Source organism: Acinonyx jubatus, chromosome B1 (assembly GCF_027475565.1).
Source record: "Acinonyx jubatus isolate Ajub_Pintada_27869175 chromosome B1, VMU_Ajub_asm_v1.0, whole genome shotgun sequence".
Lineage (NCBI taxonomy): Eukaryota > Metazoa > Chordata > Mammalia > Carnivora > Felidae > Acinonyx > Acinonyx jubatus.
The window spans coordinates 71,137,572-72,154,535 of NC_069382.1; the positions used below are offsets into that span (position 1 = coordinate 71,137,572).

At 39.5% G+C, this 1,016,964-nt stretch overlaps 11 protein-coding genes and 1 long non-coding RNA gene across 34 annotated transcripts; 6 read left to right on the forward strand and 6 right to left on the reverse strand.

Annotated features, from left to right (window-relative positions):
* Positions 1–3,551: 3,551 nt before the first annotated feature.
* On the reverse strand, positions 3,552–73,079 carry LRAT (lecithin retinol acyltransferase). Of its 20 annotated transcripts, XM_053216841.1 has the most exons (12): positions 72,181–73,079; positions 69,579–69,619; positions 60,971–61,021; positions 58,248–59,192; positions 50,377–50,584; positions 50,150–50,260; positions 39,009–39,117; positions 21,898–21,988; positions 17,434–17,571; positions 13,035–17,141; positions 11,729–12,269; positions 3,552–7,502 (listed from the first exon to the last, which is right to left on the reverse strand). In XM_053216841.1, the coding sequence occupies exons 11-12, from the start codon at positions 12,266–12,268 to the stop codon at positions 7,350–7,352; spliced, it is 693 nt and encodes a 230-aa protein (XP_053072816.1). In that variant the 5' UTR covers position 12,269; positions 13,035–17,141; positions 17,434–17,571; positions 21,898–21,988; positions 39,009–39,117; positions 50,150–50,260; positions 50,377–50,584; positions 58,248–59,192; positions 60,971–61,021; positions 69,579–69,619; positions 72,181–73,079; the 3' UTR covers positions 3,552–7,349. The 20 variants fall into 20 exon arrangements, with proteins under 20 accessions (XP_053072816.1, XP_053072818.1, XP_053072815.1 ...); XM_053216843.1 differs by lacking the exon at positions 58,248–59,192; XM_053216840.1 differs by having other exon boundaries at positions 58,248–61,021.
* Positions 73,080–140,982: 67,903 nt separating this feature from the next.
* Positions 140,983–149,327, forward strand: FGG (fibrinogen gamma chain). The gene is made up of 10 exons (XM_015080648.3): positions 140,983–141,141; positions 141,246–141,290; positions 141,725–141,908; positions 142,016–142,109; positions 143,637–143,767; positions 144,120–144,253; positions 145,154–145,338; positions 146,814–147,091; positions 148,432–148,601; positions 149,104–149,327. The coding sequence occupies exons 1-10, from the start codon at positions 141,064–141,066 to the stop codon at positions 149,116–149,118; spliced, it is 1,314 nt and encodes a 437-aa protein (XP_014936134.1). The 5' UTR covers positions 140,983–141,063; the 3' UTR covers positions 149,119–149,327.
* Positions 149,328–160,424: 11,097 nt separating this feature from the next.
* Positions 160,425–168,486, forward strand: FGA (fibrinogen alpha chain). Its single transcript, XM_015080649.3, has 6 exons — positions 160,425–160,580; positions 162,858–162,983; positions 163,447–163,630; positions 164,727–164,872; positions 165,461–166,811; positions 167,578–168,486. Exons 1-6 carry the CDS (start codon positions 160,527–160,529, stop codon positions 168,297–168,299), a joined length of 2,583 nt encoding a protein of 860 aa, XP_014936135.3. The 5' UTR covers positions 160,425–160,526; the 3' UTR covers positions 168,300–168,486.
* A 12,256-nt stretch (positions 168,487–180,742) lies between these two features.
* Positions 180,743–188,390, reverse strand: FGB (fibrinogen beta chain). Its single transcript, XM_015080650.3, has 9 exons — positions 188,295–188,390; positions 188,059–188,079; positions 185,515–185,706; positions 184,851–185,034; positions 183,667–183,894; positions 183,022–183,135; positions 182,540–182,665; positions 181,755–182,040; positions 180,743–181,140 (listed from the first exon to the last, which is right to left on the reverse strand). Exons 1-9 carry the CDS (start codon positions 188,364–188,366, stop codon positions 180,909–180,911), a joined length of 1,455 nt encoding a protein of 484 aa, XP_014936136.1. The 5' UTR covers positions 188,367–188,390; the 3' UTR covers positions 180,743–180,908.
* An 8,470-nt stretch (positions 188,391–196,860) lies between these two features.
* On the forward strand, positions 196,861–213,814 carry PLRG1 (pleiotropic regulator 1). Of its 2 annotated transcripts, XM_015080635.3 has the most exons (16): positions 196,990–197,006; positions 198,559–198,665; positions 198,957–199,028; positions 199,701–199,843; positions 200,547–200,600; positions 201,718–201,811; positions 202,015–202,102; positions 203,717–203,818; positions 204,813–204,905; positions 207,203–207,352; positions 207,442–207,543; positions 208,079–208,181; positions 209,166–209,274; positions 210,238–210,377; positions 210,880–211,073; positions 212,018–213,814. In XM_015080635.3, exons 4-16 carry the CDS (start codon positions 199,714–199,716, stop codon positions 212,075–212,077), a joined length of 1,419 nt encoding a protein of 472 aa, XP_014936121.1. In that variant the 5' UTR covers positions 196,990–197,006; positions 198,559–198,665; positions 198,957–199,028; positions 199,701–199,713; the 3' UTR covers positions 212,078–213,814. The 2 variants fall into 2 exon arrangements, with proteins under 2 accessions (XP_014936120.1, XP_014936121.1); XM_015080634.3 differs by lacking the exon at positions 198,957–199,028 and having other exon boundaries at positions 196,861–197,006.
* A 58,430-nt stretch (positions 213,815–272,244) lies between these two features.
* DCHS2 (dachsous cadherin-related 2) lies at positions 272,245–513,624 on the forward strand. Its single transcript, XM_015080625.3, has 20 exons — positions 272,245–274,673; positions 391,777–391,968; positions 406,879–407,110; positions 423,477–423,713; positions 424,770–425,786; positions 428,457–428,644; positions 429,997–430,096; positions 434,508–434,665; positions 436,068–436,911; positions 439,916–440,155; positions 453,859–453,993; positions 454,203–454,412; positions 459,232–460,089; positions 479,368–479,481; positions 489,314–489,525; positions 493,910–494,061; positions 503,371–503,501; positions 505,512–505,798; positions 506,701–506,833; positions 508,999–513,624. Exons 1-20 carry the CDS (start codon positions 272,655–272,657, stop codon positions 511,614–511,616), a joined length of 10,077 nt encoding a protein of 3,358 aa, XP_014936111.3. The 5' UTR covers positions 272,245–272,654; the 3' UTR covers positions 511,617–513,624.
* LOC106982468 (U1 small nuclear ribonucleoprotein C-like) lies at positions 402,377–403,133 on the reverse strand. Its single transcript, XM_053216847.1, is given in 2 exon segments — positions 402,377–402,809; positions 402,811–403,133. Coding segments are annotated over 2 exon segments (480 nt in total). The 5' UTR covers positions 403,102–403,133; the 3' UTR covers positions 402,377–402,620.
* LOC113601875 (uncharacterized) lies at positions 510,023–889,025 on the reverse strand. The gene is made up of 5 exons (XR_003423196.2): positions 888,217–889,025; positions 866,210–866,337; positions 743,952–744,110; positions 588,609–588,789; positions 510,023–510,539 (listed from the first exon to the last, which is right to left on the reverse strand). It is a non-coding gene; the product is annotated as an uncharacterized LOC113601875 (long non-coding RNA).
* Positions 889,026–891,696: 2,671 nt separating this feature from the next.
* Positions 891,697–900,280, forward strand: SFRP2 (secreted frizzled related protein 2). Its single transcript, XM_027067667.2, has 3 exons — positions 891,697–892,550; positions 895,003–895,083; positions 899,123–900,280. The coding sequence occupies exons 1-3, from the start codon at positions 892,052–892,054 to the stop codon at positions 899,425–899,427; spliced, it is 885 nt and encodes a 294-aa protein (XP_026923468.1). The 5' UTR covers positions 891,697–892,051; the 3' UTR covers positions 899,428–900,280.
* A 19,101-nt stretch (positions 900,281–919,381) lies between these two features.
* Positions 919,382–970,677, forward strand: RNF175 (ring finger protein 175). 2 transcript variants are annotated; one of them, XM_027067635.2, is made up of 9 exons: positions 919,382–919,576; positions 928,928–928,965; positions 932,246–932,387; positions 947,083–947,237; positions 952,072–952,179; positions 955,057–955,177; positions 960,244–960,377; positions 963,584–963,685; positions 965,835–970,677. In XM_027067635.2, the coding sequence occupies exons 1-9, from the start codon at positions 919,397–919,399 to the stop codon at positions 965,953–965,955; spliced, it is 1,101 nt and encodes a 366-aa protein (XP_026923436.2). In that variant the 5' UTR covers positions 919,382–919,396; the 3' UTR covers positions 965,956–970,677. The 2 variants fall into 2 exon arrangements, with proteins under 2 accessions (XP_026923436.2, XP_026923442.2); XM_027067641.2 differs by lacking the exon at positions 963,584–963,685.
* TLR2 (toll like receptor 2) lies at positions 970,453–981,953 on the reverse strand. Of its 2 annotated transcripts, XM_053216848.1 has the most exons (3): positions 981,296–981,953; positions 974,989–975,622; positions 970,453–973,248 (listed from the first exon to the last, which is right to left on the reverse strand). In XM_053216848.1, exon 3 carries the CDS (start codon positions 973,225–973,227, stop codon positions 970,873–970,875), a length of 2,355 nt encoding a protein of 784 aa, XP_053072823.1. In that variant the 5' UTR covers positions 973,228–973,248; positions 974,989–975,622; positions 981,296–981,953; the 3' UTR covers positions 970,453–970,872. The 2 variants fall into 2 exon arrangements, with proteins under 2 accessions (XP_053072823.1, XP_014936139.1); XM_015080653.3 differs by lacking the exon at positions 974,989–975,622.
* A 1,839-nt stretch (positions 981,954–983,792) lies between these two features.
* LOC106982449 (toll-like receptor 2) lies at positions 983,793–984,746 on the reverse strand. The gene is given in 1 exon segment (XM_027067651.2): positions 983,793–984,746. A coding segment is annotated over 1 exon segment (924 nt). The 5' UTR covers positions 984,732–984,746; the 3' UTR covers positions 983,793–983,807.
* Positions 984,747–1,016,964: the final 32,218 nt, after the last annotated feature.

Below are 1,016,964 nucleotides of genomic sequence, written 5' to 3' on the forward strand. Positions count from 1 at the left end.
CTCTTAGCTTCTACAATTCACTCCTTCCTGGCCTCTTCACCCAGTGTCTCTTTGCTTTACTCCAACCTGTGCGCCTTATTCCTCGGTCCTTTTCAGGAGCTCTTCCTGATCTTTCTTCTTCCCTCCATTTTTTTTTTTTTCTTTTTTTTTTGTGAGCTTAGTCTTACAATCCTTCCACTTTTTTTTTTAATTTTATTTTTTATTTTTTAAAATTTACATTCAAATTAGTTAGCATATAGTGCAACAATGATTTCAGGAGTAGATTCCTTAGTGCCTCTTACCTATTTAGCCCATCCCCCCTCCCATAACCCCTCCAGTAACCCTCAGTTTGTTCTCCATATTTATGAGTCCCTTATGTTTTGTCCCCCTCCCTGTTTTTATATTATTTTTGTTTCGCTTCCCTTATGTTCATCTGTTTTGTCTCTTAAAGTCCTCATATGAGTGAAGTCATATGATTTTTGTCTTTCTCTGACTGACTAATTTCACTTAGCAAAATACCCTCCAATTCCATCCATGTAGTTGCAAATGGCAAGAGTTCATTCTTTTTGATTGCCGAGTAATACTCCATTGTATATATATACCACATCTTCTTTATCCATTCATCCATCGATGGACATTTGGGCTCTTTCCATACTTTGGCTATTGTTGATAGTGCTGCTATAAACATGGGGGTGCATGTGTCCCTTTGAAACAGCACACCTGTATCTCGTGGATAAATGCCTACTAGTGCAATTGCTGGGTTGTAGGGTAGTTCTATTTTTAGTTTTTTGAGGAACCTCCCTCCATACTGTTTTCCAGAGTGGCTGTACCAGCTTGCATTCCCAAAAATCCTTTCACTTTTTAAAATTCTTTATAGACTCCCTCAGGATGGTCTAATTCATATCCTTGGCTTCAACCACCACTGTCATGACTCCTAAATATATCCCCATCCCTGAGCTCTGTCTAGAGCATGAGATTCCAATTTCCAATTGTCTGTATTGCCATCTACGAGACCCAAGGCTACTCAAACTTATATATTCCAAACCAAGCTTGTCTTGCTTTTCCCAAGACCAATTCCTCCAAATTAGCCAGTATGCCACATACAATCAGTTACACTTATCCCCGTGCCCAGTTTTAGCCTGTTATGCTTCAGATGCATTTCTTGCCTTTCCTGGCAGGCTCTTCTGCCAGTTGGTTTCTGGCTTAGTTGGCCAACGTGAGATGCTCATGGGAGATTGGAGGGAGAGAGGAAAAGGAGATACCAGGGCATTACACACATACACATACACATACACATCCTGCCAGACAATACTCAGAATGGTTTGTTTTCTATGTTGAACCTATATGAAACCGCCTCCTTCTCAACCCTCAAATCAATCCATTCTCTCTTGTCCGTCCTCATTGCCATTGAATTAGTGCTAGCCTTCATCATTTTTCTCCTACATTTTGGTGATAGAATTTATGTCCTTTAAGTTACATCTCCTCACCTAATCCATTCTCTACATTGTTGCAGAATGAGCTGAGATGATAATGAGATGTTTCCCTCTCCTTTAAAGTAAAACAGATAGCTATCTTCAAAGGAAAATCAGTTACAAGTAGCTCCTTTAGAATAGATCACCATACCTTGGGCCACGTTGGTGTACAACTTGGCAACAAATGATTGGCCCAAGGATATCACCTGATCTGAAAGTACCAGACCTACAGGATATGAGGACCAATGGCCATGAGGTCTTCTTGCTAGAGAACTTTGTTCATGACCACCAATACTGCTTCATGACTGGTCAGTTTAATTTGATACTTTGGAAATTTTATTTTTTTTAATGTTTACTTTTGAGAGAGAGTGCCTGAGGGGAAAGGTACAGAGCGAGAGAAAGACAGAGGATCTGAAGCAGGCTCCATGCTGATAGCAGCAGGCCTGATGCAAGGCTCAAACTCATGAACTGTGAGATCATGATCTGAGCCAAAGTCAGACGTTCAACCAACTGAGCCACCCAGGTGCTCCAGATCCTTTGGAAATTGTAAATGAGAGACAGTGTCCCAGCAGAGTGGAGAAGAAGTAGAAGAAACACAAAATAAAGGTGTAAGGAAAACCATGAGGCAGCAGAGGCAATGATACACTGAAGGTTAGGAACAGTAGCCAGATAGCAATATGGGTAACAGTTTTAAGCTCAGGAGAATGAAATGTCCAGGGCGGGATCTAGACTCGAGAGGAGGATGGCACTAGGGTTGTTGTTGGGACATGGGAGAAGTTGGGAGCTGTATGGGGAGATGCGATTCATGTAGTTCCCACTTCTCCATGTGCCCTTAAATAAACCTCCACCCATAAAACTCATGTTTCTTTTCCAAACAAGCTAATGCCACCCCTATTCCTCACGTTTCACAAAATGGCATGCTCACAAGTCTCACCTGAGGTCCTTGGAAAGTTTAGGAAACACTTCCTTTCCACTTCAGACTTTTATAAAGTCCTCCATGATCTTGCCTCTTGTCTCTAACATCACCTGGGTCAAGAGCTGTCTTCCTCAAAGAAATGGTGGAGTAGTATGGCGCCTTTCTCTTAAAGCAACAACATAAACACAAGTCATTGTTCTTAGTGACTGGCAGTAATCCCAACTGTGATGTGGTTCTCACGACTTTGTTGCCTGTGTATTTACTGCTCCCGGCGCCTGTAATGGCATGGAAAAGGGAAGTCTCTTCCACTTCAAATGTTTGTACATTTTACAACTCAGTTAAGGTATTACTGAAAACTTCTTTCCCATCTCTCTTCTTTACTGGCCCCCAGCAGGCAGCTACGGGTTTTGTCTCTGCCCTTCTGACACTTTTACAAGCTTATCATTGTTTTGAAATCTATTTACTTGCCATCCTTTCTCATGAGACTGAGCGACTGCAGGACTAAAATTCTAACTAGTTCATTCTTTTGTGGCCCTGCTTGGAATACACAAAAGGTCTGCAAGAAATTAATACATTCATTGGTGGAAAGATTGTCCAATTTATGGGAGACCTTAGGAAGCCAATGTCATATGAAAGAAAGAGAGCCGGAGTCAAATTGTAGATCTGTCTCTGATTATTTGTGTAATTGCAAAGTATCTGAACCTCTGTGCCTGATTTTCCATGTCTGAAATGTGATGAGTTGTTTAAGGGTTTGGCCCAGTAACCTCTGTGGTTCTTTGCAAAGCTGTGAATACATCTCAGGATTGGCCCTGGGATTCGCTCCTACTCACACTTCATCCGCACTCAACCCATAGCCAGAGTAAAATGGCAGGCCACCTTGGTAGTATTAAACATCTGCTGACTGAGTTCATGCTTATAGCTCTGTTTTGTTGCTTCTTGGTTTTGTGGAATGGAGAATTGTTATTTAATATGATGCAGAACCTTTTCTATATAATCAAGGTAGGGTTCAAGATGCAGATAACATAGATCATATCAGTCTGAAGGCAGAGTCACACAGTTTTAATTTCAAATATGTAAAGCTAGCTTTGCTCAGTAAAGGAAGCTTTGAGAGACAAAATTTTTCAGGCTACCAAGCTTAGAAAAATATTTATGGATATCAAATTCAAAGACAAGAGAGGACAGGATGTATGTCAAATTGATTTTATTTAATACACATATGTACCAAATATAAAACTAATTGAACTAATAGATCTAGGTTAGATAAAATTCTCTAAAGAGAACATACAAAACACAATATTAGCAATCATCATTTCTTATATGCTTCTCATCTATAAAAAGATTTTGTCATCGACATACCTGTGACATTACCGGAAGACATTTTTTTTAATGATTCTTTATTAATTTTGAGAGAGAGAAAGAGAGCCAGAGAGAGCAGGAGAGAGAGAACCCCAAGCAGTCTCCATGCTTAGCACGGAGCCCAACTTAGGGCTTGACCCCACAACTCTGGGATCATGACCTGAGCCGAAACCAAGAGTTGGACGCTTAACCAACTGAGCCACCCAGGTGCCCCTTGAAAAAACTTTTTTTTTTTGACAGTAGTATGAAATAGAAAATGGAAAAATAAATATATCTCTATTCTGAAAAAAAAATTAAACTACAAATCTGTACTTATTTGCTTGTCCTTGCCAAGACATAGAACTAGCAGACCAAAGATCTGGAATATCCAATATACATACAGTCACCACATTGTTATATTTCAGGAACCGATTTTCTGGCAGGAAAGGATTTATGACTCCTCCCTGACACTGTACCAATAGTTACTCATGAGTCGAATATAAGAATTTGGCTAGTCTGTTGACACTTCCTTAACATGTTTGTTCTTCACCCTCACAATTACAGTTTGAGAGATTAAGGACCATAACTAGTCTCCTAATAGAGCCCCTTGTCCTGTCTTGCCCCATGCCCCATCCTTCCTTGATACTTTTTGGAGTTACCTCTGAACTCAGACCTCCATTGCCTGTTCATAAAGTACAACCTTCTTTGTCTACACAGGACTTGAACCACCTGATCATTGCTCTCGTTTTCCAGTACCTCCCCTCAGCACTGTTGCTCCACTCTAGCCTCTGAACCACTTGCGTCTGCCTGAATGCCCCATACAGTTTCATGCTTCAGTCAACCAACAGTCGAGTACCTCACACTTATGTGCTAGGCGTGTTGTGAACAGTGTTACTGCATTTGCCCATACTGTTCAGAATGTGTACAATATCCTGCCCAGATCTGTCCCCCTGGAACACATCCCATTTTTCCAAGTCTCAGGACACAGTCCCTATAGTTTTGGCTTCATCAGGTAAAACCATGTCTTTTTCTGTGCCTTCAATCAGCTCTAGCATAGTCTTAATGCTTCTATGTCAAGGAGGCAATAAACTTTGAGGTCCATGTCTCATTCTTCTCTTCATCCCTAATACCTGCATAGTACTCGACACTTGCATTATCTTGCATTATTTCATCTTAGCCCAAGCTAGTTCTTTGGCCTTCATCTACATATGGCAACCATATGGTGACAATATGGCAACAAAAGAAGCAACAAAAAGCTGTATCAGACACTATGTATCATTCCACAAGTTAGAAGCGAAATTTATAAGTGCAAGGACTTGCAGAATCGTAAGCGTGAGTCTTAACTAATGAAGCCCAGAGACATTCAGCAGAGACACAGGAAGGGCTCAGTTTGTTCCACAGCCAGAATCAAGGATATTATGTTTCTTTTGCCTCCAGACACAGCTCATCAAACGGAGCACAACAAAACGTAATTTCCCTTTGTCCTAAACTCAACAAATTCTAGTGTTGTGGAATATTAGATAAATAAAACCTCCTTCCAGTACCCTCTTCCAGTAAGTAGTAAAATACATCAGTGTGATAAAATCACCTCTTGCTGTTTCTCAGCCTAATGTTGGCATTGCCTACTTCGGATTTCTCTGACCTTCAGGAAGATTTTGTTTTTCCTTCTTCTGTATTACCATAGCACTGTATACACTCTAATATAGGTAGCTTAAAAATAATATTAATTCTAGACCATGAAATTATAACAGGTCAGTGCCTGGCATGTAATGAACACTCAAATGAATGAGGAATTGGATCTCACTTTAAGCATATGAAGTAAGACTAATTATGTTAATTCCAACCTTAAGTACTTCCCTTAGCATTTAATAAGGGATCATTATCTTTGAACACAGCTTTAACATCAGACAGTGGTTTTCACTACCCAAAATACTGAAATCCACAAAAAAAAAAAAAAAGGCATTTATTTAGAAGGACATCGTGTTTTTAAAAGATCAATTTATTTAAACACTTGCTCCGAGGGTAATAACAGTAAGTGAAAAACCACTAATACAATGGAGTTCTCATAGTGTATACATACTTAAAATAATTTTAAGTGGTTGGAATATGCCCAGAGAAACTTTATTCTGTAGTGTTACCATTTCATGTTTTAACTATTTAAAACATTTAAATTAAACAAAGTTTAATTATTATTAAACTCCAACTGAATGTTAAATTCCAACAGAATGTAAAATCTGCTATTAAATTTGTTCTGATTGGATCACTGAGTGACTGACCCCACTCTCCCCCTAACGCTCACCATGTGACTCATTATTTTGTGATTCTTGACAGTTTATAAAGAAATTTTAATATTTGAAATGCAAGTCTAGCTTGTGGCTTAGTTTTTACAATTTGGTAATTCTGCAAAACTACTTGAACGCTTACTTTAACAGGACTACATCTCAACTCTGATATTAACACAGCCTCAGTGTAACCAATTTTACATGCCTGGCGTTACTAAGACACTCAAAAACCACTTCTAATAGTTATTTCTTTGTGGTATCCTTCCTTTAAGGATATAAACTGTACTTTGTAATGAAATGAAGAAACCTGTTAGCAGACAAATCTGACGGCTTTTAAAAATTATACAGTACATTAGTAAGTGCTTAAAAAGGTAAACCATCCAATGACATATATGCAAACCATACCACAGACATGAGAACACAGACTAAAGTTACTTTTACACTCACTTCTGCAGATGCAGAAGTAACCACACTGGTGGATAATAAAGCAATCAAGAACAAAATTGGTCTCTCATCCGTCTATGTATATGTGGACATCTGCATGTTTGATTGACACATACACACTCCAAATACCCGAATTATTTCAATCCTATATCCATTTACTTCTCAGAGTGGTTTAAAGTAACCCCAGTGACACATAAAAGGAAAAGAAAAAATTGAATGCCAGGCTTCCTAGTGAGTAAAGTCAAATCGAATTGGTCAACTGATGCTATAGGAGCTTTTTCTGCAGGAAAACACAAATTTCTACAGTTCCAGTCGTTATTTTATCATTAAACTCTAACTTTGCCAACATGGTTTCAAGTAATGAAAATATTCTTGACTTATTGGGAATTGCATATAATACATTAAAAAAAAGACTATGAATTTTTTTTTTGCCAATCATCAAACATGTTTTCAACTGAATGAGGGAAATTCTTTTAGTTTAATATATGTTTTTCAATGAAAAAGAATACATTTATAATAAAGTTAGTGATTTCAATCAAGGAGTCTTATAGTCTTCAAATTCAGGTCTAACAAGAGAAGAGCAAGGATTACAAGAGGAAAAAAACAAACAACAAACACGCAAATAATCTCCTGTGGCCATCACCTTACGGGCTGGTTCTCTTGTAATGTTGAACTCTATTACAAGTTGCCATGTTTCCAAGATTTGCACAGTGCTTTGAAATGCAACTGCCTGAGAAGATTGAGAAAGCCTTTGTTCTTGGGCTTACACAGTAAGCACTCTGTGTGATTCTTAATCACATTTTTATCCAGAACACAGTGTTACAGGTCACATTTTTCTTGAAGATGCTTATACTGATTTGTGCTCTATAAATATAAACATATTTACACACAGAATACACACACTGACACGGGGATAGGAAGTCAGCCAGCCATCCATAAGAAGAACGGAATAAAAATTGCAGGAAGGGTAGTATATGATGCCAAGCCCAGACAGACTATAGACGCCAATCCCAAGATTGCTGAAGCAAGAACACTTCTCTGATCACGAATAATTATCTTCACATTCTCACAGAACTGAAAAATAAAATTGAACAATATTAGAAAAGGTAGTTAAATCTAAGAAGAAGCACAGTAAAGCAACATTTTCTCAAATATTTTCTGTCCAACAAAAGAACTAGAATTTCTATTATGACTTCAGAAAGAATTTAAGATGTAAATAATTCAGTTTCTTGATTTCACATCCCATAGTAGCTGAAATGATGCTTCAGGCAACTGAGTTCATAATGGCACTTGCCTTTGTAAATACAGCATTTTTATAGAAAACTACAGAGGTGTAACCACATAAAAGTTATTCGGGATTAAAGGTGAAAACTTTATACTGCTTGTCAATAACAGTAACATATTCTAAAATTATATAGGCAAAAGAATCTCTAACCTTGAATAACAGAATTTAGCCTATTATTGGTGAATTCAGTTCCTACAACTCATTTGAAAATTTGATGATACCAATGATAACTTTCTTTATATGTCTCAGAATCTAAAGATCTAGAAAGTCTAATTTTTTTGTCATGTCCCATTACCTGAATAAATTAAATCCAGTCAATTATGGGACATAAAATTGGCTGCTGGAGATAAAGATAAATATGATCCATAGCCCTGAGGAAGGCATTCTTCTCATATATAAATATAAAAACTAATTTTATTCAGAAGTGATGGCTTATGCTTCAGTCCTGGCTCACCTCTTATTAGCTCGAGTAAATCTCATGTAAATCATTGAACTTGTCCAGACTACCCTCTTCTCCTCCATGGGAATACTGAGGTTGTTGTGAGGCTCAAATGAGGTTTTTAATGCAAAAGTACTCTGTATTCTACATGCTGCATAAATGTAAGGCATTACAGTAATTATTATTACTGCTACATGTGTTGACAATTCTCTCTACCTCATCCCTGTCAGGGCAAGATTTAGCAATGAATTCTTCAATTTTTACATATGACTTTTGCTACTCATACTAATCTTAAGCTCCTTTTCTAGGCATGACATTGTATATGCTTTGAGGGTCTCCTACTATACAGTCCTGGATAGATTTAGCAATTCTAAATTTTTTTTTTTTTTTTTTTTTTGTAAGAGAGAGAGAGAAGGGGGTGGGAGGCAGAGAGAGAGAACTAATCTTAAGCAGAGTCTATGAGCACCGAGCAGCCAGATCTGGGACCTGGTCCCGTGACCCTGTGATCATGGCCTGAGCCGAAATCAAGAGTCACAGGCTCAACATGCTCAACCAACTGAGCTACCCAGGCACCCCAATGTCTTTTTATTTTAAAGCTAGGTTTCTAAATTCTCTTTTTATTTTTTTTTTAATGTTTCTTTATTTTTGAAGGAGAGAGAGACAGAGCATGAGTGGGAGAGGGGCAAACAGAGAGGGAGACACAGAATCTGAAGCAGGCTCCAGGCTCTGAGCTGTCAGCACAGAGCCCGAGGCGGGGCTCGAACCCATGAACCGTGATATCATGACCTGAGCTGAAGTTGGACATGTAACCCACTGAGCCACCCAGACACCCTTAGGTTTCTAAATTCTTAATGGACAGAGTATACAAACCCAACATATTTTAACATGCTATCTTGACCATAAGGTTGTCTCTATCCATACTTTTATACAATTGCTAGACAAATACAAAACTTCCTGTCAGTTATCCCGATGTTGTTTTCCTTACGTGTCAAATGGATGATTTGTCTCCTTTTACGGAACAAAACATCGAGTCCCAAATACACAATCATAAAGTGAGGATCAAACTAAATGAAGTTTTCGGGACAATGAGAAAAAGGGCTTGACAGATAATGGGAGAATATGCATTTGGGTAAAAGAGTAAGCTGTCTTCATACAGTTAAGCTTCTTTTTATCTTTTCCCTAATAATTTTTAATTACGAAAAACAGAGAATCATTGTGACTCCTTCACGCAAAAGCAGATTTTTTCAAGGAGCATCATATTTCTAATGTCCTGGTCGTGTTCACTTGGCCATAAGCCTAGGAGGCATCTCTGGTGGTGCTCAACAGGAGGGAATGTCCTGCATTCCTAGAAGGTGTTAAGAAACTTGTAGGGGGCACTTTGTGAGCACTGAGTCCCTGGAAATTAAAAGGAGTATTTGCATTCATTTTTTGGCAATGAAAAGCAGTACCAGCAACATAAAAAAAAGAGTTGAAAAAGCGTAAGGCATAGTAATAGTAATTAAAGGGCTTTATAGTTTACAAAACACTGAAATTGTTAACAGTAATATAAAACTCCCTTTAGTTTTAGGACTTCTAAACTTGTTAAAAAGAACTTCACTACAAAAAAGTAAATTATTTTCTTCCAATTTATTTTCAAATTAGTTTCAGGGCTTTTCATGAGGGAAAGTGCTATTCAGAGTGTTTATAAACACAAATTTAAGAGACAATTTGTAACTCTCAGTGTTAGGCTTATACTAGTGTCTGTAATTAAAGAACTCAACAAGCAGACCCCAGACCAAGTAATTCCTTACATTCTGAAAAGTAGAAATTAGTTCTCTTTCAGTATGAATGATCTTCTTCTCTCAAGCAAGACATGTCCAAAAACCGGTTCTTAGAATTGGAAAATTTGGGATGGGAATTTTATTTCCCGGGAAATCTACTCTGGCCAAATTGTTTGTTACACCATTCAAAGTGAAGACAAAAACTCAGTTTCACAAGACTTGCTATGCAGCACCGGCAATTAAAACACTTCTCTACTTCTGTAAAACCTTACAAAGTTTCCAAAGATGAAAAACTACTCCAACTAGTTATTTATGCAGATTAAATATTTTGCTACCTTAAAAAAAAAACACTTGTACTGGTTTTTTTTGTAGAAGTATGCAATACAGTGCCCTATGTGTTCCATGAAAGGGTAACTCCTAATTACTGGATAGAAATACTGTTTTCCTTTAGAGAAATAACTTGCTTGGTTCCTAAGTAAATCGGACGCGTTTCCTTTTGTACACTTTTGGAGCCAGTGTTTGTAAATGTCGTGAAGTTCATTTCCAACCAGGCCTGGACTGGAGTTGTGTTTCTTAAATCATTGCAAAGTGCTCTAACTACATTTTTATTTAACTTAGAAAACAATTCTTAGACTGAGTCTTTTGCGGTTCAATAAATAATCTACTAGGGTTTCATATTCCGGTGTATAAAAAGCATGATACTTTTATGCTCTGCCACAGAGGAGAGAAAGGTTTTTCCCATATAGGTCAAAAAATTGATCAAGATGTGGAGCAGAACAAAAGTGGTTGCATGGACGCATTCTCTTGGTCTGAAAAATATCTAGACATGAAGACTAAAATATGAAGCTCACTACATGATAGCCCAGGTTTCCATTAAGAGCGAACATTAACAATAACCTCTTTAACAACTACAGTGAAGGCTGAGAAAGCTTCTAATTGCGAATGAAGTTGCAAGTTTAAAATGTTAACTACCTTTCAGTTAAGGTTTCGAAACGAAAGAAAAAATCCATTTTCCCTCCTTTGGCTCGGTGACGGATTCAATCATCTTGAATGCTAATACTGTTTTTTTAAAAGCACCCATAAAAATTACAACATTTAATGAATCTTCTAGAAAACCAATTGTTTTGCTCTCTGGGGAACCTATAAACAATCTAACCCACCTTCGGAACTAATCCTTAAAGGATGCTTAACAATGAGGAAGTCCACAAGGGGATTAAAGCCTTCAAGGAAAGAATTCAGAATACCAAGGAAATGACTTCTGTGAAGCCAGACGTAGGAGTAAGGGATCTACCACGGACGTCTTCTTACTGGGAATTTTGATAGTTTATATTAAGCAAAGGGAAGTCACTCTCTGCATTTTACAGACGGAAAAACCTGCATAGCTTGCTTAATTTTAAAGGCACAACAATTTGCACACAGGGTTACAGCTTAATTACAAACTCTGAACGCCTTTTTTCCTATTGCAATTCTTGGGGAAATCTGTAAGCACACGGCGACAGATTTTCTGTTGACCCCCACCCCCACCTGTTCTTCTATCATTTCGACTAGCTGGGTGGACACCCTGGCGACCTCTGCAGCAGTAACTGGGTAGATCTCTTGGAATCGCTGGCAGCGGTACCGCATTGCCACACTTTTTAACCGCGCGTTTCGAGGTTATCTTGCAAGCGACAGCTCTATTTATTTACTTGGCCTCCCGTAGGGACACCAAAGAGGTCGTTACTCATTCTAGAACTCAATCCCTGATCCCCGGGTATGGAAAAAAGTCAGGGATAGGAAAGGGCGTCCCACTGAGCCCACAGGCAAGTCACACGTGTACCTTGTCAGCCTGGGGGCTGATCGGGGTGCCGAATCTGCAGTAGGTCACGAAGTGCTCACAGTTGTTCCACAGGAGGCTGTAGGAAGTCAAGCCCAGCAGCTTCTCCGCTCTCTGCGCCACCTCTTCGTTGAGCAGCGCCTTCCTCTTGAGGGACTTGTCCAGGTGATTGACCAGGATGTCGGCTCCGTAGGCGAAGTCCTCCACTGTGTCCACGCGGACGCTGGCCACCCTGCCGATGACGCCCAGGATGAGACGCTTGTTGGAGACCACCTTCTGGGTGAGCCGCTTGTCGTCGGTCAGGGCCAAGAGGATGTCGGGCATCATGTGGGCGACACGGTTGTCGCCCAGGTAGATGCCGTAGTGGGTCAGGTGGGTCCGCGGCACCTCCAGCACGTCGCCGCGCAGGAAACGGCTGATCTCATAGAAACTGTTCCTCGCCTTGTTTTCGCTCTGGGCGCCGGAACTGAAGAGCTTGAAGTTGGAGATGAGGAGCAGCTTCTCCAGCAATAGGGACAGTGCCTCCAGCATTGGGTTCTTCATCCTGCAGGGAAAAGGGAGTGCTGGGGGTGGGGTGGGCCGAGGCAGGGGCGACCGCCGCCGCTCCGGCACCGGCAGGGCTAGGCGAGCTCGCCGGACAGGGGCGCTGCTGCTCACCTGCAGGCCAGCGGCCCAGTGCCGCCGGGGACTGCAGCTGCCGCGGAGGAAGGGGGAGCAAAAAGGAAAGGGGAGAAAGCCTGGAAATTGGCTCGGCCGCCTCGCACTGGGGACTGAGGAGAATGAGGACCCGACGGCGGCTGACCGCGGGGTCAGTGGGACGGGCGCTGTGAGCAACAAGCTACCAAACGCACCTGGGGGCCACGCCGGGGCACAGGGCAGATCGCGGAGCTCTAGCCTGGAGCCTTCTCCGAGGCCTTTTATTCCAGGCAGGGGGGCGGGGATGAACGCCGTCACAGACCCGGCAAGAGCGCTGATTGGGCACCGGCTACAAGCGCCGCTCGCGGCGAGGAGCGCGCGGGACTGCGGGGTGTTTGGAACGCGTCTGGGGCCCCCCAGGTCCGGGGTTCTTTCTCGAGAGCCCCTTCCAGACGCAAGTTCCCTCTGGCGCTCGCGACCTAAGCACTTCCGTCCGCTGGGCAGCCGTTTGAAGTAGTGCACGAGGCATGGCCACACATAAAGTTCCTGCACCTGTCTGAACTGGGGTGCATTCTGGGCGTTTCGGGAACGTTTTCGGTGCAAAAGCCCTCTCCCTCGAGATTTCTGAGCCGAACCACCTCCCTCTAAAGGATTGGATACCCAGAGACCTTACCTTACTAAAATGTTTGCATTTACTCTGCGAAGAGTGCGTGCCTCCAAAGCTTGCGGATTCCTTCCTAAATTCCCTAGAGCCGTAGTCCCACTCGCCGCGGATCGTTCTCCCCTTTAAATGCTTTTTGCTCGAATCCCTTTTGCTCTCAGCTGGCGCGCGGGTCGGCGTCCAGGTCCCGCAAACTGGCGAATAGAACCCAAGAAGCCTCTGCATTCGGAGGCACCAGTGACCGTTGAGCGCACGGCTCCGAACGGTAAGCTGAAAAACGGCGAAGCCCCCAACGACCGCCTGGAGAACCGGATTAAAGTCAAGTTTATTTCTCTGGCTTCAGGCTCAGATGGACCCAGCTCGGGTTCACCCACCAGAACGTTGCCGATTTCTTTCAAAGCGCAGCCGCCCGGAGGTGGCCAAGGAAGGATGTGGTACGGCGTTCCTTGCCAGAGCGCCTACAGCGTGACCCAGGCGCAACGGCGAGGGTGGTCCCCGGGAGCAGCCGGGTGAGGGAGCTGCTAACTCGCGGTCCGCGCCAGGTTTGGCACGCGGTGTTCCGACCCTGCGCGGAGTTCCGTGCTAATGCGTCATGTAAATGCTTAAATTCCGCAGACAAAGGCCACAATAGAGAGCCTCGGTTGGCTCCACAAAGCTGCCCAATTCGGGGCTAATAGGTTTCTTAGGGTAGCAGATTCTCCGCTTGCCTGGGGGAGGAGGCTGGGCTGTGGATGATGGATGAAGGGCCATTCATCTTACCTGGAAGATGAAGGGGGGCCACGGAGACCAGGCGGGGAGCAGGCTGGCTTCTAATTATCCTTGGAGGCCCAGCCTTTGCTCTCACCTCCGGCCTGCCGTCAGCGTTCTGCCCCAGTGGTCCCGTTTGCCGGTGGTGACTTCTGTTCATTTCACGAATGATCCCGAATCACATTACAGTCCCAGCATAGAGGAGAAAACTCCATTTCCCACAAACGAAAGCAGAAGATGGAGAAGGGGAGAAAGGCAGTGAATTGGAAATTTTAAATAATTTGTTTCCCCCACTCTACCCCCAAAATTTAAAGCGCGGAGGTACTGAGTTACTGAAATTAATCAGACACTTGGGCGTTTGTTAGCTTCCAGCCGCGCACCAGCTCTGTGGCTGGTTTTAAAATCTGGGCAGTCTGGAAATTTTTAAAAATCTGATCCAGACCTCGGCGCATAAGTTAAACTGCAGGCCCGAGGTCGGACTCTAAGGCTCGCTAGTCGCATCCAGTTCTAAGAAAGCATAGATGCCTGAACCTCCAGTGTCGGGAACCAAACGGCTGGGGGAGATCAAAGGGGACTTCGTAATTAGCGATTTCCGTCTCTGGTGGTCACTAATACGGCTTATTAAGGCCTACGACCGTCTCCACCTGGGGAATCTGCAGAGACAGAAGTATGGAAAACTGTTTGACGGCTCCACAGAATATTCTTTAAGAGCAAAAATGCATTAAGGAGAAATCACCCCTAGACCTTCAATGGCTTCATCCCCTCTGGAGGTTTTGTGAAATAGAGTGCCACTCTGATTTGCGTTTCCCCTGCCCCGCCTGCGCCTGCGGGAATTCGGCCTTGGGTAACCCCGAGGAGACTGTAGAACATTTTCCTTTGTCTTACTTCTGAAGTCTTCTCAGACCTCTTAAACTGGGAATGGTTAGGGAAGATTAGGCTGCTTCTCAACCGAAAAAACACAGCGTCCTAAAATGAGCTCTTGTTGGCCCAATGGATATGACCTCCCTGTGGTGACCTCACCTTACAAAAGGCAACCCTCACACTTCTCTGAGTTGAATATATTTTTGTGGCTGAGCAGTCAGTTTTTCATTGCTTCCTAGAAGCACATAACCAATAAATATATGGTTGTATGCTGATAGGTACACTCCCACTAATATTCTTCTGCCTGCATCAATTTTAGCTGAACTATGGGGGAAAAACTGCTGTTAGAAGGAAAGGCCCGAGAGAAATCTAACATTAGAAAGTTCTCCTTCCTAAACCAGAAACTGTTCATTTAGAGCGAGGAACATCCCCATGGGTTGCTGGAAAGACCTTTTGTTTTCCAGATTTTATGAAAGTCAGCTACACTCAACAGGTCTCCATGAGATATCTTAAATGCACGCAAATGTGTTGCCAGGTCTGGCCTAGGAATTCTGAAAGAGCTGAGGCTTTCCTGGTCAACACATAGACTTCACTGGAAGGTCAACTGAGCCTCACCTCAGACACTGCTTCCCCATCCTCCTGCAGAAAGGACATTGACAGCAGCCCCACCCACAAGTGCTCAGGCCTGGGTCCATTTCTCCCAGCTGCACAGACCAAGACTCTGCTGGTTTCCTGTGCAAAGGAGGCTGAAATTGGGGCTCACAGAGCCCACTTAACTTCTGGGCCTCATCTTAGAGTCCTTGAGCTCATCGTGGGTCCCAGGAGGAAGAGGTCTCACTCTCAGAGACAAGGTACAGAGTCCAGCAGAAGCCTGGAAGGCTAACAGATTTCCGACCTGCACACTTCTTGCCCCTGGAGCCTTTTTGTTCCTCAGAGAAGTCCTTAGAGGATCTGATCACAAAATTGTGCTTCCTACGTACTAGGAACTGAACTAAGCATTTTCTCACTTAATCCTCATTACCTTGTGAAGTGCCATCTCGGTTTTATTTTACACAGGAAGAAATTAAGGCCTATACTTTTGCCTCCTTCACTGTGTTCATGTGGATCAGGACTCGACTACAGGTTTCTCTGTCCCCAGGTCCATCACCGCCAGGGAAGGACTGACCTTCCATCCGTCCATCCACCTGTCATCCATTCACTTATTAAATGCCTGCTATATGTCAGGTGCTGTGCTCAGCTCAATGAAATACCTAACCCTAAACTTAGATCTCACACCTTTTCTTTTGAATTTGAATTCATTTCCCTGCTTCTCTAGTGCCATGGGGTCTAATTTTTAGCATCAGCTATTTTACTGCAATAATGAGAAAGATCTGATTAAGGTTCTGGTTACTAGTATTCCCTCACGAGGAAGGCCCCAGCACTTGAGTGGCCACGAAGTCCCATACCCTCCTTAGACATGGGTGTTTGATGTCTTGCCCAAGGGCACAGAGTCAGAAGCAAAACCTGGGTCATCCCAGACTTCCTACTTCTTACACCTTCTTTCCCCTGGCCCCTAAGCCTGATAAATTTGGTTTTCTAAACTTCGTGTTTTATTTTTTTAAGATTTATTTTATTTTTATTTTATTGTTTAATGTTTATTTTTGAGAGAGAGACAGACAGACAGAGCATGAGCAGGGGAGGGGCAGAGAGAGAGGGAGTCACAGAATCCAAAGCAGGCTCCAGGCTCTGAGCTGTCAGCACAGAGCCCGACAAGGGGCTGGAACTCAGGGATCACAAGGTCATGACCCGAGCCAAAGTTGGAGGCTTGACTGACTAAGCCACCCAGGTGCCCCTAAACTTCATGTTTTAAAATTATTGTCCTCCTTTAGAATTAGTTTGTTGTTGTTCTTACATTTTTAAGGTTATTACATGTGGGGGCACATAGATAATAACATTTGTTTCTCTTTGCCTTCAGTTCATTTACATATGCTCAGGTCTGGCCCAGTGGACACAGAGGCCCTCACTGGCTAACTCTAAGGGACTGGGGAGAATAAAGGCTCTGTGCACATCCCCCTGGACGCAGAAGAAAACAGCAGACACCTTTTCATGGAGCCTTCAAACTCAGTGCTACCTAGGGTGTTAGGAATCAATTACCTCCTGGGAGGAAGACTTCCCCAGCTTCCTTCCTGGCTGGCTAGCACTTTATTATGAGGGCCTCAATCCTGCCTATTGTCCTTACAAAGATGAAAGGTTGCAGTTCCAGCCAGACAGGATTTAGGGGCTTTGTTTGTTTGTTTGTTTGTTGTGCTAACCATAAAATAACATTGAGCAAAACCAAAGAATGTGCATTTAATATTATGAAAAATCACGACCAAAGTAAATCCAGGCTTCACATAAATTAACAACAGGTTGAGGCAGCTGGGACATAGAGGACGGAGGCAAAAATCCCGAGTTTAAGGTCGTGTGGTGTCATTCACAGCTAAATGAACTCAGACAAGTCACTTGCCACCTCTGAGCCTCGATTTCATCTTTCTGAAACGGGAATATTTCAAAGGAATGTTTAGAGGATTAAACACAATCAAAGGTACTGAACGTACTGTATCACTGCATGGAGATTCATAACACAATGCATCATCGGTAATATCATATGTGTTATTCTTCAGAGAAACAAGGACAGAGGTGCTTTTCCCTTCTGCTTTGATACCACAGTCACCCAAGAATGCGGTATAGACAAAGGACACGCTTTTACTCGTAGACCCCTGCTAAGGACTCGGCCCTTAGCAGGCCGAGTGGAGAGCCACAGTGGGGAGCAGAAAGCAGGCACGTTTAGAGCTGGGGCATTGAGTGCACCCACAGAGGCACGGTCAGTAGTCAGCGGGCAGAGAGGGAACGAATCACACTTGGGAGATTTGGAAGCTTCCGCAGAGCTCTGCTCCTCCAGCTGCTCACCACCAGTGAAGTCCTTTATAATCCGCAAAAACAAAGGTAAAGACCAGTCTTTTGTTTTAAGATGCCTCTCAAAACATACAAACCCCCCAAACGTCCATGTTTGAAATGATAAAATGACATACCGAGGAATGACTAAGAATTTCGAGATGCCCCACGACATGTAAAGCATATTGCGTTTTAAAATACAAATAATAAATGGCAAGTCACGTTACTTCTTAATAAATTCATCTTATTTCCTTTTTATTCTAACTTATCATTGTAAGGCAATAGTAAATATGCGTATTTGGTAACCCAGGTTTGTTAACAAAAGCACATGTAACAATAGCCTTGCGCTACATATTTGAAAGGCCACATATTTGAAATGCCACCACTGTAATCGTACCCATGATAGAGGAAGAAATGAGGTATTGCTGTTCCCCAAGCAGGACAGCATTGGCAATTATAACAATAATAATAATTGATTGGGGATCAATGCCATCCTATTCACTATATTTCAAAAATCCTTTGTAAATGCTAGACATTCTAAGGATATAATGACAGGTAATTGAATGCAGAACTTTCTTAGTATCAGGCTAGCTTCAGATACTCCTCTCTGATGGTGTGTGAGATCTCGGAGACTCCTGGGGCCTAGAAGGCCTCATCTGTGAAGTGTCGTGAGCTGGATTAGAATGACATGTTCTCTAAACCCTCCAAGTGTGAATGGTCCTGGGGCCTATGAAAATCAAATTACTCAGGCCCTTCAGAGAGTCTTAACTGTGGTTCTTGGTGAATTTTCACAGTGAGCAATTACCGGAAACAGAAGATGAATTATTGTCTGGTACTTAGAAAATCTTAATAGGATTCACTATTTAACTGTTTAAACAATGCAGTGCCTCATTGAATTTAAAAAAAAAAAAAAAGAGAAAGAAATCACTCATACTCTAGTGAAGCAGTAATTACACAAGAAGAAGAGGAAAAATGGGGCAAAAGTTTAGAAGCAGTTGGTCCTGGCAATCAGTGGTTCCTTTGATTACACATGTTCAATGGTACAGAAACTTTAAATGATATAAACACACTGTTTCATCAATATTTTGTAGCAATGTATATTATTGCTATGTTTTTGAAAAGAATAACATCTCTTTCATTTCTAAACTTAATTTGAAGGGAGGTAAGTGTACCATTCTGGTATATTTGTAATTACACATACTCTTAACCCACTCCACACTAAAACAAAATTCAGTGTGATTCAGCTAAAGCTGATTCATAACTAAATACTTTAAGCAACACTAAAAAAAAAAGGGGAACGTTGATTTTACATTGTCTCAAATTTCTTAACTGGAAGAAGTCCAAGTGGACAGCTCTCTCTTTAAGCACCAGGCCGCCAGTGTTCTCTGTAGGTACAGACCTTTATGTTTGAATTAAGTTCACTGATTTTTTATCCTGGTTGCCCTCTGCTAGGACATCCCATTAAGTCGGATTACTTGCATTTTATTCACACGCATTCTTTACATGGACAGCACATGAGTGGGGCGTGCGCCTGGCTGGCTCAGTCAGAGTATGCGACCCTTGATCTTGGGGTCATGCGTTCAAGCCCCACACTGGGTGTAGAGATTACTTAGGAAAAAAAAAAGCGTGTAAGTGGAACTGAATTTGAATCACACAGAATTAATTAAAAAATAAAATAAATTCAATAACTTTTTTTTTAAAGCTTATTTATTTTGAGAGACAGAGAGAGAGCAGGGGAGGGGCAGAGAGAGAGGGAGAGAGATTTCCAAGTAGGTTCTATGCAGAGCTTGAACCTACTGAACTGCAAGATCATGACCTAAGATGAAATCAAGCATTGGACGCTTGAACCTATAGTAAATTGGTTCAATTCTTCATGTCCTGTCCGTTCATCTACAGAAGGGGTGACAGTATCCATTACCTTCCCTGCTGGTGACCCTCATTGTCTTTTCACCTCCTGAACTTTCTGGAATTCAATTGAGCAATAACTAGAGGTAATCATCCTGTACACCTCACTGCCAAGTCAAATATGACAGTCTAAACTCTTTTTTGTTTCCTTAAATTATGGATCTCCCAGCCTTTGTCTTTACTTTTGATGAAAGGGACCAGATTTTTTTTTATCCCGTACCCACCCCCTTATCCGAGCTTTGCTTCATTTGGTTTCAGTTATTCATAGTCAACCACAGTCTGGAAGCAGATGATCCTCCTTCTGACATGTCCTCAGATGGTTAATAGTAGCCTAACACTACGTCACAACGTCTGTATCTTCCAACTCACTGCATCTCATCATGTAGGCATGCAGGCATTTTATCATCTCACATCATCACAAGAAGAAGGGTGAGGGCCGTACAATAAGGTATTTTGAGAGGGAAAGATCACATTCACATAAGTTTTATTATAGTACATTGTTATTGTTCTATCATTAGTTATTATTGTTAATCTCTTACTGTGCCTAATTTATAAATGAAACATTATCATAGGTATACATGTATGGGAAAAAAACATAGTATATATAGGGTTTGGTAGTATCTGTGTTTTCACAGAACTATCTGCAAACTTGGGGACTTAGAACTATCCCCTGAAGATGAGGGGGAACTACTGAATGTCCTTTATGGCTGTACCATTTGGTTTTCAAATAACAATTTCTGCCTTTCGTCTTTTTTTAAAAAGTGAGTATAATTTAACCAAGTATTTTGCTGTATAGATTAAATGGAAAAAATCTTGAAGATTTTTCTCTCCATATTTAAACCTTCAGTGTAGAATATCAATTGTTCTTTTTTCAGAATGCCAAATTCAGGAAGAATAAATAAGAAAGAATAATTATTGATATTGTAAAAAAAAGTTTATTGCCAAGATTACTGACCACAAATGTGACTTAAAAAAACTCATTTTGGCAACATTGTCTAGAAATCCATCATCCTTGATTAAAACTTAAGTATTCATAAATGTTCTGAGTTCACAGTGGGCATTCAATAAAGCTCCCATTTAATTTTATCTAATAATTATATTTACCATTTTATTTATGAAGTTGTACTTATTAATTAATTAAGAACCTTAAATCCATTGGTTAATATTTCAAAATTAGTTCTGTGTTTAAGACTGTATTACCTTAGGCAAAGAGTCATCTTTCTGAATGAACTTCAAAGTCCCTATTTATAGCTTCAGAGCCTCCCATCAAGAGCCTCCAAATGAATAGGTTTGAGGTGGAGGCAGGAATCTTCATTCTAACAAGCACCGCAGGTGATTTTCAGGCAAGTGGCCTTCACATCTTGAGAACCGCCTTTACCTAAGCTGATCTCTCCCTCTCAAAACAAAAACAAAAACCAAAAAACAAAAAAATTGAAAAGAAAGAGGTGCCTGGGTGGCTCAGTCAGATGCATGATTTTGGCTCAGGTCATGTTCTCAGGGTTGTGGGATCAAGCCCCGAGTTGGGCTCTGCACTGTGCATGGAGCCTGCTTGAGATTCTCTCTCTCTCTCTCTCTCTCTCTCTCTCTCTCTGTCTCTCTCTCTCAATCCTCTGCCACTCTCCCCCTACTCCTGCGCTCTAATTAAAAATCAATCAATAAACAGTTGTGCCAAATCTCAGGTTATTGACAAAAGTAATGATGCTGAGTGAGGTTGATACAGTGGAGTCCTCAGTAAGGCAACTCATACATACATATATATAATATATATATTATATATTATATATTATATATAATATATATATTATATATATATTATATATATTATATATATAATATATATATATATATATACACACACATGTGAGAACCTATGAGAAACTCCCACTAAATGAGATATTGTAACAACGCTTTTACTCAAAATTACAGAGACACCACTAGTTGTCAATTATTAAGAAGATCTAAACATAGCAACATTACAAAGTAATAGGAAAATTTTAAGGCTAAGTGATACATTGGACTGAGCTTAAGTTAACTGACTTTAGCTCCTTCTTAGGATGACCCAGGCATATTTCAACACAGTTCCATGGTATGTGGGTGGCTGTAGCTTGTTCTCGACAATGATAATAAAATAATACTTTTCTTTACCTCAAATAATGGCTCTCCTTAATCTATGGAAGACCAAATACTCTTTAGCTTCAAGATTAAGTATAAATGAACTCTTTTCTTAAATCTTGAGATAGGTTTCTAAGCAACACTCATAATGAAGATAACTTTTTCACTAAGTTATCCAAAAAGACTTCACTCCTATTTTCTTCCTCATTCTGAACTGAAAGCCCTGTAGTATTAGTGTATATGCTATGTTTTATAGAATGTTGTTGATACAGGCTAATGTCAACAGCACATGGAAGAAAGACACAAAAGATACAACATGCAATGTTTACATGCTTACCCGTGGATCACTTCTCAATGAGGCGATGCTTCCACCGCCAAGAGAATTTTTCAAAATAAAGTTGAATGCATATGTTCCTAGCAATTCATATCTGTGGAATTAAGAAAAGATGAATTATAATACATTTTACCAAATATAAGGACTGCTAAAGAATTAGCTACCCCCCAAGGAAACCCCCTGTCAGTCTTATAATAGCCATAAAAAATTAAGAAAGGAGATTTAGATGTAAATATGCATATAATAGATATTTCACTCAAGAATGCGGTGACCAAAACACCAAGGCTGAATCCCCCATCAACCAAGATAACGTTTACTCAAAAAAGAAAAGCATTGGTAAATGGGAAGGGGAAGGCATTTTTTCTTTAACTTCTGATATAATTACAAATAGTTGCAAAAGTTATATAAAGAATTCCCATGTATTCTTCTCCCAGATTTTCCAAATTTTACTTTATCCTTTCTCTCTCTGCACACACACACACACACACACACACACACACACACAATTTTTTTTCTGAACTATTTGAGAATAATTTGTAGATATGATGCCCCTTTACCCCTAAATTCTTCAATGTGCTTCCTAAAAGAGTCCTAAATATCACAGTATCATTATCAAAATCAGAAAATTAATGCTGCTACAATCATCTAAACTCCAGATTTATTTAGGATTTGCCGATTATCCCAGTAATGTCTGCTATAGCAAAAGAAAATTCCAATTCATAGATTGCAGTCTGGTATGTTTGGCTCATCTCTAATCTAGAGCGATTTCTCAATCTCTTTCATGATATTGACATTTTTGGGGAATGCAGGCCTGCTCTTTTGTAGCCTATCAGTTTGTGTTTGATATTCCCCCTGATTAGGTTCAGGTATGTATTTTTGGCAGGAATGCCCCAAGAGTGATGTTGTTTTCCTTTTCATATCAGTAGGCACGTGATGTTGATTTGGTTGGTTCTGGTTAATGGGTTACTAGTGAGAAAAAGAAAAGCAGTCCCTGACTTCTGCTGTCTGAGAATGCCACCATCTAGGCCTTGGTGTTGCTAGGAGATGCACTGGCACTCAGAGCTGGGCCTCGGTGCTCTTGTGTTGAACAGAAACTGTTTCCCAGAATATCAATATTAGTCAAGGCCACTCTGGGACCTTGTGACAAGACCCCTCCATTATCATGTCTGAACACAGACAAAACAATGAACACTGTCATCATTGCACTAATGGCCAAACCTCCCTCTATCTTGGGTAATATGTATGCCTGTGGCTGCTTTGCCAGTTATAGCTCTAGCTTCAGTCTAGTCTTCCTTCCTTCTGTATATGATTTCCTGAGATACCCAATGATAGAATTACCCATACTTCCTGACAGCTTCCAATTCAGAACCATTTTCTTTACCGCTCTCCAGAGTTACCTAACCACCCCCAAATCCTGTAAGTCCTTTCTAACTTCCTTTCACTGAACCATCCCATGGTTTCTCATGATGTGCGTTGTTCCTTACTGCAACAATTAATAACCCCAGCTTGCTCGACTACAGGTGTGTTCCTGGTGGTCTTAGCCTGATGCTTAGATGCTTAGAACTGATGCAAGTGATAACATTGCTCAGTTGAGACTACCTACATGTCCTGGTAATATCTACCTTTCTACCAGTTTTAGCATCCACGGATGATTCTTGCCTGAATCAGTTATTACTAAGATGGCTGTGATTTCTAATAAGAAATACATGTGGTCTTCCTCCCATTTCTGACACAAAACTCCTAAAACCTTGGGAATTTCTTAAGCCAGGAGGGCAATACGGGTATCTTATGTTATTTTAATGAGGTGACTTTTGCAATGCCCCTAGACCACCTAAGGACAGGGGTTGTCACCAGAGAAACAAACCATGTAATTAGAGGGTTGGAATTATCAGTCCTACCCCCCCTGACCTCCGCTGAGGAGGGAGGGGCTGGAGATTAAATCAGTCACCCAAAGCCAGTGATTTAATCAACCAGGCTTATGCCGTGAAGCCCCCATAAGGACAAGGTTCGTAGAGCTTCTAAGTTAGTGAACACATAGAGATGTAGGGAGACTGCCATGTAGGGAGATGTAGCGGAGAAGCTCCGTGCCCCTTCCCACATACCTTGTCCCATGCCTCTCTTCTACCTGGCTGTTCTTGAGTTGTATCTTTTTATAACAGATAGACAATCTGGTGAATAAATGGGGTTTCCTGAGTTCTGTGAGCCGCTCTAGCAAATTCATCAAACCCAAGGAGGGAACAATGGGAACCTCTGATTTATAACCAGGCAGCCAGAAGTACAGGTAACAACAACCTATGCTTTAGACTGGCATCTGCAGTGGGGGTAGAGAAGAAAAGTCCTGTAGAACTGAGCCCATGACCAGCAAGCTGTTGCTATCTCAAGGTAGATGGTGTCAGAATAGGTTATAGGTTGAACTGTAGGACATCCATTGGGAGTTGGTGTCCAGAGAACTGTCGGTGTTAAGGGAAAACTGCATCCCTATCCTGCCCCATTGAAATGGGGTCCAGGAATCCAAAATCCTGCCAAATGGTAATTTTTTTCAATTTGCATCATTTTTTCTACAGTAAGAAGTTAGATTTCTATCATAAGGAAAAGCTTTCCATTCTCCCCTATTTACTGACATTATTCTGGACTTCACTGTATTCTTATTTTATTCCATCGATCATAATCCGTTAATATGTTATTTATTTATGACGGTTATATTATTTCAAGTTTGTCTTGTGGAAGCTCCTTCAAACTGGCCCGTGTATTCTTTGGATTTGTCTCTATCATTCTTTGACAGATGAAAGGTAAAAAGCATGTCCTCAACAATAGCAGCTTTAACTGAAGAGCATTTTACAGGATAGGTACAGTATGGTCCTTATGGACAAGCATGCCCAGCACTGTATAGGAGCAATCCCTTTTCCTAACACTCTGATTAAAGTCTAGGCATAGTTTCATCCAGCCGCCATCCTTACAGTTACTGGTCTGTCCTCCCAAGTGTCAGCAATGACAATGATACCATTCGTATCAGCAATGGGCTTCCACCAATCCTCAGCTGGTTTTCCCCACTGTTCCATTGACAATTAGTTTGAAGATGCCTTATGCCACGGTGAAACCTGTGTTTTAAAGTACAGAAACACCTTTCCAGTTTCTCTGCTACAGCACTGGCACTGGCATACTGCTATCAGCCTTAAAATTCAAAACTGTTTGCCAGGAGGCAAAATCGGTGGTAGAAAGCAGGAAGTCTACCCACAGCATATATTGTGTTAGTTATGAGAATGCCAACAAGACATATTTTCCCCCTAAAATTTTTTGCCTTCAAGCAATATTAGCCTTTGAGCACGGACCAGGCCATATACCACAAAGTATACACTGAAGTCAGAATATCTCAACAGACAGTTCATGAGTGTTTCCAGGGAAGATTTACTAATGACAAGACAGATATAAGAATTGTATCTTCTGTCCAGTGCTCACTGGGCTTAGAGCATGGGAAAAATATAGATATGTATACAAACAACACATATATTAATAGTATGTTCTAATGGATTGTTATATACATATATATAGGAAAAATATAGATATGTATACAAACAAACATGTATATTAATAATAACATGTATGTACTACTAGTATATATCTCTATTTTTCCCATGCTCTAAGCCTAATGAGCACTGGACAGAAGATATATATCTATATAGATATAGATAATAGATATAGATACAGATATAGATATGTAATATTTATGTATACATGCATGGAAGTAATTCAGAGAAGATCAACACTGTAACACTGTCCAGGACAGTGTGAAACAGAGTATTGTGACCAAAGTGTGTATCTGTGAAAGGAGAAGCAGAAATGGGGAAATTAAATGAAGAGGGAAAGGCAGCTGAATTGCTTGGATGTAGTATAGATACTATCATCTGGTAACAAAATATTTTCCTGATATTTTAAGCATTGTTGTTGTTAATTTCTTGAATAATAACATGGAAAAATGAATGTAATTGTAATTATGCAAGGATGGATAAGAAATAAAATTATTATGGAAGTAGAATATCCTGATTGCATAGGCACTGATACAAGAATTTACACATTCAATATGTGCTATAGCAATAAGACAGACAGAAGATAGATTCACCATCAATGATTTAAAACAATTTTGCATTTTCTTCATATACTGTTCATTTTGTAGCATATATTATGTTAATCAGAAGACTGGTATCAGGGAGAATTTTCATTTCCTCTTAAACTTTACCTTGAGGAATTGAAACAACTAGCCTTTGATTTGTTTTTTCACTGTGCAATTTCAGCTACCAATTCTACATAGTATTAAGTATATTCATTATTACTCAAAAGCCATTTTTAAGAGAAATTTCTAGATGTGTAATTTCAAGCAAAGATTAATTTCAAATAAGGGAACTTGCCCTAGGTTACTATTTCCCTTGTAAGTCAATGACTGTTAATATAAATTTGACCCATTTTTCCTTGTACACATAACCAGGTGGAATGTGGGCTTAATGAAAAAATGGAAAATTATATAAGAACGGTTATTAACCATACTTTTATAATTACTGTGATTACATTCAAAAAGAAAAGTCTGCTCATGAATTTCAGGAGGATCCAGAATTCTCCCCAGACTTCTTTTATCTATTTCCTGATTTACTGAACAAACATTTCTGCCCTGCAGGATGTATACCAGTCTTCCATAATAATCCTGGTCTGACAAGAGAATAATATGAAGTCCTTTAGGAGCTCAAAGAAGGATGAAATGTTGGCCAAGATTGACTCCTATTTTTAAAAGTTGAATCACTTTAAGTGTATTAGCTAGCGCTAGATCAAAGTGAAACCTCAAACCCACACATACTACACATCCCATTATACCTTGGAAGCAACAATGTCCAACTCTGCGAAAAGAAATAATGCAAGGGAGAGTGTCACCTTGTTGCAGGGATGAAGACTGTGATGGGCATGCTTTGAGAGGTAAGATAATACAGTGTAGTCATCAAAAGCACAGACTTGGGAGACTCCCTGGTTGAATCTTGGCTCAACCACTGTGACCTTAGGTAAATTATTTTTTAATTGTGTGCTGTACCTCCTGCCCAGTATCATTAGGTTGTCAGGAGGAAAAAGTAAATTAACAAGTGCTAAAAGACCCTGAGTAGGTCAGTCAGACTTTTAATAAATAATAAATACCCATTGAATGAGCTGATGTAGTGAGGTCCTTCTACACGCAGGACATTGTGCTTGGGCTTAGACGGTGCCTCCTAGAAGGATCTTTAATATGGCTGATGTGAAATTACCTAGTAAGCTTTACAAAACTGATTCAATGACCATTCTATTTGCCAACCAGCTTATGTCCTGTGTCCACTTGCCCTTATTTAATCAACAGTAAGTTGGAAACACATACTTATGCTATATTAAGTGTTGGTAATATGAAAATGCATGAGACATCGTCTCGGTCTTGGAGGGCCATCAATGGTAGTTGAAGACAGGACATACACAACCAATGATTACAAAAGGTGGCATGTATCAAGTGATGGCCTAGACAGAAAATATATTTGTATGGGTACTGATATTCAAAGGAACAATCATTATCAGGGTCACCCTTTTTTCAGTTAAGCATGACTGACTCAACCATTTTCCCTTGAATTACTGTTTCAATTTTGTTTTGCGACTCAAGGCTTGATGTTTATTTGGTCCACTCCAGTTCTAAAAGTTCTATTTCACTGGGATTTTGTTTGTCTTGTTGTCATATTGTTGTTTTGTTTTATATCCCTAAAGAGTTGCAAAGCAACTTGACTGCTAGATGCATGGGTTAAATTTTTTGTATCCTAGTTCACTTTGCACGGTACGTGTTGGTGCCATCTATTCACAGGTGCCAAATACACACCTATATACATGTGTATTAATAAATAAATAAAATACATGGAAACCAGAAGTTAATCCACATACCAAAGTCTAAATTAGACAAGTCTCTTTTCAAGTGAAACACCGTATAGATTATTAAGTTTGTTTTGCCTATCTGCAACCGGAGGATGGCGCAGACAACCGGTAGGAGAAATGGAAGAGGGTAACTAACAGTGATAACAGATTTACAGCATACGTTTTGTAAAAAGCTGAAGAGATTTGCGTTCCTTAGCCGTAAGAACGTAACGTCATGACCGAAAGTCACTCCCCGGGGATTGTCTGAAAATCATTTCCAAAGGAAGAAGAATACAGGTAATTGGCCTTGAAGTGAGCCAGAATCATTTAAGTTCGTGATCAGAAAATTGAAAAGAACTGAGCAGTAGTGCTACTCCACCAGTGACCTGCAGACAGGCAGTGTCGGCACAGTCAGCCAGAACGGCCGATGTCCAATTTCCACTGCAGAAAGGGGTGCGTTTAGCAATCTGTTTTTTTTTTTTTAATCTTTTTTTTAAACGTTTATTTACTTTTGAGACAGAGAGAGACAGAGCATGAAGGTCAGATTGAGAGAGGGAGACACAGAATCTGAAACAGGCTCCAGGCTCTGAGCTGTCAGCACAGAGCCCGACGCGGGGCTCGAACTCACAGACCGCGAGATCATGACCTGAGCCGAAGTCGGACGACTTCGCCTGAGCCACCCAGGCGCCCCAGCAATCTGTTTTAACAAGCCTTCCAGGTGACTGATGCGAGCTCACATTTCTTAAACACTGCTCTAAAAGATCTTTACTGGGAAGAATGTACGTGAAACACTCATCAGAGACGGCGGGCTTTTATTTCTCACAAGACTGCTAATCTGAATGGCAATGTAACTGACTGAGTGATTATCTCCAGACCAAACTGGCACTGCGCACTGATGATTACAATTGCTGCCTGCGAGCCCATTAGACTTCTGCCCCCAACAGGGATGGGAACAAGTCGGTGGTGCAGGCTTGGGAGTTCTAGGCACTCCCTCTGCTTACCTTGAGAGCTCAGGACCCAGCAAAGACTGCCAGCTAAGGATTTTTAGGATAGGTGAAAGTGCTAGAAAAAGGTGATAGGAGGAGAAGGGGGAAAAAATGGCAGGAGATAATGCAGTGACACAAATAGGGGACAAGGGTAGAAAAAGAAAAAGAGTGCGAAGGAAGTACGAACACAAGAATATGAGAAGAAAGAGAGGAGAGTCTATCTAAAGTCAGAGTTGAGTTCAGTAAGAAGCAAGAGAACAAAAGAAAAAGTCTGGCGGTCGCTAGCCAAGGGAGCCGCTAGAAGGGTTAGAGGCACCAGTGTGAAAAGTGCAGCAGTGCTTGGCAAACCATGAGCACCATGAAAAGGCGGGTTAGGACTAGGACTGCAATGTAAAAAAACAAAGTGTAAGAGCAAGAGATAAGAAAGCACATTAGCTGGAGCGCCTGGGTGGCTCTGTCGGTTAAGTGTCCAACTTGGGCTCAGGTCACGATCTCGCGGTTCTGAGTTCAAGCCCCACCTTGGGCTCTGTGCTGACATCTCAGGGTCTACAGCCTGCTTTGGAGTCTGTGTTTCCCTGTCTGCCCCTCCCCCGCTCATGCTCTGTCTCTCTCAAAAATAAATAAACCTAAAAAAAAAAAAAACCTTAAAAAAACAATAAAAGCACATTAACCAACCATGTTCCAGGGGTAATACAGGATCAGCCCTTTCTGAAGTAAGGTGATGAATCGGATAACCTCTATAGTCCTTCACAATTAATGGTTAGTACGTGGCCGCTATGTTATATGGAATGTGTGCACACAATTAACTAGAAAATACTTGTGGTATTTTTTTTTTGTTTTGGCAACTTGAATAGGTACTTTTATTGGCACATCTAGGCCATTTGTTTCAAAAAGTCATCTTTACACTACATGAAGAATAATTTTAAAAAATATTTACAGAGTAGTAAGGCTACTGAGAAATTCTTTTAAATTTTTGTTTTAAAATGTAACATACTTTAAATTTGACAAAAGCTCATAAAAATAGAAAAATCCTGTTTTGGCTGACCCAGCATATCTAAACACAATGGGGTGCCTTCTTAATTACTTCCTTTAATATGCTGAGCTTAGTTTCAGAATTCATTAGGGATCAGACTTCCAGGAGAATTTCCTGTTTGTTTTGGCTAAATTATTATTGGTGAATTATAGAGAAAAATAGAACATATCAATTGATTACAGATCGTCTTTGGAAAGTATGAAATGAAAATACAAGAAAGAAAATATATCTGCCCAGAATCTAGCTATAGAAACTACAGGATGATCAGAGTATATCTCAGAATACACTAGTGAAATTCAACTCTCTCATTGGCCAGTTTTAGTAACGACTGGCAGCATATGGGTTTGTTCAAAGCAACTAGAAACATGTTTACTTTTTCCTTTTTAGTGAGGTTACCAGATGGCCCCAAGAAAAGGATATGATTTTGCTCCAATTCTACATATCCAGAAAATAAAAATCTTAAATTTAATGTATTATAGCTTTCATGATTTCCTTGTGATTGTACACACTGAGGAAATGATGTTATACCAAGAAAACCCCAACCCTTTAGGAACCAATCTAAGCATGAAGGCATTCAAAGATATTCAAAGACATGCTTTGTGTGGCGTTCCCTGGTACCGATAGGAAACATGAGTTTATTAGGCAGAATGACGAAACATGCTCTTTGTTCTCAGAAAAGTTGCAACACCCTGTGTGTGTGTGTGTGTGTGTGTGTGTGTGTGTGTGTGTGTGTGTGTGTGTGTGTGTGTGTGTGTGGCTGGCTGTATTACTGACCAGAAGGTAAGCCATGTGGTAGCCATATGCTTCTGTGGTTAACAGAATCAGAAATTGCTTTCCTAGGTCTACACATTTCCTAGGATTTGGTTCTTCAAGTATAGATTCCATTATCCAAATATTGATAATGCCATATTATTTTAAAATATTGTATTCTGGAGTAATGTTTAGTATATGTGCTGCCGAAGCAGGCACAACTGAAGTAATGTTTAAATTCAATGACCCATGGTATTGGTGCTAGTTAGTCCAGTTGATTAGGGAAGATTTTTAATGAGTACTAAATTGGAATTACACAAGGTAATTAGTATTTTAGTCCCTAGTGCAAACAGCTCTAATCTCAGGACATCCCACAAATAACAAAGGGGATAGGGTGACAGGGTAAGGATAATTTCTATCAGCATCTTTAGAGATCAATGAATATATCACATCTGCTTAAATACTTAAAGTGTGGGTGGATTTAGGTGGTCCAAAATAACCATGTCCTGGGGAAAGCCATATGTGGGCATAAATCTATAACTGTGCCTGACACACAAGAATAAACTTGACTTGGGGCACCTGGGTGGCTCAGTCGGTTGAACGTCTGACTTCAGCTCAGGTCATGATCTCACAGTTTGTGGGTTCGAGGCCCGCATCAGGCTCTGTGCTGACAGCTCAGACCCTGGAGCCTGCTTCAGATTCTGTGTCTCCCTCTCTCTCTGCCCCTCCCCCGCTCACGCTTTGTCTCACTCTGTTTCTCAAAAATAAATAAATGTAAAAAAAAAATTAAAAAAATAAAAAAAGAAAGACAGAAAGACAGACAGAAAGAATAAACTTAATGCTGAATATTTAAGGAACTATTATACTCTTAAGAAATGTACTTTATTGCTTTATTCAAATACTGACTATTCACTGAAATAAACTGAAAAGCAATAGAAAATATAAGGTTTGCTTTTTTTGACTAAATACCTCTGTGATGATGCAAATTAATTTCTTTGGGGCAAAAGTTTTGTTTTTTAAAAACAAAACAAAAAAAATTCAGAAACCTGAAAAATGTAACTAGTCCTGCAATACTTTTATTTAATTACATAACTATTCATAAGTGACATTTACAATGTATGTGAAAAAACAGCTGACTGAATCTTTCCACCTACATAAAACTAACTTAAAAAGTAAACCTTTAGGGGTGCCTGGGTGGCTCAGTTGGTTAAGCATCTGACTCTTGATTTCAGCTCAGGTCATGATCTCTCACAGTTTGTGTGCTGACAGCAGGCAGCCTACGTGGGATTCTCTCCCTCTCTCTGCCCTTCTCCTGCTTGCCCTCTCTCACTCTCTCTCTTTCAAAATAAATAAACATTTAAACATAAAAAAGTAAACCTTTAGAAACGAATACATCTTAATATAATCCTTAAAATTCTCATAAATTAAATTAGAAATTTCTCTTACTTTTCCTCCAGTAGCTTTTACTTTCTATTCTCAAAAATTCATTCTAATACCAATTATAAAATGGACCCCAAATGATATAACTTAATAACTGAAAGTATTTTAAATGCCCCCCCCCCAAAAAAAAAACTCCCAAAAAAGAAGTCGTTTTAATGATCGCTTTCACTAAAGATATTTTCTTATTGAAAGGATATTCTGGAAAGAAAAAAAAAGATTTTGTTTACCATGAAATACTAGCTTACAAATTGATACTAAAACTCTTTTAAAAGAGTGATCCAAGGCTCACAAATATTTAGTGAGCATTTACTGTGTGCGTGGTGCCCAGCACAGAGGGAGAACAAAACATACTCCCTATACTTCGAGGAACTGATGGTGCCAGAAAATGGATACAACAACATTAATACAAGATTGAGAGACACACAGGGCAAAGGAAAGCAGAAGGGGTTGAAAAAATAAAGGAGATTCTTTCTGCCTGGAAGAATTAAGGACAGTTCATAGGGGAAGAATTATTTGAGCTAGGATTTATAAGGGTAGATATGAGTATCTGGTGGTGAAAGATGAATGGGAAGAAGAGCGGGATGATAGAAAGAAATCATGCGATCCAAAACATGGAGTTGGGACAGGACAGCCTACACTCTGGGGATGGTAAAGTCCAAGCTTTACCACTTGGTCCTCGGACTCGTCGATTCCTATTTCCTACTTGCAAATTCTCTCTCTCTGTTCCCTGAACTTGCCCTTCCTCTCATTCTCTCTACTATACTGTAGTCTATTAAGTGTGCAATAGCATTATGTCTAAAAAAAACAATGTACATACTTTAATTTAAAAATACTTCATTGCTAAAAAAAATGCTAACCATCATCTGAGCTTTCAATGAGTCATAATCTTTTTGCTGGTGGTCTTGCCTTGATGTTGATGGCCGCTGACTGATGAAGGTGGTGGCTGTTGAAGGTCAGGGTGGCTGCAGCCCTTTCTTAAATTAAAACAATGAAGTTTGCATTGACTCTTCCTTTCACAAACAATTTCTCTGTAGCTTGGGCTGATGTTTGATAGCATTTTACCCACAGTAGAGTTTTCAAAATTGGAGTCAGTCCTCTCAAATCATGCTGCTGCTTTATTAACTAAGTTTATATAATAGTCTAAATCCTTTGCTGTCATTTCAACAGTCTTCACAGCATCTTCACCAGGAGTAGATTCCATGTCAAAAAAATACCATTTTATTTGTTCATCTATAAGAAGGAACGCATCTGTGAAAGTTTCACTATGAGATCACAGCAATTCAGTCACATCTTCAGATTCCGCTTCTAATTGCAATTCTCTCTCTGTCCCCACCACATCTGCAGTTACTTCCTCCACTGCAGTCTTGAACTCTTTAAAGTCATATCCATGAGAACTGGAATCAACTTCTTCCAAACTCCTGTTAATATTGATATTTTGACTTCTTCCCATGAATCACAAATGTGCTTAATGGCATCTAGAATGGTGACTCTTTTCCAGAAGGTTTTAGTTTATTTTGCTTAGGTCCATCAGAGGAATCACTACCTATGACAGCTACAGCCTTATGAAATGTATTTCTTAAATAATAAGACTTGAAAGTCTAATGCTCCTTGATCCATGGGCTGCGGAGTGGATGTTGTGTTAGCAGGCATGGAAACAACATTAATCGCATTGTACATCTTCATCAGAGCTCTTAGGTGACCAGGTGCATTGTCAATGAGCAGTCATATTTTGAAAGGATTTTTTTTCCGAATGGTAGGTCTCAACAGTGGTCTTAAAATATTCAGTAAGCCACATTTTAAACAGCTGTGCTGTCACCCAGGCTTTCTTGTTCCATTATAGAGCAGATTTAGTGTAATTCTTAGGGGACCTAGCATTTCAGAATGGTAAGTGAGCACTGGCTTCAACTTAAACTCACCAGCTGCATTAGCCCCTAACAAGAGAGTCATCCTGTCCTTTGAAGCTTTGAAGCCAGGCACCAACTTCTCCTTTCTAGCTATGGAAGTCCTAGATGACATCTTCTTCCAGTATAAGGCTATTTAGTCTACATTGAAAAATCTGTTGTTAAGTGTAGCTGCCTTCGTGAATTATCTTAGCTGGATCTCCTGGATAAGTTGCTGCAGCTTCTACATCAGCACTTGCTTCACCCTGTGCTTTGATGTTATGGAGACGGCTTCTTTCTTTAAGCCTCAGGAACCCATCTCTGCTAACTTGCAACATTTCTTCTGTAGCTTCCTCATCTCATTCAGCCTTTATAGAACTGAAGAGAGTCAGGACCTTACTCTGGATTAGGCTTTGGCTTAAGGGACAGTTGTGGCTGCTTTGATCTCCTATCCAGACCACTCACACTTTCTTCATACCAGCATGAGGACTGTTTCACTTTCTTATCATCCGTGTGTTCACTGGAGTAGCACTTTTAATTTCCTTCAAGAACTCCTCCTCTGCATTCACAACTTGGCTAGCTGTTTGGCACAGGAGGCCTAACTTTCAGTCTGTCTTGGCTTTTGACACACCTTCCTCGCTAAGCTTAATCATATCTAGCTTTTGATTTAAAGTAAGAGAAGCGTCACTCTTCCTTTCACGTGAACACTTAGAGGCCATCGTTGGCTTATTAATTGGCCCAATTTCAACACTGCGGTGTCCCAGGGAAGAGAGAGGCCCAGGGAGAGGAAGAAAGATGGGTAATGGCTGGTTGATGGAGCAGTCAGAATACACACAACATTTATTGATTAAGCTTGTTGTCTTATGTGGGCACGTGGTGCCCCAAAACAATTACAATAGCAACATGAAAGGTCACTGATCACAGATATCCCTAACAAACATAATTATAGTGAAAACGTTTGAAATATTGAAAGAATTACCAAAACATGACACAGAAACACAAAGTGAGCAAATACTGTTGGAAAAATGGCACCAATAGACTTGCTCCATGCAGGGTTGCCACAAACTTTCGATTTGTAAAAACACACAGTATCTGCAACGTGCAATAAGGTGTGGCACAGTAAAACAAGGTATGCCTGTAAAAGGGAGTATTTAAAATCTTTGAGGGAGCCTTACCGGACATGGTAATTCATTGGATTTAGTGACTGTGGAAGAATCAGAGAATATTGAGGTCTGCAACTTGGTTGAGTAGGAAGATGCAGATATCATTGACATCGATAGGAAAGAAAATAGAAGGTGCTGATTTTGGAAGAAGAGAAGATAGATTCACTCAAGATATTTGCTTGGTACCTACTATGTGCCAAGCACTAGGCCAGCACTGGACTACAGATTTGAAAGACACATCTCTTTTCTAAGGAACCTCAAGTCCTCACTCACTCATCAATTTCTTTACTATCTAATAAATAGGTTTTTTGAGGGATGGGGTGGAGAGAGGGGCAGAGGAGGAGAGAGAGAGAAAATCTGAAGCAGCCTCCAAGCTTAGCATGGAGCCCAATGCTGGGATCGAGCTCATGACCAACCATGAATCATGACCGTGAGATCAAGACCTGAGCTGAAATCAAGAGTCAGATGTTTAACTGACTGAGCCACCCAGGTACCCCTCAATTAACATTTTTAAAGTACCAGATACTGGTGCAAAAATTAAGTAAGAAACCATCCTTGTCTTCAAGGAGTTCCCAGGTTGGTAGTGAAGACAGTCACCTATAAAAATGACCACCAAGCTTAAAGTGCTATCAAAGAAATATACCAGAATGTGTTAGATTTTGTTATTATTTTAAATTTAGAGAGTGTCAGGGGACCAGCCAGGTGGAATTATCTGTCAGGTAACTTTTGTCTGGCCTGAAATTGAGGAGTGGGGTTATGGCTAGGTGGGTTAGTAGATTTGCAGATTGTTCACATGGTTGAGAAGAAGGTTAAGGACAGTAAGTGGAGGGTGGCCAACACCGACATTCAGTGTATGGGAAAGCGAAGACAAAAAGGAGCTCCCCAAATGGGACAGAGTCTCGGGCATATACAAATAAGGAAAATAGGAAAATACTAAAAAGGAGTACAGGAAAATGAAGAACGTCAAATGGTGTGGTGGGCCCTAGTCTTCTTGGGAACAATCAAGAGGCAAACTGAAGAAAAGTGAGGAGGAATGATCTTTAATATGTGGTTTATCAAGGATCCCATCTTGCAAAGAAATCCAAGGAATCTGAAGAGCAAGTGGTCTGGCAACAGGCCACTGAGGTAACCTGCAGGAGAGCAGAACTGGGGGAGTGGAAATCATTTTATGAGGGTTTTAGGAGCGAGTAGATGGTGAAGAAATAGAACCAGTGAGTGAAAAATGGTTCATAGACCCTGGGCCCTACATGGAAGAAATGAAGTGGAATGTTAATGTGAAGGGGTAAGTACCAGGTTTAAGAGTTTTGTTTTTGCTTTTATTTGATATTTAGGATAGAAAAACTCAAGTAGTTTTCTAAGGGGAAGAAAGGACTGGCAAGGCATTAAAAATGAAAGAGACAAGAGTTGGGGATGGGGTGGGGCAGGGTGGGATGGGAAGGGACCAAAGCCTTAGGTGAAGCTGTCTTTATCCTTGGAAAGGAGACAAAAGACTCCTGTTGCTGAGAGGGCAGGAAGGAGAACAGGGTGGGCACAGAGAGAAAATAGTAAGGGGAAAACAGGGAATTTGCATAAGTTTTTGTTGAATGAAGAGTGAGGAAACAATATGAAATGAGGGAGGTAACTGAGTGGTTTTGAGAAAAACAAATAATTTGGTACAGTTACCAGTGGCAATGCAACTAGGAATCAACTAGAGATCACAAGTATTTGTCAATCATGAGTGTGCTATGGGAATTCTGTGCAGGGTAATTTTTGGTTGTACAGGACTATCATGTGTACTGTAGGAAGTTTAACATCACTGGCTCCTATCCATTCAATGTCAGAATTGCTCCCCTGTCATTGTGATAACCCAAAATAGCCTCATTTGTTTCTAAATGCCCTGGGTGGAGAATCTTTTAGCTGACATCAGACAGCCTGACTCTACAGCAGAATCAAATCACACTAGTATATAGCCTTCCCCAGTAACACTTAGGAACCTGAGCTCAGAGTCCAATAGTTTTAAAAGCTTTAAAAGGAGACAGTAAAAGAAACATTCCTAGATTATTTTATTCCCTTGGTTGAGAATATTTATATCATCCCCAACCTAACCTCCGTAGATTTAGTTCTAGTAACAGCAATTGCTAATCACACATAGCATTTTAAAGCTGAATACAGTTGCACAGGAGACTAATTATTGCAATTCAGAGACATTTTTATAAGCAACGTTTGTCTAAATCCTGATCCTAAGCCTGGTTTTATAAGCCTGGCCCTTGGCCCAGAATGTAGGGGTGGGAGGGACGAGAATAAAAGTCCCATGAAGGCGGCTAAAAGGAAATCAGAGGACCTGGCTTCTAAGAGAGCTCCTGCCAAGGTCTCCCAGAAGAGTACTGCTATCCCACACAAACATGGCTCAGGTCTTGGGAGTTTGAAAATACAGCTGCTGATTTGCCCCAATAGTCAGAAATACTGACATAGTAGCAAAGCTTTCTATGGAAGACTTGTACCTGTCCAGACAGAGAAAAGGCAAGTTAAATACAGCTTACCAAAATAATTTACAGGAACTGATACTTAGTACTATCTCAGAGCTAGACCTCAGCTTATCTGGCTGTTCCTTAAGAAATTCTCAGTATGCCTGATCATGACCTCAGGCTTCCCTGGGGAAGGCGAAGCCAATGGGTTTCAACGTGCTAATAGCTTTGCCCTACTGTAACAACCCCAGTCTACTGGGTCATGGCTCTCAATGAAGCCTTGCCTGAGTGATTCTTCAGGTTGCAATCCCAGCCCACTTCAAACACTCCCACTCAAAACACTGATGGTGATCTGTCTGGTTTTGGTCCCTGCCTGTCTTCCCCAAACTCTTGCATAAACCTTCCAACTGCAATGCCTGGCCTTCTCACCTTGTTTATCAAAGTGTGGTGGCACTGATAGGCTCTAATAGCTACTGATCTGATATATCCAAACACCTAAAACAGGCTAAGACTTTTGATAAAACCCACGTAGAGTGTGAAGTAATAACAAATGGCTTTACTTGGGGCTGACGGAATGCCAAAAATAATGTATAGCCTCACTGTCACTTCTAGGCATAAAACACCAATGAACCAAAATAAAGAATCCATTTAAGAAGGAACATTTTCCAAAATCAAAGACTACAGAAAAGATTATTTATACAGTAGTAGGAACATCTATTATACTACCTTTAGCTTTAATTGTTCTTACTGTTGATTTTGGATGGTAAATAAATTAATCTATTTATTGCAATCCTCTGGTCTTAGGCTGCTAAGGTATACGAATTTCTAAAAGTTAGCTATCAGAAAATGAAAAGAAGTTAAATAATAATGAAATGGTAAAGTGATTAAAATAAAAATTGTCTAGGGGTACCTGGGTGGCTCAGTTGGTTAAGCGTCTGCCTTCTGCTCAGGTCACGATCTCAGGGTTTGTGAGTTCGAGCCCTGCATCAGGCTCTGTGCTAACAGCTCAGGGCCTGGAGCCTGCTTCAGATTCTGTGTCTCCCTCTCTCCCTGCCCCTCTCCTGCTCGTGCTCTGTCTCTCTCTCTCGAAGATAAATAAATAGTAAAAAAAATTTTTTTAATTGTATAGTTTTTCATTAAAAATGTTAATCATCCTTAAAGAAAACATAACGTAGTCATATCAAACAATTCATATGTAATTTAGAGCTTTAAGATGTATATGCTATTCCATATTTTGAATATATTTCTTATACTCTTATAAAACTCCTTAATTTTAAGAAAATTGGACTATTTATAGTTCATTTAGAGTGAGCAACCAAAGAGACTTGCATTTCATTAATAAACCTTCTCTGGCATATGATTCACTTAAGATTCTGACACTGAGGCAATATTTGAAAGGCCAACATACGATTTATATCAAGTTTCTCCCTAACTCATGTCACACACCTCTCTCCTATCTCCTAAATTTAGTGTTTGGACCACCCAATTTAGCCTATATCAAAGGGTCTCATACTGACCTGTAGATGCTCCAAATCCTGTCAATTCAACAAGTGTACAAGGAGTGTCAATTTAGTAAGACTGTTCATTTTGAAGGATAACAATCATGTATTCTGCCTTTCATATCTCCTATAATGTGGGCAAAAGATAAAAGTCCTAGAATTAAAATAAAAGCCATTGATCTGCTGATTCAAAATATCCTTAACTACTTATGAGCCCCAGATATAAACATGGTGATCCAATCACTTAAGTTGAACCACACCTTATTACTAAATTCCCTTCCAGCTGGTCTTGGTGCAGAATCTTTTGGAAGTAATCCATGGCTTGAATAATTAGAAATATTTTTAAGTATGGGTAGGAGAGAGGGTACCATGCTGCGATGCCTATTTGTGTACAAGACATCATATTAATAAGCACATATGCTAAAGATTGATCAAGATGACTAGTTAATTTGAAGTATCTTAATCTGATTCTATGGGAATATTGTGTAGTGCATGGGGATGGATGTGGGGGTAGAGGATGTGGGGGATACAGTGGACAAATTGTTGCCATTGAAGTGAATCCCCTGGTGGTGAATATCATTCTCTTTGCTTTCCAAATGTCCGTTTCTCTAATTTAGGTCATACTTAGGTATGTCAAATTCAGGCCATCCCTAATATTGCATGGGACATACAATGTCTATTTATGTTTATCTGAAATTCAAGTTTAACAAGGCATTCCTTACTTTTTTATTTTATTTTATTTTATTTTATTTTATTTTATTTTATTTTATATTTGAGATACTGATGTTTATTTTATTTATTAAATATAATTTATTATCAAATTGGTTTCCATACAACACTCAGTGCTCATCCCAACAGGTGCCCTCCTCAATGCCCATCACCTACTTTGCCCTCTGCCCCACCCTCCATCAACCTTCAGTTTGTTCTCAGTATTTAAGAGTCTCTTATAGTTTGCCTCCCTCCCTCTCTGTAACGTTTTTTTTCCCCTTCCCCTCCCCCGTGGTCTTCTGTTAAGTTTCTCAGGATCCACATATGAGTGAAAACATATGGTATCTGTCTTTCTCTGCCTGACTTATTTCGCTTAGCATAATACCCTCCAGTTCCATCCACGTTGCTGCAAATGGCCAGATTTCATTCTTTCTCATTGCCAAGTAGTATTCCATTGTACATATAAACCACATCAAGGCATTCCTTATTTTATCTGGTAACTCTGCTCTGGCTATCTCAAGGGGCTTTATGAAATTCTAAGAAAATTTATTTCATTCCTTTAATTTTTGAAACTAGGCACGTAACTGCATAAAAAACGGCAACTTGCCAAGAGAGTACAGAAGATTGATGTAAAATCAAAGGAAGGATATTGGGATATTAGGTTTCTTTAAAAGGCTACATTTCAGAGATCAAGGACCTTGGCTAATGTGCTTGCTGTTCTATTCCTGCCCACAACTGATGTTCTAGGGAATGGAAGATACTAACTATTTTTTGAGTGAAAGATGGCAGATATAAATGTCTCAATTTATTTTGAGAATGCAAACACTTCTCTTTTATCATCAGGAATAAAAAGCTGGTTAATCCATTCCTTTTAGTCACCTCAGCTCAAATAGCTCAAATACATACAACAGGTAATGGTGAAAGTGAAGTATATAGACTGGCTGTGGCCATAATCCAGATAGCTGGCAAGTATAGAAAAAGCGCCAATGGAGTCATTGTTTAAAAGATTTCAGATACAGGCACCTTTAACAGGAATGTGTACATTTGCATTAGAAACTCACTTGACAATAGAGATTTAGGTCCACTCTGATTTTTACATATATTTTTATGAAGGGACAATGATTTTATAGTCTACTTAAAAGGCATTCATTAAAACATATTCTAGTTATTCTTGGGATTTCAATAAAGAGATGAGTTAAAGGCATTCCATGAGGTTAAAAGGAAGAAGAACCAGGAAAGTCATTCTAAGGAGAAGGAAAGGATCCAGCAATTTCTAGAGAGGAAAAAAGGAGAAAGGAGTTTTAGGAGATGAAGAGATATTCTTTAAAAATACATGGGGCACCTGGGTGGCTCAGTCATTAAGTCTCCAACTCTTGATTTTGGCTCAGGTCATGATCTCACCATAGTCGGATCAAGCCCTGCATGAAGCCCCACATCGGGCTCTGTGCTGGGCAGGAAATTGTCTCCTTCTACCCCTTCCTCTGGCCCTCCCCCACCCCTCTGTGTGTGTCTCTCTCTCAAAAAAAAAAAAAAAATAAATAAAAAATTAAATTAGATTAAAATAGAAATACATAAGTAAAGAAAACATATATGAATAAGGAAAAACAGAAATATGGTGATATAATGAAGTATTATACTATTTAGGTACATTAGGAAAAAGAAGATTGAAAGGCAGCTCTTGGCAAAGTCCAATTAATTCATAGAATATGTGCATCAAAATACTATAAAATAGGACTGGATTTTCTAGCCTCAAGAATGTTTAAAATATGAATACTTTTGCAAAAACTAATTATCATGTATGGAGAGCCACAGCTTATTTTAAGCACAGAATTTTCTTTGTTATGTCAAAAAGTAAAAGCTATACAGCACTGAACAACCTAATATAAGTTAACCAATACAGTGAACAAAAACCTTATTTGTTCAAATCCAAATGAAAACATACTAAATGACTGAAATCAAGTTTAGAGATATAAATGTTTTTTTTTTTAAGCAAAAACACGTATTTTGCAGGGTTGCCTTTGTCCCACTTGTAATAGGCCAGACCTTCTTTTTTTTTTTTTTTTAAGTTTTTTTTTCAACGTTTATTTATTTTTGGGACAGAGAGAGACAGAGCATGAACGGGGGAGGGGCAGAGAGAGAGGGAGACTCAGAATCGGAAACAGGCTCCAGGCTCTGAGGCATCAGTCCAGAGCCTGACGCGGGGCTCGAACTCACGGACCGCGAGATCATGACCTGGCTGAAGTCGGACGCTTAACCGACTGCGCCACCCAGGTGCCCCAAGGCCAGACCTTCTAAGTGATATGTCAGCGAGTCACTTGGTAGATCTACCAATGGAAAAAAATTGAAAAGATATATAAAAAAATTAAAAGATGGTCATATGGAATGTGGTTGTTCTGACATGGAAGTTACATAGAACAGCTTCATTGGTCAAAATTAGATAATCCCTTTTTGGAGGAATCTTAGCACTCTAGGTTGAATACACCTCATGTTTCTTTAGACCTCTAGGAACACTTAACATTTATGAGGCATAAATACATATATTTGCTTTAAAAAATTCCAATTTTATGGAGTACCTGGGTAGTTCAGTTGGTTGCATGTCTGATTCTTGATCTCGGCTCAGGTCATGATCTCATGGGTTTGTAGGATCGTGCCCCACGTTGGTCTCTGCACTGACAGTGCAGAGTCTGCTTGGGATTCTCTCTCTCTCTCTCTCTCTCTCTGTCTCTGCCCCTCCCCTGCTCATGGGCTCTCTCTTTTTTCTCTCTCAAAATTAAACAATTTTTACAAGAAATTCCACTTATGTAAAACCTATAGTAAAAATGAGATTTAGTGACAATATTAGTTGAATTGTTAACAAAATTTCAACTGACTAAATTTGAAGATCCAGTTGGCTTTATTCAGTGATTCATAAAGTAGGCAGCAACCCATCTAGTAAGAAAAAAGGAGCTTTGTGGGGCTATACAAAATGGAGGATTTTATAAGCAGAAAGAGGGCAGGATAAGGAAGTTAAAAGAATGGATTATTTCAGGTAAGTTACCTTCCTGTAGGGGAAGGCAGGGGTCTTATCAAGATTACCTCACCAGTAATGATCAGGACCTTCCAGACAGACTGGTTTAAAATTCCACTCCTGGGAAAGATTGAAACTGCAATTAGATTAGGAATTAAGTCTTGATTGAGCTTAGCAAAAGTGACTCCATTTTGGGCCAATTGTTTCCTTCCCTTTCTTTCCCTCTCCTTCTTTCTTTCTACACCAACATTTTGACAGAAAAAGAAAGAATCTTGGCCCTGGGAAGGGAGGAATGTCTGTGAGGCTCACTCTGGGTTTCTGTACTCCTTCCAGTCTCCATGCTCTGCTGGTTGACTTCTATGTGTGTCCCTACTGCTTTGGTCCCAACCCAACTGCCTTGGAATGATGTGTTTTTTCATCAGAGGACAAATTTGTGGGGACAGATGTAAAACACACACTGACTCAAAATGAGTTTGAGTCCCTTAAGTGTTAACTTCAAGGGAGGCTTTGCATCCCCCACTCTGCCAGGGACTGACACTGGGCCTGACACCCCATAGTCTCAGTGTTTCTCTTCTCTGTGGTCATGAGTATCTGTGCTACCATGTAGGATTTGTGCTTGTGGGGTTTTGTTTTTGTTTTGTCCATTTTATTTTTTGTTTCAAAGTTTTAATTTAAATTCTACTTAGTTAAATATATTGTAATATTGGTTACAGGACTAGAATTTAATGGTTCATCACTTGCATATAACACCCAGTGCTCATCGCAACAAGTGCCCTCCTTAATACCCATTGCCCATTTAGCCCATCCCCTGCCCACCTCCCCTCCAGCAACCCCAAGTTTATTCTCTATAGTTAAGAGTCTCTTATGTTTTGCCTTACCCTCTTTTTTTCCTTTTCCCCTATGTTCATCTGTTTTGTTTCTTAAATTCTGCACATGAGTAAAATCACATGGTATTTGTCTTTCTCTAACTGACTTATTTTGCTTAGCATAATACACTCTAGCTCCATCTGTGTCGTTGCAAATGGCAAGATTTCATTCTTTTGATGGCTGAGTAATATTTCATTGTATATATGTATATATACAATGAAATCTTCTTTTTCCATTCATCAATTAATGGACATTTGGGCTTCTTCCATAATTTGGCTATCATTGATAATGCTGCTATAAATATTGAAGTGCATGTGCCCCTTTGAATCAGTAATTTTGTATCCTTCATAAATACCTAGTAATGCAATTGCTGGTGTAGGGTAGTTCTACTTTTAACTTTTTGAGACACCTCCATCCTGTTTTCTAGAGTGGCTGCACCAGTTTGCATTCCCACCAACAGTGTAAGAGAGCTCTCCTTTCTCTGCATCCTCACCGATATCTGTTGTTTCCTGTGTTAAATGCAGCCACTTTGACAGGTGTGAGGTGGTAGGTCATCCTAGTTTTGATTTGTATTTCCATGATGGTGAGTGATGTTGAGCATCTTTTCATGCATCTGTTAGTCATTTGGATGTCTTCTTTGGAAAAGTGTCTGTTCAAGTTCTACCCATTTCGTAAATAGATTATTTGGTTTTTGGGTGTTGAGTTTGGTAAGTTCTTCATAGATTTTGGATATTAACCCTTTACCAGATATGTCATTTGCAAATATTACCATTCTGTAGGCTGCTTTTAGTTTTGTTGATTGTTTCCTTCACTGTGCAGAAACTTTTTATCTTGATTAAATCCCAATAGTTCATTTCTGCTTGTTTCCCCTGCCTCCAGAGACATACGTATCTAGTGAGAAGTTGCTGCAGCCAAGGTCAAAGAGGTTGCTGTGTGGTCTTCTCTAGGATTTTGATGGTTTCCTGTCTCATTGTTAGGTCTTTCATCCATTTTGAATTTATTTTTGTGTATGGCATAAGAGAGTGGTCCACTTTCATTCTTTTGCATGTTGCTCTCCAGTTTTCCCAACACCAATTGTTGAAAAGAATGTCTTTCTTTCCATTGGATATTCTTTCCTGCTTTGTTGAAGATTCCCTGACCATATAGTTGTGGGTCTATTTCTAGGTTTTGTATTCTGTTCCATTGACTTACGTGTCTGTTTTTGTACCAGTACCATACTGTCTTGATAATTACAACTTTGTAATATAACTTAAAGTCTGGAATTGTGATGCCTCCAGCTTTGTCGTTCTTTTTCAAGATTACTTTGGTTATTCAGGGTCTTTTGTGGTTCCATACAAATTTTAAGATTGTTTGTTCTAGCTCGGGTGTTATTTTGATAGGGATTGCATTAAATGTGTAGATTGCTTTGGGATGTATAGACATTTTAACAATATTTGTTCTTCCAATCCATGAGCATGGAATGTTTTCCATTTCTTTGTGTTATCTTCAGTTTCTTTTATAAGTATTCTATAGTTCTCAGAGTACAGATCTTTTTGTTCTTTGGTTAAGTTTCTTCCTTGATATCTCAGTTTTTGGTGCAATTCTAAATGGGATCAATTCCTTGATTTCTCTTTCTGTTGCTTCATTATTGGTGTATAGAAATGCAACAGATTTCTGTACATTGATTTTGTGTCCTGCAATGTTGTTGAATTTGTGTATCAGTTTTAGCAATTTTTTGGTGAAGTCTTTCAGGTTTTCTACATAGAGTATCATGTTGTCTGCAAATAGGGAAAGTTTAATTTCTTCCTTGCTGATTTGGATGCCTTCTATTTCTTTTTGTTATCTGATTGCTGAGGCTAGGATTTCCAGTACTATGTTAAATAACAATGGTGACAATGGACATCCCTGTCTTATTCGTGACTGTAGAGGAAAAGCTCTCAGTTTTTTCCCATTGAGGATGATATTAACTGTGGGTCTTTCGTATATGGCCATTATGATGTTAAGGTATGTTCCATCTATCCCTAATTTGTTGAGATTTTTAATCAAGAATGGATGCTGTATTTTGTCAAATGCTTTTTTGCATCTATGGACAGGATCATATGGTTCTTATTTTTTCTTTTATTAATGTGGTGTATCACGTTGATTGATTTGCAAATATTAAATCAGCCCTGCAGCCCAGGAATAAATCCCACCTGATAATGGTGAATGATTATTTTAATGTACTGTTGAATTAGATTTGCTAGTATCTTGTTGAGAATTTTTGCATCCAAGTTCATCAGGGATATTGGCCTGTAATTGTCCTTTTTAGTAGGGTCTTTGTCTGGTTTTGGAATCAAGGTAGTGCTGGCCTCATAGAATGTGTTTGGAAGTTTTCCTTCCATTTCAATTTTTTTGGAATAGTTCAAAAAATACACATTAACTCTCTCTTTCTCTCTCTCTCTCTTCCTTCCTTCCATCCTCCCTCCCTTCCTTCCTTGTAGGCTTCATGCCCAACACAGAGCCCAGTGTGGGGCTTGAACTCATGACCCTGAGATCAAGACCTGAGCTGAGATCCAAATGAGACACTTAACTGACTGAGCCACCCAGGTTCCCTGGTATGGGTATTAACTTTTCTTTAAATGTTTGGTAGAATTCCCCTAGGAAGCTCTCTGGCCCAGGAATTTTGTTTGTTGGGAGATTTTTGATTACTGGTTCAATTTCTTTGCTGGTTATGAGTCTGTTCATATTTTCTATTTCTTCCTGTTTCAGTTTTGGTAGTTTATATGTTTCTGGGAATGTATCCATTTCTCCTAGATTGCCCCATTTGCTGGCATATAATTTTTTATAATATTCTCTTATAATTGTTTGTATCTCTGTGGTGTTGGTTGTGATCTCTCCTCTTTCATTTGTGATTTTATTTGTGTCCTTTCTTTTTTTTTAAAATTTTTTCAATGTTTATATATTTTGGAGAGAGAAAGAGAGACAGAGCACAAGTGTGGGAGGGGCAGAGAGAGGAAGACACAGAACCCGAAGCAAGCTCCAGGCTCTGAGCTGTCAGCACACAGCCTGATGCACGGCTTAAACTCACAAACTGTAAATTTATGACCTGAACCAAAGTCAGCTGCTTAACCGACTGAGCCACCCAGGCGCCCCTCTTTTCTTTTTGATAAGGCTGCCTAGGGCTTTTCAAGTTTATTAATTATTTCAAAGAATCAGCTCCCAGTTTCACTGATGTGTTCTACCGGGTTTTTTTGTTCTATATCATTTATTTCTGCTCTAATCTTTATTATTTCCCTTCTTCTGCTGGCCTTAGGCTTTATTTGCTATTTCTTCTCTAGTGTCTTTAGGTGTAAGGTTAGGCTGTACATTTAAGACTTTTCTTGCTTCTTGAGGTAGGTCTGTATTGCTATCTACTTCCCTCTTAAGACCTCTTTTGCTGCATCCCAAAGGTTTTGGACTGGGCCTATTGTTTCTTTTTATCAAGATATTCACACCATTCTAAATGAATGTACCTGCATAATTTGTTAGAAAACTAAAGATCTACAGCCTCAGTTAGCAAGTGGAAAGCAGAATATTTCAGAATTTTTCTTTTTATGATGATGTTGTCAGACTCTAAATCCACATCTCATTTTCATGGGAAACCAAAATTTTGCAGATACTCACTAAGGTTGAACAGCATTTAATTTAATGCACGGAATCATGTAATAAATACAGTTCACCAAGATGAAGGTAAAGAATAAGCAAATCCAGTAAGACCACCTTTAAATGAATTAGTGAGAAAACCATTCCCAGCAAATGGGGGGAAAATCTTCAATTTTGAATTATCCTTAAAACAAATTTTATAAACATACAAAAATTAAAATTGGGCCAAGAAGCACATGGGTAGATATAAGGTAAACCCTTTGAATATGCAGGGAGTCCTTACTTTGCACATTTATTTTAGTTTCCTGAAACTAAATCTCTAAAAGGTGGGATGAGCTTTCCAAAACTGCCCCTCTCTTTCTAATTCAAGTGTTCCATTGGTGACTATTTTCCATGACAATGACTATCTTTTTGTGCTCTTCCTACCTTCATTAGAGTGTTAGATCTCCTCCCCTCCCTAGGATAAGATCATTTTTCTTTTTTTTTTAAATATTTTTAAATTTTTTTAATGTTTATTTATTTTTGAGAAAGAGACAGAGTGCAAGCAGAGGAGGAACAGATAGAGAGGGAGACACAGAATCTGAAGCAGGTTCCAGGCTCTGAGCTGTCAGCACAGAGCCCGACGTGGGGCTCAAACTCATGAACTGCGAGATCATGACCTGAGCTGAAGTTGGACACTCAACCAACTGAGCCACCCAGGCGCCCCAAGATCATTTTTTCTGAAAGGCTATTTCTCTAGCCTTCCACTTGTGCAAAAATATTCTTGACTTATGCAACAATAACATTTGCCTTTGCTTGGATCTCTCATCAAGAAAGAGAAGAGATGGCACAAAAACAGACACTCAGATCAATGGAACAGAATAGAGAACCCAGAAATTGACCCACAAATGTATGGCCAGCTAAACTTTGACAAAGCAGGAAAATATGTCCAATGTAATAAAGACAGTCTCTTCAGCAAGTGTGCTGGGAAAACTGGACAGGGACATGCAGAAGAATGAACCTGTATCACTTTCTTACACCATACACAAAAATGAACTCAAATTGGATGAAAGACCTAAATGTAAGACAGGAAGCTGTTAAAATCCTCAAGGAGAAAACAAGCAAAAACCGCTTTGATCTTGGCCGCAGCAACTTCTTATTCAAAACACCTCTGCAGGCAAGGGAAACAAAAGCAAAAATGAACTACTGGGACCTCATCAAAATAAAAACCTTCTGCACAGTGAAGGAAACAATCAGCAAAATTAAAAGGCAACCGACGGAATGGGAGAAGATATTTGTAAACAACATATCAGATAAATGATTAGTATCCAAAATCTATAAAGAATTTATCAAACTCAGCACCCAAAAAACAAATAATCCAGTGAAGAAATGGTCAAAAGACATGAGTAGACACTTCTCTAAAGAAGACATCCAGATGGCCAACCGACACATGAAAAAATGCTCAACATCATTCATCATCAGGGAAATACAAATCAAAACCACAATGAGATACCACCTTACACCTGTTAGAGTGGCTAACATTAACAACTTGGGCAACAACAGATGTTGGCGAGGATGTGGAGAAAGAGGATCTCTTTTGCATTGTTGGTGGGAATGCAAGCTGGTGCAGCCACTCTGGAAAACAGTATGGAGGTTCCTCAAAAAACTAAAAATAGAACTACCCTACAACCCAGCAATTGCACTAATAGACATTTATCCAAGGGATACAGGTGCTGTTTCAAAGGGACACATGCACCCCCATGTTTATAGCAGCACTATCAACAATAGCCCAAGTATTAAAGAGCCCAAATGTCCATCGATGGATGAATGGATAAAGAAGAGGTGGTATATATATACAATGGAGTATTACTCGGCAATCAAAAAGAATGAAATCTTGCCATTTGCTACTACGTGGATGGAACTGGAGGGTGTTATGCTACGTGAAATTAGTCAGTCAGAGAAAGACAAATATCATATGACTTCACTCATGAGGACTTTAAGACACAGAACAGATGAACATAGGGGAAGGGAAGCAAAAATAATACAAAAACAGGGAGAGGGACAAAACATAAGAGACTCTTAAATATGGAGAACAGAGGGTTGCTGGAGGGGGGATGGGCTAAATGGGTAACAGGCATTAAGGAATCTACTCCTGAAATCATTGTTGCACTATATGCTAACTAATTTGGATGTAAATTTGAAAAATAAAATTAAAAAGAAAAAAGAAAAAAAGAAAGAGAAGAGAGACCAAGTCGAATTGTAGGCTCATCATTTTCTCCATTAATCTCAGTGTACAGAAGTTCCCCCTTCATCTCTGGTTTCGCTTTCCATGGTTTCAGTTGCCTGTGGTCAACCCCAGCATCCAGCAGTAGGTGATCCTCTTTCCAACTTGTCTTCAGTAGGTCAGTAGTACCTCATGCTACTTCACAATGTCTGTATCATTCACCTCATTGTATCTCATCACATAGCTATTTTATCATCTCACATCATCACAAGAAGGGTGAGTACAGTACAGTAAGATTTTTGAGAGAGACCACATTCCCCTAACTTTTATTACAATATAGTGTTACAATTGTTCTATTTTATTATTGTTGTTGTTAATCTCTTACTGTGCCTAATTTATAAGTTAAACTTTATCATAGGTATGTATATGTAGGAAAAAACATAGTACATGTAAGTGTTCAGTACTAGTCGCAGTTTCAGCCATCCACAGGGGTTTGGAACATACCCATGGATCCCCACGGATCATATCCCCACGGATAAGAGGAGGAGCTATTATAGTCAGTATTTTTCATGAACTATACCCCCAGCTCTGCCCTGTATGTCATATCCAGGTATTTCCATGCACTGACCTCAAATAAACCACATTAGTATTTCCTGCCAAAATATCCTACATACCTGCCATATCATCTTTGTAGATACCAAAAAGAAAGAATAAGTAATGAAAAATAGAACAACAGCTTTGGCAGAAAATATCAGATAGAGAAAATGAACATACCTTTAGGTCATCACCTATCTTGGGTAAATTTGGTGAAGCCAATGTGTCCAGTGTAAAAATGTGATCTTCGTGAAAGGTTTCAACGTGTTCTTCATTAATGTGGACAGCAACCTGAAAAAAAACATTTTTAAACCAGGAAATGAGAAAAAAAGATTTTATGAAAAAGGAAGTTTGTGCTTATAATTTGGTTTAATTGGAATATTAACTGGTCAGTTCTTTACTCCCACCTTAGAAGCTCTGTTTCTGAAGCTTTTTTGGAACTACATGGAGCATATGGTTTGTCATCTCTTAGTTTAAAAAACAACAACAAAAACCATAGAACTTTCTTCTAACTTCTCTTCTTCTCTGCTTCTGCACAAGCATTTCTCTCTCAGCAGTTCCTGCTTCTGCTTGCTGTTGGTGAAGAATGAGTGGCAATGAACTCCATCTGGTAGTCTGGGTAGATGAAGTTGAAGAAACATAAACAAGTATGGCCTTGTAGCTGACACTAAATCAAAGACTCTTTGTTTCTTCTGGATTGATGACTGATGGCTGCCTCATCAGTACAGTCTCCCTGGAAAAGCATTTCCAGCTTCCTCACCCTGTCTCAGAACTGAATCAGGTGTGAGGCACACCTTTTCTCAACTGCCAGCAGCTTACAAAGGAGCTTTCTGTGTCAAAAGCAATGTCAGCTTCATTTTTTTTTTTAAAATCAGGGTGTGGTAAATCTGGCTCACACACCAATGTACAGTCAACTCATACTGTGACGGGAAATCTAGAATAGCATGTCTCAGACTGATTTATGACTGCATTAGTTTACATGATTATATGAGGGTGGAGCCATGTCTTTTTCTTCTTTGTGTCCTAATGCATAGCACAGTCAGTGCCTGCAACATACAAGCTCTCAGTAAATGTATTAAACTTAAGAGTTTTATTATTTGTTATTTTTCAAAGCTGCCCTTGCAATTACTCTTGTTCCTGTTCATGACCAACGTAAGTGCTGTGAGAACTGGAACCAAGTTTCACAGAGTAGGTAGGAATACATATCAACTGGCATGGTATTCTGCATATATTCTGGGATAGGACTATTTTACCTTCAAGCTGTCCCATCTTAAAAAAAAAAAATCTTGGGGCGCCTGGGTGGCGCAGTTGGTTAAGCGTCCGACTTCAGCCAGGTCACGATCTCGCAGTCCGTGAGTTCGAGCCCCTCCTCAGGCTCTGGGCTGATGGCTCAGAGCCTGGAGCCTGTTTCCGATTCTGTGTCTCCCTCTCTCTCTGCCCCTCCCCCGTTCATGCTCTGTCTCTCTCTATCCCAAAAATAAATAAACGTTGAAAAAAAAAATTAAAAAAAAAATCTTCACTCTCCTCCCATCCTGTCCAGCCTGCTTAAAAATGCTGATTAGTTTTTCTTGCTCCAGGTTACCAAGGCAAAAATTACTGATTACACTGTGCCACTGTTATTTTAGCATACAGAGGGTTCACAGCTTGTCCATGCTTCCTGCTATTGCAAGTTCTTGGTAAAACTGAGATCTTTGGCAATAACAGGTTTCACTCACTTTACCAGGTGATCTGGCAAAAATAGATGTAGCCATACTGAATGCTATTACTAGGTACTTACCTGCAGGTTCTCATTCAGGATATGTTCTTTCCAAATGTTAAGAAATAAACCAAATCAGAGGCATTTGAACATTTATTCTGATAATCTTTCAAATATTTCCAGATGGGGACCTTCACTAGCTATGAATCAGCTTATCCATTTCTCTATTTTTTATGACTTCACAGTGGCCTATGACTAGCAGATTAGTCATCTTGTCTCTTTATTAATGAGTGAAAAGGAGGATTTTTAAAATCAAATGATAAATCTGAATTGTAAATCACTTTTAAATATTAGTTTTATACTCATGCTATACACTGGCAGTTCTAGAAACTAGTTATCAATTTGTGATGGCCAAAATTTCCAGTAACTATCTGTAGATAGCATTGACTGGTGACACTACTCACCCCTTTTCCATCATGGAACATTCTAGCATTGTCCATGACCAACAAAACTGGATCATCTCAAGTTTCAGTGATATTACAGATAATTGAGAACTTGGCCATATTGCTAAATATCAAGTTGACCCGAGTACCACCAATGAATCCGTCAGTGTAAAATATTATATTGTGTTATTGTATTTTTTAAAACTCTAAGCAATTGTCTTTTCACAACAGAGGATAATTCAGGAAGGTCATGGTCCAGGTGGATTATAAGGGCAAGTCCAGAAACTCCTCTACAGAATATATTTATACTATGGCTTTTGATAAAGATGAAGTGACTCTAACAAGTGATTCTTATTTTGGGGAAGAGTAAGAGTCTCAAAGCTTCCACTTGGAGTTAAAGAAGAAAGGAAAAAGGAAAAAGAAAATTAGACAGATAGTGGCTTACAAATTTCTGGAAAGAATGAAAGAACAAATTCTCTGATATAAGAAATCCAGTGAATTCCATACAAAGTAAGAAGGAATGGATACATGGTGAACATAACATAACATGGTGAAATTATAGAATACCAAAGACAAAAGAAGCCAGAAAAGAGAAGACTCATTATCATTAAAGGACAGCCAAACTGACAGTTAATTTTTCAGACTTTATTTTTTAGGGCAGTTTTAGGTTCACAGTAAAATTGAGCAAAAAAAATACAGAGTTTCTATATATCCTTTACCCCTACACATACACAGCCTTCCCACTATCAATATCCTGTACGAGAGTGGTACATTTTTAAAAATCAACAAACCTACAGTGGTTCATTATCACCAAAATCAAAATTCATAGTTTACAGTAAGGTTCACTCTTGGTGTGCATTTTATGGGTTTGCACAAATGTATAATGACATGTATCTACCATTATAGTATTATATAGAATACTGAAAATCCTCTGTGCTTCACCTATTCATCCCTACCCACCCCCACCACTCAGCCCTGGCAACCACTGATCTTTTTACTATCTCCGTAGTTTTGCCTTTGCCAAATGTCATATACTTGGAATCATAACAGTATGTAGCCCTTTCAGATTGGCTTCTTTCAGTTAGTAATATGCATTTAAGGTTCCTTCATGTGTTTTCATGGCTTGATAGCTCATTTCTTTTTAGCACTGAATACTATTTCACTGTCTGATGGACCGTAGTGTACCTATCTATTCACCTATCGAAGGATATCTTTGTTGCTTCCAAGTTTCGGCAACTATGAATAAAACTGCCATAAATATCTGTGTGCAGGATATTATGTGAACATAAGTTTTCAACCCATTTGGGTAAATATCAAGAAACACAATTGTTGAATCATATGGTAAGAGTATGCTTAGTTTGTAAGTAACTGCCAAACTGTCTTCCAAAGTGGCTGTACCATTTTGCATTCCCACCAGCAACGACACAGAGTTCCTGTTGCAGACATCTGCACCAGCATTTAGTGTGGTCAGTGTTCTGGTATCTCATTTTAATTTGCATTTCCCTAATGACATATGATATTGAGCATCTTTTCATATGCTCATTGCCATTTGTTTATCTTCTTTGGTGTGGTGTTTTTTAAGGTCTTTTGGTCATATTTTAATTGGGTTGTTTGGTTTATTATTGTTGAGTTTTAATAGTTCATTGTATATTTTGGATAACAATCTTTTATCAGACAGGTTTTTTTGCAAATATTTCCTCTCTTAATGAAAAAAAGCATCAACAGATATAAAATAAAATTTCTGCATAATGACAAAAGGCTAAATTCACAAGTTTGGAAATGTGCATTTAAAAACACAACTTCAAAGTATGGAGAGAAAAACTGAAATAATTATAACAAGAAATTGAAAAATCTATTATGCTATGATATTGTAATATAGTCTCTTAGCAAATAATAGCTCAAACAGCCAAAAAGGAAAACAAAACAAAGCAAATCAGTTGGAACACAGAAGATCTAGACAATATATCAGCAAGTTTGAACTTGTGTGTGCGTGTGTGTGTGTGTGCGTGTGTGTGTATACACATCTGCCTATTAGAGAACACACACATATATGTATCTACACTTGCCAGTTAGAGAATACACATTTTTTTCAAGCATACAAGAAATATCTAGGAGACTAACCACATACTAAGCTATAAAGTAAATCTCAACAAATTAAAAAAAAAAAAACCCAGTATCATTTTTTATCATAATATAATTAGATTAGAAACCAATAACAAAATAAGTGGAAACCATAAAGATTTGGAAATTTTAAAATATACAAAAAATCCAAGTAACTCATGAGTAAAAAGGGAACATAAAAGAATAAAAAAACCATAAAATTAACATGCAGAATGTTGGCATTACAGCACTAAGAGAAGTATTTATAGCCCTAACTCATTATATGAGAAAAGAAAAAAGATGGAAAATTAATGAGCTAAGCACTCAGCATAAGAAGTTAGGAAGAGATCAGCAAAACAGACACACAAAAAGTAGAAGTAATAAAGGCAAGAGCAGAAATTAATGAAATAAAAAGTAAATATACAATAAATAAATTAAAAACCCAGGTATTAGTCTTTGAATGAATAATAAAAATGAAAAACCACCACCACCACCACAACAAAACTTTAGCAAGGCTAGATCATGAGAAAAACCCAGAAAGGACAAACAAAATCACAACAAGGGGGCATACTTTAGATGCAAAAGAGATTAAAATATAGAATGATTATGTAATTATTCACTCATGGTAGTAAATTTGAAAAAATACAACAACAAAGTCCTAGAAATATATGGCTAGAAAAACTAATGCGAGAAAAGAATTTAGGGGGTCGCCTGAGTGGACCAGTCAGTTAAGCATCCAACTTCAACTCATGATATCATGGTTTGTGAGTTGGAGCCCCATGTCAGGCTCTATGCTGACAGCTCAGAGCCTGGAGCCTGCTTCGGATTCTGTGTCTCCCTCTCTCTGCCCTCTCCTGCTCGGGCTCTGTCCCTCTCTCAAAAATAAATACACATTAACCAAAAAAAATTTTTAAAGAAAAAAAGGAAAAGAATTTAGGGGGGTCTGGGTGTCTCTGCTGGTTGGGCATCCAACTCTTCATTTCAGCTCAGGTCATGAGCTCACGGTTTGTGGGATTAAGCCCCACATCCAGCTCTGTGCTGATAGTGCAGAACCCGTTTGGGACTCTCTTTCTCCGTCTCTCTCTCCATCTCTCTCTATAATTACATCATAAATTTCCTTTTGTATAAATCTGTATTTTCCTCATGTCTACACTTCTTAGAGCTAGAATTGTCATGAAGAGTAGCAGCTCTGTAAAACAAGGAAGCTGCTTTGTCAGTGCTTTGTAGGATTAGCACTTTATTCAAGATTCTTTGGGCCTTAATTCTAAGAAAATAAATAGAACTTCATACAAGCCAAGCAAAATAGGCTTCTCCTTTGGATTATAATGCCTTCTAACATTCTTGGGCTCTTTGTTTTTATGTTAGTGCCTGGTAGGTAACAAAAATTAACAAAGAAAAATGGGAGAATTTCTTCCAAAAAGTAGCATGAACCTCAGATAAACTGGTTTGCTATAAAGCTTAGTAACACCAGGGAAAAAACTGGAACCACGTATCTTTCAAGATTACATGTTTTCTTGTCTTCATTGCCATTCTCAGAATGTATCCCAGTTCTCTGCAAGATGCAAAATTAATTCCTTTATGTAACTGAGCCCTTACAGTTAATATTAATGTAGCTATTTATTTTAAAAGTCTACTGCCACTTCTAAAAATGTCTGAGGGAGTTTACGTATTAGCCCATAGTTCAAAGGCATACTATTATGTTTAAATGCAAAATAAAATAGACTCTGGAAAACATAAAGAAGTTGATGCTATCAAGGACCAGTCATGTTCTGCCTTTTTTGAATGGCTTCCTACCACAAACACTACCTCTTTCCTACACCCTTAAGTAGAGGTTGTTTGTTCCTGAACTTTCCACCTAACAATAGGGGTTGGGTGGGTTTGTTCAACAGAATCAGCAGTACAATAACATTGTTAAGAGTGTGGACTATGGAGCCAAATCACCTGGATGGAAGCATGACTATGCACCTTGAGCAAGATATTAAATGTCACAGAGCCTCAGTTTCCTCACTTGTAAAATGGGGGCTAATAATAGTACTTACCTCAGAGGTGAGAATTAAATGAGCTTAGTATCTGTAAAGTACTTAGAACAGAACCTGGTGCACAGTAGGTGCTAAATAACAATTACCACTTGCCTATTCAATATTCTGCCAATCTCCTGTCAAAATTCTTCCTCTGAAACTTGTGCCTCTCAAATTTTCTATCCTCCATCACTTGCTGTTCCTCTCATCACTCTCTGATTAGTATCAGAGATTTTGGAGCATGGCCTATGATTTTTCTCTCTACCCCAAATCTGCCATAATCCTGCTGTCTTCAGAGTTCATGCGGATGGCCCTTCCAACACCCAGTGCTTTGGCTTCTTCGTCTCCAATGCCCCTCATCTCCACACAGATATCGACAACTCACCCCTTTTCCTTATTAGTACCTGCAGCTACTCCAACTGTAAGATCTTAAACCATACCATTCAACTTTCTTACCACAAACTCCCATTATCCTCATTGCTCCAATAATGCCTGCTTATCCATCAGGATTGTGACTGAAGTCTTATCCCACTCACTCCACGTGTCACGTGCTTTTTTCTGGTTTTGCTTCCATTGCCATCTTGCTTTGGTTCAGCACTGTAACCTCTTAAATAACATCTTCAGCTTCTCACTCTTCTTGCTCTTTTTTTCCTTCTGCAATACTTACCCAAAATGTGGATCAGTTCAGCGTTCTTTGCTTCTAACACCACACTAAGTAAATCACTCAACCATATGTATAGGAACCATTAACTCATGGTCTCACTTCTCAGCCCAGCTCGCCATTCCCCTCGCGAGCCCTGCATTTCTTTGCAAACCTCCTGCTCCCCTGCTCTTCTCTCCTATCAAGTCACCAAGTTCCACCTGAACCACTGCCTAAATACCTTTTGAATCTAAAAGCCCTGCTTGATTTCTTCTCTCATCATCTCTACCCATCTCTTTTACCATCTCCAAAATATTCTCCTCTCAGCTACCAAAGTAATCTTCCTAAAAATTCAAGTACCATCATGTTCCCTACATACTTAATTCCCTTCAGGAACTCCCTGCTGCTTCCTGATGGAGGACTGACCCCATAGCTTGACCCCAAGGCCCTCTGTGACTAGGCCGTGTTTACCTCTCTAAACTGCTTTCCCAATTCTTCCAGCCTGCACCTTACACACTCAGTTACTTGTCCTTCCTTGAATGTGCCATATTCTCTCAGACCTCATGCATCTCATATGCTACCTCCTTTGCAAGGATTGCCCTTTTTCTTCTTTTTCTACCTGGGTAACTCCTGTTGATCTGTTACGGCTCACTTCAATTGTTACTTCTTGTCAACTCTGGGGTAGAGACTTCCCTGACCCTTCCTCTTCCTGAGTAGGCTGCCTGGGTGTCTCTCTTTGTTCTTCTATGTGTGTTATCTCTTTTTAAGTATTTGCCATGTTCCTGGCACCAGTAAATGGTTCATGGATTAGTGAATAAGCAAAGACATCCCATTTCCATAAAATAATGGTAAAAACTACAGTAGCATTTCATTTTATACATCCATTTGGAATATAGGTTTTTAAAACTAGTGGAGTTAGTTTTGACGGGGTCAGTATTACAGAGTGACTGACACTCCAGGTAGCTGGCAACTCAAGCTCTCAAGTAACTGGCTCACCAAAACCGAGAATTTGATTGATTGCTACCACTTACTGGAAGCCCAACAATATATTAAACACCTAAGGCTGTCTTTTAGCTCTTCTAGAGGCAAGAGTGGATTTAGCAGCTCTACATATCACATCCCCATATAGCAACGCTTAATAGAGAAAGGTCTTTCTCTCTTGTATTTCTTTGTTAAAAAGGCAACAAAAATCCTTTTCCAGAACCCTTCCCCCATCCCTACCATCACAGTACAGTACAACCTTGGTTTGCAAAATAATTCATTCCAGAAACATGCTTGTAATCCAAAGCACTTGTATATCAAAGAGAATTTCCCCAAAAGAAATAATGGAAACTCAGATGATTCATTCCACAACCCCAAAATATTCACTTAAAACAATTACATGGGGTACCTGGGTGGTTCAGTTGGTTAAGCCGCTGACTTCAGCTCAGGTCATGATCTCATGGCTCGAAGAAGTCTCATTGAGTTCAGGCCCCACTTCAGGCTCTGTGCTGACAGCTCAGAGCCTGGAGCCTGCTTCATATTCTCTGTCTCCCTCTCTCTCTGCCCCTCCCCTGCTTGTGCTCTGTGTCTCTCAAAAATAAATAAACATTAAAAAAATTTTTTTAAAAACTACAATACTGTAATATAATACAAAATAGTAAACAAAATACAAAATACAAAAAAACAAACAAATTAACCAGCACTTACCTTTAAAAACCTTTACGGACGGTGTGAGGGAGACAAGAAAGAGGAAGCTTGTTGTGTAGGACTACTTTCATGATCACTAACAGAATCACTGCTATCTGTTGGCTCAGTGGAATTGTTTTCTTTTCGTGCAACTTTAACAAGGAACCTATCCAATGACACTTGCTTTTTCCTTCTTTTGAGGATTTCATGGAAATGTGACATTGCATTGTCATTAAACAGATTAATTACTCTCACTGCTACAGCCTTATTCGGGGGGTGCTGTTTTACAAAATTTTGCACTGTTCCCACATTTGACACATCTCCCTAATCTCATTTGAAGTGGGGGATTCCTTCACCTTTTTCTCCTCCTCCTCTGCAGAGGAGATACAAACATAGACTTCTGATAAAATCTTGCAATTTCGGCCACTCACATACCTCATTCGTACTTCTCAATGATTTCTTTCTTAACTTCCGCAATAATCATGTCCTTCTTCTTACTGCCTTTCTTTTCAACCTTCTTCTGCATGGGGACCATTGTATATGCTCACACAGATGTTGACTACAGTACAGCATTAATAAACTCTTGTCATGTACTGTATTTAATGTAACGGGCAATAAGGCAGCAGAGGAAAGGGTCTATATCTGCAGGCAGCCTGACCTAGAATGAAGCAAAGCATTCCTGAGCTTACTCTTGTATGGAAAAGCAAAGAACTGTCCATAGGTGCTTTGAAGTGACAAAAAATACACTAGCGCCCATTGTGAGCACCTTCCAATATTCTCAAAAATCACTCATTGCTGCCAAACACTGCAGCATGAGACAGAGCACCCAAGCATGGGAGACGATCACCCACAATCCTGCAGCGAGACAGAGAGAGAAAGAGAGAGAGAGAGAGAGAGAGAGAGAGAGAAGAACCATTGGCTCAGTTGTGATCATGTGACAGTCGGCATCACGTACTACTAGTATTACAAGGCATTTCTCGTTTATCAAGTTAAAACGTATTAGAAATGTTTGCGCATCTTGTGGAACACTCACAGAACAAGTTACTCACAATCCAAGGTTTTACTATAGTTCCTTCCAATCTCACGGGCCAAAGCCAGATCAAATTCCAAACCCCTAAACTGGTCACAGACATGGGAATGGGGGCATTATTTTGGCTTAGACCAATCCCATCAGGATATAACTGAGTCACCTGAAGGGAAAGGGCACTAAAACAAAATTAGAGTTATAATTAAGGATGAGGAGAGAAATGGCTGTTTGTGTAGGCAACTGGCAGTCTTTGCTAAAACGTGTGTCATCATTGAACAAATGTAGATTTAGCATTAGGCACATTATAGTTTGATTCCCATCTTTGCCATTTTCTGGTCGTGTGACCTTAGGCAACCTTTCTTCCCTTTTAAGACTCAATTTCCTCATCTATATAGCATTATTGTGAAGATTAAATGAGATCACATATATAATGTTGCTAACCCACACTGAACATTCATTCATTCATTTAAAAAGATTTTTTGAACATCTACAACGTGCCAGGCATTATGTCCCAGGATATAGAAGTGAATAAGATAGACAGGATCCCTCCCTTCATATAATTTATTAGCAATAAATGTTAGTTTCAAAATTTCCTAATTTTTCTAAGAAATTCAGAAGGACTTTGATTACTTTGACAATCACTTAAAATTTTTTTTTCATGTTTATTTATTTTTGAGAGAGAAAGAGACAGAGTACAAGTGGGGTGGGGGGTGCGGAAACAGAGAAAGAGGGAGACACAGAATCCAAAGCAGGCTCCAGGCTCTGAGCTGTCAGCCCAGAGCCTGATGCGGGGCTCGAACCCACAAACCACGAGATCATGACCTGAGCCAAAGCCATATGCTTAACTGACTGAGCCACCCAGGTGCCCCATCTTGACAATCACTTTTTAAAGAAACTCAGTGTTTTCAGGAGTACGTATGGCTTCTGAAGTTTTATATTTGATGTGTGAAGGTTCAGAAGCATTTATTTTTTCCTTTGGGTTTATTCTGTTTAATTAAAATTATCAGAGAGATTTATATCAGTATATTGTCACTGTGAATGCTATCCTGATTCCTAGACTACAGATGATTGGTAAAATGCAATATTTTTAGAAGCGAATAACCAAGACAATATCCAATATGATCTTACAGCCCTGAGGAAAAAAAATTCAGATGCAAGAGCATGCAGTCTGTCTATCTGAGTAGTCATATACTTGGTCTAGAGTTAACAGATCCAACTCATGGGGAGGGTTAACTGTCACTCAATAGGAACAATCAGGTAATTAGGGTGACCCATTCCCCATTCACACCCATTAACAATTATAAACAGTAGAGTTGAAAAGGCTTGTAAAGACTAACCTCTCACAAAAACACTTATGTGTGAAAGTGTAATTAAGATACTGTGGTAGCAGATTAAGGAGTCTCTCTTACCTTAACCTTGTTTTGAGATACAGTAAGAAATCTGGTTGTAAAACAGGAGATCTAGAGATATGATACAAAAGAAGGGAGAATAAACATTAAGTTTACAAATCTGGGGGCCCAGAAAAGAGGGACCTCTGCTCACTTATCATGCCTGACCTACCTCTATCTAGTTTTCTTTTTTTTTTTAACGTTTATTTATTTTTGAGATAGAGAGAGACAGAGCATGAACGGGGGAGGGTCAGAGAGAGAGGGAGACACAGAATCTGAAGCAGGGTCCAGGCTCTGAGCTGTCAGCACAGAGCCTGACGCAGGGCTCGAACGCACAGACCGTAAGATCATGACCTGAGCCGAAGTCGGACGCTCAACAGACTGAGCCACCCAGGCAACCCCATCTAGTTTTCTTATTGACCATATATACTGAGCTGTTTCTTATTTGCATTTTTCTTTGATCCTACCAAGGAACTGAGATTTTTTTTTTATCAAGAAGTGTCTTTATATACATGAAAACCAAGCATTACTGAGTCATTAAAAGTTGAACTGTTTTTCTAGTACTACCTATGGATTTTCTCCAGCGCATGTCCTCATTCAGTCTCTCTTAAGACCAAATGAGTACCTAAAAGAAGTGTAGGTGGCTAGGGCACAATTACTAGACATGGACAAAGGTGAATGGGCTTTGATGTCATCTAACATTTAACTTTAATCACAAATATGAGGGTCAGAAGGAAATCTACATATCCAGTGTGGACAATGTGTCCACAAAAGTTATCAAGAGGAACACAGACATAGGGAAGGCACTGAAAGTTTGTGGACAGAATTAACCAAGAGTTGAAACTAGAGACAAAGTCTGTTATTAAATTTTATGGCATGTGAGATTAAGTTTATGAGACCAAATATCTTGGAATCCTGAGGCATTTCTACAGTGAAATATAATATTTATAGAAAAAAGTTCAAGAAACAGACATGTATAGCTCTGATGACTTATCAACATCCATGTAATCACCACCAATGTCAAGAAATGGATTGTTGCTTGCAAATGAGAAGACTCCGTCTCCCCCTCCCAATAATTAATGTCCCCAGCAAAGGTAATCACTATCCCCACTTTGATGAAAATAATTTCCTTACTTTTCTTTCTTTTTTTTTTCTTTTAGAGAGAGCACGAGTGGGAGGGAAGGGCAGAAGGAGAGACAGAATCTCAAGCAGGCTCCACGCTCAGTGTGGAGCCTGACCGAGGGCTCAGTATCACTGCCTGGGATCGTGATCTGAGCCAAAATCAAGGGTTGGACACTCAATCTACTGAGCCTCCAAAGTGCCCTTTTCTTGCTTTTCTTTATAGTTCTTCCACCTAAGTTTGCATCCTCAAACACTAGTTTGTTTGGTTTTTTGGGGGTTTTTTTTGCCTGCTTTTTGAACTTCATATATAAATGGAATTTATACATATTCTCTTGTTCTTTACTTATTTAATTCAACATTATATTTGTGAGGTTCACACATCTTGTTGAATGTTAGTATAATGTATTCAGTTACAAAAAGTAAATACTATACAGTAAATTTTAGTTACTGTATAATATTCCATTGAAATAATGTACTACAACTTATTTCCCAGTTCTCTTCTTACATGTCTTAAAAGCCAAAGAAGTTTTAATCTCTTTTTCTAACTACATAGATTCTCATTATAGTGAAGATATGGACTATTGTTTTCACTTATTAAATTGGCTAATTTAAGGGAGAGAAACAAAAAGTTTCTTAAATTCAGTGTGCTTCAGAAAAGGGGTAATTGGAGAGAGTTGATTCTGATTGGGCTGGTGGAAGGTGGAAGGAGATCCAAGGAGGTTACTTTTCCCAATTTTTGCAAAGGAGAAACACTTGAGGCCATGCTCCAAACCAAATAGCTCTGTCCTCTGTCACTGAAAAAGGAGCAAGAAAAACATGGCTACATGGGCAGCGAGTATGTGCTTGATATGAAAGAGAGAAAGAGCATGTACATGTACACATGCACAAAAGGACTTCAATTCTAGTTGTTATTCCATTAATTCCTGATACTGGTTTTGATATATTTGCTGTGCGGTGGTCATGAAAGCAGAACTGTTCTAGTAATCACAGACTTGTTACAAAAAAGGGCTGCTACCTTGCACTGGACTGGGTTATTGTTCAGCAAATACTCAGCCTTCCTCCACCTCTCTCTTATAATGAAGTATATTTTCCTATCTTTGGGCTTGGCCATATGACATGCTTTGGCCACTGGGAAATCAACAGGTGTGATAGAAATAGCAGCTCTAAATATGCTTGACTGGTGGACTCATGCTCTTGTGCTCCAGTGATCTGCCAAAAAAGCAAGCCCTGGTTGGCCTCTCCCCTGGGCCCCAGAGGGAAAAATGTGGAGCAGACCTGAATCCACACCATAGCCAACCAATTTGCAACTTGGAGCAGAGCTGCCCACCCCTAGCTGAAGGTGACCAGTGCAAGAATACATGTTTGTTATTGTGAGCCACTGAATGTTGACTACTTTGCTATTATAATGACAAAAACTGTTTTATAGCTATAGTCAGAGTTGTAAAGATCAGGCCATTATCACTCCTTAATAGTAATGGAGCTCCATTTACCTCAATCTACATTTGCTCCATAAAACCAAGGATTCAGATTTCAACACTTTTTTTTTTAAGTTTATTTATTTATTTTGAGGGTGGGGAGGAAGAGAGAGGAGAGAGAGAGAATACCAAGCAGGCTCCTCACTGTCAGCACGAAGCCCAATGAGGGGCTTGAACCCACAAACTGTGAGATCATGACCTGAGCTGAAGTCAGAAGTCAAGAATCGGATGCTTAACTGACTGAGCCACCCAGGTGCCCCATTTGTTTTTTTTTTTTTTTTTTTTTTTTAAGCTCAAATACTTACTTCCCAGAGACCTATGACCAGATCCTTTTGGAATTTGAAGAAGGGGCTGGTAGGAGATGGAAATAGATAGCTTGGGGTCAGTGGAAAGGATCTAGCATCAGTTAGGAACTTTTTGAGCCTTGGCTATACCCCTTGGGAAAATGGCAGAAGAGACTACAACTGCATTCACGTAGCAGGTATGCTGTCCTGGGCTTATTCAGAGAGGTGGGAGAGGTCCTATTCTGGTGTGAGGTATACAAAGGGTTAGGGCATAGGTCAGTTATGGTTTTTAATAGCTAACTGTTGAGCTCAACAAAGCTATCCTCTAGGACAAGTATAGGTTTAGGGGTTTTATACTTCACGTACATGGAAGCATGGTAACTTTCATATCCTCCTGGTGAGACTGTAAGTTGATCTAACGCTTCAGAGAACTTGGCAGTAACTGGAGGTTACTTTGGAGAACAAGTACATATTAAATAATGTTGAAGATGCTCATATTTTAACATCTAGTAATTTGGTCCTGGATGAATCTGGTAATGGATGAGACCAATGGTGCCTCACCTGAAGGGGCATTTTTGTTTATAATAGTGATAGGAGGCTTACTACCACATGTAGGGGGTGGGGATCAGGTATCCTCTATGTCCTGTAACCTGAAGGATAGTTCCATTAAAAAACAAGACAAAACAAAACAAAACAACAACAACAAAAACAAGTGTCCTGGATCCTCCATGACTTTACAAGGCCTAGTAGAGGATTCATGTAGATGAAAAGTCTGTTTATAATTACCTAAGAGTATAACAACTTTGTTTCAGATAGAAATACCAAGTATTTTTTGGTAAGATTTTAATATATATCAACTTTCCAGGGATGCAGCTACTGGAAAAGTGAAGACTGTATTTTGTCTTGTTCAGAACCTCGTTGCTCACATCACCAATGGCAACACCACTTTTGAGTTTTGAGTTTCCAATATCACAAGATTCTATGAGTCTGCATTTGTAGGTAACTTCATTTTGTCTCCTAATATACTATAGGGTATCTGTAGCCACTGACATATTGAATACAATTATTTTATTAAAGTTTGTTTTCTTATATTTCTACTTTATTCCACAGTAAATGCATTACATTTGGTTGTTTTAAATGTGTAGATGAGTTAATTATGAACTTCATTTCAAGATAGTTAATGGGGTGATATATTGTTATATATATTTGTTAATAATAAAATACATTTATTATAAGAAGAGCACGTTGGGTCTGACAGTACTGAGAATTACTGCACTAGATAAATTCTCATATGCAACCAAAGAGATTAAAAAAAAATGTAGTATAGAACTGCTCTCCAACAGAGTAGTCACTAACCACATTAATGAAAATTAAATTAAATTAAAAATTAAGTCCCTCAGTCACATTGACATTTGAAGTGTTCAGTAGCCATATGTAGCTAGTGGCTACAGTATTGTAGAGTACAGATATTTCCATCAGTACCCAAATTTCTATTGGACAGAATTGGTTTAGAATATTAGGGCAACAATGTTTATAATATCAAAAACTTGAAAGCAACCTATGTTTTCATTAAAAGGGGAATGGAGAAGTAACTGGAATGCTATATATAGTGATGGAAATGAACACTTACATGTATCAACACAGATGAATCCCTCAAATAACACTGAGAAAATCAAAAGACCTAGATTTGAATGTCTTGCTTGACACATCTCTGAAGACAAGGGAAATAAAAGCAAAAAATGAACTATTGGGACCTCATCAAGATAAAAACTTCTGCACAGCAAAGGAAACAATCAACAAAACTAAAAGGCAAACAACATAATGGGAGAAGATACTTGCAAATGACATATTGGATAAAGGGTTAGTATCCAAAATCTATAAAGATTTCCAAACTCAACACCCGAAAAACAAATAATCCAGTGAAGAAATGGGCAGAAGACATGAACAGACACACACATATATATATAACATGTATGTATATATATATGTGTTTGTGTGTGTGTATATATATATATATATATATATATATATATGTATGTATATATATAAAATGGGTACTACCAAGCAATGAAAAAGAATGAAATCTTGCCATTTGCAACAACGTGGCTAGAACTGGAGGGTATTATGCTAAATGAAATAAATCAGCGAGAGAAAGACAGATATCATAAGCTTTCACTCATATGTGGAATTTGAGAAACTTAACAGAAGACCATGGGGGGAAAGGAAGGGAAAAATAGTTTCAAACAGAGAGGGAGGCAAACCATAAGAGACTCTTAAATACAAAGAACAAACTGAGGGTTGATGGGGGCAGGGAAAATGGGTGATAGGCATTGAGGAGGGCACTTGTTGGGATGAGCACTGGGTGTTGTATATAAGAGATGAATCATGGGAATCTACTCCTGAAGCCAAAAGCCCAGTGTATACACTGTATGTTAGCAAACTTGACAACAAATTATTTGTGTGTGTGTGTATATATATACATATAATTTTATATACACATATATAACATTTTATATATACACACACACACGTGTGTGTGTGTGTGTGTGTGTTGTGTGTGTATATATATATATATATATATATGACCTGACATTGAACATAATAATACTATGTGTTATTTAGGGATCCATATGTAGCAAAAATATTTTTTAAATGCATGGGAACGATAAACACCAAATTCAGGAGAGCAGTTATCTCTGGCAGCAAGGGAAGAGATGCAACTGGAGAGGAGTAAAATGGGGACTTACCTGTACTTAAAACGTTTTATTTCTTCAGATATAAGGTGGACATACAAAGATTCATTATTATTTGTATATTTTAATACAAAGAATATACATTATTTTGTGTCATTTTTGTAGATATTAAATATTGCAAAATAAAATTTAAAATGTTTTTATTTATTTATTTTTTAACATTTTTTAATTTATTTTTGGGACAAAGAGAGACAGAGCATGAACGGGGGAGGGGCAGAGAGAGAGGGAGACACAGAATCGGAAACAGGCTCCAGGCTCTGAGCCATCAGCCCAGAGCCTGACGCGGGGCTCGAACTCACGGACCGCAAGATCATGACCTGGCTGAAGTCGGACGCTTAACCAACTGCGCCACCCAGGCGCCCCAAAATTTAAAATGTTTTTAACATTTATTTATTTTTGAGAGACAGAGCACAAGTCGGGGAGGGGCAAGGAGAAAGGGGAAACACAGAATCTGAAGCAGGTTCCAGGTTCTGAGTTGTCGGCACAGAGCCCAATGCAGGGCTCAAACTCACGGACTGCGAGATCATGACCTGAGCTGAAGTCAGACACTCAATCGACCGAACCACCCAGGCACCCCATAAATATTGCAAAATAAAAGTTTAAATGGAAGGTGTTTCATGAGCGTCTAACAGCAAGGGGTAATGTTTTGCTTACCTCTCTAAGGTTAGTGTCAAAGTGCCTAGCACAGAGAAGATTCTCAATTAATGTTGGTTGAATAGTCAACCAAACATACCAAAGTTCATATGATAGTACAGTTTTAACTCTTAGACATAAACAGAATGCGCTTCAATCCCACTAGTTCAGCATATCCAGTAACACAAACCTTTTTTTAATCATGCGCTCATTTTACAAATATCTGTTAGGGGCCTACTATATGTCAGGCACTCCTCCAGTGTTAAGGGTACAACAGTGAACATGTAAAACAAAATTTCGTTCCCTCAAAGGACTTACATTTGAGTATGTGTTTTGGGGAGGGTGGCAGGGGAGAACCCGGAGGAGTATTACTAATAAAGAAAATAAATAGTAAAATAGAAAGTAAGTCAGATGGGATAAAGCCCTCAAGAAAAATGAAGCTGGGAGCAGAAGCGTTAAATGATTTTGGGCAATATTAAACAGGGTAGTTAGGTTCTCTTTGAATGAGTGACCTTTGAGCTAAGATTTGAAGCGAGGGAGCGAGCTAAGATTTGAGCAGTTGAGTCAGAAGGAGGAGAGAGCACAAGGACCTTGAGGCAGCCTGGAAAGGAGGCCAGGATAGCTGGGGGGGGGGGGGGGGGTTGCGGGGGGTGGGGAATGAGTGCCTGGGAGGGGGTGGGAGAAGAGGGAGATCAGAGATTGGGCAGAGCCTGTGACTTCGGCTTTTACCTTAGGTGAGTTTAAGGACTTGGAACAAAGGACAGAAATCAGCTGGCTTCCATATTTAAAGGATCACTCTATTTGGGGAATAGGTAATAGTGGCAAGTAGAAACAGGGAGACCAGTTAAGACATTACTGCATTAATTGAGGCCAGAGGTGATGGGGGCTGGAATCAGGGTGGCAACAGTGGTGATGATAGTGGTCAGACTTTTGACAAATTTTGAAGACACAGGCACGGAGCTATTGCTGATGGACTGTATATGAGACGCAGACTGTATATGGACTGTATATGAGAAAAGGACCAGTCAAGGATGACACAAAGGTTTTTTAGCTTGAAGTTGCCACTGACTCAGTTCCCTGAGAAGACAGGGAACTGGCTGGCTGGGGGCAGGAAGGGGTTCAGCATGGGACATGTCAAGCTTGCGATGTTTACTAGGCATCCAGATGGAGTTGTTAAGTAAACAGTTGGTATAGGAGCTTGAGGGTCAAGAGAGACATGGAAGCTGGAGAAATAAACTTGAGAGCCATTAGCATATAGGTGGTATTGAAAGGTTAAAGACAGGATGAGATCATCAGGGGAGTAAGAGTAGCTAGAAGGGGCGCCTGGGTGGCTCATTTGGTTAAGTGTCCGACTCTTGATTTTGGCTCAGGTCAGGATTTCACGGTTTGTGATAAGGCAATGCAGTGTTTAGAAGTCAGGAAGGAAGAGGGAGATCTAGCCAAGGGAGCTCTCAGCCAACAAGGTAGGAGACATCCATGGAAAAGCTAATGCCTTGGAAGCTAGGTTAAGGAAGTATTTAAAAGAGGAAAAGCATGACTAACCAGCATCAAATTATGCTCGGGGCCCACATAATATGTTGACAATAACAGAGCTTTGTATGAAACAAAGTAAGGGTTGTGGGAGACCTTGGCAAGGCCAGTTGTGGAGGATCGGTGGGGGCTGAAACCCTTCTTGCAGAGGGCTCAGGAGAGTGGAGAGAAACAAATAAACAGGAAAGCCAACTCTTTCAAGGCTCTTTTCCTGCTTTATCTGACTTTTAAACAAAAAGAGAAACCGTGCATTCCTAATTAAACTGACACAAATGCATACTGGAATCCAGTAATCTAAACATATATCTTATCTTGAAAGAATAGAGCACAAAGCTGCTAGAAAATTCCACTCATGTATGAGAATTTGCTTCATTTTCTACAAACAGAAAGAACTACCAGGAGAAACTGAACTAGGGATTCTGGTAAGGGAGGGACTATCCTAAATGAAGTGGTCACCTTCTTCTAATTTTGTTATGTGAAGCCAAATTAGTCCCCCTTAATTATCAATAAATCAAATTTCCCCCAATGTATATTAGTGGTTGGCAACTATTAGTTCAACTTTAAAAGCCTTTTATCTCATGAGAACTTTAACCTCCGAGACCAATTCACCTGTCTGATTCACCCAGGATCAGCTCAGGGGATTCTCAGATAAGGCCAGCCTACGGTTCAAGAATCACAGAGGCACCTCATGGATCTTGTTAATGAACAAGATGTGTCAGGACGATAGGCTTGTGATCCCTAGACCTGCTCTGCTCTCATCTCTACCCAGAAAACTATGCCGAGGGGAACAATATATAAAAGACTGGCTTTAGCATATCATTAGTAAACTTACACTTTTGGATGACCTTCAACCCACTGCCATCAGATCAGGTGCTAAAGAGAAAAGAAATAATTAAGACAATTTCCTTCTTAAAATATAAGGGTTTGATAAATTATAATATAACCCCAGTGTGGTCCATTATAACAAAGAATTAACTTGTAATATAGGGTGCTATTTATTAGCTTTTCAGAAAATCCAGGTGAAAACAATATCCAGAATTCATAAGTAGTAATCAGTAAATGGAGGAATAATTTGACAATCAACAATTTCTATGGAATAGAGTGAAGTTATTATTACAACTGAGAAAGCTGAAAGAGATAAGAAGGCAAATAATTTTAATCACATGTATTGAATCAAATATTATTTATTTAGCATATTCTTCTAATTTATATATTCAGTTTTTAGAATTAACAATTATAATAGCTAATAGAAACCTTAAAATTGCAGAAAATCAATTTTTGGTTGTGTTTTTTTTGTTGGGGACATCTTTCCCTTGCTCCTCAAACCGCAATATAATCAGAAATTTTTTTCCTTTCTTTTTTTTTAAATACATATTTTTTAAAGTTTATTTTTGACAGAGAGAGAGAGAGAGAGACAGAGCATGAGTCGGGGAGGGGCAGAGAGAGGGAGACACAGAATCTGAAGCAGGGTTCAGGCTCTGAGCTGTCAACACGGAGCCTGACACAGGGCTCGAACTCACAGACCACGAGATCATGACCTGAGTCGAAGTCGGTTGCTCAACCAAATGAGCCACCCAGGGGCCCCTTTTTTTCCTTTCTTAAACAGAATTGTTGAACTTGAGCTATAAAGTAGAAAAAGGAACTAACTTTTCTTTCTATTCATAAATCCATCTAGTGGATTTATTATTTAAACAAAAACAGGAATGAGAAAGAGTTATATGATCTAATAAATTATAGACACTGCATAAAAATAATGCCATATAAAAACATGGCAAGGAGAGTATTATAAGAAGACAATTAGGGTTTGGCATATAAGCATATCCTATCTGTACATTAAGTACATTTTTGAGTGTTATCTGGATCTCTAGCTTTTGACACAATTGTAAAAGTTAAAGAAGGAATCAAGAAACAATGCTGTGGGAAATAATCAAAAAGTTAAATTACTCTGAAGAAAACAGTTAACTAAACTTTCATTTTTCACATAAAGTTCTTTTATCCAAGCATGCATTATTTAGATGTATTTCACATTATATAAAGAGTGCACCAGCATTCAATGTTTATGTGCATTTCACTTTATACAATATACTCATAGCATCCTAATAAATAGTAGGGCCCTAGAAATCAACTAGTCTAGTGTTCTGACTTTACAGATGAGAGGATTCAAGCCCAGAGAAGTTAAGTGATTTGCTGAACGCCACAGTTATACAGTGGTAAGATCAAAACTCAGATCTCTTGAATCTCAACAAAATGTTTTCTTTGATTGACCCCCATCTGATAAAATTAAAAAGTGGTACACAGAGCAGACACTAACTGAAATCCACACAGATAAGTATGTGATTTCATCCTTCTATGAGAGAGACTAGTAAAGGAACCTAATATAGATTGGAGCATTTTTCTCTGTGGGTCACTGATGAGAAAAGGGAAATGGGCATTTCAGGCAGCAGGGAGATATAAACAAAGGTGCATATGCTGTCTTATTCCTGAGTTTAAAAAGGTCATGACATGACATGCTAGAGCAACTGAAAGTGGGGCTGGAGTGTGGGGAGCAAGGAAAGAAGTCCCCAGAGGCTCTCTGGGGAGACAGACAGGAGCTGGCCCCCACAGAGACATATGATCCTGGACTGGGTTTTATCCTAAATGGAAAGGAATTCGCAGCAAGATGCTAAGCAGGGGGGCCATATGCCCATATTTTGACTCATTAAAGATCACTCTGTAAAAGAAATGTTTTTCCCTCTTGAATGTGTAAACTATATATATTATCAAGTTCAGTAAAAGGGTAAGCAATTGAAAATCATCTCTTTCTCACTCCTGTCCTACAACCACCTAGTTCTCAGTTTGGTCCGAGTTCTCAGTTTGGTCCCAGTTCCCAGTTTGTCTGAGACCAAACACAATTACCTATTGTCCCCCCTCACCCCCCAACTTATTTTTTTAACAAAAATAGTTATATACACATTCTTCTGCATTTTGCTTTATTTCCTTAACCACCTTGGAGCACATATCACATCATCTCATTTAGAGCTAACCAAAAGCTATGTATGTGTATTCTATTGTATGGACCTACAATTCCTTATTTTGTATCAGCTCTCCATTGATGGACATTTAGGCTACACACACACATACACACACACATATATGTACGTCACAATGAATATGCACAGACATATATCATTTTGCCCTTTTGTAAGACACCTGAAGGATAAATTCCCAGAAGTAAACAGGCAGGTCATAAAGGTTCTATAAGATACTAATTTTGATAGGTATTGCCAAATTGCGGCCCGAAGTGAGTGAGTTAATTTATACTCCCACCAGCAATGTTCAAGTGCCTATTATGCTTTATTCCTTGCTAACACAATGTGTTATCAACATTTTTGAAATTTGCCAATCAGATAAATTTGTAGTTTGCATTGGTCTTGTGATGAGAAGAGATCATTTACCTTGCCCGTGGAGAACGACTGGAAGGGGGCGAGAATGACAGCTGCTCCAGCAAGCCCTGAGAGAGGTGGCTGGGGGTGGGGGAGGGGAGGTGACGGTAGAGGCACAGCATACAGTGCAGGTAGAGCTTATGCGATCTGGCCATGGACCAGATGTGGAGAAGGAGAGAGAGGGAAGTGTCAAGGGTGACTCTCTGGTTTTTCAATGACATGGAAGGAGGAGTTTGGGAAGCGACAGGAGACTGGGGGAAGCCCAGGAAGTCATGTTAAGAAGGAACCTTTTAAGAATGTGAGGTTGTGCCAGCAGAGTGCCTGGAGCCATTTGGATGTCACAAGGCTGAAGCTCAAAGGGCAGGTCTAGGCTGGAGAGGGCAGTCGTCCCCTGTATTAGGCTTTCCCTCCATGAAGTGGGGGAAGGGTTTAAGATCACTCACACTGAATCTCAACGTGACACTGCTTGACCGAAACATAAAATCTATAATGTGAGTTCCTTAAGACCTGATTCAAGTATTTCCATAACTGTCCCATAAATCTAAGCATGGGAAGGATACATCTTTTGGGAAAAGGAATATACATGATTTGAAAAGCTCTTATTAAAAATAAGCCATGTCTCCATTTCCACACTTTTTAATCTTTTAAAAAAGTAAATGTTTGTTTAAAATACAAGGACTTGCAGTAGCACATTTAGAAAATGCAAAAAAGTGTGAACAAAAACCCACAGTCCCATTATTCAGAGATCATTACTGTTATCTCTTTTTGGTGTTCCCTCTCTGACATACATGAGTCTGTATCATAGATTTACTTATATATATAATTCTAGGCATAGACTTTAATTTAAACATTACAATGTGAAATTTATGTGTCAGTATTCTTCAAAATATTTTATTTCAAAATTATTTTTGTAATATTTTATATATTTTTAAAATTACAAATATATATATATTTTTTTTAATTTTTTTTTTCAACGTTTATTTATTTTTTTTGGGACAGAGAGAGACAGAGCATGAATGGGGGAGGGGCAGAGAGAGAGGGAGACACAGAATCGGAAACAGGCTCCAGGCTCTGAGCCATCAGCCCAGAGCCTGACGCAGGGCTCGAACTCACGGACCGCGAGATCGTGACCTGGCTGAAGTCGGATGCCTAACTGACTGCGCCACCCAGGCGCCCCTACAAATATATTTTAAACTGTAACAAGATGGTCTCCCATGCAGAGGGATCTTTAATTATTTAACCACTATCACTGTGCATTGTAATTAAAAAATAATTTTTTCTGGATTGAACAGAAAGGATGTCCTTTTCATTTTCATTTCTTTGTTCTGAAGTGAGGTTTCAAATTTCAACATTCTTATTGTTATTTTTATATGTTTATATGTTAATGTTATTTTTTTATTTTCTTAAAAGTTAAAAAAAAATTTTTTAATGTTTATTTATTTTTGAGAGAGACAGAGAGAAAGAGAGAGAGAGAGAGAGCATGAGTGGGGGAGGGACAGAGAGAGAGGGAGACACAGAATCCAAAGCAGGCTCCAGGCTCTGAGCTGTCTCACGAAGTGTGAGATCATGACCTGAGCTGAAGTCAGACTCTTAACCAACTGAGCCACCCAGGTGCCCCAATAGTTTTTGAAATCACTGGTTGAAGCTGGGGGAAAATATCTGCTCAACAATAGCTTGTTTTTCCTTAAAAGAATAGCAGGTCTTACACGGATCATCAGTATATTTGCTCTTTAATCACTTTCACTGAGTACTTACTCCAACCTTGAACTTCGCATTTTGTGAAGAAGAGTAACACTAATGTACCAAAAAGCATTTGCTATTCGCCTCAAATCAGTTTATGGGCAATGAAGCCCTATTAATCTAAGTTAACTTTTACTCTCTTATCAGTACCACCTCGTGGTAATTTCTCTCTGTCCCAGAATAAATCAGCCTGTCCTCAATATCTCAATCTAATTAGGACAACTTTATTTCCTGATTTTTCCAGCCCCATTCTAATATCTTTCAGTGGAAATATAGAAAAGAGATGACTTCATTATGTATGAGGCAGTGACTGAAGCACTGTTTGTGGGACCAAAGGACTGGAAACAGATGTCCATCATAGGAGACTGTCACACCCATAGGACAGAATATATGGCTGTTAAAAGGAACTGAGGAAATTAGGAGGAATTAGGTTAAAAAAGCAAGGTTTAGAATAATTTGACTTGTGTGGAAAATGGAGGCGCTGTAAGTAATACTATTGTTGGCATTTTTTAAAAAAGGAATTGTATACATATATATATACGTATATATACGTATATATATATGTATACATATATATAAATGCTTGTCTGTGCATAGAGCATGGAAGAATTTACAAGAAAGTGTTGACCTTCTGGCGGGGTTTGGGAATTGAGGTAGGAAGCTGACTTAATTTTCAATCAATTCTCTGTTGCATTGTTTGAATTCTGTACCATGTGCATGTACTATCTTTTTAAAGTTTATGTATTTTTGAGAAAGAGAGAGAGAGAGAGAGAGAGAGAGCACGGGTGGGGCAGAGAGAGAGGGCGGCACAGAATCCCAAGCAGGCTCCAGGCTCTAAGCTGTCAGCACAGAGCCAGACACAGGGCTTGAACCGACGAAACCTGAGATCATGACCTGAGCTGAAGTCAGCCGCTTAACTAAGCCACCCAGACGCCCCTTAAAAATTAAAATGTAAACACGGAAATGAAATTATTCACCTCAACCTATGGCAACCATGCCTTCTGCCTCTTCTTTCCCTCACCCACCTGCTGGAGATCTGCATAGACACTTCTCTGTGCTTCAAACTTGCACCCCCACCCTGATTACATGGCTCTGGTCAGCCTCCACTGTCCTGAATTAATTTTTCACTAATTGATGCTAATGCCTTGTAGAAATGTTACAAACCTCATGGGAAAGCTTCTGCTTGAACTCTGCACTACTGATAATCTTAATCTATTCTGTCCACTAACAAACTATATCATTCTGACTTTTGTTTATCACTCTTGCTTCCTATTCTTTCCTGTCATCCCAAATGTTTCTTGCCCACGGAAAACTGCACAGAATCCAAGTCGCTATAAGGTTTAGAATAAACAGTAGCTTGCTCAAGATTTTTAAAAATAAAGTTGAGACAATTTTAAGGAGTTGCCAGTAGATGTGCCTTTTGGAATGCCGTGAGACCTGTGAGCAGGAATGGTCTGTCCGTGACATCTTTTCATCCCTGCGAGTTCTCCTTGTCCTAACATGTTCTATCGTAGAAGAGGAAGTGACAGAAATAAATCTTAGTGATGAATTTTCCACATACTACTGCTGTCGGCATCTCATCACAGAAAGTTAATCTGGAGCAGTATCTGTCCTATTACCAAACTACAGGAATATGAACCCTAGGTTTGTGTACAAACTAGTAACTTACATTCGAAGTATTAATCTCCAGCCTTGGTTCTGTTGAGTTCAACTACGCGTTTTTAATTATTCTATTTCTTTAAATCTAGAGGTTCATAAAACTTTCTTTGGTGGGCTGTGTGTGTGTGATATTTCCCTCTGACCAACAGAGGAGACTGTAGCAAACTGTTAAGCCAAGGACCTTTCTTAAAGTGTTTTCCAACACACTTATGAGATCAGTCATAATATTTATATATACTCAAGCACTTTGAAATCTCAAGCTGTTTTAACCAGCTGTCATTTTGGTGTCAAACTCCGGTCATTTTAATGTGAAACAAAGGTCAACAGAGGGTTTGTCTTATTCTTTTCCTATTAGTGAAATACTTTATTGTTATCAAACTCTGCTAAAGCCCCCAACAGCAAGTCCTTATTGCATATTCCCGTTATCTGAGTCACATGGGATTTTATGATTGTTCACAAATAAAATATATAGAAACGAAGAAATGTGAAAGTGTCAAATTAATATTTAAAGTAGTATCAACAACCAAAAATATAGGCAATCAGTATGGGCTATACAAGTTTGGCATTATTAAGAAACACTTATCTCTAAGACTGATATCTAGTACATACATAATACAAATTCAACTCTTACACCTAAAATAAGATGGCAAAGTTTGATTCTTTCATTGCTCATTCCAGAAACTAGACGGTAAAGTTCATTCCAAATTTTGCTAAATTGTTGGCCTTTAAAAAATAGATCATTTATTTCTAAAGCTTATTCTCTCAGTTTACTGTTTAACCCAAAAACTATATATACATATATATATATATGTGTGTGTGTGTGTGTGTACACACACACATATATGTGTATGTATAGTATATATATATGTGTGTGTGTGTGTATATATATACACACACACACATATATATATGTATATATATTTGGCCATTATCTATTTTCAGACTTTTTCTAGACTTTTTACTCTCACCTTATTAAATGTTTGCTAATGTGCATCAGGATAATGAATTGTATGGAACTATTTTATTACAAGAGTTAACCGACATATTGAAGAATAAGTGCTTAGAATTATACATTCAACTCATGACAAATGAGGAAAAGGATTTGAAGATATCCACTGGGTTCCCTGTAAGTGAAGTTTAGCCCTTTGGAGTGATACAGTCTTGTAATTTTTGTTTTTGCTGTCATTTTCACCTAATTCATTCATCCATTTATTGCACTTAAAGATACTGTGCCAGTTACATGAGCTAGGCTACTCTTAGTGCCGGCAAGTTGGTCTGAATGGTAACAATAACCTGACCTCAGAGCTTAATTTTACAAGAGAGAGTCAGTACAGGCATGATAAATAAACAGTATAATTGCAGGTAGTGATAAGTTTGTTTGTTTGTTTTTTATTTTTTTAATGTTTATTTATTTTTGAGAGACAGAGACAGAACACGAGCAGAAGAGGGCAGAAAGAAAGGGAGACACAGAATCCGTAACAGGTTCCAGGCTCTGAGCTGTCAGCACAGAGCCCGCCACAGGGCTCAAACTCATGAACCGTGAGATCATGACCTCAGCTGAAGTCAAACGCTTAACCAACTCAGCCACCCAGGCACCCCATAGTGGTAAGTTTTAATGATACAAAGAAATAGAGTAACAGACTGGAGAACAACTAGGGCAGGTGCTATTTCATTTGTGGTGATAAAGACAGACCTCTCTGGGAAGGTCCCATCTGAGCTGATACCTAACTTATCAGAAGATGTCAGGATAGAGCTTTCCAGGAAAGACGTCAAGATAGAGCAGCATAAACGAGAGGTCTGGGCTTGTCAAGCTCAAGAAGCAGAAAAAAAGCCGTGAATGAGGGCTGAGAGGTGGAAGGTGAGGTCAGTGGGATGGACGGGTGCCACAGGTGAGGCTCTGTGGCCATGGAAGGAGCTTCTATTCTGGTCTAATGGCAGTGGGAAACCGCCATGGGAAGATCACACTGGTTGCTACGTGGAGACAAGATGCAGAGCATTGCAAAGAACTGTGACTCTGGGAAGTTAGAAGGCTTTTGCAATGATGTAAGGCAGAGAGGACAGTGATTTAGGTTGGAGTTTAGCACCGGACATGGTAAACTGGGGTCAGACCTGGAAGTAGCACTGATAGGGCTCTTTCGGAAGCTTAAAGAGGATTAATACTTCCTACATGCACTTTCATTAAGAAGGAAACTAGTAGTAGCAAACAAAAAGCACCACTTACTTTTTCCTAAATGTGAATAATCTGATTTCTCTAAAAGCACTTTACTCATTGGCACGATTTAATCACAGACTATTAGAATTGGAAAAGATCACAGAGTAACATAATCTAATTATCTCTTTCTTTGCTCTGGCTTGAATAGGCTACAATCGGGGAAAGCACAGAATGTTGGGAATATCAACAGTGGGCATTAATGCTTCCTGCTGTATTTTCAATAAAAATACTAATATATCAAAATGACAAATCATTTTTTAGGTTCACACAAAAAAAATTCATAATGGACAGGATTCCATTATAAAACATCGTCAGCAATGTCTTTCCTTCAATTTTGAATTGAATTTGGAGTCAGTGAAATTGTCTCTAGATCAGATGTGGCTTATGAGAGAGAGGAGTCAGGGCTGACTCTAAGGGTTTTGGCCTTAGCAACTAGAAAAATAGATTTGCCCAACTGAGGGGAGGAGACTATTAAGAGGCACAGGTTTGGGGAGTGTGTGAGATTCAGGAACCTGGTTTTTAACAAGGCAGGTCTGAGGTACTAATGGGGCATCCAAGAGGAAATGTTGAGTAGGCAGGTGAACACAGGAATTTACTAGCTGGAAAAGGAGTTGTGGCTGGAAATATAAATATAACTTTCAATAGTATTTAAAACCGAGATTAAAGATCATTTTGAGTATGGGCTCCTTAATGTTTTTGTGCCCTAAGTCCCCTAAGTTGGCCTCTTTCAGATGGCAACAAAATTTCAACATTAAGCCTACTGCTAAAGGGCACTTCAAAATCTATTAAATTAATTAAAAATATATATATAGTTTTCAGACTGGGTGGAAAGGCATTTTGGGGGACAAGTGGGAAATAAAAACATACTGAAGACTAGTTGATGATATTAACAATTCTCCAAGAGGCAAAAAATTATGCTGTTGTGGTTACGTAGGAGAATGTCCCAATTACCAGGAGATACATGCTGAAGTATTTAGAGCTGAAGTGTCTTATTGTCTACAACTCAAAGTTTCAAAGGGGCTCAGGGAAAAAAAGTGTGTGTGTTTGTGTAGAGAGAGAGAAAGAGACAAAGAGAAACAGAAAAAAAGAAAAAGACCGAAAACGTGGGAAAATGTTAATTAGTGAGTGTCCGTGAATGGCATAAGGATGTTCATTTTACAACTCTTTCAATTTTTCTATAGATTCAAAAATTTTCAAAATGAAAAGCTGTGGAAAAATATTCCACAGAAATATATGAGACATACCTAAAACATGTTAAGTGATGGCTTTTACAGAATGAATAAAGAATTTTTAAAAAGAAAACTATACGAATTTCATATAAACAACTCAGAGCACCTGGGCGTCTCAGTCGGTTAAGCGTCCGGCTTCAGCTCAGGTCACGATCTCATGGTTCATGAGTTCGAGCCCCACATCGGGCTCTGTGGTGACAGGGCAGAGCCTTCTTGGATTCTCTATCTCCCTCTCTCTTTGTCCTTCCCCACTGTCTCAAAAATAAACATTTGAAAAGCCCCTCAAAGTAAAAATGATTAAACGGTACAATCATTTTATATGCATCAAAAGTGTACTAAACAGTGACACATAACATTTCCATTGTCCTGTGGTCACACACTGAATAGTCCTTGAGCAACCACACCTTCCTCTAGTCTTGTGTCCCATGAATCCATGGTCTCTAATCTGAATCGAATCTCAGTGTTGCTCTGAAATCAATCACTGACTTTCATCAGTCCCCAGTTTCTCCACTTGTCCAAAGGGGCATTTCCGATTTTCACCACCTTCACCTGTTCTAGTACTCTCCTAGCAGATGGATTTATTTCCAACTTCAAAGAAAACAGAAATTCAGATAGGAAGCCCTTCACCTGCACGCTACCCAACAACAAAATCTGCACTTGCTCTGTGGTAGACACTGCCACTTGGCTGGTCCAACTGCCACTCCCAAGTCCTGCGTCCCTTGACTTCTCCAACCAGGAGGATAAGAAAATTTTCTCAGCCTCCCCCACAGTGCTGGCCAATCAGACATAAGCAGAAGTCTCCCAGAAACTTCTGGCAACACTTCCTGACTAAAGGACCAGGTGCAGTCAATATCGCCTCTGCCCACTCTTGTCTGGCCTTGATCACAGCCCTAGAGGAAAAGGCCAAGATGACTAAGGTGATGTCAAGCCCTTAGTGCTGACACCATTGACACAGAAGCCATGCCCGTGTTGTGCACCTCAAACCAATTCTCACGTGACAAAACATAAACCTCTGCTTGAGTGAGGCACTATTAGCAGCTGAGGTTCTGTTGCCTGAATGGAAAGCATTCCTGACAATGAGCCCACCACTTTTAAAAAAAGACCCCTTATCCAGTACTGTGCATCCCATCTTCTTCTTCCACCTTCCCAGAGACCTCTCTCCATTGATTGCACCCACCCTTCAGTACCTTCAACATTTCTCTCTCCACTAATTGTTCTACATCGTCAGTGTCTAACACGCTCAAGTCTCTCCATATTAAATGAAAAAGTGTCCCCCAGCCTCCCATCTTCCTCTAGTGACTGCCTTATCTTTACCCTCCCTTTCACTAACATTCTTCTTAAAAGAGCTGTCTACACTCACTATCTCCCACTTCCTTCTTTCCTATTCATTCCTCAACTCAGGGCATCTGGCTTCATCCCCCGCTTGACTGTGTTTGTGCCAAGGTCACCAACAGCACCCTCATTGCAAAATCCAATGGGAATTTTTCAGTTTTTATCTTACTTGACCTTCGTATAGCATTTGACACCATGACCATTCAATCCTTTTGGAAATACTTTCTTTCCTTGAATTTTTAAAAGCATTCTGTCCTAGTTTTTATTGCCTCTTCTGGGAGATCTCTGTAAGCTTATCTTAAAGGATAGTCATTTGCAAATCCCCTGCACATTGATATGAAATACACACACACACACACACACACACACACACACACACACACACACACTGACGCCTCCTTGGTATCTCCTTGGCAGCCTAGATGTCTTGAAAAGTCCCACAGACTCCCCCAAACCTGCTTCTTGCCCCAGGGTCCTCCTCTGTGAGTGGTACCACCATCCACCCAGGGTCCAACCCAGAATGATCTTTCACGTCCTTCTCTCCCTTGTTTCTCAAATCCAGTTAAACAGGAAGTCCTGGGAATTCAGCCTCATAGAGGTCTGTGATCTGCCCATTCCACTTAGTCTTGCTAATCTTATCCCACATTAGGCCTCTCCTGGCATCGGTTTCCTAACCCCTCTTCCCCGAGCTGACCCCATGTCTGTGCTGCAGCTGAAGAGAACTTTAGTTTTTCCAGAACTGCCAACCTCTCTTTCACCTCCGGGCTTTCACGCGTGCTGTTTCCTCTGACTAGAATTTTTTTCACAAGGCTAAGTATCACTCCTAGGAATCTTTTGATTCTCAGTTTAAGTTGCCACTGCTCTGATATGCTTAGACTGGGTTGGGTGCTCCTGCCGTATTTTTCCACAACATCCTATACCCCTCACTATCATTGTTTTTGTTCTTTCTTAAGCTTATTTATTTATTTTGAGAAAGAGAGAGAGAGAGAGAGAGAGAGCGCGCTCACATGAGCAGGGGAGGGGCAAAGAGGGAGGGAGGGAGAGAATCCCAAGCAGACTCTGTACTGTCAGCATGGAGTCCGATTCAGGGCTCGAACTCACGAACCCTGAGATCATGACCTGAGCTGAGACCAAGAGTGAGATGCTTGACTGAATGAGCCACCCAGGCACCCCAACTCCTCACTGCCATTGTTTTTGTTTTCTTTTGCTCCATGAGGACACATTTGATCTCTAGTAACCTGTCTCTCCAGATTTCTCAATTAGATTGTAATGCCAGGATTCTGATTTTTATTTACACCAAGACAGCAATTCTTTTTAGAGCACTGGTGTTCATCAAAAATTGTGGGTTAAATCCCTGGAATGTTAAAGATTCCCATTTAGTTTTAAGGACCATTTACCCTACAATGAAAAAGGGACATAAATGCTGGAGTAAACAGTCATTAAAATGATTTTGGTAATCGCTAAAAATATTATTGGGATGGATATATCCACTCTAAAAGCAAGGAGAGATCCTCGGTCATCACTAAAGTATACAAATTGGTTATTGCCTATTACAATAAAAATTCCAAGAAAGAAATAAACAGAGTATATATAAACCACTACCTAAATCTATATAGATTGCCCATAGTGAAAAGGGTGCAAAATGCATTAAAAAAAGTTTGACATGACATCAAAGTATACAATCTAATTAAATGAAATCTAATCAATGCAATTAATGATCGGAGAAGCAGGGGCCAACCAAACTAAAAATGTAAAAGTAAGACCCTTATGCAACAGTGTTACAAGTAAACTCAGAATTAACAATGTGACATTATTGAAACATCCGGATTATTGCCAGGATTTACTGCAATTAATTTTATCTACTTAATATGCATGTGCTTCAGATTATAAAACCAAGAAGTTCATTTGTATGATGAACCAAAACACAGACTGACTGCAACTTTTCACACTTTTCCAACAATCTAATTGTCAACATAATACAATTTAATATGCAAAATTCAGTCCAGATAAATTTTAGAGAGAGCTACCTATTCCTTGAGTCTAGGGACAAAATAGGTGTTGTTTTTTTTTTCTTTTATACAAGCTATGTTCAGAAAACACAAGACCAAAGAACCATACTATCACATTTATTGCTAAAGGCAAAATATATTTCGGTACAATTCTGTGACTTTCCAAAAGAAAAGAAAAGGCTGTCTATATAACCAACATAGACAACATCCAAGAAAAAAAGATAAAGGCCAAAAGTTCAAGAAAAAATATACATTTCTTTTTCACCTATGAAGTTTTGATCATAAGATCGGTTGATCTTAAAATACAAATACCAATTGTATTTGGCTTGGGAATATGATTTGGGTCAAAATGGCTGGCAAAACTATTTTCCATATGACCTTCAAGTTCCATATTCATCTGCTTTAGGATTCATATCTTTCCCTAAAGCCATTATATTGTTTGTTTACCGTCAGGACTTCATGTGCCTCTATTTGTTTTGATCTCTACCATTAAATTTTAAGTTCCCTGAATGCAGATTCTGAATCATATGTGGTGTTCATATCTCTTATCAAGCCCCACACAACATGGAGATTCACAAAAATAATTGAATTTTATTTCATTTGGAGTATCTGAAATGAAAACAAACGAATAAATCCCACATCACATATTGTGGCACACTAGCTCTTAGACTCTGCCCTGGTCACACTGGGTGCCTGACTGCCTCAGAACAAATTATCTGATGGCCATACCTGTGTGAGGTGTCTTCTCTGGTTAAAGACTCCACTCCTCTGGCCACAAGAGTCGGCATACAAACCAAGCGTGGCTAATTAAAAAGGCCTTCGGAACTTTAAAAACTGATTCTGGGAGAGAATTCTTTTCCTTTATGATTTCAGGATAGTTTGGATACAAGCCTTGGCTGCTTCTCCAGCTTCCCAAAGAAACTGGTCTTCATAGAATAACATACAGACACAGAAAGGGGAGCAAGTGAGAGGCCAGACGAGCTGGACACTCCTAAAGCTAACTGCACCCTTACTTTTCCCACATCTAGGTTATAAGAGTCAACAAATATCATGCACTGACCTTCACTAGTTCATGTAAGGTTCTATCACTAGAAGCCAGAGTTCTAACTAGTTCAGGGACAGATTTGTATTACTGTAAGGATTCTTGGAATTCATGGCGTCCAAAATCCTCACGTTAAGTATTAGGAAGATGGATTAGTAGGGAGGTTAAATACCTTGCTTGAATTCTCACAATGAATTTGTAAGGACGCAGGAAACTGTGGCAGATTCTGCAGGTTGGCTCGTTCTCTCTCATTTTGACACCAGCATTCCCCAGTCTTCTTGCAGTTGGGTGCAGGCAGGTGGCCTGAGTTCCTGGCAGGCAGAGGCATCTGAGTTCCTGGCAGGCAGGATGAGAAATGAGCAACGAGAGGTGGCTGCTGCATGCCAGGAGCTTGTCTCTTCCGGAGAGCACAGTGGTGTGGCCAAGTGGTTCCTCTGAGACAATGAAGTAGGCTCGCTGCCACTTAGTGTCCTACCTGCCTGGTGCCCTACAGGCTCCCTACAACCACTGTTTTTCTTTTTTCTTTTTAGTTGAAGTGTAGCTGACATATCGTATTAAATTAGTTTCAAGGGTACAGCAGTTATTCAACAATCAGATACATTATGAAATGCTCACCATGATAAGTGTATTACAACCTTCCCTATGCTGTACTTTTCATTCCTGTAACTTATTTATTTTATAACTATATTTGTAACTCTTCATCGCCCTCACCCGTTATCATCCCCCACCCCTTCCCCTTTGTCAACAACCACCAGTTTGTTCTCTGTATTTATAAGTCTGTTTCTCTCTTTTGTTGTTGTTTGTTTCTTCATTTGTTTGGTTTTTAGATCCCACATATAAGTGAAATCATATGCTATTTGTCTTTGTCTGGCTTATTTCACTTAGCATAATACCCTCACGGCCCACCCAGGTTGTCATGTATGGCAAGATTTCATTCTTTTTTATGGCTATTATTCCATTATATATATATATATATATATATATATATATATATATATATACACACACACACACACATATATATACATATATATACATATATGTATAATTAATAATATATAATATATTAATTAATATAATATAATGTATTAATATATTAATTAATATAATGTATTGTATATTAATACATAATATATAAATAAATTAATTAATATAATATATTAATATATAATAATATAGAACATATTAATAATAATATATATATCACATCTTTTTTATCCATTCATGCATCGTTTGAAACCACTGTTTTTTGCCTGATTGTCTTGTTTTGTTTGTTTTTGACTGAGTGAGACCCAAAACTGGGTTCTATGGCTCTCGCAAGATTCTGGGAGCCACTAATATCCTTCAATAAATCTCTTTCCACTTAAACTAGCTAGAATTCTGTTTGAGACCAAGAAGCTTCACCTCAATAGAATTTGGTACCTTGAAATGGCGTGCTGCAATCTCAGATGTGGAACTCGGTTGCTGAACTCGGTCAGTGAAGGCACAGATACTGAAAGCGGAAAGCTGGAAACTCTTAATAGGGATGACATAAAATTTTGTCGACCTGTCCCCATGTTGTGCCTCGGAAAAATAGACTATCGTGTGCCCAACTTTCCACTAGAAGAGAAAAAAAAAAAAAAAAGGATGTAGAATGAGGACATTTAAGAGCAATCCCCAGAATTCCTAAACTCCTTCCCAAAGTTCATGCCACTTCGAAATGGTTTTTGGTTGCCTCCATTTCCATAATGTGTTTCTTGTTTTAATTTTTTCCAGCTTTATTGAAATGGAACTGACATACAACATTGTATAAATTTAAGGTGCATAATATGATGGTTTATGTCTATATTGTGAAGCGTTTACCACAATAAGGTTAGTTAGCACATCTTTCATTTCACATAATTACCATTTTGTTGCTGTTACGGTGGCGAGAATATTAAGGTTCTACCCTCATAGCCATTTTGGAGTATACAATACAGTATTGTTAACTATAGTCACCATGTTGTATGTTAGATCCCTGGAACTTACTCGTACCATAACTGAAAGTTTGTGCCCTTTGGCCAACATCTCCCCATTTTCCTCACACCTCAGCCCCTGACAGTCTTCATTTTAGTCTCTGTTTCTAGAAGTTCAGTGTTTTTAGATTTCACATATAAATGAAACCATTTAGTATTTGTCTGTCTCAATCTGAATTATTTCACTAATAATGCCCTCAAGGTCCATTCACGATGTTGCAAATGACAGGATTTCCTTCTTTTTTACGGCCAAATAATACTCCATTGTGTATATATACCAACCACATTTTCTTTATCTATTCATCTGTTGACGGACACTTAGATGGTTTCCATGCCATGGCTATTGTAAATAATGCTGCAATGAGCATGGGAGGGTGCATACATCTCTTTGAGATAGGGATTTCATTTTGGAATATATAGCTAGAAGTGGCATTGCTGGATCATATGGTAGTTCTGGTTTTAATTTGTTGAAGAACCTCCATACTGTTTTCTAGAGTGGCTGCAACAATATACATTCCCACCAACAGTGCACAAGGATTCCCTTTTTTTCTGTATCATTTGTTATCTCCTGTCTTTTTGATAATACCCATTCTAACAGGTGTGGGATAATACCTCATTGTGGTTTTGATTTGTATTTCTCTCATGTTAGTGATATTGAGCCCCTTTTCATGTATTTATTGGCCATTTATATGTCATCTTTGGAAAATGTCTATTCAAGTCCTCTGCCCATTTTTTAATTGCACCGTTTTTTTTATTGAGTTGTACAAGTTCCTTATATATTTTGAATATTACTCCCTTATCAGAAATATGACTTGCAAATAACTTCCCCCATTCCATAGATTGCCTTCTCATTTTGTGGATCATTTCCTTTCCTGTGCAGAAGCTTTTTAGTTTAATGTAGTCCCACTTACTGATTTTTGCTTTGTTTTAATTTTAAAATGTAAGCCTTGCCTAGTCAAAATTCATTTCCCCCTCCATTTTTAAACATTGGTAGAGAATGAGGAAAGAAGTGGAAATAGAACAGAACTTTTCCCCATGACACTAACATTTCTAGAAAATTTTACTTCTCTTCTTGGAAGCCAAAGGAAGGTTCTTATTTTCTCTCATTTTACCCACTTCACCTCTCTGCACCTCAATTTCTCCATATGCAAAATGTAGGAATTCAAAGCCTTTCAAATGTAATGTGCCAATGAATGAATGAGCTCATTGCATTAGCAAAACTGAAGCCTTGAGAAGCCTGGTCCTGTGGTCACAGCAGGTCTACTTCACTTGTGAGAGGAGAGCAAGAGCAAGGGAGGAAAGAAATCCTGTATGCTTGGAGGTAGCATGGCACAGGTCGCCCTGAGACCTGTTCAGAGGGTACTAAGAAAGAAGAGACCGTTTTCTGGGGAAATGGGATCCTGATGTGGGGGAAATGGGACACAGGATGGGTGTGCTGCTTCGGCAGAGCAAACCCAAAATAAACTTTACCAGGTTGCTTTGTTTGGGACTATAACCTAAATCCATCATTTGGCATACACGTAATGGGCAAATATATATGCCCATACTTAACGTCAAGATGTTTTAAAATTTTTGATAAACTTTAAGTAAGTATTATGAGAAAGGGCATATACGCAACAAATGTTTAAAGGTATTCAAAGGCAAAAGGGCTATGAATATGGCTTGACCATTGGCATACACTGCCAAGTTCAGAAGGGTCAAATAATGAATATTATAATTGATGTCAGTGATAAGAAAGTAAGAGGTTCTTACAGCTATACCTGTAAAATATATGTACATATTTTAACTGTAAAAATATGCATATTTACCCATTCCAGGCAGGCCCTGCTTGTGCAATTTCTCTTGAAAAAATTTCTAATGCCTTCTTCTGTTTATGATGTCCTGAAAGTCAAAGGACTACTTCTCCAGGACCCTATTAACAAAGAGTAGAAATTAACAGATGTCTACTGCAAAATATGAAACAAGCCTGTATTTGCATACCATGAAAGAAGATATATTTCTGGACCATATAATTATCTTTGATTTGCATGATCACTATAAAGAGTTTATTATTATAGGTTTTCCCAATTATGCCATGCTTGTCCACAAAAATAAACACCTTATTAAACGATAACACTCTTGGTCCTCCATAAATTATTAACAATAAATTTTATCTTAGGAATATAACTTGACACATGGGAATGATAGCTTGAAAAAAATGCTAAAATTCTATTTGAAAAACCCCTTTACTTTTTTCCATTTTCTATCTCTTTTATTTAATTGAGGCCTATTACTTTCTTCATACGACAGATGATTTTAAATGATATGTGTATCATTGCTATAGTTCAATTCCTCTTAAAGGACATCTACATCATACATGATCTATAGCCATTGGACAGTTTATTATAGAATGAGTCAGTTATCCTAGTTTGAAACAGAGTTATAATACATAAATATATAAATAAACAATGTCTTACTTGAGACTTTTAAGGATTTAGCAATGATCTTCTCTGAAACGTGTGGTCATCTGAAAGGTCACTAGAAAGGAGTGAAAGTCTGAGGTCTAGTTCTGCCTGTTATTCTAAAGACCTGCTTGTCCTTCATTAAGTCAGTTCATTTCCCCACAACTTAATTTGCCTTTTTAGTCAAATGAAGATCATATCAGCTTCCTAACTACTTCACAGAGCTACTATGATGAAACAATATGGCATCAGATGTGAAACATTTCTTCAAGGACAAATACGAGACATAATTATTTTAATGACCAATAATTAAACTTCTACTTTTCCCATTATGTTTACTATCAATTTCTCAGTCTAAAACCAACTTAATGAATCTGTTTGACAATTTAATTATGTGACTAAATTGAGCTTTATGGATACATCATGAAAAATAGACACATGTACTGTTTTCATGCAGCCTTTAATACAAAGCACCTTCCAAACAACAGATTAAAAGTTGGCTTTCAGATAGCAGCTACGCTGTGGTAAGCATAGCATCCCGTATAGAGAAGGTGAATCACCATTTGCACACCTGAAACTAACATAACATTGTGTGTGGCCCATGCTCAAAAAAAATTAATAAAAACGAATCAATTAAAAGTTTTAAAGTTGGCTTTCACAATAACCTTTCATTTTAAGTTCTACATTCACTAATTCTAATTCAGTGAATTATATACGTCAGTTAAACCACCTAGCCACTCATAGAGCACATATTCCTAGGTAGAGTGAAATAACTACACTCTGACACCTGCTTCCTGCTTCTGGGTTTTATCAGGCACCTAAAATTTCCCATATAATTCTCAATAGTCCCTAAATTTAAATCCCGACCTTACCACATGCTAGTCTACAAAATTAAACACAGGAGTTCCTGGCATTTGGGGAGTGGAGTGGGGCTTCATAAAATGAAATGAATAACAGACTGCAAAAATTATGCAACTAAGAATTCTCTAAAAATTTTGTCAAAATAAAATATTTGGCCAACATCTTGTTGAGCTTTCTATTTTGTACAAAAGAGAAAATTCCTAAATAGAGAAGAGTGTCAATAAAGATTGTAACACAGACAATTGAACCATACTATTTTAACATATCTGGGATTATAAGGAACAATATTATTTTCTTTTTTTTAAATTTAATAAATTATCTTTTTATGGCATTCAAGCCTTAATAATTCAGTTACAGAAGCTTTAGATCTTTTCCATTGATTCTACACTAAAATGAAACTCTTGCTCCTAGATGTTAAAAGTACAGAAGCTAGAATTGGACTGCAGGGAGTTCAAAGTCTGGCCCTGCCCCTCATTACCCGTTTGACCTGAGACAAATTATTCAACCTCTCTGCATGTTTCCTCATTTATAAAATAGAAATACTAACAGATCTACCTAAAAGTGTTGTTGTGAGGGCTAATTGAAAATACAAGTAGGGGCACCTGGGTGGCTCAACGGGTTAAGCATCATACTCTTGATCTCAGGTCGGGTCCTGATTTCACGGTCATTAGATCGAGTTCCATGCTCAGTGTGGAGCCTGCTTGGGATTCTCTTTCCCTCTCTCTCTGCTGCTCCTTCACTTGTGCTTGCTCTCTCCCTCTCAGAATAAATAAACTTTAAAAAAAGAAAAAAATACAGGTAGAGCACTTGGAACAGTGCCTGCCACACACTACCCTCTCAGTTAGTGTTACTGTGACTCTGTAATTGATGTTTCCCATATACTTTCCCATCTTTGATTAATACTTCTTAAGTGACAGAAGTCACTACACACCAAGATATCTACAAATAATCCAGAATAATAATATGGTCAAACCTTTGTGAATAAGACTGTCAGAGTTAAAAAGTCCTAAAAAAATTATTCAAAAGGGTTAGACTTGTAATTAGAAAGTTTATATAAGACACACCTATAATAATGTTGCTTGGAATAAATATACGAATAGGGAAAGAAAGTTCCTAGGCAAGGTCAAGTTAATTATCCATAATTTAATGAGACATTGACCATACTTCATTTTGTTTAATTTGGTCACTTACATTTTAAAAACTAATCTTGGTGCCTGGATGGTTCAGTCAGTTAAGCCTCTGACTTTGGCTCAGGTCATGATCTCATGGTTCGTGGGTTCAAGTCCCGCATCTGGTGAGCTTGAGCCCTGCCTCTCTCGTCTGTCTGTCTGTCTGTCTCTCTCTTTCTTCCTTCCTCTCTCTTCCTGCCACTCCTTCACACCCTCTCTCTCTCTCTCAAAAAAAAAAAAAAAAATCTCAAAATGCCTTGTATTAGATTAATGCAATTGATTTTTAATGGGTGCCCACAATAGATTTTGACATACTTTATATGTTGAATGCTTTTAGTGTAAGCAAAAAACAATTCTGAATCTCTGATTCCTTTTCTAGGGAATAGCTAGAAATTTTCCAGCAAGAATGGAAGGAACATTATTTGTTTTTACTGCTGAGGAACAACATGTACTAACTAGCTAGAAGTTAAAAATTTAAATATTCATAGCTTTCTAAAAGCTTTTTAAGAAAACCATATATGTGGCACCCAGAGAGCCTAACCATAACAGCTACACCATTAACGGTATAATGAGAAAGGAAATGAATAAAGTTTTGCCATAGGCATACAGAAATTTCAAATTGAATTAACGAGCTTGTTATAGAACAATCGATTAAAAACAATACACACTATAAAACAGAAGCAACCCAAAATTCATAGCCCATTAAAACTTAGCTAGGTTGGTCTTTATAATAAATGCTTTCATACATAAGTGATTAAGAATATGCAAAACCAATTCTTTTACACTGGAATAAGAAATCCTGTATTGTACTTACTCCATTTAAATTTGTTTCAGTTTATGTTCCATATGTTTCTTCATATCCTAAAATTTGAAGACGAACCCCACTCTAATTTTCCACACCAGCGTCTTCAAACATGAGTTCTGCAGCAAAGGATATGATAAAAATAAGCACGCGAGATTAAGAGGTGCAAACATCCAGGTATAAACTAAATAAGTCATGGAGATGAAAAGTACAGCATGGGGAACAGAGGCAAAAATACCGCAATAATGCTGTACCATGACTACACTGAGGGTGCCGAACACTGCGTAACGTGCAGAATTGTTGGATCACTACGATGCTCACCTGCAACTAATGTAACAGTGTCAACTATATTTCAGTAATTATAAATAAATAAATAAATAAATAAATAAATAAATAAATAAATAAATAAAGTGAAAACAAGCATTACCAGATTCCAGCCAAATATTGTTTCTGGTGGGACCGTCTGAGCCTGCCGATAGCGAGCTGGCTCCACGATAAAAAAGGGAGGTTGGCACATGCTCAAGGACCAAATGAGATTTTTTTTTTCCTCTTAAAATCAGAATCATTAAAAGAGAAGGAAAAGAAAAAAGTATTCATGAATTTACAGTGGATCCATTCCAACATTCCCTTAGTTTTCGTTCTTGATCAAGGTCACCCATTTTTGGATGTCAACAACAATTACAGCTAAAGCCCTAGGGCAATCTGGGGCCTTTAAGTCTATCAAGTCACTCTTGAATATAGCCTTAGCTTCAAACCACAACATTTGATATGTTAATAGCCTCAATGTCTTTTATTTTCTAAACAGTCTAATGTTGAAGATTTTCTCCTTGATACAATAATTACATGTGCAAATACTTTTTTTTTTTTTAAAGTTTATGTATTTATTTTGAAAGACAGGGAGAACACACGTGTGAGCACAAACAGGGGAGGGACAGAGAAGGAGAGACAGAATCCCAAGCGCAGAGCCTGATGCCGGGCTCAAACTCACGAACCTGAGAGATCATGACCTGAGCCAAAGCACTTAACTGACTGCACCACTCTGGCACCACAGGGTACAAGTACTTTTGACATTTCTTAGAGACTAGAGTTTTGGGGTTTGGTTGTTTTTGAAAGTTTTGTTATTAATTTGGTGTATTGAACATATGATCAAAGAATGTGGTCTATAAAATTGCTACTTTCTGAAACAGATTAAGGTAGCTTTGAGGATGCTTAAAAACAAGGTACATACTTGTCTTGTGTGGGGGAGAATGTTCTATCTGTAGCTTTTAATTCAACTTTTGTATTATCCCAATATTCTGTGTTCTTTTTAATCATTTATTTAATAATAAATAATAAATAAAAATAAATAATCATTATTATTTAACTCAATAAATATGAAGATGTTAAAATCTTCCAGGGCAATTGTATTTCTCTTTCTCTTTACGTATCTAAAGAGACGTAAATGTCTTAATGCTTTGTTATTTAGCACATGAAAGGGCATAACCACATTATCTTCATTGTGAATGATACATTTTATGCCATTTGAACCCTACCTTACTGTCAATATCATTTCCCTCTTATTTTTTCCCTTCTCATTCTCCCCTACCTTCTTGTCCTTCTTTTTCTTATTCCTTGCTTACTGATTCTTCCAACTTTCTTGCATTGTTTGGTTTCACTGTGCATCATAACACTTAGTTGAACTTTGATTTTAATCTATTCTAAGAGACTATCTTTTAATTGAGACTATCTTTTAATTACATTTATTTGCACAACTGTGATTTTGACTTAACTTTTAAAATACTGTTTTACACTTCCCGTTTTAACGTTTGCTTTATTTTCTGATTTTTGGAATAGTCATTCATTCATTCAACAATATTTACTGAATAATATGTGCCAGATATTGTGACATATAACTGTGTTTTCATGCCTTTTATCTTATGTAGGTGCCTAAGAAGGCACCCATCATTCAGGTTGCCTTGTTCAAACATCACTTAATAAAACCTTCCTTGGGGCACCTGAGTGGCTCAGTCGGTGAAGCATCCGGGTGTTGGCTCCTCACTTCAGCTCAGGTCATAATCTCACAGTTCGTGAGTTCAAGCCCTGCGTTGTGCTCTGCGCTTGCAGTGAGGAGCCTGCTTGGGATTCTCTCTCTCTGCCCTTCCCCGACTGGTGTGCTCTGTCTCTCTCTCAAAATAAATAAATAAACTTTAAAAAAATAAAAAAAATAAAAATAAAACCTTTCTTAACTGCTAAATTGAAATTATGCTTCTTTGTTATTCTTTTTCATAATACCCTTTAATATTTCTTCAAAGTACTTTTCAATTCTTTATTTGTGGGTTATTAGTTTAATGTCTATCCATATTACTAAACACCATGAGGATAGCTACCTTGTCTGTCCTGCTCACGGCTATATACCCAGGGCCCAGAAGTCACTGCTATGGAGTAAGGGACTCAAATGTTGAAAGAGAGAACTAGTTAACTAATTAATTATATAGATAACCTTAAAAATGCAGATTGTAATTATCTTAAATTTTAATTAAAAAACACTTTAATTCGAGAGAGAGAGTGAGTGGGGGAGAGGGGCAGGAGAAGAGAGACAGAGAGACACAGAGAGAGAGAGAGAGAGAGAGAGAGAGAGTGAGAGAGAGAGAGAGAGAGAGAGAGAATCTCAAGCAGGCCCCATGCTTAGCACTGAGGCCAACATGGGGCTCAATCCCATGACCCTGGGATCAGGACCTGAGCTAAAATCAAGAGTCAGATGCTTAGCTGACTAAGCCACCCATGCACCCCAAATCTTTAATTTAAAAACACTCTAACTCTCTGCTAAGGGATCACAGGTTATTTTCACTCAGTTTCCTGTTTATGTTGTTTTTTACTTTTAAATGTTTTTGATCACTACTATTGACAAAAATGAAATAATTTGGGGGTACTTACATGGTAGGAAGCATCACTAGTGTAAATAACATGTAAATGATTTGGTTCTAGCATCAAAAATTTTATAAAAATTGTTAAATAATTAAGTTTGGCTACAAAATTATAATATTTCTTTATTCGGATATGTTTAAAGAGAAATTTCTAGGACGAATGAAGTTTCCTCCAGAGACAAAAACCGGCGGATGTACCATTTGACCTGTCAAAGGGTCTGTTGCTTTGATTCTATCACCTGTTATCTTTCTAAACATCATCTCTAGGTTAAGAGAAAGAAGCTAACATCCATAAAACTTTACTAAAACTTGCTTATCTGAGCATACTAAACTACAAAACTGTTGGGGCAGGTCACTCTCCACTTAATACATAACGTGATGAGTGAATATATAGATACATTAGGGGAAAACGTTAAGTCATTATAATAACAATCCTTGTGAAATAATCTGATTGCTAACGTGCTTTAAAATAGACTGGAAAACCCATCATTTTGTTTCATGTGCCAACCTTTTCAAAAAACTTTCAGCTGTTCTCCTTCCCTTTTTAGTTGCTTTTTGGACCTTCCATTGCACAGACAGCAGTTGCTCTGAAATCATCATGGTAACAAGCACTTGCTTACCTGCTAAGACAAGGTTATAAATATAAACAATGATATTAATCTATGCCAACAATAATATGCCCTAGAATGGATCACATGACTATTATCGGAAACAACTGTATCTATTCTGAGTGCATACATAAATAAGGTTATCTTTTCTAATATGAAATAATGACCTTCATAGAAGTCAAGTGAAAGCTTTAATAAATTAGGGGGGGTATAAGATTACATTTCTGAATTTAGAGAAATATTTTGGGGGCTTTAAAGTTTATTTCTGTTAAGCTTCCAATCAAGCTTTTTCTTCTACATGGACAGAGACTTTGGAAATACTCTACTGGAAACAATCTAAATGTCAAACAAGAAAGGAATATTTAAATACACTACAATAGGGACGCCTGGGTGGCTCAGTTGGTTAAGCATCTGACTTCGGCCCAGGTCATGATCTCACAGCTCATGGGTTTGAGCCCTGTATTGGGCTCTCGGCCGACGGCCTGGAGCCTGGAGCCTGCTTTGGATTCTGTGTCTCCCTCTCTCTCTGCCCCTCCCTCCTCTCACTCTGTCTCTCAAAAATAAATAATAAACGTTAAAAAAAGTAAACATAAATAAATACAATATGATACATGCAGATAATGGAATGCTATAGGGCACTTTTGAAATAATGTAAGAAAGTAAATTAAAAAAAAACGGTAAAAAGTAAAATTAATTATGATGAAATACTCCTAATGTTATGTTTAAAAAAGAGGCAAAAACGGTATACAATATAATCTGTGTTCAAGTTTGCATGTGACTGCCACTCCTTTTTATGTCGGTTTGAATTACATTTCTGTCACTTGCAATAAAAAAATCCTAAATAGTACACATGTAGATTATTAATTAAAAAATTAATGTAAAAACTATATTAAACAGTTTGTTTTTTTAAGCTGACACTTTGTATTTTTCTTTTTTTCTTTTTTTTTAAGTAGGCCCAGCATGGAACCCAACACGGGGCTTGAACTCACTACCCTGAGATCAAGACCTGAACTGAGATCATGAGTCAGACACTTAACTGACTGGGCCATCCGGGTGCCCCCGAATTTGACACTTTTATTTTTAGAGGTTGCATCACTTTGTAGCTTTCAGAGTTTATTTTAAAGCAAGAAGATAAAAAAGCATGTATGCCTAAATTTTATGTTTTCTGTCATGGACATATCACAGTTTTGGACATACCAGATCAAAAAACGAAACATTATTTTTAATATACAGATATATATTCTCTATATTGATACTTCAATACCTACTCCACAGTCCTTCTCTATGATGTTTTATAATTGTGGTGCCACCATACACAACTAGCTTTGTACAGATAATGATTACCCTAAATCTAAGGAATTGCAATATTATAAATGTAAGTTTTAGAGTTTACATATACCAATTAGTCTTAACTAATATCAAGAAATCAAAGATAGTTGTGGGCTTATCTCTCTACCATGTTTTCTGCCTACTTTCTACAGGAAATCATAACTTTGTCTCTAACTAAATCACCCTATCATACAGAGGGAAATTTATGTGCTTTCCACCTGACCTCTAAACAAATAACAAAATAACACAAGAGAAAAGACCTTATATAGTTGACCCTTGAACAACACAGGGGTTAGGAGCACTGATTCCCTATGCAATCAAAAATCCATGTATAATTTTTGACTTCCCCCAAAATAAACTATTAATAGCCTACTGAAGCCTTACTAACAAAATAATCAATTACCACATATTTTGTATGTTATATGTGTTATATACTGTATTCTTACAATAAAGAAAGCTAAAGAAAATATCATTAAGAATATTATAAGCAATAGAAAATATACAGTACTGTACTATATTCATCGGAAATAATCCATGTGTAAGTGGACCAGTGCAGTTCAAACCCATGTTGTTGAAGGATCAGCTGTAAAAGGAAGAAGGAAGAGACCTTTTGCTCCTTGAACCTACACTGTTCCACCTTCAATACCTAAACACTGGAGAGAAAAACAGGATCACTTATTTTAATATGAAAACTGTTCATTACTTTTCATTAAAAGCTGTTTTTAATAAATGAGCTAAAAAGTTAAAGAAAGGAATGTATTACAAATTCCCTTAAAATGAGTAACAACTTACTTTAACTTGCTATCCATGTAAAAAAAATGGTTTTTAATGTTTATTTATTTTTGAGAGAGAGAGAGAGACAGAATGTGAGTGGGGTGAGGGGCAGAGACAGAGGGAGACACAGAATCCAAAGCAGGGTCCAGGCTATGAGCTGTCAGCCCAGATCTCGATGCGGGGCTCAAAATCACAAGCTGTGAGATCATAACCTGGGCTGAAGTCAGATGTTTAACAAACTGAGCCACCTAGATGCCCCTAACTTGCTATCCATTTAAACTATGTCACTGACAAGATCACAACAGGTCCTTCAAGCTTCTGACTACATCCTTGTGAAATGGAAAGATCTTTATTTTCCTCACCAATGATATTGTTGTTGCTAAGTGAAGTGTCAGGAAAGAGGGACTAATTACAGCTTTATACAGTTCACATTCTGATCTTATAAATGCAATTGTGCGCTACTTTATACATATCTATGTCCATTAAGTATAATCTCTCTCTGAATTAAACTACATCTAAAACATTATTCAGGAAGAATAAATTACGGTCTGAGAATAAAGTGGGCGTTAATAAGAACTGATTCTAAGCAAGGAGATGCATATCAGTGGATAAATAATATAAATGCCTGCATTATTTGGTAAATGTAATAGATGTATAGTTTTTTTGCAAACAATAGGAAATTTTCAAGAGAAGCAAAAGTCTCAGTTACTATCTTTATATCACTGAGAGCAGTCTGAAAGTTTTATACCTAACTTATTTAGCAATATTATGCAACAAATACAAAGAAATAAACTCTTCAAATGAAGTCTCAAAACAAAGATTATAGAAGTATTACAGCATAATCACACTTTTATCTTTAGCATTCATTTGACCAAACAAAATATTTCGTTCTTGGGAGCACAAACTTGTTGCAAGAGAAAGGACTTGAAAGTCTTGGAGACCCGGATTTAATTCCCCAGTTTAGCTGTGTCTTCTCAGGCAAGTTACGCAACCTCTCTGTCTCCCTTTCCTGTTGTGCAAAATGAATAAGATAACTACTTAGGGAAGAGAGTTGCTAAGATTAAATACCTCCAAGGAGCCTATCTCATACCATAGCAGTTGTAAACAATAGCTAGTGCTCCCTTAATTTTCCTCTCCCTTTCCCAAATAACCGTTCAAAAACCATGTGTATTTTGAACTGAATTTCCAGCTACAAACCATTCAAAGTGAAAGGCATTATAGCTGATTCATATTCTAAAATCTGAAATAGATCCTTGAAAGTCCCTCATATCTAAATGATTTGAAGTAGTATTATTTCAATAAGTTCGATAAAGTTCTCTCACAATTTGTTATATCTTATGACCCTCTTAGCCTCATCTTTAAACACATATACAAGTGCTGGTTTAAAATCAAGATCCTGGTCAGGGCACCTGGATGGTTCAGTCAGTTAAGCCTCCGACTTCAGCTCAGGTCATGATCTCACAGTTCGTGGATTTGAGCCCCACGTTGGGCTCTGTACTGACAGCTCAGAGCCTGGAGTCTGCTTCCAATTCTGTGTCTCCCTCTGTCCCTTCCCCACTCATGCTCTGTCTCTGTCTCTCAAAAATAAATAAACGTTAAAAAAAATTTTTTTTAAATCAAGATGCTGGTCAAACAGAACTATAACTGAACCTCTTAATTCATGCATATAATGTAAGTAAACAGCATGCAGTACAATAAAGTCAGCAAAGTAAACACTGGAAAGAGATAGTCAGCCTTGTTGTCTCTGTTAAACATGTCCAAGCACTGCATCTAAAAATATTTGAAAAATCTGCCTATTTTCCATCTGTTATATTTCTCAGAGGATAACTGAAAGTTCATGTGAAAGTTCACTGCAAGTTCAAATATGTCATATCAGGTCATTTGCAGGGTAAAGGTTCACTGGGAGTTTATTATTATTATTTTAAAGATTGAAGTGGAAAAAGAATATGTATACTAATTGAAGCTATTTTATATTGCATTATGACCACTGCATGTTTAAGTGTCATAAATAAAAAGTATAAATTTTAAAAGGCCATGTGCAATGCTTAATGGCAACAGCAACCATTATAAGGAAGGTGTCTAAGATAGTATTCTTGGAACTATTCTTAGAGAAGAAGCTATAGATCAGTTTTGGTTGTTCTAGGTATAATAGTTGCTATATTTATATTGTATTGAATACTTTGTTTAAACAATATATTTAAAAACAGTATATAGAAACAAAAAAGAGAAATATTGAAATAATAAATAAATATAATCTTACTATTTACCTGAACAGGGATGATTTTTAATTTGTAATTGCTTTTCAGGCTGTTTACAGCAAAAGCAGGAAGCCAAGAGAAGTATGTTTCATTTGGAACAAACTGACTAAAGCATTGACAACATCGAAATCAGATAGACATTAATCAATATTATCTGAATTGCTGAAGCAAAAATTGCTTTTTTATAAAACCTTCATATTTAAAAAAATACTTAGAAAATAATTTTCAGAAAAAGTCACAATGAACATATATATGTGTTCAAATATATACATATATACATATATATATATATATATATATATATATATATATATAAAATAATTTAGGACATAACTTTTGGGTTCACCAATTAAAAAATGTTTCTTTCTCTAAAGCACTGGTACATGTTAGAATTCAGCAAAGGATTCCAAATATATTGAGTAAAGGCACATTCCATGCTTTCTCAATTTCTCCTGTCAAATGTATGTCCTCAGCTTCACAATATAACTTTCAGGCCATAATTTGCTTCTTAAAATGAAAAGCATATTTGTTTCTCTCCAGCATGTCCATATTTTCTTCATGATGTATTGCCAATTGGTTTTAATGGACCATAGCATTCAGCCATAGCATTAAAATACAGTGTTTTTAATTTCATTAACGTATGTATATATTTATTTTTTTTAGCTGTTAAAGGGAAGATAATTCTGAGTAAGACGGAAAGATGAGGAAATGGTTGAGAAGTGACTGTAATAGTGGCTGAGGCAGGTCACTGACTTCCTTGACTACTTTCTCTTACTGTCTGGCACTCTTTAATCACAGCTTCCCACCTTACAAGTTGTTTTCTTCCTCCCACACTCTCTGGATTTGATGGGTAAGAATTTGAACTATAGTCTCTCCACGATCCTCAACTTTCCCCTTGTCCTTGCATTCCCTAGATGCTCTGATTGTCCCAGTACTGTTCTCTTCACACTCAAAGGCACCTCATCCATTCCCATGACTTCAACCATCACCTCTCTTGGACTGTCAAGAAAATCTTCGCCTTTTCCTCACAACCCCCAAGCTACTTCCAATTGCTGATATGTTCCATACACACCAAAAACTAAGTAAAATCCTGCTTCTTCCTGTTACTACCATTATTGCTATTATTACTACCATGCCATCACTGCTACTGCTGCCTCACTACTATTAATACTACCATTATCACTCTTTCTCCTGGGTACCATTTACTTACACGTTTACCATGTGTCAGACACTGGATTCAGCCCTGACCAACAGCAACCTATTTATAGTAATCTCTACAACAATCCTATGGGTAGGTATTATTACCCTTATTTTATACTCATGGAACTCAACAAGACTCAGGACTACACCACCTTAAGTGAGAGGTGCAACACACATTCAGATAAAATAGGTTCAGATAGGTGCTTCTATTCTTGTGTTAATGCAATTTATCTTTTATTAGTCTCCAAATATTTGGTGAACATCGAAGTGTAAGACAATAAGATAATGAACATTTTATTGAAAAGTTACTATTCATTTTTGGTACTGTTTTAACTGCTTTATTCACTCATCTTCCATAATAATCCATTCAGAGTAGATATTACCATTTTCCTTACTCTGCAGATGAGTGACATTGAGGAACATAAAGGTTGAGTAACTTGTCCCATCTCACAGAGCTAATAAGTGGTAGAACCAGGATTCTAGGCAATATCTCTAAAGTTCATGCTTTCTCATTGTTATTCTGGGCTGAATGGTGCATCTGATAAATCTGTAGGAATGCAAAGATCCATGCCCTCAGAGAGTTTATAATTTGGTTGAAAAGATAAAACCAAGATGATAAAATCTAAGAAGTCAGATTTCTTGTACTTCAACTATTTGTTTTACAGTTGCAAAGCTGTTACATTGGAAACAAGAGGCATGGAGACCAGCTAATGGTCTTGAGAATCTACATAGCCTTCAGAATCCACATAAGATTCTACAATAGCCTTTAGAAGCTAGATAAGAAAACTGGAAAATTTGGATGAATATAAAAGGAAGAAAATGAAGGATATTATGGAGTTAAAATTGACCTTACTGATGATTGATGAGATAAGGGAGAGCACGGAAGAGACCTGAGTTTAGTTCAGTAAGAGACTGACCACATCACCATCAGAAATGTATAAGTCTCTAATAGAAGCCAATGAATTTGAGGCAAAAATAAAATTATAAACAAACAAAAACTATCAGATAAGTCATCTGTTACCAAATAGGGGCAAACACTGCCCCTGCAAATGATCATTCTCAGAGATAAAATACAGACAAATATGAGTAAAGGGCTAAGGACACATTTCCCATTGTTGCCATAACCCTCATGTATTTATTGCTTCCTACTAATCTGGTACCATATGACAGCCAAAGAGGAGGAGAAGAGTGATAGCACCTGCTTGGCTCTGGACAAGGATCAGAGAAAGAATGAGAGACAAGACTGGAAAGACCACTGTCTAGATTGGGCTCTGGAATGTCATGTATAGATCCTTAATTGTTACTAGAGGCAAAGGCCTATGTATTGTAAGTTTCACATTGGTAAGATGGCTCTTGTTGCAGGAGCTTCTTAGAGTTGGGACCAAGAACCTTCTCACAGCAGAGCCCTGGATGGAATAGGGTATAGCCCTGGATGAATACTGGTATTTCAAGGTTCCAGTGTATATTTAGATATATATTTATACAAGGTTCCAGTAATACATATTTAGTATATTTTGTCCTTAAACAGAGAGACTCTATTTTAGGCACTATATTATTTTCCTAGGGGTATTGTCACAAAGTACCAAACTCTGGGTGTCTTAAAGCAACAGAAATGTACTATCTCAGTTCTGGAGGCTATTAGTTTGAAATCGAGGTGTAGACAAGCAGGGCCATGTTCTCTTTGACAGCTCTAGGGAAAAATCCTTCCTTTCCTTTCTAAGCTTCTGGTGGTTTGTCAACAATCTTTGGTGTTACTTTGTCTATAGATGCATCACTCCAGTCCTGTCTTTACATGTTGTTCTCTCTATGTGTCTTCACATTGTCTTCCCTCTGTGTGTGTCTTTTTCTTTGTCCAAATTTCTTTTTTTTTTTTTATCAGAACACCAATCCTATTGGATTGAGGCCTATTGTAATGATCTCATTTTGACTTGACTATCTCTGTAAAGACCCTCTCTCCAAATAAGGTAACATTCTAAGGTCCTGGGAGTTAGAATTTGAACATATCTTTGGGGGACACAATTCAACTCATTAACAGGTACAAAGGTCAGCTTAATAATAAACCAGAGACCATAATAATAGTAATATAAAATATTGTATATTATCTCAGGGAAATATGATTTTTAAGGTGCCAAAAAGAATTCTCTTGAAACTTAGCTCTGGATCCTAATAAGATAATGATGGCTAGGATATATAGTTTGTGTATCACAATATGAAAACAATATATAATGCAAATAAACAATATAAATTAAGAAAATAATGAAATACAATTTAATAAACACATAATAAAATTTCTAAAATGTAAATGCTATATAAACTTTATATATATGTGTGTTGATAACCTACCAGTCCGGCATCCAATCCCAACTTATGAATTTTCCACCAATACTCTGAGCATCACATTCAGTGAAGTGTCCTGCAAGGCTGCAAAACAAAAGAAAATGACACTAATATGGTAAGCAAAATTTTCAATACCTTCCCAAATATAAAAATCAAACCTTATTTTTCGGAAGTATTGTCATAAAATTGGGAAAAAACTTGGTTACTTTACATGGGTGCCACTTTGGTTTTGTTTGTTTTAATAAAATAATCTAATGATGCAGAAAGGCTAGCTTGGGATAATAGAAAAAATACTGGTCTAAGAATCACAGGAACCTAAGCCAAGTGATAGACTTTGAACAAAATGGGGCTAATGCATTAACCAGTGTGGTTATGATAATTAATTGAGATAAAAATACATGAAAGCCATGAAAATTGCAAAGTGCTTCAAAATTTAAGTTATTATCAGACTTTAAATGTGACATGAAGTTGTCATTATGTTATTTATAGGATAGGAGGCAAAATTTATAAGATATTACTATTTGACATGCTAATGGACTAAAACTTATCAATAAATCTATTATTAAAACTCATTCTCCTAAAGTTTGGAAGATCTTAAGCTCTTTACAAAGTGAAGAGCTTTAATCAGCATAGGATAATACAATACTTTTGAGTTTTAGTTGTTTGGCTTGTGTGAATCCAGCTTGTGTGAATAGTTACTCTGTAACCTTGGGCAAGTTATATAATCCTATTGTATGAAATTTCCTCATCTTTCAAATGGGGACAACAACATCTGTCTAATAAATTAATTGTGAGTATAAAAAATAATTTTGTGAAGTTCCTCTCACATAGTAGGCACTCAAGAAATGATTGTAACTTTGTTTCATAAAATTTCTTGAATCTTTGTATGAGACATATTTCTTTAGCTTTTTAACTCCACAGTATTAAAGAAATGCAATTATGTTCAGTTTAAAATGTGTTGAAGATGACCTACCAGATATATTTTAATTTATAAAAAGCTTAAGTTTAGTAAATTTTACTATAATGTAATTAAAGGAGTAAAATTACAACTAGCATTATTAGACTTACTTTCCAGGTGTTAACAAGTCAAAGCCATTGCTTTTCTAACCAAACTATGAGGGAAAAAACCCTACAAAAATTAATTATTTAATGTATAATGTATCCATTTACAGGTAGAATCTTTAAATAGTATGTGTTCGAGATAAAGTAATTAATTCCCTACTTAATCTAAAGTACAATTCAAGATTATTGCATAGATTTAAATAAAAAATTATACAAAGAAACTAACAAAAACCTCTCGTAAAAACTTGAAGTAGATATTTTGCTCTGGACAAGATGGAATGACCTGGGCCAAATTTATACTACTGCCTGAAACAACCAAAAAACCAGAAAAAAAAAATGAAATAATAGTGTTCAAGACAGTGGACATCAGGCAACAAAGAACAGTGATTCCCTAAGATATATAAAACAAATGAGATGAGTCTATGACTGAGTTTCCAGGCTACACACTGGGAGGGGAAAGCCAAGGGGAGCCCAGCAGGTACCCCGAGTTGAGAAGCTGAGTCTAGGGAGACAAAGCTGACTAGAGATCACAGGGCAGGTGCCCTCTTTCTTGTGTTCTCTCTCTATCTCTCAAAAATAAATAAACATTTAAAAAAAGAAAAAGAAAAACTTTAATCTCAAACAAGGCAGAAAAGAGAAAAGGGGGAACCAAGAGTTAGATGAGACAAATAGGTAAGAAATAACAAGATGGTGAATTCGGATTTTATAAAAAAGCAAGATTCAAAAGAAAAGGTACCAATGGCTTCCTTAGCATCAGACAGGGTAAAATTCACAGCAAAAAACATCACCAGGAATAAAAAGGTCATTTCATAATGATACAGAAGTCATTTTACCAGAAAGACATAATAATTAATTATGTAAATGTAATTGTCATTAACAGAAGCTCACTAGAGAACTAATGCCCCCCAGGTGCATTCAGAATGGTTGAGAGAAGAAACAGGGGTAAATGGTAGAGTATACTTTATAAAAGTTCTCTGCCCCTAAAATTTTTCTGGTGTAGGCGAGCAAAGAAACGGACTATTGAGGATCCCTCATATAAAATATAAAAGCTAAAATTTCAGTTAGACACAACAAGATCAGAAAATAAACCCAATTCTGTAAATTGTATTTCACTCTCTTATTTCACATACGATAAGACACAAACACATACACGCATTTAGAAAATTAGTTTACATTAAAAAATGCAAAACAGGATTTAAAAAAAAATTTTTTTTAACATTTATTTATTATTGAGAGACAGAGAGAGACAGACCGTGAGCAGGTGAGGGGGAGAGAGAGAGGAAGACAAACAGAATCCGAAGCAGGCTCTAGGCTCTGATTGTCAGCACAGAGCCCGATCCGGGGCTTGAACTCACAAACCAAGACATCATGACCCGAGCCCAAGTCGGACGCTTAACCGACTGAGCTACCCAGGCGCCCCAAAAAAATGTAAAACAGGATTTTTAAGAACCTAAATATTATGTGTTTATAATATTCATAAACATTTATATATGTATGTGTGTGTATGTGTATATACACTATGTTCAATAATTTGATTTTTGGTTTTTTAAAAAGGAAATCACCTGGGGGCTTCCTGGGTGGCTCAGTTGGTTAAGCATCTGACTTCAGCTCAGGTCATGATCTCGCAGTTTGTGGGTTCAAGCCCCGCATAGGGCTCTGTGCTGACAGCTCAGAACCAGGAGCTTGCTTTGGATTCTGTGTCTCCCTCTCTCTCTGCCCCTCCCCTGCTCATGCTGTCTCTCTCTCAAAAATAAACCAACATTAAAAAAACAAAAACAAAAACAACGGAAATCACCTGTCAGGCTCTGTGGTTATGAAGGTATGTATAATATTTAGGTTCTTAAATAAAAATGCTGTCGTGTGTGTGTGTGTGTGTGTGTGTGTGTTTTCAAGGTTATTTATTTTAGAGAGACAGAGCAGGAGTAGGGCAGGGTCAGAGAGAGAAGGAGACACAGAATCTGAAGCAGGCTCCAGGCTCTGAGCTGTCAGTACAGAGCCTGACACAGGGCTCAAACTCACAAACTGCGAGATCATGACCCGAGCCAAAGTCGGGACTCTTAACAGACTGAGACACCCCAGCACCCCTGTCTTGTGTTTTTTAATGTAAACTAATTTTTAAAATATCAAATTAAACCTAATTATAATTCACTAAAAAAACAGATCAACAGAGAAAAAAACTTCTAACATATCATAATTTAATAGAAATGTATTAGTGCCACCCTGTGGCAAACTTCACACCTTATAAAATTTTATACAGGCTACATTTCTTGGCTTTAGCTGTCTTCATTTAAAAAAAAATCAGTTTTTAACCTGCAAATATTCCTCTGAATGCCTTATTGTAAGAGTACTTCTCTGAAAACAATTTTGATGTCTTTTGTATTTAGGATCCCAATAACTGCTCGTGGCAGGTGCTCCATAAATGTTTACTCTAATGAGATGAACGTGCTTATGATTCATTAATACTTAAAACTAGAATTTATCTTAGTTACCAAGAAAATGAACAAATGTTTAGCTATAAGGATATCTGCTACAGCAGTAGTAAAAATATTATAACCAACACATATGTCTAATTGTATGTTGGTTAGATCATTTGCACTATACATATACTAGTATAATATACTGTTGTTAAAATGATATTGTGAAAAACATTTAATAACATCCTTGTTGAAAGTACATTATTTTAAAGATCAGATGTTCATAGTATAATCTCATTCTTTTTTTGAGATAGATATGTTAAAGTTTTTATATTTATAATCCATATCGTGTGGTTACCACAGGAGGCACAACGGACACCCCAACCCCACCATCTGAATTTGGTTCAGATGTTTCAGATGTAGAGATTGATTTTGAGGCCACACACATACCAAGAGCATATGAAAAGGTTTATTACTCACATAATGAGGCCTTCTGGAAGTGCACAGAAGGTTCTCAAGCAAGGTCCAAAAATGGCTTGAGAGTCAGGAAAGGAGACTTGGATTTTATGGCAATTTAAGGCACAGGACTGGGGTGAGGGTTTCCACAGGTGGACTGGACCTTGTGTGTTTTGAACTTCCTCCTGGAGCTAAAGAAGGAAGCAACAGGTGTTTCTTACCAGCCTGCCCAAATGCAGGGGAGAATGGTCTCTTCAGAATTTATACTGATCATGTCATTTCCTTTCTCTAACCTTTCTTTAGTGTTTTTTAATTTGTGGTCAAGGTAAAGTATAAAATCCTAACCATGACCTTCAGAGTCCTCTGCCCTCTGGCACCTGCTTACTTCTCCGAGGCTCACCTTTTGCCATCTTCCCAGCTCATTCTCTCCGTCCCACCATTTGGGACTTCTCAGCTCCTGCATTCCCCGAGCATATGCCTTCAGGCCCTGGAATGTGCCGGGTGGTTTCTTCTACTTGGAACCTTTGTTTTTTTCCAGATCACAAATTATATTCACCCTGAAGGTCTCAGCTTAAAGGTCACTTCCTCTGGAGGACATTCGTTGTTCCCTTCAGTACAAGTGAAGGCCCCCAGCTGTAAATCTCCTATGCTCCCTGAACATCCCCTTTCATAAAATTCAGCATATCTCAAGTAACAATTAATATGTTTGTTGAGGTCTTTCAGGCACTGAGCCAAGTGTTTCCCCTGTATTCTCTTATTTAATCCTCATAATAACCCATGTGAATACAAAGATGAAAAAGCAGACGCTGAGAGATCATGTAACTTCCCAAAGTCATACAATTAGTAAGAGATAATGATAAATACTGGCAGCCTCTTGAGTACCCATAGGATACACTTTGCTCAAAATACTTGCAAAACCAAGATTACAAAGGACACTACTTAATGAGTGGGAGGAAGGAAAGAGGAAAATATAGGTCAATTTCAGTAAGAGCTACGCTGCAAGAGAGAAACAGATTTGAAAAGGAAGAGAAGGTGGAGTCTGCTGAGGGAAGAACCAAGCACCAAAGGGGACGCGGATTTGAGGATCAATGTGAGAGGATCTGGCTTTGGTAGCTGCCTCTCATGGCAGAGTGCAGCCTTGAAACTACAGAACACGACTCATTAGGGCAAAGTTGTGCACTGGGTTTGGTCTGAATGGGTGAATAGGAGGGAGATCCAAGAAGCCTTCAATATGGACCTTCCTTTTTGTCTTTATCACACAATTATCATCATTCTCTCTCCATGTGCAGGGAAAGAGGCTCCACTACCCTTGAGAAGCCTGATTTGACTTGAGAACATATTACAACAGAGAACCTCAAGGTCCTAAGAAATTAGAGTTACATGAAAAGTTGGGAATTTGACCAGGAAAAGTTTAATCCACCCAATTTTAGAAAAAAATGACTATCTAGAAAAATTAATAGGACCAAACTGGTCCCCAGACATACAGAAGGGTCCTCAAACTGCAAAGACTTTTCTAATCATCTTAAAATTCTAAAGGATTCCCAAGTTTTGAATATAAACCCCAGAAGTTCCAATATAAAGGTACAGAAGTTATTACACCAACAATAATCAGTTTATAAATCAGTTTCATATTGCCATTTCTGAATAATTTAGTTAACGAGAACAAAATATTCCACGTTTTTAATGGAACATCACAGTTCTATGGAATGGGATTTAAAATTCATTGTGGAGGGCACCTGGATGGTTCAGTTGCTTACGTGTCCGAGCCTTGATTTTGTTTCAGGTCGTGATCTCATGGTTCGTGAGGTCGAGCCCCAAGTTGGGCTCTGCACTGACAGTGTGGAGCCTGCTTGGGATTCTCTCTCTACCCCCCCCCCCCGCCCTTTCCTCCCTCTCTCGCTCTGAAAATAAATAAACATTAAAGAAAATCATTGTGTGCCTTTTGACATGCTAGACCTTATTAAACCTCAAATAGGTAAGCAATTTATTTATTTCAACTTGCTTTTAATATTTTAAAGTCAACAAACTGGCATCTGAAAACACATTCTGTAATGGCCAAAGAAAATTAACTGTGTGTTAGTAAGTAAAACAAAGGTGATAAACGCAACACTCCATCAGAATATCAGCACCAAGGTCCAGGGCCCTGCTTATTAGTCTGCTTTTAGGGAAATAGGACATGGGTATTTTAATCCAGGTCAGATTAAAGCTTGTGATGAAAACAAACAAACAAACAAACAACTGCCAACGTATCATTTTGTTCAATGACTCAATTATGTCTCAAGTAATTCCAGGCATAAAGTAATGTGGGTAAAAACACTCTCCTACACACATCCCTTACTTTTTTTTAAATCATCTTTTCCTACAGGTCTGTTCACCCAGTATTGTATCAGCATTACTTTTATTCTATAATGCTAGTTTATCTGGGCACAAATTTCTAGAATGACATTCATTTATAAACCTCATGGATACTATCTCAAATCTCTGGCATTCAACTTTATTACTGAGAGGTTTGCTATCAGTTTAATTGCTGACCTTTGTGTGTTGTCCTTTCCCCTATGTGCTCTTGTGATCTTAGTTTTGGGTTTTTAGACAGTTGCACTATGATATATCTTGTATGGATTTCTTTTTGTTTAATCTGTTTGGGAGTGATTCTCCTGGATTCTGCAGATATATATGTTTCATCAACCCTGAAAAATGCTCTTTGGACATTACTTCTCCCCATTCTTCACATGCCCTTTTTCTAGAGCTTTTAACTGGAGAATGTAAAACCTTGTCATTCTTTTCACATATCTCTAACTTCTCTCCCATTTTCCATCTCTTTTCCCTGGGCTGCATTCTGGATAATTTTCCCAGATCCATTTTCTAGTTCTTTAGTCTTCCATTAATTGTATCTAGTCTGCTGTTCAATCGATCCACTGAGTTTTTATTTCAGTGATTATACATTTAATTAATAGAAGTTCATTTGGTTTTTATTCAAATCCATCTAGACCTTCTCTGAATCTTCCTTATTCCTTGCTCAGGTATTTATACTATCTTTACCTCTTTAAGCATTTTTAACATGCATATTCCATTCTGCATCGAATCATTCCAATTTGTGACTTCTGTAGACATTATTACATATGTTTTAAAATTTTGGACTCCTTTTAGGTTTGATGAGGCTTTATTTGTGGAGCAGCCTCTTTTAAGGAGACGTCCTGGATTTGGATGTTTTTTCTGCCAGATGACTTGGTGATACTAGCAACCATAAACTCCTCTAAGTAAATTACCAAATAAATTACTTGGACTACAATTTTCCCCACCTATGAAAGCAGTATACATTTGAACACCAACCTGTGTGAAGGCAGGTCTATAATCACAGATTCTCAGGGGAGATGCTGTTCCCCCACAATGAACTCTAGGCTCAGACACAAAGGTTTCCTTGTGATGTCTTCCTTCCTCCCTTCCTTAAAAAAAATAATAAACTGTTTTTGAGAACTAACATGTCCACTTATTTCAGGTCTCATTTTATTTATCAGCTCATCACTATTGTTTTGAAGGAGCTCCTCTATGTAAAATGAAGTTAACTGTTATTCTCAAAACACCTGCTAGTCTGCTCTTGGCTCAATCCTATTCCTGCCTTACTGCATTTTTACAGCCTCTCTTGATATAATATCTCCGTGATCCACCCACCATCTTTCATTAGGCTCAACATGTACTGCACAGCAATGAGGTACAGTGATGCTGTGACCAGAAGCCAGGGACACAGGTGGAGGGAATGTGTTTGGTTATGTCATCTAGCTGGGAACCAAGTGCCCCAGGAATGAAGTAAGTGCTGCATGAATGCTGCAGAGGTGGTGCAAGAGGAAGAATTTCCACTAGACCTTGTAACATCTGTGGTTAAACAGAGATAGAAATAGGTAGGGCATATGTGTTATGTTAAGTTGAATGGCATTGAAAAATGACCGGAGGCCTTCTACAAGCCAAGTGTTGGCCACTCCGAAATCTACTTTCAGTTTCTCGGCCTAAATCACTAGTTAGTTATTTTGATCAGGATCTGTTTATTGCGAGCTTTCTGTGGATAGGCCCTGTGACAGACAGGCACGAGGCATTTGGAAGCAAGAAGAAGGACCCCCACCTCACAAGCAGCTCATGGTGCAGGGAGAGGCAGACAGAAGATCACAGTACATCTCTCTTGTAGCTACATGATCCGTTCCTCAAGGGCTGGAGCAGATGTTTACTTACCTGTGTGTCCCCAGACTATGGCACACACCTGTACCTTCCAGGTTGTGCTCAATAAAGCAACCAAAGTATGAAGTACATGGAGACCCCATCCTTCGAACCTCTCACAACCAACAATCTTTAACCACCAAGGGTTAAAGTTGAATTCCTTTTTCTGTCTTGCTATTGGTTTAGATATACCAGAGGGACACCACTGTAGTAGCTGTGGTTCTCAGAGAATTTCTGCTTCCTTTACTCTAGACCCAGGAGGTTAAAACTATGGTGGTTCTTGAGAAAGTCCTTTTGACACTCCTGAGTTTCTGCTATTACTGGGCAACTTGGGAGAAAGGCTTTATCAACGCTTTGAAGCCACATGTGTCCAACTACATGCCAAAGGAAGGTAGGATGGAAGGGAGAGGGAGAGGGAGGGACAAATAAAGAACATAAAAGAAGAGACCTTACCAAAAGTACACACTCACCCTGTTAATGGTGTCTGGCAATTTCTTCCCACTCTCCATATCTGTGATAACAGATCTTTACAGAGTTTCCTTCTATAAATATTTTGCAAAAAACTATGTTAAACTTTCATTCATGGAGAGCTTACTCTTTATTATACGTGCTAAAACACAAAAACACGTAATATGTAAGGAGAATCCTATACATTTCATTATTGGAATAAAGAAATTAATAACATGCATTGAAAAAGGTGTTCTGTTTCAGGCACTTTTCATACAATGTTTCATTTGGTTTTCCAAATAACCCTGTAAAGCAGGTATTATAACCCCTATTTTATAGGCAAGGAACCTGAACCAATGAAAGGCTGAGTGAGGCCGAGTGGTGAAACACGTGGGCTTTGGACCCTGGCAATTTACGTCCAGTAAAGAGTCACGCTTCCCATTAAGTCAAAGTTAAGAATAAAAGTTGCCAATACATTTTCCTGAAATACGTGAGTTTTGTTTTGTTTTTCTCCCCCCAGAAATTATGTGCTCAGGGACTCCTGATGTGGGCATGTTTCCTCAGGCTAAGCACCAAAACACTGGAGAGAACATGGTTACAGGGTGATCTCTATGGCCTCCCAAAAAAGGAGGTCAGGCTAGAGTTGAAGAATATAAACAAAGCACCTGAAATTGTGTCAGCTACCATAGCACCAGCTGAAGTGACATAGATATGGTTACTCATGAAAAGAGCACGTAATCACCTTGCAGAGGCTTCTAAAGTATTGAGGAAACTTTCTATCACTCTGAGGTCTGCCCACAGCACACGTGGTGCCAAAGCCAAAAAACAACTTCACCACCAAAGGTTAAAGCCGGGAATGCTCCATTCTTAAGTCACCAATGGGAAATCTGATGTTACATTATGGAATATGGAATATAAAACATATATGCAACATACATGAAAAGTAAATTTTATATCGTGTTCAGTTACTATTACAACAGGGAACAGCCAGGGTTTAGGCAACAAAGGTCAAACTGATATTACCAGGCGGGGATCTGCTTCTCAAGCTATTACTGTTTTGATATTTGTTTTCTATAAACAAATTAAACAGATTAAAATCTCCTTAGGGATATTTTTCTTCCCATAAGAGAAAAACAGGTCTACAGTGGAATTCTCCTGGATAAGAGTTAACATGTTTGTCACCACACTGGGATCATGTATGCTGAAGACTGTCACATGCTAATGTTACATCATACTTAAAATATATCAACGAATTTGGGGTGACTGGGTTCGTGAGTTCGAGCCCCGCATCGAGCTCCATGCCGAAAGTACGGAGCCTGCTTGGGACTCTCTCTCTCTCCCTCTCTCTCTTTCTCTCTCTGCCCCACCCCTGCTCACACACATTCTCTTTCTCTCAAAATAAATAAATAAAGTTCAAAAAATATTTTAAAAATATATATCCATGAATAGTGCTGGCAGCAAATTCATTCGTGGCAGTTACTTTTTTAGTAGTATGTTTATAAACTACCGAAGTGGTATTTGAAGATCTATTGATTCAGTGAAGGCAGTGTTTAAAATGACTCTGGACCCTTCTTTGGACATAGAAGTTTACACCGAAATTGTGCTGCTCACAAACATGAGGTTATTTAGTATAAGTCAGTACCTACCTTTCTACTCTTACCAACATTTTGGTTCCTGCTGATGGATTTTGCGGCAGGTGATACATTCTGTATCATAACAGGAAGAGAAATGAAATAAAGAAATCCTTTTATTAACACTTCAATTTGAAAAGCCACACGTTTCAGGCGAACATCATGCTTTTTACTGGCGCCATTTCTTTCGTACTATCTGAGTTTGGCTCCCTATGGAATGTGAAAGATGCAAATCCCACTTGTGAAATACAAACATGTTTGCAGGTCTCTGGATACTTGTAATAACAGCACTAGCTGTCAGGAACACACACACAAAATCAGTTGACTATTTGAGCATGGACAGAACAGATCTGCTAATTATAATTAGATTTATCTTCCTAGAGCCATTGGCATCTCTCACAGAGGGCCTGTTAAAGGTACTGTCTATACACGTTCAGAGTTATGAGCTGTGACCACTACTGTGGACAAAGCTTTGAGGGCTGTCTTATTTCTATGAAGAAGGTGTATTTTTAAATTTTTTTTTAATTTTTATTATTTTGTGGGGGCAGTGGGAGAGGGCGAGAGAGAATCTTAAGCAGGTTCCATGCCCAGTGTGGAACCTCACGTGGGACTCAATCTGTCAACCAGGAGATCATGACCTGAGCAGAAATCAAGAGTCAGTCACTTAACTGACTGAGCCACCCACGCACCCCTAGATTGTGTATTTTTATTCATCCGTATCCTTCTTAAAGAAGGGGTTCTTATTTTTATACTACTACACAAGGGTCAAGTGACTTGTGTGGGGTCATTAAGCTTGTTAGTGACACAGGCAGAATGAAGACCCTGTCTTCCCACTCCTTGTCTGTTGTCATCTGTGGTGTCACACTCTGTATGGATTTGTATGTGTGGGTAATGACAAGGGTCACCAGACAGTATCTGGAGAGCTTTGAATGATCTGCTAAACCACTCCTATTAACCAGCCAAAGAATGATTATTAGGTGTACGTAATTCTAACTCATACCCACTAGTCCTCTTTCTAACCAAGCACAACACTTTCTTTGTGTTTTCACTCTCCTCTACCTACTCAGGTACATCGGAACTCACCCCCGCTCTCCTCCCCCAACTCCACTAGCATGTTCTTAAAAGTCTCCCCTCTGTGGGTTCCGGTGACATGGCACCATCCAGGTTCTTCCCCGGTCTCTGCAACAGCTCACCCCTTCCCCTCCCCTCACCTCTCATCTGTTGGTTCCAGCACCCCTCCTCTTTCCTCTTTCCTAACTTACCCTGCTTCTCCTTCATACCCATTCGCATCCCTCTTACAGAAATCCTTCCCAATCCTAGCTTCAACTGTTACTTCTGCTGAAGGGAACTCCTTCCCCTAAACCTTTGTATTTCTACCCTCTCATCTAAGAAGCACTAATGTCTTGGCTCTTGTTTGCCCTATGATGTTTTAGCTCCATGTCTGCAAGAGCAGTATAAACTTTTGTGGATCAGTTGACATTTCACGATTCCAAAGTGAAAGATAATATACAAGTAACATCTTTATCACCAATACTTGAGGTTCATATAAGCTTGGGTAAGTCTCCCTTGACACCTTGTTTTCTTTTTGCTTTACTCTTTCTCTGGGTAACTAACTTTTTAAAAGAGGATATAGCTCCTCCTAGTGGATAACAATCATATTTTAAAATACAGACCCTCCCAACTCTTCAAGTATTGTGAAATGCATCAACAATAAAACTAAAGTGTACGTAGTAACTACATACAGACTATTAATTATTCAAAGCTCTTCAGCTTAAATATTTTGAACAATAACAAATTCTAAGGGATTTATCCTTTTTAATTGGAGACACATTTTTAATACTTAAAGAAGAGGTATTCAGTAATGTCACTTCAAGTTACCTAGTATCCAACTGCAAAAGGCTTTCTTGGTTAGCACAATAAACCACAGCACTATGAAAATGAGGCCAGAGTCTTGGATTTGGTTCAAGTATGGTCAGCAGATTTTATGGTTCCACAGCTACAAATTCTATCCTGACTCCAGGAAGATGTCCTAATAAGATCTGCCCTGTGCCACAGAAGACTCAGGGGGAGGAGAGCAAACAGCCAGTACAATTTTAACTCTCTGACTGGAAATCAACCCAAATATGCTGGCGGGTTAACAGGGGCTATGTTTTAAAATATTCTTTCATCTACTGACAACTGCCTCCTTTCTTCAGAACCATATCCAGATGGCTCATAAGGCTCTATCAAATGTTGAGTTATGTAATTGTTTACTTTCTAGTGACTACATCAGTCAAGTAGTTATATATAGTTATAGCTGTAAATAAAGATATATAGATATAGGAATATATAGATAGATCTATATATCTTCTCATTCTTAATATTTGATATGCTGCTGAATACAGGAAATTAAGATTATTTAATATTTAAAATATTTACTATAAAAGTATATATAAACACCATTGGCTATTTAAATATTTTAAATTAAAATAATATAATTTTCAAATTACCATTTTAGCGAATGTCCTTTATATACGGAGCCATGGTATCTGCAGTCAAATGCTCTACCCTGAGCTATACCCCCAAGGGTATCTGTATAAAATCAGGAACACGGCTCAAGTCCTAAAATATAAAAACAAATGTGTTATCCACTATGAAATGCATCTAATTAACTCAAAGATAACAGTTCAGACTAATCAATCTTTTAATTACTTACAAGGTTATCGTAAATATTAATAGCAATATTTACATTATTTGAAAAGAACTAATTCCAGGTGAAGATGAAAATGTAATCAGTGGAAAGATCTAACATAGTGTTCCAAAGAAACTGAACTTTCATTATCCCCAAAGTGATAAAGATCAAACAGACTGATCACTTCTCTTTGTGATCTCTTAGTTTTAGGTTCAAAATTGTAATAAAACCTCTGATTCCCAACACTATCCATGCCCTGAGCATTCATCACCGAATTCCTACACTAATTCTCAGGAGAAGCCAATGGTGTTTCCTAAATTGAGAGATTATGGAAACAGATGCAGGAAACCAAAAGGGCAGATTAAGAGTTATCATAGGTGATGAAGTCATTCCAGAGTACCTCATTTGCAGTCAAACTATAGTTTAAAGCACAAATTAGATAATTAGTTATGTTCCTATGACTTTATTTTAGTTAATTCTACCAAATAAAAGCAGCTATTTACATAAACTATCACAAAGTTGTTGACATAGCTATAGTAAAACCTTTGCTATTCTCCAACAAGCTGAATAATTTAAATGGATTTCTCATCTAAATGGAATTTCTGCTGGGAATTCCCTGCTTTAGGCCAATTTCTAGGCCTTAAATATTAAAATAAGAAAATCAAGGGGCGCCTGGATGGTTCGGTCGGTTAAACAACCAACTTTGGCTCAGGTCATGATCTCACAATTTGTGAGTTCAAGCCCCGCATCAGGCTCTCTGTTGTCAGCACAAAGTCCACTTCGGATCCTCTGTCCCCCCTCTGCCCCTTCCCCACTGGCTCCCTCTCTCTCTCTCTCTCTCTCTCTCTCTCTCTCTCTCCCTCAAAATAAATATATAAACTTTTAAAAAAGGGGGAGGGTTATTTCATAAATAAAAAAATAAATAAATAAAATAAGGAAATCAAATCCACTGGTCCTAATCAATATTTCACAGTTAGGACTAAGATATTTATCATGTACTATATATGAGCATAATGTTAACAAAGCTTTCCTTAAGTATAATTTGCTTGTGTGTGTATATGTATATATATATATACATATACATGTATATATATATGTATATATATATATACATACATATATGTATATATATGTATATATATACATATATGTATGTATATATATATGTACATATATATACACACATATATATATGCATGTATATGTATATATATATATATACATAATTTTCATAAATATAACTTGCTACATAAGATTTTGTTGCTTGGATCTCTCATCATTTATTTAACCATTTCATTATTGTTGGGCATTTAGGCCTTTGGCTTTTTGTGTATGTTGTAAATGAGGCTATGTCATCTATCTTTGTGAACAAAGCTCTTCCACAGTCAGCTGTATTTCCTTAAGATATTTCTGACTTAAGTGACAGTAAATAAGAAAATGACTTACATTTTTTTTAAATGAGAAGACCTAACACTGTAAAGTCTTAAAATAAGTCACTTATGAAAACATTGTCTTGTGTAATTATCCCACAAAGTATGGTTACATGCTTATTAAACTGATTACAGACGATTTTACTTTTTCAGCAGTTAGCAGGTACATAGTTATTTGTGAAAGAAAATAGGAAAGCAAATAATCCAGCTTGTCTCCCTATAGCAGCTGAAAAACTAGAAGTAAAGCACAAAGTGTAATTTACTTTTTAAAATTTAACAATAATGTAAACAAAATTGAAAAGTATACGAGTAAAATCTTATTTCTTTTACATTAACCAAATACAGAACCTGGGGAAACCCTAGGGAATCCTTTATATCTTAATGAGCTTTTTTTTTTTTCAGTTTACTTACTTATTTTGAGAGAGACAGAGAGAGTGCAAGTGGGGGCAGGGACAGAGAGAGAGGGAGAATCTCAAGCAGGCTCTGTGCTGTCAGCGCAGAGCCCAATGTGGGGGTCAAACTTATAAAACTGTGAGATCTTGACCTGAGGTGAAATCAAGAGTCAGCCAGCTCCCTTAATGAATTTGTTTGTTTGTTTTTCTTTTGTTTTTTGTCTTGTACTTTACATTCAAGCCCTGCCATATTGGGATGATAATCCACATACTTAACCATGCTAACTGAAGGAAAAGTAAATTATTATAGGGTAACAGAAAAGACAAGAAAACAGAAAAGTATCTATAGCAGTGGCAGAAGATTTTCCCATTTCCCAGTACTCTCCAGAAATTATTTCCTTCGAATGGAAAGGATTTTTTGTAAAAGAAATTATCTATTGCCAACTCATCAGGCGTAAAATCCTCTTTGCTATTCTAAGCTCATGATCAATTCAGGCGAAAATCAACGCTGCCCCTCACAGCTTTCAGTGTGATGTAAATATGAGATGTCAAAGAAAAAGTTGCTGTTACCAAGCCTCTAGTTTTCCTCCTTCCTTCATTCGAAAATAATTTGTCTTCAAATTACTTCCTTGTTAAAAAATCTCATTCAAAGGCAATTCCCAAAGTACAAAACAAGCAACAAATCTACAGAAAAATGCAACCATAAAATATTTTGTCCTCCTAACCAGTGGTATGTTTTTAAAAAACTTTTTTTTAACATTTATTTATTTTTGAGACAGAGAGAGACAGAGCATGAACGGGGGAGGGGCAGAGAGAGAGGAGACACAGAATCGGAAGCAGGCTCCAGGCTCTGAGCTGTCAGCCCAGAGCCCGACGCGGGGCTCGAACTCACGGACCGTGAGATCGAAGTCGGACGCGCAACCGACTGAGCCACTCAGGCGCCCCACCAGTGGTATGTTTAAAGGTAGGGGCTTTGTGTTAGTGTGGTGTCCCTAGTCTCCAGCACTGTACTTAACGGGCACTTAACAAAACCTGGTTGAATTAATGTTTGAACGAGTAAGAAAGTACATTTCAAAACAGCTCTTCTTCTAAAGGTTTCTTCACATCACATCTCTCATTTTTCATACCCAAGGATTATGTAAGCCTCTAATTTCTTACTAACTGCCATAGAATCCTTTATTCTGTCATGTGGAAAGTCCTAAAATTGTAGGAAATTTATAAAGTCTTACAAGGTTTTCACAGATGGAAACTGTTTCACTAGATCAGAGACCTTGGCACAGCAAAGCCTTATGTAAATACATAAAATATATAATTAAGAATTAATTCTTAATTAAGAATAAGAAATAAGAATAAGAATTAAATAATTACTGAGATAATCATTTATACTTTTCCCCCATATAATGCGAGAGAGAGGGATGGTTTTTACAACTATGAAAGAGTAAACAGACATGAGGTGATGTATATACAGAAAACCCATTAAAATAAAAGGAGAAATTGATGAAAGACAAAGATGAAAGATAAATGGTCTTATAATTAATTTTATGTGATTTCTCCAGGACACTTGAGCTCAGAAAAGTCACCAGCAACTGCTTTGAGATGAAGAGCTGTACCATCCATTGAAACATTGTGCATCCCGTCTCCAACTGAGCCATTCTATAGACCACACACAGAACAGAATCTTTTCATCAGTGATTTCGGGGAAGGAAGAAAAATCTCACTCTGTGATTTCATGTCAAGATGTTTAGTAAAAGTGTGAAATTCAAACAGGGCACAAGTGGATGTATTTGTGATCGTGGGAATATTGTGGTAAGAGAGACAAGGAAGACAAGAACAAATGGATACGACAAAAATCAGACAAAGCCTGCTTTGTGGCTGATGGATAACTCAAATGACCACCGTAGGCTTCAGAGACGATGTAAAATCCAAGACGGAGACGTACGCTGCATTGCAAATTAGTGTCATGTACTTTTAAATGTTTCTTTGTTCAGATTCTTAAATCATATCTGCCAGGGTTTCAACAGTCCAGGAGAAAAGAGAGTGGCTCATCAAATCTGTTTTCTTGAGAAAAGTCATCTGACAAGTATAAAACACTGGAAATTTTCCAGAAGGAGCAGAACTGGCTGTCAGTCTGTCTGCCCTGCAGTGATGGGAACCTGCAAGCAGCCCAAAGCCCAAAGAGAAGGTAAAAGGAAGCCAAAGCAGCAGGGGACCTCGCTGGAGGACCCTCCCCCAAGGGCTGCAAGATGTCCTCACTAAAGTCACCCTCTATGACTCTGTGGGGTCAGAGTTTGCTTCAACTTTGCCCCCTCAAACTGTGAGCCCGAGGTCTACTGAACAACTAAATGAATGAACTTAATCATACACTGTTAATCAGAACTTAAAAAAGTAGAGTTGAGAAGATAGAAATAATCATCTTAAATTGTTTTTCTATGGTTTCTATTTACAAAAAAAAAAAAAAGGAAAAGAAAAGAAAAGTTCTCGTTTCTTGTTGAGAGCCCTGGGTTTTTTTTTAACTAAGGTAAACAACATGTTGGACTTGGTGTAAGTCTGGAAATAAATAAAGACTAATAGAAATTATTTTGGGTTCAGGAAATAGGTAGTATTCTGTTTTATATTCCCAAGGGCCAGCACACTGCTCAAGAAATATTTATTGATGAGTCAATGTCAAACTAAAATAGCTCAAACAATGGTGATATTCCAGAATTCCTGATGAATAAATATGAGACTAATAGATATTCCTGAGGAATAAACCTATGTACAATTGATAAATAACTGATATATTGTGCCAGGCAAATATGAAAAAAACCTGGTCCAGTCCTGTGAGTGCTTACAAGGCCTTTATACTTCATTGAAAAGTAAACACATTTCCAGGCCACGGCCAACTTCAATGAAGAAATCCCTTCTTCAAATGTAATGTCAAGCACACTGCAGGTCTAGGACAACTCTACTTTGTTGAGACCTCAAACGTTGGGATCATGTCCTCATGACCACATGGTCCACCCTGCTCATCCACTCAAGAACCCAGCCTTGTTGGAGCTGGTCTTCCGGGGAGGCGGGGCTTCCGGGGAGGCGGGGCTGTGAGATTGGTGGGGGTGTGGACCTAGGAAAAGCTTAACAGATTACCTGGATTCTTAAAGTCATTCTGAGCCTGTAAGATCACTGAGAAGGGGGTTGCAAACCAGGGAAAGGGTACATCACAACCAAAGCAGGACTGCTTAGGAACTTCCAGGGAAGCTCTGAAGTTGCCTTCATTTATCTAGCAGTCCTGTTATCTATAATTCTTAAATCTCAACGACCAGAATTCAGAACTGGGCCTGGGTCTCAGGGTCTCCCCACCTCACAACCTTCTGTGCCCTAGAGGCCTCAGAGCTAACCCAGTCTCAAGAATATGGCCTAAACCTTTGGATTTTCAAGGAAAAAATAACTCAAGATGAAAAAAATAATCAGTATCCGATCTGTCTGACTTCCTGCTGTCTTCTATTTGTGGTAGGAACTCACTTACTTCTTGTCCTCAAACAGTTTGTATTCTATACACCTGGCCTACACTATACCACAAGAGACTGAGTTATATTACACTATAACACAAGGACCTGTCATATTCCCCTTTAAATCTCTATGTTCTATTATTGTGTGCTGAACTAAAGTAAACAGTACCAGAGGCACCTGGGTGTGTCAGGTCATGATCTCACAGTTCATGAATTGGAGCCCTGCATTGGGCTCTGTACCAACAGCTCAGAGTCTAGAGCCTGCCTTGGATTCTGTGTCTCCCTCTCTCTCTGACCCTCCCCTCCTTGCGCTCTGTCTCTCTGTCTCTCTCTCTCTCTCTCTCAAAAATAAATAAACATTAAAAAAAAATTTTTTAATAAAATAAATAGTACTCATAGGGCAGGACCATGCTGAAGAAATGGCAATCTGACAGCTTCTCACCAGATCATTACTTGGATTACTTGTGAGTTAAGCGGCTGAATTTGCGTGGTTTTGTGAGACTGAGATGATAAGAATATATATTGCTTTCTTAGGCATAGCAGGGCCAAAGGATAAGGGAAAGTTATACAGGAACAATAGGATGTCAGATAATCATTTCCATTAGAACCTACAGGTATGAGGTATAGATGCTACTAATTTTTCGTTTTCTAATTTGCATTATGCTATGAACACTGAAATCATTCACTTTGAAAAGTTTATTACAGTATACTGCATACAATGTCCTCAGTAATATTAATGCTATATGGATATATGTGACTTTATAGCTTACAAAACACATTCACACATAAGTTATCAAAACTGCTTGTTTTTTAGCTTCCTCACGGCCACATGTTTCACGTACACTTATGTTTTGCCTGATACTCACAATAAACTTTCGAGGTATTATACTTTGTCCATTCCACAAATATGGAAAATGGACCTTCTGAGAAGTTCACACTATTTGTGCGTATGTAACCTGGGTCTGAAGCAAAGTTTCTCTAACTACTAAGCCAAAGGTCTTTGTATGCTACTAAGCATACAAAATGGTTTCACAATATGATCTTCAGTTTAGCCCTGTGATCTAAATATTACAAGCATCATCTTTTAGACTCATTCATTCAATAAAGATGTGTCAATAACCTTTCATGCTGATGTTTGTGTCTCCAACAAAATTCATACATTGAGTCCTAATGCCCAAGGTGATGGTGTTAGGTAGGGCCTCTGGGAAGTGCTCAGGTTATGAATGGGATTAGTGCCCTTATATAACAGTCCCCCCAGAGCTCCAAAAGGTGAAAACATAGCAGAAGTCTGTGACCTGGAAGATGGCCTTCACTCACCTATAATGGCACCCTGGTCTCAGACTTCCAGCCTCCAGAACCGTAAGAAATAAATGTCTGATGTTTATAAGGCACCCAGTCTGTGGTATTTTATTATAGCAGCCCAAAGGGACTAAGACATATGCCAAACTCTGTTCTAGCCACTAGAGACACAGCAGCAATAAAAACTGTCCAAATCTCTTCCCTCTTTGGAGTTTACATTCCGCGGAGGGGACAAGGAGAGAGAGAGAGAGAGAGAAAAGCCCGACAAATATTTGTCAGCTGGCCAATGTGGTGGAGAAAGATAATGTAAGGTGAGGGGTCAGGAGGTACCAAGAAGGATAGAGTTGAATGTGGCTATTGAATATCAAGTAATCAAGGGTAAGTCTTTGATAAGATGATATTTGAGTGAGCAGAGACCTGAAGGAAGTGAAGGAGCCAACCATGGGTTGTTGGGAGAAGGAATGTTTCAGATGGAAAGACTAGTAAGTGTCTACACTAATAAGCGTCCCCAAGACAGAGATGTGCTTGGCATATTGGAGGTCAGTGTGCTAGCAATGCTAGTGAGCAAGTAGTGAGGGGCAAGAAAGAGATGAAGCCAGAAACAAATCTGAAAATATATCACACTTTTAGGTCACCCTAAGAACTTTGGATTCTACTCTGAATGAGATAAGCCATTGGACAGTCTTCATCCAACACAGGACATGACTGACTGGCAGCATTACTCTTGCAAAACAAAACAGATGAACATAGGGGAAGTGGGGGTGAAAAAGAGAGAAGGGGGCAAACCATAAAAGACTCTTAATGATAGGGAACAAACTGAGTTTGCTGGAGGGAGGTGGGTGGGAGATGGGCTAGATGGGTGATGGGTAGGAAGGAGGGCACTTGTTGTGATGAGCACTGGGTGTTCTATGTAAGTGATGAATTATGAAATTCTACTCCTGAAACCAATATTACACTACAGGTTAACTAACTAGAATATAAATAAAAACATGAAACAAAACAAAACAGAATTATTGTTGCAGCTATGAGGAGAATACACCACAGAAGGGCAAGAGAAAAACCAGGGAGACTAGGTAGGAGGCTGTTGCTATAGTCCAACTAGAGGGACAGTGGTATAGACTGGAGTGAAGGTGGAAGGCAAGTTTGACTGCAAGGGTTTTGGCCTGAGCAGAGAAAGACAGGGTTGTCATTGAGATGGACAAGATGGGGGGTGGGGGGGAGTGGGGGGAAGGGTAGGGTGGCAAGCAGCAGATTTGGGGGTGAAGATCAAAAGTTCAGCTTTAAACATGATGTTTCTGAGATGGCTTTTACAGAAGATGCCAAGAAGGCAGCCAGGTTTCTTAATATGGATTTCAGAGGAGGACAAGTCCATGTTGGAGGCATAAACGTGGAGTCCATCAAAGTAGTGATGTTAAATATCATGGAAGAGAGTGCCTTTTATTTTATTTTATTTTTTTTAAACGTTTATTTATTTTTGAGACGGAGAGAGACAGAGCATGAACGGGGGAGGGTCAGAGAGAGGGAGACACAGAATCTGAAACAGGCTCCAGGCTCTGAGCTGTCAGCACAGAGCCCGACGCGGCGCTCGAACTCACGGACCGCAAAATCATGACCTGAGCCGAAGTCGGCCGCCCAACCGACTGAGCCACCCAGGCGCCCCAAGAGAGTGCCTTTTAAAAGGTAAGCAAGTCCAGGGGCACCTGGGTGGCTCAGTCAGCTGGGCGTCTGACTTCAGTTCAGGTCACAATCTCATGGTTTGTGGGTTCAAGCCCCAAGTCGGGCTCTGTGCTGACAGCTCAGAGCCTGAAGCCTGCTTCGGATTCTGTGTCTCCTTCTCTCTCTGCCCCTCTCCCACTTGTGCTCTGTTTCTCTTTGTCTCTCGAAAAAATAAATAAATGTAAAAAAAAAATTTTTTTTTTAAAGGTAAGCAAGTCCAACAAGAGGCCTGGGACACTGCAAACCCTAGCTTTTAGAGATAAAGAGGACCAGTCAAGGAGACTGAGAAGATGTAGGCAGGGAGGAAGGAGGGAAACTTCAAGAGACTTCAAGAAGAAAGCATTTTAAGGAGGGAATGACCAGTTTGGTCCAATACTGCTAGTAGGTCAAGGAAGATGGGGACGAAGATTGATCGCCATATTTAGCACTCATTGGCCAACAGATGAAGGTTATTAGTTCCAGCCTCCCTGAAGTGAGGTAAACAAGATTCCAAGAGATTAAATAAATTGAACAATCAAGGTCACATAGCTCATTAGCAGCAGAACAGGGCCCAGAGCCAAATACTGCACGTAGGCCTTCAGCAGTGAGCCCTGTTTCTTGAATCCCAGAGCAGGCTCTTCCTCAATAACGTATTATGATGTCATCATTCCCTTGGTAACTGATTCCTGAGGGGGAACTCTTAAAGACTTTTAAGACCGTAAACAAAAAGAAATAAACATCGATAGTAGAATTTGGGGGCACAATGACAGATAAGGGTTTGGTATTTCAGGGCAGGGACAAGGGCCTTCAAATCAAACGATATACACACTGCAACCAGGGCAGACGCAGACCCAAGTGTCAAAACACATTTCGATTCAAAAAAATGTTTACATCTCCTCAAAATGAATCTCCCCAGAATGTTCACTGTATGTCACCAGATGATTTATATGTAAATAAACAGATACATAAAAACCCCCAGGCCCAATGATCATATGTTAGTGTATATCTATAGTCAGGACTTGAATAAGGGGAACTGATTCCCCACCCTCTTCTCATCACTTGATTTCCTCCTTATAAAAGGATTCAAAAAGGGGAAGAGGAAGAACATATTTTTACTTCAGATGTTAATAAATCAGGCAAATCTTAGAGGGGGCCAAAGGCACAAGAAAGGTACAAAAATCACAGTTTTAACTGTCCCCACTCGGAACCTCAAATTCACAGCTGCCAACGTCTTCTAAACCATTTTGTAGATTTTCAAAGGGAGGAAGAGCTGGGGATGCAACTAGCAGACATCCAAGCTCCTAATGGAGAAGCTATTAGGCACTAGGATCGGGTCAGGAGGGAGGGACTGAGTAGCACAGGGCAAGGGAAAGGGAGGCAGGCGGGCACTTTCCATGAGAGGCGTTGAGCAAAGGCTGGTGCCAGGCCCACTCTTTCTCCGGGGAGGGGAAAGGTCAGTGCAAAGCTAGGACACGTGGCGGAGTAAAAGCACAGTTGGGCGTCTCTAAACTTGGCAGAGTCCAAGTGTCATCGCTCCTGTTCTGGCCCCCACACCTAGGGTCTCCCTCCAGGGCTGCAGCCAACTCCTCGCACCTCCGTTCCCGCCTTTTCTTCTGAGAACGCAGCGCAGAAAGGAGCGTGCGGTGGCCAGGGGCCCCGGGGTCAGTGGGAGTGAGCGCGGGGCGCAGGCTGCCGCTCGGTTACCTGATGCCTCAGTGTCTCCCCAGAAATCGGAGGCGGGCTCTTCAATCCCGGCGCATCACCCGCGCCGGCTTCGGCCGGGTTGCCCGGTGGCCGGGTGCCCGCGTCCCAGCGGGAGAATCGCCCGCAGCAGTCGCCGCGCCAGGGACCGCCGCAGGCTGCGCGCCAGGAAGGAGTCCCAGCGCCCGGCGGGCCCCTCGGCGGGGTGGACGGCGCCTTGCGCGCCCTCTGCTGGCCGGGCCCCACCTGTGCGCCCAACCGGGCGGTTTCGTTCCCCACTGGTTGCCACCCAGTGCTGGAGCTGTATCAACCATGACCACAAAACATGGTTTAGGATTGCTGGCTCGGCTCCTTTTTTCTGTTTTTGGAGTTTGTACCAATGATTTAAAGATCCTGGGGCACTTGGATGGCTTAGTCGATTAAGTGTCTTGGCTTTTGCTGCTCAGGTCAGGATCTCAAGGTTTCTGGGGCTGAGCCCTGCATCTGGCTCTGCTCTGACAGCGAGGAGCCTGCTAGGGATTCTCTGTCTTCCTCTCTCTCTGCGCCTCCCCTCCCCCCCCCACCCCCCCCACCCCCCACTTTCCCGCATTCCCCACCCTCTTTCAAAGTCTGTGTTTGAGAAGGAAAAATCCAACAAGATAAAGCTATGGCAGCCTCCAACTTCTCTTCCAAGGACCTAGAGAATTGTATACAGGCCAGCTTTGTTTTTCCAGCCATGTCCACGAAGAACCTGGTTTTCCTATAGCTATAAGTACCATCTGAGCAAGGCTGCTGGGAACACAGGATCACAGCAAACATTCCTACACAGGTATAAGAGGGATGCAAAGAAGTACGTGGAGGGTGTTTGCAAGCTAGTTAATTTTTGGTGGACAGAGCAGTGAGTCTCCTTTTTTACACTTAATGTTTGAGTCATTTAGTTTCCAGTAATGCACTTCTCATTCTTTCAAGTCCAATGCTGCTGGCTCTCCTCCTAGATGGAATTTAAAAAGCAAGAATTTAAGTTGGAAGTAAAATTTTATAATAAAAGGAAGAAAGCAGAAGCCAATCCTTTCTTTGTTGTAGGATAATTAATAAAGTTTATGGATCTGGGCAGTTACATGACTAATAACAAAAGAATTAACATCTGTTGAGTTCTTACTATTTACCAGAAGCTGTTCTAAGAGCCTTATTTATTTTATAACAAAAATAGGTTCTTCATGCTGTTTTATGTTTAAATGTTTTATATTTATTAACACATTAAATAAAACAACCTTATGAGATGGATAATATAATTATTCCCAATAAAAAAATTTTTTTAATGTTTGTTTATTTTTGAGAGAGAAAGAACGTGAGTGGGTGAGGGGCAGAGAGCCACCAGATTATCCCCACTGTAAGGTTGAGGAAATTGAGACATAAAGAAGGTCACACAGCTAGAAGTAAGCTGTAAAGCTGGAATTTAAACCCAGGTTGGGGCGCCTGGGAGGCTCAGTCGATTAAGCGACGGACTTTGGCCCAGGTCATGATCTCACGGTTCATGAGTTCGAGCCCTGGGCTGGGCTCTATACAGACCACTCAGAGCTTGGAGCCTGCTTCAGATTCTGTGTCTTCCTCTCTCTCTGCAACCCCCACCCTCCTTGCCCCGGCTCATGCTCTGTCTGTCTGTCTCTCTCTCTCTAAAAAAAAATAAAGGGGCGCCTGGGTGGCTTGGTCGGTTAAGCGTCCGATTTCGGCCCAGGTCATGATCTCACGGTCCGTGAGTTCAAGCCTGGAGTCGGGCTCTGTGCTGACCGCTCAGAGCCTGGAGCCTGTTTCAGATTCTGTGTCTCCCTCTCTCTCTGCCCCTCCCCTGTTCATGCTCTGTCTCTCTCTGCCTCAAAAATAAATAAATGTTTAAAAAAAATTTTTTTAAATAAAAACACGTTAAAAAAATTAGAAGCAAACAAACAAAACCCGCCAGGCAATCTGGCTCCAGTATCCGTACGCTCAGTTGTTACGTTATACTGCCTCTGTTAGAAGAAAAATTAACTCTGATCTCATTTAATCCTCACAACAAACCTACGGAGTGGGTTCTGTTATTATCTCTGTTTTACAGACAAGGCAACTTAGGCACAGAGAGGCTAAATAACTGTCCAGGGTATCGGAGCTACTGAGTGGTGCTGTGAGACAGTAACAGTCAGTCTGACCCTTGACTGACCACAGGAGGGGAGATGCTATTTTCATACACTCAACTATACAGAGGGAGAAGGAATTACCAAGAAAGTGTGTAAAGCTTTTATAACCTTCCAATACTTGAGCCCCTGGGCTTTAGGCTCAGTCCCTCCATGTCCTTTTTCGGGCCTAACTTGTCCGAAATGTCTCTCCTAGTAGCTCCACTGTTCCTGTACTCCACTAGTGAGGTCAAGAACATAGGGGTCCTCGACCAAACTCAGAGCCAGACTAAGGCCTAGCCATTTTGCCTACAGCTGGGACAACTCTTCCCTTGGGGGGTGGGGGGCAGAATATTTACAGCATATTTAAAGCACAGCGTATTTAAAGAGATGAGCTTTCATCCATTTGGGGCCAGTCCTCCAGAACACTTTGGGAAGGGACAACTAGGGACACCAATATCTCCAAGCCCTCTTTGCTTCTATCTTTTTTTTTTTTTAATGTTTATTTATTTTTGATAGAGACAGAGTGTGAGCAGGCAAGGGGCAGAGAGAGGGAGACACAGAATCTGAAGCACCTCCAGGCTCCAAGCTGTCAGCACAGAGCCTGACGCGGGGCTCAAACTCACGAACCACAAGATCATGACCTGAGCTGAAGTCAGACGCTTAACTGACTGAGCCGCCCAGGCGCCCCTTTGCTTCTATCTGAGAAACAACATTGCTTTCTAAGGGACAACAAGAACAGTCAAAGAAGAGATACAGCCATGGCCATATAAACAACTTGACTTTTCTCAGTTTTTGAAGTTCACTTCTTTCTCCCTGTGGAGACAAGGCCTATCTTGCCCAATATAGTGATTTGGAGATATCTGGGGCTGATCAAGGAAAAGATAAGACCCTGAGGAGGGAGTAGCACAGAGCAAGCTTTATTTGGGCACTACTTTTGACAGGTTTGCATGTGGGAAGTGGGGAAGGGAGTCCGACATGGTATGGGGGGGGGGGCCTTCTGGTTGCTATGGCAACACAGGGTCTTCCACCTGGGAGAGTGGGAAGCTAAGGGAACTCCTGGGGGACACGTTCATGGGAGAGGAGACTTCCAGGTCTAAGTGAGGCCTCTCAGGAGCCCCTCTGGGAGCCTCTGATCAGGGAACTCCAAAGGGCAGCAGCAGAGTAGAGGTCTTTAAGAGCTACAAAGTTTATTTTATCCATGGCTAGCAGATGCTGGATGCCATTTCTTGGCATTTGCAAAGCAGGCCAGTTCTAAATAAGTTCTAAAATATGCTTATTTTGGGTGTGTTTAAAACAACTGAGTATGTTTTAAATATGAAGATTTGGCTTTGGTGCCCATAGGCTTTTGAGTTCATGGGTCCCAGCCTGTTATAAAGAAATCAGCAATCCAGGGGTTAATATATGGGGGCCATTTTTTTGGCTTTAAAAAATTTTTTTTAATATTTATTCATTTTTGAAAGACAGGAAGACGCAGAATGTGAGTGGGGGAGGGGCAGAGAGAGAGGGAGACATGGAATCCAAAGCAGGCTCCAGGATCTGAGCTGCCAGCAGAGTCCAATGCGGGGTTCAAACTCATGAATCATGAGATGATGACCTGAGCTGAATGAAGTCAGACGCTTACCTGACTGAGCCACCCAGGCACCCCCATCTTTGGCTTTTTTATGTAACATCCCAAAAGAAGGATCTTAGGATGTACAGCCAAACACACATCTAGAATCCACAGCTCCACCGAGCCCACACTGATACCAAAAAGTCTCCCAGGCAAGTCTCACACCCACATTCTGTGTTCAGTGTTCTGTCCTAAGAGTCCAGTTTGAATGCTGGTGATCAACACTGGCTGATGACTGGTTCCTACCTTAAGATCCCTTCCTAATCAGAAAAGGAGAAAAATCTAACATCCAGACAATACATTACATACATACAAAAGGAATGGGTTAGGAGGATATTTACCTACAAGAATGTATGAGGCGGTCTGAGTGGATAGATACCCACAGAAGTGTGCCTATCGTTGCCTCATGGTGAAATAAGTTCACCAGCAGGTGGCTCTGTTACCTTACATATCAGAGAGGAGCTCCCTTCCAAATAGGGCCTCAAAAAAAAGCATATTTCTAAATTCCTCATACTCTGGTCACTAGATTTAGTAAGCCCTAAATTGGATATCTATAATGAGATATGCTGTATTAAAGCTATTCACGTTTCAATCCAACAGATTTACCCAAGTCCCTCAGGAAATTCAGCAGAATTAGAAGACTAGTTGCACAGAGAATGTCAATAAAAAAAATCAACTTACTAGACAGTCTATCTGCTTCTGGCTCCATAAACATGAAATAAATAAAATGACTATTCTACTACTCATTTCATATTATTGGACTTATTATCCAACAGCAAAGGTTCTCTTTTGTTTATATTGTTTATTACTCTTTAACTCAAAAGCATTTGAGGCCCAGATAAATAGGTGAACTTAAGTCCACAGGGGATTTCATTCTGGATATCTGAAAGTCTTTGGCATATCTGTAAGATTGGGGCAGGAGACAGAACCTTTCTTTTATTCTCTGTTCTGTTATCTTTAAACTCAGGTCCCAGTTCTGTCCCTTTTATTTTCACACCATATTTTCTTCTTGGACACTCTCGTTGTCTCTTGTTGACTCAACATCAGTCCTCACTCCCAAATCTGTCTCTAGCATTCCGATGCATCAGCTGTTAGAGGTCTCATTACTGCTCAAACGGAAAATGTTGGAAACTGGCCTCCCCCCCCCCCAAACCAGTTCCTTCTCATTTTCCTCTTTATGTTCATGGTCACCATCATTCCTACTCCCCAGAACTATTACCTTTGGCCCTCTCCTCCCCATTTCATCAATCCTTCCCTAAATCCTTTCTAGTGTATTTCTGTAAGGTGCCTGAATCTCCCCAAGTTGTTTCTTGAACATCTACGTGTAAGCACTTCTTGTGCTGCATTAAAGCATTGGACTAGGTGCCAGTCTATCTTTCATTCTCGTGGCAGCATGGAGGCAATGCTCATAATGCGATACATATCAACAAGTTGAATTACCAAAAGTCTAATTTTTTTAAAAATTTTTTTTAACGTTTTATTTATTTTTGAGACAGGGAGAGACAGAGCATGAACAGGGGAGGGTCAGAGAGAGGGAGACACAGAATCTGAAACAGGCTCCAGGCTCTGAGCTGTCAGCACAGAGCCCGACGCGGGGCTCGAACTCACGGACCGCGAGATCATGGCCTGAGCCGAAGTCGGCCGCTTAACCGACTGAGCCACCCAGGCGCCCCCCAAAAGTCTAATTTTTAACTTACATAGAAGAAACTCCTACCTTTTGGGTTTTTTTTTTTCCCCAATTCTTTTTGCGACAACAAATTGTTCCAGGAATGCCTTTGGTGTAAAACATAACAAAGAGGAATTACATGAGCTTTGAAATTGCTGAGCAGAAATCAGACCTCCTGGTATAAAGTAGGCGTGATTCCTCTCCAGTACAGTTTACAGTCCTGGTTCTCCTACAAATGAGCATAGTGATTATCTAGGGAAGCCTGTTAATAAAATGTCTATTCCCCGGGTTACTCCGATTCAGTAGATCTAGAAAAGGGCTGGGGTATCTGCATTTTAAAATAAAACAAAACAAAAATCTGAGGAGCATTTTAAAGAAATAGTCACGTAGAAGAAAGTCTAAGTATTTGATACAGAAATGAAACATGGTCCGTACGTCATTAAACAGCTTTATACGACTACCACCATGCCTGATTTGTGTTATTTGATCCCATAATTCTTTCTCAATAGCTGTTACCTAAAATTCTATCTTTAGAAGCTCGTATCTTTGATTTTCAGTTTTATCTCATGTTTAAGTTTCCATCTTGGTAAAAGTAACACCTCAGTCTAGATCATTCATACCTTACCACATCTGTGTTCATCAGATCCTGTTCTTGGGAGAACAGGTGGGGATTGCTGAAAGGAGAAAAAAGATGCCACAACACGTCCAAGGAGGGCAGGGTGCGGGAGCCAGGCTGGGAGGCACTGATGCGACTCCTTACAGCAGACAGAGATTTGCAGTCTGGGGCTCGACAGCAAATTGTGGTTGAGGAGTGGAGTTGGGTGGGGGACCCAAAACCTTGCAAGAGTTTCCGAAATGTCGGCTATGACCCCTCTTACTGGTGCTAGCTTGGGACATAGATGGGTGAGCTGGGCTAAAGCACGGGACCAGGACAGACAAGCCGAAGGAAAGGGGCAGATGAAGGTCATTTGGCTTTCGTTACCATGCATGTGAACCCCAGACTTGTGTGCTAGAGACATTTTTCTTTTTTTTTTAATTTTTTTTTAACATTTATTTATTTTTGAGACAGAGAGAGAGCACATGAACAGGGGAGAGTCAGAGAAAGAGGGAGACACAGAATCTGAAACAGGCTCCAGGTTCTGAGCTGTCAGCACAGAGCCTGACACGGGGCTCGAACCCACAGACTGCGAGATCATGACCTGAGCTGAAGTCGGACACTTAACCGACTGAGCCACCGAGGCGCCCTGAGACATTTTTCTTAAATTAGTGCAAACGCCTGACGGAGCTCCAACACACAAAGCTTCATAAATTCCCCTATTTTCTCACCTTCAAGTATTTTAATTTTGGTAAACTTGTGCTGTTGCTCAGGGCCGTCTGAGCAGGTGCTAGACAAGTGTGAGTACATCAGAGGCTTGTGTGTAGCCTTCTTCCCTTGTACTTCACAGAATGGATCCACGGTTCTTGGAAATTCTTCCTAGTGTTGTGGCACGGGGACTTGTCCAACCTGTTTTAACGGACATCATTCCAACTTGGATTTGTTTTAAAGTGTTACATAGTTTTGCTTTTGTTTTCCAAAAATAAAACACATGTCAAGTCTCCACTGGATTTTTTTAATGTTTGTTTATTTTTGAGGGTTGTGGGGAGGGGCAGAGAGAGGCAGACACAGAATCCAAAGCAGGCTCCGGGCTCTGAGCTGTCAGCGCAGAGCCCAATGGGGGCCTGAACTCATGAACGGTGGGATCATGACCTGAGCAGAAGTCAGACGCGCAACCAACTGAGCCACGCGGGTGGCCCATGCGGTCTCCTTTGGTCAAAAAGTGACAGAGAATGTCTCTCTTCTGGACTGATGCTACTCAGATGGGGTCACAGAAGAACCACCATGGTTCGTGCAGGGGCAGCCATTGTTACAGTGTTACACTGTTAACCTGATCCACCCTGTGGTATATCTGATTCCTTCGCTACAACTGTGAACAGATTTTTCTCTGGGACAAACACTTTCAAAGGCTGGAGTAATTTGTCTTTTCCTGACTAATCTTGTAAACCCTTTACTATTGATACGTTCTTCTTCAAACTGCACTTTCATGTTTTATTTTAGTGCTTTAGTAACATTTAGTATTTAGTAATATTTTAGTAAAATAAACTTTGTTCATTAAACAAGTACTCATTAAGGAGGTGCGTTGTTTTAAGTGCTGCAGGTAATAGCAGATAAAAATCCTTACCTTCATGACGCTTACATAAAATTTATTTTAATTTATTATTACATGATTATAATATTGTTTTAAAATTTTATGGGATTGTAATACCTTAATCCGATTTAGCATATCTGCCTAATAAGCTACATTTGGGCATATTTTTGTGGAGAAGCGTAAATACAGGTCTGAGAAGTTTGTATTTTCTTGGCTAGGAAGAAGAGAGTTCCAGAAGGTTTTTGATGAAGAGAGTGACCTCATCAGAATTCCTTCACGGGGTACCAGACACAACAGTCGTGTAGATGGATTTCACCATGTTTGGGGGCTAACTTTCACAGGGTTCCTCTACTCTACCCTCACTCTGTTGTTTCCTTGCTGGTCAAATCTCTCACAACCCTGCATCAAAAAATTACGTATGCTGGCTTCAAACCACCCACCCTCCAGATACCCGGGGGGCCTGCAGGTGGCAATGGTGAGCCAGCCATGAGCTTGGTGACTAGCCCCACCAAACCCCAGCAAACCTCACCTTATCACAGAGGGCTCCCCAGGCTCACCCAATCCCAACTAGCACTGGCTCAGCCTCTCTCATCCCCCTACCCTTCTTTATTTTTCTTCACAGGCTTTATTAGCAATCAATACTATATACTATTTATTGCCTCTTTCTTTACACTACAGTGGAAACTTCTTGACAGCAGGGACACTGTCTGCTTTGTTCATTGGATTGAACAAGGAGGGCCTGGTAAACAGTCGATAAACATTTAGTCTGAGCAGCCAGTGGAGGAATATCAGGGGACAGTGTGCAGTCATCCTTTAACCGAAGTTTGGGGTGCATATTTGATTAAGGGTTACTTGGAGAATTTTCCAAGGAAAATCCTAGATGGTATCTGTCGTCAGAGCCAGAAGTAGCTTACCAGAGCAGGAAGGTATGAGAAGTGTGAGGAAGAGGCCTTCCATACCCATAATGAGATGATGCAGTATTCCATATTAATGAAGTGCTAATGGGGAATTAACTTTAAAAACGTATTGGGTGAGATCCAGAAAAAGTATTGATAGGAAAATGTCAGGTAGCTTTCTGACTCAGAGGGATGCATGATTAAGCAACTGGTTTCCGGGATCTTGGTAAATGGATTTCCTCTGTGTTTATAACAGATGAAACACAGTGTTCTGAATTTTTGACTGATTTTGTTTCTTTATGGATGAGCCTGTCCTAAGTTAGCTCCGAAGGCTGTTCTTCAGTAACCTACTGGCCCAGTAATTATCAACTAAGAATGTGGTTTACACTCTGGTCTTCCTTGCAAAACAGTAAATATTTGGGCTTTTGCAAATCGTATCTCTGTTTAGCAAGTGGAGGTCACTGTTCTACCACTCAAGGTAAAGCATACACAGCTATCTATGTTTAAAGAAGGGTAATTAATGTATGTCACCTCTCACGGATGAAGCCAGGTCCTCCAAAATGTCAATAAAAAGTTACCCTTTGTATATGGTGTATTCTTTATGGATTACGTTTGAATTGAAAGGACTATAGCTGCAATCACATTAAGGTCATAAACTAACCCAAGGAGTTAGAATTTAAAACAAAGACACAAGTCTAATCAGTATTTGCTCTCATTCAAGACTGAAGTTCAGAGCAAAGGCAGGCATTAAGTAAGATAAGATGCATCATTTTGTTTATTTGATAGCATTTTCTATTCTCTCTACCTGTTCTCCTTCTTTAGGAATGTGTAACTTTTTTCTACAAAGATAATTTGTTTGACAAAATGACCAGAGTTTTCCTCAAACATTGTACTGCTCCTTTCACCATAGGCTGGTATCTCTACTCAGAGAGTTAAAAGGTCCTGTTTCTCTAGGGCATATTTTTGTGAATATTATTGGCCCCTTTGTAATTTTTTTTTTAACCATACTCACTTGCTCTTGCTATCTTCTGCCAATCACATTTAGTGGTGAGAACTGTTTCATGGGGTGAGGGATCTCATATTGTAGATTACATGAAGATAGAAAGGAACAAACCAGGAACTCAGTAATAGAGACTAATTTGGCACTTAAATCTAACATCGATTTATCTCAATTCAGAGCAGTCTCAGAACATTTCTTAATCTCCAGCTGTATTAAAAATGGCTGCTTCTTGGCCATATTTGGCTCTGAATGCAATTCTGATTGGGATAATCCTTCTTTCTCTAAGCACTAGGTTGCTTAATTTTCTAACATCCCCTCTATAGCACTTTTGAACACCCCGTGCCCTAGGCCAGATGTCCCAATTATACATCTGATGTAGCTTTATGAAGTTAAGAAGCTCAAAACCCAAGCTGTGGTTGCTGCCCAGCCCCCAATGAGAACTCATGTTGTTTTTCTGTCTTTGATTTACATAGTGAAACTAAAAGCACATTGTTCATAGACTATCAAGTAAACATTTTCATTTTCACTTTCCCTGGGCTATTTTTATGAACAAAGCAAATAGCCTAACAGACAAGGTTGTTTCCCTTAATGGGATATTTCTGCTATTAGATTGGACTGGTTTTCAGCATGTCAATAGGTCGTTTTTTTCTACCTATTTTGAGGAAATCCAATTCTGAGGAGTTAGGCCACAAATTTAGCTTATACCTATAAATAGCTTATTTATTAGGCAAATAGAAATATCATTGTTAGCATTGATTCAAGCTTTCTTGGACCACCTAATGGATGTATCTTCCTTTAAGCTACAGAGATAATTCAGCTCATCAAGTCCTATTGAACTTGAATCATGTAGTCAACATGGAAAAAAGGCTTCCCTTAAAACTGGACTGCAGATTGTCTTAAGACAATAAAAACTCAGGTTTGAGAAAGACTATAAAAGACCATCCAGCAACCTTGTCTCTAACTCAGAGAAGACAAGCAGATTAGATAGATATGACAGAGGTAAATATATGTTCATACAACCATGCACACATGTACTTAGATACATGTGCACACACATTATTTTTTTAAATAACTTCACTAACAATCCATGCCATCAGTGAACAGTTTCGATTCTCATAATAATATCTTGCATCTGTGGGGCGCCTGGGTGGCGCAGTCGGTTAAGCGTCCGACTTCAGCCAGGTCACGATCTCGCGGTCCGTGAGTTCGAGCCCCACGTCAGGTTCTGGGCTGATGGCTCGGAGCCTGGAGCCTGTTTCCGATTCTGTGTCTCCCTCTCTCTCTGCCCCTCCCCCGTTCATGCTCTGTCTCTCTCTGTCCCAAAAATAAATAAAAACGTTGAAAAAAATTAAAAAAAAAATATCTTGCATCTGTGTATCACCTTAGGTTAAGAAGAGCTTCATGACTATATTTAGAGTCATGGTTAAGAGCTCAGGTGTTGGGCTCACGGGTTTGAATTTCTGTTCTGGCATAGTGACCTTGCATATGCCACCACAAACTCTCAAAGACTCTCTTTGCTCATTTATAAGATGTAGATAATAATATCTACCTCCTAGTCTTTTATGAGGATGAAATGAGACAACATACAAAATGGCAACAGCTAAACTACAGCACGACATTCAGCACAAAGGATATGGTCAACATCTGTGGCTCTTTTACTATTCCTGTAGGTCTGTATCATTGTCACCAGATCAAAAAGTCTTAAATTAGCTCTATATAATAAAATTCAAATTCAGCAAACAATTTTGGAGCAGAGGTGAATGCAGCAGACAAGTGGTTCACAGAGTAAATTACCAACATATGAACACCATTAGCAGTAGATGTCGTATTTTCCATTCAGAACACAATTGGGTAATAGGCAATTTGGGAGATTATTATTTCAATAAACAGACCCATTGATCTCTGAACTAAATTAAATAATAATTTTGGCTTAAACACCACATAAGCTATTTTCTCAGAAAAATGAACCTAGAAGTGGTGGAAATCTGTTTTAACAAATATTCTTCTTTCCCAGAATTCATTAATCATTTATAATTTACCAGAGAAAAATTATTGGCTTAAATGTGGAAGAGAACAACTAGTTAAAATTTAACCAACCTAAGAGATACCGGACTGAATACAGGGCCAGTGTAGGTCACTAAATCAGGGCTGGCCATTTTGTCCCAAAGAGCATCTTATCTAATAAAATTCTGCTTGAGATTGTGGTACAAAGCAAGTCTTTTCTTTAAAATTGATTATTCATGTCAGATTCCAATGCAAGTCAGTAAAAGTCAGGAACACAAGTATATACTTCTAAAATTGGATAAGATAGACTGTCCAATTTCTTCAATTTAAGTGTTTATCAACCTTGTGCATATGACATTTTATATATATATATATGATTATATATTATGTGTGTGTTTACAAATATAAAAATTTAACACAAAGGTATGAATTATTACCCTAAATTCAACAAAACAACACTTTATGGTCTTTTAGCAAAAAGAACCACAGTGATGACATGCTCTGTCAGAACACATTGTGCATGAATTCTCACTAGTAGGAAGTACACCTTCTCACAAGGCACCCAGTCCAGTTCCATTAGCATTTCATCTTTGAATGGTGGAATTGATTTCAGCGGGATTTCCATCTAAATTAGACAACCAGATGCTTTCTTCTCCAGGTAGCATTAAGGAATCAGCCTGTAGTTAGTTACAATAGAGCCCTTATTACAGAAAATGTTCTATAGCCTAAGCAACAAAGCTTGTTCCCCACAAACCAAATCTACCAATAATGGTCAATCTTACAATTTTATGAAATGAAGTACTTATTTCTACAAATTCCAATTTTCACTTGAAAATATTTGGTAATACATAATCCTTATAAACATTTACTTAACTCTTGCTATAAATCAGGCAATGTGCTCAGCACATTATTTCATTGAATCCCGGTAATAGTCTTAGGAAGTAAGTATTATATTATAAATATGATTTCTATTTTACTATCACAGATACTGAAACTCACAGACAGCTTAAGTAACTTGTCCTGAGTGACATAACTAGTGAGTTGTAGAGATGGGATTCAAAGCCAAGCAGATGGACTCCAGCACTCTTAACAACTATCTATGCATATTCTTCTCAATTGGGCTACATTCTCCTTAAAAGGCAATGCTTTCGTCAGCTTTGATATTTAAATTTTAAAAATCAAGAAATAATTATTAGTGCAACAAATAAATCATGGTGCATGATTGATAGATACGTGTTTTAATTATATGTACTTTGGGTACATAAGTATGTACATATATTCAAAATTCTAAAGACAGAGTATATAGAAAAAATGAAGCGTTTTCTCCAACTTTGTCCTTCATCCTTCTACCTCATACCTCTGTAGACTCTAGTGGGTAATCTTGAAACAGTATTCGGTGTATATGCTGACATGCATGTGTATACATTCTGTTGTCTTTTGTATTTTGCTTTTTATTTTGTATACAGTGTTTGTTTTGTTTGGCTAGGAAAAAAAGCTTTTTTATGTAGTCAAAATTCAACAATGTTTTGTGTCATATTTAGCTAGACTTTTCATACTCAAGTATTATGAATGGTTTCTCTCATACTATTTTTCTAGTATTTTTGTGGTTTCCTTTTTTATTATTTTTTAATGTGTATTTTTGAAAGAGAGACAAAGTATGAGCAGGGAAGGGCAGAGAGAGAGAGAGAGAGGGAGACACAGAATCCCAAGCAGGCTCCAGGCTCCGAACTGTCAGCACAGAGGCCGATGCAGGGCTCGAACTCAGTAACCACGGGACCATGACCTGAGCCAAAGTCAGACACTTAACCAACTGAGCCACTTAGGCACCCCATGTGGTTTCCTTTTTTATATTTAAAGATGCATTTCATCTGGAACTTATTTTGGCATAAGAAGTTAGATACGCACGACACTTCTTTTCCCCAGGTAGCTTCCCACTTGTCCTAACACCAGGTTAATGACATAATTGAATAATTTTGAAGGCTTGCTTTTCAGCCCAGTTCGAGTCAATATCATCAAATCATTATTGAGTGTTCAACATAGCTATGCTATGTGCAGTATCCATGAAATTAAGTTTACAATAATGAGGTGGCCACAGAATGTATATATACAACAGAAGATTGTCGTAAGTGCTATGGAAGAGGTAGAGCTGGCCTCCAGAATTTGGGGTTTGCTTTTGGAAGGGTAGAAATCATAAAACAGGACCTTATGGTTGTGTAGGATTTTGACACCCAGAGACGCAGGAGTGCATATGAAGTCAATCCAGGCAGAAAGGGCGACATGTAATAAGAAAAACACCATGTGAGAGCTAGGGCTACATGGTACGCCATAAGGGGATGCTAACGCGAGTCAATCCAGTTGGACTAGAGGGTGTAGGAAATAGAATCAAGAGTGAAAATGAAGCAAAGGTAGGAAGGACATTTATTATGTTTAAATTCACTACGATGGGAGATAGGAAGTCCATTCAAGGTTTCTGAACAGGTGAATGTCACAATCAGAGCTATATTTATAGGAAGATTAATCTGTCAACAGTGTGACAAGTGGTTTGGAGCCAGAAGTGACTGGGGTGTTGGAAGAAAAATCAGTTCTAACATACAGTGTAGACAAGCAGTGTAGACCAGGAAGAAGAATGCCTCCTCTGGGATGATGTCTGTGAAAATACAAAGTAGGAAGAAAATACAAGTGACAGTGTGAAAATAGTTTTAAATAACTAGTTTTGACAACTAATTAGATGAATAGATAAGGAGGGTGAGGAAGATTATGAGGCTTTCATTGGCTGAGGGTATGGTGATGTGACTGGTAATAACTGGTAAGTCACAGAAGGTAACTATTAAGGAGGAAAGAAAAGGCAATACATGAGGTTTTAGTGTATTTGCTTTGCTATGATAATTATGGATTATTTATTGAGTAGGAACATTTATTTCTGTTTCACTTCAAAACAATCCTTTCTTTTGTAAGGATTTAGGATGAAACATCGAAGTGTTAGTATCTCTTTCAATCCAGATGTATTTCTCCCACTAATATATTTAGCTAAAATTTGCAGTAAGCTTGGTTTCAGAGGAGGAAATAATAAAAAAACAGGGATACTAATAATAGTGGCAATGCACAATTGTAAACAATCTATGGGAGATGGTGAGAAACATGTTTTCCCAATATACAAGGAAGCTCCGGGGCAGAGTGAAAAGGACAGCCTCTGCCGTGCATCTCATTTTGCCCCATTTTCCTCCAGCCGTGCTTCTAGTCACCTATATGGGATGTGGATTTTCCTAGCCCCTGTATCCAGGCTTTCCTCCGAGGTAACCAGATGGATCCTCGAGGAAAATCGAGTAGGCTCCTGTTTCCCCTCTGTGGCAGACGTGGTGCCACACCAGCTCCTTCTTCCAAAGGAAGGGAAGGGTGGAGCTTCAAAGCCCACTGCAAATGGGGAACCTGAGATAGTGGTCAGCATATGGGTGCAGGTGGTCAGAAGGTACAGACATCCAGTGATAAAATAAGTCCTGGGGATGTAATGCACAGCGTGGTAGCTAGGGTGAATAACACGGCCCTGCATATTTGAAAGCTGCTGAGAGACCAGATCTTGAAAATTCTCATCACAAGTTTAAAAAAAAAAGTATTTTGCAACTACATGTGAATGTTAACCAGTCTTATTAGTGGTGATCACTTCGCAATATATAAATATCGAATCAGCATGTTGTACGCCTGAAACTAATGTAATGTTATATATCAATTGTATCGCAACTGACAAAAAAAAAAAAAAAAAAAAAAAAAGGAAGAAAATGGTCAACAAAGAGGGGTAGGAATGTATTTCCAGATCATTCATTCTTGGGAACACTGTCAATTTGGGACCTGCTGCTTCCACCAGGCGGGCGGTCTCCTTCTGCCATGGCCACAGGTTAAAAATAGGTCTGGGGGCGCCTGGGTGGCACAGTCGGTTAAGCGTCTGACTTCAGCCAGGTCACGATCTCACGGTCCGTGAGTTCGAGCCCGCGTCGGGCTCTGGGCTGACGGCTCAGAGCCTGGAGCCTGCTTCCGATTCTGTGTCTCCCTCTCTCTCTGCCCCTCCCCCGTTCATGCTCTGTCTCTCTCTGTCCCAAAAAAAAAAAATAAATAAACGTTGAAACAAAAAAAAAAAATAGGTCTGTTAGCTCATCCCCTGGCTAAGAAAGGACTTGCATTACATTGGTTTGTGGCACCAGGCTTCATCTTCAGGTTGAGGTGGGTTTTCCCGTCGAGGTCAGCTCTCTGTATTTGCTCTCAGCCATGTACTGGAAGAGGTTGCATCACACAGCCTCCCAGTCCCCCTCCCCCCTCCCCGCCATGGCTAATGCTTCACCAGCCTTTGCAGATGAAGGTGCCACAGAGGAGAAAGTTTGAGCTGAGCCAAAAAGGAGGAGCTTACACCTGTGTGCCAAATCTGAGAACCTGACCGAGCATAGGGTGGGAGCCAGGATGAGGAAAAAGACGGGAAACACCTCCCCGCCTTTCTGGAAAGAAGGCCCCGTGATCAGCCCCAGCCACTGGCAGTCCGGCCATCCTTGGAGCTTACTTAAAGGGACAAGGGGAGCCCGAGAGGCCACTGTGCTGACACTTCAGGGCTCGGAGCACCGGTACCCAGACACCATGACTTGGTCCTTGAACCACCAGGGTTTAATCCTCTGCTTCTGTACTCTTTTATTGCTCCCCTCAACATGCCTGGCAGTAAGTGTGCTGTTTATAGAACATAGTTGTTTTACATGGGAAGCTGAAAAGTGAGGACACAGCTGATAAACTAGTGACATTTCTGGGTTTTTTTCCCCCTCCAGTATGTTGCTACGCGAGACAACTGCTGCATCTTAGATGAAAGATTTGTAAGTAGTTTTCATGTTTCTCACTGTGTTTGAAGTGGGGAGGGGCAGAGGAATAGAAGGAATTCTCTCACAAATCTCACTTGGCATTTTTAACTTTAAAAAACAAAAAACATAGTCTAGGTTTTACCTATTTTTATTAGCAGATATTTATGCAATTAAAAAAAAAAGTTTAACATTTATTTATTTTTGAGAGACAGAGACAGAGCATGCGTGGGGGAGGGGCAGAGACAAAGAGAAGGAGACACAGAATCTGAAGCAGGCTGCAGGTTCTGAGCAAGCTGTCAGCACAAAGCCTGATGCGGGGCTCAAACCCACAAACTGTGAGATCATGACCTGAGCAGAAGTTGGATGTTCAACCGACTGAGCCACCCCGGCGCCCCTATGCAATTTTTAAAAATCAAGATTTCTAATCACTTTAATTGTTGCATTTTCAGGGTAGTTATTGCCCAACTACCTGTGGAGTTGCAGATTTCCTGTCTACTTACCAAACCGGTGTAGACAATGATCTGCGGACTTTGGAAGACATCTTAAGTCGAATTGAAAACAAAACCTCAGAAGCCAAAGAATTGATCAAATCAATCCAAGTCAACTATAATCCCAATGAGCCACCAAAGCCAAGTGAGCAACTAAATACTACTAAGAAAATGATTTGTGACGTTCTTTTGCTGTTGTTTCAGTGGTTCCACTTGCTTATGTCTTTCTATGTCTCTGATCCTGTATTACAGACAGGATAGTGAGTGCTACTAAGGATTCCAAGAAAATGATGGAAGAAATTCTAAAATATGAGGCATTAATTGGAACACATGAATCAAATATTCGGTAAGCGTTTTTGTGTTAATTTACTCTCCCAGATTGACTTAGTTTTTATTCAACATTCCAAGCTTCAATGGAAATAATCTTTTATTTCTTCCCCACTTATAATATCCAATTGACATTATGCCTATCTTGAACACAGTGGAGGTAGAAGTTTTTAGAGCATTACCAATTGCATTGGGTTATAACTGCTTTTTAATAATCGTATGGGAGAAAGGTGTTCTAGACATCTTCATATGCTGTTGTGACCAGAATTCATCAAAATGGTCACCACCCACCCACCTTTGGCTTACTACATAAATTCATACTGATGGGAATTTGGTTGTTGAAAATGAAATTCCTTTAATAAAAATGCCAACAAAGAGGTGGTGGGGAAGTAGTAAGCAGAAGTATAGGGGAGGATCTTGGCTACAACAGTATATTATATTGAAGGCAGAGCAGAAAAAAAAAAATGTGCTTTAAGAAGCTAAGCATAACAAACATTGTAGAGCAACATGTTGATCATGGCACAATGAACGTGCAGTCATGTATTCTCCTCCCTTCACTTGAAAGTAAAATGTGTCTGTTAACAACTTCCCAGGGACTCACTGACTTTCTGAACAGAGGGTCTCGGATGCAGTTTAGTTTCTTACACAATTTCCTTTCCTAAATTTTTCTCAAAGTAGCATAGGATATTGAGATAAATGGTGACTGGAGAGCAGTGGTCCAGAAGGGATCTATCTTCTGTTTGTCATCAGAGGCCATTACTATTATTTTTGTGGTTATTACTAACATTGTAATTTGCATTATGATTGCCCATCATTGAAGTTAAAGGAGACTACTGTGCAGAAATTTTCTAAGGTGCATGAGGGAAAAAAGTGGTCAAATAGTTTGTCTATCCTTCTTTATTTCAAAGAAAGATACAATAGTCTGTGTATTATAGATGGTTTTCTATAATTTCTGAATATGTATAAGCAACCCTGTGAGAAACCACAAAAACAGCTTTTTTTTACTTCCCTCAGACTCTTTCCAAAACTATGTAAACAGAAACGTGAAGAAGAAAGAGAAAGTGTCTGTTATTTTATGTAAGATAATGCTCCAAATACTTTTCCTATGTAAGTTACAGACTGAAGTCCACAAATAGATCCTCAGTAGATCTACAGTGAAAAGGAATAGCTTCCACCTGTGTGAATTGCTAGGCAGAACCTTTCCTTCCCTAGGAATATTCTGTCCTAAAAAAAACATCAGGCAGTCGTCCTATTAACCAGGCTCAACACTCACGTAGGCTGTTTTCTGCTGCCCTTTATGCAGAAGGTAAAAATCAGGATGACCACTTACCATGATACTGCTTATTGATAAGCACTCTGTTATTTTCTTTTCCAAAAAGCTTAGAACTCTAATACACCTCAATTCGGTAACATAATTTTATATTTCTTCCAAGAATGAAGCCATTTATCAGGAAGTACTTCTGGAGACCACAAAGTATTTTGTAATGAAAATACAAAATTACTCCTCTGAGGGGAATATTCTGTTACCTTATTCTTCTGCTTATAGATTTTTGCAGGAAATATATAATTCAAATAACCAAAAGATCAATAACCTGAAACTGAAGGTAGCCCAGCTTGAAGCAAAGTGTCAGGAACCATGCAAAGACACAGTACAAATACATGATACAACTGGGAAAGGTATGTGAAAGGTTTATATTGGGATTATTTTTATCACAGCAAATACATAAAGCAAGGAGAATGTATAGGAATGTATACTTTGGAAAGTGTTTAGAATAATTTGCAAAGTGTTTATAGGACTGAATAGGAATAACACAGAAAGTGTTTAGCCATTAAATCTAAGGTGTCCAATTGCTTAGACCTTTCTTGAGTAGTTGAAAAGAGTTTGAAAGGAATGATGATGAGAGAAGAAAATGCTTCTTGGGACATGAATCGTTTGCAGCATGTTAAAAGCTCACTATGAAGGCTGGAACAGTCTAACAGGGATTTCAAACCACAGTAAAACCTTCTTCTGCTCCTTCTCCTCCTTCAGACTGTCAAGACATTGCTAATAAGGGAGCCAAAGAGAGTGGGCTTTACTTTATCAAACCTCTGAAAGCTAAGCAGCAGTTCTTAGTCTACTGTGAAATTGATGGATCTGGAAATGGATGGACTGTGTTGCAGAAGGTATTTTTTCCCTCACCCTGTATATTTAATGAACGCCCAGATAAACATCCTCCATATGCCAGAAACTTTTGCAAGCGCTTGCTGAACATTAACTCAATTAGTCCCCACAATTTCCCTATGAGGTAGGTACAATCATTATCTCTATAGGGGAGGAAACTTAGGCACAAGAGGTTAAGTAACTTGTCCAAGGTCACATAATAAGTAACACATAATAGGTCATATAATAAGTAAAAGAGTCAGGATTTGAACCCAGGCAGTCTGGCTTCAGAGTCTGTGCTTTGACTCTAGACTATGTTGGCACTGCTGTTATAGATTCACTATAGCATATAACCACTATCAGAATGACAAAGAACTAGAAGAGACCTCTTTCATGAGGCAGCACAAGATGTAAGGCTGCCCATCACAAAGAGAGAAAGTGTCCCAGAGGATACGGTTGGGTTATTCCAAGACAAGCCCATCTGGTATCTCTGGCACTCATTGCCCATTCTTTTACTTTTTGCTTATCTTTAATCCCTGTTACAACTAATCTGCAGGGGGCGCTCAGAGTGAGGGATGGAAGCGCTCGTTGGTAGATACAGATTGAGCAATTGGCTTGACCTTTCTACCATCAGTATAAAAAATCAGCAATATCAAGTTGGGGTTCTGAAGTCCTCTAGGTGCACCAGACACTCTTTTTAAAAAGTATTTCTCTTAATCCTCTGGTGTAATCCTGCAGCAACCCTACGAAACAGGCATCATTATTCCAATTTTACCAATGAGGAAACTAAGGCAGCTTGCCCAAGTTCACTTAGTAAATGGTGGAATCATACCGTCCATATTTTCAACAAGATGTTTATAGCATTTTCTTTGTGTGCACTGATAATCCACTCTCCCCTTTTGTCCATGCAATTGTGTAATTAGAGGCTTGATGGCAGTTTGGATTTCAAGAAAAATTGGATTCAATATAAAGAAGGATTTGGACATCTGTCTCCTACTGGAACCACAGAATTTTGGCTGGGAAATGAGAAGATTCATTTGATAAGCACCCAGTCTGCCATACCATATGCATTAAGAATACAGTTGGAGGACTGGAATGGCAGAACCAGGTACTGTTTAGAAAGGACTTCTATTTCTTGGTGTAGAGACTGTCTGGAATGTGCACTTTCCAACTATCAATAGACCAACATCAAAGACAGCCTGACAAATGCAAAGAGCACATCCAACCATTTTCCTCAGAAGTCACTTTGGTTCTTGGGCAGTTCAAAGACATAGGTCCTATCCAGGATGGGTAGTGTTTTGGTACAATCTACTTACCCTGGAACCGTACAGAATAATAGCTAATATTTGCTGAGCATTTAGTATGTACTAGACATCAAGTGTGAAATTATAATTTAATCTAGTCCAAATAACTATTTCATGAGGAAGGTACTATTATTAATCTCATTTTACAGATTAACTTTCCCAAGGTCACATTGCTGGTGTATGGTAAAGATTGGATTTGAACTCAGGTAGTTTGACTCTATAGCTTGTCCTCCTAATGACTATTTTGGTTGAAAACTGAATCCAGACTTTTCAAATTTCCTGGCAGTTCAATGACAATTCGGTCAAATCCATGAGCTACCTTAAAATTAAATCTTCTAGTTCCTTTGGTAACATAAAGTCCCCTCTATGCCCAGGGCTATCAGGGACCTTTGAGCATAGTATTCCTAGTTAAAATTCACAAAAATATTTCATACTTCTGTTGCGTCTACAAAATAATGAAATATATTGTCTCCAAACTTGTATTTTTAATTTTTTTTCATCAGAAACTACCACAGTCAGCAGATCTTCTCTTAGGAGAACACCTCCCATTTCCCAAGCACTGGAGATTAGGAAAGAGGCTAAATATTTTCTGAAATTTTCTATTCATGCACCAAGGCCCATTCTTTCCTGCAGTCCATAGAATTCTGGCCCTTATTCACAATTCCCTTCCCCCCCCCCCCAACCCTGGGGAAGATTCTGATCATAGAGCTTATGTTTTGTGGGCCACACAGGGACCATTTCATTCATGTGATGCTCTAGGAAGCCCTCCTTCTTGCCACTACAACACTGCCTTGGGAAAGAAAAATCCCTTTAGGACCTCATCCTTCAGATGACATTAGTGACTAATAGAGGTGTAGTTCCTTCAAGATCATTAAATTAATGATCACTCAGTGTCATTTGCTATGGTTTATAACTCCATGTGCAATGCTAAACACTTAGATAAAGGTGGAAAACATGAAATTAGATTCATCCAAACACCTGAGTTTGATATTAGGCCTCCATAGGCAAAAAGCATTAAAATGGCTGATGTTTTTAGTTTACATTGGGATGCCTTGAAGGCTTCTAGACCCATCCTGGGTGGTGTTGACGAGTTCTGAACTGATTCACACATCCATTGCCTCTTGCCAGATTTGCAGAAAATTTGACTCAATGAGCGCATTTCAGGCTTATGAAGTGAAGTTAAACATTCTAGACAATTTTCTTATGGAAAAGGGAACTTCTGAGGTCCCCTGGTCCTAATGAGGGTCAAGATATGATGTCTCTATTCCCTTCTTTATAGTACTGCAGACTATGCCATGTTCAAGGTGGGACCTGAAGCTGACAAATACCGCCTGACATATGCCTACTTTATTGGTGGAGATGCTGGAGATGCCTTTGACGGCTATGATTTTGGCGATGATCCTAGTGATAAATTTTTCACATCCCACAATGGCATGCAGTTCAGTACCTGGGACAATGACAATGATAAGTATGAAGGAAATTGTGCTGAACAGGATGGATCTGGTTGGTGGATGAACAAGTGTCATGCTGGCCACCTCAATGGAGTTTATTACCAAGGTATAGATTTCTTCCTTAGATACATGAATTAGTGTATAGTCTATATTTTTATAAAAGGTAAAAAACAGATATAAGAAAATAAGAAATAGTTAGTAAAGATGTTGGGGGGCTTATTATATAGCTCTTTATTTTAAACCAGAATTGGAGAATACTAAACTTATACCTCAAATTGGCCCCACTACAAGAAATCCACCCGGTTGATATTTCTTCTAGACTTACCATATGTATGATCTGGATGGGCTAACATTATCATATTTATGCTTGGTAACATATTAGCCTGGTGCGGCTTCCCATGAGCTGTGTGACAGATATAACTAGTGAGCAGTGAGCAGGTGTCCAAAGGAATGGAGTAAAGATCAGGGAAATAATGGTAAGGGCACAGTTCCATGAAAGCTTGAGAGGAAAGTACAGCCTGAGAAGTGCAGGCACTTATTTTAGACCGGGGGTAGCAAGCTGTAGTTTGCTCGAAGGCTGGAATACTTCTGAACAGTGGACTTACTGATAAACTATTGTTACTACTCAACAACTATGTATTGGGGAGGCCCTACTAATTCCAAAAGCTCTATTAAGATAAGCAATCTTACCTCCTCTGGGCACTGTGCTAGCCAATAGATGATTTGTAGTCCTCTTAAAAGCTATTTTATCTTTTGATTTTCACAACGTTCTCCCCCCCTCCCCACTTTTAAACGTATCTTTGCACCTACAAACCATGCAATTAGAAGACCCTCTCAGGGAAGGTGTTTGATCCACATGACTCAGAGTAGCCATGTTGATAGCTTGTGGTATACTCCAGCGTTGGACTCAGACAATCCTTTACAAAATCACATGGGATCTAGTGCCCAAGGACAAGGAGAAGGCAAATCAATGTAGTCTCCACTGTGTAATGGAGAAAAAAATAACTTTCCAAAACTGTTTTCTAAAGTACTTTCCAGTGAAATTGTGTTTTTAGATGACTCAAGGTCATCTCATCAGGAATTGTGACTGCTGCCATTCTAACCTGCTTGTGGAAAGATGATCAGTAATAACTGATTCCAGGATGGCTAAGCTCGGGAAGAGAGGCAGATTGGGGAAATTTGGGATTCTTGCTCTGTTAGAAAGGGAATACATTTATGTATGGATGTGATCAAGAAGTAGAATACAGATATAAGGGGTTGATTCATAATAGAGTGTATTTTAATTGTAAATCAGGATTTATGATTTTTTACGGATTTTTCTGATAGTAGATAACACTATAAATTTGATGTAAGTGACAATGTATTTTGTAATAAACCATTCTTTACAGACTTTCTGAGATAAGGATAATCAAGAGTAATTATATGTACATCTACAATTTATTTTAGGTGGCAGTTACTCAAAAACATCTACTCCTAATGGTTATGATAATGGCATTATTTGGGCCACCTGGCAATCTCGGTGGTATTCCATGAAGAAAACCACCATGAAGATAATCCCATTCAACAGATTATCTATTGGAGAAGGACAGCAGCACCATCTTGGGGGAGCCAAACAGGTTGGACCAGAACACCATGTTGAAATAGAATATGACTAAATTGTTTCACCCTGAGAATTAACTGTTAATTTCTATTAGTTTCAGAAACTTTTCTGAAAGTTTCATTTTTCTTACCCTATTTATTAATTTTAAGTCTTTTATTAAGAGTATTTAGCCTTAAATGGAAATTAACACTCACTTTGGATTATATTCCCAAATTACTGAGCTCAGAGTTGTTTAAAATGTGTTTAAGGAGATAACATTTTAGCTTGTTTCCTAAATCTATAATAATAAAATTATTGCCAAATTTTGAATTTTAATAACATGTCATTTTGTCTTGATTTTTTGTTTTTATTATTTCTTAAATATTTTAGTATATATGAATAAAATCAGAGTAAATTCTAGCATTTCAAAGGCCTAAGTATCTTTTCCATGTTTATTAACCCCAAATCATCCATCTTTAATTCTTCTTTTTAAATGGACAGAATTATATCTTTTTAATATATTTTTGTTTTGGTCTTAGGCTGGAGACATTTAAAAGACCATTTCAAAAGTGATTTGCTTTTTTAAAAGGACTTTATCTGAACAGAGAAATAAAATATTTTTCCTATGGGACAATGGACTTGCAAAGCCTCACTTCATTCTAAGAGTAAGGAAGAACCCATGTTGAGAACTCCACTAACAGTTTTATGCTGATGATAATTTATCTACATGTCATTTCAATAAACATTTTGTTTCCTAAGACTAGATACATGGTATCTTTTATTGATCATGAAAAACCATCACTTTCCTTCAATTCAGTAATTCCAGTTGGGCAATCATCAGTAGTTGCTGAGTTCTTAGTGTATGCTGAACCTTATCTTGACTCTTAGGTAGTTATGAAGAAAATAGAAATCATGGCTTTTGTCCTCCAGGGGATATAAGACAATTATAGGAGAATATAGTAAGCCTAAGTGACAAAATTTGGTATAAGAACATAAACACAAGTCACCATCACATAACTAAAGTTCATGGTACCCAAAGTACAACTGGACATATAAGGCTGTTTGGGAATTATCCCAGAAAAAACGTTTAGTTGCAGACCCTGCAGCTAGATGTGGGCACCCTGAGAGGACTTCATGTGACTCAGAACAGAGAGCTTTAGGGCATGCTCTGCTCTGTCCCTCCCTAGTAACTGATGAGGTGAGTGGAATGGAGCCATGACTTCATGCTGAATCCTGGGATGTTGAGGTTTTAGCAGCCAGAGATAGGAACTGGCAACTTTCTGTAAGGAATAGCAAAGTCTATATAAGTTGGCATAAAGTTGACCACGGAAAGTAACTGATTTTATGAGAGGAAGATCCAGTTGTTCTGTAGTCCTCAGCTTTGGCTTTGGATTCTCTTCCTTTCCACAATTTCTTTCCTAATTCTCTCACTTCCTTCTTTTCATGAGTTCTGATTTTTATTTATTTTTATTTTTTTAACATTTATTTATTATTGAGAGACAGAGAGACACAGAGTGTGAGCAGGGGAGGGGTAGAGAGAGGGGAAGACACAGAATCTGAAGTAGGCTCCTGGCTCTGAGCTGTCAGCACAGAGCCCGACACGGGGCTCGAAATCACGAACTGTGAGATCATGACCTGAGCAGAAGTCAGTTGCCTAACCAACTGAGGCACCCAGGTGCCCCATGAGTCCTGATTTTTAAATATCCTAATGAGGAGTTAAAAACAGTAAGTCAACTTCTAGGTATACAACCAAATACCTGTGAGGCTTTGGGATAAGAAAATTGATTCATTGTTTGCAACACTCATTCATTTATGTATGCCTGAAGCATTAATTCAATTAACATTTACTGAATGCCTTCTCTGTACTAGCCACGGTTCTGGATAGTGGGGATACTGCACATAGTGGTATTTTTCTTCCTCCCAAACCTGTTCTATTCCATCCAGTTCTCAAGTTCCAAAAAACCCAGCGACTCCTCTTCCAGTCTTCCTTGTTTTTCCTCCCCCATATCATCAAGTCTGCCAAATCCACCTGCTAAATATTTGTTATTTTCATTTCCTTCTCTATATCCCCTGCCACCATGTTAGTTGGGACATACAACATCTCCTGTCTGCATAATGGCAATCATCTCCTTCCTCTCCTCCATCTTGCCTTCAACCTTGCCTGCTCCCACCTCGTCATGCTTCAAACTACTTTTACACTCAGAATGCATACAAGACTGCATTCCCTTTGTGAATCTATAAAATTCTCTAGGTGAGCAATTTGGTCATAGATAAGAAGAGTTGATTAATACCGTAAGTTTTGTTGTAATAATATCACTTCAGTGATTTATCCCAAAAAATTATTTTTGAAGAATAGCCATGTAGAGAAATATAATACAGCCATATAGATAATAAGTGAAACATTTAGAAAATATTTCACAGTGGAAGAATGAACAAGATGATTTATTAGTACAATAGGATCGAATGCAATGATTACATAATAAGTATAATATCTCTGTATAAACATGGAAACATTTACAAAATAAGTGAAATTTTAAGATGAAAAAAATTCTAGAATAATTATGTAAAAAGTATCTATGCATACATTTTGAACAAAATGTAATCTTGACATGTATATATTCTTTGTACATATTTATTCTCCCCAACCAATCTAATGTAAAATTTAATAAACATACTAGAACACAAAATACATATAAGGAAGTCCAGAATCTTTTCTGATTTTTCAAATGATCACTTACTCAGTGCTTCTTCTAAAATATCAATTATAACATTCTTTCAAAAACATTTCAGAGCTCCCTGTTTTGGGGAGTGTCCCAAATATGTATTGGTCTGCATGTTGGATAAACCGGCAATGGTTGTTAGAGGGGGGCTGACTGATTGGTAGAGAACGGATTCTAACTTTCTCTGTATATATCTCTGTGTTGTTTGATTTGCTATAATGAGTACATATTAAATTTAAAGTTAATTTTAAAACCCAATGAGATCGAGACAAACAGATGAACTACAAAATCCTATTTGTTTAGTTACTAATATTCGATGGTAATTATCAAAGGGCTACAGTTTCAGAAATAAAGCATTAAAAATACTTCCAGACTCAGTTGGATGATGTCTCCACAAGTAAATAGAAATAGAAAGGATTATTTTGACAAACCTTAAAAAGTCTACTTTTAGGTGAAACGAAGAGTTTGAGGCTTCACAGACAAAGATTATTTTTCTTCACAGCTCAAATCATTAGGTGACTTACTCAACCCTTTCCCAGACATGCAAAAACTCAGGTCACTGCAAAATAGGCAGGCTAAGTGCAAAGCAAACATGCATGGTCCCACCGTTTGAAAACCTTGCAGAGGGAAGCTTCCAAAAAGGAAGGTCTTGTACAAGTGTGCTGATACCATGACTTCCGTTCCTGAAACTACAAGGCAGAGTTATTTCATCAACAGGCTGGAATAACCATTCATGAACAAATATCAAGATTTTCAAATCTACCTCTGAAGTGCTGTAGCTTTTTTTTTTTTCAATTCTCTTTATGCTTAGTAGTTGTAAAGATTATGTTTCAGATTTGTAGGTGGGTTGAAAATGAATGAGAAAGGAAGAATATTAAGTATAGACACCTTGACCAGATCTAAACTTTTTGACTCTGGACTCTAACCAGTATAAACTAGCCAAAGTATTTATGGTAGAGAGCTTTGGTTATTCAGCTGATAAGAGTGAAAAACAAAGTACACATGTAACCCTGTGGAAAATATAGCTCCTTGATGGTTTTTTATCAGTTTGATGTAGCTCCAAAAGAGTGTTTGGGGAAGGGGAAAGAATTAAAAATAGTAAGAGGAGATAAAGTAGATGGATAATAATAAGTTGGTGATAAACAGACCAAGAATATGGGAAAGATTGTTTCAGGTATCTTTTGGGGGGGCATGTATATCCCTCAGAGGCAGAGACTGAGTTAATCATAATCTTGGTACACTATTCTCATTCATCTGTGCTGGGTCATTCTTTTGATTGATTCTTTTATTCAAACTTCCTTTTCTTCCATTTGTCTCCTTAATAGACAATTATTTCAATACATTTGATGTGTTTATTTGCATACATTCTTATAAATCATGAATTATTCTTTTGTGTTATATATTTTTAAATTATATAAAAGGCACTGTGTTATAAATTAGTATTATCTGGCTGGTCCCCAAATTCTTTGTGACTGGTCCATGTTAAGATAGGTAGAAAAATTAAGGATTTTCTAATGTAGAAACATTTTTTCCTATATTATCTTTGCTCTGATTATAGTCACTGAAATGTAATTTTATATCTTTGGAATCTAATAATAGAAATTTGGGCCTATATTTTATACATCCTTTTTTAAATTTCATTTTTCTAGTAATTATTTTTATTTCATTTTATAATCTAATAGGTCTATGATTGTTTAGATATTTAATAAAATGGTCCTTTGGCTCAGTTGGCTAAGTGTCCAGCTCTTGATTTTGGCTCAGGTCATGATCTCACAGTTTTTGAGTTCAAGCCCCACATCAGGGTCTGTGCTGACAACACAGAGCCTACTTGGGATTCTCCCTCTCTCTCTCTCTCTCTCTCTCTGTTCCTCCCCTGCTCGTGTTCTCTCTCTCTCTCAAAATAAATAAATGAATAATTTAAAAAAAAAACTACAAAAAAAAAAGAGTGAAACACTGCTAAGGAGAAAAAGAGAAACACTGCTTCACTGTATTTATTATTTTTTTCATTCAACTCTACGTTAAGATCTACCCACAATCTGAGTATTTTGTAATTTCGCTTAATTTTGTTTTGAACCCAAGGGTTATAAAGTGAATATTACTTGGTTTTTTTTAAATTATCTATTTTTAATTAATATCTAAATTTATTGCATTATGGTCAGAGAACATAGTCTTGATATTAGTTCTCAGTTGTTTTTTTTGGTTTTTTTTTGAGATTTTATTTTTAAGTAATCTATACACCCAATGTGGGGTTTGAACTCATAACCCCAAGATCAAGTGTTGCAAGCTCTTCAGACTGAGCCAGCCAGGTGCTCCTTGATATTGGTTCTTCAGAGAGTCACTAATTATTCTGGGACAGAGGAAATTATCAGAGAATTAATTGATCCCATAAGAGTGTACATAAATCATAGTCATTCTCCAACAATGGTCTACACACCAGAAGAGTATTAATATTTTTTCTCTTAAGGAGAAAAACAAACAAACTAAAGACATACAGTCATCAGCCTCATAAACATAAGCCTTGATCCCAATGGCCCGATAGCCATGGCCAACTATGAGTACTCATAGTAGGTTTTACCATTGACTTGTAGAACACTCCTCTGTGTCAGGTTTGAAAGACTTTGGGAAGGCTATCTGGCACAATTTCAAGCTCTTGCTTACTTCAATTTAATTGGGAAATATCTGAAGGTACAAACTGAGATAAATTCTGGATCATGATATTTAATCAGGTTTACAACTAGGTCACAAATGAGTTTCCCAAATCCAAAATCCAGTACTCTTGGCCCTCACTCTCATTTCCCAGGTCCTCTCGCGGGTTTTCTTTTACTGGCAACTTTGAAAGCACAAAATGACCTGCGGTGGATGGGAAACCTCCCTAAATAAATCTAAGTGTTGACTTCCCCTCAATAAACACAGCAGGGCAGATTCCACTCTGTGATGAAAGTGGCTCTTTCAAATCCTCAGGGGCAAATAGTTAAAGTGTGACTTTAAAAAAAATTTGACCTAACGTTTAAGAGACCTTGGACTGGCAATGTTTTCCTTCCTAACTTGCTCTCCTTACATCACAAAGCTATGGTAAAGGTCAAATGAGAGAACATATGAAATTGCTTCAGAAATAAAAACAAAAACAAATTTTTTATTTTGTTTTGTTTTGTTTTCTTGCTGCTAAGATTGGTATTGCTGCATGGGATTTGAATCCAACGTCATTTAAGTCTGGAAATATAATTTTAAAATTTTAATGTTTTTTGCTGTTATTATTTAGCAATGTTTTTCTTTTTTAATAACTTTTATAAATTTTATAATTTTATTTTGTAATTTTTTTGCAGGAAAGTTACAAAGATACTACAGACAGTCAATCCCCTGTACCTGTCACCCAGTTTCCTCTAACGCTAACACCGGACATTACCATGATTCATTTGTCAAAACTAAGAAACCAACTCTAGTAGTTCTTATTCCCTACCTGTCACACGCTATTTATTCTGTTCCACCAGTTTTTTTATAATTTTTTTTATGTTTATTTTTATAAACATTGAGAGACAGAGACAGAGTGCAAGGCAGAGAGAGAGAGGGAGACACAGAATCGGAAGCAGGCTCCAGGCTCTGAGCTGTCAGCACAGAGCCTGACCAGGGGCTCAAACTCATACACCAGGAGATCATGACCTGAGCTGAAGTCAGACACTTAACTGACTGAGCCACCCAGGTGCCCCTCTGTTCCACCAGTTTTTACACTAACGTCTTTATTTCTGTTCCAGGATCCTAGCCAGGATACAACATTACATTTAGTTGCCACTTTTGAGTCAACTTTTGTAACCATTTCTTAGTTTGTCCTTGTTTTTCATGACATTGACTGTTTAGAGGAGTATATTCTGGTATACTGGTAGTATTTTGTAAACTGTTCTCCACCTCGAGTTTCTCTGCTGTTATTCTCAGTAATTTTTTGTTTAATTTTATCTAAGCAAAAATTTACCCAAATGCGTTCTTCAAATTGCCTTGGTTTTACTGTAGAAAGACCCATTTAAAATAGGTTCCAATAGGAATCACCAAGAATTAAATTGATCTTGATAATTAAATTTACTCATACTTTTCATATAATTTCTTGCTAAGGAACATCTAAGTTCCTTACAAATGCTATTTCCCCAGATCTCAGTAGATCATTATTAAATCAGTACCAACTGATACATCTTGTTTGCTAATCTCTAACAGAACCACAGTGAAATCGGCAGAGAAGTGTGCCAAATTTAATGGATTTAAGGTGTATGACATTAGGATGAAACCATGTTGGTGATATTAACACATCAATTGATTATTCATTTGTATAATGGTTTAACTTTTCAAAAATAGTATTTATATACTTTAATGCATGTTCAAGGCAAACAATTTGATACATCCAGTAAAATTTAGTAAAGCACATCATAAGTAAAATTAATTTATCTTGAAAATGAATTATTTAATTGATAAACACAGTCAAAAAATGAGAAGAAGTAAAGCAATGGGAAAAATTCAGGGGCCTCATTTTCACTCATCCTTCTCCCTTCCCCTCACTTCCTCCCTCCTTTCTTCTCATTCTCTTTCTTCCTCCCTCTCTGCTTCACTCACACATACACACGTGTCACGCATACACACACTCAGAACTACTTTAGTGGAAACTTGATTAAAAGTGCTTAAGCAGAAGACTGTGAGAATAATGCATTAGAACACAACAAAGAGAGAATTATTTATTATTGGAACATTATAAAATTTACTTTCAAAAATACCAAGAAACTATTCAATTACATGGCTATTAATCTGGAAACAGTTCAATTTTAACAAATAAAGTAGATTTCTTTCCTGGCTAAGTAGATTAAAGAGAAAGGCAGTGTGACAGAATCAAAGATCAAGGAAAGCTCTTCCCCTGCCCCCTCATCCATTTTATAAATCAAGTTCAGAATCATTTCTGTGTGTTTAAGGAAATCCCCATCTTTTCTCTAGAGCTATAATTGCTAGGGAAATTATTTGGAACCATCAGGGTACTGATAAGTTCCAAAAGTAAAAGTGCCATTAGTTACTCCTACATGTTATCATCAACTCATTCACCTTTCACAGTAAACAGCTTGGTTAAAAACAAACTTTTGCAACAGCCCTGAAATGCAGGAGACAAAGAGAGAAGATCAGATACACAAAGCTAAGCAGCCTTGCCAGTGTTTTCCAGTGACTCCTTTATAGATTAGTCACTGCTGTAAAACCTGAGGCAGAGGACCCGAAAGAGTATTGTGAAGTACCAGAATTGCCTAAAATTTTACAATCCAAGGGTTTCAAATTTTAGAAATTAATTTTAGCACTTTCTAACTGTGCATTTAATATTGTTTTGATAAACTATGTCCTGTCAAAGCAACATTGTCTTCTGGTTATTAGGACAATAATAAATGCACACAGATTCATACAGATTTATGCTAGAAGACATAGCGAATATTTTTCAGAAGCATCTTGAATTTTTAGACCTGAATTAAACCAGATATCTTAAGGAACATTTATACAAAATGTAACAGAAAATAATGCAGAGATGATTCTTTGCTCTGTATTTTAACAGTACTTTGAATACACATCACAGAATTTTTCCTTTCGTGTTGTATTAGGTTAAACCATGGGAAACTGCACATATTTATCATTTGGACCTATAAAAATGGCAATTTTATATGGCTTAACTTCTTAGCTACATATTGATTTCCTCACCGATTTTAGGTACAAAACTATACACGCGTCATTTGCCTTTCTATTTCAAGAACACAGCATGCAGGGCTGACAAGTCGTAGGCATGCAGTAAATGGTTATTACAGTTAAACAAATGAAGGAATAAGTGAACTGCTTTGAGAATTCAATACACGTGGAATAAATGCGTAAAGAAAGAGATGTTCTCTTACTTCCCTGGGATATAGCCAGGGAAGGACGAATATCTCACTCAAAAGAAAGCTGAGGATTTGTCTTCTTTTGTTTGGTTCGTACTTGTTATGTTTACACAATGGCTATATATGTTACTCTTCATGCGTAAGTTTCGATAGCTCAGAGCCTGAAGCCTTCTTCGAATTCTGTGTCTCCCTCTCTCTCTGCCCCTTCCCACTCATGCTCTCTTTCTCTCTCTCAAAAATAAATTTTACCAAAAAACGTTAAAAAATAAAAGCCCTGAAACATAATGACAGCTGTAGAATTTCTATTCTTTTTACATACATTATATACCATTCCAGGCCTGCCAGATGTTACAGGATAGCAAATATATGAATCCCTGCAATTAAATAATTGTAATTTGTGGAATATAATATTAATTTCAAGGGGATAAATAATCCCTCTCATTGGTGTTAAAAAATTAGGATATAGTCATCTCTGGGAAAAATACAATACTATAGAAGTTATGGCTTAAGAAATGAAATTTCTCAGATTTTGCCCACAATTTATATACTTGTAAAGACATCCTTATTGTCACATGCTTTTAAAAAATGGTACTTCTTGGGATGCCTGGGTGGCTCAGTCGGTTAAGTATCCGACTTTAGCTCAGGTCATGATCTCACAGTTTGTGGGTTCTAGCCCCACATCAGGCTCAGAGCCTGGAGCCTGCTTTAGATTCTGTGTCTCCCTCTCTCTGCCTCCCCCCCACCCCATTCACATTCTGTCTGTCTGTCTCTCTCTCAAAAATAAACATTAAAAAATTTTTTAATAAAAAAAAAATGGTACTCCTTGTATTATTTGTTGTCTGTTTGTCTGCATGGCTTCCTGGTGAAGCAAAACCTGCTTCTCCGTAGGTTATAATACATGGGTGGAGGGCCCAGCGTGGTTGGTGCCCAGTCCTGCAGTCCTACAAAAGGGCCTGGTTATGGAATTCTGGCACTGGAGAGACAACACGGGAACTTTCAATTCTGTGGCACTAGGACATTCTAGGAACAATAAAGGCTACCATTTCTGGGTCTCCTACTGTGTACATCCAATATGTTATATATATGCCATGTTATATAATCTTCAAAACAACTCTGCAATATAAATATTGCCATCCCCATCTTACAGATAAGTAAACTGCTTAGAGAATTTAGTTTGTCCATGTCACTTAGCTAGAATCCAGATCTCACTCTCTGCAAAGGCCATTATTCTTCCGCCATACTGTGCTGTGACAGCCTTCCATTCCTCTAACAAATACTTACTAGTACTTACTCTCCACCAGACCTTGCACTAGGCAATGTGCCTTGGCCTCATGAAGCTTAGTGCGAAGGAGACATAGACAAATAGCTTCCCAAATATACATTATCCTGTAGTGATAAAATATTATGAAGTAAAACAAAACTGGGTTAATGGTACGGCTGCTCTTTGTGTTAGCTAAAGAAGGTCTCTCTGAGAAGGTGTCATCTGAGAAGAGCCCTGGATGTGCAGATACTTGAGGGAACTGTGGAACAGCAAGGCTAAAAGCTAAAGGTGGTGCCTTGGAAATGCCCTGATGTGGCCCAGAGACGTGGCATTCAGTCAGACTGTTTTCTCTTAACTTACTTTCAATTAGGTTGTGTTCAACTAAGTCACCTGAAGCCCACCAGGGTGTTCTCTTCCATAGACTATGCGCACCTCCCAAGTGGAACACTTTCAATAAGCACACAAAATCATCTAAAGAGGTCAAGCCTCCAGCTTCTATCCATGCCTGGCATTTTGCCAGTTCAGTCATTGCCTATGAGTACAACATTCCATAGAATCACTGCCTTCCAAAACCTGGATGGGACTCTAGGGTCCCCTCTAAGTATTGCACTATGGAAGAACAAGAGATTGCTTTTTTTTTTTTTTAATGTTCTCATGAGTAGATTTCTTTTTTTTTAAGTTTATAAAAAATTAATTAATTAATTAATTTTAAAAAAACTACGAAAAAAAAAAAGAGAGAAACACTGCTAAGGTCTTCATTGTATTTATTATTTTTTTCATTCAACTCTATGTTAAGATCTACCCACAATCTGAGTAGTTTATAATTTCCCTTAATTTTCTTTTGAACTCAAGGGGCTCAATCCCATGAACTGTGAGATCATGACCTGAGCTGAAACCAAGAGCCGGACATTCAACTGACTGAGCCACCCAGGCACCCCAAGAAATTGCTTTCAATTGGAGAGATGAAATCAGGTACACTGTAAAGTGTTTTCTAGCACAGTGCCTGGCACTTAGCAAACACTCAATAAATATTAACTATTACTATTATCAGAATTGACTTCACATAGGAAGCACAATTCGAGGCAAGGTAGGCTTATCAGACAAATGACAGGATGCTCAGTTAAATATGTATTTCTGATAAACAACAAACTTTTTTTTTTTGTATAAATACATCCTAAATATTGCACAGGACACACTTACCTTAAAATTCATTTGTTGTTTATCTGAAATTCAAATTTAACTGGGAATCCTGTTTTTTTTTTTTTTGCTTGCTAAAACTGGCCATGGAAAACTTTCACATGAAGAAGAAGAGCAGGGAAAGTAAACTGGCAGGTCCAAAGGAATAGACACAGAAAGGAAATGATATTTTTAATGCACTTTATGTTCTTCAATAATTGTTAACATTTACCCAGTACTTACTGTATGGCAATCACTGCTCTGAGGGCTTTACAAGGATTAACTCACTTATTCTTCATAAAAACATGTAATTTGTCCAAAAGCACAGAGCTGGGAAATGGTGTAACTGAGATTATGGACCCAAGATGTTTGGTTCCAGGGGCTACTGTCTTAACCATTTTCGATGGAGGAAACTAATCTGTTCAAGGTAACTTACAGAAGGACTTCAGGGACAGCCTGTCACCAAAGTAATTTTTTAAAAGTCAGATCATCCAACCATATTTCCTACATAAAGCGAAATATCATTTGCCAACTCTGTTCACAACAGGCTACTGCTAGTCTGCCTCAGCCACTCTCCATACTTTTTCAAGTCTCAAGTATAGAGGTACGGCTTCCTATGTTTCCTTTTGCATTTCTGAAGTCATCCTGTTCCTGGAATGTGAGATCATCCTGGAATTGCTTCTACCTTGGCAACAACTTATCAAAAGCAAACAAGCTTGGGAGAATTGAGCAAGAACTTCTAGGACACCAACCTTAGAGAAGGAGCAAGGGATGTAGGAGTGCATATCGACTGTCTAAACAGGATGAAGATAATGATTAATCAGACCTCCTTGCAGATTTAAATACCATGGGAACTAGGAGTGGAAGCTGTCCTCCTTTCTTTCAGCGGGAGTGCTCCTCAAGACTCAGCCCCACCCTTAGAAAAGATGTTTTCCCTGAAGATCTTTTGCCTGGCCCTGAGTGTGGTGGGCACAGTCTGGGTATGGTAACCTTTATTTTCTCTTCTTGTTTTCTCTCTGGTATTTATTCCACAAAGAACTTGCAGGTCTAAGTCAGCCTTATGTATGTCCTCACACACTGTGTGTCCTAGCACGCTTATGTATGCTAACACACTGTTAGCTTTATCAGTTTTAGGCCATGGAGGCAAGTTCCTAGATGAGCCGGAGACCTCAAGAGTAAGAGGGAGGCTTAGCTGGACCAAAGTACAGAAATTCATAGGGGAAACTCTAGCATCTGTAAAACACAGTCTTACAACATTGTTTGTTTGAAGGGAAGAAATCTTTGCCATCTTTGTTCCAATAAAGACTTAGGATAGTTAATGCTAGTTAACAGAACAAAACATTCCTCTGATAAGAGTTTTTAAAACCTAATTGTTAATTTATTGCTATTTGTCCATAATAAGCAGAACAGTGGTTTAATATAGTTTTTCTGAAAGGTGGTTTTTATGTTTCTTGAGAAAAAAAGAAAAGCAAATTAGTTGTCTTTGAGAACATATGACATAGCAAAATCAGAAGAGAGTAACTGAGAAGGCAAGATGCTTTTTGGGAAGCAATCTTTTAAAATAGTTATTAAATATTGCAATAATTTCTAAAGTTTGACTCCAGAGATCTATAGAACAGAAGACTTCAATTTACAAGCTTTTGAAACACTTTGGTCTCATAAAAACGTGACAAATGTGTTTAAGACACTTTGTTACTTTCAGGCTATGAATTATTCCAATTTATTTCTTTCTCTTCACCACTCATATCCTGTTACCAGAGTAGAAAAAACTAAAGAGGGATTCTAACTTAATTCTCTTCCTTATAGTAAACTAATAAGTAAAAAATTTTATGGAAAATAGACTAACCTCATTTGTGAACATGGTTATTTTGGATAATGCATACGTTTTTGGCTATTTTTACCTATTGGCATAAATACTTAATTTTTGCCTGTTTTTATTGTTGTACCATTTTATTTTGAAGTATGTTTGAATTTATAATTTTATTTCTTAAATAAAAGAGACTATACTTGTTCCTTAAAATAAACTGTCCTTGATTGCTTGAATTATTATCATTATTATTAGAGAATTTTTTAAATGAGACAGCAAATATTAACTAATTATAAGAATAAACTATCTCTGGGCCACCTGGCTGGCTCAGTAGGCAGAGCATGTGTCTCTTGATATCAGGGTTGGGTGTAGAGATTAATTAAAAAAAAAAAGAATAAACTATCTGAGATTAAAATAGTTATAGCAAAATCCTTGTAAGTTGGTGATACAAAATAAACATAGTTAAAACTTAAAACCCATGTTAACTGATACAAAGTCCTGTTGGAAGAATATTTTTTTAAATGTTTATTTATTATTGAGAGACAGAGAGACACAGAGCATGAGCAGGAGAGGGGCAGAGACAGGGGGAGACACAGAATCCGAAACAGGCTCCAGGCTCTGAGCTGTCAGCACAGAGCCCGACGTGGGGCTCGAACTCACAAACTGCAAGATCATGACCTGAGCCGAAGTCGGTCACTTAACCAACTGAGCCACCCAGGCGCCCCTGGAAGAATATTTTTATGTCCTATTTTATCTCATAGATCACAAAAGAAAATTTTTAGAAATCTATATTTCTAATTAGAAGGTATTCAAAAAGTCAGCTATGGACCATTATTTTTGTTTTCAGTCAACTCTTTTTCTTTACAAATAAAAAGGAAATTTTATTACATGAGTGGATAACCTAAAAAACATTTCCCAGTCTGAATTGGCCGTCTTTGTATCTTTGGTATTGTACTTGCTCAAATAATAGACCCATAGGGTCAAAGTAGAAACTTGAAGGAGACACTAAGCTAAGATAGTTTGTTTTTTTCCTACTGAAACAGAAATTACAGGATAAAGAACTCTGAATTTTTCAATTACCTTTCTATCTGTAGACATTACTCATAATGAAAATGTAAATTTTAACTAATTTTGTAGATTCAAATAATTTTCCTTACATAATAAATCCTTTAAAGCTCCTACCATTTATTAAATGCTTGTTTTGTCTCAAACACAGTTAAAAAATGTCTTCACCTTATCTCCTTTAATTCCCGCAACTCCATGAAATGGGTATTAGGGTTTTCGGTCAAAATCGAAGAAAGCTTGATTTCTGAAGCTTGCAGATGCCCCATACTGGTGTTCTTAATCTCTGTAAGAACCTTCCCCCTAATTGGGATTTGAAGGCATGTTGGTGTCTTCTCCTATCTGCCTAATGTTGTTCTCTTTTGTGTGTATGAATGAATCCTTAAAGACTGGAGATGTCCAGGAAGGTGAATTTATAGCTGAAGGAGGAGGTGTGCGTGGCCCAAGAATTGTGGAAGGACATCACTCTGTGTGCAAAGAGACAGACTGGCCCTTCTGCTCTGATGAAGACTGGGTGAGCAGTTGGCATAGGGAGTGGGAGAATATTTCCCTGTGGTGCTAGAATTGTGCACAGGCTGGCCCAGTAGGTCCCAGAAAACTTTTCCAGTGGGAAATAATCTAATAGCTCATTACATGCCAAATTAAAGAAGACAAATGGAAAGCAACTTCACTCTGAAAGCACTATTTAAATTACCTCTCAAACTCTGGGTCATTAGTGGGATTAACAGATTGGATTTTAGTTGCATGTTCAGGGCTCAAGATTTTCTGGTGGCTATTTTATGGTTAAGTGAACCCTCATTCCAGTATTTCTCTACAACCTATGACTAGTCCTCTTAAACTACTTTTAAGTCAATAGATGATCTAAAGATATTGGGGTGGGGGGCGGGGGGAGCAACGGGGGCTGCATGGAAACCTTCAAAATTATACTGGATCCAAGATACAGACCCTTAATGTAATTTTTTTCTCTTCACTTCCAGAACTACAAATGCCCTTCTGGCTGCAGGATGAAAGGGTTAATCGATGAAGTCAATCAAGATTTTACAAACAGAATTAATAAGCTCAAAAATTCACTATTTGATTATCAGAAGAACAATAAGGACTCTAGTTCACTGACAGGGAATGTAATGGAACTTGTGAGAGGGGATTTTGCCACCGGTAACAGTAAGCATTACAGATTTGGTGCTTTCACTTTATAGCACACAACAAAACAACAATAGCCCTAAATAAATATTCTGTCTCCTTATAGCAACTTCAATTTTATCCCAAAGTACTTAAGATAGAAACATGTGCCTTTATGATATTCCTAAATTTTAAGGAGGGGCTTCTTTTTGTTATTTTTATAACATAAAAAAGGTTAGCTTAGAATTGTTTAAAGTCACAAAGTCAGAATTTGGTAGTGAAGAGTAGACTTTAAGTGTGCTCTTTTTTAAGAGTATATACTGAAAATAAGATGAGCACAACCTTTTGAGTAGATATTTTTGTTTGTATCTTACAGAGGAGGAAACAGAGATCATGAGACTCAACCAAAGACACAAAGCTATCATGTGATGGAGTTAGGAGTTCAATCCACAGACTCCACCAAGCTCTTTATGTTTTGTTTGATTTGGTTAATTCAAAATATAGAGCCATGTTCTTTCTCATAGGAGTATGACTAAGCCTTAGGACTAGGAAACACTCGATTTCCTCTGGGCGTGGGAAGCAAGTTTACTGAGGCTCCAGTTACTGAAGCCTTGCTGTAATTCTCTATATCGTTAGAAGACACTTAACTAATTTAATGCCAATGGTGCAACCACAATAATGGCAAGTGAATGATCATGTTGACCTAAAAAAAATAATAATAAATAAGTAAATAAAAAAGTTTAGGAACAATTTCAAATGGATAGGTTGGAAGAAAAACTTCTCAGTAAGAAAATCCATGAATATGTTTAAGTCTCTTGGCTAAGGATATGATGAAATAATTGAAATGTGATCAAACTATTTAATCTCCTAATGACATCTTTAAAATTCCAAATTTTTTCTTCTGCATCTATTTGAATTACTAACTGCTAGTAGGGCATCTTAACTGACAGCCATGGATGACTAGAGGACATAACATTGTCCAAAAATGCCTAACAGATTTGGAACTCGCAAATAAAATGTCCAGAGAACAAATTATTGTTAAAAGGGGAGGATATTTATAAGCAAGTTTCCTTCTTTACTGGCTATTATAAGCAAAGCACTTGGCAGATACTTCAACATCCATATTTTCTTTTTTCAGACAATGATAATACATTTAGCCAAGTGTCAGAAGATCTGAGAAGCAGAATTGAGATCCTGAAGCGCAAAGTCTTGGAACAAGTACAGCATATCCAACTTCTGCAGAAAAATGTCAGGGATCAACTGATAGATATGAAACGACTGGAGGTGAGTAACTTTGTGGCTCTGCCACCAGAATTTCCTTGTTTTTGAATAGCAGGAAGCAAATTCATTGAATGTCTACTGTATGTAGAGCAAGGTGTTATATCCATTATCCGACTATGAAGTAGGTATTATTTCCCCACTCTACAGATGAAAAAAAAAAAAAGCTCAGTGATATTAAGTACATTTTCCAAGGATACATAGACAGTAAATTTCAAAAGCAAATATTAAATCCCTGCTTGTCTTGTTGCAAAGCTCTGACACCACTGTGCCTCTGAATCTTCAATCTGAGTCTCACTGAGGCTCAATTCATTAGTGTTTCCTTTCAGAGGGAATGGTGCCTTACTCTTTATCTATTTTAAGACTAAGATGAATCCAAATAGCTCCTGTTGCTTATCCAGGCAAACCTTATAATACCCACATCTCTTCCACTGAGGGTATGACATAAATGAAAAACAGAATTGATTGGTAGGTCTCCAAGTAAAGAAATGAAACCAGTTTTCAAAAAATAAATTAAATGCGAAGAACTCAATAGACATAATTTTCCTTATTTATATCTGCCTCTTTTCTTTATCTTTCTTCCCCTCTCTCTAGGTGGACATTGATATTAAGATCCGATCTTGCCAAGGGTCGTGCAGTAGGGCTTTAGAACGTAGGACAGATCTAAAGTACTACGAAGATCAGCAGAAGCAACTTGAACAAGTCATTGCCAAAGACTTACTTCCCTCTAGAGATACGCAATATTTACCACAGCTGAAAATGCGCACAGCTCCAGATACGATTCCTGTGGAGTACAAGCACCAGCTTCAGAAGGCCCCTGCAGAGTGGAAGGCACTCATGGAAACGCAGCAGATGAAAATAACGTTAGAGAGGACTGGTACAGATGGGAATGCCCCAGGAGACTCTGTATCGCATGGAACGGGATCAGTGCCTGAAAGCCCTAGGAATCCTGGGAGCTCCACACCTGGAAGTTCTGGCACTTGGAACCCTGGGAGCTCCGGACCTGGAAGCTCGGGCGCTTGGAACCCTGGGAGCTCTGGACCTGGGAGCTCGGGCGCTTGGAACCCTGGGAGCTCTGGACCTGGGAGCTCAGGCGCTTGGAACCCCGGGAGCTCCGGACCTGGCAGTGGCAGCACCTGGGACGCCGGCAGCTCTGGAGTTAGCAGTGTGGGTACTTGGAACACGGAGAGTACCAGCTCTTGGAGCTCTGGGAGCACTGGAACTGGCAGTGGTGGCTCTTGGAGCTCTGGAACTCCGCAGCCTGGAAGTTTTAGGCCAGATAGCTTAGGGCATGGGGACACCAGGCCTACCAAGCAAGAGTGGGGCAAGTTTGAAGAGGTGTCAGGAAGTGTATCTCCAGGGACAAAGAAAGAGTACCACACGGGCAAACTGGTCACTTCTAAAGGAGATAAAGAGCTTCTTATTGGTAATGAGAAGGTCACCTCTGGTAGCACGACCACCACTCGTCGTTCATGCTCTAAAACTGTCACTAAGACAGTTATAGGTCCTGATGGTCGCAAAGAAGTGATCAAAGAAGTGGTAAACTCCGAAGATGGTTCTGATTGTGACTTGTCCCATGCTTTTTCTGGTAGCCTAGGGGATCTCCATTCTAGACACCCTGACTTGGCGAGTTTCTTTGAATCTGCCTCAACTGGAAGCAAATTTTCGAGTGTACTCCCACCTACCTTAAGAGAGTTTGAAAGTATGGGCTCGGAATCTGACATATTCACGCACTTAGGGGAACACGAGCTCCCTTCCAGTGGTAAAACTTCAACTCACAGCAAACAGTTGGTAACCACTAGTAAGACTTACAACAGAGGAGACTCCACATTTGAAAGCAAGAGCTTTAAAGTGGCAGGTGAGGCCGGAAGTGAAGCGGAACACGAAGTCCTCAGAGGAGCATATACCACCAAAAGAGGCCATGCTAGAGCTCGCCCTGCCAGAGGTATCCACACTTCTCCTTTGGGGAAGCCTTCCCTGACCCCCTAGACTAAATTCGCCCGCAGTGCCTCCCATAGCACCTTGAACTTCTTCCCTAGCCCTCTATTACACCTTATAGAAATGACACCTTTTGGTTTTTTGTTTTTATTTTTTATTTTTTTTTGGCACTAGACTGTAAGTTCCTGGAGGGCGGGGACTTTATCTATCTTATTCATCTCTGTATTCCCAAATGCCTAACAGTGCTGAGAGTCATCACTCAATAAATAACATGTTAAATGAATGAATGAATCCTTCTGAAACTCGATTTTAAATTTGTTTAGCCGAATTCTTTCACCATTCAAAATGTGTGCTGTTGGAATTGTCACCCAATTTATTAAGCATATTTTAAGTGTGTGTCTCAGTTGACATTAAGGTCAGGTTAAAAACAAGTTATATTAGCACTAAATGATGCTTAGATATTGTTGCTGGTTACTTGCTATTATCAGTACAGGCAAGTAAAATTTCAAATCCATTGAGGAACATCTCCCTTGCAATTTGTAGGTATAAATGTCGCTTACTTGCTTAATCTCCATCTCAGTGTAGGTGCATCCTTTCCCCCTGGAGGGAATGAAGGAGGGAGGGAGGGAAGGAAGGAAGGAAGGAAGCGAGGAAGGAAGGAAGGAAGGAAGGAAAAGGAAGCCAGTATCTGCCTTCATTTAATCTGGGCCATGCCTATCTTTGTAAAGTTAAATGAGAGTAACTTCTTCCAACCAGCTTAATTTTTTTTTTAGACTGTGATGATGTCCTCCAAACACATCCTGCAGGTGCCCAAAGTGGTATTTTCAATATCAAGCTACCCGGATCCAGTAAGATTTTTTCTGTTTATTGTGATCAAGAGACCAGTTTGGGAGGATGGCTTTTGATCCAGCAAAGAATGGATGGATCACTGAATTTTAACCGGACCTGGCAAGACTACAAGAGAGGTTTCGGCAGTCTGGATGACAAGGGGGAAGGAGAATTCTGGCTAGGCAATGAATACCTCCACTTACTGACCCTAAGGGGCTCTGTCCTTCGGGTTGAATTAGAGGACTGGGCTGGGAATCTGGCTTATGCAGAATATCACTTGAGGGTAGGCTCTGAGGCAGAAGGCTATCCCCTGCAGGTCTCCTCCTATGAGGGCACAGCAGGCGATGCTCTGATTGAGGGTTCCGTAGAGGAAGGAACAGAGTATACTTCTCATGCTGGCATGCAGTTCAGCACCTATGACAGGGATGCAGACCTGTGGGAAGAGAACTGCGCAGAAGTCTACGGAGGAGGTTGGTGGTACAACAGCTGCCAAGCAGCCAATCTCAATGGCATCTACTACCCTGGGGGCTCCTATGACCCAAGGAACAACAGTCCTTATGAGATTGAGAATGGAGTGGTCTGGGTTCCCTTCAGAGGTGCAGATTATTCCCTCAGGGCTGTTCGCATGAAAATCAGGCCCCTGGTGACCCACTCGGAGCAGAAGTGAGAGTAATCTGTTTTCTTTGTTTAGTGAAGTGGAGAAAGAGTAAGGAAGATAAAGGAGTCAAGATTCTTTACAATCTATTAAAAAATTCACAGGTGCTATTTTATTACCCTTTGTACTGTATCCAAATGTAACTGAGACATTTTACTACTTAAAAAAATAAAGTTATATGAGTTTTTTTATCCTTAAAGTAGCTCTGTGGGTTTTAACATTTCTGTCAGGATACACCAAGGAACATTCAATACATCATGAAGAAGGGGTCAGATGGATGCTCCTCTCTGCAACGCTTAAGGGTGTTGTTTTGAGAACTCCTCTCCCACACCATTCAAGGGCCATTGTAAAGTAAAAAAGTTATTTCATCCATTTGGTATGAATAGGTTGAAACCGATACTTTAAGTTACAAATCACTGAATTAAACAATGGCTGCACTTTGTAGAGGAACTTACAAATTATGAAGTATGTTCATCATCTCTGTTAGCAAGCAAATCCAGGAAGAGAGGAGAAGCATTTTCTCCTAACAGAAATAGAAATCTGTTTTTTTAGCCTTTCAATGAAGACCATAATGCATACTTAATTTTTTCCCCAGAGTCTAACAGATTTCTTTCAAAAACACATGGCATGAAAAAAATGCATTTAAAATCCTTTCAATACTTACAAAGTATTCAAAAAATACTATTACTGTATGTTGAATTCATAAACTCAATATATGTACATTGGCCAGTATTTTATTTGATGTCAGTTTTATCATTGTTCGTGGACTTGGCTCCTGTCCCCTGTTTTTTGTTTTTTTTTTTTTAATGTTTGTTTATTTATTTTGAGAAAGAGAAAGAAATCATGCAAACACGAGCAGGGGAAGGGCAGAGAGAGAGAGGGAGAGAGAATCCCAAGTAGGCAGTGCAGAGCCCGATGCAGGGTTCCATCTCCCAAACCTCACAACCTGTGAGATCATGATCTAAGCTGAGATCAAGAGTCAGTTGCTTAACCTTGCTTAACCGACTGAGCCACCCAGGTAACCCTCCAGCCCCCAATTTTTAACTCAAATTTCTTTCTAGTGAGTAGTTTCCATTTACACTTGAAAAGGTATTAAAATATTCCTAGCACCCTGGGCCCCTGGCACATCGCTTTCATTTGCACAGTTTCTACCCCAGTGTAACAGCTTCCTTTATCCTAGAAAAAAAGGAGAAGAAAGAAGAAGAAGAAGAAGAAGAAGAAGAAGAAGAAGAAGAAAAAGAAGAAGAAGAAGAAAAGAAAGAAGGAAGCAAGCAGGCAGACAGTCTAGGAACAGGGGCCAGAGCCTGGAGGGCAGACAGAAGATGAACACAGTGGCTTGCAAATGAGTCACATATGAAGCCCCAGAATTCTTGCATTTTCTTACATGCAATTAAAAATCCCTGGGGCGCCTGGGTGTCTCAGTTGGTTAAGGAGCCAACTTCAGCTCAGGTGATGATCTCGCAGTTTGTGGGTTTGAACCCCATGTCGGATTTATGCTGACAGCTCAGAGCCTGGAGCCTGCTTCAGATTCTGTCTCCCTCTCTTCCCACCTTCCTCTCTCTCTCTCTCTCTCACTCTCTGCCTCTCTCAAAAGAAACAAACATTTAAAAAATCTTTGATACAAATACACCTCCAAATATTAGAATAATCAGAGAATAATTTTTTCAGAAATAAAAGAAGTTTCAGGGCACCTGAGTGGTTCAGTCAGTTGAGCATCCAACTTTGGTTCAAGTTATGATCTCAGGGTTCCAAAGTTCGAGCCCCACATGGGCTTGCTGCTGTCAGCCTGTCAGAACAGAGCCTGCTTCAGATCCTCTGTCCCCCTCTCTGTGCTCTGCCCCCCGCTTGCTCTCTCCCAAAAGTAAATAAAAATTTTAAAAAAGAATTAAAAGAAGTTTCATTTATTTCAGATGTGGGCATTCCATGTCACCTCTATACCTGCCCCATTTACACTCACACATATGCGTGCCTAGAATTTGAGTTGAGAGTAGGAAGTATTTTATTTTCCAGAATGTCCTACTATTATGGACAGAGGTCCCCAAATGAAAGTGACTCTGAATGCAAAAGGCCATTCATTTCTCTTTTACTTTGAAGGCCTTGAGTTTATTGGCAAAGAATGGGTGACCTCTTTTAATGTAATAAACAATGGCCAATATTAACAGAATCGTGGATCATTGGAGATATAGTTTAGTTGTAAGAAAAGACACCAAGCATCTCTTTTCCATTTTGCCTTTAACTTATTGCTCTATTTCCCTTATTCCCAAAATTAAATATTAATTTAGCTCCTCTGACTCTCATTCACGATGGAAGCCCAACTAGGTTTTCACTGTTACCACTTTCTTGAAATTTCTCTCTTTTAAGTCAACAAGGGCTTTGTAGTTCTACATTTAACATCCTACATTCAAACCTCCTCCTGCTTGGCATGTTTTAAACATCTGCTGTTATTGTCCCCACCCTAACTCTTCAATCTGCATTTTTCTCTTGATTTTTATTCTTTATTTAAAAAAATTTTTTTTAATGTTTATTCATTTTTGACAGAGACAGAGACCAAGAGGGAAGGGGCAGAGAGAGAGAAGGAGACACAGAATCCAAAGCAGGCTCCAGGCTCTGAGTTGTCAGCACAGAGCTGGACGAGGGGCTCGAACCCATGAATGGTGAGGTCATGACCTGAGCTGAAGTCAAAAGCTCAACTGACTGAGCCACCCAGTAATCCCTCTCAATCTTTTTAACTGGCAATTCCTTCTTTAACCACTCCTTAAATGTAGGAATTTCTTGTTACAGTAACATTAATACTAATTTTTATCAGTTGGGATTAGGTTTGATGCATGTGGCTTATACAAGACAGAAACTTATTTCTTATTCCCAAAAAAGTATATAGTAATATGTCTCCTAAGTATCTTCAGGAAGCCATCATCCTAACAAATGGCTTTCATCTTCAAATTTACCTCATGTCCTGTCAAACCATGTCCTGTGGCAATCTGGAAGACAGAGGAAAGACAGAAGGGAAATGGAGTACCTTCTCTCTTTTAAGGAACTTCCCTGGATGTTCCATACAGCACTTTTACTTATATCTCACCATTCACAGCTCTGTCACATGGACATACCTAGGTGCAGGAGAGGCTGAGACACCTTGACTGTTAGCTTCATGTAAGGCTATCCTAATTAAAATTAGGATTCTGTTAATAAGGAGGAGCAGAAGAATAGATGTTGAGGTAAGCAATTAGAAGTCTTAACCAGCCCATCTTTTCTCACTCTCTACATGAGTATATGTTCTCCTTGGTTGACCTGACAATCACTGTAGCTTCGATTACCATCAATAGGTTGATGATATAGCTTAGTCTAAAACTTTGGCCCTTTAATACCCATATCTTCAACTCATACCAAACACCTCCAGTTAGATATTTCTCATTAGTCGAAGATTGAACTAATTACCTTCTCATCAAAACCTGTTGCATCTTCTGTATTTCTTGTCCCAGCAGAGGCATCATTAACCCCCAGCTTCCTAATCTAGAAAACTTGAGCTCCTTCTCAGCTTCACTTTTTAATTCTTGTGTCCAATCTACTTCCAAACCCTTTTCTACTCTAAAAATGACCACTCTTAGAGCACTTTTATGCTCTTATGGTATCTTGAGTTAATCTTTTTTTTTTTTTTTTTCGAGAGAGAGAGAGAGAGAGAGAAGAATCTTAAGCAGGCTGTATGTAGGGCTCAATCTCACAACCAATAGATCATAAGTCAAAATCAAAAGTCTGATGCTTAACTGACTGAGCCACCCATGTGCCCCTTGAGTTAATCTTTTCTAATTTGGGCTGTTTAACCATCTCTTAACCTCTCCCTTTACCACCATTGCTTTGCTCATTCATTCTGCACAAAGTTACCTTTTTTTTTTTTCTTTTTTAATTTTTTTTTTTAACGTTTATTTATTTTTGGGACAGAGAGAGACAGAGCATGAACGGGGGAGGGGCAGAGAGAGAGGGAGACACAGAATCGGAAACAGGCTCCAGACTCTGAGCCATCAGCCCAGAGCCTGATGCGGGGCTCGAACTCACGGACCGCGAGATTGTGACCTGAGCTGAAGTCGGTCGCCCAACCGACTGAGCCACCCAGGCGCCCCACAAAGTTACCTTTTAAAAAATAAAGCACTCCTGCTTACAGCCTACCTTGAGGTTGAGTTGAAACTTCTTTGCTTTGCATATAAGCTCTTTCACAAATTGGTCCCTTTTCAGCATCTACATTCACTGCATTTGGATTGCATTGAATTTCTCACTAGTATCAGAAATACCAGATCCTTTAATGAGTCTGCACCTTTGCATACACTGCCTAGAAGCCTCCCCTTGATCCTTAAAGATCCAGCTCACAGTGTTCCTTCTGCGAACTCTTCCCTAATGCCCACCCTAGAACATAGAGCCAGGAATTTTACTCTGGGCCCTCAGAGCTCTTGTTTCTACCTCAAAAATAACACAGTGGACCCCTAACTCTAACATATTTGTTTGCGTTATTGTGACACCAGATTGTGAACTCCTTGAGGCCAGAGCTCCTGTATGTAGTGTTTCCTGCCCTACTCCAGGATGTCTCACCTATTCCAAGATTATACAGTTAAGTTTTAAAAGTTTCAAGTATTTTTACTGTTTTTCTCTTTACGTTTAAATATTTAATTACCTAGAATTTATTTGAATATGTTATGAAGAAGGTCTACTTTTGTTTTCTTATGGATGGATAGTCAGTTATGCTGGGATCAGTTATTAAAAGCATTCTTTGCCAGTGGAATTGAAATGCCAATTTTGTTGAATAAAACAAATTGATGTGTATATATATATATATATATACACACACACACACATATAGGTATATATATATATATGTATATATATATATATATATATATACACTCTCCTGTGTTTTTATCACTTTGCTCATCTTTAAAGTATAGCTTTTTGGTGAAGTATTATCCTTCTTACCCTCCACTTATTTTTTTTTAAGCCAAAAAAGTTTTACTTTCAGATTTTTACTTCTTTTGTTTGTTCTAGAGCTTTACAACGGTCTTTCTTAATTTCTAAATAGTTACTCTTAATTTCTAAATTAATTTCTTAATTAGTCTTTCTTAATTTCTAAATAGTTACTCTTTTAGGGAGTTAGAGTGAGTCATCTTTCTTTTTTTTTCTATAACCCTGACCTCATGTGGAATTAGTGAATCATCCTTTAAATATTAATTTCCATGTATCTCATAAACTATTTAGCTTAAACAATTACTTAATTCCAAGTCTTTTAGATTTTTTAAGACATTCTTCCTGGACAAGTACATATTCATTCTTGTGAATGTTTCATAGGCAAAAAGAAGAATGTATACTTTTACATTTGTAGGTTATGAAATCTAATATTATCAAAAGCTTATTGCTGGTATTATTTAAATATTCTATAGATTTTCCTATTTTATGTAATTTCTATATCATATTTTGAAATACATACATCTACATGTACATATGCTTATATAAACATACATTTTTGTATGTGGTCGTCTGTGTGTGCATAATAAGATCTTAGTCTGTGGTTTCGTATATGTGTGTGATCTCTTTGTATTCTAGGAATTTTGCTTTGTATGATTGGTTCTTTTATTGTCTAGTACATGAAAGATTATGACTGTTAGATCTTCTGCATGGATTGTACTTTTTATCATTAAAGTATTTTTTTACTTATTTCATCCTTTTAGAAAATAATTCTACCTTGTCAAATATTAATATCGTCATCACTCCCAATCCTTTTTCTGTACATTTACCTAGGTATCTTTACACGTCACTTTCTTTAGAAAACTTTCCTAAAATAAAAGATGAATTTTAAAGCACAATTTTGTTTTAATTCATTTATTTTTGAGAAGAGGGAGCGCATACACTCACGTACATGGGGGGAGGGGCAGAGAGAGAGGGGGAGAGAGAGAAAATCTCAAGCAGGCTCCATGCTCCGTGCAAACCCGGCATAGGGCTTGATCCCATGACTGTGAGATCACAAACTGAGCCAATATCAAGAATTGGATACTTAACTGACTGAGTCACCTGGGTGCATTTTATTTTATTTTATTTTATTTTTATTTTTTATTTTATTTTATTTTTCTTTTTTCTATTAAAATTTTTTTTAAGTTTATTTATTTTGAGAGACAGAGAGAGTAGAGGAGGGGCAGAGAGTGAGGGATAGAGAAAATCTCATGATAGAGAGAATCTGATGCAGGGTTTGAACTCACAAACTGAGATCATGACCTGAGCTGAAACTGAGTCGGATGCTTAACCAACTGAGCTACCCAGGCGCCCCCGGAATACTTTTGGTCAATAATTACTAGAGTTTCTCTAATTAAGGTGAGAACATTTTATAAGTTGATTTTTCTAGTGAGAAATAGTCATTTAGGAAGATTAAATAACGTGATGATAAAGAGCACATCTGGGAATGAACTCACAAGAATATTCTTACAGGCTTAAACCACCTAAGTTCCACACAACATTTATTATCAGTTCTAGGATGATGATATTGGAGTTTAACATAATAAACATGGGAGTACAGTTGATCCTTGAACAACACAGGTTTGGACTGAGCAGGTCCACTTACATGTGGATCTTTTATGGTACGGTACTGTAAATATTTTTTTATGATTTTCTTAGTAATATTTTATTCAGTTTACTTTATTGTAATAGTATAGTATATAACACATATAACATACCAAATATGTGCTAATTGACTGTTTATGTTATCAGTAAGGTTTTTGGTTAGAAATAGGCTATTAGTGGGGTGCCTGGGTGGCTCAGTCGGTTGAGCGTCTGACTTCGGCTCAGGTCATGATCTCATGGCTCGTGAGTTCGAGCCCCGCACGGGCTCTGTGCTGACAGCCCAGCGCCTGGAGCCTGCTTCCGATTCTGTGTGTGTCTCTCTCTCTACCCCTAACCCACTGTCATTCTGTCTCTGTCTCTCTCAAAAATAATAAATAAACATTAAAAAGAATTTAAAAAAAGAAATAGGCTATTAGTAATTAAGTTTTTGGAGAGTTGAAAGTTAAACTTGGGTTTTCTGTTGTGTGGTGGTCTGAGCTCCTAGCCCCTGCATTGTTCAAGGGTCAACTGGATTATATATACCATGTAATTTTAATTATTTTCCCAGTGTTATTTTTGACATAATTATACTCTGTCATGGGCTCCCCTTACATTTCCAGTTTAGTTAGTAGACACTAGCGATGCAGCTGGTAAATCAGAACAAGATCGATCTAGGGAAGTTCACTAACCTCAAATAGAAAAGTCTAAAAGAAAAGGACAGCATATTTTTTTAATTTATTTTTTATTTAAAAAAAATTTTTTTTTCAACGTTTATTTATTTTTGGGACAGAGAGAGACAGAGCATGAACGGGGGAGGGGCAGAGAGAGAGGGAGACACAGAATCGGAAACAGGCTCCAGGCTCTGAGCCATCAGCCCAGAGCCTGACGCGGGGCTCGAACTCACGGACCATGAGATCAGTGACCTGGCTGAAGTCAGACGCTTAACCGACTGCGCCACCCAGGCGCCCCAAAGGACAGTATATTAATGTAAGTTCAAGCAGAATGCAAAAATCATACACTAAAGATTTTTTTTATACTTGAGTAACATAATACAACATCTAGTATTTTCTGAAACAGCTTAAGAAGTAGCACCATTTAGAACTTGGTAGCCATGAATATTGTACAAGTTGCTTGTAGGTAATGAACTTTGCACAGAAACCATTTTGGGGATATCATATTTTATCTATTTATTCATGCATTTATTAATTCATTTATATACTCTTTTTAATTGAATTTCAAGTACTTTGTAAATCTCATTTATGGAGAAAAATCCTTAGTGAATTGGGGGTGGGGATGGCAAGGGCCTGAAACATCATAGAGGGGAGTAGTATGGTGAGGAATTTGCACCTGGGGAAGAGATTCAAATGAATGATATACGAGAGCTGGAAAATATGTCTTCCATTTCCACATCATGAAAGCAACACTCGAAAACCACGTTGGCCAAAAATTTAAGATAACCTTCCAGGTTTAAGCTAAGAAATGTTCAGTTACTGAACACTGGTGCCCCTCTTCTTCAGCTCATTGCTGAAGGTGGTTGCAACATAGCACTCTGGAAAATATTTGCTAAATCTACCTTTGATTCTGTCTACAATAGGTCTATGACCTCAAGATCACAGGCCTACATAAGCTATTACAAAACTGCTTAGAAGTATCTCCTTTTGAGAGATAAAGCAAATGTAGCAAACAATTGGTGAATCTAGGTGAAGGACATAGAGGTATTCATTAAACTATCCTTGCAATTTTTTTGTAAGAATGAAACTTCTCAAAATAAACAGTTTTTAGAGAAATGAATATAATTCAGTCAAAAAACAAAACAGAAAACATATCGCCTGTTGCTCACAGCTTGGTTGGGAGAAGGAGAGAAAGTGGTTAATATTAGTTCCAGTAAGACTATTTGCATACGACTCTCTCAGTCTAATCACTTAGGAAATAAAATATTTGAATAAATAGAGGGTAATATCATGTTCCTGATTGCTATCCTACACACATAAAGAATCGTTAAGAATTCATATAAAGGGTGATTTATGCTACAAGAAAATTAACATTAGGGAAAAGACATGAAAAGTAACTCTCAAAAGAAGATGGACAAATGATCATTAAACATTTAAAAAATCTCTTACTTGCTCTAGGAATTAAGATATGAAAATTAAAGCAATTATCAAAGTTTTAATTACGACATTCAGCGTTAGTAAGGGAGAAGAAAAATAAAAACAAACACCTGTAATTCTGTCTGCCAAAGGTAAATTGATACCATTTTTCTGGAGAGTTACTTGGCAATATATATATATTTTAAAAACCTTTACAATGTCAACCCCTTTATTTCCTCCAGATAATCTTCTAAAAATTTATTCTATATGTATCATATAGAATACAGATTATATATATGCAAAATAAGGTTATGTAGAAGGATGTTAATTTCAGAATTATCTTTATTAGAAAAAGGTCAGAAGAATCTAAATTTTAAGTGACAGGGACTTGCTTAAAACATTAGAGTCCATTCAGATGATGGAATATTATATAGTCTATTACATAGAGTATTATAGAAAAATAACATAGAAGAATATTAAGTAACATGGAACATCTTCCATGACACAAGGTGAAAAATTCAAGGCTAGCACATTTACAGGATAACAAGAAAAACATAAACTAAGATAATAGCTGTTTTCCTATTAGTGTTGAGATTATAAGTGGTTCTACTTTTCCTATATTTCCCCAAATTTCTTCAAATAATGCGTACTATTTTAATTACATAAAACCACAGTCAATGTTGTTAAAATAAACAGAAATTATTCCATTTGCTGGTTTAGCCATAATTATGCACCAACACATTGTGCTTTTGTGCTGAGTTGAGCAACAGTGGAAGCTCAAGCAGGGAGCATCAACATGCCCCAGTAGGGGGAGGGATAGAATTCAGAAATCAATTTCAGCTCTGTGTACAAATGGTAGGTAGCATTTTTGAGCTGTTCCTGCACTGGAAAAAAACTAAAAGTCGAATGCCGAGAATCACTAGAGCTGAGAGACAACAGAGTAGAAATAATGCTTCCAGCTTTTAGAGACTGTGTTGTTTAAACCCGTCAAGTTTTAAACACAGGCGTTGGCCACCTATAAAATCACAATAATTTCAAAGATGGCTACTCGTCCTAAATATCGCCTCATGGTCATCATTTGGGTGAAAGAAAGGCTCCATGAAAATGATGGGAGTCTCAGGTAAATGCAAATGCAGACTGTATCAGTCATTCTAAAACTCCAGCCAGGGATCAGAATCTCTTGGGGACATTTATTTAAAAATACAGACTCCGAGGCTTTTCCCATGTAGAGACTCTGATGTAATAACTCTGAATTGACCCCAGGATATCTGTATTTTAAATAAGCATATCTAATGTTTGGTGAGTAAAAGTGAAACAACATCAACTAAGCTGCTGCAGCTGGTGGTGTGTCACATTAACCTTCATTTTTGGCAATAAACTTCATATTAAAAAATATAACTAACTAACTAACTAAATAAATAAATACCTTCATTTTTGGCCCATGTGGAAAAATCTGTGCTCAGTGTAATAGACAATTTGTCAGTTACATTGGTTAGCTTTTTTTCTTGGTTCCTAAAATGCAGAGGAACTGGAAGTTGACGTCCCAAGTACATATATCCTTCCTAGTTTTTTTTTTTTTACATAATTTCAGTCTTAAATGTATAAGAAAATATATTATAGTTCTCATGCCACAGCATGGGATTAATAATTTCCAACCAGTTTTTTTTTAATTATCTTCATAAAAGTCATTAGTCCTTTTTCAAACTGTTTTGTATATTCTAACTTGTGGACACTTCCTTTGTATTATATTCAAAATTGTGATGTTTGAATGGGCAAGATCAGATATGTAGCATATCTTATCAAATGATAACTTAAGAAAGCTTACTTCTTTCTAAATAGATATTACACATCACCCAGGAATGGTCTCCGTGTTTCTGCTATTTGCACATTAGCTAAGAATTGACTATCAGATTGTCTACTTTAATGGTTTTCTTTTAATCTGTGGCTTTACTCTAAGCTCTAAGGATTCATTAGATCTTCTGTGAGTTTGTAAGGGGTTGAGCAAAGTTCTGAGGGATACTGCCCTTGAATTGGGCTCTTGCCATCTTCCCATCCTTGATTCGATGGACTTTTGCCGTACTCAGCCTTGCTGCACAAGTCTTACTTCTGGGCACCTGAGTGGCTCAGTCAGTTAAACATCTGACTCAATTTCGGCTCAGGTCATGGTCTCAGGGTTTGTGAGTTCGAGTCCTGCATCGGGCTCTAAGCTGACAGCAGGGAGCCTGCTTGGTATTCAGTCTCCCTTTTTCTCAGCTCCTCCTCAGCTTGCTCTTTCTATCTCTTTCAAAATAAAAATAAACATTAAAAATTTATTTTTAAATTCTACTTTCAAATATTTCCCATGTGAAGTTTCTGCATGTGACTTTATTAGAAAATGGGTTCTATACAAAAAAGTGGGGGGAGGGTTATCCAAGATCTTGATAATCAGTGGATTTAGTCATCCACGATTTATGAATTTATGAAAATCGTGCTTTCTGACAGGCTGGTGATTCCGGAATCAAAGGTGAATAAGAGGTCATGATTAGTAAAACAGAAAGGTATATAAAACAGAAATTGCAGTTAAAGTGAGGCTTAAAAAAAGAACAGTAAATTGTCAGATAGCGTTGGGAGAAAAATGCTATTAATAATGGCAGCATCATATAAAAGGGCCTGACCTTCTCTGGAACGGTGGAAAATTCACTGTGACGAGAATGTAGATGTGTAGTGAAGGGGGCAGGAGAAGGTGCTGGGACCAAGTAGCAAACCATTTTCACCCCAAATCAAGGAATTTGGATTTTAACATTTAGATTACACAAAGCTGACATTAAGCAGGGAGGTAATTTGGTCAGAATTTCCTATTTTAGGACACTCTATGTGATGGCAGAGTAACAGATAGAGTACAGTTAGGGGTGAGACAGAACCTATGGCAGGGAAACCAGGTAAAAGTTGAAATTGGATTTGATGATGAATCAAAAGAAGGACAGCATTTCTGTGATAAAAAATTAATAACCTCTGCTTAGATGCAAAGGTTAAGAGGCTGAGCTATGGGACAGTAAGTTTCTGTGAAAATCAGTGGCAATGATGCTACGTTAGGGAAGGAGAGTCTAGGGGCATAGGGTTGCCCAGGGCAGTGAAATGATGGAGAACAGAGGATAAAGGCAGTATTGAGTTGATATACTCATTTCTTGGGAAGAAGTAGAAAGAACACAAAACCCACTTCTACTTTAGTTCCGGTGTTATCATGGAAAAAAACAAAGATCCAATTGATGTCAGTAGGCATAATTTCCAGGGACAATAGGCAACTGCTGCTTCCTACCCCACTCTTCCTCCCAAAAACCAATTGATGAATATCAGACCCTCATTGTCCTCTTGGGATCTCTGATCCCAAAGTCTAGCTAAGGGGCAGCGTAGTGGTTTTCCCATGGTGCAGAGTGAGATTTTGAATCTTCAATGTGTTCAGTGCCAGTTTGCTAGCTGCTCAAAGTTGTGATTGCTTCTCTTTTCTTCCAGGTTCAAAGCCTAACTCATTGATCATGTGGATTACAAAGTAAGAATAATTTATTTGCAACAATGACTAGTTTAACTAATAAGTCTTTTTGAAAGTTTTTTTTGTGACGGATCTTATATAAACAAATAGTATTAAAGTGGGCTTTTGAACATAACTTTTTAGTTTGCCTAATACCTTTTCTACAACAAGGATAGAATATTCCTCTTCCTAATTTGAAACTTTCCGCAACTGAAATTGAAATTATGAAGTGTTCACAATTACTGTTTTAGTTACTCCTTGGTGAGAAATACAAAGGAAGAATACAAAAATAACTTGTGTGCTATTTTTAATATCATTTAGCCTAAATACTTTTTCCCAAAAAGTCACACTCACGACCTTTTGATAGTTTTAGAGGGATATAATGAGCGAAAGCATATTCCAATGACATAATATACAAAAATGTTATTACATATAGAAGAATAAAAATCTATGTTTTGGGGGTTATTGCCGTGGGAAGAAGGGTCTGATCTTCATAGACATCTTCTTCATTGAATACCAGGACCCCTTCCAGTTCATCCATACAACTCCATCATCTGTGCCGTGTTTCGCCATGTCCCAGCTGTAATGTCCACCCCAGTAGTATCTGCCATTTGGATTGGCTGCGTGGCATCTATTATACCACCATCCGCCACCATCCTCTTTAGAACACTGCTTTTTGGGATCTGCAGTTATCCTGAAAGAAAATGTTTGTGGTTATTAGAACTGCAGGGCCGTCAAGTAAATTCTTTGCAAAGTGCCCTCAGAAGAGTGCTGCGTACAGTGATCCTTCAAGTTATATGCTGGTTCTGTAAGTAAAGTCACACTAGTACACAAAATGTCTTCCCTGCCCTACAACAAGAAAGGGAGAGAACTGGGCCTATGTGACAAGTCCATCTGTATTTGTTTCTTTAAACTGACATGACAGCTTTCAGCCGCCTCAGTGTTAGAGAACCCTGGAAAACAAAATGGAGGTTTCAATATACACTTGAGAATATATAGATATAGAAATTTATCTAAACGCTCACTATGTAAAGGGAATGTGCTCTCGTTCCAGTTCCATATTTTATAGTTGTATAAATTTCAGTCAATTACTTAATCTCTCTGCACTTCATCTGTAAAGTGAGAATAATAATAGCAACCTGATAGTGGAAATGTCTTAGAGTGATATATAAAGAGCTTCGTACAGTGGCTAACACACGGTAAGGGCCCAAGAAATGATAGCTATTAATAACATGAGCTATCATTAATGACTCTAATAACAACATCCATAGTGGCTTTTAAAGCAGGAGGGAAAAACACAATACATACCAGCCATCATTGTCCCTGTCGTACGTGCTGAAGTACATGCTGTTGTGAATGGTCATGGTCTGGTTCTCTCCCACCAGTTGAGAAGCTCCTTCTATGAGGGCATTGCCAGCTGTTCCCTTATATTTGTTCACTGAGAGCTGGTATTTGTTGGCCTCATTCTGTACAGTGAATCCTCCATAGAGTGCCTTCACCTTATCTCCTTTCCAGTCCTCCATTTCAATCAAAAGTTCTGTGGGACCCATGTTGGTAAGCTGGCTAATTTTATCATTTCCAAGCCAATACTCACCTAAAGGAAAAATAAAGTAAAGCCTCAATAGAAATAAAACGTTTGGAAATGAAAAACTGCCTTTCGGGGTGCCTGGGTGACTCAGTTGGTTAAGCGTCTGACTCTTGAATTAGGCTCAGGTCGTGAGATTGAGCCCCGGGTCAGGCAGGCTCTGGGCTCACAGTGGGGAGCCTGCTTGGAATTCTCTCTGCCTCTCTCTCTGCCCCTCCCTGACATGTGTGTGTGTGAGTGTGTGTGTGTGGGTGCTTGTGCAGTCACACACACTCTCTCTCTTTGAAAATAAATATTTAAAAAAAATAAAATAAAAAGTGTTTTTCTTCCCTTATCTTTAACTTTCACGTTCTTTTTGTAAACTCTTCTTAACCTCCTAAAACTCCTAAAAACTCCCAAAGACTCCCAAACTCCCAATACTCCTAAAGACTCCCAAAGCCATGTTTTTTTGTAATGAAAAAAAATTTTTTTACCCAAGGATGATTTTATTTTGTACTCCCAGTTTTACCTGGTACACCACAGTATTTTTTCCCATCTGCATTAGTTGCAATATTTCCAAATCCTTGTTTATATGGATCCCATTTCCTGCCAAAGTCAACACTACCATCTTGACGATTCTGAATTACTGTCCATCCTTTGGTTGAAGGAAACAAAAATAGCATCTATTAACCGACAACAATCTCACTTTGAGGAGAATGTCTAAATTCCTCATCTATTTAATTTATTTTATGCCCAGCTATGTTTAGTGCTTCAAAATGTGTACAATAAGGAAATAAATATGAATGGAAAACTTAAAGTCTTTGGAGACTGCAAGTGCTTTATCTCACTCCAAATTGTGAATCATAGATATTTTTTAACCTTTAAAATATCAGGATGAATTCCAAATCAAATGGATCATTGTTAGTTATGTCAAGCTAGGTTTTATTTCTTGGCACTCTATGACATCAAAATAATTACAGCATGATAGGTCAACCATCATCAAACACTTACCTCCATTCTCTGTGGTCATGTCACAGTATACTCTGTATGGTGTGATAGAACTGTGAGGCTGAATGAGATACATTTCAGATGTTTCACCTCCGTTCCTGATGATTTCCTCACATTCTGCAAACATAAGGTAACATACTATATTCAGGGAACTACAACATAATTTCTTGGTCTTTAGTCATCAGTTGAGTAAGATAACTGATTACATAAGTTACTGAGGAATGCTTTATTTCAGACATTTGAGAAGAAGTTGTAGAAATTGAATCATCCTTGAAACATCAGTTTTGAGTTCTAGGGAATGAGAAAAGCCCTTCTCCACCTTCTTTGTCCTAGGATATTCAGAACCTTCCAGAACACATTGGTAAGGAGAAACACCCACATCCACCTACATTCTTCCATCTATCCAAGCAAGCACGTGCATTAGTCAAGTGGAGCTACCACCATCATTGCACTACAACCTGTTCATCAAAAATTGGCGAATACATTAGGCTATGTCTGAACACAGCATGGTAAGGATGTCCTCATGATGTGCTCTAACGTCATTAGGATTTGTTGGGGAAAAGCCACTAAGCTTTTTAAAGTTACCTCATATTTTTAGAGTGTTTGTTTTTCTGGAACTTTCTAGAAATATGCTTATTAGTTAGTTACCTTTGCCAGACACCACAGGAATATTGCAACTGACTGTGCATGGGGTGCGGCAGTATTCCATCTGAGCTGAGACATCCGATTCTAATTTTTGTATTTTGCTTCTCAAGTTTTCCAGGATTGAACGGAGCACACGAAGGTTGATTGGGATATTGCTGTTCACAGTCTCATCTATATACAGTCGGTGCTTTTCCAGCTCTGAGGAGTACTCATTTATTGCATTTTCATTTTCTGGAAAAATGAAATTATGTAGGAATGATGAGCATTTTCTTCTGATAAAAAAGCTAGGTGTATTCATCCATACAGTTGTAATTTCAATTTTCTGAGAATAAACTAATAGCTGCAGAGAAATCATGATATGCAGTTGTACTTTAGGGGAAATTATTTGGCCCATGACATACAAATTAACGTAAAGTCTAGTTGCTATATTAGTAATTTACCTTAGGTATAAGCTAAAGATTCTGCCTAATAATGAATCCAATAGGTTCTTTACTTCTCTGGTGAGGAAAAAAGGAGAAAGCAGTATTTAGACCTTCCATCTCAGAAGTTCAACATCATATGGATTGGATACCCTTGATTTACTTATCCATCTCGCAAAAGTACACTAGAGCCTTGAAATTTACAAGAGGAATGTCATGATACCTTTGAAAAATGCCCAAATTTAGATAAGCTACTCATTGAAATGCCTATGCCAGTCTTACTCACTAGCTTATTCCTACCACCCAGCCAAGAGCACTCAAGATTCAGATCTCAAGCACTCAAGAGCATTCAGATCTCAAGATTCAAAGAGCTGGTAGCATTACCTGCAACACAATTGAGTATGCCATAGATTACCCTTTTGTATTCAAAACCTGAAGTATTAAATCTATAAGTGCTAAATTTTGCTCTGAATATTGCCTTCTGATTCACAGGTTTCTTCTAGAATAAAAATAAGGACTCACAGAGATTTTTTTTTTCTACACAAAATGATTCTAGCTGAGAATAAGTGCTGAATCATGCTTATATGACAAGTGGGAGGTAAAGGGGCCTAAGTGAGAACCGGAGGGTATTCAGGCTCATACTGAAAGCAATAGACTGCTACTTAAGCTCATCTAGAAAGGTTCATCTTCTCAGAATCATGCATTCCCATGCAGTCAAACAAGTTCCAATTCTAGAGCAGAATCAAACATAAAACACAGGATACCTACCTTTTATTTGTTTCTGCCTGTTTTTCCACATGTCTTTTAGCAGTGTTATATACTGAAAGGTGCTAGAAGAGGACTGAGACACAGACTCCACATTATTATTTAACTCCTCTATACTTTTTCTGATTGGTCTTTCCTGTTTTACCAAAGTATCTTGCAACTGACATCCTGTAGGACACAACACTCCCTGCAAACAAAGAAAATGGCAGGCATTAGAGGATTTGGATTACAGGTATTTGTGAAAATACCACACAGTGAAAACGCAATAATATCACGAGCCAGTATAAAAACTTGCAATTTCATTTTCTGTTATGTAAGTCCAGAAATTCTAGAGTCATCATCATAGTCCTCTGAAGATTAAAATTAGTACTTACCACAGAAAAAACAAGTAGGGCTGTGAAAATGTTACCACTTGAACAAATGAGGTGGGCAAAACACAAAGCTAAAAACAACATCCATGTACCTCATTCACAATCTCAGGCTCAAACTAAAGAAGACTAGAAAGGAGCCCTTATCCCAAGGCCCAGTAAGTTTTGTAGTTATTTCCAAAATAAAGAAACAAAATAATGATAATAATGGGGGTCAAGGCAACATTAGGAAACCATAATGAACATAGTCTTTCTCTGCATGGGAGACCCATTCCGACAAGAAACACTGATGCACTCACCAGGTCTGGGTCAGCATGAAGACAGCCCCCAGCATCAGGGGCTTTTCTTTCTACTTTCTTTTGGCTGGCCACTGTTTTGGCTGGTCGAGCCCGATAGCCACCTCCACTAACGGGTGGTGGGACAGGTCTCAGGCTGGGAGCCTCTTCCCTCTTCTTGTCGAGGGGCCGATGACCACGGGCATCCACAACACCCTTGGGGAACCAGGCAGAAATAAATGTAAAGTGTTATCAAAGATTTGAGATGTAACGATTCCAATACTCTCATTTCATAAATTAGGTTATCACATAATTAATGGTTTCTTTAAGGCCCATCAACTGGTTAGTCGTTGGTCTCTTCAGTAACAATAGAAAAACTGCGTGAAAAGTGTTATACCTGAGGGAGTTTTTAAAACGAGGTCTTAAAATAAAGCTGCATCAGATTATGAAGAGCAATGACATCAGATTCCTGAAACTTATACACTGGAATACATAAAATAGTAAGAAATCTACACTGTCAGGAGGAATTTTCTCAAGCTATTTGGATTACTAAATTCCTGTAATTATTGTTAATTATTTTCCCACTTTCAATTTTTATGAATTAGGCGATCAATTTGCCTAACTCTTATATAACAATATTTAAGAGGTAATACAGATTTTTTAAAAAAGTGAAATTTATTTTGGATTTATTTATAATCAGACAATCTTTGAGGCTAACGTGTTTGAAGAGGACTAAGGTCTTCTGGAGCCAGACTGCTGGGGCTCAAATCTTGACCCTACCACTCACTAGCTATCCAATCTTGGGCAAGTTATTTTTTCTGTGCTCTAGTTTCCTTATCTGTAACATAGGGATAATAAGAGTATCTGCTGTCTAAGATGATTGTAAAGATTAAATGACATTGCATCTCACACCCTCCAAAGAGTTCCTGACACATAGTAAGTACTCATTATTTCTACTGCAAACACACAGTAGATACTATAGTTTAAATGGCTTTTCCTATACTAATTCCAATCCTAACCTTATCTTATATCAACAAAATTATTTCTTATACCATTCTCATGAAATTCCTACATGATTTCTTTATCAAACACCATAATTTTCTCATATTTAAAATAATTCTCAAGGCATGAGACTAAAATTATTTGCTAACTTAAAGAATATTACCTTAAAACATAATGAGGTGGAAAATATGCAATGCAATATAAAAGTGTTTGCTTGGATTAACTAAATTGTCATGTGGTCTTTGTCAGCAATTATACTTTGGGGGGCTTAATTACAAATTAACAAATGACTATATTTGATGAAAAGACTAAGCTCTCCAGCTATTCAGTGAGCCTAGAAGTCATGCAATGACTCTATTTTGAATTTTGCTGTCATTTATTCATTAAGTTACAATAGCACTTAACATTTAGTGAGAGTGTGCTAGGCTTTAAACCCAGGCAAGTTGGCTCCGAATTCCACTGCATAATCATCATAGGTATCTGAGTATGTGTAATTGCAATAAAAATAATAACATGTGAGGATTTGGGGAAAATATACGTATTTCATGAGGTCCCAGAGCTGGTCTGTTCTACCAGGAATATTATGAAATGTGATTCACCTGTTTATTACAAATCAAATTACAACAGAAGAAAAATATTTTCTTTCTATTTCAGGGTGCCATTGGAGAGAGAGCATTGACCATCTAGCTTTACTAGAGAAAAGGAATTAAAAATATTTAAAGAAATTATATGGATATCGGGGTTCATGAAGATCAGTCAGTGAAATAACTGAAACTAGAAAATCCACTTTGGAGCTTAAACTAGTAAACTATCTCTGTAAGGATTAGCTGATGAGTAGAAATGTAAAAGTGCTTACCTAGGTATTACAAAAGTGTACTCTTATACATTCTTTCCATGCTTCTTAGCTAACGCAATTAACCAGACAAGTATCTCTTTATCTGTATACTTTGATAATTAAAACAACTGAGGTTCCCCTCAAATTCAACAAATGTTGCAAACAAATCCCTTCCTTGAAGTTTACTCTTATTTTTAGTGTGACATACTATGTTGTGCGCAAGAAATTTGATCATAATTCATTTGAGAATACAATTAAAATTCTTTAAATAGTTATCTCCCTAAATGCATTTCTGTATATCTGTTATCTTCAAACCAAGAGAAAGAAAACAGCAGAGATAGTAGTTAAAGAAAAACTGTTCTACGAATGAATAAATTATACTGAGCTACGTGTTTCATAACTATTAGTAATAACAATAAATACTACTTATGACTTAGATTTGCACACTTGAAAAAAACAATCATTTCATTTTCTATCACTGTATTTGGTCTATTCTGCGTTTATATTCATTTATAATTTTCATTCAGAAGTTGCCAGTAATTTCAGGAGCTATATATTACTTTCCTTCACCAAAGAGTAAGCTACCACAGCTTTTTTCTTTTAAAATACTGCTTTTTCATTTTTTTATAGTCTTCAAAATTCTTAGATTTGTCCTCATAATTGTAATAATGTGTTGCTAGAACTAATGAAAATCACAGTACTCAGGATAACAAGGAGAAAAACAATCTTACCACAGCTCTGTCTTCTTCTCCCTGGGAAAATATAGATAAACAAGAAAACAAGAAATCATTATTTTGTTTTTATGTAAGAAATACTATGTAACATTCTTTAAATAAAATGGGTCCCAATTCAATTTCATAACTAAAATCAATGTTAATTTCATTAAGATAAATATTCACATATGATTATGTTGTTATATTTTATATTAATAACATTGGTAATAATATAATAATTTTTAAATAGTCACCTCATCATAGTAATCAATAGCTTGTGACTTAATAATAAAAGCACACAGTAGTAGCAGTATTAGATTCTTCATGGTTTTAAACTTTTAGAAGCTCCAAGAAATTGTCCCTTACTTATGGACTTAACTGGGAGATCTTCAATCCTATATATAGCTGAAGCCTTTGTTAGGTAGGACTTTAGAAACGGTTACCCTCCTTAGTTAATATTTAATTTGTTGGTTCATCTGTTGGCTGAACCATTTTATCACTTAAGCAACATCTTCCCAGCAAGACTTATTTACTTGTCATAAAACTATTCTCTGTCGGCTGAATTTAGAAACACCAGGGTATTTCAATTCATTTAATTGGACAATACGAGGGAAAATTAGGGCATTCCTGAAAGAGATGTGTATCACCTTTCCTGTAAATTAATGTGCATGCTGCAGAGGGTCACAAAGAATGTGTGAAGAAATAAGTATTTTTAATCCAACCAAAAAATTTGGGCCTACTCACAAGGAATCCACTAAAACTGTGACTTCTCTAAAAGTATACAAATGTTTATGCTTTGAAGCAATCACGTAATTGAGTTTTAAAAGAGGCCAATAAATTAAGAATAATAGTATATCACCATGTGTTCATCCTTTCTTTGAGACATTAATCAGATTAGGAATATTAGAACTCATGCCTTATGCTCTGATAAACAAATATCAAAAAGAAAATACCATCTTCTCTTTTTGCTCTCCCCTCTTTCCACATTTTTTCCTTTATTAATATAAATTAAAATGTCTACACAATTCAAAACACTGTTAAAATAATTAATAAAGATTCCTAAACCAAAGGGTTATTATTGTGATTGGATACATAATTAACACTTTATTTTTTATATTACATTATATATATTTTAGAGTATATTATATTGTTTATAAAAACAATGTTATTTTACCATTAGTGAAGGCTTCATACATCTATTTCAAATAGCAGCCCAAATAATAAATGTGGTCCATTTGCTTTCATTATTTTCTGTAAGCCACCAAATCCATGTCTCTTATCTTTCTATTTATTTGTTGCAATCAGGATTAGCAATTCTTACAAGAATCAGTGGGGAACTCAAAGTCAAGAACACAAATCCCAGCAAATGTGTTACTTTATGGCATTTTCTGTGTGTGGGGGGGGGGGTATGGAAAGTGAGACATTCTCAAGATATTTGAAAAATAATTTTATTTGAAAGATAGCAGGTTATCCAGGTTTGGATCAGGAGAGTATATTTTTGGTGAAGTATAGTTGACATAAAATATTATATTAGTTTCAGGTGTACGACATAGTGATTCTACAATTCCTTACCTTAGGAAATACCACGGTAATCACCTGTCACCATAGGCATTATTACAATATTTCTGACTCTATTCCCTATGCTGTACTTTTCATCCCCATGACTTATTTAGTTTATAATGCAAGTTTAGGGAATCCTGGGTGGCTCAGTTGGTTAAGTGTCCGACTTCGGCTCAGGTCATGATCTCATGATTCATGAGTTCAAGCCCTGTGTTGGGGTCTGTGCTGACAGCTCAGAGACTGGAGCTTGCCTCAGATTCTGTGTCTCCCTCTCTGTCTGCCCCTCCCCCACTCATTCTGTCTGTCTCTCTCTGAAAAATAAATAAACATTGAAAAAATTATAATGCAAGTTTGTACCTCTTAATTCCTTACCTATAAACCATGCTTGGAAGCAGATTCTTGATAATGGCATGAGACTCACTAAATTATTCTCTTGGTTACATTCCCATAGGTTACATTCCCAAATTTCTTTTAACTCAAATTTATGAAGCTCAGTATTCAGTTTAAATTAAGTAAACTACTTCACTGGATTTTTTCAAATTTGTGTCCCATGTACTAGTACTGAGTAAGTACTGTATTTTAAGACTAGCTTAGTTTTAATTTTTCTTAGAAGAATACACATCTAACCATAAAAGCAAATATATGCATGTATTCATTAAAATAAGATGCAAGAACATTTGTCTTCAAAATGTAACTGAGAAAACTCTCATTTTAAAAATCTGGACAGGGTCTTATGTTCATGATGTCAGATCCTTACTGATTTGAAACGACTATCTGATAGGAAGACTAAAACAATTTTTTTCTTTTGACGTAACATTATCATATTATTACTTCATTTTCAAGCACCGAAACTAGTGACAGAACCATTATTTAATTTTCAGAAGCTTATTAATTTTTAAGTTTCTTCTGGCATATAATAGAATCGTGTACAACATTAAAATGAAAATTCCTTTAAATTCCCACTTGTTTCTCCTCTGGTATTCTTGCCCTCAGCAACAGGAGGTGGAGGATGAAAACTACTAGAACATATGTTCTATAATAGTAGAGACTTAACATTCATTCCACAAATAGATCTTGGGAGCTTCCAATGCGACAGGTAGTATGCTAGAGACACATTTGTGAGCAAGATAAACAAATTCAATAAAAATTTGTAGAATGAATGACTGAACTAGCATTCACTGAAACATGCCTCAGAAGCCAAGTCCTGATAATCATTTATCTCACTTAATTCTTGAAGCCACTAAGTTCTATAGATGATGAAACTGAGGTTCAGAGAGATTAAGTAAACACCCAAGGCATACAGGTAAGTTCGTCTGATGCTATAGACCATGCTCTGGCCCATTAACTACATGGCCCAACGAACTATAAACATTATAAAGAATTTACCAGTAGCTTTTTTGGTTGGTTTGTTCTTGTTTTGGCCAGCTCATTGTCTCAGGACTATAAGGTCTCAGACTAGCACACTCACACTTAGTCTTTATTTTCACCCTCAAGTATGGGTGTGGATGTGGATATTCATGTTGGTATGAGAGGTATGACCAGTGCAGTGATAATAACTATGAGACTTTTTAAAATTCTAGTTCTTGTTAGATATTTTTCCTATTGAGTTATGTACAGTTACTCTAACACTCTAAAGTGCCTGATATTACAAAGTAAATTACCATATTTTCAAAGAGAAGAAATAGTTTTGCAGACATTCTGCTTATAAAAATACTTAAAGTTTTAAGAGTGTTGATGCGATTGGTGGAAGAGGAAGGGAGTACAATTTGTTCAGTTATATTTTCAGGTCAATAGTACTGTGTTCTTCCTATTAGCTGATACCATTACATAAGTCAAGGACAGTAAATCAGTGACAGAGAATACAGATAATCTGTCCTGCCCAGCAAGCAGCTCTCTGGCATGAAGGGGTGACTTGGGGACACTGATTGTCAAAATACTTGTCGTTGATACCTTTCTAATTCATGTCAGGCCCCATCTACAGAACACAAGGCAATTTGTATTTATCAAATATTTATAGATCACCTACTGTGTGGCAAGTAGTTTTCTGGGGGGCAAGGATATTTTGGTGGATGAGATAGACAAATGCCCTCTACTCATGAAGCTTTATGTCTACAGTTGAAGACAGAAAATGAGAACTACTTGTAATAACATGTACTGAACCTAAGTCAGGGTAAGATGAGGTTTGGGGAATTGTAACTTAGGGACCTAACCTCCTTCAGAGGGAAAAGGGATTCAAAAGGAAAAGTCTTTTAGGTTTGAAACCTGTTGTTTGAATGACTGTATGGTTTATATCACACAGCTCGCACATGGTAGGTATTTTATAAATAACTGTGGAACAAATTTATGAATGTATGAATGAACAAATGATTAAATGAATGAAAGGAGATACTGATTATCTTTGTCTAAATAGGCATGGCATTTCAGAAACTATACCAAATCGCTGTTAGTCTCTGTATTTTTCTTTTCTTATCCTGAACTACAATTTGAGAACCACTATTCAAGAAGAAATTAATAAACAAGAGCTGGAGGCTAACTTAGACCAGAGCTTTGATGGGCAAGCTTGAGACCAGTATGCCAATGACAGTTGTAATTGGTCAGCCATTTGCAATGGGAAAGCACATTGCAGGGAAGAAGCGTAGGGGCTAGCTCTGTGTCTTATGGAGAGTCTTTCTATTGACTTGGAAGAAATCAGTTTGCTTTTCTGAAGGAAGCTGATAAAGACCATGGCAAGAGGGGAAAACAGGACATTTTCTTCTTTAACACAGTGCCACTAAGAAAAGCTAGAGAAAAGACAGAGATGCTCTTCTGCTCCTGTCACATTTAGACTCAAAACCACAAGGCTGTAACGGACACCTGTTAGACTGATGCTCCCTTCTCCTGGAATGACCCTTAAAACATAGGGCTCCAGTGGTCCTGATAGTATAGTGATGTTCTGATCCTCCAGCCACAGATGGTTGAGCTGGTGGTGGACTCCTTCCCTGAGCTAGCCCTATCAGCTTCTCTCCCCCAATGTAATATTTTCAGAGGAAATAAGCAAAGAATCAGGTTGACTGACCTGGTGTCACATTCATAGCAGCATTCTGGAGAGAGAAAGCCTGCCAACGTTGGCAGCAGACGTGACCAAAACCTCTAAACTTGCTCATTTGATTATTCTGTCAAATGTATGAGACACCTGATGTCCTTCTAACAGTACCCACTCCCCTGTTACCTTTTGGTAACTTAGGCTGAGATGGCTCCTGGAGTTTGCTGAGCTAATCCAAAGGGAAACTTAAGAGCAAATTTTTAGAAATCAGACTATTTTTTAAGCATAAATTTCACATTAGAAGGAAAAGCTATGTTTTCAAACAATGCAATAAATCACTAAAGGTTTTTATACTTTAAGTGTGTAGTACCAGCAATAAAATCTGTAGAAAATAAAAGTTTTTATTTTATTTCAGAGTATTTTAGGAACATTCATTTAAAAATATTTCACTATTTAATAACTATTTCTTGAATTAAAAATATTTTCAATAAAATGTGCTCAGGATTAGATTAATGGCATAACAGACATTTATGATTTTGACTTTTCCAATCCAAGAATAACTGTGCATTTTCATCGATTCAAGTCTTTTTGGAGGGATGTGTCCCTTAAATATTTTCCTAGGTCTTAAATATTTTGCATTTATTGCTGTCATAAATAAGATCATTTCCCCCATTATATTTTTTAACTGCATATATGAAAGATACTGATTTTTTCCATTAAGATTTTTTTTTTAAGTAATTTCCACACCCAACGTGGCACTCAAACTTACCCCGAGATCATGAGTCACATGCTCTACCGACTGAGCCAGCCAGGCGCCCTGGAAGCTATTGTTTTAAATATTGTTTTGTACTCAGCTCTCTTACTGAATTGTCTTATTTTTCTAATAGTTTTTCCAATTGAGGGAGAGAGAAAGAGCAGGGGAGGGGTAGTGAGAGAGAGGGAGACAGAGAATCCCAAGCAGGCTCCATACTGTCACTGCATAACCTGACACAGTGCTGGAACTCACAAACCATGAAATCATGACCTGAGTTGAAACCAAGAACTGGGTGCTTAACTGACCGAGCCACCCAGGCGGCCCTCAAAGAGCATCTTGTAATTTAATGTCAGAAATAACTTTTATATAACCTGGATAAAATGTGGCATTAACTTACCTAAATATATTGGAGAATAATTCATTTTCATAAAGTTTACAGTGAACAGAAATACAGACTGTCCTGACACAAGCAATTCTCTGCCTTACACACAAAAGAGGGCTAAGATTAAATTAATTGTTGTTGTGATAGTAGCATTTTTTCAGGAGTGAGCACATAATATACACATCCAGAGACACACAATTTCCTACTCTACAGACTCAATACCTGCAACTCACATCAAACTTAAGGTCTCAGTGCCTTCCATCCCCACATGTAAGTGTCTAAATCTTAACACCTCACTTATTCAATCTTTCAACAAATTTTGAAGGCCTACCAATTGCAAGTTATCCAGATACTGGGTGTGTGATGTGGATATCACACTATACTCACCCCATACGTCTTTTGGGGAACACAGATAATTAAACAAGTATTACCATCAAACATGGTAGTATATGAACTCAGCTAAGAAAACTGGAAATGTCACATTGCTGTTTTTTCTGTGTCAGCATAAACACTGACACATTTTTGCAAAATAGAAACACACAAAAAAGTAAATTATGAGTCATTATCATGTTTAATTTGACACTTGTTTTTGTGACATGGGCTGGGACTTCACAAAGTAGGAGAAATTGTGATAAGTAACACTTCCCTTCTCTCTCTCTCTCTCTCTGTCACATGCACACATCCCTCACTAAGATATTTCTAACTGACAGTGCAGCTTCATTATGTCCCAGGCCTTTCCAGGCATTAACTGGAAGAATAGCTCCCTCACTGTCTCCTGTGGTCCCAGAAGCTTTCCTCTTAACTCTGTTACCAGAAATCACTTGCTAACACTACCTTGGCATTTGGGCTCATTCTTAGCATTGCAATAAACAAAGATCAAACTCCTGAAGAAATGTCCAAGTATTCTTTTTAATTGGTTCTGATGTTAGAAATTCAAAAACACATGATAATTTCCACCATTCCTCCCTTTTGAATTAGTGAAGAATTACACATCTGAAATTCATGGGGCAAAGGACATTTTGAGTCAAACAAGGCTAAAGAATATTGCATGGAAAGAAAGTAGTGTCTGAAAGAGAGATTACATATTTAACCTTCTAAACTGAGAGAAGCAAGAAGAAATACTATCCATCTTTTTAGGAGTATAAAAACCAGAAAACACTTCCAGTGAAAAATCTGATGAAAATGACACTGAAATCCATATTCATGTGACCTCCTATCACTTACTCAAGGGCAAAGGACACAGTATTTGAAAGAGAATAAAGGTATCTTGTATATCGGTAAGTTTAAGAAAAAAAAAAGATCAGTTAGTAAAGAGAGGCCTTCCGTAAAATCTGTACTATTGGTTTTACAAAGACTTCATATTTACATTAATAAATCACTCACAATAATTTAGGTGGTAAACCCTTCTATCCTTATAAAGATAAGGGAAAATTCTTATTAGAGAAAAATGCTCCTATCATTATGAAGAGCAGCAGTGACCCCTACTGCTCAAATAAGGCATCTCTGGGTGTCCACCAGGACAGATTTTTAAACTTTCATGGGTTTTAAATCCTTTTATGAATCCAAAGAAATCTATAGATCTTTCACCAGAAAAAAAAAAATCAGGTTTTATATAAATATAAAATTTATATACAACATACGTAATTCATAGATCCATGAGCTACATAAGGGGGTCACTGGGCTCTATTTATCTACCTAAAACTTTTAAGTGGATAATATAATTCTATAGATTCAAGAGAGTCTTTTAAAAGGAGAATAATCTAGTGCAATTTACCTCAATTACTACAATATTTTTAAGACCTTGGGCTTATAAAAATTTTCTAGGATGATTAACATGTTAATAGACCCAACTAGACAGTTATTATATTGCCATAGTTATATTAGAATCTTGTTTGTATCTCTGTAATTTTACTGCCTTTTAAAATCATACTCTTTTGTATATCTATTGCCATCTATAGGGAAGTTATAATCTGATATAGCTTCCCAAGTACATATATATTTCTTTGCAAGGCCTACCACTAGTGGACACTGTTACAGAAAATCAGTTCATAGGCCAAACTGCTACTCAAATTCAAAGATGACTTTATTTTCAAGCAGGAACATGATCTTAATGTTTTTAATGAATAAAAAAAATCAGTTTCTTTTTTTAATCAGTGAATTTCTGGTGAGATTATCATTTCACATCGCTATACTTTTTATAAGATTATTTTTTCCCCTCTCAAAAGCATATGCGGGGTGCTTTGGGGACAAGATCAGTGGAACTGGGTAGGTTAAGGAGCAAGCAGGACCAGTGAAAGACTGGTCTATTCAAGTTTACAAATGCCTACCTCCATCAAGGTTTCTTTTTACGCAGAAAAGTAATGGGGCAGGATTAATCGAAAATTGCATTTTACCTGGGTGAAAAAACAAAATCTCAATACTTGGGCACCAGGCTGTGTATAAATAAAAGTGGCTCAAGGCTTCCATTGCATCCTTTTTTCCACCAGCTTTGAAAGCTGTACCCCGGCATTGTTGATGCCACATTAATTAGCAGACAACTAGGAAATAGCCAAGAATTATGCAGTTTTGAGAGATTAAACAACATCTATGCAGCGTAAAGTAAGTTTGGGGTTTTACCTTATGTTAAAAATCTTTTGCAAAATTTCTCAAATTGAAACAATTCCGCAATATTGACTCAACAACTGTTCACTGGACAGTGTAAGTGGGATTGCTTTTCGGAGTTAAGGCTACAAAGGCGTCTGAATGCTTCCAGACAAAATTAGCCAAGTAGCGGAAGCAGGCGACATAAATTGCGGGGGCGACCCCCAAAGAGTTTTAGCGCTGACCGGGGTTTGCTCTCTCCAGATCCTCCCCAGAGCTGATTACTTAGATTCGCTGATAAAAAGGATTAAGCTTCCGGGAAATACAACGGAAACAGCCACACCCTAAACCAAAATATTTAAGTCACAGAATAAGGCAGAGAACGTTATTTCAAGCTTTCTCCTAGAAAGTGAACGAGACCCTTAGGTACGCGGTACCAAGAACCTGCCAACTCAGGCCCGACACTACGTCCGCGAAGAAAAAGACCCGCCCTCTCGATCCCACAAGGCCGGCGGGCCACCAGCACGCGTGCGCGGACTGCGTCAGATCCGGCGCCTGGGCGCCCGATTCCGGAAGGGACTGCACAGTTGTGGCGGCGGTTTCTGTGTTGCAGGTTAGCGTTTCTTGTCTGCTGGAGCGGCGGGTCACCCAGCGGCATCATGGTCGAGGTAAAGTGGCACTTGGGCGCTGAGGGGTCGTTCGCTTCTGGAATGTTTTTCTTCGGCGGCAGGCGTGGGAGACCAAAGGTGTTCGGAGTTTGGAGAGGGTAGAGGCTGCGAAAGGAGGCTCTCTGGCTGAGGCCGGGTAGTCTCTTCTTAAGGTGTTCAGGGATAGAGGGAAGCCGGATGGGAGCATTAGTTGGAGGTTACCCTCAGACATGAAGCCGGAGAGAATTCTTACTGCCGTTTTACTCTTGAGCCTTTGAGCTTGGTAGTGTCCCCGGAGGCGGTGCTTCTGGACCGCTGATATTCCCCATCTGCAGAATAGAGTTCGTGGTTGTGTGTCCTAAAAGATTGGCAGTATTCTCTGGTGTTCACTTAGTGCTTTCCATCAGCTCTTCCCCAAGAAAACCTGCCATTTTGAAGTTTTGCATCTTTCCCTGTCTTGAACAACCATTCTGTTAGACAGCCTTGTCCGTCTTATCTCAGAAATATTTCTTGACCCTTGTCCGTGTCCACTGCGTTCACTTTAATTCAAACCAACACCATCTTTCATCCGGACAAGAGCATTAGCTCTTTGCTGGTGTCCTTGCTTCCATTTTTGTTACACCCTCCTCCCTCCGTAAATTGATCTGTTTAAAATGCAAGTTGATCATGCTTTTTCTGCTTAAAATCCTTTACTGGCCTGATGTTACTAGAGCAAAAATGCAGACTGTTGGAATGATCTTCAAAAAACCCTTATCCTGATCTGGACCTTGCCTACCCTTGGAACCTCATCTCGGTATCACAGCCCACCTTCCTACTGAACATATACAACTCTTGCGGCTCCTGGCATCATTGCAGATACTGAACTGCTGTGTACATGGCATTTTCTCTTTACTGAATTGTTCTTAACTCTAGTGCACAGAGCTAACTCTCTACTTAACTGACATCTCAGAGAGGATTTTTTTAAAATATAATTTATTGACAGATTGGTTTCCATACAACACCCACCGCTCATCCCAACAAGTGCCCTCCTCAATGCCCTCTTTGCCCTCTCCCCCACTTTCCATCAACTCTCAGTTTGTTCTCAATATCCAAGAGTCTCTTATGGTTTGCCTCCCTCCCTCTCTGTAACTTTTCAGAGAGATTTTTCATAACTATCCTAAGTTCTTTCTGTGTCTCATGCCCTTGCTTGTTTCCTTCATAGCACTTATCAAAATGTGTTGCTTATTTTCATCTGTTTTCTCTTGAGCACCTGGACCATGACTGTCTTTTCATCATTCTTTTGTTAGCATCTAGCACAGAACCTGCCAGACACATAGTAGGAGCTCAGTAGATATTTACTGAATAAATGACCAAGCTCAGGCATCACTAGTTGGTATGGGTGGGTCTCTGGCCAATGAAGAGCTTCCTCTTCTTCTCAACTTGACTCCTATAGCTTGCTACAAATAGCCATGGTGAGTGGTAGAAAGCAGTTTACATATTTAAACTTGTAAAGTGTATAACTAATTTGAATTTAATTTAGGTTATGATATGTGTAATTTGCAGATGGATATGTGATTATAATCTTTCTTTCTAGGAGGTGCAGAAACATTCTGTGCACACACTTGTGTTCAGGTCACTGAAGAGAACCCATGACATGTTTGTAGCTGATAATGGAAAACCTGTGCCTTTGGATGAAGAGAGGTAGGTATTGTTCCTTTTCAGTTGCTAGAATATTTTATCTACTTAATAACTGGGGGAAGAGAGCAGGGAGAGGGGGACCTTTAAAGATTAGTGAGTGATACTAACACTCATAGGATATCTATTCAATAATGATTGGTGTTTGGGCATGATTTAAGCTGATTTAACTTTTTTTGGCCTTGTCTTTTACAGTAAAAATCCCATTAATTAATTGCATTTATAAATACCCAGTAATTAGGAGAGTCCCTTTTAGGTGTTATATCTTATAATCAATCACTTTGTATGTGCTTTCAGCTTCCCGCTGCTCTCAGAGCCTTGCTGAGCTGAAATTGTACCTGGCCAGTACCTCTACTCCCATCTTTTCTCGTTAGTATGATGAAGATTTTTGAGTGGTGGCATATTTTTGGTTCTACATCTCCAGCTCCAGTCTGGGATTGCATTATGTGCAGTGTTCCTTCTTTGTCCTTTACCCTTCTTTTAAAATCTACTTAATTCCTAAAACAAGCATTTATATTTAATTTATAAAGTGAGCTATTCTTAAAATTTATATAAGTGCATTTCTTTAAAAAATACTGAACTAATTACGTACTTCGATTAGTTCCAATTACTCTTTTTAGATACATCCAGTAAAGGTTATGATAGAAGCTTTTGCTATATTTTTATATTTACACATTTGAAGGAAAATATATTGACTTTGAGGTTTTTAAAAGGATATATTAGTTTCTATGTATTTTTAAACCAGACCCTTGATAACTTATCATGAAAGGTTTTGTATTTATTGGTTAACAACCTAAAATGTTACTTAGACTTAATGGATGCTATGTGGTGGATTATGAACAAAAGTGTGGAAATGCACTTGGAAGTTTTGAGCTTTTCAAAATACTACTTTAAAAACTTCATAGAAATTTTTTCTACATGATTAGGCAAACCTAAGCTATTTAAGTACTTGTGTTTCTCGGCTATCTATGAATATATTTACTTTGGTTCATATTTTTAAAGTACTCAAGATACGTTATTATGTTCATAATTTTTAAATAGTCACAAACGGAAAATGGCAATCAAGCTGCGTAATGAGTATGGTCCTGTGTTGCATATGCCTACTTCAAAAGAAAATTTTAAAGAGAAATGTCCTCAGAATGCATCGGATTCCTATGGTCATAAACAATATCCTGCCAATCAAGGTAAGTGTGGCATTATCAGAAATGTGATTCTTTTTAAAAGTAGAAATGTAATTTTTAAAAATAGAAAAATGAAATGTTCTAGTGCCTGTTCTGGAAGGACTGACTAGAGCCAAACCCTATTGAACTAGTGTACCAGTATTACAATGGAAGTCTTGATTTCCTCATTGGAGTAGTGAGTGAGTTGAGATTATTGGTTGGTAGGTTTTTTCTTAATAGGAAATAAAAAAGTGGTAGAATCATAATCGCAGAAATTATTAGGATATAGAGAAGGTCACAGTGAAGACTAAAGGAAATATTTCTAACCCATGGGGAGACCATCTATGTATTTTGGCTGTAATCCAGAAAGATGATACTAAGCACTGGCATTCTAATGCATAAAAATAATCTAACATTCCACTGAGAAATCATTTGCTTGGAAGAAAAACCAGTTGATTTTTACTTGACCGAACAATCTCTCTACATACCATTAGAATTGTACAAGCTTTCTTGACATCATATTAACAAAAGGTCAGAAGAAGTAGCTGTGTCCATGGTCTTCAGAAACCAAAACAAAAATGATCAGTTTATCTTATATCTGACATTTGGGTTTAGTTGGGAAAAATTGAGAAATTCAGTTGATAATTTAACACTTATTAAAAGAGATGATACTTGTACATATGATAAATTTGCCAATGATCATAATGATTTTTCTCCTTTTTTTAAGGACAAGAAGTTGAATATTTGGTGACAGGTACACATCCATATCCACCAGGACCTGGTAAGTGAGCTATTTTATATTGAAAGTATCTTGTAGGTATTTCCTTGAATGAACCAATAATATGATTCCTATTGCCTATAAAATACAAGATAAACTTAGCAGACAGGCATCCAAGCATAGCATTTATTTATTTATTTATTTATTTATTATTTTTAGGCATAGTTTTTAGATGATAGTAAACTAATACTCAGTATCAGATACATTCATTGAGCAAACATTTCTAAGCACCTAAATTTATTTCAGGCACTGTGCTAGGAATTCAAAGACAGTAACACTGCTCCAAGCTAAAACATGCTTATATGGAGGTTTAAACAGACATGTTATTATCATTAAACTTATAAAAGTGATTGAAGTGTTAGTGTAGAATCAGGTGTGATAAAAGTGTCTACTAGATGTCTGTGTAGAAAATTGGCACACAGATGGAGTGGCTAGTATATTGGGGTGGAGGACAGAAAGCTTAGTATATCTAGTTTTAGTAATTTTATTTAAAAAAAAATTTTTTTTTTAACGTTTATTTATTTTTGAGACAGAGAGAGACAGAGCATGAACAGGGGAGGGGCAAAGAGAGAGGGAGACACAGAATCTGAAACGGGCTCCAGGCTCTGAGCTGTCAGCACAGAGCCCGACGTGGGGCTCGAACTCACGGTCCGTGAGATCATGACCCGAGCCGAAGTCGGACGCTTAACCGACTGAGCCACCCAGGCGCCCCTAGTTTTAGTAATTTTAGAAGACAGGATTTACCATAATGAAACCCCAGACAGATTAGTACTTCTTGTTTAGTAATTTACATTTACTCTTGGAAATACTCGGTTAGTATTTGGGGGCTGCTTAATTTTTTTATCTGAAGGTAATACCACAAAATAATAGAAATTGTCTTTACTGTCTTGGGTATGTTAATACCAAGCTGCCTGTGATTAAATCAAATTTGAGTTATGTGATTTCAAGTTACATTTATTATTAAAAAGTTAGAAATAAAAGACTCACAAAACATAATAGAAATTTTTATAGTATCACCACCTGGAGATATCCCATGTTTGCTTCCAGTATTTTATTTTAAACCTATGTAAATGAAATCAAAGATAGCTACTGAAAGCAATTGATGTTTTTCTTCAAACAGGGGTTGCTTTGACTGCAGATACTAAGATCCAAAGAATGCCAAGTGAATCAGCCGCTCAGTCCTTAGCTGTGGCATTACCTTCTTCTCAGACCAGGTATGAAGTATTATGCTTCTAATTATAGAGATTTTGAAAACATAATTCATTGTTTCTGTTTTTCTCATTTTAAGATTTCTTTATAATTATGTATTATGTGACATTTTCCTTTATCATTGCTTACAAAAATTTAAAGAATTGGTTCTGCAGAGCACATGACATGACAATTAATTGCTTAGAATGTGCTATTTCTTTTGCTTCAGGGTTGACGCAAATCGTAATGCACCTGCTGGAGGTGAATACCGACATCCGGCGGCTACTGACCGTTCACAGCCTGCAGGGATGACTTCAGTAAGTTTCTCTGTGTCAAATCATGCTGCAGGTTTCTAATTTTTGGAACTTGTTGCCTTATTTTCCTTTATTGCAAGAGTCTTCAGTTAAATACTAAATAAATGAAAATTTGCCTTGGAATTACTAAAGTAAATAGTGGCTGACTGAGCTAGTTGTTAGTATTTCATGGCCCTAAAATTTAAGTTGCTAGTGAATTGATAGATTTTTTAGAATTTAACATTTTGTTAATCTGTGTCTTTTACACATTGTACGTAATGCTTATTTTGGTGTATATAATGTGATGTTGCCCTTTATTATCCACTATTAAAAGTGCAAGGAATGCTATTCTAAAACTTGTGTTAATATGGTTTAAATATGAAAATCTCTTTTTGTTAAACCCTTAGTTGGCTGACACAGTTTAGTGCTGTTAGTAATGTAATATTCATAGGCTGTAGAACTTGTATGTTATAAATGAGCATTTAGAAATACATAAGTTTATGTGTAAGTAAATGGTAGCTAAATTGGTGAAAGTAGTTATAAAAAGAATAACTGAAAATACCTAGTTTGTTTTATTATGCTGTCACTTGAATAACTGCAGACTTTGATTCCTTAATTTATTATGCAGTTATTTGGCTTTATGAAATGAATTAATCTGTGGTCTTCCCACCACATTTCTTCTTTTGCCTCCATTCACAGATCTCTGCCCAGGCTTTCTGCCTCCTTAGGAGGAGGTAATGTAAGCTTCTTGAGGGCAGGAACTTTATGGCTTAAGTATGTTTTGGCTGCATGGATGGATGCTAATAGTAGATGGTACATCAGCTAGATATATTTATTTGGTTAGTTAGTTTTTAGTGTTTATTTCTGAGAGAGAGAGAGAGAGAGACAGACAGACAGACAGACAGAGCATGAGCAGGAGAGGGGCAGAAAGAGAGGGAGACACAGAATCTGAAGCAGGCTCCAGGCTCTGAGCTGTCAGCACAGCACAGAGCCCGACGTGGGGCTCGAACTCACGGACCGTGAGATCATGACCTGAGCCGAAGTCGGATGCTTAACCAGCTGAGCCACCCAGGCGTGCCTAGAGTACCTTTTAAAATGTTAATTAAGTATTTTTGGAAGGTAGTTTCTCCTTTGCAATATTAAATCAATAATGTTAAAATACAGCAATGACAGGCGGAGACATTAATCCACTTGCAATCACTCAAATAATGGTAGGAGCTTATATAGAGCATTTACAGAGTAGTGATAATGTCTTTGTAGTAACTGTATGAAATAGGCACTGTTATTTCCACTTTACAAAGCAGGCATAGAGGTTATGTAATTTTTACCCAAAGTCAGTCAGCTAGTAATTGGCAGAGCTGGGTTCATGAACCCATGCTTAGTGATATGTGCTCTTAACTCTAATGTTCTGCCTCTGAGATTTTTTTAATTGATTTTTAAAATTAACATACAGAAAATATAATTCTGATTAGAAGTCTTAGGTGTGCAGACATTTTCTAGTTATGCAAACATTTTAGCTGTCTTTTCATCAAAGGGGGTAAAAAGCCTCATAAATCCCCTTTTAAAATTTTTCATTTTTGATTTAACATGAAATGTTAGGTATGTCTTTAACAATAATGTAATCTGTTCTATATCTAGGCTGTTATGGAGGCTGGCAATGCCAAGAACTCTGCACTGATGGCTAAAAAAGCCCCTACAATGCCCAAACCCCAGTGGCACCCACCATGGAAACTGTACAGGGTGAGTGAATCTGTATATCATGCCATTACAGAAATGATGATTGCTTTCCAGTTACAAGAGCTGAAGGAGTAGAAAAAGGAGGAAAAGGAGTGAATATGAGCACTAGTAAAGTGATCTGAGACCAGACGAGGGAAGGGTTAGGCCCCAATCTTGAAAGATAGATCTTAGGAAGACTTCTTTAAGTAAAAGCCATGTATGTATTTCCTATAAAATACAGTATAAAATGTTGACAGAAAGCTATTAGGTGTAGAGAACAGATGAAATAAATTTTCTAAGTGTTTGAAGTGTTTAGTATGAAGGCTACGAGGAAGAACAGCATATGACAATGTTTCTTTGGCTCTATTGATGATCTTTTTTCAATTATAGTAAATTAAATGATTCAAAATGTACCAGATCTGAAATGAAGTATATATAGCAGAAAAACTGTAACTGCACTTAATTTACTAAATGTGCTAAATTTGGTTTTTTAATTGTACACTAACATAGCCTTTTTTTTCGTGTACAGACCTAATAAATTTTATTAGATACATAAATTTGGGTAATCACTGCCCCAGTCTGTGTATAGAAGTTCCAGCAACTCAAAAAACACTCCTATGCTATTATTTTACAGTCATATCCTTTCCTACCCATGGTAATTGTTCATCTGTTTTCTATATTATAGTTGTGCCTTTTCAATTTTGTTATATAATGGAATTATATGGTATGCACCTTTTGAGACCGACTTCCTTCACTCAGCTTAATGTCTTTGAGAGTCATCCAAGTTGTTGCATCTATTAATAGATTCCTCTTTGCTGAGTAGCATTTCATTGTATAGATATATCAGTTTGTGTATTCATTTACTGAAGATAAATTCTAAAATCTCTCAAATAATTTTACAAACTTATTTGAAGATGTGAGGACGGGCTATTCAAACTTGACTTATGTGCAGTGAGTTGAAATTGAATAAACTTTTATGTGTAACGAGTCTGCCCATTCTACTTTTTGTTTTATGCAGGTGATCAGTGGACATCTTGGCTGGGTTCGCTGTATTGCTGTAGAACCTGGAAACCAGTGGTTTGTAACTGGATCTGCTGACAGAACTATAAAGGTAATAAAGAAGGAAGAAAAAAAAATAGGACTTTGTATTTGCTATTTAAATTTTATCTTTTATTTTCCTGGGTGGAGATTTCTGTTGTACTTTCTCTGATTTCTTAGACCTGAGTTTGGGGTAAAAGTTACTATATTTATCAATTCACTGTTCTGAATAAATGTGTTTGAGAAATGATATTTAAGTAACAAGTTTTCCAAACAGTACATACTGACTACCTACCACTAATTCCTTGATTTTTACCTTTTTTCTCTTCTGGTTACAAAATTAAAGTATGCTTATTTATTAAAAAATGTGGAAAATATAGAAAAATATAAAAGAATACAGACCCATACATAATCCCAACACTGTCAAATAATTTGAACATGAATTTCTGTTTAGTATTTATTTCTATGCATATGTGTCATTATATTTACTTCTGAGCTCTTTTCCTGTGTGTGTAAGTGCGTATTTTGTTTATTTTGAGGTCGAGAGAGAGAGTGTGTGCACATGGGCATGAGAGCAGGGGAAGGGCAGAGGAGAGAGAGAAACCCAAGCAAACTCTGTGCTACCTGTGCAGAGCCCAACACGGGGCTTGATCTCAATGACCTGAGCTAAAATCGAGAGCTGGGTACTTAACTGAGCTACCCAGATGCCCTTTTATTTTATTTTTTTTATTTTTTAATTTTTTATTTTTTTTAAACGTTTATTTATTTTTGAGACAGTGAGAGACAGAGCATGAACGGGGGAGGGTCAGAGAGAGAAAGCGAGACACAGAATCGGAAACAGGCTCCAGGCTCTGAGCTGTCAGCACAGAGCCCGACGCGGGGCTCGAACTCACGAACCGTGAGATCATGACCTGAGCCCAAGTCAGACGTTTAACCGACTGAGCCACCCAGGCGCCCCCCCAGATGCTCTTTTAAATGTGTATCTTTAAAAAGTCATGCTTGATGTATAATTTATACTCTGGTTTTTTTTCCCACTTAATATTCTATCAGAGGCATGTTTCTGTGAAAAAAGGGTATATCACTTAGGTATTCTATACTGTTTTCCTGTTGTTAGACATTAAACTTTTTAGTTTCTTGATTTTCACCATCGCAAGTAATGCCGTAATGAATCGTTGAGCCTAAAGCTTTTTGCTGTATTTTAAATTACTTTGTTACTATAGATTCCCAGAAATGGAATTAATGGGTTAAACGTTTTTGAGGTTGACACTCAGAGTACAGCTTATTTTCCAAAATGGACTAATTGATACTTGCAGTGTATGAGAGAATCCTTTTCAGCACACTGGTTGTGTATTTTTAAAAATACCTACTAAATGTTAAGCAGAAATGGGTATCTAATCTTTTGAAAACTGTACATAAAAAAATTTCTGGTGGGTTTGAACTTTTTGATACCTAATAAAGCTGCTTTTAGGTTTTTTCAACATATATATTTATTTATTGAGGTATAGTTGACATACAACATTATATTAGTTTTAGGTACACAACGTAATGATTCAGTATTTATATACATTGTGAGATGAATACCACAATAAATCTAGTTAACATCTGTCACCATGCATAGTTACAGATTGTTTTTTCCTTTTAGAGAGAATTTTTGAGATCTACTCTCTTTTAACAACTTTTAAATATGCGGTGCAGTATTAATAAATAACAGTCACCATGCTGAACATTATATCCCCATGACTTATCTACTTTATAACTGGAAGTTTGTACCTTGACTCTCTATCCATTTTGCCTACTCCCCACCCCACCTCTGGCAACTACTGATCTATTCTCTTTATCTCTGAGCTTTGTTTGTTTGTTAATGTTTGTTTGTTTTTAGAGTGTATATGCCAGTAAAATCACACAGTATCTTTGTCTGACTTATTTCACATAGCATAATGCACTCAAGGTTCATCCATGTTGTCATAAATGGCAAGATTTCATTCTTTTTCATGGCTGAATGATAGTTCATTGTGTGTGTTTTTGTGTGTACATACAGATACACATTTTTTTTTTATCCACTCATCCATTGATGGACATTTAGTTTGTTTCCATAGGGTTGTTTTTTTTTAAGGTGTTGCCATCCTTGGCTAATTTAATGTCATTCATACTTTCAGTATCTATGATATCCCTTTATATATACTAAGATTTTGTCACTTATTGCAAATACTTTCCTAGTTTGAACGTGTTTTTTTTTATTCTATTTTTTCCCTGCTTAACAAGGAAGATTGGTGGGAGATTGTTTTTGAAGACTTATTTTTAATATCAAGATTCTAAAAATTTGCTTTGGAATAATCCAAAAGAAAAAAATTAAATATTCTTTGATTGCAGATCTGGGACTTGGCTAGTGGCAAATTAAAACTGTCATTAACTGGGCACATTAGTACAGTGCGTGGTGTGATAGTAAGCACACGGAGCCCTTACCTGTTCTCCTGTGGAGAAGACAAACAAGTCAAATGCTGGGATCTTGAATATAATAAGGTAAGCTTGTAGTTGAGGATTTAAAACATTATGAACCACTGTTTTTCTTTCTAATTATAGAGATTTTCACTTTCCTGCTTTATTTTCAGGTTATAAGGCACTATCATGGACATCTGAGTGCAGTGTATGGTTTGGATTTGCACCCAACAATTGATGTGCTGGTAACCTGTAGTCGAGATTCAACTGCACGGGTAAATGGAGTAGACCCTTGTGTTTATTTGTAAATATATTGCATCTTACAGTATGCATGTTTGGTAATGGAGTCACATGTTATTTGTTAAGAGAATTGAAGATAGTTGCCTTGACCTGTCGGTAGCCTAGCCCCTGAGTTTCTTGACTTCTGTGTTTTTTCACCTTCGTTTTCAGTTCTGTGGCCTCATCGTGTTTATTATTGGGAGTGCCCTGCCTCTGAAATGTGACACTTGCACCTTCCCTTCCCATCACTACAACTATTTTCCATGAGCTGTTTCCTTCAATAGTCTCATTATACCCATTCTTACACTTTGGGTACCCTAATCTTTCAGGTTTTTGTTGTTGTTGTTGTTCCCATCATCTGCCTCCTGTCTACATTCCCCAGCCAGCTTATAGATCATTATCTTTCTTTTAAACAGTTTTTCATTATATTCAGGCACGGTTGCCTAGTAAGTTCCCAGCCTTGAATTGATCCAGTTATCTGCCTGAGATGTGAATACCTGTTCTGACAGTATGTCTGTTGTGTTTTTATAGATTTGGGATGTGAGAACTAAAGCCAGTGTGCACACATTATCTGGACATACAAATGCAGTTGCTACAGTGAGGTGTCAAGCTGCAGAACCACAAATTATTACTGGTATGACTGATAGCTTTTAAATTTATAGTGTATTTAATCAGAATGCATTGTGATTATGCATATGCTTTTCCTATTCACTATGACTCTTGCTTTGTATTGTAGACACATTGGGTGTGCATTTGAAATTTACTGTGGTAATTTTTCATTTGATTGTTTTCATCTCAAACTGTACATATCAGAATATATCACATCTCAGTATCATGTAATGTTTGATCAGAAATGCTTCTGTTAGATACAATTAGACATTGTTTCATAGTATCAAAATTACTGGTCTAAGAAGTTGAAATTAGAAGGTGAAATACCCTGAGACCAATTACTTTTAGAGCTGGTTTGAGTCTTGTTTTACTTACAGGAGGATTAATAATAGATCTTTACTCGGGGTGCCTGGGTGGCTCACTTGGTTAAGCGTCGGACTCTTGATTTCGGCCCGGGTCATTCTCTCACAGTTGTGAGATTGAGCCCCATGTTTGGTTCCATGCTGAGCGTGGCGTTTGCTTAAGATTCTCTCTCTCTCTCCCTCTCCCTCTCCCTCCTCCCTCTCCCTCTCCCTACCTCCCTCCCTCCCTCCCTCCCTTTCCTCTGCCCTTCCCTTGCTTGTACACATGCACACTCTCTCAAAAAATAAAAATAAATTAAAAAAAATATTAGATCTTTAAGACTAGAAAGTAATTCATTCACTTGATGTATTTGATTAACTACAAGTTTTTTCTTCCCCTCCATGAGGAGTAACATCATGTATTTGCTTTGTTACTCGCATTTGTTCTAGCTGTTGAGTTGAGAGTGCATCAAGCATTTATTGCCTTTTTTAAGAATTAAATTTAAACCAACCTAAAAATTAGAACTGTAAAGTAATTAGCCAAGAGTTGATAGGACTTTCACTTAGTCTATATGTATCTATGCAAGACTCCTTCATATTTTGTTGTGTTTAATTTTTGCGTTATTTTTTCTGATCGAATTTTGAGGGTGTGTGTGTTTTTATTATAGGAAGCCATGATACTACAATACGATTATGGGATTTGGTGGCTGGAAAAACAAGAGTCACATTAACAAATCACAAAAAATCCGTCAGGGCTGTGGTTTTACATCCTAAACAGTAAGTGTATTTTCCTAATTCGCCTCTCTTTTTTCAATATTTAGTATAAGTATGGAAAGACCAACACTGGTACTATTTCAGTAGTTATTTAGCTGTCATTTCCAGGCCTGTGCCACTTACATGCATGCATTTCTTTTATTTTCCCTATGTCGTATTTTGCTTCATGACCTATATGTGATAAGGAAAATTTTCTACATGGTGAGCAAGGATAGTGTCAAACGAGACAATATGAATAAATCATTGCTAAAATCTGCGTGTCAAAGTAGAGGCTAATAGAAGATGGATTTAATGTTTTGGTAGAAATGTTACTGGGCATTGAGACATACACAGAGTAGTTTAATTTTTAAGTTAATATACATAGAAAAAAATAGTAGGAACCGTGACCTCATAATCAGGTTGTCCATAGAGGTGAGCATATTATCACAGCCTGTTTATTATATCACATCACCTTGACACTTTTCTGGTCACATTGATATCTTTTCTGTACCCATTATTTCCTCCTTCCCTCACTTTTTCTGTCTTCCTCACTCACTGTCTTTTTTTCCCCCCACTTCCTTTTTCTCTTTCTCTGTTTCTTTCCTTCTTTTCCTTTCTTCCTGTTTTCCCCTCTCTCCTTCTCTTGCTCTCTATCCAGAATAGTTTCATAACCCCTTGCCCTTAATGTGAATTTAAGGTTTTGTACATTTGTTGCTTTAACTCAGTATAGAGCATTGGGGAAATGAGAATAAAACATTAATCTTGGAATTAAAATACACTTAAAATATTTATTTTGAAGATCTGATTTGACTTGGAACAGATATCTTCATATTTTTACCTCTTGGTATGACAATAATATTTTGCTAAAGCTACGTGGACCCATAAATGCACATGTAGAGAATACAGCCCTAACAAGCTTCTTTGAACTCAACCATTTTTTTTTAACTTTGTTTACTTTGTCATTAATTCTTTGTAATCTTATTTCAGTTACACATTTGCATCTGGCTCTCCAGATAACATAAAACAGTGGAAATTCCCTGATGGAAGTTTTATTCAAAATCTTTCTGGTCATAATGCTATTATTAACACACTGACAGTAAATTCTGATGGAGTGCTTGTTTCTGGAGGTAAATTAAGATTTTAGAGATAAATGTGTTTTAGTCTCATTTTTTTTCTTTTGGTAAATGAGTAAACGTTTATAAAATTTCTAAGCCATCCCACCTAAGTATTATAACAGAACTTGCCCAGTTACTGTGTATTTGGATGATCATATGTGTGTTCATGCATATTTGTAATACCTGTAGCATATTTCATAGTTTAACCGTTTTTGAGTTCCCACATGATAAATCTAAGGAATTCATGCTGGGAACCACCTAAAGTTTGGTTGTGTATTCTGGAATTAGATATTGTTTTGTGGTGCTTTTTGAGCTCTATACTAAATTCTGAATTCACACATAAAAATAGACGAACCAGTATTAAGAGAAGCTTGAGTGCCTATGTCTTACATATCTTTATAACTATTTAATCTTTATTGTCACAGTACTTGACCCATGGATGGTACTTAAATGTTTGTCAAGCTGAATTGTTGATAGGACACCAAGTTTAATTCGATTTTTTTTTTCCTTTAAGCTGACAATGGCACTATGCATCTTTGGGACTGGAGAACTGGCTATAATTTCCAGAGAGTTCATGCAGCTGTGCAGCCTGGATCTTTGGATAGTGAATCAGGAATATTTGCTTGTGCTTTTGATCAGTCTGAAAGTCGGTTACTAACAGCTGAAGCTGATAAAACCATTAAAGTGTATAAAGAGGATGATACAGCGGTAAGTTCTCTATTTCACATATATTTTAAACTAAAAGAAATCATACCAATTTAGCAAGTGCTTTTTCATTTTAAAGGTATTGAAATTATCAGAAGGGAAAATAATCTTCATAGTATTAAAGAATTTGTCATCTTGAGTAGTGTCTGTTCATAGATTTCTGTATTGGTTTCATTGATGCCAGTGAATTATCCTTATTTACTATACTTGGGAAATCTTGCATCCACAATAACCACATGTTGGGGCTCCTGGGTTGCTCATTCGGTTAAGTATATGACTTTGGCTCAGGTCATGATCTCACAGTTCGTGAGTTCGAGCCTGTCGTCGGGCTCTATGCTGATAGCTCAAAGCCTGGAGCCTGCTTCCGATTGTGTCTCCCCCTCTCTCTGTCCCTTCTCTGCTCATGCTCTCTCTCTCTCTCTCTCCTTCAAAATAAATAAACATTAAAAAAAAAAAATAACCACAAATAAATAAATTCCTATGCAGATAAATTCTAAAATCATAAGCTTTGGTATTACCAGAATACCTAAATAGCAATTTTATTTGAGATGAAAAACCATGAACTGAATTTGTAGTGAACCAGTCGTCCTTTGTTAGATTCAGATAATGTCAAAAATTTGTCAACTATTTTTTTTTTTAATATAATGTATTGTCAAATTGGCTTTCATACAACACCCAGTGGTCATCCCAACAAGTGCCCTCCTCAGTGCCCATCACCCATTTTCTCCTCGCCCCCACTCCCCTGTCCACCCACAGTTTGTTCTCTGTATTTAAGAGTCTCTTGTGGTTTGCCTCCCTCCCTTGTCAACTGTTTCTGAAATTGTTAAATAACTGCTAAATATGTAATGCCAACTAATGTAATTTAGAATTGATGGCCTTGTTTTTGTTAGGGAGTTATTAATTAAAAAACTAACAATATTTGGTTTTATTTAATTTTCTGTTTTCAGACAGAAGAAACTCATCCAGTCAGCTGGAAGCCAGAAATTATCAAGAGAAAGAGATTTTAATGTAACATTGTCTTCATGGTGGCTCCCCCCCCACACACCCTTTTTAAAAAAAAAAAAAAGCTTGGTGTTGATGAGGATATCCAGTCATTTTGTGCTCTGGCTAGGAATGCAGAAACTCACATGCTTAAATCATTCCTGCTTCGTATTTTATAATAAACTGCCCCCCCCCCCCGTGTTATTTTCTAAAATAAATAATTTGAGATCCTAAGAAAATGCAGATATCAAGCATATGCAGGTTCATTGAACACAACTATTCTAAAGATAGAATATTTGTCAGTTTTTTTAAAAGACACTTTTTAAAAAAACTTCGCCAAACTGCTTACTATAATAAGGATATGTTTTGAGGGGAGCAGTTGTGTTTTTGTGTGTGTGTGTGTTTTTTTCTTTTTTTTTTTTAGTCCTTTAAGAACTAGTATCTGTGACTAATAATTTGGGATTAAAGGATTTGAAGTCTTACTATAATTTATGTATGTTTATTCCACAGTTTTTGAGTGTATGCTCTGCAAAGCTCTGCACTGGATACTGTTCAGGAAATAGACAAGCAAGTTGTATCTGGCCTCCAAGACTCTAGTTTATGTTACAGAAATGCAGTAAGGGAGAGGCAGGCAAAAAGCTGGAGTAGCACAGAGGGAAGAGCCAGTAATTTTTCCCAGAGAGCATGTGGAAGACTTCATAGAGTCAGGGGTATTTGAGCTGAGCCTTGAGACGGCACAGAGGGAAAACAGTTTTCTAAGATGAGGCATAAAGTGAATGAAACCAGACGTGGGAAACTCTGACGTGTTCTAGGAGCAAAGAGCTGTCTGCTGCAGTTGAGTAATGAGAACAGCTGGTTGGTGCTGGAGAATGTGCATGTTTGCAGTTTGATTGTATTCCAGAAGCAGTAGGATACCAAGATAGGTATCAAATCCTGGAGAAATAGCAAGATACCAGTGGAGGTATTTGAAGCTGTGGCAAGCCCTGTAGTCTTCTTTGAAGACTTTCTGCATAAGGGTTACTTAAGTTTCTGATACCTATGCCTTGTAAATGAGTTTTCTGATCCTTGCCCTTAGGATCCTGAGTCCCCATCAGTCAAGAAAATGAGTCCAACTTCACTTTCCATAGTTAGAAAACACAGTTACAAGAACAATTAAATTTTTTTCAAATTAAAAATATTGCACCATAATTTTGAACAAGTATTTCTGAATTATACGTATCCCATCTTGCATGCTATAGGTGGGAGTATAATTTTATAACCTTTGGGGGGGGTTTCAGAGTATATTGAAAATGCTCAAACCATTTCGCTAAACTCTTCATTAAAAATGAAATTACTAGGAAACTGCCTAATAGGAATAATCTGACAAGTGTACACAAGCAGGTTTATTGCACCTTTGTTCTTTAATAATTAAAACTAGCTCAGAGGTCCTACCAGTAAGGGACTGGTGTAATAGATTATGGTACCGTCATGCAATTTATTTCTATTCATTAAGAGTGAGGGATGTCTCTGGATTAACAATAAGATGTCCAAACTTTTATGTAAAAAAAAAAAAAAAAGTTGTGGAAGCTTTTTTTTTTGTAGGATAACTTGATAATGCTATAAAAAATAATGGAAAAGTAATACCACATTGTTGTCAGTGGCTTTGTGAGGGAGTGAAATTGTGGGAGAACTTTCATGATTGGCTTTATATATTTCTATAATGTTTTAATTTTCTATAAGCATGTATTTTGTAAACTTAAATAAAGAAATCCACTACACTTGCATCCCTGAGAGATTCTCATATATCTTCTAACACAAGAAAAATAGAGGTGAGGAGGGTCACATTCCTAAAGGCCAACCAGAAACCACAGCTAGCACAGGGAGGTGAGCTAGCTTCTTTTCTGCCTAGCAAAGCTTCAACTCTTATTAGACAAGTACCAAATTCTGAATAGCATTTACAAAATCCATCTCCCTTCATGCTATCTTGTATTATGATGTTCTCGGATCCTCTTGGAAAGAGTTCATTCACCATATGTGTTATGACCCCCATGAGATTTCAGGCAAAATTAATGCATTTGCTCTTTTTTTTACCCACTTGACGGAACCCCAACCCAGGGTAAGTTCAAGTCTCTTACCTTGCCTATGTCTTGTGTATACCCAAGCTGCAGAACTTTCCTACAGGAAAACAGCTTTGCTACCTGGACTCATGTTTCATTTATGACCTCTTACCTCAAGTGGGCCAATAACAATGATGACACACACCTTTCTGTAGTTAATCCCTTCTGCCTCCTGTTGCAAAGGATGAACTCTACCCACCTAAAAAACAACTCTGAATGCACAGTTGTTACTAGACCTAATGTTCCCTCCTAAGTCTCACCTATTTCTCTATTCCCTTTTAAGGCCAAACTCCTTGAGTTGTCATAACTTCATGATCTCTCACTTGCCATTCTCAACTGACTCCAGTCCAAACATAGTGAAAGTAAATGTGTTCAACTGTTCTTAGGGAAATGGAAGAAACTTAAGTAGTATGAAGGAGTTGGTAGGAAATAAAGCAATGAGAAAAAGATATAAAGTTAGCCTGAATGTCAATTTTTTTTTTTTTGGCACAAAAATAAAGTAGATGCAATTATTTAGATAAACCAATCAAGAAACACAAGAATCATAAATGTCCTAAAATAAATAAATAAATAAATAAATAAATAAAGGGGTGAGGGAGACAATTCTGTTCAATTCCATGCCATTATATGTTTTTTTTTAAGTTTATTTATTTTGAGAGGGTGGGAAAGGTAGAGAATCCCAGGTAGGCTCCATGCGGTCAGTGCAGAGCCAGATGTGGGACTTGATCTCACGAATTGTGAGATCACACCTGAGCTGAAATCAAGAGTCAGATGCTTAATCCACTGAGCCACCCAGGTGCCCCATCCGTGCCATTATTTGAATAGCCAAATAAAATGGTTAATTTTAAAGAAAAATATATTTTATGGCAGATTCCAGAAGATACAGAAAACTTAAATTCTTGTAGATGAAATAGTTTGTCAAGGAATTAATCCTTACCATTACCACTTGCACATACCACTTAAGTGCATTAAGCTTCAAAGTGGAATTCTAATTTCAATGCACTATAAATTTTATAGGATCTAGATAAGGAAAAGATTTTATGTGTTTTAAAATGTATTTCAAAGATATCCAAATCCAATGATGCACAAATAAAGGAAATGATTTCATCTTGCTTGTGAATACTGATGGAAAAATCATTATTAAAGGCTAATAAAAGAATCAAACAGTACTTACCTAAGTGAAGTTTATTCCAAGAGTGCCAGGAAATTTCATTATTAGGAAATAGTATAATTCATCATATTGGTTTATATGAGGAGAAAAATGAGCGTCTTCATAGATGGTAAAGGGGTATTTCAATATAATTTGAAATCCATACTTCATTAAATAAAAACAAGACCTACTAACATAGGAACAGATGGATATTTCAAAAACTTAATTACCCTATAATGAGTTGTTAATAGAAATATTCCTGTTAATGTCGAAAACAAGGCAGGGATATCCATCCACATCACTATTAGGTTTTTTAAGACTTGTCTGGAGTTTTCTAGCTTTTCTGGAAGTTTTTTTTAGAAGATATAGAGGTATATTGAGGCATCTGTGTGGCTCAGTCAGTTGAGCTACTGACTTAATTGTGGCTCAGGTTGTGATCCCAGGGTCATGAGGTGGAGCCCTATGTCAGGCTCCACACTGAGCGAGGAGTCTGCTTAAGATTCTCTAGGTCTCTCTCTCTCTATATATATATCTCTATCTCTCTTTCCCTCTGCCTCCCTTCCCCACTCATGCTTGCTCTCTCTCTTTAAAAAAAAAAAAAGGTAGAGGTAGAGGTATAATAATTGGAAAGTAGGGAAATAAAATCATTGCGGATAATTTGATTATGCACCTGGAAAATCTAAGAGAACTGATTGAAAACTATTAAAAGCAATAGCCTATTCAGTAAGGGCTTGGTACAGAACCTGATACTCATGGGGCGCCTGGGTGCTCAGTCGGTTAAGCATTGGACTTCAGCTCAGGTCATGATCTCACAGTTCGTGAGTTCGAGCCCTTCATTGGGCTGTGTGCTGACAGCTCAGAGGCTGGAGCCTGTTTCAGATTCTGTCTCCCTCTTTCTCTGCCCCTCCCCCACTTGCTCTATGTCTCTCTCTGCCTCTCAAAAATAATATATTATAAATAAATAATAAATAAATAAACATTAAAAAAACCCCTGATACTCAGAAATCAGTAAGCAGTAAGATCTAATGGAAAGAAAAAACTCTCATAAAATGACAAAAAGACGGAGTAAAATTAAAAAGAAATATGTAAGTCCTGTATGAAGAAATTTTCAAAATCCTCCTTAGGGATGGAAAAGAAGCCTTGATTAAATGAAAGGCATATTATGGTCTTGGGTAAGAAACTTCAGGATGTCATTTCCCTTTAAATTCTAGTAAATTAGCTCAATCCCAGTAAAACTGCATATTGTATTTTTTTATCTATTATAGAATAAAAGCTGATTCTTAGTTCTTATAGAAAAATTTAAAAGCAATGATACCTAAGATAATCCTGAAAGAACAAAAAAATGAGGGAGGGAACTAGTCTGGTATGGATACATGATCAATGAAATGGAGTACAGTCCAAAAATAGACCCAAAAACAAATGATAATTATGTGTATGGTCAAGATAGCCTAGCGTAACATGCTCAATCTTACTTAAATCCAAATTTAAAACTACAATGAAAGCTACAGTTTTCACCAATAGGACTGTCAAAGTTAAAAAAAAAAAAAAGGTAATAATATACGTATAGGCAGTGTAGGAAATAATTTTCTATTTTGCTGTCCCAGAAAATTCATTGGTGAGAGCTTTGTATTAGCGATACTTTTTAAAATTACAAATGAATATGATTTTTAACCCAGAAATTCTAGTTCTAAGAATTTGTGCCATAAATGTGCTTGTATGTGCCATAAATATGCTTGTATGTGTATGCATCATTTACAATGGAAAACTGTTGAAAGGTGTGTGATTACTGGACTAGGCTCAAGAAGAAAAGTGCATCTGGTAAAGTGAGTCTTATGTTAATGATGCCTTGCATGTTTACATTTTACACACAGCTGTCTTGTTCACGATTGCATATGATTCCCCAAGACTTTTGAGAAGTAAGTTGGACCAATACTCCCATTTTACAGTTGCAGAATCAGCTTTAATAGGCTCAAAGCATGATTAACAGGGGAGCCAGTGTGAGAATCCAGGGTGTGTGTGTGTGTTAATCTCTTGCTAGCAAATTTCTCATTAATTCCCAGAAGGGTTGCCTTTCCATTGATTTAAAGGGCACTTTAGGGGAAGAGTAAAGCAAATATTTATGTTTCTCCTGAACTGACAGCATTCCTAGCCAAAAGTAGCCTTGGTTCTAACAATGGCTTCAGTCCATATACCTTTTCCAGCTATTCAGTGTTTAACACATATATTTTTAAATCTATATATCTATGTCACTACCTGTCTACTGTTTATCAATCAATCATCTGCCTAAATTTACTTTGAGGTTAAGGAAATGCATATTTTTAGATTAATATCTGTTACGTGAATTCTTATAAATTAGTAATGTCTTCAAGGATTTGGAGATTTGGGAGATTTTAGGAAGAGAGAAAATTACTGATTTGAGGAGACCTGTATATTTGCTGAACAATTTTTTTTTTTTTAGTTCATATACACTTAGTAGGTGTTGTAGAAGATACCAGAATTATAGTGTGTGATATCTACTTTCCAAGCTGAATTATAATCATGGATGACAATAATAAATGTTTATGTAAGGATTGAATAAGAATATAAGAGATTTCTTTCAACCAGAATCATAAAGTGTTAAATGGATGTTATATCCTGGGAGTGTTTGGGGGGTTGGGGAGGATAGCGTATCTAGAAAGGCAATGTTTGTGAAGGAACTCAATCTTGGACTGTACTTTGAAGGATGGGGAATATTTAGGCAGATAGACAAGTGGGGAATGTATGAACCCGCTAACATTGTCACTAGATAAGCTGGACTGGAATTCGAACTGGGCTTCTGTTACTTCGGCTACTTCTGCCTCTGTGAGAAGAAAACAGGCTTGACCTTTTAATAGAGTTGGCCTGGCAACTGAAACTGGAGAATGTAATCTAGGAAACTGGGAAATTCTTTGAGACTACAGTTGGTTCAGACCTTGAAAATGATCATTTTTATGCGGGCACACACTATAGGCACATACTTGAACAACTTGGTTTCTGTTAGGGATGCCTGGCTGGGTCAGTTGGAAGAGCATGTGACTCCTGGTCTCAGGAGTTGTGAGTTTGAGCCCCACCTTGGGTGCAAAGATTATTTAAAAAATAAACTTTCAAAAAAAAAATGGTTTCTGTTAACCTGGACAAGCAAGATAATTAAAAAAAAATTTTTATGTTTATTTATTTTTGAGAGAGAGAGAGAGAGAGAGACAAAGCACAAGTGGGGGAGGGGCAGAGAGAAAGGGAGACACAGAATCAGAAGCAGGCTCCAGGCTCTGAGCTGTCAGCACAGAGCCTGATGCAGGGCTTGAACCCATGAACTGTGAGATCACGACCCGAGCCGAAGTCAGACACTTAACCGACTGAGCCACCCAGGCACCCCTATGGGCAAGATAATTTTAATAAGACACTCTTTATCATGAGAAGGTTTTGAATAATAGATACCCACCAAAAATAAGGACTGACTGAGTTAAAGCACCAGCCGTGCTGGGAGCCTCACCGTTCCTCACTGCAGACCGAGCCACTTACCTCAGGGAGAGCTGGGGCTTTGGTGGCTGTTCTGTGTAATCTGTGGGCTCTAAGGCCAGACTCTCACAGTGTCAGTGAAGTCTTGACCTCCGTATGAAAAGGAAGCAAGAGATGTGGAAACTTCAGGATTATTTGGCTGGAAAGAAATAGGAAAAAATAAGGACTGTGACCTATGATTCCATTTTCAGCAATGCAACAGTTGTTAAATGAGCATTTGATTTCTTCGGATGAATAGGATCATCGCGCTAATAACATGCAGAAAGATCGTTTGACAAAATTCAAGAAAAATGTCAGCCAAACTTCTGCGAGAAAGAGTGGGGGAGAGAGGTCAATAATTTCTTGAAGAGTAATTATTAGGAAGGAGCACTAAATCATTTTTCACAGTGGAGCATAGAGACAGGCACAGGAATAATTAAAGTCAGGAAAAATAAAAGAATGTTTGCACTCGATTTTAAAAATTCAGTGTGGTTCTGGGAACTAATTGAACTAATGGGATAAGAAAAAAATAAGAAATAAGGAAAGGCAAATTATAATTATTTATAGATAAAGCATACAAAGCAAGCAACAGAAAAACTGTTAAAATGAAAGTGCCCTGTAAAATGATTCCACACAAGAAAAATATTACATGTGAAAATTAATAGTTTATCTTAAAAACAGCAGTGAGCTGTTTTATATCGTCTAAAAACCAATCACCTTCCACCATGAACACAACCTATACCATAAACAGAAAATGTAGAAACTATATAAATAAACAAAAAACTATAAAACCCTATTGAGAATCTTAATACGTGGAAAGACACACTGTGCCCCTGGAAGAAAAAAACCCACAAAATTTTAAATATGCCATTTCTGTAAAAATTAATGTGTAAGTTTACTATGATCCCAATCAGACTTTTAGTGACTTTTGTGGGAAGAACTTTACAAACTGATGATCAAGTTTATGTGATAAAAGATAACAAAATGTGTTAGAAATTTTTGAAAGAGCAGAATCGTAAGAGGTGGGTGTGTCCATTCTACCAGTTATAAAATGCATATAATTACATCAGAGTTGTTTATTGCAGAAATAAAAAATTAAGTCAGAACAGAATAGACAGCTCAGAAACAGATATGGTTTCATGTGGAAATTCAGTATGGGCTCTGATACGGAAATATCTCAGTATTATATTGAAATAAAAAAGCTGTGTACTAGTCAATGTGCAACATTATTTACCACTCATCTAAATGTGTAATTTACTAATATAAATACCATTGCATCAATACATGTTGAAGGACATACAAGAAACAACACTGATACCTGTTTGAAATGGGATAGGGTCTTGGGTAGATGATAGACCCTTTTAATGTACATCTTTTGGTATAAAAGCATCTGCCCACGAATAGAGGACTGGTTAATACATGTTTTTCAGTAAAAATAAATAATATGGTTCTCTTGCAAAGAATATAGTAGACATTTAGTTGACGTAGAAAGATAGCCACAGAATATTGGGGGGAAATGTTCAGAATATATAGCATCATCTTAATAAAAAATCTTCTTAATATAGATCTCGAAGGATAACAAAGTATGAAGGAGTAGAAAGTAGAGGCTAAAGTGAGTCCTTCACCTTTCATTTCATTGGAAACAGTAACTACTTGCAGTCAAAAGGAAAATATCACCCAGCTAATCATATCTATTAGTTATTTCCTCACCGATACATCACTGTTCCATGTACAGACATATTCATGGAATAAAAGCTAGTCTTTATCTCCCAGTTCTCAAACGCTGACAATAATTTATAATTCATTTAATAAAAATTAGTTTAGTAGTGAGTTAGAGTGCATGCATACTGTGGCACAGGGAATAATATGCTGCCATTAAAAAATTTTTTTTAACATGCTAATGTAGAAAAATGGCCAAAATAGAAAGAAAAATTTGCAAGAACATATTAAATAAGTATATAGGCTTCTTTAAAGGTGGTTGATTGAACATCTACATCCAATTTGCTTCTCCTCAAAACCTCATTAAAATGATGGTAGTTTTTGTTTTAGTCATAAAACCACAAGGACAGGAATAAGCAAAGAGAAAAAGGAGAAACAAAATTTGGAAACAAGTGTACCTGAAACTAATATTATACTGTATGCTCACTAACTAGAATTTAATAAAAAACTTAGAAAAGAAAAAAGAAGGCATCTGGACAAGTGGTAATCAACACACTGGAGAAAGCTGAATCCTAAGCCATCAACAAGAGAACTAAAAAAGCCACCTAGTTTATAGAGCAGGATCCTCAAAGACTCAGAAATGGGCACTATCCAGTGGAAAGTAGCATAAGAGAAGATCATTAAAATGCTGAGACCTTGTAATTAGTGATGCCAGATAAAATACAGCACAAATGTGAATTTCAGGTAAACAACAAATGACTTTTTAGTATAAGTATGTTCCAAACGTTATTACCTATAGTATAAAAATTATTCATTGCTTACCTTAAATTCAAATTTAGTTGGGTGTCCTGTATTTATCTGCTGAGTCTGGCAACCTTACTTGGAATGGACATAGCCCCCAGGAGCACCTCTATAAGAAAGAAGGGGAGAGAGAAGGGTAGAGAACAAACACTGGCTTCTCCCATCGGCCTGCCTTGTGATTTGCCAATGGTGCGTCCTGTTAGCAGAATGTAACTAGAAGCCAGTTGACAAAAAGCCTAGGAAATGGTTTCTTGACCCACAGTCACACAGCATTACAGAGTAGAGGACAGAAGGATGGGTCTGGAGCTGACTGACAGTAAGTAAATAACCAGCAATTTCTGATATGAATGATATATAATTTTTGCTTAAGATATTTACAGATATGAAGACGCATCCTGGGTAATTTCTTTGTACACATGCTTTGGTTGCCTATTTTGGTGCTCAAACTTTTTGGGTGCTTCATTTTGGTGGGGAAAAATATCAGTGATAAGGGGAATGTGGAATGTCATAAAACAAGTACCACATGAAAGGTCCACTCAGAAACGCCATAGGAGGGGCACCTAGGTAGCCCAGTGGATTAAGTGTCCCACTCTTGACTTTGATTCAGGTCACGATCTCAAGGTTTATGGGTTTGAGCCCTGCACCAGACTCCAAGCTGACAGCGCAGAGCCTGCTTGGGATTTTTTTTTTTTTTTTTCTCTCTCTCTCTGCTGCTCCCCTGCTCACGCTCTCTCTCTCTCTCAAAATAAACAAATAAATTAAAAAAAAAAAACAAAACAAAAAGAAGAAAGACTGCTCATTCTGACTAGGGTGAGGGGTGAGGATGCAGCTTTGAAGAAGCTTTACAGAAACATTCGAATGAGATTTGCATGAACGAAGGGGAAACAGACATGCCCAGATGCACAGTGAGAGGTAAACTAAAGGTGAGAAAGTGTGTACTGTGTTCTGAGAGTAGCCACGGTTTGGTGCTGCTGAGTAGAAAAGATGATGGGGAGAGTTTGGTCACGTGGGAATAGCACCTTGTTGGAGGAGGGCCTTGATCGAGCTAAGAATTTGGCTTTTATTCTGCCAATGAATGCATGGGCACTGGGGAACCACTGAAGGATACTAGCACCAAAGAAAAAGTTAGATCTAGACCAAGCGCCTTCAGGGCCATGTTAATGGATGAGACTTCTCAGAAAGTACAGGGCGCTGGGTCTTAACCTTGTAGAACCCCTATTTATAAACACTCAGAGATATCTACCATGGGCAATCTTTATGGCACCTTCTGTAAATCATTGTTTCATTCTGCTTACTCCAGTCAAAACTAATTTTGTCAAATTTTCTTTTTCTTGTATTTTGAAAAACAGTAACACATTTTTCTTTCCTAAACATAAAATACACCCTAATCCCAAAAATATTTGGTTCGTCAAATTATATTAATACTACACTCACAAGCTATTGAGGTAAACCTGAATTGCTAAAGTTATTTCATGAAAACTCTGACAATGCACATTATATTGCACTGCAATTTGATGTGACTATTTTTCCTATTCTCGTGTGTGTGCGTGCAAGCGCACCTATATATTCAGGCTTTCTTAGTAACACATTTAGGCAGAATGTTATGCATTGAATGTGTGTGTCCTCCCCCAAACTCATATGTTGAATTCCTAATCCCATAGTGATGGTATTAAGAGGTGGGGTCTTTGGGAGGTAATTAGGTCCTGAAGGCGGAGCTCTCATGAAATGGATTAGTATCCAAAAAAAAAAAAAAAAAAAAAAAAAAAGCCCCTAGAGAACTTTCTGGTGAGCATACAGCAATAAGATGGTCACCTACAAACAAGGAAGCAGGCCCTCCCCAAACACCACTTGATTTGGGGCTTCCCAGTCTTCAGAACTGTGAGAAATAAAAGTTTGCTCTTTAAGCAACTCAGTCTCTAGTTACCCAAATGGAGGAAGACAGGCATGATATCTATAAATGGTGTCATACCATATACCTTGAGATTTGCTTTGTTTTCTTCACCAGTACACTTAAGGATCTCTCCTCCAACCCAGATCTGTACATTACTTCATTGTTTTCAATGATACTGTATTCTATAGTGTGAGTGTGCCATTACTAATTTAAATATTCCACTTGAAGAAATTTAATTTTCCTTTTTTTAACTTGCTATTACTGACCATGCTAGAATGAATACCTTTGATCTTAGAGTACATAATGAATATTTCTATAAGATAATAGCTGTCAATATGGGTCCCCTGGGTGGCTCAGTCAGTTAAACATCTGACTTCAGCTCAGGTCATGATCTCACAGTTTGTGAGTTCAAGCCCCGCTTCGGGCTCTGTGCTGACAGCTCGGAGCCTGGAGCCTGCTTGGGATTCTGTGTCTCCCTCTCTCTCTCTGCCCCTCCCCTGCTCACACTCTGTCTCTCTCTCTCAAAAAATATATAAACATTAAAAAAATTTTTTAAAGATAATAGCTGGCAATATAATTTCCAAATCAACATATATAGATCACCCCTCATCATCTTTATGTGTACAACCAAATTGCACCAAAGCCTTCAACAATTTACCTTGGTTTTGTTATCTTAATTCCTTTGAGTTCAGTTATTTCTGCTCTATAAAGTTTATAAATGATTTAAGTTACAACAGTGGAAAGATTCTCTCCCTCCCCAAAAACAGATTATGTGGAACATCTTTTGTGTCTAACAATAGGAACATTTTTTGGAAAATCCTAAGTGTCTGACAGTTACAGAAAACATTTGAAACATTTCAGGAAACAGTAGGGCTTCTTCTGGAATTCTCTTTTCTTAAAAATATCAAATTTATTTCAATTCTATTCTGTTTGTGTACTGATAATATTCTGACAGATAATATTTTTATAATGATTATGCATGATGAGGTATAGGATTGGGAAAAATTAATATGGATCTTCTCTTGGTGAATTAACTTTTTAAAAACAGCCTTATTGAGATAAAATTTGCATAGCATATAGTTCACTAACTTAAAATATACAATTCAGTGGTTTTTAATATATTCACAGAGTTGTGTAACCATCACTATAATTAATTCTAGAACATGTTTATGATCTCCTCATTTTCCCCCAACTCCTCATCCCCAGACAATCACTACTCAACTTTCTGACTCTGTAAATGTACCTAATGTGGATACTTTATATAAATAAAATCATTTAGTATGAGGTCTTTTGAGACTGGCTTCTTTCACTGAGGACAATGTTTCCAAGGTTCGTACATATTAGAGCATGTATCAACATTCCATTCCTTTTTATTGCCAAATGCTATTCTATTGTATGATGTTGGAGAAGGTCATTGAGAAGACATGAATTGCGGGTTGACCCACAAGCTGGACCTTGGCAATGAGAAGCTCCCCATCGCTCCCAGCTCCCGGAAGCTGCCCCAAGGATACAGCCTTAAGACAGTGCTGTGGTGTTGAGACTATCTGAATATGTATGTGACTCAACCCAGTTAAGGCCTCATGTAAGCTTTCAAGATTTGGAGGGCTGGTGAAGAGGTTTACGCATCTTGTGGTCACCCAAGATAAGCCTCATAAGGAAGTTCCCTCGTTTATTAAACTTGCCAGCTACCAATCTGGACTGGTCTTCCTCTTCCTTCTGTCCCTCCCTGCCCTCTGCATGGGGGCAGGGCAGTTTCAGGTTACACCTGGGAAGCTCCCAAAAAGGTAGTGAACCAATATACTTCGCCATCCATCAATTAATGAACACTCTGGTGGATAAACTTTTCTACATTCAGGAACCATAATAAATATTTGCTTGAGGGGCCTCTGGGTGGCTCAGTTGGTTGAGCGTCAGACTTCGGCTCAGGTCATGATCTCACGGTCCATGAGTTCGAGCCCCGTGTTGGGCTCTGTGCCGACAGCTCGGAGCCTGGAGCCTGTTTCACATTCTGTGTCTCCCTCTCTCTCTGACCCTCCCCGTTCATGCTCTGTCTCTCTCTGTCTCAAAAAAATAAACGTTAAAAAAAAAAATATTTGCTTGAGCATAGCTAAGGTATTTAGAAGAAAGATCGCAAGGTATTTTAGGACACTTAATTGCTAAGCAAATTAAATTTCCAGTTGTTAGCCATTTGAGCCATGTAATCCAACATTTCTGTATTACAAATGATACAGAGCAGGGATGTTTGCCTAACAGGAGTTAGAAGTTAAGAAGCGTAATGGTAAAAATAAATAGAAGATTTCTAGAAAATGGGCAAATGCTTAAAGTTACATAAAAGGGATATTATACTGTATCAAAATTACCATTCAAGAAATACAAATAACCAGGAAATATTTTTACTTAAACCCTCTTTAAACATTTTTTTCCAAATAATATCTTTTTAAGCAACATATGGATGAATTTGGTCTTCTTCAAAAGAAATCATCTCAATGTCTGTGTCTTTTAATAATGATAATGATGGTAAAAGCAAACATAATACACTTGCTATCTGCTTGGCATTATTCCAGGTGATTTTACATGTATTAAATCATAATCTTTAAAATGAGAGTCAGCTACATAATTTGCAGGACCAACATGCAAAACAAAAATGCAGAGCCTGCTGTTTAAAAATGAGAAGGTTCCATTAATAATAGGTACTAAAATATAAAGCTTTTTTCTTTCCTCTTTGTGTGTAGTGTTTTTGAAAATTTGCTACTTAATGTCATTCTAAGTAAAACATTAAAAAACTTAATGTGAATTTTAGCTCTCATCTTCAGATTTTACAATACCCATTTTCAATGAAAATATATGAGCATTTAACTCACATGAAAAATCATCAAAATTGCATTTGTAGTTCCTAAGTCAGACATGTATATATGGTCTGTTCTTACCAGATCAGCGGAAATGCAGCACAGAACTAACTCAATTGTTCTATTCCATTTCTTACTACATGCACATCTTACCAACATTCTGTCTTTGGTGTACTGATGAATGAGGAAGAACTGAAAGGGAGAGGAAGTATGGATTGCCCAACCTTTCCCTTTCCTGTCATGAGTTATCATTTTCAGCATAAGTGGTTGGCTAATATGGGAAGTAACGAGTACAAAAGGGTATGATGGGTTCCTTGGTCATCTTGTTTCTTATAACCCCATTGCCTTCATATTGTGTTTGGAGCAGGTTCTGGTTTGGATGATATTTTTGTGTTTTTATCACCCCCCAACCACACTGACCTCATTGAGCCATTCGGGGGTTGTAGTCTCTCTAGAAGTAGATAAATAGAAAAGGTTTCCAGCGCTCGCTTTTGATCACCTGCTTCACGAGTTACTGCCAGGATTATGCCAATATCCAGAGTTATGAGATAGCTTAAATCTCCCCAAACTATTGTGAAAAATGTTAAGATTAGACTTTGGGTATTATTGTTTATCAGGAACAAGCGTGCTTGTTGCCTTTTAATATTTGTGGTGTGGGGTTTTTTTGGCTTTTAAAAAAATTTATTTTCAGAGACAGCAAGTGAGCAGGGCTGAAGGGCAGAGAGAGAGGGAGAAAGAGAATCCCAAGCAGGATCTACACTGTCAGCACAGAGCCTGAAGTGGTGCTCAAACTCAAAAACCGTGAGATCATGATCTGAGCCGAAACCAAGAGTCGAATGCTTAAATGACTGAGCCACCCAGGCACTACACCTTTTAATATTTGTATGAAATTTGGCAGAGAATACCTTTTAAGAAATCCATAACATGGCACCAAAAAAATGCTTTCTCCTGAGTGTCTGCATTTTGAGGTAGAGAGAGATAAATTAGTGGTGAAAATGAACGGATGAGAAGGGTGGAGGGCAAAAGGCAAATCTGAGCTCTAGAATTCTCGACCACACTTTCCTTTCCAATGGCTTGGAATCTTAGCAAAGGAACATTCTTATTATCTTGAAAGGCATAACCTTCAATGCATATCCTTCAATGCATATCCATGTCTTATACTGAGTATACTTACACTTACTCTAAGCATAAGACATGGATATACACGCTAAGTATACTTTTATATTAACTATATAAGTATATGTATACTAAGCGTGTATATCCCTGTCTAATATAATATAATATAATATGATATAATATAATACAATATAATGTAATATGTAGTATGTATGTCTTATACACACCAAGTATATTTATATTTCACTAAGTATATCATTGCTTTGTTGAATCGACAGTATTCTAGTTATTGCCCGTCTCAGGATTCCTCACAGTGAGAGCAAAAAAAAAATTTTTTTATTACATTCATCAACAAGCATTCTTTGATGGCTTACTGTGTTATAGTCATGGCTGATGGCACTGGGACAATAATAGTTACCAAGAATTTTTAAATCTCCATTTTCTCACAAAAACCAATGGATCCTTAGTAACCCTTCCTAAATTGGATGCGTGCTTACCATTTAATGGAATGCCAAGACTTCTCTCTCAACTTTGCAGTTTCATTTATTTTTTCTGGTCTACTTGTAGAAATGTCAAACACTGCAAAATTTTTCTTCGACACATCTAGACTTCTGCTGTGTGCAGTTTGTTGCCAGATGTGAATGGATTGCTTTCATTTTAGGAAAGACAAAAACATCTCATGCTCACATTTGTGTTTGGGTCCTTGAAAAAGACCTTGGATCATCCTCACACACTTTGGTGAAGTAGGGTATGCAAAGTCTTCTACTTGTTTGTTTGTTTTCAATTCTTTTATACATAAAATACAAACTGGTTTTGAAATGCATATTGGCATTTGGTTACCTAATTATGTTACTGTATCAAATGCAAATATTGATAGTTAAGATCCATACATCATGGTTTAATTTGGTAAAAACTGAAGTTTACTGAATTCCCCTGCCTTGCAATGGGGGGAATGGGTGTGCTGCTTTCTACCTATTTTAAACTTGTGACTCTCCCATTTTTTAAAAAAATTCTTTTTAATGTTTACTTATTTTAGATATATTTATATAGAGAGACAGACCATGAGCATGAGCAGGGGAGAGACAGAGAGAGAGGGAGACACAGAATCCAAAGCAGGTTCCAGGCTCTGGGCTGTCAACACAGAGCCTGACGCAGGGCTCGAACTCATGAACTGCAAGATCATGACTGAGCCAAAGTTGGATGCTCAACCAACTAAGCAACCCAGACGTCTCTCCCATTAAAACCATCTAATGTCCCCTATCCATCCTGTATCTCTGCTTTATTCTTCTTGGTTTTCATTTTTAATATAAATTTATTCATTTCAAATTGTCTATTTCCCCCAATAGAATATAAACTTCTCACCTGGGTGGCTCAGTTGTTTGAGCATCTGACTTCAGCTCAGGTCATGATCTCATGGTTTGTGAGTTTGAGCCCCACATTGGGCTCTGTGCCATCAGCCTGTCAGCGCAGAGCCCTCTTTGGATCCTCTGTCCCCCTCTCTCTCTGCCCTTCTCCCACTTATGCTCTCTCTCTCAAAAAATAAAAAAAAAATTGTTTTAATTAAAAAAAAAAGCTTCTAATAGCAGGGATATATTATTCATCAATGTATTGCCAGCACTTGGAGCAGTGTCTGGAACATAGTAGGTACTCAATATGTTTTGTTAAATAACTGAAGTCAGATATTCCAAGTAATTGGGAAATTGGGTGAATCACCTTCCAGTGATCTGATCAGATTTTTTTTTTTTTTACTTTTGTAATGAAAGTAAACCATTGAATGAATTATTAAACAATGGGGGATTGGAAGTAATTTTAATGAGGATAATTTATACTTTTATGAATTTAAAAATGTAATTAACAGTTACCACTTGGCAAACTCACAGATTCAGGAGACACTTTGATGGCATTAAGCTGAAATTAGAAAGTGTGAGTTCTAATCTCACAGCAGTTGTACACCTCAGTTTTTCAAGAAGTGGCCATCTGGACAATTCTCTTTGAGCTAATTCCACCCTCTGCTGCCCCTTTTTGGTATAACTTGTGGTTTAAAGATCCTACAATGATTCAAAATTGCTTAAGATTTTTACGTCCAATATCATCTTCCATCGAGTGTACATTTCTGAAGAAGTTAACTCTGAAGTCTTGAAGCACTATGATAAATACATCTTGTGTTACAATTGTCTAATTTCTGTCTTGATTCCGAAATTCAGATAGGTGAGGATGGTCTTCATGAAGGCCAGTGGTTTAAGCATTTCATTTATCTGGATACAAAACTGTTCTCTGCGACTTGACACTGAGTAGAAAAGACCCCCCTGGGGATAAACATCTTTTCCCTGCGGCTTCATCATATATTAAATTTACGAAAGGCAAGGACTGACTGCTTTTCATGCAGCCTTTCTTTATAGCCACCATTTGTGGTGATAAAAAATAGCAACTGGAAATTTCTGAAACTGGAATAAAAGTGACCCACCACTGAGAAGAGCAATTACTTGGTTGGTGTCTCTGACATCATTTGTAAAACAATGCTTATAATTTCTTTAACATTTTCAGACATTTCAGTTTTTCCACTATCAGCACTCTCCCGATGATTGTCTCATATATTATCTTGTCTTCTGACCACGTGGCTGCCCCTCAGGAGGAGGAGAGGGTAATGTTTCAGAGCCCAGCCTCTAGAACTGCATACTCTGGTGTGAATGTGCTGCCACAGAACTCACCGTGCCACATGCCCATCGGCAACTTTGCTGTTTTTTGGTTTCCTCCCTCATAAAAATAGTACCAGCCCCATAGAGTTGTGCCTGTGAGGGTAAAGTGGTCATAACAGGGCTCGGCAAATAGGAAACGGTCTGTAAGTGTTAATTACAGTTTCCCTGGACACGGTGATTTTTAGCATTCTTAGCTGCTGCTGACTAAGTCTTTCATAACTGCTTAAAAATGTTGCAGGTTCTTTACTCCCACTTCCAGCTAGAGCTGCTAAATTAGTTCTAGACCCTAGGACATTGATCTCTCCTAAGGCCATCCCTGAACACCATCCACAGTCTTAAATGGGGCGTCTATGCTATTTGCAGATGTGTTTTCAATACCTTCCCGTGCCACATGTTTTTCTTCTTCCACAGCTTTTCTTTCTAGATGTGTAAAACATATTATATATATGTGTGTGTATATGCATACATATGTATATGTATATATAATATACTTGATATATTTTACTTTGTTAATTGCTGTTTAATTTCTTAATTTAAAAATATTAATGGAACTTCATGTACTTAGTTATTTATAATCAAACAAGGGTGAATTTTCCTCACTATTCAGCCTCCTACCAAGTATGTGCCTGTACATTCAATTCCACACCAGCTCCCGTTCAAAGACCCAAGATTTTTTCATTTTCATTCCTTTTTTTTTTTTTTTTGGAAAGCATATGGTAAAGACTGTAACTTAATATCCAATATCCCTCTCTTCTTCAAGAGTAAGAGAACTCTTATATTTTAGGGGGAGGGGGCAATGCATCCACTTGAAATGCTACATGTCTCAGATGTGTTTTGCAGTTGTGAGTGGCCATGTGGAAAAGTCCTAGCCGGTGAGATTTAATCAGAAATGTTGTGTGGGACTTCCAGAAAGGTTGGTTGCAAAATGTTGCCTCAGTTGGGAAGTGTGGAATTTTCACTCCTTCTCTTGTCAGTGATCAAGTGTGATAACTGGAATTCCAGCCTCTATCTTGGATAAGAGGTGACCTTGAAGATGGTAACCAAAGCTGGGATAATGCCCCAGAAATACAGAAGCCTGAGGTCTTTCTGGTCACAAGGCTGCTCTCCCAGCCCTGGACTGATATCCTCTAGACTTCTATAAGGTGATAGAAAAATAAACTTCTGTCTTCCTTAAGCTACTGTTACTTTGACTTTTCTGTTACACGTAGCCATGTATAGAATTTTAACACCGAGAGAAGTGGGTCCCCATCTGGGACAATTCAGATGGAGACTTATCAGAGTCTCAGGGCAGGGAGAGGGAGAGGGAGAGGAAATGGTCTTTTATTGAATGACCAATAGTCAGGGTGCAGGCAACAGTGAGAGGAATTTGTAGCTTCGCTGCCAGGGGCAAGGTGATGAGCTCACACGAATGGCAAGGCATGGTTCCTTCCTGATGCTGCCAGGGGCTGGAGCTGGCATTTGGCTGACTCTTTCCTCTTGAAAAGTTGAAACTCTCTGCTCTGGTTCCCTTGGTGCTTCTTTTTTAAATCTTAAAATCCTAATTTGGGAGTCAAAAATAATAATAATACTATAAATAGTTTTTTTTTTCTTTCTCTTTGAATTTCTGCTCTAACAATGTTAATTCTCCCCTGGGAAATATGACTGCTTCTGGCTGATGAGTGGAAAGATAAGGAAGTAGGAGAGAGAAAAACACAAGGATTAATATTTATGATACTATCTTGCTACCAGAATGTCTTCAAACACTGTGATTACATGAAAAAAAAAATTGTTCAAGCAAATCACAATTGGTATGATTTCTGTTTGTTTTTTTAAAATACTAACAAAAGAAAAATGTTCATCAAACGTCCTAAGAAGTATTGTCTTGTAGAGAGCATGCGTTTTTTAAGAGAAAATTCTCAAAAGAAGAACCCACGAATGCAGTAGATCTTGCCCAAAAGTAAGTATGACATTATCAACCTGTAACAGATTATTTTATGAATGAAAACCAGCTCTTTGAAGATAGAGCCTTGCCTATCTGCTATCCTCTTAGAAAGTATTTGTGATCACACTGCTTCCAATGCCTTCGGTGGCATTAAAAGTGAATGAAATTATTGTTTTCCAGAAGGAATTACTTGTAGAATGTTTCTTTTTATTCTTGTAAGGTACGAAAGTGGAGATGTATTACAGCCAATCCTTTACATTGGGAATGTTGCAAGAGCAAAATGTGGAGAGTGTCTGTGAGATGGTGGGGAGACCAGAGCAAAATACGGAAGCAGGGTGAGGTAAAAAGTGTCAAGTACCAATATGATTGAGATATTGGTGAAGAAAAAAAAAGAAAAAGATTCCAGGCATGAGTCTGTGACTGGGAGAAAGTACCAGAGTTCACTTTCACTGCAGTCAGAATGCCATCCCCGCCCGCCTGCTTTGTTCACCACCAGGGAGGGGTTGACAAATTTGACATTCATCTGTTATCAACACAGGTTAAAAATACTGGAGGAAATAGCTTGTAGGCATGTACTCCAGATGTGATGAAAGTAACTCTGTTTTATTGCTGGGTCTTAGCTGTCCCAGGTTCTCTACTACCTAATTTTTTTTTTAATTTTTTTTTCAACGTTTATTTATTTTTGGGACAGAGAGAGACAGAGCATGAACGGGGGAGGGGCAGAGAGAGAGGGAGACACAGAATCAGAAACAGGCTCCAGGCTCTGAGCCATCAGCCCAGAGCCCGACGCGGGGCTCGAACTCACGGACCGCGAGATCCTGACCTGGCCGAAGTCGGACGCTCAACCGACTGCGCCCCTCTACTACCTAATTTTAACAAGATATTACATCTTTGCATGACTCATTCATTCATTCATTCATTCATCAAACAATTATTAACATGCCGTCCTCCTTTTCAGCACAGATGCACATTTTTTTTTCTGTTTCTATTTGTTTTAGTTGTTTTAATTGGAAACCTCTGGAACTAAATGCACAATATATATATGCACATATTTATCTAAAAATGTTGCTGAATTTTTAAAAATCATTAAGCTTTGGCGGTAGCATAACAAATATGATTATTCTCATGTATAGGAATTATAGTGTGGGTGAAACAAGTTATACTTGATTTCCAAATGTGCCATAGATTTGATTTCAAATTTTATTATTTTGTAATATTATTGATTTTGCTAGTTCATTTGACCAAGCTATTTATTTATTTAGTTAGTTAGTTAGTTAGTTATTTTAGAGAGAAAGACAGATGGATGAGCAGGGGAGAGGGACAGAGGGAGACAGAGAGATAATCTTTTTTTTTTTAAGGTTTATTTATTTTTCAGAGACAGAGAGAGAGCGTGAGCAGGGGAGGGGCAGAGAGAGAGGGAGACACAGAATCTGAAGCAGACTCCAGGCTCTGAGCTGTCAGCGCAGAGCCCAACTCAGGGCCCGAACTCACAGATGGCGAGATTATGACCTGAGCCGGAGGCTGATGTCTAACCGACTGAGCCACCCAGGTGCCCGGAGAGAGAATCTTAAGCAGGCCCCATGCTCAGCACAGAGCCTGTTGGCAGTTGGATCCCATGACCAGGGGATCATGAACTGAGGTGAAATCAAGAGTTGAATGCTCAATTGACTGAGCCACCCAGGAGCGCTTGAAGAACCTTTAATTTCTTAAATGATGGAACCTTCCAGCTATCAGTCCATTCCAGCCAGTAAAAATCTATTTTGTCAAGTATAGTAACAGGAGAGTGAGGTGCATGGGTTAGAAATTCATATCAAGGGGAAAATTCTTCAAGAATTTTACCACAATTTAGTTTTATATACTGGATTCTAAACTTAAACTTGAATGGATACATTGTCATTTCATTGTGGAACCCACCAACTTGTCCGAATGCAGAAGCCTTTCACATTTAGACTGGAATTGCTCAGTACTGAGACTTAAACCAATTTTTTAAAATAATAAATCACATTAATAAATATGTATGGAGGAGAGTGAATGCTTTAGTGTTATTCCATAAATTGGCTTGAATCAGGGCTGAAAAATGGTGAGATATTCCTTTAAATACTTTCTGTTAAATACTTTGCAAGTGAGACTTGGTTTTGACTTGCAAAATTTACTCTAGTTTAATTTCACGAATTCACGGACAGCTGATTTTAGGTCTCCGACGTCTATACTCATGGACAATGATATATGAAAAAGGATGAGTGCCATTTATAGGGTTTTTGATAAATAAAGTAAAATATAAATACCACCTGCCACATTTTTTTACCCTTGTCCTATGCCCCAGCCACAGGGTAGAAGGGACTAGTGGACATAAGTGTTCTCAGGATAAAATACGATTCATGATTTATGTTGGTTCTCAAATATGCTGCATGGTTCCCCATTCTTCCAGCCCTGGGGAGAGTTGGAGTTGTAGAGCTGGGAATTCTCCTGATAGGATTGGTGTAAAGCTTTCTACAGAGGCCACGTCTATGATCAGTGTTTGCACCGGGAGGCTGCTCCCTTCCCCAGCTCCAGCCCATCCCTACAGAATCCTCATTTCATCTGACCTTTCATGAAAGACCAGGCTGGTAAATAGATAGCTATCTTCTCTTTGCTTGATTACTTTATCAATCAACCACAACAGTCTTCTGATTTGGTCATGCTAACCAATAAATATGTGATCTTTGCTATCTCTTGAAATAGACACCTACTACTTTATTAAGGACAGAAACATATATAGGTGATAATATCCAAATCAAAGGCTGACGCCAGCTTTATCCTTTAAAAATCCCAGCCCAACTTTATGCAATCATAAAGAGAAATTTCAGAAATATTCTTCTCACAAAGTGAAAAATGTTATTTTTATGTTTCAAACACTCGCAAAAGTTTGGTCCCTCTCTATATCCTCTGCTGTAACCTTTCCTTTATTCTCAGTGTCTTAGATCTTCCCAGGACCTGGCAGATAAAGTCTCCCGAAACTCCCTTTCCTCCACTCTCCAGTTCTGGTTCTCATCCTCTTCCTAAGTTGCTCTTTTTCCAAGTAACAAATTTTAAATGTGTAGTATGGTTTAATTTTTATATGTTAGGTCAGTGTAATATGTGTGATTATGTTTGAAAAGTAAGCAAGTTGGGAAAATAGTTGAGAGTCAAGGCTCACCACTTCTTGTTCTTGGATTAAAATCAATTCTTATTGGTGATATCTGATAACCATGTGCCATCTATAAAGACTTCATCATGCTAGACTTGTTTTAGTTCGTGTGGATCAGGATCATACTGTTCAAGGGGGTGTGCTCAATATTTTGCTCTCCTTGGAGTTTTTAGTACAGTGTTTTATGTTTGTTTTCAATGGTTGAGATCTCTTGTCCCTAACATCCCTACTTCCAAAAGAATTTTCAGTTATTTTAATTCCTTTTAGTTGTGGTAAAATACACATTGCATAAAATTTACCATCTTAACCATTTTTAAGTGTACCTGGTAATGGCATGAAGTACACTCACTCACACAGTGCAACCGAATTCCAGAACTCTTTTCATCTTGCAAAACTCAAACTCTTTCTTTGAATTGTTTTTAATGTTTGTTTTTGAGAGAGACACAACGTGAACAGGGGAGGAGCAGAGAGAGACAGAGGAAGACACAGAATCTGAAACAGGCTCCGAGCTGTCAGCACAGAGCCCATTGCGGGGCTCGAACTCGTGAGATCTCAAACCGTGAGATCATGACTTGACCAGAAGTCAGATGCTTAACTGACTGAACCACCCAGGTGTCCCAACAAAACTCAAACTCTTAAACAGTTAAATAATGACTCCTCATTCCCTTTTCTCTCCACTTCCTGAAAAACCACCTTTGAATTTCTGTCTCTATGAATTTAATATACTCTATTATTATTATTATATATTACTTAGAATTAATATACTTACTAATTACTTAGTATACTTATATACTTATATATATAATATATATACTTATATATATATTATATATATAATATATATACATATATATATTATATATAATATATACATATATATACTTATATATATATACTTATATACTTAGTATACTTATATACTTATATACTTAATACTTATATTATTAAGTATATACTTATATACTTAGTATACTTATATACTTATATACTTAATTACTTAGTATACTTATATACTAATATACTTATATACTAATATACTTATAATTACTTAGAATTAATATACTCTAGAGGTATACTCTAGATACCTCATATACGTGGCATATTACAGTATTTGTTTGTGTCTGGGTTATTTCACTTAGCAGAATGTTCTCAAGGTTTATTCATGTTATAGCATATGTCAGAACTTCCTCCCTTTTTAAGGCTCAATAATATTCCATTGTGTAGTCAAAAATCCTGAAACAGCAAAATTAAAACCATCCAATCAATAAAATAGTGTTTACTAAAAGCTTATTGTTTATGAAGGAACAGTTTGCAAACTAGGAGGTCTCAAATCAACAGTGGAATGAGGCTCCCAGGTACATTGTTGTAAGACTTTATACAGTGAAAATGTCATGATTCACTACAATTATTCCTTTCTTTTTAATGATTGGTTATAGCATTAGGGTTATCCTAGTGATAGAAGATTGGTTAAAACTCATTACTTCATGCCAATTTTTGTGAACAGCTTGAGTTTTCCTTATGGTTTTCAGAGGTATTTGTAAGAAGTGACCCAAGTTAAATTTTGCTAGTTTTGCAGAATAAGCTAAAATACGTTTCACTTATATGGCTCACATGTCTGCTAGGGAGTTTTCAAGTTTGACCTTCATTTTGCATTTTCCTTTAACGGTATGTATATGGCACATTTTGTTTATCCATTCATCTATCAATGGATGCTTAGACACTTGGGTTGCTTCCATTTCGGGTTGTTGTGAATACTGCTGCGATGAACATGGGTGTACAAATAGCTCTTTGAGATCTCGCTTTCAGTTCTCTTGGGTGTATACCCAGCAGGTGAATTGCTGGATCATATGGTAATTCTACCTTTAGTTTTTGGAGGAACTGCCATGCTGTTTCCAAAGAGGCCATTTAACACTCCCGCCAATGGTGCACAAACGCTGCAGTTTCTCCACATCCTTGCCAACACTTCTTTTCTGTTTTTGTTTGTTTGTTTTATTTTTAAAAATATAGTAGCTATTCTAATGGGCATGAGATGGTATATCATTGTGGTTTTAATTTGCATTTCCCTAATTATCAGTGAGGTCCAGCATCTTTTCCTGTGCTTGTCGGCTATTTGTATATCGTCTTTAGATAAAAGTCTGTTCAAGTGCTTTGCTCATTTTTAAATAGGATTGTTAATATTTTTCTTGTTGAGTTTTAAAAGTTCTCTATGTATTCTTGATATTAACCCTTTATTATATATATGATTCACAAATATTTTTTCCTATTCCACGGACAATCTTTTTATTCTGTTGATTGTGTCCTTTGACACACTAAGTTTTAAATTTTGATGTTGGGGTGCCTGGGTGGCTCAGTTGGTTAAGCGTCTGACTCCAGCACAGGTCTTGATCTCACAGTCTGTGAGTTCGAGCCCTGTGTCGGGCTCTGTGCTGATAGCTCGGAGCCTGGAGCCTGCTTCAGATTCTGTGTCTCCCTCTCTCTCTGCCCCTCTCCTGCTCATGCTCTGTCTCTCTCTGTCTCAAAAATGAATAAAAACATTAAAAAAATAAATTTTGATATAATCCAATTTATCTATTTTCACTTTTGTTGCCTGTGTTTTTGGTGTCGCATCCAAGAAATCATCGCCAAATCCAATGTCAAGAAGCTTTCCCTTCTCCTTTCTTCTGAAAGAGTTATAGTTTTAGTTCTTACATTCAAGTCTTTAATCCATTTTGAATTTAGTTTTGTAAATGGTATAAGACGAGAGTCCAATTTCATTCTTGTGCATTTGGATACCCAGTTTTCCTAACGTTTGTGAAGAGACTATCTTTCCCCTTTAATTGTTTTGACATCCTTGTTGAAAATCATTTGACCATGTATATGAGGGTTTATTTCTGGTCTGTATATACTATCTCATTGATGTATTTCTTATGACAGTACCACATTGTTTTGATTCCTGCAGCTTTGTAGTAATTTTTGAAAATTAGGAAGTGCGAGACTTACAACTCTGTTGTTCTTTTCCAAGATTGTTTGGCCATTGGGATTCGTTTAGATTCTGTATGAATCTTACGATGAATTTTTGTATTTCTGCAAAACAAAAAATAAAAAACAAAACAAAACAAAAAAGCAAAGGAACATCACTGGGATTTGAATATCTGGATCACCTTGGGTAGTATTGATATCAGAGTTTTCATTAATGGTGGCACAAAAGTAAACTCTACTTCAGAATTGCTGTCCAGTTTATAAAGGAGAAAAGGAGAACAGGCAGGTCAATGAATTTTCCAGAGATATGAATATTAAAGAGCATTCACCCTGTGCCCTTGTGACTAGGAACTCGCCATGTTCACCAACAGGTTCATCTTTTTTCTCCCAGCCTGCCTTCCTCTTAACTAGATATAAACATTCCTATAGAACTGCTTCCAATATTTTTACTGGTTAATTGGCAGAAATTCAAAAAGTGAAACGTTTGAAGCACCTGTGTGACTTTCAGTTCCAGAGAAAAAGGACTTTTATGATGATACCTGGCAAATAATAGGTCTATTATTAACATGAACTCCCTCTTTTGCTCCCTTCAGTACTAGGCCTTTAACTACCCCCAAAGAATTTTGCATTGTCCATTTGGCCTTTAATTTTTGCTTCTTCCCTTCAGGAGTGAGAACGTGAACCTTTTGTGACATGTCTACTTTTAAAATAAGTCATATGAAAATGTCTAATGACATTTTAGAAATTTGACAATAATTTTTTTTCCCTTCCTTTAAGGGCCATTCATTCACCTGTTTTATTCACATAGATAAAACCTAATAAAGCACACATTATGAGTTTCAAAGTCATTTTGAAATAATGGATATTATATATATATATATATATAATATATCCATGAAATAATGGATAACCTTGCCCAACCCTTGAAAGAAAACAGCTTACTTTAATAGATTTTGCAGAGTATCCTAGCAACCACCCCTTAGTGAAATTTGTCAATTTCTCAAAGTGAATTTTCACTAAATCCATGAAAGAGACACTTCAATTTTAGTTTCATTTTTTTCTATATCGTTCCAGGAATTGGATCTTCTTTGATATCTTCACTATTGTGACCTCATTTAATGACCATTAAAAGCATATTTGATGTTATCCTGCCCAGACTAGCTCCTTTAGTAGAAATGGATTCTATCAAACCATAAATAGATAGATAGATAGATAGATAGATAGATAGATAGATAAGGGAATATTTTTTAAATGTATAAGAAGCCTGAAACTTCATGCAAAAGTAGAATATGTGTTTGTGCTTTTCGGTTATACTTATGTATATGCAAAAATACAAGACAAAACCTTCTTGATACTAAGGAAATATTGACAAACACCGAGGCTTGGAAAGCACATTCATTCTTGCTAATCTTGATTTTCCTGGGTGATATGAAGGGGAGAAGATTGATTTGGTTGTGCTTTCAGATATTAGTTATTCCCAAATTAATGACTTTTTTTTAATCTGAATGCAAATCCAAATAAAAATTTCTCCCAGGTGTTTGGACAAGTCAAGCATGAAATAGCAAGAACTGAGCACACATTCTGCAAGTAGGATTCAGAGCTGAACAGGCTATGAAAATTAAACAGCATTAACAATGCAGCTCTGAATAACCGGGGAATAATGCCTGCATAGAAAATTTATATGTGTGAGCAAGACTTATTTTCGTCTTTCTGCTATCTTGAAAAGCAATATGAAATTGTTGTGTGCATTGGTCTTTGGGGATTTAGAATTCATGCATTGTTGACAAGATAGTCACTTAGTGTTTGCCTATGTCTCTCTGCGGATGTGTGTGTAAGGTCATGCATGTAGAAAGGCAGAAAATTATTTTAATTAGCATTATGAAAATTTAGTTACAGGGAGAGAATTTTCATGATCTAGCAGGCTTGCTAATAGTGCTTCCTTAATGTATTCTGGTGAAGTAAGCATTTAGAATTCAATATTTATAATGATAGGCTTCTTCTGGCAAAGTGCCCATTAGCAGAGTTGGAATTTAAAGAAAATACTTTTTCTTTTAAAATTTTTAGGTATTCAATAAATGTTTGTTGCTTTCACCACACCACATATTCTTTATAAAATTTTTAAGTGTAATCTGATTTATTTATTTATTTATTTATTAATAAGTAGGCTTCATGCCCAGGTTGGAGCCCAATGCAGGCTTAAACTCAAGACCCTGAGATCAAGACCTGAGCTGAGATCAAGGGTCAAATGCTTAATTAACTGACCCACCCAGGTACCTCCTATCTGAATTATTTAAAACTGTATTCTTTTAGTCATCTTTGAGCTGTTTTGACATTACTTTGGCTTTTTACATCCTTTTTGTTAATTTTTCATCCATTTTTAACTTGTTTAAAGATTATTATTTCTTTTTTTAATGTTTATTTATTTATTTTGAGAGAGTGCGTGCACATGGGGGTACATGCAGGGGAGGGGCAGAGAGAGAGAGAGAATCCCAAATAGGCTCAGCCCAATGAGCCTGATCTCAGGTCCGTGAGATCCTGACCTGAGCCGAAATCAAGAGTTCAATGCTTAACTGACTGAGCCACCCAAGTGTCACTAAAGATTATTTCTTAAACTTTAAAAATTAAAAAAAAAAATTTTTTTTTAATGCTTATTTATTTTTGACAGAGAGAGAGAGAGAGAGAGAGCATGAGTCGGGGAGGGGCAGAGAGAGAGGGAGACACAGAATCTGAAAGAGGCTCCAGGCTCTGAGCTGTCAGCGCTGAGCCCGACGTGGGGCTTGAACTCACGGACAGTGAGATCATGACCTGAGCTGAAGTTGGACTCTCAACCGACTGAGCCACCCAGGTGCCCCGATTATTTCTTAAACTTTTGATCCTTTGCACATTGAATCTTGCTTTCTTTGTTCTCTTTTACCTTTGGTTTCCTAGAGGGAATGGAGTTATTATTAGTTTCGGGTGCATCCCTGAGACAGCAACAAGGATCTGTAGGCACAGATCTACAGTGGCAGGAAATGACCACACCTTGTAGGTGGAACGTGTTGAAACCCATCCACTTGTCAGTGTGGTCCTTTTCCTTTGGCTTCTTTCATGCCCACCTCCTTCAGTGTTTATTCTGCCAGTAATCTTAGGCTGATTTAAGGATCCCATAGGCTGAGATGGCTTTTCATGACAAAGCACATAGAAACAGCACACTTGAATTCCTATTACCTTAGGCAGGCTCAGTTCATGCATCACAGAGTAGCAACTATTTATTGAGTAACCATTGTATGCTGATTACATGCCATACATTTGCTGTAGATTGGCTATTTGGAACTTGGGAAGCAGTTTCCCAAAAAAATATTGGCATTCCTGTATTTAAGTTCCCAGGTTTGTGAGCAAAAGCAGATTAAGTAATTGTTTAATTACTCCTCCCCATCTCTTTGATTAAAAACAAACAAAAAAAAAGTTCTGGTATATTGAATTCCTTTCTACATACAATTGTATTAATCTCAAGGAGTTAAGTTCTTATGTAGGTTAGTTTTAAGCCACTCCTTGTAGGGTTAGGTGAGATAACTAAAGGCAGAAATAGAGATGGCAAAAACCAGGGCAGACTGTGAACTTCAGCCTCAGAAGCCTCCTCTTGGGACAAACATGAGGATTGGTGGGGCCAGGGAGGAGGTGGAGGGGCGAGGTCGGGGAGGCGGATATCTAGCCTGAGGGACTGAGGGAAGCAGAGGCAGAGATGGGCCCAAACAACTGCTGACTGAACATTTCAGAAATACGTTGATTATTTTTGATAGGAAAACACAGAAATCAATGCCTTTCAGTATGCATTTTACCCTTCATAAAGCTAGACAAATTTATGAGCAGTTCCCTAAAATGGGCTAGGTACCAGGTCCCTAAAAGAGGTCAAGGGATGTCGAGTGGAAATTAATCGTATAATTACTAATGGACTTAAATTAAACCTTCAGTTTGCTAGCATAATTTGTTCCAGAAGCATGCTTGTAATCCAAAGCATTTGTATATCAAAGCAAATCTCAAGAACCATTGACTCAGTTGTGATCATGTGACATTGGGCATCCCGTACTACTCATACCGCCAGACATCGCTCATTTATCAAGTTAAAATGTATTAGAAATGTTTGTCCCTCTTGCAGAACCCTCGCAGAACAAGGGACTTGCAGTCCAAGGTTTTACTGTACTCTCATCTTGATGACATCACGCAGTTTTTCCTTAATGTCTACAATTTCTCAATTTCCCCATCTATCACCCCAGGGATTGTGGGCATCCAGCCAGGGAAGCCGAGAAATGAACATGGAAAGCAATGAAAAATATCATAGTGATGTTGCAATACCCTTAATTAAAAGCGAAGAGCATTTAAACTATGTCGAAAACAAAAGTGTGTTGTTTTGAATGCTGGTGCTTAAAGAGAGGGCAGTCTAATTAGGGGAGGATAAAGAGATTCTTTATCTAATTAGGGGAAGATGGCACTTGTGGCTACTTTCAAAGGTTTTTGCAATTGGTGGCATTGATTCTTTTCGAACCTGTGTCTTTTCAATATTTTCACAGTTGCCCTTTTTGTCCCCCCAAGCTTTGGTTCCACTAACAAATGGAACAAAAAAGGTATCAGGAAGTATAATAAAAGAAAGGTAGATTCCTGAGAAAAACTTGCAGACAGTGGGAAAAGGAAGAGAAAGGAGGACTGAAGAGGATATTGAGGGGGAAGATTTCTCAGAAATCACTGTGGTATAATCGACTCTTCGCATAGATCTTAGAAGCCTGGGAGACCATACTCATTTCTCCAAGTTGTGCTTTCTTCATTTATTAAGTGATGTGTTCAGACTGGCCAATTTTATAAATTTATGGAAATAGCATAATTTATAGAGCTGTTGAATCACCATGTTGTACACCTGAGGCAAATGTAACATTGTGTGCCATCTAGACTTCAGTAGAAAAAAAAGACACATAAAGATAAATTATGAAAATCATGCTAACAAGCAGTCAGATAAAACTGTGAGCCACTGAGTGCAGACTAATATATTTCTGGTGGATGGTGCTTTCGAATTTCCGTTTCCATTAGAAGCATTATTATTTTTGATTCTCACTCACAGCTCCCTTGGGAGGGACCCAAGATGTATATCACCTCTGCATCCCTGGGAAAAGGTCTGGGAATGTTATTCTTTCTTAAGAAAGTCTGCAGAAAGAGCAGCCAGTTTTTGTTTCCTTTCTTGCAGTGCAAAGCAGTGGGAAAAGTAAATGAAAGGTTGTCTGATTGCTAAAACAAATATACAAAGACATGAAAAAGCTCGACTTTGTCACTGTGCATTGCAAACATTTCACAAATTTTAATTTTACTAAAGAAGAAAATCATGTGAATTGTTTCTCTCTAAAATACTCTACTTGAAAAGGCAATTCGGTCTCCTAGCAACCAACACTTCTCCAAATGAGAAAAATGTCTGGAGGAAGAGAGAAACTACAATTACACACAATGAATAGGGTAGAATTCTCATGGGCTTGGAAGGGTATCTTAGCCCATTTCCATTCTCCCAGTGTTAGCTTCTGGGATCCTTAGAGGCTGCAAACGGGGTCACCACCAAGGTCAAATGTAGTGTCCTACCTTATGCCTATTCCCGGTGTGGGGGCCTCTTCCTTTCCCAGCCTCTCGGAGCTTTGCCCTTTCTGTGAGAGAGGCATTTTTATAAGCAAGTCTTGGAAATCTTTGAAAGTGGCCCAGTCCAGACCGGTAACCACTAGCCTCCTATGGTTACTTAATTTTAAATTGTAATTAATTTAAATGAAATGAAATGAAAAGTCAGTTTCTCATTCACACATGTTCTATTTCAAAGGCTCCACAGCCACATGTGGTAATGGCTACCATATTGGAAAGCTCGAACTTAGAACATTTTCCCCATTGCAGGGTTCAGGGCTCTTCTGCAGAGTGCCAGCATGAAGGCTGCGGATGGAGAAACTTCAGTTAGGAATGGCTGGGCTGGGTAAGGAGACCTGAGATTGCTTCCCTGCGCTTTACCTCCATTTTTAGAGTTTTCTCACCATACTCCTATATAAGATACTGGTGCTTTTCTGTAGCTGGAAAAGTAATTTTGATAACTGCTAAGTTATGTTATGAATGTAACTAAGGGTTACCGATATGGAGACCGTGAAAGGACGAGTACTTTTTTTGCAATCAAGACATTGACGTTTTCTACAGATTTCAATCTAAAAGTTTATAGCAGCAGTAGGAAGAGCAGGCCACAAGTAACACACTTCACCTCAGGATAACTCAATACAGGATAGTCTGAGAACCTCACAAGTGATTCTTTTTGGTTCCTATTTTGGGATCCTGCTATTTGGCCAGCATGTGAGGTAATGCAGATGTTCATGCTTGGGAATGAACAAGGATTTCAAGACAAATTGGTTTTTCTTTCTCTTGGATTTCCTCATCTTCTCTTTTTCTTTTTCCTCCTTATACACAACCTTAATCCGCTCTTTTGGTGCCACATCCGATGGAACAATTTAAAGCCTTAGGAGAGACGATGAAGCGGGAGCGGGGGAGCAGCAATCTTGTATTCTGATTCTATCTGCTCTGACACCTGAGGATACTGGACATCAAGACTGATCAGTGAAATACCTAGCACCAGCCACCTCAAGCACAAATCCCCCAACCTGAGCCTTAACTCCCACATGGCCGGGGTGGGGGGGGATGCCCACCACAGCCAATATGTGCATGTCCAAAATGGACGCTCCCTGTTTTGACAACACTGTTCATTTTGCATGGAGAGGCTTCTGCTCATGCTGTAATGGATAACAGCTGAATCTCTATGTCATTGGTCAAAGAGACTTTTCACACGCAAGTTTTCATTTTCATTCCAGGGCTTTCATGATTAAGCCCACACTTATAAAAATTTGTGCTACCAAAAATCAGTTCGAGGTTGATCTTTCCTTTTCTATACAATTGAAAATTCTTCCTGCAAAAAAAAAAAATACTCTTTCACATATAAATCTCTAGAAATCTTTTAATTTGAGAAAGTGTATGTCAGACTGAGAAATGAAATAGTAGAAGGAAACCAAGAAATCTCTGGAACTCTGACCTAGTATATATGAGGTGTGGATTATTAAGAAATGGCAAAACGTAAGGACTCTGAGTTTATGTGCCCAAAAGACACTGGCCATGACATGATTGAACAGCATTGCCAACAGGGAGGGTATTTATGGACCTGCTCAGCAAATGATACAGCACCCGTATTTCTGCCCACGGTGAACCAAATTTATATTAGAATTCAAGCAAGAATCGATTCATAGCACTAGTGGAGGTTTAAAACACTCCTCTCTTTCCACATGGCTGCAACACTCAGGGAGGAGACCATGGCAGAGAGTAAACAGAAGCACAGACCTGGTTGAGAGACTGAAAGTTGTAGGTTCATGATTTTGCTTCCTTAATATCCAGAGCTGGAAGCCAGAAATCCAGAGCAGAGTGAAAGGAAGGAGAAAAATCATCTCCCTGGAAATCAACTGACAAATAGTGATCAAAGAAGAAGAATGATAAACAGTCTTCAAATAAGACTCAGTTTGGTAACTATTTTTATGCGAATCAACTTAGTCCTCACACGCAGATTTCTGCCTAGTAGTAGAAAAAAGTAATCTTGAGAATCCAACAAAACTCAATCACTTCTGGTTTGAAATATAGTCAGGTCAGGATTTAAACTTATTCAAGTAGACTTTTTCTGGGCCCTCCCGCTTCACACACACACACACACACACACACACACACACACACACACGTATGCAGCTTCCTTCCCATACTGGAGCTCTGGGACACAGATCTTTTTCTCTCTTGTGGCTCAAATTGTCTCAGGGTCCCCTGCAAAGCTGTTGTCTCCTACAGCTCTAAAGAGGAACTGAGGAATGGGCCCCCCTGTGCTTTTGAGTACCTAAATATATTTGGGGTTTTAGTACTGCTTCTTTCTGGGATTGAGATGCTGATGACAAGGTATGGGGTGTGGTGGGGACACAGAGCAGCCATTTTGTTGCTTTTTCTCATTTTCGCAACCCTTGTCCCTCCAGTGCAGAGAGGGCTGCCCTCCCATTTCTGTGCAGAGGGAAACCATGCACAACATTGTACAGGCCGCCTTTCAGTGTGGTTTACAGTGACCTCAATGTCCCCAGCGCTCTACTCTCTGGGCCTTTGGAAACACAAATCCTTGTCTCTCTTAACAAAGCCAGACTCTTGCAAACGAATGCATGGCTTTCTAGTTTGTTATTCCCGTAATAGATTTACAAGAATTAATTTAGCACTTTAATGGTGTCTTGTTCTAGGTCTTACCCAGCCTCCTCCCAGAAACAGTGAATGCCATTGATTGAAATGGAAGCTTTGAGGAATCACTGGGAATGAACACTGTAAGTCAGTTGCTAGGTCACATGTAAGGCTGTAATGATGATGACGGTGGTATCCATCACACGTTGAGCTTTTGTCACTTGCCAGGCACTGTTATGATACATTTCTTTGCCTGTCTCACGTAGTCCTCAGATCTATTCTGTGAAGTAGGCACTATCCCCATCCTACTCTACTGATGAGGAAGCTGAGTCTTAGGGAAGCATGGGAAAGTTGACCAGGTGGTCCAGCTGGGAACCAGAGGAGAGGATGTGAACCCCTACCATCTGACTCTGGGGCCCTTACCCAGAACCACCACACTCTTCTTCCTCCCTGAGTGTTGTGAGTATCTCCCAGACTAGGGACAACTTAAAATGTTAATTAAACATTTTTTAAAATTATTAAAGCATTTTCTTAAAAAATTTTTTTTAATGTTTATTTATTTTTTAGAGAGAGAGAGAGTACAGGGGAGGGGCAGAGAGAGAGGGAGACACAGAATCCGAAGCAGGCTCTAGGCTCTGAGCTGTCAGCAAAGAGCCCAACGTGGGGCTCGAACCCATGAGCTGTGAGATCATGACCTAAGCTGAAGTAGGGCACTTAACCGACTGAGCCACCCAGGTGCCCCTTAAAGCATTTTCATCACGTGGTGTTAACTATGCACTCTTTCATAATTTGAAAGAAAAGATAACTTCCCAGCTAAGACTGTATTAGAGCAATTAAAAAGAGAAAGCCACTTGGGGCACCTGGGTGGCTCAGTCAGTTCATCCTCTGACTTTGGCTCAGGTCATGATCCTGGTTTGAGCCCCGTGTGGGGCTCTGTGCTGACAGCCTGGAGCCTGCTTCAGATTCTGCTTCTTCCTCTCTCTCTACCTCTCTGCTCCACCCCCCCCCCACCTCTCTCTCTCTCTCTCTTACATATATATATATATGTAAGAGAGAGAGAGAGAGAGAGAGAAAGCTACTCAATTTTTTGGAGTTACATTACCCTAATATGAAAAAAGAACCAGATGAAGAGAGTCTAAAAATGAAGCTTCTTAAAAAAAAAACTTTTTTTTAATGTTTATTTACTTTTGAAAGAGAGAGGGAGAGACAGACAAAATCCGAAGCAGGCTCTAGACTCTGAGCTGTCAGCACAGAGCCTGACGTGGGGCTTGAACCCACAAACTACCGAGATCATGACTTGAACTGAAGTTGGACGCTTAACCAACTGAACCACCCAGGAGCCCCTAGAAATGAAACTTTTAAAATATTTTTTAAGTGTTTATTTGTTTTGAGAGAGAGAGAGAGAATGCATGCATACAAGCAGGGGACAAGCAGAAAGAGAGGGAGAGAGGACCCCATGAGCAAGTTGTGTTGAATTCCAGGAATTCCAAGCGCTGGAGCCAGAACCAGAGCCAGATGCAGGGCTCAAACTCACGAACTGTGATATCATGACCCGAACTGAAATCAAGAGTCGGACACTTAACAAACTGAGCCACCAAGATGCCCCTAAAAAGAAACTTTTAATATGAGATAATATTAGAAATAATATATATATTTCTACCACTGATTCCTGATACAGAATTCCAAAAACCCTTGTTATTTCTCAAGTAACAAGAGCACTAGGAGCATCTTTTGTGTTAATGTGGTGACCCCTGGATGGCTCCTGGATGGCTTCTGGTCACCAGAAAGACCAAGCCATGATTAGAAACTTGGAACTTTCAACAACCCACCCCCCTTCTCCAGAGAGGATAGAGAGACTGGAAGTGGAGTTAATGGTCCATTATGACTATGTGATAAAGCTTTCATAAAAATCCCAAAATACAGCGTTCTGAGAGCTTTCAGGTGGGCATACACATCTATACCCCTAGAGGAAGATGCACTTCAACTCCACAGGGACAGAAGCTCCCGTGCTTGGGACTCTCCCAGACCCTACTCTCTCTTCATCTGGCTGTTCATCTGTATCCTGTATCACATGCTTTAATAAACTGGTAAACATAGATAACTGTTTCCCTGAGTTCTGTGAGCCGCTCTGGCAAATTAACTGAACCCAAAGAAAGTGTCCTGAGAACCTCCGATTTATAGCCAGTTGGTCAGAAGCACAGATGACAACCTGGACCTGTGATCAGCATCTGAAGTGAGGAGGGGACCGTCTTGTGGGGCTTAACTTGTGGGATCTGACGCCATCTCCAGGTAGCATCAGAATGAGCTAAATTGTAGGGCACTGCTGGGATGATAGAGAATGGTTTGTTGTTGGTGGAAAACCCCCACCCGTTTGGTGACCAGGAGTGAGCGTTTTGTATGAGTAATACAAAGACAACTATGGGTTTTGGGGCGCCTGGGGGGCTCCGTCGGTTAAGGATCCAACTTGGGCTCAGGTCATGATCTCACAGTTCATGGGCTCTGTGCTCACAGCTAGGAGCCTGGAGCCTGCTTTGGATTCTGTGTCTCCCTCTCTCTTTGCCCCTTCCTCACTCACACTCTGTCTCTCTCAAAAAATAATAAATAAACGTCAAAAAATTTGAGAGAACAAAAGAGAGAACTGTGGGCTTTTCCAGTACAGTTCATTCTAATGATCTAGAGGTCATATTTGACCTGCATATATGTGCTTGCCTGAGCCTGCAATATGTCTAAAGGTGTCTGTATTATTAACAGGGATGTGCACTACTGGTTTCTTCCATTCCCTACTATCTTACACTCGACTGATTCACACATTGATATTATTTGCTGGTTCTTGAAAATATTTGAGTTGCCACTAAAACCACTCATGAGTGTAGATATTTACTCATAAATACAATTCATTAGCTCTTTTTAATTTGCAGCTCTATCTCCTGCAGTGTGTGATCTGTAGCTCTCTTCAATTTTACTCACCACACATTCTGAATCCTGCTCATGAGAAGATGTCACCTAGGGCCACTAGAGAGTTCGCCTGTCAATCACTAGCACTCACATCTCCAAGTTGGTGTTCTCTAATTATGAAAGAAAACTCTTCTACATATTAGGGGTGAAATCGTGAGCTATCAGGATCACCGTCATTGCGGAGATTTGTAGATACCTTGGTACGTACAAGCAAGTACAAAATAATCACCTATCATAGTCAAGTAAGACTTCATCTAGAATCTCTTAAGAGACAGGTGTACTAGGAATCAACACATTGAAAGCGACAAGAACTGGCCCCAGGAGACAAGAAAATATGTGGAAATAAAAAGTGAGAGCTTAGAAAATTCAGTCTGGGATGTTTGTTTATTTGTTTATTGAGGTATAATTGACATATAACATTATATTGGTTTCAGGTATGCAAAACAATGATTTGCTATTTATACACTGCAAATGATCACCATGATAATTCCAGTTACCCTCTGTCCCCAAAGTTACAGGAAATGTTGTTCTTGTGATGAGGACTTTTAAGATTTACTCTCTTAGGAACTTTTCAATATACAATATTACTGACTATGTTCTCCATGCTCTACACTACGTCCCCATGGCTTATTTATTTCGTACTTGGAAGTTTGTACCTCTTGACCCCTTTCCCCCATTTTGTTCATCCCCCAACCTCCCTCTCCTCTGGTAACCACCAAGCTGTTCTTTCAATCTATGCATTTTGTTTTGTTTGTCAATTTGTTTTGTTTTTCAGATTCCACATATAAGTGAAATCATATGGTATTTGTCTTTCTCTGTCTCCCTTATTTCACTTAGCATAATACCCTCAAGGTCCATCCATGTTGTTGCAAATGGCAGTATTCCATTCTTTTTTTAATGACTAAGTAATATTCCGTGTATATAAACTACATCATCTTTATCCATTGACCCATTGATGGCTACGTCATGATCTCAGGGTTCGTGGGTTTGAGCCCCGCGTCAGGCTTTGTGCTGACAGCTCGGAGCCTGGAGCGTGCTTCGGATTCTGTGTCTCCCTCTCTCTCTCTCTGCCCCTCCCCTGCTCACACTCTGTCTCTCTCTGTCTCTCAAAAATAAATAAACGTTAAAAAAAATTATAAGTATTTAATTTATCATATAAATGCCAAAAATATATTCAAAATAGAAAAGGGTATTTCATGTGAAATCCAGCCAGCAATATTATCTGGAAGATTTACCCCATCTTTTGACATCATTTGGTTGGATAAATTATTAATCTGCATATCACAGTTTTGCAAAAGACTTTTAAAAAATAAGACAAAATGTCTTTCTACCCACATGGTCTCTGCAAACTGTCTGCTTTGTGGGAGATTTGTAAATGTGAAAATGGATGTGCAAGAGAGAATCTGATGTGTTGGAATGAAGTGCCTTTCTTGGAGTTTTAGAGAGACAACTGTACCCAACACACAGGGATAACTACTACAGAGACCACTGGCTTGTGCTTTGTGCATGACCAATAGCATTTCACAAGTGATGGTGCCAGATTTCCTACAGGTAAACTAGAAAACTTTAGCATTCTAGTGAAAAGGTGTTATATTATGGTTGTGCGTTTGTCGGGGCTGGGAAAGTCCCTATGGTGGTGCTTTATTATACTGTGCTGACGTCACACAGTTGGACTTGTCAAATCCATTTTACAGACTCCAGACCATATCTCCTCTATGCTCACATAAAGAGATACTTCCAGGAAATACTTTCCCATCAGTTGGCAGAAAATGATAACTCTGAGATCTGAATAATGTTAATTAACTGCATATTAACAGCATATGAGGGAGAGAGCTATAGTTATCATGTCTAATCTGCTGTTAGTGTCTGATCAAGGATGTAGAAGTGGCTGCTTTTCAGTACAAAACCGAAACATGGAAATAAAAGAAGGCAGAGAACGGAGAGTAGATCCTGGGAGGCTCTAGGTGTCATTGAAATTAAAAGGCTGTTTGTCACCCAAGTATCTCATGATCTATTTCAGGGCATAAGAATATCTCTTATTATACGCAAAGCAATTCAGCTAGGGTTTGATGCCTACTAAGATGACAATTTAACCTCAAAAATTACTGCTACCTCTATATTATTAATGTTTTTGTTTGTTATTTTGTAGCAAGGAGGTCGTTTGGAAGTTCTTTGGAAAAATAAATGTGGTGTATAGTTAAAAAAATGAAAGGCTGTTTGGAAGTTTTTTCAATATCTCATATTATGTGACTTTAAATATTTATGAAAATATTTGAGGGACGCCTGGGTGGCTTAGTTGGTTGAGCATCTGACTCTTGGTTTCGGCTCAGGTCATGATCCCAAGGTCATGGGATCGAGCACTGCAACTGGCTCAGCGCTGAGCATCAAGCCTGATTAAGATTCTCTCTCTCTCTCTCTCTCTCTCTCTCTCTCTCTCCTTCTGCCCCTCTCTACTACTCGCTTGTGCACATGCACTCTCTCTCTAAAATTAAAAAAAAAAAAGAAGAAGAAAATATCTGAAAGTCTACTTTGTGTGTATGTAAAAATGTGATTAGTTACATAGTTTGCCACTCAGGGGGTTAAGGTTTCACCACTTCATCTTGGGGTTGTATGGAAGCTGTGCTGGGAATTTTATCTGTATAACAATTGGCTAAATGTGAAAAATTAGCATTTTAGGTGAACATCTTGTGCTCCTAAGATCTGAAACTTTAAAAACACTAAAAAAAAAAATGTAGGGAAAAAGTGTCTTGATGTTGGTGGTTTGGGCAATGATTTTTGGAGTTGACACCAAAATCCTCAGGCAACAAAAGCAAAAATAGGCAGAGTTTCATCAAATTAAAAAGCTTTGTCACAAGAAAGGAAACAGTCAACAGAGTAAAAAAGGCAAACTTCAGAGTGGTAGAAAATATTTGCAAAGAATATGTCTGGTAAGAGGTTAATGTCCAAAATATATAAGGAGCTAATACAACTCAATAACAAGGAGATACACAAATAATCTGATTATTTTCCATTAGACAGGCAAAAGACCTTCTTCAAAAGAAGTCGTACAAATGGTCAACACGAATATGAGAAGGTAGTCAACCTCAGTAATCATCAAAAAATACAAATCAAAGCCACAATGAGGTGTCACACCTATTAGAATGGCTATTATCAAAAAGACAAAAGATAACAAGTCTTGAGGACTGGGAGAAAAGGGAATCCTCCTGCACTGTTGGTGGGAATGTAAATTGGTATATCCATTATGGAAAACAGTATGGAGGTTTCCCAAAATTTTAGAAAAAAAATACATGATGATCCAGCAATCCCACTTCTGGATATATATCTTTTTTTTTTTTAATTAAACAATGTTTTAATTAAAAAATTTTTAATGTTTATTTATTTTTGAGAGAGACAGAGCGTAAGTGGGGAAGGGCCAGAGAGAGAGGGAGACACAGAATCTGAAGCAGGTTCCAGGCTCTCAGCTGTCAGCACAGAGCCCAATGCGGGCTTGAACTCATGGACTGAGAGATCACGACCTGAGCTGAAGTTGGACACTTAACCCACTCAGCCACCCAGGCGCCCCCACTTGTGGATATATCTCTCAAGGACGTGTATTCAGCATCTTGAAACTGCTGCACTCCCATGTTCATCACAGCGTTATTCACAGTCACAAAGATTTTGAAACAACCTGAATGTCTGTCGATGGATGAATGTATAAAGACATATATATGTACTGTATTCATTATGCTAAGTGAGGCCAACACTGAATAATCTTATTTAGATGTAGAACCTAAAATAGAGTCATAAAAACAGAGGGTAAAATGGTGGTTGCCAGGGGCTTGGGGATAGGGAGAAATGGGGAGGTATTGGTCAAAGTGTACAAAGTTTCAGTTATTCAAGATAAATAACTTCTGATGATCTAATGTATAGTATTATAACTATAGTTAACAAGACTCTGTTATGTAATGAAATTAGCTAAGTGGGTAGCTTTTACGTATTCTCAACCACACTCAAACACACACACACACACACACACACACACGAAAGAAAATGGTAACCACATAAGGTGATGATTATGTTAAACGGCTTATTTATCTCACAATGTATATGCATACCAAAATATCAAGTGGTACACTTAAGTATATACATTTTTATTTGTCAAGTATACCTCAATAAGTGTGGTAAAAAAAATTGTATGATAAGAATTGAAAACCCAGTTAGGGAACACGGGCTCCAATCGCTTTCTCTTGTAGGTGCTCTTGACCCCCACGCCCTTTATCTGGGCAGAGCATCACTAAAGTCCTGGAACTAGGTCATTTTGATATTTTTGGCTTTGTGGTCTCCTATTTATTTGTGTCCCAGGATAGTTTATTTTGGTTCTCAATTCTACAGGCAACAAATACTTGCATTTTGTCTAGCTCTCAGTAGTCATGAAAATCTCAGTTTTGCTGCACCCAAGTTGGAGGTGTTTTAGTAAGAACAGACTATCCTAGGGGCGTCTGGGTGGCTCAGTAGGTTGAGCGTTTGGCTCAGGTCATGATCTCGCCATCTGTGAGTTGGAGCTCCGTGTTGGGCTCTGTGCTGACAGCTCTGACGGAGCCTGGAGCCTGCTTCGGATTCTGTGTCTCCCTCTCTCTCTGCCCCTTCCCCACTCATGCTCTGTCTTTCTCTCTCTGTCAAAAATAAATAAACATTGAAAAAAAAAAAAGAATAGATTATCCTAGAATCCCTGGACCAGCCAGAATTGCACTGTGTGTACAGGCAAGTCAAAAACAGCACAGACAACTTATCTAAATGGAACAGACACAGGTGGGGTATGGGGAGACTGGGAGGGAAGGAAGGACTGAATTTCCTCTGGCATTTGCCATTAGCCTGGTCATAGTCCTCATGTGGCCAAAGAAGGTCCCTTTGTCTTGAAAACTTAATTAAAAAAATGTTTACTTATTTATTTTGAGAGAGAGAGAGAGAGAGAGTGATCAAGGAGGGGCAGAGAGAGACAGAGACAGAGAATCCCAAGCAGGCTCTGTGCTGTCAGCACATAGCCCAATGAGGGCCTCGAACTGAGGAACCGTGAGACCACGACCTGAGCTGAAATCAAGAGTGGGACTGAGCTGTCCAGGCACCACCCCGCCTTTTTTTTTTTTTTTAATGGTAAAGATCTTTGAAGGAGAGTAAGAAAGAAAATTGAGTTTCAGAGAAAAGGTTAAATTGTCTCAAGCACTTAGACTAGTGGAGCTCCTGGCAGGATCAATGCCATGATTTTAGTCTTCAAATGTCTTTTTGGCTTATTGCTGTGAGTGTGAATTCTATTGTGTCACAGAGCCTGCTTTGTCTTCACAACTTAAAAGATACAAACAGTTTCTAGGATCAGTGATTTTTAAATTCACATCTTTGACCACCCTTGCCTCACATTTTCCATTTTCATACTTTATCATAGTAACGATGGAGGTGTGGGAGGTGGTTTAAAAAAAAAACAAAAAACCATAAAGAAAGCAACTAAGCCAAGTAGCCATCCCAGAGTTTGCTGTCCGGTCAGTCAGCCAATCGTTTCCATGATGAATCTACTTAGACTTACTTTTCAATATTGATTTATTTATAGGGCACGAACTGGTAATTAGTTATTGACTCTGTGAAAAACAAATTATTTATAAAGCATTTATTCTATGATGTTACATGATACAAATGAGCTTTAGAATGACCGATGACTTTTCAAAACAGTTGAGTTTATTCCTAAGTACAAAAGTCCCCCGTGGCTACCAGGCTTCTTATAAGAAATCCAGTTCTAAGTCATTTGAAAAAAATCATTCCGAGAACAGGCTTAAAAAAAAAAATAAGCTAGTACATGCAGTGAAATAATAGCTGAGAAATAGAGTCACACAAGGAAAGACAAGAGCTTAACAAAGCAGTTTTGTTTGAAGCTATATCAAAAAATTTGTGAATTTCTAAGGTTTCCATTTATCTACCTTATGGCCATTCACACCTACTTGCTCTTTTCAATGCCCTTGAGCAATGGCTTTAAATCTATTTTTGGTGTGCTATTGAATTGGTCACTTCACCTCTCTGCACCTCTATTAATTTTTTCAACCTCCCCTTAAAAGTAGCATGTTTCCAGGTGTCGCTGGCTCTTGGCTAAGCAAGATTATATAACATGTCATCGTCTCAACATGGACTTGAAATTTCAAAGTAAAGTAACTGCTTTAAAAAAATATTAGAGAACATGTGCCTCCACTTTTGAAGTTGTCACCATACCTGCTCTCCACTTATTCACTTATTTTTTCAGCAACTAGTTCTCTAGGACTTTTTACATGTCTTGCTTTGCATTTATATTGGCAAATAGAGTCAATATATTACTGCCCATGTAGAACTGATAGCCACAGTCTGGAGCTCATACTAGCTTCTCAAATGACTTTAAAAAGTTCTCTGAACAAGTAAGAGACCTAAACCTACAAATGGCACCTAAATAAATGTGTTCTTTGATATCCTCAAATAATCTGGTTAAGGGAAATCAATAGAACTCTCTACAAAAGAGTCGCTAAAAGTAGAGATATTGAAAACAAAGTTTTGATCACAAAACTCTAAATTATTAGGGTTGCTAGTGGTAATTGAGTGGCTGTTAATTTTAGACTTGGAAAAGGGAATATTAGGAGAATTTCTCCAATCCTTAGTTGCTTTTGTGTTTATTCATGTATTTATATATAAATTATAAAGGGAAGATCACTTTGCTTTTCACCCTCTCTTGCGATCACAAGATGGCAGTGTTTCTGAGCTTTGCTGCTGTAATAATTTGCCTTAAAATGGTATTGGGCAGAATTGCTGTAGGGAAGTCAGAATAAATGATGTGGAAGAACCTTAGCATGTAAAATAAAACCAACTAGCAAAGAAAAACAAACCGATGGTCAGGAATTTGCATTTCTGGAGGAGTGAGCTTGTGCCTAGGTCTTGTATATATTTGGATGTTTACAATTTAGTGACCTTTTCTGGAACTCTCAAAAGATTAGAGTTGGTAGAGGCCTTAAGAGGAAAGAAAGGTGATGAGGTTGGGAAGTAAGCTGGGATTTGATAATGAAGGGCACTGCATCCTGAACTAAGGAGATTTGATTCTGGTCCTCACTGAGGAGGCACTGAAGGGTTTTCAAATTTTATTTTTTAAAATTTACATCCAAATTAGTTAGCATATAGTGAAACAATGATTTCAGGAGTAGATTCCTTAATGTCCCTTACCCATTTAGCCCATCGCCCCTCCCACGACCCCTCCAGCAACCCTCAGTTTCTTCTCCATATTTATGAGTCTCTTCTGTTTTGTCTCCCTCTCTGTTTTTATATTATTTGAAGGGTTTTTAAATAAGGGGAGGGGTAGGAATAATCAGGTTGTGCTTTGGAAAGATAACTATGGTGGTATTTCATAGGTTGCCAATAGAAGGGAGAGAGAATAATTAGGTACTGCAGGCAGACTAGCTAGTCAGAAAGCAGTACGATCATTTAAATAAGGCATAATTATCTAGATGAAAATAATGTCAGAGAGGTGGAGGAGACATTTGAACAATATTTAAAAATGTAGTCAATAGGACTCAGTGATTATTTGGGGCCTTGAAAGAGAGAGAGAGAGAGATTCCTAAATTAGTTGAGTGGGTAGATAGTCACATCATTATAACTAAATGAGATATGTAAGAGAGAGAAAATGGTACCTGGGGATTGAGGTGCCTGGTGTCTGTATAATATCATCTGGAGGAGACTAGTCAGTCATCAGTTGAGAATGAGGAATTCATTTTGGGGGAAGAAACAGAGTGTGATTTTTTTAAGAGGTGAGGGAGTGAGCCAAGTAGATCTCTGAGGGAGAGCATGACAAGACAAGGAGGGTGCTTGACATGTTCAGGAAACAGTAAGAAAGCCAGCTCAATCTCCTAACATCTATTGATGCATCAAATAGTGATTGAATACCTATAATATGCCAACCACAAAACCAGGCATTGAAGAGAAAAAATTAATCCCTGAACCTCAAGGAGCCATGGAGGAGATAAGGCATTAAAAACCATATGGTTTGACTTTGCCACTGTGCCTTCTTTGTCAGGGCATTTTAAACTCCCTCTCTCTTAGTCTTCCTCTTTCCCACCTCCTTATTCCATCTCTCCTGTCTGTGGCCATCTCTTTTTCCAGCCATGACGTTACCCCATTTATTCTCCTCTTCCCTCTTATCTTTTCTCCTTCCCCATACTAGCCTATCTCCCCTTTTTCTCTCTAGCTCTCTCAGTCTCTCTTGCTTCTTTCAGGAGTTTTTTCCTAACTTTGATTTTCTGTAGTTTGAAAATGATATGCCTAGACATAGTTCTTTCATCATTTATGCTGCTGGATATTCTCTGAGCTTCCCGTAGCTGAGGTTTGGGGTCCAAAATTAATTTGAGGGAAATTCTCAGTCATATCTCTTCTGTTCCTTTCTTTTTTTCTTCTCCTTTTGGCAATCCCATTATGTATCTGTGACACCTTTAGTAGTTATCCTAAAGTCCTTGGGACAGTGTGTGATCGTAAAGTTATAGTTTGGGACATCACAGGGTCTAGGTAGAAGGCTGATACCACACGAGTGGGAAAGTGAAGGGAGTGTCAAGAATGAGGGACAGTTTATCACCCAAATCATAATCATCATGGTAATAACAATATTCTCTATATGGCAACTAATACTTTCTGAATTTTATGTAAATCATGAATACATGTATTTTCCAGTAATTGCTTTTATGTAAATTGGGTACAAGGGCCTCTAGATTACAATTTTCTATTTGTAGCATTCTGAAAACGTGTCATCTAAGTAAAAATGATGTGTTTGGCACACAAAAGCGGTTTTAAGGCAAATTGTCTAATCCCCCCAGCCCCTTCCATCCTGACAGTCACCTTTATGTCCTCCCTATCTAGGATATTGTTTTAATGTTATTTATTTTTATTTATTTATTTATTTATTTATTTATTTATTTATGTATTTATTTATTTATGTGTGTGGGAGAGAGAGAGCGAGTGCAGGGGAGGAGCAGAGAGAGAGGAAGAGAGAATCCCAAGCAGGCCCTGCGAGATCTTTGCAGAGCCAGATTGCAGGGATTGATCTCCTGAACCTCGAGATAAATGACCTGAGCCAGAGCCAAGAGTCAGACAGATGCTCAACTGACTGAGCCACCCAGGCGTGCCCTCCCTGCCTAAGTTTGAAAGCCATCCCTGGATGAGAAAATGAGAAGAGAAGAAAGCCAGGGGAGGTGGTTGTCAACCCCATCTGTGCACCAGAATTACCTATGACTTTAAAAAAAAAAAAATACACATGGAGATTTTGACTCAGTAGGTTTGAGGAAACAAAACCAGGACAGAAAGCCACAAGGAGACATTTGAAGGAGGGACTGGTCAACCTCGTCTAATGCAGCAGAGAGGTCAAATAAGATTATGTACCAGACAGTGCCCTAAATGTGTCTGCTAGAAACCCCCTGAAGCCCTCATAGGAGCATTGCCTTTGGAGTGTGGCCAGGACCAGATCATTAACTGAAGTGAAGGGAGGGAGGGGCGTGGTTCTTCTAATGAAAAGCTTTATTGAAGAGCTATGGGGACCCAGCTGAGGTTGGAACCTATGGATTTGCAATGGTGTCAATCTGCATTCCTTCGTACAGTTATTCAGTACTGTTGCAGGCACTGGGGGTGGAAAAGCAAATACAATGCAGAAGAATCTTACGTGTTAGAGGAAAAGTGAATAGTAAACAGGTAACCAAATAAAGATGTTAACTTCACAAAGTGATAAGGACACAAGCAGTGATGTGATCCCGAGTGATAGAGGATTACATGCAGTGTGATGTGGCAGGCAGTTAACAGCTCAAGGAAGACCGAAAGCAAAGCTAAACAGCACTTGTATTAATCCCCAAGGGGGTGTGGAAGGAGAAGGCTATGGAGGAGCCTGGAACCTCAGATGGATCAAGGGCCAAAGATGTTATGGTCATCGCTAAGAGATGGTTAGAGCGATAGACTCTCTTAGCCAGACTGGATCTGAACGAAAGTGAAGCTGTTCTCTGAGTTCCACAAGCTTGTTCGTACATATTCGTGTAGCATCATTTATCTTGCAATGTCATTCATTTTTTGAATGCTTGTCTGCTTCCGTGACTAGATTGTGGATTCTTCTAGGTAAAGGATTTTGTCCTACAAGATTCTTCCTTGAATTGCTACTACCTTCTACTTTTTAAAAAAAATTAAGTTTGTTTATTTATTTTGAGAGAGAGAGGCAGAGGGAGAGAGAGAATCCCAAGCAGACGCTGCATGTGGAGACTGACTCAGGGCTCAAATTCATAAACTGTGAGATCGTGACCTGAGCCGAAATCAGGAGTAGGCCACCTAACCTACTGAGCCACCCATGGGCCTTCTACTTAATAGGTCTGTCTGGTTTCTGGAATGCCAGTTGGAAAAATTTTACTGTCTCCCCACCTTGGGGTACTACAGCAGCCCCCCCAATAATTTTCTTGTGTGAGGAGTGGATGATCGGATCCCCCAAAAGAGCAGGCTTGTTTGTCTATACAAAGAGTCATGTTAGAGAAATCCTCAAAAAACAACAAAACAGAATTCAGTGATTTAAACGGTCATCTTTTTGTTGGTTTAAAGATTACTGGAAGAAACCAAAAGGCAAACAGGAATGGATTCAGCATACATGGGAGCCCTCTGCAAGAAGTGAGGAAAATAATTTTTATCCAAATCTGAAGAAAAAGAGGCTATGATAATTTACCACTCAGTAATTTATTCATTCAATAATATAGAAGATCATTATGTATTTCTCTACCCTCAGACATTATTCTTATTGTTTTACGCCAATTGTCTGCAAGCTCAGCCCACAAGAGGAAGCTTATATTCATTTAGATGCTTTGCCTTGGGAACAGCTTTGTAGTCTAATAGCCAGACTTTCTGGAATTAATAAAGAGATTTCAGACTTCCTTTTTTTTTTCAATTATGCTTTTAAATGTCTTTTGATTTCAAAACGCATTCATCATAATTAAAAAAATAAAAAGTTACCTCTAAAGAGGAAAACTATAACATTAACAAAATTTAACTACCTTTTGTATTGATCTTTAACTGCTATGTCTTCAACTGATCTATCAATCACAGAGTCCAAAGGTTGGGTATAGCACCTTCATTTTAAAATTGATTAGGTAAGGGGCGCCTGTGTGGCTCAGTCGGTTGAGCGTTCGACTTCGGCTTAGGTCATGATCTCACAGTTCGTGGGTTCGAGCCCCGCGTCGGGCTCTGTGCTGACAGCTCAGAGCCTGGAGCCTGCTTTGGATTCTGTGTCCCCCTCTCTCTCTGCCCCACCCCTGCTTGTGCTCTGTCTCTCTCTGTCTTTCAAAATTGAATAAACATTAAAAAATTTTTTTTAATTGACTAGATAAGGACTTCTAAGATCTTATGAGTCCAAATCATAGCTCTGGAAGATTCTGAAGCTTCAGTCCAAATTAGAGATGAAAGCCCCCTCTGACAATGTGTCCTTAATGTTCCAGCTGCTCATAATTTCTTTCAGCTTCATAAATCAACACCCTGTGTCCCTTCAGAGCTGCTAAGTCTAAATATAGATATTAAAATTTTCCTTTAAAATCCTTATTTGGAATTCTGAATGCATTTCTCTTTATAAGCCCCATTTTTAATGGAGCGTTTGAATCACTTAAATCTGATTCTGGACAGAGCTGGCAGGTGAGTTTTTTCCTTGGCTCACAACTGGTATTTTGCTGACTTCAAGTAAATGTGGGACATAGGCAAAAGATTTCTTGGTGTCTTCCCAGCTGCGTCTTAATGGCCAATGTTTATTTTTCAGCCCTTTTTTGTCTTTCTATCCTTCTATCACTTTCCATAAAAGAGACCATGTCTTTTCCCATAAAACAAAAACTCTCAACAGTTTGATGGGATTTAAAAACAAAGTTACAAAGTAGTTTTCTATACTGTATAGGCAAAAGGCTTCTAAAATAGTATGCATTACACATACCAGTGTAATATTGTAAAGCCTTGAATTGTCATCCTGCTTCAATTCTAAATGAAGCAATATGGACTCTGCTTCTCCTTTTTTTTTTCTCCTTTAATTTTTAAGAATCAAAATAGCTGGAGTCACTCATTTACATTAGTTTATTGACTCGCTGTATTTTGGAGCAAGTGCAAAGTCATTTTGATATATGGCAATTTAAAATAATTGCTCTTCTCAAAATAGAAGGAAAATTAGCTGGTCTGGTGGGTGCATCAGCCTATTTAGGCAATATGTCTCCATATGTCAGCTCTCTGCTCTCCGCACCACCTGCTTGAGTCCCCATCAGGGACGCAGACCGATGAGATCACTACAGCAAGCTATAGATCTTGGGCAAGTTAACTGGTCCGATTTTGCCTGGTAATAAGGAGAGTGTCTCTGGAAAATGGGAAATTGGAATCTGTCACCGCTTAGCAAACTGATGAGTGATTGCTATTGTTTTGCATCTCTGTAGGGTTAGCATGGTTTATTAGCTGTTCCTCAGCCCTGAGAGTTTAGTGTTACTCCTATTTTACAGGCAAGAATCTGAGATGTGTGTTGTGAAGCATAATTGTTGAAAACAAAGTGAAGGTGAGCGGTTTTCTGTGAGTCTTAGGATTCTAGCATTACCTGCCTTGAGCAAATTTAGCAATGGGGAGAGGTGGGGATTTTCAAGGTGATGGTGGCTAGGGTCATAAATAAAAACTCTCTCAGGGAATGACTCACAATGCTTTCTCCCTTACCAGTGATTCTGCCTCCCTAATTCCTGAAATCAAAATTCACAAACACTAAATGCCTATGTGGCCAAACTGTGACAATATTTTCAATAATTTCTGATTTTGATTGGGAATTAATCATTGAAGAACAAGAAGTATCAGAGTTATTTAAAAAAAACACATTTATTAAAAGAGAAGAAAAAAACATTTATTTATTGAACAAACTTACTGGAGGGAAGGTTCCACGTTGTCAGTCCCAGCTTCATTCTATTAAAAAAAAAATGAAACTTTGGATAAAATAATGTTCCTTTTGAGGAAAAACTATGAAATCATAAAGTTGGAAAAGACCTTCAAGGTAGTCAGTTCCAAACCAGCATTTCATTTTAAAGTTACTAGGTAATAATGAAAAAAACTGTTAGTACTAATTGGGAAGAAAATACTGATTTTAGTGCTCAATAATGTGTACTGTTGCAGGTGTGTTTTTATTTTATTTATTTTATTCATTTATTTTAATGAATGTTTATTTTTGAGAGAGAGAGAGAGAGAGAGTGAGAGCGCGCACACATGCGCACATAAGCAGGGGAGGGGCAGAGAGAGAGGGAGACACAGAATCTGAAGCAGGCTCCGGGCTCTGAGCTGTCAGCACAGAGCCCGACTTGGGGCTCAAACCCACAAACCATGAGATCATGACCTGAGCCCAAGTCAGACACTTAATGGACTGAGCCACCCAGGCGCCCCCCTGGCCAGCATTTAAAAAAATAATGAACCATAACAATAAAAATTAGGAAATATCAGAGTACATCTCACATTGTAAGGGTAAGTAGGGTGTCATGAAACTGTTGTTCCAGTTACAGTGTGTGTGTGTGTGTGTGTGTGTGTGTGTGTGTGTGTGTTGGCATATGATATAAAATGTATTTCTTATAGTAGGTCAGAAAAGTTTGAAAACCACTGCCTTTACATTTGAGTATGAGCAGATGAAAAGAAACATTCCTTGTGTGCGCATTAGCAAGTTTCCTGCCTCTTGGGTGGTGACTCCCCACTGAGTAGATTTCATGGCCCATTATATAACACTTACATTGTTTCCACAGCCAGGATTTATTTCTCTGCACAATGCAACCAGAACCCCATTTTCTGGCTTTGGGGCCATGTATTTTGCTTTAAAAGTAACCTTTGTGTTCTTTCCCAAAGACTCTTACCTTCTCCAGATAAATTGCGGCTACCTCTCAATTGTACCCCAAATGCACATCTAGTTAAGGTCTTAGCAGTCATGATTGTGTTTTATTTGCACAGTGTTCCTTTAAACCTTCAACAGGACTGTTTTTCTGCTGCAGATATACTTTTGTAAACATTTTATACAAGGATAAAACTTTGGATAGTTCATTTAAATCAAAGGAAAAATCATCTTGACATTGTAAGAAATGTTCTCTGAAATGAACCTGCCCACATTTCTAGCTGGAACTAATCCCTGGAGATGCTGTTGGCTGGAAGCAAAACCAACGCTGTGATAACTTCCGCCTTCTTTGCAACTGAGAACTCAGGTGTTTGAGAGACAACAGAGGCTCTGGGAACAAAGGTATTCACTAGAGAGAATGCTGGAAAGAAGTCATGCTGACCTTGGTACTTTCGAGGGAAATATTAGTTTCTTATCGCTGCTGCAACAAATTACTGCAAACTTAGTGGCCTAAAACAATACAACTGTATTATTTTAAAATTTTGAAGGTTGGAAGTCTGACACAGGTCTTGCTGGGCTAAAATCAAGGCATTGGCAGGGCTGTGTTCCTTCCGGGTGCTCTGAGAAGAATACATTTGCTTGCCTTTTCCAGCTAATAGAGGCTGACTGGATTCTTTCCCTCATGGCCCTTTCACACAGACCTTTCCTTCCCCATCTCCTTCTCTGACTCTGACTCTCCTTTCACTTATAAGGACCCATTAAAGATCCGTCTCAAGATTCATAATTTGATCACATCTGCAAAATCCTTTTTGTCATGTAAGGTAACACATTCTCAGGTTTGGGGGATTAGGATGTGGACATCTTTGAGGGGCAGAATTATTTTACCTCCCGTGATGATGCAGGTCTAGGAGCAAGGGAAGATGAGGTCGCAAATAATCCTTCAGATTACCTTGATTTGTGATTACGGCATTGATGCTGGTGACATGCTTGCAGAAGAAGGGCCGAGATACTGGAATCATTCACTCTGACACCTGAAGAGTTCAAGGGTTGGCCGCTGTGGCCACCGTGCAGCTTTGTAGAGGCCTGCCTTTTCCCTCTGTTTGCTGGTGAGTGCTTCTTGGCATTTAATATTCATCTGTGCCTCAGAAGGTCTTTATCCATTTGGGTCCTTAAAGCATGTCCTCTATACTGCATTTTTTATCGCTGTTCATTTAAGCTTCTCCCTTCTGCCTGGATTGGAGAGGCTGGGGCTTAAAGGGAAGAAGGAATGGTGTATAAAGCCCACAGGTGAAGTAGGTGAGCTGGGGATAAAAATACCTGAGAGATCTTGAATATAAAGCACGTGGCAGAAACTCGCAAGCTGGATTTATAAATAAAGGGTCACAGATACAAGCCTGTGAAGGCAGAGGAAAAGAATATATACATTTGCAGACACAGGAAGCTGTGTTCAAGGAGAAGCTTCTGCAAATTCAGTAATGTTCCTTACTGTAGATACCCTGGAGCTCAGTTTGATGTCTAAAACACTCAGTGTGCAGTGGTCAGAAAGGATATCGCTGACCGTGGGATTTAGGCCTGCTTTCCTGCAAGACTGTGGTTTATTAATTGAATGCATCTTGCCAGGCCAAGAGCTTCTGGAATTTCATTCCTCTGTTTCTCTCTCTCTCTCTCTCTTTTTTTTATAATGGATGCGAATAGTTATGGGAAACAAGAAATTGGCAATCATCAGAGGAAATCTGAGGGACACTTGAATTCATTAAGCAGTTTCTAGTATTGCCTCTCCAGGTATGGCAATCCTGTTTTATGGGAGAAATTATTGGGTGGAAGAGACTCTCCCAAGACCTCAGGATTTTAGGGCCCTCAAACTCCAATTCTGTGATTTTTCAAAGCACAGTTTCTCTCTTTAGGATTAGCTTGGATTACAAAATAAAAATATCTTTAAAAGGATGGAGAATTGCTATCATCCTCATAAGTTATAGTAGCTATAGGAAATGTCTGCATGACTTAAAGCAGATAAATACAATGATTATTTAATTGTTGTAAATATCTGCCCAATTTTTAGGTTAGTTTCAGAGTCAGTAGGGGCATTTTTGTCATGAATTGCTGAGAAGTTATTTGGAAAGTGTAGTGAAAATGTTGCGTTAGATACAAAAGAAGTTTATGTCAAAGAAAGATGGAAATAGGTAGATAATGTAAATTGTGATAATAGAGAGATAGGATGTTTTTCTCAATTCACATGCATTCGAAGGGCCTGGAACGGGGCGCCTGGGTGGCTCAGTCGGTTAAGTGTCCGACTTTGGCTCAGGTCATGATCTCACAGTCTGTGGGTTCGAGCCCCGCATCGGGCTCTGTGCTGACAGCTCAGAGCCTGGAGCCTGCTTCCGATTCTGTGTCTCCCTCTCTCTCTGGCCCTCCCCTGCTCATGTTCTGTCTCTCTCTGTCGCAAAAATAAATAAAAACATTAAAAAAAAAAAAAGAAACAAAAGGCCTGGAACACTCCTGTTGTGATCATGCTGCTGTTGTGATCGCACTAGGAAAAACAGAGCTGACTGATTCACTTTTGCGTTTCTCTTTACATACACACCCTGCTAGATCTAAGACATCAGGGCAAGACATTCAGATCCTGTGTGATCCAGGCAAACTTAATCAGGGAGCCGTGCTGCCAGATCCACATATGTTTCCCGAGAAAAATAAGCGAGATATTGACATGACCAAAAATCTGTGGCATAAGGTTTCTTACCAAATGTCTGTGTATTGAAGGAGTTTCTTGTAGATAGTATCTGTACCCAGTACATCCCCATCTGTGTGTGCTAATCGCGAACTGCGCTTGAATCCAGCAGGATCTATTTATTTCCAAAATAACTATGTCTTGATCAAATAGGATTCATGTGTGCCTGTCGTACTGAGGAGACACACAGGGCCGGATGTGGCTCTTTTCCCTGACTGCCTTGATTCAATGGGATCCAGGCATTTTCCAACTGAACAGCTGTGGCTTGGGGAGAATCCAGGTGTTTTTCTCACTGAATATTTGTGGGATTGGCAGGGTCCTGGGTATTTCCTTTGCTTTCTCTTGCTTGGAATTATTATAACATATATTATGTATATGTATTTCAGTGAACTTTTCTTTGTCCCAGGAAGCAGATCAGTTTCCTTTACTTCACACAAAGAGCAATTACACCTAGAAAAACATGGCCTGAATTAACTGCTATTTATCTTTTTCCTCACTAACTTTATCCTTCATGCTGTTTTATACAAATACATGAATATTCTAAAAATCCCTTTCAGTGAAAGCAAGTAGATTTCCTTTCCACACTGAATAATTATCTACTCAGAAGGTGTTGCTTTATTGAATGAGGGCGTCACACCTGTTCCAACGTCCACTTGTTAAGAACCTGTTGGACTTGGCTTTGATTTCTGATTGAAGAAGTAAGTGAGCCCCCCTAAATTTGGCAACTCGTAGACCCTGTTAGAAAATGGTGTGTGGTTTTGGTTTCCACATTATACAATATATAGGGAAATTGGAAGGAGTTCAGAGAACAGAAACAAAATGATTAAAGGGTTGGGGAAATAAGGAGCTGGGATTATTTTATCTGAAGAAAAGCTTTCAGGGAAAGCAAGATGGTGTATGTGTGAGTGTGCATGTGTGTGTGCCAAAGACAGAGTCAGAGAAGCCAAATCTTAAAGGCTATGTGTTTGAGCAGGTTTGATTGGCCTTTGTAGGCCATCTGGAGTCTGGTGGAGGGAGTGAGGAGAAGCTGGTCTGCCTTACCAATTACTGGGAAGGAGAATAAGCAATTTAAGAGAGAGAGGGGGGACTTGGCCAGAATCAGGCAGGAATTACTTTAGCTAGGGGTTCTGTCTCAGACCTACTTATATTATAATCTTCAAATGTAGCAAGAATTTTTGTCTACGTAACCCTTACATTTCAGCTTCTACTAGATTTGAAAAATACGATTGGGTATAGTATATCTAAAACTACTTAATGATAAGCCATGTCCTATTTCTCTCCAACTATATGATGAAATCTTGAGATAAAGTTTTTCTTCGTCTTCTCAAAGAGTCAGAGGAAATAACTATATGTTGATATCAAAGATAGGGACTAATACTCTATAAAGTTTAATCATAGTCTGTTGGGCTCAGAAAATATAATGGATGTGTATACAATCTGTTCTCAAAATGAAAAATAGGGAAAATATTATCATCTCTTTTGGACACTTAGATCCTAAGGAAGGGAGTAGATTTGATTACCTATCATGTAATTACCTATCTGGGCGAGATCCCCATCATGTCCAGGATTCTGATTTTAATACTGTATTATATATATATATATATATATATATATATATATATATATATATATTACAGACTATGATATTAGACATTAAATCATCTCTTCTTATAAAGCTCTGTATCAATCACGGATTGATTGATTGATTGATTGAAACAGAACCAATATATACATGGTAATTGGCTCACATGATTGTGGGGACTGGTAAGTCCAAAATTTGTAGGGTAGACCAACAGGCTGGAAAGTCAGGCAGGACTTCTATGTTACAGTCTTGAAACACAGTTCCTTCTTTTGTGGGAAGCCTCCATTTGCTCTTAGACCTTCAATTGATTATGTGAGGGCCACCACATTATCAAGTGCAATCTCCTTCACTTAAAGTCAACTCATCGTAGATGTTGATTGCATTTATAAATTACCTTTGCAACAGCATTTAGACTAGTACTTGGTAGTACCTGTCAAGCTTGGCACCATAGCCTGGCCATGTTGATACATAAAATGTAACCATCACGAGTTCTAAACACTCTTTAGCTCATCTTTTCAGAGAGATAACATATAAATGAAAAATAGCAGGGTTACTCCCTGCTGGAAAGGTGTCCTTAGGCTCGAAGGGTCTTTCTTCTGGGAGAGGAGGTGGGAAGAAACCTTCCATATTTCATAGGAGCCTCCTCCTCACTTGGCTTTAGGAAACTTTTCTAAATAATTTCTCTTCATTGCATTCTCTAGTAGTGACTTCTTGTGGCTATTGTCCTGTGCCATCCTACCATTCACACAAACATGCTGTCCAGAGTTCTTCCTTCTGCAGTTTAGAAGCAAGACAGTTTGCCTTATGCAGAAAATCTCAGAGAAGATAAATGGCCAGTGAAAAGCTCCACAGACCATGGACACCGAAGCAAGACTGTCTGGGTTCAAATTCTGATTCTACCACTTACACCGATGCGACTTTTGCCAAGTTACTTGCAATGCCCCTGAACCTCAGTTTCTTCATCTTTCACATGGGATAATAATTATAATTCCTTCCCTAAAGGGTTGATATGAGATGCGTTGAACACTGTTTTGAGCACTTAGTAACTATTTAGACCATTTAAATTAACTATTATGAAATTAAGGACTATCTACAGTCTGGGAGAAAATGTTTTTTGATGATGAACTATCTGTACTACTCAAACCATGTAACACTGGGTGAAGATTTACCTCTGGGCCTTTCTGCCCATGATAGCTGCTGTCTGTGTTACTAGGAAGTTGTCATCTCCCTCTCCACACACTCAGTGGGGCTAAGAAGCCAGAGTTTGATATGACAGAGAACCCCCAAACACTTCACCCCTAAAATATTTAATCACACAAACAACAGGGGCAAGAAATATAATGTTTGCTGATGCCTTCGGTGTGCTATCCCATACATTGGCTCACTTAATACTCATAACATCCTGTAAATGAGATAGTATAACCCTCAATTTAGAGAGAAGGAAACTAACAAGAGACCTAACAAGGTTGAAATAATTTGCCTACAATTATAGAGCAGAACCAGGGTCGCCCAGCTTCAAAACCCAACTCTTGCCAGTTATACCATGATGCTTCTCTCCAGAGAGTCAGACCTTGACCTATTTCTTGTAGGCTATTGGCTTCTGTGCTAGAATACAGTTACCTTTTTTTTGCCTATTTGAGAAATGCTTCCCCCCCCTCCCCCAACCAAATTGAATTCTCAATCTAGAATGCTGCCCAGGGCATTCAATGAAGTGTATGGTGAAGTGGGCAGGAGACCTTGAACTGCATATGCTTGAATTATAAAGCCTAAAAACTAATGGGAAAATAGATGTTTGAAGTTTCTGAATTTTCATTTGTTTCTAAACCAAACCACTGTTTACAAAGAATGTCAGTGGAAGATGTAGAATGACTAGCTGCTTTTCCTTTATTTTTAGACTCAAGTAAATATTTGGTAACGATACACTTTGCAAAATAAGTTGAAGTTCAAAAATTAGTTCAAGAAGCCCCATGGAATGATTAAAAGGAGTAAGTTGTGAGGATAGAATTCATCACAATAAAGGATTTCATGATCAGTTAATTCTGAACTATGGCTTCCAACACCTTAAATGGACTTATCCATCCATCAGCTAAACCAACTATCCATGCAGTCCTCTAACACATGTTTAGTTAATGGAGACCCATTTATGTGTCAGGTACTGATCTGGGTTCTGGGAGAAAGCAATGCTTAAAGTTCATGAAGAAGGTTGAGGTCACAGTAAACTAATAAGCAAATTTATAAAACGAACTAATGTCAGGTACCAGTAGGTGCTGTGACTGAAACACAATATGAGGATATATGGTTTATGGTGGAGAAACTATTGAGTAGAGGGGTCAAGGGAGGATTCCAAACAGTTGACATTTGAATTAAGACCTGAATGGGGGGTGCCTGGGTGGCTCAGTCAGTTGAGCGTCCGACTTCGGCTCAGGTCACGATCTTGCGGTCCGTGAGTTCGAGCCCCGCGTCAGGCTCTGGGCTGATGGCTCAGAGCCTGGAGCCTGCTTCCGATTCTGTGTGTGTCTCTCTCTCTCTGCCCCTTCCCCGTTCATGCTCTGTCTCTCTCTGTCTCAAAAATAAATAAATGTTAAAAAAAAAAAAAAGACCTGAATGGGAAAGAGACAAATCTTCACAGAGCATAAGAATAACTCCCAGGCAGAGAAAGTTTCTAACAATTCGAATGTACTGTCTTGGTCTGTTCACACTACTATAAGAAAGTACCACACACTGGGTGACTCATAAATAGCAGAAATTTATTTCTCGCTGTTCTGGAAGCTGGAAGTCTGAGATCAGAGTTATCAGCCTGGTCAGGTTCTCGGGAGGGCCCTCTTCCTGGTTGTGGACTGCTCACTTTTATGTCCTCACAAGGCGGACGACTGAGAGCAGCAAGCTCTCTCATGACTCTCATAACATTACTCCCATGACCTCATCTAATCCTAGTCTCCTCCCAAAGACCCCACCTCCTAATATCGTCACATTGGGTGGTAGGATTATAACATAAAAATTTTGAGGGAGACACATTCAGTCTGTAACAAATACCAAGATTAGAAAAAAAAAAGCAGTACAAGTGGATCCGGAGTGGAGGTATGAGATGAGGTGGGAAAGGTGAGAAGGGCCATGTTAGTTTTGTACAGTTGGAAGGAGTCTCAATTATAATCCAAGTATAATGGAAATATATTGGCAGGTTCTAAGCAGGGGGAGACACGATTTGAATTAGCTTTAAAAACAACAATCCAGGTGCCTGGGTGGCTCAGTCAGTTAAATATCCGACTCTTGATTTCTGTTCAGGTAATGACCTCACAGTTGGAAAGTTCCAGCTTCTTATTGGGCTCTGCACCGACAGCGACAGCGTGAAGCCTGTGGGGGTGAAGCCTGCGGGGATTCTCTCTCCTCTCTCTCTGTCCCTCCCTCCCTCTCTCTGTCTCTCAAAAATAAACATTAAAAAAAAAAACCTGTAAACAAACAAAACAAAACAAAAAAACCAATCCAGAGGCATGGCTGAGAGTTACTTATGGGGGGCAAGAGTGGAGGCCGAGGAACCAGTTCAAGACTGCAAAGGTTGAGGTGAAAGAAAACTAAAGACTCATAACCATTCTCCTTACTGGTAAGGGGACTTCACTGGTGAAAGGCAGCTGGATTTATTTTAATGACGTCTCCATTTACATGCAACATATCTGCTATAAAATAGTTTTATCATTATTTTGTCAGAGGTAGCGATAATGGTGTAGATTAGCAATTATATATAACTCCATCATATATTAAAAAGGCATTTTACTGTTGCTGGCAGGAACCACCACGCAGAGCTCTTGGTTCTCCTTAAAGGAGAGTAACGGTAACTAGGAAATTAATTCTTCCCTTCGGCTTAAATGCAAAATTGCAGAAACCATTTGCTAAATACGACCAGCCATTCTCAAGAAGGCAGAGAGTCCTTCCTCAGGCATTCTTTATTAGAGGCCATTTATCAATTTCTACCTATCATTACGGATAATTGCAGCGAAACCTGCGACTGGCGATTTATTGGCATTTTTCTTGCACTCAGACGGAAGCTAGTTTGAAGTGTTATCAACAGTGGCCCTGGCTGCAAACTTCCTTGCTCAGAGGCGATGGTGAAGTGCTGGAAGGTGGTCTGGTCTGAGCTACCCCATCTTTCTGCCCATAAATCAGCATCCTAAAGCATCCTGGAAGTGTTGTGATGGCGCTGAATGCATAAAAAAGTGTTCACAAGCCGAATCTATTGTCATTCTTGGTGGGAGAGGGGAGTGACAAGAAGCTCGCGCGTCGCTGAGCAGTAGCGCGGCATAATAAAGTGTGCTTTGCGCCATGTGTGCCACAGATTTCTCGGGGTTTCGCGAAGGTTTTTCCAAGTTCCGCCTTCCCCCCCCCCCCCCCCCCCCCTTTACAGTCATCCTGGCCCCAGCTGCGCGTCGGCCTTTGACTCCATCTGTCCTTCCGCTGGGGACGAGCCTCTCTCGCCAAATGGAGAACACAAGTTTGGCTCCCCAAAGTGATTCTAACCCCCACCCTCTGCTCAGCCTGAGCCAAGCGTCAGGCCTGCCGAAGGAACCGTCCAGGGGATGGAGGGAGGAGGGCGTGGAGGGGCTGCTCCTCTCGCCTCCCCCCACCCATCGCCACTTCGCACGCAGAGCCGGGGCAGCCGGCCGGCCTGCGCGACCCCCGCCCGCCTCCCGGTCCGAATTTCCACGTCCTTCCTCCTTCGCTCCTCTCTCTTCGGTCCCTGGCCCCGGCGAGAACGCGCCCTGCTGCAGAGCGGCGACTCGCAGGTTGGAGTTTGCCTTCGTGTGCGTCGCGTCACAGGCGGGGAGGAGAAGGGGGGGGGCGGCGGGGGCTGGGTGGGAGCTGGAGCCGGGCGGTCCTGGGCGCCCCCAGACGCCGCGGGGAGAGGCCACCCCCGGAGCCGCCGACACGGCCGCAGCCAGGGCCGCCTCCCCCTCCCTCCTTTCCTCCTTCGCTCGGGCTGCGCGCCCCCCTCAGCCTCCCCGCCCTTACTCCACCCCCTTCCCCGGGCCGACCCCCATCCTCTCCTTCTGTGTGTGCGCTTTAAATAATTTCATCCTTTTTGGCAAGGGAAATAATGCACCTGACTTTACCAGGGGGAAACAACAAGCCAAGCAGAACAAGGAACAGATGTAAAAGGAATAAAAGGAGAGAGAAAAAGAGATGAGACTCATTGAAAGCAATCCAGGGGCTGAGGAGGTGGCTGCAGCGGCAGAGGCAGCTAGCGCTTCCCTGTCTGCGTGAGCGGCAGGCGGAGGACGTTTTCACCAGTTGCAGCCTGAACCTCGGAAACTCCTGGGTCTGTTGGTTTGCCAAACAAAGTCTTTTTTTTTTTTTTTCTTTCGCCCAGACACTGAAGAGGCTCCTGGATTTTTCTGCCAGCCCTCCACAAGCTGGCAGTTACCCGGGAGCCTTCCCCAGGAGCTGGCGGAAAAATGAGCCCTTCTGGGAGGAGGATGGGCAAAGGGCACCGGCAGCGGGGGGCTCCGGCCACGAGGCGCCTTCTGATGCCAGGGAGGAGAGGGTCGCCCCGCGGGCTGCCGGGCGGCGGCGGCGGCGCCACGGGGGCTCAGCGCTTCCTGCTCGGGCTCTTCTTGCACGCGTGGCTCTGGGCGGCTTCGGGCTCATCTGCCCAGGTGTTCAACCTCAGCCTTTCTGTGGACGAAGGACTTCCTCCGGACACTCTAGTAGGAGACATCCGCGCCGGGCTGCCCGCTGCACAGCAGCAGGAGGCGGGCGGCTTCTTTCTATCCGAGGATTCCGATGACTCACCACTGTTGGACGACTTCCACGTGCATCCGGACACCGGCATCATCCGCACGGCGCGGTGCCTGGACCGCGAGCGGCGGGACCACTACAGCTTTGTGGCCGCCACGCTGCTGGGAGCCGTGGTGCAGGTGGAGATCCTGGTCAACGACGTGAACGATCACTCCCCCAGCTTTCCCCGCGACTCCCTGCAACTCGACGTTTCCGAGCTCAGCCCTCCAGGTACCGCCTTCCGCCTGCCAGGTGCCCACGACCCGGACGCCGGCCTGTTCAGCACTCAGGGCTACACCTTGGTGCAACCGTCCGCCCTTCCCGAGGACCCCGCGGGACCGTTCTTCCAGTTGCGCTACGGAACTCCCGGGTCACCGCCGTCGCCACCGTCGTCGTCGCCCCTGGAGCCCCTGGACCTGGTGCTGCTGCGGCGTTTGGACCGGGAGGCGGTGGCTGCGCACGAGTTGCAGATCGAGGCATGGGACGGCGGCCGCCCGCGGCGCACGGGCCACCTGCGTGTGGAGCTGCGCGTGCTGGATGAGAACGACAACCCCCCGGTCTTCGAGCAGAGCGAGTACCGCGCCGCCGTGCGGGAGGACGCTCGGCCGGGAGCCGAGGTCTGTCGCGTTCGCGCCACCGACCGTGACCTGGGGCCCAATGGTCACGTGTACTACAGCATCCGCGCCCGGCAGGCGCTCGGGCCACTGGGCGATGCGGCCTACTTCGCCGTGGAGGAGCTGAGCGGCGTGGTGCGGGTGCAGAGGCCGCTGGACCGCGAGGCACAGGCCTGGCACCAGCTAGTGGTAGAGGCCCGCGACGGAGGGGCCGAGCCCGAGGTCGCCACTGTGCGCGTGTCCATCGCGGTGCTGGACGTGAATGACAACCCGCCCGCCATTCACCTGCTCTTCCTTACCGAGGGTGGGGCGGCGCGCGTTTCCGAGGGCGCGGCCCTCGGCGACTACGTGGCTCGAGTCTCCGTGTCCGACGCGGACGGGGATCCCGAGCAGGAAGAGGAGGCCATCGGGGAACCCGGCGTGGGCCTCGGAAGCGGAAGCATCTCGTTGTCCTTGGAGGGCGGAGATGGAGCCTTCGCGCTGCGCTCTGGTGGCTCCCCGGGGGTATTTTTCCTTTGCGTCGAGGGGCCCCTGGACCGTGAGAGCCGCGACCTGTATGATTTGCGACTGGTGGCCACGGATGCGGGCTCCCCGCCGCTGAGCACCGAGGAAACGCTGCTGCTCCGGGTCGCCGACCTTAACGACCAGCCGCCTCTCTTCAGCCGGGAGCATTACCTGGCCTCGGTGTCAGAGGCCGCGGCCCCCGGCACCGCGGTGGTGTGGGTCAGCGCCTCTGATGCGGACGAGGCTGGCACCGACCACGCCCGGCTGCGCTACGCACTGGTCCACCTTCCCGTTCACTGCAACCCGGAAGGTGTGTGGCCTGCAGCGGAGTGCGGACCGTCCTTCACTATTGATCCTGAAAGCGGCGTGATCAGCACCATCCGGAGTCTGGACCGAGAGGTCCAGGAGGCAGTAGAGTTGAGAGTGGTAGCCCAGGACCTCGGAGAACCCCCACTTTCTGCCACCTGCCTGGTGAGCATCACCGTGGACGATGTGAATGACAACGAGCCCATCTTCAGGAGGCAGGTGTACAACGTCACCCTTGCGGAGCATGCCCCAGTTGGACACTGCTTTTTGCAGGTGAGTGCGTCATGCTTCTGGATCAACCTCTGGATTCCAGGAAGGCCTGGGAAGGGAGGTCAAGATTAAGTCTATCCAGGGAAGGAACATTGTGACGTAGGTGGTTGTATCCTGGCTCCAAAGCAAGGGGGTATGAACTCCAGTTCTTCCTCTACAGTGAGATGAATGGCACCTTCTAGGCACCTAACTTTGCTGTCAGGGGCTTGCACTGTATGATCTTTAAGGTCCTTTCTACTTCATATATTTGGATCCTGATTTTGCTTAAAGAATCCCAGTTTCCTTTGTGCAGGATATGTGCTCCCACATGGATTTGGGAGGAACCACTCACTCCCGAACACTCCCGAGTATGCAAATGGCAGTGTCTCATATTTTCGAGCATCACTGTGTGGCATCTTAGGGAAATAAAAGGATCCTCAAAAAATTTTTTCTTTTCAAATACAGTGCCTACCTTTAGACATTGAAACTGATTGAGTAACCATTTCCAGAGTTTTCTTACACGTTTTCCTACCTTCGTTTAGAGGCTTACAAAGGCTAGTTGAGGACAGTAAGTCATTTTTTTTTTTAAATCAGTTGTGAGTTGAGTTCCTTCAGGACTCTGAGAAGTAGTGGGGCTCAGTTATAAAATAGGAACTCTATACCTTGCTTTTTGGAGATTCTGATCTCTCCTTTACCTTCAGAATGTTGTGATTTGGCCCCTTCTAGCACCATCTTTATTGCTTCAAATTTCCTTTTTCCTTCCCTTCCCTTCCCTTCCCTTCCCTTCCCTTCCCTTCCCTTCCTTCCCTTCCCTTCCCTTCCCTTCCCTTCCCTTCCCTTCCCTTCCCTCTTCACTTCTTTCTTATTGAAGTATAGTTGACACACGTTACACTAGTTTCAGGTGAACAACAAGTGATTTGACAAACTGTATACATTATGCTATGTTCACAAGTGTAGCCACCATCTGACGCTCTACAACACTATTACAAAACCATTGACGATATTCCCTATGTGGTACATTTTATCCCCAGGACGTCTACACTCAGTAGTTAGAAGCCTGTATTCCCATTCCCTTTCACCCATTTTGCCCATCTCCCCATCCACCTCCCCTCTGGGTGGGAATTTAAATAGGTGCACCCAATGTGAACACTGTATAGAGGTTCCTCAAAAAAGTAAAAATAGAATTAACATATGATCCAGTACCGGGTAAAGAAAATGAAAACCCTAAATAGAAAAGATGTATGTACCCCTATGTTCATTGCAGCATTATTTATAATAGCCAAGATATGGAAGCAACCTAAGTATCCATCAATAGATGAATGGATAAAGAGGATGTGTTACACACATACGCGTGCGCACACACACACACACACACACACACACACACAGTGGAATATTATTCAGCCATAAAAAGAATGAGATCTTGACCTTTGTGACTACATGGGAGAACCTAGAAGGTATTATGCTAAGTGAAATAAGTCAGACAGAACAAGATACCATATGATTTCATTTATATGTGGAATCTCAAAAAACAAAACAAAGAAAGCAGAAACAGACCAATTTCCAATTTCTTATCTGATTTGAGATAAACCAGATTTCTAAGATTGATTTATTTACTCCAAGATAACTTGAATAAATACATACAGCCTAGAAGGCTAACTGGTGAGTGAACCTCTAAAGCTTTATTTAGTTCTCAGGCTGGGTTATTTTAAGATCTCTATTGTTTATTTCCTGGTTCTCAGGGGAGTAGGGCCTTAACTTTTGTAGGTTGTGTCTCAAATAATAACCTTTAGATAACCAGGATGCTACTATATTATAAAAATGAATTTCATGACTGCTTCTATTTTTTTAATCCTTTGGATCTGTGGGCGATAATAATCTCCATTTCTTTCCCTAGCATGATTGGCAGTTCTCTGAGTTGCTAGGTTATTCAAAGAAGGCTTGAGAATCAATTAATGCTTGCTGTTGAAACAGACAAATCCACAAATGTCAGTGAGTACCACAGTGAAAGTATCTACTTGTCAAGCAAATTTTGATACAATGCAAGTTGGCTGGTCTTCCTCCATCCAAGGTAGGGCCGGGCCTGGGAGTGAGTGACTTAGATCCCGTCCACCAGTGTTCCATTGGCCAGAACTCAGCTATGTGGCCTCAGGTGTACCCCAAAGGAGGCTGACGAATGTAAAGGAGTACATGGATGCCAGCGTGCACTGATCCTTTCTGCCATGGATTTCTAAAAATGAAGTCATAATAAGTGAGAGGTTGGACTTGATGATTTCTAAGATTTCTTCCATCTGGAAGACCTTGAGGATCTTGGTATGAAACAGTACAACTTGGCTGCATTTGAAGGAAAATAAGCAGGGTGGATTAATTGCGATTCCTTTGATTGAAACCTGTCTTTTCTAAAATTGTGAGATGATTCTGCCGTGAGGTGTGTTTATCCCATTATTATGATTCAGATCTATTAGGTGAGCTGAACTTGGCTCAAGTGTAGGACTGCATCTCCAATTGCAAAAAAAAAACCTTTCCTGTTTGCCAAATATTGCTGTAAATAGCATTAAATTGTGCTAATTAGAATTTCTGGAAATTCCAGTGATGTAGCCCCTCAACATTGCAGAAACCGTCTTACTCCCTGGGTTCTCTGGTGGCCTTTCTCCAGCAGCTGTGAGAGTGTCCTGTGTTCTGTAAGCCCCTGCTGTCTCTGTCCCCTGCCTTCGAGGTGGGCCCCCCAAGGTGTCTTCCATCTGTTTTATATCTTTACTCTATATCTTTTGTTGTTTTTTAAGTTTATTTGTTTATTTTGAGAGTGAGAGAGAGGGAGCACGCATGTGAGTTGTATGCGAGCGGGGAGAGGGCAGAGAGAGAGGGAGAGAGAGAATCCAGACACATTGGCAGCATGGAGCCTGATGCTGGGTTGGAACTCACGAACCATGAAATCATGACCTGAGCTGAAACCAAGAGTTGGACACTTAACCAGCTGAGCCCCCCCATGCCCTTCAATCTTTCTGTATATCACTTTATAAAAAGGAACCTTCCCAGCCACACTTTGGGTCTCATGGCCTCTTTCCCACAGGGCTTTAATTCCATTATACCAGTTCTTACAACCCTGCTTTCTTTCTGTTGCTCTCCATCAGTTTTCTCCCTTTAGACTGAATAGCTGCTCGATTCTCCTTTGTCAGAATCAAGCAAAAACAAAATGGAAGCAACAGGAAAAAAAAAGTTCTTTCCTATATTCCCTGTAAGGGAATAATACCGTGTCATCTAATGAAACAAATCCTTGAACCTTCAGGGTGTCTTTGGAGGTCACCCCATATCACGGATCCTTGCGGCTCTTCCACTCTTATTACTGCTCCTGCTGCGACCACAGTGCTGACCATCCTCCTGTCCCCCATGTAGCCTGAATCCTTTTATAGTCTCATACCCAGATCGGAACTTTACAAAGACTTTAAGCGTGGACATGACAAAGGGATTTAACACAGAGTACAAGAACCTGTAGCAGCCTGAGATAGGTGACCTCTGTTCCCAAATGGTTTTCACAACCTCGCAGGCACTTGCCTGGATTCCTCATTCCTTACTCTCCACTGTCCTCTACGTGTCCTTCTTAACAACCCGCCTCTCAAGAGCTCCTTTCAGTATCTCTTTATGGTTAAGGCAGAGAGAGATTTCTACTCTGCAGACACTCAAGGGTTTCCTCCCCAGACTCAGTGTCTGGCCCAAAAGATTCTCTTTTCCCTCAGATTACCGTCAAAAAGACTAACTGCAAATGCCAGGCAAGACCCCCCACTTTCCACTCCATGCCAAGCACAGTGAGGTGAGCTGTGCTCCCAGCCTTTATGTCCGGCATTTATACCTGACTCACCGAAGTGAAGACTGTTGTCTCAGGCTTCCTCAAATATCATTACTGTGTTCATTCACTAATTCATTTGTTTAATCAAACAGCAGCATTAATTGAATAAGCACAGCATTCCACAAACAAATATTTATTGAGCACCTCTTACATGCCAGGAACTGGTCTTAGTGCTGAGGATGTACCAGTGACCCAACCGGGCAGGGTCCCTGTGCTAACGGAGCACCCAGTGGGGTGCTGTCTCCTTCCCTCCACTGCCAGTCCTCTGGAAGGAAGGACGGATGCCCCTTCTTCATGCTGAGCATTCCGTAGCCCCCTGTTCTGACTTGCCCTCATCATTGTACTAAATCCTGTCTCTCAAAAGGCAGCTGTGTTTTTTTTTTAATTTATTTTTATTTTATTTTTTATTTTTTAAAATTTACATCCAAATTAGCATAGAGTGCAACAATGATTTCAGGAGTGGATTCCTTAGTGCCCCTTACCCATTTAGCCCATCCCCCCATCCCACAACCCCTCCTGTAACCCTCAGTTTGTTCTCCATATTTGTGAGTCTCTTCTGTTTTGTCCCCCTCCTTGTTTTTATATTATTTTTGTTTCCCTTCCCTTATGTTCATCTGTTTTGTTTCTTACAGTCCTCATATGAGTGAAGTCATATGATTTTTGTCTTTCTCTGACTAATTTCACTTAGCATAATACCCTCCAGTTCCATCCACGTAGTTGCAAATGGCAAGATTTCATTCTTTTGGATTGCCGAGTAATACTCCATTGTATATATGTACCACATCTTCTTTATCTGTTCGTCCATCGATGGACATTTGGGCTCTTTCCATACTTTGGCTATTGTTGATAGAGCTGCTATAAACATGGGGGTGCATGTGTTCCTTCGAAACAGCACACCTGTATCCTGTGGATAAACGAAAGGCGGCTGTGTTTTTAAATTTAAATCCAGTCAGCTTTTCTTAATCATAAAGCATTTCTGACTGTGGCCCGCTTCCTCTTTCATGAATGCCGCCTCTTCTTTCATCTTACTACCTTCTTTTTGTGTCTCCCTCTTGCCAGTTCCTCCTTTTTCCTCTTGTGACACCCGACTCTGTGATGGAGGTACTTCCAGGGGTCTGACTTCCTCTCACATCTACCTGCTTCCTACACTTGCTTCTATATATTCCTAGATCTTCTTCTTTTTTTTTTTTCTCTCTGTCTATAGGATGGAAACTTCTCTTATAAACTCACATTTAACATTTTCCTACCTTGTATACATCTCCACCTGGATATATAGTTTTGGCACCTCAGATCTAACATTTCCCAGATCAAAGTCATTTCCCTTCCAGTACTAGTTTCTTCCTTCCTTCCTTCCTTCCTCCTTCCTTCCTTCCTTCCTTCCTTCCTTCCTTCCTTCCTTCCTTCCTTCCTTCTTTCTTTCTTTCTTTCTTTCTTTCTTTCTTTCTTTCTTTTAATTTTTTGAAAAATGTTTATTTATTTTTGAGAGAGAGAGACAGAACGCAGGCAGGGGAGGAGCAGAGAGAGGGGGCGCAGAATCCGAAGCAGGCTTCAGGCTCTGAGCCTTCAGCACAGAGCCCAACACGGGGGCTTGAACCCACAGACCCCGAGAGCATGACCTGAAGTCGGATGCTTAAAGCCACCCGCGTGCCTCTAGCTTCTTTCTTTCTTAACTTGTGTTCATTAGCTCCTTTTTGAAACTTTCCCGTTTTTGTTAGTGTGTCCTTTCCACAGACGTGTTTGTGTGTCTGTGTGTGTGGATTTGCTGTTGTTGGAGTGGTTGTGTCTTGTATTGTGGAAAAGTAAAGCACCAGGGTAAAAAAAGCAAGATCACATCTCAAACCCATCAGTTGGGTAAAAAGCAAGGCTTGAGATCCCAGCCTGGGGCCGTGGGAGGGGGAGCATCTGGTGTGCTTGTTTGCTTGAACTCGGGGTCTGACTTTGAGGATCCTGTCTAGGAGGGTGCCTGGGCAGTGGACATTAAAGATGGTGTCTACCTCTGGGAAGACACTGAAGGATGGGAGGGCATGCTTCCTACAAAGCTCCATGAACCGGAAAGGGCTAAACTGTATCTTGTTTTGGATTCATTATATCTTTTAGGGTTATTTCCTTTAAAAAACTTTTTTTTATAATGTTTTATTTATTATTTAATTTTGAGAGAGAGAGACAGAGACAGAGACAGAGACAGAGAGACAGAGCACAAGTGGGGCTCCAGGCTCTGAGCTGTCAGCACAGAACCTAACGTGGGGCTCGAGCCCACGAACCTGAACAGGGGGGGATCATGACCTGAGCCAAAGTCTGAAGCTCAACCAACTGAGCCACTCAGGCACCCCTCTAGGCATATCTTAAATGCCACTTTCTCCCACTAAATGTTATCTAGTATGTCCCACTCTTTTCTTAATGTTCTTTGTAGTGCTACGGTTGTTTACTTGTATTAGTAAAACAGTATAAGTACCTTGTGGGGCTGCAGTTTAATGGTATTTGAATCCCCTGTAATACTCGGTGTCCTCTATCTAATGTATTAGGAGATCAGTAACTTTTTTGAATTGTATTGAAGAGCTACATCGTGAAAACAAAAGCTAAGTAAGAGTTACTACTGGTTAGAGCTTTTACTTTTTAATTGTTCACATTTTATCTGAGTGTGTATTATTTGTATTTTAAAGTTTATTTCCTCTGTGAAGTTTATCGTTGGTCCTCTGGAATTTTGTGGCCTGCATTACGTTGCTTATCCCTCACTTTACTACTATTATACCCTTATTGTTGACCTTGCATGCGTGCTTACATACTTACATAGTGTAGACAAGCTTTGATGCTCATATAATTGTATCACCCATATATGATTGTCCTCTTCTGGCTCTTTTCTTTGTTTCATTTATTTATTTTGCATTTTTCCCTTCTTGCCCTCAAAAATGGACCTATCCTGTCTGCACACATGCATTGAAAGCATGTGAGATTTTCCACAGCAATCTCAGTTGTCTCTAGGACGTGTCTAGATCACCTGCCAACTGTCATCTTCCCTGATTATCTGACTCCTGCTGGCCTTCTACCTTAGTTCCCAGCATGTGCTGTATATGCCTCTGGCTTTGCTCTGATGACCTGTTTTAAGCACTTGAGATCAACTGTAAAATTCTCTTCTGGGCTTCATTTTCATTCCTCTCCTCTTCTTTCCCCACACAAGTGCTACCCAAGACCCATCAGCTGGCTTTACTTCCTTTCCCTTTTTCTTGCTTGGAAAAGGTGATCAGATAACATGTTTGGATATGTTATAGGAATGGTATTGCCTAGAATCTGTGGATGTATCTCTAGTTAAAGTTAATGTATAACTTGCCAGTAATTTGTGTAGTTTTTGGTTGTATAACTAAAATAATGACGTGGTAGAGAGTTCATAGCTTTGAAGATTAAAATTAGGTTGCATGCAGTGATGAAAAACAGACAGACTATGGGGCCAGAGTCCCTGGATTTGAATCTCAGTCCCACTACTTACTAGCAGTGTGATCTTGGGCACTGTGCCTCAGTTTCCTCCTCTGGAAAATTTGAATAACAGCATCAGTGTCAACTTGGAAGAGTTATTGTGTGAATAATGAATTAATACATGTTTGCTTAGAACAATGCTTGATTCATAGTAAGTACTCAATACATATTATATGTTACTATATGTTAGTAAGACTTCTAGAGATGGTGAGGAAAACTGTTTTGCCTGATATAGCAATCAGTGATTAAAAATGACATTTCAGAGGTGGGTGCCTGGGTGGCTGAGTCAGTTAAGCATCTGACTCTCGATCTTGGCTCAGGTCATGATCTCATGGTTCGTGAGTTCGAGCCCCTTGTCGGTCTCTGCACTGGCAGTGTGAGGAGACCGCTTGGGATTCTCTTTCTCCCTCTCTCTCTGCCCACCCCTTCCCCACTCACGCACACTTTCTCTCTCAAAATAAATAAATAAACTTTAAAAAGTGACATTTCAAATAAAGATTCTCTTGCACTAAAGATGGAAGAAGGAGCAGAAATAGATTTAAATTGTGTATCGGATTTTAGCTAGATGTGTATGTTTCTAGCAATGAAAGCAGGAATCTGTTTTACTTAATTTGGATGCTTGTAACATCTCCTTATGGGTCTATAGATTCCTACTTGTCTTTAGGAAGGTTCAGATGACCTCTCAATAACAGTCCTTCCAACCCACACCCCCAGCAAGCACTGTGAAGGTCTTAGAGAGACTAGGCAATGTGATAGACGTCTGGTGGTGAAGGCCTCAGCACAGTGGATCATGATTCCTCATGGGTTCACCTCAGGGGTGCTAACCCCACACTGAGACTCCATGAGACTCCATGACCCCTCTCAGGTGTGCAGGGAATGATCCTTGTCTATGGAGTGTCTTTTGTTCTGTTTATCAGTTATTACTCTTTGGAGCCTTTTATTGAGAAAGCATGGAGCAAGATAGCACTGGACTTAGAATACCTTGGTTCTGACTTTGACTACACCACTATCTCTACTAACTTCTCTGGCCAGTTCCTCATCCATGAAATGTGCGTTAGTCATATATAAATGTGCTTATATACATTATGAGAAATAGACTCACACAATTATAGAGACAGAGATTTCCCACAATTCCATAATCTGCTGTCTGCAAACTGAGGACACAGGGAAACCTGTGGTGTAATTGAATCCAGGTCTGAAGGCCTGTGAACCAGGAGAACTGATGGTGTGAGTGCCAGTCAGAGGGCAGAAAAAGACTGGTATCCCAGCTAAGACAGTCAGGCTCATTCTTTCTCTTCCTTTTTGTTCTTTTCAGGCCTTCAGTGGATTGGATGATGTTCACTTGCTTTGGGGACAGCATTCGGCTTTATATGTACTATGATAATATATACTATGTGGTCGAAAGTGGTTGGTGCAGGAAGAGTTAAGGGCCTTTGCAGGTGAAAGGTTCTTTGTGCAGTGGATCAGGATGGAGGTTTCACTAGATGTGGACCTTCTAGGGAGTCCTCTGCCTTCTTTTGTGATGTTTTTATTTACAGACTTGTCTTGGATGCCTTCTATTGTAACTGTGCATTTTTGTTTTGCATAAAAAAGTGTAATGCATTCCTAGGCATGATCACTTCCAAAAGAGAATCATTCAGGATGGATTTCTTTTTAGTTTTTTTAATGTTTATTTATTATTTTTGAAAGAGAGAGAGACAGAGTACAAGCGGGGGAAGGGCAGAGAGAGAGAGGGAGGCACAGAATCCGAAGCAGGCTCCAGGCTCTGAGCTGTGAGCACAGAGCCTGACGTGGGGCTCGAACTCATGAACGGTGAGATCATGACCTGAGGTGAAGTCGGACGCTCAACCGACTGAGCTACCCAGATGCCCCAGGATGGACTTCTTAAAGTTGTGATCAGTAAGATTTCCTTTCTCTGAGGATTGAAATCTGGCAACAAATTAATTTTATTACCACCTCAACACCAGACATACTAATGAGCCCCTTGCCTTCTAAATTATAAATTAAAAGTGAGCAACTATAGAAGTAATTTATATTTTCATAGCCCATTAGGGAAATTAAGCTACATCATTTTCACAAATGCCAGGTTACTTCTTGACATATTACTGAATTAAAATTTGCATTTAAAAGGATTTTGTGCTTTATGGCACAGGTAGATCAGGTGAACATCATAGCAGATATCAATTTTAATTAAAACTCTATTTAGGATTGCATAGTCCATGTGACGGTAGTATGAATTAGAATAACCGGGGTGTGTGTGGTTCCTATAGTGAAGACATGAGAAGAGATAGTCCATAAAGGACTTACAGTGTCTGTCTAGAGTTTGGCCTTTGTTACGGAAGCAAACAAGAGAGATGGCAGGGTTTTGACGAGAGGTTGACATGTGTAAAGCAAGGTCTTAGGAAGCTTTGTCTCGGATTAATAAGAAGCAAGGAGGAAGAAGGAAGCAGGAGACGAGGTAAGAGAGTCCCCAGACTCTTGTCATAATCCCTGTTCAGCCCTGAGGGCCTGAACCACGGGAGTGGAGGTATAATGGAAGGTATGGCCTTAAAGGAAGACTAGGTACCACTTGAATAAGAAGTGAAGGGAGAGGTGATGGAGGAAGTAAAAGTTGGTGCTGTATTTTCAGTCTGGTTAGTCAGAGGAATAGGAAAAGCTGGAGGTGAGAGTTTTGGGGGGAAGATGCTCACTCGGTCAGGTGTTTGGTAATTTGAGTACGGATTCATGGCGAGTAGTCCAGGAGAAGATGTCTCGATGGCTATTTAGCTATTCAGAACTAAGTGCAGAAGAGCCGCCAGAGGTTGGAGATAGAAACTTGGAAGTCATTTATGTAGAGGTGATAACCAAAGCTGTGGAAATAGAAGCGAGGATACTGAGAGAAGAGTCCATGGCTGAAGATGCTGGCTGGGACAAGGGTCTTGCCATTCATATGTGGTGGGAGGGCAGGTCTCTGTGAGGCTGTTTTGTTTTCTTGATCTCCTCAGCCCAGTGGACCAGAGCCCAGAGAGATGGATGGCAGCTTACCCTGTTCTCTGAGCTCCTCCGCAATGCCTTGAATTACTCAGCATCCCTCTCCATGCTCCCAGGCATTAAGTAAGGCACATGTTACCTGGCTCTGCTATTCTCTTCTCCCTTGTCCTTCTTTCTTACAGACCTCCTCGTCAGTCCTCCATATGCATTTTAGCCATTTTTGTCTCTATTATAGCTTTCGCCATTCTGCCAAACCGGTCTTCCATTTTCCCATTTCGCCCAGTATTGATATCTTTTGTTACTTCTACTCCAGGAACCCTATCCTGCAGTCATACTCTATTAACCTAGAATCATCTAGAACTGCTCCACCTTTGAAATCTCAGCTGTGTATCCCAGTCTCTGATCAGAACCTCCTAGCATGTCCACTCTCTGTCTTTGATTTAATTTACTTTTTGAACCTATATATTTTTTCTAGGCCCCTTCTCTTCCATTTCTTTCTTTAGATATCAGCCCCCTCCTTGCTTTAGTTCCTCTATCCAGCCAGGATTCCTGAGTGCACCCTACTAACCCTTGCTCTTCTAGACCTGTGCACGTAATCCTGATGGTGGATAGGTCTAGCTGTATGCTCCCCCACCTCATATTTGCACCAGAGAGCACTGCTGGAGTAATTCTGAGTGATGGTCAGTTCCGTTGTAAGTGGCTGCAGTCAGCTGGGCCCTCAGTACTGCTGGGCAATCTTTTCTTCGCCTGGCATCTCCCCCACAACTTCACTCTCTTTCAGGATCACATCTTGCTCCTTTTCTCTTCACAGGTAATCATGCCTTCTACTCCGTAGAATCCAGAAGGTGGAAACTCACTTGTGTTTTGCCTCCCGCTATCAGACTTTCTTGTCTCTGTGCCATCCAGTCCCCAAGGACTAGGGGTTCTCCAGTGGCCAAATCAAGCCCAACCATGGCTTCTCCACATTTCACTTCTCCATCTTACTATTTTTTTTTAAAGTTATTTATTTTTGAGAGAGAGAGAGAGAGAGAGAGAGAGAGAGATCAGGGGAGGGACAGAGAGAGAAGGAGATACAGAATCCAAAGCAGGCTCCAGGCTCTGAGCTGTCAGCACAGAGCCCAATGCGGGGGTTGAACCCACGAACGGTGAGATAATGACCTGAGCTGAAGTCAGACGCTTAACCGACTGAGCCACCCAGGTGCCCCTAACCTCTTCCATCTTTCCTAACATTGCTTGTCATTGGTACCCTTTCTCCTCTATCTTTTACCCCTGCCTCTCTATCCTTTCCATCTCTTTAACATAGATGGTGCCTCTCCTATTGTTTGCAGTATTTACAAACCAAATCTATGGGCATCTTGCTCCTGTTTGCTCAACTTCCTTCCTCAGTACCCTGTTATAATGGCATCTGGGACCTGTTGGCCCATGTCTTTTTGGACCTGGCCATATGTTAAGAGCCCTTTCCCACTTGAAGAAAGATTCTGGAAGTTTCCACTACTGTCTTGTTTAGTGTCCAGTATCCCTTGATGATAGATTCAGTACCCGTAGAGCTAAAGTGGTCTTCTTCAGCATCGACTAGTGTAATGAAGTTGTGAAGAAAATGTAGTTGCTAGAGTGTAAGAAATGACAGGTAAGATTTATTATTGCCTGTTTATGGAATATTATATCCTGTAGTTGATTGAAGCCATTAACCAGTATCTTTCATAGGAGAAGAAAGGATTGAATCAGTTAAGAAAAGATATTCTAGGGGCGCCTGGGTGGCTCAGTTGGTTAAGTGGCCGACCTCGGCTCAGGTCATGATCTCATGGTCCGTGAGTTCGAGCCCCGCGTCGGGCTCTGTGCTGACAGCTCAGAGCCTGGAGCCTGTTTCAGATTCTGTGTCTCCCTCTCTCTGACCCTCCCCCGTTCATGCTCTGTCTCTCTCTGTCTCAAAAATAAATAAACGTTAAAAAAAATTAAAAAAAAAAAAGAAAAGATATTCTATTGAACAAACAAAAATGCCTTAGTCTTGATTACTGTCTAAATAATCTCACTACTTTTACCTTTTCACTCCATGGATTTTGGGCGTACTAACCCTGCTCTGTGTATGCTGTAGGACATTGTGTCTTTCCTTCTCAACAATTCTGTTTTAAATTTCCTTTTAAAAATTCCACAATATTAACCTCATTTCAAATTTTGCCATTTTTCCCCGTAAAAATGCAGAGCCTTAGATTGCCCACCGATGAAGTATGTGGAGCCCCTTTAGCCCTCGTTATTTCCAGGAGTCCTTGAGTTGAAGAGAGGAAGAATGATCTCGTGGATAAAAGTAGGTCCTTCGGAGCCAGGCAGAACTAGGTTTAAATTTTAACTCTGTCCCTTAGTAGATTGACTTGGAGCAGGTTGCCAAGCCTTCGGAAGCTTAAGTTTTCTCATTCACTAAGGAGGAATGATAGGAAAGGATCTACCTAAAAAGCAGTTGTGGGGACTAAATGACGTGATGGATGTCCAGAGCATAGAGCAGCGCCTGGCATGTGGTAAATTCCCAGGGAAGTTTATTAGCGCAGCTTCATTTGTGTTTGATCAGACTGAGAAGGTAAGTGAGACTAGAAGAAACAAATATCAGCCTTTTGTTTTAAAAACGTCAGTGACTAGTCCTGTTAAATGACTAGAAATATGATCCTGAGCCTCAAATGACATTCTAGGAAAGTGCCCTGACTCAACTATTATGTAGCGTTTCCGTCCCAAATTTAGTCAGGTTCTTACCACTGAGAACCACAGGAGCCATGGGAGCAGTGAGGAGACCTTGACCTTCTTGGTTTAAAGTAAAGAGTAGCCTGAGTAGCCTGTTCCTGACACTCTTCCATGGTTCACCTCTGCTCATACTTGCCAGTCTCATGGCCTTGACTCTGGCCACTTCTCTGGCTTTCCAAGGTCAAGCGCATACTTTAAGAAAAAGGCACCACCAGGTTTTGTTTTGCTGCCCCTGTCTCCTGAGATGTAAGCTGTCCGAGTGAAGGAGAGAAGTGTTGACTTCCTGGGATATGGCTGACTTTTGTCTCCATTTTCCAATTGATTGTCCTAGGAACTTCTTCTTATTCAGGAGCAGAAGTAGGGCAAAGGGAAGAAGGGGTGCTTTGTGTTTTCTTTCAATTACAGTAACAAGAACACCATCATTTGTAGTACCCTTTAATAAAAGTTTAGTGATACACACTACTTGAAGAGTTGACTGAGAGTACAATATGGTCACTGAGTGATTTTGAGTTATTTTATTTCTTGTAGGAAATTTACTAACAGAAAAAAAAAGACATCAGTTAAAACTTATTTGGATACCTTCTTTGAGAAATCATTCCTTAAAAGTTCTTTTGCACATCAAAATAGGAGACTTATTGTTAAAATATTATTATAATTGGAATATTAATGTAAAACTTTTCAGTTGTATTTTAATGTGATGTGTGTTTATTTGATATATTAAGATCAAGTAAATTATTTTTTATGCTTACTTTTAGAAATTGAAATTTATGTTTTCCATTTGAAATCATGGTAGTAATTTTTTTAATGTTTATTTATCTTGAGAGAGAGAGAGAGAGAGAGACAGAGAGGGAGAGAGAGAGAGAGAGAGAGAGAGAGAGAGAGAGAGAGACTGAGCATGCACACACATACGGGAGAGGGGCAGTGAGAAAAGGAGAGACAATCCCAAGCAGGCTCCATGCTGCCAGCACAAAGCCCAGTGGGAGGCCTGATCCCATGAACCTTGAGATCATGACCTGAGCTGAAATCAAGAGTTGGACACTTAACTGACTGAGCCACACAGGTGGCCCCATGGTAGTAATTTTTAATTGTTGCATTTTTTGATGGTATTATTGGCTTATTGGTTCATACTAAATCCTCAGACAAGAAAAGACCATCCACTTGATGCTTTTGAGAAATATATTATGGCAAAAAACAAGGAAGACCTGTAGCATAGCTTTGTGTTCACAAAGATAGCAAAGAGAAAAGAACGAAACAGAACTTGAGGCAATTTCTGATCACTTTGGTTACTGACAGTTGATCCAAAAATTCTGTTCAAGAGATTGTTCTCTACCTTTAAAAGCTCTTTTGTTCCGATTATTTGGAGTGTTCTTTTGTTCTTCATTTAAATTAGCTGTGTAGAAATAGCCATTGTTATGGTTATATTTTCAAGAGATTAAATATTATTTCTAGCCTTACCATAAATGGACTTCAACACTATTTGATTTTTAACAGTTGTCTAGTAAGAAACTTCCCGTGTTGTATACTCTGCTTGATGTCTGCATTTGGAAACACAGAGGACATTATTGTTTACATAGAGATTGTCTTGTCTTGTTCTTAAGAAAGTCTGTTATAAAAGAACCAAGTCACGAGGTGAAAAGCAATCTAAGCATATGCACTGTTTACTTTCCTTTGAAGTATAGAGTGTTTTAAGTACTGAACTGTTAAAAAAATACAAAGGCTGTTCTGTTACATTACGCATAAACAAGAACACAATATTTCAGTGCTGGCAGATACTTTGTTTCCTGGACTCATCTTACAACAATTTTTAGATGATATTTTTCTTGTGTAGAATCTAATTGGCATGCTTAGGTCTATTCCGTTTTCATTGCCTCTATCAGCGACCACTGACTGAAGAGAGGTGACAGGAAGTGATATTTATAAATTAATGTTTCACAGTGCTTTAGGTAATTTGCTCATTTGCATTAAAATATAGATTCTATGTATATTACAGTGTACTCCTCATACCATAAGATGAATTTGATAGGTTTATCTTGAGTCTTTTTAAAATAATTTTTTAGTGTTTTTATGTAGTTTTGAAGGAGAGAGAGAGAAAGAGAGTGGCGGAGGAGCAGAGAGAGAGAGAGAGAGAGAGAGAGAGAGAGAATCCAAAGCAGGCTCCAGGCTCTAAGCTGTCAGCACAGAGCCTGACGCTGGGCTCGAACTCACGAACTGTGAGATCATGGCCTGAGCCGATGTCAGATGCTTAACCGGCTGAGCCACCCAGGCACCCCATCACTTTTTTTAAGTATAAATTATCTTGAGTCTTGAATCTTAGTACATTTTAAAGGAAAGGCAGGTTTTTTTTGGAACGTGATAATATTCAGTTTTGCTGTATGCACAGAGGAGCACGATTATGCTCTTATCCAAATTCATAATATCTTAAGAATACTTTGCTATTATTTCTCTAAATACATTTTAACATGTGAAGTGCAATTATTACTTTCATCTGTAATTGGTGAAGATAACTGTTCTATTTTCTTAAAATGAAAAAATTAGGCTTATTCCATGTATAAAGATGAATCTTTCTAGAGGCTGCTTTTCCTCTATTAAATTTTTTTTTCTGCCTCATTCTTTCTATTCTTTGTTCTTGAGACTCCAAATACACATATGTTAAACCTTTTGATCTGACGCCTTGAGGTACTCTTCATTTTCCTTTTCAATGATTTTCCTTCTGTTCTCCAGATCAGATGGTTTCTGTGGCTTTATTTTCAAGTTCACTGTCTTCATATCCAATCTGTTGTTAAGCACATCCAACAATTTTTTTTATTTTAGATGTTGTTTTACTCATTTTTAGAATTTCCATTTTGGTCTATTTTATTGTTTCTGTTTCTTTGCTGATATTCACTATCTTTTCATTCATTACCAGAGTAATGAATAATCTTCCACTATAATAGCTGCCTTACAGCCATTGTCTGTGAGTTCCAACATCTGGATCATCCTGGGTTGGCTTTTTTTTTCTTTTCTATTGGGAATAAATCACATTTTCCTAGTTATTCATATGCTAAATAATTTGGCATTATATTCTAGACATTGTGTATATTATTGTGGAGATTCTGGATTCTGTTATATTCTTCTGAATAGTATTGATATTTTTGTTTTAACAGGCAGTTAACTTGGTCAGACCAAAACTGTAAACTCCTGGTGCCAATACAAATCTCAGTTCAGTTCTATTTTTTCTCACCTGGGTTATTTACAATCTGCCCCACCCATATGTAGTTCAGGGTCAGTGAGAGATTTGGCAGAGTTTATATACAGAATTTGGGGCTTGCCTAGAGAGCTTTCTCTTATCTGGGATTTTTCTTTACACTTTCTAATGGCTATGGTTGCCTGAGTTCTGAGTTAAGGTTCTTCAATTCAGAAAGAGTGTTTTTCTATTGGTGCACTAGTCACCCCGAATGATGCCTTGACTGATACCTGTCCTGAGGCAATAAGCTAAAATAATACTAATAGTAATAATAATAATAATAATAATAATAATAATAATAAATTACACTTAAAAATGGGAAATGCGGGGCGCCTGGGTGACGCAGTCGGTTAAGCGTCCGACTTCAGCCAGGTCACGATCTCGCGGTCCGTGGGTTCGAGCCCCGCGTCAGGCTCTGGGCTGATGGCTCAGAGCCTGGAGCCTGCTTCCGATTCTGTGTCTCCCTCTGTCTCTGCCCCTCCCCCGTTCATGCTCTGTCTCTCTCTGTCCCAAAAATAAATAAACGTTGGAAAAAAAAAAAAAGGAAACGCATTTTATGTCAGTCCAGTCTTCCAATTTTTTTGACCCCTTGTGAATATCTGACTACTTGTATTCAGTTCCTGGAATCTTCAGCTATTTTTTTTCTATCTTATTTAGAGTTTATGGTTGTTACATGCAAAAGATTAGGTGTTTTGGAGCATACTTGGTCATACCAGAAGCATAACTTCTATTCTTTCCTTAAACTCAAATTTCTATTAATTACCACGAGATTCAGATGAGTAAGGCTTACTGGTAAAAGCCTTTTGAAAATAAAGCCTATAGAATTGTGTTCTGTTTATATTAAATTATGACTGAGTAGCAGCTAGTGTGTTCAACTACAAGGTTTACTGATTCAGTGTTTCATACATTAATTAGTGTTAATTGTAATGAATGTTAACAGTTTGAAATCATTTAAGTGTACTTTAGTTTTACCTAGACTCAACAAATAATTTCATGTATTTATCATTCTATAATAATAATTGAACAAATTATGAAAATGTAGTAATAGAAGTCAACTTTATGAGTTATCTGATAATATTTCCACCATTGGGTTTGGCTGAGAAACCAAGGAAAAATAACTCACAGTGACCCATTTGAGGAAAATCGGTTCTTTGCAAGCCCTGTCCAAATGCAACCAACCAGCGAGGCTCATTAAGACCAAGTTTTAAATACCATTCCAGATAATTTTTTAAATCTGTTTTGCCCATATACGCATACCACTCCCCCCGCATCCCCACCCTGGCAAACACTGGTTTGTCCTCTGTATTTAAGACTCTATTTCCTTGTCTCTTTTTTTTTTCTTTGTTTTGTTTGAGAAACTTTTGTCTAAGTAGAAATTCATTTTGCTATGTTTCTCTTTTTGTAAGTCAAGGTTCTGAGCCCAAGCATGTCACAATTAACTTTTACTAAGTACATTGCCTTCTTATCATGTATCAGATAGAACCTGACATTTCCTTTGATGATTAGTTTCTTTCAAAATCATCTGTAACACAGATCTGATTATATTATTCATACTTTAAAGTCTTCAGTGATGTTGCATTTGTTGTAAGATTAAGTTCAAAATCCTTCCTTAATCCATTCTGCCTGCCTTTCTTTCCTTGTTCCAAGTAACTTTCCTCAATTCCTTCATATTTCACAAAATCACTAGGCTCCTTTTCACCTTAGCCCTTCGCTCTGTGTTTTGGACTGAATGTTTGTTTCTGCACCTCCCCACCCCCCCCAACTCCTGTGTTGAAGCTCTAACTCTCCAGTGTGATGGTACTTGGAGGTGGGGCCTTTGGGAGGTAACTAAGTTATGAGGTCATGAGGGTACCCTTACCCAATGGGATTAGTGTTCTTATAAGAAGAAGACATAACAAAGGAAATGAGCAACAAAATGAAAAGGCAGTCTACTGAATGGGGGAAAATATTTGCAAATCATATATCTGATAAGGAGCTAATATTCAAAATATACAAAGAAAACTCATAAAACTCAATCTGATTACAAAATGGGCAGACAATCTGAATAGACGTTTTCTCAAAAAAGACATATGGATGGCCAACAGGTACATGAAAAGATTCTCAGCATCATTAATCATGAGGGAAATGCATATCAGAACCACAATGAGCTATCACTTGATACATATTAGAATGGCTGATATCAAAAGGACAAGAAGTAACAAGTGTTGGTAGGGATGTGGAGAAAAGGGTAGCCTCGTGTTCTGTTAATGGAAATGGAAATTGATGCAGCCAGTATGGAAAACAGTATGGAGATTGCTCAAAAAATTAAAAATAGAACTACTTTATGATCCAGCAATTCCATTTCTGGGTATTTATCTGAAGAAAACCAAAGCACTAACTTGAAAAGATATCTGCACTCCATGTTCATTGCCATATTATTTGCAATAGCCAAGATATGCAAACAACCTAAGTGTCCATCAACAGATGAATAGATAAAGAAATTGTAGTATACACACACACACATACACAGACACACACACACACAATGGAATATTATTCAGTCATTAACAAAGAATGAAATCCTGCCATTTGCAACAACAAGGATGGGCCTTAAAGGCATTATGCTAAGTGAAATAAGCTGAGAAACAAATGCCATATGATCTCTCTTATATGTGGAATCTAAAAAACATACAAAACAACAACAACAACAACAACAACAACAAAAAGCAAACAGAAAACAAACTGAGCTCCTACAGACAACAGATTGATGGTTACCAGAGGCAGGGGGTGGGGGTGGGAGAAATGAGTGAACTTTTTTTTTTAGTTTAAATAAATTGAATGATTTATAATTAAAAAAAAAAAAGAAGAAGAAGAGGCCCGAGCTTGCTCTCCCCACCTTGGGAGGACACGGTGGGTGTCTGTAAGGCAGGAAGAGGGCTCTCACCAGGACCAGACTATGCTGGCCCTCTGATCTCAGGCTTCCAGCTCCAGAATGATGAGAAATGAATTTCTGTTTTTTTTTTTTTTTTAAGTCAGCCAGTCCATGGTACTTTATTATGGCAGCCTGAACTAAGACATTGGTTCTTCCCTTTGCTTGAAATGTCCTGTCTTTGTCCTCTCTGCTGTGGGTCTCTCTTCCCCCACTACTCTTACTTGTTCCTTGAAAATATCATGTCCTTAGGAAGCTTTCCTTGACCATCTAAGTCCCAAAGTCACCACTATTAATTAAGTCCTGTCTTATAAGCAGGATTATATGCATTATGCAATAAACCTCTTTTGTAGCATGCCTCACACAGGTGACTTGTATAGTATCTGCTCTCATTATAAGCTTCACAAGAGAGGCCTTACCTGTCTTTCTTCCTGCTAACTGCTTACTAAAATGCCCAGCACATAAGAACAGTGAGATTTGTTCAGTGATAAAGTGAAATGACCTGCCTGGTACCCACATAAATGAGTGTTGAATGCTTCAGGAATTGAGCATATTCTACAGCGTTCTGGTGACTTTCTGAAAATCAATGCTGTCATTGAAACATCTACCATAAACATTATAATACAGTAAGACAGTTAATATCCTTTTTATGTTGTAATTTAGTACCACACAATTCTCATTTCATGTAAAAAACAACATCTTTGTCAGTGCCTCTTTTTACTCTCAGAATATGAGGCTATGAATTTTGCATATTTGCAGAAATACTACTAGAGTCTTTTTGCTTCTTAAATGTCTCAAGTTAACAATCTATTGGTAAGTCCTTTAACTTGTCATTAAAGTTAACTTGTCATTAACTTATTATTATCCAAAGAAATAAGGAACTGATTTGAGGATATAGCAGTATTTTAACTTTTTAGTATATTCTGTCTACTCTCTAACTTGAAAAATAAACAAACCAGTTTGAAATGAAAAAAAAAAAAGAACAATTACAGTAGATATATTTCCTCTTTTTTTTGGAGGAATGCCAGTATTGTAAAGCATTTTTCCAAATCCTTTCAAGCAGAATATGAGCTGACTTATTAATAGTTATATGCTCAGTGGGAAATACTAAGAGGAAAGAATACAGATTGAGTTGAGTCTGTCTGGCTCTGCATATTATAAGCTGTGTTCTTCGAATCTCATTTTATTCATCTAGAAAATGGGATAATATTTACTCTGAAGGGTTATGTTGAGAATCCAACATTACGTCAAACACTTGCACATAGAGAGCACTTAAAAAGTCACAACTACTTCTCACAAGTGGAGACATAGAAACTCAGCTACCCATTATTCTTAGGAGTGTTCTTACAGGACTGGGTGAGTTCTGCACAAAGCAATGCAGGAAATATTTACTACGTACCAACAAATGGAATATAAGTCTTCTCTGTCTGCAGGATTAATTTTCCTTATTTACATTGACTTGCTTATCTTGTGCTAACGAATAATGAGATTGGACATGGCCACGGATGATACATCCTTAGAAAAACTAATTCAAGATACGACTGCATTGTATGCAGAAAAGTGTGGCTAATTTATTCCTTTCAGATTTCAGCCTAACTGGGGTGCCTCGGTGGCTCAGTGGGTTAAGCATCTGACTCTTGCTTTCTGCTCAGGTCATGATCCCACCGTTTGTGGGATCCAGTCCTATGTCGGTCTACCTGCTTGGGTAGCTCTCTCTTTCTCTCTGCTCCTCATGTGCATGTGCACTCTCACGTGCGTCTGCTCCTCACACGTGCGTGTGCACGCTCTCTCTCTAAATAAATGAATAAACATAAAAAAAAAGATTTCAGCCTATCAACTACATAAACCTACCCTTAAGTTTATCTTGCTGTCCAAGGGTTGATTTCTAGCTTTGATGCTCAGAATTCTATTGTATTGATATGTAAGATCCAGAGCTATTCTGATACAGCAAGGGTTCTGTTTATCATTTTTTAAACTTCTTTTAATTCCGGTATGTTCTATTAGTTTCAGGTGTACAATATAGTGATTCGACAATTCTGTACATTACTCAGTGCTCATCATAATAAGTGTACTCTTAATTCCCCTTCACCTATTTAACCCACCCCCCACCACCTCCCCTTTGGTAACCATCAGTTTGTTGTCTGTAGTTCAACGCTTCAGTTTAAATTGTAGGTTTTTTTTTTTCCTTTTTGATTTTGTTGGGTTTGACATATTAAATTTGGAGTAAATATTGAGTTTATGGGAGTTAAGTACATTCGTTCCTTTGTTATTTATAAAGAATTCCCATGCTGAAAAATAATTAAACCTGGAAATTATGATACTGTAATAGTGATCTTTAAAAGTGTTAACATATTAATTTTATTATAATCGAATATCAGAATGTAATGTAAACTATAACTTATTGCTTTCAGTTTCACTGTTTTACTGATTTACAACTTACAGAAAGCTGAAAAAATGTTAATACAAAAATCTATTCATTCCTTAATGAATGTTTTCCCTGCAGAAGAAAACATACTATTAATAAGAGCTTGTAATAAACATTTATTGATACTTACTATGTGCCGGGCAGTGTTCTAAGAGATTTGCGTGAATTAGCTTGTTCATTCTCACAATACCCTACACAGAAGGCACCATTATCATCTCCGTTCTGTGGGTGAGAATACTTAGGAGTGGAGAGGTTACGTATTTTGTCCAAAGTTCTGGAGCTAGTAAGTGGCAGAGTGTCTCAGATCCCGTTCCCTGGAAACAGATGCTGAGAAGGAGGCTTGCGTGGAGGGAATCTCTTGGGGAGGGCTGTTGGGAACAACACTCGGAAGGCAGGGACGAGCAGAAGGAGAAGGTGAAACATGATGTAGATATTGCACTGACCTCAGCCTATCTTCTACACAGCTCTGGCTTGAGGAGCCCTTCAGATCTGTTCTGAGTTGGGTCTTGGGAAGGGGCATTGCAGTGGGTGAGGCAGTTCTCTTGAGCTCAGGGCAATTTCCGGCTAGAGACTGCACTGCCAGGGCTCCAGCAACTGAAGGAATGAGTGTCTGGGGCCTGCAGGGGACTCTGAGAGACACATCCTACCGTCCACTCAGATCTCCTGTGAGTGCGACCTTATTTGGAAATAGGGACTTTGCACGTGTCAGTTCAGGCTCTCAAGATGAGATCATACTGGATGGGTAGGTCTTAAATCCAATACCTGGTGTCAGAAGAGAAAAGAGAGGGAGGTTTGACACACAGTGGGGAAGGTTGTGGGAAGAAGGAGGCAGAGACTGAGTTATGCTGCCACGCATCAAGAAATGCTGGAGCTCCTAGGAGGGAGAAAAGGCAAGGAAGGATGGTTCCCTGGAGCCTTCAGAGGGAGTGTGGCCCTGCTGATACCTTGACTTCAGACTTCTGGCACCCTTCCAGAACTGTGAGAGACTAAGTCCCTGTTGTTCAAAGCCATGCAGTTTGAGGGACTTTGTTAGGGCAGTACAAGGAAATATAGCAACTCTTGTGCTTTCTGGGCCCACTTCCTCCTATAATAAGTTGATCCCATGTGGGAACTGCCCCTCCAGCCCTGTGATTTGTTTCTTTCACTGGGGAAGCTTAAAATAGGAAGATAAATGGGAGAAGCCTAACCCTGCTTGCTGCGGCTGGTTTTCTTACTGTAATGATACCCAGCAGCTCCCTCTTCTACTGCCCATTCTGGAACCACCTCGTGTCTGGCTGGCACCCCTCTTGGTCAAGGTGCTGTGACCCAGCTCTCCATCCCTGAGGAGTCTTGAGTCTCTCAGGCTATATCTGCTGCTCCTGCCCATTTACTATCAAAATTGGGCGAGGCAGTACCAAAAAGCATTTCTGTGTATTTCCTGAGTGGCAAGGCTTTCCTCCCCCATCCTCATTGTATGATACCAGCTCTGCCTCCTCATCATGATCAGGGGCAGTGAGTCCTATCAAGATGGTAACTTTTTTCCTTGCCGTTGGTCACTTGGCTCCAGGAGACTGACGTGACCAAACGTCAACCGAAGCTTAGTTCAGTGGGATTATTGCTGCACCCCATGAGGAAGCACCCTCCTCGCCATCCAGGGGGAACTTGGATGTCCAGACATACAGAGCCTAGGGTCATGGTCATGGTGGCCAGTGTTTCTTTTACTTGGAGGTGGACTGGTCAGTAGAACCCCCTGCACTGAAAAAGTGCTTTGAAGTAACCATGGTCTTAGATTATCTGGAGCAGTGACTGAAGAGGTGACAGAATCAATCTAGGCAACCTCCCTCATTTTTGTAGGCTTGGGGTGGTGCCGTTGTTTTTCCAGGATAACCCAGCAAAGCAGGAGTCGAACCAGGGCCATAAATCACCTTTTCTAGTCAGGTGTAGTGCTGTTTTCCATTACGTTATGTGGATTAATTTTACTTAATTATTAAAATAAGTTAGCTGATATTGAACATATATATATATACTATTGAAAGATTTTCACATTTGGTTTTTAACTGAAATTTATTAGTATAACGAAGCAGCTTTTATTAGTAGGGAGAGATTTTATTTTGTGTGTGTGTGAGGTGTGTATGTATGAGGTATGTGTGTGTGTGTATGTGTGAGGTGTGTGTGTGAGTTGTGTGTGTGTGGTTTGTGTGTGTGAGGTGTGTGTGCGGTGAGGTGTGTGCGTATATTGTGAGGTGTGTGTGTGTGTGTGTGTGTGTGAGGCGCGTGTGTGAGGTGTGTGTGTGTGTGAAGTGTGTGTGTGTGAGGTGTGTGGGTGTAGGTGTGCTTCAGACAGAATTGGATAATCTCTGACACATGTCATTTCATATCAGTTTTGAGATCCAAGGCAGTTGTTCACAGGCTACCTGTTCCCATCAGTGTCAGCTGCCCATTTGAAAAACAACATTATAAAATGCATTAAATTTTTGGCACGTTAGTAAGAGTAAAATCTTTCTCTTACAGTAAGTCAAGAAGATGTCTTCTAAGAGTTTCACATGCCAAAACTCTAGGGGGAGAATGGGGACTTTCTAATATGTTGATAGAAAAGGTGATGTTTAAAAATACACCTATAACACTAGAGTATGTGGGTATGCTCACCAGACATTCTAGTTTACCTTTAGTGCTACCTGCTTGGGTAAGGCCACAGTGGATTGACATGCTGACCATAGTCTGATTTGTTTCTAGGAATGTGACAGAACTCACTTCTGGGATGATGTTATTATTGTGAGATTTAGAAAAAAAGTAACTGGAACCAAGATTACTTTCATACTGTCCTGTAATCACAAATGTTAGACTTGGAAGAGATCTCAGTACAGAGTGTTACTGTCAAGGGGATAAAGCATAGAAGAGGAAAGGGCCTTTTAAAACTGTGGATTATTTACATATGTGTGACACTGTTGACATCCGGCCAGAGAGCTGCTTTGTGGCTTCATGTCCTGAAGGTTTGCTGTCATGTTAATTAATAACTTTGCGCAGTCCAAACCACCTTCTTTGCCCAGAGCTGTACTTTAAATAGTAAGTTGTTTTTGCTAGAGACTCACAGAACATAAGATATACTGCATTTTCAGTGGAATCCTTAATGGCATCACTATTAAAATAAGAACATGATTACATTTTTCAGTCTGAAAGCTCCAGCACTGTTCACATCACCTACCAAAATGTGCATCAGCTTTGAAATCTGGACGATGAGCATATTTAGTCTCTGCTTCTGCTAGTATTTTTTTTTTGCCCTACATCTTTAGTGAAGGTTTAGCATAGATTTGCAATAATAAGAATTACTCTTCCAGGGAAGAGTTCAGTCACAGACTCTAAAGCATTCCCTAACGTTTAGAGAATGGAAAAGATGTAGAACTAATGCAGTGCACGTGACCGTGATGAGGCTTCGGTTCTAGTGATGGCAGAGATGTTTGCTCCCTGAGACTGCTGTCCTGTTAGGTTTGCGCAGATGTGTCTCAGAAGGGTCAGTGGATCTCAGGAGGTTTTCACTGAAAAGTGAAAAACATCCGTGATTGAGGACAGCCAGCAAGGTACTAAGATAAATCATTTCCAACTCCATTAGAAACATAGCTCTTTTTTACAGCCAACCTTGAAAATCAAGGAAAGCACAGTTTGATCAAAAGTGAGAAGGCTTTCACACCAGTTGCCCTCATGCTGTGATATGAAAAGAGCATTATCAGGAACACATTTTTCTTAAGCATAATTTAGTTCAGACCTGTGCTGGAATAAATAAACACATAAGCCTTAACAGATGCAAATAATAGGGAGTAATCTTTGTATGAGTAATTTAACACATTGTGTAGACAATGGAGTCGTTCTGATACAAAACTGGGCTGTCAGAGACACTGTGGAGTTGAGACATCTTTAATGTGTAACTTTAAGCAAGTCAGTGTGCTGTGAAGCCACATGGCAATGGTTGTAAAATCCAGCCAGCACATATATAATAAACAAACAAGCAAACAAACAACATAAATAACATGAATAAATGTATGTTAAGTTCTGGGCCAAACATAGAAACCATTTGTAGGCTTCTTCTATTCAACCACTGTGAATGGCTGGACGAAAGTTAAGTTTTGATGTTAGAATCTTCTGTGGCCCAGCTACAGAAAACCAGTAGTCCAGAAGATCCTTTTCTAGGTTACTTCTCTTGATTTCTAGGTGTGGTTGACTAAATTTAGGTGTATGTGAAACTCCATCTATACCAAAATGATCTTTAGTTAACGTTGACCAAATATTACCAAGTTTATAATGAAAGTTACAATAGAAAACTGTGGTGATAAAATCTCCCTTTAGAATCCTTAGTCCATGGGGTGCCTGGGTGACTCAGTTGATTAAGCAGCCAACTTCGGCTCAGGTCATGATCTTGTGGTTCACGAGTTCGAGCCCTGCGTTGGGCTCTGTGCTGACAGCTCAGAGCCTGGAGCCTGCTTCGGATTCTGTATTTCTGTCTCTCTGCCCCTCCCCTTCTCACACTCCGTCTCTCTCTCTCTCAAAAATAAATTAAAAAAAAAAAACCATAAAAAAATTAAAAAAAAAAAAGAATCCTTAGTCCTGCTTTATTAATTTTATGAGGGGGAGAAGACTGCTTTGAAAAACAAAGTCATTATGAATCAAACTTAAATCCAGGTGGTAGTGACACTCTTAGGACGTTCCCAGTATGAGTTTCCCCCCCCTCCCAATGTTTATTTATTTATTTTGAAAGAAAGAGATAGAGAGTGAGTGGGGGAAGGGCAGAGAGAGAGGGAAAGAGAATCTAAGCAGGCTCCATGCTGTCAGTGCAGAGCCCGACACAGGGCTCGAACCCATGAACTATGAGATCATGACCTCAGATGAAATCAAGAGTCAGATGCTCAACCGACTGAGCCACCCAGGCACTCCTACCCCCAGTATGTTTTTTTTGTTTTTGTTTTTGTTTAATATACAAGGCTTGTTAGATGAATGACTACATATACAGTGGTATCAAACTTTAGGCCCTCCTGTACAGTTGAATCTCATACAGCTGAGCCTTGAACAACACAGGGGTTAGGAGCAGTGGCCTCTGCCCATTGGAAATCTGTGTAAACTTCTGGATCCATGAAAACCTAACTGTGAACAGCCTACTGTGGAATGGAAGCCCTGCTGATAACATAAAGAGTCAAGTACCACATATTTTGTGTGTTGTATGTGTCACACACTGTATCCTTATAATAAAGTAAGTGAGAGAAAAGAAAATGTTATTAAGAAAATAATCAGGAAGAGAAAATATCTTTACAGTACTGCATGAATCAAAAAAGGTCCATGTCTAAGTGGACTTGTGCAGTTCAAGCCCATGTTGCCCAAGGGTCAACTGTATAATATTGTAGGTCAACTGTACCTCAATTAAAAAAATTGTAAAACTAGAAATACAAAAAAGAGGGACTTAGAGAAACAAACAAACAGAAAACCCCACTACCTACCACCACCAAAACACTCAGGGACCTAACTAACAATGTTTGAAAATTGTGCATAAGCCATTGATGTGTAAACACGTTATGTGAGGTAATAACAGTGTTTGCTGACAGATCTTACTTATTATTTGCCAAAGTTTGGTGATTTTTGAGTTTTACAAAATTCCTTCCTTCCTCTTTCTTCTCTCCCTCCATTCTTCCCTTTGCTTCCTTCTTTCATTCTCTCATTCTTTGTCACTTACTCATTCATTCAGCTAATACTTGTTGGCCATCCACTATGTTCCAAGACCTGGTCGAGTCACTGGAGATACAAGATAGTGTAGTGAACAGTTTTCAGGGTGTCTTCTTGGGGGAGAAGTCAGAAAATTAAAATAATGAAAAAATAAACTGTATTAAATGTTATAGAGAATACAGAGCGTAGTGATGGACCACAGAGTGGCTGGAGGCAAGATGGTGTCCTTCAGTGAGAGCAGAGAGGGAAGGTTTCTCTAAGAGGGTGGGATTCCAGCTGAGGCCTGAATGGTGAGAAGGAGGTGGCTGTGCCACACCTGGGTGAATAGCATCGAAGGCAGAAACGACCGGTAAGTACAAAGGTACTGAGACAGGTAGGAGCTGGTGTGGTCAGGGCTCAGAAGGAAGACCAGTGTGATTGGAGCTTCATGATCCAGGGGAACGTGGTAGAAGGGATAGGTAGGGGCCAGGTTATGTAGGGCATCACAGACCATAGGGAGAGGTGTGGATTTGTTCTGATACAGTGGAAGGGCATTGGAGTTTTCAGCAGGGGCATGATTGGAAACCTACTAAGTGTGTACTTAAAAGATGTTGCTGATATTATCATTCACTAAATCACACACTGTCCAATTAGTGAGTATACGGCAGAGAAACTCCTTTCAAATCTCAAATTGGAGTCTCTGATTCCTGAAACAGTTTCTCCATTTGATTTGACCTGTAGGAAATTCAGAGCTACTTTGAAGTTTTCTTCTAGCAATTATATGCTATTGCCTAGTATATGTTTTCCTTTTTAAAATAGATACTATATTTATGATGTCTAAAAGTAAAAACAATATAGAAATTTATACATTGAGGTTTCCCCCCACTCATGTCTGTGCCCAACCAACTCACGAATCACCCTCACCCCCTGTATATCTCTTACATTAGTTTCTTACGAGTCTTTCTAGCGTTTCTTTATGCAGATACAAGCAAGCATAAACGCATATTCTTCTCTTCCTTTCTTTCCTCACCAAGGGTGGGGTGTGTGTGTGTGTGTGTGTGTGTGTGTGTGTGTTCTTCTACATCTTGCTTTTTTTTACCCAAAGTCAAATCTGGAGATTTTTCATTTCAGTGCACAGTGATTTTTCTCACTCTATTTGAGCACAGGAAGGTTTTTCACTGAGTAGAAGTGCTATATGCTATTTAACCAGAGTTCATTCATGGGCTTGGGTTATTCCTTATCATTTGGTAATACAAACAATGTTGCAGTGAATAACCTTTTTCATATGTCACTATGCACTTGTGAGATTTAGCTATAAGATAAATCCTCAGAGTGGGACTACTAGATCAAAGTGCGCTTTTCATTATATATAATTTTGGTAGGTGTTTTTATTTTGCTAAATACTGAAAAATTTTCTTCGGTAGAATTGTGCTGTTTTGTACCTGTGTTAGCAATGTACAGTAAGTTATAGCACTGTTATGGTTGGCTTTACTGTTTCCTTCTCATTTACCCACATTTTTTTCTTAGTCTCAGCTCTCTAATGTATGTATTTCTATTCTTCTATGTTGTATATATTTTTGTAGGCCATTTTTTGGCCACTTTCAATTAGTACTTGAAGGAGACACTGAATAAATAAATACATTTGGGATCTTTTAATTATTGCACTTAACACCCTGTGTTATTCTTTTGCATTTCTACCATTTTAGTTTTAGGAGACCAAAGCCTGGAAGATAGTAGGCAATAAATCTTTGGTATATTAATGAATGGTTTAAAGTCTAGTAGTGTTACTACTAGGTTTACTGGAGGTAGGTGATACCTGGTATTCGGAGAAGGAATCAGTGAATAATTCCATGAATGAGTTAATGAATATAGGATTTTCCTTTTAAAGACTTCGTTGTATCCGTAGCAATGAAGCAATGTTATGGAATAGACTCATCTCATTTTATTTAACTGGATGTCATTATAACATAAATTAAAATGATATTCCATCAGTGCATGACTTTAGAGCAAATGTAATACTATACTAGAGGGCAAATGAGAATTTTAATGAAAACATTCATATGGAAAAATGTCCATTGAATAAATTGGAAGCTTAATGTAGAGAATTGGCCAGGCAAAATCATGATTCTTAGGCAGAAAATTCTGCATTAGGGAGCTTAAGTGACATAAGTGCTCTAAGAAAGTCCTGGAAAACTTTTAAAATAAAATGGCTTACACTTTTCTATGTGTAATAATATGTGATTATAGCTTATGCATTCACTCTTGCTGCATATTATAATCTTGATTGTTTTGTGAATTGTATAGAGATGAGCTGAAGAAACATGCTAAAACATTTAAAATGTGATATTACTGCTCATGAAACATGTATGTGCAATTAAAATCTCTGGTCATTGGGTAAGAATGTCCAGCTGGAGTACTGCTCACATTTAATAATCCTTTGTATATGAAACAACTAATCATGGAAGACCGTGGACATCACACAGGATAGCAGGCAGATGAGGTTTTGGTTTTAGGATAATGATGGTCAGGCATTGAAACAAACTTTACCTCGTCAAACTAATTTAAATGTGTACCTGCCAGATATTACACAACACAATGACTAAATGTGCATGTATCTTCAACATTTTTTCATGCTTATTCAATAATCTTGGCATAAGCATATGACAGAATGATTTCATCAGACTTCAGGGATTGTGATATTGAATATCACTCTGTAAGCATTTATAAAGCATATATAAAGATAGAGCCTTACTTTAAACAAGTCCAGTTTATAGAAATTCACATATTTTATAAAAAGACTATTTTCTTTATAAATGATTTCTTCAAAATTACCTTTAAGTATCATTTTCATCATGCATTTGAATTACATTTTAACCTGTAAATATCTGTTTTCATTAAACTTTTTTCCAGAAACATGTACATATTTTAAGTATTATTCTTAGAAATAATTATACTGCTTAGTTTAGAGTAACTTATAAATATTTTTTACATTTTTGACATTTCTGCAAACTCCTTAAAAGTTGGCTAATACGTCTCTTGAATATTTTTAGTATTTTAGCAATTTTAAAAGATGAGTTTCCATGTTCAGTTGGCTCTGATGGCTACAGAGTGTGTATATATATATGCCTATATATATATATACATGTGTGTATATGTGTATATATATAAATATAGGCATATACACATAAATATACATATATAGAGAATTAAAGCCATTTAAAATATAATATCAATAAGAATAAAATATTGAGATATGCCTTATTTTGTTAGTAAGTACTATCACATAATACCATTTTATGCCTGGCAATACTCCCTTACTTGTACAAGACTCAAGTTAAATATGTAACATAATAGTATGAACTCTATCAGAGTATCAGACACCTCAACAGCCAGCACATTTATGGTGTATCAAACTTATAAGTTACTTTTTATTCTGTACTAATATACTCCATAAACATGAATAGATTTTATTTTCATGAACAAATTTCAATCTTCTTTTTTTTTTCTTTTTTAAATGTACACCAGATTAGTTAGAATGATCTCTGGATGCAATTGGGACTTTCTCTTGCTGTGGATTTTCTTTAAATTTTAAAAAATCAGCAATATTGTGTAACTTTCCTAGATGTTATAGTAAATACTTGGAGGATGTATCAGACACTGACAAAGTATCTGTTTACAACATTTAATACCTGTGAATATGGGAAAAGAAGGTAGTTAAACTTTCAACAAAGCCAAGAATTTTTTTGATTAAGTATTACTTATATGCTAGAAAAGGAAGTTGTAGTAAAAAAGGAATTATGGTAATAGCTAAGTCCTAAATTCCCTTTTGTATAAAAATATGATATATACTACCTATATTTCTTGAGCTGAAGAAGTAAAAGCATTGGATCAATTGCTTAAGCTCTAGCAGTAATTCTCCTATTTGATTAAGAAGCATTGAGTATAAACAGTCTGTCTTCTTAAGCTGACAAAGAATAATTCAGTTTTTAAAGCTATAATTCTGACCCAGCTAACATGCTTCACTTTGATGAAATGTACTTAGACATAGACTAGGTCAGCTTCCCTACATGTCTTGCTGGGTAAGCCAAAAATGCAGGGTCCTGACTCTTTACTTAGGTTATTTATCAGGCTGTGTTTGCAGCAAGTAACCTGGAAAGATGAGGTAATGTCTCCGTTCAGAACAAAGAGCAGGCTGGGGCCCCTGGATGGCTCAGTTGGCTAAGTGTCTGACTTCAGGTCAGGTCATGATCTCACGGTTTGTGAGTTTGAGCCCTGTATCAGGCTCCACACTCACAGTGTGGGGCTTGTTTGGGATTCTCTCTTTCTCCCTCTCTCTCTGCCTCTCCCCAACTCACAGTTGATCTCTCAAAATAAATAAATAAACATAAAAAAAAATGAGCAGGATCTAAAAAAAACAGCAGGATAAAACAGCAGGATAAAAAAAAAAAACAACAAAGAGCAGGATCTAAAACAATGGGCTCTTGAAGCTCAATGTCCCTCTTCTGTAAAGCAGCCCCCTGCCTATGTAGGCATCCTCTGGCCTTCCACTTCACCCTAATTGGTCATGGGAAACTGACATGAATATGTTGACGTGATGACTACCGCTTTTGCCGTGAGTAAAAGAATCTGTCATTTCTTTCAGAGAGTCTTGGTTTTGTGTCTTCTGTCAGCCTCTACACTGGGTGATTGTAACGATCGCATTGCTTCTCTCTGCTTAGGGATCACAACTCAAAAAATGTTGCTTCCTGTGTTTTGTCTAGCTTTTTAGTTGCTAATGAGAAAACAGTAAGTCTAGTCCTGGTTGCATCAGGGAAGTGCATCATACCTGGAAGTAGAACTGTAGGGCTTTATTTTTTTGGTTTAGAGTTATATGTGAAAATTCATCATTTTTTTGTTGTTGTTGTTTTGTTTCATTTTTGTTCTCCATGAGCAAAATAGATATACAGTTTTTAAAGTCTTGACAACTCTACTCCAATATCTGGAACTTTGCTGTTGTCCATTGTTTCTATTGCATTTTCTTTCCGACTTTTATCTTGTATTTCTTGTTATCTATGATTGTATGTGGCTATTGTATTTTCAGAACTGTTTGTAAAAGTAATTGGAGTCTTAGGGTGATGAGGCAGTCAGGCTCAAAGATGGTCCCTGTGACTCTATCCTTGTGTAGTCTCCTTTCTTGAGTGTAGGTTGGGCTTAGTAAGTCAATTTTGACTAACAGAAAATGGCAGAAGTAATGGTATGTCACTTCTGACATTAGATTATAACTCACTTTATGCTTTCTGATTTCAGACTATACTAGTAAGCCATGGTAATCAAAACAGTATGGTACTGGCATGAAAATAGACACATGGATCAATGGAATAGAATAGAGAGCCTAGAAATCAACCCACACGCATACAGCCAATTAATCTATGACAAAGGAGGCTAGATTATACAATGGGGAATGGAGAGTCCCTTTAATAAATGCTGGAATGAAAAAATGGATAGCTACACACAAAAGAATGAAACTAGACCACTATCTTATACCATATAAAAAATAAAGTAAAGAATGAAGGATTAAAGACGTGAATGTAAGACTTGAGACCTAGAATAAAACTCCTAGAAGAAAACACAGCCAGTAAGCTCTTTGACATTGGTCTTAGCAGTATTTTTCTTTTTGGATCAATGTCCTCAGGCAAGGGCAACAAAAGCTAAAATATACAAGTGGGACTACATCAAACTAAAAAACTTGCACAGTGAAGGAAATTAGCAACAAAACGAAAAGACAATTTACATAAAATATTTGTTAATCACGCATTTGATAATGTGTTAATATCCAAAATATATAAAGACCTTACTCAACTTAATATCAAAAAACAAACAACCTGATTTAGAAATGGGCGGACGTCTTGAACAGACATTTTTCAAAAAAAGACATGCATATGGCCAATAGGCACATGAAAAAAAGCTCAATATCATTAATCATCAGGCAGATGCAGACCAAAACCTCAATGAGATACTGTCTCACACCAGTCATACCATTATCAAAAAGACAAAAAATAACAAGTATTGGTAAGGATGTGGACAAAGAGAACCCTTGTAAACTGTTGGTGGGAATGTAAATTGGTGCAGCCACTATGGAAAACACTATGGAGGTTTCTCAAAAAATTAAAAATAGAACTACTATATGATACAGCAATTCCACTTCTGGGTATTTATCTGAAGAAAATGAAAACACCCGTTGGAAGAGATGTATGCATTCCCATGTTAATTTCAGCATTATTTACAATAGCCAGGATATGGAAGCAACCTAAGATGAATAGATGCATAGATTAATGGGTAGATGGATTAAGAAATTGTGATATATATATTACTGAGCCATAAAGGAGAAGGAAATGTTGCCATTTATGACAACATGGATGGACTTTGAGGGTATTATGCTAAATGAAATAAAATCAGATGGAGAAAGACAAATACCATATGACTTTTCTTATATATAGAGTCTGAAAAATAACAAATGAAAAAAAAGACTGGAAGCAGGCTCATAGATACAGGAGACAGACTGTTGGTTACCAGAGGGGGTAAGGATTTAAGGGGTAAATGAAATAGGTGAAAGAGATTAAGAGGTACAAACTTCCAGTTATAAAATAAATAAGTCATGGGATATAAGTACAGCATGGGGAATATAGTCAGTAATATTGTAATAAGTTTGTATAGTGATAGATGGTAACTAGACTTATCATGTGGATCATTTTGTAATATATAAAAATATTGAAACACTATTATGTACACCTGAAACTGATAGGATATTGTGTGTCAATTATACTTAAAAAAAAGAAAGAAAGAAAAGAAAAAGAATGAAGGTAGAACAACAACAAAAAAGACTGTGGCTTCCATATTCCAAGAGAGGGTCTCCCTCTCTTGCTCTTGGAACCCTTGCTCTGGCAGAAGCCATGCTGTGTGCAGTCCTGTGGAGAGGTCACATGGTGAGGAACTGAAGCCTTTTGGCAACAGCCACGTGAGTGAACTTGGAAGTGACTCCTCCACACCTAGTCAAAGCTTAGATGATTTCAGCCCCATCTGACTCTTTGAATGAAGCCTGTTGGAAATCCTGAGCCAGAATCACTAAGCTAAGATGCTTCTAGATCTCTGATGCCCCATAGGAACTATGAGATGATATATACTTATTGTTTTCAGCCACTCAGTTTGGAGTAATTTTTTATGCAGCAAATGATAATACAGATGATGATCTCTTTTAACAGTTATGATTTCTATTTGTTTCTGCCAGGTACCCGGAGGTGCTAGAACTCTAGGACACCTAGGGAGACTGATAGCCCAGAATCACCTGTTTCCAGTCTCAGGAACTGAGATGATTCAAAGCTGAATTGCAGCCTATTTGAGGGCCTCCCTGTAGTTCATCCTGACTCCTAAGAGACAGCCTTTAGGGATCCCAGCCCAAAGTAGGGGAGTTTGGCAGGGCTCTCCCCAACCTTTTATAGGCCCTGGACAGCAGTCTCCATGATCTAAGCACTAAGAAGCTGTTGCAGATCTTATTCAGCCTCTCAGCTTTCCAGCTCTCCTCCCTGGAATGGGTATGGTTCCCAGGGGAGGAAGTTGCTCCAAACTTGGGATGTATTAAGTTGGACTCCCTTCCCAGCAAATCTATATCGTGAGTGCTTTGATGCCATCAGTTGGCTATTTCTTTAAATATTTTGTCGAACTTTTCTAGCTGTCCAGTGAGTAGACTGGATGGAATTACTTAGTCTGTCATTATTAGAAGAAGTCAAGCTGCACCTTTATTTCTCTGTCAGAGAAGTTACAAAGCAATGAAGGAAAAGTTTCTTCTTGCTAATGCTTCTTAAGTCACAAAACATACCCAGTGATAGGTTTCGGTATGGTGGCTTAATGAATTCTCTAGGAATTCCGTGTGTGCCCTCCATCTAACACTCTGGAGGCTAATCTGATGACCAATCTGATTTGATCTGCTTGAAAATTTTACACGGTGACTTTGCTGGTTTTCCAGTCTACATGGATGGGTTAACTCTGATGTTAATTCATTTTCTGAGTTTTACTCTGGTAGTGTTGTATTTTGACTTCACTTGGATAATGGGAAGCTAAGTGGCATATTTTAAAATATATCATGTCTCTTGGAATATTTTTCATTCTGTGCATAGTTAATCTTGATGGTTTTTATTTTTATATGCGCTTTCTAGTAAAGAAGTAAATAAGCTTGTGTGGCTTAAGTACCACCTCCAAGTCACATGGAAAATATATGTTTTTGAAAAATGCCATGATAGGGGAATTAATAGTTGAGAATCTTAAGACGTTATGTGGAGAAGAAGCCTGTGTGATTTTTGTGGATCCGTGTATGTTAATTTAGAAAAAATGTCAATATATATTCTTACTGAAAAAAAGTAGGGCGTGTGTGTGTTTGTGCATACTTGTAAATGTGTGCAGAAGTATACTTGTAAATGTATACTTGAAAAGATGCAGAAGACCCTGGGGAAGGGGATTGAAGATTTGGTAAAGGAAGAATTCTTACTTTTTCCTGTACATCTTTGAATTACTGACTTTTTATCATTTCATGTGCCATTTTAAATTAATTAGTTAACTTAAACACTAAGTGGACACACATTAGTAGTATAATCTTACATTAAAGAATGACATGCAATTATTTCCTTTTTATCCTTCTCTTATTATCTTCCTTTGTCGTGGTATCTACTAGATACTGGATTTACACATTTATGTGTTTTAAGTTGTGGATGGTATGTATACTAAGCTTCTTAGATTTTTTTTCTTTATCCAAATGTTTAATGCCTATACACACACACACACATATATGTACATATATACACATATACATACATATATGTGTATATATATATGTGTATACACACACATATATATAAAAGAGTTGCTAAATCTCCCTAAGTCACATTTCAGAACTTGAACAGTTGTCATTTGGGTATAAGAAACTCAGAGTGAGAAGTTCTGGAAGGAATTTAAATTCTATCACTTAATAGTTGTAAGACCTTGTACCAGAAACTTCAACAACTATTTCCCTCTTGTCTATCCCTCCATCCATCCAAGAACACAGAGTCAATATGAACAACTATTTCCAGGCACCTAATTTTCTGTCTGAGAACATGAATAATGATAAGATTTTTTCCCCACTTACCTTATAGATTTGTGATGAGGAGCAAAATATAGTATGTATGAGAGCTTTTGTAAGCTGTACAACAACATGCAAACATAAGGTTTGATTACATACAGTATTTTGCTCCATTGTAAAGTGTTAGGGAGAGAGCATTGAGTTGAGATGTTCAATTTTCCATATTTTGAAGTATGAAAAGATGTTAATAGAAATAGTATTTATGAAGCCAAAAATCTAAGGAAAAATGGTAGGTATATTATTTGTAACTTGGGGAGGGGAGCAACAAAAGATATCGTATGTCAAGGGGATAAACGTTCCCGGATAATAAAATATGGTTGTTATACTAAAGAGAGAGGAATGGAAGCATCTCATTTTTTGAGTGGGGGTGGTGAAGATGGGGTGGGGTGGGAGTGTTCCTGCCAGATGGCTTCTGTCCCTTTCCTTCCTCTGAATTTTAAAAGTGTGACCTACCTCTTGTGCTCTTGATTAGTTTAGCATCAAGTGCAGGACTTTGAATATCAGTTCCTGACCTCAGGGAAAACTTTCTGGGAAGCTGTGGAAATAGAACAAGGATGGCTAAGTCTTCCTTTAGAAAACTTCCCCTCCTCACCTATCCCTTGGACAATCCACTGAAAACTTCCAGGTTCTTAGTCTATGTTTCTGCAAATGATAAATACAGTTACTGAAGGATCCATCTGATGCAGCCATATGGTAATAATCTTAAGAGCACAAAGGAGGAACAGGCAATATTTTTAGCCCTTCTTACTATACACAGATTTAAAGGAGAACATTTATAGTTACTTAATTTATAATGATAATTAATATTTAATTACCTATAGAGAAGTTATTCTGAGTTAAGATATACTATTACCCCATGTCATGATCTTTTCCATCTATCTATCTATCTATCTATCTATCACCTATCTATCTATATTTTTTCCTCTCTCTCAGAAAATGTATCAAGTAGTATAGAGAAATAAGTGTTAGCATTTAAAAGATGGGTAAATATAAATTTCCTGTTAAAATATACTAAGAGCTGATATGGTTCTAGAATGACATCTTTTTTCTTAAAACTATATCTATCAGCTTTATTTAACTAGGTCCTGGGTGACTCTACATTGGATATATAACAAGCTGATACTGAAAGAGAACAGAAAATGATATTTCATGGAAGACAAGGATCAATAGGTTGTTAATGAGAAACTCTAGGTTCTTAGATAAGGCCTAAAATTTATTTGGACTTTGTCTTAGCATGGGCTGCCATAACAGTTGCTCTAGACTGGGTGGCTTAAACAACGGAAATTTAGTTCTCCCAGTTTTGCAGGTTGGGGGTTCAACATCACGGTGCTCCGTTCTGGTGAGAACTCTCTTCTTGGTCTACAAACAGCTGCCTTCTTGCTGTGTGGGCACACGGTGGAGAGAGACAAAGATGTTGTGTCTCTTTTTCTTTTTATAAAGCACTAAGCCCATCATGAGGGCCCTCGTCTCGTGACCTAATATAACCTAATTACTTCCCAAATCCCCACCTTCACATACCCTCACTCGAGGATTAGAGCTTCAAACATAGGATTTTTGGTAGGACACAATCAGACCTTAGCAAATTTTAGCGATGCCTAGCTTGGGACTGGTATTAGAAAAGCTCTCACTTGTGCCCCCTTCAGGGCTTAAAAGGGCCGGTGGAAATAGTTTCCTGAGGATCTGATGCTTCTCCGAACCTCATGGCGTCGTGTGCTCACATGCATCCTTTGCTCACTGAATTACTTCTCCTTTTTACCTTTTAACTGATTTTAGTTTTTCTTGGTCTGGAAGCTCAATTAGGTATCACTGGCATACAGTAATTCAAGGATAGCCTTGAGTCGAAATCTGAGGGTAAAAATAGGATTTGCACATGTTATCTGGATATTTTAGGCTGATGGTTTATTATTATTGTTATTTTAATCAAATAATGTATAGGTTAGTGATTTTTTTTTCTCATTGTGTCCCTTCCCTGTTACCGGCATGAAGTTGTAGCTGGCAATAAAATAATAACTAACGTTTATAGAATTCTTACGTTGTGCTAGCCAGTGCCATACAGTTTATATAAAATAATCTGGTTGAATCTTAACAACAACTCCATGAGGTAGGTCCTGTTAAGCCATTATGTGGATGTGGAAACTGAGTCTTATGGCAATAAAATAATGTGCCTAAGATCAAACAGATCGTAAATGGCAATGCCAGGATGCTTTTGTTGGGGGATATTACGGAGGTTTACAACTCTCTGGTGACAAAGGAAGTTCCATTTCACACACATGGAAAATTTTTATATCAGCGTTGAGTAAATCATTCAGTAAAGTATGTCTAAGAGAGGTAAGTTGGAGGTCATCAAAATAACAATATTTATGTAGAAGCACTTTTTTTCCCCCTACAAGCATTTGTAATTAAACCATTGGAAACTTTTATAAATTAAATCAGTATAACTAACTTCAGATAAGTTGGGGATACTGAAGATCAGATTTATAGGTAAGACTTGAATTTATCTGTGACAGTGGAATGGTCCCAAAGAATTTACTTTTACATCTGGATCGGGTTTTGCAACTTGGAGACAATGAGAGAGAAGGAGAGAGACAGGGACAGAGTGTATGTGTTAGTAGCTAAGACCACAAGGGAAGATGCAGCCATTGCTAAAGACACCACTGGAGGCAGTGAAACACCTTTGCAGAGGCGGGGGTGGGGGGGAGGGGGGGAGGGGGTGGGTGTCTAATCTTGGGCCCTCTAGTCTCCTGCCACATCCCATTATGCAAATCTAATGAAGCCAGGAGGCAGGGGAGCCTGTGAAATACAGCCTGCAGGGTCATCCTGTGAGACACAGCAGAGCTAGAGAAGGGGAAGCAATGGATGGAGGTGCAGACCCGCAGATGACATTTGTGGGGCCGTTGATGGGCGCTTTCTGCTCCTGTTCTCCCTTTTGTGACAACAGACGAGAATGAACTCCCGGTTTTTGAATTTTTCTTGATCTTCTGGAATCTCATCTGTTTCTTTTTTATGAAACATGAATTCCTCTTAGGAAGTCAGAGACCTATGGAGGCAGGAGTCTTATCACTTGGCCATCTGCTGCAATTCTAACCTTCCTTTTCCAGATTTTTAAATGGGGTTTCCCAAATGGACCCTATACTTAGAGGAATTCTGGTTTGGATGAGAAAATGCCTCAGAAGAAGCTTAACCCGCCCCCACCCTGAATTGTGAAATGGTGTATCATTGATAGGAGCTCTGACTCCTGGTCCAGCTTCTCTTTTACACATGATGGATGGGAATTCTCCATAATTCTTCACAGTTCAAGCCTCCATTAGTTAACTGCAGAGATGTTTCCTTAGAAATATGGCACATTATATGTGTAATATATATAAATCTAATATATAATCTAATATATAATATATATAAATATAATATATAATATCTATCTATATATATGAGGGTTTTTTTTTTTGCATTTTTGGAAGAGGTTTATGACTATAGTATTTTCTGTTGTTAAGTCTCCATTGACATTTTTTGGGGAAAAGATTTAGTAACTCAAGATACCACAATAATGTTTTTTTATTGTTTTGTAGGATTGGATTTGCTTTGCACACACGTGTGGACTATTTGTCTGTGCATTTGGAAACCGCATCCTTAGAGGACAGTATTTGAAAAGATAACATAATCAGTCCAATGAACTTGAGAATCAGTGAGTGTTGTAATTTAGGTTTGTTTTATTTTCTTTACACTTTCCAGCATATATACACATATACACATACTCATATATTACATGTAGATATTTTTATTGTAACACAGAAGATCATTTAATAATTCAAATTCTAGGCTTTATATGGTGTGTGCAAGAGATGCATTTTATCTCATAAGTGAGCTCACCAACTTCTAGAAGGCCATGAGCCCTGACCTGAATAGCCAATTGGCACCTTTTGAGCTTCAAACCAAAACCAAAACCAAGGTGAATTTCATAATGAAAAACACCATGAAGCGCTTATATTATGAACATAAAAATTAGCTCTTCTTTGGAAAGTTAGGGCTTAGAGGAGGGAAGACAAGAATGAAACTGCTGTGTTCTAGTTTGGCCTTTGGAAGCATGAAGTATCTACATACTAGGTTTATGAACTGAGTAACTTGATTCTTAACGAAAATTGAATTCCTCTGGAAATACTGGTCTGACTTTATACTTAAAGGAAATTTTAGGGGCGCCTGGGTGGCTTAGTCGGTTAAACGTCCGACGTCGGCTCAGGTCATGATCTCACAGTCTGTGAGTTCGAGCCCCGCGTCGGGCTCTGTGCTGACAGCTCGGAGCCCGGAGCCTGCTTCGGATTCTGTGTCTCCCTCTCTCTCTGACCCTCCCCCTTTCATGCTCTGTCTCTCTCTGTCTCAAAAATAAAGAAATGTTAAAAAAAATTAAAAATAAAATAAATAGGAAATATTACTTAAAATTTTAGCAAATTACTGCTTTCATTTGGGCAAAAGAAACGTTTCAAATTGAAATATATAATGTTTGAAAATAGTTTGCAATACCTTAATTCTCCACAGTTACCCACTCCTTTTTGTGTTGTGTGTTTTGTCTTCCTTTAACTTATTTTTATTAGCAAGAGGATGGATGGCGCTGTAGTTTTCATAAAATAATTCTTTGGAACAAACATTTATTTCTGTATTTGACTGCAGAACGATGTGGGGCAAAAATACTTACCAAAGACAGTTAAACATACAAAAACAGATCATACTGGGAGCCATGCTCGTGTTCTGTTTTTGCATCTGGTATTAATAGATTGATTTTCCAGATCAGTAGTTCTCAAGGTATATGGTCCCTGGACCCGCATCATCATCATCACTGAACTTGTTGGCAACGTAGATTCTTGGGTCCCATCCCAGGCCTACTGAAACAGAAATCTTCAGTAGGAGATAGGGGCAAGCAATATGTGCTTTAACACACCCTTCAGGTAATTCTGGGGGCCTCAAGTAGTTGCTGTAATTTGGTTATCACTTTTTCGTTCAGATCAGTCTGTTATAAGCCAGGTGCAACAGATGGCATAGATACTCTAAAAAACAAAATCATTAGCACTAATGATGTTGGTTGTTTAATTTGTAAAAGTCCTTTCTTGTGGAGAACACGTTGCATGATTGTTTTTGGCATAAGGCAGTGGTAGTACTCAAGGCAGGGGCTGACACAGGCTTTGTAAACTGCCATCACAGCAGGAGGGCCACAGCGATGGGAGCTACAGGGACCAAGCAAGCATGGGGAATACTCATCCATCAAAAGTGGGGCTTGCTTTCATTGGTCTTATGCTAGTAGGAGAAAAAAGGTACGAAAAGGACTTGCATGTTGTAAAGCACTATATAAATGCGACATGTGCATTCATTCAGTCAACACACACTTCACTGCTTTAGGTGCTGGGGAATCAGCAATGAAGACACAAGTCCATACCTTCCTAGAACTCACATTCTGGGGAGTTGCACTGTATTTAAGTATATGTTATAAATGAAGCCACAAATGGAAAGCTACAAGTAAGCTGAGAAAAAATCGCAATTCATAGTAGGCCCATGCAGCAATGACAGTTTACCTACTTAAGCTCAGTTACATGATAGTTTCAAACACATCTAACCAGGAAGTAAGAAAACAGGCCGGTCCATTTACTAACCCTCATGCTTATTGTAGCTCTGACTCAGAGTTTATTTTACAGTATTTTATCTGACTCACCATTTTTAAGTTGTCTGCATTTTCTAAGTCCATCAAATCTTCTCATTGCTTCATGCCTTTGCTCCTGCACTTTTCTTTTGTGCCGGTAATGCCCTTACTTTCTCTCTTTGGATTAACAAAATTGTACATATTCTCCGGCTCAAAACTCTCTCCTGGGACCCATTCCCAGTTTCCCAGTCTGAGCTAGCTGTCTGGTCTGCGTTGGAGTCTGGAGTCCCGTTATGAGGTCACGGGTCACATCTCATGCAGCTGTGTCATTGGCACCTGCCTGGCTGTTGGTGACAAATATAAGGGGTTCTAAAAATATCTGCTGCATTAATGAATTTAACTTAGTAGAATGATTTCTAATCCTATAGCCCTTTAGAAATAATAGTAAATTAAAAGAGAGTTTCCTGGTGGAGACCTAGGAGAGCAGTGAGGGGTGGGGGGGCCTTGACAATTTACAACAAAGGACAAAGCAGAAAATCTACCTAATAAAAAAAGATCATAGAAGTACATCGATCTGCAGAGCAAAGGTTAATCACTTGATAACACAGAGAATTAGCATGCAACCTTAAAAGAGGGCTAAAATATATTCAAGTATTTAAGATTTACAGAAATGGTTGCCAAATGATGTAAACCATCAACTCTCCGGGACACTTGGCTCTTTGGAGTTTCCAGACGCCCAGAGCGTTAGTGTTGTGGTGGTGGTGGTTGTTAGTGTTGTTGTTGTTATTTTCCATTTAGAACATTGTTTTGACTCACTATAGATTTCAAATATATTTTAAGTGATAGCGTGTATTTTACCCGTCTGTCTAGAATTATCCTTTTCATTAATTTTAGTTTGATAGCATTCTCTCTCAAAAGTAAATACTACGCTTTATGGTTTAGCTAGAGAAAATGTACTTTCTTAGATTTTTTGAGAGACACAAATATTTTTTTTCTCATGTATGTAACTTTTAACCTTTTAAATCATGTAGTGTGGTCATCTTTCATGGCTAAGAAACACTTCCCTGAACAGCCACTGACTCTCCTTTGACACACTATGATGAAGGAAAGAAAGACTGCGTGGCTAATGGAAAGCTGTGTAGTGGGGCTCTTATTTGGGCTCTAGTTCCTGGTCCGCCACCTAATAAATGTGGGTCTCATCAAATCCCAGAAATTCCACCAACAGCCATCTCCTTATCTGCAAAGTGGAGCCAGTACAAATCTACAGCACGGGACTGCTTTGACAATTAAATGGAATAGTGTGCGTGAAAAGCATTTAAAAAACAAGGATCACTTACAGGAATGGTGGGAACTTGTATCGCCAAATATCTTATATGTTAAAAGACAGGATCCTAGTAATTGCTGAAAGTATTTACATTTTCCATTCCCAATCTCTTCCTTCCTATGATACTTCCCATGACAATTTATAAAGTCAGATGATTCTTTGTTTATATAAAATGGCCCAGATCCAGTTGTTCTCATGAGCTGGCCTGGAGCTTTCTCCAGTCGGTTTGTTATTGAGCTTAAATGGTTGGTAAATTAATTATGAATCCTAAGAAGGAAATCAGATGTTATTAGATGAGAGTCAACAGCAGAGAGTAGGTCTAGACCTGGTAAGTTTAACAGTGGCTGGGATTTTTAAGGCTTGTGGGAGAGTATTTACTGCACTGGGCTTCTAACATACGCACGGACAAATTGAATGTTTATCTGTACATCTCTCTTATTTGAAATTTTTGTCTTCACACATTCTTTAGCATCCGAACATTAACATCTTTGGAGACAAAGCCCACAGGAACATATTTTGACAAAGAATAGTTAGAAAGCTGTGGTTCAGCATAAAACTGGAAGTGAGCTATGTTTCACTTACCAAAGCAATGAGGCTTTGCCTTCAATCCCTTTGGATCCAGGTCCCAGGGTTAGCTCGGCAGGACAATTCCCACCACAGCCCAGATTATTTTCTTCCTGAAAAGCAACTGTATTGTGAGCTCCTATCACTCGTTAACACCTTAGAGGACACAAGTTATCCTCACGTTTATCAAAAAGAAAAATATTCAGAAGACAGCGGGACACCTGGATTTGGAAGCTGCTTGAAGGAAAAAGCCTGAAAGCTCATTTTGGGGTGGGAAAGCTCGGTGCTCACTTTCGCAGCACATATGCTGTAATTGGGTGGGAAAGCCTGGAGGGGACGCCGATGTGCGTGACAGGGGAGAAGAGGCTGGTTACAACCCCAAAGTGGCAGTCAGATGGAGAGAGGAAGAATTGTGAAAGGCTAAAGATGAGTAGGATTGCGGCACAGGCGAATTTGCATGCCTTTCATTTTTGCCTGGTTGTAGTGTCCTGGGTGCAACGAAATAAATGAACGTTGTCTGACGATAGTTAACAGAATTCAGATTACAAACATAGTAATCAGTTCATACATAGAGGATTGTTTTTAAGGCTAGGTTTGTGTTTAGTGGGTAGATTGCTGACTTATTTCTCTCATTAAAACCATCTGCTTTGGAAGGCCTTGCGCATGTTATGTGGAGGGCATCGATACCCCGGAAAGTATGCGTGTATGTGTATACCAGTGCCATTTGGACCATGAGGATGTATAAAATTACCGCGCCGTGTAGTTTCAACTGGATATTTTGTTCTTATCAATTCTATTTGTCAAACCATTTAGTAGTTCTAGTGTCTTTAGTTTAGTATTTGTCACATGAATACTTTTAAAAATAAGCAATTGCTTAGCATTCATGAAATCTAATGTGCTATGTACCTACACCAACAGTATTCTCTTCTTCTAAAACCATATAAAAACCAACACAAAATAGCACTGTGGGTTGTTACGTCCGCTCAGGTGCTCTGAGAAGCAGGCCCCGTGACGGAATGAGGCCTGCAGAAGATTCAATGGCAGACAAACCTGTAAAGGATAAAGGACAGGGGAGCAGCAGGGACAGGTGGGAAGGGACTCAGATGGGGTTGAGGACTAATGCCTGTGAAAGGAGAGGGGAAAGGAGAAACAGCTGGGTGGAAAGGCGCTCAAACTGAATACAGCTCTGACAAAGTTTTGGCTAGACCAATGAGGTGCCCCAGAGCGAAGATTGCCTATTAGAAGGGGGCCCCTCATTGGGCAGGAGTGGCCAGTTCCGTACCGTGCTCAGTCATTGGCTGGGAGCAGGTGGGGGAAGATGTGGCCTTGGCCGAGGTCCTGGGGCAGATCCTAGCTGGAGGCTACCTTGCTTCTCCCAAGCAGCTTCTACCTTGTAAGGAGGTCTGAGCAGTCCAGGACCATGGCTACCACAATCGTACGGTACTGTAAACTGTTCAACTTTTCATCAAGCTTGAGAGTTGATATTTAAAACATTTACGCATGTAAATATTATCACTGGTAATTGGGGATTGTTACAAACACACTGGAGCGATGCAAAAACCACGGAATAACCAACATGAAATTGTATTTTCTCCGCAAACCTAGAGGCTAATCTTATTTTATTTGAACATTTACAACCATTATTACGTTTTAGTATTTATTTTCACCTATATCCAGGCTTTAGAAAGCAATTGTTTTCTTTAAAAGTATTTTTAATTGCTTTCTCTAATTCTAAATATAATACATGGTCATTCTAGACAAACTGGAACTATTAAAAAAACTTTAAAAAAGGAAATAAAAATCATTCTCAATCCTACCGCTGAAAATGAGTACACAGTTAACTTTTCATGGTGTCTCCTTTGTAATCTTTTAAAAGCTGTGCATCTAACAGGGATTGTTAGTAGCCTACAAATACCCACCGAATTAGGGGTGGGCTGGTTCCTTGCGGAAAACCCCAGCCCCACCCCAGGTTGTGTCACCATAGATCACCTCGAAGATGGCATTTGTGCTGAGCATGTCCGTGGAGCAGTTGCATGCAGTGGCTAGCGAGACATGATGGTACTTGGAGGGTATTCAGCAGGTGCCCAGAAGATCACTGGAAGTGCTTAGCTGGAGTAGGAGTATTTGGAAACACACAGGCAAGCTGATGATGCCCAGAAGTAATGCAGAGATAAGGGCTCCTTCATGAGTAGCTAGGCTGGCCATTGAAGATGGGCTATTACTAGTGTAACCCCATATGGAGCCTGAGAGGTCTACACATGAAGAAATATATATCTATCGTGTGTGTGTGTAAGAGAGAGAGAGACAGAGAGTGTAATTAATGGAGACCATATACAATTTTTCATTGTTTATTTTTTAGTTAACATGACAGAGAATTGGTTTTTGCCCAAATCATTAAATTTTCTTTGAAAGCATGCTTTTAAAAGGAATGCAGGATGCTTCATGGTATATGTGTGCTAGCGTATAATTCTCTTACTGATGCATGCTTAACTTTTTGATTTTTTAAAAATTTTAAAGTGTAATGAACATATTTTCACTTATATCTTTTACCATATCGTTGATTATTTAAAATGGATTCCCGCAGTGGGATTGCTGAGTCAAAGTATTGTAAGATCTTTAACACGTACCACCTGGTTGCTTTTAAGATACGTGTTGTTCTTCTCTCATTAGCAGTATATGAGATTGTCTGTCTCAGTAAATCCACCTCATTATTGTATCTGTTTTAAAAAAAAATCTCCAGTCTGTTACTCTACTTCTTTGTATCATTAAAACTTACCGCTATGGGGTGCCTGGGTGGCTCAGTCGGTTGAGCGTCTGACTTCGGCTCAGGTCATGATCTCGTGGTTTGTGAGTTTGAGCCCCGCGTCGGGCTCTGTGCTGACAGCTCGGAGCCTGGAGCCTGCTTGGGATTCTGTGTCTCCCTCTCTCTCTCTCTGCCCCTCCCCTGCTCATGTTCTGTCTCTCTCTCTCCCACTGTCAAAAATAAATAAACATTAAAAAAAATTTTTTTTTAAATCTTTCCATTGGACATGTTTTCTTGTGTTTTTCTACTTAGTCTTCTGATGACCTTCTGTTCTTGTCCTCCACCCATTTTTCTTATAGGAAATCAACACTGTTCATACTGATTGGAAAGAGTTCTTTTTATGAGTACCAACCTTTCGTATTTCTTCTTTTTTCCCTCTTAATATGCCTTTGCCTTTTCATTTTATTTGCAGTATATGCTTTTTTAATGTGTAGACATTTAAAGCTTTTTTGCAGTCAGATCTTTCTCTTTTCCTTTGTGACTTTTGGATCCCCCATCCCTGGATGAAAAAAATCGTTTACGTACTTGGAATAAGATCAAGTTGGAGTCTCAAATTAAACCACATGCCAAAATTAATTCCAGCTGGAATAAAGAATTAAATATAAAAGGAGCCATAAAATTCCGTTTGCCATAGCAGGGATTTGTTGGTCCCCCTCACTGTCTGGTTTGCTGCTGCTCAAGTAATCCTCACCGCTCACAGTGGGAGGATGATTTGAAGTGTGCAGGTCCTTCTTTGACTAGGTTTGAACTTCTGCCCTGAGGGGTCTGCCAGCCAGAAGAGCATCTCCAGCTCCTGTTACATGATCCTGAGCGAGTGCTGGAGGAAATTGCTTCTGGAAACGTTGAAGCAGTCTCTAGCCCTTCTCTTGCTAGAAAAGGCGAACAATCTTTGCTATTTCAAAATATAACCCTCTTGAGGTCATCTTTGACCACCCCCCCACTCCCCACCACTACTCTCGCCTTCGACAAATCTAGGATGCCGCGTGGCTCTTGTGCCTGTTGCGTTACTGGGCAGTGCCCTAAAGCCTGTAGTCTCAGTCCTCTATCAGATTCACAAAGCAGTTCGTTCCAGAGTTCCTGAATGCAGGCTTGATGCCCACTTCTCAGGTTTGGCCCCCTCCAGAGAGCAGTCTCCTGTCTCCTGGCTTTTACTGCCCTCTCGCACCAGGCCTGGACTTGAGCTTACAGCTCCCTGTGAGATCTGCAGTGCATTACCCTTGGTGTAATCAGCCCAGTTTCCCCTCGAAGTGTTAGAATATCTAGTCGTCCGTACTGCTTGAAGTGGGAAATGTTTGCCTGTGTTTCTTCAGATATTTATATCCTGGAGATGGTGCTTTTATGATCAGCAAATAAAAAGACCTCCAGCTGCCTGGATCCACCATATTATTTGTTTGTAATAAGTTACAAATATTGCTTTTTTTTCTTTCGCCTCAAAACATTTTTTTTCCTGGCACGCTCATGTACTAATTATCCAGTTTCAGTTCTTTGGATTAATTCAGATTTTTCACTTTTGAGATGGGTGAAATGAAACCCAACATTTTAAGTTTCTTTAATAGGACTTTTATTAGATAGGTAAACACCAAATATTAGTATTCCTCCTCTTCTATATAGTGACTGTGCTAAACTGTAGTATCAAGTTATATAATAAGCGGTATGTATCCATGTGAACACAGAACCTGTGATGACACTTGGCGCTGTAGATTTCGTGTTTATGTTGTGGCATATCACAGGAACTGGATTATTGCATTTGTACTATTTGTTCACGAGCTGTCTGGGCAATGACTCGAATGATAGGAATATCTCGAGAAAGGTGCTGGTTGGTGTCTACGTAGCTGGTCATTCTATCCACTTGGTTAAGATTCTCCTCTGCTGAAATAACCGTTCGGCGAACATTCACAGGGACACAAATATCTTTAAGTTTTTTGCCTATTCAGAGATGTCTGTCTCCATACCTCTTCCCCAGATCTCCCCCTTACCGGTTCCAAGTTCCTGACCATCCAGCCAAAGCACTGGCTACGGTCCATGAAGCGGCATAGCCTCCTACTTCTGGCCATTTCTTCTAAGCAGAGTGAACAACCAGAGGCACTACTCAAAACTCTGCCCACTGGGAGGATTTTCTTCACCACTGGCCTTCACGGATGTTCTAGAAAGGGACTGTGGTGTTGCAGCTGTCCACTTTCCGGTGATACCTACATACCATGCAGAATCATCTGTAAACTAGGCCTGAGTTCTCTCTTCCTTAGTCAGATGATTGAATGGAACTTCCCATAAAATCACATGTGTGGGCCGGAAGAGAAGAGGTAATGTAGCAGGAGTGCGGGCTGTAGGCACTGGGCACATTTCTTCATGTGACTTGTGCCTTCAGGCCATTTTGATCCTGTGTATAACACTTACATTTGATAACGGAGTGCTGCTGTGCGTACCCAACATTTATGGCTTGGAGGGTCCAGCAACACCCAGTTCGTGATGGGCAGTTCGGGTCACAATGATAACTTGGTGGCCCGTGGTTAACTGTCTAGTCTCTATTAAAGCCCAGTGACAAACTGAAAGCTATTTTGAGAAGGACAGTATTTCTCTGCAGAGCTTTGCTCCAGACTCCTAAGGGTGTGTGCTGTGAGTCACCTGTAGAAGTCTGCCCAAGGCTCCAAACAGCATGCCTAGCTGCCCTTGACATCACAGGCACCATTCATATGCTGGATCGTGTGGCCCAAGTGGCAGAACAGTTTGCACAACATCCTGGACCTGTTGCGGAGCCCTCTCTTGTCTAGGCCCCAATCAAAACGAATAGCTTTTTGAATTACTCAGTAAATGGAGTAGCACACCCAAATGAGGACTGCTTTGCTTCCCAAATCCAAAGAGATCTGCTAGGCATTGCACCCATCTTTTGGTTGTAGGAGGATCCAGATGCAACAACTTTTTCTTCACTTTAGAGGGGGTATCTCTTCGCTCCCCACACCACTGGAGCCCTAGAAATTTCACTGAGGAGGAAGCCTCCTGAATTTTTGTTGGATTTATTTTCTACCTCCTGACACATAAATGTGATTTACCGATAAGTCTAGAGTAGTTACTGGTACCAAGAGTTTCTTATGTTGTTTAGAATAGCGCCCAGGCATGGTGGGTGCCGAAGAATGGTTACTGTTATTATTTGTAGGGATTGGTGGAAAAGCTTGATGGGAGCATGTTTCATTCAAAGAGGCATAGTCTGAGCTGGAATTCCAATCTACTGAAAACTCTCTCCACTTTTTAAGGGAATGCCTGTGTTGGGGGCGCCTGGGTGGCTCAGTTGGTTGAGCGTCCGACTTTAGCTCAGGTCATAATCTCATGGTTTGGCTCGAGAAGTCGAGCTCCGCATCGGGCCCTCGTTGTCGGCATGGAGTCCTGCCTTGGATCCTCTTTCCCCCTCTCTCTGCATCTCTCTCTCTCTCTCTCAAATAAAAATAATTTTAAGAACAGAGAATGCATGTGCACAGCCCCAGGCAAATGTCAGTAAAGACCCTGTTACCCTCCCTATTCTCTGGCACCCCATAACTTTGGGAGATTGGAACTTTCCTACACCAAGAGAACTTTTGCTTTCATCTATGTAATTTTTCCCTTTTCACTGTCTTTTCCTTTGGATTCCCAATAGCCTCTGAACTATTCCCTCAGGATGACCTTCTTGCAGAAGTTCTGCTGGTTCTGCTGGCAGCAGCCGATGAGAAGTATGATTCTTCTCTAAGTATTTACCTTTGGAAGATCCATTCTATAATTTTTGTCCTTTCTGTACTCAAAGGAGGGACAGGGGGAGAGCCAAGCTGGTCATTGTCTCACGTTGATGGAGGTCTGGGAGGAGGGAAGGCTGTGATGTTTGCATGTCAGTGACTTTTGCACAGTTACAAATGCTATGAAGAGGCTAATAAATTGTAACAATGAAGAGCTCAAAATCCAAGGCTAACAAATTGCCATAAGGGGAACGCTCAGTGTTGCCATTTGTTGAATAACAAGTTAAAATTTGAAAATTCTAATTATTATTTTAACAACTTAAAAAGCCTTATTTATACACATTTTCACTTTTTTTACTTGTGGATAGAAGTAAGGCTTGGGAGGAAGTAAAGATTAAAGAAAATGATTTTATTAAACACTATTTTATTTATGTCTTTTTAAAACCTTTTAGGGCTCCTGGGTGGCTCAGTTGGTTGAACGTACGACTCTTGATTTCAGCTCAGGTCATGATCGCAGGGGTGTCTGCTCGAGCCCTGCATGGGGCTCTGTGCTGAGCATAGAGCCTGCTTAAGATTCTCTCCCTCTCTCTCTCTGTCTCTGTCTCTATCTAAAACACACACACACACACACACACACACACACACACACACAAAACAAAAAATCTTTTGATCACCTGTGGAATGAAGATAACAGAAAAAAATCAAGATTATTTTAGAAAAAGATAATTCAATTAAAACATGCATAATGACATTTTAATAACCATAATAATAAAAAATCTTCAAACTTTGAGCTGTTTAAATGACAAAGTATATCATGCATATATTTGTAAAACCCCATCCCTTCCCCAACCAGGGTGTGTGGGAACAGGAGGAGACAGAATGTGATTCTTTCCTCGTGAAGGTTATGGTCCAGTGAGGAGGCACACATCAGCCAGCCAATCACACAGGTAGAAGTTAAATGAAAGAGGGGGCACCTGGGTGGCTCAGTAGGTTAAGCGGCCGACTTTGGCTCAGGTCATGATCTCGCGGTCTGTGAGTTCGAGCCCCGCGTCGGGCTCTGTGCTGACAGCTCGAAGCCTGGAGCCTGTTTCCGATTCTGTGTCTCCCTCTCTCTCTGACCCTCCCCCATTCATGCTCTGTCTCTGTCTCAATAAATGTTTAAAAAAAAAAAGTTAAATGTAAGTTTCAGTGAGTGTCACAAAGAATGTTCTATGGCAATGCATGGACCTATATTGGAGGGGATGGCAAGGACAGGCAAGTCTTTCCTGAGAAAGTATCGTGTATGGAGCTGAAATCTGAAGTGTGAGTAGAAGTTCATTAGGCAGAAAGATTGGAAACACTGGCTCAGCTAGAAGGAGCAGGGACAGAAGGAAAGCCCTGTTTGGCTGGAGTAGAGAGAGCTAGGGGCCATGGTAAGGATGTTTGACCGTACTATAAAAAGCCACTGAAATGTTTTAAGCAAGGGGTCACAAGAACGTCACTTGAAGGTAGGGGGCAAAAGTGACGGCAGGGACATACATTAGCGGGAGTTTTGTGAAACTCTTTCATGTTAAGAGCAAAACATAGTTTGAAATTCAGCATGGAAAACCCAGGTCTGTTCAAAAATAGTTTTTCAAAACAGCGCCCCCCCCCCGCCCCAGATAAATGTGGTTTTAATAATTTGTATCTGAAATATTTACAGAGATAATTGTAGATGCACATGCCCTTGTGAGGAATAACAGTACACAGAGATCCCAGCTACCATTTACTCATATTCTCCCAATGGTAACATTTTGCAAAACTGTAATCATATAATCAAGATACTGATATTAATATAAGCCATTTATTTAGTTTCCCTAGTTTTACTTTTACTCCTTGAGTGTGTGTGTGTATATTTAGTTCAATATGATTTTGTCACATGTGTATGTCTGCACATCCACCACCACAATCAAGCATTTTTGATGAGGGAGCGCCTGGGTGGCTCAATTAAGTGTCTGACTTCAGCTCAGGTCATGATCTTGCTACTCAGAGTTCAAGCCCTGCATTGGGCTCTGTGCTGGCAGCTCAGAGCCTGGAGCCTGTTTCAGATTTTGTGTCTGCCTCCGTCTCTCTGCCCTGCCCTGCTCATGCTGTCTCTCTCTTTCAAAAGTAAATAAACGTTAACAAAAAAAATGAGATGAGAGAAAAATTTAACGCTCTAATTTGGAATAATTGATAACAAATTATATGTGAAGTGGTCAAAGAGGAAATAGAACCAATTTATTTGCCTTCTTTTCACTAGCCAGTGAGTTCCTTTACCTTGGAAATCTGGTCATTTCAAAATGTCTTTGAGAGGGTCCTGTTACGGAACTGTGGTGTGGCAGGGTGCTTACGTGGAGTCTGGGGCTAGGCTGCATGGGCTCAGGCTCCAGTGCTATACCTTTTCCTCTGTGTGGTCTTGGGCAGGTTACTTCCCCTCTCTGACTCATTTTTCTCATCTGTAAAATGGAGATGATAAGAGAGCCTACCTCCCAAAGTTGTCCTGAGAATAAGATATTGCGATTGTATAAGTGAGAGCTATCCTCATCATTACTTTAGAGGTAATTCCTTCAAGACTGTAACCTCTGTGGCAGTGAAAATTCCAGAAACAGACTCTGGGACTTATCTTCTTCATTCTGTGGAAACCAAGACATTCCCTTGACAGAAGATCTGTGATAACTTCAGAGTATGTTTCTCTTTGGTAGGAATCCAAATGTTGCTGTATATTTGCCTCCCAGAGATGTATTGACTATGTAAAATATGTCAATTTCAGAGCTGTGATGAAACTTTTATTTTTTTATTTTTACTTTTTTATCTTTTATTTATTTATTTTTTCAATATATGAAGTTTATTGTCAAATTGGTTTCCATACAACACCCAGTCCTCATTCCAACAGGTGCCCTCCTCAATACCCATCAACCACCCTCCCCTCCCTCCCACCCCCCATCAACCCTCAGTTTGTTCTCAGTTTTTAAGAGTCTCTTACGCTTTGGCTCTCTTCCACTCTAACCTCTTTTTTTTTTTTTTTCCTTCCCCTCCCCCATGGACTTCTGTTAAGTTTCTCAGGATCCACATAAGAGTGAAACCATATGGTATCTGTCTTTCTCTGTATGGCTTATTTCACTTAGCATCACACTCTCCAGTTCCATCCATGTTGCTACAAAGGGCCATATTTCATTCTTTCTCATTGCCACGTAGTACTCCATTGGGTATATAAACCACAATTTCTTTATCCATTCATCAGTTGATGGACATTTCGGCTCTTTCCATAATTTGGCTATTGTTGAGAGTGCTGCTATAAACATTGGGGTACAAGTGCCCCTATGCATCAGTACTCCTGGATCCCTTGGGTAAATTCCTAGCAGTGCTACTGCTGGGTCATAGGGTAGGTCTATTTTTAATTTTCTGAGGAACCTCCACACGGTTTTCCAGAGTGGCTGCACCAGTTTGCATTCCCACCAACAGTGCAAGAGAGTTCCCGTTTCTCCACATGTGATGAAACTTTTAAAGATAATCTCTTTAACTTTCATATTTTTAACGTAAGCTGTTATGGAGTAGACTTTTAAATCTTTTCTATTTCCTGAGAAATCCTATTGATTTATTAAGAGCTGATATGACATGTCTAACATGGGAGAGTTAGACTGATTATTGGAAGAGAAGATAAAATGTTCTCTGTGACAAGAAAATGGAGATGAAATTACAAGCAATTCTTTAAGGGATATTCTTATCCTCCATAAATTCAGTGTTGAATCTCTTTTCCGGATTGTACCCGGAGAGATTTTGGAGTCATTGTTTGGATAGGTAAAAAAAAAAAAAATTAATACTTTTAGGATTCTATAATATAGATTTATATATATTTATATAAATATATAATAAATATATAATATAAAATATTATAAAATATTATAATATAAAATATAATAATATATTATTAATATATGTAATAATATAAAATATATAATATATAAAATAGGTATTTATATTTATATATATTATACATATATAATATATATTATATATAATATATAACATATAATATATAATATGACATACAACATACAATATATAATACATACAATATATAATATATAATATATAACATATAATATTATATATAATATATAACATATATATAATATGACATATAACATACAATATATAATACATACAATATATAATATATATTACATATAATATATAATATTACATATAATACATATAAATAATATATAACGTTATATATAATATATAATATAGATAATATATAATATAAAATATATAATATTACATATAATATATAATATAGATAATATATAAATATATATAATGTATAATATTGCATATAATATATAATATAGCTAATATATAGTATATAACATATATAATATATAATATAGATAATATATAATGTATAATAATAATGTAGATAATATATAATATATATTATATATTTTATAGATTTATATAATGTATATATTATATGTGTCAAATATATGTGTCAAATATATAATATTATATATTCTGACATATGTATTATATGTCTCAAAAATATATATTATAGTATAATATATGTAATATATTATATATATATCAAAAAACCTGTTTTCCTTTAGTTATTTGCAAAAGAAGATGGAAAATTGCCTCCTATTCCAAATACCCTGGAGAAATGAAGTTCCTCTTCACATGAAGCAGGTTTTTTCAGTGCACAGAGACAAGAGAGTTTCACATATTTGTTCAGGAAAGAGTTATTTATTGAAGCATTATTAGGTTCTGGGCTCTATCCTAGGCCCTGGAGACATCAGTGAGCCAAAGTCCCCTCCTTTAGGGAGCCGTTCTGGTGGCAGAGAAAGGTAATAAAGTAACAAATAATGAATGATATGTAGTGGCAAATGGGGTGGATATAATTTAAGCAGGTGAGAAGCCAGGGTGACAGGTGTTGCTCTTTCCGATGAGGTGGTCAGGAAAGGCCTCTCTGAGGAGTGAACATTGATCAGAGACCTGAGTGAAGGGGGGAAGCCGGCTGCCATGCCTATCTCCGTGGGACCAGCCATCCAGGCAGAAGAGACAGTAGGTGCAAATGCCCTGAAATGGGATCCTACTTGCTGCCTGTAGGACCACAAAGAGACCAGAACCAAATGAGGAGTGAATGGTAATGTAGGAGAGATGAATTTGGAGAAGTGGTCAAAGGCCAGCCAGTGTAAAGCTTTGTGTTTTATTATGTGTATGAATGGAAATGAGTAGAGGCTTTCAAAGACCAGCAAAGTAATAGGGTCTGACTTGTCAGATATATAATTATATATATTTTGCACTTTGTGTGCTTTAAAAATGGACTTCACATGTACTAAGTAAGCTGGGAAACATACAATTTTAGTTTTAGTTAGTTAATTCATGAACTATTACAGTATCTTTGCTTCTAAGACTGCTGATCCGGTGTCTTATCTTTCTGGCTCCCAGAGTATCACTACAGTCAATGTGGAAACCTTTTGAACATACTATATTATGATATTGAAGAAATTTTGGCCAAAGTTTAAAATATGATCAAACTAATTTCCATTTAGCTTTTAAGTCAATGAGGTTTTCCATTCTATTTTAGTACATGATTCCAACAAAGAGTTAGCATCCTTTCTTTTAAAAACACCCTAATATCAAAGGACTGTCAGAGTTGCAATACCTCTTTGTTTTTGTCCTTGCCAGCAAAAGTTTGAGTCATTTTTCTAAAATACTGGCAAAGTTCAGAGACTTCATAGTAACTCTCCACTTACTGGTGATATATATGTGTGTGCCTTTTGCACATTGTAACTCCAGGCATCCCATGCTTTTTTCTTAATGACATGTGGGGTAATGAACATGTGAAAGACATTATTTGGTGCCACAGAGAAAGTCTGAATTATGTGGTAGGAATGGGGTTAAATTGTGATTTTTTTTAAGTGCCTCTCTTTATATCTTCTTTATACTGTATTCAGTTTTACAACTTGTTAACCATAGTGATAAAGAGGGTAAGATCTAATTGTTCCTGGGCAACTAATAGAATGATTTATGACTTCTATGTCTCAGAATACAATGTTCAGTAATCCATAGAATTTCATCACTCTATGAATCTTTAATGGGGGAAATAATTGGTTCTGCTCAAGAAGGCAAAAATTGGTTTTGCAGGGTGGGGTGGGGATAAAAAAAAAAACACCTAACACCAATGTTCTTTTGGCTCTCCAAAGGGTCACTGTACCTAAGTAGATATTTAGTATATCTCTGCAGGAAACAATGCCTAAAAAGACTCCTTAGAGGGACAATAATCTTTAAAGGTGTTGAGAAACACAGATTTAATCTTTGGAGATAGAAGCTCAGCACCAAAATAAAATGAGGAGCACCAACATGACAATAGAGAGAGGCTTTGAAGTTAAATTCCAATCGCAGATTCTTTAAGTACAATTTTGTTTGCTTGCTAGCCGTCCGTCTTACACCCAGCTTTCAGTACATCAGCCTATGTATAACTCATGCTGGCTCCTTACACGCCTGTCCTTCCTTCTAGGAGCTGTCTTTTGGGGGGAAGTGAGATAAGAAAAGTAAAGCGCTTGGCATAGAATGCTCTGTAAGTGGAAGTGTAGACAGCTGTGGGATCACAAAGGAAGAAATAGTTAACTTTGCTAGAAGGTGATTGGAAAGGATTCAATAGAGAGATGACTTTAGACCAAGGAGTTTGCAGACTTGGATGGGAAAACAATTACGTCTTTATTTTCAATTAAATCCACCTGAAGTTTACTGTTTCCTTCAATTATGATGTGGCGGACTACAGAATTAGCAGTATCTGGACTTTGTCACCAAATGAAATCATAAATATTTCCCCAGCACATTATAGTTGTTGCAGATATCTTGCAATATTATTTATGGCCATCAGTACTTTGAAATTGCAATAGTTACTGGACCTACCTCTAGATCTTATTATTTAATGTGTAATATGTAAATCTCACATCTAACTATATAAATATTCCAAACTTTTTGGGACAAGAGGTACCACAAAGTTGAAAGGAAAATGGCACTATGGGATGCATATATAAGACATAAAATATATATATTCATAATAAAATACGGGTCCTATGGCAAATTCATAGAATTAAGGAGAAAATTCATGGCTTATCAAAGAGGGACTATGGCAAGACAGTTTATAGAAGAAGATACTGATATGACCAATGCAAACGTAAAATTGCCTCTCAGGCCCTCAGGGAATTATGTATTTAAAAAAATTACTTGGGGCGCCTGGGTGGCTCAGTCGGTTAAGCATCCAACTTCAGCTCAGGTCATGATCTCATGGTTTGTGAGTTTGAGCCCCACGTCAGGCTCTGTGCTGATAGCTCAGAGCCTGGAGCCTGCTTTGGATTCTGTGTCTCCCCCTCTCTTTGCCCCTCCCATGCTCATGTTCTGTCTCTGTCTCTCAATAATAAATAAACATTAAAAAAATAATAAAATTACTTAACATTTTGGCAAAATGCCAAAAACTAGGAGTGAAAATGTAAATATAAAGGGCATGGGAAAATGGATCATTTTATAATGTTGGTACAAAGTGGTAAAGCTACCACTCTGACGGTAGCTTTCAGTTTTTATAAATGCTTATGACTGCTCATCCAGAATCCCATCTTCAGAAATCTCTCCTACAAAAATATGCCCATAGATGTATGTACAAGAATGTTTGGCAAAGTAGTGATTTCATTGTGAAAAATTGGAAGTGACTTAAATGTCCATTAGTGGAGAAATTTATTGAATACATTATCAAATTCTTATAAGAGGGTAATATGCAGCTATAGGTATAGCTATGTCTATGGACATGGAAACTCTTCTACGACATACTGCTCTATGAAAAGTCATAGGGAAAATATGCAGTATGATCTTGTTTATGTAAAACATAGCAAAGCCAAAAACTCAACAAAATCCAGAGAGCGTGGAAAATTGTCCTTATGGATACAAGCCCAACTTTTCGTAGATGTTCCTGCTGGTGGGAGGGGTGGGGGTTGGCAAGATGAGTGACAAGAGATTTTGTTTTTACTCTTCTGTAATGTTTGGACATTTTATTCATGTATTACTGCATGATTAAGTAAAAGGAAAAGAATTCCAGAAAATGATTGCATTTTCAATGAAAACAAAAGTATAAACTACTTGGGAATAAACCTGCCAGGAAATGTGCAGGACTTGTGGAAACAGAACTATTAAATTTTATTGAGATATATAAAAGAAAGCCCAAATAAATGGAGAAATGCACCATGTTCTTGAATTGGATGATTCAATATAAGTTTATAGATTTTAGTACAAATCTAGTCAAAGCCCATGGGAAATTAAACTTGATAAAATGATCTTAAAGTCCTCTGCAAGATAAAAAAAAAAAACATAGGCAAGAAGAGCTAAGAAAATCTTGAAAAAGAATAATGACAGTGTGCCTGTGCAGCCAGATATTAAATGGTATTTTAAAATGAAAATAATGGAAATAGTGAGCACTTGGCCCATGATTAAACAAGAAGACCCATTTAACAGAATGGAAAGCCAGAAATTATCTGGCTATCCACTGCAACCTCTTGAACATTGATTGGCATCTGTCTACTGGAGACTCAGTCAGCCTTCCTAGTTCTTCATTATCACCCAAAACAGTCCAAAATCATCCTTGACTCCTTTGTTACTTTTCACACTACCTTATACCAACTCAGTCAACTATGGAAAGCAGAGGGTGGTCATTGGATGGGATTTATCTGGCAAAGTGATTTTATTTTATTTTATTTTATTTTATTTTATTTTATTTTAATTTTAAGTTTATTTTGAGAAAGAGACACCATGAGTGGGGGAGGGGCAGAGAGAGAGAGAGAGAGAGACAGACAGACAGACAGACAGACAGACCCAAACAGGCTCTGCACTGTTAGTGCTGGGGCTCAAACCCACAAACCATGAGATCATGACCTGAGCCAAAACCAAGAGTTGGACGCTCAATTGATTGAGCCACCCAGGCTCCCCTGCTGGCAAAGTGATTTTAGGGTCAAAAGTCTTGTTTTTGTAGTTCCCTTGGGGAGGGTGATGTAGGCATCTGCCTGGGGTAGGGGGCATTTACATAGGGTTTGAGGATGGTCAATTTGAAATAATACTTGACCTTCTAAGAAAAAAGGAGTTTTGAAACAATGTGTTTCTAAGTAGGAGACTAAGGAGCAAAACCTTTTGGAGGTTTTCTCATATATGATGATAAAAAAATATTTTAGTGAATAGTTGAGAGGTACCTGCTATATAAGTCATCAAGGAAAAACAAAATAAGCCAAGTTTGGAGAATGTGCTACTCAACATCAAAGTTTAATCCCAGGAAAAGCAATAATGTTAGAGGCTGTAGCATAAATTGGTTATGTAGATTCTGAAATTTTACCCCTCAAATGAAACCTATAAATGGTAGGAGAAAAACTGATGATATTTGCCTTGCCTGATTATAAACATAAGGCTGTGTCTTAGTTCAGGCTGCTATAACAGAATACCACAGACTGGGTGGCTTATAAACAACAGAAATTTACTTCTCACAGTTCTGGAGGCTAGAAGCCACCGTGGTCAAGTTCTGGTGAGAATCCTTTGGGCTGCAGACTGTAGGCTTTTCTTTGCAGTCTTGCATGGTGGAAAGAGCAGAGAGAGCACTTTCAGGGATTTCTTTTATAAGGACATTAATCCCACTCAAAAGGGCTCCATCCTCATGATCGAAAAACCTCTCAAAGGTCTCATTTCCAAATACTGTCACATTGTGGGTTAGGTTTCAACGTAAGAATGTTGAGAGGGAGACAGTGATTTAGTCAATAATAGACTAACAGGCAAATATCTTTGTTTTTTGAAGTACTTGATTTTGTACAATTGTTCTATGGAGTTCCCAAAGATCCACTTGGGTGGAAGTTTGCCTCCATCTCTACCCAAGGAAAGCCTGGATTAGGTTTGTTTTGTTTTAGGTTTTCAATAGACTGCTGCCCCCCTTCCATGTCACTGAATGTTTTTCCTAGACTTTTTTCATCATGAGGATGATCAGTAGTAACATCTACATGGCCACATTTGGGATGTTAATTTAAAGCAGTGGTTCTCACTTTATTGTAGGCCTAATAGTCTTCTAGAGGGATATCTTAAAATGCACATCCTCATTTAGTAGTCCAGGAGTGGAGCTTAAAATTCTACACGTTTAAAAGCTCCTAGTAAGCTCCTAGCCTCTATGAGGCTGGGCTAGGGACCACACTTTAAGTAGCAAGGACCTAAACTGAAAAGGAGCCAGGGAAGGTTAATTTGACCTTAAAATCTAAATCAGCACTATCCAATAGAAATGTAGTATGAGCCACAAACGTAATTTAAGATTTTCTAGTAGTCACATCAAAAGAAGGAAAAGGAAAAGGAACAGAAGCAAAAGGAACATAAATTGTTAAAATTAATTTTAGCAATTAATTTAAATCCATATATCAAAAATCTTATGATTTCAACATTATAATCAATATAAGAAACTACTGAGATATTTTACATGCTTTGTTTTTGGATTAAATATTTGAAATCTCATGTATTTTATACACATAGCACAGCTTGATTTCTGCTGTAATACAGATATATCTCAAGTCCTCAATAGCTGCATGTGGCTATTGGCTACCATATTGGACCATAACAGGATAAAAGGAGCCTTTCTGGCTTATATAAATTTGGCCTAGGTGAAGATTTGGACATATTAGTTTCTACTTTATGCAGAAGAACTCAATGCATGCTTCAAGTGTATGTTTAAATATATGTGTATGTTACCTCACATATTCCAAAATAAATTCCTAATGGACTAAAGACTTTAAATGAGACCAAACAGTAATGTGCATAAAATAGAGATGGCAGATTTTCTGATCTTGAGAGTGCCATAGGCCTTTATTAACATGAATTTTCATGTTAACAAAGAGAAGTCATGAAAGAGAAAAACAGATTTGGCTACCTGAAAAGATAAAATTTAATTAAATAGAAACACTGCATCCTGAATTAGAAATCAAGCAACAAAGTTGGGAAAAAATATTTGTAACATATATTATAGTATAGATTATATCCTTAACCTATAAAGAGCTACTTCTTATTTGTAAGAAAAATGAGACGTGTACATGATACATAAAGGCAGACAAACGACCAATAAATTAAAAAGAAATTCAACTTCACTATTAATACAAAAATTAAAATTAGCAGTGAGGTTCAAAGTCTTCCCATCAATTAGGTGTTAGTGGGGGGAAAATAACATAGTGATAGAGGGAAGATTAGCTCAGCCTTTGGGGGAGCCTTCTGGCATAATGTCTCTATCAATCACTATAAAGATGGTTATCTCTTCACCCAATGTTTCCAGTTCTGGGAATTTAGCTGGATGAGGCAGATAGGTTCACAAAGTTTGGGTACAATGACATCTATCATAATGTTATCTATAAAATTAGGAATTACCTAAATGTCTAGTAACAGGGAGTTAACAAAATTCCCTGTTACAATATCATGGTTCATTATTAATTAGATAAGTATTCATTGATATGGAAAGATGAACTGTCAGGCTAAGTGTAAAAGCTAACTTATAAAACTGTAAGGATAATATAAGATTTTTTTTGCTTACATATAAACATAAAAAAATAGAATATTCATTAAAACGTTAATATTCTGAGTATTGATGGAATTTTTGATGACTTATTTTGTTCTCTGCTTAACTGAATTTCCTGTCTTTTCTACAGTGAATGTGTATCATGTAATACAATAAATCTTATAAAATATTGAAAGCCACAAGGAAATGACCATCATATATTAAATGGAAAATGACAGGTTATAAATGCAGTGGCATGATCCTAATTTGTATTTATAAAGGCATATAGTAATAAGAGGCTGAAAGAGGTAAATCAACAGTGAACATGCTGGTATTTTTTTTTTTTTGTATTTTCCTATTATTACCAAATGTTCTATAATGAAAACAATTATACCCATAAGCAGGCAAAAATGGTATTTTGTCCTTTTTAGGAGAAACACTCTTCAGGGAACATGTACTTGTGATTCTGACAAAATAGTTCATTTATTCAGTAAGAACGTCAGTTATTAATATTTGCTTTATACTTTCTAAAACTAATATTATCATAGACTTTTTGTATGTAGCCATTACATAGTCATGGAATTTAGGTTAACAGGATTTAGTCAGTAGTAGTTTGAAGGATAGTTTTGCTAGATATAGAATTCTTGATTGAGTTTTTTTCTTTCAGCATTTTAAGTATGTCATCCCACTGTCTTGTGGCCTTCTTGGTTTCTAAAGAGAAATCAGCTGTAATCTAATTGAAGAGCCCTTGAATGTGACAAGTTGCTACTCTCTTGTCACTTTCAAGATTCTCTTGTTGTTGTTAGCTTTTGACAATTCATTACCTTTAGTTGGCATATTTCCTTAGATTTCTCTGGTCTGTGACACTTTCTCAGGCTTTCCTTGCTCTTGTGGACTTTGATAGTTTTAATGAATATTGGTCAGGTGTTTTGTAGAATATTCTTTCAATTGGGCTTGTCATATGTTATTCCCATGATTAGACTGGGGTTGTGCACTTTCTGGGAGGAAGACCTCAGATATAAAATATAATTTTCATCATATTATATCAGGGGTACATGCTATCAACATGACTTATCACCAATAATGTTAATTAACTTTTTAATATTATAAATTTTATTGTGATATGCATCATCATATTTACCAGAGTATATAAAATATATATGTACAGTTACATGAATTCTAATAAAGAGAACACTCCTATGTACCCCTTACCTAGCTCAAGAAACAACTTGGAAATTTTCTGTTGGCTACATCTCCATAACTACAATCCTGAATTTTGTATTAATTATTTGCATAAATCTTAACACTTAAATATATATTTCCAAACAATGTATTGTATTATTCATTCCAGTTTTTTGAACTTTATATAAATGTGTAATTTTGCCTGTATCCTTCTGTGACTTGATTTCTTTCACCCAACTTTAGCTTACGGTATTTATCTGATGATGGATACTTGGATTTACTCTCTTATTCTGCCATCTTGTTATGTACTTTCTCTTTATCAACCTTTTTTTCTATTTCTTCTTCCCTTTCTTTTCTTCCTTTCTGTATTAGTCAAGGTCCTGGCATGAAACTGGTGAACTCTGAAATTGGGTAATTTGAAGAGAGTTGTTAAAGCTGCTATTTACACAGGTAAAATAGGTTTATAGGGTGTAGGAAACCCACAAAAATAGTGTGGTAGCCTGGAGCTCGTAAGAACAGCAAAGTCATTGTAGGAGTCTGGAGGAGTAAGGGGAGTGCAGTAGTTTCCTAGGGTTACTGTAACAAGTTGCTGGCTTAAAGCAACAGATACGAATTCTCTCCCAGTTTTGAGACAAGTCCAAAATCCAGGTATTGGAAAGCCATGCTCTTTTTTATTTAGAGTAGAATCCTCCCTTGCTTCTTCCTAGCTTCTAGTGGCTCTCAGTACTCCTTGGGATTCCTTGGCTCGTAGCTGGATCACTCTAAATGCTACCTTCACCATTACGTGGTCTTCTTTTCTGTGTCTCCTCTGTGTCTCTACACCCAGAACTCCGCTTTCTTTTATTAGGGCCCACCTAATTCAGTCTGACCTCATTTCAACTTGGTTACATCTGCAAAGGCCCTACTTGCAAATAAGGTCTTATTCATGGGTACCAGGGGTTGGTACTTGAACATATCTTTTTGGAGGACATAATTTATACCGCTACATGGAGAGGGAAGTTACAGGAATCAGGATGAAGGGAGAGAGGGAGAGAAGGAGGGAGAGATGGAGAAAGGGAGGGAGGGAGGGAAGAGAGACAGACAGAGAGACAGAGAGGAGAATGAATTTGTAGAGATCTCCTTTCAGAATCTGGTAGCCCCTATGAGGATGGTGTTTGGAATAGATGCTTTCACTCTTTCTCCCCAACCCTGGCCCTCAATCACCTATTCTACCTTGAAGGGCACAGAGCAAGGTAGACAAAGGTAGAGATAGGATGAGGGCACAGCTGTTGGATTGATTGAGCTGTTGGATCTTCTTTTCTCATTTCATCATTCCCTCTATTATTGAAAACTTTATTTTCCCTATCCATTTACTTGTCCCTTTGCCTGTTTTCATGCATATTTAACTCAAAGTCTAAAATCAGTACCTTTACCCTCCTACTGAGCAATGTAAGAACTTTTACTCCCGTCATTCTCTCCCAGCTTATGTACTATTATTGTTTATTTGAAACAGTTGTTATTATAATATGACTTGATGAGGAAATTGAGGCTCTGGAGGTTATGTGGTCTGCCTTAAGTCACACAGTCCACCACTGAAGAGTCTTTAGCATTATTATGTGTTTGATTCTGAGAATACGAAGGTAAAATATAATCCATATTGTAACATCTAGAACGGTGTGTGAAAAGATTATACTCACTATTAAGGTTGCTCTTTAGGTAAAGTAGCTAAAAGTATCTTGCTTTTTAAAGATTTGCCTTATGAGTTTTTGGAGTTTCACATTTACGTTTTAGTTTTACTCAAAACACTTTTATTCAAAGCACTGTGTTTTATTCAAAACATTTCCCATAGTCAAGACATTATAAAGATGATTGTATTATCTTCTGGGAAGGTGTCATGGATAGTTTCTACCTTGATGAATTTCTTGTTTTACAAATACAAATGATGGCAGAAAAACTACTAAAATAGGAAACTAAAATACATATCCAGGCTCAAAAAGAGCACCTTCCTCTCTGTGGAAAAGAAATGAAACAGAAGTGAAAAATGGTGATTGGAACCAAAGCCCTAAGCTTGTTCGGCATTGGTCCCAGGATGGTCTGGAGGCAGGAATGTGGCCACGAGTTCAGCTCCTTCAGGAAAAGAGGATTGAAGGTCCGTGCATCCTGGAGACTCAGTGACAGGTGACCAAAAACTGAACCAGGCTTGCTGTGGGCTTTGAGGCTAGGAATATGACATCCCAGTGTCCCCATGGGACAGGAGCCCTGAAATGCCATTACAAGTCCTAGAAGAGATTTAGCTGACCAATGGTATTGTCTGCATAGAAAAATCCAAGAAAATATATCAACTAATTATGAGATGACTTCTCTGAAGTATATAAGATTTAACACAAAAACTCAGAAACATTTCTATGTAGTAATACTATGCGTTGAGAAAATATAAGAGAAAGCAGCTTTTTAATAAAATACACCTAAGAAAAGATGTGCGAGACATTTTCTGAGAAAAGCACACAAACTGGTCTTAAGTGATACCAGCTGAGCAAGCACGCTTGTGATATAATCAAAATGCAACTTTAGTTTTGTCTCTCATCTTCCCTTTAAAATGTATCCAGCAAAGGAATCTTCCCAGCACCTGGGTTGCAACTTGAGCGGCCCCTGTCTTTTCTGGTTACTTGTAATAAGTCTTAGGTTCTCTTTAAGTTATACACACAGCCTTATTTCAGCAAATAGAACCCTGAGTACCCTGTCATAGCCAAAACTCAGAATTTAATTTAGTGTTAAATCTCTCCCAGCTGAGGTCTGTTTGCTCTTCTTTTTCAATATTGTAAGGATGTTAATGCTCCCCTAAATTGACCTGTAGATTCAATGCAAGCCCAATAAAAATCCCAGTGGGCTTTTTTTGATGGAATTTGATGAGCTGATTCTAAAGTGTGTATAAACAGGGAGAGGGCCAAGAATAACAGACACTTTTGAAGAAGAAAGAGGTCAGGGGACTTGAGCTACCAGGAAAGACTTATAATTAAAGCATAGTAATTAAGATAGTGCATCGCTGGCATAGGAATGGACAGATCGATCAATGGAAAAGAGGAGAACACAGAAACAGACTTGTGCATGTGGACACTTGATTTATTTTACACGTGGTTGTGTAGAGCCACAGGGCAAGATGGTCCTTTTCAGTAAATGGGGCTGGAACAACTGGAAACCTAGAAGGAAAAAATTAAATTGAATTTCCAAAAGCAGGTATACTAGATGTTGCTAAAATTGAATCCATACAAGTAGTTGCTTTAGGTGATGTGGAGATGTATACATTTTAAGACCATTAGTAGATGCTACACCACACAGCTCATGCTTAGATTAAAAAAAAAAAATGTATAATTCAGGCTTTGGCTGTGAGAACAGGTCCAAGAATTCTATAGCATCATCTGCTTCACAGAACAGACTTTATCTGGCTTATGACTGACTCTTCATTTTGGGGGATTCATTTTCACATTCCCTCATAAAGGATCTAATGAGGTCATATCTTAATTTTATTCTGCCTAGATCTCCATGTATCTGACCAGAGCCCCTAGGAGACACTGAAATAGACTTTTCTAGGGAGTGCTTTTGGATTTCTGATGCCACCCAGGCTTGAAACAAATGTCCTTTGCTCATTTTCTCTTTAATGTTAGCCTGTCATGAATTCTTAGGTGAACCCTGAGACCTTGTCATGGCCTTAAGGCATAGCTTAGTATGTCAGTGGCATAAATGTAGCTAGTTTAAAAAAGAACATCTCAGGGGCACCTGGGTGGCTCAGTTGGTTAAGTGTCTGACTTGATCTTGGCTCGGGTCACGATCTCATGGCTTGTGAGTTTGAGTCCTGTGTTGCATTCTGTGCCTGTAACACAGAACCTGCTTGGAATTTTCTTTCCCTCTCTCTCTGTCCCTATCCAACTTGTGTTCATTTTCTCTCTCTCAAAATAAATAAATAAACTTTAAAAAATTAAAAAAAAAGAACATCTCATAAATTGACATGGTAACAGGGTTTAGACTCACATTTGTGTTCTGTATATGCATGCTATACCAATCCTTCCCTACTTGCAGAATGTTTAATCCGTATGGCTCTTGCCCCTTCAACTAGATTCCAAAGTGCTAAAGACAGGGATCTTGGCTTAGAGGGCACCTACGCTATTATTGTCATCACATTATCATAATCACAGCTGACATTTATGCTTGTTGTGTGCCAAGCCCTCTCATAGGCACTTTATATTATCCAGTTTATTCCCAAGACATCACCATGGGCTGTGTCGCTGTTAGGACCCCTCTTTTGCAGATGTAAAAATTGAGGCATAGGGTGTGAAGTGATTCACTGAGGATCACACAGCTAGTAAGGGGCAGAGCTGGGGACAGCCACAGGGGGTTCTGGTGCTGAAGTCGTGGCTACTCACTACTGTATAATGCTTTTCATTATGTAGACAAGAAATTGATTATAGAAGAGAAATGTTCAAGTTTTGGAGTGCTGTGGCCATAGCAACTGTCCCTGGCTAACTTAAGTAGGAAAAAAAAATCTTAGAAGGATATTGGACACTTTTAAAAATTGCTCCAAAGTCCAGGAAGCTAGGACAGGAGTGTGGGCAGAAACCCAGGGAGGCTGGGTCATGTGGCAGGAGTGGTCTGATATGTCTGCTGCTCCGAGGTGCCCCCCTGAGCACAGAGTTCCAAACTGCCTCCTTGTCCTTGCTTCACTTACTCAAAAACGTAAGTTTTCTTGTAGAAATTTCTGTTTGGCCCAGCCTCGGACACCTGTGCGTGCTCCATCCGCCAAGGGTGAGGGGAGGGGTGTGTGGCCTCCCTCAGCTTTTCCGTAAGAAGTAGGACTGGGCTTCCCATCAAAACCCACACATTGAAGGATTCCCCCAAGGAGGAAGGGGAGTTAGATGTTGAGCAGCCAAAAAATGACAAACAGTCTTGACAGCTGTCCTCTTTGCTGCTGTGTGTCCATCCCGCCTGCCGGTTCTGCTCACCAACAGTGGCCCACTAGGCACTTGCCTCCCGTATCCGGCTCCACACCAGCAAATAGGAGAGTTGTCTGCATCAGCCAGATTTAGGATATTAAACAATAGCCCTGCGCTGCCACACAGGAAATAAATAACCCAGCTTGTATACCGCTGCCAGATTGCGCTCTAATTTTTGAAGATTTCCCGAATGTTTAGAACCATTGTAATTAAATGTTCTGCCAGAACCTCGAACGTAATTATGTTCAGCTTTTATCTTTTCAAACTTATTCCTTCTTCTGGGTTCTCGAAATCTATCAATAGCACTGTCTTTCTGCCCAATTCTCTTTTCTGTTCCCTTTGCCTCCAACATCCACATATTTACCAAATCTTAGCAGTTATAGATTTTTTAATGTCTAGAATTGACTCTTTATTCTGATTTTCGTCCCCTCTCCACCTTTTTTGCATGACTTAGTTTATATCTAATTGGATTTCGTACTTCTAGTCTTCCCTCTTCCAATCTGCCCTTCCTTATGGCCGCCAAATTTACTCTGAAGCACACCTCTGTCCACGAGACTCACTCACTTTACACTATTCTGTGACTGTAGCCTCCTGAGTTTGAGTTCAGAGCACCACATGATGTGGCCCCAGACTACACCCCCCAACCTAGTTCTTCCCTCACCACTTTCATACACTCTTCCCTCCAGCCACGCTGTGAATGCATATTTATGCATTGACTGCTTACAGTATATAGGGCAATTGATTACTTTGGCTGTATGTATTATATCACAAAAATCCTATGTGAAATGGTTTTATTCTTTCCATTTTACGGATGAAAGGAAAGAGAGTTGACATTTTGGGATTTTTGCCTAGGCTGCTCTGATAGGAAATGGTAGAACTGAGCTTCAAACTCAGTCTTTGTAGCTCAGAGGTCTTTGTTCTTTCCAGTACATTCTCCCACCTCTTTGCATTTACTTTCAGTACCCTTGTCTGGAATCCGCTTTCCATTTTTCTTTCCTATGTGACTAAAATTTCCCCATGCAAAATGGGTTTATTTATTTATTTTGAGAGAGAGAACACGAGCTGGGGAGGGGCAAAGAGAGAAGAATCCCAAGTAGGCTCCCGCTGTCAGTGCAGAGCCAGACGCAGGTCTCGAACCCACAAAACTGTAATAGCATGATCTGGACCAAAATCAAGAGTCAGATGCTTAATCAACAGCCACCCAGGTGCCCCAAAAATGGTGATTTTATTTTTTATTTTTATAATTTTTTTAATGTTTATTTATTTTTGAGAGAGAGAGAGAGAGATAGAGTACAAGCAGGGGAGGGGCAGACACATACACACACACACACACACACACACACACACACACAGAATCCAAAGCAGGCTGTAGGCTCTGAGCTGTCAACACAGAGCCTGAGGTGGGACTTGAACTCATGAACCATGAGATCATGACCAGAGCCAAAGTCAGGCACTCAGCTGACTAAGCTATGCAGGCACCCCTCAAAAACGGTGATTTTAAAGGATCTATGTGATTATCACTGTCACTACGTAAGGGTGGCTTTTCTCTATTTAACCATTCACTACTGCCTTTCACTGTCTGCTACTAAGAAATGAAGTCCAGTGAGAGATGTCAGTGATATTGAGATGAGATAAAATAAAAAAGAACTTTCTCTTTCTTGTTTGTCATATAAAGACCTGGGTGGCATCAGGATAGCCGAGTGGAGCTGGAGTTAGGGTAGGGAGAGCTGAGGCCCCCGGAAGATTCTGGCATATAATTCAGGTTGAAGCAGGCTACACATTCATCGTGAGGAGAAAGAGAGGCTAAGAGGTCAGCCAACCAGGGGAACTGAAAACAGGGCAGGGGCAGAGCATCAAGGGAAATGGCAGAGATCCTTACAGCTGGGGCCCCAAGCTGTCTCAGTCCTAGGAACAGGCTGGGGAGCAGCTGCAGAACGTTTTAGTAGTAGAATGGAGTGTCGTACCGAAGCCGTCCTTTTTTGCCCAGGGACAGAATGGCTCCCAGAGTACGGGTGGGCCCAGCAGAGAAGCAATTAGGCACACTTGACTGGGGTGAGGGTCTGTGGTGTGCGGACTGAGAAGCCGATGACAGTATTACTTCTAAAAAGCCCTGTTTAAAAATTGGTCATGGTTCATTTAAGCACTGTGGCTTTGGGAGTTACCTCATAGCTATGTGTTTCTCCTTAGTTAAGTGGAGCCTGATGAACCAGAAATGCACTTTCTGTTATATAATGCAGAGATCTGGTGGAATGGAAATTCAGTTCCTGCTAAGTGTTAAAATGTTCAATTCTCCGAAATAACTAACCACCCTGTCAGCTTCAGAGCTCCAGTTTTCGTGATAAAAGGCACCTGCTAATTGGTATTTGGCTTCTAAATCGAACGGTGCTCTTATATTCCTACTAGATGCTTTTTAGCAGCATTTGGACATAAAAGTGATGTCAGTCGATTCAGTTAGTCTATCTGGAAGAAATGCGGCTTTTACTTAACTTAGGGATTTGGGACAGGTAAGAATCCTCCAAATGCCACTTGAGGGATAATGGGGGCTGCTGTCTCCCAGCATTTGCATGACGCAGCTGGTCCCCAAAGCTACTTTTTCCTCTGATGGTGCCAGAGCTTTTGAAAACTAGTTTGTCCTTTCATTCAGCTGCGACTTTGGGGTGACTTTGATGGTAAATTTCTTCGCTAACAGGATAGACCCCCACGGGCCCTGTTGCACAGCCCTGGTGAATAATTTCTGTCACATTATTTGGCTGTGGTACCTCAGCCCAGACATCCTGTTTATCTGCTTCTGTCAAGGTGTGCTTATCAGGAATCTGCTTTGTGCAGCTCGACTTCTCACTTGCTTGGAAAAGATGTTAATTAAAAAAGAAATAGAGCTGCCAAAAGTGAATTATTAAGTTTCATGGTTATCTTTGGACCCTGTACCCATGGTGGATGTCATTATCATGGGGGGCGGAGGAGGTCTTAGAACGGAGGGCTCCAGCTACCGTTCGTTACTTGGTGGAGAAGTAGGCAGTATTTGCAGATAACGCAGTCCTGAATCTTAAATAAGACAGACTCAAACAAAGATTACCTTCCAGTTTTGTGTCGGACCTTTCATTTGTGGTAAAGGCTTAGTTAGGCACATACGCCTAACGAATTTACTGAGAGCCCCTGAGGTTTCTGATAAGTTGCAGTTTTTAAAATTCTGGTGTCAATGTTCATACGTTTCTTCACAGTGAGCTTTTGTGCTGTTTATCCTGAAGTCTGGGAGATTCTAGTTTGATTTGGTAATTCAGTTTAATGTCTGCATGATTCATTTTCTCAAAAGAAAATTCATTTTTGTTGTTTAGAACTGTAGCTTGCTTTCATCTTCATTTCCTTGTTCCTGCATGTTTTTTTCTTCCACCCACTGTAAATTTTCATTTTTGCAAGCCTGTATTTTCTCATTTTTTAAGCTGCCTATAATCATTGTATAAAGACAAGTGAAGTTTTTTATTTTCTTTTTCAGATAGTATACACATTTGCTTGATATGTTTGTAAGTTCTTTCCTGGATTCACTTTTTTAAAATTTTTATTTATTTTTTAGGGAGAGAGAGACAAAGTGTGAACGGGGGAGGGGCAGAGAGAGAGGGAGACACCGAATCCAAAGCAGGCTTCAGGCTCTGAACTGTTAGCACAGAGCCCGATGCAGAGCCCGAACTCACGAACCTTGACATCATAGCCTGAGCCGAAGTCAGATGCTTAACTGACTGAGCCACCCAGGCACCCCTGGATTCATTTTTATTATCATTCACACTTACCTCAGTGACTTACTTCTCCTTATACCCTGAATTATAGTTATTTAGGATCTGATCAACTTCTTTCTTGAATTCGTTGATTCTTAAAGTTCCTTGCTTCTATCTGCTGTTTCAGAAGCAGCCCCAACTGCTATTTCTTGTCAAAGAACCTTTTTGCATTTGAATGCTGTTTACTCATTTACTAAGTAATAATTCAACAAGTATTTGCTAAGCTCCTACTGTGTGAATCTTAAGTGTAATAACATGTCAAAACTGATTTGAACATAGTTTTTAAATACCAGCAAGCTTGAAGAAGAAAAAGCATGATGCTCTAAGACCCTTCTGCTTAAAAGGAAATGTGGTCCCTGGAGCATCAGCATTGGCATCACCTGGGTGCTTGTGAGAAATGCCAGGTCTCTGCTCCCCCCGCCCAAGATTTACTGCCCCAGAACCAAGATACTCAGGTTATCTCTATATGTTTTAAATTTGAAGAAAATTGTGCAGGCATGTATAAAATGTTAAAGATGCATTTGTAGTTTTTAATCATTTGCAAGTTATTGCTAAAATGTACAAATATAGATTGCAGAATAAGTTTCATTTCTGTGATGAAAAGAAGCTCCACTGGATTATCTGCCTTCAAAATTTGAGTGACATATTGCAGGGGCTTTGAGCCAAGCTCGCCTTTTGATTTGTTGGTAGTTCAACAAATCATTCTGAACCCCTCGTACATCTCTGTGTGCGATCTAGGAGGGAATGAGACAGTTCCTGGTTTCATGGAACCTACATTTTAGCAGAAGACCACAATTACCCAATTATTAAAATCGTTTTGAGGACATAAAAAGTAATAAAGTATTGGTGCTTGCTATAACATGAATGAAACTTGAAGACATTATGCTCAGTGAAAGAAGACTGCATGTAATGCGATTCTATTCATATGAAAAGTCCAGAATTGGGAAATCTAGAGAGACAGAAAGTAGCTTAGTGTTAGCTTAGGGCTGGGGTGGGGAGTCTGGAGGCTAGGGCAGTGACAACTAAAGGGTATAGGCTTTTTTTTGGAGGTAATTAAAATGTTCTAAAATTGATTGTGGTGCTGGTTGCACATAATCTATGAATATACCAAAACCACTGAATAGTTTAAGTGGGAGAATTTTATGGTTTGTGAATTGTATCTCAATAAAGCTGTTAAAAATTACTGTGGACAGGACTATGGAGAAGGAGCATTGTATGCTATGAGCAGATGTAATGGGGACTTGAGGCCTGGATACGAGAGGCTTCTTTGACTGAGTGTCCCTTCGGCTGAGCTTTGGAGAATGAGTGGAAATCACGTGGACAAGGGCAGGAGACGTGCAGAACATTCTAGGCAGAGGCATTCTCAGTGCCTGAGGCCTGTGCAGAAAGGCACAGAAAACAAATGAGAACCTTAAAAGCGTGATGGAGCCCAGGATCTGAGGGGAGACCAGTGTCATGAGAAAGGCTGGAAGATGGTGGGTCCCAGGTGATTGGGGGGCCTGTAGGATGTAAAGGACTTTGGCCTTTACACTAAAACAACAGTTACTGAAGAGGTTTAATAAGAAACAGGTGTGGTGTTGTTGTTGCTGTTCAGATCATTCTTGCTTTTGTGTGGAGAATGGGTTGGATGAGGAGTCTGGGAGACTGCTGGAGATTGGTAGTTCAGAGTTTGGATGGGTGTGGTCATAATGGAGAACGAGAATGAGTAGTGGATGTTTCAGGGTAAGTTTTGAATAGAGAGTCAACAGAACTTACTGGCGGAGTGGGAGACTGGACAAAGGAAGGGTGGATCAAGGATGACTGTTGGGTTTTGTACATCTTGATGAGTTCAGTGTTGGACACACTGAGTTTGAGGAACCTGTGGCCATTCAAAGGAGATGCTGAAGAGTTGGATTTAAAGGACTAGGACTTAGGGTGCCTGGGTGGTTCAGTCAGTTAAGCACCTGACTTTGGCTCAGGTCACGATCTCATAGCTCATGAGTTCGAGCCCTGCATCTGGCTCTCCGCTGTCAGTGCAGAGCCTGCTTGGGATCCTCTGTCTCCCTCTCTCTCTGCCCCTTCCCTGCTTGCTTGCTCTCTCTCTCAAAAATAAACAAACATTAAAAAAAGTTAAAAATAAAGGACTGGAGCTCAAATGAGTGTTCCAGGCAGATGATAAAATTGAAAGGCTGTCCGCATATGGGTGGTTATTGAGGTCATGGGCAGAGATGAAGTAACTGAAGCAGAGAGTATAGTGTGAGGAGAAAAGACATTCAAGACCAAACCTCTAGGACTTCCAGCATTTAAAGGCTGGATAGAAGAGGATGAGTCAACTTAGGTGACTGAGAAGGGATACTTAGAGAAATAGGAGGAAACCAAGTTCATTGACATCAGGACAAGAGAACGTATCATGAAATTGTGAACTTTGTTGATTGATGCTCAGAGGTTAAATAAAACAAGAATGGAAATATTTATTGGATTTATAAAACATAGAGGTTATTTGTGACTTTAGCAAGAGCTATTTCAATGGTGATAAGCCAGATTGGAGCAGACTAAGGAGGGAGCGAGAAGTAAGGAAACAGAAATAGAGAGTATGGAAACTCTTTTGCACTGTTTGGCTGCAATGAGGTGGAGAGAGAAAAGACTGGCTAGAAGTAAAATGGGTTCAAGGTAGCAATTTAAAGGCTTTAAGTGTGTTTAAACACAGATGAAAAGGGTCTCGTAGAAAGGGGACATTCTTCGAAGGGAAAGAAGTGATGCTTGAATATTTTAATGCTTAATTGGGTGTTACGTATTCTATAAATATTTACTGAGTTTTCATTTTGTGCCAAGCGTTATGCTAGAGCTAGGCTTCTAGCAGTGAAAAACAGTTTCTGTCCACATATTCTTCCATGATGTCATCTAGGTGGCTAAAGTTCCTTAAGACCAGGTTCTGAGTCTTCTTTACTCTGCTTCCCCAGCATCTAGGTAATGCCTGTCATATCAGTGTTGTCAATAAAAGTTTGCTGAATTATGTTAATTGAACCCATTATCAGTAGGTGTGATTGAGGGGTATTTTTCCAATAAGGGTGGTATACGTATTATACCTACTAGTAATTACCAAACTACTGGTAGGCATTGGTAAAGACTGGTTTGGTTTAGTAAGTACCTACCATCCATTAATACTGAAAGAATTATCTTGCCTCCATAGCTACTGACCCACTAGAAGGCTTCACAGAAGACTCCTTTCTGTCCCTCCCTTCTCCTCTCCATCTTGTCTTTCATCCCATTGAATCTACCTCTAAACATATGTCCAGTCCATCCTGGACACTCAGACCTCACGGCCATTGGTTTAAGCCTTCAGTATTTCTCACCTGTGTTAATCTAATTAATGATCTCCTAACTCGTCTGACTTACTCTGTTACAAGCCATCATTCTGTACTGCTGCTAAGAGAGTGTTCTTCAATGCAAAGTGGATGTCACTTCCAGTTTAAAAGACTTCAGGATACATTCAGTCTTTTGTCATGTCATGTCCTTCTTGCCTTTATGGATCCAGCCTCCCTTCCCTACACTACACTCCCTCCCTCTACGCTCATGAGTCCACATCCACTCATACAAAAATGCTTTTCCACTCGCGCTTTCTTCTGTGGCTCTGCTTGTCTGTTTTGTTTTGTTCTAGTTCTAAGACTTAGCTCAAGCATTACCCCACTTCCTCTCCCAGAAACCTTTCTTTCTAGGGTACTTTTACAGTGCCTGGATATTCTTCCTAATGGCATCCCGCACTTAAAAACATTTTTTTTAAATGTTTGTTTATTTTTGAGGGAGAGACACAGCGTGGGTGGGAGAGGGGCAGAGAGAGGGAGACACAGAATCCAAAGCAGGCTCCAGGCCCTGAGCTGTCAGCACAGAGCTTGATGCGGGGCTTGAACTCGCAGACTGTGAGATCATGACCTGAGCCAAAGTTAGATGCTTAACTGACTGAGCCACCCAGGCATCCCACATCCTGCAGTTTTTAATATAATTGTCACTTCTCAGTTTCCCATGTAATATGGAATTTGCTTGAGCTCCTCATAAATTTTGGTTGAATGATTTAGTATCTGAGTAGATGAAAAACCTAATTATGATGATTTAGGTCTAGAAACTTACTCATTCCTATGTAAACACAAAATAATTTTTGCACTGATTTAACATGCCCTGAATAACTCAGAAATACAACTACCAAATAAATTGAGGGAAGCTTATACTTTGTTGTATTTGTAACTTACCATTTTGCAGAATACATCGCTGATGGCTGCATTGCCTGATTCAATTATATCACCAATTCAGGAAGCCTGGATCAGTCTGTGCTTGTAGCTGCTGTGTGCACACTGACTTTGTGTGAGTGTGTGTATAAGTAGATGTATACTTATTTAGCCCTTATGTTTTTTTTGTCATTTTATATCTTTCATTTAATTAAAAAAATAAATAGGCAGACACAGAACTTGAAATGATTTATTCCTTGCCTATTCCTCCACTGGTCTACTATTATTTTATTTCTCAGATATTATTACAAGTGTGCCCTGCTTGAGAGAGAGAGAGAGAGAGCGAGAGAGAGAGAGAGAGTCACCTGGAAAATTGCCATTTCAAAGTTCTTAAAGAGCTGCTGGGAGAAAAATCCATAAAACAGAGCAAGTTAACAGTTATTAGTGTATTCATAAACTGAGACATAAGGTCAAACATAAGTCACCTACTTATGTCACTGATGATCGTTTTTGTTCTACAGCCAATACATTAATGCATGTGCGATTTGAATTCATTTACAGAAACATTTATGCTTTTTAACAAATTCTATATATTTTTTAATTTTTATTTATGTTTAATTTTTAAAAAAATGTTTATTCATTTTTGAGAGACAGAACATAAATGAGGGAGTGGCAGAGAGAGAGGGAGACACAGAATCAGAAGCTGGCTCCAGGCTCTGAGCTGTCAGCACAGAGCCCGACGCGGGGCTTGAACCCACAAACTGTGAGATCATGACCTGAGCTGAAGTCAGATGCTTAACCAACTGAGCCACCCACGCACCCACCCCTATATATATATTTTTATTTTTAAATGTTAAATATGAAGCATTCATGGGCAGCTTTCACGTTGATTCTCTATACATATATCTTTTGCCCTTATTTTATTTTACAAAATATGTCCAAAAGCATATTCATTGTTGTCTTGTTTCTCATAATTCTAAACTTATTTACTAAAAATATGTGCAAGTATTTTCCTCATTATGTTTCCTGGTGTAGTCAACCCTGAATCATTATGTATTGAAATATAAACTCTTTTATTATAAATCACTTACCTTTAACTTTTCCCTTTAAAATCACAGCTAGGAGATGATATTGATTTTATAAAGGATAGAAAAGGGTAGATAATACAAATATTTAACATACAAAGAAGGCATGGATTTGAAAGGGGAGAACAACTGGTATTTAGTGTCAACTCTCTATAGCAATAACATAAGCTTATATTTTGTTACATTGACTTTTCTAAAATAAACATTTTTAAAGTTTTTTTTAATTCCAGTTTATTAACATAGAGTGTAATATTAGTTTCAGATGTACATTTAGTGACTCAATACCTATATACAGTGCCCGGTGATCGTATTTTTAATAAATACTTTTTAAGCCACTTTGATAGATTTTCTTGTTTTCTCTGCAAGGGTATGATAACCTAACCTCCCTCTTGTAAATGGTGAAAGAGGAGAAGGGAAGCTCAGTGAATAGATTAAAGGCAGCCACCTCCAGCCAGGGGAGACTGGGCAGGGGGCTTCAGCCAATGGAAAAGTAGTGTCCTATCCTTAATCAGGCACTGGTCTGGGCACTGAGACACCTGGGTTTGGTCATTGATACATCAGGGCCATCTACCTAACTTTGAGCACATTCTTAAGAGTTTTCTGAGCCTCATTTTCTACAGATGTAAAATAAAAGGAATAGATTTGATTAATTTGATGGTTTTTACAACTGTTCCAATAACTGTCCCTACAAGAACACAGTGTGATACAGGTACATTTAAAACTATCCTAGGGGTGCCTGGGTGGCTCAGTCAGTTAAGCATCCAACTTCGGCTCAGATCACGATCTCGCAGTTTGTGGGTTCAAGCTCCAACTTCGGCTCAGATCACGATCTCGCAGCTTGTGGGTTCAAGCTCCAACTTTGGCTCAGATCACGATCTCGCAGTTTGTGGGTTCAAGCTCCGTGTCGGACTCTGTGCTGACAGCTCAGAGCCTGGAGCCTGCTTCGGATTCTGTGTCTCCCTCTCTCTCTGCTCCTCCCCAACTCATGCTCTGTCTCTCTGTCTCTCTCAAAAATAAACAAACGTTAAAAAAAAAACAAACAAACAAAACTATCCTATAGAGGCGCCTGGGTGGCTCTGTTGGTTAAGTGTCCGACTTTGGCTCAGGTCATGATCTCGTGGTTTGTGGGTTCGAGCCCCTTGTCGGGATCCACGCTGACAGCTTGGAACCTGGATCCTGCTTCAGATTCTGTGTCTCCCTCTCTGTCTGCCCCTCCCCTACTTGTGCTCTGTCTCTCTCTGTCTCTCAAAAATGAATAAATGTTAAGAATTGTAAAGCTATCCCATTAACTAGGAAGAATTTTACTTTCAGAAAATGTGACCGTATAAATGGAACAAAATAAGAACACTTGTTCATGAAAAAGGCCACCTTCCAAACCAAGAACGGTCAAGTGCTTTTCCCTGTTGGTGACTGTTCACTTTTTCTGCCATCCACCGGTGTTTGCTGGCAGGTAAGCAATGCTGAAATGGTTAGGGAAAATATTGCGGGAGAAAAGATTAAAACTGAGAAAATTCTTTCTATTTACTTATTTTGTTTTCTCAAAGTTGGGAAAACAGCATGTGATTCTGTTTTGGTGGGAGAATATAGAAAGATAATTGGAAGTCTAGTTGATTATTAAGGTAGTTTTTATTTTATTATTATTATTTTTTTTTAAAGTTTATTTATTTTTGAGACAGAGAGAGACAGAGCATGCACAGGGGAGGGACAGAGAGAGAGAGGGAGACACAGAATCTGAAACGGGCTCCAGGCTCTGAGCTGTCAGCACAGAGCCCGACGCGGGGCTCGAACTCACGGACTGTGAGATCATGACCTGAGCCGAAGTTGGACGCTTAACCGACTGAGCCACCCAGGCGCCCCAAGGTAGTTTTTATTATTAAGAGGCATTTTTGATCCAGGCCCCCCTCAGTCCAGGACATTTTTTTTTCCAGGCCACAGTAGGCTTGTTAGACTTAACAAATAAAAATACAGGACAACACATAGTTACGTTTGAATTTTAGGTAAACAACAAATAGTTATTTTAGTATAAGTATGTTCCAATAATTACATGAAACCATCTGATTTCTGAGATAGTTAATGTTATCAGACCACGAATGTTTGAGGATCTGGGGTCCAAAACTGTCACAAGGGTTTTGCCTTGAAGCAGCTTATGGGGATCACATTTGCTTTGGGGGAGTTCATTCAAACAACCGTTGAGTAAGAACAAAGTGCTTGGGCTTGAATATAAATAGCTGTTGAATTTGGCCCAGGAATTCTGGTAAGGGTTACCAATCCTGAACATTAAACTGTCAAAAATCTGCTCACAGTTATACCTGAAGTCCACAGTGTAGACTGGAAAGAATGACTGAGGCCTCCCCTGACTAGCATCACACTCAGAACTGCCCCGAGTGGGTAAGGGGTGGGGGGGTCTTCGTATGGTTTTGGCCGTGTGAATCCCATTTGTATAGCTTCTAACAGAGGACGACCCCAATGCGAGTGTGCTCATGTGAATATTGCAATGAAGCAGTGCTGTTCTGCATCTGTGATCCATGCAGCTGGGGTGCCTGGACGGGGGCTGGGAGAAGTGACAGGGACAGATGGAGTCGGCATTTGACAGGGAAGGAGCAGTTCGAGTTAGCTTTGGCCTTGGAGTGTAAAAACATCTGGGAAATAAAATGAGTGAAGCTTACTGGAAATGTGAGCCTTTGCCAAGACTGTGTAAGAAAGGTGCCGTGAGGAACCAGAGCAGACACTCCTTCCCTCTTCTTGGCCTCCAGCCTTGAGAGTTAAAAAACACTGGAGACATCCTATTGTTGCACATGGGAAAATTGGCCATATTTATAAACATTGATTTTGGCTTTTCCCAGTTGCCCTTCTGTGGTAATAAGCTGGGTGCTCAGGAGTGTGGGTGGAGCTACCGTGCCAGAGCCTCCTTCTCGAGGGGGTGGACGGGGGCAGAGCCTCCTTCTCGAATCTTGAGGTGTGAGAACAGTCCTCTCCAGAGGCAGGAACAAGAGGAATTTCAAGGATCGGATGGCAGAAACAGGAAACAATAGTGAGAAAATTCAGAGTGTGTGAAGACTTAAAAACAGAGGGAGACTGATTCCTCACTGGATGGGGACTAGCCCCAGAGGCCTGAAGGAAAAGGAAGGATGTTGGGTGAACACAGCGTCCCTGGCCCGGTCAGCTGCTAAAGACCAGCTGCGGGGGTGGACTGTGAGGTCAGCCATGTCCCTCTGGCTCCTTCCAGGCCTCTTCTCCCAGCAGGAAATAGAAGACTGGGCAAAGCGCAGCGTGTTCCCTGTTTCCAGTGGCCATTCCACCTGTGTCTCCGCTGTGGACCCTCCTTCTAGGCTGTTCTCTGAGTTCATGTTGCTCATGTTCTCTGGCATCTCTTATCCTCCTGTGCCCTGTGGGTGCTCCCCAAACTCTTCTGACTCTCCTCCAACTCGTTCTTCTGTCTCCGTCTCATTCCCACAGTACCAGCTTTCAAACTTCCTTGAGTTTCCTGATTGAATGTAGCTATTAATAACAATTGTTGAGGAATCATTTCCAATGTATGTTTACTTCCTTATAAACCATATATAGAAATTATGAATATATGTGTATAAATGCAAGTATATACAATGCATGAAATATTATAAGTATATAAAATATTAAAATATTTATTAAAGTACATCTATAAGATAGAAATATTAAAACATAGAAATAAAACATGGAAGAGATCAAAAATTATTAAAATAAATTTGTTTTCTTCCCACCACTCTGTCTACCTCCTTGGCCAAAATTTGGGGTGCACCTGTGCCTTTCAGAGAAACCTGCTGGGCAGGTTTGGGCCGAATTCAGTGTCATGGTCATTGCCCTCACCAGTGCCCCTCACCTCCTGACTGGCTCCACCTTACTGGAATGCCGGGCCTGGAGAGACCACAGTTCTAGCTCCCAGTATTTGGAGTCAGACTCACTGGAGAATCTTTAGCTGAAAGTACCTCCCGGCTTTTCTTCAGTATCAGGAGTCAGTGATAAATATCGGAATAATCTCATAGCGCCTCTGGTTGCTTCTCTGAGCAAGGAGATATTTTGACAAATGGCAACTCGTTCAAGAGCAGATCTGGGGGTAGGTACGCTTCTAAGTGATAATGTGGTAACACCCCCCAGAGATAGTAAATCTCTGGGAACTGGGAGAGGCCATGTTTCTGAGAAACCTGAGAATATTGAAAATAAGGTGGAAGTTTTAGGAAACTCTATTGCAAATGAGTCGTGGGCTCCAGTCAAATGTGTATGCAATTAAATTAATATATAAGTCAAAACAAACTATGAAATATTTCACCAATATTTGAGAGAGAAGATTATAAATGAATCCTACTAAGTAATGGAAAATACCACTCAAATTACTGTCATATTCCTGAAAATACTGTTTATCTGTATGCTTCGTTTCCTCATCTGTTGATTTGTAGATAACATCAGCTTCGTTAAATCCATTGTGGTTCTGACTAGGAGTTGAATCAGTGAATTCAGTGATCATGTATTTAGCCAAAGAAAATAGCCATTTGTTAGGCAGTTGAACAGCTGTTAGAGCTTGTTGGAAGACATATTATAGGGGACAAGCCTTTTGCTACACCCACATGAGCTCATTTTGGAACTGTAGACCCAACTTTCACTCTGTTAGCAGCTGTCAAGAAAAGGAAGCACTTCCACCATTGAATTGCTGCATTCCCAGTGGTGTGACAGCCATGGAAGATTCAGATCTTTCTAAACTATTCCCTTTTATCCATCTACTCTTGGTTTCCCCCATAATCCATGACATCTCATTTAAGAAAGAGGTGGGTAGGGTCTCACTTTCAGTCTTTCCTTTACTTCTCTATCTTGAATACATAAATTAACTTCTAGGTATTCATGTAAGAAAAAGGCTTACCCCCATCTTGGTAGGTATTAATGTATTTTAGAAGCATAGTTTTAGGCAGGAAATGGGGAGATTATGGTTGGAGGGCAATTCAATGCCGGTTGGTGACAAATTTTTTTTTGGGTTGGGAAACAACTGTACAGTGATGTCAGAGATGCTTCTTGAATAACAGCCTAATTTTTTGGCAAGTATCACATTTCTCTTGGCAAAACAAAAAAAAAAAAAACAAAAAAACAACAACCAAAAAGGTTGTTGGGAAGTATGTTTTTTGTCTTCATTCTATATTACACCCAGGGAGTTTTCTGCTTTGCTTCTCTTTGTTAGAAGCTCAACTTTAGGAAAATAATTTAGAGAGCTATAAGCATTTTGTGTTTTGATTGGCCTTAAAGAAATGCTGCGTTCAGACTCTGAATTAGTTCTTTGAAAATATGAATTAATAACTCACTTAGTGTTTTGGAATCGTCTAAGTCTATAGAGATATTACTCTGAATTGGAATATACATATATATTTATTGAACAAATATTCATTGACTGCCTTGCTGCTCTAGAAGCTGAGGGTAATAGTGAACGGGACAAAATACCTGCCAAATGGACCTGTTGTTCTTTTTTTTAAGGGATGGGGAGGGGAAGAGTACAAAACAGTAAATACATAAATTAATAAGATCATTTGGGATATCAAATGCAAAGGGGAAAATGGAACAAATGTATTCAGGTCCCAGCGAGAAACAGAGAGTATACTTAAATTAAGAAAAAATTAATAAAAATTTAAATTAAGAAAAATTTACAAAGAGATGGACGGGGCAAAGTAAGGTAACCTCATAAATTAATGTAGTATTTTGAGGCTGGTAACAGAAGCAAACCTTGGGGAGGAGGACCCACCCAGTTACCTGAAGGATAGAGAGGGCCAGGTGGAGAAGTCTGCCATACAGGGGCTCTGACCTTCAGTGGGACCTCAGCCAGCTCTTGGGTCTCTGCAGGGAGGGAAGTAAGTTGCCCGTCTCACAGGTTTCCAATGTGCCTAACCCACTGTAAATCAAGGGGTGGGGGAGCTGGATGATGTAATCTGTACAGGTCAGTCTTCTAGGGCCTAGAGAAGGTGGGAGAAAGGTCAACAGTGTGGACTGAGAGAGGCAGGGAGGCTATTTAGCACCAAAGAGAAATGGAACATTACATGAAACGTCCAACAGTTGGTGATGTAAAGTGTCATACAGTTTGTTTCTGCCAACGAGGCACTCACAGTTTCTGTGAGGTGATGAAAAATAACTTTAGGAAAAGAGAACTAATGATATAATAAAATTGGTTATAGGTGATAAAAATGTTATACATGAGAAATTATATTTGAGAACAGGTAGAGATTGCTTCTACTTTGGAAGATGAGGAAACATTTCATGGAGCAGGTGTAATTGGAATTAAGCTTAAGGAATGGACAGATTATTAATAGTTGGGAAAGAAGGAAACCTTCCAGGACTCTAAAATGTCATGGGTCAAAGTGCACAGATGGGACACATTTTGGGAGCAATTTGGCTAAAGTGGTTGAAAGAGTCTACAATCCCTTTGGAATCAGACACCTGTAATTAAAATAAACCTACTGTCTTCTAAACTCCCACTCAGTGTAGAAATCCCATCTGTAGGTGCTAGCGAGCTTCCTTTCTTCCTGCCTCTCTTCCTTTCTCTGTTTTTCTTCCTCCTCCCTCCTGACCTCTGTGCCTTTCAATAAGCCGTTACTGAGTATCCATAATTTGTGTAGTTGCAGTAAATTAGCAGTAAGACGCTGCTTTGAACAAGACCATGTTTCAACTCTGTCAGGGACTTTAGTTTCAATTTCATCATCCCAGAAGGTCTCTCAGTAATTCAACAAGATGACAATATAGGAACGAACACTTATTGAGCACTTTTTATATACCAGACATTGTTCTTATTCAGAAGGACTTGGTTTTCTTATGAAGGGTGCATTAGAGACTCAGGAGAAAGAATTCCTGAAATGAGTACACATTTTGGCCCTACAAAGGAGGGTTTGATTGTTCTTATTTTTTCAAGAGATAAGGTTTATTTTAACGTGTTCTTTTTTTTCATTTTATTATTTTTTCATCATATTAAGTATATTATTTAATTCCCATTTCCCATTTAACCCATCCCCCACCTCCTCCCTCTGGTAACCTTCAGCTTGTTCTCTATGGTTAAGAATCTGTTTCTTGGTTTGTTTCTCTTTTTCTTAATCTCGTGTTCATTTTTGTTTCTTAAATTCCACATATGAGTGAAATCATATGGTATTTGTCTTTCTCTGACAGATTTATTTTCCTTAGCATTATACTCTCTAGCTCTATCCATGTTGTTGCAAATGGCATGATTTCATTCTTTTTTATGCCTGAATAATATTCAAGTATATATATGTGTGTGTGTGTGTGTGTACACACACACACACACACACACACACACACACACACCTCACTTCTTCTTCATCCATTCATCAGTTGATGGACACTTGGGTTGCTTCCGTAGTTTGGCTATTGTAAATGATGCTGCAGTGAACATAGGGATGCATGTATCCCTTTGAATTAGTGTTTTTGTATTTTTTGGGTAAATACCCAGTAGTGCAATTACCAGATCGTAGGGTAGTTTCTATTTTTAATTTTTTCTATACTCTTTTCCACAGTGGCTATACCAGTTTGCCTTCCCTGAAGGTGGGTTTGATTGTTTTAAAAGAAGCACTCATTTGCTCAGATATTGCTGCATATCAAGTGTCCATAAAATTTTAATTTTCATAAACTGTAGAAGAGGAAGATTTTCTCAGTGAGAGACCCATAGAAGTTGAGCCTGGGTCCAATGTGACTTCCTTCCACTCCATGGGAGCATTTCCTTCACTTCCTTCTTTTTGGGATTCTGGGCCTCGGTTCAGCAGTGAGCCAGACAGGGTAAGACTTCTCAGCGGAATGGTAGGGAATTGCGAGAGTTAGCCAGTCCGAGGAGGGGACTGCCAGTGAGGCTCACCTCCAGAAGAGGCTGAAGTCTGTGATGATGGAACATTATTCCCCTCCAGTGGACCTGGACTGGCATTTGCCAGTCAGAAATCTGACTTGGCGTTTTGCATTCACAGAGATGTTTCTTTAGAGGCTTGCTGTGGTTTCTTTTTATTTCCAATGTTGACAAGACAGGGTTCGTTTAGAAAAAAAGAGCTTCGTGTTTCACAATTAGCTAGAGTATATGTTCAATTTTTAGGAGCTGAATTTGCCTTATAACTCTTAAATCTTTCTTTCTTTTAAAGTTTATTTATCTTGAGAGAGAGAAACAGCAGGCGAGGAGCAGAGAGAAGTGGGGACAGAAGATCCAAAGCAGGCTCTGTGCTGACAGCAGAGAGCCCCATGCGGGGCTCGAACCCATGAACCATGAGATCGTGACCTGAGCCAAAGTCAGATGCTTAACCAACTGAGCCATGCTGGCGCCCCCTAAATCTCTTCTTTTTAACTTCAGGCTAGTTAAAAAAATAAGCTATGTACAAAAATAATGACCTATTTTAAGAAAGACCAATATATTTAATTTTCCCTGCTCCACATACATGAATTATAGATTAATCTCCTATGAAAGTTCCTCCAGAACTATTAACCTTCTTGGATAGACTTTCAGTGCTAGTCTTGTTAAATTTGTTCATTAAACATAACTCAGGCGCCATCATAATATTTCAACGGGAGGAATCACTCGGTAGCAAATGAGATATTATTAATGTGACTTTAAAATGACACAGCTGAATGTGTTTCACACATGAAAGAAGTGTTTTAAATTTGCAGTTTTACCACTAACATTGTGGAGTATTTGAGAAATTACTCGTAAGATTATACCCGTGTTAACTTTCTCATTTTCTAACTTGCTTTCCGAGATGAATTCCATATCACGCACACATGGAGAGGAAAGGCACTGTTGAGAGAACGAGAGGGTCTGCCCATGAAACAGGTGGTCTGAGGGTGAGAGAGAGACTGGGCTGGGGGTAGGTCGGAGCAGCCGCAGGCAGCGTCCAGTTTCAGAAACTCTGGCCTTTGGAAGGAGATGGGGGAGGAAAGGGGTCAGGAAAGAGGGGGAAATGCAGGGAAAATGCATGGAGACAGGCTTTTGCCCTGTCCCACCCACAGAGAGTGGTTCCCCTGGGGCTAGTGTGGCTCTCACCATGAAGCAGACTTTGCAAGCATTGGTGCAGCCGGCCTTCTTCCAGACCCTAGAGACAAGAAGCACTGTACAAAAGACCCGGAAAAAAGAGACTCAAGTTTGGGTAGAGGAGGATCTCACCCGCAGAGTCAGGGATTATCAGAGTGTGTGCTCTTAGCATATGAAGGAGAGAGACTAGGACATCTTTGCCTTGGTGTGAATATGCTCTAAAGCGTGTGGAAGGACAGGGCATTCCCGGGACTCTTTAAATCCCTAACTGACTGTTAATGAGCAGGAGAGAAAGGTTTTTCTGTGTATATTCAGTTTGAAATGTCTGTCTGGCCAGGGTCTATGCTGGAGTCATTTGTAGTTCAGTTACCACGTAACCTCTGCTGTACCGCACACCTGTGAAGCCTCCGTGATTTGCGCTCGGGGAAGCAGTTGGGATTGATGTAAGAAAGAAGAGAAAAAGTAGCTTTCTTGCAGCAAACTAATAAAAACAGGTACGAGACATCTGTTGAACCAGAACTAAGGTAGATGTGAATCAACTTCCTAAAGTGAGATCTGTAATAAGTGAGAAAGTTCCCATGATGGGCAAGGAGGTAAAGAGCTCTCAATTCCAAGCAAAAGATCCTTAAGCCAAGAATTTGGGCATTTTAGTGCGTATCCTGTCCTCCCCCACATTGTCATAAAGGACATTTCTGCAACCACTTATTCTCTGGCTCATTGCAGACCCCAATTTTGTGGAGCAGTCTCAGGACCGCAGAGGGCTTTGGGAGCGTGGGCATCTCCATATTTCTGGCAGTATTTGGTATCCAGTTGTATCCACAAGGGAAAGGATTAGGGGACCTAGCATCTTTCTTCTCTGGTGAGAGATGCAGACCCCAGAGGAGGGGAAGATTGGACCTGATGCTGACTGCTCTCCTTCCAAGACAGGCATTTATAACCTAGCTTCAGAATCTGTTAGAAGAAGATTTGGTGTATGCAGTCATGTGCAATAGGCAAATTGGTATTGTTGCCCAACACAATAGCAGAAGAGAAAGGAAAGTGGGATCTATGCTGCAAACCAGAAGAAATTCACTTGCCACAAGTGTATTTAACACATGATCCTTCTGAGAGAAAACTGTATAATTGATTTGTCAGGATTCCAAAAGGTTTTCTTGGAGTAAGGGGTAATGAGATGAAGGCATCTCGTTAACATTCCTGTGTGGTGTTGGTTCTCACAAAGGAAAACAGGAGGGCTGTCATTTGCACTTCCGGCCATAACAGAGTAATTCTCCTACCACAAACGGCTATAAAAGCAGAAAGAACACTCAGTGCAACTCTTCTCAGGTGTTAAATAATAGGCAGAGTAGGGCTTCTCTAAAATAAAGAAGTAAATAGGAGCCCGAGAGAGGCAGTGGTCTTGCTGAACTGAGAGGCAGCGATTGGGGCCTGGGGCTGCTAAACTTTGTGGGTAAAGTGCTGGAGAAGAGGCAGTTGTCCAGAGGGGACCCACAAATCTGAGTGGGTGTTTATCCCAGGTCTGTGTCCAGGACTGAGCCGAGACGGTGTGAGGCATAATAGAGAGCAGTTGCCGTGGGGAGGAGAGTTGGCACAGAGAAACCCAAGTTCACCAAGTGCTAAGAGATAAGTGGGTTCCATCACAGAGTGAGGAGACCTCAGTGAAGAACTTGGGCATTCTTCTGAGATCACAGAAAGGCCACACCCTACAAGAACCATGCCCTCAAGTAATGCCATGCCCTAAGAATAAAACGCCAGCTCTTCAAAGGAAAGCAACACATTTCAGGCTTGTTACTGTGTGTCACGTACAATACCCAGTGTAAAAAAAAAAACCAAAAAAAAAAAACTTACCAAGCAAATGAAAAACTAGAAAAATGTGATCTAGAGAAATAGACTTCAAAATTACCCAGAGGTTAGATTTAGCAGACAAGGACTTTAAAATGGCTTCTATAAATAGGTTCAAGGACTTAAAAGAAAGGTCCTAATGATGAAACAAATGGGGATGTTAGAAAAAAAAAACTATAAAAAATAATCTAAATGGGAACTCTAGAAATGAAAAAGAGAATATCTGAAATAAGTCCAATGTGAGGAATAGAAAACAAAAGAGTATGGGGGTACCTGGGTACCTCAGTTGGTTTAGTGTCTGACTTTTGATTTTAGCTCAGGTCATGATCCCCAGATCATGGGATAGAGACCCGCATCAGGCTCACGCTCTGCTTAGGATTCTCTCTCTCCCTCTGCCCCTCTCTCCTGCACACACTCTCTCTCTTAATAAAAAAATAAAAAAAGAAAGAAAAAAATATATTTTAAGAAAATGAAAAGAGCTTAGTAACCTTTGGAACAATATAATCTGTTATATACATAATTGGAATCCCTGAGGGAGGATAGTATGAATGGAATAGTATAAATTATATATGTTTTAAGAAATAAGGGCTAATTCCCCAGATTTGGAGAAAAACATCAAGGTGCATATCTAAGAACATCAGCAAGTGCCAAGTAGGGTAAATAAAAAGAGAAATGCACTTAGACATATCATTACCAAACTGCTAAAGACGAAAGATAAAGAGGCAATTGTGAAAGTGGTTGGGGTCGGGGGCACATATTACACACTGGGAGACAACAGGTCAAAAGATGAGCTATTTGGAGAACAAGCGTCAGAGAGGTGATGTGGCTTTGTTTTTTTCGGATGAGATAGACAAAAACTATTCCAACAGGTAAAGGAGAACTTTTCATAATGAAAAAGGGCAATTAATCATGAAGATGTAACCATCCTAACGTGCATGTATCTAATAACAGTTTCATAAAACCTGAATCGGAATCTGACAGAACTAAGAAGAGAAGTGATAAAATACACAAGTTACAGTCCTACTCAGTAATTGATGGGTCAAGTAGACAAACCAAAGCAAAACAAACCAAAACAAAAATGCATATAAGCAACTCTTTTCTCCACTTGGCATAGTTGGCATTTATAGAATCCAATATCCAACAATTGCAGAACACACACTGTTTTCAGGACATGCTCAACATGGAACAACATGGAATGTTCAACATCATAGATCATATTCTGGACAATAAAAAAGTCTCAATACATTTAGAAGATTGAAATCACAGAGACTATGTCTTCTGACCACAGTGAAAGTTGGGAATCAATAATGATAGGATTTTTAGGAAGAAAAAACCCCAAATATTTAAAAATTAAGAAATATTCTTCTAAATAACCCATGGATCAAGGAAGAAATTGAAAAGGAAATTAGAAAATTTTGAACTGAATGATAAGTATACAGCAATAAAATTTGTGGGATGCAGTTAAAACAGTTAGTAGAGGGAAATATATTGTTTTACATGCTTTTGAAAGAAGAAAGGTATAAGATGGAGTGAAGTAGTAAATAGAAGGAGGGAATTATAAAGAGAAAGGAGAATTCTATTAACTAGAACATAAATTTTAGAGATAATTACCATATGGAAACTTCTTTGAAAAGATTAATAAAATTGATTAGTCATTAGTAAGAAGAATCGAGAAAAAAAAGAAAAAATGTACTATTACTAATAGAAATTATTACAGATCCTACATATGTTAAAAAGATTATGCAGAACTTCATGTCGATAAATTTGATAACTTATATGAAATGGACAAACAACCAACTTTACAAAACTAACACAAGAAGAAATAAAAAAATCTCAGTAGCTCTGTATCTACTTAAGAAATAGAATTTATAGGGGCACCTGGGTGGCTTAGTTGGTTAAGCATCCGAATTTGGCTCAGGTCATGATCTCACGGTCTGTGAGTTCAAGCCCCGCTTTGGGCTCTGTGCTGACAGCATGGAGCCTAGAGTCTGCTTCAGATTCTGTGTCTCTGTCTCTCTCTGCCCCTCCCCTGCTCTCTCTCTCTCCCTCTCTCTCTCTCTCTCTCTCTCTCTCTCTCTCTTTCAAATGAATAAACATTAAAAAAAAAAAGAAATAGAATTTAAAATAACTACCCACTCCCCTCCAAATAAGATATCTCCAGGCTCAGATGGTATTATGGGTGAATTCTATCAGACATTCAAAAGGATTAATACCAACCTCACATAAACTCAGAAAATAGGAAGTGAGAGAATGTTTTCCAACATGTAGGTGAGTCCAGGGTAATCCTGACATCAGAACCAAGACACTCGACCAAAATCAAGATACAAGTAAACGAAATTATAACCAGTATCTTTCAGAACATAGATACAAAACTCCTCTACAAAATATTAGAAAATCAAATCCAATCATGCATGAAAGGGGTAATAAACCAAGTGGGATTTATCCTAGGAATGAAGGGTGGTTCAACATTTGAAAATCAGTGTAAATTAGCCACATTAACAGAAAAAAAAAGTGAGAAATTTCCATAGCCATCTCAATAAATACAGAAAATATATCTGACGAAGTTCAACACTTAAGATTTTTAAAAATTGCTGTCAACAAACTGGGAATAGGACATAATAGAGAGCATCTACAAAGAAATTTATAGCTAACTTTATACTTACTGGTAAAAGACTGAATGCTTTCTTCCTAAGGTCAGCAAAATGGCAAGTATGCAAGAATAGAATACCACTCTATTCAATATTGTACTATAAAAGTGCTTACCAGAACAGAAGTCATGAAAAAGAAGTAAAAGGTAAAATATTAGAAAGAATGAAGTGAGTCTTTATTCAGAGGTGATATGATTATGTAGAAAATACTAAGAAATCTGTAATTTACTACTAAGTGAATTTAGTAACATCCCAGGATGTAAGATTAATATACAAAAATCAACAGGTTTTCTATGTATTTGCAGTAAAAAATGTAAATGAAATTTTAAAAATTTCATTTTTAAATAGTATCAAAAATAATATAAGAGATATGTAGGATCTGAACACTGAAAACTACAAAGCTTTGCTGAAAGAAAATAAGGAAAATAATAATCTTCATGATTAGTATACTTAATACTTCTAAAATGTTGCTTCTTTCCAAATTGGCACATAGCTTTGTCACAGTCCCAATCAACATTCCAAAAGGCTCATTTGAAAAAAGTTGCAAGTTGAGTCTAAACTCTGTGTGGTAATACAGAAGATCTAAAATAACCAAGCATTTTTTTAAATGCTTTTTAATTTTATTTGGAGAGCGAGAGCACAAGCAGAGGTGGGGAAGAGGGAGAGGGAGAGAGAGAATCCAAAGCGGGCTCTGCACTGTTAGCACAGAGCCCAATGTGGGTCTTGAACTCATAAACCGTGAGATCATGACCTGAGCTGAAACCGAGACTTGGACACTTAACTGAGTCACCCAGTTGCCCCTAACCAAGCATTTTTGAAAAAACATTTTTTTAAATTTATTTTCAGAGAGAGCAAGCAAGCAAGGGAAGGGCAGAGAGAGAGAGAGGGTGAGAGAGAATGCCAAGCAGACTCCACGATATCCGTGCAGAGCCCAATGAGGGGCTCAAACCCACAAACTGTGAGATTATGACCTGAGCCAAAGTTGGACGCTTAATCAGTTGAGCCACCCAGGCGCTCCCCCCGAAAACTTTTTAAAGTTGAGAGACTTGCCGTGATTCAAGACTTTGTATAAAGCTATGGGAATCAAGAGAGCGCAGTATAGGGGCACCTGGGTGGCTCAGTTGGTTCAACGGTCCACTCAGGTCATGATCTCACCGCTTGTGAGTTTGAGCCCCACGCCAGACTCTGTGCCAACAGCTCAGAGCCTGGAGCCTGCTTCAGATTCTGTGTCTCCTTCTCTCTCTGCCCCTCCCCCGCCCACGCTCTGTCTCTCAAAAATAAACATTAAAAAATTTTTTTTTAAAAAAGAGTGCAGTATTGACATAAAGACAGACAAATTGGTTAAGCAGAATTAAGGTGCAGAAAGAGATCCTCATAATTAATTTTTGACAAAGGTACCAAGGCAATTCAACAGTGAAAGGAAAAGTCTTTTCAATAAATTATTGTGGAATGATTGGATATCTCTAAGGGGGGAAAGCTTGACCACAATATCACACTGTACACAAAAAAATGAACTTGAAATTTCTCATAGACCTACATTTAGAAGCTAAAACATTTTAAAATTCTAGAAGAAAACACAGGAGAGTATCTTTGTACTCTTGGGGTAGGAAAAGATTTCTTGGGGGTGACACTATTTCAAACCATAAAAGAAAAAAGAAACTGGTAAAATTAAACTGTGTAAAAATTGAAAAGTTCTGCTCATCAGAAGGCACCATTAAGAAAACAAACAAAAATAATAAGGTACATAATGGGAGAATATATTTGCTATACTGCTATAATCAATAATAAAATATCAAACAAGTCTACAAAAGGAGTAAAATACCTGACATGACACTTCACAAAAGAAGATATATAGAAATGTCCAATAAATCCATGAACAAGTGTTCATCATCATTATTAATCAGGGAAATGGGAATTAAAATCATGACACACTACTTTATATCCATTAGAATGGATAAAAATAAAAAATATGAGAACATCAATGTTGACAAAGGTATTCAGCACCCAGAACTCTCACATGTTGCTGGTAAAATACTTGGGGAGAAGTGTTTGGTAGTTTCTTTTTTTTCTTTTATGTTTATTTAACTTGAGAGAGAAAGGGGTAGGAGGGACAGAGAGACAGGAGAGAAAGAAAATCCCAAGCAGGCTCTGTGCTGTGCTGTCAGAGCAGAGCCTGATGTGGGGCTCGAACTCGTGAACTGTGAGATCATGACCTGAGCCAAAACCAAGAGTTGGATGCTTCACTGACTGAGCCACCCAGGTGCCCCATGTTTGGTGATTTCTTATGAAGTTAAAGGCTACACCTACCTCAAGACCCTGCAATTCCTCACCTAGATTGTTACCCAAGAAAAATAACAACATATGTCTACAAAAAGACATGTATAAGAATGTTCATAGCAGCTTTATTCATAATGGCCCCAAACTGGAAACAACACAAATGTTCATGATGAATGGAAAAATAAATTGTGCTATATGGATTTAATATAATACTACCCAGCAGTATAAAAGAATGATTCATTAACACATGAAACGCTATGGATGAATCTCAAAGTCCTAATGTTGAGTGAAAGAAACCAGACAAAAAAAATCACACATATGATTTCATTTATGTGAAATTAATGAACTAGCAAAATTAATCTATGTCAATAGAAATTACATGGTTGCACATTGGGGTAGAGAGTGAATGAGTGGAGGAATAAGGAAACTTCCTGGGGTGATTGAAATGTTCTATATTTTGATTTGTATGTTGGTTACATGGATAGGTTTATGTATTATATATTATAAATATACATACATCCAAACTCATCTAACTGTATACTAACACCTATCACTGAACATAAATTTTACTGTAATAAAAAAATGAGGGGAAAAAAACTTAGGTTAGAATGGACTTCTCTATTTCATTTTCTGGATCCACATGCATGGGTGGGGTAGACAGAGAACAACATGGAGATAGGGTAAAGGAAAAGGTGACTGTGAGTGCAACATGGCATTGGAGAGAGGGAGAGGTTTCATAGCTATCGTGAATATGAAACTGGGGGTGGGAGGAAGGAAAGACGACTAATTTTTTTTTAACGTTTTATTTATTTTGAGACAGAGAGAGACAGAGCTGAATGGGGGAGGGTCAGCGAGAGTGAGACACAGAATCTGAAACAGGCTCCAGGCTCTGAGCTGTCAGCACAGAGCCCAACACGGGGCTCGAACTTATGGACCTTGAGATCATGACCTGAGCTGAAGTCGGATGCTTAACTGACTGAGCCACCCAGGTGCTCCGGAAGGAAAGATGTCTGGGAAGAATATTTAGCAAGTTCTGTTTGTTTGCAGCAGTGTGAGGACTCATCATCTCTTCAAGAAAACCTGAAGAGCTCCATTATTCTCGGCTCTCAGAATAGATTTGTGTTGGTTTGCAGTGTCACCATACTGAGACAAGGCATTCATGTGGGTTTCAGAGAGCGGGCCCAGGCGTTTTCAACTCTCTTGTTTAACCACCAGACTACACAACACTCTGAAAGGAAGTGGGTACTGAGGAGCTCAGTGTACATTTCTGGTTTCCTGCGGGAGAAGGGCCATTCAAGGAAGTTTCTTCAGGGGTCCTTACATCATCAAACAATAAGGGCCAAACCTGACAGTCTAGTCAGTTTAAAGAGAAATGCTACTTTTTACAAATGAAAAACCCTGGTGATTTCTTCGTGGGTTGCTTGTACAGAGTCAAACGTTCCGTGGATTTGTGCTCTCCTGCAACTTGTTCATGGTAGTTTGGAATTCCCTCTCTATTCCTTTGTTCCCAGGGGGACCCCTAGGTTTCCCTGACTGTTGTGAAACAGCTTGGAGCTATGAAACCTTAGCAGAACATTCTAGGCACAGCTGGAATTTACTTTGTTTACTGCTCAGCTGCTAAAGATCTGCATTAGTTACGGATGGAGTTGGGTGTATGAATCCCTTTGCCACCAACTCCCTCTGCTGGCCTGGAATTTGCATCTTACTACTCATCCCTTTTCCCCATCTAGTATGATTGCTGTCTCCTTGGAATATAAAGATAGCAATCCCAAACTAAAACAACATGTTTATGAGGAAGCTCCATAAAATTTAGTGACATTGTTCCCGGCTCCCATTTTCCTGCCCACCTTCCTTCTGTTGTCCCACTTTGTGACTCAGTGGTCCTTAAGCACCCCACCTGGCCAGTATATCATTGTAGAGCTCAGCAAGAAGGCATGTCTCAAAAACTGTGGGCTTTTTTTTTCTCCTAAATGCAGAGTACTGAAAAAAATGTATCTTTATAAAATATTTCTAACTATTAACAGATTTGTGTTCGCTGGTTTTTCATATTTCTTGGCAGATTTTAATGGTAAAATCTTGCATGCCATCTGATTTGAGGGAAGGATTAAGAGCAAAGAGGGAAGGGTGGGTAGGTAAAAGTTGAATTATTCTTAACAGTTCTGGGAATGATACCATATTTTAAAATCAATCCAGAATGGAAAATGGAAGTTGCTTTCAGGCATGGCAATCTAACATTTACAGCTAGTTTCTGTTTCCAGTTCTCCCAGAAGACAGATATAATGAAATCTTCCATGAAACTCCAAATCTCCTCTTAAGATGATGCTTTTGGAGGCATGGAAAAAGCCCGCAAACGCTGAGGGCTTATGCTGATAAAGGGGAAAGTAAGTCTGTTTCCTATTCCCCTTGGACCTAGTGGGAAGGAGGCGGGAGTGGAGAGGGGAGTCCTGACCAAGAATTTGATGATGTTAAAGAAAAAAATAAGTCCTATAGCATCTGCCAGTGTTTTGCTCCGCAAAGTAAGACCTGTAATGAATTACCTCTATTAAATTTAGATCTTCCTCGACTTTTGATGGGGTTGCATTTCAATAAACTCATTGCAGTTTGAAAATACTGTAAGCTGAAAATGCATTTAATACAGCTAAACTCCAAACATCATAGCTTAGCCTTGCCTACCTTAAACATGTTCATAGCACTTACGTTAGCCTACAGCTGGGAAAATCATCCAACACAAAGCCTATTTTAGGCACAATGTTGAATATCTCATGCAATCGATTGAGTGCCATACTGAAAGCGACAAACGGAACGAAGGTGTGGGTACAGAATAGTTGCAAGCGTATCGGCTGTATACCCTTTGTCATGGCATGGCTGGCATGGACCTGCCAATGCCCAGCATCCTGAGAGTGTCGTACCGCGTATCACTAGGCAAGGATAAATTCAAAGTATGGTTTCTGTTGAATGTGTATCACTTTTGTACCCCGTAAAGTTGAAGAGTCCTAAGTTGAAGCATCTGAAGTTGGGGCCCATCTGTAGAATACCTTAATGAGTTTGGGTGTGCACATCTAGACACATCTAGATGCACATCTAGACCCCAGCCTTCATTTTGAATAGGACTGGAGAATTAAACTTCTTATATAGTAAATTTATATGGCTTTAGTGATTGGGGCTCACAGTCCATTTGGGGGTGTCCTACTTGGTGCTCATTGGAATGAGAGTGGTTGGGAGTGGCGTCATCGTGGGGGCGTCCTTATAAGGAGTGGCATCCAAGAACACTTTTTTTTTCCCAAATTATTCAAGAACTTGGGAAGTTATTCTATATCATGAGTGCAGTATTTAGGACATGCCTCATTGTTGAGCCCTACTGTGATGTCTTAGGCGTGTGGCTGAGAATTACTGAGTCACATGGTGTGACAACAGAAGGGCTGGAGGTGGGACAGATAAAGACATTGAGGATGGTCAGGGAAGTGAGAGCTGGTAATAATAATAACTAAGTTTTACTGAGCTTATTACATGTCAGGCGTTGGGGGCACATTATTTCATTGAACCTTGACCTTTGCCCCTGGAAGTGGCTGTCACTGCCATTTGACACAATTAGTAAATGCTGGACCAGGATTCAAACTCCTATTTAGTACCTCAATTCTTTAGGGCATAGAGAAAATTTATCTTATGTAATGCTTTTTTTTTTTTGAATGAAATTAAAATCAAACCAACAGATATCCATTGATCATAGTATAAAGCCTTGTGGGACATAGATCTTGGATTATTCAGCCTTAAAACAGTAGGAGATCTTGCATTTTGCAAGAACATGGATACAGCTGGAGGACATTATGCTAACTGAAATAAGCCAGTCACAGAAAGAAGAAAACTGCATGATCTCATTTGTATGTGGGATGAAAAAAAGGCTGAATACATAGAAACAGAGAGTAGAATAGTGGGTTACCATGAGGCACAGTACCTCATAAAAGGGTTGCCACAGTTTTGTGAAAAAGCAAAATGTATTTGGTAAGAATCCTAGGAAGTGTAAGTGAACTGTTTTTATTTTATATGATACAATATTTTATTTAAATGGAGCCCATATCCTAAATTGAGCCACTTTCAGGAATATAAATGGGTTCTCTTCTTAAATGGAGAGCAGGTGTCCTAGACAACCCTAATTTCAGACTTTTGACTTAATTTATGCAAGATGTTGAAAACAGAAATAGAGAAAGTAACAAGTCATTAAGTCCTAGTCCAAATCATAGATGTGGTAGAATATGTTGCTTACTTTTTTTGCCTAGTAAATATTCATTCAGATAACCTTTTATGTCCCTTCCTTATCTCAATTTTTATGGACTTTCCAGGGTCGTTAAAGTACACATTTGACTGCATGTTCTACATTCATAGTGCAACGTCCTTGTTTACTCTTGGTTTATATGACCTGCCTCCATGCCTCCTCCACTCCACACAGACTTGGGGTAGAGAGCATGGCTCTTACTTTTTTGCTCAGGTTGTTTATTTCACCAAGAATATCTTCGTCTTCTCTTAGGCTATTCAGTTCCTACCAGTGCTTTAAGGTCTTGTTTAAAGACATGATGGGAGGAAGGTTTAAGACATACAGATAAATCAAATAGTGAATGGTTGGTATCATAAGAATGAGACAGGTAAGTGGCTATGGTAGTTCAGTGGAAGGAAAGACTACTTCAGCTGAGTGCATCAGGGAAGGCTTCTTGCAAGAGGTAGCAATTGCATTGGGCCTTTGCATTCAGATAAACGAATGAATTATGAGTATGATTTGATCATATTAAAGTGGATGGGGAAGGAATCCATGCAGAGAGTACAAAATGAGGCAAAGCCTGAGGCAAGGAGTATGTGGAACATACTGTGGATTGTGGATTGTGAATTTTGATGGAACACAGGCATTACAAGTGAAGTAAAATAAGATAGGTTATAAAGGTGGGTTAGGGACACCATGAAAGCTTTGAATGTAAAAGGTTGGCATTGGTGGATCAATAAACACTTTTATCTTTCTGAATTCAGGGAAATTAAGAGATCTCAGTCTTCAACAAATGGGCATTATAATGTCATCATTATTACTTTCAAAGCTGATTAGAGAAGGGGCTTCTAGACCAGTGGCCAAGTGGGCTTGCTAATACCTCACCCCTGAATTCAACAGCATTACCAGATAGGCATGGAAACTGAAGACCTACCTATCTTGCATAGGCAGGCCCCTTACTGTGGGTCCCAGAGAGCAGGGATTATTCCCTTTCTTCCTCTCCTCCCCATCTCTCACCTCCATTTCCTTCCATCCTTCCCTACCCACCCTTCTCCTCCATTTCCTTCCATCCTTCCCTACCCACCCCTCTCCTCCATTTCCTCCCATCCTTCCCTACCCACCCCTCCCCTCCATTCTCTTCCCTCCTCCCCTCCCCACCCCTCCCCTTCATTCCCTTCTCTCCTCCCTCCTTTCTTCCATAATTACTGAGTATCTGTTATGTGCCAGATACTCTTCTCCGTGCTGAGGATAAAGATTTAACAGACAGACAAAGAACTTAGAATTCCAGTATTCCTAAGGTAGACCAAATCTGAACAGAAAATCCCAAAGAGACCTCAGCTGATTGTGTTCAATTTTTTCTCCTAAACTCAGGATGCTATATAACCACAAAAATGACAAATGTTTACCTCACCCAATTTTCTAAACTATAAAATGGTAATAAGAATTCTTCCCTTGAATAACTCCTCAATTTTTTAAGTCAAATGAAAACACATTGAAATGTTCATGTACTCTTCATGCATAAAGAAACATTTAGTTAATAAACCTTAGTGTTTTCAGTTTATGTACTCTTTCTTCTTAGCAACTCTTATTACCATAATTCCTCTTTGTCCTCTGATTCATTCTTTAACTTTCCTTCTTAACTTGTCTGGTTTTCTCCATCAAGGATATTTGAATACTTTTCAAGACAGCCCACCCTGGCATTGCTTTCTGTGATAGTCCTGTAACTACTCTGCATTGGAAAGAAAGTTTGCTTGTGCTTTGGAAAGGCTTTAGCTCATCATTTAAATTTGATAAACATCTGGGGCACCTGGGTGGCTCAGTCAGTTAAGTATCCGACTATGGCTCAGGTCATGATCTCATGGTTCTTGGGTTCAAGCCCCACGTTGGGCTTTGCACTGGCAGTGTGGAGCCTGCTTGGATCCTCTGTCTGCCTCTCTCTCTGTCCCTCCCCTGCTTTCACTCTCTCAGAAAAAAAAAATGATAAACTTCTGGGTATACCAATAAAACTTGGTCCATGAGAAGAAAATGTTTCTAGGAGAGCAGGGGCTTTTATTGAGTGCTTCTGCTGGACCAAATGCCATGCTGGGCAGTGAACAACATAGAAATGGTCCCTCTCTTTGCAGAGGGAAGACCACAGTTGATATGGAATAATCCAGGGGGCTATGGGGATAGATTGGAAGCATCTGCAGGTGCATGTTATGTTAGCAAAAATGTTCATCAGATTTTCAAAGTGGAGTATACAAGGAAGTGTGAAGCATCTTTGTATTTAAATAAATGGATTATGAACACAGTGTAGAAAGACTGTGTGTTACTCATAGATGTCATTAATAATGCTCTTAATAATACAAAAGCTAACTGTTTTATTTTTTTAAGGATTTTCAGGAGCTTTACCCACATTATCTCATTTAAAGCTCACAACAGTCCCATGAAATAGGATGGCAGAGCTGGCTTGTTGGCTATCTAACAGTTTTTTTTTTTAGATCTTTATTTATTTTTGAGAAAGAGACAGAGCGTGAGCAGGGGAGGGGCAGAGAGAGAGGGAGACACAGAATCTGAAACAGGCTCCAGGTGTCAACCCAGAGCATGACGCAGGGCTCAAACTCACAAACTGCAAGATCATGACCTGAGCTGAAGTTCGATGCCTAACCCACTGAGGCACCCAGGTGCCCCCTATACAACAGTCTTATTAATCCCTTCATCCTTGGCACACAGTGCCTGCTTCTTTCACTCTCAAAAAGGGCATTTCCTTGTTTGCCTTTCCCCAATCCTTCCCCTAGGAGTGAATTATAATCGGTCTAAACAAATAATAATACTCTGAGTTGCCTTGCCAAATAATTGGTTAAGCCTGTACAGGCCATGCTGTCTTGAAACTTGAGGGAAGAGCTAGTAGGAACTTCCAAGAAGAGGTTCCTGGCTCTAAAACATGGATGCAAGGCAAACATGTTCTTTCTACCTCTGCATATGATCATTGGTGAGTAATGTATGGCATCCAACAGCAAACTTGGTCCAAAGTGAGGACCAAGCCCAAGCTGGACCAAGTCTGGTGGCAGGGAGGGGAGGAAATGAGGTGTAAGGACTGAAAACCTGAATGAGATTATTGAGCTGCCGAATTAACCAGTCCTGGAATCCTCTCACCCTTGGACTTCTTGACAAGGGGAATAATAAATATTCTTATTGTTTACGATGTTTTGGTTGAGTTTTGGTAGTTACTGAGTTCAAGATGTTTTGGTTAAAAGCATGCCTACAGTTATGTTATTTCCTTTTTGTAAAACTGAGGCACTGAGAAATTAAATTAGTTACTGCTCAAGATCATTGAGGTGCCAAGAGGGAAAAGCAGGTTTCAAAGCTAGTCTGCCCAGAGAGAAGCCTTGTGCTTAACCAATAGCTGTAATACCACTGCCTCACCTTGATACTTCATTTCTTTACAAGTGGAATAGTGCTGACTTAAGTACATTCCATTTCAAGAATGAAATTTGCTGCACTGTATCGTCTGGCATGGAGTAAGAGGTTGGCAGTCCTTATGCCTTCCTGGACTCTGGCCCCCTGCATTAATAACAGTTATGGAGCAGCAAGAGAGAAATGTGAGTAGGTCTTTCCACCTCTTCCACCTCCTTCTCTTTGCCACCCCGTGCCTGTGACTTGTGAGAGAATTAATGGATGAATATATCATGGATATAAAAGCTGTGTTTTTAATTATGTGATCAATCTTTCTTAGATTGACTCTTAAATTTTTGAGTATGGATATACCCGAGACCAAGGAATTATCCCCTATGCACATCAAGACTATTTCTGTATGTGTTTAATGAGTGGTACCAGCCTGGGAATACAAATGAGGCCATCTGAAGAATGTCTCCTCGCCCTTGTGGAGACACCACTAAACTGTGATATAATTAATTTGGAGTGTCCCTGGATATGCTCTGGGAGTGGTGAGCTGGGGCTTCTTAGACCTCACAGAGAGGAGCATGTTCAATTCAGGGCTGAAATGGTAGAGGAGAGGACTAGTAGGACATTTCTGGGAAACCGGAAAGTTTAGACTGGCATATGCCATAATGAAAAATGCTGTAGCACACCTTGGCAGGAAAATGCTTCTTTTTTGCTGAAAGGTTTCTTTTAGACGTAACCAGTCAGTGCTTACTTGGCACTTGTGGCCTTGGGATATGCAAAACATGGTGATTATGTCACCATGAGTTAAAAGATTATCAGTTAAATGATTGCGTGATTCATCGATTATATGAAGACTCATGGCTTGTTTTTTTAAATAAGCATTTACTGTCCTCATCCTGTCTCATTTGCATATGTGTTAAAATATGAGGCCAGTTGCTTGTCCCCAGCCCAAAGCTTTCAAGCCCAAGTGGTCATTGGAACATTGCAGGCTGCATTCAACAGCTATGTGAATGACTTAGGGAGGCTCCATTTGCAAGGAAGAGGTTGTGCACTTAATTCATTTTAGCTGCTTGGTTGGAGTGATCCTTTGGCCTTTTTTGGCCTCTGTCTCTTAAGTTTGCATTCCTTGGTCAGTTATCCATCATATGTTTTGCTTATAACATCTATTTCTGTAGGACGGTCTTTATTAAGTTAATGTATTTTCTATTCCACCTAATTAAAAAAAGACTAGGAAGCTACTAACATAACTGTATGAGATTCAGAAAGATAAAATTAAGGAAGGCAGGGCAAAAGGAATATGAAGTGGCATAGTAGGAGGAAGCCAGGACGAATTTAGTATGTGGGAGTAGAGTCCGCAAGGTCAAGATCATGCACACGCATGAAAGCTGTAGTGACAAGGATTCTTGTAGTCACTGAGTTAGAAACGTTACTGCTGCTCAGGAGAAGAAGCATTGACTTCTCTGGAACTAAAGCCTTGGGAAATTGTTTTCCTGTAGGGTCTTTATAAAGGGCACATTGATGTGTAGTAGGGGATCTCCTAAACAGTATGCTTATGATATGCTTATACAGCTCTGTAACAATGAGTGCATCAGCGCAGGGAGGCAGAGCAGTGCAGCCCAGGCTTCCCTTGGGTCTGCACGCACTGCCTTCTCTTTTCCTCCTGGAAAGCAAAGCTACTAAGTGGAATCTAAGTTTCCAGACCTTAACACTTGCCGACTGTGATTGTGATGCTTTTGCAGGTGTGAAAACAGCAGTTAATTGTGTTTGAGTAACTTAGGGGTCATACTGGAACTCATGGCCTTAAGTTTAATATAGACTGTGGACTTATTCAGTTTGCCTTCCCACTTTTTGTCTTTTCATTAGGACTCTTCAAATCCATGGGCCCACTTGGAGTTTAGAGTGCACCTGTTTGTGTTTATATCTGAGAATGCTCCCTTCTACTGGGAAGACCCTCTGTGTATAAATTTAGCGGACCTCTTTGTTTTACAAAACATGCAGGAGAGGTACATTTAAAAGACAAAAGTCATGTGGCACCTGGGTGGCTGAGTCAGTTAAGCCTCTAGACTCTTGGTTTCAGCTCAGGTCATGATCTCACAGTTCATGAGCTCAAGCCCTGAGTGGGGCTCTGTGCTGACAGTGTGGAGCCTGCTTGGGATTCTCTGTCTCCCTCCCTCCCTCTCTCTCTCTCTGCCCCTGCCCTGCTCTCTCTCCCTCTCATAATAAATAAACTTAAAACAGAGAGAAAAGTCACGTGATTCTAATTTATGATAGTCATTCCCCAAGGAGAATGAGATGCTTTCTTTTCTTTTCAAAAAAAAAAAAAAATTAAGTTTATTTATTTATTTTGAGAGAGAGCACAAATAGAGGAGGAACTGAGAGGGGGGTGGGGGAGAGAGAGAATCCCAAGCAGGTTCTGGACTGTCAGCACAGAGCCTGATGCAGGGCTCGAACCCATGAACTGTGAGATCATGACCTGAGCTGAAATCAAGAGCCGGATGCTTAACTGACCGAGCCACCCAGGTGCCCCAGAATGAGATGCTTGCTTGCTTGCTTTCCTTTTTATTTTTAAAAAGCTAAGAATTTTGAAAATAACATTTCTTAAAAGTGCATACTTATTGCATCCACTCATCTATGAGTATCATTATGAAACAAGTTTAATAAAAAAAAAAATTTCATGAAATCTTTAGAAGATTTACTCCTGGATGTAAATAAAAATAAAGTGTGGAAAAATAGTCACAACAACAAAAAAAGGATGGCTGCCAAAAATTAAGATGCAGGCATATACTCGGAATATGTTTTGAAATGGAAAGACACAGAGGCCTTTCTTCTGCATGTGCGCTCTGTACTTCTAAGCCCTCGTTTAACTAAGCCAGGGCTGGCTGAAATAACGTTTAATGTTTAACATGAATCCTTTGAAAGACTCTAACAACTGGTTCCCCTTTCTAGACTTTGCTGGCCTTTCAGGGTGTCCTTTGTGGGTGCAGTGGAGAGAGGGTGGCCCTCAAAAGTCATACAGCATAGAAGCTTTATACATAAGCCAAAGCATGCTCAATAGAAAACATTGTTTACAAAAGAGCGTCATTTAAAAAGTGAACGTTCACCATGATTGCATCCCAAGAGAGAACACCTGTTAGGAGTTTGGGGCATGCTCTTCAGATTTTTATTTTCTCTGGAAATAGTAATATTTATGTAACTCTGCACGGTGGTGTCCTATCTTGAGTTAGGAATTGGTCAAGAGGAAGTGAGCCTTACCTTTCAGCAGGTCAGGTGGTTCCACATGGCCCGTCCCTTTCACCTGTTTTTCACGCTGAACACATGGCAGAGAAGCCGTGTCTGCTTTTCTTCCTCTGCTGGTGAACACACACAGAACCCCAAAGCATGTAAAGTCCCCTTTGTACTTTAATTCCTTCAATGCTGTGAAACCCTTACCATATCAAGAGAGTGGTGAGAAGTCAGGCATGTGCTCCTACACTAGCTGCTCATTGCCCTGTCCTCTGGCCTGGTCTTTGTTCCCATTTGCATGTGGCCACTCTCCTGCGGAAGCAGCGCTTTGCCTCAGTCTGTCAGTCTTTTTAATTTTTAATCTTCTTCTTTAGCACCTAACTCTTCTTGCAAACTTGGCTTTTATCATTCTCTGATCCATCCTTTTTGCTTCTGGAGTGGAGGAGGGATGATTCTAGTTTTGAGGTGGAGGGGAGGAAGAAGGCCTTGATCTACCTTGGAAAGCTGGGAAATACCCAAGGAATGTTCAGACATCTCTCATGACGGGGAGCAGGTAATGCCCCCCAGACTACCTATTACAGTATGCTAAGAGAGCCCTTGTCTCGCTAGGGTCATTATATTTTTTTAAATATTCTTTTTTTAAAGTTTATATATTTATTTTGAGACAGAGAGCACAAGCAGGGGAGGCAGAGAGAGAGAGAGAGAGAGAGAGAGAGAGGGAGAGAGAGAATCCCAAGCAGGCTCTGTGCCATCAGTGCTGAGCCCAATGCTGGGGGCTCAATCTCACAAACCATAAGATCATGACCTGAGCTGAAGTTAAGAGTCGGATGCTTAACCGACTGAGCCACGCAGGTGCCCTTAAATGATTGGGAAAAAAAGAGAGAGATAATATTTCATAACAGTGAAAATTACATGAAATTCAAATTTGGGTGTTTATAAATAAGTTTTATTGGAAAAGGGCCATTCATTTACATAGTATTTATGGCTCTTTTGTGTTAAAATAGCAGAGTTGAATACTTGGAACAGAGGCCTTATGGCCTGCAAAACCTAAAATATTTATTATCTAGCCTTTTACAGAAAAGTTTGTAAATAACCTTCAGGGGTCAGTGATGCCCTGGGCCTGTGACTCTTATATGACTGTACTTGGTTGGCTTTTAAGAATGAGTAGGAGAGGCTTCACTTGCAAATAGCTGAATAAATGGATGGCAAATACTTATCAACTACATTTTTTTTTTTAGTTCAGTAGTTTTGATGCTCAGCTTTTTCATAATATTAGACCATAAAACTGTATTTATAAAAATGAGGACAAAAAATTGAATGAAAACAAAAATCACTTATTCCCCATGTTACATTACTTAGTATTTGGATTATTTTCTATATAACTTTAGCTTTATTGACGTATGATGAACATATAAAATTGTAAGATATTTACAATTTAAAAAAAATTTTTTTAACGTTTATTTATTATTGAAAGACAGAGACAGAGCGTGAGCAGGGGAGGGGCAGAGACAGGAAGGCACAGAATCCGAAGCCGGATCCAGGCTCTGAGCTGTCAGCACAGAGCCTGATGCGGGACTCGAACTTACAAACTGTGAGATCATGACCTGAGCTGAAGTCGGATGCCCAACCGACTGAGCCACCCAGGTGCCCCTAAAATGATAAGATATTTAAAGTGCATAGCATGGTGATTTGGTATACATACACATTGTGAAAGGATTTCCCCCATCTAATTCATTAATACATTCACCACCTCACATATTTACTCCCTACCCACCGCCCTACCCCCTGCTTTTTTTTGGTGAGAACACTTAGTTCTAGTCTCTTAGAAAGTTTCAATGATGCAATACAGTGTTATCAACTACAGTCCCAGTGTTTTACATTAGATCCTCAAACCTGATTCATTTTATAGCTGAAAGTTGTATTTTTTATAGCTGTAATTGTATTTTTTTAGCCAACCTCTTCCTATTTCTCTACGCCTGCCCCAGCTCCTGGCAAACAATTTTCTACTCTCTGTTTCTAGGAGTTTGACTCTTTTTAAAATTCTACATATAAGTGATCCCACGCAGTATTTGTTTTTGTCTGATTTATCTCACTTAGCATAATGTCCTCCAGGTCCATCCATGTTGTGGCACATGGTGGGATTTCCTTCTTTCTCATGATGAATACTCCACTGAATATATATACACCACATCTTTTTTATCCATTCATCTGTTGATAAACTTAGGTTGTTTCCATATTCTGCCTACTGTAAATAATGCTGTAATGAATGTGGGAGTGCAGGTACCTCTTCGAGATACTGATTCTCTTTGGGTACATACTCAGAAGCGGGATTTCTGGACTATATGGCAGTTCTATTTTTAATTTTTTTGAGGAATCTCCACGCTGTTTTTCATAGTGGCTGCACCAGTTTGCATTCCCACCAACAGTGTGTAAAGTTTCCCTTTTCTCCATATTCTTGCCACCCCTTGTTACTTCTTGTCTTTTGATAGCCATTCTAACAGGTGTGAACTGCCATCTAGTTGTGATCGTGATATGCATTCCCCTGATGATTAGTGATGTTGAGCACCTTCGAAAAGTGCCTGTTGGCTGTCTATAAGTCTTTTTTGGAAAAATGTCTATTCAGATCCTCTGTCTTTCCTTTTCTTTTTTGTTTTTTGGAGTAGAGTTGTATGAGTTTTTTTTTAATATTTTGGATATTTACCCCTTATCAGATATAGAATTTGCAAATATTTTCTTCCATTCTGTAGGTTTCCTTTTCATTTTGTGGATGGTTTGCATTCCTATGCAGAAGCTTATTACTTTAATATAATATTAGCTTTATTTTTACTTTTGTTGCCTTTGCTTTTGTCATCAGATCCAAAAAATCATTGCCAGACTGATGTAAAGGAGCTTACCCATTATGGTTTGTTTTTTTTTTTTTTTCTAGGAGTTTTATGGTCTCAGGTTTTATGTTCAAGTCTTTAATTCATTTTGATTTGATTTTGTGTGATATAAGATAATGGTCCAGTTTCACTCTTTTTCATATATGGCTGTCCAGTTTTTCCAACACCATTATATATTCTTGGCTCCTTTGTTATAAATTAATTGACCATATATATGTGGGTTTATTTCTGGGCTCTCTGTCCTGTCTCACTTACCTTTCTGTGTGTTTTAAAGCCCAATTCCATACTGTTTTGATTACTATAGCTTTGTATTATAGTTTGAAATCAGCAAGTGTGATGCCTCTAGCTATGTTTTTCTTTCTTAAGATGGTTTTAGCTCTTCAGCGTCTTTTGTGGTCACATACAAATTTTAGGATTGTTCTATTTCTGTGACATATGCCATTAGGATTACATTGCATATATAGCTTCTTTTGGGTAGTGTGGACATTTCAACAATATTCATTCTTCTAACCCATGAGCATGGAATATCTTTCGATTTGTTTATATTTTCTTCAATTTGTTTCATCAATGTTTTGTAGTTTTCAGTATACAGATATTTTAGCTCCTTGGGTAAATGTATTCCTAGGTATTTTATTCTTTTTGATGCCATTGTAAATGGGATTTTTTTTAAAATTTCTGTTTCTGATAGTTCATTATTACTGTATTGACGCTAAATAGATTTTTTATATTGGTTTTGTATCCTGCAACTTCCCCAAATTCATTTATTAGTTCTAACAATATTTTTTTGGTAGACTATGGATTTTCTATATATAATATCATGTGATATGCAAGAGATAGTTTTACTTCTTCCTTTTTGATTTGGTGCCTTTTATTTCTTTTACTTGCCTAATTGCTCTGGCTAGGACTTCCAGTACTATGTTAAATAAAAGTGGCAAGAGTGGGCATCCTTATATTACTTTTGATCTTATAGGAAAAGCCTTCATTGAGTATGATGTTAGCTGTAGGCTTGTCATATATGGCTTTTTTTTTTTTAATGTTTATTTATTTTTGAGACAGAGAGAGACAGAGCATGAATGGGGGAGGGGCGGAGAGAGAGGGAGACACAGAATCAGAAGCAGGCTCCAGGCTCTGAGCCATCAGCCCAGAGCCTGACGCGGGGCTCGAACTCACGAACCGTGAGATCGTGACCTGAGCTGAAGTCGGACGCTCAACCGACTGAGCCACCCAGGCGCCCCTGTCATATATGGCTTTTAATTGTGTTGAGGTACATTCCCTTTACACCCACTTTGTTGAGAGTTTTTATAATGACTGGATGTTGGATTGTGTCAAATGGTTTTTCTACATCTATTGAGAAGATGATGATTTTTATACTTCGTTTTGTTAATGTAGTATATCATATTTATTGATTTTCAGATGTTTAACCATTCTTGGATCCCTGGAATAAATCCTACTTGATCATGGTGTGTGTTCCTTTTAATGTACTAATTGAATTTGGTTTGCTGTTATTTTTTTGAGGATTTTTGCATCTATGTTCATCAGAGATAATGGCCCATAATTTTCTTTTCTTATAGTGTCCTTGACTGGTTTTGATATCCAGGTGATTCTAGCCTCTTAAAATGGGGTTTGGAAATATACCCACTCTGGCTTATTTCCTTTTAATTTTTATTCTATATGTTGGGTATTTTTTTTTTTTTTGCAGAAATGGGATATCATATATAGCTTTTAGTTGACTTTTTTTCTTTTTTACTAAACATGTGTCTTTAAATACACAATCTTCATGGCTACATTGTATTCTATCTTTGAAAGAATTATAATTTATTTAACAACTTTATTGTTGAACATTTGGGTTCTAGAATAAATAATACAACATTATAAGTCTTTAATACAAATAGCTGTCTACATACTGTTTTTAGAAATATATTGAGGGGGTGCCTGGGTGACTCAGTTGGTTGGTTAAGCATCTGACTCTTGATTTCGGCTCAGGTCATGATCTCATGGTTTATGAGTTTGAGCCTTACTTCAGGCTCTGTGCTGATGGTTCTCTCTCTCTCTCTCTCTCTCTCAAAATAAATAAATAAACTTAAAGTAAATGTACTAAGTGGGTCAAAGGAAATGAATATTTTTAGGTTTGGGAGGATGTTTACCTCATATATATGAGGAACAAAGTTACTTCTCAGATAGGCTTAAAAATGAGTACATATTTATTTCATCCTTGCCCCACTTAATATATTACTTTAATGGTTGCTAGTATTTTAAAAATATTATTTTAATTTTTATTTATTTCATGACTAGTAGAATTGCATATCTTAAATATATGTTAATCTCTGTGACTTGTTTGTTCTTGTCCTTTACCCATTTTTCTTTTATAATGGAAAGTCATTATTATCATTTTTTTAATGTTTATATATTTTTGAGAGAGAGAGTGTGTGTACAAGTGGGGAAAGGGCAGAGAGAGAGGGAGACACAGAATCCGAAGCAGGCACCAGGCTCTGAGCTGTCAGTACAGAGCCCAACGAAGGGCTCCAACTCACCAATCATGAGCTCATGACCTGAGCCAAAGTCGGATGCTTAACCGACTGAGCCACCCAGGCGCCCCAGTCAGTTATTTTTAAAGGCCTATTTCCATGTTAAGAACATTAGCCTTTATGTATGTACGTGTATATAAACACACATATATATGTATATGCTGTACATATATATTGCAGATATCATGCCTAATTCACCTTTAAATTTTTTTGTGTATGGTATTTTTGACATAATGGAATTCTAAATGGTTATGTAGTTGTTGTATTGATTTTTTTCCTTTGTGATTTTTTGTCCATGTGTTTTAGTTTTATAATCCTTTTTTGTTTTGAAATTTCTTTCCGATGTAAGAATCAGCCAAAAATTCCCCTATGTTTTGTGTGTGTGCTTTAAACAATTTCATTATTTGCGTTTAACATATCTGTGTAGAATTTATTTTCATGTGAGGTTAATATCAAACTTGATTTTCCCCTCATGTACTTTGCCAATTTTTCTAGCAACTTATGTGGATAAACCTACATTCCTCAGTGGTTTATGATGTTTCCTTTGTAATATAAAAATAATTTAGGTTTACCAGGATCTGTTTCAGGTCTTGCTTTTGTGTTCTACTGATTTGCTTGCCAATTCTTTTTTTAGATTGCACTTTTTAAATTGTTTATTTGTAATACCTCATTGGACAAGTTACCCCTCACCCCACCCATAGATCTCCTTTTACAAAATTTCCGTTGGTTGCTTTTTTGGGAGAGGGTGGGACAACAAATAGTAGGATTAGTGGTTTCTTAATTCCATTCTTCAATTAAAGCAATAAAAACATGTTATCAGAGCAGTAAGGTTGCTTTTTTTTTTTTTTACTGTAACTTGAAAATGGATATTCAGTTTATTCAACTTCTCTGTCAGCTTCTCTGAAAATACATTTTAGGAGGTGAAAATAAAATACAGTTCTGTTACCAACCTCTGAATAGTTCTACATGCCTTAAGATAATTTTTTTTTTCTTTTGCCGGTTTTAGCATTTTGGATTTTATTCTATAATGATATAGCTTGGTTAATAGATTGTGTTTTAGACATTAAAATAGTATTCCTCAGTGAGTGTTTGATGGGACTTATGGAATATCTTGCTCTTTTGTTGTTGCTGTTGTTTAGATTTTATTCCATAATCATAAAGTTAGCTCTGCAGTCCAGGAGGACTTGGAATGGGATACGGAAAATTTGGAACGCGAGGAATTGTCATGTGAATACAAAGATTATAGGAGGTTGCAAGCAGATAGGAGCGAGGGGTACTCTCCTGAGCAACAGAAGGAATGGCCTGGTGGTTAAGATAAAATGCAAGTCAGGGGCGCCTGGGTGGCTCAGTCGGTTAAGCATCTGACTTCAGCTCAGGTCATGATCTCACAGTCTGTGAGTTCCAGCCCCGCGTGGGGCTCTGTGCTGACAGCTCAGAGCCTGGAACCTGCTTCAGATTCTGTGTCTCCCTCCCTCTCCGCCCCTCCCCCACGTGTGCTCTGTCTCTCTTCTCAAAAGTAAATAAATGTTAAAAATTTTTTTAAAAAATGCAAGTCAAAGTTAAGGGTTGTCCACGGTGAGCAATGGTGACCTTCTTTCTGGTCCTGCCATTCCTAAATGCAAAGTGTTGCATGGTTTCCATAGTATTCATGTACTCTTTTTCACTTTGCCAAAGATCACAGGATTGCCATCTAACTGTACCGTCTTGGCATTCTTGGGAACCATTTATATTTGGCCTAGCATTTGCCATGGACAAGATGCTGCGACCTGTATGATTCGATGAAATTCTCATCATCAAATTTCTCCCTTTAATGGACTTGTTGCCAGTGCCATTATGGCATTTGAAGTCACCATCCTGCCACATAAACCCCACATAATTTTTTAAAAGCAGGAACTTTTATAACTAAATCCCTTCTTCCCAGTGCTCAGAGCATGAAAGTTTTCTGCTGTCTTTGAGAGTTTGTCTGGAAACAGCTCTCAGGAGATGTGGCCAAAGGGCACGTTGGTGATGGGGATGTCAAAGAACGTGGTGGAGCTGAGCATGGCTGCATGGCATGGTGTGGCCCCCAGGAGTGATGATAGTGTCTGCAAAGCTATCTCATTCTTGTTCTTTTCTTTCTTTTTAATTTCAATTCCGGTGTAGTTAACATACGGTGTTATGTTAGTTTCAAGTGTAAATATAGTGATTCAACAATCCTATACAGTCCTCAGTGTTCATCCGTGATAAGTGTATTCTTAATTCCCTTCGTGTATTTCATCCATCCCCCCACTCACCTCCCATCTGGTGAACTTCAGTTCTCTATAACTAAGAGTCTTCTTTCGGACTTGCCTCTTTTTTTTCTTTGTTTGTTTGGTTTCTTAAATCTACATGACTGAAATCCTATGGAATTTGTCTCACTGACTTATTTCACTTAGCATTATACTCTGTAGATCTATTCATGTTGTTGCAAATGGCAAGATTTCATTCTTTCTTATATCTGAGTAATATCCCATTGCAAACATATACATACATATGTAATATATATCATCTTCTTTATCCATTTATCCATTGATGGATACTTGGGCTGCTTCCATAATTTGGCTATTGTAAATAATGCTGCAATAAACATAGAGGTGCATATATCTTTTTGAATTAGTATTTTTGTATTCTTTGGGTAAATATCCAGCAGTGGAATTACTGGATCATACAGTAATTCTATTTTTAATTTTTTGAGAAACCTCCATACTGCTTTCCACAGTGGCTGTGCCAGTTTGTATTCCCACCGGTAGTGCACAAGGGTTCCTTTTCTCCACATCCTCACCAACACTTGTTTCTTGTGTTTTTGATTTGAGCCATTCTGACAGGGGTGAGGTGATCTCTCACTGTGGTTTTGATTTGTATTTCTCTGATGATGAGTGATGTTGAGCATCTTTTCATTCTTGTTGTTGTTCTCATGAGTTTTTTTCCCAAGGTCAAAATAGGGAGGATGACCATGAAAGCTATTTCTAAAACATGCTTGCATTTTATGGGCAATATTAGATTCATTCATTCATGCAACAAATACTTACACATTCTCACTATGAGCCAGGCACTAGCATTGTGGATGCTGGAGAGATAACAGGGGGCAAGATAAGTGTAATACTTGCTCTGGAGAGTAAATTCCAGTAGGAGAGAAAATTAATAAACAAATAAGTAAAAATATATAATGCAGTGCAAAATAGAGATAAGGACTCTGAAGATAAGGAAGACAGGGTAAAAGGAAAGAGTATGGCAGAAATGAGTGTGACACTCTTGGATAACATGATCAGGGAAGGCCTCTGTGATTAGGTGGTCTTTGAAGAAACTTGAAAGAAATGGAGAGGCAAGTTATACAAGCTAGTGGGCTCTGGGACCGTCAAGGAGCCCAGCATATCCAGAAGGGAGTGAGTTGGAGAGTAGTGGGAGATAAGGACAGAGAAGTAGCTAGGGTCAAGTTAAAGGGTGTGATTTTACTGAGGTGACGATGAGAAGCTGTTGGAAGGTTCTGAGCAGGAGAGTGACATGATTTGATGCCACTTGAGTTGTATCTCTCTGGCTGCCTTTACAAAAAGTGGATGATGATACCGTCACTCAGAACACTGGGAGAAGAGTGGATTCGGGTGGTAGGTATCAGGAGTTCTGTTTGGACATACCACATTCGAAGTGCCTGTTAGTCACATGAAAGGTGATATCTAATTGGTAGTAGGATGATGCATGGATCTGGAGCACAAGACAAAGATACCGATATTGGAAAAACATATGTTGGTTTAGTATATTGGGCCTGGGTCAGATCACTCAGGAGTGTATTCATTTCCTAGGACTTCTATAGCAAATAACCATCAATTTGCTAGCTTAAAACAACAGAAATTGTTATTACTCATAGATGTGGAGGCTAGAAGTCCAAAGTCCTTCAGGACCTCTCCCCCTCCCTTCTATGTCTCTTCTAGCTGCTAATGCTTGTTGGTGTTCCCTGATTTGTGGCCCATCACTCCAATCTCTGCCTCTCTCTTCTAAGGGCACTTGTCTTTCGATTAAGGGCTCATCTGGATAATCTACAACATGCTGCTCTCAAAATCCTTAACCTAACCATGTTTTGCAATATAAGGTAATATTCACTCTTCTATCATATAAGGCAATATCCACAGGTTCCAGGGATTAGGACATGGACATGTCTTTTGGGGGCCACCATTCACTCACCACAGGCAATGGGTGTGGATTGAAAAGAGAAGCTGACTCAGGACTAAGCTGTGGGACACTAGAGTGTTCAGAGGCCAGGAAGAGAATTCAGAGTCAGTGAAGGAAATTGAAAGGAGGTCAGTGAGGCGTCTGGTGAGGAAGTGTTTCAATGAAGAGATGATGTGCTGTATGGAAAGCTGCTGAATTGTGTAGAAAATTAGGATTGAGCCTTGATTATTAGACTTGATAAGACACAGTCATTGGTGAACTTCCCAAAGTTGTGTTCAGAGAGTGGCATGATTGCATCTGTTGTGGTCCCCAGTGCTGAATCCACCTTCCACTGGAATATTATAATCCTGTTTTCACTGTGGGATCAGTGGTTGGCCAAGCACTTAGAATCTAAAAAGTCATTTTGTAATTTCTTTTTCTTCTTTCTATTTGAAGTTATGTTTGTGAGCGTATTGTGTCAATAACTTGGTTTCTTCAAGCAAACTGTTATATGCTCATGGTAGAAATTTTTGGAAATGACAATAAGAAAATTAAAATGGGATATTTCATTTGAAATTTCATCTAAACAAGCCATTTTTTTGCAACCATTTTTTTTTCTAGGATTTTTTGTTTGACTGCTCATGTTTTTAATTGGGCTTTCAGGCTTTTCTATCAATGTCACTGAATTCAGTGATCTGATTTCCCAGGAGTAGGTAAAGAACAATGTTGCTGACAATGTGTTGCCATATAACTTTAGGTTCCTTTTGGGTTTTTGGATAGCACTGTGAATGGCTGGGCAGGTAACCTCCAAGAAAACTTCCAAGTTGTTGGAAAAGGGACCCTCCCAGATCGAGAGGCCTGTGCTGGTGAGTCAAGTGCAAATAGATCCTTTCCATTTATAGAACATCAAAAACATGTATCCAAGAGCCAGTGTTCTCAATTTGTCTCTACAGATATTAATATAAGGGAAGTGGAAAAAATTAATTTCAGAAAGGTAATAAGGGAATCAATGAAATCTTAATATCATATTAATATTTTGCATTTTTATAATATCTGCATTAAATTTGTGAGCAATCAGACTGAGGGAGAACAATTCTTGTAAGTAAGTTTACAGTAAAATTCACCAGACTGATCTCAATCTAAAACAGGTAAATTGAGGGTAAGATGAAGAACACAGGAAGAGCACTGAAAGCGCTGAAATGTGGCTCTTTGAGTAGATTCAGGAAAAAAAAATCCCCCTGAGATCTACCCTTGATCCCCAAATTAGCACAATAAGGTGGTGATAATAGACTGACAAGACATTTCTCTCTTTGATTTAAGCATCTGTCTCTGAAGAAAAGGCCCAATGAGCTTATTTACCAATCAGATTTCCTCTTGAAGATTTGGCAAAGCTTTTTCCATTATCTGTTATTTAAATTGCCTACATTTATGTGTAAGACAGTGGATATTGGAAAATATAGACCTCAAACAGATGCTAAATTAATTATAGGTATTCAAGACCTAATCCTAGTAGGTAGAGTATGTTGTTCTAGAATACTAGATCAGTATTTCTAGGAAGTTGAGTAAAACTAGGGAGGAATATATTCTTATTTTAGAATCTGAGAATCAGAATCTGAGCTGCTGACATAAATTGAGATCAGTACTCTTATCCCACTTTTCACTTTTCTATTTTGCCTTGCCAAAAGTCCAGATGAGAGAAAGGTCTCAAAGTGGAAATAAGGAAACTTGCTTTATATAAGCCAAATTACTTGTTAATATGTGCTACTAAAGGCTGAGAATGAGTTTTAGAATTTAAGGTTCATTGTATTTATCTTCTAATCAAGCCAAAATTATTGAGAATACCATATGTTTTTAGAAGATATATTTGGTGTCTTTGGGAACTTGAGGCTACTAAATCACTAACAGCTGCCAGAATGGAATAGACCAAATGTACTTGGAATTTAGTTCTTTGTAGTTGGGAAGTTTGTGGATTTCCTGGTTCAGCCCATCTGATGAGAAGAATAACTCACAAACGTGTTAGCTGGTTGCACAGAATAAATAATATTGCCAGAGAATATGCAATAGACAAGAGTGAAAAGAAATTTACAAGACTGTGTCATCAGTTGAAAACAAAGGCAATTAAAGAGGGGATTAATATTGCCCATTGTTGAGTTTCATCAGATGCAGTGGTTCTCAGCCTCGGCACTGTTGATATTTTGGGCCAGATCATTATTTGTTGTGGGTTATAGGATGATTAGTAGCAACTCTAGCTTCAACCCGCTAGATGCCATAGAACCCTCTCCCTAGTTATGGCATTTCCAAATGTCCTCGTGGGACTTGACCCTGATTGAGAACCACTGTGTTAGACTACTCAGAGAACCCCCAAAGTCACATCCCAGTTGTATGCTCAAGATAGAGGGGAATGAAGGGAAGCCTTACTGAGAACATTGATTGTTGAACATGTTATTAATATGAGGTTTCGTTTGGGAAGCATAATAATTAAGGTAGAACTCCTGCATGCATATTGTACTAATAAAAAGTATATCACTTTATTTTTCAACCTAGAGTTAAGTGCTGTCCAACTGCCTGGATTTGAGTCCCAGTTTTGACAGTTTTTAGCTATGTGATCTTTGACAAGTTACTTAAGCTCTCTGAGCCTGACTTTTCTGGTCTGTAAAATGGAGTTTGTTTTAGGTTATAAGTGTAAATCTATGTTAAGCAGTTAGAATAATACCTGTTCTATAGCACTATAGTTCTTTTACTTCTTCCTTCCTTCCTTCCTTCCTTCCTTCCTTCCTTCCTTCCTTCCTTCCTTCCTTCCTTCCTTCCTTTTTTTTGATTAATCTTCCCTTAAAGTGCTTCATTTAAGTGTTATGTAGATGTTTGCTGTTACTGTTAGGAGGGTTAGCAAATGAAAAGAACTATACCAAGCCTATGAGCTCAAAATGTTTTGGGTTAAATCTAGTCTGTTGTGTTTCTCACTGTATATCCCCACAGTTAGTATAAATAAAGTGCTTTCATAATTTCAGTTACTTCATCTTTTCTACTGGGCACAAGACTACTGCCAACAGAAATGGTATTTATGGTCAAAGAGAAAGGGATCCTTACCTCTGGGCATTTGCAGCTCCACGTCAGTGTTTGGCAAGCCGAACATGGGCTGGATTTCATTTCCATGCACCCACAGGGCGTAGTGCCTCTGTGTAGTAGTCAGTGTGCTTGACTGTACAGGTCCTGATGGGGGCATTGTTCCTGGAAGGAAACCTGGCTTGGAAACTCAAACCTCCTACTCCAGGGTGAATTCTGTCAACTGGATAAGGTTACTAGTAATCATGCCATTTACTGTCTTAATTTCTCTGCCCTCCCTTGCTGCTCTGAAGGGTGGGTGCTTGAAGAGCTTGAAGAGCTTGGATATGAAAGGGACTCCACAGATACATTGTCAAACTGTTAGCGTATGGATGTTTTTAAACCCTTGAAGTTGGATGGGATCACGGAGGCACAGTGAGAGGAATAAGAAGAAAAAGGACCAAGGGCTGAACCTTAAGAATCTCAAACTTTCAGAGATCACATGAAAGTATAGGAATGGGCAAAGGAAAGTGAGAAGGAGAACTCAGACAAGGAGGAGGAAGGTGAAGTGAGTTGTCACACAGAAGGTAAAAGGAGAGAGTTAAAACTGAAGCCTATACTTTGTTAATGGCTGTAGGGGTTACTTGGTTGTGCAAATGATGATAGTAATTTATGACCAACTGAAAAGTAATGTTAACTTTTCCATTTCCTTACTGATCACCCTCTTGTTTTGTAGGTTAAAGCTTCTGATGCAGATGCAGGACTCTATGGCTTTGTTGAATATTCTCTTTATGATGGATTCCAAAGCTATGACACATCTCAGGCATTCCAGATCGACCCACATGATGGGAGAATCTGTGTTTCTCAAGACATCGACAGGGAGAGGGATCCAGCTACCTATGACCTCTTGGTGAAAGCTAAGGATGGGGTAAGTGTTCACGTATGAAATTTTAAACATACTCAAAAGCAAACCACTTTGTACACATCAGAGAGTACCAATGATTATCAATTAGCCAATCTTATTTCATAAATCACTACCTCTCTCCTTTGCAAATACCAGACATTATTATATATCATTTCATCCATAAGTAGTTCAATAATATCTGAAACAGATAATTACTTTTTAAAAACATGACTACAATAAGTTAACAATAATTCTTTAATAATATCTAATATCCTGGGGCGTCTGGATGGCTCAGTTGGTTAAGCAGCCGACTCTTGATTTAGGCTCAGGTCATGGTCTCAGAGGTTTGTAGTTCGAGCCCCCCATCAGGCCCTGGACTGAGAGTGCAGAACCTGCTGGAGTTCTCACTCTCCCTCTCTCTCTGCCCCTCCCCTGCTCATGCTCTCTCTCTATCTCTCAAAATAAATAAATACACTTAAAAAATAATATCTAATACCCAGTCCATTTAAAATTTTCTGGATTATCTAAAAACATCTTTTAAAAGGTGGCTTATTTGAAGTAAGATCCAAATGAGTTCAGAAATTGATTTGATTGCAATATCCCTTGAGTTTCAATCTGTAGCAGTCCACTCTCCCCCCACCCCCACCCCACCCCCCGCCCCCGCGCAGCTTACCTTTTCTCTGATGGTATTTGTTTTTGGAAGAAATCAAAATTTTCCCGTAAATTCTCCACATTCTGAATGTGACTGATTACATCCTTGGGATTTATTTAATGTGCTCTTTTATCGTATTTTCTATGAAGTGCATTTTAAGCCAGAACCCTGATTAACTTTGGGTTCATTTAGGTGGCGCTGTGTGCTTCTTATTCTATATCAGCAGTCACATGCCATTACTCCATTAGGGTGTACAATGTGGTGATTTTTGAATTCTATTATTACTTTTGCATTTATTATTTGGAATTCCTCTACTAAGAATGTTCTCTCATCAACTATTTGATTATCCTGAAATACAATTCGTAGAGGAGAGGTAAGATAAGGCTTGATTATTTCTCTTTATCAGTTTTAGAATAATGAGTTGGTGCATTTGCTATCCCCAAAGGGTACAGATGATTTTTTTTCCTATTCTGAAATTATAAAATTATAAAATTCCTGGATTTTTATGTTTGATGCGTTTCATGCGTTGCTGACATTAGTCTTTCTGATGTTCATATTGACTCATCTTAGTTCAGTAGAAGCACCTTCAATTTGACTCTTAGGTCTTTTTTTCCTTATGGTAAACTTTTAAATTGACATATAAAATGCATGCATAAAGGTGCACAAATTGTAGTACAGTTTAGTAGATTTTTGCAAAATAAACACATCCATGGAAGCAGACGAAGAAAGGGCCCCTCTCTTGGCCTCTTCCTTATCCCTCACCCCCACCTTTAAGGTTAATCACTGTTGATTCTAACAACAATCACTGTTGACTTTAAACTTTAAGCTTTCAGCTAATAGATTTATACACTATGTGTTTTTATTGTTTCTTTTGCCAAACATTATTTCTGAGAATCATACAGGCTGTTGTGTGTAGCAATAGTTCATTTGCTCTTATTGGCTTATAGTATTCTTTTATGGGAATTTGTGATAATTTTTTATTCAATAATTGATGGCATCCGTTTTAGGCTACTACCAATAGTGCTTCTATTAATATTCTTACACATGTAACTTGATGAACAAATGCAAGCATTCTATTGAGTATATATTTAGGAGTGGGATTGCGAGATCTTAGGAAAGCCAAACAAATTTTCAAATGGTTGTGCCACTTTATATGCCCACCAATAGAGTAGGAGAATTTTATTTTCTCCACATCCTCCCAACATTTGGTATTTAATGTCTTTTCAATTATACCAATTCTGGTACCTATGTAGTGGTGAATCACTTTGGGGTTTTACTTTGCATTTCCTTGATGACCAAATGAACTGATGAGCAGTTGATGAGCAAAATACATATGTTTATTGATTCTTTGTATAACTTGTTTTGTGAAGTGTCTATTCAGTTCTTTACCTGTTTTCTATTGTATTGTTGGGTTTTTTCCTTGTTGATTTGTATGAATTCTTTATATTTTTGGTATTCAAGTCCTCTGTTGGATGTATTTATTGTGTATATCTTCTTGCATTCTGTGGCTTGTCTTTTCATTCCCTTAATAGTGACTTCTGAGGAACAGAAGTTGTTAACTCTAATAAAGCTCCGTTTATCAATTTGCTTACCTTTACAGCTGGTGCTTTCTCTGTCCTTTTAGGAGTATTTTTTACCTTAGAGACATGAAGGTTATATCTTAGGTTTTTTCAAAAACATTTTTGTGTAACCTTTCACAGTCATTTTTTTCAGTCTAGTGAGAGGAAGTCTTGTTATTTCTTTTTTTCCAGCATGGATACTGAGATGATCATTCTTCCATCATTAGAACGTCACTTTTGTTGCAAAGCACATGGTTATGTATGTGTATGTCTATTTGTCTATACTGTGCTTAATTAAACTTAATTATTTAAGCTCTATAATAGGTCATGATATTGTGTATTCTTTTAGCTTTGTCCTTCTTTTTCAAGATTGCCTTGACTATTCCTGGCTCTTCCATTTACACTTTCAAGTACATTTTAGAAACAGTTTGTTCAATTTTTATTACATTACAGCAAAGATAACCTGTATACACACTGTTCTGTATTTGATTTTTTGCACGTAGTCTATTTTGGAGGCTTTTCTTGTTTCTTTTTTATCTACTTACTACTCCTTGGTTGGGTATTGCTAACACCTCTCTGGTGTAATCGTTCTGTTTTGAATGTGGTAGGCAGATCTACGTACTTAAGACATGAGTTGTTGGGAAAAATGAGTCTAAATAAATTTGCTATAAGTAAACATGTAGAAACTACCATGAAAATGCAGTCATTTATATTTGGTGAAACTACCATGATTTGATTAGATTTTTCAGCCCTGACTGTGTGGTTTCAGGAATTCTTGCTTCTTTGTAAGAAAAGATCTAGGAAACAAAAGTAGGAGTAAACAGAGGAATTTAGATTAATTCAAATCTACGTGATTATTCAAAGCTCAATGTATGCACACAAAAATATTAACGCAAGACTTCAAAAATATATTCTTAATAGATTTTGAGACAATTGTAAAAGGCCATCCTAGAAGTGAAAAACCAGTTTAAATCCAATTCTGCAGTAGTTAAACATCTGTTTCTAATTAGTTGATTTCAGATGATCTTGTAAAAGTGTATAAAGAAATTATCTTAATAGAAGTAAGATCGTTTAATGCCGGAAATTTTTTGTCTCCCAAAAGCAGTGCAGTTAATTAGGATTATTGGCAGTGGAATAAAAAAAAATCAACCCAGATATTTAATTTAAACCTCCTTGCTTTTGTTTGTTTCCATATTGAACCTGCTCTACACGAGTTATGAAGAATGCTTCCTTTTCCTCTCAGCTTACCAGACTCTATTGCAATGTTCACGTGCATCTTTAACCGTCTCTATAAAGCATTGCCAGACTGAACAAAAGGGATGTTTTATTTCCCAGCCAAAAGGTATTTTATTTTGTTTTAATTTTTTTAAGTTTTATTTATTTATTTGGAGAGAGAGAGAAAGAGCATGAGCAGGGGAGGGGCGGGGCAGGGGAAGAGAGAGAATCTCAAGCAGGCCCAGGCTTGAACTCACGGACCATGAGATCATGACCTGAGTTGAAATCAAGTCAGATGCTTAACCAACTAAGCCGCTCAGGTGCCCCAAAAAGGCATTTTATTTTAAAGATAAATGAGAAATTGTTTACCAACAGACTGTGAGCAGCTTTTTGCTAAATTTTAGAAATCAAAGAAGAGATGATCTCTACGTTGATGATTGCTATGCTCTGAATGTTTGTGTCTCTCCTCCCCAATTCATATGTTGGAAACCTAATACCCAAGGTGATGATATTATTAGGTGGGGCCTTTGGAAGGTGGTTAGGTCGAGAGGGTAGAGCCCTCATGAATGGCATTAGCATTCATATAAAAGAGGCCCCAGAGAGCCCCTTGGCCTCTTCTACCTTCTACCTTCTAAGGACACCAGGAGAAGTTGGCAGGCTCCCTGCCTTCACCAGGAGTTGACTGTGCTGCCACCTGATCTTGGACTTGTAGCCTCCAGAACTGTGAGAAACAGACGTCTGTTGTTTGTAAGCCACGCAGTCTATGGTACTTTGTTATAGCAGCTGGAATGGACTAAGACAATGATGTATGTGAGTCATAACATCCTTCTGTTTAAAAACCCCTTATTTTATAGAAGGAAAACTCTCTGAAAAAGCACAACATACTTCAGTTTTGTTAGAGCAGAAACAACCTTCCTGTCAGGGTACTCCATATTCAAGATTTCGCCCTGCTGTTTGGTTGATTTCTTCCTAAACCAGGCCTTGGCACAGACTCGAGCTGCCCTGCACTCTGAGTAGTTTAATATTGGTTTCATTATTATTTAGGTAGGAGCAAGGGAATGGCTGCCACTGGGGGAAAAAAACAATCTGTTATGCTCACACATTCCAAGAAGGAGGGGGGCACGCCCCATGATGGGATGGGGGTGTGGTATATGCCCAATGGGAAGCCCTGGGGTGGGTGAGGAGGCTGAGGGAGAGAGAGAAAACTGTGGTCAAGTGCCTTTCTTGTGGTTTCCATGGGAAGGAATGGGAAAGGCAAAATGAGCAGGCTTAGGCTTGGTTAGTTTGAGTACTTTCAACAAGCTCTTGTGCATGGAGTCTGTCTCTAGCTGTCTGTCACTTGACTGTGGGGTGATTAGGATAAATGAATAGTGGTTTGGTGTATGAAAGCCCAGTAAAGGATGTGGTGGGGGTTTGGGCTTCAAACTGGTTGGTTTGCATTTGAAAAGCATGCTCACCTGGTCCTGGACAGTCCTCCAGGATCGGCAAGGCCCAATGTCAAAGCATCAGACACAGAAAATAGAAGACATGGCTAATACACTGCCCTGGTGCGGAGTTCCCTCTCAGAGGAAGGCAAAGGGCTCACCAGAACTCAGTATACTTAAGGCCATGAAAAAGAAAATCTTTGCAGCTACCTCATTTCACTCTAGTTTATTGGCAGTAGCACCCACGTGATAATGAGAAAATTCACTATTCAATTTCACTTTCGGCCCAGCATAGGCTCTTAAATCATCAAAGGCAGTGCTTTTGCCATGGCCTGGGCTGCTTTCAGCCCTTTGTTGTCTTTTGTGTCAGACCCCACGTGCTCCCACGCAAGCTTCACTCAATACTGCCAGGTCCTGGGCAGATAGTCCACGTACTTTTCATCCGATGCCGTTGGTGACTGCTCTTCCTCTTCACCTTCCTCCCTACTTTTCTCTCTGGTGGCATCCTCCTCCCCATCGTCCTCTCTTCCTTCTGTATCTTCTACCTTATCTCTGTCCTCTTCCAAGTTTATGTCCTTTACATGCTCCCGAGTGTGTGACTCCACGTGTACTAAAGTCCTCCACTTCTCCATCCTGTGGGCATCAGAGTAATACAGATCATTCAGGAGGAACTGGCAGTTCACTTGTTTCAAATGTGCTCCCACAACAATAGAGCAACTCATGCTTCTTGGCCAGCATGGCAGTGGTGTCAGGACGTGGCTCTGTCAGAGGGCTTCTGGCTTCATCAGAACCATCTTCCTCTGTCCTGGTGCCTGGGGCAGATCATTTGTTCAGTGCTAAGCATCACCCCATCCTCTGTGACCACCTTTTTGACCACATCCGGGGATTCCTGGGTCCTGGCTTCCCCGCATTCCTGCTTGTTATCACTTTCAGGCTCTGCTTTTTTGTTTTTGTTTTTTTTTGACTTGCCTATGTTTTTCTTCTCTGACCTAAGTCCCTTCAGCTGTCTTGCAAACCAGAGGCTCTTTGTGGTGTCACGGAAGTACAGGCCATCAAATAAGCCACCTCCAGGGTTTCTTCCTCTTCCTGACTACAGACACGCCCCAAAAAGGAGTGTCTGTCTGATGATTCACAGCCACCAAAATGCTAAATCTAGCAGTGAGCTGTATTCCCCAAGGGATAATCTGAGTCCACACCTATTTGCCTTTCTTTTTTTCTTCCTGAGAATTTAGTGGAACATATTTGAATGTAGGGTGTGTTTGGCCACCTTTATTGACTATTTCCAATAGCCTCCACAGATGATTGTCCTCCCCTGTGGAGTGGAGTCACAGACGTTTGGCAGCCCAATTTGGGTGTGGGCCCTGTACCTCATGGGACAGCTTGCTCCACATGAATGTGTCCGGGCTAAAGGTATGCATATCATAGTGATAGATACAATCCCTTGTACCCTCATGGAAAACACCAAAAAGAATTAACTGTGTCTTCCAGGCTACTATCTGATACCCACTTTGACTTAAGGAACCTCTTATTGGTTTGACTTGCTCTCAGGCCTTGGTTACCAAATGAAGGACCCAACGATCTGTGTAGTGGATAGGGTCAACTCCTCTTTCTCCGGATGATCAGAGAACAACACATTCAATGTTGGTGAAGGTGGGGAACATGTGTTTCTATAGTCTGAGTCTTTGTAGCATCTCGTGTCTGAAAGTGGGCTATCAAAGCTTCAAGGTCTCCTCTTTCCCCAGCTCTTGGACATTTTCTTCTCCATCTTAGTGGCCTTTTCTCCTTCTAATCCATCATGTGGGTCCAAAGCCACACAGGGAGACCTAAGGAAGGAGCTGCATGTGTAGCCCGCCTGGAAGCAGATCTTCACGGGCGCAGTCCTGGTGTTGCTTTTTTTTTTAAATGAACGTCTTTTTAAAAAATTTTTTTTAATGTTTATTTATGAGAGAGAGACAGAGAGCAAGTGGGGAAGGGGTGGGGGGGGGGGAGAGAAAGGGAGACACAGAATCTGAAGCAGGCTCCAGGCTCTGAGCTGTCAGCACAGAGCCCAACGTGGGGCTCGAACTCACAAATCATGAGATCATGACCTGAGCCGAAGTTAGATGCTTAACCGACTGAGCCACCCAGGCGCCCCTAGTGATGCATTTTTAAAGACAAACTAGAAAATCTCTCCCCCTGCCCCTCGCCCCAACCATAAGCATTTAACAGTTTCCTATTTTTCACTTTGTTTTGGACTTAAAATTGCCTCCAATGCTCCTCCGTTTGCCTCAGAATATACAAGAGGAAGCAACGTACGTGCTTATGTGGCTGTGTGTGTACATGTGTGTATATATGTATTATCCAATGTGCAGTATTTATTCTGTTGTCTGCATAATCTTTATAAATTTCCTCTCTGATGAACTGTGCATTTCTATAGGGTGAGCCTGCCTCTGTCATAACCATTCTGTGCAGTATCCACTAGCAGCATATGTCCCTAATCAAAAAGGCTGGTAACCATGCAGATAGCAGTCTACCTTGGATTTGAAGAATAAATGAACTCAGACAAGACATTTTAGGTTCAAGATGTTGGATTTTAGGCCAGCATGAATGAACTTAAAACCATGAACTGCACCTTGACAGAAGACCTTTAACTGTGCATAATTACCCTGATAATCCCTGGTTTTTCCTCTGATACTTTCTCTCTCTAATATACATCCTGAAAGCTCTTTGGAAGGAAATCGCTAGGAACCCATTTGCTGGTGGTCACTAAAAGACTGTTGTCAGTCAATACAAATTTTGTTTTTCTTAGAAAATACCTAGATGTTCTGGGCTTCCTTGCTGCTGCTCTATTCATCCTTGTGATGACTGTCAAATTTTTTTTTAACTCAATCACTTCTCCTACTCCACTGGTATTACTTCTGAAATAATCTATTTTGGCTGCTACTGCTGTTGCTATTTATCTCCTAGAAGCCATGAGAATGCTATAAATTGCATAATGAAAACAAATAATTGGATTACATTGGAAAGCAAGTGGCTTTTCCCAATAAAGTGCTCTAATTTAATTATTCCATGCTTATCTCCAATTCCTTGTTTCCTGTTCCCATTCACTTTCACCAAATGAATCTGTCTTTTTGGTATGTATGTATTAACATTCTGTCTCCATTTTTGTGACATCTGAATTTGGTAGCTGAAATATGTGTCTGAGATAAAGCTATTTCAACTCTACCTCATCACTCCAGGCTTAGGGGAGAGTTGTGTCCAACTAGCAATATAGAAGATAAATTGAGTTAGCCCTTCAGCATTATATATATTCATGAGAAAACTTGGCTATTAAAGTACTACACAGTTGTGTGTACAGCCAAAAGATCTCTAGAAGAAACCTTGCTGAGTAAAAAGCTCACGTTCATCTTTCCCCTGGCTTTATTGAAGTATAATCGATAAATAAAAATTGTATACAGTGTCATGTGTTTTTTGTTTTATTTTTAAGTGTTTCTTTATTTTGAGAGAGAGACAGAGAGAGAGGGAGAGAGATTGAGTGCATGCATGTGAGCAGGAGAGGGGCCGAGAGGGAGAGGGAGAGAGAGAATCCCAAGCAGGCTCTGCACTGTCAGTGTAGAGCCCAACTCGGGGCTGGATCTCAGGAACTGTGAGATCATGACCTGAGCTGAAACCAAGAGTCAGATGCTGCTTAACCAACTGAGCCACCCATGACACCACTGTCATGTTTTGACATGCGTATACATTATGAAGTGATGACCACAATCAAGCTAATTAACATATCCATCAGCTCACATAGTGAGTGATAAGAGTGTTTAAGATCTACCCTCAGCAAATTTCAAGTACCCAGTACAGTAATATTAGCTAAAATCAATAGGCTGCACACTAGACCTCCAGAGCTCACTCATCCTGCGTAACTGAAAGGTAGGGCGCACTCATTTTAATTTCAATAGATTATATTATTCACAACTTCCAATTTTCAGTTGCTTTTTTCCTATCTTATATTTCATTGATTACCACTCCCCTCACTCCAGTTTCAGGAATAAACTGCTGCCCTGTTGCTTATGTTTTCTAGCTAGATTGTCTGAACTATATCTCAAACTGATTGCCTACCATTTTTTCAAATACACTACCAGGATTAATCCCTAAATGTCTGAGATACCACTCTACCTCATTCTTATCTCTAGAAGTTTAAGCTTCCTAGCCATCCACTGTTATCCATATTCTCATCCCCATTCTGCTCTGTTCATCCTTTAATTTGTTTTTTTTTTTTAAGTTTATTTATTTATTTTGAGAGAGAGAGACAGATGAAGAGCAAGCAGGGAAGGGGCAGAGAGAAGGAGAGACAGAATCCCAAGCAGGCTCCGCACTGTCAACGCAGAGCATGATATGGGGCTCAAACTCACAAACCATGAGATCATGATCTGAGCTGAGATCAAGAGTTGGACCAACTGAGCTGCCCAGATGTGCCCATCCTTTAATTTGAATCAATTACCGCCTCACCCGCTCTGTCCTCCCAAACTCTTCTTCCATGCCCTCAGGAACTCATGGTTCATCATTTAGCAGACTCCCTTAGAAACTTGTCCTGGTCTCTGACTGCTCCTTTAAGTTCTCGCCTTGGTTAAAACAGCCTGCTCCTGGGGTTACTGATTCCTGTCAAGCTTTCCACAGAGAAGCCCATATTCCACTAATCACGAACCGAGTGGGAGGTGTTGAGGTGGGTGCGTGCCTAATTGATTGCCCCATGCAACATCTGAATCATTTCTATTCCTTTCTCTATCAAAAACCAATTCACTTTTGAAATTTATCTTGCCAGGCCATTCCTTGGACTGCTTTCTTGTTGCTATCATATTCTAAACCTCCGTGTCATTTAGGACCATTACACCTTACAGTCTTCCTCTCTACCACTGCATCTATTGAACCATCCAACACCCTGAGCATCTCACTTCCTTGACTTTCTCACTTCCAAGGATCATCCCCTATAATTGCACAGCCTCTGAAATCTTGATCTCAAGCATGCTGTATTCTGATAAGCACTCTTACCTTTCCGTGTCACTTCCTGTAGCCTCTCCATTCTAGCTGACAGTTCTTCCAGGTTAGGATCTCTAGTTTATTGACCCACCATTAAGTCATTCAGTTGCAAAATCCCTTTAGTTCCCTCACTCCATAATACTGTCCAGGTGAAAATCCAGCACTGTCTACACCAGACTCTGCCTTTTCTCCAAATAACACTTGAAGGAGAGGTCTTTCCCTTCCTGACTACTGTCGTTTACATTCTTTGCCTTTTTTCCTATTTTTTCCTATTCCTCCAATATTGTATGCTTTCAAGCTTAGCACTTTCCCAAACTACTCCCAGCTTTCACAACATGCCTTGAGGGGATTGGAATTCAGGTAGGTTGGTTAAAAGTCTCTTACTATAATTTTTTTTAGTTTTGATTTAAATTCCAGTTAGCTCACATACAGTGTAATATTAGTCTCAGGTGTATAGTATAGTGATTCAACACTTCCATACAATATCCGGTGCTCATCACGACAGGTGCACTCCTCAATCCCCATCACCTGTTTAAACTGTCCCCCAGCTCCCCTCCTTTCTGAGGTGATCCCCATTCTTATTTTTTTTTAAACTAAAACAGTTGACAATTTTATTTTCACATTTCACGATACAAATGGAAATTGCTTTTTTTTTTTTTTGTCCCACTACTCCCTTGCAAAAACTATTCTCTGTTTGATAGGAAGGGGGAGCAAGTCTTCCTTGTCATGCTGTTAGAAAACACCCAGAGGCACAGCACCATGATCTCCTGGTGAAGAACAAGTAATATAAAATGGATATAAAGAGGTTCCTGTCTCTCCTTATCTGTCTGGTCGAGTCATTCCTGGCCGAGTGGGTACCATCATGGGACGGGCGGGAGGTCTCATCATTGGGGGCCCAGGCATCATTGGCATGTGGCCTCCCATAGGCGGCCTCATTCCAGGAGCAGGTCCCACTGGCATCATCCTAGGAGGAGGAGGTCCCATCATTGGCATCATGGGAGGGCCCCCCCATATAGGGTGCTGGCATCATACCAGGGCGAGGAGGACCCGGGAGACTAGGGGGAGGTGGAATCATTGCCCCTGCAGGAGGAGGAGCAGAGAATGGAGTAGGAGGAATCTTTCCTTGCTGAAATGCAGAAGTTGTTTTGTCGATCAGGCTCTGGGCTTGCTCTTCCATCCATTTCTGATAGTAGTCTTTCACATTCTCTTTGTGTTTCCTACCACTGCAGTGTGTCTTTCTCACAGATGGAGAGTCATGGGTGAGGTATGTGTCGCAGTAGTCACAATAAAACTTAGGCATGTTGCTTTGCAGACCGTTGGCCACTCCCTCCCGCCCCCATTCTTATTTTTTAGTTTTGATCACTTAATTTTTAAAATCATAGTAACACACTGTTTTCTCTTACTGTAATTTAAAAAATCAAGTGATTAAAATTATGTCCAAAAAAACCCACGACTCGTGGATAGGGAAAGAATAAGACAAAGTTAAGAAATATTCATGGATGGAATTTATGGGTTGTATTACCTATTCCCAAACGTAGCAGCTGCAGATAACAAAAATGTACTCTCTCACACAATTTCTGAGGGCCAGGAGTCTGGGTGGTTGTGACTCAGCATATCTCAGAGGCTGCATCATCAGGATAGTCTTAACCAGGTGGACTGAAGTTTTGTTACAGAGAATTGGGAGGTAAACACTAGGAGGGAAGTGAAGGAAGATGTGTGGAGAAATCTAATCAGCTTTCCAGGCTCCTCCAGACTCTGTAACTGCACACCAGCGGGAGACCGAAAATCTTGTTTGTTTATGGGGACCCATCTCCAGGATCCCTTCAGCACAGAGCTTTCTCTCCATTTAGCATATGCCTACCTCTGAATCATGAAGATCCACAATCCTTTTTCTGTAGTTCTGAAGCCCCAAAGCTCTCAGATAGAAAGTTTGTTTTGTTTTGTTTTTATTGTCCTTCTTATTTTATACCAATATTATATCAGCAATATGTATACCAATATCACGTTAGCAGTCAAAAGTAATGGCATATGTATTTTGGTATAAACTAAAGATAACAGAGAGATTAACGATAATTTTGAAAAAAGAGAGAATTATACGATACGATTTTATAAGATTCCAAATGTAAAAGAAACAATAAGAGAGGAAACACAGTACCATCATAGTTTATTGAAACAGAAGCCCTGCATGAGCATTAGAATTGACCTAATTCAACATCCCCTCAAAATAGAAAGTTTTTAAATCTCATTTAGTGAGAAACCTGACTTGAACGGACCTGAGGCCGTTCATGTTTAAATTCATGTTTAAATCCCTCTAAATGTGTCTTTCCATACATTTTGCTGCAGAATATTAAGCGTTTGGTTATGTAGGGCCACCCCAGACCTGACTAGGTATATGTGTACCACATCACCTTCCTAAAACTTGAAACATTCCAACACTAATCTATCTGGCCCCAAGTATTTAGGAAAAGGAGGCTGTAAAATCTTATAATGATGTGATTAACCATTATAAATGCTCTCATACATATTGTATCTCTCCTGCTTTACAGAAGATGCAGCCCAGACTCAGGGACTATCTGATTTTCTCTCATCTGTGGTCCCAGTTGCAGGCAGGGCAGACATTAGACTGAGATCATTTGGCTCCAGATTGTTCCACTGTGGCATAAACCCTGTTATACAGTGTTTGTCGCATAGATTATAAACAGGGACTCTGTCTTTTTTCTGCTAAGACTAAGTCCGTGGTTGGCATTGCCCTTAGCATAGTGTTTTAAAAGGTAGAATTTATACCACAATTCTTTAAAAAGTCTAATTTAAAAGAAGTCACCAGGGGTTTGGGGGATAAATGAATCTCTAGTCCCGTTCCAGATCTGCAATTTGCAGTCTCATTTACCTTGGGCAAGTCACTTAGTTTCTCAGTGCTTTGGTTTGCTTATCTATAAAAATGAGAGAAACCATCAAAATCTTTAAAAAGGGAGATTAGAACAATTGAAGGAGAAAATATATACAGAGCGCACTGAACATACATTCACCCTGGTTATTGTAAGAGAAAAGCAACCCCACTGATGAATTCAGTAGATAAAAATTGAATTCCTAAAGCAGGAAACCTGAGATCTATAATAATTTTCCTGTAGAAAGGTTCATTGTTCTATAAGAATAAGTTTTTCAGTTGGTTTGTCTATCATTTTACTTGTTTTTGGTAGCATTGCCTGATTTAGGATCGTCATGGACAGCCTAGGAATTAACATCTTTGCAAGGATCCCAAGGTGGAGAGATTGTCATTTCGCCTATCTTCCCCACTTTCTCATCACCTTCTCTCACGCGCTTTCTTATCCTGCACTCACACTGAGGTGACTTCCAGAATCCCAGGAGAAATATAAAAGGAAGGGGAAGGGAAAGGTCAAAGTTAAACAGAATGGAGAAGGAGGCCAAGTTGGAGAAACAGCAGGGTCTCTGTCAGGTGCCATGCAGGACTGTCTGTTCACGATCAGTCACCCTCCACTGTGGACCCACAGTTCATCCGGGGCTGCTGCAGACACAGCCCTGTCTGTCCAGTAATACGGGCCAAGGGCACTTCCCTTGTTTTCACTGGGTCGTAACCTTAGCCAGCCCTCATTTCTCCTATTCTAGTTGGTAACTGGCATGGCCCGGGCACCTTATTCCACTTAGAACATGGAAAACCACTCTATCTTTGAAGGTGTACTTCCCAATTGTTTTTTAGTCGCCAATGTCTAGGGCACTTGGGACCTCAGAGCATGAGAGCCATTTCCAGGTTTGTTGTTAACCTCACCCCAAACAGTACTCTCTTTCTGCCCTCCCTCACCCTAGGCCGGTGCTTCTTCCACCGGCCTCTTTGTCTCCTGTGCCAAATCTTCTTTTTTTGTCAGAATCCTCTTTCTTCTTTGCTCAGTGTATCCCTGAACAGTGGGAGAGGGAGGGGGTGGGAGAGAGGGGAAGGGAGAGGGGGAGGGAGAGGGTGAGAGAGAGAGAAGGAAAAGTGAGTGAGAAAGTCCAGGCTTTGTGACTTACTAAGGACTTTTGTCAAAGATGAAAGTATCAAAATATACCAGACAGAAATGGAAAATGGTGCTTTAAAGTAGGAACACATGTTTTGCTTTAGAAAAGTAAAAATTGCAAAGGATTGTTTTCTTCTATTGTATTCTCTCCCCTTTTCCTGATTTTTACTTGGAGGCAACTCAAAATAAAAGGGATGGGATCTATTCCTCTACTATGCTATGCACTCTATTACCTTTCTAAAACATGAAAAATCCAGAATTCCAAAGCAAATCTGACCCCAGATATTTGGGATAAGTACCTTCACTGCCACCATCCACTCCAGACTTGATTCTAATCACCTCCTAACTGGTCTCCTTCCTTCCACCCTCGCTGCCCTTCAGTTTATTCTGAATGCTACACCTAGAGTGACAGTTAAAATCTAAGTCAATTCAAACTACTCCTCTGCTCAAAACCCTCCAATAAATCCTCCTTTCAACGGCCCACAGAGGCCTCCATGACCTGCCCCTTGCCATGCTGACATCACCCTGCTGGCTTCCTTGCTGTTCCCTGAACAGGCCTGGGATGTACATTGTACTCCTGCCTCAGGACCTTTGCCCTTGCTCTTTCCTTCAGATTACTGAAGTCAAGCTCCCTCATATAGGTCAGTCTTTACTCACATGGTACCTTCTAAGTGAGACTTCCGCTGACGATCTTTTCTAAAATTACGTCTTGCTCCAATATTTCCTTACCCCTCCTCTTTAGCAGTTAAGATTTATCCTAGGGGTAAAAGTGTTTTGTTTTGTTTTTTCCCTCTTTGGACATCAAGAAAACTTGCCTTGAATATCTTTGAACTGTAGGCTGAAATTATTGCCTCCTAAGAGTTTTACGTGGTACTCTCATTCATCTTTAAGAGTCAGTGCTAAAGTACTGATACCATGCTCTTACACGTGAACTCATATCTCAAGGTTAAAAGTAATATGAATGAACTTCTTTGTTTTAAAATTCTTTTCTAGGATCTTTGTCAATTATTCTGCATCTCAGTGTTCAGGAGAAATCCATTTGTAATCACTTCTCATTTATCCAACAGGGTGGACTAAGCGCCCAAGCTTTTGTTCGTGTGGAAATAGAGGATGTGAATGATAACGCACCTGTCTTTAACCCATCAACCTATGTGATGAGCATTAGCGGCCAGACCCAGCCAGGCACCGAGATCATCAATGTTCTTGCCACTGACAGAGATTCTGGGATATATGGAACAGTGACTTATGAATTCATTCCCGGAGACCTGTCGTCCCTTTTCACCATTGACTCCACTACGGGTATGTGATCTTGGAACGGTTTTCCTCTGAAATCAGTAGCTTCTGCGTAACAGCCAGAAAATTGGCAAAAGTGCTTTTTTATTAGCAGGGATGCTGCAGGGCTCATTTCACCTTCCAGAAGGCAGTAAGGTATATTGTAAAGATCTGAGACTTCGTGGTTAGATGAGACTTGGGTGGGAGTTCAAGCCTTGTTTCCTACTGGTCTTATGATCTTTCTTGGCCTCAGTCTCTTTACTTTAAAAGAAGTGCTCTTGGGGTACATGGGTGGCTCAGTCAGGTAAGTGCTGACTTCGGCTCAGGTCGTGATCTCACAGTTCATGAGTTCAAGCCCCATGTTGGGCTCTGTGCTGACAGCTGAGAGCCTGGAGCCTGCTTCTGATCCTGTGTCTCCTCTCTCTGCCCCTCCCCCATTCACACTCTGCTTCTCTCAAAAATAAAATAAACATTAGAAAAAAAATTTAAAAGTAGTGCTCTTAATCCCTATGTGGCAAGGTTTTCTGAGTATTAAAGGCAGCCAATTATGAGAAACAGCTGGCCAATAGTATTTATTTTGCAAATGTTCATTTACTCTGTTCATATGATCTTGCCATCTGTGGATGATTTCCATCATTTCAGTGTATTAATAGATAATATTAGTACAAAGAGCATTGCATGGACATCCAAAGTAGATCCCTTTCTTCTACTAGGTCTGGCATTCTCTAGTATCTTTGGGTCTTAGCTTCCATGTTGTTAAAATGGTACCTAAAGCGACATTTAGTTCTCTAATATGGTAACTGCACCTGCCAGACAAGTTCAGTGGGTAAACTGAATCTTCTAGAAATAATCAAAATACAGGAGGTTATCATTCCCTTCTTACTGGTTTATTGGTAAAGTAATGTTTGAAATATTTGATTACAAGAAAATAGGAAATTTCAAGTACACTGTATTACATTGTAATACTTTTCAGATAGTAGAGATACTCTGGTCCTGAAATGATGCAACAAAAAAACCCCATTTTTTCTTTTACATTTTTCCTTCTTTTATATTTTTTAAATTTAATCTTACCTTATTGTAGTAAGAACAGTTAACATGGGTTCTGCCCTCTTAACAGACTTTTAAGTATACAATGCATTATTGTTGTTGACTCTAGGCACAGCATATAGCAAATCTCTAGAACTTACTCATCTTGCTTCACTGAAACTTTATGCCCATGGAGTAGCAATTTCCCATTTCTCCTTCCTTGCTAACCTCTTGCAACCACCATTCCACTCTTTGATTTTATGACTCTGACTATTTTAGAGACCTCGTGTAAGTGGAATAATGCAGTATTTGTGCTTCTGTTACTGGCTTCATTCACTCAACATAATGTCTTCCGGGCTCATCCATGTTTTTGCATATTGCAGGATTTCCTTCTGTTTCAAGACTGAATAATATTCCATCGGATGCAAATACCACGTTTTCTTTATCCATCCATCTATGGATAGACATTTAGGTTGTTTCCACAACTTGCCTGTTGTGAACAGTACTTCAGTGCTCATGGAAGTGCAGATATCTCTTTGAGATTACATTTCTCTTCTTCTTTTTTTAATGTTCATTTATTTATTTTGAGAGAGAGCGAGCAAGCAGCAGAGGGAAGTAGAGAGAGAAGGAAAGAGAGAATCCCAAGCAGGCTCTGCACTGTCAGGGCAGAGCCTGACGCGGGGCTCAATCTCACGAATTGTGAGATCATGACCTGAGCCGAAATCAAAGAGTTGGACACTTAACTGACTGAGCCACCCAGGCGCCCCGAGTTTATATTTCTTCTTAAAGTACCTGACCGGAGCATGAGTAGAATATGTTTCTATTGTGATGATGGTAATGTCAGGTGCTACAATAGGCATTTTCTGTAGATGGTCTTTATTGGAGCTTCACAATCCCCTTTGCAACAACCAGATTCATTAGCAACAAACAGTAATTTACACAGGAAATCATCTACCAAGTGAGCTTGGCTTCTCACCCAGGCCTGGTAAGGGGAGAGTCACTAATTCTTGTTTGGAAGGTGCACTTGCATCCGATGTGTGTGACTGGCTGAGGGATTAGTTGTTTTTTACAATGGCAGTCTCTTTTTTTTTTTTAATATATTTTTTTTTAACATTTATTCATTTCTTGAGAGACAGAGAGAGACAGAGCGTGAATGAGGGAGGGGCAGAGAGAGAGGGAGACACAGAATCTGAAGCAACCACCAGGCTCTGAACTGAGAGCACAGAGCCTGACGCGGGGCTTGAACTCACAAACTGTGAGATTGTGACCTGAGCCGAAGTTGGATGCTTAACCGACTGAGCCACCCAGGCGCCCCTACAATGGCAGCCTTAATAAGGTAGAACTTTCCTTGCTCAAAATAATACACTGACATGGATCCTTTAACATTTCAAAGATCAGAAGAAAATACCTTTTTTTTTCCTTTGGGAAATTGCTTATCTTGGCTTTTTCAAAATTCATCTGAACTGCTTGTCAAGTTGTCAGGCCCTCTAGGACACTAGCATTGCCAAAAATATATAGGTCAGCCAGTAATCAGGGCACAGGATCTAAAAACATTTAGTAGATTGTTTTTAAAAGACATCAACATACTCCTCGTCTAGTTTCCCCTGGAAGGTCTTGAAGAATGAGCTGGACTGTGTTCTGTTTTTAGAAGAGATCTCTTGTTGCTGCACTGGCTTTAGTAAGCCACAGGCTTCCATTCCTGGCACAGGCTATAAGACAAATGCCATTGTTAATCAAGGAGAACGCTTTACGTGGGTCATTATCTAGGGAAGTATCATGGTATTTTTTTTTATAAAGCAAAGACCAAATTCGTAATGGAAGTAGCCTTGGGTTATTATTGTTGGCAGTTTTGATGCCGGTTCATTTAGGTTGAAGATGTTTTTCTAACAGTGCTTAGAATTGGGTTGCACTTAATCACAATTCATGAGAAATTCATGAGGCCTGGTAATGCTTTACTTTAACCTTTAGAAGAGAATTAAACAGCATCACAACTAGCTAAGGGGAAAAGTTGCTTAGTGAACAGGCAGTCTTTAATTTGAACAGCCGAATTCAAGTTCATCTGTTGGCTGACCGCAACTCTGAATACATTTTCTATACTGTACATAATAGTTAGGCTTCTAGGCCGTGCCATAAAAGCTAATTTAATTGTCAGTGTCCTTAAAAAGTGGAACAAGGATCTGTGTTGGAATATGGTTTTCCTCTTCTGCATCTGTTTTTTGGTTGTAACCTATAAAAAGTTGGACTTTCTTGCTTTTGCCATTAGGTCTGTCTTTACAGAAGCCGCCAGTTTAAATACAGGGTCAAGGGATTGCTTCTATCAATATATATTTGTAGAATGAATGAATAAATGGAAGGAATGAATAAATCCTGATTACATATTCTTAAGAAACTTCAAGGGAGCGTCATTGATAACACAGGGCAAAACTTTGCTTAAAATCCTCGTTCCCCATCACAGTGTGGTAGGTAATGCTGTGGCCTCCAATCCAAATTCTTTCCAATCTCTCTGTGCTAGCTAGCACTTTTCTAGATGTATATGCTAACTATACTAAATATATTTGTATTTATATGTAGTTATATATAGCATTACATACTTATATAGATGGCTAGCTGTATAGTTTTATATTATATGAGAAAGAGTTGGAAAATTGATGAGCTAATTTCTACATTGTCACCTCTTCCTGAATCACTCTAAAAATCTCTCTTAGACATCCATTCATTTGCTCATGGTTGATGCTTCCTCTATCAGACATGCTATTTTATAAGCTTCCACGCTTTGTGCTATAGGCTCATGTTTTTCTGAAGACAAGAGGTTTTCCATTGATCTGTTTGTACCACAACCAAGACTCATGCTTTAAAAATAGAGCTCTTTGACTTTCTGTGTTCATCTGGTAAGAAAAATGTTTTGGAGAAAACTGGAAGGGGATGTGGTGATGTCATGGCTGTTTTCTCTTGTGGGTTTATCTTCCTGTTCTGTTTCTGGTTTTCTAAGTTTGTTGTTGGTTCAAAGCACATTTTTGTAAAATGTGCTTCGGCACCAGGAGAGAGATAGTGAGCTGAGCCTTCATTTCTCTTACTCTCCGTTAGCTGGGTTCCTTTGATGTGGGCACGAGTCAGACCACACTGTTTTGAGTTTTAAAAGAAGGAACTACAAGAGCCATATTTATTAATAGCTCTTTTTATGTCTTTAATCCCATTTAATGAATTGTATGTAGATTTTTTTTCCTACATTGTTTGAAGTGTTCTCTTTAGTAGCATGAAAAGAGTAGTGGTTTAGCTTTTGTGTTTGTCCTGTTTATTTAGTAACCTTACACTGAAGCAAACGTTACTGCTAATTCAGATTATTTTAAGGTGTCAGACTGAAAATATTTGTGTTGGTCGTTTACAGCAGTCCAACGGCCTCTTTACTAGGGTTACCTTCAGTTAAATTCTTCAGGTTTACCTCTTTTTATAGAAGCAAGTCAATGATGTAAAGAAAAGTCAGTTAAAGTTCTAAAGAGTGTAGCTCATCTGTTCAAGGCAGAAAATGGAAGTAAGTTCATCCTCCCAAGACATATTTATTCACGGGGTGCCTGGGTGGCTCCCTCGGTTAAACTTCCGGCTCTTGGTTTTGGCTCAGCTCATGATCTCACGGTTCATGAGTTCAAGCCTGGTATCAGGCTCTATGGTGACAGTGTGAGGCCTGCTTGGGATTCTCTCTCTCTCTCTCTCTCTCTCTCTCTCTCTCTCTCTCTCTCTGCCCCTCCCCCACTTGCATGTGCCCGAATTTTCTCTTTCTCTCAAAATAAGTAAACATTTCCAAAAAAGAAAAAATTTAAAAAAGACATATTTATTCAATACCTATTACGTGCCAGGCACTGTTTTAAGTATTTGGGATACATTGGTGAGTGAGAGAGATAAAAATTCTTGTTCTCATAGAGCTTACAACAAAAGCTTATGTTGCCCTGCCTATTGTCTGTTCTATGTTTAGTTGTGGTGTATACAAAATCCTAGTTTAGCATTACAGAAGAACAAGTAATTAAAAGGGTAACCGAGAGACTGAAACTGCCACACAAAGGCAGCCATGTCTCTGTGTTTGGTTGCAATCTTTTGTTTGTACAGGGTGTGTGGATTTTAATATAGACTGTAAGTAATGTAACACAGACTCTGTTTTTCTTTATTTCAAGGGCAAATCTTTTTCTAATGTGAGTGTTAGGCTCACATTTCATATCATGTAATGATTCTCATAATTCTTCATGATTGCCACTTCGCTACATTTAGAACATTCTGATGTGTAGCTAATAAATGAAAACCACATCTCATTTCATAAGGGATGTGAACCTACCCATGCTAAAAAAAAATGACTTCCTTTTATTTGCAAGACAGAGACTAAAATTAATCACGAACACCAAATCAGTGTGTGTTTCTTTTGTAGGAAACAAAAGCACATTGGAGAGTTTTCCTATTAATTTTTCTAGTATAAGATCACAGACTGCTTGGGGATGGAAGAGACTTTCTGATTCAGCTCCCTTATTTATTTAGCAGAGGAAGAAATTGAGGCTGAAAGGGATTCAGTGACTTGCCTGAGGATACACAGTTGGTATATGGCAGAATTGGATTTAAACCCTCTCTTGGACCCATCGTCGGTTCCTGTTTTGGTCTGTCTCAGATGATAACACCTTTTAATATCTTTTCCGTACATTGCCTATATGAGCCTTACATCAACTTACGGCATAAACAAAACAGAGGCTTTTGTGCCCATCTGCAAATTAAGAGAATAAAGACCTTAAGAGTCTTAGTGACTTGCTGAGGGACATAGTCACAAACCTGACACTTGAATTTACTTCTCAGACTTACATTTCAAGGCCTTTCCATTATTATGCCTTTTCCCCCCTTTTAAACTAAACTCAAAGCTAAGATAAATATGTTTCATTGTCTCAACTAAATAAGATAGAAATATGATCTCTCGCTGTGACTTCTTGTATAAGTCTATTTGAAATGCCAAATTACCTCTTGATTTATTTGCTCTTGTCGACTGAATACATAGAATTCCATGACATCTTCTAAAATGGGTACGTTTTCCTTAAAAATCCTTATATTGTTGATATGAGACAAAATTTTCAGTCCGTTCCATGCCTTTCAGCCACTACAACTTAGTAACCCCAGTGTGTGTGAAATAAATAGTATAATGTCACCTATTCACTGAATAAGTTTCTATATTCTCACAAAGTGAATATAGGGAAGACATCATAAATACTAATGACCAATAAGAAATTGGTATTGACATCCCATAGTTTTTGGTTTGTCTCTGTTTTTGGGAAAACTACACTTGCAGACTCCACGATTGGTAATGGTCATGATTTTGTGCTTGTTTTTGTTTTTAGCTATCTCATACCTTACAAGTTTAGCAATGACCCCCCAGCTTATTTTCTAACTACGAATGACCACCTTGGTTGAGGATCTCATCTTTTTCAGGAGATTGGGTAATGACAGTCAGTATTGCTTCATTAGCAGAATTATATGTATATTGGATTTTAATTAAGAGAGGACCTTTGTCTTTAAGTTCTTTAATTAGTCTATCAATTAAAATATTTCATCCCAACACTGTCCTCTATTTAAATAAGAAGTGACAAGGTAAAGAACATAGACAAACATTATTGCACATTATAATTGGTAAGTACAAATCCAAGCACTGGATAATTCAAGCATAAAATAACCAGTCCTCATTAATATCCAGTAAATGAATCAATGTCTGGTTTTTTAAAATTTTTTTAAAAGTTTATTTTTGAGAGACAGAGACACAGATAGAGTGCAAGCGGGGAGGACAGAGAGAGAGGGAGACACAGAATCTGAAGCAGGCTCTAGGCTCTGAGCTGTCAGCACAGAGCTCAATGCAGGGCTCGAACCCACAAATTGTGGGATCATGACCTGACCCGAAGTCAGACGCTCGACAGACTGAGCCACCCAGATGCCCCTCAATGTCTATTTTTTTAAAGTTTGTCTCCTGCACTGCTGGTTAATAATAATTTGCAAGTGTCATGAAAAAAGAGAGCTAAGTAATTGCTGTATTTTAAAATATGAAAATACAATGCCATAAATTCTAAGCTGAAAATATAGGCAAAAAGAGACATTCATTTTATTGACCATTTTGTTATTTATTACATATATATGCATATTTATAAGTAATATATGTTATAGAGCTGTATATAATTAATTTTTGGCCCTCCCTTTTAATAGATACCTCCATTTATTTAAAATTGTTGGATTCAAGGGGTGCCAGGTGGCTCAGTCAGTTAAGCATCTGACTTTGGCTAGGTCATGATCTTGGGGTTTATGAGTTTGAGCCCCACATCGGGCTCGCTGCTGTCAGTTCAGGGGCCTGATTCAGATGTTCTTCCCCCCCCCCCCGCCCCTCCCCTGCACGCATTGCACTCTCTCTCTCAAAAATAAATAATATAAAAAAATAATAAAAAATTAAAAAATGTTGGATTCATGTAAATGGGTTTTCTTGAGCCTCTTTATATTCAAGTGCTAAAAAAAGTGAATGTTTTGAAACATCCAGCATGTAGAAGGACAAACTTGATCCTAATACTTCCCTCTTCTAAGTGGTCAGCATTAGTTCAAAGAAACTCGCTAGCTTCTTCCTGGTCTTTAATACGAATTGCTTCACTACGCAAGATTGGCTTTGAAAGTAAAAATAAATAGTAACTGCTCAAAAGAGGCCTAATAAAATTCATACGTAGAGACATAAACTAGACTTTGTTCAAATATAAAGACATATTTGGTCATTTTACTCCCCTGCCTTAAATATTCTAGTGACTTTCCATGGCTCTTTGGCTGAAGGCCAGATCTTTGTTATGGTCTACAGGGGCTTTCATGATCTGCTCTGCTTTCCGCTGTGGCCTCAGCTCCAATAACTCTTTTCATCTCTGCGCTTGTTCCTTATATCAACTACCACTTCTCCTCCTCCTCCTCCTCTTATCATCAGACTTACATGAAGCAAGCTCATTCTACTGACGCATCAAGCCGAGTGCCAATTCAACTATCAGGCTGTAGTAGAAACCATAATATCATAGGAACTGAACACTGGAGGCTTCATGTCCAGCCTGACTTTTCTGTCGGGACAGACCGTGGAAAAAACAAAATCGTATCTTAAAAAGTTTATAAATGGGCACTGATTTTTAAAGAAGAGAATGAGAGGGGCACCTGGGTGGCTCAGTTGGTTAAGCCTCCAACTTTGGCTCAGGTCGTGATCTCGCGGTTCGTGAGTTCGAGCCCCGCGTCGGGCTCTGGGCTGACAGCTCAGAGCCTGGAGCCTGCTTTGGATTCTGTGTCTCCCTCTCTCTCTGCCCCTCCCCTTCTCGTTCTCTCTCTGTCTCTCTCAAAAAAAAAAAATGAATAAACATTAAAACTGTTTTTAAATAAGTAAACACTAAAAAAATAGAGCATGAAATAATCTTAATGTTTAGGGGTACCAGGGTTTAAATAACCTGATGGATCTTTCCCATAATAAAGCTACCCTTGCCAGTAGAACAAAAATATTACAGCTTGCTGACTTAACAGCACTGTGCTTTCCTCTGCTTTTCATTGAGAGTGAAATGAAAAGTCTGAAAAAAAAAATAGGCAAGTCTATTTGCTAATAGTATCTCTTCCTTTCTGTGGCCTGGACCTGGATGTGTACCTATTATTTGCCTCTCTTTTTTCTGCTTTTCCTGGACTCATCAGCTACCCTTTGGGTTATCATATTTTTGAAAAAACACTTTCACACTTCAGGGACAATCAAGTTTACAGGCCCTATAGTCCCATCATCCCTTTATGGTAATTTAGCATTAGCCTCCATGCAATCAAAATGTTAAGGGCAAACTCCATGTATCGATCACAGTAATGACTGTAAAGAGTGTAGGCCCTCAGAAGAAAGCTCTGGAAAATCTAGAGTATTCAAGAAAGGGATTAAGGACCATAGAACTTGAGATGAATCTCACAGGATAGCTCACATTTGGTCAAGCAAGAGGGAAGAATGAATAGTGATTCAGGAGAAGCAAACAATATACATGAAGACATTAAGATGGGAATTAGTAAACATTTGCAACCAGAAATTAAAATGTAGGTTTGGGGGGCGCCTGGGTGGCTCAGTCGGTTGAGCGTCTGACTTCATTCAGCTCAGGTCATGATCTCACGGTCTGTGAGTTCGAGCCCCGTGTCGGGCTCTATGCTGACAGCTCGGAGCCTGGAGCCTGCTTCGGATTCTGTGTCTCCCTCTCTCTCCGCCCCTCCCCCGCTCATGCTCTGTCTCTCTCTCTCTGTCAAAAATAAATAAAACATTAAAAATTAAAAAAAAATAAAAATAAAATGTAGATTTGGGCTGAGATATATGTAGAGATAGAGATATAGTAAATTCCCCATTGAGTGAGGATACTAGACGTAATGTAAGATTTATAAAGGAGATCTCTGGAAACAAATTTTATTATTCTGAACTTCGCTCACATCGTCCAAGGTAATAAAGGTGGATAGAGAGTTGATAGTTTGCAGAGAGCTGCTCTTGACTTGTGAGTTCTCCGGTGAGACGCCTACACCTTACTGACCACTTAGAGAACTTAGTATGTGTTCCTTCAGTTTGGTGCTAGCAGACTGAAGTCAGACTCTCACATCAGAAATCTAAAGAGGGAGTGTCTAACAATGGAATAAAGAAGAGGTTTCCAGGGCACCTGGGTGGCTCAGTCAGTTAAGCATCCAACTTTGGCTCAGGTCATGATCTCACAGTTCATGAGTTCGAGCCCCTCATCAGGCTCTGTGCTGACTGCTCAGAGCCTGGAGCCTGCCTTGGATTCTGTGTCTCCCTCTCTCTCTGCACCTCCCCCATGCGCGCTCTCTGTCTCTCTCTCTCAAAAATAAACTTTAAAAAATTTTAAAAAAATACAAGAAGAGGTTTCCGAATGGAGACAAACTCTAGGAGTTTATAGGGGCAAAGAGTACTTAATGGTCTCTCCTGGATGTGGGTCATTTGTGAGGGAGAGAGCCGACAACCTGGGTGTAGAATCATTTCAGATGCTGCCCAGAAAGGGCCAGCAGGAGGAGTTTTGAACATTTCTAGCTTTGTAGGCATCAAAGAAGCAAGCAGTAAAGTGACCTGTCTAAAGAGAGATGTGCTCACCTCGGTTAAGGCAGCTTCAGATTGGAGGTTTGAAGCTTTCTCCAAGAAAACAATGACAGCATCCATAAGAGAAAGTGGCTTTTAAACAGCTGCCCGGCCAAAGAGTGCCACCCCAATAGTGCCTGTCAAGTCAGAATGTTCCTGCTCCTCTCTCCTTCCCTCTTTTCCCCTCCCTTCCATCCTAGATGGTCAGGAACTCACACTGTTAGCAAGATGAGGAAGAAGAGCTAGATGGGGAAATTACTTCTGACTTGCAGCCTGTGTCCCACCTGAAATTTGAATCCAGTTTTGAGTTTTGATTATTAATGGACCTTCATATTCAAATTATTAAATTGAGACGGTTTTGTGACTTAAACTAACAAAGAATAAAATATCTAGGAATAAACTTAACCAAGGAGGCAAAAAGACTTGTACTCTAAAAATGGTTGGATACTAATGAAGGAAACTGAAGATGACACAAACAAATGGAAAGGTATTCCATGCCCATGGATTGGAAGAATTAATATTGTCAAATGTCCGTAGTACTCAAAGCAACCTATAGATTTGATGCAATTCCTATCAAGACCCCAACAGCATTTTTCACAAAACTAGAACATATAATTTACTACAATTTGTATGGAACAAAAGAAAGAATTTTAACGGGTTGACAGTGACTGTGGAAATTATAGGAGCCTCCTTAATTTTCACTTAGATGCAGGGGAAGAACAGTGAGCCATATGAAATAAATTTGAATAGGAGAAAAAAAGTGGCTCTATGATTGCACCCCATGAGCTGTTTTCATCGCCATACTTGTTACATATTTATGGCAGTAGGAGATCATCATGTCTGGAGAGACGGGCTACAGAATGACAGAAAGCTACACTGAGTGAGGTCACTTATGAAGCACTTTAAAAGCATGACGGAGAAGTTCAAACTTGATTTGTGTAGGGAATAAGGAATGACACGAGGATTTTGAGCCTTAGCACGTCATGGTGGTATTTAAGGAAAATTACCCTGGGAGTGGTATGCTAAGTGGACTTGATTCCTGTTGAGAGGTCTTCTGGCTTGTAGACAGTTGCCTCCTCTCATTATTCTAACATGTTGGAGAGAGAGTGAGTTCTCTCCAGTCCTATAAGATCAGGCTCCACCCCTATGACCTGATTTAACCTTAATTACTACTCCAAATGCAGTCATATTGGAGATTCGGACTTCAACATATGAATATTTAGGGGACACAAGTCCATAGCACATATGCTCATTAAAGCATAGGAATGTAAGGGGCACCTGAGTGGCTCAGTTGGTTGAGCGACCGACTTCGGCTCAGGTCATGATCTCGCAGTTTGTGGGTTCGAGCCCCACGTCGCGCTCTGTACTGACAGCTCAGAGCCTTGAGTCAGCTTTAGATTCTGTGTCTCCCCCTCTCTCTCTCTCTCTCTGTCCCTCCTCTACTCATACTCTGTCTCTTTCTCTCAAAAGTAAATAAAAAAAAAATTAAAAAATAAAAATTATAGGAAGGTAAGAAGGAGGTAATGAGCTGTGCCATAGTCTCAACCCATAGAAGATATTCTCTCTTTATAGTTGTTCAGATCCTTCCATGTTTTCCAGCATGCATATTTTTCTCTGTGCGTGTGTGTGGGGGGGTGCGGTACATATAAAGTATGCGTTAGTGTTTATGATTATATTTTACATATTGTTCTGTAATCTAAACATTCTCAGTTAGCAGTACTTCATGGATTTTTCACAGTGGAGAATATTTTAAAAATATTGTACGAATTATTTTTAACACAGTGAATTGATACTATAGATTGATTTTTACAATTTTTTTCCATATAAAATGTAGCATGTAAAATCTTTCTACATGAAAACATGTATATATATATTTTAGATGCTACACTAATATTCTATTGTATTAATATACACATTGTATTGAACCATTCATTCTTTCCTTATGCTGTCTCTTTAAGGGTGAGGATTCTGTTTCCTCTCACCCTCCCAGCTCTCCCAGAGCCTGCTGATTTTTTTAAAATTCCAAGTTTTAAGTCTCAGTTGTAAGAATGCAAACTTGGGCTCCTCTGGTTTTCAAAGCCAAATGTTATGGGGATTGTCCTCCCCATGAGGGTTCCCCCATGTGGGGGTCTCTACTCCTTACAGGCACTGTCCTGTCCTGAAGACAGCCCCTGAGTCCAGTTACTTCTAGACCCTGTCTCAGCCCTTCCTATCCTCTTCGATGTGGCCCCCTCCCTCCATTTAGTTGTAGAGCTTGTTCTCCCAGGCTTTAGGTCATTTTCTGGGTTATTTACACCGATGTGAGCGTTATCTAGTTGTATCCATGGGACAAGGTGAGCCTAGGGTCCTCCTACTCTGCCATCCTCCCCAGAACCCCCATTCATTCTCTTCTTGATGGATAGTAAAGTCACTTGTGATATTGCAAAAGACATCCTCTCCATTTCTTTCTATGCACTTCTGTGAGCAGAGGGCAGGCTTCTAGGTTACTGAATATGAATGGTTTACAGATTGATACATAATGTCTAAGTGCTTTTGAACAGTGTACAATAAAACCACATCATTTATTATCCCTGAGTCTCATCACTTAAAAAGTTTGTAACAAACATTAGAGTAAAAACAAGAGGCAGTTGTTTTCCTTTCACATTTCTGTTTTTATTTTTATTCAGTTTGAACATTATCATATTTACTCATGTGCCTTTCTTTCTTATTTAAACTATCTGTCCTGGGGCACCTGGGTGGCTCAGCCGGTTAAGCGTCCGACTGCGGCTCTGGTCCTGATCTCGAGGTCCAGAAGTTCAAGCCCACATAGGGCTCTGAGCTGTTACGAGCCCACCATCAGGTACTGTGCTGATAGCTCAGAGCCTGGAGGCTGCTTTGGACTCTGTGTCTCCCTCTGTCTCTGTTTCCTCTGCTCATGTGCTCACTCGCTCTCTGTCTCTCTCTCTCAAAAATAAACATTAAAAATAAAATTAAACTATCTGTCCTTCTCTACTGCTGACCTCACTTTTGTTTTACTTGTATTTTTCCCCTTTGTTGCAGAACTCTTCATTTATTATTGGGATACTAAATTGTTGTTTCAAAATGTCTTTTGATTTTATTTATACATCATCAAGTAAATTAATGAACTCATGACTGAATAAGAAAGATTTAAAAATGCTAATTAAAATACGCATTAAATTTATGATAAGCATGTGTACACAGGCCACTGTAGGATCATAGAAGGTAGATCTCAAGCAAAATGGAGGGTATATGAAAGTCAGCTGCACCAGGTGAGGCTTGAGCTGTGCTTTAAAATGTGACTGGAAGTCAGAAAAGATGAAGAGATTGTTCTAGGAGGAGGATGCAGTAATCTAAATGGAAAAGAGCAAGGTCTATCCTGGAAATTATAGGTATTTCACTGTGCTTAGGGCAAAAGTACTGTACAGAGAGTGGTGAGATGGGCTACCGAGGTGAAAAGGGTTCATTTACCAGCAACTTGGTTTATTTAGATAAGGCGCTTGAACTTCACCCTGAAAACCTGGGGAGGCACCGACATGTCTAGACTTGGATTTTAGGAAGACTGTTCTAATACAAGTATGAAAAATGGTTCAGAAGGAGTCATCTGGAATCAGGAGGACCACGTATAGTTGAGGCAGATGTTAATCCTGTAATTGTCATAATCATCTAGAGTGCACAATGAGGCCTTCAAAAATTTCTCTGTAATCGGAATTGAGTCAACTGTGGAAGAATATATACCCAGGGAGCAAGGATGATTGGGGGCTTAGACTTTTCGTTTTCTTCTGTAGACAGACACTTCTGTATTATTTGAGCTTTTATTTTTTAACCAACCATATATTTTCATAATAATTTTTAAAGCTCATCAATAACAGATGGGAAGAATCTGACTTAGAAATATATGTGGTAAGTATTGAGTGCTTTGGTGGAGTCAGTATGAACCTAATTTTAATATGGCTGCTATAGCTGGTGTAAGAATACTTGGTTACATTAATATTTTATAAGTATTATAATAAGGAGTGTTTATACTCTTTTTTGTAATATATTGTATCTGCAACTATGTGTTCACCAATCAACTTGGAGCATGTTCAGGAGAAATGAACCAGCCATGAGTGAAAGGACTTAAAATCATATTAGGTAAGGAACTGTTATGGAAAATGGGGAAGTTGTCAGGAAAGATATTTGACTTTGGTTATTGATGATGTGCTCTGTTAAAGAGACACAAAACATATTAAACTTCTAGTACAAATAAAAAAAAGAAATTGGAGTTGTGAGAGGACAGATTTTGACTTAAAAAAGAAAGAAACTCGGGGCACCTGGGTGGCTCAGTCGGTTAAGCGTCTGACTTCAGCTCAGGTCATGATCTCAAGATTCGTGAGTTCAAGCCCCACATCAGGCTCTGTGCTGACAGCTGAGAGGCTGAAGCGTGCTTCAGATTCTGTGTCTTCCTCTCTCTCTGCCCCTCCCCTACTCACACTCTGTCTCTCTCTCAAAAATAAATAAACATTAAAAAGAATTTTTTTTTAAAAGAAAAAGAATGAATGGGTGTCATTTTTTTTTTTTATGCCTAGGAAGCTGACAATTCAGGTGCTTTCACCAGCCTCTCACAAACTGGCAAAAACCACACTATTCCTTCATTTAACTTACACTTGTAGCCGATTGACTGTATTGTGATAGATTCCACCAAGTCCACCTACATGTATCTGTATGTAAATTCATGTAATAAGTTTCAAGCTTTTTTCTTTCTCTAAAACAACCTGACATGTTCGGGCATCTGAGTGGCTCAGTCGGTTGCGTAGCTAGCTGACTGTTGGTTTTGGCTCCTGTCATGCTCTCACGGTTCTTGGGATTGAGCCCGATGTCAGGCTCCATGCTGATGGTGAGGAATTTGCTTGGGATTCTCTCTCTCCCTCTCTCTCTGTCCCTCCCCCACTTGCACTCATTCTCTCTCAAAATAAATAATTAAACATTTAAATTTTTTTAAAAACCTAACATGTTTATTTCTGAAGCTGGTTATATCCATTTTCTTGTTTTCAAACTAGCATGCAAAAGGGTCATGTTAATAATATTAAATAATTGGTTTTCTCAGCATTACTGGATCCTTCCCCAACTTAACCATTCACAGGTTCTCCTCTCACACACACTATTTACATAAGCCCAACTTGCCACTCTTGTCCCTATGGTTTTAGCACTTATTTAAATTTTCTTACCCATAGCTATCAACATTATATCTTCTCACCAGCAAAGATAGAATAAAGCCAATTGAGCAAGAGAGCTTCCCTACACTAGTTGAGGTCACATATCAAATACTTCAGAAGGTGAAATTTTAGTTTCATTCTGTAGAGTTAGGATCCTGAAGCCCGGGCAGATTGTGATCATTTTACAGTCCTGCATTAGCTGAGATTACATTGGATTATGGGGTCATACTCGACTATCCCATCATCCTGGGCTGGTGATATGGTTGTAAGTCCTAACAAAGGTGACACAATTTCTGTTTACTGGTGAATTGATGTACTTCCAAGATGTCTAATGTTTAAGCTCTAGGAAAATATTGCTTACCTGACAGAATTTGGACATCATTTTGCAAATAGGCTCAAGTTCTTGTATTGGAAGATAGAGCTATTAGGGTTCTCTAGAGAAACAGAACCAGTAGGAGAGATAGATAGATAGATAGATAGATAGATAGATAGATAGATAGATATAAAAGATACTTGTTACAAGGAACTAGCTCATGTAATTATGGAGGCAAATAAGTCCCCAGATCTGCAAGTGGGTTGGTAAACTGGAGACCCAGGAGAACAGATGATGTAGTTCCAGTCTGACGACTGGCTGTCTCAAGACTTAGAAAGAGCTGAGTTTCAGTATAATTCTGAAGGCAGGAAAACAAAACAAAACAAAACAAAACAAAACAAAACAAAACAAAGCAAAACAGTCTCAGCTCAAAGGGAGTCAGGCATGAGGAATCGCCCTTACTCAGGGAAGTGTCAGCCTTTCTGTTGTATTTAGGCCTTCAACTGGTTGGACAAGGCCCATCCACATCAGGGAGGGCAACCTGCTGGAATTAGCCTACCCATTTAAACATTAATCTCCTCCAAAACGCCATCACAGAAATATGCAGCATAATGTTTGACCAGATGTTTGGGCACCCCATGGCCCAGTCAAGTTGACATAAAATTAACTATCACAGTAGAGTTAGCAGATTGGCTCATCAGTATTTATTTCATGTTCCCTGTTTTTCAATTCTTCCCTTCCCCTACCCAGGAATTATTTACTTAACATCAACTCTTAGTCATTTGGAATCCACTACACTTCTGTTGATGGTCTGTGCTCGAGACGGTGGCGGGCTCACATCTGTCATTAATGCTGACATCACCATACACATTCTTCAGACAATGCTGGCACCTGCTGAATTTGAAAGGCCTAAGTATACTTTCTCAGTTTATGAAGATGTACTTGAAGACAGTCCTGTGGGAACAGTGAAAGCAAAAGAGTCCTTGAGTAAGTACTTCTTATGCCCTGTTAAAATCCATTATTGGAATCATTTCTTGTGTTTTCTTAGGCTGTGCAATCTTGAATGAATCTTTTCCTCCCTCCATGCAAGAAGAATGGAGACCACACAATCTGTGACTCGCTCTTTGTTCTTTCAACATTATTTCTATCCTACAATTTTTCCTAATCAAAAAGGTAATAAATACTTTTAGAAGTTTAAAACAATACAGAATGATTATAACAGAAAGCATGTATCTATAACCCACTCCTCCAAATAGACACATGTGCGCTCGTGCGCACACACACACACACACTTTTAAAATTTTTTATGAAAATATGTCCTACTACATTTTTTGTTTTACAGTTATCCTTTCCTCCCCACTTTATAGATGGAGGACAGTTTTCCAAGTAACTGGACATCATTCTGTTTTAATTTTTAAAAAGATTGCATAGTCCTTTCACTTAGATGTAAACATGTTTTGCTATTAATTTGAATGATTTACAATCATTTTTTGCTAGTCCTTGCAATATTCATGCAAATGTCCATGTATGACTTATAGAGGTTTCTCTGCAGGGTAGATTCCTGAAATGAATTGCCTATCTAAAGATCTTGTCCTGCTTACAGTCCATTTCTTCTCTGTCCTCTTTCCCTTCCCTTACTGTTTTTTGGGGTTATTTGCCATTCCTAGGTAGATATAGAGAAGCATCAAGCATAAACTTAACCTGTCTTCCCCAAATATGTAAAATAGGCATCCAAATTATTTTCTGAACATCTTTCTCTTTTACTTAATGCAAAACTACTGAAAGGCAGAGAGTGAAACCTGGGGCTTGCTCCTTGTCCATGGGACATTACCTTTGTCCACTAATACATCTTAACCATGTATCCACTTTCCAGGAGACGTTGGGGAGCTGAGGAAGAGGTAACACATTGCATAGTGTTTTCTGTGAATGTAGTATAGATTAATGCTTTCAGTTTTCAGTATTTCCAGTAGGTGCATTCTTTTGGCATATGGTGATTGTTTTCTCTTTCTCTGCCCCCATACTCCCCACCTTTTTTTTCCCCAGATTCCTCAGAGCCAGTTTCTTACAGAATCTCCTCTGGCGATCTGGACAGAAAGTTCTCTATTCACCCGTGGCTGGGTGTCATTCGAACCCAGAAGCCTCTGGATCACGAAACCCAGCCCGTGGTTGTGCTCACGGTGCAGGCGCAGCTCGGCGGCTCCCCTGCTTACGGCAGTACAGAGGTCAACATAACTGTAATCGATGTCAATGACAACCATCCAGTATTTCCCAAAGCCTCTGATGAGGTTAAAATATCCCAGACCACACTGCCTGGCACAGCCTTGTACCTTGCCCGTGCACAAGACAAAGACAGTGGGCAGAATGGATTCATCCGATACACCATTGCAAGCCAGAGTCCAAGCATCTTTTCCATTGACTCGGGGCTTGGTGTGGTGTACCTCAATGAGAGTCTGGGAAGTGGGACGCCCCAGAAGTGCACACTAACTCTCATGGCCCAGGACCTGGGCGTTCCTCCTCAGGCATCCCTATTAGTGCTGACAGTTGTGATCGAAGAGCAAGAACAGAGCCCATCTTTGACTTTTGCAAACTTGGTCTATCAAGTGGAAGTTAGTGAGTCTGTCTCACTGATGACCCAAATACTGCAAATACACGCCTACCCACTTGGGCCACAGGGCGCAAGCTTGCAGCTCCTGTACTCGCTGGAACCCAGCGCGGACTCTGCTGTGTTTGGCATCCGCCCTCACACAGGTTGGATTTATTTGCGGCGACAGCTTGACTATGAATCCACACAGACATATAATTTTAGAGTGTTTGCCTGGATCCCGGAGGACAGATTGTCGCAAAATGTGAGCACTTCAGTAATTGTTCATGTCCTGGATGAGAATGACAATTCCCCTACCTTCTTGCATGATGTGTTGTTTTTGAAAGTCGAGGAGAGCCCTGTTCCCCAAGGGGTAATAGGCAAAATTACAGCAATTGACAGAGACTCGGGAAAGAATGGACAGCTGTCATATTTCCTTTTGTCTGATGGAAAATTCTTCAAGATGAATCCTAACACAGGTAGCATTTTGTAGCTTCCACTTACTCCTTTAAAGTTGAAATTAACAAAACTCAAATCTTTTAGTTATAACGCTAGTACAAACATGCAGTGAAAGTTAGTTTTTAGTAGATAACTTACTCAGTTAGAATGTTGTGATTTTAAAATGAAGTCAAAATTGAATAGAATTTCACCTGTAATGATTCATTCTTCTCTTCCCTCACACCGACATATTGCCAATATATGGTTCTTATTCTGAATTAGAGGTATGGTCAGAATTGGACTGAATGAATCCTTGTGCAAAGTCTGATTTTACCCCCGACCATTCTTTTTCACTTGTAGATTTTTTAAAATGCCAAATAGTTTATAAAAGATAAGTGTCATCAATGTAAAACTAGAAAATAATCCATCAGGTAAGATTTCAAAATCACTCTATTGATGTATTTCCCCATTTGCATTCTGGTAAGGGAACCATGGTGAAAGGGCATATATTTCCACTGGGTATTTTCCCAAGTCTTCATTATGAAGTTAAATGTAAAAATGCTATTATATTTTTAAATTTGTATTTCAGAAATTTACAAGGATTTTATTTCATTCTGCAACCACCTACAAATGAAATACGTTGATATTGCAATCATATAGCTGAGGAAACTGCGACTCAGATAGGTCAAACAACATGCCCAAGGTTGTGGAGCTAGAAGGAAATAGAGAAGGCCTTCACTTCATACAACTCCAGGAGATACGGTTATGTTGTAGCCTTTGTCATTGGTACCCCCTGCCCTGTAGTGGGACAGAATTTGAATTCACTTCTGATTAACTTCAAGCCTTTATGAAGCGCCTGTTATGTGAATTAGGAACAGGTGCCCCTTCCTCCAGCAGATGGAGCTTTACACTAGGGCACATGACTTGCCAGGGAGGCTGCAAACTGGATTTCAGCTCTCATTCACTCTCAAGCTGGGACGCTCTCTGCAGGGCACAAAGTGCCTAGCTATACAGGGTGACCTGCTTGCTCTTTACTTCCCTCCGGTAGACAGTTTTGTAGGTCTTCTATTTCACCTGTGTTTTTTTTTTTTCACTTGGTATTTAAAAAATAAATTAAAATATACAGTTGGCTCCCCTATGATTTTCTCTCTCCTGCGATTATCCAGCACCCAGATTCAGAAAGACCAGGTGTCCTTTCCTCGAATTGATATATGGCTTTTAAGCAAGTAGTTTAACTTCAGAGCTCAGTTTCCTCACCATGACTAGAAGGGATAATTCCTGCTGTGCTTCGTTGTCCTGCTCTGAAGGGAAGAGAGCTAAAGTCAGTGAAGGGACTTGGAAGACTACCTTCTGTATTCCCGTTCACCAGGGATGAGTGCAGTGTGGCAACAGAGGAGTTGAGACCACCCTTCAGAGCATGGTGGCGTGCCTGCCCCCCCACCCTGATGCTCTGAGCGGTCTCTGTGGTGATCCGGACTGGCTCCCATGGAAGCCCAGCCTGCCTTGGCATTTCCTGTGTGCAGCACCACGCTGGACTCCACAGTCTTTTTCACCACTGCCCTCCAGACTGCTACTTGTCAATCGGAGTTGGTTCGTCAAATAAAAATGTGCTTGCCATTCAGGGTGTAGGGTTTTCAGAGGAGAAGTACAGTTTGGAACTCTCAAAATGCAGTTGCTGTGTATGTGATTTTTGTCAAAAATCTTGTAAACACTACATAAATGTAGTTTATGTGGTAAACACTGAGTTTCGGCTCAACAGTACGGCACCTTACCCAAACAGGAATTTTCCTTTCTGTTCCTAATTTCACTTTTTGTTTTGTTTTACACACTGTCATTTCATTTGGATGAAGAGGGCAAAAGTAACAGGAAGTCGCTTCGTATTGACTTTCTCACAAATAGATATTTCCATAAGGAGTGAGGAAGTTAATGGTGGTGGAGCCCTGAAGCAGGAGCTGGGCTTTGGGGAGAGAATATGTGGCCTCCAATGCCCCTGGCAACACGTGGAGGTAGCTGCGATTTTCTGCCTGAGTCTCCACGGCTGAAGTCTCTGAGGTGGAGAAACTGAGACCAAAAACCCAGAACTTGTAATGTCAGAGCTGCTTTTCATGATTTTATAAAGCAGTATGAAGAATGATATGCTGGGGGCGCCTGGGTGGCTCAGTCGGTTAAGTGCCGACTTCAGCTCAGGGCATGATCTCATGGCTCATGAGTTTGAGCCCCGTGTCGGGCCCTGTGCTGATGGCTCAGAGACCGGAGCCTGCTTCGGATTCTGTGTCTCCCTCTTTCTCTGCCCCACTCCTGCTCATGCTCTGTCTATTTCAAAAATGAATAAACATTAAAAATAAATTATAAATAGATAAATAATTTTAAAAGGATACGCTGTAATTTTAAATCTTCTAAATTATTACAAAATTCACACGGAGTACTTCATCATTTATTTTTATGAATGCGTTTTTCTTTTAGTTCAAATGGTCAATGGTAGATAGTTTGAAATACAAAGAGGGACAAATTTAAAGTGGTATTTTCAGGAGAAACTTCAGGAAATTGAACAGTGGAGTCAAACTACTAATATACATCATCTTGGAAACTGTGCATTTACTCTGAGTTCTCTATCTGGTTTTCCTTTCTGTGATTTAGCTTGGATGTGGTTCATAATGGCAAGATTCTAGTACGTGGTGACAGCCTCTTTTGTTCTACTCCATATTCCTTAGGCGAATTGATCAGTTGGGTGGCATTGGACCATGAGCATCAGGTACACCATCAGGTGATTGTCCTAGTGACCGACCATGGCTCCCCACCACGAAACGCCAGCATGGTGGTTTACGTCTCAGTTACTGACATCAACGACAACAGGCCATATTTCCCACAGTGTCTCCCTGGAAAGGAATTGCACGTCAAGGTTTGTAGAGTGAAGTAACCTTGCAATGAATTTGTGATGTTCTTAGTCATTTGTTTTGAGCGCCATCTTGTGGTCAAATGTGTGAATTTATCAAATCAGCCTTGGTGTGGCAATGCATACATTTCCAGAAGATCTAGAAATTATTCACATGTCAAAACAAAAAACCCCCATAAATTTAAAAAAAAATGATTGTATGTGCTATTTGAGATCACCCATCTAGTGTAATGATAATGCAGTTTCGCCCATTGCGCCCAAACATAATGGTGCCCCATTGTCAGTAATGCTCGAGTGTGGATTGTTTTTCCAGTAACTTGCATGCATCTCTTTGTGCAGAGTTCCTTTTGGGTGATTCATACCCATCTCTAAGCTGATTAGTTAAACATAGGGGAACAATTTGTAGCTCTAAAGTAGACGTGCAACCAGAGATTATAAAATTTGATCTTTGGTAGCACATGCAGAAATTTCTCATTATGTCTATATTTATTTCATCTTTTTCATCTCCACGTTTTCTATGGTTTATAGTACACATAGTAAGTTAGAATATTTGTCTATGTACATAATTAATAAATATATGTTGGAGGTACTTTACTTTTTTAAATGAATGAATAAAAAGCTTGGAAGCTATACTCCAAAACAACTGGACACTCAAACTGTGTTCAGATATGCATATTGAACAACTCAAAAAAGGTACCGAGACAGTTAATAGCTTTCAAATCATCCTCCAAAGCTGTATTTAAGGAAAATTCTACCAAAGCAAAGCGTTCTTATAGTATCATTTTGACTTTAATTATATCATTAAAATATCCCATGGCAGTGTAACAGGACTCTTCACTTGGAGTTCAACTCCACGTGTACATTTCAAAATCCTCTGAAAAGTTCCTGTTAACTAATGAGGTATGTTACCTGTATTAGGTGTGTTCCCTGAAATAAAGGTTTATATCAATCTCTAGCATATTTGGGGAATGAGAAGATGCTAGAATTCTTAAAATATGTCCAAAATCTAAGGTCATTTAGTCAATTTTATTTTTTTCCCTCAAAATTAGTGCAAATGCTGCAAATAGTCTGTCCAAATTGAGTGAAAGACTTAAATTTATAGTGCTGTTTCTTTTCATGGATTTTCATTTATGTAAAAATTATTTATATAATTTATGTGGTAGACATTTGAGTTATATGTGGATTTTAAAATGTTTAAATGTTTTTATGTTTAAATATTTAAATGTTTAAATGTTTAAATGTTTTTAAATGTTTAAAATAGTTTTCAAAATGCTTAGTAGTAATGTGTTCTTTCACTTAAAGATTCATATTTCTTTCTAAACTTTGACTAATTTTTAAGCCATTTGTTTTAATAACAGGTTCTGGAAGGTCAGCCAGTAAATATGTTGGTGACAACTGTGTTTGCAAAGGATTTTGACGAAGGAAACAATGCAGAAGTCGTATATTCAGTATCTCCAGGTAAAAGTCACCCTTCATAAAAGAATTAAGAGCTTTTAGAATTTTCTCTTTTGTCTACCAACTATCTACCTTCTTCTGGGAAAATGGTTAATGATGAAAATAACACCAGGTACAAACAAAATAAATTTGTTATTATCTAGAATCACCTTTATTTTAAAAAATAACTGTGCTTGCTTTGGCAGCACATATACTAAATTGGGGCCCCCGGGTGGTTCAGTTGGTTAAGCATCCTACTTCGGCTCAGGTCATGTGATCTCACAGTTTGTGAGTTCGAGCCCCACGTCAGGCTCTGTGCTGACAGCTCAGAGCCTGGAGCCTGCTTTGGATTCTGTGTCTCCTTCTCTCTCTGCCCCTCCCCTGCTTGCACTCTGTCTCTCTGTCTCTCTCTCTGTCTCTGTCTCTCTCCCTCAAAAATAAACATTAGAAAAATTAAAAATAACTTAAAAATTTAATGTAAAATCATAGTGGTTTTTGTGTGTCTCATATAGAAACCAACCAACCATCCACCTTAATGAATATTTTTCAGTAATCTGAAATGCAAATCAACTTTTATTGAAAATAAAGTATTTAGTGAATCAAAATTGTATTAAGTATAAAGAAATATGATTATGAGTACCAAGAATCTATGAATCTTTATGAAGACTAAATATTCTTAAGGTCAAAGTAAGCCATACCTGGAAAAGGTCACATGCATTCATATATATATGTGTGTGTGTATGTTGGAACTTCATATTTATGTTTTTGTTTTAGAATGTACAACTCTCAGATTTGTTCCAGTGATAAGCTCTAGTTGGCATTACATTTTATACTCTTTTCAAAAGATATTTGTTGCTTTGTCATGTTTGTGACAAACATAAGAAGGCAAGAGATAACATTACCTATTATGCAGATAATGTCCACGTGGAAAACCCAAAAGATCCTGCAGCCAAACCATTGGAATGAATAAGATAAAAACCTTCTGGGAACTATGTCAATATACAAAAACCACTAACATTTAAAAAAACGAAGCACATTTTCAAAGATCTCACTCACTGTAACAAAGAAAACCAGAGGATATTGGGGCAGATTTACTGTGAAGTAATGGAGTTTAAGTTTCAGGGCCTTCACCTGAAGGGCTCTTCTGGGATGGGAGTAGGGGGCAGTGAACAATTTATATTTGTAATATGGTCTTATTTTTCTTAAAGAGAGCCCCTTACATAATATGTTTCAAAACCCCCCAAATCAGGATCATCCTGATAGGAGCAGAGGGAGGAAAATTTCAGTGAAAGACATTCGAGACCTTTAAAGTAGAAAATAACAAAATATTTTTTAAATGTTTATTTATTTCTGAGACAGAGCATGAGTGGGGGAGGGGCAGAGAGAGAGGGAGACGCAGAATCCGAAGCAGGCTCCAGGCTCTGAGCTGCCAGCACAGAGCCTGACGTGGGGCTCGAACTCACAAACCATGAGATCATGACCTGAGCCAAAGTCAGTCGCTCAACCGACTGAGCCACCCAGGAGCCCCAGAAAATAACAAAATATTAATGAAAGATCTTAAAGAAGAATGAAATGAAAAGGCGTATCATGTTCATGCTTGGGAAAGTTCAAGATCCTGAAGACGATGTGATGGATTGTTGAGTGATAATGAGCCTGCTGCATGCACACACACACACACGGACATACACAGAAAAATTAACATATTAAGCTCTCATCCTGCTCTAATACCATTATTTAGAAGGAAACAAAACCATGTGATATATTACTCGTGAATATGTGGACTAGAAACATAAACCACTACTTTTAGAAAAGGGTCTAGTTACGGAGAAGGAGGGGAATGTGATCTGGAAGTATACCCAGATCCTCCGCTGTAGTGTTACTCTGTCATTTATTAAAAACTTCTGAAGAAATTTTGCGAATTGACGCATTTGGAAATGTTTACATGGATGCTCAGCATATAGTTCCGAATGTTTGAAATATAGATTATTTTTAAACCTTAGCTTCTAGAATGATACTTGGGGCATAGCAATATAAAAAATGATGGTATATATTTTGTTATTCATACCTTTGCTTGTACTTCAACCCAACTGCTAAATAGAGGAAACTATAAAATATAAGAAAAATAACAAGATAAAAATAAATATAATACAAATAAAGACATGTATAACATTCATGAAAATTTCCTACAGTATTCTTGTTAAGAATTAAATAAATGGATCAAAGCATAGAAATCACAAAGAAATAGATGTTACATAAATTCTTGCTCTACCCTCCAACTTTCTTTTTTTTTTAATGTTTATTCATTTTTGAGAGACAGATGGACAGAGTGTGAACAGGGGAGGGGCAGAGAGAGGAGACACAGAACTCCAAGCAGGCATCAGGCTCCACGCTGTCAGCATAGAGCCCAACGTGGGGTTTGAACTCACAAACCATGAGATCATGACCCAAGCCGAAGTTGGATGTTCAACCAACTGAGCCACGCAGGCACCCTCCAACTTTCTTAAGAGCAGGAATTCTTTTTTATTTGTCTTTATATCTTCTATAACTGGTAAAGTATCCTTGAAGAAACAGCTGGCTCCAGGTCTCGGACAGGAAACTATAAGATGAGTCTGTGCCATTTTGTCCTACCAGCTACAGGAAGCCTACTACAGATTACTAGGATCATATTACAAAAATTCAGGAATCAACTTTAAGAGGATCCCACTCTTCAAAGAAGGGACAGTTTGAACATCAATAAGAATAATAATGGCAATAGATTGAAACCCTGCCAATGTGTTTAGTTCATGCTTAATCATTCTTAAAACAGAAACTAAACAAACTTTTCGTTGTCATAGTTGGAGCCCTAGACGATGTTAGTGAGCCAATCCATTATTCTGAGCACTGTTAAAACAAGTTTAGCATCAAGTATTTATTCTGACTTTCCTGGGATGAACTGTCCCATTGGATGACCAATATGTAGATGAAAGTTTCTCTTTATTACTATATTCCAGCTAATAAATGAAGAATGGATGATAGACTCAGAATATTGTACTTTGCAACACTGAATGTATCTTTAGTGTATGTATCTTTAGCTGTGCATCAGTGGGGGCCAACATCAAAAAAGGAGGCCATCAGACATGTGCTTTTGAAGGAAAATGCAAAATGGCACTTTATGAAGTAAACTTGCCCCCCCCAAAACTGAACCTGAATCTGATTCACTTTCTAGAACTACCTTCCCATTTAAGGAACAGAGAACAGAGGAACATATTAAGCCACATGTTAGAGATGAGAAACAGTGAAATCCAGATCATGATAAACTTCAGGATACATGATCCATTTCTTGACCAAATGAGTTGCAAGAACAAAATGAAGAGCTGGATAACAAAAGTGCACAGATTGAAGAGCTATGCACATAGAGACTCTATGTTGAACCTGAGCTGAGCTAACCAAAAAAAGAAAAGAAAAGATAGCTATGAGACCATGGAAATTTAAAACTCGCTTTACATTTGATGAGATTAAGGGATAATTACTAATTAAAAAACTTTTTTTAATGTTTATTTTTGAGAGAGAGAGAGAAAAAGAGAGAGACAGAGCATGAGCCGGGGGAGGGCAGAGACAGAGAGGGAGACACAGAATCTGAAACAGGTTCCAGGCTCTGAGTTGTCAGCACAGAGCCTGACATGAGGCTCGAACTCAGGAACCAGGAACGGTGAGATCATGACCCGAGCTGAAGTCAGATGCTCAACTGACTGAGCCACCCAGGTGCCCTGCTAATTATTAATTTTTAATAGAATAATGAAGTCCTGTGACTATATTAAAAATGTTTCTTTTTTTTTTTTAAGTTTTTTTTTTTTTAAAGTTGTTTGAGAGAGACAGAGACAGCATGAGTAGGGGAGGAGGAGGAGAGAGAGAGAGGGAGAGAGACAGAGAATCCCAAGCAGGCTCCACACCGTCAGCACAGAGCCTGATGCCGGGCTCAAACTCATGAGACTGTGGGATCATGACCTGAGCTAAAATGAAAAGTCAGATGCTTAACCGACTGAGCCACCCAGGCAAACTTTTCCTTATTTTTTAGAGATGCATGTTGAAATATATACAGAAAAAATGATAGGATTTCTGGAATTTGCTTGAAAAGAAGATGGTAAGGGGAAATTATATGAATGGGGAATAAAGATCAGTCATGAGTTGATAATTATTGAAGCTAAAATGATAGGCACACAAAAGCTCATTGTTGCATTCCTTCCACTTTTATATATGTTTGAAAATTTCCATAATAAAACATTTAAAAATCTGTTACGTTTCTTGCCTATATTTTTAGTATTATTTTATGTTTGTATACTCACAGAGCTGAAAACAAATAAAGCTTACAAATTATGTGGTTATGTAGATTAGTTAATTCTTTATTTTCTGCACTGTCAGTTAACATCGATTTCTTAATTTCCGTGTGTGTCTATAGAAGGTAGTTCTGATCACTTCAAGATTGATGCCAACAGTGGTGAAATCAGAACAACCACAATACTTTCACATGACTACAGACCTTCCTACAGGATGACCATAATTGCCAGTGACCAGGGGGAGCCTCCTCTTCAAGGACAGGCAGTCATTAATATTCAGGTAATGTTCCATTGTCACTGTACAGTGTGAAAAGATATTCTGAGGGGTGACTGGGTGGCTCAGACAGTTAAGCCTCTGACTTTAGCTCAGGTAATGATCTCGTGGTCTGCGAGTTCAAGCCCCATGTCAGGCTCTGTGCTGACAGCTCAGAGCCTGGAGCCTGTTTCAGATTCTGTGTCTCCCTCTTTCTCTGCCCCTCCCCAGCTCATGCTCTGTCTCTCTCTCTCTCTCAAAAATAAATAAACATAAAAAAAAATAAAAAACTTTAAAGGTGTTCTGAAGGTTTTTGTTTGATATTTATACAAATGTTATGGTCAAAATTCCTTAAATAATGTGAATGCTGTATTTAGAGAGCACCGAAGATTCATGTGTGTCTTTTTATTATGACTCACGAAATGATTAGACCCAAATAACTTTTAACTTTTGACTTTGTACATTTCCTGACAAGATACTTACCTTTCTCACTGCATAGGCTCACTGCATTTACATTGCTCTGCCTATGAAGAACAAAAAAGTGTCTTGTCTTTTACTTTTTCCTAATTGCAAGGACCTGGTAAATTTGTAGGAGAAACTTGTATGTAAACACGTGGTCAATAATAAGTCACATAGTTCTTTGTCATTATTTTTAAATTTAGAAAAGTCACTTGAGAACCGTATTTTACGGCTTTGCTTTAATCATAATGAGCAAACAACTTGTGGGAAGTCTTCATTGTAGGAAAAATTCACACTAACCAGTCAAAGATGAGATGACTGTGCTTAGCTAGATTTCTTTGTTCATGCACATGATAATCAGTAATATTAGTATAGATGTGTGTAATAATCAAGAAGAGATATCCCTAAGAATTCGCTTTCCAAATTATATTATTTGATTGAGGATATGTGGGTTAGGAGAAAATTCTATATCATAATACTTCCAAGTCTCTGGTTTCAGATAAACAAAGACACATGATACATAAATGTGCACAGATGTGGCCATTATGGATATATTGGTCTCTAGGATTTAGAGTAATTTGGAGAACTATCTATCCCACAGTCTTGTTGAAGAATCACAAAGCTACAATTCAGCTTAACTGTAGCACGGTCTTACCAAACCTCATTTCACACATTAGAACAAACAGGGAAGTGGAAAATTCTGTACTTTCTTATCTCCCAGATACTATTGCACATTAAAACAAATGGGGAAGTGGAAAACTGTGTACTTTCTTATCTCCTAGCTATTACTCAATTTTCAATCTTCAGAGACACCTTGGAATTATATAATAGAAAAAGACATTTTCTCACCAATTAATATGTGTATCATACAAATGGAAGGGATTTGCTTCTGAAATACTATCATCACATCTATTGATTCATCTGTTACAAAGGATCCCAAATTAACACCTCCTTTCCGTTCTTATTTCAGGTGATACCTCTATCGAAAGGGAGAGCTATCATTTCTCAGAATATTAGACACTTAGTTTTACCAGAAAACTTGAAGCCCGCAAAAATAATGAGCTTGATAAAGTCAGCTGATCACCTTCAGCAACATCATAATGGAAAGTTACATTTTAGTATTGCTGCAGATGACAAGGATGGGCACTTCAAAATTGACGGCTCAACAGGAGACTTATTCCTTTCTAAGGAACTTGATTATGAAATGACATCCCATTATTTATTCAGGGTGGTTACTAAAGACCATAGCAAAACCCCTCCCCTGAATAGCACGGTCTTCCTTAATATTGATGTGGAAGATCAGAATGACCATTCCCCATCTTTCCAAGAAGAGCTCATCGTGATAAGCGTGGAAGAGAATGTCCCTATAGGGACGCTGGTGCATGTCTTCAATGCCAAGGATGGGGATGGCAGTTTTTTGAACAGTAGAATTCAATACTTCATCGAATCCCACCACCCTGGCATGAGTCCCTTTCTTATCCACCCCTCATTTGGCACATTAGTCACTGCATCCCCCCTTGACAGAGAGAGAGTTCCAGCTGTCATGCTGACAATAACAGCATCCGATCAGGCTGTGAATGTGACAGACCGGCGCGTGGGATCACTGATGGCAAAGGTAGTGATTTTGGATGTAAATGACCACAGCCCCACTTTTATGTCTTTCCCCATGGCCCACATCAAAGAGGATGCCACAGTGGGCTCTTTGGTGCACCACATAACTGCTCAAGATCCAGATGAAGGAAGGAATGGAAGAGTAACATACAGCATCCTTTCAGGAAATGAAAACATGGCCTTTATGCTAGATGAGTCATCAGGTACTGTATGCCATTGTCAATTAAAGTCTCTGATCACTTGCTTACATTTGTCCTTTTTGTTTTCCTATGTTAAAATAATTCTCAAGATATACTGGCTTTAAAGAAATGTGACTTGATTTACTGTTTAGCTTACGTATATGATAGGCACAGAGGTTGTATTTAGAGAACCAACTGTAATTGACCTTTTTGTTGAAATTAAAATCGACTGTGCTTTGTTGCTAGCTCACATTTCATGGGATGAATATACAGTGTCAAACTTCTTTGAGACTTTGCACTGTGGGTCCTCACAGGGCCCAAAGTAAATTGAGGCAGAGCAAGACTAAGCGTCAGCATTGATCAGACATTAGCATAGAATCCTATCTGTAAGATTGTACAAATACAGGGGCGCCTGGGTGGCGCAGTCGGTTAGGCGTCCGACTTCAGCCAGGTCACGATCTTGCGTGAGTTCGAGCCCCGCGTCAGGCTCTGGGCTGATGGCTCAGAGCCTGGAGCCTGTTTCCGATTCTGTGTCTCCCTGTCTCTCTGCCCCTCCCCCGTTCATGCTCTGTCTCTCTCTGTCCCAAAAATAAATAAACATTGAAAAAAAAATTTTTTTTAAAAAAAAGATTGTGCAAATACACATTTGTAAATAGTTGGAAATACTGTATTTGTAAATTATTGGATTGATATGGGCATTAAGACCCTTACTTTCACATCAGTTGTAACATTTTATTTTTTACAGAAGCATTTACTCACCGTCCCCTCTGTCACTTATTCAATGTCATTAACTGTCACTTCACTTTTCTTGCTGTCACCGTATTGCCAGATAACATCTCCTAGAAATTTTGATGTGTTTTGATGGAAGATTACATGTATAGAGTGTCATTCTTGTGAAATTGGAAATTAACATCCCTCAACCTGATTTGAAAAGATGGACTAGCAAAATATAATAAAGCCATTTCTGCATAAGTCTTAGATAAAACATCTCAGATGTACATACCATTTGGTCCAACTGTTTGTTAGGAACATTACTTGGAATGGGACTGAATGTATAGGATTTGGAAGTCATGATTATAGTCTGGCTATATACCATTGGAAAATTTCATCAAAATATTTATTAAATCCTGTACATATGGTTCCATTCTGAGGCACGCATGACCATCACCTAAAAGCCCAACTGACAGAGAGATAGTCCAGACTCAGCTGCTGATTTCTGTTAGAGCAGGGGTCTCCAAGGACCTGTTTCAATGACACTTAAAATGTTTTCCAGCATGGCTAAGGAAGGTCTATTCCAGATCGTTAAAGAGGATGGATAAAATTATAATCATGCTTCAGTAATACAGGTATCACAACTCTTGAGCAATGGTACTGGCTGTTTCAGTGGAGATATTTTTCAAAGACATAAATGATCCTTACTGGATGCATTCAGAGAAGACAGGCTATTTTTCTTCACAAAGCTCACATTTCTTATGAGGAAGACATAGTGAGTTTTGCATGGCTTTGGCTCTGAAATATAAAGTGATAAGTAATTGAAAAACTATCTTATGAAATCTAAAAGGGCAAGCTTCTTTAATTATATGAAGATAAGTTCTCATAGGATAAGCATGTGTTAGAGAAGCAAACAGCAATCCTAAAAGAAGAATTATGAGAACTGGAATCAGGTAGCAGCTCTATGTGTGCAAACTTTGTAACACTTTGCTTAGGTAAGTTACGTGCTTTGGAGTTTATTACCTGAGTTATAAAGTCTTAACTATCTTTTGTTATGAAAAAAAAAAGATAGTTAACAGAGAGTAGTATAAAGAGATGTTAAGTCTTTATCTTAAAGAATATAGCCATACTCACCTTTTTGTAACTTGGTCACTTTAAAACATTAAACACGACGTGTCATTTGACCTGGCGTGTATACTCTCGCAACCTAGATTTGTTTTTTTGTTTGTTTTAGTTTTGTTGTTCGGTTTTGGTTTGGCTTTGGGGTTTTTTAATTTTTTTTTATTTTAAGGAGAGAGAGAGCATGTGAGAACAGGGGAGGGGCAGAGGAAGGGAGAGAGACAGAGAGAATCCCAAGCAGGCTCTATGTTCAGTACAGAGCCCAATGCAGGACTCGACCCCATGACCCTGAGATCATGACCTGAGCTGAAATTGAGAGTCGGATGCTCAACCAACTGAGCCACCCAGGCACCCTTGTTTTATTATTTTAAGTAGGCTCCCTGCCCAGTGCAGTGCTTGAACTCACAACCCTGAGATCAAGAGCCATGTGCTCTATCGACTGAGCTAGCCAGGCACCTCTAACCTAGATTTTTTAAATGAAAGTAAAAGTTGGATAGGTAAATAATTTTGATGTAATCATCTCCATAGATAATGATATATGGTAGATTATTTCTGAATTCTCATTCATTTTATAATTTAAACTAGAATGTTTGTAGTCTTTTAGTCAAAAGAATCATTTTTATTTTTTGGCAATATATATATTTTTTATTCTTGGTAATATATAAACTCAATGTCGGTTTAATAAGATTTATTTTTTTTAAGTTTATTTATTTAGTTTGAGAGAGAGAGAAACTAAATAAATAAGCAGCCTCTTATTTATTTATTTACTTATTTATTTATTTACTTATTTACTTTTTATTTATTTATTTATTTATTAGGATTACAGAGAATCCTAATAAAGATTACAGAGAATCCTCTCAAACTAAATAAATAAGCAGCCTCTTATTTATTTATTTATTTATTTATTTATTTATTTATTTATTTATTAGGATTACAGAGAATCCTAAGCAGCCTCTGTGAGAGCCCGATGCGGGGCTCGATCCCATGAACCATGAGATCATGTCCTGAGCTGAAATCAAGACTTTCAACAGTCAGATGCTTAACTGACTGAGTCACCCAGGCACCCCAATAAGATTTATTCTTGAACAAAGAAAACATCTGAATTTTTAGCAAGTTAGGTAATTTAGACAAAGGTGGAGTAACCATGACTTCTTTAAAAAAATGTTTCTAATATTTCTCTTCTCCTCTTTCAAATCAGGCTTACTAACAACAACTTGTCCTTTGGATTATGAAATAAAAACCCAGCACATTCTGACCCTTCTGGCCCTGGATGACGGCATACCCGTGCTTTCTTCATCCCAGACTTTGACAATTACTGTTCTTGATGTAAATGATGAGGCACCAGTATTTCAGCAGAACTTGTATGAAGCTTCAGTTAAAGAAAACCAAAATCCAGGGGAGTTTGTCATAAGGGTTGAAGCTATGGACAGAGATTCAGGTAATTTAAAAGTATAGAAACTTGGCAATTAATGCCAAAAACAAAAATTCACATAATTTAAACTAGTTATGGCTCAGAAAAATGAGGACAGTTGCTACTTATCTCAAACTTCTAATACTTCTTTAATTAGCATACACGTAAAAACATATACACACGTAAAGATAATGTTTGCTTCAATATGGCTTTTGTTTGTATTGATTTATATTATTTATGGTAGAATGATACACACCTAATTAATTTGTATGCAACTTACTGATTTGATCTTGATAATAAACTGAAAAAATATAGACAAAGTATCACATTTCCAGGTGTAATGGTTAGATACATTGCATACAAGAAGGTAAATGGTTCAGAATTCCCCTATATATAGCACAATGGAAGAGAGAGGATGCTTGGGTTTGAATCCTAGAACTACCCTTTACTTTAGCTGTGTAACTTTGAACAAGTAGCTAATTCTATCTGTTGCTCTGTTTGCTTATCTGGAAAATGGGGATAATGATCGTGCCTAATTTGTAGTTCTGTTATGAGTATGAATTCATTATTACATGTAAAGAGATAAGACCAGTGACTGGCACAATAAGTGGTCAATGAATGTTAACTTATGTCATTACTGTTATTACTCTTATTAATGTCAGCCACTATGTCCAGACAAATGACTTTGAAGTGAATGAATTGACTGTAGCTAGTAATTTGTAAATATCTTAGAATTGCTTTTCAATACCACTGTGACTTTTTCTATGTAAGATTCAGTAATTTTAATAATGTTGTTTATATTTAAAAAAATAATGCTGAAAATTACAGTGAAGTGTTTGCCATTGAAAGCATATGCCAATTTTCCCCATCTGAGTTCATACAAATTGCTTAATAAGCTCGTCTTTTTACCTTTTGCATATATTTATTTTTATTATAGAAGATTCAGACGTACATTATAATTGGACATCTGTATACGCTACAAAGTGGTTACTCCCGCAAATCTAGTTACCATCTGTCACTCTACAATTGACATTTTTTTACCCCTTTCACCCACCAACCGCCTTCCCCTCTGGTGACCACCAGTCTATTCTCTGTATCTATGAGTTTCTCTTCACTTCATTTTGTTCCTTTTGTTTTGTTTTTAGATTCCACATGGGACTGAATCATAGGGTATCAGACTTTCTCCTTCTGACTTATTTCACTTAGTATAATATCCTCAATGTCCAAAGGTCCAACCATGTTGTTACAAATGGCAAGATTTAATTCTTTTTTATGACTGAGTAGTGTGTGTGTGTGTGTGTGTGTGTGTGTGTGTGTGTGTATCACATTTTTTAATCCATTCATCCATTGATGGACATTTAGGTTGCTTACATATCTTGGCTATTTTAAATAATGCTCTAGTGAACATAAGAGTACAAGTGTATTTTGAAATTAGCATTTCCATTTTCTTTGGATAAATACCCAGTTGTGGAATAGCTGGATCATGCAGTAGTTCTATTTTTAATTTTTTGAGGACTCTCCATGATGGTGTTTTCCATAGTGGCTGCACCAATTTATATTCCCACCAACAGTGTGTGAATATTTTCTTTTCTCCACATCCTATCCAATAACACTTGTTATTTTTTGATAATAGCCATTCTAACAGATATGACATGACATATCATTGTAGTTTTGATTTGCATTGCCCTAATAATTAGTTTTGTTGAACATCTTTTTATGTGGCTGTTGGCCACCTATGTGTCTTCTTTGGAAAAACGTTTATTCAAATCCTCTGCACTTTAAAAAATCATGTTGTTTGTTTTTTGTTGTTGAGTTTGAGTTCTTTATATATTTTGGATATTAACCCCTATCAAATGCATGATTTGCAAATATCTTCTCCTATTCAGGAGGGTGTTTTTTTGTTTTGATGATGGTTTCCTTTATATGCGGAAGCTTTTTAGTTTGATGTATTCTCATTTGTTAATTTTTGCTCTTCTTTCCCTTGACTTTGGAATCTGATCCACAAGAACATCACTAGGATTTATGTCACAAAGTTTACCACCTGTGTTTTCTTCTAGGCATGTTATCGTTTTAGGTTTTACATTCAAGTGTTTAATTCATTTTGAGCTAATTTTTGTATTTGGGGTAAGATAGTGGTCCAGTTTCATTTTTTTGTGTGTAACTGACTAGTTTTCTCAACACCATTTATTTAAGAAACTGCTCTTTCCCCATTGTATATTCTTAGCTTCTTCTTCATAAATTAATTGTCCATGTATTGTGTGGGTTTGTTTCAGGGCTCTTGATTCTGTTCCACTGATCTCTGTGTCTGTTTCTGTGCCAGTCCCATACTGTTTTGATTACCATTGCTTTGTCTTAGGAAATCAGGGGGCATGACACCTCCAGCTTTGTTCTTTCTCACGATTGCTTTGGTCATTTGGGATCTTTTGTGGTTCCATACAAATTTTAGAATGATTTGTTCTACTTCTATGAAATATGCCTTTGGACTTTTGATAGGAATTGCATTGAATCTGCGGATTGCTTTGGAAAGTATTGATATTTGAACAATATTAATTCTTTCAATCCATGAACGAGCCAACCTTTTTAAGTTCACCTTTGTATATAGCAAGTGGCATTACATAATCCGTATAATTAAAAAAAAATTTTTTTTAATGTTTATTTTTGAGAGAGAGAGAGAGAGAGACCGAGTGCAAGTGAGGGAGGGGCAGAGAGAGAGGGAGACACAGAATCCGAAGCAGGCTCCTAGCTGTCAGGACAGAGCCTGAGGCGGGGGCTTGAACTCGAAAACCGTGAGATCATGACCTGAGCTGAAGTTGGATGCTCAACCAACGGAGTCACCCAGGCGCCCCATCAGTATAATTTTTTTAACAAAAATTGTAATAGATATGTCCATGGTAATATTAGTGTTAACAGTAGCATTTTCTTCCCAAATTGTTCATCCAAGGGGTAAAAGATAGACTTCCTTGAGCTTTTAAACTACATTGTATACCATTTTAGATGCTTTGCCCCTTGGGAAAACATCATCTTTTAATGAAATGCATTTTGCATAAATCTGTATATGATGCTGCAAAAACTTTCTTTTCAAAGACTAACCTAATTTTCTCTCTTTTGACCAGAATGGGGCAGTATGATCACAGAATTACTCTTACTATGCTCAAGGACACAGGGCTGGAGTGTGGTACCAATTCTTCCTCCCAACTTGTACTTATAGAATTTATTTAGCACATTTTTGGCAGTATGGTCTTAAGGGTGATAGAAACAATGGAAAATACACATAAGCTTTGTGTTTCACAATAGTTCAATAAAGTTCTCTTAGAATGCTCTCTGGTGTAAATTGAGCAACACAGGGCCCTGAGCAACACAAAAACTACTTCCCAAAGTTCACAGACATATGCTGAACATGTCACCGATGTGAATCCATGCAATCATTAGGAGTCATTACTCGTCAGCAATTATTAAAATATATAAAATGCTTCCTCTTCTTGACCTTACTTTATCTTACTAATTTTAGTTTTGGTAATGGACACTGCTAAGGAATCTCTTGCTTCAATGTAAGAAGAGAGAGAAAAGCATTTCTCTCAAATTTTTACATGTATCAACTAAAACTGATTATCATAAATATGCATTCCACTTTTTACTGTCAGGTTGCCTACTGTTGGTGTTATTTTCTTTTAGAATAAACCTGTTACTTAAACTGAATTGAAGACTTCGTTATGCCAAAGGTTATGGTTTGCTGGATGGAAAATTTAGATGCAAAATTTTTGTTTTTCTGGCTTTGCATTGATGGATGTTTGAAATACACATTAGCATCTTCATGAGTCTCATGCACCTTGACGTGTTGTGGAGACCATTTTGGCTTACTGTTAATCTCAGTGTTTTTAATGAGGCCAGATTTGTTAAGCAAGTGCCTTTGAATGTATTTTCCCTCAACCTTTTGTTGTTTTTGTTTTTTGGTTTTTGTTTTTTATCTTTGCTTGTTGGTTTAAAACAATGAAAAAGAATTATGCATAAGAACTAGATGACGTAGTCAAGATTTTAACATAACTGGTGTCACATCGGAATTTATGAATGGTTTACTTTTTAGTATGTATTTTTAAAAAATAGTATAGCGTTACTTAATACTAGAAAGCTTAACATATGTTTTTAAAATTGTAAGCCTACAGTGTTGTTTGGCCTTCAAAACCCATGGGACTTCGAGCCCTGCATGTTTATGATGTATGACTCACACTAGTACTAACAGGAGTTTTTTCATGTATTAAAAGGGAAAAACAACTACCAGGTTTTAACTAAGATATTAAAACTGCTACAGCTTTGGTACCACCAACAAGAGTTCTATTGTTAAGGAGAAAAGATTTACCCCCGGGGGCGCCCCTCCCCTAGTCCCTGGAGAAAGGGTGCCCCCGCTAGGGCAGATGAATCTCTCCTGCTGATATATTTGCTCAATAGTGGTGAATACAAGATCATTTAACAGCACGTAGCCATGCAAAAAATGTCAAATTCTATAATGAGATTTTATTCTCTATTCCATAAAAAAACTGTACAGTTGACCCTTGACCAACGTGGGGATGAGGAGTGCTGACTGCCCCCCACACAGTCAAAAACCCACGTTTAACTTTTGAGGCTCCAAAAACTTAACCACTGGTAGCCTGCAGTTGACCAGAAGCCTTACTGATAATGTAAACCGTCAATGAACACATGTTTTGTAGATTATATGTATTCTATACTATATTCTTACAGCAAAATAAGCTAGAGACAAGAAAATGGTTTTAGGAAAATCAGAAGGAAGAGAAAATAAATTTACAGTACTATACTGTATTTATAAAAAAAAAATCCACGTGTACATGAATTCGTGTAGTTCAAATCGTGTTGTTCAAGGGTCAGCTGTATTCTCTGTCTGAGTTTATTTGGAATTAACTCTGGATCTGATATCCTGAAAAATGTCTTGTGCTGGATTACAACTTCACACGACAGCCTATACTTGGAGCGAGGGAGAAACACTGCCATGACGGTATTTCATCTGTTTCATTGACTCTAAAACAGCATTCACTGTAAAATGCATCTAACTTCAGAAATATTCAAACGTGGGGAAAAATAAGCCTTAAAATTAATGAAATAGTAAGCATGAAAAAAAAGAATAAGAACCACTTATAATTTTCCTCACCCAGAGACAATCACTATTAAAACTTTGATTTAGTCTTATTTAATGCAGGGAATTGTCATTGTCTAATTATTTACTCATCTCTCTGCCCTTTAGGCTGGGAACTTCTCATGGATTCAGGGCATGTTTTATTCACTTTTATCCCAGGTCCCTAACGTAGTGCAAGCTAAGACAAAGTAGCTCAGTAAAGATTTTGACTCTGTGATTTGAGAAACTGGAACATCTGTAAAATAACCTGCTTCAAGTTGCCTTCACTCTTCAGAATTCATTCATTTGTTTATTCAATTCAGTCACTCAGGCATGATCCTATTTTGCTTTAGAAATGTGTGACTTGTGTGGGCATTCTACGGTTGAGGAGTTCCATGACAAATGATCTTCCTAAAAAGTAAACCTGAAAATAACACTCCTATGGTCAGAATTCTTTATTAATTCCTCATGGTTTCGAGGATGAAGTTTTATTTTCTCTTGTTTAACAGCCATTCACTTTATGCAGTGACTCTAGCTTTCTTCTCTATCCTCAACTGCTATCCCTCTCCCACCCTTGACTCCAGGACAGGGCTCTGCAAACTTTTCTCTGTAAAGGGCAAGGTACTAAATATTTTAGGTTTTGAGGACCATGCAGTTTCTGTCACTCAACTCTGACGTCTCACCAAGACAGCAGCAACAGATAATACATAAAGAAATGAGAGCAGGTGTGTTTCAGCAAAACTTTACAAAAGTGGCCAGTAGTCTATAGTTTGCCAGTGGGTGGTCTAATAGATACATCTAATTAAGACATCTAAGTTACTTGCTACTTTCTGCACATTAGATCCAGTTGTGATGTCATCAAAGTAGTGGTTCAGTATGATGTTCTATTGGATCCCAAGATGAGCAATATCTCTGTCAAGTAGATGATGGCCAATAGTGGAAGAGATTACATAGAGATGTACTCTGTTGTTTCTTCTGGGTAAAAGCAAATCACTTCTTTGTTTTGTTTTGTTTTGTTTTTTTGTATGTAATTTATTGTCAGCTTGGTTTCCATACAACACCCAGTGCTCATCCCAACAGGTGCCCTCCTCAATGCCCATCACCCACTTTCCCCTCTCCCCCACCCCCCATCATCCTCAGTTTGTTCTCAGTATTTAAGGGTCTCTTATGGTTTGCCTCCTTCCCTCTCTGTAACTTTTTTTCCCCCTTTCCCTCCCCCCTGGTCTTCTGTTGAGTTTCTCAGGATCTACATAGGAGTGAAAACATATATATCTGTCTTTTTCTGCCTGACTTATTTCACTTAGCATAACACTCTCCAGTTCCATACACGTTGCTACAAATGGCCATATTTCATTCTTTCTCACTGCCAAGTAGTATTCCATTGTATATACAAACCACATCTTCTTTATCCATTTGTCAGTTAATGGACATTTTGGCTCTTTCCATAATTTGGCTATTGTTGAAGGTGCTGCTATAAACATTGGGGTACAAGTGCCCCTATGCATCAACAGTCCTGTATCCCTTGGGTAAATTCCTAGCAGTGCTATTGCTGGGTCATAGGATAGGTCTATTTTTAATTTTTTGAGGAATCTTCACACTGTTCTCCAGAGAGGCTGCTCAAGTTTGCATTCCCACCAACAGTGCAAGAGGGTTCCCGTTTCTCCACATCCTCACCAGCATCTATAGTCTCCTGATTTGTTCATTTTAGCCACTCTGACCGGCGTGAGGTGGTATGCCAGTGTGGTTTTGATTTGTATTTCCCTGATTAGGAGTGACGTTGAGCATCTTTTCATGTGCCTGTTGGCCATCTGGATGCCTTATTTAGAAAAGTGTATATTCATGTCTTCTGCCCATGTCTTCACTAGATTATTTGTTTTTCGGGTATGGAGTTTGGTGAGTTCTTTATAGATTTTGGATACTGGCCCTTTATCCAATTTGTCATTTGCAAATATCTTTTCCCATTCCATCAGTTGCCTTTCAGTTTTGTTGATTGTTTCCTTTGCAGTGCAGGAGCTTTTTATCTTGATGAGGTCCCAATAGTTCACTTTTGCTTTTAATTTCCTTGCCTTTGGAGACGTGTCAAGTAAGAGATTGCTACGGCTGAGGTCAGAGAGCTTTTTTCCTGCTTTCTCCTCTAGGGTTTTGATTGCTTCCTGTCTCACATTCAGGTCCTTCATCCATTTTGAGTTTATTTTTGTGAATGGTGTAAAAATGGTCTACTTTCATTCTTCTGCATGTTTTCTGTCCAGTTCTCCCAGCACCATTTGTTAAAGAGACTGTCTTTTTTCCATTGGATACTCTTCCCTGCTTTGTCAAAATTAGTTGGCCATACATTTGTGGGTCCAATTCTGGAGTCTCTATTCTATTCCATTGGTCTATGTGTCTGTTTTTATGCCAATACCATGCTGTCTTGATGATTATAGCTTTGTATTAGAGGCTAAAGTCTAGGATTGTGATGCCTCCCACTTTGGTCTTGTTCTTCAATATTACTTTGGCTATTCGGGGCCTTTTGTGGTTCCATATGAATTTCAGGATTGCTTGTTCTAGTTTCGAGAAGAATGCTGGTGCAATTTTGATTGGGATTGCATTGAATGTGTAGTTAGCTTTGGGTAGTATTGACATTTTAACAATATTTATTCTTCCAATCCATGAGCACAGAATGTTTTCCTATTTCTTTGTAGCTTCTTCAATTTCCTTCATAAGCTTTCTATAGTTTTCAGCATACAGATCTTTTACATCTTTGGTTAGGTTTATTCCTAGGTATTTTATGCTTCTTGGTGCAATTGTGAATGGGATCAGTTTCTTTATTTGTCTTTCTGTTGCTTCATTATTAGTGTATAAGAATGCAACTGATTTCTGTACATTGATTTTGTATCCTGCGACTTTGCTGAATTCATGTATCAGTTCTAGCAGATTTTTGGTGGAGTCTATCGGGTTTTCCATGTATAATATCATGTCATCTGCAAAAAAGTGAAAACTTGACTTCATCTATGCCCACTTTGATGCCTTTGATTTCCTTTTGTTGGCTGATTGCTGATGCTAGAACTTCCAACACTGTGTTAAACAACAGCAGTGAGAGTGGACAACCCTGTCGTGTTCCTGATCTCAGGGGGAAATCTCTCAGTTTTTCCCCATTGAGGAGCTGTGGGCTTTTCATAAATGGCTTTTATGATGTTTAAGTGTGTTTCTTCTATCCTGACTTTCTTGAGGGTTTTTATTAAGAAAGGATGCTGAATTTAAAAGCAAATCACTTCTGATTGTTTTTACAAGTTGGTATAGAGTGTTTGTTCTCAGAAGATGGTCTCCAGGGTCAGGGCACCATCATTCACAGCCTCCAGAGGCCAATTAGCAGAGGGGCATTTAAAGGTGCTGGCATCCTTCTAACTGATATCTTTCCCAGAGTCTTTATAAAGGAAGGTCCTCTGAACTCTTGGGAAATGTACCCAGGGTAGGGGTAGAGTGCTGGGTGGGCATGTCATACATGGCAAACCTGTCCTAACATTCCCAGTTCTTCAAGCTTTGCGAATCTTACTGTATAGTATGCAGAAGATGCGGCATCTCAACCTCAGTGAGGATAGGCCACTATTAAATCAGTCCATCAAAGAAACTGTCAAGAGACATAACTGTATGAATTAACACATGACACCAAGAATTCCAGCCTAAACCAAAATTGTGTTTTATTTTCCTGGATCTCACATCCTCAGAGATGATTTCCACACATATTCCCCAGGTTTATTCTAATATAAATTAGAAAAAATTGTGCCATTCTTTAGAAGTGGAGCCAGATTTGCACATGACTGCCTGCAATATGTTGGGATGACTGTACTTATAGGTCTTCATGTGAATAAACGTCTCCTTGCTAGAAGTTACCTGTTGTGTCTGCCACTCAGTTTGAGTCTGATCTTCAGGGAGATTAATTTTAGGGCTTGCAAGAAGCTTTCTGGTTTTTAGTTATGACTTGGCTGCAGGTTTAAAGCTTCAGCTTATAGTTTTCTTTCTGTAAATTCCTAGTACAGTTCAGAAACAGCTATCTCACATCATACTCCTTTTTACTATCATACGGCCATTTGGTTCTCTAAGGAATTTGAGTCCTTTGATAGTAACTTCCTCATAATCGAATGCAGGTGATAATTTAATTGATTGTGCTATCACTGCAAGTCATGAAGTACTAGTATCCCATTTCCCATAATCAAAGAACCCAGCACTGTATGCAAGGCCAAAGACATAACCAAACTCAGAATCCCTGATACCTGAGACCCATCCTGCTGCCAAGTTCTCTATCAGTCAGGTGCAGCCAGGAAAACCAGAGATTATAATACAGGTGTTGGAAGTCTAAGTAAGCAAAAGGGAATCCGGAGATAACCCAGGAAAAATAACCATAGAAACAGCTATCACCCCTAGAAGAGGTCAAGGTTATCAGAACCTAAAGAGAAAATTAAAGGGCCTTGCAGAGCCTGGCTCTGGGAGTGCCAGAAGATTGAAAGCCATGAGCAGTTACTACAGTAGATGAAATGACAGCGCTGACAGAGACAGCGAGCAAACAGAAGGGGGTCCCATCGCCTCTCCTTCTGACTTTCACTCTCCCTCTGGTGTCCCCTGGCGGCAGACCAGAGGATGGAGTCCATTGGCAAGACAAGACTGTGGCTTACAGATCCCCAGCCCCAGCATCATGGGCCAGAGCAGAGCAGGATGGATTTAGATCCAAGACAACAATAGTTTCATAACTAATAGCCACGGAAAGAACTGAAAGAGGAGCATTCAGAGAGATCAGCAACTACTAAGACCTGACAGAAAGAAATGAAACATGTTTGCAGAACAGAAGGGAAGCCAGCGGGACCAGGAGCATAGCAGTGGAGTATGTGAGAAGAGGTTGGAGAAATAAGCAGAACCCATATAATGTGGGGCTTTGTAGACTGTACTGAGGTGTTTGGATTTTACTTTGAATGCATTCAAACATTCTTTCTTCTTTCTTACGTGTTAAATCCTATTCATCTTTAGAGGCTCAGCTTAGACAGAAGGCAACCATACTTTCCCAGTGATGTCTTATGTGGAATTGTAGTTGCTTGCTAACTCATCCTTGTGCCGTGCTATTCTGCAAGCACTGTGAGGAGAGAGAATTTGCCTTCCTGCTGGAAGTTATATTCTTAGCCCCTGGCATGGTACCTTAGCATCTACTGTCACTCTCTATATATGTTTATTTAATGAGGTAATGAAAAACTGTCTACCTCGGGTGAGTCTTCCCTGATCCACTTCCTCAGTGATTTCATATTTTCTATGACACTGTCTATAATTCATTGATATAATTGCTTGCCCCACTAGAGGGAAAGTTCGAGAACCAAGATAATTACTTATTATTCAAGGGTATCTTTCCAGTGCCTGGCACTCAGTATATGTGCATATGTGCAATGAACACGTGAATGAGTGAACACACAAATGAATGAGTGAACACATGAATGAATGAGACAACCAAAGACCTGAAGCTTAATGCAGACACATGGATGTCAGCTGCATATGGGTAAAAACTTGAAGACAGTGGATTGGGAAAGAGGTGGGATGAATTCCTTCCTCCACCATCTTTTTTGTCTCTCCCTCTCATCTGTTTCACTTTGTTCCTTCTTTTCCATCTTTTTTTAATATGAAATTTATTGTCAACTTGCTTTTCCATCTTTTTAAACATCAGTGAGCAATATCTGAAGCCACAGAGAAGAAAAATCAGATAAAAACTAAAATAACCAGTAAATTTTATAACCAGAAGGTCTTGGTGACTGTAGAAAGAATAGCTAGGTATGACATTTTCAAGCTAGCTGCAGAGAACGGATAGCATTTTTAAAATAAGCTTAGCTATAATGAGAAGGAAAAAAAATCTTGATTCCTCTAGACAGAGAAGAATATAATTTAAGGGAAATAATTAATGAGAAAGACTAGACATGAGGAAAATTCCTAAAAGGAGCACTGGAAGGATTACTCTTGCCATTGAAACAGAAACCAGGAGTTAGAGTTGAGTTTAGACGCAGAAAGTTGAGGGAGTGCTTTCCTGATGCCTTCATTTTCTCTGGGAAATATGACAGAAAGCCATCTGTGGAAGTGAGCCCAGAGGTGTTGGGTGGGAGACCTTGAATAGGAGAGGGATGACATGGGAGAGTTGGTAGGGGACTGCTGGATGATGATGACATTTCTGCAGCCTCAGTCTGTGCTGTTGTGACATTTTCCTCCAGCCCCAGCTATCTGCTGGGTATCCAAGGAGGGCCGAGAGATGGTTGGAATGATGCTGGCTTAAGGCTTTGCTCGGCATCTTTGGCCAAAAGCTGCCAGACTGAGGAAACTGTCACAGTTGTGAAAGTGATCATTCAGGGGTCTGGGCTGGAGAGAGAAAGAACTGAATTGAGAGGGGTGTCTTGGAGAAATTAAGAGGTCACAGTGCTATAGGTCTTGAGGTCTAAGAGCAATATATGTATGTGTCCACACACACACACACACACACACACACACACACATATACCTCTCACTAGGTGTATGTCATAAGTATACCACTGAATATCTTCAGATCCCAATTCCAATATGGTTAGTAAGGTGAGGAAATTAGACAGAATAATCTCTATTTTATTTTTATTTTCTTGGTGCTCACGTTTGATGATGCTGTGTTTCTTCTGGATGATTATAGGGTATAAGGTGGAAGAAGGAAGGCACTAATTAAATTCTAAAAGAACCATATTTTAAAGTTATTTCACATAATTTCAGTTATGAAGGGTGTGAATTTGGGAGTGTGAAATGTATGTAAAAAATGTATGTATGCAAACTATAGGTATAAATAAGAATCTTGTTTATCCTTCATAATATACTAGGAGGATTAAAGGTGAATGGCTTGTTGTCTCAGGAATCAAAGCTATATAGGATAACGGAAATAATAAAATCTGAAAGTTTCTAAGAAGTCAGGAAAATATTGGGTACAATGGTAAGGCACACTACAAAATCATGGGAACAATGGGAGGAAGAGAAAATATAAAGAATTGAGTTTATGTTTAAACATTTTCTGGGTTTGACAAGTGTTGGGAATTAAAATATTAAACATTTTAAATAAAGATTAAAATAATATATAATGCAGGGTATAACGTAATGTATAATGTATGATGAAATCCTATAAGTGAGTGAATTGATTTCAAAAATAAAGGGTCCAAAATTAAATGGTGCTGTTCTCCATGTCAACTCCCTGAAGGCAGAGGCCGCAGCTGTTTGATTCACCATTGGCTCTTGGGCCATTGGGTGTCACACTATGTGACACCATATAGTGACACCAAATGGTATACACCATTTTCATAATGTACTAAGAGATAGACAGAAATAATACATTCAGCCTGGAATTTTTAGAATTTTTGTCTTGGCTACGGAAGAGAGATTATGTGATCATTACGAGACCAAAGTAGTCTCCAGGATTATTAAATAATCATTAGTGGAATAATAAGCCTAATGTCTACTGATAGAATGGTATTTTGGGGGGACCTCTGACCATACCATATCAAACCTATTGATTGTATCTTATTAGACTTTATTTTCTCTTAAGGCCATTAAAATGCCTGCAGACTATGTCAAATATCCTTTCCCTTTCGAGTGACATAGTACATTTATTCTTACATAAAACTGGCCTTATATTCCACTCCCTCCAGCGCTCAGTCCTATGTTATAGCCTCTAGACCATAGTGGAATGAAAATTTTTAAGATTGGCAGGATGGAAATTTGAAGTTTTTTGGTGTTGTTGTTAAGGCCAAAGAATAGTATTTCATCTTTTATTGAAGTATAAAATCATATACTCTAAGTACTATGTCTGCTCCTAGATTCTTGTCAGTTAAGAAAGAAGATAGGAAAATAATTAAACGGAACTTGTATAAGGGGCAAATAAGCTACAACAGCCTGGGATAAACTCATTAAGTTAATGGTATGAATGATCTTCATAATCAATGATGGAGATGATGTAATACTTTTCTTAGGGAAGAAGTGAAACCCCCCAAATTGGGAAACATTATTTTCAAAATGCATGATAACATGATACCACATCTCTCGCTCCAAATACGAGACTGAATGCTAAGTAAAAAACAAAACAAAAATATGCATATAAGCAAGTCTACGTGCTTTCCTCCTGTACTGGAGAATAAACAAAATACCATAACTGAGCACAAGTTTTTAAATAGAGGGTTGATCTAAAGAAATTGTCATTTGGCTCTCAAGCTTATAATTATGTCATTAAATCACAATCAGGGGTGTTAGAAGGAGTAATTAGGAATATATTGTAGGGTTGCGCACTCATAAGAAATCTTTTATGGGAGGGAAAAAATCTTAAGCATTCACTGTGGGGAAGTCTCCTAAGACTTTTGAAAATCAAGCATTTCAGCCCATGAGGCTTTTATTTAGCAAGAACAGCCGAAAGAAGGGTGTGTGTGTGTGTGTGTGTGTGTGTGTGTGTGTGTTTTGGATGTTGTACCTTAATTTGAAGGCTGTTTAAGTGTCTTGCCTTTTTCATCTATGGCCTGACATGTTCACAGGAAAAAGAATAAGAAAACAGATGACTGGTTTCCAAAGGGATAATTACTAAGTTTTTCTTTCTATTCTTCTTAAGGAATCAATTCCAAGTTTCAGTTTGAAATCATGCCAGGTGCTTCATCTGGGTTGTTCAGGATAAATCCTGACACTGGAGAGGTAGTGACAACCACCACACTTGACAGAGAAGTTCAGGAAGTTTTCACCCTTCGAGGTAAGGGATCCCTGGACGATGCTAAAAAAACAAAAACAAGCAGCAGGAGGGTAGTGGTAACATTTTACATTTCTGCAGAGTGTCTTGAAATAAAATGCGCTTGACCCAGTGCTACCCAGGTAGTTTGGTCTGATGCAGTCTGGTTGGGGCAGTGCATGCTAGGCATGAATTCACGGCCACAATCTGTGTTCTCTTTTATTTCACATCAGTACTTGTGCGAGATGGGGGAGTCCCTTCGTTATCTGGCACCACCACGATTCTCTGTACTGTGGAAGATGAAAACGATCATGCACCAGAGATTATTGTCCCCAGTCATAGCATTGAGGTTCTGGAAAACCAAGAGCCAGGGGTTGCCTACACTATTTTGGCTTCTGATATGGATGCTGGTGATAATGGAGCTGTCAGGTATCATATAATTGGTAAGTATTTTCTTTTTTAAAATTCTCCTCAGGACACTGCCCGAGTTGACACACTGGTGATTATTCTGTATTTGGTGTTTATCACAGTGTCTTTAGAAAACACGCCAAGAGCTGTTTGTTGCTGTATGTGTCCTTTCCACAGACACCATGAACCGACGGCCTCCGAATTCTTAAATCTCCCCTCAACGACACTTGTGAATTTTTCTTTTTTAAAAACATTTTTTAAGATTTTTTTTTTTGAGAGAGAGAGAGAGAGAGACAGAGTGCAAGTGGGGGGAGGGGCAGAGAGAGAGGGAGACACAGAATCGGAAGCAGGCGCCAGGCTCTGAGCAGTCGGCACAGAGCCCGACTTAGGGCTCAAACTCATGAACCATGAGATCATGACCTGAGCCACAGTCGGATGCTTAACTGACTGAGCCACCCAGGTGCCCCTCTTGTGAATTTTTCTATACTAGTGGATGTGCAGATGGAACATATAACTTTATTCCATTTTTGTGGCTTTCATATGATCGCTAATGTTTTTATTATCTTGAGCCATCAAGAATTTTGTCATGCCCTTCTTTTTTCAAAAAAAATTTTAAAGTTTCTGAGAGACAGAGTGTGAGCAGGGGAAGGGCAGAGAGAGGGAGACACAGAATCCAAAGCAGGCACCAGGCTCTGAGCTGTCAGCACAGAGCCTCACACAGGGCTCAAACTCACAAACTGCAGGATCATGACCCAAGCCAAAGTCAGATGGTTAACGGACTGAGCCACCCAGGCACCCCTGTCAGGTCCTTCTTAAATGGAGGCTAGAACAGACAGAGACAGTTCCCAGATCTGAATATCGGTGTAACACTTAAGATCTACACTTAAGAGTGTATCCCACTCTTGATAAAAATCTGTAAGAACTTCTACTAGAAGATAATTTTGTGATATTGCTCCCTTTGGATCGGAAAAATAAAGATCTCTGGCAGAATAATGGTAGCATTTGTATGGAGAGAGCTGCATCTTCTTATTCATTTAAGAGAAAAAGTGATTGAAGAATCTGATTTTTGGCAGGTGTCGGAGTGCACATAGAATATGAGTTGAGGAGAGAGAGGAATGCTTCAGAGACTACATCTTATGGAGGAAACCGCTTTCAGATCTTTAGATCTTGTAAAAGCAGTTTTGGAACTAGCCTCTGAAAGCTATCACTCTCTATTTGCTAAAAATTCTAGGACCAGTCGCATTTTCTATATACCACCATTTTACTCCAAAATGAGAATAGCTTTATTTCCTTTTTGCCTGATTATAAGAATGATACGTGATTGTTATAGGATATATATACAGATTTATGGAGAACAAAAGTAGGAACACACAAAATTTTTGTCTTGCTGAGATAACCCCTTTACTATTTTGAAAAGTGCTCTCCCATGAACCTTGTGAATGGAGACATCAATTTTACATATATTGGACAATTTATATATGCTATTTTGCTACCTCATTTTTAAACTCATTTTTAACATACTGTTTGAACCTTTCGGGTGAGTAAATAGACATATATGTTAGCATTTCTAATGATGTTTCCTCTTATTGCATATGTATAATATCACTTATTCCATCCATTCCCCTTTATGGTCTTCGAGGTATTGACCATAATAGCAGTCTTATTATAAAAATGCTACCATTGAACAACACTTGCTTAATTATTTCTTTATGATAAATGTAAGTAGAGTTATCATGTTCAAGGGCATATATATTTTAAATGTTTACATGCAATGTCATATTTCATCCTGAAGAACGATACCCTTTCAAACTAACTTGTGTAAGTGAGCCCCATTTTCTTCTTTCCTACCCATTGCATTGAGTCCTTTCCTTCTTCTATAAACTCCACTTGTTCTCTAGAACTTCCCAAACAATCTGTGATTAAGGACCAGAGTTGGATTTTTTAAATTTCCGATCTGTTGTACACTGAAATTTTTGTTAAATACAATAAATATGAATGACTGTGAGAAAAAAAAGGCATAGCCCCATTTTTTAAAAATCTATTTGTGCAGATGTAAAATTATTTTGTCAAGTGGCGGTAAGATTTTCTAAATGCTTGCTCTCAAATTCTGTGCTTGTCTTCTTGAGCACTGATAACAATCCCCAGATTGCCACTTGTCCCCTCTCACTGCATCAGGGACTTTTTTTTTCTCATTGGCTTTTTCCCATACTGTCAAAATTTCCCCTTCTCTTGTTTTTCCCATCAGTATTTACCAGCCTTTTTCATCTTGAAGACACACATCTTCCCTCAGGTGTGTGTCCCTTCTCACTCTCTTTTCCTTCACAACCGAGCTTCTTAAAAATCATTGGCTTCTCTCTGGTTTCTGACCTTACCTTGCTTTCACTTCTTATCCTGCTACCATGTGTTCTACTGAAACTACCCTTGCAGAGAGACGCTTGGGATCTTGTTGCTAAATCCAGCGGATCTTTTCACTTCTTAATTTGATTGTCCTGCTTTTGTGCCTTTGCATACCCCGCCCTGGACACTTGGCCCCACCTTGACTTCAGAAGGTCACTTTCTCCTGATCCTTCATGTCCTTTCTAGACAAGCCTTTCCAATGTCCTTGTGCTGCGGGTGGTCTTCTGACTTATTGAAGTTTCCATGGTGTTTGGTGCTTAGTATTTTTTTTTTTTTTTACTTTCCTCATAGACATACTCTCACTGAGTCATTGCATCCAGTCCCTGTCTTCAGCTACCACTGCCCCCCTATATCTCCCTATCTCCCTGCATTCTATGTCTTAACCCCATTAAAGGACATTTTTTAAGTAAAATAATGACTTTCATACAAATATAAAATTAACAACTGCCAAAGATTTTTTTAAGTCATGATTAATGAGCAAAACAAAAAGATGTTAAAATTGTTCCAAGAAGAATTCTTGTTTTTAGCTTATTTATTTTTGTGAGAGAGACACAGAGAGAACCCTCACTCGCAAGCAAGTGGGGGAGGGGCAGAGAGAGAGAGGAAGAGAGAGGATCCCAAGCAGGCTCTGCACTGTCAGTGTCAAAACCAAGCTTTGACATTGCTGCCCAGGCTTCTTCCTAAAACAGAAGTGTGATTCATGATCCTTTCCTGTCTAAAACCGTTCAGGGGCTCCCTACAGATGTTAAGGTAGACTCCTCCGCAGTATACACAGGGCGCTTCATGATTTAACCGTCTCCTTCTCTCCTAAATTCATGTCTTCCCAGCTGCCAGCCCTCTCTCTGCCCTCTGTTTGCAAACACCCAGGGAACCCTGTATTCTAGTTACACTAAAACATTTGCAGCTATTAACTTCTCATAGTCGTAAGACTTCCTTCAGGCTCCAAATTGTTTCACCTCAAAGACCCAGTCCTCATGCCCAACGGCATCACACTACCAATGTGGAATGCTTCCTTCAGGCTCTCTCCTCTACCTACAACGCGCTTGCCAAACCTTTAGCCTGGCCCCTTCCTCTTTAGGGATCAGTTGTGATGTCACTCTCTCCAATCGTTCCCGCTCAGCCAAACACAGGATTGTGTGCCCTTCCTCTCCGTCTCAGCGCCCCGTGCATATGATTTTCACACCACACTTTGATGTCCCGGTACTGACCCAAATTCCTCCTGCACCGTAATTCTTGGAGACTGGGATCATGGGTTACTCTCCTCATATTCCCAGTATCCAGCACATGCTTGGCATGTGGCAGGTTCTCCTTAAATGTCTGCTGAGTGAATGAATCATTTTATCAACTACAAATGCCACAGAAATGTAGGTTTGTCGGATCACCCCTATGTGTGGTACAAATTACTTGTGTGTTATGAATAAAATGCAAATGCAAGTCTCTTCTCCTCAGCCCCTAGCTGTTCTTTTGAATGCTGTTCTACTTCTTCCCCATAGACCCCTGGCAGATGCTAGTAAATCCTCACACTGTTTGGAATAGTGAGCCTCATCCAAGAATGTGCCCTTCATCCAAGATATTGCCGGAAAGTCGTGGAACTGTATTTTTCCTGACTAAAAGTTATTTATTTATTCCGAGAGACAGAGAGAGCACCAGCAAGGGAGAGGCAGAGAAAAGGAGAGACAGGGGAAGACAGAATCCTAAGCAGGCTCCATACTGTCAGTACAGAGCCCGACATGGGGCTCAAACTCACAAACCATGAGATCATGACCTGAGCTGAAACCAAGAGTCAGACGCTTAACCAACTGAGCCACCTAGGTGTCCCATTGTTGTTTTATCTCAATGAAAACATATATTAATCACAGGAAAAATATATGAATATAAAAAGTTATAGATGCAGACACAAAAATTCATACTCTTGCAAATCAAGTCAAAGCAAGTAAATTATTTTCTTAAGTTTATTTATTTTGAGAGAGAGCAAGCAGAAAGAGGGGCAGAGAGAGAGGGAGAGAGAAAGAATCTCAAGCAGGCTCCACACTGTCAATACAGAGCCTGACATGAAGCTCAAAACCATGAACTGTAAGATCATGACCTGAGCTGAAGTCAAGCATCGGACACTTAACTCACTGAGCCACCCAGGCCCCCCTCTAATTATTGATTGAATTAAGATAGATATAGAATTATATTATTTTGTTTATCCCCTGATAAAAGAAGCTTCATGAGGGCGGGGACTCTATCATGTTCACTGTTGTATCCTCCATACTTACAAAAGTGCTAGGATGAAAAATCATGAAATAAATATATGTTGAATGCATGAATCCTGCATATATCTCATCATATACATGAATGATATATGTAGCACATATACACATGAATCATATGTGTGTGTAAATATAGCCAGCAAAGGGCTGCTACTTCTTCAATTCGAATGCATTTTGAGTTTGTATTTGTTTCCTTTCGTAGATGGAAATACTGATGAGTACTTTGCTATTAATGAAACATCAGGAGACCTCTCAACCACTCGCGCTTTGGACCGGGAGCAAGTCAGCAATTTTACCTTAGTCATCCTGTGTTCCGACCTAGGGGATCCACCGAGGAGCTCTCTAGTGCAGTTGCAGGTTAGAGTTTTGGATGACAATGACCATGGCCCTTCCTTCCCCACGCTGCATTACCAGGCCTCCGTGAGAGAAGATGCTGAAGTGGGGACAGTGGTTCTGGTACTATCTGCTGTGGACAAGGACGAAGGTCTGAATGGGCAAACTGAGTATTTTCTGGAGGGTGAAGCTTCTGGTACATTCACCATTGATTCTGTGGCGGGTGCACTGAGAACCTGCCACACCTTGGACCGAGAAGCCAGATCCCAACATACATTTCGGGCTGTGGCCAGAGACTGTAGTGTCCAGGGCTCGAGAAGCACCACAGTAATTATAAAAGTGCATGTCATGGATGTTAATGACAATGATCCGGTGTGGGAGCAGAACCCCTTTGAAATTTTTCTTTCCGCCCAGTCACCTCCTAACCAGACAACTGCCATTCTGACAGCCAGCGACCCTGACTTGGGACCCAATGGAACTGTCATGTTTAGTTTTGCAGAGACCCAGTCGATATTTTCTATTGATAAGTATACAGGAGAAGTTCAACTTCGGCACAACCCATCTCCAGAATATTTTCCAATCTGGCTGCAGTTAAAAGTTACGGACCAAGGCGTCCCAGCTAGGACAGCCACTGGCCTCTTAGTCGTTCACATGGAAGGAGAAGATAGAAAGATTTCCTTCAGCCACCCTCTGTATAAAGGGACTGTGACTGAAAATTGTGATGCAGGTGAGTGTCCCCTCAAGTTTTTGTATATTGCATCTGTCTGGGCAAAATGTTTAAAATGAAGGTTTATACAACAAGAGTGCTATTGCAGATTCAGTCATAAATTTCTGAGTTCAGCCAATTTTCTTTTATTTTTTTAAAATTTTGTCAGTGTTGATTTTTGAGAGACAGAGAGACAGAGCATGAGTGGGAGAAGGGCAGAGAGAGAGGAAGACACAGCGTCTGAAGCAGGCTCCAGTCACTGAGCTGTAAGCATACAGCCCGACCCAGGGCTCGAACTCACAAACCATGAGGTCATGACCTGGGCTGATGTCAGATGCTTAACCGACTAAGCCACCCGGGCATCTCAGTATGCCAGTTTTCATCCATAGTACAGTATTAAAACAATACCTTCAATCAGGGCCCCTGGGTGGCTCTGTTGGTTAACTGTCTGACTCTTGGTTTCGACTCAGGTCATGATCTCACGGTTTGTGAGTTCGAGCCGTCTGTGAGTTCAAGCCCTGGATGGGGCTCTGTGCTGACGGTAGGAAACTTGCTTGGGATTCAGTCTCCCTCCCTCTCTCTGCCCCTTCCCTGTACACGTGTGCTCTCACTCTAAATAAATAAATAAACAAACTTAAAAAACAATACCTTCAAATATAGTAACACACACACAAACCTTTAAAAATAACAAAGAGTGAAAATACTGAAAAATAAATCATTTAGGGCTTTTGAAGTTTCAGTTAATTTAGGTTTACAATCTCAAAAATAAACCCTTTTATTTAAATGTATATGAATCCTCAACAAGTGTACATTTCCTAAAGTACTTTCTTAGAAGTACAATAAAAGAGGAGGCATGTTGTGGTTAAATGCTTGAGCTCTGCCTGAGTTTAATTCCAAATTCAACTACTGTGCCTCCTTGGGCAGCTGAATCTCTCTGAGCCTCAGTTTCCTAACCCATAAATTAGGAATAATAATCATGCCTACCTCATTAGGTTCTGGGAGCTGAATAAGCTAGTTCATGTAAAGCACTTACAGCAGTGTCTAATACATAGTAAGCATGTAATAAATAGAAACTACCACTGCTAATATTATTACTTCATTTCGATAGGGTCAGCAGTGGCTTTCAAACAATGCAGTAATATCTGATCCTCAAAGAATTTGGGGCAGATAATACAGCTCAGCACAGGCTTCTGCGAACAGTAACTATTTTTCCTAATAATGCTGTTTGTTTTCAATTATTTCCTTACATTTATGCCATACTGGGAAGCATAAATAAAAATCAGTTTTAATTATCTTTCTATCCAAAAGTGAAAAGACTTCCTTACAGACTTCCTTACAGTTATAAATTGAAAGACATTTGACTTGGGTAATTATATCTGACTAGAGAGTGCAGGGATGAATCTGCTGATTCTTTCCACCAACTGGGCAAAGCACATGGACTCAGAGGAGCTTGGCTGTTAAAGGTCTGCTGTGTGCTGTGCACCTGCTCATGGCATTTGTGGTTTGTGTTTTGTCATTGTATCGTGATTCAATTTCAATTTATCTGCACCTACCTACACTATTATTTAAAAGGCACTCTGCATTTCTCTCATTTGATGTATTCATTTCATAGTGAAAATATCTATGTTACACATTTTATACTGCCTTCTCTATGAAAAGAGAATATTCAGCTTAATATTGAATATTAAATTAGGGTTGTTTTCAGTTGCAGATTATTAACTTGACTTTGACCCTTTTTGGAATTATGGTTATTCCATAGATTGCTTCCACAGAAGGTCTCTTATTGATTCTAAACATAATTCACAGTAAATTGCAGTTTTCTGCACTAAAGGAAATAATAGTGACTTCAAACTAAATCAGAAATTTGCAACATGTATTCTTATGTGTAATGAGACTTCCAAATAAGCGTTAAATGTTAAACAATATGAGATGCTCCTTAGAGCTATACTTCTATTACTCTTAAGAGGCATGCATTTCAACACCAGAGCAGAACCTGATGGAAAGTAAAGTTAGCAGTTTCTAAATAATATAGCACAAAAACAATATATTAATCTTAAAATTGATTTGATAAAATTACAGTATCTTTGAGCCCAGCCTTTGTCTGCAGCGCAAAAAGGAACATTTGTCTAAAAGCCCTTGGCACTTGGTCTTTCTGCTGCTACTTGAATGTTTCAGTGACTGAGAGTTTAGAAGGGTGGTTCTTGAAATTGGGTGTGAACCAAATGATCTGTAACCCACCCCTGAAGGATCTGCTTCATTAAGTTTGGGGTCCAGGAATTGTTTTTCACGAGCTCTGTGGGTGATTTGACTGCATGACAAAGTTGGAAAATCTCTTCATTTGGAAAGTCATTCACAAGTTGAACCTAGCTCTCCCTCCTTTCTGTCTATCCATAAATCTAGTTCTTCCCTCTGGAGCACTCCTCTGCTGTACACAGTCACTCTTCAGATATTTTATTTGCTCTTTCCACTACTTTTTTAATTAGAGAGAGAGAATGAGAGAGAGATTGCATGAGCAGGGGACAGGAGCAGAGGGAGAGAGAGAAAATCTTATGTAGGCTCCATGCTCAGTGCAGACCCTGATGTGGGGCTTGATCCTACAACCTTGGGATCATGACCTGAGCTGAATCCAAGAGTCAGATGCCCAACCAACTGAGCCACTTAGGTGGCCCTCCTTGAATTTTTTTTTTTTTTTTTTTGTCGAGTGTTATATACCCAGTACTTATCTACTGGGCTATATTAGTGAACTAAAAGACCTAAATGCTTGTCCTCATGAGGCTAATAACATTCTAGCGGGGATACTGAGGCAGTGTCAATGAACATAATGAATAACTATAGTATATGTTAGATGGTGATAAGAGCTATCAAGTAAAGAAAAAGCAGAGCAAGGAAAGAAGGAATTAGGAGGTCTTGGGTGGGGGACAAACAGCAGTTTTAAATAGTAGGTAAGGGCAGGCATCATTGAGCTGACACATTTGGACAAAGACCTAAGGAGAGGAGACAGCCATTTGTATATTTGGGGGTACAGTATTTCAGAAAAAAGGAAGAAGCTAGTGGGAGCCTGCCTGGTTTGTTCAAAGAACAGCAAAGAGGACTGTGTGACGAAGCAGAGTAAGCAAGGGCCAGAGCGATGGGAAATGAGGTCGGAGGACGACCAGACCACGCGGGGCCTTGTAGACCACAGGGGGATGTTGGCTTTTACTCAAGTAGTTTTCCCTTCTTTAATTCCTTCAGTTATCTTTCACATAATAAGGTTTCCAACCGCTACTAGCGAACATTCACATTCAGTATAAATTCTTCAGAGTAATAGGCATTAAATATATTATTCTTCAAAAGAACTGGCATGGAAGTCATCATTGTTATTATACTTTTTCACATCAGTGGATAAAATTTCTAAATATTAAGTAATGTGCCTGGGCTTTCCCTAATTGTTAGAATATTCTTTTCTCAATTTACCCAGGATCAATTTGTTTGCAAGATTAAGCCAAAATAAAAATCAATATCCAAGGTACCCCAAAGAAAACAGTTCAGTATGAAATTAAGTTATGGATTAGTAAATACAATATTTATGGTTGAATTCAGGAGTGAATTAAAATAACACTAATGAAAACTGCCATGGGGGTGCACACTTTGCACCTGTTTTCATTTTTGCAATGTGCCATTCATTTGTATGTCACAGATTCACTCTGTGGATAAGAGGCAGCCATTATGGGAGGGAACTATCTTGATTTTAACCTGTTTTCCCATCACTCAGGCAGCAACTCATCAAATCGGTACACCTTCAGTCTACTCCCGGCCATCACAATTGGGATTAATCGATATGGTTAAGAGTAACCTGGCCTGAGATTAAAAGTTAGTACAGAAGACAGTGAAGACCAAATTACTTTCTTGCCTCTGTAGGTGGGCTTCCTGTTTGAGATTCAGTCAGAAAAGCTAATGATGGGAAGACATCATCCTGCTATATGCATCACTGTGTTTTCTTTGACCTCTGATCACAGTTGTCCTTCTTAGTCCTCTTGTATTTAGAATAACTGGAATAAATTTAACTGTTATCTTTATAATAGAACTTAAGACTTTAAAAATCAATTTATTAAATCTTATACATAAAAAAGACTAGAAATACTTCTGGTAGTACGACAAGCATATGGAACCCATTAAACATCCAGGTAGGTATACATTTCAAGACACCTGAAGCAATGGGTTGGGACCTCATTATGAAGAGTAAACTATGACATGTTTGAAGGACATAAAGTCTAAATTGAGAGAGAAGCTAAACATTGGGCATATAACAGGAAGGAGAAAGACAGAAGGGAAGGATGATGGTTAAATAGGCCATTGAGTATGATTAGATGCAACTAACCTGTACCTGGTTCAGCAGGATTTCCTAACCTCCTGTGAAGAACAGTGACCAGGTACATAACATATTGATTGACATTTCAAGCCGGCCAAAGCTTTACTTAGACATGAATTCAGTTCAGACTGCTGGATCATATCATAGACATCAGAAGGTGATTTTTTTTTTTTTTTTGCTTTGAATTCCAGTAGTTTTATTTATCTTTTTTTAAATTTGTTTTAATGTTTATTTATTTTTGAGACAGAGAGAGCCAGAGCATGAACAGGGGAGGGTCAGAGAGAGGGAGACACAGAATCCGAAGCAGGCTCCAGGCTCTGAGCTGTCAGCACAGAGCCCGACGCAGGGCTCGAACTCGCAGACCATGAGATCATGACCTGAGCCAAAGTCGGAGGCTCAACCGACTAAGCCACCCAGGCGCCCCAAGAATTCCGGTAGTTTTAAAAGACTGTAAATCCATTGATTAGTCCTAGAATGGCCTTGATATAAATTATTTAATAACATTTTATAGCCTCCAGCATTATTTCCTCCCAAATATGTCTTTAGTTTTTCATTTTGTTTTCAAATGAAAAACATGTCCCTTTTGGAAGCTTAAATTTTCCGTGGGCTACTCAAATATCCTATCAGTAGGCATCAATTAACATCTTGAGCAAATTCTTTGTTGTATTATCATAAATTTTCATCACTCCAAACTAATTTTAACATTTAAATGTTCTTTTAAGAAAATTAAAAGTTAAAACAAATAGCCCTAATGTATTTATATTTGTTTAACATTTCTTTCTGGCCAAGCCCACAGATTTGAGTTTTGATTAACATTGCATTCATCTATGAATAATGTTAAATGTAACACCAACTGTTTAAAATGATATATAGTTCAGTATATAGTTCCCATTTAAAAGCAACTCTTTGGTAGGTAAAATCTCTTTAAGAGTTGGTCATGATGTATTCACTTATTCACAGAAAGAGTCACTCTCCAGGATACCAGTTGTCCATAAGAGAGAGAGACCACCCATACAGCAACATGAGAAAAAGAGTTGAAATTCAAGTGATTCCCCACTCTTTACACTTGCCACTGTTCCTCTTCAAACTAGATGAGAGGGAATATAACTGTCCTGAATTTTTTGAAGTGAAAAATAAACCACTTGGTTGCCTGTGGTGTTTCAATCCATTCAACAATTTCAGTGGACCTTCTGGAAGCCACCATTTATTTCTTGTTTCACTCCCAATGCTTTGGGTATCCTGAGGAAGATGAATCAGTAGTCACAGTCCCTAGTGTGGATTATTCGCAGCTTCATGCATTTCTTTTAGTTACCATGAGGGGAAAATATGAAATTATGAACTGTATCGATATGGTGCTTGAAAGTAAATACTCAGACCTTAAGAATCTTGAGATAACATTAAAACATGACGATGTACAGGGGCATTCTAACTAGTGAATTATGCATATTTAATTTTGTATCATAAACGCATCTGATCTTGATAGTTTGGAGGGCAACCCCTTCTTCTTTGGTCCTTTGGCAGTAGGTCCAGTAACTTTTGGCTCTTACTCTTGGTAGACTGGGCACATGTATGTAGAGTGTGGTGTGATAGGAGTTGGTGTAGCTGAGTGGGTCACCACCATTCTCCACTCACAGTGTATGAGCTGTCCTTCTCCTCCTATAAAGTGGAAATGATAAGGATTTCCTCACAGGGCTACTGTAAGGATTAAATGAGGTCATGTAGTGTACTAGTCATTTTTTAAATTGTTATTATTACTGTTCTCCTTCTGTCTCAAATCTTTCATTGAATTCTATAAAGTTCACTGGGTATAAATTCTTACCAGAGCAACCAGTTGTTACACAGCAATAATATAACAACAGTGAAATGCTTTCAGGTTTTAAAGCCCTACCATTCCATTCCACTCCATTTTGTCTCCAAACAAGATAGCAATCATACTTTCCAAGGTGACAAAGCTCCCATAACTATGGAAGTTATGGGAAGAGTTCCCATAATCTGTGTCATCTATAACTTTGGAACAGGGCCCAACATATACATTTTTATGATAATGACAAAAGGGGAAGTAATTATGTATCACCTGTCACCCCTTTTTCATTTTATTTAAGGCCAGTCTCATATTTGGAATGAAACTCATTGGAATGAGTGCTATCTAACTAGCCCAGTATGGCATTTCATCACCTTACCTATGACTAAGATAGCTCTGGAGGAGATAGAGAAGAGTACCTTCGATGAGGTCAGTCTGTCTCAGAGCAAGATAAACATCTCAAAAGGCAGCTTTCATCTTTGGAAATTAACCCCAGTCTCACATCTGGGCCTCAGCCATTATAAGCTCAACACCTCATCTTATTAACAAGCCAGGGAGTTACTTCCCCCAGGGTTGGAACTTATTAACCAATATGAAGGAGACTGATACACAGACCAGAATGTCAGTTTTTAGGTATATGAAAAACTATATTTGCCATGTGGATTACAACAGTCCTGCCAGGATGAGCAGGTCTCTCTTTCTAGGAGAAAGGACACAGGAAGCCACACTGTAATCAGAAAGTTGTTACAAGTTATTGCTTATTAATCCTAAACAGTTGAAGAGGCTCTCTTGAGCTTTCCAGTGTGATCTTGATGACCTTTAGATTGTTGAAACAGTGACAAAACAGGTTTTATACCTAGCTGACTTTGAAGTCTTGTGAAGGCCTGGGGAGAAATCTGAGTTAGGAAGTTAGGAGGGTACTGTGGTAATCCACATGATGAATGAGCGCAAAGTTACCTGGGGAGATTTGATTTGATTTGATTTGATTTGATTTATTTTTAAGTTTATTCATTTATTTTGAGAGAGAAAGAGAGAGAGAGAACATGCACAAGCAGAGGAGGGGCAGAGAGAGAGAGAGAGAAGGGGAGGGAGACAATCCCAAGCAGGCTCTGCACAGAGCCCCACATAGGGCTCAATCATTGGGAGATCATGACCTGACCATCAAGAGTTGGTCGCTTAACTGACTGAGCCACCCAGGCACCCCTGAGGAGCTTTTAAAAATTACCTCTACCTAGACATCCACAACCCCCACGCAATTAGATGAGATTTTTGAAGGTACATCAGGCATCGTGAATGGGTAGAAACTCCCATGTAATTATGCATGCAAGCCAAAGGTGGAGGTAGAGAGAGGGCCTAGAAGAAATGCAAAGTAACAGCAGTATTTTGCAAGGGTTGAAGCAACGCATCTACCAAAGAGACTGAGGTGTAGGGGCTGGCCAGGGCATCACCAAAAGTCTGGGAAGGTAGTGTTAGAGAAGTAGGAAGGTGATGGGTTCAAAAGGCAGGGAGTGGTCAACAATTTCTAATTTGTGGCAGAGGTTAAGTAAGATAAGGACGGAAAAGTGAGAGCTAGTTTAGTTGGAGGTCTGTCCCCAGTGCAGAAGTGCATGAGGTGGTCGGCTGCTACCCAGCACTCAGAAAACCTCTCCTTCACGGGGTAGGGGGGTGTTTCCGGGGATGGTCTGAGGATGCCATCTTGATACAAGGAGGTAAGGACACAGTAGAAAGGAAGGCATGTCTGAAAAGATAAGTCCATGCATCGAGTATAAAGGATAAGACAATAAGAGAAAAAGACACAATTAGCAACATGAGGAGCATCCGGAAAGGAGGTTCTGTAGAGTAAGTCCACCTTGGTGAAAGAGTTCAGGATTTGGCAGAGAATAGAGGCCAGGAACGGAGACCACCAACATGCACTCCAGAGTCAACTGCAGCTGCTTACAAGGAATTATGTGCAGCCAGATAAAATTTAGCAACTTCAGGGAGGATCAGAAACATTAGGGTGAACTAAGTCACTAGAACTATTTTAGAAGCTAAGGTCCAGTGAGGTGCAGAGCGAGCGGGGATGAGAAGTTCAGTCTGTTTTCAAAGGCTTGGCTGTGAACGGTAACAAAGGACCATGGCAGTGGCTTGAAGAGTCTTGAAGATCAGAGGGGCATTTTGTTTTGTTTTTTAAAGCCAGAAGAGATTTGGACATTTGTGATTTATAGCACTGTTAAGTTTACTGAGAAATCTCATTTATATTTGAGTATAAAACGGGAATAAAACACTTGGAAATATCAGGATTTCTTTTCTTTCCTTTTTGTTTTCAATTAGCATCTATTATTTGTGGATGTTGAACCCTGATTTCAGATTTTTATATTTTGAGGACAGCAATGCCTCTCCCTCAAGCTGTGACAATCAAATGGAATCATTAAAATACTTGATTACAGTATTCATTATGTGGCAGCTAAAAACATCTTAGATGGCGTTTCTTTAATCTAAGTAAAACATATTTTTAAGATTTTTAAGACATTGACTTTGTTTCTTGAAGTAATTGGAAATGTGCCAGGTATCTAACCACCAATGTTGAGAAGTACTTGTATTGAAAAATTGTGCAACCTTTCTTTCTGGACATATGCAGGCTCTGGATTCTAGCTGGCTCAGGGATGCCAGGAGCTGGAAAGGAGCAAAAGGACAGCTCTTGAAAACAAAGGGAAATTGGAGTCTGGTCATCAACCTGGAGGTGCAAACTAGACAGGGAATCATTGGAAAATGAGGGGAGATTAGCAGCCTCAGGTCTGCAGACAAGATTTGAGATTCTGATCCAACAGTGAAGCAACACTGAAAATTCTCAAGCTCATGCTTTAAATATAGTCTTCTGTAAATCACAAAATGAGAGAGGTAGTAGGAACATCAGGGAGTCACTTTAACACTTGCCTTTCTCTAAGTTGTTATAAGTGAATTTGAAATGATTCAATGCATCCATTTATAGATAATCTTCCTTTTAAAAAATTTGGCCACCAAAATCTGTAACCCCATTAAAAGTACATTTCAGACTTCATCAATTTTGTTGACTTCTCGTTTCATGTATTAATTCTGTCTTGGTTTTCTGACACATCTCTCTTTTCCTAAAGCTCATAAGAGGTCAATAAGCACTTTTCATAGCTTCCTCTATTAATTTCCTTAAGGTGTTCACAAAAGCAAATGTGTTCAAGATTGCATAGCATTTACATTTCAAAACATGGTTTTCATCTGTTCACAAATTTTGGAAAATTATTTATTTTGAGATTTTCCATGCTTTGTCTCATCCCAGGGGTGAATTCTTTGGAAAGCTTTAGTAACATATGTGCAGTCATTTCTGATGATGGGAAGAGGAAAATCAACTTTTCTTCCTTTTCTAATTGTGGTAAGAGACACATAACAGAAAATCTACCATTGTAAATAATCATTTTTAAGTGCACTGTATGGTAGTGATAACAATAGGCCCGTCATTGTGCAGTGGATTTCTAGAACATTTTCGTCTTTCAAAACGGAAATTATACTCATTGAACAACTCTTTCCCTTCCCTCCAGCTTCTAGCAACCGCCATTCTACTTCTGCTGCTCAGGGTGTGGCTACTTTAGATACCTTGTATAAGTGGAGTCAATGAAGTATTTGTCTTTTTGTGACTGGCTTATTCACAAAATCAAGGTTCCTCAGTGCCTATGACAGGATTTCCTTCTTGTGAAAGGCTGAATAATGCTTTATTGTATGTATATACTACATTTCTTTATCCCCTCATCCATCCAAGGACATTTAGATTATTTCTATCTCTTGGCTGTTATAAAAAATGTTGCAGCGAACATGGATATGCAGGTATCCCTTTGATATCTTATTTTCAGCTCTTTGGATATATGCACCCAGGTGGGATTTCTGGATATATGACAGCTTTAATTTTAATTTTTGGAGAAACTTTCATACTGTGTTCCATAGGGGCTACACCATTTTATAACACCACCAGCAGGGTCCAAGGATTCCAATTTCTACATATCCTCACCAACACTCGTTATTTTCTGTTTTGTTTTTGTTTTCTAACACCCATCCTAACTGAAGTGAGGTGATACCTTGTGGTTTCGATTTGCATTTCCCTGATGATTAGTGATACTGAGCATCTTTTAAAAATCTGTTGGTCATTTTGGGACACCTGGGCCACTCAGTCGGTTAAGCTTCCAACTCTTGATTTTGGCTTGCGTCATGATCTCAAGGTTTGTGAATTAGAGCCCCGCACTGGGCTCTGTGCTGACAGAGAGGAGCCTGCTTGGGATTCTCTCTCTCCCTCTCCCTCTCCCTCCCTCCCTCCCTCTCTCTCTCTCTCTCTCTCTCTCTCTCTCTCTCTCTTCCCCTCCCCTGCTTGTGCTCTCCTCTCAAATTAAATAAATAAACATTAAAAAAAAGAAAATATGCATGGGCATTTCTTTCTGGAATCTTTGTTCTGTTCTATTCGTCTCTCTGTATCTGGCCAGTACCATACTGTTTTGATTACTCTAGCTCTGCACTATTGAAGTTAGTAAGTGTGACACCTTCTGCTGTTTGGTTGTTTTTTCCCTCATGATTATTTTGGCTATTTGGAAGCATTTGAGATTCTATGTGAATATTAAAATTCTTTTTTTCTGTTTCTGTAAAAAAAAGCCATTGAGATTTTGATATGGATTGCACTGATTCTTTAGATTGTTTGGGGTGGTGTAGACATTTTAATAACATTAAGTCTTCCACTCCTCATGGAGTGGCTACAGAATGTCTTTCCATGTATTTTGTCTTCTATAATTTATTTTAGCAATGTTTTATAGTTTTTAGTGTATAAGACTTTCACCTCGTTGGTTAAATTTATCCCAATTTTTTTCATGCTATTGTAAACGGGATTGTTTTCCGAATTTCTTTTTTCAGATTGTGCATTGTTAGTGCATAGAAACACAAGTGATTTTGTATTCTACAACTTTGCTGAATTCATATATTAGTTCTAACTAGTGTGTGAGTGTGTGTGTGTGTGTGTGTGTGTGTTTAATCTATAGAGTTTTCTACATTAGGTTCTACATAGATCATGTCATCTAAAAGCAAGGATCATTTTATTCTTGTTTTCTGATTTTGATGCTTGTAAGTTGAAAGCCTGATTTCTTTGGCTAGGACTTTCAGTACTATATGTAGCAAAGAAGTTGCGAGAGTGGGCATTCTTTCCTTGTTCTTAGTTGAAAAGCTTTTCGATTTCACTGTTGAGTAAGAATGTTAGAGCTGTGGACTTTTCTTATATGGCCTTTATTATGTATGGTAATTTCTTTCTGTTCCTAGTTTATTGAGTGTGTTTATCATGAGTGTGTTGAATTTTGCCAAATGTTTTTTCTGTGTGTATTGAGATGATCATGTGATTTTTACTCTTTATTCTGTTAAGGTGGTGTATCACACTGATTGATTTTCATACATTGAACTATCATTGCATCCCAGGAATAGATCTCACATTGTTATGACATGTGATCCTTTTAATGTGCTGTTGAATTCGGTTTGCTGGTATTTTGTTGAGGATCTTTGCATTTATATTCATCAGGGGTAGATTTCTTGTAGTGTCTCTGATTTTGGCATCAGAGTAATGCTGGCCTCATAAAATAAGTTTGGAAGTGTTGTCTTCAATATTTTGGAAGAGTTTGAGAATGATTGGTGTTAATTCTTCTTTAAATGTTTGGTAGACTTCACCAGTGAAGCCATCTGGTTCTCTTTATGGGGAGGTTTTGATTATTGATTCAGTCTTCTTACTAGTTATATATACATCTGTTCAGATTTTTTTCTTTCTGTAAATTCAATTTTGGTTGGGTGTGTGTTTCTAGAAATATGTTCTTTTCTCCTAGGTTATCTTATTTGGGTGTATCATTGTTCATAATAGTCTCTTATGATACCTTTTATTTCTGTGGCATCACTTGTAATATCTCCTCTTTCATTTCTAGTTTTTGTTACTTGAGTCTTTTTACTTTTTTTCTTTGTCTAGGCTAAGGATTTGTCAATTTTGCTGATTTTTTAAATTTTATTTATTTTGAGAGAGAGAGAGAGAGAGAGAGAGAGAGAGAGAGAGAGAGCGCCCAAGTGGGAAGGGGCAGAGAAAGAGGGAGAGAGAGAATCCCAAGCAGTCTCCACACTGTCCACGTGGAGCCCAACGCGGTGCTCGAACTCATGAACCACAAGATCATAACCAGAGCGGAAATCAGGTGCTTCACTAACTAAGCTACCCAGGTGCCCCAATTTTGCTGATTTTTTAAAAAAAACTTACTTTAAGTGATTTTTCCTCGTTTGTTTACTGTTTTTCACTTATTTCTGTTCTAATATTTATTATTTCTTTCTGCTAACTTTGCTTTTAGTTCCATTTTCTAGTCCATTGGGGTGTAAATTAGGTTGTTGATGTGCAGTCTTTCTTCTTTTTTTAATGTAGGCATTTATTGCTGTAAAATTCCCTCAGCATTGTTTTTGCTGCAGCCCATGTTTTGGTATATTGTGTTTTTGTTTCATTTATTTCAAGACATTATCTAATTATCCTTTAGATTTCTTCTTTGACCTGCTAGTTGTTTAAGAGTTGTTATTTAATTTCCATGTGTCTGTGAATATTCCAGTTTTCCTTTGCTGTTGATTTCTACTTTCATTCCATTGTAGTTAGAAAAGATACTTGGTATGATTTTAATATTCTTAAATTTGTTACAACTCCTGTTGTTCCCTAACATGTCATCTGTCCTGAAGAATGTGCACTTGAGGAACAAGTGGGAACACATAAAAACACTTGAGGGTGTGTATTATGCTGTTGTTGGGTAGAGTGTTCCATGTATGTCTCTTCGGTCCAATTTCTATATTATTCAAGTCCTTCATTTCTTCATTGATTTTCTAACTGTTTGATCTGTCCATTATTTAAAGTGAGGTATTGAAATCTTCTACTATTAATTATGTTGCTATCTGCTTCTCCCTTCAATTCCATCAGTATTTTCCTCATATATATGGGTGTTCTGCTGTTAAGTGCATATATATTTTTAATTGTTTTATCTTCCTGGTGAATAGAACTTTTTATGTAGTGTCCTTATTTGTCTCGTGACAGTTTCTGACTTGCACTCTATTTTGTCGGATGTAAGTATAACCTCCCCTATTTTCTTTTGGATATTATTTGCATGGAATATCTTTTCCCACCTTTCTACTTGTGGCCTATCCCTGTCTTTATATCTAAAGTGAGTTTTTTGGTGGTAGTATATACTTGGATCTTGTTTTTTTAACCCATTCAGCTATTCCATGTTTCTTGATTGAGGAGTTTCATCCATTTAGATTTTTAAAAATTACTGATAGGAAAGACTTAATACAGCCGTTTTTATACTGTTTTATGTAGGGGCACCTGGGTGGCTTAGTCGCTGAAGCATCCGACTTCAGCTCAGGTCATGATCTCATGGTTCGTGGGTTCAAGCCCCACGCCGGGCTCTGTGCTGTGACAGCTTTGGAGTCTGCTTTGGATTCTCTGTCTCCCTCTTTCTCTGCCCCTCCCCCACTCATGCTCTGTCTCTCTGTCTCTCTCTCTCTCTCAAAAATAAAACATTAAAAAAGTTTTTTAAAATTGTTTTGTGTATGTTTTTAATTTTGTTCTTTTCTTCTCTTGCCACCTTCCCTTATTTCATTAGTTTTTTGTAGTGACACGTTTTGGGTCCCTTCTTATTTCCTTTTGCATTTCATCTATAGATAATTTCTTTGTGGTTACCATAGGGGTTACATAACACATCTAATAGCTTTAACAATCTATTTTAAACCAGTAACAATTAATTTCAATCACATACAAAAAACTGTCCCTTTACTTCTCCCTCCCACTTCATTACTGATTTCATAAATTACCTCTTTTAGTATTTTTATCCATTAACATAGTTTTATAGTTATACTGATTTCTTATGCTTTTATCTCTAAACTTTACACCAGAATTAAAATGATCTATGTACCACCGTTACAGTGTTATGAGATTTGGTATTTGTATATTTACCTTTACCAGAGAGCTTCATATTTTCATATGCTTTTATGTTGCTATCTAATGTCCTTTCCTTGCAACTGGAAACATTCAGTCTTTCTTGTCAGGTAGGTTTAGTGGTGATGAGCTCTCTCAGCTCTTGTTTACCTGAGAAGATCTTTACTTCTTTCTCATCTCTCAAGGGCAGTTTTGCTGGATATAGTATTCCTGGTGGCAGGTTTTTTTCTTTCAGACCTTTGAATATTTCCTACCACTCCCTTCTGGCCTGGAGTTTTCATGAAGGTTTTTTGGTCTATAAACTATTGTTGTTCATTCAATGTCTCTATAAGGGATGAGGTCTAGGTCTTTCTGTTCAGCCATCTTGCTGATGTCACTCCCACTTTTTGTCTTAAATGATTGAAATATGTTCAGTATTTCAGGGGCTGGATGATTAAGAGATATTGGATAGTTTAAAATCATCGAAATGTTTAAAAAATCTCAAGTCAGTCATCAATACAATGCTTGCACTGCTTAGAAATGACAAAAGTAAAACTAGAATTATTTACTCATGGGTAGCTCTGAATAAAATGTTTTTATTGTTACTTCATCTAAAAATTTCCACGAATTTTGATTTTTATACTCACATAACATTGTTACACAATTCTGCTTTTATCTATTTTTTAAAAATATTTAATCCCTTTATTTTATTTTTTTTAATGTTTATTTATTTTTGAGAGAGACAGAGACAGAATGCAAGTGGGTTAGGGGCAGAGAGAGAGGGAGGCACAGAATCAGAAGCAGGCTCCAGGCACTGAGCTGTCAGCCCAGAGCCTGATGCGGGGCTCGAACTCATGAGCCGTGAAATCATGACCTGAGCCGAAGTCAGACGCTCAACCAACTGAGCCACCCAGGCGCCCCCTAATCCCTTTATTTTTGAGAGAGAGAGCATGTGCACGTGAACATACACACGAGTAAGAGAAGAGCAAAGAGAATTCCAAGCAGGCTCCACGCTGTAAGCACAGAGCTGATGCAGGGCTCAATCCCATGAACTGTGAGATTGTGACCTGAGCTGAAATCCAGTTGGACGCTTAACTAACTGAGCCACCCAGCCACCCCCATAATTCTGCTTTTGAATAGATAGTTCACTGCTGCTGTAGATGGTATTTGGTTTTTTTTTAATGTTTATTTTTTATTTTATTTTTGAGACAGAGAGAGAGAGAGAGACAGAGCGTGAGCAGGGGAGGGGCAGAGAGAGGGAGAGACAGAATCTGAAGCAGGTTCCAGGCTCCGGGCTGTCAGCCCAGAGCCCAATGCAGGGCTCGAACTTGCTAACCGAGAGATCATGACCTGAGCCGAAGTCGGAGGCTTAACTGATTGAGCCACCCATGTACCCCTGATATTAGTTTTTTAACTGTATTTTTGTAAAGAAAAAAACCAAGAACATGGAATGTATTACACTTTTGATGCAATGTTACATTTACAGTGAAATTCATAAAAGCTGAAAATGTAAATTTTTCTATATGTTTCAGTTGCCTGATGGGATTTAAAGGTACATTGTTGGTTTTCATTTTATCATTCCTACCTTGGTGTGAAATGAGCAGTAATTGTAAAACTTCTCTAGATGTCCAGAGAAAGACTTTTACTTAAAATGTGCACAATAAGCCAAGACTTAGAAGGATTCAAGGTCCATTAGTTATTTCCTCTTTTTGGGGGTAGTCTCAAATTTAACTTCATCCAAGGAAGAACATATATAACTATTTGTAGCTCTTTGCTGACGTTAGCATCTACTTTGAAATATTTTCATCGAATGAAATTCTTCGTGTGCTACAATTTCACTTGATATCATGAACATTTTATTTGCAATAAAAATAGGATTGTTCCTTTTCTAAGAGAAGCCATCTGTGATTCTTATTTACAGTTCTTTGCTCATCTTTGTTCTTTTACATGTAAGCTATCTCCATGTTTTCTTTTGTAATCGGGTATATAATTAAAGCATCCTAACCCATAGAGAAAAGGCTGTCAGCAAGACTTACGTCTTTTTTTGTACATAACTGTTTCTCTTATTACTGCCGTTCTTAAGAATATACGACTGGCCAGTTGAAATAAAATTTCCTGTGTTTAAAAACTAAATTGTATTGTAAGCACAGAATTGTGATTACGCAACGAAAGTAAAACATACTGCACTACTGGGAAGGCATATTCCTACCGAAAATGTAAGGCATTTTTATATTAGTCATACATCTCCTAACATGCAGTAAAATAAGTATCAGATTATGATGCAGCTTGAAAGATTCTCAACATGTGCAGCAACTTGATGCACGAGGATTAATTAAAATCCTTTACATTGTCACCAAATGACTTCATAATTGGCTTGAAACGAACCACCACTTGGAAGCCTCAAAAAATGGTTTTAAAACTTTGTCACAGTTTATGTTAAACATAATGTTTTTAAAGGGAGTAATATATCCAGTTTTGCTTTTCCCATTCTTTCTCCATAATGAATTCTATTTTATGTCTTTTTTCAATGAATTTTCAATTTCGTGAACAGTGTCATATACTTGTTTCCTTAAATATGTATAGCGATCACTGCATTTTTCTTTGAGTGTTAAGTGTTGAAAAGGCTCCTGGGGAATATATTATCTGTTCCAGGGCCTTTTCTTTCTTCTCTTCTCTTTAGTGAAACCCTTTTTAGTATCCAGAAAAAAGCAGATCTATTGATTTGGCCTGGTTTAGGGATTGTTTTTACTGTACCTTTGAGCAAGATGGCTTTCAAGCTTGGTCCCTGGGGCCTGCGCAGTAGAAGTCAATGAGGAGGCCCGGCAGAGGCCCAGAATAGGTGTTTTCTTTTTTTTTTTTTTTTTTTTAGCTACTGCAAATTCCACTATCAGATATTGTGTTATAGCAGTGAGGCATATATATATATATATATATATATATATATATATATATATATATATATATGCCTTTTTTTTTCCCATAGTTGCTGTTGGTTTAGAAGGGTCCTGTGGGCAGAGAGGTATTCTTCTAGCCTCTCAGGCTAGAACACTTCAGTGATCATCTCCATCTCTTACTTCCTCTGTCTCTTCTATTACCTCCTTTCTTCCCATACTTTTTGGGCACTTATTATGTACAAAGGGACAAACTTTTAATATAGGGAAGAATATGATTGATTCTCGAAAAGGCATGCTATGCGTAAGAAAACAGCCCCTCTGATTTTCAAGTATATGAAATTTTAGAGGCGAAACTTACCTGGAGTTGCAGAAATATATGGAACACAAATATGCAGGAAACCTCCTGTGCTCTCACAGAATGAAGTCCAATTTAGTGCAAAGATAAGATTGGTCTGCGAGTGTGTTAAGTACAAGTCCCTGGATGAAAAAGAAGTACCACAGTCTAGGTGCCAGAAGGGCTGATAACAAAAAGGAGAGATTTGTTTTCTCTATCAGGGATGGTAAATGAGCAGGCTCAGAATTGTAGTCAGGCCACAGCTGTGTTTTGTTCGACCCATGTGATGGCTTATGTTTTTCCCCTAAATTAAATTATGTTCTGACATTTATGAATTGGGAGATTTCACATGAAAACAAATATGAATTTTTGAGCTTCTCTTGACCAGAATTTAAAACTTCCTAAAGCCTGTTTTCTCTTCCCTACTGGCAGCAATGAGTTGAAGCTGAGTGCCTCAGGCACATCAGACAGTCTCTTGCTTTTTCCACCCATCTGTCTTCTTCATTTGCCCATGCTCTTACTTTTACCGAAGGCATCCGAGTTAATGATCCCTGCTGTGTGCTCCTCTCTGACACCACGTCAGCACCTGTGTTCTTCTCAGATGTTCCCTTTCAGTTTTCTTCTTGTGCCAATAAGCACGAGAAGACTCACATCATCAGACATCAGGGAAATTAAAATTAAAACCACAATGAGATACTACCACACATCCATTAGAATGACTAAAATTAAGAAGACCAGTGGATATGGAGCAACTAGAATTCTCATATGTTGCTAGCAGGAACGTAAAATGGTATAGTATCACTTTGGAAAATAGTTGGACAGTTTTTTATAAAGTTAAACATACACTCACTGTATGTGTTTACCCATGAGGAATGAAAACATATGTCCACACAAACACTGTTACATGGATGTTTATAGCAGCTGTATTCATAATAGCCTCAAACTAAAAACAATCCAAATGTCCATATATAGAAAAATGTATCAACACATTGTGGTATGTCCATTCAGTAGAATATACTCTACAGCAAAAATGGAATGAACTCTTAATATTTGATTCTACAAAAATAATGCCAATCAAAAGAAGACAGATACTGTGTAAGTTGTATGTGTATGAAATTTTAGAAGCAAAACAAAGTAATAGTAAATCAGTGATTGTCTAGCACCAGAAGTAATAGGAAACTGGCTATGGAAAGTCACAAGGGAATTTTTTGGAGTGATAGAAATACTCTACATCTTGATCATGATGGTCGTTACACAGGTGCATATAGTTGTTCAAACACACATAAGAGTATACTTCAGATATGTGTATATTGTTGCATGTAAATGTTACCTTAAAGTTGATTAAATAAAAAATAATTATAAAAAACCAAAAAGATGGGCAACTAAAAGAGGAGGACAAATGGACAACCTGGAGAGGAAGTAAAACAGAAACAGCAAAGGGCATGAGATATTACACATGAAGACAGCAAAGTGCTGACTTGGGGCCCAAATGGATTCTTGAGAACCTTCCAGTGAAATCCCAGTTCTAATCACATCGTTGCCTCCCTCAGTGCTTGCTAATTCTTCCTTCATGCTGATAATCAGTCTGTTCCTATCATTTGAAATGTCATACGTCTGCCTTCCCCGCTAAAAAAGTGTTTTCTGTCACATTACCTTGTTTATTCTTCCAGGGAACTTAGCACATCAGAAATCTACTTTGATTATGTATTTGTTTAATGGTTTATTGTCTGTCTCCTTCCGTTAGCTAATCACCATGAGATTGAGATCTTTTCTAACTTACTACTCTGTCTCTAGCACCTGGCATGGGATCTAGCTTATTGAAGACTCTCAATGACGAATCATTGAATGAAGGAACAATGAAAATGTAGTAAGCAAATAATAAGTACCCAGTGTTTGCTCTGGTTTTTCCCTGAAATTTTCTTTTCCTAAAGTTTTTTCTTTTTTTTTTTAACCTAATTTTTGCAGGTACTTCTATTGTGACTGTAAAAGCTGTTGCTCCTGACCCAATACAAGACAGCATTAAGTATTCAATTTTTAGTGGAAACGAAGATGGGGTTTTTTCCCTGTGCTCCAACTCAGGTAATCCTTCTGTTTCCTGTAATAACTTTATTTCCTGCTCCATTTAATGTTACTAGTAAGAAATACTTCTGCAAAGGAAACTCAAAATTTGAAAGGTAGAAACATGAGAGGAATATATTTGAAAAGGTAAACAAGAAACACATTTTTTATGGTAGCTGATGAGAAATTGTGAGAAATCAAGATCACTTCTTTACTTACATGTACTTGCTAAGAATCCTGTTCTTCACATTTCCAAATTAGGCAGTATCTAGCCTACCCTTTGAATTTTCGAAGACAAATTGGTTTCTACTTATAACTGTCTCATCTATTTGGGGCAGTGGGAGATATAGTAGGGAGACCATCAATATTGAGTTTGAATTGAAAATAACCACACATGTCTAGCCATAGGGCATTTTCACCATGAGATTCTTCTTAATGCGCCACTGAATGTCAACAATGCAACAAAAAAGGACAGCTGGAAAGGTTTCTGTGTGGTGGTAAAGAAATTACTTCCAAATACAGCATGTATTAAATTTAGCTTTAATAAGACCATTATTGTGTTTTAAATGAATACCAATTGATTATTTGAAACATACTTTTTGACCAACAACTAGATACATATCTACTGCTGCATTGTCAAACCTCAAGAAGAATGTTTTTAATAATTTCTATATTACCATACAACTGCTTTATTTAATCTGTACTACATGCACATGGGAAGAATTGAGAAGGGGGTAATTTCTTAAGCAAATGCCTTCTCGTCCCGGGGAGTGTTACGACTTTTTAGTCCACACCACCTTTGGTTGGCAGCCTTTCTGAGGTAGCTCTTCATCTCTTCACCCCAACGTCTGGTTCAAGGGTGGTGCAGGAAGCACCTTGTCTGTTGACAGGAGGGTCATTTGCGAACATCACAAAGCCTTAATTTTCTAGTAGTCCGGGTATCTTAAGTTCCGGGAAAGGAGCATAGAATGTTTAGGCATAAGGCCAGTAGCCGAGACTGCACATTTCCCCAGGCTACCCACATCCTTCTGCCACGTCACCCTTAACATGACCCAGGCATGGCCCTAGTTTTTCTAGAGTCTCTCGTCAAAATTCAGGTAAAATATGCCTACAGTTAGTCCAAGGAGGTCATCCACAGATAACTCTTTGCTTTTCAATTAAATATTTGTTTATGTTGAAATTTATTTCAAAATTTTACTGTGAAACAGCTACAAGATGATATGCTAAGACATATAAAACTATTTAATGAGCAGGTACTTGCCACCTATCTCCAGAGAGGAGACATTAGTAGAACCTCAGGAAGCCGTCTTGTGTCCCTTCCCTCTCACATCTCTCTTCCTTTATCTGAGGTAGTCTGTAACCAATAATCTGAATTTGGTATTGATCACTGCCTTTTTTTCATTATAATTTTCCCACTGTCTTTGAATCCCTAAACAATATATTATTTCATTTTACCTTGCTTGAAACATCACAACAGAATCATGCTAACGTACTCTCTTCTATGACTTGCTTTCTTTTGCTCAACATTTTTACTGTGACTTATAGTGCATAAACCATTATGCACACATTAATGAGGAGTAGCAAAGAATAAGTAGCAGCCGAGATCATAAAATAGAACACAACCATCATTGGTGCTCCCTCTGGGCCCTTTTCTGATTGCATCCTTTTCTCTACTGCTCCAGGCTGACTAATGTCCCAACTTCAGGGATAATCACTCCCTCGTGACTTACAGGAAATGCACTTCTATACAATAAAGCTGTTTAAGGTTGCTTATTTTTGAATTTTATATAAATGGATTCATAGTCTATGTATTTTATTGAAATTTGATTCCTTTTATTCAAAATTAGAATCCTTCTTGTTAATGTGTGCAGATGGGTTTCTTTCGTTTTCATTTCTTTGTGGCTTTCCGTTGTCAGTCTATGTCACAACTTATTTATCCATTCCACTGCTGATGGACAGGGAGGTTTTCCTGTGTGGGGATACAATAACAAGCGCTCTTAGGAGAAACCTTGTACGTGTCTTCTGGCACATATGTAAAGAGTTCTCTAGGCCCTAGAGTATAGGCTGGGCATATACATCAGAGGATGCATATGTTCGGCATTACAGATAGTGCCAAATTGTTCTACAAACTGCTTTGTCCCACTTCACGTGCCACCAGCACTGAATGGGGGCAATCGCGGTTGTTTGCGTCCTACTTTCTTATGCCAATCTGGCAGGTGCGAAGTGGTATTTCACTGGGGTTGTAATTTGCATTTCTGTATTACTAATGAATCTGAGCATTTTCTATAGTTTATTGGCCATTCCTATTTTCTCCCATATGAAAAATGCAGACTGATATACTTTGCTATTTTTCTACTGGGTTGTTTATGTTTCTCTTTCTGAAGCCTACGGATTTTTAACATATTTTATTAGCATTTGTCCTTTGCTTTTTTTAAATGTTTGTTTATTTTGAGAGAGAGTGAGCAGGGAAGGGGCAGGGAGAAAGGGAGACGGAGAATCCCAAGTAGGCTCTGCGCTGTCAGCACAGGAACCGTGAAATCATGACCTGAGCCAAAATCAAGAGTCAGACACTTAACCAACTGAGCCACCCAGGCACCCCCTTTGTCTGTTTTTTTTTCTTTTGAAAATTTTTATTTTGTGACTTGTCTTTCACTCTCTTACTGGCACATTTTATTTTAGTTAGAATTAATCAGCCTTTTACTTTATGATTTTCCCGTTTTGTAGGTGAAGAGACTCTTCCCTATCCTGAGATCATGAATATATTGTTACATTGTCTTTTAAGCTTTTTATAATTTTCCTGTGTTTCATGTTTACATGTGTAGTGCATCTAGAATTGAGTTTCATGTTTTGCATGAGTTAGGGATAACTTTCCTTTTTCTTTTTCTTCTTTTTTAAAAAGAGGATTACCAGTTATCCCAATGGCAAAACTCTCACGGTCATGTTATTTTCCCATGACCCTTTAGAGGCTCCTTGACTCCTTTGTATTCATCTCCTTTTCTGTCCACACAGCACTATCACACTCCCTTAATCACGTAGGCTTTCTAATCAGTTTTCATACCAAGGAAGCAGCCCCATCCTCCTGTTCTTCAGGAGTATATTAAATGTTATTGGCCCTTTGCTCTAATATAAATCATTGTACCCACTTGCTAAGTTTTCACACACACACACACACACACACACACACACACACACAGCCTATTGGGATTTTTTTTTCCAAGAAAAGAAGATTTATTCATAAGTCTTTGGGTGATGGAACATCTATCCACACCTTTCATGCATTTAGCCCATGTAGTCATGGCATGCATATTTAATTTCAGGTGAAAGCTCACCCTAATTAACAAAGCAAATGTCCAAAACAGTTGCATAGCCCCAATCTAGAATTAAGTAATTAAGTTATCAGGCCAAAGTATCCTCCTCACAAAGCCCTGTATAGCTATGTAGGATAGTTAATAATCATCTACCAAAGCTTCTCTTTTTTAAAACTGTGGTAAACTCTTTTTTAACTCTATTTTTCTCTCTTTTAGCAAAATTTTAAGTGTGCAATACAGTAGTGCTAACTATTGGGGTAGTGTTGTCTCTCAGATTTCTAGAACTTAGGCATCTTGCATAACTAAAACTTTATACCCCCTGAACAGCAACTCCCCATTGCCCCTCCCCCATGGCAGCTGGCTGCCACAATTCTACTCCTTGCCCCTAGGAATTTGACTATTCTAGATACCTCATATAAGTAGAATCATGCAATATTTGTCTTTCTGTGACTTAACCTAATTCCGCAGGGTTCGTCCATGTTGTCACATATGGCGGGATTTTCTTCTTTGTTAAGACTGAATAATGTGCCATTGTATGTATAGACTACATTTTTTTTATTCATTCATCCATCAACAGACATTTAGGTTGCTAGAATTTTTTTATTGGAATTGTATCAATTCTAAATATCAGTTTGGGGAAAACTAATATCTTTATGGTATTGTCTTCTAATTCAGGGATGATATATAAAATCACATCCATTTATTCCTTAATATATTTTAATACAGGTTTAAATTTTTTATACCAGGCATGAATGGTTCTTGTTAGATTTAGTCTAAATACTTTATACTTTTTCATGCTAAAGTAAATGGAAAAAATGATTTTTATGACAGTGCTGTTAGGTATACTTCAAATTGGCTTTTACATTTTAATTTAGTACCTAGCAAACCTGTAAACTCTTATTGGTTCTAATATTTTTCTGAACATTCAAAATATACAATCATTACCTGAAAATGACCATTTACCCCTGTGTTTGTTGGAGTTGTATAGCTATCTTCTAACATTAACCAATATCCTGCTCCTGAATAATACAAGAGACTTAGAATTCTTTATCTCCAAATATCCCTGTTTCAATTTATAAATTTTTGTGGGTTATAATTTTAGTTCTTTCAAATTAGACATGATGAATATTTTTAAACAGATTTATCTGCTTCTTTGCTAACTGTTTTTTCTTACATCTCAGACTTTTTTCTGCTTTCATCTTCTTTCTGCCTAAAGTACATCCTGTAGTGAGAGTCTGTCATAGTAAACTTCTTCAGATTTTGGTTGTCTAAAAATGTCTTTGTTTAATTCTTGTTTTCCAAAGATATTTTTGCTGGTCTAAGTTCACAGTTATTTTCTCTCATCACATTTAAGATATTATCCTATTGTCTTTTGGTTTCTAATTGTTGCCTTAAGAAGTCAGCTGTTGATCTAAATATAACTTATTTGTATCTTTTTGGGGGGAACTCTGGTTGGACAAGTATTGAGCCAGACACTCTCTCCTACATTTATCTTTCATATTTTTATCTCCTTGCCCCTTTGTCTTCAATCTAGGGAACTGTATTTTTTATTTCCAGAAGTTCCCTTTCGTTCTTTGTCAACAATTCCCGGTCTTGTAAAAAAAATAATATCTCTTTTTGGGGTGCCCGGGTGGCTCAGTCAGTTGGGCATCCGACTTCAGCTAAGGTCATGATCTCACGGTTTGTGGGTTCAAGCCCCACATCGGGCTCTGTGTTGACAGCTCAGAGCCTAGAGCCTGCTTCAGATTCTGTGTCTCCTTCTTTGCCCCTCCCCCACTTGTGCTCTGTCTCTGTCTCTCAAAAATAAATAAATGTGAAAAAAAAATTTTTTTAAGTAATCTCTTTTTTAAAAATCGAAGTATAGTTAACACACAGTGTTACCTCAGTTTCAAGTACAACATAGTGATTTGACAAGCCTATAGGTTATATACTTCACTCACCGCAAGTGTAACTGCCCTCTGTCACCATACACTGCTATTACAATATTATTGACTATATCCCCTATGTGGTACCTTTCATCCCTGTGATTTATCCATTCCATAGTTGGAAACCTGTAAGAAAGTAGTCTCGTATTCCTTGCTCATGTTTCAAAGCTCTTAAAAATGTATTTAAACATATGTGAAAGACACAATCTGTGTCCAATAATTCCAGCATCTTAAATCCTTGATGATTTATTTATATTTCTGTGGATTTGCTACCTTTCACTCATGGTACTTTATTTCTCTGTGATTTTTGTACTCATTAACTATGAGCTGCTCATAATCCTTGAAACTTTTTCTTGGAGGATTCTTTGCAGACCAGATTGAATTCATGCCCTTGAGAGGGGATTTGTTTTCCTTCTGCAAATTGCCCGGGTACATCATCAAGCAAAGAGTAGCCTAAATTTAATTATTGAAGGTTTTTACAAATATATAGCTGTGAAAGTATGGCTACCATAAATTGTGCTTAAGTTAATGAATTCACAGCAGAAACTTTTTCTCCCTCCCAACCAACACCAAGGTCAAGAAAAACAGGTTTCTGTGCATCAGTTCTTCACTTGTTTTTGTCTTTTAAATATTGATCATTCACCTGAGGCATAGGTAGCCTTTGAGTTTACAGCTTTATTCCAGGTTTTCCACTAGACTCTTCACCTTTTGGGTTCGGGCCTCTTCCCTTGCTTTTCTACTCTGTGGGACTATCAGAGATGAATCTCAAGGAAGAAGGTTGGAGACTTTTTGAATAAAAATGGGATTTTAGTGCTTGCTTAACTCCATGGATTACTGTTTTCAGTTATTTTTTTTGTCCTCTGAGGATTGCTTTCTGCTATGCCAACTCAATTCATTTCAATACACACACACACACACACACACACACACACACACACTCTTCATCAAGCATTTTAGTTGTTTTTATTATGAGGTCTTCCAAACTGCTGTCAAGAAACTTTTTTAAAAACCTTTTATTATATTAAATTCATCTTTCATGCCACCTTCATCGCATAATCTTCAAACTTGTGTGTAAAGGTACCTAATATAGCTTTTATAATAAATACATATTTTTAAATAAGTGGGGTTTTTTAAAATTTTTTTTAATGTTTATTTATTTTGAGAGAGAAAGAGACAGAATGCTCTGGGTTAGGGGCAGAGAGAGAGGAAGACACAGAATCTGAAGCAGACTCCAGGCTCCAAGCTGTTAGCACAGAGCTCAATGCGGGGCTCGAACTCAGGAGCTGTGAGATCATGACCTGAGCCAAAGTTGGATGCTCAACCAACTGAGCCACCCAGGCGCCCCTATGATATATATGTATTTTAAGCCATTATACCAGTTAAAATAGAAAACTGGTGTGTATGAAAAATCAATAAAGTTCTCTAAGGTTATGATTACTCTTCTTAAAGGTAAAAATGTGAGAAATCCATTTTATTAGTTACTGATTTAATAAGTTACGATAACATGGATCTCTGATGAGAACTGTTTTCTGTCTGTTTGTGCCACTCTCTTTTGTAGTCACAAACCAAAGGTTTACTTTTATATTCAAACTCCTTGTCACTTTAGCTTAAAAACATCTACTCACTGTCCAAACCAGAAAGAATTTTGAAGTTTTACCAACGTCATGTATGTAACTAACAAATGGTAGTATTCAACCATGATTTGGTAGATTAACATAAAACAAAATGATCAAATTTGCAATGTTTTGAGGATGCAGTTTTAGCAGGAGATAGTTTAAAAGCTTTTGGACAACATAAATATTTATCACATTCTGCTTTGGGTATATACATATGCACATGCACAGTTTGTAATGGATTGAAGTAACCTGATTATGCTCTTGAGCATTTAGCATTTGAAGAATCTAAATCTCGTTTTGATGTGTATTTTATAACTTGGGCAAAAGCTCCATGTGTACATATATCAGAAAGAAAATGTTACTGCAGTTTCATTCTCACGTTGTTATATCACTGGCACAGTAACACGTAAGAATGAACACAAAGTTGGTATCCACAAGGCTTTTACTGTAAGGAAAACATGGCCTACTGCCCATAATGAGAGCTCAGTGGTTCTCGCATCTCACTGGTGACAGTAAATCCTCGATATCTCTGAGAAGAATATACACATATCATCCAAGGCAAAGGCGGGTCTAGTAGGTGTGCCAGCCCTGAGTCATCTGACAGACGGGTTATTGTCTTTCCTACTTACACAACGTTCACAGCATATGCCAATTATTATGCCAAAAATAAAAACCGAGCAAGGAAAGCATTAGAACTGCAGATCCATTCCAAGTGCAAAATTCCAATTATCAAAGCCTAGACACAAGCATTTTATTAAAAAATCCACTTTGATCTGCGCTATAATTGGCACACTTTCTACTAAGTGACACTGGCAATATAGTGTTGCGTTTCTATTTTATTTTTCTTTTGCTAACAGTAACAGAACATGATAGCAAGCTAAGTGCTCTGCTTGGTGGAGACAGAGTGCTGGAAGAGTGCTTTGGGCCTACCTCAGTCTAGGGTTCCTTGGCCATTTGGGGCTGTGGGCTCAGCCCTTGTTCCAGTTTCTGAAGACCAGCTTCTTTCATTATCAGCTCATCAAAATGCATCTTTATGATTTTCCCAGCTGCCAACAGTCATATCTACCCTAAATTTTCCGTCAGGGGTGTTGGTAACATCAGATGGTGGTTTGTAAATGTAGTTTGGTTTTCTGAATTGATAATTGGTGACAATAAATAAAAGTGAGTTTGTGAAATTTCAACTTTTGTAGTGTAGTGAGTTACTCTTATAGAATATACTTAATTTTTCTTAATAACAGAATAGAAGCTATAAAACCCCCCCCCCCAAAACAACAACAACAAAAAACCTCTCAATACCAAAGTTAGGATACGAGAGCAAGGTATGATTCCCATTAACATCCAGGTAAGTACCTAAGAGCCTGACGTTTTCTTGGGCTAGGCTGGTTGTCTAGGGAAACTGGTTCCAATAGAACAGTAAGAACTGTGGCTTCCAGGCCATATTTCCAGAAACAGTACAGGTTCTTTCACCTGACGATCAAACTTCAATTAGTCCATGGCTATTAAATGTTTTCTTTCTAAATTTAGAGCTTTATAGATACTTGTCTATACCTGATGATGGTGGGGATGAGAAACATGGGTAGGACACTGCAATCTATATCATGTTCCTGCAAAGGAACATTCTAAATATGCACTCTATTCTTTCTCCCAGCAATCCTGTAAAGTCATTATTAATATCCTCATTTTCTAGAAGAGGAAACCCAGCTCCATGGAACCTGAATAACTTACTGGTGGTAGAGCCAGGTAATTTACCTAAACTAAATAGCCAGGGCTAGGATTTATGCTTGGTTTCAGGTGTCTCAAACTCCAAATCTGTGCTCATTCAATGAATCTCCATTTGATGGAATTTCTGACAGTAAGAACTAAGTAAATTATGATACTAAGATAACAATAGTAATAAATTCAGTAAGAAATTTGACAGCAAAAAGGGAGAAAAAACAGAGCAGAAAGTAGAGAAGGAAATTATATTGGGGGGGGGACGTTTTCTTAAATTGGGGGAGAAACTTGTACAAGGTATAAGCCTCAAGAGTCAGTTTCCCTAACCTGGTTAGGGTTAATGTGTATTATTGAGTGCCTTTGGTAGGCCAGACCCTGAGCTAAGTAGGTACTGGGGATATGACGGTCGGTGCAAGAGATAGGCAGCCATCCGTACCTTTGTGAGCTTCTAAACCAAGAGGAGTAACCAGACTGGAATAGGTGAGTACAGTAAATGCAGAAACTTTGTGAGAGTCTGTTGCAGGCTGACCATAGAGACGGTACATACAGAGGTGGCTGATCTGGAAAGATCCCTGAGGAAGCACAGAAGTGGGGACCATGCCAGGCAGATGGAAAAGCATGCATGGCGACTCTGAAATGAGAATTTGAGGAACAGAACATTTATGAGAGTTGTGAGCAGAGCAGAGAGAGTAAAGTGGGGACTGGCACAAAGGAGACTCCTTAGGCAGGAAAGTCCTGAGCAAGTTGACCCTGTGGTGGTTAAAAATGCTGAGCTCTATCATAATCATTGTGGAAAAGCATGGAAGGGATTTATGTGGAACAATGACAGTGTCCATTTGTATTATTCAGTTCAGAATGGGAACTGGATTAACAGAGACCAGGTGAGTGATCTCACAGGACCCCTAAAGCAAAGGACAAGATGGAAAATACCGGTGGCTTGGAGGAAGGCAGCAACAGTGAAGATGGAGGGTGGATTGAAAAGACATTTGAAAGGTCAACTTTGCAGACATGGTGATGGACTAAATATGTAGAGAGAAGGGTGATTTAAGAGACAGCTCCCACATTTCAGCTATTTCATACTTTCTTTCTCTCCTCATGTCTGAACCTTGCAAATACCAGCACATTCTCAACTTTTTTCACAATGACCCCAGTCGGGAGGGAAGGGAGGCTGGCCAATGGGAGACTTTCAGGGACAGGTGATGGTGCAAGCGTTTGAGTCAAAGGTGATTTGGAACTTCTTAAATAATTAACTACAACATCATTTTTTTTTTCTCCCTTGGAATAAAAATAGGAGAACTCACTGTGAAAGAACCCAAGTTTCTGGATTTTGAAGTCAGAAATGAAGTACAACTCATCATTTTAGCAGAAAGTAGGGGGCATAGGGCCTTCAGCAAAGTAGCAGTCTTGATACAAGATGTGAATGATAATTTACCGTGCTTTGAGCAGAGCGTGTACCAAGTATCAGTGCCTGAAGGCCAGTTCTACAATGCTCGCATCATACAGGTAACAGAAATGCGTTTTATGGATGTGTGAGTGTGTGGGGATTGTTACCAGTATACATCAAAATATCTAAAGCTTTTTCTAGGACATAAATGAAATGTTTCCAGGGCATATAAAATGTGTGATGAACTGGATGACAGCTTAGGTTGAAAGAAGTCTGAAGCTTAGAGTTTCTGAGTTCACGTTTCTTCCTCTCTTCATCCCGTGCTCAGTTAGTACCCACCTGCTGTCCCTAGGGACTCTGTCCAGCACCAGCAGGGAGTATACAGGGGCACAAAAACAGCTCATCTTGCCATGTGTACAATTTAGTGGGGAAGTCAGAAAAGTAAGTATATAATTTAAAGGCACGTTATTAATGTTAAATAGAAGTGCCTATTTAATGTCATGAGAGCAAAGAGGAGACACAAACTCTTCCTGGAGAAACAGCATAAAGCTTCACAGAAGAATGATATTTACACTTGGTCTTCAAGGGTGAGCAGGTACTCGCCAGGGGGAGCTGCAGCCAGAGGAACGTGGACCGGGGCACAGATGCATGGGAGAGCTCCCTGGGTTCAGAATTTGCGGACATTTTATGTGAAAGGCATAGATCTGCTGTTTCCAGCCTAATGCCATCTCAGAAAAAAGGGCCAGGCCGTGAAAAAGATCATCTGTTGTTAAGGTAGTCTTGTTCAGGCTCTAAAACCCACTCATCCTTGATAGTCTCTCTTCCTACTTTGGGACTAGTACCCAGTTTTACCTTTCCCATCACAGTTGAATTGCTGTTTTATACTCAAGAACTTGGACATTTGGAAATGCACAACCCCGTGGGAACCCCCACGGGAAATCAGTATAAAAACCCCTTCCTGGCAAAGTCAGCGGCATACCAGGGCCTTCCCTTTGGCCTTTGTAACCCCTCTACTGTGATCCGGCCCCTAATGATGATCACACTCCTTTCTCTCTAGGTGGATGGGGTCAGGAGGCTAGATGACAGGTTAGTACACTTGGTGGACAAGACCTCCCACAATGCTCTGCTGTGCAGCTACCCTCACCTGCATATGGAGAGATGCCTTTGTTTGACTTCCAGTTCAGTTCCAGATACACATGTGCCCCTCTGTTGGTGCAGACAAGACCAGTGCAGTCTGAGGAGTCTTGGAGTCTTAGCTCCATGCCCCAGGATTTCCTCTGCTCTTTTTGCAGATTTCTTTTGTGTGACAGCAGCCTGATGGCTGCAGTCGCCAGCCTGTCCCATAAGTGCTGTGTCTTTACTTCGGCTTCAGCCATGACTGAGATGTTGAAGAAGAAAGCAAGGGCATTCACTTTTCCAATCTGTATCACCCTGCGCAGTGATACCTGTCTAGCGGGGATGACAGACGCCTCCAGAGCCACTGTGTGGCCTGCTTTGTCACAGAGGGCCCTGCCCTGGGATGCTGATACCTTGCACTTCTTTGTCATGCATCCTGACTTGGATAGAGCTAGACTGCTCAGTGTGGAATACAAGAAGGTGAAGACACTGTTAAAGCCCAGGTACAACAAGTGAGTGAGAGCCTGACCCACCAGTGCGTCAGATTAGGTCAAACTCCAAGGAGGCTGAGTCAGGGACAGATACAATGAACTTTGTTCTTCACATTTTAGGTCATTTGACTTTTTCAGGAAGCCAGACTGCCATCTCCCTGTGTTTCTGTTCAGAGAAATAAGAACGTAGAAGGCTCTGGAGTTACAGTACTTGTGGTAGTTCTTGCTTTTGCCGGCACACTGTCCAGACTTCCCACTTTTGGTTATAGCCCCACAAACTTACCTTAGGGACTGCTCATCCCCTGTCAGATGCAGTCTTGGTGAGATTGTCAGCCAAGGTAGTGACTTGTCCCCTGTCCCTGTCCCCTGTCAAAGGTGTTGTCATCTGCCTCAGTCTCATACAGACTTTCTCTCCCTAGAATTTGAATCTTGAGTGGTAAGACACCAGCACAGAGGCACAGGAGAGCTGACTTATCTTGGTGGAAACAGTTCAAAGCTGTGCCCCCAGAGTGGCCCAGGTTCTTGGCCTTCACCCGGACACTATCTTCCTTTTTCTTTTTTAATGGACTTTTTAAATTTTTTATTTCTATTTGAAAGAGAGAGAGAGAACACATGATTGGTGGAGGGGAGCAGATAGAATCTTAAGCAGGCTCCATGCTTAGCATGGAGCCTGACATCGGGCTCAATCCCATGACCCTGGGGTCATGACTTGAGCCAAAATCAAGAGTTGGATGCTTAAGTGACTGAGCCACCCAGGTGCCCCGGATACTATCTTTTTTTTTTTTTTTAATGTTTATTTATTTTAGAGACAGAGGACAAGTGGGGGAAGGGCAGAGAGAGAGGGAGACACAGAATCTGAAGCAGGCTCCAGGCCTGAGCTGTCAGCCCAGAGTCCGACACGGGGCTTGAACCCACGAACCGTGAGATCATGTCCTGAGCCAAAGTCGGACACTTAACCGACTGAGCCACCCAGGCACCTCAGAATGCCGCCTTTCAGATCCATTTCTCCTGGCTAAGTTAGCCCTGGCAGATATGTACTGCTGGCATCCTAAAACCCTAACTGATACACCTCCTGGGAGACCTACTCTCTGTAACACTTCAAGCACTCAGGGGACACGATGGGTTTTATTCTACCCAGATGCATATGAGTTTCTTTTCCTGGTGATCTCGAAGGAACTGTGTATTGCTGCCTTTCCTTACTGAGTAGCTAACTTGGGTGCCCTCCTGATGAGGTCCTTGATGTCCCACTTGGGCCACTCAGGATCCCCTGAGATCTGGCAACAGTGTGAAGGATAGATTGAGAGGGGAAGGAGCTAGAAGCAAACGCCCATCAGGACAGCAGTCACCCAGGAGAGAGATGATGGGGATGTGAGGTGCAGTCAGGCCAAAGCTGAGGGACACAGAGGATAAAAATAAGTAGAAAAAAATTTTAATTAATCGGTAAATTTATTCTTAAACAAGATCTCGAATTCACTAATAGAATTAGTTTTGTGATTAAAATGTAATGCAGACTAAATAATATATCTCCATGGAGAATGATGCAAAACTTCTGTTTCATCCTCAATATTACTTTGATAATTTACTGAATAAATGATCAGGATCTAAATTTGCTAGCATGAAATCTAGGCTGTTTCATTAATTAAAAGTCCTTCTAAAATGAGACTTTCAATAAAATATGAAAAAATCCACATCTGGCCTATTTTACAGGCAATACTTTAAGCAGGAAAAACAGCAAATGAACGCCTACCATTCACTATGCAGAGATTTCTTCCATTTTCTGGTACTGGCATGAATCTAAATATAGTACTGGAAACCCTCTATTCAAGCAAATTAGATTTCTTTTCAAGTACAGTACCTTGTTTTATCATACTTTATTGTACTTCACAGGTACTGTAATTTTTTTTTTTTTTTTTTTACCAACTGAAGGTTTATGGCAGCCTGCATCAAGCAAGTCTATTGGCACCATTTTTCCATCATGTTATGTCACAGTTTGGTAATTCCTGCAATATTCACACTTTTTCGTTATTACTATATCTGCTATGGTGATAGCAATCAGTGGTTTCTTGAGATGGAATCCCTACCTGGTGAACGTGCTGTGAAGACTGCTGGAATGACAACAAAGGATTTAGAATATTCCAGAAACCGAGTTGAAAAAGCAGGGGCAAGGTTTGGGATGACTGGCTCCCATTTTGAAAGAAGTTCTCCCGTGGGTAAAATGCTATCAAACAGCATCACACGCTACAGAGAAATCATTCACGAAAGGAAGAGTCCATGGATGTGGCAAACTTCATTGTCGTCTTATTTTAAGAAATTGCCACAGCCACCCCAGCCTTTGCCAACCAGCACCCTGGTCAGTCGGCAGCCATCAACACAGAGGCAAGACTCACTGAAAGTTCAGATGATGGTTAGCATTTTTTAGCAACAAAGTATTTTTAAATGAAGATATGCACATTGTTTCTTTAGATACAATGCTATGGCACACTTAATAGACTACAGTAGAGTGTAAACATAACTTTTATATGCACTGGCAACAAAAAATTCATTTTCCTTGCTTCATTACAATATTTGTTTTATTTTGGTGGTCTGGAACTGAACCCGCAATAACTCTGAGGTATCCCTGTATTTTTTCCTCTTGCCTAAAATTATAGTTCAAAACATGTGCTACTCCCACTGAAAGTTATTTGGAAATCCTTTGAATGAGCATGCAGAATAGTTTTCTCACCCATTTCCTACCGTATTATAAATGTAAGCTTCAGCCATTTGTTGCTAGTCCTTTGATCATTGTTTTTAGAGCGTGTTTGACAATTCATAATTATTTCACAGTGTATTTGAAAAACAGCCTAAACCCATATTGCAGATTACACTCTTATCTAATGGAAGAGTTGCTTCCTCACAGGTTTTTGCTACCGACCTGGACAGTGGATTGAATGGCCTCATTGAGTACTCTATTCTCTCTGGGAACCAAGGGGATGCCTTCCACATGGACGTGCTGAGTGGTGTAGTGACAGCAAATGCGATTCTAGATTATGAGTTCACCAATTCCTACAGGTCTGTCCCAGACTCAGGTCCATTTTGCTCATTTATTCTTCTTGTTGCTGACAAAATTGTTGCTTTGGCCATGACTTCCTGTTATGTAAGTTTAAGTTGTAAAACATGTTCCCCTTTGATCCAACTTATGATCACCCTTGCGATACACTGAAGGAGTCTTAGAAAGTATTTGCTATTTGGAAAAGGTGATTACACTGGAAGAACTTTAGGGTCCCCTGTAGTTCTGAGCTTTTATGAATGTTGGATGTTATTAAGTACTAAATGAGAAACCTTAAAAAAGACAGTATTTGTGAAATGCCTACTGAATTATAGAGTGCTCTATAATTGTTATTGTTTTTTAAAATAGTGAAGACTGAATGACATTTCTTTTTTTAATTCTTTTTTCTTAAAGTTTATTTCTGAGAAAGAGAGAGAGAGAGAGAGAGAGAGAGAGAGAGAGAGAGAATATGAAAGGCAGGAAGAGAGGGAGACAGAGAATCTGAAACAGGCTCCAGGCTCTGAGCTGTCAGCACAGAGCCAGATGCAGGGCTCAAACCCACAAACCTCGAGATCATGACCTGAGCCAAAGGCAGACGTTTAACAGACTGAGCCACCCAGGCACCCCTCTCTTTTTAAGTCTGTACTCAGTTTTGTGTATGAAAGTACAACCCTGTCATCGGGTCCTTGTGGCAGTACTGTATCCTAATAGAAATGATCTTGTTAAGCATACATTCAACATTAAATATATTTTGTCTAGAGTTCAAGGTACACAGAATTATGCAGAATTCTATAAAAGAGAATACTAGTGTTGTGGGTCTTCTAGTTATTTTCAAAAGTCAGTGCTACAAAAGTCTAGCTATACCTGCAGATATAGTTATGGCATCACAGTCTATAAAAGAAAAAGGAAAAGACTCTAAGAAATGCAAAATGTCCAAGTATGGGGATTGCCTCAAGAATGATGGCCCAGCCTTGCACGCGATTTGACAGGCGAACATGCTTTCTCTGTAAGTGCCAATAAGGAACGAGCCATAGGATATATGAGTGAGTGGGAGAAATCAGGTGCATGCTGGGGCTTATTCTGCAGGCCTGAGCCAAGGCACACGCATCTACTCTGACTACTTTGGGAAGAAAACATAGGAAACTTAACCTTGTTTGTCTCTGGAGAAGTGGTCATGGGGGAAAGCTGGGGTCAGAGGCTTGGCTTTCTCATTGTGCATTTCAGGGTGCTTTATATTCATATATTTCGTACATTCTTTTGAAAGGCCTTACACATACAGCGTTTCCCTCAATCTTCAGAGTCCCCTCCTGAGGAAGCTAAGGACCATTTTCTCATTCACTGGGTAAGACAGCAGACACACGGTGGCTTGCTGAGGGCCACAGAACCACTTAATGATCAAACATAGGCTCACGCCCAAGTGTTCTGATTTTGACTCACGCTGTTTCCACTGTACGGCCTACAGAGCAGACCTACACAGGGGAAAAACAGGCATATGAAAGACCTGAGTGCCAATGTTCTCCTAGGCCAGACTACTTTCATGTTTTATGAAGAAAGTGCAGTAGACGCATGTGGTTGAGCTGCGAGAACGGATTACAGTGGGATCTGTTACAGGGCGGATTGGATTAATTAACCTCTGAAAACCTTCCCGGCTCTAAAAATTTGATTGTTTAGTTCTTTTTGTTTAATATATTTCAAAATATGACTTCAAAAGCATTTTAAAAGTTTAAGAACTTACCCTGTAATAGCCAGTAGGATTTTTTTGAGTAATATTTTAATGTAATCAATTGCTATGATACTTATTGTATAAATATATTGAAACCGGCTGTACAAGTATGTTAAAACCCATTTCTGCTACATTGTTTCTACAGTCATTTTAAGCCTAGAGCCGGTTTTGTCTCTCTGTAGATGACTGCAGGTAATTCTCAGCCTAGTGCCACCTGAGTGATTACAAATTCGGAGATTATTGAAGGTCTGCTGTGTTCTAGGAACTAAGCATTTCCGGATTGTAATGACTTTCTGCCCTAACGTTCTTCTTACTCAATGGAGCCTAATTAGCAATTAAATCTGACTGCTTTCAGCTTTTTCCTATTTGCGTCATCATTTCAATGTTCCCAAGGTCTAAATTGGCCCCAGTATTTAAAAGTGCCCCTCTCCAATTCCCCATGAAGACTTTCACGCAAGGCTAGAGAAGCAGGAATTGAGAGACTTTGAACTATACACACACTGCCACTGAAAGATAAAGAGACGACCATCGCGCGCACGCGCACACACCCACGCACCCCTGAGCCACCCTCCCCACCCCCGCCCCCCAGTCTCCACTATCACCAAGGCCAGGAAATATTTTAAATCTCCTGCCTGTTCATGTTCTCCCCTTTGGCTTCTCTTCCTCTTTAGGGCTTTCGCTGATATTTAAAGTGGTGGGAAATACAGGATGATTTTCCCCTAGCCTCCTACATCATTAGTGGATGCTTTGGAAATGGTGCCATTTAGCCTTTTGACTTTGCTTTTGAAGTATTGCTATTTTGTCAGATTGAAGAAAACATTCCCAATTCTAACCCCCTGTTTTACAATATAAAATGAAGGGAAAATCAGTTATGATTATACTCAATATAAATGCATTAAATAAAAATTAAATGATTTTTAGATCTCATATTAAGCCACATATAAGAAAATTCAGTGGAGACGTGATGACAAATTATAAAATAGCCCTTAGGTTCTATCTGACTGATATTTATGATTTTTTAAAAACTATTTACCAAGCATGAGGCCAGGGATGTAAAGATGTGTGAAAGAGTTCTTGTTTTTAGGGAACTCAAAAATCAAGTGCCATTATAACCCATGACAGAAGGCATATTAATAATCACAATATTTACAGGTGTGCTGGGTGGCCCAGTCAGTTAAATGTCCGGCTCAATTTTGGTTCAGGTCATGATTTCACAGTTTGTGAGCTCTGCACTGATGACATGAAGCCTGCTTGGGATTCTCTCACTCCCTCTGTCTTTGCCTCTCCCCTGCTCATTCTCTCTCTCTGTCTCTCTCTCTCTTAAAATAAGCTTAAAAAATAATACAATAGTTGGCATTTATGGAGCTGCTTTATATGTCAAATTTTCATAACAGGTTAAGATTTATAGAGAGAGGAAATTGAAGTTCAGAGAGGTAAAGGTTTTTGCCAAAAAATATGCAGCGTGTAAATGGTAGAATGGATGGGATTTTTGCCCATGTGAGTGGTCATTGTAGGGCTTCCTACTCTACCATGTGAATGAATCTGTAAAGTCCATACTTGTATATTTATGAAACCCAAAACAGAAAAGGAAAAAAAAAACTTTAGGCAAATATGAGTTAAAGGTTTAAAACTTCAATTTCTGTAGCATAAATATTCAAGGTCAAAGAGCAACACTAAACTCATACTCTCCACGGAGGGCTCATTATGACCTGCAGAGAAATAGTGCAAAGCAGTTATGTATACAAGGTAGGAAGTGGACTGCAAGATTTTTTGATTATCTTTTCCAAGATACATGACTCATAAACAGCAGCGCTGGAATGGCAACCCCATTTTGTTGATTCCCCATGAAAAAGGAATAAAAGACATTCTGGGAAAAAAAGCCAGAAATTCATGGATATGCAAAAGTGTTTGGTATGTTTGGCAGTAACAAGGGGTGCATGCACCTGAGAAGCACCTGAGTGTGGGGTAATGAAAAAGAGGCTGAGGACACAGAGGAAAGGAGAAAGGTAGTCAAAGGTACAAAGTTTCAGTTACAAGGGAAATAGTTACTCTTAATTGTGGATGTGATATGCAACATGGTTGACATAGTTTTTCTCCATTTTTTGTGTCTGTATGAAATGATGGATGGCAGCTAAGTTATTGTGATAATAATTTCACAATATATGTAAATCACATTTTTATGTTATACAAGCTCACCATGACCTGAAAAATAAAACAAACAAAAAAAGAGGCTGGTAGGTTGCAGTCAAGTTTTGAGGGACTTTATACTACATACAATGGAAATTTTACTTGATTCTATAGTCTATCTAAAAGCAATTGAGTGCATGTTCAGATCTTTTTTTTTTTAAGTTTATTTATTTATTTTGAGAGAGACAGGAACAGCATGCGTGGGGGAGGGGCAGAGAGAGGAAGAGAGAATCCCAGGCAAGCTCCACATTGGCAGTATAGAACCAGATGTAGGGCTCAGACCCACAAAGCCAGGAAATCATGACCTGAGTTGAAACCAAGAGTCAGATGCTTAACTGACTGAGCCACCCAGGCGCCCCTCAGATCTTTATTTTTAAAAGACATCTGGTAATGGATGCGTCACAAGATAGAGAACCAGCATCAGACAGATTAGTTAGGCTAGACAATGGCTGTGAAGGATCTGTTGTTACCAGGATGAAGCAGCAGGGATGGAAGGAGGGCGCATACTTGCTAAGTGATTCAGATATGGAATCCATGGAAACAGGGTCAACAGTTGAATTTATTCAACAAGATACAAGATAGAAAGTGATGCTGAAATTTCTTCATAGGAAAGGCAGGAATTGGGATTGGGACATTTTTCAGGGCATTTTGAGTTTGAAGGACTAGTACAAGATCAAAAGTAAAGACACTCCTAAGGCAATTAAAATACCGATCTGGAGCTCCGGAAAGAGGTCTTCATCCAAGATTGAGATTTCAGCTTCATCCAGGGAATGAGAATTTGGGGGATTATCACTACTTGAGGATGAGGACGACAAATAGCCAACAGAATAGATTCAGGGCATAAAAGGAACAGAACCTGGAAAAGATCGTTCCTAGAAACCACAGGGAGAGGTTGGATTATGTAAAGAAGGATTCAAAATGTGTTTGGATTAGAATCAGCTAAAAACTATTCCTTGCTTTAAGGAGTTTCAGGAGATATTATGTGTATGTATTATATTTCTTATTTCCAAAATCTATTTTTTAATACGTAAAAAAATCTTATTGTTTTGCTCTAACAGCGAATATACTCAATTGCATTTTCTCAAATGTTAAATGAGATACAAGACAACACCTTTTTGATTCCTGAAAACCTCAATATCATCTGTCTTTTGGAGGATCCAGTTTCCTGTGATGTCTGTGACACTTTTGTATGCTCATATGGAATATCCACACAAGGTGGTAGCACACTGTCATCCTGCCATCAGATGTCAAAGCAAGCTCTGCTTTGCAATTATAGTTATCTGGAAGAGGATACTATGTAGATTTATGACAAACACAATATAAAGCTCCGTTTTGAATTGGAAATAAGTGCTTCCAGATAGTTCTGTTTTGATATCACCCATTTTATGGCTGCTAATGCCATGGTGAATCAAGCTGCTTATCAGGTGGTATGAAAGAAGATGATCTGAAGAGTAACTGCTTTTAAAATCTGCTTGTCGGCACACCTGTTTTCATCCCTGACAGCCGCTCACGGCGAGCCCGCCATCTTACCCCAATCCCAAAAGCTCTTTCTTGATCTTTCTGCTTTTCCATAGCGTTTTGTTCTTGTTTCATACGTGCATTATCTTCAGGTATCTCTTCAAGGACATTAATTAGAATTGTTTTCATATTTTCTTTTGTCCTTTCAAGATCTCTGTTTCCTTTGGGTTTATTTCTTCTCCTTGTCTGTGTTGCACTCTCTTTTCATACTGAAGACTTGCTGTAAGTAACTAACCATGCATGGTTCTGAGTGAGGCAATGGCAAAGTCATTAGAATCTGTGAGTGGGCCGCCAGAGCTTACTGATCAGCACACTTCACTTTCAGATAAACTAGAGAGGAAGTTGACTACTTTGCAGAATGACATAATCTAGAAAGTTCCTTTTTCTTTGGGAGGGGCTTTCATTTCTACAAGGACAGTCCCTCAGTATTACTTACTGAGTATGAAAATCAGGCCTTCTTTTGCCTGGGAGTGAAGAACAGTGGGCAAGGGGATTTGATTCTTTATGTTCTTTATGTTGAATTTAAAATAATCTGCAAGCTATTTTTAGCTCAGTGTCTCACTGTACCCTTTATCGTGTCTTATGCCTCTCATTGGTTACTTGGGGGCGAGTCTGTTCCCCACTCCTCCTTATCTTCTTCCTAATATATTTTAATCTGTGGTTTCCTTTTACCCACCTATTGTAACCACTCCCAAATCTGCTTGCATTTTCCAGAAACTTGTTGAAACTTCTCACCACCTGTACCCACCAATATCTTCTCCCATTTTCTTTTAATCTTATGGACATATACTTTAAGTCCTTCTGCTATCATTTTCATAGAATCTCAGGAGGAAGAAGAGATAACACCTGTGTAGATATAACTAGAAGGCATAGCTCTTTTCACAGGTGTTTCTGATGTTGGCTGATAAGCTTTTGCTTTTCTTAGAGTTTCAGAAGAACATGGAATTCTTGGTAGACATTTAAGATACTGTTGAGAGGGAGTTTTGAAAAATCATCTACCACCTTCAGTATTCATTATGGGAATCAGAAAGGATACCGCCTGGTCAAGGTCCCGTCTAACATTTAACATGATAAAAGAAGCTTCCTGTGGTTGATAGAATAAGAGAAATATGCTCTGAATTAGAATAGGCTGGTTCTAAATCTGTTCTGTTTCATTTATAATCTCTGCTGATGTGCTAATCAGGACAGCAGTTCTGAAACCTGGAGCCAGTTGGACTTGCTACAACCAATAGTTTTACAAAGACTGCCAAGGAGCCATCATAGAAACCTTGAGGTCTCTCAGAAGTTATGTGTACAATCTCGGTGGATCTGCCTTCATAATTTTTCATCTGTCCTTCAAGCCACTGAGGAACTTTTTACTCATCCTTTTATTTTGAAACTGAATGGTGTACTTTCTACCATAACAAAGATTCTCATTTAAGTTGACATAGGCATTATATAGAACCCCTGAAACTGTAACATAAAAATAAGGGTGGTTACAGCTATTGTGGAATTGACAGAGCCATAACTTTGATGTCTTGGCTGAGCTTTTAGCATGACATTGGGGAGGGGCAGGCAGCAGAGGCAGAGAACATTATGATTTGTTTATTTTTAGTAAAATCGTTCCATATGTACCTGACTTACGTCCATGCTCACAAAACAAACTTTCCACATGGAATGATTCTGAAGCTCCAGAAGTGTGAAATTCAAGTAGTTGTTTTACTGATGTCCCAGCTCTGATAGTGTAGAAGGCAGGCCACATGCTTCACAAACAGTAGTTCCAGTGATTATTTGCTATTAAATGGGATTTAAACCAAGAAAGAGTTGATGTTTAGGTTACACCGTTTTTAAATGTTAGATTGGAAAGGTAGAACATTTAACAGATAAGCTAAGGGAAAAGAAAGTAGAAATGTGTCAACTTCGAAGACTCAGTTTCTTAAAGGGTAGCATCAACCACTGGCTAAGACTAATACCACTCGAAACTAAAGATTGTCTTCTGATTGACAGCTTAGCTCATGACTCAGCTACCCTCCTGGAACTCATAGTGTTTAGAGCGGAGTGAAAAGCTAACGATTATATATTAGGGCATGATATATACACAGTAAGTAAGACAGGCATGTTGAAAATATGTAGTGGAGCTCAGATGGTAAAGCACAGGCTTTCTAGTCAACCAAGATCTGGGCTTGAATCCTGGCTCTGTCATACAATACATTCACAATCTTAGACAACCTTGAGAAACCAGCACTCAACATATATTTTTAAAAATCAAATGAGATAGCTTACTTGTCTTCAAGAAACTTACGGGAGGGACAGATAATAAATCATTAAGAACAAAGGGTGACAATCGCTGTGTCAGAGGAATGTACAGGGTGCTGTGGGATAGAGAAAGGAGCATCCAAATCAGACCAGAGGTCAGTGAAAGCTTCTCAGAGAGATGTGAACTTCAGAAGATCAAGAGGGTAGGATGAGGATAGGGATTCCAGGCAGAAGGCAAGTCATAGGAGGTCATGTGTACATGCTTGAGGCCTGGATTACCTCGTAGACATGGAGAGCCAAGGAAGTGTTTTTTATAGGGAAGTCAGCTTTTCAATTCAGGTTTTTAGATGGAGCGGTTGAGTTGCAGTGGGGGAGATCAAGAGGGGCAGATGAGACTTTCAGTAGGGATTTTGGTGAACAAACAAGTAATCCAGTTGAGAAAGGATATAGTGAAGATTGAACGTTCCAGGTAAAGATTATGAGGGAATGAGGCTACAGAGATCAACTTGTTCTGGTTTGCCCAGGACTCTCCTGGCTTAAAAAAAAAAAAAACAAAACAAAAACCTGAAAGTCCCATGTCTCAGGAAACCCTTCAGTCCCGGGCAAAGCAGGATGTTTGATCAGCCTACCGGAACTTCTGAAGGCAAGAGTGCAACGGCTGGGGACACTGATCCAAGTGATATTCAGGAGGTAAAATCCATAAGATTCATAATCAGTTGGGTGTTGGAAAGGTGGTAATAGAAATGGAGAAGTTGAAGACACTAATAAGGTTTCTAATTTAGTTTCTGGAGACAGTTGTACCATCATCCAAGAGTGATGGAATCACTACATGTAAATTCTTGTCAATCATGAAATTTTTCACCTGACTCTATAATTCTGGCCAATCATCCATTTTTGTAAATGTGTTAATCATGCAGTGTCCTCTCTCAATTCTATAGTTTCTATTGATTTGGAATTTGGATCTAAAAAAATATCAATACAAAACACTCACTTAGTGGCTCTGTCTTTTGTTGGTACAGTAAAGTGGAAATATGTAGTAATATCCAGGCCATTCATGATAAGGTGGAGGCAGTCTACTTATCCAAAGAACAGGTGTCGGTGTTCTTACTTTTTAGGTTGTTCTTGGTAGGAAAGGACTGAATTCTACGGTCTGTCTCCAGAAATGGTTCCTTTGTTTTAAATGCCACATGACCCCTGGTGGCTTGCTGGATTTTATTTTCTAAATGCATCAAAAATAAATAAATTTCAGGGGTGCCTGGGTGGCTCAATCGGTTAAGCATCTGACTTCGGCTCAGGTCGTGATCTCACAGTTCATGGGTTTGAGCCCTGCATTGGGCTCTGTGCTGACAGCTCGGAGCCTGGAACCTGCTTCAGATTCTGTGTCTCCCTCTCTCTCTCTCTGCCCCTACCCCACACACACTCTGTCTCTCTTTCTCTTTCAAAAATAAACAAACATTAAAAAAAACCAAAATAAGTAAATAAATAAAATTCAGGGTACCATTCTTATGAAATAAATTTCTTAAATGATACCATTTAGAAAAAGGCAGGCAGAGAATTATAAAAGTAGCTAGTCAGCTCATTTTTACGTTGTCAGCTGGATATTTGATACTTGTTATTTTTCTAATTCTCTGGATAACGGATTACATTCCTTGATTCTTTTCCAAACCAGCTTGATTGTGCAAGCCACAGATAAGGGGATGCCCAGCCTTTCTGGTACAAGTGTGGTCAAGATACAGGTGACCGATACAAATGACAATGCCCCGGCTTTTCTCCCCTCTGGAGCAGTGGAAATTGCAGAAAGTAAGTGTGGCAGTTTGGAATCACGGTTTTAACTTGTGTAATATCATCTACCATTTTCTTAGCCAGGCATTATATCAAATAGAAGTACTAATCCTCAACAGCCATGCAACCCAGACTGCTTCTGTCTTCATTTTGCAGAACAGAAAATGGATGGTCAAAAGTTCAAATATCATATGTCAGAGAAGTTGAATGTCAAAGCTGGGATTTGCATTTAAGTCATCAGGAGGCCAATTCCCAAGGCGCAAAGTGTCATTCCACACAGCTTCTTTTTTGTGTGCCGATAGTTCTCAAAAATGAAATCTCCTCTATGGAGAAGCCTACTTAGCCGACTGTGATGATCCCCTGAGAAGGAGTGATGTCCTTAGATGATTCTGTCAGTCTTTGCAGTATATTTATGGCAAGTAGTAAGTGAAGGGGTACTCACCACACAAAGCCATTGCTTCCCTCTAGTGTAAACTAAACTCAAGCATTTACAGAAAGACTTTACCCACATTCATGGTGGAGGGAGAAACTATTAAGTTTTACATGATGTGCTAATTAATCTTAATTGTTTGGGTCTCTGGGTTATATGACTCCATAGTCTACAGTCCCAAATTTGTCCATGGTCAAGGGCTGTACTGGTAAATCCAACCCAACTCTTTTATCATTGAAATTGCAAAAAGGGCTCACCCCTCTCTTGTCACTGTCCTTTTACTCAATATCCAACTCACTCCTAAGATGTTTCAAACCTTTTAGTATGCTCACTTTCCAGACAAATTACCATGCACAGAGGGATCTGTTTGTAGATGTGTAGAGATACCTAAAAATACTCTAAAGTGTTCTACAAATAAAAAGTTTTCCAGTTCTGCCTCTCGTCCATTTGATATATTTTCATTTGCTTTTACCGAAGGTCCTATTCTTAAGCACATGCATTAGCATCAAAATGCAGCAATGTACCCATTGTAAATACATCACGAGAACAGATGGCATAAATCAAAACGTACTGAATCGGGTAAGGGATGGTTGATGCACAACCAGAATGTTCAAGCCTGAAATATGAAAATTACAATGAGCCTCATAGACAGGAGAACTGTTCTGAGTATGTGGCCCTCTTCTTTCTACCCGCACCATACTTGTAAGCTGAAAAATGAGGTCCCTTGGAGCACATGGGTGGCTCAGTCAGTTGAGCGTCTGACTTTGGTCAGGTCATGATCTCGCAGTTAGTGAGTTTACTGCTGTCAGCACAGAGCCCGCTTCAGATCCTCTGAACCCCTCTCTCTCTGTGCCTCCCCCACTTGTGCTTTCCCAAAAGTAAGTAAATATTTTAAAAAATGAGGTCCCTTTTGTGACAGTTTAGACTAAAGAACATATAGTGTGTTAGGCACTTAGCATGCCATCTCTTTTGTGATTTTTGTTTTGGTGAATAATATTAGAGATTTGCTTTTATCACTAGCACAATGTATACTTTGTCTTTCAACAGTCTGGATAATTTGGGGAGTCAGATTTTAAGAGAAGGAAGCAGTGTATGTGCCACCCCAAAAGAAATAATTTTACAAAATAAGTACAAGGAACTATATTTCTAACTTTAGTATACAAATATTTTCACTTAAATCTTGCTTACTTTTCAAAACTGTATGCTTTGTATTAATGTTTTGAGTAATAACCTTCTTCCCACCCATATCCCCTATGTTTATATGATTTTAATACAGAAACTATGTATACAAATAAGTGGCTGAGAATGTTTCTTGGTCCTGGAATTGTGTTGCACGCATACGACAAAAAATGCAATATAAGAATCGAATATGCTCTACCTCCTCAATTCCCTACTCAGTGGTAAATTTTCACTTTATTGGGCTCATAAATTCTTCAGAGTTTTTGTTCGGCTCATAATGAGCTTTGTATGAGAAATCATGCCAAGAAACAGCAACTCATGTTGGACTTAAAGTTAAAATGTTTGGATTGAACTATTAAAGAAAAGTATTTCAAAGGATGCATTTTAATGGAGGCTGACATTGGTCATGACTATTCCAGATTCTTTGCCTGGTGTGATTGTGACTCAGATATCCGTTCATGATGTGGATTTGAATCCAGCTTTCATCTTCAATTTCGCCAAAGAGAGTAATCCTGGAACCAAGTTTGCCATTGATCGGAACACTGGAGCGGTGATGCTAGTGAAAACATTGGATTTTGAAGAAGCTACTGAATATGAGCTGCTCATCCAAATTTCTGATACTGTGCATTACACAGAGGGAACACTCATGGTCCGTGTGTTGGATGTCAACGATAATCCACCAGTATTTTCTCAAGATTCTTACCAGGTAAAGAGCTCAAAGATATGCTGAAACCACAGCCAGACTGGAAAGAATGGGGAATAATGTAAGCCTACCATTGTTGATAAACGGATTTAGGCAGACAGTATTCATGGTGTTTAGAGCCTTACTTGACACTGAGGGTTTTATATTCAATATCATGGAGGCTATGGTAAGTACATATGGAATTAAGTAGCTCATTCAATTCAGTTTCTTATGTATGTATATTGCCATTGTTTTCATTTGTAGAGATTGGAGTCCAGTTGGCCATAACAATCAGAACTGACCTAATATTTGTAAAGCTACCAGACAATAAGGTGGTTTAGATTCTCAGCAGTTAACTTGGGAAAACCCTTTCTTTCCTAGAGATAGTTTTAGAATATATTGATGAACATTTTGCAGAGATAAGTCATGAACAAAACTGTAAAGTGGAAATTTGATTTGCTGTAGAGCTCAGTGTATGTTTATAGAAGTAAGGACAATAATAGCATTCAGCTAAATACTTGGAAATGGGCGTCAGGACTTCTGAATGTAGCAAATGCATGGTTGAAGCATAAACACAGAAAGGAAACTAACCTAAGTAATGATTTTCTGTGAAGGCTTGCTAAATTATACAATGTACATAATGTAATACTATAATAGTGAATTTGCTAACTATCCTCTACCATGCAGAAATAATTTAGATGGAATTTTTGTCATAATAAAACTCAAAAGTAAATGAAAACTTTTTTTCATTTTGTTTTTCTGAATTCTAGGTCTACAAAATAATGTTCTTAATATGTCAACTTTATAAATTAATGTGTGTATTTTCCATAAGCAAAATGAATACAGTGATTTTTACTTTCTGGCCTTGTTCCTGAAAATATCTCTGCCTGGAAGCACACGGCTCATTTCTGTCTTTTTTCCTTCAGGCCACTGTTCCCGAATTGGTGCCTGTAGGGTACTCGGTGCTGACTGTGGGAGCCACAGACGTAGAAAGCAATGAGAACATTTCTTACAGGATCCTTTCTTCGTCGAAGGAATTTTCAATTGATCCAATGAATGGTGAGTTATTCATAGTGGCTTTAGTGTTCGTAGGTTCGAGTTACAGAGTGGAAGGCTGCAGTAATCTTTTCCAAATGCTCCTAAAACGCTTCCACCTCACCCCCCCCCCGCCCCCAGTATTATAGATGCCACCCTTCTTATTTCTCTGCACATCAAATGCTGTGGTAGCAAACCCTGGTGTTATTTATTCTTCTCCAACATCTCAATGGCTGGAAAGCAAAAGGAATTGATTACATGCTGGCAAATGTGCAGGATTTCAGAGACCCCAGTGTAGTAAACACCCAGTTGATCAGTCCAAGTAAGGACAGTTTGGGTAATTATCCCAGGCCTCAACAAGCAACAGAATGCAGTCGAAGGGATTCATTTAGTACTGAGGACTTCGTGTTACAAGAGTGTGGAAGCTTTTTTTCCAAGCCAAGTACAAAAAGTTCAGTAATAGCATAATACATTCAATAAGGACAAAAAATTGAAAAAGGGAAATGATTTGCACATCTCTACTGAGAAAAATTGTGGTACTTTTTCTGGTTTATTTGATGCCTTCCAAGGTTCTTTGTCTTTTTATCAGAGAGCAAGTCACTTGTGGTCATGAAATGCACTGAGGCAAGTGATTTCAGATTAGAACAGTTAAGAATTGTATAGAGGAAACATAGCAATGAGTAGAAATTAAAAACTAAATTTGATATGATATTATCATTAGGAAAACAAGGTCCCTAGCAGAGCACACTCCAGAAAAGAACAGGTCCTGGGACATGTCACACTACGTGTTCCCCATCTCTACCCACCATTGCATTATTTCATAAGTGAGAGCTGATTTAAAAACTAACCTCAGGGGGTACCTGGGTGACTCAGTTGGTTAAGTGTCCAACTTCAGCTCAGGTCACGATCTCACAGTTTGTGAGTTCGAGCCCCACGTCGGGCTCTGTGCTGACAGCTCAGAGCCTGGAGCCTGCTTCAGAGTCTGTGTCTCCCTGTCTCTCTGCCCCTCCCCCCACTCATGCTCTGTGTCTCTCTGTCTCTCAAAGATGAATAAGCACTAAAAACATTTTTTTAATAATAAAAACTTAACCTGAGGATGACAGATGGTAACTAGACTTATTGTGGGGATCACTTTGCACTATATACAGGTATAGAATCCTTAGTTTTACATCTGCAAATAACATGCTGTCATATGGTAACTATATCTCAATAAACAATTAACCTCAGGATTGCCCTAAAGAAGAATTTAATCACCAAAGACCAGTGTGCGGCCCATGGATGGAGGGTTGCAACAAGTCGGTCATGTTGCCATGCAGGCTGTGGGTGAATGCTGCTGTATGGATGTAAACATGTCAGATATTTGGCTCTAAGATCTTTTCTTCTCTCTCTTTTTTGGGGGATGCACAGTGCTCAGGTGACATCAGCTGCTGTCCTGGCCACAGCCCGTCACAGTGTATAAGGTGGTCGCTCTGAGCACTCCATCCTGGCAACATTCTTCCTTGACATGTGTTATCAATACTTTGCAATTACGATATTGATTAGGAGGTTTTTAAAACATTAAATGTTATCAGATCAACTTAGTTCAGGGTGGGACCCTAACTACATATTTCTATATTAAAAACAACAAAATTTGTTAAATATATTTCATCAATAAGAGGAAAAGCCACTTACCGAATTAACAAAAAAGGTTTAGGAAAGACACCTTTATAATTAAGCAATAGTTGAAAATCTGCATTATCATATATATTACCTTCATTTGACTAGACTGAACGTCACCCAGTATTTCCAGAATAAATAGCTTATTCTAGAATATCTCTATACATGTGTCTATGGGTAGTAGAATGGAGTATATGCTTTTCAAATAAGAATACATTTTCTTAAGAAACAGTAATGGAACAGTTTATTTTACAAAAATAAAATTAAGAGACATTTGTAGCAAAGTCATCTTCAAACAGCACATATATTTAATAGAGTGACTGCCAGGAGTATTACTTCTGGATCTCAAGTGTTACAAAAGTCTAAATACAATAATTTAAAATTTCTCTTTGGAGTTACTCTTGGTTGTAACCTAAATAACAAACTTAGCAAATAAAAACAACACATTAGTAAATATTTGATAAATATTTGCTGACCAGTGGATCATGAAAATTTAATTTCACAGCATTGAAATGCTATGTCTTGTTTTTCAGGCACAATATTTACTAGCAATCCTGTATTACCTCTGGATAAAATATCAACAATTCAGTTTCTCGTTGAAGCCAGTGATGGTGGCATTCCTGACCTGAGCGCTCTTACCTTAGTAGAAATAGAAATACAAGATACGAACAATTATGCCCCTGAGTTTGCAGTAGAATATTATAATCTTAGCTTGAGTGAAGATGCTCAAATTGGAGGCACGCTTCTCACATTTTCAACCATGGACCGTGACTGGACCCGTGAAAACACATACGTTGATTATTCGATCATCAGTGGTAATTCACAGAATAATTTCCATGTAGCAACTAGTTTCATTCATTCAGAAGATCCTTATAAGCAAGCTGGTTACCTGGTGTTGCTTCGTAGCCTGGACAGAGAAGTAGCTGCCAGTCATAACCTTGTCATTGTGGCATCTGACCATGGCTGCCCTCCATTGAGCTCTACAGCCATTGTATCAATAGAAGTACTTGATGTCAATGATAATCCACCTAAATTCAGCAGTCTGAAATATCATGCCCATGTCAAGGAAAGTACCCCTCTAGGGAGTCACATCACTGTGGTCTCTGCAAACGACCGTGATGTGGGTCCACATGCAGAAATCATCTACCACATCATCTCTGGAAATGAGAGGGGGCATTTTCACTTGGAAGAAAAAACTGGAGTTCTTTATTTGATTAAACCTCTGGATTATGAAGAAATGACAAAATTCACCTTAACTATTCAAGCTTCAGATGAAGAAAGGAAGCATTTTTCTTTTGCGGTTGTGTTTATCAATGTCCTGGATGATAATGACCATGCACCTCAGTTTATGTTCTCAAACTTAAATTGTGTTGTTCCTGAAAATGTCCCGGTTTTCTCCACTGTATGTTCCGTAAACGCTTTGGATTTTGATGCAGGTCCTTATGGAGAATTGACCTATTCTATTTTATCGCCCTGTTCCACCACTCACGGGATGCCTCGTGATCATCATCCCTTCCTCATTGACCCTTTAACAGGGGATATTCACACTAAGCAAGTCCTTGACTATGAAAATGACAATAAATACTGCCTCACAGTTCAGGCAAAAGACAAAGGGGACTCAGCAGCCTCTTTAATGGTTTGGGTGGATATTGATGGGATAGATGAGTTTGAACCCATTTTTACTCAAGATCAATATTTTTTCAACCTTCCAGAAAAGAATAAAATAAGACAGTTGGTTGGCAAAGTGGAAGCATCAGATGCAGATGCTGGTATTGATGGAGTTATTCTTTACTCTTTGGAAACTCCATCTCCTTTCTTTTTAGTAAATAAAACTAATGGAAATATTTATTTGACTAGAGCACTTCCCCTGATAAGAAGTCAAGTCCGTGAACAAGACACCATTGAAATGAAAATAATCGCTCATAGCCCCAAACCGGACTCCAAGTTTACATTTTGTGCTGTTTTTGTAAATGTGTCTTCTTTCTCAGAAGGACAACACTCAGCAATATCAGGTAGCAGCTTTTCCATCAGCGTCACAGTCTCCTTTTTGGTGTTTCTGATACTCATCTTCATACTAATTGTATTGATTTTAAGACATAAACAAAAAGACACAACAAACAATTATGAAGAAAAGAAAACATCATCATCCTCAGATATCAATTTGAGACTGACCACAGATGGCAGCATGCTCAAGCCCTCCCAAAAAGCTAATGAGTGCCGTAATGAGGCGGTGCCTGTGGACTCCATGCCTGAGTGGTTGAGTTTAATAAGTATCATGGAGAAAGACATTGTGAATCTGTACAGGCATTCAAACTCCAGCGGCCACTGTTCTGTGGAAGGAGAAAGTGCAGAAGATAAGGAAATCCAGAGGATAAATGAGCATCCTTACAGAAAGGACTCTGGCTCAGCTCTGAGTGATCGGGAATCCAGGGTCCCAGACTCCGGAATCCCGAGGGACTCAGATCAGCTCTCCTGCTTGTCTGGAGAAACTGATGTGGTGGTCACTGCTGAAACAGCAGAAACCAGCCATACATTTGAGGAAGATAAAGAAGGCTGTGGTACAACCTATGCTCAAAATAATGTGTTACCCCAGACACTAAAGAAGAGAGAGATAAAAGAGAACATCCTGGCTGATGTCAGGAGAGAGTTCGTCTTTATTTCAGATGATCAGGAAGCAAGGTGTGCAGCGCTTTCCACCCAGAGAACCTCTGATCATGATGTGAGAGGCAGCTACCACTGGGATAATCTCCTCAGTTGGGAACCCAAGTTCCAACCTCTTGCCTCAGTATTTAACGATATTGCAAAACTAAAGGATGAACATTTACATACACCGGGCATTCCAAAAGAGAAATCTTTAGTGATTCCACCACCTTTGATAACAGCAGTAGCCCAGCCTGGGATTAAAGCAGTTCCACCAAGAATGCCAGCCAGAACCCCAGGTCAAGTGCTCCAGAAATACCCACACTCCCCCCTTCCCTACCATCTCAGTTCTCTGCCGGAAGCCTCGACCCCTAGCTTTTCACCATCTCTTTTCCTGCTGACCACACAGACCCCTGCCAGGACCCCACTGTTTTCAGATGGGGAATCATTAGGAACACATCTAAGTGGTACGTGCCGTGAACTTAAAGCAGAAGATGAAGTTCAAATATAACATGATTGTGATGCCCAACACCCGCTCACCAATGGTCATGAATGGTTGAACAAGACATTCTTAGGCTAGCTTCTTAAGATTGGCTACAACGTAGTGAGGGATTTCAGAACCCCCTCATTTAAATTTCTTGAATTTCATTCAGCCTTAATGAGAAGTTACCCCCTCTTTTAACCTTTATGTTTTGCTCTCAGGACTCAAGTTTGTATATATAACTCGTGTATATTCTGTCATTAGTTTTCTCTATGATCAGATCTGCAAAGGACACAATGAATTTGACTGACTGCCAAAATGCTTGTATGAAAATATATGGAAATAAGTATAGTGTAGTCTGGTCACATTACTGCTGGTTATACTGCTATATCTAAAACAAATTAGTAAAGACTGAATAAGGAATGAGTATAGAACATAAAAATAATGGAAAGGAGAAACTGGGGAGGATAAACTTCGATTTTAAAATGAAGTGATTTTCTGTAGATCCGATATGTTTAGAGATATATTTCTCTACTTTCCCCATATGCTACACGTACAGAGTTTTGCCATAATTTGAATTTTAATGTGGTGTCTTTTGGAAATCTAATGAGAAGTTAAGAATGAAATTTGTCATAACTGTACCAAATAAGAAAACTATTCCTGATTAAATGAACCAGAATGCATGTTCTTGATAGAGGGCCAGGATTGATAAAAGCAATAAGTATATGGTTGACTGCCACCTAAGATATATTTCCTTAGCCTTCTTTATAAATACAATGAGTTTTTTTTTCAATGCTCTGTCTTATAACATGGTACAGGTATACGCATTAAATTCTGAAGATTAATATTTGTAGAAATTCCTTCATTTTATTTTCTTTGAGATACAGTAACTTTTGGTGTGAAATAATTTATCCATTCAGAGTCACTTTTAGAAGTTTGCATAGATAAAATTATGTTATTAGCTAATAACAAATTTCATAGAGTAATTTAGCAATATATTTTTAAATGAAGATTTTTTATATAAATATTTCTACTATAAAAGTTAAGAATGGATGTCAGAAGTCTCTCTTCCATTTGTTCATATTCATGTTTAGCTTTAACTGTCATTAGAGCAGTTTGGAAACATGGTGAAAATAATTCTGTTTTGTACAGCTACTGTTTCAGATATATAGTGGTGTTATGTGGTGCTTACATGTAATGTTCTATCCTTCTCTCTGGTGAGCCCGAGAATCCTTCAAAGATTCTTATCCCTTCCAGGAAAGCAGAGTGCATGCTGCTGCTGATGGTCCAGAAGTCATCCATGGTAGGCAACACAACCAGGCGTTGGGATAAGAGTTTAGGATCCCAATGTCAAGCCTAGAAGGCATCTGATATGGTTTTCTGTTTGTTTGTTTTTTAATTTTTTAATGTTTATTTATTTTCAAGAGAGAAAGAGAGCGAGTAGGGAGGGGCAGAGATAGAGGGAGACAGAATCCAAAGCAGGCTCCAGGCTCTGAGCTGTCAGCACAGAGCCTGATGTGGGGCTTGAACTCATGAACTACAAGATCATGACCTGACCCTAAGTTGGATGCTTAACCAGCTGAGCCAACCAGGCGCCCCTGCTATGGTTTTCTTAATAGTTAATATGAGCTTCTGCTGTAGAAATATTTCCTTTATTTTTTTCAATAGGCCTCATCTGTAAAATTCCATGAGCTACTTCTCTTAGCTGGAAAACATTGCAGGATGCCATGTTTGATACCTGGTTTTGTAGGTAAATAATTCTAAGACTTCCTATGCTGATTTTATTAGTTACGTATCTTCTGACTCTTAGATCAGGAACAAGTGTATAAAATCATATCATAAATTATATAAAACATGAAGGTTTTTGGACGAGCCTAGAATCCTAGGGAAAGTCATTTAGTCATGGAACAATTAAAGGATGGATGCATGTTTCTTTTTTTCATGGCATACAGGGAAGAAGATTTCATGGTTTTCCTAAAAAACATTAATCATTTCAGTGTTCCAATATTTATTCTCTCCTTGGCTTCCTTCAAAAGATTACTTTGAGCCTACAAAAGAAAACCTACACTGATTTTTTTTCCTAATTATATATGGAAGTGTTGTTTTGTAACAGATTTATTTCTAGGAACCAAAAACATTTTGTTGTTTTTAATTAAACAGGTTCTTTATTTACTTCTGTTTAAAAAGAGTCATCCATCGAATTCTTCCCTGAGTTACTGGCCTATGATTTATTTCCCATTCCGGACATAATTCTGCATTTTTCTAGACATTTAATAAAAACAGAAGACATGAAGTATTTAGAGCTATTCCTTAGCAATATCTAGTGGATTTTTAATTGATGACTTCATTATACCGTATCCAATGCCACACGGCCACCAAACCACTGCTGCTAGTAGAGTTAAACTGAAAAGGTGAACACACTGGCTGTTTGCAATAAATCATACATCGGCCCTTTCAACTAGAGTGCTTTTTTCCTAAGTAAACAATATAATTTGTATAGTTTTCCTTCAAGTTTAATATTAACTTGCCTCATATGTTCTGTGTTACTTTGCTGATCTACACACCGGCTTTAGCACTCTGGAGGGGGTACAGAACTTGTTAGTGGAAAATCATATTAAGCCCCAAATTCATAAGCTATAAAATAAAAGACAGTTGTCTCTTGTGGAATTTTGGCTGCCTGAAATTCTGGACTTTCTTGTTGGCAGCCTTAAAAATACTGGTGTAAATCAGTACCAAATGGATATCAAAATTCCATGTCCTAGTAGTAATCATTGAATTGGCCTCCAAAACAGATTCCTGGGCAAAGAAAGGGGAAAAAAAAATGCCTGTATCTTTAGGGATTTGGTCATTTGACTGTTCTCGAAGAATATTAAAACATCCTATAAACTACTGACTGCGTTCGTGCACGCATACCTGGTCTGTGTGTCGCTGTCCAGTTGAGACAGGGGTGTGCTTCTCACCCTCAGTTTCAGAACGCTACTTGCTGTGTTTTCCAGAATGATAGGGATGAAAATTAATTATTAATTTTAAAGGTTTTTCCAATGTTTATTTTTGAGAGAGAGAGAACACGGGCAAGCAGGAGAGGGGCAGAGGAGAGAGGGAGACACAGAGTCCAAAGCAGGCTCCAGGTTCCGAGCTGTCAGCAGAGAGCCTGACGTGGGGCTTGAACCACGAACTGTGGTCCCACGTGGGGCTTGAACCACGAACTGTGGGATCATGACCTGAGCCGAAGTTGGATGCTCAACCAATTAAGCTACCCAGGCGCCCTAAAAATTAATTATTAATTTTAAAACTATTTCCATCCAAATATATGTTTTGTTATTTTTGTTTTGCCATTTTACACATACCTTAACATTAAGTAAAAAATAAAAAACACAATCAAAAGGATCTAAGATGATGATGTACTTCAAAGCAGTCAGGTGTATGGAGTGAATATGGTTAGTGGATTTTCACATGATATTATGGATAAACTCATTGGGTTTATCTTCACAGCATGTTTTGGTTGAGCTCCAAAGTACATAGCGCCATCTGTTTGGTCACAGCTGAAGAGAGGATGGAAGATCTTTCTGTCCAAGAGGAATACCAACGTCAGTGAAGCTATAGCTTTGCTTGTGACCAAAACTAGGCATCCAACATAAGTCACTAGAGGTAGGTTACACCCATTATAGGGATGGAAGGAGAGTAGGAAGGAAGGCCAAAAGAGGAAATAGAAGACTAAATCTGGGGTGTGTCCAGGTGGCTCAGTGAGATGACTGTCTGATTCTTGACTTCAGCTCAGGTCATGATCTCATGGTTCCTGGGAGAGAGCCCTGTTGTCAGGCTCTGTGCTGAGAGTGTGGAGCCTGCTTGGGATCCTCAGTCTTCCTCTCTGCCCCTCCCCCAAGCATGGGTGCATGAGTGCGTGCGCACTCTCTCTAAATAAGTTTTAGGGGCGCCTGGGTGGCTCAGTGGGTTAAGCGTCCGACTTCGGCTCAGGTCATGATCTCACTGAGGTCTGTGAGTTCGAGCCCCGTGTCGGGCTCTGTGCTGACCGCTCAGAGCCTGGAGCCTGTTTCAGAGTCTGTGTCTCCCTCTCTCTCTCTGCCCCTCCCCTGTTCACGCTCTGTCTCTCTCTGTCTCAAAAATAAATAAACGTTAAAAAAATTTAAAAATAAATAAATACATTTTAAAAGTATAAAAAGGAATAGTTTTAGGGCACAGGTAGAGAAATGAAAGAAGGCAAAAGGGAAGGACTTGTAAAAACTATTTTTAAGTGTAAAGATTTTGCTGAGTCACTTGTCCATTGTAGGTTCATCTTGTTGAGGAATCTTTTCTTTCTTTCTTCCTTTCTTTCTTTTAAGGAATCTCTTTTGTCCTTCTTTCTTTCTGTTTCTTTCAAGTATCTCCCTTCATTGTCTGAAAATTTAGGTTTATCAGGCTGTGAACCTAAAGCTAGGTAACAATGACCTAGAATACATTGTACCATGAAAGGCAAATTTGTTGTGGTGTTGTTTTTGTTGTTGTTGTTGTTGTTTGGAGGTATATTTCTTGTGTGTGAATTATAGAATAAAAAAATTGGGAATTATTACCTTACTTCTCACTCCACGTAACTGGCATTTAGAGTGAGACAATTTTAAGTGGGTGACTTTACATATTTATCAAGCAGTGGATAGTTTAAAAAACAGTTGGGGCAGAATATAGGATTTTAGTACCTGGTTCTTTTTTCAGGCAGCTCATCTGTTTTAAAAATGAGTGCTTGCCTGATAGTTGTGATTTATATTAAAATATCACATTTTATAGAAATTTTTAAACCACAGTATAACATACAGGCATGGTTGATAGTTCTCAAACACTGTGGATTTTATTTGAATTCTGGCAGTATAAATTATTTTGATTTCACATAGATCAAATGTGGAATTTGATTATGGCAGTCTTAAAATGATCCAGCCCAAAGTGGCTAGAGTATCAAACTATACCTTTCTCTTATAAACTCAGCACTTGGCTATTTGATGACAATTTAGCACTTCCTACTGTTTTGGTCTACATAATTTTCCTCATTTCACCCAATATATTTGCTAAACCAAAACTGTGAAGTGAGTAATAGAAAGGGATAAAGCATACCAAATAAGTAACAGATGCAAAAGTGCATCTCTTGAATGAGAAAACATTATTTTGGTTAGAAAGCTAAATACATGGATTTCGTTGTTAGATAGTAAGCCCTCAGGGCAAAGGCCTGGTCTCCACTTGTATTATGAAATACAGATGTTTCTTAGAATGAATGAATACATATGTGAATGAGCACAGGGGGTGCTATAATGTGAGGGTGTGATACATGGGCCTCCTTGAACCCATTAGGTGTGAATTCTAACACAGTTCTGTGATTTAGCCAATCACAAGGCAGAAAGAAAGTTCAAGATCTTGTCAAAATATTATAGAATATTTAGATAAAATCAAATAAGAATTTTTTTCTGTAATCTGGTTTATTTTCTCTTTCTTTCTCCCTTCCTCATATTCATATATTTCTTCTGAGTTTTAGACATAATAGAAACAAGTTATTGATGATGTTCAAAAGCATATTGTTTGAGGCAACAATTTTATGTGATCAAGCACATTGGTTTAATTTAATTTCAGATCCTGCAATAAACATGGCTGCCCTATGGCTAACAGAATAAAGTTCTATCAATATGAAAAGAGAATACAGTTCTGTAGATATGCCTAGAATGTTTAAAATCAAAATTTATTAACATTTAAAGTAAAAACAATATGAAGAATTTATGAAGGCTGTTCTATATGTGCATATACCTAGTATGTGCAAAAAGTGATATTTTAAACAAGTATAGATTATTAATAAGTGTATAGTAGGGAGGAGGTAAATATGGAGTTATTTATCCTCATACCATAAACAAAAATTAATCATAGTTATATTAATGAGTAAAAGTTAAAATTAAATCATAAGAACTGGAAGAAAAGCAGAATAAAGGTGACAAAAACCTTTTTTAAATATAAAGGCAAAGGTAAGCGTGTTAAATTTGAACTTATGACACTAGAAAGCACTGTAATAAGAAATGATAATTGAGAAATACTTCATAAATTTAATCAAATATTTACTACTTAGTGCCTCTTGTGGGCAAGGCATGGATCTGGGCTCTGGGAACTTAGGAGTCAACAGACTAGAAAAAGCCAGTACGTTTACGGTGCTTATGTTTTCCTGAGGGAGAAAACAACAAAAATATGCTTTCAAGTAATGTTAAGTGTTATGATATAAAGAAAACTAAAGACAGATATAAGGAAAAGCAAAGATTGACAAGGTGGTAGGGGAATACAGCAATACTGTTTTAATTATATGATATTTGAGTTGAGTGAAGTGAATGAGCCATGTAAAGGGGAAAGCAGTGAAGGTACATGCATCAGCAAATACAGAAGCCCTAGTCAGAGCCACGTGGAGTGTTTGGGAAAGTATAAAGCCAGCGTGGCCTAGAACTAGTGGGAGGAAAAACAGTAGGAAGTGAGATCCTGGAGGAAACTAGAGTTTACACCCTATAGGACCTTGTAGACTGTGATGAAAAGCTTCAGAGTTCGCTCCAAGGGTTACGAGAAGTCACTGGTGACATTATCTGATTTATATTTTAAAAAGAGTGGCTACTTTGTGGAGGATAAACCAAGGGGTGGGGAGGAAGTTAGTGCAATAACAGTATCCCAGTTACCTGGTTATTTCAGTAATCTCAGCTGGTGATGATTATAGCTCAGTGAGGTTGTTATATGAAGGTGAACAGAGTCAAGATATATATTGAAAGTAGTGTTGCTAGTTCTTGATAATGAATTGAACACAAGGTTTGGAGAAAGCTAGACATGAGTGTAGAGTTTAAGAAAATTTAGGGCTATAGAGAAAATTTTTGGAATCATTGGATTATAGATAGTAAAGTCATGGGATTGGGAGAGATAACTGAGGAGTAAGTGGAAATACAGAAAAGATCCCAGGACTGATTCCTGAAGCACTGACCAAGAAGTCAAAAAAAGATAGAAGATCCAGCAAATAATAAAGAAAGATAGAAAATAAGGATATGCAGTATCCCAAAAGCAAAGTAGAGAAAGTGGTTTAGATTGTAGTTGGGGCAACATCAGTGTAGATTTTTAAATCTTCCCAAATCACTGTACCGAACAGAGAATGTAGAACAGTAAAAGTAAAAACTCATGTACAGCATCTTCAACAAAAAGTGAAATCTTTCTGGGGCGCCTGGGTGGCTCAGTCGGTTAAGCATTCAACTTCAGCTCATGGTCATAATCTCACAGCTTGAGTTCGAACCCCACGTTGGGCTCCGTGCTGACAGCTCAGAGCCTGGAGCCTGCATGGGCTTGTGTGTCCTCCTCCCTCTCTGCCCCTCCCCTGTTTGTGCTCTGTCTCTCGCTCTCAAAAATCAGTAAACATTAAAAAAATGTTTTACAGTGAAATCTTTCTTACAAATTCTAGAATATGGGCAGGTAAGTAAAAGCACCAACTATTGGCAGTAACAGAGGGGAGAATGGAGGAATCTCTCATTTTCTTTAAGCCTGAGAACAAAGAATCAGCAAAAGTACTTACCTACTCAAGGGAAGTTCTATTCTTGGAGAAGAAATGTAGCAGGCAGGTCTGAGATTAATTATGAAAGAAGGGCTGCAGAGTACCCATTTTACTGCAGATAAGTGTAAAAAGACTAAAGTGTATATTATGTTGGTGTGTTTAAGTTCCCAGAGCTTCTGGAAATATCCAACCAAAACTGCCTTCTAGAGGAATAGAATCTCACACTAAATAAAGTCTACCAAAAGTAGAACTTAAATTTATATGATTAGTAATGGGAGAGAAGTCCTAGATACAAAGCAGGAAAGGGGACTAGAGAAAGTAGAAGGTACAGTGAGGTCCTACTTATAAATGCTTGGCAGAAATAAGAGAAGAGGGGGCCCTAGAGCCATGAATCTAGGAAAACAATTCTGTTCTGCCACCACTCATATGTGGTAACTTCCTAAAATAGAAAGCCCCATCTCAGTAAAGCATGAGCAACAGAAAATAATTGCAATATATTATGAGCAAAAAGTCAAATTCTCTGAATGATGTGCCGATATACAATGAAGACACATTAGAAAATACAGCACAAAAGGCCAAAGAAAATTATGACTTAATATTTCAAAACTGGCTAAAGGAAATTAAGAAAACAATAAAACTATAAAGTTTGTATAATTAATCAGAAAAGTTCAGAGACATAAAGGCTAGCTAAGAAGAGGACATTAAAAGAAAAATAGTTCAATGAACAATTAAAAACAAAAGAAAAAAGTCAGAAGACTAAACTGGAAAGAACAAAAAGTTAATAGACATTAATGAAACAATAGTGAAATAAAAAATGGAAATAAAAAATGAAAAAAAAATCAAATGGATTTGAAAAAATGATAAAGTTTTAGACATGATAGATTTAGCAGAACAGAAAAAATGATTTAACACACGTCTAAACATAATTCCTAAAGGAGAAAACTAAAGAAATGAAACAGAACAAATATAAAAAATGTAATTCAATAAAGCTTTCCAGACAAAAAACAAAATTTGAATCTACATATTAAAAAAGAATACCATATAAAAATCAATGGAGAGCAGTTAACACCAAGATATATTTAAAAAGTCTATTGAGCTTTAAAGAAAAAGAGTATATCCTTTGGACTTCCAGATAAAAATTCAAGTTACTTACCGGGAAAGAATGTTAAGATTGGCTTACTTTTCAACAGCAGTATTTTAAGCCAGAAAACTGTAGGGTACTATTTTTAAGATACTTGAAGATAATGTAAGCCAAATATTTGTATATACCTAAACTTATCTTTAAGTATATATGTCATAAATGAGGTTATGGCTATGAAAGACCTCAAGTTGACTCCTAAAGAATCAACTAGGGGATGAATTCAGACAACTGAGAAATACTGGGGAAGGTTTCCCATAAGGACATTAAGTATATTGAACTGTAGAATTGATGGTGGATGTAGTGTTAGAATAGCATTTAGTTAATATATGCCCTCACAATATAAATAAATTATAACTACAAAAAAAATAGAGATAGAAAAAAAGAGTATCTGGAAATAGAATACTTCCTAATTGCCTTATAGACACAAAATAGGAGTAAACAGCATCAAAAGTAGGAAGAAGATGCAATTAAAAAGAAGAAATGAAAAGAACAGAAATTAATGAGTTAGAGAAACAAAAAAATCCACAGAGCTTATTAATAAACAAATTGGTTCTTTAAAAGTTAAATCAGTTACATAAATCTGAGAAAATACAAAACAATAAAATAGTATATAAAATAATATGCAAAATAAGAAATAGTAAAGGGGGCATAATGATAGATGTCTAAATCAAAAGACATTGCACAGCTCAATACAAATTCAATTGAAACTCTAAAAGAAAAAGATAATTTTCTAGGAAAATATAGCTTACCAAAATTAACCCTAGTAAACAGAGAGATTCTAAACAGAATATATTCAAAGGATGAAATAAAGATGCAAAGAATCTTTCCACACATAGTTCTATAATGAAATTTTACCAAACCTTTAGAGTATACAAATGCTATTTAAACTATTCCAAGCATGGAAAAGCAAGAAAAATAATGAATATAAAGTTGATAACAAAACCTGAGAAATACTGCACAAAGCAGAAAACTACAGCCTATTCCCACTAATAAACAAGTATGTAAATTATAAAACATTAGCCAAAAGTTAACAACGCATTAAAAAATAATACATCATAGGGGTGCCTGGGTGTCTCAGGTGAGTGTCTGACTTCAGCTCAGGTCATGATCTTACGGTTCCTGTGTTCAAGCCCCATGGCAGGCTTGCTGCTGTCAACATGGGGCCCGCTCTGGATCCTCTGTTCCCCTTTGTCTCTGCTCCTCCCACTCTCTTTCTCTCAAAAATAAACATGTTTTAAAAAAATAATACATCGTAATGTGGAAAATTTATTTCTGAAAGACAAAGATAATTAAATTTTAAGAAATTTTTATGTTTCTAATTGCTTTCTTGTTTAACTGTACAGATTAATTTCTACAATATTAGATTATGGTGGTGATATGAGGCCTCTTGGCTTTTTCCTGGCTTCTACAGCAAAGAATAAATACCATTCATCAAATTAATAGAGCTATAAAGAAAAAATAATATGAAAATTTTCTTTAATGGCAAAACACACAAAATATAACACCCATTTATGTAAACAGCACTCAGTAGGCATTAATGGATACATCCTTATAATGGATACTTCCTTGAAATTGTAAAATGGTATGTAACCCAAAAGCCAGTATCTTCCCCAATGGAGATACTTTAGACCTTTTGCTGCAAAATCCAGGAACAAGACAATATGCCTGATATCTCCACCAAAATTTAATATTGCAGAAATTAGTCTGGACAACTAAACAAAACAGAAACATAAGAATTTGAAAGAACAAGGTTAAAAGTATTTGTATATGCTATATTGTTATTTCTGAAAAGCTCAGAATAATTGATGTAAAACTAATGAAGTAATTCGGTAAATTTGGAAGCTATAACTGTAATATGCAAAAAGCAAATCAATATTCTTCACATATATGAACAATAATCAATTAGGAGATGAATGGAAAAGAAAATTTCATTTACACCAGAAAAAAATCTAAAACCTTTACAATACCTAATACCCATACGAGGCAAGTTATAATATCTTCTGAAGGACACAGAGGAGACTTAACTAGATGTTTTTAGATAGACTCAATGCTAGAAAGATGTCAATTATTCCTAAGTAAATTTATAAATTTAACCTGATCCTAATACAAATACCAAATTTTTCTGGAATTAAGTAACTTCATTGTACAGTATCTTGAAGAATAAACAAGAACGCAAAGAAGAATAGAAAACACTGAAAAAAATATGAGCTGTGTATGTGTGTCTGTGTGCACACGTGTGTGTGCAAGAATGCACACATCAACCCTAGCAGATATAAAATTATATCACAAAGTTGTCTATAATTAAAATGGGGATAGCATTGGTGCAAAACTAGACAGACTACTAGAACAGAATAGAAAATCCAAAATGAATCCAAGTGCATGCAAAGTCTTCCTGTAATGATGGCTTAGCTGGTTATATAGCCACTGTCCTGCTGAGAATAAATCAAAAGCTGAATAATAATAATAAGGAATAAAAAACAGTTTTGTGTTTCATGTGTGTAAGAAGCATCAAAGAACTGCTAAGGTAGTGAAGAGAAACCATGAGTTAGGAGAGAATAGAAACACAGAGAGGTATACCTGATATACTGTGTCTCAGACCCCCATAGGGCTGAGTGGAAAATGTCAACTACAGGGTTTGAGGACTAAAAAGAGCTCCTGACAATTTTATGGGGACAAAAATTGTAGTTAAAGGTGTATCATGGAAGACAGGCTCTGGTAAATACACCAGCCTATTATAAAATGGAACTCCCAGAAGCTACCCCAGCAGTAAGGGTAAACCAGAAAACACAAGCCTTCATGAAGCCTGTAGCCAAGATTTGAATAAAATCAATTCCACATTTGGATATGGTGATCTGTCCCTACTCTAACTGCTTGTCAAAAGTAATATTTAGTTCTCTATAGAGAATAAAATTATTCTGAACATTTGTGATTATTCATAATAATATCTATGTTGAATCCAAAATGGCTAGGTGTACTGAGGAAAAGGCCACATGACCAAAGCTAAAAGAAAAAATATAATAGAAACAGACACACAGGAGATTCATATTATTCACATTTTCCTTTTTGGGCTTTAACTGTTCAGGAAATTAGACGCTGAATGGATAACTTCAGGGAAGAACTGAACTATAAAAAGATTATAAAGTAGAAAACATAAAAATCACTTTTTAAACTATAAAAAAAGGAAAAGTAAATTGCAAAGTATGAAATACCACTGCCTCTTCACACCTTCTAAGGTGGCTATAATAGAAAATACAGATAATAATAAGTGTTGCTGAGGATGTGGAAAATTAGAATTCTTATATACTACTGATGGGGATATAAAAAAGGGCAGTCTACGAAAAACAGTCCAAGAGTTCCTCAAAAAGTTAAATATTATATGAAGTTATTACCACAATGACCTAGCAATCCCATTCCTAGGTATATACCTAAGAGAAATGAAAGTTATGTTCATACAAAAACTTGTCTATGAATGTTCATAGCAACATTATTCATAATAGCCCAAATGTAGATATAACCCGTGTCAATTAACTGATAAAAATATAAACATAAGGTATAGCCACACAATGGGATATTATTTAGCAATTAAAAGGAACTAAGTACTGGCACATGCTATAGCACAGATGAATTTGAAAACATTATGCTAAGTGAAAGGATTAAGTCACAGAAGACATATTGTATGATTCTGTTCATATGAAATATCCAGAATAGGCAAATATATACAGACAGAAAGCAAATTAACAGGGCCTAGAACTAAGAGTATTTGGAAAAGATGGGGAGTGCTTTCTAATGGGTATGGTATTTCTTTTTGGAGTCATAAAAATGTCCTAAACTCAGTTGTGGTTAATAGTTATACAAATCTGTGAATGTACTAAAACCATTGAATTGTACATTTTAAATAGGTAGAGTGTAATCAATAAGGATATATAAAATAATTAAATACAATAATTGTCAATTGTTAAAAATTACTAAAAATGTAATAATCAAAATAAAGAATTCAGCAAATATGTTTAAGAGATTAGACACAGATGAAGAGAGGATTAGTAAATTAGAAGATAAATAAAAGAAAATACACAAACTAAAACCTAGAGAAATTTTTGGAAAATATTGAAGAGAGAATAAGACATGTATGGAACATGGTTTAAAGGTCTAATATGTGTGTAATTGGAATCCCAAAAGGAGAATGGAGAGAATAGGCCAGCAGCAATATTTAAAAAGATAGTGGCTGAGAATCTTCCCAAACTGGCATTAAATCACCAGAGTGTGCTACAAACCCCAAACATGATAAAAAAAATTTAAGAAAAACTATAGCCAGACACATCACAGTAAATTTTCTATCAAGCAAAAGGAAAAATATTAAAAATATTCAAAGAGAAATGACACATTATCTTGAAAGAACTAAGAGAATATGAAAATATAACATGATAATGGCAGCACATCAGATTAGTGAAGAAAGGGAAGAATTTTTCCATAAGTGAAGTTTGGATAACTGGAGAGCCATATAAGAAAAAAAAAAAAAAGATCAAGTTAATCTATTCTTCATATTACACACCTGGATAAGCTACACAAATAAATACAAGAAAGAAATCTGAGTATATACTTTTATAAACTGAAAATGGAAAAATCACCAAGAGTCAAAATATGGAAGCAATAAGGGAAATAAGTGATAAATTTGACTAAACATTTTTCATGGCAAAAAAAAAAAAAAATCTCTAAGCCAATCACATGCTCAGGAGGCTGGATTCTCTGGCCCCCATATTCAACCTTGTGGTAAGAGAGGTAGGGTCAGGCCAGTTCCTGAAATGACCCAGTGTCTATCACCATAACACCATGAATTAGATGGTGTTTCACATTACATGTTCACTTATAAAACTACTTGTAAATATACTTTTTTTGGTTAAACCATGAATTGACCAGTTTTAAGTGGTATTTCACAGGGTAGGGTTTGCCTGTGTGCTAAGCAGAAGGTGAAAAAGTTATAATGCTAATAACTGAATCTTTATTTGGTCTTTAAAACTGGATTTTTATTCTTCATTTTTAATTACCTATTTCCTTTTCTGTCATTGCTAATCTGTAATGTTTTTCTTCAGATAATGTAGCAGAAATAATTTGCCTATTGTTAGAATATTAAAGTAGTTCTCAACAATGAGACAAAACTCATTTATAAAGAAAAAACTCATTTATTTTATAAAGTTTTACTTTTTCTAATTTAATTTATTTAAGAATATATTTTCTATTTCCTATCTAAATACTCTGGGAGATCCCTATATTACATGCTAATTACCAAAAGCATAGGTGCTTAATTTTATGAAATGGACAAATTGAAAGTAATGAAAATAAAAGGCTTCAGATTATTGTCAGATTACATGTCACATAAAAGGGAAATATATTAACCTTTGTGAACTTAAATAAATAATGGCTAAATTTTATTGAGTGTTCCTTATGTGCTAAACATTTTGCTAAATGTTTTATGTGTACTCTATTTTGTTCAATCTTCAAAATAACCCTTTAGGGTAGATGCTAATGTGGTCCCTTTTTACCAGTAAGGAAGCAATAGCTTAAAGAGTTAGTAATTGGTAGAGCTTGGACTCTAACTCACTGGTGTTACTAGATGCTCTTCTCTTAACTCCTTTGCTACATTGCCTCATACTTTAAAGTTTCTTAAGAACGTCTAAGTTATTTTTTTAATCATGAACTTCAACTTGGCCCCGTCCTTTATTATCTGCAGATCATGTTCTACAAATGACAAATAAGCCATATGGCAACTGGACAGGTAGTTTTTCCTGTATTGGGATCTGTAGGTAATTCATAATTTAGGAACTATTTTACAGACACATTATAAGTATAATTTTTCTGATTCTCACCTTTTCTTACATACAAAGAAAATTATCTAAAAAATAAAACTAGTTAAATTTCTGGACAAAATGGCTGTAAACATTTGCACATTGTTTCAGTTCCACTGCAAATAGCAAAAGAGATTAAATGTTTTAAGCAAAAATAAAAGTAAAAATGACATAGGTTCAAAAACAATATAATCATCTCCATGACCATGGACCAACTAGTAAAGTTGAACATACTTCATCCTACAGGTTCGTTAATTCCATTTCCAAGTATGTATGCTAGAGAAAAATCTCCCAAGATACTGAACCAGAGTAGAACATAAATTCAACAGAATGTGCATGGCTGAATTTTGGGCTTGCTCTGCTCCAGGAAGTAGGCATTGCTAGACATGGACATTCAGGAAAGTGCCAAAAAGGGTCTATGTGAATTGAGAATCATTATTAGGCTAAGTGCCTAATGCCAGGGGCTGAGTAGGGCTGCTGAGCTCCCTCACCGCATAAAAGGGTGGACAAAGATAGGTTGCTAATCACCTGGGATTTGGGCTGCTAGTAAGCTGAGGAACTTGAGAACCTAAAGGTAAGTACCCAATCTCATGAATAAGAACTAAACCAATCTGCCCACGACTCAGTGATTATTTCCTTTTACAACATCCCACTATTAATGACAGTAGTACTACTTTGAAAGCCATTAGATCTGATTCTGGAATTAGCATTCCCATTAATGTCAAGAATAATAGAGAGATTTCCTACATTACTATTTTAAAGTGTACTTGCAGTTGTATATAATGCAATAGGATTAGAGAAAGGAAATAAGAGGTATACATTTGGAAAGAAAGAGACAAAACAGTCTTTATCTATAGACAATACCACTCTCCCAACAGGGGTTCTATGCATAAATTATTAAAACCAATAGGAATTCAGCAGGTTTATAAATAAATAATCAGCATCAAATATCATTAACATCTTTATATGCCATCAGTAATTGACTATGCAATAGAAGAAAAGCTCATTCATAATAATGAGGACTATATGATACCCAAGAATAAATCTCACAACATCTTGAAGACATTTTTAAAAATTTTAACAATATTATTGCAGGAAATAAAAGACCTAATTAAGCGAAGGCATGAATGGAAGGGGAGACTCAATCATTTGAAAACTGTAATTCTCTATGAATTTATCTACAAACTGAATGCAATTCAGTCAAAAGGCCAACATGTATTTTTATACATTGGACAGTGTTATTTAAAAATTCATACAGAAGATAAAGATCCAAGAATAATGGATAATATTGAACAAAAAGAAAGGATGGGGAGGAAGGAGTCACTTTTCTTACCAGATGTAAAGAGATAGAATAGAATAGAGAGGCCTAGAAATAAAAATATGTATGAAAATCTCATATGAAGATGGCTTACTAAATTAGGAAAGGTTGGATGATTTAATAAGTGGTGCTTAATAAGTTATTTGTGTAAAAATGAAATTGAATCTCTCCATCTTACAAAATTAAAGTGAAAAAACTTTTAAACTTTGAAAAGAAAATATAGGAGAATATGACTTTAGGGAAGATTTCATTAAACAAGATACAAAACACACAAACACAAAAGAAAAAACTTATGAATATAATTACTTCAAAATTAGGAATGAGTATTGAAAAAAAGACACCATATGATGAAAGTGATGAAAGAATCCATAATCCAGAAGAAGGCATCTACACATATATATTATGGAAAAAGGCTTAATACCCATAACTTATAACATCAATAAGAAAGTGATAGCTCAATAGAAAAAGAACAAGGAAAGGAAGCTCATATGGTCAATGAGATGCACTATTACATACCTATCAGATTGGCAAAAGTATAAAAATCTGACACTACGAAATGTTGGCAAGACTATAGAGAATCAGGAACTTTCACATGATGTTTGTGGGAATTTTACAGTTTTATGTATCAATATATACATATATATACACACACAAACATATATGTATATATTTATAGTTGTTATAGCCATTGTGGAGAGTAGTTTGGCAATATATAGTAAAGCAGGAGATAGTCTCTCTGACAACCTAGTTAATTCCATTTCTATGTATACTCTAGACACAATCTCTCTTATGCATATGAGACACATAATAATGCTTATTGCAGGACTATTTCTAAAAGCAAAAATTGGAAACAATATAATTGCCCTTCAATAGGAGTATTGACAAATATCTGTGGTATATTCATAATGCTATTCACCAGTTAAACTGAGTGAGCTAAAGGTATTTGTTTCCATACGAATAAGTCTCTAAAATATTATACTGCAGAGTAACAAATACCATATGACATGCTTACATGAAATTTAAAACATGAAAAACAAGACTATATAAATTCTCTGTCAATGTATACATATGTAGTATATGTGTAGTATACTTAGTATAAATACATGCTTAGGGAAATAAACAAATTCGCAATGATGTTTACCATTAGAAGACAGGGGCATTGGGTATTCCAATGTGTTTGTAATATTTTACTACTTTGAAAAGTCTGAAGCAGATCTGGCTAAATATTAAACTTTCAGTAGACAGCTGGGTTGTTAGTGAGATATTTTAGTTAAAAATGCATAGTACCGATTATAAATATCAACATCACATAAAAGGACTTTACGTGAAAAGCATGACTTTATCTAAGTTCACACTTCTAACTTAGAAAAACAGATTTTTCTTCTAAAGGACAGTGCTTTCTCCATGCAAACTGCAGCAGTGAATCCAAGCATTCAAGTGCTGTGGAAAATTTTTTGGGCAGTATGCTTTAATCAGCGTCTTCTGCCGATGATTTTTCTTTTCTTTCACATTACAAAGAATGCCAGTAGAGTGAGTGCAGTCATGTCGCTGTACTACATTAGTAGGGGTGAACCACAGAACCTGAGAACTGCCGGGGCAGGGTGGGGGGGGTTAAATACACATTTTAATTTCGAGCAAAGAGTCCCTTGTTTCTGTGATGAATGTGATGTGGCATTTTCTGATTGGCAAGTGACCCATAGAAAGCACCCAGGGAATAATCATGTCACAGTCCAACTTCATAATGAAGTGTAGTTTTGTTTGTGGCCTTAATTGCATTTGTTGGAAGCTCAGTCCTTGATTTCCTAATCATGTCTGTGTTTCACTTGCCCTATGCAAAAAAAAAAAAAAAAAAAAAAAAAAAAAAAAAGAATAAGCGGAGGTATGTCTCCAAAGCAGTACAAATCTAGGAGATTTGTTTGGTACAGTAACAGTAGAATGTCTATCTTGTTATTTAACTGCTATAGCCCTCCCAGGAAATAGCTGAGCCTTCTTACCATGTGGGCATTTTATTTTTTATTTTTTAGATGTTTATTTATTTTGAAAGAGAGAAAGAGCGAGAGCTCTGAAGGGGCAGAGAGAGAGGGAGAGAAATTCCCAAGCAGGCTCCGCACCATCAGCACAGAGCCCCACGCGGGGCTCCAACTCACAAACTGTGAGATCATGACCTGAGTTGAAATCAAGAGTTTGTCACTTAACTGACTGAGCCACTCAGGTGCCCCTGTCACGTGGGCATTTTAACCATAACTGAGAATGTGCCCTGTAAGCTAACTGCTGCTCACCTGATACTTCTCCCTAAACTGTGTCACTTCAACTGATAAATGGGTTGGTTTAAGGGTCTAGCTCCTTGGTCCAGCTTTATGTACACAGATGCTTCACCCAACCACTCACTCTCCCTCCAGAATAACAGAAGGAAGTTTATTTTGCACCTCAATCAATGTGACAATAAATTTCATATTAAAAAAAAGAAGTAAAAAACAAATACATAAGAATAAAAAAAATTAAAAAAGAATAACAGAAGGAAGTTTAAAAATACGAGAATGTATATGAAATGCTTTGTATGCTGTAAACTGTTTTACAACGGTAGTAAAACCATCCTGGATGTAGGGAAGAGTCACATTCACGGAACTCCATGTCCCTTCCTTTAAAGGAAAAGGGATGCTTGGTGGCTACTGGCTCTTTGGAACATGAGGTTTCCTTCAAGGAGAGGTGGGTGGAAAGAAAGGGTATGGTGTTCACTCTCACCAAGCAAGTCCCAATTTTCTCACGAGGATGAACTATCACAAGCCCACAATCAGTGTCTGGCAAGCAGCAGGTTCCCAGTGTACCCGTGCTGATTCCAAAAGCATTATGCCGCGCTAACGAATATAGTGGGATGGGTAGAGGAAGAGCCCATCCTCAGTTAAGCATGGCAGACTGCGTGCAGAGACAATGTGGCTCCACCTGCAAACTGATCTGCGTCCACTTTCACAAGCACTTCTGCTAAGGGAACGTCCTCCCCACCCCTACACCTCACCACCTCCACATCATTCTTTTAAAAGCTCTTGTCTAAGAATTAAGCAGATTGTTTTGAGAAGAAAAAAATGAAAACAAATGATAAACAGCAGAACATTCCGCAATCCTAGGAAGATAGTGCATCTAGAGGAAAATAGGTAATGCTGGTTAAGCGTTAAGTTGCCTGGGGCGGAGGAGGGACAGAGTCTAAGAAAAGACGTCTGTGCACCTCTGTACCTTGTGAAGTGTGTTGTGATGCCATCTGACAAGCCAATTCAGTCATCTGAATTAATTAACTCCTCAAGAGTACCCATTCTCTAAAATGATGTCATTTTTCTTAATTGAGACATAAATTAATGCATCAGGATTCAGAGAAGTTTGCCCTTATGAAATGCTAGTAGCTAACGGAATATAGGAAAGACCCCCTTTAAGTCAAGGTTAACACCATAGAATGTCCCCTGAGGGAAGGCAGGTTATTGTCCGGGCACTCACTCTAAATTTCTTATAGGACAATACCTTTGGACAGTAGTAGGTGATAGTAGGAGGAATTGTCGCTTATACCCAGTACGATAACCTAGTTTCCCACTGGGGTTATAGAAACATTCATTTAAGTATTTTCATTTCTTCAAGGTTTATGTGGACAAGCAAAGCCATAAAATACATCTTATCTTCCCGCCCCTCCTTTGCCAATCCTCTTTCTAGAACAGCACTCACGTTGCTTCCACCTGAAACCACCCTTCCTTGGCAACTAGTTTTCAATAATTTAATTGAGGCAGAGGCCAGAGGGGCAATACACAAACATTCAGACCACAGCAACAATGTGACAATTTATTTTCACCGGAAATAAAAGATCATCTTAAAAGTTCATAATGCTCATAATGGCTATCATTGCTATCATTGTTCATCGCAAGAGGATGATTAGAGATAACAAGTTGATTTAAGATAATTTAAGGATTCACATTTTCTTCATTTCATAGAATATTAGTTAATAGTGTAAAATTGTTATCTATTAGAAACAATGATAACAATGTATGGAAATTTTCTACTAAAAGGCAGTATTGTAAGAGCAAAATCTGGACCCAGACTTCTTCATGAGCTCTGTCACCCTAGCAAGTTCTTAACCTGTTGTGTCTTAATTCCCTCAGTAGTATTATCAGGGCAATAATAATGCCTTCCTCATAAGGTTGTTAATCAACATAAAACAGGACAGCGTCTTGCACAGAAGTGCTTCATCAACATTAGTTCTATCTTCTTTAAAGAAGCATTAACTTTCAGTTTAGAAGCAAAAACAGCTCAAAATCTATACGAACACTGGCACCATCTATGCCCAATATCTTGCTCTCAAGGGAGTCAAGTCACTTTAGAAGCTGATGATTTCTGTGGGGTCTAAAGTTTGACATTTAATAATGTCAAGTGGATTCTTATCAAAAGACTCTCCACGGTAATTGTCAATTTGTTATTCACAGCCCTGTCACTAGAATTTGTCCACATCTGGTAACACATGAACACTCCACTAGCAAATGTATTTACAGAGGAAGCATGACACATTGAGTCCTTTCTTTCATGTAGGAAGACCACTTCCCTAGATTTAATTAGTTTTAACTGGAAACTACAGACATTCATGTAGAAATGTAAGGAAAGTTTTATGGGGTTGCAAATTCCTCAAGAGAAACGGTCACAGTTTGAAATATGCTCTAAAGCTAATTTTGCCACAATCTGAACCCCATCAATATATTATAATACTGCTTAAAAGAGGTTTAACTGGGGCACCTGGGTGGCTCAGTCAGTTAAGCATCCGACTTCAGCTCAGGTCACGATCTCGTGGTCTGTGGGTTCGAGCCCCGCGTAGGGCTCTGGGCTGATGGCTCAGAGCCTGGAGCCTGCTTCCGATTCTGTGTCTCCCTCTCTCTCTGCCCCTCCCCCGTTCATGCTCTGTCTCTGTCTCAAAAATAAATAAACGTTAAAAAATTTTTTTTAAAAAAAGATCTTTAGGGGCGCCTGGGTGGCGCAGTCGGTTAAGCGTTCGACTTCAGCCAGGTCACGATCTCGCGGTCCGTGAGTTCGAGCCCCGCGTCGGGCTCTGGGCTGATGGCTCGGAGCCTGGAGCCTGTTTCCGATTCTGTGTCTCCCTCTCTCTCTCTGCCCCTCCCCCGTTCATGCTCTGTCTCTCTCTGTCCCAAAAATAAATAAAAAACGTTGAAAAAAATTTTTTAATAAAAAAAGATCTTTATTCATCCCTAGCTTGACCCTACAGAAGTGACAAAATTTAGAAAGAAACACAATTTTTAAAATGATTTTATTCACATTTTCCTGTTTTTTATGTCTCAGCTATTTCCATCCTGAAAATAACTTTCCTTTCCCTTAGGAAAAAAAGCAAAGACTGCTATGGGAATAAATAAATGAAGTTGTCATTAGAAACTGCTAGATATCTTTTCCCATTCCATCTCTTGCCTTTTAGTTTTGTTGATTGTTTCCTTTGCAGTGCAGAAGCTTTTTATTTTGATGAGGTATCAATAGTTCATTTTTGCTTTTAATTCCCTTGTCTTTGGAGACTTGTCAAGTAAGAAATTGCTGTGGCTGAGGTCAGAGAGGTTTTTTCCTGCTTTCTCCTCTAGGGTTTTGATGGTTTCCTGTCTCATGTTGGGATGAGCACCGGGTGTTGTATGTAAGCAATAAACCATGGGAATCTACCCCCAAAACCAAGAGCACACTTTACACACTGTATGTTGGTCAATTTGACAATAAACTATATTTTAAAAAAGAGAAAGAAACTGCTAGAAATTCTAGAGAAGAAACCTGACTTATGATGCCAATTTTTATTAGGGAATTTTAAAATATAATTTTTCCTATAAATTTCCCTCATATTACAAGATCACTTCTTCTATTTGGTGGGCCGCCTGAAAAAAACAATCTGTGACTCTCTCTTCCTGTCCCCCCACCCAATTCCTTCCCTTTGGCCAGCGAGATCCCTGGAGGGAGCATGTTTTGGGAATGACAGCTAGGAACTTCGGTACTGGTCCCATCCACTACCTTCATAGCCTTAAGCAATCACTCAACCTGTAAACTTAGTTCCTCAACTTAAAATTAGGGAATGGAGAGGGATGATCTTCAGGAGCCCTTCCAAATGCTGACATTCTATAAATGCAGTTTTTAGAAGATGTCTTAATTAGCTGCCCTATATCAGCTAATACAGGAATCATTATATGTGTCCTTGAAATGTGTTTTGTTTATTTTGTCTTGTAACTGAATCTATATGCCTACACAATGATGAGGCAACTCTTCTGGGTCTTTCTTTCCAAATACTCCCCAGCCTCTTAGAATAATGGAGCATACTGCCCCCAGGAGAGCGCAGTGTTTTGAAAGGAGATAGCCACATGGAAGGACAAAGAAGGATAAACAACATTTTGATATCAACAATTTATTGTTTGCACAATTATTTTTATTTACGGAGTTCAATTTTTTTCAGCACAAAATGCCCTGCATGAAACGGAAGCACTGGAAACTAAAAAGCCGCCTAACATTTATGAACCTCTAAAAGTGTGCCTAAGAATACTTTGGAAACTTGCAAGCTCCCGGAGACAGCCTCAGAGAACCTAAGTGAGCTGCTCAAATGCCAGGCACAGTGAAGGAGAGAGTCTTGTGCAATGACTCCCCTGTTTCCAGCTTCTGCCTTCCCCTATCCTGGGGGTCTGGGAACACTGATGTTCTGTGGTTTGCACTCATTTTCTGTAACTGAGCTTTCATTGGCTTCCCCTTGGTCATACCTCATCTTGTACTCAGCTCCAATGACCAGATACAGATCTTCAGGTTCTCTCCTGAATTCACCCATTAGGCGTGTCTTTGTCCACCTCATTTTCATAACTTCCTGAAAAAAGTGATGTCGTTTCCCGGAAACTTGGGTAGCCATGTTTTGCCTTGCCCGCCAAACCATTCAGCTATCGTAATCCTCCCTCTGAGGCTTTGGTCCAAAGCTGTCTGGTTCTTGATGTCTATGCTACTCTGATAAAAGAGCATAAATCGCAATCAGTCTAGCCCCACAAATTGTAGTGGCGTCTATGAGATGCCTGGCACTACATTAGGACCAGGGGTACAGTTAACAAGTAAGGAATTGTTCTTGTCTGAAGTTGCTAACAGTCGAGGGCCAGGGTTCTCCGTCTGTGGCCTCAAGGTCATCAGAGCTCCTGAAAAGCCACATGTACTTCAGGCCTTTTCAACCATCAGTTGTGGGATTTGAGGGTTTTTGTTTGTTTGTTTGTTTTTGCCTGTGTCTGTTTAACATCTTTCTTGAGAACACTGTGCACACAGTCTGTTTACCAAACATAATTCAATGATAAATTGAGATTGCAGTTTCGTCTGACTGCTTTGGAGAAGATTCCACTGTTAAATGGGAGCATGGTCATTTTCATTTCTTTTTAATCTGTCCCCCTTTAAGGAAAATACTCTTAACAGTAGACTTGTGTTACATGATTGAAGTGTTGTAAGTCATTTGCTACATTGTCCCCAGATGGGAGATGCAAAATAGGGTGTTTGCCTACAACTCCTCTTCTAAAACTTAGCCAACAAGTGGGTAGGAAATAGAGTCTTCCAATTCTCTGATTGTATTTATTTAGTTCATCTGCTTGCAAAATATTTCTGTATCTCATTTTTAAAAATATTATCCCAGGGAGAGATTGACAAAGAGAGTTACAAAATTACCACTTTATATACATCAAGAAACTAAGCATATGTGAGTCAGAGGGTCTCCTGGGAGGACAGGTTTGTCAGCAGTGGCGTTGGCATGGGTAATAGAGATGTGACAGGTGTCTTGCCAGTCCTGCTTCCTGATCCTGCCCATTTTTTTCCTCATCCAATTCCATGGGCTTGGTGGTCTGAGTGGCCTTTTGCTTCCCAGGCCCATCATCTAGATGTCCAAATGGTAAGGCTCTTGTTAATTTTTTTCATCACATTCTGCCAGCTTCTATGTGCAGCCCCAAAGATACCTTGATGGTTAGGCCTTCCCCATTCCCTGAGAAAGTGGTCAGACCCAAGGGAGAGCTCCCAGAGATGCTCTGAACTCTGTTCCTAACATTATTCTCAGGGACCTGAGGGGTGGAGGAGTCCACAGAACTTGGAGTCTGCAAATGAACTCGGTAAATCTTATCTATATCAAAGCCAGACAAAATTATCACCTTCAGGAGAGAACCCAACAAGGCTCAGGGGTGGGGCAGTCCTAAATGTGCACAGTTATGTCCTTCACCCTTAAGCCTACCATTAACACCAGCCTATTGAGCTTACTGGCTACTGCCCTCCTGAATGCTCAGCCTATATCTATTGCCTCTTTGTCCCTGGTTGCCACAGGGGAGGAGTGGATGGAGAGAATAAGCATAGAAACAGGACTGGTACTGACCATGGGACACAGCTTCCAGAAACAAAAAATAATTGGGATTGTGTGTGGGAGGTAACAAACCAAAAGGATTAATTGATCTAATTATGGTCCAAAAATACCAGAGGATTTCACAAAAGATTTCTTTTTTCATTGCTCACTTGGGTTTAGGGACCCATATATCGCAGTCTGACAGGGTCCAAACACACCATCTAATGAAAGTTGAATGTCTTTGCTCACAATGCTTGTACTGTGTAACATGGAAATGAAACATTTTGCTGCTAATGTAAATCATTTCCTTCAACTTACTTTGCCTTTTGTCATTGTGTGGGTGGAAAGTAGAAGTAGGGCAAAGGATTCAGGACAATTAAAGGGTACAGGAAGGCAGAGAAACCATCCAGAGTCTAGGCTGGCATCCTTCAGCTCCTACATCTATTCCTAACAGAGGTCACCCTATATTTCCTTTGCCTGCTACCCAGGGCTGGGACAGGGACAGAATCCCTTGTGGAAGCCAGCTAGGGGGTCCCTGCCAGCCTCTGTAGGAAAATAAACCACAAATCAAGAGGAGGGCATTTGCATTCAAGGAAGGAGATTCTTAGAATAGTTCCCAGTCCCATTACAGAACCAAGTACGTCAAAACCAGATGATTTCATTTGTGCTGATCTCTGGAGAAGAGGGAGGAGAAAACATGTGATTTGCCACATTTTGAGGGATTTGCCAAAGCTTCTTCATCAACCATGCACATATCCGTGACTCTTTTTAAAAAGTCTGCAAACCCCTTAAACAGTATGACAAGGGCAACATCAACACTGACTAGTAACTTCATCCTTTTAGCCCACTGGACACTATACAATGCAACTTCCAAACATTTATACCAAAGGAATTGCTTAAGTAATGGGCAAAGCTCCCAAAGAGCCAGACTTGCTAGTCTCATTAAGGCACAAGTGTCCAGGATCTGGCTGGCGGTGTGTGAGCTTGGGTCTATTTTTTCTTCTCTCCACTCCAAGTATCTATCACTCCTGGGCACACAGCCCACTGCATCTGGAAAGCACTTCAAGGGATCATGTTCTGTGATCATCTTCAGCCTCACACCAGTCTCTCCAAGTAATGGTAGCCAAGGAAATTTTAAAAGCACGTCAGTGGAGAGGCCACATAAACTCAACTCTCAAGGCAGACAGCCACTACAGTGAGAATTAGCTTCACAATGGCAGAAAATGCAAGACAATGAAAAAGCACTGCAGTACTGTAGACTGGCTCCCGCAAAGCATTCAGGCCATGTCGGAATTGCAAAGTAGAAGGGCTGGGTTCCTCTGCAGCTTTCGCTAGGAGTGCACTTTCAAAAGGGACAACGGTCTTCTTGGGTTGAAACAAGACTGGAAGACTCCTAAGAACACTTAGCAGAAGTGGAAAGGAAGCCACCACTTGGTGATGGTGATGCCAAGGTCGAGGTATCTAGAAAGTGTGGTGGTGTGGCAGGATTACGTTTCTTAACGGATTGCTGCCTGATGAGCTGTGAGTAGGCCTCACACTTATTTTCCTATAATAGTAGCTTGATAAGAGTGGAGAGGAAATGAATGGCAAAGGAACCTACAGTACTAGTGGGTCCTAGAGGGCTCTCTGCTCCAAACCATTCTCTAAAGAGACAAAACCTAGTGGTGATGGTTGTACAACTGTGAATGTGCTGTCACTGAATTGTACACTTAAAAATGGTTACAATGGAGGGTGCCTGGGTGGCTCAGTCGGTTGAGGGTCCATAATCTCGTGATTCACGAGTTTGAGCTCTGTGTCAGGCTCTGTGCTGACAGTGTGGAGCCTGGAGCCTGCTTCAGATCTGTGTCTCCCTCTCACTTCGCCCCTCTCCCGTTCTCTCTCTCTTCTCGCTCTCAAAACTAAACATTAAAAAAAATTTTAATGGTTAAAATGTAAATACTATGTACATCTTACCACAATTACAAACAAAATCCAAGTATGTAGAAATGAGGCCATGCCAGGCAAAGCATGAGATGTTTTAGAGACCAAATGAGAGAACCAGAGGGCTCCATTCAGTTTGACTTTGGAGGCTGAACCAGAAGCACAAAAGAGCTCATTCTGGAATCACAGTAATTGTAGATGAATACATTCTTTTTACTAATGTAAATCATATCTTTTGGCTTTTGTCATGATAGAGATGGAAGGCAGAAGTAGGGCCTAGGATGCAGAGCCATCATTGAGGGCAGATAGGGCTTCCAAGAAGATGTCTTCAAAAGAGTTTCCCTGCTCTTTACTACATTACAAAACAAAGGTAAAACCAAAGCCATTCCCTCTGCTCAGCAGAAGTTCTCTGGGTAGGCTTTAGAACTGATTTTCTATTATTTCTTTAATTCTGTTATTCAAGGATGCCTGCTATCTGGTAGACTCGGCTGGATGAGGGACCAAGAAGCTTGATTCTGGCAGCAGGAATACCAGGAGACTGGACCCAGGCACAGCAAGTGAGCCTAGATAGACATATCATGTGGGAGTAGTGAGTCCAGAAATCAGGGCCATGAATATCAGGAAAAGGGCCATAGCCGAAGCAGGAAAGCCACAGTGGAACAGGGTTCCAAAACCAAGGCCTTTTGCCCAGGAAAGGGTCAAGAGCATCAGTCCACCTTACTAAGAAAGTAGTTCTCAAGTCCTGGAAAAACTCTGAAGGAGATGGGAGAGTTAAGAGAAACTTGGAAGAAGGAAGTATATGTGCCAGTTAATAGTAGCAGAGATTATATCCATATATGGAGAAAAGACTACATGCCATGCAAAGTACTAAGCAAGACACATATATTCTATTTAATCCTCAAAGCACTTCAGGGAAGGTATGACTGCTCCTATTTTGCCCATAAGAAAACAAGTTCAGGTTAAGAGATGATACACTTTGCTTGGTTGGACCTCTCATAGTTTTATTTGAGGGAGAAGCAAACATACCCTATGTTTCTCAGTGATTTTTCAATAGGCAGCAAGAGTAAGACCACTTCAGCATTTTGACCTGGACAACCCTTTGCTATATAGGATTGTTTCACTATTACAGGATATTTAGCATCCGTAGTTCCCATACATTAGAAGCCTATGCACTCTTATCTCTATGACAACCCGGAATGCCTTCACTCACAGCAAGCCATCAGAGGACCACAGTGCCGTCTCTTTTATATAGAGAAAAACCTATGTAGGCAATATTTATCGAGTAGGCATTCTGTATCAGGTACTATTCTAAATGCTTTACACACAATAACTTTTACTTAACAATCATAAGAAGTAGGAATTGTTACTGTTTCCATGCTAGAGATGATGGAACTGAGGCAAAATGGTTAAGTAACATTACCCAAGGTCATGCAGCTAGTAAGTGGCTAAGTCAGAAATGAACCGATACAAGCCCAACTCTAGAGCCTAAATGCTCCCTTACTCCTTTTCTGATGCTAGATCCAGCCTCTGACCCCCTCCAGCTCTGAGTTTTATTATTGTTGGTTGGGGGGTGGGTGGGTGGTGGTGGTTTCTTTTGTTTTGTTTAATGAACACTGCCCCCTCCCAAAGTGTTGATACCCTCTCTGATATCAACCTTGAAGATAGGTTCCATTTTCCCTTAATAGATATTTTTTCTCTATTGTTGAAAAATAGCTGCCAAATCATGTCAATAATCTGTTAACTTTTAAATTTACTTATACTTATTTCTTTAAACTGCTTTAAAACTGACCTCCTCTGAGTTTCAAAGATTCCTATCCTCCTTTGATTTCTAGATTTAGTGAATAGTTTTATGGATTTTTTTTCCATATTCCTTTGCTAAATTCACTTTTTTGGGGGATATATTCCATAAGATTTTCTATATTATCAATTATGTTATCAGTGAATAAAAACAGTTTTCCTTCTTTTCAAATGTACACGAATTTTCTTTGTTGTCTTGTTTTTGTTGTTTTCTTTTCTTTTGTTTTTGCTTTGTTGTACTAACCAGAGCCTCCAATATAAAATTGTTTAGAAATGATGAGAGGAAACATTCCTGCTTTGTTACTGATCTTAAAGGGAAAGCATTCAATCTTTCACTATAAAGTATGTTGTCTGCAAATATTTTTTAGATGCCTGTTCATCAGGTTGAGAATATTTTCTTCTATAACTAGTTTGCTGAGAGAGATTTTTAGTCATAAATGGGTGTTAAATTTTATCAAAGCTTTTCCTGCATTTATTAAGATAATTGTATGGTTTTCTATTTTAGTCTGATTATGTGGTGCATTACACTGATTGATTTGTAAAGTTAGACCAAAGTTGTGTTCTTGGATAAACCCCACTGATCATATTATCATTTTTTATATATAGCTAGATTTAGTATACTAAATATTTGTAAGAAGTTTTGAGTCTAACTTCATAAAGGATATTAGTTTTCTTGTAGTATATACCTCTGGTTTTAGTATCATAGTACTGACACTCCTATGAAATGTTTCTTCCTCAGGATGCCTGGGTGGCTCAGTTAGTTGAGAGTCCTACTCTTGATTTCATCTCAGGTCACGATCTCACAGTTCCTGAGATCCAGCCCCACATCAGGCTCCATGCTATGAGCAAGGAGCCTGCTTGGCATTGCCCCTCCCCTGCACACACTCTCTCTTCCTCCCCACCCTCAAAATTAATAAGTAAGTAAACATTTTAAAAAAATGTTTCTTCCTCCTTTTACTTCTCAAGGTATTTAAATGTAAATCTGGAATTATGTCTTACTTTAATATTTGATAGGATTGACCTGTTTAGCAATGTGGGCATGAAGTTTTCTTTATGGAAAGTTTGTAAGCTATGAATTCCTTTAGTTATGTAGAACTAGTGAAGCATATCTATTTCTTTTAAATAGAGCCTTAGTAGTTTACTCCTTCTTTCTAGAAAATTTTCCATTTCATCTAAGTTGTCAAATTCATTTGGTTTAAAGTTGTTAATAACATTTTTGAATATATTTTAATGCCTATAGAATTTGTAGTGATGTCTACTCTCTCATTCTTAGTATTGATAATTATTTTCCCTCCCCCTCTTTCTCCTTTTTTTTTTTCCTTGAACAATATGAATAAAGCAGAGTTTCTCAACCTTGGTTCTATTAACATTTTGGGTCAAATAATTCTTTGCTGGGGGGAGCTGTCCTGTGCTAGCAGTTTTAAGAGCATCCCTGGTGTTTACCCACCAGATGTCAGTAGCAACTACATCACTCCCAATTGTGTTGATCAAAAATGTCTCCAGACATTGCCAAATGTCCCCTGGTGTGGATGGAATCACCCTTTGTTGGGGATCACTGTGCTACAGCTTTATAGATTTTTGTCATATTGATTTTTAAAAATGTATCTTCTGGTTTTTCATTTCACTGCTTTCTGCTCTTTATAATTACCTTCCTCTTATTTAGCCTGGGTTTAATTTTTCTAGCTTCATTAGTTTAAGATCTTTCTTTTTAATGGAAACCAATTTGACAATAAATTTCATATCTTGAAAAAAAACTAATATGAGTATTTTATATATATATAATATATATACTTATATATGTAAAAATATACTCTCTTGGTACGGCTTTAGTTGCATCTATAAATTTTTACATGTTATGTTTTTTGTTTTCATAAAGTTTACATTATCTCATAATTTCCTCTTGGATTTCTTTAACCCAGGGGTCTTAGTCTGTTTTGGCTGCTATAACAAAATACCATAGACTTGGTGTCTTGTAAACAACAGAATTGTTTTTCACAGTTCTGGGGGCTAGAAGTCCACAATCAGGGAGCAAGCCTGGTTGGGTTCTAATGAAGGCCTTCTACTACCAACTCTTTGTGTCCTCACAGGGCTGAAGGAGGTAGGGATCTCTCTGGAATTTTTTTCTAATGACACTAATCCCATTCATGAGGACCCTGCCCTCATGACCCAATCACCTCCCAAAGGCTCTACCTCCTAATACTATCACACCAGGCATTAGCTTTTCAACAGATGAATTTTAAGGCAACCCAAACATTCAGACCATGGCTTAGGGGTTAGAGTGTGCTCTCTAATTTTCAAATATTTGGAAACATTGTCCAGTATCTTCCTGTTACTGATTTTTAACTTAAATCCATAGTGATAGCCATATTTTTTATCATTTCAATTTTCAAAGAGTTTTCAAGAGTTGCTTTTATCTCAGCATAGTCTATTTTAGTGAGTGTCCCATGTGCACTTGAAAAAATTGTGTATTCTGCTGCTGTTTGGTGGAACATTCTGCAAATATCAGGTCTATTTGGTGGTCTTTTTATAAAGTCGTCAATTTCAGTACAGATTTTCTGTTTATTTGTTCTGTTAATCAGCAAGTGAGAATAGCTATAATCTCTGTATAATTGTAGACTTGTCCACAATATCCCTTTCTAGTTCTACCAATTTTTGTTTCCTGTATTTTACGTTTTTGGTATTATGGACATACACATTTGGATTTTATCATCCTGATGAATTTACCTCACTAGTCATTATGATCTCTATCTTGATAATAATTTTTGTTCTGAAGAAGTCTATTTTGTCAGATATTACCAGAGCCACTATAGTTTTTTTTATAATTAGGTTTGCACTTTAAAGCTTTTTTCCATCTCTTTACTTTTAAACTATGTGTGCCTTTATGTTTCTTAACAGACAACATATAGTTGGGTCATGCTTTTTAAAAATCAAAAACTGACGATCTGTATCTTTTAATTGGAGTGTTTGGGACATTGACATTTAATGTGACTATTAATACAACTGGTTTTAAATCTACAACCTTGCTCTTCCTTTCTGTTTATGCCATCATCTCTCCCGTTTCTGGTTTGTTTGTTAGTTGATTTTTCTCCTGTTTACAGGTCATATTTTCTTTCTGTCAACTTTGCTAATTTTTGCTTGGCTTCTAGACACTGAATCTGAAGGATTTTACATAGTAGGAAGCTAGACTATCATACTCTTTTAAGTAGTATTACACTTTGTCCTGGTGTGCACATAAGCTACTTGAGAGAAGTTTGATCATTTTGAGACTTATTTTTAGATTGTCTGGGAGTAGATAGAGAGCAGCCTTTACTCTGGGCCTAATTTATCTCCACTATTTTGTTAATGCCTTTCTGAGAACCCTACACAATACCTTGTGCATTATGATATCTTTCCACTCTAGCTGCTGAGAACACAGACTATTCTTAGCCCTCTTTGAGCTACAGAAATTGTTTAGCTTACTGCTTTCAAATGGTTCTTTCCTGCACCTTGAGTAATTTTTTCTCACTCATGTACAGATTAGGGTTCAGGCAAGAACTCAGAAAGATCCCTCTGCAGAGTTTATTCTGTGTGGGGTGGGGGAGGGGGGATGCTAGGTCAGTAATATGTGTCTAGCAACTTCCTCTATGATACTCCTCCCCAAAAATTTCTAGCTGATTTATTCTTCCTTGAAATCCAATCTCCAATATCTCTCTGATGAACTCGGTGAAACTAAGAAGTTCTTTTTGGTTCCCCTGCCTGCCGTGCATCCTGGACCTCAAAACTCCCTTTGGCCATGAACTGGGGCAGTTGTAGGCCCAGCTTATTGTGTTTCCTTTCAGAGATCGGAATTCTGTACTGCCTGTTTTATAAATGTTTTTAAACTGTTATTTCATACACTTATGCCAGTTTTCTAGCTGTGTAGAGCAAGAGGTAAATCCAGGGCCTGTCACTGAATTAATTGAATGTGGAAATCTATCACCTTCATTTTAACAGGTTATTTTCATTAAATATACAGTTCTGGTGGTGATTACTTTGTTTCTGATTTTAAAGGTGTCTTTTTACTGTCTTCTAGATTCTATTGTTTCAGATGAGAAAAGAGTGCACATTTGTGTCATTGTTCCCTTGTGCATAACTTGAAAATTTTCTTGGGTTGCTTTCAAAATGCTTTTATCTTTGATTTCAGGCAGTTTGATCATGATATTTTAGGCAAACTTTTCTTCGCATTGATCTTGTTTACAGTTTGCTGAACATCTTGAGTTGTAAATTTATGCTGTTCCCTAAATTGGCAGAGGTTTTGGTCATTATTTCTTCTAATATTTTGTACTGCCCTAATCTCTCTGCTTTCCTTCTGGGATTCTACTTTCATGTATGTTAGACCTTTCGATATTGTCCAATAGGTTACTGAGGCTTTGCACATTTTTTTGCATTTTTTTTTCTTCTCTGTTCCTCAGATTGTCTACTTTATAAGAAACTTTCTTCTGGGGCACCTGGGTGGCTCAGTCAGTTAAGCATCCAACCCTTGGTTTCAGCTCAGGTCATGATCTCATGGTTCATGAGCTGGAGCCCTGCATTGGGCTCTGTGCTGACAGTGTGGAGCCTGCTTGGGATTCTTTCTCCCTCTCTTTGCCCCTACCCTGCTGATGCTGTCTCTGCCTCTCTCAAAATAAATAAATAAACTTGAAAAAAAAAAAAGAAACTTTCTTAACATTCACTAGCACTTTCTTCTGTCATCTCCAATATCCTGTTAAGCTTATCCAGTGGATATTTTATTTCAGATATTAATGTTTCAGTTTTATTATTTTAAGTGTTATTTTAAAATTTTTTTATTTCTCCTCTGACATTCTCTATTTATTCACTTACTTGAACATACTTTCCCTAACAGCAGTAAGCCCGGTTAGAAATCTCCATTAAAGTCTTTGCTAATTTCAACATCTAGGTCATCTTTGGGTTTGCTCCACCGGTTGCCTTTATTTGAGCCCTCGTCACATGTTCTTACTCTTACACATGTCCACTAATTTTGTATTATATCCCAATATATCAAATGATATGTTGTAGAGGTTTCAGATTCTCATAGCCCTTCTTTAGAATATTGAATTTTGCTTTATCAGGCAATTTTCTTGACTGCACTCAAATATAAATTCTATATTTCCTGTTGTGTGAAGCAGCAGAAATCTATTTTATTTCTTTCAGCCTCAGTTAGGCTGCTTGGAGCCTGCCCTAGTGTTCAGGGATCAGTCAAGGATTTAATAGAAACTTTAATACACAAAATCCAGGGATCTGCCTCTAGGTTTCTCCTTTCTGAGATTTTCTCTCCAGTTTCTAGCTGCTATAGTACCCCTGAAATTAGTTCACTGCTTCTTCAAGCCAGTAGGACTAGGGACTTTCTGCCACCTCATCTGAATAGACTTGGGTCTGCTTTCAGGAAAAAAGTTAAGACAAAATGACATTTTGAATCCTATGACATTTCTTCCCTCCAAGTATAGTCTGCTATCAAGTTTCTGCCTGTCTTTTTTGCTCTCCAGTGCCTTTGGGTAGTTGTTATATTGTCCCCACAGTTCATAGTCATTTGAAGGATACTTGGTCCAATAGGAGCTTTCTTCCATTACCAGAAACTAGCATCCCATTGCTCTGGCTTTGGATTCTTTAATATACAAATTCAATGCCTTATACTTGTCCATCATAAAATAATTTTTCTGTTCATTCTCACAGATAAATCCAATCTTTCATAAATTCATCTATTCTCACCTCAACTACCCAAAATGATATCATCATCCTCAAATACGAATATTTTGCTGTGTTGTCTCTTCTCCAAATCACTTATTAATTCATGAAGTCCCTATAGAACTCTCTTATTTACTGATTTATATTCAGAGAAACACTCATTTATTTACACCCTTTGCTCCTGTCTCTAAACTTCATACAAAGTAAAATAGCCTCTTCACTACACCATGACCAGATTTTAAAAGTAGCTTGTATGGAATCTTGTCAACAGTCTTTTGAAATTCTCATTAGACTATATCAACTCATGCCTTTTCAGCTCTTTAAGGACACCAGTAAATTATTAATAACATTATTCAAAATGTTCCTTTGAAGAACACATGTTGCCTTGTAGGTTATTTTAAGAGTTTGATAGCTCAATCCTTTATTAATTATAACCTAATATCAGTTTGTCTGGATTGGAAATAAATGTAATAATTTAAAGCCTCTGGACTCTTCCTGGAATTTTTTTTAACTAAGATTACATTTATATAATCTGCTAGTCTTCTGACATGGGAGTCATAATATGTCAAACTTTATATTTTGGCCCACATCCTTGCTGTCATACCTCAGTTGCTTTAAAAGTGTGATCTGAGTTTGGTGATTTAAACTAAATTTATTTTGCTAATAATGACAACTAATATTTATTGTACGTGTATTACATGCCAGACAATGTTCTAAGTGTATGATCTCATTTTTCTCCTCCAATATCCCTATAAATTAACTATATTCCCATTTAGAGATATAAATCTATTGGATCACATCTTAGGTATTGGCCACCATTTGGCCTAATGCTTCCTTTTATTTTTTTTTAATTGGAGGAAATTTTGGAACTGCACGCCTTCTTTTTTGGTATATCTTTTTTTAATTTCTTAATTTTTTTTTTTTTTTGAGAGACAGAGCATAAATAGGGAGGGGCAGAGAGAGAGGGAGACACAGAATCCGAAGCAGGCTCCAGATTCTGAGCTGTCAGCACAGAGCCTGATGCAGGGCTCCAACCCATGAACTGAGAGATCAGGACCTGAGCCAAAGTTGGAAGCTTAACCTACTGAGCCACCCAGGTGCCCCTCATAGCACACACTTTTGATGTCATATCTAAAAACTCATCACCACAGTCACACATACACAAAAAACATTATTCTTTTTCCCCCAGCCTGATGTGGGGCTCGAATACGTGAACCACAAGATCATGACCTGAGCTGAAGTCAGACGCTCAACCAACTGAGCCACCTGGGCACCCCAAAACACAAGGTTCCTTGATGCATTATTTAAACTAGTTCTATAAGAATAATACAAGCTTCCCCCCAGGCAGAGAGGACTTTAAATAGTAGGAGAAGCGGCAAACACAAGAGGTTGTCACTTAAAAAAGTGGAAGTGCTGAAGCTGGCAGAGGAGATAGACTAGCATGTTGTAGGATAATAAATCACATTTTATTACTCTTAGAGCTTCATTCATTAATGTTTGAGTAAAACAGTCATGTTTTACAATTTTTTTGTGTGTGTTTCTTACTCAATTTACCTGCCCCATATGTCTGTCTTTTTCTTTTCCCATTTTGGTCTATAGTGGTATTTTTTCTGTCATTCTGTTTAAGGTCTCCCCTTGGGCTCCTTCTCACTCTTGAGATATCTTCTCATTTTTTCAAACTTTGCTTTTAGTTGAAGAGTTTTGTCCTTTAAAAAATATATATTTTCTTTTTCCCTCCTTCACGTTTCATCTGCTTAGCCAACTGTGACTCATTTTCATTTTTTGTGTTTTTAACTGCAAGCTTCCTCCCATGGTGCTCTTTCTGTGCCCCTCATAATTTTCCTTTATCTCTTCACAATTTATTTTCAACTTCCACAATTAACAGGCTTGTTATGATTTCTCCATAGTGGGATCCTTTTCCTTTCTTCTCTCCTTAAACTTCCATCTTTCAATCTGGTAATGCACTGAGTTGAAACAGGATTTCATTGCTTTCCACTACTTCAGTCATTGCCCTGCTTTTCAAAAGCAGGTCTTTGAAATTACCTGCTTCTATTTGCAGGCTATAATCCTCCCTTCAGCATAGATAAAAATGTGACAGGAATAGCTAGAAGATATTAGAAGTTGCCTACGTTAATCACAAAGGCTATCTGTAACAAAAGCACATCTGAATGTAAGGATGGGAGTGTAAGACCTCCTGCTGATTAAAGCAATATATCTATGTGGTAGAAGGGAGCAGAAAATCCTCTCTATCAAGGATATGAAAAATGAGGTGGAGTTGTTTTTATTTTTGGTGTCCTGGAGCTATAAACCATTGAAAACAAAAGCAATGTTGAAATCAACATTATTTCAAAAATGTTTTTACAGTCTTACTGCCTTCCTTTGGAGGTGGCACTTTATACAACCTTGCATTTGTTTGGTTCTTATTTCCAAAGTGTTTTTAGTATCATCTCAGTTAATTCTGTTAATTACTCTGAGAAAAAAGGACGTCAGGGAAAGGTATGGGGTTTCACTTGTCTGGCATAATGTAACTATTTAATAGCAAACAAGGATTGGAATCTATGTCTGTTGAGTTGTGTACTTTCTCAGCTTTCATTTCCCTGCCACTCTCCCCACGCTACCTCCACCTCTCCCGGTTCTAAATTCCTGTTTTTCTCTCCTTTTATAATTCCTAAGATCTTTCACATTCCTTGCTAGGATGACATGTAATGGAGGGAGAAGAAAGTAGTCATCAGTTTCCTGTATGCGAATGAAATTGGCCATAGATAGTCTATGTAGTTAAGTTTCATTTGCTAATTATTCAAGTTCAAAGTTAGTTCCTGTTCCTGAGGGTTTCCTTAAAAAAATTTAGCAGACAATAAATTTCATATTAAAAAAAACAAAAAAGCCCAAAAAACAAAAAAAAAAATTTAGAGAGAAAGGACAGAAGAATCAAGGGTGGAAATGATAGGGAAGACAGTTTGGCAGGAAGAAAGACTAGGAGCCCCACGTGGATAGGAGGCTGAGGGACAGAAAACATTTAGCCATCTTTCTTGTTTTTACCTCCATGGCCCCTCATGGTATCAGTGACACCTGTGACCCTCTGCAGTTTCTGGACAATTCAGGAGTCCAACTTGTGCTTCCCTTTGCTTCCTTGCGGAGGGAACAACTGAGCATTCCCAAAAGGCTTCTTTTCTTTATCACAAGCATTCAAAAAGTGTTTCAAAGTGCTTTCAAGATGTTCTGGTTTATGTCAGCTGCCTGGTATACTTGCTACAAAGCCTCATAGACTGAGACCCTGTGTTTTTATGAAAATACTCACAATCCATTTTTCCCTACCATTATCAAGTTTGTGCTCAAGGTCACCCATTTCACTGCTCACCTTTAGCTTCCATTGTACCTGACATAGTGCTGAAGAGGTATGAGGGAGCTCTGGGCTTGCCCCTAGGTAAAGCAGACACAGTTCTGTTGCAGAGCATGACTTTGCTTAGTGTCTTATAATTGTTTTGTCATCTGGTAGGCTTCCTCACTAATGGCTTCAATTGTAGGCATTTTTGTTATCAGCCTCTGGTGGGGGTGAGGCAGTGTGGGAAGTGGATAGGCGTGGAGGCATAACTGAGCATATATACTCTTTGTCTACTTAATCCTGTAAAAATTTGATAGCCCCATTGCACTAATTGATAGGAGAAGCCAGCTGGATAGCACAGTGTCTGTGGTCTGTGGTCATAATTCTTGGTCCAATCTAAGTTGATGAAAACTTCTCCTAAAAATATTTAGTTCTAAAGCTAACTTGAATAACAAATCTGGTGTGAAATAGATCTTATCCTGTTTCCCCGCCATCAGTCACTTTTCAGATTTCATCCTGGAATACAAACATGCTGGTTAAATTTAGTCTGTCTAAGGAGAAGCACTACATGTGCTTAATCGCCAATAGCACTTTATGTGGGGAAATTCTGTTTTCTGCCACCCTCTGTAGCCCTGTAAATGGCTAAGTGAGCTGCCTTTTCCATAGGCAACAACTCTTGCTAATGCCCTTCCAAAGAGCCACAGAGAGCAAGAAAAGTATATCGTGAACATTATTGAAAATAAACTGGTTTTTGAGACAATGAAAACATTTTATTTATTTATTTAAATTAAAGCAGATGGGTAGTGGCCTGTTAATTCACATTGTCCACGAAATTGCTTCAATTTGATATTCATTCATTGATGTTTCATCTTGATAATTCATGTCCATTGTCCCTGTTTTAAAATGGTCAGCTTCAACTGCCTATTATGGTCCAAAAATTAACCAAGTACATTGTATTGCTGTCATTTACACATAGCCAGCAGCCTCAGTTAGCTAAGCCACTTGATCCCACAGAGTAGTCAGAGCTCAGAAGATGGTATTCTCTTTGATAATGAAACCATGTTGTGCTCTGAGATTTGCTAATGGGAATAGAGTATTTGCTAGGACCAAAAAAGCTAAAATTGAAAAACTTCTCATGACAAGTTAGAAGTCAGCCTGTGCAGTCCCTTAAAGTACAGCATGTACATACATTTCATCATCCCTGGCATCAGCTTGACAATGAACAAGGAAGAAATGACTGATTCACACAGGTTCCAAGTGGTTTTGTAACCTGATAGTGACCATTTCTAAAATCATTTTTAGCCTCCACAAGTCTGAGATGTGTGAAAAGGCATATAGAAACACCTTCATTTTCAAAATAAAATCTTGGTACTATTTTTAAAATTATTTACTTATTTATTTATTTTGAGAGAGAGAGAGAGTATGAGCGAGGGAGGAGCAGAGAGAGAGAAGGAGAGAGAGAATTCCAAGCAGGCTGCATGCTGTCAGTGCAGAGCCTGACGCAGGCTCTCATGAACCATGAGATCATCATCTGAGCTGAAATTAAGAGTCAGACACTTAACTGACTGAGCCACCCAGGTGCCCAAAAATTTAGTACTATTTTTTTACACTAAACTGGTGAAATTAAACTAATGGCTTACATTAAAGTGTCATCTTTTGCAACTGGCACAAAATTTAAAAGTGCTCCAAACATCTCTCTAGATATCTAAATATCTTAAAGTGTTCTAACTGCAGTCCAAAATAAGTGACTACATAAGAAACACTGCACCTCAGAAATGAAGATGTAAACATTTATTTGTGGTACCATAATAGGGACGTACAGATCCATTTTCTAAGTGTCCCTAGAGTTGTACTTATCAGCACTATTATTCATTTATAATTATTTCTAATTAAGTAATTATAAGCTGTATTTACATACACGCTTTTCTTTTCTTTTCTTTTAGAAAAAGATCATCCAATCACATAATTAGATGATGAAGAATTTAATTTGCACAGTATCTATTAAAGAAATCTTTTTTTTCTTTCACAAAGTACATTTAAATTATATTAAAGATTGATAAATGGAATGAAGTGGAGAAATTATGGTTTTCAACAGGCTTACACTAAAAATCCAAAAGATCCTTTACAAGAAAGGAATTGCTAGACCTGGAAACAAAAGAAAAACTAAGAGAATCCTAAACCTCGCAGCTTTTATTTTGAAAGGATAAAAACTGCTTTGAAAATCAAATATTTTATTCTTAAGAGCCTGAAACATTTTCAATAAGGAAATAATTTTCAATTTTCTATTAAATAAGAATCATAGGAGTGGTGTTTCAATTATGTAAAATTCTGGATTAGTGGAGTACAAATTAAAGAGGAACTATGGTAAAATAGAAACAGATTGTACAAGTTTAGGTTTAGAGGTACTTCAAACATTCAGCCACAGAGCAGGATTTTGGAACACGCTGTGATTATTGATGATGTGGGTAGCGGCTGTCTCCTGAGTTTGGACGGGGCTACACGTCTGGGTTGCCAGAGCTTCATGTCTCATAGTATGCCATATTGAAATGGCTTAGCAATCTTTCCCCAGAATTTAGTGTGAGAGGAAGATAAATTGGAACTTCAGAGCAAAAGTGAGCAGCTGAGTTTTCGTCATGGGAGAAAGGGAAGATTTATAACTGGACACATATGATAGTCATTTATTTTGTTATTAATGCTTTTGAACCTAAGTGCATCTAGCATTGCAGATATCACACAAGGAAGGGGCCATGCTTTGGGCTGAAATGAGCTCAGAGAAAGAATCCAAGGATTTCTCTGGTAGACCTGAATACTCTGGGCAAGCTTTTCCCATCGCTCCTTATTTATTCCCACTTTGGCCTCCTTTATCATTCTGTTATGGGCTACATATATTCACTGATTCACACAAGCACATATTATGGAATTTAGGAAGAAAACAACACCTCAGATCCCAGTCGGCGTCTGAGCTAACTGAAGAATAGGGTAGGATCCCAGTGGACAGAGATCAAGAGATCTGATTTAGTAATAATAAAGCCATTTGTTCACTAGAGTTTAGGTGTAGCCAAAAATGAGCTTGATAACATTTTTTGAATTAGACATTCACCCTCAGAACATAAGCTTTCTGCAGGAAGGAGTCTTCTCAAAAAGAAAGTAGAAGTCCAATTTCACCTCTGAGGCTCATCCATCCCATAAATGGTAAAGAAATTTCGGGAGGGTTACCTTACTGCAGTGGTTTTCAAATGTGTTCCAGGTCCTGGAAGATCCACAGACCTTTTCAGGAATCCACAAGGCTCCTTTTACTTAATAAAATACATTCATGATTTTCCATGAATTAATAGGTTTTTTTTTAATGGTTTGTTGTTTTTAATGAAGAGTTTTTCACTGTATGGATGTACCAGTTTCTTACCCACTTACCCATTGAAAGACACCTGAATTGACTCCAGGTTTGGACAATTATGAAGAAAGCTCCTATGAACATTCCCATATGAATTTTTGTGTAAGCCCAGTTTATCATTTTTTTTTCTTCTTTGCATGGTGCTTTGGTGATATATTTAAAACTCTTGGTCAAATCCAATGTCACACAAATTCTTTTCGCTTTTTGGAGGGAGGGATCTGTAATGTTGGATTTTACATTCATATCTACAGTCTTATTTAAGTTTCTTTTCACATAAGGTGTAAATTAGAAGTCAGTCTGGTCCTTTTTCATGGTAAGGATGGGAGTATGTTTCTTGCAGTTGGTTACATCTTAGTGTGAAAACAAGTCTACAAAATTGTTTGTTTGTTGTTGTTGTTGTTGTTATTTTAATCCAGGAAAATACAGTTACTTTCCTTTTTTACCACTTTCTTGGGTTTTTCTAAAAATTTTATTGAGATAACTTTCACATATGAAAATTATATATATTTAAGGGGTACAGGTTGATGTTTGGATGCAAATATGCATTGTGGAAAAATCACCACAATCTAGCTAAATAACTTACCCACTATCTTTCGTTATCATTACATGTATGCGTATGTATTTAAAAGATTTAATTTAAGATCCATAAATTTATGTTATTTATGTCAGTAGGCAACATTGTTATATTTGTTATATTTAAATAACTTCAGTAAACATTTTTAAATCGTTAATTATTGTTACATTTAAATATTGTTATATTTAATTGTTATATATTATTATATTTAAATAACTTAAGTAAACATTTTAAAAATAATTCATTTATAATTTCTAATGTGGGGTGACTTCATTTCCTTCCAGACTGAAGTAATAGGGAGATATATACCCTCCCACATTAGATAATTTTTTTAAAAAGACAAAATATATGAAAAAATGGTTTTAGACACTGGACAGCCAGTCATGTCTGGCACATGACTATGGCCTGAAGAGAGGGGAAATAAACAGAGTCAAACAATTGCCCCCGCTCACTTCCTAGAGCATTTCCAGGCTTCCAGGTAAAGAAGGTGAAACCTACATGACGTCTAGCCATCTTTTTGAGTTGAGAAAGTACAGCTGGCAGTGTAGGAAAGTCAGGCAACTAAAGTTCACAGGGAAGAGTGGTGGAGACAGAGCTGTACAGAGACTGAGCACTGGAAATATCCAGAAAGCCCCCTTAAGACTTCAGCTGGGTGCCGAGGAGTGCATACATAAAAGAAAAATACATAACGCTGGGAAAGAACTACCTGAAAGGAACACTCAGAATAATCGGCTCACACGTGGCTAGGATAGTTTGGGTTTCCCTGTGTCAGAGTGGAAAAAAAGCCATGTAACATGCAAGACCCCAGATAGACAGACTACTCAGAAGGGCATGGTCTCAGGGCGCCTGAGTGGTTCAGTCGGTTAAGCATCCAACTCTTGATTTGGGCTCAGGTGATGATCTCACAGTTCATGAGTTCAAGCCCTGCATCAGGCTATGCACCAACAGCACAGAGTCTGCTTGGGATTCTCTCCCTCTATCTCTTTGCCCCTACACTGCTGGCTCACTCTCTCTCTCTCCCAAAATAAATAAACTTAAAAAAAAAAAAAAGTGCATGGTCTCAGTAGTGAGGTGGTAAAATTAGCCCCAGACTAAAAGCTGTTTTTGTCTTGCTAAAAAAAGCTGAAAAGTGTACCTCAAAAGGATCAATCTATTTATAAGTAACTTTACCATGTCTCAAAATAAAGCTCAAAAATATGTTAAAATGTATCAGACTGTCCAGCATCCAAAAAGGTAAAATTCATAATTTCTACATCTAATAATAAATGACTGGGCATGCAATGAGTCAGACAATCCGACCCATATTGAGGATGACAGCATATTTCTCGTCAGAAATAATGCAACTTGGAATTCTTTACTGAGAGAAAATATCTTTTAAAATAAAGGCAGAATAAAGACTTTCTCAGATATACAACACCAGGACATATTCACCATCAGCACACCTGCATTGCAGGAAACAATAAAGTCCTTCAGGCACAGGGAAAGTAATACTAGAGGGAAATAGGGATCTACATGGAAGAGTGAATAGCACTGGAAGGAGTAAATATGTGGAGATATATATATGTATATATCTATATATGTATATATAGATATATGTATGTGTATATATACATATATATATTTTTCTAAACTTTATACACACATATATATGTATACATATGCTATATACATATATATCAAATATATTTTTCTAAACTTTAATATCATGGTTAAAGTAAAATTAATAACAATTTATAGTGGGATTTGTACCAAATGTAAAATCAAAATGCATGAGGTAGGGGGATAGGTGAACTAGATAAAGGGGATCAAGAGTACACTTATCCTGATGAGCACTGACTAACGTATAGAATTGTTGAATCTTTATACTGTATACCTGAAACTAATATAACACTGTATGTTAATTTTAATTCAATAAAAAAAGAAAAAAAATCTTTTTAACTTCTAGAGCTAACCTAGCATTAAGAACAGCTTGTTTCATGACGTGAACTAACAGAACCTGGAATATCAAATAAAGGCTACGTGAAAAATGTATCAAATAGTTATTCAGCACCTAGAGTATACAGCACATAGTACTAATGGAAGTGAGTTTGGGATTAGAGGAAAACTGGATTGGATGTACTATATATTTGTCACTTCAAATTATGTGTGATGGTCTGAATATTTCATTCTTATAATCAGCAAAATACTTTAGGTATGTGTCAGAGAATTTAACATTGACCTCACTAGCACTTAAAGTTATTAAAAGTTTTCCTGAGGAAAGGAAACGCACGGTGATACTAAGACACAAACCGGAAGAGGGAAAATGGAGGTGTACAGCATAAGGGTCTTATAATGTACATGAGTTTATATATTACTTGAAGATAGATGATAAAGAAACAAAGACCTCTACTATCAACCCTAAGGCAACCATTAGAAAAACAGAAAAGGTATAGCCAGTATATTAGTTTCCTATTGCAGCTACCACAAGTTACCACAAACCCAGTGGCTTATAACGACGCAAATATATTGTCTTACAGCTCTGAGGTCAGAATTCTAAAATGGGCCCACGGGGTTAGTTTTCTGGAGGCCTTAAAGGAGAATCTCTTCCCTTGCGTTTTCTGGCTTCTAAAGTCCGTCTACATTTTGTGGTCCATGTCCCCTCCTCCATTTTCAAAACAAGCAGTAGAGTTATCTCTTCTCTGACCTGCCTCCCTCTTCTAAGGACTCTTGTGATTACCTCAGGTTCACCCAGATAATCCAGGATATGCTCTCCATCTCAAGATTCTCAACTCAATCACATCTGCAAAGACGCTTTTGCCACATAAAGTAACAGATTTTGAGGATTCGAATGTGGACATCTCATTATTCATGGTCACTATTAGCCTACCACAGCTAATAAACCAACAAGGTAGATAAAACAGGAATAGTTAAAAAAATCTATTAAGCCAAAAAAGCAGGAAAAAGGGAAGAAAAATGAACAAAGGACATTTTGGGGAAATATAAAACGGTAGCAAAATTGTAGATTTAAGCCCAGCCATAACAATGGTATTAAATGTCAACACTCCAGTTGAAAGGCAGAGATTTTCAAATTAAATAAAAAAGTAATATACAATGATATGCTTGCATATAGCATATATACAATATACAATACATTGCATATAGAATCCCACTTGAAGGGTAAAGACACAAATTCGAGGTAACAGAACAGAAAGAGATCTATTGTGTTAGCGCTGATCATAAGAAAACATTATCATTTCTTAATGAGAAACAGATCACTTCCTCTAAAGGATGCAAAAATCCTAAATGCTTATGAATCTAGTAGAGTTTCAAAATGTATGAAGTAAAAAACTGATAGAAATAAAAAAGTAGACTGATCTACCATTATAGACAAAGATATCAATATCCCTCTTTCGATATTCAATAAAATAAAGGGTAAGAAAGGATAGAAAAGACTTAAAAAACACTATTGTTCAACTTGACCTAAGCAACCTTTATAGAATATCCTAATTAATAGCAGCAAAATGCACATTTTTGGTGGTGTGCAAAAAGAAAAAAAGAAATAAAAAATACTAAAAACCATTTTAAATTGAATGAAATTAAAAACACATTATATTTTGATATAATTATCATTACAATGATATAATTATCATTATATTTTGATGCAGTGATAAGAAATACAAAGTACTAATATGCTTACATTAGGAAAATCAGTGACTTAAGCTTCCAGCTTCACAGATTAGAAAAATAATAGTAAATTAAAGTTGAATTAAGTAAAGGTAGAGAAATAACAAAGGAGAGAGAGCACATATCAATGAAATTGAAAACAGAAAAAAACATACAGTAAATTAATAAAAATAAAAGTTGGTTCTCCGACAAGATATATAGAGCTGACAAATCTCTAAACAAACTGATGACGATATAAAAAAAAGAGATCCAAGTTTCTAACATCAGGGATCAGAAGAAAGCATATCACCACAGATTCAATAGACATTAAAAATATAAGAACCTATTATGAATAACGTTAAACCAATATATTCAACAACATAGACAAAATGGGCAAATTCTCTGAAGGATACTGTATTAGTTTACTAAGCTGCTGTAATAAAAAACATCAAACAAAATGGCTGAAACAACAGAAATCTATTGTCTCATTGTTCTGGAGCCTGTATGTCCACGATCACAGTCCTGGGGGGATTGGTCCCTTCTGAAAGTTACGGGAAAGAGTCTGTTTCATGTCTTACTTCTGGTGTTCTTCTGGCAATCTTTTGTAGTCCATGACATGTAAAAGAACCATCCTGACCTCTGCCTTCATCCTCACATGGTTTTCTCCCTCCCCTTCACATAGTCTTCCCTCTCTCTGTCTCCTCACGTGGCGTTCTTATGTCAATCGCATGATACATGAAATTGCAGCTAATTCAATCTGCAGAAGCACATGTGAGAATCTAGCTGTCTTCTACTAACTGAAACATTGAAGAGTTGTACAAAAATGTAAAACAATGTTATTATTCTCACTAAATTTATTTTTGTTCTGGAAAATATAGTTAATTTTCATAAACATATATACTTTAACATGAAATAAGCTTGTTACTGTTATTTTTTAAATGAATTAATAAATATTTTAAAGATTTGCTCATTTTAATTCTTAACATGGTGATTACCAATAAGCAGAAACTATGTAAACAAAAGCTCTTTGGGGTCCTCAGTTTTTAAGAGCGTGGCAGGTTCCTTAGATCAGAAAGTTTGCGCTCTGGTCTAACAGACCATTTTAAAGATGACTAAGCTGAAGCCTACACAGTAGAAACAAATTGTCCAAAGCAACTACCAGCCGGCAGAGCTTAGACTCAAAGCCAGGATTTTCCACTCCAGATGTTTCCACCACACCACTCTGATCCTCTTTGCCCTGAGTCTAGGTGAAGCTTTTCTGTTTCTCCCTCCTGTCTGCCCAACTGCAGCCACTGCTCCCAAAGGCACAAACATATCAGATTCCAGTTATAAACAGGGGTCACAACTTGTCACAAGCCACACTGACCTGCCTCTCCTCAACACAGATGACCTCTCCATGCTCACCTGGTTTGGGATTATTTTAAACACATTCTCCTCCCAGAGGTCAGTTACTGTAAACAGACTTTGCATCTCTACACCATTCTAGGGTGGACTCATGGAGCTTTTTCCCTGCAGCTCTATTTCTAAATTCTGTTTCTCTTCTTTAATTCATTGGCACAATCATGCATTTGCATGAATTTAGAATTTCTGTAAATGAACTCTGGAAAGCTTGGCCTGTGTTAAGGTTACTTAGAAGGAATGTGTCTTAACATGAGGGGTGGCACGAAGGATGCCATATCCCTGTCTGTTCACTCACCAGCAAAGAATATGTGCACTTTGGAAATGAAAGGCATCATTTCTACAGATGCTAATGGACGAGGAAATTTCTTCTGTCTTCAGTCGGCGGTGCCCAGGAAAATAAATGTAACAGGACTAAAAACCAATTCCTCGGGCATATTTTTTTCCAGGTAGTAACAAGATTACTTTCCTCTAAGATACATATAGGTTCATTTGAATATTAAGACTAATTACTTAACACTTGCAAACACCTCAAAGGAAAACTAATTGTTCAGTTCACAGTATCACTGTTGAATTAGGACAGGTAGGAAGTACAATAAAACCTCAGACTGAGAGTAACTTGTGCTGTAAGTGTTCTGCAAGATGAGCAAACATCTCTAATAAATTTTAACTTGATAAAGGAGTGAGGTCTTGCAATACGAGTAGTACGTGACACTGAACATCGCAAGATCACAACTGAGCCAACCGTTCTTGAAATTCACTTTGATATACAAGTGCTCTGGACGACAAGCATGTTTCCAGAATGAATTATGCTCACAAACCAAGGTTTTACTGTACTTCTAGTAGAGGTCCTTTTTGCATTCCATTGCCACCTTGTATGATGCCAGGTACCTTCCAGACTGAAGTCACTGCAGTCACTGCGTGCTTGAGCAATCTGGTACTTCTGGCCTCGAGTTTCATCACACAGTTCGCTGGGGTGGAACCTTACTGTTTTTCTTTTTTTAACATTTACTTATCTTTGAGAGACAGAGAGAGACAGAGTGCGAGCAGGGGTAGGGCAGAGAGAGAGGGAGACACAGAATCCGAAGCAGGCTCTAGGATCTGAGCTGTCAGCACAGAGCCCGATGTGGGGCTCGAACTCACGAACTGTGAGATCATGACCAGAGCTGAAGTCGACACTTAACCAACTGAGCCACCCAGGCACCCCAGAACCTTACTGTTTTGAGCTGTCATAGCTATTGACCAAATGGAGCTGCCCTGAAGATTCTCTTTAGTGGGTCCTACTCCCCACCCACGTCATGCATTTCTCTCACAAGTAAGTAACGTACCAAATATCAAGAGATAACTCTTTGTAACTTTCTCCCCTTCTGACTTAAAAAAAAAATTTTTTTTTATTTGGTATACTTAACGTGGACATTTGTTGGAAGGGAAATCTCTTGATGGGTTTTGTGGGAGATAATGCCAAATAGAAAAGAAATACTTTCATTGACATGTGGATAATTTGAATCTGATCCCTTGTTCATCCAGAGTCCTCAGCATGGCTCAGTAACTGATCTAGGAGGAAGTTTTCATATCTGCTTTTAATTATTTCTGTTTTCCCCAATGCTTAGGTTATTCCTGGAGAATAAAGCCTTAGCCAAGTGGTGACGAAGTGCTCATTTTTCCCCTCAGGACATTAAAGATTCAGCACACCTTTGATGAGCCTCCAAATTGCTGCAGAGGCATGCTTAGGGCAACTTTTTCCCAGAGGCCACTTTTGCAAAGCACTGACTAGTTGTGCAATAAAGGGAAAGAAAGAAGGGATTGATCTCCCACTCCCACCCTCCACTCCACTACCAGGAAGGGTCAATTTACCCTCCATATTTCTTGTTTCCCACCAGACTTTCCAATGATGTTTCACTTAACAGGAAGCATTTATTACTATGAACACTGAACCAATGAAATAAAAAAGGGAAGTCAATATTCAGACATTGTTTTAACCATTTCCATACTCAAAAATCAACAATGGAGGAAAAAAAATGCTGTAGCAGTACTGAGAAGCAGCACTCAGTTGTGAACATAAGACATTTCTGGGTAGACAGTAAATGTTTCAGCACATCGCATCCCAGTGGGTGTAAAAATGGGGGCTAGAAGAGCCATGTATGGGAACTGAATTACAAAGCACAGAGCTCTGTCTGCAGAACAGGGCAGGAGTAGGAACAGCTGGTAGTTCATTTCCAAATCCACTTTTCATTCATTGTAACAGACCCGCTGCACTGTCCTGAAACCCAGAGTAGTTCAAGACCATGTGCGGAAACAGAAGACACACATTTGACACACATAGGTAACCTGTGTGTTTTATTTTATGTTTCTTATTTTCAGCGTTTAATAATTAAATGCGCCTGAGAGTCCGCTTCCGGGGCAGTCTGTGAGGAACACATGAGCCACGCTGCAGGCAAGTCCCAAGGCAGCCAGCACAACTGCTGGAGGCTTTGGCCAAATAGCTAAATGCTGCTGGTGGAAAATGTGACCCTCAGCACATTGGCATGTGACTGCTGTGACTGCCATTGGAGAAGAGGAAGTAGACAGCACTGGATGGTTGAGTTTGGGCATCCCTGCCAGCCACAACCTGCTGGGGTCGATAATGGAGACGCCCAAATCAAATGTTAACAAGCCTACCCCCCCCCCCCCCCAATATAGGCTCATGTAAGCTGAATGAATTCACTTCAAATTCTCTTTATCTCATACTGGGGAGAAAAGGTAAAAACAAAAAGTTTGATCGTGATCCTGACAACGGAGGGAAAGTTTTAAGGGGAAGGGAGGATTCCTTCAAACAAATCTCTTTTCCTTTGCGGGTTTTCCTTCAAAAGAGTTCTATGCTTTATTCACAAAGAATGATACATAACTTGAGGTCCCACTATATTATTTGGGGTGGAAAAGTTTTGGCAGCTGAAGCATAAAGCCCCACGTTGTTGCAATTATCTTTCCTTTACATCCCCCCTCGTGTGTTCCCCAGTGAAGGAGCAGAGCTGAAATGTGGGGTACAGCATCCAAGGAAAGAACTTAGCAACTCTCATGATGAAAATGTGCTGATTTTAAAAGGTAGTAAAGAGCATCAGTGATAGAGTTCTACAGACTCATTTCTTATTCCTTTTTTGTAGATATAAACAGCTTTTTACTGTTTATATTTATGCCACTTAAGTCTATGAAAATATTTTATTTAGATGATAGTTTTGCTCTAATTAGCATTGGGGCTGAATCATGTTACGTTTGTACCCTCAGAAGGCAATTTGGAAATAAAGGTGAAAATGATGTTACCTGCTAGGAAAAACTGTGTAACCCAAGTGGGCTTGTCCTCTCTCTCTCTCTCTCTCTCTCTCTCTCTCTCTCTCTCTCTTTCTGTCTGTCTCTGTCTGTCTCTGCATTTCAATAGATGGAAAAACAGATTGGATTTTAAAAATAAAATATATCCTCGATCTTTGCTAAGCCTGAATAGAATTGATTACGAATTAAAGAATTTATCAACAAACAGAGAAAGCGTAGAACACACGTTGTTTCCTAATTAAAACCTCTTAAAAATTAATAAACACCAAATGTAGAGGTCTAGATAGATTCATGCATCAGTACACACATACAGGCATTATTACATGTGGAGGCACAGAAGTTGTTCCTTATTATTTGCTTGCTTGTTGATTCGTCATTACTGCCTCAGAAATGGGAGAAAGCTACAACAGATAATGATATGGAAATTCTGTGTGCAGACACCTTCCTTCAAAATACAAGTCAGATCCTTCAGTTGTTAAAGCAAGGAAAGGGAATACAATCGCCTTGTTTTCAAAAGGGCATTGACTTTTTCTATGGTGCTTTGGGGGCAGAGGTGGGCGGACAGGAGTGAGCTTCACAGAAGCTGCTAGTTAGGCTCTGAGTCTCAGCTTTGTAGGAGAGGTTGAATGGGGAGAGGTGTTTCCAGAAATGGCTGAGAGCAAGAGACAAATACAAGCCACAGACAAGAAGGGAGGCCAGAAGTTAGTCCCTGTGATGAGAGTGAGGAATCAAGTTCAAGAAATTGATACAAGTTATAAATAGAAAGTGAGGTGGAGGATCAGGAACCAAGGTTATGTGCTGATAAAAACTGTAATTTACTATATATTTTTAAAATGAAGTAGGATACAAAAGCGTTCAGGATACAGACCATCAGTGAGACAGGGAAGCAATGGAAAGCAAACAACAGTGGAAAAGCTGTGCTCTCGGATGAGCATCGGTTTCAGAATTCTTCATGTTAGAAGTGAAGATTTAACTGGCAAAAAAATTGCAAGACACTGTTTGCTCGGGGGTCCAGCCTGGGGAAGGCACTCCTGACACAGAGGCAAAGCCTGACCCATTTAACGAACCCTGACAATTGTGGATTTTTTTTTATTTTGGTTTTTGATGGTAGTTTATTTAGCTGCTATAATTTTTTAAACGCCAAAGAGAAAAGTAGTGATAAAATATTTACCCATGTAGGTGTAACCATCTTAAACTTTTTTCCTCTTTCTTCATGCCAGACTCAAGACACAAACACATTCTAAAAAACAAGCATGCAAACAAAGACGAACTGACTCTAAATCCATTTAAAGACATGCAGATCTTCGCTGAAGGGGTCTTGGAGAAAAGAGAAACAGATTGTATTGCACAGCTTCGGAAAGCTAAATTTCCTAACAGTCCTCCTTGAGCATTTCTTTTCCTCTGGGAATTCTACTTCTGAAGCAGTTTCTGCCTCCTTACCACCTTCTTTACCTGCTTCTCCTCTCTTCCCACCCTCCTTGCACTCTTCAATTTTGCCCCTCACATCTTGGCTTCTGCTGGTGGCAGCTCGTCTACCATAACACAATCTCTGCACCCAATCAAAAATGACTAGACATGCAGTGAAGCATGATTGGCCTTCTGAGCTTTTCCCCTTCTCCCCACTTCTCACCCCTTTCTTTCGCAAAACAAACTTCAGATATCTAACATGAGAAATGGTTCTTTCTGTTCAGAAGAAGATAAGGATTTGAAATACTTCGAGTTTATTTTTCTCTGTCACATAAGGAATGCAAATCATTGCTTTGAGTTCCTTGCTCAGCAGGATACAAATTTGAGTCAAGCATCTCAATTTAGATGCTGGCGTGGAATAGAAAGAGGACTAGATCCAGTTGGGACCATTGGGCTAGAGTCCCAGCCCAGCCACTAAACTGATTGATGTGTACCTGGCAAGGCTAGACAATTATGAGCTTTGTGCAACATGAAGATGTTGGCCTGGACGAGAGTGGCTTTAGCAATGGCCAGCACTTGTGTAATTTATCACAGATTGCAAAGCCCTTGTCACAGTTATTATCTTATTAAATTTTCACTTGGTCTCTGAGGCATAGGGGTCCCCATGTGACAGATGATGATAATCACGGGGATTAGGTAATTTGTCCAAGGTCACACAGTTAGAAAGTGGCCAGAGCTGTATCAAAACCACAGATTTTTTGGTGTAGAAGTGTGAAATTTTAGTGCTTGAGATTTGAGGATACAAATCCCCTCCAAGGATGTTTCATGTATCTATTGAGAAAGACACAAATACATGTGATGTCAATGAGATCCAAAAGCTTCAGAGACAACTAGATACTTCTATTGTATTTTAATTTCTCATAAAAATTCATTTGCACCTTCTTAATTACATTATTTAGCATAGGAATCAACATTCCTGCAAATTCACATTTCTAGTCTTTTGAATAAGCTGACACTATACAGATGGCACCCCTATTAGAGAGTCAACATGCTGGTGATTTCCAAAATGTACGAATCCCTGGAGAGCTTGTTAGAATGCAAATCACCAGAGCCCATCCCAGACACTCAGGTGGTCTGGTGCTTTTGTCCAGGTGATTTGGGCCAATGGCCCAGAGAGCACATATTAAGAAACACCGCCCTCGTTTACAGCCTCTGGATATCCATAGCTACTGGGTTTTCTTGAAATAGTCAGAACAGGCTATTTCTTTCATGAAGCACTCTGAGTTTGAGTCAAGATACAAAACCCACCCCACAGCCTCTCTGATATTGGCCTGCCGTGGCGCTGAAAGTCAGGCCTTCCATTTAAAACATTATCTTTCTCCTAGGAGGCCAATTTGACTTCGGGGTTAACGTTAAGCTTTCATGTTATTCTGAAATAGTTTATGCAGAGAAAAAAGTCATTTGGAGTTTGGTTCGTTTAGGAGGGAGGAAGAAGGAGATGTGATGAAGAACAAAGAAAGGAGGCACAGAAAGGGAAAAGAGAAAAACCACCAAGAAGAACACATGTTACATACAGCAAGGTCCTCAGCCTGGGTGCACATCCACTTGGGAAGATCTACGAAACATGAATTCCCGTGTCCCACCTCCAGAGATTCTGATACCATTGGTCTGGGTGCAACCTGAGCATCAGGATCCTCAAAAATTTTGCACATGATTTAAATGTGCAGCCCAAGTTGAGAATTGCCGCTTTATACTTTTGCCCCTGCTAGCTCTGCTTTGCAAAAACGATGTGAGGTTTGGATGCAAGTGAAAACCGCAGCTATAAAAGAAAATGTCCGGGGAGCCCAAAGGGGAGCAGAAAACTTTTATTTTCCATGTTGCTACACTCCTGGGGACGTAGGATGTAGTCACCGGATCAAAATGTAAGGTGTTGAAAGGAACAGTATGCGTCTTGCACTTTGGTCTGTAATGGCATAGATGTGCATCCAATGGATCTAGACAATAGTGATATGATTGCAAGCCCTCTGGTGTTTAGTGCACATGTAAAAGTTTATGGTTTATTGAAATGTGAACTAGCAAGGGTCTCCTGGCCCGCAAGTGGAGTCGTTAACAGCATGCGGACTGGCCGCTTCCAGTAGAGAAGGTAGTTCTCTTTTCTCTGCGTGTTGAGGGAATTGCGTTCGTGAGTTTTCATGATTTCCACAGACGTAAAATCCCAGCCCTAATGTTGCAGTTCCATTAACTTAGTGGATTACAGTTGCGTGTTCTGGCATGACTTCCAGCAATAGTCCTGATACTGGTGAAGTCTTGCTGTTTGACATTGACCTATAAAAAGTGTTATAATGATCTAAAATAAGGGAACGAAATGAAAAATAAAACCAGCCACAAAGGCATTTTGAAATGAGGTAAGATTTGGAAAGGCTTTGGCACGTGCAGTGTTCTGTAAAGTCAAGTCCAAGACTCAGCCTCTCTTTCATTTTAAAAAGACTGTTGCAAACAACAATAACAACAACAAAACAGTAATATTTATGTGATAAAAGACTGGAGATCATCAGTCCAGACCAAAGCAGTGTTACAGACGACCAAGGGTCCGCTTGCTTACAGTTTACCTTGTGCATCTTACAGCCAGCCTCAGGCAGTCACAGAAACCACTAGGCTGCTATATACAAGTGCCTAAGATGTCAATCGGGAAGCACTCCCCCAAAACATCTAATGTCCATATGCTTCACCACCACTTAATGGTCAAAAATAATATCATCCACACTCTTCTAAAGGAGAAGCCGACACACGCCAAACTCAAAAACAAAATGAAATATTCCGGCCACCACCTCCTACCAAACCAGAGCGCAGGGCCACCTGCAGAGAGGATGTCTATTTCAAGTCTGAGAGAAGGCTTCCAGGCTTGTATATCCCTTAAAAACCTCCTGTCTACTTTTAAAGTGAAAAGCTGTGTAGAGCAGTGGCGAAAGCTCTGTTTTGAAGATAGGAAAAGCCGTAGTTCTATCATTCACTAGCTGCCTAACCAGGTAGGCTGCTTATCTTCTCTGAGAATCAGTTTGCTTATTTGTGAAGTGGAAATAACAATACCCGGCTATTTCATAGGATCATTGTGAAGACCAAGTGAAACACTGAACGTGAAGTGCCTAGTAAACTGCATGGAACAAAACAGCTTCTCCATGATCTGCAGCTGCAGAGAGGATATTCACATGGAATTATCTTAGATTTGGCATCTAGTGGATGTTGGAGGTAGAGGACAAAGAAAATTCAAGATGACCTTTAAATATTTTGCTGGATAGCTGTGTCTCCTCCTCCTTTATATCATTATCTTCATTACCAGGATGCTCTTTGGGATTTATTTAATGCTTTTTATCCAAAATTTTAATAGTAAATTTTCTGACACTGGGTCACTTTCTGCATTTTATTAGTAACCAAACTTCCTTTTCTTAGGCAGGACAGAAATGTTTTTTTTCTACCTCCTACCACCTTGTACTTAACATGTGGCCAATAAATACTTCCGGAAACGAATGCGTGAATGAATGAATTCTTCTCTGTCCTTAGAAATATTTGAGTGAACTAAATGATGACCAATTCTGCCCTGAATATTTCAGTTCCTGTTGAAGTCATTAATATTTATCCTGAAAACACTGGCTTCATGGTATCTGAAATAGTCAGCACTACCTAAGTAGTTTACCCATGCATAATACTGTCGCCAGTGTGTTGGCTACAAACTTCGTTATGAATAGGGTGGACAATTAGGGGCATTTTTTGGCCTTCCAGCATGTGGGCGTCCTTCCCAAGATTTGGGAAATCTTCCATTGTATGGGTCTTAATTGGAAGTAAAGTGCCACCTCCCAGGAGCCCTGAATACCCTTATTGTTCTATACCCCTAGCAATTGGAAGGGACCTAAACTCAGCTCCACTGATGATCACCACGGGACCCTGGGGTCTGGGAGTGAGGATGACACAAGGAACAGAGATAGGTGACAATACCTTCCAGAGCAGGGAAAGCGCTTGCCTCTAGAGAGATATCAGGGTCAAGAGTCCAGTGATGCAGCCAGGTGTCCATCATTTGTGATGTGACAACACTGTTCCCCACATGTGTCCTTGCCTAAATTGTCTCCGGCTCCTATGAGCCTCCATAGGTGTCTACTCATTTTCTAAATCTGGTTCTCCAGACTTTCAGTTCAGTCTGTAATCTACAAGGTATGGCTCCAATAAATTCCTTTTCTGCTTGTTAACCAACGTTGGTTTGTATTGTTTTCAACCAAGAACTCTGACAGTCACTGTCCGGGTGAATGGAGTTTTATAAAAGATTAATAAGAGCATACAATCTTTTTTAACCAATCTTTATAAATCAATTGTTACTACACTCTTATTTAATTAACACTAGTGAGCATTTTCTTTGCATTTCTATAACGCATCCAATGCCTAGCATGGTAGGCACTCGATAAATACTTCTGTTGAAAGAATGGAGAGAAGGCAATAATTGAAATAAAAAACTCAATAGGTGAGCTTGACACCACATCGGACATGCAAAAGATAGCTGAATAGGAAGACAACTAAGTAGAAAATGTCCAGGCTGAAAGAGCTCCAAAGAAATATAAGTTTTTGGTTTACGTCCCCCCATGAAACTTACAATCTAGCTAAGAAATGGAGACTGGAGACTGACATCTAAGAAACATTTGCAAACAACAAGACATAATTGTATATAAATAAGGAGTAAATGGGGGAAAGTGATGGAAGAATGTACGTATTGTGTATGTTTGACATTCCTCCTTTGGTGTTTGTCTGTCAAATTATCCCTCATTTGCCAAGCATAAAGATGTGGGCAGGAAACAATCCAGAACAGAATATCCATGTTCTCATTGTATTAGCTTTGAATGATGTCAGCTGAAGCATTCATTCTCTGGGATCTGTGTATTGACAGAGCCATAATACCAGGTTTGTCTGTTGGGTTTGTTTCAGAAATAGCTATTGTGCCCTCTAATTAGAGAAGACAAGAAACGAGAAGCACTGTTCAGTGACATCCCTCATCCCAGGCAACCTCTGTTGAAGTTATTGAATCATACAGAGGGCTCCTCTCTCCCTGTATGCTTTAGCAAAGCACACTCAAGTTAGATAATGTAAGGAGGATTTAATAGAGGGACTATTTTCAAATACTGTAGGGAAGTACCCTGGGGTACTACCCTCAAAGGGACAAGAGGAAAGAGTAACTGCCAAAAACTGGAAGGAGAGAGTCATAAAGAGGTGACCACCTGAGAGGAACAGTGACCATGGATCAAGGGAGTCAGCCTTTCCTAGAAAACCCTGCTGGAGGGGACCCTGGAAAATATGCACTCCAGCTTCACTCTCTTCTCTAACTCATTGAATAAACGTAACCAGAAACCAGGGCAAGAAAGACTAACTATTGTCTATTTAGATCAGCCCCCAGGGGCACCTGTGTGGCTCAGTTGGTTAAGCCTCTGACTTCAGCTCAGGTCGTGATCTCACGGTTCATGAGTTCGAGCCCTGCATCAGGCTCTGTGCTGACAGCTCAGAGCCTGGAGCCTGCTTCAGATTCTGTGTCTCCCCCTCTCTTTGTGTCCCTCCCCCACTCATGCTCTGTCTCTCCATCTCTCAAAACTGATAAAAAAAAAAAAAATTAGATCAGCCCCCAGAAGCAGAAAGCAAGGTGGAGAAGAGTAGGGAATTAATTTGGAGGGAAAAAGGAACATTATCTAGCATACTACGGAACAGTGGTTTTCAAAGTGGCACATTCTCACCTAATATTAGAGATACATGAGGATTTTCCAAGGGGTACGTGTCAAGCAGAGCTTTAAGACAATCAAGTTCTAGACCCTTGAGCTGTATTGGTACTCTTTCCTAACATTGATCTCCCTGAGAATGTACATTTGGCTGAGGCCACTTCTTCCCCACCTCCTCTTTTACAAATGCCCTTTAACAAAAAGACATATGTTACTCCTCTAGAAGGAAAAACATACCTCTTATCTGTATTATCATGAAACATAAAAGACGTTTGAAGTGACAAAGGTACAATTCGAAACATTGGCATCTATAAACTCCCTTTCATCAAAATGTATAATGTATTGAATTTATTAATCAATTGTATACCAATAAATTTGCAATGGTTACACCTACAAGAAAAAAATTTTTTTATATTTAGAGCAGTAAATGCCAACAGTGGCTGCACATTATAACTAGTTGGGGGAGAGATTACAGACACCTTAATGTTAAGCTGCTCCCAAGACAAATTAAAAAAGAATCTCTAGGGGTAGAACCTACACATGAGCAATTTTTAAAGCCCCTAGGTACTTCAAAATGCAGCCAAACGTGAGAACCATTGAGTAACAGACTTAGAGAACTAGAAACCATTGGTCCTAGGAAATTAAATTTTTAAAAAATTATGTGCCCGTGTTGTTTAAGAAAAATGATACATGGTGACTGATAGACTTTAAAGCCTAAAGTACATGGCATAGAGATCTTAGGTCTTACATAGGAAAGAACTATAATTACAAAGAAAGGTGAGCTGACATTCTTTGCAAGAAATGTCCAGTTGAGGCGTTTGTGGAGTATAGCTCTGGACAAGAGGCTGAAACTCAAGTAAAGGATCATGGTGATGAGGCACAGAAGCCCACAGGCAATTCTATGGTCTTGAAACACAAAAATTATAGTTTGGGATGCTAAGGCATGTAGGATTTGGAGGCCCAGAATGTAAAGAAAGAAAATACAAAGAAATGAGCCCACCACTTAGTGCTGTTCCCGTTAAGGAATTGGCTGACTATTAATCTGCTCAGGGTAAATTGCCAGGTCACTAAGCAAAAAGCTTCAGAAATGCAGAGTAGCAGTTTTTTGTTTTGTTTTTTGTTTTTTGTATTTTGTTTTCAGCAGGGCCTGAGGGCTAAAGAGATAAAGAAATTTGCGTATGTCCTAAGAGGCCCCTCCTCAGGACTACCTTTTCTCCTTAAAGGTGGAACTTTACTGACCTAGGCCCTCCCTCAACTTCTTAGTCTTCATTGTGCCCTCTGGTCATCTAGCCCTGTAAAAAGGGGAACTCCTTGGTACTGTGGTGAGAATGCTTTTCACTGCACCCCACATTGTTGCTGCCTGTCATCTCATTGGCTGCGGGGGCCTGACATAAATTAACTTCAAATATACGGCACCAGTAAGACCTGAGGCTCAATGAGGGCCTTTGTGTAGTATCTGTTGACCCCTAAGCTATTTATTTAGGTATTCCCTCAACAGGGTAACGTGTACATGGTCTTTTATGTGTGTCCAGGTTTGGAATAAGCTAGAATGTTTTCAATTTTAAGGTACGAAAGGGCAGAGGCCATGCATATTTAATTCCCCATGCTTTCGTGATGATGATGTTGGTGATTTGGGGGCTTCATCTTTCTTGCCTCTTTGAGTCTCACAATAATGTCTCAAGTGGCCATTCTCCCTGATTTTTCCAGCTTTTCACCAATGAGTTGGCCTCCAGATATAATGGCAATACATGTGAAGCCAGTCATAAAGAAGCAATGCTTCTCAAGCAGTGTGTGAATCAGCAGCCGCAAGTTTGCATTTTGGAAATGGTTTTGGCAGTTGGGGAAATTATCCTGAGCTAGTCGGGACTGTTATCGCTGAGTGGAAAGAAGGAGTCATCTGAGGGTGAGGTGGGGCAGAGTGAAATGAGTGGAGAAGAGGTAGCAATTAGGATAGCGCAACAGCAGCATGGGAAAGGTTAGAAACAAATATTCTGCTGAAACTGAATGTGATTTAGAGCCAGAGAATTCCTGGCAAACCACATAAGCCAAACCTCTCATTTCACAGATAAGCGGCCCAGAGAGGTCGTTATTTAGTGAGTTACACGAGGAAGTCAAGTCACGGCAGAAGCCCACCCGAACTCCACAGTTCCATTTCCATGCCTACGCTACCTCAGGATGCTTCCAACACACGCTCTCCTCACTAAGAACATGATGGGCTTTTCTATTTGGGCTTTTTGACTCCTAGGAGTCCTTAAAAGCATGATCAACCAACAACTTGGCAACACTTTCACAGAGAGTCAAAGAGGGCAACAACTTTTCAAAAACTAAGTTGCCTGCGCCGTATGTAGATTTTTTTTCTTCAATCAGAGCCTTAACACCATCCGGGATGTGATGATGTGTATGTTGACTCAGCCCTCTTCCCAGCCTGTGGTTCCCTGACTTTACCCTCTGTTCCTACACATGAGTCTACTCTGAGACCCACAGCTCAGATACTGCCACTACCAGGAACTGCAGTCTTAGAACTTCACTCTCTAATTTCTGTCTCCAATTCTTCCATTTCTCATTCTAGTTATATCTGTTCTGTGAAATTTCCAGTCCCACCATGCCTCTCTACCCTCCCAAACATCTCTTGGCTTCAGTTTTCTCACCCAGCTTGGACCCCATAGTCAGTAATTCTAGCAATGTCAGCACCAGCATCTTTGAGTTCTTCACCCCCCGTGATCTCCATATGTTGGGTCCAATAATTCATTACCCTCACTCAACCCCACCACAACCATTTTCTGTTCTTGACCCGCTGAGTTCAGCAGAACATAACAAAGTTACAAGAGTTAGTCACCTGTATATACTTATCATTGCCACCCTCACTTGGGCCCTCATTACATCCCATCAATCTTTTTATTCTCAGCCTTTCTTATTTCCCACAGAGCAGTGATATCCGAGTTCTCAAACCAGCTCCTTCGCGGCACTTGCAGGAACCTTAGAGGGGACCTCACCTCCTACGACACCAAAAAAGGACCACTGATGTAAACTTCTTCAACTTCTAGTTTCCCACCCCCAAATGAACATGTCTCACCTACCCTTTACCTACTTTTACCTTCTCTCAAAATATCTGGAGCTGGTTAGGTACCAATACTGGTGCCTTGTCCATTCCATCCACATCCTCTTTCCTAACATTGCACAGAGACCTTAAAAATAACTGTTTCACTAAACGTTCCTCTTTCTCTCTTTTCACTTGCTAATTGAATGTCTCAGTGTATTTTTAAGTTTTATACACACACACACTCACACACAGAAACACACATACATACACACACGCGAATTTAAGAAGTCTGTGTAAGCCAGTAAAATTAATGTCCTTATTATGGATCATCGTTACAGAGCTCCGGAAAAAATAAATGTTGGTGCATGTTAGGTTTATGCACTGAGTTGCTACCCAGTCTCTTAGTGGGTAATTCATGCTAGTTCCACTGGTAATAAAATACTGATTCTCAGCAGTTTACAGCACATAGTTAACCTACTGACATCATATGAAGGGGAGTTTTCCAAAATCCCAATCTTTTTATTTCCAAAACTCCTAAATCAACAAACCAGCTCAGGGGTCACTTTATAAGGCATTTCTGATCCCTATGAGCTCCAGGTATGTTTCCCAGAATTCTTTTTTAACTAATTATCAACTGCACACATGAAATTTCCCCTGTGAACACCATTTCCACTGGGAGAAATTACTTAGCCATCTGTACATCAAAAAAATAGACACTTTGATAGTCCAGGATCCTGGCAAAAAACCCATTCTGTATTTCACATAGGAAGGTTGAGAGAAAATACAAAGGTATGACATCATCTAAAATCAAAATATTTGTCCCTTATTATCAAATAAACAAAAAAATATTCATTTTAACATGTCTTGACTTCTATCTAACGTATATCTATAGTGCCATTAAACAAAACCCCATATTTTAGGCGAAGGAGATTCTATGTTCTTTTGCTAAATCTCAGTATTTTCAGTTTAGTTGTTTTCAAACCCCAGGCTGATGGCCATCGCAATGTTCAGTCTTTCATAAATTTAGGGAAGACACCCATTCAGACTTCCTGAGGCATCCCTAGGCAGTTGATCCTGACCCTGGAGGCCTTAATCCACAGAGAGGGATGGAATGGAGAGAATCAAGGCATTTGTTATTATGCTTTATCGTGACTTGTTCATAACCTACTTATTACACTTGGCACATGACATGGTGTCCACAGCTGTACCTCTTTCCTGAATTTATTTGGAGCTAATAGATGATGGCCCCTGAGCCAGGCTGGGCTGGCCCCCATGAATAGTGCCTTTTTGCAAAGCTATTTCACCCTGTGTCTGAAATAACTTTGCATAACTCATTATTTTCCTTTATTGAGTCTAAATAAAGATGCATGTCATCTGATATTTATGAAGTAATGCACACATGCTCTTAATATGGCAGGCAATGCACAGGGCTTGGGGGAACTGAAACATTCAAACTTTCTCTTGCCTTTTCTTCCTCCTTTTTTCCTCAAAAAAAGAAAGAAGAGGGAAATTTATCTTGCGTAGGACTTAACAGGAAACTCTAAGAGTTTGGGGTAGGGTTTAAGGCATTTTTTTGTGTGTTCATATGTGTTTCATCTTTTCAAATAGCCACAAGGTGAAACCTGGGGAAGGTTTGACGAAGTGTTAAGGATTTGCAGATATTTAGTACCTAGGACATTTTGAAGGTTCCAAGAGCGAGAACCTCTCCTCTTGCACTTAACTGTCATGGTTTCCACTGGTGTCGCTGTAGCCCTGAACACCTCTGTGTACTATACCAGATCCCCAAACAATAAATGCAGTAAATTAAATGTGGCTCCAGTGGTTTTGGACCCGAACCAATAAGTTATCTTTATTAATGCATTCAGGGGGGAAAGGTCTCGATTTTATTACATTGTTTCCTTAACGTTGCCTTAATGATAAAGGCAGGAACAGCACTGAACAAAAAACACAGGGAAGAAATCTGTGGCTTTTGGAGGCCAGGTTGATTCCCCCGTGTGCTTGGTACAGTTAGGATTTGGCACTCTACCACTCGCCCACTCCTGGGTTCCAAAAGCAGCCCCCTCCTCGTTTTCTCATGCTGCCTCTCTTTGCTTACTCTGACATTTTCTTGGCTTCGGCTGAAATTTTGACACATAAATCCCACTTGTCAAATGATATTGTAAAACAAGCATCCAAGTGTCAGCACATGGCACTACAGTCTGGGGACTAGAAAAGAGAATGAGGAACACCTCCATGGAGGCTTTCATCTGCCTCCAGCCATCTGCAAGTAATTTGAAACCAGTTTCCAATGCAGCTAGGTTATTTGGCCTGGTAACACAGGCCCAGCAAAAAGAGAGGGCCAGAGTCATCAGAACCTGTTAACTCTGTAAGGAGTAGATAAAACCGTATGTTTTTAAAACCTGTCTCAGACCAATCCATTAGCATTTAGTCAGACGGTCTGAAATCTCTTTTTAGTTACAAATCCCACCGAACGGCTCTGGCCCATTACAACCTCACGTTTGCCAGACACCCCTTTGCCTCTTGGCCTCAGACCCTGGACTTGAAAATTGCTGAGACCCTGCTAAGACTTCTGTGATCCTTCTCGAGTCTGAATCTGGGATGCTTCCCCATCACTTAGGGATAAAATAGAGACTCAAAGTCAAGATGTGGAAAGTACCTTATAAAGAAGCAGGTACTCTCTTTGGCCAAATCCATTAAATATCTGTGGTTATTCTTCATTCTCAGCCGACTTACAGGGATTTCTGTGGAGCTTTTGGTCTGGTCTGCAAGGATGGTAGAAAGCTCATGCAAAACAATAAAGTGAGAACCAAGGAAGACAGATCTAGGGAGGGGACGACTGCTAGAAAATTGTAGTCAATTCCACATTTCTGCTTAGACGTCAACCTCCCTGGATGTCAGCTTCCTCATCTATAAATGAGAACGCTAATTAATAGGTATCTTACGAAATGGTTAGATTAAATATGGCAATTTAACTTAACTGCTCAGCAAATGTTAGTATTGATTATCTTCTTCCCCACGACCTCCCACAGTAAGGATCCACTATATGAGCCAATCAGAGATGGTTTTACTGTGACGCTGAAGAAAATTAAGTTTCCTAGACTCTCTTGTGCACTTTCACCTAAGAAAGGATCCCAGCAGTGTGGCAGGATGCTCACATACTTTAACATTTGAAATCATAAAATATGGCCACAGCAACAAACCGATTTTTGAATGACAGCAATTCAAAAACAATTTAAGGTCAGCTCTTGTGCAAGAAAGCTTGAAATAATCTGAAACCTCCAGTTCTTATAAAAAAGAGATTTGATAGAGCTGCTTCCAAATTTGACAAGAATCCTCAATATTTATATAACGTCATTAACAAGTTTGTGAAGATGAAAGAATGCTATTTAGCCATGATAAAACAACAAATGTTGAGCATCCATGCCCAAAGAAAGGAGATATACTGATGGAAATATTATTTTTCACTTCTCTCAGTAAAAAACGTCACAAAAGCACCATCATAGGAAGAGGTGAATGAAGAGCATGCAGACAGAAATGTAAGGGGAAAAGTATTTTAGAGGTGTGTAATGACATCAGTTAATTAAAATATACGTAAAATTTTAAAGTTTGCTGGGGCGCCTGGGTGGCTCAGTCGGTCAAGCGTCCGACTTCAACTCAGGTCATGATCTCACAGTTTGTGAGTTCGAGCCCCGTGCCGGGTTCTGTGGTGACAGCTCAGAGCCTGGGCCTGCTTCGGATCCTGTATCTCCCTCTGTCTATCCACCCTTGCTCGTGTTCTGTCTCTGTCTCTTAAAAGTAAATTAAAATGTTAAAAAATTTTTATCTTAATTTAAAGTTTGTAATGTGGTAATTATGGTGTTTTCAAATTTTGTAATGTGTTGCGATTACCCATCTCATTATAAAATAATATCCACTTCCATATTAAATCATTTCATGACTTTTAGTATTTTTCTCAAAGACGACCCCTCAAACTATACCAGCTGCAGACCCCAGGAAACCTGGATTTGCCTGTGTGGCCAAGGAACAAACGACACACTCCTGGGACTGAAGGCAGGCTGGACTGTACTAGCTTACTTGTGCACACCTTGTCCTTCCTGCCCTGGTCTCCAGTCCTGGTTTCTACTTCCTGCCTTCAGATGAGCCCTCCTGAAGTCCTGTGTCACTCTAGGAAGGCCCAGACACCAGCACGGCTCCCTGTACCCTGCTTCCCCTCTTCTCTGGATCTACCCTTGTCAATATTCACCTGTGCCAACTCATGCTCTAGGTCAGGACTGCAAGACCATTCACAGTTTACCATGTGACAAAAAAAAAAAAACACCTAAATAAATATTAGACGACATAAATTAACCATGCTATCACATCATTAGTGAGTTCCCCAAAACTCTGAAGAAGTATATCTAAAAGGGAGGATACCAACTTTTGATGATATCGGGACAGAAGATACTTCCTAGATCTCTCAGTGATAGAAGTTGCTTTCCTAGGTTGCTGGCGGTTAGTTGGATAATATTCCAGGAGAACCTCTTATATGGCAGCCAGCATGGAAGAGTATCTAAAGACAGCAGCTGCCTGCTTTGTTTCAATTGTTCAGACCTTTTCACAAACTATTTCCAAGATGTTTGGATAACATAGTCATCCCAGAGGACAAACTTAAGGGCTTTAGTTTTATAAAACCCACCCCAAGTTGGTAGTGTCCCCATGACTCACCATCAGTAAGACAACACAGACCTGTCCCACTGGGTTTACCAGTCACCTTTTTAACCTCTTTCTTGTACACATGGAGGCCCATCTACTTCAGTGGTCCCCACACCTGGCTGATTGTCAAAGTCACATGAGAGCATGTGAATAAGTACAGCTCGTAGCCTACAGGCACACCAAGTTGGCATTTGGGGAACACGGGGCTGGGAATATTTGACATGTCCCCAGATAATGTCAATGACTGATTTGTTCTTCATTCTCAGATATATTTTTCACTCCAGTTGCTGGCTAATCTCCCTTATGCTATTTTACCAACTTCACTATTCAATTGTCCTTCTTCCATAAAGCCTCAATCTACCATGCTATGTTGAAGAGATTCCACTCCTCCGTGTTCAAGGACCAGAACATTCATTCATCAAGTCCCCATCAATTTTTGTTTTGGCAGTAACAACCCATGCATTCTGGGCCTACGTAGACCACATTCCACTCAACGACCAAGTTGATCTTTGCAAAATCCAAATCCAAATATGCCGCTTAGACTCTGACCCAGGCCTTGCACTGTGCAACCTTTTTCCCTGCACGTCAGTCTCCTTTGATACCATCTTCCATATCAGTCACACTGTGCTCTTCCAGCCTGCCTCTCCTCGGTTCTTGGCATGTTCCATGTTGTTTACCCTGCCCCATGACCTTTGCATATACTGTTCCCCTAATGCTTATTGCCCAGTCAGAGACTAAGCATATTTGAAAGCCACTAAATCCCAGGCAACCAAAAAATGAGCAAAAAAACCTTCAGAGTATATTTGGAAATTGAAAAGAAAGCGCTGAAATAGTTATCATAGGAAGCAATCACTTTATTGGTCTTCCTAGATTATTTGAAATTTCAGTTTAGTTAAGTATTTATTTTTATTTTTGTTTTTATTTTTTTATTAAAAAAATTTTTTTAATGTTTATTTCTGAGACAGAGATAGACAGAGCATGAGTGGGGGAGGGGCAGAGAGAGAGAGAGACACAGAGTCTGAAGCAGGCTCCAGGCTCTGAGCTGTCAGCACAGAGCCCGACACGGGCTCGAACTCACAAGCCGTGAGATCATGACCTGAGCTGATGTCAGATGCTTAACCGACTGAGCCACCCAGGCGCCCCATGTTAAGTATTTATTTTTAAACACATGAAGCAGGGAAGGCAGGTGGGAAGAAGCACACCATTATTTCGTTCTGGGCCCCACTCCCAGAGTCTCATTCAGTAGGTTTGGGGTGCATCTGAGAATCCATGTTAACGATGTTCCAGATGCTGTTGGTGCTGCTGGCATTGATCACCTAGTATTTACTACTCTGACTACACAACAGAGTCTACACAACTTGCTGAACTCTTAAAAATATAGATGCCTGGGTTTACCTGTGACCAATTAAATAGCAATCTCTGGGGACAGGACCCAGGAACCTTTATGTTAAGTTTCCCACATGATTTTATTATGTAGCCAGTATGAAAAACCACTCATTTAAGAATCACAGACTTAAGCCACAATCTCCCCCACCCCCATGGAACATTCCTCACCTTCACCTGGATAACTTTTACCTGTCCTTTAGATGCCAACTCTTGTCACTTCCTTTTTATATGTGTCTCTGCATCAGAGGCCATCTCAGATTGTAACGGTTGATCACTGATATGATGATTTAGGCACTGCCTGTTTCTTTGCAAGTCTCTATGTTCCATGTATCTGGGCTTATCACTGAAATCCAGAGTCTAATGAAGTGCACAGCACGGCCGAGTTGCTCAATAAATATTTGTGAAATGAGCAAACCATAAACTACGTAGTTGTCACTTATCTCTTTTGCATATTGTGAGACCAACTCCAAGAAATATTACAAAGAGCTTTGTGACTTTGTTGGCATCTCAGTATTTAGGAGACAGCTCTATCTCAAGCCACAGTGCCACAAACAAGCAGAAGCATAAGACTCAGAGCCCTGAACCAGTGCCTAGGTCCTAGAAAGAAAATTCTATCCATGCTCTCAAGAAAGAGCAAGGAAGATCCTTTTGTTCTGTAAGTTGATGGCAAAAAACAATGTCATCCATGAGAAATCAAAAGCCCGTATTTGCCCATGTGTAAGGAGCCCATGTGTGAGTAAGGATTTACATAGTCTTATAACACCAAGCTAAAAAGTTCATTGTTAGGGACAGGACAGGAGCTATAAGGGGAGACTATCTACTGATGATGCACTAACAATACAAAAATTCACAAACGTCATGAGAATACAAACCACTAGGTTGAGAGACTTAATGCAAAACAACCAGCAATAGCAAAGGCTGGGAGAACAACTAAATAAGTACATTTAAAATAAGTTTAAAATGGGGCGCCTGGGTGGCGCAGTCGGTTAAGCGTCCGACTTCCGCCAGGTCACGATCTCGTGGTCCGTGAGTTCGAGCCCCGCGTCAGGCGCTGGGCTGATGGCTCGGAGCCTGGAGCCTGTTTCCAATTCTGTGTCTCCCTCTGCTCTGTCTCTCTCTGTCCCAAAAATAAATAAAAAACGTTGAAAAAAAAATTAAAATAAGTATGCTTAAAAATGATTAAAGATATAAATGCAAAAATAAAAACCTTAAAAAGGGAAAAAGGGATATTAAAGAATCTTCAATGTTGAGTACATCACAAGCACAAGAGGTACCTGGGTAAACCAGGAAGGCCTCAAAGCTTTCCAAGTGTTCTTCCACACCCTCAAGGGGGCTGAGGACAGACCAGAGAAGGGGACAGTCCTAAAGGGAGGCTTGGGAGCAAAGAAAGAGGAAACAGAGAGTCCTTGCATGGGCAGAGGTGCCTGGAGGCCAGCGAAGGCCTGCTGTCTCCTTAGCAGATGTGCAGGGTCAGAGGCTGATGCTGAGACCAAGGAGGCCAGGTTAAACAGTCTGACCGGAAGCTGTCTCCACACTCCAAAGAAAGAAGAAAGTCATCCCAGGGGGAAAGGAAAGAAAGGAGCACAGGAAGAATGGAGAACAGCTGAGTATTTACCCAACGGGGCTGACTCTAACTCAGAAGCAACTAACTACCTTGAACGGACAAGTTTGTTATCTACCGTCAAGAGGAATGGGGACTGAGTTCACAGAAATAAAGTTACTAAGCTGTCATACCTGATTGTGCTTTTTGTAACTCTGAAATCCTTACCTTTACATGACATAAGTGGGCCTTTTGCTAGTGTGTAGGGAGAAATCTTATTCCACAAAGAATTCCACCCTTGCATTTGTCTGTTTGCAAGTAAGATACTGGTACTCATTTTAAACATTGTGTTTCGTGCTTTAAAGGACAGTCCCCTGCCAAGGATGGAGACACAAATGTCTGCAAAAAGATTTTCTCATTTCTTGTCCACATTCCCCCATCTGTTGGTTGTGGAAGATATGTATGAACCCTAATTCTGTTATAGAAACAGCAGTTCAGACCCAGCAGGAACACTTTCATGATAGATGAACACGCTGGTCTTCTGCTCATATATATAGTCAGTCTTGTAATCCAGTGGATGCCAGGCTGCCATTAAGAGAAGGGAGTTCTGCTTTCTCTCTCTGTGCTGAGCAATCAAGGCTGTCAGGAACTGCAGAGCTGAAGGTCAAATTTTAGACATAGAAAATTCACACTATAGGGGCCTCTGGGTGGCTCAGTTGGTTGAGTGTCCAACTTCGGCTCAGCTCATGATCTCACAGCTCATGGGTTCGAGCCCTGTGTCAGGCTCTGTGCTGACAACTCAGAGCCCGGAGCCTACTTCGGTTTCTCTGTCTCCATCTCTCTCTCTGCTCCTCCCCTGCTCACATTCTGTCTCTCTCTCTCAAAAATACACATTAAAAAATAAAAAAAAAAGAAAATTCATACTATACAGTCCAGGGGAATGTTAGCCATTTTCCATCCACTGGAAGCCAGCATCATGTATAGATTGTAGCACTGTCATCCCCTCTCTGCTTGCCATCATTAGTATTCTTGACCAGGCAGAAATCATCTCCCCTCACTTTAATCTTGCCTGATAGCCCATCTCCATTCACACTTGGACCCATTAAAAGAGACAATTAAGAAGAGTAAGATTAACTCAGAGTCTTCTAGTCTCTATTAGAAAGTTTCCTAAATAAGAACTTTTTAAAATGTCATCATTGCAACTTGAGAGAGAGAGATTCCGGCTCTTTTCTGACATGGATTTGCATCAGAAAAATCCCTACCACCTATAAGAGCCAAAAGACACCCAAAAAAAATACAAAGTACTTTAGAGTAAACCTAGAAGAACGTACAAAACATTTATGAGAAGTTTAAAATATGCCTGAGAGACATAAAAGTAGATTTGAACAAATAGAAAGATACACCTTGTTCTTGGATAGGCTGTGTTCACATCCTAAAAGTGTTACTTCTGTCCAAGTAAATGTAAAAACATACAGTGATAAAAACATCACAGTGGGTTTTTCCCCTGAAGACTGACAAATTGATTCTAAAGTTCTTATGGGAAATAAACATACAAGAATTGGCTAAGACAATCCTGAAGCTGATCAGCAACTACTGTGAAAAACTTAAGCTCTCTTCCCTGTTTGCATTCTTCTCTCAAAGAATGTCTAAGCCCCTAGGGAGAACAGCAAACTCTCCTGCCCCAGGGCATAGATAAAGACACTTTGTTGCTGGGGGAAAAAGGTGGGGGGGGGGGGGATCCTCTAATCCTGCCGGAGTGGCAAGAAACAGTCCTGAGCCCTGGATCTTCTATCAACAGTATAGTACTCCTCTCTCTGGGAAAGTGCTAGGATACTTACTCTCCCAGACAAGGCCTGATATAGATACATGTAGTGTTTGACTGACTGCCATGGGGAGGAAGGGCAGAAAACTCTACACCAAAGGTCCGGGCACACAGGGTTTACCAAAGACTGAGGCGGGACCAAGACAACAGAGAACTTCCCTGGGCGCTCAACTCCGACCTAGCAAGGAATGATTAATAAGAAAGAACAAGAGGCATGGGGGTGTGTGAAGCGAGACCACAGAAAGAGATCTTCTTTGTGGTACAGGTGGGCAGAGATGTCTGAAAACTGAGGGTAAAGCAAAATATTGAGAAAAAAGACTCCATCACTCCAATCTGCACCCAAAGCACAAGGCATCACTATTGGAAACTGAAGGCAAGAAAAACAACAGAATTCTGAAACCTAGCTCGGGTCCTGACTAAATTGACTCAATTTTCTTATTGAACTGCCTGAGAGGGGGTATACCTATTTTCACACATATATTCTATTTATTTTAGTCTCTTGGTAGTCAGTAAAAATTATGAGGCACAGAGAAAAGCAAGGGAGGAAAAAAAAATCCTCAGACAAAATAATCAATATAAGCAGATTCAGAGATGACCTAGATTTTGGAATTTTGGAACTAGCAAATAAACTTTAAATAACTATGATATATGTAAAAGTATCTAGTGGAAAATATGTACCACATGCACAAACAGAGGGAAAATTTTAGCAGAAAGATGAAAACCAAAAAAAAAAAAAAAAAAAAAAGGACTCAAGTAGAAATGTTATAAATAAATATATGGCAGAGGTAAATATGCATAAGAGATGAAGAATTCCATTGATGTGGCTATCAGTAGATATGACACAGCTGAGGAAACAACTAGTGAAGTTGGAGATACTTTAATAGAATTACCCAAAATGAAACACAGGCTAGGATATTACAAGGAAACAAAAGAAAACAAAACTATCCTTTTGTAAACATACACACAAAACTTCTCACTAAAGTATTAGTAAATCAAATCAGCAATATACAAAAAAGATAAGACATTATGACCAAGTGGGGATCTGTCATAGAAATTCAAGGCTGGTTTGACATTTTGAAATCAATTAATGTATTTCATGTTATCAACAAGTTTAAAAAAAGACAATAGATGCAGGGAAAGTATTTGATAAAATTCAAAATCCATTCATAATAAAAACTCCCAAAAAATTAGAAATTAAAGAGAACTTCCCCAACCTGATAAAGAGCATCTATGAAAAGTGTATAATTAATATCCTATTTCAAAGTGATATTAGATAAGGAGCAAGGCAGAAAGCCTTGGGTGGCTCATTTGGTTAAGGGTCTGACTCTAAGTTTCAGCTCAGGTCATGATCTCACAGTTTAATGAGTTCAAGCCTCATATTGGGCTCTGTGCTACTGGTGTGGAGACTGCTGGAGATTCCCCCCCCCCTTCCCCTCCCCCCCTCCCAATCTCTCTACTCTCCCTGGCTCACTCTGTCTCTCTCAAAATAAATAAATAAACTTTAAAAAAATTAAAAAAGAAAAATATAAGGAGCAAAGTAAAGATACACTCTGTCATGACTCTCTTCAACATCATACAGGAAGGCCTAGCCAGTCATATAAGACTGAGAGAAAAAGAAATAAAGTGCATACAGATTTAAAAGTAATAAATAAAAATGCTTTTTTTTTTTCATAGGTGACATAATTGTTTACACAGAAAAACCCAGACTACAAAATAAGCTACTGGAACCATAAGTGATTTAGAAATATTAATATTCAAAAATCATTTGTATTTCCCTAATAGCTTATTTTTAGAAATGGAAATTGAAATTAGGAAAACACAGTACTATTTACTATAGCACCAAACATAGGAAATTTTTAAGTATATATCTAACCAAAATATGTGGAATACTTTTGTTGAAAATTAATATACATTGATGAGAGAAATAAAAAAGATCTATTTATGGAATGAAAAACTTAATTTATGAAGATGTCAATTCTCTTTCAAATTGATGTATAGATTCAAACCATGCCAACAAAATTCAAAGTAGGCCTTTTTCCTATAGAAATTGACAAAATGAGTGTCAAAGAAATAAATAACCATAACATGTAGGGTACCAGCAGATATAGGGCACAAGTATAAAACTACGATAAGAAAATCTGGGAGGAAAGCTTTGCTACATTGTGAGGCAAAGATTATATAAGGCACACAAGCACAAATGGTTAAAAAATTGATTACTTGGACTTGATTAACATTAACATTTTTCTTCTCAAAGAAGACAGTTTAAAACACAAAACTTAACACTTGGAGAAAATACTTGCAAAACACATAACTGGTATAGGACAGAGATCCAGAACCTATAAATAATTCACAAAACTCAATAGTAAGGAACCAAAGAATCCAAATTTAAATAGTGGGAAAGATATTTGAACAGATTCTTTAGCAAAGACGATGTACAGTTGGCAAACAAAAACATTAGAAGATGCTTAATATCTTTAGTCTTTAAAGAAATGCAAGTTAAAAACCACAATGAGATCCTACTATATAACTATCATAATGGCAAAAGAAAGAAAGCACAGGAAAAAGGCAGGAAGGAACATGGAAGGAAGGAAGGAAAGAAGAAAGAAGGGAGGGAGGGACGAAGAGAAATTTTGACAGTAATAAGTGTGGATAAGGATTAAGGATGTGTAGAGCAACTAGAACTGGAACTCTAATTCATTGCTGGTAGGAATGCAAATTAATGCAGACACTTTGGGAAACAGTTTGGCAATCTCTTATAAAGGTAAAAAATACGCTTAAAATAAAAAATCAGCAATTCCACTTCTAGTTATTTACCTGAGAGAAGTGTCCATAAAAATGTTTACAGGGGTTTTATTCAAAGTCATGCCAAGTGTCCAAATGTTGAATACATTTAAAAATTTGGGGTACATAAACACAAAGGACCCCTACGCATCAATAAATCTGTTGATTGGCACAACATGGATTCAACTGCATTATACCAATACACTATATTAAGTGAAAGAAGCTTAACCTAAGATTCCATGATGTATGATTCCCTTTACAGGTAATTTTGGAAAAGGCTCAACCATAGGGACAGAAGACAGTAGTGCCTGCCAGGGGCTGAGTATTAAAGGAGGGGACTGAACAGAAAGAATGAGGAAACTTAGTAGTGTGATGGAAATGCTATCTAGCTTGACTGTAGTATGGTTACATGACTTACACACTTGTAAAAACCTCATAGAACTCTACCAGGGTGAATTTTACCGTGCATAAAATAAAAGCCACTTATGAATTGTAAACACAATTAAACATAGAAAATAATTAAATTAACTTTGAAATACAATTCCTCTAATTGTACATCCTCTATGGGATACATTCTAAGGAAAAAAGGAACTGAAATAAGATTTAAACTTAGTATGCTTAGTGTTTGTAGTAAAAAAGGTATTGTAATTATGAAACTATTTTATGTACAGTATAGGATAAAGCAAACAAATGAATATATTAATATTATTAGGAACTAATATTTGAACTATAAAAGAAGTATTAATATAAAATTAAGGTAAGTAAGAATCTTACAATTCCATTTTTTTATTTGGAATTAATACAAACTCATAATTTATATTCATTCTAGCATTGTCTACCTACAGCAGCTAGAAATAACTTCCCCCATAGGAATGAGTAGAGTTAATGTTTAGCTGTTGAGTTCTAAACGATGATTTCTAAACATTCCACACTATAAGACACCATGGCTTGCTACAGTAGTTGCAAATTCCAGGTTTGGGGCAAGGAAAAAACAGGGGCAATGCAGTGTAAGAAAACAACAAAGTGCTCACATACTAATGGCACCATATCAAAGAAACACAGGAGTCATCTTGGAGTAACCTCCACTAGCCAAATTGGGAGCATTTAAGTGTCAAAAAGAACAAGGATGGCTATGAATCAAAATACACTAAATTTTTTAAAAATGAGTCCATAATGATTATAGAGAAGGGGCAAGACTGAGAAATTTAAAAATCTCTTCTTTGTAGAATACCAGTTAATAAATGAAAAATAAATAATAGTACTGGGAAAGTTACCATTTTGCAATCCCCAAGTAATAATTGTAGCAGGCAAAAATCATTAATGGATCATGAAAATATAAGATGAGAAGTTGTTAAAAAACAGAAAGTCACACAGTCAAGTGTTTCCCCACGGATTATTTATTAATCCCAGAGGGAGAAATATACCTCACTCTAGAGAGACCCCTCTGGTCACTACTTTGACCAAGTGACCAAAATTGGGATCACCAGTGGCGGGACAATCTGACATCAACTACTCCTGGTGTAAAGCATTAAGAAATATACAAAACCAATGTAATATTCTTGCCAAAGCACCTGAATATAACAATGAAAAATCAATCAGGCAAATCCATAATGTAGAAGATTCCATAAGACTAGACTGGGTTCTTCAGAAAAGTCATTGGCATGAGAACAGAACCAAACAGAAATGTCAGAGACCTATTCTAGATTAAAAGAGAATGAAAAGACAACCAGATGCAATCCATCAACCATGACTGAATCCTACATCAATCAACCAACCAACCAATACAACAAAAGACGTCTGGGAAATAATTAGAGAAATTTGAATATGGACTTCATATTAAATGATACAGTTTAGGGGTATATAATAATAGTTCTGTGGCTACATCCCTATGCCTAGGAGGGATATGTTAAGGTCCAAGGAGGTCAAGTGTCACAGTGTCTGCAACTTACTTGCAAATAGTTCAGTACAGATAAATAAATAGATAAATAAGTAAGAGAAAAATGTGAATAACTGATAAATCTAAATGAGGCCTATGGATTTTTGTTATACTAGTCTTTATCTTTTATGTAATTTGGAAATTCTAACAATAAAAATTTTGAAGAAAAAATAAGTGCCTTGATCAGTGAAGCACAGGCCGGAGAGATGTATCTGCACCGCACTGAACGATGTATTTTGCATTGCGGTTGAGAAGGAGGGGCTAACTTCTGAGGCTACCTGGGAAGGCTCTGGTGCTGCTGGGAAAATTAGGGGCACAGATTCCCATGCCTAGGGTTCCACTGCCCAAGGCCAAGGTACAGACCACCTTTTCCTCAATGGAGAATCTGGAAGACACACACAATAAATACTAAACAACAGAAGTCTGTGCTTCCCACCAGTTTGAGAAACGGCATTAGACCAAAAGGTTATTAGTTTTAATTTTAGCTAAACCGCTGCCAAAAGAGTATGGCTGCCTTCATATTCCTTGGGAATTGATGGAAAACACAGGCTTCATTAGAAACCTGCAGCAGGATTTCAGCGAGATTGCTTTGGGAAGTCATGCTCATCCATTAATTGGCTCAACAACCATTTATCATTACTCATTTTTCCCTAATCATTAGCATCACATCTAATCAAATTTAGATATAAGCAAAGACAAAGATTTGGTATGAAATTCCATTACTTTTTAAAAATCTTGTCAAGCATTTGTAAAACAAGGTTTTGTTTTCTTTTTTCTTCTTTACTAGATGTTTTATAGAGGACTAGATGTTCCTCAAAGAATATTGTGGGGAGAGAGGGCCATGGCTGGACAGAGAGATGAAAACAGAAAGTTTTCCAGTGAAACAAAAGGAGAAAGTTCTCCAAGCCATGTGTATACTAAGGGCCCATCCCAATCAAAGGACTCAATCCACTCCACTCCAATTAGAAGAGTAGCCTTTGAAAACTCAATTTTAATAAAATTCAAGCCAGGGCTTTGGTTGCTCAATCTTTTTAGCCAGGTGCCAAAAATCTGGCCAAATGTATGGAAGCGGATTCCTCTTCTATGAACTGCCACAAGAACTTTGATGTTTATCCTAGCAGAAAGAATCTAGGTTGATTACCCTCTCTTCCAAAAGACCATCCCTTTCTTGGTAGAGAGCATTCTTCCTGATTTATCCAGCTTGGAAGGACACCATGAACTTGATGTTCCAAACCTACTTACTAAAGATCCCTTCCCTTTTTTGGATCAATCGTAAAAATCAAAGACTGTCACACAACAAAGTAATTAACTTTTTCATTTTTTTCTTGAAAAAAATCTATTTTTAAGATAGCCCAAATATACTCCATATTTGCATTTTCAGTTCATTATTACTCTTCTTAAAAAGCAACAAAATTAAACTCTATCCCTTTGATACTATCATACATTATTTGAAAAATGAGCTTGCTTTGCGTTTCCCAACCCACCTGAGATTTCTCCTGACAAACTCTTACACAATGTACTTACAGCCTGTTATTCTTAAGACTTCATTGTATAATGTAAAAATATAACTGGATATTCCAATGAAAATTCATGTAAATACCTCAGTACATAACATTTTTTTAACGAGTTACTACATATAGCACCTCATTCCTGTTAGCACTCAGTGCAAACATCTTGTCTTAATTCAACAGCTTGAATTTTCTTAAGACCTTGAGCGCTTGATTAATTTCTGAATCTCAGCTGACACTGCCCTAAAAGGGTGAAAGAATTAATCACTCTGATGTCATTCCAGATGGACAAGCACAGGTTTTAAGATGCTTGTTTTGCATGTGGGAGTGGAATTTAAGACATCCCATATATAAAATTCTTAGACAGCAATTGAGAAGTTGGTCATGGACCTAGGCACTAGAAAAACATGTTTGTTTTTTGATGCCTCTGCAAGGTAAATTTCATTATTCCTTCATTAAGAGTTATATTGGGTAGTTACACAGCACCCATCGTCATCACTTGTAAAGGGAATGCTAGATGCTTTGTTTATTTTATGCATAGGTACAGCCAACCAAACACGCTAAACCACTTAAAGGAGTTTATTGACACTGGGAAGGAACAACAATTTAGTAAAGCAAATGACGCAGATTGTATATTGTGGAGTTTTCAAGGTTTCTCTCTCTCCTTCCCCACCCTGCCCTACTTTTCTTTAGAACAGCTTTCTACATTGAAAACATGTCAAAAATTTGGAAAGCAACAAGCAATCAGCTATTTTTTTTCTCCTAAAGCTATGATTTGGTTTTGGGCCAATCTCAAGCAGTGGGCTTTTCAAATAGGACCAGTTTTACTCATCCAAAAATGGGAAGATCTATCCAACAATGAATACCTCTACTTGTTAGGTCGTCAAGCCTGAGCTAGTGAGCAAAGGTCAAGCTAAAGCTTAATGAAGAGCGACTTTATAACCACCAAATTTTAAGGCAAACAACTAAAGAACACTAATATCATTCACATATTGAGTTTTAGTTTTGATCAAACACTACAGTTAGCTTTATGTCCTGCGTGAAAAAAAATAATACTAGTCTCAGTCTATCATAACCCATATGAATAGATTTCCTTTAAAAGGCAATATGTGAATTTTAGAGCACATATTGTAGCATGGCCTAGAACTAGGTGATCTGATGATGATTTCATCACTGGTCATTACTGTATCAACAGACCTCATCAGTTAACATTTTGGTTTGGAAGTAATGTTACACGGTGGATGAGAACACAACCAAACTGGATTTTGTCCTGTCATTTACTAGTTCTATGACCTTGGACAAGTTAATGGGCCTCCGTCTGCGTCAATTTCCTTGTCTGAAAAATGGGGATGATCATACCTTCTCCTAAGTGTACTGACTACATTAAGATATAAATGAGAAAATATCTGTAAAGCCATTAGCACATCTCCTAGCATGTAACAAACAGTTATTGATAGCTATTTCTTTCAAACTTTAGAGGTTGTCTTTCTAAAACAGTAATTGGTTTAGTTCACAGAACAAATACATCATTCTAATTCACCAGAAGACATTTCTTGAGAAACACTGATTTTTTTTTTTTCCTAACCTCATCTCATACCTGTCTAGTCTGCTATGGCTTCTGTATCCCTGTGGACAATAAAGGTAGTATTTTCTTGCTAAGTGCACTACACTTGGTATCTCATTAGTTCTCACAATAATTGTATGAAGCAGCAACCATGACTGTTTTCATGTTACAGGTTAAGAAACGGAGGCTTAGAACCCTAACGTTATATAAACAGTTAAGTGATGGAGGCAGCATTCAGATCTGTGAAATCTGATGTTCGATCATAATCACCAACTTAATATCTGTCAGGTCCTATATAAGCTATTTAAATTATGCTGTAGAGAAAAAAACAACATTTAGATGGTGCAGAAAAGGAACCATGTGCTTGAGACTCACCTTATGGAGAGAGAAAAAGGTGGGCTCAGCAAAGCTTGTAGTTTGTGTTTTAGCCCCTGCAGGACAACAGAAACATCCCTCGGTTCAAGAGCATGGAGTCTCCTGGCTGATGGTCCTATCTGTACACCACACACATGTTTAAATCACATTCCAAGTAAGCTGTTGATTCAGCCTTCTGATCCTAGAGGGTGGAAACAAAATCCAGTTATACGTAGCTAAGAGATTACCCTCCAATTCAGAGAAAGATTGTAACAGGGAGAGAACAACGGGGTTAAATGTCTATTTCTACCTAGACAAGCTAAACTGCTCTGAGATTCTGGGTCAAATACAAGCTGCCCTGGTTCTCATCCTTGTGCAGAGCATGGACCCGATGGAATATGAGGCAGACCTGGCATTTTGTGTTTATTAACTCATTGAATCCACACAAGAATCTTCCATAGGTAGCACTGTGATCAGCCCTGCTTTGTTGAGGAGAAAACCAAGGCAGGAACACTTCCAATAACAACCTGCACTGTGTTCCACAGTAGACACATGGCATGGGCAGGATAGAAGCCAGGGAGATAACAGCACAGGCCTGGTCCCTGGAGCCCCACAGAACACACACATGGGAAGGAAAACACCCAGTTCCCGGAACTTTTGACTTAACGATGGTATCACACACACACATACACACATGTGCAGCTTCACTTTTACCTCAAGGTCTCAGATACATATAGGCTTAAAGAAAAAAAAAAAAGAGGTAACTGCCAGGGACTGTGGGGAGAGGGGTATTGGGGGTTGGTGTTTAACAGGAACAGAATTTCAGTTTCAAAAGATGAACAAGTTATGGAGATAAATAACTGTTATCCACCCATGATGGCTGCACAAAGTGAGTATACTCAATGCCACTAAACTAGAGAGTTAAAAATGGTTAAGATGGTAAATTTTGTGTTATGTATAAATTTGGCCCTACAAAAACAAAAACAAAAACAAAACAAACAACAACAACAAAAAAAACCACACAGTAAAAGCCACAGGAGAAAATCTGTGGTTGGGTTATCTGGCCCAAAGTGCCAACTGTGCTAAGAAGCCCTGGGTCACAGGAGATGGGACAGATTGAGTGACGTCGTGTATTGATTTGACTGGTTTTATTTTTAGAACTTGAGTACTTGCTGTCTGCCCTTTCCCAGAAAGAATATAGGACAGAGATTTATTAAGCTCCTGAGAAATTCAGCAATTGCTGAAGAAAGATGCTTCTTTCAGTGGTACTCTGAATTTCCACAGCCCGGAATAAAGGTCTCATTGAATAATGACGGTCAAGGTCCAAAACAGCTTCCAGGCTGAGATGGCTCTGTCCTCTCTCGGTGTGTTTTGGGGGAAAAGTGATCTATTTACAATATTATCTCTGCTGGTTCATTCAAAACTACAGAACCTTCAAGTGAGAACAGATTTTCAGATTTAGAAGATAATTTTTGCCCATTAATCGGCAGCTGGAAAATAAGAACAGAACCCTTGGAAGCAGCTAAAACCCAAAACTGTTGCATGCAGGCCTTCTGTCCATAAGGATCCTATCTCTCAATGAATCAAAACCTTACCCTTGAAGATCGAGGTTTTCATACCAAGATAAATAAAACTATTAATTTTTTTCAGAATGTCTGTTAGAAATATAATTCCACATACCTGCTGGTTTTCCAAAAATTCGGGCTTAAAAATGGAAAATAAAATTTAATACCATGTTATTACTTACAGTTGTCATTGGCAGAGCTTCGAGCTGCCTTCTGAATTTTCGAGCACCACCCAGAGTTGTTTTTCTTTCAAAAAGGATTTTTCCCCTCAAGATTTTATGAAGATCGCTAAGTAGAATTGCATGCAATCCTATGAAGGGTATATTTTATTCATTTCACTTCCAGTTTGATTCTTACAATGTGAACTCTGTAATTTTCCAGAAAGAAAAAGCTGTGTGTAGTGTGATATTGGCATTGCGCTATGTAGATGTATAGGATTTACACTGTACATATCTGCATGGGCTTGTGCCTGGAAATCTTGTCTAAACCCTCTGTCTCTACAGACCCCTGTGGCGACTTTATCTTTGGAACCAAAATGCTAGAAAATTGTTTGTAATATTTAAACTTTTACCATGTAAAACTTTGATGGTGATAATGATAGAGATGTGTGAGACAAAGTGAAGCAGTTTGCGTAACATTTTTTGGAAAACTTAAATTATTTCTATGTGCTGTGAATAGATAATAGAAACCTTCCCTTCATTCACCCATGTAACAAATACATATTGAGCACCCTTCATGTGCTAGACACTGTTTTAGGCGATGGAAATCCAAGGTGAACAAAAACAGATTTGGTTCCATCTTTGTAAAACTGAGTTTTTATGGGGGGAGGGGGATTGTAGGCCTTATACCACCAATTAAGCATAGCTCATTAAACTGTGAATTATTTAATTATCATTGTAAGTGCTACAAAGGAAACTAGGAGGTGCTATGAAAGTTTAACTGGAGAATCTGGCCGTGTCTGAGGGGCAGGGTCAATTTCTTCAGGAAGGGATGTTTGAGCTCAGCATCACCTATAGACCGAGTCAAGAGTCCCCAGACCTACAGTTTGAAGGAGGCTTTACCTCCCATACCACCAATGCCTGGGGTGCCCTGAACCTCTGAATCCCCATCTAAAGGACCTCATCTGTGTCTAACATCCCAAAGGGGCAAGTACGAACACCTTCAGTTTTGGGGGTGGTCAAGAAGGGCTGCTTGTAGAGTGTGAGAATGCAAGGGCTTTGATGTACACATTTGATGCTCACAGTCCTTTCACAATGTGAAAAGAAACCAAGGATGGGCGAACAAGGGAGATGAAGCTTTGGCCACTAGCATGGAACCATGAGTTGTGGTCCTTATACCACAACATCCTCATGTGGAACTTCAGGGGGGTCTGAGAAGTCTAAATCCTGTCTATGGCAGGTGAACCTTCATTTGCACTCTTGCTTTGAGCCCTAAAAATGTTAGGGGTGGTCCCATTTGATCTGGACTTTGCAAGAGGAGTTGGTATTGACTGGGCAAGGAGAGAAGGAGCCTTTCGGGCAGAGGGGCCCATATGGGTGATGGCTCTGAGGCAGAATGGAAAATGAGGTGTTTAAGAACCTAAAGGAAGCTGGTATGTCTGGGATACAGAGTCTCACTGTAGCCTGACTGAAGATCTGTCCAGAACAATACATCTTTGAAGGAAAATACTATGTGACCATAAATGAAAGGTCTCCACAACACATTTTTGAATAGCTACTTAAAAAAATTATGAAATGACTTCTATTGCTAAACTATAATTGCAACACAACATATACAAAAAAAAAATCGAAACAGATGTTTGTAAATAATTTTCTTTCAAATACTGAATTATCAGTGTTCCATTACCTTCATTATCCCATGACAATATAGACAATCATTTCCCATGTCCCTCGAGACTCAAGCCTACGACATGGGTTCTGTTCCCACTGCTTTTCCACCTCAATTTTTGTATTCAATAAATATTCATAATATTCATTCATCTTTTTACTAATTTAACTCAGCTGCAATATAGAAATAATATTACAATAGAGATGTTAGGAGGATGAAAGAAGCTAATATATAAGAAGTTCTCAGAACAACAGCAGGAAACCACCAGGCTCATAAAAGGATGATATGGTCTCTGTACCCATGAGAGCTTCCAATTAGAAGAAAAGCAAACATGCAAGCAATTCTGTTGTACGTACTTAAGAGCAGCAAGATTCTAAAACCACAGAGAAGGAACCGATTATTCTACCTGTACAACAGGGTGAGACTTCACAGATGAGGAAATATTTGGTCACAAGTCCAGAGGGAAAAGGACAGCTATCCCACTGGACAAAAGGGATGACATGAAGGTATGGGGTAGAAGAGTGTGTTGGGAAGGTGGGAAGGTGGGAAGTACTAGGAATGACCTGGTACTCAGCAAGTGCTAACCCACCCTGAAGACTGGGTCATCAGGATGACAGAAATGGTTGGGTCTAGGGTTGGGAGTTGAGCATGCTGGGACTCAAGAGTTGAGCCAGAATGCGAACGGACTTGCCGGAGTTGGACATTTACGTGGTAGGGGAATGTTTCTCAAAGGGTGGCCCTTGGACCTTAGACACCCCTGGGGCTTCGTGTTAAAATTAAGTCTCCCCAGGGGCTCCTAGGTGGCTCAGTCCAGGAGCAGCCAACTCTTGATTTTGGTTCAGGTCATGATCTTGTGGTTTGGGACTTCAAGCCCCGCATGGAGCTCTGCACAATAATGAGGAGCCTGCTTGGGATTCTCTCTCCCTACCTCCCTCTCTGCCCCTCTCAGCCTCTCTCTCTCTCAAAATACATAAAGTTAAAAAAAAAAAAAAAAAAAAAAGGCCGGCTGGGCCCACTCCAGACATAATGAATTGGAATAAGGGGCCTGGGGCAGTTTAACAAGCTCTCCAGGTGATTCTTGTTTATACTGGTGGTTGCAGTACCAGGAGTTTTTAAAGGAAGTTTTTCCATAATTCATACAATGAGCTTTGTCTTACAAAGTGGCTAGCTATATCCAGATTGCTGAGAAAACCAAGAAGCTCCCCTTTCAGAAGAAAAATACCGATTCAGAAATGGGGTTGCCTTCTGTGAAAATAAATTAGTATCAGACCTTATTGGATAGATATGGGCAGGGGAATCTCAAAGCAAATATATTTTTGCCTATATCATTCTGATCCCTAGCACCCTGACATCCAAGGGAGAAAAGATCCAAATTCTCCCAAAAATAATAAGACTTGTTAGTTTTTCCTTTATAATGGAATACCTATTAAAGACTCCTAACCTAAAATAGATTCAGGGTTTGTGAAACACTGCTGAGAAGGTAACAGAAGTCACAAAGCAATGGCTGGTGTGGAAGTCGGTAATGTTTCAAATTTCCAGGAACTAAAGTCAATGAAATGCAGTACTTTCAAACCTTCTTCCTTAAGATTCATTATCCTAAAAAGTTATATATTACTCAGTGCAGGCTCCTTATGCTTAAGGTTTTTAGTTTTACAACTCTCCACAGAGTCTGAGTGTTTAATAAAGAGAATAGAGAGTTTGCAGAAACCTCAACACATCACAAAATTCTATTTGGTTGATTACTACCCTTTATTCTATGGAACATGACATTTGCAAAGCATGTTTAAAATGGGAAAACCCTTGGGGTGCCTGGGTGATTCAGTTGGTTAAGCGTCCGACTTTAGCTCGGGTCACAGTCTCGTGGTTCATGGGCTCGAGCCCTGCATTGGGCTTTGTGCTGACAGCTCAGAGCCTGCTTTGGATTCTGTGTCTCCTTTCTGTCCCTCACCCGCTTGGGCTCTGTCTCTCCCTATCTCAAAAATAAACATCAAAATTTTGTTTTAAAATAATGGGGAAACTCTGGCCATACGGTAAAAGGGGAGGAAAACATACAAAATAATATATATATAAATATTTAATATACATATATGTATATATATTGTATATGTATATATAGTCATTAAAACTAAATCCCTACATATAAAGAGTAGGAGAACATAAAATATCGGTTAATTTTTGATTCCAGGGATGGTGACATTATCAGTAATTTCTGGTTCCTTCCTTGTGCTGTTTTATAATTTTGGAAACTTCTAAAATGAACTCACCTTAGTTTTATCATTTGAAAAAAGCCCCAAACTTGTACATGATGAGGGTGTGGGTGTGGTGGTGCAAGAAGCCGAATGAGGCACAGCAGTTGGTGGTGAGGAAACTTCCCCTTCGCCTCAAGCTGGACACACTTCTTCCTTTATGCTCCCCTCTCTGTTGGGATCTCCTTGCTAAAGAGTGAGTTTTTGGAGAAGTTCTTTGAGGTTTGCAGCTGCACTTAACTTGTACCTGCAAGTTCAGCACCTAAAGCAGAGTCTGGCCCAGAAATGTTCCAGGGTTGAGTGACTGCTCTTCAGTTCCTCAAAAGCCAATGCTGACATCTCATCCCGTGGGACCAGGCTCTGGAGTCTGCTGTTCAGAGATGCCCGCTTCACCTTGGGAGCTGATCTCCAGCCCAGGAAGAGTGAACAGGAACGATGATTTCATGTTCCACTCCGGAGAACTGTAGGCAGGGCTAGCTTTCTGGTGTTAGGATCTAAAGAGAGAGCTCCCGGCTCTAAAATACCCACGCTGGCTCCCAGCATTTTACCATCAAGGCTTCCTTCCTTTCAGGATCCGAATTCTTGTAATGGTTCCCTATTAAAATGCAAATACCTCCAGGAGGTGTTAGGCCTTTGTTAGCAAACACCTTGCTTGTTAACTAACACCTGAGCTGACACACATCTGAAATCAAGTGGCTGGTGGGAAGTCAGCTCTTGGAGAGATGGGGAAGTGGCGGAAAGCAGGCAGTTTGAGGACCCCTGAGACCTTAGGATGAGTGGGCTCAGAATGTCACAAGTCGTCTAGATCTGGTGGTCAAGGTGAAGACCCAGGTGGGACACATGGCAGGTAAGAGTACTGTGGGCCTAGTTCTCCAGCCTTTCAGGTAGTCAAGCTTTCTAGTCAAGTGCACATGAGGGTTAGAAAATTAACTGGTAAAGGGTCTGTTTGTTTGTTTGTTTGGGTTGGTTTGGGGTTTGTTTGTTTGTTTGATTTGGGGTTTGTGTTTTGGTCTGTGTTGTTTTTGTTTTTGTAAATGAGATTGGTCGTGATTTTTTTGACTCATGAACATAAGGATTCAGTGTTTGGGCACCAAACATGCACCTCAACTTTTAAGTTAATAATGTCTCTATTTACTTTTCTGTCTTACATTAGTTAATCAACACACATTTAACTCTTGTCATTTCTCTACAAAATTCAAAGCCTTCATTTCTTATTTTAAAAAATGTTCTCTCAAAGTCTTTCGGCTGGTCTGTGTCTTTCTGTCTGGAAATGCCATGACTAGAGAAATATGCTGAATTTTCCCACTTTTGTGTGTATTATTAGTCATCATGGGAGAGCTAAATGGCACTCTGGATTGAGTAAGATTGCCTGAACGGTTTTCAAATACTTGGGGTTCAAACAAACCCAAAATGTGTTTTGCCAAAACATTTGCTTTTCTCTTCATTTTTTTAAACCCATGTTTATTTCAAGGAGCATTTATTCCATGTGTTTTTAATGCATTTATACTCAGTTCATTAAAATGCTACTCTATAACAGTTCCTTGGCGTCCGAGAGGCCCATGGAACCCTTCTGCTTTGAAGGGGTAGATGTGCTGTGCCCACCCCAGTCTACAGTCTGGAATGGCCCAGCTCCTTCCTGGAGCCCATGGAGTCTAGGACGCAGAGGGTCTGGCACACCAGAGCACTTGTGCCCCAGGCCCTGGCGCCAGGGTGCCCTGTCTACCTCTGCTGTGCACATGGGCCAGTTAGTAGTCAGGAAGGTCCCTCACAGTCTCTTGGTCAGGATTTAAGTGTTTTTGAATTGCATCCCTGCCTTTGTGAATCCTGATAATGCTGAGGATTTAAGGGCCAGGCTGAAGCCCACAGGGCCTTATTAAATATCAATACTGAGAATGAGGGGGTGATTAGGGGCTGAGAAGGTCCCCCATTGTCTCCATTTCTGTAGTGGCAGGGAGTGACTCAACTCTCTAGGAAAGTAATAACAAACCTGTCAGATTGAAATTGCTAAGTAGCAAAAGACCCCCTGGATAGGCTATCTCCCCATTTTGTTCTAGATGCACTGCCCCACCTAAAAGCAACTGCAATGGAAAGCAGTGAGATGCAGATACAGCCTGATGTTTCTGCAGCAGTGGATTAGCTTAGGGTAGTCAGGTCGTTCCCCAAATAAAATGTCTCCATGTATGCTTCTGGCGGTTCTCTGTCAACATGGTCAGATCACACGTCAAGAACTGACGCAAATTCTCTATAAATGTTATCCCATTTCATCTTCACCAGAGTCCCCTGAAGTACATACGATTAGCCCCACTTTGCAGATGAGCAAAATGAGGTGCAGAGCAAAAGCAACTTGCCTCAGGTCCAGCGGTGGGCAGGATTTTCTTTGACTCAGACCTGCCACATTGGCATTTCCTGGGCCGGTCTAGGCCTGAAGCTGGGCCCCCAGTCACTTGAAAATCCCAAGTCTCACTTCTTTACTGGAGACCAGCCCTGGAGGAATAGCAATTATTTTGATAGGTCTTAGTGAGATAGGAAAACTGAGGGATTCCATAAAAATCTGCTTTTTGCTCCTTTTCCTGCTTCTATTCTTGCTATGACCTGTACTCTCACACACTTTACACAGGCTTCATTGCAAATAGTGTTCTCCTTGTGAGAGACTAGGATTTAATAATGACTTCTTTAGAATACATAATATCTCAGGAAGGACCAGGTGAGATGACCAGAGGAAGCTATCACACATATATTCCAGATCAGCAGTGCTAGATTTCTGGCTCCAGACCTGGGCCCTTGCCTTTGTTCTCATTGGTTCCTGGATGCCTGAGGGGACACTTGCACCTGACCATTGACCTCAATAAAAACCCCAGTCCCCAAGCAAAGATGAGACTCATGTGCGTTTCTTTTCCAAGCCCCCAGATGCTCCATCTGTATCCGCACTCTGTATCTTCAATAAACTCTGCTCTCACTTCCTGCTGGCTCGCATTTGATTTCCATCCCTCAAGAAGCCAAGGACCCTCTTGGCCGCTCCTGCAAGATCCCCTCTGGGTCCTCAGACCTGGCCTGCTGGCATCATCTGGAAAAAGACAACGCTGGGGAAGGGGAGGGAATTTGCACGGGCCAATCTCCGAATTAGAAGGGACTCAGATTATTTTGTCCATCTTCTCTGAACTCTTTCTCTATCAAGAAAAAAAAAATGTGCCCTAGTTACTCATTGTCCCTCTTAAAGTGCAGGTCACTTCATGGAAGACAAAACTCCAGATGTGGTCTGGCCGGCACCAAAGGGTGGGGCTGTCTGTCCCTGCTTTCAACACTAGAAATGTGTTAACAAAGCCCCAATGTTTCTACTTCCCAAATCCACCCATTATGTGGCTACGTCATGTCATGTAACTGTCGCCTCACATTCAGGTACCAGTTAACAAACACTTCAGCCTTTTTTTTTAAATTTTTTTTTCAACGTTTATTTATTTTTGGGACAGAGAGAGACAGAGCATGACGGGGGAGGGGCAGAGAGAGAGGGAGACACAGAATCGGAAACAGGCTCCAGGCCATCAGCCCAGAGCCTGACGCGGGGCTCGAACTCACGGACCGCGAGATCGTGACCTGGCTGAAGTTGGACGCTTAACCGACTGCGCCACCCAGCCGCCCCGTCTTCAGCGTTTTATTCATTTACTTAACTTCTTCCTTATCTTCTCATTTCCCATGAGCACCTGTCCCAGTTAGGTTCCACGTGGTCTAAACAACTTCTTCCTGCTCCTGAGCTGCCTGTGTCGACTTTTCTGTCATCTCAGCTCCACTGGATCTGGCTGCCCATTTCTTTTCAAGTTCTTTCTCCTTTGCAGCGAGTACGGACATGGGTAGGGGAGGAAAGGTTCGTTTTTCTAGACCTATCTGTTTACTTCTGTATTGTCCCTGTTAAAAGCCCTAAACTTTCGTGTTCTTTTCATTCAGTGAATGGTTGAAAAAATACCCCTTTTTAAGGTCTCATGTATTTTCGGAAATCTTCAGCTCATTCTGACACTGCGTCTATCTGTGATTTTTGTCACAGGCCAGGCCATGATTTTGCATCCTCCTTCATTTGAGGGGCCTCCTTCCACCTTAAGAATGAGTCCTACCCTAGCTCCAAGAACACTCTGGGAATGCATAATTTCTGGAAACTTTCCTTCTTTTTTATTCAAAGTTTTAGGGTCCGAATTTTGTCTATTTTGAGCCTCCTATATCTTTTGTGCATATTTCCTTTAGAATACTCTAGCTATAGGGGCACCTGGGTGGCTCAGTCGGTTGAGCGTCCAACTTTGACTCAGGTCATGATTTCACGGTCCATGGGTTCAAGCCCTGCGTCAGGCTCAGAGCCTGGCGCCTGCTTCAGATTCTGTGTTTCCCTCTCTTTCTGCCCCTCTCCCATTCACACTTTGTCTCTCTCTCTCTCTCAAAATAAAGAAACATTAAAAAAATATATATTGTCTATAGAATTATCTAAACTTCCTCTGAATTTCTTGAAATCTGCTTTTCCAAATTCCAAGTTATGTGCAATGCCAAACACATTCATTTCTTGACAGAATCATTCAGTGATAACATGGTCACACTTTTTTATAGTTCCTATTATTTCCAGACTCCACTTTAATCTGCATTACTGCTCAGAATTAAGACCAAGTAGCAATTCCATTTATTGCTTCCTCTGCATGCTGAGGCAAATAACAAATTAAATGAAGGCTTTACCTTTAGCAAAATAAGCCATTAAGCAGATGTCCAAATAGATGAAATTCTCCATCTCTACCCTCAGGTGCTTTAGTGATGGTTTTGTAATCTACAAAAAGAAAGAGTTACCCATTTCTCAGAGGTAACTAGCGGGGTTGCTTGACTTTACTTCCTCCGCAGTGTTTTTCTGATCCACTTTCTTGTTATTGTTTTCCAAGTTGTCTCCAAAGTTCTTCCATGTAAACTCTCACAGATCATGGATTTCTGTGTACTTATGAAAATGGCCCAGGGTATAAAGTAGAATATGTTGATGTATAATCACCCTTGCCTCTTTTATATGTTGGGGGTGGAAACACTTTCCTTAGAGGGTTATTGAGAGAGTTAAGCGAGGCAGTGTTTGGACAAGGGGTCATGCAAACTGGAAAGTATGGCACTAATGTTTACAATTATCTTTACTGAATTATTATCACTCTGCCTCTTCAGTGAAACATGTCTGTGAAATGAGGTATACCTCTCCTTTACAACTTGGGTCTTGTTCTACAACTCTTTGTAAACCCATAATTTACCTTCCTATATTAGATTGTTAAGGTCCTACTGCTGATCAGATATAATCAATGTACTAGGTGATAAATAAAGAGAAAAACTTCTTGAAGAGAGGGAATTTCTTTTATTTTGGAACACCAGGCATTAAGCATGTACTAGGATCAGACTCTAGGTGTCTGGAGAATATTCCCTTTCTCCTTCACCCTCTTGGACTGGATTTTTCCTAAACACAGTCAAGCTCTGCATAAGAAAGGGAAATAACCATATGAGGCTGGCTACTATAGGTAGAAAAAAAAAATAGCACATTTATTTTACTATCAGAGAGAAACAGGAAGAGAAAATAAATTATTACATAGTGTACAACTTAGATTTCCAAACTTAAAGCCATAGTATTTACTTTTAAATATCTTCTATTAAGATGTAATTCACATACCATAGGAATTGCTATTTAAATATACACTTTAGGGGCACCTGGGTGGCTCTGACTTTAGCTCAGGTCATGATCTCACAGTTTGTGAGTTCGAGCCCTGTGTTGGGCTCTGTGCTGACAGCTTGGAGCCTGGAGCCTGCTTCAGGTTGTGTGTGTGTGTGTGTGTGTGTGTGTGTGTGTGTGTGTCTGTCCCTCTCCCACTCACGTTCTCTCTTCTCTCTCTCTCTCAAAAAATAAATAAAACTTAAAAAAAAATTATAGTATACACTTTCATAGTTCTGATATATTCACAGATATGTGCATCATCACCACTAACTTTAGAATATTTTTATCAGCCCCAAAGAAACCCTGTACCCACCGGCATTAGCAATCACTCCCCATTTCTCCCCAACTCCACACCTGCACAGCCCTCCACAGCTGCTAATCTTTCTCTAGATATACATTTACCTATTATAGACATTTCATATGAATGCAACCAGTACATGATTGTGACTGGCTTCTTTCTATTAGTATAATGTCTTCAAGTTTCATCCACATCATTAGCATGTGTCACTTCATTCCTTTTTATTACAAAATAGCATCTCATTTTACAAAGATTTCCCATTTTATTTATAATTTTGTCAGTTTTTTATTTGAGGTTGTCTCCATTTTTTGGCTTTTATGGATATTGCTGCTATGGACACTCATGTGCAAGGTTTTGTGGAGATGGATGTCTTCAATTCCAGGAGTATGTTTAGCACTTTGAAGAATGGCCGAAGTGTTTTCCAGAATTGCTGTACCATGTTGGTTCCCACCAGCAAATTTATGAGGGTTCTTACTTCTCTATAGCCTTGCTAATGCTTGTTACTGTCTTTTTTATTACAGCCATCCTAGTGAGTATGAGGTGGTATCTCACTATGGTTTTGATTTGTACTTACCTAATGACATGATATTGAATATCTTTGTGCTTGCTGTGTTTTTCGACATTTTTCTTGGAGAAATGTCTACTCAAATCTTTTGCCCACTGGTGGAGTTGTCTTTTTATTATTGAGTTTTAGAATTCTTTTTCTATTTTGAATCCCAGTCCCTTATCAGATATATGATTTGTCACTTTTTCTCATTTAGAGGGGTGTGTTTTCACTTTCTTGATTGTACCATTCTCGGCTCAATTTTCTTTCATTCATTCATTCATTCATTTGTTTTTTAATTAACAAACACTGAACAGACTCCTATCATTATATCTCCATCTCTCTACTAGGGCGATAAATGGGAGAGGGATGGGCTGCAAGAGCATAGCATTGGCCCCAGTACTGGGAGTTTCCCCAAGTCTCTGGGCACTGGTTTGCTCTTGTTCGCATCCCAAACTCTATGGTGTTGATTCTCTTGATCAATAACATGTCATTATGCAGATAATGTAGAGAATATGCGTAGACAGTATGAGTAAATCCTATTAAAATCCTTTCACATCTGAAAGAATTCAGGTTCCAAAGAAGCCACAGTGATGCATGTCCAGGTCTGTGTCTGAGAGAGGCATAGAATCACAGAGGCCTTTCTCAGCTCAGAACACATCGTTACCTTGCTTTTGCCTCCTGTGTTCAGAGGTAGAGCCCTGGACACCTGCACAAAATCAGAGTCCTGTGACTGGAGGCTAGAGGGATGGGTGGCAACCAAAAGCATCTACTACAGATGTTTATGATGTTTATGAAGAATTCTCTTCACCTGTTGATTTTGGTCATGGTGCATGACCTGAAAGGAAAAAAGACCTTCTTTGAAGACTGGCTTTCAGGGATCACCTCAGGCATCCAACCACACAGTGGACAAATAGCTACTGAGCAAATCCGTCCTCAGAGAACCTACCCAGAGTTGATCACAGGTTGATTATAAAAGCATAAAATCAGGAACAGCCAGATGGAAGAGATGCACAGGGCAAGAAATGTGGTAAAGGATGTGGATCTTCCATGCCCTCTCCAGACTCCATTCTCCCCAAAGCTCCACATGTTCACCAACCCAGAATCTCTCAGTACAATTTTTTTTTATGATAAAGTTCAATTTCACCTATTCTTTAACTGCATATGTTTTTGGTATGATATCCAAGAAACCATTGCCTAATACTAGGTCATCAAGATTTACTTCTATGTTTTCTTCTAAGAGTTTTATGGTTTTACCTCTTAAATATTGATCTGTGATCCATTTTGAATTAATTTCTTTATGTGACTTAAGAAGTAGTTGAAGTTCATTGTTTCATGTGGGATTATACAGTTGTCCCAGCATCATTTGTTGAAAAGACTATTTTCACACCATTGACTTGTCATGGCACTCTTGTTGCAGTCAATTGACCATAAATGTAATGGTTTATTTATGGACTTTCAATTCCATTCCACTGATTGTATGTCTGTCCTTATGTCAGCATCGCACTGTCTTCGTGACTGTAGCTTTGTAGTAAGCTTTGAAATTGGGAAGTGAGTCCTCTCATTTTGTTCTTCCTTCTCAGGATTGTTTTGACTATTCTGGATCCCTTGCATTTTCATATGAATTTTATGATCAGCTTTTCCATTTCTGCAAAAAAAGACTGTTGGGATTTTGATATGGATCACATTGAATCTGTAGGTCAATTTGGAAATTATTGTTTTCTTAATAATACTAAGTCTTCTGATCCATGTATATGGGATATCTTTTCATTTATTTTTATCTTTAAATTTTTCAACAATGTCTCACAGTTTTCAATGTATAAGTCTTATCATTTTTTGTTAAATTTATTCATAAATGTTTTTCTTGATACTCTTTTAAATGGAATTGTGCTCATAATTCCTTTTACAAATTGCTCATTGCTAGTCTATAGAAAGAAGGAGATTTCTTAGGATTTACCATATACAAATCATATCATCTGTAAAGAGAAATAGTTTACTTCACCCTTTCCAATCTGAATGCCTTTTATGTCTTTTTCTTGTTCAAATGTCCTAGCTAAAACCTCCACAGCAATGTTGAATGGAAATGGAAAGAGCAGACATTCTTACCTTGTTCCTGACCTTAGAGAGAAAGCATCCCATCTTTTCCATTAAGTATGATGGTAATGGAGTGGTTTTCACAGATGGCCTTTATGAAATTGAGGGAGTTCCCTCCTGTTCCTAGTTTGAAGAGTATTTTTATAATGAAACGGATTGCCTCAAATGCTTTCTGCATCTATTGAGATGATCATGTAGGGATTTTTTTCCTTTATTCCATTAATATAGTTTAGTACATTGTTTTCTTGGGGTAAATTCCACTTGGTTGTGGTATATAATCATTTTTATATGTTGCTGGATTTGGTTTATTAATATTTCTTGAGGATTTTTGTGTCTCTGTTCATAAGGAGTATCAGTCTGTAGCTTCTTGTCTTGTGCTATCTTTGCTTGGTTTTGGTTTCAGGGTAATCATAAAATTAGTTGAGAAGTATTCCTTCCTCTTCAATTTTTTTTTTTGAAAGTGTTTGTAAATGATTGTATTAGTTCTACCCTTATTGGAATTTACCAATGAAGCCATCTGGACCTGAGCTTTTCTTTGTGTGAAGATTCCGAATTACAAATTCAATCTCTTTGCTTGTTACAGGTCTATTCAGATTTTCTATTTCTTTTTGAGTCAGTTTCAGTAATTTGTATTTTTCTAGGAATTTTTCTATTTCTTCTAAGTTATCTAATTTGTTGCCACTTAATATTTATTTAATTTATTACTATTGTCCTTGTTTTTCCTGGTATTTTGGATTTTTTCAACACAAACTTTGAATATAAATTCATATAAATTTTTTACCATATGCCACAAAATACACATGTTTTTGTATACATGTGTCATTACAACTTTACCGTTTAATCAGATCTGTTTATGCCCCTTAGAAGGCTGGGGTGACTTAGCTACGTAGCTCAATGGGGAGCACATGGTCCAAATTATTATAATTCTTGTCTCATGGTGATATTAGTACAGCCAACACTTATTTAAAAAGGACTGCTTTTTAAAGCTGTGAGCTAGTCTCTCTTTTAAAATTCATTTCCACGTTCATTCTTTGCTACCTTTTGTGGAATGTGGAAATTCACGTATGCAGTATAAATTGCAAAAAAGAAAACCAGAAATTCAAGAACTCATTTTTTCTTTCTTTTTTTTTTTTTTTTTTTTACTATTTTTGAGACACTCAGAAGTAATGAGAAAGGAAGATAATTTGGTTTCTGGGACTGTCGCTCTCCACTAGGATATTTTGAGAACTCTCCCACCTGAAGTCAGACCTCTTAATGTAACTTTTATTTAACAATAATCATAGTGCTTTAAAGGCTAAGCAAACACAAGGTTGACAAACATGGCATAGATGTAAACAACTCATATTGATTTGTGTTGTTAGCTTAAAGAAGAATCTAGGTTCCTTCTAGATTTGTCTAATTCAATAGTCAGAAATTTCTTCCAGGGTTATAAAAAATGAGGGTAAAAAAATAACATTCTTGTCTTTGCTTTTCATTGAAAGAACAAAGTAAATTCTTAACGTCTACTAGAATAGATAAAGCAGAGAAACTTCCTTGTTTTTAAACATAGCACTAGGGGCGCCTGCGTGGCTCAGTCCATTAAACATCCAACTCTTGATTTTGGCTCAGGTCATGATCCTAGGGTCATGGGAATTGAGCCACGGGTTGTGGGGCCTGTTTAAGATTCTCTTTCTCTCCCTCTGTCCCTCTCCCCTGCTCACACACTCTCTAAAACCAACAGACAAAAAAGCAAAGCACTAAACGCTAACCATATATTATATTATATGACCATAAAGCCAACTTCAGTACATAGTAATTCTGTTCCCATAGTTGTTCAGGAAGTCATATATTTTCAATACCTCTCCTTCACTCATTCACTGAGATGCAGTGAGTCTCTTAACTGTCTCCACTAGGGTTAATTCTGAGCCATCTCATCTGATTTATTTTCCTATTGAGTTACAAAGAAAATCTCCTGGCCAAAAGGAAATATGATGTGGATTTGGGTTTTGCCTAGAAGTCTTTCCAGTTTGCTTTACTCTAATAATAACTTCTATAGCATTAACAAGCAACTAATTGATCAGAAATTGAAGGTAAAAGTGTCTAACTCAGGCTACCTATTTCTACCTTAAACCGTTTCCTGTCCAATTAAATCTACTAGGTAAACATTTTTTGTGGAATTCTCAAGCTGATTTTCCCCTAACGCTTTTTTTTTTCCAGGAAAGAAACACAGCCCAGAGAACAAAAATGAAGCTCCATGGAAAGCCCCAGAAAGAATTTAAGTGAAATTACCCTGGGGTCCCTACCCGCAAGACCTGTCCTAGCAAATATTTGTCAAAGGTGATGGCTATTGGCTCTACTACCCACCAACTTGAGCTCTCCTGTAACCGTGCAGTACCTACCAGCCCTCGGGATGGCAGTGGCATGACCTGCAGGCCTGTCCTTGTCACCCCATGAGGCACCCCCAGAGGAGATTACACTTCACATTTACGCCTTCCTCTTGCCACGTAGAAAAGCATGCCACAATGTCCCTGGGACATAATCCATGGATGCTTTGTCTTGTCCTGATCATAGGCTCTCAGAATATAGGTTCTGTGGTCCAACAACATCAGCCTCCTAAGGGTTTTTAGAAATACAGATTCTCAGGGGCACCTGGGTGGCTCAGTCTGTTAGGCATCCGACTTGGGCTCAGGTCATGATCTCACGGCCGGTGGGTTCGAGCCCCGTGTCAGGCTCTGTGCTGACAGCTCGGAGCCTGGAGCCTGCTTCGGATTCTGTGTCTCCCTCTCTCTCTGCCCCATCCTACCCCCTCCCTCTCAAAAATAATAAACATTTTTTTTAATTAAAAAAAAAAGAAAGATAGATTCTCAGTTTCAACCCACACCAATAAATTCAAATTTATATTTTTATTTAATAGGATCACCCGGTCATTCCCACGCACCTTAAAATCTGAGAAGGACTTCTTTAGAGCCATGGTTTCCAAACTTTAGTGTGTACCAAAATCCTCTGGAAGGCTTGTGGAAACAGATTATGGGCCCTACTCCCAGGGTTTCTTATTCAGCAGGTCTAGAGTAGAGCTGGGAATTTGTTTTTAAAAGTCCCTAGTGATGTTGGTAAGGCCGATCTGGAGACTCTACTTTGAGAAACACTTCCCTAGAGGAATCCCATCCCACCGATGACTAGGAATGTTGAGGAGTCTTCAGAATCTAAAATGATTTGATCTGCAAGTTATTATAAATAACTCATAATGTTATTTTTTTCTGCTTTGCCACATCCCCCTGCTGCCTGTCGAAAGTCTGTTGGTCTGGTTTCCCCCTGACATATCACTCCACCCTCCCAATGTGCCCTCCCCTGCCCCCACGCTGGAACACACCAGGGTTCTGCCAAGTTCTGTCTGACCTGGCTATGCTGGGAGATGTCTCCCCTGCCCTGGCATGGGCTACCTCTTACTGCATGAGCCCCAGGACTGTCCACTCTGCCCACCCCAGCCCTGTCCCAGCCCCTCCCATTCACCACTTCCTTCTGGCCATTTGACCAGGCCAGCTCAGCCTCTGCCATCGCATACCTCTACACTTCACGCGCCTCTCTTCCCCTTTTCCTGCTTAGCAGAGTCCGCTGTAACGTTTTCAAGAGATTTCCATCTCTGCCCTTGGATGGGAGTTCTAACACAATTTTGGCAACTTACAGATTTGCCAGGAAGAACCCAGAGCCGGATTTGGACATCACTGGAAATGCTGAAGGGAGTGGCTCCAGCCTCAGGGACAGAGCAGGCTTGGGGGGGGGGGGGGGGCGGGCGTAGGGGGTAGTGCGGTCTGTTCCCTGCAGGCAACTGGGCTCAGAAAGCATGCCCATTTCTCTGAAGAAGCAGCTAACACGCCCAGGTCCTTTGGAAAAGCGGTGTTGTCCATGTACATGTTTTCAAGCCAGTTTTTCAAGCCATGGTTTAAATCCATCAAAAATGTTTAGCTAAAAAAAGTTCAAAGTGTGGTTTATAGGAGTCCTACTTGAACATGAATCAGTGATATAGACTAAGGCTGTGGGAAGACTACAGACCACTTCCAAGCCTACTCTTCTTTTTTTTTAATTTTTAATGTTTATTTGTTTTTGAGAGAGAGAGACAGAGACAGAGCATGAGAAGGGGCAGGGGAGGGGCAGAGAGAGAGGGAGACACAGAATCTGAAGCAGGCTCCAGGCTCTGAGTTGTCAGCACAGAGCCTGACGTGGGGCTCGAACTCACAAACCATGAGATCATGACCTGAGCGAAGTCAGAAGCTTAATCAACTGAGCCAGCCAGGCGCCCCGCAAGTCTACTCTTTAGAGCATTTGTTACTTCCAAGGCAGTGAAGACTATTTCCTTTAAATAAAAGCACTACCCCTTCACCCTTGCCCCTAAAAGGAGTTCCATGTAAAACCCTCCCATTTGCCTGGATGAGAAAAACATCTTTAATACAGTTGTACAAATGTGATTTCCTCACTGGTGAATATCACATTTTTGTGGGTTCGCAAAAAATAAAACTCCTTTTCCTTTTGGCTGAAGATTGCTTCTGAAAAGGAAAGGCGGTTTTGGGTTCTGGTGCTTTCTTTCCCAGGCAGGACATGTTTTTTTTTCAGTGGTGAGAAACTGCCTCTGAGATACATACATTCAATTTTCACCTGCAACTAAATTGGTTTCACACTAAATTTCCCATTTGGACTAGGAAAGCCATGCTTTACCTGGTGAACTGGTGAAGTGTTATCCTGGACCAAATTTGTCAGGGCCTATAAAACTGTCAGTCACAGAGGAACTTTCCCCACAAGCCAGGAACCACAAAGACATTAACCCTTTTGCAGTGAAATCAGGTAAAAAAAAAAAAAAAAAAAAAAAAAAAAAAAATTTAAATCCTCAAACTGAAGGCAAGCCATGTCCTTGTGGCGCCCAACTGTACCTGGTAGCCAGGTGGGATCTCAGAGATTTGTTCCTCAGCTGAGTGACCAAGATACTTTGCAGACACTTTTCTCCCTGTTAAATAGCACTCAGCCTCTTACACTCCAACCCTTAAGAAACCCTCAGGTTAGCTATAGGGCAATGAAGTAAATTCTTATTCAGGACAAGTGATGCTTTCCAGATCATGGATTCACCAGACATTTTGTTTTCCTCACACTGAATTTTTATTTTCTGGGTTTTGGTAAATTCCTTTCTCATGGGTTCCTTTACTCACTAGGGTGCTGAAGAGGACATCAGCGAGATAGTATTGTTCATGACCTTCTGGGCCCCCCTCTGGTGAGAATGAGGAGTTTTTGTACATTCTGCCATTTTTGCAAGGAAGTTGAACCGGAAGTCAGCAAGGTGGCCCTCAGTGCTTTATGCACTAGTTGTGCTGCCTCAGGTGACTAGCAGTCTCTCAGGAGTCAGTTTCCTCCTCCATGAAATGAACCTAACACAGTAGCATTGCCTCTAAAAAGGGTAGTAAGGAAGTCAGTTTCCAAAGTCTAAACAGAAGGCAAAACACATGTATAATCAAAATTGCCCTTGTAAATCTCCAGTGTAGAACGGATCTGTTTCCTAGATTTGAGCTTATATTCAGGGGCCACATTAAAGGGGGCTGTGGATCTGTCTTTCCTCTGAGTGAAGCCATCACCCTACGAGGAGCTCTGGGGAAATGAGATCCTAAAAAACAGCTGATTCACAGCTCAGGCTGAGGCAGGGACTTACCCAGGGGGACAATGCTACTTCCTCCTGTCCTTCCTCCTCCCTATGTGCCTACTCACTGGTAGAGATTGTTTATGGAATTCAACTAAGTAAACCCACACTTATGTGAAAAACTATTGTATTGTTTATGAATGTGAGAATAGTAATGATGGTGATGAGGACATATTTGCCTAAATGTTCTAGAGAAAAGACACTTTTATATGTCTACCCTCTCTCCTATTTTCATAACAACCCTATGAGGTGATTCCTGTTAATTGTATTTTACAGGTCAGTAGTGAAGTTCAGAAACGCAGGGCTGAGACAGGGACCTGGGCTCCCTCCCTAGCTCTGGATGCTTCCACAGGAGCACAGCTGGCTGCAGGTTAGGCACAGAGAGAATGACGAGATTCCAAATCAGCCAACATTGAATAGCCCATCTGCCAGGCATAGAACAAGGCTCTTGTGCATACATTCTATTTAAACATTTTGTTCTTATGATTGAAAATAATTGGATTCATCATTTGTAACCATTGTAACCACGACTGTAGTCTCTGGTGCATTTACAAAGTATAAACATAACAAAACAACATGTTCCTAACTTTTTGATGTATTAGTTAATATATCTCCTTGATGTAGGGTGCATTTCCACAACTATCCTGTAGGGAATCAAAAATCTTTACAATGGTTTGGCAGTGAGGTGCCTTACTACTTTACTATTTCACTCTTTATAGTTTGAATTGAGTATTTTTAAGTGCTTTCAATTTCAGTGTTATTTTTAATTACAAAAACAACAACAACAACAAAAACTTGTAAACAAACTAAATCCAACCATGGAAGATCGTACTAGGATCCATTTTTACTCCAACACCACTTCTGACACCAAAGGTAGGGGTTTGTTTGTTTGTTCGTTTCCCACACTGACCAATTTTCTGACACAAGCTTGGTGTCCTACAATTTAATTCAATTTAATGCTGACGCTTAGCAGAGTGGCAGTGAGTGGCAGTTCCCACAAGTTAAGGAGTCAGTCCCATTAGTCTACCCCCACCTCAAATGCCAGTCATAAGTCTAGGCCATCTACTCCTCACCTACTGGCTACAAATTGGGGCTTCTCACAGCCCCCTCCTTGGGTTTGACACTTTTCTAGAAGAGCTCACAGAAGTCAGGAAAATAATTTGCTTACTATTACCAGTTTGTTATAAAGGATACACCTCAGGAATGACCAGATAGAAAAAAAAAAAAAAGCACAGGGAAAAGTATGGGGGAAGGAAGGGGAACATGAAGTTTCCATGTGTCCATGCCCTCTCCAGGTACCCTGCCTCCTATCCCAGACCTCCATGTGTTCACCAACCAAGAAGCTCTCCAAACCCTGTAGTTTAGGGGGGTTAGAGAGGTTCTGTCTTGTAGGCAAAATGGATTAAATCATTGCCATTGGCAATTAATCCCACCAGCCTGACTGGTGATGAGTGTATAATGATACCACATAACAGGGCCCTGATTTCCTCCTGACCAGCCTGTCCAACATGCCACCACCACATTGAAGGATTCTCTTCCCCACAACTTTTTTATCTAAGGTTGGAATTCTCTTCATGCAAAAGAACATACTAAAACCAGTTAGAGCTTCCATATGGCTCATATATCTATTTTGATTTTACATCTTCATTCTCCGGTAAAATGAACTATGCATGAGAAAAATGAAGGATTAAAGCATTTTAGAATTACATGAGGACTGTAAAATTACATACTAGTTATTCTTGTGTGGGGGGGGGGAGAGAGAGAGGAGAGAGAGAGAGAAAGAGAAAGAGAGAGAGAGAGAGTGGTTCAAAAGGATTGACTTGAATTATCCACAGAATTATCTCAGTTTCTCCTCACTATGAATGGGTCAACCACCATGTGTTGGTGAGCTAAGTTTAAAATGTCATGACTTGTAATTATACGAACCAAGAAAGTACAACAAAATCCCCTAAGTATCTGTATTTCTAGACTAAATTTTTATAGCTCTTTAAAAAGTAACTTGTAATCTCTCTTGTTTGAAGCTAAAATTTAAACAATGAGTTTTAGCGAAATAAGATGGAGTCTCATGGTATATGAAACCTACATGGAAAGACTTCTACAGATTTGAAAAGACAATCTCTTTGTTAGAAATCATCACCATCCTTACCTCTAGGGAAGAAAATCTGCAGTATGGACTTGTAATTTTTTTTAATGGTATTGAGTTCCAGAATTTTCACACTAAATTTCATGTTTCACTCTGTCTAGCTAGGTCCCTGAGAAGATAGAAAGAAATGCTTTTGCTGTGGTAATTCTGTCTCTATCAAGACTCCATGTTCATTTCTCAAGTGATTAAAAAAAATACACTGTCCTTTTAAAAGAAACATGTTGATCTTTTAAATCCATCCCAAGTCTCTTTTTGCCTCTAGCAAAGGCTGGTTAGCCTCCAAGTAATCGAAATTTCATCCTTTTCATCCTGGCAGAATATTGTAAAGATCTTTCACAAAACTTGTTGCAAATATTTTCATCCATGTTTGCCATTCAAAACTCCACAGAACTCAAAGGTGGCTACAAACCCGCATTCTATAGAGTGCCATGATGGATCCCAGAAAGGGGCTGAGAACCAGCCAGCAGATCGAAAGCAGCGGGAGCCTACAGTTCCGACACCAGCACAAGGTTAAACCTTTCCAAGTAAAACACATCTGTCTTTCCCATTGTTTAGACTGATTCCATGCGGACTTCAAGAAGACCGGGTTCAGTGTAAATGTGACTTAAACTTCCATCTGTGAAAGCAATTAAACACCACATCCTGGTTCTAAATTCTTGTGCTGAAACAAAAGCAAGTCCCTATCCCACCAGTGAGCTTATCAGTTCTTTTTTTCTTGGCTAAAATGCCAAATAACGACTGCTGAGGAAGGAAAAGAGAGGGAGCAGAACTATCGGGTGTCGGCCTTCATGTGCAACTGACCAGGAGCTCTAAACCTTCCCAAACCGGAAATACCTTCTGAACTGGAGGGGTTTCATCTGGGTTAGATACAGTCAGAACCCAGGTTTCCACCAGACCCTTATTAGGGAAGGTGGGTGCAGAGAGTGAGAGAAGAGAATGATTTGGGGGAGGACTTTTTTTTCCTTTTTTATAGTTATTTTTATATTTTTTACATTATAAAAATACTAAATGCTAATTACATATTTAAACAAAAACTATTGAGAAGAAGTAAAAATTATGCAAAATCTCACCACCAAGAGAGAAGTAAAAATGAATATTTTAGTGTATTTCCTTCACATTATTCTATAATGATTGGCCCATCCATGCATCTACTGGTTGGATTCAATTTGCTTCACCAAATTCAGGTGTGAACACAATTGTGTCTATTTTGTTTCTTTAAATTATTCTTAGGGGGAAAAAATAAGCATGTCCCCCTTGAACTAACCAAGACCACTGGCATTCCCTCAGTCTAAGGACCTTAGTCTTTCCCTGCAATCTGATTCATGCATGACCAAGTGGGTTTTGGTCACTGACACATGGTATCACAACTGAACACTGTCATCTCTTCCTCTAATCCGATGGACACATGACAAGCCATGCTTTTGCTGTGCCCTTAATGGCCTAGATCTCCCCACAGCCGGCTGTGGTCATCCTCAGTTGGGCTCCAGTTTCAATTGTTTTAGGTCTTACAAGTTTGGCCTTTTTTTTTTTTTCTTTTCAGGTTTTATTTCTTTTGAGAGAGAGACTGAGAGCAGGGGAGGGGCAGAGAGAGAAGGAGCAAGAGAATCCCAAGTAGGCTCTGTGCTGACTCAACGCAGGGCTCAAACCCACAAACCTTGAGATCCTGAACTGAGTCGAAATCAAGAGTTGGAAGCTTAACTGACTGAGCCACCCAGGTGTCCCATTGGCCTTTGGCTCTTGTTACAGGATAACTAGATCTGGCATTTTCTGGGCCACATGCAGCGTTCACTCATGAACCCTTGGCCTCTGATTTGAGTCTTACATGTTTAATAATTGCTGAATATTCTTTTATACCCATGATCATTTACTTAGCCTTTCTCCTCTTTTTGGATATTTAGGGCTTTTATTTCTATTTTCTCTAATATTTTAAATAATCATAATGAGCATTTTTGTTCATATATCTTTGAACATACCTTGATTACTTTCTAAAAGCAGAATTACATGAGGCAAAGTATATGAACATGTTAAAGCTGTTTTATATATATTGTAAAATTGCATAGTACACTCTTCCAATCAAAATCATAATGAGATATCCCCTCACACCTGTTAGAATGGCTATCTTCACTAAGACAAGAGATGACAAGTGTTGGCAAGGATGTGGCCAAAAGGGAATCCTAGTGCGCTGTTGGTGGGATTGCAAATTGGTGTAGCCACTGTGGAAAACAGTATGGGGGTTCCTCAAAAAACTGAAGATAGAACTTCTACATGATCCAGAAATTCTACTTCTGGGTATTTATCCAAAGGAAACAGAATGACTATCTTTAAAAGATATCTGCCCTCCCATGTTCACTGCAGCATTATTTACAAAGCCAAGACATGGAAATAACCTTAGTGTCTTAGTGAAATTATGATTTTGTGTTTGTGTGTGTGTGTGTGTGTATATATATACATATATATGTATATATGAATATTTATATGTATCTTGTACATATAAATTATAGATATAAATTAACATATGAATTATATACATAAACAATATATACAATGGTATATTATTTAGCCATAAAAATAAGAAACTCCTGCCATTTTCAACAACATGGATTAACCTTGAGGGTATTAAGCTAAGTGAAATAAGTCAGTCAGAGAAAGACAAATACCATATGATATCACTTACATGTGGAGTCTTCAAGAGAAAAAACTGAACTCATAGACACAGAGAACAAATCAGTGGTTGCCAGAGGCATAGGGGATGGGGGATGGGTGAAATGGATGAAAGGTGGTCAAAAGATATAAACTTGCAGTTTTAAAATGAGTAAGTCCTGGGGATATAACATACAGTGTGGTGACTATAATTAACAATACGACATGGTGTATTTGAAAGTGGCTAAGGAATAGATCGTAAAAGTTCTCATCACAAGAAAAAAACAACTATAACTGTGTGTGGTGATGAATGTTAACTAAACTTATTGTGGTGATCATCTCATAGTATATACATATGTCAAATCATTATGTTCTACACCTAAAACTAACATAGTGTTATATACTGGTCATATTTCAATTAAATGTATAATATAATAATGATAATATAAACAATACTAGAAAAACGGTATCATTAGTAACATTGGAAATTGGAAAGTAAAATAAACTTTTTTAAAAAGAATGAATGAATCAATGAATGAATGAATGGGGAAAAAAGTACACTCGTGGAAGCACAAAAAAACAAACACAAAAGCAGTATTGTCTACTTCCCCATGTACAAGGCTGATGTGACCAGAACGAATTGGTGAAAGAAATGCTGTCACAGTTATATTTACATTGCTTTATATTTCATGTAGGTACACATCTAATTTCAAAAAGCAATTTAATAGGGATTTTCCTAAAGTAATCTTTAAAAAAAACTTTCCAGACAATGATGTGTAAGACTGTCCATCTCACTCAACCTCTTGTTAGTGTCCAGTGTTATCATAATAAACAAACCTTGCTAGTTGAATATTTGTAAATTGGTGTCTTGCTGTTTTCATCTGCATTCTTTAATTTCACACTAAAATATTACAATCGTCAGTATCTCTAGTATGGACTATAATATGTCTTTTTTTTTTTTTTCTGTGATTTCTATGTCCCCGTGTAAAGGTACAGTTCTGTCATGCGCTATCACATCAGGGATAGTCAGGTTATTTGAGCACAAGTCAGCGCTGTGAAAACATGAAAATACCAAATGCCTTGGGGAAGAAGTGACACCTATTTTACATTTCCCTCTATTAACTGACTGAGATATTTGCTTTGGGTTGCAAAAGGAAGGTAGTTTTGAAATTTTTAGCTGGGAATTCTGGTTTTTCAATTTTTTTAACCTATTATCTTTTTTTTTTCTTATTTTGTCATCTGGTAGATAGAAATAAGTGGCTAAGGGTTACTACCAGTACAAAATAATTGAGTTACATCAGTTCACGCAGGGAATCAGAAAATTCAGCCTTTTACATTGGTTGCAATTCATGGTGTTTCACCAAGTGCTATGACCTAAAAAAACTGATACTTTGCCTGACGCTATTAAGATAATCACAGTCAACCTATGAGTATTTTGATCCTGGCTCTTCTGTAAATGGTCATTGTAAAACTGTTCTCAGACACAAACTCTTCGGGAATCTTACTCTGGTGTAACCCATTGACAATTTTTGTGGTATTTTTTATTAGAAAAAAAATGACAGAGGCCAGTAAAGATAATTTTAAAAGTAATTAAGATCCTGTTTTGTAACAAAATGAGATTCCCAAACTCCCAAACTCTAGGGAACTCTTCTAGATATCATCAGGTCCAACTGAAAATTCAATATTCCAGGAAAAAAAAATTGTTCCACCTTTAGAAGAGGGTTTTAAATCATTACCTGGATGTATCATTTTTGGTTCAACTAGACCTTCCATTTATGAATTTCAAACTGCCAATACTTTCTTGTTGTTATTTATTGCCACTGTCTCTTCTTCTATCACATACATTGTATGTGACCCGAGTCCAAACACCCCCTCATAAAAGGCACTTAATTAAACCAACAAACAAACCAAAAGATTAAGAATTATAGGGGACCTCTCTAAGAAACATAAGGGCCCAGCATTATAAACAACATGGAAATAGATCATAGAATCCTGTCAAGTATTCTAAACCTAATTTATGTGGTCAATAATATAATTCTTTCCATCTCTGCAAGAAACTTATCCTCCACATTCTGGTGACTATACAGTTTGAATACGATTTCTCCTCTAACCATGCCCCCATTAAAATGTAACACATGTCTATAGCAAGCATTAAATCAAAAGACAAAGTACAGGAAATCATTTTCATGTGTTGCCTGTGCATGAAAAAGATGGGAAAGAGGAACCTTTGCAATTAATGCTATCTTAATATTTCATGGCTCAGTATGAAGAATCATGCCTATTCTTGACCAACTCTCTACTCTTCTTGAGAAATGATACAATCTCAATTCATTCCTACTCTCAGATAAACCGTGAGGTTTGTGCTTAGTGAATTGTATCTAAATAGACTTTATCATATGAAAGTAAAAGTAAAGAATATTTATGTGTGTGTTCGTCCCATAAATGTGATTATAACCAGATACAAAATCTAAAGTGCTACTACAGGTTTTAACTGCCTCTACCAATTTCTCAATAAAAGCAAGAATCTCCTAGAAGAGGAAATATATTCTGGAAGTGCTGAATGTGCTCTAAGAAGGAAGGAAAAGCACAATTGCTTGTAAAACCAGCATGAGTGTCGACCTCTTTCTCTCAAGCATACTGTCGGACTCACTGCAGCGGACAAGGGCTCGGTGGTTAGTGTGTGAGGGCAGTTCCCTCAGTATGGCCCTGCCATGAGGTACAACCTGTCACTGGTGACATCAGGGTCAGGTTCATGGCCTCATGGGTTTGGGGCAACCTTAGGTACTTAGCGTCATCTCTGTTTGGTAGGTCAGCATCCAATTTATCTAAATCGAAGCCCAGAGGCATTGAGTCTGGAGTATCTTCTTGAGAAGAGGTATACAGGCATTGCTAGTTGGGGGGTTCCAATGTTCATTTGTGAAAAAAGAAAAACTTCCGCTTACTGAGACAGTCCATGAACAGAAGAAAGATTGATTTTTGTTCCTTCCATGTATGTAATGCAATTAGATACACTTCTCATGATATATATATATATATATATATATATATATATATATATATGAATAATTTAAATGACACAGAAGCTCCTTTATTTACAGACTGGCTAGTTTCTGGGAAGTATTCTCAAATACAGTTGCTTATAAACCAAAGTGATTTTACAACAGCCAACTGTTAACCCATTTGTTGGCAGTGAACAGAGTCACGATTCTTATGCTCTGGCGCATATCTTTTTCTTTAAGCATGAGAATGTTCAAGTAGAAAGTTTGTGAGAGGTAAGCATCAATAATATCAATAAATGTATAACTCATGTGCTGGCTTCCTAGGACTGCTGTTCCAAATTACCATAAACCAGGTGGCTTAAAAGGGCAGAAATTTATTTTCTCACAGCTCTGGAGGCTACAAGTCTAAAATTCACGTATTAAAAGGGTCGGTCATTTCTGGAGGTTCTGAGAAACTGTTCCAAGCCTCTCTCCTAGCTTCTGGTGCTCGTTGCTGCCAACCCTCAGTGTTCCTTGGCTTGTACATATATGACTCTAGTCTCTTCTCATGGTGCCTTCCCTATATGCCTGTGTCACGTTGTATCCAAATATCCTCTGCTCATAAGGACATTAGTCATTGGATTAGGGCCCACCCTAATCTAGTATGACTTTATCTTAATCTGATTAGTTCTGCAAAGACCCCATTTTCAAATAGTCACATTCACAGATACAGGGTTAGGACTTCAATATATCTTTGATGGTGACACAATTCCACCCATAGCATCTTCCAAATTGGGTGTTTCTATTCAACTAGAAATATTAAAATCATCTTTGTGCAGATGAATGAACAAGTCTTGAAAACTTATTACTTATATCTTATACTCCACTGGGAACTTTAAAATATATATCCACTTACTTTGAGAAACATGCATATTCTACTATTGACATAACAGCAACGGTTTGTGTATATGTGTATTATTTATGGAGGTATTTATGCATCCCTTCATCACACACACACACACACACACACACACACATACATACACACACTATCTTTTTATATTAGTTTTTATATTACAATACTCCTGCTTGAAAATGTAATGAAGATTTACTGTGAAGCTTCCCTTGCTAGGAATATTTACCCATGTATAAACTGATCATATCAAAAAAGGCTCAACCATCTTTGAACACACTCCACAAATCAGTGTCTTCCACTGGAGAAGAACACCCTTCCATTAATGAGATTCAGCATGACTGTTTATTAAAAAGTGAAAGGGTGGGTCATCAAATGATACATTTCAAGTAGAACCCTGTTCCCCTCTCCTTTTCATTTCTTGAATCCAATGTTCATGGACGTTATGGTTGACTATTCATAAAACCTGTTCCTTCTTCATCCTGCACCCACACCTAGATGATGCTTTTAAGTCAGATAAATGTGGCCATGAACCTGACTTCTAGTCAGTGGAGCATAAGCGGAAAGGATGTGTGCCATTCTAAGCCTGGCTCATGAAAATCTCCTATGCATGTTTCCTCTTTCCTTTGGCTTGAGTCAGACAAGCAAAGCATTCTTAGAAGCCCCATACTGATGGAAAGAGCCACAAGATGAAAGCATCCAGGGTTTCAGAATCACTGGCTGGTGATCACCAACACCATCTTGAACTGTATCATGTTTGAGTCATTATCGTCATCATACAACTTGGCTTATGTTTGTTACAACTCCTAACACTACCTTAATTTAAACACATTTGCTCCGTGTGGGGACTTGAGCTCACATATCTCAGGATAGAGGCAGTGAGAATGACTGAAAAGGCGTGTCATTATTATTTGATTACAGTGCTTCCCCACCCTGCTAGTGCCATGAAGTTTATACAGCTGATCACTCACTTAGATGATTTACATCAAATAGCTGAATTCTGTATATATGATACTCTGCCATGCATTTTTCTCTCTTATTTCAGGTCATAGCCTTGTCTCCTTAACTAAACAGTAAATTTGTTAAAGACTTTTACTTTGTTTCCTACAGCTCTTATTTCAGAGTCCAGAACTATTGAAATGCTCAATATATGTTTATTGATCTTTGAGTAGATTGATTCTTAAAAAAGCCAAGGGCAAGTTTTACCAGCTAAGTAAGTTTCAATGTACTCAATGACTTTTAAAACTAGTTTCAAGGCCATAAATGAATAAAAAATGTAAAGCATATGTATATTAAATATACTTAATGTATAAACATCTAGAACCAAAAATACTATTAAAATAAATTTAAATGTGTGTTGCTTTCTTCATTCAAGGAGATGAAAGAGGTTTTATTAGGTTTTTCTTATAGCATTTTGAAAGAAGGCAGGACATTTTTAGAAACAAATTTACTTTGAACTGAGACTTTCAATGTGTTTGCTGCCACACCTCTTCTAATTTATCAAATCAGTTAAAATTAAATTAAAGGGGAGAAAACCCACACTATTTCTCAGGTTTAATCACAGTAAATAGGCTCACAAAAGCTAAACACAGGCCATCTGTAAATTATTTCCTATTCCTGTGTAAATTTTGTTTCACAATCGAGTACTATGCTGATGAAAATATACTTCAAGTCCTTGTCAGATGAGCCTCATTTTATTTAAATGACCTACATGAGGACCTATAAGCACCATGTAACACCAGGACATGAACGGAAAGGCAAGAAGCAACACAAAGTAAGGATTTGTCCCTGTAGTGGCTGTTGTCTCTTTCTGCCCAGATTTTCTCCATTTTTCTGGTAACATAACCTACCCACCTGGCCTGGTAAGAAGTCCGAAGATTCACGTTAGACCAGTTATGGTATCCTTCTGTCTCCAGACACTGTGGAAGCCAGGATGACAGGTGATGATCAGGTGATCCAAACTGAGCTCTCTCCAGAAATTATTCCACCTGAGGTGGTAGGACAAAACTTTTCTTTTTTTTTAATGTTTATTTATTTTGAGAGACAGAGAGAGCACATGAGTGAGGAGGGCAGAGAGAGAAAAGGAGAGACAGAATCCCAAGAAGGCTCTTTGTAGTCAGCACAGAGCCCAATTCGGGGCTTGATCTCAGGAACATTGAGATCATGACCTGAGCCAAAATCAAGAGTCAGACGTTTAACTGACTGAGTCACCCAGGCGCCCTGATGGGACAGAACTTCTTTACTTTTCTGGTGGTGGACTTGCTGCGCTAAAGTGAGGGATGCCTTTGTCCCTCACACTGATACAGAACATCTGAGAGTAAGAGGATGAGGTCAGCACAGATAAAAAGCAGAGATGCCAAACAGAAATGGGAAAGGGATAGTCTTGATAGCATTTGAGTCTTAATAGACATTGAGTCATTCCTGAGGTCAATACTGTCCTTTGTCCTGAGTTTGGTTTTGTAGGCCTATAAACTCCCATTATTGAGTTAAAACTGGTTTGTGTTAGATTCTTATTTGCTTGAAACTAAAAGTCAGTTCCTATATTAGCAGTCCCAAAGGCTGATGTTTTCCTCTCACTCTGGGGTGGGACCATACTTGGTTTCTGCTAGTTTGATTTTTCTTCTGCCCTCAGTTATTTCACTTTGCTATTGCTCTGGCTCTAGTTTTCAAATGGTTTTCCAACAAGACCTTAATGCTGTACTTATACTATGTATGCATGATAAATTGTTCTGGAAGATTAAGGATAATATATGTTTCTATTGAGGAAATCACATAAATCTTTGTGTATAATCTACCTAAAACTCTGGACTTTGTACTTCATGGCACCTCATTTCACAACCCATTCCATTTAACAAGCTAGAAAATGGCTTGCAAAGTAGGCTCAATGGAGTAGTAGACTACTCCAGGAGACAACTTCATTGTTTTGGTAAGAGTGTTTGGCACATAAAACAACTTCCAATCTTTCAAGCATCCTGTAAAGACTGGGATTCTGGGAAAGTAATATAATAGGAATAATAAAAATGGTATCTTCTAGGATTCGTGAATCATTGAGATACTATCAATGGTGAAATAGTATTCGGTGAATTTAGAATCAGAAAAACCTCAGAAACATATTTGATTGTCAGTGAAAGAAACATAACTCCAGTGATATCAAGCAAGCTTAATAACCACTAGTTTAGTTACAACTGATATTGATCATATCAGTGGTTGAGTCATACTCACAGAATGATTGACCATGCAAATCAATCATGGGAATATAACCACTTTTTGTCTATAAATAAATGTTAATTTTTTTATTCCAGCATCTTCCTAGTTTATATGCCACCTGAACTCTTATATACTGCAGAGGTAGAGATGATTGTTATTACCTAAGTATTCATTTTCTAAATGTAACTTTCTCTGTAACTCTATAAAGAGTTTGACAAGATCGAATAGTCAGCATAGCATGAAGATACTTACTAATCAACTCTCCATTAATAATATTAGTCTCCACCAAAACATCCCACCCAGCTTTGCACTGGTGTTGTCTCCTTCTTCTCCTCCTTCTCCTTTGCTTTCACCTTCACCTTCTCCTCCACCTCCTCCTCCCCTCCTCCTCCTCCTTCTTCTTCTCCTTCTCCTCTTCCTCCTCCTCCCCCTCCTCTTCCTCCTTCCCTCCTCCCCCTCCCCTCCCCTCCTCTTCCTCCTCCTCCTCCTTCTTCTCCTCCTCCTCCTTCTCTTCCTTCTTCTTCTTCTTCTTCTTCTTCTTCTTCTTCTTCTTCTTCTTCTTCTTCTTCTTCTTCTCCTCCTCCTCCTCCTCCTCCTCCCCTCCTCCTCCTCCCCTTCCCCCTTCTTCTTCTTCTTCTTCTTCTTCCTCTATTCCCAATATCTTTCTGATTGCAACATGATACTGAAAACCTTGGAAACAATGTAAGGCTTTACATAGATGAGGAAAGTTTTTTTTGTTGTTGTTTTTTGAGAACTACTGGAATCATGTGGAAAATTATTAATAATAAGAATCTAGCAGATTTAAATATATCAGCAATTGACAAAAGTCAATAAATATGGGCAAATAAATAAATTATCTAGATGTCAAAGTAAAACAACATTGGTCTTTGGAAAAACTAATGAAAGTCTTGAATATTTTTGCAAAGTAACCTCTGTATGATAGTACTCTACTCCATAATGCTATTTGTCATAAAAAATGTTTTTTATCCTGTCTTTGTATGTTCTAAGAAGTGTAATAAAGATCAAATTAAATAATAATATAAGTTTTTTGTTTAATAAATGAAACTATTTTCATATTTTTAATTTTATTTTTAAGACTAAACAAACAAATCTTAGTTTTCCAACTTACTTGGAAAAGTTGGTATCCAATTTAAATGTATTCATTTAAATTGACTTTTCTTTTTTCCAATTTTCTTTTGGTAATGAAGACCTCTGTGCTTTTCTGACAGCCCTCATGACATTGTTGGTGTTTATATGTTTCTTGTACCAAACTGTGAACTCTTCAAAGGCAAGTATCTTCTTTAATTCATGTTTGATTCCTATAATGCCTAGCTAAGTACTTTCCCATAATGTCAGTGGAATGAATGGATGGGGGATTAGATGAAAAAAATAGGTATTCAGCACCTACCTTGTCAAAGGCCCTGCAACTTCCACTTAAGAGATTGTTCTGGGTCCTGGAGGTCTAAGCAGTCTATTTCTAGAGGTAGGGCCCTGGACTAGATAATCTCTTAAAGTCTTTAAAATGTAGCAATTCCTAATCTATTTTTGCATTTTCCTTCCTTTGAAAATATAATCTTAGGTTTATTTTAAATCTAGATACTCATCAACTCATATTAAAAAAAAAAAAAAACAAAACAACATGTTCCCAAGATATCGAAAGAAACTGATCACTCACAAAACTATATTTTGTCACTAACAAGGACCATGGGAAATCAACCAGCATAACTTCCAAGAATTACAATACATGCTTGAGAATGGTCTAGTGTAGATGCTAGGAGCCAGAGGCATGATAAACTGTTGCCAAAAAGGTCTTAGGACAGTCCAGAAAGTGGCTAGAAAGCTAGCTGGACTTGATATGAGGTTGGCACCAGAAGGGTTTGCAAACTCAGCCCATAGTTGCCGACATGCCTCTTTGATTCACTTAATGGAAAGTAACCCTAAATGGGGCCCTCTCTGGCTGGCCTGGAACTGTATGGCTCAGACTAAACATATTAAATTCATTACAGCAAATTGGTCTTTGGCCCCTGGTGGCTGCAGGGCTACAGGGAGGACAAAAAGCTCTGCTGCTGTCAGGATGTTGGAAATCTGCCGCTGGAGATACAGATGGAGGTAGGGAGGATTTTCCACAGATTCAAAAATGGGAGTCATTATCCAATTAAAATAGATTGATTTAATGGCTTAGAGGATGATATAATGTGCCTGAGGAGGGACCCACAAAGAGCTTTTGTGAGCTTGAACAAGCACTCTAAAAAAGCATCCCTAGAGTTCCGTACAGGACCATAGAGCTCTGCATTTGGAACACTACATTTGTAGGCCTTTAAATGACACACTCAGGCATTATATCACCTTTTTGCCCTAAAGAGCGGACAATGACAAGTAACATAATGCAATTCGACTTATTGATCACCTACTATGTGTCAGGTGCCCCGCCAGGCACAGGACTATGGACACGTCTTGAAAGTGCTCTAAGACTTGGCTCAGTCTTCTAAAAAGAGTCAAGGGAGGAAGACTGAAGTATCTGGATATCTCTGGTTTAGGCAACTCTTACACCATCCATCCAAGCAAACATTTCTTGGGAGGAAGATAAGGAGGCAGTGAATAGAGAAGTGGAACAAGAGACACAGGCATAGGAGAAAAAGCAAAGTATAATCACAAAGTTGTGCAACCACCGATTTCAGAATATTTTCATTGCCCTCCAAAGAAATCCCATGTTGGAGATGCGATGTCATCCAGATGGCAATGTAAGCTGTTCCTAACTTCAGTGTCCCTCACAAGAAGGCCAACAAACAACTCTCCACAGATAACACACCATTGTGAAAATCTCAAAATCTGGGGGTGAGGCTGAAGCAGCCCCCTAGACCAGAGACCAAGAAGGACCACATTGCAAGGGTAAGAAGAGCAGTTTCACTTTTGTTCCTCCCCCAGATTAGCACAGCACCAGACTGAGAGGGCCTCCCTGGGCTTATGGCTTCTCCAGTGAGAAAAGAGAACCTAAGATGGACATGCAGCTCCACAGCATTGTGGGATGCTTCCCAGGAAGGTCAGTAGGGTCTTGTTTCACAAGAATCACAAGGAGAATCTACAGGGCTTGACCATTGGAGATCAAAAAGAGATGGAGAACAAAAGCCAGGCTTACAGCACCAGTGCTCAGATCTTGGCAGAACGTGTTACTGCTGGCATCTGTGCTTAAGCAGAGATCCCAGCCAGTGGCTCTGCCCATCTATAGAGCTGAATCAGTGGCCTCATCTGTCCAGAGAGTGTAGTTGGCAGTTTTGCCTGACTTGGGTTCCCAGTCAATGGGCAATATCAGCCATGGAGTTAGTTCTATGGTTTCACCCAGGCAGAGAAGCAAGTTTGAATCATGATCAAACTTCTGAGAGTAATCTCCAGTCCCTCCCCACAAGAAAGCTGGCCAGAGAACCCAGGTGGCTATGGAGCCCATCCTACAGTCCCCCTTGGGCAGTGAGCCAAGCCAGCAGCCTTGCCAACTGTTGAGTATAGCCTCTGGCTCCACATAACCAGGGAGCCTTAATAGTGACCCCGGGCAGCCTCAGAGACCAGCCTATGGTACTGCCCAACCATGGAACACAGCCTATAACCCTACTCAGCATCAGATCCCAGCATACAGCCCTGCCTAATTACTAAAAGGAGCCTATGTTCCCCCCTTCCCCGGCAAGGAGCCCAGCCAGTGATCTCATTCACTCTTGATGCGTTGCCTGCAGCCCTACCCTCCTGGAGCTCAGACAGAGACTGTGCCCAACTATGGAGCACAGTCCCCAATCCTACCCAACTATGGGATACAGCTGGAAGCATTGCCTGAACAGAAAGCCCAGCAAGTGATCTTTTCCAACAATAGAACATAGCCAGTGGCCTACCTAATCAGAAAGCCCAGGCTGCAGCCCTACTCAATTGAAGAGCACAGCCTGAGGCCCCATCCAACCAGCCTATAGCCCTGGCCACTCATGGAGTCCACCTGGTGGCCCTGTCCTACCAGGGAACAAAGACTGTGAACTCACACAACTAGAGGTGATTACAGAGCCCAGCTAGTGGTCCCTCTTAACTACAGAGCATAGCCTGCAGCCTCACCCAGCCAGCAGGTCCACCCAACCTTTGGAGACCAGACAGCAGCACTTCCCCACAACCTCAGAGCCTGGGCACTGGCTTTGCCATACTAGAGACCCCAATAAATAGCAAGTCCTGCTTTCCTGAAGACACTAGCAGCTGACCCATCCAGTACCCCAAATCAGCTGCCTAGTGAAGGTCTTTCCTTGCCAAAGCACACCTATAAAGTCCGGAAGAGGAGACCACTTACTCAAATGTGGAGATAACCGGCACAAGGATACAAAGATCATGAATAGGCAAGTGAACATGACACCACCAAAAGAAACTAATAAAGCTCCAATGACTGATCCTGAAGAAATAGATGTATGAACTGTTTTACATAGAATTTAGAATAATCTTCTTAAAGGAAAAGAAAAAATGCTGAAAAAGGTCCTCCAGTTGAAATAGACACTAAATAGTAACAAGGAAATATGTGAAAATATAAAACACACTGGTAAAGGTGAGTCAAATTCAGAGTCTTCTAATACTGTAATATGGTGATGTGTTAATCACTTAACTCTAATATAAAGGTTTAAAGGACAAAAGTATTAAGAATAATAATAGCTATGATAATTTATTAATGGGTACACAATATAAAAGGAGGTAAATTATCACATCAAAACATGAATTATCGGTTGAAGAATGAAAAGTTAGAGTTTTTGTATGAGATTAAAGTTGTCATCAATGTAAAATAGACTATTCTATCTATAAGATATTTTATGTAAGCCTTATTAAAGTAATGACAAATTTAAAACTTACAGTAAAAACACAAAAAATAACAGAAGGGAATCAAAGCATTTCACCATGGAAAATCATCAGCCCACAAAGAAAGATAACAAAAAAGGAAGAATGGAACAAAAATTGCAAAACAGCTAGAAAACAATAATGTGGCAACAGTAAGTCCTTACCTGGCAGTAATTACTTAAAATGTAAATGGATTAAATTTTCCAATCAAGGACATAGAATAGCTAAATAGATTTTTTAAAAATCCAACAATATGCTGTCTATAAGAGATTCTCTTTAGCTTTAAGGGCACACACAGATTGAAAGTGAAAGAAAGAAAAAAGATATTTAAAGCAAATGGTAACCAAAAGAAAGCAGGGATAGCTATACTTATATCAAGCAAATAGACTTTAAGCTAAAAATGGTTAAAAGAGATAAAGTTGTTATGTAATGACAAGTGGTCAAATCATCAAGAAAATATAATAATTATAAATATTTATGTACCCAACATTGAAGCACCTAAATGTATAAAGCATATATTAACAGAATTTAGTAATAGCAATAAAATAATAGTTGGGGACTTTAATACTGTACTGTCAACAATAGATAGATCATTCAGATAGTCAATAAGGAAACAGCATAGGACCTAACAGACATATACAGAACATATACAGACATATACAGATAGAATTATCAAATAGCAGCAGAATACACATTCTTCTCAAGCACAGAGAAAACATTTCCTAGGATAGATCATAGGTCTCAAGAGAATCAAGAAGTTAGAAATTATATCATGTATTTTTTCTGACCACAGGTGGTATGAAAACAGAAATCAGTAACAGAGAAAATCTGGAAAAATCACAGATATTTGGAAATTAAACAATGTACTCTTTAACAACCAAAGGATCAAAGAAGCTGTCAAAACAGAAATAAAAAAATATATCCTGAGACAAATGAAAATGTAAACAACATAACAAAACTTATGAGATGCAGGAAAAGCAGTTCTAAGAGGAAGTTTATAGCTATAAATGCACTCATTAAGAAAAAGAAAGACCTTAAATAAACAACCTAACATTATACTTCAAGAAACTAGAACAAGAATAAACTTAGCCCAAATTTAGGAGAAGGAAGGAAATAACAAATATTAAAACAGACATAAATGAAATAGGGATAATAAAACAATAGGAAAGATTAATAAAACAAAGAGTTGGTTCTTTGCAAAGGTAAACAAAACTGACAAACCAGTAGTTAAACAAACTAAGAAAAAGAAAGGGGACTCAAATAAATAAAATCAGAAACAAAAAAGGAGACATTACAACTGGTACCACAGAAATACAAAGGATCATAAAAGATTACTATGACCAATTATATAACAAAGGATTGGACAACCTAGCAGAAATGGATAAATTTCTAGAAGCACACTACCTGCTGAGAGTGAATCATAACTACTAGAAGAAAATCTAAACAAACCAGTAATAAGTAAGGAGACTGATCAGTAATCAAAACCCTCCTAACATAGAAAAGCTCAAGACCAAATGGTTTCATTGGCGAATTCTACCAAACATTCAAAGAATTAACAACAATCCTCAAACCCTTCCAAAAAAATTGAAGAGGAAGATAACACTCTCAAACTTAGTTAGCAAGGCTAACACTACCCTGAAAACAAAACTAGATAAGGCACTATAAGAAAACTACAGGCCAATATCTCTGACAAAAATAGATGTTAAAATTCTCAACAAAATACTAGGAAAACAAATTCAGGGATACATTCAAAAGATTATACGCCATAATCAAGTGACTTTCATCCCTGAGATTCCGGAATCTATATTGAAATTTTGAAAATTTGATTGAAATCTTGATTCAAAATCAACATACAAAAGCCAGTTGCATTTCAAAACACTACTAATGAACTATCTAAAAAAAATTAATCCCATTCACAATAGAATCAAAAACACTAAAATACTTACTAGTAAATTTAACCAAAGAGATGAAAGATCTGTACACTGAAAACCATCAGACATTGATGAAAGAAGTTAAAGAGGACACAAATAAATGAAAGATATCTCATGTTTATGGATAAGAAGAATCATTAAAATGTCCATACTCCCCAAGGCCATCTATAAATTCAGTGCAATGGCATTCCAATGGCACATTTGTATAAAAATAGAAAAAAAAAAGATTCATATGGAACCATAAGACCCAGAATAGCCCAAACAATCTTTTTTAAAGTTTTATTTTAATTCCAGTTAGTTAACATACAGTGTTATAGTAGTTTCAGGTGTTTAATATTGTACTCAACAGTTCCATATATCACCATCTGTTCATCATGACAAGTATACTCCTTAATCCCCATCACCTATTTAATCCATCCCTGACTCAGTAGCTAAAGCAGTCTTGAGAAAGAAGAACAAAGCTGGAGGGATCACATGTCCTGATTTCAATCTATATATTAGGCTATAGTAATCAAAGCAGTATAGTGTTGGCATAAAAACAGACACACAGAGCAATAGAACAGAATCAACAGCTCAGAAATAAACCCATGCATATATGGGCAACTAATATTTGACAAGGAAGCCAAGAATACCTACTGGGGAAAATACAGTTTCTTCAATAAAATGTTCTGGGAAAGTTGGATATTCACACACAAAAGTATGACAATGAACCCCTGTCTTACACCACTCACAAAAATTAACTCAGTGAATTAAAGAATTACATGTAAGACCTGAAACAATAAAACTACTAGAAGAAAACAGAAAAAATATCCTTGATATTGGTCTTGACAATGATTTTTTAGATATGACACCAAAAGCACAAGCAACAAAAGCAAAAATAGCCAAGGGGGACTATATCAAACTAAAAGACTTCTGCGTATCAAAAGTCATGATCAATAAAATGAAAAAGCCACCTACAGAATGGGAGAAAATATTTGAAACCATATATCTGATAATGGGTTAATATAAAAATATATAAGGAACTTATACAACGCAATAATAAAAAAATAATAATCCAATTAAAAAATGGGCAATGGTCCTGAAGAGAAACTTTTCCAAAGAAGATATGCAAATGACCAACAGATACACAAAAAGTGTTCAATATCATTAATCATCTGGAAAATGGAAACCAAAACCTCGAAGAGCTTTCACTTTATTCCTGTTAGAAAGGCTATTATCAAAAAGACAATAGATAGTAAGTGTTGGTGAGAACACGAAGAAAAAAGATGCCTTGTACACTGTTGGTGGGAATATAAAGTGATACAGCCACTACAGAAAATGGCATGGAGTTCCCTCTAAAAATTAAAAATAAAACACTCATATGATACAGCAATTCAACTTCTGGGTATATATCAGAAAGAAATTAAATCACTATCTCAAAGATGTATGTGCGCTCTCATGTTCATTGTAGGATTATTTACAATAGCCAAGGCATGGAAAATACCTAAGTGTCCGTGAAAGATGAATGGAGGAAAAAAGGCCTTCAGAACATTCTATAGAAGAAGCAGAATGATATGAAGTCACTGTACCAACAGACATCTCACTTTCCCCACTGGGAGCTTTTCAATCAGGTAAATGCAGGTGATTATAAATTACTATTTAATAAGCATGGTGAACTTGACATTCAACGGGCAGTAATTAAAGAAATGACAACTTTTTTTGAGCCCAGAATATTAAACAAACCAACTTATTAAATAAAATTATAGTAAATGTATGTCTCTTGTCATCCACTAGGAAAGTATATATGGGACAATTTTTAATGATCTTTTTTTTTAATCTCAATTCATGAAATTTATGATGTGGAGGAATGGAGGGAAAGGAGCAGAAACTTTAGTCATGGGCAGTTGTACTTGACCATAATTTATGAAAAATTTAGCCCATAAAACCTCTCTTTGGCTCAACAGATGGGCCATCTTCCTACTAATTGGTTCTCTAGTATTTCTCCTTATGTGCATGGTGCTAAGAATCCAACCTGCAGAGGGTGCAGTACTGAGCAGCCACAAATACCAATGCTTAGGACTCCTGGTGGGAACGGATGCTTGGCAGAGGGATTTCACTTGCATTCTTTCTCTCAACTCCTGCTTCCACTCAACATCAAGTCCAGTTGACTTGGCCTCTTCAACATCACTCACCTCTTTCAAATCTTTCTGTTTAATATCCTGGCTCTGGCCTCAGCCATTGTCATCTCTTCCCTGGCTACTGTAACAACCTCCCAACTAATCTCCTGGCTCCCTCTCCACTGTCTTCTTTTCATTTCATCAACCAACAGATTGGACTCACAAATATGAGCATAACATTCACCAGTTAAGCCTAAAGGAGCTAGAAAGGAACAGCAAATAAAGCCTAAAGCCAGCAAAAGGGAAATAATGAAGAGTAGAGCAGAAATGAATGATACAGAAACAAAGAACAAACAAACAACAACAAAACCAGTAGAACAGATCAATGAAACTAAGAGCTATTTCTTTGAAAGAATTAGCGAAATTGATAAACCCTTAGCCAGACTTATCAAAACTAAAAGAAAAAGCACCCAAATTGATAAAATCATGAATGAAAGAGGAGAGATCACAACCAACACCATAGAAATACAAACAATTATAAGAGAATATTATGAAAAATTATATGTCAAGGAAGTGGGCAATATGGAAGAAATGGGAAAATCACTAGAAACTCACAAACTACCAAAACTGAAACAGGGTGAAATAGGAAATTTGAACAGACCTATAACCAGCAAAGAAATTGAATAAGTAATCAAAAATCTCCCAATAAACAAGAGTCCTGGGCCAAATAGCCTCCCAGGAGAATTCCAGCAGACATTTAAAGAAGAGTTAATACAAATTCTTCTCAAACTGTTCCAAAAAAATAAAAATAGAAGGAAACTTCCAAACTCATTCTACAAAGCCAGCATTACCTTGATTCCAAAATCAGACAAAGACTCCACTAAAAAGGAGAATTACAGGCCAGCATCCCTGATGATGACATGGATGCAAAAATTCTCAACAAGATACTTGCAAATTGAATCCAACAATACATTAAAAGAATTATTCACCATGATAAAGTGGGATTTATTCCTGGGTTGCAGGGCTGGTTCAATATTCACAAATCAATCAATATGATACACCACATTAATAAAATAAAGTATAAGAACCATATGATCCTGTCAATAGATGCAGAAAAAGCATTTGACAAAATACAGCATCAATTCTTGATAAAAACCCTCAACAAAGGAGGGATAGATGGAACGTACCTCAACATCATAAAGGCCATATACGAAAGACCCATAGCTAATACCATCCTCAAGGGGGAAACACTGAGAGCCTTTCCCCTACAGTCAAGAACAAGACAAGTATGTCCTCTCTCACCATCACTATCTAACACAGTACTAGAAGTCTTAGCCTCAGCAATCAGACAACAAAAAGAAATAAAATGCAACCAAATCAGCAGGGAAGAAGTCAAACTTTCACTATTTGCAGATGACATGATATTCAATGTAAATCCTGAAAGAACTCCACCAAAGAATTGCTAGAACTGATACATTAATTCTGCAAAGTTTCAGGCTATAAAATCAACATGCAGAAATCTGTTGCATTTCTATACACTAATAATGAAGCATCAGAAAAAGAAATTAAGGAATCGATCCCACTTGTAATTGTACCAAAAACCACTAAGATACCTACGAATAAATCTACCTAAAGAGGGAAAAGATCTATACTCTGAAAACTATAGAACACTTATGAAAGAAATTGAAGAGGACACAAAGAAGTGGAAAAGCATTCCATGCTCATGAATTGGAAGAACAAACATTGTTAAAATGCCTAAACTACCCAAAGCAATCTATACGTTTAATGTAATCCCTATCAAAATTCCACCAGCATTTTTTGCACAGCTAGAACAAACAATCCTAAAATTTGTATGGAACTACAAAAGACCCTGAATAGCCAAAGAAATCCTGAAAAAGAAAAACAAACTGGAGATCACGATTCTGGATTCCAAGCTGTATTACAAAGCTGCAGTCATCAAGACAGTATAGTACTGGCACAAAAACAGACACATAGATCAGTGGAACAGAACAGAAAACTCAGTAATGGACCCACAACTATATGGTCATCTAACCTTTGACAAAGCATGAAGGAATATCCAATGGAAAAAAGACAGACTCTTCAATAAATGGTATTGGGAAAACTGGAAGCGACATGCAGAAAAATAAAAGTGGACCACTTTCCTACACTATACATTCGAGATGGATGAAAGACCTAAATGTGTGACAGGAAACCATCAAAATCCTAGAGAACACAGCCAGTAACCTCTATGACCTCAGCTAGAGCAACTTCTTACTAGACACATCGCTGCAGACAACAGAAACAAAAGGAAACATGAACTATAGGGACTTCATCAAAATAAAAAGCTTCTTCACTGCAAAGGAAACAATCAACAAAACTAAAAGGCAGCCTATGGAATAGGGAGAAGATATTTGCAAATGACATATCTGATAAAGAGTTACTATCCAAAATCTATAAAGAACTTATCAAACTCGACACCCAAAAAACAAATAATCCAGTTGAGAAACGAGCAGAAGGCATGAACAGACATTTCTCCAAAGACATCCAGATGGCTAACAGACACATGAAAAGATGCTCAATACACTCATCATCAGGGAAATAAAAAATCAAAACCATGATGAGATATCACCTCATACCTGTCAGAATGGCTAAGATTAACAACACAAGAAACAACTGGTGTTGGCAAGAATGTGGAGAAAGGGGAACCCTCTTGCACTATTGGTGGAAATGCAAACCGTTACAGTCACTCTGGAAGACAGTATGGAGGTTCCTCAAGAAACTAAAAATAGAACTTCTCTACAATCCAGCAATTGCACTATTAGATATTTACCTAAAGGATACAAAAATACAGATTTGAAGGAGTACATGCATCCCAATGTTTATAGCAGCATTATCAACAATAGACAAAGTATGGAGAGAGCCCAAATCTCCATCGACTGCTGAATGGAGAAAGAAGATGTGGTATATATACACAATGGAATATTACTCAGCCATAAAAAGAATGAAATCTTGCCATTTGCCATGATGTGAATGGAGCTAGAGTATATTATGCTAAGTGAAACAAGCCTCAGTCAGAGAAAGGCAAATACCACATGACTTCACTCATATGTGGAATTTAAGAAACAAAACAGATGAACATATAGGAAGGGGCGGGGAATAGAGAAGAGAGGGAAACAAACTACTAGAGACCCTTAATGATAGAGAACAAACTATGGGTTGACAGAGTGAGGTGAGTGGGTGATGGGCTAGATGGGTGATGGGTACTAAGGAGGGCACTTGTGATTAGCACTGGGTGCTGTTTGTAAGTGATGAATCACTAAATTCTACTCTGGAAACCAATATTGCTTTGCATGTTAACTAACTAAAAAATTAAATTTAAAAAATATGGAAAATTAAACAAATAAATGGATAATGAGTAAAAAAATCTTCAATGGCTTTCTGTTATGTTAAAGGTTAAAACACACAAACACACACACACACACACACACACAAGAGCAGGGGCTCAGGGCTTGGAGGGGTCTCATCTTGCCCCTCCCCCTCTTGCTCCCTCCTGCAGATATACTGGGCTTCTTTTCAGGTCTTCACACATCCTACTTCTTCCTGCTCCAGAGCATTCACACGTGTTTTTCTCCTACCTGCCAACTCCTTTAGCCTAAATAACTCCATCCTCTGGGTCTCAGCTGAAATGCTATTTCCTCCATGACTCTAGCCTTTGTAGACTGCACGCACAAGTTAGGCAGCGCTTTATCCTTATTCCTGTAGCGCTTCTCTATCGTACCTCAGAGCACTCTGAGCTTACTCAATGTCTATCTTTTCTGGTAACTGAAAGTCTCATGAGAGGAGAAACAAGGTCCTTTTGTTTAATTTGCAACTATAAATTGCAACATAGCAACAAATACAACTATTCCCATTTTAGAGATAAAAATATTGAGGCTTTGAGAGTTGAAATTTTTTTTCCACGGTCCTTAAAATAGTAGGCAAAGCTGAGCAGCTAATCTTTGTCCATTACACTCAAAAGTCTAAGCTATTTTCATTATTTCACTTGCCTCCTTACCTATGATTCATGGAGAAAGTAGAAATGTAAGAAATAAATACCTAATACCTATTATATTCTAGGAGATGTATGTTGTTTTGATTAATCCTCACTGCCCTCTGTAGTCTTGTAACTTATCTCTGACTAGATGTGAATCTCTTGAGGTCGGGGATGATCTTTTATGTTTTTGCGTATTTGGGATGTAGCATTTGTTCCTGAACAGAAATGAAACAGTGTGCTAAGTGATGAGTATTCACTGACTGCTTGGAGAGTAACTTTGGAAGAGACAAGTTAAGCACGAACCAAACCGCGAGATCATGACCTGAGCTGAAGTCAGATGCTGAACTGACTGAGCCACCCAGGCACCCCAAGATGAAGCTAATTTTATAGAATAGTCTGATAAAATATTAATAGAAATATGTTTAAAAACTCAGAGAGATAAAAATTAAGGAAGAATAAATCAACAACAAAAATAAATGCAGAATCTTAGAAATAAAAATGCAGTATATATGAAATAAAAAAATATATATACTAGATGAGAAGTGGATGAAGAATGGTTTAGAGAACTGAAAGATAGAACTAAGGACTTCACCCAGAACACAGAGGCACTGAAATCAAGGATATAAAGGAAAAATCCACAATCATAGCAGGATATTTTGAGATATCTCAGTAAGATAATAAACAGATTGAGCAGAGAAAAAAATTAGCAAGGACTTAAAATCTAAACAAGAAAAATAATAAGCTTGAGCTAATATATACATTTGCAGTATTGACCATATTCTAGGTCACAAAAGATACCTAAACAAATTTTAAAGATTCAGCAACATACAGGCCATCTTCTCTAACCAAAAATTAATTAAATTGTAAATCAAATAAAAAGATAATTTAAAAACTCTCATGTTAGGAAATTCAAACTCCAAACCTTAACTTACTCATGAGATAAAGAGGAATCACAATGTAAATTATTTAGAATAAGATGCTAATGAAATTATTTCACATGAAAATTTATAGAAAGCAGCTGAAATGGTACTGATATAATTTAAAATCAGAACTGTAAATGAACGCATGAAACCCTAGCACCTAAAAAATGAAAATAAAAATAAGCCTATAAGAGTAGGTGAAAGAAAAAAAATAAAGATGTGAGCAAATATTAATACATAAGAAAAAAAGAAACAGAGAATTGAGGACATAAAAAGCTAGCTTTTGGAAAAATCTAATAAAATACACAAATCTCTAGCAAGGCCAATAAGAAAAATAATGTGAAAACCTCCAAAAGCATGGAGGTTAAAGAACACCCTACTAACGAATGAGTGGGTCAACCAGGCAATTAGAGGAGAAATTAAAAAATATATGGAAACAAACGAAAATGAAAATACAACAATCCAAACACTTTGGGACGCGGCGAAGGCAGTCCTGAGAGGAAAATACATTGCAATCCAGGCCTATCTCAAGAAACAAGAAAAATCCCAAATACAAAATCTAACAGCACACCTAAAGGAAATAGAAGCAGAACAGCAAAGGCAGCCTAAACCCAGCAGAAGAAGAGAAATAATAAAGATCAGAGCAGAAATAAACAATATAGAATCTAAAAAAACTGTAGAGCAGATCAACGAAACCAAGAGTTGGTTTTTTGAAAAAATAAACAAAATTGACAAACCTCTAGCCAGGCTTCTCAAAAAGAAAAGGGAGATGACCCAAATAGATAAAATCATGAATGAAAATGGAATTATTACAACCAATCCCTCAGAGATACAAGCAATTTTCAGGGAATATTATGAAAAATTATATGCCAACAAATTGGACAACCTGGAAGAAATGGACAAATTCCTGAACACCCACACTCTTCCAAAACTCAATCAGGAGGAAATAGAAAGCTTGAACAGACCCATAAACAGTGAAGAAGTTGAATCGGTTATCAAAAATCTCCCAACAAATAAGAGTCCAGGACCAGATGGCTTCCCAGGGGAGTTCTACCAGACGTTTAAAGCAGAGATAACACCTATCCTTCTCAAGCTATTCCAAGAAATAGAAAGGGAAGGAAAACTTCCAGACTCATTCTATGAAGCCAGTATTACTTTGATTCCTAAACCAGACAGAGACCCAGTAAAAAAAGAGAACTACAGGCCAATATCCCTGATGAATATGGATGCAAAAATTCTCAATAAGATACTAGCAAATCAAATTCAACGGCATAGAAAAAGAATTATTCACCATGATCAAGTGGGATTCATTCCTGGGATGCAGGGCTGGTTCAACATTCGCAAATCAATCAACGTGATACATCACATTAACAAAAAAAAAAGAGAAGAACCATATGATCCTGTCAATCGATGCAGAAAAGGCCTTTGACAAAATCCAGCACCCTTTCTTAATAAAAACCCTTGAGAAAGTCGGGATAGAAGGAACATACTTAAAGATCATAAAAGCCATTTATGAAAAGCCCACAGCTAACATCATCCTCAACGGGGAAAAACTGAGAGCTTTTTCCCTGAGATCGGGAACACGACAGGGATGCCCACTCTCACCACTGTTGTTTAACATAGTGCTGGAAGTTCTAGCATCAGCAATCAGACAACAAAAGGAAATCAAAGGCATCAAAATTGGCAAAGATGAAGTCAAGCTTTCGCTTTTTTGCAGATGACATGATATTATACATGGAAAATCCAATAGACTCCACCAAAAGTCTGCTAGAACTGATACATGAATTCAGCAAAGTTGCAGGATACAAAATCAACGTACAGAAATCAGTTGCATTCTTATACACTAACAATGAAGCAACAGAAAGACAAATAAAGAAACTGATCCCATTCACAATTGCACCAAGAAGCATAAAATACCTAGGAATAAATCTAACCAAAGATGTAAAGGATCTGTATGCTGAAAACTATAGAAAGCTTATGAAGGTAATTGAAGAAGATTTAAAGAAATGGAAAGACATTCCTTGCTCATGGATTGGAAGAATAAATATTGTCAAAATGTCAATACTACCCAAAGCTATCTACACATTCAATGCAATCCCAATCAAAATTGCACCAGCATTCTTCTCGAAACTAGAACAAGCAATCCTAAAATTCATATGGAACCACAAAAGGCACCGAATAGCCAAAGTAATTTTGAAGAAGAAGACCAAAGCAGGAGGCATCACAATCCCAGACTTTAGCCTCTACTACAAAGCTGTCATCATCAAGACAGCATGGTATTGGCACAAAAACAGACACATAGACCAATGGAATAGAATAGAAACCCCAGAACTAGACCCACAAACTTATGGCCAACTCATCTTTGACAAAGCAGGAAAGAACATCCAATGGAAAAAAAGACAGTCTCTTTAACAAATGGTGCTGGGAGAACTGGACAGCAACATGCAGAAGGTTGAAACTAGACCACTTTCTCACACCATTCACAAAAATAAACTCAAAATGGATAAAGGACCTGAATGTGAGACAGGAAACCATCAAAACCTTAGAGGAGAAAGCAGGAAAAGACCTCTCTGACCTCAGCCGTAGCAATCTCTTACTCGACACATCCCCAAAGGCAAGGGAATTAAAAGCAAAAGTGAATTACTGGGACCTTATGAAGATAAAAAGCTTCTGCACAGCAAAGGAAACAACCAACAAAACTAAAAGGCAACCAATGGAATGGGAAAAGATATTTGCAAATGACATATCGGACAAAGGGCTAGTATCCAAAATCTATAAAGAGCTCACCAAACTCCACACCCGAAAAACAAATAACCCAGTGAAGAAATGGGCAGAAAACATGAATAGACACTTCTCTAAAGAAGACATCCGGATGGCCAACAGGCACATGAAAAGATGTTCAGCGTCGCTCCTTATCAGGGAAATACAAATCAAAACCACACTCAGGTATCACCTCACGCCAGTCAGAGTGGCCAAAATGAACAAATCAGGAGACTATAGATGCTGAAGAGGATGTGGAGAAACGGGAACCCTCTTGCATTGTTGGTGGGAATGCAAATTGGTGCAGCCGCTCTGGAAAGCAGTGTGGAGGTTCCTCAGAAAATTAAAAATAGACCTACCCTATGACCCAGCAATAGCACTGCTAGGAATTTATCCAAGGGATACAGGAGTACTGATGCATAGGGGCACTTGTACCCCAATGTTTATAGCAGCACTCTCAACAATAGCCAAATTATATACAGAATGGAATACTACGTGGCAATGAGAAAAAATGAAATATGGCCTTTTGTAGCAACGTGGATGGAACTGGAGAGTGTGATGCTAAGTGAAATAAGCCATACAGAGAAAGACAGATACCATATGGTTACACTCTTATGTGGATCCTGAGAAACTTAACAGGAACCCATGGGGGAGGGGAAGAAAAAAAAAAAAAGAGGTTAGAGTGGGAGAGAGCCAAAGCATAAGAGACTGTTAAAAACTGAGAACAAACTGAGGGTTGATGGGGGGTGGGAGGGAGGAGAGGGTGGGTGATGGGTATTGAGGAGGGCACCTTTTGGGATGAGCACTGGGTATTGTATGGAAACCAATTTGACAATAAATTTCATATATTAAAAAAAAAAAAGAAAAATAATGTGAACATGCATGAATAAACATTATCAGGAAAGAGAGGAAATGTAACTATGGAAACAATAGAAAACTTTAAAACTCATGAGAAAATATCAAATGCAATATACACTCTAATTCATTTTTTAAAACTTAGATAATATCTCATAAAAATATCTATTACCAAAATTGTCTCAAGAAAAAATAGAAAAACTAATAAAATCAGTAACCATTAAAGAAATTGACTAATCAATTTTCCTTTTAGCCGGAGTGACAGTGGGGTGGGAAAGTGGAAAGAAATTGTTCTAGAAGTAAGTTCTAACAAATCTGTAGAAGCAGATAAATCTGCATTTTGTAAAACTGTTTTAAAGAATTGAAAATGAAAGGTGTCCAATCTTTCTAAAAGGCTAGTTGATCCCCAAATTAGAAAAGGTAGTACAATTATAGTCTAAGTTTATTTATGAATACAGATGCAAAAATTAGCTGAGTTTAGTAGAATTTTATCATGACCAAGTAGAGGTTAGTTCAAAGGTGTAACAAAAGCTGAATATCAGACAATCTACTAATTTCTTACATGACATTAACAGCTGAATGGAAAAAAGTTTGATGCGAAAAAATCGATAAATTTCAACATACTCATTCATGATGGAAATTCTTGGTAAGAATTTCTAAGAATTCTTGGGAATAAAAGGAAATGTCATTAATCTGGAAAAATGATTTTTGTCAAAAACTTGCATCAGACAACATACTCAGTTATAAAACTGTCAATCCAGTTCCATTAAATAAGGAACAAGATGCTTTTAGTTGCCACTAGCTGCTATTCAGTTTTGTACTGAAGATACTATCCAATACCACTCACAAACAGAAAGAAAAGAAACATAGGAATTAAATACGAAAACTCAAAACTTCACCCTCCCATTCAGTTTCCCAGTCTTCATCCAACCTCATCCAACATGTACCCTTACTATTTCTGATGAATCAAGTCCCTCATTCCACTCTGCTTTGAGTCAAAGACACCCTCTCCTCTGTCACATAGACAGAAAAGTAGTTAATTTGCCACTCTGTGGGTAAGGGAAGAAGACATCCTGATTTGTAAGTTTGATTTTTCTATAAGAAACCAAAAATTGCAGGCACCTCTCACATGGTGAAAATTAGCTTTCTCCTGAAGTCCCTCATTAAGTTACCAATGAGATTTTCTCTAATTACATAACTTTACCTTTATTGTCATTTGTCATTTTCTGAACTCTGAATTAAAAGACAAAACCTTGTCAAAGAAGACCTCCATGATAATCCCCTTAACCCAGCTCTTAGGATTTTCTTCTGATTGACAGAGGCTCCATTCTAAAACATGATTATATCAACATTATCAGTCCTTGAAATTATAGCTGTTCTTTGACACACCAGTCATACTTTTAGAAATTTATTCTAAGGAAATTATCAGACGCTATGAAGGATATCTGTTCCAGCATTATTTATAATAGTAAAATTTAATGTTTAACAATATGGAATTACATATTATAGGTCCTTAATCTCATGAAACATTTTTCAGCCAATAGAAAAACCCTGCTGTAGGAAAACATTTATCAACATGAGAAAAATGTTCTTGATATCTAAGTAAAAAACTAAGCTACAAAACTTTGTTTGACAAACGTCACTATTATTTTGATAACAGTTACACGCCTGGGAAAAATCCTGAAAAACTTTACAATAAAAATTTTAATTTGCTTATCTCAGAACAGCATGATTACAGGTATTTCTGGTTTATTTATTTGTTGTTTTTTTCCTTTGTGGGTTTTTTTTTTCCCCCATGGGTTCCAAGTGAGAGAAAAAAGTAGCCCCTGACATTTATCGACTGGGAGCTGTACTGGCTCTAATAACCACGGTGTTCTCCTGAGGAGCATAAACAATTTCACACCTTCATCCTGGACTGTGATACTGTAAGGGAAACAGTAGACCATTCTGTAAACACATGTAAGCACAGACAAAAACAGAAACACTGTGCAAACCACAAACAGCCAAACATGGGTGACTGCAGCTTCTTTGCCAATTATAGCATTAGCCCAGTCTTCTTCCACCTCCTAGATAAAAACTACTAAGATACCCAATCAAAGAATTTCCATTGTCCCGCTTCCTGACAGCACCCAATCCAGAGCAAAAGCACATGCCATCACATCATCTAATACAAGCTTAATCCTATAACAAGCCCTCCACACACACCCTAATTGCAGCGATTCCCACCTGCCTCCCTTGCTGCAGTAAAATCAGTAAATCTAACTTTGTTTTACTCTAGGTTTGATCTTGGTCGTCTTTGGCCAAAGATGGTCATTAATGTAAAATGTATGCATGGAGCATGTATTATTTTATAATTAAGGGAAAAAAACATTTAAAACTGAAATGAAATAATCTTCATACATTAATATTTCAAGTGACTTTCAGCCTCCCGGAAAGAGGCAGATCCTTGGCTGCCACTGGGTTCTTGTATTTCCAACCAGCCAGTGCTCCAACTCAGCACGACTGAGCTGAGATCCTCAGGTATCGTTGCCTTTGGAAACTACTGAAGGTATTTCAGGCACATGTTAAGCACAGTTTCTCAACAGCAACACTATTGACATTTGGGCCAGATAATTATTCTTTTTTAAATATTTATTCATTTTTGAGAGAGAGAGACAGAGCACTAGTGGGGGAGGGACAGAGAGAGGGAGACACAGAATCCAAAGCAGGCTCCAGGCTCCCAGCTGTCAGCACAGAACCCAACACGGGACTCAAACTCATGAACCACGAGATAATGACCCAAGCCAAAGTCGGTCTCCTAACCGACTGAGCCACCCAGGCGCCCCCAGATAATTCTTTACTATAGGGGGTTGTCTGCATTGCAGGGTGTTTAGCAGCATTCCTGACCTCTATCCACTAGATGCAGGTAGTACCCTTTCTACTGTTACAACCAAAAATGTCTCCAGACAATTTCCTCTAAGATGCCAAGGGAGGGGCAAGGTTGCCCAATGATGTGGAGGGAGGACAATGGAAAGCAAGAAAGATCCCCTGAGGCGGGGGGAGCGGGGGAGGGAGGGGGAGGCTGGTATTTGAAGGCCTAGGGTTGGTTCCTCTGTCTCTGTGGGGCATCCTTGAGAATGGAGATTTGTCATTCTTGCCCTACCTACCTCATGAGGAGAGTGTGAAGAAGTGAAAGAAAAGATGTAAACAGTCTTGAAAGTAGCTAATGAGATAACTATTTAGTCAACAAAGATTTATCAAGCGCCTTCTGAATAATTGTGTATCTATGGTGTTCTAGCACAATCAAAAAGTTCCAACTGATGGGGCGCCTGGGTGGCTCAGTCGGTTAGGAGACCGACTTTGGCTCGGGTCATAATCTTGTGGTTCATGAATTTGAGTCCCTTGTTGGGTTCTGTGCTGACGGCTGGGAGCCTGGAGCCTGCTTCGGATTCTGTGTCTCCCTCTTTCTCTGCCCCTCCCCCATTCATGCTCTGTCTCTCTCTCTGTCTCAAAAATAAAAATAAACATTAAAAAAAAAATTTAAAAAAAAAGTTTCAACTGAGAAGGTACTGGACCCTGAGTCTGACTGTATGAACACAGGAAAATGACAAAATGGCATTATTAAGGCTAATCTAAAATAATACAAAACAGCAACAATGATTCCTTCACAAATAGTCATAAAATTAAGGTAAATTTATTTAATTTGGATTTGCCTAATGTTGCTTTGTAGGGAAAACCAATTTTCACCTAAGAAATTAAAAAATCAAATCATTTGTTCTAAAAGCAGTCTTTCATAGAGTTTTCTAAATCTTGGCATTACTTTTAATGTAGAACTGTGAACTACAGTCAGCTAGCTCTGACTCATTCTTGGCGGATTTACTGAGTCAGTAGAAGGAGGGAATAAACTAAGCAATGACAAACAACACATGTTAATGTGTCCTTAGATGCTAGGAACAATCACTTCTGGAGCATCTAAATGAATAAGAATTATAGAGCAAAAGGGGCACCTGTGTGACTCAGTTGGTTAAGCATCTGGCTCTTGATTTCAGCTCAGGTCATGATCTCTCAGTTTGTAGGATCCAGTGCCGTGTGGGGCTCTGTTCTGAGAGTGCGGAGCCTGCTTGAGATTTTCTCTCTCCTTCTCACTCATGCGCTCTCTCTCTCTCTCTCTCTCTCTCTCTTTCTCTCTCTCTCTCTCTCAAAGAGAAAGAAAAGAATTATAGAGCAATGATCAAAAATGAAGAAATGTGGGGTCACAAAGTAATAATTTGAATAGCTTTTAAATAAGAGCAGCATAATCCAAAATTAATAGATCTCATAGGACCCAGCGTGGGTCCCACAGGACCAGCCAAGAGGGCTGGCTTGGGACACAATAGGTATAAAACTCAAGCCAGAGGAAGCCAACGCAGAATTCATTGAATAGCATGAATGACAGAAAAAGTATTGCAGAGCGTCTGGAGCCTCAGAAAGGAAAGGAGAATGAGTCTCTTCATCCTTACAGGGTTATATTGGAAAAAGGTCCAGGATACCCGTTCTTTCAGGAATCCAGGGTAGGGTTCAATCAAAGGCCAGTGACAGGTGAATAATAAGTGTTATTTGATAAATCACTGAAGGTAGAGGGTATTTATGCCATCATCCGTAGGGGCTGTTTTGAAGTTAATGTTCTGTCAGGATCTGGCTTTATTAGCCGTTAGTGTTTGGAGCCTAGGACAAAACTCAGAGAAAGATTGACTTTCTTGTTACTCCCTTGGAGTAGGACCATAGCTTCTTTGAGTTTTACTCAAATACAAAATATAGAACATGAATAGATGGGGCCTAGCAGAAAAACAGCAGAAATGCAGCCTTTCTAAAATGGAGTCCCTTCAAATTCCCTATCTCATCAATAAGACTTTTCAGGCAAGTAGCATAGTTTACTATGTGAACTCCTTGTAACATTTAAAAAATATATTCCAAATAATGAGGTGAACCTTAGAGTCTTAATGAAATTGAGGATTTCTCATAATGTTTCTCATAATGTTTTTTTCTAAACATGATGGTTTCTATTTTTCTCTTCTGTTTCCTGAACAACAGAAATCAGCTGTTTTCATTTACAAATATTTTATTGAAAATGCATTATGAGGGACCTTTTAAACCAGCTCTTAAACAACCAAGTGGAATGCTTGCCCGTCTTTGCAAAAAATCAGATGTTTCTTATCTCACTTTTTTAAGTCTAAAAAAAAAAAATGGGAACTGGTCTGGGGGTATAAATAAAGTCTCACAGAACTGAGATGCCAAGATTAAAATCTTTCTCCTACATGGTTATTTAATGCAGTAGTTACGAAAGGAAAATAAGACCATTCAAAAATGGGTTCAAAGAGTAGAAAGATGTTCCAGTTAAACTGTGTAAGAGACTTGGAGGGTCACATGGTCCCAGCGGTTAACGGTGGAGTTTCTGCTTATTATTTACATTGTAGTTAGTTAACAAAACAAGTTTTGGTGAGAAGGCTGGCCACCTGGTGCAGCTCACTCCTGGAGACTTGCTTTTCAGAGCCAGGAGGCGGGTACTTCAGTCACCTCCCAGCCTCCCCAGCTCTCAGAAACTTCTCCCCAGCATGGGAACTTGTTATTAGTTTCCTTCTTTCACACTCCCTGGCGAAGTTTCACATTTTCATATATATATATATATATACATACATACACACACACACATATATATATATGTACATATATATATGTATGTATCTGGCAAAGATCACAAAATAAATGAAATAAAGAGAATTTCAAGATACAAACTGGTATGGGGGGCGGGGAATCTCAACGTTTGACATTTGTATCTAGATAGAAAACTTGACACAATAATTTGATCTCGTTTTACAATCTTTCTTGTGCTGTTTTGGGGTTGTTTTTGTTGTTGTTGTTTATTTTTTATTTTTATTTATGTATTTTTTTAAGAAAACACTGCTGTCTACAAGCAAGTCTTTTTGGTCAGTATCATAGGCAGTAGGCTGTGCCTATCTTCCTTCATTAAGTTTACACTTGACACTTGGGACTCCAGGAGACTTGAATTTGGAATTGTTTTCAGAGTGGATACTGTTGACCTCTATTCCAAATTAAAGATACCAAAAGGTAAGCCAATGTGCTGTGACAGTTTCATCGGGAGGGTTTTCTTGTGTCAAAACCCTCCTTATCTTCATGTTTAGATACTCATGCAGCATGGGCATTTCCTATTGCTTGGGTCATTACACTGAGGTATGAAGGATTAGAGTATCTCGAAAGGATGGACTTCTCATTGTGAGGATGATAACATAATGGAGGGAGGAAGACAATTCTTTCTCCTTTAAAAGAAATGGGAGAGATTCTTACTTATCTGGAAAGGTTTTCCTGTGTCTACCTGGCCACTGGGGATGCCACTTCCCATTCCCTTAGCACATGCTACAGGCAAAGCAAGGGAGTTCCAAGCCTCTGATATTTAAGAGGAGGGTGGTTGAAACTTTTTAGCAGCTTGTAATTTTAATCACCCGCAGTGGCATGGACTTTACTAGACTGTTGATTATCCACCTGTCTATACATTAGAATACCCTGGAGAGCTTTTTTAAAACACCTAATGCCAATTAGTCTGGAATGGGACTGTGGTATCTGCATTTTTTAGGAGCTTCCCAGGTAACCCTCATGTTTAACCTGGAGTGAGAACCATTGAATTGGACTCTTGGTCCATTTCTCATCTACTGAATCAGAAGTTCTTGAGGGAAGTCCCTGGTGATCTGTGTTTGCCAAGCATTGCCAGAGGTCTGAAGAGAGCAAAGAATTTGCAGACTCAATATTTATTAGGTTCTCACTGTAACCCTGCTTCATGGCAGAGGGCCATGAAGATGTTTTCTCCCTTTTGCAGATGATGAATCTGTGGTTTAGAAAAATTAAATGATTCACCCAAGTTCATCTAGCCAGAAGTGAGAACTTGGGACAAGCCTTTGACCTCAGAACCCCATACCCTACTGTTGCTTAACCCATAGAATGTCAACTATATAGGTGGATGGTAGGTCTGGTTCTTGGTTAGGTTCTTAATAAGTACTTCACACTTTCATTATATTTCCATGTCCTCTTTGTGGATGGATGGCAGAGATTTCCCTAAAACTGTGCACCCCTCAGTGTCCCTCATCCCCTCTGAATGCTGATCCCCCTCTGGAAAAAGCTGACTCGGTGATGCACAGCATCCCAATGCTGACAAGCTGGGCTGCCTTGGGGCAGCAGCCACAGGCCCTCTAACTGCACTCATTGTGCTCCTGTTGTATGCAGAGTTCTGTGAGATTTAGGGATAGAAATACACAGTCTCTACTCTCAAAAGTTGTAGGACACTATCCAGAGTCAATGGAACAGGTAGAAGGAGCATTTACAGAGTATCCCATCAACTCGAAAGGATGAATTAGAAAGTCCAACTGAAATAATAGCAGGGTGCAGATGGGAATAGTCATGAGGGATGACTCAGAAGGACTGGCTAGATTTTGAGCCAGATTTGTGGTGAGAACATTCAACCAGGTAGCTTGGAAAATACATTAGAAAGCAATCAATCAATGTCAAGCATTGTCCTTAGAAATGTGGGTCTCCGGGTCCTGTGAGGATGTTTTATTGCTGGCGGAATAAAAATGATTATGTAAGGGCATGTTCAAAGTTCAGTGTGGATGCTTTGTATTTTATTTTCCTTAGCTTGGCAACCTCCACAAATAATGGTGCACAGTAGAATTAAAGGGATTTGAAAGGCTCTTCCTGGAACTCAGATCATACATACTGGTTGGGTATTTGCATCAGATTCCTTTTTATTCATTTGCTCTTTCTGCTGGTAAGCCCATGGTGTGTCCAGCACGTTGGAGGAATCTTTGATCCCATCTCAAATAAAATAGACTAATGCACATTTATTTTTGCCATTTTCATTATCACTAAATGATATGCCAAAAAACATTTCAATATAACCTCTGGAGAAAATAAAGCACTTTCCTAACTAACATCAGTCTGTCTCTTCATAAAATGGAACCACACATTTGGAATGCTCCACTCTCCTCAAGCTACTTCAGAGCTGTGGTACATGAAGTGCCTGTCCTGGGTCTCCTTCTGGAAGAAGCTGGTCTCCAGAGCCCAAAAAAAATGATAGGAAAAGCGAAGCACAGCATAAATATGTATTGAGGAAGGTCTTACAGTTTTGTACTTTCTTTCTTTTGGTATAGTCTTGGTGCTCTTTCGTTTCAACAGAAGACTATTCCCTGTTGTTTCTATGTTAATCATGAAACTGGAAAGCTAACTCAATAGCAGAAGATATATGTGTTTAATGAATCACAACAAAGGCAAAATAGGGCCAGATTGGCCACTGGGTAGTTTAGGAAATATCATGGGGCTGGCACATTGAAGAACCAAGAAAACAAAATATAGCCTGCTCTCTGGAGGTAAAGAAATGTCCAGTGTTTCCACCATTTATTCATCCAAAAACTATTTGCCGAAGACCTCTGTAGATGTTGGGAATAGAGCAGTGAACCACACATAAAAGTCCCTAGTGCTAAAGGGAAGATACACAAGATAAATAAGGTAGGGACTCTCCTGTCTTCCTATCTCTAAGTCTCATAATACGCTGCATACCATAGGAGCACAATGAGTGCAGTCAGAGGGCTTGTGGCTGCTGTCCCAGGGCAGCCCAGTTGCTGGGGCTAGAGACTGTGCAGCACTGAACGGGCTCTTCTCAGTAGAACTTCCCTGGGCCTCTAACTTAAAAGGTGAAGTTCAAGCTGCACCTTTAGCATTATGTGGTCACCACATGGCAGTAAAGTCATTTTGCAGAATGTGGAAGCAGATGAGGCAGTAAATATGAAAGATTCATCTGCACAGGCTCCAACAAGATGGCAGCTTGGGCCCCAGTTCTTCCTGGGTGTTTGCCCTTTACCCTGATAGAATACAATTCTGGAGAATTGAGTCGGTCTCCATTGCTGTTTTATACCACCTTTCCACCATCCTTCCACCTTCCTGGGTATTTTCCCTTTCTCCCTTTCTCTTTTCCTGATTCTTCTTTCTACCCACACCCACTCTTCTTCTTTTCCTGCCTTCACTATCCATGTAGAGTTTTCCACAGGCTTTGCATTCAACATTATGCAAATGCAAAGGTGAGCAAGACTTGATCTCTGTCCTGTGGAAACTCAAAACTCGCTTGGGGAGATGAGGCCTGAACACAGGCAGGAGCTGGATGGCCCTGTCAGATGGATGGAGAGTTTAATGAAAAGACATTAAGCAAAGATGTTGACAGTGTTAGGAGAGCTGTAAGGGATGGCGAAGCACCTAGGAATTAGTCACAGAAGGAAGCCATTATATCCCCGAAGCCCAAAGGAGCAAAAGAAGGTTCTGAAACCCAGAGAAAACTATGGCCATGGAAGAGGGGCTTCCCAGCAAGAGCTGTAGCCTCATGCATTCCACACGGATGCTATCTTTCTCCTTACCCCTCTTTTCCTTTTCATTTGACCTCCTCCATTCTCTTCTTATGGCCCAAATTCAGTCTGTGTTCTCTATTGGCCCTACTTTTCTTCCTCAGAAAATTCCATCCTGACCTGATAAGGTAGATGTAAGACCAAGCTCATGGCCCCTTCTTGCATTGTATAAGCCAGCATATCGAGCTTTGGTCAAGTGGTGATGGAGGATTGTTTGTTTGTTTGTTTGTTTGCCTAGCTTGTCCAGCTGAGAAGGTGCTAAGAACGGGCCCTGAGATCGTGAACAGAGCAGGGGAAGGAGACTGGGGACTAAATTCCAGCTGTCTCACCACTGGAAAGGTCTGCATCCAGTTTTCTCACACCTCACCATAGTGAGTATTAACTTTCCCTCCAAAAAAATACAAACTTGCTTCATGTAGAGAAGGAATATACCTCCTGTTAAGTGACTCAAGTAATAATCATCCCAGAATTTTTGTTCTTCTTCATCCTGTTTATATTAAATACCACCATGCTACAGGTGCCTAGGTGGCTCAGTCAGTTAAGTGGCCAACTCCTGGTTTTTTGGTGAGTCAGACTCTGAGCTGACAGTGAGGAACCTGCTTAAGATTCTCTGTCACCCTCTCTCTATGCCCCCCCCCAACTCTCTCTCTCTCATTATCTCTCTCTCTCTCTCTCAAAAAATAAATAAAAATTTTTTAAGAACCACCATGCTAGTTGAAAATGAGTTGGTCTTTACCATCTGGGATATAGAACCAGCACTAGATTACTAATTCCTAATGCCTCTCTCTTGTTGGCTAGGGGTGAAGGAGAAACTCTCTCCAATCTGCCACAAACAGAAAGATGAAGAGGAGAGAAATGCAATCAGAAGATGAAAGAATTTGAAGAGAATTTGTGACATATATTGGACTCTCTTTCACTAAATACTTTGCACCTTTAATCTTTAAAGAAATATTTACTTGTGTTGTGGGTTGAATTGCGTCCCCCTACCCATATTCATATGTTGAAGTCTTAACGTTCAGAAGGTGACCTTATTTGGGAAAAAAAAAAAAAAGTCGACCTTATTTGCAGATGTAATTAGTTAAAATGAGGTCATGCTGGGTTGGGTGGGCCCCTAACCCAGTATGACTGGTGTCCATAAAAAAAGGGAAATAGGAAAAAGGGACACAGACATGTGTGCGTGGAGAACACGACGTGAAGGTGAAGGCAGAGATGAATGTGATGCATTTACAAGCCAAGGAACAAGGATTCCCAGCAAATCTCCCAAAGCCACACAAAACGCCTGGAACAGATTGTTCCTCACAGCCCTCAGAATGAACCAACCCGGCTGACACCTTGGTCTTGGACTTCTGGCCTCCAGAGCAGAGAGACAATACATTTCTGTTGAGTAAGCCACCAGGTTTGTGGCACTTTATTATGGCAGCCCTAGTAAATTAATATAATTTAAAACCTGGTACTTTAAATACAACCAGGAAGTATCTTGGCTGCAGAGCCATGAGTTTCCAAGTTCACCAGCATTTAGGCAGGGCTGATTTTCCAGGAAGCTGCACAGGAAGGAAAGTTCCAATTTCAGCAGCCCCCTTTGTGGAGATGGCAGGATCTGGAATGGCGAATCTTGTTAAGATGCTCCACAGCGATGATGATTATCAGGATTTGCTTATAATCCCCACTACCTCCTGTGCGGGTCCCAGAAATATTCAGGATGGAGCTTTCTAAGATACCTTGCTTCTCATAGCCAGGCAACCAGGAGGGTAGTTACTAAGATTAACAAGACTATGGTTATACTTAACAGATAAAACCTGAAAAACTCAGATAACTTAAAACTTGTAATATTAAGTAAAATCTCAGCCACTGGTGTTCACTTACAAACACATATTAATGCAAATCACATCTGTAAGTCAGACTATAATGAAACTCTTGGCAACCTAAATGATTGACATTTTCTGTTGCTTAAAATAATAAGAAGTGATTGAGTCCCCAAATCTAATCCTGTCTTCTCTTTGCCTGGAATCTTAAGGTCAAGTCGATTGTCCTAGACTTCCAGATTCATAGGTTCCAACTATAATGACCCTTGTCAAATAATGCTATGCATTTCTAAATACTTATACAAGTAGATTTTTTTAAAAAGCTATAGGCTCACGTTTACCCATACAAGTTAAAAGAGAGGAGTTGGTATATATCACGATAAAAAAGAAAGGGGAGGGCAGATAGAAACCAGAGAATATAAGAAATCCAAAGAACAAAGCACAGGGAAGCCCAGAGCAAAAACAGACAATAACTTACAAGCAGAAGACAAATTAATAGGAAGAAATCAAAAGAGATGAGACAAAAGAGGCTATTAGAGGTCCTACAGGATTGCTTTTTGAATTCCTGGCAAACATTACTTATATCTCCCAAGAAACTCATCTATAAAATGGTTCATGTCAACTACATTTGGGTATGACCAGCATGGGAACAATAAAAGGCACACAAATCAAAATTACACCGTTTCCTAAACATGCTTTATTGTAAATTTTATATTTAATTACATTGAGTTTTGACACATGCAGAATTCCATCAAAATGTTTTTGTATAATTTCCTGGGAGGTACATTTACCATAAACTATGTTTGGCTAACCTTGAAGGAACTGTTCTCTGAGTCTGCTTGCTTGAGCTCCTCAGATCAGAGCTGCAGCCTGGAACACAGTGTGGGGCTGGGATGAAATCAGTGATAGGGTTGGCAGGTGCTCAGCCAGACTTGGACGAATATTTCAAATAATCGCCTGTATATTACTCTATAAGCTTCTGCAATTTTGACTTCAATGAATTTTTACATTTTAAACACGTTTAAAGTTCACACACCTTTAGTTTTTACACAGAGGCTCAAACTGGATCCAAGGGTTTTGGGGTGGTTTTTGTTGCTGTTGTTTTCTATTTTGGTTGTTTTGTTTTCTTCCTTCCTTCCTTCCTTCCTTCCTTCCTTCCTCTTTCTTTCTTTCTTTCTTTCTTTCTTTCTTTCTGTCCTGTTATTGCGATGAGAAGCTGCAGGACTTATTTTCAGTTCCATCATCATCACTGAACAGCAGTGCCTGGGACCAATCTTCCTGGACCCCAGCTAAATGTGCACTGTGGCACAACTCAGATGTTAGCCACGTTTAGTCATTTGACTGTGGATAGCCGCATGTACTCCACTGGCCTTGCGAACTTCTGAGCCAACCCCAGACACCTCAGCCCCTGCTTCTCTGCAGTCATGAAGGCTGTACATCATAAAGGAGCTGGTCCAGGTCACAGAATCACTTATGGAATTCAAATTCTGAGCTATTCTCTATTAACTGACAGACTGTGCTGACACTTGAAACATATACCACTAATCAAATGCACAGATGTGTAGAATATTGTCTTGGTGCTTACTAAAAACGAGTGCATATTTTAACAAGTTTTGAAATATCTTACCTACAGGAAGTGATAGGAGGGGAAAAAGTGTGGCCAATATGATCGATATTCTACTATTATTAGCAACATACTAACCAGAAGTCATTTTCTCTGTTGTGTCACAACAGAGTTAGTGATGTTTTGGTTTACATTTCTTAATATGAGGGGTGGCTGAAGTTTGAGATTTAAGGGCTAAAGGATTTTATAGGGTTTTTTTTTAAGTTTATTTATTTTGAGAGAGAGAGAGAGAAAGAGAATGAGTTGGAGAGGAGGAGAGAGAGGGAGAGAGACAGAATCCCAGCCAGGTTCTGCACTATCAGCGCAGACCCGACTTGGGGCTCAAACTCACAAACCTGTGATATCATGACCTGAGCCAAAATTAAGAGTAGGTCACTTAACCGACTGAGCCACCCAGGCACACCAAAGATTTTGTAGGTTTTAAGAGATTTTTTTTCCTCTCTCTCACTTCCCCCAGCTCATTTTTACCTCTGTAATGTTCCCACTTCATTAATCCTTCCCCTGCAGCTTGAATATCCAGGGGAATGAGATGAGCAGGTGGGTGTGGAGGGGGGATCCAAATTTGGAAGAGTGGCTTGAAAGCCCAGTGTCCTACACCCAGATATTTAACAACAGAGCAAACTTCCTCATTCCCAATTGCTTGCTCATTCCATTTGTCACTCTGAATTGATGATCTGTAATCATCATAATAATGATAATACTTTATAATTTAAAGTGTTTCTGGACACAGTATCTTCTTTAAGACCCTCAGTCCCATGAGTTAGGCTCATAGCATTAACCATAAGCCATAGCATTTCAACAGAGGTCTACATGGAAGATGTGTAGAAAGAAAAAGCATGCTTAAGAGCTGGCACACAGCAGACCAGAGCCAAAGTACAGCTGTCACTCTGAGTGTAGAGAATTGGGTGTTGGTTCATTTACTGACCTTGCATACAGCAAGCTCTTCCTGAGAGCTGTCCTCTCAGTTTTTGGCACACTTTGGGTTCAGAATGCTCATGACATTGGTTCTTTTTTTTTTTTTAATTTTTTTTTCAACGTTTATTTATTTTTGGGACAGAGAGAGACACAGCATGAACGGGGGAGGGGCAGAGAGAGAGGGAGACACAGAATCGGAAGCAGGCTCCAGGCTCTGAGCCATCAGCCCAGAGCCTGACGCGGGGCTCGAACTCACGGACCGCGAGATCGTGACCTGGCTGAAGTCGGACGCTTAACCGACTGCACCACCCAGGCGCCCCATGACATTGGTTCTTAAGACACAGGTTTCTCCCACCTGCCACCACCTACATACCCATGAATATTCTTTCCTTGTTCCTTCAAAGGGCTACTCTGTAGATGAATGACAGGCCTTTACTACCACCACTTCCAGTGCCGCAGTTTAACACCTCTGTGCTTTGCACCCTTCTGTCTACTCTTCTTTCTTTTTCCTTGTTTTCTCTTGCTTCTCTGAGTCCTTCTGCTTCCTGCTCATGTGATCACAGGTAAGTTATTTTACGTCTCTGTGCCTTAGTTCTCCCATATGTAAAAGGGGATGATATTAACACAATCAACTTCCTAGGATAGGTAGGAGGGTTGAATAAGTTACTACTTTAAAACAGGTATTTGCTCTATATTAAACATTCAATAAGTATTAGTTATTGTTATTGTTGTTCCATGTTGTATACCATATAGAGACATTTCCTTCGGGTTGGTTGGTGAGTTAACCAAAAAACCACTTGTGGAGGATAGTCCTTCCATAGCTTCTAATGTGGAATCTGGGGCTGCTTTTTGTTTTCTTTCTCTGCTAAGTTCCTTCCTTATTTTGCTGTTATTAACTGGGGCCTTGTTTGGGTTGCCAGAAGCCTGGTTTTTGAATGTAGTTTTCCTGAAGTAATCGGAGAAGACATTTATTGCCGTGACTGCATTACTTGGACCCTAAAGAGTCCCATTCACTTTATTTTTTTTCAATATATGAAATTTATTGTCAAATTGGTTTCCATACAACACCCAGTGCTCATGCCCTCCTCAATACCCATCACCCACCCTCCCCTCCCTCCCACCCCCCATCAACCCTCAGTGTGTTCTCAGTTTTTAAGAGTCTCTTATGCTTTAAGTCCCATTCACTTTAAATGATGAACAGAGAATGTGTCATAGTTGGAGAAAATTTGATAAAGAAGCCCCAACATGATTAAAAGTTTGGGAAATAAAATTTGTGAATGCACCCAAGGTCCTATGGTCTTGAGAAGAGAAAGTTGAGGGGAGGTTTGATTACTGCCTCTAAATACTTCTGTATTTATTAAGAAAGGGATACTAATTGGCTTCTCTGTTGAGGCTCAGATAAGAAAGAAGTCAATGTTTGGGTTTTTTTTGTTTTTTGTTTTTTGTTTTTTAACGTTTACTTATTTTTGAGACAGAGAGAGACAGAGCATGAACGGGGGAGGCTCAGAGAGAGGGAGGCACAGAATCTGAAACAGGCTCCAGGCTCTGAGCGGTCAGCACAGAGCCCGACGCGGGGCTTGAACTCACGGACCGCAAGATCATGACCTGAGCCGAAGTCGGCCACTTAACCGACTGAGCCACCCTGGTGCCCCTCAATGTTTGTTTTTTAAGGCATTCTCAGTTCTGGGATCCAGACGAAGAGTCATGATTACATTTACATTCCCACCTAATCACTCCAACTGTAGTTCTAATTTTACCTCCTTCTTGAAGACTTCTTAAATCCTTATCAATGTCTAGTATATTTTGTATCATGCCTTTAACAGTTCGCCTCCCCCATTATATGGTAAGCTCTCCAATTGGGTCTAATTCATTGATGAAACCAAACAATTCACATTGTTCTTTGAACTAGTAAATGCTTAGTACAAATGTGTTCAATTAACCCACAGTTATAACCTGGATGTTCCTAGGCTTTGCCAGCCTAAGTACCTGTATTATTCTCTGTGCAGGAAAGGATTAACTCTCTGTGCAGGAAAGTCCAGTAGGCCTGGACTACCCAAACTCTGCATATTTCTAAGAAAAGCTTGTCTTAGGGACTGACCCTCGGCCAACTCTTGGGAGATAACTTCTAAGCCCTCAGAATATTTTCCCTAAGAGTGTTTTTATATGCCTGAAGACCTGGGCCATGCTGTACCAGTTTGACCAAATAGTTTAAGCTAGGACATATGATTTATGGTAAATTCTCCATGTGCCTTTTTGCTTTGCTGATTTTAATCTGTATTCTTTTGTTGTAATAAGCCATACCCATAAATATAACAGCTTTCCTTAGTCCTATGAGTCCTTTTAGTGAATCATTAAACCTGAAGGATGGTTTTTAGGGACCACCTCCAACAGTTTCCTATTACCGCTATAAGAAATTACAATTTAATGGCTTTAAGCAACACAAATTTATTCCCTTACAGTTTTGGAGGTTATGGAAATAAAATGGTCAGCAGGGCCACCTTCCTTCTGAAGGCTCAAGGGAGAATCTATTTCCTTCCCTGTTCTAATATCTAGAGGCTGACTGCGTTCTTTCACTCATAGCCTTGTCTTCTATCAAGTTCAGCATTATAGCAACTGCCGTCTCTTTCTCTCTGCTTTCATCATCACATTGCCTTTTATTCTTCCTCTGATCCTCCTGCCTCCTTCTTATAAGAACCCCTATGACTATATTGGAACAACACAGCTACCAAGACAATCTCCCCAACTCAAGATCCCTAACTTAATCACTTCTGCACAGTCCCCTTTTCCATGTAAGGTGACAGATTCACAGATTCCAGGGATTAGGATGTAGACAGCTTTGGGGTTGGTGTTATTCATCCTGCCATAACACCACACAAAGGCCAACATTACAATGGCTCTCCATTTCCCTACTTGCTGGGCAACTGTGAGACCTATCTCCCCACCTCTTCCCCTACCCAAGGAGCTAGCCCAGATATTTCTTGGAAATATTTCTTGGAATCCTTGGGGATATCTTTCATATTTTGCCTCCAGTACCTCTTCTTGGGCTGGGGAGCAAAGGGAGAGTGCAGAGAGTACCTCTCTGAGGACAGTAGAGCTTGTGTCTTCTTGGAGGATGCTGATTTCCAGCTACTCTCATGGATTGCTTTAGAAGAGAAGGCATTCAAAGCAGTTGTTTTCAAGTTGCAGTCTTAAGGAGCACCACCACCAGATTCATCTAGAAAATTTGATAAGTTGGATAATCCTGGCTGCACCTTCAACCCATGAAATGAAATTTTGTGTGTGTATATGTGTGAGCACATGTGTGTGATTTGCTTTTAAAAGTCTGTTTAAAAACAAGCTCATTCCTGAAATAGTAACTCATAAGAAAACTTACGAGTTTTCATAAAGTTTGAGATTATTTGGCTTAAAAAACAGCATTAGCATCATGGAGAAAAGCAAAACATCTCTTTTCTTTTGTCTCCCAGAAAAAAATGTTTCACTCTCACCTTCCTAAGCATGTGTTTTTTGTTTTTTGTTTTTTTTGGAGGGGGGGGTCCATTTCCCCAGAGCACCCCCTGAAGCCTGAATTAATGTAAAGCTCTAAATCTGGTCATCACTACCATCATCGATTTATGCCAGATTCTCCCAAACTATTAATATTGGCTTGAAAAATCCTCCTTTCTCACAGCACTCTAGGGCATGTACTTAATCTTTTAATAAGTCAAATAAAAATATTTCTAAAATGGTATAATTCTGAGGTAACTGGAGATATCCCAGAATACTACAAAACCAAGGCAGGCAATCACCAGTTCAAGTAATCTGCTGAGCATGAAAATAAGTTGGTATAAAGTTAAATAAGGAGTCAACAGTAGGGTTGTGAACCTGATTATCACTGCCTTGACACAGAGTTTACCAGGGTGTGGGCACATTGGAAAAGGACATATGCAGTCTTCAAACTGGTCCTGATTTATCTGCTTACTTACCTGTATCACAACAAAAGAAACTTGGGAATTGTGGTCCTGCTGCTCAAAACCCTTGAAGATAATCAGTCTTTGGGGAAAGGGCCAAAGAATATTTGGGTCCTTTTTGCTGGTATAACCCTGGCTACGTCTACTTCCACATATTATGCCCAGGGCACAATTGATTCAATGTTGTGGGTCATTTAAATTGTGCAGCTGGGTCACCAGGCATTTAATCCTGGGGAAGGGTGAAGCAAACACTTATTAATATAGCCTAAGATGTAAGTGGCCTACCACCGATATTTTGAACAACTAAAGACATGCCCATAATTTGACCTCTATGTTAAAACACACTAACAAAAAAAACTACTTAAGCTTTTTTTATTTGTTCTACTTTTCCAGAAATCAAGCTTTTATGTTCATGGTAGGCAGTTTTGAGATAGCTTCAAGTTTTACTTTTGTGAGTGACTCTCCCTTCACACAGTTCCTGTGAGGGAACCCCGCCTCCAGTTGCCAGGCTATCATGTTGGACAATTTTGCTGTGTTTTTAAAGAGCTTACAAAAGAAAATTATGCTTGTCAGTATGTAAACTCTTGCTATAAGGAGACGCTTTGTGAATTGAAAGCCTTGCCTTCAGAATTCTCAAAATGATGGCAAATTTAGCCAAATTGGGCAAAAGTGAATCAGGTTTCACAAATTTAGGAATGTTTATTTAAATCTTTAAAACATATGTTGCCACAGCTGTGTTTAGCATAAAATTATGATGAAAATAATCCTAATGAAAATGACGGCATATTTATATAATGCCTTCCATCCAACAAGCGCCAAACCTGCTACACAACTGATCTCATTAGGCCTGACTAAATCCCTTTGAGCTACAACATAAATATTAGTTCCAATTTGCAGATGAAGAAATTGGGACACGGGCAAGATTATTTACAGCTAAGTAGATTAAGTTATAACCAGCCCGACTCTCCCATCTGTGGAATAAGTTACAATTTAGTCAGAGACCCTGAAAGGGGGACGGATGAGGGAAAGGCATCCTTTCCTCTAAATTCCCTATGTGGCTTGCCTGTCCTGGCATTGGGGGAAGGAGGGAAGGAAGAGTATAATACCAGAGATTTTTTTATGCAATATTCTTTCTAGGAATTCACTGTGTGGATCTATGGGAAGATATTATCTTTTCAAAACATGCCAGTGAGGGTAAGAGTTGAGAAGGTGGCAGAAAGTCTTACATCTTGGGTTTCATGGATGGGAAACACAAGGCATAGGAAGGAAGAAGCTAATTTGGCGCCCTATACAGCAAGGGCCAGGAGTCACCATTACCATTCAACTCTCTGTCTTTTTGAAATGTTAGGATTTGGTAAGAACTTTTTACAAAATGCCCATGGTAGGCTCAAATACTTCAACTTCGTCTATGGAATGTTGTCTTTCCCTAAATCCAGATTTTCTTTACGTAACGGAGTTAACCCAAGCATTCAAGCAGATTGCAGTTTAGTTCCTACAAGAGTCCCCCTGGGTTTCTGCCAGTTAATGGCTAATTCCTGCATGTCCCCTCCTTCTGCAAGGAGCTGTGAGATCATCACCTTACAGTGTGTGATTCAAATAGCTAATTTAAGAACCTGCATAGCACCTGAACACTAGAGATTTTACCAAAGTACTAATTTTGTCTCCACTTTCAGCAACACATTTTGAATTATAGTTTACAGTAGAAAACAAACCTTTGCTTAATCTCTGCCAATCAGTATTGATGTTAGGTATGTGCTTTCCAAATTCAATTAAAAAAAAAACCCAAAAACCAAAACAAAACAAAAACAAAAACAAAAACAAAAACCTGCCTTCCTTCTATTCAGAAAAAAATTCCATGAAGCCATTTTTGCCAAAACTTGAATTTAAGTCTACCCAGGAAAAGCCATTCTCTAGAAATAGAGGGGGAAAAAAAAAACTGTTTGAATGTCTTATAGACTTTATCTAAATTTGAATTCTCAGAGTGCCACACTATATTTAATTTTAGTAAAAATGTAGTCAGCCATTCGTGGAATGAGGCTCTTATTTCCATATTCCTTTCCCAAGGAGGTGGGCTGGGGATAATCTAGGCTTTTGCCACAGAATGGTCCCTGTTCCCGCCCTGCCTTGATAATTGGTTCACTAGGTATGTGACCTAGGCAAAGCCACTCAGCCTTCCTGAATGTCAGCGTTCTCATATGTAAAATGGAGATAAAATTATAGTGAAGTTTAAACAACACAGAGCTTGTCCAAAGTAGGCTCTAAATGAATGATTTCCTTAACTATCCTCTTTCCAGCCACCAACCCTCTTCAAAATCTATAAAGATTTACAAAATCAGTGTATATTTTACCTATGGGTTGTGTGCATGTGTATGTGTGTGTCTGGACTAGGTACACCAAAACATCAATAGCAGTTATCTCTGAGAAGTAGAAGAATAAATAATTTTCACTTTCTCCTTTATACTTTTCTGACTTTCTAAACTCACCGTCATTTATAATGAAGATGTACAGTTTGAGAAATTTTAGAAAACTAATTTTTAGAAAATCACTGTGCAGACCTATCTTCTTTGAGAAAAACAAATCAAGTTATAAATATTTATAGTTTTTTTTTTAAAAAAAGCCTAGAAATGGCTAACCCAATTTTTTCCAATATTATATGAAAGGAAATTGAGGCCCCAAGAGATAATTGCATCCAAAGCTTCCAAGTTGAACTGAGGCTGGATCCCACTTCTTAGTGTAACAGGATACCCTAGAGCTCTCCAGCCCAGGAGTATAAATGAGGCGGCAATTTGACCTTAAGAGTCCTGTTTAATGCCTCTATCTGTCACTTGGAAGGCTGCAGCCCTCCCTCTCCCTTTCTTTTTATGGTTCTATTCAATGTGTACCCTGCTCATTCAATCCACTGATCTGCACAGATTTGTATAGGTAAAGTTAACTGATCTCTGTATAATAGTGGTCACTAAATTATTTGACATGTGTAAAGCTTATATTAGGGGCCTTGCCATCACACTTTCTCAGGGTCCCAAAGATGGGTGGCTGAGAAGCAGGGCTGTGTCTAGAGTGAAATGAATGAGGCACTTACCCCAGGTACCAAATTTGAGGGGATGCCACGAAGTTCAGTAAACAAGATAAATAATATTTTAGTGGAATATTTTTAAAAATCAAAATTAATAAAAAATAGTAAATTTTTTAAATAAAGACAGTGCGATACAATGTTATACATGCAACAATGTGAATGAAACTAGAGCGTATTACGCTAAGCGAAATACGTCATGCAGAGAAAGAAGAAATCACATGATTTCACCTATATGTGGAATTTAAGAAACACAACAGATGAACATAGGGGAAGGGAAGGAAAAATAAGATAAAAACAGAGAGGGAGGCAAACCATAGGAGACTCGAATACAGAGAACAAACTGGGGGTTGCTGGAGGGAGGTGGGTGGGGGGATGAGCTAAATGGGTGATGGGCATTAGGAGGGCACTTTTGGAGATGAGCACTGGGTATTATATGTAAGTGATGAGTCACTGGGTTCTACTACTGAAACCAATATTACACTGTATGTTAACTAACTTCAGTTTTAAATAAATAAACAAACAAACAAACAAACAAATAAGTTATACATGTTGGTCTTTATCTCTGATCCCTGGCAAAGAGTTCCTAAAACCTTTGGAATTTCCTGAGTGACAGGATGATTATATATTATTCATAATGAGCCTACTTCAACCATACCTGAGTTTATCCTAATGAAGTGACTCTTGGCTGGGCCCTAAAAGATTTCATAATGAAGCTTGTCACCGGAGGAACCAATATGTGATTAGAGGGTTGAAACTTTCAGCTGCACCTCCCAACTTCCAGGGAGGGGAGAGGGGTGAACATTGAGTCCAATCATCAATGGTCAATCAATCATGGCTACCTGATGAATCCTCCATAAGGACTCCTAAAAGATGTGGTTTGGGGAGCTTCCTAGTAGACAAACATGTGGAAGGGTGCTGGCATGCCCCGAGAAAGCATAGAAGCTTTGCACTCTCTGCCCCAATACCCTATGCATTTCTTTCATTTGGCTGTTTCTGAGTGTATCTTTTATAATAAACCAGTAATAGTAAATAAAGCACACTCCTGAGTTCTGCCAGTAATTCTAATGAATTATGGAATCTCAGGGGGGAGTTGTGGGAACCCTTGAATTGGTAGTTAGCAGGCAGAAGTGTGGGTAAGTTGGCTACCCCATTTGCAGCTGGCATCTCAAGTGGGGCAGTCTTGTGGGTCTGAGCCATTGACCTGTGGGGTGTGCACTATCGCCAGGAGTCAGTGTCAGAATTGAGTTGAATTGAATTGTTGGACACTCAATTGGTGTTGGAGAATTGGAGAACTGGTGTGTAAAAAATGACAAGTATTTGGTGTCAGAAGGGAAGGAAAAAGCATACATTTCATGTCAGAAGTGATGTTAAAAAAAACACAGATAAAATCAGTAACAATACTGTGCCAGGCCATATTAGAGTCAAAGGCAAGAGGAAGGACATTAATAATGATCCAACCTTAATTTAAAATTTTGATATTATGAATGATTGGCATTAATTTTTATTTTTTAAAAATATTGTACTAAAATATTTACCTTGATTACTGAGTTTCTTGGCTAATTAAATGAATAAATAAAATAAACAAATGAATAAATAAAATACGGTTACAGTAATCAAAGAGTCTGTAATGGAAGCAAACATTAGGCTCTGGATTTTGTTCTTTTTTTTTTTTAATGTTTACATATTTTGAGAGAGATGGAGAGCGTGTGTGAGCAAGGGAGGGGCAGAGAGAAAGGGAGAGAGAATCCCAAGCAGGCACTGTCAGCACAGAGCCCAGTGTGGGGCTTGAACTCACATACCATGAGATCATGATCTGAGCTGAAATTAAGAGTTAGACATTTAATTGACTGATCCACCCCCGTATCCCTAGGCTCTGGATTTCTTATCTGAGTGAGTAGCCATGGAGAATGAGCTGCTTCAAAATTAAGTAAATGCCCTCTTCCAAGATAAAATCCCAGAGCTTTTCTCATTTGTTGACTGTCCCAGTTTCTTGAAATCTAGAATCAAGACAGTAGCAATCTAACAACTATCACCACTAAAATGCAAAGGACTCGAGTCCTGGCAGGATCTTCACTGGAGATGGTCACAGCTGGGCCCAGCACACAGAACTGAACAGGCTGTGGGTCTTAGAGCTCACTCAGGGGGTGACCAGCAAGCAGCCCCATGGGGACAGCAAGGCTAGAAAAGGAGTCCAGAGTAGGATCCAGAGGAAATGGACCAGATAGTCCCAGGTTCCCGCCACAAGAGGCAGACATCAACCCATGGTGACACAGGTGATAGTGGCCCTGGTTAATTCCTTGTTAGAGCCTTAAAGGAATCAACTTTAAAAAGAGCAATTCAGATTCCATCATATACATGGTTTTAGCATCAACCTTTGGCAAAAAAATTAAAACGCTATATTTCTTCCTTGTGCTTCACATAATACATGGTTTTAGATTCCTGGACCTTTAATATAAGCTTCAAATTTCTTATCAGCAACATGGGAACACCACAGCTTTTCTAAAACTCAGGGCACCAGATGTGCTAGAAGTTCAAGTGGGCTCTGTGAAACCACTGTCTTTAGGCAGCTTGGAGCAACGGCCAACAGGACTGATAGCAATGGAATTCTATTAGCCAAAACTGAGGGTCTACAAAGAGCATCACATTTTCAACTGGAGGCCAGTTGTTTTCCCAAACAATTGGGATTTTGGATTTTGGATTTTGGACTTTGGATTTTGTCAACTGAAAGATTTTTTTGTTCATACTCCACTCAAAAGGGTCCTTTGAAATAGCTTACCTGGTCTCCACAGCCACTTTGGATACTTTTGGAGCATCAGAAGTAATAAAATTCACCAAATTTCATCACACTCGGTGACAACTTTATTTGATAGGTTCTCGTTTTTGTTTAAACTATCCTTACATGAGTTTTCTTTTCTTTCTATATTTTATGGTATCTTTAGGATGGCTCTGCAATTTGTAAACTATTATCTTTTCTTTTTTTTTAGGTTGTGATGTTGCTGCTCTTTTTAGGTTTGACTTTCATTTTGCTTTATGTTGGTGTTGGTTAGGAGAGAAAGGATACAACAGCACTCTTCCACTCAAAATTTGCAATTATTTATATCTCGGTCCCTTCATTGACAGAGATGGGGAAATGAGTCCTTTAGAAGTTAAGGACTTAACCAGTGTCACCCAGCTGGTTGGCGGCAGAGGCAGGGATGGGGACTCAGCTGCCCAGCACTGCTCTCATGAAACCACACAAATTTTGCCTGGAAGCAAAGTCCACAGGACACCTACTGAAAGAACCAGAGTTGTTGCAGGTGTTAAATACCACCCTCCTTAGCATGCTATGAGATTCCCGAAAGCTTGCCTGGAGCCTGGAATAGGGGCAAAAGGCATGGACCTTAAGTGATTGCTACTTATACAAGGAGCAGCTGGTGAGACCTAGTCTTCTTCTGTCTGTCAGACCTTACTGCTCCAGTGACTTCTGGGAAGTTCCACCCCCAAGTCTGCTCCATGAATCAATGAGGGCCTCCTCAACATCCTCTAAAGACACCCATTGTCCTTCTCTACTAGTACGCTTTGGCTCCAAAGCATTGCCCACAAGCACTGCACCCCACACCCATCCCCTTCCCGGTCCCTACGAAGACACTCCTCTCCCTGACTCCAGACCAGCTACTGCCCTCACGTCAACATGCTGGCCTCCATCTCCTACCAAAGGTGATCCCACTTCATCTCCATCACAGGGCCAAATATGTAAAAGCTTTTTGTTCCCTGGAAGTCACGTAAAGCAATGCAAGCAATGTTAGCCTAGTTGTGAAAAGACACACTGGTCTTTTATTTCTTATAAGTCACTGTTCTCAAAGGTCTTGCTTTCTCCTGACGTATTTTCAAAGAGGAGACTGCACTCCATGGGGGTCTCTCTCACAGCCCTCTCTCTCATTCATTCTGCAGAAATCTCCCTCCCTATGTGGGCATCCCCCGAAGACTTCCTAGCCAACCCTCCCCTCAACTCACTCTTTCCCCAAACCCCAAGTGCTACCTCTTCAGTAGGCGTCTATAGCCCTGGGCTTTAGTGATCTCCATTCAGTACTATGAAAATCTATCCAAGCAGAAACACATACCATCTTGATCAGTTCCAAGAAATGGGAGCACAGAGGAAAACATTGGAAGGATAAGTGATTTAAATTTCCTAGTCATATTTGGCTGGTGCTCATGGGGAGAACAGATTCTTACGCATTATAGGGAAAAATATGTGAAAGCATTACTCAAGAGCTTTAAATTTCTTTATGCTAAAAGCTTTATGCTTTAATCTTTATTTTAAAGCTATCATATCCAAGGCAATAAATTACACAAAAGAGTTTAATGATGGGCATTTTCCCCCTGGTTGCCTTAAAAATAAAGTCAATTTGTTTTTTAAAATTCTTACTTTATGAAATAGAAGACTACACTGGATCTGCTTGCTCCCTTCCCTCCTGTACTAGTTTCCTTTGGCTCCTGTAACAAATTACCAGAAACTTAGCGGCTTAAAAGAACACAAATTTATTGTTTTACAGCTTTGGAGTTCGGAAATCATAAAATCAAGGTGTCAGCAGGGCACATTCCTTCTGGAGGCTCTAAGGGAGAATCTGTTTCCTTGCCTTCTCCAGCTTCTAGAAGCCTCCTGCATTCCTTGGCTCTTGGCCTCCTCCTGACATCACTCCTCTCGCCATCTCTGCTTTCATCTTCCCATCTTCTCTGACTCTGACTCTCCTGCCTCCCTCTCTCACTTATGAGGATCCTTGTGATGATATTGGGTCCACCTGCATAATTCCAGATAATCTCCCCATCTCAAGACCCTTAGCTTAATCATAATCTACAAAGCCCCTTTGCCACGTAAGGTAACATCAAGTCCTGGGGATTGGGATGTGGACATCTTTGGAGGCAGTTATTCAGCTTCCCACACTCCTTTAATCATCTTACCTCATCTTGACTTCCCTGACCTTGCACTCACACCTCTCGTGTCATCCTGGCCTCTGGCCCTTCTGGTCCCAGGCCAGACACCAGAACCACGGTCCTGAGCAGCCCTCCACCTGGGAGCTCTCAGGCTTACTCCCTTAGCAACTCCAGGCCTTTACTTTGTCATCCCCTCCTCAATGAACCTCTTCTGATCACTTTATTTATAGGTTCATTTCCTGTCTCATCTCCAGACATTTGCTGTCCCCTTCCCTAATTTATTTTTCTTCATGGTAATTATCATCATCTAACACATTATATATTTTACTCATTTAATTTTTTTTTTTATTTCCTCTTTCACTTCTCTCAAATTTAGGCTCCATGAGGGCAAGGATGTCTTTCTTATTTTTTTTTCTGCTAAACCTTTGGACTTACAAAAGTGTCTGGCACATAATAGGCCTTCATTAAATGCTGGTTAAATGAATATGGCTGGGTCATTCATTTATTAAAGAATCTCCGAAGTCTGTATCTTTATGTTTTATGTCTCGGGCTGGTTAAACTCTGGATAAAACACTTATCCAAATTCCTGCAGAGCCAGGGTCTGGCTGCCCAGTGAGTTCAAGGAGCCCATTGGAGGAAGAGGTCTGGGTCCTTGCTAACCAGCACACATACATTCACTTAATCCTCAGTTGTGTAAGATACTCTCCATTTTCCCTCCCCAGGAACCTCCTTTGTTCAGTTGGGTGAGAGAAGGGCAGTCTCCAGGCTGAGTGTAGTGGCAGAAGGGATTTGGGGCCCAATTGCTGTTGAAATAGACTTTCCACCAATCCTTCGTATCTTCGATGCATCTCACCCTTGCTTCCAGGGGTACCAGGAGCTGTCAGTGCCTGAGGCTCTGGAGGACTCTGCACTAGGGGTTTTGTGGAATCCTTGTTACCTACTATTGTCCACTTTTTAAAAAATCTTGTACTGCTCATTCCATTGCTTTCCAACCTCGTAAGCTGTTATCCCTTCCTTAGGTGTTTATGCCTTTAACCAAATCCTTTTACTATTATTTTATTTGGGTTTTAGGAGGAGTAATAGTAGATGTAGTCCATCCCATCGCCTTTATTAGAAATATCCCATATTTTCCTACTGTTTTGGGGTCTGGGGATCAATACATTGACCCGTTGTGTACTTTGCACGTGCCCGTTTATTGGGTACTTAACTTGAATTTTAGAAGAAACGTGTTCCAAATTATACCCATGGTGGTATTAGGCACACTTTCATTTATGAATGACACCTCACCATTGAATATCTCTTTAAGTTACACGGAGCATTTTAAAAAATTATCTCACTTAATCTTGTGAGGTAGACAACGATCTAAGACTTAGAAGAATTAAGTACCAATATGCCCAAGATCAACACAGCTAGTCAGTGGTGGGCCAGCTCTCAAACATGTCTTCTGGCTTCTGACTGTAGCATGTGGTCTCTCTCTCTGTCCTTTTGCCTTTCTTTTTACAAAGAAAACAAATTAGGAAAATGTGTAATGTGTAACTTTTCATAAATGTGACATAGCACAGAAAGCTTGCTGAAAAAAAACTAGTTACATTCCTGAAATGTGAATCCTGGAAACCTTCCCACTCTGGTCCTGCTCAGGGAAGACATTTTGTTAGCCTGGCGGGATGGCCATATCAGTCGGGGCTCAACTAAAATGTGCTGTCGGGACTGCCCATTCCACACCAGGGCCTGTCGGTGATCTGGCTCACGCTGACAGCCTTCCCACTTGGTCTCTGTGGTTCTTTCCTGGCCTCAGAGATTTCTGAAGTCTCACAGAAAGCATCTCCCTCTGGTCCCCACGATGCTCTCACATCTTTGCTCCCTTAAGGAGATCTGCACATATGTTTCCCATGACTGTGAACTATGAGAAGTTGTCAGGGCCTTTCAATCACTATAACGGCCTATAAAAGCTCGCTGTATTTTCAGTTTTACTAAATATTTCTATAATTCAAAAATTATGGAAATGGATAATGTTTCTGTTCTTTGGGAATATATTTAACAGCTGTGTGCATACCAGATGCAAATGAATATATAGAAATAAATTGTGCATTTTATAGACTACACTTCTTATTACCCGCCTTCCTCTTTAGACACCTCAGGCTCTGCTCCTGCCAGAATGGCAAAGGTGCCGAAGGACTTTACAAGAGACAGTTTGGTTCTTAGTTCTCCCAAGAGAAGAGAGGACGTCCATCCAACCAATATGTGAACAAAAGCATGACTCCTCCTACCTAAGCTGGTGCTTCTCCAGTTGAGAAGCAACTTGCTAAAGGTGATCCCAGCATTAGAGATGGCGGTAAGTTACCAGCCTTCCCTATTCCAATTTCCACATTTGTAAAATGGACATACTGAACCAACAGAGTTACTCATGATTCAATGTGGCAAATTAGGTTCCCAATAAATAGATCAGTAATCATGTGGTGGACAGCTATAATGCTTTTTTGACTGCCCAACCTCTGAATCTTTAGCCAAAAAGGCCAGTCTTTGCTCTTCCTAACCTCTGGCAATTCCTGCTCTGTATGATTTAAAAATGGGCCAATTGCTTATTGCAAGCTGAGTTTGAATCTGAGGCAAGTGAGACAAAAAACAAGAGCAACTGCAGAGCTCTGGTAGAGCAGAGGCCTCCAGGTCCACTCCTGCCCACAGGGTGGGGGTCCAGCACTCACCGGCAGTGGCTGCAGTGCCCGACCAGGCCATTTCCCTGTGCACCCCTTCTTGCTTCCTCTTCCATTTCTGAGTTGGTTTTGCTGGCCTTCCTACTATTCTGTGAACTACTCAGTAGATCTCTCTAATAAACTCATTTTGGTATAAGATAACTTAAAATAGACAACTTCTCTTGTTTATAATTAAGAGCACTGACTATTAGGCAACACAACTTTGTTCTCTACCCTTCTAGAGTTTGAGGGACCCTACCTTGTGCATCACAGGGAAGTTCCAAGGACATTATGGAGATCAAAGCAGAGATTCTCCGGAAAGCTGCTTGGTGGAAACCAACCATAGGTCTTATGAAGCGGGTTTACCTCTTCCTGGTCTCCCTTCTGTCTTGTCCTTCATACTGCAATTCTCTAGCTTGTCAAGGCAACAACCAAGCTGAGAATGGAGTCCTGAACAGTCAGGAGGATTAAAAGGTGGGCTGCTTGGCACAGGCTGTGACTCGGGTTTTTGTCAGGGTCCACTGATTAATGAGGGTTAATTAAGAAAGGAGACAAAGAAAGCAATAGTCCCTGTAGCTAGATACCCCAAACAAATCTCTACAGAAGAGCTCCCCCTCGTCAACCTGCAGCATCAACAAGCTCCCTGCTTCCCCAGACACGTGAGCAAGACCTCCTTTTGTGAACTCGCTCATCCGGGGTTTACACACATACTTCAAAGAGGTGACGTTATACACTTTGGTTCTACACCAGTCTGTCTGGGTTTAATGTTTACTTGTTTTTGAGAGAGAGACAGAGAAAGAGAGACAGAGAGAGAGACAGAGAGAGAGAACAAGTGAGGAAGGGGCAGAGAGAGAGGGAGACACAGAATCTGAAGCAGGCTCCAGGCTCTGAGCTGTCAGTGCAGAGCCCAACACAGAGCTCAAACTCAAGAACCCTGAGATCATGACCTGAGCCTAAATCAACTGACTGAGCCACCCAGGCACTCCCAGCCTACCTGGGTTTAAATCCCAGCTCAGCCACTCACCAGCAGTGAGACTTTGGGAAGATTATAAAGATCTCAGTGGTCTGGTTTGCACATCTGTGAAATGGGGATAACAATAGCGCCTCCTTCACAAAGTTGTTGTGGGGATTAAAGACATCAGAACATCTCAGGTGCTTAGAACTGGATCCAGCACAGCATAGGAACTCAATACATGGTAGCCATTATTATCAAAAATTGCTTATTGCCAAATAAATGCTACTTGTAGCCTGAGGGTACTACTTAAAGTAACTGAAGTTACCTTACAAGATGACTATAAAATTATTGCTTGACAAGACTCACTAACTTAAACAATAACTGGCATCTTACAAAGAACTTTTTTCCATAGAGAGTAGTGGTTAGTTAAGGGCATCAGTCTTCACATCAGACGAACTTGCTTTCAAATCTTAATCTGTCACTTCATAGGCAGGTGAACTTGGGCCTCAGTTTACATATCTATGACATAGGGTTAATAATACCTACTTTTGTGGGTATTTTGAGGGTGAAATTATATAATATACACAAACAGTGTAGCTTAGTTTCTGACACATGGAAAACATCTAATAAATAATGATCATTTTCACAATAATAAGTAACTCCTCCAAGACCACATGACACTTAAAAAGGCAGAAGAGGGACCTCAAATTCCACATTTTCCGACTACACACATTCATCCCTCCAAAAAGGCTCCATGATCATCATGTCATTGTGATTTCCATTTTTTGTAGATGATCTGTCAGGATCTGTCCAATTTATTCAACTAGAGAAATAAGTGATCCTCTAAATTATTCTAGCTTTGTTTCTATATCTAGTGATGCTCTTTTAATACCTCAATTCAGGTGATCCCAACTTAGGTTATTGAGGGTGAGGAAAACAGAAGCTAATTCATTTTCATATCAAAGAAAGGACAGGCTTCATCCAAAATTGCATTTTGTTTAGTCCGGGTGATTTTTCTCTCTTGCTTCTGAGCCCTTTGGCTTTTGATACCTCGTATTGAGTACACCCTTGTCACTCTTTCACCCTTCTTTATGTTAAACAGGATAATTTCAAGCCTGGACGTGTGTCAGTTTCCAGAGTGAAGAGCCATAGTTTCAGAACCTTAAATTAAAAACAGGGAGAAAATGTCCTATTCCGTTCATCAGAAAGAACTCCATCTTTCTCAAACTTGCTTTTCCATATTTCATCCCTGTTCTCTCTCTGAATCGACTTGACAGAAAAATTATTTGGATGTGTTATGTGCTGTCATCTCAAGCCAACAAACTGATGGTTTAATGCAAAATGACATGGCAGCCCGGGAATTTCTTACTGAAACCTACCTCACACTAAAGTTGCGGGAACAAGTGGTCCCACCTGGGAATTTTAAGTAACAGTTTGACATTGCCCTATTCTTCTAGTTGTTGATTTCTTAGAGAAGGAATTAGCCCTGGAAAGGAGGTGGGAGGCAACAGGAAATATATTCTCATGTCCCAAAGACTAAGTTATTTCTACCAAAGGAAGGGGAATCTTCTCCCATCTTCTCCAATGGAAACAAATTTCTCTGTCTGTTCCTCAGTCTCTCTCTTCCCCCGCCCTCCTTGTTCCCTCACTCAACCCACAAAAATGCTCAAAAGAACTTGAAACATCAAACAACTCAAAAACAATGTCGGGAGTCAACTTATTATTCGGCTTTCAGGATTACTAGGTTGCCAAGTGAAATTGTCCAATATTGAGTAATTGAGTAGTTACAGCACAGCTGGTTGGCAGAAAGCCTCTTGCCTGGAACAGTGGGTCTAGTTCCTGATACTGTGAGATGTTGAGCAAGTCATTTGAGCTCTCTGGGCCTCAGTTTCTTTACCTGGGAAAATAGGCGGTAGGTGGTGGAGAAGGGTTTGGATAATTTAATATTTAATGATGTACATATTTTATGGACCTCAGCTGGGGAAATTCTCACTGTCCTCTGAGAACAAGAACTAATGAGGACTAGAAGTCTTCCCTCAGAAATAGGATAATTATTAGTTTATATGTAGAAACTGTATAACTAGGGATCTGCATACATGGCAACTAAAGAGGTGAAAGAATAAGATCCCAAGAAAACGTAGAGCTCGAAGGGCTCATAGGAATCCTCTGTCCATCCCCTCCTTCTACAAAGATGGAGCCAGAAGTCCAGAGTGGCCAAGAGTCACAAACCCACATCCCCTAGTTCCCAGCACCCTTCTCCATACATAGAAGGCCTGATGCTGTCTCTTAACCACCAGGATTAGAATTACTCAGCCTGTGAACTCTTGTTCTGCTCTCTCTTTGGCAAACTGAGTTTTAGGACCAGATGATGGATGGATTCCCATCATTGCCTTTGAGATGTTAGATAAGACTCTCTCACTTATGCATTTTTTGTGGGTACAGAGGGAGAAGCAAAGAGAGACATCAACTGGATGTTCCTTTTGGTGAAATAGCCCTGATAATGAGTCAGTGCTCTTACAGAAGAACAGGCCTACGGAAATTACTGGCTCACTTTATGTGAAGTATTCTGCCTTTACCTGGAATCTTGTCATTTATATAGACATTTTTTCCTTGAAAGTCAGAAAAAAACATTTGTGTCTCATGGATTCTTATTTAATAATTATTCTCCCACTACAAGTAAAATTAATATGCTTAGGCATAAATATGCTAGCTGATTCTGTCTTCAGCTATGCATATGTCAACTTAAAGTCTGTGACAACTATCATGTGTCAGCATTAGCTGGTCTCAATTACATTTTTATACATAATTAATCTGTTTATTTAACTGGTGGCTATATTGCTCACTAGGAGTGCTTGTATTTTAAAAAGAGTTTAAAAATCAACAAACAACTTTATGAACTAACAGCAATACAACCTGAGGTATCATTTTTCCAGGTTTGACATATTTAGCAGCCCTGAAGTTTGCCTAAAGCCATCATTTGAAAAAATCGTCTGCTCCACATTGATGGAAAACAGAGAAAGGAAAGTTCTATTGCATTTGACATAAGAGGAAAACCAAATTCACAGCTGAGAGTGTGAGGAAGGGAGAAAAGTTAGTGTGTTCCCTCTTTCAGCAGCTAACCAGTTACTTTCTATGGGGTTGGATGTGCACCAAATTATCAGCTAAATCATGGGCAATGTATTTTAATCATATAAACCTTTAGACAACACAAATATAAAAGAATATTTGGGAGGATAAAGATTTAATTCTTTCTTCATTGTTTTAGCAGAAGGATGTCAGATAGTTTTAAACTCTACCCTCTTGGTGTACTATTTTAATAAAGGACTGAATTATCCAAGTACCTAGCTTTAAAAAATGTGGTTACACGTATTTTGAAAACCAAGCCAAGAAATACAAGACCCATAAAATCCTGAAACGTATTAAATGACGGTTCTTTTTTCCTTAATCCACCACCACAAATATCAATTAAATGTAATTATATTAAATAGGTTCCCTTGAGAGCAAATAAAGATTTGCCAGAACACAAATTGCTACCCAGGTGAACAATATATAATTTTCCTGAGTACACAGACAAATACAGATGGTATATTCCAGAATGTAATGTAACAAATGTGTGTTTACTGTAACATATACATTTTTTTTTTTTTTAGCTACCAAATGGCAGAGGGCCAAAAATTACTAATAAAATATATGTGTTTTTCTTTCTCTTTCCTCGGATGAGAGGATAAATATTGCATTTTATATTAATAACTGCTAATTAAAAGGCTATTAATCTGGGACAATAATAAATAAATGGACTCAACTAGGAGCAAATGCCAGAAATGAACTTGCAAGTTCTGGTTAAAAACAAAAGTTTAACTTATTTAAACAACTATTTTTCTTATTAAAAACAAATGTTTTACTGTGCTTGCTATGAGAGGAAGGAATGAATCCATAAATAGGAAAGTAAAACAGGTAGAATAAAATGTATTTTGTTAACTCTTTTAGGAGCTAATTACTCCACTCCTATAGAAGTAAAAGAGCAGAAAGGGAGGTGGGAGGGGAGAGCAAAGGTTCAAACAACTTTCCCAATTATGAAAACGAGCTGCCCAACAGATGTTTGAACTCAAAGATCTCAAGGAATAATTCTCAGGAAAGCTTTTTTCTCCTCCTGCAAATGCCATGCTTGTGTTCTTTTTCATTATATGATTTGTAAGGTATGAATTTCTTCTGTCAGATGTTTTCAGGAATGGAAATTTAATTCATTCTCAGTGTTGTACAGAAAACCTTGAAGAATAATCAATTTAAGATTGACCATGCTGATAACGTCAAGTATTTTTAGTCTCTGCCCTTTTTTGAGGAATAAAAATAATTATCTAAAAACAGAATCTTGGAAGCATAGGCATTTTCCTTTTCCTATCGCTCATTCTTTTCAGATCAGAATCCCCACCCCACCCCCGTTCCTGACTTTCATAATAAGAATGTGACAGTTTCAGACCTAGGAAGTGCTATAGGGAAACATAAGTTGGGGCTTTTGAACCTACTTCATCCTCAGCTTTCTCAGCTAGAAAACATCAGACATGGCCACGAAGCACCCTCAATTATTAACGATTCTATGATTTCCTACATAAATGTCAAATAATATGACCTTGACATAGGATTTATCTTGATGAAGTAGATGCTGCTATAAAAGCAGCTGTCTGCTCTTTCCCTCTTCAGGGCCCAGAGTAACGCTTGGTGTCACTTTCATGAGACACTTAGCTTGAGGGAACCTCCTCCCTACCAGCAAATCCCCTCAGGCTGCCTGGAGCCACTCCTTAGGGGTTGGGGTCACTTGGCTCTGTGGAGCTAGTGCTTGGGGAGTATGAGGACCAGAAAATGTGAGATCATTCACCGTGACCAGTGGTTAGGTGGCTGACCTTCTCACGAGGCCAGGCTCTTCTCCAAGAGGGGTGGGCAGATGGATTCCACAAGGACCTCTTTCCCCTTCCTCACCTACTGACTTCTCCATCACACCCCCTACCCCCCAACATTAGTACCCTTAAATCCTTATTTCCCCCAAGTTTCTTCTTTCCTCTGTTATGCATTACTGAACCCCAAGCTTTCTGTTCATTCTTGTAAATCCTAACAGCCTCTTCAACACTGGTGGGTGAGCTCTAGCTGTCCTCTCCTGCCCAGCTCTGCAGGCTGGTGAGAATCTGGGAGAAAGCTTCCATCCTGGGACAGCAAGGGAAGGGAGGCTACAGAATGGCTCTGCATTCCTCCCTTGCTTTCTATCCTTCCTACTTTACTCTACCTCCTTTGTACTCTCTTTCATTTCTCTGTCTCCCTCCCTCCCTTCCTTCTATTCTTCTTTTCTTTCTACTTTTTCTAGAGGACCTCACAAACATTACTTAATCACACCCCAGTTCATCGCACATTATCTACACTGGTTCAAGAAGGGCTACTCACTTGTGTTATTTAATTAGTTAGTTAATTCTTCCTCTTCTCTCATTCCCTTCCCCTTTTTCCCTACCCATACCAGGAAGTCATTCTAACGTTTAACACAAATCCTCTTATTTGTATATGTGCTTATTAATTTATCTGAGTGTTATTATATTATAGATCTCATGTTTCTTATAAATTGTCACTCAGTCTCTCATGCTTCATACTTTGCCGGTTACTTCTACCAGCTACAGAGCATTTCATGACATATTTCCAACACATGTCTCCTGAATGGTGACTGTCGTCCACATACCTTCAACCACAAACAGCACCATAATGATCCCCCTTGCACATGTCTCTTTATGGATACTTGTGAAAGTTTATCTGAGACACCGACTCAGGAGTGCAATGCCTTAAATTTGACCAACTACTAACTACCAGGTTCTTCTCCAGAGGCTCCATGCCAAGTTTCACCTGTGGTGCATAAATGTTCCTCTATCCCACCTTCCTGACAACATCTGGTCCTTGGAGGCAATTTAATGGAGAACATGATTATCACAATTCATAAAGTGGCAGGAAACTTCTCTACATCCTCTGATGCATTGCTTCCAAAATTCTTCCCAAATTTCAAAAAGAATGATGTCATACATTTGGGTACATATTAGAGATTTCCTTTTTAAAAAGAATGTGACAATATTATTAGCAAATTGCAAAAAGAATGGAAAGAAAACTGCATCATCTCGATCTAAGAAGTCACCAAATGTCCTATGCTAGGAAAAAATAAATGTTGTACAAGACTCCAAAAGAAGTACATTAGGGTCTACTGGTCAGATTCAAGACCTAGCTGAAAGATGGTCTCATCTGGTAACGCTCTCATCCATTACATCTTAGTTTAGTTTCATCCCGCAAGATTTTCCTAACCCTCAAGGTTGTATAAGTACACTTCCTGAGCGTCAAGCCTATTTGCTTGCCTGTCTCCCACCTTAGGCTGTTAGGCAAGCTCCATGAGAGCAGTGCCTCCTGTCTTGCTTGTTGCTGAACACTAATGCCTAGAGTGTCTGATACATACTGGTCATTGAACAAATACTTGTTGAATAAATGAATGCATAAATAGGTGAATTGATTTTGGATTGTCAAAGCCTAACACAGTGCTTGATCTGGACCTTGGGTTAAATAATGGATACATTGCATGAACATGTGTCCATGTCTACCCCTCTTACACCATCTCCCCTTTTCCTCCTTGAGCTCCTCCATCATATTTATTCCTCTTTGAATTTTTGCCAGATTCTAGGTAGGAGGACAGGGCAGCAACCAGCAGAGCCTTAGCTCATTTTGCTGGCAGCTGCCCCTTTCTCCCTCCAGCATATAAGGTGTCAGGGAAACTAGAAACGACTCATGCTCATGGAAAAGTTGTGAGACCCAGGGAAGGAGTGAGAATAGGCAAGAGGTAATAGGCACTTGGTGTGCATGAGCACACATACACACACCGTCCTTGTTGTGCATGAGCACACAAACAGCTTCCCTGTCCTCCCTTCCCCTGTCCTCCCCTCCCCTACCCCATCTAGGTTTTATCATTCATGACAGTCTAATGAAGGGCTGGTTTGGAGGTGGAGGTCCCCTGATTACACACAGATCTATATGTGCACATACCATAGAGAAAATGCATATAATCATATTAAGACCATTTGTTTTCATATCTATACATTTTATAGTGATCTAAAGTTGACAGTTTCTAGGCATAGATTTCCCTAAATAAGCCCTCCCTATTTTTTCTGGATGTGAAAGACTATTTTCACAGCCAGAAAAAAAGCACTTGAGAAATTCTTGGGGACTGAGTGGAGCTTCAGGCCATCTTCCTTGGTTAACAAGCAGTGAATAACTCATCTTAAATTGTGTTTCTACCTAATTAAAATCAGCAAAAGAGCCTTTTGAATCAAAGCCATCCCACCCAAACTATTTGGACCAGAGAACTCGGACATTTGATAGCTTAAGCCCAAGCCAGTTGCATTCCAAATATGATAACATATTTGCTTGTGCAACAGAGTCTGCTCAGTGTTTTGACTGAATGGGCTCTCACCTCGCTGCATCAACCTTGGCTTTCACACAGAGATTTGCAATGGGACATTGACAGCACAAATTACAGGGCCCTGCCACAACCTTCACTTAGCAATTACTTTAAAAGGGAACATTTATACTAAACTTATGTTCCTTAAGGACACAGTCTATAACTTACAGCTTTTAGCATAGGGTCTCATCCATATAGTAAGGTATCAAGATTGGTTGATTTATTGATAAAAATTTTAAAACTCAAATTAGATCTAAAACTCAACTTCTTTGGTTGAGGACAGTTTTCTTGCCCTACCTCTGACACAATCCAGGTGAGAGTCCTGCCTCCTCTGGCATGAGATCATCTTCTCAAATCCTTTGGGCTCCCTAGAAGGGGCCATTTAAAGGCAGAATAAATAGCATCCATTTTTAATAAACCCAGTTACCTAAACCAGCCAAGAAAATTTCTTTTAAAAAGAAAAAAATATATATTGGACAAGCATATTTTTTAGAAGACCTCCATCCCTGGAAAAGAAATAGGGTTTTATGTTTCCATGACATGGAATTTTCTCTGAATGACCTGATCCAGAGGGCAATTCTGCCTATAATTAAATGGTATGAAAACCCTCAATAACACCACTGCATGAAAGTGTTAAGCTGCCCAGGCACTGCCTTCTAGTACTTAGACTTTTTGGAGAACAAAAGGATGAGCTGGTTTGGGCCAAGTGACTTAGGTACATTGGGATGAAGCATGGGATCTGTCTTCCAACTCTAGATGATTATAAGTGTCTTATGGAAATGTATTCTGTAAGCCAGGACATAAATGCCATCTGAAATTATTTCTGGAAGAAAGCAGGAATGCATACACACTGCATTATAGATGTCCAGACGCTAGACCCAAATAAAGGGAAGACCTGAATGCCTAGAACTTCAGTCTGACTAAAAATAGTACCTAATATTTATTTGGCAGTTATCACTGTTTTAAGGCATTGTTCGAATCACTTTGTATACATTAACCCATTTAATATTATTACTGTCCCCCTTTTACTGATGAGGAAACTGAGACACAGAGAAACTAAGCAATTTACTCAGAGTTACACAGTTCAACCAAGGCAATTTGGTTCCAGGGACTTCTTCTTTTTTTTAATGTTTATTTATTTATTTTAATAGAAAAAGGTAGAGAGTGAGTGGGGGAGGTGCAGAGAGAGAGAGAGAGAGAGAGGGAGAGAGAGAATCCCAGGCAGTCTCTGCACTGTCAGCACTGAGCCCAGTGTGGGGTTCAAACTCACAAACTGTGAGATCATGACCTGAGCCAAAATCAAGAGTCAGATGCTTAACCAACTGAGACACCCAGGTGCCCCATACAGGGCCTTTTTTTTTTTTTAAGAGGATTCTATATTACTTGCCTGATAGATGGTCTGGGCTTCAAGGGTGTCAACAGAAGAAACATGAAGCCCAGCACCTGTATACCAGGACCTCACAGTATAAAGAAGAAAAGGTTATGGTGGAGCTTCTGGACAATACAAGGGTTGGGTGCACATCTAACAGACTCAATCCCCTGGAATAAAGCAGAAAAGACTCCCATGGTGAGGAGAATGCCTCTGTGGTTGTTATTTGGCATTTCCCCACAATTTAAATGAGTAACTGCCTCACCTCATGAAGACCATTCCACCTGCCCTCTTGAAGATTCTCCAGAGTGCCAGCACAGCCCTGCTGAGAGCAAGGCCTGCCTCCCAGGGCCTGCCTCTTTCTCCTTCCCAGATCCTCTTTTAAAAGCAAATCTGAGTTTGTTTCAAGAATATCAAAGTAAATGTTTTCAATCTACCAGAGCCTGTTTACAAATACGAAGCTATTCTATACTTTCCCCTCACGTAAAGTGTGGCCCTGACAACACAACAGGACTTACACAAAAGATATATTAAAAGATGAATATGGGTGTGCTCTACAAAAATACAGTTAGTTCTTCTATAGAGCAAGCTTCCTTAGCGGGTTTAAAAATACGATTCAAACTCCAACCCCACCCCCAAGCTCTACCATATACACTCCATCTTGTTTCATTTTAAGTGATTCCCCGCCCGGCAACACATTTATCATGTGTTTACTGCAAATGCTTATCTGGGAGCTTATCAGCAGATTTTCCCCCAACACCTAAAGATATGTAGAACTAATCTGTAGTTGAATACAAGTGGTTCTATAAACATGGGGGTCTCCACCACCCCCTTATTCTTGGCACTCTGTGAATAACTAAGTCCACATCTCCCTTGGGCAATGGATGAGCACATGAGCTTGCTGCTGAAAAGAAAAAAACTGCTGTTCAAATTACAGATCAGGGCTGGAATGAGCATCCTGAGTCATAGCTCCAACCCGCAGATGAATATTGGCTCCAAGGAGGTGCATCAGAGCTGACAGTTACCTTAAGGTAAACAATTTGACTGTAAACTACAGTTTTATGGCCCCGGTAAGTGATTTCCACTCTGCCTCACAGGTGTTATGTGCATATTTTTTTTTTCTTTGTTGAGGAAATTGTAATATCCTACTCTTAGCACCACAGAATCCCCTCTCCCAGAGAGCGTATTAAATGACTTTCCAGTTTCCAAGGCTTAGTTAAGAGCTCTGTAAAAACAACTACATATTTTACACAGGCCGTTGCTAAGCATGTTGACTGATTCTGTCCCTAAAAGCCGTTTTCAGCCAGGAACCCATTCAATTCCATATGAAAGGACTGTAAAAAGACTGCTTTTTTCTTCCTTTTCTCTTTCGTTTTGTTTTGTGTTGTTCCAACATCTTGCCTAAAACAGTCAAATAATAGATCATCCTTAGCCAACATGTTGGGAGTATAGAGACATCTAATTTGGCAATAAATTTCATATTAAAAAAATAAAGAAAGAAAATAATAAAAAGAACATTAAAAAATAAAATAAAATAAAATAAAATAAAATAAAATAAAATAAAATAAAATAAAATAAAATAAACTTGCATGTCATCCCTGCCAAGTGCTCATATTCAAAGGCCAGGATCTGGTTTATTCAAATGTTGTAAGACTTTCTTGAGAAGCCATGCTTCTATCTCTGAGCATCCTCTTTAGTTTACTCTCTACAGTTTGGCTGGATGAGCCTCATGAAAGGAAAGAACTTCCTCTACTCCCTGACGGAGCAATAGAGGAAGGACAAGTACCACAGTTGCCTGTGGTTCAGTACTTTGTATGCATCTCAGTCAGTCTGGGCTGCTCTACCAGAATGCCATTGGCTGGGTGGGTTAAACAACAAACATGGATTTCTCACAGTTCTGCGGCCTGGGAAGTCTGCAGAGCACAAACACATCCCATGTCCGGTGACTTCCCATGTCTGGTCCTACTTCCCAGCTTGTAGATATCTACCTTCTTGTTGTACCCTCACATGGCAGAGAGATAGATTGATTTAGGGCCCCTTTATCTCTTTACAATGGCACTAATCCTCATAAGGGCTCTGCCCTCATTACCTGACTATCTCCCAAAGGCCCCACTTCCTAATATCATCCCACTGAGGGTTAAGGTTTCAATATATGCATTTGGGGGTCACATAAACATGTAGTCCATAACAGTATATTACCTTCCACTTAACTATCTTTAATGACATGTGCTATTTCCCAGTAAATTTATTCATTCTCAATTGTGGGGAAATAGGTTTTCCTTACATTAATGGGTTAGAAGAAAGCTTAGGGCAGAAAGCCACCACCACAGGGCGAAAGCACCCAAGGTTAGCTAGCAAGATATTGTAATGGGATCAGATGGGATTTCATCTGCAGGAAATTACTTTCCATTTGGCACCAATGTACTATTGTACTTTGATCACAAATACCACTTGCCCCCAGACCCTTTGCTTCTTATACACACAAGTAAATGATTACTGTCTGTCTTTGCCACATTCACAAGCATAAGATCTTGTTTTCTTCACATTTACCACATGGGTAATATCTTGTGAGCTCAATAAATACGAAGATGAAACCACTTTTCATCTTGTCTCCTCCTGGACATTAGCCTCTCTCATATTCAATTCTGCATCCACTCTCTTGCTGGACAGGAGAGAACTCCAGACTCATAGTCTGCAACACTTATTAACAGGGCAGGATGCAAATTGGGTCTTTCTGTGATATTATATTTTCAGCCTGGCACAGTGCTTTATAATAGGTGTTCAATATTGTTTGAATAGATGAATGTTTAGCAACTCAGATAGGGGTGGAAGAGATTTTCCCAAATGATGTTTAAGAAGGTAGTCAGCCCCTAGATAGGCCCCATCTCTACTATAACCATCTCCATTATAGGGATGTTGTGGCCACACCTTTTCCTCCTTCCTGATTTGAAGGTCCTTGTCTGATTTCTGCTTTAACTCTTGGGAGGAAGAAAAGCTGAAGAAGGGGTAGATTCAAGAGGCTCCTCCTCTCCCACACTCACAACAAATTTTCTCAGTGACAACTTTACGTGGAGACTATAATTGCTTTCTTAAAAGTATGGTGGGCAGAATGGTTCTAAAGCCTTTTCTTGTTAGGGAGAATTTATTGAGTGGAAAAAGAACAATCAGTCCAAAGTTTTCTGTCTGTTCTTCAATTAGATATGAGTCTTAAAAGTTAACTCAGATTTCCCTCCAAAACCAAAAAAGCAAACACATTTTTTATTAATTAAATATGCTTCTTGTTGCTAGTATGTTTATTTTAAATAGGTCACATTTTATTTTTTCAAATGTTTATTTATTTACTTTTGAAAGAGGGAGAGAGAGAGGCAGAGAGAGAAAGAGACTGATCATCCCAGGCAAGCTCCATGCTGTCAGCACAGAGCCTGACATGGGGCTTGAACTCACGAATGGTGAGATCATGACCTGAGCCGAAATCTAGAGTCAGATGCTTAACCGACTGAGCCACCCAGGTACCCCTAAATAGGTCACATTTTAGATATACTGAGCCGTAGCTTATTTACTTTCCATATTGATAAGCAAACTTCACAACACTCTGGTTAGAGTCAGTGTGTGCCTACATTTCCTCTCATTTGGAAAGGAAAACTCTGGAGTTGCTAGGCCCTCTGGTTTAGCTCCTTGACTTTGAGACCTGGTTTTCTCATCTTAAATTGCCATAATGGGTTAAACTTCCCTGGGTGTCAAGGAGTGAGGTGGGAGGTGTAGAAAAGACTCAGAAGACCTAACCAAAGCAGTGACATCTTAATCTGAGTTAATACTGATTCACTTTATATGATTTTCTTTGATCAAAATGAAGCTTTGACATAAAAAAAAATAAGTCTGAAAATCCCTGGTTTAAGATGCCTGAGGTCCCTTGGGTTTCCAAATTTCCATGGTAGAGATTAATTTTATAATTTTACCCCTTATATAAAATTTGCAATAAAATAGTTGAATCTTTGATTTTAAAGGCAGTAATAGCTATGCCTTCTCTGAGGATGATGAGCTTTTGGTAAGGAATGCAATACCATCATTTATACGGTTTCTCTGGAAAGCCTGTGTCCCCATTTAGAAGGCCAACTTTGTGTAAGAATCCCAGGAGGGGCAAAGCAGAGGCAAGGACTGAGGGACTGTACTTCTGCCATTGACAGAGGAGATGGTTGAGGGTAAGAAGACAAAGGAAGCAGGAGAATTTCCATGAGAGAAGTTGTGAGGAGAGAATGGTGCTGGAAAGAAGGAAATCAGTGTGGAAGGGGAAAATTGTTCTAAAGTAGCTACTTAGCTTGGAGAGGAGGAAGGATATGTGAGGATCCTTTCACTTGGAGGACCCTGCAAAGTCACAATGGGGAGAGGGAGGAGGAAATGAGAAGAGGTAGAGAAATGACAGAACAAAATGAGGAGGACATGGTGACAGCTTGACATGTTTTGAGAAGGCTTTCTGAAAAGTGCTTCCCAGTGGAAGAGAAATAAAAGGTTAAGCTCCAAAGGTTTGGTTGTGAACCAAATACAAATTTCACAATATAAGGAGGGAACAAACAGCAGGAACACACACACCCCAGAAGGGAAAATGAGAAGAAAAGTAGTACTTAGAGGATTTGGCCAAGGAAGAGTATGTTTTAAGCCACATATGAAAAAGATGCATCTTTGGTGGAAGGTAACAGCCCTGAAGATTAGTTTCTAAGACAGACTATCACTGAAGGGTCTTATAACTGCCTCATAAATGGCCATATTCATTTCACAGCACTCGAAGGGCTCAGAACACACTCTTAAAACATCTTAGAGCTAAAATCTGAGGATTAACTATGACCAGGTTTTATTCACAATGCTTTCATACATGCCATCTGCACAACATTTATTTCTCTTAACTTCCTCTTCTTGTTAGGTTTTTATCAACACTTTAAAAAGCCTTTGAAGAAAGCAATCTACACATTCAATCACATCTCAATCAAAATTGTAATGGCATTCTTCTCAGAGCTAGAACAAACAATCCTAAAAATTTGTATAGAACCACAAAAACGCCAAATAGCCAAAGTAATGTTGAAAAAGAAAACCAGCATGGCAGGCATCACAATCCCGGACTTTAGCCTCCACAGAGACCAATGGAATAGAATAGAGAACCCAGAACTGGACCCACAAATGTAATCTTTGACAAAGCAGGAAAGAGTATCCAATAGAAAAAAGACAGTCTCTTTAGCAAATGGTGCTGGGAGAACTGGACAGCAACATGCAGAAGAATAAAACTGGACCACTTTCTTACGTCATACACAAAAACAAACTCAAAATGGATGAAAGACCTAAATGTGAGACAGGAAACCATCAAAACCCTGGAGAAAACAGGCAACAACCACATTGACCTCAGCTGCAGCAACTTCTAACTTGATATGTCTCTGAAGGCAAGGGAAATAAAAGCAAAAATGAACTATTGGGATCTCATTAAGATAAAAACTTCTGCACAGCCAAGGAAATAATCAACAAAACTAAAAGGCAACCAATGAAATGGGAGAAGACATTTGCAAATGACATATCGGATAAAGGGTTAGTATCCAAAATCTATAAAGAATTTACCAAACTCAACACCCCAAAAAAACCAAATAATCCAGTGAAGACATGGGCAGAAGGCATGAACAGACATTTCTTCAAAGAAGACATCCAGGGGCGCCTGGGTGGCTCAGTCGGTTAAGCGTCCGACTTCGCTCGGGTCACGATCTCACGGACCGTGAGTTCGAGCCCCTCATCAGGCTCTGTGCTGACAGCTCAGAGCCTGGAGCCTGCTTCAGATTCTGTGTCTCCCTCTCTCTCTGGCCCTCCCCCTGTTCATGCTCTGTCTCTCTCTGTCTCAAAAATAAATAAATTAAAAACAAAAACAAAAACAAAGAAGACATCCAGATGGCTAACAGACACATGAAAAGATTCTCAGCATCACTATCATCAGGGAAATAAAAATCGAAATCACATTGAGATACCACCTCACACCAGTCAGAGTGGCTAAAATTAACAACTCAGGAAACAATAGATGTTGGTGAGGATGTGGAGAAACAGGAACCCTCTTGCACTGTTGGTGAGAATGGAAACTGGTGCAGCCACTCTGAAAAAGTGTGGAGTTTCCTCAGAAAATTAAAAATAGAATTACCCTACAACCCAGCAATAGCACTACTAGGAACTTATCCAAAGAATACAGGAGTGCTGATTCGTGGGGGAATATATACCCCAATGTTTATAGCAGTGATTTCAATAACAGCCAAATTATGGAAATAGCCTAAATTTCCATCAACTGATGAATAAAGAAGATGTAATATACATACACACACACACACACACACACACACACACACACACAATGGAATACTACTTGGCAAAGAGAAAGAATGAAATCTTGCCATCTGCAACAATGTGGATGGAACTGGAGAGTATTATGCTAAGTAAAATAAGTCAGTCAGAGGAAGACAGATATCATACGTTTTCACTCATATGTGGCATTTGAGAAATTTAACAGAAGACCATGGGGGAAGGGAAGGGAAAAAAATAGTTTCAAACAGAGAGGGAGACAAACCATAAGAGACTCTTAAATACAGAGAACAAACTGAGGGTTGGTGGGGGGAGCAGGGGGGAAATGGGTGATGGGCACTGAGGAGGGCACTTGTTGGGATGAGCACTGGGTATTGTATATAAGTGATGAATCATGGGAATCTACTCCCGCAGCCAAGAGCACAGTGTATACACTGCATGTTAGCTAACTTGATGATAAATTATATTAAAAAATATATTAATAAATAAATTAATAAATAAAAAGTTTTGAGGAAAACAAGGAAGTTGAAGATTTCTACAAAGGAAAAAAAAACTTAGTTGAAGGAAGTAACTCGATTGAGGGTCTAGGGGACCTCACTTTGCAAATATAAAAAGTGATTTAAATATCATAATTAGTTCTGTGGAAAGGAAAACCAAGTCTAGTTTCGGTCCATATTCACTATGAGCCCTCCTTGCCATCCAAAATAGGCAAGATGAGAATCTGTGATAAATGACAAGCTCAGAAGGCAATGCTTCCTTCAGATTTGAATCTTTCCACAGAAATTCTGCTGAGTCTGTCATGAAATTTTCTAGTGTCTCTCATTTTTTTTAAGTTTATTCATTTATTTTGAGACAGAGAGAGAGCGTGGGGGAGGGACAGAGAGAGAGAGAGGGAGACAGAATCCTAACCAGGGGCCCAAACCCATTACTGTGAGATCATGACCTGAACCAAAATCAAGAAAAACACTTAACTGATTAAGCCACCCAGGCACTCCAGCGTCTCTCATTTTTGTTTTAATTTTTTTTAATGTTTATTTTTGAGAGAGACAGAGAGACAGAGCGCGAGCAGGGGAGGGGCAGAGAGAAAGAGGGAAACAGAATCTGAAGAAGCCTCCAGGCTCCGAGCTGTCAGCACAGACCCCCACTCAGGGTTCAAACTCATGAACTGTGAGATCATGACCTGAACGAAATCAAGAATCAGACACTTAGCTGACTGAGCCAACCAGGCACCCAAGTGTCTCTCATTTTTAAAATAGCGACAACTAGCACCCTTTATTGATATTAGGAGTAATTTTATTTATTTAGTTAGTTATTTGCCTCAAAGAAGCAAATAAGCTCTATGACTAAGAAGGAAAGTTGATCTTAAACCATTTCCTAAAGCTAAGGGCCCACAGCCCAATAATGCCATTAAATATTTCATGCAAATGATAAATGTGAAAAGACTTAGTTTTCTGCCAAGCCATGATGGAGAACTCCTGAGGTGGTGTCCTCAGAGAAGGACACAGGATATATCATTGCTCCTTTCCGGAAGTGACTAATTGAGATGATTTGCAAATCTTACTCTACAGAAATCCCTCTCCTTGGGGGCAAGACTCTTCCTTTCTTGCATGCTATGGAAGGAACACAACAAAAGCAAAACCAAGTCTGGTAGGGAGCTTTGATAGAAGGGTGGAGAAGCATGGTGTTCCTATGATGGCCAAAGCCCACCAAGCACCACTGCACCTCCTCTCACCAAAGCCCAAATATGCAGAATCGGGACTTCCAGGCCCCATCCAAACAGCTCTCCCCTCCCCAAGCCTGGCTTCCCTGCTCCAGCAGGGCCAGGACCCACAGAGCCCCCTAAACCAGTGTAAGCCTCCTCACCTTTACTTCGCTGTCCCTGTGTCTCCTTTGTCTCAGGACACAGCTGAAACCCCACCTCCTCTGCACAGCATTCTCTAACCTGCCTGTGCACACTCCTCTCATGTTTCTCTCAATTCCATCCATGCCCAAAGTGTGATCTGTGAGCCTGGCGTTAAATCTCAAAGTACCTTTTCTGTTTCTCTATATCCAGTATATTTGTTTTGCTCTCCCATTCAAATGGCCAACGAAAAGACAAGCAGGCATCTCATATCTTTTGTTGTCCTCCTGATCTTAGCATAAGCCTCACTCAGGAATTACTTGCTGAGGTGACTCCATTCAAATTGAACAATGAGGTCAAGGGTGAGGCAAAAGCAAATACCTTCCAGACAGAGGTCAGAACTCTTTCTGTTTCCCAAGCTTGCAAAGGGGGTAACAGACTTCCTCACCAAAGTCCCTCTATGCTCACAGTTGGGGTCAAACAGTAGCATGTGAACATGTGAGAAGTACTCAGGGGGAGTAGAGTTTTGAGAGTGTATTGTTTTCCTCCTTGCTAATGAAGGTCTTTTCTCTCTCCTTGGTATTTCCCAATTTAAAAAATTGTCTGATTTTAGAGAAAACTAAAAGAATGTGTGTGGTTTATTAAAGCCAATTTATAAGCCTTAGAAATCTGATATTTTTCCTTTTTATTCATTCATCATACATTTATGAAAAATATTTAGTTACTGAGGGGCAACTCTGTTCACTACAATAAGTGCTAGTTGTACACTGATAAATAAAACATGCAAGGTTGTTACCGTCACAGAACGAGTTATCTCTCCTAAGTGAGACAGATTCTGAGCAAGTGAACAAACATAGAAACAAAGTGTTAAGGGGTGGATTGGATGATGTGTCAATTATGTCTCAATAAGACTGTTAACAAAAAGGTAAAGACTACAGAGAGGGGCTTTTAGAAGAAATTTTTTAAATGTTTATTCATTTTTGAGAGACAGAGAGAGAGAGACAGAGCGTGAGCAGGAGAGGAGCAGAGAGAGGGAGACACAGAATCCGAAGCAGGCTCCAGGCTCCAAACTGTCAACACAGAGCCTGACGCGGGGCTCAAACTCACAAACCATGAGATCATGACCTGAGCCGAAGTCGGACACTTAACCTACCGAGCCACCCAGGCACCCAAAGAGAGGGGCTTTTATAAGCTGACCATCAGGGATACCTGTTTCTACCATGTTCTGAGTGCACATGCCCGGTAATTATCATCTGTATGTCCTCATGGGATACCCGGTGCACACTAGGTGCTTCTTAAAATATCTATGGCCCAGACAAAGCATGCTGAGCCAGGATTGAATCTTTCCTCATTGAAGATTATGGAGAACAGAAGGAAACACACATCTAGCTACTACCTCCTGTCACAAACGTTCTGGTCACATTTTAACTTGGCTAATTGGATCGGCTGTTCCTGTGGCCACTCCTCTCCCCCGCTTTTGGGGGATAACTTTAATCTCCAACTGCTTCATTTTCCACTTTGGTGAGTCACCAGGCAGAGGATGGAGAATGTAAGTCATTACTTTCCTCATCTTCGCAGGTAATTTGATACTGTACATGGTCCTTTAGAATGTTTCTTCTGTATTTAAATCTTGGCAAGGGCATGCTACATTGTTTGCAATTCTTCTATTCTCATTGCCAACTTTTTCTGGAAAAATCATAGAAAATAAGATGCAGGATACATCAAGCCACAGCCACTTGGCTCCCTGGAGTTATAGGGTTTTTCTCATTCCCTTGCACCCCTCATTGGTTTCAGCACTGGCTCGCTCTCTCTCCTCCCCTGTTTTTTATCTCTCCCCCGCCCTCTCTCCCTTTCTGTCCCTCTGTCTCTCTGTCTCTCTCTCGCTCTCTGCTAATGCTTCTGAAGAGACCCTCTGGAAACTCTCCTGAGACCCCCAGTTGTACTCAGGGGCTGCTTGAGAACATGCTAATCCCCTTCCTCCTTCACACCCTGAAAATTAAACATTCCAAAAATGCCCTTCTTGCAGGTGACATTGACTGGCTTAATCTCTGACAGGTTTTCTACTTGTGTTGACATGAGAGGCAGAGAAAAATTAGGTGTTCTCCAATGGGTTCTCTAAGAATACACTGAAAGGAAGCTCCTAATATAAACCAGCCCAGAATTCCAATGCTTTGGACATGTCCTACAATCTACACATTGTTAGAGCTAGCTCCTTTAATAACAGCAGGGACTTGTTGGACTTCCAAAGGATAAATTAAATTACCATTTGCTGCCCAGTGTATCATTTAGGGAGGTTTTCCCTTCAGGGCCAAACCCATGGTTACAGACATGAGAGTGTTCCTTTGGTGAACAGATAATGAAACTTGAGAGTTATTTACCATCGTTCATTACTAACTACATTAAAATATAAGCCTTGGCCCTTGAGTCAAACTTTGTTTTCTCAACATTTGGGCTTGAATGTTTTCAATATATTAAACAAGATTCTGCAGTAAAACATTGACTCTGTACTGGTCAGCTTTATGTTAGTCACGTGTCTGAAGTATTTCTTCCGAATAGTTCAACCCAGGTTTATTTGTGGATGGTAGTGGATCTTTATCCCCAATGCATCTATTGAGGATCAGCTGCCGTGGGGACATGCCCAATTTTAAGAAGAGACTGATATGTTGTGAATAGACAATGAAATAGGGAGTTTGAACTATCCGAAATGGATTATCCAGCAGCAAACTGAATAGCATTTTTGATCCAATTATTGCAAGAGGGGTGGCATCAACAATTCAAAGATTCAGTCACGGGTTTGGCAACAAACCTGAAAATGCTCAATTCCTTATGCCATATAGGCACAGCCAAAGGATGTATCACTTCAGTATATGTTTAAGATGACAACTCAAGGGGCACCTGGGTGGCTCAGTTGGTTAAGCATCGGACTCTTTGATTTTGGCTCAGATCATGATCTCATGTTGATGCATTGAAGCCCCATCTCAGGCTCTGTGCTGACAGCATGGAGCCTGCTTGGGATTCTCTCTCTCCCTCCCTCTCTCTCTCTCTCTCTACCCCTCTCCTGCTCATGCATGCTTTCTCTCCCTCTCTTTCTCTCTCTCTCTCTATCTCAAAATAAATAAGTAAACATTTTTTAAAAAGACAGCTCAGCAATTATAACATTAATACAAACACAGTAGGGAGCTCAATCAGGGGGCTGAGCACACAGGTAAATTTTTTCTCTTAAAAATTTTGGAATTTGACAAAATAATCAATTAGATGATTAGGTCTGTTATGTGTGTCTCCTTGAGTCTTCTTTACAGACTTAACCCCAGGAACATGGAGCTGCTATGTGTTGTCACTAGACTGAAAGCTACATATTTTGTTACCTGAAAGTTTTCCTTATATTTCTGAAAAACAAATATGTAACTAACAGGGATAATTGGGCCAGTGCAGACTTGGTTGTTCCTTCCAGTCTCAGGTCAATGGAATCTTCACCCTTACCTCACCTGCAATTCAGAGCAAGCAAAGAAAGGACTAAACAGCAGGTGCCAAAATATAAATGGAGCATGCAGCAGATAGTTATCCCTCTCAGGGATTTAGATCTGATTTCCTTTTAATATAACTTAGGCCATATTTTTCTCTATGAAAATACTGAGGTGTGTTGTGGGTTAAATTATGTTTCCCAGAAAGATATATGGAAGTCCTAACCCCTGGTATCTGTGAATGTGACCTCATTTGGAAATATGGTCTTTGCAGACACAATCTCATTAAAATGAGGGCATCCTGGATGAGAGTGAGCCCTAATCCAATTACTGGTGTTCTAATAAAGAGAGGGAACTTCAGACACATGGACACAGAGAGGAGGAGGCCATATTAAAGGAAGCAGACATTGGACCATTGCATCTACAAGCCAAGCAACATCAACAATTACCGGCAACCACCAGAAGAAGCTGCAAGAGGCAAGGCAGGCTCTTAGAGCCTTCAAAGAGAGTACAGATCCTTCTGGACTTCTAGCCTCCAGAACTGTGAAGGAACATATTTCTGTTGCTATCAACTACCCAGGTTGTGGAAGGAAACTAATACAGACTGATTTTCATCTTTTTTCTTCCATTTTAGTTACTTAATCTTTAAATCTTCAATTTTAACTTCTACAGCGTTTGCCTATCAGGATTTGAAGATGACATTTTTGTTTAAAAACCTGTATCTGGACATGGCAGTTTTCCTTGATGACTTTGCTGTGGAATGTTTGCATTTCAAGGGGAAAGAAAAGGAAATGCTTATTTGTGTGTTTAAACACAGTGTTCCTGCCAGGATAAAATAAATGTCCATGATATGACAGTTAAATGGGGATTCATTCTGCCGCAGAAAATCTGCAGAGAATGAGCTTTCCGGCAGCATTGCTCCCACAGGTAAGTGGACACAATTCTATTGCAGGAGAAAACTAGGGCTCACCGATGGGTTTCTCGGTGAATTGTCTCTAGTTCATTGCCATGCATATTTACATAGTTAAGTGCTGATGGAGTGACAAACAGAGAAGATTCGAATCTTCCTCATAAAATGACCCTATCTCTTAGAGTGGTAGTGAGTATTAAACAGTAGAACATAGTTCCTACTATGCCCTGAAAGCCCGATGAAGAGAAACCACTGTCATTATTAGTAACTGTAAAGATACTTAAGGTTTTCTTATTGCAAATCACTCTGAATCTTTTGTGAAAGGAAGCAAACTCTAGAAAAACAGGTAAAGTATATTTAGGAGGTAAAATTTACTAGTTCTTTTTCCAGAACACTTGAAAATTTCTTGATACCCCAAATTCTCTCACTTCTATAGCCTGGCTGAAAATCTGCCCAAACCCCTCCCCACACCCCTCCTCCAAATGATAGCAGCTGATGTTCACCCTAGCTTACACTGATAAGCTCAATGTTAGCTATTGACCTGGACAATGATCTGGCCTACAAATGTTGTATCTGCTCAACAATAACCAATGAATTGGAAAATATTCTATTGTAGGGCTTAAGGCCAAGCCAATACTGCATTTCAGCTATGCTCATTCTCTTTGATCCAGGATAACCCTTAACTTCATTGATACCTATAGATACTAAGTTTTAAGTAAGGAAATTTATTTTTTGTTTGTTTGTTTCAAATTTTTATGTAAATTCTAGTTAGTTAACATATAGTGTAATATTGGTTTCAGAAGTAGTTTCATCACTTACATACAATACCCAGTGCTCATCACAAGTTCCCCCCCTTAATACCCATCACCCATTTAACCCATCCCCCACCCACCTCCCCTCCAGCAACCTTCAGTTTGTTCTTAATAGTTAAGAATTTTTTATGGTTTGCTTCCCTCCCTCTTTTTTTCCCGTTTCCCCTATGTTCATCTGTTTTGTTTCTTAAATTCCATGTATGGGTGAAATCATATGGTATTTGTCTATGACTGATTTATTTCACTTAGCATAATATTCTCTAGTTTCATCCACATCATTGTAAATGTCAAGATTTCATCCTTTTTGATGGCTGAGTAATATTCCAGTGTGTGTGTGTGTGTGTGTGTGTGTGTGTGTGCGCGCGCGCGTGTGTGTGTATACACACAAGCACACACACACATATATATCACATATTTTTTATCCATTCATAAGTTGATGGACATTTGGGCTCTTTCCACAATTTGGTCATTGTTGATGATGTCGCTATAAATATTGGGGTGCATGTACCCCTTTTAATCAGTATTTTGTCTCCTTTGGGCAAACACCTTAGTAGTGCAATTGCTGGGTTGTAGGGCAGTTCTATTTTTAATTTTTTGAAGAACCTCCATACTGTTTTCCAGAGTAGCTGTACCAGTTTGCATTCCCACCAACAGTGTGAGTGTTCCCCTTTCTCCGCATCCTCAATAACATCTGTTGTTTCCTGTGTTGTTAATTTTAGACATTTTGGCAGGTGAGAGGTGGTATCTCATCATGGTTTTGATTTGTATTTCCCTGATTATGAGTGATGTTGAGCATCTTTTCATGTGTCTGTTAGGCATCTGGATGTCTTCTTTGGAGAAATGTCTGATCATATCTTCTGCCAATTTCTTCACTGGATTTTGGGGGTGTTGAGTTTGGTAAGTTCTTTGTAAGTAACGTAATTTCATTTTGTGGAAAACAGTAGTTTGAATTCAGGCACAAAAGCTACATTTGAGTATGACTGCTTTTAGAGATAACATCTGTAAGGTTTGGTGGGTCATGTGTCCATATGTGATTTTTGCCTGATGAATTCCTGTTTGCCCTTGCCAAGACCCAGCTGGGACTGTAAGCAAAAACCCTTGGAGTACTCTCTCTAGAGAGCCTATGCCCTTCTGTGGTTGCTGTTGCCACCTCCTGTCATGATTGCTGAGCCTTCCTTGACTGGGCAAGTTAGACCCAGCATTCCTCGGGGGCCCACAGACCACCAGAGGGTGCTCCCACCTCTGTCATCAGTGTGTGATGTCTTGCCTTCAGTGGTGAGAACCTTTCCCTCCCATGGGCTAGGACCTTCTCCTTCCTCACTGCTGGACTGAGGAGACAAGAAGCGCCAGGGATGCTTGCTTTTGTCTTACTTACACAGATGAGTGTATGGTTTCAGTATAACAACCCATAGTTATAGTAAAAGATTTCACTCTGGCTATAAGCACCAAGCAGAGAGTTAAGGAAGTAGCCAGTATGTTCAGATAGAAAGCAAATGTGGAATAGCAGTGATTTTCCCAAGTTGTTTCTCGATATCAAATTAATCAAGTTTATTCTTATATTTTTGTAACTTTATATTTTAAAATGATTTGAAACTTAGGTTGTAAAAACAGCACAAGGTGCACCGCATATGCCCTTTTCCCTGAGTCAACAACTGTTTATTTTATTCCATTTGCTTAATAATTCTCTCTTTTGATAAGCAGATAGATAAATGTGTGTGTATCCATATGCACAAATGCATGTATATGTATATATACATATATATGTACATTATTTTTCAAACCATTTGAGAGTAACCTGAAGACATCATATACCTTTGCTCCTTAATGCTTCATTGTATATTTCTTGGGAACAAGGACCTTGTTACAAAACCACAGTGCGATTTTCAAAATAGGGATATTTAATTTTGATGTAATTCTATTATTTAACCCACAGCCCTCTTTCAAAGTGTGTCAAAGTCCCCCCAAATGTACTTGGTATCTAATTGCTTGCCATTCCAGGATCACTCCAGGAACACATAGTGCATTCAGTGGTCCTGTCTCCTTAGTCTCCTTCAATCGGGAACACTTCTCCATTCTTTGTTTTTATAGACCTGATCACTTTCAAATATTACAGGGAATTATTTTACTGAATGTTCTTCAATTTGGGTTTGAATGATGTTTGCTTATGACAAGATTCAGATCACTCATTTTTGTTGGAAATGTCACCAAGTGGTGCTGTGCCCTTCTCAGTGCACCATATTAGGAAGCACATGCTATTAGTTTGTCCCATTATTGGTGACATTGATTTTGATCATTTGGATAAGGTGATGTCCACCAGATTTCTCCACTGTAAGTAACTATTTGTCCCTATGTAATTAATAAGTAATTTGTGGAGAGATACTTTGAGATCATGAAAATATCCTGTTTCTCACTAAATTCACTCACTAGCTTTAGCATCAATTGTTGATTTTCTGCCCACCATTCTTTATGTATTTACTACATGGCATTCTGTTTTATTGTTTCTTGATCGTTTGGGTTCTATAATTATTAGTATGTATTTTCCCTTATTTATTATTTTTACTTCTCTCAGTATGAACTTGTAGAGTTTTAAAGTTCTTTTTTTTAATTTCTTTTAACATTTATTTTTTGAGAGAGAGATAGAGTGTGAGCAGGGGAGGGGAAGAGAGAGAGGGAGACACAGAATCCAAAGCAGGCTCCAGGCTCTGAGCTGTCAGCACAGAGCCCGACGCAGGGCTCAAACCCAGGAACCATGAGATCGTGACCTAAGCCGAAGTTGGACGCTTAACTGAATGAGCCACCCAGGCGCCCCTGAACTTGTAGAGTTTTTTAAAAAAAATGTTTATCTTTTTGGAGAGAGAGAGAGACTGGGGGAGGGGCAGAGAGAGAGAGAGAGAGAGAGAGAATCCCAAGCACGCTCTGTGCTGTCAGTACCAAGACTGACATGGGACTCAATCCCACAAACAGTGGGATCATGACCTGAACCAATATCAAGAGTTGGCAGCTTAACCAACTGAGCCACCTAAGAGCCCCTGACTCATAGATTTTTATTTTACCCAATGTGTTATAATCCATTACTGTCATTATTCATGATTATGATTAAATTCACCCTAGTCAATCAGTAGGAGCCCTTTCGAGCTGGCTCCTCTGTCCTCTTGGTATATCTCCATTAATCTTCAAGCACGTCCTTACTTTTTAGCAAAATAAGAGGCTTATGAGCACTTCTAACAAAATAAGTACATGTTTGCACTAGCTACAGCCACAAAAAATACCACTGAAGTCAGCTTCCCTCTTGCTTGCCCTTGCCCTGGAAGGCCTATGGTTGGAAGGGAGGGGCTATACCAGGCAGGGAGGCTGACCCTGGTACCTTGTGTCCTTCAAGGTGATATATAAGCATGTGGTGGCAGAAGATTCTGTATGGGCTTGGGGCTTGGGGGCTATTGAGTAGAAGGAAAATGTGCTTATTTCATTTATTTCTTATTCAAGCATCTTTGAGTGTCCTTTGTCATAGTCTTATGACAAATTCTCTGTTCCCTGCTATGCAGCAGGGATGCATAAGAGAAAAATAATCAGATTCAAAATGAATCAAAAATTGTAGATACACAGTGCCCGTGTCTTGGCTACCAGTATGCACAAACTATATTCAGATCAGGCATCTTGGCACCAGGAGACAAGAGCGAGAGGCAGCAACACAGAGCGTAGGTGGGTTTTAGAGGCAAGTGTTCATGTGGCCTCAGACACTTCTCAGTTGGCTCACAAGTATAATGGGATGGAGAAGACATGAATCCTGAAGGAAACATGGATGGAAGTTTGTATTTCATACTTAAACCTAAATTCCCATTCCCCTACCACAAAGGGTTAAGGTGGTTAAATTATTCTCCACTCATAAAGAAAAGAACGTTAAAAGATTTATTTTAACCACTAACCCTGCTCAGACCTTAAAAGAAAATTAATGGTATGAGTGGAGGATCTAGTTCATTGCAAATTTTGTCTTAAGATCACACTGGCCTAGCAGATTATATGATTACAGAGTATTAATCATAATACAGACAAATTACACCTTCTCTTAATGGGAGGCAACAACACAATTGGGAGTTGAGTCCTGGAAAGTTGAGTTCTCCATAATGCTTACTGAAAGGAAAAGGGAGTAGTAAGTTAGTCACAGATTCATCTAGAAAATCAAATTCTGTGAAACTGTAAACAAATTGCCTCAGGGACATTTCATAGATGGCCTTAAATCTGTATTTGCCAGATATAAACCTTACCCCTGAAAGTGGGAAAACACAGTATCCCAAATCTACACGCATGATGACAGACTTGAGAGAGAAATAAATTATACCCATAATAGCCTTGATTTCATCTTTTGGGCATGGTTAGAGCGAGCATACACGTAAGGCCAAAACATGTCCTCACATACCTCATAACAAAGTAAGCTCTTTTAAACATCTTTTGCAATAGACAATTTTATGGTTTGGTTAGGCACCCTCACCCTCACCTCTCTGCTTAGAGAGGAATTTCCCCTCAACTGAAATCCAGAGAAGAGGGGTGGGGGGGGGTGGGTTGGGGAGAGAAGTGAGGCCGCAAGAACCAAGTGGTCCTTCTGCTATTTGGACATGCGGTGACTTTAAAAATGATGTAGAAATAAATGTGTTAGCATGTGGAAAGTTAGCCTTAACAGAACATATAAGGGGTCTCTTGGCACGCAAAAGGTGTCTGATAAAGTGTGTTCCAGACCAAAGCTCCAAATTAAGTATTTGAGAATGTCATCCAAAAGAAAGTGGTGGGGGACAGGGGCCAAAGAGTTGGCAAAAACACAGCTGAATCGTGAAACTGTACCCCAGACTGCCAAGTCTCAAAGAATACTCTTAGGTGCAATTTACTAAACCAACTAAATAAGAGGCAGTCATAAATTACCGATGAACGCAGATGTTGGTGGACTCCGCAGTCACCTCTAAGCCTATTAAAACTTTAAACACTCCGGTGCCTGATAGCCTGGCAGGCTGGAAATGGTGCTTTGGTGAACTGCTTAAAGACGACTCTGTGTATGTGTATGTGTGAGAGAGACAGACAGACAGGCACTGAGACAGACAGAAAGGTCTGCTACCGGGCACACATTCTACCCTGCTGGTCCTGCCTCCTGGTCCCTCAGAAAATAAAAGAAAAATGCCTGTGGAAACAACCACATGGTGCCAGTGGAAAATGAAAACTGCTCCAAGAGCAAAGGTGCCAGCAGAGCTGTTGAAGTCACAGTCTCAGTGCTTTTGAGAAACAAAATGCGTTCCCCGGGGGCTTACGCGAAACACAATTCCACGGAGATAATGCGTGAGGAAATGCAAGCGCGAACCTTACATTAGGAAACCAGCTCCTACACTTCCATCCCACAGAGCTGAGACTCTGTCGCAGGGCCAAGGAGGAGACACTGTTTCCACAGCATGAGGTCTCCTCAGACTAAGAGGTACACCTCTGCTCTATTTGCCTCAGAATAGCGATGATGGTTTGACACCTGTTAGTGCTACATTTTACAATCTACGGAAAGCTATCATACACATTTAAACCTCTAAGGATCCAAGTCTCTTAAAATGCTGAATAGCTTTTATTCTGAACTATGTGCTTAAGGAATGCAAAAGGTAGTTCCTAAAACGCTGCCTAAAATGTTGGCTGGTAGTGAAGTTATGGGATCTTCCTTTCTTGTTTTGAGATGATGATCAAATAAAAAGGAAAATGGTCAAGAAGCAGACAAACTGAATCACTATGTGTCTGGACAGCAAGCACCATTCATGCAACTTGCCTAAACTCTTTCAAAAGTCCAGACTGGGACTCTACATGGCACATTCATCAGATGGGCAGATTCAGTCTACTCAAAACTGACAACTGAAAACATAAATAATCCAGTAAAAAATAAAAGACATATAAAGACTGATAAACAAAACAACTTTGAATGCAACATAAATGGCATGTATTTAATCTCATGGCAGAGAGTATATACCCAAGTCGGACAGAATCTCAATTGTATCACATACTAGTACTGATGATTTTTGGGTAAGTTACCTAACTTCTCTGTGTCCCAGTTGTCTGTAAAATAGGATAATCATTAAAATACAGACTGGTATCAGCCAAGGTTCACCAGAGAAACAGAACTAGTAAGATATGTATAAATCCTATTTCTATATATAGAAAGAGATTCTAAGGAACTGATTCATGCAGTTCTTTAGCCTCATGGAGGCTAGCAAGCCCAAAATTTGCAGAGTGGGCCAGCAGGGAACACACGAAAGAGCTGGTGCTGCTGATCATATCAGAAGACCGTCTGCTGGCAGAATTCTTTCTTGCTTAGAGGAGGTCAGACTTTTGTTCTGTTCCGGCCTTCAACTCATTGGATGAGGTCCCCCTCCACATTATGGAGGGCAATCTGTTTTATTCAAAGTCCACTGGTTTAAATGTTCATTTCATCAAAAATACCCTCACAAAAACATCCAGGGTGATGTTTGACCACGTATCTGGGCATCCTTGCCCAGCCAAGTTGGCACATAGAATTAACAATCAATCCACCTCAAAAGATTGTTGCCAGAATTGTATCAGTTAGCGTATGTAAAATGATTAGTTTAGGGCTGTGATGGGCACATAAGTGCTATTTAAGTGTTAGCTATTGCTGTTATCATTACCATTATCATTCTTATTAGGTAAGAAGTAATGAGTTGTAGAGAAGCCACTTTGATGACTTTCCAGGAGAGAGAGACATTCTGCTCCCAAGCAGTTAGGAAAAGCCTCATAAAGAGATGGAAGGTTTCTGGAAGTGTGGGAAGAAGGCAAGAGTGGCTGGAACACTATGAGACTAGGTGTGCTTTCAGGGAAATCAGACTCAGAGCAGAGGAGACTGTGCAGGAATAAGAGGAAAAGGGTTCAGAATAGAAGGTGAGACCCTCAGGCCTCGTTTGCAGAGCCACTGGAAGTCTCCCTAAGGCCTCTGGGTGGGGGCGGTGAACGAATTGAGTGAGGGGGGAGCATAAGATAACTTTGGCAGGAAAGTTGGAGGAATTGCTGAGCAGGAGATGGGGACTCTTTTCTCAGAAGAAAAGATCATAATCTTCCCCAAAATAATGAATGAAGAATGATCATTTACTCCACTGCCCCTAAGGACTATAGAAATGAGGAGGAAGGCATATAATAGAGTTGAAAATATGATCAGGTTTCTTGCTTAGGATATTGACAACTGCCTGCAGATAGATCCCGGGAAGGAGGAAAGCTTGGCCCAGTGGGAGAGTGGCAGAAAATGAAGAAACTTCTTTCAACAAGTGGCATTTTCATTCAGTCTTTTCCCTTATGATGCAACTTATCTCTCACTTTAAATAAACCTACTCTTCTGAACTTGTACTATTAATGAAACAAGACACTAATTTATTCTGCTCACTCAAAAGGCTCAGACATAACACTGCATGTTAGACAGGGACAAATTATGTTCCTGCAGCCTAACTCCATTAAACATTAGAGCCCAAAAGAAAACGAAAGGAAGAAAGTTAACTTATGAGATCAGGACACCAGTAAATCCTCATGTATGGAAGGTTAAGAGGGGACCACTCAGAACCAGGAACTAAGAATGAGATGCAAAATTAATTGTTCAAGACCAAGAAGACTCCCTCCATAGATGTCACTTCAAACCCTTTGTTTGTGTAATTTTTTGACTTAACCGAAGACTTGTTTCACTTGTGAAAGCCATGCACATTTTATAACAGGTTTTAGTGAAGAAATCAAATTCCTCTTATATAATTTTATGTAATTCATCTTTTCCATCTTATTCTCTCCACATCTTAGTGGTTAAAAGAAAGGAACTGTGATCTGAGTCCCACCAAAGTGCCTGAAAATGATGACGGCACTGAAAGAACCAATGACCTGACATCCCAGATGTCATCGTTTAAACAAAATAGTGGTTATCATCCTCTGACTTGTATTCATCTTGGTCTACAACTGCCTAAACTACCTTGAAAATTCTCAAGTGCCCAAACTAGAAAGCAAGGAGGCAAAGCCATAGGAATAAAGGCAGCCACAGCTTCCCTTTCCACCTTCTTTGAAAAAGAAAAAAGAACAAGGTCAAGTTTACTTCTATTTGATGTATACTTATCAAGTATCAATTATTGAAAAACTAGACATTGTGCAGGAACTAACCATTGAATACCTTCTATGGGATAGTCACTTTGTATCCATCAATTCAAGAAGAAACAAGATCCTTTTATTAAAGAAAACTGATATAAAGATATTGGAACCCCCTCCCACAAAAAATGGTTAAGTAATAAAGCATATTAGATAGTTGCCCTAACAGGTAGCAGAGATGGCATGTTCAATAGGGTTTCTGTAGATAAGGAGAGGGGTGAGTGTTGGGAGCTGAGAGCTGAGAAAATACATGGGTTTTCAGCTGACTTCCAAAGATAGGCAGGATTTGGATTGACAAAGAAGAGGGGTTATCAGTATTGGTGGAGGAGGAGAGTAATGGAGAGTTGGATAGCAACAGTGAGAATGGTGGGTTTGGGGTCCTTCTAGGATCCCCTGAGATGAGTCTTCCTGAGTAAAAAGTGTGTATCAGTGAGCAATGAAATACAAGGGCAGAGAGGTCATATGGTCACAGTGTATCAGACTGACCTCTGGGGAAACCCATACTTGCTTTCTTCTCTTGCCAAGATCACAGTCCAGCTGAATCACTTTGGTGACTTAGAAGAACTGGCCTCATGCTCAGCACATAGTAGGTGCTAATTTAATGTTTGCTGAGTGAATGGCCAATGTGCTTTGCTAATGTCCATTTCTCCCATCATGGTGACCCATTCCATAGCCATTCTGACTATGCACATGAAATGAAGAGGTAGGTCAGACCCCTGAAAGCATCTCACTTGCCCAGGTACCACACACTGATAGTTTGGGTTGAATGTGGGAGATGATCACATGCCAACTGTACTCAAGTTTTTGTAGTAGGTGATGATGACAGAGTGTGAATCTTTCAGACATTTTTCTTTCCTTGAGGATTTCAGCAAAGCAGGAATTTGGGAAAACAATATGTCGAAAATGAATGAAGAGGGAGAAACTTTAAGAAAACAAAATACTTCTTCCTCTCACAGTGCCAAAATTCCTTGTAAGAGTAAAAAGGGCCCTGGTTTAATGATTGCAAAAAAATTACCATTAGCCTATTATTTACCATACTTTCTTTAAAACCCAATTCAAGAAAAGGATGAGTGTAAAATTGTAAAAAAAAAAAAAAAAATCATTATTTAGAGAAGGAAGATTCAAGAACTTACTAAAGTAGTTCAGCTTCAGAGAACTGCCCTGGCATTACATCAGTGGAAGCTTAAGAACCAGTACATAATTTGGCCCATTCCTTCCCCCAACAGTGGTGAACATGGAAACACATCAAAATGAAGCCTCATCTTGGGTTTCTGAGAGACTGATGTGCAGCAAACCTCTGCCAATTCACATAGGACATATCATGGCTATGAAAAATAAACTTGTGTTAAGCTAAAATTCTGGATTATTAATACAGCAACAACTAGGCTCTATTGAGACAAAAATCTGGAATAAAAATAGAAGGATAAAGAAGGTGAATAACAATCTTAAAATATGTAATAAGTGTCAAATCCTAACATCTACAATAAATTATTTTGTTTGTGTAGGAAACAATAGTGTATCACTATCTGGTTTATTTCCCTTACCTCTAACACATATACCCACAATACTTTAAAACAAATAAGGCAAGATGTTAGGATTCCCACAAAGAGTCATTATATATTAAAGACATTGAGCATGCAAAACAAATATAAAAGTATATGAGCTATGAGATATATGAGATAAAGATAAAAATATTGTCTGTGTGCATTCCATTAGCCTACCCTGGAGCCTACCCAATAGCTAATATATTCAACATTTAATATGTGCCAAGCAAGTACTTTGCTAAGTGCTTTATATACATTATTTTGTTTAAATCTCATGACAACTCTAATATTCCAATTTAAATGGCGAGGAAACTGCAGCTCAGAGAGGATAAGTTACTTGCTCAAGCTCACACAGCTAATAAATAGTAGACTAGAGATGAATCCAGAGTTTGGCCTTAGAGCCCACCTGCTTAAGGTATATGCTATATTGTTTCTTCACTTTTCCCAAATTCAGAGGGATTAAAGAGTTCTCCCAAGGTCATAAAATTAGCAGCAGAGCCTCAACTAGAGTCTAATTTTCTTCTTCCTCTTCATTGCCCTGTCTCACCACAGCCTCTTCCGATTGTCTTTATCTCCTCTTCTCTGCCAGATCCCTTGCCCCTATCCAGAACTTCCTGTTGGAATCCTGGGTATTTCCTAGCGTGTAGAGGAGGGGTGTTACTTTAGAAAACTATCCTTCCCTACTAAAAAAAAAAAAAAAGAAAGAAAGAAGAAGAGAAGAGAAGAGAAGAGAAGAGAAGAGAAGAGAAGAGAAGAGAAGAGAAGAAAAAAATGGCAGTGGCACAGAAACACCAACCGACTGAATTAAGCCAGTTCATCCTCCCAGCCATCTCCAGGTCCATCACCTGCTGTTGGTATTTATGCAGTTTTAATGATTGTTTTAAGCTTCCCAAATGGACAGTCAGAATAGGGAACGCTGCCCAAAGGAAAGGTAAACACTGAGGAATTAGCATTGGTCCACGTGCTCCTCCTGTGGGGAGGCTGTCCGCACTCAGCCAGCTGTGAGGAACCCAGGGGACACTCTCTGGGGCCAGTGGTCCTCCGTGAAACCAGCTTCCACTTCGGGGCAGTGTCACCGTCCGCAGAGGGTCGGAGAAGGACTATCGTGACATGCAGTTCCAGTCAAAGACAGCAGGTAACATTTCTTGTGAACACTTTAAAAAAAAAAATTTTTTTTTTATTACATTTATTTTTGAGAGACAGAGACAGAGCACAAGTGGGGAGGGGCAGAGAGAGAGGGAGACACAGAATCCCAAGCGGGCTCCAGGCTCTGAGCTGTCAGTAGAGTTCGACCTGACCTTGAGATCATGACCTGACCCATCTGAGGCTTAACGTACTGAGCCACCCAGGCGCCTCTTGCGAACACTCATCTTAGGGAGATTTTAAGGGTCAGGGAAATCCTCTAGAACAACTTTTTCCGCAGTTGAAGACCAGGAAGCCGTGGAAAGGGAGGCTTGGCTGCTCTGTGGCAGCCGGCTTGGAACCGAGGCGAGAGGAGCCGCAGCCGCGTTGTAAACATTGCCATAGCTCATCGTGGCAAAACAGAGGATGATCCCGCAGGGCCCAGAAGGATTTGACATGTCCTGTCCCTCAGGGTTTTTGTGGGAGGGTTGGGGAGGGGGGACGGTTTTATTTTCTTTCAGACTTAGGTAACTTGGATGGTGGTTGAGGGAAGGCAGAGAAATCAAGATTTCCATTTACAAAAGAAATTTAGAGCCTGGGAAGGCGGCTTGGGAGTGGTGACTACCACACTTCACTGACCACGCTACACCCCCTCCCTGGCGGGGCGCCCTCCCTGGCTTGCGTCCCCTTGAGGGGGAACACCCTCAAGCTGAGCCCCTGCCAGGAACCCGCCCCAGCCTCTCGCTGAGGAAGAAGCAAGATGGCCGCCGCCGCCACTTCCGCGCACGCGGAGGGGAAAGCCACACATTTCCGGGCAGAGTTCCTCACGGTGCTCTGGGAACGCCGGGTGGGAGTAAGTAAGAAAAAGTGAGTAAAAGACCAACGGTTTTCTCCCTTTGCCTCCACATTTATGTATGAACCAACAGCGTGGGGATTCCCAACAGACTTCTACCACCATAGCTCTTCCCCCCGCCCCTCCTGAAAGTTAGTAGATGTGAGCCAAGTTTTCTCTCTTCTTTCCCTGGAGAAAACTGAAAAAAGGCCTGTGTCCTGCATTTTAAAACATCTGGTGGGGCCATCAGGAGAGAAAAAACGCAAAGGCTGTGTATAATTTAACTTACCTTTTGGGATAGTTTTTATTACAATTACACTCTTGGATACACAAAAAAGTTTGGCATTTCCCCCATTAGTTAATGGGTTCGGAATTTTATTAATCAATGTCTAAATGTTCATAAAATAATGCCACCTTTTAAAACCAGGGGCAAGGACCATTTCCAAATGCTTCCAGTCAGAAGGAATAATATTAAAATGCAGGTTGCATATGTGCTAAAACCAGTCTTTGGGGAGTGGGGCATAAGCTCTCAATTATCCCAGCCACCTCCAGAACCATAGATCAAGGCCAGAAACGTACCCTAGGCCTGAGGACCGGGCCTGCAGAGCCCTCAGGCAGCCACGCTGAACGCCTGCCTCACTTCCTTCCACCCAAGCCCTACTCAAAACCCACCTCTAGTCTAGCCATGACAGCAGTGGGTCACCAGTCACTGGCTTCTAGGGAGTGTGTTGATGCTCAGTGCCATGTGGTTCTCCCTAGGGATCACATGCTGTCCTCTGGGTGCTAGCAAAGTTTAAAGTTCATCTTACATCTTCCCTTTTTTCAGAGTACTTATTCCCTCTATCATTGAGCACAACTATTTATGTCAGCTTCTCCCACTGGTTGGTAAAATTAATGAGAGCAGGAACCATGTTTGTTTTGCTCACATTTAATATCAAGCACCCAGCACAAACACTGATACATAGTTGATTAATAAATAGTTAATAAATACCCAGTGATTCCACTCCTAAGTAAACACCAAAATGAGTGTATTTGTCCTTAAAATATCATGGATGCAAATGTTCACAACAGATCTGTTCTTAATAGCCCCAAACTGAAAACAACCCAGATGCCCACCAATAGTGGAAAGGATAAATGGATTGTGGAGTATTTGTGCAGTGAAATGCCTAAGAATAAAAAAAAGAACCTACCGCTCTATTCAACAACACAATATTGAAACATAATAAGCCCCCAAAATGTGTGATTGCATGTATATTAAAGTTCAAAACCAAACAGAACAAATCTACAATGGCAGAACTGAGACTAATAGTTACTTCTGCAGGGGGATGGATGGCTGTAAGTGGTTGGGCAGGGGTCAGGGGTGTTGACTGGGAAGAGTCCAGAATTGCTTGAAGAGCTAGAAGTCCTTCCTTCAGACTGAGATGCAACAGATGCTGAATTATCCCCCATTGAGAATAAGTACTGAAGGAAAGCTATGGTTTAGGGCTCTGCCTAAGTATTTGGCCTAATTAATTGCCCTATAAAAAGAGAAAGCTCCATGAAAGCAGTGACTTGTCCTTGTTCATCCTGAATCCCAGCACCTAGAATAGGGCCCATCAAAGAACGAAAGTCTTACAGAATGAAGTAAAACTTTGGACCCTTCTACCTTCCATGACCATGCTTCTCTCCCTGGTGCTCCCAACCAGTGCCCTGTTATGCTCATTCAGCCCTTGAGAACCTGCTGGGCCTGGAGGGCCAGCTGCTACCTCCAGCCAGTGTGTCTAAATGGCACATCTCAGATTCCTACCTTTAGCCAGTTCTTTCTCCTGGGCTTCATCTTTCTCTTCCACACTCTCCCACTTACCCAGACTTGATGCTTCAGCTACCTTTAACATTGCCCTCTCCTTCACATACCAAGCCAAAGCCCATCTCACGCATCTGTTCTCTCTTTTCAGTTCCTACCACTATCATCCTAGCTTAGGCCTTGATTACTTCAAGAAATACCCCTCAGGAGGCTCCAATCCATAGTTACCTCCAGATCAATCTTCCTTGAGCATAGTTTGAGTCCTGGCACTGTCCACAAACTTTCAAAGGCTTCCCACTGCTATCAGGTAGGACATCATATTCCTTGGCCTGGCACTGAATGTTTTCTAAAAACAAGCTTTGGTGCACTTGGGTGGCTCAGTCGGTTAAGTATCCAACTCTTGATTTCAGCTCAGGTCATGATCTCATGGTTCGTGAGTTTCAGCCCTGTATCAGGCTCTATGCTGGCAGTGTTGAGCCTGCTTGGGGTTCTCTCTCTCCCTCTACTCCTCCCCAATGTGTTCTCTCTCTCTCTCTCTCTCTCTCCCTCTCCCCCTCCCTCTTTCTCAAAATAAAGAAACTTAAAAAAATAAAAATAAAAAATAAAAACAGACCTCAAAATACAGTTGACCCTTGAACCACATGGGGGTCATGGGCACCATGCAGTCAGAAATCTACATGTAATTTTTGACTCCCCCAAAACTTAATTATAAATAGCCTACTATTGACTGGAAGTTTTAGCAATAACATAAATAGTTGATTAACATATACTGTGTATGTTATGTGTATTATTACTGTATTCTTACCATAAAGTAAGCTAGAGGAAAGAAAATGTTATTAAGAAAATCCTAAAGGGAGCGCCTGGGTGGCTCAGTTGGTTAAGCGCACGACTCTTGATTTTGGCTCAGGTCATGATCTCACGGTTCATGAGATTGAGCCCCAGTGTCAGGCTTCACACTGGGTGTGGAGCCTGCTTGCAATTCTCCCTCTCTCTCTCTCTCTCTCTCTCTCTCTCTCTCTCTCTCTCTTTTTCCTCTGCCTCTCCCCAGCTTGTGCTCTTGCTCCCTCTCTCTCAAAAAAAAAATCCTAAAAAAGAGAAAATACATTTACAGTACTCTACTGCATTTATCAATACCATAGTTTTTGTCATCTGTTTACAAGATGAATCATTTGTTAGTACCTACATCAGTATTGTCTTATGTGATATCTTTATGTTTATACTATATATCAAGAATGAAAAGATAATGTGACAAAGAAATTCATATTTATAGGTATCATGGTTTATGCTTTGATAATGAAGAAGCAGTATTATGATTGCTTTATGGCAGGCCAGTGTAATCAATATGATTGCTTCATGCTAGCCTATCTAATACACTAACGGATTAATCATTATAAAATTTTTATGGCATACAGTATTATAGTCATATTTATAATGGAGAATTAGAAACACTTTTATATTTAATTTTAAAAACCACTTACCTGTGATGATAGGCTGATACACAGTTTCTCCAATTACAAGAGTGAGAGAGATATACTGTGAGGCAATGTAATTCTTTGAAACACAGTACATCTCTCTCACCCTTGTAATTGTCAATTTTATATTAAATATCACTCAGCTTATGCCTATGTAAGGATAGACTATCCACTTCCATACAAGTCATGTACATAATGTTCTACAGGACAAATACTCAAGTGATGATGATAATGACATTTTTGCTATATAGTTCTTAGATTTTTACATGAAGATGCTCACACACATACACAACAGATAGGTTTATTAATTGTATGTCATTATGATTATTTACAATTTATTAAGTGGAAGTGGATCACCATAAATTTCTTCATCCTTATTGTCTTCACGTTGAATAGGGTGACAAGGAGGAAGAAGATGATTGGTCTTGCTGTTTCTAGGGTGGCAGAGATGGAGGAGGTGAAAGAGGAGGCAGGAGAGGCAAACACACTTTATGTAACTTTACAGAAATACGTCATAATTTCTACCTGACGTTTTTGCTTTTTCATTTCTCTAGAAATGTTTCTATACAGTACCAATCCTTCTCCCACCGTTTGCTTTAGTTTCACTGCCCACATCATGTCCTAAAAGAAGTCAATAGCAGTCTTGAATAATCAGAACCTTTCTGCCAGATTGTCTATGTCAATTTGTTTTCTGGCACTGCTTCTTCTATGTCTTCCTCCTCATCGTCTGGCTGTGGTTCAGAATCACTCATCTCCATCAATTCATCCTCTGGTAATTCCTCTAGCATGGTCAGAAATCTACAATCAATTAGCTCTTGAATTTCTACAAGATCCATATCTTGAAACCCTTCACACCTTCCTCCTCCTCCTCTTCTTCCTCCTCTTCCGTCTCTTCCACTCCTTTGCCCCCTCCTCCTCCTCCTTTTTTTTTTTTTTTTTTTTTTTTTTTTTTGCCATATCCACAATCTCTTTCATGATTTCCTTGATTGGCTCTGCTGTAAATGCTGTGAAGTCATGCACAACATCTGGACACAGTTTTCTCCAGCAGGAATTTATTGTTTTGGGCTTGATGGCTTTCACGGATTTTTTCTGTAACAATGATGGCATCTTCAATGGTGTAGTCCTTCCAGACTTTCATGATATTCTATAAGGGTTCTCTTCCCTAGCGCTGACAATCCTTTCCATAGAGTACCATGTGCAATGAGCCTTAAAAGTCCTTATGACCCCCTAATCTAGAGGCTGAATTAGAGACATTGTCTTTGAAGGCAAGTAGACCACTCCAACACCTTTGGTGCCAAACTCATGGTATTCTGGGTGGCCAGGGGCACTGTCCAATATCAAAAGAATTTTATTTTTTTATATGAAATTTATTGTCAAATTGGTTTCCAACACCCAGTGCTCATCCCAACAGGTGCCCTCCTCAATACCCCTCACCCACCCTCCCCTCCCTCCCACCCCCCATCAACCCTCAGTTTGTTCTCAGTTTTGTAAGAGTCTCTTATATTTTGGCTCCCTCCCTCTCTAACCTTTCAAAAGAATTTTAAAAGGCAGTCCCCTACTGGCAAGACACTTCCTGACTTCAGGGACAAAGCATCAATGGAACCAATCCAGAAAATGGGTTCTTACTCTCCAGGATTTCTTACTGTACAAACAAAAGACTGGCAGCTAATGTTTATTTTTCTCTTTCAAGGCTCAGGAGTTAGTACTTTCGTAGATAAGGGCAGGGCTGATCACAAACCTGACTGCATTTGTACAAAACAGTAGAGTTAGCCTGTCCCTTCCTGCCTTAAATCCTGGTGTTCGCTTCTCTTCCTTACTAATATATGACCTTTGAGTCATTTTTTTCCAGAATAGGGTACTTTTGTCTGCATTTAAGACCGGTTTAGGCAGATATCCTTTCTCCTCACTGATTTTTTAAGGGCTTCTGGGAATTCATCTCCTGCTTCTTGGTCAGAAGAACCTGCTTTCCCTGTTCTCTTGACATTTTTTTAAACCAAACCCCTCTCTCAAATGATTGAATCATCCTTTATTGGTATTTGATCCTCCATCTTCTTTTTGCTTTAAGTTGTCATGTAATGACTTTGCTTTCTAAAAATCATATTAGAGTCCATGGGTGTGCCTTTCTTATAGCAATCCTGCACCCACATAAAAGCTGCCTTTTCAATATGAGACAAAAAGGTCTTTCACAAAAAGTGCAAGACTTTCATTCCTGATGGCATAGTTCAAGTTGCAGCGATAGCTTCATGAAATTTCCTTTTTTTCCCCCCATAGTGGTCCTTATGCTGGATTCACTTATCTTGAAATGGTGGGCCACCACAGCTGCAGACTTCAGTCTATGGTGTGTATCAAACAATTCCACTTTTTTTGTTTTTTTTTGTTTTTTTTTTTTGCAATGTCATGATTTGTCTTTGTTTCTCTTTGTTTCTTCCAGATCACCAGTGGCGCTTCATATAGGTCCCGTGGTGTTTTTCATTGTTTACAGTATTGCACTTAAACTGATGCAAATGCATGAGAACTGTCAGAGATCACTTTTTACTGTGGTACGCAATGTCCTGGAGAGATGAACTGCTCACGTGGAGCATATGCAGTTACGACTCAATACTTCATCTTTATGTTTGTTTACACTTCTCTCCAATGCACCTGGTGCCGGGTATGCTCTGTGTTTGTGAGCATAGTTTAGGTAACTTTAAACTTGATAAAATAGACTAGTATCTACATATATTTTAGGCACTTGTGACATACCTAGCTTTTTCTTAATTTTTTTTTGATATTTCTAAGAAAGGCTACGTGGTTCATCTGTGAATTTTTTCAAATTAGTGCAGAATTCCAAAAAATTTTCTGTTATATTTATTGAAAAAAAATCAGTGTATAAGCTGATCCACTCGGTTTAAATCCATGTTGTTGAAGCATCAACTGTACCTTTTTAATCTTTATCTCCCATTACTCCTTTACACACACTCTATATTTAAGTCAAACTGAACAATCTGAATTCCTCAAATAAATGTGGTGGTTTCCTCCCCTCCCCTCCATCTTTGCTCATGGCTTTCCCTCACCTGTGAACACCTTCCACTTTTCTCTCTCCACCTTGTCCCCTCCCCCTGTAGCACCATTAGTTCGATTTGTAATCCTGATCAGCCTTCAAAACACCCATCCCACATGTTGCCTCTCTCATGCATACTGCTGAAATTCCTAGATGTTTACCCCCAGCTCCTGCTCTCAATCACATTTAAAAATCTCTTTGTGTTATTCTTATGGTACTTACTGTATGCTGTCTTATACTGACTTAAACTACAAGCTCATTTAGGACAGAGTACAGGTCTTACTCCTCTTTCAACCCACACAATATTTATATTGCCCTCACATTAATATTGATTAAAAGAACAAATGCATGAAAGAAAGAAAATCAATCCTTAATTAGCTTTTATATTGAATAAGACTGCATAAATTGTTTTATACTTAGATGTAAATGAATGCTCAAAGGATTATATACGCAAAGATTTTTTTTAATGTTTATTTATTTTTGACAAAGAGAGAGACAGAGCATGAGCAGGGGAGGGGCAGAGAGAGAGGGAGACACAGAATCCAAAGCAGGCTCCAGGCTCTGAGCTGTCAGCACAGAGCCTGATGGGGGGCTCGAACTCACAAACTATGAGATCTGAGCTGTCAGCACAGAGCCCAGCGCGGGGCTCGAACTCACGGACTGCGAGATCATGACCTCAGCCAAAGTCAGACAGTCAACTGAGCCACCCAGGCGCCCCTATACACAAAGATCTTTTAACTGTAATTGGAAAAAACCATTAAACGAAAGAGTGGCTGTAATGATGGAACTTCATCTATGCAGTGTTGAGCTTCTTCATCTATGCAGAGCTTTGTGGCATACCTCAAATCAGATGAAGAACTCTTCTGCTTTGGACAAAATCAGTCTTAAGGACTGGCTAGGCCTGGATGTTTCAGGGTTTCCAGGAGGTGTTTGTCTCCCACGTAGCCAGGTGCAACCTTACAATACCGCTCATCTCCAAACAAGATTCACTGCCATGCTCTCTGCCACTCACTAATGTGTAGCTTTGGGAAAGTGACCAACTTGTCTGAAGCTTGGTTTCCTTATCTGTCAAGCAGGACTGATAATCCTACTTTGCCAGATGCTTATGAGGAAAAGCGATCCAATGCAGGCAAGTAGGAGGTGCCAGGGTAGCCTTTAGCGGTACTGTTTCTATTTGACCCTCTACCATAGCAGGCACCCTTGTGGTTCTCTCTGGCTCCATATGGCTTTGGCAGGAAAAGGTAATCTGCCTCTCTCGCTCTCTGGACACTGAAGGGAGGTGTTCTAACCTTTTCCCCAGTCCTTGTGGGACGTTATAATAGGAGGAGGTTTGAGGCAGGCTCTTTGATCCTCATGAATTCTTTCACCTCTGAATTCACTAGGACCAAAAGAGCTTTTCCCAGGAAGGAGAAAAACATCCCAGGCTGTTGAAATAAACATGGGATCATGTCAGATGCCCATGGGATCATCCAGAGGAAATCATCATAGGGGAGGGAGACTGAAGAGATCTTGTGGCAGAGGCTTCAGGACAACACAGGGTCACAGGGTCAAGCACACAAAGTGAGAAAAGGGAAATGTATGTGCCAGTTCCTTTTGATGAATACATACTATTAGCACCAGGAGCAAACACGCACACATGCACATTAAAAATACCAAAAACAAATGCAAAATTTTCCCTTGGAAAGAATTATAGTCTCTGGCAGAAAACCATGAAGTAAATCGTGAGGGGCCAGGCCTGTCCTGGCCCGTTTTCGCTCAGACACTCCATACATGAAAGCTACTGCTCACTCATCAGGCCAGAACCCCCAGCCAGGCCTTCTGCTCTCTTTGGCTCTCCTCAGGGAGGATTCAGTCCCACTGCCAATTGGCAGTAAATCCGAACAAATTGGCAGGGTCCCACCTTCCTTTAAGTGAATGCATGTGCACCTCTCAAACTCACAGAGGATACCCATTAGCCTGGTCCCCTGCCCCTTTCAGCAAGGTTAAGATGGGCCTTCCACCAATGCTGACAGAGCCTAACTCTTACCACTGGTCATCCCCTGAGGAGCAGGAAAAAGACCTGTGCTCCCCAAGTCCCTGTACATATAAAGACTTTCTGTTCAAGGAGTCAAATGCTGGCTCTACCACACATTGGATTTTCCCTATACATTTCTGTGGCTGTGTGCTATGTCCAAAGTTGAGAGAAGTTGGTAGAGATTAAAAGCCCCCCAAAACTTAGCCAGTGAGCATGAATCGAAGCATGCTCCAGGGAACACAGCCCAGAAAAAATTGTTAATTAAATCTCGGTTGAAAACTCAGTCTGACCACAGTCATCTTGAGTCTAAAATGGATCAGCTAAGAAACAACGAAGATTCATCCTGTGGGCACCCAGCTGGAATTTTGTCACTGCCTGGTGATGGGGAAAGTGGACTGTCTGTACTGTATGCTTGGGAGTACTTGACCCATAATGGGCAAGCAAGGCCTGAAGTTTGACTGAGGAGTTGAAGAATTTACACTTGGCTTTCTTCCTTTCTGAGGGACTTCTCTCTCCTTTGGTATGTTTTCTTCTTTGTCACATTCTCTCCCCCACCCCAGTTTAGGGAAACTCTTCAAAACAGTGGATTTCCTATTTGATAATTCTATTTAGCCCTTTGAGAAATGTTGGAAAGGGGATCAATTGCCAGTCAATACACAAGCATGTGTCAGCCAGGGTGGGCTAAGGTTGATGGACGGCAAGGTGAGGGCAGCAGACTTCCTGTGTCCCTCCCTCTCCCTCCTAAATAGTTGTCCATCAAGGAGTTGGAAAAAAAAAAGGTAGTAAGTGACAAATGTTTAAGGACAGTGGAGAAAGTTTGGAAATCCTTCCACAGAGAGTGGGAAATAATAGCAACCAGAAGGCTGCTGGGGAGTGCGAAGTACCCAGCTGTGATCCGAGGCCACCTACATGAAGTGGTGTAGATTGCTGCCCATCTATGTGCAGGGCTGTGTGGCTTGATCCAGCTGCTGTTGGCAACCTGGGTATAAACATGGACAAAACAGGTGTGATCAAGGCCAGACTGGAGAGTCTAAGGGTCGGTGAGTCAGAGAAGAGAAGGTCATGAAAGGAGAGGGATCCAGTTCATGGGCAAACCAGCAAGTCTGCAGAAGAGGGAACTAAAGGCAGGAGGCAACTGCAGGATAGAAAATTCAGGCCTCAGGGGACCAAGGAACATTCTGTAGGTCCCAGCTCAGACTCTGTCTTCTCTGTGGGGCTCTGCTGAACAAAGATGCCAAAAGGATCTGCTGAGCTCAGGGAGCCTGGAATCCTTGAGTCTGATCTCACTTGGTCTTTAGCATACTCTGGAGGCCTCCCCATTGCACACCGAGTTCAATTCCTTCTCCACAAAGCACATATTCTTTTGCTTCACTTAATCCTCACACACAAGGTTGGGAGGAGAGGCAGGGAGCAGACAGGAAGAGACAGGAAAGACAGAGCTATGGAAGGCAGGGGTGGGAAGGATGGTGCTACATGGCTTTTTCTTTTTTTTTTTTCCCCAATACCTTGATGGACAACTATTTAGGAGGGAGAGGGAGGGACACAGGAGGTCTGCCACCCTCATCTTGCCGTCCATCGACCTCAGCTCAGGCCACCAAGTAAGGACAAGAGGAGGCCGGCCAGCCAGCAGGCAGTCCAGCCTCTGCCCTCCTCACTTCCCAGCCCCATCCCTCCCTCTGGGAACAAAAGAAGAGAAGGGCTGCACTGCTGCCCCTTACTCCCACCTTCTGTACCTGCCGCATCGGGCAGTGAATGCTGTGTTTCATACCCACGATACAGAGGCTCTGCAGCATCAGCAAGCCCTCCCCAGGGACTCAGGGCCAAATTCAGTTGTGGTCTGTCCACACACCACTTTACGTTCTTTCAGGGGATAAACAAAACAAGTGCTCTGGGTTTCAATTATTTTTTCTGTGTTAATTTTTGAAAACTGACACATAGCACATCTGAGGAAATGCTCAGTAAAACTAAAATGCCATTTGAATGCAATATCTGGTTCCCTGGGTATACTAAACTCGGCTTCGTCTTGCTGATATTTCTGCTTGGCCAGCCTGAGTGTCCTTGGCACTAATGTCTCACCTGAATTGGCCAGTTGATGAAGGTCTAGGGAATTGTGCACTTATTACAGAGGGTTTTGGAACAAAATTGGGGAAATCTTTTGGAAGGCAATTTGATGATCCTGTTCACATGTTCACCTTGTATAACCATCAATTCCACCTCTAGGAAGTCATTCTAGAGAAACATACAAGGATTTATGAATAAAAAAGCAGAAAAGGTTTTATCAAAGCAGAAAAATGTTAAGAAGTAGAAGTAGAAATTTAGTTGGATGAGTTATAGCACAAAGGAATATCTCTAAACCATTAACAATTATATATTACTATGTATCACAAAAAGATGTTCATGATACAGGGGGTAAATAAAGTGGTTACCAACAGTATGATCCTATTTTGGTGAAATAGATAGGAAAACAAATAGGAAGGGAGGAAAGGAAGGAAAAAGTCTAAAGGATATACACCTTAAAATGCTTCTTTGAGTGGTAATTTGACTCTTTCTTTATGCTTATTGTATTTTATAAATGTTCCTTATAAAGTGTTACTTTAATTAGAGGGAAAAATCATGCTACTTAGACACACACACCTTGTTAGCTCCGCTGACTGTCTGAGACCAGATAAGTATGGACTAGCCCCTGCTGAGGGCCCTGGGGGACAGGCTTCATGTCCTCTGTGGCTGGAGCACATTCCGGTGCTGCTTACCCACCCCACCATTCCACAAAGCCAGGCAGCACCAGGTGATGGCAGGAAAGAAGAGCATGGACAGCAGGACAGTAGGATGCCTGGCCATCCAGGTTCTCCTACTGTAAGCACAGGCATGTGACCCAGACCAAACCTCGGTTATAGAATATTTTTGTTTTCAGAGCCCAAAATACTGAATCTATAGGAAAAGGAGAAAGTCCTGATGGGCTATGCTGACTCTAAGTAGGCTATTGCAATCTATAGCTTTACATTCTTGGTCAAAATAGTTTAAACATTTGCTTCCTATTGAGGAAGGGTGTTTAATGCGCTGTCCAAATGGTGCTAGGTTGCTAAGTGTCATAGAGCATGGAGCTGGGAGAGCCAGGAGGGCTGCAGTTCGTGGCAGCACTAGCTGCGTGATATTGGCATCTCAACTGATCATCCAGGCTTCACTAATAACCTGTATATTAGTCCATACTTTTCACACGGAGGAGCTCCATGGTTCAGTGGAGGTACAGGCGGTGGGGGGAGCTCTAGTGGAGGCCAAGGAAGAAGCCACACGTGCAGCACCCTGGTCCCCTTGCCCCAGTATAACCAGGGCAGCTCTACTCTTTCTCTTTTATATATTAAGGTTCCAAGGTAAGATTTCATCAGAATTCTGCTATAATAAGCTTGAAAACCACCAGTCTAATAATGCAACTCTGATATTCTTTGTAACAAAGTATCACCCCTAAGCACAGTGACTTACCAGTATTTTTCAGTTGAGGCAGTCACTGATATCACCTGGACCTTTTTTCCAGTTGTCAGTGTGATTTATTTATCCACATTTGGCCATATTTGGGTACAGCCTCAGAAATAAGATTCAAGTATTCACCAGGCAAGGATGTGTTATTAACTCATCTTCCCACAAAGAGAGGGGAAAATCCATGAAACTGGCATATTTACAAGGCACCTGGCACCAATTTGACCTGGCCCCGGGTAAGTAGCTCCATGCAAGAGTGCTTAAAAGTGAAGTAGAGCTATTTTGGGCTCTTTGCTTGGGTTTTATTGGGTATTTTCTTTCCAAATGAGGAAATGGTTCATTGCTCTATTCTCCATGGTACCCGCTATTTCACAATGGTGATGTCTATGTCTGTGCATATATACCGTCATGCAATGCCCTTTGGTGGTGGATGTCTGCATTTTAGAAGTGCACTGAACAAGGGAGAATATATGCCAAACTTTATTTCTCAAAATGAAAGCAACCAAAGCAGAACTTTCAAAGCTATCTCATTCTTTGATTAAACAAGATTAAAAATTCTCTACATTCCTGGAAATAAGAAGGACAGAGAAGTGAGAGGAGCAGGAAGAGGGGAGGAGGGAGCAAGAAAGAAGAGTAGAAGATAAAGAAATTAAAATTCATTTATTTTGGAACAAGATTTTTAATCTCAAGTACACTAGATTTCAGTTCTGGATGGGCTGGAGAATTCTTAGCTTAAGTTTCCATCCACTTTAAAAGCAAAACCATCTATGGGAACCATGCATGGGGACCTAGATTTGACTGCATTTTGCTCTCATCTCTTGTATAGTGTTGGTGGTGACCATGAGGAGCATGAAAGTCATGTTGACAGAATCCCAAGCAACTTTTCCAAAACAAGACAAAACAAAACCCTCACCTTTATCTCCCTCCAACACACACTAGATTGGTAACTGCTCATGGTGTCATGCTGAACCCCCTCTCCCCGCCCATCATGTCCATCCTGCCCAGGCAGTGGTAAAGGTCTGGGAAGACTCTCTGAGAGCCATGCCTGGGATGGACTGGCCTCCCACTAACATGACCAACAGAAATCTAACCCCCTACATTAGAATGTGAGGAGACTGGGAGTTTCCTGTAGTTACAGAGGATTTATATTGAGTTTCAATTAGGATGACTATTGCCTATATTCAGCTTCCACAAAAAGCTGAATGTTTTATTAAGAAACATCTCCATACCTCTGTGGAAAGGCTTTGAAGGATGATAATTTTTTCCAGTTATAGCCACTTTTATAACACAGTGCAGAGAAAAAAAGGCGACTTCAGGATAGGTTTGGGTTTGCACTAGGAAGAGATGCACCAGGAAGAGACTATATCTGGATTCCATAGTACACCTACTGGCAATAATCACAAAGCTAACATGTGTTGCTTTATGGCAACATGTGTTGCTTTAACATGGCACCATTTGAGAAACATCTCTGAGGCCCCTCACCTGAACTACCTCGTTAATCCTCACAACTGCTCAAGTGTGGTAGGTCCTGTCAGTGTCCTTATTTTACACAGGAGGCTGGGTAACTTGCCCAGTCACACAGCTAGGAAGTGGTAAGCAAGACTGAACCTGGCACTCAGGTATGAGAACCTAGGATTGAACCCACTATACTCTACCACCTTCTTTCAAAAATGAATGAGATTGGTTCTGCCTTTGAAAGAAAGTACTATCAAGTGGAGGAAGGAGGAAGCAAACCTGATCACATACAGTATGGAGAGTGGGACAACGTTGACTGGCTCAGTGCAGAAGTACAACATCACAGTTCTGAATTGAAGCATTTCCACTGTAGGCAGGCATAAAAACACAGCGACCAGCAGAGCATCTATTTGGTTCTGGGAACTGAATAGAAAGTCAAATATTTTACCTAAATGCCTTATTTATTTTCTGCATTCCTTCATTGCAGTATTTATATCTCTGGTTACAATTGCATCAAAACCTGGCAAAATTTGGCTTATCTTTGAGTAAGGAAAGAATGGAAACTTCCCATCAGAGAGCAGCTATAAAACGAGAGATGCTCCCAAGCTGTGGCTTTCCCTTAACCAAGACCATTCCTATTTGTCAGGTTTTTGACCCATCTGTATGACCATGGTGATATCATTCTGACACTCTGGAAAGCAGCATATATCATGTGTGATATATTCTGTTGAAGAAATATATAAATAGTGCAGGGGATCTGATAGCCAAATATGCCATTAGCAGGGATTAATTCATTGTTTTATCTTAATGCTATTCATTGTCACCTTGCCAGAATGGGACACTAAAGGAAATGGGGGAAGATGAGGCAAGACAGATTTGGACTGAAGAACTTCTGAGCTGAAGGGAATACTAGAGCGAGCTATTTAGTGAGAAGAACTGAGGTGGATGATCAAAACTGGAGCAGGGCAGGGCTACCCTGAGAAACAAAGGCACCCTGTGGCAGTCATACACTAGGGAGCCATTGGGTTGAGGCTGGCACAGAGGCACCCAGACCAAAATGGAGTGGACAGGAGCACTCTGGAAACATTTTACTCTTTTCTATTGGGTATACTTCTTGAAATCATTAAGGAGATGGGGAGAGAAAGAATGGATTACTTACATATACAAGTCTTCCTTCAAATGAGAAATAAAGAAAAAATATGACTTCTAGGATGACACCATGATTCATTCCCAAGAAAAGAGAAGGTGAAAAGTGACCATGACAACTAAGGTGGCTTCTTTTAGCTTTTCTTGGCTGGAAGAATCTGCCTGGACCCGTATTACATGACAGAGTAAACCTGGACTTCCCAGGGTCACAGCGGGATACAACAAAATATACACAACCATGGCCTTGGTCCCGAGCCCTAGAAACAAAGAAAGGCAGAAACCTGTCAATGGTCAGAGCTTTCCTGTGAAGGAGTAGTAATAGGTGGAAGACATGTGAGGGGACAGTGGAAGTCATTTATTTAAAAATAGAAGTCTGGGTACAAACTCACTTCTGGACTCCATGGGACCTGGGCTATTCTTAGAGTAGAGGTGGGAGTGAAGAAATCATAAAAACATTCTCTCACAGGTAACCAGCCAATGTGGATTTGTGCCCAGGCCCCAGTCCCATCCTGGAAGAAGATATGATAGACAGTTGTTGAACCCCATGTCCAACTACTTTATTCAAGTGAAATCAAATTAAGGTGGATATCAAAGGCATCTTCAGGATAAAATAAGGAGGAAGGTTTAGAACATGGTAAAAATACTACCCTAGTATGAAATAGGGGAGGGAGCAGTAACCCCCCTGTTGCCTAGAAGCAAAAGGCAGACAGAACCGTGTTTAAATCCTGGCTCTCCCAGTTATTAACTGTGTGATTGTAGGCAACTTATGCAACCTCTCTGAGCCTCAGTTTCCCCATAAGTAAAATGGACATAAACCTTAGAACCTATCTCAATGGGTTCTTGTGAGGATTAATTAAGATAAGGCACAAGGTCTGGCACTTATTAAGTATTTCTGTGAATGTGGGCTTTTATATAAAGTGTATACAGGAGACCAGGGGTCCATGTGTCATCCAACTCCCCCCTGCAACAGCTTTTCTGCTGGGTTACCATCCACACCCAAGATTCACTCAGATCGTGGGTCCTGGGGCATCACTCCTACTTGCTGTAGCCAAAGGACAGCTCCTCCTGATAGTTACCTCCATCTGTGCAGATCATGCTATTCTCAGGCCTGTGCACAGGACTCCAAACTTGCCAAGAGGTTGGATAGTTTCAGTGTCAGTGAAACCATTCCTACTAAAAAAGTTTGGCCAACCTGTCAAAGACTTGCTGTCTAGGCTGGCAAATACATATGGTGTACTGGCAACCCACAGATTCCCTTTGGCCAGTCGACTTTTCCCTGGTGACAAAGCAAGATCGAATCCTCAAGATGGAAGTGTCATCCAAAAATGTGAGAAGGAATATAGAACGAGTTCAAAGTTTTCTTCTTCTCTCTCTCTTTGCTTGAACATTGAGGTACTATTTATATATAGTAAACTTTATCCTTTTTAGGGTATACAGTTCTATGAATTTTCATAATTGTCTTCAGTCATATAACCAACATCACAATCAAGATACCAAGTTTTTCCATTACCCTTAAGCCCATTTGTATTCAACACCTTCAACTCCTAACAATCACTGCTAATTTCTTTGTCTTTCCTCAGAATATCATTTACAGAATCCTACAGTCTGGAGCCTTTTGTGTCTTGCTTCTTACATTTATCATAGTGCTCTTAAGATTCACTCATGCAGTTGCATTTTTCAGTACCTCGTACGTTTTTGTGGCTGAGTATATTCCATTGTATGGACGTTGCTACAATCTGTGTAACCATTCACTACTTCATAAACACTTAAGTTGTTTCCAGATTTAGGCAACTATGAATAAAGCCAATAAAAACATTCACATACGGGTTTATATGGAGACATACCTTTTCATTTCTTTTGAGTAAATATCTAGGTATGGGATTTCTGGATCATATGGTAAGTGTGTTTAATTTTATAGGAAACTTAATAAGCTATTTTTTTGAGAGAGAGAGAGAGAGAGAGAGAGAGAGAGAGAGAGAGAGAGAGAGAATGTGAGTGGGGGAGAGGGGCAGAGGGAGGGATAGAGAAAGTCTTAAGCAGGTTCCACACTCAGAGCAGAGCCTGATGCCAGGCTCCATCTCAAGTCCCTGGGATCATGACCTGAGTCAAAATCAAGAGTCAGATACTCAACCAACTGAGCCACCCAGGGGGCCTGAGCTATTTTCAAAGTAGCTGTAACATTTTGCATTCCTGTCAGTTGCTCTGCTTCCTTGTCAGCACTTGGTGGGTTTTTGTTGTTGTTGTTGTTGTTGTTTTTGAGCCATTCTAATAGCTGTGTCATGGTACCTCTTAGTTTTCAATTTGTATTTTACTATGATTAGTGATATTTAGCATCTGTTCATGTGCATATTTGGCCTTTCATATTTCTTTCTTAATAAATCTGTTTAAATCTTTTGCCAATTTTTTTATATTGGATTGATTTCTTTTTCACGAGAGCGTTTTTTTGTTTGTTTTTTTTTCCTATAGATTCTGGATCAGTCCTCTTTTAGGTATGTTTTTTGCAAACTTTTTCTTTCCATTTTTAGTCACGTCTTTTAATAAGAAGTTTTAAATTTCTATAAAGTTCAGTTTATCAATATTTCCTTTTATGGTTTGTCCTTTTTATATACTATCTAAAAAATATTTGCCTAATCCAAAGTCACAAAGATTTTCTTTATGTTTGTCTAGTTTTATAGTTTTTGTTTTACATTAGTTCTATGATTTGTTTGATGTTAATTTTATATATAATATGAGGTGTAGACAAGGTTCATTTTTTCTTGCATATGGCTGCCAAATTTTCTTGGCATCGTTTGTTAGAGACTGTCCTTTCCCTATTGATCATATATGTGTAGATATATTTCTAGACTGTACTGCACCACATTCAACTATGTGTCTATACTTTTGCCAATACCAGTCTTGAATACCGTATCTTTATAGTAACTGAGGTATCCTGAATCCTCCAATTTGCCTTGGCTTCTCATCCTTTTTTATTTTCCACATACACTTTAGAACCAACTTGTGTATTTCTAGGAAAAACATGCTGAAATTTTGATTGAGATGATACTGCATCTATAAACTAATCTGGGTAGAAAATTGACATCTTGACAATACTGAGTCATCCAATTCATGAATCCAGATATATTTCTACATTTATTTAGGCCTTTTTGTACATAGTTTGTTAGAATTATCCCTGAAAGTATTATTTCATGATTTGGGTTGTTATGGTTAATGTTGTTTGGGGTGCTATTGTAAATTATACTGTTTTTTTAATTTCAATTTCTAATTATGCATCACTAGTATATAGAAGTACAACTGATTTTAATATAGTGGATTTGTATCCTGCAACTTAGCTAAATTCATTTATTGGATACAATATCATTTTTCTCAATCATTGAGATTTTATATGTAAACAATTATGTCCTAAGAATAAAGCATTTTATTGCTTCCTTTCCAATATGAATTCCTTTTATTTCCTTTTCTTGTTGCACGGACTAGAATCTCTAGTACAAAATTGAATACAGTGGTAAGAGCAGACATCCCTGCCTTGACAACCTTAGGTGAAAATATTCAGTCTTTTATTATTAAGTATGATGTTACCTATAGATTTTCTGTAGGTGCTCTTTACCAGGTTGGGGAAGTGCCCTTCTATTTCCAGTTTGTTGAGAATATTTATCATGAGTAAATGTTGAATTTCATTAAGTTCTTTTCCTGCATCTATCAAGATTATCACATGCTTCTTGTTTTCTAGGTTGTTGAAGTACATTAATTTTCAAACATCAAACCAACCTTGCATTTCTGAGATGAATCCCATTTGGTCATGATGTATTGTTATTTTTATATATTATTGGATTCAATTTATTATTTTTTAAAGGTTTTTTTTTTATATTTGTGAGAGAAATTGGTCTGTAGTTTTCTTACAATATCTTTCTCTGGTTTATGACACCCGAGTAATGCTGGTTTCACATAATAAACCAGGAGAGTCAGTTCCAAGTGGGTTTTCAGTACTATCAGAAATCTGAGAGGGAATTCCAAGATCTGACCCTAACCTGTGTGCCTTTCCTTTAGCGTTCTCTGATTTGCAGTTCTAAAGTTGGAAAAACTGTCACGTCTGTTTGGTAAACTTCAGCAATTGAAGAGAAATGAAGGTTGATTTTCAAATGACCATTAAGAGGCAAAGAAATAAAATGTCACAGTTATAGGATCTTTTCTTCTGAGTAACAAGGAGACTGTGCCACTTATATAATGGCTGGTATAAGTCTTTACTGACAAAGTGGTTTTTGTTCAGGGCCTTGGTTACCATAAGTAAGGATCATTAGAGAAGCAGTCCTTATTCAATGATTACAACTCTCCAAAAAAGAAAATGAAATGAAGTGCCAATATTCCCATTAAATTTTCACTTTGTCTGGGTATTTAGATGAGAAGAATGTGTTTTCCCCATGCTGAGGAAGTACATTTCAAAGATTCACATTTCTACAGATGATACCATAGATCAGTGCTATACAAAAAGATTTTCTGTGGTGATGGAAATGCTCCATATTTATGATGCCCAATAAGGTAGTCACTAGCCATATGTAGCTACTGAGCACCCGAATGTGACTTGTGTGACTAAAAAACTAAATTTTAACTGTATTTAATTTTTTAAGTGTAAATTTAAATAACCACATGTAGCTAGTGAATAACAAATTGGACAGCGTGGTTGTAGAGTGCCAATATTGACTCTTGAAAACTCTTAGAAAGAAAAGTTGACACTAAAGAAAGAGTCAGAAAGACTTGGGAACAAGTTGTACAGCTAGAAATGTAAGGTTTAGTGGACAGCCTGCAGGTGAAACTTACATCAAATTGCAGACCAATAGAGTCTCAATTCTTACATCAATTATATTCTGATTTATTTTGGTATTATTAGCATCAGGCTATCAAAAGGACGAGGTTGACAATGGATAGCAACATGATTGGTTTTCTTTGGAAATAGATGTTCTGATGGTGTTGTGTATTTTTTTATACATACACTCTATAGGAGGCAGCCAATTGAATATTCACTGTGGCTCCTCTGAGGTTTGATTCCTACACAGTGAATAAATGTTTTCACTCTTAGGGTTGGTAGCATGAATTTCTGAGCTTTAGATCACCAATAGAAGATTCAAAAAGGAATCAAACTTCATTTTTGATTTTTGGTTCTTGTAATTTAATTTTAGATTCTACCTTTCCCTTTCTTTCTTTCTCTCTCCCTGTCTCTCTCTGTCTTCCTCCCTTCCTTCCTTCCTTCCTTCCTTCCTTCCTTCCTTCCTTCTTAATTACAACTAGTTTGGTGGTTTATTTTTATTTCTTTTTTATTTGACTATAATTGACAACGTTACATTAGTTTCAGGTATACAACATAGTGATTTAACAACTGTATATGCTATGCTATGCTCACCTCATGTGTAATAACTAAGATAGATGAGGGGAACACTTAAAAATAAATGGCATGCTTTGGAGTGGCATTGAGCTTGACTCCATTTTTATGCATTTCTCAAAGGACCTTTTATGTTAAATCACTTACTTGCTATCAGAGATACTCACAGTGAACACAACTTAGAGATTCATCAAAATGACAAAACTGAGAGTCTCCAGGGCAGGAAAAGGTCACCAGACTCTGTACAGCGCTTGATCTGTTTGAGTCTTTAACAAATGCTCTCAGGATGGTGATGCCTTTGTTCTCCTCTATTCTGGTGGAAATGATTTAGTGAATGCTCTGCACCTTTTTCTCCCTTCAATGCCACCCTTGACCCCTCACCCCCACCCTTTCACATTAGATCTTTTTGCTTCACTGGCCTTTCCGGATGAGGAAGAGTCTCACCAAATCAAGAATGCACCTTTTCAGAAGAGGTCAATTAGTCCTGGGGAGTAATGAGGACTAAGCTGCCCTCTCCACTTTGACCATTGATTTAAACACTATTCACAGGCTCCAGGGTGCTAGTGAGGCAACGCTCTGGAAACTGATGAGGGACTCCATCTCCATTCCCATAACCCATGCCCAGTCACCCCAGAGAATCAGCCACCAGCCATAGCTCCCTCCCACCCAGCTACATGGTAACCAAAACAAGCCCCTTCTGTGTACACTTTCTGTAGCGTGTAATTGCCAACTGGTGAAAGAGATGAATAGAAAGGAAATGTATTGAGAGAGCTTTGACAGAATTTTCGTAACAAGGGTTAGGAGGCCCTAACTCCACATGCCAAAAAGCAAACTTTATGGCATGGCCCATGTCTGGAGGCTGAACAGTGCCAGGATGTGCTCCGTACAGAAACTGGTACCTTCACCAGTGCCACACACACTACATAGGCCAGCATGGGCTTCCTGAAACCAGTGACTCTCAGAATTAGAAGACCTCGGAGATTCTTGGAGTTTTACCCATTCACAGCATGAAGATTCCCTCTTCAAATCCTCTACAAGTGGCCACCCTAAGACACCATTATTTTCCCAAAATAGATTCAAATTGAACCAAATAATTCATGAGCTATCATACTTTCCTTGATTTTATCATTTCTGCTCCAAGTTAAATTTCCCTGACTCTGAATTGTGCTTCATAAGGCATGATTTTGAGGTTATTCCCTGTTCTGGTCACTCTTATAGTCAAGGCCAGTTAGGATACTGAAGCTCAGCTACATCTATACAGATGTCTTCATTGGCTTCTAAATGTTTTATCTGAGGTTAGCAGAGTGGGGTCAAAGGTGTGTGAAGAGTGGGGAGGTGGGAGGTCAGGGGAAAAGGAAATGGCAGTAGCTTTAATCTATCTCTGAAGCAGCATTGGGTTAGGGTAGGAGTTCATGGAGACAGGAACAAGGCTTTTCACTGTTAAAGACTTCAGTCTTAGAAATAATTGTGTAATTTTTGAGCACCTATAAGGAACCATACGAGGCATTTCACATACAGTAATCCTAACAAGAAAGTAAGCCTTACTATTCCCACTTTGTAATGAAAGTTTGAGGCTCATAGAGATTAAATGATTTGCCCAAAGTCATATAGCTAATAAGTGGCAAATACAATTATATTACTCCAAAACTTCTCACTTAGAATTATTTCTCCTGGGCCAATGCCACATCTTAGAATTATGCAACCTCTTGGGGTCCAGATGTTTTCTGTTTTGACCTTTCAGATCTGTCCAGTCACTCCTGTATGGGTCTGACTTTACTGAGTTCAGCCCACCACCTGCTATGACCTTCAATTCTTTCTTGATTCCTTCTGACTTGCCTGCTCGGAACTTGGATATCTTCCTGATCCCACAAACTAGCCTCAGTGCCTAGTTCTCCCCTCATTGTTACATGTGCACATACTCTTCAGCTCCCCCAAGAGAAAGGGAGATTCCAGTCCTCTGAATCACTGAGTCGCAAGTTCTGAGAAATGATACACTTGGTGATCAGAGAAGAAATTTATTCTTTAGACCTAGGCCTCCAAGTGCCACTAGATAAATTTTAAATTCTTCAAATATTTGTAAATCTTGCTAAAAGTTCACAAATTCCTTTTTGTGTGTGATTTTTCCCAAAGAATCTAGTGTCCCATGGATGTTTCCTGAATTGTCAGAGAAAGAAAAAATGGAACAAGCATCCAGTTGTTTAAAGGCTCATTTAGTTGGCTTTCAGCTTAGCTCATACTAAAATGACATAGCTTGAGTCAAATCTCCAGAGACCATTTTTAAGCAATTCTGCTTATAATGCAATTCAGTTGACTGAGAGCCATTAGAGAGTTCACATCAAAAATCCACTGAGGCTGAACAGTGGTACTGTTCAGTACCACTGAGGCTGGACACGGTACTCTTATGGAAGAAACTGGCTCTCATGAACTGGAGAATACTTCATACTTTTAACAATTGTTTATGAACTAGAGCCCCATGTGGTCCAGTCTCTGTAAGCTATAGCATTCAAGTAAATACAGTCCAACAAGTAGAAGTAATTAAAAGCAATTCCAATGTTTTCTTGAACATTTTAAACCATGTCAAAGAGAATCAATTTATAACCCACAGTGGTGTTGCTGAAAGTCTCTTTCTCTATTATTTCCCTCTCAGGATCAGTCATATTCCCAACTTTCCCAAAGCCTTTCCCTATATATTTCATTCTCAACCTCCATTCCCCAAATCTACCCCTAAAAACAAGTTGGCATGGACTTCCTCTTTTCTCTTGTTATCCCCCTTCTCCAGAGCTCTTTTGGGAACTCATGGGAACCTGCTCTGTGTTCATACATATGCAGTCCCACAGTCCAAGGTTGTTAACACTGTAGGGCAAAACTTGACTAATGGAGGATAGGAGGTGATTAATAAATGTTCCCTTATTTCTTCCTCCTGCTGATTTCATAAGCATTTCACACTAGCCTAAAGAGGTAGTTTGTGAGATACTTAGTATCCTTTAATAAATTCCTTTGTTTTTGCTTGAAGTAGTCAGAGTAAATTATATTATTTGCAACCAAGAATCATGTCCAATAAAGATTCCAATAATAGAGTTAGTTCCAGTTTCTCTGGGCCCTTGACAACTCTGGTTATTATCAATTAAAATAAACAAACAAAATAAAACAAAAATATTTCCTTGGGAACCATACCTATAGGATAAGAAAAGCAAATAAATTTCCACAAAGTACCCACAGTTGAGCTAGCTCTTACTCTGAGCTACAAATTGGGTTTAGGATTCATGTAAGCCAGGGATGATAGGAATTTAGCTGGAAGGCTATCTCCATCCTTTTATTACTTTGATTATGTCATATCGTGACCCTAGGTTCCATGTGATGCCTGGTGGAAAACATATTTTGCCAAGCATGACTGTTCCTGATTGGTAAATTAGAAGAGGGATGTTTATGACCTACAGACAGATATCATGGATTCCTTCTCAACCGAGGACCAGATTCCCAAAGCATTTATCCAAATTGCCTTGCCTCACAACAGTTTCTCAAACTTGTCCTCTAAATTACCCCTTATAGCAGAGTGTATACATTCTCTCCGGGATTTGGTAGCAGAGTAGGAAGTAGCATAATTTGAATTTATTTAAAATCTTGAAATTTTCCTTCCCTTCTCCTATGTTCATCTGTTGTGTTTCTCAAATTCCACGAGTGAAATCATATGATATCTGTCTTTCTCTGTGACTTATTTTGCTAAGCATCATATACTCTAGTTCCATCCACGTTGTTGCTAATGACAAGATTTCATTCTTTTTCATCACTGAGTAGTATGTATATATATGTATATGTGTGTGTGTGTGTGTGTGTATATATATATATATATATATATATATATATATATATACACACACCACATCTTTTTATCCATTCATCAGTCAATGGATATTTGAGCTCTTTCCATAGGTTGGCTATTGTCGATAGCACTGCTACAAACATTGGGGTGCATGTGCTCCTTCGAACCAGCATTTTTGTATCCTTTGGATAAATACCTAGTAGTGCAATTGCTGGGTCATAGGGTAGTTCTATTTTTAATTTTTTGAGGAACCTCCATACTGTTTTCCAGAGTGGCTGCACCAGTTTGCATTCCCATCAGCAGTGTAAAGGATTCCTCTTTCTCCACATCCTCGCCAACATCTGTTGTTTCCTAAGTTGTTAATTTTAGCCATTCTGACAGGTGTGAAGTGGTATCTCATTGTGGTTTTGATTTGTATTTCCCTGATGAGTGAAATTTTGTTCTTACCAAAAAACTAATTTACATTTTTACTTCTATTCTCTAAAATTTCAATGTCTACTTTTATATAAAAATAATAAAGGACACTTCCAATTAAATAAAATAGATGAGACAATGTATTTATCTCTGCTCCATCCCAAAATGCCCCTAAAAAGAATTTTCAGTAATAAAAACCTACAAAGACAAAGAGATCATGACAGAGAATGACACTGAAAAAGAGAGGCAACTAACTATGGAAGATGCAAAGCACACTGATTAATCTTAACTGACTTAACATAGTAAAGAAAGTGAGGGCCTAAAATGACCATGATGGGGAACACCAAGCAAAGAAACAAATATCCAGAAAATTTGGGCTGCAAAATTCTAGGGATGTCTAGGAATTTATGCACCAGAATCTCTGAAAACAGAGTTGAAGATTGGGGCTGAAAACAGAAGAAATTGGTTGAAAGTCTATTTAGGGAGCACACAGATCCTCCTTCTTGTACTTCCAGATAACTATGGCCCCAAGACTCCCATTGTAGAAGCAGATAGAAGGTTTATTTTCAGAAAAAACTAAGCCAGAGAAGCTGGGTAACAGAACTTGCATAGTGTGGGAGGGAAGTCCCCTATGGAAAACAGGATTAGGTGAAACTATCAAACATTGAGTACCCAGCCCTCTTCACCAGTTCCCAAAATGCTGGCAGCCATATACACACACACACACACACACACACACACACATCAGAGGAACTAGCTGGCCCTAGAGGAAAGGCCTAAAGAAAGTGACCTCTGTGGAGCACCAGGTAAAGCCCCAGACCCTGCATCAGTTCATGGCAAGGGCCAGGAATGGGAGCCATCAGCCCATAGTGTGAGTAATAAGGGATTGCCTGCAGAGAATTTAAAATCAATAATTAAATCACCTAAATGTTAGTTGGCTTTGTATTATTTATTTTTTATGCACAATTATGCAGCAATTTTAAACAACCTTAGTGATAAAATACTTCCCACATAAAACTCCATTCTATATCTAAGTTCCAAACAATTGCTCTGGCTACTGTGGAATATCAATAATATGTATATAAAGTACAAATTAGCACATTTTTAATTCTCTACCTGGAAGTTCATTTGAGAAACTCCCCATCACCAAGCCCATTCTTCCACTAACACAAACTCAGCTGTCTGTGTTCCTTTCATGAGTACATTCAAAGGTTCAAATTATCTGAGTTTGCTTCAGCACAATTTATGTCCAATCCCTGTGGCACTCCATATTCCTGTGCTTAAACAGTAGATTCAAAAGTAAACAACAACACCATAGAAATTGAAAAGATGGAAGAAAACTCTGAATTACTGAGTTTTGTCATTCTACATAAACACTCTGAGTTTTTATTTATATTGAAAATTTAAAGCAATGACACAGAGAAGTATGAAGAATAAGAGTTTTGTTTGGTAATTGCAAAATTTAGTATATACATGAAATACTAATTTGATTAATTTCTTAAAATTAAAATTCATCCCTTTTAGTGTTAATTGTTTGCAACTAAAAATCATGAAAATAATTACCACTGATCTCTATCACCATTGCTGAAAAGAATTTTGGTTATCCATGCATGATATCCATGCATAATCAATGCATGAATTGATCTGATCCGGTGTAGATATGCTAGGTACACCTCTACCTTGAACCCTACTTCACTCCTATATCAGCACAGTCAGCCAGTGGCCATCACATACATGAAATGCAGAGACTCAAATTAACAAACCAAATACATGAAGCAGTGACCAAGCTGAGATAAAAGGAAACTTAAACCTCAATCTACAATCCTCAGATAAAAGAAAATATTGCCTCCACAAATAGAAATAAGACTAGAAGAAAAGAAACTTTCAGAGAACAAGAAAGACTCAGTGGGAATTAAAAATATAAATGCAAAATAAAGAATTAATAGGAAAAGAGAAGGTAAAGTTGAGAAAATCTAAAGTAGAACAACAACAAAATAACAAACTGGAAAATAAGAGAAAAAAAAGATTTTTAAAAATAGATGATCAATTCAGAAGGTCTGACCTCTGACTAACAGGAGTTCCAGAAGGAACACCAAGTAAACAGATGGAAGCAAAAATCAGATAATACAGGAAACTTTCCCAGAACTAAAGGCCGTAACTTTCCAAATTGAAATGGCCCACCAAATACTCAGGACAATAAATGAAAAACAAACCACACCAAAGCAAACCACTGTGAAATTTCTGCATTTGGGAATAAAGAAAAATACCCTAAGAAATCCCAGACAAGAAACACAGGGCATGTACCAAGGGCCAGGAATCAGCATAGCGTTGGATTTTCCAAAAGCACTCTGAAATCTAGAAGATGCTGGAGCAATGCTATCTTTAAATTTTAAAAGAATAGTTTTAATCTAGAATTTCATAGGCAGCCAAACTGTAAATCAATTTAAGTGTACAATAAAAGTTTTATGATATTCAAAGTCCTCAAAAAGTTTACCTTCTACATATCCTGTATCAGAAAGCTACTAGAGGATGTGTTCCATAAAAACAAAAGAATAAACTGAGATAAAGCAATGCAAGACAGCCAGGAAATGAGGAATATAGTTCTCCAGGAGTGACTATGTTTAGATGTGAAGAGAATTCCTTGAATAACAAAAAATGGAATACCCAAGTCAGCAGCTATCCGGCAAGCCTTGGAAGTCTTCAAGTTCAGATTGGAACAGGAAAATGAAATATTCCAGAAACAATATCTCCAAGAAAAAAAAGTAGAACCAATTCCTGAAGTCATGTTTCCTGGAGAATGTGGAAACTAATTAATGTAGGAATAAGACACGAAGCAGATTTTTTTAAAGACCATTTAAACTCTAGGAAAAGCAAGAAGGGAAATGTAATCATAGAGAACTGTGAGTGACATTGACATTGTCCTAAAAATGCAAACATTGGGTAATAATTTAACAAATAATGATGATTTTACTGCATGGGAAGGATGGGGGGCTGGAGAGAAGTATGTACATGAAAGAGAGATCAATTTCCATCTTTCATAAGTGAGTAATTATAGTGAGAAGTAGCACTATTGCTATATTATTTAGAAATATACAGCTAAACGCCAAGGAATAAAGTTAGAAGAAATGAGAGTAGCTGCCTCTGGGGAGTAGGGCTTGTGATAGGAAGGCAGGGGACTGCTATTTTGTTTTCAATCTTATGCTATTATTTTATTATTTAAAATTATGGACACATACTACTTTTGGCAAACATATTTAAAAGAGAGAAGCAGGATTTCAGAATTCCAGGTTTAAAGTGTTAAAATTAATATACAATTACAACATAAAATGGTGAGGGCCACTTCATGTTCTAACAAAATACTTCCCTAATTTCTCTATGACAGATCAGGCCTCTGGGCCACAGGAAGGCTTTGAAGGGAAAAACAACACTTATTTAGCACCTACTGCACACTAGTACCATTGTAGAAAAGTTTCAGAGATCGTTGTGACCGATCCTCACCACACCCCTGAGGAAACGAGGAAGTTATTTCCTCATAAGACACTACATCCTTAGAGGACAAAGAAGTATTGCAGGTATTTGTTTATATCTCTGCGTGTGAGCCCCAGGCTGTCTGTAGCCTGATGGAACCATTGATGATCATCACAACTTGGTGAGGTATGTGAACCCATTTTAGAGATGAGAAAACAGAGTCCTGAGAGTCAAGTGGCTTAACCAAGTCATTAAAATAGTAAGTGGCAGAGCTATGATATGGCTCCAGCCTCCAGTATAACTCTCCACTCTCTGAACTTTTGGAGAACAAAGACTGTCTTCTCCCTGTTTGCACCCCCAGCACCAAGCACACTATGTCTGGCACATAGGAAATATTCAACCAAAATCTATTGTCTAAATCAGGAAAGGCGCTGGTTTATCAGCCTAGGAGAATTTCCAGCAGATCCAAGCCCCCAAATGCTTCCTCCCTTTACCTGCCACGCATGTGACCTGCACAAGGTCTGTCTGGATACAGCTCCCGAAGGGACAGGTCCTCCATCAAAACAAGAGGGAACTATTCAGCTCTCCTTCAAGTAATTCAACGAGTTGGTTTACAGGTCTAGGACGCAGGCTTTCATACTGAAATGTCACACACTTCAAATTGCAGGACAGTGACAATTTCAGTCTTTAAAAATAGCAAAATCAGGGGCGCCTGGGTGGCTCAGTGGGTTAAGCGTCCAACTTCGGCTCAGGTCATGATCTCACAGTTCGGGGGTTCCAGCCCCGCGTCGGGCTCTGTGCTGACAGCTCAGAGCCTGGAGCCTGCTTCAGTTTCTGTGTCTCCCTCTCTCTGCCCCTCCCCGGCTCACACTCTGTCTCTCTCTCTCTCTCTCAGAAATAAACATTTAAAAAAATTTTTTTTAATGTTAAAAATAGCAAAATCAAACCTTTAATGCAAAAGAAAACGAAATTGTGGAAACAATTTTGAGCCCCCAGAACTTTTGAAAATGTCATTAACAAACTGTGAAATTGAGAGATAAAAATCAGATGCCCTGAGGGGGAACAGCAGTGCCCCCAGTCCTGCCTCTCACCCTGAGTCATGGAAAGCCTAGTTTCCACTCTGCAGGTCCAGGAAGCAGGGGGTAGGGAGCTAATCCATGTCTCCTGCTCCACGCTGGCTCCCAGGGTGGTGGCATTTGGAAAACACAGAATGACTGAACTCTTCAACATGTGAAGTTGGGCCTGCCGGAGACTGAAAGGATAGTACATGGAAACCATCACCCCTGGGAGAAGGCCTGGGAGGCAGAGAGGAGCTCTTCAAAGAATTCTGGAGAAGTACATTCATTCTCCAGGCTTCTCTTTGCTGATTCCACACGTCTGTGAGAGAGCCCGAATTACAGAAACTATCTCTAGGGCTTCCATAATAATTTAAAATTATTCTCAGGGGGGAAAGTACTTGTTGTAAAGTGCTGTAGAGCATGCACAGAGAGCAGGGTAGAATACAAAATATTTTCAAAAGATCCTTCTTGTTCTCTAAGAACTTTACAGTCCTTGTAACATTAGCAGAATTTATGTTCTGCTCTGGAACAAAAAAATTCAGAACTGGCTATCTTTATTAGTCATAGAGATGCTTCACAAGACTCAAGGGACAGTGAAAGAAATATGGAGAAGTGTGTTTGATCCTCGCAGGTTGGTAGCCTATCTAAATTCTCTGCCACAGTTGCCAGACTCAAGAGAAAGGGAGCCTGAAGAGAGGGAAAGTGTCAGTGAGGCACCAGTGTGGTCTCTGAGCCCATGTACAGAATCTATGAGTGTGAGGGGGCTGCATCCTGCAGTCCAGAAAATACAGATCTAATGCCCGCCCCCTCATCCTCAGGAAAAGAAGCACACTCAAGCCCCCCAGAATAGAATTCAGGGATAAGAAACATGGGAATATTTCCATGAAAGTTCACATACGAGACCACAGGTCCCGCTTTCCTGCACCCGCCACCATGACTTTCTTGTTTGCTTGATCCCTGGCTCACAGGAATTTCTGAAGAACTTACCCCAGCCCTCTGGAATATCACACTTTCAGGCTCTTCCCTCTGAACACAAAGTTGCAGAAAACGGCAAGAGTAGAAGAGTGCTTATAATACCAACCCTGGGTGTTAAACACTGGGAGGACTCTGTCACAAGACCAGGTGCCTACTAGACCTCCTTGGAGCCAGCTTCCCAGGGCACAGTAACCCACCACCATCCTGCTTCTATTGGATGTCCATTAAAAACCAACAGATATCATACTACAGAAGTGCATGCTTTTTTAAAATCAGTCATTCTTGGCATGGGCATCTTTCATTTTAACAACAATAGAAGGGAAATTACTGGAGAGTGGGGGCCAGCTTATCACAGGGAAACATGTGTTGGCAAGACTAAATTGCCTATCCTTACCTTCAGGAATATTGTCCAACCATCTTTGCTCCAGGAATCCTTGAAACCCTGCATCAATATTTCCTGGAGAGCTCCATTTCCTCCTTACCCAAATGTACATTGGCGTAACCATCCCACGTTAGGGCAGAAACACAGGCTTTACAACATGATTTGTCTTACAATCTTTTTGCCCACTGGTTGGAAGAAGCATTATTGGTCTGCTGCTTGGCTTTGAGGTCTGTCACTACTGTGCAAGTCAGTAGCCCCAAAGTGCACTTATGCTTCAAATCAATATGGTCTCCATCACATTCATCATACTTACCACCCCACCCCCAAACATTTTAAATGTTGCTGAGTATATTTCACTTTTCTTGGGTGCTATTCAAGTTCAGTAAATGAAATCCTGCTCTCTGCCTTCAGAATCTTTCTATATATAAAACACAAGCCTTGCAATAAATGTTGCCTCGACACTGATGGTGGGATCAAAATCAGTGCAACCCCTCTGGAAGATTATCTGATATAATAAAACCCCCAAGATGAACATACTTAAAGTCATATGTAACTTCCAACAACTTATCCTGTGGTTATATTTAAGGGTGTTCCTAAAGATGTCTGTGTCAGTAGTTTTTAATAATTTGAAAAAAGTTGAAATTAGTCTGAAGGTCCATTAATAAAACATTGTTTCAATTAATTATTGTGCATCCATTCACCATGCGAAGATCTATTGTGCCACCAATAAGAATAATGTCATGAAAGTCTATTTACTGACAGAAAAAATTCACACAATGCAATATAGAATGCTTCAGTGGCGCACAAAACAATGTATAGTATGATAAAGTTTATAACATATATATGGATAGAGAGGATGTCTGTTCATTCATCCATTCACCAAACACATGTGGAGCATTTCTATGTTCTTCCTGTTCCAGGCACTATTCCAGGCACTGGGGAGACAGCAGTGAACAAAACATCCCACGCTCACACAATTTACAATCTAGAAGGGTGGAGAGAGCGCCAGTAAACAAATAAATATAAATATAATTGCAGAAAGGCATAAGTGCTGTGAATAAAAGTAAAGTAGGGTAAAGAATTAAAGTGTAGAGGAGGGAACTATTTTAAATAGTGTGCTTGGGGAAGAATTCTCTGAAGAGATGACATGTGGATAGAAATCTGTAAGAAGGGACGGACAGCAAGGCCCTCCCTGGATGAAACCCAGTTCAAATGCTCGGAGTAAAGCATGGTAGGCATAACCATGGCACAGCAAGGACCCACGGCTGGGAGCTAGTGGGAGGTGAGGTGAGCTTAGCAAGGGTTTTGGGAAACCACTGGAGGGTTTTGAGCAGGAAAGTGACAGAGGATTTTGACTGCTGGGTGGGGAATAGTCTGTAAAGGAACAAGAGTGGAAGCAGAAAGACCAGTTCAAAGGTCATTGCCATAGTTTAGGCAGGAGATGCCGATGGCTTGAACAAGGGTGGTAGTAAGGGATCTGGTGAGAAGTAGTTAAATTAAAAGTACAATCACCAGGTTTATCTGTTCTACAGGATTTGGCATGAGGTAGAGGGAGGAGCGAGAGAGATAGCAGTGAAATGTTTGGCCAAATAAGTTTTTAAAAATGAGAATGCCACTTATTGATTTGGGAAATACTGAGGGGGGAACAGTTGGGAGGGGAAATCAAAAGGATATACACCAAAGTATATGATAATTACCATAATTAACACCCTCATTTGTGCTTGCTTGCTCTGGGCCAGGCACTGCCACCGCATTTACATCCACTCATTTAATTATCAGAGGAACTCTTTGAGATAGGTTACCATTATTGCATTTGGGAATACAGTTTACTTTTATATTTATCTAAATATACTCATTTATTTGCAATGAACATGTGTACCTTACATAATAAAGTTGAGTGCGTGTGCGCATGTACATGCACAATAATCCCAGTGAGAAAGAAATTATATATTTATAAATTTTCATTCTTGGCGAGTCCCTGGTGATTGCTCAATATAGGTTGATGTGAGACTGTTTCACAGCTCAGCATATTTTCAACTTTTTTTCCTGCCAGGTCAGATAAGTTCATACACAAGACCTAGTCTCATCGACACTCTCAGGGGAACACACAGATCTCTGTATCCTAATTTTGATTCAGTGCTTTTCACCCTCGACTTCTAAAAACACTGGAGTCCAATGAGAGAAAAATAAATATTAAAGGAATAACCTTGAGTCTGCTTTCATTTTTTATATGAAATTTTGCAAATGGGTTACTTTAAACTATTACATTGGGACGCCTGGGTGGCTCAGTTGGTTAGACATCTGACTCTTGATTTTGACTCAGATCATGATCTCATGGTTCATGAGATAGAACTGTGTGTCGATCACTGACAGCACAGAGCCTGCTTGGGATTCTTTTTCCCTCTCTCTCTCTCTCTCTCTCTGCCCCTCCCTTGCTTGCTTTCTCTCTCTCTCTCAAAATAAATAAACTTAAAAAAAAAAAACGATTACACTTAATATATCCTCACATACTATTTTCAACAAATCCCAAATGGATAGAGGCTTACCAGTGGATCCCCACGCCAAGCTGAGAGCCTCTGGCTTAGATGATTACATGAATCACGTTGTTGGAGGGCATTGATTTTTTTAAATTTCAACATTTCATAAATAAGAGTTCTCATTTAGTTTTGTTTTTCCTCTTTAATCCCTAGTATTTAACCACAAATTTTGTTTTCTCCAACAATTTCCATTTATGTGAATGTATTCAATGAAGTATAGGGAGCAGGGTGATTGTAGCTCTGGAGGTAGTCCACTGGGTGAACAGGGGGACACTTGGCTCAGGGGTCCCTGTGGTTATCATAGTGACACTCTCTTGACTGGAGAATTGTGCAACACTACCTGCTATGGGAATAACGGATTTCCATGGAATTCTGACTGTACTTTGTTGTTATCTGATACTTTCTGGGTACATGAGTGCTTTGAAAATGAACAAATCATCTCCAGTTTAAAATGAAAAGCCAGATTAGATCCTCTGCTCATTCTGCTCCTCCATCAATGCTTAGTAAACCCCTTGATGCTGGAATTTTACCAAAAGCAGTCATGTTCAATTACTGTTACTCCAAAACAAATATCTATTTTTATTTTCTTTTGAGAATGTAGAAAGGAACCCCATCATAACATGAGTCTTATTAAATGGAATTGGATATGCCTTGGATCTAATTGAGTCTCCTGAATCATGAACATTGGAACTGGAAAGGAATTAGATATTGTATGGTCACTTAATAGATGAAGAAAAAGATGCTCAGAGAAATTAGGGTATCTTCTCAGGACCACACAGAAAGGAAGACCAGAACCCAGTTGACCTTGTCCTGAGCACAGTGCTCTTTCCACCCACTAGACCATGCAGTCTTTCTTGTACACAAACACTTGCCAAAGCCACTGCTGGTGGTCTCAGTTGGACCCGAAGTGGTCCCGGATTAGGACTCAGGAACTGCCTCCCACAACCACTCCACATGACTCTTGTCTTCCATGGCAGCAGAACTAGGCCATCCAGGAAAGTGGAAAACCCACTTGGGCAGCAGAACCAATGCTCTAGCACCTTCATAGTTGGAAGCCATGGAACATTTGGCCTTACCTTGAATTCCAACATTGTAAAGGTCATTTGGAAGGACTAAAGAAGAGAGAAAGGGAGAGAAGATGGAAAGAAAGCAAAGAATACTCATGGACATGTAGAAAAATAGGGGAACATAGGTCAGAAGCATTTAAGAATCAAGTCTTTACCTTTTAAAGGCCATTTCCAATAACAGCTATTGTCAGAGAGCTTCTACTTTGCGTATGAATATTTGCTCAAGTTCTGAACAAGAGAAACTTCAGATCACAATTATTTTCTTGATTTATACCTTCTCTTTCACCTCTGGCTACACTGCCTTTAGCAAACCAGCTAGTAACAAGATCTTGCACAGTGCACAGCTTGCACTGTGGTCAAGAGCCAAAAAGCTTATGACAGGAATAGTTTTAAAGATGAAAAGTTGGCAGTGCCACCAGTTCTGCAGCAATCAAGAGCAACATAGTATTAGCTGTGAGGATACATTTAGGTGTGGAAACACGATCTAGACTTGATGCCAACTGTAGAAAAATAGCATTTTCCTGCCTCTAATTATTTGTCACAAGCTAGTAAGCAACCACTGACTTTCACATACACTGCAGGGTATTAGAAACAGGCTGGGTTTGTCTACGGCCATACCACTCTGAACGCGCCCAATCTCGTCTGATCTCGGAAGCTAAGCAGAGTCGGGCCTGGTTAGTACTTGGATGGGAGAAACAGGCTGGGTCTACCTAATGAAATACCTTACCCTCTGTTCTGATGACAAGCGTGACAATTCCCAGCTAGCCACTCTTGGCAAAGATTTCCTCAGAGTGGTGATAAGTCAGACCGCCACGTCAGTTATGCAACTGGCACTGGAGTGTCAGGTCCAAAGGAGCAGGTCTGTCCTAGAGTCGCACTGTTGAACTGTCCTGGCTTGCTCAAACTCCTGCTTAGCTATCCCTTGAATTTACTGATTCAGTGGAATGTGCAAATAATGCTAATACGTCACATGCAAATGAATTCACAGAGAAAAACTACCTCTCTGCTCTTATATTAATAATGACTGGGGGGAAAAATAATGGTTGGCGATCTTTCAGGACACAGTCTGGATCACTGCTGTTGGCTACATCACCTTGGATAGGTTCTTGCCTTCTGGGCCTCTGTTCTCAAATCTATAGAATAAAGCAGGGAGAAAAGAGGATCCCTCCATCACCTCAGGCTCTAGCATTCTGTGATTTGGCTTTGGAAAAAAAGCATCTATCTAGATGGGGGGAGGGGGTCAGAAACAGAGAAACATATTTTTGTAGCTACAAACAGCCAGCCTTGAGAAGTTACAAGGGGTCTTCTTGAAGGCCAAGGCAATCCTTTTCTCATGATAAGGCAGGTGGCAGCCTGGCCTAGAGGAGAGAGTGTTCATTTGAATGTTTGGATGAGGGTCTGCAGAAGCATTAACATCTAAATAGGCATTTCTGTTCAATAGGGGAGTATACCAAGAGCTTTACACGTATGTAACCAAAAGCTGGTGTTCCTTCACAGAATGTCCCCAGATTATGCGTAATTCCAGGACATAGCACATGGTCAACATCATCCTCCGTGGGATTCAGAAAGTGTCAGTTGGTCAGATACAGATTTCGTTAATGTAACCTAATTCTTTAGACCTGCACGCTATGGTCCGGCTCTTCTACAAATTTGGAATCCTGATACTTCATGATTTCTGACGCTCTGCTGACTGTCTGCAGAGTCAGCTGCCATGATTCTAAGACAACAGTCCTGCTCTGCTTAAAGTACCTGCTATGGCACATAACACTTCTGAGCCCCAACTTTTCAAATAATCTCCAGAAAATATTACTGAGAGATGAGGTCATTGCAGTGATAGACTAGACAGTGTGCAAAAGCTATATCCCATCCTAGTACTGGATTTATGTGGAGAATTCTATAGCAAATAACTGTCAGAGAAACTGTGCCACATTTTATTCTGTATAGATTTACCTTGTTCGAAGCAATCTTAATCTACAAAAAATCTGGCAATATTAAGTTTGCAAATTATAGAGTAGTTGTTTTACAAGATGTTTATTAACCTTTTCATGAACAAAGGAGTAAAATTAAGTCAAACATCTATACCTGAAACCCCAGAGAAAAAAATCTTAGTAATTTACAAATGGATCCAGAATAGCACTACACCCAGGAAGTACCTGCTATGGGCTAAGCATTATTTTAGATGCTTTACCAATGTTAACTCTTTTACTGAACCCCAGAACACTTCTATGAGATAGGTTTTATTACTATGTCTCTGAGACACTGACAGATTAAGTTTGCAAAAACATCTACCAAATGGAGAACCCAGATTTGGGCACTCTGAATCCATACTCCATGTTTCAAATCTCTCTACAATAGTGACATTTTAAAATGTTAACTTTACTTAATACATATACCATGATTTTTTTTTCTTTTTAAGTCTTAGCTTTAAAACCAAAGTACTTTGATAGTTCAGAATCACAGCCAGGTCTATGAACACTTCTTCTCATGGATTTTGAAGGAGAGACATACATTTGTCACAAATCTCTCAGTTGCAATGACAGAAATGCAACTCAACTTTAAGTAGAGGACTTATTTTAGATATAAAACAGACATAAGGTAGAGTTGGCCTCAAGGACTCCCAAGGACTTACAATATGTCATCAAAGCTCATTTTTTTCTCTCTCATGCTCTCTTTCTTCCTATCTCTCTCATGCGCGCACGCTCTTTCTTCCTCTGTGTGTGTGTGTGTGTGTGTGTGTGTGTGTGTGTATTCTTAAGGGACGGGGCCATGCCTGTGAGCAGCCCCAGGCTTACCTGATTCCAGTGTAGCACTCCCAGTGTGAGTGAGGACCTCTGGGCCAGTCATGCCGTCAGAGGGCTTCTTGACCATCAACAGCCAGAATTAGGGCTGTAAGATGGTTCCACTGGCATTCATTTAGTTTTCCTTTTATTCATGGGTTCTGTTGAAAACACTTCCCCCTCAACAAGTTGCAAGAATGTAGTTGACATACTTTGGTTTGGTCTGCCCAGAATTCTGTCTCCCCTTCTTTTACTAGCACCACCTGTTCCTTGGAGAACCACTCCCCTTCAACTGTGTTTTGTTTGGGCGGGGAGGCAATGACTCATCAAATTCTGCCTCTCTGCCCATAATGAGAGTCGAGAAGAATAGGCTTTGCAGACAGTGATCATGTTCAGAAAACAAGCCACTCTTGGGGTGTATAGAAAACATCTATGCATGTGGACAGTAACTGAAATGACTGTTAATGCAGAGCTATGAGTGCAGAGTATCACCAGTATCCATTCCTCCCTTTCCAGAGTATTGAAACCCCACTTGTAGGCTGGACATACCCCAACTTTTCTTATAGCTAGGAGTGATCATGTGCCTAAGTTCTGGACAATGAGTAGTAAGATGAAAGTGTTTTTATGTTTTGTGAAAAGACAGTAGGGAATGTCTTTGCCTATTTTTTTTTCTTTATTCCTCCTTCATTTATGTTAGCTGGAATGGAGACATGGTAGCTGGAGCTAGAGCAGCCACCATGGATCATGAAGTAGCTTGGAATAGAAAGATGCACGATGCAGGAACAAAAAGGAAGTTTGCCTCAGTCCCAGAGGATTCATGTACAGAACAGCCATCTGCACTCTCTACCCTTAGACTTCTGCAGAGAAATAAATTCCTACCTTGTTTAAACTACTACTATTTGGGGTCTGTATTACTTATAGACACACCCAATCTTAACTGAACTTAGAAATACAGGAATATTTAAGCATGCCACGACATAGGATCCTAGAGAGAGAAGTGGGACTACTGAAGGGTGCTCACTTGGTTAGCAGGCAGAGGATAATAGTGAGCTGGTGGGCCTCACAAAGAAGACCTCCCGGGGGCCAGGGACCACAGCGAGCTTCTGGCCCGTGTTACATCATTTAATCCCCCAGCATCAACCCTCTGAATTTCTCTGTAGTTGTCCTCATTTTACAGCTGAGGAAATAGAGAGTCAGCTAGATCCAATATTTTCCCTAAGGTCACAGTGCTAGTAAATGAGGAAGGAACAATTTGTGTCCACCCGGAACTGTCTCCATAGCATCTGTTGTCTCCATTACTGGTCCCCTGTCTCTTTGCTCCCTGGTCGAGGGGCTTCACTGTGGGTAAACCCAACACATGGAAACATAACACAAAAATTAGTCAAGTGTGCCAATCTAACTTCGTTCAGTTTTACAGTGGAATATTTTTCAGCCATCAATGGAAGGAAAGCCTGGCATTGTCAACAACACGGATGACCTCGAGGGCATGATGCTAAGGTGAAGTAAGTCAGACAGAGAAAGACAAAAACCACGTGATCTCACTTGTATGTGGACTCTAACAAAAGCCAACCTCACAGAAACAGAGAATCAAATGGTGGTTGCCAGGGATTGGGGTGTTGGGAAAGTGAGGGAGATGTTGATCAAAGGGTATGAACTTCCAGTTATAAGATGAATAAGTTATGGGGATGTGATATACAGCATGTTGACAATAGTTAACAATTCTATGATACACACACACACACACACACACACACTTATACACTTGAAAGTTGCTAAGAGAACAGATCTTAAATGTTCTCACCACACACACACACACACACACACACACACACACACACACACAAAAGGCAACTGTGTGAGGTGATGGATGTGCTAACAAACCTTACTGTGGTAATCACTTCACAGTATACATATATTAAATCATCACACTGTATACCTTAAACCTACACAACATCATGTGTCAATCATATCTCAATAAAGCTTCATTCAATTCTTAAAGTTGACTTACACCCAGCTTTCAGGAATATACATGTAACATCATTCTAACCACTCCTCAACTGAGGACATTCTCCTGGTGAGACAATCCCCTTCTCCCCTGGGTGGAGGAGACAGCAGTTTTGCTTCGTAAAATATCCCAACCAAGAAATGAAGTTCGGAGATGCACCACCTCTTCCCACACTGCAGAGCACATTGGTTTAGTCAGACTCTGACCTTTTTTGCGCCGGGGTTGTTTCCTTGTGAGACTCGCCTCCTCTGTGAAAGTCCTCGGGCCCTGCAGAAATCCTGCAAGAGTTCAACGCCAGCGCTTGGTCAACCACTATTATGGAGCTGACAGATTCTTGGCTCTTCCACATTTTCTCTTCTTCTTCTTCTCTTATTTATTTTTTGAGTGAATAAGTAGATCTAGTTAGGTTTATTATAGGAACAAAGTTCTTCTGGAAAGCTAATTCTTTCGAATGGTTGAAATGAAAAATAATACCCCCTCCCCACCCTTCAGAGCCCACTCTGATTTAAGCAGATGAAAACGCTAGCATTTCTAAACCCAGGGCTTTATTTGGGATGTAGAATATAAAGTGCCTTTTCTAGCCATTGTGACAGGAAAGGAATGCACAGGTTTCTCAAGAGCAGATTGCAGGGCCCATGCTGATCTAATTTATGGATCTTCCTGCCAGGAATAAAACCTCATGGCTGTGGCACTTATTCAATGATTATTTGATATTTTATGTATTCAGTGAATATATGGAAATATTTTTAAATTGGGTTTTTAAACTACCTATTTTTTTTAAGTAGTTTTCCTCTTTAACTTCTGGACAGCCACATTGAAAAGTCTTCCTCACATGAAGAAGGAGATTAATGATTATCGGACAATGCATGAAAATGTGACAATGATTAAGCCCAGACAGATTATAACATTAGTCAATGGGAGACACGTGGTACCGAGCCTAGCATTGGTTTTTGATGCTAGCAACAACCATTTGGAATAACTTGCTTAGCAAGCTAACCACCTCTTATTTTTGCCCTTTATCTTAATGAGAGAGGAACAACGAAATTCAAACCCTGACTGGAGTGTGTGCCCACAGACAGGCAGATGTGTGTTCACCATGAAAGAGGGCAGAACCTGTGACAATAACCGAGGCACTGGTCAAAGAAAAAAAGACCTGAGTGCAAAAAAAAATCTGTTTTGTGAACGTAACATGGTCAGGGTAAGGTGGTTTTTAAAAAGTCTTTCAGTTGAGCTGCTCATTTTCTCAAGTGTTAACCCATTAAGAAGACACATTATTAGCAGGGCTTGGGGGGGGGGGGATATAAGAAAACAAAATATTTAAAATATTTTTTTAAATGTTTCACCGGTTCTAAAGATGTGTTTTATTTATCTTGCCATAGTACTATTGGGTCAGTTTCCTAGGGCTCCTGTAAAAAACTACCACACACTTGGTGGCTTAAAACAACAGATTCTCTCACAGCTCTGGAGGCCCAAAAGTCTGAAATTAAAAAGTGTCAGCAGGCTTGGTTCCTTCTGGAGGCTCTGGGCAAGAATCTGCTCTCTGCCTCTCTTCTGTCATCCAGTGGCTGCCCACAACTCGTAGCTTCGCTCAGCGTGTACATGCGTCAGTTAAATCCCTGCCTCCTGCACACCACCTTCCTGTCTGTGTGGCTGTGCACCTCTGCCTCTTCCATCTCTTATAAGGACACCCACCATTGTGCTTAGGGCCCACCCTGATCCAAAATGATCTCATCTCGAGATCCCTACCTTAATTACAATAGCAAAGACCCATATTTCAAATAAGGTCTCATTTGCAGGTTCTGGGTACACATGGTTTTTTTGGGGCAAGGGGTCATTATTCAACCCACTGCAGCAATAATGGTGTCCTTCTCCTGGTAATCCCTCAGGTTCTTAATCTTACTATCATCTCTAATCTCTTTCCTTTTCGCTCTCTTTTTTTAAGTTTATTTATTTACTTTAAGAGAGACAGAGACAGCGTGAGTTGGGGAGGGGCAGAGAGAGAGGGGGAGAGAGAGAGAATCCCAAGCAGGCTCCAGGATGCTGGCACAGAGCCCAACACGGGGCTCAAACCCATGAAACCACAAGATCATGACCTGAGCCGAAATCAAGAGTCAGACACTTTGACTGAGGCACCCAAGCACCCCTCTTTCCTCTTCTCTCTGCTTTGCTCCACTTTCTACTTCCCTTCTCCTGTGACACACAAAATACATTTTGTAACTTGATTATTCCTATTGCATCACTGTGTTGGACAAACAGGAGGAAGGTGTAGAAACCTATAAAATAAAAGACTCTCATTGTTGGATTTAACCATTTTTAATCTTATTTAAATGTGCACAGCATAGAACTAGGTTCAAAGTTCTATGGCATACCATTCTCAGCCAATCATAAAACAAAAACAAATCTACAGATTAATACAACAAAAATATAAAACCAATGAAATTTTTACAAAATATTTATTTATTTTGCGAGAGAGAGCCCTCACGTGAGTGGGGGAGGGGCAGAGGGAGAGGGGGAGTCTCAGGCAGGGTCCCAGCTGACTGGCTGTCCGTGAGGAGCCCAACAGAGAAGTCCAGGCCCAGGGCTTGAACTCATGAACTGTGAGATTATGACCTGAGCTGAAATCAAGAGTCAGATGCTTAACCAACTGAGCCACCCAGGTACCCCTAAAACCAACAAAATTTAAATGTAATCATTCCAAAAAGGTTTGTATTGAGGTTCTATTATGTATCAGGCGTAAGAGGTGTAACAGGTGGGGGAGACACAGCAATCAACCAAACTGGCAAAAATACCTGCCCTGGTGGATTACACTTCAGTATATTAGCGACCAAATGGGAAGAACCAGGTATTAGTAATATCCCAAAGCCAAACGCTATTCACAACATGACTATATGTGACTAATTGCTACAGGGTGACATCATTTGAATCCAGCATCTATGCTACTGTTTTCCATGTGATGAGTCAGCTCTGCAATCTCTTTTCTCTTTTTTAACAAATGCAAACATTTCCTCCACATGGTGAACTACATCATTTGGCAGACGGACATCATTTACATATGAAGCCTACCTTTTTCTTCTCTCATTAGCCTCAACAATTAAACACCATTATTCGGACACACCATTCCACTTTCTTGTGTACCAAATCAACATGTCAATACATTAAACAACTTAAAAAACCAGAATCTTGCCCTATGGAAGCTCCCTTCAAGTGCAAAATTCACTGCAAACAAGTAACTCTGTCTGTGGAATTGATTAAAATAATTTGACATTCACAGTCTGAATCTGGTTTTGTGGGGGGTTTTTTGTTTTTGTTTTTGTTTTTTTGTTTTTTTGTTTTTGGTATGTCCAGACACGTGGCTTGATTGAGATTCCCTCTATTTCTAGAGCCTTAAATCCAAAAGCATACTAGCATGGAAAAAACACTTGCTCCACTGCAGTATTTCATGAATGCATCTCGTTCTTTTTTTCCCCAGTATTTAGGTTAAGAAATGGGATATGTTAGACGTATTTGTCAAAGTTCTACTTAATACTTCAAATTTAACACTTTGGCGCGGTCATTACCTACCAAAACATGAACAACCCAGAACCACCACTAACCCCTCTCATTCACAAGGCAGAGAGAGAGAAGGAGGGATGGAGGAAGAACAGCAATGATTCCACAGTGACCACTTATGGCCCTTCACATATCCTTTTGCCCCATGCTACCTGGCCCTCTGAATTCTCAGACCATTCACTAGAGCAAACACTCTAGAGCTAATCATTCGTTATTGCCATAGAGATATTTTTTAAACATTATTTTAAAATCATTTAGGACAATTTTGTTCTTTGGGCACTTCTAGTGTTTAGACTCCTGGGTCAATAAACCTTCTACTGAACAGCAGTTGAGGAATGGGTGAGGAATGGTTATTGTGATTTTCACATTAGAAGTTGCCAACCTAATAGCAGCCAGACGTGCTTACCAGCATATTTGAATGTTAAATGCTATCATTTTGGTAATTACGTGGTGCCAACATTCAACCACAAATGCCAAGAAAACACAACACCTAAATCACATGGTGGGGTTCAGTTAAAATGTGGTCATCCAGATGATCAAAAAGAAAAGGCAGCATTTTCAAATTCTTAGTGAGAATTTGCTGACCCTAAGAATATAGACCCTGATTGCAAAACCCTACAACATGCTTCAGACCTTCTGTGTCCATTCCCACTGCCCCTGTCGTGCCCACTCTAGGCCCTCAGCTCTTACTCATGGCCACATCTTCTCTTTGCCTTTGTTCCCATCCATTCCAACCTACTCCTACATGAGTCACATCTTCCATTAGCTCTGCTTGGCTCCTTCTGTTCTGTTTATGTTTTATCGTCTAATAGGTAAAATGGGCCAAGTTTTACATACTGGCTGCCTGGAGTGATTCAAAAGCTTTGTAATTCCCATAATGTCCAGAAGACAACAAAGTCAAAACCATCTGAACTGCCCAACAAAGTAATGCATAAAATAGCCCATGACTCCAAGCAAGGTAATTTGCAATAAGAGAGAGCAAATGAGCTATAGAAGCACTCACTTTAGTTCATCACATCCCAGAAATCATTCTCCACGGGTCTAGCCACGGCATGGGAGCACACACAATAATAGCAGCAAACACCCTTCTAAGACGCCTCCATATAACTCACTTATCTTTGTAACATCCCTATGAGCTAGGTACTATTATTACTCACATTTTGATGAACGTGGAGATGTGTCACCAAGATCCCTCTTCAAGGAAAACCTGCCCCTCAGTCGAGGGGGAGAATGGTCTGCAGACAGCCTCCAGCCCCCTGTGACTCCATCAGCTGCAGAGTTGCCCTGTGTATGGTCATGCTCTTCTCTCAGGCAGCCTGTGTAAGGGGGTGAGTCAGGGAAGAAGGGTCAGCCACATCAGCCTGCCCTGGGATTGTTCTAATGGACACTATTCCCCGCAGAGCTCCCCACTGTGTCAGCCTCCACATTGTGGGGCTTGCATTACTGTTTGAGCTCTCCCTCTGTCCAGTACACTTCCTTCCCTCTTCCTTTTGCAGGTGCTGACTTCTAACCAATGCCCTGCTCTTCAAACTATTCCTCCTCTGCTTCTGCAGATCCCAACTCATGACAGGCCCCTGGGGATTCCCTTCCCTCCACTTCTCTAGGTTAAACCTTCAACACTCAGTCCACATCTGCCCTCCTCCATGAAGCTTTCTCCAATTCTAATGAGCTTGATCAACCTTTCCTCTGAAGCCACACAAGCCTTACATACCATGATCCTAATTTGCACCTTGTTTTATAAGTCTCCTTTTATCTGTGTGTCCTGAATCCTCACTACAATAAAGGCACCTTCAGCACAGGAATCAGTGTCTTCTATAAATATTCTTTTTTTATCATATTTTTAGAAATTTAGCATTATAGTCTTAGCACTCAGAATTAACAAATGTCCCCCTTTCAAGAAATTGTTTCCAGAATCTTACCACCCCCCCATCCCATCACCCTCCCCATGGACCAGGAGACTCCATTCACATAAGGCTGATGTGTCGCTTACACATATGCAACATCACATAAATGTTATACAGCATTTTGTGTATGAATAATTACACTTCACACAGGGAGCATCATATTCTGCTGTTGTTCTGAAGTTTGTTTTTTCTACTCAACACTATGGTTTTTCCACTAATTAACTGCATTCCTGATACACATATTGGATACCCCAAAATATTATTGATAATAACAATGATGGTGAAAGACACACTGAGTCAGGAGAGTAACTAGAAATTCATGACCTTAAATTTTTCATGACGTTAAGAACTGAGAGCTAAATGTATACTGTCTATATCCCATGTTCTCAGTTTCCTAGCTGTGTGATCTACAGCAAGTCACTTAACTGATCTATGTCTCATCTATGTTTCCATCTTCAAAATGGAAAAAAACAGCAGCTACTTCACCTACTTCGCATAGTGATAAGTAATTTAGTTAGTGCATTTCAGGTTCTTAGAAAAGTGTGTGGTGCATAGTGGGCATTCAAAACACTGTATTTAAGAATAATCATAACTGGGGTGCCTGGGTGGCTCAGTCAGTTAAGTGTCTGACTTCAGCTCAGGTCATGATCTCACGGTCCGTGAGTTCAAGCCCCATGTCAGGCTCTGTGCTGACAGCTGAAAGCCTGGAGCCTGCTTCAGATTCTGTGTCTCCCTCTCTCTCTCTCTCTCTCTCTGCCCCTCCCCTGCTCACACTCTGTCTCTCTCTCTCTCTCTTTCTCTCTCAAAAATAAATAAACACTAAAACAAATTTAAAAAAAGAATAATCATAACTATTAATATTATCATAGCACACCAAGGATGTTAGCTCAAGAGATCTGAATGATCCAGATTTTGAACCTTGAGAAAATACAGAAGAGAAAAAATCATTGAGAAGTTTCTTATATTATAAAGAATAATTAATTCTACCATTAATATTTGCCCCAACAGCCCAACTCTTAAAAGCCGAGGCATTTTGCTTCTTTTACCCAGTTAGCTTCAGGCTTACGGCCAATCGTTTGTCAATTATTTTAACCTCTTAACCTAACTCCGCAGAACAGATTATTCTCAGAGAAAGCTGAAAAGTGAATTTGGCTACATCTTTGCCTGCAGTTTCTCTGCTTGCACTTTAAAGAAATCTTAGTTGGTAAGGAGAAATCCCCTCTAAAGCCACTGTGACTAAGTTATTCTAGAGCTTCAGTAGTTTTTCTTTCTTTAAGCCAGGTTTTTTTTAAAAAAATTGTTACCCTTACACTCTCTGTATTTATTTATTTTGGCCTCGGTGGACTAGACCACAGCTAAAACTTTATGGACCTCATAAAGTTCCCAACATTCTCAGACACGGGTCGTGATGTTTGTGCACTGGGCAGAAAACAAAGGTGCATTTATGAGGAGAATGGACATGCTCAGAGATTAATGAACTGAGGTCAGGCATATAGGCTTAGGCTACAGCTACACTGCGTCACAGGCAACACATGGCTTAAGTGTGTCCCTCTCTTTCCAGTCTCCCTCTCCTGTCCTTTATTCCCTACAAATGACATGGGGCCCTGGTGCCGGGGCTGTTCCTCAATTACCAGGACCTCCCACCATGTCACTGCCCATGTCACTGTCGAGGGCTTGTCCTGACCGAAATTAACTATGTCTGGAACTTTCCATCCTACCCTCACACAGTCATCTTCAAAAATTATCTGTCCTATGTCTCCTTTCCTCACAGTTTGGCTTCCTTATAGGTGAAAGTTGGTTAATCTGATAAAGGAAATTAATTTGTTACCTCTACCACATAGGGAAGGTCTTTCAGCAGAAGCTTTCTAGAGCCAGCATCTCAGTCCGAAGCACTGGTTCCATTGTAAGGAAGTGGGCCAAGCTTGTGGCACTTTTGAAATTACACCACACCAGTGGCTGCCTAATTTACCCACTGCTATGGACTGAATGTGTGTTTCCCTTAAAACTTTACATGTTGAAACTCTGTCTCCAAGGTGATGGTATTTGGAGGTGGGAAGGTAATTAGGGGTCGATGAAGTCATGAGGGTATAGCCTTCATGATAGCATTGGTGTCCCTATGAAAAGAGGAGACACTGGATCTCTGTCTGTCTGTCTCTCTCTCTGTTCTCTCTGCTCTCAGAGAGAGAGAGAGACAGAGAGAGAGATCCAATGGAAGGCCATGTGAGGATATAACCAGGATGAGAGTCCTCACCACAAACTGACCCTACTGGCACACTGATCCTACTTCTGGCCTCCCCAACTGCGAGGTATAAATGTTTGCAATTTAAGTCACCTAGTCTGTGGTTATCTTGTTTTGGTAGCCAGAACAGACTGAGACAGTTACCCACAGCACTGGCCCCCAAAGCTTGCAGGAGTGTGCAATATGGTATTTCACTCTACTTGTGCACAATCAGACATCATACTTTCACCTTGAACTTTATGTGCTTTATAATTTTCAATATACTTTTATATCGCTTGATCCTCAGAACACCTTGCTAGGTAACACAGGTCTTGACAAATTAGTTTTCTTTTCCCCATACCAAACAGAAATTCTCTTACCAAAAGGCTTGCATGATATTGATTACTTAGGAGACTATATTATGTCAGCTCAAAAGCACAGAACTTCGTTTCGATGATTAACGTTGAAAAGAAGTAAGAAGTAGTTCTTCTTGTTATTTAGGTAAGAATTACTGCTCCTGAAAGAAAGTATAAATCCTCAGATGGTCAGTGCATATGGCCTTTCCATCTTTTAAGATCTAAAACTCAGTAGGAATATATTACAAGATTAATTATGCCCAAAGAAAATAAGCATTGCCGTCAATCTTCAGATAAGATTAGGGTTTTTGTTTTGGTTTGGGTTTTGCTCAAAAAAAATCATCTATGTGCTTTCTATCATGCATGATGTTTTTAAAAACTGCTTTTAGCATTAACATCTTGCCATACTTCCTGTCCCTATATTTTCTCCCTTGTTCCTTATGTCTGCACAAGTTTTCAATTTAGATTATATTTCCAGCAGATGTTATATCTTTTAGAGTGTTTGCTTTCTCTTCATTAAAAAGGACGTGTAATACATTTTATTATTTTGAAAGAAAATAGCCTGAGTAAAGATGTTCAGAAATCTTGAATTATTGCTTCTTAATTTTGTGTTTGTGTGTGCGCGCGTGTGCACGTGCACGCTGTTTCTGGGAACAGGAAAGCTATAGGAAAGAAGGCTTGTGTTTCACAAACACTGAAGGAGAATAAGACTATGTTCCACTAGCTCCTAAAAGTGTAATATAGACAAGCATTTAAAAACACAATAAAAACTTCTACTGAAGAGCATTTTCAATATTCAAAACCATATATGTGTAAAATAGGATGTTCATATTTTCTAAAGCATTCTTGATGCTCAGTATAAATATCAGCTCACGATGCTAATGAACAACTCTCTGGGGATTTTAAGCATGTAAAAATCTGCATCTAGCTATATTCACACAACTTTAACTACAATTCATTTTAATAGGCTGGTAGCTCTTGAATGAAACTGTGGCTGCATCAAAAAATTGTCTTTTTCCCTTTAAAGTAGAAAATTTCGCCCAAATTGTCAGTGCCCTCCAGTCCCTCTCTCCCCTCTCTTTTCAAAAAAGGCAAAGATTTCAGTTATTAACACCCTTTTTAGATTTAACTCTATATTATCACTCTGGAGTAATTTGGATTTTCAAACATCCCTAAAATATGTAAAGACCTCTGTTTCTATTAGTGAAATCCTAGACATCAGTAAGCAAGGGTGGGGCAAATTTGGAGAGGCAGGAAAAGGGCACTTTCACTCAGCTCCTGAGATCACCTGGGTTGCTTACTCATTTCCCAGCAAGGTTGACCTTGTTAACTGTAACATAAATAGCAAAAAGCACTAAACGACAACAGAATCTCTATGGCACTCGGAGACTATAAAAGTCTCTTAGTCTGTGAAATTGGCACACAGAGTTATTCTTGGTTTCTCACCTCTCTTGAGCAGGGAAGCCATTTTCCATGCATTATGGGGTATGTTATCCTGATTATCTTACTTTCAACTAGGTGATCTCTAAGTCACCAACAGTTAGGAAATTCTAGGATTTCACTCAGCTCAGTACTCTGAGAGTTTGGCACAGGGATAAAGGCTGACACCCAATAAATATGAATGAATGAAAGAAAGAAAGAAAGAAAGAAAGAAAGAAAGAAAGAAAGAAAGAAAGAAAGAAAGAAAAAGAAAGCAAGCCCAATATCTGAGATTAAGCTGGGATTGAAGTTCCAGGAGACAAGAGCAGGATTAACAAACTACTGCAAACACCTGAAAGAATATTTCCAAGACTGATACAATTTGATAGCTCATTATCAAATTAGCACTCTTTGGAATGGTGAGTCAGCCTTAATCAATAAACATTCTTTGAAAATGGCATTAAAGGAGTGAGTTTCCTCAGCAAAGTATTGATGCAGCTTCTGAGCAAGGAGTACCTAGTCTATTAGAGGAATAAGACAGAGAAACTGTTAATTAGGAAATGCTGTGATGAGAAATTCTGTTCTGCATCGGAGAATTCCAACTAATAACCAACTCATCTCATCAGCACTTCAACTAGAATTCCAGCACCTCAGAAAAACATATTTTAGGGATTTATAATTCATACTAAACTTTTTAGATTACATACACAGTCAGCCAAAATAGACAAAACAAGCCTTTTCCTCCCCTAAATTCCTCCTCCTTGGTTTGGTTAGTAACAAACAAAGATTTTCATTCCACAATGAGATCTAGTCTTAAAATAGATCTACCACCTCTCCCTAACAAAAACACATAAATGAATACCTGATATTGGGCTGTTTCCTGGGATTCCATAAATTGAGTGGGAAGGAGAGGATCTATGGACAGGAGTTGAGAAAGAAGTGCTAAAAGTTGGCTGGAACAGATGAAAAAGTCAGAGACCTAAAGCTCAAAGAAGGGGGCCTGCTTACCCAGAGTAACCAGGACATCTCCACATCTGAGCACTCTTCCTTCACTGAAGTTTTAGCAAACAGTAGCCACAAGCCACAGCCAGGGGACTGGTCCACAACCACTGACTGGAGACTCACAAGAGCTTCATCCTCCATCAAGGATATCAGCATCAAGACACCAGCCCTTGTACTGCCAACATCAACACCTCTCACTTCCCTATATCAGGTCTACAACAAGAAGCTGGAAGAGCTAAAGCTGTGAGAGGTCTCAAGGAAGACAAAACACTCTCCATAAAATCTCAGGGGACCTGGATTTCTCTCCTGTTGGCCCTCACCTCACCACAGCCAGCACTCCAAATGGGAAAGAGAGCCACTGCCCAGGGCTGAGCACCATCTCAAGAGTTCCATGACCCCACTTTCAGATTTTAATGTCAAGGAGATGCCCCTCATATGCTTTCATTTGCCCACAAGTAAAGCAACAAATGAAAGATCAATTGATTATTCTCAAAGCAGAGAGGAAAATGTATTTTTCAAAGGAATTTGATGGTTGGCTTGATTTGAGAAAAACTGTTCCTGATTAGTTTATCTAGAAATGCTTAAATTTAAATTGAGCATTCATGGATTAGGGGTTGAGGACAGATTTATTTGTTTATGTGCTATAACCAATTTACTCTACTAAATTAAAAATTAATATTTTTCCAAAAAGGTTTTCAAAAACTTATATGAGACATTTTCCCTTGAGATACATGCTTCTGTGTATGTGAGCATCTTGCTAACTCTGTGTGGGGAGAATGCTTTTATGCGAGAATTATTAGAGAGTTATTCAAATTTTGTCTTCAAATATTTTAAAGCATTGATACTTTGCCTTCAACCAAACACACATTAATAGAGCCATAATGGGGCACCTGAGTGGCTCAGTTGGCTCAGGTCATGATTTCACGGTTTGTGAGTTCAAGCCCCATGTCAGGCTCTGGGCTGACATCTCGGAGCCTGGAGCCCGCTTCAGATTCTGTATCTCTCTCTGTCTGCCCCTCTGCTGCTTGCACTCTGTCTCTCACATTGTCTCAAAAATAAATAAGCATTAAAAAAAATAGAACCATAATGATAAAATATGATTTATGAAATTAAAAAAAAGATTAAAACTATGAAGATTACTTAAAAATAATGAAAGAGACATACCAACCACCTGTCTTCTAATTATGCAATTACATTTAAATAAAATCCTGAGACAAAAAAAAATCTTTGACTTCCATAAAAAATCTTATCTTCCAATATTTTTTTCATGTTTCTGTTCTAAATAGCAAAAGTATAACCCCCTACTTTACTTCCCTTTGATTTTTCTGTAAGCTCTGTGAAACAATGCATAATCTCCAAATTTCCCCCAACTCTCAATTCTCACTGTAGTTTCTCCAAATAAACATAGACTACATGAAATCTTCCCCATGAAAAAGTACATCACAATGTAAATAAATGGGGAGTGGCAAATGAAAAGAACTCACAAATGAATGCTGTACTTAGTAGGTGTCTCCATAACATGGAAATCAGAATATTTGCCCCTAATTTCTCTGGTGGTGAAAAAAATCATTTACACTCTCACAGAACCCATAGAACTGTGGCTTACATATCATATTTTATAAATCTGATGTCATCAGTTGCATGTTATTTCATGTTTTTCAATTATAATAAATATTTTCTCAGAGAAACTGGAACATTCAACAGATACACTGAGAAGACTATCCCCTCTTCATATATCTATACACCTTGCTCCTTGTTGCTGCACTTACACATCTATTCATTCCTCCAGAATACATTTTGTTCCTCATTTTCAATTAAAAGTTTACTTTACTCATGTATTTCTTGGCTTCCTAACCCAATTCACATGCAGAAAAGAGCGGAGAAAGATTAAGGATAAAAAAAAAAAAGAGTCTTACAGACTGGTTAGATAATATCAAGTGGTAGAACATGCATGTCTTTAGAATCCAAGAAAGAGAAAGAATAGGAAAAAAATGGAGAGAAAACTATTTGAAGTGCTGACCACACTTTTGCTAATTTGGTGAAAGTTATAAATGTACAGATTCAAGCTGCTTTATGAACATCAACATGGGTAACTACACATCAGACTTAGAACTCAGAAATCAGAGTCAGAATCAGAAGCCAAATATAAAAAGTAAATCTAGAAATCAGCAAGAGAAATATGACACATTGTATACAGTGGGATAGTAATTGAATAATTGGCTGACTTTTGGCTTCTCATAAAAAACTGTGGATGTCAAAAGAGTAGAACACATTTCTAAAGTGATGAAGGGAAAACTTGTCAATCCAGAATTCTATATCCAGCAAAAATATCCATCAATAATGAAAACAGAATAAAGACATTTTCTGTTAAAAGAAAACTAAGAGCATTTGTCACTGTAAAACTCATACGACCATAATTTTGGATAAAGTTTCTATGAAAACTTGAAATCTCCAAAACATGAAATTTTATATTCAGTATGATCTCTGCTAGTACAAATATTATGCACAGAAAAAATAAAATAAAAAGAAACACAACAGAATGCTAAGAAATAATGATTCAAAGGTGGTCCAATTGCAGTTGATTTTCTTATTCTCTGTATTTTTTATCTTTCCTATCTTCTGTAACATATGTGAATGATTTCATCATCATAAAAATAAAGTGATATCAACATTAAACTATAATTTATAAATAAAAGTAAAGTTCAAAAAGTAAAAATGTATTAATAGGAAGGTATTGTGCTGAGCATTTTAGAGGAGACAAAGATATATAAGAGATAGTCCCTGTCGTGGAGGATCCTGGACTCTGGTAAAGCAAAATAAGACAAGTCGACAATCATGTTAATGTTAAGAAAGTATGGGAATGCACTAAGCCTCAAACCATGTGCTATGACATTGTAGAGCAGGGGCTTCACCTTCATTCAGGAGGAAGAGGAAGAGTTTATACTGAGAAGATACTCATCAATTTTGACTTAAAAAGATGATGGGAAGGGGAGAAACAGTTAGTCATTGCTGTAGATTAGCACAAGGCATGGAGATAGAAAGGCCCAGAATACGTTTAGTCAGTAGTTACGGTCCAGCTGTACTTGAGGGTAAGGGTAATATAGTAATATAGGGAGGTGAGGCTAGAGAGATGGATTTTGTGGCAGTCCTGAGTGCCAGGCTGAGGAATCTCAGTTATTAGTCATGGGGTGTCCTTGATGCTTTTCTGAGCAGAAAGAAACTTTCAAAGTTCTACATTTGGGGAAGATTAATCTAGCAGAGCTGAGCAGTAAGAGCCGTTAAGGGCTCTATAGCAATGATTCAGACAAGAGGCAAGAGTGGTGTCAGTGAAAATAAAAGGAGAGGATATTCACTCATTAAGTAAATATTTATTAAGCATCTATTTTGTTCCAAGTCTTGTGCTAAGTGCCAGGTCTATAGAGGTGAATGAAAGAAACACAATCTCGGCTTATTACATCGTGGAAAATAGACAAGTAAACAATCACCAAAAAAAAATGACACTCGAAATAAACACAACTAGCTGCTGTATTAGAGAATAAAGAGTTGTAGAGGGGGCAACATGATCTGGAAAGGCATCCCTGAAGGGGTGACTTTTAAGCTAGATGTAAAGATGAGAGGGAAATGGGAGAGGAAAACTCCAAGCAGAGAAGCCAGCACAGAAAAACCCTAGAGAAGGAAAAGCCTAGTTTATCCGAGGAGCTCAAAGGAGGTCTCTGGTGCTGCCACATTGATTGGCAGCGGTGTGAGATGAGGTTGGACACCTAGGGAGACACCCAGCCATATAGGGCCTTGTAGCCCAAACTCAGGAGAATGAGATGATACTCTAAGGCCAAATGGGAGTACCAGAAGCCCAAATGACCAAAGGAATGATCAGGAAATGCTGCTATAATTTTAAATTCTCGAGGAAGCAGATGCCACGATGCAATCAGAAGTACAAGAGCTTTGCTGCAGGGAACTCCCTGTGATAAGTAAAGGGGAGAAGAGGTGGGAGCAGTCGGGGATATCTTTCAGACACAGCATGGATCTGACCCCTGGGACAGGAGAGGGGAAGTGAAAAAGGATCGGGAAGGAAGAGTCCGAGATGGCTGTGCATCTCTGAGAAAGCCTCAGGACGGCGGGGAACCCAGAATGCCTGGCTCTGGTGCTCCGCCTGAGCATGGCCGGTGGCGGGGGTGCAGGGCTCCAGTGTGACTGCTGTGATTGACACCGATGGCAGAGAAAGGCTCTCAGCTGACCGCCCTCTGTGCAGGAAGTTCTCACTGAAGGGACATCTGAGCAGGGCCTCTCCATGGCTCTCACCGTGGTCACTTGAAAAAATCTATTTTAGGGAGTTATAAACCTAGGTTTTACCAAGGTATCAAAAAACAGTAACACTGAAGATGGGAAGAAGGAGTTTGGGTTAAAGCATTTTATGATTCTATCTTCTTTCAGAATAGGATAGAGACACCAATTAATGTTAGGCTGCTGGCAGTATGCATATTAACATTTCAAGGGAAACCACTGAAAAGAATTATGAAGTGTAGGTAATCACTTTTCAAATCAGTAGAGGGACCTGAGGAAGAGAAAACACTTGATCACTCTAAATACGGCAGGAAGAAAAGAGGAAAAGGATGAAAGGGAAGGCAAGATGAGTAGAAGAAAGCAATGCAGAGCTCAGAGAAGTTAGCTGGAAGGGATAAAAAGTGGAGAAAGTACAGGCATGGTCACCTTTTTGCCATCTCATCCAAAGTGACTGACATATCTGTGGGGGTTAAGGACTTTATAAAGTTAAGCACTGGACAAACTACAAATAATATAATAAGAAAATTTGGAGGGAAGTATAAATGAGTTAATTCCTCTTCCTTCATAATGAGGAATTAACAGATGTTATCTAAAGTTAACAAACCGATTCACAGAGGTATAGTCTTGAGGTAAAGCAAAAGAGTTAAAAGATGCAGGTAGTTGAAAGTAATTGGGTCTAAGGAACTGCTGAGGACACGGGAGTAAAGGTAAACTTTCACATTTATATTTTTTTATGTCTACATCTTATAGTTTTTAGCCAAGTGAATGCATTACCTTCATAATAAAATAACAGCTACCTGAGAATGGATGAAGGCACCTACAAAATGTAGAGAAGGGAGCTGAGTTCTGCCCATTAGAGGCTTGGCCAGAGGTGGAAGCATCAGTAAGGGAGACCCAGAGGCATAGCCAGCAGGGAAGGAAAGAGTCAGAAGAAGGTGGCGCCATGGTTAACTGAGGGATGAGGGTGTCTCAGAGACAGTGACCTTCAACACTAGTGTTCAGTCAGGCTGAAAGAGAGGCTAAGGTTGAAACCAAACAGTGACTTTGGGTTTTAGCAACAAGGGGGCCATCGGTCACCTTGACAGAAGCAATTTCAGAGGAGTGAAATACTGGAAGAGTGACAGGGACATTAGGAAGCAGAAATAAAATGAATAAGTAGAGAAGGAAAAAAAGATATCTTGGCAGTAGAATAAAAAAGAAATTGGAAACCATGGATGCTAAAAGCAAACAAAGGAAAATTCATAGACGACTCCATGCCAAGTGACCAAAGAATGAGAGGTACCTTTAACAAAAACATAAAAGCTGAGAGGAGTGGGTGAGGAGTGTGGAAGGAGAAAGTGCTGTCCTCCCTGTTCAACTACATTGTCCAGTTTCTGTTTACAAATCAGTCGTCAAGAGTTCTCAAATTCACAGAATGCAGAGACACAAGTTCGAAGGCAGGCTAAGAGAGATGGAAGTTACAGAGAATTGGTTTGATTTCTATTCTATTTGCCTCGACAAAAAATTTGTTAAAAGGTACTGGATTTTCAGCCCTCATACTGGCAGGATCACTCACACTCAGTTATGCCTTTAGTTCTGAGACCCAAAAAATTTCCAGAAGGAAGATTTAGAAATCTGTTTTGAATTATAGCACAGCTAGGCAATATTCTTCTTAGCCAGTGGGGTTTTTCTCTTTATTGTGCTTCAGAACACATTGGAAGAGAAGGACATTGGAACAGGGGAAAGGCAGGAGGTCTCTCAAATTCTCCCTTCCAAGTTTAATAACTTGAATATATTCTAGTTAAATCATGTTTAATAACTTGTATCCATTTGACTATGATTTTTATTTTCTGTAAAGCCAGTTTCCGAATTTTAAACTCCTCATAATAGTGTGATCCTCAGAACAGCGAATTTAGAGATTGTTATTGTCAGTGAGCCTTCATCATCTCCAGGCTCCAACATCCTTAAATTGGGAACACAGATTAAAAAGTGTATTCCATGGGGGTGCCTGGGTGGCTCAGTCAGTTGAGCATCAGACTCTTGATTTTGGTTCAGGTCATGTTCTCATGGTTGTGAGATCAAGGCTCTGTGTCAGGCTCTGCCTTGACAGGGTGGAGCTTGCTTGGGATTCTCTCTCTCCCTCTCTCTCTCTCTCTCTCTCTCTCTCTCTCTCTCTCTGCCCTTCCCTGCTCATGCTTTCTCTTGTAAAATGAATAAATAAACATTTTTTAAAAAGTGTATTCCATAGAGTGTAGAAAGCTTGGGAAGGGTAATCTGACCTTTGTCTTCAGTAATTGTGGAAGATGTTTACTCAGAAGTACTAAGCGATTTCTAGACCACTTTAAATAAATAAATGGATGGAAAGGTTAAAAAAATGAATGAACATAGGAAATCATCAACGATATATAGGAGTGATCAGTGATGTGAAAGAGGCCAGTGACCCAGTGAAAATTTTGTATGACACAGATCAGACACTGTCTGCTTAGACTTAGTCTTAGAATGTGAGTTCCATGAGAACAGACACCTCTTCTGTTTTCTTCTTACCTCTGTGTCCCCACACCAAAAACATTACCTAGAGTTAGGGCTCAATAAACTAAAAAGCAAAACGGAAATGACCATCATTTGACACTTTAGGAGGGAAATATTAAGGAACAAGCAAACAAACGAAAATCTACCCTAACTCACAAAATGCTATTTTCCCCTAAATCCAGGATGCTCAGGATTGTCTTTAACAAAAAAAAAAAAAAAAAAAGGAGATTTTTAAAATTGCTTTTTAAAACTGTAAGAGGAAGTTCTATGAACAGAAAACAACAATTTGTCTCTTTAGCACTTTGCCTGATTTGGGATTTAGACGCATATTTTATATCCAGTCTCTACCACACTTTACTGAGAAAGCCCCTTTAACTATCACATCACTGACTCCTCCAATCAGAAGGGTTATAAGACCCTGGAACAAATTACCCAGGGATTTTTGAGATCTGCTTTTGGCAATTTCTATGAAAAATCATTCTGAGAGATGGTGAATTTCAACTTCTATGCAATTCTCACAGTTCTGTTTTCGCTTTTCACTTTATAACACAACAACCAGGTGACCACACTCCTCAAAGAAGGAAAGAATAAAGTTAAAACTCCTTTGCAACAGGGATTTGCACTGATCTTAAGACTTGGGACTTTGCAAATGTTCACATCAGGAAAATCTGAAAGTGTATGTATCTCTCTGCGGGAATCCATATGTCAATAGACACATTTTCCGTACAGCTATGAAGATATCTGCCAAAGTATGCTTCAAATCTAGTGCTATTTCCATTGCCCAAGAAAGCCAGAAGATATTTACCCTCAAGTGATAATGACTTTAGGATACAGGAGGAGCTGGTTATGACCTGCAAATCAAACACACAAAAAGCTGCTCTGACACCATTCCCCACACCAGTGCTGATACTTCCCAGAGAGCCCTCTGGTTCTACCAACTGACAGCAGCTTCAGACTTTCATATGGAAAGTTCATCATTGCTGCAATTAGTTTTTATCATCCCATTGTTTCTTCCTGTGTAATAATAAAACAGAGGACTATGCAGAGACAAACAGTACCAGATGCCCCATCAAAACCTACACTTCTCAACTCTAGGAAACACAGATCAGCCCAAGTTCATTGATCTAACTTCACAAACCCAGCCACTGATTATATCTCTGAATCTCTTCACATTGCTTTTCATTGCCAAGCTTGGACATTTTTCCCATTGTTTAAGTGTTCATATTTGGATTTTTAAAAAAGATTTGATAAAATTTCTTTGTATTGAGGCGGATTCCCGCTTCATCCTTTAAATCTAAAATATCTTGCTTCATGAACTTGCTTTTTATTTTTACTTTTGAAGGTTATTTATTATTTATTTTTAAAGAGAAAGAGAGAGAGCAGGTGAGGGGTAGAGAGAGAGGGAGAGAGAATCCCAAGCAGGTTCCTTGCTGTCACCATGGCTCCATCTCATAAACTGTAAGATCATGACTTGAGCCAAATTCAAGAATCAGATGCTTAACTGACTGAGCCACCCAGGTGCCCCAAACTTGCTTTTTAAGGGGTACAAAAAGGAAAACACTTATTGAGTATATACCATTTCTAGGCACCTTATAAATAGTATATTTATACTTTTAAGTCTATGTAATAGATATTGTTATCTCTGTTATATGGATGAAGAGAATGAAAGTAATAGAAGTTAAATAACTTGCTCAAAATACTACATAACTTATAAGTGGTGATTCAGGGATACGAATAGAGATCTATCTGGAACCAAAGCCAATGGTCTTTCTACTCCACCACACTGCCTCGTCATAGATCTGGTAATGCGGAGAATTAAAAAAATATATAACAAGGCTGCAAAGTGATCTATACAGTCAATATCATCATCGCAGTATGATTCCACATAATACTTACAACAAGAAGAATCAGAGTCCTCCCTTATATTTTTCCCAAAATGTGCACAAATACCACTGTCTCAATGCCTTAAGTATTAAATGAGAGATTATTTAAATTAACCAACCATCTACACTATTAAATTATGTAGAGATATACCATTCTTTAAGTCCATTGGAATTGGGGTCAAATGACCTGAGTAAAGAGGTGCCTGGGTGGCTCAGTTGGTTGCGCGCTTGGCTCTTGATTTTAGCTCAGGTCATGATCCCAGGGTCATGAGATTGATCCCCGCATTGGGCTCCATGCTGAGTGTGGAGGTTGCTTAATATTCTCTCCCTCTCTCCTTCTTCCCCTCTCCCCTGCTTGCACTCTCTCTCTAAAATAAAAATTAGAAAAAAAAATGACCTGAATGAAGACCCAGCTTCTCCATTTAATATCTGTGTGGATTTGCACAAGTTATTAATTACTAAGATTTTGTATTTATAAAATTGTGTGTGGTGGAGAATGGTAGAGTTCTCCAGATATACCTCCCAAACTCCCTGAAGTTAGGTTGAGGCCACGTGACTAATTCAAGCCAATGAAATGTGAAAGCGTATGACCTGGGTCACCCTAGTTCAAGGCAAGTATAAACCAATGTACCATCCCGATCTCTTTCTTTCTCAGCTGAAGCAACCTCAGAGGCCGAATGTTCCAGATGTTCAATTTGGTGTAGCTGCAAGATTGAGAGGGGTGGCCCAGTTGCCATCAGACTTTTCCTAAGTGAGAAAGAAATCTTTGTTGTGTTAAACCACTGAGATTTCAGGGTTACTTGCTATGGCAACTGAAGTTAATGAACCCCAACTAGCACATGGAGATACAGGCATACCTCATTTTGTTGCACTTCACTTTATTGCACTTCAGATACTGGATTTTTTTTTTTTTTTTGTAAATGGAACATCTGTGGCAACCATGCATCAAGCAAGTCTACTGACACCATTTTTCCGACTGCATTTGTTCATTTTGTGTCTTTGTATCACATTTTGGTAATTCTTGCAATATTTCAAAACTTTTCATTATTATATATTTGAATTGCTACAATCTCATAAGAAAACTTTAACATATGACGAGTTGCTTCTTATGGATGAGCAAAGAAGGTGGTTTCTTGAGATGTAATCTACACCTGGTAAAGACGCTGTAAAGATTTGTTAAAATGACAACAAAGAAGTTTGAATATTACATAAACTTAGTTGACAAAGCAGCAGCAAGATTAAGAGGATTGACTCCTATTTTGAATGAAGTTCTACTGTGGGTAAAATGCCATCAAACAGCATCACACGCTACAGAGAAATCATTCGTGACAGGAAGAGTCAATCGATGTGGTAAACTTCATTGTTGTCTTATTTTAGGAAACTGCCACAGCCACCCCAGCCTTCAGGAACCACCACCCTGATCAATCAGCAGCCATCAATATCAAGGCAAGACCATCCACCAGAAAAAAAAAATTACAACTCACTGAAAGCTCAGATGATGGTTAGCATTTTTTAGCAATGAAGTATTTTTGATTAAGGTATAGACATTGATTTTTAGACATAATGTTATTGCACACTTAATAGATCATACTATAGTGTAAACACAACTTTATATGCACTAGGAAACCAACAAATTCATTTGACTGGCTTTATTGTGATGCTAACTTTAATGTGATGGTCTGAAACTGAACCCAAAATATGTCTGAGATATGCCTAATAACTTCTGTCATACCACTTCGGAGTATCATGAGATTCAAATAAGAATACCGAAATAAATATTTGTTAGCTTTATACTTAGGTAGATGTAAGGCTTATCATTCTTATTATTCATATTTTTAAAGAAATCTGACTTCATTACTCCAAAACTTTTGTAGTGTCACAATTATGTAAAAATTGTTGTAGTTATGACAATTATTTACTAGAGAAATGGTGCTTTTGATCTGCTTAAAATGTTGTTTTAAGTAAAATGAATGTTTCACTTTGTATAAACTAATTTTTTGTTCAACAAGCTTCCATAGATAGTACAAATACAACCTTTAACTGAATTCTAATTGAACTAATGCAAATATCTAACTATTCCTTTCTTAATGAGGCTCTATTGGCATTTACTTTCCAGGATATTTCTCTCTTTTTTCTGGTCATGTACACAGTAGAAGAGAGAACAGCTGGTCTGCACATTGACTTTCATCTACATTAACATGGTAGTGGGCCAGGCATTCAACCCCCACCCCCTAACTATTGGTCTTGCCTGAACAAACTCAACTCATTTACTAGGAACCAGAAAAATCAGCATTCCAGGCAGAGCAGATGAACATTGTCATGGCCCTTTTCTCTCTATCCCCAGATGCTTGTAAACTTGAATTTAGAAGTGAGAGTAGAACTAGAGTTAGAGACCAAAGTATTATAATCACCTAAATTCACCCCCACAAAAAGATGCTACTTGGAGCTATAAAATGGGCTGGTCAGGAGAGGGGGAGGGTGGTGGGAAGAGAGAGAGAGAGAATGTGTGTTTTGAGAGTGAAGATAAGATACACAAAAATGTGTATCAAAAATGTCTGTTGATGGATGAATGGATAAAGAAAATGTGGTAAATATATACAATGGAATATTATTCAGCCATTAAGAAGAAAGAAAATCCCTCCATTTGCCACAACATGGATGGACCTTGAGGGCATTATGCTAAGTGAAATAAATCAGACAGAGAAAGACAAATACTGTATGATTTCACTTATATGTGGAATTAAAAAAAAAAACTGAACTTATAGATACAAAGAACAGACTGGCTGTCACCAGAGGCAGGAGGTTGGGGGGTGAAATGGGCAAAGGTGGTCAAAAGGTACAAACTTCTAGGTATAGAATAAATAGGTTCTGGCGATGTAAAAAAAGATGAATATCAAATATTCCCTGCAAAACTTCTTTCAAAGGCCTCCTTGTTTCATTCTGAAGAGGAGGATTCCAATCTCAAGCAATGAGAACACCTATCAGAAATGAAATTTGTTTCCTTCCCATATTTCAGTTATTAGTTCATATAAATGGTCAAGTGAGAGAGGGAGCATACCTATGAAACTATGATGCTATTCACACACACACAAACTATAAGGTTGTTTTCAGTCAAACTGTAAGTTTGGTTAAGCTTTAATATTATCATGAACCATGCAGGTGCGCCTGGGTGGCTCAGTCGGTTAAGCATCTGACTGGGGCTCAGGTCGTGATCTTCCAGTTTGTGAGTTGGAGCTGCACCATCCCTCCCCCTACCCCCCGCCCCCATAGGGCTCTATGCTGACAGCTGGGAGCCTGGAGCCTGCTTCTGATCGTCTGTCCCCCCTCTCTCTTTCCCCCACTCATGCTCTTTCTCTGTCTCAAAAATAAATAAACATTAAAAAAAAAAAAGAACCATGCTAAGTCACAATGAAAAGTGGCAGAACTTTGAAGAACTGAATCAAAGAAAGGCAGTGGGGATGGGGGGAGGAGGGCAAAAGGAATGGAAGGAAGGGAAGCTGGGAAGGGAAGGGAAGGGAAGGGAAGGGAAGGGAAGGGAAGGGAAGGGAAGGGAAGGGAAGGGAAGGGAAGGGAAGGGAAGGTGAAAGTGTACCACCACAGAGCACAGGCTAGCCTTCCGCCAGTCCTGGGGTCTTCAGTCCTCTGCAGTCAAGCCACAGCCTCAGTGAGTTAACAGAAAGGTAAGAAGGTAAAAGTCTATCTGGGAAACTATGCTTTTTCCCTTAAAAAGAATATTTGAATTAGGAATAAAAACATTCTCCATTTCCTGGCATATTTTACAATTAAAAAAGGCTTTTATAAATCTGCCGGCAATCTAGCTGAAGAAGATCCAAAGCGTCAAGGTTTGTTTTTTTCCCCTGAATTATTATGTTCACATAGTTTTGTGTGGTTTTTTTTGGTTTTTTTTTTTTTTAGAAAAATAAGGCAATTATTAAAAGGGTTTTTTAACGTTGGCAGAAGAAACATTTCATTGTTACAAGAAACTTTTATTGAGAAGTGCTTTACGAAGTGAGAGCTAAGGCAGCTAAAAATTGATTTTTAAAGTGGTTTGGTTTTGTTCTAAATCACAAGCCAACCCTCACATCCCCAGCCCTTCCTGCTTTCAAACGTTCAAGCCTGGCCAGAGAAGCTGTCCCACGGGGTCACACTCTTGTCTGTGACAGAGAGAGAGCCATGCAAGACAGAGGTTAAAGGTCTTGTTTTCCAGGCGATTAGTGAGTAAACAGCCAGAAGAAACCAGCCAGCAGATACCCACACAGGCACTGCCAATAATGGCTTATGTCTGAATCGATCACCTTTGCTGCTGGCCCAGTGCTGATCACTCACATCTGCAAGCAGCTAGCGTCCCCCAGCAGCTTCTAAATAATACCTCGGGAAAAGGTGTAACAGAAAGTCCAGACACAGGAGAAGACAGAGCATCTTTACCTAGATTTTGAAACTCACTGCTGACTTCGGTTAGCTAACAGAGTAGGGAGCTTCCCTAATGGAGCCCTTTTTGGCTCCCTAATCCTTGAGGAATCTGTCTAGTTTTCCCTCTACCACCCCACAGATCCTTAGACTGCAGCCAAACCTTGAATGTGAGAGGAAGACCATAAGCACTAGTCCCAGACCTTCTCCTTATTACTAGGTCTGATTTCTCAGTATACATAGAACCACTAAAGCTAGCCACCTGCTCCAGTCCTGTCCTGCCCTCTGCACTGCCAAGTCTTGATGGTGGAGTATATGACATGTGATACCACTGCTTGACTGGTCTCTGACCATCTGCTATCTTATTTCAGCCACAAAGCAGTGATGGCAAACAGGTTTCCTCTTGTGTGACAATTCTTATCAGTTATCTTTATGTCTAAAAATCTGTGTGAAGAAGGAATCGATATATCTGCATTCAAGGGGAGCATGAAAAATAGGGGGAAATATACCACTTCACTTAAAAACCTGCAGCTGCAATTTTGTAAAGAAGTATCAAAAGGGAGAAGAAGTAAAACCAGCTGGAGGTAAAATAAAGGAAAGGCCAGGGTTATGTGGCTGCTGGAGATGTAACTTTGTATAGTTTTTTTCTGGAAGGCCATTTGAAAATATACAGGAAAAGCCTTAGCAATGTTCACAGTTCTCTGGCTCAATCTTTTTACTTCTAGGAACTTATACTAAGGAAATCAGCATGGATGTACACAAAGACTTGTCTATAGATATGTTCACAGAAGTACTGTATATAATAGCTGAAAATAGAATCTACATAAATGTTCAAAGAGTATTGTCTAAACTATGTAACTTAGAAACAATAAAATATCATGCAGTCTTTAAAAATTATATTGTAGAGAGCCACTTAAAGATATAGGAAAATGTTCACAATATATTCACATATCAAAATATATTTCACATATCAAAAAGCATCTAAAATAGTATGCATAGCATTACCCAAATTCATTTTAAAATATAGAATATGAAGATATATATGTATATATGCTCTAAAATGTTAACTCTACATATCCTAAATCCTCTACAATAATTAGGTGCCACTTGTGTGATAACAGTTTTTAAAACTTACTTTTAAAGAACATAACAGACTACCTAAAGAAGTCCTGAATTAGGTGACTTAGGTGAAATATGACTTAGGTGAAAATGTAACTAAGGACAGAAAGTGAGAAATATTATACAAAACAGCTACACTTGTGGTGAGCATAGCATAATGCATAGAATTGTTGAATCACTATGTTGTATACCTAAAACTAATGTAACATTGTGTGTCAACTATACTCAAAAAATAAATAATACAAATTGGGTTGCCTGGGTGGCTCAGTCTGTTAAGCATCTGACTCTTGGTTTCTTCCCAGATCATGATCTCATGGTTTGAGGGTTCGGGCCCCACATGGGGCTCCACACTGACAGCACAGAGACTGCTTGGGATTCTTACACTCTCTCTCTGCCCCACCCCCTGCTCGCTCTCTCTCTCTCTCTCTCTCTCTCTAACTAAAATAAAATAAAATATAAACTTAAAAAAGACACAACTTTGTTAGTTGTTCAAAATAAATAAATAAATAAGAAAAAAAGGGTAGTTATTTAACGTATGAAAAAAAGTATTAAAGTCTCCCAGAGGCATATTCACTATCCAAATGGCTATGTCAGGACATGTGAACAATTAAGTGGACCAAGAATAGACTCACCCTGCATCAGCAGCATCAATCTTTTTTTTTCCCCTGGTTGGTGCTTAACTATCTGATACAACCACCATAACACATTTAGAATTATGGCTTTATCAGGACCATCACTAAGTGACTTAATAAAGAATAAATCGGCCATAACATCAAGGGACTCTGAACGCACGTTGCTTAGAAGTGGTCATACGGTCACCCAAAATGTGAACCACAAGGTTTTCTTTGAGAAGAATGTATCCTGCTTTTATATAAGCAAGTAAAAGGACAACTTACATCAATAGATTTCTGGCACAGCTCACAACATTAGCTCACAAATTAGAATTTGTGTCCCATTGTGAGCACCACTGCACCCCAAGATGTTTGATTGCAGGCTGTCTCTACCTTAGCTCTAGTCTTTCTATACTGGAAGTAGGGTGAATAATCCATCAACTCATTTTTCCCCCAAAGAATGAATATTGTTGACAACATGTCTGGAAAAATGCTCTTTGGAAGTCTGTAAACATTGGCTGCCTTTTTGTGAATCAGAAAATTCTCTTTTCTCCTGTTCTCACTTGTACAGAAGTCCAATAAAGGAAATTCTTGTTCCAATTTACTCATTTCCAGAAAACTCTAACCTTAAATAATTGACGGAAGTACACTGGTTTACCCTGATTCAAAATTGCATTCAGTCTATTTATCAAGGAAGCACAAGCTAGCTTAATCTTGACTTTCTCAAGTGGAGAGAAAAAAGCAGACACCTTGATGATTTGGGATCAGATTCCCACTAGACTGTTTCCAAATGAATGACCAGTACAAGCACTTGCCCCTGTGGTTAAAGCAGTCATTTAGGAGGAGGAGGAGGAGGAAGAGGAGGAGGAAGAGGAAGGGGGGGAGGAGGAAGGGGAGGGGAGGAGGAGGAGAAGGAGGAGAAGGAGAAGAAAAGAAAATAGCCAGATAACCAAAATGAAGAAAGGTAAATTAAAGAGGAAGAAGACTTCTGTTTCCCACAGTCCCAATTAGCAGGAGAAAAATGGAATTTCCAAATGTGAAGAAAGACAAGACCTTAATCCTCAGCATAGAGAACTTGAAGATGAAATCATTGAAGTTAGCTTTGCAGGCTAGCAATTTATTCTCTGTAAAATAAAATGTCTTGAGTGACCCATCCATAAAGTGTCGTTCTCTACCCTGTAGGTCTCTCTCATTCACATCTATCCCCTCATCAACTTAAAAAAATACCCCCATAGGTGGTGCTTTGTCTGGTGCACAAACATTCTGTTATTTTTGTCTGTCACACTTGTATTTCATAGTTTTAAAGAAAGGTTAGGGGAAATCGCTTTGGAAGAAGCAAAGATGTTACCTTTTTAAAGGTAACATTTTATTTGAAAAGAATTTTCTAGAGGAGAGGAGGGAATTGTAGCCCCAAGCCCTAAAACTTGATATCGTTCATCCTGAGAGGGAAGAAACTCCAAGAACCAACGAGTGCTTACTTCTCCTTCTAGTGACCTTGAACCCACTGCTAAGTGTCTCTAGGATGAAACTCCCACAGAGCTGTCCATATATTCCCTTCCAAAGTCTTGACTGGAGGGAGGGTCTTTTGGCCACAAGTTTGTTGGATACATTGAATGAGGTTGTTTATGCTTGATACCAAACTGCTTGGAATCAACATCTTAAATGCTGTAGTCCATAATATTTGAAAACAGAAGTGCCACCTAGAATCTAAACTATATGTAAACCCTTTATTTTACTTCTGTGCCTGGCACCGGCTTATACCATTCAGACTTTTAAAAGCATCTTTTCTCTAATCATACATAGTATGAGATTTTCATGCTTGTGCCCCCATACACATATATTGTGATTTTTTATGCTTTCGCTGCATTGGTCTCCTTGAAATCACACTTTGGTTTTGTTTTAAAACAGCATAGGTAATTTTTAAATACCTGACATCTTTGCTTCTTCCAAAGCTATTTCCCCTAACCTTTCTTTAAAACTGTGAAATACAAGTGTGACAGGCAAAAATAACAGAATGTTTGTGCACCAGACAAAGCACCACCTATGGGGGTATGTTTTTTAAGTCGATGAGGGGATAGATGTGAATGAGAGAGACCTACAGGGTAGAGTACTACACTTCAGACACATGTCTAAGTGGAGGGCTTGCTCAAAGGAGCTCAACTGGGAAACTTAGACAACAGTTTGTTACATGTCTCCATATGTTGACAGAGGGCTTCTATTGCTGTTATGGAAAAACAGCTAAGTCCACATTGCTTTATCTTCATGCAAAATAATAAGCATGGCCACTACTCAGAGGAACTCCAAGGAGAACATTAAGAGACACTCAATTCTCCTTTTGAGAGACAAATCTCAGGAAAGCGATATTGTAGTTTGCAAGGGCTGCTGCTTACTCTGATCGAGAAACTGCCTTTACCTCCGAAGAGACCCAGCCATCCCTAAAAGTGAATAAATCAGAAGGCACAGGGCTTTTCTCTCTTGGCAGCCTGACCCTTGCCCCCCCTTTCCTTCTCTCAGGCAGAGGCCTTTTAAAATTTCTTTTCGTTTTTGTTCTGGATCACTGCTTCCATTTCTTCCGACTCCGGAGTGGCTGAGCTTGTCGCCAAATCCAATGGCTCCAGGAAAAAGCCTGAAGCTTCTCTAGACTCGGAGGGTTTCATCACAGCCTTCTCTTTGTGCAACATGCTCCTCAAAATTTTTTCTCATAGAGGTATTTTATAACCTAATGTTTTATTTGGACAAAATAAAAATTCTTCTAAGAATCCCACAGAAACAGCTCATAGGAAATGACAAATAAATAGTCCAACTATAGAAGAAAATATAAATTTTTCCTAAATTGGAACAAATCCTCCCCCACATACACACACATATACACAAACACACACACACATATGCATCATAACAGATTTATGTTTTCCTCAAAATGCTAGCAGAAGGTTCACAATCTGATGGAATTTCGGAGATCAATGCATTTAAATGGGGAAAAATAATCTTTATTTTCACTACTTTCTACTTGAACTTTAGTAATTCCTTTCATTATTACAGTTCCTTTGGTTGGTCACACACACACACACACACACACACACACAAAGCACAGGTATTTTCATATTTCTCAAAATTTCAGAATTTACCATTTGTTTATTACTACTTCAAAATTATGCTAATTGTGAGACTCAATGCTTATTATTATTATTATCATCTGATGCCTTTAACAAAGAAACAAAAATGTTAACATATCCCAAATTTGTTTTTCTTCTTAACTTTATGTATTTTATAATATGCATTTTTACACGCCATTCTGAGAAGGTGTCCATAAACTTCACCAGTCTGCCAAAAGGGTCCATGATTCTTTTTTAAAAAGCAGGAAAGGCTTTAAACCAGAGTTTGCTCATGGTTTGAATGGATGCTGATGTGGTTGGGACAGCTCATTACTTTCATTTAATCTCTTTTTCTTTAAGTGGTGGTCAGTATTGTCCAATTAATGTTTCATTTTCTATTCAAAGACACATTTTCCATCTTTTTCTGGTGAACTACAGAAACAAAGGTAAAATCGTATTTCCTGAGTTTGGAATGAGAAATAGTTTCCTTAAAGCAAATGCTTCTCAAGGTTCACCTGAGAAACACTGCCCCAGCCCTCACTGTCACTTTGAACAATGCCTCTTTCTCTGTGCCTCTGTTAGAGGGCAGAACTCAGTGCCCTCATGGTCGGTATGAGCTCTCCTGGTTCAGGGTCATTTAAGAGGCTTTCTTCTGCACAGTATCACACAAAGATGCCTAGATCTCCCCCCTAAGCGAGGAATGGCTCTTGTCTATTTACATGGACAGGCATCACAATGAGCAGCTCTTGCTGACCTATGCCACTACTACACTTCACGGTAACTTCTGTGCTACATTCACTGTTACCACTTCCCTTCACAGGCTTCTAAATGTGATAGGCATGGGTTTCCTTCCACCACTCTTGGATATAGAAAATCTCAGTTTCATTCATTTCTCTAAATCATTAAATCTGCTATATGACCTCTCACGCAAGGAAGCCAGTGGCAAACTCTAGTCAGTACTGAGAATCACTCCACACCCTCAAATGAATCGTCCTCAAACCCAGGGCTTCCCTAGGGCTGGAAAACTACGTGAGGTATCAGTTTTGGAATTGCCATCATTTGCATTGTCCCTTCTCCTAGTCAATTCCTCCTGATTCCCAAGAAATGCAGAGATGCCCTCTCAGTGGGCACCGGTCCTCAGAGAGGCTCACCACAGTTTTCAAGGCTGAAGAGCACACAGTCCACCCTTTACAGGTCTCCCAATCCTCCACAGAGGGGCTCCTGCACCAAACGCAGAGAGCCTCCAGGCCAACCCTATCCATGCCCAGCTCAGCGAGCCCAACCTCCCTTGGTTTTCCTGCAATGGCTTCCACTCTTGAGATACTCCTCTGTCTTCTCCTCGCGGAGGATCCAACATCCTTTCTTTCAAGGAGCCCAAGTTTTCAGAAAGCAAAGATGAGACAGGCATTCCCTTGTGGATGCCTCGCAATTTCTCCTCTTGACCTATAACCCCAAAGCCCCTGAGCTAAGGGAACATAAATGCCTGACTGCCTTATGGTGATAAAAGCAAAACCCTACAGCAACAGAAATAAGACACAAATTAATATGCAGGTCAAATATCCTGCATATAAAAGTAAATACATCTGCTAGAGACACATTTCTAAAGAAAATAGATCAGTTTAGGTATTAATGTGTATTTATAGAAACAGAGCTGTTTTATGTGGCAACTACAAATGACATTTTGGGGGGGGGGGAGTTGATTCATTGTCAGTTGACTGCCTCTCCCTCCTTCTATCATAATACACTTTAGCCTTCACCAATCTCAGAGTACAGAACAAACAAGAACCACTTATCCAGGGAAAAATTACCATCATTTTCAGGGGAGCATCCTGGAGAATCCATATAACCAGTGGCATACCAGGATATCACATCCAGTAACACCACAACCACTCTAAAGATAATAGCAACAGCATCCCTCATCATGCCACATGACCCGTTCCACAGGTCTCTGCTATTCTGGCAAGGCCTTGTCGAACTTCTAACTGAATTCCCACTCAGAGAGCAAAAATATTCCAATTCTTATGGTCATTACTCACTCTTAAAAGATTAATTTAACAAAAATGAATACCCACCACAGTAATGAATGTAATTCACTGGGAGAGTGGTTTGAGCAGGCTAGCCACACTGGAAAACATTACTTCTTAAATTAATGACAGAACTGGAGATTATTTTCAGATTTGGTCAGCATTTTTGAAAAGTAATGATTAACCAGGGTGGGAAAAATCCAGATTAGTATTAAGTGTTTGCATGTTATGAGGCAGAATAAGCTAACTCCAAGGCTGGGACTTGTTATTCGGCCTCTCACCATCCACTTTACTGGCCAAAAGGGACACAGGAGGTCAGACTGTGCTGTAAAATTTGAAGAACTAATAGAGCTGGTACATTAAGGCCTCAGTTATGTGGAGCCACCATAACAAGAGCTAATAATAATAGCTAACATTCATTAAGTGCTTACCATGCCAAGCCAGTGGGAAAAGCACTTTAGATGTACTATTGCATTTATACCGCAAAACTACACAACAGAGGAAATATTACTATTATTAATATTGTTATTACTTTCCAAATGAGTGAGAATATTTAAGAACAGAGAGGTTGAGAAATTTTCCCATAGTCACACAGCTGGTACATATGGATACAGAATTTGATTCCAGACAGGATAGCTGCAGAGCCCACACCTTCAACCACTATTCAGTGCAGCGGCCAAGGACAAAAAATGCACACACCCACACATACACACTCGAAACTCCCCCTACATTTGTGCAATGTGAAAAATCACTTTCACAGACATTAACCATACTTAATCCTCTAAAATAACGACAGCTAACCCATGGGGGAGGGTAAGGAAAAGAAAAAAAAAAAAGAGGTTAGAGTGGGAGAGAGCCAAAGCATAAGAGGCTCTTAAAAACTGAGAACAAACTGAGGGTTGATGGGAGGTGCGAAGGAGGGGAGGGTGGGTGATGGGTATTGAAGAGGGCATTTTTTGGGATGAGCGCTGGGGGTTGTATGGAAACCAATTTGACAATAAATTTCATTAAAAAAATAATAATAAAAATAACGACAGCTGACAACAGAGCCCTGGCAACATTTCAGCCTCTGTTCTAGCACTTTACATCTATTCACTTACTGAATTCTTAAAACAACCCTATAGGGTACTTACTATCATCACTGCATTTTACATATGAGGAAACTGAGGCACAGAGAGGTGGCTATTTGTCCACGATCACATAGCTAGAAGGTAGCAGAAACGGAATTTGAACCCATTCGGGTATACTGACTCTTCTGCCAACCTGATAAAAAAGGTATTATTATGCTTATTTATAGATGAGGAAACAAAGTCACTAAGACTGGATGTGGTTTGTCTCAGAAAGGTGTTGTTGATGTATTGTTAGTTTTCTTTAATTCCAGGATAGTTAACACACAATGCTATATTAGCTTCAGGTGTTCACTACCGTGACTAAACAATTCTATACATTACTCAGTGCTCATCACCATAAATGTATGCTTAATCCCCTTCACCTATTTCACTGTTGCCCGCCCCCCCCACCTCCCCTCTGGTAACCGCCAGTTTGTTCTCTGTAGTTAGAGTCTGTTTTTTGGTTTGTGTCTTTTGTCTTTGTTCATTTGTTTTGTTTCTTAAATTCCACATATGAGTGAAAACATATGGTATTTTTCTTCCTCTCACTTATTTCACTTAGCATTATATCCTCTAGAACCACCCATGTTGTTGCAAATGGCAAGATGTCATTCTTTTATATGACTCATATTCCATTCTATATCTATATTATAGCATCTATATCTATATATATCTACGTATCATCTCTTCTTTATTCATTCATCTATCAATGGGCACTTGGGCTGTTTCCATAATTTGGTTATTGTAAATAATGCTGCTATAAACATCAGGGTGCATGTATCACTTAGAATTAGTGTTTTTGTATTCTTAGGGTAAATACCCAATAGTAGAATTACTAGATCATTTGGTAGTTCTATTTTTAATTTTTTGAGGAAACTCCATACTGTTTTCCACAGTGACTATACAGTTTGCATTCCCCCCAACAGTGCATGAGGGTTCCTTTTTCTGCACATCCTCACTAACACTTGTTGTTTCTTCTGTTTTTTTATCTTATTTAATTTTTATTTTCAGTTTGTTTGTTCGTTTTGAGAGAAAGAGAGAGAGCATGTGAACAGGGGAGGGACAGAGAGAGAGGGAGAGAGAGTCCCAAGCAAGCTCCACACTGTCAGCACAGAGTCCGACCCGGGGCTTGATTCCACAAAACCTCCAGATGACCTGAGCCTAAATCAAGAGTTGGATGCTTAGCTGACTGAGCCACCCAGGTGCCTCTTGTGTTTTTTATTTTAGCCATTCTGACAGGTGTGAGGTGACATCTTTCCATTTGTTTGTGTTGTCTTCAATTTCTTTCATCAGTGTTTTATAGTGTTCAGAGTACAGGTCTTCCACCTACTTGATTAAGTTTATTCCTAGGTATTTTATTCTTTTTGGTGCAATTGTAAATGAGATTGTTTTCTTAATTTCTCTTTCCACTGCTTCATTATTAGTGCATAGAAATGCAATGGATTTCTGTATATTGATTTTGTATCCTGTGACCTTGCTGAATTCATTTATCAACTCTAGTAGTTTTTTTTTTTTTGTAGAGTCTTTAGGGTTTTCTATATATAGTATCATGTCATATGCAAACATTGAAAGTTTTACTTCCTCCTTACCAATTTGGATGCCTTTTATTTCCTTTTCTTGTCTGATTTCCTTAGCTAACACTTCCAATACTATGTTGAATAAAAGTAGTGAGAATGGACATCCTTGTCTTGTTCCTGATCTTAGGGGAAAAGCTCTCAGTTTTTCACCATTAAGTATGATGTTAGCTCTGGGCTTTTCATATATGGCCTTTATTATGTTGAGGTATGTTCCCTCTCAACTTACTTTGTTGACAGTTTTTATCATGAATGGAAGTTGCACTTTGTCAAATGCTTTTTCTGCATTGATTGAAATGATCATATGGTTTTTATCCTTTCTCTTATTGATGTGATATATCATGTTGATTGGTTTGCAAATATTGAACCACCCTTGAATCCTAGGAATAAATCCCACTTGATTGTGGTCACTGATTTTTTTAATGTATTATTGGATTCAGTTTGCTAATATTTTTGTTTTGTTTTGTTTGCATCTATGTTCATCATAGATATTGGCCTGCAGTTCTCTTCTTTTGTACTGACTTTATCTGGATTTAGTATCAGAGTAATGCTGGCCTCAAGCTTTCCCACTTCTATCTTTGGAATAGTTTGAGAAGAATAGGTATTAGCTCTTATTTAAATGTTTGGTAGAATTCACCTGTGAAGTCACCTGGTCCTGGACTTTTGTTTGTTGAGAGATATTTGATTATTGATTCAATTTCATTGCTGGTAATCAGTATGTTCAATTTTTCTATTTCTTCCTGATTTAGTTTTGGGAAATTACATGTTTCTAGGAATTTACCCATTTCTTCTAGGTTGTCCAGTTTGTTGGCATATACATTTTCATAATATTCTCTTATAATTCTTTGTATTTTTGTGGTGTCAGTTGTTCTTTCTCCTCTTTCTTTTCTGATTTTGTTTGAGTCTTCTCTCTTTTTGTGATGAATCTAGCTAAATATTTATCAATTTTGTGGATCTTTTCAAAGAACCAGATGCTGGTTTCATTGATCTGTTCTATTGTTTTTAGTACCTATTTCATTTCTTTCTGCTTTACTCTGTTATTTACTTCTTTCTATTGGTTTGGAGAGTTTTTCCTCCTCTTTCTAGCTCCTTCAGGTGTCAGGATAGATTGTTTATTTGAGATTTTCTTGCTTCTTGAGGTAGGCCTATATTGCCATAAATTTCCCTCTTAGAACAGCTTTTGCTAAATTCCAAAAATTTTGGACTGCTATGTTTTTATTCTCATTTACCTCCATGTAGCTTTGGATTTCCTCTTTGATTTCATGGTTGAACCATTCATTGTTTAGTAGCATGTTATTTAACTTCCATGTATTTGTGCTGTTTCCAGATTTTTTCTTGTGGCTGATTTCTAGTTTCATAGTGTTGTGGCTGGAAAAGATGCATCATATGACTTTGATCTTTTTGAATTTGTTGAGACTTGTTTGTGACTTAATATCTGATCTATTCTAGAGACTGTTCCATGTGAACTTGAAAAGAATGTGTATTCTGTTGTTTTAGGATGGAATGTTCTGAATATATCTGTTAGATCTACCTGGTCCAATGTAGCTTTCAAAGCCTTTGTTTTCTTGTTGGCTTTTGTATTGCTATTGGTTACTTCCTTTATGTTGGTTATTAACTGCTTTATGTTTGGGTACTCCCGTGTTGGGTGCATAAATACAGTTGTATTATTTTCTTGTTGGATTGTTCCTTTTATGATTATACAATGTCCTTCTTTGTCTCTTATAATAGTCTTTGTTTTAAAGTCTATTTTGTCAGATGTAAGTAATGCTACTCCAGCTTTCTTTCCACTTCCATTTGCATGATTAATGCTTTTCCATCCCTTCACTTTCAATCTACATGTGTCTTTAGGTCTGAAATGGTCTCCATTTAACCAGTATATAAATGGGTGTTGCTTTTTTATCCATTCCATCATCCTATGTCTTTTGATTGGAGTCTTTAGTCCATTTACATTCAAAGTAATTATGGATAGGTATGTGCTTATTGCCATTATGTATGTTGTTTTATGGTTGTTTTTGCAGTTCTCTATTCCTCTCTTGCTCTCTTCTTTCATGGTTTGTTGGCTTTTTTAGTGGTATATTTCATTCTTTATTTTTTTACATACATATCTATTATTGCTTTTCAGTTGTGATTATTATGTTTATATATAGCATCTTATGCATATAGCAGTTTATATTAAGATGATGGTTGCTTAAGTTTGAACTCATTCTTTACTTTTCTCCCTACATCTTATGTAATGGTGTCACACTTTATATCCTTTTATTTTGTGAATCCCTTGACTGATTTTTATAGATATATTTAATTTTACTGCTTTTGTCTTTTCTACTTTCTTATGCCTACTTATGGTCTTTCCTTTCCACTCAAAGAGTCCCCTCTAACATTGCTCATAGAGCTGGTTTAGTAGTCATGAATTCCTTTAACTTCTGTTTGTCTGGAAAACTCTTTATCTGTCCTTCTATTCTGAATGATAGCCTTGCTGGATGGAGTATTCTTGGTTGCAAGTTTTTTTCTTTCAGCACTTTGAATATATCATGCCTATCCCTTCTGGCCTGCAGTTTCTGCTGAAAATTAGCTGATAGCCTTACTGGGTTTCCCTTGTATGTAACTGCTTTCTTTTCTCTTGCTGCTTTTAAAATTATCTTTATCACTGTCTTTTGACATTTAATTATTATGTGTCTTGGTGTGGACCTCCTTGGGTTGATTTGGGTGGGGGGGTGGGGGGATGCTCTCTGCCCCCTGGTTATGGATTCCTGTTTCCTTTCCCAGATTTGAGAAGCTTTCTGCTATCTTCAACTAAATTTTCTGCCTTCTTTTCTCTCTCCTCTCCTTCTGGGATCCCTATAATGCAAATGTTATTATGAGGGATGGTGTTGCTGCATTCCCTCAGTCTGTTTGCAGTTTGTTTGTTTTTTCTCTCTCTCCCGCCTGTTCAGCTTGATTGCTTTTCATTATTTTGTTCTCCAGGTCACTGATACATTCTTCTGCTTCCTCTAGTCTGTTGTTAATTCCCTCTAGTATATTTCAGTTATTGAGTTATTAAATTCTTCATCTTTGGTTCTTTTTTATGATTTCTACTCTTCCTTGAGTGTCTCACTGAGGTCACCCACCACTCTTCTCAAGCCCAGTGAATATCTTTATGACCATTTTTACCTTAAATTCACTATCAGACATATTACTTATCTCAATTTTGTTTAGCTCTATTGCTGTGAACAGATTCTTTCATTTGGGACATATTCCTCTGTCTCCTCCTTTTGTCTGACTATGTATTTCTATGTGTTAGGAAACTTGGTTATGTCTTCTGCTCTTAAAAGTAATGGTCTTGCAATCAAAAAGAATGAAATCTTGCCATTTGCAACTACATGGATGGAACTGGAGGGTATTATGCTAAGTGAAATTAGTCAGTCAGAGAAAGACAAAAATCATATGACTTCACTCATATGAGGACTTTAAGAGACAAAACAGATGAACATAAGGGAAGGGAAACAAAAATAATATAAAAACAGGGAGGGGACAAAACAAAAGAGACTCATAAATATGGAGAAAAACTGAGGGTTGCTGGAGGGGTTGTGGGAGGTGGGGGATGGGCTAAATGGGTAAGGGGCATTAAGAAATCTACTCCTGAAATCATTGCTTCACTATATACTAACAAATTTGGATATAAATTTTAAAGAATAAAAAATAAAGTTAAATCATTTTTTTAAAAAAAGTAATGGTCTTATAGGGGTGCCTGGGTGGCTCAGCCAGTGAAGAATCCAACTCTTGATTTCAGTTCAGGTCATGGTCTCACAGTTCATGGGTTCAAGCCCTGCCAGCAGCATGTAGCCTGCCTGGGATTCTCTTTCACTCCCTCTCTCTCTGCTCGTCTCCTGCCCATTCGTTATCTTAAAATGAATAAATTTTTTAAAAAGTAATGGTCTTATGAAGAAGAGGTCCTGTAGTACCCTACAATATAATGTCTCCTGTTCACCAGAACCTGGTGCTTCAGAGGTGTCTCCTATGTGTGTTGTGTGCACCCTACTCTTGCGGCTGGGCTGCATTTGCCTTCAGTCCAGTCATCTGCAATGGCTCTTTTTGCCTATTGTGGGCAGGGTTTGGTCTCTGTGTTGTAGTGGGACAGTCTGGGACTATCTTGAACTTGAGTTGTCAGACCAAGGCACTTTTCCTGTGTTGTCCCCTGAGAAGTTTTTGTGGGTAGGTGGGGCCTACAGTCATACCAGATGTCTGTCCCCAGCCCACTACTGGGGCCACAGTTGGACAGTATGTGTGGTTATCTTCCCCTCTCCCTGGGATAGGAGTCACTTTGGAGTGGTCCTTGTCCCTGTCAGGGCAGTTGCACACTTCCACAAGTTCGTGGCACAACTTTGGATAAGCTCTGGCCAAGGGTATATTGGAAGGTGCAGGTCTGCAGGAAAATGTGAGGGGAAGGTACATGGTGCCAGCAAGGTCTCAGGCAGTCCACTGTGGAACAGGACCTGAAGCTGCCTGGGAAAACACCTGCCCAGGCTGAGATGTGAAGAGAAGTCCTCATGAGAATGTGGGGGCAGGGCACAAGATCCCTGCAGGTCTGTTGCAAGAGGGGAGCTGTAGCCACCTGGGAAAATTCCGGCTGAGGAGAGGGCAAATCCATAGGAGAATGTAGGGGCAGGGTGCAAGGTGCTGGCAAGCTAGGTAGAGAATATTAATACTGTGCTGGTTCCCATAGGTGTCTGTGTATCTAGGGTGGGGAGTGAGGGAGGGAAATGGCATCTGCCAGCTCTTTTCTTCTTGAAGACATCTCCCAAAGATCCCTGACCCTCCAGCATATGCTCTGAGGTTAGTAAATAAATCTCTTTCCTGTATACCTCAGGCATTTTTAAACTACTGCTTCTCTGCTGTATCTCAGCAGGGCTGTTTGTTGTACTGTCTCTTTAATGACAGGGACTCTGCCCTCTTAGCTCTCCCAGAGCAGAGGGAGCTCCAGGTGTTAAGCCTTGCTGATTATTAGGCCCGTCTAGTTTTCAAAACCAAATGTTATGGGGATTTACCTTCCTCATGCAGTTTGCCTGTACCTGTGATACCTGAGACGGGTCCAGTCCTCTCTCCACTCTGTGTCAACCAGTCCCTCCCTCCCGCTGACAGTCCTGTAGGTCCTTTTGGCTCCCAACCACATCTCTGGCAGCCTTCCTATCCTTTCAATGTGGCCTCTTCCCTACATTAGCTGTAGAGAGTCTGTTCTGCCAGTCCTCAGGTTGTTTTCCGGGTTATTTACACTGATGTATTATCTAGTTGTATCTGTGGGATGAGGTGAGCTTATGATCCTCCTACTCCACCATCTTCCCCAAAAATCTGCTGCTAGCTTTTAAAAGCTACAAAATGTTGAATAAACTAATATGTTATTTTGTGGTAAGACCAAGTAGTGGTTAAATATATACATGAATACACTCAGACATTTAAATAGGTATGCTTTTGAAATCTTGGCCTTCTTCCCATCACTGTAACTCTGCTCACATAGTGCTTCTACCAAGTCCTTCAAGACCTGGATCAAAATGCTCTTCACTGGGGCACCTAGGTGGGCTCAGTCGGTTAGGCATCCAACTCTTGATTTCACCTCAGTTCATGATCTCATATTTTGTGGGATTCAGCCCTGCATCAGGCTCCACACTGACAGCACAGAGCCTGCTTGGGATTCTCTCTCTGCCTCTCTCTCTCTGCCCCTACCCCTGCTCTCTCTCAAAAATAAATAAATAAACTTTTTTTAAAAATGCTCTTCCCTGCAGAAGCTATGCCTGATTGTCTGAGCTCTCCAGGATACATCCCTAACTCTACCCACCAAAATCTTTGTTGTGTCATGTGTATTAGAATTGTTTTACCACCCTAACAAAAAAGTTCTTCTTTTTTTAATGTTTACTCACCTTCAAGAGAGAGAAAGTGATGGGGGGAGGGCGGGGGACAGAGCATCCGAAGCAGGCTCTGCACTGACAGCAGAGAGCCTGAGGCAGGGCCCAAACCCACGAACCATGAGATATGACCTGAGCTGAAGTCCGACACTCAACTGACTGAGCTACCCAGGTGCCCCACAAAAAAGTTATTTAAGAGGAGTGACTTAAATGTTCTTTGAAACCTCCTCCCATCTCCTCCATAACCTCAGAAGCTGGCAGGCACATCCAATACTTGCTCCATAGAAAAGAGTCAGAGGCCCTTGTTGGTGGGTTACAGATTTCAGGTTAGTTTATAGGTAGCACCAAGTAATAAAATTCATCATTCAGTCAGTCAGTGATTCAAGAAGCAGTGAGTGAAGAAGTAAGTTCCTGACTGCATGAAATGTATTAAATCTCAGTGAAGAAAAACATATAATAAGAAAACAAACAAGTAAATATAGCTTATGACTGATAGTGATAAGAGCTATAGGTAGAAACATAGTTAAGAGGACAGAGAGATGTGGGAGGCAGACAGGGAGGGGGTGGCTTTTTTATATAAGGAGTCAGAGAGGGCCTTTCTAGCAAAAGGAAGATTGATCAGAGATCTGAAAGAAGGACATGCAGATGAAATGCACTCATATATGCAAAGCACTAGGATAGACTTGGCCCATTGTGAGCATAGCATAAGTGCTCTCCTTATGGAAAGAACATTCCCCACAGATGGGTTAGCAGGTACAAAGACTCCAAGGTAGGAATCTTCCCAACATCTTTAAGAAACTTGAAGGAAATCTGAATGGCTAGAGTTGAGTAAGTGAAGACAGGGGAATGAAAGTGATGTGTTCAGAGAAGTACTGGGTTCAGGGAGTTGGGGAGCAGATTCTAGAACTTAAAAGCCTATAGTAAAGGACTCTGGCTCTAAGTGAGGGACTATTTGGAGAGGTCAAAGTCAAGAGGTTTGATTTATATTTTTAAAGGATCACTCTATTTACTGCATTGAAGTTAAAATAAAGCAGGTGGGCAGTGGCAAATGCAAGGATAGAAGCAGGAGAGTTAGGTGGTAGTTGCAACAATCTGGTCAGAGAAGATGGACAATTTGGACCAGAGAGGTGATGATGGAGGTGATGATGAGAAGTGGTCAGATTCTGGATATATTTGCAAGGTGAGCTCAATAGGATTTTCCGATAGAGCAACATGAGAGAATGAGAGGATTCAAGGTTTTTAAGGCTTTTGTTACTTGTATGTCATTTTCATGGGCAACTAGAAGGATGGAGTAGCTTTCTATGAGCTGCGGAAGGCAGTGAGAGAGCAAGATTTTGGGTTTTATGAGGTGGAAGATAGAAATCAAAAGTCCAGTATGGGTCATATTAAGTTCAAAGTGGCTATTAGACTTCCAAGTAGAGGTACTGAGTGAGAAAATGGATACACAGTTATGGATGGGCAAGCAGTTTCTCCCTTTTTATGATGTCCCTGATGTATGGAGAGCTTCAGGCTAGAGAGATGAATTGAGCTGTTGCTAGCTCGTGGGTGGCATTTAAAAGCCATGAGACTAATTCATATAGAGAATAAGTATGGAAATAACAGCAGAGAAGTTAAAGGACTAAGCCCTGGGACATTCCAGTGCTTAGGGATTAGAAAATGAGGTAGAAAAGAAACTAGGAGGAACAGGAAATGGAGAGCCAAAGTGGAGAGCCACAGAAAGCTCAAAGTTTTTCTGTGAAGAAACAAAGGAAGGAAGAAACAAATGGAAAATAAGGAATCAAGAAAAGGGTCAGGTTGTTTAAGGTGAGAAAAATTACAATACGTTTGCAGGCTTGTATTTGTTTGCTAGGGCTACCACAGCAAAGTACTATAGACTAGGAAGCTTAAACAGAAATGTATGTTCTCACAGTTCTGGAGGATAGAGTTCCAAGGTGTCATCAGGGTTGGTTTCCTCTGAGGCCTCTCTACCTGGTTTGTAAATGGCCATTTTCTACTTGTGTCTTCACACAGTCTTTCCTCTGTATATGTCTATGTCCTGGTCTTCTCTTGTTATAAGGACACCAGTCATTGGATTAGGGTCCACCCTAATCACCTTGTTTTAACTTAATTACCTCTATAATGATTCTGTCTCCAAACACAGTCACATACTAGGACACTAAATGTTGACTTCACATATGAATCTGGAGGAGACATAAATCAGCCTCTAAGAAGGCTGTTGAGAAAGATGCCAGGGAGAATCACTAAAACAATGTTCTTGTATAAGCAAGGAGGGATGGGATCAGGTGCACAAAGGGAAGAGCAGAATAAAGACAGGACATGGATAGTTCATTCATAATAACAAGAGAGAAGGCAGAGTGCCTTAATACAGATATGTATGGATGGGTGCATGTGGTGAACACACAGTTCTCTTCTAATTTCTTCCATTTTCTCAGTGAGCTAGGTGGCAAGGTCATCACCAGAGCATGTGGTTGGAAAGAAGGTGTTGAAAATTGAAAAGATAACAGAAGGTCTATAGTGGTCATTTCAGATAGTAGATGATGTGGTATTGTAGCTGAGCATCACCAAGGTCCCATTTAAGGTTAGCCAACCTAGATTACAAGTGAGGTCTGTAGACATGGATGTATTTTGCTCTCACAGTGCTCTGCTGCAAAAGCCAGGCCCAGAGTAGACAAAGAATTAGATAGATTAAACCAGGATGGTAAGGAAGACGTAGGCTGCCAGACAAGTATGACAAACATAAACTAGAATAAGGGATTTGTGGGGGTAATAATAATGACAGACAATGGCATTTCTGCTGGTAGGGAGATATATTAGTTTCCTGGGGCTGTTGTTACAAAGTACCACAAACTGGGTGGTTTAAATAACAGAAATTTATTGTCTCACAGTTCTGGAAGCCAGATGTTCAAAATAAGGATGGCAGTGTTGGTTCTTTCTGAGGGATATGAAGAAAGTGTTCCAGACCTCTCCTTAGTTTTTAGATGGTCATCTTCATGTTAACATGGCATTCTCCCTGTGGTTTTTGTCACCAAAATGCCTCTTTTTATAAGGATTTCAGTCACATTGGATTAGGACCCATATTAATGACCTTACCTGAATTTGATTATTTCTGTAAAGGTCCAATTAAGGTATAAGGTACTGGGGTACTGGGATGAAGACTTCAATGTATGAATTTAGAAGGGACACAATTCAACTCATAACAGAAAGGAAACCAATAAATAAGGTCAGGTATAGGAGAAAGACATTTTAAAATTGGTAGATCATCCACCTTATGAACTAAAAAGAAAGAGTAAATTAAATACAAAGTAAGCAAAAGAAAAAAATAATAGGAATTATAGCAGAAATCAATGAAATAAAAATAGGAAATCAATAAAGAAAATCAATAAAATTAAATCTGGTTATTTGAAGAGATTGATAAAATTAATAAGCCACTAGCAAGGCTAACTAATGGAAAAAGAGAGAAGACACAAATTAACAATATCAGAAATGAAAAAAATAGACATCATCACAGATTGTGGATATTAAAAGGACAATAAAGGAATACTGTGAGCAATTCTATAGCCACAAATTTGACAACTTAGATAAAATGGACCAATTCCTTCAAAGATAAATTTGCCAATTCACACAAGAAGAAATAGACAATCTGAATAGGCTTATGTCTATTTCTTAAGAAACGTAGTTAATAATTAAAAACCTTGCAAAACAGTAATCACCAGGCCCAGGTGGGTTTACTAGTGAATTCTACCAAACATTAAAGAAAGAAATCATATCAATTCTCTAGGATCTCTTTTAGAGGATAGAATCATAGGGGATACTTTCTAATTAATTCTATGAGGCCGGTATTACCCTTTTACCAAAACCAGACAAAGACATTATAAGAAAAGAAAACTATGGAATAATATTTCTCATGAACATAGATACAAAAATACTCAGCAAAAAAGCAAATCAAATCCAACAATGTATAAAAAACATTATACACATAAATATACTCAATCTTTGACAAAGGAGCAACAGCAACACAATGGAGCAAAGTCTTTTGTTATAAAACTAAACATATGATTCAGTAATCATGCTCATTAGTACTTACTGAAAGGAGTTTAAAGCAAACTGCCCACACAAAAACTTGCATACAGATGTTTATAGTGGCTTTATTTATAATTGCCAAAACTTGGAATCAACCAAGATATCCTTCAGTAGGTGAATGAATGAATAAACTGTCGTACATCCAAACAGCGGAATACTATTCATCTCTAAAAGGAAATGAGCTATCAAGCCATGAAAAGACATAGAGGAACCTTAAATGTACATTACTAAGTAAAAGAAGGCAATCCCAAAAGGATACATTCTTCATGATTCCAACTATATGCCATTCTGGAAAAGGCAAAACTACTGAGACAGTAAAAGATTTGTGGTTGCCAGGGATTGGAGGTAGGGAGGTGAATAGGCAGAGAACAGGAATTTTAGGGCAAACTACTCTGTATTATACTATAATGATGGATACATGCCATTATACATTTGTCCAAATCCACAGAATGTACAACACCAAGATTGAACCCTAATGTATACTATGGACTCTGGGTAATTATGATGTATCAGTGTAGATCCATCACTTGAAACAAAGGTACCACTTCGATAGGAAATGTTGATAATGGGGAAGGCTATGTACGTGTGGGGGCACAGAGCATATGGGAAATGTATTTACCTTCCTCTTAACTTTGCTATGAATCTGAAACTGCTCTTTAAAAAGTCTTTTTTAAAAAGAAAAATCAATGGATTGTTGGTCCTGGTGGGGTTGAAGGACTTTTGGAGTTAAGGACCAGAAGGAGGCAGATGAGAAGATATTAAGGGAAGAGGAAGAGTGGAATGCTTATAAACTTTTGCTTAATATTAGCACTATGCTGGAAACATTTGTACATAACTCAGTCAATAGCTCACACCAGCGGGTACCTCTCATCAACCCAGAATTTCCTGTTTTCTCTGCTCTGTTTTTCTCAAGTGGACCTCTGTGGTTTTTACTTTCCAGCCAACCTGATTTTTACTAGAGGAAGCGTCAGTAAAATCTCAACAGACAACTCTAGAGGTTTCTTTGACCTCTAGGCAGAAAAAAGTTGTTGTACAGTGACATGGAGAAATTTAAGATGTTAACTATGTGCCGGATGGTGAATGATACATTGAAGAAGCCCTTCCAGAAGCAGCAGGAAATTAGAGACAACTATCTTTTTCATATACGAATTTTCTTCTCTCTGTGCCAGATATCCCACTAGCATTGCTGCGGTTCAACAAATAGTCATTGAGTTTCATGTCTCAGGCACTGTCCCATGAGTAGGTACCAAGGTAGGTAAAACATGATACCTGCCTAGAGAAGCTTTTAGTTTTACTAAAAGAAAGTGAAAATAACTAAGGTAAATAAACAAAAATTATAGAAACATAGAGTAGGAAAAGTGGCATATTATAGACATAAAACACATGAAGCTGATGGAAAACTATAGGGACCAAGAGTTGGGACTGGGAATTAAGAAAGGCTTTGTAAATGAGGTAATATCTGAGGCAGAACTTGAAGAATAAAGAGAACTTCAATGGCAGAAGTCTGCGTGTCTGTATGAGTCAAGACACAGAGGCTGAAATCTGTGGAACATGTTTGCGTAATGACAAGTAGATTAATTTGCTTGGTGTCAGAAGAGCCTAGATGCACATGCACATAACCCAGAATGTCATTAAAAACATCTGATGGTTTTGAGAAAGTAGAAGACAGAATCAGAAATGCGACAACATGAAGAACATTCTCTCAAAGAACCTAAAATGGACTAGAATGGAGAGTTCAAGGGGCAGAAAGGTGTGGTTTACAATTTAGGCAGGGGTGGGTGATAGGGATGGACAGGAGAGTGATGACTACAGAATACTGCAGAACTGGACTCTATGTGACTTGATAGTTTATTGGATGCAGGAGACAGTAAACGAGTTGAAGAAGACACCAAGGTTCTGAACCTGAGGACTTGGAGAACATAGAGCTATTCACAGATATGGAAGGCCAAAGGGAGAGGCTAGTTTGAGTTCATTGTTTTGAAGTTGCTGAATTAAAGATGCTTGAGGACACTCAAGTGAAGTCAGCTAGCAATCAGTTGGAAATATGGGATCAGAGATTAGAAAAGTGGATAGGGCTAAGGAGTCAGAAATTTGGGTCTTTTTCACAGAGGAGCTTGTTAATATGGATAAAGTACGATAACGGAACTTTAGTTAGAAAAGACCTATGGAGAGAGAGATGGAAGAATTGCTGATAAAAGCCAGAGAGAAGGCTCAAGAAGGGATGCGACTGAGGGGGGGTACTCAACTATGTCAAATGTTGGAACGTTATAGATGCAAATGAGAACAGAAAACAAACTGCTAAATTTGGCAGTTAGTGAGACAATGAGAAAACTTCAAGACTTCAAGGAAATGGGCAATCCTATACCATCAACTGAAGTCTGCCTTGCTATATTTCAATGAGAAGCTATCAACTTCTGATTAAGAGCATGGAATCTGATTAAGAACATGGATGTGTGAATTGAAATTCCTGTTTGGCCACTTAAAAGCTCTTAACCAAGCAAGTTAAGCTTTCTTCTTTATAAATGAAGCCTTATATGAGACAAGCTTTATCTTTGTCATCTGTAAGAAAAGCCGGATTTGCTCAGTGATCTTAGGTATTATTATTGATAATGTTCACTGTACTGATAATGTTCATTGTACTGAATGGGCTGAACACTTAGATATTCTATATAGTTCATTACACCATAATGACTATCATATAATCATAGAGAAGAACTATATAACACAAAGGGAACCTATACATATTTCTTATAGGTTTAGACAGAGATTCCATTCAATGTGTGTAACAGCCTCTCATTCTTCCACTTGCTCTCATTCCCAAACCAAGGGTTACCAAACACAATAAAACAAAACCAAAAAACAAACAAAAACCAAAACAAACAAACAAACAAACAAAAACACCCACAAAGTAGAAAGGCAAGAAATTCTTATTCACTGGGGGAAAAAAACAGATTACCTTTTTAAAAAGTTATAGGGCTGCATAGTTACTATGAAAACAAGCACAGCGCAGGCCTATGAAGAAAGTACTAACATAACTACAAATGAACACTTCAGAATATGACAAGAAGGCAAATATATCTGTTCATTTTCTGTTCAAATACATAGGAAGAGGCAAATACACTCCAATCATTAGCCAACCCTGAACAATGTACAATGTAATAAATCAGATAAAGATATTTGATGTTCCTCTTCTATAGTAAACTAAAGTGGTCATAAAATGCAAAATACTTTATCCCAAATGCACTGCAGTTTTATAGGCTTAAGACAAGAAGGAGAATGGAGTCTGTTTCCCTCTCATTCTTGCTTCATTGTTTTTAATGTCCAAAAGGCCAGTGACAGTCCAGGCTGACTTTAACATATTTATGGGGGGTTGAGAGAAGGGATAACGGTTCAGCCATTTTGTTTCGCTTTTTTGAGAAATTCTTATGTCACATTTTTTGCAGTTGTATAACGTGCACAATTTCAATGTTTATAAAATGCTAGTAGGGATTCTGATCTTGCAGGAAGATATTTTGGAGTCAGGAGACAGAGGGCTTGTCTACCACTACCCTATCTGATCTATGAAATTCTACTTCAGAAAATGTTGAAAAGATGGGCATAGCATGTGCTGGGCTTCAGCCATGTTGTGGCATATAAATAAGGGTTAGCCAGCCATCACAAATCACACAAACTGTTAAAATACTATGAAAGAAGAATGCACGATAACTAGTTTCTCAATTCAGAAATGTTGACATTTTGGCCGATAAACGTTATCCCATGAAAGCAAAAAGATGTTATACTGTGCATAGTAAGATGTGTAGCAACATCCCTGGCTTCCATCCACTAGATGCCAGTAGCACACTTCCCCCACCCCAAGTCATGACAACCAAAGATGCCTCTTGACATTGCCAAATGTCTCCTGAGGGGAAATGTGCTCCCAGTTAAGAACCACTGTAAGATGGAAATAAAAATCACAGACGATCCCTTGGAATTTTCCTTTGTTCTAACTACTGTGCAAAAAACAATCACTTCTTTTTTTTACAATGAGGTTTCATAAACTGAAAATCCAAATTTCTCAATATTTGCCATGTTGGAGAGAGGCTTTCTATGTTTAGTCACCAAGTAGAAGCAATAATCCTGGAAGATTTCCCATTCCTGGTATTATCAAGAGATTCACATAGATCATCCATAACAAAACCCAGACATTTTGTTAAGTTTTGAAGTACTGTCCCTTAACGTCAGATGTCTATGATCAAAAGAAGCCAAACAATACACATTTAAGATTTGAACTGTGGGACAAGAGTTATGGGGCAAGGGTTATAAAGAGGAATCTTATTAAGTTTACTTAATTCTACAGAGTAATTGCTGAAGAAATAACTTTGCACAATTCTTTCCAAAGAACAGCACAAGTTTATTAATCATTCTTCTCCACTGGCTCTTGAGATACCCTTAAATGTGTGTGGGATAATGAAGTTCCCAGATATTATGAATTACTGACACTTAATCTTTTTTGTCTTGGAATAATCATCCTTTGGATTCATTCATAAAACAAAACAAAACAAAAAACAAGACAAAACAAAAAAACCTAATCAAACATAGAAACTAAGAGGACTACTTGTTCTAGACTCTGTTTATCTGGACCTCAATTTCTCATCATTAACTGTTGGAGGTTACACTACCTTATCTCTACAGCCCTTTCCCAAATGAACAGGGCGTATATTTTATTTTTAAAACCCGAGTCACCTAATAAAAAATATTGGGGATGGTAAGAATTGGTGAGACCATATGTTCCACTTTTGATACTCTTATATTCATATTCAGATGTGTGTAGGTTAGGTAAAGGCACTACATTTTGTTTCAGACAAGGCAACAAAAAATCTCTATCTGGAAGACTTGGGTCACATAGTGTCTCTCTTCTACTGCAGTACAGAGAGAATGCCTCTTCTCCCCTTATGACAAGGCCATGAGTTTGTTACTCTGGGAAAAAAGAACTTAGTATAGAGAAAGGGAAATTCCAAACCTCTTGCCTGGTGCACTGTGGAAAGAAGATGTGAGCTAGATAGAGTTCAGTTTTTCCAAAGCCTTCTATTCCTCCAAGAAACTTCATTTGTGGGTTTTTGTTGTTGTTGTTGTTATCATTACATATATAAAAATTTAATATGCAACTCAATTTTTGAAGGAGAGAGGAAAAAGAATGCATACCTGATCATTCAACTTGGCACATGAGTTGGCACATAGAAAATTCTGACTCAGAAAAAAGCAAACCTCTCAAACTGGAAAAACTAGGTGACTTCACCCAGACTCCTTCTCAAGGTGGTAAGTCTTCCGCAGGTTGTGCCAGTACCATTAGAAATGCTCAGAATATGGCTATCTTCAAACACGGATCCACAATACCGCTTTGGCCATAATTTGGCTAAAGCCATTAGCTGCTATCTTTATTTTTACAATGAAATGATTTTATGAAATTAAAAAAGTTTATTATTCAGAAATTTTTCCCCCTTGGAAACAGACCACCTGAATTGGAGACAAATCTCTGCTGGTAAGAATGAAAATGCATCCCAAGCTAAACAAGGCAAAAACTATGCTCTTCACAACACGGTATTGTCCAGACTCAGTTTTGATTTCCCTGTACAAGAATTTCATATACGCTTTTTCCAATAAGATCTCAGTGTGAGGCAGACTCACTGATGAGCCCCAGAAGTAAAGAACCCAAACAGATGTTTTACTATGTGGAGTGGGACTCAGAGACCCTGCCTTAAGGTTTTTTCCTGAGATTTTGGAAACTCCCTATTATTATCACAGAGCCTGATTTTTTCTACCTTTTTATACCCTTCCCCCACCCCTTGCCAGATGTCCCACAGCTTTCAAAACATCCTGATAATTTTTTTTTATATAGCACTACATATTTTTATTGGGATCTTTCAGTGTATTAGGTTTTGTTTAGAGCTCTTGGGTTTTCATTGTTTGGGTTGGGATTTTACTTTTATGAGGTGTGAGGGTAGAAGAGGGGGGTGTGTTTTGTTTTTATTTTGATTGCTGCACACTCTTCTAACCCTTCCCCTGGTGTTGACCCCTGTGAAAAGATGATAATCTCATTTCCTACATCTTGAGAGAAATTCCTAACAGGTCAAGAATCTTATCAGGTTTAGACAGTTATTTTAGCCTTCCTTTTCCTTCCCACTGACATTAAACCCCAAATGAGTCAACATGTGACATGTTCCATGGTTTCTTTTCAAATATCCTTGAAATTGGCACATGGTTTCAGTTCTATTCTGGAATAGTCTGTTCCAAAGAAGTGCAGCTTTCTGATCCTCCTTACTTGTCAGCATTGTATTTCTAGAAAGAACACCCAGGAAAGTTTTTCCCTGGGCATAACCTCCAAAAACTAAATTTCACCTGAAAGCAGATGTCCTGAGTCATATACAAAAAACTTTAAAATCTTCCTCCCAAGACCCAGGGGGGAAAGAAAGGGACAAAGAAAAATATAATGGTAAGTATTGTCAAAGGCATTTGCTTCCACACCCATAATGGAAATCTACTTCTTCTCTGACTCTGAAGCTAGAAAAAAGGACGAATTTAACTGTGTAATCTTCTACCCTACCCTTATGGTTGGACCTGAACCAGTCTGACATGGAAGAAGTCTCACAGGAGAGCAGAACAGTAGTCTTCTTTATTCTTGGAACACCTGTTAACAGGTTATAGAGGGTTTTATACACAGCAAGTAGAACTCCAGTTTTCTCTCACTCTCAGTGTAAAAAAAAAAAAGGCTCATTAAAACATATCCTTTGCCAAAGTTTCATTGCTCGAAAGAGTCAATGTAACTTTCAACCCTTAGGCACTCTGCAAATTGTTTTAAACCTTTCAAAGAGCCTTCTTGTAAATTCTGAATTTAAATCAATTTCCCATCATTTTCAAGGCCATTTCTGAATTCTTATCTATTTAACTACCACAGTGATTAAATAAGTTAGTTTTTAATGAGCTAGCATATTATACACATGCTTTGGTATCACCATATATATATATATAACCATATATATATCACCATATATATATATAACCATCTCATAAGCTGAGAGGTTAGCATAACAAAATGTTCTGGAAAGTCAACAGGTAGCTAGAACCATTTAAAATAGAATAAAGATATTACATATTCAGTTTTGGGAAGCTTCTAAACAATATGATAAACTGAGTTGACACACAAGACACTCCATTCCACTACAGACACATAGAAATGCTGAATAAAAAAATATATTAATAACAAAAGAAAATTAAGCTGAGAGTGAAAACAGGAAAGACAAAGTTCCATATACCAGAAAAAAAGAGAACTCAAAACGACAGTGATGAGCTGAAGACAAATGACCCACACAGTTTCAGTTTCAGATACAGATCCAAGAGGCTGAAGTCTGGGTTTTGGTATTCAGGGAAGCAAAAATATAAGAAATCAGGCTCAAGAAAAATGGGGGGATCGAACTGTGCCTTCTGAATAAAGCTGGGCCATGAAGAGCTGACCCATACATGAGATAAAGGAATGAGAGAATAAAACACCTCTGCCCAGGGGTGCCTGGGTGGCTCAGTCTGTTAAGCGTCTATTAGTTTCGGCTCAGGTCATAATCTCACGGTTTGTGAGTTTTGATCCCCACGTCGGGCTCTGTGCTGACAGTGCAGCGCCTGCTTGGGATATTCTCTCTCTCTCTCTCTCTCTCTCTGCCTCCCCCCTGCTCGCTCTCTCTCTCTCTCTCTCTCTCTCTCTCTCTCTCAAAAATAAATAAATAAAACTTAAAGACACATACCTCTGCCCACTAGCCTCGGCTGGTTTCAGGAATCATATTTTCTTCCCGAAGCAGCAGATGAAAGGGTTATTTGTCAGTCACTGAAGCCTTGATCTCAATGCATGTTCAAGTATAAAGTCTAAATTTCACTCCCAAGTGGCACAGAAACCCAAGAGTGACACATTAACAGAAATAATGGTCTGAAACATTGGAATCTGTAAGGTCCTAACTGATACCACCCCCAAAACAGTCTACAGGGATACAAACGCCCAGGGCATGTAGGGCTCTCAAAACAACCTCTGATGTATATGAGCTAACAATAAACATGACAAACCATGAGAGGAACAAACCAGCAAATGATGGGATAATTGGCACCTCAAGAATTAGAGAAAATAGATCCATGGGGAAAAGTATTTAAAATAAGTGTTTACAATATTCAAAAATATAAAAAGAAGAAACCACAGGCAGCACTGCTGTCTTCAGACTTGGGGCATGATTTTGTCCATCAAAGGACAGAGGAGACAGAAGACAGAGTCCAGCTTTGAGGAAAGTGAATTACGTGGTTCTTGAGAAGAGCTCATTTATCTGGCCTGAATAAGCAGTTTGTTTTTAGCGATTAGAATACCTACTTCAAAAAACGCTATTAGTTCATACAAGTGACATCACGAATTATGTGGTTCAGTAGTCTTTGTCCTTGAGATAGAGAAATTGCACTGACAAGAACAAAAAGACAATGCAACCTTTTTTGACTTTTTGGCAAACTTCATGCTGGTAGTTTTATTTGCCATGTACCAGCTTTAATCCTCTTCCAAAGGTGAGTTGAGGGGCCTTGGGAGAGTTTTGATTCTCTGCTCTACCTGTCTAGTAAAATTACTCATTTGTTGTAATTTTTTCCAGTACTGATAAATTCTGTAATTTTTTGTTTTCAAATTGTGATGACCAAGTAGTTTTCTCTTTCCTTTGTTTCTGGTAATCTTCAAAGTAGAAATTCTCCAAGTAGAGCCAGGATTACTATCCTATGTAAATCATCCCATAAACCCAAATTACAGTCTTAGTCTTATTCCTAACTAGTTGCCTGATCTTGGACCAGTTATCAGTTTATTCATCTGTGATATAGGAAAAAATAGCATTTTTCCTAAAAAGGTTGTTGGAAGATTAAGTGACACAATACAGTAGGAGGTATGTTCCAAGATCCCAGTGGATGAGACCGTGGATAGTATCGAATCCCGTATATACTATGTTCTTGCTTATACATACATACTTATGATAAAGTTTAATTTACAAATTAGGCACAGTAAAAGATTAACAACAATAAGTAATAATTAAAACAATATACCAAAATAAAAGGTATGTTTATATGGTTTCTATCTCTGTCTCTCACAATATTGTATACGGTACTCACCTTCTTTTTGTGATGATGTGAGATGATAAGAAGCCTGTGTGAAGTGAGGTGAATGACACAGGCCTAGTGACTTAGCGTCATTGTCCTTCTGACAATGCACCAGAAGGAGATCATCTGCTTCCAGCCTCAGCAGACAAGAACTGAAAGCATGGAAAGCGAATCCACAAAAAGCCAAACCATAGATAAGGCGGGACGACTACCGTGATCTCTGCAAATGCTGGTTTCATGGCTGCCTGCCAGTTTCCAATTGATAAATTACATTAGCTTGGGTCATCTATGAATCATAAATGTTTTTCATCTAAAAAGCCATCAGAAATATATCATGGAGCACTTAGGTTTGCACAATCTCTTTGGACCACCTCAATCCTTAATTAATTTATTTTACTGCTTATTATTAAAATCTGGGTAATTTGTAGTTCGCCTATTGTTTAACCAGATGTACAGAGGGAAATGGGCTTCCTGAAAAATCTTAGGAGCCTCTACATTAACTACTTGTGGAACAAAAATGGAATATTTCCAGATGGTTGCTGATTTTCATTTTTTCCAGATAAAATATAGATACATAACTGAGAATTAAATTGTACTGACTACCTATGAGAGTATCCACCCAATGGAAGGTTCTGTCCTTGTCATTAAGAATCTAATAATTTTTTTGAATACAGAGGAGAATCTAACCCAGAACACAGAGCCAAAAGTAAAACTGGGGTGGGAGTGATTAATATCAAGTCAACATTTAGTGTAACAGGAAATGTTGATAAAGAATAGTAAGTTAGATAACTGTTATGGTATTATGTTATGTTAGGTATTATTTAGATTATATATAAATTAGATAACTATATAGTATTATGTTATATTATGGTATTATATAGACAAATTTCCATTTAGGAAAAAACTTTGAGACAAGACAAAGCCTAATCATCATTATGAACTTATATATAGGAATAATTAGATGTCAAGAACCACGCATATTCAGTTGAACCTCAAAAAACTTGAGAAATAACAGTGCTTTAGAATTCAATCTAAGGGGCGCCTGGGTGGCACAGTCGGTTGAGCGTCCGACTTCAGCCAGGTTACGATCTCTCGGTCCGGGAGTTCGAGCCCCGCGTCAGGCTCTGGGCTGATGGCTCAGAGACTGGAGCCTGTTTCCGATTCTGTGTCTCCCTCTCTCTCTGCCCCTCCCCCGTTCATGCTCTATCTCTCTCTGTCCCAAAAATAAATGTTGAAAAAAAAAATTTAAAAAAAAAAAAAAAGAATTCAATCTAAAAAACTCCAGAAAATCACAGAGGAATCCTGGAATTAACAACCAAAACAGAACAAGAAAATAACGCCGTAATCACTGGAAGAAATGATCCCTACTCACCTCTTTCAGGACCTAATACAAATTTCACCTCCACATAAAAAAGAAACTTTACATTTGTAAAATAAACATTTCCATACTATTCCACTGGGAGATATACTGTATCATGTCATATATTTACCCATCATATAGAATACCAAATCATTCCTAACACTAAAGGTCCAAAGTAATAATATATCTACAGAAACTGTTGGAGAATTCAGCTTAATTTCTTTTACTATACTTGTTTGAAGAGTCACACTACCTTGATAGACCCTCAAGTCTTTCTTTGAAACTTGACTGAGACAATAACATATTTCATGTTCTTCCATGACACTAAGTAAGATTAATCAGAAAATTTTTTGACTATGTAAACGTCCAAGGAAAACTAGGCCTAAAACTTCTGCTCAAAACTCTTAAGAAGGCATTGGAGAACAACAACAACAAAACCGAAAGAAGAAGATGAAGAAGCCCATAAAAACTATTCACAAAAATGTATCCACCAATAGTTCTTCAATGATTGAGCTTTACCATCTGGGACCAATTGCCCTCTGATGGAGAAACAAAAGTTCTGTCAAGTTTGCTTTGTGATCAAGTAGGCCAAGAAGAAAAGCAAGGCTAATTCCTGAAACATGCATGCATAGCTCTCTACAGAGATGAGAAAAGGTAAGGACGATAAAGAAAGTAGAGTATCTTTGACCAAAAATAAAATGAACAAGATTAGAAATTATATTTTGACCCACTAGTAAACTACCAATCCTGTGGCAGACCTAGAACTTCGTCCTTAGATGTCTGATATACGAAAGAAAGATAAGCATATTATTACTGCGTATAATCCCAGTAGAATATATGTTCCATGAAAGCAGGGGCTTTCATCTAATTTGTACTTTGCATGAAGTAGGTCCTCAGTTATTTACTGCAGGCATGCATGGATAAAGTTGCTTTCCATTAAACTTCAGCCCTGATTTGGATGCCTCTCCCATCCCCTTTCAGGTTGACGACACCAGCCACATCTAAAACCCCTCATATTTCAGAATCTTGGTTTGGACAGATGCTGTGGAAGCCCATAGATCTCAGGCTGAGGATCTACGACACATGGAAAGCATAACGCTGTGGGTGTGCACAGCACAGATATGAAATTTATTCCTGACCCAAGCTGAGGTCCAATTTACCCCTAAAACGTGAGTTATTAGGAATATTTTAAATTTCTGTTAAAAAAAATTCTGTTTGTTATGGGCAAACAACTTTAAGCAGAGTTTTTAAATTATGAAGCGTACCTTTCTTTATATTCTGTTCTCCTTCCTTTTTTAAAAAAATAAAGAAACTTAAATTCAAATGTATGTAAAGAAAAGCAAAAGACCAATCTGCAGCTATTGAAATGATCATGTGATTTTTTTTTTCTTTTTTCTTTTGGTAACACAGTGAATTACATTCATTAGTTTTGAAGAATTAAAGTAACCTTGCATTTCTGGGATAACTGCCACTTTGTTATTATGGAATATCTTCTTACATGTTACTGGATTTAATAGGCTGAAATTTTATTAAAGATTTGGTATTTATGTTCATGAGGAATACTGGTCTGCAATTTTCTCTGTTTTGCTTTTTTTGTAATCTTTTTGACAGGTTTTAGAATTGGGGTGATGTTGGCCTCATAAAACTAAAATCATTGGGAAATACTCCTATCCTCTCCATTTTCTAAAAGAGTTTGTGTAAGACTGGTATTTCTTCCTTAAATATTTTCTAGAATTCACCACTGAAAAATCTGAACCTGGAGTTTTCTTTGAGACAAAAACCAGTTTTAATTTTTTTTTAATCTTTGCTTATTTTTGAGAAAGACAGAGAGACAGAGCGTGGTGAGCAGGGGAGGGGCAGAGAGAGTCAAAGACACAGAATCCAAAGGAGGCTCCAGGCTCTGAGCTGTAAACACAGAGTCCTACGCAGGGCTCGAACTCAAGGACCACGAGATCATGACCTGAGCCAAAGTCCGAGGCTTAACCGACAGAGCCACCCAAGTGCTCCAAAGGCCAATTTTGATAACACATTTTATTCTGCTCTAATTCACCTGAGAGGATGTACAATAAATACTTTCTCCTGGTATCCCATTTAAAATGTATGAGCCACCATTGTTCAATAGACAGTGATAGTGACCATGAATAATAACTGATAGTGACCATAAATAAAACTGAATAATAATACCAAAATTAAAATTCGACATGATGTTCATAGAAAAAAATGTTCAATTTCCTTTTTGGATGAAAGATGATCTGATTGTACCAGAGAATTTGAAGTCCGGTTAGGTAATCCATATCCAAATCCAGCAAGTCAAAGCTCAGGGACCAACACTTCCAATGCTTTCCAGAGCACACTCAATATAATTTGTCTTTTTTGTTCTTGGCACTCGTGATTACTGCCCATGTTCTTAATTTCCAGCAAAAATAAAACATCGCTGAGCCTGCCAAGGCATTAAAATAGGTTCAATGAAGTAAAAACTGCCAAGAGCAGGCAGATCTGGATTATTATAAACATAGGTAATTTTTGTTTTTAATCCCCATTCCCAAACCCCAATCCTAGTTAGATTTTCAGGACTTTCTTTCACTCATGAACATGGCCAATAAATATATGCAAAGAACTCCATTAAGAAAAAATACATATATATTGATTTGTCATTTTGTATTTTTCCATTCTCTCTTATCGGTCTCAATAAGGAGTACACATTTCTACCTAAAGTCTTATGAAAATGTCTTAGACTAAATGTATCAAAAACCATTCAATCATGTTACTGTCAAAAGACAAGACATGGCCATGAAGAAAAAAGGCTGAATTATAATGAATAAACTAAAACATCCATTTCCTCTGTTGGTTGCATACTTATTCTAGTGAGTTTACATTCTCAGTTTATATAAGGGATGCTTTTCTTAGAATTGCCTTCAGAAGCTACACCCCATCCTCCTGACAGTCCTCAGTGGAGTGATCTGGATTACTGGTCACAGATGAAAGTCATTAATGGCTGTGCTGGATATTCTCCATTAGCCCCTCCGGAACCACTCTTCATGCCTCTCTGCTCTGGGAGACTCATCTGTACGGGCTCTATTAAGGTTCCCCGGGCTCTCTGGCTTTCTCTCAAGTTTGGCCAAAGTGAAGCACCATCAGAAATTTTAAAGCAAAGAGGACAATAAGCTCAGAAATGTGGCTGACTTCCTCCCCTATGGCCCCCAGGCCAACGAGAAAGCTTTCACCTACATCTCATTCTGCGTTCTAATAGCAAACCCCTCCTTTGATCCCTTTCAGGTCCAGGGACCATAAGGGCTCCCCCATTTCTTGTTGGTTTCACATTGTCCTCCTCACATCTTCTGTAAATAGATCCTTTATTAAAGACCCCTCAACTTTTCTCTCTCTCTCTCTCATTCTCTCTCTCTCTCTCTCTGTAAGTCAGCAATATGCTTCTTCCCAACCCTGACTGATAAAGGAATCCAGTCTGCCAAACAAGGTGGATGATCAAGCTGGGTAACATGTATTTTAGTACAAAAGAAACACTGTATAATCATGACAGGGATTTTTTTGGCATTTCCCATTCATTGGCTCTAAAGTACTTTCCAAAAGAAAAATTCCAAAATTATTTAGAGCAGAGACATCGCATTCCAAACATCTAGTCTCCAAAGGTGACTACTTTGCTGTTCAACTTCTGGGTACTTGTTGTTTAAAAAAAAAAAAAAAAATTAACATTTTCATTCATTTTTAAGAGATAAAGAAAGATGGCATGAGTGGAGAGGGGTGGAGAGAGAGGGAGACACAGAATCCAAAGCTGTCAGCACAGAGCCCAACATAGGGCTTGAACCCACGAACTGTGAGATCATGACCTGAGCCAAAGTCAGACTCTTAACCGACTGAGCCACCCAGGCACCCCTGGGTACTTGTTGTTTTTAAACATCTGATGACATCATCATCACATTTTATGGTATCTCTTCATCACACACACACACACAAATAGATACCTTGGAATTGCTAAGTGCATAATCAAATTCTGGGGCTATGCAGGTCCAGAGAGTAAAAACAGGAAATAGCTTATTACTAGAAAGAGAGAGGGAGAGAGAGATTGAGATTCAGAGATATTGAGGACAGATTGGACATCATGGGGTCTTGAGAAAGGAAGACGATTATTTCCAAAAAAAACCATATTTCATTAAGTAGACCTATGTAAAATTATTGTCATGTTGTGAGGGGCAAGTTGCTTATGTAAAACAAGCCGATGCTGGAAAAATCACTGATTTCCTTAGACTCTAAGAATCCATTTTCTTTTCTGGAATATTAATATTTAAGACAAAAACTTGAAACCTGACCAGGTGGCTAGTTCTCTGTTTGGAGCTAGTTAATTTCATAAAGCTGGTGTTAAGCTATTCGTTTTCTTTTCTCTGTGCATAATGTACTACACCGAGCTATTACTGTGGCTTAAAAAATACATGACAAACATATTGAATGTTCCCAATGTTTTTAATTTAGATTTGCACAATCATAGAAATTAGAGATGGAAAACTAGGATTCTTCTTTTTAATATGAACTGTAGTCCTTGGTCCAGGCTTGATTCTCTTTTTTTGATTAACAAAGCTAAGTCCAGAGGAGGTTGGGGGGACGGGGGGAAGCCCTCTGGGCAATTGCTCCCATTATTTCATCTAGCATTATCTCTCTCATGGAGCACCATTATTTTAGTGATATTCCCTGGAGCCCTAACAAATAACGTCTCTTTCTCTTGGCATTATACTTTAAACTTGTTGATTGACAGAAGTAGTGTCTCTACCCACTGCAATGTATTCCAACAAAAGATGTCATCACTGCAATTAACTATAGTATCAAGATTGGCCTAGAAAAGGTAGCAGTGTGAAACTTTCTTGTCCCCTCTCTTTGGGGCCATGGAAACAACCAAATTCAGCCTCTCTTTTAGTCATATTTAATTCACATGATGGAATACTGGCACACATAGAATCCTAGGTCGGTTATCTTTTTAACAATGATCTATATGTTTAACTCCAATATGCCCCATAACTTAATGTTTCTTTTTTTTTTTTTCACTCAAGAGGCAAAATGGTCTTTTAAATCCTCTGTTACTTTGGAGATTCTCCTCGTTTTGCTTTCCTCTCTCACGCACAGATCCATATGAGACTCATACATACAGCTAGCTAAAAGGAACTCTGTCAATCATCTAGCTGCTCACCTCCTTTCACACTTGAGGTAACTAAACCCAAAGAGTGATTCGCCACTATCCCGTTCAAGTTTTCTCCTTATATTCACCAACAAGACATAATATACTGTACCTTTAAGAATAACATTTAAAAAGAATATGACCTATTTCCAAGAGTTTAAGCCAAATATTTTTAAAATCAATTTGAAATTCCACTAAAATGTCTTATTTGTTTTAGATCAATTATTTTAAAACCAAACTCATTCAATGAGACTGTCCCATTCCAAAGTAAATAAACTGAGAGCAGATCGAGACTAATCTGGCCCTTATCAGATACTATGTTAGCTAGCCACATTTTCGTATATCTCTCTTATCCTCATCAGATTTTACGATTTTTGTTCTTTCCCTCCCTCAATATGCCTACCCCTGTCCTTTCCAAGTAATCAAGTAGACTGAGTGATAAAAGATACTGGCAACTCTAAATCCACAGCTCTTTATTCCAATTCATGTAGTGACAATGCCAACGTCAATTTTGGGGAAAATAAATTATCATTTATTTTGATTTAAAAATACACAGAGCAATGAGTTAATTATTCTTGGCAGAAAGAACAACACATATCTGATGAAAACGTAACAGAGCCTAGAAATAAACACATATTTGAACACTGGCATGGGAAGACCTCCAGTGAATCCCAACCATCCTCTTTGATTGGTTAGAATTGTCCTGTTGAGTGCCCAGCCTGAGACTAGCACTTATGATCAATCAGTACAATAAAGCAGGCATCATGCGTCTACTTCAACTTAACCTGTAAACTCACAAGGATCACCTATTTGCTCTCTTTGGGCTAGAAAAGTTGCTAAAGGCTGGTATGTGGGAACAGTCCACGAATTTTTTTGTTCATTATAAATGTGTCTTATAAATTTTTTGCTCATTCTAAATGTATCTTATATCCTATATAGTTTGTTTTTCTGCTTCTTTGTTTTAAGTAAATAGTGGTCTCCATCCTAAGAACCTTGATTTGTCTAAAATACTAAACCTGAAAATGTTTCCTTCTGTATTATTTGTCTGACATCTCTTGGAAGGAATTTTTAACCAATAGGAAAATATTAAAGTTTATACTGGAGAACGCTTTTGTAAGTCCATTTGGCCAGGTCAGTAGGTTTGGAATTTGGCAGTGCCTGTAAATTTTATTTAATTTCACTTCACTTTGAAATTTTGCTGAGTGAATAGAAGTAACTAAGAGAATCAGAGAATGATTGATTATAGGTATTTTTTTTAACATTGCTAAAATATGGAGGAAAACACATCAGAGAATAAGAGGGAATAAAAACAAGGGAACCATTCAGTGGATTAAACAGAATTTTAGAAAGACAGGTCCTAGTTTACAGGATGAAAAGAGAGACTCAACAAGAGTTGTCTAATTCTTCATGGACATAACTGATATTTTTTTTTCCTATAGAAAGTGGTCAATACTTAGATGAGTTTTACTAAAGGAATATCCTAGTAATGAAAGTATAAATTGGAATTAAAAGAGAGAAATGAGAAGTCTGATGGATTCACAGCAAGTATCCTATGATGTGACCACGAATGGATACAGCTTTTGTGTTGTCTGAGGAATGAGACCATTTCCTCTAACAAAGGGCATCTTCATTGCCAAAGTTGGCTTCTCAAGGGAGTCATGAGCCCCACAAGTTTTCATAAAACTGAAAACGTCTAAGAACAGTGTAGCACATTGGAAAAAAGAGATCAACCATATGGGAGTGTCAAGGGGCACGGTGTTCCCACATAGACTATGGTTCCCACATATAGAATATTATAGTAAGAAAAGACTGACTTCAGGAGAATGATCAATTTTAATCTGAATTTTCCTTCCAGATATCTTTGCAACAAGTGCCTGCTACAAATCAAGGCTAGTTGGAGGAGTGGGCTTATTTTCTCCAAATAAGTGTGGGAGACCTACAGTGTCAGACAACGTAGCAGCAGCAGATGAACTTGGAGTTTCTTTTAATTTCCTCTCAATCACAGGCAAATGAAGTGTAAGTCAGGCACAAAAGTGAAGGATGAGTACCCTTTCCCTGGAAATTTTCTACAGGTGTATTTATATAAGATGGGAGTCCTATAGGTGGAGGGTGCAAAGTAAAAATTTGCCATCGTGAGACAATCAGCCATAGCATAGTTTAAAATTCATCCTAATTTAGCTAAACAGACTTATTATTTTAGTCCATACTATGTGTTAAGCTGTGTAACACAATTTAAGTCTCAAGAGAGTGTGATAACTACAAAAAACAAAAACAAAAAAAAAAAGCAACAAGAAAGATAATTTGCTCCCTAAAATGGAAATGAAACTGGACTGCTTCATTCTTCCAAGGAAAGAGTATTGCTAAAAGTACAAATGCTTTTGGCTTGAATGACCAGCACAGAAATGCTTATTCTGCCCTTTGGCCAGACCCCAGGGCCCAGACTTCAGCAATGGTCTCCTAATGATCACAAAACATGGTAGTCCTCTTAATGGGGTTAATGAGACCAAGAGCAGCTTTCTCAAAGCTGTGCCTGGACACTTCATGGAGAAAAAATATGATAATTTAAATGTGTATTAGGAAAAGCAGGCATGAAATCAGCAATATTCTCTCAGAGGTTAATGTAACTCTGGACTTGGGAAAGAGTATTTGACAATCTAACTCATGACATTTATCTGTCAACTTAATGCAGTGTAGCCCAGATATGAGTGGAGCCACAAAATAACCATATGCAGGAAGAGAAGTAGAAAAGAGAGGTCTCCTACAAAGATAAAATAATAGCTCTTAGAGTTCCATAAAGTCCTAAATTTATTAGATTTTCTTTTTGTCATAGGAGTTAGATGTTCTGACTTTGTGTAACTACCTACTGAGTATTTCTTCATGTATCTACCTCAGGCACCTAAAATGCAACATCTGGTCCAAACCAGATTCATTATTTTAAAATTCCATTATAGAGGGAGATAATTAAGGTATGCTCAAAGGTCTCTAGGCACTCAAAGGGACAGCTAACTATATTGTGTATGTCAAGGAAAGCTTCACAGGAAAGACAAACCATTAGCCACCTGTTATTGAGTGAGTAGGAGTTCACAAGGTGAATGAGTGCATGAAGAATATTCCAGGCGAAGAGCAGAGCAAACATAGAGGCAAGCAAGCAGGAAGAGCATGGGATGTTTCAAGAACTTCAAAGAATGTAGTTAGTTACAATCTGTTTCTACTCAAAAAGTTACTGATATCAAATTTGGAGGGGGGAGGGGTGGTGGTGGTGATTTTCCTCACATCAACCAATTCTCTAACTCTGGACACCAACTGGGTGTTCTACCATTCAATTCCAACAATAATACCAGAGTTAGCACAGACCCCACAGATTAAGGGCTCCATCCCACAAGATTGCCTCCACTTCAGATGCCGATAGAAAGTCCTGGGCCTCCAGTACTTCAAATGGACTGGCTATAAATCAGGGTTCTCACAACTCCATCCTCAGGTTTGATCATTCGTGAGAATGGCTCACAGAACACGTGAAAACAGTTTATTTACTACTACCAGTTCATTATAAAGGACATTATAAAAATGAAGAGCCATTTGAAGAGATACAAAGGGTGAGATCTGGAAGGGTCCTGAGCTCAGGAGCTTCTGTCCCCATAAGACTGGGGCATGCTACCTTCCCTCCTAGCACACAGAGGCGTTCACCAATCTAGAAGTTCTCCGTCATTTAAGGGTTTTATGGAGTTTCCATAAGGTAGGCAAGATTGATTAAATCATTGGGCATTGGTGATTAACTCCTCAGAGGTTGAGGGGTTGGACTGAAATGTCCAATTTAGGTTCCTCTGACGAACAACCCCCATCCAAGCTGGCAAGGGACTCAGTAAGAGTCCCCTCATTAACATAAACTAGGTATGGCTGAAAGGGGCTTATTGTGAATAACAAAAAATGTTCCCTTCACCACTACCACTCTAGAAAGTCCAAGGGTTTTAGAAGCTCCTGTGTCAGGAAGCAGGGAAAAAATACAAATTTATTTCTCATTATATCATGATATCACAAAGTCAAAAAGAGGGTGATGGAGATGAAACAGGAGTGAAAGCCAGGGTCCATTTATAAAATGACCTTATTAAATTTAAATTATGCCCAGTAGTCAGTGGAAAGTTTCTGAAAGATTCAAAGAAGGAGAATGATATGGTCATATGTGTGCAGAGATCTTTCTGGGAGCGGTGTGGGGAGTGAATTGGAGACATGTACAACTGGCAGCCAAACTCAATGAGGACTGGAATAGAGCCATGGTAATGACATTAGAGAGACACAATCAGATGGGGAGACAGTAAAAAGGTAGGTGCTATGGGACTTCATAGAATATCCGACAAGGGGAGTAAAGGACATGGAGGAGTTAAGGACACCTCCAATTTCAAGCTTGAGTGACTGATTGGACAATGACCCAAGTAGCCAAGGACCCAAGTGGAAGAAAGAGGAGGCTTTGGGATGGGGCAGGAGGCAATGAGACCTCTTTTGAAGATGCAGAGTTTCCAGGGTATCATTCTGATGGAAATGTCAAGGAGGAAACTAGAGAAATAGAACTGTTCAGAAGAAAGGTGTCACAAGAAATAAGGATCTGGAAATTGGGAGCCTGGCTGTGGTTACCCACGGGAATAATAAGCACTTCTCAGTGACGAGGAGGTGAAAGAGGCCAAAGACATAACTCTGAGGGCAAAAACAGACATGAGGCCGCATCCTAGGGACAACCCTAGACAGAGACTCACCTCTTCAGTTGTTAGAAGTTGGCCTAATTAGGGGGAGAAAAGGGTGCATGCTTGGGGTGGGGGCCCACTCTTGCTGAATTTCTGTGATTTAGGGGATCAGGGGCCTGGATCTGCCTCCAGGAGTCTTCCAGCAGCACAATGTTTAGGAAGTAGGAGCACTGAAACAAATGGTTTCTATGGGAGCCTAAGGGCTACCCCTAAAATTATACCACCAATGCAGAGGTAAAAGGCCGCCAGGTGGAAGCAGAATCGAAGGCTAAAATTAATGTTCAAGATTATATAATATGCGGTGATGTGTGCAAGCTTGTGTATACAATTGACCCTCATTATTCATAAATTCGCTACCTGCAAATCCACCTCCTAAAATTTATTTGTAACCTTAAAATCAATGCAGCATTTTGAGGTCGTTTTTGGACATGCGTGGAATGGTGAAAAATTGGGCGTCCCCGACACAGACATTCCCAGCTGAGGTCAAACAAGCCGACCCTCTGCCTTCCTGTGTCAGCTCTCGTACTATAAGCAAGTTTCCTTTTCACAGACTATTCAATGCCACGTGTTTTACATTTTTTGTGATTTTTGTTAGTTTAAAATGGCCCCCAAGCACAGTGTTGAAGTGCTGTCTAGTGTTCCTATGCACAAGAAGGCTGATGTGATGTGCCTTGTGGAGAAAATATGTTTTAGGTAAGCTTAGTTCAGGCATGAGTTATAGTACTGTTGGCCCTGAGTTCAATAATGAACCAAAAATACATATTAAATAAGTTGTCTTTAAACAGAAACACATAAAACAAGTTAGGTATTGACTGACTGATGAAAGTGTGACCAGTCTCATAGGAACCCAAGCCTGTATTTCCTCAAGGAGAAATGTCTCAGTGTTCGCTAATTCAGTGGTCACAGTGATTTTATAAGACATAATTGCTGCAAATAACAAGAATTGACAATTTATGTAAAAGGCTAGAATGAGCCCAGAGTTACATCTCAGTCCTAAGTGAAACTCCTAATTTACTCAAAATGGTTCATTATACAAGCACATAAGGTTCAGGATAGGTATTCTTTTCGAGTTTCATTTAGGTTTCTTAGGCCAGAAAAAAATTTTCTTTGAACCACATGATCATTAATTGCAATCATGTGAACTAAAGAAGTTAAGTATATCATGAAGTCCAGGATCCCAGCCTGTCATGTCTACTTGTTCTGTGACCTTGGACAAGCATTTGCCCTCTCTGAATCTTCATGCCTCACCTATGAAATGAGGCAATGATACCACATGATCCCTTAAAGCCCTGTCAGTCTATGATTCTGCAGCCAGTCCCAAAGCAAGAGCCACTGCCATCAGTTGTGACTTTGGGACTACATAAAGCTTATGAAGAAAGATTTACTGGAGTGCATTTCCTGTATTTCCTTGAGCAGCATGAGGGCAGATTTATTAGATTATTGATTTAAGGATTCTGCAACTCTTGTCTTGTTTTAACTTCAGTGACAGGAATATATCCAAAGAAAAACTGGACAACTGACAGTAAAATATCTTCAATTATTTCAAACTTAATAGCATTAAAAATAGAAAGACAGAGCACAAACAGAAGAGTGTCTAATTGTAATTATTTAAAACAAATGGTTTGAGTGATCGAAGCTGGACCCAAATGATGTGCATGCCAGGCTACCCCAAGTACCCCCACTCTGTCTTTTAGGTCTCTCCAGAGAACCCCAGCATATCTTACCAAAAATTGCGTGCTCCATTAAGCACTTGGCAAAGGACTGGATGGACATGTGTAACCCAGACGTTTCCATGGAAGGTTAGGCCTCCCAGATGGAGTTCTCATTTTAAGAATGTATGCAGGATTAAGACGTAATCCATTGTTTCAAAGAATACAATGATGCACAAAATAAATGCTCTAGTTTTCCTCTACAGAATTTTTTTTAACTGTAGAGGATGCACTAATAAACGGAATCCTTCATTTAACAAAAGGTATCTCTCTTCCACCAACATTATCAGAGGGTAACTATAGGTGGTAATGGGAAAAATTTTAGTTAAACATTAAACACACACACACACACCACCTAACCTCACCTTTTTCTTTAGCCAATAAGAAAGTTGCCATATCTATATGCAGGCTCATACCTGACATCTGTGGGTGTCCAACCACTTTCTTCCTCCAGCTCCATCCTACACTTGGGGTCCTGCATGCATGGGTGAAGACACCAGCACACGGTGAGAGCACAGTCAACACTCAAAAAGAGAGAGCCACAGAAGACTCCCCTGCAGGCTCGGGTCAGAGGCTCAAGGCCCCTAAGGACCTAGGGAATTCTGAGATTCTGGGCACTCAGGTGGGCTCTAGGTGAGCATCTCTCTTTAATTCTTTAATTCTTCAGGCTCTTCCCCCCATGGGAGAGGGACATGGCTGAACTGCCATGTGTGTACTCTCTCATGATGCAATTTTACTTTTTTTCCACATTTGATAATGTACATGTCTTTTCATGTTTTTTCTAAATATCCTTCAACATTCAATGTCTCAGCACATTAAAAAATGTCCCTCTTAGAGGATACAAAGCATAACAGTACATTGCAATGTGTGTAATACACATGTATGATAAGACACTGGACTGAACTTTGGGGGAGAGAATAAAGAATCTCTTCCATGTAGAAGGAGCTCAAGACTTAAAATAAGTAAAATTAATGTTTCACTGAGAAACAACTATACACTCCTATTCACATTTATGAAACGCAGAAATGCATAATCACTGCTCTATCTCCATTTAATAAACTCCCCTAGAAGTACCATGAACGTTCTATAACTACGGGAAACTTGTCTATCTTTGGCACCTGGTCCAATGCCTGGCATCTAATGAATGACCCATCATTTGTTGAATAAATAAATTTAATTCACTGTTTTAATCTGAGAACTTCAGCACCTCTGTTCTAAACAATAGGTTTAATTTCAAAACCCACATAACAAAGCAGACTGTGTTCCCTATCCCATGTCTCTTTTTGTGGTTGGAGATGTTTTTCATCTTAAGAAATGCATGTAGCTACATGGTGTGACATTGTTTGCTCAACTAGTTTTCATTATAAGGATTCAATTTACTTATATAGTGCTCTTCAAAAGATTACATGATGGGGCACCTCGGTGGCTCAGTCGGTTAGGCATCCGACTTTGGCTCAGGTCATGATCTCATGGTTCATGAGTTTGAGCCCCATGTCAGGCTCTGTGCTAACAGCTCAGAGCCCAAAGCTTGCTTCGGATTCTGTGTCTCCTTCTCTCTCTGTCCCTCCCCTGCTCATGCTCTCACTCTCTCTCTCTCTCTCTCTCTCTCTCTCTCTCTCTCTCTCTCCCAAAAATAAATAAACATTAAGAAAAATTTTTTAAAGGTTATGTGAACTTTCAGCTTTTGGCTTTGGGCAACAGACTGGCTCCAGCAGCAGCAGCCATAAGGAGACAATAGTTATTAGACAGAAGGACAGCTGAGGGTGAGGAGACTCAGTCATCACCACTCCAGAGCACTGTCATGACGCACTAAAGTGTCCCCCAGCTGGGGCTAGAAAGCAACCAAGATCCACTGCCTTTCAGGTTCATTTACTTTGCTCTTGTCATCTTTTCCTTCCCAAATGTCATGGTTCTCTGAAGTCTACACATCAAGCTAAGCAAGTGCCGAGACAGAGGCAAGAATGCCATCGAAACTGTTAGGAGCTGAGGAAAGGTAGAGGAAAGGTAGGGTCTTTGTGGTTGCTTTTCTCAAGATAAGGAGTATTAAAAGCATTTGGGTATTTTTTAATTGATGCTTGTAGTCCCGTAACTAAAGTAAACATCCAAAATAAAACTATTTTTGAAATTACAAACTCGATGAAAAGACCTGTGATAATGTTGTCAGTGTGTTATGTTAGGTAAAAGGAAGTGAGGCACGAAACTTCAGACAGTGCATTCAGGGCCAGTGGTCAGTCAAGATGTACTGATCCTGCCAACCTGGGCCAGTACTGAAAAAGAGTCACTGCCCCAAGCACTCCCCTGCTGCACCCACCCCCACTCAGGGGCCCCTCAGCCTTCCGCACCATCCAACACAAAGGGGCTACAATGGGTCAGTGCCCCCAATATATAGATCTTTTGATTTTTTTTAATATCATTGCTAAATGCAATCGTAATTTTTTAACTTGTATATATTTGTGTGTATGTGTGTGTGAGAGAGAGAAAATACCCCAAAATGCTTAGTAGCAATGATACTGACAGTTGGAATTAGGAGTGATCTTTATTTTCTTCTTTATGTTTTTAGGGTTCTCATAGTTTTCTACATTAAGCATAAATTAGCTTTATAGCCAGAGAAAAGATGAGCAAAAGTATTATTTGCTGAAATAGACTCCTAGAGGAAAATAAAATCGTCCCACTATTAACTCATACCTAATTCATTCCTGGTAGCAATTCACTAAATCTCTTGTGTGTTCAATTCATTGAGTATTGTGTATTGGTTGTTGTGTCTTAGGTATTGATTCTAGCATATGCAATACCAAGTAATATAAAACATGGCCTCCATCAAGGAATTTACAATCCAGTTGGGAGGAAAGATATACTACGTCACTACACACACACACACCCTACACCCTTCTGACCTTTGCCCAAATATCATTCTAAGAAGGCCAACCCTGACTAACCTGTTTAATACTGCAGACCACCTCTAGGTGCCTGGGTGGCTCAGGCAGTTAACTGTCTGACCTTGGCTCAGGTCATGAGCTCCCAGTTTGTGAGTTCGAGCCCCATGTCAGGCTCTGAACTTTGGATTCTGTGTCTCCCTCTCTCTCACTGTCCCTCCCCTGCTTGCACTCTGTCTCTCAAAAATGAATGAACATTAAAAATAAAAATATTGCAGTCCACCTCTGCCCCAGCACACCAGATTCTCTTTACCCAGCTCTAGCCTTTCTTTTTCCACACAGAGAGCACCTTACAAGAGCCCTGGAACAGCAGCACAGGCAGTGTATTTGCAGGCTGTCAGAGGAGGAGCAAGGAACAGGGACCTGACAGTTTCAAGAAAGTGCTATGGTAAGGTGGGACAAAGGGCACGCCATCCTGGAAAGAGTTAATTTCCCTAACCCTCAAGCACCTCTCCTTGGGGAGAAATGAAAGACTGTAAATAACAAACTGACTTTTTTAATTGAAGGGCACTTCAGTCATCAGAGTAAGTAACTCACTTATCACAATTGCAGGTGCAAAGGAATTTAATTCATTAATTTCAATGCTTACAAGCTAAGGTTTTCTAACCAAAAATGGACTCGAATTCAGGCTCCACATGTGCTACCTCTCTGACCCTGGGCAAGCTATTCAACACCTCTAAGCCTCAGTTTCCCCATCTATAAAACGGGGGAGAATAGCAGAGCCCACTGCAAGGAACTGAATAAGAGCAGGGCACTTCACCCAGTGCCTGGAAGGGACTAAGCTCCTGGCTCAGTTAGTGGTGGCTGTACTAAGAGAAGAGGAGCACGGAGAGCATCATTCAAGTGCAGCTCTCGTCTTAAGTCATCTCCCTCCCTCTGATGTCTCAAAGCACACAGCCTGCCCACCACACACCTGTCTTTTATCAGGTCCTCTGTGTGTGTGTGCAAAGCTGTAACTGCACACTGGCCAGAGACATTCCCAACATCTGCTGCTCTGTAAGACATGCATCTTCACTAACATCCTCCACCTCCTTCCCAGGAGAGCCAGCCTTTGTTTTGCCAGGCTCTGTAATCTCGCTGTGCATGTTTGACAGATGCTAGCAGAACAAGTGATGAAATTTGAGTGGGCTCATGTGTTCAGTGAGTGAAGATGTCCTCGGTATCCTGGGGACGTGGAGAAATCCAACTGCAAACAGCTCTGCTCTCGTCCTACCCCGTATTTCCAGCATTCCCCTGGAACAGCTTAACTAGTAGGAGGAATATCCAGAGGGACAGTGTTTTCCTACAGCCATCAGGACACCTTCAGAGCAGTAGTTTTTCTCAGAATGGGGAAAATAAGGCCACTCGATCATGTCAAGGTGGGAGAGGTGTGTCCGGGATTGAGGAGTTTCAAGTACTCCTATGAAACCCCTTTACGAAGGTCATGGAAGAATGTAATAGTCTTTTCAAGAAATCAATTTGACTCTAATATCCAGGCCTCAGTGTTTTCCTGGGCAAAGCACCACTCTTCTTGGTAATCCTCAGAGAAATGAGAACATATGTTTCACAGATTTCTTGAATTCAGCTTCCCGTGTGTGGGACGAAGGTCAACTGTCTTCTTTGTCCCAAAGGAGAACATTGTGGTGTCAGACCACATGTGTTAGCATCTTCCTTGCCCTCCCTGTGCTTTAGACATGGGACTGTCAGAAACATTTCTATTTCTATTTCACAGCATCCCAGCCAATCAGTAGAAATTCAATTTTACTTTCACCATTGTCCTGCTCCTCCGGTGACATACTACTTATTCACTACAGTTAGCACATCCATCTTGTCTATTTTCTCTCCAATCCAAGCAAAAACTCTAATCATATCATGAATTTAAAACTAGAAGAAACCATTCTAATTTCCTGGTCCCAGAGCTGAACATATTTTTTAACTCTTTTTGAACCAAGACAGACATAAATATATATATATATATATATATATACACACATATATATATATGTATATATGTATATATATATATATATCCTGTATCTATCTGAAGCAAATCCAAATCTAGTTTTCTAATTATTAATCTGTAACTAAAGCAGAATAAAAAATATTCTCTGAACTGAATGTGCAAAACCCAACTCTTCATGCCCTTTGAGGACATTTGTGACATATTCAGGTGTAACATGCTTCTTTTGGAGTGGGGTGGAGCACAGATGCCTGAAACAATTTGGTACTGCCCAAGTGAAAATTGCAACAATGGTGGGAGATGGAATGTGAAACCAATGCCAAAGTTGAGCCAGTGGTCTGAAATAAATGAGACAAGAGGTCCACAGTAGTAATATGCCCCAGTGAAATAATACCAGAAATGGGTCATGAGTCAGCACCAGGTAAGCCCATCAGAGCCAGAAACAGGCAAGAGTAAGGATCAGCTAAAGTAATGAGCTAAGTAGGCAAGAAAGAACCAGGCAGATCATGCAGAAGACCAGAGGGTGCAGGGTTCAAGAGTCTGGGTTAGATTAGCAGGAAAATAGAAGAAAGCATAGAATGTAAGAAAGTGGATAGAAAAGACTAATGTCCAAAAAGATGTTGATAACAATAGAAACTTCTCTGAAACTATGAGAGCCAACCAGTCTAGCCAGGCTGGCTTAAGCTAAGATGGCCAATAAGTGGCTGCCATAGTATCCTGAAGGCTAGCCTGACCCACAGGCTATAGCATATGTGTTTGAAGCATGCTTTTGGAATGAATTAATGAATAAATGAATGAATGGGTTCCCACATATGTGAGGGATGAGTTTGCTATTATTTTTTCTTACATGTACAATGTGTAGTCCACTCATACAAGAATAAGTATTGTGAAGTTAATAGCTTTTTCCCCTGTAGGCACTGGATTCTTGAATCTAATAATGATGTAAATACCACCTATCAGGTCTCTTTAACACTATCTAGAAGGGTTCTTTGATTCCAAACTTAATACAGGTGACCAAAGGATGTTTTAAGAACAATATGCAAGCTGCTATTCAGGCTTCTATAAATCCAAACATAACACCTGTACAGAGGATTCTGATACCAATGTCCAGCTCATCTTCACTGATGAGCAATTAAAGAAGCAGTCCCAGTGTCACTGGGATCTTTTTCTGGATGTCCCACATATTCTTCTCCCCAAACCCTGGTTTGTCCCCCATGATTATTCTTCTGGAGGCACATTTCAAACCAAATCTCTCACCAGCTCAGAAATAAGTCAATGTTCCCGCACTGTCAACTAAATAAAATCCATATTCTGACATAACCTTTGAGTCTTATGTCTACTATCCCCCTCTACATGCCTTTCCTACCAGCCACTCAAGAGTTACCTGCTATTTTCACCTGTGTCACGCACTTTCTCTCCTGTGTGGTTTGCTCGGGCACTTCCTCAGCCTGTGATTTTTTTCCCCCCATTTCTGTTCCCACCTGTCCCACATTGTAGGCTCCTCCCTGGGCTGTTGCTACTTCCCAGCAGCTCAATCCCTGCAATTTGAAGCACTACTCCAGCAAACGTCCTCCGCAACCTACCTTTGGATCAGATGATCATACACAACCCAACCCCATTTAGTTTTAGGGAAATCTGTCAATTGCATGGCACTCTCAGGAAGTACTGAACATATGAGCAAACTACCAAGATGAGAGAAAAAGAGAGAATACACTTCTACAACGAGCCGGAAGTGATGACTTAGGGATGTGTGTTCGTTGACACACAACTCTGCACAAAAACTTTAAAAATATTCTACTAGATGGAGAAAGAGTGTGACTACAAAGGGAGAGCATAAGGAAGTGTTTAGGGGTGATGAAATTGTCCTGTAACCTGACTGTGCTGGTGGTAACACAGATATATAAGTGTGTTAAAATTCATAAACCTGAACACCAAAAGAAAGAAAAAGTCAACTTTACTATATGACCTTTTTTTTTTAATTCTTAAGTGCTCTTCCAAAGAAGTGAATTATGCATTAATAATTAGTCAGTATTTTTCTGAACCAGGGTCAAATTAATAACTTACCTTTTACATTTGCCCAGCTCCAAGGAGATAATATTGGTCTTGTGCTTAGGAGTGACCGAAGGGGGCCAGGAAGAGAGAATGTTTTATGCCAAACAATACTGTACAGTTTGAAAACTTTGGCCTTTAGTATATGTAGCATCAGACCTAATTTGCAATTTCCTTGCTCACATACCTTAAAAAAAGCGACATGATACAAATATAACATACAGATTTTATATACAACTTTTCTTCACCTGATTTAGATGTCTATATTCACTTTCATTCATTATTTCTTATCTAATTAGTTTAGTCACTTCAACTAAACCTGGCTTCAGGTTATGTAGGCAATTTGTTTCAGAGCCATAAAAACTATGTGTGTTTTTATTGCTACTATAGTTTTCCAAATTATGCACCAATTTCATCATTTGTGGCATACTTTATCAGGTTTCTATATTAGCAATTTGATGGCCACAATAAAATCTAGATACGTGAATTATAAATTATCTAATATGGTGTCTTTTCCATTGTTCCCCTACATTAATCTAATTTCCATCCTCATCTAATTACATAATAATCCTCATTTAAATCCACAAGGGGTAGTTAAAATTCAGGCTCAAGTGAAAAAGGATTTAAATGAGTCCTTCATGGGGGCCAGAGAGCTGCCAAATTTAAAAGCTGCCTAATTCCTAGTCAGGTTATAAAAGACTGTCAACAGTGAAAAGGTACAGCCAGATTCTCAGCAGATCTTACCAAGAGGCAGCGGTGACCAGGCCAAGTTTTAGTTTTTTGATTTGGGGTTTCTTTTTCCCCCCTCAGAGAATGTGAAGATGTAAACAAGACATAAAAGCTCTCCACTTACAAGAGTTCTAAAAAGCACTTTCACTCGGCCTGGATATACACACTATATGTCTTACCGTATGTCTTTATTTTGCTTAACAACAATTGGTGTATATAATCAACAACAAAAATGAAGTAAATGTGGGGTTTGGAAAAATCCTTAGCAAAGTGTTCATGCTGAATTAACTTCCATGCTGACTCAATGTACTCCCTGCACATGAAGTCACTGGGTTTTAGAAGGGTAAAATTCTAAGTCTCCAAAAAAAAAAAAAAAAAAAGTTTCTTTTGAGGACAAAACTGTTACCTCAGTTTTCTGACTCAGTTAAAATTGCTCTAATGGAAAGGCAAGTTGACCTAGGGAAAATAAATAGTGACTGGGCTAAAACTAAAAATCAATGTACAGGGGCGCCTAGGTAGCTCAGTCGGTTAAGCTTCCGACTTCAACTCAGGTGATGATCTTGCAGTAAACAAGTTTGAGCCCCACATCAGGTTCTGTGCTGACAGCTCAGAGCCTGGAGTCTGCTTCGGATTCTGTGTCTCCCTCTCTCTCTGCCCCTCCCCAGCGCTCTCTCTCTCTCTCTCTAAAATAAATAAAACATTTTAAAAAATCAATGTACAAACAAAAAAAAACAGTCTTTTCTAATATACCTCTAAACTTTCACGCCTTTAAAAATACCCAACCATTCACTAATTTTGGCTTGCTACTTTCCTTTTGCTAAGAAAAATTTTAATGGTAAAGTGTAAGAACCCTCTCCCTCACGATGAACAATGATACCTTTCCCATATTCTTCTACCAATTTCTCCCTGAAAAGTCCTAGATCAAAAGTCTAAGGAAATTCCTGCCCAGAAAGGAATAAAGCTCTGGAAGCTTTAAAACTCATAGTTTCACAGCATAACAAATAACCATCACCTACAAACCAAGGAAGAACTTTCTTTAGTCAAGAAATCATAGGGAGCCTGGGGGGCTCAGTCGGTTAAGCGTCCGACTTCAGCTCAGGTCATGATCTCACGGTCCATGAGTTCGAGCCCCGAGTCAGGCTCTGTGCTGACAGCTCAGAGCCTGGAGCCTGTTTCAGATTCTGTGTCTCCCTCTCTCTCTGCCCCTCCCCTGTTCATGCTCTGTCTCTCTCTGTCTCAAAAATAAATAAACGTTAAAAAAAATTTTTTAAAGAAATTGCAATGTAAACCATAACATAAATCACAGCTATAAAATAGAGGTCACATTTTGGGCCTTTTTTTCTGACACTACCACACTGAAGAGCTACCATATTGCTCTATAACAGTATATGGGACTCAGTAATCATCAGTTCAAGTAAACCAGCCATAAAACATTGTCACATGTTCAGTGCCTAGAAGAAATCAGGATGGGTCTGAAGGAAAGCAGGCAACAGAACAGAGAGAAGCTGTCTCATTCTGCTTCACTCTCCAGCCATCTGCAAGTGACTCTGTTATTGGGGGGATGCCAAAATGATTTCTCCAGGAAAACCCTCATACTTTCTTAGCCTGGCAATAATGACCTCATCATTACTGACCCAACATAAGGGGAGAGCACACTTTAAACTATTGTTTCCAACATTGGCAACAGATTTGTACAGATCCATCCATATTCTCCTGGGCTCACTTGTGACAAGCTGGTGGAAAAGGGGCATAAGCTACGGCCAAAGAATAGGCAAAACAATTGGCCTGTAAGGAAATCAAACCCACAGTCTGAATGGCATGCAACTGCAAACAACTCCTCCGTGAGCACTCAGAGAACCAAAGATAAGATAACAGTAACAAGAATAAGTTGTCAAGAGAAACAAGGAATTGGAGACATGAATGTAAATGACTAGGTGCTTAATATGAAGAACAATAAAGTGTGCCTTTGGAGAATAACATGAACATTAAATAAATAGACCATAAAATGTTAAAAAACGTATACTAGTTCTATAAGTGGTATAGTCTTTGTTTTCAAAAATAAGTCAAGAGGAGCACCTGGGTGGCTCAGTCGGTTAAGCATCTAACTTCGGCTCAGGTCATAATCTTGCAGTTTGTGAGTTCGAGCCCCACGTCAGGCTCTGTGCTGACAGCTCAGAGCCTGGAGCCTGCTTCAGATTCTGTGTCTCCCTCTCTCTCTCTGCCCCTCCCTTGCTCATGCTCTGTCTCTCTCTGTCTCAAAAATAAATAAAACATTGAAAAAAAATCTTTTAAGTCAAGAATTAAACTAATTGTATAGAAATTTCAAATAAAACATACACAAATTCCCAAAATGCCTCTGCCTCAACTAACTGAAGATAGAAAACTTTACTAATTACTTAACTAAGAAGGAATCTAAAACTTAACTTTTTAAAGTAACCTATTGGAGATTTTTGTATGTGTTCTTTAATGTTTGTATTTTAAACAAATGAGACTTTGGTCACTAATTTCCCTTTGGAATTGCTTCAGTCCTCCACTTTGTTATCTCAGCATAGTATTGGGGAAAGGGAATTTGGAGGTTGTTGACTTCAATTCTCTTCATTTTGTAGAATGGAAAGACCCAGATGGTTTTGCACCTTGATGAGAGTGAACCAAGAGCTGAATAGACCTAACTTCCAAGCTAATGCTCATTACACTATTGTGAGTCAACTATGCCAATTTACAGCTACTCTAACCAAAGAGAGAAAAGGTATCCATCCTTTTGATTTGAGTACCACGAGAACATCACTGTATTCTCTTATAAATTTTGTACCTCAGATCCCAGAGAGATCCATCTGTGTCCACACAGCTTGAAGTAAAATATGCGGCAGTTTGAGTTTAATATAAGCAACCTCAAAATAGACACTGAAAGTGTTTACTTTATAAATCATGTCTTGTTAAGTTAGAATTTGAATAATGGCTGGGGACCCACGATCCTTCAACCCAGCCACCTCCTTGTTCGATGTTTCTGAGAGCAATGAATGATCAGAGAGGAAGACCAGGCAAACTCTGTTGTTACCCAGAGGGCTTTGCCTCAAACCCCATGATAGTTTTTCTATTTACATCAAGACCAGAGGGAGGTCAGGTGGCCTCTGATCCCCAGCTCACATCAAAGTCTCACGTTCATCCTATCACTCTGATGACAAGCAAATGTTAGTTGAAGTAAATGTACCAGGAAATGTACCAGTTGAAGAGAAATGAAGGGAAAACAAGAATTTCCTTACAGGGCCTTGAGCCAATCTGACTTCTTACTACAAGACCTCTCCAAGGCAGGACAAGCTTCCTAGGAAGAAAAAGTCTGAAATGAGACCACTACAAGACTAGACTTTGAACTCATTCTCTGATTACGTGAAAGCTCCATACCCTTGTACTGTGGGCCAATAAATATCCTTGACATTGATCCATTCTTTTTTTTTTAAGTTTATGTATTTACTTTGAGAGAGAGAGAGAGAGAGAGAGCACACACATGAGTGGGCAAGGGAAAGAGAGGGAAAGGGAGAATCCCAAGCAACATGGGGATCTACAAACATCATGACCTGAGCTGAAATCAAGAGTCCAATGTTTAACCAACTGAGCCACACAGGTGTCCCACCCTGATCCATCTTATCAGAATTCCTCCTCTTTGTTGGCTGCAAAGAAAGGAAAAGCAACCACAAAACATTGCACTCCCACTGAAGTCACACCCCCCTCTTTAACTGTGTGCAGTAGAGACACAGCCCAACTGAAACCAAACTTAAACAGAAACATACACAGCAGACATCCAGCATCCTCTCTCCTCTGGTTTTGATTGATAGGAATGATCCTTCTATCACCTTCAAATAGCCATTTGCCTATGCTCAGGCACAGATGAAGAGCATCCATCAGCTCTCCAAAATAATCAAATCCTATACCTGGTCTGGGAATCTTAAAACTTTGCTCTAGATCCCAGAGCCCCAGCACAGTCATCTGGAGATAGGGAAAGAAATATAGTACAAACCACTGGGGAAAAGAAATATAGTCTAAACCACGAGGATAAAACAAACCACTCCTCCCCCCCCCCCCAACACACACACACACACAAAGACTCTTATTCCTTCTCTTGGAGCAAGTCCCTTACTTACTTTCAAGTGTCTTTTTTAGCTTTAGTGCATCGTGGCTTCCCTCTCTCCCAGTAGGGTTCAAACTATCTTGATACCATGATAAAACAAACACTGAGCAATAACTTATAAGGTCAGCATGCCACCTAGTCCAGAATGGCATTTGGCCAAATTCTGTTTCCCTCTTATATAAGCCTACTTTTACTTTCTGAATGTTTTTCCCATTCATGCTAAGATACATTTGGTGGAAATTTTCTGAGTAAAAACTGGATAGCACCTTGTTAGGTCAGGTGGCTCTTTACTTGGCAGGAAGGAAAGCCAGCATGTAAATAGTCTCATGTTGCCAATTTTCTGTATAGAAAGTGATTTCTCCCCTATAAAGTTCCAACACTTTAGAGTGAAAGCCCATACGGTCTAGGTTCTAAGTGTATGGGGGTCATGTTAGGTCTCTGACCCACCAACATTTGCTGCCATCGAGAGAAAGGACAATTCCATTGAAATATGTTGTTACCAGTTGAACAGATTTTGCCTCTTACAGACTCACAAAAGCAAGACAATTTTAACTATTTAGGTTTACCATCAATGGTAGATAGCCACTGAATTGAGTATTGGATCATACCATATCATATAATCTGGATATTATATGGAAAAGTTGAATCTAGTCTATCAACATAAGAAATATCTATTTTCCTCTTTAATGCATTGGCTATTGTTAACTCAACTATAAGGTCTCAGAGGATTTTTGGTTTAACAAACTTTTTCAGTCCTTGAGACATAGGTACATTAAAATCACCATGATGCCACCCTTCTTGAGAGCTAAGACAGCTCTCTTCACTTCATTGGTGGACTGTGTTAACTCTCTTCAATTTTGAGAAAAATGTCTCCCTGGCTGCTCTTTTCTAAAGGGTAGAGCTAAGAACAGGACCCCAATTTCCTGGCTCTTGTGGTTTTATCCATAGTTCCTCTTGGTTTTAGAATTACATATACACTTTTGGTGTGCCTCTTTGGCTCCAGCTATGTTATTAAACTATTATTACCTAACAATACTCCCATTAATCACCATGACAGATGGAAACCAGCCCTGGTCATGTTCTCTGAACTCAACGTCAAACGGTCCCAATGCTAATGGAGATGACGCCAGCCATGAATTAGCTCTAAAAGCTTCTGTTTATCCCCCCCCCGCACCCCCCTTTCTATTACTCTTCGTTGCAATGCCTTTTTCTTGTCACAAGGCTCCATGCTTCTACATGGAGCAACTCCTTATGGAATTCTGGGAAACGGTTTTCGTTGACAGACACCATATAATGATGATAAACGATGGACAAGTCTGCAGTCTTAAAACTGTTATTCCCCTAGCAGCCCACTTCCAAATACATGGAGTATTTCTACAAGCTTAAGCAGCAGAAAGCTGCAAACCTGGAAAAAATTCTCCATTCAACCTCCTTTCACAGACTGAGGAAAGAAGTGATACTAAACAGAAAATGTAAATCACCTGTGAGGTAATACACTCTGAATGATGCCTTGAAAGTGTTGAGGGTACATAAACAGTTTCTTTACAAAAGAGCTTTGTTCTGACTTAACTATGAATGGGGGTGTTGGTTCTCTTTGCTTTCCCTTAATAAATTACAGTTTGGCGTAAGAGTTCCATATAATAGTGAAGGTCTTCCTCTGAAAAGATGCATACTTTTTTTTAAAAAACTCAGTTAAGCAATCAGGCTCTTTTAATTGAAAGCTATTTGATATCCTATCTCTTAAGAAGCTATCAGATGCATAACTCCACACAACTGACTAACAGATTATTAACAAAAGGAAAACATATAATAAAAAGGTCAACCCTGAAAAGTATAGGACAGCTAATAAAACTTTCTCTGCTGCTCCCAATAATGGATGTTGAAAATTGCATCATGTTTTCACTCTTATGTGGATCCTGAGAAACTTAACAGAAGACCATGGGGGAAGCGAAGGAAAAAAAAATAGGTTAGAGAGAGAGGGAGCCAAAACATAAGAGACTCTTAAAAACTGAGAACAAACTGAGGTTTCATGGGGGGTGGGAGGGAGAGGAGGGTAGGTGATGGGTATTGAGGAGGGCACCTGTTGGGATGAGCACTGGGTGTTATATGGAAACCAATTCGACAATAAATTTCATATTTAAAAAAAAAAAATAAAATAAAGTTTTATTGGAAAAAAAAAGAATAAAATTGCATCATGGCTTTGCATTGGCTTGTAAAATGAGGGTATTCTCTCCACTGATCCCAGTAAGAGATAAAAAGAAAGTAACATAAAAAGAACACTCCAAAAGTTGCCACTGCTGTTGTTATTGACATTGCTATTGGTATCTTGCTACTGATTCAATCACTAAGTGCTAAAGACAGAGAAGAGCTGCAGTGTCCAATATGGTACCCACCAGCTACATGAGATGGCTTAAAATTTCAATCCATTAAAATTAAGCAAAACTTAAAATTCAGTTTCTTTATTATAGCAGCCACATATCAGGCATATATTAGGAACATGTGACTTAGTGGCTACCATATTGGATAGTGCAAATTATAGAACATTTTCAACATTGTGGAAAGTTCTGTTGGACAGCAATGGTATAGAGTATTCATTTATTTGTCCACTGAATAAATAGTTGTTGAATAGAGTTGTGACCAAAACAAAATTTGTGCTCTAAAGGAAATAACATTCTACAAGGGAAAGAGACAGACACAATAAACAAATACATGAACAAGATCATTTTATCTAGAATTAATTGCTGTGAAGAAAATGAAACCAAGTGATACAGTAGGCCATGACTGGACTGGGGAGGGAGTGGGGATGGGAAATAGTTTTAATTAGGTGGCCACTGAAGCCCTCTCTGAGAAGGTGACATGTAAGCAGAACTTCAAAAGACAAGAAAGAGGCAGCCACAGAAATCTGGGGACAGAGTATTCCAGTTAGAGGCAAGAGAAAGTACTCAAGCCCTAACATAGAAACCACCGGGAGCATCCAAAGGACATGAAGAAGGCGAGTGACTGGCATGAACAGACATGAGTGGTGGGAAATGATGTCAGATCTATCAGGACAGGCCAGGCCCAGTAGGGCTTTGTCAGTCATGAGGGAGAGTTCAGAATTAATTCTTTAAGGAACCAAATGTAACACTCCCTTAAAGCTCTCAATTGGAAAAAAATGTACTCTGAGAAATAACTCATTCTGTTGTTCCCTATCCAAAAGCAATTGCCATGAAGAGTATGGCCCAATTTGCAGACAGCTGCTGCTAGGGATAACCCAACTTTATATTTATTCAGCATTTGGTCTGAAAGTCATGCAGAATTTTATGAACATCTCATGACTTCCTCCAACACTTCTTAGAAACAAGTAAGCATTGTTCATAGAGGGATAAGTAACTACATACATACATACATACATACAAATAAAAATTCACCCAAAGAGTGGGTGGCTTAGAAGTAAACTCCACACCAACAGCTCAGTGCTTGAAAGGCAACAACTTTTAAGGCCACCTGGATAAGTAGCAGAATCTCCCTGCCCATTTACAAGAGAAAATATTATCATTTATTTGGCTTAGAAATAAACTAAAAGTAGACTAATATTCTAGTGATGGAAAGAAACTTGTCAAATCCTACTTTTACAGGAAACTGAGGCCCAGAGAAGGTAAGTTACTTTTTCAGTGCCGCATCACAAATGATTTCCTACTGCTATCTAGATGAATTAATCATTTTTAAAAGAACGAAAAATGGGTTTTATTCATGAGCTGAGCAAGGACACTTATGAGTTAGAGATAAACTTGATTGTGTTGTTCAAAAGCCCCATGAAAAAGCATACTGTCTACCTCACCTTTCTTCTGAGTCTGCTAGCACTGCCATGGGCTAGTGGACAGAGGTTGCCAGGCAAGATGCTCTTAGTAAGTGGGGAAATGTGAGAGTATAGAGTAGAGGCCAAGGAAACCCCTTGACTTCCCATGAAATCTCAACGGACAGAAGATTCATTACTGAAAATTTAAAGGTGTGCACAAGCAAAGGTGGCCCATGTGAAAATTTTCTTCCTAAGATTTACAGGCCCTGTGTACAACAAATCTTGTCTTCTGTCAAGATTTGGGGCGTGGGGGGGGGGGGAACAAAATATGAAAAAAATGAGTTTCTACTTTATTTCTCTTTTCTCCTTCTTCTTTGACTTAGTGTCCCTCACAATCAGTCCTCAGTGCTTTCTTCATTTTCCTTTTCAACACAGGGACTAACTAGGCACGTTACTGTTCAATATTTTACTGGCTATTCCTTTTTCAGACGTTTTACATAAAAGTCAGAAGTTTGAAATTTCAGGCCCCTAAAGTAAATATGAAATACTTTTCCTACTTTTAAGAACCTTGTTCTAGTTAGGAAGCTTATTCTTATGCCCAGATGCTATTGGAAAGTATTTTCCCCCCTGTAAGAATTAGATGTGCCAAAAAGTACAAGTTCTGATTTTTTGGAAAATTTTCAATGTCGAATTTTCTGTTTGTTACCTGGCTAATGCTTATGGAAAATGAGCTGAAAGGGATCCTGGAGGACACATAAGTAGTGACTAAAGGAACAAAACCTAAAGATCAGGAGTTCCAACCTCTCACCAGGCTAAGTGGCCAGGCCTGGCCATGAAGTAAGAAGCTTATGTTTCCAGGTATCTGGTCTCCCTCACTAAGATGAAGATAACACTGACCACTGGCTGGTTGCTAAAGTGGAGCTGATGCTCAAAACATGAAGGAAGATCTTTCGAAAGTTATCAAATAGACAAACACATCAACATGAATGAATTCTTAATTTCCACTTCTTTTTAAAATATAGTCAGTTTCTTGTAGACATATTTTGAGAACCCAAAACATGATCTAAGTGAAAAATCTTACTAGGTGATTGCCAAATTTCCCTAGGAAAGGATGTAGGGCTGTGGGGAACCTTAGTAAGGATTCCAGTCAAGGCTGAATCTTGCAACTAAAGATTACAACCTGCTAGTTAAGAACAGACCTAAAGTTGAGTTGGCATCTCAGTGCAAGCTGTGAACATGTGCATGATGTCTGAGTTGCCATGGACAGCTGGCCCCAAAATGAAATCTAAGTTGAGTAGACCATAGACTCTAGACAAAAATGGAGTATCTGAAGTGGATGGTCAAAATGTTAACACTGAGAGCAATGCTGTTGAGATTCTTAAAACGATGAAAGGAACACAAGCTGTCCTGGTGTAAGTAAACTTTATTCAGGATTCTTTGTTCTAAGAAAAAAAGGATGACCACAGAATGTACCTTACAATAATTATAGTAAAAACTGTCCCTTTTTTGCAAAGATCATCTATTTCTAATAATCCTGAATTAACACGTATCAGCCCCTCCACATGATGAACAGCCAGGAGAATAATAATACATCTTCTAGCACTAAACGTTTCACCACAACCCTTCTGGTTGCAAGCTCTAAATACCAATGCCTGGACAAAGAAATGAAATCTCTTCCACTCCCAAGTTTAATATTTTCTGTGGAGGATGTGGTTTATTCATCGTTAATCCCAACTCCCGCTGGAACACACTTTTCCAATTTGTCCAGAGAGTTGTCAACAGGTTGCCTGTGTTGCTCTTTCCTTCCTGGGCTGCTGTTGCTTTGTGGTATTTTGCAATAACTCATAAATAACTCGCCTCACCACTATCTCTGCTCTACAAAGCAAACTGCATTTTTCTTCTGTTTTGGAAAAAATTAAAGTTTTTCAAAATGACAGAGTCACCAGATCAAAGAGGCCTGATCATGTATACAAGCCCAGGAAAGCCACTCCTCACTGAGTCACTGTGTCATGAATGAACCTGTTTGCAAGTCCCCTTTTGAGTAGATGCAGCAGGAATACAATATAGGCCAATGTCCATTAGCTTAAATCTCTCATGTGTGTGATTGCATGTGTGTGTGTGTGTGTGTGTGTGTGTAGAGAGAGAGAGGGAAAGAAGGATTACATTCAACCAAATGCATAATCCTTACTGTATAGTAACACTTAAGATTCTTAAGATTCTACAGGCAGAAAAAATCAGGTATCACATGATAAGCCCTTCCAACTTTTATAATCCCTCCACAAGACAGCTCCCTTTTCATTTGTGCTCTAAAGGCTCTAGCATCAAAGAGAAATTAAGAAAGATGGAAAGTAGATCTGGCTGATGCTTAAATTAGTCAAGACTAGACTTTTTCAAAAAGTGAGAGGCATTTTCAATAGTTTCAGAATGAGAATGACCACTGGGGTCAAAAGTGTTTCAAATCTTCCATAGCTGAACTCCCTTGCCTTCCTTCTATAAACTCCCCTATATCCCTGCACTCACCTGGCCAGCACTTGTAAAGGTTTATCTCTGATATTCCCAGGCTCTAAGTATTTTGTTGGTCCCACTTGGTAGAGACCCTTCCCACTTTGCATCCTCCTCCCAAGGTAAAGTGCTTTTCTTCTTGTTCCAGCATATTTATTTAAATAAATATATATTGAGCATCTACCATCATCAGTTCCTATATTAGATGCCATTGTCAGAGACACAAAGATAAATAAAACATTTTTAAAACCTGACAGTCTGCCAGGGGCGGAAAACAAGTGAAGTATTACTATAATATGAAACAGAAAAAGCGCAGTGAAGAATCAGAGAAATTAATAATTTATTCCTTCTGAGTTAATTTGTGCACTTCTTGGGTGGTGAAGAGCCAAAACTTGGCTAATCAAGAGGATTTCAATTGGAGAAAGTGAAAAGCCATTCCAGACTGAGAAAGTAGCATCGGCCCTTGGCAAATAAAGTACCAAGAAATGGCCACAAGTTCAGGAAGGGTAAAAAATAGTGAAATACATAAATGTAGATCAAGAGATTTAGGGACAGAAGATGTAGAGCCTCAGATGTTATGCTAGAAAGGAATGGAGCCATTGAAAGCTTTTGAGGCAGATTATCCCTGCAGCAGTGGGAAAGAGGACATAAAGAGCCTTCCAAGGGAACAGAGTTGGATTGCTGACAGTACACATGGGTGAGAACTGACAAGGGCTAAACGAGGTCAGCAGCAATGAATGGGATGGATATGAAAAAGAAGCAACAAGAGTGAACAACTATCAGGCTGTAAAAGATAAAGGGTGAACAGAAGGATAATAGTGCCTACAAGTAAGGATATTTTGGTGAATGACAGCAAACTCTGTTATGGACATATTAAATTTGAGCTAAGAGCATCCATTTTAAAAAGGTCTAAGTAGTCTAAATATTTGAAGTCATCTTTATATAGATGGTGTTTGAAATCAACTGGATGGAATCAGAACAGAAACAGATTTGACTTGCTCACTGTTGAGCCAAAAGTAGGATAATTTCCCATGCATGCTAAATGTCCATTAAATATTTGTTTAATAAATAAATATAATCTGGGAGAGGAGGTAAGCAGAGAATTGAAGATATTGAGGAAGGCTTGTATTTACAGAGGAGAGACCAATGAAAAATGGCAGGGGAGGATTAGTGGAAGAAATACAGAGATGACAGTATCTCAGAGACAATGAAAGAACAAATCTTAAAAAGGAGCAGATACATTCAGTCATTTATTTAACAAACATTTATCAACACCTCCTCATGCCAAATACTATTTTATGTATTGGGGATACAGCAGAAAACAAGACAAACAAGAACCCTGCTCCTATAGAGCTCACTTTCTAGGAAATATCTAGCAGTGCCCAATCCCCATTGCTTCTGGAGATGTTAAGTGAGATGAAGTTAAGCAAATAGGAACTGGATTTGACAATCTTCAAAGGCCTTTAAAGAGTTTAGTGGAACTTTGCTAATAAAAATCAAACTTCAAGTTTACATGTCTTTTTTTTTTCATAAGCTCTTGAGGTCAGGAACCAACCTTACCTGTTGCTACATTCCCACAATGTCTAGAAAACACTAGCTGGATGCATATATGAATGAGAAGAGATTAGGAAACAAGTGTTTGGTGATAAAGAAGAAATACAGAATGAACTTTAAGGTTAAATGAATTCAGCCATTTAACACTGGCCTATCAAATTAAGTAGAAAGATGGACCATTACCTGGCAAGTTATATTGGTCATGGTCTGGTAATAAAGAAACAAACAAAAAACAGAAGCTATTTGTATAAATCAAGATTGAACAGAGAAGCAATACCACTATGAGCAAAGTGGAATAAGGGATTTATTGTAGGGATGACCTTATGCAACTGTAGAACTGGTAAAGAATCCAATGGAAGGCTATTGTCTCTCTGTTTCTGGTGCAGGCCTGAGGACTAGCAGGCAAAGAAAGGATGGGTGTGAAGTAGGAAAACCGCTGAGGGCAAACTGGAACCTTTATTCCAGCCTCAATGTCGCTTGTGATGTACAGAAGGAATCGGCGCCCTTCACCATGAAGCTATGCACACATCTGACCTATGATTCTGAGAAACTAAAGAGGAGACCTGACAGAAGCTGCTGGAATGTGGGCCCAGTGTCTGCCCTGTGTCAACAAGGCGAACCAGCAGATCAGTCTCTCCATGCAGGAGCAGCAGGTGCCTTGTATCCCCTACCGATCTCAGAGTACGAGACTTATTGCTTCATTTCCACCCTCCAAAGTTCATGCATATTTCTTTTGTAGTCAATGTTAACGTCATTATAACCAGAAATCACAGAGGAAATGAATTCTGGGAAACTCAAGTTTAGCCTAATTGACATATGGCAAAGCCACCACAGTCTTCCCCTTGTCCATATACCTCTTTTAACTATACTTAACTTCCAAAGAAGAATACATTCAAAGTCACTCCTCTACCTAACATTATGTAACTCTTGTCCAATATAAAACACTAACTCTCTCTCCCAAAAAAAGATACAAAGTCCCTTTATCCATCTTTTGGTGATGCTTCTTCTTCTAAGTCACACTTTCCCTTTGATAGCCTATAACTTTACTGAGATATAAGGTTAGATGAAAGGGAAATGGAAGAGGGACAAATAATTTTTAGATATAGGTATCATATGTTATATATGGTATAATTATATATTATATATAATTTATAATGTATATATTCCTATCAAAAGAAAAAAGAAAAACTTATACTACTGCAAACCTTTTTACTGCAACTAGTCATATGGTCTTAGCTGATATCTATAATTTCCTTCTTCCACTACCCATTCTCTTTCCCTTCCCATACCCATATTCCCTTTGCCTTCAGCATGCACTCTAGCTGGTCATACTTCTTTGCCTGATGAGGTGACCCAAAACTTCATTCCTGAAGTGTCCGGGCTATTAAAAGTCCTGCCTGAGTTGGATAGCATAGTTGTCCACTGACTTTAATCACTGAACCTAGGAGTACAAAGAGGCTCTCCTGGGATCACCTTAATTCCAGACACTTTCCTCCTCACCCTCATTGTTTAGTAACAACCCTCAATAGTGAGAACCAATTCTCCCAGACAACGCAGTAATCCTACCATTGCTTATTGATTCATTGATATGAGGACCACCCATGGCCAAGTGACACCTTCACCTTCCAGTTTGATGGTACCATTACTATATCCCCTAGTGGAAAATGTCCTCTATTGGAAACTAAGTCTCCTACATAACTCAAAGTCACAGGGATAGGAAAAAAAAAAAACTTTGCTAATAGAATTCTAGGGTTAATAGTGAAAGAAGCTACTCCCATTTCCACTCCTTGATTTCTCGGGTACATCAATCCTGCCATGAGTGAGAAAATACCATGTATTAATTACTGAATTAGAGCATATATACCACTTTAAGGGCATTCCCTCAGCCACTGAAGGTGTTCCTACCTAGCTGGCACCCTAACTGAGCCTTCTCAAAGCTATTCCACCATTCTACCTGGCCAGCTGCTTTAGAGTGTTAGGGAACTTGGTAAGACCAGTGAATTGATTGAGCAGGAATCCACTGCCACACTTTATTTGCTATAAAATGAGTCCATTGCTCAGAAGTAATGCTACATGAAATACCATGATGATGAATAAGGCATTCTTAAAGTTCCCAGATGGTGATTTTGTCAGAAACAAGAAAGCCAAATCTGTATTCAGAGTAAGGGTACATTCTAGTGAGAACATGTGCTGCTCCTTCTGCAACAGAAGTAATCCAGTGTAATCAATCTGCCAACAGTGGCATCTGATCCCCTGGGGAGTACCATATTGAAGGCTGGGTGCTGGTCTCTACCACTGCAGGTTACAGCTTAGCTGATTCCCCATTTTTTCTGTTGCATGGAAGTCCAGGTTGTTGAGACCATGCATAACCTCTAGCCCTGCTGCTTTAGCCACATTATTCATGAGCTCATCCAATAAGGATAGAGGTGGCTGGGGAAGGAAACTGAACAGAGCCACTCATCTTGTCCACCCAATGATTTTGATCATCCTTACTAAGGTCGCTTCCCAGTGAATGTTCATATAGGACATAAATATATTCATCCTCTGCCCATTTGAGGAGGTTTATCCCTATATCTCTTCCTCAGACGTCCTTGTCACCAGATTCCTCCATGTGTCGTTTTCAAGTGCTTAAGATTCTAGCCAAACCATTAGCCCTTGTCTATGAACCAGGATGTCTCTTCTACCAGGCCAAGTGCAACCATGCACTGTGGTCAATGTCCAGCCCATTGGGAGGTTCTCCTTTTACCACTCTTCTTCAAGGCCACCCGGGGCTGGGCTGTAGTGCCATGACTACTCACAGTCAGGTGATGGTAGTATATATCACACAGAACCTCTGAAAACTGCCCAAACCTTCTAGCCAGTTTAAGTAGAAAGGACACTTTTATGACAAATTATGAAATGGCTTGCCAAAAAGTGAGAAGTTTGAAAAGACAAATTTAAGGCTAATCTTCCAAGAATGACTCCCAAAGCCACGTCATAAAACCACGCAGCTTTCATGGCCAGAAGTGTGAGTCTGGCCTCATGACGTTTCATTTTATTTCCATTTTCCAAATCTCAAGAAGGTATCTCTAACAGACTGAGCCTAAATCACACCCAGAACCCTGGATCAATGTACTCTGGGAAATGTAGGTTTTATATACATTTTGTATACATTGTCCGTTTTATACATAAAACCCCTACAGAACAGGAAAGAGCTTGAAGTAGATGTTACATAAGACAGTTTGTGTTATTACCACATAAGAGAGGTTGTTTCAAAGTGAGGTTTTCTTCCTTTAGGAGCTATGTGAATATGATCATACAAAAAGAAGCTCCAGCACAACGGGAAATTTGACAAAGGCAAGAGATAGGATAACTGACAAAGCAAAATCCAAAAAAAGGAGAACAAAGAGATGAGGTCAACACACTAGTGGAAAGTTAAACCTTATAAAGGAGGAGAGGCACTTGTGTCTTCAAAATAACAGAGAAGGATGCTCAGAACCAGAAATGTTCAGGTGAAAAAGAGTTGTGTTGAATGATCTTAACATTTCAATAAAGTAGGAGGCAGAGTCAGTCTCCTGTCACTGAGTAGTGAGGTTTGAAAACATTTGAGTGGAGTGAGAAGATTTGGAAGTGTGGGAAATGAATGAAGAGTTGGTAACAGATAAATGAAAGAGTCCCAAGAACTTAGGTAATATAAGATATGTGCATTTTTGTGTGTGAATTCATGTATTTGATAAAAGCCAAAATATTGGGATTTTTGCCAGTCTTTGGTCCTAAACTGGTAAGACATAATGGGTGCCTACACCAGAGATGGATGTATCCATCCAAGCCTTGCTAGGTTCTTGGACCCCTCTCAACATCTTTCTCCTCTCCCAATGTAGCTGCATTTTAAGAGAAAGCAAAAACCTTCAATTTAAGCTCGAATGAGCCAATTATTAAACTTGGTCATCAAGGGCAACAATTTTAAAAGTACTCTGAAGCTTACAGTACTTTCTGGGGGTTAATCACACTTATAATGAGGGAACATAATATAAGTAATTCCCAAAAAATCTCAATTGAGATAGCAATTTAGAAATATAACATTTTTTTAATTAAATGAACCAACGGATATTTTGTGGATGCATACTGTTCTATATTACGGAAGGGATATAAACAGGTTAAAGACAGGGTCCTGCTTTTGGCAAAACTGGCTCACTCTACAGATAAAAATAAAAAGGAGTGCCTGGGTGGCTCAGTTGGTTAAGCATCCAACTTCGGCTCAGGTCATGATCTTCCAGTTCATGAGTTCGAGCCAAACGTGGAGCTCTGTGCTGACAGCTCAGAGCCTGGAGCCTGCTTCGGATTCTGTGTCTCCTTCTCTTTCTGCCCCTCCCCCACTCATGCTCTGTCTCTTTCTCTCTCAAAAATGAATAAACGTTAAAAATATTTTTTTATTTTAAGAAATGTCTACAAAATTGATATTAGAAAATATAGGAAAATATATTTGTGACATAAAAGGAAGAAGTATTAAATAAAAACTTAAAAGCTCAAAGCAAAATAACTGTTATAATAATTGATTATGACAAAATTTTAAAAGTATACCATTGATAAAGTTAGCAAACAGATGATAAATTGAAGGAAAAACATGTGTGTGTAAAACCAATTAAGGACTAATAGCATATATTAAGAACCTCTAAAAATAACAAACCAAGGAAGAACACCAATAGAAAAAAATGGACAAGGACAATGAACAATTTACAAAAAAGAAACCTAAAAGACTACAAACTTTTGAAGAGATGTACAAATTCATTCGTCCTTAGAGGAATGCAAGTTAAAACAATGAGCAACCACTTCACACCATTAGATTGGCAAAACTTCGAAGGCTGGATAATAGGACACTTTCTAGATAACGTGGGGCCAAATGTAGGAAACTTTTATGAAATCCCTGTGGGAATAGCCCTTCTGGGGAGCAACCTGGCAGTATTCAATGTGCTAAGCCACTGAGATTTGTTAATAAATCATAATTTTATCTATCCTGACTAAACACAAATGTTGATACCCAATGTGAGACAGTGATGTCCAAACAACAACAAACATTAAATATGTGACACTGGAGGGGCTCCTGGGTGGCTCAGTCAGGTGGGCGGCCAAATACAGCTCAGGTCATGATCTCATGGTCTGTGAGTTCGAGCCCCGCGTGAGGCTCTGTCCTGAGAGCTCAGAGCCTGGAGCCTTCTTCTGATTCTGTGTCTCCTTCTCTCTCTGCCGCTCCCCTGCTTGCTCTCTGTCTGTCTGTCTCTCTCTCTCAAAAATAATAAACAATAAAAAAATTTTAATAAAAAAAAATATATGTGACACTGGCAGTTAGGCAGCAAGCACTGAGAAAACTATTACCAGAGGCTGAACAGTTGATAATGCTTATTACATTTGGTTAACTGTTTCCTGAGTAACCTGGGAAGTACCTAAAAAAAACTTGCAACTCAAAGGGACAAGCTGGAAAACAGAATTTTAATATGCACTGGTTGTTATTGACTGCATTTGGCAGAAAAATTACATGAAAGATGTGAACTCAGGAAAACTGCTTGGTTTGAAAATAAATATGTCAGAAATTCAGGTGGTGTTGCAAAGTTGGAAAAGTCTGAAGTTTTTCTCACCCCAGATCGTAAGGATGAAGAAGACTCTTGAGTGATAAGAACCCAAAGTGACATAGAGCAAAGACCTAAGAGTCTAGTGCTTTACAAAATATTTCAAAAGAAAGTGGAGAGGGAGGAACAGAAAGAGAGAGAAAGAGGCAAAGAGGAAGGAAGGAAGGAAGGAAGGAAGGAAGGAAGGAAGGAAGGAAGGAAGGAAAAGAGGGAAGGAAGGAGGGAGGGAGGGAGGGAAGGAAGGAAGGAAGGGAAGAAGGAAGGAAGGAAATAAACAGTGGGGAGGGAGGAAGGAAGGAGGGAAGGGAAGGAAGGAAAGGGAAGGAGGGAAGGAAGGAAGGAAGGAAGGAAGGAAATAGAGAGTGGGGAGGGAGGAAGGAAGGAAAGGAGGGAGGGAAGGAAGGGAAGAAGGAAGGAAGGAGGGAAGGAAGGAGGGAAGGGGAAGAGAGGGAAAGAAGGAGGGAAGAAGGGAAGGAAGGGAAGAAGAAAGGAAGGAGGGAAGGAAGGAGGGAAAGGGAAGAGAGGGAAGGAAGGAGGGAAGGAAGGGAAGAAGGAAGGAAAGAAACGGGGGGAGGGAGGGAGGAAGGAAGGAAGGAAACAAACAAACAAACAAACAAACAAACAAACTCAGGGCAGAGTTTAGTGCATTAAGGGCATGGCTTTCCCATAGATTTTCCAGTTGGAAAAATGACTAACCCAACATTTTCATGGATCCTATGTCCAGGGCACAGTTCTGTCTATTTCACCCAATTTGGATGTCTAAGTGACTGAAGTTTCTTCACTTATGCAGAAGTCTAATAAATTGTTGGTGAGCAGTTAGCCACCCTCCCCTCCTCTATAACAGGGACTGTGCTTCCCGTTACATATTCTGAGGCTACTGTATCCCCTGCAGTCTCTAATTAGCATATCTGAAATAGAAATGTAAATACTATTATAAGTATATTATGAGTAAAATAGCCTAATCAGCTGACTGAGGACCCAAGCCGCTACTGTGACTTGTTGTGAAAGTATATAATGAACACCCCATACTGACTTGCAACTTTTGCAAATTGAATCTTTTGGAATCCATGCCTGTTCTAGCTAGAGAAGGGAGGCCTAGAGAAGAAGTGAGGGACAGGTACTACCTAATGGAGAGTAGAAGAAAGGAGGCCCTTTCAGCAAGAGGACCAATTTGAACCAAGGCATAACGCAGGATGAAAACACAGAAGTTGCTGGTTAAACTGATGCATGTCTGAAGCAACTTTGTTCTAAAGATATGGCAGAAGTACAGCAAGGTGAGCAAATCTCCCTCTCCCCCAAATCTAGGCACTATCAATGTGTCGGCCTTTTACCTGAGAGCTTAGAGCAGGACACTGTCCACTGGGAAAATCATAAAAGCTGATGTCATCAAGAGAATGTTACTCAGAATCTTTACTATTCAAGTCACTAAGCCCCTCTGAGCCCTGCTGACTCTTTAAATCAATGCTACCCATAGAAATATAATACAAGTTTCATATGTAACTTTAAAGTTCCTAGTTGCCATATTTTTAAGGAAACAGATAAAATTATCTTTAATAATATATTTTATTTAACCCAATATATCCAAAATATGATAAACATTTTAACATGTAAGCAGTATAAAAATTATTAACGGATATTTTATATTCTATTGTTTATACCTCTCAGCTCTTACTGGCTATGACACTCTAGAGTTTACAGAAAATCCCAAAAGGAATTCAGAGCTTTTGAGAATGTGTGTGCTAAAGTCTTCTCAAAAAACATGCTTTTCAACATTTGAAAAGGGCTCCTTGTCATTTTATTCAAATATTAGCCAACATGAGTCAATGTATATATCCACATCAAAACATTAAATAAAATATAAGTAAAAGAGTGTATAATGTATTATTTATATAAAGTACAAAAATATGCAAAAATAAGCTATGCTATTAGAAGCAGGATAGTGATTACCCTTGTGGGAGGGGTAAGGCTTGAAGGAGGCATGAGGGTTTTCTGCGGTGCCGGTGATATTCTATGTCTCCCTCCAGATTTTGGTTACATGGGTGAGCTCAGCTAGTAAGAGTTTATCAAGTTGTTCATTTATGATATGTGATTACTGTGTGTATGTGTGCATGTGTATCTGGACATGCAGGTATGTGTATGTATAACTTCTGTGAAGACAATATAAAATGATAAGAACTTGGGCTTCTTTCTTTGATAAAAATGAAATGATTTAACTATCAAACATGAAGATACAAACAGAATGCCCTTACTGGCATCATCTTCACAAAGGATGAATAACTCAAATATTGTGGCATAAAAAGATTTACGATGCAGAAATTCTCCTGTTTTCACTGGTGAATAAATCAAGCATTAACTTTCCTTTCACCTCGATTAATTTGAACATGGCCATGTGATTTCAAAAAATTATCTTCAAAAGTATATTTTGAAGTTGGACCCAGTAACTTAAAGTAGTGTTTGAATGTGAGTGAACTGTCTTTATTTCAGGATACGTGTATTCTTTAGATACTAATCTACTCCAGTTCTTCCGTATCTGCACATGAAATATGCAGCACATTCCTTTGAGATCTCCTGGAAAATCTGTTCCTTATGAGAAACTTGGAACCAAGCACTTACTAAATACAACATTCAAAGAAAAATGCCATATTATCAATAAGAATATTATTACCTTAATTTTATTACACATGGTAATTAAAACTTATTCTCAAATGTGCATAGCATTGCAAAAAAAAGAAAAAGCCTTGTCTCCCTTCAGCAGTTTCAGTTTCAATACCTCCTGCCTCAACTCCACACACGCACACACCAACAATGAGTCTGGCACCAATTAAAGAGAAGCCAACAGAAACTAAATTCAGGATCTGTGGTGCAGGTTGGAATGATGGGGTACCCTTACCCTGGTAGCTTGATGCTGCAGTCCTGGTAGCTTGGTTTGCTTTATACAAAGCAACACAACTCTATCAATTCAAGGAAAGTCTTGTGTCAAATCACACCCCTTAGACAGATTAAAGAAGAAATTGCCTTCGACAGCTAACCTCAGGACGGAGCCCTTCCTGTTCTGCCAGGATACCACATTCATGCTTTAGAACAATTCTGCTGTATTTTAGTAGCTAGCTTATTTTCCTCCCTAAACTGTGAACCCCTAAAGGGGAAAGTATTTAATATAATGCCTGGCACGCAGTAAATACTTCTTGAATTTAGTTTAAAATATTTTTACCAAAACAAGAGAAATGCTTTAGTGTAAAAATAGGGGAAGATAGCTGAACACCTTTAAAATGTATACTAGGTCTTATTTTTTTAATTGCTCAGGAAGATGCACCTTTAAAGTCCTTTGGAGTGAGAACTTAGTACCCTGGAAAGAGATGCATAGATTTGTCTTGCATGCTGCCATATGCCCAATGCTTGAAATAGTTCCTAGGCCCATGGTTGTCCCCTGAGAAATAGCTAATGAATACATGTACAAATGAACTAATTGTTCAAAAGCACTTGGGGACCATTTCTACGGTCTTCTCCACTCTCTCTAAAACTCTCACTGTAAAGGTTCACAGCCCAATTCATCATAATCGCCTGGAGGGCTGGTTCAAATGCAGATTCCTGAGCCCGCCTGTATTGTATTAGGATTCTCCAGAGAAATAGACCAATAGGACTGATAGATTGATTGATTGATTGATTGATTGATTCTAAGGAATTGGCTCACTTGATTATGGTGGCTAGTCCAGTAGGCTGGAAATTCAGGTAAGGGTTGAATCCACTGACTGAGTAGGCCAACAGGCTAGAAACTCAGGCAGAGTTTCTATGTCGTCATCTTGAGGCCCAATTCCTCCTCTTTCAGTAACCTCAGTCTTTGGTCTCAAAACCTTCGATTGACTGGATGAGGCCTACTTACATTAGAGAGAGTAATCTGCTTTACTTAAAGTCTGTTGATTTAAATATTAATAACATCTAAAAATGCCTTCACAGCAACATCTAGACTGGTGTTTGACCAAACAAGTGGGTACCATGGGCTAACCAAGTTGACACATAAAATTAATCATTACAACCATCATGAACACTCACCTAGAAAATGCAGAGGGTCTGGGGTTAGGGACCAAGTGGGTTTTTTTTGGGTTTTTGTTTTAGTATATTTACTCATTTAAGTAATCTCAACATCTAACATGGGGCCCAAACTCAAGACCCTGAGACCAAGAGTCACATACTGTTCTGACTGAACGAGCCAGGTGCCCTAGGAAGTGTATTTTTAACAAGCTTCCCAAATGATTCTGATTCTGATTCTGATTCAAGTGTTCCCTGGAACCACAGCTGGAGAAGCACAGCAGTTTATATACCTCCTGAGCAGCTTTTGAAGCACATGACACTACAACTTCTGGAATTTAAAAGCAGTAGCATGGTGTGCAGTCCAGCACCACAGTAAGATGGACACTACTGGTTATCAGTGTTCAGTCAGAAAAGCAAAAACCCACCAGTTACTTTTTTAAAAGAGAGAATTTAATACAGGAATTATTTAAACAAATATTGAAGGACTGAAACACAAAAGGGAACTCTGAGGTAATACTGAGATAGTTACAGCAAGAGGCAGCTACAAACTCTCAGGCTGGGGAAACTAAAGCGGGCAAATGCAATCATTAGAAACAGGAAGTCTGGGGGCACCTGGGTGGCTCAGTCCATTAAACTTCCAACATTGGCTCAGGTCATGATCTCACGGTACATGAGTTCGAGCCCCGTGTTGGGCTCTGTGCTGACAGCTCAGAGCCTGAAGCCTACTTAGGATTTTGTGTCTCCCTCTCTCTCTGCCCCTCCCTGACTTGCATTCTGTCTCTCTCTCTCAAAAATAAACAAACACTTAAAAAGAAAAAGAAAAAGAAAAAGAAAGAAAGAAAGAGAGAGAAAGAAAGAGGAAGACTTAAGTAGCGATCTTGAAGAATGAGGACTCAGACTTCCAAGGAAATGTGCTGCTTGGCGAGCATTGGTATCTCTAGAACTTGGAGGAACGACTATGGTGCTAAAACCCAGCTCTCCAAGGAAAAAGGCACTAGCTGTCTGGAGCTATATTTATGAGGGGGTGCAATGAGCCTTATTCTGAGAATGGGGGAAAAACTGGAAACTGGAACCAATGGTCACTGCCCAACTGAATAATCATTTCTGGGGCAACACTGGCAAAAACAAGTAGTAGACAGAAAGGAGCCAGTCCTTCCTCTCCCATCCTTGCAGATCCCCTGTAGGGCCTACTATTGGCAGAAACGAGCTGGGAGCCCGCTGGCCCAGCAGATGGCAGAGTTCTAACCCCTGCATCACAAAGCACAGTGCAGAGGGTGGGTTTTGGAGCTGATAGTCAATAGCTTGATAATCAAGATATCTGTGTCACCAAGCCCACCCCAGATGAAACAACAGCATCCGAAAGAGAATAGACAACCTGGGCCATATATGATAAAGACTTTCTTCCTGCTTGGACCAGCACCTCTTCTCTTCTCACACAACTAATAACAGATCTTCAGTCCAGTGGTTCAAAAGCATACATCAGCATTAGCAATTTATTGCAATTTAGCAAAGCAAGAGACTTGATGAATTTAAGTAAATGTAAACATAATATGATCCAGTTATAATATCTATAAATAATAAAGCCTAGAGATGTTTTAGAATCGAAGTTCTCAAAGGATGGTCCCTGGATCAGCAGCAGCAGCTTCTGGTGCTGTGAACTTACTAGAAATGCAGATCTTGGACCCTGCCCCCTTCCCTGCCCCTCCACCTGCCCCCCCAAAAAAACCTACTAAATCAGAAACTGTGGGACAGGGCCCAGCAGCCTATGTTTTAACAAGTCCTTCAGGTGATTCTGATGCACACTTAAGTTTGTGAACCACTGTTCTAGGGCATGCTCGTAGCTGACTTCATCAAATTTCTGAACTGAAGGATCATTCCTTACCTCCTCCCTAATGCAAGGCTTACATGCAAGGTTTATATGATACAAGGTTTTCATGTATCATCAATCATTATCCTACCACAAACATATGATTAATAGTCAAAACCATGCAGAACATAAATTATATAAGTTCTCAATTTCCCTTGGCACATGCAGACATCTTGCCTGTTTGTATCTATAATTTTTTTCAGACTTGCCCTGTAGTCTAAGGGCCCAATTTAAGAATTAAAAAAAGTACTGTTTTTCATTTTATTTTTAGTAATAAGCTAAGTAATTAAGTCTTTTCTGGTTCCTGAAGCAATCCAGCTTTTCAGAGAACTTTAAAGTGAAGAAAGAAAATTCAGTTAATAGGCATGGACATAAGGGAATCAACTTACTAAAATTAAAGTCCTGGAAAGGTCACAGCATATAACCAGATTTAGGAGGATTAAACACATTATTGTGCTTCTTTTCTCCAACTATCCATGTTATTTTCCATATTAATGTTTTTCTCCATAGTTATTCAGGGAGGATGGATTTGTCACATGAAAATGCCAGAATAAACTTAACCCCTAAAAGAGGTCTTCCAAATCAGAGGTTGCAAACTGGTACCCATGGGCAGATTAGGCCAGCAGATAGATCTTGTTTGACCCACATGCTGTGTTGTTTGTTTGTTTAATATTTGCCAACATTTTTAAATTGGGAGCTTTCACATAAAAATCCAGACTTCTGGCCTCTCTTGGTCCCCTATCCTCCCATGACAAATATGGGCTCTGCATCATCTGCTCCCCCAGGAGAGCAGAGACACTCCAGGTGACCCCAGTCCTCATATACCTCCCTCTATTCACACTAGAGTTTATGATTTCTGCCTTATATCCTACCCAAGGGGTTTCTAGTCTGGGAGGATGGTGTCCTCTGTCTCTTTAAACTAAAGGGACACCAAAAAGTAAGTTCCACTCTACAGACAAGGACTATCCTAACTGCTTTTCTGGAATGACTTCCAGAGTGCCTTCTGGAATAAGTCCCACTCATTCTCCCAAATAGGTTCATGTCACCTATCCTGCTCCATCAAGGTGCCCTCCCTCCCATCCCTCCTGGCCCTTCATCCTTGTGTTTGTTATTGGAACATTGTACAGATTGTTCAAACCCTGAAAATAAAATTAATTAAATAAACAAACAAACAAACAAACAAACAAACAAATAAAACACTTTCTTGATTCTAAGACTATCTCAGAGCAGAGGGCCTGGGTGGCTCAGTTGATTAAGCAACTGACTTTTTTTTTTTTTTAATTTTTTTTCTAACGTTTATTCATTTTTTGAGAGACAGAGACAGAGCATGAGCGGGAAAGGGGCAGAGAGAGGGAGACACAGAATCTGAAGCAGGCTCCAGGCTCTGAGCTGTCAGCACAGAGCCCGATGCAGGGCTCGAACTCACAGACTGTGAGACTATGACCTGAGCCGAAGTCGGATGCTCAACCGACTGAGCCACCCAGGTGCCCCAGCAACTGACTCTTGATTTCAGTTCAGATCATGATCTCACAGTTGGTACCCAGATGGAGCCCCACATCAGGCTCCATGCTGGGCATGAAGCCAGCTGGGGATTCTTTCTCTCCCTCTCCTTCTGCCCCTCTTCCACTGCTAGCTAGAGCTCTCTCTCTCTCTCTCTCTCTCTCTCTCTGTCAAATAAACAGACAAACAAATAAAAGACCAAGACTATCTCAAAGTCCCTGGTCAGTCTTTTCCCACCCTTTCTCTTTTATCTCCACTTCCTCACTCCCTGGGGGTCACCCCAGCCTGCTTCAATACAGCTTCTACTCCCACCATCCTACCTGAATTGGATCTGGCTGATGTCACTAACAGCCCCTACTCACCAAGTCAGATGGGTTGCTTCGGTCTCCATCCTTCTCCCCCTGACCCTTTGCATCCCTTCTTAACCTTCCTCATCCTGCAAGTGTCAGCTTGGGCCTCACTCCCTCCTCTGAGCCCTCCCAGTGCCCCCAGCTGTGCCTGATGCCCCCTCTGGGCCAGGTCTCTCATGATATCCTGTTCTTGTCACTATCATCCCACTGGGAACACATCATGACTCTCACTTAGGAATCTGTCTTCCTCACTGAACATCAGAGACTGTGCCTCAATCACCTTTCTACATACAGCGCCCAGTACAGTGACTGGTATGCAACAAGCACTTGATAAATATCTATTGATAAAGAAATAAATGGATGAAGGATTAAATGAACCAAGAATTAAAACACGTTTTAGGCTAATTAGGAGTAGGAAGTTCTGAAATTCTCCCAGGAAAAGCAATTTGTCCCCAAACAGCTTTATTCAGGAGGCCACCCTACATAAAGCAAATTTTAAAAATATATGTTCTTCTTTTCCTGGTGGACATTTAAAAGTGTTTGGATTAGTAATGTCCTTACGTATCCACTGGGGATTTTAACAAGTCAACACCCCAGAATATTTTACAGCCCCAGTTACATAATGATGGAAGGACCTAGAAAGACTCTGCCCTTGAAAGAGAAAGAAAACCACTCTAACTGATGGAATCCAGAAATTCAGAGCAATAAAAAATAATGCGAAGGAATAACAAGGATGAAATAAACGTGCCCCCAACATCCTTTAGGAAGTCATTTGTTGACATCGTCACACAGAAATAGCATTATAAAGCAGCTAGAAACAAGGCTGGGAAGCTACTCTCCTTATTTCTCTCTCTTTCCAGAGTCCTGCGATCAGCAGTTCCACTCAGGACCAGCAGAGAGGTGAATGGAAAATGAAGAGAGGTTGGAAGTCCAGGCATTGACTGTCTATGCTGTCAAGGAAGAGTGGGGAGGGGGAAATTAGTCTGTGGTCACAGATAAAGAAGGTGAGTTCCAAGGCACCTGGGTGGCTCAGTCAGTTAAGAGTCCAACTTCGGTTCAGGTCATGATCTCACATTTTGTGAGTTTGAGCCTTGCATCAGGCTCTGAGCTTATAGCTCAGAGCCTGGAGCCTGCTTCATATTCTCTCTCTCTCTCTCTCTCTCTCTCTCTCTCTCTCTCTCTCTGCCCCTCCCCTGCTCACGCTCTCTCTCTCTCTCTCTCAAAAATAAAAAAAGAAATTTAATAAAAAAAAAAAAAAAGGTGAGTTCCTGCAGCCATCTCACACTGGATAAGGGCTGCCCTACCATGTGGTCATTCACACATCACAGTAATTTTTCTAGCCCACATTTACTACATACAGATAGATAATTATAGCTACAGATATAGATACAGATATACCTATACACATAGATTCTCTCTGGACTCAAAAATAGTCTCTGGAAAGTTCTTGTGTTGCTGTCTCCCACTTCCTCATGTAGCTCCTGGCTTCTAGGCCACCATGGTAGAATGTCAACCCTTTACAATGCCTGAAGGTTCTTGGTGCTGGGACTAGCTGCCCATCCCAAAATATCAAAGCATTTTTCATTCCCATTAAGCAACTAGAATCCTCAGGCAGGTTTACCCCTACATCTTTCAGATATATCTAGAAACATCTGAATTGGCTGAATGTATTCCACTGAGGCCCGCAAGAATCTCTAGGCCCCTCACTAAGCCTCTTTCCAATATACAAAGAGCAGCTGTATGGCAGCCTTGGAGAGGCCATGTTCTAGTTCCTTCAGTGAAAAGGGACCTCATTTATGCCCTCTTCCACTCTGTTTCTTTTCCCTTTCCTCTCCCCCTTTGTTCCTTTTTCTGACAGTTGACTGAAGGTAGTAAGGGAAAAGAACAGAGATCTTTGGGATCTCCACAGAACAAGATAAAAAGAAAAAATACTAATTCCATGCATGCCTTTCTCCCAGCTCAAGTGCCTTGCCTCATCCATCCCATAGCAACTCTCCAAAAAGACCATAGTGGAAAATAAAACTATTTCATTGATCAACTGATAAATATACATCATGTAACTTCCAGGCAATTGTTATCAGATATAGTCAAAAGCATAATTTGGAATTATGTCAAATCACTGCTTCATTGGCTCTGGGAACAGTCCACCATTTCTTAAATTAAAAACAGCTTTTAAAAGGTATGACTTATATGACAAATAAATAAATAAAAATGGAAGCTATGATAGCAAAGATTGCCATTTTATGTGAAAAATGCTTGAAAGTGGTTATTTCTCTAGGAGAGATATGAGTATTTCAAGTTTCTGGATAATTTCATCAATAACAATTAGATTTTCTGAGCATTGCTATGGACAGCACAATGCCCTCTCGTTTTCTTTTGTTTTGTTTTTGATATATACCATAATAATAAAAAAAATTAAGCCCAGTCCTAATACAAGAAAATTATAATATTCAAAGACATGGTGTTTGATCTCCAACATTTCAAACTCCCAAATTTCAGTGCTTAAAACAATTACATTAACCGTTAGGAGATCTGTGTTCATATCGCTTAGATGAGGAAAGGCATGGCATTCGATGCTCCTTCTGAATTCAGTAGGCTATCTTGAAAGGGCAAGGGTATATTATCACGATCATTTTGCCAATGGTGCATGCACCAGGGCTGGCCTAACCTCAGCTCTACCAAAGTCAGCTCCCTGAGCATCCAGTCCCAAGAATGTAAATGCCTGCCTCATGTTTTCTAAAGCTATTCCCAACCACCCCCCAAGACACTTAGGGGCAGAGAGTTGAGAGAGTAAAAGATTTGAGAGTCTAGGGAGGATTCAGACATCCTGACTTCTGGCAGCTCCCCTTGCCCTGTTTTCCTACAGCCCACATGGTGTTTAATCAGTGATGAGTGCTAGAAAAGCACTTACCATTATTGAAACCTCTCTACCACATTGTTTTCTCAGAGCAACATATACATTATCTTCGTAGCATACATTTGTATTGGGAATTTTCTGGATGCAATTATCCTTTGCAACTAATAAAATAAGATGTAATTATAGATGTACTGTTAGCAGTGCCACTATAAATTTAGGCTGATATGTTTGTGGCTGTCTGGAATTCCAGATCCAAGTGCTGTTTATTACTTTCACCCACCGTTATTGGTGAGGACAGTACTGCTCGTGGTGAGAGTTCTCTGGGGCAGCACAACCACACTCCTCTGGGGGCCCCTCTGCTCTCTTGGGCTCTCTGTCTCTTAGCTCGCAGCTGCACTTTTGACCCTCTCCTCAACAGTGTACAGGGCATAATTCACTCCAAGCAGAGCCCCCAGTTGCCACCCTGAACCCACAGTGTAGTGGCCTGACTTTAAATGTCAGTCTAGTGTCTAGTGGTTTAAGTGAGGAGCAGAGATTTACATACAGAGGCATAAAAAATTTCAGCAAGAGCCCACTTAGACTTGGATACAACAACTTCTCTGCATTTTCTACAATGAGCATACATTGTTTTAAAAAAACAAAAAACAGAAGAACCGTATAATAAATGTTATATAAAGTCAGGAAGAAGACAGACCCTTCCTCTGAGACCCTCCTACAGAAACTCTGGAGGTACTCAAAGACTTACTATGGAGTAAATCAACTCACAGAAATTTTAAGGGAATTCGCTCTTGGAAATAACTTCCTACCCTGCGTCTTACTTAAAACTGTGCCTGAAGATGTGTACATTCATTGTATCCATACAAAAAGTTTTTTTAAAAAATACGTTGATGAAGAGTGTTCAGAACCTAACAAATGGAAGCCCTGTCAGTTGTTCTGTCCTCAGGACCCTTTAAGCTGAGCAGCCCCCCTACCAAAGACCTCTTCATCCCCCGGCTAAGAAGGATGGGCAGTCCTTCTACCCGGCCCTCTGTGAGACCTCTCCCTCCCCTGGCTGGGAGGGATGTCTCAACCTGAGAAACCTCAGATTTCTCTAGACTCTAACATCTTAGAAACAGCACAAAGCATCCTCAGCGCCCAGTCTATGTATGTCTGTTAAGAAGTTGAACAAGTCTTATGAACTTTCAGAGCATTCCCCATGAAGTCCTCTGGCCTATGAGGATAACATCACTGTGGAGACAAGCCAAGCAATTTGATTTTGTGGCTGCCCATCAAAGGAACAACGTGGTCCTAAATGCTCAGTGTTGACAGTTGAGAATAAAGTCAGAAAATATGCCTCAGAACAACATCCTCCTAATGCCTAGAAGTGATTGAGACATCCCTCCCAGCCCAGGGGAGGGAGAGGTCTTGCAGAGGACCAGGTAGAAGGACTGACCATCCCTCTTGGCCCAGGGAGGGAGAGGTCCTGGGTAGGGGTACTGCTCAGCTCCAAGGGTCCTGAGGACAAAGCAACTCACAGGGAAGCTAGCACAGTGTTCAGGAAAAGAGAAAACAAAACTGTATGAAAGAATCGCTCTAGCAAAGGAATCTGAGGATATAGGACTGTGAGCCGTGGCCAGTGGGGTGAGGGCCAGGGTGCCGGAGACGTGGGGTCCAGACACTGGGTCCAGCATCCAGGGAAGCTCTAGAGAAGGTTACAAATAGGACAATGAGGCTGGAGAAGCACCTAATGGCTAGGAGCATCAGCCCTGACCTCAGATAGCCTAGACAGGGATTCCAGTTCTGCTACTCACACTTGCTGTGAAACCTAAAGCGAACTACTCTCATGGTGCCCCAAAATTTCTTCCCTGTAAAATAGGGTTAATATGAGTGGTTATCGTATAGACTGTTGTAAGAATTTAAGAAATTCATTTGGGTAAAGTGCTTGCTATAACACACAGCACAGGAAAAGAGCCCAGATGTCAAAATTATAATTATTTGTTCCCAATTTTCTCAGCCAGAGGAAATGTCAAGTCAGAGCTTGAGTTTTGTCTCAAATACAATTCAGAGGCAGAGGTATAAAAATGAAGACAGCTGAGGGTGAGAGAAGATGGGCTGAGCAGGGGAAGTGACTAAACAAAATGTCAAGGGTTTTCTACCTTTTTCTTTCCCATAATGCCAAGCAGGTCAGTCAGCACCCTGGACCCTTACAGACAAGAACATGTCTAAGGAGGGGGGGTTGGAGACAAGGGGGTAATGAAGGACTCAGGACAGTCAACACCTCAGAATTAGACAAGACAGCTCATGTTGTATTCAATGTGAATACCTAACTTGGCCAAACATGAATGCATTCAGATACTGTTTTCCATGAATTTGTCCCTTCAACAAGGAACACACTAAGAGCATCTACCACATGCCAAGCACTGTGTGAGGTGCCTGGGATACAAATATTTTTAAACATTGTGCGTGCGCGCGCGCACACACACACACACACACACACACACACACACAGTCTCTGCCCTTAAGGAGAGTACAGTCTAATGGTGTATAAGCCAAGGTAGGCATTAACAAATTGACCCTGAGGCTTCAGAAGTTTAACATACCAAAGGTTTATTTACCCTTCATGTTTGCAGGGTTGAAGCAGACATGTGGACAGGAGGAAGGGCCTGCTCACATCGCGACTCAGGGACCCAGACTGACAGATGCGCCACATCCCGACACTCTCCACATTACTAATGCAGAGCTGGAGAGAGCTGGAGGGCTTCACGTGGACCCTTAAACGCTTGAGTCTGGGATGGCAGGCATCACTGCTGCAACAACCCATTGGCCAGAAGCTGTCACATTGCCCTGCTTTGCTACAAAAGGCGAGTAAATGTGAGGGAACACGTGGACATTCCGTGAGTCATAAATGCCTCTGCCATAAGTAGGGAGGCAGACACATAACAGTCCTTATACAGGATTTGGACATGGTCAGAGCAGGGGCAAGGAATAGGTATTGTTTCTGAAAGAACTGGAGGGGAAGATGATCTCTGGATCGTAGAGAAAATAAAAGCATCCTCAGGGAACAATGATCAAAATGAATCTCCTTTCTTTGAGTAAAACATCGTAAGAGATGTTCTGCCTGGTCAACTTTAGACATTCACTTGGAGTGCTGAGTAATCAACTGTTCTCTTTACTACCAGGTTGAAATCCTTAATCTAGAACATCATGGAACTCCCCTTCATTCACAGATCTTCACATTACCTATTCTGGTAAGATTCACTTTGTAAAAGCACAAGCATTCTTGAAAAACTATAGCAAAATATACTGTTTTCATGACACATGGTGCTTTTAAATTGCTATTTAAACAAGCTCTATACATTGGGAACAAATAATACCTGCCCTGCCCACCTCTCAGAAGGAATTGTGTAAAATGAGCCACTCACATGGAAAATACAAAATATTACGAAAAGATACGCAGTAACTGTTGATAAGGTATTTTGAGTTGTTCACATTAGCTGCAACTAAATTATCTCACTGCGCCATCTTAGAAAATAACGAAGTCTTACTGAGCCAGGCAATGTCAGTCCAAAGAGACACATCCACCTTCCTACTCTTTATTCAACTGATATTTATTGAGCACTCACTATGAGGTCCTGGGGATACATCTGTGGGCACAATAGAAATGACCTTTGCCTTTACAGAACTTACAGTCTGAGCTACACATACATTGGCTTTGCAGGCTCAAAACATAGACAAAAGCTTCAGTAAGGAGGCTGTTAGAGCATTTTGTAGAAATAAATACATGCCAAAAGTCACATCTTTTTAATGAATGGGGGGAAAGAGCATACGTGTTAGTGTACCTCTTCCTATCTCTAAGAGGATGTAATTGATAGAATCAATTGATCTATCATCAATTGATGAGGATGACACCTGAATGACCTGAAAACCTGAGCTCCTCCCCCTTTTCAATTCTAGGTCTCCATGCAAGTGCGTGATTCTTAGGCGGGCGATTTTTATCCCCTAAAAGGTGACAGTGGTACTTGTGCAGACACATGGGATAAATAATTTTAGGTGAACTAGTCCTGATCATGTCCCCCAAATCATGTTATCTACTAATTCTCCCACCAGCAGCCTAGCTTTGTAATAACTGACCACAGGTCACTCTGACCTTTTCTCATAAGGTTCTTCCCACTCCCTAGTCAAATGAACAAACATATATAGCAGATAAAGTGTTTCGAAAGATCGCAGTTCAAAATGGAACACACATCCCCAATCTAGCAAATCCACACTGGGGAATATATTTCTCAGAGCTTTCTCTTCACAGCCACTGAGAGCCTCTCTTGAATTGGACAGGGTTTCTCAAACCCTATTTCAACAACAGTGACAGGCACTGGGCTTCTTGGTTTTTGTTAAATGTCAAGTCATTCTTCAATGAAAGGAAACCAATCTCGATAATGTTTAGTACCCTGGGGCAATAATTTATGACTGAATAGTGTTCTTCTGAGTCTAAAATGTCCCAGATTGGTTTCTTAAATATAATCCCTAGGCAAGATGCTGAGCTGCTGGCATTTATCAGGCTTTAAAAAACAACAACAACAAAAAGCATAAATCTGACCACAAGTAAATGTTTTCTAACAAGCACAAAGCATATAAAAAAAGACTTTCCTGACTGTAAGGTTGTCCAGCACTAAACAGATGCCCTCCCACAGTGGAACTGGCAACAAATAGCCAGAGGCTTCTTGTTGAATTTGCTGCCGTTGGAAAGCTAGAATGCTTTCACTGTACTTATAGGATAAAAATAACAAGTATTTAAGACAAAAATGAAATAACGCTACTTAAATCTTAAACCATATATCATAACCTTTCTCCATACTTTTTATTGAGTTCCACACCAACATTTTTCCTAGGCCATTCCTTACAAAGTGAACAGCATCCCCCCACACACACCAAGTGGGGGTATTTTAGGGGAATATTTGCTTTTTTCTTTTACCTTTTCCCTATTAGATTTTTAAGTTTTTTTTCTACAATGAGTATTCATCACGTTTGTAAACAGAATAATTTCTCTCATGAGAGTAGGCATATTAAAAAGAAAGAATTTTATTCAAAAATTGAAAGTGATCAAGTAAGTCAACCTCTTCTTTCTTCTGTTTCTCATCTCACATAAAAGCATATGTGCTAACTGTTGAAACTTATGAAACTCTCTTTTCTGAACTACTGGAATCTCTGGGATGCTAACTGGCATGAGACAAAATCATCATAAATATTTCTAGGTCAAGTCACAGAAATAGCTGACAGATTTTAGCTTAAACTCCATTGATTATTAGTAGGTTGAAAAGGTATAGCAGTAATTTTTCTTAAAATAATGAAAATTCAAATCAAAATGTGACTTTAATAGTCCAGTACTCAAGGCCAAGTGTTTTTTATCTTTTAAAAAATTTTTGCGACTGTCAATCAAAAAGTGACAAACAATGCCACAGCATAGCTCTTTGACCCCATGGAATTGCCACCAATTTCACAGAACACCCCGAAGAAGAAAGTGAAATCCATCTGGAGGTACTCCCAGCCTTTCCCCTCCCAGTGCCTGTGCTGCTGCTGAGGCCGCTGCTGCTGCTTCATTAACCAGCTTCCCACAATGCCTTTAAAACTCTTGTCTTGGGACCACAGCTGCCCTCCATCCTCAACCACCTGAACAGCCTCTCAGCCTTCTTGCCTTGAGGGAAGCTGGTTATCCTTGAGGATGTGGTTTCCTCTGACTCCCTCTCTTAAGTAGAGGCTGACAATATTCCAGAGCCTTCATGATCAAGGTTTGAAGATGGAGTGAGTCATCTTTCCTATTCCCTGATACACCTCTCAGATCATTCCTCCTCCCATTTTTCTGGGAAAACTCCACTCCTCTTCAACGTTGTCGTCTTTATCTGCCATATTTGCCTGTCACTTCCCTCATTTACTTAACACCAGTACCTGGCTCACAGTCCTCATCCCAACCTGCAAACAGTCCTGTCCAACTGTCTCAATTCCTTGATCTGCCTACCTCTTAGGGTTTAAGAGGTAATGAGAAATTTACTGGATAAATTATCAAGTCTAATCATCCTGAGTAAGCAAGCATATTAATGTAGAGTAACAATATTTTTTATAACACCACCGCTGAAATATTAAGCTTCCTGCTCTCTCATCATAATCTCCTGTCGTAGATCACTCACTGAGCTGCTTCTCATACACTTACCTATAGGCTCCATCTGACTGTTGCTTCATACAACCAACTTTGATTCTTTTTTAGAAATTTTTTTTTAACGTTTATTCATTTTAGAGAGACAGAGAGAGACAGAACCTGAGCAGGGTAGGGGCAGAGAGAGAGGGAGACACAGAATTGGAAGCAGGTTCCAGGCACAGAGCTGTAAGCACAGAGCCCGACGTGGGGACTGAACCCACAAACTGTGAGATCATGACCTGAGCCAAAGCCAGACGCTCAACTGACTGAACCACCCAGGTGCCCCCATCCAACTTTGATTCTACTATCTGACCACTCTCTTGCCAGTATCATCAACTCATTTGCCCAGCTGGCCTTCCATCATGTCCTCCTGGAAAAGCCTAGTTCTGTGGACATCCAACTTTCCACTTCCTGCATACCACATCTATGCTGCGTAGCATGGCTAAGGACCAAATTGGCTAGTCACTATTATCATATTAACAATAACAACAATATCAATAATAGAAAATATATATTAAGTGCTTACTACCTATCAGACACTGTGCTAAATGCTTTACATGTGTTATCTCATTTAATCCTCCCAACAACCCCATGAACAACCCAGTATACTGATAATATCTCTACTGCATGAAGAAACTGAGCATCAGAGATGTTACATACCTGCCCAAAGTCATACACACAATGTCAGAGTAGGGACTCGAGGCAACTTGAAGGCAGGTGTATCTCATTTCCGAGCCTGCATGCTTCACTACCACAGTGAAGGTTCACAGGTTTCCATCTCCATTGGCCCTACACTGCCCTACAGTACTGTTTCTCTCATAACACAGCAACTCTTGCAAATCATTCTCCAGACTTCCCACCTCTAGTCCTCACCTCCCACCTGAAGCTGAGCCCCTGAGCTCCTGCTTTATAGGGGGAAAAAAAGAGCCATCACAAAAGATAGCAGCTGCTTCTGTTTCCCATCACCAACCCTATGTAATTGGTATCCCTTCTTTCATCCTTTCCTCCTCCTTTCTAAGACTAATTTCTCCACTTCAGCCTGAACCCTGTTCCACCCACTCCTTCAACTCTGTCTTTAACTTTTCACTCCTGTTATCAGGTAAGTGGACTCTTTCTCACCTCTGGTCCCTACTACACAACTTCTTCCACCTGGAACAATGTTATTCCTCTCCTTCACTGACTGGGATTCACATTCTGCCACTTCCTCCAAGAAGGCTTTCATTAATTCCCAAGTGAGAGTGCAAACCCATCCCTTAGGCTCCCTCCCACCATGCTCTAGGCATCCCTCTATCATTGTCTATTCCATGGTTTACTTTTCAGGCTCCTGCTAGACAGCATACTCCATGAGGTTAGGGACCTTATTCACTGTATTCTCATCCTTGGCATAATGCTTAGCACACAGTAGGCACCCAAAAATATATATTGAATGAACTAATCAATAGATTGGTGGAGGCAAAGAGGCAACATTGTAGAGAGCTTTAAATTTGGCAGAGCACATAGACTTAATGAAATAAGAAAAAAAAGTCATTGAAGGTTTTGAGAAACATGATGAAATGATAAAAGCAGAGGGTGTTACTCTTTTGTTCTAAAAAAATTCATCTTGTCATGTCTTTGAAATAAAAGGAAGTGCACACACTAGAGTTCTGAGGCCAATTAAAGCAATAATACAAGCATAAAGTAACAAATGCCTCATCTGGGATTTTACAGTACTTGAAATGAAATAATATTTTGAAAAATATCAGTAAGACTCGCTGATTAACCCATTATGTGGGCTGAGTACAAATGGATGAGTCAAAATGACTCCATCTATTCAGAATGGCATCATCCTTATGCATGTGATATAAAGAGAGTAGAAGTTGACATGGATGCTTTAAGGTATTTTCGGTTACCTGCCTAACAGTTATTTAACCTGTTTTAGTCATTTAAAATACCCTTTAAGTTGAACATGATGCCTTGAATATAGAAGGTACCTACTGAACAGATGAATGAGCTTATATACCTCTTTTATTGCCTCAATCACTCTTTGTCAGGTAGGAAATATATAACTATACATATAACTATATACATATAACTATATATATATATCTATATATATAACTATATATATAACTATATATAACTATATATGTAACTGTATATGTAACTATATATATACATAGTATAGTGTGCATATTAGGTATGTGTATACAAATATGCATATATGATTTTACATTCCTATTTCCTCTACTTTCTTTCTTTTCAATACATGAAAGTCCTAATAGCCACTTAGGATGAAATCTTTTCTTTGGATTTCTCCAGTCAAATGCTAACCTCCTGTTAACAATCTGCTCCAAATCTTTTTCTATTTGACTTACCAATGTATGTGTTTTTTCTTCCTAAAGATATTATTATATGAATACATCTCATCAAAGAAATGCAAATGGACAATAAGCACATGAAACAGTGTTCAACATCATTAGTAATCAGAGAAATGCAAATCAAAACCACAATGAGCTATCACCTCACATCCACCAGTATGGCTTCAATGAAAAAGACAGCTAATAAAAGGCACCTGGGTGGCTCAGTCAGCTGAGCACTTGACTTGTGATTTTGGCTCAGGTCATGATCCCGGGCTCATGGGATTGAGCCCTGAATCAGGCTCTGCACTGAGCACGGAGCCTGCTTAAGACTCTCTGTCTCTCTTTCTTTCTCTCTCTCATTCTCTGCTCCTCTCCCCTGCTCACACACTCACTCTCCCTGTCTCTCTCTAAAATAATAATTTTTAAAAGGCAGATAATAGTGTTAGCAAAAATGTGGAAAAATCAAAACCCTTATATATTACTTCTAGGGATGTAAAAGGGTGCAGCCACTTTGGTAAACAATATGGTAGTTCCTCAAAAAGTTAAGCATAGAGTTACTGTTTGACCTAGCAATTCCACTTCTAGATATACACCCAAGAAAAACAAAAGCATACATCCATCAATGCTAGTAGCAGCATCAGCATTATATATAATAGCCAAAAGTTGGGAATAGCTAAAATGTCCATCAACAGAGGAATAGAAAAACAAAATGAACGCAATGAAAAAGTATGTGGTCATAAAAAAGAATGAAGTACTGATACATGCTACAACATGGATGAAATTGAAAACATTATGCTAAGTGAAAAGAGCCAGTCACAAAAGACCTCCTATTACATTCTTCTTTTTATATGAAAAGTCCAGAATAGGAACATCTATAATGACAGAAAGTAGATTAGTGATTGGGAGAGGAAAGATCAAGCAGTGATGATGGCTGAAGGGTATAAGGTTTCTTTGGGGGGTAATGAAATGTTCTAAAATTGATTACAGCAATGTTTGCACAATTTTGTGAATTTACTAAAACACACTGAATTTTATGCCATAAATGAGTATGATTGTATGGTATATGATTTGTATCTCAGTAAAAATGTTATAAAAGTGTTATTATTGACATGGCATTCTTTGATAGGTTTGTTTATATGAAGAAAAGGAGCAAAGAAAATGGAGGCGTATTATTTTCAGCAGTGGGAGGTTGGGCGTATTCATACCAATCAATTGCTTTTCAGGAAACAACTCAGGAAAGCAACATATAAAGAACAGTTTGAATGCTACCAGTTATATCTCCTCTTTGCCTTTACTTAGGATAAATCCTTGGGCCAAGTTTTGAATTAAGTGAAAACATATTTGTCTATCATTTTATTGAATTTTGGTTCACCTGTTCTGTTCAAAGAGGAGAGTGTCAAGGATGGAAAAATGGATGATCCAATTTTAAGATTACAAGGTACAGATTCTTTCCTTGGGAGAGAAGCTAAACTAAAAGATAACTTCATCCTCCTCTGAAATCCCATGCAAACTCCATTTTCTCATCTGTAGAATGTGGAGGAGAGTAATTAACTAATACCATTAAGGTTCCCCCTAATTGCAATATTCTATGACTAAGGCACAGAATCCAACCCTAGAATATGTATGTGAACCATCATCAAACCTACCTGAATGAAACTTTGAGATTTCCCAGCTGCTCAGATGAAAATCATATCTGGGTTAGTGGTTGGAAAACCTTATCTAAGAGCTCATCCTCTACCCTGGCTCTTTTATCTGAAATAAAATATTGGGAAATTCAATCCAGCATGATTGCTAGTCCTACTTTCTGTACTATGAAGTAATAATCAAGGTGTGTGAATAAGCTTGAGTTGTTTCAGTCACTATGTATACAGAAAAAAAAATTCACAAAAAGATTCTCTCTGAAATAAACGGTTCTTTTCAGGCCTAAGAATTGGGATTGGCCAATTCCTTCCAAATATTATGATTTTTTTTTTAATGGAGTAGGGACTCAGCAAGGAATTTTTCAGGCCAAAGTGATACATTCCTTTTCCCCCTTGATAAATTTAGACAAGTAGAGGTATTCAAAATAGGAGAAGGACTTTGGGACAAGGAAGGAATGCAAATTGGCTCCTTAGCTCTGGAACTAGGAAGCAAAATTCCAAGGACTAGAAACCCAAAGATGTGGTGGTCCGTTGGGGAAGTGTAGCTCTGTAACGGAGAAAGCTAGAAAAGAAGCAATACTAATAAAACCTAATGAGTTTTCCAGGAATTGGAAATGCTGAGCAATGAGTATAAATTCAGAGGATTAAAATGTACTTTATCTCTTTCTCAAAAAATAATTTTTTTAAAGACCCAGGCTAGCTAAGCAAGGTACTAAAAAATGCTAACATAATTATACCCTAGTATTAGAATCATTCTTAATCCCAAATGAACTAGTCTCTGCCTTCACCCCATAAGTAATGAACTAAAATCAGTCTCAGAAAATGAAATGGGTTAGGTCCACTTACACTGGCTCAGATAGTTTTCTTTCTTCTTAGATTTTAGTTGGCTTTTAGGGAAGAGGCACATAAAAATTAGGCTTCCTTTTCCAATCCATAAATTTAATTTTACTTCAATATAAGTAGCCCTTGACATCAACTTTGTGTGCACTTCGGCTCTCTTCCAGCTGACCTCATAAAGTGTTTCTGTGTGGGGCAGCAAAGTGCCCAGTTTCATACCTAAACATTTAATTTCAGGTTACATAAAAGGTACGTATATAAAGAAATATAAGGAAGACTCAAAATAGCACTACACAAAGTGTACTGTGATGGATGAGGAAAGGAATGTGGAAGGGAGACAGGAAAAATCTATTTTCCAGTTGTTTTAACAAAATGTCAGAAATTTTTCAACATTTCTAAAATGGGCTTTGGTAAGATTTGACTGGTGGTGTAGGGCTTGTAACTGGAATGAGGGTGAACGCTTGTTTGTGATTTATAAGAGACTACTGTGACCACTTCAAGCAATCTATGTACAAGGCAATAAATTAAATAGAAGCCCACCAAAGACTTGTTTTGTACAAAAGTATGAAGACTCCTCAATCTGAGTTTCCAGAAGTTTCAGCAAATGAAATTCAGTTTAGAAGTCTTTTCAAGTGGAAATGTCAATTCCTTGGAAACAAAGTTAGAATACTGTCCTACATTCTCCATATAAGGGTAACTATGTAATGCCATTACATTTCTCCTACTTAAGTTATATGTAGTGAGTAGAATTTATGGCAAAGACACTACAAAGGAAATCAACATTCAATGAATTTACAGAAGAAAAAAGAAATCCTTATTGGGTTCTAAGAATGAAAAACTCTCAGATCCAAAATTAAACTGCATATTTCTGTCTGCAAAACTACCAATAAAACGCAGGCAGTGAAAAAATGAAGAGAAAGTCTACCAAGGTCATGGGGCAAAAAATAAATCCCTGATATCTACAGGACGTTAAAGAAATGGAAACCTTTGTGAGGTCCTACTGTCAGTTTCCCTAACTATATTATATGGCTCAACCCTCCCCACGACACTGAGATATAAGTGTTAACTCCCTATTTTACAGCTGAAGACATCAAAACTTGGAGAGGCCAAGCACTTTGTCCAAAGTCAACCTTGCTGGTAAATGAAGCCAGAATTTGAACACAAATCTGTGTGGCTCCAGAGTCCAGCCCATTAAATCACACTCCATGAAATATCCTGTGCCTTTATAATCTAAAAAATATAAATAAACAAAAGAATTAGCTCAGGAGTCCTGCTTCTTTCTCTTTTCTTCTCTAAGGGGCCTCCTCATCCTGAATATAGCAACAATCCAGATACAAATATTATTTAAGTTCACTCCTGTCCCCACAGACTTAAAAGAGGCTCTGCAACATCCACACATTGGTACCAGGAATATGTATAGTGTATGGAAGGAAGCGAGAGAATGCTAGTTTTCCACTGAGCTGAAAATATTCAATGGTGCTCAAGAAAGGGAGAATGCACAAATGCAAGTAATTCTTTCAAAAATGCAGCTTCATTAAAAATATTTTAACTTATGATTTTTAAGCCTTTTTTCTCTCCCAGGAGCTTTATTCATTTAACCTTGATAACAATCCATGAGGTACAATGTGTATTCATTCAAGGTATTTGAAGCATACACGGCATTTTATTAATTGCCCATATGGACAAGGTATGGTCTCACTAGACAGATATTAATAAATACTTAGTTGGCATGTTAACTGCTTGGATACAAATGGATTATACAAAACACTTGAACCAGGTTACTTTTTCTTTCATTATGATTATTTTTTTAACATAACTTATTGTCAAGTTGACTAACATATAGTGTATATAGTATGCTCTTGGTTTGGGGGGTAGATTCCTGTGATTCATCACTTACATGCAACACCTAGTGCTCACCCATCCTAACAAGTGCCCTCCTCAATGCTCATCACTCATTTTTCCCTCTCCCCTGCCCCCCCCCATCAACCCTCAGTTTATTCTCTGCATTTAAGAGTCTCAGGTTATTTTACATGTAAGAGATTCTCAATTCATCATTTTTACTGTGGGACAGCCACAAAGCCAATCTATGTTCCTCCCTAAAAACTGATCTTTTTATTTGTTTTCCATTCTTAAATTCATTTAAAACTTTTTTTTTTCTTTGAAGGCCCACTGAGTATAAGAAACCGTGGTAGAAACCAAGGAGGCTACAGAAACAAAGAATCCCTCAAGGACCAGCAGTTTGACAGAGAACAAAATACAGTACCACTAAAATAAGTCTACAAAAATGTCACATCATGGTAGACATAAATTCTTGGCTGCGTATAGGAACCATTTGGTGAGCTTTAAAAAAATACTAATAACTGGGCCATAGCCACAGAGATTATGATTTAATTGGTCTGGGATGCAGCCTGGAACTGGTGCTTTTAAAAGCTCCCAGGGGATTCCACGTGCAGCTGAGGTTGAGAAGAACAGCTCCAGGGCCCCAGGGAAGGGAGCACAGAAGCACATGAATGACTATGTCTGTTCAATAGCTATTTGGTACATTACAGGGACCCCCCCCTCCCTCCCTTCCTTCCATCTGTCCTTCCTTCCTTCCTGAACTGACCTCTTGAAGTAGATGTGTCATAAAAACTGGGCCATGAATGGGAATGCAAGCTGGTGCAGCCAGTCCGGAAAACAGTATGGAGGTTCCTCAAAAAACTAAAAATAGAACTACCCTATCACCCAGCAATTGCACTCCTAGGCATTTATCCATGAGATACAGGTGTGCTGTTTTGAAGGGACACATGCACCCCCATGTTTATAGCAGCGCTATCAACAATAGCCAAAGTATGGAAAGAGCCCAAATGTCCATCAATGGATGAATGAAGAAAATGTGGTGTGTATACACACACACACACACACACACACACACACAAAATGGAGTATTACTCGGCAATCAGAAAGAATGAAATCTTGCCATTTGCAACTACGTGGATGGAACTGGAGGGTATTATGCTAAGTGAAATTAGTCAGAGAAAGACAAAAATCATATGACTTCACTCATATGAGGACTTTAAGAGACAAAACAGATGAACATAAGGGAAGGGAAACAAAAATAATGTAAAAACAGGGAGGGGGACAAAACAGAAGAGACTCATAAATATGGAGAACAAACAGGGTTGCTGGAGGGGTTGTGGGAGGGGGGATGGGCTAAATGGGAAAGGGGCACTAAGGAATCTACTCCTGAAATCATTGTTTCACTATATGCTAACTAATCTGGATGCAAATTTTAAAAAATAAAAAATAAAATTAAAAAAAAACTGGGCCACGTAGAATGGGGCATCTTGAAGCATTGAAGACAGAGGGCAGAGAGAGGGTGTCGAAAGAGAAGGAAATGCTATAAACCAAAGAAATGATGCAAAAAGAAACAAGGAACATTTCAGGGATTTTATATTTGAATGGAGCAGAATCTTGTGGGAAATTAGGAGAGAGAGGAGGCTAGAAATGTGGGCCAGGGCCCAGAGGCAAGGGATCCCAAGGCAGTTACGTTTGGAGCTGATTTCAGAAGCAATTAAGAAATCACTGATAATTTCTGATGCAGGAAGTGATGTGATTAAAGTACCTGTAACTACAAATGGAAATTTAGGAAAATGCATCTAGAGAAAGTACTACACGGGTTGTAGAAGAAAGCACAGAGAGAGGGAGGACAGTTAGGCCACTTAGGAAGTGATGGGGATGAAGGAAGCAAAGGTCAGAGGCACTGACAAGGGACCATGGCAGTAGGAGGGCAAAGTACAGATTCCAGGCACCGTGATGGAGAAGGAGATAGGACCTAATTGGATGACACGAGACAAGGAAAAGAAAGGGATCAAGATGGCTGTGAGATATAACAGTGACATAATTAACAAAAATAGGAAGTCAGGAGGAAGGAGCAGGTTTTAGAGGGCAGATGATAAATTCTATTTTATATACATTTTGCTTCAGCTGCCTTCATATCAGCAATTTGGAAATACCCAGTGATAAGTCTGATACTAGGAATTAAAGCACAACAGATCATTTCAAGGAAGCTGTAGAGATTTGGGTGTCAAACTGTCATAATTACAGGTCATTAGAGAAGGCACCAAGTGAGTTCTCTGAGGGACATAAAATACAACAGCACCTTTGGAGATGTTTGAATGGGCTTGTGAAGGAAACAGGCAGCAGGCAACACAGAAAGGAACCAGGACAGGTTGCATCATGGGACTCAATGAGAAAAAGATTCCAAGAGCCTAGGATCATCCATAATGGCAAAGTGGCAGGAAAAAAAAAATGAATCCAGAAAACATCACTCAGTATGGCCAATAACAGATCATTGGCGACCAAAAAAAAAAATACTAGAGTGAACACCACATCCGTAGTATCTGAGATAAGACTGGGTCAGCAGGAGGTTGAAGGTGGGAGGCAGGAAGTGGACACAATAAGTAGAATCCACCCCTCAAAGAGTTTGCAAGCAAAAGAGGGACACAGACAGCTGGCAACAGTATTCAAATAGACTGCAATCGGTAAAGGAGCACTGAATGTATATCTGTGTAGGGGCTCAGGTCAATGGGGGAGACATTAAATGCCAGAAAGCAGTACTGGGAAGAGGGAGGGAATCATTAAGACAGTAGGTCAAATGCCGTCAAGGGGGAGGATTGGTGAGAAAAAAAGGCCAGATCATCTTTTTCTTGGAAATAGAAGAAGGGGATTTGTGAAAGGACAGCTCAGTGGAGGTAGCAAAAAGCCTGATGACCTGTGTTTCCTTAGTGAAGCAGAAAAAAGGGCACCTTCAAAAGGTGGGGGAAAGAAAGCAGCAGAGAGGAGAGGAGGATGAGTTTGCAAAGGGTAGAGACAGGGCTGGCCTCTGAACAGAGGCTCTCTAATGGGCTCATTATTGACTAGATAGACCACCTGAAACAATTGAGGAACCCACATAGCACCAGCCACAACAGCATCTCTACACTACCACTCAGAAATCATCTGAGTTTACTAGTTCTTCTTTGTGACACAAGTCCCCCCACCCCCAACCCAGCGAGTCTTTCATGCCTTGCATCTTGGAAGTCAGGGTTCCTCCAAAAGGCTGCAAACCTCAGCCTACCCTAGTGTAGCCCACTCTACCCAGTTCAGCCTCGCTGCCATTATCTTCATGGGCAAGTCTCCTGTGGTCCAAGCAGACAGATTCTCAGCTCAACCTGTGTCCTTGAACAAGTCACATATTGTCCGCCTTCTCGACTGGAAAATGAAGGGCGATGATAATGGGGTGCTGCCTCCAGCACAAAGGGCTTATGAGGATTAAAGGACAAATGGCTGAGCAATTTGCAGTTATGAAGCTATAGAAAAGCTTAGTGATCATCTCTGCCTGGCTGGGCACAGTGCAGTTCAACAAACACAAAGGCCACATTCAGAACTTCCCAGGTGCCAAAACCCGCAGAGCGCTGGCCAAATGAAGCAGAATCAGAAGACAAAAGAAAATCCCTCAACAAAACAAGGCAAGAGGAAAGAGGATACATAGAGAAAAGGGCTGGGAGGTTAGGGGGTCATGGAGTATTCTGCCGCTGAAATTCCCCTGGACAAAGAAATCATTTCATGTTTCTCTTGGGGTTACAATATATGTGTGCATATATCGAAGACTGCACATTGACCCTGGAGCCATCTAGGAAATTTATCTGATGGAAAGGGAGAGGTCTCCGCTATGCATGGGTGCCACTTCTTTCCAATAAAATCGGCTGTTGTGCCATTTCAAGTCCTTCTACGATGAATTTCACTCGTGGATCACTTTCTTCCAGAAAAGCAGCAACACTTCAAAGCATTTGGGGTAGATTTTGTTTCCTTTTGCTCCTCAACTAGGGACTTGCTCCATATTAACTTCTTCATGAACTGTACAGATTTTAGCTTTAGATAACAGTCTGGGCCAGATATTTTAAAGCCAACTAAATGCTGAAAGTCACCAATCTTGTCCATTCTTACCAATATTCTAAAGTGCTAATGGGTATCACAGAGGCATTCTAAAGAAATATACTCTGGGGGGTGGGGTGGGGGGGCATCAAACTTGAATTTGTTGCATAATGCAGGGGTCCCCAAAACCCCATCCAGTTTGCAGGCCCTAGAAAACCACTTTAAGACCCTCGTCCACTAGACAGTAATTACCTCTAGCTCCCTGTTCCTCTGTTTCTGAGAAGCTCCAGAGGGGCAAACAGAGGGGCAAAAGGTGACTTACGTATGTTCAGAGCTGAGCCATCATCTTCAGCCAGCCAGCCCTGTGCTCCCAACTGTTTTCTCCATCACACAGATCTGGGCTTCCGGGTTCCAAAGTCATTGCCACTTGCTTATTGAGGCCCCTACATCTCACGCTGACCTGCTCTTAACCACAACTGCTCCCAGGCTTCAGCCTCCTCCAAGCTGCCAACTTTGGGCATTCCTCACAGTGTCCACCTTACAACTGCCACTACCTTTCTCCAGCTGACACAGTAAACATCTCTTTTGATGTCCTTCTTGTTCAGAAGAGTGAGGAGCACTCACAAGTGCGTCATCAGAGGGTCTTGTGGCATGGTTATTTCACTTCTGCCTCACATGCATTTCTCCCTCAAAGAACACAAAAGTGTGGGAGGGAGGGCACAGTGATCTTTGGTCCCTGTGCCCTTCTGACACCAGGTCTTGGGCTTGGTCTGACAGACCCTTTCAAATGCTTTGTTAACTCCTGTGATTTTCTTTCAGGGACCCTGTTCCCAATCTTCCCTAAACCTGGTTCCCATGAAGTAGGGATGGGGGGAGCTGCTACAGAGATAGTTGGTATAGTTAGTCAGTCATATCAGGACAGGTCTGAACATCAATTGTGAATGAGTTTCAAACTCGTTCTTAAAGATGCTTCTGGGCCTCAGGTCTCATCCTCTCAGGAAGGTCCAATAAAAATGACTTATGCCAGGGGCACCTGGGTGGCTCAGTCGGTGAAGCATCCTACTTCGGCTCAGGTCATGATCTCACAGCTCGTGGGTTTGAGCCCTGCGATGGGCTCTGTGCTGACACCTTGGAGTCTGGAGCCCGCTTTGGATTATATGTGTGTTTCTCTCTCTCTATCCCTCCCAGCTCACACTCTGTCTCTGTCTCTGTCTCTGTCTCTCTCTCTCTCTCTCTCTCTCTCTCTCAAAAATAAATAAACATTAAAAAAAATTTTTTTTAATGACTCATGCCTGGGTTTACATCTCAATGTGCATTTGGCCTCTAGAAAATTCATATTCTTGACACTATTTCCAGGGAGATTACAGGCCTTCCTGTGACCATCCCTTTCCCTTGGCTAGGCAGCTTCTAAAAAATCCCTCCCAGGAAAGTGGGCCCACAATTCTGTCACCATGCAAACAATCAGGCAGGAAGTAAAATGATAGACTCTCCTTTTTAAAGTATGCCCACTCTCTCTGAGCAGTTCTCAAAGTGCTACTGCCCATTTCTCCCCACAAAATATGTACACATATGCATATGTACACACACACACACACAGCCACTACCTCCTGGCCTGACACAACTCTTTACCTTTAACTCCTTATGCTTTACCTTGATGGCTCTCTTCAACCCACCTTTCAACAGTCCACCCTTATCTTGGGTAGGCTGAAGTGGGGTGACAAGATTGATGGCTCCATGACTAGCTCTGCTATCTTCTTACTAAGTCTGGCAGAAATGTCTCTAGCTCCATCTTTGAAAAGTAGGAGATACTTATCACTCTGTTCTCAGCTGGGGCAGCAGCTGAAAGTGGAACAGTAGGACTTCATCCATTTATGTGTGTATTTAGGTTACAAGATACAAATTATCAATATGAGTAGCAATTATAGAAAATCAATGATTCCTAACAATTTTAATAAAAATTAGCCCAGTATTGGGGTGCCTGGTGGCTCGGCCGGTTAAGCATCGAACTCCCGGTTTTGGCTCAGGTCATGATCTCACAGGTTGGTGAGATCAAGCCCCGTGTCAGGCTCCACACTGACAGTGCAGAGCCTGCTTGGGATCCTCTCTCTCTCCCCTCTCCTCCTGCCCCTCCCCCTCCTGAAAATAAATAAATAAACTTTAAAATAAAAAAACTATCCCAGTATTATATTTGCTTCATGATGAGACACTTTCCACAGTACACCCACAGTTTAGTGCATAGTGAAGAAATTAGAGAGATTTACCAGGGCTTCAAAAGAATAAGGAAGAAATCCAACATGGCAGCATTTAATACTGATTATTTTGCTTATTTGAAATCTAGTGACTTTTATTTGCCAAGCCTATTCTAGACAATAACAGTTCTGATTGCTCTAAGAGATCTCCAGAAATTGAAAGTCAGAAAATTAGTTTTAAAAATTACTCTTTGTATTCCCATATTAAACTAAAAACAAATACTCTGCATAAGATATAGTTATTAGATTGAATTACTAATTTTTAACAGAATCCTCAAAGCCAGAGTTTTCCCCTCAAGTAAAAATTTCCAAATAATTTTATATACTTCCAAACCAAAGGTACTGTGTTATTTTGCACCATCCAGTAATGTTCACACATGATACATCTGGCCTGACATTTAATCCCCACTGTCATATTTTTGGCTCCCTCTGTATCATTGACCAATATGTTAAATAAACTTCTACTCTGAACCTAGATACAGTAAATCACAGTATTGTTTGTTTGGGATTTTTTGCAGAGTTGGCAAGTTTCGACACATAAAAAATTAGGAGCAGAGGCGTCCTTGACAGTCCCCGTGTTGATATATCCCTGCAGATTTGCCTCTAACATGAAGTATATCCACAGATGTTGCTAAAATACAGTTAGCCAAAGAAGCAACTCAGGCAGCCTATTCAGCCTGCCATGGTTTTCATATACACCTGCATCCCACCTGCACCAGAAAACAAGAGTTCTCTCCGAGTCTTGGCATATTCACCAACACTTGTTCAGGGAACGGCCACCACGTATAACTTGTCCTTTACCATCCTCCCCTCTCCTGATACCTCCAATCCATTGTCCCCAGTGCATCACACCCTAACCAAATAGGGAAAATGCATCTTTGAATCTTCCACCTCTCCCTTTCTCTGTCTTTTTCTCACTGTCATCTCCTGGTCACCAGACCACAGGGGCTTTAAGTTTGTCTCCTCCTCCCATCAAAGCAACTTCTCAGAACAGATCAAGACAAGTTATATATACTTGAAGACTGAAGTGTAGAAGACTGACAAGGTTTGCACTTTTACTTAGTGATTTCAATAATCGTTAACTCCCTTGTTTGGCTGTAGCTGAAGCTCTGATTGTGCAGATATCTGCCAGCCTCTCTCTGCAATAAACTCTCATTGTCATTTCTTTTTAACTATCTTCCCAGTCTTGAGATCTGGCCCCATCACAGCTGCCCCCACCCCTGGCCATTTCACTTCTGAATGTTGAGCAAGATTCACCCTTTACTCTCTGCCAACTGCTTTGCTCTCCACCCTCATCCATACTTCCCAACCCTAAGACTTTGCCTAACCTTTCCCAATAAACTACACTCTGCAGTCACTCCTCTATCTTTAAGCAAAATCGTTACACAAACTTCCTGAGTAATCTCTTGTCCATAACCCCTTGAAAGAGAAAAGAAACAAAGTTCCCCAAAGTGAGTTCATAGCTCATTCCTACATGGTTGTAAAAAAATAGGCAACAATATAAAGAATCGATTCCTGGTAAACTGAAACCAAGTTGATGTATTTTTACACAAGGCTCTAGCACATGATAAAATTATTTGGACAAAGAGTACGAGGTTTAATATAGGAAAAACTCATTTTAAAAATCTTTCACTTCCAATAACAAAATGTAAAAGTTACATCAACAAACAATATAAAAAGAGGAAATATACTTGGTTACAAAAACAAGGAAATCTTCTTTGTCCCACATAGTTAAAACTTCAATTAAATTAACATTTTACATGTACAAAATTAGAAGAAAATGATAATATCCAATGTTGTGGAAGACTAAATTGAGAGGTCCTTTGGAAAATAATTTGGCAAAACATATCTAGTAACCTTAAAAAGTTGGTACTCTGTGATCAATAATTCCATTTCTAAGGAAAAATTCTGAATGCAAATAATAATAATAATAAGGTTTCAGAAAGTTTATAGCAGCAATGCTTATAAAAGCAAAATGTTTGAATGATATAAAGATACAATAATAAAGGAATGCTTTAGTAAAGTATAATATAACCAATTGATAGAATAGTGAAGCAGAATAAAAAGTGTGTGTGTGTGTGTGTATGTGTGTATGTATATATATATCAAAAAGATGAAAGGAAATATACCAAAATGTTAACACTGTTTTTGCTAATAGATAAAGCTGATAGTATTTATTTCTTTTAATTTGATATTTTCAAATTTTTCATGATGAATATTATATTTATAGTTTTTTAAGCATATTTTAAAAGAAATCTTTTATAATCCATACTTATTTGCAGACTAATAAATGTAGAAATCAAGGGAAGTCTGCTTACCAAGTACATCTTTGGCTGTTTCTTGATGATATTCTTCTGATTTTCGTTGGGGGGAAAAAAATCAAGTAAAGGATAAGAAGTAATTCTAGTTCAAGGTGATGAACTGAATACACACACACACACACACACACACACACACACACACACACACACACCTCTGCCTTTCCTGCTGATGAAATGTAACAGAAACTGTTCCGGACCATCCGTATCCTATTCTCCTCTCCTTCCTAGGTACACAACTAAAATTTAATTTCTCAGCTTCTCTTGATGGGTCCAGCCAGTTAATGTTGACAGACGTGATACACTACACTTCAAAACCTCTCTGTAAAATATCTCTCTTTCTTTCTCTACTTCTCTCTATATCTGTCCTGCCTGGAAGTGAAAGACTCACAGCCTAAAGGAGAACTGGTCAGAAGAGATGCCCAAACATTTGGAATATCAGACTGGATTCTTTGACGCAGAAATACACTGTTATTATATTAAGCTACTGAGATTTGGGGTTTGTTTGTTACCACAGCACAGTCTAACCTACTCTGACTAATATGCCAAAGGTCTAGTGAAAGTATAGGCATCTGGGGGCACCTGGCTGGCTCAGTCAACTAAACATCTGACTCTTGATTTTGGCTCAGGTCATGATCTCATGGCTCATGAGTTCGAGCCCCGAGTCAGGCTGCGCTCTGACAGTGTGGAGCCTGCTTGACATTTTCTCTCTCCTTCTCTCTTCTCTCTCTGCCCCTCCCGTGCTCAAAGTAAACATTAAAAAAAAGAGAAAATATAGACATCCATGTAGAAATAAACCCATAAACACATTTTTAATGAAAGAAGTTTAAGAGAGGCAGTTTGACAGAAGCAACAGAACAAAGACAGCTGCAGCCCCATATATGTACAAGACGAGGCTGCAGAGGAAGTAGGAAAGGATCTTCCCATAAGAAACGCAAAGATTATGGCACGGAGAGTGGAGGAAAGGTCTGAGCAACGGAGCAGAAAACAGGGAACTGGATGGACTTTGTAGATGGAAAAGTTGCGCCAGTTTTTCTGCTCAATGATCAATCGGTCAGCCAGTGTTCACCTTCAAGGAAGAAAAAAAAAAAGTCTTCTCTATACCAAAGAAAAAGGGAAAACTGAGGCTGCTAGGAGGAATGATCCAATAGGATCTCCTAAAATAGAAAAAAAAATGGAGAGCTGGAAATTATTAGAGAAATAACAATCAAATATTCCCCAACCTGAAGAAAGTGAGTTTTCTGGTTATAAGGGCACCTGGAGTATGCTGCACAAAAACTGTAAAGGGACCTCCCTGGGCACAGAATCATAAAATTTCAAAAGAGCAAAGAGCGAATGAAGACCAATTCAAAGATCATGGAATAGTCAAGGTGGCCACTTACAGAACTGAAAGCTGAAACAGTACAAAATGATTGCCTCTGAAAGGCATTGTTGAAGGGATGGCGTGGGGGACTTGCTGTTCGTTATAACTTCTTCTACCTTAACTTTGTATTTCTCATTTCTGTGTATTACCTTGATGTATTTTCATTTGAATTTGAAAACAAAAGAAGTCAAAATGCTGCCTACCATACCTCTATTCAAATCCGTACCTGTGGATTATGAGTAAGAGAAAAAAAATCCCCTACCTTCACAGAACTATCATTTGCATAAACAAATCACACTAATTAAGTTCAAAATATGCACCTTCCCAAATACTTACAATCAACCTAGGCCTCTGGTTCTCTCCCTCATTGGTTCTCAACCACCTTAATCGTTGACAGAAGCCAGGATAAGATGCATATTTGTGTGGTACAGCTACAACTGCATTCAAAGTCCAAATTAGTCACCATTTAAATCATCATCTTATTTTCCCTCCACTAGCAACTATTAATTAAGAGTTCAGTTTTATATATTCACACTCTGCCATTTTTCAGGGGAAAATAAGATTGGAAATCACTTATAAAACAGCATGCAATTCATCAAATAGAGATTTTTTAAAAGGTAACACAATAGTAGAAAGAGGAAATCTAACAGACCAACCACAATAGACAAAGCATCGCTGAGTGAACATTAAACTGACACCATGTTTCCAGGCAACTGAGGCAAAGAGAGTTGTGTAAGTGGAAAAATTCTCATTTGATAGAAGAAAACAGACCAATTTCTTAGGAAAGACAAAAGTCTTTCTTGAACAAACCTGGAGAGAAGTACATGGGGGTGGAGCCCCACAGAGGGAGCGCTGTGAAATATGAGGGCAATGTTCTCAGTAACTTCTCAGCAAACACAGACGGAGGATTTGTCTTTGACTGCATACCTCCCTACCCCCCAACACACCCACTCATAAAACCCACCTCTTTTTAAAGGCCCATCCTGATTATACGAGGTAAGTGATTCCCAGACTTGCCTGATCATAGCAATCAACTGGTCTGCTAGTTATAAATTCCATTTCCTTGAGCCCTCCACCAGAGACTGATTTGATTTGATAAGCCTTCAAAACTCTCCAGTGTTAACACACTCCCCAGGTGAGCAGGCAAATCTGGGAAACAAGGTGATAGGTGATAGTCCACAGCTGCAAACGAGCTTGTTCCTCTTGTTGATTATGTCCCAGCTGTTTAACCTCCCTCTGCCTGACTCCTCAAAGCATCCTAAAGCTGGACTCGCTCCAGATGACAGCCTGCTCTGACATGTATTTGCAGAAAAGCATTTGAGAAAGATAAGCAATGTAACATTTGTTCCTTGATGATGATAACTCAAACCTCCATGCTCCCTTCCTCCACAACACCAATTTCATCAGTATCACCATAAGAATTCACTAGAGGCTCCACATGATATATATCATGCACACGAATTGATACAAACACATCTGTGCTGATGTGCACATCTTTTTATCATTACAGATGATATGTCGGCTGCTGCATAATGTTTTTAAAGTCTTAAGATTGCATCTATTTATTTCTGAAACAGGGCGGGGGGTGGAATCTCCCTGGGAAAAGAGGGAGGCTTACATTTTGCTGGACAACCATGCTGAATTAATTGCACTTCCAAAACATTCTTGCCTCAACCACATTTCAAGAAGACTCTAAGCTACAGAGAATGAAAACTACCTTCCACACACATCGAAATCAGGAAATAAGAAGAGGCACCAGATTGCCACCCCCCACCCCCCACCCCCACCCCCCCCCCCCACACACACAGGGTCTTATTTCTCTCCTGCCATTCATGAGAAACCTGGTGATTGCAGGGAAATTGGAGATGAAATGGTCACAAAAGTAGAAAGATATTTAGCCTAAGGACAGCTATATGTGTTCCAGAACAAAGTAAAAAAAGGTCAAACCTAAGTCAAAGGAATGGCTCAGCTTTCTCTAAAACAGAGACAGAGAACGTTCCTCAGCTGAAAACAAAATAGGAGCAGGAGAGGAAAGAAACCTGAGATACAGCTTGATAGCATTCTCTCGTCTTGGCCAAATGTTCATTTGGACTGTCAAAAATGATGGAGAATCAAACTGCATAAAGCCTAAAGGTGTAGTATGGTCTATAAGTAAATAAAAAGATCCCTAATCATGGGTTAGCAGTGGGGGCCCAAAAAATGCATTGCCCGTGTACCGTGAAGTTTTAGGATGCACGGGGAGTCCTAGATCCAAAAAAAGCCAACTGTAGCGGTCAGACCTGCTATGTGCATTCCCAATCAGCCTAACCAGTCAAACCCTGGCCATCTAAAAAGGATTAAAGATTAGTTATCATTTCAATCCTATGTAAGAAGATCTATATTTCTCTTTTAGACACAAAATTCTCTAGAGAGTGGGGCTTGCCAAACACTCTGAAAAAATAATCTCTCAAAATTCTTGCAACCCACTGTGTTATGATTTCATCTCATGAAATACAACACCTTTACATTAAACCTCATAAAACTAAATCCCACTGGATCTCTTCCAGAGTCAGAGAATAAGCAGTTCTGTTGGGGATGCTTAGAAAAGTGAAACACAGCCTCTTCTCATTGGGCCAGTTCCCACCACTGGGTCCATTTCACAGGGAATAATTTTCCTTACTTCTACCAAATATTTACATGTGATTAATCTCACACATAATAGATCTTGCAAATTATTTGTGAATAAAATAACACCTTCCAACATCATGATGTTAATTCCCCTAAACAGTATCTTTAAGTTGAAATGTACACAAATTCATTCTGGTTTTCCAGTCTATGAAGTTGTCTCTGGTTCTCCTGGATTCATCTGTGGGTGATCAAAAGTATGAAAACAAAGGCCATGAAGGACAACATAAAAGGCTCTCTGGCCAAAGAGAAATTCTCTTGGGTTTCCATTATAGTCTTGACTTGAGAACAAGAAACAGTTGCCTTGCTAAATAGTATGACAATATCTCCATGCAATATACACACACATTCACACAAAGCAAATCTTCACATGGTCTCATCAGTAGCTATATATTTTTCCAATACTTTCGTCTTCAGCAACAAGGCCATCCTTCCATAAAGATCTCACCAAGAAATCAATGACCAGTAAATCAAAGAGTGATACTCCATGCATTCGTATTATTATTATTATTATCATTATTATTATTATTATTTCTCTTTGCTCACATTTATCTCCAGTCTTTCCATTGTCTCAAAGGTGGGTCAAACATCATTAAGGAGTTGTCTCTATCAATCCCATCAAGACTCTTCTTACTAGAATTCCACACCACATGTCTTCTCACGTGCCCTCTAATCTCTAAGACAGAAACAATACCTTTTTACCAGGGTTTCTTATTAGTCTTAAGTGAGAATAATTACCTCCAAAAACACTTTTTAAACTAACATCAGTTGTTGTGATTGTTATTAATAAGCCCAGGTTGAACCTCCAAAGTCCACTCTTTCCCAAGATCATTTATTCATTCTACAAATATGTTCTGAGCACCTATTAAGTGCCAAGCACTTAATGGTTCAATGATGACCAAAAACAACTATAGCTACTGCCTTCATGGAGCTTATTATGGTCTGCCTAGTGAGGGGGAAAGACATTAATTTAATAATCACACTAAAAAAATGGAAAATTATAACTGAAATAAGTGCTTTGAAGGAGCTGTACATAGTGTTGTGAGAATTTATCATAGAGGATTTGACCAACAGGGGTCATTATGGTTCACTTATTTAACAGTATTAATTGGGCACATTAATTACCACATACTGTGAGGTGCTGGGGATTCAAAGACTAACACATGATGCCAACCCTCAATCAGTTCACCATACAGAGAGGCATATGTGTAAATAAGCAAGCACAGCAACATCACAGGAGGACAGTGAGGCACAAAGGAAGAGGTAATTCTATAGAAAAAGAAAAGGGAATGGATATGAGAAAAGATTTTGTAAGGGAGGTGAACCAAGTCTTAAGGAATAAGTAGAAGCTTCTTGGGTTCACCCTGAGACAAGGCACTTCAAAAAGAAGCAGTGTGAGCAAAGACAGAGTAGTGGAAAGTGTATTACATGAGAGCAGTAGTTCTCAAGGGGGTGATTCCCCTTCTCCTCCACCACCGGGGGATATTTGGCAGTATCAGGAGACATTTTTTTGGTTTTGACAACCTGGGAGGCAGGGGGAGGTACTGCTGGCATCTAGTAGGTAGAGACCAGAGATACTGCTAAACATCCTACAAAGTACAGACAGCCCCCTACAACAGAAAGTTTTCTGGCCAAAATGTCAATAATGTTGAGGTTGAGAAGCCCTGCGTTAGAGGAAATACAGCAGAAAAACTTCATCATTCACATATGTATGTCAGCGAAATAGGAACACTTCTACTTTCATGTGAAAAACAGTCCCCAGAATTGGATGTCCTTCCTCTCTGAGGTGTTACTCACATCCCCATTTAAGAGACATCCAAGAAATGAAGCACACACAGGGGGCTGGGGTTTGAGGAAAAGGTCTGCACAGGAAATACAGGTTTAGGGCACACCATTGAGATGATCACTTAAGTCCTGTGAGTGGATGAGGCCATTCAAGAAGAATATGCGAAATACTGAAAATATTAAAAAGCTTCACAGAGAACACTGGGTGTGGGGGGGGGGGGGGTGGACTCCATTTAAGAGGCTGACAAAAGAAGCATCAGCAAAGGGAAACATGAATGGATAATCAAAGACTAGAAGGGAAACCAAAGGAGAAGGACACCATGAAAGTCACAGAAGAATAGGATTTCAAAATTAAGGGATAATTATTCAAATGAGTTGAAAATGTATGTCTATACAAAACCTGAACACAGATGTTTACAGTCTTATTCACAATTGCCCAAACTTGGAAGCAACCGTAAGGTCCTTCAAACCGTGAATGGATAACTATGGTACATCCATACAATGGCATATTACTCAGTGACAAAAAGAAATGAGCTAGCAAGCCACAAACCAACTTGAAGGAAACTTAAATGCAAATTACTGAGTGAAAGAAGCCAATTTGAAAAGGTTACATACTCTAAGATACCAAGTATATGCAAAACTATGGAGATAATAAAAAGACGAGTGGTTGCTAGGTTGCTCCAGAAAAAAGAAAGAGGGACCAACAGATAGAGCACAGGAGATTTTTAGGGCAATGAAGCTATTCTGTATTATACTGTAACAGTGGATACATGACATTACGCACTTATCAAAATCCATATAAGTGTACAACCCAAAGAGTGAACCCTAACGTAAACTAGGGACTTCAGTCAACACTGATGTGCCAGTACTGGCTCATCATTTGTAACAAATATACCACACTAATTCAAGATGTAAAAACTGTGATAGGAGAAAGAGGAGGTATACGGGAACTGTCTGTACCTTCCACTTAATTTTTCTGTAAGCCCAATCCTGCTCTAAAAAATAAAGTCTATCAACTGTTCTTAATATTAAATATTTGAGTAATATATGTGCTAATGAAGGTTAATGTAGAAAAAGAAGCTAAATTTTACCTTAATGGTAAATTTTAATATTTTAGCTAAAATTCAATATAAAGGTAATTATAATAGATAATTTATCTTCCAAAAAATTGAGTGATAAACTGATAAATGCCACAGAGAAGTCAAATGGGAAGGAACAATACTGAATCTACTCAACTTGACAATTAGGGCATCACAGTGACTCACCTTTGACAGAATGGTGAAATGGTCAACGAAAGGATTACAGTGGGCTCAACATAAATTAGTGCTAAGAAAGTGGATAAATTGAGTATAGAAGCTAATGCTACCATTGCAATCCTTTGAAATATACAAATGTATCAAATAAACACCTTAAACTTACACAATGTTATATGTCAAATATATTTCAATTTTTATAAATGCAAAAGAAATAGTGTAGACAGCTCCTTCAAGAAGCTGGGTTGTGAAAGAATAAAAGGAGAGTAAGGGAAGCAGAATAGAGATTTTTTTTTCTTAATACAGAAGGGACTTGAATATGTTTGTAAACTACAGGAAAGACTCAGCAGGAATGAGAAATACAGCAAAGAGCAGAGATGACTAAAGAACAAAGTCAACTAGGAAGCCATGGCAGAAAACTGACTCAACTCTTGGAGGAAAAAAACAGGGACATTTTCCTTTGATATTTTAATTAAGTTTTAAGGAGATTTTGAAAGACAAGGGGTAGTGACCAACTACCAAACAGAGGAGAGAGTAGCAAGACCAGTTTTGACTCCCTTACCATCCGACCTGGTCTTCAGTCTCAGGTTCCTAAAGATCAGCATCGGGAGCACTCAACAAGCTTACACAGGCCAGCTGTGCAATATAGATTTGTGTGAACTTGAACTGGGAATCAGGAATCCTAGGACCCACTCACATTCCCCTACCCTACATCTATCACATCTGCACACCACAATAGCATCATTTCTTAGTGATTTCACCAAGTTTCTTGACCCTCCTGGGACCATGGAAACATCATCTATAAAACAGAAGCACCATCTTTCTAGCCTCCTGCTGGGTGCTCGATCAACTGATATTGGGATTGTTTCTTAGTATAGACAGTGATACTGCAGATGGACCACTGCTTTGGCTGAGGAGTGAGGCTTCTGGTCAGGGAGATTTTCTTTCTAACATCATGAAGAAGAAAAACAAGTCAGCCAAGCAGTATTCTCTATGGAAAGTTCCAATATCTATCCTCCCAAAGTCAAAACAACCTCAAAAGATAAACTTGTGCTCTGAGGTCAATATGAACTTCAACATGAGCCAATCTAATGTTAACCAACACTGGGATTCATTGAATTTTTTAAAACCTTTCTGTTTATATCAAGGAAAATTGCACTGAGATAATCACAGATGGACTAAGCAATCTCTGAAACAAACAAAAACAGTTTAAATGACTTTATATGGAATAAAATCTTTATCACAAACTTTTGATCTTATAAGCAAGGCATTTTTTAATCAAGAAGGAGAATGTTCAAAAAAAGAAGGAAAAGACAAATAGGCTAAAACCATATCATCCCATAGTATGTTTCCATAAACTAAAGATCAAAGCCTAAGGACCCAACACATCCTACTCCCATAGCTCAACCATCCTGGTCTAAGAAATTTAGCAGAGTATAGCATGGAAGTCTTAGTTAGAAGGTTTTCCAAGAGAAGACATTTCAGTACCATAGCAATGAGTTGGCAAACTTCCTCTAACCTCAACCTTGCACCCTGACACTTTTACTTCCAATTGCTTCTTCGACAGCCCCAGCCGAGGTCTAATCAGATTGAAAGGGCCAGGGATAGGCCATGGGGCAGCCTGACTCACACACCATACATTCAAGTCTATGACCAGGATTACTGTGAAACCCTTGGTAAGAGCCTTACAAGAACACTAATAAATTCAAAGAAAACTGGTGATCCTAAATGCCCCCCAATTCATCTTCCTAGAGGTTCTTTAGACCAAGGATGAGCTAGAGCTGGGCCCTTCCCTGGCCATGCCTTAGTCTTATTCCCCCATTCCCACTGTCACCATGTCTTCAGCCCTTGACCAGAACGCAAGGACATTCTATGGAAAGAAGATAAGTGGCAGGACCTATCTGTGCTGTGGAAGGATTCATCTGAATCAGCAACTAGAAACTGCATAGAGTATTCACTTCCAAATTTAAATCTAGAACTGATCAGTAATGTAAGAAGTGAGATTATATCTCTACATGAAATTATGATCAGGAAATAAAACTAACACATTGTCCTGGAAATGTGCAAAGAAGAAATTAGTCATGGTGAGGAATACCAGAATGAAGCTAAAAAGATCCCAGGAGTTTACATCCTAACTCCCACTCTTGGCTGTAAGTGTGTTTTCTCTGCCTTCTTGTCTCTTGTGCACTGTATATACAGAATGCTGATACAAAATGGCAGCAGGTTGCTTATTTCTTTCCACACCACACCAAAAGAATAGAGACCATCTTGTGGCTATAACAGGTAGATTGGAATGCTTGTGTTTCTTTAACGAAATGTCTTATAGCTCCCAAAGTAATTTTCTATGTATTGTTTTGTAGTACAAAATACCACTGAATATCTCATACTACCAAATAGTCTTAATGTGACTTTAGGGAACACATGACATGTTAGGATCAAGTGTTTGATGCATAAATATGCCCATGTGGTGCCTAAACTGCCACAATGAATCCTAGGTCTTGTAGAAGACCATCTGAATACTTGGGGCCAGATGTTGGTACATAGGGCACTTATCATAAACTGATTCTTATCTGTGGTAATGTCTGATTTCTCCTATTAGAAATTAAACTCCAAATATACAAGGAACATGTGCCATCTTCTCCTTTCCCTTCCTCTTTTCAATCTTCCCTCATTTCATTAACATGCACCTATTACTGTAAATGTTTTCAGTGATAACCGATATTAAATGAATGAATGAATGATCAAAGTTCTATCAGGTAGGCATGTGTTTGGCTACAAATGAATTTTAAAAATAAAAGCCTTCACTGCAATAATTTACACAGACATGATTTTATTTTGTCTCTGGCAACAAGAACTCTAAGGGTAGAAACAGCAGGCTGACAAGAGTAGCTCAGAATGCCACATGTCTGCCCTTGAGACAAGATGGCTGCTATACTTCCAGATCCTACATCTAATTTCCTGGAAGCAACAAGGTGAGAAGACTAAAAAACTTATCCCCAACAGTTTTGTCTTTTTTTTTTTTTTAATTTGAGAAGCAGGGCATAAGGGCAGAGAGAGAGAGAGGAGAGAGAATCCCAAGCAGGCTCCACACTCAGCATGGAGCTCCACGTGGGGCTCAATCCCACAAACCTAGGATCATGACCTAACCCAAAATCAAGAGTCAGTCGCTCAACCAATTGAGCCATCCAGGGGCCCCAGCTTGGTCTTTTTGCATGGGAAGGAATGCTGTACACCTTCATCACTGGCCATCCCAGGTAGAAAGTGTCTAAGAAAAATTATTTAGTATTTTCAACCTATTTCAAAGGAAAAGGCAAGGGACAAGGCTGCTGGGAATGAGGCTGAGTGAGCCAAGTCCTGGTGCTCTCTCTGTAGACAGTTCTTTCACCAAGAATGAAGTTTACACATACCTTGCTCCTCACTGATACTGTTTTCTTCAATTTATTTAGTCAAAGCTCTTTGGGTTGGTATTGTCAAGAGTCCCATTCATTTCATTCTAATATTTCCAGAGTCCAGTGGAGAGCCTTGTATTCTAGCCTTTCCAACCATTTGAAATTGATGTGGACAGCTCATATTTCTAACCCAAATTTCTATCCAATTATATTCATTTCATTACCAAATTTTTGAAATTGATTAGTTTTGTTAGCATTCTTTTTTCCCTACTTTGTTTATAAGTGCCAGAGTTGGAATTCAAACTCAATCAGATCTGTATTCACCATTCTTTTGCTGCTTCTGGAATACCTCTGACTACAGAGGTACATGCACACACTTCACCACTGAAAGGATTTCCAAACCTTTTGCTCACTGAATTCTTTATAAACTTGCCTGGCATATGATAAATACACAAAATAGAAAAAGAATTATTTATGGGCTTGGAAAGTTGGACATCCTTATGGAAAAAAGTATTACAACCCTATCTCATACCGTACACAAAAGTCAGTCCCAGGCTAATTAAGGACATATATATGAAAAGCAAAATCTCTAGAAAGAATATTAGGATCCTCTTTTTATGAAATATGTCAAGAAAGGGTTAAACAAGTCATAGAAAGCATAAACCATAAACAAAAAGACTGATAATTTTGTCTGAATTAAAATTACTTTGGAATGAAATAAGACCATAATAACAGTTTTAAAAACAAGACCCAGAGGAAGTGAAATATTCGCAATTCATTTCATTGATTTTCTTTTTAGAAACATGATATCTAGAATACATAAAGATCTATAAGTCAATAAAGATTTAAAAAATAGGAAATGGGGGCAAACAGGCAATTTGCTCAAGAAGAAATCTGAATGGCCTATTAATACACACACAAAAAAATTTTGAACTTCACTTACGATAAGGGAACAGAAAAAATTAATATGATACACATTCACACCATCAAAGTGATAAAATACATATATGTGAATACTAAGTGTAAGGATGTGGGAAAATAAGAGCCCTCCTATAATATTGTCTGTGGGAGCCTCAATTGGCACAGACACCTTGAGAGCAATTTGGACTATCAAGTGCATATCCCATGATTCAGCAATCCTGTTCCCCAGTACACATCATGGAAAAAGTCTCTCAAGTGTGCACAGCGAAAAGTATGCAAAGATGTTCACGGTAGCTTTCTCTGTGACAACAAAAATTTGGAGAGAAGACAGTCTAATTGTCTATCAGAAGGAGAATGAATTCCATTTATCTGATGGAATACTGTAAAAAAAAAAAATTACAATTACTGAGATAGAGCTGATGTGCCAAGATGGATACATCTCCAAAACAGGGTACCACCCTTAATCCCATTCGAAACATGGTACCACCACCAAAAAAGGTACCACCTTTAATCATGAAGTGTGGCCTGCCTTCCATTTCCACCCTCTATTTAAATTCCATCCTTCCTCCATGTCCTCACTCAAGTGCTAGCCTTCCCAGGAACTTTCTCTGCAGTTTCTAATCTTGATCCTTCCCTTTTGGTTGGCTTTTGGTTTGCATCTCTATTATGACACCCACACAGCAATACAAGAAAGAGCCTTCGCATCATAGCCTTACCAATACCCCCTTTTTTAAATCTTGGATAATTTCACAGGGGGGAAAAATCTCATTTTAATGTGCATTTATTGTTACTCCTGAGGTTGAAATTTTATCATATCCTAATACTTTGCTTGTATTACTTCTGTCTTATTCATTTATAGCAAACTTCACAGCCTTTTGAACACAGTTCCTAGCACATGTTGAAAACAGAAAATCAATTTTGAACTATAATGAATTAAAAGCTAGAAATTCAATGTGAATCAAGACCAAAAAAAAAACTCAGACAAAAAAAAATAAGTGCAACATAAGAAGTGTACTACAATACAAAGCATATCACTAATACTGCAAACTTGCACACTGAGGCTCTTTCTTAATTAGGTGAATGGAAGCATACCTTTATTTCTTACATGATGCTGAGTATAGGGGGTATCCGTTGCTTAAAGCTTAAATAGCTTCTGCTGGTTTGAGGAACAAGCAGTTTTTAACAGAGACAGAAAGAACACATACACCAAGAAAGTATGTGCCAGGAGCCAGTGTTCCCTACAAGGACCCTAACTTGAGACAGATCCCCCTCCCAATAAACTTTGAATTCTGTGAATGTATGACCTTATTCCTTAAATTTAACGTATGTGTCTTTGGAAAGGTTCCTATTAACCTTATGACTTCTGGGTTTTACAGCTAATAAGCAGAATCATAACTGAAATGATTACATAAATACAGAGTCACCTTTCCTCCAGAAAATGCAAGCTATTTTTTCCCAGCAGTTCACACGGCATTTAGTGGTCCCTGGGTTTTCTATTATTTCTTTGTAGAATTCTAGAGATCCCAGGAATCATTTCCAGACAGCATAGTTTTTGGTAACAGTTTCCAGTAACAGTCTGCCATTCAAATTCAGACGTTCAAATTGGGAACCAAATGCTCAATATAAAAAAGATCTGTAGCAAAAAAACAGCAATAGAACTGGAATTACCAAGATCAGAGCCAGTGACCATCACTGCAATATTTTCTTGTCTTTTCATTTATGAGCAATTTATCACTGTCTGGACTTGAACATGTAGCATCAGCCAATCCAGATTTGAAAGGAGTGCTTGGCTCCCGGAGTGCCAGCCAGACAGAATCTCCTCCTTTTAGGGTCGAACTACTTAGGAGATTAACTCCAGAACACTACTTACTTGGGATTTAACCTCACTAAACCCAACTGAATCAGGATCAGGTTATATGGTTGTCACAGGACAGAACAACAAACAGAAAGGACAAGTTTGTCATATTTTCATTACTTTATCCCCTTATGAGTATATACTATCCTGTTAAAAAGCAAAAACAGGGGCACCTGGGTGGCTTGGTCGGTTAAGCGTCCGACTTCGGCTCAGGTCATGATCTCACGGTCTGTGAGTTCAAGCCCCGCGTCGGGCTCTGGGCTGACAGCTCAGAGCCTGGAGCCTGTTTCAGATTCTGTGTCTCCCTCTCTCTCTGCCCCTCCCCTGTTCATGCTCTGTCTCTCTCTGTCTCAAAAATAAATAAACGTTAAAAAGAAATTTTTTTTTAAAAAAGCAAAAACAAACAAAATAATGATGGTAGCAACGTGCAGAAATATGCCTCTAAATATTCTACCTCTAAATATTCTTCCAGCTTCTAAATTATATTTTCATAGATACAAATTTATATGAAATTTAGCAAGGGATGTTTCTGCTTTTTGTTTGTTTGGCTTTTGTTTTGTTTTTGTTTTTAGTGTAATGCAAAATAAATAAGACTTTGTACTAAATCTGCAACTGTCATGAGTAAATACATTTCACAAAGTTAAAAAAAAAATCAGCTTACACCAGACTTTGGTTTATATTAAAAAGTTCCTTAGGGACCTGGGTTTTACATTTGAGCCCTGATTTAGCTAAAAGATTTATAAGGGCACATGTAGAAATACAGGTCCCTACTGGGTGATGAACCCAGGTTGAGACATAATTATGATTCTCTCTGCTCTCCATTCCACTGGAAACAGCTCCCAGGAGCCCAGAGGGAAGATGGTCGCCAAAGAAGAACATAAATGTTCTAGCAGTATGGCCACCTGGGTCACCTTCCTAATCTCCAATGCCAATCAAAAGGACATTAGAAGATGATACACAAGTCTTTTTCAGATATTAAATTAACAGGAATACTTGCTTCCCTTGGAAAACTAATGTCAGTGATGTTTCGTAGACCTTGAAGCCAAATTTGGTTAGATCAATTTGTACATTATCATTCCATGCTGTTGCTCAGTTCAGCCTGTCATAAGTGCAGTGACAGCACTCATGAGCCTGAAAAATGATGTCCCCAAGTAAGATGTGTAAAACAAGCCAGGAATAGAAAATTGGAATTTTCCTTGTAAAAGAATAAATAAAATTGCTTAATAACTTGCTGTAATTTCTCAAGAGTAAAGTAACTCACTGGGAGGCCTGATCTTGGTGGCCTATACCCTTTGAAAATGTCCCCATATCATCCCCTTATGGGACAGAGGGGGAGAACCTATTCATCAGTCCACTGGGAGGTGCCACAAGGTTTTTTACAAGCTTCACGTGGCTGCAGTGTTGTTGCAGGAGTCCCCATTGTTGCTGCTGTCACTTAACTATCACAGCAAAGAACACCCAGAAAACTCCTCACAAGAGCCTGGTAATCAACAGCCAGGGTCTCAAGAATACAAGGGTTGAATGTCAGTATTCAGCTATACCACAAAAACAAGATTTAACAAGGAGATTATAGGAAGACAGTACCTATTCTTTCTCTTGATGACACCCTCCCCACCACCCACCACATACCCTGACCAGCATTCTCCTAACAGTTCGGTGCAGCAGGACCCCAATCTTGCAAAATTTAGATAATATGAAATTTTGATAATACGAAAGTTCATAAAAACTACCATGTTAGCAGTTCTCACTAAGAAAAATATACACATTCTGTACACTTGGAGTAGGTACAGGTGTAAAAAGTTGGAAATGTACAAACCTGTACAAGAACATTAGCAAAGTATTATTCTGAGTATTTTCTGGAAGTCTGACAGTCAAGCGAGTTCCATGTGGAGAAACTACTTTAAATTATTATTTTAATTCTATGTAGTTCTGTTGAATAAAACATGGGTCATCATTACTTGTTTATTCCCTCAAGTAAGATTACTTACATGGTTTTCTAACATTTGTGTTGAGGATTTCCTATTTCTTTGGCAAAAGGACCTTACTGTTGTAGGTTTACTAGCTTGTCACTATTTTCGTTTTTCCTAATTCTTTATTTTCACATCCAATGTGAGGTTTGTCTCATTTTTTAATCTTATAAGTTATTTATGGAAATGAATGTCATTTTTGGGTACCTGCAACATCAATCTTTCCCTACATCAGAATGAGTTTCATCTGCCAATTGGTGGAAGGATCTGCCCATAATAAATAGTCTGTTTGCCTGTGTGCCTTTGGTTTAGGAACTGGACAGTGGATTCACAGATGTCCCTTGTGGCTCAGGGATTAGGCAGTCTGATCCCCGAACCACAAGCCACATAGGATATAATATTAAAATGATCATATAACTACTACATAAATAACAAGTGAAGTGTTCCCATGACTGCCAGCCATTCTCTTGATCACTAACATAATTTCCTATGGCTGAAAGCAATAATGCAGTACGTGAATGTATCCAGGCCTTGTACTCAATCATAGAAAACTTCCTTATCCCTAGATGTGTGATATTCAAAGGCCAAGGAGAATCATCACCATTATATTTTGCTCAAGAAGGACAACATTTATCCTCCATATTCACCTAATTAAGTCAAAATGAAAAAAAAAATTACTGGTAGTGGACATGAAAATAATATATGCTTTGAAATATTTATTTTATGGAGGTAGACATATTCTTAACAATTGACCTTTCAAAATTAATAGCAACAAAAATGTAGCAAGGAACATCAGAACAGAAGCAGAAGCAAATAGAGAAAATGAAAGTGTCCCCACATAAGGGCATCTGTGACATTAGAAAGAAGTGTACATAATGAGAAACAGGGAAGCCAGATGCAGACTCCACCAACTAAGCAGTCAATGATGGGTGAAACTGAGTGATGTGTCGTTAGTCAAAGCAGGACAAATATTCTGCAGCTAAATAAGAACCTATTACACCTAAGAACTTGTAAATATCATTAAATGAGAAGGGCAAAGAAATAATAACAATAATGAAAGAATATGCCTCATTGAATCTAAGTAATCTAGAATATAACAACCTGCCCAAAGACCATAAATAAACAGTGGTAACATTTGTCTACGCAGAATAGAAAGAGTAGTTCATTGAACCATTTACAGTGAACCCGTTGGCTTTATCAAATATCTGCAATTATCTGCCCCTGTTTGGAAATGAGAAACCATCACAGTCCAGTCGGCACCTGTTTCCAATATGAATGCCCTTCAACTGCAATGAAAACTCATCACACTAGTGATAGGTATAAACTCTCAAAAGACAGTTATACATTTAAAACCTACCTGATGGGATCAGGTGCTCAACCACATGGAAAATCACCTTGGTTTCAAAGCAGCAAAAGTACTGGTGTGCCTAAGTGCCATCGTGAAGATGTTCTCTCACATTTCTCCAGACTTTTTGATCCAATCCTGCTTGGCAACCAGCAGACCAGCCCAATGAATAAAGAGATGCATTTCAATTCATTTGGTTGTGATTCATTTGAGTACTGAATGCTAGGTACTGTGCTAGACTCTGGCAGCCCAAGATGGAGAAGGCAGGATTTCTGTCCTTCAAGAGCTCCTTGTCAAATATGGTCTTTAAAGAGGTAATTAAATAAAAGGAGGCTGTTAGGGTGGGGCTCTAATCCAATATGACTACTGTTAAAAGATGAGGAAAAGAAATCATGGGTGTGCATGCACAGGGACAGCCAGGTGAAGAGGCAGCGAAAGGGCAGCCATCTAAAAACCAAAGAGAGAAGCCTTGAGAAACCACCTTTGCTGCCACCTTGATCTTGGACTTCCAGCCTCCAGAACTGTGAGAAGATAGATTCCTATTGTTTGAATCACCCAGCCTGTAGTACTTTGCTTTGGCAGCCCTAACAAGTCAACACAGCATCCTCCCCTATAGCATGGTTGCTTGATGAATGCAAGAGACAGTAAACGGAGTTTGATGATCTTGAAAAAGAGCTCATGAGGGAGTTTCATCATTCTGTGTGTTCAGGGGGAAACTGGATGAAGCCCTGATAGGGACATCACACTGGGTGGGAGAAGGGACTAGCTGATCTCAAATGTATTTTCCAACACTTCAGTTTTATCATTTTTGTCTATACAATTCAGTTTCTCCATGAAAGAGAACTATCACTCCCATGATCAAGTATACTTTGGGGTCTCTTATCTAGAAATCAAAACTAAAACAAAAGCACTTTCAAATTCTTCCACTTGACTCCTTCTGGTCCCTCCTTTATTTGGCTCCTTCGTTTCTCTTTGATGGTCTTTTACCACTGCCATCATCTTTTCCCTACTTTTCGAAGAAGAGTATTTGAAATGGAACTTGTAGGACTGATAGGATCTTACCAAATGGGAGGAAATGGACTGGGAGTTGTCTTTCCAGATGAGAAGGAGGGTGATGCTCCCGTCTTTATGTCAGAGTCACAGAGATGTGAGATGATCTTTGAACAGGTGCAATAACTATAAGAAAGCAGTATTCTAGAATCTCTTGACAGGCTCAAGAGTCAGCAGATCTGTGTCTACTCTTGCTGGTTGTGAAGAGTCAACTCAGCTTTGGGAACTGTGATCTGCATGCAGTTATTAGCAAGCCTAACCAATTCTGTTCAGAGAAAAGAATAGCAAGAATAATGGCTATTGTTAATACAACGTTTTCATTTTGGTCGACAAACTTTATTTCCTATGCCACCAAATCATTTTACAAAGCTGCTGCTAAGAGAACCCATTAACTGATCATGGTATCTCTGCTTTTCTGTGCCCTTCTTTGGTAAAAGTGTTAATGTAGTAATAGGCAGTAGACTCCCTAAAATGTGAATAGTGCTTTCATTAAAAATTTAACAAATGTACTTAATGCCACTGAACTGTACACTTAAAACTGGCTAAAATGGGAAATTTTATGCTGTATTTTACCACAATTTTAAAAAAGTAACGCCAAGTTTTAATCACATAATAAAATAACACCTCTAAGTATGTTAGCCTTGTAAAAGATGAGTTAACTAATTAATAGAACCATGTTGATCAGCACCATGCAGTGGACATAGGAATGGAAAAACTGATAATTGCATCATCTGTACCCAAAGAGATTTAAATGCCTTTATGCTGAGAATAACTCTCACTGTGAATTTATCGGCAAAACACTGGTCACATTGTCCTGGTTGGTTTTTACAAGGTTACACTCTTATGCTATATGAATCATCTTTCTATGAGGCCTATCTGTCTACTATTTTTGAAAGAGAAGGTCAAGGCTCCGGGTAGAGGGCCAGACTCCAGATGTTGTACCTCACCCTGTCAGAACCACATTTACTCTTTCACTTGGATTGTCTCTCAACAACTGCATGTGATTGGAAAAGAGAATGGCTCCCTTCCAGGAAATCCTTCTGCTCTGTGTTTGCTTTAAATGTATGATTTGATATTTAACTTTCACTCAGAGTGGTAACAAACTACATTGATTATATGCTTGCTGTATGCAAATCATACCACTTAGTCTGGGGGCTGTGGCGGTACAAAAAAACTATACTCCTGCCATCATCAGGCTTAGAATCTGCATGGGTTGACAAAATATGTTTCTAATTAGTAATGGTTACCCTGAGGAGATTACCAGTGAAGATTAATTACAAGGGTTTTTCTTGGAGTGCCAAAACTGTTTCCCTCAGTTAATATTTCAACTACTTGTCATCTATGTTATAATACAATTTTGACTTAAAATTCAAATTCCAATGACAGTAACAAATTTGTTAAATAATTGGATCTCTTTCCAATTTAGTGAGACCAATTTTCTTTTTAATGTGCGTAAAGTGTAAGTCAGATTTGTTTTCCCCTTTCTGGAATGATGGTGGGGAGTTCATTTCTAGCCCAGTCCTTCACAGCTGAGTGGCATTCCAACTCTCTTGGTGATTTGGGCTTTTATTTGTGACCTGGGCAAGTCTCTTAACACTTCATTACATCTACATGATAAGTTCCCAGAGGAAGCCTCCGTGGGTGGAACTGGCTGACACGATGAACTAATGACTACCTGGTAGAATAAAAATAAGAGATAGCCCTTACATAAAGTGCTTACTCTGTATTTTGAAGTACTTTGCTCCCTTAACCCTTACTTGGCGCATTAGTAATCACATCTGACTGGTGAAGAAACTGAGGCACAGAGAGTTTAGGTCACGTGTCCAGGATCACAGCTTAGAAAGCCACCAGGTCAGATTCAAACCCTGTGTGGTGTGACTTTTTACCAATAGCCTGGAAGAAGCTGGTATCATCTAGTAGCAAATATCTATTTCAAATTAAATCTCAGGATTTGCTTTCTTGGGTTGCAACTGTGTTGAAGAAGAAAAACTAAGAAAACATATGCAATCTTCATTTGCCCCTATGTGACAAAAAAAGACTCTGGCTCTCCTCCCCTGGGGAGTCTTGAAGCCTGTTCTTCCTCTTTTTGGCATTCCTTGTTCCATGGAAAACAAGAGCATCAAGATAGCTTAAAGGGTTCCTTTATCTTTCGTCTCTCAATCTACCTTCTTTAGCTAATTTCCTGGCAATTTACATTTCATTGAACATATTTTCATAGCTGGATCACCGCAAAAAAAAATTTTTTTTAAATCTAACCCATGAAGAACAGTAATGAGTGTTATACAAAATATACCATCAAAGTGGATTTCTGGCTATAACCCCAACACATTTCAGTTTGCTCAAAGACTTCATTTTATTTAAAGAAATCAATTCAGAAAGTCACTTTATTAAAAAAAAAAAAAAAGTTCTACTTTCCCAGGTTACATCCTTGTAAGTGATTGCTTTCTGAGCTATATAAGGTAAACACATTCTTAAGCATTTTTTCCTTCAGTATGGCCTTCAGGTATTGCACTTATTTCCTATAGGGGTTCCTAAGGGAAATACCTACAGGAGTTCATTAAAATTGCCAATTAGAAATGTAGAAGAACTTGTATAGGGCCCATCAGCTGAGGCCTCTCAGTTCCAGGGAGCAGCTTTCTATTTCTCTAGCTTTCCTAACAGTGGACTATTTTTATTTCTTAATGTTAATTGACAAAGTCAGTTACAAATGCAATAGAATCAGATCATAACCTAGTTTTATGTCATATAGATTCTGCCCTGATACAGATCAAAATATAACCATACAAAAGGCTCATGTCATATTTCCCAGTTATCAATCTTTTCACTAAGCCCAACTTATAGCATATCAATCTATAAACCTTTCCAGTATTTCCCATTACTTGACAGTTATTGACGAGCAATAGCTTAAGCACTATACAAAGCACGGAATTAGACATGGCACATGTATATATGTGTGGTAGGCATTACTACTATTCCCTAATATCTAACTCTTCTTTTCCAGCCGCAGGGCACAACTGTACATTCTACCCCTCTGAAGTTAGGGGTGGCCTTCTTACTGTTGTTGGCCAATAGAACGTGAGTGAAAGTGACATATATCACTTCCCAATGGAAGTACTTAACTTCTGGTAATGGATTCACCAGCCCGCTCTCCGTCTGTTAAGTGATTATGGGAGCATATCTTGATACGAAAGTGCCATAAAATAAAGCAGCTGGGAATGCTAAGCTGGGAAAACGGCTGCCCTGGAAGGCCCCCCAACCCACAGCAAATTTTGCACTAATATGAGATAAACTTCTGTTGTTTGGTGATGACTGTTACAGCAATATAACCTAGCCCATCCTGACTGAACAGTATTACATGTTATCCATGATTTGCATCATATTGAAGCCCAGGGCCATATGTGTAATTCTGAGTAAACTAGTCAACTTGCTCTGTCAATGGCCAAATATCATTTTAACTTCACCATCTTAAAAATGATTATTAACGTGTGGTTACAAGGAGAACTGGGAAAAATAATTTGCAAAAACCAGTGTACATCCTCTCTACTTCTATAAAAGCAAGGGATGGCATACATCTTAATGATCAATAATCAGAACATCCTTGACACACACACACACAAAAAGCCCATTATATCTTGTAAATCAAAAACCTATTTTAGCTATGTTAATCATGGAAGTAGAATATAGATAGATACAATATACAAAAGAGTTTCCAGCCATTTCATGCCAGTATGAGATCTGGTGGGCATATAGTATGTGAACAAAAGGACTGATATTATGTGAGTGTATCAGGTCTATTTTGACACTCCCCCTCCCCAAACTACACACATCTGAGAGTGAATATATTCTTCCCCCTGACAACATAAAATCATGGAGCCATAACCCTCAACTATGACTCAACCTTTCCCCACCTTCCCTGTCAATCACCCTCACTGTAGGCAGAAATTAGCCTTCCAAGTATGTTCTCCAAGAACCAGAAAATTCTGCTTCCCAAAGTACATTCTTCTCTGCACAAGGGGATACTTGAAATACATGAATGGGAAAAAATGGCTCAGAAAAATAAGAGCTAACCCGTCTCAAATTCTAACCACGCCATTTTTGAGGTTAAGAGGAAAGGAGAAAAGCTCAATTGAATTTTTTTCACTGCAAATCTAAAATTCCTCTTTTCAACCAAGTTGATATGGGAAATATCACATTGAGAAATACAAGAAATAGTCTCTGAGTTGTAGCCAACCCTTCCAAATGCCCAAAGATATTAGCAAACGTCTATGTTGGGAGAAATCTGGACAATGAGGTGCTTACCCAAACCCATCTTAATCATGATATGCATAATTCACCACTACGAAAGCAGTGTCACTTATGAGCTGGTAAGAAACTGGAGAGGAAACATTAGTGCAAGGGAATCCACTCAAAAAATTAAATATGGTTCAAGTACTATATGCAAAGGTAATTTTTAAGACATAGATCTTCATTTCTTGACATATGGAAATTTGTTACAAATAGTATGTGTCATTTGATTGCATTTTTATAAAGCTTTGTATATTCATTTTCTCTTAAGTTAAAAGAATGTAACTATTTTCCACTTTTTTCTGTAGATACAGGCAGTGAATTTTTTTTGAATTTTTTTTAACGTTTATTTATTTTTGAGACAGAGAGAGACAGAGCTTGAACAGGGGAGGGTCAGAGAGAGAGGGAGACACAGAATCTGAAACAGGCTCCGGGCTCTGAGCCTTCAGCACAGAGCCTGATGGGGGGCTCGAACTCACAAACTATGAGATCATGACCTGAGCCAAAGTCAGACACTTAACCGACCGAGCCACCCGGGCACCCCGATACAGGCAGTGAAATTAAAGAGATTTCCACTTTCCCCCTTATAATTTTGTGTTGCCTGAGCATTTTACATGTATTACTTTTATAAACAACAAAGAAACATTTGGGGGAGGAAATCAATTCATGAGTGAAAAATGAATGTTTCACTTTAACTTGATCTAATTTTCAATCCATTCCCTTCAGTCTCCTATTCAGTTGTCTGTTGTTGATTTGTAAAATCCAACTCTGGAAAATAACATCATTAATCTGGTTGTTAATGAGAATTTCCCATGTATCTATCTATTACAGTTTAGGACTTTTAAAGACATTGAATATTGTTCTCTGAAAGTAAATTTATAAACTAGACAGAATTTAATCCCTTTGTTAGTTTAAGCTGGTCTTATATGAGGCAAGGGACTGATCTCTCAAGATTTTTATAGAAGGATTTTTTGATTGCTTTCTAATAAGGCTTAGTTAGGACTACAAAAGACCATATTCTATCACAATTCAAAAAGCAACTAAGTTTCTCAGACATGACCTGCAAATGCCTAGGCCTTGTTATTCCTTTTCCCAGTAACACATATTTTGCTCTATGAGAATCTTTGTAATCTTCATAGCCCTTTATCCTAATGTAGGGAAAAGTCTTTACCCACAGAAATATGTGCCATCATCATCTTTAAGCTAAATGCAGAGAAGTGGAAATCTTATTTCTATCTACAAATACTAAACCATAAACCCCTTACATCCAAGGACTCTTTGATAACCCCGCAGTGTATGGTAGAGACCCAATAATCTTTTGATTGGGTGGATGGAATTAAACCCCAAAGAACTTGAGAAATTCCTTCCTTAAGGCATTAGGCTGCTAATTATATCATCTATGGGGAAGAGAAGAGCAGGGCAGAATAATTGTCCTTCCTGTGGTGACATGGTAACATTCCACAGAAATCATTCCAGTGACTACCTGTCCAAGTCTTTCAGATAGCATGAGAATATCCTAGGGAATAATATGCCTTTTCAGGGGAAAAAAATTGATTTCCAAATGAGAGAAATCTCATTTTGGGGCTGGGCACAAGCAACATTGACTTCCCCTCTCCCTAATCCTCCCCTCCACCCTCACTACACACAGCTCCTCTGAATGGAACCATAACTAGCATAACAAGTCAAAGTTTCCAACTTAATAATACCAAACAAGAGGGGGTTAAAGACATGCTTTCAGTATTTATTCCAGGGAAGAACTGATCACAGAAAACCTTAGAAATCTTGTTCGTTTTGAAGCTCTAATCCAGACAAACTTGGACATGGAAAAAGGTTTCTGAACTAGTACAAATAATAATAAGTTAAATGTACTCATAAAAGCACTCTTTTCTTCCTTGTTTCCTTCCAGGGCAGAACTTGTTGTGAATTTCTTTAATTAATTAAGATTTCAAGGAAACTAAGGGAAGACAGCAAAGCTCTGGACAGCATGGCCAAGATGGTCACTAGACACTTTGCAGACTGGCCATCTACCAGAAACCCAATTTAACATTTGGAAGTATTTCTCTAGAATATTTCACTCCCCATTGTACCAATGGAGATTTACAAACTATTAAGAAATGTTAGGCTTACTAATGAAACTTTGTTAACATTTAGTGCCAATGAACTCAGAGGACGGGGTCTGTGTATGTGGGATACTATAGTTTGAAATTACAGGTTATACCAAATCAACCAAAAATCTAAGTTACAGATTTCTTTGTTGGTGCGAACGCCTGTGGTTTACTCAAAACTGGGCATGTCAAAAAACAAGGATGAATCATTTTCATAAATCTGACAAATTTCTTAGTTTGGGCAGCATAAAAATCTACCATTAGGAAGACCCAAACAAATACAGAGTATGGAAAGGTGTCCCTAAAGTCAGTTCAGTAAGAATGACAAAAGGCTTTTTATTCTGGGATTTGTCTCTGGAAAGATCGTACATGTGTGCAGGAACTCAGATTCCATCTGTTGCTTTAGAGCCAACAGGCTTTATTGTATTGACTCTGTGCTCTTATCTGATGGCAATAAATTCCCACCAGAGTGAAACACCAGCTTAGCCAGTGACCCCTGCTGTTCAAATCAGACAATGGAGCAGGTCTTTCTTCCCAGGGAAACGCTGTGGCTTCTGGACCGCCCTCTATGAATGGCCTTGGGATTTTGCTGTTTCCATTCAGGATTTCCTAACGTGAGCAATTAGGAGATGCTTCATTTCAAGAGTCTCATCAGCAGTTGCAACACATCAGTGAGCAATAAACTGCTGGGACCCCAGAAAGAGACAGGAAAATTGGAAAGTAAGGGACAGGGAAGAAGAAAGGCAAAGTATCCAACAGAGCTCTTTACATATACGGGGTGCTCCATAAATATGTAAGAGTGCCAAAGGAACTAAGCGTACACAGTTGACACGAATGTTAAAGTTTTGAACCCCAAGACCAAGGAATTACTATTGGTCCAGCAAATTTGAGACCTTATGCTGTAAACGAAAGGCGGCTGGGGGAGGACGTGTACGCTAAACAAATGGAATTTCCTTCCCAGAGATCTGTGTCATTGAACAGCATCAGGTGTCTTCTTTGGTCGGGTTTTGTGTTTTTGTTTTGTTTTTGAAGCAGAAGCAGTCCAGGGATGCAAGCAGGACAAGCCACGCCCTAGCCCCATCCTTTCTCCCCAAGTATCTACAGCCATTTTCTCATCGAGGTTAACAATAAAAGAAACAGAACTTGGTCTTTCCCAAGGCACCAACCACCGGCAGCCTCTATGATGTGCCTGAGAAAAATATACTGTATCTTTCTCAGTCCGTCCCAAACCAGTGTATGACCAAAAAACACTCATGTGGCTGGAGAAGAACAAGAAAACGACCTGTTGCAGATTATCGTTGGAAGTGAAATCGGTTTTTGGTTAGTTGGTTGGGTTTGGTGTTGTTTTTATCATTTCGGAGCGACTGTTTTTAATCATTCTACCGAACTCCACAAGTATCCCACCCCACTGGCTTTACAAAGGCCTTTCTCAAAGAGCAAGTCTGCGGCACTCGGTTCAAAGAGGCCCCTGGATCTTGGGGGGGGTTCACGCTGGCTTTGCACCAACCAACCAGAGAGCTGACAGTGACACGCGCGATTATAGCTCGCTCTCTCTCCGCCAGGTGGCCCGCCGAGAGGGACCAGGGCCCGCCCCAGCCTCACCCACCGGGGAACCTTCGCTCTGAGCCTTCCGCCCGGGCTTCGGCACAGCGCCCACCTAAGCCGCGGTCCTCGCCGCCCCTCCTGCGCCCTCCCTCGGCCAGTTTGCCCCTCCTGGCGAAAAGGGGGCGCCGAGTCAGAACCTCCCTAGAGCCTTCGTTTGTTTTTTCAGCTCCAATCTGGGACCCGCCGGTCCCTTGAAACCTGAAAGGAGAGAGGCGCAAGAATTTGGGTTAGCAGGCGGGAAACTATTGGTCTTCCGACTGGACTCTTGTTTTCTTCAAATGAGACGTAGGGGCCCTCCCGTCGCAGGCCTGGACCTCGGTATCGGAAATCCGCGTCTGAACCCTTGGGGTGCGCGACGGGAAGGCGGTTGGCACCTGCCCCGCCTGCGCGTGCGGCGACAGTCTTCCCGTCCGGCCTCAGGCGGCGCCCTCACTGCTGAGCGTGAGCCGCGGGAAGGCCAAAGGCGAAAAGAAAGCTAACTTCTCCCCTGACACCCACCCCCGCAAAAAAAAAAAAAAAAAAAAAAAAAAAGCCAGCCTCAGGGCCAACTTTTAAAAACGCAAAGACCTCAGAGCCTCAACAGCGTGCAGAAACCGAAAGGCAACCCTTGAGGGACCCTCCGTTTGGGGAAATGGCGCCCCCAGATGGCTGCCGCGAATCCCACGGAAAGAAGCCCAGGCTAGCGCGCTTTTGGGTCTCGCTAGGAGCCAGGAAGGCCCGGGTCCCTAGCCCCGGGACGAGCGGTGACGTCACCCCACCCCCCCCACCCCCCCCCCCGGCAGGCCTGCGCGCGATGACAGCCAAGAGACGACGCTGTTGGAAACACCCAACTGGTCTGGACGCGTCCCCAAAGGCCGCCGAGGCCGGAACTGCACCCAGCTACGGCACGCGTAACACCAGCAGCTCTACTTGACCCGGTTCCAGTGGCTTAACCCCTCCGTGCCTCAGTGTCCTCGTGACTGCTCACTTGCAGAGTGATAACACCCACACCCACCTGCCGGGTGGCAGTGAGGATTTCAGGAGACGGAAGGAGGGTGGGGGCCTCGGTGCGTTAGTGCAGCCTCCCAGCGTGCCGCAGGTCATCCTTCCCGGCGCTTCCCGAACCCGTTCCCGGCCTGCCCCTCGCAGCTGCGTCATCCCGGCTCAGGCGTTGCCCTCGAGGCTTAAAGCCTCCCCGGAGGCCGAGCGTTTTAGTAAGGGGCGTCGAAATGCAGGCTTCCAATCGAAACGAAGGCCGGTCAGTGGCACCGTCATCTCGCGGCTCAGAAGCTTGTTGCCAATTCAAGACTGCCCTTCTGTAGCCCGTTTTGAGAATTAAGAAACCGGCATACTGCACACGTGCTTCTTCCCGCTCTCGCTCACCCTCTCACTCAGTCTGAGTCCGTGCTCGCGAGTGGGGGTGGGAGGCGCCGTTTCCCCGGCTCTCTACCGATACCCCGCCAATGCAGGGGCCACCGGCCCCAGACTTGGAGACCCCAGCCACAGGACAGAACCTCTGGGCACGACTGTGAGGGGCCTGCCTGCCCAGAAACTTGTAGCTAGCACAGCCCAGTTGTTCGGGCAAGACCGGTAGGAAGGTTGTGCCTGGAGATCCTTGAGTGCCTTGGACGACGGGCAACACTCAGGCAGGGAAGCAGGGCCAACTCCAGAAAACGGATGGTCTTCTCCAGGCCTGCAGCGTTTGGATGGGATGTCGTTCATTGTGGGGGCAGGCGCGGGGTAGGGGGAAGATGGCCAACCCCATCACCAGAGACCCATGGGCATCCCCCTTTCAGAGGAGGGAGCGCCCACCACCGCTTACCCTGGGTTTGGGTGACTACAGTTGCCGTTCCTAAAAGGGGCTACTACTAAATGGACGGGGCAGAGGGTCGGCGGTGGGGGCTTCCGGGGGATGGGCGGTAAGTGCTGGCTCTCGGTTTGTAAAAGCAAAAGCCTTTGTTGGCTTTTGATAGACGGCAAGGCTCTGAGGAGGCCCGAGCGCAGAAGGGTCCAGGGAGCGAAGGCGACGCCGCGCGGCAGCACCACGTGCGCGCATCTCTCCGCGGTGACACAGCGACCCCGGCTGGGGAGGCTCGCCGGGACTGTCACCAGGCATCGGCGTCCGTGCGGTTTTCACACAGACAGAGGGCCTTGCTCGCGTCCTGACCTGTGTGGGAGGTTATTTTCCTTTTCCTCCTCAATCCTCTGGTCTCGTGGGTGCGCCTGTCACGCGGGCACGCGCTTGACCAGGCGCGAAAAAATTGAAGGGAGAGGGAGTGGGGCGCGACGTGAGGTGGGGAAGAAAGACGCAGCCTGAGCTGGATGAGATCGAAGCAGGGTGGCGCGGGTGCGATAGGGGATCCGCGAGCCTCCGAACCTGAAAGGCCAAAGCTTGGCGCCGCGCGCGGCGGCCTTGGAGACTCCAGTGCGGCTCCCGGCGCCCCCTGGCGGCGAGCGGGGCCGCGCGGGCTCCGGAAACAATGCCTCAGGCCGCGCGGGTCGGCGGGGCTCCTCCGTCCCCGGCCGCTCCCGAGTGTGCGGCCGTGTCCCGTTTTACACGAGCCAGACCGGCCTGGGGCTCCTTTGTCCCGCGCTAGGGGTCTGAGTGGCCGAGACGACTCCAGGGGAGGGCTTTGGGGCTGGGGGGCGGTGGAGGCGGGAGAGCCCCTTCCCGCCCCCGGACCGAAGTCCTAGCATCTCTCAAGTGCTCAGGCTCTGATTAATTGCTCTATTGGAGGTGTGTGCATTTAATGTGGGGTTTATTTTCAAAATTGTTTGTGTTGGGGAATGCGAGTTTTAGGCTTCTTGGTGCTTTAGTTAGAAACGAAAAAGGCCCAGGGCTGGTTACGCTGAAGAGCGGCCTTCTGCTGCTGCCCCCCCACACCCACTCCCCCACCCCCGGCCCTTGCCCAACTGAGCACCCGGATCAAAGATGGAAGCTGGACTTTGGGGGAATAGATTCTTGGAGTCCAGATAATGCTGTCCGTCCAGGCGGAGATTTTCCTGGTGTGTTTACGGCCAGGAAGGGATAGACGATGATGCTGAGTGGGCTTTCGCCACCCCTCCCCTAAGCACTGGGACCCCAAAGCAGGCCAGACGACTTGGACCTGGAAGGCTGCCGGATCTATTGCATCTTTCCGGAAGGAGGGAAATAGGAAAGCTTCGGACGGAGCCTGTGGATAGCTCCTAGAGGCCGGGGAGTAATAACAATGAGCTACCTTACATATGAAAGAAGCTTGGCGGGGTCGCTCTCAGCGGATTATCTGTTTGGATCAGCACCTCCAACCAGCTAGGGAGGCTGAGGGGGCGGAGACGACCTACCCCTAGGGGAGACTTGGGTGATTCCGGGAAAGGAGCCCCCCACACACACACACACTCACTTTCCCCCTCCTGGCACCCAAGTTCCGGTTTCCAGCTGTAAACTTACTGTTTGCAGTCCTCAAGGGTAGTAGAGCCCTAGCTCCACGAGAGCAAAGGCCAACCTGTTTCACCTCTGCACACTCAGTGCCCGCTGGCGTGTGCAGGATGCATGAACCAACGCTGCCAAGGCCACGACTAGCGCTCGTGGATCTCCAGGCAGGGCTCCTTCCTCTGTTCCCCAGTCCTTCCCAGACTGTCCACCTGGCGCATTCTCTGCCAGTCCTATGGGCCTGGCACTAGCCTTTAGGAACGGGGCCTATACTCCGTTCCGCGCTCCTGAGCGCCGCGCCGCGAGAGCCCGTGTGTGTTAGGGCCCGCGCTACCTTCGAGCGTTGAGTCATCCCTTTCATTTAAGGAGCGGGGGGAGGGCAGGTCTTTTATCCAAAACCGGGAAATGGTGGGCAGTCTTGTGTGGGCCTGACGAGATTCTGCAAAGGCATTTCCCCAACGGCAAAATCTAGACGTATTCCAACAACACAACCACCCCAACGTTTTGGTCCCTTTTCCATGTAAAAGTTTTGCTCACTCGACTTTATTCGTAATTCTGATTTTTAAAAGGGCAGGGGGCAGCACACGGCATAGTTATGGGCCACGCTGCGAACTGTGGCTGCAGACTGGAGAGGAAACCAAGCTCGCCTAGGCGGCCTGGGGCCGACAGGTCCCGGGCGCGAGCCGAAGAAAGCACAAAGAGCCTGAGCTCTCGGCTCAGAGGGATGCAGTTCTGCCGCACAGCTCCGGGGTCCCAGCAGAAACTTCAGGCTGGGGTCAAACAACCCCCGACCGGGGCCTCGCAGGGGGCGGAGCGCGTTTCTCCCGGGACCCGGTGGCGAGGCCGCCCATCGCGTCCCCAGCGTTTCCCCATCTCCCGCAAACCGTTCTCCGCACTCTCGGGGCGGGGGGGGGGGGGGGGGGGGAGGGGGCGCAGCTGCCAGGCTTGTCTATTTGTTTGTTGTTTAAAGCAACCCTTGAGCACGCGATCAGCAGCATCTAAAGTGGGCGGGGAGCCGGGGAGGGGGGCAGAATTTCCTTCCAGGGAGCGCGTGAGGGGCATTCTCAACGGAAAACAAGACCTAGAGAGTAGTGACCAACCCTCCTCGGATTACTCTGCACTGGCTCCTCCCTTTCTTCCCCCCTCCCCACCTCCAGATTTGCATAAAAAAGGCCAAGAAAACTCTGGCTGGGCCCCAGCAGTGGCTCACTCTGCTCCCCCGGGTCGGAGCCCCCCGGAGCTGAGCTCGGACTTGCAGCGCGAAGCCGAGTGGAGAGCTTCTCGCCCGCACAGTCCTCGCGGCGCCCGGCGTCTCGGCCGCCCGCTTTCCAGGCCCCCCGAACCGCCCAGAGCAGAGCGAGCGAGCCGGGACGAACTCCGCCCCGGCTGCCTCCCGCTTCCCCGGCTCCGCTCTCCGCCCCCCGGGGGTCGCGCGCCCACGATGCCGCAGGGCCCTGGCTCGCTGCTGCTGCTCGTCCTCGCCTCGCACTGCTGCTTGGGCTCCGCGCGCGGGCTCTTCTTCGGCCAGCCCGACTTCTCCTACAAGCGCAGCAACTGCAAGCCCATCCCGGCCAACCTGCAGCTGTGCCACGGCATAGAGTACCAGAACATGCGGCTGCCCAACCTGCTGGGCCACGAGACCATGAAGGAGGTGCTGGAGCAGGCGGGCGCCTGGATCCCGCTGGTCATGAAGCAGTGCCACCCAGACACCAAGAAGTTCCTGTGCTCGCTCTTCGCCCCGGTCTGCCTCGATGACCTGGACGAAACCATCCAACCGTGCCACTCTCTCTGCGTGCAGGTGAAGGACCGCTGCGCTCCAGTCATGTCCGCCTTCGGCTTCCCCTGGCCAGACATGCTCGAGTGCGACCGTTTCCCCCAGGACAACGACCTCTGCATCCCCCTCGCGAGCAGCGACCACCTCCTGCCGGCCACCGAGGAAGGTAAGCCTTTCCCCCATATTCCCCGCTTCTTGCCCCCACCCAGCTCCACTAAGGCTTTCCGTGGGGATCTCGAGGCCCACAACCCACATCCCGATGTGTCCCTGCGAGGGGTACCAGTCCCAGGTGAGGCAAACGTTCTTCTTGCTGTAGTTTGTCCTCGTGACAAATTTGAGACACCACACACACACACCCAAGTCTCTCATTCCCTTCTGAGTTACACCAGTTGCTCTTAGAGACAGTTTAAAAAAAAAAAGCAAAAGAAAAGAAAGAAAGAAAAAAGAAAAAGCGAAGGACTGAAAGGCATTTTTCCCCCTTAGAGATGCACAGTTAATTTTAAAGGAGGTCGCACTTTTGAGATCATTAGAAGTGGTGCTGTGCTGAGGAGTTAGTAGTGAGCACCCTGGCCAGAGGCTCCTTGCTCAGCCTCCTGCAACACGTTCTCACCACCGGGCAGGATTCTAGGCAGGGAAACATTCTCGTGCAGGCACGATAGCCAAAACGCATAGTCATTTAAGGTATTTTTTGTTCTCTGTCGACTTAGGTTTTGGAAATAAAAGCCGGACTGGCTCGCGGAGCATGTTGAAATTGAGCGCTGGTTGTACTTACTGCTCAGCGATCTAAGGAAGAGGGCATAAAGGGCATCTCCAGGCATTTTTCTATCGCTAATCATCTTATATCTTAGGAGTGGTTTTAATTAACTGGAGAAAATCATGCAAAAGAGAGTTTCCCAGGTTTCTAGAAAACAGAGGGGGAAGTTCCTGTGCAAAAACCATCAAAGCAATGAAAACCTCATGGGTTCTTGATACTCTTCCTGAGAGAAAAACATACACAATGTGTCTGAGCTGATTCAGGTCCCCTGGGGATGGAAAGGGAGCTCCTTCATCCCTTGCAGGGCTCCAGCAGTCTCTCCTTTTCAATCTCTAATTGTTTTCCTATAGCCATCACTGGTTAAAGAAAATGCACAGTTGTTCAGCAATCTTTTCTGGCAGGCACCTCCAGTTTGCAATCATCTTATTGGTTAGATTTCTAATTTATTGCAAATGTTTGGCATATTTCAAACATTTGTCCAACATATACCACAGACCAACCAATACAGGTTAGTAACATTTTATATACATTCCTAGAGCTCCTAATTGGAAATGTTTCATTTTGTTTGAGTGAGGGGAATTAAGGACAGTTTTATGTGTGTGACTTTTGTTTTTACTTCTTTCCACCACCAGCACCAACATTATAAAGTACATTTCTCCAAATCGCCTTTTCCTCCTTCAAAATAAGTTTATGGTCTTCAAAACATGCTCTGAAATTTTTCTGATTTGATACATATCTCTGATATCTTGAGTCACATAAAGTTTTTTTCTGTGAAAATTCAATTTCATATGAATGAAAATCAAACTTCTCCTAAATTTTGAACACAGCACTAGCACAAATGCAAGAAAGGGAACAGTATGTTTTCTCCCCCCACCCCACCCCCCACCCCCACCCCCACCCCCACCCCCACCAGCAGGCTCTTTTACAAGAGCCTTTAGCAGGCTCTCTGATCATTGTGCTAGTGCATACTCCTACATTTGGTCAGACCCCCAGAGACAGTTAGCTTCAGTTATGATTCACTTCAGGAAAAGCTTTAGGTTTTTTGCTTGGTTGGTTGTGTTTTGGTTTGGGGTTTTTAAGGGGGTGGGGGTTGTTTGTTTCTGACAGTTTGAAATGGAGAAAGAGGGGCAAGAAGAACCCGCACAGGAAGGAAGATAACCATGAAATAAAAGCAGTTTAATTCAACCACAGACTTGACAAAAAGCACAAGGGTGATACAGAAGCGGTTAGAGCAGGCTATTGTAATTACCGAGGCGTGTTTCAAGGTGGGAAGAACCGGTATGTAACCCCTGCAACACTAGCCACCTCTCCCTGTCCAGACAAGTATCCTGTCCAGAAAGTATCCTGAAGTGGCCTTCCTGAGACGCAACTCTGCTGAAGAGCCCAGCAGAGGCTGAGCCACACTGGTGTCCTGCAGCCGAAAAAGACAATCTTTTGGCTATGTTTTGTGGTAACCAATTTTCCAAAACCCCTCCAGGTTTCTTCTGGTGCTTTGTCCTCAGAGAAGCTTTGGGAACAACTTTGAATTTCAGAGACAGAATGTGTCTCAGGAGTGAGGAGGAAGAGCTAAAAAGCCAAAACCCATCCCAGTTAACTGTCCACTGTGCCCACAACACCCTTTTTGCAGGGAGGGGGGTTGACCTGTCATTTCTCAAACACAACTATACGCATTCTTGTTTTGCCCATGAGAAAGCAGGAGTCACAGAAGACTTTCCTGGGAATGAGTGATCCTTTTTCAAAGAGGCAGAAGCTGGGGTCTTACAGAACAATTGCTACTCTGGCCTGGATAAGCCCCTTTGAGTTGTTTACAAACGCCACCTGCTGTTCCCTTTTAAGCAAACTTACTAACTTTTCACATTTCTAGCTCCAAAGGTATGTGAAGCCTGCAAAAATAAAAATGAGGATGACAACGACATAATGGAAACTCTTTGTAAAAATGATTTTGGTAAGTAATATACCAACAACAAAGATTTCACATACAAAAGCTTTATTTGCCAGTACAGCTTACAGGTACAAATCATTAAGATGTTATTGGATAAGACTTGGGTAAAATACTATCATAGCTGATCTTTCCCAAAGTCATCTAACTTGCTCTATCCCGGTTTTCTCCCTATGTAACTATCTTGCCTGAGTTGTATCTTTTTAGGTGAGACTCATTGTTCTGTCTCAGTCAAATAGTGAGAATTATTCAAATTAGGACTTTTGAATGGCACATTTTTCATTTCACTTTGGCTTTTTCTTGCTAATAAGCATGATCTTGGGCCATGTTCTTTCACTCACTCGATATGTGTGCCAGGAATTAAAGCATGTAAATATTAGCCCCAGCAAAAACAGACTGAAGGCATTTAGCTAAAAATAAAAGTTTGTTCCAGCATCAAATAGAAATATTTTTACCTTATTCATAGCCCATAATGCTTTGCTCCTCTGCATTCCATCACTAGTGACTATGTCCAAGGTATAGGCTAATAATTTGGGGAGAGGAGTTCCTTAAATTTAAAAAGAAAAAATAAAGATTAGGAATTTACTTTGGCAAAATATATGAAAGGCGCCATGATGACATAGTGCTTGGAGATAATAATATGTGTGATATGTTACCCAGATTCACAGAGGGTGGGTCACCACCCTTAGGAGAGTATTATACGAGAAAAGAGGGATGAACACTGTCCACACAGAGCTTCATCACCACCTATCCACTGTCCTCAGGGCTCTGAGGTAAGGGCCAAGCCCAGCTAGACCCAGAAATCAGTGCTAACTTTGGAGTCAGAAGTGGCCATGAACGTCACCCAGACATTCCCTGGGACATTCGTGTTTTCATCCCATTCCAAGAGGAGACACCTTTTGATGTGTTTGAGAGGCTGGTATCCCTGAAAAGTATTTGTTCAGGCGGAAGGCCGAACTCACTGGCGAGCAGATATGATCCCTGCTCTATCAAACAGTAATGGATTCTAACTGATCTGTATTAACATTTCTATATACTCAACAAAGTCCTTGAAACTGAGAGAAATGACTTCACCACCCACTTTTGGGAGCTACCTTCCCACTCTCTCCTTACAACTTGCCATCCCAGCAATCTCAGACCGTCCAGGTCCCTGAAACTCTGGAGACAGTCCAGTCCCTGTTCCTTACCATTCCAGTCTCTTCCAGAAGTGTCCTGGGTTTAACCTTAGCTGATCCCAGATCAGCCACAGCTTTAGGAAAAACTTCACACTGCCAAGGAAGAGAAAAAGAAAGGAGGCGACCCTGAGTCCCAACCAGTCTGTCCCCTCAGCAAGAACCACAAAAGTGATGATAGGGTTTCGTATGTCTATATTTAAATATATATAACTCTAAGTAGTAGAGGGCAGGCAGGCGTGCGGGTAGCAGCGGTCTCAGATCTCTAGAGCCTTACCAAACACATTTCTGAGCTTCTATGATAAAAAGATTTGATTAAAGGCAAAAAAGAAACATAATTTTAACAAAACTTACATTAAAATGTTTATAAAATGTCATTTTCTTCTGGCAACTTATGTCCTTTGCATTAGATTTAATACAGATCTCTCTCCTGACTTTCCATGAAAAAGCTAGTTATGTCACGGGGCTCTAAAATGATTGAAATGTAGGCATGTGCACATACACACACACACATATTAATGCTTGCTTTATGGCTTCCCTCACAGAAGACCCCCTTCCTAAGGATGCTGTATCAAGACCTAGCCCCTCCCCCAGAAAAAGTGTGTGTGAGAGTGTGTGTGTGGGGGGGGGGGAAGGTATGTCCTAGTTTTCTCTCTCCTTAGAGGAGAAAACCTTTCAAAACAACATGGATATCCCTGCATGTAAGGTATCACACACATATTACCTCACAGCTTTGTTTTCTATTTTCCCACATTAATTTTGTCTCTAAAGAGATAATGAACCGTGAATTATAGGAAGTGTTGTAAGCAGTATTCCATATTGCCTCTGTACTTTGGAAAGTGATGGAAGGGTAGAAGGAACAAGGGTAGAAATCTGATTTATTTAACTTAAATCATCCACAAAAGCATCACACTCTTTCCCCACTGCACTCCTGAAGTACAGGGAAAATACAGAATGCCTCCTAGCCCAGAACTGCCTGCCCATGCATACAACCTATTGTTGGATCAGACAGTATCATTACCTCTGCCTCCTACCACTTCCTGCATCCCCATTCGCATCTTCCAGGGCAGAAAAAGTTATTTTGGGGCTTTGATTCCCTATATTTGGTCCCAGCTGAAAATTCAGGGAGGAAATGCCTGGTCCCATGGTAAGCTTCTGCGAAGTTGATTATTTTACAGCTAGAAAAAGGTGAGTAATAAATCTTCCTCCTGGTTAAAAGTAATGGTTTTCTGATATTTAGAGATCAAGAATGTTTAATTTGACCAGGTGCTCTATCACACATGCTCTATCTGTGCTATAGACAAACCTCCAGGCAACATATAATCACTTCTCCCACCATGCATCTTTCCCACCCCCAACCCCTTATGCAGAGGCCACAGGAACGTGTGATCTTTTCATGTGACTTTTTCCATGATGTAAGTCTTATAAACCCTGAGAACTCAGTACTATGGTTCAGATGTACATCAGACAAAATAATGATTAGCCAAATCACAGCATCTTTGATTTATCTGGTTAAGTTTCAGTCATTTCCTGGTGGGCTGGAAAAGCCATGGTTACTCAAATTCCCTTTCTGAAACAGAGAGAAGGAGGGAGAGAGAGATCCCCAAAGTAGTTATAGACACACACACACACACACACACACACACACACACCTCTTCCTCTGTTACTAATAATATGCTGAACTCCATCAAAATCAGGAAGGGTCACTGGCACATCATCTATATGGAACACTTAATCAGTGTCATTAACAGTCTTAGGACACATTACAGTTGGGGATGTTAATGCTGTAACCTGGACCAGAAATTTGATGCTGCCTTAAGAAATCACAGTGGTATTAAAGAAGGGGGTTTGGGGACCATGGTTCTGAGAACTAGACTCAGCCAGGACACAACCTAAGTGGGTGACCTTGTGTAAATCACTGACTTCTCTGGATTTCAGGTTGTGTATCAATAAGAGATTTTAACTGGATGATCCTTTCCAGCCTTAAAATTTTACCCTTTCCCTGCTTTCCTGGAGTCTTGAAATTTAATTCCAGCATGTATGTTTGTAGGGTTTTCTTTCCCAAACCAGATTGTTCATGACTGTAAAACGTGTCTTTTATAGTAAACCATTTACTTTTGGTCTTAGCATTCTAGTGAGTCCACATATCCACTTTGGAAACGGTACATATATGATCTGCAAATGCCTTGGCCTTGGACAAGCAAAAGATAGCAGATGAGAGTGAGATCTTCAGAAAAGCACTTTTACAGCTAAACATGTTGTGGTCTTAGAGTCTTGGATATTTTTTCTCTTAGTTGCTTTACCAAATCAAATGCAGCTGTAAGATCAATTCTCCTTCCCTGTAGTCTGTTCTTTAGAAAACAATGATTGTGTGATATAATTTCCTTACAGGTTTGTCCAAAAACCTCTCCAACGTAATAAATTGAGTTTAAAGTTTATGGCCACAGAAGGATCACGTTTCACCTAAGAGTCAGGCATTTCTTTTCATGCTGAAGTTTCCCATAGGGGAAGTCATTTGTTGAGGAAAGCACGAACCACATGCAACCTACATACAAACACAAGAACACAAGGGTGAGGAAGAGAAGTTAATTAATTGAGTCCCGCTAAGAGAATTTTGAAAGGATGGCTGATTTGAAATAGAGTGCCTGGCAAACCCTTTGAGGCTTTAGAAATGAAGCCACCTGCTGCCCCCAGCTCCCAACCCCCCCCCCCCACCTCAGCCCCTGACAGTCTCATTAGTTGCAGGAAGCTCTTCTTCCCTCCCCCAGGCCAAGTCAACAAATATGCAGTGGAACGGGGTGAGGAAAGCCCCCACTCTATACTTTATTCCCTTATTACAACCAGTGTGATTCTGTCTCCTCCCGTCTTCGTAGCACTGAAAATAAAAGTGAAGGAGATAACCTACATCAACAGAGATACCAAAATCATCCTGGAGACCAAGAGCAAGACCATTTACAAGCTGAATGGTGTGTCTGAAAGGGACCTGAAGAAGTCGGTGCTGTGGCTCAAAGACAGCTTGCAGTGCACCTGCGAGGAGATGAATGACATCAACGCGCCCTATCTGGTCATGGGACAGAAGCTGGGCGGGGAGCTGGTGATCACCTCAGTGAAGCGGTGGCAGAAGGGGCAGAGAGAGTTCAAGCGCATCTCCCGCAGCATCCGCAAGCTGCAGTGCTAGTTTGCCCCCAGGCCAGCTCCAGGGCTAGGCTGACCATCTCCGCTCTGGGTCCTCAGCTCTCATTCCCCAAGCACAGGCTCTTGCAGCTCCAGCCCCCGCCTGGAGCGGCTTCCCTCGCCTTTTGCACGTTTGCACCCCCCAGCATCTCCTGAGTTATAAGGCCTTAGGAGGCCTCGGGAAGGGGTAGCTGTTTTCACATAAAGTAAAACCCCACCCAGATCATGTAGAAATGTTTAAACTAATAAAATCATGAATATTTTTATGAAGTTTTTAAATAGCTCGCTTTAGTGTTGAATAGCTCCCACCGTGACTTGGGTCTGATATTTTTGTTTTTCTGTTTGGTTTGGGTCAGCTGTTTTTCACTTTCTGCTAAGGTTGCCATAACGTGCAAATAGCTTCATTTCTCAATGTGGCCCAAACTGTTGTGGGTCACAAACCTCGTTGAGATAAAGCTGGCTGTTATCTCAACATGTCTCGGCTCCAGCCTGAGACTCAGAGCCTAAGTCTTAAAATTCACTTGTCATTTCACACCCTCATTGGGAACTTACAGCAGTAGCATGTTATTACATTTCCAGGTAGAGTACTTCCATTTATAAAGAGCACATTAACCATCACAGCACGAGTTCTTCAAATAAAGGGCAAACAGACAGATTTCATAACTGACCTGAGTACTTTAAGCTTTGTTTAAAACATTTTTTACCTAATTTTGCAAATTCAACCATTGTAGCTTACCTGTAATATACATAGTAGTTGACCTTAAAAAGTTGTAAAAATATTGCTTTAACCAACACTGTAAATATTTCAGATAAACATTATATTCTTGTATATAAACTTTACATCCTGTTTTACCTACTGCTTGTCTTCTGTCTTTTCTTCTTAATGGAAGGAAATGGGAAGGGTGACGTACAGAGTGGTCACTTCCCCTCTCCTGAGGCCCAGCCCTCCCACAGTTTAAAATGTCTTGTTTCTCAGGTGACTCAGGAAAGTGTCTCTCCCCTACACCACCTGGCTGCTGCCTTGTGCCCCACATCTCACACAGATTTTTACCACTGCAGGCCCAGTGGGGAGGCAGAGATTTGAAGGCTTTACAAAGGACTTTCCTCTTTTTGTCCCTTCTCAGCAGTTCAGCTGTAGCTATACGGTAATCCTACTTTAAAACTAAGGTTCATGAGCTTGAAGTTGTGCTTTCCCTTTCCCGAGATTTTCATAATGAAAATAACCATTGCGGGATGCCTGGGTGGCTCAGTCTGTTGAGCATCCCACTTCGGCTCAGGTCATGACCTCGCAGTTCACAAGTTCGAGCCCCACGTCGGGCTCTGTGCCGACAGCTCAGAGCCTGAAGCCTGCTTCATATTCTGTGTCTCCCTCTCTCTCTGCTCCTCCCCTGCTGGGTCTCCCTCCTTTCTCTCTTTCTCTCTCTCTCTCTCTCTCTCTCCCCCTTTCGTTCTCTTTCTCAAGAAATAAACATTAAAAAAAAAGAAAAACATTTCAAAAAATGTTAGCTTCTTCTCCACTTAAACTTTAACCCTTTAGATAAAGAGCCATGATTTGAGGAATATCCATTGAAAGGCAGGGGCTAGTGAGAGGACAGATAGACATCCATCCACAAAATGTCCATGCAAATGCTTATTTTATTTGGAAACCTCCACAGAAATTCTATTAAATGAAGACACTATGGCTCAGAGGAGTTAGATGGCACAGCTCATAAGAGACAGAGCCGGGGCTGAAACTCAGGGCCTTCGGATGACAAATTCTGTCTACTCCGGCTAGGACTGAAATATAGAAACACGGTGGCACTCATCTATTTAGCAAATAATTATTGGGAATCTGCCACGTGACTTGCCCTATTCTAAGTGCTGGGGTACATGCATTAATCTTGGTTCTTATGGAGCTTGTATAAGGGACGGAAACAAAATAAATAACCACAGTTATGATTATATATTTATAACTCACCAGTTATATGCAGTATAATTACAGTTAATATGTGAGAGTAACAGAGTGTCCCCGTCAAATCTGAATTTTTTACCGGTATTCATGTGAAGCCTTCACTGATAACATTTTACTGATTTACTTTAAAAGTGTCCTGAACATACATCCATGACCTCTCTACAGTACTTAAAGCTCTTTTGGCACCAAAAGTCAATACAGCCCACTACCTCGGCTACAGGATTCCTACAATCCTTTCCATTTCCTCCAAGTTGCCACGTGACTGCTTCTCATCTGATTCCACAAACTCGAGATACAACCCTCTCTTCCTACAAGGCACCTCTGGACTGGACCTGAAGGGAGATGCTCACGGATCAAGGCTAACACTCATTTTAAGCATTTGGAACAGAAGACTATGGACCCTGTAAAAAGCAAAAAAAGAGAAAGAGAAGATAAAAGACAAAAGAATGGAAACAGTAAACCAAGGAATTAGGGATTAGAAGGGGGAAATATGTACAATGCATCAAAAACTAATGGAAAGAAATAACTTGGAAAAAACTGATCTCCCTGAATGCTCCCTCTCCAGTTAAGTCAAAAGCCTCTTCCCATATAACAGGAATCAAAAGCCTCAGCTCTGAAGAGCAAGTGAATGCCAGACATGGCTTCTTTCAGTCATATTTTGAGGCATCAGCAGCCCAGGCATCACTCCAATGTCTGCATTCTGCCATACGTGCCTCTCTATGGACTTTCCAACGCCTGTTCCCATCTTCCATGAAGCTATGAGCCAATGAGACATGCTTAGGCAGAGCACGTAGGTTTTGGTTTGATTTTTCATTTTGTTTTGCATAATGGTTCAAATATATATGAAATACATGTTTATTATTATTATTCTTGAAATAATCATGATTGTATTCTTAATTTTCCAACTATCAGATTTCTTTTGTTGGCATATGAAAACATGAATGTCCATCCACTATTGGAAAAAGCAAGTAATCAGAAGACACTGAATTTCTGTGTTTCCTAAGATGATCCATGCTCTATCAGTAAACTGCTAAAATGTCACAAGTAGGAGATCAGCTGAAACAAAAAGTTAAAAAATAGGAAAACTATGTATCTACTATGCATGCAATTCCTCTTCCCTTTTCTAAATAACTTGAGAAATGAGTTGAGCAAATCTATAAAAGTATTTTGAGGAGCATTTCCTAAGTGCATGAAGGACAAAGTTTCTATCCACATGCACAAATTGATGTACTGAAATTCATAGGGTTAGAAAGAATCCATGCTATCTAAGAGCACCCTCCATTCCTCATTGCAAATTCTGTCATCAAATGATAATTTGACTGGATTTTTTACCTTCCAACTCTTATTTACCATCAGGTTTTCAATGTTCTTGATGAGGGAAGAGGGTCACCTTCAAAACCAAATCCAGGCATATGTGTCCCTCATGCAGTTACTACAACTGGATTATGATTGTGATTTTTACCCATGAAACGCAGTGCATAACAACAAACTAATTCATTAACTCATCAAAGATTCACTGAACACAAACTGTCACCATTAATTTATTCATTCAGCAATATAGTGAATGCTTTCCTGCATCCAGGCACTGTTCCATATGGTGAATACAGTGATTCAGCCCTCCTTCAGCTTATATTTTGAATTAGGAATTGGATTAGGCACCAGAGATAGAGATGGGTCCTACCCAAAGGGAGCTAACAATCCAATAAGGGGAAGAAGCATGTAAACAAATAACTCCAATACTCTGTGTTAAGAGGGAGATGTGTACATGCCAAGGGATGGCACAGAGGACAGAGTAGTTAACTCAGGTACAAAACAGAATGTTTGGTTCAGGTTGAGCTTAGGATCAGGGTAAAGATGCTTTCAAGGAAAGAACTTTCAGTGAGTTGCACCAGAATATCTTCTATTAGGGGAGAGCCTTAAAATTCAGTATTTATAATCAGTTTTACACACTGGCCAATCAACTACACTATTGTGCAATTATCATGCTGAAGGTACTGTTCTCGACACTACCAGTAACCTAGCATAAGGTCCATTGCTTTTATAATCCATAAAATTCCAAAATTCTCAAATTACAAAACAATGGATCAACATTTAGCCCAGAAACGAATAGCAATTCAACATAATAAAAATTTTTTGAAGCAGTCCATGATTGTCCAGAATGTGAGGCAGATAGGTGAATGCTACAAAAAAAATTTCAATTACTAAACGTAGCAGCCCATACACACAGTGCTAGAAGAACAAATCAAAGAACTTAAATGCCACAAGATGTCCCAGTACAGAGTAATAACAATCGTTTATTTAACAATCCAGGCATTCTGCTATGCTATGAAATGAGCAAAGTACTAGAACTTAATAACTTGGTCCCCAGTAGAAGTACACCTAAAAACCTATTCATTCACTCCTGCCTGCATGTGCTCTCATGTGCACCTACACACAAATGTAGCTCTGTCAGAAAATCTTCTAAAACTGTATAATTTAATGGATATCAAAACAAACCACTTGGCCAACTAGAAACTACAGTACAAGTGGAAAACACCTTGGGGTAGCTTTTGAAATTCAGAGAGACCTAGGCAATATAATTATTTTCTGCAAACCTGAGACCATTCAACTCTAAAATAATAAAGAACGACTACTCTATAAACTATGCCTAAGCTCAATACATTTTCATCTGTCCATCCTCAGTTTTGAGGTATAATTCTCAGACCTTGTTTCTGTATAAGGACATATCCACAGCAGGAAGGAGCACCAGTCTGCAGCCAGTCCTAGTCCTAACCCCTACATGCCCCTCTGTTCCACCAGCTCACCATGCTTTTCAGGTTCTTGGGCACAATGGGTTGCTCTAGTTGGTATGGGTGGTCAGAGCCTGAGTGGTAGCAGCTCAGGCAGATGGGAGGAAGAAATGGAGCCATAAATACCATCAGCCCCTCCTTTCTTCCAAAGAGATTTTTCCACCTCCAAAGAAAGACTCAAACCCTCTCCTCCCTAGGCTTCTCCAACAACACCAAGCTTCGAGTCTGCAGCAACCCTAGAGCGGAGAATTCATTCAATTATTCAACAATCTCACACTGAGCAACCTACTCTGTGCCAGGTGCTCTCTTAGGTGCTGAGGTTCCAATGATGACCAACACACAATGGGCACTCTGAAGAAGCTCACAGTCTAATGTGACACATACATGTGACAGACAATACTGAGACCCAAATTTCTCCAGACCTTCCTGGACACAGTCTTTCTGAGTCCCATTTGTTCTTCAGGGCACAAATAAGTTCACATTAAAATAATAGTAAAATCAAGGGGTGCCTGGGTGGCTCAGTCAGTTAAGCTATCTGACTCTTGATTTCGACTCAGGTCATGACCTCACAGCTTGTGGGTTTGAGCCCTTGCTGGGCTCCACACTGGCAGTGCAGAGTCTGCTTGGCATACTCTCTCTCTCCCTCTCTCTCTGCCCCTCCCCTGCTTGTGTTCTCTGTCTCTCTCAAGATAAATAAACTTTAAAAAACAATAATAGTAAAATAAAAATGTCCAAACCTAGAAACTTTCACTGGAGAATTCTACCAAACATTTAAAGACGAAATGACACAGGTTTTATACAACTTTTTCCAGAAAGTAGAAGAGGGGATGTGTCCCAATTCATTTTACGAAGCTAGTATTGCCCTGCGCCAAAACTAGACAAAAAACAGCAGGAAAAAAAGAAAACTAGAGACCAATATTTCTCATGAACTTAGATAAAAAAATTCTCAACAAAATATTAGCAAATCAAATCCAACAATGTATTAAAAGAATGATACACTACAACCATGTTAGATTTCCTCAAGGTATACAAGGTTGGAAAGATACATGATGTTCCCACATTGGAAAACTCAATATCGTAAAGATGTCAAATCTCCTCAAATTGATCTATAGGTTTAATGTAATTCTTATTTCAAAATCTCAGCAAGCTTCTTTGTAAACACTGACAGCATTATTCTAAAATTTATATTGAATGGTAAAGGCTCTAGAACAGCCAGAAAAATTTTGAACAAGACTTAAGTAGGAGAAATCATTCTTCCCAATGTTAAGGCTTACTGTTATAGCTACACTAATCAAGACTGTGTGGTCCTGGTGGAGAAACAGACATATGATCAATGAAACAGAATAAAGAACCCAGAAATGAACCCATACAAATCTGCTCAATTAATTTTTGATAAAGTTGTAAATGTAATACAATGGAGTAGGAATAATGTTTTCAACAAATGGTGCTGGAACAATTGCATATGCCATTGGCAAAAAAAATAATAATCTAACCTCACATTGTATACAAAAATTAACTCAAAATGGATCATGGACTTAAATGTAGAACATAAAACTATAAAAGTTTTAGGAAAAAACAGAAGACAAATTTATTTTTTGAAGAACCTAGTACTTGGCAAAGAGCTTTTGGTACCAAAAGCATAATCCATAAAAGGAAAAATTGATAAATTAAATCTCTTTAAAATTTAAAACTTTTACTGTCCAAAAACTACTGTTAAAAGTACCTCAAGTCATGACATTGTACACTTTCCATGTCTTACAATTTGTCAATTCTGCTTCAATAAAACTAAGGGGGGAAAAGAACCTGTCAATAGAATGAAATGATAAATTAAAGATTAGAGAAAATACATGCAAACCACATATTTGACCAAGGATTTGTATCCAGAATATATAAAGAACTGTCAAAACTCAACAGTAAAAAATCACAATGCACTTAGAAAATGAGTGAAAAGACATGAACAGACATTTGGTGGAAGAGGATATACATATGGCTTTGATGATGTCTGCCTGGGCATGGGAGGAGGGGGTAGTAGTCATGCCCCGGATATTGGTCCCAGGTCCTAGGCAGCAAGGGAGACTTCTCATAGTATTTAATTCTTTGATGGGCAAAATATTGTGTTTAGAGTGCCAATAAAGCAGGGGTTCCAAAACAAGACAAAATGAGAAAAGCATTTGATTTTTGATATTTAAATTTTTTTAAGCATCAAAACAGTTAACATAGTAAGTATACTTACTGACACTTTTTAAAATAAGAAGGAGAGGCACCGCACCTGGGTGGCTCAGTCGGTTAAGTATCTGACTCTTGGTTTTGACTCAGGTCATGATCTCGCTGTTTTGTGGGTTCAAGCCCCATGTCAGGCTGGGAACACAGAGCCTGCTTGGGCTTCTCTCTCTCTCCCTCTCTGTGCTCCCCTCCCCCCGACTCACACTGTCTCAGTCTCTCTCAAAATAAATAAGTAAACTTAAAAAAAATAAGAAGGAAAATTAGGAGGTGGTATGAAGAGGTCATAATACCCTTTTTAGTTTTTCATACTTTTAACAGTCTTAACACTCACTAGCTACTGAAAATGAAAGGGGAGAGGTTCTGAGTGTAGCATTTCCTGGCCTAACTCCATTAAACTCGTGTCCAATAGAGGACTAGAGTAAGAACACTGGCCTGTGATGCAAGGCCAGAAAAGGAAAAATAAACTGAAAACCGCCCCCAAACCAATAAAGTTATCTCCTGCCCAGCAGAGCCAGACCACTGCCATAAATCCTGAGCAACTTATGATGGTATGAGAGAGTTACCTCGGCAAAGGAGAAAGTGAGAGAGATGTGCAGAGAGGGGACAAAGAGGAGAAATTGACAATCCAACAATACTAGTGACTCGAAAGCCTCACTTTCAATTAGTAGATTGGACAAATACTCAGAAGTTCAAGAAGGAAACAGAAGATTTGGACAACACTAAAGCCAACTATACCTAACAGACATCTACAGAACAATCCACCAAACAACAGTAGAATACACATTTTTCTCCAGTTGTTATATACATGAGCCAAGATGGCCCCTGTATGTTGGCCCTTGTGTTGTTTATTCTTTTTCACAACAAGTTGGCACCATCAGCTCAAAGCCAAACTCAAATTCTTACATATCCAATTGCTTTCAATATAACCAAAATAATCATATTTTTAGCCATTTATAACCCGCTTGTTTTGCATACCCTGCAAAACTACACCAAATATCTGCTAGCCACAAACCTTGTGGCCGTAAAATACCTCAAACCGCTGATGCCCTTTGGTGCTCTCTGACTCAGATACTCCCCACTTCCTGCTGAATGACATCCTCTAAACACATAAGACCCCCCTCCATTCCGCTCTTCCCTGAGAGTTCCCTTGCCCTCTTCCCCTTTTAGCCGCCTGCTGGGAGAGACTTCCCCTCTCTGATAACCCCAGCAAAATAGGGCCCAATATTATTGTGCAATACTGCCATCTCATGTTCCTGTCTTTCCTTGATCAGCCCTGAAATCCTTGAGCTCACCACCCAAGTGCACAGAAAACATTCTCCAGGACAGACCATGTGTTAAGCCGTATAGCAAGCCTCAATACATTCAAAAGGACCCAAATCATGCTAAGTATGTTCTCTAACAATGATGAAACAAAACTAGAAATAAATCACAGAAGGAAACTTGGGAAATTCACAAATATGTGAAAATTAAACAACACATTCCTAAATGTGTTTGAAATTTAGGTGAATGAAAACTAAATCTCGATGTACTAAAAACAAATGGATGCAGCTAAAGCAATGCTCAGAGGGAAACAGCTGTAAAGGCTACATTAAAAAAGGAGAAAGATCTGGGGCGACTGGGTGGCTCAGTCAGTTAAGCATCTGACTCTTGATTTTGGCTCAGGTCATGATCTCATGGTTCATAGGTTAGAGCCCCGCATTGCACTCAGCGCTGACAGCATGGAACCTGCTTGCAATTCTCTTGCTCCCTGTCTGCCCCTCCCGTTTGTTCTCTCTCTTTCTCTCAAAATAAATAAATATGAAAAAAAAACGTTTAAAGGAGAAAGAGCTCAATTCAATAATTTAACCTTCTGTCTTTAAAAAAATAAGAGCAAACAAGGCCCAAAAAAAGCAGATGGGAAATTATACAGATTAGAGCAGATAAAACTGAGCACAGAAAAACAATAGAGAAAATAAAAGCTGATTGTTTAAGAAAATCACCAAAACTGACAAAAATTTAGCTAGACTGACCTAAATAAAAAGGGAAAAGATCTAAATCACTAAAACCAGGAGTGAAAAAGGAATATTACTACCAACTCACAGAAGGTAAAGAATTGTAAGGGAATACTATGAAGAGTTTTAGGCCAACAAATTAGACAACCTAAGCAAAACTGACAAATTCCTAGAAATATACAAAATACGAAAGCGGACTCAAGAGCAAATAGAAAATCTAAACAGACCTGTAACAAGTAAAGACACTGAATTATTAGTTAGAAAAAAAAAATCCCACAAAGAAAAGCTCCAGCCCAGAGGGTTTCACTTATGAATTCTAAAAAATATTTTACTTTTTTAAATGTTTATTTTTGAAAGAAAGTGAGAGAGACAGAGCACAAACAGGGGAGGGGCAGAGAGAGAGGGAGACCCAGAACTGGAAGCAGGCTCCAGGCTCTGACCTGTCAGCACAGAGCCTGATGCAGGGCTCAAACTCACGAACCGCGAGATCATGACCTGAGATGAATTTGGATGCTCAACCTCCTGAGCCACCCAGGCACCCCACTAACAAATATTTTAAAAATTAACATCAGTCATTCACAAACTCATCCAAAACATAGAAAAGAAGGAAACACTTCCCAGTTCATTCTGTGAGGCCAGCAGTACCATGATTACTATAACCAGACAATCACAAGAAATTACGAGCAAAGAAGACTACTGGCCAATACATTTTATGAATATAGATGCAAAAAACCTCAACAATCCAGCAGCATATTGAAAGAATTATACCATGACCAAGTGGGATTCATCCCAGGAATGCTGACTTGGTTTAACATGAGAAAATCAATCTACATAATACACTATATTAATAGAACAAAGCACAAAAACCACATGATCATGATCATATCAAAAGATAACAGGTAAGCACTTGAGAATGCCTAAGGAAAGAAATGGTGGGGGGAGGGGCACAGAGAGTGAAGAAAGGAGGGAAGGGAAGGAGAGAAGAGAGAACAGGGAGGAGAGGAAAAGGGAGGGAAGACATCAGGAAAGGAGAGAAGAAGAAAGAGGGGAGGAGGCAGGTGTGGAGGGGAGAGAAAGAAAGGGAGAGAGAACACAAGAATCCAGATTGGAAAGGAAGAAGTAAAGCAACTACCTCTATTCATAGATGACATGATCTTGAATGTAGAAAGTCCTAAGGAATCCAATAAAAAACTATTAGAACTAATAAATGAGTTCAGCAAGACTACAGGATCCAAGTTCAACATACAAAATAAACTATATGTCTATACTCTAGTATTAAACAATTCAAAAATAAAATTAAGAAAACGATTCCAGGGGTGCCTGGAGCGTTGAGTCTCCGACTTTGGCTCAGGTCACGATCTTACAGCTCGTGAGTTCAAGCCCCACATTGGGCTCTGTGCTGACAGCTCAGAGCCTGAAGCCTGCTTCGGATTCTGTGTCTCCCTCTCTCTCTACCCCTCTTCCACTCGCACTCTGTTTCACTCTCTCTCTCTCTCAAATATAATAAACATTAAAAAAATTAATAAAAAAAAAGAAAGAAAACAATTCCATTTACCATAGAATTAAAAACAATAAAGCACTTTGGAATAAATGTAACAAAATGCAAGATTTGTACACTGAAAATTACAAAACATCATTGAAATAAATTAAAGAACTAAATAAAAAGATCCCATGTTCATGAATTGGAAGACTTAATATTGCTAATACAGCAATATTACCCCCAAATTGGTTTATAGATTCAATACAATCCTTATCAATATTCCAGATGCTTTTTTTTTTTGCAAAAGTTGACAAGCTGACTCTAAAACTCTTATGAAAATGTAAGGCATCAAAAATAGCTAAGACAGCCTTAGACAACAAAAATAAAATTGGAAGACTTTCAAAACTTAATACAAAGCTACAGTAATCAAGACAGTGTAGTACTAGTACAAGGACAGACAGACACATAGATCAAAGGAACAGAATTGAGAGTCTAGAAATAAACCATTATATTTATGCAAATGATTTATGACAAGTGCAACCAAGGTAATAATTCAAAGGGGAAAGAGTAGTCTTTTCAGCAAATGAAGAAAGGACAACTGGGTATCAGCATGCAAAAGAATGAAGTTGGACCTCTATCTCATACCACATACAAAAATTAACTCAAAATAGATCAAAGATCTCCCAGTAAGAACAAAAACTATAAAACTCTTAGAAAAAAAAAACATGGGAATAAATCTCTACTGCCTAAGATTAGGTGATGATTTGTTTCATACATGATACCAAAAGCAGACATATAAAAGAAAAAATAGATACTTTTAGAACTTTTGTGCTTCCAAGCATGTTTCATAATTAATTGAAAAAATTAATAAAAAGAAAGTAGAATGGGAGGAAATCTTTGCAAATCATACAGCTGGTAAGTTAACTGGTATCCAGAATATACAAATAACTCTTAAAACTCAACAATAAGAAGACTTGTGACCCAATCTTAAAATGGGCAAAGGATCTAGACATTTCTTCAAAGAAGATATACAAATGGCCAATAATCACATGAAAAAGATGTTCAACGTTATCAGTCATTAGGGAATATAAATCAAAGTCACAGTGAGATACACTCCATACCAACTAGAATGGCTACAATCTATTAGTCAGATAATGACAACTGTTGGTGAAGATGTGGAAAACTCAGAACCCTCATACATTGCTGGTGGGTTGTAAATAGTACAGCTGACTTGGAAAACAGCTTGACAGTTCCTCAAAATCTTAAACATAGGGTTACTATATGACCCAGCAACAGCACTCCTAAACATATACTCAAAGAGAACTGAGAACATATATCCACAAAACTACTTTTATATTATATATATATGATATATATTATATACAAATATATATAATTTATATATTTATATACATAAATTTATATATAATTTATAAATATAATATATAATATAATAAATAATATATATAATATATTATATATTATATTAATAATAATATACAGGCAATATATAGACAAAACGTAGTATAACCATCTAAAGGAGTATTATTCAGTAATAATAAGGAATGAAGTACTGATACCTACTACAACATAGATCAACCTCAAAAATGTCATGCTAACTGAAAGAAGCCAGACACACAAAGGCCACATATTCTATGATTTCATTTATATGAAGCATCCACAACAGTATTCCTAGCAACAGTGGTTGCTAGGGGATGGAGGAAGCGGGAAATGGAGAGTGTCTGCTAATGAATGAGTTTCTTTTGGGGTGATGAAATGTTCTGGAATTAGATAGCAGTGGCAATTGCTTGTTTTGTGAATATACTAAAAACCACTGATTCATACACTTTGATTCATGGCAAATTGTATGGTATGTGAATTATATCCCAAGCCTGTTAGCGAAAAATGTCAGATGTCCCAGGGCACCTGGGTGGCTCAGTTGGTCAAGCATCTGACTTTGGCTCAGGTCGTGATCTCACAGTTCATGGGCTCGAATCCCGAGTCGGGCTCTGTGCTGACAGCTTGGAGCCTAGAGCCTGCTTTGAATCCTGTGTCTCCCCCTCTCTCTCTGCCCCTCCCCTGCTTGTACTCTGTCTCTGTCTCTCAAAAATGAGTAACCGTTAAAAAAAATTTAAAAAGTCAGATGCCTCAAGGCTTAAAGGTCATACACGAATGTGTTATAGTTGAGTCTTGAAACCAAATTTGTTTGATTATAAATCCTGTTGTCATGTCAACTATACTCCTGGACCTCCTTCCTTTCTCACGATACAGGCTTTCTGGACACCCTTACTCACTCCTATAGAGTTCACCACTGTCAAGCACCAAATCTCTCTCTCTATCCCTAATTTTCTTCTCGAGTGAGTTTGTCTCTGTGGACAACTCTGCCTGCATGGCCTAGAGATGCTTCAAAAGCAACGATGTTAAACCAAATTTAACTTCACCTTCCACAAACTTTTCCCCCATTCATGAATATCTCTTACTGGCAGTATTTTTCATGGGCAGGCCATTTAAAAAGCAAAGATGATCAACCTACCCCAAGCCCAGTAAATGATCAGGATTTTCATGCTTCTGTTACCAGCTCCAACTATTCTCTTTGATGATTCTTCACTCAGATGACATATTAGCAAAAGATTTTTCACTCTCATTTCACTATTAATAAAGCCGTAAATGTATACTTTGAATATGAACATAATAGCAACTAAGGGGAGGGGCGCCTGGTTGGCTCAGTCGGTTAAGCGTCCAACTTCAGCTCAGGTCATGATCTCACAGCTCTGGGTTTGAGCCCCATGTCAGGCTCTGTGCTAACAGCTCAGAGCCTGGAGCCTGCTTTAGATTCTGTGTCTCCCTCTCTCTCTGCCTCTTCCCTGCTCATGCTCTGTCTCTGTCTCTCTCTGTCTCTCTCTCAAAAATAAATAAACATTAAAGAAAAATTTTTTTAGGGGAGCCTGGGTGGCTCAGTCAGTTAAGCATCTGACTTCAGCTCAGGTCATGATCTCACAGTCTGTGAGCTCGAGCCCCGCATTGGGCTCTGTGCTGACAGCTCAGAGCCTGGCGCCTGCTTCAGATTTGTGTCTTCCTCTCTCTCTGCCCCTACCCTGCTCATGCTCTGTCTTTCTCTGTCTCAAAAATAAATAAAAACATTAAAAAAAATTTTTTTTTAATTTTTTTACAATAGTAACTAAGGTGAAAAAATAAAGACCCTCTCTCCAAAAAACTCTAGAGAGCCAGTAGTATAGGCAGGACCCAATTCAAGTATTACAGTGCATTGAGACCACACAATGTCCTTCTCCACGTTTCTAATAGGGTAAAACTTCCTTTGAGTTGTTCACCTAAAGTTGTCCCCCAAACTATGACCACCTTTATGGATATTTGTAAGATTCAGAAAATCTTAAACTAGTAAAGTCTAACTTCCCTAAATTACCCTCTAACTATTGTATCCAGGATGGCTTCTAAAACTTTCCTTCTTTTGAGACCAGAGCAAAATGTGTCTAGTGTAAAAATTAAACATATACAATCTTATGCCAAAATATTAAATTTTCAAAAGGCATTAGACAACATGCCCAGCACGAAATTTCTGTTTATAACCATTTGGTAACTTAGAATAATTGAAATCCTTCCCAAAGAAAAATTGACATCAACAACAAACATCAAAAACACTGATATTCCATTTTTCTGATATTCTAAAATAAAGTAAAAAAATAAATAGATACGTGTTTTATTTCCATGCATGCACTATTTCAACTATTTATATAGTGTGCCAGGATTACTGCATTTATAGAATACATTAGAAAAGCAACTCATCTCCAACACTCATGGATGCCACATATTTTTAGAGTTACGTGGCTAAACACCAAAATTTATGCTCATTCATTATAAGAAGCAAGAACAGGTAGAATGGAACAGACTCAGGCCTTACCCTATACACTGCTTTCCTTCTCCTAACCACATCTCAGCATCTCTAAGAGTTGGTAAAAGTGTGTCCCCCTTCTGATTAACAATGACACATTATAAAATAAATAGTAGTTGGGGTGCCTGGGTGGATCAGTCAGTTAAGTGTCCAACTCTTGATTTCAGCTCAGGTCATCATCCCATAGTCCATGGGTTCAAGCCCTGTGTTGGGCTCTGTGCTGACAGCTGCAGAGCCTGCCTGGGATTCTCTGTCTCTCTCTGCCCCTCCTCTGCTCTCCAAATAAATAAATAAATAAATAAATAAATAAATAAATAAATATTAAAACAAAACAAAAGAAAATATAGTAGTATATGCACTGCATGGAATTATGTTAAGGGCACAATTTAAGCTTCTTTTTGCATTTTAAGTTTGTATCCAAATCGACGTACAGAGATCTCAATGGTCCTGTTATGGGTAGATGGCAAAAGTCTGTGGCCATAGTGACAGCAGCCCCTTCTTCCTGGACTAATGGATGTCTGCAGGTAATGGGCTAACTGCTGTCCTCACTCTCCCTCCATAAGCCAGGAAGAGGCCTGGGGCACAAGCACAATCACTGGAAATGGGAGTGTAAGGCCAGGAGGGTTTATACTCACTAGAAGGCTTTATACTCCAGCAAAACAAATCTGTGTCTACTTGTTATTGCTTCTATAACTGATCTGTTTCAAGCCCCCAAGTAGGACAAATATCTAAAGTCAAGAGAAAAGAGGCACATTAGTATTTTTCTGCTGTGAGAATGTGACTTTTGCAGAACAGAGGTGCAATGTGATCTTGGCAATTAACCTGAGTTGTAGGAATTGGGAGGGCAAGGCCCTGGTCTCATCTGGAGATGACAAACACAGCTTCCACTCCAGGACCAAGTTTTCTGCCCCGCTCCCCTACCCCCCAAGCAGTGGCCTCCCACACAACCCAGGGGTCAGGGAGCCAACGGAGCAGTGGTTGCTACTATACGTTCTTAGATAAAGCAATTCATTTCTTTAACTTAAATGTCTTCACCTGTAAAATGTGGGCAGTAACACCTGTCACTGGGGCTCATTCTGAGGATTAAATGATATCAGATACATAACATGCTCAGCCCCGTGTCTGGCACACTGTGGGTGTATGATAAATGTTAACTCCTTTTACAGTTAGGACAGTGGAGACTGGTTTGCCTGGCCCGACTGTCTGGCTTCTAACTTACTAAAGATGAGACTTCTGCAAGCAGGCACCGGGAAAGGAAAACAAGGAGAGGGGAAGGCAAGGAGCCCCATCAAGGATTTAAATGTGGTTTTCCCTCCTACTGAGAGGGCCCCTGAACTCAATAAATGAGAATGACCCTAGCTGAACTTCTGAGCTTGAAAGCCTAGTTGGTTTTTAAAAGGAGTTCTTCTTTTTAAGATCAATTGTTCAACAGAACTAAAAAGCTTGCCTTCAGAAGAGGCGCAGTCCTAAAACCTACAGGGTAAACCACAGAAAAGCAGGAATGTGCCATGCCTCTATAGAAAGCGGGGAGCCCCACACAAGCTGTTGTCTGAACACTGTGACTCTGCTGCCCCCCCCTATTCCTACTGAACCAGAAACCTGAGAATCTGAATTAAGCTCCAGCTAACATTACTTAAATGAACCGGCTGTGACAGGAACCTTAAACCACATGTCATTTGGTTGTGGGGCTGCCCTGGGCCAACAGACATTGGGAACAGGGCTCCCAGCTCACACACGGATTGTGTTCCAAATGTGCATTTGGAAGGCCGTAGTTTGAAAGGCAGAATGCACTTTCCCAAAGAAGCGATGTTATAAATGGTGATGCGGGCCCAAGCCAGCTCACAAAACTCCACATAATCATAATATAGCTAGACTCTGTACATTTCAGCCAAAAAAAAAAGAATAGTGGTCAATAATATTAGAATACTAATAATTAAAGAATGAGATAAGCAATAATGTTGAGGCTCTTTCATTTATCTTGAGGGGTAGTGTTTAAGCAAAGGAAGATTTAATTAAAGGATGAAAAGGTCTATCCAGGAAGGCCGAGAGGCCAGGGCAACTGGGGCTGTAGTCAGGAACCCTAGCAACTGGGAATCAGACTAGCTTGCAAGATTTCTACCAATTCTAAGAGGCTAGTGTCTGCACCTGAAGGCCAACCTAGCACCCAAGAGGGGTTAGCTGGTGGGGGTGACTGAAAAAGAGTTAGCCGGAGTGTCTCTATGCAGCCATTTCAGCAACCAAGATAGGACCTAGCTTCAGTGTCCCTCTCCTTTTAGAAACCATTACCCCCATTTATGACCCAGTCTGCCCCGACCCCAGGGATCACAGAAGCGGAGAGCTTTTGGTGCCTCTTTCATACTGATTTCTGAGATCAAACTCTCTCAGATACTCCCATCGCCTGGATGGTTTGAATTTGACATCCTACCCCCGGTTAGACTGACTGTAAGACTGCCACCTCCTTCATGGCAGGGAGGCCCCACAGTTGTTTGGACTGTCTCCCTCTACCACCCTACCCCATGTGACCAGTACCACACCTGGTTACAGACATTTGAAATCACTCATTCTAGCTAGGAGGCTAAGGATCAACTATATATTTTTATCTGTAAATATGAAAAAAGACATGAGAAAAGAGGAAAGGAGAAAATTGAAAAAGAAAGTTCCTTGAAAAAGACCCCTTTGTAAGACAATAGAGCAGACTTCTGTAAGATCTAACCATTAGGTGGCACCATCAGCCTAGGGCAGTTCAGTTGTCCTGGGAAGGACAGCAGAAAGGGGAAAAATCAATGAGTGCTGGTCAGAAAGTAGGAAGGCTGAAGGCAGGCACTTTGCAATAAGTAATTTAAAATATACAAGGCGTTCCTGTGAAATATGCATTTTAGATTAACTCGCATATACATAAATGTAAAAATTAATTCCCTTAAAGTTACAAAAACATCTTGTAATTTTATTTCTTAAAATTGGTTTGTACTCCTTGCCCACATTCTATTGATTTACACTTTTTAAAAATTAATTTCTAACAGTTCTATCTTTTCCTGAGCACTAATTCTTTGACAGCTAGATATATGCAAATACATTCCCTCGGTCCATGGCTTGCTGCTTTTTAATGTCAACTTTTTATTGTACAGAAATTAAAAATTTTTAACATAGACTAATTGACTAACCTTTTCCTTTATGATTTGTTGTTTCTGAGTTTTGTTTAATATATTTTTACCACCTTGGGGTGACAAAGATATTTTTTTTAATTGTCTTCTTAACTTTTGCTTTTTAAACCACCTGTTCTGTCTTGGCATAGCAAGCTAATTACTAATTGTCCATCCTTTCCCTGCTGATTTGTCAACTCCTGTCATAAAAGTAGCTTCCTGTAAACGCATGTGTCTATTTGGGGGCTCTCTATTCTGTTCCATGGGTCTATTTCTCTATTCCTGCACCAGACACAATACTAACGCTAATTTTAGTATTTTCTAACTCTTCTTGAATCCACCTCTTCTTGAACCCACCTGGTTTTTGAAACACCTTTATGACATCAGCTTATTTTCTTCAGTACATCATTACAATCACCTCAGGGCTCTAGGTCAAGAGATGACAGAAGGATGCACGAACTACGGCTCATATGCTGAAGAGATTAGCACTAAGCGACAGGAATGCTGTTCGTCGATTCCAGGATTTATGAGAGTCAGTTGCCAAGCATTTGCTTTGGAAAACAGAGTTGCAAAGTAATTAACTTTGATTAGGTGCACCACTCCAGAAAGCAGTGGTTACCTTTCTGGGAAACAAGATATCGGTCCTATATCTGGAAATGGGTCACTAAAGGAACCAGGCATGATAGAGTGGAGTAGAGTAAGTCCATTACCACCAGTGGAGAAGAAATGAACTTTTTGAGTTTTAGTCTCTGATGGCTGTTGAGCTGAAATCAGAAGGAAGAGAATTCCCTTTGTGCTTACCTGTGTCTCCAGCGAAATATGCAGACATTTCTGGTGTCAATCAACCAAGGAAGAGAATCTCATATCAGCGAGCCAAAACTTAGGTAATGATAATGGGCCAGAGTTTATAGGATAGGGAAATTCTATTTCCATCTGGACCTTTACAGGGGCTTGGGGAGAGCAGATGGCTGACTTAGAGGAATCCAGATGAATTCGAGGACATCCTGGACTGGAGAGAAAAATGGCCTTTGACACATGAAGACAGGCCAAGAGCTAGGCAGGAAGGCAACATGTCTAAATGAACTCATTATCTTTATACCCAGAAATCTCCTGCTCTTTGAGTATTCCCATTCTCAGCACCCTCTGCCCAAATGCCAGGCAGGATCCTAGAGGATCAGTAAGTCTTATAGATTCTGTTAACTAAATCTCCTGGCTCCATCCACATCTCTCCGTCTCCTTTCCATCCCACCCCGACACACACTCACACACACCACCAAGGCCATTGCTGTCTTTCACTGGAACTATAGCAATAGCTTTCTGACTGGTCCCCAGGTCCTGAATCATAGTTGAGCCCTCCTATCCACCCTTGAATCCAAAAGGCAAATTCCCACTGTACCTAACCTACTAGTTTTGGAACTTGGGCCAACTTCTGCACCTCTCGTGCTTCAATGTTCTCATGTAAAATGGAGATAATAACACCACCCACCTTGTGACCTTGTGAAAACTGAATGCGTTACCACAGAGCACAGTACTTGGAACGGGAAACACAACTAATTGTCCTGCATGTTTGTGTCTACACTCTGCTAGGTGGCAGGGCCACCATGGCAGAGATGTGTCCAGCAGCTTCCACGGGTACCTCCGTGTAGGTGTTGAAAACTATGAGCCATCACAAACTGGAATGGAGTAAGCCATATTTTGTAAGTCAGACTGCCTACTTACCTGTTCCCTTTTTGTCTATTGCCCCCCATTAACACCAATGCATTCCTAAAAGCTTCCCCAAATGTTCCAGCCTTTTCTGGGCCGTAAGTGCAGGCTCAGGCCTATTGCTGAGGTCAAGGAGAACACCCCTGAAGGTGGGGGGGACAAAGGCAAGCTGGGAATGATTTCTCAGGGGGAAATGCACCCCGGCCTAGAGGCTCCATCTTCTCTCTTCCCGCTCCCCCCCCCACCCCCCCGCCATCATCTTTGGAGGTGCTAGGTGTGACTTCACCAGGGACCTGTCCAAATTATTAAAACTGCAGATAAGAGGAAAGAAGGGGCTATGGGCCCTGGGACAGGAACGCCACTGGAGATGCAACAGAGGTTGAGGAGTCTCGGGAACACATAGGGTGTAGCTGGCTCCTGGTCTCCCAGGATTTGGACAGCCACCTGAACTCCCGCCTTCGGGTGAAGGCTTCTGAGGAAAAGGGCGGAGGAGAAAACGACCCCTCGCTCCCTCTCTCACCTCCATTTCTCACTCTCCGTACGCCCCACATCTCTTCCTACCTACTTCCGAGCCGGCCTCCAGCCCTGCGTCCTGGTGATAAAACCGCCGGCCCCTATCCAGCCCACAGGGCCGGGCGCAGGTTGTTGTACGAGCCGCGATGGCCGACCGCTGCTTGTCTGTAGAGGGGAAGATCCCCAAAGGGTCTCCTCAGCTAGGAGGAGGGTGGGACTCGGGCGCAGGGCGGAGGGGAGGCGCACGGCCCGGGGTGGGGCCGCCGCAGGCTCAGATGGCACCCGGCGCTCGCGCCGGAAAGGGCGTCCCCCAGCGGCCTCCCGGAGACCCTCCCCGGCCTGCGGGGCTCTGGAGCCGCCGCGGCGGAGGCATGGCCGCGGGGGCCGCGGGGGCCGCGGGGGCCGCGGTGCGCGAGGCGGCGCCGGGGCTGGAGGCGCCTCCCCAGCACGAGCAGGTACCGGGCGCCGGGCGCAGGCGGGGGGACACGGGGCCAGGGTGCCTAGGCTCACGCGGGGGCAGGGTGGCCGCACGGACTGGTCTCCGAGTCCCCCGCCGCGGCACGGATGACCTTTCTGGAAGGTGCTCGTGGCGTCGCCTCCCACGGGAGCCGAACTCCTCTCCATTTCTCTCTCCCTCTCCCGCTCCTCTCCCTTCTCATCCCCTACTCCTCGTTTTCCCCTCCCTTACCCCGCCTCCCCCACTCCGTCTCCTCCAGAATGAGCTTTATCCGACTCATCCCTGTCCATTCCCTGCTTTCAGTGCTGGTTGCCCCTCTCTCCTTCCAGCTCCCCGACAGAAGCCCCAGGGCCCAGGTGAAGGAAGAGGACAGCCGAAGGGTGCTGGGTGTACATCAGGCTTGACTGTATGGTTCTCAAACTGCAGCGAGCATCAGAAACACTCTGAAAGCTAGGTAAAAAGCAGATGGTTGGACTCTGCCCCCAGGGTTTTTAATTCTTGACCTCTGGGATAATGCCTCATCATTTTGCAAGTCAGACTATTTCCCAGGAGGTGCTGATGCTCAAGCTTTGAGAATCTGTAGGCTAGCTATCCCCTCTAGGTTTCCCATGTGATTTCAAACCCCGTCACTACTATTTTTCATTTATAGATGATTCTTAGGCCATGATCACATAGCAGGAACTGTGCTCCTCCTAGGATACGGGGGGATACAGTTAGAGGTAGACCTTTCCTCTGGGAACTCACATCCCAGTATAACAAGGACAAAATAACTCATAGAGGGTAGGAAGAAATTACTGTCCCCAAAGAAATTACTGTTCAAGTGAAGTTTTGTAGGATTTCTAGGAAGCGAGGAATTGCTTCTGGTAGGGAGGGTGGGCAAGGCTGACTGGGCGAATGGGGGTGGCTGGGCTTTTCAGCTGGGCCTCAGGGGGATGGGTGAGATTCCATGTGGCCATGAGAGGAAATGAGAATTCTCCATGCAGGAAATGGGAATACCAAATTACTTGGAGGTGAAAAAAATTGGGGGGTGGGGGGTAGGAGATGACCATGGAGAAAGGTGGGGGTGGGAGTGGATATTCACTATGACCCTGGCAGAAATCCAGGGTTCATGAAGGCTTGTAGGAAGAGAAAGCTGGGTTATGGCAAGTTTTGTATCATGCTATGCATTGGAGATTTATTCTCTAACATGGGGAAGCTATAAGGGAACTCCATGACTTACTTGCTGGCTTCAAACCCAGATCAGATCGTTCACAGAGCGTTATGGAAGAAGAAGTCTGCGTGCTGGGAAGGGCAGAAGACTGGCAGAGTCACTTCTGCAGCTGATGTTTGCTCTCCCTTAAGGGTGCCATAGCTGCCTTGCCCACTGCCCTCAGGAGGTGTGGTCCCCTGTTAACTCTGTCCTGGGAGCAACTCAGAGCTTGTCCCTTAATCCCCCCCTTGTTCTGCTTTGCTGGCTACTGTACTTCCAGAACGAAGCACAGAGTCTGGCAAATGGCAGGGCCTCGGGAAATGTTTATTGGACAAATAAGTGAATAAATAATAAACATATAACCTCATGATCTGGGACTCTAGTCTGCCCAGCTCCCTGTGTACCTCTTTGTGCCAAACACCCCCTCCCTATTCCCCATCCTCCTTCTCCCTGTGGCCTAGGAAGCCAGCTACACCCTGCGTGCTCCTGAGACTCCTCAAAGTTAGGGTGCAAGAAAGTAGACAGCATGGACTTGGCAGTTCTCTTTTCTGCTTGTCTGAGGCCTGCTTTGCAGGCTTTGATTTCCCCAGAGGACCCATCTCTGCCTCAACACTGTTCTCTACCTTGGAGAAGGCCAGACACAGCCCCTCCCTACCGCTCCATCCGTGGAAGCTTTGTCCTTGCCCAGTGATATGGATTCCATATCACTGAACACAGCTCTCCAAGCCTAACATCCTTAGCTCCTGCTCACATACGTCCCAGGGATAGCAGTAGTTTGAGTTTACTGTTCTGGTTTTGCCACTCATTTTAGCGATATTTCTCTAACAGATGGATTTTTGTGAAGAGTTGAAAGTGGGGAAACTAATTTGGAGGCAGCAGCTGAGGTAAGAAACGATGAGGGCTGGCACTGAGAGGGAGGCAGTTTTCAAATACAGTTAGCCCTTTAACAGCACAGGATTGAACTGCACAGATCCACTTACACACAGATTACTTACAGGGCAGTACTCCAAATGCATTTTTCCTTACGATTTTCTTAATAACATGTTTTTCTCTACCTTACTTTCTTGTTTGAATACAGTATACAATACATATAACATCCAGAATATGTGTTGATCGGCTATTTATGTTATTGCTCAGGCTTCTAGTCAACAGTAGGCTATTAGTAGTAAAGTCCCAGGGAGTCAAAAGTTTGACACAGATTTTTGACTGTGGGGGGATTGGTGCTCCTAACCCCTGCATTGTTCAAAAGTCAACTGTGTATGGATTGAGTGTGCGATGCTACCAGACAGGGAGTATTCAGTGGTGGAGTAAGACAAGTAATAAATCACCGATGACCATGCCATGGGGTAACAATGTTCAGTGGACAATGGACCCACTGGAGAGGCCTAACCCAAAAGGCTCTTGGAGGAAGCAGAGTCCAGGGCATCCCCAAAGGGGGTTTGAAAAGCAAAAAAAAAAAAAAAAAAAAAAGGTGGAAGAAAAGCATTCAGGGGACAGAAAAGTTCTGCTTGGCTGGAGCAGAGGCTGTGCAGGGGCAGTGGAAAGAAAAGAAGCTGGAAAGGGCCACAGGAGCTGTGTTAGTGTCAAGGGCAGCCACTTGTGTTTTGAGCGGGGGAACAAATGTGATCAGTTTGCTTTTCATTGGGTCACCCTCACTGTTTGAAGGGAGAAAAGGAGTGGAGGTAGGAGCCCCCCTGGAAGAAGAGAACCCTCTGCACACCAGGTTGGATCCGTCCTCAGGCTCAGGGAGGCCTTGCCAACCGGTCTAATGAGTAACAGCCTCTCCCCATGCTGGTTATTCTTTATCACACATTCTGTTTAGCTTCTTCATAGAATTTACCACATTAGGTCATTGTTTTCTTTACTTGTTTATTGTCCACACTTTCTCTAGAGCACAAGGCCCAATTCAAGGACAGGAAACTTGTATCTTATTCACCTTTATGGTATGGCAGCTCTTACCCCAGTGCCTGGTACCCAGGATGTAATCAATAGATGTTTGTTGAATGAAGGAATAATGGTAGGCGTAGAGGCCATTGAGGTGGAAAGAAGTGGTTCGCCAAGTATTTGGGTAAGGTCTGCAGGAGGCTACTGGGTTGGAAGTGGAGGATTAAGGTCAAGAATGGCATCCCATATTTCTGTTTTGAACAACTGGTTAGGTGGGATGTAGAGCTACTGAGTGAGAGGGGGGCACTGGGATGGAACCAGGTTGGAGGGAAATTACTATGCTCAGTTTGGGGCAGCTTGAGCTTGTGTGTCTGAGGGACATCCAAGTGGAGATACGTAGAAGGCATTTGGATACAAGAATCTGAAGCTCAGAAGGGAGTTAAAGGGGAAGAGAGGTAAACAGGAATGTCCTGCAGGGAAAAAAGACTTGGCAATTGATAGACAAGGAGGGAGGGGAAAGGAGAAGCAGAATCAAAATGACATCTTCAATTCTTTTTTAAGTGACATATATTCAGGGACACATGGGTGGCTCAGTCGGTTAAGCATCTGACTTCGGCTCAGGTCATTATCTCTGGAGTCGTGGGTTCAAGACCTGTGTTGGGCTCTATGCTGACAACTTGGAGTCTGGAGCCTGCTTGGGTTCTGTGTCTCCCTCCCTCTCTTTGCCACTCCCCTGCTTGTGCTCTCTCTCTCAAAAATAAACATCCAAAAAAAAAAAAAAAATTAAATGACATATGTTCATGCAGAATATATTCAATATGAACAAATATAAAAAAGGAGTAAATATTCCAATACACACCAGCACCCATGGATCATTCCTGTTAGCATTTTGGTGACTGCTCTGGATATCTCTTTCTTCTGGATGTTTCTTTATTCTATGTAACTGTATATTTACATTAATAGGCTTATATTTTATACAACTGTTTTCAAAGCATGCTTTTTCTCTTAAAATATGTCATGGAAATATTTCTATGTCAATAAATATGGATCTGCATGATCATTTTAAAGAGCCAATTGATTTCCTTTGTTATAGATATATCATAACTCATTAACCAATCCCCCATGGGTTGACACATAGATTGTTGCCAATTTCTCAATATTATAAATAAAACTATGTAAACACCTGTGTCATCTTTCCCTGTGTATTTGTCTCTTCATTTTGTGAGAGATTATTCTTACACTATTCTACATAGAATAAACAAACACTTTAGATTTTGACATGTCTTGCCAAATTTCTTTCTGGAGAAACTGTTTTAATGTACACAACACACCTGAAGGGCATGAGAAGGCCAGTTTTCCTCATCAGCACTAGTTAACATATAGTGCAGTAGTGGTAGAATTTAGTTATTCATCACTTACATATAACACCCAATGGTCATCCCAAGAAGTGCCCTCCTTAATGCCCATCACCCATTTAAGCCCATCCCCCCACTCACCTCCCTTCCAGCAACCCTGTTCGTTCTCTATATTAAGAGTCTCTTATGGTTTGTCTCTCTGTCTGTTTTTATCTTATTTTTCCTTCCCTTCCCCTATGTTCATCTGTTTTGTTTCTTAAGTCCCACATTTGAGTGAAATCATATGATATTTGTCTTTCTCTGACTAACTTATGTCACTTAGCATCATACACTCTAGTTCATCCACGTGGTTGCAAATGGCAAGATTTCATTCTTTTTCATCACCAAGGGATATTCCATTGTATACATATACCACATCTTTTTCCATTCATTGGTCAACGGACATTTGGGCTCTTTCCATAATTTGGCAATTGTTAATAGCGCTGCTATAAACATTGGGGTGCATATGCCCCTTCAAATCAGCATTTTTGTATCTTTTGGATAAATAGTAGTACAATTGTTGGGTCATAGGGTAGCTCTATTTTTAACTTTTAGAGGAACCTCCATACTATTTTCCAGAGTGGTTGCACCAGTTTGCATTTCCACCAACAGTGCCAAAGGGTTCCCCTTTCTCTGCAACTTCGCCAACATCTGTTGTTGCCTGAGTTGTTAATTTTAGCCGTTCTGACGTGTGTGAGGTGGTATTTCATTGTGTTTTTTTTTTTTTTTTGTATTTCCATGATGATAAGTGATGTTGAGCATCTTTTCATGTGTCTATTAGCCAGCTAGATGTTTTCTTTGAAAAAGTGTCTATTCATGTCTTCCCATTTTTTCACTGGATTATTTGTTTTTTGGGTGTTGAGTTTGGTAAGTTCTCTATAGATTTTGGATACTAACCTTTTATGAGATATGTCATTTGCAAATATCTTCTCCCATTCTGTTGGTTGCCTTTTAGTTTTGTTGATTGTTTCCTTCACTGTGCAGAAGCTTTTTATCTTGATAAGGTCCCAGTAGTTCATTTTTACTTTTGTCTCCCTTGCCTCCAAAGACATGTCTAGTAAGAAGTTGCCGCAGCCAAGGTCAAAGAAGTTGCTGCCTGTGTTCTCCTCTAGGATTTTGATGGTTTCCTGTCTTACATTAAGGTCTTTCATCCATTTTGAATTTATTGTATAGTGTAAGAAAAAATGAATCTTTTGCATGTTGCTGTCCAGTTTTCCCAGAACCATTTGCTGAAGAGACTATCTTTTTTCCATTGGATGTTCTTTCCTGCTTTGTCAAAGATTAGTTGGCCATATAGTTGTGCGTCCATTTCTGAGTCCTCTATTCTGTTCCATTGATCTATGTGTTTGTTCTTGTGCCAGTACCATACCATCTTGATGATTACAGCTTTGTAATACAGCTTGAAGTCCGGGATTGTGATTGCTTCCAGCTTTGGTTTTCTTTTTCAACATTACTTTGGCTATTCAAAGTCTTTTCTGGTTGCATACAAATTTTAGAGTACTTTTTTCTACCTCTATAAAGAATTATGGTGTTATTTTGATAGGGATTGCGTTGAATGTGTAGATTGCTTTGGGTGGTATGGACATTTTAACAGTGTTTGTTCTTGGGACACCTACCTGTATGGCTCAGTCAGTTAGGCGTCCGACTCTTGATTTTGGCACAGGTCATGATCTCACAGTCGTGGGATTGAGCCCTGTGTCTGGCTCTGCGCTGAGCATGGAGCCTGCTTAAGATTCACTCCCTCTCTCTCTCTGTGCCCCTCCCCCCCATAAATAAGTAAATATTTTTTAAAAAAAGTTTCTTCCTCCCATCTGTGAGCATGAAATGTTTTTCCATTTTTTTTGTGTCTTCTTCAATTTCTTTCATAAGCTTTCTGTAGTTTTTAGCATACAGATCGTTTACCTCTTTGGTTAGGTTTATTTCTAGGTATCATATGGTTTTTGGTACAGTTATAAATGGATCAATTCCTTGATTTCTCTTTCTGCTGCTTCATTATTGGTATATAGAAATGCAACAGATTTCTAGACATTGATTTTATATACTGTGACTTTGCTGAATTCATGGATCAATTCTAGCAATTTTTTGGTGGTCTTTTGGGTTTTCCACATAGAGTATTGTATCATCTCCACTAGGAAAAATCAGCCTGAGAAGCAGAGCAGCAGGTCTCTCCCCCAGAAGACAAGCACAGATCTCTTCCACCCACTTAGTATATGGATCATTTTGTGCTGCAGAGTTTCTGTGGGAAACTGGATTGAGCTTCATTTGGGTTTCTTTTTGTTTGTTCATTTGTTTATTCATTTTCTTTGCTTCTGTTTTTCTTTATGTTGGGTTTTTTCTTTATTTTCTTTTTTTTTTTCTTAAATACAGAAAGAGCAAATTTTTAATTTTATTCTTTTATTTTATTCTATTTAATTATTTCATTTTTTTAATTTTTAATTTCTTCTTTTAATTTTTTTTCTTTTCTCTTTTTTCTCTCTTCTACCAAGCTTCTTTTAACTCTCAAACCAAAACATAGTGAGGATCTAGCTTCCTTTATTTAATGTTTGTTTTCTATTTTATTTTTATTTTATTTCATTATTTTTTCTTCCTCCAAAATTACAAGACAGAGGAATTCACCCCAAAAGAAAGAACAGGAAGAAATGATGGCAAGGGATTTAATCAACACAGATATAATTAAGATGTCTCAACTAGAATTTAAAGCCACGATTATAAGAATTCTAACTGGGGTTGAAAAAAGCGTAGAAGACACCAGAGAGTCCTTTTCTGCAGAGATAAAAGAACTAAAATCTAGTCAGGCTGAAATTAAAAATGCTATAACCAAGATGCAATCTCAAATGAATGCCATGATGGTGAGGATGAATGAAGCAGAGCAGCAAATCAGTGATATAGAAGATAAAATTATGGAAAATAATGAAGCTGAAAAGAAGAGAGAAACAAAGGCAAAAGATCAGGATACAAGATGTAGGGAACTCAGCAACTTAATTAAGAGGAATAACATTTGTATCATCGGAGTTCCTTGTCATACTTTTAAGTGAAAACTATCTTATGGAAATGTTTTCTTTTTCATGTTAATTTTTATTAAAATTCTGTATATCCACAATTTAAAGAGTCAAAGAGTTCTACAAGACTTAAGTGGGACCCCATCACCACTCCATCTTCCCCATTCTTGATTTTCACTCCCCAGAGGCAACAACTTTCAGCTGTTCTCAGAAACCAATGGTAGACTCTCCTGGCAGGTGGTAGGCAGGAGCTCAGCAACGAGCAGTAATGTCCTCATGCTCCTGGAAGATCCCAGTGCTCAGAGGGCCTTATTCTCCCCAACCCCAGGGATGCTGCTTCTTGCCCTCAGCCCTGCAATGGGGGGATAGCCAGAAGCAGGAGACTGCAAGGGCCACCTCCCAACCCACCCCATGTGTCCCAACCCCCAACCCCCAACCCATAGGCACCCAGGGTCCTCTGCCCACAGTAATAAAGTGATTGTGCCCCATTGACTCCCTGTTGGCCCCAGATGTGGGGTGAAGGGTTGTGGGAGAGAGAGGCACAGTAAATGGACACATCCAGGGCTGGAGTGAATGCACAAGCACTGTGCCTTTTCCCCCTACTGTCTCTGCCTGCCCCAGCCCAGCCCCAAGCCAGATACCTCACTTTGCCTAAGAGAAGATGGGGCTGGGGAAACCCTGGGGTCTAAAGATTCAACTAGCCCTCTCAGTGGACCTCCTGAGGCTCTCCAGTTGTTCTGACCACCATTTGAATAGCAGGGACCACCTGATGGGATCACCCAGAAGCAGGGAACCATAGAGAAGCTGCCAGCATCACCTGCTACTTCACCCATTTCCTCTTTCCTGGCATTATCCTCCTTCCTGGCATTATCTGGCAAGTCCTGGCATTGTGCAAATACTGCCTAAGCCTGTACTTAGCTGTGTTATTCTCTCTTCTAAGGGAACCCCTCAATCTTGTGGCAGAAGCACAGATTTTATTATGAAACCTGTTTACCCCAAGTCAGAGAAATCCTAGATTGAATGGATGGCATTATTTTTTTATTCCATGTGTCAGATTTGCTGGTGCCATTTGAATAAAACATATAGAAAAAACACCTACTTAATATCAGATTTGTGTAACAAATGTCTTATTTGCATTCCCTTCTTTGCTGTCATTGGGGATTTTAGCTTTTAACATATAGGACTAGGGATTAAGCTGTCTGTGCTCTCCATAAAAGTTTAAGATTATGTCGTTCCAAGGATTGCCTTAAAGGTTTCAAATGACCAAATGTAATAGATTAGTAGTGATCAAGGGAAGGCAGCATGTGCCTACAATCTGTAGGTCATTCGAAAACACTTCCTGGTCTCTGTGTTCTCAAACTCAGTCTGCAAGGGCAAGGCCAGATTACCCTCTTCCCTGGGGCCAGGCTTTAAATTAAATTAACAGGAGGACACAAAAGATGCCCCAAACAAGTCGAGCCTCTGGTCAGCTCGGTCTCTAAAACCTTGAACTTGGTGATATTTACTCATTGGCATCATTTAAGACACCAGCAACAGGATTTACATATCATATCCCAAAAGCCAAGGGGACACTGCTTATTGGGAGGCCACTGTCTACAACCTCGACTGAATTGCCAAATAAACTACAGGAATGGAGGCTCATCTGATTCTCTGACAGGAGCAGGATCAAATATTTATTAACAGTAACTTAATTACTCTTTTGGTGTGTGTGTGTGTGTGTCTTAGTTCAGTAAGCAAATATTCTATTAGGGTTTTCATCCTAAGTTATTGTAGTACTAGGAAACATCACTGTTTTTCATGGCTTGAGTTTCCCATGTTATGCTGTAAAATACAAGCTGAAAAAATGAAGAAGTTTTGAGAAGGGCTCTTTTTGTTTTTTTCAGATCTCTCACACAAAGCTTTCTGCGGATGATGAATGGAAGTAAGTGATTAGAATTTTTTTAATTGTTTAAACTTACATTTTAACTAAAAATTACATTTCCACCTTAACAGTTTGAGAAATCAAACAAAGCCATCATTTATTTGTAAATTTCTCGGGGCACAGAAGGTGGGTTAGTTTAGCATGCATGCACAAAGATAGGATAAACCAAACCGCAAGGATTTCATCTGTTTCCTACAGTGTGATTCATGCAGTCCCACAAAGCTGGGTTTATATGTCCTTCAACATAGGACAGTGTCAAGTTAGTATTTATTATAGGCACAAGATACATCTGGTTTTCTTTATATGCTATTTCTCCTGTGTTCTGGTACTTACTATGGGGCCAGTAGGGCCCTGTGGGCACCAAAAAAAATGAAAAATGAAAAGTTCCTCCTTTTTTGCATTATGGTAATCAATTATGAATGTATTCCTAATCAAAATAGGAAATACTTATTACATTTGCATACTACTTGATACCTTCAAAGTACATCCACATAGGTTATTTTGAGATGTTTTCATTATCTATAAGGATATAATGAGTGTTTTCATTATATATAATTATATATATAATAGATGAATGTCACAAAGCATATTTTGTTTTATATCCATGCAAGTCTTATTTTAGGCTGATGATAAATTCACTCTGCTATCTACATGGCCTAAGTTGAAAGTCTTTTCATTAAATAGAATATTAAATAGTTATTTTGCTGTTGTGCCTGTAAAAACTATAAGTTCTTGTACCCCTTTATTTTTCTTCACTTCCCATTTCTTCAGAGGAGCAAGTGTATTTTTTAATGAGCTTCTGGAAATCATTTGTGTTTCTTAAGTTCGCTTCCAACACAAAGACTATTACCAATGTAATTTTATTCAGGTTGTTTATCTGATAGGGACTTCATCTTCTTCATTTGATGAGTGTAGGGGTTTCAGTACATCTAATGTACCTTCCAGCATTAACGTTCTAAGATTCCATCTCAAAGAGGCTGACCTCAGGTAAGATTTACTAGGCTCTACAGGATCATTTCTACACGTCCTCCAGCAGGGGGCACCCTCAGTGCCCTTTTCTGAGGCACCTAGTACTTCTCTACTCGTTAGAGTAGCTGTAGAAGTTATGGTAAAGGGGCTCCTGGATGGCTCATTCCCATAAGGTTAAGCGTCCAACTCTTGATTTGGCCTCAGGTCATGATCTCATGTTTCGTGTGAGTTCAAGCCCTGCATCAGGCTCTCTGCTGGCAGTATAGCCTGCTTGGGATTCTTTCTCTCTCTGCCCCTCCCCTGCTCTCTCTCTCTCAATGTAAATAAATATTAAAAAATTTAAAAAAATAAATTATTAGTAAAGGGGGAAGAACCCAACCCACATACCCAAGGGGTGCCTTTAAAAGGCTACAATCTTATGGCACAGAGTATTACCCTGCAGTGTTTGTGGGGTTTTCTTTAAGTTTATTTATTTATTTTGAGAGAGCATGGGGGGGGGGGGGTGGGAAGAGAAAGAGAGAGAATCCCAAGCAGGCTCCACACTGTCAGCACAGAGCCTGACTCGGGGTTCAAACTCACAAAACTGTGAGATCACGACCTGAGCCGAAATCAAGAGACGCTTAACGGAGCCACCCAGACACAGCTCTGCAGTGTTTTCTGATGTGCACACTAAATTCACACCATATCTAGTCATAAGTGGAAAGAAACTTCAAGAGATTTTGTGACTCGTGGTGCCCCGCTGGGGATGAAAGATAATGCTAACCACTATTTATAAAGTACTTGATTGGCAACATTCATAATTTTCCCTGTTGCCCTAATCTTGACCCTGGACTGCTCTCTCTTCCTCTAGCCCAGTGATTCTCAATCTTGGCTGCATCTTAAAATCACATTGGGAACTTGAACTACCATAACAAGTACCACAGACCAGGTGGTTTAAACAGAAATTTACTTCCTCACAGTTCTGGGGGCAAGAAGTCCCAGATCAAGGTGTCAGCACATTTGGGTCTCCTGACACTTCTCCTTGGCTTGCAGATGGCCGCCTTCTCACTGCATCTTCATATGGTTTTCCCTCTGTGTGAGTTTATAATCGGATCTCCTTCTAAGGACACCAGTCAGATTGGATTAGGCCCCACCCAGTGACAGCATTTAACCTTATTCCTTAAAGTTCCTATCTCCAAATACAGTCACCTTCTAAGGTAACTGGTGGGGAAGGGGGGGTAGGACTTTAACATATGAATGTGGGGAAGCCCACAGTTCAGCCCATAGCACACAGAAATGGTCATTTAATTGATCTGGCCACAGCTTGGACATTGAGACTTTTAAAACTCCCCAGTGATTTCCAATTTACAGCAACATCAAGATCCACTGCTCTAAGCTTTCTTTGAAGCCACTTCTGCTATAGGAAGTTAAACCAGATGACATACTGTTACAGTGTTTTCTCTACCGTTATGCAAAACCAAGAGTCCAACTAAAAACTGAAACATTCAGCCATCATCTAAATATGCCCGCCTAAGATAATACTTAGGCTTCCTCTTTCTCCTTATAATGAAAAAAAAAAAAATTATACGGCTCACTCAGGAGTTTTCTGGAGGCCTTTGGATAACATTCCCTCCATTAGCACCATCTGCAGGATATCCTTTTACTTCAAAATATTAAAAATTACTTGAAATTACCATATTTTACTATTTTGACTTTCGAAAATGGAAATTTCATATTATTTAATCTAATATAATAATCTATAGATTATATGTTATATAATATATTACATAGTTTATTATAATCTAATAATAATTATTATTCCTTATTTAAGAACAAATAAAATAACATGGGGTTTGCAGTTCGAGAACAATCTTGTGAAGTACCGAGGGGCCATTATTTTAAGTTTGCAAGGAGGCAACTGAGCTGCAGAGAGGATGAGTCACTTTCACAAGTCTGTGTGGCGATGGGACTGGTATGCAGGTCTGTCCAGAGCCCATCAGTGATTTTTTCAGCCCCATCCCTTAACTGGAAAGGACAAGGCTGAGGCCAAAACCACACAGGCAAGCTAAGGGCTGAGAGGAATCAGTATCCCTGATGAACTCAGGTTCCTCCTCTCCATTGCCCCCTCCTCAAGCCTGGGAGAAAAGGAAAAATTAAAAAAAAATTGTTTTTACTTAAAAAAAACAACCAGGAAAACTATAATCAAAGCTTAAAACCCCCTACATTTGAAACCTCCAATTGCTTTCTATGAGCCCAAACTTTTTTTTTTTTTCCTAAATATACTGTGCAAGGGTTGAGGCCTTTTTCAGATGACCTCATTTGCTGGTTCCAGCCTGCAGCAGGAAAGGATGTACAAGATGCACCGGGGCCATGAGTCCATGCACGTGGAGATGATCTTGATCTTCCTCTGCGCACTGGTCATCGCCCAGATAGTGCTGGTACAGTGGAGACAGAGGCATGGCCGGTCCTACAATGTGAGTTGCCCCAGGGGGACTTCTGGAATCCTGTTCTTCCTGCCACATCCCTCCCTTGAAGGAAATGCTTTGGTTTCAGTCAGCGGTTCTCAACCGAGGTGTAGTCTTGCCCCCAGGCGATACTTGGCAACATCTGGAAACATTTTTGATTGTCACGCCTTAGTGGGAAGGGAGAGGAGGATGGGAATTACTTCTGGCTTGTAGTGGGTAGAGGCCACAGAGGCCACTAAACGTGCACAGGACAGCTCTTCGCGATAAAATGTCAATAGTAACAAGACCAAGAATCCCTGGTTTAAGTAAACCAATTTTCCTTTAGCAATAGCAACTTCTGCCAATGCCCTAGGAAAAGGAGGATTAGGAATAGCAAAAACAGAAGATTGAGGCTAACTTTGAGCAATAAACTCTCTTGGCATTGATAATTTGCATATCTATGGAAATGTGTTGATGCCAACATTGCACTGACCTCATCAGTAGAGTTTGATCCCATTTTCATACACTAATCCCACTCGAGCAAAGTCCCCTGGAACTTTGCCATCTCATGGGCTCAGAATCGTAGCTCAGGCCATGTTGGACCTGAGACCTTCCTACTGCAATGTTTAAGAGCAGTGGTTCTCAAATTTTAAGGTGCATCAGAATCACCTGGAGAGGTGAATCAGTTTGTTAATCAGATTTCCTGGTCCCACCCCCAAAGTCCTGGATTGAATAGGGGCCCAAGAATTTGCATGTCTAACAAGTTCTCTGGTGGTGCTGATGCTACTGGTCTGAGACCACATTTGAGAACCAGTCATTTAGATTTGAGTATGTTGCACAGGAAGAAAGTCCTCAATTAACACTACATGGTTCTGGGTCTTGGACTTGTCATTGTATAAGAAGACTTATCTGTGATGTATGAAATGCTGGCTTAGACCAGTATTTTATTGTATTTCATTTTTAACCATCACAAAAATTATTCCCTTTTGAATTCTGCATACTGTTTAAGTTTAGACAATTTGAACATTTTATTTAGAAAGGGACATCCTTTTTTTTTTTTTTTTTTAAGCAAACACATTTGCTGCCATGCCAGTGCTGTCTTGTCAATTAAAATAAACATCCCCTGGGGCACCTGGGTGTTTCAGTCAGTTACATGTCCGACTTTGGCTCAGGTCATGATCTAGAGGTTCAGGAGTTCAAGCCCCTCCTCAGGCTCTCTGCTGTCAGCGCAGAGCCCGCTTCAGATCCTCTGTCCCCGCTCTCTCTGTCCCTCCCCCACTCATTCATTCTCTCTCTCTCTTTCTCTCCCCTCTCTCTCTCAAAAATAAACATTTAAAAAAATTTTTAATAAACATCCTCTATATTGCACTTGAACAAATTGTTTTTAAAAGAAAAAGACTAGAATAAAATTTCATTAGTTATTCACTTATACAAAAGAAAACCTCCATAATATATGTTAACCATGGTTTTCTTATCTGCAAAATGGAAATAACCTAATATACAGAATCTCTGGAGTCCTTAAGTAAGAAGAAACCTGAATTCTTAAGGAAACCATTCATAGCCCTGTTCCATAATTCCTTTATAACTGATAATTATCCCTGGATTAGATATTTTAAAACATGTCCAGTTTCCATGGCAACATAAGTACAGATTTTGCATAGAAAACCCCCTACCCTTGAAAGGAAATGCCTTATGAGCCACCTGACCTGCATTATACCCCACTACTCCAACACCATTTTTATTTGATGACTTTCGAGGCGGCTTATCCCAAAAAAGACTATGTCCTTGTCTTGTATTTGAAGAAATTGCCCCTTTGTCAACTCTCTGAAGATGTGTATCACCACATCAGTCAATGTGGAGCTCACACAATGGCTCTACCTAGCCACAGATATACCTGCCCATGGATCAGAGGCCACTTGAAGGACTTGTTGCCATTGGAGGTTCTAACCCTTAATGAATCAGGCTACACTGGTCCCAGGCAGACATCCTTGAGCTCAACAACTGTTGGTTAGCTGGAGGGTTCTTCCCAAATTGTTTCTTATTGCTCACTACATAAGCTGTGCTGCCTGGAATAACTTCCAGGCTTGTTACTTTCACTTGCACCCCATCCTTCACCAACAACTGGACTCCCTTAGTCACCCCACTTCTCCCCAAAGTTGCTGTTTCTGTGTTCTTCTATCACACAGGTCCTCTATTTTATGGCTACCAAGAGAGGTTCTGTGGTCCTAAGGATCCCCTTGGAGGTGACCAGATGACTGTGATAGTGGCCTCTCTTTTTTTAATTTTTTTTTTAACATTCATTTTTTGAGAGACAGAGACAGAGTGTGAGTGGGGGAGGGGCAGAGAGAGAGGGAGACACAGAATCCGAAGCAGGCCCCAGGCTCTGAGCTGTCAGCACAGAGCCCAACACAGGGATCAAATTCATGAACTGTGAGATCATGACATGAGCCCAAGTCAGATGCCTAACCGACTAAGCCACTCAGGCACCCCAGTGGCTTCTGTTAGAGTGATCCTGCCTGGCACTTTAACAAAGCCGGGAACCCAAATGAAGATAGCCCACAGTGGTCAAGGACAGATTTTGGTCTCATGGTAACTCTATTGGGACTCTGCTAGATTAGCTCATAATCACGGTTACCCTCTAGAATATTTCCTACTTCTTTGCCCACTGGTCAATCTATATTATGCATTGTCCCAAAGGAATGGGTGGAGTAGCCCCTTTTCCCTGCATGTCTCTGTTGACAATCTTTGGCTCAAGTTGAGAGCCAGCATGTGAGGCTGATCTGTCCCATACTGCTGCCTCAGATTTGCCCCATACTTTGCATTTCTTCTAAAGAGTTCATTGCCAGAGCCAGTCATCAGAACACAGCCATTTCAGGAACTCGTGGTGAAATCTGTAACCATTGAATTTGGAAATGGTTTCCAGAGCAATAATAGCTGATTCCAGCACTAGTTTCCAGCTTTCTTATTGTACTCTGCATGAACTGTATCAAAAAAACCCTGCACCTGACATACTCTTCAATTTAACATCTTTTGTTTTGAAAGTTTATTTTTATTTATTTTGACAGAGACAGAGAGAATGGGGGAGGGGCAGAGAGAGAGAGGGAGAGTCCCAGGCAGGCCTCTGAGCTGCCAGTGCAGAGCCCGATGTGGGGCTCCAACTCACGAAACTATGAGATCATGACGTGAGCTGAAATCAAGAAGAGTTGGACACTCAACCGACTGAGTCATCCAGGCACCCCTCAATTTAACATCTTTGGGATGGAATTTGATAAGGACATGTTTCCACAAATGTTGAATTGAACAGCCTTATCATCCAGGGAAAACCTAACTTTTACATTGTTTCTCTTGGCATCTAAGATCATGTGACATCTAGCAGAACTACAGAGAGTTTTGAACATATTTATAAGATTCATGAAGTTCTTGCCTCTTTTCTACAAGGGGCCATATAATACAGTTTATTTCTATTATTCAATTTTATAATCTCTATCAGTTTATTAGTAACATTATTATTTATAACATTTTAATTATAATTCCTATAGTAACAGATTTGTATATAAATTACTATATATAAATATTTACATATAAATTAGTTATTATTAAGTTGTGATAAGTGTTTTTTTATACATTATCTAAATTATTCCAGAAGACAATTATTTTTTATCCCCTTTGTGAAATCCAGTTCAGAGGGATTAAAAAACCCAGTCAGGGTTATATAACTAACTAGTTGCAGAGTGGAGACTAGAATCCAACCTCACTAGTTTTTTGGGGTTTTTTTTTTCATGTCAAGGATAAGCTCCTTAAATCTTCTCTGCACCATGCTTTCCTAATCTGCAAAATGGAAACACTGAAGGTGGGAACCTATCTCCAAAGTTACTAGAATTCAAAAACGTTTCCCCGTGAGAACTTCTAGCACGGTGACTGATACGTAGTGAGTGTTCAGTACCATGAGTTGAACTCTGAATGCATTCAAAAGATATTGATATAATATATAATAGTTTAAAATTTTCAATCACACACAGGGAAAGCAGTTTATTAATAAAAGAATCCTTTTCCGAACGCTTTTGTAAACCTAAAGCCAACACTCAGCTGTTAATGTGCACTCTCTGTTACAAGATCTCAATGTATTGTTTTTTTTCAAAGCAGTGCACCTGCTTCTTCTGCCGCAGCCTCTGCTCTGCCATATGCTTTGCGCACACACTGTTCCCCAGGCTGATTTTGTGAGATGTGTTAATAGCAACCAGAGGCAGGATGGTAAAGGGAAGAGTACCTGCTTAGGAGTTAGTTACAAGAATTCAGCCACGCATTTAACCACAGTGAGCCACTGATATTTCAAGTGATGGAATTTTTAAAAATAGGAATGAGTTTTGGTTGTAGCTCTGACAGGTAAAAAGCTTGAAAGTCATCACCCCCATCTTACCACAAGAAAAACCTAGACAGACTGAACGTCAATAAGTTTTCTCGGATCTATCAGAGAATTAAGGTTAGTGGGAAAACCACCAGCCAAAATCTGGAAAGACAGGGGAATGCAGGGAATCACAGCGGAGATCTCCTGACTGGGAGCAGAAGCTCCAAGAGCCGCACAATGGTTAGAAACACGTAAGGAGTAACTTCAAAGAACTGCTGGAAGTGGAGTTTAGACTAGTGTGAGAGAGAAACTGTTGGCGGCCACAGTCTTAGGGACTTCCTCATATTCTTTTAGGTTTCCAGCTCCAGGAACGCCACCAGATTCCCATGGTGTAGAGCCAAGGGGAAAAAAACAAAACAAAAAAACAAAAAAAACCTTTGTGCTTCTGGCAGAGGGAGGGGAAAAGTAATCATTCTGAACTAGACCCACAGTGTTCTCCATCACAGAGACACAGCAATGGAAATCAGAGCCTTCTCCAATGTGGGGGAAGAGAAATTACCCACTCCAGCCCCCTCTAGCCTTCCTGTCTCATCCAAAGGGAAAACTAAAAGTTTAAAGACACTTGTAAAGATCATGGCACAGAGACAGAGGCCCACAAAAGCACTGAGACTTAATCACAGAATAGAATACCTGCACTGTCCGCCTGCCTTACCGCCACATCGCAGGTGTCCAGTATAACAGTGGATTATAGCTGAAAGAGCTGCAAGCCTCAGAGGCTATACAAGAAGGAGTTTTGATGGAAGCTCAAAGACAGAGAGAGAGAGAGAAACAAGTATACTAGTGGAAATCGAAGCCTCTGATACCTACAGCAAACATTAATCACAGCCCAACCCCCAGGCAAATTAACACAAAAGATTTATTTATCTCAGTTCTTTTACCCCACACATTATGTTTGCCTTTCAACCAAAATTTAAAAGTCATGCTAAAAGGAGAATGAAACAGTCTGAAGAGACAAAGCAAGCATCAGAACTGGACCCAGACATTGCAGTGATTTGGGAATCATCACACTAGGAATTTAAAGTAACTATGGTTAATGATGCTAAGAGCTCTAATGGAAAAAGTAGGTAACATGCAAGAACAGATAAGTGATGCAAGCAAAGAGGTGGAAAGTCCATGAAAAAAATAAATTCTTAAAGTAAAAAGAAAACTGAAACAGAAATGAAAAATGCCTTCAGTAGGCTTATCAATAAAGTACATGTGGTTGAGAAAAGAATCAGTGAGCTTGAAGATAATATTATTGAATATAATAATAATATTCAATAATTCAATATTCAATAAAATTCAATAATATTATTGAAATGCAAAGAGAAAAAAAGAATTTTAAAAAACAAGAATATTCAAGAACCATAGAACAATTTCAAAAAACATAATATACACATATTGGAATACCAAAATGAAGAAAGAAATAAAGCTGTTGAAGAAATATTTGAAGGGCTAACGGTCAAGAATTTTTGTTTAATTAATGACAGACACCAAACCACAGACCTAAGACACTCAGAGAAGAAGCAGAACAAATACCAAGAAATCTATACCTGGACATATCAAATTCATACTGCAGAAAGACAAAGGGAAAATTCAAAAACAGCCAGAGGGAGAAAAACACCCTACCTACTGAGGAACAAGAATTTCATCAGATTCTTCTTCTTAAACCATATATGCAAGAAAAGAATAGAGTGAAATATTTAAAGCATTCAAAGAAAAATCCACCAATCTAGAATTCTAAATCCAGAGAAATTATCCTTCAAAAGTGAAAGTGAAATACTTTCTCTCTCAAACAAAAAGATTAGGGAATTCATCACCAGGAGACATGACCTACAAGAAATGTTAAAAGAAGTTCTTCAGAAAGAAGGAAAATTGTATAGGTCAGAAACTCAAGTCTACATAGATAATGGAAGAGTGTCAGAGAAGGAGTAAATGAAGATAAAATAAATCCTTTTCTTTCTGATTCTTAACCTAATAGATAACTCTTCATTCAAAGCAGTAATAGTAACAATCTACAGTTGACTCTTGAACAACAGGAGGGTTAGGGATGCTGCCCACCCCCCCACCCCCCCCACACACACAGTTGAAAACCTGCATATAACTTTTGACTTTCCAAGACCATAACTACTAATAGCCTACTATTGACCAGAAGCCTTACCAAAAACATAAAAAAATGAAAAAATATATAATTAATATACTAATAGAGTAGAGAAAATAGAATCATAAAATTCTCACTTAAAGCCAAAGAGTCTAAAAGAGGAAGAAGGCAGAGAGGAAAAGAAAGAAACAAACACTATGCAACAGAGAAGTTACAAATGTGGTAGATATTAATCCAACTATATCAGTAATCAAATATGAATGGTCTAAATACACCAATTAAAAGACAGAGATTGTCACCATGAATAAAAAACAAAACAAAACAAAAAACAAGATGCAATTGTATGTTGTTGACAAAAAACTCACTTATAAGAATAAAGATGTAATTATCAGGGAGAAAAAGAGGCATTACATAATGACAAAAGATTCAGTTATTTAAATTTTTTTTTGATGTTTATTTTTGAGAGAGAGGAAGAGAGCGCAAGTGGAGGAGGGGCAGAGAGAGGGGGACAGAATCTTAAGCAGGCTCTAGGCTCTGAGCTGTGAGCACAGAGCCCAACATGGAGCTCGAACTCACAAACAATGACATCATGACCTGAGCCAAAGTCGGAGGCTCAACCGACTGAGCCACCCATGCGCCCCAAGATTCAGTTATTTAAAAGGACATAACAACTCTTTTTTTTTTTTTTTTTTTTTTTTAGAGAGAGTATAAGTAGGGGAGGGGCAGAGAGAGAATCTTAAGGAGGCTTCACACCCATAGTGGAGCCTGACTTGGGGCTCAATGTGGGGCTCAATCTCACAAGCATGAGTTCATGACCATGAGATCATGCCCTGAGCCAAAATTGGGACTCTGATGCTAACTGACTGAGCCACCGAGACCCCCCCAAAAGGAAATAACGATTCTTAACGTGTATATGCCTAACAGGAAGCATCAACATATACAAGGCAAAAACTGATTGAACTACAAGGAGAAATGGACAAATCCATTGTTTAGTTAGAGATTTCAACACCCTCCTTCAGTAGTTGATAGATCAAGAAAGCAGAATATTAGTAAGGATAGAGTTGACCTGAACAGCACCATTCATCAACCTGCACTAATTGATGTTTATAGAATACATCTAACAACAGAAGAGTGCACATTCTTCTTAGGCTCACATTGAGCATTCTCCAACATAGACCACATTCAGGGCCTAAAACACACCAAAAATTTTTTTTAAAAATTGAAATTATACAAAGTATGCTCTCAGACCACAAAAATTAAATTAGAAATCCATAACAGAAAGATAGTTGAACAAAATCCCAAAATATTTAGAGATTAAATAGCACATGAGTCAAAGAGAAGTACTTAAGAGAAACTAAAAAATTAGTTGAACTAAGTGAAAATGAAAATACAACATATCAAAATTTGTGGGATGCAGGAAAGGCAATGCTTAGAGGGAAATTTTATAGCATTGAATGCATATATTAGAAAAGAAGAAAGATCTAAAATCAGTAAATTAAGCACCTACTTTAGGAAACTAGGGAAAGGAGTAATTTAAACTTACAGCAATCAGAGGAAAAGTAATTTTAAAAATTAGGGCAGAAAGCAATTAAATTAAAAAACAGTAAATCAATAGAGAAACTCAGTGAAACCAAAAACTGAGAAACTTTTTTGAAAAAGATCAGTAAAGTTTATAAAGCTCTAGCCAGCTAACCAAAAAAATAAGAGGACACAAATTCCTATATCAGAAAAGAAAGAGGGGACATCATTATTGATCCTATGGACATAAAAAGAAAATAATGGAATATTATGTCCACAAATCTGGATAACCATAATGAAATAGACTAATTCTTTGAAAGACACAAACTATACCAAAACTCAAAAAAGGAGAAATAAATAACCTGAATAGGCCTATTTCTATTTTTTATTCAGATATAATTGATATGTAACACTGCATTAATTTTAGGTGTACAATAATATAATGATTTGATTTATGCATATGATGTGAACTTATTACCACAGTGAGTTTGGTTAACATCCATCATCACCACACATGGTTATAATTTTGCGTGTGTGATGAGAACTTTCAAGATTTTCTGTCTTAGCAACTTTCAAATATACAACACATTATTTTTAACTATAGTGACCATAATGTATATTACATCCCCAAGACTTCTTTATCTTATAACTAGAAGTTTGGAAGTTTGTACCCTTTGACTAGCTTTACCCATTTAAGTTACCCCATATATCCTGCCTCTGGCCTATATCTATTTTTTAATTCAGCCAATAATTAATATCTTTCTACCAAAGAAAGCTCCAAGCCCAGATGGTTTCACTGATGAAATCAGCATCTGAAGAATGAGATGCTACGTACCTTTGGAAATCAGAGGAATCTGTAAGATTAAGGCAATAGACACTGTAAATGAGCACTGTACCTAGTTGGTAAAACTGTCCTATGGGAGTGCAGGTTAACAATTCTGATATTGCTCTGTATGTTACTGGGATGGAACAATTAAGTACATAGATGGCAGAAGGTGGGAGCCAGTTTACTTATTTATGTACACCCTGAGGGTATTATATATTATATATAAAATAGCATTATTTTCACTTTATTTCATTTTTTTAAGTTTTTATTTATTTTTGAGAGGGTGAAAGAGAGAGAGAGCACAGGGGAGGGGCAGAGAGAAAGGGAGACAGAGAGCATCACAAGCAGGGTCCATACTGTCAGTGCAGAACCCGATGTGGGGCTCAACCCCCCATGAACCTTGAGATCATGGCCTGAGCCGAAGTCGGATGCTTAACCAGCTGAGCCACCCAGGCGCCCCTATTTTCACATTATTGCATGCATAATTTGGATCATGTGCTTCAGAGGTGAGGGCACTAATCCAAAAGCTCAAGATATTTTCAGAGTACAGCTTTTAACAAATATGTCTACATTCTGAAGTGATCATTTAATCTTAGATTCTGTTCCGTGGTCTGTAGGAGCTGTGGACATCAGAGCGGCTTATTATAAATACCTAAAGCAAAGGATCCATGTTATTTAGAAAACAAAGTCTGAAAATATAACATCACCTGCTCCAAGGTGATGTCAAAAAGTGAAGAGAGAAAATAGACAGAAAGTGGAAAATTCATATTTTGTTCGGACTACTACTAAATACCTGGGTGTTCCCAAATAGTCATATGGTTAGTAAAATATAGACAGAGCATCTGGATATTTGAATTTTTCTCTTTTCAGCTGATGCTGTTGATATGTTGTAGACATGGCAGAGCTTCAAAACGAAATTATTTCCAAACGCTTTTAACAGCATTTTTAAACAGAATTTAATTTAAAAAATAAAATTTCATTCAACACCGGCCTCTCCACCTTCTTTGATATATCCCTATTTCTCATATCTGAAGGAAATAGGGGGAAGGTGCCAAAAAAGATTCCTTTTACCTCCCTTCAAATCAAGAGAAGGCCTGATAACTACATACAAAGAATTTGGGTTTCAGGCACACTGTTAACTTGCCTCAACACACAGGCAAATAATTTGCTACAGATTGAAACATTGCTCTATTTAAATCAACTTCCTGCCGATTAATAGCCGTGAAACACTAGAACATATTACTGTACCAGTAAAGCCTTAGGCCCGCTCAGATCTTTTTAAAGTGAGGCAACACACAAATACATGCATAGTCACATACATACCTAACACTGCATGGCACAATCTCCTTTAAGAATTCAAAGAGCAAAATCAACAGTGTGAATTGATTTGGAACTAGAAATAAGGACCAAGTGAATTTCTAATAGCCCTCCACATGCCAAAGTTCCCAACGTTTACTTGTTTATATCCATACTTCCCTTCACTGCCTGTGTGCTAATCATAGCAACAGTACTTCCTGGAGTCCTTTATTTACATGGGAATTTCCTGCTGACCTCTGGCATCTCCCTGCTCCTGCTCCACCTCCACCTATACAAACACACACAGACACATGTACAAATGGCTGCAAACACTTTGGGATTTGCAGTGCAAAGGAAATGAGCATCACATAACTTCCTCCCTCCCTCCCACCTCCTTCTCCCTCTCTCGTTCCCTCTCTCTCTCCCTCTCTCATGTTGTGTGATCCATTCATCATTCTGTATAATTAGGCAAATAAAAAGATACCTTTGTTTTGACTTGATTTGCTGTTCTTTTCAGGTTCCTTATGTGCATAGATACAAGAAAAAAACATGGTACCTTTGTGCAGCATGTGATTCGTCAGGAAATTCCTTCTGCCACGATGTGTGGGTGGGGAGAACGTTTGGTGATGTGATACAGATGCACAGGCTGCCCTTCGCCAGCAATGCAGATGTGTTTTATATGCACATGCCCAGATGGTGACCCCTCTGGCATTATTAATGTGTCCCAGCTGCCAGGCCTCCTCTCGCATGCATACACCTCGATTTCACATATTTCGTGTGTTTATTTATGAGGCACCAAATTCCTACATTTCATATGTGGCAGTTGCTATTAAAAATGAGAAGTTTTAACTGCTCTGGAAATTGATAACCTTTTAAATTGATATGAAATGTGGCCCTCATTTCAAAATGACTCCTCATACAATTAATTGAATTCATAATGCAAATTTCTGACCTTTCCCCTTACATGTTGAGAAAATATGGCATTGGGTATACACTTAGTTAAGAAATCAAATATTTTCATACCTGATATGTTATAATGTTCTTTTGCTTTCCCTTTGTTTCTGACCTCTAAGGCCTATTTTTAAGAAGTGGGATGTCTGTACATTTGACATTGCTATGCACTGCTAATTAAACCCAGGCATCAAGTAAGAGAAATTTGGGATCATCTAGAAATGGGTTGTACTTTTATAGATCCACAATGAGACCTAGTATTATAAAAATATAATCCAATCATTGCTCCAAAATATTATAGATTGTAATAACTCCATGGATTTGAGGAAATGGATTAGTCTTGTCAATTTTAGCTTATGATCTAAAGTATAAAAATAGGAGCATGGCAGTTTTGCTGAATTAAAATGAACTGACTCTTACTATTACAAAAAATTTCAGTATTTTTATGGGGAAATGTAAAGATGAATCAAATTGTTCAAACAGAAAGATGAAAAATGCAAAAGATCGATGATCAGGTTTTGCAAGATGAAGTTCATGTCTGTTTCCTTTTTTTTTTTCATGTTTATTTATTTACTTTGAGAGAAAGCATGTGTGTGCACAAGCAGGGAAGGGGCAGAGAGAGAGAGGGAAAGAGAGGATCTGAAGCAGGCCCAATGATGTCAACACACAGCCTGACGTGGGGCTTGATCCCACGAACTGTGAGATCATGACCTGAGCCCATTTCAAGAGTCAGGTGCTCAACCGACTGAGCCACCCAGGTGCCCTTTTTGTTTCCTTTTTTAATATCAGAGATAATGAACTAAAAAAGTCAGAAAACATATCATTTATCATAGATTGCTATCTCCAAAATCAGCTATGGGAAATAAATGACCAAAATTCTGGTGTGATTTTCTTTTAAGGGGCTGTACACCTTTATTAGCAATAGCAGAGGGTCAGAGTTGCTAATGCTGAGTGCTAAAGTAGACACAAATGGAGTCTTAACTACCTACTATGTGGTCTCTGGTCCTCAGGAACAGTATTCTACTTCCTTAAGTAAAGCTGTTTGTCCTGTTTGGATATGTATTTATCTTGATTTCATAAATAAAGGTGCTAACTCACATATTAGCTATAACCACACTCACAAGGTAGGATGGAAAATTAAAGCAATTAAAAGCATACCCTTGAGATAACGTGGGTTCAGTTCCAGACCACCACAATAAAGCAAGTATCACAATAAAGAGAGTCGAATGAACTTTTTGGTGTTCCAGTGCAAATCACAGTTACATTCACAGTATACAGTAGTCTATTAAGTGTGTAATCACTTCATGTCTAAAAAACAATGTACTTACCTTAATTAGAAAATATTGCTAAAAAAAATACTAACCATCACCTGAGCTTTCAGTGAATTGCAATCACGGATCACAGATCACTGTAGCAAATATAATAATAATGAAAAGGCTTGAAATATTGCCAGGATTACCAAAATATGACACAGAGACACAAAGTGAGCAAATGCTGTTGGAAAAATGGCGTGATGGATGCGCTGGACACAGGTTGCCACAGACGTTCAATTTGTAAAAACATGGTATCTGCGAAGCTCAATGAATCAAGGCACGTTTGTATCTGACTAATTTAGGCAAGAGTAAAGAATACTCTTCCCTGACTCTGTGCTGACAGCATGGAGCTTGCTTGGGATTCTCTCTCCCTATCTCTCTGCCCCTCCCCCACTGCGCACCCATACACTCTCTTCCTCAAAATTAAATAAGCTTAAAAAAAAAAATACTATTCCTTGAAAGTACTGCCAGGAATTTGAAAACAAAAAAGGGAGGTTATAGGGTGTTTTTCCTCCCACACTCTCCAGATAATCACCTTAGATTGGCTCCATGTGTATTTTTGTTCAAATGCATGTTTTATAACAACTCTCGTGTTCTCCCAAAGATTTAGAGCAACTGTCAGAAGACTTCATATCAGTTCATTTATGGGGATGAAGCAATAAAAAAAATGAAAAACCTTGGAAATGTCTTCTTATTTGATGTGGAAAGAGGAACGGCTATGGCCTTGTCTTTTTCATGCACATCTTGAAGTCTTATCAAATAATTTTGGTTATGACCTTAAGGCTATTATGACCAAGACCTTATTAAAGGACCCAAAATTATATCCATAGGCTTTTGTTCCTCAGCTGCCCCCTTTTATCACAAAGATGAAGTAGAAGGAAGGAAGGAAGGAAGGAAGGAAGGAAGGAAGGAAGGAAGGAAGGAAAGAAAGAAAGGAAGAAAGAAAGAAAGAAAAGGAAGGAAAGAAAGAAAGAAAAGAAAGAAGAGAAAGAAAAGAAATAAAGATGAAGGAAGGAAGGAAGGAAGGAAGGAAGGAAGGAAGGAAGGAAAAGAAAGAAAGAAAGAAAGAAAGAAAGAAAGAAAGAAAGAAAGAAAGAAAGAAAGAAAGAAAGAAAGAAAGAGGCAAATCAATAACATCAGTCTTTGTTATACTCAGATGAAAAATACATGAAACACATGCCCTAACAACTGCTTCCACACCACTGGCAGACATAACTAAGCAATCATGATGCTCTTTCCACTACCCCAGGACCCAGGCTCAGAATCCTCCTCAACAGAGCATTGCCAGGGGCCACTGCCAATTCAAGTCCACACCTGAGACAAAACCTCTTTGCCATCCCTCTCTTACTTTGGTGCTGAGCAAGTAATAGGGGGTTAGTCTGCATGTGCTAAAACATAAGACCAGAGGTTATTGCTGGCTGTTTTTTCACAAGAGAGGTAATAGCTGGCATTAAGCCTGGTCTAAAGAATGGGAGCATCACTATGGTAACCATATCAAGTTGTTGACTCACAACCCATCAGCTCAGTCTACCCTGCTTCCTGCCACATGAGAGTAGGGCCAGCCGACTTAAAGAACCCTCTGAAGGTGACTTGGACTCAGGTCAGTGGTACAGGCCACGAAGGAGTTACACACAGATGAATAGGGAAGAGTTTGATCCCCACCTTGGCTTGCCTGGAAAAGGCAAAACAAAAGCAAAGGAAAGACAAGAAGCAAAAGGTGGGCTGCAAATCCAATAGTCAAGGGTGAGGGGGCCCCACAGTTGGGACTCCAAGGTTCACCCTGCAGAGTGCACTGGGAAGCAGGCAGAAGAGGTCCCAGAAGCTGCTGTGATGCCACTTCCTCCCTTTGATGTCACCATGTATTTGCACACGTGTACATGATAGGAACAACAGCCCCTTGGCTCCATATATCACAGTACTGTTTCCAGAGCACTTTCCCATCCGTGGTCTCATTTGATCCCCACCTCAGCACAGGCAAGAAGGGCAGGCATTGTTATCCCTAATTTTACAACAAAAGTGAGGCTCACTTGTCCAAAACCACACAGCTTTTGAAGCCCAAAGTTGCTTTCATCTGAACTATCCCGGAGAAAAGAGGTAAAAGAAAAATGAATGTTTTGGATGATTTCCCATTTGAATTTTCAGACCACCATACTAATTCCTTCCAAAACTTAGCATGTATAGAAGAGCTTACAGCTGGATGGTGACCCAGTTGCATGTTATAGACGAGATGGTGACAGTGGTTTCCCCCAGAGTAGCTTCTGAATCATTTAATAGTGGACATGATATTCTGGGCCCTCAATCATTGAAAGAGACTTTCTGTTCATTTTTTCTGACAGCTGGCGACACTGTTGCAGATGTGGGTTGTCCCTCTGTATTTCACGATAAAACTTTACTGGTGGCGGTTTCTGTCTATGTGGGGAATGTTCTCAGTTATTACCAGTTACGTCCTCTTCAGAGCTACCCGAAAACCCCTCTCAGGGAGAACACCAAGGTATGTATCCCACTCGTTCCTTCCCTGACACCCTCTTTATTATAAACATTAAGAAGTATACTTTAATTCCATTTTCCCGGATGGGGGAGGGGGCATCACACTTTTTTTGCCCTTCAGTAGCAAAACTATTTGGAGATTAGCTCTACCACTGTTTATGCTCATTGTTTAATGGTGATTTGGACATACCTGTAAAATCTATTACTTCAGATACTAATGACAGCCAGAAGAAAGAGAAGTCAAACTATGGTTTAAACTTTCTAGAACAAAGGGGCGCCTGGGTGGCTCCGTCCGTTAAACATCCAACTTAAGCGTCCAACTTCGGCGCAGGTCATGATCTGTCAGTCTGTGAGTTCAAACCCCGTGTGGGGCTCTGTGCTGATAGTTCAGAGCCTGGAGCCTGCTTCGGATTCTGTGTCTCCCCCTCTCTCTGCCCCTTCCCCTGTTACACTCTGTCTCTCTTTCTCTTCCTCGAAACTAAATAAACATTAAAAAAATTTTTTTAACTTTCTAGAACACTATTTGCATATTTATTTTTAGCTCAGCATTTTGTATGATTCCATCATAAGTTGTGTCACACACATTTTATAATAGAGCAAGAGTTAGATGTTTGTATTTCTAACAACTGTATATGTATGTATTTTATTTCGGGTAAATCATAAGTAATGGCCAACTTACTCCTCTCATAACAAATGAGGCTTTAATATTCCAATGCTTATCTTAACTACCATTGCCAACCTCTTGGCATTTCTATAATTCCATTATATTGTCCACAAATCATTCCAAAGTGCTTATAATCTCATCATGTGCCCACAAATCTGCTTTCGCTCTCCTTGTTCTGCAGATAAGATCTGAATCTAAATCTAGATAAAACTGAAAGGGGATAGAGAGAAAATGTGTAAGGCATTACATGGCAATAAGACAATGTCACATTTTGATCTTGGTTGGAGAACAAATCATAAGCTCCTGTGAAATGTTTTTAGGATTATTTAGCTATTCAGATGTTTGTTTTTAATCCTCAAAAAAAGTGGGAGAGACGGATATCAACTTTTCCTACTCTGGAGAAGAAAAACTATTCAGTGAGAAAAGTCAAATAAATCAATGTAATGATAAAGATCGATATTCAAGGGGAGCCTGGCTGGCTCAGTGGGAAGAGCATGCAGTTAGTGATCTCAGGGCCATGAGTTCAAGCCCCATATTGGGTGTAGAGTTTACTATAAATAAATAAATAAATAAATAAATAAATAAATAAATAAATAAATAAATGAAATTTAAAAATTTATATTCAAATACATGAATTCTGGTTAATATTTTAATTTAATCCCATTTGGGAAGAGCTCTGAGGTGGTGCTAGGAGGCCTCCTGAACTGGCCGATTTGGGGCTTTAGACAGCCTTTGCATGGCCTGGTTTACCCATCTGTACATGGATATATGGTACCTTTTCTCCTTCTTAAAAAATATTGGAAGTTATTTAAAACTTGTGAAAGTGATCCAAAGTTTGGATGAGCCAAAATGCACTTGCTTTCATTCCCTGGATATAATCTATATTGTATTTCAGAGAGAACAGTTCACTTCTCCACTGTAGAATGAATTACCCCAGTTAAACGCAGTATTTCTGTGCACATGAGCGCATTCAATGCAGAGGAACTTCATGACAAGAAATAGCCAAATGCTCCCTCATTACTGTCCATGGCTCATGTGTCTCAGATGGTGGGGCCCCTGTCCTCTGTTCCTCATGCCCACAGGGCGTACAGTTCAGCTTCTCCTGCCTGCACAGCCCTGACCCCAGCATAGCCTGACAGACAACACGTTCCACTAACATTTAAAAAAAGACCTACAGCCACCATTTGAAGAGACAACAATAGGAGAGGCTAATTAGGACCCCATTTCTTCTAGAAAAGCAGTCTGGATAAAGAAGCTCCTGTTGATGAGTGGTAGTAGGCCCTAACGATCCTTATGGATCTTTGATCATATCATAGGTAAGTCACTTCTTAGCTATTTTCCATTAGGAAACAGGATTTCATTACTGGCTAGTTAAGCTGGTCAGATCTAACGGGCATGGTGCAAAAGCAAACCCAAGAGGAGTGGTCTCTCACACCAATGCAGTTTGGTTTTTTTTATTTTTTTTAACGTTTATTTATTTTTTGAGACAGAGACAGAGCATGAATGGGGGAGGGTCAGAGAGAGAGGGAGACACAGAATCTGAAACAGGCTCCAGGCTCTGAGCTGTCAGCACAGAGCCTCCCTCAGGGCTCGAACTCACAGACCGGGAGATCATGACCTGAGCTGAATTTGGACACTCAACCTTGGACTGAGCCACCCAGGCACCTCTACCAATGCAGTTTAAAAACCAGCTGTTCCTCCCGCAGAGTATACCAAGCCCTTGCTGTGGGGCAGAGTAACAGAGAAGGGGGGAGTAACAGAAGGGGGCAGAGTAACAGAGAACTCTCTATGGCAGTAGGGTTCAGGCTCAAAAACCCTGAAAGAGTTCAGGCTCAAAAACCGCCACAAAGAGCTGGGCTTGGTCACATCAATTCCAGGCCAAGCTTTCCTTTTGGAGGCTGCTCTGAAGCACAAACACAATTCCTAACCTGGTTTCTCTGCCTTCCAGTGTGATCTAAGTAACGAGGGAGTTCTGGACTCCAGTGCTCTAGAAACTTGTACTCCCCGTAAGCAGGAGGATTTGGGGGTGGGGGATTTGGAAAATCTAACATACCTGTAATAATTATATGCATATTGAGCATTAAATGTGTCAGATCTTTTGAACATTAACACATGATCTCACATAATCTTCAGAACTACCTTAGGAGCTAGTGCTATCCCCCCACTCTATGAATGAGGCAATCATAGGAGGAAGTCCTAAGTAGGGTGGCCAGAGTCCCACAGGCAGTAACGGGAAGGGGGAGCCCAGAATCATACCAATACCAGACAGAGTGTGAACCACCCGCCCGCCTGGCTCCCAACAGAAGGTTTTGCCTTAATGACACACAGAAGGCCTGCAGTTAAAAAGTTGAAACACCTGTGATGCTGGCACAACCTTGCGAGGGGACCCTGTAGGGGCAGAGCAGGTATGGGAAGTCCAGGACGTGTGGAGTTCCCGAAGCCGACCCTGGTGCTGGCGGGTGCTGTGGGGGAGAAGGGGAGGCCTCTCTCGGACCTGGCCCCCCTCCCATGCTCACCTCTTGGAGCAACGTAAACTTCCGCCTCCATCTGGCTGCACTGAGCAGTGATCCGAACTGCCTTCCCAGGAACTAGCAACCTAGAAGAACCGGCAGGCTCGAGAGTCACTGTGGCAGAGAGATCCCCAAAGCCCCGCCTGCCCTCCTTTAGAGGTGACTTAGGCTCAGAGCGACCTGACCCACCACGTGCAGTCCGTGCGGAGTTTCTGGACCCTCCGAACTCCCCACTGCCGATCCCTCCCCCATGGGGCGGGACTACACCTGCAGGTGGAGGCGTGGCCCACAAAACCCTGGTACCAAGTGCCCTGAAGTGGGGAAGCTTTCCACCGTAAAATGATGTAATGACAACTCGTTTCTCAAGCCAGCCCACAAACCCCATTCACAGCATCATGTTTCAGAAGGTCCCTCCTTTTTTTTTTTTTTTTTTCTCTCTTTTCTTTTTCTTCATGCCCAGCACGGAGCTCAAGCCAGCTTGAATTCAAGACCCTGGGATTAAGACCTGAGCTGAGATCAAGAGTCCAGTCGATGTTTAACCGACTGAGCCCCACCCAGGCACCCCTCAGCAGGCCCCTTCTGACTGGAATTCAATGAAGCAGGGCATCTTTTAAAATAACATTGAAACATTAAATCAGTAAAAACAGAAAATAAGCATTTGGTGCAATAAAGGCGGGAACCTGGCTCCCGAAAAGTGTGGAAGGAGAGCTGAGAGGCCGGCCTGCCTCTTGCCCTCCAGCTCCCTTGGAAGCAGCAGTCCAGCCACCGCCTTCTTTTCTCTGGGCACAAGGACAGTCCCCCAGCTGCTCCTTCTCCTCCCATCACTTCTCGTTCCACCGGCCAGAACCTTGTCCTGTGGCACCACGAATGAATCTTCCCACATCCTCCCAGACATGAAGCAGTCGCCCTTTCTGTAGGTTTTCAAAGGGCTTTTACTGCCAGGGATAAGGGAAACAAGCAGGGTAAGGAGGTCCCTTCTAAATCATCTACACCTGTGCCCTCAATCCCCATCTCCCATTTCTCTACTCCGACCCTGTGGGAAGAAGGAAAGGTGCTAAGAGTGGTCACTGTATGTGCTGGGATACACAAAGAACCCACCCACATAGCAGGAGAAAACCAGCCCGTGGCACACTTGTGATTCCATCCCAGGGCTAGGGGAGGGGCTCTGTGAGTGGAGAGGAGTTGGGGTGAGGCTGAGCCTGATAATGAGGACCTCTGTCCTTGGGCTGGGGGGTGGAGAGGCAGCGGTAGCAGGCAACATTCCTGGGGGAGGAGGTTCCCCCCTGCCCCACAGCCTTGACTTCTCTGCTCATCTTTTGCTTACTCCAAGCTACTCCTGCCAAAACCACTCTAAGCTAACCCTAGGGCAGGGGAGGAGGGGTAGGGGAGGCAGGGTTCCAGGTGGAGAAACCATCTCTGAACACCACTCTAACATGAGGAACATAGACAAACTGCAATGAATATATATATGCACGTGCATACTATTTAGCTTGTTGTTATTATATTAAAACTATAGATTATTATTGAGTTTAGCTGATATAATCTACTTATGTTCTTTATATTACATAATAAATAGAATTCTAGAAATTAAAAACCGACTTATAACAATGTTTGAAAAAGATAAAATATCATGTTCTGTATTTCTCCCCATTTTACATCCACAGATTGGTCTACAAATGGTTTCTTCTAATCTACAAACTCAGCTATGCATTTGGTGTTGTGGGTTATTTGGCCATCATGTTTACAATGTGTGGATTCAATTTATTTTTCAAGTAAGTATCTCCAATTAAGACATTAATATCTCCAAGCACTTGCTTGCAATATTCACCTGGTCAAGTTCTCTGTATCAGGGATCATTTGGCCCTACAATGTTCCATACACACATTGTTTATAGTAGATGTCATTAGAAAAGTAGATGCCACTAGAAAAGTATAAGAGGAAACCCTACAGAATAAAAAGTTTTCAAAAAATTATAAGCTTTAAAGAAAATCTGTACTTGAGGGGCACCTGGGTGGCTCAGTTGGCTAAGCGTCTGACTTTGATTCAGGTCGTGATCTCGAGGCTCGTGGGTTTGAGCCCCACTTCAGGGTCTCTGTTGTCAGTGCAAAGCCAGCTTCGGTTCCTGTCTCCCTCTGTCTGCCCCTCCCCAGCTCATGCTTTCTCTGTGTCTCAAAAATAATAAATAAAAACATCAAAAAACTTTAAAAAAAAATCTGTACCTGATAGGCAAATTTTGAACATCACCATTAAAAGCAGGCCTACATTTGTGGTAGAGTAATTCTTATAGAACTACAAATTTCCCTCCATAAAATTCTGAAGTGTCATTTCCTTGTATATATCTTCTTCCTTCAAAACCTCTGGAACTATGCTGTCCAGTGCAGTATACGATAGGTCATGTCACTATGAGCATCTAAACTATGAAATAAAATGTTCTAGAACGATAAGATACAAACTGGATTTCAAAGTTTGAAAAATACTGTTAAAAAAATAAAAAGAGAAAATAATTTTTATATCGACCACATGTTGAAATACAGTGTTTGGGATGTATTGGTGAAATTATTTCATGGGTTTTTTTTAATGTGACTACTAGGACATTTTTCAATCTGTATTTCTATATTGCCGGGGACAGCACTGCTCTAGGATTTTGTTTCTGGTACCTATGAAGTCCCTTTTGCTGGGGACAGTCAGAAAAGGACAAAACTAAGTGCTTAGAACTTGAATGAGAGGTAAGGAAATAACAGAACAAGAAAGTCTTGTGAGAAATCAAGGAAATCAGGATAATTATAACTCAGAACTGAGCTCCTTGAAAAAATGGTTGCTGAGATGTGCTGTGGACGAGGTTCTCATGGGCAGAGCCAAGGCTGTATAATCAACCTGTGGCCTGGAAAGGAAATTTAAGACACACCACAAGGCTGTGGAAAGCAGCTCAAATAAAAATTCCCCAGAATATCTCTCACATTGACGTTCCTCTGGGACCTTACCAGAAATCAAAAGGCAAACAACTCATAAAATAGGTCAGGCAATTGGATGGAGTGTCAGCTCTGAAAGGAAGGACTCTTCCTACGGCAACGTAGCAATCTGATTTTATAAGCATTTCATGCAACTTTCACAGCAGGAGCTCTTACCATTTTCTAGCAGGAAAGGGATAGAAAGTAACTGTACAGATCTATGATTAATATATTATTCTGTGTATAGAAAGACACTGATTTCTTTTGTTTTTCAGCATATTGTCCATATAACTTTATTTTAGTGAATGTAAAAATATTCATAAGGAATTTTATGAAATCACTGAGCCTACAGTTGTCCCAAGACTACTTTCCATAAGATATAAGTTCCTTAACCATGACCTCTCCTACAACGAGGCATAGCAAGAACTTAACCCTTCAGGCTGGGAAGGAACTAGTCCTCCCCTGAACATGGGGAGAAGATCATCTTCATTCCTCCCCACTATCTCAATTCTCAAATATACCCAGGCAAATCTTGAAAGGATAAAGCCACCACTTGTGTTGGAATTCCCAGTTCCCATCACAAAAAGAGCTGTACCCTCTAAGTCTACAAACTCTCTGCCTTGACCATTTCCTCCTGAAATTCACAGAGCACGAAACAACTAGAAAAAGTTTCCAGGACCGACCTACCAGCTCTCCTCCACTCTTCCCTCCCTTTCTGACTCAGTCAGATCTACCCAGGCCCAGGGCTAATATTTGAAGCTGTTGAGAGATATAACAAACCATATGTGCAATGATTAAGACTCAGAAATTAAATTAGGGGCTAATTACTTTTTAAAGAAGTGTTTCTCTTTAAAATGGGATGCGGGGGAATCCTATTATATTTGAAATATGATGCAACTTGCAAAATATTTTTTTTCTGATTGACATGTAGTCACTATGGCATAGTAGCAAAGGGCCTCAAAATTGAAGTGTGATCCCTGGTTTTGTTTTGTAGCAATCGTCATGTTAAGCAAATCATTTTTTCTAAATCTCCATTTTTTCAAATGCAAATGAGGTAGCTAATCATATCCACCTCAAATATTTGTTAGGCAAGTGAAGTATTTGAAAGTATTCTGTAAAATCTAAGCTTGATAGCAGGGATTCTCAACCTGAGAAGTTTCTAAAAAGCACTGCTGTGCAGACGCCACCCCAGGCCACGTACATCACAGCTCCAGAGCAGCAGTCTTAAATCTCCCCAGGTGATTCTAATCTATATTTAAGGCTGAAAAACACTACTCCATTAAAGAAGTTCTTAATGCTAGCTGCCCACTGGAATCACCTGGAGTCTGGAGAGCTTCCAAAAATATTGCTGCACAGGCCCCACCCCGAGAGTCTGATGTAATTGGCCTGGGGTGCAGGGGGGAGATGAGGAGTTTTACAAGCTGCGCAGGCCTTTCTTTGAACAGCCCAGCTTCAAAACCACCAGTTAAAAGACCCTCTCAAGAATTACTTCGCCTACTTACCATGGAGTGGCAACATTTGAAGAGAATTTAGAGACTTTAAGAGGCTTTAAAAAATCAATTAAAGTCTAAAAAATCAGTTAAAAAAAGTATTCCCAACTTTCTGTTAGAGACTGTGGCAGGAAATTTCTTCTAAGCTGCAACCCTTCTCGAGCCCCTCATATACCACGTTCTTATTTCCTTACCCTGTCATTTTCAATAGAATCAAGGCTAGAGATTCCATGGATTTTGGCATTGTATCCTTGTTCTATGGCCTCTACTATGGCGTAATGGGGAGAGATTTTGCAGAGATCTGTTCGGATTACATGGCTTCTACTATAGGGGTAAGTGTTGCTTTCATTCTCTGAAACTACTTATGGTGCATGGAGAAATGGTCTCATCTTACACATTTGCATCCATTTTCGGAGACAGAGAAGTCTTTTTTTGGTTCTCCCAGACCAACTGCTCCCTAATTCTCCTTGCACCAAAAATTATCTTTGCTAGTTGATTAGAAAATATACTTCCTATTTATAGAAATTTGTTGGGAAATAAGACTTTATTTATTTATTTACTTACTTTCAAATAATCTCTAGCCCAATGTGGGGGCTCAAACTCACAACCCTGAGATCAAGAGTCGCATGCTCTACTGACAACCAGCCAGGTGCCCCCAGAGGCATCTTTTTAAATAAAATAATTATTTGGGGGGCACCTGTGTGGCTCGGTCTGTTAAGCAACTGACTCTTGATATGGGCTCAAGTCATGATCTCTAGATCATGAGATCAAGCCCCACATCCAGCTCTGCACTGAGCGTGGAACTTGCTTGGAATTCTCCCTCTCTCTCTGCCCCTCTCCCGCTCATGCACGCATGCTCTCTCTAAATAAATAAATAAATAGACATTAAAAAAATAATTATTATTTGGAAGTAACCATCTCTAGCGTACTCCAATTGCCCACATTGAAAGATTACTAAAAATTAAATAACAACAAAAAATTTTATATTTTATATTTTATACTAAATTTTATATTCTGTGCCTAACACAGAAAGTCATATTTCATGCACATAAAGCACTTGAGAATCAATCATTACTCCTCATAATGATCAGTTATCATTAGATAGCATTAGAAGAAGTCAGAGATACAAAAACTGTGCTAAATATATTCTGACTGTATATTGGTCTCTGGGACTTAGAAAGTATCCCTAATAGCTTTTTCTTAAACTCTCTTAAGATTGAAACTCCAAGTGGACATACTTGCTGGTTAGATGGATTTCATATTCAGATATTAGGAGCACTCATCTATGTCTGACACATGCGCATCTCGTAAAAACTCACAAACCAGGGGCTTTGGGATGACCTAGTGGTTTCAGGAATTCTATGTCTCTGTCCTCTGCTGGCCTCTTGGTACACAGCAGATATGAAATGGAAAAGCTACTGTGGATGGCAAGGCAGGAGTGCAATTCCAGACTGTTCTTCTCTCTCTCCATTTATGGGGCAGGACTAAGTAGACGTGACCTTGACTTCATCCCTGTTCAGTCTGCCCTTCTCCATCTCCGTAGGCTCTATCTTACTCTTTTCCTATAGCCTGGAATCCGACTTCTGTGGTGAAATGCTGGAACAAGATACCTTTTGGAAGTCCCCTGCCATGTGTCATCTATGGGACAACTGCCTTGGAGAGAGCATTTCCACTCCTAGTTCCTCCAGCAAAAGCCAGAAGTCATACTTCTTAAAAATTTCCCAAAGCCTCTTGTACTTATTTATGGACAGGAGAGGGAGAGAAGAGTTGTGTGTCCTCTGTTCTCCAGTGGACCAGGAAGAAGAGATTCAACTTCACAAGACAAGTTTTTAAGCGCCAACTTTCTGGAGACTTCTCACCTGATCCCACCCCACCAGGCTTCAACTTCTTGTCATCCTCTGTCAACTTAACTTCATCTACCAAATATATAAAACCCACTGCTTCAAGCCATTGGCACAGCCACGAGTGACTTGAACTGATGGAGTGTGTGTGTGTGTGTGTGTGTGTGTGTGTGTGTGTGTGTGACAGAGGTAAGGAGGAAGCAAAGGAGAAGCAATTTCCATTCTCACACCACTGCCTAAGCCCCACACCAGACTAATTAAGTCAGAATCTCTGGGAGTGGAGCCAGTGCATCTGCTTTGTTTTAAAAGCTCCTCAGGAAAAGGAATGAGCTATTAAGCCATGCAAAAACATGGATGAACTGTAAATACATGTTGCTAACTGAAAGAAGGCAGTCAGAAAAGGGTTCATGTTATATAATTCCATTTATATGACATTTTGGAAAGGGCACAACTATGGAGATGGTAAACAGATCAGTGGTTGCCAGGGGTTTAGGGAGTGAGCAGGGATGAATAGATGAAGTACAGGGAATTTTTTAGGGCAGTGAAATTATTCTGTATGACACTGTAATCGTAAATACATGACACTATGCATTTGTCAAAATCAATAGTACTTTGTAGCAGAAGGAGTGAAACAATGTATACAAATCCGAAAAATCATTTAGGATGTGAGAGAATGCCAGGACAGAATGTAGACTGTGACAGAAGAATCTAACTGTATTACAAATGCATGAAATAACCACACTGAAGGGAGGAGAAGAAAGCACTGACCTAAGTAACTTTGAAATGAATAGAGATCTAAGATTAAAAGCAAAGGAACTGAACATAAGTACTGTACTCTAGTTTGTAAAGTGTTTTCCCTCGGGGCTATGGGTTCACAATTCTGATACTGCTATCCATGTATTCCGCAACTGAATAACTCAGTAAATGGATGATCCATAGTAGGAGCTATGTTTCTCACCCTCAGAAGGTTATTAACACTCAAGGAGAGAAGGCTAGAATGATCCGTATAGTAAAGGATAAGAGTTAAAGACATCAGTCTGAGATCATGTTTAGCATAATATAGATTACATGTGTCTTAATATAGATGGATACATATAGGAACATCTATTGCTATGATATACACATAGGTTAGTATATACAGCTCTATTTCCTTCCTCTGTCAGCTAAGAAGCCCAGAAGCAATGACACCCCAGTAGCAGTGAGCACACCTAGTGCCCATATCTTTTCTAATGCCATTCTACAATAAAAGGAACCAAGGTTCCTTGGAGAAATGGTTGATTCTAGGTCTTGGCAGGGAATATACAAATGAGCCCGGAGTACCTTGTACTGCCAGAAGTTAAGGAAGTGCTCAAAACAAGCAAACAAACAAAAAACCCCACCACAATTATGAAGATAAGTCAAGGAGACACAGAAGCCAACTGAAAAAGCTGCCAATGGTAAACACTAGAACAATCTGTGCAACCAAATAGTAGTAATGGTAGTAGTAGTAGTCGTTGTAGTAGTAGTAACAGTAGTAGTAATAGTAGTAGTCGTCGTAGTAACAGTAGTAGTAAAAGTAGTAGTAATAGTAGTAGTAGTAGTAATGGTGGTAGTAGTAGTAGTAGCAGCAATAGTAGCAGCAGCAGAGTTGGGTTATAACCCAAAGTATAAAATAAATATCATGAGGGGTGCCTGGGTGGCTCAGTCGGTTGAGCGTCCGACTTCGACTCAGGTCATGATCTCAGGGTCCGTGAGTTCAAGCCCCATGTCGGGCTCTGTGTGCTGACAGCTCAGAGCCTGGAGCCTGGTTCCGATTCTGTGTCTCCCTCTCTCTCTGACCCTCCCCTGTTCATGCTGTCTCTGACTCAAAAATGAATAAATGTTTAAAATAAATATCATGAGTCTATGTTGATATAAATGAATGAATAAATGAATGAATGGAGGAGAATAGACAAATCTCTCATGCAGAAGTCCACGTAATTTATGTAGATACTCCAACCTTAAGAAGGTTATTGGTTACGTTTTTGGGGGTCAGCTTGGGTAGGCTGTGGTGCTCGATTGTTTGATCAAACACCCATCTAGATACACATACATACACACCCTATCAGTTCCTTTTCTCTGGAGAAGACTCACTGATATTGAGGTAGAGCTTAACTTCCCCCTCCTTATGAATGGGCTGTTCTTCGTGATTTCCTCCCAAAGAGTACAAAATAGAAAGGAATAAAAAAAAAAAAAAAAAAAGAGTAGCTTTATAGTAGAGAAACCTGACAGACACTGCATCACACCAGGTGATCAAGGTGAAAATCAACAGTGATAAGACTGATAGCACGTACCCTTGCTATGGTGTGATAAGAATGTTATCTTCGTTCCTAAAACTCATAACCTCACTGTAATCAAGAGAAAAACATCAGCTAAATTCCCATTGAGGGATATTCCGCAAAATACTCCCCCAAATTGTCAAAGTCATAGAAAAAAAGGGAAGTCTGAGAAACCACCACAGCCAACAGGAGCTCAAGGAAACATAACAACGAAGTGGTATCCTGAATCGGATTCTGGAACAGAATGAGGACATTCTTTTTTTTTTTTTTTTTTAATCTAATCCGAATAGGGGCACCTGGGTGGCTCAGTGGGTTAAGCGTCCAACTTTGGCTCAGGTCATGATCTCACTGCTCATGAGTTCGAGCCCCACGTCAGGCTCTGTGCTGACAGCTCAGAGCCTGGAGTCTGCTTCGGATTCTGTGTCTCCATCTCTCTCTGCCCCTCCCCATCTTGTGCGCTCTCTCACTCTCTCTCTCTCTCAAATATACAATAAAACATAAGAAAATTTTAAAAATATAATCTGGATAAAGTATGTACTTTATTTCATGGTAAGTGTCTTCATTGATTGTGACAAAGATACCTACTAATGTAAGATGGTAATAATAGGGGAAATAGGGTATATGGTATATGGGAACTGGTACTATCTTCATATCTTTCCTTTACGTATAAAACAATATTTAAATAAATATTTATTTTGTAAAAAACAGCTTCTTAGGGATTCTAATGTGCTGCCAATATTGGAACCACTCTTCATCCACAGCATTGGAAAGATGCAGGTATCCCAGGTTAGAATTCTAAAAACATTGCTTTCCAATGGGATTAGTCTATATGCTCCCTCTCATCACATGGGAAGTAAAAATGATAGAGATGCCTGAGCTTACTCCGGATCTGTGAATCAGAGTCTCCAGAATAAGAGAAAGGGTTAGGCTACAGGTAAGCTTAAAAAGCTTCCTGGGTGACTCTGAACTACAGCCCTGGATAAAAACCTTTCCTCTTGAAGGATTCCTCAATGGGGAGGTTAAATTGGAGGTTATAATTAGCAGTGTACTCTGGGTCCATTTGGAGTTCAGTGGGTTTTTGCCTGGAGACCCTAACTACACTGAAGCATTCCTAGGAGGAAAAGTGTTTCAAGTTCTAAACCAATGAAGAAGCAGTGAAAACTCTATGTCCCAAAGCCTGGAAGTGGTGTTCCTGTGTTCAGAGAATGAATGGTATGCGCTCTCCTTTCTAACAGTGCTCTGTGCATTTCCCCCAAACAGTTCTACAGCGTCAGTGGGATGCCCACAAGGAGCTTGTCAGACAATGTCTGCGCCGTCTGTGGGCAGAAGATCATTGTGGAGCTCAATGAAGAAGGGCTCATTGAAAACACCTACAAGCTCTCATGCAATCATATGTATCCTTTTCACGGGAAACCATATGGGCTTCATCAAGCCGATGATGGGAGGCAATCTTCAAATAATCTGTGTTGGTCATGGCAAGTCAGGGAGCACTGTCTCATACCTTCCTCCCCTCCTCCTAGCCCCATCTCCTCTGCCTTGCTTAGCTCCCATCCCCAAACCCCAGGTCCTTGTCCTCCACCTTCTCTCTTGCTGAGACTTTCTGATAATCTCTGCTAACTAAGGAACCGCTAACTGAGGTGAACCTCTTTGGCCAGTGATTTCCTTTGTAAAAATGAATCTTCATGCTACCCAGAGAGAAAGGCTGTATGTAGCATCTGCCCAAGACACTGGCTGGGAAAGTTGGCAAAGCCGTACGTGAACAGATAGCCAAGAAGAACCTGGGAGAGAAAGGTGTGGGGGTGAGAAAAAGTGGAGTTTCAGGTTCAGAGAGGAACTCAGAACTGTCCAGGTGGAGCCTCTGAATCTCACAGGACTGAAAACAACAAAGTATGCTTTGCCTAGAAATAATCCTAGGAACTTACTTGTGTCAACAGTGATAGAGGGGTCAACCAGCTATCAGCTCTGGTCTTGGAAAGAAGATAACGTCACAGGCAGCAGGACACCTCGGACTACAAAAGGAGGGACCAAAACTTGAGCATCTAGTTTTTGAACCATGTGGCTCCTCTGTCTGCGAGGTCTGCCCTGAATGGCTGATAGATCTTTAGGTGTTAGGATGCAGACAAGCCTGGGCCTGGAAACCAGCATTCTCTGGGAATTCCAATAACTGTTGAGGAAGACCTCAACATATGGAAAGATCTAGGATCAAGAGTCCTGAATATGTAACTCTGGATACCAAAGTTGTGTTTGGGTTGGCCGACAATCAGTATTTTAATTCTCTTCTAAATATAGGGGAAAATAAGGTATCATTTATCTTTATTTTATAGTACAATATCAACTTTATAATATTGCTCTGCACTCAGTTCAACCCTCTGGCATTATGAGGTGGTTAAACCATCTGTCTTTTGCCTCTGAAGCCCACCTAACTCAGTAATACTCTAGATGTGCAGTGCCTATGACTCGGTTCTGTTTAATCTGGACAGATTCCATTTATTCAATCCTGAGAGTTAAAAAATGGAGTAAATGCATCTGAAATGCAATAGGAGACCTTACTCCTGATGTTTAAGCCTTACCATTTTAAGGTAAGAAACACAAAAATATCTCATATGGAGTTCTATGGTGGTTTTCCAGTGTGATACCTTTCCCAAAAAACTATCCTTCCAAGTCTGGCCCTAGTTTTAAATACGATTTACTTTTCAAGTGTTGGAACAGAGCCCCTTATGCCATTTGCAAGTGGAAATATTTTCTCTCTCCACCTTTAAAACCCCTTAGGGATTGATGTGCATGTGGGCATATGTAATCTAAAATGTAGTCACTTTTAAATTTGCTTTGCAGGGAGTACTGTTATTGGCCCATTTTAGCATGAATCATATTAGCAAGGAGTGGGTAAACGTGAGTCATATTAACAAGGTGGGGCAGGGGAAGGAATCTGAGTATTGCTCTGCAGCAACTCTGCCAGCTTGGAGACTTTTCAGGATCAAGATTTAAAGATGAGACAGGATATTAAGAGGACATGGACATTTCAATGCTGGCTCTATGACTCCTGAACTCTATATCTATCTGGAAGATAAGGCCATACTCCAGCCCTTTTGAATAAAGGGCTGCAGGGGTTTGGGTTTAAAATCTTTGTTATAATGTTGCACCTGGGTGGCTCAGTCAGTTAAGCTTCCGACTTTGGCTCAGGTCATGGTCTTGTGGTTCATAGGTTCAAGCCCTGCGTCAGGCTCTGTGCTGACAGCTTGAAGCCTGGAGCCTGCTATGGATTCTGTGTCTCCCTCTTTCTGCCCCTCTCCCACTCATTCTCTCTCTCTCTCTTTCTCATGCTGTCTCTCTCTCTCAAAAGTAAACATTAAAAAATTTTTTTTATTAAAATCTTTTCTATAATACACCACTTTATGTTAATCCAAGCCTTTTGCAAAAATGACCCAATTCCAAAAACGTACAATAGTGGAAACTCTTAGTTACATACACATCTAATATTGAGGAATTATACACATGGTCTTGACTGCTCTACACTCCCATTTATTAGGGAGGAGACTGCTACATCATTGCTGTTCACATGGACATGTAGCAGGCTAGTCAGAAAATCGTTTGATTTTGATTCAGAAAGCTACACTGGGATCAACAATTGTAAAAATAACTAAATAAATAGGATGGATCTCATTACTGTTACTCATTTTGCCCAAATCTACACTGTTGTGGAACCTGAGAAAATATATCTGCAAAAGTAGTTGGTTTTGCGTGATTCACTCAAATATTTATTTAATAAATAGGCACTTAGGCACTGTATCAGGTGCTAAGGACAGGGAAGAATGATACCTGGTCCCACAGGTTTCATGTGGTCCAGGAGAGACATGGATATACATGGAATGTCATGCTACAGTGTGATAGGAGCTCTAATGGGAGCAATTGTGGGAAAAGACAGGGTTTGCTCTCAACTTTGGGGGCAAAGGGCCAAACTCTCCAGTCAGGGAAATATATACAAATGAATTTATAAATGCCTAGTGTTTCAGAATTTTATTAGGTTTATATTCTATTAAAAATAAATGCCTTCTTACCAGTAACAAAAAAATCTTAAGACTCATAAAGCTAATAGAAATCTCCATAAACTTATGGTTTATGACTACAAGTAACTTAAACTTGTCTAGGTGACAAGTGTGATTACGTAGTAGGTAATGAGTAAGGCACAAAGCATAGAACAAGGAAACACTATGGTAAATCTATGAGAAATGCACAATTAGCGAGGCAAGGAGATGTATTAATACAGTGCGATGTTAAATATTGCTGTAAAAAAGCACTTTCATATTCTTTATCTAATTTAATTCTTGGGAGAATCTAGTGCAGCAAGAAGAACAGGTAAGGCCAAGAAGCTATGTAAACCTCGCAAGTTCCTAAAGCTGTTACAGCTCTGACTGCAAGCTCACAGTCCTGGGGTTCCATTGGCCTACAGAATCTTCCTGAGAGTGATGTGCACACTCAAGTCATGACTCACCTCCATTCTCACCCTCTACTTCATCCTGCAGATGGGATCATTTCCATTATGCCATCATGAAGCAGACCTTGCCTCTTACTATCTAGAAACTTCCCTAACGAGATGCTTAAGCTTTCACGAATTCTGCATCCGAGGTTGGTGTATAGTTGGTAAAAAGCAGACTTGCCCTTACTGCAAAGAGAAGGTTGATTTGAAGAGGATGATCAGTAACCCGTATCCTTTAAAAAAAAAAAAAAAGTTGTGAGATATTATGTAAATGTTCTGGTAATGCATTCTTAAATCTAAATATTCATTATCTTCATTACAGTTTTAGCTGAAAGCTTTGTTTTCCCGTATCTATTTCAAAATGACTTACTAGTCTCTTTTCTCCCCTGTGCCTATGTTACTACTCTGGCTAGGAATTTAAATGCCAAAAAAGATACATTATACTCTTTATAGTCCATGTATTCTACTATAAGGGCTTTAGTGGGAATGTGATGGGATATTGCAAGAGATGGGTAAATACATGGAAGGATTAGATAGATAGATGATAGCTATATAAATAGATGATGGATGGATGGGTGGGTGGGTGGATGGATGGATGGATAGGTAGGCAGATAGTTGGATGACAGGTAATGGGTGGATGGGATGAGTGGGTGGGTATATAAATATATAGACTGGAAATGAAATTTTAAAATCCCCAAATGTGAACTAGTATATAGAAAAGTATTTTTAAGATATACTATAGTTTATTATTTCCAGAATGAGTAAGGTTATTTTCCCCCTGGATTTGGTCTTTTAAATTCCTTGCCATGCCTCATCTTGTCTTAGGCTAAACCCTAGTGATAATAATATTGAAAGAAAATGAGGAACTACAGACAGCTTATGGCAGCAGCTAGGATTTTTATAGACACCAAGGTTCTCCAACTGAGGCCACAGGAAGCCTCAGTGGCCCCATCCAGAGCTGACCACAAAGACTTAGTCCTCAACCCCACTGGCTCAAGACCATAATACGGTAAAACCTTAGTTTGCAAGCATAATTCATTCTGGAAACATGCTTGTAATCCAAACCACTTGTATATCGAAGTGAATTTCAAGAACCATTGGCTCAGTTGTGATCATGTCACGTTCAGTGTCACGTACTACTTGTATTGCAAGACAATGCTCGTTTATCAAGCTAAAACTTATTAGAAATGTTTGCTCATCTTGCGGAACACTCACAGAACAAGTTACTCACAGTCCAAGGTTTTACTGTATATCTCTTCCAGGGGCTAAGTGGGATTGAAACATAGCCCCACCTTCAGCAGCAAACATTGAGAGGTTGGCATCAACCTGCCAAGTACTGTCTCTCCTCATGAGAGACAGCCTTTCCAGACTTTCTGTGTACCAGTCACCTAAATTTTACAGTGCTGAAGGAGACACCTCCCTTGTTCCCTCTCCTCCTATTCTTTACCAACCCTGAATGTACAGTTTTAACAATGGCTGCCAGGGGCAATGCCCACACCTCTCTGATGACTGCAAATCAAGGAAAGATTTGCAATTAGGGCAGCAGAGGAGGGAGCATCTTTTTGTCTCAGGGCCATGCCACAGCAAGAGAGCACCTCTGTGGCCACCAGCTCCCTCTGGTGTGTGATGCTCCCCCCTCCTTCCAGTGCATCTGCTCTCTCTGAAGTTCCCTTCTGATAGGAGGAAACCAAGTCCCGAACTGCTTTTGGTTAACAACCTATAAAACTAAAATATATGCAGCTTTGTTATAATGTTGGTGATGATATGATCATAAATGTCACCTTAAATGCTCATTTAAATAACAAAGGACCATCGGTTACTCCATACAGTCTTGAGAGAATAAGCTTTTCAATATTACATGTACTCCTTTTATTGAGAGTCAGTAAAAAGAAAAGCTTCTTGGGGAATATTTGCCTTTATGTATGTAACATTGCTATTAGAGATATTATGTGTTAATTACATCCCCTTAGCACAATTTATCAAAGAAACCGGAAAAAGCATATCTTATCTGTGATGGTTTTCTTTTCAATACAGTGCTGAAGGCTGTTTTGGCTCACTTAAGGAAGTTTCCATGATCCTTGGTTTCCAGTGTCGTCATCTTCCTCTTCCTTTCTCTGTTAGTATATGACCCTTGCCTTTTGTTGTTTTATAGTTTGAGATTTTATTGTAATCTGTTTTATTGTTGGAAATTTGGTGTAATGTAAATAACAATGATAATCAAATGCTATAAAAATCACATAAGGGGCTTTTAAATGAGCATACAGAATTAAGAGGAAAGGAAATACTCATTGCATTGTTGATTACATTTGCAAATGATATTCATGAATATTTGTGCTACTTGACTGTATATAGAGCAACCTCCTTAACTGAGATTTAGCTGGGAGCGCACACACTTTTTATATGGACAAATCCTGGATTGGCTTCGTTATTTGGTGGCCTGGCAACCCGTGGTGATTGGAATAGTTCAAGGCATTAATTATTCACTAGGGCTGGAATAGTACAGCAGACTTACTCCAGAAGCAATGTGTTGCACGTTGAAATATTTTTAAATCCTTGATCCTACACTTAATATCGATATTCTTTTTTTTAATTTCAGAGGTGATCCCAAGAGTTTAGAGAACTGAGCCTTACCTAAGCAGTCTGTCTATGTGGAAAGAATTTAGAGAGAAGCTGAATGTCAAAAGTTCAGAAAAAAACCAAAAGTGAAACCAATGAATCTGTGAAGTAGCAATTAGTAAAAATTTATTGTGCACACATCTAAAAGATAGTTTGCAAACCAGGAGCACTCAGACTAAAACACAGAATGAGGCTCAGAGCTATATGTTATAAAGCAGCTTATATAGTGTGGAGGCAGTGACTGTTTATTCTTCATGGTGATTGGTTACAATATGGGAATTTTCTTAAATGAAAGGGAATTGGTTAGTGATCACCTCATCTCAATTTGGGGAGAACAATTTAAGTTTTGCTTATGATTTTCAGAGGTGTAAGCAAGAAGTGATCTCGGTCAAGTTAGCTTTGCTTGTCCTGCAAAGTAAGCTAAATTAAGCTTTGCTTGTATGACTAACCTGGTTTTGTCCACTTAAGGAGTTTTCAAGTCTGGCCTCTGTTTGTGTTTGGTTTTAACATGAACAACAGAATAAACAAATAGAGCACACTTTGCATCTTTCCCCTTGTGATCATTTTTCTAATTGATGCATGCAGCCCATTTGTTAGCACCTGCCATGGACATCCTACCTCTAATTTGGCTAATAATGTACTTCTTACATACAACATTTAGTTACAACTGGTATCTTCTAACCAGTTCAACATCTTCAAGGACGTAGGCAGAGTTGTTAAGTAATCTACAGTTCAAGGAGATTACTGCAGCTTTGGCATCATAAAGGCCTCTGTGTAGAGGGCATTATTCCCAAAATGTCTAGCACTAGGTGCCACAGCCCAGCCCATTCAAAGGGCCTGAGCTGCACTGCGTTTCCTGGGCCTGCCAAGTGCACTTGACCCATCCAAGGGTTGCATTAAAGTGGAGGAAAACCACTCTCTTCTTTTGTGCCACTCTGTTCACATGCACGCATGCACACACACACGCGCACACACCATCACTGTTGCTGTACTCTGCTTTTATTTTCTTCATAGCACTTATCAACACCTGAAATCATACCATACATTTGTTTGTTATTGTTTGTCTCCCCTTCCAGGAAGGCAGAGAATTTTATCTATTTAGTTCCCTGTTGTATCTCCAGCACTTGGAGCACTGGCTGGATATAATAGGCACTCAGTAATTATTTGCTGAAAGAATGAATTAATCCAGCAGGAGGGGGTAAAATTAATGGAATAGGAAAGAACTGTCCAAAAGAATTAACTCAAGAACGATAGACTCCCCAAATTAATTTGTTTTAAATTGCTGGTGAGTGGTTGAACAGCGACCACCACACACATATCAGACATCTACTCTGCACACTTGAAGACATTATACTTGTATGAAGTAGAAGGAAACACACCTACTGTCAAAAACATAGGCCATGTTCTTAATGCTATTCAAAGTTCTATCACAACCATAATGAAAAAACTCACACTCAGATTTTTTCTACCTGTTGGTAATTTTCCTTCTTGAAACTTCCCAATGCTTCAGTATTATGATTGACTCACCATCCAGATTATTAGATTGAACTCTGATTTATTTCCCTATTCAGCAAATATTTCATTAATTCAATGCTTATTCCATACCAGGCATGGGCAACGATTAAGGAGAGAAAACAAGATTCCTGAGCTTATAGTCTATTGACAAATAAAAACACGTCACTGTTGGATAAAGCACTACCTTAAAGTGTTTTCTTCTATAAAAGGAGCCCTTAAATTGACCTCTGATGCATTTCCCATTTATCTTTTATGAACAGCTGCAGGAGGATAGCCTTTAGAACCCTTTGCAACTCGGGGAGAGTAAACCGTATGTGTCTGCATAGAATTCTAAATGACCCTCAGAGTTCAGAAATGTTGGATAATCACTAAACAAGCTCACACAAAACAATAAAGATGCCATTCCCTTCATAGTTTAGGCATTGAAAACCTCATCCCAATTTTTTGAATATGTATATATACGTTGAAAAAATTATGGAGAGCTATACACTACACAGTTACCAGTGGTCATCCCAAGGTGAAGGGGGAAGAGTGGATTCGTTCTTTCTATGCTCTTACCTCGTGTCCAAAATTTCTACAGTGAACATGTTTAACATTTGCAATGAGAAAAATAAAGATTATTTTTATATTACTTCAAATCTAGCAATTAACCATGGAGCTATTTCTATTGCTGTTTAAATTACTGAAATTAAATCTACAGACCAAGTCCATGTTAAATTTATCTGGTTCTCATGATAATTAACATTGTACTTAATGGAGGACATAGAGAAGTAAAGTAAATAGTCCATAATTGCCTTTGGTTTCCGTAGCATCTCAAGTTTCCTTCTCCTGAATTTGTCCATTTTTTTCTTAGACTAGCTACTGTTTCCTCCTTCATACTTCCCAGGAGTTGTTATGAGAGAGAAGAAACACTGTGAAGAAGAAACACATAGCCTAAAATCTGCTATGCACTTCATGAATTTATTTCTCTGGGATATTTTTCTACAAAAACAAAACAAAAGAAAAACAAACAGTGTCCCTTGTATCACTGCTAGTACCCATAAGAGAAAAATATACATTTATAAACTATAATCTGTAAGATGAATCACTTCTTGGGGAAAAAAATAATAGCTAACATCCACTACCGGCATCCCTATTACCCCACGCAAACTTCCATGGTTCCCGTTCTCAGAGGTTTGGTCCTCTTGCCCCCCTCACCCCTCCAGAGGGAGTGGGAACCAAGGGGCATGCACTCATTGGTTTACTTACCCTGCTGTACATTCAGACCTACATCATACCCTCTGATGTAGATATTACTGTTCCTATTCTAAGGGCAGGAGAATATTTGGGGACAGGTTAAGTGACTTGCCCAAAGATACGCATCTACTGACCCAGGTTTTTCTGACTCCAGAGCTCAATGAAGCACATGAACCCAGTCCTGGCTGAGAACTAAGCAGGTCAGGTCATTTCTACTCGGTCATTTCTATTCAGGTCATGATTTCACAGTTTGTGAGTCAGAGCCCCACATAGGGCTCTGTGCGGACAGTGCAGAGCCTGCTTGGGATTCTCTTTCTCGCCCTCTCTCTCTGCCCCTCCCGTGCTCACCTTCTCTCAAAATAAATAAACATTAAAAAAAAAAAAAAAAAAAGAACTGAGCAGGTCAGAGGAGGTTAGCTTCCTTTCACATGTGGTTCCCAAGTTAAGAAATTTGTGTCGAATCAGCAAATAGTTCTTAGCTTAATTTATTTCATTGCATTAAATGCAATGTAGTATTAACTCTAGCTTATAAAAATTAACATATGGAAGTAGTATATATCTTTTAAATTATTGTGTATCAAATATTTTTTGAGTCACACTGAGGAATTGCTAGGCATATACTTGTTTAAAGATCTACTTACTTCACACGTGCTTTTGTAAATGTTCAGAGGAAAAGAGAGCCTTTTTTAGAATCAGAAACAAGACTTTTTCAGAAGAAAAAAGCAAGATGCTGCAGGAGAAATGGATGAGAAGGCAGGGACCGAGAGCCAGAGTAACTAGACACTAATCAGAACTTCACCCAGAGGTAAAGGCTGAAGGAAGATTAGAGTCAGGGATGTGGGAGGCTTCCTTCGTGGTCTTCTAAACTAAGTATTTCATTCACACTTGACCCTTGAACAACACAGGTTAAAACTGCATGGGTCTACTTATGCTCAGATGTATGGTTTTCTTAATAAGATGTTCTTTTCTCTGGCTGACTTTAGTGTAAGAATACCACATACAATAATATATATAACATACAATATGTGTGTTAATTGGCTGCTTATGTTATCAGTAAGGCTTCCAGTCAACAGTAGACGACTAGTAGTTAAGGTTTGGGAAGTCAAAAGTTACACACACAGATGTTTGAGTGTGCAGAGGGAGGGGGTACATCACTGCCCCTAAGCCCTGCCTTGTTCTAGGTCAACTGTACTTCATTAGTTTCATTTTCATGGGAAGCCACAATTTACTGTATATTGTGTTATATATACTTTCTCAAGTAACTATGACTGGAGAAACCTATCAAACACCCAGAAAGACAGGCCCAGTTCATGTGAAAATACACCATCTAGGTACTTTGCATACTGTAAAGTTTAACGCGGACTCAAGGCACTTCTTTCTAGGAACAGCAACAAGTTTGGCTGAGTGCACCAACCTTTTGCCTTCTTGTTCTTGAGAGCAGTCACACAGTGAGGAAACAGCTAAGTGGGGTAGAGAATGCCATCTGCAGACATGCATGAGTATCCTTGCAGAAAACTGACCAACACATTCATGGGAAATCTGTTCCTTCGTGCTATTTCCTAATGAACTAAACCAATTGCTACAGATAATTCAGATGTCGATAATGGACTCAGATCATGATCATCTCATAGGATTAATAAAAAGCCAAGAGCATTTAATTTTTAATCTGGTAGTTTTTATAAAACAGCACTCTAGAGGCACCTGGGCAGCTCAGTCAGTTAAGCGTCCGAGTCTTGATTTCAGCTCAGGTCATGATCTCACAGTTCGTGAGTTTGAGCCCCACATTGGGCTCTGTGCTGACAGAGCCTGCTTGGGATCCTCTCTCCCTCTCTCCCAGCCCTCCCCACCCCCCCCCCCCAAATAATAATAAAACATTTAAAACAACCAGCACTCTAGACAAAATATGAACAGTTTTAGTGGTTTTAGTAAGCAAGCCTTCAAATGACAGTGCATTTATGTGGTCCACCTATAACTGTCAGAATGGACTCAGCTACAACTAGTGATATAAAGACCACCACCAGACCAAGACTGGCCTTTAATGAAGGAACCTAGGACTTTATTGCAGTTCTCAAGTTTAACCAAAACCCCTCCAGCTGAGTTTCGTCTGTGGGCCACTCCAGGTAGGTCTTGGTGTTCATTATCTTCCGCAGCTTACAGAAACGCTGGGGGATGGCCTTTTTCTCAATGGGCTCCAGAAGAATGAGAATGACAGCATCGTTGTTCTCATCAAACAGACGGAAGTGGGAGAAGTCCAGCTCGTACTTGCACCACTCACTCTTCACAAAGTTTTCAGAAAGCACAAAGATGGTTTTGTGGCTCTTCTCGATGGAGTCGATGATGTTGTCGATAATCCATTTGCCGGGAATGAAGTCCCGCTTGTGAAGACACAACTTGAAGGGAGGGTCGAAGTGCTCCAGCTCCTGGACCATAAGGTTCTCCACCCAGTGGGAATCCCGCTCGCTGTAAGACACAAAGGCGTCATAACAGAGGTCCCGCTGGGGAGCTTTCCTGGGCTTCCTTTTGGCCTGGAGCCAAGCCCACATCATTTTCAGGTACCACAGCCCGTGGAAACGGTGGCACAGAACCCCCGTGAGCAGGATCAACAAGAAAAGGACACAGCACACGACAGACACCAGAGCTGCCCTGTGGCATTCAGAAGCTGGGAGATGGGTGTCCTGAACCCGCTGGCCCCGCACATAGAATGGAGAGTCACACAGGTAATTGTGTGGCCAGTCGGTCAGGATCTGGGCCAGTGCTTGCTGCTCCCGCGTGAAAGACAGGAATTCACAGGAGCAAATGAAATTGTTGCCACCAGCTTCCAAAGTCGTCAGTCTTTGAAAAGAATCAAGTTGCTCCTTAGAGAAAGTGTTTATTGCATTTCTGCTGATTCTCATGACCTGTAACGTGGGTAAGAAGGAGGCATCTGGTAGAGTCTTCAACTTATTTCTGGAAATATAAAGTTCTTTGAGTTGTGGCAAAGTCAGAGAAAATGAATCGAGATTGTTATTGCTAATATCTAAAATTTCCAGTGTCCAGGGGATGCATCGGGTTAAGCTGTATATTCTGGTGTTGGATAAGTTCAAATATTTCAACTTTTCTGGCCACTGACAAGTTTCAGGCATAGAAAGATAACTGTTCTTACTAATATCAAGGTTAATCAAGTTTTTCAGAGTAAGCAAAGTTTCTCCGGTTTTTTCTAATGATTTCAAACGATTTTGCCTTAAAATTAAGGTTTGTAGGAGGGGCCAGGCATGCTCACAGGCTGCATTTCTCAAGTATTCTTCAACCATTAAATTGTCACTGAGATCCAAATATTCTAATGATTTTAAATGTTGTGAAAGTAAACAAGGAACCAGAAACACCTTACTGCTTTCTACTGTGACCCTTTTAACTCTTTCTGTAAGTGAATACACACTACTCAGATCACGAAACGAGTAGAAGTATGGAATGACCAACCTCCGTACTGTTAATGTCTCTATCCCACCTACACTTCCAATTTTGCCCATGTCAGATACGTCAAAGTCGCCAAGCCCATGGAGAGTACAGTCCTCAAACTCTACTTCTAACACTCCAGAAACGTAATTCAACAGTTTTACAAGTTCGCTAAAACTTCCATCAGTGATTTTCACGTTTCTAAACGTCCACTTTTTAATCGACGTATTTGTTTCATTGATGGATGCTTTTGAAAAATGTAAAGTGTTCAAATGAGTATCTCTCAGTTCCAAATGTTCCACAGAACTTAAAAGATCTACAAAAATCGCCAGCAGCAAATCAGGCTGTTTCATACGAAGGGCCAGATGGCTGATGTTCTGAATGGACTTCAAACTCTCTGGCTCATACTTCTGGAGATTTGAAGCATCAATCTCAAGTTCCTCAAGAAAAGTCAGCCCAGCAAAATCCTTTTCCTGAATCGCAGTGAAACTGTAAATATTTCCCACTTTCAGAATTCGCAAAGTTGTGAGCTGAGAAAAAAGAGGTGTTTGCCCAAGTGATTTGTAAGGATTTCCCAGCAAGTTTAAGAACTTCAAGGAAGAAAGGGGCCTGAACCACGAGGATGATAAATTAGATATGTGATTATAGGATAAGTCCAAATGTTCGAGACTCCCCAGGGAAAAAAAAGAATCTTCCTCTATCGTGTTAATTTCATTAGACTCCAGCCTCAGAGCCCTGAGGTTCACACAGCCCTGCAGGTCACTGTTGCCAATGTAGGTGATCTCATTGTTGGAGAGGTCAAGGCTTCTCACAGCCGCCGTGAGTCCTGAAGGGATGGAGTTTAAAGATCTGGAGTGGCCCTCGCAGATGCCCGTGGAGTCACAGGACAGAGAAGTCTGATGAGGGGCCACTTCCTTGGAGAGGCTGGTTACAGCCCCCAAGACCCATACTGTCCACAAAACATGTGACATTGTCCAGTCCAGTAATTCAACCTACAAATAAAAGAGGTTCAAATGAGTGACTGTGTTTGACAGTATATCATGATTCCAGTTCTTGAGAAATGTTTTGTAAGGTATAAGGCACATGCGCACGCACACACAGAGCTACCTGGAAATAACAGAGCGGCAAATGGAATGTATGAATGGGGATATGTTGCTGCCACATCCAGCAACACCAACACAGACATTCTGCCACTGTGCCATGACCTCAAGATCCAATACCATCTGGGAGTACAGAGCAAGACTCACTATGCCTGAGCTGAAAGAATGAGTCAATGAATGAATGGAGGAATGAACAAGCAAGCAGGTTTAACACGAGCGAGGCTTAATTAACCCTATGGATTTACAATCACCTACTCACGCACTTCAAGCCTTCTTGTATTAAGCATGCCTCTTCCCTGCCTCAATGCCCGCTGGGAGTTAGAGATCTCACAGAGCCCGCCTGCAGCTCTCACTGGAACAGGGTTCACTGACTGCAGCTCCAGCGGGTAGCATGGTCTTTCACCGAAAGAAAAAGGTCCTGTGCTCCCATGCTTCACCTACTCCTAGCAGACAGGAGGGATGCTGGGGACCCCAGGCAGAGCGAGGCGGTTTGCTGGGCTGAGGGACAATCAGACCATCGGAACCTTCTCTTCCTTGCAGAAAAGTAACTGCAGAAAGTAGTGCTCCAGTCTGGATGTGGGGGGGAGTAAAGCTGTCTGCACACTCTCTCCCACTGCTAGTTTACAACCGTGAAGCCAGCACTGTCTTTCTGCCCACCTCCTGGGTCCTATATCCCTCTTTGGCTCTATTCAGCTCTCTCGTTCCTTTTGTCTGTACTCCTCTGCTCACTACATTAGCTCTACAAAACAATTTTAAAAATCTAACCCCAAGAAGAAAACTTTTTGTGGGTAAAACTAATTTCCCACATGCACAGAATCTGAGAGATTACGAAGGCCCTAGGCGTATATAATTTATAGGTACAGAGAATTAAAATATAAATAATGTTAATACACACTTGGCTGGGAAATTTAATAGCTGTTGCTGCCAGATTTTTTACGGCCACACCAGTGCAACTGCTCAGCATCCCCTCCTGTCTCTTTTAGATAAATGGGGCCATACCATGCATACTTATTCTGGATTTTCACTTCTCACCTTACAATATGGCTTGACATCTTTTTCCATCCATATATACAGACGTTTCTGATTTTTTCCCAATGGATCACAGCATTTCATAATATGGATAACCCATAATTTGCATGCCCATCAGCACCATATGACAGTTCCAACTGCCCTCTCTCTTGCCACCACTTTGCACTGCCAGTCTTTTTAACTTCAGCTATTCTGGTAAGCGGTGTAATCTCATCCGAGTCTAAATTTCATTTCCTGGACTAATAATGAACCTGAACACCTTTGCATATGATCATTTGGAATCCTCATTTGTAATGTGCCTATTTCAGTTTTTGGCCTACTGTTTTCTATTGGATTGTCACTATTATAATAATTATTATAAATATTAAATTATATATAAATAAAGATATATACTCTGGAAATGGAAGGAAGATACATATGTTACAAATACAAGCATTCCTCAGAGATACTGCAGGTGAAGTTCTGCCATAATAAAGTGACTATCACAATGCAGCCATTGAAGTGAATTCTCTAGTTTCCCAGTGCATATAAAAGCTATGTTCACACTACACAGTAGTCTGTTAAGTATGCAAGGTCTAAAAAAAAAAAAAAAAAAGTACATACCTCATTTAAAAATGCTTATTGCTAGGGGCACCAGGGTGGCTCAGTCAATTAAGTGTTCGACTTTGGCTCAGGTCATGATCTCACAGTTCGTGTGTTCGAACCCTGCGTAGGGCTCTATGCTGACAGTTCAGAGCCTGGAGCCTGCTTCGGATTCTGTGTCTCCCTCTCTCTCTCTCTGCCCTCCCCCACTTGCACTGTGTTTGTGTTTCTCTCTCTCTCAAAAATAAATAAGCATAAAAAAATAGTAACAAATTTTTAAATGCTCATTGTTGAAGAATGCTAGCCATCATCTGAGATTTCAGTGAGTCATAATCACTGAGCACAGATCAACATAATGAATATAATAACAATATTGAATATAATATTGCCAGAATTACCAAAATGTACCACAGAGACACAAAGTGAGCAAATGCTGTTGGAAAAATGGCAGCGACAGACTTGCTCAATGCAGGGTTACAAGACACATTTGTAAAAAACACACTATCTACAAAGTGCAACAAAGCCAAGTGCAATAAAACAAAGTATGCCTGTATCTTCTTCCACTCTGCTGCTTTTCTTCTTGCTTGGTGGAATCTTCTGATAAGCAGATGTTCTTAAATTTTCTGTTCTGTTTCTTTGTAGTAATTTTTGTGTCCTGTTTAAAAAATATTTTTTACATTATCATGAAGATACTCTCTAAATCTTTATTGCTAAATCTTTATTGCTTTGCCTTTCATAGGCCTATAAACCACATGGGATTAATATTTGAGGTAGCAGATATCCAAATGGAAATATCATTTCCAAAATGGATATTCAATTGACCCAGCACCATTTTTAAAAAGATCACTTTCGGGGCGCCTGGGTGGCGCAGTCGGTTAAGCGTCCGACTTCAGCCAGATCACGATCTCACGGTCCGTGGGTTCAAGCCCCGCGTCAGGCTCTGGGCTGATGGCTCTGAGCCTGGAGCCTGTTTCCGATTCTGTGTCTCCCTCTCTCTCTGCCCCTCCCCCGTTCATGCTCTGTCTCTCTCTGTCCCAAAAATAAATAAACGTTGAAAAAAAAAATTTAATTTAAAAAAAAAAGATCACTTTGGGGAGACAGTCAACAATATTACTTTTGTCAACAATCGCATGTCCTCATAGGGGTGAGTGTGTTTCAGTGTTCTCTATTCTGATCCAATGTCTGTTTGTCTTATCCTTGTACTGGTATCACTACATTAAGTATATAACATAACTTAATATCCTGGAGGGAGGTGGGGTGGGGCGCAAGCCCTTCCTGCTTATTGTTTTTCTTCAAATGAGGCTTGGTTAATCTTGGCATTTTGCATATTCTTATAAATTACAGAATCATCTTATCCGTTTCAAAAACAAAACTTGTTTATTTTAAATGGCAATACTATGAATCTGTAGGTCAATTTGGGAATTACTGACATTGTTACAATAATGAATCTTTCAATCCATACATCTTTCCATTTATTTAGGTTTTTCTTTAATTTATACAATAATATCTTACGGTTTTCTGCACAGAGGTCTTGAGCATATTTTGTGATATTTATTCCCAGGCATTTGAGATCTTCTAAGCTTTAAAAACAATAATACATACTTATATGTGGTATATATTTATTTCAACTAAATTTTATGTATTTACCATGCACTAATTAACCCTGCTAAATTGATTTAGTAATTCCAGTTTGTAGATTTTTATCTTCTATGTACACAATCACATCACTCAGATATAATACTGTTTTTTCTTTTTTCCAATCATTATACCTTTACCTTGTTTTCTTGATTACTGAATGTTGAATCTTATCAAATACTTTTTTCTCTTCCTGTATCTACTGAGATAATAACATGAATTACCTCCTTTACCATGTTAATACTGGTGATTACATTAATTGATTTAGTGTTAAGATAATGTTGCAGTTTTAGAAGAAATCCAAGTTAGTCTGGATATATTACCCTTTTTATATTTTACTGGATATATTTATTTACTAATATTTCCTTAGAATTTTTGCAACTATATTCAGAAGTAAAATCACCCTACACATTTCCTTTCCTCTCCTTTCACCAATGCCACCTTCTAAGACTGCAGTTTTTGTTATTATTTGTACATTTTTCTTGTTTTTGTGAAATATATTAAATATGCTTAACAGCTACAGAACTATCCAGATTTTCTTTTTATTCATCTTTCAGCTTTGATAAGTTGTGTTTTTCAAGGAATTTGTTGTTTTCGTTTAATTATGCAAATATATGGACACAGCTACTTATATCATCCTCTTACTATTTTAATGTTTGTAAGACCTATAGTGAGGTTCCCTATTTCATTCCTTAGATGAGTAATTGGTGCCAGCTTTTTTTATTGTCCTGTCTGTGGTTTATCATTCTTTACAAACGTTTTCAAAAACCAGCTTCTCAGTTTATAGATCCTCTATTTCTTTTCTATTTCACTAATTTCTATTCTTCTAATACTATTTCCTTCCTTCTGCTTTCTCTAGATTTTATTTTATTTTTCTTATTCTAATTTCTTTTTTTTTTTTTAATTTTTTTTTTAATGTTTATTCATTTCTGAGAGACAGAGAGAGACAGAGTACGAGCCAGGGAGGGGCAGAGAGAGAGAGGGAGACACCAGAATCCGAAGCAGGCTCCAGGCTCTGAGCTGTCAGCACAGAGCCTGATGCGGGGCTGGAACCCATGAACTGTGAGTTCATGACCTGAGCCTAAGTCGGACACTTAACCGACGGAGCTACAGCGCCCCTCTAATTTCTTAAGGTAGATGCTTACTCATTAATTTTCAGTCATTCTTCATTCTAATATATTCATTTAAGACCATAAATTTTCATCTAAGCACTACGTTAGCTATATTTTCCATGGCTTTTCCTCTGCTGTTCTTTCCATATTTTGCCTCTTCAAGTTTCAGTCTCGAAATTTTCTTCTAATCTATTTTCTAGCTTATTCTTCTTTCTTCAGCTGTGTTTAATCTACCATTAAATCCATCCACTGCTTTTAAATGTTTGGTTATTGCTATTTTCATTTATTTAATTTCTGTTAGATTCTTTTCCCCATCTGCTATGTCATTTTTTGTAGTTTCCAGCTCTCTGCCAAAATTTTGAATCTTGTCTTTCATCACCTTGAACACAGTAAGCATATGATAGGCTGCATAGCACTTCTAACAGGCTTGAAGGGCAGGGAGTTAAAGGTGAAGGTCTAGGCCAATCATGGATGGAAAGGTAAGGCTGAAGTAGAGGAAACCAAGTCCTCACGTAGATTGTAGCACAGCTCTGATTTATCTGGATGGCTCAGACATTCTTAGTCTCTGAAAATGGATTAAGACGATTTCTGGAATAGCTAGTGCTCACAGGTACCTGCACAAGCAAAGGAGAATTTTCTCCAGAAGACAGTAACGTTATCCTAGGCCTCAAGTTTCTTTCTACAGTGTTTCAAGTTGAATGTCCAGTACACAATAAAAAACAAGCAGGTACTAAAGGAAGCAAGATAATGAGTATGAGAGGAGCAGAAACAGCGGCAATGGAAGCTAGCCTATAAAGACTAAACTAAACTATAAAGATCTAGTATCGTACCCACCTCTAAAACTGATGGTGGTTAAGATGAGATGAGATTACTGTTTGGTACTGTATTTATTCCATTGTCTTTCTGCTTAATTAGTTATTGAAAAAAATCATCTTAATATAACTGTATGGGGCAACAAAAATTTACTTGATTTTTTTCCATTTTGTAATAAATAGCACAAATCTTAAGAAATCTATACTAGTTTTCCCCTAAGATTTAAAGGTCAAATACATCTATTCTAAATTTGTCCTAGCCTTTTGTCTCTAAAATGTAAAATTCATACGAGCTGAGATCTTGGGCTATTTCATACAAGTATTATATGGTACCTATTGCATGGTGGGTTCTCAACAAATAATAATTACTGATGATGCTAAAACTACCATTAACAACTTGACACTGAAGATCACAGTCACTTCTATTCCTCTCATTTCCTCTATACATTACAGCATGGGGCAGAGAGCTCCTCAGAGTAAGACATGGAGAAAGGGAAAAGCAATGGCTAAAGTTAGACCGAGTGGAGTCATATCTAATGAGAGTTGTGGGTCTGCATAAAGCATAAAATCATCTGCTTAAAGAATTCAGAAAATTGGAGTGCCTGGGTGGCTCAGTTGGTTAAGCATCTGTCTCTTAGTTTCAGCTCAGGTCACAATCTCAGGGTTCGTGAGTTCAAGCCCCACATCAGGCTCTGTGCTGGCAGTGCGAATCCCTGCTTGGGATTCTTCTCCCTCTCTCTTTCTGCCTCTCCCTCACTCTCTAAATAAATAAGTAAATAAATAAGTAAACTTAAAAAAAAAAACAAAGAATTCAGAAAATTGACAGAGTGGTGAGGAATCACTGGTCCAAGACCCAGGAAAAGATGGCAGTCTGACAAGTAAGCCTGGCATTAGAAGCAACTTCTGCTGTGCATATCTGCAGAAGCAGAATTGAGAGGAAGTTGAAGCCCTGTTGTCCCCAGAGAAACCACAACCAGATACCCACTTCAGGGTGAGGGCTATAATGGCTGAGTAAAGCAGGAGTGGAGAAGGGCCCCAGGGCCCCAGGCACGGTTGAGAATTGAAAGCACACTCTCCATTAAGCCACGGGCAAGGAAAAGGCTATACCTTATGTGAATAAGGATCTCAGAAATCTCTGCCCTCTGGCCCTGGATGAAGCCAGCCTTCTAGAAACCTCCTCTAAAAAATCAGAACTCCAGGCCTGCCACATACACTGGTGTGGATCAAAATATTGAAAGACAGAATAAAAATTTGGGGGAATTGAATAAAAAAAATAAGTTCCCAAATTATAAATGCATATCGATTCCCCAATAAAAAAAATAAAGAATAAAAAAGAATAAAAATTTAAAATAATAAAGAATAATTAAAAATGATAAAGAATAACAATAAAATAATAAATCAGTAAGTTGTGTATTGAATTAGTAAATAATGATATTAAGTAATAATAAAGCCTAAGCATTTTCTTAAAGAGTATAAATTCCTCACCCAGCCTGAAAACAATGGAATAATATCCTCAAAGGGCAGAGAAGACACACCTGCCAATCTGTCAGTACCCATTTAAATTATCATTTAAGAGTAAAGGTGAGATACATATTTTCAGACATTCAAAACCTAAAAAACCAAAAAAGAATCTTTATCTATACTCCATCATTGAAAGAAGGACCCAAAAACATGTTCTTCAGCAATATGGAAAATAAACCCGTTAAGAGTAGGCAGCAAGAAACTATGGTTGCATTTTTTTAAATTTAATAATTGATAAGAAAGAAGACAGCATTCAAAAACTCAAGCATGGCTTTTGGTATGAGGAAAAAGGAATGTAAATTTTAAATGCTATTGTGGAGGAAAACAATTTTAACAAGCAAGCCTCTTATTTATAAGTAAATACAACTTACATTTATTACTAGATCTTTGTAAGGAGGTCACACCCTATACCCTATACCATAATGCCCTATACCATAAAATCATGCTCAATTACTATTTAACCAACCAAGCCAAATTCTTAAGGGAAACAATACAAAAAATTAACTGATAGCTTAGAAACTTATAAAACATGCTGCAAACTTGTGACAATTTTCGTAAAATAAGAGCATCATAAAAAGTTTAAAGATGCAAATGTTCTCCGCTTAGAAGAGGAAGAAACTTAAAATACTGGTGAACAAGTCAAAATAGGATGATTGCCATTTCCTTTTTTTTCTTTTTTTTTTTTTTCTCTTTACTTTCACGTCAGGCCATCCTATCTATCACTTGCTTTCTGGTAAAGTTCTTAGTAACACTGCAAACAGGACATTCTTCTGCAAGATTAGTATCATCTCAGCCAGCTGAGCTGTTTGTTTATACTTGAACAATCAATCAATTTCTCTCCCTCTCTCTCTCTCCCTCCCTCCCTAAAAAACAAACAAAAACAGTAAAAACACTATCCTGTCTTGCGGCTAAGTTCTAAACACAAGTTCTCATTTCCAGAATTTGGAGAGCTTAGAAGGAGAACTTCAGGGCATTCTTTAAAGAACTCGTCTAAGCTTAAATGCTCTAAATTATTTTCTCATCAGAGACATAACTCAGATCTTTTAAGGATGGAAGAACACGGAGGGCGCGTGAAGCCGGGCTCGGGGTTAGTGAGCGAGAGTCCCAGGCAAATCCTGAGTCCTGAACTTTTCCCACTTCTCAGCCACAGTGATGGAAATCCAACTTTGGAAGTTAGGTCCCTGCAGTAACCCAGGAGCGCAGACAAACCACCAGCGGGAAGCACGCGTGCCGTCTGAAAGCCCTTACCTGACCCTCGTCGTCAGGGCTCGGAGTGGAGGGTGGCGCGCAGGCTGGGGCCGCGGGAGCGTCGGCGTCCTAGCGCCCCGTGTGCAACCGAGAGGGAAGCAGGGATCCCCGGCGCACCCCGGCTGAGGGCTGCGGAGCGAGGACGCCAGCAGAGCGCGCTCTCGGGCGCGGCAAGAAAGGCCCGACGTACCCGGGAGATGGCGGAGCCGCCCCGGGCCGCGTCTCCTGGCGGCCTCCGGATGCGACGCGCCTGTGCCGAGGCCGGGAGCGAAAGGAAACGTGCGCGCGGCGGGCGCGCGTCCTCCCCGGGTGCGGGAACCTTCTGTCGCTGAGCACACCGCCGCGCAGCGGAGGAGAGGCCGTGGGGCCGCGCGCCGTCGCGGCCGCCTTTGGCCCCGGGCTGCTTCAGGTGACCTCGACTGAGGTTGCGGCCCACCCGAGGCGGCTCGAGTCCGCCGAGGGCGCTGGGAGGGAAAACAGAACCGAGATTGGTAGCGGCCCCCGCGTGGGAATTCCCGAAGCACAGAGGAAGATTTCGCAATCCCAGTAGCCAGTTACCCAACTAGTATCATCCAGAAGCTTTGGCATTCAGAGCCTCGCGTTACCCAGAAGCACACCGTCTTTAAATTCCACTTCTCCGTTCCTGTCCATGCTTGGGAGCCCCAATTCGTGCCTATCCCCTCCCTCAACAATTTGTATCTCCAGGGTCCACTTCCACCAGCAAGTCTATACTCTTTTATATTAAAATAGCTCTCACCAGTCACTATCTGGATCAACATAGGAAATTTTGCCTGAGGAGCAGATAAGGACATTTTTTGTTTTAAATCCTGGGGCAGCCCCTGGTGGTGCACTGACTGTAGCACCTATTTCCCATCCCTACTCTTCTCATGAAAGATGTGGGGCTCCAAAGGATTTTGAATCCAAATTCTAACCATGCTCGGTTCCATCACCACCTCTCAAAGTAATTGAAAAACAAAGACTTAGGTTTTTTTCCTTGCCGCAGAAACTAGTGAAGAATGTTCATAAGGGAAACAAATTACCTTTTAAAAATTAAGCTGCCTTAATAATATTCATAGAGTACATTTTATATTCATAACTGTATTTGATTTTCACAAATTGAGGCAGAGGAAGCATTCTTGCTCCTCTTTCGCACACTAGGAAATGCCATGCAAATTGTGGCAGAACTGAGATTTGAAATGAGAATTTTACCTTTCTCGAGCAGCATTCCACATCCCTAATCCTCATTAAGCGTTCCAATATCAGGCAAACTTAATCAGGAAGCAGGAGTGAACTTGAGAGGATGGAGTCTGATTTTCCATTCAGGTTACGGACTATGTGGATATTTCTCTCTCCCTGATGATCCAGGCTCTGCAGCCGCCTGAAAAGACTTTGTTCTTACCACTTCAAAATCTCCACCTCTCTTCCTCAGGAGTTCTCAAGTGTATAAGTAAGAAAACTTATTCCCAATATTTTCCCCCTGAATCTAAAAACCTCTGTTCTTTCTCTGTATGTCTTTAATTGAACTGCCTAGATTAACTAATGTTATTGCTTCGTAATCCCAAAACTTCTTAGAGTGTTCGGCAAAGTCAGATAGAAATCATTTATTTCCCCACAAGTTATTACCAGTGTAATAAAGATTATTTTACAGTTAGCAAAGCTGTTAGCACGTTCTGCTTAGGCACAGACCTTATTCTTGCTCAGTCATAAACATTTTCAAAGCTCTTTTTTTTTTTTTAATGTCTATTTATTTTAGAGAGAGAGAGAGACAGAACACGAGCAGGGTGGGGGGCAGAGAGAGAGGAAGACATAGAATCCAAAGCAGGCTCCAGGCTCTGAACTGTCAGCACAGAGCCTGACACGGGGCTTGAACTCACAAACCGCAAGATCATGACCTGAACCGAAGCTGGACGCTCAACTGACTGAGCCACCCAAGTGCCCCCAAAGCACTTTCAAATATATCTTTTCATCTGAGTTTCATAAGAACACATTAAATAAATGGTTCTGATATTATTACACCTTCAGCTCAAGTGATTGGAGAACTTGTCTTAAGTCACATGGTTCACAGCTAGGTGACAAACCCAGATTGGACTCCAAAGCTCCTTAGTCAGTCTGCTTTTCAGTTTGGCATAAGGCCTCCTACAACTCACTACAAAACTTATTTTTTAAGATTTGAAAATGAACACAGAATATGAAAAGGTATTTGGGAAAGGATATCTCATGTAGATATTTATATTTCTGAGTACCTGACTGAAATTCTAAGTTATTTGAAGTTATCAAAATTCACAGTGTATCTTTTTCACATAAAGTATTTGTAATAGGTAAATAAAACAATAAGAAATATATCTGTCAAAAATCACTTAATGAAAGTCTAATATAATCCCTGCACTATTTTGTGGACCTTTGTATGCAAATACCCATTTTTCAAAAATTTTCTGTTCTGAAAAGATTTCACTAACATATGCAATTTTTGAAGAATCTGTTTAATATTGCCTGTGCAAAACAACAGTAAATTCTAAATCAACACAGAACCAAGTTTTGAAAACTGAGAATATTTCATTCTGTATATATTTCCATTTTTAAAACTACCATTATTCTTCAACCCAAACACTTCCTGCTGGAAATGGCCTTTTTTCTCAATGGGCTCCAGAAGAATGAGAATGACAGCATCGTTGTTCTCATCAAACAGACGGAAGTGGGAGAAGTCCAGCTCGTACTTGCACCACTCACTCTTCACAAAGTTTTCAGAAAGCACAAAGATGGTTTTGTGGCTCTTCTCGATGGAGTCGATGATGTTGTCGATAATCCATTTGCCGGGAATGAAGTCCCGCTTGTGAAGACACAACTTGAAGGGAGGGTCGAAGTGCTCCAGCTCCTGGACCATAAGGTTCTCCACCCAGTGGGAATCCCGCTCGCTGTAAGACACAAAGGCGTCATAACAGAGGTCCCGCTGGGGAGCTTTCCTGGGCTTCCTTTTGGCCTGGAGCCAAGCCCACATCATTTTCAGGTACCACAGCCCGTGGAAACGGTGGCACAGAACCCCCGTGAGCAGGATCAACAAGAAAAGGACACAGCACACGACAGACACCAGAGCTGCCCTGTGGCATTCAGAAGCTGGGAGATGGGTGTCCTGAACCCGCTGGCCCCGCACATAGAATGGAGAGTCACACAGGTAATTGTGTGGCCAGTCGGTCAGGATCTGGGCCAGTGCTTGCTGCTCCCGCGTGAAAGACAGGAATTCACAGGAGCAAATGAAATTGTTGCCGCCAGCTTCCAAAGTCGTCAGTCTTTGAAAAGAATCAAGTTGCTCCTTAGAGAAAGTGTTATTTTCCTGCTTACTTTCAAAGAAAAAGGAAGTATCTGGTAGTATCTTCAACACCTACCTGAAAAGGTCAAGTTGTTTAAGTTGTGGCAAAATAAAAGATTTTATTGCTAACATCTACTATGCTTAGTGTCTGAGAAGCATTGTGGGTTAAATTGCATAATTTAGTGTTGGGAAAATTCAAGTCTTCTACCTTTTCTGGCCACTGATAAGTGTTAAGTAAAGAGCCAAGTATATACACTCACCAAGATTAAGGTCAGGTTTTCCTAGAGCAAATAATATTTTTTGGAGTCTATAGATTTGTCTTAAATTCAAGGTACGCAGGGAGTGCCATATAAGTTGAATGTTTCAATTATTCTTCAACAATCAAATTTTCACTGAGATCCAAGTATCCTGGGGATTTAAGTTAAGAAGATACAGTATTAAGTAGACTTTGGCAATTTCAACTGTGAATATCTTCAGTTAATATAAAAGCATATCTTTAAAGTTCTGTTGTCTCAAAAAAAATTCTCACAATTTTCCTGAAGTATACAGTCTTCTAGTTCTATCTCCAAAACTGATTTTCATTTTTTCGGTATGGGCTTGACTGTAGGGTTCTCTTCTGTTAACTCTCATACAAAAAGCAATGTCTCGGGGCGCCTGGGTGGCTTAGTCAGTTAAGCAGCCGACTTTGGCTCAGGTCATGATCTCGCACTCCGTGAGTTCGAGCCCCACGTCGGGCTCTGTGCTGACAGCTCAGAGCCTGGAGCCTGTTTCAGATTCTTTGTCTCCCTCTCTCTGCCCCTCCCCCGTTCATGCTCTGTCTCTCTCTGTCTCAAAAATAAATAAACGTTAAAAAAATTTTTTTAAAAATTTAAAAAAAAGCAATGTCTCTTTCTTTGAAACATCTTGGAACCTTGAAAGATCAACCAAAATCTCTCAGAGTAAAGTTGCCTGCTTCAGATGGGTCAAAAGGAACAAACTTCCAGTTATAAGATAAATAAGTTCTAGAGATGTAATATAGAACATGATGACTATAGTCAACAAATACTGCATTGTATATTTGAAAGTTGCCAAGAGAGTAGATCTTGAAAGTTCTCATCATAATAAAAAAAGTTACAACTATGTGAGGTGATAGATGTTAACTAAAGTTATGGGGGTAATCATTTTATATATATATATATATATATATATATATATATCAAATCATTATGTTGTACATATTTAATACAATGCTATAAGTGAATTATAGTTCAATAAAATTGGAAAAAAATCACACTGAGATATCCCTACATGTTCACCAGAATGGTTAAAGACTAACAGTACCAAGTGTTGGTAAGGATATACAACAACTGAAACTCTCATACATTGCTGGTGGGAATGCAAAATTCTATACCCACTTTGGGGAAGTTTGACCGTTTCTTATAAAATTAAACATGCATTTAATCTGTGACCCAGCAATCCTTCTCCTTAGGTATTTACCCTCAAGAAATGAAAACGTAAGTCCACACAAAGTCACATACTTTATTCAAAGCTAGAAACAACCCAAATATCTATCAACTGGTGAATAGATTTAAAAAGTTGTTGTATATCTATACTAGAATACTATATGCAAACAATATAATACTACTCAGCAATTAAAAGGAAGAAATGATACATCGCAAGAACATGGATGGATCTCAAAAGCATTATGCAAAGTGAAAGAAGTCAGATACAAACAGATAGATAATGTAGAGCACATTTATATGAAATTCTACCCAAAGCAAAACGATGACAAAAGGTCATACCAGGAGATACCAGGGAGCTGCGTGGTAGGAGATGACTGGGCTGAAAAGGGGCATACAAGAATTTTGGCAGTGGTGGTAACATTCTGTATCATGATTGCGGTGGTGGTTACACACTATATATCTTTGCCAAAGCTCATAAATTTGCATTTTTAGGCTGATTAATGTACATAAATTATCTCAATAACTATCTTTTAAAAATCCTTTTTTCTCCTTGAGCAAAGGCCTCCAAAATGGAGGAACTGGCCTTTTGCTAGTCCTTTGAGAGAAGAAGAAAACATCCTATTTCTCTAGCAAGTCATAAAATAAATATAACAAAAATATCTAACAAAAATATCTCCCATTTACCTTAATAAGTTGACATTGATTTCTCTCACAACCAAACTAACTCTAAGGTATTTATTGATGGAAAGAAAACTAAATTCTTAACTAACTCAGAAATTTCAAATGACTTAGAAACATAATATCATAATATCTTCTAATGTTGTATTCAAATGGTTTTATCCCCTCTGGAATGCTCATTTTCAGCTTGCCATCTTCCTAATATCACTCCATGCCTACTCAGGGCAATTCATCACCCAACTTTCACAAAGTCCATTCGAGGACTGAATTTATCATACTGTAATGATTAGAAAATTGAAGATATCCTTGGCAGAATGACTTCAGTGTTAATTCTAAAAGGAAGGAAGGAAGGAAGGAAGGAAGGAAGGAAGGAAGGAAGGAAGGAAGGAAGGAAAACTAAAACCTCTCCAAATAAAATTGATGTACCATATGTTGGCCCAAATGACTGAAGATCTACATTGATTTCAAGATTCTTGATATATATATATCTGGGGATTAGAAGCATCAATGTTGAGTTAATTCATAAATGTCCTTTTTTTTAATTCAGAGAATTTGTAAATATTTCAGGAAATATTTGAGAAATGGAAAAAGAAAGAGAAAGAGATTTCCCTCAAGTTCTTTGGTGGACCATCCCAGAAGCAAAGGGCCAAACCACCAGGATAATATAAGAGTTAAGTTGTTATAGTATAGGTCCAAACACACAAAACTATCAAGACAAGGCAAATGATTTTCATCTATTGCAAGACTTCCATTAGGCAATAGAAAAGTAGATTCCAAATTTACACACACGTGCTGGACATAGCTAGATGTAAATTTCATGCAGGCATGGATTTTATTCTCTTTTTGCAGTGAAGTGTCTCCAGCCCCTACAACATAGTAGCACTAATCAACTACTAATTGTTGACTGGTGAATAGACTTGCCTTTTCAGAACATCAGTTAGGTCTGGAGAAATGGAACAGAAATACCTGAAGTGGCCATTGCAGACACACAATGGGACTACAAGGGAGAAAATTCTGATCAGTGACTTCTAACCTTGCCACACAGCAGCCGGCCTCTTTTAAAGATCAGAATAAAGAAATATAGTGCTTGATTTCCAAACATATACACAAAACCATGAGTGAACAACCAGTATTATTTTGATATCTGTAACGGTTACATGGTCTCACTGGGCAGGAAGAGTGTGAAAAGAAGGTAGGATTTTTATCAAGTTCCAAGTTCTTTGACTCTTCAGAAAATATATTGAAATCAAATAACTGCTGAGTCCAACCATGTTGTGTGGCCAGTTGGGTAGGGGTTGCTGACTTCTGTGTGGATAGAAAAAATGAAGCCATGACATGACTCAAGCCCAGGGATGTGAGCTATGTGACCACTGCCTTCCTAGTTTCAGTCCTGTTATAAAGTATAACCATGGTTCAAAACTACACTGACGTATCACCTCACACCTGTCAGAATGACTATTACCAAAAAGACCAGAAATAACAAATGATGGTGAAGATGTAGAGAAAAGGGAACCATTATGTATCATCGGTGGGATAGTATATTGGTGCAGCCACTGTGGAAAACAGTATGGAGGATCCTCAAAAAAATAAAAATACAAATACCATCATATCGTCCAGCAATTCCACAACTGGGTATCTGTCCAAAGAAAATGAAAACCCTAATTCAAAAAAGTTTATGCATCTCTATGTTCATTGTAGTATCATTTAAAATAGCCAAGATATTTTATGGAAACAACCTAAGTGTCCATCAATGGATGAATAAAGAAGAGTGACATATATATGTATACACACACACATATATATACATATATATGTGTGTGTAAATATATACATACATATGTGCATATATATATTATTCCATTATATTATTGGAATATATATATAATGGAATATTATTCAGCCATACAAAAAGAATGAAATCTTGCCATTTGTAGCAACATGGATCGACCTTAAGGATATTATGCTAAGTGAAATAAGACAGAGAAAGACAAAAACTGCATGATTTCACTTATATGTAGAATCCAAAACGCTAAAACAAAACAAAATCCAGGCACATAGGTACAGAGAATGGATTGGTTGCCAGAGGAGAGGGAGGATTGGGGGCAGGGGTGTAAATGGATTATGAAATACCAACCTCCAGCGATAAAATAAGTAAGTCATGAGGATGTAATGTGCAGCATGGGAAATATAGTCAATAATATTACATTAACTTGGTAAGGTGACTTTGCATGTTAACTGGACTTATTGTGTGACTGTTTTGCAAAGCATACAAATGTAGACTTGCTATGTAGTACACCTGAAACTAATATCGTATTGTCTGTCAATTACACCTCAATAAGAAAATAAAATAAAATGTATACTTCATACTCTGTTAATACTGGTGATTACATTAATCAATTCAGTGTTAAGACAATGTTGCATTTTTAGGATAAATCCAAGTTAGTCTGCGTATATTACTCTTTTTATATTTTACTGGACATATTTCTTTACTAATATTTTCCTTAGAGTTTGCATCTATATTCAGACTTAAAATTGCCCTAAACATTTCCTTTCCTTTCCTTTGGTAAAACTCACCAATGCCACCTTCTGAGCCTACTATTTATAAATAGCTAGTCAAAGCTAAAATCTTAAGGAAAGACAGGGTTTTTAACTTTGTAAATTTAGTAATTTAAATATTCAGTCAGAAAGCTGAAGCAAACTTCATGATTGTCTATGCAGACAAAAATTTTTGAGGACATTTAACTTTTTTAAATCTTATTTCAGAGAGAGAGAGAGAAAATCCTAAGCAGGCTCCATACCAGTGCAGAGCCCGTTGCGGGGCTCGATTCCATGAACCGTGAGATCATGACCTGAGCCACAATCAAGAGTAAGACGCTCAACCAACTGAGCCACCCAGGCACCCTGAGGACATTCTAAAAAGCCTATGTTAACAAAGTTAAATTTGAGTCACTAAAAAAAATTGCCAAGTCCTTCCTTTCTCCTCATGTTAACTGCTGCTCTTCCTTCAATGGCTGCCTGTCACCATCACTTTCTGTCACTTGAGTCGTCCGGGCCAAGCCACCCGTCTGCTGCTCGAGTGTGTCCTGCCAGTGTCCTCCCACCCTTCCTCCAGCCATGGCTCCTTTGAGCTCTCGGTCACTGGTAAAGATCCAAAAAATGTGTATACGTTTTTTACCATGTAACAGTTCCTGCCCACTTAGGTCACTAAAATGCTTTGTGCTAAATCCCAGTTCATGTGATGAGATTAAATTGATAGCTCCATGGTGATTCATGGTTTTCTGCAAAGAGCATCATCAGATCCAGAAACCCTTTTCCCTGAGCAAGTTGAAGAAAATTGTTGCTTCCCCAATCTTTTGTAAGAAAACCAGTTTCTCTGAGGCTATGGGCTCACATCATGCCATTTGACTTGTGGCCTCCTGTGTCTGTCACCATCTGTGACCGCCTAGTCCCTTCCCCCCACTTGTTGAAGGTTTTGGCACCGGTTTATAGACGTCTTCCCAGGATCCTCCAGAAGCCCAGGTGGCTTCACTGTTCCCAAAGCCTCTCAGTCCCTTTACCTCCTCCTCCCAGAAGATCTCCTCTGGGCTACACCGGCCACTCCCCAGACTTGGTCATTACCTACAGTCGTCCAAGCTCTAAATGACTAACTCGAGCCTCCTGCGTCTTGCTCAGAGTCCACTGATTTCCTTCCTCTTTCCCCAATCCACTTGTCATCTCCTTCCTTCTCTTTCTTGCTTATTTAGTGAAGACTGAGGCAAACATTCGGAGCAAACTGGAGTTCACTGGTGGAGGAGTCAGCAGACCCTGGACTTCCCATTCTCTGGGCGTTGTATGTAGAGTCCTACTTGGCCCAAACACTTCCGGTTCCCCAGGAAGGAGCTCCTTCCTTCTTTTTATAGGGCAAAAACCCACAGGATGTGGCCACCAGACAGTGGGAACATTCATGCCAGCTGCTGGGGTGGGGGTGTACTGGGGGTGCCCGCAGGAGACCTCGGGGAATTGAGAGAGTGCACAGGCCTTCTTGTTCACAATCTTCCTTCGTAGAAGTTTGCTTAGTGTTGCCAAACACGGGGTTGAAGATGAGGGCTTTACCTCCTCCTCAGTCTCCATAAGTCTTTCCTGCTCTTCACTATGAACAGTTGGGGTCTTCTCACTATCATAGCACAGAAAATACTACACAAAAAACTTCAGGTCCTCCCACTTCTGCATCTGATTGCTCTACCAAATAGAAATTCTAGAGCCACTGCAGTCTCTTCTCCTCATGTTTCTGTTTCTCCTACGTAACAAAATCCCAAACCTAAAAGTTCCCTCCTGCCTGCTTTCTTCGAGGACAGCGGGCAGTTTTATTCCACTTCTCTCACTAAGTCACCTGTACCCTCCGCAATAATATTTGACACTTTCAGCACACTCCTTCTGCCACTGACCGTCTTTGCCTCCTCATATCCTGTCAGGGATGACTTCTCTTCTTGCTTCACAGAGAAAATTAAAGCCATCTGAAGAAATCCCCTCAACTTCCCACTTCTGAACTTCCTTCCACACCAGTACTCCTCCCTCCTGCAAGTAGAGGGGGTGCCTGGTCCCACGTGGTCCGTCCATCCCCACTTGTCCAGTCCGGACACTGTCCTTCCCTTCCTTCTCAGGAGCCACACACTGATTGTCCTCCCTTCTCTCTCTCATACTTTCTCCACCTCAACCAGACCAGTCCTCCCAATATTTACACATGCTCCAGTCTCCTCCAGCTGTTTTTTAAAAACAAACAACAAAAAAGCTCATCTCCCTCCAGCTTCTCTCTTTCTCTCTCCCTCTCTCCCCCTTCATAGTCCAAATTCTGAAAAGAGCTCTTTATATGCACTGTCCCTATTTTCCCCACCTCTTGCCCAGGTTTCACTCTTCCCTAGTCTGGCTTCGGCACCCGTCACCACAAACAACACTTGCAAAGGTCGTCAATGACCACCATGTTGCTAACTCCTAGATATTTTTTATTCTCCATGCTGCCTAACCTGTCATAGCAGATATCGTTGCTGACTGCTCCTTCCTTCTTAAAACATTCTCTCCTTTTGTTTCCATGACACCACACACTTGGTTTTCCTTTTCAACTCTCCTTTTCAAACTTATCCTTCCCTACCCTATATCTGAAGTCTAGGTGCAAGGCCACTCCACACTGGCTACTTGCTTCCTGAAGAATATCATTCACGGGGAGGGGCCAAGATGGTGGAACAGCATGGAAGTTTTTTGTGTGTCTTGCGTCCATGAAATACAGCCAGACCAACACTAAACCATCCTACGCACCTAGAAAACTGATTGGAGGATTAACACAACAATCTGCACAACCTGAACCACAGAATTCAGCAGGTACACGGCGCGGAGAGGTAGACTTGGGGAGTGAGAAGGCTCAGGAAGGGAGGTGCTTTTGCAAGAGGAGAGAGGATGGAGACTGGGGTGGGGGGAGACTACAGGAAAAGCACCCCTCCCAAAAGCAGCTGGAGAGAAAGTGGAAAATTGGAAACAGCCACAGGGACTAAACTAAAAAGGGAGAAAGGAGAAAGGAGAGGGTTTAAATTCCATTAAGACTGTAAACAAGGGGAGCGCAAAGTCTGCAACTATGCAGCTCGATACCTTGCGATGCTCTGGTGGGAAGGGCGAATCCCCAGGAGCAGAGTGGGGTCCGGGAGGTTCTCGGGCCACACGGAAAAAAGCGGTTCCACTGCCGGAAGGACATTTGGTAGAGACTGCTGAAGCCACCTGGTCCCAGCAGACCCCAGAAAACAGCCACATCCGCTGGTGCTGGAACAGGGTTGTTAAGGGTGAGGCTCGGTGTTAGATGTGTGTTGTGATTTTCCGTAATCCATGAAAAGCTGCCGCTATACTATCTCGCGAACTTCTTCCGGGGCGGGCTGGCACCTGGCCGCAGTCTCGGGGCACCGGAAGCAGCAGGGTCCGGCAAGCGGTCCTGGGTGCAGCCGACATTCAGCCATTGCTCATTCGGCCATTACTCGGTGAGACCCTCCCGCAGAGGGGCGGAACGGGCCAAAGCCGCAGTCCTTCAGAAGTAAGGGGCCGGGGGAAACAGCCGCACCTGAGACAAAACTCGGGAGAGAGGTACTGCCTGGGTCTTGGTCACGGACAGTGAAAAAGCGGGAAGTGGACAAAAGCTGAAGACAGACGACGGGTGCGCGATTGCTGACGGGGAGAACAGACTGGGTAGCTGGGTGGGGGCCATTTTCAACGCTACCGCGCATGCACATATGCACCTACGAGCACACCTACGAGCACCGCAACAATCCACCCCAGTAGGCTAGCAGCGCCATCTAGTGGAGAACGGAGCCGTTACACTGAGCCCCGCCCAACTGGGCCAACGTCGCTCTTCAAGAACACATGTCTCACTGCCTACTTAGTTTATGGACTATAAAGCGCGTTGTAGTCTGACTTCTAGTGGAAAATGAAGTAATTTGGTCCTATTTCAATCTGTTAGCAGGTCCATCCATTCAATCTTCTTTCTTTTTTTTTTTCTCTTTTACACTACTTTTTCTTGAATACAGAAAGAGAAAAAAACTTCATTTTTATTTTCAATTTTTATTAAAAATATTTTTCTTTAAACTTTTTTACTATATTTTTCACTTTTGTGTAAATTTTTTTCAAATTCTATCTTACTTCCATCATTTTATTTTAGTCTACTTCAGTGTATTCACCTTTTCAAATTTTCAAACAATTTCCTTTTTTTCTTTTTCTTTTTTCTCTTTTTTGTTTCTTTTCTTTTTCTTGAATGCAAAAAGAGAAAAACTTAATTTTTACTTTCAATTCTATTAAAAATATTTTTCTTTAATTTTTTTACTATATTTTCTGCTTTCATGCAAATTTTTTCAAATTCTATTTTACTTCCATCATTTTAGTCTACTACACTGTATTCACTTTTTCAAATTTTCAAACGATTTCTTTTTTCTCTTTTCTCTTTTTTGTTTCTTTTCTTTTTCTTGAATACAGGAGAAAAAATTCATTTTTATTTTTAATTTTTATTAAAAATATTTTTCTTTAATTTTTTTCTACTACATTCTTTACTTTTGTGTAAATTTTTTTAAATTCTATTTTACTCCCATCATCTCATTTTAGTCTACTTCAGTGTATTCATTTTTTCAAGTTCTCAAACGATTTCCTTTCCCCCCCCCTTTTTTTCCTCTAATCTGTGAAACCACTTTCAACACCCAGACCAAAACACACCTAGGATCTAGCATCATTTATTTGATTTTGTGTGTGTTTTTTTTAATTTTTTAATTTTAATTTTTTAATTTTCATTTTCTACCTCATTAATTCCTTTTCTCCCTTCAAAATGACAAAATGAAGGAATTCACCCCAAAAGAAAGAGCACAAAGAAATGACAGCCAAGGATTTAACCAACACAGATACAAGCAAGATGTCTGAACCAGAATTTAGAATCAGGATTATAAGAATACTAGCTGGAGTTGAAAATAGATTAGAATCCCTTTCTGCAGAGATAAAAGAAATAAACACTAGTCAGAATGAAATTAAAAATGCTATAACTGAGCTGCAATCATGGATGGATGCAGCCGAGGCAAGGATGGATGAGGCAGAACAGAGAATCAGTAATATAGAGGACAAACTTACAGAGAATAATGAAGCAGAAAAAAAGAGGGAGATTAAGGCAAAAGAGCATGACTTAAGAATTGGAGAAATCAGTGACTCATTAAAAAGGAACATCAGAACATAGAGGTCCCAGAAGAGGAAGAGAGAGAAATAGGGGTAGAACGGTTATGTGAGCAAATCATAGCAGAAAACTTTCCTAACCTGGGGAAGGACACAGACGTCAAAATCCAGGAAGCACAGAGGACCCCCATTAGATTCAACAAAACCGACCGTCAACAAGGCATACCATAGTCAAATTCACAAAATACTCACGCAAGGAGAGAATCATGAAAGCAGCAAGGGAAAAAAAGTCCCTAACCTACAAGGGAAGACGGATCAAGTTTGCAACCGACCTAGCCACAGAAACTTGGCAGGCCAGAAGGGAGTGGCAGGATATATTCAGTGTGCTGAATCAGAAAAATATGCAGCCAAGAATTTTTTATCCAGCAAAGCTGGATAGAAGGAGAAATAAAATAGAAGGAGAAATAAAAAGTTTCCCAAACAAAGACTAAAGGAGCTTGTGACCACCAAACCAGCCCTGCAAGAAATTTTAAGGGGGACTCTCTGACGGGAGAAAAGATGAACAAAAATTTAAAAAAATATATATGTATATCTCAAAAGCAACAAAGATTAGAAAGGACCAGAACTCCAACTCTACAAGCATCATAATGGCAATAAATTCATATCTTTCAGTACTCACTCTAAATGTTAATGGACTCGATGCTCCAGTCAAAAGACATAGGGTAACAGAATGGATAAGAAAACAAGATCCATTTACATGCTGTTTACAAAAGACCCACTTTAGATGTAAAAACACCTTCAGATTAAAAATAAGGGGATGGAGAACCATCTATCATGCTAATGGTCAACAAAAGAAAGCCGGAGTAGCCATACTTATATCAGACAATCTAGACGTTAAAATAAAGACTGTATCAAGAGATGCAGAAGGGCATTATATCATAATCAAGGGATCTATCCACCAAGAAGACCTAACAATTGTAAACATTTCTATGCCAAATGTGGAAACACCCAAAAATATAAGTCAATTAATCACAAACATAAAGAAACTCATCGATAGTGATGCCATACTAGTAGGAGACTTCAACACCCCACTCACAGCAATGGACAGATCATCTAATCAAAAAATCAACAAGGAAACAATGGCTTTGAATGACACACTGACCAGATGGACTTAACAGGTATATTCAGATATATATATATTCATTTCATCCTAAAGCAGCAGAATATACATTCTTCTCCAGTGCACATGGAATGTTCTCCAGAATAGACGATATACCGGGACACAAATCAGCCCTAAGTAAGTACAAAAAGATCGAGATCATACCGTGCATATTTTCAGACCACAACGCTATGAAACGAAATCAACCACAAGAAAATATTTGGACAGGTAACAAATACTTGGAGACTGAAAAACATCCTGCTAAAGAATGATGGGCTAACCAAGAAGTTAAAGAGGAAATTAGAAAGTATATGGAAGTCAATGCAAATGATAACACCACAACCCAAAACCTCTGGGACACAGCAAAGACGGTCATAAGAGGAAAGTATATAGCAATCCAGGCCTTCCTAAAGAAGGAAGAAAGATCTCAGATACGCATCCTAACCTTACGCCTTAAGGAGCTGGAAAAAGAACAGCAAATAAAACCCAAAACCAGCAGAACACAGGAAATAATAAAGATTAAAGCAGAAATTAATGCTATCAAAACCAAAAAAACCCACAGTAGAACAGATTAATAAAACCAGAAGCTGGTTCTTTGAAAGAATTAACAAAATTGATAAACCACTAGCCCGTTTGATCAAAAAGAAAAAGGAAAGGACCCAAATAAATAAAATCAAGAGTGAAAGAGGAGAGATCACAACCAACACAGCAGAAATAAAAACAACAATAAGAGAATATTATGAGCAATTATATGCCAATAAAATGGGCAATCTGGAAGAAATGGACAAATTCCTAGAAACATATACACTACCAAAACTGAAACAGGAAAAAATAGAAAATTTGAACAGACCCATAACCAGTAAGGAAATGGAACTAGTAATAAAAAATCTGCCAAAAAACAAGAGTCCAGGGCCAGATGGCTTTCCAGGGGAATTCTACCAAACATTTAAGGAAGAGTTAACACCTAATGTCTTGAAGGTGTTCCAAAAATAGAAATGGAAGGAAAACTTCCAAACTCTTTCTATGAAGCCAGCATTACCTTGATTCCAAAATCAGGCAGAGACTCCACTAAAAAGGAGAACTATAGACCAATTTCCCTGATGAACATGGATGCAAAAATCCTCAACAAGATATTAGCCAACTGGCTCCAACAATACATTAAATAAAAAAATTCACCACGACCAAGTGGGATTTATACCTGGAATGCAGGGCTGGTTCAATATCTGCAAAACAATTAACGTGATTCATCATATCAATAAAAGAAGGGACAAGAACAATATGATCCTCTTAATAGATGCAGAGAAAGCATTTGACAAAATATAGCATCCTTTCTTGATAAAAACCCTCAAGAAAGTAGGGATACAAGGAGCATACCTCGAGATCATAAAAGCCATATATGAACGACCCAATGCTAATATCATCCTCAATGGGGAAAAACTGAGAGCTTTCCCCCTAAGGTCAGGAACAAGACAGGGATGTCCATGCTCACCACTGTTCTTCAACATAGTATTGGAAGTCTTAGCCTCTGCAATCAGACAACACAAAGAAATAAAAAGGCATCCAAATCAGCCAGGAGGAGGTCAAACATTCACTCTTCGCAGATGACATAATACTCTATATGGAAAACCCAAAAGATTCCACCAAAAAACTCCTAGAACTGATCCATGAATTCAGCAAAGTTGCAGGATATAAAATCAACACACAGAAATGGGTTGCATTCCTACACACCAACAATGAAGCGACAGAAAGAGAAATCAAGGAATTGATCCCACTTACAGTTGCACAAAAAAACCATAAAATACCTAGGAGTAAATCTAACCAAAGAGGTGAAAACTCTATACACTGAAAACTATAGAAAGCTTGTGAAAGAAATTGAAGAAGACACAAAAAAATGGAGATTCCATGCTCCTGGATAGGAAGAACAAATATTGTTAAAATGTCAATACCACCCAAAGAAATCTATGTATTCAATGCAATCCCTATCAAAATAACACCAGAATTCTTCACAGAGGTAGAACAAATAATCCTAAAATTTGTATGGAACCAGAAAAGACCCCAATAGCCAAAGCGATCTTGAAAAAGAAAACCAAAACAGGAGGCATTGGAATCCCAGACTTCAAGCTATACTACAAAGCTGTAATCATCAAGACAGTATGGTACTGGCACAAGAACAGACACTCAGATCAATGGAACAGAATAGAGAACCCAGAAATAGACCCACAAACGTATGGCCAACTAATGTTTGACAAAGCAGGAAATAATATCCAATGGAACAAAGACAGTCTCTTCAGCAAGTGGTGCTGGGAAAACTGGACAGCAGCATGCAGAAGAATGAACGAGGACCACCTTCTTACACTACACACAAAAATAAACTCAAAATGGATGAAAGGCCTAAATGTAAGACAGGAAGCCATCAAAATCCTCGAGGAGAAAGCAGGCAAAAACCTCTTTGACCTTGGCCGCAGCAACTTCTTACTCAACATGTCTCTCTCTGGAGGCAAGGGAAACAAAAACAAAAATGAACTACTGGGACCTCATCAAAATGAAAAGCTTCTGCACAGCGAAGGAACCAAAGCGAAACTAAAAGGCAACCATCAGAATGGGAGAAGATATTTGCAAATGACATAGCAAATAAAGGGTTAGTATCCAAAATCTATAAAGAACTTATCAAACTCAACACCCAGAAAACAAATAATCCAGTGAAGAAATGGGCAAAAGACAGGAATAGACACTTCTCCAAAGAAGACATCCAGATGGCCAACCGACACATGAAAAAATGCTCAACATCACTCATCATCATGGAAATACAAATCAAAACCACAATGAGATACCACCTTACACCTGTCAGAATGGCTAACATGAACAACTCAGGCAACAACAGATGTTGGTGAGGATGCAGGGAAAGAGGATCTCTTTTGCATTGTTGGTGGGAATGCAAGCTGCTGCAGCCACTCTAGAAAACAGTATGGAGGCTCCTCAAAAAATTTAAAACAGAACTACCCTATGACCCAGCAATTGCACTACTAGGTATTTATCCATGAGATACAGGTGTGCTATTTCGAAGGGACACATGCACCCCCATGTTTATAGCAACACTATCAACAATAGCCAAAGTATGGAAAGAGCTCAAATGTCCATCGACGGATGAATGGATAAAGAAGAGGTGGTATATATATATACAATGGAGTATTACTCAGCAATCAAAGAGAATGAAATCTTGCCATTTGTAACTATGTGGATGGAACTGGAGGTATTATGCTAAGTGAAATTAGTCAGAAAGACAAAAATCATATGACTTCGCTCATATGAGGACTTTAAGAGACAAAACCGATGAACATAAGGGAAGGGAAACAAAAATAATATAAAAACAGGGAGGGGGACAAAACAGAAGAGACTCAAAAATATAGAGAACAAACAGAGGGTTACTGGAGGGGTTGTGGGAGGGGGGGATGGGCTAAATGGGTAAGGAACACTAAGGAATCTACTCCTGAAATCATTGTTGCGTTCTATGCTAACTAATTTGGATATAAATTTTTAAAAATAAAAAATAATACAAATTAAAAAAAAAAAAGAGTATCATTCATGTCCATCCACCTGCCTGTTCCTTTCAAATTTAAGTCTCCTGCCCAGATATCTCATCTAAGCCTACTTGAGATATCTGTCTACTTGCATGTCTCAGAGCACATCCACTCAACGTATCCAAATATGAGCTCATATTTCTGGCCAAGGCTAGTCCTTTCCTAGTGGTCCTTATTTCAACATGTGGTACTCACCATTCATCTGGATGCATCTGCTATGGGACTTAGTCCTGCTGATTTCACCTCTAATCCATCCAACTCCTTTTATTCCCACTATCATGATCCCAATTCAAGCTGCTTCCCCTCTTGCCTGGACTACAGACACAACCTCCCAATTGGTCTCTTCTACTTCACCTTCTCCATATCCCCTTCTTCACACTGCATCCAGAGCAGCTCCTTTTAATGAAAACACAACGGGAGCCACAAATGCAAGCTACACATATATTACATTTTCTAGTAGCTACATTTTAAAAAGTAAGAAACAGGTAAAATTAATTTTTAAGTGTTTATGTATTTTGAGAGATAGAAAGTGCAAGCATAGGAGGGACAGGGAGAGAGGGAGAGAGAGAATCCCAAGCAGGCTCTGCACTGTCAGCACAGAGCCCAAAGTGGGACTCGATCTCACAAACCATGAGATTATGACCTGTGCGGAAGTCAAAAGTTAGACACTTATCTGACTAAGCCACCCAGGTGCCCCTAAAATTGATTTTAATTATACTTTATTTCACCCCAAAGTTTATCATTTCAATATGGAAGCAATATTTTAAAAGTAATGAGATATTTTACATTTTTTTATACTAAGTCTTTGAAATCATATTTTACATTTAGAGTAAATCTCAACCGAGACCAACATTTCGAGTGTTCAATAGCCATGTGTAGCTAGTAGCTACCATTATTGGCCAGTACAGATCTAGAATGATCTTTCTACAGTGCAAAATCTGATCATTTTACATTATCCCATATTAAAAATTCTTCTGTGACTTGTAATTTGTTCTTAGGTTGGGGATCTTAATCCAGGTAGACTACACGGCCCTGCAGGGTCTGTGGTATGGCTCCTGGTCTCTGTCCCTTCTCCCCTTTACCATATGTGTGCCAGCCACAATGGCCTTTCGGGTTTTCAGACACACAGAGTTTCCCCCCTTCACAAACCTTTGCACATTCCTTTTGTGAATGCCATCCTTTACCACCACCCCTTTCACCTCTACCACCAAGTCCAACATCATTGCCACCCTGCCCTCCACCACACCGCCAACTCCACTGTCACCTCCACCTCTACCAGCAACAGCACCACCTGCCGTAGATACTCTCACTTCCCCTTCTGGTCTTTACTCACTTTCACTTCCCCTACTCTAAAGCCTAGTTACGTGTTCCTTTCCTTGCTAGCATTCATCTCAGTTTGTAACTATCCATCCACTTGCGTGATTAATGCCTGACTCTTTCACTAGGACACAAAAAGGAATTTTTTAATTTAGTTCATCATCGTATCCTCAATGGTCACCCAGTAACTTGTACATAGTAGGTATTTGCAAAAACTTGTGAATAGATAAATGAACAAATCAAGATAATCAAGAAAAAATGAACTATAAAATGGGGGCACATAGAGCTTGAAGAAAGGAGAAGTCAGTGAACACTCGCAAGTCTGGCAAGTAGAATCCAAAGTAGGGATGGAAGAGGTAATTCCTACTGTTGAGACCCTGTCTTGTGCCAAGATCTCTGCTCAGTGGTTCATGTGTGTTTGTTTCTTCCTATAAAGTCTCTGAGGCAGGTGCTATTTGCATTTCAAATTCAAGGAGACCCAGAAGGGTTCAGGAACTTGCTAAGTAAGATGATTGGGATCGGACCCCCAGTCTGATTTCAAAGCCCACATGTCACCCATTTCACTAGATCTCCATAGACATCTTCCCTGCCTCACAATCTTGCTACACTTGTTATTCATTAGGAATGTTAGTGAACACTCAAATAATAGAAAAACTGGATTTTTTATGGTAAGTGTGTGTGCCCATTTTGTTGCAAGATTTCTTTACACAAATGTTGCCCAAATACATTGCACAATTCAAGTATGATTGCCACATACGAGAATTTTCAGCAAACACTGCCTGAAATGATGTCATTTACTCTTGTAAAGTCCAAGAAGGAAGTTAAATGATAATTAAATAATGACTTGAGTATGAGACATTGCAAATATCAGTTGATTTTCTGTCCTAAGTGAGGTTATGTATATAATGTGCTGTTAAGAATGCTTGGCATACAGAAAGAGATCAATAATTAGTAGCTACTATTATTATCATTATCCTTGCAGCTTTCCACTTTATTTCCTGCAGATATACTAACATGCAGGTTTTTAAAAATATGCTATGCAGGCCGTAAAAGATTCACTATGAGTCACCGCCATATATCAGCTGCTGGATCGACTCAGGTCAGCCACCAACTGTGGCCCATGAACTACACATCCAAAGCTGAACCGAATGGATTTCCAGGGCTCGGCATAACCCAGTGGTGCCCATCCCCCAGAGCATTATGGGAACGTGGCTTGTCCCTGACAAGTGCTTTGTCTCTTCCACATGTTAGCTTCATCACAAGATCACAAGACTTAGTTTCCACGTGTGTTAAATGGGGATGACAATTCTTATCCAGAAAACAGCGCCCAGAACAAGGTAAATGCTCAGTGTTAGCTATTAGTTTTGAGAAAGGCCCTAGGATTTAAACTATGGGAACTTAGTTCTCTCTCTAGTTTGCTGTAGGTTCAGCCAGCCTAATCAAATTGTTGACAGATCAAGATGCAAATAATGAGAACATTCGTCCTGGGGGAAAAGAACCTCCCATAGTCACTTCTGGTCATGGTCACTTTTTATTTCTTGATTCAAGCAGCTGGTCCCTCTACCCCCCAGAATCTGTTGAGATTAGTGACGTCATCACCAGGTAACTATACAACAGCAGGAATATCACCCCACCAGCCGCGAGCGTGCTGTTGGTACAGTGGGGTCTGATCAACCTTCACTATTCATTTGTCAAACGGTCCAGACCATTTTTTTGGAAAGTTAGGATGCTATAACTCTTGTTTGTTTTGAGGAATAATACTTCAAAGTGATTTTAAAACATTTCTGAAAACATGAGGATAGAACAGGGAGGCAGTGTAGCGTAATGGTTACCAATGGAGGCTCTTGCTAACTGCACGGTCTTGACCAAGTCATTGTCCCTGTAAAATGAAGGTACTAGAGTTGTGTAAATCCAGCCAGGTGCCATGTGCAGAAAGCAAATGACGCCTGCCATCTGGAAGCGCTAGAAATGAGTTGTCCCGTAAGGAGAGCCGAATGAATAAATGTATTTATTTTATGGAAAATCAACTGGAGACACATAGCTGTCCGTCAATACATGGGCAAAAACATTAGGCAAAAGTACATCATGATAAGGGAATGAGAAGAGAAAGAGGGGTTGCAGGTCAATTGACTAAGGAACTTTTAGACATGAAATCACACAGCTTTAAAGCTGTGTTGACAAAGAGTAAAACTTCAGAGAGAAATTGAAACAATGGGAACGGGTGTAGATATTGGGTCGGTTTCCCCCCCCCCCCTTTCCTAAAAAGGATTTGTTTCTAATCTGAAGTGAATTGCTAGGAAAATTGTCGGATAACGATTTTTCTTCAAATAATCAGCCCCCAAACCTGTCTCATCTCTGGCCCACTGAGGCATAATATGCAGTGGGTGAGGGGAGATCTGATCCAGTGTAGACCAAATGTAAAATCGCTGATGCTCCTCATTGCTGTACTCTCAAAAAGGCACATCTTATCAAGCAAGAATCATGCCTGAGGGACCCGGAAAGGACTAAGTGGCCAACAGCCGTCTATGGAAATTGTGCTATAGACAGCATTCACTTGGATTAATTAACCCTTTTGACAAAAGGCACCTGCACTAGGAAATGGAAATATCATTGGGCTTTCGACTTTGCTGTAAATATTGTCTCCTTCTTACTAACGGGATGAATTCAGTTTCCCTCAGGAAGTAAAAGTGTTGATGTAATAAGAGGTGCAGTTTTGAGGCAGACAGCCTCGCCTCATGCAGGGTCATCTGGGACAGAAAAGGGAAAGTATTTGGGAAGGAGGGGGATTCCCTCCGAAGTAGAGAATTGAGTCCAGAAAAGAGGAGGGGAGTGAAGGGAGGTGGGGAGGAACCCACTTAATGAAACCTGCAGTTGTGGAAGCATTTTGCCTCTTCGTCATGTAGGGCTGCAGACCTGGTCCACCAGTTCAATGGTAACTTATCCTACCTCTCTCTCACAGGAGGGAGACATGGGACTTGGCTTTGCAAAGGGAAGGGGTGTCGCTCACTTTTCCAAGAATGAAGGGCTGCTCTGCCAGGAGAGTTTTCCCCGGAGCTCACGGAAACACAAGAAGAGTTGTTCTGTTTCAAACTTGCACAACTGGGTCAACAACAGCTATGCCAGGAACCCGGACGGGTGACTCTGTCCTGCTCCAGCCTGTCTAGTGAGTGACTACACTATCCGCTCTTGCATAATATGTTTCACAGAAAGTTCAGTTTTAGGAAATGAAAGTGACTGGTGTAGAGAACCCAGACTTCCTTCAGTCTTGAAACTGCCCCCTGCCTCGCAGGCAGCCACGTGTCCCGGCAGCCAATTCAGAAAGGCAAGGCTCGAGAAGGGAAAGTGGGAAGAGAAAACAACTGTCAAGCCCCTGCCAGAGGCCAGATGTACACTCTCGGTCAACAAATGTTTATCCAGCATGTCTTTTTGGCAGGCATGGTGCTAGTTGCTGAGGGGAATGCACAGGAGATGTGGTCCCTGCCCTCAAGAAGCTCACAGTCATGAGGAAGAGACAAACTGAGCAAGTAGTTCCAAGAGGGACAACCTGAACGACATTACGCATGAGGCACGAGTCTCTTAGCATCCCTCTGAAAGAATTATGACCCCATTTTGCAGGTGGGCAGCCTGAGGCTCCTAGACATTAGAGAAGCTAGTAAGAAGGGCGCCTGGGTGGCTCAGTCGGTTGAGTGCCCGACTCCTGATTTCGGCTCAGGTCACAATCCCAGGGTCGTGGGATCGAGCCCTGTGTGGAGCCTGCTTGAGATTCTCTCTGTCTCTCTCGTTCTCTCTCCCACACTTGCGATCTCTCTCTCTCTCTCTAAAAAATGAGAGAGAGAGAGAGAGAGAGAGAGAGAAGCTAGTAAGAAGCATAGTCAGGATTTGAACCACCAACATCTAATTCCACAGCCCACGGTCCTTCTAACAGCTGAATTTAGCATCTGCCATTGGCACATCACCAGGATGAGAGCCTGAGTAACAATTTACTCTTTTCCGAGAGCTTCATACCTTCAAAGGGTGAAGAGCTGCACAAATGGATCTACTGATTGAGAGTAGCAGCGTGGGAAGCCACAGGAAATGTGGCCCCACCTTTACTGGGAGGGTGGCCTTGACTGTGCCACTCAGTGTTTCAGGGCCTCAGTGTCTTGGGAGTGTTACCTCTTCAAGGGGTTGTTAAAAGGTTGAATTAGACGGTAGAGGTGAAAAATAGTCTGTAAACTGAAACCACTGTTCTCATGCGTATTACTATTACTACGTTTCAGCTTTGGAAGACAGAGTGCCTCCCTTGGGAGCAAAGAGCAGGGTGCTTGCTGCGGATGTGAATGATTTGAGTTCCCTAATGTCAAGTTTCCTCTCCCATCACACGAGCTGCTGTGTGCAGATGTCACCTGGCCCTCTCCGCATTGCCCCATGGGAATCTGGGCTCAGCGAACCCTGCAGAATGGCGACATCCTAAAAGGTGCCATTCTGGCAGGCAGTGAGAACTTAGTCACCCTTTGTTTCTGGCCCTGCGGTCACGTGTTCTGCCGGCCTCCAGGGAACCCGGACTGGTTAGCTTGCAGTTAGGGCAAAATCTCAGATACTTCACTGTCCTTGATGGCGCTGTCTCAGTGTCCCGTTGCTCATTTAACAGGCTGCCACAGACTTAGTGGCTTAAAACAGCACAGTTTTTCTATCTCACAGTGCTGGAGGGCAAACACCCTACCTGGGCTTCGCTGGGCCAAAACAAGGTGTTGGCAAGGGCTTTGCTCCTTTCTGGAAGTTCTGGGGGAACATCTGTTCCCTTGCCTTTTCTGCCTTGTCGAGGTCAACCTGGATTCCTGGGCGTATGCCTCTTTCCTCCATCTTCAAAGCCGGCTGCTTTGCAGCCCCAGCTCTCTCTCTGACTGACTCCTCGGCCTCCCTCTTTCACTTATAAGGACACTTGTGATTACATCAGGCCTACCCAGATAATCCAGAATAATCTCCCCATCTCAAAACCAGCTGATTAGCACCTTTAAATTCTATCAGCAACCTTAATTCCTCTTTGCAGGTAACAGAAGACATTCACAGGTTCCAAGGAGGAAGATGTGGATATCTTTGGGAGACCATTATTCTGCCTACCACAAATCGTTCGGAAAGGAATCCAGAAGTTTGATAGTTGACAGAGGGAAGCCACTTGGCAACATAACATTTGCCGCAAAACGTCCACATATTTGATTTCTGGCTCCCTCTTAATCTCTTGCATTGCCCAGGAGAATTTTAACTATCATTATGTAATAAATCTTTATAGTATGTTTAGGAAGTTGCTTATGTGAGAAATGACTCCACGCCAAACGGAAGCCCGTCCTCATGACTTTCATTTTGAGGTTCATATTTAAAACCACTAAGTGACTTCATGTACATTATGTGGCCTATATTTTGAGTCAGACTATTCCAGACATGTTCTCCAAGTTTGGTGAAAATACTGATAGCCAATTTCTCATGATACAGTTAAGACCAATGGAAATTTTGTTTTATATATATGGATTAAGAAACGCTCATTTTATATGTTCCCATTTTTTGCTTTGGCATAAATTTAATTCTACCATGGATCCAATCATATCTTAGTGGATAATGACACTTAGAATTCAATAATAATCCTAGGACAAAGTTTAATTGATACAGACATTTCAATACATGTTATATGTATACATAGTGCATTTAATATGTGTACATACTCCATTTAACGAATTTATTGTGGGCAACTATCTCTCTTTTAAGTTAAGCAAAACAAGCGTGCCTGGGTGGCTCAGTCAGTTAAGCATCTGATTATTGGTTTTGGCTCAGGTCATGATCTCACGGTTTGTGAGTTTGAACCCCACATCTGGGTCCGTGCTGACAGTGCGGAGCCTGCTTGGGATTCTCTCTCTCCCTCTCTCTCTGCCCTTCCCGCACTCCCTCTCTCTGTCTCTCTCTCTCAAAAATAAATAAACGTGAAAAAAAAGCAAAACAAAGTTCTTTCCCATTTATTCTTTCACGGAGTAAATATTTACTGAGTGCCCACTATGTGCCAATTAATGCTGAAGAAACACAAATGAACAGAACAAACTCTCTGCCCTCATGAAGCTTAATTCTTGTCTGGTAGAAGGAGAGACCACCAATGACAGGCATTGCTTACTAGGTCCTCTGCTCAGGGCCTCATCCAGATGACACCCAGGTATTTGCTGGGGCTCTCATCACAGGCTAAACTGGGCAAAAATTCACTTCCAAGCTCATGGCTTGGCCAAATTCATTTCCTGACGCTTTAGGTTGAAATTTCAGTTTCTTGCTTGGAGTTATTGTTGGCTCCTAGAGGCTACCTACTTGCCACCTGGGCTTCTCCAACATGGCCACTTACTTGATGACAGCTTTCTTCTTCAAAGACAGAGACAGAGAGAGTTTGCTAGCAAGATGGGGGCTTATACAAGAGTGATACTCCATCACCTTCACCATATTCTATGGGTCAGAAGTAAGTTAAGGATCATGGGGACCATCTTAGGGTCTATCTGCCACATTCTAGGACCCAGGATGAGTCCAAGGGGCCAGTTTTTGTGCACAAGGGAAACTCCAGAACATGGTCTCACCCAACCACAATCTTACCACATGTCTAGAAGAGGCAGAGAAGTGAAATATTTAGTGAGCAGCATCGATGACCTCCACAAACAAGTAAATATACATTACGTAGAACAATATTAAATGCTTAAGTAAATATATATATATGTTTGTATAAATATATAAAGACAAATAAATTTATTATTTATTTATTACAAACATCAATCAATATTATACACTGACCCTGAAATGCAACCCAGGAGTGACACATGTGATTTTTGCTAAAATTCATTGTCCAAAGCCACAATGGGCAAGGAAGTACAATCTCTGTGTGGACATGGTCAGGAAAGACCTCTCTGATAAGGGAATACTTGGACAAACACCTAAAGGGAGTGAAAGTGTGTTGTGTGCTTACCCAGGGAATGTGTGTTTCAGGTGGAGAGGACGGGCAGTGCAAAGTCTTGGTGGCAGGTGCATTCTCAATGTATTTGAGAGAAGGCTGGAATAAAGTAAGAAAGGGAAGGAGACGAGGTGATGGGCAGTCAGATTATGGAGGATCTTGTGTGTTATGGGGAGCCATGAGTAAGTACTGAGTGGAAGTGTGACATAGTCTGACGCATTGAAAAGACTATTCCTGATCGCTCTGTTAAGAATAAATAGACTATCTCTGTAGTTTATCTTTCAAACTAAGAGGCCCTGTACTTTATAATCCAACATTGGTTAGGTGGAGCAGGCAGTGATCTTTTAAAACTTGGCTCTCTCAGAAGTAACTCTTATTTGGTCTCTAAGATTGGGTCTTTGCACTGTTTTATTTTCTCTTTCAGAACGTATCAATTCTACATTTCATCTTGAATAATTATTGGACAGAAGCTGCCTAGCCAGTCATTCTTAGAGATCTGATCCCATTTGCAAATGGACACCTTTCAATGATGTGCTTTTTAGGATCCCTCAACTTTGGATATTCTACAGACAACACAGAGAGTAAGTATTTGGTTTTCTCCTTTGGAATCCCAGACTGAAAGAGAATCTTCTATTTGAGCATGAGATTAGGCAGCAGAAAGAAAGAATACAAGACAAAGCACCACGCAGGGCCAATTAGAGCTTCTCTTGGAAATTGACACATTGTCACTTATGCTCACCTTCCGTGGCCAAAACAAGACATTAGGCCAAGTCTGACGATGGGGCAAGGGAGTATTTTTCCACCCACAGAGAGGCGCTGTGCACCACAGAAGAGATAGTGGATATGATCTACGCTGGTCTGTAACTGCAATCAATCCGGTCTGGGATCTCTCAGGAGGTCATCCGCGTAGAGTGAAGCTCACAGCTGAGAACGCGGTTCTCTAGGGAGGGAGAGAAGGCAGTCCAGGGCTCAGTCTTATTGTCATTCATTTCCAGGAAAATAGGGAGGTCAGGAGGGAAATTAGAAGAGGAGGAGCAATGGGGAGCAGAGGAGAGCTTCCAATCAGACAATTTATAGTAGGAGAGGTTCAAAGAGGAGAGCTGGTCTGCAGGGTGAGATCTTGGAGAAGGGGAGGATCCATCACCTTGATGAGAGATGCCAAAGCCCACTGGGGAGATCTTGGAGTCACTGACTTCCTCGTTCAGGTCACCAGGATATGGCTTAGTGAACCAAGCAAAGAAATAGCTGCGGTTCAGCGTCCATCTTCTGCTGCCATGGCCCTGTGCATCCCACTTTGTTGTGTACAGGTTGTTGTCCAGTCACTCAGGCACTGAACGTGCATGAGTCCCTACCTTGGGCCGAGCACTGCACCAAGTGTTTTGGTGGAATAGGCAGAGACATGTAATTCAGGAAGGGACACAGGCTGTCAATAGTTACGTCAAACGCAGAAGGCGTTTCCAATGGGAAAGATGTCTAAGGGATCAAGGAGCCCTGCCCTCGGCCGTAGGTCCTGCTCAGGAGCTGACGACTGGCAGGAACCAGCCTAGGCTTCTCCCAGCTTGAAGATGCCATGATTGCACCAGTGTGTTAGGCCAGCTTCTCCCACAGGAATGACTAGAGAAACACAAGCATAAACAAAACAGAAGTACGTAAGCATCTTACTTTAGCAACAAGGTGGGGTTATTCTCTTAGCAACGAAAGACACATCTGAGTCTTACCAGGTGACTCATGGCTGCTGGCTCAACCTAGGTTTCGTGACACATGAAAGAGCCTGCTGGCCATGTTTTCCCTTTAGAATGACCAGTTTCCTGGGACTATTTCGGTTTTGTCCCTGAAAGTCTCATGTCTTAGGCAACTGCTCATTCCTGGGCCACTGGGGTGGTTGATCACTGATATCATCCCTTCTAGTGGATTCTGCAATGGACTACAAGGTGCTAGTGTGATCAAAACATGGATTTTAGCATCAGATAGACCCAAGTGCAAATCCTTGTGTGTTCTATGTGACTTCCAAACTGTGTGATCAGAGAACTTACTCATTATTTTAAAATGTAGATAATATTTACCTCATCTGTTTAAGATTCTCACCACACTTTGCTCCATGTCACTGGCCTCCGTTCTCTTCCTCAAACACATAGAGCCCATTTTCCCACTGTGCACTTCCTGTTCCCTCTGTCTGGAAGCCATATTCTCAGATGGGCTCTTTCTTGTCATTCGGGTCTCTGCTTGCCTGTTACCTCCTCCCGAGGTCTTCCCTGACCACTCACTCAGGAGAACCTCCCGTAACACTCCAGGGGCTCTTTGTCTTATCCCCATTTTATTTCCTTCCTAGTGCTGAACATGATCTGGAATTGTCTTTTTATTTATGGCTGGTGGCCTTCTAAAATGGCTTTCCCAAATCCCTACGTGCTGGTATTTGTGCCCTTGTGTAATCCTTTCCCCTGAGTGTGGGCAGGACCTAGGGACTTGCTTCTAGCACATGGAAAATGGCAAAGTGATAGGATGTCACTTATGAGATTATGTTCTAAAAAACTGTCATTTCTCTCTCTGTCTTTCCTTGCTTGTTCTGATGAAGCGAGCTGTGGTGTTGTAAGCTGCCCAATGGAGAGGAGCATGTGGCCAAGAATGGAGGCAGCCTGTAGCCAACAACCAGCAAGAAACCACATGAATGAGCTTGGAAGCAAGAGTTCCCTCAATGAATCCTTAACGTGGCTGCAGGCCTGACCGACACCCTGATTGTGGCCACGTGAGAAACCCTGAGGCAGAGGTCCCAAGCGAAACCGTGCGCTGATTCTTGACCCACAGAAACTGTGACACAAGGACATAAATAAATGTTGTCATGTTAAGTCACTACATTTTGGGTAATTTGTTGTGCGGCAATAAATAATACATGGATGTATTGTTTATTTCCTCCTCTGGAAGAATAGCACCGTGGCAGAGGGGACCATGCCTCTCTTGTTCACTGTGGTGGCTGCCCAGAGCAAAACCACAGTATCTAGCACATAATAGATGCTTGATTTTATTGAATGAGCAAACCACAAGGTCACAGGATACCTACAGGGCTTGCAAGCACAATGAAATACATATTTGTTGAATAAATGAGTGATTTGGTGACTAAGCACGAGGAGGCTTAGGAAAAGAGACTCTGGGTTGACTTATATTTGGTTGACTAGCAAGTGCACAGGCCCCTATTGTGGGCTCAGATGTTGGATGAGTTAAGTTAGTAAATGAACAAACTCAGGCAGAGGTTTGGGTTAGCAATAGATCGGAAGTGATAGGTTTGGTGCCTATCAGATACGATCTGTGTGAAATGCCAGTAAAATCTCTAATAGGCACTCAGAAATAAGTCTAGCTTTCCATAGAACATTAGGTGAGAAAAAAACAGTTCACAGAACAGTGTGTGTTTCCCATTGTTTTTAAACCCACGCATACACACAAGTCTGGAAGAAAACATACCAAAATGTTCAGTACTTCTTGGTGGGTGATAGGATTATAATTATTTTTTTTTTCTTTTGGTTACCCATATCTTCTACAGACAGAACAAACAATAAAGGTATTTCTACTTAAAAAGCAGAGAAATGATGGATTTAAAAGTCAGTCTCACGTAAGACATTGAAGATACAGGGGTGAAGGTGATAACCCAGTGAGGAGGGGGGAGGACAGCGGTTGCTGAGGACATAATCCCATGTGATCTTTTTTTTTTTTTAATTTTTTTTTCAACGTTTATTTATTTTTTGGGACAGAGAGAGACAGAGCATGAACGGGGGAGGGGCAGAGAGAGAGGGAGACACAGAATCGGAAACAGGCTCCAGGCTCTGAGCCATCCGCCCAGAGCCTGACGCGGGGCTTGAACTCCCGGACCGCGAGATCGTGACCTGGCTGAAGTCGGACGCTTAACCGACTGCGCCACCCAGGCGCCCCAATCCCATGTGATCTTGAAAGCACAGTTTCTGGTTGGGTAAGAGAACAAACATTTGGTATCGACTGTCATGGCATGGCCACCCTCATGCTGCCAAGCTCACTGTGGCCCATCGGACAGCCCTTTTTCCCTGACACATTTCTCAACCTGCCTTTCAAACCCTGCCACCATGCTGACCTGGTCTTTACTTTGCTCACACCTGCATGTTTACTGCCTCCTGCTAGCATCCAGCTCTTCCCCAGCCCCTGGGGGCTGCCTCACATTCCACTGCTGGAGTGACATCCCTCCCACCTTTGTTCCCAACATCCTCAACGTGGCAGCCAGTGTATGAAACCATGGGCTTGAAGACTGCTCCCGCCTTTATCTCATCCCCCAACAGAACCTGATCAGACTCACTTTCCATCAGAAAGCCAACACTTTCCCTCAGTGTAACTATGACCTGTTTTTCCAAGTTCTGCTTCCAATTAATCCAGCAATGACCCCTTTCACGGCTACCCGTGTTTTGGGCATGCTAGTAACTCTGGCAAAGTGTTTTTGAATAGCTGTTCAGTAGTTGACATGTATTTGTGCCCAGTAGTTAAAATTGTATTTTTCTGAAATAAAAGCAGCGTAGGGAGCACACGCTGTGTTTCGGGACTAGGTTTATGGTCCAAGCAGTCACGTAAATCCCGTTTGCTATGGCGGATGTCAGGGCCCCTGGTATATGGAAGCCTGGAGAGGTGGGTGCTGGGTACCATAGGGAATGAGCACTGGACTTTGAGCAACTCCCAGGGCACAGCCCAAACGGCAGGTCTCCAAGTGAAACCTCTGTGGCACTCCAGGTCTCTTCTCCAGAAGGAGGACCGGGCCCTGTTGCCCACCCTGGGGTTTAGAGACCAAAATGTCTCCAATTAGGAGAGAAATAAAGAAACCATCTGCAAGCCCGTACCCTGTTGGTTTAACATTAGCTGTGCTCAGCAATATCTGGCACCGGCCTTTTAGACACGGGGAAGCCCCTATTTCCCCCTGACTGGGACCACATGACCAGCTCCCGCCAATGGGCTGTGAGAAGTGGCCTGGGGGAAGTTGCCCCTCAGAGGAGTGGGTAGAGTTCTCCAAGCACTTTCTTCCAGAATGGAAATGAGGGAGACCTCCTGTGGAGATGGCCAAGTGATCTGAACCACTTGAGTCACACTAGAGGCCCTTTGCCCTGCAGTGTCACCTGAGCCTGTTTGGGGATCAATTTGTTACTGCACCATGTAACGCAGCCTATCCCAACTAACACCAGATCAGTTCCGAATTTTAACCCATTATTTTGATTTAATGAAATTTTCTTTTTTTGTTTACTTACTTATTTATTTTGGGAGAGAGAAAGTGTGAGCAGGAGAGGGGTAGAGAGGGAGGGAGGGAGAGAGAGAGACAAGACAGAGAGAGAGGGAGAGAGAGAGAATCCCAAGCAGGCTCCACGCTGTCAGCGTGGAGACCGATGGGGGGCTCAATCCCATGAACCGTGAGGTTATGACTTGAGCCAAAATCAAGAGTCCAACCCTTAACCAACTGAGCCGCCCAGGTGCCCCTCGATTTAATAAAATTTGGTCAATGAAAGCAGGAAGGTAAACAAGTGGATCTAGAGCACAAGAAGGACTTGGGAACCTGGCCTGACCCAGTACTGCTTTCTCCTTTTCTTTTAAAATTGAACTACACACTGAGTGGTCACTTTCCACTCCCTTGTGGCAGCCTCCCCAGCCTGAGGCCACAGTGTTCGATGTTCCTTCAATCATTTTCAGATTTTCAATAAGGTCTATGTCTACAGTGAATGAATACACATCTGATTGGCCAGATGAAGAGACACTGGGTAAATTTTTCATTTCTTTTTAACTTCTAAAGTAAGAGTTTTCTTTTATTAATAATATGTGCATTCTACATCCATAAATAATATGTTCTATTTTACGGACATCTTCTCTGGACTCTGGTAGCTGTATTAAACTGCTCAAATATCTAGGTCACACAGAAATGATTATTTTGAAATGTTAATTTGAATTGGCATAAATATTATAGTACAGTATATGTATTTTAACTAAGTTGTATTTTAAAGGTGACTTTTATAATACTTGTCTAGTATTTCAATTAATCGTAATTAGACTGGCTTGCATTTTATACGCTGGCTATACAAGTATTTAAAGACATTCTTATGTGCCTTTAATCCTAGCCCGAGTAATTACTACATACCTCATTTTATAGGGTTTTTATTAGGGAATGTTTAGTGAAAGTTTCACTTTGCCTTTGCCTTAAAATTATGTCCTTTTATAGCGTGATGTAAATTTTACTTGGACTTTAGTATTTGTTAACACGCTTACTTTTCCCCATTGTTAAATAAAGTATACTTTCCCTTCATATTTAATTAAAAATTTTGGGGGGGGGATGGAGACAGGGTAATAGTAGTACATGCTTATAATAGATGATACAAAAGAAAATGAAAATCACTCATAATCCACCCACCAGATAGTGCATCATTCCCTCCAATCCATAGCCTGCTGTATACAACTATCATATTCATACTGTATAAAATATCCATATTCATATGCAAGCAACTGTCCATATTCATACTCTACATAACTTTGTATCCTGCTTCTTTTCACTGCATATGTCATTGTCTTACAATTTTTTGGAGGCCTCCCAGAATTTTGTTTTAAATGTTTATTTATTTTGAGAGAGAGCGTGTGCTCGTGCACCACCAGGGAAGGGGCAGAGAGAGAGAGGGAGAGAGAGAATTCCAAACAGGCTCTGAGCTGTTGGCACAGAGCCCAATGTGGGGATCTCACCAAGTGTGAGATCATGACCTGAGCCAAAATCAAGAGTTGGACGCTTGACCGACTGAACCAAGCAGGCGCCCTGAGGCTTCCTAGAATTCTAATATTTGTATGTACTATAATTTATTTATTTTTTCTTAAGTAGGCTCCATGCCCAGTGTGGAGCCCATTGTGGGGCTTGAACTCACAGTCCTGTGATCAAGACCTGAGCTGAGATCAAGAGTCCAACACTTAACCGGATGAACCACCCAAGCACCTGTACTATAAACATTCCTATTGTAGAACATTTATTTTCAATTCATCACTGTTGTAAACATTGATGAATATGCTCACACATCACTTGTGCTAGGCAGAATAATGATTCTTCTGTACCAAAGAAGTCCACATCCTAAGCCCCAGAACCTGTAAAAACACAAAAAGGACTTTGAAGATGGAATAAATTAAGGACCTTGAGATGGGGGGATTATCTGGGTGGGCCCAATCTAATCACATGGGTTCTTAAAATAGGAGAACCTTTCCCAGTTGAGATAATAGAGATGTAACAATGGAAGCAGGGTCAGATGCTACACTGATGGCTTTGAAGATGGAGAAAGGGGACCACGAGCAAAGGAACATGGGTGGCCTCAAGAAGCCAGAGAAGTCAAAGGGAGAAAGCAAATTCTCCTCCTCGAGCCTCTACATGGGAATAAATATAGTGTCTCCAAAATGATTTTAGCCCAGTGAGACTTGTGTGGGATTTCTGCCCTACAAGACTGTAAAATAATAAATTTGTGTTGTTTTCAGCCGCTAAGTTTGTGGGAATTTTTAATGGCAGCAATAGAAAATTAATACCGGATTTTTGCGCACATCTTTTACTCTTTCCCATAGGAATCGACTCCTAGAAGTCTTTAAAGTCCCTTATATTGCCAATGAATTTATAACATCAGCAATGTGTAAAAGTGCCCCACCTCATTTGCCCTCACCAAACCTGAAACTCAATTTCCTGCATATCCTGTTGTTTCGTTGAAATTGATGATAGTAATGATAACCAAATACTCATAGCATCCAATGGAACACTTACACTCACTCATTCAATCCTCACAACTCTGTGAGGTATGGTACCATTGCCACCCCCATTTTACAGAAGAGGGAGCGGAGACATGGAGAAGGTAGGAATGTGGTACAGCTGGAGTTAGACCCCAGGAAGTCTGGCCCCAAAGGGCACGCTCTTTAATAAGTGTTCCATTCAAATCGAAGGTCCCAAAGGGAAGGGTCAGTCTTTTCTACCTCCTTGATTACTCGAGTTGATTGTCAAGTTTTCCCCGGTGTTACCGTAATTGTGTGGCAACAGTAGTCGTGAAGAGCGCTAAGCAGAGATTGACATCTAAGAGTTCACTCAGTCTGTAAAGAATCGTGGTAACATTTTCTCCTACCTTTGCTGCTTTGCTGGTGGCCCTTTGCTTCTCTCTCAACCACAGAATAATTGGAATATTCTCTAATAATTAAGACTCACTTCAACTGCCAGATCACTGTGAACCACCCCCTCCCCATTCCTTTACACCCACTACTATAGAATGGATACCACACCAGGTGCTAGAGACAACAGTGGACCGGACAAGAGGGGATGGCTGTATTAGGTCTGATGCCATAACACAGACCCTTAACGAGAATCAGGAGTCCAGGCCTCAATGCCAGCGGGTGAAACAAGGAAGAAGAAGCCACACCCCTTCCATTAGGGGCACAATCCAGAGCAGGCAACCTCGGTTTGCTCACATGCCAGACAGCCACTGCTTTTAGTCTTGGGGCTGAAGGATCTTCCAAAGTTAAGACGTTTACTTTCTCTTGTGTATAGTAGAATAAAAACTTACTTTGGTTTCTCGCGTTTTCCTGACGTAAAACTGGGGGATCAATGAAAGTAGAAAAATAGATTAGATCGACAATCATCCTGAACAGAATGTGCATCTAATGTCTCACTGTCTCCAGTGTGAGTTTTGAATTTGACTCTGAAAATGCTTTGGGGCTGTTTCATCTTATTTTGTTGTGTGGTTAACACTTAACACAAAACTTACCATTTTCATTTTGGAGCAAGCAGCCCAGAGGCATGGGGTACATTCACACTGCTGTGCGGCAACACACCATCCATTGCCCCAAGTTTCATCTTCTCAAACGAAAGCCGCACACCTTAGGGGCGCCTGGGTGGCTCAGTCGGTTGAGCGTCCGACTTCGGCTGAGGTCATGATCTCGCGGTCCGTGAGTTCGAGCCCCACATCGGGCTCTGTGCTGACAGCTCAGAGCCTGGAGCCTGCTTCGGATTCGGTGTCTCCCTCTCTCTCTGCCCCTCCCCCGTTCATGCTCTGTCTCTGTCTCAAAAATAAACATTAAAAAAAATTTAAAAAAAAAAAACCAAAAGCTGCACACCTTAAGACGACAACTCCCCCCAGCCCCGGTCCACTTTCTCTGGGAATCTGACTGCTCTGGGTACCTCATGTAGGTAGAATTGTACAGTAATTGTCCTTTGACTGGCTTAGTCCATTTAGCATAAAGTTTTCATGGTACATCCACGCTGTGGCAGCATCAGAATTGCCCTCCTTTTTGAGGCTGCGTATCCCATGGTATGTCTGTACCCTGCTTTGATTATCCGTTCATCTGTCAGTGGACACTTAGGTTGTTTTCACCTTTCAGCCATCGTGAATGATGCTGCCAGGAACATGGGTGTGCAAACATTTGCCTAAGTCCCTGCTTTCAATTCTTTGGGGTATATACCTAGACCCTAAATTATGTTAACATTATTCAACACTGCAGGTGGGAGATCTGCTTTACCCAAATCGGGATTCTAACTTGGCAACCTGAGTAGTTTCTAGCAGCTGTGCATGCCTGGAGGCGTCCCCTACAGAAGGGC

Bases quoted from the DNA above. Each gene is read 5' to 3' on its own strand.
- LRAT (XM_053216845.1), bottom strand. From the start codon at position 12,268: ATGAAGAACCCAATGCTGGAGGCACTGTCCCTATTGCTGGAGAAGCTG. The intron at 7,503-11,728 runs GTACACGTGTGA...TTTATTTTTCAG, and splicing joins TCAGCCCCCAGGCTGACAAG to TTCTGTGAGAATGTGAAGAT.
- SFRP2 (XM_027067667.2), top strand. From the start codon at position 892,052: ATGCCGCAGGGCCCTGGCTCGCTGCTGCTGCTCGTCCTCGCCTCGCAC. The intron at 892,551-895,002 runs GTAAGCCTTTCC...TCACATTTCTAG, and splicing joins CCTGCCGGCCACCGAGGAAG to CTCCAAAGGTATGTGAAGCC. The intron at 895,084-899,122 runs GTAAGTAATATA...CCGTCTTCGTAG, and splicing joins TCTTTGTAAAAATGATTTTG to CACTGAAAATAAAAGTGAAG.
- RNF175 (XM_027067635.2), top strand. From the start codon at position 919,397: ATGGCACCCGGCGCTCGCGCCGGAAAGGGCGTCCCCCAGCGGCCTCCC. The intron at 955,178-960,243 runs GTAAGTGTTGCT...TCCCCCAAACAG, and splicing joins ACATGGCTTCTACTATAGGG to TTCTACAGCGTCAGTGGGAT. The intron at 960,378-963,583 runs GTATCCTTTTCA...GAGATGCTTAAG, and splicing joins AAGCTCTCATGCAATCATAT to CTTTCACGAATTCTGCATCC.
- FGG (XM_015080648.3), top strand. From the start codon at position 141,064: ATGACTTGGTCCTTGAACCACCAGGGTTTAATCCTCTGCTTCTGTACT. The intron at 143,768-144,119 runs GTATGTGAAAGG...CTCCTCCTTCAG, and splicing joins ACATGATACAACTGGGAAAG to ACTGTCAAGACATTGCTAAT. The intron at 145,339-146,813 runs GTACTGTTTAGA...CCTTCTTTATAG, and splicing joins GACTGGAATGGCAGAACCAG to TACTGCAGACTATGCCATGT.
- PLRG1 (XM_015080634.3), top strand. The intron at 208,182-209,165 runs GTATGACTGATA...TTTTTATTATAG, and splicing joins AGAACCACAAATTATTACTG to GAAGCCATGATACTACAATA. The intron at 209,275-210,237 runs GTAAGTGTATTT...ATCTTATTTCAG, and splicing joins GTGGTTTTACATCCTAAACA to TTACACATTTGCATCTGGCT.
- FGA (XM_015080649.3), top strand. From the start codon at position 160,527: ATGTTTTCCCTGAAGATCTTTTGCCTGGCCCTGAGTGTGGTGGGCACA. The intron at 163,631-164,726 runs GTAAGCATTACA...TTCTTTTTTCAG, and splicing joins GGATTTTGCCACCGGTAACA to ACAATGATAATACATTTAGC. The intron at 164,873-165,460 runs GTGAGTAACTTT...CCCTCTCTCTAG, and splicing joins TAGATATGAAACGACTGGAG to GTGGACATTGATATTAAGAT.
- FGB (XM_015080650.3), bottom strand. From the start codon at position 188,366: ATGAAGAATCTAATACTGCTACTACTGTGTGCTTTTATTATTAAGTCA. The intron at 185,707-188,058 runs GTAAGATTGTTT...TGGTTCCCCAAG, and splicing joins GAGAAGAAGACAGAGCTGTG to GGTGTTGTGGATGCCCGTGG. The intron at 183,136-183,666 runs GTAACTAACTAA...TTATGTTTGCAG, and splicing joins TCCTGTGGTGTCTGGCAAAG to AATGTGAGGAAATCATCAGG.
- TLR2 (XM_015080653.3), bottom strand. From the start codon at position 973,227: ATGTCACATGTTTTGTGGACAGTATGGGTCTTGGGGGCTGTAACCAGC.
- DCHS2 (XM_015080625.3), top strand. From the start codon at position 272,655: ATGAGCCCTTCTGGGAGGAGGATGGGCAAAGGGCACCGGCAGCGGGGG. The intron at 274,674-391,776 runs GTGAGTGCGTCA...CTTGTTTTGTAG, and splicing joins TTGGACACTGCTTTTTGCAG to GTTAAAGCTTCTGATGCAGA. The intron at 503,502-505,511 runs GTAAGTGTGGCA...TGACTATTCCAG, and splicing joins AGCAGTGGAAATTGCAGAAA to ATTCTTTGCCTGGTGTGATT.